The sequence below is a fragment of the Cyanistes caeruleus genome, chromosome 10 (genome assembly GCF_971803275.1).
Source record: "Cyanistes caeruleus chromosome 10, bCyaCae1.hap1.1, whole genome shotgun sequence".
NCBI lineage: Eukaryota > Metazoa > Chordata > Aves > Passeriformes > Paridae > Cyanistes > Cyanistes caeruleus.
Window position 1 is genome coordinate 8,457,646 of NC_141710.1, and position 912,649 is coordinate 9,370,294.

Genomic DNA, 912,649 nt, shown 5'->3' on the forward strand with positions numbered 1-912,649 from the left:
TAGACAGGGTTCCAACCTCTAGATGCCTGTTCAGGTGTAGAGTCTTGGCATGCTGTTGGATTTATGTTAAGCCAGCTCATTACCACTGAACAATAGCCCGTGAATTGGCTATTGCTCAAAGGAATCACTTATCAAGGCCATGCCCAACAAAAACAAACTGTTAGTGCAAAGTCTTGAAGTGTATGAAAGAAGGATTAAGGAAGAAGGTTGTTGTTGCTTTTAATCTGTAAGATTAGGAGATGAGAGATCTGTTTCTTATTAAAGGGAGTCTCCCTGTGATGTTAGGCAAGCTGTACAAAATCCCTGTATTTTCATTTCCTTCTGAATAAAATGAGAATTAATACTATTTTCCTATCCAGTGGAGAGGTTTGGATAACTTCAGCCCTAATGCTCTCAATGCCAACCACCAAAATGCCTGTGAAGCGTGAGGTGAAAGAAAAGACAACTCAGCCAGCCACATCTGATTGACTGAATTTTTAAACTCAAATGAATTGACTTTCATCCAACTTCCAAAACCCAAACCAACTACACACGATTAGGCTAAGAATAAGCATGAGAAATGACACTCTACAGGGTAATTTTCTGGAGAGGCTGGAAGCCCCAGGAGAGGGGCTGGGGAGGGGAGCAGCTCCTCAGCCGTGACCGGGTGGCTGTGCCTGTGACAATCTCATTAATTTTGTGCGGCGGCTCCCGGGGCGCCTGGAGCTGGGGGCTCGCTCCTCACCAGCCAGCTCCCAGCTCCTGCCCTCACCCCACGGCCTGCTGGCTTCCACAGCATGGAGCTGCAGCTCTGCAGAGTCAGAGATGGTTGTCCTGCCTCCTGGGAGTAGGCTGGCACGTCGCATCCTTCCAGCCAAGGGGCTGTGCAGGCTGTGCTGGAGGAACAGCTGTGTCTGAGGAGAGCCACGCTCAGAGCTCTGGGAGCTGCACACCTCCAGGAGCTGGCACACCTGGATGTGCTCACTGCTGGGACACCTTGCTGGACCGAAGGCTGACTGCATCCCCACTTTTCTGGGGAAATGACTGCGCTGCCTGCTACGTGTTTTGCAAATGGGCATTGCACAGAGCCCTGCTGCCTCCCCAGCCTGATCCTGTGCTCCTCTGTGACACGGCACAGCTGGAGCTGCCAGCCACTGCTGAGAAATGGCTTTCAATCGTCAAAAGGGAAAAAAGGAAAGGAAAAAAATCGCTTCAAGCTCGGCAAAGCTTTGTAGTAAATTTTCAATGTTTCTCCCACACAACCTCTGCATCAGCAAGGTTATTGTTATTATTGTTATCACAATGTAAGATTAGAGGCAAATAGCTTTTAGAACATACAACGGGTGACTGCTTTCAAAAACCGTCCAAAATGTTGATGTTAAAAGGGGCTGCTGCATGCCCATAACATCTCCTTTCCCATTACCATCAGCAACCCTGTGCAATCCTCCATAAAGTAAAACCACATGCTGGAGCATTAATGATAATGGATGGACAGGCTGAGGCTGCCAACGTGCATTGCTGGGTGTAGGTCAAGCAAGACAGAGCACAAAAAGGCACAGATAGAACAAATGCTTTCAAATAGTCACCCTCCAAGCAGTAACCATGTGTTGAATCAAAACCATGATAGATTCTCTTGCAGAAAACTCCTACCCAGAAGAACAACTGAGAAACGCAGACAAGTCTCTAGGTGGCCACCAGGCGTGGGTGGCCAGCATTGCCATCCTCATCCACCTCTCAGAGGCCCAGGATCTCCATGGGGGGTGTGGAGGGGGGAAATATCCATTCAACCTTTGCAATACTTGTGAAGTATTTTCATTGTCATCACAGCTTCTCTCACAAAAAACTCAAACCCAGGTTTTGATGACGAGCCGGGTCTGAGGCTTCTCATTGCTCCTGCCATAAAAGCACAGCAGAACACAGAAAATACAGGAGTCCATCAAATCTCACAGCTACACCGGAAACAAGGAAAGCTCAAATTAAACCTGGACAAAAATCCCATCCTGTTCTGTTTTTGAGAGATTGTGTGCAATCCAGCTGCAGCAAGTCCCAGGGGCACCTTGCCAGGCAGTGCAGCAGCCCCCCACCCTCACAGCCATGGAAGCACCACCTCGCTGGCTGGCCATGGATGGTTTGAGTCACCAGAGGGATGGAAGTGGTCTCCACACTTCAAAAGGCTCCCAAACACGCTCTCATGAATCAAACAGCTGAAAATAAAACCCAGCAGCCAGACAAGTGGGGCAAGGGCTGTGAATCTGCGAGACATTAGAAGAAAGTGTTTTATGGGTTTTTCTTCCTTCCTCTCCTCCCTGCTGTCTTTTGGCTAAAGGCTCAAGGTTTTCTCTGGGACACAGCTTTCTACATCCCCCCGAGTGGAAGTGACCCAGCTTGTGCTGGCTGGTCCTGCCTGACCTCAGCCCCTGACCTGGCAGCTCCCACTCTGAAACCTGAATCCCAGGAGCTCTCCACTCCCAGCACCAGGGGTGCAGCTCCCACTGGCTGCTGCTGGGTTTGTGTGTGCTGCACTCCCCCAGACAGGTTCAGAGGAGACAGGCTGTGCCAGCAGCACCTGCGGACAGCAAGAGCAGCAGGAGCTGTTCCTCAAGGCCAGCCTGCCCTGCTGCATGGAGAGGGACCAGCTCCAGCCCCTGGCATGTCCTCCCACCCCTGCTCCTGAGCCTGCCTGCCAAGGTGCTGCACCTCCGACACCTGCACACCTCCTGCTCCCACTGACGCCTTGGCAGCAATTCCCTGTTCCCAAACTAAACCTAGGAACCAAACACAGGGCACAGATGGAGCATGAGGGTCCTTCAGGACACCCATGTCACAGTCCCTGCCTTACCAATGCCAGCAAATTACAAATCAAATAGCAAATTACAAATCAAATGCAACCTCTTAGAACAGGAGATGCCTGAAAACAGGGACTGAGGGATCCCCTGTGTGGGGAGGCACAGGGCTGGGCTTGTTCACAGCTCAGTTTCATGGCAAGCAGAGCAAAGGAGAGAAAGCCCTGGGTGCTGATGGAGGCAAGCAAAGCCAGCACACTGACACAGGAAGAATTAAATACTGGGAAGGCATCTGGCCTGTCATCACTCAGAACTTGTAAACACAGCAGTGGTTATTACCAGAACTGAACAATGAGACTGGAAAACAGAAGTCTCCACTGATTCAGGCAATTGCTGAATCAAAGCAGCCATGAGAAGTAAAATGTTTGCTCTTCCCTACCAGAAAGTGCTTGGCTTCCCATGGTACCTGTCTGGTCTCAGCTGCTTGAAAACTTTGTGCCGTGTGCTGCAGGATGAGGTGGCTGAGCAGCTCCAGCGGGTGTCAGAGAGCTACACCTAAGGGTGGCCAAACTTCCAAGCTTGTGAGAAATCTAAACCTCCTGAAATCTGGTTTCACTCCAACTTGCAAAAAAAGCTAACACTTGTGAAATTTCTCATGACACAGAATGACTTTCCCATCTAAAAAGAATATCTGGTAAACATCAGCATGAGGCATTTCTGCAATCAGCTGTTCTCTCCAAAAAGCCCAGTAGCTCCAAATGAAAACAAGATGAGAAAACCACAGTTAAATTCTCAGGGAAACTCTGCTCTCATCCTACCCCTTCCTCTGGTGTCCCAGCTCACACAGACCACCTGGAAACCCTCACAGCCTTAGGCTGGGGTGGTAGAGTTTGGGGAGTTGGACTGCAGAGCTGGAAGCCCCAGTGCCCTCCTCAGAGTGAAACCACTGAACCTGCAAGTGAAACCAGCTGGGGACCAAACCACCCCACCAAGGCCAGTGGGGACCCAGCAGGACCCTCAGTGGAGCCCAGTCAGTGTCACTGTACATCTGCTCCACCAAGACACTTCTGGTGGTGGCAGAACCAACCTGATTCAAGTCACCTTCCAACTACTCACTTCTGGAGAGTGCAGCAACAGCTTGAAGAGCTGGCTGGACTGGCAGGAGGCCACACAACATCCACTACCCCAGCGGACAAGGAAGCCCCCAGGAAAGTGAAATATCAGTGCCATGAAATGCTGCATTTCATCTAAGCACAAGGTTTCATAACACCCATTTATTCATCCCAGTTACGTGCACCCACCCCAGTGCCCATGACCAGTTTCCAGAGCACTGCATCCTGAGGCTGCTGCTGGTGGTGCTGTTCCCAGCACATGTGGTCACCCTGAGAGGATGCTTCTATCTAACACAGCCAACAATTAAGGGAGGGACAGGAACAGAAACAAGATCTGCTTGCTTAGTTCTGCTGCCAGACTGGAAATAAAATTTCCAGCCACTGGAATGGCCAAAATCCGTTCTCTTTGTACTCACTGCACACTCAGGATCGTTTGTGTTATCCTCCGAGTTTCCTTTAATATAATCTCCTTTTTTAATTTTTATTATTGTTTTAATTGAGAATCCCTGGGGCATTTTAAGCCAATTCTGGTAAAGCAAAAGCAAAGCCACAAACCGCACTTCCACTTCAACCATCCACTGGTGGATCTTCATGTTCAAAAAGCAGCAAGGGGACAGGATGGCTCAGGTGTCTGCCCAACACCTGTGAGTGAATTGCTGACACAGTCACTGGTGCCTTGCCAGGAGGAGAAGGAAGCTCAGAAAGGATCAGGGACAAGCACTGATGGCCCAGGCTCCCAATCCAGGCACTCCTGTGAACGCCATGAGCGTGGCAGATCCAGCTGGAGGATGGTGACAGCCCTCCTGTGTCTGCTGCCAGCAGCACCACACCCACTAGGGACAGGGCCAGCTCCCAGCACAGTGACACAAGGGCAGAAGGGACAATGTTAGAAGGGTTGGGAGGCTTTGGATGCCTCATCATTCCTCCATCTCTCACACCAAGACAGCAGCAGTGAGCCAAACCTTAGGCAAGAGTACAGGGAGGGGCTTTCTCCTCTTTCTCCCACCAAGGTGCTGGAACCAAGTGAGGCCAGCAGGGAGGAGATTGCTGCAGAGCAAGCATCCTTCACCTCCAGTCAGTTGTCAGGGTATTTCACATCCTGTCTTCCAGTTTTGGGAAGCAAGGCTGAACCTCCAGCAGCTGTGGCAGCTAGCAGCCCCAGCAGCCCCTGCCTGCTCCGTGCCTTCCCAGGCCTGTGCCCTGTGATGCCTCTTCTGATGCCGAGATGCTGCTGGAGATAATCCCAATTAAAGAAGTGAGGCTGTCACAATTTCAGCTGCACGAGGGAGATGAGAAAATGAACGGTGTCACTGAGTGTCTGCAGGAACAAATTTACAAACCTAATCACCTCCCAACACAGCCAGGCTGCCAGTGCCTGAAGAAGGGTGATAGGGGAGAAGAAAGCTTTTGGGACTCTTAAAGAATATAAATTCACCCTAATAGGAACTGGATCTATCCCTGCCTGTAATCAGCAGCAGAACTGAGATCCTGAACTGGAATATTAATACAAGTGCTCAATGTGAGATGAAAACCTCTCAAAATCTCTCTCAAATAATGAGAATTAAACATCAGAAGCACAGCACAGCAAACTGCAATGCAGTTGTGCTGTCAGGAGGAGTCTGCTGAAGGGGGAGGTTGAGAAATTCCATGGAAGATACGACTGGCTCCTGGCAGTGCCCAGGACAAAATACCCGTTCTGACTGCTTCCTGGCACGCTGGCTTTTCATTCCAGACACCCTCCCAAACTTGGGTGTGATCCCTGTTTCTCTTTACAAATACAGGATAATTAAATTTTTAATACAGGTTGATCAGGTGCATCTTCTGCACCTAAAGAAGACAAATACGTGGGAACAGGAAAGAAGCTCTTATTGTAACATCTGCTCTATTTTGTTATTCTTTATTACTGCCGTTATGGTTTGGGGGGTGGGGAACATCTCTGACACTTCAGTGAGGTACTAAGTATTTGGGGTGTTCAATTTAGGATATTGCATTACAAATGAGCAGCTTTTCCTGCAGATCAAGTTGATGGGGAACAGCTAACACTGAGAAGGGCGCAGCTCCAGGACACAGCCTGGGGCTGAAGCCCAGGCTGCAGGCACACCTGCCTGTGGCAGAAGAGGGGCCTGGCAGAGTGATCACCCTGAGGAACATTCTGCAGCTGGTAGGCAGCTCTTGCAAGAGGCATCTCTGTTCTCTCACGTTTGCTTCTCTCCTTGGTGTGTCCACAGGGGTTGCAGAGCAGCAGAGCACCTCCAGCACACCGAGCCACTGCAGGGTGGGAGACAGCCCACAGCCAGCAGGCACTTGGCCAAATGGAAGCACATCATCCCCCAGGCTCCTTCCCAAGGCCCAAGGGGGCACTCAGGCCATTCCTGTGCACCCTACCCCATCCTCAGGAAGCTTCTGCTGCCAAGGCCTCCTCCCATGTTCCCTGACTCCGAGAGAGGGATGTGCCTTCCACACGTACCATATCAGGGCCATGAAGAATGAAGAAAAAGGAGTTTTCACTTCCCTGAGGACAAAAGAAAGGTGCTGGAAAGCACCTTCTTTTGCAGGAAAACACTCTCTTGAGAAAGGGACAAAGCAGAGCTCCAATAGGAACGTGCACAGGTTGGGCAGCTCCATCCCAGCTGAGCCATCCCTACCCTAATATGTGCATGTCCCAGCCCAGCTGGTCTGTCAGCCTGGCATGACTCATATTTGGAGGCTTATTCAGCAAAATCCAGCAGCAGGACCTTACATCTTCACCACACAGGCCCAAACAGCTGCTGCAGAGCTGACTTTGTGTGAGAAGGTGCCAGGAAGGATGGGCAGGGAGCTCCAGGCTGCAATGGCCTCCCCTTCCTCCCTGAGCAGTGCCAGCAGCACCACGGGCACGGGGGGCTGCAGAGAACACTCCTGACTGCCAGCCTACACGGAATGATGGCAGGGAAGAGAAGGATGTGTGCCACACACACAGGGCACCACGGGGAGACCCCAGACCCTCTGTGTGCCTCTCACAGCCCAGCCCTCTCCTTCAGCTTCGCTTGGGCTTCAGCAGAAGTTTCCTGTTCCTGATTAGAGGAAAGCAAAGCCTCAGGACCTTTGAGCTTCAGGACTCACGTTGCAAGTGAGGCACAGAGAGAGACAGACATGACCTGGAATGCTCTGTATCTCCCCCCGCTCTGCCCTGACAAAGCAAAGGTCCCACTCCTCTCCCCTCTCCCTGCCCTGCTCCATCATGTCTGTCCTAGAGTGGTCATTCAGTGCTCAGCTACTGATGAAAAGGGGCAATTCATAGCATTTTTTAGTAAAACATCTTTGTAGCAAGCTTGTCAGTACAACATCAACTCTTCTTACACACAGCAGATGCACAGTAACAACTGCACATGACATTGCACAGCATCAGTGACTGAGGCTGCCAAAAAACAATAAAACACGTTAAGGAGAACTCTATTTTCCCCTGTCACTTACATGACAGATCTCCTTAATTGACTACTTTGCTGTCAGAGACAATTAATGAATGAGAGAGAAATGGGCTTTCTTGGTTATTAGTACCCCAATTGCTTTCGAATCTATCAGGTTAATTTCATGTAAATGAAAGTGAGGATTAAAAGCCCCAGTTGCTGGAAGGGTGGGGACAGGGACTGGAGCTCCATGAGGAGCTCAGACACGCTGGGCCACGGCTGGCCTTGGGGATGTGATGGTGCAGAAAGGCAAAGCTGGGGAGAGGAGTGCAGCCAGAGCCTGCCTGTAGGCAGCTCGCACCTTCCTGTCGGGACAGCCGAACCAGAGCAGCAGCATCGCCCACCGCCGGGAGAGGGACACACGGACACACCGCCGGGAGAGGGACACACGGACACACCGCCGGGAGAGGGACACACGGACACACGGACACACCGCCGGGAGAGGGACACACGGACACACGGACACACCGCCGGGAGAGGGACACACGGACACACGGACACACGGACACACCGCCGGGAGAGGGACACACGGACACAGGGACACACCACCGGGAGAGGGACACACGGACACACGGACACACAGACACACCGCCGGGAGAGGGACACACGGACACAGGGACACACGGACACACCGCCGGGAGAGGGACACACGGACACACGGACACACAGACACACCGCCGGGAGAGGGACACACGGACACAGGGACACACCGCCGGGAGAGGGACACACGGACACACGGACACACCGCCGGGAGAGGGACACACGGACACACGGACACACAGACACACCGCCGGGAGAGGGACACACGGACACAGGGACACACCGCCGGGAGAGGGACACACGGACACACCGCCGGGAGAGGGACACACGGACACACGGACACACCGCCGGGAGAGGGACACATGGACACACCGCCGGGAGAGGGACACACGGACACACAGACACACCGCCGGGAGAGGGACATGGGAACACACGGACACATGGACACACAGACACACCGCCGGGAGAGGGACATGGGAACACACGGACACACGGACACACCGCCGGGAGAGGGACACAAGAACACAGACACACCGCCAGGGAAGGAGGGACACACGGACACAAGGACCCGCAGGAGGGATGCCGTGTGCGGGCACCAGGCAGAGCCGCTGTGACAGGGACGGGCGGGACCGGCCCCGCAGCCCAGCGCTGCCGCGACACACTGGGGACACATGGGGACACACTGGGGACACACTGGGGACACATGGGGACACACTGGGGACACACTGGGGACACATGGGGACACATTGGGGACACACTGGGGACACATGGGGACACACTGGGGACACACTGGGGACACATGGGGACACACTGGGGACACACTGGGGACACATGGGGACACATTGGGGACACACTGGGGACACATGGGGACACACTGGGGACACACTGGGGACACACTGGGGACACATGGGGACACATGGGAACACACTGGCGACACACTGGGGACACACTGGGGACACACTGGGGACACACGGGGACACACAGGGACACACGGGGACACATGGGGACACATGGGGACACATTGGGACACACTGGGGACACATGGGGACACACTGAGGACACACTGGGGACACATGAGGACACACTGAGGACACACGGGGACACACTGAGGACACACTGGGGACACATGAGGACACACTGAGGACACACTGGGGACACACGGGGACAGCCACTGCAGGTCTGTAACCCCGTGTTTAGAGAGCACTGCCCTGCCCTGAGCCCCCTCCCCTCCCCATGTGGCTCCAAGCCCCCGCTCTCACACACCACACAGAGCCACCCTTGCAAGCTCCTCTTCCTACTGACCATCACCTTCTGTAGCTCAGAAAAGCCCTGCCGAGTTTCTAGTGCTAGGAAAGATTAAATAATCACCCTGGTGTAACAGATCACAGCAGGATTCATTAGCAAGTCCACAATTTTTGCGGAGCTTGTGAGAACCTGGCGGGTGTTTGTAAGTGTCCAGTCAATGAAGTGTCCTGTCCTGTTCTGTAGGTTTTGGTCCCCAAACTGAAAGGTTCATGAGCATCACTTGGCAGGGCAGCACCAGCTGGGAGGGCCCAGAGAAGGCACTTCCTATATCCCCGCCAGAATTCACATATATTTAAGGGAGAAAATACCTTTGTTGCACTGTTTGGAAGGTAAGTATGATCAGATGTGGCTTCTCTTTGAATAACTTCACTCCTCCCTCATATTCTTCCTATCTCTTTCCCTCTGAGATTTATTTAATCCTACTTGAGAAAGAATACTGATCAAAATGGGAGTTATTTCAGCATCTGTTGATGCTGAATCATGACTTCATTTCTCCTGTCCTTTTTACTCTCAAGGATTTAGCAATTCCCCCCAAGACTCTTAACTGCTCTTGTCTTCTGTTAATTAAAAGCCAGCTAGGATTGCCTGCTAATTGCACACTGGCTTAGCAAAGCCTGGCCTGTTGCTGTGTTTATTTTAAGTGTCACATCAATAGGGACCAGCAGGTTTTACTGGCACTTTTCTTCAAGTGTGTGGTTTTTGCATGTATTGTGCTGAGTTGGGAAAAAGGTCTCACTAGAAATATTTTTCTTGAGACATTTAAAAGAATATTCTTGTTTCAAATATTGCATAAAATTGGTAACATTGACAGATTTTAAATGCCAACAACAGAGGAAACAAGGAACACAAAGGAAAACCAGCATAACCACTGTGACCACGCCACGACCTTGTTCCAGTATGTCCTGGCAAGGGACGGTGAGTCCCCACGGTTTGGGGGCATCCAGCCGCTTGGGCAGCCCAGGCAAGCTGCACCTTCAAAACCCGTCTGAAGATGTCACTGTCTATTTTTTAGCATCATTAGGACAGCTGTAGGAGTCATATGGCTAATTCCTATTCACTGCACAACATGCCCCTCACCTATTGTGCATTAAGAAAAAACAAAACAAAACAACAGCTTTCAGTAAAAAGTGTTATTTTTCTCCCACCCTCCTTAGCATCCCTCCATGGGAATTGTGTCTGCCTCAGTGACCCCTGGCGGGGTGCCACAGCTGCAGAGGTACGCGCCGAGCAGCAGCGCTCACAGCACACCCAAAAGCGCTCCGCCGTCCTTTGGGGAGGGCGAGTCCATCTGGCACGTTGGGTTTCAGTCATATAAAGAATTCCTGTTCCTCGTCCTGTGCCGGGTGTGCGGGGCAGGCCCGCGGAGCTCCGAGCTCCGCTTTGTGGCTCCGGGCCCCGGGGCGCGGCTGCTGCCGGGGGCTGCTCCGCAGGGCCCCGGGGAGGCGGCTCGGCGGGCAGCGGCCGGGGTTCCCCACGGCCAGCCCGGTGTCCACGTCGGTCTCGGGTGCCCGGGGCCGGCGGCTCTCGGGGAGAGGAGCCCGCGGCCCCCGGGCCCCCTGCCTGCCGAGAGACGGCGCTGCCCAGCGCGGCCGGGCTGCTGCCGCAGCGCGGGCACCGCAGCAGCGCCGCCGGGCGTCACCGCCGGCCTGCTCAGAGACAGCGACTTCACTGGGCTCAGGTTTTGCTTTACTCTTCAGAGCTCTCACCTCCTGGCTTCTCCGCCCAGGATTACCCTGTTTGCCAGGGAGAGGGGCTGGCATACGGTCCTGCGGGATATTTCCACTGCCTGTTATATTGTGCTGCTGGGAAAGCCCGATGTTTCTTTCAAGGGTCCTGCAGCTGCTTTGAACCTGTAGAAAATTAGAGAGAAGCCAGTTATCACACAGTTCTGGCTCAGCCAAGGATGATGCTCTTGCCCAGGCTCGCTGTGCTGGGGTCACCTGCAGCCCGAGTCGGTACGCCTGGGGAAGCCTGGGCCAAAGTAGGTCTTGGGTACAAAAAAATCCACATGCATTCCAGAGGAACCTGGATAAACAGCTGGAAAGGAGAGCCGCTGCCAGTTCCCACAAGGGGCTTCAGGAGGAATGACAACTCCATGTGGAGTCCATGGGCAGAGCCTTGGATTTAGTTTGCAATATGGCAGAAGGTCGGTGCAGGGGGGTAAACTGCAGCGGTTTAGAAGAAAGATTTACAATATGGGCTGGAGAGTTGCAGAATAAAGCACTAGGCTGTCAGCCTGCTGTCTGGACTTGGACACAAGACATCCTCGAGTTCAAGGGGATTACACCTTCCTTTGCGAGGAGCACAGTGCAGCATGGTCACACCCCACAAAAAGCTTCCAAATTTCCAGCCGGTGAATTAATGTACATCTGTCAGCTCAAAGACCTGAAGTGCCACAGAGTAACTAGGAAGGGACCTTTGGAGGTCACCTGGCCCAGTCCCTTGCTCCAGGTAGAATCAGCTTCAAAGCTAGGTAATATACCCAGAGCCTTCACCACTCCAAGAGGGTGCAAGTTTATAAATTGTTTATAAATTGTTTATAAATTGTTACTGAATGACCCAGCAAGGCCTACCCTAAGATTAGTGTTCAGAGCAGTATAAAAATAGGCTGAACCAAGTAATTAACTTTACCTGTAACAGAGGACTTCTGGAAGCAAAAAGAAAAAGCCAGGGCAAATAATTTAAAATCCAAATTACAAGAAAAAATATCCAGAAGTGGGAAGGGTTGTTACAATGGAACAAAAGCACACTGAATCAAACTGCCATTCACATGTATAAATCTATATTCACTACATATGATCTGAGCACAGACTTTGTCTTCTTTTTTAAATTTGTATTCATATAACCTCTGGACAGCACACTTCAACAGAAAAGGCAGAGATTTCCTAGGACACATCCACAACTCACTTGTGATCTCACAACCTCAATTGCAGGTGGTGCTGTATCAACATTACACTTACAAAACTTGATTTTGGATGTCAAAAATCTGCTTTGAGAAATATTTATACAGCAACGACTTATCAGAAAAAGATTAGGTTGCTACAATCATTTTTTTGAGGCAGAGGAGGGAGGATGTTAAGCTAGTGTGCTTTAGATAGCATTAATAATCTGCATTTCAGGCAAGCTGCAATGATGTTAATTTAACTGTATAAAAACATTCCAGGGATCAGTGCTTTTATTTATCAACAGCATCACAGCACTGGCAGATGCCGATTACTGCATTCACAAATTCCAAATAAAACATGAACATGAAACAAAATCATAACTTCCATTTTGAACCAGTCCTGCTGTCCTTGGAAAAGAACAGCTAAACCCTCCCCTTGAGAGCACCGCAGACATACCTTGAGCAGAATCGTGTTTCCTTCATAGTCCTGTGTTTGCCACCTGGTGCTGCTGATAGGAACACAGGGGTTGGGAAGGAGGGGCACCAGCTGCCCGATTTCTTGCACCCTGAACTGCAAGGCTGACGAGTCTCTGGGCTCGGCGGCCACCCCGATGGGCAGCTGCTTCAGGCACAGCTGCACGGCCACGTGCGGGGTGGCGTGCAGCACGAAGACACACAAAGTGCTCTTCTGCAGAGTGGCCTCTTTCTGGAGGATCATCTCGTAGAGCCTGACTGCATCCTCGTAGTTGTCAAAGCTGCAGTAGAGGGTGACGCGCAGGATTTCGGGGCCGCGGTGCGCCCGCCTGACGCCCCACACGGGCAGCTGCTCATCCAGGCCATAGAAGTCCTGGTGGGATGGGGCATAGGGGGGGCTTTGCCCATCAGCAAACTGGGCCCGCTGGTACCGCCAGGGAGGGCGCTGGAACTGCTCGTGGACCTGGAAAATCCGTTCTTCTCCCAAGTCCTCGTGCAGAAAAAGGAGGATGGATATTCCAGGGAAGCTGCAGCTCCTCTTGCGGTATCTCTCGTAGTATTTCAGGGGGGGAATTCTCTCGGACACCAGGAAAAGGCGAACATCCAGGCAGAGCCACTCCAAAAGGCGATCCAGAGTTTGCCGCAGGGGAAATGAGTGTCCCAAATGGGTGAGGAGATGCACGGTCATCAGAGACTCTGCTCCATCATCCATTGCGAAGGCTCCTGGCAAAAAATGAGACAAATCAGTGCTTTCCTTTGCTCTTTGTCTCAGGAACACAGGGGTGTACTCTGAGCCTTGAACACAATGAGCTCAGACTGCTGCAGGCTTTGCAGTAACCTGATAAAACATGTGGGTGAGCACAGGGAACGTGCAGAGGGGCAGGTGCAGAGTGACAAGGCTTTAAGCGAGCGGTCCCAGGTCACATCCCAGTGGAGCTCAGCTCCAGGCTCATTCCCAGCTCTGGAGCTCTCACCACCGGGGACATGCGACCCATGTGTCCAGAAACAGCTCTGTGTCCTCCTGCTCCTGTCGTTCACCACACAGGATAGCAGAGATGCACAGCACTGGAACAGCAGCAGTGATTTTCCAGGACCAGGCGATGCTCACTTGTCTCTTGGCAGTGGAAGTCGCCCCAGACCCAGCCGAGTCCCTCCAGTGCAAAGCCCATGTGGCACTCAGGGCTGAAACCCTCAGCAAATTTTCTCTTAGTCTTCAGGCTGGCTTTGGCTTATTGTAAAAAGCCTGTGATCTCTGTGAGTCCCACCCTTCTGGGGCACACAGATAAGCTATTCTTTGAAAACAAGGAAGGAAAACAAAATAACAAAAGAAAAAAACCCAACCATGTGAACATAACAGATAACAATGAGGGCAGATATAAATCAGGAAAGAGGAGCTTTGGGAAAAAATCTCGATTCATAGTTACACCCCTTACAACAAAGGCAGCTTGCTGCCTAAGTGGAAACCATGTCCTGGGTTATTGTACATAGCCCATAAAAGCTGGGTACCAGGCTTCCCATTTCCAGTGTCCTCTTTGCTTCTTTTTCATCCCGTATTTTTTTTCCTGAGGTACCCATGTAATCAGCAGCCTTAATCAAAATACAAGGGTTTTTTTTTTCTTGCTTCTTGGGTTTACATATTGGGACCTAACTTAGCTTTCTGCATAAGCTAAAATAGGAATGCTGAAAATACACTGCTTTTCAGGTCTCTTCCAGTGTCTGGACAATGAATCACACTCTCCCTTCTTCTCCCTGTTTGCCAGCCCAGGAGCAACACAATAGAGATCAAGCCAAACCCCCTTCCTATACAGAACAGCACCTACTGTAGCCAATATTTAAATCAAAAGTGGGGCCTCTGGTGAGCTGTCCAGCTCCGTCTAATTAAGAGCAGCACATCTCTCTCTCTCTGCTGACATGCCAGCTTCCCTCTCAAGCAGCCAAGCACACAAAGCAGTGGTTCACTGCTAAGAAATCCCAACAAGTCTGTTAATCAAAATTCTGAACTATTCTTTTTAATGTGACCCTAACTTTATATTCAATGAAGTAAAATCTCCAAGGTTAAAGGTACAAGCAGCGGTGCCTTGGTTTCCTTAAGGGAAATCCCTCTCACTGATAGAAACACACATTCATGCTTTAAAAGCTACAGTGACACCTATGTACAATAAAAATAAAAAAAGACTGTCTAGAAAATGAGGAAAAAACTTATTTTGCACTCACCTGCAACTCTTCAAGCAAGTAACTGCTGAGGGGAGGGAGACAAAGACAAAATCCAGCCTTCAGACAATTGCAAGAAGAAAGTGAAGAGCGCAAGTGCTCAAAAACATTGACATTCTCTAGATGAGCTCTGAACAACACAATTTCACTAAAATATGGAAAAGGAAATGATTCATCAACTTGCTACAGGGCAAGGGCAGGCAGTCATCTGCCTTCCTGCCTGTGAAGAATAGGGCAATTTGCCTGTACAGGAAAGCACTGAAACGAAGTAAGTTCATCAGGGCTTGGTTTGTAGCTGGAAGCAGCTCCCAAGAGCAGGTTCCCCTATTCCCACCCCGGGTGAAGATCCTGTGGGCTGCTATGACCCCACGGCCCCAGTGCCTGTCCCCACTCCCCTTCTCCCTGGGAGCAGGACCCCGCTGCTGCACCTGCAAACTGCTCCCTCTCAGGGCAGTGAAGAGGAGCAAAGGGGGCCCAGCACTGCTTTCCTCGTGCAGTGCCATCACTGCTGGCTTGTGCAGCTCTCAGCCCCATCCCTGCTCCAATCTGCTGGACAAAATCCCATGGGCAGCTGCAGCAGTGTGGTGAAGGTGACAGAGGACTGGGGACATGAATTCTTGCACAGCAGCTGTGGAGGGGAAGGGCTGGTTAGGGAATGAAGCCAAAACCTTGGCCCTTTCCAGCTCCTGCTGTGGCCAGGGGGAGCCAAATTGTTTTCCAGATGGGCAGGTGCCTCCTACAGGGGCTGCTGAAGGTGTGCAGCATCCCTCTTGTTTTTACAACAGCCAAAACCCTGAGCCTTACCCACAAAATGGGTTAAATCCTGAACCCTCTGCCGTGTGCTTCTTCTGTGCTTGCTGGGGTGAGACAAGGAAACAATCTCAGCTCTGAAACTCTACCTGATGAAGCTGCCTGGAGAACAGTCTTAGGCCTGGTTCTCAGCTCTTCAGCAGCTCTGGGGCAGGAGAACCCACCAATCCTCCTACAAGGGAGAGATGAGCTGAACATCAGCCTGCTCTCAGAGGAGAGCAGCCCCTCCACCAGCCAAACACTTCCATTCCTCTTCCACTTGCTCTGACAGTTAAATATCCTTGGGGACAGGCTCAATCCAAGCTCCCCAGCCTTGGACAAGGGTATTATCCTCATGCCCTCTCTTTGTCTCATCTATTGCCCCCCCAAACCTTGGCATAAAGCCTGGGTGCAATGGCCCTCAGCCTGCTGAGCTGAGACCCTTCATCCAGCACTGGTATCAGGGAAAAGGGATGGCTGCCATCAGAACAAAGTGCTGGCTTTTGCTGGACCTTCTGAGAAAAGCAAAGGGCTGATTTCACTCCAGTCCCTGAAGGGAATGAGTACTTGCCTTCCTCTCTGCTTCCCCTTCCCCCAGCTTTGCAGTCTGGCTGCCAAACGGAAAAGCACATTTTTCATAGTGACCTACTGAACGCGCCAAGAAAGATTTCTTCAAGAGATTAGAAAAATAGCAGCTCAATCTTACATGGAAAGTTGCTTTGCTGAGGGGAGGAGGGGTGAACAGTTCTGATATGGGACTCAAAAGATTTGGGGCCCCATTCCCAGATGGCAGTGACTGGTAACACAGCAGAATGTACAGGAAGCTGCTGGGGCACCCCAGCTGTGTGTAAGAGCAGGACAAATGTGAACATTTGCATTCAGCACTAATGCATACACTGGTAAACCCTCCACAAATTAAAGTCCAAACATAAACAACTAATAAACACTTTATGGTGTGAAGCCTCAGAGAATACTGTCTGCTGTAAGCCTAAAATTTTACAGTTGAAAGCCACAGCACAATAACTAAAAATTCCTTTTCATAATTAATTCCTGAGTTGTGCCTAGTCCTCTGCACTGGTCAGAGCCCTTTGCTTGAGCTGACACCACCAAAATTGATGATGCATCACAGGATTTAATAAGTTCAGAGCAACATCTGTAAGGAAGGTACAAGGATTATTAGAATTTAATTAACTTGAGAGAGACTGAGTATGCATTACCTAAGCACCTTGGGAGAAGGCCTCATTAAATACATGACTCAGGCTTCCTAATTTCATTAAAAACATTTTTTTTTTGTTTTACACCAATCTCAAGCTCTGCTTATAACAAGGACAAAACTACTAAATTAACCTGCTAGATGACAATTACATACAGCACACACAGTACTGAGATAAAAATCAAGATTAAGGCCTTGCTTGAATACAAAAGTCTTTTCAGAGATTGTCTCAGGCTTCAAACCCCATGACTCCAATTCATCACCACTTTGGAGGAAACTCCAAAAAAATCCCAATGACCAAAAGTGCAAAACCCCATCTAACCTACTGCATTTATTTAAGCAGACTTCTTTCCCAAACGATTCTTGTTTCTTCTTTTTAGCCAGGATGAGGAAGCAGTAATCCAGCAAAGGTCTGTCAGCAGGCAGGACACACAGAGAGCTCCCCACACTGAGTCAGGGTGCGAGCCCATCGAGGAGGGAAGGGGAAGCTGCAGGGAGCAGGGGCAGCAGTCTGGGGCTGCAGCAGCCGTGCAGCCCCAGCACTGGGACACGCTGCTCCTGCAGGAGCTGCTGGCACAAGGGAGAGCTCCAAGGCTCATGGCAGGTAAAATGGGAGGTGAGAGAGGTTCCTCTGAGCCACAGCTCCCGGGCAGCAGGGATCCTCGGCACTCTGGCTGCCAGAGGGACACCCAGGATTAAATCCCATCTTCCCTGTGTGCCTGGTGACTGCAGTAACGAGGGTAAAGCAAAGTTATCCTCAGGTGACACAGGTTTTGGGGTGAGGGCAAGGCTGAGAGAGCAGCACTGAGACACAGAGATGAGCTTCCTAGTAGTAACAGATAGGCTGTAGAAAGGCACTGCATGGCCTTGGCTGGTTCTTGTACTCATCTCTCACCAAATGTGGGTTATGCATCCTCAGCCAGGCACTTGCAGAAGTTCCATTTTTCCTCAGTTTTCATTTTGTCTAAAATATTTAAAAAAAAATCCAAAACACTTCATGCACCCAAACCAAGACCCACTAAAGGTAATGAGCCAACTGGAAGTTACAGCAGAAGCAAATGTTTGGTAACAAAGATCACAGAATGGCTCAGGTTGGAAAGGGACACCATGGGGCATCTGGTCTGACCTCCCTGCTCGGGCAGGACCATCCCAGAGCACATGGCACAGGATTCTGCCCAGACACTTCTGGAATATCCCCAGTGAGGGCAGACTCCACACCTTCTCTGGGCAACCTGATCCAGTGCTTGGTCACTGCACAGGGAAGTTTTTCCTCAGGTACAGGTGGAACTTCCTGGGCATCAGTTTCTGCCATTGCCTCTTGTCCTACTGCTTCACAGCACAGAGCATTCCATTCTCTTGGCACCCTCCCTTCAGCCCCTTATTGATCAGCTCTCCTCTCAGCCTTCTTGAGATGAACAAGCCAAACTCTTTCCGCTTTTCTGTCTTGACTTCAAGGAGCCAACATTTAGAGCTGACCCAAGACGGTATTTTCGGGATCCCTCTGCCCACATGCATAGTGTCAATCCATTTCCACAGGTCAGAGTGGGACGAGGGGGAAGTCAGCCTGCTAGATGTGAATTTAAGTGCCCAGCTTCAGGGATTCATTTCTGAAAGATTTAACACAGCAATTTTTATGTAAGTTACACTTCAATTAAAAATCTTCCAGAAAAAGAAAACAGGCAGATCTAAACAAACCCAAGATTTGCAGGGTCCAGTGAAGTGTTTGTTTAATCAGCTTACATTTAGCATTGTTGAAGGCAACTCAAAGCAGAATTCTTGGAAGGCCAGCAGCAGTGCTGGGCATGCCTACACCCTGCCGAGTGCTAATAAGAGCGAGTCCCCAGGAGATGGTGACCTCGCCAGTGAGGCCAAGCTCCAGCTTAAGGAACAACTCAGACCCACACACTGTGAAGGCTTCTAATTACTCCCTTTTTCGAAGACAGCCTTCCTGAGATACAGAATAATACACCCAAACTTCTAATTAAACAAAAGTCTTGGCCTGTATCCCACATTATGCTGGAATTGCAGATTTGCATAATTAAGTTGATACCAAATGCTGTGACAGACAAGCTGCAGATTATTACCCGCATCTTTAACAGAATTTCAAAAGAAGCAAGATCCAAGCAGCCAACAAATACTAGCAGTAGTGGCTCCAGAGGTCTAGGAAACTCAAGCACTATTGGGATTTGGGGCATGTTCTGCTAATTTTGCAAAGGAAAATCTGCACACAGACTCAAGAGCCATTGTAAGGCACCACCAGGCTCTAATGCAGCATCACTTTAAGGACTTCAGGAATTCTTACTGTGAAGTTTTCCTCCCAAAACCAGGACTGCTAAAATGAATGCTATTCATAAATGGGCTGAAAGTTGCAGCTTCTGGTGGATCCCCCTTTTCTCCCTCCTCTCTTTCCTCAGGCAAACAGGTATTTTGGGGATCCCTCTGCCCACCTGCGCAGTGTCAATCCATTTCCACAGGTCAGAGTCGGAAGTGGCTTTCCAGACAACTTCCTTGTGTACAGCTGGTCCAGGTCAGCAGTTCCAGGACTGGGGGATGTGAAACAGGCCTTTCCCTCCTGAACAGCAATTTGCTTCTTGCTTTAGGACAAACAGCTGATGAGAGCAGGCAGACTGTCAGGCTGACTGGAGAGCCAGGAGACTGCTGCTAGGTAGAATGACACCACATTTCCAAGATTTTCTTTGCAGGTAAAACCTGTGAAAAAAAAAAAGGGGAAAAAAAAGGTCAGATTGTGTTTGAGAAGACCAGAAGCACCAGCACCAGCCTAAACCTCAGTGCCTTAGAGTAGAATGAGGCAGAGATATTACACTTACCAGTCTGTGTGTGTACTTCCCTAAAAACACTGGGCTGTCCTTGAAAAACTTGGTTTAATTTAAAAGGCTGTAAAAATAGACATTCACATTATCATATTTACATCTAAGTTCCTTAAAGTAAGGACTAGTGCTGTGGCTTTCGACATATTGGATAAATACAGTGTGGTCAAAACTGAGGCTTCAAGTACTAACCTAATGAGAATAAATAAGATTAAAAACAAGAGGATAAAAATACCACCAGACTAAACAATATCCTAACAGCCCACCTGGGCAGAAAGCATGATTGTCCCTGGGTAGTAAGACCACATCCATGGATTTTTCAGCGCACACCTGTTACTGCAGCTGAAGTGCAGAAGATGCCAAAGAAGCTAAAATTTTTTTCAGCTTCTAAGAAACATATTCAAGAAATAAAATCTGGCATTTTAACTTAAAAGTTGTCCCATGACTAGATTAAAAAGTCATGATTTTCAGATTCAATTTACAGATCTAACAGTGTTTTGTTTCATCATCTGATACTGTGTATGTAACTCTCAGTCCTCATTCACCTCAGACATTTCTTGCACATGGGAAGTTGCTTTTCCTTCCAGTTCATGCTATTCCAAAACACATTCTTATGAACTGTTAGACACCAGCTGCAGGAGGAGCTTGTCAAAGACACTATGGGGCACTTAACAGAGCTTCAGTCAAGGAAAGGAGAGGGTGAGCAAGGGAGAAAGCATACAGGGAAGCCTTGAGAGAGCAGCTCCCACCTTGAGCTGTTCAGAGCAGGTGTGGACTGCAGACTCCACATCCCTGTAATGCACATTCTGTGCTGCAAGTCCCCCAGGATGCCCTGAAGTCACCAGCACAGGTTAACATCTTATCCATGGTGAACACAGGTTACCAAACCCCAGTTTTGCACCACTCTGGCCCATAACATCCAGCACAATCTCGGAACACGCTTTGCTCCAGCCCTAGTCGCTCCCCCCAGAGATGTCCCTTCCTCCCTGCACAGCAGCCAGCACGATGACAGCAAACAGCCCTGTGGAGCAAACACTCCTCACTGCTGCCCGAACATTTCTGCCCTGAGCATTCACCACTTTTGCTTCAGCTCCTGACAGACCAAACATCACAGCTCTGACAGGATTTGAAGGAGACACAAATGAAGTGAACCACAGCAGCACGATGTTCACAGAGGAGGAAGAGAGTAGCTCCAAGATGGAAGGGTTCCTCTGTTGTACCTGGAATAAAAGTTAAGTTTCAAACTGCAGGAGAAAGAACGAACAGAACAGCCCTGCTGTATGTTCAAATGCTACTTCTTTTCCTACCCATAAGCTCTGTGCTCATCTCAGAGCTACTGCATTCATTAGCTTCCATGGACTTACTCCCCGTGAAAGCTCTGGTTTGGGGGAAGGAAGGAAGGAAAGAGGAGGAGTGAAGTTTTTATACAGCTGACACATACCAATGCGAGCACAGCATGCACTGTCTGGGGGCAAGAGGCCCAGCCATGTCCATGACTTAAAGCAAACAAACCACAGCTGAAAGATTCAGAATATTAAATGCAGCTTGGGGGCACAATCTACAAACACTTCCCTGCACAACAAAGGCCAGAAGAGTAGTAGCAGTACTGCTGCCCTGTGCACCTTTATGCAGCTTTCAGATGGATATGTAAGTTCTGCATCTTATGGTCTTTTCGAATGACACATTCCAGAGGACAGAGGAACCATTCAGCTCACACTTCAAATTGAGCACAATGGTTATTACATTTACTGTCTAAGCTATCAGAATGAGAGTACCAACAGAAATTCAGCTTTGTCCCAGACACACACAAGATGATGCCTGTTGCCAGCTGTGCACACTACTGAGTCCAGTTCTAGGCTGTCACACCCTCGCTCTAAAGGGCTCCATGGAAGGGGGAGCTCAGGATCTGAGCCCAGCTCGCCTCTAAGCACCATGAGGAACAAAGCAGAGCCAAAGGCTTTGAGCTATAGAGGTTCTGGAGGCCACAAGTAATTGCAGTTTTTGGTACTCCTCTGTACAGGCTTATCCCCAAAACTGTGCATTATGACAGGCTCTATTCCCACATGTATATATATGCAAGTGCCACCCACCAGGTACTTCTTGATTTGCAAGGTACAATTTGTTTGCAATACATGTGAATAAAAATACTTCAGTCATCCAGCATATTTAGGGCAAGGCTTCTGTTTCCACAGGGTGAGGGAATGTACATCTGACACCAGTGGCTGATTCTCAATGAGCAGTGGCAAGTAAAACGAATTTTGTTGCATTGGAAGTTTAAGGGCCAACAGAGCGAAGTTTGTCTTTAGAAAAGGGGTGAGGAAAGACATTGCATTCAGGAGTAGCTTAACATCACAGACTTGATCTTGGCGTTCATTTATTCTGTAGCCAGTGGAGAAATTGTATGGATTAATTCCAGGAGACACAAAGAGTAAATCAAAGCTGTGAAGGTAGTGAACATGGAAAAGAGCAAGAACCGCACCATAGGGATCCATAGGATTATCACATTTCATATAATGGTAAATGAGGCACACTTTCAATCCTTTTAAATAAACCTGGGTACAAGGAAAGTACATGCCTACACATCTTCAAACAGCTATAAAACTCAAACCCTACTTTTAATTTTAAAAATTCCAAATACTTAAACTCCATATTTATTAGGTCCTGTTACTGTGTCTAGCTACACATTAATGCAAAGAAACCAAATTACTAATAATTGCACTCACACTGGTAATTACAATCCTACTAATGAAACTTAAAAAAAACCCCCAAAGCTTTAAGTAGAAATTAAGAAACTAAATTAGATAATGCTTAGCAGAATTCTACTAGATTGTAAATGAAATCCTACTAACATACAAATATGTAAACTTCAAACTCACCTTAAGCACAGTCCTAGTGATGTCTTGTTCTCTCTTACCAGAGCTTTCACATTCTCCATATTTCAATCCTCTACCTCACTATTCAGTGGTAAAAGCATATTTTTGGAATCTGACATCAGCAGAAGTCCCTTCCTGAATAGTGTCTTCAAAATTCTATTAAAATGGAAATTATGCTCTTAATATTTGTTACTGAAGATAGTCATCACCACCTGCTGTTCTTCTGGCAAACATTCTTTCCCACACAGCTCTTAAAAACATATTCTTCAACACCTAATTATACAGTCATTCACACAACATTTAGCCTTAGCGCTTCCAAAAGCCACCAGAAGTAGGAAACTTCAGCTGATGTATAACAGAAGTACAGAGGCAATGCACAGGACAAACACCTCCTGTCCCAAAACACAACACTCATGTCTCTGTAAACTTCACAGGGAAAAGGACTGGAACCCATTTCTCCCTGCAAAGCACATGGGAAAACATTAACATGCAATATCACAACATTGATGCTAATAGTGAGTCAGTTATGCATAAGAGAACACCTTCATATTGGTACATGGAAGAATTATTTATATTTTGAGGAAGACGTTTCTGATGACTTTAAGCAAAGTCAAAACCCCAGCTCAGCTCCCTGTCCTGGCTAAACAATGACCACATTTCTGCTGCAGATTTGCATACACTGTGCAGACAGAGGTGTTTTACTAGCAGCCAGCAAACGCCTTTTCAACAGGGCCAATGGCCCAGCTCATTTCTTTTGGGGCTGAATTCCTGATGGACAAGAGCAAGAAAGTTCTTCAGACACCACCTCCTCCTGTAGATTTAATGACTACTCTGTGTGTGTAGGTGTGTTGGGGGTGTGCAGTAAACTTAAAGCTTCATAGAAAAAGCTTCCAAATAGTCAAGCTAAAATTGACCCTAATTCCAGTCCCTCTCTTTAGAAGAAATATTTTACTCCTGAACAACAGCCAGGACTTGTACCTTAACAGGCTGGAGAGGGGTAGAATTGTGGGCACAATGTGAAAAACACTCTCTAGTCACACTGGAACGTTGCACCAGCACTAAGCACTTGTTCAGCACAGCCCATCAAGAACTGCTCTGGCAGATGCTCTACAACCAAGCTTTGCTTTTTGTTTCATATCCAGCTCTTCATATTGGAAAGCCCATCCCAACTATATTTTTCAAGATCTATGGGTGAAAGTAATGCAAACCAAGACAAAAAAATACTGTTTTGAATTAAAGCAGAAAAATAGTTATGGCTGGGAAAGCACAGAATATGTGCACTGGAATGTCAGAAATATGGTTTAATAAAAACGGAAGTACAATGCACACAAAAATTTCTAACTGTGAGAAGAATGATGCCACCAAACTGCTATTTTTAATCTGTTTTTGCAGCATACTGTCAAGAAGAAAAAAAAGTTCCAGGGTAAGAACTAAAAATTTCATTACAGTAACAATTTTTTATTGCATGTTTAAAATGCATTTTTAAAAACAAATAGTGCACGCTGGCTTCACTTTAATCTCCTGAAATATGCATTTATGATGGGAAGCCCTAAGGCTACAGATCCATCTATGATGTTTATTAACAAAATATAATCCCAGTACATTTCCCCAGGGGACAGTAATAATTCCAAAAGATTGTCAACCCTGTACTCTAACACACTTGAATTAGTTGTTTGTGTACACTAAATCCATTTATTTTAAATTTATTTTGTCTACATTTAGTGAAATAAAAACATCGCCCTGTACAATCCACCATCAGCAGTGAGTACAACAGCAAAAATTATTATACAGTTTATACACACTAAAATCTTTTCCTTTTTCCTATAAAGAAACCAGAAAAAAACCTAATCAATATAGAGTTTAATTTAGAAGAACTCAAATTACAGAAGGGAAAGCCAAAATTATTACGGTCTTTTCTGAGCCCCCAGAAGTTCCTGATTCATGTTGGAACAGTGAGTGCAGCTGGAAGAGTGAAACATGCTCAAGTTGTCTTCTTGGGTCTTCAAAAAATTAGCAAGTATTTAAATTAAACATGTCTAGTTAAAGAAACATTTGAAGCAGAGCAAGGTAAGTGGGAATTCTGCCTTACCACTCGTGGTTTCTTTTAAACCCAACTTATACAATGCGCGAAGTGCTAAGCAACACTACAGAAACACATTTACATCAACACTGAAGATCTGGGGAAATGAAATTCCAACAAATTTATTTTTTTAAATGAGCTGTATTTTCTAAAGTCATTTTTATTTCTCTGTTTTCATACAGTATTGAAAACAAACGCGGCACATTCACATTTTCCCGAAGAATTGTAAGGATGATCTCTACAGGGATAACGTTGAAAAGCCTGAAGCTCAATTAATTCATGTCAAAAACTCTCAAAAGGAGTAAAAGGCTTGATCTGAATGGTCTAGAACATGTAATTTAATAGAGAAGATGGTCGTCTTAATATTAATGATTTAAAAGAACTTCCCAGTTCATGCGAAGAGTATAGTCCAAGAATAAATCAAATTTTCTGAACGCATTTTATGCTACGTAAGTGTATACTTTGCGATCCTCAGGTGTTCGTGCCAAATATTCTCTCTCAATAAGTCCTTCAATACGTTTTTTAATAACAACTGGACTTGGTAAGAATCGGGCCTTCAGCTGCTGAGTTACCTGAAAGAAAATAAAACCCAACAATGAGATCACAGCTCAAGGAAGATCTTGAAGTATCCTAACAGAACACAACAACCAGAAAAATGCACTAAGACAGAGATGGTGACAACTATAAGAATAAGAAGCAGCCCACTGACTTCTGACAGTCCCTCCACTTGCCTTGTTCATGTTGGGGTATGATTCAAAGCTCTACAGAGGCATGGTCACAGCCTGTTAATGCTCCCAGTTTCACAGCTCTAAGGGAGTTCAGGAGTGCAAAATGTGTAATGTCCTGGAGCTGTGTGAGCTTAGCAGTGAAAAGCAGCAGGGCTGTTTCTCTCTGCTAAGAGCTCAAATCTCTCAAACCTGGACCTAACAGTCAGTAACAAGATCAAAGCCAAAAATAATGTTAAGCACACCGGTTTGCTGGTTTGCTTTTTCAAGCAACTTAACATCATAACAGCACTAAAAGTAGGAAGGAAAATTAAATACACCCATGAGTGTACATCCTAAAGTGAAGGGTAAGGATTCAGGTATGTCTTCAGATAGACATGAAGAAAAGAAAGGATGGGTTAAATGTAACATCTCTCAAAAGCCTTTTAGAATAATTTTAGTAAGAGCTGTGTAACTTTAATGAGCTAATAGCAAAACCAAAACTCTGTACAAGCATACCTCTGCTACTAGCACATTGTGTTGCATCTTCTTTCTAGATTTCATTATCCGAACTATAGCAGCTTCTATCTCATGTTTTCTGTCATCATCTACTTTCTGCCTTGTTTCTTTCCTTTCTGGATCAGATTCTCCTTGTTTGGCAGCAACTTAAAGAAAATAGAGAACGTAGATTATGTTAGCAAAATGAAAATGTGTTTCATTGTGCGTTAGCTTCACTATTTATTTCATCTAGACATCAAGTTATATTTTCCTGAGTTTTGACATTCTCAAAGTTGATTTTTTTTGCAATGAAAAGCAGCCACAAGAACATATTAACACTTTCTGGCATATTTTGATAGCAACTGACAAGATAACAAACTGTTATTTAATTACTACTATGTTAAAATTTGAACAGTACTCAAATCTGCTTACAGGCAAAAGCACCAGCACTTCTATAAGCTAATAAAGTGGTTATTATACACTCAGCTTCCCTTATTTATTAAACCCAAATCATTGCCCAAAACCATTATAAGCTACCTGGTACTTGAAAATGGCTGTTGTATCATGGGCTAAAAATTCACTCATTTCACTGCAGTACAGCAACTTATGAGGCAATTTTCCTATCTCTGAATCAATGAGAAGCATATTTTTCATTTTATTATTTAATTTGAACTTTATTTTTCTTTCAGTATTTCCTGTAAAAGATAATTACAAACTTTGTAAAGTAAAAGGCTTAACTGACTTCCACATTTTTCCTGGCACTTGAATTTTCATTTTGATGCAACTAATCATCAAGAAACAAAGTCTCTCCTTTCACTTCTACAGACATTAATTCTGCAGAAGATAATTTGAAGTTTTAAGGCAGATTTGGGACTGTAAGAGAGTAGAATATAAAGCTGACTTACCCGTCTGAATCTTGACTCTGTGTAGTTTAGATGTGAACTGATCATTCACTGTAAATATATGACCATTTTCTATTTCTTTTGATTTGGGCTCTTTTGTGAGAACACGTTGTGTTGGTTTGCCACATGCAAGGGACTGTAGGGCTCTAACCAGTTCTCTTTCGGGGATATCAGTTTCTTGTTGAATTTCCTAAAGAAGAATACTTGGTTAGCTTATGGCTGTGGCAGAAGTATTGTGTGTTGGAAACAACATCAGGGAGTGCTTAAAGTAATACTGTGACAGTTGTGGCACTTGAAAGGTCAGAACTCATTCAGCAGCAAAGTCTCAGTGGGTGCTGTGCAAAATGATCCACCTGGGTCAGCACTCCGTGAGTTCTGTCAAATGAACAGTCACCATGAGCTGGAAGGAGAATGAATAACCAGCTGTTCCATTTCCCTGCAATTTCTGAGAGGGATGAAAGGATTTGTTAACTGTTTCCAGGGTTTGTTGAACAGGGTGAAACCAAACATTCTGACTAACTCAGTGATGCGAAACATCCATGATGCTCATGACCATTCCTGACCAAGAGCTGCACAAATGCTTTTGTATTCAGCCACACTGTTAAAAAAAGATTGTTACAAATGGAGCAAACCCTTCTGGTTTCACTGTAGCATACAAATACTCTAGATTGATCATACCACCCTTTTGAATAACTCAAACTATTTATTTACAGCCCAGATGCCTGTGGCTAGGACTTCCAGGTGATATACAAAAAGAGCCCATTATAGTGCAGCAAACATGAACTTTGAAGAATTCAGACTGTTTGTAAAACATGTACATAACCTGGTGTACCTCTCTCAGTGCCCTGAAGAGTCAGCTGAGAGATGGATATTAGGCAAGTTAACAGCAGTCATGAGCTAGTAAAGAAGTTGCACTGGATGCAGAATGATGCCTTAATATGCTCTAGGAGAAGGCCAACTATGTTCTCTGAGACCTAATGTGTTTACTGAGCTTCCATTCAGTAAAAGTTCATTTTTCCTCATCTCTTTTCTTCCTATTTCTAGCCTGAGGAAACTGCAGACACTTCTGATTTCACATTCCCATTCAGACTCTTGAGGGACTTGTAGCAGCTAAAGAGAAAAAACAAACCTTGCAGACATGCAGCTGTCCACGAGAGCTATCCCCTCCTCAGCTTCCCCAACTGTGGTCTCAAGGTCTATCAAACCCTTACACTGTCCCCATAAATTCCCAATTCTCATGGCACACAAGTCCACATGACGACCCTAGGCTAAAAACAGGAGTAACAACTCCAAGTGATCAAAATGCTAAGATCTGTAAAGAACTATAAACAACTTGTTACAAGTTCTTTAAAGAGTGACCAGAAAAATCAAAATTCTATCAAATAATGTCATTTTTTGAGTATATACAAGTTATTTCTTAAATCAACCCAGAAAAAACAGCCACTTTTCTGTCATCAGGCACCACTGACAACATAAAATAAAAATGACTTGGGTGTACTGGCTTTGTCTCAGACTTTCATCAGGAATTAGACTGCACCTCATACACAGCATCTCACTACCAGCTCTCTGTGATGCCAAGGCTCAGACAAAATAGTCATTATTTTTCAGCTCTACTCAGCACTACACACAGAGTGTTGACTTCATGTGAAACCACGTGAAATTGTTTTTGACAAGCTAACTGGAATAAGGTAAAAAGAATAAAATCACCAAGTCCGAAATTAAAAAAAAAAATCAGGATCTTTGGTACCTCCTGCTTGTAGATGATTTGGAAATACTAAAAGGTTCCTAAGAGTATTTTTAGAATAATGCATTCAGAAATACCATTTGAAATAAGTTATGAATATCCACATATTCTAACTATTTCCTAGTATCAAAATGTTTCTTCCCAAGCTGCTCATAGAAAGTTACTATTTTCTTCCTTTGCTGCTTTATTTAAAACACAGTTGTCATTTTCACACTTTTTTTTTTTTTTCAGATTCAGCACAAACTGGTATTTAAAAAAAAAACTCAAGAAGATATAATCCTTTATATGGTCACACCAACAGATCTTACTGAAATGGATAGATCAGCATAAAGTTTAACAAACCAAGGGAAGGTGCTAGATTTAGAGCTTAGATAAATGAAAAGCCTTAATGGCTACAAACCAAATCCAGCTTATTAATGATGTAATGCTGGGGACATGCAGGATCCCAAACTTTGATTTTTGATCAACAATTAAAATGAATCCTTTCAAACCTACATCAGTTCAACAAGGTTATATATTTATATATAAACATACATATATATATATATTCTGCTCTTAACAAAAGTGAAACAAAGAGCCAAAAGGGAATTTGAGGAGGTTTCATGCTACCCACCCTTATATAAAGCACTGTGTATTTGCTATTGTACTTCACTCAGCAGCTGAGCCAGGAACACACTCAAACCATTTCACTTTTAGAATTTATAAGCCAGCACTAAAGTAAGGACCACAGAGAACTGCACTGCAATATGCTGCCTCAGAAGGAGCCAAAAATTTTGAGCTGAATAAAAAAAAATGCAGCTATGAATGTAAATGGAGATAACAGATGTTCTAGTGCTCTCTTTCCCTTAGCCTGTAGCATAACATTTTTCTGAACACATTTTTATGTAGATATTTGATGTAGCAATGAGAAATGTATACTTCTTCCCCATCTCCAAAAATGCCTTATTTTAAAGACCACATTAGATTTGTGCACAGGAGTAGCTCTGATTACAAAATCTTAGTGCTAAAATATTACCAAGTGAGAGCTCTGTCTGGGGGCTGCAAAAGAGATCATTCCAGGTATGGAACTCTGTCAGTACTACACAAGAAAACAGATTATCAGAAGGAAAATGTGCAGAAAAATCCAAAGGGAAAGAATTTTGTAATTTTGTTGAAATAATAAAAAGTATTTTTAATTTTATTTGCAGACTGCAACTTGTGTACCTTCCAAAGCAGACATCAGCAAAAGAGGGAACAGGGAATCTAGTTTACTGTTCTAATCTCTCATTTTTGTGGAATTATCCCACAACTTTACTTCTGCTATGGTCACATTTATATTTCTTGTTTTTTAAACATAAAGAACCATGCTTATTTCTAATGGCATTACAAAAAGTGAGCATTTTACCTTTTAAAATACTGAGCTGTAATGTAAATCAACTGAAAAAAATGTTGAATATTATATGACTTGATTAGAAAAAACTGAATTAGTAGGTAAAAGTAGTATTCTTTGAAGGCCTGCATGAAGATTCTTCCACTTCAGTAGCATTAACCTAGGCCTATATGGCCAATAGCTATTTTGCATATACAAATAAAATGTTGCTGTACAGGAAGGCAATAAATGTATACATTTTCTGTGAAGAAATTTTCCTATGCAACAATTTTTAAAGTTTCCATAGTATTTTATGGATAATTTTTGCATTATCAGTATCCCATTTTTTTCCTCAATCACATGGCCTATTAGAATTATTATGAGGATCTTACCAAGTCTGCAATTAATAATTACACTGAAATGCAAAATAAAACAGCAAAGTCTGTTCAGCTGTGAAGACAACTTCAGATGAATCTGTTGAGCTGTGAATCTGCAGAAACATTTGTGTATCAGACAGTTTTAGGATACACAAGTACACACAAGTCTGCTCACATGCTCTGCTGCACTGAAAGCACTCATCTCACACAACAGAGAAGGAAAGGCTGCCCAGCACTCAGAAGTTATTCAGGGTATCCAGTAATAAATGGACAAAGATGAAATTCATTCTCCTCTGAAGTTTTCATAAGCTTTCCTGGCTGGAGTTAAAGACAACTCCCACACACTTCACCAAAGAAACCAAACAACACAAATATGCCTCCTTAATGCTTTAGTTCAAATGGGACACAAAGTAAGAGCTTAAGAACTCCCAAACCAGAAATAAACAAAACATACAATGTAAAAGCAGATGGACATATTTCTCTATCATCTGGTCTTGGTAAAATACAGTGTAACTTAGAGCAGGTATTAAAAACTGTATTTTTCACTGCTCTCCCAAGTGTTACTTATTCATGTATGGGTAAGGCACTACTGGTGATCAAGACTGCAATTTGATGGAATAAGGCAGCCACCAGCCCAATTTCAAAATCAGCTTCAAGAAAAAAAACGAGCTGTTAAGTCCCCTTCCTTGTTTTCACTCCCTCAAATATTCTGCAAAGTACTCAAAGCTGTAATGCTCCTGCAAGGGATTTCACAACACACAGGACTTTGTGTTCTAAAATAACATTTTAAATTATCAGTAGTTTATTAAGAGTGTCTTATCAAATCGTGCCTGCCTTAATCACTACTGAGACCATTTCAAAGAAATTTTCTTTATTAACAGGCTAGAAGTATGCCAAATAAGCTGAAAACAATCCAAACAAAAAAGCAAATGATTACTATGCATAGCACAGTCAAAAACAGATGAGAAAACCTGGAAACTGACTGTTTCAAATTGCACCCATACTGCTTTGCAAGGCTGCCAATGCTCTCTCAAACAAAGATAAGGTCCAAAACAAAACTATCAATTTCTCTTTACAATATAGTGCTCACATAACAAAGCACATGATCCTCCTCCTCTCCTAAAGCCTTCATCATCATCTCTTAGCTGACATTTCAACCTTTCCCAGCAACACCCCTCTAGTCTCCTTGTTAAGAATCTATCCAGACCTTTCTTCACTATCCTTTCTGGCTGATCAGCTCAGAGAGGGGCTGAAAGTTCTTTAATTCATCCTCCAGCTTGGTCCAGGCTGCCAATTTTACTTAGGTATTCAAGAAGCCAGGATACAAACCCTTCTCCACCCTTTGGCCTCTAAATCCAGTTTCTCGAAGACAAAATGAGGAAATGGAGCCACCTGCTGCATTTCAACTTCAGCTTTTCTACAGCTCAATGGCCTAGAACAACCACACTCACCACTCTCTAACATATCTGAAACCTTCTGTTCCCAAATAATTTCCTCCCCTAGAACTGTTTCCCAGGTGCACTGCTAACGACCTGTTTCCCGTGTAAATCGGCCTGATCCATATTCAAATAGAATGAAAGGCACCTGATCTTCAAATGCCTAACTCAAGAGGACAACAAAGTGCCCAAACCAGTTATTCAGAATCAGGTAAGAAACCCACAGCACTTACCTCAAACGTGTATTTTTCTCTGTTGTTAAATAGCATTAATATTGTCATCTGGAAAGTGGAGACTTGCAATATGTGCTTCCGTGTATTTGAGCCAGTTACTTGGGCACCTCCTACACCGACTTCTGAGCCATCTTCCTGTTTTAAAATTCCAAAACTACTGTTAGATTGTTCATCACTGAAAAATGTTTTATCCTGACAAGAAGAATGATTCATGGTGCAAAATTTCTCTAGCTCAGCCTAGAGAAGCGACAGGAAAGCAAACACCTGGGGGAATGACCAGGATGTTCCTCCAGCAGCTGCCTTACAATGCCAGGGAGACTGAGCTTGGAGGCCCACCAGGCCATGTAAAGCCACCAATCAAACACTGACCACTGCTAAGGATGGAGACTTCACCACCCCTGAAGCCCCTGTTCCTTTCACTTGTCCACCCTCCAAGTTTTTCTTAAGCTTATAAAGTTGTCAACCTATTTACCCTACAGTAATTTCAACATTCTCACCAGTGCATGTTATTAATACTTTGTTGTAAGATTTTTGCCTTCATTTTGCACTGCCTCCTAAATTCCCAAGCATCATGCCATTACTAGTTCTAGCTTAGCACTTTAGTACTGGTCTAATCACTACAAAATTCCTTCCCTGTACACATACAAATTAATCATTATACTTCAATAAACTCTACCAGAGTCTTGTGTTTGAAAAAAATGTTGTTGTCTACATTGCACTCTGCATATGAAAAGCAGGATAAACTTGGCTTAGCAAAAATAACTAAAAAGTTTCTGTTCATCTTTCACTGACAGCCAAAAAGAATCCAAACCACTCAAATGACTGCGGTCTCCTCAAGTTCACATTTACTATTTTTCTACAAGTAAAAGATGATGCTGAGTGATGCACTCAGATTCAGAGGAAAAAAAATCATCAAAGCAAAACTGCTGCAAAAAAAGAATCAGACTGTAAGGCTGATGGAAGGAATCACTTCCTTATTCTTATAGTCTCGATGGGGTTGTTTTTATTTTACAAAATTTTGAAGTTACAAAAAAATATGAATTTGTTTACTTTTTAAAAAAGATACAATATTTATATAATCTTGATTCTCTACCTTTTTAACAGGCCCATAGAAAGTGGCATTGAGATCTGCAGAACCCATGTGATGCTGGAGTGTCAGCTGTCGCCCACTGTGTTTGGCTAAATAAAATCTGTAATAAAATTGAAATGAAGACAATATATAGCTCACATTTTGTATTAAAGAGGAAATATATTTAAAAGTTACACAGCTTTCTATAGCTATTGAGGACATTCTTAAAACATTTATAACTTTTTGGTTTTTCAAAACATTAACTTTTGTCAAAATTCTATTTAAAATCTCAGTCATCATAACACAACTATTGCATTCTCCAATTCTCACATGAGCTGAAGAAGAGCAGTTTGCCAGCACATCTTTAACAGTAAAGCTGGTAAAAAAAAATGTACAGGTGAAAAAAAATGTGTGCAGGTGAGTTTAGAAAGTTTCTTCTTAAAACCTCTACCTAAAAATCTGTAGTAATACATACCTTCTAAATATTTCAAAAGCATGTCTGGGAGCTGGAGGGATGTTGCACTTTGGTGTGGCTGACTGGGTAGGCCAGTAACCTGTTGTGAGGACACGCACTGTGAGATCAACACCTCCTAGTGAGACCTAAGGGTAATTGGAAGAAAACATACTCTATTTTAAAACAAGACCATGTTTCACCACTTTATCTGTATCAGCGTAAAATACTTAGAATTTTGTCTAACTACAAAAGAAATAGACATATCTGTAAACATTCTTTTTTACAAAATAAAAAAATACATTGATTCATCACTGTCAGAGTAGATGGTATAGCAAAAATCCTCTACATTATTCCCCTCTGGCATTTAAGAGCATACAGAGTTGAACAAAAGGAATTCTTAACCAAGAACTAAATGTCTGTGATCATAAACAGAGCTTATGATATGTGCAACAAATCTTTGTAAATAGGTTTTTTGAAGACTTGCAATAAAGCTGGGTTGCATGAAATGAGTCAGTTTCAAAACAACTCTTTCTAAATGTACTCACTGGAAGCAGAGAGGAAATGCTGACTATCTGATGTTGAACCACAAGGAGCTTATCTGTGGACTGCAATGTCAATAGTTACTCTCAGCCCACCTATCCTCCTTCCCTAAGGAATAGGGACTATTCCGTGACTGAACATACAAGCACTGGTGAAGAAACATTCCTCAGCTCAAGTGCTGATCTATAAAGATGTGTTGGCAGGTGATAACGGTCTGGCTACCAGGGATGCATAATCCTCACTAGGTATTCCAACTCAGCTGAGCATTATTAAGCTTAAAACTGACTATTTTCAGCTTTAGAAGGTAGAGCCAGTACCCTCAAAGAACACACATTATGGACAAAAAAACCAAAGCATACAATATTCAACTTATATAAATCCACTATACAGAAAGAGAGCACATTATTAGGTCAAAAAGTGCTACCTGAACTCAGAAACTTTTACTATTCAGTATCAGAGTAGCATTCCCATGAGCTAAAGAAGATTTTTTGTATTGTGTACTGAATGCCTGTGTGCAGCAACCAGCTTGTGCCCAGGAAACTTCTGAAAAACCTAAACAAGCTTCAACAGTTTTTTCCTCCAGCTTAAGTGTGGGAAAAGGCCATCAATGCAGACAGAAGATACAGAAAATATTTTTATCTGGAACTGAAGCATATAAGCAGAGATGGCAACATTTTCCCAAAATGTTTTGGTCTTGCCAGACCAGAATGCAGCACTAGTTTAGAATGCCTCCCATCATACATTCTAAAGAGCACTAAGCAGTTGGTAGCACAAAAAAGTTTTGGAAGCACTTTATTTTACAAGATGTCTTTCCAGCATAAAAATGGTATGAACTAGTAGAAAGTGCCCTGAAGTGATCCAATCTGTACAGAACTCCAAGAAAGGTTCTAGGATCACAGTTACAGAAATTTGTCACTCTATTAGCCTGGACTTTCCCTGGTACTGAGCTTTCAACTGTCTGAGAGCAAGCCAATCATCTAAACAGACCTTGGCACTGCCGGTATCTCATGATAGAGCATCCAGAAGGAAACTTTGCAGGTTTAGAGAAAAGCACATACCTGACTCCTCTAGGAGGCACTGTACACATTCAAGGTACCCAAATTGTTTAAAAAGGAGCAGAACAAACTATTTAATATAAAACACAGTATCATCAGCAATTTAACAATAACAAAACAAAATCCCCCAAATCTTCCTGTATTTCCTAAATAGTATTTCTGGAAATTTCATAAAAGGCCATGATTAGGCTGATCAAAAGAAAACCATCACATGAACTGCTGGTGTCTTGCCAAGAGAAAAATGAAGTGTCAAGTAAAACCTAACAGAACATCTGTTAACATTTTAAATTCATCTTCTTAGCTGTACATAGCTAAAAAGAAGATAGAGATATCATTTATTAACTCACTTATTTTAAGACTGTCACGTAAAGTACATGAGCCTTTTAAGCACAACTCCCTCTTCCCCTACATATCCAAGCCCACCATGCTACCAAAAAAACGGGAATGCTCCAACAAATTTTTACTGAAATTTATATTTCAAGCACTCCAGAAGCCAAACAAGACTACCCTCTAAAGCAGAGAAACCAAATGAACCAGTCGTAAAACTGCCTGTCCACAAACACCTTCATCCCCTTCCTCTCCATCCTTTTTTGAATCCACTTAGAGAACATGCTGTTCTCCTACTCATGATGAGTCACAGAATGCTGATGAGGATTTCAGCCAACTGCTTCAAGACAACAAAGATTTCATATCACCTTGCACAACCAGGGACATTGGACAGAGTATATCCATGAAAATATTCCTGGCATTCAGAGCTCTGAAACTGATTCAAACAGTTTTGATGTACTGACCCTATTACCTGCACACAGGGAACTACTTGACCGTTTATTTTCACTATTAAGTGCTACTGAGTTATCAGTACAGAAAATTTTTTAGAGCAAATAAACAGTTCAAAAAGAAATAAACCCCCTGAAATATTCCAGGGGTCTACTTTTACAAGAAGGTATAATTTTTCTAATTAAACAACTAAATCCATATTTGACAATTTGTAAGAAAACTTAAAAAACTAGATTTTGAAATTTGCAATAAAATGGCAGTTTTGCTTTTAGCAAAGGCATTAATTGTGTCAGGACAGCTCAACATGAGATGGCGTGCTTTGCAAATACCTGCAGCACACAGTATTTTTCTTGCTCTTAGCAAAATATACACATCACAGCTGGTGATTAACTTCGAAGAATGTGAATGGGACGGCTTTGCTGGGAAATACACATGGGAGCTGGCGACCGGCCCCTGGAGTGCGGCACAGCCGGGCGGGGGGCGGGCACAGCTGGCCAGGGGGCGGGCACAGCCGGGCGGGGGGCGGGAACAGCTGGGCGGGGGGCGGGAACAGCTGGCCGGGGGGCGGGCACAGCTGGGCGGGGGGCGGGCACAGCTGGGCAGGGGGCGGGCACAGCGCACCCCCTGGCGGTGCCGTCTGGCAGAGCCACGCACACACGGCCCAGCCCTTTGGACACATGGATTTTATGGAATGAAACTGGCAGTACTCGAGTCTCTACACAGAGCCCAGCACTTACCCCTGTCGCCTGAAGATGTTGCCTGAACTCATCCATCGTTGTGTTTGAGATGCTCATGTCCCTGAACATTCCTTCCAGTTTCGATGTGAACTGACATCCACATTCAGTCTAAAAACACACAAAATAATTTGTTGTACCAGCACTATTAAATAAAGCTTCTGATAAGAAAACGGCAAGACTAAAGTTAGTTTATATATCCCCAAAATTACATTTCTGAATTTTGATTACTGGAATTTCCATCTGCATTACATTCAGGTCTCAGAGAAGTTTCCTATCTATATAAAGATCCAACTCTACACAGATCTTAACTTGCTTTTCTTTTCTCCATTATTGTATTTTTGTCTTATATTTCTATGTAATACTAAAAAAACTGTGAAAGCTTATCAAATCAAGACATACACTTCCACCTGCTTTTAGCACAATTCTGTAAAGGGAAATGAATGCTATTTATATCACAAGGAAACTCCTCTTGTCCTAGGAATATTTCATTTTGAAGGCTGACTGCAGATTACCCAGCAAGATTCCTAGGCCTTGTGAGAATCAGGAACATCTGCACACAGATGTGCACAGACAGATGTGCACATGCAGGACGGTGTGCCAGACTCTAACCCACACTGTGAATACATGGGACAGGAAATGTGTTAGCTTCAGCATCCTGACCACTCTGCAGTTCTGCAAGAAAAATGGGCACTTCATGTGCACTGATTCATTTTGCAAATGTGTGTGTGCCCTGTGCCTTCTGAATCACCAGGCTAAAAGTGGTGGAGAGGTAATTGAGCAGGAATTAATACTGAGAAATTTGGAGAAATCTGATACAAACAGGCTTTGCTCACTGATAGAATATGAAGGTCAAAAATAAGGATTAGTGCAGTTAGATTTTAGGTTCCCCTGCTTCAGAAGTGCTCTAATCATTTCTCATGCCACTTGAGAAGAACCTGCAATAGAACTTCATTTAAGGTCTGTTCAACTTCAGGCTTTACCTCCTTCTCCATCTCTTGGTCTATTTAATTAGTATTCAACCAGATAAGGAAAACATGTTTCTAGAGACTAAGATTTTTTTTTAAACCATTTATCAAAAAGGAATTGAACATTATCACCAGTCTGCTGATGGAGGCAAATAAAAACAACACAAGCAATAACAAAATTGTACCATGAATAACAGAAAATCTAGGAAAAAACAGTCTTCAAATTCAGTTACTGCAGTAGTCCTGTTATTTAAAAACTTAGAAAAAAAATTGTTTTCTAGATAGCATTCTCATCACAGGGGCTTGTCAGTAGTTCCTTTTATTTCCATGAAAATATTTGAAAAGCCTTTTGCATTTTCTGTTGGGGCTTTCAGAATGAACTCTGTATTTAGCAGCCATCAAGATTAACATTACCTATACATCTCCTGTAAAAACAGAAGAAACCGTATTTATGAAAGAACAAAAAAGAAAGAAAGAAAAATCCTTAAAAAGTAGGATTGTTAAAAAGTACTGTCTTACCTTTAATTTGGAGATCATATTTTTCTCAGAGTCATCTGAAACACTCTTATTTGTGAGAAGTCTTCTTGCCAAGTGCTGCTTGTAATAGCGTTCAAAAACATCTTTCTCTTGCATAAACCTGAATAAAACCATTGCCTTATCCAATATAGTTTCTACTTCTTGCTCTGTAAGCTGTAAAAGAAATAATTTGTAGGTTTTAAGACACTTTCCAGCACAAGTGTCTTACACAATCTGAGTACTTAAAGTAATTCACAGTAGCAGATGGTCTAACAGTAGCCAACAAAACTGGCCCAACATATGATTGACAGCTATAAGAACAGTGAACTAATTCAATAAAGTGGAGTAAGAAATAGATCTAAAATGAAGGGAAAGGCAAGAGCAAGGGAGAAGGCAAACAGTGAATGGGTATAATGCCTTGATAAATACAGTAAAAATTCCTGGGTAAGTTTAAAAAAATCATGAAGGAAATCAGTATTAGAAAAGCTAGTTTGGAATGAAAGCATTTATCTGTTCAGACATGTTTTGCAAAGCCTGACTAGTGCCACACAAGTAAATGATTATTTGTTTTATAAAAATCCATAATTTACTATTTAATTCCCAAAGCATAAGCTGTATTCTCTAATACTAAGTTTTATTTAAAATAACTGAAGCCTCAGCTGAACCATCATCCTGTCCAGTTCTGGGTTCTGTATGTCAAAAAATTTCATGAAAGAAGGCAACAGATGCACTTAGAACTAGAAGACAGATATGCTAATAGTTCTCTGGTATGTAAAAACAGTGAAAAGCTGCAAAGACAAACCCTTTTTTCTAACTTTCCAAACAAATTATTAGATAATGATAAGAGCTGCCAAACTATAAATATACATAAGGAAATGGTTTCAAAAGAACTGAGCTGCAGAATCTACCACAACCTAATTGTTCTTCGAGGCAGTATCTGCTGTAAGTAGGTCCGGTATGTTGCTCCAGAGGTAGGTGACAAGCCACCTGATTTTTCTGTAAGTTCAGATCTCAAGTGTTACACACCCAGGCGTGCTACATGTACCTTTTTGAAGGTAAAATTGTCATTTATCTTAATATAAAAATAATTCTTAGAGAAGTAGCATAATTTAATTCCATCCATGTTTACAGAGCAAAAAGCATGATATTTTAAGTTGATTTATACTTACTCCCTTGACTCCCTTTTTCAGCTTATCGTCAATAAATAATGAGAGGTACTCTGGAGACCTGGAGTTGAGGTTGAGGAAGTACTCGAAGTCACCCGCAATCGTCTGCTTGAAGAGCCGATCGTTATTGAAAGATTCTTGAAGGAAGCGATCAAACCTACTCTTCAAGTCCAGTAAACCCTTTCAAAAATGAAAAGAAAGCAAAACCATTTTCACTGATGTGAAGTTGTAAGCTGGGAAACAATAATAATAGATGGGGCCACAGAGAAGACCAGATCTAGTCACAGGTTCTGCAACTCTGTCTGTTCAGAATTGTCAGAAAGTAACTGAAATTTCATTTCCATTTTTAAATCTCTATTGCTGCCATCAATCTCTTATAGAAGCAATTTTCACATAAACTGGCTAAAATATCAGTGTCAAACACTGGTGCAGTTTGTTATAAAATACTTCTCAGATTAAGAAAGCTTTTTAAACACCCTTGCTAAACAGGTTGATTTCCTGTATTTTTGAATCAGCAACTTAAAGGAGGTATTTGTTGCACTCATTAAGCCTTTTCTATTTCAAACAACATGGACAAAGTCAGTATCATAAACAGCATATGGGAAAGTGGAGGCTAAGCACCCATTAAGTGCATCCCTTGAGCTACTGAACAAGTCTGAGGAGAAAACACACTGCAACAACAGGCCTAAACTTGTCAGTGTTAGTGTTTCCCTCTAATTTAATCCAGGGACATGTTCTGCTTTATTCGGCCGTGTATTTCTTGCAGATCGTTAGGAGTCACTGGGAGCGTGTGAAAGTTAGATACAAGCATCAGGGACCTGGACTGAATCACTTCCTCTGAAATAAATCACTGGATTCTCAGCATCATTTTTAGACTTCACACCATCTTCACCCAAGATTAAAGCATCTGAAGGGGAAAGCATCTTAAAATGACCTGAACAGCTTGCTAAGTATATATAATAATACACACGTTTTAACTGACACAGCATTTGGCAAGCAGGGAGAGAAAATTTCACTTGAGACTTAGATTTGTCACAGACAACCACTGCCTACAAAAACACATCAAGTTAAATGATATTTACATCTTCAGGCTCTTAAGAAATTATTCATGTGCGGTTACTTAAAGAAGCCATTCAAGAATTACTCAAAGAAGTAGTAATGTTTCTTAGGAACTCACCATCTCACTTAAAGGATTGATCTTTAGACAGGCTAATTAATGCGTATTAGAAATTTTAAATTCAAAGTAAATCCCACTATCTCTCTGTTTACCAAGGTTAGCTCATGTCTCCTCTCCAGGAGTACACCATCTGAACAACCTGGTGTTAAACAGGAGAAACTGTTAGTACCTTGAATTACAAAAGCATTTCAACATCCCTTCAAACTATTACACAAAGTTTTAAATCTAATCCCCTGGCAATGCTTTTGCAATCATCTCACCAATTATGTTCAGGGTGATGTCATGTTGTGGAAGCAGTGCTGAGCTATGATGGAGTTTTTTTCCTGATGGTTCAATGCAGCTTCCATGTCTGTCTCCTTAGTGCTATTTTCCTTGACAGATTCACATGAGCACGGCTGAGATGAAAAGAGCAAGGTGGTTTCTCAATGCACAGATACTCCTCTCTGCTTCCATCCCCTCAGTGGAAGTGGAGGATAAACCTTTCTGGGAGCTCTTCAGTAACTGAGGGTCAATCCCTGCCCTAGGACGTGTTCATGAGATGCTAGGGTCCATACTGAAGGGCTGAGCTCTGCCAAAGCACATAGGCAAGTCTTCCTCAGCCTCATTTTGATTTTCACCTTTGTGACAGGAAACCTTGATACTATCTTTATAATTAAGCTTTTAGATCTATCTTTCTCAGTTAATTTTTTTATGATATCTCTTTAGGCCCATCAGGAGTGAAAATTACTTCAAAGTAATCCAGACACATATTTTTCACATCATTTGCACCCCCCACTCTGGTTTTTTTTTTCCTAAATCACACCACCACAAATGTAAGAGTCCTTAATCTTTAATAGTTTTTCAAGGGCATTCTCTCTTTGTTTTATCAGGCCTTGAAGAGGTGATTCTTGTTCAAGCCTGGTAAGAAGTTTGCTTCAGCATTGCCAGAAAATTAATAATCCAATCAAAAATGCTTTCATACTCAAATGGCTTCTTCAAATAGTAACCAGTTCTAGCAGTTATTGTTTTCATAACAGCAGAGATTGACAGACATACATTAAATGTTTCTCACAAAGAACAGACACAAGGACTTGAACCACACATTTTAAAAACCTTAAACAATGTTTAATGAATATACACTTTCACTTTAAATATAAAACATCTTCCAGCTATAGAAACACAGCTTTAAGGTTCAATGAACAATAAAGGTTTTATATGCAAATTTTAAACCATTTTCTCACAGACAATGGAAAAGAAAAAATGACAAATAGTACTGAAGCATATTTTGTGATCTTGATAAATTAATGGTACACATCACTTAGTGAGAGAGAGAACAAGAAAGAACACTCACATCTTTTAACATGCAGAACTGTTCTGTTTCTTAGGGAGACAGAGAATGGAATGAGTAATTTGTTTTGACTGATAAACACATTCACCTCTCAGTCACAGCTAAGCTTGCCATGAAATATTGCCATGTGATTTTTGCCTCAATAAACACTGATAGCTAATGTTACATAAAATTAAACAAAGTAGACGCTATAAAGCTATTTGTCAGCAGACATACAATCACTCTGGAGACACAGCATTTAGGGAAATCCAAGAAGTTCCCAGCAGTTAGGTAATCAGGCTGAATAGGTTGTTTATTAAAAACAACTACTAAAAGCACAAAAACTTAGTATGTACTTTCCAACCAACTTAAGTAAGAGTTCTAAACATGTCTGAAGATTAAGAGAACATGCATTAAAAATATTTATAAATTTAGCTTATTAGTAACAACCCCTTTTGAATCAATACTAAGGTATACCTTATAGACTGTGTATGTGGTGAACTGCTAAGGTGGGAAATGTGGGAAAGAAAAGGAAGTATTTAACTACCTGAATGTAGTCAACTGGATTCTTTCCTTCTCCCTCTTCAGAAACCAGTGCTTTGCCTTGCTCTCTCAAGTATGAGCTCATGCACTCACACATCGTCTTCAGACCATTTGGCACACGGCTGAACAACTTGTACATGCAAGCAAGGTCTGCAAGCAAGAATAAGAGATTATGCAGGACACCTCTGGGTGTTACACTTCTGTAACTCATTCATCTCAGAGCTAAAGCTGACAGCTCAAGTTCAGCCACTTAAGCCACAGAAAGCATCCTGTAATAGCTCAGGCACCAAATTCTTCTGATCCCCTCTTTCCTTTAGCCCTGACAAGATTCTGACTGCAGCAGCATCAAAATGAGAAGCAAAGACTCTATTCAATTATTCTAGATTTTCTTTAGCAAGGAACCTGTCATTGCTGACCTCCAGGCCAGTAAAACATTATGTTAATGCTAAAGGGTAGTGAACCTATTAGACCTTCAGCAAGATTATGCTTTCCAGGGGTATTTTGGAAGGTAGCTTCCAAGATTATCCTTCCCAGGCAAGCACTGTATCAAACGTTTTTCTGAGCTTGGGGCTTTTTTTTTTTTTTGAAAGTAAGGTAAACCAACAGCACTAATGAGATGCTTGTTTCTGTATGAAAAGCAAAAACTGGCAAATATTTAGAGATTAATTTATATTTGTCTTAAAGCCAGTAATTCACTTTGACACTACTACATTTCATCCACCTAAAATAATGAGAAGTGGCTTAGGCTAAACATTGCTTTCCAAAAGAACAACCCATTCTTGTACCTTTATGAAAAATCTCACCTTCACAAAGCAGAATTTCCACTCTAGTAGTTAATTTAATCAAAGCAACGTCTATAAAAGTTAAAGAAATTCCTGTATTTTATAAATACCCTTCAATATCCTTGCACCCTCAGCCTGCAGGTTATCTAAACTGGATATTAAAGAAGAAAGTGTTAAGTATAGTATCATCACTTTCTTTTTCAACACAGTAATTTTTTTTTACAGCTAGGAAATGTACTCACTTTGTGCTCTATCACCTAGTAATTGTGAAGCTGCCTTAATGAACAAAGGCCATTAATCTAAGCAGCAAGGCTGTTCCCCATTCTCATGGCTTTAGAGTGAGGGCTGATTTCTAAATATAGCTACTACAATCCCTCTCTTCATTATGCTGCTTTAGAAACTTAGGTTCTATTTCCATAACTTTCATTCAGTCACTCTGTCCCACATTAACCTCTATTAGGGAAACGCAAATCAAGCCAAGCCCTTCTGTTTCAACCACTTCAATAAGCTGCTTCTTATCCTTTAGAAATGGCCAACTCCTTTCTTCAACAATGCTCCCTCCCCAAGAGTCGGTCCTGCAATGCTTCTGTTTAAATCTTTTACACATGCACTTTTTAAACAACTGCCTGTGGGCCAAAAACATGTGATGCATTTTCACAAACACACATTAGAGAAATGGAAGTAATAAAATAGCTCATGGTCACCTGGTGACAAAAACCACTACAATGGATTTGTACTCTTCTTATGAGATACTTAGTTTACTAAAAAAATACCTGTATCTGATAAGAAACAGAAACAAGTGTATGGGCTCTGTTTTAAGAGCCATCTAATAGTCATTGAATAGTCTCAGATGTTTGTGAAACAGTCACTAAATGTTTCCACAGTTACACAGGAAAACAAATGTTAAGCTTGACTTATTCCACATTTAAAAACAATAAGCACTATCAGAAACATTTGTGTCTCACAAATGATGCAGTCTTACCTTCTGTCTTCCCATTTTTCAGCATATGAACTAACCCAGAGTTCTCCATTTCCACTATAGTTTTCATATGCTTGGAAATAAGCTCCCTCTCAACAACTTTCACAATGGGTTCTTCTGTTGATTTATCCAGACAATGCATCACCCGCTCTATTTCTTCATTAATTCTAGCTTCTACTTTCTTTATATACACAGAAGCACTGTTTTCAGCTAAAAATTTCTGACTTTCCATCTGTGATTAACACAAATTAATACTTTAGACGTTTTTGTAAAGGGTAAAAAGAGAACATGTCAGATTAGCATTTATAAGCAAGTTCAAATCAAAGACAGCAAGTCCAACACACCCAAAATTCACATACACAACACAAAATAAAGGTTCTACTATACTAAATGTGTTACATAAGGGTGTACATGCAATATAAACAAGGTATTTTTCATACTAAAACAACCCATGCCAACTTAGTTTCCAGCTATCAACTACAGTTTTAGTCACAGGTTCAAAGAAAACAAAGATGGGGAAGGATCAAAAATTCCTTCCAAATAGCACTTCATGGTAATTCTCCTTATTCTCATTAGTGACAATGCTGAGCACATTCTTTCATGTCAAACTGTTTTTATTCATACTGATCAGCAGAGTCTTTGGAGAAATAATGTCTTATTTTTCAGGCGGAGCTAAATAATAGAACTTAAATGGAAGTAATTCTTTTTCTTAATTTTATATAGGCACCAATGAAAAACAGAACAGTGACATTTAAATGGCTGTGCAACATATGCTCCTGCTTTTCAAGGAAGTTTAGAGATCAGAGCATATGACAGTTGATCCTGCATAAGAAATGGGAAACTCACAAATTACCTTATTCAGGCATTTTTTCACAGGATTTTAAAATTTCTATCAATTTCCAGCAATAGATGATCATGAATACACTCAACAAGCATTTAACTGGCTCTCCTCCTCCAACTATCTCACAAAAAAAAAGCTCATAAAATATTTAGATCACATTATTTGGTGGCTGATCAACAACTGGAGTGCCACTTGGACATGTTTAGTTCCTTGACTTGGTTTATTTTATCACAAAAATAACTCACAAATGTGGAAACTATGAAGGAAACAGAGTTTCCTCAAAGGCAGTCTGATAGGTTTCCAAGCCTGAAAGAGTTTGAACCTTTCATGCTACTGGCATTTCAAAAAGACTGTGGGAGCAAAGCAGATGTAGACTAAGTTACATGAAATATCCTAAAGCAGGCATGAGATTAGCATGATGATTACTGTACATGTCATTGGCACCCATAACTCAAAACTACATTCAAATTAGACTAATTCTCTAAAATCTATGTTACTACTTCTTGCAAAGTTATTATTTTTCTTATTTCATTTAATGGAGATGGACATACTCATCAAAAAAGCACCAAGTATGTAAAGCACCACCAAATCTGACAGCTCCAGAGAGTTATAACAACATTCCAAATACGGTATTAGAATATTGCTGTACCTGAAAAAATTCTGCAGACATTTCCAAAAATGGAGCCTCGAAGTCTTCTTCATAGACTGACCTTCCTTCAAGACCTAGAATCATTAACATCTGGCAAGCATTTCTTATTGCGCCTCTGCCAAAAAGTAAGTTGTGAACAACTTGAGAAATCTATGTGCTTTTAAGACAGATTACACAGCAGAATACAAACTCATAAGACAATATTAACTTTAATGACAGGTAGTAATAGAAAGTCCATTCCAATCTGCTCAGTATATGACATTTTCAAGACCACTACATGAGCAAGAGAAAGAGCTGACAATGTTTATTAAGCATTTTAAATACTGTGACAGAGACACATGCCTCAAGTTCTACTAAGTCATAAAATGATAAAGAATATATATTGATATATAAGAAATTAACCCAAAATACTACTTCAAAGAAAACTGCACACATAGGTCAGAACTGAGCAACTGCAACTTCAAAACTGCACATGTGGAAGTTGCTATACCAAGTTTGAGGTTTCTGGATGGCTGTTTTAAAAAAACCACACAAAAATGTAAAAAAAATGAAAAAAACCCCTAAATGAACACAAAATAAACACCTCCAAAATTCAAATATACCAGCAAGTATATTAAAACTAAAGAACTGCAGCTAGGAAAAGATTCCACTTTCTGGCAGTAGGGGACAATACACAGCTGTAGCTGGGGAGTCTTTTTCTTTTCCTGAATTGCATGTTGGGCAATATTAGTCAGAGAAATGCAGCAAGGAGTTTACATATTCCTACATACAACAGCTGTTCTGAAACTGGAGAAGCACAAGAAAACTTGAAAATCTGCAGTTCCTTCAGCTGCAGTATCTGCAGTGGGTAGTACAAAACTACTTCTATTAAACTGACCAAAGAAGCTGAGAAACAGATTTAAAACTTAGAGATGTAACTGAACTGCTCAGACACAAATTGATCAGAACATGAGGAAAAGGAACTGGAATTAAAAGAGGAAGCATCATAAATTAAACAATGAAAAGATACAAGAAAATTAAATAACCTCTGAGTACAGAGGAAATACAAGTTAGGAAGATGCAGAAAATTGCCAAAATTCTGCTTTGTAATCAAATGCTCTGGCATAGTGTGATAACTGAGACATTTGTTAAATTTGTAATAAAAAAACACAATATAAATATTAAAAAATATATTAACAAGCTTCCCTGTTCATCATTATGCTAAAATATAATACACAAAAAAATACATTAACTCCAGAATAAGAAGAAATTTTAGTTGTGATCACAAATGTGGTCATAAATAATATTATCTGTGTATGTTCTGGAGTCACTCTTTAAAAACTGACAGTTATCATTTACAACAAAAGACTTCACTTACAAACATCTTACCTGTCTACAACTTCTCCTTTCCTCTCTCTTGCAATCATATCCAGCAGGGTTTGCCTCAGGTGATCCCTGATGCATCCGTAACGTACGACTTGATCTCGAAAAATTATCAGGCCCAAGTTGTAGACATTCTCCACATTGTTTTGTTGCACATACACTCGGTCCTACAACAAGGGCATAAACAGCAATAAAACAGTGAATTCACTGCATTGATGCTATTCAAAAATACAAGAGATTACTTCTCTACAGTGGAAATATGACCAAATGTATCTTTTCTCTTAATAGAAAGAGATTATGTATACCCTTCAAAATTCAGAATCAGTCCCGTTTTCCACAACTTCATTTACACTGGAAGTTCTGTTTGGCGTAGGAGCACAACCACAGCATTTATGACTAAAACATGCCAGAACAGAGCTACAGACTTCCCACTTTTTAATCCTGGTGCAGAGGAGTCTCCAACTACTGACTAAATCCACAGCATTATTTGCAATAGGTTTTACTTACCTATTCAAACCCTTCCATCTCCTTCTGATCTTTAAGAAAAATGTTTTAACTTCCCCCTCCCCTCCATGCATCTTCCTATCACTCCTTTTAGGCAAAAAATAGTCAATATTCAGTGAAATTTCCTGAAACAGCATCATTAGATAAAGAGCAGCAAATATAGAGCCAAAACATGAAGAGTTACAATCAAAATCTTTATGGATGAATACTGCAAAATTGTACGTAAGACTTCATATAGACTCAGACATCCCTCCCTCCCTCCACTCTCCCCAAATTCACTTGAATTCAGCTTGAGCAGTATTTCAAAACTTTGTTATGTTTCATTATAATCTCACCCATACATCACCTTCCCCCAAAAAAACAAAGAGGGAGAGAAGAAAATATTTTTTACATTTCTATGTATGTTTAAATTCTATCTCCCTATGTAATCTGTTTGTGGGAAGGATCAAACTCCTCAGCTACTCATTTTTTATCCACCTACTTTTAAAAACCAATGATAATCCTCAGATCAGCATTTAAAGGCTGCATATCCCAAAATCCATCATACAGAATTGACAGAGAGTGCTAAGCAGACCCTGAGTCTCTTACCACTACCTAAAGAAATGCTCCAAAAATTTGTAACTCCTTTCCTATTCCTCTCTCCAAATCTAACTCTGAAAAAAAGGAAGACTATTGATAAAGTCACTAGCAGACAGAAAAGGCATCTATTTGATTAATAGCCACTATCGGGTAAAACTATTTAAAAACTCACAGTTCTTCTATACTTAATATTGTTTTACAACCCCTTTCTGAGATGAGCAATCATTATTTTTGTTAATTTCTGTCAGGGCATAATCCATTCCTCTAATATCACAGTCTGAGCAATTACTAAAAATACTGCTTTGCTGCCATTTAACAATCAAGACAATGGCATTAGAAAAAGGTATGAGTTTTTTACCCACTCACAAATCTGGCTGGGATGAGGTTTTCTAAGAATGTATATAGCTATAACAACACAATAATACTAAAAAATAATCAAATTCTATGAAGGATTATGGTCAATTTAGGGAATTGAGCATAAAGATTAGCTCTTCCACTGGTTCCATCACCATCTTAAGTGCATTATCACACACAGAATTAAAGAATAAAGCTACTCAAATACCTGGAAAATGAAACTACTAAAGAACAAAGGTTATGCTTCAGACTATGGAAAAAATACTCCAAAATTACAAGTTCACATAAATTCTCCAATTTCAAAAAACACTAAGGAACAGACTGCCCGCCATTGAGCACCTGTATTCATATGGAAAAATTATTCCTATACTAATTATATGCCAGATTGCCACTTGGTCATCAGAGGAAAGCAAAACACTGGGTTCTGCAATTAATGTGTGATTTCCCACCCTCTGCCTTCAGACAGGCAGCCCTTAATTTAAATGAAAAAGCAAGATGGGAACATGTCACATATGCCTACTCTGTGGCTCCTGAAGCAAGCTCAGCCATCTCGAAGCACAACAGTTACTAATTGCTCCCATGAAGTCAGCTCAGTGATGTGTGGTGGGCTAGGTCTTTGGAATAGGTTACTTTTATTTTTCTGGTTTTTTAGAAACAGGGTTGTTTATTTCACTTCCTTATTTACACACTTGCATCAAGAACAGAAGTAAATATGATTCTCATGTATGACAACTTTAAAATACATTTTCAAAGAGATGAAAAAATAAATTAAAATATAGTGTCTAATACTATACAATGAGAAGATAATATAGTTATTATTTAAAAAAATATTCAGACCTCTGAAGCACAGGCAGCAGGGTATCTGAAAGGATTAAAGCCATGGCCATGACTCATCTGCATAGCTTCTGTTGTGGCAGTGCTGAACACTGCCATTGTGAAAGAGTAACTCCTCTCAGTTTATCAGCAGCCTCTATAGTAAGCCAGACCTCTCTACAATACCCAAACCAGAGCGGCAACATTAACATTTTTGATCCTGCTGATTTGCTCACCCTTGGTAACAGATCACATTTGCTGGAAGCTCTCCCACTCTAAAAGAGAAAATCACAGAAAGCCCCACTTGGGAACAGGTTTGACTGACAAGGCTACACACTACTGAACAGAAACCACTTCTCACAGGGTGAAGCAGTGGGGGCTTGAAGGTAAGAGCAACTTTCAGGAGACAAGGATGGAGTTTCAGACAGCAATTACTCATGAATTACAATCCTGCTTACACTGCAGAAGAATTCTGTACTGAAGTCACCTACTGTAAGGTAGCAGTAGTCACATTTTACCCATCTCTGCATGGTTGCACTACCTGGATGATGCAGCAGCCTTCAGACACTCTTGTGTATACAGTAAGTGTCTTTGATCGTAGTTCTGGAAATAAAAACACTTCTCCCTACTATCTTGTGTGTAAGCCATGGACAATGAGAGTCATTTGTCAAAACTCACATACCCAACCTGTCAGTGCTGGCCTAAAAAATGACACCAGCTCTGTGCACAGCACAGATGAGAAGGGAATGCTCTGACCTCGAAAAATCCATAGCTGTATTTGCAGGAGCAATTGTTCACTTCTGACAGTGTAACTGGCAGTACCCATAGGCCTGTAATGCTGCCAGGGGTGTGACTGCTGCACTCACATACCTGAAATTGCTTTGAATTTAGCAAGCACAAGTAGTAAAGAAGACACATCACAGAATCCAGTTTAACTCAGTTTCCATTTGACATTCTAAGAATACACACACTCACGTTGCTTGGAGAAAAGCCCAAACAACTCCACCTTCATTTCTCCCATTCCATACAGCAGCTAAACAAAGCCCACTGTAGGTATGTCTACCTGCACTGCCACTGTGAGGCTGAACTTCAGATATCCCCAAATGTACTTCACTACTTCAACCTTAGTACCTGACTTGACTCAGCAAAGATGCTGCTTAGCACATGACTTTACTGCCTCACTGCTTGTCACAGACAGTGCCAGAATTTACAGAGTGTATTACATCTACTCTGGCACCAATTACTGCAGCCTAAACATATAAAAAGGAAGAGAGCTCATGCTATAACCTATAAAATCCAGTGGAACTATGTAAACTTGAAATTCAGTCAGAGAACCTGGAATGTCTCAAAATAATCAAGACAAATCTTGCACAGTAAGTGCAAAAGGTTGCAAAAAGCTCATACTACACATGAAAAAGAAATGAAAGCAACAGACTGTTACCAGAGAGCAATCACAAGAGACAAGGTAATACACATTTTTAAAACGTAACTCTAAGGGAAACTTGAGAGTGTCTTGTGGAGGATGTTTGCATGAACAATGAAATCCTGCCATAACCTCAATAACAAGTGTTCTAGTCATTAAGCAACATAAAGCACAAACCCCACTGTACAAAACACATGCCTTTCTAAAAGAGATTTATTTGTATTGAATTTTATTATAAAAACAGCAAAATTAAACAGGGGAAAGAAATTAAGGTGGTTTGAAAAAGTGTTTGTTTTGACTTAAACCAGTGGGTAAAATGAAGCTGGAAAACAAACGTAGCATTAAAACAGATGCAATTTATTTTAAGATGTTTAAGATGTAAAATCACTAGACTGAAGCAGGAATTCAAGGGACTAAGACCAGAATTCAAGAGAGTATTAAATGTTTTACTTTCACTGATGTCACAGAGTGGCCTGTTGGGCAATAGGTACATTTCCTGTAACTGATGTGTAATTGAGATGGCCTACAAAACAAGAGGACTGGGTCATGCTTCACTTACAAACATATGATAATTGCAGATACTTATTCTGGTAGAACACAAGCACATTAATTTACAATGCCTGGTGACTCGGGTCATACAGTGTTTGATGCTTAGATAAAGTATTTTTAATGTCAGTTATATTAGATTTGCTTTATATATTGTTATATTTACAAATAAAAATGTATAAATTATTTCTGACATAGCATATCATTATAAACCTACATGTCATTCAAATTCAACATCAGAAAGTAAGGACAAATAATTCCTTACTTTATAAAATTTCTGAAAATTGTTTCTTTGACGAGCAGTCAGGCCTGATCTTTCACAGGTGCTTTACAATTCTGTGGTACTGGCAGCTTTTCTGAACTTTTTGAATGAACACATATTCAAGACTGGAAGTTTTCTACCCTTAGTCTTTTGTGAATGAAGAAAATTATGTCTGACTCAAGAGGACATCCCAGTGACAAAGGTGAAACTGCAAATCTTTCAAAGTAGTCCTGTTTTAAATCATTGCTTATTCTTTAATTTGTAATCAAAATATGTATTAGTGACAATTTATCTTATGCCCCTTCAAGTCAAGGGAGGAGCCTCCCTATTGTATTAGATCTTCACACTAGATAGTTCCACTTAATAAAAATTAAAACTATGAGCCACATACTACATTGCAGAGGTTTAACAAACAAACATCAGTGCCCATAAGTTTATATAAGAATTTTGAAAGAAAATTTGCTTCTGTTTTTACTATTATACTATAAATATATTTTATTGTGGATTTTTTTTCTGTTTCTGTGATACAAGGGAGAAAAAAAAATCTGTGGGATTCAAATAATTAGTCAAGCAGAGGGCACAAATGAACACCCACTTGAAATAATTAGGAACTGTCAAAAAGCACACAGAAGGCTACCTAGTCCAGAGGTATTCAAGCTTACTTATTATTCTATTCTGAATGTGAAAGACAGCCAATGAAGTTCAATTTACCCTTGAAGGAATGCTGCAGATTTCCTTCTCCTGGAATCTTGGAAAAGAGAAAACTGGCTGGATGTTTGAACAGCACTCTCAAACTATCAAAGTCACAACATTGCTTTTCTCAGTGCAAAAAATACTCAGGCAACTGCTCTCTTGTTCCTCCAGGAGTGATAAGTGGAGCAGACAACCCTTCCTCAAAAAAAAAAGTTTTTGCCCTTTAAATATACTGGTCAAGCCACTAAGACAAGGAACACTTATAAAGCCAGTTTTCTCTGACACTGTTTGAAAGATCAGAAATTTATTAATTTTAAGAGCAGCAGATTGCATTATCCATTACTTTGGACCATCCAGCACCTCCTGTACTGAAATAATATAAAATATTTGGCTAAAACAAAACTGCTGCTCCCCTAGAAAGCTCTGGATTCCATCTTCTAACCCCTCTGAAAATTCACCACTATCTTTGGTCAATTATTCTAATCATTAACATAATCATCATGCCTAGATGCAGTGGCAGCAATTGATTTGTATTTGTCCTTCACAAACAGATTAAGGAGTTCAGGATGTCTCACAGCAAAGACAGTACATCTTCAAAAAAATCTGCCCATCTTCCTTTTGGCACAGTAAGATACACAAATTATTCAGTGGCACTGATGGCATTTTATCCAGCATTCTATTTTTTGATATGTGGTCTTTTCTGTACTGAAATAAACCAACTCCTCCAACATGAAGGCCAGTAAATTCATCAAAAAGAATTGTTTGTGATTCTGTAATTACTCCAAATTCTTTAACTTGCAGTAGCTTATTGACCAAAGAAGAATTCACTGCTAATAAAAACGCAGCTCCTGTCACAGCATGAGATCTTTAACAACTACAAGACAAGATCTTAACTCCTGTTGTTTAGCAAATAGAGTACAATTCCAGTTAATCTGCTTTTTGGACAAAAGAAGTCAAATATTGTTTGTCCTTCACTCACTGCATCAATAACTATATTTAGGATGCTCTTGAGGGGAAAGAAATTTACACAAAAAACACAGCATTTCAACACTTCCTTTTGAAGTCAAAACCTTTTTCAGAAAGTTAAGCAAAAATAGTCTCCTGCACCCTAGAACATCCCCAATATTATGGGAATTTTAATACTTACCAACTACCTACAGCATAACACAATCCAGACACAAAAATGTCAGACCTACTCTCAAAAAAAAGTCTTTTCACATTCTATGTACAGTGCTTAACCTTCTACACAAGTTCTTCATGAACAGCAAAGGATCCAACTAGAATTTAACACTGAAGGACACACACTGTACCTAAGCAAAGTTATCTTCTTTAAATCCTAAAGCTTAAAGAATGACTACACTGGAAGTTTCATAGTGCTTTCCACAGTAAGAAAACACCACTAGCTGAACTAACATCTAATATCTGCAAAAATGGGTCTGGCTAGCTTATTTTTTAAGAACTGCAAAGTTCAACTTTTTTAGATCGATTTTTCAAGTGATAATGAGATAAAACTACCAATTACAATTTGTCAAACACCTGTAGCAGTCTTGTATGCACACAGAAAATTCAAAACAAGGGACAGAGAGGAGTCTTTGGAAAAAGACTGGTAAGCATGGTAAGAGGACCATTTACTACACTGTTAAATGTGTGAAATAGCAGAATACCCACCATATACATCAGAATGTCTCTAATCATCACCATTGCTGTTTGATGATCATTCCACGCTTGGTTTAGTGTTTGTAGAAAGTTGTTATTCAAGGAATTTAACACGTCTTCTCGCACCTGAAGTGAAAAAAAAATGATATATTGACAAACTCAAGTCAATTTCTCCGACAGCATTTAAATCTTAAACTTAGCTTCAGCACAAGAATTCTTGCTTTTCTATGGACCTGACTTTTGCAAACAGGTTCTTGCTTTTCCTGGGTGCTGACTATCCCTACCTCGTACTTCCCTTCTGTGGAAAAATAAGTAAAAAAAAAATTATGCTAGAAACAAGAGAAGCAAAATAAACATGGGTTTTAAATTTCAAAGGAATTCCTGAAATCTCAAGTGTTAAAAATAGACTTGACATCTCCTCAAAGCTTTCATTTCCTGTGTTATAGTGTTTCACTTGCTGGTAATTTTACTATCAGAAGTAATTTCAGAACATGGTAGTAGCGGTAGATGCTATGAACAGGAACAAGTACAGGTGGAAAATTTGCCATGATGACATTTAGAGAGACAAGCAGAGATAGCACAAAGATACAGCAAACAACAGTTCTGAAAGGAACCAACTGCTTGGTAAAGATCACACATTAATACCAACAACAAGACTTCATAGGAAAAAGAAAGTCATCTTTGTCTTTTATGAATGTATTTGCAATTTGCAAGTTAAATCTTGTCAACTTCAGATTTTATGCCTCTTTGCCACTACTCTCCCTACTAATAGAAAACCCATCCAGTTTCATATTTTGATTTTTTTCCAGTAGGCATATACTACAGTGCTCAAACTTGAAACTAATGTTAAAGAGAAACCTGTGGGAATGCAAAAACATTGTTCCAGAGTTAATAAAATTTGGGAACTGACTTTTGACATAACATGCAAAATATAGTCTGCCCTCTATTGTAACTAAACAGAATGTTCACATTTATTGATCTGCACTGATACCTGGCTGACAGTGTAAATTTCAGTACAGAGAATCCAAACAGGGGAACAAAACACACTTGCCAGGCAGCCACAAGCTGTACCAATGTCTCAATGCAACCACCTGACAGGCTTCATTCTATCACTCCAGTTTTATGAAGTTATTAGGCCAAACCAGGGTAACAGAATTCTGTCTGCCACACTACTACACACACTCACAAACTCAGATGAGCAAACCAGAGACACAGCATGGCACATCAACCAATACAATGGTCTCAAGGAGGAGAGGGATGAAGGAAAATAAAGAAGCAGGACAAAGAAGATGAAGGAGGGGAAACTTATCCCAATAATATTCCCCTTGCTACTGCATCTAGGTAATATAGGTATGCATAGGTTGTTCAAAGCTTTCCTACATCTTCAAACACCTACTCTGCACACCTGAGCAAGGCCTCTCCTCCTTGCTTCTGGGAAACATAATATGCAGTTATAAGCACTGCTTAGCTGTATCATTCTTTCTGATCATAATCATCATTTATCCTTTGGTCTCCCAAATGTGTGCTCTGTTGTCACCCAGTCCAGGTAGTTTTTAGCCAAAACATAAATATGCATTAAAAACTTCAGCAGACACACTTGTGAAGAATATGCAGAATCTTTCAGAACAAGAGAAACGAACATGACATGATTGCTTTCACGTCTTTTCTCAGTATGGAGAAACGTTATAAACATTATTTGGTTGCTCACCCACACTGATAAAATTCACCAAAGCACGATTAGATTATAAGCACAAATGACCAAGTGTAGTTATTGATCAATTGTATGATACCCTTTACTTTAACAACACAGAGGCAGTGTGCCCTTATAATTGCACACATCCCATATCCATCACATTAATCTTGCTGGGCCAGCCAGCGCCAAGTCACACAGAAGGAGGTGGATACTTGCCACCAGGTAGCGGCGACAACTTGCTTCCAAGCAGACACTGGCATGCTCTGCAATAGTGGCACCTCTGCTCCATATGGTGTGCCACGTGGATTTCTGGAAATGGGCTTGAAATTCAGGAATGGGTGCTTGTACAACAGAGCTACCTTCAAAGTTTCCCTGTGAAGCTTCTCAATGACATTCTTCTAGGTTTATTTGAAACTGCAGAGAGGTTTGGAAAGCCATTCTTTCAGCTGCTACAAAAGCCAGCCAAACTACTACCAAGCAAATTATCACTTACAGCAACTTCACAGTTAACAAGTGTTCAACACATTCCTTGTATGGGCCATTAATTCAGCAATACTACAGGAAAACCGCTATAATGCACAAAACATCTTAGCCATGCAAAGGTGCAGAGTCACACCACTTTGGTAGAATAAATGATCTGAAGTAAAAGAATGTGCACACTCACACTCTTCAAAGAAGAGACACAGCTGCTACTCTGACAAAGCCTTAGAAAATTTCAAATCTAAAGACGTTTATCAGCAGAATGTTATTTTAAATTAGCTGAGCTTGCAGTGATTTCTGTGACAATATTTGCAGTTACGAAATAAATTGCAGGGAAAGCTAGCTTAAATAGGACTGTCCATATACAGAAGTGCTTGAAAATAAATTAGCAATTTTGTAATATATGTAAGGTCTTCTTATAGTTACAAGGATGACATTTTGTCTTCAGGCCCAACTGTATTTTCTACAGTATACAGGTCTTCAGGAAATACAGAACTGTCCCCCTAATAAGAGTAGTTTGCTGGCATAAGCTTTCAATACCTTTAAATAACTCTTGATTAAGTGTACACAAAGAAGACTTATGGCCTACTATTTCTATCTTACAGTGCCTGGCCTGATGCAGCAGCACAAATAGTTCAATTATGTAATTTCCACTACTGTAAGGACAGCCAGAACCTCCTGAGGGGAGCAGCAGTACAGAACAGCACTTTCTGAACCAGGGCCTCAAGCTCTCAGAACTTTTATTACAGAGTTTATTTTAGAAAAATCCAGATAGTCTAAAAGATAGTATTCTAAAATCTTAGGAGTCCCAAGTAGGTTAATGGATTGACTACTGTTCATCCCTACAGCTGCTATCCCACTGCTAAAAGGAAAAACAAACACTTGAGAATACTGGGGATTCTGAACTGTTATGTACTTTCAAGCAATTCCCTCACATCCTTTTGCCCTCCATATAATAGCAGACTTGCTCAAGATCATCTGAAAACATCATTAAGAAAATATAAAGGCAGATAACACTTCATACATTGTCAGTCAGGCTTACAGTACACTCTAATGCTCAGTAGGTAATTTGCCTCCTACACAACTTCTCATGTCATACCTCCTATTTCATTTATGTTATGGAAATAATTTCAAACTCCCTGATGGAGATGACTCATCTCTCCCTTTTCTCTGAAGCACTAAGAGCAAATTTTAAAGCTTGCAAACGATCCCAGACATAACTTTTTAAGTCCCAGAGCAAACATGCTTCTTTCAGCCAATACCTGCATCAGCATCCCACAGCATTCCTTCTGCACTGAACACTGCCACCATGAGCAGCTCTGTGCCCTCCTGACCAAAGGTGTTCTCACATGCCAGTACTGTTATTCTGAAATAGCAGGCACTGCACAGACCCCTGAGGGACACCACTTGTCACTGATGGCCATTGGGACTCTCAGTCATTAACCACAAGCAACATGTGTGACTACACAACCAATTTCTTATCCATTTAACTCCACTCATTGAATTAATCTCTTTCCAATTTAGACAGAAGAAAGTTATGGGGGGCCACATTGGAACCTGTAGAGATGTCCAGAGAAATTATATCTGTAGCTCTTCCCTTGTTCACTGATGTGCTCACTCCTTCACAGAAGGCCACTGGGTTGGCAGGCAAAGCTTGCCCTTGGTGGAAGTGTGCTGGCTATCCCAAGTCACCTCCCTGACATCCGTGTACCTTAGCATAGCTCCTAGGAGGATCTGCTCCATCATCCTCCCAGACACAGAGGTGAGGCTGACAGTTTGTACTTCCCAGGGTCCTCCTTTCTACAATTCTGAAAGATGGGTACAATGTTTCCCTTTCCTAGTCAACCTGGAACCACCATTGCCAGAACTTCTCAAATACCATGGAGAGTGATGTAGTGGCAACTACATGAGCCAATTCCCCTCAGGATTCTGGGATGAACCTCATTGGACCCAAACAACTTATGCATAAAAAAACCCATTAAAAATATTATCCTGTGAACTTTTTAACTTCAATTTTTTTTTTTTTACTGTAACACAAATGTTACTGCATTTCATAAAGTGGTTTAGAGAGCTGTAAACTAAGCTCTGTGTGTTTTAAAAACACTTAACAACATTTGTGTGAAGTAATAACAGACTATGCTTGAGAAATGTGAAGGAAGACCATCCACATCAAGCTACAACATTGTCAATGGCCAAGAAAGGGAGAAATTAGTGAAATACCAGATGCACAGGAATTAAATACTTGAATTAAGATGAAAGGTTTCAGTACTTTCAAAATTCAACACTATTTTCAAATAGCTCTATATGTACCACACTTAAATAATGATGTCAATACACAGATAAAGACAAGTTTTAGCATGTTCTTACCCTGTAGTAAAAACAAAGCAGTTCAAGAGAGCTGACTCCTCTCAGTGATGCAGAGTACCTGGCTTACTACAGCCTTTATCCCACAGCCAGAACAGGGTGATTTAGAGCTGCAAGCCATTGGGGTCTGCAAGTCTAAAACCAAGCATTCTTGATAATAACTCACTTGCATGCACCTTGTATTGATCATATTTGCACCTATTATTTATATATAATAGCTAAGAACTAAGATAAGTGGCAGAATACCTAGGAACAAAGATAAAAAACACCCATCAAATTAAACCAGGATAAACTAAAGCCTAGGAATAATAAAAGTTTAGTGTCAAGAATATTAAGTACACAGGCATATAGAAGAACAAGGCAAAAAAGCCCCAGCTGTTTGCCACATTGTATATGAATAGTACAGATTATGAATGCACAGATAATGAAACCAGAAGTTTTTGAGAGTCACAGACGTGCTACAATTATAGAAAAGAACTGCAAATTATTTAGTCACTTTCACAGAGGATGTCTCCTCTGGTGCAAACAGTAAAAAAGCCCCACATTCAAAGCAGTTTTAGACTATACTTATCTGGACCACACCTTTGAAAACTAGGATTTTAGAAAAGAAAGAACACTTTTCTCTGCCACAGCAGTAACTCCAGGTGGAAAGCACAAAACAAGTCCCCAAGCATCCTGCATGATTTAGCCATAAATCTCACATCCATTCTCTGTAATTCTGCCAGAAGTAATCAAGACACATGATGGTCTCTGACTTTGCTTTTCATATCTTGTAAAAAAAGGACAAAGTTCTGATATTCACTCTGAACCTACAGCCAGAATATGGGATCAAATATGGGATGAAAGTGGACACAAACCTCTCTGGCATGGATATCACCATGAGGAGTAAGGCAGGCATCTCCCATGGGCTTAGAATCCTATTGCCAAGAAATATTATGTGGAGTCCTAAAAAGTGAGTTTTAACTTTTTCTACTTACATATTTGTTAATCAATTCTAAACTTATCTCAAAGACTAAAGAAGTGGTTCCATGGTTTAACAAGAGACCTGAAGATTCCTCTTCTCAGATGATACATCTTCAAAAAGTTTCTGCATGTCATTTTAGTTTTGCAAATGCTGACATGGCAGAGTGTGAGTTACTCAGGACTTTTGCTATTGCTGAGCTATCCTTTCTGAACAGTGACTACCACCTCTTTAAAGAGCATAATCCCAGCACAACTGTCTCATTAACTTGTGAATTAGTTCATTAGCTTATAGAAAACAAGTTCTTACATTGGTATTTATTTGTTCCACAGATGAAAAAACTGACTGGCAGACAACACAAAATTTGGCCTAAGAAAGTCACAAAACACCACCAAAAAATGACACAAACCTTTTAAAAAAATTATCAGCTCTTAACAGTTATTTTTTAAAAAAAAAGTTTTTTCCTGTTAAACACTTTCAAGTGCTTCCTATGGTCTGCCTTCCATCAGTAACTTACAACAAACAGTACCTGGAACATGAAATCATTTGAGCTTGATTTTAACTCTATGCTACCATTTTTGAGAGAAGCTACACAACTGCAACACAAGATAACATAACAAAGTTAGACTTTCTATCATTTAAATAACTGTTCAGAATTCTTTCATACAAGACACTTCTATTTTAACTCACAAATGGACAAACCTTGTTTATTAGATGCTCAGTGACCACTTCTCTTAGTCCAGTGTAGAGTTTTTCACCATGTTTATGCAACACCATTGTATAAGCATTTCTATACAGCTCCTCAAAACTGAGACCACTATTGTTCTTACGCTGAATCTCTTGGATTGCGTTTTTCAGAAGATCCCAAATGCTGTTCACATATTTCTCATCCATAGTCATCTGTAAAAATAAAACATTACGTTATCATTTTGAATAAAAATATAGACAATAGGAGGTAATTGCTCTGCCCCATCTTGTGGATTCCATTATCACAAGATTTCTCAAACTTTATTAGAAGAAAACCTGTATTTATGAGACTAGTATAGATTTCAATAAATATTTATGAAAATTGTAATTTGCAAAAGTTTAATGCTTTTTTGTTTCAGAACTGCAAAACCCCAGAATCAAACTCCAGAGCCTTTGGAGGTGGAAAGGCAGGTAACTGTGGACAAAAGTCTCTTCCCCGCTCTTCTTCCATAAATTAACAGTGACAGACGAACTCTCATTCCATATTAACACGTTCTTTGGCACATCATAAATTGTACTGCAATACTGATCTGCTTCACCAGACTCTAAATCAACCTGTACAACAAAAGATAATAGTGTCTGACACAGATAATACAAACTTAGTCATCTGCTTGAGCTAACTAGGGACTAGCTGAGGTACTAACTGCAGCACTGTACCTACAGTTTAAATAATTACAGGTACCACTGAAAACCCCCACAAATGCCCAACATTAGGACCTGCATTGAACATATTCTCTTCACAGAAATACGATTAAATACCTTTCTAAAGGACATGTACCAAGCACTAAGCATCTGCTTGATCTGTTATTCAGATGCTGTAAACTTCAGTAAATACACAGAAAGAAAGAAAAAAGAAAGATTTGGAGGAGACAAACTCTTAAAAAGAAAGTCTCAATACAACAGCAAACTTCTATCTAGTACTTAGTGTGAATCATTTCACACTTCTACTTTACCAATGCAAAGGTGCTTCAATATATGATATTTTAAAAATAAAGTGGTATCTGGGATTGCAAGTAAATATGTAAAAAAAAAAAAAAAAAAAAATCACATGCCAGACTTAAAGTCTGATTCAGTTAAGTTTCATGACCAAAATGATAAAAAAACAACCCAAACACTTTTAAACAGAATCAATTTAAAAAGCAATTTTTAAAGTTAAGTTTGGTTTAGTTTATACAAAATCAGGAACAGATTTAGCATTTTATAGCTCAAGAAAAGGGCTGAAGAGAGAAGGAAAAAAAGCGGCTATATGGGAAGTGAAATATCCCAGTCTCTCAATACTGTCAAAGTAGTCTTGAAAATAGGAACTGAAAGTATTAAAAGAGTAAAGAATAATGGTATGACAATTATAGAGAAAAATCATGACCAGTCCTAATCCACCTCTCCTTCTCCTTCCAACAAAACCTACTAAGTGAACAGAGGAAAGATATGAAGATTAGATTTGACTTGTAATCAAATGCAACTATTTGGCAGGATTATTTTATCCTAAGTATATTTTTACCTGTATTTTCAAAATATATCAATTTTTCTAGGCATGATAAATAACAACACAGCTCACAATAAAGATAAGCCATTCACCTTGGAAGGGAATGGGTTGCTGAATAAAAAGAGAACAAGTCAGGCAATCTTCTATCCTGCTCATCTTTTGGAGTTTTGGTTAAATACAAAGATTTTTATTATAAAAATAATCCTACTGCTACTTTTTCCACTCCTCTGATACCAGATCCACTTGACTACTAAGCTCTAGACTTAACTCCAAACTTAAAATGTGCCATTATATATCTAAAAGCAAAACTAAAATAAAATCACAAACATGTTGAAAAATTTTTAGCTCCTTATCTCCTAAATGCAAAGCCTCAAAGTAACAGAGAAATGGTACATGGAATGTCACAGGTCCCTCCACAGTTCTTCCTCCTTCTGCTACGCACAGCATTGATTTTGTTTTTAATTTGCATTTGCTACACTAGTGCTCCTTCAGAGAAGTTATTTTCTACAGCCTTCCTGAACCAGCAATTTTACAAGTACTGATAATGAAGGCAACAATTTAGATTCGCAGACAGCAATCTGAGTAAAAGCTTTTCAACTTTCCTTTCAAAAACCCAAGGTTTTGTTTTCAAACAAAGCTCCCCTTGCTAATTAAAAAAATCTCAGCCAACACAACCTTTTTATCTCAACTGCAACTTAATTGCACACTGTATTCTAAGCAAAGGTATGATCTGTATAAACCAGGCAAATCACTGGGCACCAGTCTGCAGAGGTGTTACAGTGCTGCTGTTTCTGTGTTGGTCACAGGGAACATCTCTACATTACATACAGAGATAAAGCAGCACATCCGGTAATTCAGATCTGTTCAGCAAAAAGCTGAAAGCAAACTGTTTAATTCCTGTACTTTTAATCCAAATGCTATAAAAGAAGAAATGATTGCAGCATTATTTGCTCCGAAGTCCCTGAATACAAACAAGAACACAGAGCTTTTTACCACATTGCCACACCATGAGCTACTCTGAAAGCATAAGAAAGGTCCATAGAAGGTAATTTTAAGGAGTACACATCTTCATGAGACAAATATACAGAAATATTTGAAAAAGTACTACAAAATTATCTTATTACCTTTTAGGATTAAGCATTAAAAACTCTGCTTTTTTAATGCAGCTTCTTATTCTGTTTCTGACTCAGATTAACATCTGTGAGATTTTATGGGAACAGGTTTGCTCAAGTTCTAGAATATCACATTAGAAGAACACTATCTTCCAAAAAGATCTAGCATAGCTAACTTGTTTGCAGCAGTGTTTTTTTCTAACAAAGCAAAGACTCCTTATACTTTAAATAATTCCTTTCTATTTGAAAGTAAGACACTGCAATAAAGTTTGAACAAAAATATATTATTTCTTCCCTGCTGCTGAAAAGTTGTTTAGCATTTGAGCAGAAAAGGTCTTCCTCTATTCTCAAGGGTATGTAAGAATTGCAATGACTAAATCTGTTTTTGGGTTATTTAACTCATAGGTTCATCACTTTTCATCCCATTCCTTAAGTCAAGCTTGTGGGCAGATTTAAAATCCAAACAAATAACCAGTAAGTTAAGTTGCTGATGCTACTAGAACACTGTCATTTTTCAGAATTCTCTACAAAAGCATCTCTGACAACAGAACTGCAATCCTAATCCCCCAGTCTGACCCAACAGTGAAGATTTATGCAACTCTCTAGATCCCTAGCAACAAAGTCTGTAAGTGATCCACTTCCACAAATACAGGATCAGAGCCCAGATGTTTTGCTGTGTTCATTCCCAGATTTCTTCTAATGGTTATATTTTAGAACTGGAATGCACAGTTGCCCTGCTTGTGTCTTGTATTCTTGCAGATTTCAGCAGAACCCAGACTGCTGCTTCTGCTGGTCTTTTAAGAAAAAAAAACCACACAGGTTTGGAAAGGCTTTCAGACGTGAAATCCTAATACTAATTTCAGTAGTGTCTACACCCAGATTCACCAAGATAGTAATAAGCCAGTGTCCAAGCAGAGGAAACGTGTTAATGCACTCGTGCTTATCTGAACATTACCTTTCTTGGGGAATGGGAAAGCAACCAAGTCTGTTATTGGCAGGAGAGAGAGCTGTTTATAAGAAGCCGCTGGTTGGAAAACTTCCACACACTGCTGCCCAAATGCTAACGATTCAAAGATGCAACTCGAGCACAAACATCTGAACTCAGAGTGTAGCACAAGTACACCTTGAGGAAATTAAACAAAAATGACAGCGTACATAGAAGTACAATCATTTCACAAAAAAGAGACTGCAAAGAACGCAAAAGGTCCTTTATTCCACAGTGCAGGATCAGATACACTCAAGGCCCTTCCTTTAACAATGTTTGTCTGCCCTATTAAAATCATCAAGTCAAACAATCACTGTGAGCATTCTACTGCCATTATCACCTGTAAAGTAGGTAAAGCTGGCAACAGTCCTGAAGAGACTTCTCAGTCTCTCCCTCCTAGAAGTTTACAGGCACCACCTCTTCCAAGTAACCTACAGCATTCAATTAGGACAAACACTCACCTCAAGTCTCATTAATTTCTGATCAACATGTAACTTCATACAAAATGTTACTGGCCCCCTTCTAGTCATGTAGTTCAAAGCTAAGCACAATATCCCATCCCTAGGGCGGAGGAACAACCCCATGCATTAATGCCTGCTAGGGCAAATGTCTGGAAAGCACATCTAGCAGAAAAGAACCCAAGCTCTTCATGGACATCAAGCTGATGAAAAACCAATGGGCCCTTGAGGCAAGGAAGATTAATGGTATCCTGGGCTGCATATGGAAGAACTGCGAGCAGGCCAAGGGCTCTACTCAGCACTGGAAAGCCACATGCAGAGCAATGTGCCCAGTTCCGAGTTCCCCAGTGTAAGACAGACACAAACTCGAGACTTCAGTGAAGGGCCACTAACAACCCTCTAGAGCATTTCTCATCGGATGGCCAGTCAGCCTCTAGAGCCAGCCTAGAGAAACCCTTTGATATTAGAGAAATCATTTGATAGGGATCAAATGAGTGTATGTAAAATCCAAAGGGAGGGTGTAACTGAAGACGGAACCAGGCCTCTGCAGTGGCGCCCAGTGACAGGAGCAGATACAGAGGACACAAACACAGGGGATTCCTTGTGATAATCATAAAAACTTTCTTGTTGTGCGGGTCACCAAGTACTGGCACAGATTGCCCAGAGAGGCTGTGGAGTCTCCATCCTTAGAGACATTCAGAAGCCATTTAGATACAGTCATGAGCAAGCAGCTCTAGGTGACCCTGCTTGAGCAGTGGGGCAAGAGAACTTCTCGAAGTGCCTTCCAGCATTAACCACTGGGTGATCTGGTGATAGACCTGACAGCTGTAGACTCAGGAAGCCAGAAAACCAGGGATCCCTGTATCAATGTGACCTTTTCAAACTGCCTGTACCAGTCTTCCAATGGAAATATGTTGTACGATGACAAAGATGAGCAACAAAATGCTTGTGGTCACCAGTGGAACCTGGGGTTTGCTCCCTAGCTTGTACCAACTACAGTCAAAAAATAACATTAAAACTCCCAGATTCATATCTGTTGCTGGAAATCCATATTTGCAGACAAATAACTGTTTTGGGGTACAATTTCCAATCTATTTACCTTAACTTTTACAACAGTTTCCTCTGAACAGTACTTCATTCCGTATTTGTCATTATTTTTCCTTGTCATGATTTTGCCCTTAACACCACAGAGCTCGCTCCTCTTATATAACCGTGCTTGAAATGCTGTGACTTGCAAGGAAAAATTACAGAAGTAAATTGCTAAGAGCCTGATGAAACCTTGAAAATTTATACCAGCTTTAAGTAGCTATTTAGTCTTAACAAGAGGCGGTTAAAAAAGAAGTGAGGAAAAGGTAAACAGACATCCTACAGAGCATCAGCAGGATTATCCACAGAAGTTCACCAGCAGCAACAGGTGACAAACAAACCAGTACTCTCAAGATTAGTGATCAGACACAGCTTCTTATCCTTCCCGCCGAAGAAATTTCTAGACAATTTCTAGAAAGTTCACACAAAGATCTCAGACCAAACTCGTTAAATCGCTGAAGTTTTAATAGACTGCCAACACATTTGCAGGACATTTTTACTCTCAAAAATGTTACAAACACTACTACTCAGTTTTTATACCGCATAGCTGGAGAGTGTTTACCACAATTCTACACATCAGCAGGTGAAATGCGTCAGTCTGGAAATGATTACTGCAAAACAAGGCTTTGCAAAGTTCACAAAAAAAGCTTCCATCTGCCTCACTCCTTTCCATGACATCCTTCAAAGATCTAATACCACAGAGCACTGGGGCAAGAACCAACTGAAATTACAGAATACAGGTGTTTATGATCTCTGCCTTGAAGGAAGTGAGTAGATGCCAACAAAGTTAGTTAGCAGTTCTGGGAGTAACATTTGCACCTAATAATTACCACCTATTCTCACTCCCCCATTTCCTATCCCTGAGAAGGGTCCAACTGCTGTCGCCTAAAACTTCCACCACAGGGACACAGTCCTTAAGGCAAAGGAGACTGTCACCAACAGTGTTCCCTTCCACTGCAAGCCCGCATTCATCAGGATGGTATTAAACAGTCTGTTACATAATAACTCACTGTCCTAAGCCTGTATTCTTCATTCAGGATGAAGTTTGGCTGAGGTTATCCAGAGAAGGGCAAGAGCAGGACATTTCCTGCCTCAGAACCTAATCACTATTTGAATTTTTATAAACCCTTTGAATACTGTTAATTTAAAAGACAAGAATTTACAATGACAGAGATATATTGTCTAGCATTTGCTCCAAGAATATCTCTGAAAAATGGCACATTAAGACATGGAACAGAGCAGATAAAATGTACTCCTATTAATGTCAAATGGAGAGCTCAATATCCACACTTTCCTGAGTTCTTAAGTTTTTCTCACTATGTAACAATGAGTATATCTGAAGAGGATGCATGGGCGACACACACTCTCCCACAAATAAAAATAACTGATCTCTGAACAACCAAAACCACCACACACTAAGTTACACAAAATTCCTCAACTGTGTTATCTGAACAAGTTTTGGTGTGACGCACCAAAAACACGACTGGAGGCTAAGAGAAGGAGCATGAAGAAAGTAAGGGGCACCCTGTCTCCCTGGTCTTCTCCTGAATCTGGGCTATTAATCTTAGAACGTATGTCAAGAGTCACAGGGAAGTCATAGGAATGTTCTACCAAAGCTGTCCTAATAAGTAGGACACCTTTTGCTCCAAGATGACCTTTAGCAACAATCAAAGATGACAATACAGTATTATCCACGTCTCCTAAGGAATGTCAGGAAATGCCTATTACGCTATTGTACTCCCTCAGAGGGTGTGTGTGGTAGGGGGGAATCAATGCCTACAACTTGCTTATGACATTTACCAGTTGTCATTTACAAGATTAAATACTGACACAATTTTTAATATCTGTACTTTGTTCTTCACTCTTCCCTTGATACTCAACCATTGCCCTTGTTTGGGTGGGCAAACCCTACACTGAACTTCTCCAGATTCCTCCTGCAAGGAATATTCCTGCAAGGAATATTCACAGCCTGCACCATATTCCATTCCAGGCTCAGCATATGAGCAACCAGTGCTGAGAGAAATCCTCCAAAGGCCAAGGGCAGAATCAGCTCTAGTCTCACCCACAGGAAGGCTTGAGCCTCTGCAGGCAGGGCTCCACAACAGTACTCAGTCAGTAACAGAAATGCAGGAATTACAATATCCACCTCTCCTTTCCAGGCTTTACTCATCAGAAGCAAGCAGAACATTCAATTAAATCAAAGAGGAGGAGTCCTTCTCAACTGAAACATACAAGATCTGTAGTATTTTTGGTGAAACACTCTCCCTCTCCACTTTGCTTGAATGGGCTCTGCAGCACTGAAAAGCTGTTCTGCCAGTACGGAGCAGATGGGTTAAGTAGTCTAAAAAGTGATTGCTCCTTAAAAGGAGTCACCTCCTGCACCATGACTGACAGATTTGGTTCAAAACCCTCAGAGGGTTCTACCTCCAAAGCATTGTCTCAGAGCATGCTGGTCTCCTCAAAAAACAAGTGCTGCTTTGGAGTAGGAGCTTGAAGAGGAAGGGAGGTTGGCTGGTTGGTTTTGAGCTTTACAGCAAAATGCAATATGGTCCAAGAATTTCCTTTTCTAGTAAATCCCAGGAAAAAGGATTTGTTTCTTCTCCCAAAATGTAACACTTGCCTGCATTATAGCTAGGCCTGACAGGAGTTTCACTACGCAACAGCAAAATTTAGCACTCTATATGAAAAGTTTAAAACAAGTCTTTATTAGAACATGTAATACTGCAGTAACAGTTTTGACATGTTTAAGCAACTGAACAAAATTAAGCATCACATACTCATTTATCTGTCATATTTTAGGAACCAATTCAGAAAAATGAGGCTTGAGAATCTTGAATTACCAATATACCTCTTACTCTAGATTTCAACTTCCATTTAATACAGTTTCTTTGTTTTTCCCAAATGCCCTTCCTCATCTTTAGTCTTGCAAATCTATGGAACATAAAATGCTGAAGGGGAGAAAATTGAGAAAAACAACTCCTCCCAAACACCTGCTTCATCTGAACTAAGACTATGAACTATGTAATTTTGAACACCCATCACTTAGATAAATACAAGGATAAACATCACTCAGATAAACACCAAGGAAAAAGATAATCATAAAGTTTTTGGTTCATTTCTTTAAAAAAAGAGCAAAACACAGAGACACTCTGAAGAGGCAAACAGATAAACTGAAACACAAAGTTACACAGTGGTGATTCTGCGAACATAAATAACTTTCTTTTCACAGACCTTCACACGCTTTCCCAACACTATCCCATACTAATGAGCAACTACAAACTGTTATACTCCCCAAAAATCAGCTTGAGGCTTCACTTTGTAATTTATGATATTCAACATACAAAATACACCTTCAGTCACTCTATTAATACAGAAAAAAAGAAAGCTTTTATTAATATAGACAAAAGCAGAATATTGCTTGTCTGACTGAGACAATGAGAAATGAATGCTGGCTCACCTGTCTCATTTTTCATCCACTTATTGGTGTATATATACGGATTCACACAGATCAGTCTTCAAGGTTCTCTCTAAAAACTCTATCAGTTGGTTAAGTAGTAACAGGGGATTATCAAAGTTGGTATTACCTACATCTGTGATCACTTATACAAAGCTTAACTCTGTCTCTTCGTCACTCATCTGCCTTTCTACTTATTTCCCACAAGACCCAAATTGCTTGAAATAAGCATATACTTTATTCAGCAAAGATTAATGGATGTTGTCCTCCAACGGGGCTGGATACTGAGGAAAAGCAAAGAAAACACACCAAAATTAATTTCTTTTCAACATAAACTGTCTAAGGTGTTACTATTTACACTGAAGACTTACATGCAACTACAGTTCCATGCTTTGCCCAAAGAAGACACCAGAGTAATATTTAATTAAAATACAGAAATAGAAGCTTTTAAATAACATCTTTTCTCCCCAACATGTGCAGACAAATCTAAATGCCTTTCAAATATCAAAAGGCATTAGCTGTGAATGAGTAAATCTCCCCTGACATGATGCAAGCTTCTGCCCACCTGACATTACATTATGAAACTTGTTTTTCAAAAAGTTCTATTTAAAAGAAAATAAATTGGTTTTGATTAATCTTCTAGAAGAACTGAACTGCTAAGAGGCTAAATCTAGGAAGTTCTAGCTCAAAACACAGTTGTCACTGATACAGAATGGAAGTGCTTAAACAGCCAAAAGAGTGACATTGCCTGTATTATTAACCAAGGCTCTTTCAAAAGCATTCGGTGACATCTCTACAGTGCTCACTACTACAGCACCTGAAAACAGGAGGACTATAAAACACCTACAATCAAACTACTGATTTCCCAAGAGTGCTTCAAACTAACACAGGTAAAGAGGAGCTGTTTATACTGCTGTATATATACTCTCCATATATACTATATACTGCTGTATACTGCCTATACTCTTACTTCTCTCAGGAACTCAGAAACTTCTCTTCAAAAACTCAGAGCTGAAGTCCAGATCTAAGTCACAGTTCAGAAAGTCTGATCTTTCACTTCTAGCTTTGCAAATTAACAGAAGCATTTTCAGACCTGAAGTAAGTTTTTTACTTATTTTAGTAGATGTACTGTCACTTATAGTGCAAATAACAAGGGGGAAAAAAAATAATTGTGTATTGTGTCAGGATTGCTTAACTCAAGAAAAATCCATTCTGAATGAAACAGAGGATGATATACAAGGATTTGACACCAATGATCCATCTACTTCCTCTGTCCTACCCAAAAAATAAAAAATCATCAACATTTTGAAGATTAATGAGATGTTTAGAGTCCTCTTGACTCACTTCAAAAGTAGTAATCCTAAAACAATTTTCCTCAAACTAAAGCTATGGAAAAAAAAATAATAAAAAGGCTTGTGTAACTGGAGGAAATATATTCCTGAAAGAAATACAATAGCATTACTTCTATGATAAATAAAGTTGGTGTTAAGAAAATATTTGAACCTAATTAGAACAGCAGAATATGGAACAAAGAAAAGCTAGATTTCTGGGAGTGAATCATTCCTCACATGTCAGTAGGATTCTGGAGGTCTCTTAAGGTGTGGGGAGGGACAGGTACAGCTCAGCTGTATGGCTGTGGCTGTCAAACAGGCTCTTGGCAAAGGTGAAATGACAAGACAGTGCAAACAGTGGCACAAAATTTTATAAATTATTGGGCATGCCTTTTCCCATTTACAAACATGGCCAAATCCTAAAAAAATCATTCAAGTTATTTAGCGTTCCACTGCAATAAAAGCTTGTAGGAGCCAAGACCAAGCTTTTCAAAACCTGACAACTGTGTGACTGTGAGCAAGCTACACAAATTGCACTCGCCTGCAAATTTCCTCAAAGCTGCTTACTTGGGATAAGGGGCCATGTGCAGGCTCTTACACTGCAGGAGAAGGAAGGTGGCTCATTCCTCTTCCACTGGAGTTACTTCCAGTTTACTAAAGACTTGAAAGCAGAAAGGGAAATTGTTTGCTTATGTATAACCTAACGAGATTTACTAGCAAGGACTGAAATAGCTGGAAATCTCAAATTTCAATGGGATTTAGTGACTCTCTTTATTTCCTTTACAACAGTAGGAGCTCAGCATTGCAGGTGATGAGCAGCAGGTTGTTGACAACAGGTCACTGTCAGCAGAAGCAGCACCACTATACCCCAGACTACTCATATCATTCCTAATTATAAACTAATAGAAATACTGTTTTTAACCAAGGCAGAATAGACTAAAACTTTGATTCAATGTGGGATAATATGTCAATTCAGTTTTAAGACCATCAGTCAACAAACACTACAATGTAAAAATAAAAAATCTTAATTTAATAAGGGATTAAATTAATCAGGTTTTTTTGGCAAATATTTTGTATTGGTGACTTTTATAACATCAACATTATAATAACCTTAAAAAATAACAGAGATGCAGCATGCCTCAATCCTAGTTACGAAGAGTCAAAGGAAAGAGCATTGCTGTTCTGCACATCCATACCTTCTGTGGAAGGCACCAAGTCTCCTCAGGGGTATCATCTCTCCAAGTGAAAAAATCTATTATTTCATTAACTTTCCAGCTTTGATGACCTGAATTCAGATACCTTCCCTAAACATCAAATAGCCCATTCCTCAGCTACCCAACATTGAAAGCAAATCCCACAGGAATTGTTTCTGGCTTTTTTTTCAATTAACCTACAAGAAGCTCAGTATTTTACAATTGTCCAAAAATCAACACTATGTAAAGAGGAAATCTGTGAAATACACACCAGCTTATACACACATTTCCTGTAGTCATTTCAAAACAAGGAACACAATGAACGATGGGGGGATTAAGGAAGAAAGGGTGATGATGGGGCTGAAGGGACATGAGAGGTTTTGGGGGCTTGATGACAACTCCTCCTCCTTAATAACAGCAGCAGAACAATTTGAGAATTTGCAGAGGAATAGAAAAATACAATTTTATGCTAATCAGAGGTAAACACAGTATGATTATTTTTCCCCTCCTCAGCTTACTTCAGGTAGGAGAAGGAAGATACAATTAATAAACCTCTTACAAATTTACAAATAATCAATACTCTTGTGTCCTGACAATAACCTCTCTCTGGGGATTTTTTGTACTGCATGGTACAAACACATGATGAGGTGCACAGACCAGCTGCACCTGGAAGACTTAAGACTAACACTGAAATGACTGCATAGAAAAAAATTCACAGCTACAATTAAATCCATGTATGTAACATAACTAACCAGATCCACTTAGGTGCTTTCAACACTTTAAAAACAAAACTAGTATGGAAGTAACATGTTTATTTGAACAAAGATTCTTCACATACAAAATACAAAATGTATGAAAAAGACATGCATGGCCTATGCTCAGACCACATGCAATCAAGAAATTAATGTTATGAATTTATTATATAAGCTTGTTCAATTTTATATCATTCACATGTATAATTTATGTTATTGCCTTATGCTTATTCTCATTAGCATTAAACAAAAATTGGCTTTTCCACAAATGGTCCTCATTCATAATCATAAACCAATAAAGCAAGTTATCTGCTCACATTTTGCATAGTATTACACCTTATTTGAACTACAAGCAAGACAGTTTCAGCCCTCAAACATTGATTTTATACACAGCTAATTAAAGAATTGAGGGCACTCCACTGCAAACACCATCCACACATAAATGTTTATTAGTTTTGTCCTTGCAGTACTCAGGTATTAAGTGCACTTTTTGCCTTTCTTAAACAGTTAAAAGTCAATATGGAAGTGTTTTTGTTATGCCATCTAACAGTATTTACTTATGCTGAAACACCAGTACTTGCACCTTCAGAAAAGAAACATCAGTCATTTAAAAATTCTACTGGCTTTAACTGACCTTCACAAAAATAAAATAATCATGTGATTAAAAGTATGCTTGGTTTTGCTGAGTTTTCTTCAATGCTACTTTCCTGCTCTGTTTCCACAAAACCCAACTCAGAATGAAAAGCATGACCTTACTTCTCAAGAGCTACTTTTCCACTTGTACAGCTACTAGAAATCAAAGATAAGATCCAGTGAGCATATGTACAAGGTCAAGAACCTATTTTAGACTGTAACACAATCACTCTGTTTTATGAATGGACTCAACCAAACTATCTTAAGAAAAATCTGTCCCAGTCTATCACAAAATGTTTTCACCACATACAGAGACACTGACTGCGCATCAGTCGTGGTGATAAAAATTTAAAAGCACCTGCACGGGGACTACCTACCATACAGATCAAAGCCTAAGACTTCAGAATACCTGCTTGAAATTCTGAAAAATGGGGTCATTTACGCTGTGTGTACCTGTCCAGAACAGATTAAAAGGAAAATTTTGAGAAATTTTACTATCTTTTACAGAAAAAATCCTAATTTTTTGTTAGATACTACTATTACAATTATTCATGTAGAATATCAAGAATTCTTCATCACTTTTATAGGTACTCTCATAAAGTTCTTTACATACCACTACTAGGGAAATATAGTAATTCCTGTTTAATAATGCATTAATAATGCATTACTATACAGCTCAAGCAAAGGGATGGAGAAACTTAAGGAAACTTGAAAAAACTCAGATCGAATTAGCCACTATAAAAACCCTAACAGATCACTTTAGCTTTAGCCTTGTAGTCCTGTGCAAAAGTAAGGAAATTTCAAATTCTGCAAGATTCATAACAAGCACTGTCCCTTCCTGAGCCAAGCAGAGGCACTGCCTCAAAACTCAATACCAATGCAAATGATGATTGCTCAGAACTTAAGACCCAGTTAACAAGGAAAACCAAAATAATTTGTAACTGAAACCTGAACATCTACATAACTGAGGAATGCTAACGAGATTAGGTGAGGCAAAAACTAAAAGATAATATAGACAGTGTGTTACAAAAAAACCAACCAAATAAAAACCCACCTATTCCAGAGTGCCCTGGAATTAGTGCTCTCATCTCTTAAAAATTCTAAATGTATTATTAGGACATTCAGTTTGCTCACAGCATTTCATTAGAGAAAAAAAAAAAAAAATTGTGAAAACTGGAAGGACTTCATAAGATTAACCATCCAGTAAATATCAAGTATTTCCATGTTTTTCTTAATTTGCACAAAAACTCCTTCCTATGAATAAGAAACAGTGTTTGAGTGTTTTGGTCTGTTTTATTCCTAGTTTTTAAGCCCACCAAAATTTCAGTTGGGAATGTGAACCTATGACCGTGAACACTACATGGGTTTAGCTAAGATGCTTCCATAAATATGTTTGAGAATATAAAGTAATCAAAATTCACAAGCTAAGCACGTAAAACATGGTGTTAACCAGGTGATCTTGCAGCACTTGGTATGTTCACATTATTTTATTCAAAGCTGAAAAAGCCTGCAGTAAACCACACCCCAATTCCACTCTTTTCCCACCTTCCATGCCTCTCCATGCTCTCCCCAACACCTCACGCAGGCTCTGAGGGTTATAAGCCAAAGCAGATCCTCACGTACCACTTATATAACCTGAATGCTTCAAAATTCAACCACACTTCGATGTTTTTTCTAGGGGCTATCTGCTCAGGATAGATGCTCAAGATTGACCAAATTTACACCAACTTCTGGAATTGAGATATCTACACATTGTAGGTTGAAGCATGAATTTAACAAACCTCATCTCAACTTGCATCATCCATTCCCCAAGACTCAAAACAAACCACAGAAGCAGTTGGTGCTCCCTGAAAAAAAAAAGCCTTCTGCCTACACAAAGCCTAGAACAAGTGGCTGTTAGATCGAGGAGAAAGGAGAGCTGGCAATGAAAATATGACTCTTAATACTTTCTCATGGAAGAGCTGGAGTTATCTACTTCTAAGTTAATGTAACTTTCTTTGATGAAGAAGTAACATCAACTGCTAAACAGCTGAAGGACACAAAAGGCTGTCTGTCTTTCTGCACAAGACTGAACAAAATGAGAATTTTCTTGGGCCCAAGTACTTCAAATAAAAAACTAGTCAGTGAAGCTTACAGATATTTTTTTAAAGTCTTGTTCTATTGCAAGTGCAGGTGTACAATCTCTCTAAATGCTGTGCAGAATTCATAACATAACTATGTGACACTGATCCACCAAAATAGTTCTGAGAACCAGCAAAACACTGTTTTGTAGTGCTGCTCTAGAGAAGAAAGACACCTCTGCAGGAACATTATTGAAAGCATTCAAAAAAACCCCCTCCAACTGCCATGTTCGAACCCAGTAATCTACAGGGTCATACTGGCTTTCCAAAAGATCTGTCCAACCAATTTTATGGGGATACCTGCATTGAGAGAAGAATGAGCTCTTGCAAGAAAATTCATTCAACACAGCTTAATGTTGCTTGTTTAAATTTTGAAAATTAATTCCCCGAATGCTTTCTGAATTTCCACATTTGGATTACTTCTGTAAGGAATGTGCAATTTTTTTTACTATGTACTACTTTTCCATCAAAACACATTTAAGGCTACAGTTTTCCACTAGCTAACCAGTCACAACAAAACAGCTCAAATACACTTGCAAGAACCATAATTTATACATTCTAGAGCTCCCTTACAGAAACCACATCTCTGCAAAAGTTTTAAGTGCAAATGTACCATTTTTGGCAGCATTTTTCACAGATCAACTAAATCATCTTAAAATCAGATTTGCTGCAAATTTGTTTGAGAGCTTTGGAAGTATTCCTATAGCCAGCAGTAAGGGGCTCACTGAGAGTTAAGGAGTGAGAGCCAATTTGAGACCCTGAGAGCACCTTTAAACCTGGAAGAAAACAACCCCCAACACTTCTTAAAACAGGTGCAAGAAATTCACATTCTGTAGTTGTATCAAACCTGCACTTTCATACAATGCACATGTATTCAGTAGAACACTGCACTCTCCCAAATAATTAAAAAAACTCAACTTACTAACTGCAATGTACATTATGGACAATTATATGACACCTCTGAATTTCTTTTATTTTTAGCATCCATATTCATATCTGTCACAGTGTGTATGAATTTGAAACAACAAAGTTTGAAGACTGCTTAAGAAAAAGGAATCTTCTGTCTCTCAAAAGTCCTCTTCCCCTGCTCCATCTCTGGCTTCAACTTCACCCTGAATGCTCTCTGAATAGACCTTATATAAATATGGAACAGCTACATTTTATGGAGGTGTTAAAAGTACCAGAAGTGGATACTGAAAGTAGCACACTGGAAGTATTCTGTAGTGGTACATAAGGATAACTGCACAAGCTTAACCTCATGAGTTTGCTTTCCTGAATATCCAACAAATTCTCTTAGCAATTTATTTCTCTTCTTCTTCCCAGGTTTGAAATATGCTCAAGTCTGAAGTCTCAGAGAAAGCATCCTCATCTGGACTAGTTCTGATGCAAAGATTATCGTCTTTAAGTAATGATGAACAAGAGAAGGCAAGGTTCTTTTTAGTAAGGTAGTTTATAAATTAGGAAAAGAAAAATTGGTTGAACATACAAAAAACTGTTTTTCTCAGCTACTTTTGATTACTGTAAAACCCACTTCAGCAAAACAGTGTACCTCATGCCATTGCCCTTGAGGTAAGAAAAAGCACATCACAGCATGCACCAAGAGCTAACAAATCTTAATGGATACTTGGGATGATAGATAATCTGCCACAAATTATAAGAATAATAAGAATAAAAAAATCTAGAATATAACTAATTCCTAAGTAGTAAGATCTCCAGGTAGCAGACTGGTGCTTTTCCAATGTTTTGGCCCACTTCTACTAAATTTTGCATAAGGTCGAAAAGGCAAACTTAGGTAATGTTTGGCAAATTACTATTTTTCCTTTCCTTTAGATATTATAATAACAGAAGGATGAAATATGTTATAAAAATGCAAAATATTAAAAACCAGAACCTACACGGAGGAAGTTATGCTAACACTGCTATGCTCCAGAACACCACAGTTCCAATGTGGCTATTTCTAGCCTAATGTAATAGTAAATAGCTACCTCCATGCAAGAAGCAAACTAATCTAAAACAGGAAGACCTCCTGAGGAAAGATAATCAATAAGAAGACAAATTGAAGCAGCCTACAAAACCACCTCTGGAAGCGCTCTTAATTGAGAGCCAAAGAACAGAAGCACCACATTTGGGACAAAAGAGCGAGGATCCATAGCTGCTGCATGAGTACTACATTTTCTAAACACAGACTCTACCCCCCACAAAAATTCACCTCATTGACACAAATAATCCTGCTGCAGTCACTAGCACTAAGTCATTTCCTGGACCAAGCTTTACAACCACTTCAGCCTACACAAAATGTGTTTCAAGATTTTTCAACTACAGATGCTGACTTCTGCATTTGAGAAAGGGAAACCCCTCCAGATCTCTTGACAAAGTACATGCTTTTCTTCTATAAACACTTTATCAACAGGATTATCTTAGGTAAAAAAAAAACCCCAAAACATCCAAGGGGACACCTGGAAAGTTGCTATCAAGAGATATCCCCAAACAGTTGTAGGCCTTAATGTCTTGTGACTTACTGAGTTATTTTAGAGAAAAGACACTTTGTTTTTCACATTTTAACCTAGATATTCTTTAAGCAACTAAAAAGAAAGACAATGGTAGTAAAAACAGTTTTAAAAAACTTGTCAATGTTTAACTTTATGTAAGAATGGGGCTCCATTAGAGCATTTCTCACCCCTGCAAAACAAATTTCACATACAGAAGAGGGGAAAACGTAAGTTTATCCCATTGTTAAGTCTGCTTTTGTTGTCTGACCATAGCTACGTATTCACAGTTGGAATACATGAATCTGTTTATCAAATTAAAAGACTGCTATCTTTGGTGCAGTCTGTTACAAAACATACGCATTGCTTTTGTCATGGTTTATTTTTGTACAGGTTTTCCTACTACTTGTTAGTAAAACCGTGGCCTCATGGCAGCAAGTCTTCTCCTTTATTTCTATAATCCAAAACTGACATTCTTGGAAAAGGCTTTTTAAAGAAATAAATTAAATATGGAGATGAAAAACCTATCATCAGCTAAAAATTCTAATCTCATTGTCCGCTTTTTTTCTTTTACCACTAAATGCAACCAACTATCAATGATTAAAAGTAAAGGAAAGAGTAAAACAGTATAACTCAGATTGCTGTAAAGTTGGATGCTGAGACTATAAACAATCTTGTAATTTCATCAGCAAGAGTCTGGATGAAGCAAATATATTGATATATGCCTTGCCAGTGAAATGAGATAAACAGGTATGTCCAGTTTCTCTATAAAGGCACAGCACATTAGTTCTACATCACTGCCTACTGGGATCAGACATAGCATTGAAAAGTTCAGGCTAAACCTTAAAAGCCAACGCTAAGCCTTAAAAGCCAGAGACTCAACTAAGTATCTTCTTTTTAACGTACAGCCCGCTGAACACACACACGCTTCCTGGGCATCCTCCGGCAGACTGAACCTTTCCTATTCCTCTCGTTCCCCAACGCCATTACTCGTGCTGTAGTTGTTATTCTGTTGTAAGCTTTAATTGAACCGACTGTCAAAACACAGCAGCGTTATGGCAATTCAAATTAATAATCTGGCTCCTTCCCCTCTGTAACTCAAAGCGAAGGCACGCTCACGACTCTGCCGAACCTGCAGCAAGTTACCTATGCCTACATGTTTATAGTAGCACCTTCTGAACAGCTGGCATTGTGCCATCTAAGTATTATAATCGTACGACTTAGAGCCTCTTCTACGGAGCGGAGAGAGAAATTCAGCAAGAGGAAACTCTGCAGAAGACATAAATAAATATTCCCCCCCACATCTTCCGGGGCTAACTAAATTTGTTGATGAAGGCGCATAACCTTCGGCTCTCTCTTTGAGGCCTTTTCCTTGAAAACAAAGAAATCAGCCCCCACTGCCCACCTCCCTACTGCCGTACGCAGATTTTCATAATTGATTTGTTTGATAAGGGAGGCGATAATCGCAGGGACCAGTTCCTCCGCCTCCCACTCGCCGTACGGCACCGCTTCCCTGAGGAGCAGCTTCCGCACGCTCCCCCCGCCCCGCACGGCCCTCGGGGGTGCCCGAGGCCAGCTGACAGCTCCCCCGCCCCGCTCGCACCCGCGGCCGCCCCTGCCCGCGGCCCCGGCGCACAGCGCGGCCCACAGGGCGCCGGGGCCTGCGGAGGCCGCTCGGCCCGGCCCAGGCCCGGTACTCACGGGGAAGGCGCGGATCCGCATCTTGGTGTCCTTCCGGCTGCCCGTCCCCTTGCTCAGGTTCGACATCTTCGGGCCCGGCGGCGCCTCCGGCGCGGGGCGACAGAGCCGGGGGACGCGCGGCGGGGCGGCGGACCCGGGAACGGGGCCGGGGGAGGCCGCTGGCGACCTTCTCTACGAGTGCGGCCCCCGGGGGGCGCGGAGGGCGCGGGGGCCGGGCCGACCGGGCCGGGCCGGGCGGGAGAGGCGGCGACGCGGGCCCCTCGCTCCGCTGGCGGCGCTTCCTTCAGCCTCCGCCGCGATGGCGGACAAACATCGCTCACTGCGCAGGGCCGGGCGCCCCCCCTTCCCTTCCTTCCCTTCTCTTCCTTCCCTTGCTCTCCTTCCCTTCCTTCCCTCCCCTCCCACCGCCCGGCACACTCGGATCCGGCCGCGGTGGGGCGGGGGCGGCGGGAGGGCCGGGGGCGGGGGCGGAGGGGGGCCTCGCTGCTCTCGCGAGGTTTCGGCCGCTCTCGCGAGACGTCCCATCTCCGGCGGGCCAGCACGGCCGCGGCGGGCGGGGAGGGGAGGGCGGGGAAGGCGCGCGGGCGGGGAGGGCGCCGCTGATTGGCGGAAACCAGAGCCGCGCGAGGGGGGCGGGGCCAAGGCGGGCGGCCGGTGCGTCCCGTGAGGGGCGGCGGGGCTGCGGGTGCCCGGGAGAGGTTCCAGCCCCGCCGGTGCCACAGGATCGGGGAAGCGCGGTGTCATCGGCGGTGGAAAAGAGCTTTAAGATCTTGCAGTTCAGCTGTTCACTCAGCGCTGCTTCTGTACCCCTTAACCAACTGAACCACATCAGCCAGACCCAGACGCCTCTTAAACACCTTCAGGAATGGCGACTCCGCCACCTGCTCCATATCCCACTTGGGATTGTGACATATGTTTCATTAGTTTTAAAGTGCGGGTTTTGGTGCCACTACAGGGAGGTGCCAGTGGGCTTCACAGCTGCTACAGCCCCGCGGACAAACAGCACCTGCCCCGTGGCCGGTGTCACCCTGGCACTGCGTTCCTTTTCCTGCTCCTTGCTCTCGGAAATCTCCCGGCTGCCAGTGCTGCCCCTGTGAATCATGTCAGGGCAGGCGGGTCCCGCCGCACAGTGCCTGATGCAGGGCAGGTGTATCCAGCGATGCTGTGTGTCTGCACAGTGCCTGATGCAAGGCAGGTGTATCCAGCGATGCTGTGTGTCTGCACAGTGCCGTGATGCAAGGCAGGTGTAACCAGCGATGCTGTGTGTCTGCACAGTGCCTGATGCAAGGCAGGTGTATCCAGCGATGCTGTGTGTCTGCACAGTGCTTGATGCAAGGCAGGTGTATCCAGCGATGCTGTGTGTCTGCACAGTGCCAGGTGTATCCACCGATGCTCTGTACTGCACAGTGCCGTGATGCAAGGTAGGTGTACTCACCGATGCTCTCTGTCTGCGTTGCAATGCGTGCTTGGGAAATGAGGGTGCCAACTGAGGCAATGCTTACGTGTGCCCGGAGTTAAATATAGGTCGTTCGGCAAAGGGCAGTTGCTGCAGAATAGTTAGAAAATGTCAGATTCCGTAAGTTAACAGAGGAGCACTTCTGGAAGCTAGGCTGGTCAGCCAGAAAGAATCTAGGTCCCAGATGCCAGGGGGCTGACTGAAAAAGTTAGTGGGTTTTGAAGTTGAAATGTACGTCAAAACATGTCTTGCTCAAGATCCCCCAAAGGAAGGAGGTGGCATAGCCAGGAAGAGAATTTCTTTTGGGTGACTCTTGACCTGGACTCTGAATACCAGGGCATTGTGTGATGCGCATTTTGCATCCCGCTCCAGGTACTTCCATCATTAGTGTTTTCCTACAGGTGCCTGTACACTGAACATGTTTGCAGGGCACAGAGCCAGCATTCCTTCTCTGAGCTAGTTCACCTTCTTTAACAGTGATTTCGCCACTTTTGTCTCTTGGAGTTGGTTACAAACACTTCCTATTGGGACTATGCATGTTCATATATGACATATTTTTTTTAATCTCCTAATCAGAATTAAGTATATACGCCTAGAATAGATGTTATATAAGAGCAACACAATAAACAATGATTGCAACATGACTATGCAATAGGAACCAGTCCTTTTCAAAATTACAGTATAGTCAAAATGTAGATCAAACAAAGATGAGATGAGAAGAGAAAGATTACCAGTTGTTAATATGAAAAATATGGCTTGCACATGGTTTCAATAAAATTTCAATGTCATTTCTCCTCCTAAGTACCTCCTTTGCCAAATGAGGACAAACTCCTATGTTAATATGGTTTTTTCCCCATTCCATAACAGTTAGGATAAAATAATTTGAAAATGTCTGACTCTTGTAAAAACAGTTTGCAGAACTAAAGTAAAAGTAAATTTATACTAAAACACAAGATTTTTCACTTTGAAAATGTTCAAGGACACTTTTCAACAAATTAAGTGCACTTTTTAAAACCCAAATCTTTCCTCACAAACCATTTTTGAGGAACTGGAATTTCTTCTTTCAAGAAAGAAGAAAAAAACCCAACTTTTACTGCAGATGGCTCCGGATTAACTTCTCTAATGATTGCTTCTGTGCTTCCTGACACTGACTTTATGCTTATGGCAACCCTGGACAACCAGGCTCTTTGCCTTCTCAATCTAAGTTGCTCTTAATGCACATTTTTTATCTAAAAGTGGTGGAAGAGTGCTGACTCACCCTCAGACACCGTTCAGGCTGGCACATTGCATTCAACAAAAAATAAAATTATGCTCCTACCAAGTAATCTCAATGCTTATGTCAAATAGCTTTCTTTTACATACGAGTTTACAGCTACCACACACTAGCACAAGTGTAATAAAAGTTCTGATTTTATTACTAGAAGCTGAATTTGGAGCCTGAGCCTTCTTTTGGTGCAGATTTGTGACCAGTGTGTCATATCTGCTAACACACATTCCTCTGTAGCTCCTCTCATATCTGAGGTCTGTTCTGTGACTATTCAAGGTGGACACAATTACCATTTTTTTATGCAAATTTTCTTTTTCCATACATAATGTACAAAATGAGGTTTCACTAAAAGTTACCCTTTGAGCTTACACAGAGAACTAATTGAGATGTTTGTTAAGTGCTTATAATGTTAATTCCAGGTGAGTCAAAGCCAGAAGGGAGACAAGCAGGTGGAGAAGGATAGATTAGCGTAGGAAGCGTGATGTGCCCTGTGGCTTACCTGGGTCTCCCCGGCTGTGTCCCAAACCTCTCATGTCCTTCTGTGGTCCAGCCACGAGGGAATGGCTGTTGTGCACAGGACGGTCACCCCTGTTGGAAAGTTCACATCTGAGAATTGAGCAGCCTTAAACCCAGTTTACAGCAACCACAACAACATGCAGAGCTGTGAACACCACCAGAATAAATTGCCCTAGTGCAGAGAAGGCTCAGCATTTTCCTAATAAGTCATTTACAGTTTGGGTTTTATTTTTTCCTGAAGTCCTATCAGTCCTCTGATTTTAGATACTGATGATATCACTAAATAACAGGGGACATTGCTTAGGTGCCTGCCAGTCCACACAGACTATCTCCACCTGAATAACACCTTGTCGGCAGCACCAGAAGGATGGCCCTTTGCATTGACCTGTGTGTCTCGAAAGTCACAGCAAATCTTTAATTATTTAAATACTGGGTTTATAATCTGATTTATATCTTAGCATATAATCTTGATCATGTGAAAGAAAGAAGAATGTGAAAAGCACATTACACTGAAATCAATCTAAATTTACATTTTTATAATTAGGCTTTAGGCAGAACATAGCTTGTGTTAACTTCCAGAAAAATATTCACTACATACCTGTGAAAATATGATTTTTTATGTCAAATGGTGACCTTCTGCTTGGTAAGGCTTCATTGTGCTTCACCAAAGCCAGGAACTGTGATTTTTTATATATATATATATATATATATATATATATATATATATTTAAAGTAATCATCCTTTCCAAGGAATCATAGATGCATATTCCCAGGTCTTCCTTACGCAGGGGTGAGGGATTGAAATACAAAAGCATAAAGAAAAAAAGTATTTTTATCACAGAAGGATGCAGAACGACCACATCCCGGTCTGCAGAGTACCCAAATACCTGACTGCAAACTCAGGGATGAGCATTTCAGGACTTGAAGTCACTGTAAGGTAGAAAAAAAAAAAAAAAAATCCTTATGTGGTGGGAAAAACAATGAGATTCCTCCCTGGAAAACCCAGATTCAAGAGGAGAGCTTTCCCCCCTTGTTCTTTGTTTTTTTCACTTTTTTTCTGTAAGTGCCTGCATCACTTTGCACGTGATGGTTGCTTTCAGATTTGCATAATTGGTATGTGACACCGTAACCATATATAAGATAGTTCAAGTATCTGATGAATGAATGACTGTCTTTTCATTGATCATATTGAGGATTCTGTCAAAAGCAGAATCTTATTCTATACCACTGAAAGAACAAAAATAAAAGCTCAGGACAACCAGATAAATGTATACTTGTAGTGCCTTAATTCCTTCCCTGCAAATGACAGCCAACTGACTGATTTGTGTGCAGGGTTCATAGATTTCAGTAGGTAGAGCAACAACAGCTTCCTGTAGAAACATGATCAATATTCAGAAATATGATGTACCAAGACATTATTACATTTCTCTTTGAAGAAGCAGAACATTTCAAGGCATAACATTTCTATCCATTTAGAGACATTTTTTTCTTCTCCTGTATGTCCTGGAAGAAGAAAAAACCTTGTTCTCATTTTCCTCAATCACTACTTTAGAGTAGTGGTATACCTCTTAGACAGGTATAATTCACTGTAATAAAGCTACTTGCATTTCAGGTAGATCTGTAAGTTTGGAGTTGGTTTGTTTGGGTTTTTTTCTTCTTCATTCTCTGGAATAACTTACAAAATATTTTGTTTGCTTTAATAAGGAGAACAGTTGGGTTTTATTTTTTGTTTCATTTGGGATCTTTTTTGACATGGTAGAGGCAGTAGGGGTGGCTGAGAAGCCTGGGGGTGCAGTGAAAGGCACTGCAAGGAGTGGCAAGACAAGAAGGAAAACAAGCAGCGTGAAGTTATTTACTTGGTCACTCATGGAAACTTGTTGCTTGGAACATTTGGCTAGGATGTCTTTAAATTTAATTTCTGTTGCATTTAAATGCCACCACAAACACAGTAAATGCTAAAATATGACAGTCTAAACAGCTCAACAGTTTCAAAATTAAGCCAGTCTAAATTACTTTCAAATATTTTTGCAAGCAGGAAGAAAAAGAGATGTTGAGGTACTGTCTTGACCCTATTTTCTCTGTTACTGACCTGACTTATGGACAAAAGCCTTGGTGATGGGCAGAGCTGAAGGCAGGCTGTCCCTCAGAGCTCTGTGCATGGCTTTGCATGGCACCAGGCTGCAGGAGCAGCTCCGGCGGCACTGGTTGCACAAGCCCTGCCTGCAGTGCCGGCCGACTCGGACTGTTTACAGCAGAGAGCTGGGGACGGGCAGGAGGAGATGATGAGGTTGCTGTAATGAGCACATCATGTAGTGGCACATTTCAAAAACAGGTCTAACCAGACAATGCACATAATAACCAAAATTAATGCTGTTCAAACACCACTGGCTTCCCTTTCAGTACCTGACCCACTTCAAGATCGTTGGAATAATGCTGAAGTCCTATGCTAAGTCAAGTGTCAGGTCCAGTGCAAACTCCCATCTCCAATGCAGGTCCTTGATGGTGATCTGCAAAAAGACACGAGCAAACCAACAGGCTGTAACTCGCCAGCACTGCAGCTTCTGTGATGGCAGCAATGGCTGTAGGACTGCTTTCACACCTGCCTGGCTCTCTAGCAAACAGCACTTGCAGCAGTGGGTGAGTGGCTGTGTCCCCACTGCAACAGGACAGGCTGGCCCATCGGGAACAGGCTGGCTCCTGGCTTACAGCTGTGAAACCACTGCTTCACTCTCAGCTGCAGAGTTTAAACAGCCTTTCAGCAGTGTGACAGATTTAGTTGGAGCAAATCATTTGTGCAAGGCTCACATTAGGAAAAAAAATCATCCCATAGAGTTCCAGCCAAGAGTGAAAGCTGCAGTGGTGCAGTCAGACAAATGGTTCAGGTTCAGATGTTTTCCCTATCACAACAATCTGCTCTTAAGAGGTGGACAGATGTGAATATATTGTGTCTGAAGATAGCCTCAAAGAACCAGATGCTTCAAAACACTGAAAGCAGTCTTTCAGGAAAAAAAACAAACCTGTTTTCTGTTACAAGCCACGGAAGAAAATATTGTGCACCAACCCAAGTAAAATAAAAAAGCTGCACTGGTACCATCATACTACACAAACACCTACCAAAAGTTTAGAGGTAACTTGTTCTTGATGTATAAAGAACACCACCTGGGAAAGTGGTTTCTGAGAGTACTGCCATTTAAATCTAGTTGGAAAAGAGAGCCTGACAAATTGGTTGGAAACTGAAGCAAGGTCAAAAACAATGCAGCACCAAAGATAATTATTCCTTACAACTATTTACTTACATATGTGACAGATTCCTCATTACTCAGCCTGTCAAATGAAGCTCAGTAACCTGCTAAATACCAAGTCAGAGTCCAAAATGGGGTGAGTTCTGTCAGGAGTAGTCACTAATGCCATGTTCTTCCAGAACCTCTGGATTTATTCACTTTAGTAGTAATAGCAGCAGCAGCTCTTGGCATCATCTGCAGATGTAGGTGTGTAATGCAGACTTTTGGGAATATTTACCCTCTGCTTTGTGCAGCACAGACAGAGCTGACGGAGAATGTCTGAGATAGCTGGCAAATCTTTCTTCTTAGGAGATCTAGTGTCTTAGTACCAATTCAGTTTCTGTGGGACTGGAGGAAGTTACTTTGAAGCTTGGGGGAAAAACACATTTCACATTTTTCATGGTTACACTCACCAGAGATTACTTTATTTGTGGCTGTTACTGACTTTCACGCCTCAACTATTCTGACGTTTCCTGTTTGCTAAGTGACAGAGAATTGCTTGCCTTGCATACTTAAAATGCCTGGACATTTGTGGCCTTTACACATTCTCTAAACCAAGGTAAAACTCTAGGTTTCCCACATGGGAGTTTTCTTCTTCTAAAATGTACACATCATTCCAAAAGTTACTTCTGCATGAGAGAAGGCTCTACCCAGGTACAGTCTGCATCCTTTCCAGTCCTTTCCAGTGCCACAGCAAGCCTTGTGCTGCAAAGTGACTCATGTTCAGTCTCATGTCAGGTATTTAGTGGCCAAACAGCTGTGCCAGTTTAAGATGTGACCAACATCCAGGTGTTTCTCATCACTGCAACAGCTGTACAGTCAGCCCAGAGTATTAAAGGCTGTATAAAAAAATCACCATTTAAATTCCAGCAGAAAAGTCAGGTGGGTGAACTCACATCACTCCTACCAGCTGTTACTAACTTGCTGTCTTTGCACTAAAACCAATGATGAGTGCCCAGATGATTTAGTCTGACATCTAAGCTGTACCAGGAAGGAGGTAATTTTCAGCTTATGGCTGGGTATGGATGTCTTCAAGTGCCACAAAGCCATTTCTACAATGACCATGTGACTGATGCCTCAGAAAACAGTCATTATTTTACAGACAGCTGGTAAACATTTTCTTCCAGACCCGGTTCTGCAGGCTAAGGATGCCAGGCATCTGGAATGGGCATTCCCAGAAACCAGGGCTCTCCTTGGAATGAACTGGAATTGTGCTGCTGTTTTCCTGATCTGCCTGAGACAAAGCATGCTGGTTAGTCAAGCCTGCCTTTGGCAGCTGTTTGATCTAACCCAGCAGAACTTGCCTGAAACAGAGTAGTGAGCATTAATTGCCCTGGTTACACCTTTTTGGCAGAGTTGTGCTGTTGGTAACTCCTGGATGTGATGAAAATGCAAAACTGGAAGTAGAGAGAGCAAGACTTTCAGCAGTCAAAGGGGTTTGCAAAATGGTAATGGCACATGGTCATCGAGGAGTCAAGCAAGTTGCAGAGTACAACTGTCCACTTTTTTTTAGTTCTGCTTAAAAAATACAAAACAGCCATTAAAAAAACAACTGTCTTTCAGCCTTTAAACAGTTCTCAAATCACAAGGTTGAGTTCAATACAAGAAACGATGTTTTAACAGCTTTTTTTCCAAGGCAATAAATTCCGACAAGGCATTTCTTTAAACCACAAGATTATTTCTACTATCGTTACTACACCATCATCTGAGAGCCAACAAACAGTACTTTTATCTGGCACTAGACAAACATAAAAAATAGACAATATTCTGCAAAAAGGTTTGCAAATGATGCATAGAAGGCAGGTTATGGGAAAGGTGTGGCAGGAAGGAAGATGTGTTTTCAAGAATGGGATTATGGTCATTGGCCTTACAGTCTGAAAGGAGGCCTTAAGCAAATGAGCAAAAGAAAAGGATCACATAATAGATATATTGAACCTGGTGTGGACATGCTTGAGGTCACCTTGCTATGCATCTGTCTTTTGTGCAGAGGGTCCAGTGGTTTTGGCAAAGAAGGCCCACAGAGCTGAGCCTGGCTTTTGGTACAGTCATGACATAGATGCAAGATAAAGAAAAAAAACAAACAAACAACTTTGGATGCCAGTGAGTTATTTGTTTGATCTTAGAGAATTACCTAAATAAATAATGTCCTCATGACAGAGCATGGTGTGTTGATAGCACAGACCCATTCCTCTGAAATGGCTACAGTTTCTCAAGACATTGAAAGACAAAATTCAGAAAAATCAATGAAGAGCTACATACACCAAATAAAAATCTATATGCAAGTCCATCTTCCTAGGATGGATGTATCAGATGCATGGAAAAATTTTACTAATATAAACACAACATCTCAAGAAAAGTTCATTGTTACTGATGTACTTTACACAAGCCTCCTGTGCTGATAAAAAGAAAATAAATATTTGATCAAACAGTGATACCTTTCCAAGGTAATACTTAGGCTGGCAATCACATTTCTTAGTGTCTGTCTCTGACCCAAATTCTTTCTAGGGATTGAAATCAGCTGTGGCCAGATCTCAAGGATTATTTGGCTCCAGCTTCATGGCTAGGAGATGTTTTATTCATGTCATTACTAAAATCACTACTTCAATTTAAAATGCTGTCAAACAGCAGATTCTGCCCATAGAGGATAAGCCAAGCAATATTCCTCAAATGAGCTGTGTTGCACATAGCACTCATGAAAATCAATTTTTATTGCATATACCATTGATATTTCTTAATTTGAGCAAACAGCAAGTTCAATACCATTGTAAAAAAATATGACTCTGTAAGCCACTTCTGGTTTAGTATGGAGAGAGAATACTAGTAGTAATGTTAAGACAGACAATAAGAATTATTTCTGGGAGATATTTTTCTTCTCTGTTTAATGGGATCCTTCCAACATCTACCTCGGAGTGGAGGAATTAAAAAAAAAAAGATCTACAAATTGCTTAACCATAATCTTCCTCACCAACTTTTCTGGTTCTTCTAATTGAGAAATTATAACAGCTAGGGATAGGCCCATGCTATTATCAGAAACCTTTTGCAACTGGTAACATGGATCCTGTTATACACTTCATTACTTTCTAATGGTTTGCTGAGTGTAGTTTAAAAAGAACCCAAAAAGAACATGAAATCACAAAACAAAACCAATATGCTGCATTTTCAAAATGCTACAATTTCATTTTTTGGTCAACATTACTACAATTTTCCCTCTATTTTACTTTAAAGGCCATTGTAAGGTAAGGGCCATTGCAAGGGTTTGGGTTCACCTTAGCTAAAGACCCTCAGAAATTTTTCTCCTCAAAGATTTCCAATTTAATTTTATTTTTTAAGTGAAGCAGGCATCTAAGCAGAACAAGAATTTAACAAATGTGTGTATTAATGAAGTGATGTGGGATGAATGTTAACTGCAAATCTTGTCTCTAGTACCAGATTGCTCAGGAAAAGAGAAGTAAGTAAATTCTAGGGTAGTCCTGAGGTGTTTTTGAAGTAACAGGAGCAACACTTGTGCTATTTTAGCCATTTTGTTGTCAAAATGCTATCACAGTTTAGCAACTCCTAGACATCAGGCAACAGCTCAGAAAACCTAGCTTGGAGATTTCTTAAAGCCAGGAGTGTCAAAGAGTTTTCTTCTGCCAAATTAGGCAAAGTCAGCCAAATGGAAAGGTGTAAATCCTGTCCTCTTGTGCACTCAGCATCTCTACCCCCTTTGGGGCCTGGCAGAGGTCGAAGCTGTCAGATATTAGCAGCTGTAAAGAGCATGAGGCATAATGCCAGCTTTGAAATTAAACAAACAAAATGCTTTTCTTGATGATTTTTAAAGGTATGTATATTTCTTTCACACTTAGTGCTCAGTACATGGTCTTATTTAAGTGAGTGGCTGGAAAAGTACCAAAGACTTTTAAATACTTTCATTGCCAAAAGGAAGACTGCAGGATTTTTGAATGCAGGATCTAGGAAGATATCCCCTGCTCCATCTTTGGGCCAGCTGGATTATTAGGAGTTGGGAAGATTTTTGACCAGATTGGAAAGTCCTAAAGGTCATTTCACAAGCCCCATCAATCAGCCTAATGCTGGGCCAGTTGCCACAGCAGAAACATTTCTAAAGAATTTTTGATTAGTTAAAAGGGTGATTCATTTAATTGTAGATTTTTACCCATGGAAAGTGGCATGTGTTTGGTTATTTATTCATTTATTTATAATTTATATTAATTTTTAATATTTTTTTATTTAATGCTGCTTTCACATTTCAGAACTACCCTGACTTAAGGGATTTATCCCAATGAATGGGCATTCCTTATTCAAATATAAATGTATAAACACTTCTTCACCATGGCTAAGAGAGCACATATATAAATTCATTTCCAAAAGGGGGAGAAATGGTTAGAAGTGACTCATTTACTGAAGTTTTGTGTAAGGTATAGCTGGTACATCATATACAGAAGCAGTGGTGTCATTTAGCACACATGTGGGTTCAAGTAAGTGCAGTGTTGGGCTGTGGAAAGAGTGACATACAGTGCTTACTAACAAGAAAACGTCTATAGTTGCCTAAGAGAAGAAATGCTATGATATTCTAGAGCTGCTTCTTTTCCTACAACTTCCCAGTTGTAGGAGAGCATCCAGAAAGAAGGCAGTAGCTTCGAGGTCTGACTCTGTGTACCCTCTGCCAAACTTCAAAAGTATTCCTATGATCTGAGGAGGGCCAAATAGCTGAAAAAACATGTGGTGAAACAGGTGCAACTCTTTGGGAACATAAATTTTCTAGTTTCCAGAGCACAAAACATCCTTTGTCTCTCTCTTCATGTCCTTTTCTATTTCTTGTCTCTTTCGTAGATATTCACCAAAATCCCCAACTAAGCCAGCCTTCCCTACACAGAGATCTATACCACACCAGTCAGTCCTTTACATAACTCTGCTCTTTCCACACATGTCAGCACTAGCTTATGACACCATTTTAGGATTTTTCTTTCTGATTGAAACACTTTGCACCAGCATCTGGGACTCCTCCTCCTGAGCAAGCTTCCAGAGCCACCATTGCCAAACTGCTGCAGCACTGAATGCAACCAGAGCACGGCAGGAGGCTTGCATTTATTGCTGCAGAGGAGTTACTGGGCCAGATGTCTTGCTTTACAAACATTTATAGATACATATACACACATGTGTACATGCACACATATGTATATTTATTCTCAGTGGGGAAGGACCTATATACTCATTCATAGCGTTATACATATTACTGACATGTATCTTGAGGAGGCTTTCTAAACCTGAAAGTTAAACATTTAATTAGGAATTAGTATGCCTTTCAGGCCTCCTTGCACATGAGATCCATTGGAGCTCAGTTTCTGCATGTGGCAAGGCAGTGCCAGGCTGGCTGTCAGACGCACAGTGCTTGATCGGTCTCACTGCTGACAGCAAATTCATCCAAGGTGCAGTTTCTGCAGCCATAAGGAAAAAAAAGTATCTACTTTTGGATGGCAGGAATATAATGATTAAAGCAAGATTTTTACTCCCAGTGTTTTCTTCTCAGTGTTACACAGTGGGTAGAATGCAGAGGACTTTGCTTGGTGTTTTAATGAAGACCTATAGCAATGGCAGATTTTTTCATTCAGTGATTTTCCAAGCCTACAAGAATGACTTGGCTTGAAGGATTGGGTGTCCAAACACACAGATTACCCAGTACAATCTATTATTTTCCTGGTGTTCATTAGTCCAAGTCCTGTGAATCAAGAGCTCTGTTGGGTAATCCAGCATGCATTTTGATGACACACATGGATTCACAAGATTCTTTAGGATTACTTTATGCACCAAGTGCTCTGGTACTTGGTGGTTGTTGAATAGCTCTGCCTTGTCTTCCCTTCTTTTAATAACTGTGTAAGGAAATACTTGCAATACACAGAAGACACAGGAATCACAGGAACAGGCCTGAACATAGGATGGATTTTGAGACCATCATGCCATAGGCGTTACTTGTCAGAAGAGCCCAAAGCCTGGGCAGTTTACATGACAGCAGTGACCTTGCTGCTCATGGCCAGTCACTGTTTTAGCTTCAGAATATTCCATTGCTATTCCCATCTCTTCTCCCCAAAGCATGAAAATCAAGGCATATGGTATAGTCTATGTCAGAAAAACAGCCTCAAAAGGTACTCTAATATTTCTTACCCAATTAACAATTCTCTCACTTTTAGGCATGGAAGCAGGAAATTATATCTTCTCTTTAATCTCATTAAAGAGATCATTCTTCCATGTGAAAAAAGAGGAGTTGCCTAGAACCCCAGCAAGTTTCAGACACAAAACAGCATTATAAATTTTGGTAGCTGGACGTTGCCATAGGGCAAAACAAGGAATTAAACTGTTGGCTTACAGGCAGCAAATGGAAGTCTGGGAAGCAGTGGAAGCTCATGCAACTTCTGTCATCCTAATGGCCAATCCTTGGAAAGACTTGTCACTATAGATTTGGGTTGGCTTTACCTGTGATATTCATTCTTGCATCTCTGCATCCAGCTGCAGTTAAGATTCTAGTAACTAGCCTGTACATGTTACTGGACAGCAGGATTATTGTTGTTTTTAATGTATTACACCATCAGGCAAGCTGTTGGGACAGAACAGCTGTACAAGTTGGAGCTAGCCTCCTCCCAATTAACTGCTTGGTGGTTCTGCTTCTCAGTTAGAAGCTCACATCTCACCACCTTTGCATTTGTACTTGCTTATTTGAGCTAATAAAAACATGTCCAGAGTACAGGTCTGATGGCCAGCATCTCTGGAGTTATACATTGGATCATCACTCCTGTGTCCCATTGCACAGTGCAGTGCTCTTCTGTTTTCCCCCCGGGAAAATGTGGACATCACCACCCACCTGCATTGCAAGCACCACTTGTGCAAGGCTTTGACGAGAGGTACAGCATAGTCTGGTGTCTGATGTTGACTTTATACAGTACTCACACCCATCCAGCATGGATAAAATTAACATTTTAGAGCTAATTCACAGATTAGCTTTAATCTATTTCTCACAAACACCACTGTCACTGTCAAAGAACTGAGGTCCTTCAGGTCTTTCAGGCTCTTCACCTGCCTGGCAGTCTCTCCTTGCAGCTCACACACACTCTGATGGCCACAGTGTGCAGATTTTCCCAGTCAAGGTTCAGTTGGAGCTGGGCTGTTTGCATTGCAGTGCTTCAGAAACACCCTGCTTTGCCTTCCCCACAAGGCTACTCTATCAGGGCAAAGAAAAGAAGGGAGAAAAGGAAGGGGAAACTAGCCAAGCAGCAGGAAAGGAGGGGAGCAAAGCCCCAGCACGCTCCTTGAGGGGCTGCAGGCACTGCTGTGCATGCAGCAGGGCAGACAAATTGCTCCAGCAGCAATGTGCTCCTGCACACTGTGAAATAGTTCCATGCACACAAACAAACTGCAGCGTGTTCGCTGGCCACACAGACAAACAGAGGCTTCGCTGAACCATGTAACTCTGTGCAGCCAAAGATAGCACTGCGCCTCAGAGCTGTAGTTCGTGCTGCAGCAGAGCTCCTGTTTTACATGGGCATGTACACATCGTCCCACTGCATTCGTTCCACAGCCAGCTCCCACACTCCCTCGTGTCCCTCCACCCCCGGGAAACACCAGGATCTGGATTTTCCAACTTTCAGCAGGGAAATCCAGCATCAGTCCTGGCCATGACAAAAAATGGAGCAAAGCTGGCATTCACACAGCAAGAAGAAGTTAGCTGTACTTGTAAACCATTTTTGTAAAGGCCAGTGATATCCAGATTTGGGCAGCTTTCTGCTACACCCATTGTGAGGTCAGTGCCAGCTTCCCAGTGGGTGACACATCTACACTGGACCATGGCACACACATCCATTAATTGTCTGCTGCTGATCCTACTGGTGACCCAGAGATGAGCAATTTATCTTGCTTTTTGGACATATCTTACATTCTTTGTCAAGTTCTTTGTAGCTACAACTAAACTGTTTCATTTGTTTGGGGCAGAACTAATTCAAGCAGGCTAGACAGAGGTGCAGATATATGTTCTTATTCTAAAAAAAACCCAGCAAACCTTTCAACACAGCTACTCCCTAGCCTCAGAGACACTATATAAAACTAGTTTTGATGATATCAAGATGGTTCAAGTCAATAAAGGAAAAGGGTGGTTTTAGAAAAACAAGTTATCAGAGGAAAAATCAATCACAGGGGAAATGCTGGAAATCTCAAATAGTTTTAGCTCCACATTTACTCTAAAACCCTTCAAAATCTAAATTTTAGTATATCTAGTGTTCCTATCAATGCAAAGCCAAGCTCAAAAACAGAGAAAAGACCACTATTGTCCCCAAATTAATCTGCAAGAGCTATTGGATGGCTACTGCAGAGGTCAGAAAGGTGAAGTGCATTTTCAGTCCTAGCCTAAGCTAGACAGACTTTTTTTTATTATTGCTAGTTTACAGAAAGGTGTTTTCTGTTCCGGAGGAACAGCCACAGCACAAGTCAGAGCAATAATTGCAACTGTGTGGCGAATCTTTCTAAACATCTAATGCTGACTGTTTTGGCTCTATTGCTTTGACTGGAGAGGGAGGGTAGGACCTTCCTGCATTACAATATAAATTCATTCTAGACAAATACACAGGGAAATCGAAGATAGAGACCATCAGCAAGCATCAAAGGGATCATTTCTCAGTCTTCTTGGTAGCACAGATTTTAGCTCTTGTCCTCTCTGCACACCAGCTCAACACACTGGGCCTTTCAAGTTTGTTCACTGTTGGTTGGATGGAAGTGTGTGGTTTAAGGCTGAAAGGGAAATTACAGAGATTTTGGTGTAATCCTCGGACGGGATTTGCCAGGGTGACAGCCACTCCCCCATCACACGATCCAGCTGCCCTCCAAGTACAAGTGTCTGGCCAGTCATGTGCTGGGTAGATCATCACCAACACCTCCAGTTTCGAAAGGAGAGATCAGAAAGGAGATTGCAGTTGTAGGCAGAGACAGAGGAAACACAGGGCTTCCAACTCCTCCAACTACTTCTTGCTAGTTGTTCTCAGTTAGTCTGTGAGTTTCTCATCTCCTCAGCTCACCCTTCCAGAGACAGGTGTGTCACTTTAATTCTCCAGCTAAACCCTTACCCCTTGCAGAGCCTGTTACAAAAAATAAAACTGCTCTAACATCCAGCAAGGATCTGTCATCTTCCTCACTCCTGAGCACAGTATTTCTCCCTGTGCAGGAGAAACAGGAACCATCACCCCTTTGTGCCTTTAAAGACCAAGTGACACACACTGGGGACAGAGGCAAGCACTTCATGCTTTCAATCTTTCTTTTACTTCACTAGAATTTATGTTTCTTCCTTAGAACTCACATTTTTTAAAGTCATTAACTATTCTGGCTTTAACATTTATAAACTCCTGGCTAAGAGTCCTTCTACTTGACAAATCTACAGGGTTTCCTTTGAACTTCAGCCTTTGGACCCCTCTTGTATTACCATCACAGATCTCCCCTTGGATTTTCCAGCAGAGTTTACTACTCACTATTTAACATTCCCTATTAAATTACAAATTTTGCTTCTCGTGCTTTAATAAGGGAATTGTTTTTTATATACATCCTTTTTATAAAGTGCTTTGCTGACACAGCTCAGGTCCAGTTCTTCTTGGGAATCATGGTAGCTGTTGTCCTCTGGAAACTCAGATCTAAAGCTATAGAACAGTTTGTCCCTAGTGACAAAAAAATTATATTGAACTTCACCTTTGCACAGAATAGATCCAGGTATTTTTCAAAGATGGGGTATAGTTCATGGATTCAGTTCAAACAAGGAAAGCTAGAGTAAACATGTATTTGCTAATAATGATATGAGAAATCTAAGCATGCTGTATAATTAATATTTATTGCAAAATGTTACTTGGAGGAGTACAAGGAACAAAGAAGCTGATTGTTACCTCCAGAGCTCCAAGAGAGCATCAGTGGTAGGTGCTTCCGTGGGAAAGGGTAGCCAAGGAGAAAGCTCATCAACATATTCAATAAGATTTGCAATTTAACAGTTAGAGGTCTTAATACTCACAGGAGACCTGAGCCCACCTCTTAAACACAAACCCCAGATATTTATTTTGCCACAGTGCAGGGTGTCTGGATTATCATTTCCAAAAGTAAAGGTGAAATCTCTCACAATATGAAAGACAAATAAAGCCACAGCCAGAGTTTACCGTTTGTTGGTTTGACTTTATCAGGGATGTGCTGCTAAACTGCTTTGGGTCCTTGAACTGGCCTTTGGAGATTTTGAGTTACACAGTAGATGACAGGTGACATGAGTATTCCAGGAAAGGCCCTCTCTTCAAATCGCAGGGGAGGGACACTGGTGAGATGGAAGGGATCCCTCAGATATTCCCTGCACAGGCTGGTATTACACTATATCTTCATTTGGCACAAGCACCTTGTAATTTGGAGTTCCATTTCCTAAGGAACGAGATGCCAGAAAGTGACCAAACAGCTCCATAGGCTCATGTGTTGGAGCTACAAGGCTGGAGTACAATACAGATACAATAGCAAAGCACCAAAGATTGATGAGCCTCAGCTTTTACCCATTTTTGCATTATTCTTGACTGCATTCTTCCAGTCTCCTGGATAACTGTGCCATCTGTGAGCTATAGCTGAAATGAGCCTGGCCCAGGCAACTGAGACAAGTGATTCTTTGTAGCTCATTGCAGTGATGCTACAGCTGGAACCAATTTCATTAGCTAGCAATCAGAGGGGAAAAATACAAGCAATGAGCTATTTTCTTTGTAGAAAACAAAGATATTGGATGCTAGCTCTTGAATGTGAGTAGCCGTACAAGAAGTAAGCTAAAGAAAATACCCAGAGAAATGTGCACAGACTTTAACCAGAAGGCTTCATGCAAATTACCTCCAGGGCTTGTTTCTCCTTCACATGAGACATTTCCAGGGATGCAGCCCTGACTCCCACAGATGGGAGGAGTGCTGAGGAAGGGAAGCATGGGGGGGATCACACGCAGGCAGAGCAGAGCTCCATGGCAGCAGACATGGAAAGCCAGGGGAGAGGGAGCGATGCCAGTGACTATGCAGCTCTTGGAAGAATCATTAATTTCCTCAGATCCCTCCCCATCTGCGTGCTCAAGGGCACCTGTGAATAGGTTTTGGACCCAAGCTGGTGACTTTTTCCAAATTAAATCCTACTGAAAATATTATTGATGGCCTCCTATCTCAAGCTCAGCTTAACAGATAACCAGAGAAGCTGGAATTTTGAAAGCTTTCTTGAAGACAAAGCCTGAACTCATGCAGTTTCACTGCTGTAGAGTTAGTCTACGTTAATGTCATTTAAATTTTGCCCAGGGTCTTTAATAAGAATTCAAATATAACTGCTGGGGGTTTAAAATATGTGTTTTGAAAATTGGAGCCATCCAAACTATGCAGAACAGCACATCTCCTGTGTTTATTTTTATTCCTGATCTAGACTCTGCATCAGCTGTCTTCATGGTTTGGTAGTGTGAAGTATACTGGAAGCCTACCAAAGCAGATATATATATATAAAACTTCCTTTTTGGTTTGCATCAGTAGAAGGACAGATTCTTTTTCACTTTGAGTCACTAAAAAGTCACTGTGCAGGCTAATTTAAGACAAATGTGAGCACATGATATCTGAACAACGGATGTGAGGCTGTGTTTGAAGGAAGCATGCTGAAAAGGCCTGCATCCTTAGGGGTCTTTGGTGGGAGATAGCGCTGGCAACCACTTGGAGAAAGGATTCTGTTACTGCTGTGGTATTTTGGGCTCCAGGGTGTAACATTTAGAATGTGCTCTGCTCAGACGGTCATGGGAGGAGCCCCTCCACCGTGGCAACTCACATGTGACTTTGCATTGTTGGAAATGATCACACAGCAGAGAGAAAAAGAAAAAGGAGGATGGCCTTGCATACACAGACCGTGACGGTCTATGACTGCATTCTCCAAGGCTGTAAGCAGGAGTCATAAATTGCTGTATTGCTTGTTTTCACCTCTCATCTAATTGAAGAAACAGTGTATACAGGTTTGCAGATGGCCCATTTATTTTGCTGAACTACCTAGGACTCAAGGATGCTGTTTAGAACTAACTGGGTTCAAGCACAACAAAGGCATGGGGAAATTTGCTCTCGACAAAATCAATTGTCAGGCCTTTTCTGCAAGGCCACAGCACCTCCCTTCTGAATTAATGAAACCTTTGCCACAAAGGCAGAAAAAATATAAGGCACACTTACAAACTGGCAGAAATGTTGCAGAATTTTGCAGAGTTTTACAGCAGCACATATCAGCCCTGGGTATCAGCCCTGAGTGGGCTGCAGGAGGAAGGAAAGGCTATGTGCAGCTGCAGCTCACAGAGAATTTTTCAGACACATTCCACCTGAAGGTGTCCTGTGCCCCTGGAAAGAGGCTCAGCCTCTGAGGATATGTGAGCAGTTATGTTTGAGGCTATCCACCCTGTGTGTTCTGGGAAGCAAGAAACCCTCTGACAGCAAAGCCATCCTGCTCCAGCCTCCCCTCTACATACCCAAATATACCTGCTCTGCTGCAGCACGTGGCAGGTTGGGCCAATGCCAGATCTCTGCACTGTGGTCCAGTATAGTCTGGGAGACCTGAATGTGCTGTGCCAAGAGAGACCAGAATCACCATCAACAGAGCACAGCAACAGATTGGAAAGGGGAGTATTGTTTTCTTCATTTTATACAGAGTGGGCTGAGATACAGAAACATGTTGGATGTTGTCTTTGATTAAAGACTGGTGGTGATACTCAGAAATAGCTGCTGATTTCAGAATTCTAGGGAGCATTGGTTACATTGTGCCAAAGGAATAAAGAATCCCTAGTCACACCAGAAGTGTACTATAATTTTTTTCTCTTGATTTCTGTTCTTTTACTTGGAAGGTTTCTGTTATCCAACTTGAGATGACAGAGGTGATCGAGGACACATTATGGGCCAGGGGCTGTGAAGGATGAGCAGCCTAATGACCCACAAAAACCAACCCTGACTAGAAGATTCTTTACCCAAATTTCTCTCATAATCACAAATGGACTGGAAAAAAAAATAGAATCAATTCACTAACCAAAGAAGGTATAAAGCAATAATAAATTCAATTCCAGTACGATTTACCTTGTACAATATAGATGTAGTATATAGGTACTAATGTGAGTTTTGGATAGCATACCTGAGTTGCATCTCCAAATCTTTTTGATTGCTGCTAATCTTTGCTACTAAAATCACTGTATTGCTTATTTAGGTGTCATGCAATGACAAGAAAAGACACTGAAGTCCTGGAAGAGAGGACACTAAAGTTCTTACTGTAATTGCAAATCCCACCAGTGACTCAGGTTTTATAAACCTTAAAATGAGTTTCATTTCTGTGATAATATAAATTAATTTATAAATGGAAGGCAGTAAGCAGAGCTACACAATTCTTAGATGATTTGGTGTTTATTCCCCTTAGGTACTGCTGAGCTGTGGGCTTGAGTCTGTGGGTCCAGGACCACCTCTTGCCCTGCAGCAGGCATGGGTGCTCCTTGGAATCACAGCACGGAGAGAAAACCAGGAGACAGGCCATCTGTTGTGCTGGCCAATGCTAGCTCCAACAGGTGCATGTTTGAACAAATATTTGATATTGTCCAGGAAATACAAAGAGGTTTGTGTACATATTTCTGTGTTAAACTAGTCCTCTACACACTGCAGTGGGAATACAGCAGGGCACGGACTTCTGTTACTTCTCTTCCCCTGGGCCTGGCTGTGACCAGGCTTTGGCTCACGAGGCAGCTTTTGAGAAGAGACCCGGTTTATTATCCGTGAGGTCACAGGAGAGTCACTGGTGGTGTGGCACAGAAAGGCTGTGGGAAGTTTAGAGGAGGCTGTGGGAGGGCTGTGATTGCCAAAAAATCAGCACTTCTGTAGCCTGGTGTAGGGCTTTGGCCCAGATTTTTATGTGCCTGCTGAACACACGCAGCTTTGGAGGGCTGGGGATCAGAGACAGGGCCACGAGCACAGTGCCTTAGAATCACCACAGCAAGAGTAAACCCCTCCCTGCCAGACAGGCACAGAGCTCAATGCACAGTCCCCTACAGTGTCCACAACCCCTGCACAAAACAGCAGCAATGAGGTGGTGACACAGGACTTGGAGCAGCCGCAGGGCTGCCTCTGCCGGTTTGGCTGATGGAGGACAGAAGCTCATCTTTGTCAAGGGGAGAGGGGTGTTCCCCAAATACTGGATTCTGAACTGTGTTCCCTCATGCCTCTCTAATCACTCAAATATCTCACTCTACAATAATCATTTAAAAAATAAACCTAGGAAATGAGATAACTCTGGCAAGCACCAAACCCCACGAATTCATTCTCATAACACCAATCACTGCATTCCTGTTAACATCTCTGCTCTGTCCTTTCCTCTCAGGCTGGGTGGCTGCAGACACAGCCTGGATGATGGCAGCCACATGCAGGGAGCTTCACCTCCTGCCTCTTGTCAGGCCTCGGGCAGCAGCTCCCAGCTCAGCAGCAGTGGAATGGAAAATCCTGCTTCTCCCTACAGACCTCCTCTGCTTGGGTAAGGGTGGCTATTGACTCCATCATTTCTGCTCCTGCTCTGCTCAGGGCAGTTCTAAGTAACCCTTGGTAAGAAACCTCCTCTGCTGTTGTCTCTCCCGCGGCTCCTTGCCCTCCGGAGGTGGGACCCGATGATCCCGGCGGTGCCCGGCAGGGTCCAGCCGGGGCTGAGCGCGCCACGTCCTGCCCGGGGACCTCCCCAGCGGGAGCCGGGGACCTGCCGTGAGCTGCCGTCGTGCCGGCGATGCCGTGGCCCCGGGATGCTCCTCGGCAGCACTCGGAATTCCCGACACAGCCGCAGCTGCGGGGAACGCGCCTCTTCTGCGGAGAGCAGCCGAGCCCGTGGCGGGCGCGGAGGGCACCCGGGACCGCTCCGCTCGGGGCCGCTCCGTGCGCCGGCGGCTCGTCCGTGCCCGCGGCCACAGGGGCTACCGGGGCCACCGGGAGCCATCGGGGGCCACCGGGGCACCAGGGCCAGCGGGAGCCACCGCCGCGGGCGAGCGCGGCGGGGCCGGGCCTGGCCGGGCCGCCGCCCCCCGGGCCGGCAGCGGGCGGCGCGCCGGGACCGGCGGCAGCGGCAGGATGGTGAGCGGGGCGGCGGGCCGGGACAGACAGACAGACAGACAGACAGCTCCTGCCCGGGACCGACAGATAGACAGGTAGCTCCTATTGGGGACAGACAGGCAGACAGGTAGCTCCTGTCACGGACAAACAGCTGCGGCCGGGGACAGACGGGCAGCTCCTGCCGGGGACGGACAGACAGACAGATAGACAGGCAGCCCCTGCCGGGGACGGACGGACAGACAGACAGACAGGCAGCCCCTGCCGAGGACGGACGGACAGACAGACAGACAGGTAGCCCCTGCCGGGGACGGACGGACAGACAGACAGGCAGCCCCTGCCGGGGACGGACGGACAGACAGACAGGCAGCCCCTGCCGGGGACGGACGGACAGACAGGCAGACGGGCAGCCCCTGTCGCTGGCTCCCATCCCGAGAGCAGGGGCCGAGCGGCTGCTGCCGCCGTGCCGGGGCAGGGCGCTGAGCCGCAGTTTTGGGGCATTCGGAGCGCTCCGCCCTTGCGCTGCTGCCGCCCCGAGAGCCCCGCTCGGGCCGCCCGTTCAGCGTCCCCCGGTCCCGGAGCAGCTCCGGCAGGGCTGAGGCAGAAGCGCAGCGCCCGCGGCTCGGCCGAGTGACGGCGGCTGCGGCAGCGCCAGTGCGGGGCTGCAGGGCCATGCGGGGCTGCAGGGCCATGCGGGGCTGCAGGGCCATGCGGGGCTGCAGGGCCATGCGGGGCTGCAGGGCCATGCGGGGCTGCAGGGACATGCGGGGCTGCAGGGACAGTGCGGGGCTGCAGGGCCATGCGGGGCTGCAGGGACAGTGCGGGGCTGCAGGGACATGCGGGGCTGCAGGGACATGCGGGGCTGCAGGGCCATGCGGGGCTGCTGTGCCATGCGGGGCTGCAGGGCCATGCGGGGCTGCAGGGACAGTGCGGGGCTGCAGGGACATGCGGGGCTGCTGTGCCCAGCTCCGGCCGCAGCCACCGCACCGGGCACGGGCCCGCCCTGGCTCGGCTGCTGCTCTGCAAAACACCGCTGGCTGCTCGCTCTCTCGTGCTGAGCGCTTGCGAAACGCTCCTGTGCTCACTGGGAGATACAATGGCTGCCCAACATTATTACTTTCTGTTTAGGCCGTCAAGCATCATTACTTTTTCTCTTGCAATATAAAATTAGCAGAGGAATCTGAAATACAAAAAGGCAATGTGTTGGGACAGTGTTTGAAAAAACATCTCTTCCATGTTCATATATTTGCTTTTTGCAGTATGGATTTATAAACACGTGCCTGAAGTCTTTGGTGGTTGAAAAGTATGGTGAAGAAACATGGGAAAAATTAAGGTAATGTGTTCCCAATAAACGTAGTGCATTGACAGAAAGTGCTCAGGAATTCAGCAGCAGAAGATATAATTTCTTATTGGTAAATGGAAGCTGATGTGTAGCTCAAGTAATTATTATTAGGAGTAACTAACAGGGCAAAAGCAAGAGTTTGCCTTGTAACACTTCATCCTGTGATACTAATTTGTCCCAATTAATTTGTCATATCAGATAATTAAAGATGACATTTAGTCTTTTGCACAATTTTGCAATAGACTCCCTGGCTCACTGTGACAATATCGAGAAGTAATTATGCTGAAAAGATGTCATCCTTAATATAAAGTCAGTTTAATTCCAGTACTCAGCAGAGCAGCTAAATCATAGCATCATAGACCATCTGGTTCCAATCCCCCCTTCCACTAGACCAGGATGCTCAAAGTTCCATTCAGTCTGGCCTTGTATCACCTCTGGTTTTGTCTTGTTTTTATGGGCTATATGGTATTTCCAAGAAAAACAGATGATACTCAGTTGCCATATAATCCATCCACCATATATTATCATCCATTGGAGCCAATATAAAAAGAAAACAGCAGATTTGGGGAGCCCCAAGAGCTTGATGTTGTGGCCACATTGAACAGCAAACTAACCAGAAGATAAACTAAAACTCCACTTGCTCTAGCGCCCTGCAGTTTAATGTCTTAATCCTTGAAGGAACTTACTGTAATACCATAATGTGAAATAGCACAAATGGTGAGGTGGACACCACCACCCAGCCATGTTAAAGCAATTTAATTAATTTAAAGCAATTTAATATTAAATTTACACCATTAGGTGAAGTAATACGTAACACTTGAGGGAGGTTAAGGAGTGCATTCACAGCAAACAGTGCTTAAGGAATGCCAGTTGGGTCACCCAGGCATGTTGTATGTACAGCACTGCTGAGACAAGAATATTGTCTTCTCTGTTTTAGGCTGCAGGCTGGAGTCCAGGATTCTTTCTTAACTTTTGAGGTTTACAAAGATGAGATCACAATGCAGCTTGTCGACAAAGCCTGCAAAGTGTTAGGTATGTATTGGCATGCCTCAAAAATGGATCATCCTGGGTCAAGCCTGAGACTGCAGCCCTGGTTTTGTCCCTTGTGCCCTTGGGAATGCCTTCCCTACGCTGCAAATTTTATGCCTTCAATCTTAATCCACCTGACAACATTGCAAGAACTTCCAAACCTTTCTTATTCCTTAAGGTGTCTTTATTTTTGCCAGGTGTTCCTGCTGACATTGTTCTGAGGGAGTTTGGAAAGTATTTCTTTGAATTCTGTAAGCGCTCAGGCTATGACCACATGCTGAGGACACTGGGTGGAAATCTCTACGAGTTCATAGAGAACCTGGATGCCTTGCACAGCTACCTGTCCCTTTCTTACCAGGCAAGTGCGAGTAGTAACTGCTGAGCAGGTGTGGATGCACTTTGACAGAGTTCCTAACGCAAGGAACAGCATCTCATAGGTGTGAATAAATAATGAAAAAAAATCACCACAGCATGTTCTCTTCTGCTGTGTTCTGAAACAGATTACTCCAAATGTTAGGACAATTTCTGAAAATGTTTGGTTTTCACTAGTCCTCAGCATTAGGCATTATTTACTACATTGGCTCTAATGCATAGCAGATTTTTCTTCTCAGGTGAGAATATTTAATTTTCTGTTTTTCAATTTATTTGTATTACAGTTCATGTTATTAAGGCATGACATGATTTTGTATAAGTGGAATTCATCTGTAGACTTTCTCAGAAAAAAAGGTCTTGGTTTTGTTTGTTTTATTTCCTCAGGAGATGAATGCACCATCTTTTAGAGTAGAAAAGAATGAAGATGGGTCAATGCATTTACATTACTATTCAGACAGAAGAGGTCTGTGCCATATTGTGCCAGGTAATGAGACTAAATGCAGAGTACATATCAATGCAATGCATGTACAGACTAATCATAAATTTGCAGATGCACTCAGAGTTCAGTATCTTTTTTTTAGATGGGGCCTGGCCATGGAATTGAAGCCTGGTAGAGTTCGGTGCCCAGACACCTGAACTCAGTATTCCCCTACTGCCTGATCACTCCTAGCTCCCAGTAGCTCATCAAAATTTATTGTATGACAAGCCAGGCCATAAATGTCCATTCTTGCTATAAAGAACTCCCTTCCTGGAAGTAAAAATAAGGTCATGGTGTGTATTTGTGTGTTTATTAATTTTCAATGACTCGTGCTTTTTAAATTACAGTGAAGTATAAATTCTAGTTGAGTTGAAGACATTCATCCACCCTGTAGAACATCCAGCCTGTAAAACTCCTACTGAACCCTGCTCCAAACTGAATCTTTTACCAGCATTTTCCACAATCTCCAGAGCTGTACTTGTGCAAGCATTAGAGAGCTATAGGTCTGTAAGAGATGATCATGTTCCTTTCTTTCATAAATGATGCTGAATTTAGAAGTTCATCAAAACATCCCCCTTTGTCAAAACTTATTCGATATTGAAAGCACAGAATTATTTGGAATTTCAGAAAGAGCTTTTGATGTCATTTTGATGTCCAGTCTTTTGCCTAAAACATAACCAGAAATGAGAGAACTGATTGTGCATCTGCATGAAAGATATTTCCTTCCTTTCAAAATATAATATTCTTCAATGACTGAAATAGATTGTAAAGCAGAATCTTTTTAGACTCCCTGCACTCTTTGGGTTGATGGAAATTCATATTATTGCTCTATGACTACTTGAACACATTCTTCAGATATCCTGCTGAGCTGCTCCTAGTGAAAATCAGCATTTGTCTTCAGCCAAGGCAAAAGCAGCAGTAACTTTAAAGCTGACCTCCTATGTGCATATTCTCATCATGGCAACGGTAGCAAGAACGACAGGTGTTGCTTTCTTCTTCCAGAGTCCTTTGGAAAAGTGATTTCTGAAACAGTGAAATTCCACTGTGGGCCCTCTGAAATGGGAATTGAAAAGGTTTTGTTCTTGGCAATACCTTGTCTTTTGTTTCCCGTTCAGGAATCATCGGTGCAGCAGCCCTGGATTTTTTTAACATTGAGATTTCAATGAAAATAGTCAATCAAACAGAAGAAGAAGAAGAAAGAACTGGGAAAAAAGAACATATTGTTTTTCTTGTCACTCAAAACCCTCTCTTTCCATCCAAGGAAAGAAATGAATTTTCTTCCTCATCTCAATGTCTTGTTGACTCTGAAAAACAAATTGAGAACCAACTGAATAAAGAGGTATTTTAATATTCATTATCACCATATAACTCAAATATATTTAAAATAAAAACACCCTAGAAATTTCCCTTTGGATTTATTTCAATAGGACCTTGAAAAAGCCAAGAATGCAACTGGAGACAGAGGGAACTCTGTTTGTCCTGTTAAGAAGAGTCACTGGAGAACATTAAGAGGAATAATCACATTAGGAAAAGGTGAGAGATCATTCAGAGGGAGCTCGTCATCATTTCTGAGTCTCTTCAATTAGAAAGTCAGTAAGCCTCCCTATCCCCACCCACCCATCCATTTTAAAGTTACCATTTATATTTCCTCTGCAACTTTTCAAAATGTTTCTGGTTACGTTTCTTTCAGTTTGACATTGCTGATCAAAGAAAAATTGCAGATAATAAGCATGCTTAGTAATGACAGATACTTAAATGGAATATGACCTGTCACTTTTGTCTCTTAAACAGGGCTTTCATCTGAAAATTGTTCTTCTATAAAATGCCATTGTGTGATGAATTCATTCTCATGTCACTTCGTATAAGATGCTGAATTTAAAAGTGTGGTTTTTTAATTTGGTAGATACTACTTCTTTCCAAAATTATCAACTGTAGTAAATTTTGAAAGCCAAATTAAATCCTCCACTACCAAAAGTCTACTGCTAATCTAGTAATCCCTGTTCTTACCTCTATGTATTAGATGTTTATATATGTTTATAAAATGGAAGGAATTTTTAAGTTAGGATCTTACTTGCTAAGTGTTCCTTAGTAGCTGGAAAAATGTATTAAATCCACTTGTGTGCATATTTTTGTGGGATGGAGCTGTGTTACATTGCTGTGGCATATGCAGATTGGTAGAGAAGTAACATCTACAGTTGTTCATCTACTCTTATTTTTTCCACATAATTTCATGCATTTAGTGCTCTGTGTTTTTGGTGTATTTAAGTTTTAAGCTCCCAGCCAACTCACAGCAGTTGCTAATCAGCTGTGGGTTACACTGCAGAGCATTTAGCACAGATGTGTGCACATTCTGGGCCCACACACTGTTTGCTTTTGTCTTCACTCACTATGTAGGGTCCTGTCTCACCAAGTGATACAAAGTAATGCTGATTGGTTTTATGACGAGCAGCCTCATTTAAAAACTACGCATTTATCTCACCACAGGTAAGCTCCTGAGAGGATTTGATCCTGTTTATCCCAAGAGCCTCTGGATTGATACAAAAACGTTTTGCAATGGACTTCCTTTTCATATGGTTTTTGACAAAGAGGTAGGACAAGCTTCTGGTCAGGGCCCTTGGTTTGCATAAACCTCCTTGTACTTTCCCTCTGTTTTGACTGTCCTACAGTTTCCTGCTTTCATGTGCTCTGTGTGCAGTCTACACTCAGTTACAGGATTTGCAGAAATACTCTGTTACAGAGACATGCTCCATATTGCTGCAGATAGGAATCTCCTTTGCATTTATCGAGTTTACCATGGCTGAAACAGCTGCAGATATGCCAGCAAGGTTTATTGCAGCAGTCTATCTGGCACCAAACAGTGAGCAGAATTTTTCTGGTTTCTGGTCACCTTCCTGTTCCTGGATATACCAGAGACATGTCCCATCCTTTAAATCGGCTTTGCAGTTTAAAGGATGTTCCCCCCTCTCCTCCCACTTGCTAACCCATCCCAGGGCTTTGAGGGCTTTGCTGGCAGCTGAGGCCTTGTGCTTTCCTGAGTCTGCTCCCAGCTACTGACTGAGTCAGGCAGTGTGCAGCCCCACTGGGACCCAAAAATCTCTTTATCTTCTGGGGCAGGACTGAGTCTCCTCTCCTGTGCACACATACCCTGCAGCCCCTTCAGGGCTGCCCTTGGCTGGTTCCCAGCCTGCCTGGGCTCCCACAAGCCACAGGTCCTCTTGCTCCAAACTCTGTGGAGAGAATATTGGCTTAAGACAGGAGCAAAGAAAGGAGAAGCTGAGGATGGGACAGCAGAAGAAGGCTGAGTACATTCCCCTCAGGAAATGTTTTGTGTCATGCTGATCGAGGTTCCAGAGCACATAATCTGCTTCATGCCACTGCCCACATCAGCCAAAACGCAGAGTCTTAAACCTTTCAAGAAGGCCAGTATGCATAATTTAATAAAATTACTAGTGTGCAAAGAAGAAAAGTCTACACCCATTACTGGTAGCCAGGTCAGAGCTTCAATAACTGATGACAAGCAAAGAAGAACATTTCTGCAGAATTTAGGAGCTCACGTATGGTCAGCAGAGTAAAGGAAAGTTACTAAACCTTTACACTTCATTAAGAGAAAGTAACCCATGGCATCTATTAGAAAATTAATATTTGTCAAGGCATTTTATGCCACAGTTGTTTTCATTTTGGAATACAAGACACTCTGCTATCTCTAATTTTCTACCTGTAAGGCTGTTTGTGAGGCCTACACAAATGCAAGCAGGGATAATAGCAGGTGGTTTTGGGGGTTTTTCACAATTGACAGGAAGGAACATTTTAATAACAACATTCGTTTCTTGGGGCTTTGTCTTGCTATGAAGGGCATGCATTCAGAGCTGTGTAGTGCTACACTGACAAGAGAGGAACTTTGCTCAGAAATAAGTCATGTGCTCTAGAAAGACTGAGTGTGGGGAAATGTATAAACAGTGATCAGCTGTAGCTTGGTCTGAACCCAGAGGGACATGGATTGTAACACTGGTCCATATTTTCTTTTTAAGCTCAAAGTGAAGCAAGCTGGGGTGAGCATTCAAAAGATTGTACCTGGCCTTCAGACCATGGGCATCTGCTTGGATCAGTACTTCAGGATTGTTCACCCAGAAGTACCCTTCACCATCTCCAGCATTCAGAAATTCATCAACAGCCAATTTGTTTTCCAGACTAGGAGAGAGATGATGCCTGAGTCATGGAAAGAACGGCCAATGCTAGAGCTAAGAGGTACTTCACTGTTTTCAATAGTATAAGTGCTCATATTAAATCAGGAATTACACTGAGGTGCACTCCTGACCTCACTCAAGTCCTACAAATAGCCTTTGGGCAGTGAGGAGATTAAATGGTTCTGTTTAGAGAAACAGTAGATGCTTGTACACAAATTCTGCTGTTACCTCACCAGATTTTGAAGGCTTTCAGTCAGAAACAACAACTCTGCTCCTATTTGAAAGACTTAGAAATATGGTGGTTTTCTGATGCTGCAAAACCCACATGTGAATACATGATTTGTTCTTAATTTATGCCTTTGAGGGGAGTTATTTGCTACTGGCTGGGTTTCAAATGTGATTAAAAATAGATTTGTTCTCTGTACTTTTTTTTTTTGTAGCACATTTTCAGGTTCCAATTTCTGTCTTCACAAACCCCCCCAAAGACACATAAGAATTTACCAGTTAAAATTATCTCAGCAATAAAGATACTGTATTTGCTTTATTTTTAGTGAGAGGACTGAATATGAGATGATCCTCTGCTTGGTGTAATTAACTATAATGACATTTTGTTTAATTGTTCTGTGCTTCAGTTCTTCTTTTCTCTTTTAATGTGACCTAATTTTCTCTTGTCTCCTTTCACCTTTATGTAATGAGTGTCAAATCTTGTTTTCCTGAGATTCAGAAAAAATTTTAAGGTCTAGGGACACCTTGAAAAAAGTAATGCTACCAAAACAAGGAACTTTGACTGGTCATGGGTACAACTGTACTTTCTCTTATGCTCTAGGGGTTAATTCACATGTATCTATCATGTTTCAACCCTCTTAGTTTTAAAGCTCTTCATCCAGTAGCACTGGGGATGAGGTGAGGGAGAAAGAAAGAAATAGGAATTCCTAGATTGCTGTTTTGCTACTTACAGAGCAAGTCAATAATACTAATACTACTAATAATAATTAGAATCGTAATCAAACCTCAACCAAAACCCAAAAAGCTAGATCCCCCACCAAAAATCCCTTTTACCTTTCAGGCATTTTTGTAACTGCTTGTTTAGATTATGATAGCAACTAAAAGCTGCTATTTCCAGGGAGGAAAGTGCCATTGACTTTACAGGGACACAACTTATGCACTGTGAAATTAAACTTCAAATGTTTTGCTTAATCACTGTGAGTCTCAGATCCCCTGTGCATGATTCTGACTGACTGGCTTTGGGAATAGCTCAAGAACTAGGAGGAGAGGAGGGGACAATGCAGAGAGGAGGGAAAGGAGAGGAGAGATGTTGAGAGTGCTGGAGTTCCTCACGAGGAGAAGGGACTTGAATCATAGCTGGGCTCTGCCCAGCACCTGCAATGAGGGACTGACTGCTTCCTGGGCTCCAAAATTTGGTTGTTTGCCTAGTGTGGCTCCTCTGTACAAGTTCACCTCGAATTCCTGGGAAATAAATTGCTGTGATCATCCAGACCCTACAGAAACCCACTGAAGTGGATGATCACAGCAATTTATTTCCTAGAAAATTTAAGGCAGAAGTTCCTTAGAACTCTGCCTAAGATTAACAGCAGTAATGCTGAGCTCTCTGTGAAAGGCCACACTGCTGAAACCCTTGCCAACACTTGTTCCACACAGGCCAGATGATGTGGATGGAGTCCCTGCAGTGCATGCTCTACCTCTGCTCACCTTTGCTTCGCACTTTGCATGAGCTGGAGGAGCGGCAGATGCACATTGCAGACATCGCCCCTCACGACGTGACCAGGGACTTGATTCTCCTCAATCAGCAGCGACTGGCAGAGATGGAGCTCTCAAACCAGCTGGAGAGGAAGAAGGAGGAGCTGCGGATCCTGTCGAAGCACCTGGAGGAAGAGAAGAAGAAGACTGAAGCTCTGCTCTATGCCATGCTTCCCCAGCACGTGGCCAACCAGCTGAAAGAGGGGAAGCGAGTTGAGGCAGGTGAATGAACAGGATGCATTTGGGATGTGTGGTTTGTGCAACGGGAGATGGTGATAGAGAGATTGGGGTGCTGGCACAGCCCCGTTGCCACTGCCCTGGAGTCCATTCTCTACCTGGGGACATCCATGTGTAGGAGGATGATCACAGACCCTTAATTTTGCTGATAATAAAAATTAAGCTATTCTTTCAAAGAAAGCTTTGGAAGCTCTTTGCCAAAATTGTTCCTTAGATGGTGAAAGATGGTAATAGCTGCCCATTCAGTGAACAAAATTCAGTGTTTCGGCAATAATCTGAGATTTTGGTTTTAACTTTGGCACACAGGAGAATGAGGGCTCAGAAGTGAAGGGAATAAAGAAAGTGGACTTTGCTAGAAAATTCTCTTAGTACCTCTATGCTATCTATAAATGCAGGATGATGATGATTCCCATTGTTATTAAGGGTAGCAATAATATGCTTAAATTCCCCTTAGTGAGCATGTATATGAAATTAGGGATAACGAGCTAAGTGTATCCTGTATATGGTATATTCAGATTTTTGGGTTGTTTGAGATGTGCAATTATTCTTATATTTGATATGGTCTTTTCAAACAATTCTCAAACAGATACTGTGGCTGTCCAGCCATTACAAATACCACTGTTCTTTCTGCCCACAGGAGAGTTCAAGGAGTGCACTATATTGTTCAGTGATGTGGTGACCTTTACCAACATTTGTGCCCAGTGTGAGCCTATTCAGATAGTTCTCATGTTAAATTCAATGTACCTGAGGTTTGACAGACTGACCACAGTGCATGATGTGTACAAGGTAGGTACTGATCAAAAAAGGCTGCAGAAATTTTTGATGTTTTTTTTTTGTTGGTTGGTTTTTTGTTTGTTTTGTTTTGTTTTTAAATGTACTTAAATCCTCTTTACCACAGCATGATTCTTGATTAAACCATAAAACATTACCTATTTGTAGTGGCCACACAAACTGAAAAACAGGGAGAAGTGGAAATTATTGGACAAGAACACAACTTCTATCATAGGCTAAAGTCTCTTCCCACAATGCTAATACCAGAATGGCTCTTCTTTTTTATACCTCTCTCTCCCTCCTTTCTCAAATGCCTGTCCAACATGAATAATTTGCCTAGTTCTTTTATTTGAACCTCTTCTGAATGGGTCACTATGTCATAGTGTCTTTTGGTAGGAAATAATGTTATAAACAATACCCAGACAACAGATAGACTTTTATTTCATGGAGATCTTCAGCAATGGTATCATCTCCTGCTAACCCCCACAGAGCATCAGTTAGACATAGACTGTACATGTGGTCTCCAAACTGTGCTGGAAGATCAGAGCCCTGGCTGGCCTATAATAGTAATGTTATTAACACTTCTAGAGGTACCAGATTTGATGTGCTGAAGAGCACTTCCTAAGTTTCTGTCTGTCCCCAGCTCATTAAATATTTAGGAAGGCAGAAATAGTAAAGGGTGAAATCCAAACCTGGTTCATTCCTTGCTCAGGCAAGGCTTGCAGTTCATTGCACAGTAAATTGTACTGGGAAATCAGAAGCATTTCTTCCTTGGCAAGGAATCTGTATTCAATAATTGAAGCATCCAGGATATGGCCCACAGATTTCAGGATAAATTAGCATCATATTCTATCTAAATCATCCGTCATAAGTAAATGATCTGTCACTGTAATACCTCCTTTTGAAGCCTGTATATAACTCCTATTAATATTGAAGGAAGTTACTGGGGTACAGAGAGCAAGGATGAGATTACTATTGCAGGGAATTGGAAAAGAAATGAAATAGTGACATTGATCAAAGAAACTTGGCCCAAGCTTATAAACATCTGAAGTTATGAATAAATCTTGTTAAATTAAATCTTCTACTATGGCTGAAAAATAATTAGGGTATCTGTTTGCATTAGTAGCTTTTTACAGTTGGTTTTAATTTGTTACAGAAAATTACAGGCATCACTCTGGGTTTGGCTGTCTGATAGAAGGCATGGACAGGAACACATTCTTTGAGATTGATGTGCTGAACTGTTTTAAGTCATTGTGTTAATGAACAAACCCAAATATTAAATTATGTTTCCACTCTCCTATTGGTGTTAATTTTTAAAAAAGCCAGTTGGTCTAATCTAAAAGATCTCTTATTTACTGATGATAAATGGGCCAGTGAAGCCTCATAAGAGCAATTTGGAAAATTTCATTACTGTCTAACAGGCTTTTACAGTGGATTTTATACATTTAAGAATTCTCTGTTTCAAACAGGTCTGTTCTATTCACAGCAAAATTTTTGGTACAGGAACAAAATCCAAAGTATTTATCAGATACTTTAGTGTGTATTTCAAGGAAACGGGATGCCTGAAGGAGGACTAACCCTTCAGCATTTGTCTCACAGGCTGCAGCTGTTGTGAGAAAACAGCTGGTTGTAGGGAAGGATGCTCCCAAATTGTTTAGCTCACACTGTATGCTGTGACATCCTGGAGACTGGAGGTTCCTTAATTTTGTGTGTACCCCTTAATCATAATCAACAGTGAATGGGCTCCCTTGCTGTATTGTGGCTTTTTAAAAAATAAATCTCTCTCAAATAAGAAACACACTTTTAGCACCAATTGTGAATTAGGGCTAATTAACAGCACTCATCTGTCAGGGAAGCTCCTGGCTCAGGAGGCTGTGCCTCGGGCTAGCTCTTTGCATGTCTGCATGTCTTTACCAAGGTCTGCCCTGGGTAAGAGGAAGGCAAACAGTCTGACACTTGCACAGCAGCTCTTTCTCCTTAGGGTCTCTCATACTGATGTCTAAAGTGGGTCAAGTGAACAGGGACTGAATGCGTGGAAATTTTTAGTGTGGAGTGAAGGAAAAGATCTTCATCTCAAGGAAACTCATGTGTGCTAAAGCTTTCCAGTGACTGGAAGCATCTTTGAAGAGAAAGGGGCAGTTGGTGTAGATAAGAGCCCTGAACAGCAAAGCACTAACCTGAGTGAGGTACACCTGGCATGCTGATGTGCTTGTCCCTCTCAATTTAAGGTGGAGACGATTGGAGATGCCTACATGGTGGTAGGTGGGGTCCCTGTGCCCGTACCCACTCACGCAGAGCGAGTTGCTAATTTCGCCTTGGGCATGATAATGGCTGCCAAAGGAGTACAGAACCCAGTTTCTGGGAATCCTATCCAAGTAAGTTAATGCAAAGGTGCATGTGTGTCTCTGCTTCTTGTGCTGAGCTTCTGGTTAGTGTACTGCAGCAGCACCTCAAAGAGCTGCTTCTGACTCCGCTTTGGGCAAGGCCCACGTGGACACGTTTTCATGAAGAGCCTCTCCCTGCGGATATTTTAAATCATACTGCTGTCCAGTGTTGTGTTGAGATGAACTTTTTGGTGGCTGGATAGCTTTCAGAAAGATGTTAAATAACAAGTGACGTTTCTGGGGGGTGTTTTATGTCTTTGTAAAGATTCGAGTTGGGATCCACACAGGTCCTGTCCTGGCGGGAGTTGTTGGAGAAAAGATGCCTCGTTACTGCTTGTTTGGAGACACGGTGAATATCGCCTCCCGTATGGAGAGCCACGGCGTGCCCAGCAAAATTCACCTGAGCTCCAGTGCCTATCAGTGAGTACCTGATGGAAACTACCTGCTCAATTCTGTGCTAAAATCCACTGCCTTGGCAGCTGCACCTTCCACTGTAGATGGTGCTTAGTCGCTCATTTAAGCAGCTTGTAAATGACGGTCATTGCTTGTAAATTTTAATTTTTTTCCTAATTATTCCAAATATATATAGAGGTAAAGGTTTGAGAGTCTCCATCCTAGAAAGCAAAATATTAAAAAAAAATTAATTGTGATAACTTATTTGGAAATATTGATAAATTAATGGAGATGCTAGAAAGACAGAACATTTAGAACATTTAATAACAAAAGGTTTAAAATCTCTCTGATTGAGCACCATAATTTGTAGTGAAACAGTTTTATTTACACTTACAAGGATTAACTACATAAACAGTTATCCTCTTCATGCTGTAATTTACTTTCCAGAAACTCATGTTTGTAAAAAATTAATACTACATTTTCAAGAACTTTATGTATGCATAAAATCTGCATGCACGAGTGGAAGCAAAGACAAACTACAAAGGAAGGAGTACAACAACATTGTCTGGGCACATAGGAATGATGCTGGGAAAATGAGAACTCAGCTGGCATTGAAATGGGCAACAAAGTTCAAAGGCAGTCAGAGGAGCTTCTGCAATGTTAGAATATAAATAGAAACATGGACCTGCTGTGGCAGGTGATTTAGTGACAGTGCCCTGGAGGAAGGCTGAGTTACTCAAGGCCTCTCCTGCTTTGGTCTTCACTGATGAGATCTTCAAGGTCCCTGCAAGCAAGAGTCAGGGTTCAAGGAGTAGGTGAACTATGAGTACTGGAAGAGGATCAGAGCAAGGGTCTTTTGAGGCATCTCAGTCTACAGAATGCACAGGAGCAGAAGGGATCTGAGGTAATGAGAGCTGGGTGATGGCACTGCAGAGCTGCTGGCTGTCAGCTCTGGAAGGCCATGACTGTCAGCACCGTAGCAGCTGAAGAAAACTACAGCTGCATAGAAAAATGGCAAGGGGGACGTGGTGAAACTGTAGGCTGGTCAGCCTTATGTCAGTCCCAGTGAAAATCAAATGGCCATTTTTTGGACACGTGAAAAAGGCAATTTGAAATAGCAAGTCTGGATGTGAAATAAATTAGTCAGTCATGCTTGATGGACCTGATTGCCTTCTCTGATGAAATGACTGAGGATCATTCTGTCTAGCTTATATTGGCTGCCTCACTTCTTAATTTCTGTTTACTGGAAAATAAGAACCCTCCACCCTACTGAAGTATTTGACTATGTGATCCATTAATTTTTGATCAGACCGTATGCGTAAAGCTATGACAGCACAGCAGGCTTGAATAAACAGTTGAAACAAACCCTCAGTTGTTCACAAATTGAGATCCTTTTCCCCAGACTGTTGTGATTTGATCACTCAGCTTTTTTAAAATATCAGAGTAGTTTTAAATTGTCTTGAATTTTCATGTGTCATTTTGCTTCTGATACTTTAGGTGCCTAAAATACAAGAATTTTGAGATTACTGAAAGAGGAGAGATAGAAGTAAAAGGAAAAGGGAAAATGCGCACATACTTCCTCATTAGAAATAAATCTGCAACTGAGAATGAGATTATGGGAAAGCCAATGAAAGATTTGGATTCTGGCCATGAATCTGTTCAGTCCTTTCCAGAAGGCAAGACTGAAACTATACCAAGTTCTCATCAACCAGGTAGAGTCAACTCAACACATATTTTCCTCCTTGAACAAACTAATATTAATACAGTCCAATTAAATGTCCTTTTGTGTTCTTCTTTCAGCTACTCAGACTCAGCAAAAGAAGGACCAGACCCCAGCTATTGCAATGAAGTATGTTGATGGCCCCCCAGATGCACAAAACAGCCTGAAAAGAAGAAATCAGACGAAAGTTGGAGATTTAACAGGTAGTTTTTTATTTGCCATCTCACAAAGACCACAGAACTAGGAAGTAACTGAGGCTTAATCTTGCAAGTTCTTTATATTCATCTTCTGAATAAACATAGTTTTACTCAAGCCAGAAATTCATTTCAGCATATACACATTACCCTTCTGCACAATCTCTAGGGCCAGACAAATTTCACCTTTGGAGCAATCCCAGGTGTTGACTGTGCACTAGTGAAAAAGAACCCCAGAGCCCTTCTGGGAGTGCAGGTTAAATGGATAAACGTTAGACAGCTCTTGACAGGGACAGACCCATGAACTGTTCATGCACACATCTTTTCCTAGAAGCCTTATGGGGGGAGCCTTACCGACTCAAGAGAGACCTCAGTCCTGTCTGCTGCAGGAATCAGAAGAATTTATTGCCATGCTTATGTTTTGTGACCAAAGTTCATTCTCCTTTGAAGCAGCTGATACTGAGAGATAACAGATTTGATGCCATAACAACCTAATCTTATGCAGCAAGTCTTGTAGTTCTATTTATGTGTTTTGTGGATTTTATACAGACTAAATATGTTGTTACTAATTACTAGAAAATATTTTACTGCCTTCCCTCCCACCTGCTTAGATGTGGTGGTTAGTCTAGTATGTGTTGTGCTGACAAACAGAAACCTCTCTGGTCCTTAAAAACTCACACTGCAGGAGTGTTTTCTTTCAGGCAAAACTTGTGATTCCAAAAGCGATGGGAGTCTCCATGGCAACCAGCATGCAGATGATGGTCCTCATCCTCCAAACCAGGGAAGAGTCAAACCTGCTGCTGAAGAGCCACAGAATAGAAATGTTCGCTCTAATTTTTGCACTTTACTCTAGGTTTCTTACTTTTACATTAAACAGAGAAATTTTGTTATGATTTTGTGCATTTTGCTGTTATGGGACTTATTTTGTATATGAATGCCACATGATTTTGTAAAAAAAAAAAAAAAAAAAAAGAAAAAAGACATTTCATCACAGTTTTCAGTAAAAATAAAACAGTGGAGGAAAATTTTTTTAATCCATCTACATGGGCCATATAATACTCCCAGTGGAGAAAGAAACCCTTGCAGGATGCTTTGAAGATGCATTTTCAACCTGTGCCACATCTTTGAATATCCTTGTATAAAAATCATGTGTTGGTATCTGATGCAGCAATCGGGAAAGAGGTGACTCATCCAGCTAGAAATATTCCTACTCAAATGAGCACTTGCCATAAAAGAAACATTCCCTGAAGTGACCATCTGTCTTGACTCCAGCACAGCCAACAACTTCCCCATGTAAGGTTAGTAGCGTTCCACCTGTGTTTTAACTGCCCTAACAGCTGCATTTCTTAACGTGTCTTTTGTTGGGTAAAGGCATTATGAAGTAGAAGTGCAGAATAGATCTAAAACAACCTGTATTTTTGTATCCTGAAGAGAGAATAACGTGTACTCGATAGCAGCCAATGGTAAAAAAGAGCATCTGTGGTCTCTGAACCAGCCATACATACTGTGCATAGAAGGACATGGAAATGGTGGAGTTACAAAGCATCAGATTTGTCACAACACTGAAGGACTGTTCAAGGCCTACAACCTATTTGAGACCTTCAAATGAGTTTCAAGTTTATTTTTAATTTTTTCAGCCCAGCTAAACAACAACAACGAAAAAAAAAGATTGAGGACAGCAGAAGGAGACTGTCAGTGCTGGAATTAATGTTGCTAGCAGCAATGAAAACAACAGCATTAGAGATCAACATTACCTGGTATCAGAGGCTGCTCAACTGAAATACTTCCATGATGATATATTCTTAGAGTATATGTATTCTTAGAGCCTGATCAGAAATGGGAGAGAAAAATTGAAGCTCATTTGTCAGGGATTTCAGAGAGAGGAGCAAAATTACAATGGTTATAAAGGTTGTAGACAATTTGGTGCATCATAAATTGTGCTCTCACTTCTATAAATGGAGCTTGGAATAGGTGGGTGACTTTGACAGAAGATGTGCCCTGCACACTGATTTATTACCTCTGGGTGTGGATTCATCGACTAAGGATGCAGGCATGAGACCAATGTGCACTCTGGGTAAGAATTCACTGAAGAGGCTGATAATGTTACTCCTCTCTACCAGCCTGGAGCATCACATTTCCACCTCTGTGTCTGCAGCAAGAGCAAGGCTCTTTAAACACCAGACAGAGAGCTAAGACTGATGAAAGGCATCTCCTCCTCTTTATAGTATAGCCAGATGAAATTTCACCTGGTTAGATTTTTTTTTCAAATCTCTGAGACAGGGGCTCCATAGTCCAGGAGCTCAGTCTAAAGGGACAATTAGTGCAATTAGACCAGCAGAGGAGGGTGCACAGAGTGAAACCGTTGGTGCTGTTCTCCATGCAAGAGATGTTCCTGGGGTTTTGCTAGGTGTGGTCCCAAGCAATGAATACCTGTTAGCTTTTGGAGCACCTCAGAAGCACATCCTCTGACAGCTTCATCCAGAAGAGATCCATTTGTGTGCTGTGAGACCACTACAGTGAGAAATGAAGTATGGTAAGTGGGTTTGAGCAGAAAATTCCCTCAGGACTGTACTCCTGATTGACTGAAATGCTGTTGCAGGCACACCCTGTAACAAAAGGACCTTCCACCATACAGCTGAGCAGCACCATTCAGGGAGTCCAATTTTATGAGTGGAAAGCTTTACTTAATTATTTGGATTTTGTCATCTAAGTATTGTTCATTATTTTGAGGTCAGGTGAGAGATCTACTGTATGTTGATGCTATGTCTAAGGGTTATAATTGTTAGGCTGGGTATGAAGATTTCAAACTCTGCTACCATCAGACACACAATCTAAATGTCACCTTCACTCTTGGTAGCTCCTCCCCATCGTCCCAGTGCTCCTGGCTTTGTGCTTCTGTAGTACGACCGCAGCTTTAACGACTTTCCTGAAGAATGAGAATACCCAGTTTCTCTCACTCACAATGATGTAAAAGTGAGCTAACAGTTAAATCAGCACTATCCCAGTGATTGAAGTTAAGAAGGAACTCTGAGCAGACTTTTGTGTCTCCAGCCTTGAGATGTGTTTCAGTACTCTGGACTAGTCTTGCTGATGGAATGGAGAACATGTCATCTAACAAATGGCAGTGGAGGACTCTCATTTTTGGCTGTGGACATCTAAAGCCTCTTTAGTTCCAAGCACAAGTGTGACACAGGAGTTTACATCTCTCAGTGGCCAGTGTGAATGCAGCAGGGAAGCTCTTGCTGTCTCTGGTGCTCTTGCAGTCCCACACCTGTGTGGCTGAACATCACTGACCACTCTGAAAAAGAGAATTTCCAGTTGGAAATGGTCCAACCAGCCTGGCCACCAGTGTATAGGGTTTGGTATATATTCTGAGGTTTAATATAGATATGCTACAGAGTTTTAGGCAGAAGCCCAGAACTCCTCTGAACTTGTATGGATCATCTTGGGAAGAAGAAAGAAAAGAATCATGGCTTAATTGCTGCCAGCATCTCTCTGTCCTTTAACACTTGCTTTGCTTAAACCTGCCCTTCTTGCACTGAAAAATCTATGGGTGTTTAATATTGGAATGTTTTAATTGCCAGTAAGTGCTCCATGGTAAGGTACTTCATGCTGTACTGTGGTAAAAATAGTGTGCTCAGTGGTTTCTCTGTGGCATCTGCTACAATCTGGTTCTCCTGGAGGTGCAGAGCTGGGTCAAATCTGCACAACTGCTTCTAGAAATTAATATGCCTGTGCATCATCATGTGTTCTTAAATCTGTAGGCACTGCTAAAGACTGCAGAAATATAATTCAAAAATAAATCTTTTCATTAATATACTGACTGCCATTTATCAATGACTATTTTGATTCCTGTCCCTCTTTTCCCTTCCACCTTTTTTATTCTCTTTTTCCTCTTGGCCTAAAAAACTGCTCAGTCTTTGTGTCAGTCACATATCTACAGTGAATTGACACAAAAAGGGTGGGAGAATTCCCAGCACTGCTTCATGGAAGCTGAGGGTTAGGAAAATTAAAAGCTGAGACTTTTGAAAGCTTTCTGAAGCATATGGATTCCCAAATCCCATTAAGTCTGGTGTTAACACCTTAACTGTAAAAGTCTGGGTACCTTAAAGGTCCGGGGCAAGATATTTCAAAGACTTTTGTTACTTTCCTAAGTAAAAACAACTGGATTTAGGTGCTTAATTGAACATATATGCAGTGTTTAATTCCCACAAATGATGCTTTCCTTAAAACATTTTTAAAGCATTTCCCTCTAAAGCCTTCTAAAATGGGCTGTTTAGTAAACTTTCCAAACTGGAACCTCATTCCTATTAATTCATTACTTCTGACGTTACAATGCAACTCTGTATGGATCCAAGCTGAACATAAAAGTACACAAATAAAACAGCAGTGAAACTGAAATTATTTTCAATGGTGAGAATATATTAAAACTAGACTTGAATATAAAATCTATGGTGAAATTCAAAATGAAAAAAGAAACACACAATTTCATAGAAGTATACAACATCTTGGAAAATCCAGAGGGGATTTTTCCTACTAAGTCTCTGCTCCCACCTTAGAAAACTCAAGACTTTAAGAGTAGACAATGAGATGAAAATCTTCCTCAAAGTTATCTGTACAAACATCTACTATTCATGTATTCTCTATACAGTATTCAATCATCAGTGCATCCTGTACAGAAAGAAATAGCAGTGTGTAGTATTTTGATTCCATAAATAGTTGTAATCAAAATAAACACGGAATGTTGTCTTCACTTACATGAGTAGATTAACAGGCACTGCTCATTTTTTACAAGCTGTCTGTAGTTCTATCTCACAGTTATGTTGCACTTGCTTGCTGAATTTCTGCTAATAATTTTTGGTCCGAGCTGTGCTGAGAAGCCATTCCTAAAATATTCTGATATTCACAATTCTTCCTATTTTGGCTTGGTGTCCAGCCTTTAGTCTCCAGCTGGATGAGCACAAGTGAGAAGCAGACTTGTAGTCATGTTTTCATACCAATAAGTACTTACTCTCCCCTGTGCTCTGTTAGAAGTGAACCCCAAATGGATATTTGGACAAACTCATTGCCAGGCTTTGCAGAAATTCAGAGCAACATTAACTGACCCTGTAGCATCTCCTTAACTTTGCTGTATTAGTGAAGCTTGGAAGTTTTACCGAGACAGAAAACCTCATAGGCTCTTTGATAGTTCTTTTGTCATTTGCATCAGACACCTTTCTGTCAAGGGAATCAGCAAACTCAAGTGCTGACACAGTTTCTGCTTTTTGTGACAAACACACCAAACCCAGCTTCAACACCCTGTTCACATCAGTCCTGAGGTAAAGGTCTGAAACACATTGCACAGAAGCACTTTGTGGAGGCACCTTTGCTTTGTGTGGTCACATCACAGTGTCTGGGCTTTGTTGTGGCTTCCATTTCCATGCTGAACATCAGGCCAGTGACCTGAAACACAGCTGGGTGGTGCTCTGTGGGCATCCTGCCAAAACGTTTTGCAGGAGAGAAACCTGACACACAGCTATCACTAAAGGCCAATTTATCTCAGGAATCAATGGGCCTTTAAAAATTCACCAGCTCACATATCCTTTTCAGTGATGGTCATTAGATGTTTTGTGCTCTGATTTTGTGGGCTTTTGAGAGAACCTTGCTTTTCAGCAAATGATGACATATCCATTGGTAAGAGGAAACTCACAGCCTTCACTTTACCCCTGAAGAAAAAGTGAGAAATCATTATGAGGATTACAAATGCATAAAACATGCAGAGAAAGTAAAAAAATAAACAAAAACCAAAACACCAACCCAACGAGCAAAAAGCAAAAGCTTTCAACCCTTGCATCCTACTGGAGGCAGGATTTCATGCATTCACATGGTCATCCCAAAGGACCAAGCATGGTCTTCTCTGCTGGAAGCATTTACCTTTTTCCACTGAGTCTCACATCTCCCTATCAATGCCTGACCTGTGTGTACAAAGCTGTGTGTTCACAGAACCCTGGGGGTGCATGTGCACCCACAGAGACCCTTCAGTAATTTTAGTATAATAGCCCTGAAAAGAGTTCTCAGCCTCTCTTATCCTGTATTTAAATATTTAATGATTTTTTCCATTTACCAAACACAGTGGGAATCCCTTGGTAGAAATAATACTTTAGCATATATGAATTTAAATATTTTAGACATGCAAATTAGAGATGATTTGTTAGCAGTAATGGGCTTTTATTACTTGGATGCAACTGCACTCTATATAAATTCAAGATGATACTTCTACAGAGTTAATTTTAAAGCAAAAATATTCATATCACATACAGGATTATAGCTTTGGAGCAAAATGTGAGGAAGCTACAGTAAACAAAGAACAGGAAAATCTGACATGAAGCAGCATGCTGGAAAGCAAAAATGTCATCCTTGTAAAAAATTAAGCTTAATAAGCTTGCTGAATTGCTAGAAATTACCTTACTAGTGAAAAGCTAAGTAAGGCTGGTGTCTGTGTCAGACATTTGAGTATATAATGGAAGCATCCACCATTGAGACCATAAAAGATATGGAATGTTTTTCGGTGTAAGAAGCACAAAGCTTTGTGCTTCAGGATATCAACCAGCCTGCCGAGGGGGTTAGGTGAAAAGCTCTTTCCACAGCCACTTCTCCTCCTAAAGCAGCCAGCAGCGAGTGCACATGAGTCACTGTTCAGCTTGACAAGGCAGCTCTAATGACAGCGATAAAATCACCAGCGCTGTCGTTTGGCCACGGGGCACCCGCTAGGTCCCCAGGCATTCGATGTAACAGATCTGTGCTGCTATTTTGATTGCTTTGAAAGCTCTTTCCTCTCATGAGCAAGCAGCAGTATTTGCCATTGCCATCCCATGCCTGCACGCTGCCCGTGCTCCTACACACACACTTTCCACGTGAGCTGGCTCCAGGGCACAGCCCTGACATGTTCATGTGCTCTGAGAGCCTGGAGTGCCCTGCACACAGTGCAGCATGCACAGAAATCCAGTTACAGGGACAGGGTGCTTTGCAAAACTATACAGGTTCCCTGCCAGGGACTAAATTTAGGTGTCTAACTGCTGTAAAACATCTGACCCTGAAATGTCCTTACAAGAAAATCCAGGTGCCTCTGAAAGCTTGAACTTCTTGCTCCCTGCAGCCTCTCAGAGGAGAGCTGGGCCCAAAATCAGCTTTGCACAGGGAGTGCAAGGGGCTGGGCTGCCCCTTTAGGGGGACAGAATGAAAGCTGTTGTGATGTGCCATGCACAGGTACCTCCACACAGGTGACAGAACCCACAGCAGGTGTCAGCCCCTGGGATGGCCGCTGGAGTCCTGACCCAGGACATGCAAGGGCAGGCAAGCAGAGCCTTGGACTTCTTCCTGCTCAAACACATGCTTTGAGGCCATTTGGATTATTTTTCTTTTGAGCACAGCATGATTGGGCTAAACCCAGGAATCAGCATGAATTGCCAAGGTAGATATATCAGCAACAGGATGTGGCTGGGCTATCATATCACAGTCTCATTACTGCTGGTTCTACCTGTGGTTGTTGTCCTGTGCTGCAGAGCTTCTCAGCAAGGAGCAGAGACACTCAGGGCTGGTCCAGCAGCCATTTCACTTAATTTAGAAGCTGTCCTGACTACTTTTTTCGAGGCTGAAAGCATTAACTTGTAATGCTTCAGTTACAGAGGAAATATGATACAGTACATCTAAATCCATGGGCCACAGTAATCACACTTCCAAAGGCATAGTGTGGAATTCCTTGGTATTTCAGTGCTTTTTGTTCAAAGTTTAAAAATCCTTTTCAAGCTTAGCTTGTCAGGATACCACATCAATCTGCAAAACTCTGCCTGGCTTTAAAAGAGCAAAGATTTCAACCCTGCTGTCTCCCTCAGCCTCTCCTTTCTGTAACAAATTTAACCTGCTACCACTGCCAAACCTCATGCAGTGCAGGGAGGAGAAGCACAGCTTCCTCAGAAGAGGTCTCCAGTATGCTCAGGGCCCATCTACATTCAAACAATTGTTCTGCTGATAACATACTAAACCCCACAGCAAAGTCCATGTCTCTTATTAGGTGAAACCTGTGACCAGCCCAGGCAGGTGGTGCTGTGAAGGCAAACCAAACCTACTGGCACTTATAGACATGCTCCTGAAACAGCTTCATGTTGCTGGAGTGGCTGTAGGAGAGACAACAGGCTGGTGATTTTTCAAGCCCTTTCTCCTCTTCCCTGCTGAGCTGTGCTGGAGCAGGAGGGGCTGGTGGCTGGGCACTGCCTGGCACCTCTGGGAGCCCATTGCGTGGAGGCTTCCTGCCAGCCCCGTGGCACCTTGTGCTGGAAGGAGCAGGAGCTGGGGAGACAGTGGGGTAGCGTCTCACAGTCATGGCAGTATCTGAGGAGCAGAGAAAAAAAGCAGAGATAAAAACAATACTAATAATACTACTATTAATAGTAATGACAATTCAGATATCCTCAATGTATTTTTGGAGAGCAACTTTTTACACAGGCAGATAGTGATAGGACCAGGGGGAAGAGTTTTAAGCTAAAAGAGAGGACATGAGATTTCAGGAGGTGAAACACTGGCACAGGTTGCCCAGGGAAGTTATGGATGCCCCATCCCTGGAAGCATTCAAGGCCAGGATGGATGAGTCTTTGAGCAACCTGGTCTAGTGAAAGGTGTCCCTACCCATAGCAGGGGTGTTTGAACTAGATGGCGTTTAAGGTCCCTTCCGACCCCAAATGATCTACCATTCTATTTTTAATCACTTTTTTGGGGCTCAAACACATTTTGTATGTGGTGAAGCTGAGAGGCAGAGCCACAGGTCTAGAAAACACTTTCCACAGCTTTCCCCCTTGCCCCATGGAGCTGTTCCCAAACCGATGACATCCCTAGCCACCAGCAGCCCCTGCCTGAGGCCTTCAGGCTGGTAACCTGGCCACTGGGTCAGTGGGATTGGAAACAACCACTATTCCATCACAGCACCCCTCTGGCTGCACGAAAATCCACTTGTGCTTGTCAGCCTCTCATTCCTTCACACAGATTTGGCTCCATGAAAACCTGTGGGGCCATTTCTCCAATACTTCTCACCAAGCAACATTTTGCTCTGATTCCTGCTTCAGTAATTCCTCCAGACTTCTATAACTGAGGAACATTTCCATTTTTGTCCTCTGATAAAATTGTGAAGAGAATGTATTCCTATATGTTGACACCTCTCTGCCTCAGCAGAACATACTGCATTATCTGCAAAAATAAACTGCACATCTGGCGTGATGTATGCAGCCAACCCATCATTCTTTGTTATTATTTGTAATTTGTAAAAAAAAGCATTTTTCTCCTCTTTGAGTAATAAGGCAGGAGGGGTTATGGCATAGTTACGAGCGTTGGCCCTTTTCTGCCTGGAACAGAAAGCGGACAGACATGTGGAGGAGAGTCCACGCCTGTGAAAACCCAAAGCAGAAAGTAAAATTCTGCTTAAGCAAAATGAACACTTTGAGTTGAATGTTTTGTTTGAGCAGCAGCAAAATACTCCACTGGCAGGGATGCACCCCGAGAAGCCCAGAGAGAGGCCAGACCGCTTCCACGGAGTTGGCCAGCCAGCATCTAGCAGCTCATGCCCATTGCCCACGGGCCGGCCCCAGCCGGGCTGGCACCTCCCGCCCGGGCAGTGCCTGGGGGGCCGAGGCCAGCCCAGCTCGCTGCTCGGTACCTATCTGTCTGTCTGTCTGCTCCCGCACCGCTCGGTACCTGTCTGTCTGTCTGCTCCCGCACCGCTCGGTACCTGTCTGTCTGTCTGTCTGCTCCCGCACCGCTCGGTACCTGTCTGTCTGTCTGTCTGCTCCCGCACCGCTCGGTACCTGTCTGTCTGTCTGTCTGCTCCCGCACCGCTCGGTACCTGTCTGTCTGTCTGTCTGCTCCCGCACCGCTCGGTACCTGTCTGTCTGTCTGTCTGCTCCCGCACCGCTCGGTACCTGTCTGTCTGTCTGCTCCCGCACCGCTCGGTACCTGTCTGCTCCAGCGGCGCCGGGCCCTGCGGGGATGCTGCGGCTGCAGCCGCTCCGTCCCCATCAAAGGCGATGGCACCGCCGTTCCCACCTCCCGCTGCCGGCACAGCTCTCTGCCCGCAGCCCTGCAGCTCTCCTTTCAGGGCCCTGTTCTCCCTCTCCAGCCTGTTGATTTGGGAGCGCATCTTGCGGATGACCTGCAGGAGGTGCGTGTTCCCCTCCATGGTGCCCTGCCCTGCAGAGCGGCTCCTCGGCCGGCCGCGGGCAGACCCTGCCCTTAAGAGCTCCTGGACAGTGGGAGGCCCTCCCCGCACACCCAGGACGGGCCAGAGCCCGTGCTGTCGAGTTGCCAAGGGAAGGCCATGATTTATTTATTCGGGGCTCGCGTTTCAGAGCAGAGCTGGCCTCTCCCCACCGCACAAATCACTGTCAACACGGGAGCGCGGCCCCAGAAGAAACCCGCCCGCCCCTCGCCTGCCGCTTGGTTTTCTCCGCACCGCTGAGGAGGACAGAGCCCTTTGCCTTGGCCAAAAAAGTGGTCATCTCCATGCCCCAGTGGTCATCTCCATGGCACAGAGAGAGACTCACCCTTCACTGGGCAGCAATTCATCTCTTCCCTAACACGTGGTGATCTACACTTTTTTTTTTTTTTCTCTGTGTATCTGGAATTTCAATTCCAGAATTACCAGCTTCTCTCAGGAAAATTAAGTTTCTAAATGGGATCTGATTCAGTGCAAGAACCCGGCTATTAACAACACATGCCAGCAGCTGTGATGGACAAGCAGGTACACCACAGCTCTCCTGGAAGGCTGCAGCAGAGGCTGGGCCCCCTCTGGGTGCCCAGGGAGGCTCATTGGAGCACTGGCAGTGCCCAGCAGTGTAATGAGAGACAGAGCAGGCATGATTCTTGCATTAGGAAGAGAAACACAATCCCCCGCACTTCTCTCATCACCCAGTCCCTAAAGCCATCTTTCTTCTGGCACTACGATGCAAAAGCCTGTGGAGTAGTCCTCCTGCTCCCCAAAACCTACTTCAAAGTACAGAACTCAGAATGCCAAAAAGTCAACAGGGAAATAATTTAACACACCTTTTGTTTTGAGGCCCTTCACTTCCCAATAGCTCAACAGTGACTAAGGAGTAAGTGAGAGAGGGAAAAAAACAACCCATTTCATCTGTGTGCATTTCCCTACTCTGCTGCTGGAGGCAGGGGGAAGAAAAAAAAGCTGTTATGAGATGCTTCAAACATGAGATGACTCAGTCTTTGTTTTTCCTGAGGTGTCAGAAGGGCTGTCCTGAGGAAGCTATCGGGTCCACCGGGAGGTGCTGCTGGCCAGCATCAGCCCTGCTGTCACCTCCCGGGAACCTCTCCTGAGGGCCCTGCAGGGTTCAGGCTGCAGGCAGAGAGGGGAAACAAACGGGACTTCTCAGGCTGCAGATGAAGCCCACAGCACCCATGCATTTTTCTTGGGCTTGGACCCAGGCTTAAATAACAGTGTAGGTGCCCCTGTGCTGGGGATAATGTGTGGGGAGCATTAAGGGTCTATTTCTCCAGCAAGCAGATCAGGCACTAGAGCAGTGACAGCACCCATGTGTAACTACAATATTGCTGCTGATCCCACAGGCGGCAGGTTTGGCTGGGCAGGGGACACTTACCAGCTCAGAAATTAGCTTACCCCAGCTGTAGCTGAAGACATCTGCTCCTCTCATCCCATGCCTACTGCTCCTCTGGAACCAGACTGGAGCAGGCATAGACCTATTGATGCACCAGAAACATCTGAGGAGATGGCTTTTTTCTTGTAACCTTGTACATCTGCCCCTGCTGAAAGGGCCAGTTTTGGACAATGCAAACCTGGCAAAGCTGCCTTTGCCACTGGGCTGACCAGCATGCTCCCTGAAAGCAGAAAGCGCTCCATGCACCCAACCTTGTTTTTTGTAAATTTAATGGGGTCCAAGATTTGTGCTTAGCCTGCCAGCTCCTGGATGCTTCTGCTCTGTGTGCCATGGGTAGGAAACATGCTGGGTTTAGCCGTGACACACTTGCAGGCTGCAGATTTTGGTGAGTGTACCTTCAGTGTGCCTTCCTGAGCCTACTGCAGAAACCTGTAACTCTGAGGGTTTTGTTGTAAAACACTTCAAGTCTTTTAACAGAAAGGGCATTTCCTCACTCCTGAAATGCTTTGGCAAGTTGTCTTTGGTAGGATATGGACCCAGGTAAAATTGTTTTCACCATCAGTCGTATCTGAAGCTCTCTGCTAGGAGCCCCACAGCAATACCACTGTGTGGCTGCTGGTGCATGTGCTCTGTCCCTGTGGACTGTCCAAACTGCATACCAAATAGTACTGCAGCAGAAAACCTGAAGACAGAAACCTTGTGGAGCATCTTCATCCAAACCCCGGGGAGATCAACTCTTGATCGTGGCCCTGCCCAGCACGGTGACACGCAGCAGCTGTGTGTGCATGGCTGCTGCAGGGGCAGCCAGGAAGGGACAGGGTGAAAACTGCCACCAGCAGGAAACAGCACCTGCACAGCCACCACCACTGCTGAACAGTTCTTGTAGCTGTCTCTCTTGCCAAATCCCTCTTGCTCCCCTGAGGTTAGAGAGATAAAAAATCAAAAAGGACTCATTTCTACTCTAGTACAATATTTTTTTTTAGTGTATCACAACATTTTGTCCTGGAAAATCCATCAGCAATGTGTATGTGGATGTTTTCTGTGACATGCTGCAGCTGGAGGTGTGTCCTGCCTCCCAGTGGCACAGGAATCCCTGTGCAAAAAGACAGAGCCTCCCTTTTCTGGGGCTAAACCCAACCAGCAGAGCACCAGTACTGACACTGCATCTCCAGCCTTGCTGGGACAGGATGGGGGAGAAGCACAGCAGCCCATCTGCCCCAACAGGAAATCCTGGGGAATAGAACAGCTCACAGGTTCATCATCCCAGCAGCAAACCTGTAGCCCAGATCTCTGTCAGGGCTGGAGTCTGCAGGAAGGTTTGCTGTTAGTCAGCCTTGAATATCAGCAGCACTGGATATATGCATCCTATAAAAAAGTACCAGGCAAAAGCATAACAGCAGCTCTGGTCGGGGTCAGTGCCAAGCCCTTCCAAGTCTCACTGTGCAAAAACATCACTGTGCCCTGAGTCCTTGCTTGATTTCTGACTTTGATATGTTTTATTCTTCAATGAGGTACAAAAGAACATGAATCTCTTCTGAATCTGGCTGTACAGCTTAAGGAGGTAAAAAGAACATTTCAGTGGATTTAAAAATTAACAAGATCTTTTTTTGTGTGATGATTTTGTTTTGCTGACACACCTCTGATCATTTTCCTTCTGTACATCTGAATAGGTTTCATGTCTAAATTTGATCCCATATTGGCTTTCTCTCAGTGGCTTCTCTATTTAAATGGTAAAGTAAGAGCTAAACAGTAAATTTAAGAAGCAAACTTATATTTTTTCTCAATTTTCATTTCTCCCCTTTAATTCTTCTCAAAGTTGAGACATTTAGACCTTTATGCATTTAAATTATCCCTATGCTTTACCTGGCTTATCCCATTGCCTGAGGCTCAGCAGGAGGTTTAAGATTGATGCTGAACTTGAATGCATTTTCTTCTGAGTGCTCAAATAACAGCTTGAACGCAGTGGGACATGCAAGTCTGCAAGGTCCTTTCTCACCTGGTCCTGGCATGCTGAAAGCCACATCAGTGTCCCCACAGGTGCTGCTCTGCCAGCCCAGGTCACATCTTGCTTTGGACACATTTCATCTGCAAACATGTAAAGAAATGCATCCTTGTGAGAAAAGGATTTGACAAAGTAGATTTTGCAGCAGAAATTGGGAATGTTCTGATAATTAGACAAGTGTCCCAGCCTCTCAAGTTTGCCGGTCATCTCTGTGTTTAGCGCAGTTTCCTGCCCATGCACTGCCAGGGGAGGGTGCTGCCCTCAGCCCCAGTGCCCGGCCTGGGCTCGCCCACCCTCTGGCCAGTCTGGGCTCCTCGCCACAGCTCAGCTGCCTCAGTGAAGGCAGGTGCAGGAGCTTCTACCAATTTCTGCAGCAGTGCCTTATCAGCTAATTATTCACAGACTAGATTCATTCCAGGGCTGTTTGGAGCACCCCAGTTTTAGCTGGGGAGTACCTCCCCTTCCTCTGCTCCGGCAGCACTCTGTAGCCCAACAGAGGAACCTGGAGGCCCGTTTTGGTACGTTCCCAAAGACACAAATGCCGAAAAACCCCCATCCTTATTCTGGTAAGTGTGGCTGTGCAATCTTACCTATTGCGCAGCCAAAACCGGCTATTCCTGAGCCCTTCTGAAGGCCAAGGGTGAGCTGGCGTTGGGACACCCGTGCGGGAGGGTGCCAGCAGGCGGGTGTGCCCCCGAACCAGAGCCCACCTAGGTGGGTTTTTCCCGTGAATAGCAGGGCTGGGGCGCTGCCTTTGCGGGCAGAGCTCCGTGGGAGCGCAGAGCAGCCCTGAGGGGGCTGCCCCGGGCAGGCGCGGTGCTCCTGCCGGGCTGGGCCGGGCCCGCCGTCCCTCACGGAGCCGCCTCGTGTGGCGCGCCCTGAGCGGCGGCCGGAGCACGGCTCCTCTGCACAGAGCTCTTCCCGAGCACAGCCACTGCCACCCGGCAGCCTGCTACGAGAGCCCAGCAGGGCAACTACGAGTCTGCAGGGGTGCTGTGTCCTTGCCAGTGAGGTGGGAAGTGCTGCAGCTGAGTGCGAGGGGGACACGGGGCAGGGGCTGCCTGGAGGGGCAGCGAGCCTGGCTGCTCTCTCTGCCCCAGTGAGACCTCGCCTTCCTCTCATGGCTCATTAAACGCTCCCTTTTAACCACGGCCGGGTGGGGACTTCTCACAGCGGGGCAGCTGTGGGGAGCGAGCTCCACAACCGCCCAGAAACAAAGCAAGATGGCAAAAATCAATTATATGTGTGAAACATTCTCAGGTTTCAACATCTCATTAGGTAATGATGGCACCGAGTTATCTGATTAGTCTGTTAAGAGGTAATTGTTTAACTTATTAACATCTGTGAAGCATCCTTTTCCTTTTGCAAGGACCATTTGCCTGACTGTGCCTTAACTCCCACATGAATGCAGAAAATCCCACCTGGCCCGTATTAAAGGAAGCTTTGATTCTGAGCATTCGAGGTTTCTGAAAGGGGTCTGAATTCCAGCAGGGGATGCTCAATACTTTTGAAAAACAAGGCTAACCTGAAAATGCGAAATCAAAACACCAAGATAAGTGAGTCACATCTGGAAACCTTGGCTATGGTTTTGGACTGGGCTGGCATGAAGTTTGGCTACAGAAACATTTCAAATTTCTAAGAGGACACTTCGGGTCTCCGTGTTGAATTTCCAAGACTTTGGGTTTCTGTCTCTTTAAATGGATCCTCAAGTTAGTGCAGAGTAATCAGAATTAGGCCCTTTTATGCCAGCCCCCTGCAAGCACAACATATGCTGCAGACTACAAACCCATGCCTCATGCAAGAGAATCTTTATGCTCAGCTGGAGATTTTCATAATGAGGAGCTTGCAACTGGGCCAGAAGTTACCTGCACAGACCTTGCGATAGGTTTCAAATTAAAACAAGCCCTCAGTCATGGGAGAGAGCATCACAATCACAGAGCACCCCCAAGCACAAAATACATCCTAAAATTATTATTATTATTATTAATAATAATAATTTCTTACCCCACTTTTTCTCAAGCAAAACACCCCATATAAAACATGAGTATATTTGAAACCCTGTAGCTATAAGGTATCTAACCACAGGCAATTTGTGCAATGACATCTACGCCATGACTGAGAGCTACAGGGAATATCACATGGCATTTGCAGGTCACAAACATGTATCACAATGTAAGTAACACACTCACAGTAACACACTCTATCCCTAACAAAAAGTGACTATATATGGCTGAGGTAGCACATAGGGAGCACAGCTTAAAAAGCCTGCCAAAAATGCAGCTTCTGTAAGATGAGGTGTAGTTAACTGGAAAAAAGGAGACATGCTTTTCACGATGTGATGCTGATATTGAGAACTTCAAGATGCTCTAGTGAGTTATGAAAAAAACCTCAGCCTGGACAGACATGTCAGTAATTATGATTGCACTTCTGCATTACAGAGACTTTTCTAAAAATACCTGTACATTGTCAACTCAATTAAACATTACAAACCATGCACATATCCAGTGTAGGCTATGATTCCCAGCTTAAAGGGAACTTAAAGGATACTCTGACTCCCACCTGACTGTGCCTCAGATGCTCTTGAAGGCACGGGACATGCCCAGGGCTGATCCCAAACCTCTGTTGGGTACAGCTTCCCTGAGGGACAGCAGCACCTCCTCCCGCAGTGCCATGAGCCAGAACTGCTTGGGGTTTTGTGTCTCGAGGCTGTAGTGTGAAATACACACACCACTTACTGACTAGGAGGCTCTCCCAGATGAGCCCTTCACCGTTCTGCTTTGAAACCACTCAGTACTCTCTTGGCCTGATAATCTGCACTCTGTGGCAGCTTTCCCCTAAAGCTGCTGGTTTCACCGTACTTTTACTTTTTCCCATCCCCAAATGCTCCAATACGTGCCTGGAAGGTAGGAAAGTTACTTGATATTTTCCATAGCTAATATTTCACCAAGGAACTGTGCTGGACTTTTCTTTAAAAGAATAATAATGTTCTCATTTCCTCCCCCAGCTGCCCAGCAAGCTGACAGCTGCCCAGAGCTGCTCTCTGTGAACTACAAACAAGACCAGGCTGGAAGGGCCTGGGCAGGAAGAGCTGTGGGCACCCAGGCTGGGGTCTGCATGCTCAGCCACTGAGCCATGAGCCCACCCTGGGCTCTCAGGGGCTGGCTCAGCCCCAGTGGGAGCTGGTGTGGAGGACACAGCCAGAAGGACTGGCCTCATTTGGAACAAACTCTGCACATACCCGATTTAAGTATTTTTGAAATAAAAGCACCAATTTAGCATTTCCCAAAATTTCCCCTTCTTTTCCCAACTAAAATTGGTTATTCTGTTCAGTTCTAATTAGCAAATAAGTTCAGTTGTGTTTCCCACTAAGAAGGATTCTTCCTGGTCATGGTCACAGTTCTAACGTGGACTTGGCTGCTCTTTGCCTTTTGGATTAGTTTCTATTTATCTCAAAGCAATTCTCTTAAATGACAAATGCATTCTAGTTTACTGGCTTTTTAAAATTGTCTTTCTTTTTCTACAGATGTGAATGCTTTTCTCCAAATCCCATTTCTTTATTCTTATTTAATATTTGATTTAAACATCCTTTGATTTTAACTGTCTATGTTCAGAGCTCACTTCATGGTTTTAATTTGTAGTGACTGTGAACACTGATTATCTTTGTGGTAATCTAAATATTAAGAGAAAAATCTTTTGCATGCATACCAAACTTACTAAAAATTGGTAAACACATTCATGTCCATAGCAGATATCCTTGAATAGATCATGTGTCTTGAAGATTCATCATCCCATGTTACTTACAGCTGAAATATTGAATAGACAGTTACCTGTTCAAAAAACATTCAAAATGATGTAAAAGGTACCTGCAGCCTGGAGCTTCTCAGCACATGTGGAACAACAGTTTTCATGCTGAGATCAGAAAAGCCACATTTAAAGCTATGTATGGATGCAATTTCACTTCTTCCCACATCCAGGCCCATGGATGGCCAGGACAGGGGCAGTGTGTCTGGAGTATGAATGGTATCGTTCATCCCCTTCCATTTCTCATTTGGATGTTATCCAAAAATAAAATTAAAAAAAATAAATTATCCCTCTTCAGATCAATATTATATTGCCAAGATAACATCTCTCCAGTTAAGATATAATTACCCTGTAAGGAATGATTCCTATTAAACATTTAATACACCTCCCTCTAATTGAAATTTAAGCCTTTGGTTGTGGTTGGGTGTCACTAAAGATGTGATTAAACATAAAATATGTATAACACTTAACTCCTTTTGGGGTGTTGAGATAGCTTCCACTAAGTAACAAACATGAATAATTTCTTTTGCACTCTGTAAAGTTTTTAAAGAAGCTCAATTTGAGTCTGGCTCGCACAGATCTCCTTCCTTGGATGAAAGGGAATCTTTCACCAGCTTCGCCTACAGCACCAGGGGGATGAGCCTCCTCCAGCTGGAGGAAAAGGTGTAAGAAAAGACTGTGAAATAATTTACTGGAGAAACCCTCAGCTCCATGAACAGCCAATCATGATTTAATGGCTGCCCTACACAAAAGGAGTCTCAAAGGGGAGCTTTTGGTAGGAAAACCAAATGGTTCAGACATCATAACTTACGAGTTTAAAAAGCAGCAATTGTGTGAAGAGCCTTTTCCTACAGCATCATGGACAGGGTGGGTGTGGGATTCAGTGCTACACATCTGGCTTCTGCAGTTGGGTTGCTGAATTTTGTCATGGGAAAGGGACAAACCCCATCGTTGTAATCATCCTTCACATCCATTTTTTTCATTTCCCTCCCCTCAAAAGCTGGGACTATCCATGGTTTAATGCTTTGTTTTCTCTCCCTGCTGCAGCCTTGGTTCAAAGCTAATGTTTGTGCTAATTGCTTTCACCCGACTAAGTTTAAAGTGTGTGAACACAGCAGGAGGGGAAGAGCCATCTGGAGCAAGGACGCAGCAACACTCAAGCCTGAGCATCTCTAACACCAGTAACGAGGCAAACCCAGAATATGGGCTGGTTTTCAAGCCCCAGAGGAGGCTGCAGAGCTGGCTGCTTAAAATAAACCAAATCCCACAGCCCTTGGACTTACTCATGAAACTCATTTTGTGTGCAAGTTATTGAGGAAACAATCCAGGGATTTCCTTACCTGTGCTTTACAGACCACAGCTTGGCTTCAGCCCAGCCTGCAACATTCCTTCAGTGCAAACCATTTGGGCCAGAATCATTCCTTTCAGCAGACGACTGGCTTTGCAGAGCACAGTGTCCAAAGAGCAGAGCGGGGCTTGTCGAGGTGAGGATGAGGAGGGCTCAGCCCCTGCCCAGCTGTGTGGTTGATGCTGCTGTGCAGTGCCCAGGTGAGAACTTGGGCTCTTTCCAAGCCCCACATGAGGCTCATGCTGTTGTTGCACTGATGCAGGAGCAGGGCCATCCCAAACCATGGTGTGCCTGTCCCAACCACTCCCCTTCTTACCCACAAGATGAGGACACTGGTGACGTTTCCAAACCTTAGCCAAGAATTCTGGAAAACTGATCTGCTGAGTGAGACAGCCACAGGTGCTGGCAGCACCTGCAAGCAGGTAGAGGCTGGGCCATGGCAGCTCTACCTTGCACACTGAGATGGAGTGAATTCAGAGCCCACCCTTGACTCTGGCCTCCAGGGCCAGGCTACACTCCAGCTGAGATGCACCAGTTGTGAACTTGGGGTGTTATGAGAAGAGATAGGAGGGTAGAATGAGGCAAAACACTGGAAAATTCCTCTTGGTACTCCTAGGTAGAAAGACAGCACTGGCCTTTGCCCTGAGCAAACCTGTGGAGGCCTCAGGGGAATCACCAGAGCTTCTCCAGGGAAAATGATTCAAAGAGAAAAAAACAGCAGAATTGTGGGGACTGTGTGCACAGGAAAGAAGAATTTTAACACACAGGTACTATGCAAGCAGGGATTTTCTATGAATGAACGTGAAGGAGGGTGGGAACTCCTGAGGTTAAAGGGAACTGTTCAGAAGCAGCACAATCACTCCCCCTTATCCCCACATGATGTATAAAATGAAACAGAAATCTCATAAAAGCATGTGGTTTCCCAATATGCCCCAGGCAAAATCTGGGACTATGAACTTCAAAGGAAAATCTGAGTTTTCTTGGCCTCAAGCAGGAGAACTACACCAAGCCCACTTCCCAGGGTGGCCTCAGTCTGGGGCCATGGAGAGAACCCAAAGCCACGTTCTGCAGATGGTCATAAGTGTCTCTATCAGCACCCACAACACGACAGACAGTCGGGATGCAGGAGGCATCCTGATCTCCACCACTCCAGAGAGCGCTGTCATAGGAATGAACCAACACACAGACCTTCAAAGAGAAAATTTTATGGACGCTTTCATACACATACACAAATATTTTAATATAATGGTAACTGAAATGTTATCCATATTCTTAGTACTGTCATAATTAACTAAAAAGATATTTTTTAAAATTTTGTAAAAATGACATATTTTACACATCTTCTATTTACAATTGCAATATGCTTAAATGTTATAAAACATCCACTCTGACCTTTAAAATATATGTATACTAGGACTTAGTATTAGATATATTATAATTTATAGCAAACTTAGGGTTTGCTGCGTACCTATCTGTTCAATGGGAATTTTGTAATCAGCCTGGTTTAATAAAGGCTGCTCAAAACCAAAATTGACAGAAAAAAAAAAAAAAAGAGGGAATGTGCAAATTTTGGGGCAGGCAAAACCAAAAAATTCTCAAGCTTGCATCTTTAAAAATAACACCATGAAGACTTCCAATAAATTAAAATCTTAACACTCAAATCCTTTTCCTGGTATTTTCCATCAACTTAATTTTCAGTACTATTAATCTAAAAGGAAAAAAAAAAAAAAAAATACCCTAACCAACAAAGAACAAACCCCACCCCAGACACCAGATCTTCCTGAGGCCGTATGTTCCCCACGCTGCAGTCAGGCATCAGGATTTGCTGGAATGGTTGCTGCTGGCACAGAGGAGCTGGCTCTGTGGATGACTCGTGAATACGTGCGCTCCATCCCTGGATGTTTTGCTGATTCCTCCTTGTATGCAATCTTTTCAGGGAAAAAAAAAGCAACAGTGAGAGAGATCTGAATAATTTGGTGTCTGAAGTGTCCGTTGCCTAACCAAGGATCTCCCATTTTTAAATTGTAACACAATGATGCCAAGGATCTGACAGAGGAAAAGGACCTTTCCCTGGTAAATGGGGGCTGCAGGGACAGGGATGACATCCTCTGAGTCCGGGGTAAAATGGGGCTGGGCAGCCCCACGGAGCTGCACACAGCGGGCTGGGACCAAGTGCCAGGCTGAGCCTCTGGGCAGAGCTGCAGTTGAGCAGCAGTGGCCAAAGCTCTGCCCTGTCCTATGGGTAGGCTTTAGCAAGAAGGAAGATCTTTTTCCTGAAGAAGCTCTTTTAGCCTTGGTAATAGCCCTTTTTTCCTGCTTACTTCTATAAAAGCAGACTGAAAACCTGTCTTCCTCCATGGGCACCTCATTGAAACATTCACAGCAGAGACAGGGCCATCCCCACTGACCACACAGCATCAGCAGTGGAAGGGAAACCTCTCCCCTTGACAAAGCTCCAGGTGGAACCCTAAACCATCACCCCAAGCTGTCCTTGGCCAGGGCTGCAGGTCAGCCATGGCTCAGCTGTCACTCGGGCAGACGTGAGCACAGCCAGCCTCAGTTCCTGAGCCAGCAGCTCTGGGAAGGAGCTGCTCTCACACCGTGGGCTGCAGGAAGAGCACTGGGACTTGGGCACACCCTGGCAGCCACTTTTGCTACTACTGACGCTTGCTTTTGGATTAGGGGGGCTCTTGTCGAGCTGCCTCACTGGCCTCCCCAAAGTTCACAGCTAGGATCCTAAAGAACAGGCCTCTCAAGACTGCTTATGGACAACACATCACACATATTGTATCTTTATTTAAACTCCCTGAGAAGGGAGCCATTAGAGATGAAATTAAACAAACATACCCAGCAGAAAAAACAGCAAATGAGGGAAGTATATGACATTAAAAGAAAAAATAGATGTAAGAAAAACGAACATACCACTTTTGGCTATAGTATTGAGGGAAATGTTAGACAGGGAAGAAGAGAAGCTGTATAAGCAAGGACCATGACAGAGCTGTCAGAAAAGAAAAACAAAAAAGAGAAAAACAAAAAAGAGAAAAACATATGGTGATGAAAAAGTCACTGTCAGCAGGTGAGAAACAAAACTCTCTTGAATACAACAATGGGAAAGATGGCAAATTGTACTGGTGTAAAGCACACAGCACAGATGCATGAGAGCCTCAAGCTTTCCAACTGTGAGATAAATATTTCAGCCACAGTTTATGGCATGTGATTTCTCTAAGGAAATACTCAGCTCAAAAGCAAGGAGTTCATGAGTTCACTGCAAGAGGAGTAGAGTTTTCTCAAAACTCCACACTGCCTGGAAAATGGAGCTGTCACTTTTTAGGCTTCCCCAAAGGATTGCAAGTGGGAGACTGTTTTCAGGGTGGACTTTAAAATTCACACTATTTTTGTAAAAGAGATGACAATTTGACTTTTTCTGGATTACACATTAGCATTGCTTTGCACATGTAATTTTGTATTACTTAGCATGAAGAAAACTCAGAGCTCACGGATATAAATACAGGAACTCTCCAAATGTTTTATGAATGCTGAAGCTCATGGGCTGCTCATGCCTCGTTTGAGCTGACCATCCATCTTCCATTCTTGTGGGAAACACTGGTTCACCCAAGACATATGGTGCTGCCTATGCACACTGACTAGATGGTCAAAATAACTTCCATGTGAGATGCATGAATATTGATTAACAAATAATACCCTTAACACTCACATACTTAACAAAACAGTGATAAATACTAATTATGATAAAATTGCTGGAATGCTTGAGGTTCACAAATCTTTATACACTTGAACAGGAGAGGAGCACAACTCCCAGAGCTGCAACCCCACCTGGCAGGCACCAGGCCTCCAAGCAATTAGGAGCTTTACACCCAAGGGAAAACCCACTCAATTCCACAGTAAGTACAACAATGGGCAAAAAAATTCAGGTCAATCCTTATTCTCCTCCTATGTGAAGATAAATAATACGGCATGGGGTAATGGAGAGCCAATTAGGCACTTCTGTGAGATGTCACCACTGATACCAGTGTTACACCAAGTAACTCTACACCAACACTGCCTTTGGATGCTACAGGCACCTGGAAATGCAGCACAACTGCTAGAGAGGAACTATTTATCAGATGCAATCTAAGGTAGCCTGCCCATAGGCATGCGGAGATATAATTAAACGTGGTTTAATTAGCACTTCAGTATGCAAATCATGCAATATTTAATTGAAACAGAAAATATTAAAAAAAATAAATCTGCCTGGACACAGCAGTAGAATAGCTACAAGTGTGCACTGGAGTCCAATTCAGAATTTTGGGATGCAGTTCATATAATGTATCCATGCATGCTCATCCCTCTGAAGCTAAAATACATGGCATGTATTCTGACAGTGTACTCAAGCATAAAAAAAATTAAAAAATAACTTTCTCTGAAAGCTGAATATAAATAGGAACAACAAAGATACCTCCTGTGGTTATAAGGTACATCTGAATAGCAATTTACTGTTTTAATTAAATACATCACAGCTATAGGACAAAGCAAGCAAAACATAAAGCACTAGTTCAAACTGACTATCTTTCCATGCCTATAAACCCCAGTCAGCATTTAGCCTCACAAACATTCAGCTTTTCAATATGTAGCAAGGCAGGCTGAAAACAGATCTTTGTTGATCACGTTTGCTATATAGAATATATTTCTATAAAAAAAAAGAGGGTAAGAAACAAAACCCAAAACCACAAAAATATAAACTGTTTTCTCAGTCACTATCGCATTGCAAGGTTTTACTTCTAGAATGTTGCACTACAGCTTCATTTGTCACTAGAAGGCACAATTAGCCACCCTCACTGAGCCCAAGCAGCAACAAAATAGATGTTCTGACCTGTTCATTCATAACTACAGAGAGCTCGCTGAGCATATCCTTGTAATGAGACTTCATCTCTCCCTGATACTCAAATTGGTCCTCCTTAATGAGGCGCTCATTGACATCAAGGGCATGTCCACAGGCTTCAGCAAATTGCCTGCAAACACAGAACCACAAAAACAATGACACAAGTTTTGTACTAATGAAAAAACCCATCTATGTACATATACACACACAATGCTGTAGCTCTTCTCCCCCTTGCAAATTGCACCTTATGAGAAGTGAATTTCATTCTCAGATCAGAAGGAATGTATTTTAGGGTAGCCCAGAACTCCAGGAAATGTTTCTTAGGAATGACTTTTAAGATAGTGTAAGTGCAGATGTAAATTAGGGTAGATCAAATCAGCCTGATTTTGTGTCCCACCTCCCTGTACTATGCAGTATCCTGTGTGCTATGTGGGGGGCAAAAAGCCTAAAATTAATGTTCACCTGAATATTTCCTTCAGAAGCTTAACTTGATTATCAGGATATCTCTTAGCATTTGTCTCTTCAAGGAAAGCTCGAGCATATGCCATTGGTCCAGCGTTTACCTGGGTGAAAAATACACAGCTTAGTTACACAGAACAAACCATTCCTTGTTGTTTCTCTTGTGTGCCAAGGCTTGGAGACTGGGCTCAGGCAACCTAGGCTGTGAGAAGAACATCCCCTCACTCCTTTTGTCACCAGGATGGAGGCTGAGGAGTTTTATTGAGGAAACAGGAGCTGCTCAACCTCGTACAAGCTGTGCTTGCCTTTCCAAGTCCCCAGCCAGCTGATTACCCAGACAGTTACATGTTGGTTTGAAGACATTTCCATGAGAGCACCAGGAATGCCCATCACAATCCCACCTTTCCTAAATAGGAAATGACAAAGCCAATCCTAGCAAAACTTCCTTTAAAGAATCCACCTGCTTGTGATGGGCCATATTCTCAAGTGATATGTGACAGTCTTGTTGGAAAGGTCTTAATATTTAGAGTAGACTTGCATGAAATAGCATATAAAACCAGCAGTCATCAATGCCAGTAGAAAACTTTCCATTCCTTAGTGTATTTAGAGTGGGCTCTAACAGCACTATGATACAAGATATGCCAAAGAAAAAAAAATACCTGGAATGATGAAAATCAGAATAAAAATTTAGGTAGATGCATTGAAAAAAAAAAAAAGGCAGGAAATCGTCATTACCTTGACACTGACACTTCCTTGGAGCTTGAGCTGCAGTCGGATCATGTCCACTTCTTCCATTGTGCAAAGCTGATTGAGCTCTGAGACCTTTTTGGACATTTCATCAATGGCCACTTCGATGGGGTTCAGCTCTGTGCTGGTTTGGCTTATGACCTGAATCCGCTTCTTCACGTAGGGAAACAAGTGACTGGCTACTCGAGAGAGAGAGAGAAATAGATCAGAGAACTTGCCCCACAAGAGAATATTTAGGAAAGCAAAACAAGTCTTAGGAAAACAAACTTTGTCAATCTCTTGATTAATCCACAAAAATTAAGTTTTAATCACTGAGTAGAAGTGACACAGCAGGCCAAACTGGATTCTGATGTACCTGGCACTGGAAGAGCTTTTCCTTTTGAACCCATCAGTGTTTGATACCAAGTTCTGCCCCATGCAGGTGGCAAAAATCTGTCAGTGCTCAGATTTTAGAAACCACAAATTTCTTCTTCTGATTGAAGGCACCAAATTATAAGTCCACACTGAACTTCAGACAGCTCAAACCATCACATCAAACATAATTTCACATTAGGGGCAGGAGCGTCTAGCTTAGCTGAATTGGGAATCACTGTGCTGGTGTTGGCTGGGACAGAGTTAATTTTCTTCACAGTAGCTGGTACAGGGCTGTGCTCTGGATTTGTGCTGGAAACAGTGCTGATAGCACAGGGATGTTTTGGTTATTGCTGGACAGGGCTTACACAGCACCAAAGCCTTTTCTGTTCCTCAGCCCACACACCAGAGAGGAGGCTGGAGGTGCACAAGGATTTGGGAGGGGACACAGCCAGGACAGCTAACCCCAAATGACCCAAGGAATTTTCCAGACCATATGGTGTCATGCTCAGCATATAGAGCTGGGGGAAGGAGGAGGAAAGAGGAGGGACATTCAGAGCGTGGTGTTTGTCTTCCCAAGACACTGTTACATGTGATGGAGCCCTGCTTTCTTGGAGTTACCTTTACCTGCCTTCACAGGGAAGCAGCAAATGAACCCCTGGCTTTGCTTTGCTTGTTTGTGCAGCTTTTGCTTTACCTATTAAACTGTCTTTATCTCAGCCCCTGAGTTTTTTCACATTTACACTTCTGATTTTCCCCATCCCACCCAGTGAGGCTACATGGGGCTTAGCTGCCAGCTGAGGTTAAACCAGGACACTCACCTGCAGATGAACCTGCCATTAAAACACCATCCTTAAAGCAGTAAAGAGGTAATCTTAATGTTCAACCTAAATACTGCTATGGGAGCTGACAGAGGAATTATTCACCTTTAAAACTCTTTACTTCCAGACAAGGCCTTTCATGGATCTCAGGGAGTTTGGCAAAAGTACAGTTAGGGTACATTAAGTCTGATTTGAGCTAACACTTCTGATTGCCCTACACGCTTTGGAAGGTCTCTCAAACTCCATGCATGTCCTTCTCCACTAAGCATCTGCTTCTAGTCAGCTCAGACCTAAATAAGCTCCAGTTTACAGCATGTCTGCCTCATTGGAGATCAGGAAACCCAGGATTTCCAGAGCTGGAAGCATGAGCCAGGCATGGCAGAGAGCCAGTGAACCAGGGACTGCAGCCAGACTGCACTTGCCCTCTGCCCAGCAGGCTCTGGAGCAGAGGTGTAGTGCAGGTGCCACTCCAGCCACACAGGCACAACTGACTTCACTCCTCCAGCCACAGCAGAAGCCTTGCTTTCCTCTCAAACTAAAAGTGCTTAAGCTTACACAGGAAACAAATGAAAACACATGACTTTATCAAACAGGAATAGGAAAAAAAAGAAAAGGGAAGAAAAGAATGTTTCCTTTAGTGAAAAGCACTGAGATGAGGTAGGTGCCAAAGGGACAAGAGGGGGAGAAGAGGAAGTCATCAAATTTCCTTCTAAAGCCAAAGATGGAGAAGGGCTGAGAGCAGTGGGAGCTGATGACAGCATGTAATAACCCAGGGAAAATATTCTGCCAGAAGAACAGCCCTCTCTGTTTTTGCCAGACAGACCATAACAGCTGCACTTTCAAGTCAGTGAAACTACCTGCTTCAATACAGATCTCAAAACACCTACTGCTGCCCAAGCACTTAAAAAAACCACACTCAAGCTATTCCCTCTTTGCTCTTACAAGCAAAGCTGTGTCATGTAACAAGACACCCTCAGACATCAGTGCCTCTTTCTTGATTGCCAGAACAAAACTTTTAGGTGACTATGCTTGCACTGTGAGCAGTTTTTCTCACTTTGTCCTTTGGGGGAAGCTGATGCATTGAAGTTGGTAGGGAATTGGATTTTCTGTCACTTGGGAGCCTTTGCTGTGAACATCAGCCTCTCTGCCCACGGCTGCCCATGAGAACAACGCCTCCATCCAGACAGTTCCTCAGACATCAAAATTCAGACATGTCAAGTTTCAGCAGTAGTCTCACAAAGGAGGCTTTTTAAAAGAGAGATTTCAATCATGATAAGGAGCTAGAAACTTCAGTTTAATATGACTCATTAAGTGAAGACATATCTAGTGCTCCTGACATTCTTGCCTTAAAACACTGATTGAAATCTTACCTCTAGCTTAAAAAATTCTATATAATGTATCTTATTCCCATTTTGAACAAAAATTTCTACCTGAAGTTTTACTCTTAGCAGAACAGACATCTCACTTGGCTTTTTCTTTGAATTGTTTATTATTAAAAGAAAATGGTTCAGAGTACTAAGCTGCCTCCAACAGAACCAATCTCAAGTGACTGCAATCACTGCAAGAACAGTTAAGATGTCAACTGTAAGGAAAAATATAGCAGCTGAATGAAAATAACTGTCCCTAAGATGATCAGCAGGTCTGTAAGGAAGCACACGGCCAACACACACAGTGAAGAGATGAGTTATCATCCTGCACAACTGGCTGATGGACACCTGGCCCCTGACCTGCCCTTCTGGGCTGAGCTGGGACAGGTGAGATGGAGCAGCCAAGCAGACATACTGGTGAGGATGGTGCGCCTCTTGCACTGCTCCTCCACACCGCCGTGCTTCTTCCCCGAGAGCGTGAACGGCGTCTCGAACACGAAGCGGTTGATGTTGTGGTGCATCTCAAAGTCAGTCTTGCGATCCTCGGCCTCCTTCTCCTCAAAGAAAGGTGTCACATAGGTCACCTGGATGTAGGCGTATTTGGGATCCAGGTCTTTGGGGTTCACCTGTGGTACAGTGGCAAATGTAATAAAATTATGCTAAGTGTGATGAGCTTCCAAGGCATCCATTACATTTTTGATGTATTTGTGTTTTATTTATTTATAGCCGTACCAATGCAAATTGAGACTTCAACTGTAATACTCAGATCATGGATGGATATGAAAGTATTTTACTGAGAAGTATTTACCTAAGAAGTGTGGGACCTTTGACTATGGCCACTGTCAAAAATGGATGAAAGCTAAACGAGACAGAAAACAACCTGCTTCTGCACTGCAGCCAACATCTGCCTGCTCATCTTGCATCATGCACTCAGTTCTCTCCCTTGTCTTTCCACATGTCTTTTGTACCTTGTTGGAATCCTGGATGATTTTCACGTTATCTATTCCAAACTTGTCTGCATAAAGTTTCATCAGTCTTTGAGAGATCTCAGACAAGCCAGTTAATTTGGGCTCTTTATAGATATACTCTTTACCTTCCTCTTCTTCAAAAAAGCCCTGTTTGGAGAGAAACAAAAGGATACAGTGAACATAACAGGCAGGGAAAAACCTAAATGAGGTGCTTATATCAGGAATCAAGGTTGCCTGTATACCCACCAGACCATCCTTTAGGCCACTTCCAGCACCTAAGTTAAAAGCTTACCTCTTTCCACTCCTAGCAGACATGTGCCTAGAGGTCAGTGTTTATACTGGTCTGCAATCTGCAGTTACCCAGAAAAATATCCCTACACATTTATTCACTTAAGAGACTGACCTGCATAAAGAGTTAAAGGGCTTTCCTGAAAATGCTGATGTGTGCATGATGAAAAAACCCTCATGGATTAAAAACTAGACATTAAAAATTCTTTGAATTTTAATGATTTGGTTCAATTAACAGCTGTTTGCTGGACACTGAGCCAAGCAGAGCTGTGTGCAGCACATCATCTCCAGTGCTTCCTCTGTGAGGCACGTGTGCAGGCACAGGCTGGGCACTGCTACCCATGGCCATGGCATGGGCAGCACCTGGGAACCAGTCTGCATCTCCTCTGGGCAGCTGAAGGGAAACTCCAGTGGGCACCTTGAAAGGCCATATAGAATTGCAGCACTTCCAGAGACTATTAGCAAATTACTCACATTTCAAAAGAAAAGCAAAAAAACACAGACCATGTTCCTCCAGAAAAAAGGTACAGTCTTGTTAAGGTCATTATTTAATACACTGGATGGACTTGGCAAAGATTTAATAAAAGGGTCCAGTGAAGAGCTGAACATGAATCTGTCAGGCTTCAGAAGAAATGCCAGCCTCTGAAAACTAACAGAGCATTGCATCACCTGAGGTGAGACACTCAACTGCTACAAGGTGAACATGTACATCAGTGCTCCAGGAGAAGCTCTCCCAGCTGGGCAGAAAGCAGCAGGTGCCCCATTAACAAGGACTGGATTCAAGTCCAAGGGCAGCGCCAGCCCCCTCCTAGGATTTGATATGCAATTTGGTGATGGGCACCACTGCAGCTGCACTCAAAGCCTCTTCCTTTCACCTTAATGCAAACTGACCAGAGGAAAACACCTGAAGCTGCAGGGATAGGGCAAAGGGAGACAACATTAATACTGTCAGACCCAAGGCCCTTTGAACTTCACATGATGTGACTTGGATGGCTAATTCTACAATATGCCTAAGCAAACTGCTATCTGTAGAAAAAACAGAGCAGCAGAAATTAATGAAGGCAAGAGGTATCTCCAAAACCTCTTCAGAAGGTACTCATGCAAAAGTTCACCCTTTTTATCTGGAAGTGTTTTTCAACTTTGCCCTCTAAAATTATTGATTAGGCATATTGTCATAAAAAACCCCAAAACAGAATTAAAATAAAATAAGCTATGAATTTCATTGCTTCTTTAGGAACCACCCCCCAAGCTTTATTTCAGCGGGGATTAACAAATATGTGCATCTCTGTTTTTCCCTTCACTGAGAGGCAATATAATTGTCTTTTAATTTGGCAAGTGTCAGGAGTACTGTGGGCATTACTGAAAGCCAATAACTAATAGCTGAAACAGCAGCTCATCTGACAGCATCTTCTTCAGTCTCACAGTGACCTTCTAACACTGCATGATTTTTAACAGCATTATCAATTAAATTCCATAGGCATATGAACTTCACAGGTAATTAGAGAAAAAAATCTAGAGCTCCAAAGTTGATATCCTATAAACATCTGTTGGGCTGGGCAGGCAATTGACTTCCTATTGATTACACTGAGAAAATATCTACAGGACCAAAATCTGGTTTCTGATCTTGTTTCCACTGAAGCAAAACTGCCTTATGTGGGAAAAACTCATTAGTTTGATGAAATCATACTTAAACATACTATTCTGGACTGTTTCTGTCAAAAGACATCTGCTTTCTGTTACTATTCAGTGTTTTCAACAAAACACCTCATGTTTTCCAGATTAATCACATAGCAAGCTAGAATATAGTTTATGCTCTTAAACCCTGATTCTGTGTATGTTTGCATGCTGGAACACAGTGTTTATATGTAAGTGCCAAATCTCTGCTGATGCTGCATGGCACACTGAGATGATATCTCTGGTAATCGTTTTACTTAAAAAAAAAATACCTGAAAGCAAACAACTAACAGATTTAGTCTTATCTCTAATGCAAGAGACATCATTTAAGCACATATTCCCTACAGTATTTCAACTGACAAGTGACAAGCAGAAGTTAACTGTGAGCTATAAATAATCATGTCTGCCATATGCTATATGTCTGGCAAAGACTATTAAAAGTAAGATTAAATACATTTCAGAAGCCAAATATCCTCCAATTTCAGGATTTTAAAATATTAAGCAGCCAAGGTTACATTATCAATGCATATCCCTGGATTATTTTCATCCTGGCTGGTTTGGTCCTGCAAGGACAACACAGCCTTACAGATGAAAATTTTTACAGAGAGCAGCTGATGGAAGGCAGATGACCTCCTGGACAGCAGGTCACTGGTTTCCTCTGAGCTCTGATGTTCTGAGAGAAGCTGTGACTCAGGCCTATCACTGGGAGTTCTGATAAGGCCCTTCCTCATCCTCACACACCTCCAGACACAGCCTTGGGGCTCACAGTACATCAGACCCTTCTCTGCCCTTTGTTGAAAGGTGCTGAGGTAAAGCCTTCTGCTTGACCTGCCAGGAATTGACATCTAATGGTTCTTTCCCTGTCTCTCCTCACAGTAAGTGATTGTGATCACTATGAAACTCTGCCCTCCAACTTCTCCAGCTTCTTGTACACACAGGAGAACGAACCCTCAGCTCTACCTTTACCTGGCACTGCTCTGAAACACAGGTCTTGAATGTCTTTGCCTATCAGTACAATATGAGTTCCCAGCTATTCAATACATTTAACAGCATTTTTTTTTTTTTTGGCTCTTAATTCAAGAGAGATACTGACTTCTCAAACACTCATAGATGAGTAAACTCATATGCACTGGCTAGTGTGGTCACTTGGGGGTGCAATGATATATTGTCACCAAAGGCCTCTAACAGAATGTGCGGTCTAAAACAGCAGCTGCCATGAGATCTGGCTCCCTGAGCTGGCAAATAAATCTTGCTGGTGAAAACAGATGACTGTCTCCTCCCTGAGGATCACATTAATTCAAACCATCCATGCACAGGGTCCCTGCAGCAATGCAGTAACCAAATACTGTCTCTGCCTTTGCATGAAGAACAGTTTTTGGGTGCAGCTGCAGATCATCTTTCTCCACTGAGAACCTCCAAAATCCTCCCTCCCAGGATTAACATTATCATCTGTTCTTTAATCTGCTTTCTCTGCAGCTTTCGTTTCAGGTAAGGAACAGCAGCCACACCACATCTCTCTTGCAAAGGGCAAGGAGAATGCAGTGCTGGTTGCCCTTAGAGCCCAGTGACTAGGGGAACAAACAGAGGAAGACAAAGCTATGACAAAGTCACACCCTTTAGAGCACTAAAGCTGTTTAAATGAAGTTGCCCTTGTGGCACTGGCACCTGGAAAGTCATTGCACTGTTACAGAGATGCCAGCCCAGTTCAGCAGAAGATCTGCAGCTGAATTACCCAGTGGGAGAGCCACTGGCTCTGGGAGAGCGCTGGCCAGAGGCTGCAAGTAGGAGAGTCTTGTTTTGCCCCGTGCTGCTCCCATTTTGAGGAAGGCCAGGCACAAGGAAAACCTCCCTTCCTCAGGTGCAGCTCACTTCCTCCTTGCATTGGCAAGTTCAGCTTTGCTAATCTGTCCAGAGATCCAGGACCTGCCATTCCCCTTTGAATTCCCTTTTGTTTGCTCCTACAAGGGACTGCCAGGACCATGGCCATGGCCAGAGTGCTCCAGTGACCACTGCCAGAGACCTCAGCCTGACACAGCAGCCCTCCACTTGGGAGCTGCTGTGCAGGCCAGGAAAGCAGGCTTGCATTCAAACAGCATTAATGCCACCCCAAGACTTTCAACAGAGGAAGAGGGGGTCCAATCCCACTCCCAGTGAAGCTGGGAGGAACTTCTACTGAGATGAGATGAAGCAGCATTGGGCCCCACAGTGCACACACAACATGAGGACAGATACAGCTCGGTAATTCAGGTAACTGAACAAACAAAAGTTAGTTTGCAGGATGCAACAATGAATGCAGCAACATTATTTCATCTGCCACCAACCAAAGAATCAAGAGCAAAGGTAAATTAATGCTAAGTAACAGTAGAGGGAAGGATGAAGGATGTGTGAGGAGAATTAAACAAAACATGCAAAAGAACTAGACTTACCACAGCCTTGAATAAGATCAAAAGGAGAAAAGAGCAAATTTCTGCATTAAAATCTAATTAGCAAACAGAATGATTCACATCAATCTGTTGTTTACACACTTCATATTTTAGAGCACAGAAAATTTTATGCTTGCCAAAACCAGGACTAAAAGGAACATGCTGGATTGCTACACTGGTTTGTGGTGGAAGAAAGCACAAAATAATGCTTCAAGGGTGCTGAAGCACAGCAGAGGGAATAATGCTATTCTACAGTACATTGCACAGAATCAGGTGGCCTGGAAGCAGAAGGCAGAGTCAGTGAAAAACACAACAAAGCATCTACTGCATACTGCTCTGTTTTAAGATCTATTAGAGGAGAGTGCCATATATCAAAGGTGCCTTATCTGGTTCTATTTCTGTTGTACTTTGAAAAACCTGCCCTACCTCAGTCTCAGCTTTGCCTTATGAAGTCAAGAACTAAAGCTGACACAGAAGTCTTCTCTAATACACCACTAAATCCACAGCAGTGCTTTACAAGAGGCAACCGAGTGCTCTCTCCTGACCAAAATCCTGCTGGGAGTCTGACTCACGAGGCAGAGTTTACCCTGGGATTCACTACCAGGTGCTTCCCTGAGCTGTATCACAAACAGGTCTGAAATCTCTGACTGTGGAGACAAAGGAGCCCAAGTTCACTTACCTGCCCATAAAATGCCACCCGGTAATATCGCCCAAAGAGACGTTTCTCAGAGTTCACCACTTCTGCAACCTTCAGGTAGGAGCGGTGGATGTCGTAGTACAGGTCAGACAGTCTCTGCATGGACAGACAGGCAGAGGGAGGGAGGTGAGGGTGTGCCAGCACCTTGGGAAATGCCAGCACAGCTCTGCACAACCCTGGCTTGCCTTAGCTGCACTCCCAAACCTTTGCAAAGATGGCTCTAAGTGCTAAGGGAATGGTTTAACCTTGTTAGCAGTCATTAAAGATTCACTGCAGGGCTTCTGCCATCTTCTGAGGAGTTTTGTGGCAGTGGAGCCTTCGTGTGCAGGGTCACAGGGAATCATCCCACCACCAGACAGTGCTGCTGACCTAGTAAGGGCTCAGAGAACCCAAGTGTTGTTTGTGCAGGTGAGAACAAGGTGCCAACAACTCCAGTGAGCTCCCAACCCCACACAATAATGTCTTTTCCACAGTTACCACTAAACAGCACTTTCTCAGGATAGTGAACCAAACCTTCAGCTAAGTTAAAATCTGAGGACCTGCTTCCTTAGAATACTGTTTATTGCCACCAACCACTTTGTATCTCCATTTTAAACCAAGAAAAATCAGTAAATGAGATTATAATCTGAAATTATACATCATTGTGTACTGAAATTGCGAAGTAAATAAGAAACTAAGAAACCCTGAACTGTGAATAAATCATACAATTTATCAGCATTTTCTAAACTTAAATACAATGCATATGTTCTCTTGGTTTAAAACCCATGTAAAAAATCATATCCACTGGCTAAGACAAGAGGTTTGTTTGAAATCTTTTTACATTTACTGTTGCATTGATGCTGAAAAGAGGCAGGGAAGACACCAAAGTTTTTTATTTTCTCACAGCACAAAACATTAAAAGGAGAAATTTCAGACAGGAGGAAAGAAAACACTCCTTTTAAAGAAAGCACATTTTTTTGCCTAAAAATTTTGATCTTTACTGTTGCCTTAGGATAATTAAAAAGACCCAAACCAAACTCCCACTTACTTTAAAGTCCCTCTGCTTTTCAAAAACAGCAATGATGGGCTTGTTAACCTCAGCAATAAGCTCGTATCTCTCAGACTTCCAGAGGTACTCAACACACAATTCCAGCTGTTCCACAAGAATATTCTGCAATTTCACAAATGCAAATAGCTCAGTGACTTGACAGCTGGTGGCATTTAATTAATAGCAATGCAGCAAAAGCACATACCCACTATTCCATTTTTATTCTGGAACTTCTACATTAAGGTTTATTGCAATTACAAAATGTTTAATCAGGTATTGGTGACCTAGCTCTTCTTTAGACAAAGAACCTGAAATAACAGCATAAAAATACTTGAATAGCTGACATCTCATGCAGAAGAATGGGTTTGCTTCATGGGCTTCCCCCTGCCCTGACTTTCAACTCTGGTACTTTATGTTCTCCTTAGATGAACACCACTGAACAGCTGTGACATTTCACTCAAAACCTGAGTGCCTTTTAACAATGCCTGAGTGCACTCACTATAATTTGTTGTAACATGCACAGGATTCCACTGGAAATAACACTCTGTCAATGCAGAACAGGTATATAAATGTTAACCTTGCTGACCTCATTATAGGGAGTATCTTGCATCCCAGAGTCTTCCTTCATAGCACCTTCTTCTTTAATGTTGGGGGTAATGCTCAGAAAAGCAGGCCATCCCATGGAAAATAAGCCTTGAAGTGCAAGTCATAAGAAAGAAATTAATGACTGAATGACCAGATACTTCAAGAAGTTACTAGATGCCATTAAAACAGAGCTGACGAGTTAATTTCTTTCACAGCTCAAGTAATGAGAAGCACAAATGGAGCTGACTGAATTTATGAGACTATTACAAATTTTCCTCAATGATATAAATTCACTTCTCCAGGTAAATGGGAATGATAGCATTTTCCTGATGCAGTGTTATTCCTCTCTTGGGCACTGGCTCCTTTTGGCTGGCAGTCCTTGCAAAGCTTCGTGTGCAACACTCCTTTGTGCACAGGAATGACCCTTGCAGGCTGAGGTGACACAAGTCACACCTGGGGGACCTGCACGTGTCAGGGCTCCCAGGGGCACAGTCCCCCAGAACTGCCACACCCAGGGGAGGTGGCTGCAGGGCATGCTGTGCCTGTGCTGGGCTCCAGGTCATGCCAGCATGGCCAGTGCCTTTCCTGTCCTGCCCTGCTCAGCAGCGCTGCCAGGGCCCTGGCCAAGGGACTGCCCTGCAGAGAGCTCTGGTGGCAGCAGCTGCAGATGGGAAGGCTCACAAGGAATAAAACTGAGCTTAAATTGAGTATTTGCTAAGCTGAAGCCTTAGTGCCATTGCAGCAGAAAGAACTTGCATGGGCATCACACTTTACAGATCAGGAAGGGTCTGCTCTGCAAGGACTTTCCTACTGCTCTGGAGTGGAGAAGGTAAGGCTGCCAGGGTGGTGACAAACTCCTGGCAAGACCCATGTTTAAATTAAAAGTAGGAAAATTCTACTGTGGCTCTATTAAAAAAGCTAACACATACTGAGATGGGGGCTCCACTCTCTCTCTCTCAAGTTTTGGAAACCATTTAAGTACAGGTTTAAAATTGCCCAAGTTCTTCATTCCAGCTACTATAATCTTTATTCAGGCAAAGTCTTTTACCACTACTGAACTGTCTCACAACTACTGCTCTTCACAGAAAACTTCCTTCTAAAAGGATGCACTTTTTCATCTTGTTCACAGACACTTCCAAATGTAAAGAAAGACTATACTCTAGACTGTTTTCTCTTCCCCAGATATTTGCCCTTGACCCTGGAAACTGCTCACATATCTCATGCTGAGAATTACTATGAAATACAGATTTCATAAACTAAATAACCGCTGGCATAGAAGCATTAAAAAATATAAGCCTGCACTTTACTTTTTAAATAAGCATCATAGATTTAAAAAAACCTCCTTTATCTGTACGAAGTTACATATGGATAACCAGATATTAATTCCATCCCCCTGCCCTCCCAGCTTTGGATAGCCAAGGAATTGGACATGGATTTGCATGCTAAACACCAATTTACCCAAGAGGGATTTTCCTGCTGCAAAAGCCCATAACTAGAGACATTCTGAGCAATCCATCAAACCAGCCAAAGATCATCAGGAAAAGAACTCATGATGTTTCCAACATTGCTTTCTATAACAGCCTTCAACATGCACTAGAAACAGTTTTGATTTGGTTGATATTTCTCCAGATCAGTTGGAAAACAGCAGTTTGTCTCCTATTCGTGTTATTTGACCCACAAACAGGCACGGTTAGAGCACTCACTTCCTCCATTGTGAGTTGTTAGTAACACATTACTATCAGAGACTTGAGCATCTTCCAGGAGCATACGTGAGGTACAAATCTTTTCCATTTTCCAGTAACCTATGATATTGTAAGATGGTATTAGTATACTGCTACTGGTATGTGTTAATACATGCATATTTAATAACAACAGACTAAGAAGTGAAGCATTCTGTATTAGCACTAGCTTGCTGAACATTTAATTAACCCTCTACACAAAACACACTTTCACTGTTCCAGTCTAAGACTAGCATTTATGATATATTTTAAAAATAAAACATTTGGGAAGAATTCAAGATGCTTTAAGAATACTTTACATATGAGGAAGGAAAATGGGATAGCCAAAATTGATTTTGAACAGTAATATTTATAGACACACAGTTGATTTTGAATATGTTGATCTTACCTTTTCTCTTCAGGTACTCTGCAATGAGAGCAGCAATATGAATATAGCACATAGCAGCCTGTAACAAGAGACATCCAATATAAATGGATATGGTTAAAGCACCCTGAATTCCAGCATACATGTGATAATGAGCATATACTTTCAGCACTCTCAAATCATGAAGCAGAAAAGAGAACACAAAAGTAATCAAATAAAATAAAGGATTAAATGATGAAATCCTCTTCAGGTGTGAATTTCACGAGGTGTCTCACATAAATGCATACATTTTCTCAAGAAAACCATTAAGATGACTTAATAAATAAGGTATTTCTGGGTTATGCAGGGGAATTTTGCATCACCCATTTAGTCTTTGATGAAAATGACAACACATTATAAGCAAGCTCCTCTCCTAGGCCACAGTAAGGGAGAAAAAAATCCTTTATGTGAATGACTCACTCCCCTTAACCTCCTCTACACCACAGCTACTGTGCCTGTTACGAGTAGGAAGCAGAGGTGCCAAAGTGACACTGCCCTCAGCTTCCCTGCCAGACAGTTTCAAGTCTTGCTCCAGCATGTATCAGGTACTCATGATCAGGCAAGCTGAGCATATCACATCTCCAGGGGTTTTCAAACCTCTGCTCCTCTGATTTCAACTATATGAGAGAGACTGTATGATTCTCTTAACTCACTACTGTTGCTGGTCTCCCAAAGCCCTTTCCATCAGACCAGCTCAGCCTAAAGACAAATAGATCTCCTGTTCATTTATTTACCTTACCTCTGATAAATCTCCATTTCTTGCATGAATCTTGGCCATGCTTTCGAGCCATGTCCTGCGTAACTCAGGTGTGCTGGCATAGGAATTTGCTAGGCTGTACTGCAGATCCACCAGCATCTCAGGGTCCTTCTCATGCTCCTTCATCTGAGCCGTGGCCATCAAAACCGTCCTGATGCGCTTGGTCAGATCCTTCACCTCTGCTGGGAAATTAACGTTCTTTGGGAAAGATAAGCAATGCATCACTGAAACCATCCAAAGAGCCACGTGCTGCACCCCTGTACAAGATAAAGTTCTGCTTACAGAGGACCTCCATCCCCTTCCCTAGCTGGGGAGGCTTTGGAGAGCATGCACACACTGCACATTGCACACAGACCCTGGATGTTTTTTCCTGATGTGTCAGAGCACTACAAGACGGCCCAAGTCAGCTACGTGTTCCAACAGCTCTGCTGGAGTCAGGGAACTGGAACAGGTGTTCCTCAATTGCTTACTGGGTCCAGAATGGATCCTTGCACATATAGATATAGGTAGCCCTGCTTAACTACACTCCCAGCATGTTTCAGCATGGGAATAAAGCACAAGTCTGGCTCCTAACCTTCTCACACTGTGCTAGATTCAAACAGAGTCCTTATATTTCTCACACCAGCTGTTCTCAACATATTTAGCCCAGCTCTTCAGTTTTTCCTTTTCAGATATGCAGTGAAATACATTTGTTTTCAGATTTATTTCCATCTTTTGCTTTGTTTAAAAGAAAAACATTCAGAAAAAGTAAATGAAATTAAATACTCCCTGCTCTATGTCACACAGAGATGAGCAAGTCACAGAAGCAGTGTGACTGGCTGCAGTGAGTGAAATCAAAGCTGGACTTCAAAAACAAGTAGAATTTTCATGACATCTTATTATACAATACATCAAATTACTTCTGCTAGCTATCTACCAATTTGCTTATGCTAGCTTAATTATTAATCTCAGTGGAGATATCCTAAAGTCACCTTCAGAGAAGGACAACACCTCCAAAGTATAAAACTGAAAATGCACATTGACACATGTTTGGGCAAGAATTGTAAAAATTAAAAAAAACAATCTTTTTTCAACAATTTTAGTAGACAATTACTATAACAGCAGTGGTAACTCATCTAAGAGCCAAGTATACCTTCAGTGAGTAAGCAAGGTCTTACAAAACCCAACTGTTGTGCCTGTTTTTGCTACACATTTACTGAACAGAGAAAAGGGAGCAATTGTAGACTAAAAATTGTTTGTTAACTGCAGTTGTTTTCCATTGGTCCCAATGCATGACCTCTGACATGAGGCACATGAAGAAAATAAGCAAAAAATAACAAATAATACAATTTTAAAATAAAAATATTTTTTGTTTAAAAATTATTTTCAGGTATTAAGCTTTTGAGTCACAAACACCTTCATGAACTTCAGATTGCCTGAGAAAGGCATTTTATGAATGCATAAATCACTGGCTAATAGAGCCAGCAATTTTATTTACTGAAACACTTGCTCCTGTGAAATTGTTGACCTTTTGCAAGAGGTAGTGATTGACAAAAAATGTTTCTTACTTTCATCTGCTTGTCTCCATTAGCAAAATTATTTATAATTGCGAGTGAATGTTGAAATCGAGATCCGCCAATCCCCGCATCCGCTATCAGCTGGCTCACTGCCTTGATGAGCTGCACAGGGGGAGCAAACACAGGATGCAATTAGCAGAGAAATCAGAGTTTCAGAAGAGGTTTTAACCCGTGTTTAGTATGACTTGATGCACCAGGCAGTGTAATTTCATACCTGTCTTATGAAGGTAACATGTACAAAGGCAAGGACTATGAGTAATCTTTCAAAATTTTCTAACTGCTCACACTTTGCAGTGTAAATATGTTATTACTGGACTTCACTTGTCTGTTCCTATATTGCCAGATTCTCAGATTCTGTTTAATTCCTTCATCAGCTGTGCTCCAACTGCTGTAAGCAACTCGTGAGTCAAGAATAGCCATTAATCTGGCAATGCAGATACATTCACAGCTGTTGTCTCTCCCTGGAACAGAGCTGAGCAGCCCAAGAACAGCAGAGAATCCAGTCCAACTTCAGACTTGGCAGGAAATTCAAGCTGCCACAGAGAATTGCCTGTCTGAGGACTGCAAAAGGATTGCCTTGCTTCAATGCATAAAAATAATAATGATAAAAACTAATACACATCAGTGAAATATTGATGATCTCACACTTCACTTACCTGTAGATGGGATCTGACTATTGACTTCTGCTTGTTAAATTCAAAGTTCTTCCTCATGAAAAAATAAAGAAGAGCAGATGCTTCTGTCTGAGTTGAACGTGACCTATGGTTACAGCACTTCAGGATTTCATAGCAGAGGGAACCACAGAGATCTGCTTGTCCTTGGAAGAATGCTGATGGGAACTATTGAAAAAAAAATGTGTGAATGTGTTCAGTACTACTCTCAGGTCTCGGTGCCATTTTTTCTTAACCTTTCAGTAACTCTCCCACAGTTATTCATAGCAGGGTTTAAAAATCATAAATCAAAAATAAACATAATCCCACACACAAATCAAGATCAATAACGAGCTATACTCAGGTTTTCCTACAAACACTGATGCTATCAAACTGGTCTCTAGGAAGGCCAGAGAGCAGCTGGCACACAGCAAGCCCAGCAGCGTGGAATCTGCAAGGAAGGCACGATAGCTAACCAGGAAAAGCAGGGGAGCTCTGTATGGCTGTAAAAGCTGTTCAGCAGAAGGAAAATACTTTGATTAGCATGGTCAATGAACTTCCAGAGGTCAAGGGTTTGAAGAGCAGGAGACAACAGAGGAAGGCTCTCCAAGCCATACTCACTGTTACCAGCAGGGTGAATGAAACAGAAGACTGAGGGAGGAGAGAGGAAATGTACACATGGGCTACAGATTGTAATTCCTGCCTGAAAGGTTCTGCTGCAGGAACCACAGCAGGTCCCTGCTGCCACAGGGCCATTAAGGCAGAACTCAATCCCAAAAGCTACAGGATAAATGAGAAGGGCAATTCTGGATATTTATTCATTCTCCCCATTGCATAGAGTTCTTCCATTCCCAGCTGTCTGGTATGTCATTTAAAGCTGTCTGTGGATGCTTTACTTCATATTTCCCCCACATCCTCAAGCTGCACTACTGGGAAAAGCATGATTTCCTCCTCCTTTCCCCTGAGACAGCAACCAGAGGGAGGCCACATGCTGTAAACTCTTGTGTTCCATAAAAACACTTAGGAACTGAGGCCAGCCTTGCTTATTCTCATTTCCCCAGAACAATTGTTATGTGATTGCTACATCCTGGTTGGTTTTCAGAGGATCTCATCTAAGTGTGAGATTTGGAAATTGTGCAACCTTTGCAGCTGGCACCAAGTGCCTAATTGCCCATGACATTTTACACAAGTGCAAAGCAAGCAAAGAAACAGTTTGACACATAAGCATATTGTTTCTTATGTTTCAAACCAGGTAAAACTGTATCAGTATGGATGAACTTGTGGTGAAGTGTAGGGAGTACTCTCCTGCTAGCTCCTCTGGGAACAGCAGTAATCATTCACTGCTGGATTCTGCAAGCGAAGACCATGGACCTCTATAGGGTTTCAAGCTTTCTTCCATAGGTGGCAAAAGCAGGAAAATCAATGGATACACTACAGAGCTGGACATCACTTACCTACTTACATTAAAACTTTCCCCTCCTTACTAAATTTTCCAATTTCAAAACAGAACTGTATTTTCAGACATTGTGAACTTCTTACTTATACTTTTAATCAGCAATAAATCAGACTGTGTCAGGAATGACTGTTAATAGAGTAAGCTCAGAACCCTTGCCAAGTGTCCAATTGTCCCCAAGCTGTACTTGCTGTAACATATTGATAGCCAAGACTAACAGAATAAAGCCAGAGTTACCTTGCCCACGAAGAGCCGCAGAGCAGCAAAGACGTGTTTGAGAGCTGCTGCTGACTGGTTGATTTGCAAAAAGAGCATGTGTGTGTCAAAGACTTTCTTCATCAACACATTCTGGCAATCAGATTGTTGGAGCTGCCTCTGAAAAGTTCACAGAGAAGACAGTACATTGTGGTTATGGAAGTGAATAAACAGGAAAGGATCTGCTGGACATTACCTCGGAGTGCTCCTAGAGAGATGCTTTTTTCAATGTCAAATTTCTGCAGATGATGCTTTCCCAGCTTGATGCAGATTCTTGCAGTTTTTCAAGAAAAGCACTTTGCTATGCCTGTACTACTCATGGGTTGTATACACTTATATTAAAGGGTTAGGGTGACAGAGAGGGAGCACTAAAATGTGAAAGGAGCTGCTTGCTGTATTGTGGCTGTGAGACCTTCAGCAAGTCATCTGGGCAATTTGAGCAAATTTTAAAGAGGCAGAGGATTTACCTGCTGACTTAAAGAGATAGAGATAATAAGCAGTTTGGAAATCTGTTTTTGACAATCTCTGAAATCTTGTGGGACAAGCATGATTCAGAAAAAGTGGTGTAATACTAGATACAAGACACTTCCAAGCAGAGCAGAGTTGTACATAGCCCTGGATATGTAGGATGTTCTTCTTCCACCACCTTCTATTCAGTTTGGGTACTATGAACCAATTCCCTTCTAAAAGACCTTCACTGGGGACTGACATATCTTATTTCCCTATCCTGCTGTCTCGGATATTTCAAGTTTTCTGTGTGCCTGCTCCCCCAGGCCTTCCTTTCACCCCATATCCCACCAGTTCAAGCAGAAAAGAAAACCAGCAAAACATACCTGGTGATTCAGAGTATAAAGACACAAAAGGTCAAGGATTGTGAGGGAAACTTCTGTAGCAATGTTTGCCTCTGTGTCTACATACTGTACAATGTCTGTTTCACTGGAGGTACCTGCAGCATAAAATAGAAAGATGAAAAACAATCTCTTGAGTGTCATTAAAGATGATTTAATTCTGCAATCTGGTCCTTGGGTCTCATCACAGCAGAGATGGGGTCCGAACTGCACTTTTAATCAAAATGGTATTCTGAAGAAAACTGCTCATAGGAGATGAAAGGGGAGGAAATTTGAGTCAATTCTCACCAACTGCACCAGTGATGTGAGTACATCCTTTCACTGTTTCTGGTCATCCTCAAAGGAGGAAAGAAACCCAACTGGGAAGTGGGATAGATGACTCCAGTCTCAATTTTAAAAGCCTCCTGTCAAGATAAGGTCTGTGTAGAGCCTGATCTAAATCCCACAGAATTCCAGAGGGAAGTAAATAATTTCTGTACTTACTTGCAGTGCTGCTGTCGATCATTTGCAGGAGTTTGGGGTTGGAAAGTGCATTTTTGCCCCGGATTATTGGTAATGTTTGAGATCTGTGGTGCTTGTGGCCATCATGACTTGAAGTAGAATGCATCCTGCAGTTGAAAGGTACCATTAAGAATAGAAAAAAAGAATGAATACTGAACAAATAGAACAAATAAAAAAAGCATCAGCTTAAATTACTGGCTGAGAAAACTCTCTTTGGGTGAAGAAAAACTGAGGTAAGTTCTGTTAACTCAGAATGTAAGAAAAATATATCATGTTCAAGAAAGAAATAATACAGTTTTTATGAGGTGAGAGAAATGATGACAAACTGACAATGACAGTAAAAATAAATGTATGCATATTCATGTGTTCTTTTAATCCTCTTTGACGCTGACAAATACATCATTAATTTCTAATGAGAAGCTTAGAACAAAAATACCAATGATTATTATAATTTTTGAAAGGATTTTATATTTGTAACTAGTATAGAATTCAGGAAGATTTAACATCTCAAAATTCAGGTAACTTAAAAATGCACTTCCTGTTTATTTCTTTTAAAAATGTAATTTCATAAATTTGCATGATTAAAATGATTTTAAGACAGAATTACTCCCTGAACAGAACACTCTAAACAACTGCTTGTAAGTCAAGCCAAAGAGACTCAACTTTTTTACAGTTTAAAGCTCTGGGACCTCTGAAATTTGTTAAATGTTTTGTCAACCTCTTTTCAGTCAATGCTGTGACACAGTATGAGGGCTGGAGGATGGCAGGCCAGGCTGAGGGTTTGTGGAGTTAGAATTCAATGTGCCATTACCATTGTGAGAGCAGCCCCGATGCCTGGCCAGAGGAGTTCGAACCTTTAAGAGTTCCATTATTCTGGGTGGCCTGGACAAACTTAAAAGCAGCTGCAATCTTCCTGATAGGAGAAAGAGAAAATAAGTGTTGATCTGTTATGAAATGTAACATCGAATTTGGCATGTCCCTGAAGAGTAAATGCAGGCCTGACAAAACCTGCCGTGGAGCAAGAGCTGGAGCATCTGATGACCTTTAATTTTGACACTGCAAGACATACAGACAAGTTCACAGCAGTAATATAAAATTAAAAATGAAACATCAGCTGAGCCAAAGTGTGTGTTCCACATTTCACAGCTGAACATGACCTCACACTTTTTCAGAGAGGCAGGAGATTTCTTTTTATTGCTGTGAAACAATTATCTATGCCCATTAAAACTATTCTTTCCATGACATAGATGGAAATACAGTGTTCAAAGTTCCCTTGTTTGGCACATGTACAGAAATGTGGTCAAGAATGGCCCCAGTATTTTGGGTTCTAAATAATGATTATCACATGATGCAATTCATCCTTTAAAGCAGGTATGTACTCAGATATGCAGAACATCACAATAACATCATTTGCATAAAAGTGTGTATGAAGCATACATTGGCTTCAGTTCCACAAAGAGATTCTTTCAAGAGAAAATTGATGGATATGCTGTTAATCTCATTTAAGTATAATAAATGCCATAATATTTAAATACTGCAACACTGAGTCTGTAACTACAGAATTACCTGACAATATTGCGTTTTCCTAGATATCTGAAGTTTTGCAGACAAACCCTGAAAGATAAAACAACACATTTTATGCCTATTAATGGCTTTGTACTTATGAAAACAATGCTGAATCTTAGTGCCTCGGTGAGACCCATGGCACATGCACCTGCTAGTAGGCAAAAAGAATAGAATGCAGCAGTTCCCAGCCAAGGACACAGGAGGTGTGGCAGCACTTTGCACACCCATGTTCTCTTTCTCCACAGTTGAAGATTCCTGCCTGGTGAGATGGCAAAGACAAAAACCTGGCTGCAAAAGCATTGCTTCTTCAACAGCTGAAGGTAAATAGCTCTCATTTCAAATACAAGATGGTGAGGAAATTCCAACTACCTGCTGGATTCTGCAGTCATGCATAGATTGGATTGAGCAAACCACCCTGGGGATGTGAAAAGTAGGTCATCCCACATTATGTGACTTTTCTTATGGCTGGGAAGTTTTGAGGAGCTAAATATTTTTCTAAAGGAAGAACAGAATCTCAACACCAAATGGGAAACTAATATGAAAATATTTTTTAGGAGGAAAACTCAAAGCATTATGACCCTTGTTCATGGAAATTACAACATATTGAAGGGTATGTACCTTATTAATAATGTCTCATTGTGACTTTGGAAGACTGTAGTGAAATAATTTAAGATACAAGAGCTGTCTCAGACTATTCCAACAGATGGACAAACCCAAAGAGGAATTGTTTGCAGCCAGCACTTTGGAATATTCAACACAAAATACAAACAACCACAAAGTAAACTTACTCTAAAATGCTGAAAAAGTCTGTTATTTCTGAGAAGGGTGCTCGCAACCAGTAGGAAATCAGTGCATCTAAGGGGAGATATTAAAATATATTATGTATCCATTACAGGGAATTAAACTTAAAAAGCCCATAAAATACACTGATAATTATTCTAATTTAATGTTCACTTGGATTCAGCATTCACAGTATTTCACAGCAACATAAGCATTAGTGAGTGCACAGTGTTTACCTTCTGAAATGGTTTTCATAATGTGAAGGAAGCACATAAGAAGGCTTCTAGTTTCAGCTTGATCCAGCTTGTCAAATCGAAGAGTTGACCCAATCAAAGACAAAGGTCTCATGATCTGTTGAGGGGACAGTAAAGGCCCTCATTAAGTGCAGTGATGGACTCCCAGCTCTAGCAAGCGTTTTCAACATTTGCACATGTACCTTTTCACACGTGTCAGTTCTCTCACTGTTTTTTTCATTGGTACTTGGGTTAGATTCAAGACTTGCTAAGGAAGCTCTGGAGTCAGCATGGTTTGCTGCAGAGATAGCTATTGATGAAAAGGCTGTAAATGAAAGTCATAGCAAACATGCTAAACTAAAACATTTATGGATACAAAAACTAACAAAAAAATAAAAAGGAGAACTTAAAATGTGTCACATGCTGGATTGAGACAAGTGCTTTGAACTTCCAATAGCAAAGCTATTGATGGGTATGTTTAGTACTGAAAACATGCAACAAGTTGAAGTACCATGATTCAGTTTGCCATTTTTCATGGCATTAAAATGGCCTGTTGCATTCTGTAAGAACTGACCGAAAGACACAAAAATCAGTGGAAAGATGCCTGAATTCATTTCCCTGAATTTTGAAATGGGGTTTGGAGGTAGTGAACAAAGTAACTTGTGTTTCTACTTTTCCATTAAACCTGGAAAAATGGTGAATATTGCCTGCATGAGATAGCAGGAGTTTTTAGGAGAAACCTTGGAACTATTTTTATGTCAGGCAGAGTCTATAAGAATGAACTCAGGCAAAGGGATTTCTTAGAGCCTGAATGCTGGCATCATTCCAAAGCAGGAGAGTAAGTGAAGCAGTGCAAGTAGAACAGCTTCACAAGAGAAATTCAATCCAAAGACACCCAAAGGGAAGAGAAACATTGCATACCATGTTTCCCTGGATATGGTATAAAAAATGTTAATGATATCCTCCATGAACTCTAAGCAGAAAGCACAATGGATTGAGATGCACACAAATCTGCCTGTGTCTGTTCAGTCTGTTGTTTGTACCTGCAATAGAGTTCAGAACATCTTTGGAAAAGGAGGTGTCCACAGAGTTGGCATGTTTCATTGCTGTCTGGCTCTGAAACCCTCCAGCTGTGCTCAAGTCATCCCTGGATCCCTGTATTTGAAAGAAACAGAACCAGCTCCAGTAGGTGATATCACTTGTAACTTGGATAATGACAGCACACCTAGGAGGTTTTTCTAAGACTCTGAGTTTGAGAACCTACTTTCAGCTGTTCTAACATGACAGCCTTAAAGGATGAAAACTCTGCTGAAAAGTTACCTGCAATATGAGACTCTCTCACAGTAGAAGCTGTAAAGAACTGGTCAAGTCTAACTAGTGTTAGACTTGTTTCTGAAATATTAACACAGCACTGGGAAAGGAACATTAATTGCCATTAGCAATGCTCAGATGAAATGGGCTCATTTGCTGGAAGGACTGAAAAACACAACACCCCTGCAGAAATCTGCTTCTAGTTTTTAAAGCAGTATGGTTAAAACGTATCTTCTATGAAACAAACATATTTCTCCAGATATGCAGTTTATACAGACATTTTCTGTGGCAGTAAAGCTGTTTATGATGTTTCTGTACCACTTCCCTCCTTCAGTTACTTGTATGCATTCCTGGTATAGCTCATGGTCCCTCAGTTGTACCATCTTTGGGTACACAAAGTAATCCTGCAAAGACTCTGTGGGCAGTGGGAGGTTTTCTTTGCATCACTGTGTCCCAGCCTCCTGCCTGAGGACACGTCCTCAGACCCCAGCCTGTGGCAGAGGTACTGGACACATTGTCTGGGGCTCCAGATCTCTAACCCTGAACCTCCAGCCCTGGGACAGCAGTGTCCTGGGTCTGTTCCAGACCCCCATTCTGTTCCTTGACAGTACAGACTCCCAGGGCTCTGCAGGTTCTCCGCAAATTGGGACCTTCCAAATTAAACTTTGCAGATGCAAATATATCAGCAATTTCAGAACTATTCTGCTACCTGATTGGTGACCAGCATAAACTTGGACCTCTTCCCACTGGCTCAGACTGGCTCACTTTGATCATTTCAGTGCTCCGAAAAAAGCACATGAATTACCTGATTGGAAGTATTGATATTGAAGAGGAACATATCTTTCATGTAAATCCTTGGCATATTGTCCAAAAGCATTCCATAGAGTGGCATATACAGGTTTGCTATTTGTGCTTGTTTTGCCTAAAAATAAAAGATACAAGATAATCCTCAAGAAACTAATAAATACATGCCAGTGGCTAAGGAAGTTTCATGCCTGTTTGGGTACTGTATGAACAAGTAAATGAAAAAGAACAGTTTCTTTACCGGCTCTGCGTATCGATCATCAAAGGAATGCTTGGCCATCAGGTTTTTAAGCACAGCCAGAGCCAAGTGCCTGATATCCTGGTCTTCTTGCAAGGCAAAGCCAACCTCTCGCAGCAGGACTCCAATCAGGAAGTGCTTACGGCAAAATTCATTAGTCAGTGTGTACTCTGGAATGTCTTGGAATAGAATGGACAAGGATGTTTAAATTAATATATAGGTGACATACATCCTCCCTCCCTCCTTTCATTTTCCAAATGTTCAATCAGACCTTGATTTCCTGGTCTGACTGCTTCATTCTCCTCCTCCAATTCTCAGAATGAACTAATCTAATATTATCTCTTGAAACCATGCAGTTTTTACTATTTAGTAATAAAAGATGATTTATATACATGTTCCCACATGAGAATCTCAACTTATATAGCTCATTAGACTATTGCTTCTTAGAGGCACAAAGTTCAAATTGTTGTTCCCATATTCTAAGCTAGTAGAGTTGTAAAATACAGAGGTTGAGAGCAATTCCACTTCTGAAAATGATAAATTAACTTTTGTCTAAGATTTGCCACAATGCACTGCATGCCAAAAGTGGCAGTGGTCAAAGTAAAATTCTGTTCACTTATGCAGTCACATTGCTCATACCTGATGTTCGATATTCCTGTGCTGATTCTGAGGGCGTCATAGTGTCTTCATTTTTCATAAACGTAAGAAAATGGGGAAAAAAATGCATTTTAAAATTATTTGTAAAAATATATTTGCTCATTTTTCAAAAAATTTGATGCAAATTTGAACTAAACATTTTCTACTGTTACAAAAAGTGCTGAGTGTCAAAACTGAATTCATTTTTTGATGCTGAAAACTGAGGTAAAAAGGAGACAAGAGCCCACTGTTTGAGCTTCTCCCCATTCCTGCTGTACCTGTTGAAATCCTTTCCTAGTTCACCACTTCCCAAGGCTGCTGCAGTAGCCTTACTGATTTAGTAAATGTCATCACAAAAATTCCAGGTAAAACTTCCAGTGAAAAGCTTCCACCTCCCACCACCTAACTGAGCTGCCAGATAATTGCATTTATTTATAGGCATACTGAAATTAAGTTATTTTTATCACACTGCTTAAGTACCACACCTGAAAAGCTGTTTGGGGCTTTTGAGCCTGATGGCTCTTGAGAGAGTTATTTATTATCTGCTCTTTGAACCTCCCAACATATCAGTTCTGTACAGAAATCCTCCTGAGAGGGGTCTTACCAGGAATGTTTGAAGACCTTATGGGCAGGCACAGAGGGATAAAGTGCTCATGGTGACAGACTTCTTGAAGAAAGTCAAATTTGAACTGGTGTAAAGTCTGAAAATCACAACAGGCAACAGTTCAGTTCACATTAAAACAGGGAAAATGGTGAGACAGAGCTCCATTACTACTTATCTCTACCTCAAACTTCACACTCACATTCAACAACAAAAATTTAGAGCTTGTTACACCAAGATGCACAAACAATAAACATGTGGTTTTCATCTCTGTTATCAAAGGAACTTGCCACAGACAAACAAGCCTTTTGGATTTTTAAACTGTGATTTTTCATTGAATATGTAGTGATGAACCTAAGCTTGATCCAAACTAAATATTTACTGTATCCTTAAAGATACACTGGGTCTTCTGATGACATATTCTATAGCATTGCATTATAGTCAAGCATCTTCTCCTGTCCACAGAAATTTTGAACCATCATAGTTATTATGATGTTTGTTTGCTTTTTTTAAATAAAGTTTCAGCCACACAGGTCACACACAGTAAGGACTGACAGTAGCAAAAACTGCCTTTGTTGATGCCAATGAGTTCTACCCCCAAGGGATGTGGGCAACATATAGTTTTGGTATTATTTCTTTAATATCTCCCTTCAAATAAGCCATTTTTGGAGCCTTGCACCTACCTCAAGAATTTATCATTCTTTCTGTAATGATGTGACATTGAGATATAAAGATAATGCACCATTTCCAGCAACACATCTTTATTTCCATTGTCTCATCTCATTGTTCTCAGTGGTCAAAGCAGCCATCCTCAGTCATTCAGCAGCTGGATTACTCTGAATGCCCTAACACTAGAAAGCACTTACAAAAGTATTTTAATTTGCACTAAAATTGAATTGCATTTCTGCTGCCACCATCAGGCTGGGATCCCTAGAACATGCACTTTTCTGAGTCTACTGAGTAGGGGATGGTAGGGAATTTTCCCCTAAAATATTTTATTGCACTGTAGTACCTCTTCAGGAAAACAGGACGTTAACTGGACGTGCTAATGGCAACTAAAGAAGTGAAGCATCTGAAATGTGTTTCCCAAGAGGAACTGTGACATTTAGAGGGAGCACAGCAATGAACTGATTTCTAATGAGGTATTTCAACTTTTGAATAAATGTTTTTCTAAAAAAAAAATTAAATGTCAAAATATGGAATACCATAAGGGATATTTCTGTGGAACAGTAATTATGTTGCTTCATCATCCAGACTTACAATAAATTCAAACTGCACTGCTACACCCACAAAATATTCAGGCAACAATATACACTGTTAAATTTTCTGAAAAGACAGGTCAGATGAAGTATCTTTTTTTTTTGATACATAAATAATCCAGTTAAAGAGGAAAAAAACACACAAAAAGAAATCTTGCAGCACATTTAGAAGACTTTTGCTTAGGCATTGGACTGAAATGAAAATGATGCAAGGCCTCTCTCTCCTTGAGGTCAGAAATCTCTGATTTTATTTTGTGACTATTGTTTCCAAGTGCCACAAAGCCTGCTCCAGCTGCACATCTGTCACAACTCCACAGTGAATCTGCTCCCACACACGCTGGCAGATGGATCTGGAGGGATGCTGGCAATGTTCACACACTTACTGCCAAGAAGGTGCAAAGAACTGCTCTGCACACTGATTAATCTCAGGCTTTTCCACTGACCATTAATGGGCTTTTTTAATTAAACATCTGTCTCTGTGGTTGAATGTATTTAGGGAAGTTTGAAATGTGGAAACAGTTTTCAGATTGCATAACATTATTTACAGAATTACAGACTTCAGGCTATGACATTAATACCAGAGACTCCATGCTACAGCTGTTCCAGAGATTACGTGAAAGACTCGAGTTCAGAATGAAGTTGGTTTTAGGAAAAAGCAAAGCAGACCTGGAGTAATCTCATTCTTTAGCTACAAATGCATATATTACCAGTAAAGAATTATAAAAAGTTAATGAACAAAAGCTTTGTGAGCTTTTTGGGGAAGGATGAATCATTCAAAATGTATATCTTGACTGCATTACGTTACTATATATATATATATATATATGCTCATAAACTCTGGCATGGAAGAGAAAAAGCCTGTGACTCATCCTGCTGGATGAAGAGCAAAGGAGTCATGCTGAATAATTTGGGGACCTCTTGCTGTTTAAAATTTATTGTTCAAACTATATCAGTGACTATTGCAGGTATTATAGAAAAAATTCAGGCTGCATGGAATTTTCCTCATAGCCAGCACAAACTAATTTGGAGCAGATTTGCCTTCTTGCATCATCAATGAGGTAAGAGCATGGCATTCACACAAAGTAAAGATGTTACAGTCTCACTTGAGTTTACACAATAACAATATTTTCATATGTTCTTACTTCTCCTCAAAGAAAATTACTGCCAATTGCTGATGATATTTATAGACAAGTGAACTTTCAAAGAATTAAAGCTTAAATCCAGTCTTTTGGATTCTTTGGTCTGAGCAGTCTGCAGAATCTGCTCTTGCAGGTCTCAGTGAATAGTTGTTTGAACATGGCTATTTACTCCTAGAGAAGGGGGCACATGGATTAAACCCAGGAAGTTTTAATCCATATTTACCCTAAATGTTTTCATTGACTTGAGTTCTGAGCATGGTGAAGTCATGGAATCATAGTTTCAATATAAAAAATATTCTGCTAGTCAGCCAGTATAGAAAAAACCAGACACAAACAAATAAATGAGAGCCATACCTTGCTATCTCCAGCTCCAAACATACTTATATAGTTGTTGACCATCCTGAACACAAATCCACGATCCATAAATGTAAAACAGCGCTAAGAAAGAGGGAAAAAAGAATAATATTTATAGGAAAAAAACTCCATTATATGGCCTCAGTTACCTGATCACTTTGTGTCACCTGTACACTGGGATCATGTGCACAGGTAAGTCTTAGGCAGGTCAAGGAACATCAGGGACTTGGTGAATCTCCCTTGATTTTTATGTTTATTTTCAGTAATAATGAATTAATTCAAACTTTTCATTTTCACTGTGTCTGCAGCCTAAAGTAACCACCACAGTGTACACCCAAGAAAGCTTCTCTAATGGCAGTCACTCCTGTATGGCAGCACTGCATCCACCCCTGGAGCTGGCAGGTGATGGGAGCTGAACTGAGCATCTCCCCCAGGGACAGGGCAGGACTGGTGAGGAACAATCCAGCCACAATGCTCACTGTCTAAGCTAGTTCTCTCTCTGGGACACAGTGTGACACTGCACTGCTTCATGGTGAGAACACAGCTCTTCCTGACTGCTGGGGCTAAATTTTGACAGAAAGCATGAAGGGTTTGAGGGCCTTGGTTCTGCAGTTACTGACATGTTTCCCTTGCAGAGTCAGCCTACAGAGTAGAGAATGCAATCCTGAATTCCCTCCTTCTCTGTGGTTCCTGAACTCTGCAAAACTAGAAAGCTTCTGCTACACACATTCAAACAAGATTCCTTGATTAGGAACAATTAATGTATCCACAGTCATTCAGAATTACAGAATTTGAAAGAAGAGTATCAGCTCAAGTCTAACTGAAGTCACATTCCTTACCAAATGTTTTACCCATTTGAATATAATGTAAGAATCTGCAAAACTTGAAAACTTTAGCTCATTAAGAGCATAGAGAGAAATGAATTACAATTCCATTAGAGCAGATTTACATGAAATTTTTGTATCCTCAAAGACCAAAGGCCATAGAAAACCGAACAATCAGTTACCGATGAATTTGGAAATTGAGCCATCATCCACTCAGAATTGGTTTTACTCCCTTTGACTAGACTAGACTAGTCTGGGGATTGTATTAAGTATGGGGAAATAAGTGTATATGCTGTAATAACAAAACACCTCACCTTGAGAAATTTGGCAGTGCTGTAGTTTGCATTCCTGGTTTCCTCAAGAGCATCTTTGTACTTCCAAACAACATGGTCTGCTAAAACCATCACAAGTGTGTCCAGCTCAGCTTGAAATGATTCTGGAAACCTCTGAGTTCGGGAAACCTAAGCAGGGAATAGACCATCAACTTAAGAGTGAATGATGTTGCACATCAAACATTCAGGCCAAGAATAAAGACAATAACCACAGGCCATTCAACATAGAAGAAAAATATTCCTAGATATCCATAGATCAATTCTGATTACAAACCCCAAAGAGAAGAATCTGGTCCATATCAAAGTGGGAAATATATCCTCAAACTATCCTCAATCTGTCTTTGTACAATCAAGAACAAGTTTGAGCCTAGCTGGTAATTTAATGTTTTGTAGGTCAACCAAATATTTTACCAAGTATCACAGGATTTATTTTATTGGCCAGTAAAGAGGTGAAGTATATTCAAGTGTATTTGCTAGGATTCTGCATTTTATATTTTCCCTAAGTGATTCTGTGTATAAACTTACCTTTGTTTTATTTGTATCAACCAAGTGCTGAGCCATTGATTTTAAGATGACTGCAAAGAAGAACCAGGAATGCTGTTTAAAAGAAGGAAAAGAGTGAGTGAATAATGGTTACCAGATAAGCACCTTTTGATGCATTACCATTCCTTACAGATAGATTACACCATGTTAAACACTATGTGACAAATCAATTAAAAAAATCTAAGTGCCATGTATTTGAGTAACACTGGATCATGTTCTTAAGAGAGTTGAGGCCCCCTCAGGCATTTTGTCACTGTGGTTTTTTGCAATTAGGAGCCTCCAAGCACCACCCCTACAAACTTTCCATTCCTCCAGAGCACCGTCTTCATGGTTTGCTTGCAGGGAACTGGCAGGAAGGTGTGATGCAGAGAACCTCAGAGAATAACCTGCTTGTGAGTTCCATCAGATGGGTAATTTGGCACAGAATAAGATGGTACTTGAACAGAGTGGTTCTTCAAATACCATTAAAAATATGAAAAGATACGATACAGATTAATATCTCAAGAAGTAAAGCAAATCCTCTCCAATAGCTTATACATTGAAAAAAAACCCAAACCACCCCACACCAAACCAAACCACAAGCACTTTTTTTGTGGCTCAGGATTTCTGCAGGTTTTCTGCTTTTTTCAGACTGTTTTTCACTAATAGCTCAATAAAGAAAATCAGAACTGGCTCATTTTAAGCAGGTGAACACATTTTTGCCTCTGGGAAGTCCTGGGCTGGACTGGGCAGCTCTTGTACCATAACCCAGAGGCTCAGGGCTGGACCTTGCAGATGTATGAATTTCATACAGATCAATATTTTCCCTGCATCTTCTGACTTAAAAATTAAAACAGAGTATCCTAAAAGTAATTGCCCACATCATACTGTGTAAGAACTGGGTCTCAGGTTCTGACTGAGCTATTATAGACACGAGGAATTTTATTATGCAAACCACAACATCTTGAGGTATGTGTTATGCTGAGAACCTGCAGCAGCTCTGCTAATTCTGTGTGTTGAATCACTGCAGGATGTGATTTGCACAAGGGTCATACAGGGAAAAGGAAAAGGAGAAAGAGATAAGTGAGTTTCAGGTAGAAAACCAGTAGTACAACTACAAATTTGCTAATTCAAGCTATCATTCACCTTTAAAACCTGTTTCACTGTTACTTGTTCATTTGACTTCAGCAGACCAGTCATGCTCTTGGACAGCTCCTCATGGACAGTTCTTTCATCAAATGACTTGGTCCTGAACACGTACTGAAGAAAGAAAAATCAAAATTTTCAAAATGTGCATTAAAACAAATACAAAAAAGCACCAGTAGGAGACGATAAATTATTTGTGTACCACTAACAGCTGACAGTCTTCGTTGCCAAAAGATCTTGACTGAAAAATCCATCCACATAAAATTTAATTTCCCTGGCAGTAATGACACAACACTGCTCCCCTACAAAACCTCAGTTTTAAACACAGCCTCCTGTTGATTTCAGATTAATGGGAATCAAGAGGAAATTCTGCTTAAAATCAGTGCTATGATATACTTTTCAATAGATGACAGGATCCTGACACTTCCAAACTGCCTTTCAAGCCATTTCACCTGGGAAGAAAAGAAAAAACAAGCAGAGGAAGTGTGGAGGGCTTTCCACCCACCTAGTCCAGGTCACCTTTCACCTGCTCCTTCCTTCCTGTGGCAACAGCTACTCAGAGCTGGTAAGAACTCTTCATCCTGAAAGGTGTGGAGCACCCACTGCAGCTGACTGACGGGCAAAACTTGCAGACACTGAGCCCTCAGGGGAGGAATTCACCTACCAAGCTGCTAGGAATTCATAAACCCACTATGAATATTCAAAAATTTAAGCTAACAATTTGGTACCACTGTACCTTCCCTACAGCAGGAGCTCTGACAGGGCATCAGTTGGGATCAAAAATCTTTTCAATATCACCAGGCTGGCAAAAGAAACAAATATATCTTGAAAACAGATTATTAATATTCAGCTTTGTTTCCACAGCAGATGCCATAAGCTTCTCCCTGTGCAGTTTGGCACTTCTGGGTCCAGTTATTTAAGTCAGTGTAATTTCATATTATTGCTGCATTGTGAGTCACAATTCTCTACTTACTTATTCCCAAAACAACATTTGTAAAGTAGGTATTTGTTTCCTTACAGATGGAAAACAAAGAGATTACCAGCTAGTGGGTTTTGACTGCTGCTGGAAATGAGGAAACAGACCAAATGGACTTATGGTGTGACTTAATGATCACCTGTAGTTTCAAGGATTATTAGCTGGCATGTAGTAGATATCTACTGCAATTTTGAAAAGTTATTGAGTAGAAGAGGTTTTAATACCCATTTAATTTACTACTACATAGTAAATTAAATAGCATGCTACATAGGTTATTTATTTTGGAGCCTGAAGAGCTCTGCTGGACCTCACCAGAATTCTTCTGTGCTTAAATTTGGGTACTCGAGACTGAAACTGAACTACTCAGAGGCTGAGGTGCATGACCTCTAAACACACACACTCATAAAGTAGGAAAGTAAATCCATGCCATGCAAATATCAATCAACAGTTGTCAACACTGAAATTAAAATGTTTTCCCATTTAGCAGTCTAACTCCCATCATGTTTTCATATATCTACCCATGAACATGCTGAAGTCTCCAGTTTATCAGGAATGTTTCTGCTTTCACTTTATTCCTAAAGTGAAACACCTCCCTCCAGGCTTATGTCACAAATACTACTCATCATCCACAAATGAAATATACTTTATAAGAGCTACTTGTTGCACAGTGAAGCAGGATGTCATTACAGACAGCACTCCACACAATTGTCTGTCTCTCACAGGTTCTTTCCATGACTGTGGGGGATCTCTCATTGCTATCATGATCTCCATTAGCTCTGTCACCACTGACCAGAGCAAGACAAGAGACAAAGTGATGGCAAAATCTCCTTCAACTCTTTGAATAACCTTCAATTCTCCTCTATTCTGCTCTTTGAAATACACAGATAGGTCAGCAAAGACAACACTCAAAGATATTACAACTTTGTCTCTACTGATTCATCAAGCATGAGTAGAACAAAAATTACCATCCCTCTCCACTGCAATTAAAAGAGAGGGTAAACAACAAAGGCAAGGGAAGGGAATAACAAGTGAAACAGCCTTAATGGGGCTCACTTGTCTATGGATGCTTCTGTCCATGCCAGTAGCTGCAGTTAATTTGTGCTTCTGATTAAAACCACTGCTTCATAAAACTCTCAGCTTATCAAGCTGTTGCCCAAGTGTATTGATGATGAGATAGCTGCTGGCCAAAAGTATTATTTGTACTCATTTAATGGATTTAAAGAATCAAAAAAGGCTGAAGAAATAGGGAAAAGTCACAGAATCTGAATTCCACAGATAAGAAAAGAATTTATGTAGAACAGCACAAGCAAAAACAAGGGATCTTGAGACTAAAATAGTGATTTTTTAATCAAATGTTTAGTTACAAAGCTACAGCTTCCTAAGAGACATGAAGCCATCTGGCAACCACGAGTAGCACCCAGAAGTACTTAGTTCATAAAAATTGCTACTTGTGGATCCTTTTCAAGGGACTGACAGGAAAGGGATTCAAAGGGAGGGCAACCCTGTACCTGTATAACAGAGATGGCCAGATATTTTATAGTGATAAATCTCATCACAGTCAAGAGGAGTGCTGCAGATTGAAAGCAGCATCAAATGTCTCTCACTGGTATCCATCCAGTTGAAGTTTCACAAGCTTTTACGTTATCTCCCCCTTCCCTTCTCTCAAACCCTGCACAGTGGGAAATTCTCAGTTTAGCATCATTTCACAAAGACTGACACTAACCCTACACTCCTAAAAGCTCAGTGGTAGTACATTTGCACCAGGTTTTGGTTCTAAAATATAAGTTCTAGACATCAGCTGAATGCATTGTGGCTTCTCCCTCCTGTGCTTGCTCAACTTCTATGAAAAAACAAAGCTGCAGTAGCAGAGACCTGAGCAGCTGCTTGTCCTCAACAGAAGAGTTTTAAAATTTCTTAATCAGGATCTCTCAGTGGCAGAAAGTTATCATGCAAATGCAGAAAAAGCTACAAACAAGTACAACTAAGAGTAAACAGGAACAAATCCCACAAAACCACCAAGCCCAATCCATCTCTCCACAAATATTAGCATTCCAATACCGGCCATACCTTCACGTAAGAATTGATGCAGTTATCTAGTTGTTCTTCATGGCACTTGGCAACAATGTTGGTAAGTACTCTGCAAGATAAAAGAACAAAACTTGGATCTATTTCGTGTCATAAGGCAGAGAATGTCTACCTGATACACTGTCCTGTTCTTGTAAGCTCTTGTAAACAGTGCATGAGAGATGTGATCCAAATGATGAATAACGTGCAAAATCTGTCCAGTGGGAAAAGCCTGTCATTTCTTGGGCTTTCCACTTGTTTGGATTGTGCTGTTACATATGCATTTTCTTAACATTGTACCCAGTGTTAAGGATAGTAACTGTACTGTAACCATAACAAGAGGAAATATTAACTAACTGAACTTTATGCAGGCCTTGGATACTTAGGGATAACAAAAATTAGAATACTTTACTGAAACAGACAGAGCACCTTTCTCCAGGAATGCTACTTGCTAAGCTCTCTCAGTTCTTTGTAATTATGCAAATTACCTGATACTTTGCTTATGCTGGCACAACTCATCAAAGAGCAGCACAAGGCTGGTCTGCAGCCCAAGCAGTCCCTCTGCAGTCGTGTCTGCTCACACCCTTCACTCAGCCCCAGCACAGCACCCTCAGTACTGCACAGCAGGGACTGGCTGGGCACTCAGAGGGACCATGGGCAAGCTCAGGGATCAGCAACAGGGAAGAAAATTGCCAGGATCACACCAGCACTCACTGTAAAACCTCAGCTCCTACAAACAGCAGGAAACTGAGAATTTAACTGTGTGAAGCTGAGAATTGCAGCAAAGTTTTCTCTTCAATTTGTAGGTGGACCATCTTTGTTTGAGATCAGCCTGCTCATTTTTTCAGGATACTTAATATAGAAAAGACTCTGCTATTTTGTAATCTTATTTTTATGTTAAAGAATTCAGGGACAGGCATAGTAACAGTATGACTAAAATAGATTAATAATACGCCTGACTGTGGTCCACATACCAGTACTCCTTTTAACTAGCTTGGTGATTTGAGTGACTTCTGGCAATTCTTATCATTGGATTAAAAAGCTTTCTAAGTCCTTTAAGTATTTTAAATTGATCTCATTTCTTGCTGTTAGTAGGAGAAGTAAAATTTGCAGCAAAACACAAAAGCTGTGACAGAATTAGCTAAGCCAGTTCTGATCTTTTAACCTTCATTATGATTTGAAACTGAAATGAGTTCTGGCAAAAATGTGACAGAGAAATGATGGCATGACTGGGCCCCTGGACAAGTAAATAACCATGGATATAAAAGGAATAATGTTTTCTTCACAACACATAAGCCAACCCATGCTCCCATTCTGTTGTTGTTGCTTTTAGTAAGTTCAACACAAGCTGCTTCAAGCTATTCACAGTGTATATATATAGGACACGTCAATGAATGACACACACAGCAGACATGCATATTCCCACTGGCATCAGCTCTGCCAGCACAAAAGACAAGATGCCTCATATGCAAGAAAAACACTGAGAATCCTTCTTGTATTCCCTTTTTTTGTTGTTGTTTTTTTTTTGGTTTTTTTTGTTTGGGTTTTTTTTTGGGCCAGGTGTGTGTACAGTCAAAATTTGAAGCATGGAAAAAAAAAAACCAACATCCTTCCATTTTTCTACCTAATCATTAAAACTATTTTAAACAGCTGCTTCTTCTACAGCATTTTTCCAGTCAGTTAACTCATGCTGAATTCTACCCTGGGACACAATTCATCATTTTCTCTAGACCTAACATCAGTTGATGTGCTGACCACCAAGGTGTCCCCAACAAAGGTCTGCTGGCCTCTTCCTCTTTAAAAATGGTGTGCAGTGATAAAATCACACACACTGATGAGGAAAGGATCTTTTAATCCCAGTACCTAGCTGTGGTAAAACTGGACTTTGCCCTGAAAAATGCTACAATCCTTTGATAAAGCATACTGAAACTCTAACTCTCCAAGGCCAAGATGGGGAACTCTGCTTCCTTGTTCCTTTAAGTTTCCCTAAGTACTTGTTCTTCAGGAACGAATTCTGAAGCACAATCTCTGTAAGGAAAAAAAAATACTGACAGCAGATCAGTCTAACAGGCTTGCAGAGGACAGTTGTAATTTTTTCCTACTAGTAGTATTCTAGTCCCCATGTTTAGCTGCTGGAAGAAGTACAACAAAAACATCACTATGGCCACAAGTAAATGCAGCACAACTTTCTGCCCTCCTGCAGAGACCAATAATAATAATCTCACCAGTATTTTTTTTCCTGCTGCCCTGATTAAAAGCATCAATAAAGACAATTTCATTATGCAAGGGGTGAGAGACTCAGCAAATCATTGCAGTTGTTTGCCTGCTCTCTGGAAAATGCTTCTATTGCTTTTCAGTTATTGCTGATATATTCTAATTAAAATATGCCCCTGCACGGTGTGACCTGGTTGTTTGCACTGAATGCAGCAAGATGATGAGCTCTTCCTGTGCTGAACTCCACATCCTCAGAAACAAAACATAAAAAACAGAAACACAAAAACATAAACCAAAGTTGAAACCCAGCTTTGTCAGGAAAAGTTTAGCTGCACTTAGCTTTCCCTAGGATTGTCTCAGGACAGACAGACATGTCCACCATGGTCAGTGATTTCCAGCCCCATGATACCAACACTCTTCCATGTGTTATTTGCAGAGCCCAGTGCTAGGGGGAAGAAGCATTCTCCCCTGCTGAAGTCTAAATGTCATGGAGCAGCTATAACTGGACTAACACCTGCATTTGTGCTCCTGAGTGAGTTCTGCACATCACACAGGAGTTATCCAGGTACCTGGTCACAGCTGTTGTAACTTCATCGTCACTGTTCTGCACCAAAACCCAGAAGAGTTGGTTCAGGACTACAGGAAGAAAATTCATAATCACATGGATCTTCTCAATCCTCAACAAATTCTGTAAGGGAGGTAAGAAAGTGAGAGACTTTCAATACAAGCAATGGAAGCTGACAGGTGCCATGCAGTACATTCAGGTACATTCATACAGGAAAACATCACCAGTGAAGGAAAAGGGGAAAGCACCTACATGGTGGTGACATTTAAACCCCCAAACACCTGCTGGATTTTACAGAGTGGTAAAAGGAAATATAATAAATGCCATATGTATGATGTTTCAGTCAGTTCAGAGATGGAACAGAGTCACATTGGCCTTCAGTTTTCTTGCTTATCTGTCTGGTAATGCTCCACAAGCCTAGAGCACAGCAAGAGCTCTGGATTTCAGCACTCAGGAACAGATAAAGAATTAGGGCTTTACATTTACCGGCTGCTCTTCTAATTTGCTTGTCATTCTCCTCCCTTCTCACAGTTTTTGACCTCTACTGAATACAGACACATTTAATGCAGCTCTTGCCTCATCTTTGTAGATGTTCTTTCTGGTTTCAGAACTTGACAGGCAACAAGCACCCTTGATTTATACACACCAAACACCCTGAGCAGCCCTTTGAACAGCATCCAGGTTTTTAGAGGAGGTAAGAACAGAAGTTATTTAAGGCAAGAGAGGATTATCAGGAATACTGCAGCTCTATAGGTCACAGCTCCCTGCCCCAGACATTACTGGAGCAACATTCCCTTATCCCCTAATGGGATCTGAGCCTGGGCACGGGCTGGATTAGCAGAGCTGCTGGGGCAGATGCAGCCCTGCTCTGGATGAGAAGGGATGGGAGGCAGCTGGTGACCAGCAGTGCATCTGTCACATCGAGTCCATCTGACTGGAGCTGTCACAGACCCTCTGCCTCCTGGTAAACCTGTGCTATGGTGGGGGATGAGCTGAGAGAAACCCTAAATACAGTTGTATAGTTCAGATTGTGTTGCAGGTTACTTTACCTTACAAGAACTGATAAAGTTTGAGGTAGGAGTCTGAGACAGATCCTTTTCCCTTTCCTGGCACTGATGGAAAAAGTTATTCAGGTATGGATCCTAAAATAGGAAATAATCCCATTAATGTATATTATAGATGATTAGAATTTAGTGCCAGAAATTGGTTACAGCAATCACCAGTGACACCCATGAACACACTTGGTCCCCACCATCTCCTACTGGAGTCACAGAAAGAAAATCAATTTATTGAGTCCAACCCTTTGGCCAGCACAGCTTGCTAAATTCTAGGTGCTTTGACAAATGCTTTTTCACTGCCCTGAGTGATTAATTTTTTTCCTCATAACTTGAGGGGTTTCAAAGGCCAGATTTTTATTTTCCTCCTCGTGCTTATAAATTATTTTCTTGCTGTTTAAACTGATATTCTAAAATTTTTCTATTGGTATTATTTTAAACTATTTTTATTTTTCCTTGAATTGTGTATCCCTAAAGTATGTATTCCATCACTGGCATCTTGCTCTTCTGCATTGAAATAATCTTTAAGTGTTATAGAAACAAATTCATGCACGATTTTAAAACCCCTTTCAGACATTCTCTGACTTTTTGTGTACAAGCAGGTCACAGAGCTGAGAGGAATGTTGGCTTACCTGAGTATTAACTGTTGATACAACGAAAGTAGAGACTTTGAAAAGTGGTTTCCCACTGTCTACCCATTTTATATCACTGCCAATCTGCTGTTAAAACAAACAAACAAATAAAAAATGTTCCACCTATTTCCTACTTATTCAAGCTTGCATCAAATTTTCAGTGCAGAGCTTTGCACTTGAGTGCATGAACTGCACTGGCTGCTGTGCTTTCAAACACCATCACTGCAGCACAAACCTACTTTTCAGCACAACACCAATGCTGCCCTTCAAGGGACCAGATCCTGCCCCACCCTGTCCTCATGACAATAGCAAAACAAACACAAGGAGGCAGAAATAATCCAAGCTGGACTGGATCAGCAGGAAAATATGATATCACATCACAAAACTGGAGAATGAATCATGACTGTGGATCACATCAGCTGGAGAACGAATGTCATATGGCCTGAGTTTGTGAAAAGAGTTCTTTTTGACCATTCTGATTCACACTTTGAGGAGTTATAACACTGTAGAATACATAAAATACACTTTTTCCATATACACCTGTGAATATGCAACATAGGACACTCAGTTCAGTGCTGCATATATTAGTTCCTATAGGCAGTGATAAGCAAGTGAATATTAGTAGTTAACATTTACTCCCCAGCAAATGCAAATAGAAATCTGATCTCATGAAAAACACCTGCAAATGAATGTTCTATGCCATTTGAGTAGCATGGAGGTGTGAGTGAATGAATACCTTTGTGCTGGCTGGCTCCTGAAGGCTCAGGTAGTTGGGGGGCAGGCTGCTGGCCACTGGCACGTGGTGCTCCTGGGAAGCCAACTGGGCGTCTTTCAACAAAGGGAGCCAGGCAAACCCCACTGTGCACAACAAATAAATGGCACTCTTTGGAAAAACAAGCTTCTAAAGTTTAAAGGAAGACAATAACATCCAGCCAAAAACTTTGCAATCCTTATTTGAATGTACATAATGTAAATTTATAATTGAAAGTAATTCTACTACAGGTACCTGGTGTTTCCAGAGCCTCTTTCTTTTTGGCATTAGCTTTTGCATTTATGTCACAGGTGACATGATAAAATGAAAACAGAATGTGGTGTTTCTTATGGAGTTGAGTGGGAAGTTCAATTTTCACCTGAAATGTAAAATGTTACACCTCACTTTAGTTTAAAAATCAATCAAACCAGGCATCAGAGATGGGCTAAATGAGTGACATCTCTCTACACACAGGTCTAAGTGTAGCCTGCCTCTCTTGGGTAATGTTTGCCTCATGGTAAGAAATGCTCTTTTAAGGACTGTTTATGATGATCATCTATCACTTTTACCTAAAACAGCTTTTTTCCACTTTGTCTTGTGGAGGAATATTTTCATTAATGATGAAAGAACATACGATGAAAGAGGACAGAACTAAAAAGTGGTGGACTCTGCTTAGACATGATCACCTGCACTTTAGCAGCCATAAATAGACAGCTCATATTTTCAGGATGACCAAACTACACTAAAACTAAAATGACATCTCTGCTACTGCTTCATCATAATTTTATGGCAAAGACCAAGTAATAAATGCTGAAATGAAAATAAACTTTTATTTATAATTTCATGCCATCCATGAAATCCTACATACTGGTTTTCAGATATTATTAGTCTACTGGAATAAACATACAAACTAATCAGAGCATGTTACCATGAGAACAAATAAAAATGACCTTTTGCTCTTATGAGCTGTGATGAAATTTATTCAAGCTAATCCTATGCTAAAGTAAGGGTTAGAAATCATTGATAAATGCTTCCAGGGTTAAATCAACTTATGGGTAAGAACCTGATACCATAAACACAGATATAAAATGGGCAGACAACTTTCTTTTTTATATCTTACGTTCTTTTAAATTCTGCATCCTCTTTACTAGGGACATTTAGGACAGGTGCACACCTCTTCCAGCCAAATTGGCTATTCACATCTGAATTCAGCCCCTCATTCAGGTTGAAAGCAATCTCCCCAAACCAAGTGGCTCGCAAGCATCACTTTGAGATGTGTTAAACCCCAAAACACATCTTGTAAAGGATTAGCAAGGAGTTCAAAATATCTGAAAATGTAATGCTTTAAGTTCCACCTCAGTTCCTAAACAGGAATCTTAAAACTGATGCTTCACATGTAGCTGTACATTATCTGCTGATCTTGCCTCAGCAATTTTATCAAACTAAACTTTAATGAAAAAGGAAATTTTACTGACTATGAGAACAGTTTGGAAAATCCAGAACAGACACTTGACATTCACAAGCCATCAAACACACCAGCCACTGATAGGATGAAATTAAGTTCACCTGCAGGAAGCCTGGGGAATCAACACTTGGTGTTGGTGAAACATAGAGATGCACGTGTGAGTAACATTTGGCAAAGGCCACCACATGAACTACTCTAGAGCTGCATCCCCAAAAGCAGCAGCTAAAGGACTTGCTGCAGCCACCACACATCACTGTACATTCTGTTCAGACCACTGGATCAACAAAAATGCCCCAATGCAAATCTTATATGTCAGAGGGGGATTTGTTCTGACACTTGGCTCCACACTTCATCATGATGTTTACTGTTTCCATTAAATTCAGAGATGCAGCTGGACCCTTAATGTAATCCAGACATGCATTTTAGAGAGCTCCACTGTTCCTAATTAATTCTACAGCATCTTAACTGCACTTAGAACATCTTACAAAAGGAAGGATGCACTGAGTTGATTTAAGAAGAGAAAACCAAACGTGAGACTGCATGTCAGTCCACACAGCACAGCCCTTCCAGATACACAAGCAATGGCAACAGAAGCGTTCTGTACAGATATTTTTCTGTCTCATTGGCAAACATGTGGGATTGGCAGACATTTAATGAAAAAAAAAGCAGACTGACCTCATCATAGAAATCAGGATTCTGGGAATGATGTAGCACAGCAGTGTAGGCAGAGGTTGTAAATAAGGGTCCACCTGGCTTCCCATAAATACACTGATAAAAGTAACATGTTTTCATTACATTGGGAAATTCTGCTAAAGATACTAGTATTGTTATATCTAATATGTATGTACATTTAAAACAATTATCATGAAAAATTTATCATTACTTTATCAAATATTAAAAGAAATGTTTTAAGTGTTCAAACCTGGATTTTTTTATACACACTTCCAGTAAAAGTCCATTGATTCTGTGAAAATTACCCTTTGCTCAATTAAGCAATGCAGACTTAGACTTTTCCCTTGCTGTTATCAATTTGAGAGTTTTCTGCAAAAAGCTTTACAAAATCTATTTCACTTTTATGCAGTTCAATACACAATACAGTGCTTCTACTGACTTTCCAATGTTACAAAAGCTGTTAATCTCTTTTCTGGCAGGGTCCTGTCTGGGCGCTCTTGATTACTGAGTAATGGCAGTTTTATTTATTGCTGGGAAAACTAGACCACAGTCAGACTATGCAACAGCCCTTGGGCAATGGCAAAGTTAAGAATTAAGTCTCAGGTCCTTCTAATTTTGTGCCTCACCCTTTTCAATCAAGTCTCCTGAGCACAATGAGAAATGTAGGATAAGTGATAAATTGTAGAAAAAGCAAGCTGCACTGTATAACGTGGTTCCATTCTCTAATATTATCTCCTTTTCCTCCACCAGTCAGAACTGCAAAATGGAATCACTGTGACCTGCTGGGATCTAACAGAACCACAGAGCAATATTAGAGGGATGTATGACAACATCCATTCTTGAATTGTTCTGGTTCAGTATCATCCTTATTCCTGGATTTTCCAAGTAGTGTCCTCAGAAACAGCACCCTCTGAATATGCTCCTCTTGCAGCTCACCTTGAGTGGTTTTGCTCCTTCTTCATCAGAGCTTTTGAACTCAATGCACACTGTTATATTCCGAGCCTGGAGAGACAGGAGCATATTAAAGCTGAGATCAGAAATGGGTACCCATAAAAACTCAGGTAAACTACAGAGCTGGAATAAGGCCTTTTCAGAATCCAAGAGAAACACACAGATGCTATATCAATATTTATAAATGCCTGTAAGTCTCACCAGAAATAAAATTTCCTAGAAATATGCAAAATGCGAGCCAGGCCTCAAAGTGACTGTGTAGAAGTAGAATATTAAGTGACCAGGACTTACCTGTATCTTGTCCTTAATTAGTTTTCAACCACCATGGAAACACAAGTGGTACCAGGTTTAATTAAAGAATTACAAACATTATCTTGATTAATTTTATCTGCACATGGTATGTCAATAATATAAAGCCCTTAAGAAAATTGTGAAGATTTTTATATATAAAGAAATATATTATTTAATAATTTTAAGATAATTACCACATTATGTCTCTTTGAATCACTGTTACAACTTAAAATTAACCCATAGATTTATTAAAATTGTACCAGTTTTATGATTGCAAAAGCTGAAAAAAAATGAAGAGCCAACTCAAGTGACATCACCATTTTCCTCTCATTTATATAAGTTCTTGATTCCTAAAAAAGCTCATGCAGGCCACTACTACCCCATGCTGGCCTCAATCAGTCACATTCTGTACCTTGTTGAAGTGTTTTTGGCTGTCATACTTGAGGTGCTTTGGGTAGATGTATATTTGGTTCTTGTACACCCTGTAAGGTCGAGAATATTTTGTTGATTCCTGCACAAACTCCTCAACTTCCACTGTAGGTTGATGCTCCTTTACATTATGGAATGGCTTGATTGGAATAAAGGATGAAGTCACACAGTCTTCAAAAGAAAAGAAAAGAGCTCCATCACATATTGTGTTTGCTTTTACTGTCTCACTACTAAAAATAAGTAATATTGAGATGGAACATACAAAATCCTACCTTAACTTCGGAAAAATGACTAATGCTGAGATGCCTCAAATTTACACACAAGCTCAGAAAAGTAGCAATGTATCATCCTTAAATGACTTCTCTCACTTGAATTAAACTGGACAGCACTGGTAACCTCTTTTGACACCCACAGTATTTGGTGACATTTGATGGCACAAGAGCCCCATTAGTATATGGACAATTTCTACGGAATGTACTGAGTGATGCTGCTTCTAATCAATTTTACAGCTCAACAGCTCATTTAAGATTTTCTATTATCTAATAACATAATAAATAAAATGAAGAAGTGAGCAGTGCAGCACTAGATCAAATATATGATGCAATTGGGATAACTAAAATCAGATCAAGAAACAGAAGATGAAAATAAACCCTCTGTCACTGAGACAGGGAGAGATTAAAACTGGATAGAGAATACTCTCCCTTCCCATACCATTAAAGCAGTGAGGCATTTAACTTCATGGGGAACTCAAGCTGAGAGGGGCCACCGACTTAGGGATGTCCAGAGCAACCAGAATTATTTCAGGGAAAAGCCATTGGACAGACCCTGCCTACAAATTCCTTCCTCAAATCATAGAATAATCCCCAGGAAAAGTCTACCAATGTATTGTGAGGAAACTGAAAGAAGCTTGTGATCCCTCACATGCACCATGCCAAATTTTACTTCCTTCTAACCTAGCAGAAGAGGAAATTGCCAGTTTCAGAATAATGCAGGTGCTCTGCAGCCCAGGCAGGCTGGGGAGGAGCAGCTCTAGGCCAGCTGCAGCAGTGTGGTTTCCTTCTCTTTCACAGACACTGCAAACTGGGCTGGATCTGGCCAGGTACAGGATGAAACAAAGAGTGGTGTAATTAAATGACAGCAAATCAAAACCACTCCCCTGCACACGTTTTCCTACACAATGGACACTTCTGTCAGAACTGTCTCAAGGCACAATTATGGATGGAAAGACTACGACAATGTCCTACTTAGTTAGAATAATTAATTTTAAAGTGGAATCATACTTGGATGTTCCAAAGGAACACAATCAACTGCAATGTCCAAACAGCCAGGTATAGTCTGTATTTTGCTTATCTTCTCCGCTCTGCAATGAGATAAATGAAAACATTTTAGAAAATTAGAACAACAGAGAGCATAACATCACAGGAATTAATCAAAAATTAAAAACAGACCCTTATTTAAGATATTTAAGGTACATTAAACACATTTAACATATATCTATTGACTATTAAACTCTAATGAAATATATCACCAGAAATAAAATATTATTTGGATTCTGGGGTTTTTTTTTCTTAGTCTCACTCCTGCCTTCTCTTTGCAAGCAGCATTATTTTGTAGAAAAGGAAGTGATGAAACAAAATTTATGAGAATTAACTTATCTATTTTTACTTTCTAAAATCTGAATGAAATATTCCCTAAAAGGAATTCAATGAGCACTGGGATGAGAGGAGTTCACAGCATTGTGGCTTCCAAGTGCTATGCTGAAAAAGGCCCAAGACATATTCCTTGTGCCTGAGCAATTTGAGCAGTGCCAAAACCACAATGCTAAATCTAGGAGATGTTTTAGGGACACAAACACAAGAGTGGTGACACTAATGAATTGTCAGTAGGGTGACCAGTAACAGTAAGGGGGTACAAGAAGTTAAGGGCCTAATCCAAGCCTCATAGCTAACATTCAATCCTTCTATGATCCCTTTTTATATAAATGGAACAGAAGCTATTTAGATTAATTCATTTTTAGGCCCATTTAGAGCAGAAAAGACAAGGAGACATAGTTAAATTCTCATGTCACTTACCCAGTATAAACACAGACCCTGCTCTAGGATTAACCTGATTTATACCTGTATGGAAACTGTGCAGCCAAACCTCTATTCAGAAATTTACAGGCTGGAAACCACTTGGAGAAGGTTTTTACTTTCAATGTCCATTCTTGAGTTTGCCATGGAGACTCGAACAAACAAAAGCAAGGAGTTGGGAAACCCACAAAGAATGATTTTATATGTCTGTCTCTTTTTTTATTTTTTGTTTTTTTTCCCCCTGAGATAATGTTGGGTACTTTGCCTGCATCCCCCCTGATAAAAGCTTATTTAAGCAATCACTATTTTTAGGTTATAATAACATTTATTTTAACGTGCCAAATGATGTTTCAATTTTCCTGGAAAGTCCAACCTCAAGCACTCTTTGGCAGGTAATAATCTAATGTGAAAAACACTAATGTAATATAATTTAACATGGCCACTTTGGCACACTGTGTTTAATGAAGAAAAAAACCCAGCTATGATTACTCTGCACAGATTTATAAAGCTTCACAGCAAATTAGAAAGTTTTCCTTACCTTCTGTATTCTGCTATTAGTTTAATCAAGTCTTCCATGGAAATCTTATTACTTTCTTGCCTGAATAAGGGTGAGAATCGGGAGTCTCTGTCAACATTTCCCTGATTATCTTTAAACACTGGCCTATAAAGAGAAAAAAATATCATATTTACAAACACTCATCCATATAGATGTGTGTATGTATGTATATATATATACTTGAACATTTGAAATTATCATGTAATCTTCTAACAAGGTTGTTATACAAATTCTTGCACAAATTCATGGCCTCTCTGCAGATTTTCACCCAAGAGAGCCCTGCCAAGCTTAGGCAATTTCAGTTTATTCCATGTGCATCCCAGTCCTGCAAAGACCTCAGAGCTGGTTTGAGCGAGACCCTCTCACCATCGTGCACATGACTCCTCACTTCAACAAAGAGACTGATTCCTTATTTCAAGGAATCAATTTGAAGAATTCTATGCCTCAGTAGGTAGTTTCATCCATAGGTAATTCCATCCAAGAAGTTATTAACCAAGGAAAATCATGATAACTTTAAATAATGGAAATCATAACTAGCTGTCAAATCTCAACCACCACCTCTTACCACATAAAGAAACACATGCTTTTACAGAACCAGGTTAGAGACCTCAGTGAACTAAATCTGTCCTGTGCCCTCCAGAGGCACAACACCAACTCAGCTGTGGCTTAGCATTCCTTCACAAAACAAATTTGTGGAACACCAACTAAATTTTTGATGAACCAGCGACAAAGTGCTGAATGAACTGGAAAAGAAGGATAACCATCTATAACTGAGAACAATAAATATCAGCTGTTGTGTGCACAGGCAAACATTTCCAGACATTTCCATTCCTGCTTATTGACACTTGCAGGATTTAATTAAGACATTCCAGTGCCCTTTGTATCCTCCAGGGTCACACACGCTGGCTGGACCGGGTAATGTAAGAGCTATTCAAATTAATGAACCTTGGATTCAACTGTAGTATGAAAAAACATTGCTTAACAAAAGTAAAATGTTCTTGACACTAAGTGCTGTTCTGTGAATCATTTGGCCAATCTTGCTTCCTTAATTTACTTCTCTGTTCCACTGCCAGTGAGAAGAAGAATTGATGCCAGAACAAATTGTTGCCAGCTGCAAAATAACGGAGCAAACCTTTGGAAGAGGATCCCAAGAATAATTATAAATGCACCATATCTTAACTTAATTAACTGAGAGAAGTATCCCTATCTCATTTTTTTGCAACTGTCGAGAATGATCAACTCTCTTCTATCAGATTTTCACCTCCAGCTGTTGGAGGGAATAAGGTCCACACCAACATACCATGTCAAAAAGCTTACTAGGGAGAAACCAGACCTCATTTCTGGCAGCCACCACTTACTCTATAAATCCTATTAAACTGCTGTCAGAAAAAAGAAAAAGGAAAGAAAAAAGATTTAATAATTATTACAGTATTGGTGACATTATGGTATTTCTTAGACTCGGCACCGCTTCCTCCTCCAGACTAACAGGGAGAACCAAAACATTGGGTGAGTGATTTCCGCTGTGCCACTGGGCTGTGCAATGTGATGCTGAGCAAACCCAGGCTCTGCTGGAAACGATTAACTGATTCCAGAGCAGGCTCTGACACTGAGCAAAGCCCTGCTCAGTGCACCAAGGAGGGCTGTGGATGCAAGTGAAAAAGGAAATGAAGCTGTAGCTCACTTTGGGTCAGTGTATTGAGCACAGCCTTCCAGGAGGCTCAGGGACACAGCACCACCGTCCTCAGGGTATCTTCAGACCCAAAAGATTCTGTGACTGCTCACTCCTCTACTCTGGTTTGGAGTCAGAAGGGCTTTACAAAGTCACCCTGCCTACAAACACTGCTCCAGAGCATCAGTGCTCCCTGGCTATCACATGCTTTGCCTCTAGGACTGGTCCAGCAGCATATCCCTGCCTAAATAATGCACCCAGTACAAAATTATATGAAACAGCTACAAACCAGGGAAGTATTTTTATCTTTCCAGCTTATACACAGTACTCCATTTCTGTACAGTTCTTACAATCACATGAGTAGTTTAGATGTCAACCGAAAACAAGATACCCATTCTTAAAAAGGTACATTTTATGACCTGGTCAAATTGTACTGGTATCTCAATTCCCCAGGTTCAGTAAAGCTGAAGAATTGCCAGAGCAGCAAGTATTGAATGTGTTACAGCTGCAGTTCAGTAACTGCAATCCCATGTTTTGCAATACCCTTGCAGGTGCAACAAGAGTGCTCCTTGTCATAGGGAATGTACTGAAGGCACTAGAGAATGACAGCTGTCACATCAAAACAAGGAAATGCTTAAAAAACTTCTACAGTCCAGGAGTTCAATATTTATCTAATGCATTAATGATGTACCTTAGTATGGGTACCTATTTACTGACAATTTAGTAAGAAAAATTTCACTGAACTAAATTCCTGAAGAGATTCTTAAAGTGGTAATTTAGGGGAAAACAAGTTAATAGATTACACTAAATAAACCAAAACATCATCTCAGTACTTGTTTGTATGATTCTGCTCTTTTGACATTGTTAGCTGACTATCTACAATCCTAAAAACTTGTCAAGCACAGAAAACCTACACATTGTTCATTATTTAACTTTGAAAAAGGTTACTTTTGAAGTAGTGGTTTATGATTTGTGGGAAAATTGCCCACCTCCAGGGTTAGACATTCAGTGGAAGATCTGCAGCTACTGGAAATCAGTGCAGCCTCACTGCCTTCAGCTACCTCAACCTACGGCAGCTGAATCAAATCAGCAGCAACACAAGCTGCTGAAGGATTCAAATATTAGGCTTTAAAACATCATGTTTATGAGGGTGGAGTAGGTTTGAAGGAGTAAGAGTGTAAAAACTAATCTCTGGGAATGAAGTTTCCCCCCACATCTACAATATGTAGCTGAGGCAGATATTTGCAAACTTTGGCAGTTCTGGCAGGAATATGAGACTCTGACACACTGTAATTCTGACACATACCATAATTATACCTGCGAGAGCATGCAGGCACCAGATTTCCCAGCAGGAACTCAGGGAAGAACCCTGAGTCATGCTTTTGAGCAATGCTAACAAACTGGTGCCACAGGAGCTAATTAAGAGTTTCAGTCACATGTGCAATACTCAACTGTCAAGAGTTTGGCTTGCTGAATGCATACGTAAAAATCGCACTGTGGCCATCTGTAACTGCTTTAAGGAGAGAAAATTTCCACACAAGAACAGAAGTGTGGTTAATGCCAGAATGAACTAACTGGAAAACACATTTCCAAACCCAGGGTTTTGCTATTTATCATAGCCAAACCATTTCTTTCCCCCTGTAGTGCGATAGCCTCATGTGGAAACTTCTATTTTCAAGCTGTGAAAACAGAAATAATTTTATACTTTGCTTTTACCAAATTCAGACCTGAGCAATGTTAATACACAAGCAGATGTAAATGAGTGTGGAATTTGAATTTACTCAGTGCACCCTAGCTTGACAGGTATTTAGGGGGCTCTCTGCCTCACAGGGATAGCAGCAGAACTTCACTCGTGCCTGTTAAAACTTTCCTTAGGCAGAGCAAGCACAGAGCTGCAGCCATAGCTCTGGGCTGAGGCACACACAGCCCAGCAGCTGAGAGCCAGAGAGGGGCACAGCCCAAATCCTGTCCTGCCCCACTCCTCATCACAAAGCAACAAGAGATTGACACTTGGAGAACCCTATGAAAAGAAAATAGAGTTCTTTCAAAATGAGAAGAAAACCTTTCTGTATTTTCCTTTTGTCAGGATTTGCTTCAGCAAAATTCTCCTGCTGTGGAAGAATGTTCTAGCCTTCTATATACCTATGAGTGCCTGGCCAGACCTTGAACTAGTTAAAATCATCAGGCCACCTAAAGATAGCTAGTACAGCAAGGGCTGAGCTGCAGAACATATCACTGATGGCACTGCCACAGAGCACAGGCACACAGAGTCAATAGGAAGCTCCAGGTCAGGCTGGTGCCAAGCCTGTACCTCCTGCCACTGCACAGACTGCTACATGGTAAAATTGTCTCTATTAACCCATCAATATGATTTTGATTGATGGTCCTCTGCCTACACAGAAGTAGCAATATTTATGAGTGTCCTTGAGCTTGTGACGACAGATCAAAACACATTATCTGCCCTTCTCAGCTCTCCTGTTCTTACTGGATATTGACAAAAAAGTATGTAAATAAAATATAAATGAACCCTTCAAATGGCCATATCTCACTGCTTGTTTTCCTCTTCACCATCTAAGCACCATATTCTAAAAGCAGTTTTTTCCTTGCACATATCATGGGAAACTGTGTCCTCCTGGTGCTCCACACCAGAAGCAGACACCACACAGAGCTCTCTCATAACCACAGGCAATGCCACAGAACTTTTTCACCCAGAACTTGCTCTTCCTTTCTTCCTGCTGAGAGCTTCAGGCAGCTCTCCACCTGGCCTGCTACTGTGAGAACAGAAGCCGCAGAAGAGGAGGAATGTTCTCACTTGGCAATTGACAGCTTTCCTTTTTATAGGGAATATGAAAATTTATATTCCCTGCTCTATGCATGGCAGAAAGAAGGGAGAGCTGTCACAGGGACACACAGGAGGGTCACTGTCAGGGAGCTCCCTCTCATCCCAGGGCAGCAGTAAATTGAAGAAATTACACAAGACTGAGAAAGAAAAAAGGGAGAGGACAGAGAATTACATCAAAATTTGAAGGGAGAACAGACAAAAAAAGCAATATTTGGTAAAAGTTGATGAAAAGGCACAGGGGTGCCTCAGTCTTGAGGTGAGACCAGCAAAAAATTATACAGGAGGAGTGAGAGAAGGAAGTAAAATCCATTACTGCCACCACACTGACCTGCAATAAAACCCAGCTGACCTGCCTAATGAGAAAATAGAAGTTCTCCATCACCTGTTAACCACGAAAAAATGCAAGAGTACCTGAACCCAAATTCCTCAATATGACCCCCAAAGCATTTCAAGTCCTTGGTCAGATTTTTCTTACAAACTTGACAGGCATCAAAACAAGAACAGAGCCTCAAGAACAGGTACCCATGCACCTATTTTCTAGGTGGCCACTGCAACTCTTTTTCAGACCACAATTACCTTAGCAGGAAATTCTTATGAGAACTGTGACTTTGAAACATCTTTGGTAATTTTTAGCACCCAATGAATGGTGGAGCTCAGGATAAATTAATATTCTGTCAGCCACCTTTGCTGCTCCCTGGCAACTTCACTACATACCTGAAGAAAAGATTCCACCACAGTAACATTTAATGAGAGAGTAACTGACATTTAGCTGTGAGAAAAATAGGGCAATGAAACAAAAAGCCTGCAGGATATTCTGGGGTCCTGTACAGAGAGAAAGCTTTGCTTAGCTTCAGGCAGAAAAAGTGGAAAAGAATAAAAGGCTAGAAGTCCAAGGGAATAAGCTATAAGATGCTTATAAATTCATGAAAAGAATGAATACATACCTCACTGACCAAGCAAATGGCATACGGTATTTCCCCAGCTTGCTGCAGAACTGTTTATTGGATTTTAGCACCTTCTGTGCACACTGCAAAAAAGGAAATGTGAATTATTTCATCAGTTTCATTCTAACATCTTAAATGCTGCACAAAGTACATCCAAACTGAAGAGGCTACAGTGTCCCTACAATAATTTGGCCTGATGCTGTTCATAACAAAAGGTTCTGGGGTGGACAGCAGAGACATCACAAGATGAATATGATGCTTCTGGCAAATTAAACCTTGTCACCATTCCTTTATTCAGAACTGCATTAAAGTTGTTATTCCAGTTTTCTGTCATTACCCAATGCAGGTGCAGTGCCTGCTCTCAGAGAGGTGCCTACCCCAGCTTTGCTCCTGTACCAAGTTCCATAGCTCATAATTTCTAAAACGTTGCTGAAAGTTGTCCCTGTACTAAGGCACAACCAGCACAGGAATGCACCACGGGTGGATTTTCAAGTTGAAGACAAAATGGAGCTTCATTCATCCAGCCAGTGGAATTTGTACATTTGCTTTCTGAAGCATGGGGCTCCTGGGAGCTCATCCTGTTCAGCACCCACAGACTGATTGCTGAGATTTGTCAGCACGATTTGCAATGCCTTCAGCTTCCAGCAGGCTGAGGCTTACAGAGCAGGAAAGGATGCTCCTGTTACATTACCTTAAAAGAATCAGGATTCTTAATGTAAGGTTCAGCACTGCTGGCAATGTTTCCTGTAAGCACCTTTTCTATCTTTGCCACCAGTACAATCTCAGAGTGAGGATTACTTATGGAGAAAAGAGCCTGTGGATGAAAGGGAGAACAGTTCAAAAGTACACAGCAATATTGGAGAAAGGAAATACCGCCAGTACTCCCTGTTGATGGAAACAGTAACAAACCAAATCCAGAAAGGATTATTATGGATTATTATCTCTATTTATTCAACACAGCCAGATGGAAAAGAAAATCTTTGTGCTAGTGCTGAAGTCAGCTTGTTCTCATGCAGCACCTTGCAAACAGACTGGCTCAAGTCAAGAGCAGTGTGACTGTGTTAGTATGGCCTGACCCAACTGCTCCTCTTGGGCAGCACCTAAAAGCTGGCCTGAGTCAGTCATTCCTCAGGGGAATGAAAGGAGGAGAAAAGGTTTCAGCCGTTTCAGCCCACAGTTTATGGCAACAGCAAGAATGTGGAAGATTATTGCAGCATCTAGGTGTTGCTTTGAGTTGTGATTTTGTTTGGCAGGTTGGGAGAGGTCAGCAAATGGACCCAAAGAGCAGAGGAAATATGGGTGCTTTCTCTAGATAAGAGACACTACATTTTATCAGTTTGATTGTCAGTGGTCTACAGGGAGCTCAGAAACCAAGTGGCTCTATGCAACTGACACACAAAAGAGAATTTTCTTGAAAACAAGAACATAGCATGCAAAAGTTCTCCAATGAAAAAGAATACCATCAAACTAAAATAAGTCCCACAAGTCACTAAGCCATGCAAGTCACATGTGGAATACCTGTTTGGGGTATTTCAGCCACTCTTCTGGAAACCCTTTGACCTGTGGTTCTTCCATTTCATTTGAGTCAATATTTTCAACAGCACCATTTTCTAATGGACTCGAGGAAGCTGAAATCATCTGTCTAACCAGAGTGTGGTTCAAATCCACATGAAAATCAGCAGAGATCTTCCTGCCATCCCTGACATCATACAGTGCCACGCTCACAAAGAAAGGCTCTACCTGGAGAAAATACCAAAAACACAATACAGTGATAACTGAGGGGATGGGGGTAAAGTCTATCTTTTAATGTGTTTTCGCAACTAGAAAAAAACCCAAACAAACAAATATTATTTACAAATTATGAGACACATTTAAAACACATGTTCACACACACCCCAGATTAGTTTCCAACCATGTGATTTTAGGGGCTTTTTAAGAGAGCTTGTTAACAGGGTGCCAGAAGAGGAATTGACAGCTTAGAAACTCACAGAATGAAGACCAAATTGATAGCTAATTATTAGAATAAATGAATAGAGCCCCAGTAAATACACTGCAGGATTTTTAAAATGTAGATTGAGAGTCATTATAAAAGAGGGAAGAGTGAGTGTGGGCTTTCAGGGATCGTCAGAAATGCAACACAAAGATGACAAAAGTAAGGGGACGGAAAATGTTTACTGGTACAAACACAAAAGAGTGGGTGTATTATTCCGTGGGAAACACATGTTCCATTTTGCTGGGAAACCAAGAGCATTCAAACCCCTCTGACAGTGCCCACTTATCCTATGGCAGAGTACCAGGGAATTCAGTCCTGTGACTGAAAGTAACCTCCAAAGAGCATCCATAGTTCTGATGGAATAAATCAGCCCCAGAATAACATCACCTGAGCTGTCCAGAAATCAGAACCTAAAAACTGTGGAGATAAAGAGCAGAGCATAGCAGGTACAATGCCCTTTGCTTTTTCAGCCTCTGCAGTGAATATTGCATGCCCTTGGTGCAGTTATCATGACTTTATTTAAACAGTTACTCCAGTCTGCCAAAAAAAGATATTGATTACATCATGCTGAATTTGACCTCACTATTGAGGTCATCTTCAAATGAAAAACAAACAAATCAACAAACAAAATCAATATCTCATATGTAATATATGAAAGTGGAGCTGCTGGGACACTGATGTATCATAATTTTCCTGCTTCAGAGGAGAGCTAACTAAAAGCTATAGATTGATACCTACATCTCAATTTTCCCAGACCTTTTTTTTGTGGTAAGAATAAGCAAAATTTTCTGTTTTGTCCTGGTTTTAGGTGAATTTTTCCACTAGATGAAACATCCTGTACTTTCTATTTTGCCTTCTCTCCTGTAACTTTATCTGCTTGGTTTCTTGTCTCTCCCTGAAAAACAACAAAGATCCACCAGTTCACCAGCAACATCGGTCTTGGCAGTTTAAACTTCTTCTTCTCATAGCAATTGTTAAGAATCCTCAAGGTTTCAAACATTTTTAATCCTCCAGTGAGCTGTAGCTAAAAGTCTTCAATGTAAATCAACTTCAAAATATCTATTGAAAAGTTAATCAGTTTTGTTATTCAGTCCAAAGGGAGCAGTATGCATGTGTGATACAGCTTTCCTTTCACTTCTCTTTCCAAACTAACACATGTATGAAAAGAAAAAAAACCCCAACCAACAACAACAACAAAAAAACCCAACAAAAACCACAGAGAAATAAGAAACGCTTACGTTGGTTGAGGGATCATTTTCATTTTCAGTAACACAGGCCTGGAGATTCAAACTGAGGGATTTGCAGGTAATCAGGATCCTCTTTGCAGGCTTTTCTTCAAATGGCTTCATCACTGAGTTTGTCCCTGGAAACTCCTTTTTCTGAGGGTTCAATGCCTGAAATAAGTAGGGCAATTTGTTATACATAGGAAAAATCATCATATCCCAAAACTAAGTAAGCTTTTTAAATGTCTTTGCAACCACTGAAGCACCTGAAAACCTCAAAAGTCACTGTTGGTATCTTCATATTACTACAGTAAATGAGTGTTCCTAATTTATAGATTAGGAAGCAAACAAAAAAGACTGCCTGAGGATATATATAATGTCAGAGGCAGAATTAGGGATTCAAATTAGGTTTCCAATAATTTTAGAACAGTCCTCTTTCTTGTTTACCTACTGTTTCTAAAACTTTAGCTTTTCATTTCCTCATATAGATTAAAAACCCTCACATCAGACCATTAACAGCACATTTTAGAATGAGATTCCAGGCACTTCCCTCTTTTCCCATTAATTATTTCAATTTGCTTAATATTTTGAATAAAGGTCTTCTAAGTTGATTGACATCAGGATGAAGTTTAAATATACACTAATCCAAATTTTACTTAAGCCTCCTTTTTAACTAAAATAAAATTTCCATTTAAATCACATTCAGTGCAAGAAATAACTTTCTTTGAATCCTGACATTAAATGTTAAACGTTAATGCTTGTTTTAAACCAATTCAGAGCTTAGCTTGGCTGGACTGGATGACCTCCAGAGGTCACTGCCATCCTCAACCACTCTGCAGTCTGTACAGTAGAGTACAGTACATTTATTTTTAAAATAAAGTCTAGAATCTATACAGAAACCTCTGTGGATCACAGAAAGCTCCCCTCCCTCTTCACTGCTGAAGCCTTGGGTATAGCCAGGTGCTTGCTGAAGTGCAACTCACTCTGCTGGCTCAGCTAACCCAGTTAGCTCGTGTCACCTGTATTTAAAAACTTCTAGGAATAAAAAAAAAAAATAAAATGTTGCTTACTGCTATATCAGGATCCAAAGAGAACAGGTTTAGTCGCTCTGTATTTCGAGAGGCTTTCACTGTTTCCTCTGTTTCTGTGATGTACTGTGGTGACAGATAATAAATTAGTTTTCTGCACAGGAACAGAAATCCATAAAGTTGTTATGTTCTAAATGAGTGATCAATGTTTCACTCGTAACAACATTTCCCACTTCTGCAGCAGTTATCCCCAAGCACTCTCTGCTTGTGAGCAGGGATTTTCAGGCCATGACATACTTCTAAGGAATCCCAAAATAGATCAATTAAGTAATTCAAGCTTTTGCATGTTCACATATGCAACCCATTGAGGAAGATGTCAGATCTCCACACCAAAATCAGTTCAGGGAATCCCAAGCTGAGGGTGGTAAAGCCCTGACAAACCAGCCCCACAGAAAAACACCTGTGCCAGGGGAGGGCAGAAAGGGGAGCAGCAAATGCCAGTGAGCCTCACAGGCTGAGCAGACACAGACTGCAGTGTCACCCCAAGGCAAGGCTGGGACTCCTCTCCCACCCACCCTCTGCCATGGGGAGGATCAGACATACCCATTTCCTTTCTGACAGACACATGTTCAAATTAATAGCAAGCTCTCTGACAACACCAACTTCACCTTCTGAAGCCACCTGGTGCTTTCCTCCCCTATATTCTAAAAATTTACCCTTATGTCTAACTGCAAAATCCTTTTACCTCTCTAGTTAAGCTCATTTATCCAATATGTAAAGTAAGCCCTACACATTCTCTTCCCCTTAGAGATCCCCTGGGAGATTTCAATTGCTCAGTTCCTTCAGACTTTCTCTGCACTTCAATTTTCTCTAACTTTTTTTTTTTTTAATTTATTTTTTAATCTCTAAAATATTAAAAGATTGTCCGTCTTTTCTGCTTTCCTAGGACCGAGTACAACCCTTGGGTGACATAGCACAGGATATTCTCTTGTTCAGGTCCCGTTCAGTGTTTCATGTCTCCCACAACACCATGGCATTGCCAGCACACATAAAGTAACAAGCAGCAGCAGCCCAGCAAGTCCAAGAGCTCCACGTTCACTTCCCAACGTGTCCCTGACCCGCAGAAGCAGGTCCTGCTGTGGCTCTGGTGGACTGGTTCAGATGGAGATGGGATCAGGGTGTTTCTCTGCCATGGACTAGGGAAAGGCCACACTGTTGCAGCCAGGTTGGGGGAACAGGAATTATCCACATGAAGGGCAAAAAGAGAATCACAAACCAAGCTGACCATCTCCTATAGCCTTGCAGGCAGCAACAGTAGAATTAGAGATATCTGCATCAACTAAACTATTAGAAATAATCTATCCACAGACAAGATGCTCAGATACTTCTGCTGCCCTTAATACATAAACTCAGACACCTTTTATTCGGTTGGCTATTTTGTTTTTATTTTGTTTGGTGATTTGATTTTTTTTGCTTTTTCGCATTCTAGGGGACCACTTTGCATATATGACCTAGAGTAAAATTCTGTCCTCAATGCACAGACAGCTTTCAGTTCAAATCTGTGTAACATTCTCAAACAGCATTTGGCTCTGTAGACAGACAGCATCTACAGCAGCTCACTGGCAGAAGGCTAAAAACAGATTGTACATTTGTTTAGGAGAAAGCAGTGAAGCATTTCCAATCTAGCTTTTCATTAAAAAGCTTTTCAGCACCATATGCAATTATCTCATCCACATGAAGCAGTTTATGAGCTCCAGAGGACAAAATGCCTCCCCTGGTAGCACACCCATCTTTCAATGAAGTTACAGAAGGCAATGAGCAGTTCAGAGCTCACCTCCTTTCCAGTCACACAGGAAATTTTGGCTCTCCAAGGGCCAAATTCTACTGAAATGCAGTTCAGATGAGCAAATATTTCAGACATAACTGAGGGGACTGGATCCTTTCTGACTTCACAGGTCTAAATCAAAATACTTTCTGGAGCACCAACTCTCTTTGCATCTGGTGGATATTTTCTCACTTAAACAAAAGGATGAGTTGTTCAGAAACAAGATTATTCCTGTTATTTGTTGTGTCTCTAACAATTGTAATAGACTGTGCTGTATTTTTCAACCTTTCAGAATATTAATGATCAGCTATTGGCAGGCATTTTTCACCCAGAAAGTTCTTTCCACTAGACTTGTAAAGAAAAATGTAACATCCATTACTTTTGCGAAGTCTGGGTGCAAGGTGTTCTCCGAAGAATCTGCTTCTTCTTGAGAGCAATCATAATTCTCCAAAACTTCTGCAGGGTCTTGAAGAGAAAAACACAAAACAACCCACAAAACAGTTTATTATTATCTCTATTACCATAAGGTTTAAAAGATAAAAACCCGTATTTCCATGTTATTTCTTTTTATTCCCTTCAGACTCAGGATCTCTCCAAACAGAAGCAATGCTCATGTAAACCTCTGTCCTCCCCAACCTCATCTCTCACTGTATCTTAGTCTATATTTAAGCTTCCAAACAACAGGCCTGACTACTCAATGAAATATCCAACACATTCACCCATGACAAATATTCACACTCGTGACAAAGACACCTCTCTGTCTCAGCCCCTTCTGATGCAACACCAAGGGTTTATGTCGACCAAAAGATTTTGGATTCCCAGCAAAGGGAGCGTTGGGTGAGGCAGGATCTTGCCCTCTCTGTGGGAAAGGGAGGGATGCAGTGTGGACTCCATCAGCTGCAGACCTATGAATCCAGGGAACAGCACTGAACACAAGCCCTGTGCTTCACTCAGCTCACCAGGGAGTGCTCTGTTCTCACGTGGTAATTCAGCCCCATGTGAAAGAAGTCATTACAGTCACTTAGGGCTCTTCTTGCCAAGAAAGCCTCATGCCTTTTGAAAAGTTAACTATAAAGCACATTCCTGTTGCTTGTTATCAGCTTTTTTACCAGTAGAGACTTCTGTTTTGTGTTAGCCTGTATTTTTGACCTTTTATGCACGTATTTCTTCCTGTTTCATTAATATCCCTTATGGGTGGGATCTTCAAAACTACTCCTCTGATTCTGTAGTGCAAGTCTCTTGTGTCTGCAACTTCTAAAAACATCTTTGTCTGTCTGAAAACTATCCTTTCCTTCCAAAATTAGAACTTATAAACATCAGGGTAAAGAGTTGAATTAGCTCTGAACATCCCTAAGATTCAGATGCATATGGATTCAAAGCTTTGACTCAGCTTAGAGCACATGCATTTTACATCTGTCTTAAGGTTTCAAGTGTTTTCAGCCTTAGAATTTCAGCTGGAGTTCATCCAAACTGGATTTATTATGTGGAAGAATGAGCTACTACCACATGAAGACTGCAGTATAGTAGAGCATCCAATTCTTTCTTCCACAGTGAGAGCAAGCTCAAAAAAGCAAGAAGTAAAAGTCAATAAGCTTTCAGAGAAAGAGCCATATACCACAGCTGGTTTGTTGGGTTTTCTTTTTTGGCTGTTTTTTTAAAAAATTATTAGCTCCAGAAATTTTAAAGAAAGTAAAATGTTGGACAAAGAACTGATCAAACCACTCTCCAGTACAAAACTCCTTTAAACCTTCAAAGTTCCAGGACAGTAAAACACAAAGCACCAACGAGATCACTGACAGAACTAAATTTAAAAAAGAGCTGCATATGCAAAGTGGAGCCACGTTGCTCCTGCTGACTTTGTGGGAACAGCTCTACCTCCCCTCCCCTGAAAGCGATCTGAGGGGAGTTAGCTGACATTGCTCAGAGATTGCCAACACTGCTGCTGCTTCCTCAGAAATCAATAGCTACAGAACCCATTACAGACTCAGGCAGTTAAAATGATTAAATACTGATATGAAGGTTCCAGTTTTTTCACTTGTTTAAAAAATCCCCAGCAATACAAGAGATTTTTCAGTCTTACCAAGTCTCAGATCAGTGAGATCTGCACTCTTCCTCTCCTGAACGGTTCCCTCTGGATTTATTTGCAGGATTTTGTTGAGAGTAAAAATCCAGTCATCCATATCCTGCTCATTTTCAGCTGCCAGCACAAAGTATGTGAGGTCATTCATTTTCAACTCAAAGGCATGTTTCCTAAGCCTGTTATTCTGTTGGAACAAAAGGAAAATAAAAATAAACACTAGAAGTAATACAAAAAGTTATTGAAAAACACATCCATAAGATGGACTTGTATAAAAGTCTTTAAAAATTACATTTAAGCAAGTTTCAGTGGCGTCAAAGAAAATTCAAATAGTGCGGTAGTCACACAAATTTCTGTCAATTTGTGCATTTAAGAGCTTCTGTGGCCAAACATATGTCCTAAATTTAGCCACAAAAATCTAAGATGGACAATAGTTCAGAAGGGAATACCTCCCATGTGGAACAATAAAAGACTTCTGGCCACAAAGTGCAGCACTGCTGCATGAGTTGGAATGGTCTGGAGAGAACAGCTCTAAAAAACCAGCCTCTTACACTTACACCCGAAAAGATAAATTAAAGTATTGCTAAATCATATAAATATTTGGGGGAGAGTGGGAACAGGACTTTCCAGCAGATTGCAACAGGACAAATTCCTGCACAGTAAGGACCTATTGCAATGGGTACTTCCCACATCTACTTTTGTCTTAGAAAGATTTTAAAAACCACTTAGGGGATTTCAACAATTTTTCCCAAAAGGCAAAGGTGAGGTACAGTGCTGGTCAGTCATTACAATGCTATCCTTTTCAAGCACAAAATAAGAACAAATGCCCAGTGTACTGGGAATAGATTAAGTTCTGAGAGCTGTTTTCTGTCACCAGATTTTACTTGCAGGAGATGATAAGTCTATCAATTTCTGCCATAAGAATTAATAGGTTCTTAGCTACTGAAACAGCTCAATAAAATCAAGCAAAGTGATGGGATCTAACATAATGTGCTTCATTTCTCAAATTTACCCAATTAGTGAGGCACATATCTCTTAGTCTTAAGGAAGCAGTTGCATCAATATTCTCTCCCCCTTGCTTATATCTGAGAGAACAGTAATGCATTCTTTCCCCTACTGTTTCACTGAACTTTTAAAACTGACTGATGATGGACATCAGTGCCACCATTTTGATTTCAATATTCCAGAAGATTCACATCACTTTGTTGACAGATTTAACCTTGGAGTGATGCTGACAAATGAAAAGGAGAAAAAAAAAAATCATCCACCCCATAACTGGTTATTTTTTCCATTTTTTCTTCCTTAACAGTCTCAAGTAACATCACAGTGGTCTCCTGTAATTCTACATACAGTAAGCATTTTTCTGCACAGTTCTATGTGAACAAGTTATTAAGAGGTTTCCAAGCCAGATGGTGAGAAGATAGTGATACTTTTATTTAAGAGGAACAGAGGCAAAATCTGATGCTGATTAGCAGAGGAGGATGAAAACCCAGGACACTGAGAAGCAAGTTCCATGAACATTTTTTTCCAGCAGCAGAGATGATTTAGAAGATTCCTACCCAATCTGTTGCTAATCACTTGCTCCAGCTCTTATATTACATGTCATGACCCAGATCAGGAATCACTTAAAACTGAACTCCTTCTTCTGGAACTACTTGGGTCAGTGGGGTCAGACAAATCTTGGCTTTTCAAACTGACTTGGGATTGTCTGTGTGTATATGTGTGCCATTTTTTAGTTCTGCTACTGGAAATTTTCTTGATAGGAAATAATTTTCCTCTCAAGTACTTTATGGAGGTGAATATTCTTTCAGGGTTATAAATTTTAGTTCATTAAATGCAGAGTAAGAATAGGCTTGGGTTTTGTACCAATTGGTTCTTTGGTGTTCAGTATTTATCCTGATCTGAAGTCACCGCTTTCCTCCAATCATACATTTAAATTAATGTAAAAAAAAGACTAAAACTTCACTAAAACCTGTTGCATATATATAAAATTATATATGGGCTTGACCAAGAGCTAGAAGTTGAACAAAACTATGCCAAGAATCTTAGATAGTGGTCACTTAAAACTTTTAAAGCCAGATTATTTGTAAAGTGGATTATGTACACCAGTTTATGCAAAATCCGTAAAGAAGAATGCTACATTTCAGTTTTATTTCAGATAAGAACAAAAGCATTTAAAATTAATGTATTTATTTTCTATTTTATATATTTCCCCTAATGACATGACCAAGTTCTCTAAATCAAATACTGAAGCACAAGATGAATACATTTATTGTCTATATTATGGACATGGCCTTATAGACATGGCCAAGATCTTTAAATCAGGAACTGAAAGACTATCAGACATTATCTAATGCAGCAATATATTTTGCATGTTGAACCTTAAAAACATCAGGCAGGGCAGGAAAACTTCAATATCCACTTTTCCATCTGCACTTCAGACTTCTGGCAAGCAGATGAGCTCTACAGCAAAGTCTTTGTTTTAAATGTAAGGCCAACTATTTTACCTTCCTGATCAGTTAACAGGAAAAAAGAAACAAACCAAAGTACCATTTCTCAGTTTGCTCCTCTATAAAATCCCTTCCATATGGTACATGGACCTTGACTCCTAATCTTCAACACTTAATTTCAAGTCCAAAAATTTCTTTCAGAAAGAAATAATACAAAATTGAATAAAGAGGCTATGAATGAGCTATAAATGAAACATCAGACTAAGTCTAATGCCTGCAGGGTCATTCTTCCAAACTAACTGAATTGTTTTGGAAGCATTTTGTATTTTATCTGGAGATGATTTCTCTGGGATATTTACTACAATTTTGATATTCTATCTCAATCAAACAGGAGCTCAAAGTCATTAATAGAGACTTAAACATTTTATAGTATTAAAACTCATTAAATCACAATGTACGCATCACATTTTTTCACTAAAAATTCAGTTTTGTCCAACTGTTTCTCCACATTCTCTGGTCTCCCTGTTTATGGCAACTCTAAGCCAGGTTTTGTTGATGATTCCAAGTCCCTCACAGACTTTGATAACTGATGGTATTCATCCCAGTACACCCCTGGCTAAGATTCTAACTTCTTGCTAGTGAAGATGGCTCAAATTTGTGAGTCACATACTAAATGTCAATCAAAAACTGCCACAGCAACTTGTATCTGGGGCAGGCATGAGGAGAACCCACCGGTGTGGGACAATCTGGAGGAACACTGTAGATATAAAAAGCAGCTGTCAAAGCTTCAGGAGGAGGATTTCAAAGTTTTCTTGAAGTCTTTTTTTTTGTTAGAAGTTAGTCAAAAAAGGGCAGAAATCTTGCAGTCAAGACACTTCTGCTATCCTGGAGTGCCATGAGAAACAGCACAGCAGAAAGGACACCCTCTGAGGTAGCATTAAATGTGTACATAATATACATTCTGCAGGGCTGGACTGGAGCTCTGGCTGAGACACAGCTTGAGATAAAGTCCCTTCTGCCAGCAGGCAGGAGCAAACAGCAATTTCTAACCAGGATTTCTCATAAGAATCTCCTCTTCCAAGCTACCTGGGAGGGTCTCTCAAGGCAATGGATTTACGCTGGCAAGCATCACTATCCTACATGCTTAACTCCATCCTCTTCTACCCCCTTTTGGAAAAAGAAACATCCTTCTGAACAGGGATAATGGCCATTGTCCACAGAGCTGGGGACTCTCAGCAAATACTTGTTCCCAGGGTGAATCACTGGGAACTGATAATTTTTCTTGCTCCAAAGGGGTTTAGAGGTAAAGGAAGGACATCACAACCATGAAAACTTCTTGTTTATCAGGGGTTTTCCCTTGAGTTACCTGAAAGACTCAAGGCAACCCTCAAATCAGCCCTGTTACCAATCTTTACTGGTTAAGTAGTAAAGCATAGATTAAATAAAAATCATTTTCTGATTCAGTGACACATTGGGCTAGATCAGTCAATAGTCACATACCATTCAAGGTAACATCTTGTTTAGAATGAAACAAAAGAAAAAAGAGAAATATATTATTAGAATTAGAGGAAAGGATTGGATGGGAGAAAAAAGCTAAACACACAGTCTAGGGGTAACAATAGGAAAAAAAAGGTTGGTTTAGAAACTTCTGGCAGACAACCAGAAAGGTTCTGTCCTACCTGATGCCATTAAGACTCTCTATCATCTCCAGAAGTGATGACCTTCAAGGAGGCTCAGGATACAAGATTAATTTCACACCTTCCCAACAGGCAATGCTTTGTAAGCTGAATCTCTTTACCCCACAACAAGCAAGCCTGCTCTTAGTAAGCATGAGGTAAAATCTGACATCTCAGAAAATAATTTCAGTGAAACCCCTCCCAAATATTTCACAACATTTTTTTGTCATGTTTGCCATGGACAAAGAGTGTGTGCATGGTCTGATACCATAATTCAGCTGTGTTTTTTGTAACTTGTCAGTCTGACCATCTGCACCAAATTAAAGAGCAAAACCATTGGTGCTTTCATTTCCTGAAACTGCTAATGAGGCCATTATTCTGATAATGAATGTGTTCTTCCACTAGCCTTTTTAAATGCATCCTACACCCAAAATACTACAATGAAATAAATAGAACTTACCTGTACAACTCCCGTACAAGAATCCAAAAAAATACATCCCTTTGGCTCCTTTGATATTTTTTCATCTTTATAAAAATTCATAATATATGAGTTATCCGACAACTGTGTCAGCTGGAAATAGCGCTTTTTGAATGACTGGAGTGGTGGGAAAGAAGAAGCATGAAAATTGTTGTACTGCAAATTATTTTCACTGATACTTTATTCACAGGGTTTAAATAACAGGTAACTCCTGACTGCATTTCAATCACTATTTTACAGACAAATGAAATATTTATTATTGTTTAAAGCAATGTAATCAAACCTGAGTAGTAAACAGCTAAGTGACAATGGAAAAAAGTGCTCCTCTGTGGGGAAAATAAATCCAAATGGAATAAAGAAAGAATAATGTTGTTTCCTTACCCGAACAGTAATGCTATTGTTTACAGTGCTGTTGAAATTCCCTTTATAAAGCCATCCAGACTTGTAAACTCCTGCTGCTAATCCTCCTCCTCCTCCACCACCACCTTTAGAAGATGAGTGGGATGTTGTGTCCTATATGGAAGACAAGGTTAAAACTGCAGACTTGTTTTCTGAATTCCAAGACAAAAACTGTAATGTGTGAATATCTGCTTGATAACAAATAATCACCCTTTCATTCCTTTTAAAATAAGACATTATTAATGGCCCTCCCATGCATGGGATGACATGTGACCAAGCTGTTGCACTAATTTCAGAGCTATTTAAAATATGAAATATTTTATGGGAGATAATGACCCTCCATTATCATTCTTTATTTGATATTTAAGCAAAAAAATAACTTCCCCAGTAGAAAAAAACCAACCCAAACCAGAATACATACTTCATCTTTATCCACATCTTCATGATCGATTTCAAAGGAATGTGATGGCAGTTTCTCTGGTCTACATTCACTTCTGGGAGGGGGGAAAAAATGTATTTATTTATTTATTAGAAACAAATAATGTACCTGCTGTTTCAGGGAGGGAACCATCCTGAGCCCCCATGGCAATGTCATGTACAAAAGTACATCTTTTGCTGTCATCCTGTTGTCTCCTTTAAAATCACTAGACTTTTAAAATACTTTTTTTCCTAAGCCCCATGTATCTATTTTTCCCCCAAGACTCTGAAGCTGTAACAGTTCTATACAAATGATAAAATACCAATTCTTGGTCTCTTCACTGCTCTTCCACAACCATGGGCAACAAACCCAAAACAATTTCCAAAGAGATAACCCATTCAAGGCTGTCAAAGGAAAGAGCTCTTCAACAGATTTCTTAACCAAGAACATTAAAACTTCCATCTTAAAGCTTCTACATCACTTCACGAGTTAAAGATTTTTTTTCTATTCAATATGATGAGTACAGCCTTCAAGCAATTTTTGAAAATACACAGATGTCTTTTTGATGTGATGCCATTTATGTTCTTTATGCTGTATACTCAAACCCAGAACTGAATACGAAAAAGCAAAGCACTTAAGCATTTGCTTAATTTTAAGCACATAAATAACTGTACTTAGGTCCAGAGTACTTCTCATGCTGCAGAATTAAACAGTAAGTAATAGCCAAATACACACAATAAAAATTCAAGGGTATTTTTAAATGGGAAAAAATAGGCTTTTCAGTGCCCCAAAAAATTTCAATACTGTTTTCAAATTCCTAAAGATTACAAATCTCATCTTGAAAACCTTTAGTAATGATATTAAAACCTAAAAAAGTTTTCATGCTAAAAGCTATTATTTATTAGGAAGACTGACTTTTCCAGAATAAAAAATAATTTAAAAAAATATAACTTTGACCTTTTTTATTTTTTATTCATTCATTCATAAATTACAGATAAGGAAGATCAGAGTAATGAGCAATGCCTATCCCCTCTTTGTTTTCCCCATTTCAAAACCAGTGTTCCCGTGATGTGCCCATGCCACCACAAGTGCACAGAGAACACAAGAGTGTTTCATTCCCTCTTTAGTTTGTTCCAGTTTTGCAGTTTATTTGCAGTGAACAACTGATCAATGCTTTGAATAAAAGGAACACTGACAAACTACTGGCATTTTTGACATCTGTAGAGCTTTAATAGTCAGAATATTTGTGATGGAAAATCATTGTAGATTTTCCAATGCAACTGAAGGCAGCTGCTATAGATTCTTACACAAACATTCCCACCTGAAAGGACTCCAAACCAAAAATCTCAAGCCAAATCTCACCTTTTATAAAAAGAGGCACTATACCTGAAATATCTACCAAGTGTTCCAGGTTTCCTATGAACAGCAGCAAAAAATTTTGCTAATGACTCTTTCTGTTCCCAGACAGTCAGCACAGCACACACTGAATGTTTTCCCACCCATCCACTTGCTCAAGAAGCATGAACACACCAGCACAAAGCATAAAACATGGTGTAAAAGAGGTAGTGAGAGCTCACAGAGAGGAATTTAAGGGGTTAGAAAGAGCTGAGAGAAACCTCCAAGGAGGAACACACTCAGAGAAAAACCAAAGCAAAATATTGCTAAATATTTTGATCCTGTCATGCACATGGCGCTGAGCTCTGCCCTGGTGCCACAGCAGTACTGCAGTGGATGTGGAGTACTCACTGCCTGCCCTGGGTGCTCAGCATCACACAGCAACTGCTTTCCAACCAGAAAGGGCCAGCACTCACAAACCTCTGCTACACCCTGCAGCCATTACTTGAGGTGTTGTACCACTGTGTCACCCAGCACAGCACGGCCTCAAGCACACCCAAGGCATGAAGTCCTTCGGTGCCGCTGAAAGCTGCTGAGCCCCAACATGCTTGTTTCTACATGGAAATGCCCACAGGGAAGTTCAGCACACCCTCAGTGAATGGAATTTCTTTAGCCACAGTTAGATCTGGTATTGTAAATGATATGGCTTGTAATATCATGTAAAGCTAAACACTTAACACTCATCCATTGCTCGCCAATACAATGACTTCCTATAAAGGGATTGATACAAGAACATGTTCAGATTTCTGAAAGTATGACAGCAGGTTTCTTCAAATCAAACAAAAAACAGTAAAAAGTAGGCATCCAGAGCTATCAACAGTGAAATATAGTATAATGACCAGGACATACCAAGCCTCTTCATTTTTTTCGAGAAGATTAAGTCTAAACCACCAAATTTTGTAACATGCACATGCAAATCAAGGTTGAAGAGGCTGGAAACAATATGAAATGAGGTGGATCTCAAACCAGATCTGTTAAAGGTATGTTAAGCTCAAAAGCCATGGCAGCTTCCAGCAAACAAAATGCAAGCAACTCCTGCTATAACTTTTTGTCCGAAATATCAACAAGTGTGGCACCCAAACCTTCCCTGAGGGATACAAGACACAAGATCTCGTGTCAGTATAATCCTCAGTACAATGTATGCATTAGGAAGGAGGAAAAAGTAAGATGCAAAACACCTTGGTACCCTTGGAGCATGAACCCATGAAAGCAAATCCCATTAAGCACCACACTAAAATATCCTTTGCAGAAGAGGATGTATGTAATCAGCTAAAATGTACTTTTCTGCACAGCAATGCACCCACATCTGTCCAATGCATATTTCATAAGAGTGAAGACATTTAAGGTTAAATGGAAAACTGCTGTGCTACAACCATTTTTCTTGAGCACTAAATGCATTAATTTTCTGAACCAATCAGCAGGCTGGGTACTTAAGTAAGGGTGTGTTTATAATCTCTAATTAGCAAAAGTGCTCTTAATGGCTTTATGTACTACCACGTATGCTGTTCATAAAAATGCCAACCTACAAGCGCAAATGCAGATCTAAAGGAAGGTTTGCAGAGCAAAACCCTCTGAACACAGCATCTAACTAGGCCATAAGACTCAGCTTTATGAATTTTATCAGTTCCTAAAGCAATGAAGTTAGAACCAGTTTCCATCCAACCCATGCTTGGAGCAGTCATTCATTCCTGTCTTATATGCAGGTAAAAACCTTTTTCATCCTGTATTGTAATTTTAGTGACTCAAACTCCAGGAAAGGAGATAGTAACAGAGCTCATCCTGGCACTTGGTGATTTTGGCAACTACTCTCTAAAACCTTCCTCAGGGGCAGGACACAAACCTTCCAGAAACAAGAGTATGGGTAGAAACTCATGCATGTAGGAATGAGCACCAGACTCTCAATTTCTTTCCGCTCAAGTCAAGGAACTTGTTCCTGCTCCTCCCAGCACTTTTACAGTGATTTTCACATTCATGTGCCTCCAAGCACAGGAGGGATGCCCCTTACCCTGACACCAGCAGCCTTGCACCACCAGTGCACCCAGTTCTGAACAATGCAGCTATAAAGCACTGAAATCCTACTCTCTGCTCCACAGGGCAACTAAAAGGAGAATGAACCCCAGTGAAAGGTGAGTGACATTTATGCATTATTAAGGAAAACGAAAAGCCACCTCTCCTGTATCAACTGTGCTTTGAAAACGCAAATAAGCTTGTAAGGATTTGAATCAGCACTAATGGAGTTTGTTGATACCAGGGAATTCTGCAGAGTCTTGAACTTTTCTGAAGGACCTTTGCTTCCCCTTTTTAAAAATGCAAGGCACTAAAAATACGGTAAAACAAGCACAGCGTAGAAGACAAAGGAAAGTGCAAATATGGACAAAGCTTAGCAAATAACAGAAGCCTAAAGGGGAAAAAAATTAAAAAAGGAACATATGTAAGTTCTTACTGTGGTAAGTGTCGAAAGTCTTCTGAGTAGGATTCATATTTGTAGTTCACAACATGCCAGTGGGAACTGTAGTATTTACAAGCCTAAATAGAAGAAATGCAAACAACAACAATAGAATTACTACAAGGGTTTAGGCTCGGCTAGAGAACTGATAAAGTTCTGAAGCTGTCCATGTGCTAGAGAACATATTCTTCCCTTTTAGAGCAGCTCATAAAGGAAATCCAGACTCATATGTTTCCATCTTTTGAAGCACAATTTCCCTTTAAAATCAAATGCACTGAATCACACAAGATGGAGGAGGGAGATGATAGCAATTTAACATGCTTTACTGATTCTCATCTGCTTTCTAGGAAGCATCATTAAATTACATAGTTACTGCCTCAAAAGACTTGATCTAGTTTAAGCCTGACTTCCTCCATGGACATTGATTACACATTTTTTGTTTGCATCCTGTTTCATTACCTAAACCTTCCACTGTAAATACATTTGCCTTACTATTTTACTGCCCCTTATTGCAGCACAAGCTCTCTACTTTTTATCTACCCTTAAGGATTGATCTTTAACCTCTTAGTAACATTCAGGAATGTATTAATAGGACCATAATTTTTCACCAGTCTCATTTTCCCTTCCACACTGAATTTGCTCAGTCATGTCATCATGTAGATTTTGATGTCTAAAAATTTTCTTGTTTTGCATTTGCCTTTGGAAATTGTTCTTAGTACATCAATCTCCCTTAAATAAGGAAGCCAAACCTGATCTATACAGAAGGGCTTGGCTGTGCTGTCAAACACACCAGAATATCTGTGCAGTTTATTTGATGCAGAACTTTTATCAATGCAGTTAAACACTACATGGCATTCTGAAAGGCAACAAACAACAAGATGCATGAAATATGTGCAGTTATTGCTGAGGTACGCATCTACAAGAAAAACGATACACTGTCAGAATTTCCAATGATTGTTCATACAGAGTGTAAACTGCAAACTGATACTTGCACTATGCTGAAGATTTTACCCCAGTATTGTATTACTTTCTTCCCATGCTCCACCTGGAAATTTGTGCCAGCCCACCTGAGATGGAAAGGAAGAAAGAGAGGGGTCAAGCCCAGAACCCAACAGCAGAAGCTGCTGCCCAACACCATAGGGAAAAGGAGGCACATCAGGAAGGAAAAGGATGGAGACCTTCAGTAGAGAAAAGCAGCAGGATTGAAAGGAATCTGAGGTGGGAAGAGTAAAGACAGTCTCACAGAAAGGCATGAGACTCCAGGAGTCAAACAAAATGGAATAACAGATAGATCAAAGGTGTCTAAGTACAAAAAAAATGTGCAGAGAAAGTAGAAGAGAATAAAAGGAAAATTATAAATTAGTATAAAAGGTTGACTGCTTCAACTGGAATTATTCCCTCTCTTAATTCCCAACTTCCTCAAAGTACCCATGGGAGTCATTGCTTGCACAGGGGTCTCTGCCTCAGAGGGACAGAGAGTGGATTATCAGGCTGCTGGAGCAAACCTCAGATGGGCTGTCTAAATTACTCAGCACTGGTTTAACAGATCTCTTTTTTTAAATCTTGTGCAAAATATGCAGAGTACGTAGCCACAAATTATTTTAGGAAGTCATCTTCTTCGTATTCAGTCTTCTGTGACAGCTTTATTCGGTTTAGAGTGTGGAAAAGGTGGCAAGGAAGTGGGTGCACATTTATAGGCATTTCTCTCACTGGCAGCTCAGCACAACCAAAGCCAGTAAACACATTCCCTGTGGATCCAGTATTTACCTTCTCATCTGACACAAAACCTCATTATTTTACAGGATGCAGAATAAAGTGTGACCATCAGACAATACAATCACATATTCTCCAAGAATGAGGATAATATTACAGCATTATTACTGACTCTCTCTGCACTTGCCAGGGTCAGGTTCAAAGCCTGAAAACCTCTCCAGCATTGTTTGCACTCAGCCTCTGAATGAAGAGATAATAATAATAAAAAAACCCCACTTCACACCAAGCTTTCTGTTTAATGATTCTTCATAAAACAACCTGGTCACTGTTGTATTTGTGTTAAATGTGTGTGACAGTCACCTAGGCTGTAAGAATTCTTACACAAGAATAACATATACTCTGTTCTACATAAGCCAATGAAAAGCTCACAGAGCACTGTGAGCCCAGAACCTCCAATTCACACATCACTCCCCTTCTCCTTGGAAAGTGTAAACCAAGTGAACCTTCTACAGAAAGGACCACTTTTCCACTGTGGTACTTTCATTACTAAGTATTTTATTTAACAGATGCAATTAAAGCCCACAGAGATCTCTCAATGCAGGCTTTTATTGCAAACATTATAGGCTGGTGTGTTCAAAAAAGCAGTTGTGAATAACATATAGAGCAGGCCACAGTATTTTAGCTTGTAACTATAAAGGTTTATTGTGCTCCTCCAAGAAAAAGCTAATCAAAATACAAATCAAAGGGGACAAAGCAGCACATTCAAGTATCACTCAGTAAATTCACAAAAGACAAGCCAGTGCAACAGCTACTGCTGTTGTTGGACTAGCTTCTGTGGGGAAACTAGAACTAACTTAAAAAGTAACACTAAAAAAGGGGTACAGATTTTCTCTTCAGAATATCCCAACTGAAAATGAAATTCTTCTGCTAATCGTACTGACTTAGAATGATTTTTTTAAATTGGAAATTAAGTTTCAGCAATGAGGAACAATAGCTGCAAACCTGATTTGAGGAGCAGGGAAAACCTTTCTAGAGGCAGAGATTTCACAAGGAGGCTAGAGCTGGATACTCCTGTTCCTGGCAAAGAACAGAGGCACCAATACAGCGGCTGTTGAGCTCAAGTGAACTGTGGGGGAGGAAAAATACAGACAGAGAAATGGAAGTTTTGGGATGTGGGAGGGTTGGCACATGTTTGCATGAACTTTCTACTGCTCTGTTAACCAGGCAGGCAGCACAGTCCATTCCCAGAGGCCCTATCAAACTAAGGTCTTTCCTTTGGTTTTTTCTTTTTCTTTTTTGTTTTTGTCCAGATGGCCTAAGTTTTCCTTACAGGGACAGACAATCCTGCAGACTTTTTCCATGTGTAACTTCTTATCTCTGTTTCTGGTGATGACAGCATGATGGCTATCATTGTGAAAAAGACACTTAAGATTTACCCAGAAATGGAAAGGAACCTTTTGGAGGGAAAGAAAAACAAAACCAATTAGCCAACAAAAAAAACCCCAGACAAACAAAACCTCACAAACAAACAAACAAAACAAAAAAACAGAAAAGAGTGGGAAATGAGGAAAACACAAAGGAAACAAACAACTTCCCTGCTTCTATCCTCTCTAAGAGAGCACTAGTTGATCTTCAGAAACAGAGATGCAGGTACAATAAAAGTAATTAGTGGAACAAGTGGGCTCCTTGCAGAGGAACTGCACAGACAGAGAAACCCTGGCAGAGTGGCTGCTCCTGAGGTGGAACAGGGCAGGGCAAGCATACACAGGAGCTTGGAAACAGAAAGCAAAGATGTTCCAGAGCTGGATGTGGCCACAGTGCTGGAGAGGAAGCCACAGAGGTGGCTGTGTGCTCTGCCCATGGCGTGCAGGGCCCTGCTCACAGAGCCTCCTCTCTCCCCTGCAGCAGCCCAAGGAAGGAAGCGTGCAGGACTCAGGGAGATGGAAGGTGTTTCACCCTGGGTGAAATCCATCCCTCCACCCAGGCCTGCCCACAATGAGCACTGCAGCATCACCGGTGTCTTCTGCTGACCTGGACCTTCATCCTGGGGCTCTCAAAACTATTCCTAAAATAACAGCTCACACGTAGAGTCCAGTGACACAGGCAAGTAACAGCCAAAACATCGAATCACACTATTAAAGTATCAAACATTTTAGCAAGTATTTATCATCTGTGCTACCAGAAGATTCACTATCCTTTAATAATCTGTGTCTAGCCCTGACACTACAGCTCTTTCAAGCACTGAAATAACTTAGATTTTGAAGATGGGGAAATTTACACTGTTATGAGAAACAACAAAACTTTCTGGGTGTCATTGTCAACAGGAGTTCCCATTTTAGTCTAATTTTGAAAGAGGTAAGAACAATGCAGATTAGCCTGCAAATCAAAAAGCCTCAGAAATCAACACTATGGGCACACCACCGCTTTCAGAAGTTACACAGGAGGCTGTGGCTTTTATACACTGTGATTAATATAACTCATGTTTCATAATTACTTACAGATCCCGTAGACCCACCCTGCAAAAACTCAAATAAAAACTCCCTCAGATGAGTGGCAAGCATCTTGCAAAGCTTTCTGCAAGTGACAACTCCCTCTTGTATATCTACAAAACCTTGACAGGAAAGTTCAGAGACACCCACATGAATGAACACTATTATTATAGACAAAATTAATTACATCATTCACTGAAAGAAATTGCAATATTTCTACACTGTTATTTCATTTTGATTTGGTTTTCACCCAGGAAAATTACACCTCTACCCTTGCACAACTCCCCTACCTCCTCATTCATGGGGACAACCCCTCTGCAAACATGTTTCCCAAAAACTTACCCAAGAAGAATCTTGCTTTTTTGGAAGGATCACCTGACTTAAACTCATTTGTTAAAGGCAGGTTGACAATTAATATTTATTTACTTTCTGCATTATTTTTTATATATACCTTGAATTTTATTCCTATGGATACACACACACACACAAACAGCAAGTATTTGTGAGCTCATGCCTGCATTCTTCCTGAAAATACTGGCCAGATGCAAACCAATATGGGATTAAATATGTTGCAATTAGGCAGTTAAAGTTCCTCGAACTAAATGTAACTCTGAATAGCAAAGTGCACTATCCCCTTATATTTCCAAATGAAATGTGGGGAAAATCCCAAGAATTCCCATTTGATCTGCATATGCAGGATACATACTTAGGAAAGGTGATATTAGGAAGGTTTTTATTGTCTAAAAGGAAGAATTTTATTTTGTTTCTAGTGAAGTGAATGTTTCTTTTCACCACAATTATGGACCATGAGGACAATGCTGACTGGCAAAAAGGCAGAAGAGGTACAGCAGACTCTGTGAGGAGTGAGAAAATGCAGAATTTGGAAGGAAACAGCATGAATAAGGAAGTCAGGAATACTTAAAGCAACAAACCACTGAAGATAATTTTATTTTGACATTAAAAGTTTCTGGAAACTTCTCTTTTCTTCAAACCTGATTTAGTTCTTCAGGTTGGTTCTGCCTAAGAAAAGTTAAGGTGGAAAAATCCACAAGGAAAATATCCTAATACAACCACAGGTATAGGAATAATCAATTCACAAAGTACTAACTTTAAAATATAGTTAATACTTAGGTAACACACAGCCAGGAAGAAACAGACAGGATGTTTAGGCATTATCACAGACTTCTGACAGCCCTTTACAAATGCCCTCGTCTTGTAGACAAGACCATCTGAACACCACCAAGCACCCAGAAGAATGAGACAAGATCATGGATCTGAGGTCTTGAAACAATTTCAATACCATGTCCCCACACTGCACCATGGAGGAAATGAGTTTCTCCTCCAAGAGCAGACCCCTCTTTTGCAGCTCACCAACTTGCTCGATGCCTTTGTCTCGACTTGCTGAAGTACTGAGACAGGGAGCAGTCAAACAGCTGATACCAAAATGGCTTCAGCATATGGAGCTGTACATTCCCCAGAGTCTCATCAAGAATTAGTGTTTGATCCTGGGCTGCCACAAGCCCAGGTGACCAACAGCCATTTAAGTGTACACCAGGTGGACACCTTCACTGTTCACAATATCATGCAATATTTGAAGAAAGACTCCTTCAGTGAGTGAAGTGATGGCTTTTCCACAGTTCTAAGAGAGAAGTGAAGGCCACCAACTCCACTCCTGTACATCTATCCCAAAGTGCTGAACACCTGATGTGAACACAACAGGCTGCTGCCAGGGTGGTGCACAACTCTGCAATTGCTGCAAGGGACTACAATCTCAGATCTTCACAGAGCCCTGTGCTCAGTTTTGCCTAATTTTGGACTAGATACCATCCTCTCCATGGAGTTTAATTTACTCTCTCTCTCTCTCTCTCTCTCTCTATATATATATAAATATACACATATATATCTAGTTTTTGGCTTTGTGGCAAATTGGAACATATGCTCTACTACTTTAAGCAGGGTCTTTACCCTGCTACTCTTCCATGAACAAGCTTAGTCCTGTAGTAGTGTTTTTTTCCACTGCTCTGCTCCTCTCTCCCCCTCCCCTTGGCTCACTGGTACTGCAGAGAAAGCTAATAGATGTACTCAATATGTGTTTTACCAGGTTGCCATTAGCATCCCCTTGGCATACTCAGCTGTAATGATTCCCATTGTGCATTGTTTTTAGACCCACCACTTTCTCTGTAAAGCCATGAGCACAGTGCTGGCCTTGCAACTTGTGGAACCTTAAAATAAAAAGCGGACCCCAAAGTGCTGAAAGGGCAGTGAAGCTTCTGGGAAGGGAAGGTAGATAACTCCAGAAGCTATGTTATCCTTTAACATTGCTGCCAGAGTAACAAAGATGGCAATGTTCAGGGAATCTGAGCTGACAATAAATTATTATTTCTCTTTTTAGACCTGCTGAAAAGAAATTTGGCCAGCCTGTAAAATGTTACATTGCATACAATTCAACAGCTACATTTCTGCCTAATTTTGGACTTCATGATTTCTAATCCCCGTGTTTGTCTGTGACTGACTTTTCCTCCACAGTTTCCTCTTGCGATTATAGTGCATATGAAATATTTTTTCAGACCAGGAGCGAGGTGTGAAAAATCCCAATCTGTGGAAAGAAAGGCCAAGAACCATCACATTATGTGCTAATTGTAAGTGCTCGGAATTAAACTCCTTCTAGAAGATGGCCAAAAATTTGGTTTCATAAACCTATTTTGTTAATGCAAATGAGCTATATTGCACATCTGTAATGAAAGATGGGAATGTTCAGGGGACCATCTAAAGTAAATTCCTTTGAACAGTGCAACCAGCTCCTCTAAAGTCTTTCAAAATGATAAAACCAGTGACAACACAAAATATTCCTGAGGCAGCAGGATAAGAAATCTCATACAATCTGAGATCAGGTATGGAAACAATACAACCACATGGGTTTTTTTAAAGGTAGAGCAGTTATTCACTGGTGGGCCTCTAACTGTCATGGAAGAACTTGTTGAACTTTCTGTTATGGTAAGGTAAAGCAGACTCTAAATACTTACAATAAATATAAACCCCTACGTACCCTTCACAGTGCACCTACTCCACATATGTACACCTCCAAATGAGATACATACCTTGTAATAACACCTAAGAGTCTAAACCAGTGCCAACTGGTTATCTATTTTTGTAAAAATATCAATATTTTCAAAGTGCAAAGCACATGCAGATCACCAATCATTAGCAGTGATGTAAAAATACCAACATCAATATCAGTGGACTAGTGGTGACAGGGAATGCAGCTGGAAAACAGCACAGTGACAGGCTAATTCAGTGCATTTGCAATTTTTTAAGATACAAACATCTCACAATATGCAACTGCAGACATGCTGTTAATCCTCCCCCCTCCTACTGGCCTTCAAAATCCAATCCTGATTCAAATCACCTAAAGCATATTAAAAAAGATTCTCATTATAAACATAACAAACCTCCTCCAAACTCTTGGATTAATTTAAAATTAGATACTCACCTCTCTAACAAATAAATTTTCTGCTTTTTGTTCTGCATCTTCAGGTACAGAAGGATACAGCGTCCTGATTTCCAGTGAAATTGTGTCTATCTGACAATAAACAAAAAAATGTGCAATTTAGTCAAAGCCAAACAGAACAGCAGTTTTGTCTCAGGAAGAGGTTAAGAACCTTGTTATCATGGCTTGCATTTTTCAGTTTGTCATGCAGCCAACACACATGCATATCAACAACTGCAACCCAGCTCCTGCCCACACACACTATTCAATACTATCAGCTAAGGCATTAATTACAAGCAAGAGCAGTGTTCAAGTAGATTTCTGGGAATAAAACTGTTCCAAGTATAGTTCCTTCAGTCTCTGAGTTTTATGATTAAAAAGTCAGGTCTTCCATACATCCTCTCCCAGAAACACATGCCAAATCCAATAGTGATACTTGCTTCCTCCACTTCCCTTCTCCACCTCATGCATTTTTGCTGAGGAATGTGGAGATAGAACTAAAAGCTTTGACTCTTTTGAACAGAGAAGAGAGGAGCAGGGTTGCCCCAGGAAGCTGCAAAAGGAGTGTCACAGGACAGCTCAAAGGCTGGAAAGTGAGGAGAACCAGGCAGCAGCTTCTGGGAGGGACATTCCCACCTGTGGGCACAGGCGGCAGGACAGGGCTGAGCAGGGCCTCCTGGCACTGCCTGCAGCCACTTCCAGCCTCCACAGCCTGCACAAATCAAGCCCTTTTTCTGAAAGCAGCTGCTGGCTGAGCTGTCTTGTCAGGCCCCAGAGCAGGAAACCACAGAGAAAAGTGGATCTCGTGAAGTTCTCCACAAGGAGCCAAGCTTCTCCTGGTTCCCAGCAGGCCAGCAAGAGGCCAGGGCCGCCAGCAGTGCCTGTGTGACCCAGGCCTCTGCGCTGGGCTAGGCCACGGCGACCACTTCGCAGAAGGCCCCCAAGGGGAAGCTTTGGGGTATTTTCAATTAACCTACACATCTGTCCTACTCATTTTCTCTGCCATAAGAGGAGAAAACAACTAATATCAATGCCAGCAGCCCAGATTATGCTCTCAGTTTCAACGGAGTAACTCTGTCATTCAAGACAGTGAAGGACTGAAACCCAGACAAATCTGACCTCCCAAAACCATTTTCTCTTCCATTACAGAAACACCCATGACTTCCAGAGGAAGGCATGTGCCATACAACTGGTTGAGTATGAAGAATCACTACACACTAATACCATGAAGCAGCTTGCAGTACCTTCTGTGTCCCTGGAGGCTCTCCTCCTTATCCTCACCCTCAGACTAAAAGGTGATGTTTTCTCTCTATAAATTGAAGCACCCAGACTCTACACAACCAGTGCCTGGATATTATTTGACTGCATTTTCCATTAAAGCTAACACGAACCACTCTGATTTCCCCCATCACTTTCCACATGAGTAGTTATGGAAGAAAGTCACGTATCAGGCAGAAAGATCATGGGATTCCCCAAACTTTTTCTGTTTCATCCAGAGGGCTCAGGATGCAATATGATTAAACCACAGGTCTCACAAAAAATTATGATGGCCTCAGACACCACGATGTGAGAAAAAGTCCCATTGTTCTGACAAACTGAGCTCAGTTTCCTAAATGTGGGTTCCTGGGCTCTACCCAGCTGTGTTACCAATGGCTGCATGAAGTGATTTACACAATCTTTGAGTCTATGAGTAAAAGAGGCAGAAGTAGAGAAGTATGACTTTTCAGACCATGCTTAGTAATACATATCTGAATTCTTGGTTGCTTAGGGACTTCCCAGCAGCACCCACAGACTCTGAAATGCACCTTATTCCCTTCACACATATATGACATTTTAAGCAGAAACATTTTTTAAGCAGTCATGACAAGACACAATCCCTGAGCACAGCTGGAAAGCCTGGGGTGCCCCTGTGGCCCAAGATGTGGAGCTTTTCCCAGGGCTGAGCTCTGCAGCCACAAAACTCCATCCTCCTATCACACACAGCACTGCTGAGGATCCACAGCTCTTCCCAGATCGAGGCAGAGTGGGAGGCCACAGGAGAAGAGATGTAATGCACCCTATACCTCACACTGACCCTGTCATGATGGTGAATAAGCTTCACAGAGACCTGTTCTGCTTGCCCACAGTAAAACTTGCCTGCTCCATGTATTGCACAGAAAGTAGTTTCCAGTATCTTTTTTTTATAGGTAAAAAATAGAGCGAGTTAATTTTTTTACCTAACACAACACTTCCTGTCAAGTGTTATGAACACACTGAGAGAGCTAATATTTGTCTTAGTGGGGTCATCGTGCCTCCCTCTCCTTACACAGCCTGATAAAATACTGTAGCTGAACAAGACAGGTTTTCACCCACGCCCTCTGTTCTTGCCCATGGTACATTTCCCCAGTGTCCCTCCCAACAAAACTGTGCTTGAGAGAAAGAAACACAGCCCTGCAAACCTGAGAAATCACGTAACTCTGGGCTCGTTGCCTTTGTAGACTTTGAGAAAGAATATCACAGGTTTATTTACAAAGAATTGGGACGTGGAAAATGTTGCATATTGTCATATTTAAACTTGTGTTAAAAACTACAAAGCACTTCCCTTCTGAGAACTAGTTATGTTGAACCACTTTGCTGCAAAAGCTTGGCCACAAAGGCTCTTCCTGTTCGTAGTTGATTCCTTCCAAAGTTAAATGCTCTTAAAGGTTGATCAGGCATGGCATTATTCACCAAAACTGCATTGTTCAGAACAGAACTAAATTTCAACAACAGAATATATGCTTCTGAAACAGTCATGAAAAAATCAGAGATTTTATTTAGAGAATTCAGTATTTATAAATGTGCTGTGAATTCAGCCTAATTTTCTAATGTTTAGGCAATCATAGGAATTGTTTGTTCAAGCCAGAGACAAATTACCCTCTCATTTGTGCACACAAACAGTGGTAATCAAATAATGCAGGTATCAGCCTAAAGCATTCAAGTCTATAATTCTTCTGAATTATTTTTAATTTATTTTATATAAATATCCTATATCTAAGTACGATTTTTGGCACTACCAGGCTGTCTCATTTGCATAAGCTGTTGGCCCCAGGTGTTGGATGAGTTATAAAGTGCAATTTCACTAAGCACCTTCTCTTGCCACATTCACCTTCTACAATGAAACACAAAAATTAATACTGCTCCTCTGAAACACTGATTAGGAATTATGTTTTCAGGCAGTGACGGCTTCCCAGTGACATGGTGAATTTAGCATTTGAATATGGAGTTCAAACTCCATTAGTCATTCCAGACATTTTCAGTCTATAACTATTCTGAACGGCTTTTAGTCTGAAAGCATGTTAGCAGTGGTTAAATCTTGAGAGGGATGCACCAACAACAATGATATTTACTTCCTGCAAAGGCCGCCCTTCGCAGAGACCTAACCACACACGGGCTGACATGTTCCTCCCTGGCAATGCTTAAGGTCAGGGCCTCTGAAGGAAAGTTGCTCAGCCCCACTTTCATCCAAGTAAACAGATTTGCTTAATGTTACCAAAACATGCAATGACATAGTCCATCAAAATAAAAAAGAAGGCTAAGATGCAACTATGCTGTGTAAATATCACGGTGCAGAGGCTGTTGGGTCCCAGCACAGACCTCACCACCTGTGTGGGGGCAGAGAAAGGAAAGCAGGAACAGAGCACGTTTAAAGGGATGATTTTGCCTCATCACTCCCTGAATCACATCCAGTGTGAGTGGCTATGCTTTGCCCACAGCTTCCTTTGCTGACTGTATTAGCTCTCCCTACTTAAACAGCTAGAATGCTTCCCTAGGAGCCCAGCTACCTCTCCCTGTCCTGCTCCTGCCAGCCCATGCAAACTTGCACGTCAAGGATACCCATAACCCCATCAGTCATCAGAGTAATGGACTCAATTTCTGCTCCTCTAAGAATGAGCAGACACTCACATGGAAAGTGGGAGCTAAATCATGTGCTATTTGAAATAACTCATGATTTCAGCACTGTAACTCTTCTGAGCTTAGAAATAACAGTCTCCAGGTTTTTTCCAGGGTTCCAGGTCTCCAGGGGTTTTTCCAAGGAGGCTGCAAGGCCAGCACTTCCAGCTGTCCCTATGGCACACACACTCCATGTTAAGGGCAGCGTCCTTGATGACTCTTGCCCCCTCCCCTTACAGATGCATCTGGTTCTGTTCTGAACTTCTGTACTCAAATGAACAACTTTTGTCCCTGCACAGCATCTAGAAAGCAGAGGTTTCAGAACCTGAAAAATAGGGAGATTTTGACTTTTGTTCAGAGCTAAAAAAAAAAAGCAGCCTGGAAACAATCACGCCTGCAGTGATGGCAAGTACAGCAATTTCACAACTCAGCCCCTCTTCTTCCAAGTCCTCCTCGATGCTTGGAAGGAACAGGGATCCCAGGTGAGCTTTCAGAAGCCCAAAGGGTCAGGAGCACATCAGACTGAACTTAAATAGCTTTTGCACTGTGCAGGCAAGTTTTGCCATCTTACACCTGTCCTAAATTTAGGCAATGAATTATTGTTTCTATTGCAGGTTGAAAACCAGGCATTCAGCCACATTTATACAAGTAATTTTAAAAAGTCTGAGTTCTGCTTTTCAAACAGATTTAGGAAAGTCATACATGAGAAGGAGAAACAAATTTTCAAGACGCAGAGAGTTTAACATGCTTTTATACTATACAAATTTAAGTGACTATTAAATACTTTAATCTACCTTTTTAAAACAATTAATTTATATTTACCAACATACTGTTAACATATTTAGCTACTAAACCTCCACACAAGAAAAGCTATTAGGAAAGGAGTGCTGAGCCTGTTGCCACTAAGGAAGAGCAGCAGTGATTTTAAACAAGACTTCAGATCCTGGAGATTTGAAAAGAGACTGCTGGGTGTTCAGTGAATTTCCAAAGGATGGAAGAAAAGACAAAAAAAAAAATCTATAAAAGGATACAGCAAGTATTTTGTTTGGCTATATGACAGCATTTAGGAGTAGAAGTACATATGTATGACAACAAATCCAGGTAACACTAAGATGTCAGAAGTTAAAGGTGGGAGTGAGACCAACTTGAAGAAAGGTGTAACCCTTCCTTCATGGCTTCCTTTCTGACAAACACATAGAGGAAAAGGGAGAAATAGGAATCCCAGACAGCAGCAATTCCAGTTGTCAAGGAGATTGTGGCCAGGTTTGGTGAACAGAAGGTGAATGAAGTACAGAAACCCAATGATGAGGATGCAAAACTACCAGGATCATCACCAAGCTTTTTATAAGTACAACAGGAAGGCCATCAACTCCCTCTTACTACCACCAAGAAGTACAGTGTAAGCTCTGTACTGATGTACTGCTGCAGAAATATCCACTGGCCATTATTTCACAGCACAGAAACAAAAGGAAAATTTGTTCATGGGATCCAGGAACAGGTGAAAAATGAAGCTGAACTGACATGCATTTTCCGAAATGGAAAATGGACTTTGAGCAGGCAAACGAGCTATAAGGAAGGAATTGCTAGGAAAACAAAAAGTGGAACTGATGTGAATCAATTTTTTATTTTATTTTTTAAGGGATTATTAAGCATGGTTACAAAAGAAGTGAAATATCTTTTCCCCCAACTGGAATATAACCAGAGAAGACATCTGTAATGCATACATCTTGTACTCTTCTGTAGAGATGCAGGGGATGGAGGAATACAGCCTATCAGGCTCAGATTGATATAAAGAATTCTCTGCTGCTCCACAGACTTCACATAAGATGTTGGAAATGACCAACAGAAGTCTTGTGAGAATAACAGCATTCTCTTTGAATGCAAATCAAAAAGAGAAACACATCTGAGATGAAACAACAGCTACAATAATTCACCCACGTGGTGAACATGTCAGATCCAAAAATAGGAAATCATTATTAAAAGCAGAACTTTCTCCTGTGATCACTACTTCAGCCAACTCTTTTAGCTGGGGTTTTGCTTCTGAAGAGACTTTTGCCCATAGGATGTGCACACCCACAGGCCCAAAGTTGGGCTGTATCAACACTGAGACACAAAGTCTGCAGCAAGTGTAATCATTAGGAGTTAAACAGAGCCAGCCACTATTTCCTTGGGCATTATCCCATTAAATCCCACTCAGAGCCAGCCTGGGCACCTCCTAATTCAGTCAGATGTGGATCTCTTTCTACTCAAATGCCTGACCCAGATTTTTGTGCTCAGGTAATATTTCAGCAGGCGGGAGCAAGACTATAAATAGATACTCTGCAACTGGAAAACCTGCCTGGGATGAAGTGGCTCTTGCCACTGCCACTGACTTAGAATGAAGATAAGAGAGGTTCATTGCAAGGATATGCACCCTACCTACCACAGACTTTGCTCTTCAGTGAGTACAGACCACCTCTACCATGCAGGTACCTCTCTCATCTGTCTTAATCTATTTTTTCTTATTATTTTTTGAATTTAAATAGATTATGCCAGATGGTTGCAAAGTACAACACAGAGGTAACAAAATAGAACTAGCTATGAAAATCCAGCGACTGCTCAAAATAAAATGAAAATAAGGATATGAAAATATGCTTGACAGACAGAGGTCTTCAGAAGTAGGAGAAGATTCTTCTTTCACTGAGAAGATCCATGGACTTGAGCTCAGTTACTCTAAATCAAAGGGCTCAAGGGCCTTGTGACAGCACACAGTATGTCAACTCAGCTTTGTAATGCTAAGTTTCAATTTCATAAATTGACAAACGTGCAAAATGGATAAAGGAATTAACAATAATGAGGAAATCTTTTCTGTTCAGCTTCTCTCAATCCCATGAGCACATTAACTCAGTTAATGCCACCAAGGAAATCGAGCCATTTAGTAAAACAAAGCAGTCAATTAGATTAAGCTGCCCTCCTAGGACAGTAGCAGTGCCATGAGCTGATGGGAAGGGCCCTCACAGAGCAGTTACAATTGGTCACAAATTGAAATGTCTTTCCATTAGAGAATGCCTGTTCATCAAAACCTAAATGTTATGCAAAGATGGGGTGATTTAGCAGAAGTTGCTGTTCAGTGCAGGCAATCTGCCCATATATTTGCCTGGCAAAACACCTCCCCAGCCACCCATCTGAGCACCCCAGCACTGCCACTGGAGAGCTGCCCTGGGCCTCCAGGCTCACAGTGTCTTTGCAGTTTGCCAGGACAAGCAATAGGGAATGAGGATGAGGTCAGGCAGCTCCGTGGCTGTGGGGTCAGGGATCTACTGCTCCTCAGTGTTCCAAAGAGAATCTATCTAGTGGCCAAATACATCAAACAGAACAGGATCAGAAGTTACAGATGAAATTAGACTATAATAGTAGGGAGAGATTCTAGGACTGGCCAAACGAATAATGTGCTGAGCAAACAGACAAGCATACATTATAGAATAACATGTTTAGTGAGTTCCTGAAATGCATCTGGGAAAAAACAGGGCTTCAAGCTTCATCTAAGCCTGAGCAGTAAAGTCATGCATATATAAGTATCAGAGGAAAAAAAACCCAAAACAAGTAAATTTGGTGAGAGGGAAGTATGGCATTGTGCATAATTTAAGAAAATCTTAGAGAGCCCTTAGACAACTTCTGGCTCTCCCTCTAGCATTGGAGATTAAATAAGTGAACAGAACAAACCTAAGCAAAGGAGTTAACACATTGTACTTACTGAAAAGTCATCATCAGGGAATAATATCAGATCCTTAAACTGGCTGTCCCCAATGTTTTTTTCGATCTCTGTGATAACAGCTTCATAATCCAAAGGCTCCAAGAGTTTGGGTTTTTCCTGCTGTGGAAAAAAATAAAAGATCAGGTGATCTCTCGCTACACACAAATTTGCTTTCCTCCCCCTTCATAAGCTGAGATCTGCAGCATTTTTGCTTTTGTACACCAAAGCATGAAAAACTTCTCCTTTCATTCCATTCTGCTCAGCTTGTTGCATCTGAGCTCATGCATGAGAGTGAAGTGAGGAAGTTGGGTCACTTGTAACAGTCACTCTCCATCTCAAAACTCCAGAGCAATCTGTCAGCTCATAACACAGACTGAAACCACCATGATGATTTATCTGGAAGTCTCAGGAATTCTCTCTTTCCCTCTATAAATACATCAAGAAAATTGATGGACACAGTTTGAACTGAACATAGGATTTTGAGCTAGTATGTTTCAGAATAAGAAAACTACTTATTTCTTCACTGTCTTACACAATTCACCTTTTGAACTGCTGGCAGCTTGTGAAAGCCATCATATTGTTTTACTTAGTAATAATCCAAGGTTATTCTCCTGGGATAAACTATCTGGCATCCACCTCCATGGCTTCTCTTCTCAGGAAGCAGGACTAGTATCACCACAGCAGTTCCACTATTGCCCAAAACAGCAGTGAAGTAAGAAACCACCACAGGAAAAAGTAAAGTCACGTTGTCTTGAAATACAACCCAAACATAGAAAAAGAGAAGCCTGCCTGACATGCTAGAATACATTAAACAAATAGAGAGTCATGTCCTAGAGTGAGAACATTTGCTCAATTCGAAAATGTAATCATCAGGAAGAGTGAATGAGAAAGGGCAAGAGAACTGCCAGAAGGGATGGAAAAGAAAGTGATGAAAGAGAAAAAGGACACTAATGGAAAGCAAATGCAGTAACATTTACTCTCTTAGTCTGATCCAAAAGTGGACATTAGATAAGTAGTATTTTATCCACTATTCTTTCATTGGGCTATTCAGAATTATATAAAATTTCCCTCTGTCTTCCCTAAATCAAAACTAGGATGTATTGAAAAAGAAAGCTTTGACATCTCCATAAAACAAATTTCTCCAATGAGATTGTCCATCATATATGATTTTACCTATCTCATTCATGTATGGTCCATTATACACATAATGATTCAAATGTAATAGTCCCTCTCCCTTTTGACTTTGTCCTGACAGGTCTTGTTTATTCTGTAATCACAGTCATATCAAGATTTCTTATGAACATTTTTCCCTTATATATTGAGTCCAAGACTCCCCTTGGCATCAAATGCATCTATGCCAAATTTAATTAAGCATCAGTAATACAGCCACACAAATTAAATTAAGACACAGGAATACACATGTTCTTAGAAAGTTCTTCAATTGCTGAACAGCTGATGCAAGAATCACAAAATAACTCAGGACCTCTGCAGGTCATCTACTCCAAATCCCTGCTTAAAGCATTAAAGCTCCACCAAAGTCTGGCAAGGCAATTAAAACAGTTAGAACTCCTTCAGCAGTTCAATCTATTATCTCTCGAACTATTAACTCTCACACTCCCATTTGCACACTTAAGAGTAATACACTTCTAAAAATCCTCACTGCTTAGCATTCACAAGCCACAAGCACTATCTACTGACACTGAGACATTGAAGGATTGTAAAGACAGGTAAGACCAGCACATAACAGTAACAAATTGAAAAAAACACTTTCATGTCTGATTTAGATTCTGTGACAGGACTGGATTCTGGTTTTGTGATGTCCAGTTAAGACAGAGCCCTACCAGGACATAAGACTTCATATGAACCCAACCACATCACTTTAAGCTGTCCCAAGCCAGTACTTAGCCCTGGGCTGCCCCAGTTGACACACAATGATCCAGTCCTGCTCAAGGAGCTCCTGGGCTGAGTACCAGCCAAACCCCTTAGTGAGGTCTCTCTCTGTCTTTTGCTGACAGTGGGTCCCCACAGGAACTTAACAGGGTCACTTGGCTACATCACCAAACACAGCCTGCTCTCATTCCCTTCCAAATTGTGTTAAGCCACTGTAGGATCTCTGACAGGAGTTTCAGACTTTCTATCATTAAACCTGTCATTGCATCTATTTATTAAATATTGCTTTATAAATATACATATACATTATACATAAGTTGTGGAGTTAAAACCACAAAGAGAAAACACCAGTGCACACTGAGTGTACCATCTATGCTGTACCACTCATTTTGGTAATGGTACCTAAACCTGAACAAAGTTCGCTCAGTTCAAGTTCAGAAGAATGCAAACTTGTAGTAGTGCAACTGTTACCTTCAGCAGGAAACCTTATAGCAACCATTTACCAGAAAACTCAAAGTAAAAGTGAAAGAAATACATGCAATGACATTTATGAGGTACCTGTGCTTCAAACAGGCATTTTTCCTGTATAATGGTTTCACTAAAATATTAACATTTCCTGCAGAAAATTTGACACTGACAACCCTCCCTTCCCAGAGTGATACTGTCAGGCTAATGATTCTGGAACAATCTCAACTCTTAGTAAGACAGATATGCCACTGAAATCATAAAATGTCCGCTCTCCTAAACAAGACATATGTCAACACAATCTTAATCTTGGTCAGATGCTCCTTGGAAACATCATGAATGTCAATTTTCAAAATTTCCTAAGAAAATAATAAGCAAACAAATGACATAAGTAGTCCCCTTCCTACCAAAGTAGGCTAAGAAAGGTGGAAAACCCCAGAAATCTTGGGACTTGAAATATGAGGAAACCTCATAAAAATGTGTAGCATTTGAAGGTTTTCTTTCCTGTGAAAACTACCCTTTTTGCTGGGGCTGGCAGAAGGAAGAGGTATTCCTTCTTCCCTCCTGGAAATCCCGGTAAGGTTGGGGTGAATGCAGCTACATCCCCTTCAAAATTAATATTCTGCAGATATCGGGGTGCAAATGGAGGCAGGATAAGCCATGTCATATTGCCCTCTCTTTGCTCTTCAGAAACCAGCAATGCTCAGAAAGCCACTGCTGAAACTGTTCAAAGACTCCAGGGGAAAACTTCTCCTTGGCAGCTACAAGGTCATTTACATGAGACAAAAATACAGCTCGAGAAAACCCCGAAGCAGAGGAACACAGCAAGTGCATGAACATCACTGTTCCCACAGCACTAATTCTCCTGCTCTCAGTGCTGCAAAGGGCATGATCTGATGGAAGCATTTTAGCAGATGTTAACAGAGAAGTCTTTGGAGAAACATTACACATCTGAAATAAATGCAAGTAGATATGACATTATCAAACCTACTGCAAAACTTTTCAGTGAAGCACTTCAGTATTTATGATGATGTTTTTCTACTGATGCAATAGAAATTACATTCTTCCTTCCATGTCAGTACAGCAAAATCCTGTGTAAAATGCAATGCTGTATTATGCCAGCTCCCATAAATCAGAGATGCAAGTAATAGCCCAAGCTTGTCAATACACTGGCTGCAGAGATAATTTAGTCCATTCTCTGCCAGCATCAAGCATGATAGTATAATAAATGTGATGCCTCTCCTCATCAATTCTGCATGTTCTTACAGACCATAAGACTCTTCTCTGTGGATGCTGACTCCATCCTTTGCAGAGTCAGTGCTTTGGATTTGGCAGGGCTCAGCAGTGCAACTCTTGTGCTGCAGTTGTGATGGCAAGTGGCAGCTGGTTAGTTAGAAGCTTATCTCTGCTGGTGTGGGGTGGCTGCTCTGCTTTCTCCCAAGCAGACAGAAGCAGTGATGTTGGGATTAGCAAATTTCTCCCTGCAAGCACTAGCAGAGATCTGTAAATGAGTGGGGCTGATTTAAAGCTAATTTAATAACCACAGCGCTGCCTCTTCTCAATTTAACTTGTCTGTTCCTTTTGGAAAGAGGCCAACCTGGCAATCTGTGCCAAAATCAAATTATGCTGGCTTGGATTTCGTAATGCTTTTTATATTCTCCATCTCAAGTGAGTAATGAATTTAGTTGTGCTGAAATGGTTGTGAATACATCTAGTAAAAAAGCCATCTCCGACTCCTCACCTGCTACAACATTCTCAGCAGTACCATTTACTTCAAACCCTGGCAGTGTAGTGTAGCTTTGTGTGTTGTTGAGCCAGCTTTTCCACACTCTTTTGGAACACTGGAGAGATGTTAAATCAGAGCCAACACCATAGGAGGACAATATAGTTTCACAGAGGTGAAACTGGCCAGATTCCACCAGTGATATATGGCTTCATTGCCACCATCTTCTAGACTAGGCAAAAAAGGATTACATTTCCCAGTAGTAATTACCCAAAATATCCACATAAATGATATTACAGAATCAAATATGGTACTAGACTTGCCTCCAGATGCACAGACATTGTGCACTAATGCTAGTACCCATCTTTTCTTCATAATTATATCTCCTCCTCCTAAAGCTGCATTTCTGTGAACACTCCCTGAAGGAGGAAATGATGTAAGAGTCCAATAGTCTCTGAACAGTCATCCCAAGAATTTCCCCTTTCTAAAAATAAGCTAGACTAACTGCTATGATTTTCTAATGCTTTAATGTCATATTATTCTGACATCAAATCTTCAATATCTAAAATTTACTGAATTTAATAGAGATGTTTAAATTAATTTCTTCTCTTCCACACACCATGAAGAAAAAATTAAGGAAACAGACAAACAGAAAGAAGTTAAGTTGATGGACTTCAGTTACCTGGACTTCAGTTACCCATATTCTGTCCTGGGACAGAAGGATACATGTTCATAAAGAGAGTCAAAACTATTGTGATGGCCAGATTAGTTAAGATCAAGAAAGACTCAGATTTTATATTTCATCCAAGCTATGGCTTGTCAAAAAGTTTGTTATACATCTGAAATACCAAAATGGGCACTCAGAAAGGGCCACTTACTAAAACAACAGCATCACCTTCCTTCATTTTTTTACACTTCTTAATGATATTATGAACCAAACCAAATGCCACCAAAACTCACAACAGCAAATTAAAATGCTTTCTAGGATGACACCAATGTGAAGTGCTTCTCACACTCCTTTGTTCTGCTTTTCCTTTCACCAGTTAAATACCGTGTCTCTGACACAATATATGTCTTTCTATGTTTTCCTATGGTTAATATATGTAGCTAATTATATTCTGTCAGGGCAGGCCAACTTCAATTGAATAATTCTTTTCCAAGTCTGTCCAAACTGAAGCTAAAGACTAAAGGACTTCCATGACTTTTGGAGAAAATATAGCTTAAAGGCTGAGTTTAACCCTGTCTCAGATAAGCCAGAGATCCAGCATGCCCAGCAGTTCTGAGATGTGCTACCTGCAGCTGCCTGAACACTCAAGGAGCTGAAGCTGAGGCTGTAAAACAATTTAGGTTTCACGGAGTCACCAAGACTTTTGCATTTCTGTAGGACCAACGTCTGTCTCTATTCACAGGGCAGCAGAGCAGTTTGGTGCCTGGGGTGAATCCCAAGGGAAGGATATCTCCATTGGGTGCACCTTTTCCCCCAGCAGATGATGGGGGAGCTGCCCAAGATCCTGTGTACTCCTGGCAGGGAGTCCCACGGCAGCACTTGTACCCAGGGAGCACAGACAGCACAGCCACTCTGGGATTAAGGTGTCCCCAACACCCTCAAGCAGCTGAGCTGGGAGTGACAGGAATCACCACTCAAAATACTTCATCCCACAGGCCTGCCCTCCCTCTGCATCATGTTATAGATTTCCTTTAAGGAAAATAACTATTGCATTTCAAGTACAGAGCAGGCAATACAAGGTCTGCAAAAGGTATCTGGGGTATGGATTGGGAAGCACAGCCAGAACCAGCAGGCAGACCATCTCTCCTTTTGATTCAGATCTCCTCCTCTTTATGACTGCTTGGCCTGTTCTGCATCTATTTACAGTCAACCAACTCTCTGGCTACATTACAAAGCTTTCATTTGGCTCAGTATGTGATTCATAGTCAACAAATTTATTAAAATTAGTGGTACAAAGAAAATTTTCTTTGACACACCCCCTCCCACCTTAAAATATATTCACTTGTCAGGTCCAAAATGTTTAATTTGTCATGACTTTCAGTAAACCTTGGAGAACTGCACTTGGAAAGAATCCAGTCAGGGCTGCACAGCACAACTAATATACTCTTCAGTGTCAGCACTGGAGCCAACGTGCCAATAAATTTCATTAAGGGGATTGCCAGTTCCCACACTACTCTGCTACAGAGAAAATCACAAAGAATTACGAAGAATCCAACCCCCAGTTCCTAGTGATTCAGAAATTACTTGCCAAAATGCTATTGTATCCATCAGCTCAAGCAGAGCAAAAGAAAGGAAACCTGTTGAAGACCCTTCTGGGAATAACAAAAGGGAAAAGTAATTTTCATTCTTTAAAGTCTCTTTATTCAAAGAAAATTCTGACTGATACCAATAAGTGACCTGCTTGACTAAATGAGACTTACTTTATACAAATACAGCTGGGATAGAACGAATCCTAATTGCTCACACCACCACTGTTTTGTGGATCACAATCTATGTAAGCCTACTTCGTATTATGTTCCAGCTTTAAAAATTACCATAAGAGAATTCAGCATGTCCTGAAAAATAGAAACACCTCTCATGTGGATGAGCTAACTCAAAACTTTCATGTCAACTGATGATCGTAAAGCCTTCAGTGGCACACGGAGCTGCTCCAGCATGGTGACCGATGAGTGGCCAGGGGTAAGGCTGTTCAAACCACAGAGATCTGTTCTCAGGCAACTGGGCATGACCCACTCCTTCTAACACCGCTTGTTTCTCAAGACAGAATTTATCATTCCTTTCATTATGAATTTTGAAAGCTCCAGCCCTCACAAAACTACCTCCCTCATGGTTAAAGCGTGGAAGCCACACAGGACTGTTGGTTCAGCAAGGCATCCAGCTGGGCAGGGAGAGGAGATGCTTTGTGCTGTGTTCCACTTCATCACGTGCATTTCCTGAATTCTGTTTCCCAACCATGGCTGTGCACCTGGCAGAGCAGCCCTGTGCAGTGCCTTCCCACTCTGGTGTGGCAGTGCATGGGCATGCGCATCTTCATGGACTAACACTTTTAGACACTTGATAAAATTATCAGTACAATCTGCAAGAAACATTCAGGGTAACAAGGCAACAACTTACTCATTCTCTATGCTTATGCAGTATCTTGAAACTCTTCTTAGGAAGGAGATTAAAAAATTCAATTTAATCATAAAACTACTAAAATCAGCCACTGACAAGAAAGTGCTAAGTTTTAAATTTGAATTTAACTGGTTAACTTTTCAAAATGTCAAGAATAACAGCTTCTAAATAGTGAGGACTTCTGAAGCCTAGACTAAATATTTGCCCATAGGTCACCTCAGGGGAAAAACAAGACAGTTTTGTAAAGCATCGTAAGTTTTTTTTTAATAATTTACATAGATAGATCTCTAACCTAACAACCTTCAGCCACTTTCTCTCCCCTTACCTGACCTAAACCTGGAACAAAAAGTGCAGTTTTAGCAACAAATGACTTTCTTTGAATCTACCACACAGAATCTATTCATGAAGAAAGCAAGCTAAAGCCAAAGACGTAATTCACTCCTCTTCATGCAGACATGTGAAGAGACAGGTAGGATGTGGTGGAAGGGGACTGGGCAGAAGGGATGGCACTGTGGGGGAGCAGAGAGGAGCTGCCAACACAGCTGGAGTGTTCTGCTCAGGCATTTGTCTCCTTAGTGATTACTTCAGTCCAGAGAAGGAAAAGGGCTTTTGCTTGCCCTGTGCACCACCAAGGGGATGCTGAAGTGAGTCTAGTTCAGCTGCTCTGGAAATATGCTTTACTTCATGTCTGCTTCTTCTAGCACATCTCAGGTGGGCAGAGCCATGGCCCCAAGCAGAAACGTTAACAAAACCAGCCTGAAAGCTGCTTGCAGTGGATTTGACCAAAGCTTGTCAGCTTCCAGTATAAAGTTCATGTGAACAGCACCTCTGAGTCTATCAGTGCATGCACATGCACACGCACACACGCGCACACACACACACACACACACACACACACACACAGACACAGACATGTGTATAACTTCACATGGACAGTCTTTGCAGGCTCAGGAAATCTAATTTGAAGAAAAGTTACTCCCAATTTTTGCCCTTCTAGCAGAGGTAGAAGCCCAGCTCTGATACCTGTAGTATTTACACAGCAGTAATAGAAGTGGCTAGAGCAACAGGTAAACTGGATGAATTAGGGAGACAGAGAGATCTACCCATGGTTATCTGTGTACAGGTTTGGGGGAAGTACAAAAAGAAGGATGTGCCAGGCATTCCTACCCAACCACCCCTCCACCAGGTTCATCCAGCACAAACCTCCTGCTAAAATGGGGTAGATTTTATATAACACCATGCACAGCACAGGATTGTCTTTAAAACAGTTTCATTTACTTTGAAACTTAAGATTTCTTTTTAGCAGACTTTGGTTTTAGAGTACAGTTTGTCTTTCAAGGACTCAAGAGAAAGCTCTGATCTCTGTTCATTAGATCACACTCTGATGCTAAAGACTGATCACTATTGTATGTCTGATGAAGTTGCAACACAGTGCAAAGGCAAACACTCATTGTTTATTTTCTATTAAAACCTAAAATTTAAATGTATGAAGACCTAGACATGTTGACTGAGCAAACAACTGTTTTGAAAAGGGCTCAAGCACTTCAGAAGCAAAAAAAACAACTAATAAAAATGTTTGCATTAGCTCTAAATAAACTTTTCAAAGACATCATTTAACTTCTAGAGTACTTAGTAATAAGTCACTGTCCCATGGGGCAAATCTCATGTATGGTGTTCTGTTTCATTTTACTCAGTGAATAACCCTCTTTCTCTACCTGCACTTTGGTTACTTATTTCTTCACAAGTAATAGGTATTTCTCATACTACATGTCTGAGTAAATGATTTTAAGTATTTCCACAGAGGCTTTATCTGTAAAATTAACATCATCTGTACGTGACCACTACAAACCCAGCTCTCACAATGACGTTAAACTTGTAATTGTTTCCTTGACATCAACTCCCCTCCCAGTCAATTATCTGGCTATCAATGCATTTACACACACAGGATGTAAATGAGAGCAAAATCTGGTCAACTACACTGAGCTCAACCATCAACCTACTATCAATTAAAGCTAATCAGATAATAATTAGTCTTACAAAAAAAAAAAGGAGCTTCCAGCAAATAATGCAAGTCCATCTACAGAAAACACAGGTCTAAGAATAGTACCTGAAGAAATGCACTCTTTGAATAAGGTCCCCATACACAAAAGCCTTTACAGCTGCAGTGGGAGCTGACATCACTTTGAAATCTGTGTGGAGGTGCAGAGGGCTGATGCATGAAGGAGAGATTGGCTGCTGGTTGATAGCAAAAAGTGCCCGTAGGCCAAAGATTTAACATGCTCCAATTATGAAATATCGGGCAGAAAGACACAGATTGCAAGGCACAAAAGTAAAGCCAAGTGCGCCCGCATTTCCTAAGGGCTAAACAAACTACTGAGGAATACATCTACAGAGTAATATGACACAGTGACCCCATCTTATGTTTGAACAGAACAGAAATCAGCACAGATTCCCCTGCAAAGCTGAGCTATGCTGCTGTCATACAGCCACCATCCACATCAGGGGAAGTGCAGCATGACCCACAAGCCTCTGATGAAGCAGACTTGTTTCCTATTTCCAGTTACAGGCACAGGGTTACAAGTGCTCTGTGCTTTAGGTCTAACTACAATGCATTGTTGATATTTCTATTTGGCACCACTAAATTGAATGCTCAGTTTCTGTTATCTGAGGATATACACAAAGGGGAACAAATATATTTCTCTAATGAGCACTAATAAAGTACAGTCAGGATTTGTACAATAATGACAGACATCCCTCCTCACCAGGATTTAAGAGGATAAGTCAAGTAAGCAGTGCCTACCTCCTACCAAAGCCTTGTAAGCTGCCAGGGTTAGATGCTTTCAGAAGCAGCACCAGCAGCTGAAAGCAGCTGATTCCTGGGACCCTTGACCATGAAGCTCAAACGTCATCTTTGACTGCAGGCCAATAGCTCAGGGCAGCAGAAACTAGTAGTAAACTAAAGTAGCCTTGTCAAAAAGATCCACTTCCATGTAAAGTACCTATCCAAAAAGGCAGCTAGTCACAAGCAAAACCCAAACACTACTAGGTGAACCACAAACATCTTAACTGGTCACCGAGTGTTACAACTGCAAAGTTCTTTTCCTTCCCATTTAAAAAAGTTAATGAGAATACTCTTCTTGGTTGTATTGTCACTGATTCTGTTACACTGAACACACTGAAAAGCCTCAAAAGAGCCCTCTGCATGCACATCCAAACAGAGTAATTGGATGAACAAAACTATGGAAGAAAATCAAACACCTCTTGCTTGAGGAAAAGGATTCATTGTCTCTTCTTGGGGAAGTCATTAAATGTTTTATGACTTAAAGCAGACTTTCAAGTGAAGAGAATACACTGAAAAACAGTACTTGCCTAATACTCCTCAACAGCCGGCTCTAAGTGTTTTACTTCTTGCTGTCTGCAGTTTCAATTTCAGTCAGGTAACTTTAGGTACAACGCAGTTAATGTGAGTTTCCCAGTGCCCCATAGAGCACTTTCAGGAGGCTCAGTCCTGTCCCAAAGCCATCAGTGGCAAAGCTGCTGTGTAGTCCATAGGGCAGAACCTCACCCTAGCTTTCCTCCAAAAGTTCTGGAGCTTTCTCCAGTGTCTCCCTGCACTGTCTTCCTCCTCTTCTTGGCCTTGAGAAGTATCCACCACAGATCACAAACTCTGAAATAGCACAGAGGAACTTTCCACCCCAGAAGCAGTACTATGAATTTTCATGGAATTTCCAGGCACCTGCTATAGGTGCCAGAGAGACTATCAAACATTGCTGCTCCCAGTACATTTCTGATCAGCAATGTGAGGCTATAAAAGTTTCCCTAATGTGCCTAAGTTCTGTAAACTCCTGAACTCCCTGTGCTTCAGTCCCATTCTCCAGTGCTCAGTCCCTAATCACAGACTGAATGAGGCTCAGTGAATCCTACATATACAATGAGCAATAAATCCTGCTCTGGCCAAAGTGTACTCCTGAGAGTGACCTGCAATTTCTTAGCCATTTCTCAGAAGAGGTGGAAGAAGGGTGCATACTCACACAGCTTAATCTGTGAATTTCTCCTTGATTCACTCTCCTAATGGTCTTTCTCTTCCTCCGCAGTTCACTGGGCTCCCTTCTGAATCTCCCACGAAAGCTCATTGTATCCGTAGGAATTAAGCAGCCAACAAATATCTGTTTAAAAACTGTGCTCCTTTAACCTCCTTCCTTCAGCAGCTTCAGCACAACTGGAAGCTGCATATGCTGCTCAAGGGGGAAGTAGGTCTACAAGTTACACGCTGTATCCACAGTAACTGAACAGAAAGAAGAAGAAAACCAGCAATAACTCATTTCTTCCTGTGAACAACATTCTGCTACAACATTAAGGCAAGGGCGTCTCATTAAACCATAAATACACCCAGTCCCCACCTCTAATGCAAATTCAAAATAGGAAGTTGTAGAAAAAACGCTGCAAGTGAACATCTTTGTTTCAAACACCATTACATCCTTTCTCCTCATCACCCTCCCTGATTCGAAAGCCAAAACAGCTGCGGTCTCATGGGTGTGTGTGTGTGTCTGCAAGACAAAAAAAAGTCATTCACAGAACAGCCATCTCCTACAGAGCCCCTTGGTAGCCAACTTGGACCACAGAGTGACAGGTTTGTGCTGCCAGGGCCCAGGGCAATCTCTGCTTTTGGACCAAGGTAGCAGTTCCCCTTTTGAAGCGGCACGAAACGCCAGTAAGAGGAAGAATCCGGCAAATTCTTAAATTTGCAGACAGTTACAGAAAGGGGATAACAGAGAAATTCATAATGTCCAAAATGCATTTTTGGCTTGTAAAAAACAGGTTTTAGAAAGCTGCCAGCTAAGAACCTGCTTGCTTCACACCTTGCTCCCACCTCAGGAGAAATAAAGCTGCCAGGCTGAGCCTGCACCCCAAATTCCCCACACATGGGAAATGCCAGCAGCTCCCCCTGCCCACCACCCCACACAGGGGCAAGCCCAGCAGCACCTTGACAGGTTAGAAGCCCTCACTCAGTGCCTCAGAACTGCAGTGGCAACAGGAGCAGTGACATAGCCAGTCAAATTATTAATTAAGGTAGGAGACTCACCCAGTGCTCAGCTGTCTGAAGGCTGGCAGGGCACAAAGGTCTTTTAAAACTGAACAAACCCCCTCAGTGCCCACACGTGTGCAGCCACACACACAGATCCCTTTTCTTCTTTGTTCCAGCTGAGGATTCATCCTGCTGCTGCAGCAGCAATGCTGCACTCCCCTATGCACACAGCCCTTATGAGGCACGCATTAAGTTTTTATTTTTATATATCTGAATATCTGTGTGTATAGCTAGGACAAAGGGATAGTTTTTCTGCTTCCTCATTCTGTATTTCATTTGCCAACTGAACAATAAGCATCATTCTCACAACTTGGTTGAATTAATTAATTACTCTGTTTGAGATCTGCAAGTTTATGCTGAATGTCTTTGTTTTTTTCTTTCCAACAAATAATTCTGAGTTCTACAAACTCTGGGAACTCTATCACACATTTCTCAAGATCAGTAACATTTGATCCAAAGTAACAAACCTCTGCAAGAGTTCCAAGGATTGTTCCATATGCTAGGTTTCCATTCCAGGAGATCAGAGACAGTGAGCCCACGTCTGACCTGAACACTACAAAACCACATCTGTCTGATCAGTTGCCTTCCTCTTCCAAAGTTAAAACATAGTGCTACTCTTGAATTAACCCCCCATCTCATCATTATCTTTGATGAGCTTTGCCTTTGAGATCACCTCCTTTAAACTGAGCATTACCAGCCTGCTGTGTGATGCCCTAAAACAGATTTCACTCTACTCCTACTTAGTGGTGAAAGGCATCTGTCTGGCACTAGGAAGCAAAAAAGACAACAGAAACCCTTTGCCAAGGTATGCAGACATTTCAAGTAGCTACCAATATAGAAGCACAGCATGAACCAAGCTGGAATAACCCTTGTTTTCTCTCAATCCACCACGCTATCTCTACTGGAGTCCCTGGTGCCTCTCATGTAGCACAGGGAATGTGGCTGCCAAGACCAGAGGTCCTTGCCAGAAGTTAAATTTAATGCTGGAATCATCAGCTCTGCTGGCTTAACTTTGGGCAGGTATCAGCTCCTCTCAGAGGCTCCTTTGCTTATCCACTCCTTAACTCATCACATAGAACAAGCAGAGTTCCATCCCTCCTTTCCCTGGGAAGGCTCTCCTCAGCTTCCTGCCTCCCACAGCACAGAGGAGCCTCTCCAGGGTGCCCTTTCCACTGAGATAAGGGTCACTAGCACTTCCTGAAACTTTAATGAACTTCTATTACTCCAAAATAATACAAAAGATGAACTTAGGTTCAAGTTTCCAGCTGGTCCTCATCCAGCTTACTCCACTGAGTGTCTTTTGTCCAGAAGATTTTCATTCCTAATATTAATTCTTATTTATTGCCATATCTCTGGCAGATAGGTTTTCAGGAACAAAACTAAAATCACTGTATTTTCTCAACACCAAGGCATTAAAAGACTGAAGCACTGAAATAACAAATAAGCCACAGCATTCACAGAGAGATATGAACCAAAATAATAGTAAACAACTGCAAATAAAGACTCCACTTTCTTAGAAATGTTTTGGATGCAAATCCCTCTTGTAATGGGGAATAACAAAACCATTCAAATGTCTAATAATGCTTTGTCCTGGAGCAAAGTACAAAGCAAACTTCATTAGCATCAGTGTGACTGCAAAAGATTTCCTAATTTTTTCTGAAGACTTCTCTTGAGTTAAAGATGCCAGATAATTTAAGATAATTAGAAAATTGGTTATGTTATATTAATATGAATAAACCTCCTGTGATGCTTTCAAATTCAGAACTATAATGTATAAGGTGAGAAGTACTATCCATACCTCAGTGCACTCCAAAGAAGAGAGGTATTAGGCCCCAGGAAAACCACAAGCCTTGGTTTACATTTGTGAACTGCTGTACCCAATACACAGAGTCAAAATAAGGATGCTGCAGCCCTTCAAAAAACAATCTATTATGTAAAGTAGTCAATTAAGTGTTTAATTGTCTTCTGCTTTGCTTTGTGTGACATGTTCATCTGCTCCCAGCACTTTTCAGAAATGATTATCCAGATAGGAAGAATAATGATATTTGATATCTCTGCTCCAGTTAAGGAAAAACTGTGCATTCCTTTTGCTGCAGAACCACTAGCATTTAATTTTCCAACAGGGGTCACAAGTTTTTTAGTAACTTTTAATTCCCTTTTCCTCCATTTCTTCTAGAGTTTCTCATTTCCCTTTTAGATCTGTTCATTGTCACGCTTCATTTACTTCAGTTTGAATTGTGATATACAGCAGTATCTAAAAAAATACCACTGAACAAAAACTAATTCACTGCTACAGTACATCATGTGATCATTGGAAAATGCATTTTGATAGAACTCTGCTAGGAGCCATTGAAAGATACAAAAATTCTGTTCCTAAAGTGTGTATCTTCAATTAATATAAAAGACACCCCCAAACAGGCTGAATATTTGGGCTGCTGTGTAGCAAACAATCAATTCACCATACTGTCCTTCTAAAATAATACAGTTTACCAGCTCCAACCAAGAAGGATCAAGGACTGATACTTTTGTTTGTCATGCTGGCATTTTTTTTCACCCAGATTCAGAGAAGAAAAAAAAAAAAATCTCATGCAAACATCAAATTCATAGCAAACTTCAGGGAATGAATGCTTCCCTTCAGCTCAGGACTTCTGTCTGGGAGCAATGCTGACCTGAAAAAAATGAGTGCAAGTCAAAAATACAATCTTGACTTATGCCAGTGAATATACAAATAATTGCATAATCCTGACTCAGACCTTTTGTTTAACAGATTTGAGAAAAAAGTTTAATTAACAAGAAAACTCCTTTTGCTAGAACAAGCTGCATCAGCTGCATATTTTGCCTATGCTAAGGTTAAATTCTGAAATAAAACACAAGCTTTTCATAAAAAGAATCTTGTTTCATTTATAAACTAAGACCCCTGTGATGACAGTGACACTGCCATTCAGAAAGTCTGTGCAGGCTAGACCAGTACTGAGAAATCTTCTGGCACACTTAATATTTCTCAACTTGGCAGAGGGCAGATAAAGACCTCCCTTGAATGGCTTGTGGCACTTCTAACACTTCAGAGTTCCTGGTAGAACCACTACAGTGAAGCTGTAGAAGAAAAACATGCCCAACACCCAGCCCCTGGGCTAGAACCAGAAAAAATCCTAGAACCAGAAAAAAGCAGAAAAAATGCACTCTGACCATGGTTACACGGTTGGCACATGGGGGACAGGCAGCTATTAGCTTAGGTACTGGGGAGAAGAAGAAAATCGTGGCTCCTTGAGAGGGTCACAAAGAGCTCTTTGCATTTTTCTTTTTAAATTTTAATATTTTCACGTAATTTTCTTCAAGATTTGGAGACGTGGCTGGTGCACTCATCCTCTGAGGCCAATAAAGAGGAGATTTACACTGTTAATATCCCACAGCATCCAGGCAGTGCAGTTTTTCATGTCCCCAGTGTTAATCCCCCAGCAAGTCCCCCCCCACGGTCTGTGACACCCTGAACAGGACAGTGCTGCCAGAAGCCAGCTTTGTGTTTGGACGAAGCCAGCAGGATCAGATATTACACACTGTCCTTTTTGTGGTCAGAATGCTCCCTAGGACAGTGATTGCACTGAGTGGCCACACACTGGATGTGTTTTTTTCCGATATGACTGTCAAAAATCTCCCAATGGGACTGTGAGACTAAAGCTGAGGCGACAGGGACTGGCCACCACACGTTCATCTTACCTGCATCATCCAGGCATCGGGAAGAGAGGGTGCTCTGGAGAGGTTTGTGACTGCACCTGAAAGCTGCACTTCCCAAAAGCTTCATGTTGGACAGGTAAAGCAGATCACTGCACTGGGGCCAGGGACAGATAGGTGCTTTTTACTAGCACCTAACAAAGACAACAGAAAGCACTAGTGACCTCCATCCCAATCCCTTTGTCAAAGACTGAACATTCTCTTCTCTCCTCCTCCCCTCATCAAAAAAACTCCCAAATCAAACCAAGAGGTCATATTTTTTAGTTAAATAATTGGATTAAACGATTGCTATTGATCCATGAACATTTGAACACATCCTAAAAAAATAAAAAAGGAAAAATATGAAACCCAAACAATGTAAACAGAGAGGTAAAACAACTGAGTTAGAAAAACTACATCTAAAACAACCTTTTGCAAAGCCATTCTGATATTGAATCAACTGAAACTGGATGACATGTTTTTTTTAGAGAAATATGACTCCACCTATGGTCTAACAGCCTAAGCTGATACATCAAGCTTTGCATACAAACACTCCACAAGGCCCTTAGAGCAGCTGCTGCTTGCAGTTTGCACACTCATCCGTACAGCTCGCTCTGAGCAGGCCAAGGGCTGGGAATCCATCACAGTTAAAATGACATCAGCACACAAGGTGAGCTCTCCAAGGCAGGGGACGGTGCCCCTGCATAAATATCTATGACAAGCAGCCCTTCTGTCTGTCAGAGCTCTGCTAACAGATCTTTCCAGATAGCACTCCCTGATGTCAGAGACTCCGCCTGTGTCAATCCATCTCTGTCCTTCCCAGGCAGATCAGTGTGCTGATCCCAGCAATTCCTCCCTCTGTGCCTTCAGCTTCTCCTTGTGCCCCAGCTATCAGTGCGCTCACACAGAACACGCCTGGGAGAACTGCTGTGTCACTTTGCCCTGTGTGCAAGGCTGGAACAGCCCCTCCAGCTGAACTGCTGGTGACAGGAGCCAACCACAGGTTATCCATGCCAGTCTGTGCCATGCCAGAGAATTCACCCGTGGCCAGAGGGGTCCCTGACAGGGTTGAGGAGAAGGCCTTGGGAGAGCAATTTGGCAGCTCCCAGCCTGACCACCCACACAGCACCCGATGGCCATTTCATCACCTCAACACACCCAAGTAAACACAGTGATGGCAATATCCACACCCCAAAAGGCACTTGCTACCCCCCTTTACTGAGTTTACACCTCCTAAAGAACATCCTGCTGTCCTGTTTGGGAAGCAGGCTTGGCTGAGCCAGAGGCAGTCCCTCCCTGTCCACAGGCTGAGAATGCTGCTCCCCCTGCACACACCATCCTGCTCTCAATTTGCCACCACGATGTTTCTCTCAGCTCACCCCACAAGAACACTGATGGAACATAAGTGGATGGATCATTTCAGCAGCTTTCCAAGCTGGAATCCCACCTGGCACGAATATAATCCATTCTTTTGCCACAAGGCTGAAGGAAAATGAAAAGGGCCTCAGAGGACCCAACGATGGCCTCATTTACAGACACCATCACCTCAGCTCTCCCAGCCCAGCAGCTCCCTGGGCACAGAGCCTGGGGGAGCCCAGGGAGCAGGGCACGGCTTCTGTGTCCTGCTGCTGCCAGCTGGTCCCCATGCCAGTGCCAGTGCCAGTGCCAGTGCCAGTGCCTGTGCCAGTGCCTGTGCCAGTGCCAGTGCCAGTGCCTGTGCCTGTGCCTGTGCCAATGCCATTGCCAGTGTCTGTGCCTGTGCCAGTGCCAGTGCCTGTGCCTGTGCCAGTGCCAGTGCCAGTGCCAGTGCCAGTGCCTGTGCCTGTGCCAGTGCCAGTGCCTGTGCCAGTGCCTGTGCCAGTGCCAGTGCCTGTGCCTGTGCCAGTGCCAGTGCCAGTGCCTGTGCCTGTGCCTGTGCCAGTGCCAGTGCCAGTGCCAGTGCCTGTACCTGTGCCTGTGCCAGTGCCAGTGCCTGTGCCAGTGCCTGTGCCTGTGCCAGTGCCAGTGCCTGTGCCAGTGTCTGTGCCTGTGCCTGTGCCAGTGCCTGTGCCTGTGCCAGTGCCAGTGCCAGTGCCAGTGCCTGTGCCTGTGCCAGTGCCTGTGCCTGTGCCAGTGCCAGTGCCTGTGCCTGTGCCAGTGCCAGTGCCAGTGCCTGTGCCTGTGCCTGTGCCAGTGCCAGTGCCAGTGCCAGTGCCTGTACCTGTGCCTGTGCCAGTGCCAGTGCCTGTGCCAGTGCCTGTGCCAGTGCCAGTGCCAGTGCCAGTGCCTGTGCCTGTGCCTGTGCCAGTGCCTGTGCCTGTGCCAGTGCCTGTGCCTGTGCCTGTGCCAGTGCCAGTGCCTGTGCCTGTGCCAGTGCCAGTGCCTGTGCCAGTGCCAGTGCCTGTGCCAGTGCCAGTGCCTGTGCCTGTGCCAGTGCCTGTGCCTGTGCCAGTGCCTGTGTCTGTGCCTGTGCCTGTGTCTGTGCCAGTGCCTGTGCCTGTGCCAGTGCCAGTGCCTGTGCCAGTGTCTGTGCCTGTGCCAGTGCCAGTGCCTGTGCCTGTGTCTGTGCCTGTGCCTGTGTCTGTGCCAGTGCCAGTGCCAGTACCAGGCTCCCCAGGGTGCTGCAGCCACAGGAGAGCACAGCCAGCACAGGCTGCTGCCCCAGCCTGCTCTGCACAGCCTGGGGAGAAACTGGGCTGCACTCACTCTCTCTAAGCAAACAAAATGCTGCTTCTTACACCAGCAAGCAGGTTGGAAGAATAAACTCCCCATTAGTAATGCCGTCCTGAAAAGCAAAATATGCAATTACTTTAATTTCTTCTTTAGTTTGATCCATTGGGAAATTTCAAACAAACATTACCCCTTTTGTTTTCATCTACTTGGACTGGAACCAGTCCTTGATAGCAACACACATAGTGATGAAGGGACATGAAAGGTGATTAAATAATTTAATCATCAGAATTTACACTATCTCCAGACATGAAAATGCAGCTGTGACTTTGGCTCCAGTTGCTTGCTTTTATGACTGTAATTTTAATCCTTTTTATCCAGGTCTGTGCTATGCTGCAAAAATGATTTTTTCTTTACCAAGAAAAACCTCAGATCAGACATCTGGTTTATAAAGAGAATCCACATTTTCACCCAATTTTCCAGCTGGAATAACTGAAGCAAAAGGAGGCTGGGCAACTCACTCATTTACTCAAGGTCACAATCAAACTCTACAATGCTATAACATTGACACAAAATATCCTAGAATCTTCTCCTTTTTTTTTTTTTTGTTTAAACACAAACTCTTTCCTCCATACATATGCAAGCTGACTTTGCAATCATTATTGTGTTTGATATCATGTATTTGTAACTTACATTCAATGCCACAAATTCCTGTATACCCTCTCCTAGTGCCTGTGGGTATCTTAAGCAATTGAGAAAGCAACTGCATGTAATAATTCATCAGCTGGATCCTGTAATTGAAAGCTAAATAATGGCATTTTGCAAGAGACAAAAACCACAAATTTCAAAGCAAATAAGCAAGATTATTTTCTCATTTTTAAAAAGAAAAAATAAAGGTGTGAAGTATAAAACTCTGCAAGTCAGATTTACATTAATTAAATTTGGTATGTGGAAAAGATTGAAAGACAATTTGTATCCTTTTGACATTGCCCTTCTCTTTCTGCTCTCCTGGAACACAGAAAATAAACCAGCATCATCAAACTGTGCCAACATCTGATATGGTATTTCTCACTCTGACACAACTTTCCGTAAACCCAGAGAATTGTTTCACCTTTCCAGGCCTTTGCATTTAATTTCTTAATTAAAACCTGCTTATCCTAATTGAGACATTAAAAAAAAAATATGTAATCTTCAGTATTATCAAAATAAGAAGGCAAAAACCACAAGGAAAATACCCAAGTGACAGTGCTTAGGGTCCCTGAGCTAGCCCATGTAAAATCATTAAAACTACACCTAACCCAACCTTGACCAAAAAAAGAGATGTGATGTAATCCATCAAATTCTACTCCTTCGATTATTCCATGCCAAATTTCAGTTTTTGCAAGCACAGTCATGACATGTAGGATTTAAACCACATTTCTGCACCTGTGTCTGCAGGTGCTCAGGTAGAAGTACAGAATGTGGTCTCTGTAAGAGTATTTCTCCTGGATACCCTTCCAACCTACATACAGGTTCCCAGCCTGAGACAGCATCAGCACATTCACTAGTTCTCAAAGACTTTTCTCTCACAAATTTTTTCAGTCATTCTTCAAACTTACACAGTTTTTGGCAAGGAAATTCAGTTTTAATGTTAATTCTGTGCATTTTCACCCCAAAAATTGTCCCTTTTAAGTTTAATTTGATGATCCCTAGTTCATCTTGTTTCACTTTTTGGAGAAAAAACTGCAAGCAAGCCTACATGTCTCTGACCATTCTTGATTTGTATGACTTTCATCATATCCCCTGACAGTTATTTTTCAGGCCAGTCCAGGACCAGTCTTTATGTAAAAATGTAGTAATGAACTAATTTTGATCCTACTCACCCTTCTCTGAAATTTTACAATTCCAATAAGTCTGTCTGAATTCTGTGAGGTATTAAAGGCCTCCCAGGAAGCTGCTATAGAACTCTTCTATCCAAGAATAGATCAAAAAGCAAAATTTATTTATGATTTCTCAGTGAACTGGAAAACAGAACCAAAACTATGTCATTCTTAACACAGTAAAGCTGCTCTAAGCTTCCCAGTCCCAGTCCCTGCAAGGCAGAGAGCTGAACCATAGTGATTTCTCTTCCTTCACTCTTTCTGGATGATTTTCTCCAGTAGGATGAGTATAAGCCAATATTCCTCCCATATCTTGCTTTCTGTATCCAACATAAACACAATTGTTTGCACCTTCACTTTTGCCTTACACCAACCCTAAACTGGTCACTGAAAACTGACTGTACCAAGAAGACTTTTTTCAATTTGGAAATTCTGGGGGTTTTTTTTAATATGGAAACTATGGAAAGTCCAAAAAATTCCCTTTTACTGGGAAATTGCTGGAACATTTTGATTCTTGGTTCTATTAAGTGCCACTTGAGCTTGAAACAAAAGGATTGGTGAGGAAATCAGAAACTAAAAGGTTAACTTCTGATTTCCTACAAATACACGCTACAGCCAGGCATAAACAAGTGCCAGAAAAGGATGTGGATGGGAAATAAAGCAGAGTTTGCTGCAGTTCCTCCTCACTCAGCTCCTTGTTCTGACTGAAAACATTGCAGACACATCCTGACTCAAGGAACAAAACCTTTTTTGAAAATATTTCCAAGAAATACAGTTGTCTTTTGAATGCATTTTACAAAAAACAATGTTTAGCCACCAATTCAGATTCTTTCTGCAGGCTCATGTAACTTAAAATTGCCTTTGAGTTCTCTTAAAAAGGAAAAATTGGCAAGCACTTAGCACGTACAAAAGCTTTTGGCAGCTTAAAAATACTGTGTAAAGAAACTTCTCAGTGGTAGCTGGTACAAACTTAACTCATCTCAAACTTTTCATCTGGGCAGGTCTGTTCTGGTGCATTGTTCAAGAATTTGCTTTTTTTTATACAGTAAAATGTTTCAGAATTACATTTTATTACCTGATTACTTAGTTTCATTTAGATTCAGAAAGGACAAACTAAAACATACTGGTATAATTCCAGGCTTGGATTCACTTTTATCTTTTATATAAAAAGCAGAATCAAGGATGTGCTAGTAAACATTTCTATTATTTCCAAATAGTTCTTCAGTTCAAACTGTGTTTATGAGTATTCTGTATACTTCCATATATTCTACTAAAATATTTTGCATTTACAGATGAGTTTGAGGAATGAGCATGCTGTCTGTCAGAGCTGCTTGGTCAGAGGGTTTGTGAACAAAAGCAGGTGACAGATGCACAAACACTCCAGTCACGAGTCCTTCCCCAAGTGACATCTTTGCTGCACTGTCAGCACAAACAAAATCAGGTGCTACAAGGGGCAAATAAACGGTCATCATGAAGAATCAGATGCATCATGAGCAATAAAATGTATTGTGTATCTGAAATACTGGAAAGTGCAAAGCAACAGTGAATTTTTCAGGCTGGACACACCATATTCAAGGTTGGGATTGCTTTCCCTTTATCTTTGACACATGTGATGCTCACATTCATCTGGACGATGTCCTAGGGAACACATGTCCAGCTCCTGGGAGCAGACAGCAAAAAAGGGACTTGGTTTCTTTCCTATCAACCCAGCTAAAAGATAAAAGGAGAGCCCACTGCAAGGTTGAAAGGCCAAAGGAACAGGGCATTCCTGGCAACAAACAAGCCATTAGGTAACTGCTTAGGTCACTGCTCCTCCTTAAGGGCTATGCCCTTGCTTAAAACCAAAGAACTGACAGGGGTCAATAGCTGGAGGAACTCGAGCACTGCAAAACCCAACCAGAGTCACAGCCAGAATGAGCAAAGTCAGGCTCAAGCAGCACTGGGCAGGTGGAGAGACCAAACAGGCAGCTGGATGCATTTTCTGGGGAGCTCGAGGGAGATGAGAAAAGTCTCCTTGAGCTGATGGGAGAATGGGTTAAAGACAGGGAAAGGGCTAAGGCACTGAAAAGAAAGAAGTACATCAGCTGTGTGAGCACTTTTTATTCTTTAACTTCAAGGCATAAAAGAGAAGGATCCAAAAATGAGAAAGAATAGGACTAATTCCAAAAGCAGTTTCAAGACCTTCTCTGTAATCTCATTAAGATCAGATCTCCTATAGTGATGCCTGCAATGAATGTTTGCACATAATTTACTAATGGCAGGAACATCTCAGACAATGGGGGAGCATCTGGTTCCAGGAATGTACATTTCAGTAATTAATCTCTTTACTACTAAGGCTTATACTCTGCACAAGCTAATTTTAGCACATAAGTCACAACCTGTGGAAAACATCAAGGTAATAACACCAAACCCTTACTTGAAATGCCAAAGAAAGTCATGAGTGATTGGTGGCATGATGTTCAACTCAGCATCCTTGTTTCAGAGCCAGCCACTGACTGATCCAACAAGGCCACACACATTTCCCACTCTAAGTTCATTATTTCTTTTTTTGGGGAGAGAAACATGCAAGCAGCACAGAATTAAACTTCTGATCTGGTTTACTGCTTTAAGTCAAAACTTATTCTGCTGGATTTGCACACATTTAACTGAGAATGAATTTGGTCAACTCATCTTCATGCAAATATCAATACTAATGAAAAGAAAATGAGCACAGCAGTTGACAGATGAGAAGTGAGGAAAAACAAACACTAAAGGCATGAAGTATTCAATTCAGCTGGCTCCATACAATGTACTCAGAGTGATCCCTGAGGCAGGAAAGTCCAACAAACATCACAATGGCTATTTTTCATTGAAAACCACACACAGAGAAACTATTATTTTTTAAGCTAACCACAAATTGGCAATAATTATTAACAGACAGCAATTGTAAAGTAAGATATTGCATGCAGCTTCTTTCTGTTTAGGAAGAAAATAACACTTTGTTCTGAAGAGGCACCACATTAACAGGATAATAAAAGTACATTTTTATAGAATGTATTTATTACAGAGTCTAAAATAAGAGAAATAATTGATCCCCAGAACAATGAAGTAATCAGTTTCTGTCTGACTGGAAATGTGTGCACACATGTACAGGTACCACACCTTGGCATAGGAAATCATGGCCTGTGGTCAGTGTCTTGAGATGATGTCAAACCTTTGCCACTCAAAACATCCTGAAGTATCCATGTGACTCGCTTTTTGATGCTGAATCCTAATCCTTTCACTATTCCTTACTCCAATCACTAATTCAAGCTGGAAGCCTTAATTATTCAAGGCAGTGATTTGAGAGCTGAAAGACTCGTGTTTCCTCAACAGTCCACTTCATCTTCCTTAGCTCCAAACACTCTGAAGGTAACAAACCTGTTCCTACATTCCTGAACAACATTACTGCAGGAAACAAGAGTTCAGTCGAGTACTTCAGCAGGTAATTTAATTTGTTTTACTCATAAAAGTAGAGCAGCCAGTAGTACCTGACAGCCTTAAAACAGGCTGAAATACTCTTTAGACCTAGAAATTAAATCCCATGTTTTGCCTTTACAAACTTCTCTTTGGTCAAGGGAACATCAAAACCATTTTCCTGTCTTTGTCCAGTTCCTGTTCACTACAGGAGATACTGCAAGCTGGAACTGGTCTGTATTCACCCCCACAATGACAGCAGTCATCTGATAGTCATGATGCCTTTAATCAAAAGCCTGTATGATTCAGGAAATGTAATCTAGAAGTCAGAATATCTTGAGAGGTTTTTTGAAATCAGATGGGAATCTCCCTGAGATGCACAGAAAAACCAAGAACAAAGCTACCCACACAAGGTTTTGCAGCACACAGTTGATCACACTGAATTTTGTGCTGCAGGTGCGCTCACAGTATCTACTCATCCATTCAACTTTCTGCCACAGCTGATGGTGGAATGGTTGAGCAGCTGCTATGAAGAGAAGTGACTCCTGTTACAACATGATCTTGCTTTGCTGCCCAAAGGTTACTGGAGAGGTTACAAAGCAACAGAGACTTTCCACATACACCAAAACCAAATAGTTCTGATGGATGGAAGAGTATGAAGCAGGGAGATAAAGATTCAGAGATATATCTCTGTCTCTCAAGAGAAAGGAAACTTCACATAATGCTTTTGTCTGAAATGTGCTAAACTGAATTCTGGCTTATTTAATCTAGATTTGGAACAAGCGTATTAAGATTGGTGCTGTTCTGGAAAAAATTCATGGAAGTGAGAAATATCAGGAACAGCTTTGTTGCACTCCATTCAGATTTCCAGTCCACACAGAGGAGGGGAACAGAGCGTATTTATAGTGAAGTCAAAGCAGAAGACAGTTTTACACTTTGGGAAGGAGGAAATGGAAGAAGGGCAAGGGAGGAGAACTTAGTATCAGTGAGGAAGAGGCACACTGAAGTAAAACCAAAGCTTTTGAAAAAAACAAGGTGGGAGGCAAAAAGCAGCATTAGAATATGATATATCAACAGAGCAACGGTGGGTAGCCCTCTAAAATCAAATATCTGACCAAAGTTTAACAGCAGAGTGCCTATTTAATTTCAGATGAGAAGAAATGGCATTACCCACTTGGCTTCTCTCTCTTCACTTAACTCTTCCTCTCTTACACACTGTCTTTGCCTCGACAGCTCTCCCTCCCAGCAGCTTTTACTTTGGCAGTACTTTTTGTTGGCCAGCATTCTCTGAAGGCCCTGGTGTCTTTATGGCTCCCTTCTGCACTCAGCATACCTCTTACAGGGCACAGCTGTTTCCAAGCTAAATCAATATCCCCATATTTGTGGCCAAAGGCCTGAAATGGACTCTGGACTCAGCTATATGCATTTAAATCCAGTTCAGTGCTACTCAGAGGATTCTGCATTAACAACAGGGGGAAAAATAAAGCCCAGCCCGGCATTCAGGGCTGCAGCCAGCAGTGAGTTAAGGCCAGTGAGGGCTGGCACTAATATCGCTTTCTGAAAGCATGAGCTTAATATACTGCTCCTTTGTGCTCTTCTGGAACCAGCTGCAGCTCCCCCTGATTCAGCCAGAGAGACCCAGTCTGCCAGAGCCTGGGCCAAGGACAGGGAGCGCACGTTCAGATTCAAGTGCTGCTGCCCCTGCTGCCACCAGCCCTGCTGCCACCAGCCCTGCTGCCACTGCTGCCACCAGCCCTGCTGCCACTGTCCCTGCCCTGCCCATCGCAGGTGGGCGCTCCAGCTGCGGGTGGCTGCGGGAACACTCTCACGGGTAAGGCAGTGCAAACACCTGCGGTGTGCTGGGAGCGTGAACGGAGCATCCCAGGGAGATTTCTGCACTCCTCTGGCTCCACAGACTGCCTCCTGTGAGCTAGGGGCAGTGACAGTGCTGCTAGACTCCAAGTGGGATGTGATTCTGTGAATCCTGCCTAATAGAGATGGGCTCCCTGTACCAGAGTGTGGGAGCACCTGCTCCTCAGCCAAGACACTGCAGCAGGTTGTATCAGTCATCACTTAATTTCTGTAGCTATTAACTAGCAACCTAACCCACTCCCACACCCTGGTCAGTACAGTGCCAGCAGCAGCTGCACATCCCAGTACCAAAACCTCACCGGAGGAAGCAAAAGACCAAATTATTTGAACAAAGTCTTGAGTCTGGAACTCCTTGTGCAGCCCAAGACATGCATAAAAAACCCAGAGAATTACTCTGAAATTATACCTAAAGGCTGCTGGTTCCAAATACACACATATGTGTTTTATATTTCTGTCCAGCACTACACTATTGACAGCATGAAAGAAAATACCTCTACTAAATTCTGTGTGAAATGCATTTCAAATCAAGTCTCCAGAACTTCAATTACTGTGGTTATTTTAGGTGGTTCATCCTGCATCTAGCACTTGGCATTTAAATCTATGTTAGTATCTTAATTATTATTAATTTTATCTTTTTGTTATAATTCATTCAAGTATTTAATATTGTGATAAACACAGGAGAGGCCCAAACAAATGCAAAATCTGTGCTCATGGCTGACTTGCTGTATGAGCACATCACACCATGTACAGAGCTTCAGGTTACTACAACCACAGCTCATCCAGTTCCAAAATCCCAGACTAGACAGATCACTGGGATCTTCTTCCTGACTCTCCTACCTTCCTCTGTATGATAATCCAAAGACCAAAGTGATGAAGGGAAATATGGCAAGCTTGCATTTGCTAAAGCCCATGATAGCTGGAGCCAAGCAGAGCTGCAGAGCACCACAGAGAAAACTGTGCCAAGTCAAGCATGGGTGTGCATAGCTCTGTCTGTGTATGTGCCTGTGACACAGCACTGTGCCTGCAGATGGTCAAAGCCTGAAAAACCTGACTTGTTTTTTTTCCTGCTTCTCTTGTGCAGGTTTGTTTCTCTCTTTGTATTCTTGGCTTTAATCAAGTTCCTCTGCCTTTCTGTAGGTCAATTTTCTGCTCTCTCAAGTAGTATTTTGAACACACATCCTAAATTTGGGTTTCTGTCAAATGCATAAATCACCTTTCCAAAGCACTCCCAAGGACCGAGACTTACAGAGACTTATCGTGCCTCTTTAATATATATCCTACTCTTTCAGGTAAGCATTGCTTACTGCTCTCCTTTTTCCCTAGAAAAAAGAGAAAAAATTCCTCATATATAGGAGAATGTTTTCATCACTTTATTGCTTTGAGCCCACACTCTTCATAAGCTGTCACAAAAAATTTGGTTAACACATTCATAATAATTACATTTCACACACTGTCATACTATACACACTGCTGCAACACTAATAAGAAGTGAAAGCAATATAAAAAAAATTGCTCAGAGTACCAAAGTCAGATGGAGAAGCTCAGTGGCAAAAGGCCACTTTTAACACCAGCTTTTCTTGAACCATATGCATGTGCATGGTACTGCAACACTGAAGAATGAAAACTGACCCACATTTTCTCCCCTCTGTATAAAATTAACTCTACCCAGAGCCACAGCTGCTGTCTGAACAGGCAAACACCAAAACAAACCCCACATTTTTCCAAGGGACACTGTCCCTGGTGCCCAGGGGAAGGGCTGGAAGGCACTCACAGGTCTGAGGGGCACTGGGCACAGCACACAAAGAAGCTGCAAAGGTACCAAGAACAGTGGCCAAAATGACTCTGAAGCAGAACTAAATTTTGTGCATCACTCACTACTTCTCCTCTTTACACTGCAATGTTATTAATTTATTCAAACATGGGCCTGTTTCTGTTCCTGCTGAGGTCAAGTGCTGAAGTGGAAGCTAAGGTCAAATAAAGCTTCATATGCTTATCATTGCTTAAAAATGCATTACAGGTTGAAGCTTCTGACTTAAGCTAAGAAGTCATGAAATTTTTGAGGTTTTTTGGGTTGTTTTTTTTTATTTTGTTCACTTCAAGTTCTGGGTAATCTTGCTTTGCAAAGACAATCCCTCTTCCAAGACATTGCAGGAAAGGAACACCCTTCTGTTCCCAGGGTTGAGCCCCCAAAAGGCACTGCAATTCCCCCTTATTTGAGTATACACAGACACATTCCCACATTCAAAACCAGTAAGTTATAAGTCAGAGATCCAGCAGTTCCTAGAGCTGCCATCCATTGATAGCACTTGTATTGTACAGACCTTCAGGACAGAAATGCATACAAATGAGATGAGTGGACTAAATTATTTCAACAAAAAGTAGAAAATGAGTAGAGACCATAAAACAAAACTTAAGAAACACAGTTCTGGAGGTAAACTTCAATTCTAGATGATGGAAAATTCTCAAAGCCATGCTTCTGTTCTCTCTACTGCTTTTAGAAGAGCAAAAATACATTTACAAACTAAGTGGCCTGAGAAGCAGCTTGGGCAGCATTAATGAAGTGAATATTGTGTTCAAGCTAATAAGTCAGCTCAAGCTACACTATTTTATTCAAAATGCAAAACAATTTTTACATTTTTATGTCGTATATTACCTAGGGCAGGAAAGCTGGGGATGGTGGAAAGTAGGATCATATCCTCAAATACGCTTTGCTCTTATCACACAAATCTCAGCTGCCACAGTTTGTAATAAATTGCATGAAAAATCCCAAAGAATGACCTGCTAGATAAAGCTCAACTTCAAGTCACAAGTTCCAAATGCAAACCATCATCTTGAATGTAAGTGCCCCCCCTAAAACACCAAACAGCTCTACATAACCCATGTACTTCATTTTCTTCCCTCAGGCATCTTCCTCTTCTCCTTTTTCTTGTGGAAACAGCATGTAGAGCCATTTGCATTCACACTAGAAAGGTTTTTAGTACCTCAAACCTCACCATCTCATAGACTTATTTTGAAAGCCAGTTCTTGCAGACATGCTCTTAAAGGTACAGAAAACAAAGATCTATTAAATCACTATCACTGAATAAATTGATTCAACCTGTACACCATACTAGAGGTTTCTGGACACTTACTTTGCATGTCTCTGCCAAATTCCAGGATTTCATCCAAGAGAAGATGACACACAATAGAAATTGACACAGAATTTAAAGCTTGCTCTTTTGACATCTCTCCCAGTTCTGCGAATCCAGTCAAGATCTAAAACTAATGATTTATCTGTCTCGCCTAAGGGTAAAACCAGATTTCTAAAGTAATAAACTGAAGAAAAAAAATTCTCTGAATAAAGACATCAATCCTCACTTTCTGCAAGGACCAGAATGTCAGAAATACCTGCTGTGATGCCTAAATGCTTCATACAGTGATTAGTAGGTAGCCATTAAGCAATAGCTGGAGGCTGTGCTTGGGACTTCTTCCTTTCTTTTCTCACAGAGCCTGCCCACAGAATCTCCTGTTTGGAGTGCCACTGGCAAAAACAATTTCTAGAAGAATATCCTACCAGGATGTTCCTCTTCAGAGACTAACAAAGGAAAATGGGGCACATCCCTAGAGCTGTTTACTTACCTGAAGCATTTTAGGGTAGACTAGTGTTCTCTGATTCAGGGTTGTTTTCCCTATCAAGGCAACACCAAGATGTTACTTTTGCTCCACACAGGAGCTGCAAACTTGCAAGAACAGAGAGCAGAGCTTGATGACTGTTCAAACAGAAGGCTTGCCTCCTGAAATCAATACCAGAGGCTCACACTTTCAGGGCACATATAGGCAGTGGCACACAAGTTACAGAGAGGAAAACTATTTCATCTGAAGGCATGAAGAGACAAAATGCCAGATCTTCAGCTGACAGGAGCCAAATGATCACACCCAGGCCCATCAGTGTACTTCTGGTATTCTGCATTTTGAGATTTTCTCCTTCTTGGGCTCTCCAATTACTCACTGCCCTCAGACATGAGCACTTGCCATTTCATTTGTATCACTTTAGCTCCTGGCATCTGCACAATGTGCATAATGGCACTGGGAACCAAACACTCTTTTGCTCATCTACATAGTTGCCTCCACTGTATAATGATCCTCAATGATCTACAGCACACCCAGGGGAAAAACTAATTTGTTAGGACTGTAACATATTTTATTATGGCCCAGTAGCCTCCAGCTCTCTTTATTGTGCTGTTCTTTCAAGTAACATGAATTCAGGTGGAAACAGGACCATCCATTCTGCCACAAAGTGCTCTGAAGCACCACTTTTTTCTTAGCTTGCCAGGTCTCCACATCATTCCTAAGCCTAGCTGCAAAGTTTAATGGCAAATTCATTTATATATTTACATAATTAACTGCTTCAAAACAAAAGTATGGTGATAATACAAATCCTGAGAAGAAAGATGTGTCCAAAATCAACCCCTGCTTGGCAGCTTTCTACCAAAGCACCTGCCTGCACCTACCCCAGCCTCAGGACAGGGCTGGGCCACTCCTCCTCCTCAAGGGGACTGAGTGGAGAAAGTGATCCCACAAAGCTCCTGGGGAAGGACAGCCTTCTGGCAGGACAAACACCACTGACATAGAAAACCCAAGCCCCTGTCAGTACAGCTGGGGGATGTGTTTGAGGGGATCTCAGAGCCCACATGCAGCATCAGGTAACCTGACCAGAACATCTCTCCTTCCACACTGCAGGGTAAAGCCTCACCTCCCGGAGAGCCCAGGGACCTTCGCTCTGGGAGCCCTGATCTGACAGGACTTAGCACACAAAGAAACACAACTCAAGCCGCTGATGAGTATTTCTGGGTTTGGCAAGGCTGGCACAGTGGTTGCTGCCACAACACCCGAGACTACCCTTTTCTTCCAAGGACTGAAGCAAGTTACACAGATGATCCATACTCGGATGTGCTTCCAGACATTTCTCACTTCATCACGCTACCAGAAAGGAGACATTTATTCATTTAAATGCTGTTGAGGTCATTTATTTAACTAAGTGGAAAAAAAAAGTTTGTTGTATAGACATAGATACTTTTGAGAAAAAGAAGCTTTACCATCAGATTCACAATGATGAACTCTATTTCCTTCCTCTTTATGACCATGGGACTCCCCCCTGCACTGGATAATAAATACCCTCAGCTGATACATAAAGCACTGCTGAGATTGGGTCCTTGCTACTATCGTTGCCATGACTGCACCACACACCTCTCCATGGGCAGCAATGCTCTATTCAAAACAGCTGCTCAGGACAGCTATTAAATTCTCTACTGCTACCCTTTACCACTAAGTTACAGCCCTGTGTGGGATCAGACTATCACGGGAGGCACTTTGAACTTCATCAAATCTCTAGCACTTAAATGGTGTAAATGAGTGTCCTGACAAACTGAAACAAATACTATTTTCAGTGTCTGGGTAATATTTTTATCAAGTGAGAGCCACAGAGTAACAAATCATTGCCACCTCAGATGCAAACCACTCCAGGGTTGTGGAAATGCTCACCATATGTGTATTTGGCAAAGAAGAGCAGTAACTAGGCAGTAAGTGTATTCCTCATTCTGAAACAGTGATTTATAATCAGGAACAACCCTGACACTTATTTCTAATAAACCTGTAGTGCTTATTATATTCCCATCACAAAATAAAGATTTAATTCAGGAAGAAAATGACACTCAAAGACTGAGAGCCTTTCAAGCCCTCCTTCATTAAAGAGCAGAGGCAACTCAGTAAACCGGAAAGCAGTGATCCAGCAAACATTTCACTGCTGCAAACTGTTTGAAGCAAAGATATATGGCAGTTTATTTGCATATAACTTAATATGAATTCCAACTGCATCCTGGGTGCAAGTAAAGATTTTTGTTTTGTTTGGCTTGGCTTTTGGGTTTGTTTTTGTTTTTATGATGAACAGACTTATCAAACATTTCCTAAGCTGTTTGCTGTTTGGAATTCCAAGTCTGAAATAAAACAACCACACCACCGGCTCCAGTGCTGCCTATCTCACAAACAAAACCTACCAACAATTAAATAACAGAACATTTACTTTACACAGAGATAATGTGCAGCTTACAGCTTCACCTATAAAGTAACGTTATAGATAAAGCAAATCTACCAGCAAACTAATTGAACTGACAAACTGGCTGTCGATGCTTTTTCTCTACGAATATATAGTCAAAGGAAAAAAATATTCACATTAACATCTGTAGTAATAATTCTGCCACCTCTCTCTTGATTAAAGTATACCATACCATAATGATGAGAGTCCTGGGTCTGCTCATTTCATCATCGCTATCCAGCGGCAGAATTTCATGTGACAACTCCTCTCGCCGTCGGCGCCTGCAGATATGTGGACAGTTCCTCTGTACCACAGAACGAAAGGCTTGGAGCAGAACAATGCTGGCAGCACAACCCATATCTGCATCCTGAAGCCTACAAAATAACTTCTATGTTTATGCTATGTTTGAAAAACAGTGGCTCCTTGTCCCTGAAAACAGCCTACAGTGCAGCTGCAGCCAGCTCGCTCTCCAATCGCTTCCTTGAGCTCTGATCATCTGATCACAACCAAATAGCTTGGATGCAGACAGAGGAAAGATTTGATCCGCTGAAACAGAAACACACGCAATATTACGATGCTTTGCTCTCCCTCCCTCCCTCTCTGCTCCTGAATTCGCATGAGAAAATGCGCTCCCTCTCTTGTACAATCATCCGCCTCCTCTGATTCTAGTTTCATGGAACTGAAAGTATTAAAATTCCCAGCTCAAAAGAGCCAGCTGTTCATTAAACACACACAGAGGCATCCACAGCAACTGGCTGGATCAGTTTAAATACCTTTTTTAAAAAGTCGTACATAGCAAAAAAAGCCAGTATCTGGAAAGTTATTAACTCTCATTATCAGCACTGCTGGGTTTAAAACACTTTGCCTCAGGGTTTTTTACCACACACATAAAAAACTCACAGAGGGATTTGGGCTACAATGCTTTCACCACTTCTTGCAATTTTCTGAAGCACAGCAAGTTCGAGTTGTAAACGTAACAAGTGGCAAAAAGGCAGAAATCCGTGTGCTTCCTCCAGCTCATGCTAAAACAACAGTGGCTCAAGGTGAAGCAGTAGCTCCAAAATGCCTCTCAACAGTGGGGCTGTTTTGTGTTCCTACACACAACCTTCTGCCTTCACAGAGAAACATCTTTACAGCTCCACAGGAGCAGGGTCTCGCTGTGAAGCACACAGTGCTGACCGTCCCTGAAGGGCGAGAGGAGAGGGTTTCTGTCAGTGGGTCCGTGCTGGGAGAAGCTGCTGCTGGCAGCCAGCACGAACAACTTGCCTCTCTGGCTCCTGCCTGGCCAGTCATTCAAAAAGCAGGCAGGGATGCTCGGCAATCACATGGCTGACCTGGAAACACAGCAAGCACTAATGGGAGAGTGTGTAAGATAATAGCACAGGAGAGGAAGTTAGCACTAAAAATACCTACAGAAAATGGATTTCTCCTACACATTAGGAAAACTAAGAATTTCCAGTAGGGTTTCCAGAGCAGCTGCTTTTAAGCTAATATGTTTAACTTTATTATATGTGCACCCAAAACCATATTTACCTTGCATCAAAAGGTTTTAGTTTCTAATGAAGGCCATGAAAGTTTTGTCATCAATTCCCACAGGAGCATAGTCAACTTTGTAATGTAATGTCTGTTGGTGAGATATTTGTAAATAATATCCTCTTCACAATCTCAGCCAGGAACTGCATTGAAAACTTTTCATGGAAGTACTTTTTCTGGGCTTAAGTAGAATTTAATTGCTCAGCAATCTGGCAAAAGACATCATAACTCTAATTAAAGCACTTCCCAGAAAAGGTAAATCCTTTAGATCTGTCCTTTAATAGCAACAAACTCATCACCATTATTTTTTGCCTTTACTTCTTTAGAGCAAACAGCTTTAAGGGCATGTGGAAAGCAGTCAGCAGCACTGACAGGCTGGCCCCCAGCCCTGCCAATGCAGCCACCCAGCTCTTCCCCCCCGGATCCCCCAGGCACACCCTTCACACCCTGCTGAGATGTCCCTGCCTCCCCAGCAGCAAACCCTGCAGAGGGGGCTCCTATCATGCTTGTTACTCTGACTTTCCTTATGGGATTACAAGGGCACAGCTGAGTAATTCCTGCACCAAACCAGCAATCCTGCTGCTGCTGTTGCTGATGTTTTCATCAGCCCCCTGCCTATTCCTGAGCTGCAGTTGACACCTTGGCCACACAAACGATGCGCTTGGCAGCTGGGAGACTCCATTCCTACTCTAACTCCAGCAGCAGCGATACGGTCCTGGGTAACATCTGCTGCTGGCTGTTATGGCAACTGCTCTGCTACCTTGGGGGCTGCTAACACATCCCCTGTCTGTACAGCATCCTCCTTCACTCACCAGTGCTCAGCTGCGAGAGTTGGCAGCAGTTTTTTGAAATTTGTTTTCCAGAGCGCAGCCCAACGCTGTCGCACACGTGCATGCACGTGTGTATGGAGCGGCACCCTAGGGCTCGACCCAAAGCTTCACTCTGTTCTCACTGAGGAATCCCATTCATTCCAGGGGCCTTTGGATCACACTATTCTCTGCCAGCAGCATTAGTAACTTCATTACAATTATTTGTGGATTAAGCTATTATTAGATACAAGTAGAAATGACACAATCTTGGCATTTCAGCTCTTCGGCGAGAAAAATGACACTCTGAAAGCAAGTAAACTAACAGGCCAAAGCCAGATAAAAGTAGCCTCCTGCTCTTGATCAAAATTCAAAAACTGAAAAACAGCTAATGCACAGGGGAAAAGAAACCACTGAGGAGCTAAAAAAAAAATCCCTTCTGTTTTAAGGAGAACAGAGGCATGAGCTGTCATTGGAAAGGAAGCCTCCCAGCCCACTAAAAATGCCTGGACACACACAGAGTATCAACAGCTTTGTTTTACAAAGGTAGAGATCTCATTAGCGTACATTATGTTTATACACCAGTTATCAACAGTGTTAGTTACTCTTACAGTGAAGCATTCAGCACTATTTTGTGTTAATTGGCACTTTAATCCAGAAACAAAATTCAGTGAAACCCCCTGGGAAGCAAAATACTCCTTTGTGCAAGCAACTCCTTAACTCCCCATTGCGAAGACTTTGGCAGCAATGCTGGGCTAAGGAACATGCACACTGGAAGCCTTCCACTGCCCACTCTCACTCCATCCTTGTCCCCCACTCCTTTTTGCTGTGCTGTGTAGGCATGTAACACCAGCATGGTGGTTTATGGGGACAGGCTGGAAAGGAGACCACTAAAGGCAAGTCAGTGAAGAAAAGGAAAAAAAATTAGATAGGCAAGACAATTGTTTAAATCCAGAGGAGTTCAGTGACCCAGTCCTCAGCAGCTCCAAGGGCTGGGTCTGTGTAGCTGCAGAGCTGAGCAGGAACAGAAATGGGTCACACTTGCCATGTCTTATAAAGTCCATGATAAGAAAGCAGAGTTCAAAGGCATCTGTATCCTCGAGCTTACAGCTATTCCGGCCTCAGCTTCCACATGAAAGAGATGCCAGCTCTGCAAAAGGGCAGCCAGGGCCTGAAGAGGCAAACTCTGTCTCACTCTAAGTCTGCAGCAGACACTAAACTTCTCCTCCAAGCACTGGGTTATTTCTCTTCTAAATATTCCTGTATTTGTGTTTCTGCAGGTTGCAAGACCTAAAGACGCTACGAAACATTTTCTTACATGCCTATTTCATACCTCATTAGCACGCCACATTAAAAGCTGTTTTCCTTCCCACAGCTTACTTTATTCCATTAATTTTCCTTTCTCTTTGTGGGATTTGAATTCCTGTGATCATAATAAACAGGATACAACCTATTGGTATTTTAGTATTCAGCTGAGGGCTTTAAAGAGGAAGGCAGAAAGACAAGTGTTGGAGAAGATCCTTTAAGTGAAAGGATGACTTACAAATTCAATATTGATCCTTCTTCTACCCCCAAAGGAGGCTGTGTTATTCTCAAGCAAGGAGGATGGCTGCAGGTTAGAACCTCCCTTTGCCATGAGATCTCTCAGCTGCCAGCATGACATGCACCATTTTCTTTGGTTCCACTTTTTTTAATCTGGAAAACAAGCCTGCCTCTCCATGGTATTTTTGCATGATAGATACTGAGAAGCTGCACAGAAGCTCTTGCAGTGTGACAATCCTAAAGCAGCAGAGGCAGGTGAGCACAGGAGCCCCCAGAATGAACAGGAACACCCCTGGAACTGTTTACAGCACTGTGTTTAGTCTGGCCCACAGAAGCCTCAAGCCACTAGCAGGAACTAAAGACAGCATAGCAGTACAAACAATAAGAACTCACAAATGGTAAGGCTCACACCACCATTACAGGTTACCTAAGTTACCATTCCACATACATCATCTGACGTACAGATGGTGAGCAGCTCCCCAGCAGCACAGAAACAACATAAGTGGCCAGAGGCTGTAACTCACAGCTCCACACAGAGACCCACAGTTTATCGTAAAACTTCTCTTAAGTTAGTCCATACAAGTAGCAGATAAACATTTGAAGCAAGATATGACAACAAAATTACAGTCTCTGCCCTGATGCAAATGAGGATCACTCACATTTTGGTAAGCTAATGTCTCATTTCTCAACACTTAAATATTTATCACCCACCCTTTCAAAACAAAAAGAGCTGATACACATTTTCTTAGCAAAGGTCTTTGTCTCCAGTATTTTTTTTCATAAAAGCTTGGGTGCACTTGCAAAGAAAGCAGAGGGGAAAAACCACATTCTAGTTTGAAAGACTCTTATGCTCTGTTACTTCAAAACAAACCAAGGAATCCTAACCAGCCTCCAAGGAATCAGCAAGGAGACCCAGATCAGACAGGTGCAGTCCTGCAGGAGATGCTCATCATGGCAGGCAGCTCCATGAGACAATCTCTCATTAAGGGCCTCTTTTCCTTGCACGTTTTATGCATGAGGAAAAGCTGTAAGTACATACACCTGAGTATAAACTCAGGTCTTTCTATGCACATTTTTCTTATGACTATGGCCTTAAAGCAATGTGGAGGATACCATGTTAGAATGTGTCACCACCACAGAGGCAGAATTTCCGATACACCTTCTGTTCTCTGTCTGCTCTCAGTGGAGGTCTGGGGGGCCTACAAGAATCCACTTACATGGTGTCTGTCTTCTCTTTCTGCCCTGTCTTCTCATTCCAAAAGTTGTGTCCCAAACCTTTCACAGCCAGCCCAGAAGCCAACAGGAGGCTGTGCAAGGCTAGGCTGAACCACTGCTGCCATGTTTTGAGGAAGGATAAAAAAAAAGTGCTTTAAAGGACACATGGGGATCCCACATTTACTTCAAAGAAAGCTTATGCAGTCACAGGTGCTACAAGCCATAAATAGCATCTGTGCCTTCCACTCATAACGTGCCCTCTTGCACTCATTTCAAAACATTCATGCACTGTATCTTCAAGGGTTGCTGCAAAAATGGTCAAATTTCAGAAACACCGAGATCACAAACAGCAGAGAGGGTGACTAAGAGTCAGAATACCCAGGCTTTGTAATTCTTTACTTTCCACCAGCTGCTCCCTAGTGACCCAGGAAAGCAGGTATTCACAGCCTCTTCATCTTGAAATCGTTTCCTTCACACAAAGTTATCCTGGACCAACGAACGATTCCGAACACACAAGTTACAGTAAGCGAAACCCCAGGAAGGAGAGCACACGGTGTGAGAGGTGTTCGTGTGTGCAGCCCCCGTTTCCCCGGTTGCAGGCGGCAGCAGCGAGGGGTGAGCGGAGGCAGCGCGCTCACCTGGCGGAGCGCACGGGCTGGGAGCGCACGGGCTGGGAGCGCTCACCTGGCGGAGAGCACGGGCTGGGAGCGCACGGGCTGGGAGCGCACGGGCTGGGAGCGCTCACCTGGCGGAGAGCACGGGCTGGGAGCGCACGGGCTGGGAGCGCACGGGCTGGGAGCGCACGGGCTGGGAGCGCTCACCTGGCGGAGAGCACGGGCTGGGAGCGCTCACCTGGCGGAGCGCACGGGCTGGGAGCGCTCACCTGGCGGAGAGCACGGGCTGGGAGCGCTCACCTGGCGGAGAGCACGGGCTGGGAGCGCACGGGCTGGGAGCGCTCACCTGGCGGAGCGCACGGGCTGGGAGCGCACGGGCTGGGAGCGCTCACCTGGCGGAGCGCACGGGCTGGGAGCGCTCACCTGGCGGAGCGCACGGGCTGCGGAGCGCGGGTGTCTGGCACCCTCTAGGGAGTAGCACACGAAAAACCAACTCACAGCCGCTGCCTCCCGACTTCACCTCTCAGCCTGGGAACAATCGCTACAGGCACGGGAGGGAAGAAAAAAAAGTCACCTAAGCACAGAAACAGGCTTCCCATGACTGCCTGTGCTAGCGCTGCCTTTCTCTTCTCGATGTTCCTCTGCTCCTTCCCGTTGATGGCTGGTGCAAAGTGTTACACAGATGTTGTGTGGAAGACCCTTAATTGCTACCCCACTGTACATGGCCAAAATACAGCTTTCCCCCATTAGATCTTACATCAACAAATTGCAACCACTTGACAAATAAGAAAACGAAGTTTTTGTTTGGTACTGGTGTAAGGATTTCCAACAGGCTGATGACACACGTTGGTCTAGAATCCCTCTGGAGCTTCAATCTCTAAAGAGGTTTCTCAGAATATTCTCTTTACACAAAAAGTGAAATAAATCTCTAGTTTGTGTGCAAGTAGTTTCTACGTTCTTATTTTCAACTTAGGTGAAGCACCCAGCTAATTTTCAAGAATTTCCTCACTTTGTCAAGGTAGTTTTCCACAATTACAGCCCCTGTGAGACCAGTGGGATTATTCTCAGATCAAGTAAAATGGAGCACTGCAACCCATAGGCAGTGATGAAAACCTCCTTATTTCAATGCACTTCAGTGGCTTTCTGGAGCTAGCACAGAATATTCCAAAAAGCAGCTAAGAGCATTGTTGTGGTTTCCTTAAACATGTAACAGGAAAAGAAAATCTTTGACTTCAAACCAGGAAAAATATCTACTTAACCTACAAAGCAAATGTTTGTTTGTTTTTAAAAAGAACTTTTATTATCCCATAAAACTGGTGGGGAATGAGTTGGAGCTACCAAAATGAATCTTTTCTTTGGCACACAGTTAAATAAAAACAAAACGTATTAAGATAAACTCTGTGAAGAGTTTTCACCAGAAGTTATAACCCTGGCTGAGCCTACACTTCTAAATCAAAGATTTCACAGATCAGTCACAACAAGAAAAAAACAGCCACCACTCCACTGGTTCCCCAAAAGAACTTGTAGCAAATTATTATCCTCTTTCAGAAAGATATACATTTAACTTCCACACATCCCCTCAAATGGCACTAGCAACAGCTGATCCTGTTTCCAGGTGACCTCCACTTCACTAGCCCAATGGGAGAGGGTCTGAAAAATGAAACTGGCACAGAGGGAAAAAAAAGACCACAGTGCCTGTTTTCACTCTGACATGTTGGTTTTGTGACACTCCTTACAGCTAAAACAGAGTCCTACTTGTCTGTTACCTGTCACAGTCCAAGATCTCCATGAAATGTATAAATTCCAAAGCCTTTTGTCTAGATGTTTCACAAATCTATTTTAGAGAACAAAACACACACAACACCATGGGAAGACGTTCTTCCCACAGAAGAGCCAATGCATTTGCAATCTCCATTTGCTGCCCTGGCACCAGTCCTGACACTTATGGATACCCTGGAAAGAGAACCAAGCAATGGGGAGAGCAGGCAGGAACATCCCCACACACAGAGATGTCAGCGGCCACTAACGAGGTTCTAAGAGCAAGAAGTGGGTTTGGATGAGGTGTCATTTGTACAGCAATGTTCTCTATGCTGAATGGACTGAACAGCACAATGGTTTAATAAACTACCACTTCTCCTCTAAAATATGATCAAAGGCCAAAAAAAACCACTGCAAAACCTCTCACCCACATCCACAAACTTTGGACAAGAGCCACAGAAATCTTTATTGCCGACACCGCATCTACAGGATGTCCAACCTATTCTCTATTTCTGTAACAGCCACAGCTTGCCATAATCCAGAACTAGTATTTCTGTCCAAATACAGGCTAGAAATACAGAGCAAACACAAACAGAGACAAAGAGAGCCTGGAATTACTTTCAAAAAGACCACTCAAATCTGGACTAAAGCAGAATTTTAGACAGTGATATCTTGGTAGAAAATGAATTTTCTTATTCTAATTGGCCTCCACTTCAAGCCAATGACATCTTTGTATTTACAACCCAGCTAACAACAATAACAAAATCCAGAACTGCTCCATAACCAGAGCACTTCCAGCCTCTAATTCTTGGACCAGATATGTCTTCTTTGGGTCACAAGAGAGCCTGCAAAGGAAGGTATATCTTGGCACACTCCAATCTACTCATAGACTCCTTTTGTTTTCAAACAACTCACTTGAGTAAGGAAAAAAGCCCATTTGAGGAATTTAAATAACATAAATGAATTCTTTTGTTTAATGTTTTCCATATTGTTTAACAAGGAAAAACTAATGGTTTACAACCAAGAAAGAGTGAATCAGGTATGAAATGAACAGGTCAGGCTTCATACACAAATGCCACAGATTACACAGGAGAAGTCTGAATTCAGGCCACACCAGATAAGCTATAGAAGCAGGACTGTATTGATTGCAAATGTACACATGGTAAAAACATTTTCAGAAATGTGTGGAACTCAGTGGCAGGCTGGATGGCATCTTCACCTCAGTCACAGCCTTCCAGCACAGTTTCCCATTCTTCATAATATCAGCACTTAGAATGACTACCTGGGAGCTAAGCATGTTTCTTTATTTGTCTGCATGAAAAATGAAAAAGAACCCAAACCCCACCATTTTTTCCCCTGTAGATGAAGTCAGGCTGGAGCCGTACAGTCACTCATCTCTTGGCTCCCACTTTTGATATCCTTCATCTCTCTCAGATGCCAAACTGATATTACAAAAGTAATATCCAGCACCTTCTGCCTCTGAGTCAAGACTCTGTATGTGATAGAGGTCAGCAGTAATTCCCACCTGGCTCAGAACATGCTCTTTACAAAAGCCTTTTGGATTTTCAAGCCAAGAAAGCCCTTTCCAAAGTCCCTCACAAAAATAATGGCTGTCCCAGGGAGGCAGGAGTTTAGATGCCTAAAGCATTCCAAACTAATTTAATAAATTTTTAATTCAAAACATCAAATGCCTTGAAGCTAAGAATTTCTACTGCAAGCTGGGCCATCAGCAGCTGAAAACAGAGAAGGAAGAGCTGGAAGCAGAGGCCAATACCAAACTGATCATCAACTACCAACATAACACCAGCACAGGCAGAGTTCAGTGTAGTTCTGGAGATCATGCAAGGTACCTCTAGCAATGGGAGTACTTACACCACTGTGTTTAAAAGTAATGACATTAATACCCTGCTGAGCCATCGCTGAAAGTACATGAACAGGCCTGGCCACCTTCAAGAATGAACCAGCTGCAGAGCAGACCTGCCAAGGTGCCCAGGAAATTATGTGGCTGCTGTGCCCAGCTCTCAGATGCCCTGCACAAGTCCACTGACACAGAGGATGGAGTTCTTTTGCAAGATCACCAAGACAGACAGGCTGGAGGAAATGCTGAGAAAAATACCTTTAAGAAATGAAGACTGATGGAAAACCTTGCCAGTCTACATTCTCATGGGACACAGAGAAGAGAGGCTTTCCACAGAGACACAGCAGCAGGGCATGAGACGTGTGATAGTGGATATTTCAATTAAATACAGTAAAATAAACTTCTAACTATGAAGGGTTAAAAGTCAAACACAGGAACAGGGCATCCTAGGAGAGTGAATAAGGTCCTGAGTAACTTTATCTCTCTGGAACTGCTTTGAACAGGGAGCTGGACTTGACAACCTCCAGAAGTTCTTTACAAACTCTTATTCCATGAACATGTAAGAACATGGCTTATTCATCCTAACAAATCAGAGCCTGAATTTGTGTCCTCTTTGGAACAGCCTCAAACCCAACCATAGCAGAAGATCCACCTAAGCCAAAGCCTTAAACCAAAGGCTACAGGTGATGAACTGGCCATTTAGGCCATACAATTCCTCTTCACACAAGGCTCTGTTTCTAACCTAACCCAGAAATGAACAAAAGAGGCTCCCAATCAGCCTTCTTTCAACTCTAAGTCAACTGTACAATCCCTGCTTATTATTTCAAGGCAATTTCACTTTGAGGCATATGCAAAGAGTTCAGCCAGAAGCAAGGAACCAAAAGGAACAATCTCATTCAATTTCCGAGCATAAGCTTCTACAGCTGCAAAAGGGAAAATTAGGCATAAAATGTGGAGAAAGTAAAAAAAAAAAAAAAAAAAAAAAAAGAAATGCAAAGTAAAATCTGTACATACAGGGCCAGCAAAAACTGTGTTGAGGTGCTGCTCCTCCATCACCCCACTCCCCCAAATACAGCAGCTGCAGATGTACCCTTGTATCTGGTCAGAAAAGATCCCACAAGAAGAATATGGATTGTTTCCACTAGCAGTATAATAATGTGGCTTCACATTCCTTTTTTCTTATCAGTGCCAAGAATCCAAAATAAGGAAGAGTTAGGACTCTGAAAGTTTTTAAGGCTATAAATATTACAGAGCTGTCTTGATTTTTTTGTTTGTTTACATATTACTCCAAAAACCTTACCCAAATCTGACAGGTCCAGGGGCAGCCAGCCAAGCACCTTTTCCCAGTTTGATCATGTCAAGTATCACCAAACCATGACACTTCTTGGGCTAAAGCACACAGGGAAAAATATTAATTTCTACAGAGAAGTCCACCTACAGAGAATCCTGCTGGCATAAACATCAGCCTTCACAGGACAAGGAAAGGGATTTGTGTGTATATAGTGCCAGATACCGTAAGAGAAGTTATCCTCTTGATTACCATGTGGGGGCTGATTAGCCCCAAAACCTTTCCTTTCTTAGCACATCTAGAAGCTCAGGGAGGCTCACATTCCTCCTGCTTTACACCAGCCAAGAAGCCCAAGCTGCAGAATGGAACAGTGAGACCACCCAGACAACAGCATGGAAAAGAGACAAGGTCCCTCAGACCCACAGTGCTCACTGGGATGTTGTCACCCTTTCAGAACTGAGCAACTCAAACACAGCTTTGCCCTCATCACCATGGAAAAGTAAAAGCACCCCAAAAAGCAAAACAAAACACACCAACCCAATCAAAAAGCATCCTGCCCCTTTTAGAAATATTATTGCTGGGCTTTTGTCACAGCACAACAATGTGCTCACTACATCAAACCAAGTAACAGCTATTGTAGCAGCTAATGGGTGACACTGTCCCCTGGACAGCTTCTCTGTACAACATGTGGCTTTCATTTAATGTCTCTTGTCAGGATTGCATTCCCTTTCTTTTATTTGACCTCCAGAAGATAATAAAATCATACAAAATCTAAAACTAACGAAACTTAGGTTTCTGGTATCCATTAACATTCACATCCACAAGGCTGTTGATTCAACAAAATACAAAATAAGCAAAGCCAGGCCAATTATAAGTTGTTTGGCCTGTATTTGTTAAGTTCTAACACAGTCTCTATAAACATATGTCTTCTGGTTGGTATTTCAGGAAGAAATCCTTAGAAGAATAATATTTTGATTAGTAACATGTGTGTTTTGAAAGACTAATACTGAACTCCAAGGGAGATTAAAATATGAGTAGAAACTATGAGCTAAGTACACATATGTGCAAAGAGCTTTCATTCTCACTGACTGAAATGTCTAGTTACAAGTAATTTATTTTTATTATTAAAGTCCTAATAGCCTGTGCTATTGACTCATTGTAAAATTAACTGATAGTTATGAAAATATCCTGTTTTTACAGAATCACGTTAGGACATAAAAAAAAAAGAATTACCTAGTATATAACAGAAGTGATATCATTGTCTAGATTATTATGATACATTTCAAATGAACTTCCAAAGGATCCTAGTAATTTTAGGTAGTACCCAAATGTTGACCTCTTATCTTTTTAGTCTCTCAGGACTTCTCAATCAAGCAGGAAATAAAGATCAGCCAGATAGCATTTTTCAAGAAATCACAATTATTTACACTCACAAAGGTATTGATTTACTTCAGAGCATCAAGCTGTGGGCAGCATGCAATTAGGTTTTTAAATAGATGTCCAACTTCCTAGACCACCCCCTCAGTCTTCTGCTGACAGCTGCCCATTCAACAGGGTTATGTTCCTAAGTAGTTCCAGTAGAAAAAGTGCAAATGCATAAGTAAATTATTTAAATTTTACAGAGTACACATGAGAACTTTAATCCAAAACATTGTTTATAGTAATTTTTTAAGGAAGCCAACAATCTGGCTGTCTCTGCTGCCAAAGCTTTCATTAGAACATGGATATCCAAGTGAAAATATGATGGTACATGCAGATTCCCTTTAAACACACCCCTTTTTCATACCAAGGGAAAATATTCTCAACTTTCTCTTACAATTCAGATGGCAATTTAAATGCAGAGATAGCAATTGTTCATTTCTGCTGAAATTCACTCCAATATATAATTAGCGCTCTAATTAAAGTTAACAATCATTTATCACTTTCTGTGTAATCTTACAATTATTTCATGGTAGCACGGAGTTGCAGCCAACAGAAGAGCTCTCACCTCAATGTCATTTATGCTTTTTTCAAGCAGCTGAGCAAATTAGGAGCAGTTACAGCTAAATACCAAACACTGTCAGGCATAAGGGCAGACTTGGTTACAATTACTCACTCTCAGAATAAGTGCTTCATTGCTGATGTAGTAACACTAAATTCAACACGACTGCTCTTCACGAAAGATGAGGCTGGCAATTTACTGAGGAGACTGCTGGGGCACTGCAGTGTCACTGGCACTCACACACACTCCAGGAGTGGAAGCTACTGCATTTCCAGGGAGACACCTAGAGATGTCCTTCACCCAGCACAAACGTGTCTGCAGATCTCAGCAGCACCCTCTGTCTTTCAAATCTCATCTATCACCATCTGATTTGGAAAAAACCACAAGTATAAAAGCCAGTCCCAAAAGTACCCTGATGGGAGGTACTACCCTCAGCAAGACATCCTGCTGAACCAGTGTTCACACGACTGCCAGCCAGGAGGAACAGGCAGGGTGAAAGGTTAAGAGGTTCACCTCTGTCACACAGGAGCTTGGTTGGAAGGGACCTTGACACCCCTGTGTCCAAGCACTTGCTTGGAGTCTCAAGAGACAAGGACACAATTCCTCTCAAGAATGTAATGGAGAAGATGGCTCTATCATCCTATTCCAAATATAAATTTATCTGGTGATCTGGGAAAATCAAATGGCACTACAATTATTACTTGACTTTGGGGTGCTGAGGAATCTGGCATCTGCCTATGACCCAGGACTTCTGGTAGCTCTAATCTGATCCAGAAGAGCAAGCCACACAAGTGTGAGCCCATACTTTAAAGGCAAATATAATCCCACTTTCCAACTTGACTATGCAGACAGAAATCTGAAGATGTTACACTGCAGTCAAAAGAATTACAGCATAATTCTGTATTTTTTAACGTGTTCAATCTACTTAAAGGAACAACTAGATTTAAATTTGGCTGTCATTGACATTGTCTATCCCACCGTAACAACAAATTTTGAAGCCCCAGATGGGTTAATATTTATGAGAAAGTCAAGAGAACATCAAACAGAACAGGAAACAGCATTTCCTGCCAAACTGTCTAAAAACAGTCATACCGTCAGCACTGCACTTTGCTAGCTTTTATTCCTGTTATCTTACAGACAGACACAAAAAAGCTAAAAAATCTGCTAAGCTGAGCCCATGATAATAGCAACTAGAATGTATTATTCCTTAGTCATGGCTCAATTTTTGTTTCTTTTCACACCCTTATGACAGAAAAATGTATTTGTTAAATTGTCCTTGTTAGCTAATGATAGCAGGATGTGTTTGGCACACTGGCTCTGGGGCATGTCTGGAGCTCTGACACAGGCAAAAAAAGTCAGACAACTCTGTCACATTAACTTTTTTACCTCACAGATGTTGACAACAACCAGCTGCATTGCAAGCTATGCAAGGTGGGTTCAGGACGTGCTGCTGGGGTGAGGACAGACCCAGCCACAGACTGAGCAGCAGCCCCTCATTGTGCATCACAGAGCTTCCACATCTCAGTTCTCAAGCCCTAATTACAAGTCATTTGCAGACTCCTATTCTTGATCACATAAAATCTTCCCCCAAAATAAAGAAACTCAAATTTCTTATCTGAATCCCTGACAGATCCTTTAGGATTAGGAATGAGGATCTTCTGAAATACACACTGGGAAACACTGGTAGACAACAGAAACCCAGAAGCCTTGGGGCACAAAGACCAAGCAGAATAGCCCTTATACCTTATTCCAGCACATCTCAGTAGCCATCATCATGGAATTTAAATGCAAAGTTCTCATTTTAAACCACCCCAAACCAGGCATGCCACATTATTCCAAGGAAACTGATTTTAGCTCTATTTACTTGAGTCAATTTCAAAATACATATAAATCCACAGATATTCACACATCACAAATTTTGTTGTCTTCTGCATTACACTGAACAAGGAACCACTACTTCCTTTAAGGAAACAGACACAGGGAAAGTTTGTCTTTCAAGAAAAGTCACTCAGTATTATTTGAATTATATTTTACCTGGTGAACAGTCATTCAAATAGCAACTATCAATACAAACCCATGTTTTCTATGCAGAACCTCTCACTAAAGCCAGAAGAGGGGCCTATTACCAAAGCCAAAGGCTTTCCACTGCCAGTTTGAGGTTCAGAGGCACGGTTGGGCAGAGCAACCCAGGGCAGCTGCACAGAGATATCTACTGGCAGGACTGGTAAGGAGCATTCCTGGAAGAAGTGGGTTTTAGTGTGGCACGGATGGCAGGCAAAGATAGGGTCCCTGACACAACTGACACACTGTTCCCTGCACAGAGAGGCATTAACAGAGGCTCCAAGACAAGTGGGAGAGGGACACAAAGCACAACGAGGATCCAGGACTGGAAGGGGTGAGGGCAGCAAAGCAGGGAGTGGGCAGATGTGAGAATGAAGAAATGAGAGAAAGATAATATTTAACTGCAGCATACAGGCCACAGCTAGTGGTTTTGAAGGATTCTTATTGTAAGAAAAACTCTAAGGAAAAAAAGGAGATAAACATATTAAGATAAGTAAAATATTGTGTCCCACTCTACTACTGCTCATCCTTATTGCAACACAAGTAACTTGTAACATTCATGTGAAAGCCCTCTGCAAACAGTTTTCTTCTCACCCTTTCTGAGGAAAGAATACATAGAAGGCAAGAAACATTTCATTGCCAACACCTCCAGGCAGCTGGAACTATCACTGCTGCATAAACCCCCACAAAACTACTATTCCATCTTCTTCCATTTCCAAACTAATTGGAGTTAACACATGGATTTGGTGTGTCACATGAGCTCCATTTCTTTTCATGGAAACAACTGGGTATACATTTGAAATATAAAAAGAAGCAGGAGGTTTCTGAAAGACATCTGAAGAAAAATAATCACCTATCTTAACTACATTTTTTTGTTTGTTTGTTTATATCAGGGATCTCCTAACATTATAGGTTATTATTTGACCAGGAAAGCCAAATTTCTGTTCATGGATCTTCTGAACTTCTGTTTTATAGGTTTTCTTAAAAACCCTCCAAAACAGTTTTCATTGATTCAGGGGAAGCTATGAGGATAAATTAATGCAGCACTAAAGAAACCAGTATAATTCAACTCTACTTAATGTTGTACGACTTCGTTTCCATCAGTGTTTGCGATTTTAGCTGTTTAATGAAAGGGTGTCAGCAGAACAGAGGCACTGCGCAATCACAGAGCTCAAAGGAAAAAAACAACTGTTACTCATGTAAAAGGCAACTGTTGCCTAAAGTGAGATGCAGCTTTGGAACAGGCAGATGCTTTTTAGTAACTTGCTTTCAGAGGAGAGCTGTGCATGGTATTTAATGTCTGCATTGCTTCTGTAATTGCTCTCTATCCACTGCTGGAAGTCCACCTGCTACCCATGAATTGAGGGGGAAAATGTGTGCCTATATACTGACAACAGAAACATGATGGCTCAGCACATATTTTACTATGCATTGCAAATATGTGAATAGAAAAGGTACTCACACACCACATGATATTCTAGAATAAATATCAAAGTCTGCTCATTACTGGTTTTAATACTTACTCATCACTCCTTTTCTCTCTGCACACAGAATCAGAGGTGAGACTCAGGTCTTGTTTTCCCAAGGTCTCTCCCTGTCAACACACCATCATTCAGTATAGCAATCTTTCATGTATTTTGTTCCATATAGCTTAAAAGTTCAAAGCCACAAAGTAGTTCTATTGCAAGGATGGACAAATTTAGGCCCCTGAGCCACTTTTGAGACTTGAGACCACTTGAGGCTAAGTAACAAAAAAAAAAAAGGGAGAAAAGAGAAGCCAGGAAAAAGGCTGTACACTTGTGTCTTCAAAGAGAGACTGAGATTGCTACAAATACCACAAGTTATTTATGGCCTGTGAAATGCAACAGAGGCATTCCTAACAAAAGACATCAAGCCTGGCCCGTGCCATGGTACTTGCACAGCAGTGGAGAAAGCTCTTTCATGGGGCAGGCTCCAAAGATGACTTGTTATCTAAACACAGTCCAATCAATAGCCCCAGGCTGACTCCAGCCCAACACTTCCACTCAGAGACTGAACAAGCTCTGAATCCTTTCTCCTGCACCTACCCAGAGCACGGAAAGGAGTGCTGTGTTTGCTTCCAAAGGGGACAGGAGGGGGGTGTGGAGGACTGGCATCCTGCCCTACCAGAAACACATACATTTTGCACAATATACACGCTGGGTAGTGGCAGCCTTCCCTTCCTCTATTCTGTTGACTTTTTGGCTCAGACTCCCTCCAGGGCTGCCAGAGCTGGACTGAGAGGGAAAGAAGGCAGGAAGTAGAGAGTGGGGAAGGAGTAAGATGCAATGAGAACCTCACAGCAAAAGAAAAAGATAGAAAAAGTTGTTAAAGGCTTCATTACACACAACTGTGGCCCGAGGGTAGCACAGCAGTTTTCCCCCTCCCTCTCCTCATGCCCCTCTGCCATGCACTTGTTCTGTCCCAGCGCCTGGCAAAAGCTCAGACCACAGGAGAATCTTCTCACACTTTAAAAATACGTTTTCTTCAAACCATGTCAACCCCTGCCCCTAAACCACAAAAAAAAAAAAACAATCCAAAATAAAGATCACTGAGGAATTTGTATCAAAAGATAGGCACATTAACCCTTAAGTGAAATGTTGCAGGCAGCTTTTGGATAAAAGATCCTTCTAGGCCTTGTCTGCAGAGCCACTGTGCTCCCCATGCAGGGAACTTTTATCTCAGCCATAGAAAAGCAGAGCCATGTGTTACCAGACACTTCAGAGTCCAGAATTTCATTCTTGCCTATAAATTAGAAGTACATTCCTCAAAATTATCAACCTAAACATGGTTATCAAAGCAGGTACATCTAGCATGGAAAAGCAATACATTTAGACAATGACAGTTTAAAAATTAAAATCCAAAGATAATAGATTTTCCTTTAGCTATTCTAGACATTCCTAGTCTACTTTCAGAGAGAATATTTCTGTATTACTCTTGATAAACAGTAACACATAAAAAAAATGAAACCTTTTTTCCCCTCTATCATATCCAATTCAATTTCATTCATTGAATTTCATTATATCTACATCATTTAATTTAGGTCAACATGTCAAAGTAACCTAGGATCATGTTTTTTTTTAAGTCAGCCAGCATTATTCTCCTACCTGAACAGCCCTTTTCAGACTCAGTGACAGAATTGCCCTCCACTTCCTCCCCACTCCATGAAGGAAAAAGCAGGGAACTACAGTGCAATTTAAAAATCACTGCAATGCTGACAGCATACTAAGCTTCTGTACAAAGAGAATTATACAACTGCACAACAGCAATAGGAGAAGAAAGTCTAGCAGTAAGTTAATTGTTATTTATTAATAGGTGCATTAGTAATTCAAATGTAATACAGTGTATATTTCAACTTTTGAGGCTTCTTTTTTTTCTCTTTGAGTCTGCAGAGATAAAACCTTGTTTCACAGAGACAGCAGAAGGCTCTCGTTGCAGGGAGGTATCCATCTCCATTTCCCATATTTTCCTGGGATTCCAGTGACAGTAGCTGCAGTTCACACTGCTGTCTGCACAGTATGAACCCACACAGGTCACAAACATATCCATATTTCCCTATCTGATGTACCTCTACTTTTTCATCTCAAAACATTACACTGTGTTCCAAAACACGCAGTATTTGGGTTCCAGCTGAAAAGTAACTTTACAGTACCCAAGTAAAGAGGCTGGATGTTGACCCCCAATATAAAGCTGGGAAGGAGAGGCTGGGCAGCACCACCTACCCCCAGTGTTCCAAGGGAACTCCTCCTGTGTAAAATTTAAGAACAAAAATGCAACAATGACCTCTTCCTGTTTGTACCATGAAGAAAAACTAGTACCACAAATGACAAGTAATCTGAAAAAAACCACATATTTAAGCAATGCATTTATGTTGTGATTATCTATCACTGACATGAAGGAGAAAAAATAATAGACTACTGCCTTGAGCACCCAAACTAAAATATGGAGGCGGGGTAGGGAGAGCTGGGAAATGTAAAAATAAAAAAAAAAAAAAAGTTATAAAAAGCCTTCCCAACTCTGGAAGGCTTCAGTGGCACACATCACCATTTAACACTAATGAGCTCAGTACCCTCCTATTACACTGCTACTGTGCTCTGTCCAGAAAGGGACAAATTAGAAGTAATTTACACTAAACAAGAATGCAAAGGACAGGCAGCCTTCAGTTTTCTTACATTTTACAAGAGAGGGAAAAATTTGCCCATGTCAGAGATGAGAGGAGTAGGGGGGACTATGAAGCCAGGCAAATTATTCATCCATATGGGGCAGGACAGCCTGTGAGGGGGAGAAACTTGGAGGCAATCATTCTACAGCTTTTACTGTAGATTTATTGCATGAACTTGTGCAGTTAGCTCCTGGTGTTTTGTTTTTCTTATCAACAAAACCAGGGACAAAGTCAGCTTTTGCTAAAATAAAAATATACAGTTGTTATAAAACAGACACCAAGTATAATTTATATTCAGAAAATTATTGTTGAATTCTGTGAAATGCAGGGAATCCTAAACTGGAAACACTACACTCATAACAAGTAAGTCTTTGTGTAATAATCACATCTGTGTCACTACTTCATAGGCTTTTGACCTTATGCTAGTAAAGTTGCAAACATGTTTTGTCTTCTGGAAGTGACATATGCAGAACTGCCTGCTATAAACCACAACAATACTAAACTGTCTCTCTGTGTATCCATCCTCCTCCAAAGCCAACATAAGGCTTAATTTTCCAGCTTCTCTTTGCTACTGACGTTCATTCTCTCCCTCTCAAGACCCCTTATTTAACCTTGCAGGCAAAAGGAAAAAAAGTTAATGCAGTTTCTATAAACTGAGTGCAATTTGAGTTATTCAAACTGACTCACTTTCCATAAATTCAAAAGAAAGTGTTAGTCAAGTGACAGATGCGAGACAACAGTAAAAACCCTGCATTTAAATCCAAGTGCCTGGGTCTCCCCACCTCCTAAATGGCTGCCCAGGGGTGCACATTAATGGCTTATCTGCACAAGTTATTCACCAACCTGACGAAGCTTTCTGGCAGCTCTCTTAGTTTCTTTCCTGCGTTTTATCGTCTTCTTCAGCCTCTCCTTCCCCACAAAGTCTTTTCTTTTTTCCCCCATTTTCTCCAATGCTTTTCTTCTTTCTAAACCATTTTCTTCCCTTCTCCGTCTCCACTCTCTCTGAGGCTCTATTCCCTTATCTCCTCTTCCTCATTTCTGCATCAATTTCATCGCCAGTGCCAGATGAAGTTCCTAGAATTGCTCAGAGGCAGACTTTGCCCCTTTTGTCTGCCTGCAGAGGAGGGAGCCTTGCAGCTGGAGAATGTGCAAGTAGTGCATTCTTGCCTGTACCCTTCGCTTGATTTGCCCTTACATCTGGGCTCCAGCAGCCAGTTGAAAGCAATCAGATCCTTGCCAGGGCCAGACCAAGTGTTCTTGGGACAACCCAGCTGAAAAACATCTACAGAATTACTCTTTGGACACTTCAACAAAAAATTACTAATAAAGGAGACTACTTGCAAATAATGTGAGCCTTGTGCTTGAGCAAGTAAGGGATTTCACACAGGCTATAAATGATGGGCAAGTTTTTGAGTGTAGCTTCATAAACAAGTTTCACAGGTAAATTAAAAATACAAAGAAGTTATTCAATATTTCAACATTGCACAAGGTTGTTAACATTTTAAATATGACTGTCAAATTCTCTGCCCTGAGCAAACCCTAACTCATCTCAAATGCCATAACAGAACTACCAGCTCCAGACCTGCATGTGACACTCCCTTGCCCTGGTGTCATGAACAAACTCTCAACCACTAGAACAGGATGAGGCTTTCTCTGTATGCACATGCTTTTAAGAATACTGTTTGCTCAAAACCAAGTTTGTTCATTTGGTTTTTTTCACAGGGAAATAGACAAAAAATCTAGTGGCTGGTGTGTGATGACAGTGCATGTGCAACTATGTACAAGCACACAGTCTGTTTTGGGTACAACACCACCAGAGACTCACTGCCTTTATAAACGCGTTATTTGGGTTCATCCTGGACTAACAGTAGACATCAGAACACCCTCAGGAGAAAGGAGTCTTTCACAGTCCAGTTTCTGTCCTTGAAGTAGCTCAGGTAACACTACCTTCTGACCAGATGAGGTTTTCAGTGTTATTATATTCACAACATGGAAGTACAACCACATAACGAGAACAGGCCATACAGAGTAAGCACTGTATGGCCTACTGGTATGCTCTGGTATCACTATCCAGGTACCAAGGCAGTGGGTGCTCCCTGAGAGGCTGGAAACCACACACAGCACTCTTCTTGAGAGACTCCAACACACCACTGGAGTCACAAACCAGCTCATTACCCACACAAAACAAGAAATATGCAACCACAACATAAACAGAGGTATTACTTGTAAAGTACATACCACATAAAAGACACATGGGAAACTAAGGGGATCTATTATTTCAGGGAGGAATTCAGGGAATTTCAGGGAGGAATTATGGTGGCCCCAGGTAAGGTAGAAAGGAGAGGAACCCATATTGCACAGAACAGGAACCCATATTACACAGAAAGCCATGTAATCCAGCCTTCCACATGAGAGATCCCAGTACTCAGGGACTGGGCATCACAACTTTCTGTGCTTGGCTGCAGTGGGATGGAAAGAAAGCTCTGCCAAAAAAAAGACACGTGGAGCAAGAGCCCAAGTCCAGACTGCTATTAACTTGTTTAATGATGGAAGAGAGATGAGGAGCAAGACCTGCCACAGCTCTTTTATAAAAGCAATGTCACAACACTTTATGTAAAGGATGAGGACTGCAGCCAGCAGTACTTAGCCAAATTAATTGGGATCTGGAAATAATAGTATAACACAAAGTTCAGTAATAGCTAAGCAGTTAGCAAGCTGATTTCTAGGAGCACTGACTGGCCCAACCCCGTTTTCAAAAGCCTCCAGTAACTGTGTCTGCAGTGACAGACGCAAATGAAGCAACAGACATATTAATTTCCCTTTCTTGTGCACAGCTATTCATGGGCACACAGCTCTTCTGGGCAGAGGCAGCTAGTGTTCACAATGCAACTTTCAAACAAGTGTTTGCTATTGGAAGAGACAAAGAATTTCACATCAAAGTTTCAAAATACAATAAATTATTTACCTTCTAGATGATGCTGATCTATTTCACCAGCTAGTTTGGTGAATTGCCATTACTACTTGAAAGCTTAAGGAGGCAATGGAAACAACCTGAAGTCCAGCCATACACCATCAACACCTCATAGCACCACTCCTCCTACCTGCTGAAGAGTTGGGTAATTAATGTAGAATGTGTTACTTCTGCCAAAACACTGCAGCTACTACCTCCTACCAGAAAGATATACACATATATTCCACCTTCAACCTCTTTTTCCACTTTTTATCTGTCAGGGCACTGCAGAAGTTCCTCTCATATACAACACCAAACGACAAACATCCTTACTTTTGCCAACTCATTTTTCCTGATTATAATGGCACTTTTTTTCTTACAAACAGATTTATGTGCTGAACACTAGCAATAATTAAATGAATAAATGAGCAAAAGTAAAGGTGAAGGACACAAAAGAAGCAGCAATCTATATGAAGACAGTAAAGAGCAACAAGACACAACACATTGCTCTAAGATAGTTTAGACATTTGATCCCTATGCTCCTACTGAACTGAAGGGTTGCACCTAGAGCAGGTGCAGTCCAATCATTACCAGCAGAAATCCAACTGCAACTCAATACAGGATGTGCACAAAAACAGTACCAGCAGGCTTAATTCTTTGCTCTTTACACATAATTCTTCACACATTACACATTTATGCTTTCCCTCCTTTGTGGCTGCCAGTTATTTGCAGACTCTTGACAGCAGCTGAGCCAACTTTCAGGACATTTCAACACAAGCCAGATTTAGTATAACTGGAATATAAGGTGCTGATACAGCCAGAGCAAGATGTGATGAGAGCCAACAGACCTCACTGAATACACACAATTTTTCTCTTCTGTGAGAATATTCACTTCTGGTACAAAATGTCAGCTGAAATTCAGCCAGAAATTTCAGGTTCTGTGGGACTTTCTTACAAAAGCAAGAGAACAACTTTAGTGCAACAGCTGTGCCATCTCTGCATCCCTGAGTGCAAGACACAGAGGCTAGAGGGAACCCTAGCACACCTCAGCAGAGCTGCCACCCTGGCATTCTGTGTTACAGATCCAGAGGCAGCAATCATTGCCCAGGACAGAACAACACAGCTCCACCTGGCAGCCCCAGAACTGCAACCCTGGTACATCTGCCAAGAGATCTGCCTGTTAGCCAAGACACCATGGTTAATTCTGCCCAATCTAGCTGATGTAGGCAGAAAAGATTTAACCCCGAAGGGAGCAGCTTTGTTATCCATCATGAGACCTCAGCATAAGGCATTTTATAAAACTTTGCCTTTCAGAGGCAACCGAAAAAAGTATGGTAAAAAGATGGTAACTTCATTAAATTCCCCAGAGCCATACATATTCAACACAGCAAGCAACTCAGACTTCAGAACCATTCTGCCTGCTGGTGAATAAAACACATCTGGAAGTCCCTAAGTGATCCCACTGAGCGGTATAACTGAAACCAGAATTTAATCTGGCATCTTCCAATCTTAACTTCAGTATCTTTCAAAGACCATCTTTTCAGATCTGACTGTATTTGCCTCAGATATTGCATCAAAAGCCCTGATGAAATCCAGCACCAGTGGATTTCATCAGTCAACAGGAAGTCTTACAGAAGACTCACAGAAGTGGCAGATGATTTTTGTCACCCTACAACTGAAGTTTTGATGTTTTAAAGACAGATTGAATAAAATACAATGTGAATACACGAGGAGTAATTAAATCCTATATTAAGATAGCAGTATAAGATTTGTTAGCAACACAATAAAAACACCACTCTCCTCTAAGGAAACAGACCATCAATTTCAGATTTGCTTCATCAATTTCATTCTGTTTTGTTTCTGCATTCTTGCAGCAGAGACAGAGCAGAGTAAAATATATAGCTAACAGAGCTTCCTTTGTAACACTCCAAGATGTAATGAGACAATGTAAGAGTTTAGCTGGTACCTGAACTGAAACACACCCTCTTGGGGGACAGGTACTTGGTAGGGTATCTGGTCAGAGCCCAAACCAACCATGATGGTTCCTTGAGGGTTTCCACTAAAATTCCATCAGTGTAGTGCATCCTGTTTGATAATGAGCCAAATTCTGATCTGTGTACCCAGCAGGCAGGACCAGGTAAATCTGTTGGTGGTGCAGCTGTAGGGATGCTTCGGGATTTGACAAGAGGTGAGAGTGTGTACAGCATTTGTGGAAATTCAGGAGAGACATGTAACTTCTTCTAAGCTTTAAAAGTCAGGAGCTTGGGAATGCTTTATGAAGACCTCCAAAGCTGACTGTAAAAGCACTTCAAATCTAGTGATGTAAAGAAAACAACTCCTATTTGGTGTACAGGTAACTAGGAACTGTGAACTGGCTGTTGTCTAAGAACAGCTTTAGCACAGGTGTCCATTTGTACTAGGCAAGACCCCTCAAAAGATATAAAATGCCCACTAACTTTATAGGAATGCAGTTGCAGAATTGCTTTTGCTTTGTGCAGAGAGAATGTATTACATTCTCTGTAGGCACTGCTGTGGGGTAAACTTTGATGAGTGATGACCTTTCACTTACAACTTTCCCTCTACTTCATGAGCTGTGTTGTCTGAAAAACTAGAAAAGGAAAATATTTATCTGAATTAAATGATTCACAGAAATGATATACTTAATCATCCAAAGAGTCATATAAGTCTCATACCACACAGCTTTCAGTCCAAAGGAATATTAATATCCAAATGGCTAATAAACGAATCATAGATGCTTAGAGATTTGAAAGCGCCAGTGGATATTACACTGTGAACCCTTAACAATTTGCTACCTATGCCTATCAGCTACAGACTTAGGTACAACTACGTAACGGAGGAGAAAACTCCACTGATGGAGAGGCACGGGCCCTGAAGCCTCATGCTTCATTCGCGTTTTAAAAGCGAATGCAAGTAGGAAGAACAGGATCTGTGTTTCTGTGGCATTTTAGGCTTCTTGCGCGGGGTTTGCAGTGGAAATCCCGGGGAGCGCTGCCGCCCCTCGGTAGCGATGGTGACACCCGGGCCGTGCAGGACCGATCCTCACCTGTCACACACCGGGGAGCCCGCGCCCGTCCCGCACCGCCTGAGCGCCGCCCGCCACCGCGAAGCGCAGCCAAAGGGAAGGAAAGCCGGCGAAAGCCAAGGGAGGATGCCGAGCGAAGGGAGGGCTGTCAGCGAGGGCTGTCAGCCCGTAGCACGGGGAGGCTCGGAGCGGCCACGGCCGAGCGGCTCGGGCGGGCCAGCGCTGCCCGCGGGCTGCTCCGCTCGGGCCCGGGCGGCCCGGGGCTCCCGGCGCTGCTCCGCTCCCTCCGCGGGAACCGAGCGCGCTTCGCACCTGGGCCGGTGCCCGGAGCCCGCGGCCCCGCCGGGCTCCCCCGCCGCACTCACCCGCAGCTGCAGCCGCCCGCCGGCGGCCGCGGCGGCCGCGCTGTGCCGCAGCTCCGCCGCCTGCCCCGGCCGCAGGAGGCTCCGCGTGAAGCGCCGCGTCCGCTCGCCGGCCATGGGCGCCGGCAGCCCCGCGCTCCGGCCGCCGCTCCCCGCCCGGGCCGCGGCGCCGTCAGGAAGCGGAACTGGGGGTTTCCCCCCCGCTCCCCCCGCGCGGGGGAGGTGTGCGGGGCGGGGGCCGCCCGCAGCCGCCGGGCCCGCAGAGCCTCCCCGGGCCGGCGTCGCGCCCCCGCCGCCCGCGCTGGCCATGTGCGCGCCGGGCCGGGAGGCGCCGCCGCCACGGCCCCCGCCCGCCCCGGCTGCTGCCAGAGCCCGCCACCGAGGGGGATGCGGCGGCCCCGGGGCTCCGGGAGGGAGCCCCAGCCCGGCCGGCGCAGCCACACCGCTTTCCGTGCGTGCGGTCAGCAAAGGATGCTCTCCCGGCAAGGCTGCGGCTGGGTTCGGCGCAGGAAGCTTCTCTTGGTATTAACCGGTTAATACAAGCTACTATTATATACCAAGCAACTGGTTGATACCAAGAGGAGCTTGTATGTAAGCTGCTCTTCGTATTAACCGCTTGCTAAGGTGTGAATCCCGGTGAGATGAGACTGAAGTGGTCTCCAGGTTTCACGAGAAATCAACCCTCTGGTCGTCACCACCATCCACTGAGCTCTTAGAAAGCATCCTCCAAGCAGCACGGGGACCCTGCACAGATCCAGGCTGCATGTCTCCCAGTCCTTCTGCCGGCTGGAATGGCATCCCTCTCTCTTCACCGTGGAACACTCAGCCGAACCACAATTAAGTTTAGCCATTTAAACCCACAGAAGTTACACAACAGTCGCAGCTGTCCCAGCCCCCAGCAGAGCGACCATGCCTTCTGTCAGTAGGAATACAGCTCCATGCCTTAACACTAAAGCTGCAATGTGGAGAATAAAAGATTGCTGTGAGAGCTGTCTCTTACTTTCTTTGCACAATAATACTTAAATTTTCAGCAATGCAGAGTTTTCCTTCTTCAGTTAAACTGGGAGGCGTGGGAAAGGAGGTAACCATGAGAGATAACACATCTGAGAACACTGCAATCCCTGTAAGAAAAGATTGAAATAAAACCCGAGGAACTTCAGGTGTAATCCCTGAAGGGCAACACTGCTGTACACGTGTGAGGGCAACAGCTGCAGCTGCAAAGGTGCTAAAACACAGAACCCAGCGGAGTCAGTTAACATCTAGTTAGACACTGTATTAGGGAATTAAATGTTGCAAGAACTCCTGGATTATGTCCTCCCCAAGAAGCACCGTGTGTGTTTTGAGATAGTTTGCTGTAAGACACTGCAGGTTGCACTGTGGTACGAATTCACTGCAGCCTCCTCGTGGCTCCCAGTTCTCTCCTCCAAGCTTACTGAAGATACCAAAGGCAGCAATGATAACAGAGTTTAAGTATTGCTCTGCAAAGGTTATGTTTCCCCATAAACTGATTTATCTGAAGTGTGTCCAGAACTGGCTTAAAACAGTTAAGTATTCTAGTCTAGCCATTTCTACCAGGCAACAGGTGCTACATTGCAATATCTTGGAGATGATTTCGTTTGAAGCCAAAGCTCAGGAAGAAAATACTATTGGATTGGAAAAGATTTCTTGAGAAATTTGACACGAAAAACTACTGTGGGATGAAAAAGGAGACTCCATTCATTTTGCAAACATTCCATATAAGGTTCACTTTAGGAATGCAGCCTGATGTAGCAAAGAAACACAAAAGAAGAGTAAGTAGCCTCAGAGACTAGGGAAGCATTCTGCCTCAACACAAGGATGTAATTTAGGATAAACTTGACTGCAATTTATTGCAGACAGCAAAGAAAACACATTGCATATGTGAGAAAGGACAAAGAAAATGAATGGTTTCTTCCATTCAGTATGTGCATGTACATTCTGGAAAATGGTTTTAAGGAAATCATCACCATAAAGCAGGCCAGAAATGTCCAGCCATCCCTGTGTTTGGGCACAGTGCTGTTGCTCCTGCTCAGATGTGGTCAGGCAATAGCAGCCTGTGCTCCACAATACTTCTCCCTTCACAACTGCACATGGGCAAGCTGGGGTTGAGTGAATATGCAGATACTTGTCAGTGAGCATGGGGCTGCTGAAATCTACTAGAAGATATCAAGAAGTTAAAGTGCCAGCAGTTTCTACACCACAAACATTTTCAAATCTGCAGGGAAGCAAGAAACATCCACGAATATATGCATAAAATATTGAAGGAAAAAAAGAAGGCAGTAGGATTAAATATAACACGTTCTTTATTATCATCCTTCAAAGTAAACATTCAGTGATAGTTTAGGAAAGGACCTCTGTCAAAGACAAGCTGAGTCTCTCAGATTGTCACACACAGGGCAAAGCACAAGTGTCCTGGATTTTATATGCATATGGTAACAAAAAAAACATCATGCAAGAGTAATTCTTTGGGTTTGTTTCACAGCTTTTCTGTATTTCAGAAGTTCTTTGGTTTTCAGATTTCAGTTGTTACACATGGCCACTGTACTCCCTAAGAGTCTTTCCATTTGATTTTGGGTACCCTATAGTGTGGTTCTGCTAAAAAGGTATATATGCTATATGCTGTTAATTCTCCACCTTTAAAAACTGTTACCTTGATAAACACATTTAGCATTAGCAAACTAGCAGCAAGAGCAGAGTTGTAACTTTGGATATTCAGTTGATCTTGGTCTAGAGATTTGGATTTCCAGAAACAAGTTATTCTTAAAAAAATGAGTTTGAAGTCTATTCCTACAGCTACTTAAGGCTGCCCCTGAGAGATGGATGATCACTGATGGAGAGAAATTTCAGCACAGCATAAAATGTCTGGCAGTAACTGTTTGGACTGGGTTTCACACTCGAAGTTGGCTTTGGATCTGGAACAATTCCTTTGCAAATTTCAAGAATGCTTGGAAAAATTTGGTTTCAATACCACTGCAAATCAGAAGAAAACCCTTCAATTTGCAGCTGCATTAAATAGCAAGGCCATGTGAGTCTTGTCTCTGTTTAGCAAGACCATGAAAACTATTTTCTTTCACAACTGTGTGTGAGCTTGAATAGACAATAGTTCCTCTTTCTCACAAATGCATCAAAGAATTGGCCCCCTTTCCCCCAGTGGCCATTTCCCCCAGAAAAAAAAAAAAGATAGGTACACTCTAGGTTTGCTTCTTTAGCATGTTTTGTAATCTAACATTTCTAGAACTGCCTTTTGAAGAAAATCAAGAAATCTGTCATTTTATATATCTGTTCTGGCACAACTTACCAAATATACATTAGTTTTCTAACACAGATATCCAGCTTTGTTATCTGGGGATTCTAGTTCAAGTCAACAGGTAACTCAGGAGTGTGGGTATTTAAACATTTTACATAAGTTTTCTTTGTCCCTGAAAGTGACAAAGTTGTCACAACAAAATTGTGTAGTGAAAAAGTTATTGTATTTCTAATACCATTAAGCTGGTATTAGAAACATTCAATACAAGCATTTTTTTATCCATTGAGATAACAGCTTCCACCACCCCTGCCTCTTCTGCCCCTGACCACAGATGCATTTGTGTCCTATTATCAGCACACACAAACTGCAGAGTGAAACTAACTGCTGTGGTTTTTTTATCATCTGTGCTGCAAAACCCCCAAAATATACCGTAAAGTGTAGCTTCATTTTCTCTTGGGCTTTGAACTTTTTCCTGTGTATAATGTAAAGAATCTTCCTGTCCATGACACCTTCCTTAGCTTCTAGTAAAGTTTTAAGTTTATGTCAGTAAATGTTGATGCAGATGTTTGCTGCATGGAATTCAGGAATCTTCATCACTACTAATAGCACAAGAAGGTTGACTCCTTTAACATGATTTTAAATGCAAGTGCCCTTTACAGTAGTCCAGTAATTCTGGAAACTTTTTATTCTTCAGTATTCACAGAATTTAGGAAATTCCCACTCCCTCTGATTTGTTACAAATGACAGCATTGCACAACTTTTAATTGTTCTGCCACCTGCTGAACATGACATCCAACCTGCTCTCAGGCACCTGCCCTTGGCAGGATGACTGTGGTCAGCCTGCCCAAGCACAGCACACCCCACAGCACTGGGGAGAGCCTTCTCCCTCCACAGCTGATACCTGCACTGCATCTGCATTGCTTCATCTCACAGTGGATCAACTCACCAAATTCGAGGTGATAGATCTGGTTGAAGTTCAATGTGTCCTAACACAAGATAGCAACAGAAGGAAATGAAAACCTGCAAAAACGAAGTATCTCCTTCACTGCTCAAATTAAAAACTGCAAAAGTAATACTCTTGCTTATGCCTTTAATATCTAGGTGCACTCTGCTGCAAAGGTTATACTCCGTAAAAACAGGCTTATAGCATGAATGATATGAAGAGAAATGAGTTTCCAACCTTTCATCTACCCTTTCTCTAAGGGACCATGCTGAGTGTAGCTGCCTGAGAAGCATCATTGGCATCAGTAGGGCTATTTCAGCAAGGCAAGTAAGAGGATCATAGGGTGGCTCTAAATATTTCAAACTTCATGCTATGACCTGCTCTGTGAATGCATATAAATAACTAGTTCTGCTAGATTTGTGAGGATGTAGGCTCATCTTTGAGGAGCTACAACTGACAGATTGCAGTGAACTGTTTTTATTAATCAATTAATGCATGTATGTCTTTAATGAATCAGGTTCAAGTTGGTACCTAAGTGTAAATCTCAAACACAGCAAACAGTGACCTTATCCTTTTTTTACAAATTCTTATTACTAGAAAACACACTGCTAGTAGAAGACAGGCTATGTCATTATTTTACATGCTCAGCAAGGTCAGAATGTCTTTCCTTAATTACAGAATACCAAATCTGAGCTCATATTTAGTTACAGTGCCAGGGCAGAATTCTAGTCCTAGAGAGTTAAATGTAAGAAGTTGAGAAAAATAGACTGCAGGTTTAAGAAAAAATTCCTCTATATTTAAAGGCCACCAAAGTATTCAAGTACACAATTTAAATGAAAACAAAGATGTATACATATTTAGTGTTATCTCTGACCAGGGCATGCAATCTCATAAGGATCCAGAAAAATCCAGTATGTCTTGTGCATCTGAATACATTCATGCTTTGAACTCTAGACATAAGCTCCTCTCCCATCCCAACACCCTTAAATTTAATACTACAAGAAGCATTTATTCATCCAAACCAGTTTCTTTAGGGTGATGTCTCTTTGTATCATGAACAGGCATAAAATTTACTGCCAGTGTTTATGTGGCAATATTAGCATGGTTTTAAACTTAAGAGGGCACTACTTAATGGTTAAGGCAATAGTCTGGACACTTGTGTTAATTCCTATTCTGCAAAATTTATGGGAAGAAGATGGGAAAAAGGATATTCTCCCTATGGGCATAAAGGTATATAGGGGTTCAAATATTTAGTTCACAAGGTCCAAATGAGTAATAAGGCTATCTATGGCTATGTGTAAATAACTGCAAGAACAAAAATAATTAATACTAATCAAAAAGTCATAATTTTAAACTGTTTTTTAGCTTCACTCAGAGCTGGAGTTTCACAAAAAATTCCCATCTAAATATTGTATTCTATTTTCTGGTCAGCTGTATAATTCACATTAATCATTCTCCCCTTTACTTTCCCCTTTACCATGGCAAAAGTGCAAGAGCAATGCTGTTTATAAAGTGTTCAAACGCTGCATTCAGACCAGCATTATAAAAAGCTGGAACATAAGAAAAAAAAAAAGTTCTTTTCACTTCAGCTGTGCAAATCCAAACTCTTGAATTTGTGACAGCTGTATTAGCCTCTTAGGAGAAGATTCACACATGGATTAAAGCACCTTTATGGAGCAGAAGCATTACTCAGTGATTCACAAGACACTCATCCTGTAAGTGCTCAGGCTCACAGGACTACAGACATCGTTAAGTACAGAGTGCTTTTGTTAAGTGTGCAGAAAATAACAAGTTTGGTGTTTAAACCTTTCTCTGTGCAAGGCTGTTATGAATTCTCAGGCATGGCAGCACTGAGCACTGCAGCCCTTCTAAGACTCATTCCTCACATCCCCTCTCTACCGAGTCATCAGATTCTTCTTGGAAATTCTCATAAAATTCTAACATGGAAGCTGCAAGGAAAATCATGTCAAATCAACTGCAAGTTTATCTTAATCACTGAATGACATATGTTCTCAATTTCAAAATATGACTCCATTATCAATTACATTAAACATACATTGCTGAGAGGCTCCATTTGGTATGACTGATGAAATGTCATGCATGATTTAATTGTGACACCAGCCCTCTTGTAAATAGACTGAGGTCCATTGTCACAAAAAAACAGATCTCTGTCATATTTTGCAGTGGTGAAAGTGCACATAATCACACAGATTGAATTACAGCTCAAGCAGTCTTTTCCCTTTTAAAGAAATTCTCTGTTCCATGTAGCACTTGACAAGTGTGCATCATTAGAATCACCTCTTTAGTTTGAAAAATTGGCAGAAAATTTAAATATAAAAGAGCAGAAGCTTAAGGTAATTCTCTGTGATCACAGTCTTAATTTAGGAATATTCAGAGCAGCTTGAAACTTCTAGTAAGTGCTCCACCTGCACATTTTTCACTGTACTTATAGATGATACTAAAGGCAAGATTAATTGTCTTCATGCTTTTAATTTTCACTTTCATGTCCCATACCTCCATAGCACATACTCTTCTTTCACAGTGAGCATATTTTACCATTTGTGGGAGTCAACCAGGTCAAGATCCTGACCTTTCCATTTTTAAATGCTGTTTTTCCATGATACTCTATACAAAGTGTACTTGGTATTGAGGATTGCATTCCAGGAGCCTCTTTTTTCTTTTCTAAACACATAGTCGGCTTGATTTTTCTACTGCTTGAAATGATTAATAGGATGGGTGTTGTGACCTCTAAATTTAATTTTAAAATGCATTTGGCCTGGTACCTCACAGGTAAAATTCCCAATGGGAAAGAACTGGGGTGAGAATTGAATGCAACCATAATTTAATGGATAATCCTCTTGGGTGAAATCTGGATGCTTTGTCATATTTTCCTTTTTTAAAAGCAGATGTTGCACAAATGTGTTTTTCCTTCATGAAAATGCAGAGCATGTAGATAATAAGATCTATGGTATAAGACAGTAAACAGCAAAATCAGCCAACATGACTTCTGCCAAAACTCTTGGGCACTGCATATACACAAACAGTCAACTCTTTGGAAAAGGAAGGCATAACCAACAACAAAGCAGGCAACAGAAATAAGGCAGAAAGCCCATTAAATTTTTCAGTTTTATTTTTATAAAGGTAGACACTGATTTCAATAGAGTGTAGGTGCAGTTTAAAGCAGGAGGAAGTAAAGGCTGAAACTTCTACTGCCCCTTTCTTTTGGTGGTTTGTTGGGATGCAGCAACATGCCTATAGCAATGTACTGCTGCCAGGGTGGGAAGCAGCTGCTGGAGACTGGAAATTCTGCATGACCAAATGGGAGAGAAAAGGATAAATGTACTGGACATGATTCAGTACTTTCCTTTGGGAGGAAAGAACTTTTTTTTTTCTTTCTTGCTCTATTTGAGAAAAAAAAAAAAAGAAAAAAAAAGAGTAGATGCTGGAGTTTGTAGTCAGAGCACTCAGCTTGTGGAAAAGGTTGTTCAGGAAATGCATCCACCAGCTTGCACATCCCTAAATACAGCCAGGAACATCAGTGAGTGGCCTCTGCCCTTATCATTGCCTTCCTCCCACCCCCCTGCCTGCACAGAGGGAGGAATTGTCCTCAAATGTCACAGGAAAAGGAGAGGCTTTTCCTCTGCTCTCTCTTGTTCTACTGCTGTGCTGGGAAAGTGAGTAGGAGCCACAGCAGCAGCCCTGTGCAATCTTGTCCCTACCACAAACACTCACATGCTAGCTCTTAAAGCCTGCTCCTTGAAGTGGAAACATGGTCACATCATGTGGCTTTGGGGTAAGTTTTGTTCTCTATTTCTACTCTTGCCTCTCACACAAAGTGATTGAAATCACTTTTAGTTTCACTTCATGCACAAACGCTCACAGTGAGACCAAATCTTCTCCCTCTCTTTGCTACCAAAATGCAGAAAGATTTGAGAAGTCTCCCACAACTCCTCTGAAATTTTAGCTGGACACTGCAAGAACAGTATTGCCAGAGCTGATTGAGTTGTGGAAAACACTCAGATTGATGTAATCTGGCTCTCTGTAAAACATCCAGAGACCTGAATTTTCCAAGTTAGAAGACTCTTGGGCCCACTCCCGCTTCTTAGTCAGAAGGGTTGAACAAAGTGCTACACCATAAACATGTGTCAGAAAAAAAATGTAAACAGGCATTCTGAAATTTACTTTCTAGAGGTTTAGTTTTGCTAAAATTTGCTGCTTTTTTCCTCACTTACAAGGGAACTTGTGGAATAAGAAAAAGGATAAGTCAAATTATCTTCCCTCTATCCTATTCAGTCACAAACAGGTAAAATACTAAAAACCCTCAAAAACTCACACCGATGCATTGGCAGGAGAGAGGGGAAAATGTCATCCCTGAAGTATAAACTCTGCTTAGCAGCTGATTGTAACCAATTTATGTAAGTGAAAATCCAGAGTTTAATCTAGTTCCTGTGATTTTAAGAACTTCTGCTGGGTCCAATTTGCTTGCACCACATAAAGTTTGTACATTCTGAGCAATCACTTGATATTTACAAACAGCAATACTAGAATGGCAGTTGGTTTACTTTTAATTTAAATTTAGACACATAATAAATTAAAAACAATTGCATTTTAAACAAAAATCCTTTTCACCTATCTAGCAACAAGGCAAATTAGAGGTCAAGCTCAGATTGTAACTAATACAATGTAAATGAAAGCAGCAGCTCATATGAGCATATTCCACATTGGAGAATCAAATGTCTTCCTTCTGATGGATTTCTTGAATCTTTGGAGCATATCACAAAACCTATAAATAGAAGTTTAATACAGTAACAGAGTACAAAAATACTAATAAAATAGCAGAAAGAGATTTGTTATAAAATGAGAGCGCAGATGGGCACCATAGCTACATAACATCCGATGGAGAGAGCTACCCATGGAGACCAGCTGAAAATCTGAACAGGAACTTCTGCCAGCATCAGTCAATGTAAAATAATTCTGCCCCTCTATCTGTAACAATGACAGGTGCCAAGACATCTCTCCTCTTTCTGTACTCATAAATAAACACATTCAACAAGATGGAATAATAAGTTACTCTGCTTAGGGTAACTCTATATACTTAATGTAACTAGAGAAGAGTGTTAAAAACTGGCCTGCAACTGTTCTCTGAAGCTGTTATCAGATTCTGGCTTTTACTTGATAGTAACAATGCATCACGTTATTGAGACTGACCAAATCTCATTAAAGTTCATGGGACTAAATCCTCCAATTTTACTGGGCTCTTACATTCTCTCCTGCATAAGCAAGGGGATTCCAATTAACTTACTACTGAAGTACATCTTTAACATGAGAGTAAAACCCTCTCCTGAGATGTACATGTTTATTCTCATTCAACTTCTAGAGAAGTAGAAGTAGAGCTCAGAGTAGGTGCCATTTTCATAAACAGTGGTTCTTAAAAGAAAACTATATTCAGAAAGCTGAAAAAGGATGCAACTTGAAATGTGTCACTTGTAAAAGATAACTGAAAACACCAGAAAATACAAGCATTACAGGCTGCATTAGTGCACTGCCCGGGACTTGATACTGCAGATTCACAAAGGCATTCACTGTGTGTGTATTTCTCCTAGAGCAGTGGGCTAAGTAGCCAGATATCAAGACCTAAAAATCAGTCTCTAGCATCAGCATCTGCCTACATGATAAACTGTCTGGGTGACTTTGGCTGCAGCTCTGGGCCCATCACAATTAGGCTACTGCTCTATTTTTTGATCTGCTTCATCTTTCTTAAGGCCATCTCTTCAACTTTGTAATAAGACATTTCTTCCCTGCTCAGCCATATCTGTGATACATAATAGCTCCTTTGAGAGATAATAACAAAAACATCAGGGGCTAACATCAGGGTTGCTTTTATGACTACTTAATATTTATTTATGACTAATGGCACATTAATAATTATAGTTTCCTGAATTATCAGTTAAACATGCAGGGAGTCCCTGACTGTGTCCTTAAATATTGTTTTATGTATACCCCAGCAATTTAAAATTTCTAGGCCCACCTTCTCATCACATTACATTTACACAGAAGTGGAATGATGCATGCAAATCAGATATAACACGTCATAAACAAAAATGGGGATATTACAGTCATTCCCTCCCCATAGATGCACTGTGTAAAGTCCCTCTTTAAAGCTCTGTCCCTACCCAGATTTCACTTGGGGGGGTGACACTTGAGTTTCTGCCAACTGATTAATCACAGGTGGGAGATAAGCTCTGTCCCAGTAAATGGTTTCCCACCTATAGTGAAAGTTACAATTAGATGATTAAACAAGAAAGAATATTATTAATCCATCAATCCTAAAAGCCCAATTCACTTGTCATTATTTATTCCATTTTACATTCTCTCTTTTTACCTCAGCTTGCCTCAGGTTAGGTAAGAAAGCCTCTATGTAGAAAAGACATGTAAGGTCATAGGGTTTATAAGAGTTTACATCTTTTTTTGGAGGCAAGGCCAAGGATAGATCCAAAGCTTGGTGTTATGTTTCTTTCCTCCACATACCCTTTGCCTTCTTTTCTTCCTGGACTAAACCCTCTAGTTTTTCTCATCACTGAGAGATCTGCCTTCACAGTAACATCACCATCTTGGTGCTGCCACTGAGGTGTCAGACACTCCCTGCATCTTTCTGCTGCTTTGCTGGTTACTCTCCTGTTTCATATTTGAGTACCCAATTTCTCTGGAATGCAATGTTTTGGACCTGGACTGAATGTCAAGTGGTGAATTTCAGACAAGTTATTAAATGTCTGAATATTCTGGTTTTCTACATCAAAGTACAGCAACCGTTCCCTGCACAGCATCATCTTCAAATGTTAATAGACCATCTTAGTTCTACTCCTATGTCAGTGGCAAAGATATATTACAGTTAAGCCAAGGACAGCTTTGTCTTGAAATTTCCTTCTGTTCCAGCAAGCCAATTGACACTTGACCTTTGGACAGTTTTCAGCTGGTTGTGTACTCAGCTAATGATGATTTCATCTAGATTCTGCTGCTTATGTTTATGAGAATGCCACGTGAGGATGTGTTCTCATTGTGCCACGTATCTGATATAGCACAACCCTGCTCTGGAAGGTCAGCTGGCCTGTCAAAGGAGAAAATTTTACTGCCTGAATGAAAATGTTTTGACATGTCTATTGCTGAGGCAATTTGGGTTACACAGTGCACAGAGAATAAACAAGATGCACATCCCCCCCCCCAGATTTATATGCCTCTCCTCTTCTGGGTGATTGCCAGTATCTCTAGTTTTTCATGCCCTCTCCGTCTCAATCCTTATTTGATTGCTGCACACACCTAAAAGGCAACAGAATTCCAGCTTTTTATTGCAGCAGGGAAATAGAGAGATGTGAGGCCATGTAGTTCCAACTTTCCCATGTGCTCTGACCAGCCTGTGACCATGTCCAAGCGTGACTCTGGGACCCTGCTGCTTTTAAGGGACAGACACACAGTCACACAGTAATAAGGGACTGAAGAATCCTCAGGAAAGCTGGAAAGCTGCTGTGGAGTGTCTGTGATATCCTTCTGCACTGCAGACACTCTGGTCTGTAGCTGAATACCTCAACCCCATAGACGTTGATTAGGGCTTTATCCTGGGAAAGAGGGATTCAGATTAACTCACCTAAATAGAAAGCTGATCTGGGATTTCCAGCATTTCAGATGCGTGCCCTAGCCATGGAGCTGCTGGATAAGGCATGCATGCTATTTCTTTTCACTGCTGTGGGATGTGCTCCACAAGATCCCTGCCCCAATCTGTCAGGCAGACCTGGAAAGTATCAGACTGCGCTCTGCAGATGAGTAAATCAGAAAGATGCAGACTGTGAATCCTAAAAGGGGCTAAGCATTACTTTTGTGCATTGATACTTAATACTTAATGAAATGAGACACTGTGGGGGATTTCAAAAAGCCAAAATGTGATGACTTGGGACACTGGTACAAGTTTAGACAGAAGCAGTAAACTAGCAGAGTCAAAGTCTTCTGAATTTTGAATTTTTAATGAAATAGCAGTCAGGCATTTCAACTTTGAATGGCATTAAATCCCATGGTTGGTCAGTGATGTTTTTTTATACTGTGCTGCATTTTGTCATTTGCTGAGTGAAAATATAGGGTAAATATCCAGAGTGGAAGCAGAAGCCTGGTGGGGAGAAGAGAGTTAGGCACAGGTTCAAAGCAGTAAAACAGTCAGAAACAATTATTCAGTGATGTACCTATCCCAGGTTGTTAAATAAGGAGATACAGCACAAACATACAACATAGAAAACAATTTCTGTAGAACTCTTGTAAGGAATAGAGTCAAGGGATAAACAGCACAAGTTTGTTATTGTTAAGGTCAGTCTTGCTATTTGACAAGGAATATGAGGCATGTCACCTACTGAGAGCACTGCATGCATTTTTTTCCACTTTGTAGCTAGCAAGATATTTGTCCATGAGTGGGAATAGCACAGCCCAGTCACTTAAGAGCTAAAACATTGATCATAACAATGTTTTAAGTCCACAGATTTCTAGAGATTTTATATTTCTGTGTCTGGAAAACAGTGGGACTTAATAAACTGGTTGAATATTTCCAATATATATAAACCAAAAAAGATTCTGTTGGGAAATGAGTGCAATAGGACTCCAAAAGGCCTGGAGTACAACAACTTCTATTAACAGAAAATTCATGATTATGATGGAACAATATCAAATATAAAATTTAAATGCAGGTATGAGATCCTTCACTGCACCACCATGAGAATGGGGTCTGTTTCCCAAATGTTTTCTACCATATGATTCTATTTACCTGCATTATTACTGTGTCAGAACCCTGCACCCAATGTGCAGAGGTAAATATCAGTGTTTATACATGTGTTATGGCACTAAAACAATTATCTAGAATGTTCCAGTGCTGCAACATTTAGCTATTCCTATACATGACTTCTAGGAGATCAGGGATTTTAAGTCAGTATAAAAATATAACTCCCTCCCACACACATTGTCTTTGTGTATATATAGGACAGCAACACTCAAGAGCTGTCCTGCAGGCAACATGAACATTGGAGATTAAAGTAGTACACAGATAAAATAAATTCAGTATATAAATAAATAAACATTTAAGAGCTCTTCCCAGTGAAAACTTTTCAAATAGAAGTATCATACATTTAAAATTTTATGACTCTTCTGTTTAAAATCAGAAGGAAAAATTCAGACCGATTAGAATTTGGAATGTTCTGTAATTCTTTATTTCTCATTCAACTCAGCATATCATTGGGTAAATTAGTTCTGTTGATATTTTCTTCCTGGTCAGACTGTGACATGTCTAGTTTTATATGAAATACCAGACATTAGTAGAGTGTCCAGCTTCCTCCCAGTCTTTGCTTGCTTACAATTATAACTGACTACATTTAGTCTATATTTGACCCTTTGTATTTTTTATTATCATATTTAAACTTGTTGCTCAACCTTTGGATATAGCAAATTACTTTCTCAGCTTTTCATCTGATGTTTTCAAACTTTCTCTGAAGTTATAAAGCTACATAGACATAAACGTCACATGCACACTCATGCAACAGAAACACCAGTATTTAAGTGAGAAAATAACATTAGTAAGGTAAAAAACAAATGTATCTCATTATTCAGTGGGGCATCTTCTCTTAACATGGATTTATAGGGAAAGGGAAGTAGGAAATTACTTTCCAAAAGAGTCAATATCAGAATACAGTATATCAGGTAGTAAGGGAAGACTTGAAGGCAGGAAACTTTGGGGTTTTAGCCCTGACATGGATTTTTATTGCAAAAACAATAGTGAATTACTTTTGACTAGGTCAGAGATCCAGTTTAAAAAGTAGCTTGCATAATGCCAAAATGCAAGGATATGTTCACTCTTTTTGGTGCCTTTGTGTTTGTATATTTCCAAAGACCTGAATTGGTTTTGTACAAAGGTATTGCTTCAGCCAGACACAGAGCAGTTCCCACTGCTGGCAGCATAGCCAAAGGAATGGGAAACATGGCTTTGAAATCTCTGAAATAAGGGAAAAACTTTTCCAATCCACTATTTTCTACACAATCAATTCAAAATACCAAAATGGTTTAAAGAGGACAATTTAGGACAAGGCATTCCTGAAGACTTTTTGCTTAAGAAATGTGTGTTGAAACAAACAGCCACAAGTGAGCCTCCTCCTATGCACTCCATGAGCTCTGGACAACTTATTATCAGGCCCTTTTCCAAACTGTGCTGCTCAGATGCTGTGGCAGCAGTTTGGTGGGGTTTGCAGGATCACAACTTTGCACCTGAATCACCCGAATTCCCTCTGCCTTCATGCTGGGCTGCAAATCCAGTTTTAAATTGCTGCAGCATTCAGATGCAGCTTTTGGTTAGGTTAAGAGACTCTCTGGGAAGGGCCACCAGCTCAGAGCAGCCCCCAAACAGACAGAGATTTTATTTTACCTGACATGTTCTATTCAAGAGATAAAATGGGAAAGAAATAATGGCCAGCAGTATCACAACTTCTTTTTCAGAATGGCAAACATTAGAACACTCATCTGGAGTCAGTGGCCTAGAAAAATGCCTACATCATCTTCTGAGCCAGATTTTCTGCATGTTCTTAAAGAAGGTGTAAGCCATTACCAACAGTCTACCCACAAGGTCTGCATTTCCAGGGCATTTTGTCTCCCATGAACCATTTGTAGGCATTCTTTTCTATCACAGACTTAAAGTTTTACTTCCAAACTTAAATTCTATCCCTCTCTAAGCTCTTCAGTAGAAGTCAAAGTACTGTACAATTGTGCTAGCAAAACATGCTAATCACACTGACTGGGAAAGAGGAGCTGAGGCAGGCTGCACAGGGAGGGAAAGAGAGTCCTACTGCTTCAGAAATGGGGAGAGACACCGCAACTGTGGGCTGGCACTGCTCTGTGCCTGGCTCTGACCTGTGGGTTCCCAAAAGAGCAGGCATTTTAGAAGGAAGTGAAGAAAAGGAAGAAAAAAGAATAAACCACAATATTTAAGGTTTCTCTAGAGCTTCTGTTTCTCACAGAGTATTTCTTACTTCAGATTTGATCCAGCCATTTTCCCCCTTCAGAGTCTTAAATGCATTCCATATGTTTAACATTCTTCTAATGTATTTTCCATCTATATAATGCATTGTCTATTCTATTTCTATTCAGCCATTTTGTCTAATCAGCAGGACACTCTCTCTGATCCAATAACTAATTTGCCAGCGTAAGGCTGAAACTCCTCTGTTATCTAGAAGCACTCCTATTACTAAGAGTAATTTGCTAATATACTACAGGTAGCACTTCAGAGGCTGGTGTCCTTGCTTTTGCAATATTAATTACTAAGAATCATATTCCACAATGCTCTAGGTTACAGCTGCCTCAAAACATATGCTTATAATTTCCTCCTGGGTTGAAACTTCTCCAGCATAAATTATTTTCTTGTGATCCCAATCTGTGTAAGTGTTCTGGTGCCCAGGACAGTCTGAAGTATATTGGATTGCATTTGTTTCAATTTAGGAGTCCTTGTTGATTAATAGCTCTTAACTCATCTCCTCACACAATTTCCTCCAAGTATCCAGATAATCCATCTTCTTCTGCCAGTTTTAAATTAAAGCATCATCTTTCCTTTAGAGAATATCATGGAGAGGTTCCCACTCCCCAGAACTATTTCATAACTCTCTCTCCTAGGTGTCCTTACTCAAGCCATTCACAGCCTAATGAACTTCTGCTCTCATATTGTTTTCCTTCAGGAGCTTTTCATCCTGCAGACCATTCTGTGAACAGACACCTGGAGGTCCAAAAAGGGAAATAACTCGTTTGGTTTGGTTTCGTTATTGGGACCAAAACTAGCAGGAAGCAGCTCAGGCTCAGGCAGAAGCAGGTGGCAGGGCATGGAAGTAATGTGGGAAGAACAGGACAATTCAAGCATGTCTTGCCACCCCTTGGCTGCCTTCCAGACGCATAGCAATTCTGCAGCTATAGTTACATGAGCTCTCCCCTTGGAACACACGGTCCCTGAACAACTTCCTCTATGTTTCTGTACAATCTATCTGCTTTCCACACTTAATGCCAGGCAGGCTTCTTAATACAACCCCTCAGACAGGTACAGGCTGCTGGCTTTGGCTCCTTGAAGGCAGTCTTCAGAAATGGAATAAGGTTGTGTGATGTATCTTGAGAGGGGTCAGTGTATGTGCTGAGCCAAACACACATTAATAGCAAGTCTGTCACATCAGGCTCTCCCTGGAAAATCATTGCTGGGCTGTCAGCAAGGTCTGATCCATGGCAGGTGACTGGGAAGTCACAGGGTTCCAGCACTAGCTCCTGAGCTGGTGAGGTGGGACTGTGTGAAATGCTGAGCACCCTCATCTCTGACACACCCAAGAAGCGTCAGATGAAACTAGTGCAGATAAGGATGGCTGGAAGGAAGTGTCCATGTCCTCTGTCTGCTGAACTGTCCTCTGAGACTAAACCTCAAAATGCTTCTCCCTTGTTTCTTTTCTGATGTCTAAGAACTACAGAAGTGTGTTCTCATTCTCTGACTGAGTGTGTATGAACATAAATTGGCTCCAGATAGCAATAGCACTGTGGTGTATTTAACATGTGAAATTGGACATGGGGAAAAGAAGTACAATTAACATTAGTGATGTGTGGCCCTAAAATGAGAAATATTTTTAGTTCAAATGTGAAGGACAAAGTAAGTCAGTAGAGTACTTATGAGCTCCCTCTTGAGGTCTGAGGCTTGAACCTGAAGGTGGCTCAGTAGTCTGATGAAGTCAGAACATGAGAGCAACACTTATCTTTCCAGGGTTTTTTAATGTAAGTATTTTTTCCCCTCAGCTCCTCTTCAAGTACGCTGGAATAGAAAGCATTACATCTTCTGAAATAATTTTCATAGTGTGTAATTTGGGAACTGTTTTAAATGCTAAAAATCCTAAAGGGATGGCTTCTGGGAGACAGTTCTTTGACCTATACTGATTTAATTTTGAACAGTAATTGGTGTTCAGAACATGTGATCACCCTCCACCAGCAAGGAGGAGAGCAGCTTGGTGAAGCAGACTGGCATTCCATGGGATTTGGAAAAGTACTGTCCATGAGTCACTTCTTCCTGCCAGACTCTGCCTCTCCCACTGAGCCAGGTGTGGTCCCAAGATCTTTCCAAGAATGGCCATAATCTACAAGCCACAACCTGTTAACAACCTCTGATCCAGACCTGCCCTCATCTGCTGCTTCTCTCTCTGCTTGGAAGAGCCTTGGTTCAGGAGGGACTCCAGTCAGGAGTGTGAAGAAAGGCACAGGGCACCACTGCTCTGTCTTTCCAAAGCACACCATAAAGTACAGCTACCGTGGTGTCCATAGATATCTCTTCCATTTATTTAGTCACCCTTCTTTCTACACATTTTTCTTACCATCATAAGCTCTAACTCCCGTCACCACCTATCAGTGCAGGTAATATAATTTGAAAGTTGAATTTGGATATTTCCTCATCTACCTGTCGCCTTTGTAGAGGTATCTGTGGTAGATCTTGGCCAGACAACTGGCTTGTTAGTCTTATCCTAACACCAGTGTATTGTTAAGCAACCAACATTTCAGCTGTACAAGCAGAGCAAAATCTTCTTGTCTATCAAACCAGCTCAGTGCTAGGCTCCCCATTTCTACTAAAATTAACAAGATTTAGCAGCTACTTTGTACCTTCGAGAATTCCAGATTATCTCTCCACAGTTTATGAAGACAAAGCACTAACAGGGCACATAGTAATTGTCATGTTAGAACAAGGAAAGATCTCAGCACCTTGATATTGAGGCACCTTGGAGAAAAAATCTGCTACCTTCTATATATATTGTCATTCTCAGTAGCTTAATAGAGCAAGTTGCTTCTGCACAGTGAGTGCTTACTAACTGTTATCAAAGCTGATCTCATTAATCGTTCTGCATGAATTCAGACAAATTACTGAAGTTCTAGAAAGAATGTAACAGTGAGAAGGAAACAATTCCTCATGTTAGTGACTCTACAATCTGTTCATCCTGCTGTGCTCATCAAACTTGACAGCCATTTCCAGAACCAGCAACTCATTTTAAGTTGGCATTACAGGAAACTTTCCAATATAGAAACGCCAAAATAGAAGAGCATTCCCCTCCAAACAATGATGCCACAAGTGCTGAAAATGGACTGTTTAAATTATTTTAAACCTTCTGCTTGGGTGGGGCTGAGGAGGGATTGCCCAATCTGTAGTTCCTCGGAGCATCAGTAGGTTGCAGCAGAGTGTTAAGTACAACCTGGGACGAGGGTGTTAAAAGGGTAGGAGCATCACAGGACACTGCTGTCACAAAAATGCCTGAAGCCAACACAGCGATGTCTTGGGAAATACGTGGGAGAATTTTGCTGAACAGACTTGAACCTTAAGAAGGTGGGCGTTAAATTACCATACATCCAGAGCTTGTGTTTTCTTAGGATGCCAATGTTAGTTTGGAGCCTCGTCATCAGGCAGAGACGTGATGGATTGACATCACTGATTTGGGAAAGGGAAGTTTCATTTCTGTGGTACCAGCTCTGCAGTTTGGTTTGGATTCACGAAGGGGAATGCTGCCTTTAGTTGCTTTCCTCCATAGAATACTACTGTGAAACCCAGCAATTTATTGGAGAAAGAAAATAAGAAAAATCAAAGCAACAGATTAATATGATACATATTAATAATATCATAGTTGTACGAAAAGTAAATTTTGGCAAAGAAAGAACAACACAATCTCATACTCCAATAATAAAACCACCGTACAGAATTGTTTGTCTCTCAATGACACATTTGGATATAAGAAAAAAAGAGTACTTCAATCAAGGCTCCCAGCAGTTATTAGTGGGGTCTCTGTTCCCTTCAATTGTTCTTTTTCTCTAATTTGATTGTAAATAATAACTCCACAGCTGTGTCTTCTGTAACCAATTCCATCTCTCTAGGTTCCTATATTTAGCCTACGTACAAGCATGCGCAAAAAGTAACAAAGACATAAAGAATGCTGCTTAGCCTTTAGCAAAATCACACAAAAGAGCTAATGAAGCTCACTCTAATAAGCTTTACTGAATGACCAGCTGTAAACCTTCATTTGTATTCCACAACAGGAATACTTGGAGAATGTTACTCTTCCTCTAAAGGTATCAAGTAGCTCCCTTTCCAAACTATCACACTTCAATGAGTAACAGAGATTTCTTGCAAACTGAAAGCAATGCCATTGCCAGAAATGGCCCTGTGCAACTGGTCAAAGGATGTTTCTCCATACAAAGAAATTTCAGGTGATGAAACTTCCACTTCTCTTTCTGTATTTAGCTAACCAGCAGGCTACCTGAAAAAATATAACCATGCTGGTACTGACAACAGCATCTTCCTTTTCATAATTTCTTGTTTGTCTGCATCATATCCTACAATAAACCCACCATTTCCGTGTTGTTGTGCTACCAATGAAGCCAGTAGTCAGTTATTCCAGTTTCAGCAGAAATATCTAAGACTTACTGACTCATTCTTCTGCACTGTCAAACTATGGGGATTCTGGCTAACATAATTTATAGTAACCTTGGTGCCTCCCCTGTCCTAATAAACAAATGGTGTCCAGAGAAGCCATGTACTGTGTTAGACAAGAGTTTTCACAGCAGTGTTACAGCACTGACATTTGCCTGAAAGCAGGGCAAATACAGAAAGGTTTGAGTTCCTCTAAGGAGCAGATGAATTACAGCTGTCCACTGCCAGTCCTGTCTTCTCCTGACAGAGCCTGGGACCAGAGCACACCACAGCAGAGAAGGCAGAGCTGGTGGCTGCCCTTCCTCCAACCCCAGAGAGCAGCTGCCAGACCCAGGCCTCAGTTCCCAATGCTCAAATGACAATATTAGTGCACATTTGTGCTGTAGCACAGAGGCCACAGCCACCATGGTTAGCTGCACTTGGTACCTGCAGCTGGCTGCCTGTTTGGGGTGCCAGCACAGAAAACTGAGGTCACTGATGAGATGAACTCTGTGGAGGGCCACCAAAATGGTCAGGGGGCTGGAGCATTCCCCTCCTGCGTGTTCTGGGACTGAATGGGGGCTGTTCTGGGGAGCAACTGGAGGCCCATAACTGCAGTGTATTTGCACAGACCAGCCTCAGTTGCTCAAGCTGGATCCTTGTGTAAGGAAGTTGAGAATCTGAAGTTAATACCTTCTGTTTTCTAGTTATGGATTTGGCAGAGGACAGCACTGGCCAGGAGACACTCTGTGCTTATTAAATACTGAGGCTACATGGGGAACATGAGGAACAAACCCTTTAAATAAGGCAGCTACATTTAGACAGTAGGAGACGCATTACTGTCCTACACTTGGAGTTATTTCAATTGTGCATAACAAGAGTTGGAAAAGAGCCTGGACAGCCAGAGTAGAGAATATAAAATCCCTCCAAAATAACATACCTCTCTGGAAGCTTCATTAGCTTCTGCAGAAAAAGGTATATACTCTTGTCCAAAGAAGTTTAGAATAGTGGTTGCCTGGAAAGCACAGGTAAGGAAAAGTTTCCACCCACACAAGTAACCTAGCAAGTAAATTTATCTTGAGGGAAATATCTAACCACTTTCTTTTAAACGCAGAAAATAATTTCATTAGGCCTTCTATATAGCTAACTGCTATGAGACCTAATGTGTGTTTTCTGTTTCTGACTGAACTTTTTTCCCGTGGAAAATGCAAGCTCTCCAAACTAGAATTTTCACCTTGAAATAATATCCTACTGGGGAGGAACATAGGAAAAAAGGCTCATATCCCTTTCTTTTTGTGTCAGTGCCCTGAACATGAATTCTCACAATTTCCCTTGCTATATAGAGGCTCTTGTAGTCGTGAGGCCGGACTTGGCAGAATGGCACGATTGGGTTCAAGGTCAGATTAAATGGTTCATTTCCTTATAGGAACAGGAGCAAAAAGTATTCTCCTCTGTGGTAGGTTTTTAGTGGTGAAAGCTGGCAGGGACAGAAAATGCATTTGAGAGGGAAATATCAGATCTTTGTGAGTCATGGTCGAGCACATCTGGTTACCAGAATTTTAAGTTCATTGTATTTTTGTAAAAGGAAGCTATAATATTAACAGTAGACTTTATAGAGTCTGCCTCTCTCCTGCTGGAACTGTTTCATTTTGGGTAGATAATTAAATGTTCACTGAGCCAAAGAGGACTACAAAGAGAGTTGTGAGCAGGAAAACCAAGGCAGAACAACTCATTTCAAAAAAACATGTTAAAGGAGTCAGTTTCACTTCCACGAAAGATTTTGACAGTATTTATTTCTTTTTAAACCAAAGCATTAGCCTGGCTCTGAGGTCTTCCTCTGAAAGATTTACATTCTTGAAACTCAGTAGCCACAAACAAGGTAAAGAAACAAGAGGAGCAGTATAAGTTTAGTCTTGGTACAATACTCAGTTCTGGTTACCATAGCAGTATCTGTATTATATTTCTGAACTTAAGGTAGACAGAGAAGTATCAGCTAGCTTCTCTTTTATTTTATATAAGTCTCTAACAAAGCTATACTTATTAACATGATTTCATTGTGAATGCCCCCTACACAACATTTCAAACTAAGAATAAAATAGTCCCCAATCCACAGGGTAATTTGAATACAATGCAAAGATAATAAAACCCACTCCCTTTCATTATGAATAACAAAAATAAAAATAAAAATATTATTAAACTGGCTATAAGAGATGAAAAAAAATGTATTCCGCCTCTTTCAAGAATAAATGCTTTGTTCAAGATGTGCATATTTTTAAATTACATTGTTTCCCTTGATGAATATTCCAGTATGTTTCTCAAAGTCCCAGTGTAGTGAGTATGACAAGATGTTCACACACTTTTTATGGTAAGGAAGAATGCCAAGAATACAGCTGAAGAGGCCAGATCTGTAATATGGTAGAAACAGTCTGGGAATTCCTGATTTCTGTCTTATTTATTGGCAGCCAATACCAGATTTCCAGCAGAAAAGACCTTTCATCCAGAATTAAAACAGCCCTCCTATAGCATCATGCAGAGAATAAATTTGTGGCCAGTAGAGGCAATGGTAATTCCTCAAAGGCTCCTCAGTACCTCCATAGATCCGTGAGAAACTTGCATTTGTTGATGTTTATAAATACATGGAATTAATGTTAGAAAATAACAGCTTTGTCTGGGGGCCAGTGCTGACCAAAGGCCTCTCAAAGAGACACAGGGCAGTGGCTCCAGAGGAAACCCCTCATGTTGGAAGGCAGAAAAGGGAAGGCAAGAGTCAGATTCACAACAGTGTCGGTCAGAAGGGAAGTTCCAGGAACATAAGCCAGATATTTGGCATTCAAATACCAGGCAGGAAGAAGTGAGTGAAAACCAGTCTACCACACTTCATTCTTAGCTCCCAGAATCATCTGGAGTTCCAGCAGTTCACTCCATTTACTTTGGCAGTTTTCTCCCAGTAATAGCAATACCTGCCTTAGGTAGGTTGAAATGTGCCAGGTCCTCTGCAGTGCACAGTAATATCACTGTATCTGCTTTCAGAACTGGTAAAGTACAGCCCAAGACACAAAAGAGCTTTGCCTTACACATGGGACAAGTTTCTGTTGCTGGAGTTCAACTTTCCTGAGCCAAACCAAGGGCTCTCTTCCCTTTGCCTGCATTCCTGCGAGCAGAATTGCTCTGTGTGTAGAGAAAAAAGAAAAAAAAACTGGCAATGAGTTAAGCTACACTCCCACCATGTATATCCAGCTTTGTGTGCATTTACAGAGTGCTGAACTAGAACTTATTGCAGCAGGCTCTCTCCAGGTTCAAAAAGATCAACAGATGCTCCTTTGTCTGGCACCAAATCCCTTCTCAGTCCCAGGCAGGATCAGTGTAATCTACATCGCTGCACACTGAGCTGCCCTGCAGTGAGGGGCTCTCCCTCAAGAACCAGACGGTTCAAAGATCCCAAAGACCAATCTTTGGATGGCCAAGGGCCACCTTGGATTCCCTGCTGTTGTTTTCCTCTTGCAAGCCTAAGGCCTCCATACAAATACATATTTCAAATTGAGCTTGAAGAGAAGTAGAACAGGGATTTAAATATTACAACACACCCTTTGGACTCTGGAACACTGAAATAAACCAGAAATGCCTTTAAGCAAAACAAAGCAAAAGAAGATGCTGAAGTCTTTCAGCCACAGATAGCTTCTTACCCAGGTACTGGCATATTTTTTATTTCTCATCTTGCCTTCCCAACAGCAGGAAGTCTATGGTTATTACATCTTCCTGCTCTCTGAGAGGAAATTATTTTTTGCCTTGACAGCTGAAAGAAAAAAACCTCTGAAAGAAATTTGATTCTACGTTATACATTTTAGATGTCAACATTATTTTGGATTCCAATAAAAGGAAGTTAAAATAGTTAATTTGACTCAAAATAAGATGTTTTACTTATAAATTTAGAACCTCATTTACCTACTGATATTACTTAAATCACACATTCAAATGACATCTCAAATGTTAAAATCAAATCTTCTGTCAGCTCCAGAATGAAACATTAGGTTAATATTTCAGCATTCCAGTTTCCTTTTCTTAAAGAAAATATTTGCCAAATTTAACAAATGTAGTTTTGATTTCCCAGAGTTTTTCAGATTTCTGACTATTTATTTAAAAGTTAGACCTGGTATGACAAAATAAATATTTTTTCATCATATCATGTAAATGTGAATAGCTACAATCAGAAGAAAGACAAGAAAACAGGATAGGAAAAAAGGAGTTTAAAGTTACTGCTAATTTATCTCAATCCTTGAATTTTTTTCCTTCTTACAGATCAATCAAACAGCAAAATATAAAAAGCAGCAGTAATGCACCAGAAGAGTGTGAAGATGATGTAGAGTTTGCAAATATGTTCCATGTCTGTAAATCTCAGCAACCACCTTGAAAACATAACCTATTGACGATGAACAAATTTTAAACTGCTAAGGAAATGGGGTAATGATCTCAAACCAGATTTGGTCTGTAAGATTTTTCCAGAGTTGTCCTTGGTTTCAGAAACAACATAAATTTCAGATGATTTTTTAGCTGATGGGAAGATGTTTTTCTCCAAGCTCTAAGCCTTTGTTCATGACAATTCAGATACTGTCTCTATAAATTTAAGTTTATTAAACAATTCAAATAACATAATATTGCCCAGAACAGAACAAAACTTAACATAAGAATATCTAGTGAAGGCCCATCTGTTCAAGAAAAGAATGCTAATGAAGACTGAAAAAGGCAATTGCACTTTTATTATGTTTTTAGTTGCTCTTTTCATCTATTCATAAATTGCAAATGAGAGAACTGAAACTGTCAGTACATTGCACTCATGTCCAAGACCTCCACAGTCAAGTATCCCACTTCTCCCTATGGGTCTTTCCAGCTTTTAGGAAAACCTTCTTAATACAATTCCCACACTAACCCACTAATACTTTGCAATTTTGTTTCTGGCTCCCATCCCTGTCTCTCAGATGTCTTTGTCTGCTGCCCACCTCAAAGACAGCACATTTTGTAACACTAATTAGGACTGGACTGTGGCAATTCAAAAATTGCATCTCCTCTAGGAGCTCTTCTGTACCCTAATAACCATTTGTTTGGTAGATTTTGACTGCCCAGCAGGAACACGTGGCCTTGGTTGGGATTGGGGCTCTGAACTGTGAGGCAACAGCCTCTGTACAATAGTCCTGAAAAGCCCTACTGGAGACAATTTTGTATCTCTAGAGTGTCTTTCACTAAAAGATCTTCTTTTCTCTTATGCTCATTTAATGGAAATAAGGTTTTTACTCCTCATTAGAAGTAACATTTGCATCCAATTCACCTCCAGGTTTTTTATGTCTCACTGCACCAAAACCAAGGGAAATACCAGAAGAATCCAGCAAGTCTTTCAGTGGCACAAGGACACAGAATAAAGGAAATAAAGTGAAGATGACAAAGCAACAATTTTGTACTAACAGATGCTCACTCTCCAGCTTTTCACATTAGTAATAACGGCAAACTTTCAAGTTTAACAAAATACAGGCAGAGGAAAAATGAATTTCTGTGAAACAGTTGATTTGCAGTTAAGAGGGAGGGTTCCTAACTCCTGTGGAATTGGTGGAGGGCACATCCTGCATAATACCTGATCATCAGCTATGCTGTGACCAGGTTTGGGAGCTGCAGCTGCCTGTTCTCTTTTATATACTTTATTTCTATTGTCTCCTTAAACTACAAGCTGTGCCTGTCAGGAGCTCCCTCTGTCCAGAAGCTCTAAGGCCAGTGCATTGCATTCCAGTCTTGGTGAAATTTGATAGGGTTTGCTCTAACTCAGACTACAATAAAAATACACTACATTCACAAGGTTTTATGTTAATGAAATGGAAAAAAAAATTACTTGCCTGTCTTGATTTCAGCCCATGGCTTTGCCTCAAGCTAAAATACACGCTAAGTGAGCTTGAACTAATAATGTCATCTCTGTGATTGCTAATGATTTAATTAAATGACTATAGTTACATTCAAATAAATATCTGAATCTCATTTTCTGAAGTGCAAAAAATTATTTTAATTAAACCTGATTACAGAAGTCATCGAAGGAAGTATTCTCTTAGTACTTCTACAGTGAAATGGAATCCATTAATCACTTTGATCTTCACATTTGAAATACTACAAAAATAAGTGCCTGTAAAAGGAATTGTTGTCATGTTCTATAGAAATACATTGGTACAAAATCCTATCTTAATGGGAAATTACAGATGAGAAATGAAAGGCTACTGAAGCTCAAAATTCAATAATGCTGTTTCTTTGGAAATATATCTCTCACTATGCATGTGAAATTACTCAGATTTTTTTTTTCAGACAATGGTAGATTTTCAGTTTTAGAAGAAAATTAAGAATATTGTTGTGTGTTCTATGGTGGGACTACAGCTGCTGTGGGAACCACCACACTAAATTTCCATACAGCTGTGTTTGTCCTCAGCCAAACAGTGGAATTAAAATAGTTTTCAGCATTCATATTTTTGGTTTTTTTTAATAAGTAAAAAAAGATTCCATTCCAGTAGAACCTCAGATTCAAACAAGTACACACCTCAATTTCAAAAATTCGATTTTTTTTTTCATATATAACAGGTTTTCAACAAAAATAAATGCTACTGAAAATAATTTAATTTCTTTGACACATTGACCTAAATAGGCCTATTTCAGAAAGCTGAGTTTTCTACCTGGACTGACATGCCTCAGTGTATTAGAGTTACTAGAAAAACACAGGACATGTGTTCTGGAACAGTCCAATTCTGCTGCAGCTGCTGGATTCTTTTTTACTTCCATTAGGAAGGTCTGTGGAAAATAAGGCTTATAAGAATTTAATACTAAACCTTCCAAAGCTGAGTGGTATAAAGCTTTAGCTTTGCATAGTCTCCTTCCTCCAGGATAGTTCCTGAAGAGAAAGGCCTAGAGAGATGTGGAGAATTGCTATTAGTTGGAGAAAAAAAAAAAAAAAAGAAAGAAAAAAAAAAAAAGAAGAAAAAAAAAAAGAAAAAAAAGTTTTATTCTATGACATATAATGGGTAATTTCTGAGCATCTTGCCCAAAGATATTTAAGTCTGGACTGCAGCATCCATGACCTGGCTGTGTCCTGAACTTTATGATCACATCACCCTGTAGTTTCTATTTCCCTGTCATAAACTGCTTGCCTGAATTTTGAGTGCTCTTCCTGTGCTGTACATGTTATGGTTTCCAGTCTGGAAGATTCCCCGCCCCCATGGTTACATGGAGCAAAGATGCTTCTGTTTCTTGAATTTTGCTGAAGTTTTCTACAAAAATATATTTTCACAGCTACAGGTGATGCTAGATAGTCACACTGCATCTTAAATGTGTACCTCTAAAGGTACAGTCACTGTAAGCTCTTTACATTTTTAACAAGCTGCTCACAACCTTGGACAAGCTTAATTTTTTGCAGATACAGCCAGTAGAATATTCTTTCAGGAAAAAAAAAAAATTAAAAAATAAGGCTTTCTGATATGTTATAGAATAGAATCTGAGTTTTCAAACTTGTGGGGCAATATCTCAGCTGATATAAATCCCTTCTGGTCACCCCAGTCTAGACAATTCAATTTAGACTGCCTAAAGATCCAGACCAGGGTTTCCTTCTCTGATTAATAGCTATCAGATGAGGTCCTGCAGAAGTACTGATATGTTCCTACTATTGTTCCCTTGCATTTTATATCTGCCATTTACAATCTACATTGACGTATTCCTTTCAACAATAAGATTCTACTTTAATTTCCTGTACATTGCCTGGTACACCTGGATTATACGTTGCAGCTATGAAAGCTAGAAAATGTATAATTAGAGAGATTGTTAAAGGAGACTTGTGATTACATGTTGAACACTTGTTTTGTGTCTTTTCTAGTCTAGCTGGGTGTGGTGGTGCATTGCCTCCATCCTCCCTCAGGCTTCTCTGTGACCTCAGGAATCCTCATTAGGCTTTGACTAATGGCCCCATGGCACTGAAACTCCCCTTGAGCTTATCAGAAACACTGCAGCAGGAACTTCTGTTACCTAACCAAGGAAGGGGACAAGAGATCATCAGTCATCCCTGGGCAGCCTTGGAACATTACCTGCCTGAATCACAGCCCAAGGAGAGCAATACTACTGTTAGTGGACTTCTGAAAAATTCCAGTAATTGCTGTATTGGATTATGGCTGGGACCGACACTGACTGATGAGTAATGCCAATCATCCTGTAACTTCATAAGCAGTGGTGCTAAGTAAGGCCCTTGGAGTTCTCTGGGGTCACAGGGGGCTGTGGCAGCATCTCCCTGAGTGGGACAGCTCAGCTCACCAGCTGCCACCTTTACAATGCTCGAGGGCCACCCCGAAATGTGCCAAAGGGGCTGAGGTGGGACCCCCATGATTGAGGCTCAGCCTTTGTCTGCTGAGGAATGCAAAGGCATTAAAGTGTTCTACAGAATGTGAGGGGAATTTTAGCAGGTACCTCTGTACATCTGCACACATGCACATATACATCCCTGTGTCAGTGTGTGTGCAGGTGTGAATTACTGAAATACTCCACAGCAAGCATAGTATGAATATTGCCATCGCAGATCTTGAGTTACTGATGTGCTTATAGTAAATCCTATTGGATCAGTCATTGATTAAGGGCTGTTAAATGCTTTTGATGTAAAATGCTGACCAAACTGGAGGCTAGGTTTGGGCTCAGCCTTGCTTAGGCTCCATCAAGGGCATAGAAAGCAAGGGGGACTATTCTGAACTTCGTGACTCAATGGGAGCATCTCCCTCACCTGATTACATCTTCAACCTTTCTGTCCCTACCCCTCTGCATCCTTACCCTGTTGTGTTCCCTGCCTCTGAAAATCATTCTAAACACATTCTAATCTGAATTTCCTCTGCATGCTTCATCTATGCAGTAAGTAATAGAGTGAACTGTGCTGTCAAACTTCATTAAGTTACATTTTCACAAATTTCTATTAAATCTGCTTTTGCTAATAGCTTTGATGATGATGATGCTTTAAGTGACCTAAACCACTCATTTGTGACACTAGAACCCATTGATAACACTCCTAGCAAATATTTAAACCTTTCCAAGTACCTAGCTAATATTTATACTAGACAACACATTGTAATCAGACAATTAAAATCCAAAAGGGGAAAAGACTCCCTGACAAACACAATCAAACCTCTCTAGACATTAATCTCCTTCTATGTCTCCTCTACTGACATCACCAAGTGAAGCTGACAGATATAATAGCACACTAAAATTACATAATTTTTAATCTTATTTTAGGAGTTTTATGTAATCTGCTGGCTGCAGTGCATTGAAATAAGAAATTATAAGAAGCAACATAAACCAAGACACCTTCATACAGTCAGCATCTTATTGACAAGTTATTTTAACCTTTTCCTGCATTTCACTACTACTCTGGTGCCAGCTGTCAGAAGACATGGCAGAAAATGCATCTAAACATTCCAGGGCTCTGCTGACATTTCCATTATCCTGAATCTCCTCTTGACAAAAGCTGGTGAGCCACTTTACCCCCATCCAACCCAAACTTTAACCTCTGACACTGCTGGGATTCTGATTTTTTTCTTTTGTTCATGCTATGCCTTTACATTGAATCTTGATAATTAAATCATCTCAATACCAAAAAAATACTTTTAAAAATTGCAGGTTTGGCCCTTCCCACCACAGACTGAAAAGCCATATGATGTTTATTAGCATGCAGCATGTGTTACTTTGAGTTGGCTGGGAGGTTGATGGAGTTAACTTGAATGCCATGCTGGTACTCACGCTGGCAGATCTCCAGCTCCTCTTTGCCACCTGCAAACCACATCCTCCCTCAAACAGGATGCTCATTTCACCATTCCCTGAGGCACCACCAGCTTCTGAGCAAATTCCTCTCTCCCCTTCTTTTTTAGGTATGGGAGGTACTCATACACAAAAGTAAGACCTTTGTTGAGCTTTCCAGATAAATGACTTTGAGCTGTTGAAGGGTTTACCCCTCATTTGACTCAGTGCAGCCCCTTTGTCTTTTTTGAACAAGTCCTTTTTGAACTTATTTTAAACTATAGTTTGGTACAAGTATGGCTATAGGGCTTCATTCAGTCTACACAGGAGAGTCAGTGCTTCATCTTGAATTGTGGGTTGAAGAAGTTCTTTAAGAAAATGATGAATTTACTGAATGATACAGATTTGGGTCAGCCAAAGCGATTGGAAAATTGAATTTGTTGAACTGTTTTGAAATTAATGAGGAGAAGGAGTACTAAAAACATTTAGGAAACAAAATTAATTACTGTATGGCAGGAAAGTCTGAAAAGCTTTCACAGAGATAATACAGAATATTTCAAACCAAATCTAAGACTCGTATTTTAAGGGATTTCTGTTTTTTATGAGATGATTTCAGTTCTTAAAGATATTTGTTGCAAATTACTAAAATGACAGTTCAGCTAGAGATGTTGCTGCATTACTGTTTTGCAAGATTATGTGTGAATGACAAATTCTTCCTCTTGGAGGACAGTGGAATAATGTCTATAATTCATTTAGCCTTAACAAAATAGGTGCCTAGAATTAAAAAGAGCCACCTGAATCTCAAGTTTAAACAACTCTTTATAGGCTAGCACTGCACTATCAGGTTAGTTTAACAAGCCATTATAATTATTGGGAGACCAGTATCTGTATTAAAAGATCAGTGAAGAACCACTACAGCTCCAGCTATGAATATAATTGGACATTTAATGAAATGTGTCTACCCAGCGTTCTTTTCCCTTTTTAACAAATTCATTTTCAAATTAGAATGCAGGACAGCAGTGCACTAAGAGATATTTCAGGGAGAGGGATGACTATTTTATGCTAAGCTGATTTATTTCTTTTTGAAATCTGACAGTACAATTAACAACCCCTAGGAGTAAAAGTACAAAAAATTAGAAATTATTATTAACACTACTTATGTACAGCACAACTTAAATTTTTAAAAATGGTGACTAAGTTGATTATTCATTCTGTATTTGAACACTCAGGTAATCTGAAAAGGTGGAGAGCTCCCAGGATCAGTAATTTACATATCTCCCTGAAATCTACTGTTTCTAATTTTAGACTCGCAAATGCAGAAGTGCTGTACCCTTCCAGAAATTAGGTGTGCTGGAGAACACCATTTTCAAATCTTTAGAAGAAGAATTCTAACACTCAGATTCCTGTCTGCTGCAAACCAGAGCTCTGGCAAGACCCTGATAGCTGAATATCCAGGATTCTTAATTAGTATTTACACAAAGGTTCTTAAAATTTCTTCTCAGATCTGAGTCTTTAATCAAATCCAAAGGAAACAAGCATAAATTCTGTGAGTAAAATGAATGATTTACCATATCTTAAATTATCTGAAAGGAAAGTTAATTCATCCCTGGAATATAGTGATATATCTTTGGTGGAACTCACCGCTTCCAAATGATCAGGCAGAAACAGAAAGGATGGAGGAATATGAGAGACAGAGTGCTGGAACCATTTGTTATCCTATGTCAATAAAAAATAAAATGTATGTGTGGTCCATATCTAAGGCTAGGCTTAACTCCCTCGAAATGGAGAGGAAGGGATTATATATTATATATTTGGGTGCAGATTTCTGCATCCCAGATCAAAGGTAAATTATTCTTTAATAAAGCATATCCTGTAGTAAGGTCCGGTTTCCCATTTTCCCATTGCTAATATGCATGTTAGTAAGGGTGAAGAATTGTACTGGTTTCTCATGTGGTAGAAAGAATTATTTCCTTATTTTAAAGAAATAAAATAGTTATGGTTTGGTTGTAGTTTTCTAGGTAAAGTAGCTATAGCAGATGGTCTGCTACTACCATTTTTACACATAGACATATTTGAAATCAGCTCTGGCTTCAGCAGGAGCTACAGAAGATGACATCTCCATGTTCATGGTCACAGCCACCACAGGAGAGGACTCCCAGGCACCATCAGGAGACAGAGAAGGCACCAGAAATCAGCAGCAGCAACCACAGCCAAGGCTGTGAACTGGGAAGGAACTCTCTGGGGCATCTTCAGACACCCCCAGGCTGCTGCTCTGACCCCAGCACACCTCAACAGGCTGCTGACCTGCAGTGAGCTGTCAGCTCTGACTCCAGCCCAACTGGGAAATCACAGTCCAGCTGCAGACCTTCAGTTTTACATGGACATGCACATATACAGAGAAGAGAAGGGAGGTTCCAGCTACAGAAATGGTAAAAAATAAATGGCTTTTATGTACAAGTTTTAAATGACATCTGCAAATGTTTGTAATCAGGCTAACTGAATGAACTTGCTACATATTCTCTTGGAAAGATGCTTTTAAAGCAATCTAATAGTGTAAAATAATGTTCAGCTTTCCTGAACAAAGCTAATCTAAAACCTGCCAAATATGTCACTCAATAAGCACTTTGTGGAGCCTATAAATGTGGTTATTAAAAAAAAAAAAATCTCTTATTTTGAGCCAGTAGTATAAACTCTAGGCTGAATTCAAGAACAAAGAAACAAATCAAATTCTTCTTTTAGCTATCTTCATATACTTAGTGATGACAGAATAAATTGTCATTCAATCTAAATTCAGCAATTATGTAATGTGAGACAAAAAAAACCCACAGCAGAAACCAAAACCTGCAGTAGATCTGTTCAGACCTTGAATTAAGCCTCTGCACCTCATTTCAGAACAGATTAATAAATGCTCCCGTGTTCTGATCTGCTGGTAGAACTGTGGACTAAATGCTGAGCATTAGACAAAAAATTGTTGAAATGCTCTAATTGTTTACCAAGTTAATGGATATTTATAGCTTAATGCTACACCTAATTAATTTAAGCCTGACCAAAGTGAAATCCAAATTTAAGTGAAGTGCATGCTGACAAATGCCACCTGATACTTAACACTAGACAGGAAAGTTTTCAGTATAACCTTTCCAAAGTTACACCACTGTTAATAACTGACAGCTGACCCTAACATAAGCTCTCTACACCCGTGGGCAGAATTTTCCCACCATCATGTTAATTTCCTAAAGAAGCATTACTTTGGAGTAGACAAGCATTAAAGAATAAATCAGGCTGTGAACAGCCATACTAAGATGGAAGCATGGGAATGAAATACCTGCTCACAGCAGACAGCAACTGCTGTGGCAGAATGGAAAAGGAGATGGCAGAAGCAGAGGACTGCACAGGTGGAAATCAGCTGAAAATAGAGCACACAAGTGTGTCCTCACTGATGGGGCTGGGGAGAAAGGTGGAGGACAATTCAGTCTAGCAATGTTTTCCTCTTTTGATCAAAATATGAAAAAGAATGAACCACAAAGTTTAACAGATCCCTTTTTTCCATGACTGAGTTACATGCTCCTTTCTCCTTTGTCTTTCACTTCTCCCCAGTGCTTCAAATGACCTACTAATTCAGGTTTAGATCTACTGGGAAGGCTGGATAAAATAATATCTCAGAGCACAGCAACTTTTTTTCACTTCTCTTGTTACAAAAGGACAAATGATAAAATCTATCTTCATATTTTAAACCATATTATACCAAAAGTACTATATAAATTAACTAGGGGGTCCTTTTTTTTGTAAATAAAATGAATTAAAAATTACTGATGAACACAGAATACAACTGTAAGATGCTTTTCCTGCTTGAAGTGAGAGACTTTTTTGATGGATTTTTTTTCTGCTTTAACTAAGACAGAATTATGTCTGTGATGTTTTGCGATATTTTGCATATTGCTTTGAAAAAAGGAAAGCCTTAAGGAATTGCATGACATAGTGTTATCTGAGGATTTGCTTTTTGTTTCTTGTATGGGAAAAGAACTAGCATGCCATCCAGTTATCTATCAACAGGATTCCTTGCAGATGTAACATCTGGTGCGTAGAAGAATCACAATTTTGTGCATATTATGTTAAGAGCTTTTGTTTAGGATCATATTATATTTGCAGACATAGAACTGTTCCACATGTACACCAAGAAAAACACCTTACCTAATCTGTGTTTTAAATTACCATTATTAAAGTCTATGAAAAAAATGTTGCCCTTTACCATCCAAAGGAATACAATCACAGTGAACAAATTTACATCTTCTGATTCTCTATGTTAGAAGAGCCAAACAAAAGAAGAAAGCATTAATATTCATTTGTTTTTATTTAGCTCAGAAAAGAGTCTGACATTATTAAAGAAAGAGACGCTGGGCTAATGAAATCCATAAATAGATTTGATGACATGTAGGAGGAAATCAGCTGGAGCAGTAAGTGAGGAAAAAAGAATTTGTTCTTGAATTTTTCACAGATGAGAAAATCCCATCTGATATTGGAAAACAAGTCTGTGTTCTCGCTTTTTCCATTCAATTCTTTTTTTCTTTGTAAGAAAAATCTAGAATATGTTTATAATGACAAGACATAAACTTTATCTTCTTTTGTAAAAAATGGTAGTGGTGTCCTGTATTTCTGTGCATAAAATCTTGCAGTACCAGCATAATTAATTTGCTTATCTGATACTGCCATGGTATAAAAGTTTCTGGAAACTCACATTAGGTGCTCATTTTTGTATGTCCAAGCATGGTCCTTTAGCTGTTTTGTGACATTTGGGGATTTAAGTTTTTTGGTTTCACTTTTCTGGCTCTTACTCCAGTCATTCACATCCAAGATCACTAGAATCATGCAGGCAGAAAATGTTACAATATCCAGATTTGCTTCTTGGTCTAGACACCATACAAATTTTCTCAATGCTTTATGATTATATGCATGACATATGGCCTTTAATGCCTTTATAGTTCTAGGATTTAGTTGTCAGGCAGTTTGAATGATTATTTCCTGGTCTCTTGGAGCACTCAATTAAGTTTCATCCTTGACAACCTTTGAAAAGTTGCTCTGCTCTGCCTGCACAGAAATCTCACAATCTCAGACTCCATTAGAATTCTCTTGTTGTGAGACTCAGTGGTGTCCTACACAGTCTTCACATCAGCTTAATACAGCTGGAAAGCAGCCACTTCACTTGAAAACAACTTTGCATTATTTCCGTTTCTTTGTAGTCCCTGGCTGTAGGAGGATTAGCCTCCAGCACCAAAGAAAAAGAGTGCAGTGTTTTATTTCTAGGAAGGCAGTAATGGTTATGCTAAATTGTTTAACTTAATAATGAAAAATAACTTTAAGGTAAGAAAAATACCATGAAAATTTTGAAATTTATGATGGGTTTTAATCTGGTCAGATACCAATTCATTCATATCTTAGTTTTCCTTTTCTCACATTTTCCCTTCTCATCAGGTACCAGTGTATATCACCAATCCTTGAAAGTTAGAAAAAATAGGTAAAATTAAGAAAATTAATGTTAAAATTGAAAAATTCATTACCATTTCTTTAGTCATTTAGAAGGATTCAGTCAACTTGCACTCAGAATAGTTTTGGTACCAAAACCTTTCCCAAATAATACACATGGACTTTTAAAGACAATCCAGAACTTCATCTGCTTATGCCAGTCTTGCTGGATGAGAGGCAAACTTGAAGTGTTATGACTTCTGTATCAAAATTCATGTCTCTACTGCTTCAGTTCACAAATCCTGTAAACCTGACACTGGAAATTCTACCAGAAGGGTCTGAGGCTTCAACCTGTGCAGTCTGAGGGTTTTGTGACCTTTGAGAGATGGACAATATTTTGTTTATGTTAATGACGATGGAGTAAGATAAAACACCTTACCAAAATTGCTAGAAGTCGTTTACAGGACAATTAGTGTGGGGAAAATTCTTTTATCAAGTTTGTCTCCACTAATGAAATTGTTAAGGACCATTTTAAAAATGAATCTGGAGGAGATTTAGTAAAGTTTGACAAAGTTAAACCAAAGCTGCTTTTTCTGTCAGTTCTGACACAAGTCAGTTACTGCCAAAGCAGGAGACTGCCAATGGATGTGTGCTCTGACTGCAGGGGAACAGAGCTTGCATGAGACCAGTCAGGATTAACATCAACATAGCCCACACAAATGGATCAGGAACCTAACTGGAGAAAACACTATGAATGACTTGGACCTGCAAGCACATCACTGAATATTTCATTCAGCCTTTCCTCAAGACACAGATTACAAGATCCTGTTGCCATCAGAGTCACAGGTAACAAGTATCTTCTATTTAGAATTCAGATATTTTGGCTATCACTGATACAATTTACTTTTGCCTTTGCACACAGACAAGAATGAAGCACTTGCTTGAGCAAAGATCTAAGATTTCAATAGAGAGCTACAGGGGTGTAATAAAGGAGAAAAAAATTAAGCCCTTGGAAAATTATTTTCCACAAAGGTACCTTAAAGTCCTTGGCTGCAGCTAGCATACATTTGTTTTTCTGGAAAGAGCACATACACGATTGTAGCTGATTACTTTTCCAGATTTATTGACTTTGCTCTACTTACAAAATTATCATCAGCTCTCTAATGCCAATAACTGGAAGAGAGTTTCTAGATTTTTCATGTCAGGGATAAGGCCTTGACTATTCTCTAAAACATTCCAAGTGTTTTTCCAGTATTTAGGCTTTTTCAATGGTTCTTTCTATCAGCCTCAGAGCAGAGGGAATGTAGAAACAGTGGTAAAGAGACTTCTGAAAAAAAAATCACCAGTCCCATTGCTGTGTTCCTTGCATACTGGTCAGCAATCCTCCCAGGGCAGAAAAGAAAGCTGTACCTCCTGTAAAACCAAGGAGCCCAAATATAAATGATCTGAATGGAAGAAATGTAAGAAACAGGCAAGAATTTCTCAGAAGAACACTGAGTCACTGGGCTGGCACCAGAGAACAGACTGAGACAGGAGCACCCGAGCATTCAGGAGCGTTCAGAATTCGGCTCAAACTTCCATTTCCTGTAGAGCTGGATCTTTTAAAGCATTGCTCTGAATGAATGAGTTTTGCCTTCAGTATCTTTTAGCAAGAAAAAGAGATGTCAAGATATTTGGAGTATCTCTGAGGAAATCTCCCTATTTATAACAGCTCCACATGAAAATTTACCAGAGAGAGAAATGTGGACTGTCTGTTCTTATCACAGGTTGTGCCCAGAACTGGAGAACAAATGCCTGCAAGCCCACCTATCCCTTTAACAGCATTACTGAACTATCAACATACTGAGCAGGACATGAGAGTAAAAGAACAAATTAGCTGAAGTTAGAGGAATACAGAGAAACCTGTAATAACACGGACTTGTAACTCTGGACAAAGGAGAAACTACTGGGTCAAAATGCTGGACCTAAATTAAATATACAGCCTGTATCTAACACGAGGTGGTCTGATACTTGTTAGTAGCACAAAGTATCTTCTCTACCATCATAAATTCTAATTAGCTGAATTTTGCCAGTTGTCTCTAATTTATGACCTCATTTGTTCTTACACAGAAATTTGTAATATACCAATTTAGAGAGTCTCCTAGTCCCAATCCCACACATAACATTATACTTAATGTGCAGTAACCACAATTCCCATCTCATCCTTGAAATATCAACATGCTCAGAAATTTCTCTTTCCTCTGATTTTAGTGTAAAATAACCTACTTTGTCTTCTCTAGCTGTAACCCTCACCTTCCCAAACTTCTGTGTTTTATATAATATCAGTCACCACTACCTGCTCCATGTGATGTAACACTGCTAAACCTCCTTTCCCTCAACCCCTTGCTGCTCACAGCTAATGGAGGACTTGGCCAAGAAATAATTGAAGGCATGTCTACACTAAAGAAATAGGATGTATTTTAGGAAATCCAGAGCCAAGTCCTGAGACCAGAGTCAGTATGTCTATGCAGTTTAGCGCTAAATGGATTTATTTACTTGTGTCCAGAATGTCTTGGAATGCCTCACTAGGTCTGTGCAGCATGATAAATGGCATGCAAACCCAACTTGACTTGTATCTGGTCCGTTTACATATCTTTGCCTTATTTTTGCTTTCATTTCTGTTCTTGAGAGCAATATGAGCATGTGGTCTCTCTTACCAACAAAACCATACAAGTCAGCTGTGACTCTGGAAGATGTAATGTACTCTGCAGTTCCATTTACTTGTTCTGTTGTTGTTGTTGCTGTGCATTATACCTTTTTACTTGTCTCTTTATCCTGACATGCCCTTTATTTTGATTTAAGCATGTGTTTATACTTGGAAGCTATTAAAATAAAATACTAACAATAGAATTAATCGTTATTGTAACAAACACATCTCCTATCTCCTCACCTTTAAGTATCTCCTCTTTTGCAATATATGAATCAGTCTGAGAAGACACTTATGAAAGTTCTGAAATAGAATAAATTTGGCAAAAAATATGCAATAATTGTTACACTTCAAACAGGAACCCTGTTACTATACTTAATGAAATTGTTTCAAAGGCTCAAGGTGTGCAAAATGTTCTACACTCACTATTTTTTAATACTTTCTATTTTTAAATTTTAATACACATGACTTCCTCGATTTTTACTTTGTATTTTAAAGTTGCAGTCCATGTGACTTCCTCATTTTTTTCCTCAATATGTCAAAATTTTTAATCGTTTTCATCCTGAAAGAGTACTCAGAGTGCATAAAAATGCATAATGCCTACAGCCATACTGTCTCCAGCTGTGATCTTGTCAGAACTTATAAGAGAAGTGGGTCTGTACTTGAGTGGCAGGGCTCTAAGAGCAGTACAAGTAAAAGTTACACTGCTAAAGCGAGGGGTGACTCTTCCCAGGGGGCTGCAGCGGGCTCTGTTGCGTTGTGTGGGTTGGGTTTGGTGATGCAGGTTGGCAGACAGAGCATGTCCTCAAAACACCACCAGTCACACAAAGCTGGCCGAGGGGCAGGCCAAGCTCACACCTGAGTACTGCAGTGAGGTAGTTGTGCTTCTATGGGATTGGAAACCAACATTGCTGGACAGTTTTTAGCCACCAAAACCTCAGAATATGTTTATCATTGCTAACTTGCTACAAAAAGTTGGTAGTCCAGAGATGATGAATTCTAACTGGGCAACTGCTCTTGCTAAAACCTTTTACTTTAAGATGACCTTGTTACTATGCTTGAATACATTAATTGCGAAACTTAATTTACTTCTTTGTTTTGCCCATGATTTGTTACAGAGTGACTTCTGTGCATATTGCAGAGTTTGTATAAATCAAGGTTAAAACTGCAATGAATTTTGGAATACCTGTTGATAAACAATGCTGAAGAACACAAGATATTTATCATTGTTAATATTCACTGGCTGGGCTAATCCATATTCATAAATAATTCCTTGAATATGTGAAGCATTAACATTTATAGTTTAGATTTGCAATTATCTCTAGAGTTATAGACAAAAACAACATCTCCTTTGCTCTAACACTGCTCTAACCCAAGGACAAAAGAGAGAAGGAGACAGGCAGCTGTCCCTGTGCCGTGCTTGGTTTGTAAACAGCTCAAGTGCCGCTCATCCCAGATGCCACAGGAGCTGTGCACACACTGCTGAACAGACCCTGCCAGCTCCTGAGCTGGGGGTCCTGTCTGGGGCCTTCCATGACAACCATATTTTGTTAATACCATGCCTAGAATAAAGTATCTGCTAAGAAAGAACAATTTCATCAGGAATAAGGTTCTGATGATTTTTTTCTTTGCTTGTTTTTGTTTTGTTTTTTGTTTTTAAACTTACACATCTGATCTTATGATCCAGTGTTTTGTATTTGCAAAAAATATTCCAAACTCTAGATATTGTTTCCAATCTTGTTCTGTTACAAAACATGATGTGAAATATGGACAAGAAAGAAAGAAGAAAAAAAGTAAATTTTTAGCAATCTTAATCTTTTTCTTCACCCACAGATTTTAAATTGCTTATCAGCAGTGTTGCAACTAGAATGAGAGGCTGACACTGGCTTGCGGCTGAAAAAGTTTAGAGAAATGCAATTTTAGCAATACAAGTCCTGATCCCAGCTACAGTGTTAAAGCTAACAAGTTGCTGTCCCTGCCAGCTGAAGGCTCTTGAGCAGCTAGAACCAGCTTCCTGTGACTATCAACTTTACAACAGCTTTTGTCAAAGAACTGCACAAAGATAACTTAAAATCATACAAAAGCAGACCCAGGATATTTTGTGGTCCCATATTTTGTGACAGAAATGCATATAATTTGTCTTGAAAATGTAATAACACTTCATGCAGCAAACCTACTCCTTGTGGAAATGCATTTGACACTTTAAATACTCAGTAACATATTAGGGGCAAAACCCCTCAAACTCCTTCTTTAAATTATATCACAGTTCTGAATTTAAAAGAAACCCAGCAAAACAAAAACCAAACAACCATCAGCCCCCCACCCAGACCCCAGATTAACTGAATAAATGCAATCTGTAGCTTTATTCTTATGCCAAGCTTCAGTCTGGAACATTTTAGAGCCAAATGACAAGCTCATTAAAACAGGAATTTTAGACAAGAAATGCAATGACTGTTAAGGTAAGAATATGAATGGTTGTTCTGTAACACCTACTGAACTCATTCTATAATAAACATTTTAGATAGGATCTAGGAGATAGACTTTTGCTTTTAACATTTTAGAGATTCAAAGTCATTGGATCAAATTCATTCCAGGTGAAACACATTTCTCCCAAATCACTCATGATAAAGCTATTCCATACAAAATCCTGTTTGTGAGGGTCTCATTAAGATATTTCCTTATTTAGTCATGCTGTAAAACTTGCTGTGGCCATGATGAAAAAGATTGATATGGAGAATATCACAGGTTTTCTTTAAGTTTTGTTTTTTACACTGCCGAGTGTCCTCTTCCTTCTAAAAAGGTAATGGAAAAATAGGCTCAAAAAGGCTATTGCAGGTTCTAGAAAGTTCTGTAAGTCCCAGCAAACAACTGAACTGTCCAGGCACACCATTCCCTGCAAGAAGAGTTTGGTATTTAGCTAGCCAAAACACCCCTGATATCACTCACTATAGACAGAAAAGAAAATAGACCCTGACCTAAATGGAAAAGAATATAGGAGTCAAAACAGATTGGCTAAAGTGAAGGGTACAGAAATGACCAGGAGAACTGAGTTCTTTCCAGCCCCAGCTTCTGAGTGGATTGGACAAGAAATGACAGCTATATCAGATTAGTTTGGACTCATCTAGGTTTCTTTGGTAACTGCTTTTCTAACTCAAAAGGATCTAAACTAGCTGGAGTCCAGGAGAGCAGCACGTAGGAGTCCATTAGCTGAGATGAAGAAGGGGAGGACTAAAAAACTAATTGTAAGAGAGCAAGGGAAATGGATTAATAGAAGATAATGTAGGCTGTATCAGCAACAGAAGACGATTGGAAGACTAGACAGAAAAAGAGTAATAGAAACAGAATAAATTTGGTATCATAAAACATCAGGTCTAATGGCCTAATTAAAAAATAAAAACCAATAAACCCACAACTCATAATATAAAACAGGAGCTCTTCAGTGTAAAAGCGACTGAGAAATATATGGACATGCAATCTGAATGTAAGATGACAACTGCCACAGTGACACCTGTGGAAGTAACAGAGACATCATCCACTTCATTAAAAAAAGGTAATTCATTAGGGAAGAATACACAATATTAAACAGCTTTGACTGCAGTATTAGCTATAATTTTGCTCACATGATGGGGACTGGTGAAGCCTGACTTACTTCTGCTAACAAATGAAAACAGAGAATGGATAGAAGCCCATTAATGTCTATAAATACATCACAGGGATAAATGCCAGGAAGAGGAAAGATCTCTTTGTGTGAAAATAGAAGATGCTGGCACAAGAATAAAGCAGTGTGAGCTTTCCCTGAATAAACTGAAAATTGGATGTCAACAGAAGGTTTTTAACCAAAGGAATGACTTTTTGTGAGTAAGAACCTCCCTACAGGCACAGCAGACTCAGTTCTTTGCTGAGCTCCTAGGAAGCAATGACAGGAGCCCGCGATGACTGGGAGCGTAACTTCCTCACCTCCAGGATCCTCTCCAGCTTTGTTACTTCAGTGCAGACTTGGTAAAAGCCTTGGAGTTGACATAATAAGGCAAGACATAATAAGAACCTGGAGACAGAAGCTGAATGTGTGGTCTCAGAGATTTACTCTTCTCACTGCAAAAGTATTAACATTAATCTGCCTGGCACACAAGAATAGTTTTGTAAGACTAATAGGAGATATATTTGCAAGATCTCTGACTCCCTCAGACTTCTGAAATACAGTATCATAGACACAGTATTGCTACCCAAATTCTTTCAAATACTCCTATCTAAATTCTAATAACAGGCAATAAAGCTGGGACACATCAGGGAAGCTCACTGACCTTGACACAAGGCAGAAAGTTGAGAAATACTTTACAGATCTAAAAATGAAACCAAGCAGACATAAGCCAGTTTTTCCACAGACCTCTTTGTTTTGCTTTCACTGCTTTTTCTGTTTGAGGGGTGGGGAGTGGGTGTGTGTGTCTTTTTATTTATGGGGGTGGGGGGGGGTGAAGCAACCAGAAACTCATGTTTAAGGGAATGGGAATTTGATAAATGGGAGGAGGAATATTCTAAGTGCCACTGAAGGACACACAGCAGTTAGACACTCCCATACACCTTGCATTTCTGCTTTTGGCTAAGTTGCCATCCAGGTAACTCAACAACTTCATCTTTTTGTTAGAAAAGGAGGTAAGTGGATCTTAATTCTTCAGACACAGCTGAACACTACAGTGCAGCTGCTTCAGTCTGGGAAGCAGCTCCTTCCAGTCTACCTTCAGAACCAAAGGAGAGACTTGTTTAACTCTCCAGTACCCTTCAAGGGGCTTCCATCCCCATGGCAACTGCCATCCCACCCTGCTGCCCACCTAACTCTGTCCTCTGCCTGCTGACTCAACTCCCCCTTGGTTTTGACCCATATCCCAAAAAATACCATCAGCACTGGAAATCACACCCTGTTGGTCACCTTCACAAAACAAAAGGGACTCTAGTGGCTGCAATTTGAACTTTAAGGAACTGTGACTTAAAAACAAAGCACAAAGCCCAGCAGTTTCTATTAATAATTTGCATAATAATTAAAATTATATTATGCTCTTTACAGAGAAAGCTTCAATATAAACAATATTTAGAGGAACAAAGTATTAATTTGATATATAATAAGAGGAATTAGGTGTATTACGTTTTCAGTTGAAATACGAAAATGATTGGTTTTTGTTATGAAATATGCAGAATTCCATTTTTGATAGACTACCCTTTTGAGAATTTTGCAGCAAATAATCTTAACAAATACGATATAAAGAGAATACTCAAATATATTATATTTTTACTGTAGAAGAATCTTGCACCGGTGTTACAAAGACGACATGCTACAAAACTCACTCTATTTTTTCCCAGATAAGATACAGTTGCCCCTGGGAGAGGTTTGCCTGGCACTTCCCACCACTGCCAGGTGAGCCCCTGTCCCTCTTGGAGCCATCCCCCAAAGAACCACTCAATTTACAAGTCCTTCCAATCAGGCACCTCACTGCCCCCAGAGTCACTGCATGGCACCCTCTGTGGCTCTCCCTGCCTGCTAATCCATTCTCAGGGCTGTCCTTTAAGAATTCCCTAATGGCAAACAGACTGCAGGCAACATATCCTAGGCTTAATCCTCTGAACTAGCAGAAAAAACAGCCACTGGTTCTCACCCACTCTGCATTTTGCCTGTTCTTCAGGGCACAATGACAGACAGAAACACAGTGGGAAAAATCACTTTCTTGTGCACTTTGCCTTTCCATTTCTAGATGACCTTTATTTATGGAGCGGAGCAAACTGCAGCACAGACTGTCAGAAGAAAACCACACCAGGGCATTCTTTCAAGGGGACTTTTTTGTTTGGTTTGTTGTTCTCTTAATCAAAGAAACCTAATTCGCATAGAAAGTGTCTGTTTGCTCTTTGTGTCTGGAAAAACATAAGAATTACAATGTTAACATTTCCAAATGGCAAAAAATGAATTTCAAATAGCTGGCAATGACAATGCTTGATAAACACATGCTGGCTGAAATTCATTTCTCTTTCACACCCACTATGCCTGAACCCCATATTAACCATATGCTTTTACAGATTAAGTTTAGTTCTGTGCCTAGTTTATAATCTGCTTTGTTAGAATGCAGCTATAATAACCTAAAGTTCCTGCAAATTTAAGCTAAAGGGAAAAATAAATCTAACTGTGAGATTTGCAAAATTGTGCAAGAGACAGAGCACTTGTCCTGTATGACTAAACCCTGCCAAAACATCAAGTAAGCATTTAGTAGTGACAGTATTTTGCTATGAATCATACTGTCTGTTGCTGGCTTCAATTCCATTGATAATTTTGTACTTATTGTACAAATTCTGTGGTTAATATTATAGAAGGTTAAATCACATGGAAGTGTAAGTATGATAACATTTCACATTCAATTTCAGCTTCAGCATGTGTCAAGAATTCTGAATATGTACCTTGTTTAGAGAGTTGCCTCGTGAAGCTGCTAGTTCTTTTTGACTTGGTGACTCTGGCCTGCTCTCACCAAGCAGCTGGACCAGATGATGGCCATATGTCTCTCCTATTTGTATCAACTTGTCAACAGCAACACTTGCTGAATTTGGTCAGAGCCCTTTGCAGTACATTGCATGGCTTATAATTGTAACTCGCAAACCACTGGGCCTGTAAATCACTCAATTCATTTCCATGCAGTTTCTAAAAATCCTTCTATCCAAACAAAATGCACAAATTTGCATGCAGCAAATAAATCTACTACCACAACCAGGATTGTAACTGGTAGTTTTCATCCTCAGCCCACTTCCATTAGGATTCCTTCAGGCTCTTGGAGGGTTCAGCTGGGTGCTGGCAGAGCTTTCCCTGTGCCTACTGTCAACACAGGGCTCTGTACTACTGAGGGCTGGACATTCACAGAAGAAAAGAACCTTGTTCTCCAGAGACCTTTCCTTCTCAATCCAGAAATAGGCAGCCACATGGAAGAAACAAATCACATCTGTAGAGTTCACCCAACTGACAACCTCCACCACTCCCTTTTAAACTAATTTTCTTGATCCAATTCCCCATGACTCAGTCCCTGCTCACATAATGAGAACATCTTTCTGGCCTGTTGCTTTTGAAGGCAGAAAGAAAGAAGTAAACTTCTCATCCCTTCTCCCCTTCCCCAAAGCATACTTCTGAGTTTTCTGATGGAACATTCTTCTTTTGAAAAATGGAGGTTTGTCAAAACTGAAAAGTTTTGAGGAGCAGTGTAATTTTTTTAACTCTTCATACCTCGATTTCTTGCTAGTTCAGCTTTCACAGGCTGGGAAGTGCCAGGGCCTTAGAAGCTGTGACTAAATCAGTCTCATCAAAATCCATTGAACTCTGAGCTTCTTCTTAGCTCACCAGACAAACAGCCAAAGCTCTGAATTTCAGAGCTCAGAACCTCTGAGCTTCACTTCAAAGTGAAGCTTCACAATTGGTTTTAGACACTTCTGTTCTACTCCCCCTAGATGAAAATGTCCGTTTCTAGGAAATTAAGTTTCACTTTGATGCAGAAATATTTTTATTTTTCTCTTTGTACATGGAAATCTCAACACTTCAAGATTTTTCATCATATAAGCAAGCGTGCAAAGTCATGAAAAGGCGATCCTCTGCAAGGACAAGGCAACAAGAGACCATTTGTTTGAGAAGTCTCTAAGTAGAGTCTGTGCTCTTCAAACACCCTTCCCTTCTGCAAGGACAGTAAATCTCAAAGCATCTATGAGGTCTGGAGTGTCTATTTGCTCTGCCTTTAAGCAGAGACTGCTGTTGGCATATTAGTCTTTCAACAGAATATTTTTCCATTCAGGCTTTTTTCTCAAATGTTCAGGATTCTCTGCTCTACATAAAATTCACCTGGGATGGCATTCTCAATAGCCCAGCATTCTTGACATCATCAGGACAGATTTGTAAAGCCATTGCAGCTTTGCTCTGAATTCACTTCCAAATGTGACTGTACACGTGACACACATAGCAGCCTTAGTCAGTGTTCATGAAGGCCACAGGAAACATCCCATCACAAAGTAACATCCATAGGCAAAACCTGGCTAAATCCATTTTGTTCCCTGTGTCCAAGAAGCTGGACAAGCTAATTTGCACAGCTAGCTTACCTGCACATTGCAAAAGGGACCTGGGCTGAGGGAAGATTCCCTGCCAAGCTCTGATTTGCCTCCCTGCCAGCACAGCTATTATTTCTCACGTTATTTCTGTTACAATAACATCTAAGAGCTCCAGCCCACTATGGGGACCCCACTGTTACCCCGTACACAAACACACAGCAAAGACCAGTGCCCTTGTTGCAATGGAGCCTGGCTACTGAGCTTGAAGCAAACAGATAGAGAAACACAGCTTTTCCCTCTTATATTGGTGGTAGCTCCCTGCTGACAAACACAGAATCCTGGGAAATTGAGGTCAGATCCTCTAGCTGTTTTTACTAAGAAAAGGAGAAAATCAACGCTGTAGTAAGGTCAAAGAGAGAACACAGGCAAGGAAAAAGAAATGGCTTTCCTGCTTATGAACTGAAAGAGATTTCTGAGCACTTCCTCAAGTATCAGGCTAGTGCTGAATACTTGCAGGAAACAAATAACGTGACCTGGCGGCTTTGTTCATGGATCCACTGTACACTGCAGTCAGCTCTGCCAAATGCAATCCCTTGCACATCCTAGTGGGAGCTTCACATTCACTTCTAGAGTCCCAAGCTTACTACTGGCAATAATATAAAGCAAGACACCTAGACAGCCTTTTGATGTGATTAGAAAGGAGATGCAGATAGAGCTGAGTGTGAAAGAGTGACCAATCCTCATGCTGTTTATTTAGTATTGTTACTTAAAAAAATTCCTTGGACATGTTGTCAAAGCTGATACTGGACAAGACTGTCTTCAGCACTCCTGAAATTGGCTAAGTGACAAGATCAACTGAGAGCAAGGAAAACATTTCAAATGACTGAAAATATTTAGGAATAGAATAAATTAGCTGTTTTCAGGACTGGTTTAAACTGTAATACTTGTATCTAGACTGATACAACTACCCCTGGGATACAGGGTCTTTCACTGAGAGATCTTTTTTTGTTTAAATAAGGTTGTTAAGTATATTTCATGTTCCATGGCTGTTTGTTACCCAAGGCCTTTGCTGCAACCACAGACAGACAATATTTCTACTTATTACAGCATATAAGACTTGCCTAAAAGAAACTCTTCAGTGGCAACAAGCTCTGTGAAAAGGAAGTGTTGAATCTGCATCAAACATCTGAGTTTAGTAAGAAAACCTGAACCACAGTGCCACATAAAATATAGGGAAATATTGGCCATACACTGTCTACAACAGTACAGTACCTGTTTTAAACCCTTAAGGGAAATCAGAATTTTCCTTAATTAGAGGAACAAGTGACATCAACATGGAGCAGAATATTGAAATAGGAATGAGTAGGAATCAGAAGGAAAATTAGTACTCTGTTACCCAGCTTGCAATTCAATGGACAATACCACACAATATCACAGCCCATAGCATTTTGTCTTTATTTTGTCAGTTTGGTTCTATCTTAGATCAGCAATTGCCAGGAACAGTTAGTACTTTAATATCAGCCTGGACTTGCCTCTCTACTCAGCATCAGAACACTTGATTCTGTGAACACCTCTAAATGCTGAACAGTTTTCTAAGTAAATAGTCTTAGCAAAGATAGCCCAAAAGCCAAAAGTGATTCAATTTTCTTCCTTAGAAAATACAGTTTTGTTGGAAGTTCCATATTTAGTTTATATTCTGACATTATTAATTTGAAGCATTCAGTCTTACAGAGATGCCTTTCAAGCTGTTAAAAAATATTATATAGTTTCAAAATCATAATTTTAATGAAATAAATCTTATTCTTTCCATGGAAAAAAAAAAAAAAAAAAAAAGCCTATGATCAAATAAAAAACAAGTGCTAATTTAAAACTTTCAGGATATCCCAGAGATGTTCTGTCAGTGGCAAAAACACACACAGAAACTTCAGTCTATCTCAGGAAGGGCAGGTTGTCTGTAATGTAACATCGTTGCCAGATGCACTTAATGTCTTGGATGCCAGTCAGGTCTGAAAAAGTATGAACTGAAAATGTTACTGTCTTTCGTATTCCTTCATCTCCTTACAGGTCAGAACTGAGACCTGTGCTGTCACTTCACAGGCAGTTATCTGCTTTGTGACTGAAAAGAGGATTTTATTCTCTAAGATTATCAGTTGGGCACTTTTACAGGCAACAAAGAAAAAACAAAACCCAATCACACAGCCTAACCTTCTTATCAAGGGCATTCATAAAATGGAACAAAAGCCTGACAGCTCTGCAATGGTTAGTTTAGAAGCAGGCTTGGGTAACTCAGACTTATGGGAATTTGATCCAATTCTGAACACCTTTTTACAGTCCAACACTACCTGCAGCCCAGACTCAGGCAAGCAGACTTGATGTGGATTTTGTGTGGCAATGGAGAGGGTTGATGTGTAGTCACCATGACGCTTGTTTCTTGCGCTTGCTGAACCACGGGAAGTTCATTGGCCAGTGTGTCCATTCTGCTCTTGAGCTATATTCCTCACCAACAGCACCCTTATGAAGTATTAATTTGTTTTCCTTTTAGTACTGAAGACTGAAAACAATGGTAGAGGATGCCCTCGCTGTTCTGAATGTACTGCAAGATCTCATTCATAAATTTAAGGTCCGATCATCATTTTCTCAAATAGATACAGAAGCTATTACAGCAATTTTGATACTTTCAGGTTTTATTCTAAAATTTATTTTCTAAGGGTAGTAATTTTTATTAATGTTACTATATATTTTCTTTTGAAAATATTCTGCCTTTGTTGCTGAGAGAGGAATACTAGCTGATAGTAAGCAAAAATCTTGCCTCCAGACAAATTGGCATTCGCCATTCAAGCAGAAAAATAAATTAAGTGCAACATTTAGGCACTCTGCATTAGATTGTTAACAAAAAAAATCAACAAAGGGAAAACAAATGCTATGTCAACTATTGACTGTAAAAAACAAACAAATAAGAATTTCTCCAATACTTGTACAGCCATGTAATTCACTTCATGCTTAAAAGTATGAAGCTTTTAATAGTTTTGTTGGAACTAGCAATCAGTTTTACATTTTTTAGATAGAAATATGTGGCCTTGGTAAATCCTAAAAACTACACCCGTTCTTTTAATATTTCAACAAGGTGTTTAAAATAACTATATTATAAGTATAATATTATTACTTTTAAGATTTATTAAACATAATTATGATATTTTGCCACAGTCTGGACAACTATATTACTCCTTTACCTTGCCTTTGGAGAAGGTCTTTCTTCCTGAAGAATTCAAGACTGCTTACACATTTTAAGATGCAGAAAGCATCTAAGATCATTTCACGCACCAGATGAGGCCATCTTTGAAGGAGAATATCAATTTTACTTTCCTCCAATACTGTAGGACAGGAAAGAGAATGAAAAAATTTGAACATAATGAAGTTCACTATTGGGATAGCTGTCATTTGGCAAAAGTGCTAACAGCATTTACTATGGAGCACATGCTCCTTGTCATTTGTAGCCCATGAACAACAGGTATTGCCATTGTCGGACATTTTGCAGCATAAAAAGAGGTTTTGGTAAGCTTCTACCATAAACAGAGTATGAAATTTGTCAATAATTCATGTAATTTTGTGTCTATCAGTGCTGATTTTCAATCACTATCACCCTGACAGAGCCATTCCTTAAGGTTCCCTAAATCCCTACATTTGATTAACTTAATTTTAAAATTTTTTCACTTAAATTTTTTCACCCTTCTGCTCATCTACTTTGCCCCATTAGCAATAAAAACCTTGCTACTCCACACACTAAATTATAGCTCACCCCACAGCTAATTTCTGCCCTTCAAACTGACCATCCATTCCTTGTCAGAGCCAAGGACTTCCTTGATAACTTGACTCCTACCCAGAAATCTGCTCTGAAGGTGAACAGTCACCAAGTTAAGGGTCCAACACAGCAGGGGCTGGTACCACTCTGACATGGACAAAATATATTAACTGTAATCTTCCTCCATTTCTTCCTAAATTCTCTCCTTTACAGTCCTTCCCCTAATATGTATGACAGTATCTCTGTAGGGTCATATCTGTGCCTCCCCTAGAGCATATTAATTCCCCACAACTGTCTGGGTGAAGCAATAGCCACATATTCTGAGGTAGCTTGCCAAGCCCTGAAAGGGCAAAAAAATCTGTGTGATACACTGGTAATACACAGTTCCACTGACAAACATGAGTTAGTGTCGACAACTGGACATGCATTTAGCAGAGCACAAACATTCCCTCTTACAGAGCATAGGATAAATCAGAAAAAGGTAGAGGTTTTAAACATATTTCTTCTTAGTAGCAACATCAACTATTCAGTCTCTGAAAGCTCAGGTTAATACTGTTTTCTGCCTAGAATTTAGGGTGAGATGCACCCTTCTTTCCCATCAGGAAATAATTTTAAGAACAGAGAAGTGAGTACTTAAATATAAGTAGCTCCATGCAGTCTTTCTACCTGTCATGAGCTCATGCACCCAGGTGAAATTTAACAAAGAAGATGATGATGAGGTGAACTAAAGGAGAGGGGAAGAAAGAAACAAAGGGGGCAGTAGCTGAGCCTTTGTATCTCCAGAAGAAAAAGGGGCCAGAATTAATGACTCAGGAGAGAAAAGAAAATCTCAAATTTCAAGACCACTTCCCTTTTCCAATTCATTGTGGGGTCCTAAATTAATTTTTTAAAAAAAGAGGTCTTAAAAATATGATAAAAACATCCCAAACTCTGCAAGAGTATGGGTTTGATTTGTTCTCTCAATCTGCTTCCCAAGATCTATTACAGTGTGGCTATACTTGCAAAGTCTAGTCACATTTTACCAGGTCAGAAGGACTCATTAAGCATTCATGGTTCTTTAAAGGGAGCCAACAGGTGGGAAAGCTACACCTACCAGAATGCAACATTAGCATGCAAGGAATTTGGATAGATGCCACTTTTTGGCATGAAATGACTGGAAGAGACTTGCTGAACTACTGAACCGTACTGATGCAAGGACGCTTGTGTTAAAAGGTTGCCTTGCCTCTTTCACCAGTTTTCTTTTTTAACTTTATGTCACCATCCTTCTAGCACTACCTTTTGCTAGAAGCCTGGGCAATTTCTCCATCACTTGGCTGACTTATTTCTCCATGACTTGGCTGAATACTGCAGACTTCCTCTCTGTGCATAGGTATATACTCTGCAGAAAGATTCAGGAGTCAAACAAACCCAGTTCAGTTGTAAACTCTTTCCTCTTTTGGTTTTAGGTAATTTGACACAGTCCATACACAAGCTCCCTCTATCAGGAGAGAGATTATTTTCAACTGGAGCAGGTAGAACAAGCATTAAACTCACACTGCAGCTGTACTGGAAATTTGCTATGCTTTTTTAAATGAGAAGGGTCCTATAATATTCCTGCTTCAAGGTGATTATTCTGAAGTAATGCATGGTGAATGACAAATGTTTGGTTGATGAATAATTTGACTATTTTGCTTTGCATGTAAATCTGACCTTTATAGTGAACATTACTGCATTTAAAAGGTTCTGCATAATCAAAACACTGTACAGCCAACATCTGTTATTCAGAAGACCCGAGGGGTAGAAAAAAAAAATCACAGCAAATCATTTGACCTAAATTTGTTTTGCTCTGTGATATAAAGTATACTTTTACTGTCTGACTTGCCAAATTCTTCATGCCTCAGTGTGACACTGTTTGTTAACAGAAGTATGCAATTTGTGTAACCTTTATGTTTAATGCTGTAGCTAATTGTTATTCTTTAATAGTGTATACGTCATTTGTCACACAGTGAACTGTAGATGCTGAAGACAGATGGACCACCAGATGGACCCTGGGAAGGATTGGTTAAAATGTCAGTGATAAGCTAACAAAATGAAACACAGTAGAATGAAGAGACTATTCAGCTGAAAAGCCTGTCTACAGAAATAGGGTTTGTATTATTCACATTCATTAAAGTGCACTTCAGCCACACTGTTTTGACATTTTTTTGCTTTGTGACTTTTCAAAGCAGCCAAAGCTTTTTTTCCCCTCTCCAAATACTTGTTTGATAATACAGACTGGCAGAAGTGATCCCAGCTTTTAGAAGTGATCACTTTAGCCATCAAGGAACATAACCACAATTATATTCAAACCCACAAGTGCCCCAGTTCAGAGCCTGAGCAAACATCAATCCCTGCAGGAGCTGTATTGACCAGAAGGGAATGATTGCTTGCTCCTGGTCAGTTACCCTGACTTGGATTCCCTGACGCTGGCCATGTATATACTTTGGACTAATAATTACAGTAAACTTCTTTGGGTCTACCCATGAAAATGTCATTAAATAAATGGTAAAATCTTCAATGCCATCAGGATATTCGACACAATACACAAACCTAGCAAGTCAGCAAAAGGAAACAAGCTAAGATTGCTTAGGAATGGCTCTAGGCAGAGCCACAGCTGCAAAACACAAACTACAGAGATTTGTGTATTTCCTCATTTCATATGGTTCCACATCCATTGTTTGAGGAAAACAGCTTTTTCTGTGGAACACAGGAAAAAACAAAAAAAAATAATCTCTGCCAACTCAGGCTGTGATTTTTTACCAATGCCATATGTCTGATCCATCTATGCCCTCATAAGAGATGTTTTTATGGTCCCAAGCACAAATCAATTGTCACCAGAGAAACATGAAAATCTCATTTTCACTGAGTTACTAGATATCTAAAAGCTACAATATATTGCCACTTATATTGCCACACAACTGAAGCAGGAAATGAAAAAAAAATTATGGAAAATTTGGGAACTGTAGTAATTCTCCGTTGGGTTAAAGAAAACATTCATTGAAGAAGAGTTTTCAGCTCTTAACTTTTCTTACTTTCCCTTTCTGAAATTTTTGAAATTTTAATGGTTTTTACTGGAAGTGTTTTAAAACTGAAAAAACCCAGCAAAACTCTGCTATGTTTGTCATTTGATCTAACAAAGGTAAGGCAAATAAAATGAAAAGCCATCTCAAAACAGGACAGTGAGGTAGGTTAAACTTACAGATCTCTTATCCAAGGATGCACTGCTGTTTCCCATCTCTTGAGATCTTTAAGTATTTCTAGAAGGCATGCTGTGCCTACCACAAAAATATAAATTAATAAGCTAGATAATGGGGGAAAATATGTTATGCAGTCATTTAAAGAAGATAGTCAGAATGGCTGTAATATTCTTTTTTGTTAAAAAGCACCATTAATCAATCTGACATTTTCTACCAGCAAACAATACAGCACAGAATGAAGTCAGATGCACACATGTTCATCATCAAAATGATGGAGTGGTGCAAAAATGCTTGTAGAAGACTATGCTTAATCCAGCAACATAAAATATGCATCCTTCTATGTTTAAATATATTGAAGCCCAAAAGGATGAAGGGCATTTCCTTTCACTCTAACCCAATTATGACTCTCATAATACTAGCATTTTCATGTTCCGTGTGTTGCATTTATACACTGCTCCTTTGGCTTTTGTTCTTTCAGTTGTCATCATATGTTCTTGACTTATCTAGCTTAAATAATTTTACAGTTATATAGCAGAAATTTTTATTACCATGCAGTAAATAAATACCTGAGGTTAAATCCACTGACACCAGTAATGCAGCTGCATTTTCCTCACAAATATGTAAACAGATTCAGAGGCAAAGGCTCCAAAGTTTGTCGGATCACACTCTCAACAAAACACAACAGAGGTATTTGCCATTGTTTCGAAGGTTCCATGAGCATTAACAGCAGGAGCCTCAGCTCACTTGGTGACCATCGCAGTGCCATGGGGGTGTGGTCCCTGTTTGTCAATATCCAGTTGAAAAGCCACCTCAGGCATTTCTCTGCTTCCTTCTGCTCATTCCCACTCTTAAACCTGCAGCAAACAAGCTACACAAACATTTTTGAAAATGCTTCTGGTTTTGCTTTGTTTTGATTGTGTGGCCCACCTGAAAACGCTGACCTCTTGTAAGACAGGTGAAATGTCAGTAAACTGGGACATGGGGCAAGAACTTCTTTCATGGTTATAGAGCATTATCACTTTAGAGGATATCTCACAATACAGAAGTTTTGTTATGGTGACACAAGAGCAGGACATTATGGTCTTCCACATGGAAAAAGGGAGCATTAAGACATTTGAGGAGATTTTCTGTAATAACTTTATGTGTTCATTCTTACCAAAGTGGCTTCAACCAAATCCTTATCACCTCAAAATAATTTATACAAGACTTGCAAACTGTTAGTATTCAAAATTATCAAAGTAGACCCCTATTTCATTTGCCATAGCTGGGATTAATTCAGATCTATGGGATTATGTAACTGGGTAGAGTATATTTTTCACTGAATGTAGCCTGAAGTTACTGGCTTTTCCACAGCAAAACTTCCTGGAATTTAATATAATTAAATGTAAAATGTGAGAAACTTCAAATAAGTAAATCAGTTATATTAAGGGAACTAATAGGATTTGAACATGACTCATAAATTACAGTTTGAAGTCCTTAATTGTTGTCTTAAGCGTAATTTTTTTTTTTTTTGAGGCAGAAAAGAAATTAACACCATAAAAGTCTTCTAATAACAGCCTTTTCTGAAGAAACACCCTGGGAAAGTTTAGAATGGTGTGGAGATTACATTATTATCTCTAAAAATGCACAATGAAAACACTTAAAAAAAATCACAAGATGATTTATAACAAAAACAGAGTTAATGTAACTTTATAGCAATAAACAGTACTAGTACAGATTGATTCTGCAGACTCATAGCAGTAATAACCTCACTTGCTTGTCATGTGTTAAAAATACTTCAGGATGACAAACTCTGCAGTTTCTCTTTGTGTGTATACATCCATGGGCATGTGAAAAGCATCTGAATAAATGTGGGTGTCCACATTCATGCACTAATAACAAAATCATCCACCACGGACCCAATTTACTGTGCTGGCAATGACAGCAGGCAGCAGCTATGCACAGTCATTGACAGCTTGGCATAACATGAGAATGTATAATACCTGACATCACAAAAGTTATTTATTAGCCTTTTGAGGCCAGGAAAAGTTTGAGAGATGCATAAACCATGTATAGCCTGGTGGTTTATGCAACAGGTCTTCAAAGGAGATTCTACATGAGCTACAAATGTTGAAAATATGAATTCTTCTGGTAATTTGGGCATATTTCATTAAGAAAGATAATTATAGATTCAGATTTCAGACAAGAAAAAATTACTATAGTTGAAGATACTGAGATAATAAAAAATAAATTTTAATAAGCAACAATAAACAATAGTCCTCATTTCAATGACAGCCTAACAGGAGCAACTGCACTCATTTTTATCAAATACCTAATGTTCCATCATAACAAATCCATATACATAAAAGACATAAATTCAAGTCTGTCCTGAAGAAAGTTAATGCCCATTTTCCTACCCATTTCTGTCAGCAAAAATACCATACTCTGTAAGCCTCAACTGCCTTGGGTCTTGGTTTGCACAGTATTGATAAGAGCATTGTTTTGGTGCTTTAAAGCACAGACACAATTTAAAAACTGCTTTCATTCAAACAAGGGGAGAGTTTAAAAGTCATGCTGGTTGCAGGCTGATGCCCTCAGATCAGTAAAGAATTCAGTCAAGACATTCTTCTTGATAAAAAATCACTACAGTTGTTTTTCTTTCTTATCCCTTGAAGATACTGCAATTTCTGCTACTCCTAGGAAACAGCAAATCAAAAAACAGCTGAAAATGAAAATTTGTAGTCTCATATTAAAACTTCAAGGTTGTGCAGATCAAGGGTTTTCCTTTGCATACTTAATTTTTCACCCAGGTTCAGTTTAAACAACAATAAATCCCCCAAACCTTCCAGGTTTAGGATTTTAAAAGCCAGAACTACTTCTGGCCCTTAAAAGACTGACTAAGCACCAAAATTAGTTACAAAATAATCTCCCTCATTGTGTGGTTGTTTCGCTAATCTGTGAACCACTATTGGAGTCTAAATTCACCCAGATTCACTTGTAGGGAGGTCCACTGTTGTGCTCCCCATGAGCAGCAAGAAAGTGCAGAGTGTGTCCTGCTGCAGACCAGGGACATGTGTAACCCTAAACTATGGCATGCAATTGGGGTCAGGGGAGATGGGGATCCTCTGCCTTACAGCTACACACGACAAACTGATTAAATGGCTGCTGAAGCCAGATACTTTGAGCAGTTGTCAGACTTGTCCCACAGATATGCTGGGAAATGAACATACCCACTAATGTCACTTGTAAAATTCCACTGTTGTTTGATAGCATCTCTAAAAATTTATAGAACTTTAGGCCATGCACCTAAAAATAGCATCTACAGCATTGCTATCTTTTGCATTATCTGTTAAGATTAAAAATATTACAAATCCACAGAGAGCTCTACATTTGCAATTAGTCTAATTCTTGTAATGGAAATTTAGTAAAGCTTTCACAAAGCCCAATAGAAATAAGATGATGAAATTACTGCATTGTACTACAGCTGCTGACTGGGCTGGGAATAAAAAAACTAGATAGGAAGAGGAGACACTGCTTTCCCTTTAAAAATATCAATTATTCTTAACTTTTATTATTTAATACACATAAATAGTAGACCATGCAGGATGTAGCCATGAGTTACTGCACAAAAATGTAGAGGAAAATGTGACTCTGTCCTAAAGAGTGTCCTGTGCAAGTGCACACCCAGGTGGTGTTTCTCAGATGGAAGTTATTGAACACAGGTCACCCACACACTGGCCATTGTACCAAGCCCAAGATAGTGAAATGCGTTGAAAATTAAAAAGAAAAGAACCTTCTTAATGCAAGCTTGTGTCTTCTAGACAGGGAATTGACAAATCTTGCTTACCCTCAATAGCCAGAGCAGGAAAAGCAAGGAAAAAAATTGGAAGTGCCAAGCTGAGTTACCCAAATTCATTCAGCAAGGGAGCAGCAGTCACAAACAGAGCCAGTCTTTGTCTTCCCACTGTGCCAAGCTGCCACTGCTGTATAGCGAGGAAAACAACATTAAGGAGAAGCACTTCCTAGTAGTTTAACAGTCCTGGCTCCTGGACTTGTGGCCAGGCTGTCTCACACTGCAGAGAGGACTTTCTTGTCCTCTGAGTATTTGGAAACAGGGCACCACCACCAATTTTGCCTATGCACCTGGGATTTCTGCAGCGGAAAATACAGGTGCACAGAAGAACCACCGCTTGTTCTGCTCCCATCACAAAGCTGAGACACAGCCCAGGTGCCTTCAGGGACTGCATGAGGTGCAAGTACTGAAATACCTTTTTATCTTCCTATAGGCTCTGCACCTGTTCATGGGAATGCTCTGTCTTCACACACATTGTACAGACAAATACAGGATCATTCTTAAACACAGACTGAAAAATCTCTCATATCCAGGTCCCCAGGATACTTTAAACAAGTGCTTATGGGTTATAAGACTGAAGGTTTTTCAAATTCAACTACCTCTAAGAGCTGCCAGGTGTAGACTGCAAACAGAACATAAGAACCCAGACAATCAAAGTATGGTCTTTTCCTCTTTTGGGAGGTTTTTCCATCCACTGGAAAGGAGATTTCTGCTCTGCACCATCATGACTGAAGACTACCAATTGCTAATTTATTTCTTTCTTCTAAACTCATTATATCTTGTCTCTACTAGGGCAACAAGTACCAAGATTTAATTACCTTGCCTGCATAAGAAGCACTTTCCTTGAGCAGTTAAATCTGATACTGAACCGTATCATTGTTCATTACTTTGTCTTCAATTTTGTGAGAAATAGTAAATAATAACCCTCTCCTATTCACCTCTTATTCTCCTATTCACTTTCTCTGAATGTAATACCAGATCATTCACTCAGATATCCATTACTTTAAAGTTCAACTGTCATTATAACTCAGGGAGAAAGAAGGGTTTTTTAAAAGTTTTCTTATGCCAGAAACATTCACAAGGATTTTTAATATCCTTTGTGAGATTGCCTCTGCATGTATTTGTAATTCACACATTTTGACTTTTAATAAAAAGGACTAAAATATCCCATCTGCATAAAACAGATACAACCTAGTTTCAGCTCTTATTCATTATTAACAGATAGAACTCAGTTATTTATGAGAAGTTTCTTATTCACTTCTGCTCATGCTTCTTCAGCTTTTTTATGAAAAAACCCCACCAACCCAAAACCTCCTAATTCAGAAACAACAATTTCAGATTTCTGTTCAAGACCTTTAATACTCTTTGAAAAAGCTATTTTTGATAACTACAAATACATAAAGATGTTTGTGGGTTTGTGGTCTGTTTTGTTTTTCTTTAGCGTTAATCTATACTCCAAGATTAAAAAAAATTTCTATAAAATTCGGCTTCTGTTAGCACCATATCCCACTCAGTTATAACAATTGTAATTTCGACAATATCTAAGTGTTGGCAAATCATCTGTCTTGCACACTGTGTAATTTGAGGACAGAACAAGCTGCTATCTGCCATAGAGGAATTTTTTTCCCACTTTTTTTTTTTTTTTTTTTTTTGAGGGAGTACCAGATTGCAGCCATCATAAATCACTAGAAATCTCTTGATATCACTAAAGCTGTGCCCTTTTATAACTTGGGACATTTTAGTTTTACAGGGTCTTTTAAGACGCTTGGTAGGTGACACTGTAATAAAGACAGCTGATTTTAGGTCTTCTCCAGCATGTGCACTGAGGAACTGTAAAAAAATACATGGTTTGGTAATTCTGCTCATGCTACAAAGGAGAGTCTGCAGTACTTAGGTCTCCATAAGCGCTGGGAGTTTCTCTTTTCAGCTCCTCAATCCATGTCCATCCCACATCTGACTTCCTGGACCTTGTTCCTGAGAACTGGCTGACATGGTCACCCTCAGAATGTCAGAATTTAAACTGCCTCAGTTCCTCTAAGTCAAAGTCCTTCCTTCAGAAGCAGTCAAAAGTGAACACAACACAAATAGCAAATATATGTATGGAATTTTTACCAGAAATGTTCTCCCAGCTTTCAATTCTTTTAGAGATGCAGCAGACACTCAGGTCAGACACAGCCTTTTACTGTGGTCAAGGCAGCTATTCAGCCTGCACACATTTATAGCAGCATAACAGAGGGGTTTTACTGATACAGATAAGAGAAGAGAATGACATTCACACCCCATTGTGAATGTCACTTTAACTGGTCATAAGAGAACCTATAGAAACACCCAGGGCTTTTCATTTGGATTAGGAGAAAGGAATCATGAGTTGCACAAAATGAAAAGAAAGCATTGATTTATTACAGTGCCTTGACGGTTTTAGCATCAGAAGCATCAAGTATAAGAAAAAAATAAATTTGCTGGTCCTGTGAAAACCTGAGCAACCCAGCCATCACCTTCATTAAGCTCCAAACCTTGAACAAGCCTTACAAATTCACCTTGATGAGCAGAACTAATGGTCAGTGGTCTGACAAAGCATTTTTTCCCATGAGAAAAAGCTGATGAGTTGAAATGAAAGCATTTTGTGAAGGTATTGATTTTATTAAAATTTTCAGGGGAAATAGCTCCTTAGCCTTGGTAGGATATAAATCCAGGACCACCAATACATCTAACTACCACAATGCAGTTTCTAATTAACCCGCACTGCTCTGGCTGAGTCTGAGTGGAAAACTAGAGCCATTTTGCATATCCCAGTAATTATCCACTCATCCTATTAACTACTCTTGCATGGCTTATTCTCTCTTCTGGCAGGACTCTACTACTTTACACAAATAAATACCAACCCAGAGAAAGAACAGCTCCAGATGCAGCTCTAGATGGGACACTGAGATTTAGACCCATACTCAGTGAAGGCTCATTTTTATTCACCAGGAAATTCAACATGACATCCACTGGGTAGCTGAAACAGCTACCTTCCCAGCCCTTCATCTAGGATTTTGGCAACCCGGGGTCAAAGCATCAGTGCAACCAGGCCAAACAAAAGTCTCTGTGATCCCAAAAGATTGACCTGTCCCTTAGTGTTGTCTCCATAGGAACTGAGGCAGGATGAGGATAAAAAGGGAACTGGAGTCAGGGAACATTTAGTGAGAGAGGAAGTTTGTGAAGAAGGGAAGCAAGAACATTGTCCTGGGGGGAATGCTACATTCCTCAGGGGCACTAGAATTTGAAATCAAATGTTCAAAGATTTATTTGATTTCAGCTTTCTGTCCAGGCACTTATTTCATAGAATCCATAACAAACTGTCCCCTGCAGGGTTTACACAGGTCATGTCCTGACTGCTTTCTTCTGTGGCTTATTCTGAACGTTTTCAGGTTCTGCTTCAGTGAGATTCCAAGGCAGTTCCTCCAGAATCCCCAAGCTCTTTGAAAACACACTTCAACAAAAGCGAAGGCACTCAGTATCTCTCAGAAACAGGCTCTTAAACATTAAGGGCTGCAATCATTTCAAAACATCAGGGAGTTATGCACTTTGTTCACCTGCATATTGATGGAGAACATAGATGTTAAGTATAAGGCAGCTAACGGCAATTATTCTGATCATTAAAAAAATCTAATCAGAATAACTTTGAATTTTGTAGACACACAATCAGAGAATTAGTCACCTTCCCATTTTCAAGGAGACCTGTATATTTTGAAGCACTAAATACTAACCATTAGCTACTTTGTGCAATGTTTAAATCACACAGGTTTTGTTCAGAAAAAAAAGGTACAATTACACATACCAACACAAAATGTTGCAAAATGTTAAAATAATATTGCAATGATATTTCTTTCTCTATTGGGTTAAAAAGTCAAATTATTTGAAAAAAACAACCTTTTTTTTTTTCAGCATAAATAATATTAGAGAGGAAGAAAAACTTGGAACTTGGCTTTAAAACTGATTTACCCAACTACATCTTTCTTTTGGTACTGGGACCAACCCTTTGGGTTGCTTTAGAGCAAGCACCTGCAGTTGCTGCACACTGGGGAACAAGCTACAGTGAAGAAGGTGATGTCAGAAATCATTTAGTGAATGACAAACCAGAGGTTAAAACCTGTTCTACCCATCAGTGAATATTAGACAGGACAAAGCTGCACAGTCTCAGAGATGTTATGATGACCTCCCTGGGGTTAAGTAATCTGTACCAGATGAGGATCTGAGTAGTTATTGACTTAAGACAGGGCTCATAGTACACAATTCATATCACCTTCCTGTGGCAAGCTTGAGTGAGAGTGACATGCCCCAAACCTTATTTTCCTCTCTTTCACATATTGGCTTGGAGGGCAGGGGAAGGAAAGGGGCAGACAAAGCAGTGCTCTTGTCCACTGAAACTCAGCTGAAAGCCTGGCTATCTCATGTGATAGTTATCTAATTGATTCAAATGTCACCTTCTTATACAGAGCCTTGTAGCTTTCCCAGACAGACTGTTACAGTCTCCTCTCTCATTTATATTTTTCAGAGGCTTTTTCTTTTAGTTTATGAAAGGAATAAAATATTATACAAATTATCTCACTAAATTATTCTCTTTAAATGTCTGCCTTCCTTTTCATGTTTGTCTCTGACCTACTGTCGATCCCATTTACATGAAAAAATTACTGGAGCACTTCTCCTATATCAGCATTCATTAGCAGCTCCAAGTGCCTGGCACACAACAGGGGTTTTGCCTACTATGCAGTTTGAGGATGTTCTCGTCAGAAATAGGAGCAGATAATGAGGAAAGAACACAAACCTATACAGTTTCTGTCACCATGGCTCTGTTTACTTCAGCAAGCCGTAATGGGGAAATCTTTTCATATGCCAGATTTTCTCCTGCAGTTTGTGTAGTCAAAGCAGTTTTAGGTCTGTTTTCTTCCTTCTTTGCTGTTGTTTAGTGCCCTTCCCCCATCCTGTACCACACATCAAGGTGTTCTGAGCAGCAAAGTTTAAACACACATGACTATATACTTCTGCTTCAGGAAAATCAGGTGTGTGTGTGTGTTAGGCTTGACAGGACTCTTTGTGAAATGACTGCTTCAAGGACCTGCTTGAAAATGTTATCCACTGAAAATGAACGGCAATTGTACCCAGGATTCCTGGAAATCTCTACAGAAGACAGGTTGTCTGACTGGAAGAATGATTAAATAAATTTCTCTTCAAACAATACCTATCTTTCTAGCCACTGCCCTGTGATACTTCTGCAGGAACACACACAGACAGAAATCTTCCCTAATTGAAACATTTGAAATTTGAAAAAATTCCAAATGAAAATTTTCTGAATTGAATACTCTGTTTTCTTATTGCAGTTTCTGAACTTGCCTCCCTTTTATGTCAGCTTTCACTTGAAGGCTCATTCCACTGTGATTTTTTCCTCAGCACCTAGCAAAAACCTCTAGGATAATTTTTTTCTTAGCTGTCATTACTATTTGACTATATTTTACATGTCATATAGCTATATATTTAAAAAACCTTATCCAAAAATAGAAGAGGATTTCTGATGAAAAAGAAACAAAACTAGCACGGGAAATAAAAACAAAACACACACCCACACACCCAAACACACACACCCCTCATGTGGGGAAATAGAGAAGGCTAAATAAAATACAAAGCTGTACTTCTGTGAAGGCTTGAAAGCAGATACACGTGGAGTCTGTTCAGCTCTCTCTGCTAGAGAGGAGAAAAGGAGAAAACCAATAGCTAGGGAAGGAATTGTTTCAATTGCCTCGTAATTTTGCTTTTTACTCTCCCCAGCATGTTGGAAAGAAACTAAGATTCTTTCAGGGGAAAAGGCAAAGCTGTATAGCAGGGTCCTGGTTTCCACCCTTCTGACAGACTTGTGTTGATACCTTTCACTGTGAAGAGACAAATCCTGACACACAAAGCTGTGTCAGGGCTACCCCTGTGGCTTTTCACAGCAAGGTCAGAGCAGCAATTTAACTTCCTGTTTAACAGTCAGTTCTTAATTGGAAAACTATCCACTGTGACACTGGAGTAAGCGAGTTAATCAGCACGCTGGCGCAGTGCAGCACAAAGCAGGTCCTGCTGAGAGATGGAGCTGCAAGCCTCAAACACAGAGCGAGCAAAGCTGTGGAAGGCACACCCAGACACGGTGAGGGGATTTCTGCACCACTGCAGCCACGCTGCTTGTGACTGCCAGCTGTGTGGCACTTGCTGAAGATGGTGGGAGCCGTGCATGTGTGAGGATTATACATCAGCAGGCCTCTAAAGGTCACAGCTTTCCTACACCAAAGTCTTGCAGCCTTTAGGGCTTTCATATCAAAATTCCAGCCAGTGTTTGACCCTCATTTGCCCACCCTGAGCACCGTCCATACTGGTGGGTTATCACTTCCTGACATCTTCAAGCCTTTTATTTTACAAGACTTTACATTCCTTAAGGAGATGGGCCTCCTCTCCTTTCCTCTACTCCTCTCTTCTATTTTAGCTTTTTCCCAAGAACCTAAAAAGAAAAATTAGCCTTATTTACTGTGCTTTCTACACTGGTAAAGAAAGCTGACAGGTGCATCAGCAACGAGCATCCAAGGGTTTCTGTGATTAAACACTCAACTTCACATCAGAGGAGATGAAAGGATTTAGAATTCTAAATTCTTAATTTATTTTTTTTTTTTTTACTCCTAATGAACTAACTTTAAATATTTAATGATTCTTAGAAAGCTTTTGAGTATATAATTTTTTAAATGGTACTTTAAGGAAAACAATTCCCAAAGTAATCCACTTCTATTCCTTTTACTAGTTGATTTCTTTATCTGAAGTGACCACTTACCTACTTGAGGAAAAGTTTGGTTAAAGAGTATTTAGTTTCTAAAAATAATGTTAAGTAAAATAAAATTAAAATAAGCATTGCTGTGTTTCCTTTTGAAAGTCCTTAATAATAAAAACAATGTAACTGCATATTGTTTATTTGTAATGAAGACAAGTAAGAAATTAAAAAAACCCAAACAAATTAAAGTTATCAGCAAAAAAAATTCTCTTGTATATACTTGACTTTCCTAGTTACACTACATTATATAAGAGACTACATAAATAATGTAGCTGCAAAGAACTGGTCATCATGCACTGTAAGCTTAGATATTTTTGTTGATCCATTCTCAATTCTAAGGTACAAAGTGATGGACTGGAAAGTGGTTTCTCCTTCCCCTGTGTTGCATCTGAAATCAGTAAAGATAGGATCTCATCTGAATCTTCTTAAAAACCAGTGAAATGATTCACTCATTTCAATTATTAAGACAGAGCCTTCCACTGTAGTATCACATCCCTGTTAGAATGAGAACACTTTTTTAAACTTTTAAACTTTTTAAAATTCCTGACACTGCTACATATTCTGAGGCCTTGGTGCCAGTATCAAATATGAATAATTCCTTGCAGAAGAGTATTCCGACATAAGCCAAGTTATCAACTGGCATTATCTTAATGCTACTGAAAAAAGCAGCAGGGAAGCCTATGTATGACACATTCATTTTTATGCAAGAAAGTCTAATTTAAAAATAAAAGTATATAATAAACTTGTATTATATATAATAAACTGAAACTGATGTCCAGATTTCTCTCAAGCTGAAGGTCCTACAAGGTCGGATACCCCATTACCCACGCCTTTCTGCTGCAAAATGCCTCGCTGAAACCAGTGGTCCCTCTCTCCCAGTCTGAAAGGAATTTGAGCAGTGAAAACCAGGATTTGATAATATTGTATATTAAGGTGGAATAAAAAGTAATAAATGCTATCAAAATTGTCAACAAGCACTCCTCAGAATGGATGTGGGCACACATTATGATAGGAGAAGCCTGCTTTCCTTCAGGCATTCCTTTTACAAATCAAACAAGACAGGAGCCCATGCACAGAACCCGTCTGACACTTCTGGAGCTTGCACCTGGTACAAAAAGCCTGGGCCTGGGATAGCAAGAGCCAGGTGTCAGCTAATGGAGAAAGCAGAAGGTAAAAAGAGGAATCAATGTTTGGCCCTTAGCAAATCTCCTGTGAGGACAGGGGCTGACCCAGCTCCCCTCACATGGTGAAGGCAGGCAGCAGCACATGGCACATGATCGATGATCCCCTCCCTGCACTGCAGCTGGCTCACTCCAGGCTGGACAGGAGAGAGCCTTTCACATGGTGCAAGGTAGCCCATGCCAAATGTGTTGTGCCACTAGAAAAGCACAGCAGATGGGCCAGAGCATCTGCTTTGCAGTATGGCTTCATTGCAGCACACGTGAGCTCTTTAGGCTTCCTCCCTGGGACTGCAGGAAGATTTGAGGTGCTCTGGCTATTGTGCACCTTGAGAACCCAGCCCCAGAATCTGCTCAGACCTTTACCTTCAGTCTTGACTCAAGTCCAGCTCAGACAGCAAGAAGAATTAGAGAAAAGAAAAATACAATGGGAAGAACACCAAGGCTTTGAAAGAAGCAGTGCCATTCACAAGGCCCATAATTACATTACTCACATAATTACTTTTCTTACATCGTTTTTCTTTTTTACAATAAAATAAAGGGTATGCATTCAGCCAGAGTAATTAGATTTCATTTAATAAAATATTAGTGTTTAATTTTGAAGGGAAAAGAATAGAAATGTGGGAAGAAAGAAACACCAGCTGTTTTTGCAAAGATAAAATCAAACAGAAAACAGCAGCTCAACATTTTTCAAATCCCGACCCACGAAGGGCTCCAGACCCTCAGGACTCATTCCCACCATCTCCCACATACATGCAAGAGTTGTCCATGACTGCACTTAAGTATTCATCTGTTGACAGATCTGAAATGAAGTTTTGTGTCCCAAAAGAAAGCTAAAAATGCAAAACCAAACACACTGTATGTCCCAGGTCATCAACCAATCTAATTATTTGGCTCCAATGATGCAACATTTCAGCAGGAAAACAGCATTTAATTAGGCTGGCAAGAACATTGTAACCAGAAATAAAATGGAATTCAAACAAATGCCCTGGGTGGGCATAATCTTTACATAACAAACAGCAGTTTTTATAGTGCAGGTAACTCATCAAAATGCAATCACCTACATCCAAAATAAAGCAAGAAAAAGTGAAGCTATATTTCAGAAATGCACTCTTTCCAGAAGCCAAGCCTGGAAAATTCTCCAAGAACTGGTGATCAGCAGTCACATCATCCTAGAAGTTCTCGGAATCAAGTAATATGGAAGGGTCCAGAAAGACTCAAAAAAAAAGGCAGCAGGAATCACATCCTGGAATAATTTCATGTTCACATCTAAAAACCTGTGGGAAAAAGGGTGGCAAATGTTCTGCAAGATTAATTGGGCTGGTGGCCAACTTTGGCCCACAGGCTGTAGGTTAGGCATTCTCGCTCTAAGCTGCAGGGAAATACAATGTGAGTATTCCCTTGACTTTCCTGTTTTCAGACTCAAAGACTGGATTTTAACCATAACTTCAATATCTTGTGAGCTACAAAGCAGCCTCCTAAGAAACCAAAGCTTTCTTCAGCTTACCTTGGTACCCATCCTCAAATCTCTTGCTGTAGTGATTAGGTTGAAGAGTTTGCTCTGGTTCCTATCATGAGGCTTTTTGAGTCCTTGATTCCTTATCCTGCTGCCCCTGCTCTCTCCCATTTCTCAAGGTCAGAGCTTTCTCTGTAAGCAGTGCACAAACAAGTTACAAACTTGAGAACAAATAAAAAACCAGAACTGAGTTCACAACTGCAAAGTACCTTGCTCTGAGATAAAGTCAGGCCCTGAGATTACAGACAAAAATAGGTTCCAGTGGATGGAGGAGCTCCAAAAGGGGCTCTCTCTCAAAAAGGAGAGAGATCCTGTTAATGCAGCAGGGCATCTTTGTCTTGATTCTCTTAGCAGGTAACACCCCTTTTCTCAGAGGAGTTACCCTGAATTTACACTAGTACAAAAAAGAATTGAATCCTTAAGACACTGCCAAGTTCTAACAAACAAAGATAGATGAGGTGCTCAGGTACAACAGCATTTTCTACGTACAGTATCCAAGCAACCCAACAACAAGTGCTGCTTTTAGTACACAGAGATTGCAAAGCCAGCTCTTCTTTCCTCCTATTCTGCCCTATCAGAGGCACTGAACTCCCACCTGAAGCCCAAGAACACCTCTGAGGAAATGATATAGCCAATCGGATAAAGGAACACAAGAGACGATATCCGAATTCACCTGATAAACAGGTGACCAGCTGAAAAAGTAAAAATCTGCAAAAATCCAAAGAAAAGCAACCCAAACTCACTGCCTGCCTATAGAACAAAAGGATGTGTTTTATTCCCCATTTTTCAGCGTTACCGTTAAACTTATTTTCTGGAAGCTAAACACACTGAGGGAAAGAATCCACCAACCGATAACTTGGAGATTACCCAGCCTGAATCCTCCAAGACCGACTCCTCCCTTCCCACTATTGTGACCACCATTATAGGCACCAGACTGGCACTCCTGGGCTGAAGCTCCATTTTGAGACTCGCTTGTTCTTCTCTTGAGTTAATTAATTTCTATATGGGTTATGGATATTTCATACTTATACAAAGCATATTTATATATTTACAAAGCATATACATATTTATAAGTACAAAAATGAGGGTTGGTTGCATTCAGGATGCAAAATAACTTTTCTCAGTACTGAATTAGTAAATATGCCTCTAACTTCCTCATTTTATATAAAAATTGTGCAGCTAAGCACTTGTCTAGGCTACCCACATCTTAAAATACACAGTACTTTACTATTGCAGGAGTGTTTGTCATTTCCCTTAAATCGTCCTTGGCTTTTAGTGTCAATTCTCGTTTTGAACAGCTGCAAATGAGTTGGTTGTCATAGAAGATGGATATAGTTATAATTTCATTTACAAACGGTTTATTTCTGTAAAGTACATAAAAATGATTTTGAGTGTATATATTTAGTATTCAAGCAGTATAGCTATTAAAATAAAGGCAAATATCATAATTTCTCTGAGTAATGAAAAAGACAATTTCATTTTTTAAGAACTATTGGTAAACTGTGCCCAGGCTTTCTCATGTTTTTAAAGGAATCAAATAATCTGAACATTGAATGGAGTGGAGGCAAAGTCAAGTTGGACTTGTTACCTGTTATGTCTGGTGCTCCATGCAAAGCAATCAATCCTTCATTATTAATAAAGAAATTTCCTATCTTCCAACGATGCCAAGCATATCTTCAAATCATGCTGCAGGTTTCGATGCACCAAGTCAGCTGGGAAAAGTTGTGTCCTACCTTTAAAATAACAGAACTAGATCAGACTTTGGACCATTGAAAATTACACGAACACTCTAACCTCTCAGTTAAGTTTTAGTACTTCATAATTCACCTATTTCCCCCTTCAATCCTTTAGTTTCCAAAGCATCAGCTCTTCAGAGCTTATCAGCAGTCACTGAATCTAAACATAACTTGAAGACGATGCAAAATGCTATTGTGCTCTGGCCTGGAAAACTTTCACATGTATGTTAGTTTTTCTAATCCAGGAAATTTAGTTCCTGGTTTCAGATTTTCAGGATCACTGTTGCACCACAGACTCTGATGTCCCAGCCTTACATTAAAGTGCACCTTCTTCAAATCCCCAAAACCATATTATTTTTTTATGAGCTCAGCAGTTTACTGAAGAAAATCAGTAAGTAATTACTCATTATCTACCTTGCCAAAAGCTCATGATGAAGGCCTGGAAAACTTCCCAGCCATGAAAACAAAAGCATTTCCCTTATAATAGGGTGGAACATTTGTCAGCAAGGCTCTTCATTTCCTCTAACCAGGTTTCAAGTCAAAAGGTGTCAGTTTGACACCATATGCAGAGCTGCTATGTACCTAGATTGGAAGTTAGCACTTCTATTCCCTACAGACACAAGAAGTACACATAAAGGTTAGAACAGATGGTGGGGAAGTCAGGAAACATATGTTTTTATCTGGACACCTCCACACTAAGAAATGGAAGAAACCACCTCTATCCTCTTAAAGCTGCTCTTTGTTTTTCTTGAGTTCCAGTTTGACAGAGGAGAGCTCATTGTGTTCCCATTTCTGCTTTTCCCCAAGTACACTGATTCCACCTCTTGGAACAATCAGAGAGCCCTATCCTTCCCTTTGCTGATTTCCATCACTCTCAGGAGAATGTAACAAGCAATCAGGGAGGGAGCTCTGCTGTTAAATGCAGTGCTACATGAAACTCTTTGGCTGTCTTGCAAAATTGTAAACAGGAAAAAACTAGGGCAGATGAATCAGATTTTGCCAGTTACTGTTTTGAGTTTTAACTGTTCAAACACCAATTTGCAGAGAGGTTCAAAAGACACATAAACCTTCTACTGGGACATTGCAGAAAATATTTTTTTATAATTGACATTTTTGTCAATTATAAATGTTTTGCCCTGAATAAGATGAAAAACTCAAAACCTCAAATGTTTGAATTACAAACAATTGTTCCAGAGTGATCAGTTTTGGTCTGCTCTTCCTGTAAAATGTCAAGATTTTGTTGAATTATCAGTCACTCAATCACTGTATGACTTTGACTCAGGTATTGCAGAACTTCACAGAACTCATAGAAGAATTACTCCATTTCTCTGTGCATGGGCACCTCTGCACTGATTCTGCTTTTTAAAATATACCAAAGCCCATCATATGTTACCCTTCCTCTCACCTATGGAAAGGAAAAATTATGGTAGTGTGATAAATATCATCATAATACATTGCTGCTAAATCTACTCTCTCCCTGTTTCCACCTCAAAAGGCAGAAAGACAAAGTGTTATATACTAGATGTACAAGGATCAAACTGCAAAATGGCTTATTTTAGATGAAAAAATGAGGAAGGATAAAAGTTTCCCTAAAGAACTACAGCATTTCTGCTGACACACTAAGGATTCACACCAAGAGAAAAATATTTGTCTCTCCATAAGGGTTCATAGAAGGCTGATTCCATCTCCACAGTCCTCTTCCCAACACACAGTAAAATATCTTGATATTTTAAACAACTAATTCTCTTTCATACTCCCATGAACTTGCAAATACTTTTAATCAACAGTCAGAGGCTTTCCTTTGTCACTGTTTAGTTATTTAATAAACACTTAATCTTTCTGTCCAATTTCATCCTAACACATCATTAGTCATTGTCCTCAAAATTCTTCCTCATGAGGATGGATCATGAATGCTTGACAAGCACACACTGCTGTGCTTCAGAAGCACCATAATCACAATACTCTGTTTGATGATTCAATCCCAACCTTCTTAATGGCCATAATGGGATTCCAAAGGAAAAACTTGCTGGAAACACACCTTAACTCATCTTAATTCCCCAGGCAGATAATTGGGAGGGATGCAGGCAGTTTTCTACTGTCCAGATGATCTGCTAAGGGTTACAGGCAACTAACTCCTGCTTTCTGGAGATGGGCAAGCCATCAAACCAGTGACATTTTCCAAACTGCAGGTTTGGTGGTGAATTTCATAATTCCAGGGATGTTCAAATGTATAAAATTATGCAAAACTTGTCTCTAAGGGCAGTTTTGTATTTTAATTTATTATGAAAAATTTGGAACGTTCCAGTGGGTTAGTTTCAGCTGGACAGGAGCCTCCATTCACCAGGAACATACCTGAAAATGCTCTACAGCCTAAATACAGCAGCGTACAGTGAAATTCACGGAAAAGTACCTCCCAAATCCTTGCAGCATGAATATTTGCTGTGCTGGGGATTGCTGTGATTATATTAAAACTGGGGAAGGCTTTCTTATCTTTTCTTGCCATGGCTTCTAAAAAACTCACACTTGCTGGGGACAAGCATGTCTCCAACAGTAATCACGACACATACATGCACACTACAATCATAAGACAAAGATTTAAACAGTTTGAAAGTCCCAAGATCTTTCCATAAAAGATATCTCTAACCTGAAATTTAAATATCTCTAAAAATGATTCAACAATCGCTGCTCATTTGGTTTTTTGCTGTCTGAAAGAAGAAAGTGCAACTTAAAAAATTACTTACAATTATGGATTACTCAACACTAGATGGACGAAAAAGGTTATTAGTCACATTTTGCTGTTACTACAGCATGAGTAGATGTGAAATTTCATTCACAGTTGTCTCCAAACAGACTTGATGATTGTTAGGACTTCTGAATACAGGCGGTTAAGAATCTTAAAAATACAAGAAAAAAAGGGAATACACATTCCTTAACCAGAAATAAGTTTCTTGGTGAAGGGTGTTCTGCCTTCATTCAAGAATATTTTGGCTAGCTGAACCCCAAATGATTTCTTTAGAATATTTTGTGAGGATTTATTCCCCAGAAAAAGTAATGGCTTTCAATTTTTCATCGTTGCCTTTCGACAAACTGAAGATAAATTAAAAGTATTCCCTCTGATGCATTAAGGTAGAGTATGATTCTTTATGCTCCAGTTACTGAAAAGACCAGAGCAGTGAAAATAAATGAACTAAAAAATTCTATGAAATATACAGTTCCTTTAGCTTTGTAACCTGGGCAGCTTTTCCAAAATCACTAGCTTCAAAAGATTCTAAGTATCCTAAGAAGAATAGAAGGTGATACTCAGAGAGGACAATGCAGCTGAGCTATTGTGCCCGAGTCTTTTTGCAAGCTTAACTGTTTGCTTGACAGGTAAATTGTTAATGCCTGTTTTAAAAAAAAATTCTATTGCATAAAACCAAACCCAAAAGGAGGAAAAACATATAGAAGACATGACTTTAAAAAAAAAAATGTTGGTATTCACTATGGAAGAGATGCAATCTTTGACAAACATTGGTCCACATAAACAGGTATATTATAGCAAAAAAGTGGGTGGTGAGGCACTTCCTCCTCCCCCATTTATTTCTGCCTTTCATGTCAGTGCCTGCCTGAATGGTCCATTCCCACATTTACTGCTTTGTCTTGAATCCACTGCTTAGAAAATATCTACAGGGAAAAATACAGATATGCAAATAACTCATTGTTCTTTTTTCAGCCTCTGAGACACTTATAAAACATTTCTAGAAGTTGTATTTGGAGACCACAGAAGAGCTGAAAAACATTCAGCAGTAAAGGGAGTAGGGGAGAAAAGGGAAGGTAGAATTTACATGGGGTACAAACATAAATGCTATGTTTTTGCAGAAAAATATCATGTTTGGAATCCAGTGGAAAACCTGCCTGTCAGTGTAAGAGTGGGACAAGGACTTGGAGTATTTACTGATAAGACTGAACGAGGGCTGAGTGCAGACACAGGCTGTAAGTTAATCAAAGTATGCAGGAATATTCACACAAGCAAAGGCAGACATAATTTTGGGTTGCACAGGCAAAACCCAGTAACTACCACCAGGCAAGCACAGAAATCCTGCTCCACATGACCCAGATCTGACAAGACTGACAATGTCACATCATCACAGCCACCGCTTCCCCAGTGCAACAGTCAGACAGATAAAGCTTTCCTAGAATTAACAACAAAAAATGAATAAAGGGTTAATTTCCATTTGAGTGGAACATGACACACAACAGGAACTAAAAATTGCCAAATAAAATAAATTTATTAAGCAGCTAGAAGATGCTCTCTACAGGCATAATGCAGCTCAGCTCTGCTGAACTTAAAGTCTCAGTCTGACAAAGAGCTCAGCGAGCTTATGCTGTGCTAGAAGAATGCTGACAGACAACTGAAAGGCATGGATATTTCCCTGTGTGGAAAATCACACCTCAATTCCAATGAAGAAAGATGAAGTGCAATAAATATAATAAATATATGCAGCTTGATCAAGTGAAGGCTGAAGAGCAGCAACCTTAATGAATTATTTAAAATAATCACCACCATGGAAAAAAAAAATTTAGTTGAACATAAATAGCACTAATGGAATGAGGACAAACACATTTGGAATAGCAGGTAAAATTTAGAAACCACTAAAAACATGGTTTCTGTGGAAGGAGCAAAAATACAGTAATATCAGTCTTGCTGAGCTAGGCTAAGAGCTCTCAGTATCACACACTGGCAAAGTAATGCTCCTACTATGCATTCAGGAGAGCTTTCCTACCTTTACCACCCCAAGTCTGCTGCTCCTTGCATTCATGAAACAAAAGCCCCCAACCTCAAAGTACACAACTTTGAAGCACAAAGAAAAAAAAAAAACAAACCACTTTTAAAATTGACTTCAATTCCTGTTATGCGGGAAAAAACATTTAATAGTTTCTTATGTCCCCTGTCATAAAAAGAGAATTTTTAATGCATTGTCAGGTCACAACAGCAAACAGCTGCACCTACTAATACCCCCTATATGACAAAAATAATAAAATGTCTCAATTTATTTTAAGATACATAAGATATAAATTACAATTATACAATTATTACAATTATAAATATTGATAAAAATACATTATTATGTAAATCCTTAGGAACTCAAATCAGCACCATGTTTACTCATACAAGTAACTAGTGACGTGCATTACACAAAGCAGATTGGTGGTATCACAATGAATTTTTAGAAATCAAAAGGCATTTAGTACTACTGTCTTCTCACAAGTAGATTGCATACATTTTTACAATGCAATAGCACATTCACCCTTTTGCAGAGCAGGAAAAAGAGCTAAAGGCATCAAATGATTTCCTGAAAGTCTTTGACCAGGCCTCTAGTAAAACAAAGATGCACTATGCACTAGCAGTGCTCCTGCTGCAAGCCACAACAAAAAGGCCAAAGACAGGAAAGGAATGAAAATTATCATTGTCAATTGTAAGAAAAGTACAGAGAAGGAAAATATGATTAAGCTGTTACAGACTAGAGCAGGTCAGAACACACTGCTCTTTTCAAGCCATGCTGTTCAGAATGCTGTCATGAAAGAGAAACATTTTCACATATGTCAGCCTTTTGGAGACTTGTTCTAGATCTTTAAGACCCTTTACAGCCTGACTCATTATGAATCAGACAGAGCTCAATCTTCTATGCACCTAAAAGTCAAAAGAGGTCTTGGCTAAGCAGACTTTTTGAAACCACAAAATTAAAAACAGTGTTTATCAGTTTCTGATTTTGTTTAATAGAAAAAGAAATGGATATTGGAAAAAAAAATATCTGAAGTACTCTAAAGAAAACACAATTTTTACTCTAGTCCCCTATAAGACTAAAATCAGACCTGCTTCATGCATTTCTGGGTTCCATATTTCCTTCAGCAACTTGAAAATCCCACTGTTTGTAGCTATAAACCTGTCACATTTTAAGTGTTAAACTAATTTTAAAAGGAAAAAAATGACAAAGAATGTTCTCACAAGACAAGCAGCAATATGTCCCCAGAAGCCATAAAACCTGATCAGACAATTTCTAAGCAGCATGGACAGATATGAGCCAAAATGTCTCATTAAAGGGTTCTAGTGCAGTTTCACACTTCTCTGAGATAAATTACTCAACCCCAAAACTCTTTCACAAAAGAGTCTTTTCTAAGAGCCTGCCTTACAGCAAGAGCATTGAATAGGACGCAGAAGAAGGGACTTTGCAGATTGAGATGCCCATAATAGTTTTGTCTTTTAACAAAGGTAAAGTTACAGTTTAATAGAATGAATTACAAGTCTAATAAAATAACTTATCCTGTCTATGGAGCATGAGGTTGTTCTTTTTCATCATGTTTTCTCTAAGAGGCCTTCCTATATAAATAACAACTGAAGACATTCCACCTAAATGCTTTGCATTTATATACTTGTAAAAGAAAGTTACTGACTACATGAATATACAAACTCTTCAGGTAACTTGCTATTTAGCAAATGCTTTGAAAAGCCTATTGCTGTGGTCATTAGAGGAATAGTAAATTTATACTCTTCATAACTCCAGTCAAAATTCACATTTTATCATCAGAAAGGATGTCAACTTGTTCAATTTTGTCTTTAACCCTAAGAGAGAGTCTTGACTACTGCAACTAAGGGTACCCAAACCCCTTCAGACCAGCAGTAATTCCTGTTGTCCATAATAATGTGTGGAGTTGTTTGTTTTATTTTTGTTATCACATTGAGAACACTGTTCTTGGGCTTCCTGTTATGCTACATTTCTGATACAATTTCTTATTAATACTAATATTAATACTAATAATTAATAACGCTTCAGAGCCATAAACCCCTCTACATTTTGTAGTTATTCTTGTGCTCCACATTTTCAGCTTCCCTGAGGAAGCACAACTCATTAAAAACCTTATTCCCTTTCATTCATGGCTACCAAACCTTTCAGCTGCATTTATTGAAGCTTCTGCATTTTTAAACACATTGAAATACTGACTCTGCAGTCCAGCCCACAGCTGCTTACAGGAAAACAGCGTTACCTCTGAAGCAGAAAACAAGGCTAATCTTCTCCATTTTAACCTCTGTGGAAAAGCCAGAGGCAAGTAGGGTTCTCAAAAAAAAGAGGTCAGAATCATCTATTATGCCACCAAAAAAAGTATAAAAATACATAAAAGAGCAGTTATTGTAATACCGGGCAGAGGGAACCATGAAAACAATTGCACAGCTCTAATCCACATTCTTTTGTCAATGATTACCCTCAAATGGTCCCACGAAATGAAGCAGAAAAAAACCCTTAGCGGAATAACCCTCATTAAGCAACTTAATTTTCAGAAGCGAGTGAGGGGCTGTCACAAGTGAATTGTTCTTTGCATTCCCTCTTGGGACATTCGCCACCTGTTCATTCCCCCCTCCTTGGAGGCAGAGGAAGGCTTGGATCGCTCAGAGAGCGGCAGCCGACTGGTGTTACAGCCTGCAGCCATGCAGCTCAAGCTGTGATGCCATGAACGAGGGCCGTGGGCAGGCCTGGCAGGGACCCCCCGGCAGCAGCACACGGGGAGCTGGCTCTGGAGCTGCAGAAGAGTCACAGACACAGGCCTTGGGGCTGGCTGCCCCACGAGAGCCCCAGCTGGCCCACAGATCAGGACATGGCCAGCCGGGCCTCACCGGCTCCATGGTGCCTTTGGAGCCTCAGGCCTGAGGGAGGCTGACGGGCCTGCACACACGCACACCTCACAAATCGGCTGCAGCAACCTCAGTTCTTCAGGTGTCTCCTCTCTTCATTCCCAGGGCCTGCTCTGCTCTGTTCAGCACCTGTTCTAGGTCTGTGGTTCTGCCCTGTTCCTCACTCATTCCATGGAGGCAGGGACATTGAACTGGGAGGAATGGTCTACATAACCCAAGCTTTCACATTTCTTTCGGGCTTCTTAATTTAATATGAGTCTCAGCAACTCTACAAACCTTCTCGCCCCAATTCCTCCATGTGCTTTCTACTCCCCAGTGAGAGCTCATGCTGGATGTGAACAGACAAGCCTTACAGGGCCACAAAGGACAGTGGCCACCCCATCATCTGTGCCCCACACTGCAGGCAGCCAGCCAAAACCTCTCCCAGCCCAGGCTCCAGGCAGGAACAGGGGCATCCAGGCTGAGACAGAGCCCAACACACATATACAGCTGTGTCCCTGTAGAAGCCTTTTTATGGGACTGCTCCTCAGACAGGATCCAGCTGGGAGGACCCCACACGGTGAACACCGGGGGCCACATTGCTGCCACACACCTGGGACTGAGGGGACATGGCTGGGTGGGCATTGTCCTCTGGCCAGCGCTTGCCAGCAGTGGTGCGCTGTCTGTGCGCTTCACAATTTACTCTGTAACATTCAGTGTGTCTTACATTTAGAAAAATGGTGTTTATATGGTGGGGAAGGGGGACAGGCTTTCAATTAAAATAATCTCAGCTCCCAGAGCAATGGAATAGCAGCAGTGCCAGGATAAGTTTGTGAGTGTGAGAACAGTTGCTGTCTTACAAGGATATACTTTTGCCAGGCTAGACTCTAGCCCATTTTGGACTGTGGTTTTTGGTAACTTTTAGGATCAAGGAGTCAGTTTAGACATTATCTTTTATTTTTATTTTTTTTTAAATTGGAAGAGACCCCACCCTCTTTCACAAGCAAGTATTTATTATTTAAGAAAGGTCAGTGTTGACCTTCCTAGTGTCAACATTATCATATTATCATCTTTCTTTCTGCTTTCTCTCTTCCAGCTTGTGCTGCTCTGCCTGCTACCTTTTCTCCAGAGCATCTCTCTTTTCCTTCTGCCATTCAGTATGTCCTGTGAGGAGCAAGCAGCAGGCCTGGAGTGGGCAGCAGGTGGAGGCTGAGGTGTGTGATGGAAAGCAGGACACATGAGCTGCCCAGTCTTGCATCTGAGGGACAGCAGTGACTTACTGCGGGGGATCCTGGCATAAGGCATCAGGAGCTGTTGGGAATGAACATCTCTGCCAGTCTAAACTCTGGGGTTAACAATTTTTTAGTTTTCCTTGTAAGACCATAGAGCACCTGGGCATTTTCGGCAACCACATGGCATACTGCTGTTCCTCCACTGTCTTGAAAAACACTGGGAAGTCTGTGATGTTACTGCCCTTTCAACTTATTATTCAAGTGTCCATGCCTGTTTTTACCTGCAAGGACATGAAACCAGTAAGTTTATAAAAAATGAAAAACCCTCCAAAACAGTGAGAGGGAGTAGGTTATGTCTAGCTTTTTTTTTTCTCCTTATCTCTGATTCTGATGGACAGACTATTGATTACAAACAGAGTTTCTTTCATCATGTGAATTAAGCCAGATAATCAAGCTTTAATATGAGTTTAGACTAGAATTAGAGGTTTGACATTCTTAGAAATAATAGAAGACCACAAAGCCTACATCTCCTGGTTTATAATTAATTTCCTTACACAAAGGTCTCTGTAAGAGAACATGTATCCCCAGCCTCTTACAAGCAAAAACTCTTGCACTGCAAAAATATCCTGGTGGTGACTGGCCTGGGAAGGATCCAAGATAGCTGTTCCTATGCTGTAATTCAGCTAAGCACTTAAACAAACTGCTTCTAATCCTGTATTTACCATACTGACCTGAGGCCTTCATGGAGATGCTTAGTGAAAAAATTGCTTTCTTTTTCACTAGTTGTGAACATCATGCTGTGTGTCCCTTGCCTCAGGTCTGTGAACTACCCATTGTAAACACCATTTTTACTGTCTGTTTTTTCTCCTTCCAATGCCCTACCCTTCTTTCCAGTATTTTTCAAAGACTGTGCTATGTGTTACTACCTTTTATTTAAAAAAAAACCCTGCACAGTAGAGGTTGCTGGATGAAATGCCAGGTAAACCTTCATGGAAAGTGAGTAGAAATCCAGACTACAGTAAGACACCATGCTTTAAGTCATGAAGGTTTACTGAGGAAATTGTCCTTCCAATACAAAAAGTTAGAGCAGACATGTACCATCTGGAGAGTGCCATGCTGGTGAGCATGCATTTGTGCATTACATTTCAGTGGGAGCAGTAGGGAAATGCCTAAATGAGCTATTTGGGGAGCAGCAGGGGCCCAGCCACCCCATCTCTCTAGACACAGAGCTCCCTCTGGAAGCTGACGCAGGAGCATCTTGGAGAACAGATTCTAACTGTGTCAATTCCTTTTTTTTTTTTTTTGCCTTTTCTCTGACTTCACTAGCTGGAAGTTTCTGTTGCTACTTTTCATGCTGTGTCAGAGACTTAATGTCTGATGCTTCACGTTGAGGACAAAGTCTCAGGGTTGGGAGGCTACATCAAAAATGAGTGTGAAGAGAAGGTGAAAAGCTGCAGTGGGTGAGAACATGAGAGGTTTCTTCTGTGGTTGGTTCAGTTGTGTCAGCTTTGTAATTATGACCACATCCTTAGGTTTCTTTATATCTTAGCAGGAGGTGGGCAGGCTTTGTGTGGGAGTGAGACTGAAGTTTTGCAGTGAAAAAAAAGGAAGCCTGACTTCCCAGAGGAGGCTGTTTCCAAGCAGTGGCTGTGTAAGCTTGATGTCTGTGATGTACTTTCTGGAGCTGAGCACCAGGAACCTTCTCAATTCTTGTTGCTCTTGAATCAATTCTAATTATGCCTTAAAAACTCCAAAAACATAAAGTAGGATTGTTCCATGGCTTTCCAGAATATTACATGTAATTACAGAGGATTTATAGATTAGTGCTCTCAAAGTACGGCCTATGACATAGAAAGAAAAACTAGTTTAAGATGGGTTTTTAAAATATTTTTATTTTCTTCTTCTTTTTTTTTTGTCTTTTTTTTTTTTTTTTCTTTTCCCAGCTCAGAAAGAACGAGCCTAAAATTTCAAGCTTCAAGTAGGGTCTTGATAGCCAGAATTCAGTTTTCTTCTCCTCTTTGTTTTATTTCTGTGTGTGTGCTGTCAGAACCCAGACAGGCAAAGGCAGCAAGGTAAGGCTGTTGGGCTGAAGGCTATTTCTGCCATTTTGTGCATGGTGACATTACTGTTGGAATAATTCCCTTGCTTATCAGTTTAGGATGAGATGCATTATGGATAAATGTAGATGAGGAGCTGGAGCTCAGAATTGAAAACATCTCTGTTTCCTCAGAGACCACCATTTAAAGGCTGATGAGGTTGGAGCCAAAGGCAAGACACAGGCAGGAGCTGAGAAGCCAATACAGCTGTCAGCTGATGCAGGAACAGGAAGAGAATTATTTTCACAAGGTGAAATTGGCAGTTGTTGTCTCCAGTAAATTGCATGTCACTGAAATGTTTCGGTAGTGCAGCCAAATTTAATTTCAGCATATGTTGCATATTTCTTCTGCAGTTTTTATTTTCCTTTCATGTTTGTATTGAGTTTCAAATGAGAAAAATAGAGTTCATTCTGAAGGAATGAAAATATTCAACATGTCATCTAATTAATAAATGACAAACCACACTCTATTAACCTTAAAGTATACTTTATGTGGTTGACATGCTAATGCAATGTACTTTAATTGTTAATACATGGATTCATCAGACTGTACTGACCATAACATCTACCCATTTCTTTCAGTAGAAAATTAAAAATAAATCATCAAGAGGAACTCTTTTTCAGAGTTCAAGTGTAGAACATACTGTAGAATTATATAGTTGCACCAGGGATGGTTTAGGTTTGATACTAGGAAAGCTTTTAATGGAAAGGGCTGTCAAGTATTGGAAACACTATCCTGGAAGTGTTTAAAACACATGTAGATGTGGCACTTGGGGACATGGTTTAGTTGTGGGCTTGGCAGTGCCCACGTATAGGGCTGTATACGATGATCTTATGAGTCTTTCCCGACTTGAATGAGTCTATAATGATGTATATTTATTAAAAAGGCCTTGCAATGCTTAATTGATTTTTTTTTGTTTGTTTTGTATAATACTTCCTCTCAAACAATGTACCTGTTTTATGCTGGACTCTCTTGTAGCTCCCTGATTGTTTGAAACACTTAATTCCTGTCAAGTGGTGGTAAATGGTGAAATGAAACTCAAGAATCTCTTGGTCACTGGAGTTTCATCCTGGATTTTTAAAATCCGGAGGGTTGGAATGAATCTCTCTGCCCTGTGCTGCTTTCAACCCTTTTCTCTGTCTGTGAGTTGGCATCCTCTTGTCACTTGAAGAGGATGTTATTTTCCATGCATCTATTGTGAGTGATCCTCCCTAAATTTTAGTGACAAGAAGGTTGGAATTTGTTTGTGAACACTTAGCAGCTCACAGTAAGAAGTGTAGCTCCAGATCTGCATTTTTAACCTTTTCCTCATTAGACAGATGCCATGGACTAATATATTTAGTTTCAAAACAGCCAAATCCTCATTTCCCACTTCATTCACTCTGATCCTTCACTGGATCCTTTTCAAGCTTATGCAGCCTTCCCTGGGGTTTTGCTGCCCAGTTAACCTCTCTGTTCTCTGTTCTGCAGTTTCTGTACTCTACTTTGGGACTTCTAAGGAAAAATACAAGATGTATCCTTGAAAGCTGTGTGAACAGGGTGGTGTTAGGAGCTCTCCAAGCACTGTTTTCCCTCCAGACATGTAAATGACTCCTGTGCAATAGCTGACCTCTACCAGTGCAGAAAATAACATCATGTAGTGTCTTCTTATATTTCCAAGGGATAGTTTTAAGTGTTTGAGACAGTTTTTGCTTGACAGGTGTAATTTTCTCAAATCTGGCACTGGAAATACAATTCTTACAATGGGAGAGATATAGCAAGAATATCAAGTCAGTACATTTCCATGTATCTGTGTACATTACTTAAAATTACATTTTGTTCTAAAACCTTATTTAAGGACGTTTCAAAGTGTAATATTTTTAATGTGTTCACTGCTCTATATTTTCAGCTGGCATGTTTAGGAGAGAAGCATTCTTGTCCTCATCAGAGACATCAGGTAAGTGTGAGGAGACAGAAGTCATATTCTGAGCAGATGTGCAGTGCTTTTGAAATCATGTATGCAGGCATTCTGCTAGCAACGTGGAGGGAATGTGTTCATCTCTAATGAATATGGCTCTAAGGCTGCAATTAAAACTGTGACTTGTGCTCATTTCTATTAACCGCTTCAGCTGTGCTGTTGTTGTTCCTAATAGGCAATAATACTTAAACTGACATCAGGAGATCCAAAGCATGCTGGATTTGCAATTGTTTGCTTTAAAGTAAATTTTGCTTCATTGTAAGTGTCCAGCATGATTATTTGGGAGTCACTGCTGATAACCGAATCCTAAGAGCCATTATGAAGTAGAAGCTAATCAGCTTTCAGGAACTGACTCATTGTGAGACAGTAAAATGTTTTCCCATTCTGGCCAACTAAGGAAGTTTCACTTAGCAATAATGATAACAAAAAAAAAAAAAAAAAAAGAAGTAAAGATTTTCAAATGAAATGAACTTGGAAAACAGCTGCTGAGAAGAATTTCCAGTCAAGTCTTTCATCTGTGAGGTTCAGAGCAACCCCTAGGTCAATCACTTTGCAGTAATTTGTGGAAATATAAATGCCTTAATTAAGCAAGTTTTAAATAGAAAGGGGAGCTAGAAATTGTTTGCTTTAATGTATTTATACATCTATGCTGAGCAGTTGGGGGAGAAGTGTGCTAAGCTCAAGTCAAAATGAAATATCTATTATATCCTCAAAATAGCTGTAGAACTTTTCACAAATTCATCTGCTTAGTAAGTACTGCCACATGGTGTTAGCATAACTAACTAACCTGATGGAAACAGATACTCTTATCTGAAGGAGTTTAATCAATTCTTATGATAGTTATCAAATATAAGGTTTTCAGGGGGCCCTGTGTTAGATTGTACACTGATGGGCAAGCAATTGCCTAATGGAGTACACTGCATGCTTTTAGTGAGTGAAAGCAATGATCTTGGCTGGAACCAACAATTCTTAGATGTTTCAGGCAAGTGCTTTGTCTGCTAAATGAAGAAGAAATAGTATTTCATATTATACAGCTTGTTACTATTTACAAATTCTTTTTACTTGAAAAGATAAATACTCAAAAGTACTGTTCTGCCCTGATTTCTTAGAGTATTTGAAAATCCCCCCTTCTCAATGATCCTACACCACAAACCAGTAAAGTTCCTGGGATAACTGTGGAGGGTGTTTGAATCTAAACCATGATTGTAAATCTAGTTATAAAAGTTCACAGAGCAGTAAGATAACCAAAAACCAGACTGCTGCTCTGGTGGTGTGTGAGAATAGAAATGAACTTGGGTATTTTGGTATTTTGGGTGAAAGTGTTGTAAAACAAACATATTTTTTACACACACAATTAAGAAGCAGACTTAACTGCAGGTACAGGGATACGTAACCAGAGTGGGCTGTTGGACAGAAGTGTTGTCTGCCAGCTGTACTACATACCTTCAGTTCAGTCTTTGCTATGAGGAGCCAGATCATTCTGGTTTATGGTCCTGTTTTGACTCCATGTAAGCCAACAACATCATAGGAAATGTAATTTACTGGGTCTTTGCCAATCTGTAAGGATGCTGCAAGGGTGTAAAACTCAGAAACTACAGTCAAGTGTGAACGGCATTCTTGTCTATTATGTTCAGAGAGCTCTAAATCTCATTCCCTGATTTGAATATGCTGGAGATACCTCCTGATGTCTTCTTTTTTAAAAGGCACTATGAAGCTGCCACATTTCAAAACCTGTGTCACCATCAATTTTCTTGAGATCAAAATCCAACTTCAGAGCAGTGATTTATTCTTCTGTATTTGGTGAGGGAGGGGAAGAGGAAGAAGCTACACTGCTTTAGGATTTTGGCCAAAAGTGGCTGTGCCCATGTCTTTTCTTGGTTAGTCAGCCGAGGTCTGTAACTGGCAGAAGTGAGTGAAGCATCATTTCCAGCCACTTTAGATTTTCTGTCTTAAAAGACCTTCCATGGGCTGAAAGGGGAATATATTCAGTGAAAAGTTTGAGCTCTCATCTCTGGGCTGTTACTTTCACTGCCTTGCAGTTCATGGTCCTCGGGACTCCACTGCAGCAGTATCAAGGTAGTGTGAATGAGGCAATTTTTTTCTCTTGTAAATCTTGTATAATGCTTTTGGGTCTTGCCCAGTGGGGAAAAAAAAATCCTTTTTATGTTTGAGGCTTCTGCATGGATGCCAGTTTGTTGACTTGAATAGTCTTGTTATATACACAAATATAATTTATTGACTCCAAAGGGCTTTTGTCTCAATTTGAGCAGTGCATACGCAGGGTTACTTCCCACTGATGAGCAGAAGTGATAGAAAATGAATGCAGTATTTCCTTTCTAGTGATTGTCCCAGGATATGGTCTGTAGTCTTAGAACTGCCAGCTCTGACCTTATCACTGTAATGCGTCCTCAGGGTTCTGCTGGTGAAGAACTGAGGCTTAACTGATGCTTAATATTAACCGAACAGTGATAACAAAGGAAAAGTCATTACTAAGGCTAAAGTGAATTAGTAGTAAAGATACTGTGGCAACAGCTATTGCTGTTTGCTTGTTGTCTGGAGCACTGGCTTCTGACAGAAGGTAGGCTATTTGTATAAAAGACCTATTTACAAGAATGGCAATTTCCCACACAACACTTAAAGGGAACTAGTGAGTAATGATGACACATCCTCCAGATTCACCCAAGTTCACCCAGGTGATGCTGTGTGTAAGAAGGAAAAGGCAGATTAATCATCAAATATAAAACAAGGGAAAAGTGGGTAGGCAGCAGTACTGCTGAAAATACTTGCTAGAAGACCACAGACTGAACATAAAGCTTCAGTACCATGCTGCTGCTTGAAAAAAGCAACAAAATTGCTCTTGGGTGAATGAATAGACTCATCCTATGTAAGACATTATTACAGTCCTGGAGGGTCTCTTTTAGGAGCTATGTTTTGCGAAAGATATAGACAAAACCTGTCTGTTTCTGCTTTATCCTTGTTCTCTTAGATAACAAAAACTATGAGGAGAATTTGAGATGGTTAGTTTAGAGTGTGAAAGTTGTGAACAGAAAGGTGAACTGGTACTCTCTGTCTCCCACTGAGAGCAGAGTAAGGGGTTTTTAGCTGCATTTTCAGGCTGGAAAAGGTTTCACAAGAAGATGGTCTGTTTTCCATCACTGGAAGCCTTTATTGATAGGTTAATAGCACCTGTGTGGGTTGGATTATGTATCTCTCTCTTGACTTGGAGCAGGACAGTGGATGACACAGCTTTTCTAGGTTTTATTTTCAGTGAATCGTGTAGGAAATGGAATATTTTAAAGTGATGGTATCAATGTCTAGCTGAATTGTTCATGAAGGTTTTCAAATCTTAGCTATAACTTTATTAAAGGAGACTTTAACATCAAGAACCACTCAGGGTTTTGTTCCAAAGTTTGGATCTTTGACACAAGCAGAAAAAAAACCAGTTCAGATTTTGCACTATTGCAACTTTGATTCCTGGCTTCATTGACTGAGCAGATGGGATCAGTCCCATCTCAGTGTGCTGCAAGGAGAGTAATGATGATTGTAACTCTTGTAGAGGTACTCCGAATATTTCTAATGCAGAGTTTAAATTAGTTTCAAATTTTTTGTAAAATTAGTGCATGTTGTCCTTATGTGCAACTGAAGGCATGTTGATCCTACATATTTGTTGTTATCATTATGGAAGCTTTCTTTCAGCTTAGCAAATATGAGCATAAACCCTAGCCTGCTGTAATCTGGAAAGTAAGGACACCGACTTTGGATGTTCCAGAATTTCAAAGTCCCTTCCCCTATATAAATGCTGAAATCCTGAGAGCTAAATTTAGCCCAAGGCATTTTTTTTTCAAGCTGAAAAGACATCTATGAACTGCTAAAATAGCAACTTCTTTTGGTATTGATGACACAGTAGTTACACTAATACTGTTGACATGAAGTATAAGGGTTTTTTTTAGGATAAAATTTACAGACAGTAAAAATACACAAATTCAAGTAAATGTTTAAACAAAGGGACTTTGTTGTTTTCAGCACAATAACTGAAATATAGAACTTCTGTTCCCTTTTTAAACACAACTCTGCCATAACATCCAGAAATACTTCCTATTAATAATTTTTTTCAGGCTTTGCCAGGATGTCAATCATGCCACAACTGGAAAAAGTTAGTACCCAAAATAAAATGGAAATCAGAAACACCACAATAGCTACATATGATGTGTTGAGCATTTACAATGCCGAGCTATTGTTAAAGGTCTAAAAAGCAGATTGGCCAGCAAATGAGGTGGTGTGCCAGGCTGCTGCTAAGAGCCCTGACAGAAGTAGCTTACTGCTTGATTAAACTGGTACAGCACAAAAATGGGTGGAGAGGAGAGAGCAGGGTTTTGTGGCTGCCTGCAGAGCCCAGATGCTCCTTGCCTTTGTCGCAGAGTGCTGCCAGCACATTTTTGTACAGGCTGGAGATGGGGCAAGGCCACAGCACAGGAGTGCTGCAGCTTCTGCTGCTCCGTGGAGTAAGAGGAGGTGTGATGAACTGAGCCCCTTCAAAAGCATGGCTTGACTTGGATGGATTTTCCCCTTGGAAATACTAAACACTGCACAAGCACCAGATCACCTTCTGGGTCAATGACTTGATTTTTAAGGATCAAGGATCTGGCTGAGCGAAATACTGGAGCTCTTCCCTTGCATCCAAATCTCTTCTAAAACATCAAAGCCTTAGATATTTACAGAAACTCATGTTAAATCTGAACAAAATTAAGTCCTTTTTGAGTATTCATCTAGTTTTTCATGCAGTGAGTTTCATCTTGCAATGTTGCATATTACTTTAGTCCTTTCTAAGCAAGCAAGGACTTTGGGTTTCTGCAGCTCCAAGCACCATGCAGACACTGCATATAATACCACACCACTGTTTTTAATTTCTTCTCAGTACATATTAAAATTTATATATGCTTTAATATCTTGGTGGTAACCTCATTGCAAATTTCTACATAGAAATATCTACTGAAAGAATATTTCTATATTCTTTGTCCTCCCACATGGTACCTTTTTGAGAGAAAAGGTGCAGTCCTAGTGCTTAAATTGCTGTGTGAGATCAGGTGCCTTGTAATACTTCTCTGTTATTACAATGCCGGTGTTTGAAAAAGTTAATTGCATCTTTAAGTGTCTACATTTTCAATTAATATTTCTTAGTCATTTTCTAAGGTGTTGGCCAGTAAAATAGTTAGAAAGGGCAATCTGCAGAGCTAAGAAAATGCAAAAAACCGTCCAGAACTTTTACACCTGACCAGAACTGAATTGGAAGTAACAGCTTGGTTTTGAAAGCATTTATATCTTATTTCTTGTCCCTTGAGTTTTGTGGTTCTTCTGCCGTCAGGGTTTCACAGAAGCAAACCTTCCAAAGCAAATAAATAAATAAAATCCCAGCTGACAAGCTAATATAAATGGTATGAAACAGAAGGGTAAATGGGGGGGATGGGGGGGAACTGATTTGACATAAACAAATTAGAGCTGTTGACAGTGTGGGTGATATTGAGAAATGCAGTTCCATTAAATTCACAGATATGAATCCTGACAAATAACAAGCCATGGTAATTTATATAAACAAGGAAAGGCAATAATGAGTGGATGTGGAAGTCTAACAAGAATTTGGTTGTTAGTACAGCACAAAACATTGTGGCAGTATGGATAGAATAATCTGAGAGCCCTGCCATGATGAGGCAGTGCTAACATGCACTGTCCCACTGGAAACAGCCACAATGCTGTGCCAAGGATGAAAAGATTGGAGGAATTAATATAATTCTTTGCCTTTCACACTTTGTATAGCAAAACCAGAAAGCACATGCTTAGATTGTAAAAAGGTAAAAACAGAGGTCTCCCAGTGCTGTGTTGTAGAGGAAGGCTCTGGTGCAGGTGTCTCCAAGGCTAATTCAAGACCCTCTGCGCTATACAAGCTGTGTATATGTGGGGGTTTTGTCCCCCAGAACTCCTTTTAATTCATTTGATGTTTTATCTGCTTTACACTGAAATTTCTGTGCAGGCAAGTGTTGTTTTCTCAGTAGAAATGGTTAATACCATCCTTGATGTGCTGCTTCCTGCCTGCAGGCACCTCATGGAGTTCATATCCTTCTACTCTTTGTGGAAAGAGCCTTTTTCACCTTTTGTTGAGGGTTCTTAATGAACAAATCTTTTAAATATTCAAAGCACTGTATTTATTTAGATAAAAGCTGTTAATTATAAATGACCAGCCATATGGCCATTAAGACTAACACATAGTAGGATATAGAGGGAATGAATATTTTAGATAATAAAGGACTGTTTTAGAAAATAGACACTTTCTTGATATTATGTTTCATGTAGGTTTAACAATGGAGTGGTGATTGGTAGCCCGCAGTGGTTCACACTAAAGAACTTGTTTTTCTTTTCTTTTGTATTTTTAATGCTTCACTATTGAAAATTGGCTATTAAAAAAAACCAACAAAACCACAAATGAAAAGCCTCAAGGAAAGCCAGATGGCTGAATACTGGCATTTGAAATAAAAATTAAATATTCAGCTATACATATGTGTCTTAAATACACTTAGCTGTAGTCCTTTGTTAGCCAGACTGTCTTCTCTATTGCTTTTGCACTGGTAAATTTGAACTTGCTTTGCATATTTTTCAGCAGATTAAAGTTGAGCAAAAGTATGGCTAAGGAAGTTTTAGTGCTTATTGGTTCTAGCCCCAAATCAAAGACAAAAGGTCAGGTTTTTTGCCAGATGTCTTAACCTGAAGTCTGGCAGGTTTGTTTGGTTTTTTTGAAGCTCTGCCCATGGACAGGGATATTATTAGCAACCTTTTGAAGATGTCTCAGCTTTTCCTAATAACACTGCTATTGTATGAAATTTTGCTGATACTGAAAATCTTTAAACTTTGTCTGTAGTGATCGTGTCCTCGTTGCCTGGAACCCTCTTGGGAAAAATGAGCAAGAGTTCAGGAAATCTCGTGTGTAGATAAGCAGACACCACCAACAACTGAAAAGTATGGTGGAGACATATGAAAGCCCAGTTCTTCTACAGAAGCCCAGCCAAGTCCAGGAGCAATCGAAGAAATTCCCTGCAGGTATTCAGCATTTTTCATCTGATACATAAAAGAGCAACCATTGTATCATTACTGCATTGACACCCTCCTGCTCTGGTGGAAAAAATTCCTTTTTATATTTCCTGTACTTTCTAGTTTTAATAATCAGGACACATATTTGAAGACAGTCACTGAAGACTAGGGTAGCATCAATTAGTGCCACTGATAATGCAACTTTGGAAAATGTGTCCATCAGGTACCAAGTGATGTGGATAGTGCCTAAATGGAACCTACTGTTTTCTTTCTACCATCTTGTTTCAAAAGACCCTTGATGGAAATGGGCATGTTTGGGTTTCTCTCAGTTATGTGAGAAAACTGAAGAGGTTACAGCTCACTCCAGTCAGGTCTGTTTCGTTTTTTTCCTATCTCTGTCTCAGTTTGGAGATGAAGTTGAGTTGTTTTTTTGTGTGTTCCTAGCCTGGACTTGCTTTCAGGGTTACTTTGCTACCATCAGAAACTTGTCACTCCTTCCTGTCTTGAGATTAATAATTAAATTTGGAGAACCAAACTGCTGGCATTTGAGATTCAAAATGTGGTAGGAAAACACCATGGTCTAAATTAAAATTGCTGTGGATTACTGTTGTGTGTCTCCCTGTAAAGTCTCTTTCAGGCTTTTTACAACCTTCATCTTTTGGCCCACTTGCCCAGGAGTGCTATGAACTTTTGTGGCATGTGAGACGGTAAATACCATTTTGGCAAGTCCCTGTGTATCTAGGGAAGGCTGTGTGTGGGTGCAGCTCTATCTACCTTACTCTCTTTGCTGTAGGGAGCAAAGAAGGCATGAGCAGAAATGAGACGTGGTGGGGGCTGGACTGGTGGCGTTCCATCAGGTCTTCACTGTCAAAGTTGCTGCCTACAGCACTATATTTTTAGAGCAGTTATATATTACAGTAATGCCAGATGCTCTGAAGGAAGATTTGGAGAGTGAAAAATGGATTAAGGTTTATTGTAAAATTTCTAAATCTGTGTGAAGACATGCAAGATCTGATTCCTGTTCTTCAGTACAGGGATGATTCACCACTCTGAGAAAATACTAGAAAAGAAATAGGCCCATCTAACAGCTTTAGATTAATTCTTCAAGTAGATAGAGAGTTATTTAAAATAGTTCAATTTTGAAATAACTTTTAAATAAGCACAGAGTTTTCACTTGCTCTTAGTTCTTATGCCAGTTGTCTCACACAGCAGCAATAGCCAGCAGAGATTTCCAGCACTCTTCTGTAGTCACAGATGCTACTTCCCCAATAAATCAATGAAAAGTTCAGTCTAAGTTTGTATCTAGCACCTGACAGAAACACTTAGTACAAAGTCAGATATCTGACCTACAGAAAACCTAAGTAATGTTTGAAATATTAATGAATAGCAGAATTATAAATGAATAGACACAAAATATTTTGACTGTTCAAATATTGGTAATGTTTAATATTTGTAAATTAATTCAGCCACCAAACATTTTGATCTATTCTGGTTACTCAAAAAGTGCAGCTGCAGAAGCCATGTACAATTCCTGAATACATAAAAATTAAATGGAAAATACTGGGTTCTGCTGCTGAGACAACAGAAAATGACTTAAACAAAAGCTGTCATTGCAGATGTCAGGTCAGGGAAACTGTGCTGCATATACTTGAAATTCCACAGATAACTAGAATAGGTGCCTCTGAGCAAATCTACTTCAAATAATAAAATCACGTTTGTCCAAGGAATCTAAAACCTTTTGGGTGAAAACAGTGATTTGGGGCTATTTTTCCCACGGCTAAGTTCTTGTTTCTGCAGTGGCAAGTTACAGTTCTGAAGGGCTTTTTCTGAACCCACTAAAAGCAGCTGTCTGGTGAGACAAACTCAGACTAGATCAACTCCCATAGGAATTGTTGTAGTCCTACTGTTAGCAGTGAACATTCTACCCTTCACAGTGAATGTTTGTACTATGCACAAGGTTTAGCACCGTGTTCAGCAGCCTCATCTTTTTTAATGGCAGTTACCTTGATTGTGTTCTTACACAGCCTTTCACAAGAAACCTGACCAAAGCTGGCTCCAGCAGACACACTCCTCACATTCCTTTTCTTCTAAGACTGTAATTTGTTCCACAGCAAGGACGAGAAATCTCCAGGAAATTGGTCATTGCTAGGAATGTCCCACTGTTCCTGAGTTTTTGGGTTATTGTGTATATGAAGGAGAAACTCAAGAGGTTTCCTGGAGGATCAGGAATAGGTGGTCATATACACTTATATTCCACTATACACAGTGCTGCTCCTTATGGAATATGCATTTAAGGCAGTGATTGTGTCTTTCTGAGAGCTGGGAAAAGTGATCAGAAACAAAAATCTCTTGAGATATGGCTCCCAGGATTTTGCACATCATCGAAAACTTTTTGCTTTGTACTAGAGTGCAAAGTGACATGTCACATCCCCATCAGGATGGTTGCAGGATGATTTTCATAAGTCTGCATGCCTATAAGGGAGTTTAATAGGTTACAGTGTTATATTATACATTATTGTTCAGAGAGATGAAAGCTTAGTGGAAAATCCATATCAGGGAAAGAATTGTTGTGCTCTTCAGTGAGCCAGTGCTGTCATGATCCATACAAGCTGATTTGGGCCAGCCCTGTCAGACTGCAGACTGCTTCCTGTGCTAATGGGGCAGAGTATGGCAGTGACTTCTTCTCAAACACCACTGTCTGTAATTCATCCCATGCACCTCTTTTTAAGAGCCCAAGTGTAGTATTTGAGTACATCATACTGACCAGTGGTAGAAAAGAAGGGACTTTCTTGAGTTGGCTGCTAGAATTTCTGTATGAATCCATAACAGAACTTTCAGATAATTCCCACTGCTCAAGTTTAATCTAGATGCAGAGTTTTTTACTGTGTTCCTTCCTTCAGTTGAGGGGACTGTTGTTGAGGAACCCTCTTACATTCTCATTTATATTTGTAAAACCCTTCCACTTTAGCAGATGGAAATTTATGCAGTGACTCTATCTTATTTAATGTGAAAGTCAGTCTCTCTGTTCCATGTACCCCTACAGTCAAGTCTGTTTTCAATCCTTTGTGTCACCCTCCCAGTTAATTTGTCTTATATTGTATGTGACAACATTTACTGTTTAAGCCAAAATCCCTTAGCCCATGTCTGTCTTTATTGCCTTTCTTCTTCCTTGAAGCTATTTGCAATTAAACTACAGTGGAATATGAAGCACCAGAAACGTTAGACTATCTTGGCAATGAAGAGGCATGAAACAGATGAATAATGAGAAGCACAAGATAAGAAGCAGTAATGCCACTTCATTCTGGAGTGCCTATTCTGGCAAAGAGTTCACATCACCTTTTACAGTTTTGTATCCTATTTATGAGTCATAGGAATGATTAAGAGGAAAAAAAATCTTACCAGAGAAGAGTCCTCAGATTTGTTTAAATTATGGAAATGAAAAACTTCAAGGCCTTTTTTGCTAAAGATTAAGAATTAGCTATCTGAGATTGCTAATGCACTTCAGCTTAGAGAAGTGTGTGCATAAGGGAAAAAGAGGACTCATGCTTGTGCTTTTTTTCTTGGATGTGTCCATTTTGATCAGTGTGTGAGTAGAGCTGACACAACATCACAAGCTGCCTTCTTTTTATTTCTTCCCAGATCTTAGCCTGGGACAATTCTCTGTTCATGGATAACGCACATTTGTGACAAATATAAAAAGCAAAGCTCAGCAAACATTGAACACGAGATCGTAGAGATGTCAAAACTTTCCTTGAAGCTTTCTTAGCTTGTGTATTTTTCCACATGCAAAAAACAAGTTGGAGCTATGGAACTCAGTGGACCTGTTTCTTTTCTGTTATATGGACCTCTCTCCTTTTTGTTGCTGAAGTTTGATGAAAATTGCCAATACTGTGAATATGAAACACGGTTAATTTTCTGCTATTTACTTTGAGTTGCTTCTAATAATCTGGAGAGCAGAAATAAAAATTCTATTGAATATTTCTGTGTGGTGTGCTGAAGGGAGCAAGTTTGTGTAAGACAGTGGTCAGGGATGTAATGAGAGAAATACAGAGGCATTAGGTTTACTCAGCACAAAGGTCAGCTTGGGTAGGGCAAAAATACTCAGACAAAGGCAAATTTAGTGCCTTCTGCCACTTTATTTGCATAGCTGATTGTGACTGCATGTTACATTTTGAGCAACTGGAACATAGGACACCTATGTAATAGAATGTTATCAGGAGATATGCCATTGTCATTTTTCTTGGGTTAGAGTAGAAACAAATTTTCTTCTTTCCCCTCTTCCCCCTTTTTTATTTTGTTTCTGGCAGAAAAAGCTTTTGTTTAAGCTTTTGCCACTAGAAAGCCTTGAAATAGTAGTAATGTGGAATTCTGATAATGAAGGAAAAAGCATTATCATTGCATTCCCACAAAATGTGAAAATTAGGAGGAAATTTCCTTTCAGAAAAGAGTCGTCTGACGGTTGAATCAGAATTGATCTGTAGGTAGAGGCATGCAATGTCATCTGATTTGAGGGTATTTTTAATGTATAATTTAATTTTTGAATGCTAAATATCACTGTCTAATTTTTGAACTGTGATGGTTAATGGCACCTGTGAATAAAAAGCTCAAAAATGCCTTTAATTTCTGCCCACTGCTCCACAGTAATTTGCTTTATTGATAGTGAAACATGTCCCTTGGACAAGACCAAGACATCTTATGCTCTAGAGATATTCTGGACTTCCTCTGCCTCATTTAAGTTGGATCTGGTTGTGATTTTAATTAAATGCTTTTTCAATCAGAAAATGTTGATTCATGAAAGCCAAAACATTTTGGAGAAATGAGCTGATTTGTAATTTCTTTCATTGTGGTGACTGTCTGGCTTTCAAAAAAGATTCTATTTTAGAACTTAGAAACCTGAAATGAGTTCAGGCAAGCCACAAGTTTACTCCAAATGTTTCCTTTTGATCCTCTTTCCCAGGGATTAATTCAGAAAGGATTAATTATTTAAAGTTAATATGTATTCTTTAAAATGTCTCATTACTGTCTTTAGGTGACAAGATCCCTTGCTATGGGGTCTGTTCTTTCTCAAGTCAACAAATGCTCCTAATTGTGCTTTCTCAGCCCTCTCCTTTCCCCTACAGGGCAGAAGCTTCATTTCCTCTTTCCTTTTATAAGTTTAATATCAAGAAAGGTGGGGAAACAAAGTCAAGCTTGAATTTCATTTTATGCCTGCTATCGCACTCTTTCTGGAAATGTTGATGTCTTTTCTTTTTTTTTTTTAGTTAAAAAAGAAATAGTGAGGCCATTTCCCAGTGAAGACTTTTCTCACATGGAATTTCTCATTGGCTCTGGTTGGTGCCCCTAAACATTAACTTACCCTCGGGCTTGTTCTCACCAGTAAGGTGGAGTGGTAATTTCTTCATACCAGGGTAGGTAACAGCACTTGCATCAAACTTTTATTCCTAATACCACCTGTGGTTTATTCAACCACTCTCATGGAAAGTAAAATGGCACTGATAGCAGGGGAAAAAGTCTCAGTCATTTTCAGAGTTTATTGCTGGCTCCATGTATGATGGCACCAAGATAAATATATTTCTTTTTTATTTTTTCTGCCCATCCCTCCATCTTCCCTAGCCCATGTTTTAGCTGTTTGGTTTTTGCTTCTAAATATTTATAGAAATGACAGAGCAACTGGCCTTTAAACATATAAACTTAAGGCAGTCAAAGTTATTTCAGTTTATTTCTTTCATTTACCCTACACCAGTGTGGAACACACCATTTTTGATGTTATGTGTAATGCTGAGTATTTATGAAAAGAAAGTATTTATTTTTCTTATCTATATGACCAGGCAAAAAAGTTGGTTTTGGGGCTGCTGTACAGATAGGTAATTTTTTCACAGAAAGATGTAATTCTGTGCTTGGCCTTTAGCAGTGCCAAGCCCATTTTCCAGGAATCTGAGAGCATTGTTTTACAATGGAAAATGTGAACTGCAACTTTCACTGCACATTTCCATATTGTTCTCTGGATGAGATTAGTTTAGCAAATACTTGGTCCAGTTTAGATGATAAACAATTTAATGTTCAATATAAGTCTGTATATTTGCAAGTAATGGATTTTTAAAATATAGATTGAACAAAATTGGTATTACATATGGTCTGATCTTAAGTAGCCTCATGAATCCAGGGTATTGTAAATTGAAATAGTCTCTAAAATGAAGGACATCTTTCCCTGGCTGCCAGGGAGTAGTATTTCTGGCACTTGTGTGTGGTGGCATTGGTTTGCATGCTTATACACACAGTTTTTCCAACCAGTATTTTATCAGCTGTAATATATAAAATATGAGTCATTTTCATTTAGTCTAATTAGAGTTTGCAAACAGTAATTCCAGACAAAACCAGTCACACTGTATTAAACACTTAAGTGTGGTGAGCAAGAGTGCAGGTTTTGTTTCTGAAGGGTAGTCTGTGTACAAGAGGTATTTAATTAGTTTTCATCAGAGCTATGGATCCTGTATTTGGGGATTAAAAACAAGCCAGGAAAATCTGGCAGAGCTGAATTGCTGTGTGCAAGCTCATGACTAAAAATAGTGCCAAGATGCATATAGACACCAAACAATACCATCATAAATTTATTGAGAAATCTCATGTGAAAACAAGGGTTAAACTCTAGCTTTGGATTCACGCCGTATACCTCTCCCTTCTTCCATCTGCCTATCAGGCACAGAGTTCTTATTCTCTCCAGTATGCCAGCTCTTGAACTGAATATGGTTGATGATGAGCACACTATAAAATGCTTCAGTGTATTTTGAGTGTTGAAAGGACTAACACATGCAATATATACGAATGTGATACGTTTGTAATTAATTTGACACACACACACACAAAAATACATTACAGAAGTGTGGAGAATGTGGTTTGACCATAAGGATGCCAGGGGATCTTAAGCTATTAAGGCTGGAGCTTTGTCCTTAATTCACCCTGTCATTTCTAGGTATTACAGTGTGTGGCACCAAATGTAACACACTGTCTCACATCTAGTGTAAAAAAAAAACATGGTATAATGTGAAGTATATTGGGCAAAAGTAGTCTGCTGTGAACTGAGCTTCAGTCCACAATTTTCATGGTGTATCTTTAGGACAGGTCTGTGCAATTACTTTGAGCTTTTTGTACATGAAGTATTTGTAACACTGGAAAAAAAAATCCTGCAAAATTATTCAGTGTATTTGGAACACAGTGTATTTAGCATGATACATTAGAGAACAGGTACTTCGGAGAATCTAATGGCTCAAGATAACAGAGAAATCTATATTTTGCCTCATTGGAGCCGTGTCTATGTATTGTGTAAATCCATAGAGGTATATTCAAGGTGATTATCCAGGATTTAGTTCTGTGTGGGAGCAGGGGGAAAAGGTCTAATGGAAATGTCGACAGACCATTAACTAGAGTATCACTAATGGGTGATATAATAGAGAGAGATATTTTTAATTGTAAAGGGGTTAATTGGTATTCCTCATTTGCATTCCTTTCTTCCTGAGTGGTGGCAATTTGAGCTCATCCAGTGATAGGAATGGTTTTTATACTGAGAGAATATGAAGGATCATAATATTTTCTCTAAGAAAATATGCAGGAGGGAAAACCAGAAATATATTAACTGACATATGATGATTATCCAGCTATAGATGAGGAGAAAACTGATTTTCCTAAGAATTTATTAAGGGAGTGACTGCAGGAAATTACTGTTTCCTTAATAATTAGAAGAATTTGATTTTTTGATTTTGTTTTGTATCTGAGCATGAAAAAAATTTCTCACATTGGCCAAAGTGGTTACTGTGACTTACATGTTGCAAACCTCAACCCTTTTCTCCTTGGGGATAGGATTTTTCTGAAAGTAAGAGAATAGCTACTGTTAACATAGGCTATGTCTAGTCATTCAGACACCTAAAACGAGGCTTGTCTCCCTAAGCTGATGGGAACAAATTGGGCTTTTGCTCCCTGTTGGCCTCATAGGATCTTGGTTGGTCCATGACCAGAGGAACTGGTCAGCTGATGCCAACAGGCTGCCCTGTTACCTTTCACCTTGTCACCAGCCTGTTCTGACAATCAGATCTTCCCCTGGTGCTGGTTAAGCTTGGATCATTGTGCAGGGTTTAGGTCAGGAGCAGCTAACGAGGGCTGGGGGAGCCTGGCCACGAGCCACCAGGGCACACTGCCAGCAGTGCCTTCTGCCTGCATGACAGCCAGTCTCTATCACCTGCCTGCAGCTCTCCATGCCTGGACTGGGCTCCAGGGTCTGAGCCTCTTCCAGTCCAGGCTGCCCACACACTGTCAGGAAGCTCTGAGCCTACCCAGTTCCTCACGCTGTTGCTGCCTCTCCGAGTGGCACTCGCTGCTTTGGGTGATGTGAGCAGGGTGAGGCACCCAGCCTTCCTCACCACTTACGATCCTGTACGAAGCCTGACAACCACTTTGGGGTCATTTTCTTCATCTCAGGAGTTAATGAGACCTTCTTTGTCTCATTAGGAAAAGCAAACAAAAAAACAAGTGCATATGTATGTCCTCTGTCTGTTCTTCTGGGGCCATCTCTTTAGCTTGAAGTCATCCTCCCAATGTTCTCTAATTTCTCTTTTTTTTTTCTCTTTTTATCATTTCTCCTCAATTCTGTTTCTCCCTAACATTCACTGAGCTGTGCATGTTTTCTCTAGAGGTCTAAAAGCTTTTTCATTCATATTTCACATGCCCTCCTGTCTCGTTCTGAAGTATGTAGCAAGAAATCTTTTGTGTGGATTTTTATTAAGTACTGAAAGAAAAAATATTTTAAAAATACATTATATAGTTGCATGAGTTATAGGTATTAAGTATATTTCATTGAGCAAATAACATCTTTTAGTTTCTTTGCAAAGTTAATGCCTTAAATAATCTAACCAACAGCAGCAATTACTCATAAATACTATCTTAAAGTACATAGAGCATCTATGTTTTAATAGAGGAATTTGCCAATTTGTCAGTCCTAAAGTACAAACTGCAATTTCTTCTTTGAGTCTTTCCAGTCTTCAAATGTTTACTGTGCTTTTATTTAGTGGTCCAGATGTTTTTTTTGTGAGAGTGAATAAAGCCAACTTTCCTCATCTTTGCCCATCTCCTGCTGGATTTATGAGACTGTTTTTTCTGTAGTACTGGGAAAAAAATTGCAGATTCTATCAATAAGTACAGATAGGAGACTTCAAGTTTCTGGAGAATTTCTCATATCTCATTCCAAGACCTCTTGCACTAGACTTCATCATCGGTTACTTTTACAGATTTTGTTCTCTGTGGGATTCCAGGCACACTTGTTTCAGAGTTCAGAGGTGCTGTAGGGCTCACTAGAGCTCCTTGTTCACAGCTGAGTCTCTCACCAGCTTGGATGAAAGCAAGAAATTGGATGTTCCTGAATGAGACCCAACTGGCCTGCCTTCCATCTGCTGGGCTGCACTGGGTCTCTGCTGCCCACTGATTGCATAGGCAGGGTGGTCTTCTCACAAATAACAACATCCACGAGGTGCCAAAATCTCAGGCTAGTTCTCAGCTTGATCAGTTTCCCAATCTGCTTCACCACACGGCCAAGTGACATTTGTGCCAGAATAAGGCCAAAGGAGGAGCTGAGGGTGGGAGGGAAGCAGGGCTGCATTCTTGGTTCTGTTTTTTAAGCTGCAGAGCTGGCTTAAACAAATTTGAAATGGCTGGAATTGTCTGGTAAAGCACTTCGCAACTTACATGCATGGTCACATTTGTGTGCTGTGTACATACACCTTTTCTGCCTTAAGGCAGCTGGGTGGTTGCATGCACTTGCCAGAGTTTTGGAGTTTCTGGGACAGGGAGCACTGCCTGTGAGCTCCCTAACTGCCTCCAGGATTTTCTTTGTTCGTGGAATCTTCAGCAGGCTGAGTCCCAGTGCACCAGCTCTGGCATGTGTACTGCCTGGGCACTGGCCTCATTCCCAACCAAGCAGTGCTTGTAGCACGAGGAATTTTCACTCCAGTAAAAGTCACGGACCACCTTGGCAGGGGTACCATTCTCACGCTGTGAAGTGCCCTCTGCATTGTGTAGTGCAAGGAAGTGATTTGGTTGAAAGGAACACCATCTTCTTTGTTTTTTCAGATTCTCCCTCATTCTCACCCAAAATTATTTCTGTTCTGGATCATTTCCATGACCCAGTTCCCTGCAAGCCCTCACAAGTGGGAATGAGCAGCAGGGTGGGGAGGTGACAAACAAGCTTAAACTGCCTGCCCTTTGTACTCCATAGGAAAAAGAGTGCTAGCTTCTTTGGGGCTAGAAAACTGAGGCTACAGAGCAGAAATAGAGCATCGTGTGAGTGCAACTCTACTGACACAGCTGGGATTATCCAGGAGTAATAAACCCACCTACTGCCCCCTGTATGAGCTGAACAGTTCTGCCAGTGCAACTGCATCTGTGCTGGGGGATTTTACCAGCATCCACTGTGCTATAAATACAGATGTCTGTATTTGGACCTGACCATAGAATGTATCTTTACCAGCTTTAATTGATTTTAGCTAGGAGCTAACTGGCTCCAGAAGAACTACTTATAGCTTAACATTTCTGTGGAAAATGTACCATTTAGTAATTAATGGGTTTGGAAAGCAGCCAGAATCTTTCCATCTAATCCAGTTTAAGAAAAAAAGTATCAATTGACTCTTTTTTGAATGGTAAATATAATGAAATATTTTACAAAATATCATGGTTAAAAATAGCCTAGTTGCACTAGCTGTCATGTAGGATAAATCACTTGCATCAGGATGTGATTTTTTTGATTTGTGGTCTATGCAAATAAGCACAAGGTTTTGCTCCATATTTTGTATTCAGGCAAAGTTCCCTGTGGACTTCAATGGGAATTTTGCCTAAGTAATAACAGCAAAATTGGTCCCATGAGAAAAAAAACTGATCACTGGGGAAAATTAAGAGATTTTTCTTAAAGGCACAGATGGCAGTTGAGCATTTAACTTTAATTGGCTTTTTACATGAGTAGGGACCCCTCTACCGTTTTACCTTTAGAAGAATCCTCCTCAGAACTCTGAAGAGAGAAATGTGCGTGACGGTGGTGGATAGTCTGTTGCTGGGAGGATAGAGCCAGTGTGCTCCAGGGAAGTTAGAGAATGCTGCAGAGCGATGTGAAATAGCTGAAACAAATGCCAAGATGGAGCACTGAGAGCTTCCTTTACTCTCATCGTGTGAGTAGCTTTACTTGTCATGGCAGCAGTGTGTGTGTGAGGAGTGAGAGGGGCAAACGAGGGGAGAGGGAGAAACTGCAGAACTTCAAGGGTTTATAAGAATGCTTAAGGGGGAAAAACATGAATGTTAAAGCTTATCTGGGGCATGGAATGAAATAATTTGGGGAAAGTAGCCTTGAAGGCTCGATTTAGTATTTAAGCATGTCAGGCTGAAAATTAATTGAAAATAGTTCTTTAAGTTTTCCTTTTGCTTAGCATGAATGTAGGTGGCTACTAAGAGCATGAAAAAAAAAAAGAGATGGTTGTTTAAGGTCAAAGTTACGGTAAGCACTCTGCTTGGGTTTTGATGTAGTTTGTTTTTGATGCATTTTCCTCAAATTAACTCACTTCCATTTAAAAATATTTATTAATGTTTTGTTTAATATCATGTTTAAATCCAAATAAAAATCTAAGGAGCTTTTTTTCAATTGGTGCTAAAGGCCCATCAGAGTGATTGCTAAGCTGAGACTTAGAATGATGCATAGGCAAGACTGTCACTGAAAATTTCACTTGCGTCACACATGGGCAAGATAGTAGCTGTAAGGAAAATATGCTTTTTTTTGGAAATTAAGAGACGTAGTATTTGGGACTGATTAGAACTCAATTCTGGGTATTGGAAGCAAGGAAAGCTAAAGGCCACTGCTGGAAAAGTCAAGGATAGTAGCAAGGCCTGGGTTAAGAGATGTGGCCTGGCATCAGGTAAGGAATCCATACTTCAAGGGGCATGAAGTGATTAGAGCAACTGCAGACTGGCAGCAATAACACCTAAGAGTCAGGACCAAGCACACGGGAGACATGGAAAAGCAATTGAAGCTAAGGAAGCATTGTACAGGAGGAAGAATAAAACCAAGTTTAGCTTAGCCAAATAATTTGTTAAACAGCCAAAGCCAGTATCTTGATGGTGTCGTAGTTGTAAGTGTGGTGTTAACTGGCAATGCTTAGCTTCTCCTGGGATGATTCTGGCTTAGTCAGCCTCTGGTCTTAGCAAAACCTGACTGATAGGATCCCTATCTCCTTTGATAGCTGCATGAACAGGTCTTGTTCAATAGCCTCTCTCTTCCCATTCACTGGGATGTAGACTTTGGGTACAGAGATGTATATTCCTACCACAGTCCTCTAGGTTAGGTGTTGGGAATTTATAAGGTTTAAGTCCTCAGTTTCTGGTTTTCATTTAAGATATTTTTAGGACTTGTGGACTGTCCATTCCTAGAACTCTTCATCTATGATCTGTTGGTCAGATACAGAAACCTATCATGGAACTGCCTTCTCTGGAGAAGCTACAGGTAACCTGGGGGGTGGTGCATTCAAAGACAAGAAACCTGTTCTTTTTGACCCTCATAAATGTAAATAATTACATAACAGTCTCTGTATCAACTCAGGTATTGACAAGCTTAGGCCTGTAAACATGGGATTTTCTTTTCTTGGAGAGTCTTCCTCCTCCATTCACCAGCCAAGCAGAAACAGAGTCACTGGCACTGACTCTAATCCATTTGTCTTCAAGCTTCCCTTACTTCAGGGACAGGCAGACTGTCTTTCTCTGTCACTAAGTGGTCTGTTAGCATCTTAAATGAATGCTCTCTTCCTCTTGAAAGCCCTTTGTCTCTGCACTGCCTGCAGTCTTCAGGCCTTGCAAATCCTCAACCTGTCACTGAGGCTGAAAGGACTTGACATGCCCTGGACAAAGGAGCCTCCTGCAGAGGTTTTCTGTCTCCTCGTAACACACTCTGTGCTCCAGCCCACTGCCAGCATGGCCAGGCAGAGACTGGGGTATCCCACAACTATTTTGAGTAGTTGCCAATGAGCAGTTCCAGAGCACATAGTTCATATTCTTTTTCCTGGTTTGCAAATGTCAACCACAGGTCAAACCACATCTGTCTGTCTGTATATATGTTGTATATGTGTGTGAGCATGTATACATACAGAAACAGAACGGGTTAATCTTTCAGGTATGTAATGAAGCCTTGCACACGTGCTTCAGAAATTCCAAGCAAATGCAAGTAATTACATCTGCTGGAATTGAGTGGTTGTAAACTCCAGGAAGGATGTGGAGCAAAGGAGATAGGGAGAGAGGATTGGCAGCCACTGAGGAATGCATGGTTCTCCCCTGCTGACTGTTCGGAGGCCAGGAAGGCAGGTGTTTGCCTCTGCAGCATAAGAACACAGGTAGTGATTTGTGGAGGTGCATATATTTGTGTTGATTAGGTTTCTTTTATAACTAAGGAGTGAAAGCCATTTGTGGGTTCATTAGAGTTGTCATTAAAGATGTTTAAAGGTGAATAGCAGTATTCTGTAAAAACCTGTGGAAAAAAACAATGAACAACACAAAACGTGTTACCTGAACTTTGATCCAGCCCTTGTGTCATTGAGGCAGAAAATGCCATGTTAATTCTGTAGCTGCTTTTTCCTGGATTGTGAACTAAATTAGAAGCTTTTGTGTGCAATAACCAGGAATGGAACTGTCAGCCTTGCAAAGGTCATAACTCCGGTGCCCTTCCCACAGTCCTGCTGGAAAGAAAAACGGATATTTCCTTCCACAGCTGATGGACACATGATTCCTAGGAACCCTGGTGCAAGAATGAGAAGATTTGGAAACTGCCATAAGGTGCAGTAACATGGGTAGTCAGGGAAAGGATTGTATCTGAGGGAATTCAATTACTGGGATGAACCATGTGGTGAAGACACAGGCAAGTCTTTCACACTTTGAGATTAACATTAGTAGTTCTTCAAGATGCTTATGAATTGTAATGACTTTACAGTGATATCCTCGTTAAAGTAACTTGGAAAGAAGTTTGACTCCACAATTTCTCTGTTTTCAGTGCATGGACTTAGGGCAGAGATCAAGATGATCTTTAATTCTGGAAAAGTATTGGGAATAAGAGGGTATTATGTGACAGGAATCTCTAGCTGATGAAAAAGTTTCCCAATTACCATATGGCCACAGCTGCTCTAAAGGTATCCTTGAAGGAAGGAAAAAATCAGAAGCAGGGCTGGGAGCTAGCCTCTGGGCTAGGGAAGGAGCTCTCTTCACAGGACCGCCTCCAGTTCTACCCTGTAGGTACTTCCCTTCCAGATCTTTTCCCTTAACACAAAGAAAAGTCCTCCACCCTGTTCTTTTGACTTTGCAGCCTTTCTTAAAACATCCTTTTGAAATGGTCTCTTGGAGATGTCATGAGGAAAACTCACTGCCCTGTTTCACAGGGTTACATGAAGTGTACTGGGACACACATTATTACAGTGAGCATGAAATGAATGGTAGTAAATCTGCAAGAAGTTCTCCTGTGCTCTGTAGGTGAGGTCTTATTTGCGTACCAGTACAGGTTTTCATGTGAACATGCATTACTTTGGAAGGATTTCATTCCATGACAGTAATTTCTGTTACTAGTTTTAGGAATAAATTCAACTGTTACTGTAACATCAGAATCAAGATTTATGCCTGAGAAAAATATGCCTGTAACTTAAGAAGGAAGAAAGAATGAAATGCCATTTGACAGTGGGGTAATGCAATCTGTGCACATTCAGCCATCGCTCCTTTCCCTGGCTTTGGTGCAGGGAGTGAACGCTTTTGCTTTGTGTCCAGGCTGCAGGTTTGGGGGAGAGAAAGCAAAACTGCACATACTCTGCAGGGAGGAGCTATAACACAGATTGATCCGGTTCAGAAGAAAGGAAATGTTTTCTTCCAAACCATTACACAAATTCTGGATGAGCATAAAACTGTGTAGTTTCACCCTGAATGCTTTTGAAACAGAATGCTTCTTTCCAGAGTGTGCATGTCAATATAAGGAAAACGGCATAAATGTCACGCTCAGTCTGTCCGAGCTGCGTAGTTTTGTTCTCGTGCAATGGGAGCAGGTGGTGGGAGGTTGTTTTGATGGGCTGAGAAGCTCCTCCCCTCCTTCCCCAAGCAGCATTCTCATCTGCGTCAGCAGTAATTGTGTGCCTTGCACTGCTTTTCAGTGAGGGTGAGTGCAAAAGATACATCAATATGAGGTATCAAACTGAGGCTTAGGTGTTGCTTTTAAGTGGCTACTCATTTCCTTGAGCCATAATATGGGCTAAAGGTTAATTTACACATTCTTCGTGGAAGAACAATTTCTCTTTTCTTGGGGAAGGGAGAAGGAGGGGGAAAGGGCGTTGTTTCATATTCTTTCCTACCTATAGACTCCATGTGATGTACAGTGCTGCTCATGCAGATTTTTTTTTCCCCCCTCACCGGATTATTTGCTAATCAGACTTCAGTGCAGTGGCGATAAGGGCGAGACTGTTGCCTAGCTAGGAGGCTGTGCCCGCCCGCGCCTCGGAGGCAGGAGCGGCGCCGCTGCCGCGCCGGCTGCCGGCGCGCCCCTGCTCCGGCGTGCCGCGTGTCCATGGGCCCGGCGCGGCGGAGCTGTCCGAGGTGCTGGGATGCTGGTTGCAGCCGGATTGCAGCCGGAGAGGAGCCCCACAGTCCTGCTGGCACCCGAAGGTAGGCTTGCTCTTTGTTTGAGAATCCCTGATTAATCAACAGCGGCATCCACGGACCCGGGCAGCTGGAGAAAGCGAGCCTGCCTGTAGTCACGGGGGAGAGACAGAGACGATGCCACGAGCCAGACTGTTTCAGACCTGTAAGTGGCAATGAGCAAGCAAGCATCTTTCCTGCTGCAAGAAGCCATTTGGATAGGATATTTGCTGTTCCTTATATTCCTTTCTTTTTGTCTCCACAGAACATTTTCAAATGAGGCACCTTAGAAATCTCTGTGTTAGTGCATTTGATGGTGCTGTAATCGTCTGTGTTGTAAAGTGGGTAAAAATCATCCAGTTTCTTCTCTGCTGGACCTCAACGCAGGGTGTTGTTTATACCCTCCCATTATCCGTACCCTTTCCTCTCTGAATGTGGATTTAAAGAAGCAAGCACCTGTCTTTTCTTTCCACTTCATTTTTTAAAGCCAAACTTTCCATGCCATTTTAATCGTATGTTAAGAAGATCTGTAACATAACACATTGACTTACAGTGATGTCGAATTCTACAATCTGGGCAATTCTGCCAACAAGATTTAATGCACTTTAACTGAAGAAAAAACTGAGCCTAACTGAAAAATCTGTTTCTTATGGTGCTGAAATATCCCTTCCGACTGCACTGAGAAAACCACAGGAAAGGGCTTTTACAGGCAAAAGTCACCTTTGATTATTGCACTTAGCGGTCCCCGTGGACTTGAATTTTGGTACGTACTTATTTTAATACATCATATGAGCATGCTAACAAAATATAATGCTAATTAGAATGAAAAAAATAACATTACAAAATGAAATAATGAGTTGTCAGAATGCACAGCGATGAGGTTGCATGTATATTTAGAAGGTATTAATCAAGCCATTGCTAAACTAAATGCTGAAGTCTATTTGGTCTTGTGTACTTCACATGTTGACTGTGCTTGTAGTAAAGACATTTGGCAGCTGATTTTATTTTTGTTTTCAAAAAGCACTGTTAAATAATTAAAACCATTCTTTTACATTTTCTGATGAATTAATTGAAATAATTTCTAACATCTATGATAGTCACTTATCAGACCTACTGCACCATTAATATTTTACAGCATCTTAACATGATGCTGATGGTAGTAAAATCTCCATTTCATTTTCTTAAAGAGGAGGAAAAAAAATAAGTCCATCAGCAAGAAGCTCGTGATTTCTTCTGAGTCCAAATGCATTCCTATTTGCGCAGAGAATGTGTGTATATGTCTGCTTGTTGTGTGGTTTTATTTCTTGTTGTTGTTTATAAGTTGTCTGCATAATAATGGGATGATGAAAAGTCATAATTGTGCTTAAGTTCTGGCCATTCTGAATCTAGGTTTGTGATTGTCCAGCATCCACTCAGTTAGGAGGAAGCTTTATTTTCCTCTGGGAATAAAAGTGATAAAAGTGTTGCTGTATTGCAAAGTAAACAACAGCTTTTTACATCCTGGACTCACAGAGGAGTCATTGTTAGCAAAGACCTTTTTCCTTTTCAAAAGGCACCTGCAAGGGGGCCAAAATTCAAGGCCCAGGTTATTTTTTCATTTCTTAAAACTATAGGAAACATAGCTTTCCCCTATAGAAGGTAGGACATCTGTAGAAATTGACTGTTCCTTTAAACTCATGCATTAGCAATTTCAGTCTACTGAAGGAGACACTTTTAACCTCTTTAAGTGAAGGGCTCAGCACTACTTAGCTGTAGTGATTTCACCCAGGTGCTAGAGCTTGTGCTGTGCACAATAATGAGCACCAGGTATGTAATCTGTAATCCCAGCCAGAATAAAGTATATTTTGTATTTACAAATGACAGTAGTGATTCCTTGATTCTTTTTCTTTAAATATCTGCATATACGGTTGTCAAATTATATGTAGTAGGAAAGTTGCAGCTGATTTCAGAAGCTCTCTCTTTTTTGACATTATAATTTCCGGCATCACTGCATGTGGAAACAGAAATGTCATTTTATTGTTAAAAATGAGCAGGGAATGCAACTCTAAAAGGCATGTCTTAGCGATTTGTCTCATCACATTCACCTGCTTGGGTATTTCATATATCACTTGATATGAGGCACAGTTATGATAGGAGACAGAGTTCTGTAAAGTAGTCTCTAGTATATTTTTCCCTCATTAAATTTTTTCTTGATTGCAGTGAAAGTATCTTTTTGTACACCCAATACCATTAGGTCTTTATTAGTGCTGCTGTGGTCAGCAGTTTGTGAAAATTGGATACGGCTGGCCTGTCTGCTTTTATTCTTGCAAGAAGCTAGAATACAACAGCTCAGACTCGAGGGCTGAATGGCTGGTTATCATCCCTGTTTGTGCAGGATCCTTCTGATATCATGAATTTAGTGGAAGGAGTTCAATATAATGAGAAAGCAGATGTTCTTTCAAAAAGAGAAGACGGTGTTTGGGAGGGAATCAGGCAGTACTGGAGAGGTGTGTAGTAGGCCTTTATAAATTTGAGATTGGACTCAGGACTTTGGGCAACCCCACGCTTGTTTTTCCATGGTCTCTTCTCCTATGTTAAAATTTTAAAAAGAAAAAAAAAATCCCTCTGGTTTGGAAGAAGGCAATCAGTGCTTTTGTCATTACTTCAAAAAGCTCCTTCAGTTTAATGTAAGCACTGCCAATTTTCAATGCAGCACAGCTGCAGCTTATGGCTGTCAAGCAAGCTGAAAAGCAACTGATATTTGGGGATCCTGATGTGAATAAGAGAGAGAATGGCATGTCTGAATCTTCACGTGTAGCACTGCTTGGTATTCAGTCAATTACTCATATTCTGAAATCAATATTTTTGCACACTGATCATATGAAAAGGAAGTGGTTTGTGGTTTGATCAAAAATGCTGTGTATGTGGCATCAGAGCAAAAGGTTCGATTAGAAGTAAGGTATGCAACCGTCCTGTGAAACACAACGCACTCTGCTCTCACAGAAATTGTGTCTGAATCAATACAATGATCTTGAATTTAGTTATGTAAATATTTCTAGGCAAACCGGGAAGGGGACTGCTTGCCCTTGCCAGTAAACCAGATGCATTGGCAGGGAAGGGAAAAAAAAATCTTTCTTGCTTTACTCCTCCCATGCTGACAGAATGGATGAATGTGTGAGCCGTGCTGGTGCGAGCTGCTCTGTGCTCCTCTGCCAGGGTCCCTCTGATCTGGGGGTACCTGAAGGGGAAGCTGTCAGTGGGCACCTGGGTGTGACTGTGGCTTTTTCTCAGTGAGATTTCACAGTGTTGGTCTTTAAGAAGCAAAGTCTACATCATGGAGAATGCCTTCTTTGTGTCCTTGTGCTCAGATGGATTTTCAAAGATGTTCATGTTCAGTGAACACTCAAAACAAAGTTCCTCCAAAAATTTTTTGTTCACTTCTCAGTATGTTGGCTTCAATAGCTAAAGTCCAAGGCTTTTATTCTGTCCCACTGTCTCCTTTTGTTGCTTCACAATAAGGAGGAGAAAAGAAAGGAGTGTCTAAAGAATTTCTTAAGTGGTGCAGCTCCCAGTTATAATTTTCCAGTACTGCTTGATTTCAGAAAACAAAATGTACTGAAAGCAACTTGATTACAAATACATAGGTGACACTGTATAGTCCTTTTATCTGGCTAACAAAATCCCTGACCACAGTGTGCATGTTAGGGATACCAGGATTGTGGGGCCTCAGCTTACATGGCTTATTCACCAATTTACATTTGCATGGTTTTAATCAAATATGAAAGTACTCAAACAGAACCCTTGCTTGTGCCTGTGTCTGCCCTGGCAAGTGGTTAGGAACTGCTCACTGCCTGAGTTTACTGGTCACCAGAACCTTTGCTCAGTGCTGTCCAGCCATTTTCCAAGAAGGGGGACAGGCAGGCACTGCATGGGTCTCCAGGGGCTGTATATGTTGATTGCACATATATAGCTGTCACAGCTATTGAGGACATTTATTTATTAAGGTAACATATTCTCTGAAGTGGCATTATACCTGTAAGTAAAGCTGGTCCTAGTGTGCTGCCCAAGGAACACTAAGACTGTAAAAATGTTTACAGTAATTAACTAAGCTTTTTGCACCTGCTGTTTGCATTTGTAATCCCTGTTTAAGTATAGCATGCACAACTGCACACTATTAGTAAATGTAGTGGGGCTGTAAAATACCACATACATGGGAGGTACAAGGGGTTTGAATCAGAAAATGCTTGCTGCTTGCACTGAGGCTTTTTGGAGTCAGTGCCATAAGCGCAGGATCAAGGCTCTGAAACATCTGTGTGTCCTCAGCTCCCCTCAGGAGTACCCCAAACTGAATTTGGTGTCACAACAATGCAAGGATCCACAGTCACAGGAGGAGTTCAGTAGCTACAGTTGCTCAGTACTGCTGTTGGATTGAGTCCCTGTTAGGACAAAGAATATTTAGTAAATAGTAAGTTTTTGCATGAGTTTAGTAATAAAAAGCATCAGTGGCAAACCAGAATATAAAGTCTCACCTCAGTTTATTAAGCAGAATAAGGGCTTTTTATTTAATTCTCTTTGCGACTGGAATGACTTCATCCTCCTGTTTAAAAAATAAACATCATAATACAAGGAGGTTCAGCATATCCTTAATTGTCAGCTCATTTCTGACCTCCAAAAAGAAAGGAAAAAATGAGGGGAAGAAATTCAGTCACAAAAGACCATGTAAAACATACCATGTGTCTTGGGGAAAAATGGATGAGAACTGCATTTACTGAAACCCTGTTGAAGTTATCTTCTGTATAAAATTTCCTATTATATTTCAGGAGTAGACCCTGGTCACTGAAGCAATCAATGGCAATACTGCCATTCAGGTCACTAGGGTGAGATTTCTCTGTTGTGCAAGTTTATTTGAATTTCATTCAACATATGAAGAAACAAGGCTTTACCAGAAGTCCAAAATGGAATACACAATAAGATAGCCATCTACTGGGGAAACAGCCCAGATTTTAACCATAAAATGGCAGATATCATTTGAGGAGTTCAGAGAAAGGGGAGTTAGAGCTGTCTGTGCTGTTAGCATTGGTTTTAATCTTGTAGCCTTCATGCTGTAGCTTCACTGTAGCAAGAGACTCAGGAAGGGGCTTTGATATCTGGCCTTACTTTGTTAATCAGCAAGGTTAGTAATTAGTCTAAAATATTGTCTGCTGAAGAACCATAGAGTCTGTTCAGCTCAGTGTCACTTTCTAGCGTCCTCCTGAGCAGACAGTGTGCTACTTATGGTGAATATATAGAATGGCTGAATGCATATTCCAGCCCAGCAGAGTTGTGGCCAGCTCCAGTCAGAGCTGTGTGAAATGGCATGCAGGCACGTAGGGCTGCACTAAGACCTCCTTCATTGGTTTCACCCTGCAGGGATCAGTAGGAATTGCTTATACCCATGCTTGAAAATGCTTAAAGATCACTTCAGTGACCCTCAACATCAGCCTTATGTTCACATTGAGGCTTAGTTGATAGGTTGTTCTTGGAAGGCAGGAGAGGTAATAGGAGAAGACCCTTTGCATCCTCTGAGTCTTCATGATTTTAACAGTTGTGCCATTGTACAGAAATTGTTTTGATATGCAGACATGCAAGAAAAAGGGGAAATTATCAGTGTGCTTTTAAGGTATTTAGTGCCTGAAACTAGCTGTTTGTTGCCACTTCAATAGTTCCCCCAGTCACAATAGGGGAAAACCAGAAATATATTTGTCTACTCGTTTCATCCCCTGAATTTTCAGAGTCAGGGCCCAGATCTGAAGGCCCAGAGTGGATTTCTAAATCCTTAAGAACATTTAAATTTATTTATTTATAGCCAGCCTAGATCAGAATTTTACTTCTCCAGCTTTGTAATAAATATTAGAAATATAACATCATACTAGGAAATAGGGGAAAGATTTTTGTCACTGATTCCACAGGAACCCTGCCCCTAAAATTTGTGTGCAGACAGGATTCTTATTTCCTGTTCAATAAGATCCTTTCTAGCTGTAGTGTTGGCATGTTCTGAGGCTGATTCCGAGAAGCCACGCCATCCTTCAGGGAAGTGAGGAATGCTGTAGCAGTGAATAAGCAGACGTGCCTTAGAGAGCTGAGTTCAGCTGCCAGGGCTGCCAGCAAGTCACTCAGTGACTCCTGCATCAGCCCCTGGCTGTGGGATGAGGGCCCCTCATGGGGCTGTGTGCAGGTAGTACTAGTCAAGCTTGTAATGCTCCTGCACCTTACAATAATCAGTATTTAAAATAAAATAGAATGGTCCTATTTTTTTCAACATCTATTTTACTTGTTTAATAAGTGGTTTATCCAGTCCTATCCAGCACAGACTTTAGAGGGAGGCAGTCTATCTCCTGAAATTCTACTTTGCCTTTAGTGTCCTCTAGTATTTACTGCTCCTGCAACTCCCAGGAGTTCTGCTGATGAATGGAAAACCTCTGGGGCCTTTCTGTAGAGTTTTTAGGCTGCCTGCTACAGACCCAGGAATGACCCAGGGGTCTAAGTGTGTTCTGCTCCAAGGTGCTGTAAACCCCAGTGTCTGCCACACCTCTGGAATACAGATTCTTGCAGACTTCAAGGGTCTGTTCTGAAGGTCCCAGCTCAGCTGGGCACTCTTGTCCATTCTTGGAGCTTCAAGCTAACAAGATGTTGGGCAACAGATGACCAGGGTTTATGGGCTCCCTATCACATTACTAAGAAATGCAGGAAAATATTTCACAGTATTTCTTTCTAAATTTTGAACCTGAAAAAAGCTTTTAAGTTTTTTGTTTAAGAAAACGGAACAATACTTTTCACCTGAACTTTAGAATATCCTGCAGAATAGAAACTTTGTCTGGTAGTCAGAATAGGAATTTTTCCTGGCAATTTTCTTTGGTGCAGCCTTATCTAAACTGCAAAAGGAACCTGTCATCCTGTGATGGGAGCTTTCTCGGTTCAATTCAAACTGAGATTCAGGATGGCAGTGCTTATTCAATTGATGGGTACTAGGAAATGGGAAAGGGTGGCAGGAAATGTTTTTGGGATTTAAATAGTGTAATTGTATGGATCTGCATTGCCTGTTAGAAGAGACTCTTGGTTTTGTCTCCTCTTGTCTTGAGTAATGTTGTTCTGTGTTCTGAATTGCTTTGTTTATTATCTTTTAAATAGGAAAGTCTGAAAAATTGTCTCTTACAGAGATGTTAATTACAACTGACACAATCTTGCTGTCATAAACCATAAGCTATTTTCCTACTGATTAAGATATTATGTGTTTTTCAACCTGCAGGAAACGTTGCTTTCCTTTGTTCATTATCTCCTGCAAGATGATGAGTTCTAATCAGGAGGAGGTCACTTTGGGCTCTTTTCTCCAGTATATTGAAGATATGGGGATGAAAGCCTATGATGGCTTGGTTATACAGAATGCATCAGACATTGCTCGAGAGAATGATCGCATGAGGAATGAAACAAACCTGGCTTACTTGAAAGAAAAGAGTGAAAAACGCCGAAAACAAGAAGAAGCAATAAAACGGTAAATATTTTGATAAAAAGATGAGTGGTCTGGCAGAGTGAATGAAAAACAAGGGATTCAGATATGGTAAATATGTGCAGAGCAGTTGATTTCTAAGCAGCTTGCTGGCAAAAGCAGTACATACCATGGGCCTCTGTCAGGCCTCTGACACACGTGGTTTACATTGTGTTGACATAGTCAGAGCGTGTGTGGCATCTTGAGCAGGTGTGATTTGTAACAAAAAGTTTGGGTGTTTGGAATAGGAGATTTAGATCCTGTGACAAATGGTTTGTCATCCTGTTAGTCTTGTAGAAGAACAGTTTGTGCTTAGTGCAAAAATGTATTTGTGTGTGAGCAAGACAGGGACAGTCTCACAGGTCAAAATAGACTCTCCTTGCGCTGATGTTTTAAATATGGTAAATTTTCAAAGCTTTTCAACTGGTGTCTGAGGTTTTTGATTTTTTTTAAAACAAGTGTCTATTATTTACATTTTCCTTTCAATCCTGTGATCTCTGAAGTCAGTAACAATATCGCAATCACTTGCAGGAAAATGGATCAAGCCCCTGATGGGCAGAACACTATAATGGCTCTTCTTGAACAATTCCATTGATTTTAATTGACAGTTAATGAGAGGAGCATTTGCATGACCTGGCCTCTTGTGCCAATGGATTTCAATGAAATCTCTGCAGCCTCTTGGAGAGGAAAAGAAGATTGAATGGGATAGATATAAATATTTATTACATACACCTTTGTTAATACAAAAAATTGGTTTTTCTTGAGGTGAAGGTAAAATTTTGTTATACAGGTAAATCCTTCATCCAAATCCTTAACTTTTATATGCAAATGGATGGCTTGAGCATAAACTGATAGGAGGTCCTTTGAATTTTTTCCCCCAGCATGAGTCTTCTGTATTTCAGTTTAAGTGATTAAATTTTATGCTATGTCTTGGGTACTGTACATCCAGGTATAACAGACACGCTGTGCTGTGAACATTCAAGCAACGCCTCGGTAGTCTGATAATTTTGATGGAACATTAAAAGGAAAAGAGCAGCACACACAGTTTGAGAGAGGAAAGAGATGAAGGAATTATAGTGAATATATGTCTGCTTTATGTTCCAGGGAGTGGAACTATTTGGGTTTTCAATAATTTCATTGGAGTGAAAAGAATACTGTGAAATTAAGGTGAATACAGCTAATTAGGCTGTACTCTGGCTAACCTGCTTGCATGCATTTTTATATGTGTGACCATAAAGGTTACTAAGTACCAGAACATATTTGTTATGAATAGGTTTCTTGGGACATGAGAGAGTAAATTGTGGACCTACCTGGTTCTTTATAGTCCTCTAGCCAAGCTTTTCTACTTCATTTGAATGGTAGTGACAGTATTTCCTACACTGTGGTTGGTTTGTGTGGTTTTGTTCATTGATCCTGGCAAAGAGATTTGATGAAGAGCTCTGGATACGTACAGATGATTTAGGGCTGAGCCAAACCGTGAAATTCTTGCCCACACTCAACTGAGATCAATGCAAACTGAGTATTTATCCTCAGTCACAGAGCCAGAAGACAGGAGGTAGAGGACCAGCAACACAGTGGGCTTATTAGAGGAACAGCATGTATTTATATGTGGTTTGGAGATACCAACATTTCCTCAATACAGTGCTCTTCTGTGGGAAACTATGTTTGCAGTGACTCCCTCTGATCCCTCCCCATTTGGCTTATCTCAGTAACACTGAGGGGGGCAACAATATCTGCCTGAGGAAAAAAAGTAGGAAAACACCTCAGGAAATCTTGAAAACCACTTTCTTGAAGTCTTTTTTGCTTTTCCCCTTGTAAACTTGGTGAGGTAAAAAAAGATACTTGAGATCAACCTTTGGTTGGAAAAACTAAAAGCGATGGCAGACCAAGGGAAAATTCCTGATTTGACTAAAGGGACCATGAGCCTGAAGTCACTTAGGCTGATTGCAATTGAGTCAGCCCCCCCAGTAACCTCCAGAGATTCATCCAAGACCATGTTGTCTATTGAAATGCAGCAGTCAGGAAAGGTTAAGTAGGATCATTGAGTTATTCTTTGTTCTGTACTGTATTCTTTATGTCTTTACCTTATCTCGGTGGGTATTTATATTATCCCTAATTCCTGAGAGCGTGGCCTAGATAGCAAGTGGTGCACATGTGCAGTGGTAACTGCCAGCAGTCTGGAGACTCCCAATAGCTGAAAACAATCTCCTTAGCAACAAGGGAGTCATCCCCTGTGATTAACTGCAGGTAGATTTTTGAGGAGGAAATGGGGTTCCCACCAATACTCTTCTTTTGCATGTGAGAATCAAAATAAAGCAGCCAGAAGTCTTTGGCACCTACAGAGAATTACCTGCTTCTCCAATTATTGAATTATTTAGAAGGCATTCAGTTTTAGTGTTCAGATGGTCTCTATTAGAAGAAGGCTGTTTGTGTATATTAACAACATAATAATGAGTAATACAATGTCTAATAAAGTGGTGATATTCACACACAACACTATTTAGAAGCAGCTGTTATTTACCTAAATCATCTCATAATTGTGCTGAATGACTTAAGTTCATTGAAATGCATCAGTCTAAGCAGTTTGGAAACAAGATCTGAAAAATGACCTAAAAAAAATTGTTTGATTTTAAGTTTTGCTTTCCAAAGGATACATTGGGTTGTGTTTCTTCAGTAGCACTGATGAAGTGACACCTTCAGAGTGATTGCTGCCTCATGGTGTCTGGTTCTGATAGGTTAATTGTGGGGAAAAATGTATGGATCCATTGTACATTGCGGGAGATAAACACAACATATTGGATTGGGAAAAAAACCCAACTAGTCTTTGTCTAATCTTGCTGGGCTGAGTCAGCTGATCTGATCTGAATTTCTGACCTAATTTTAGTATGGTGCTTAGCGCTCATGCGGAGAAAATAAGGTTAATGTGCTGGTTAGTAGCTGAGAGTAAGACATAATAAATACATATGCATATAGGACCTAATGTATAGACATTTTTTTCTTCCATCTTTTATTCATCTGGTCTCATTACATGATCATTGTTTATCCAGGGAGCTGTGTCCAGATTAAGAGAAAGTAGTGGCATATTGCCCACAGAGCCTATAAATTGCAAATAAAGTTATGGAGCAGTATCATTTTCACTGGCAATCCCATGAGACGTGCTTTTGCCATGATACAATATCAGCTGTAGGCAGCATTTCTGGGAACAGAAGGTAGATTTGCCTCAGCTATTGTGGGTGCCAGGAAAAAGGTGAGTATTTGGAATTTATATAGGGCATCTGTAAGAATGAGCAATTGCCTTCTGACTCATCCATAACTGAAATGCACATATTTAGTTACTTTATTATTGTTTTGTGCGGATACTTCACCAATATTTTCCCTTTTTAATTGCGCAAATATAAAAGCTTGGTAAGAATCAAATAATGAACCCTCCTCCTCTGAAGGCTTGGACACGTTGCATTAATCAGAGCTAAACTTTTGAAGAGTGCATGCTTTCAAAGGTCTGGCTTCTATTTTTTTATGCATCATTCAAGTTACTCTTTCTGTCAGGGAAGTTGTCATTTTCACTTGTAACACTGTGAAGATGTCACTACTCTCCTTTAAAGCTGGTGGTGTCAGTGGGCATGAATTTCTGCCTGCCAAATCCTGGACTTAGTCATCAAAATATTTACTTCTAATGGTTTCCCTTACTTGTAGCTCGTTCCCAGGACCTAAATGGCTCTATGGAAAGCCTTGCTTGTGCTTGTATCCAGACAGATGCTGTCAAGAGGAGGAGCTTTTAGGAGCACTGTTGTGTGCTAAAGCTAGCAGAAATGGGCCAGCCAGCCAGTGGCAGAGTTAAGCTCTTGTAGTAAAGAAGGAATTGTAATGAACAGCTGTCAACATAACCTCTCCTTTCTTTGGCAAACCAAGTACTGAAGACTAACCCATCAGCAAAAGTAAGATCACATTTTTCTCTTGCCTTTTTTCTTTTTTTAAAATGGTCGTAATTGAATTCAGGTATTATCTTTCTGCAGTTTTCTGTCATTCCTATCCTTAGTTTCCTTCATGAATAAGATGTAAAATATGTGTCCTTCAGCTAAAAGTTGTGTTATCAACCGTGGGTGACAGCAAGAAAATATAAAAAGATTTCTATGCATGGGATTATTCACTGCCAAAATCTCTATTCAGCTGAGAAAATGTGTGTAATCTTAGACTATATGGACATGCTGAAGAGTTTATACCAAAATATTTCTACCAGAATAAAAAATAACATAAAATAATTTCATTGTGAACTTAATTTTTATAACTCTGTCTTGAAATCAGAACAATACCTTAGGTGAAAGAATGTCTAATGTACTATTTCTTTTATTTCTGAACATCTGTCTGTAATTGAAATTCTGGGTAGTAAATGGTGCATTTCTAAATTTGCAGAAATAATTATGCTTTGTAGATGACAGTATGCTTATAGCCTGACCTCAAAAAAATTGTGAAGGAAGTGCATTAAATATTATGGGTCATGGTGAGAGCCTCAGTTGAAATACTTGTAAACACATTATTGAGATATTATACATTACAAGTTTGTTAACCCATTGTTTTTGGCTTGATGTGTTGAGGTAAGTTGTAGACATTTTTGTTTGTTTGGGTTTTTTTGTTTTGTTTTTTCTTTCTTGTTTGTTTGGGGTTTTTTTGGGGGTTTGTTTGTTTTGGGGCTTTTCTCTTTGTTTTAATTTTTATTTCAAATCTGAGTTCACTTGGTGAATGTGATTTTTGGATATGAGGTCAGTGGTACACGCTCCTTTAATCAAAAGGTTTGTGCTATGAGGAAGCTTAACTGGGGCACTGTTGTTTTCTTTATCTTCCTCCTGGACATGTTGCATGCTCATTTCAGCCCAGATTAAGTTTATTGTTCTGATACCACTGTTATGGTGGAAGTGGCTGATGAGGTGTGATGAGACCAATTTTTCTATGATTTCAAAACCTTTTTCTCATGAAAATATGAGCTGTGTTTTGTAATTGGTTCAATGTAGAAAGAGTAGTATTGATAGGTTTTTTACATCAAGAGTAAGTAAAATGGTTGTGCAGTCAGTGACCTCCAAATGTATTTTTGTTGCTTTTATAAGTAAACAGATGTGATGATTTAGCCAACAAATCCTCCCTTCCAAATGCTCGTATCCATATGGCTGGCTGTATTATTGCCATACAAAATAAACAACAGACACAATGCAAACTATTTTATATTGCCATTGCTGTTATTCAGAGAAGTCTTATTTTAGAACAGTCATGTGATTAATGTCATTTAAAAGTTACCATAGAGGCTGATATCCAGCCTCACAATCCAAAAGACCAAGGAAATAAAGCAGAAATCATTATCAGCTTGCTATCTAAATCTTGATGTTATTTTCAGAAACTCCTCCCTTTTAGGGCTTCTGCTTACAACCTTTATCGCTTCTCAGGGTGTTTACATGGTCTCTTTCCCTTCATTGTTCCACAAATTGCTCAGATCTATGCTGATCCACTCTGTAGGTGGGTGCATTGTTTTCTCTCAGGATTCATTTGCTCTATTTAAAAGCACATTTGGAGGATGGGGTCATAGAGAGCCCAGAAGGCTCCTTAAGGGGCTCCAGACTTGTTAAAACCCAGTGGAAGTGTCTTGACGCTGCTGGTACTCACAGGACTGCTTTACCTCCTGTGTAAATGAGTAAGCTGGCCCTGCTCCAGCTCCATCTGGGTGTGTCTTCCCATCCAACTTCCAGGCTGGAGCTGCCTTGGCACAGGAGGCATCCTGGAGGTGGGCTGGAGCTCGGGACACAGTCCTGGCCCACTGCTCAGAGGCGCTGGGGGCTCTGAGGGTCTTAATGGACAGTTTGTAGCCATTTGTTCCCACTCCACTTCTATTTCCACTCTCACTATCTTTTGACTACTCTTCAGGATGGAGTTAAAATTATCTTGCATTTCTTCTAACCCAAAAGCCCTCTTAGAAAGAGAGATGCATGTAGAGCTTTGGAAATGCAGATATTTTTCATGATCCTGTAGAGTTCTGGCAGTGCCATTATTTGCAGTCAAATGTTTGCATTTGTTTGGAAAATGTCTTCAAGTATGTTACAAAATTGCAAAGGGTAGAGTAGACTTTAATTAAAACCTGTTGTTTCAAAGACTGGATGAAAAATAAGGAAGACTATTCTCAAGCATGCCCAGATGAAGTTTTTCTAACTATATCTAAGATGGACTTCATTGACAGAGAAATACATTCAGTAATACAGCACAATTCATATGCAAATTAAAAGCATTGATCTGTTCTCCAGTAACCAAAAGGTGCTCCATGCTGAAGTTCATTGACTCCTGACAAATTTTGTAATTGCCTGTGACCCAAATTTAGAGTTCATGTTGCAATCATCTGGAGGACAGATACTTGTACAAAAAGCCTGTAGGAAGAAATCTCACAACCCATTGTAGCAAAATGGTAGCTAGCCATGGCCCTAGACACTGGGAACCCAGCAGAACTGATGCTTTGTGCCAGCATTAGAATACTGAATCTTTCTGTACCTTCAGGAAAATCCATCATTTAATAATAACTGTTCATAAAGTTGAAGAAAAACAAATGTTTTCTTTGAGCAAAGTAGCTCAGTTCATTGCTCTTTTCAGGGCCACAAATCACAGCTGTATTTGGCTGGATTTAATATTAATAAAGATTGCTTTAAGCCCCATCCAGCTGGCAGGCATCTGTGCCCTTTGCATGTTCTCCTCAGCACCCTCCTGACAGGCTATGCTACTTCTATTCTCTTATTTATTTCTATTCTTTCACAGGGAAAAATAGTATAATACTTAATCATTTAATTGGGATGCTTATTTTCTTAGCCTAAAGCAGTGAGTCTGCTCTTGGGTATGCTCCTGGAAAAAGAGAATGTCACACCATTTCTGTAACAGAAGCATCAGGTGAAGGGCATCTTGTTATCAAGTTATGCTGCATCAGTGGCTAAAATTTGTATCAAAAGAGGAATGTGTATGTGCACTGATTAGATTTTTGTGTGATTGGATTAAAATCACAAGGAGAGATTAGAGAAGAAATGGATTGCAGAGATATTATTAGCTGTTTGTTTTATAGTTAATTTGAGAATGCTTTTATTTTTCCTTCTGGCTTTCTACTCCAATTTAAGTTGTAATCCTAAATGAAGTCAGTTTAAAATATATTAAAAAATAAATAAATGCACAAAACCCTAACCACAAAAAGGCCGCCATAACACCAACTAAAAAAAGGCCTTTGTGTGGTGTTTGTCCTGAGCACAAAGAGTACAGCCAGCAGGTGGGCCCAGCTCAGCCCTTGGGAGAGCCCTGCTGGGCTGGGGCAGGGCTGCAGCCCCCTGTGAGCTGCCAGGAACCTGGGAATGAGCTGGGCGAGCTGCTTTGGTCCCACAGAAGGTGAGCGTCAGTGGAATTTGTTTTCATCTCCCTTTTTATTGCACAGTACCCAAGGACCCCAAATGGAAATTAGATTCCTCTGAAACACTAACCCAGCACACACAGAGCAAAGACAGCTCACAGCATGAGCTGAAATTGTACCCAACAGGTGACTAAAGGGGCAGCTGAGGAGTTAGGGGACTGCTCATTTCCTTCCCTGTGCTAGTGCAGCACAGAATAAACTGAAGTGTGTCCCCAGTGGTTGTGATGAATTACATCCAGCAGTTCTCTCTGAAACAGAGGAGCAAACACTTCCAATGGACCCTGGCTGATGCTTCTGGAATGTGTCAAGATTGAGAAGGCCAAAGCCAGCTAAAACCCACAGAAATATTCCTGCAAACAAGTGTTTTTCATGACAAAATGGTAAAATTTAATAGATCAAAAATGAGAGTAACTGCAGGATTTTCCATAAATTAATAAGATTTACCTGAGATTAATCCATTTCTCTTTTTGGTGGATTATACAGGGCATATCTCACCAGTAGATCCTCTGTGAGCTGAGGGCACTTTAGTTATTAAGTTGAGATCACATGTTGGAGCCATTAAGTGAATTGCTTTGAACAGCCTTCCCCTGAATGCCAGGGCAAATGCCGTATTTCATACCCTTAGCTAATTTCATGCTGTAATTTAATTTCAGAAACATACTTTTAATTGAATCTTTAAAGACAAAAGGAAACTGCTGAGTCCTTTAGTACTGCAAAAAGAGATTGTTTAAAAACGTAGCCCATCTAGAGAATAATTTTCTATAATTAAACACAAAGTTTGTTTTACTTCTCTGTATGCATCTATGGGGTAGCAAATTCCTGCTGTTTGCTGAATGCTCAGGGCTGAAAGAGAGGTATTGAGGAATGTGAAAAATTATTTATCTTATGCTCAGTTTTGTGACTCTGACATGAGACAATCCTGCAACCACCCACAATGGGCATGTCTGAATAAGTAAACCAAGAGAGGATAATTAAAAAATTAGCCTGCTAACACCAAAATCACGTTAGTGGGAGCCTGACTGGTGATCTCATTTTCCTAATTTTTGGTGATGAGATGAATTTGAGTGAGATACCAACAATTTTGTCATTAAAAAAATTCAGTAGCACAACAAAATCGGTTATTTTCATCTTAAGATGGCGTCCAATATTTTAGTGATTAGATTTTGATATTCATCTTCCATAGGCAGAGAGATTCAAGGTAGTTTCAGTACAAATTCATATAATCTGTTATGCAGTTTGCTTGTGTGAGAAGCATCTTGATTGGATCAGCAGTGATGTAGGTCTTCAATTTTTTGGACATCCGATTAAAAATAATAGCAATCAATGCTAAATGCTGCTCACTCTAATGGAGAGGAAATCCTGGAGCATCACTTTGTGCTTTAGTATTTTGATTCCTTTAAATCAGCAAGTAATTTGTGATGTATATTTTCCCTTTTATTGCTATTGGAGAAAAACCTATAGTACGTGCTAGAAGTGACCTGTGTAAGGGGTGCAGTAAAAAGCATAAAGTTAAAAAAGAGAAGGATCTGAAATTAACCCATGAAGCCCCAACAGAGTATCTTCTAATGAGGGGAAAGAACAAAGACAACTTCATGATCTTTCTGTGCTGAGAGAGCTCTGCATTTTCACATGCCCTGGGTTGGTACCAATTTCAGGTTGAATGGTGCAAGTAGCTCCAGATGCATTCCATTTCCAAGGTTAGGAATGGCAGCCCACATGATGCAGGTCTTCATTAGCCTGCTGTATTAGCAAGCTGCTTAATTTTGGTGGTAGATGTTAGGACTCTGATGATGAAATACGACCTCAGTGTCAGGAACACCTTTCACAGAAATGTCCTGCATTGAATGCCAGGTAATGTGGATTACCACATTAAGAAGTGCAATGAGTGAATTTAGGGTTGTTTTGACATGATTTTTATTTCACTGGAACAGCCATATCCCATTCTTTTCCCTGCCAATTGTAAGTGAATAAAGGGCTGAAGAAGAAATTCAGTATTCTTGGTACTTAAATGGAAAAATATTCTGAAATTCATGTACTGCAGTTTATGCCAAAATGCAGCTGCTATCGAAGATTGAACTGCTAGTGTTTGTTACATGGCTATTGTTCTGAGATTAAAAGGTTTCTCAGCTGTTTATCATAAATACCATTTCAGAGGTAATTTTAATTGTTTCAGCTTTACATCCAAACTGTTAGGCAAAGCAAAGCACAGCTTTTTTCCCCTATGAAATCATATTTGTGCATTGCTAACCCGAATTGCGCTGTCTCAGTGCTGAAGCGGATGGGGAGCCGCATATGTGCTTGCCATGGCAACCCCTGGCTCACATGACACACGCTGGTTCAGCCAAAGAGCCTCATGGCTTATTGAGCACAGACCCACACACACCAGTGCCCATGTGACTGCTCCTGCCCAGGCAGCTCCTTAAAGGGAGACTGGCTTTGAGCACCAGTCCTTCCACCAGCATCATCTTGCCTGCGTTCCTTCTCCTCTTAGATGCTATTTTGAGCATTTAAAAAAATGGATGAAAGTTGAAAAGGCTTTGCTCGTAGATTTTTTATTTTTTTTTTACTTCTGTCTGTCTTTCATTTGAAAAAAATCTATGTGTGAAGATAAAGTAGTGAGGTTTTTAATTATGATTTTTAAAATTGGATATTAAGGAGCTCTTTGCAGCTGAGTGAACTATACTGAATATATTGCTTTTCTGGAAACATTTTTTTGCTCTCACCTCCTAGATTCTACTAGATTGCAGAAGAGTAAAGGAGGACAGAGCAATAAAAAAATCAAAACTAGCCTTGGTCCATTCCATTATCAACAAAGCATTCCAAAAAGATCTTTGCTCCTTTACATATTTCCTTTTAGACTCGATGACAATGATGACAATGACAACGATCTCTGGCTCCCTACCCAGCAAAATACAGACTGACACAAGCTTTCCCTAACTTAGCTTGCTCAAAAGGAGTCTTGTGTGGCATTTGATTAGGAAATCTGGAGGGCTGCATCCTCACAGGAATGAGTGGTGGTGTGCAAGGAGAAGTTGAGAGGTGGGGCTGGAGTTAAACAAATGTTTGTCTGCACCTTAATGTGCACAAAGGGAGCAGCAGCAGTGCAGGGCTGCCCTGATTCCTTTGCTACAGGGCAGGTGCAGCATATGCTGCTGTCACTGTCAGCTCTGCTGCCCACTGGCACAGTTTGTACTTGGAAAGGAGCTCCTGAAAAACTGTTCTTTACTAGAACAATGGAAAGGAAACACTTTCCCCTTCGCTTTGCCTCTCCTCTGTCAGATGCCTGACTGAAGCAATGTGATTTTTCTTTCTCATCTAGTTGGAACCTGAGGTTTTTGTGTCAAGAACTTTGTGTGAGCCCAGCTATGCCACCAGGTGCCTGACTAAAATGGAGAACACTGAACAGCAACAAAACACTTTGAAATACTGCATTTGTCTTAATTAGGTATTGCCAAAATCCCTTGAAGTTATTCAGGCTCCTGTCTGCTATGGAGATGCAATTTATCAAGCATTATAGAGACACCAACTCCTAAGTCCATGTGCTGAAGTTAATTTGTGATTCATGGTGTTGCTTTTGAACTTGAGGAAAATCTATTTTCAATGTCCAGTTCCAGACTGTCAGATTTTCATCTTCATTTCCCAAGTAATCAGTCAAGGTGCAAATACTGATAATTAACACTGTTTTGTGAGAAACTGCTTGTTCCTTCTGTTTCAAAAGAGTTTATTATTTGGTTACCATTTTGGAGAAGATCTATGGTAAGGGAACAATAATCTGCTTTGGGAATTAATTTAGAGGGACACTTGTACCTAAATTGACCACTAAACAGAGAAGAAATATTATCTGTGTTATTAAGCACAAGTGACAAAGTGTGTATCTGTGCATCTCTGCCAGATATTGTACACAGATTCCAATATAAAATCAGCCTTTAAACAGGGGGACATATAAAGGGAATGTGTAATAAAAACTCTTTTGGCAGAACAAAGTATTCTAGGTTACTGTTTTTATTGTATTTTATGACAGTATTGATTTTTCAACATCTTTTCTTTGTTATTAATACCTGTTCTGATATATTATTAAGAGGGAAAGGAAACTTAGAGATTATGTCTTTCCAGGGAAAGCACTGAACAAAGGCCCTCTCCACTCCACTAAAATGTAGTGAAGATTTTGACAACTGCTCCCAGCAGTCTGCTGCTGCTGTGTTGTGCTGTATCTGCAGAAGGGTAGGAGTGGCAGCAATATTTCCCCTTTCATGAGCTGGCTTGTTAGAATTCCTTCATGCCTACAAGTGGGATTGCATTTTCAGAAAAGATTACCACAATCAATTCTTTTCCTGACAAGCTGGCCCAAACCTCTCTTCTCTTCTAAAATTTCAAATGTCATTAATTCAGTTAAGTAATGAACTTTGCTGTCTAAAGGTTTGTGTTTAAACCACAGGTTTCTGTATTGTTTGTTTGCAGTTATGACAGTGGAAAAGGCTATTTAGGCTCATGACAAAATATTTTGACTAGCCTCTTCCTACTTAGTCATTTGTTTTTCCACAGTATATATTTATTGTGAATTGTCTTCCCAAGAGATTACAAACAAGATGGTAGCTTTCACTAGCTGATCTTTGCTGCCATTAAACTGTATGCTGATCCACGAGATTCTGTATGAAGTGGGTTTGTTGGATTGGGCCTAAAATTTGTGGAAATAATGTCATTACCAGTACACATCAGAAAAAAAAGCCAAATAACTTCATTGCAAGACATTTAGGGTTGCTAAGAGACAGAATGCAATTATCTGCCAATTTGTTTACCATTCCCAAACACATGGAAGGGAAAGAGCTGTGGGCTGCCCTGAATTCTAAGCTATGCACAAAATAAGCTGAATGCATTTTCTTGTTAAATGCAGTTTTGAGGGCATTTGGAAGTGACACGAGAGCTTTGACCTCTGGTTTCTTCCTAAATGTCTAATATTGGTTATTTTCATTTCCCTCTCACTCTCCAAATCTACATTACTTGCATTTTAACTGATAATAATAATAAAAAAAAACCCAAAAAACACAAACAAACTAAACAAAAGAAACCTGAAAACCAAAAAAAACTAAAAAAAATGAAATTTATAGAAATATGCAGTTTTTCTAGTAAGAGAATTAACAACTCTGCTTGCTTGAAAATGATACCTTCTTTAAAAGTAGCAGTGTTCAGTGTTCCTGTCTTATGATACCATTATTAATGTATGCTGACATTAATGTAAGGTTGACCAGCATGTGTTATTGACTCTTTTTATGTCTCTTTTTCTAAAATGCTTTGTGTTGGTTTGCACTTTGAGATAAATACTGCAATTAGCTTTGGGTGAAAACACAGTTTTTGCCACAATGAAGTTTTCATTTCTTGGTATCACCATGGCTATTATGTAGGCAATACAAGATTTATGCCATCCTAAGCTATTAATTTTCTTGGTTTTAAAGGCATGCATCTAGTAAATTAAATATGGGCAATAAACAGAAAGAAGCAGAGGTTTCACCCCTGTTTTCAGAATGATAACTTCTTCCATTGCTCTTTCTTTAATGGAAATAAATATCCACTTTTAGCCAATGTGAAATCCTAGCTGTAAAATTGAAGAACTCCCCACAATATCAAATGAATAAACAGCTCTCACCAGCCTAATAGTGAGCTCAGCTCTGAGTCTGTGTTCAATCAGTATCTCTGATAATGTAGTTCTGAATTATGTCCCTAGAGGTGCATTACTGTTTTGTGGGATACTTCTCTGGGAAGGTTGGGACAGGTTGTCCTGGAGTGTGGTCTTTGGCCTCTGCACCTCGCTCCAGCAAGGGCTGTGAATCTTTCTGTTTGCTGAAATTCACTGGGATGTGTGAATGCAGATGTTTTTACCAAGCTTTAGCAAAGCCAAGCTGCAGGTCACTTTCCCAGAAAAATTGTTCCAGAACAACTTTGTCTGGCAAGCCCTTCTTTGTAGAGGCTGGTAGCCTCTTCCTTCTGAGCCAGCTCTTTGGGGAAGCACAGGAGTTTTAGGGAGACAGCATCAGCCCCTCAGGGTCACTTTGGCTCACTCTCTGATCCTTGTGGCTGCAAAAGTAGTCTTGATTTAATTCTGATGAAATCCATCTTTTAAAGTCTGCACCAGCAGGGCAGCAGGCACTCTGGCCTGGGGCACAGGGCTTGCTTTCAATGTCCAGTGGTGCCAATTCAACAGCAGAAGCTGGTATTGAGTAACTAAAGGACACCTTCTGAGTGCTCTAGAAGGCTTTCTCAGGCCATGGAAGCTCAGCAGGGGCTTTCTGGTGGTTGCTTCTTCTCTCCATGGGGTGCCAGTGACCTGCAGCTGGCCCCCAGGTGTAACCCCAAGGGACTGCCTAAAGAGAAGGGGATGAGTGGCTGCCAGTGAAGTCTGAGCCTGGGTGATCCACTGTGACCTCACTGGCACCCCCAAGTGCCATGTCTTGCTGCAGAAGCCCTTCATGCAAGGAGATGCCGTGTCATGAAGGGGTTTGCTGCAAACTTTCTGGTTGTTTTGGTTTATTTTTTGTGACAACCATTGTTCTACTTCAGACTAAGCATATAGTCAGGAAAAATAGGGTAAGATAAATGATATTCCTTTATACATTTAAATTTCTGGATGCCCAGTTGTTGAAATGGAAAAGAACTGAATCAGTAAATTTTTCCCCTGTTTTTGTACAGAATCTCATAACTTTTTTCTATTTTTTTTTTAATCTTTAATTTTTCAGAATTACTTTGGGATATTCTTTGAGAGCAAGTGAAATGCAATGACAGAAAAATAGAAAGGGAGGTTGGTTATTTCTAATCTTTTTTTGTCCATTTCATGTAAATAAGGGGATGAAAAAAGTTTTTCAGTCTTTAATGGAAAGGCCATCAGAACTGTATATTAATTTCACACCTTCCTTCATAAAGTGCCTTGTAAATGACTGAGATGCACAATCTAAAGATGTTGTTCTCACCAGGTGATGCTGTTTAGTGATTTTAGTTGATACCTACTTGCAAAAGAGATCTTAAGATTTGTTTTAATGAAATATATGGCTGTTTGTATTTTTATTAATTAAAGAAATGTAAAAAATTGTTCAGAGCATATTAACAGTTACTTTACACAAATATTTATGCTAGCTACAGCAGTCCAATTCCTGAGGTAAAGCATAGCAAATATTGTTTTTTTCTAGCATATCTCCTGCTGTACAGTCTCACAAAACCTCCAGCTGTAAGGTCAGTTCCATGATTAAATGGAATATAGTTCAGCCTCTGTGTGAAAATAAACAATACTTTGCCATTATTTTTTGAATCATTTTTTAGGAAGTCTTTTATTATTCCATATGTTGGTTTATACCATGATCTCTTGCATTAAGACAGAATAAAATGTTTCTGCTTTCGGTGGAAAGATCCGTCAGTATGCCTGCTGGCCTTTAGTATGCTTGACACATTTGTTGTGCTTTTTTGGTACTTGATTGTGTCTGTTTGATTTCACAAAGTTGTAGTAACCTGCCTGGAGGGTTTCTATGGTGTGAGGTCAAATTCCACGTGAGTAGCAGAGGTGTTCACCTGAGCTCAAGCCTGAATGCTCTCTGTCCCTGTCAGTCATTGTTCTGGACACGTTTTATGGGGCAGAGCAACCAACAGTAGCTCAGTACTTGGGTTTACTGCTTTTGCAGGGGCTGGTGTGCATGTAAATAATGCTGTGGGGGCTCCTGCTCCCTGAGCCAGACAGGAGGGAGGCAAGGGACTGCAGTGATCCAGGGGAACAGTGATCCAGGAGGTGGCCTGGGTGGAAAGCTCTACAGCTGGGGTCCTCTGGCAGCTGCAAATCCCATCACAGCATGAACCCAGGGCACAAGAGCTGCTTTCCTCAGTGTCATAGCCAAGCTTTGTCCTGTGCTCCAGAAGAGAGCTGCTGCCACCTGGCATGGGCCTGCAGCTCCTGAGGAAAGGCATTTGTACAAATGAAAATACAGCTACAGGAGCTTTCTTTCAATCCTTATTAACTCTGTTTAGAACAAGCATTGCACATGAGTTCAAGTGTCTGTTGGAGGCTACTAGGTTTCATTTAAACTAAGTGAATATACTTGGTGCAAGAATCAGAGGGTTTTTTTGGTGGTTGGAACACAGCTGTGAGTGCTTACAGTAGTGTTTGTCTACTGGTTGTGCAATGATCTTTACTAAATAAAGTAACATATAAAATATGATGTCTCTCAGCATGTTAGCCTTTGAAACATTGAAGCTGCCATGTAAAAGGAAAGGAAATTCAGATCTGCTTTTATTAATAAAGAACTTGTTAATTAAGAACTATATTAGCATCTGGAAACCATTTGCTTTTCCTCCTAATGAAGGAGGGCGAAATATCAGGACAAATTTGTGAAAACTGGAATATTTTTTTTCTTTCTGTCTTAGTTTCTTTGTTCAAAAAATTACCTCCCCTAGAAAGTTCTGGCAGTCTATTTCCTGCTTTCTTGTAACACCTAAAGAGTGTATTAGGCCCATGTGTATTCTAGTAGAAATACTGCATAATGTTGCTTTTTCCATTTCTAATCTGAACAGTCCAGCAAGAGCATGCTGAGATTTAGAAGCTGCCTGCTTTGAAATCTGCAGGTAGAGATCCCCACAATTTTCCCTGTTTACTGAACAGAGCTCAAGAACGGTGGTCTGAAGAAGATGAGGTCAAAGCAAGGCAAAGCAACACATAAGATAAATCATGCAAAAGTAAAAATATTCTAAGTGTTTTGAATTCTCCTGGTCTAATACCTGCAAATGCAGCATATAATAACTCAACATCTATTGTCTTTGTGTTGTTTTGCTCTACAGATCATTAAGTTATAACTATTATGCCATGAGAAATTTTTTTCTCAGCTTCACAGTTATGTTTGTCTCCTAAAAAATTGTGAGGAATTGAAAAAGCATTTGATAGACTTTTCAAATTCTGTTTTGTAGGAAATTCTGCATTTTTTGAATTTTACTTTCCAACTAAAACCAAAATCAGGGTTGTTTGGTTTTGTTTGGTTTTGTTTGTTTGTTTTTTCCTGTAAACAAATTTAAAAGGCAAAGTCCAATTTTTTTCTTTCAATATGTAATTTTAAAATACTGAAGTTAAAAGTCATTTCATATTGAAACATCTGCATGTTAAAAACTTCAAATGTGACCGCTGAATATGGATTCAGTGGATATGCTCACTTTTAAGTTGTTTCTTGACCTAAAACACTATCAAAAGTGACACAGGCTGCAGATGGCCTGGCTTTCAGCAAAATCTTTCATCATCTTCTCACATAAGGTGAGATTCCAGATTAAATATGGTAAAATGTAGGAGTGGGATGAAAAAAACCCAACAAACCAAAACCCAACCAAACCAACCAACCCACTGGAAACATTCAGCCTGCTTGTTTAAAACACTCCCCTGTGTCTGTGGTCCCTGTAGGGCTGTAACCTCCAGACCCTTTGGATGTGTGTTCTCTCTGGTGGGTTTGCTGTGGTTTCTGTGCTGGTGACATGACAATGTGCCTGTGTGGGCTTTCAGTGCACAGGGAGCAGTCTCAGGGCACTAAAAAGGGGCCTGAGTGAGGAGACACCTCACAGACTGAGATCATCTGAAGGCCAAAGTAGTTGATTCATGTTTATTTCAATGTGCTTTATGTACCAGCAGTGATTTAAGGTGCCACTTGTTCCATAGCGCTTGTCAGCCTGCTGGAAGAAACTCTCCATGACCAGAGGCAGTGAAGCAGAAGCAGGAGAACAGAGAGAGGCAGCAGAGGAATTGGAATTCTCAGGTTTTTTCTGCCAAAGCAAAAGGAACAGGGTGGTCAGTTGTATTTGTGTGTTCTTGGCAATTTGCAGTCCTACAATTCACCCTTTCCATTTCTTGTTTTGGGAACTAGAAGCCATTTCTCCTGTACCCTCTGTACCATATGGAAACCTTCTGTCAATTCTCAGGAAAAAAAAAAAAAGATGTAAGATCTCTAAGAAGATCTAAGATTAATCTTTCTTTAGCAAGTTATAGTGCTAGGCTGTGCATTGAAGAAGGCCTTTTAATTTCATTGAAAGAGCAAATTGAACTTTTAAAATGTTTAATTTTTGGTTCTTTGCCTGAGTTCCAGACCTAAGTCCAGGACTGTTAATGTTACTGTTACTGTTTGCATACCTGACTATATATTTTTCCCATTTTTCAGTCATTTAGATCAAGGCAGGAGAGCAGCTGTACACATGAAGAAAATTTAGGTGCTTGTTTGCTAAAGCAGCTCCTCCTAGACAGACAGGTTTTGGGCAATCCCAGTGCTTCAGGAGACTTGCAGCCTGCAAAGGGCAGATGAACTGATTGTTGTGTTGGAAGTTTCATGTGTGTATTGAGCATTGCAGTTCTGGTGAGTGCAGGGTTTCACAGCACAAAACAGTCACCTTTTGGTTCATCAAGCCTGGGGATCTTTTGGCTTTGCAAACCACAGCTGTGCCTATGAGCAGATGGGGCTCAGACTCAGCCATTTTCAGATTAAATCCTGCACTATGTCCCAATGTAAATGTCTCTACCAGTATGACCCAGGTGTTAAAGTTGTAGCAGAAGGTGCCTGGATGAGCAGGATTGCCTGAATATTTACTGTATGGCTGTAAGTAACTTAGAAAATGCAAGGGGATGCAGTATCCATATGGTGCTGACCTGCTAAAGCTTTTGGTTTAAAAGTCTGCAGTAGCCTTAAGACAGCTGAGGTGAGTGGAACTTGTTTAAAAGGGTGAACATGAAATGACAGCTTGAGAAAGAAATACATTGCCTGCTATTTTTCCCTCCTTCTCTGTGAAGTCAAAGCATTGATCTATTTTTAGTTTGAACTAAAACAAATTTCAGGTTGTTTAATCAAAATTGATTCTTTGCCTCCTCAGTGGCATCTTCAATTCACAAGGATTTTCAGTTTCTTCATTGTGTTTATATGACCATAAGATACAAAGGTATCTAATCTTTCTGGTTTACTACTGTGCTTTTTAAAGCTTGGGATATTTATTAGAACCAGTCAAAGACCAGCAGATGTAATTTGATGAATAATTTGTTTGACAAGCAGTGGCAAAGTTCCTCAGATGATTCATACTCTCTGATTGCCTCACCTAAAGCTTTGTAGTTGCTTTGCTTTCACTGCTGTGTCCTCATTTGTCTCTTTGCAATACTTTCTGCTGAAAGAGATGCAAATAACTTTTCCCAGTCCTTTTCATCTTTCTCTTTGTGTGTGCATAGGAAACAGTGGAACATCCCAATCTGAGCATTTTGAGCCTGTGGTGGATAAGGCTTTCACAGGATGCACTCAGAGCTCGCTCTGAGCCGACTCACCTGAACACAGAAGGGGAAGAGGAGATGCAGTTGTGCATTTTCTAGAACAAATGTCTCTCATAATCTGGTGAAGCATCCAGGAGCAAATTTAGCCTAATCCTAAAATTAGCCAGTTTTCTCCCACTGTAGTTTTAGAATATCTCATTGCATACATGATTAAATACTTCATTTTCAGCCCAAAGGAAGTAATTTTGGGAGTAGAGTTCTCAGTCTCTGATTTTTAAAAAAATTTATTTTATTTTTATTTATCAAGTGCCTCAAAGCATCAGAAGGAGAGAGGTCTTCTCAACAAGGCACAGTCTGTGACTATTTTTCATAAGATGGGATTTCCATTTCTTGTAACAGCTGTGTTGCTATTCCTTTAAGGCCTTCATGCCTATTCATGGAGGAAACTGTTAAGACAGTTTAGTCTTTATCCTCTTCCTTGGAGACTGATGCTTTTGATTTGTTTTTTGTTGATTTTTAATGGGAATGTGTGATGAGTCTGTGGTCAAGTGGCACTATATCCACACTGGAAAAAAAGCCTGTGTGGTCAAAAATCCTCTGAATTTTGTAATTGTAATGAAGGCTTGTATGTCAGTTCTAATTGCTTCGAGTGAACCATTTCCTGGCCAAGCTGAATAACACATCCTGTTGCAATAACCACATCTCAGCCATGGTAGAATACCTGTTGAATTGGGATAGCACTTATAAAGAAAAAGAGAATGAAGCACCCACACTGCAGAAGATGGTAAATTTTCCATTTTGATTTTATTGTATTTGTCCAGATTAGAAACTAGAAATAGATCCAACTGGATCTAGGAATAAATATCAGTAATAAATATCAGTAAATATTTAATCAGTATATTCTCCCACTTTTCCCAAGCTCACAATTTGTCCTGAAGCAGTGAAGGCTAACATAAATCCAGCTCATCTTCCTTTATTTACCAGAGTAACATTTGGGATGAACTTATTCCTGAGTAGAATTTGCAATAAACCACTGGGAAAATGCTATTTTTTTCATCTCTGCATGGTTTGTTTGTGAGTAGCCTGTTGCATTTTGACATTATTAGGGTAAGAATGCTGATGTAGGGTGTCCTGATTAGCATTATTTATTTGTACCCGAGTAAATACAGCGGTTGCTGCTTGCCATGAGCCATCGGGCTGCTGGAGCAGAACAAAAGGTGACGAGGGGCCCAGGTGTGCGGGCAGTGCTGCAGCAATCCTCCCTTGCAGCAGCAGCTAGAGGGACATGAATTCCCTCCGGAGCTGTGTCCTCGGCAGGTGCAGGCGGCAGCTGCTGCTCTTTGTCGCTGTCCTCGGAAGGTGCGACGGGGCTCGGAGAGCTCACCTGGAAATAAAGCACCGTGCTTTCGGAGGGGATGTGCCCCCATTGGCGCTCAGCCGGGTTTCATCTGGCTCTGGGATGCTGTGTTAAAAGGAGGGCAGGGAGAGGAGTGCCCTGTGCATGCTGCGGCAGGGCCGGAGATGAGCGGTGCCTGCGATGGGGAGGGATGCGCTGATAACGCCTCCATGTGCCTCTGGCAGCGGGGAGCAACTGGGTCAAGAGCAGCAGCTTGCTCTTCTGTTTGTGAGCACGATGGAGATCTGGCTGCTTGCTGCCGGATTTTTGCAAGCTTCTGTAAACTTTGGGTGCCATCTAAGAGAGCAGGCTGGCTAGACTTCAGGTCCAACCCAGCGGGGCAATTTCTGTCTACCAATGCCACCTCCCATGTGGAAGATTTCTACATATACTGATAAACTACTTTCAGAGTCCTTGGTTATACAGGCTATAGAGCAACATCTTCAAGAAAAAGGCTATGTTATAAATTGTCAAATTTGAATTAATTTCCCAAGCATTTTAAAACACTTCAAAATTAAATATTTTAAATTTCTTGTCATGTTCATTCACTTACTGGGGTGTTTTAGTTATTCTCTCTCTCCCAGACAACTCAAAAATAATGACTCCTTTTAAAGGCACTGTGATTGGCAGGACTATTCCTAAAGTATTATGTGGTAGGTAATTTCCACACATACTCTCTTTTCAGACTTGGGATTGATAGGATAGGTGCCAAGCTGTCACATTATAGCCTTTGGTAATTAAAATATAGGATGGCATTAGTATTGGTTCTGGATAATTACTTGTTTTTTGAGCAAAGCTTTGACAGACAATATTATGGAAGGTCTCCAGAAATTTGATTTAAAAAGCTCCTCTCATGCCACAGAAAACAAAGATTACATTTTGCAGGTAGGGCTATATTTGGAGACCAGTTGGTACCATTTAATGTAGGAGATGGTTGAATGATTTGTGGAAAATAAGGTTATCTGACAAATTCAGCCCGTATTTCAGTTAATAAATAATTCATAAGCTAGTCATGACTTCCACAATGCATTCATTATTCATAAGGGCTCGCTGAATAATTTGTGCAAACAAATTTCAGCCTATAGAGTACCCGTGAGTTGTTTTGTGCTTGTTGTTCTTTGTGTGTGAGCGTGGTGTCTGGTTTTATTTTCATACTATACAAAACTTTTAAGTTGGAGGGTAGTAGATAACATTGAATATTTCCCAAAGCAAATGGAATCCTTTCCTGTGTGAGACAAAAAATATTTATGTCATGCTTTGCCAGTGCTGATTTTAGCAAAAAAAGCTTTGTTGGGGCTGGAGTTGTTTACATCTTCAAGCAGAAGGCCACATAGATGTGGTTCAATTGGGCTCAAAATTTTAAGTCCAAACACCAAGTGTTTCCCGGATCTGCATGGATTTTCTCAGGAAATGTTTTTATGCCTAACTGGATGCCTTTTTTTTTTCTCCTGTTTGTTTGTTTGTTTGTTTGTGGCTTTGAGGGTTTTTTATTTTTGTTTTCCCCTGCAACAGAATTTTTGCATGTTCTTCTTTGCTGCATTCCTTTTCGTGAATTTTTTTGTGAAAATTCATCTGATTTCCAGGAGGAAATATTGAGGAAGGCAGAAAGGATGAGGAGTAGGAGATGGTAACAGGAATATAAACAACAGTAAAAAAAGATTTCCTGGAAATTATATATGTTTCAGAAGTCTTCAATAAGAGGGCTTGAGCTGATGTGAATAAATTCTCAGTTCCTCAGAAGCCAGACAAGAGCTTAAACATGAGTATCCTGTTGTCCAGAGGAAGAAGGCTGGAGAGACTTGTTTGAACTCCCCTGCCATAAGCAGCACTTTAGAGGACAAAAAGTTACCCAAGTAGGGCTTTGGAGAGAAGGATTTTTTTTTTTTCTCTCTGCTGTTAGAAAATGAAACCTGAAGAAAGTCACTAAACCTGTTTTCCTTTGCTTCTCCCCTGCTTATCTTCAGACTATGCACCCCTTGCAGAAGAGCCCATGTCTCATTGTGGTTGTGCCCAATGAGGGATGCTGGAGGCAGCAGCACTGGAGTGTTCTGCCCACAGACACTTCCCTCAGCCTCAGTGGGAGCAGAGGGGTGTATCCTCTGCACCACCTGAGTAAGGCTGCGGGGTTTTGTTGTTCATCATTTTAAGCTGAAAGCTGCTGGATCAGAGGTCATTGATCATTTTAGGAGTCTCAGACTGCTTTCTTCCTTTATATCTTGTCACACTTTTTTTAATAATGGAAAAATCACTAAATATAAAAGGGAGATAGCATTCCTTAATTGCAGATTCTGAGACAGACTAAAGTGCAGAAGCCATATCATTCCATTACCTGTAGGGAAACAATAGAAATCAAGTTTTCACTTTTCATTAGAGAGAGAAGATGAGTTTAAAAAGAGTTAATAAGGCACTCCTTAAGCAGCTGTGAGATGTGAATTTTGAGGCAACAGACCATTTTGTCAGTACCTTGGGTTAACAGCTTGTTGACCCTAGTGTGATTCAAAGTTTGAGCTGGTTTATTTGGAGGGGCAGTAGAATATGGTTTAAAATTGCTACTTACATCTACATGTTTAATGTCCCAGATTTTTGGTTATTGTAAAGATCAGATGTCTTTTGCACGAGACATCTGGAGTGATAAGCCAACTCCACTTTTTGTGTATACACATAGGTACACGTGGTGGAGTCCCAGAATTACTAATGTGCATCTTGATGAGAAAAACTCTCACACACATCCTAATTATTCCTGTTTGGAAAGCAATAAATAATAATGTCTGATATTTGTACAACTGAACCATACAGAAGGTCTGAGGAAGATTAAACCAACCTCATGCTCCACACTCAAGTGGCATTTCTGAAAGCTGGGTATTGAATGCAGCTCCTGAGAACATATGAGGCACTGACCTTGAACTTGTATTTGGGTGCTAGAATTTAGAGGATTCCTGTGAGATGTGTGATGTTCAAGCTGCATTCCTCAGGCAGTGTCTGTTTCTGTGTGGGTTTGTGATTTTGGGAGGAGAGTCTGGACCATTTGTTCAGGGGGTCTGGATGCCTCTGACCTGCTAGGATGAAAGCCGGAGACTCAGCTATCAAGTAAAGCTGTAATTTTGGGATGAGAATCCCTATTTGGTATCAGACACAAGATGGTGACCTCTTACTATCATTGCATCAGACAGCAATTGTTGTAGTACAAACAGTTCCTTCCTGTACACCCACTGGTTCTTCACTGGGAAGGAGAGTAGAAATGAGTGTCCTCGTTGCCATCATTGGATGTTGGCCCAGTTTCTAAATTAAAAGCATATTCCATATGTGAGTTTAGGCACTGAACCTTGGTGTTTGGCCTACAGTCATAACTCCCTGGATCCAGATAGCTCTTAAAAATTTGGAAAAATTTAACTGAAGCTCTAATTCTGGATTCAATTTTCACTGCCTGTTACATGTTTTCATAAGCTTTGCCTGTCTCTGAGCCACAGAAATAAAGCTGTGTTTTCCAAATAGGAGGTAACCAGTTGTTCTGCTGGAATGGAATGAGATAGTTCCAAGAGTAAACCTTCCAAGGAAGGAACAGAGCACACTTGAATGTTACAGAGAAGAAATTTTTGTTTTCTCCAAATTAAAGGGTTGTTTTTAACTCAAACTGTAACATAAGCCCAACTTAAGGGCTTTTAAGCAATGAAAGAAGGGGAGGTAAAACTACTTAAGCCAGTTTTTCTGTCAAAACTAGGTGTTCCCAAAAGCTGCACCCCCACTGCAAAACTGTATAGACCACCATGAATAGGGTACCCTCTTTTGTAGTACTCATTCTGTCTGAAAGAAAAAAACAAATGTCTGTATTAAAGGGCTCGTCTTTGACAAGCCCTCAGTTCACCTTCAATACCTTAATATGTAGCAATAATAATGATAACAGTTGAAGAGATGCCATTATGCCATATGTCCTTTTACTGGTCTCTAGGGAGTATTTGCAAGTACACAGAGATAAGTGGAAGTTATTGCTATGATAATCAAACCATGTGTGTCATATGGCATATGGAAATTTTATATTATTTAATAAAAAAGCTTATTTTAAATTAAGAAACACTTCATTTTAAAACATATATAGGCTTACATGTATATTTTACATCTGGTATGTAAGATTAAATAAATATATGTGCCATGGAGAGGGCCAAAATTCTGTAAGCAATAGCGGAAGATTATGTGATCAGATCTGGAGCCCTCTAAAAGGATACCAGTTTATGTCTTCTCATACACTATGCTTAAATTATCATACTTCCCTTCTCCCTCTGCTTTAATGGGTATTAATCAAATGTATAATTTAATTCGCAACACTTTCATTGCTTAGGTTATCAGTCTATATTTTTTACTAAATTCTGCCATCCTTATGTCTAAAAAGGTATGAGTTTTTGAACAGAGAAAACACAGCTGGGACACTTCTGATCCCTCAGTAAATAACAGAGAATGGAATGAATTTCATTTCTCCTTTGTGTTCTTTGTACAGATTTTCTCTTTGCTAAAGATTTGTTTTAAAGTTTATAGTCTACCTACTAAGAATACACATTTAGAAAGGATTTTAGTGGAAGGAAAAGCTCTGTCACTGCACCCTGCCTTCCCTGTTCAATAAATTATTAATCTAAAATCTATCCCTTTTTATTTTGCCAGGTTTGATTGGTTCAAGGCATTTACAGAATTTTCCCTCTTGATAACTCCTAACATTTTGTTAGCCAAAAATAGAATCTTTCTGCAGGCAGCAGGAAGGTAACCTTACCTACTCCTGACCAGAATATCCTCCTTGAAACAAGAAATCCCTCATGAAAGAACTTCAAACCTAATCTTGGACAGGGATGAGAAATCACTTTGTGACTAAAATCTAGATTTTAATTGTGCATAAATTGAATAAAGTAGGAATTGGTTAATCGACACTGACACAAAGAACTGAAGAAAACAACCCATGGCTTCCTCCTCCTGCATCCAGTTGATGGAAAGGATCTCACCCACACAAATAGAAACAGAATCAAGCCCCAAACAGCTCCACTATTTTAGCACCTGTTTGTTTGGGTTTTGTGATCTTCCTTTCTTTCTTTTCTCTCCTCCTGACAACCTACCTGTCAGGAAAACTAACCTGCTATTTAATCTAATGATGTGTTTACATTTATTAATCAATTTGAATATATATTTTCCTTAGTGTGACATTCTTCCCCCTTGTCTCCTCCCCCACATCTAAGCTGGCATCATTCAAAGTGATAAGTATCTTCCTTCCTTTTTCACTTGAGAAAGTGGCACAGAAGTTAAAGCACTTCAAAGAGATTGTTATCTCTCCATAGCTATTGTATAATTAAACATCAGCCTCTCCATACCTATGTACATTCTCCTTGATCTCTAAGTAGGAAAACAAAAGGAAGAGGCGTCTCCTGTGTTTGCCTCCTCTAACAAATGAACATTAGCTTTTCACATTTCTGCTGTAAACTGGCTTACTTTGTCAGAAAGAAGCTGAACTAGGGCAAAAATATTTCCATGCTGCTACAGAAAGCTACTAGTATAATCTCTCTACCAATTGATTAAATTTGTGAGCATGTGTGATTAATTATAGCTTGGTTAAATGTGACCTTTTAAATGTAGGACAAGATGTGTGCAGTGACTTGCAAGATTTAAAGTGGAGTTTTAAGCTGTGGACAAGGGGATGCTTTGCTTGTCTGTTTTGCTCAGCATGTCTCAAATAGGTTTTAGCTGTAGCAAATTAGGTAGAGCTAGATGAAATGAAAGCCACCTCCGGCTGAATTATCCAACTTAAAACAGCTTTAGCGTACTATTTTTAGATTTAAATATTCCTGTTTCATGGTGGGAGATGCCAAAGTTAATCTGCTTATGAAGATTCAGATTTCTGAAGTTTCCACATGGGGTCTGTTCAAGAAAATAAATTTTCTGTTTTAGTGTTTTAAAGAAATTTAACTTTGGATTTTTAATTTAGCTAGAGGAGGAAAATTGCTATCCAGGACCACAGTTTGGTACGGTAGGTTAATTCTTACCGAGCCAAATTTTCAAGCATGTAAACTCAGATTGTGCCACCAGCTTTGATGAAGTGACAGGATTTCTGCCATCAGACAAGAAATTTTCTTCCCTGAAATCAGTCAGTGCAAGTGGTAGGTGAGGGGAAAGGATGACATGGCACCTAGGCACTCCTTATTTTCAGCTATTTCTGCAAGAAGTAAAGAAAGCCTGATCAAAGGAGTTCCAAAATATCTCTCCTATTACTTGAAATGACAGTAGACTGACTGTATAGAACTGTAACAGGCAGCTCACAGGAGACAGGTGACAACATTTTGTTTGGTTTCAGACTCACTGCAGTAGGGTCTAATGAACGCATCTGCTAAAAGTTCTTAATGTTTGAGCTCTAATTCATTGTTATATATAACATAACGATAACTATTAGTGCTGCTGATCTACAGCAGAGGGCTGAATGTGCAAATAGCTTTTCCCCTAGTCTGGAGCTAAATGTTGCTGGCCTGGCTGCAATCCCAGCTGGCTGGTTAAAGAAATGTGTCAAGGGATCACAGGAATATAGACATCAGTGGTGCATTTGGAATTAAAGCTTGCTCTGAGCTCTTGGTTCTTTTATTCTCCTTAAAGATTTCCAGCACAGTGCAGTGTGGATAACTCTTTTTAGCACGAAGAACCTGTCCAAGCAAGTGTCTGAAGTATGATTTCAAATGAGTTTTCTCTAAGGAAAATATTTGTCCTTAAATTTTTTCAGCTCTAATTAAGCCTGCATACCTACATTTCATGTCTGTGTGAGCTGTAATTGCTAACATTTGCACAGAGGAGCAAATGAGGAGCTGCCATAGCTGCTTTGTAAAATGCAAGCAAGCAGAATCCAGCAGCCAGGCCCAGTCAGTTTTAATGACTGACTGACTGGGTCTTGCAAAAAAAAGGATGGAGCTCTGCAGCTTTTGGAGCCTGCTCAAAATAAATGTGCCTTCACTTCATAACTGGGGATTGCAAGCTCTTCTTCCCTTCAGGGATTAAGCTGCTTTGTGCAGCACTGCCAGGGGAAGCCTGGGGAAGGGCTGTGCTTGGGGAGGAACTGCAGCCACAGGGCTGAGATGCCCTCACTTCTCTCCCTGTCCATGATGGAGTTACCAAAACACAAGGCTGGGCTAGCAGCTTAGGGTAACAGCTACAGAAACAAGTAGGGGTGGGAGGAGAAGTAGCTGGCTGGATAAAGCAGAACCTGGCTCCTGTCCTGCTGTGCCCCAGTCCTGCCTGTCCTGCTGGTGCAGCAGGTAGGTGTGGGTGTGGTGGAGTTGTCTTATCCCCACTTTCCCTCTTCCCTCGAGGCAGTAGGAGCTGCTCGCTAATAGGCCCATGGCAGAGGGGATGGACCTTAGCTCAGCTATGCCGTGGATCCAAGCCTGAAGCAGAATGCTTCATTTCTTCTGTTTGTGGGTTTGCTTATTCTGGATGAATAGAATCTCTCTGTGGAGCACGGATATGTGGGAGGTATGTGCCTTTTTGTCTCCAGGCAATAACAACATTGCTTCTGGAATTGTCTTTTTGGCCTGATTTTTCACCTTGGCTGACTATCTGTGTAAGGGAAGGCATAGTCTGAGATTGAATTATACTACTGAAATGTTACTGATGTGTTAAACTGGTGTGAAATCAGACTCTGGATACTCATGTCAGCTCTCTGGGAATAAGCAAGGAGCTGAATTGCTTCCATCCAACAGAATCAGTCACTGCTTGCAAATCTGGTACCTTGACAGAGATTTCAGCAGAGACTATCTTCAGGTGAGATTCCAGGTGAGGTACATGAATCTCTACTAGTGAACCAAAACCACAAGTCTGTTGCATCAGCTTTTATCTACTGTGGTTAAAATGGAATTTAGTCTCTGGGGTTATTACTGTCACTCAGTATTAAAGGTCTAATTAATGCTGTTGATTCTTTATTATTGGTTTAGAATCCATTTTTTATTTCCCACTTCATGGATGTTAGTGATGTGAAAACAAAGGCTTTAATTAATTGAATGACTTAACTTTTCCAATATACATCAGGCCAGCTCTTTTCTGCATATGTATCCAGAAGGACAGAATAAAAGTGACATATGGTAAAAGGAAACAGAATGTCTAAGCTCAGGTCATTAAAGTGGTAATAATAAAGGCTTTGCTAAATGGAAAATACCACCAAGTCTACTCCAAACAGTCTTGATCCACAGTCAATTCATTTTTATTGTTTATAGTGTTAATTATTTTGGGGAGGGAAGAAGTTTATATCAATTAAATTCATAGCATGGCTGTTAAATTGTAAATAACTAAAACTGCTGAAGCTTTTCCTCTAATAAAATTGTAATTGGCTTTTTAAAGTAACTGCATTAATAAATTTCCCTTTTCCTCCTCCTCACACTTAACAGAGCAGAGATCCTTAGCTGCCATAAGTCAGTGTCGTTCTTTTAGTCCTGTGAAGTTCTCTAGCCTACACCAGCTGGGAATCTGGCCCAAAGCAGGGCTGGGACAAGAGAAGAGAAACGTCACCGCCAAGGTATTCACATATTGGATGGTTTCTCTGGCTGAAGTCAGTGCACTGTTTCTTTTAGAGGAGCAGGACAGGGCATTGCAATTATTTGTACTCACTGAGATGGTTCATACACAGTGATAGAAAGTTGGAGTAAAAAATATGGCTCCATTTTGCAGCTGCAGCTGGTTCCATGTTAAACTGGCTTTGTTAGCAAACAGGGCCAACGGGAAGTGTAATGCCTGCTTCTCCTCAGGATGTGTCAGTACCAGCACACTGCTGGTTGGAGCAACTTCTGATCCACAGTGCACCTGATGCCAGCAGTGTGGCTGCAAAATGTGGCAGACCCCCATGACCCATCCCATTTTAGTCCCATGGTTTGAATGTCCATAACTACACATTTGAATGGTCTGGGCACCTCTTGTGGAAGGAGCCTCCAAAGAATGACTACTTTTCTAAATGATTATATGAAGGATTAAGCCAGTCTTAGGCAGTGTTTGTGGTGAAGCAAAGAGATTAAGGGAGGTCTTCCATATTTTGAATATCCTGTCCTCTCTTTCATAGCAATCTTACACTATTCTGATGTTTTATTTTTATTCTCTGTGCCATTTCTGATAGCAGTCATGCCTAGAGAACATTTCTTTCTTAAATGACCTTAGATGTAGTAATTCTTTTGTGAACCAGAGTGATGCAGGATTCTCTGCTTCTTACTGTCAATATATTTCTAGGATTTGGCTGTGAAGTGTCTTTCTCTGTGGTTAATGTACTTCCAGGCCACTTCATCTACAGAATCTGCATTAAATATTAAGGCTTGTACATGTAACCTTTACAGTTTTACATGTTTACAGAAGATTTTGGACGTGAAAATACACATTTCCAAATTCAGTGATCCCATTTTGTTGTGTTTCTACCTGCAAATGCCACATACCTTTTCAGTCTTACAGCAGGTGTGGGATATTCTGGCAGCAGTATTCCCTGGCAGAAGCCCCAGGGTGGAGCACAGTCCTGGCACTTGACTCTGGTTTCGGGTGCTGGGTTGTGCAAGTGCATCACCCTGTTCCCCCACAGGATATAGGGCAGGGCTCTCCCTCGTACTGCCAGCAGAACCTCCCCTCCCTGTCTTGGGCAAGGCAGCCACCCAAATATGTCACACATAGACACAGTTGCAGCTGCAGTCACCTGGCTGTCCACAGAGAGCTGTGTCTCCCATTGCAGATGTGGGAGTGTGTGGACACACCAGAAATCAGCCTTTACATGTCAGCTTGCAAGGAACCTGCTCTGGTGTCTAATTATTCCCAGTCTGCGGGGCGGCTGATCCCCTGTAAATAGCACTTAGTCTAGTCTCAACCTGTTAAAAGTGGATGACGATTAACATTTATTTTTTTTTCCCCAAGTATTTCATTTTGACAGCACTATAAACAAAAGCACTTCTGTGCATCTTTCTTTGCTGAATTATTTATTTGAATGTAGATATGAATCATCGTTATTGCGGAATACAGTGCAGTCAGGTCCTAGTACTAAAACATCCGTGCTAATTAGCTGGAAATAAAATTGTCAAAAATACTTGATTCTAATTAGGGTCTTTTTAATGTTTATACACTGTGGACTTGATCTTCCTCTCAATGTCTGTGTAAATTTGGAATGCTTTCTTTTCCTTTAGTATGGTATTCATGCAAATAAGATGATAACTTTATGGCACGTTCTAATGGTTATTATATGTTGATAGCTAAATGAGAAAGCAGTCCAAAATTTATATTGTTTGATTAAGTAAAATCAGTCCACGTGCTTTCTGCTGCATATCTAAAGTGTAGAAATATTATCAGCTGTGAAATCCCAGAACTGTAGATCTGGCCATATTCTGAAAAATATCCACATACTCTTACCTATTTTACATACAAATATATATTTATAATTAACTGACTCCTTTTTGTAGCTGAAATTGTTCAATTTGTATGGCAAAAGTATTAGAGCTGATCTACACAATAAGAATACCATGTCATAACTTTTAAAAGTTATCAAGCTTTTTTATAAACCCCACATAGTTCATTTTGCCATTATCTTTCTTTTTGCAATCAGCTTGTTTTTTCTTAAGTGAAGCTCATCTACCTCTTGATGCAATTCCTCACTTGTTCCCTACCCATTTTCCCAATTTTCCTGTTCATCAGAATACCCAATCCCAGTATTGCCTCTGCTTTGTACTTCTTCACAAGAGGTTTCTAGAATAACCTTTTGATGGGTGGGCCCACAACTTTCATTTAACCAGATGTGAAATGAGTTTGGATTTAGTATTTTCCTCTATGTTTTCACAATTGAGGCAAAGTTTAGATCTGTATCTGAACCTTGCTGAACTTTGAAATAGGTCACATCTAATGAACATCTCATCCTTGATAGGCAGGATTTTTTGAGTCCTGAGTTGACTCTCACTGTTTCCTGGTGATCAGCCTGGGACAACTGAGGCATTTCTTCACTTCCCTCAGTCCATATTTACATCCTGTAGGCTGTTCTCTGTAAGGTCCATGCCATCTACTTTAGAAATGTAAAGACAGGAAAAAAAGTATATTCTTTTGTTTTTCTGAAATGAAAGTGAATATAAACCATAAATTCTTTTTGTTAAGAGTTAAATTCAAATGCAGTTGTGCCAAAATAACATTGTTTCAGGCTGTTAAGCTATTTATTTTTGCAGCTACTTAAGTAGAAGCTAAAGTAGAAAACATTTTTTAAGGCAAATAATTGACATGTTTTTCTGCTTTATAAATTGCTTAAGGGGGGTCTTATGATTTTATTCATAGATTTATAAATTTGTTATTACTGTTTGGATAATTCTGTGGCTAATCCTTGAGCTGCTAAATAGTTTATAAACTATTTACTTTTTATTTTGAGAATTTTTGATTTAGAATTCAGAGGCTATCTGTAGCTGGCTCCCTGTGCTCCTGACTAGCTCTGGGCTCTTGCTTTTTCATGGTTTGTAGGATGGGTGTCAGGATCATTAAGAGCAATTGCAGTAGTAAAGAAATAAAAGTGGCTTTAACTTGTTTGGTTTAGCAACAGGGTATATTAGGTTTCTGGTATGACCATCTGAATCTTGCTGCCTGGGAGTATTCTCTAATGCCTTGAACCAGGTCTGAACTGATTCCAGATCAGGGTGAATTACCTCAGATATTGACTCAGGGATTTGCTCAACCCAGGATCTCAGAGGTCAGGAAAGAATAGAAACTGCTCTTCTGTTTAGCTGAGAATTAAATTAAAGAGGTCTTCTAAATAAGTGGATCATTTATTTTTCTGCATAGGACCTGAATTAATTGCCAGATTAAACTGTTTCCCTGTGTCAGCATCCCTTGCTGTCCCAAGTTCTGCTAAATGGAGGCTTGAGCAGGTTCTGTTGAGCTGCAGCCCCATTAGCACAATCTGGAGAGGCCATGTAGGGCCCTCACAGATGTACAGTGACACATACATTTGTGTTTGATGAAATATGACCCAATAAATGGGGAGATCGCATTTATCACCTGTCTGAGGAGGCTGAGTAGGAAACAGGAGATGCTTAGGAAAGGGCTGTTCAGTATGCTTTAGGTTGTATCTCATTTCATTCCAGAAACTTCAACTCAGTCAATTCTGCTGCATTTAAGATGACTGTAATGAGGGATGTAATGTCTCTATGAATTACCTGAAAATCTTTTAAAAGCTCTGTCACTATTCTTTCCCTTGAGATTAAAGATGAATCTTGGGTATTTGCCATCTAGGAATCTATCTAATTACCTGAGGTTATACATCGGTCAGTTAGAGATATTTTATGAAGGACAAGGGTGTTATTCCAGTGTTTATAAAGTCAGAAATTAGGCACATCATTTCCCTGCAGATTGGTCTGGGGAGACAAAGCTAGGAAATTCCTATCAGGAAACTCCTATTTCATGAGAAGATCCATCTCCTCAAGTAGGTCATCACCTCACCTGTGGGGCTTGGCTGCACAAGAACCTCAGACTGGGCAGGAGACGAGGCTCAAAGGCTGTATTGCTGCATCTCAGAGAGCTGGAGGCAGTTGGCAGTTCACATATCCAAAGGTATTTCCTCTCATTACAAAGCAAAATTCCATTTCTAAGGGACATTTCTAGACCTGAGTAAAAAGTGTAAGGATGCTATCAGCCCTTCTCTTCCCTTCACTATTGCAGCAGCTTTGCAGCCCCATTAGTTTCATCATTTTCCTTTCCCAGGCTGCACTGAGCTCTACTCCCTGACCAGCTCCCACTTTCAGGCCATTTTAATTAGCAAAATATAGTTGCTCATATGGAGCAAGTAGTTTTGTCATTCTTTGAAGATCTGTGCTCCTCATTTGGCTTGCCTCATTGACATTTCTCCTTGGCCAGTTCTTCTGGGTTTTTGTTATGGTACAGACTGGAGGGAAAGGGTCTTGATTCTCCAAAAGCAAGGTTGTGGCTTGTGTTTGCAGGCTTGAGTGGGTTATTGCACCCATCCTCCTTACCTTCCTGCTGGAGATGGCTAAATGAGATGTGTCCCCTCACTAATTGCTGCAGTGTGCAATCAGGCTTCATTGATATGCTGGGCTTTAGAGTAGTTTGCTATAATTTTCAAATGCAATGGGATGGCTTAGTGTGCTTTATCCTAAAAGAACACATCTAGAAAGTATTTTCAAATACTTTCAAGAAATATTATGACACTTTATTGACAGGGCAACTCCATCTAGAAGCAACAGAAAAAAAAAAACTTCAAAGAGAGGGATTACTTGACTTTGAAAGAAGAGTAAAAAGAACATGCTTTGCCATGATTTCATGACACATCTTTGACCTGAAACTAATGAATAAAAAGTTATTAAGGCCATGGATTTTGATGCTTTTTTTACTATATCATTGGACCATGATAATAATGATGTTAATTCTAAGTACATATGTATTCTGCAAAAAGTGATTTATAAAACATTGGGAAAATTGGCAGTTGTTTGATGGTTTCTGCTAAGTAATACTTTATATCATGATTCCATGAGTAGTTTTCCACTCACTAATAGAGTCATAGATATATCAAATATATCTATATCTATATATATCTATATATCAAATAACAGATAGTCGGAGAGAACTCTGACTGTCACACCTTGGGGTCTGACTTTTGATAGCTCCACTCTTCATTTCCAACTAAGGAGTTCCTGTTGTTTACCCTTTCTCAAAGATATTGAAGTGGACTGGAAACAGGCTGAGGATGGGCACTGAGGAGTCCCTCCTTGTATAGCTTCTCCTCACCTGCCATGATGAGGTGAAAGTGCAGCTGCTACCAGCTCATCTCTGTGCTTTTAGTCCCCCACAAATGACACCTGTAACATGTTAGGCTGCTGGGAAAATATTACAGCCAAAGTTCAGTTCCAAGAGCTATCTCTTAGTTTATTAAAGTATGCTAAATTTGTTTTTGGGGTTTTGTTCATTTGTTTGTTTGTTTTTTTGTGTACCTCCTCACTGGCAGAGCATGAGTTAAGGAAAAAATGTCCTTTACTTAAACACAACTTAGCAAAGACCCAAAGCATCGGTATATTATCAACATGATTCTCAATCCAAATCCAAAACACAGCTTTGTAACAGCTACTGAGAAGTAATTAACTCCATCCCACCTGGAACCAGGGCAGTGTTACAGCAAAACAGAATTTGCATTGCTTTATTAGAAAGCATTGGACTATTCCCATTAAATGTACTGTACTAGGGATTTTACTGTTAACTGTGCATTGACACAGTGTCTTGTGTGAGTGATCCAAATTTTAATGGTTTTATACTCTCCGTCAACATGATGTATCATAATTGCTTTTTTGGACGAGTTACAAGCTGAGCGTAAATATTTAGTATTAATGAATTCAGGTTTATTATGTATAAGTGTATCTGCAGTGCAGCAAATATGCATCCATCCATGAAGAATCTTACTATGCTCAGGGCAGGACTTCTCCCATTCTTCCTCATCTTCCTCTTCCTGTTTATCTGGCTTGTGGAAAACAAAATAACTTGTTTTTCTGCAGTTGTTACTGATCCCCTCAGCCTTGGCACTTTACTGTTTACTGTGTTTACTGGCACCATGTTTACTGGACACACTCTTGCATTTCTGTGTGTCATGTGTGTCATGTCTTTTGTTGTGAACAGATTGTCCAAATACTCAAATCTGTTCACAGGTTGCTGGCCAAGGGCTATATCATATTGACAACATGAGGTATTTAATTTTATCTTTTTTTTTTATTTATATTGTATTTTACAGACTTACTTCATCTGCTAGTGTGCTGGGAACTTTGGACAGCAAGGTGGGAAATAATGAGATGGCAGTTGTGGATAAGCCAAGAACATATTTTGCTTTGCTTTCCAGGTCTGTGGCCTCACTGCAAACCCCTTTTGTACTCTCAGGCCAAAGACTTGGTCTTCTCCTGAGAAACTGCCATTGTCATTTGTGTCAAAAGAGAGTGTATTGGAGGGGCCTTCACAGCATCAAAAGTTCCTTCCTGAGTTGGCATGTGGTGCCTCCCTCTCTGAGGGCTCTGAAGTTGTGTTCAGACCAGTGTTTCTGTGTATTTCAGAGGTGAAACCCTAAGCATAAGGAGAAGAGGTGTGACAAAGGGTGGCTCTGGGTCTGAGATTGCAGCTTGGAAATCATGGGATGTGAATTCAGGTTTTGGCTCAACTGTTTGCTCTGCATCATCTGCCAACTCTTAAAATGGGGCAGCAGCAGCTATCCCAGAGGAAATGATCAGGAGGGGCCAAGGTAGTGGAAGTCTGTGAGACTATATAATTGTACAAGACAGCTGCCCATAGCTGGATCCTGTGTTCTCAGTGGGGTTTCTGAAGTCCTTGCCCTCCTGCTGACCTGCAGCTCCATTTGTGGGCTTCGTTTTGCTTTGTCAAAACTAGTTTTGTAGGGTAGATTCTGCTTTCCCCTGTGCACCTCATGCCCTCCTTTCCCCTTGTCCCTAGATTAAAAGCAAGTGGTGTAAAATGTCAGAGCCAGCATAGAGCTGCTGACAGCTCTGCTGGTGCTCAGCATTTGCACAGAAGTTCCCTCAGTGTCTGACATGGAGTGCACAGGGTGACTGGTGGTTCTGCAGTAGCAGGGGGCATGCAGAAAGGAGGAGAAAGAGCTGTGAAAAGATGAGGCTAAAATCAAAGGCTGAGAGAAATGACAAAGAGAGCAGTGGATGTTTCTCTCCAAGAACTCTTCATGAATCCTTAGGTTTCCTGCTGCCTTCCCACATTTTATAAACGGCCTGAACAGATGACAGTTTATATATATAAACCTAACGAGAGGCTGCTAGTCTTCTGTGAAATTAGTTGGATACCTAGTGATAAGCTAATATTTAGTAGCAGTTTTCCCTCTCATGACAGTATGAGTCCTAAATATCTAGTTTTATTTGGTGTCTTTTGTAATAAGGCAGATGATATTCTCATTAAGGCATGACTGGGCTAGAGCCAGGCTCCCTCTGCTCAGGCTGGCTGGTCTGACAAGATGCTTCTGGGCTGTTATAGCTCTTGTGGAGACCAGAGCCTTGCAGGGGCTGGCTGTGATGGTGCTGCCTGCTGGATATATGTACACTGGTCCTGCCTCAGAAAATGAGAAAAAATCAATGCAGGGGAACAGGAAAGAGGCTTTTGAGACCACCTTGTTCCAGTAGGAGTGGCTGGCCAGTGGTTTAGTCTGCATGTCTCAATCTGGAGCCTCTTCTAGCCTGTGGCTTTAGAGTTTTCCAGGGTTCTGCAGTAGTCTATGATTGCTCTGTGTCTGAGCTGACCTGGCTGGTGGTTAATCATTTACACACAGACTTGCCCAGAAAGTGGTAGGCATTTTCAGAGAGCAGGATAACTACTTCTCTAATGCCAGCAATAAAATTGCCATTTATATTAAAAAGCCCAGAGTGCTTAAAATTGAGTTGGAAGTAATAGATGAGGCATTGCTTAATTTTATCTAGCACTTTCAATATCACAGGCAATTTTTGCTGCTGTTTTTAATAATAAATTGGAGAAAATGAGCATGCTGTAAACCTTTTAGCTATGATTAAACTCTGAAAGTTTCTTGGTTTTTTTTTTTGTTTTTTGTTTCTTTTTCTTTAAATTAAGTCTTAGCAATTAAATTATTTTAAAATAAAGTGGAGACAAGTAATAAAGCCTGTTCTGAATGGTTTAGAGGCCCAGACGATACCTGATGGAGGGCCTTTCTCATATAATATATTGTAATTTGCTTAACATCGCTAGTATATTATAGCCATAACTGCAGTGCAGTAAGAACTCCACAGACATTCTGTGGGGAACTCAGCCCTAAAACTGCATATAAACATTTTGTGCTACTGGAGCTTGCTGTAGGTTCAACTCACTGACCCACTCAGTGGTTTTATTAGCAATTTAAACTAAAAACACCTGTTTGGAAATTTTCAAGCTATTTTGGAGAATTCCAAAGTGGGTTTCCACTGGGAAGGTGTCATCTGAACAAGATTGCATTGCTAATTGCCATATATCCCTCTCATATGTCTTACAAAGGAATACCTTAAATTGTTTTGCCCATTGACCTCCTAGTCACTTTAAGCCCCAGTGGAGGCATGCTTCTTTGAGGGTCTAGAATTACTTCTTTTTGTTTAGCTTTCCAAGTATAAAGTGAAAACTCCCTTTGCCTTAATACAACTAAACACAGTCTATCAAATACATCACTGCAAGTTCACCTTAATGATCTGAGCTTTTAGACTCACTCAGCCTGAAAATAAATTGAAACGTACTAGAGTTGAGTTCTTGCACGAACATTTTCTACCACAGGAGTTCTAATGAGCAGGTAGCAGACAGACTGGGCAAGGATCTGAATAATAATAAAACACATTAGGGATGGAAGCTAGGAAAATGACAGAAAGTGCAGCAAAACAAAAAGGAACAGCAATGGTCATTATTCTCAAAGGATACCGATGGAATTATTAAACCACATATCAGAACATTGTCATTGGAAACAGCACTAGCTGAGACTGAAGCTGTCTGCATGAGATTGTGTGAGTGGTACATGTGTGTATAACTGTCTCTAAAGGAAGTTTTGGGGGGCTTGAATCTCAAGAACTTTGTTTTTTTGGGTGATTTAGGCTCTTTTGACTCTCAGTTACCTTGCACTTTGCAGTTAAAAAGCAGGACAGAGACTTGTCTGGCTCATGCTGTTCCTGGCTGCGAGAAGCACAGGGCACAGAGTGCCCCTCTCCAGGGAGAGGTCTGTCCAGTCTGAGACGTGTGTCCAGCCATTCATGTGCACTGTAGTCACTGAGTGACTTGACTCGGGAGGAAAAAAGCTGACCTTTGATTACTTCCATCAAAACCAGAGCAGTTTGTTTATACTCCTCTCTGGCTCTGTAGTCCTGACAAAGCACAGTGGGACACATCTGAGCCTGGCTTTGACAAAGGATGTGAGGATGTCTATGGAAATGGGACAGAAGGGGCTGGGGAGTCCTCCTCAGGTTTCTCAATTCTGTAGTGATTCCTTTCAAACTTAATACATAATTATTTGAGTCTCTGGTTTCAAAAACAAAATGCAACCAATTTTCTCAGCTTAGATTTTTTTTCCCGCTAGTCTGCAACTTTATCAGTTTTGTGACTTTGCAATCAGACTCATCCCAGCTGAAATAGCTTCAGTTCATATTCTCACAACCAATGTAAACCTTTTGTGGAAGTAATATTGATGTCTTTTTAAAAGGGATCTTTTGATGTTCTCATTGTACATCAGTACTAATACAGGAATCCAGCCTTTAATTTCCTGTCTGTATTTCTATTTAACTTAATAATTTAAAAAAAAATATTAATCCATAGACTTTCTTTTTTTTTCTTTTCAGTTCATTAGACAAATTTAATGTTTATGTCATGAGAGTGAAAAATGTAGGGAAATAGTTAATTTCTAGTTGTTATGTTGCTTCTGGTGGATATATATAACAGACTTAGGAATGCATCTGACTTTCCCTTTTCTGCTATGCACTACTCAATCCTGCTGAAAGTGAGGAATAAAATCAGTGCTGTTCGTTTTCCTATAATTTGAAGCAATCCATTTTCTCCTACCCTGAAATTCAGAATATTTCCCAATCCCACTGTGTTCAGAACATGAAGGAAACACTCATCATTTCAGTCCTAAAAAAGAAAATTCAAATGTGGCTTTAACATGTCTCTGCTGGTGTGGGTTTCCTCTGACACACACTGATTGCCTGTCATATTCTTTAAATCAGATCTACAGATCTGCATGCTCCATACTACCCCTTCTAAAAAGGGATCTAATTGTTTCTGTATGCAGCTTGAAGGGCAGTAAACACAGATTAGTAAATATATGCATAAATAACTCCAATGTATTATGAAAGTTTATACTTTGTATTTATTTTTAGCTGCATTTTATTTGCATTTCAAGGATTATAGATGCTAGCATCTAGGAGACGACCCAATTTTGTCACTCTCACAGGAGGGAATCTCTCCTTTGGAGATATTTCTTTCCTTGACATTATACTTTTGTGAGCCCTCTTGAAGCTGTTCTGGGTCTTGAATCAAAGCTATCCTAATTTTACGGGATACACCTATGAAATAGCCCTTTTGTAGTATCTGAGAGTGGATTAAAGGTGTCAGCTTGGATCACTCACAAATATCTGTGAAACTCCATAGTTTTGACTTCCCAAGTTTTTTTCTAGTGTCCTACAACCATAGATTGCATTTAATTTTCCATTCCAGACTCCAATAGCAGGACTATGAAAACCCTAGGCTCTCATTTTAAGTGTGTTGTGTATATAGGGCAAAACTTGAAAATATGACAACAGGTAACTATTAACTGAAAACCCACCATGGGAAATATGCTGATTTTACCCTTTACCTCCACAAAATTTCTAGAAGACACTTTAGAGCTGCATAATGTAATTGTGCTGCATATGTCTTCTCTTACTTCTAATCACCTACTTTTGTTATAAAGCAGTGTATCCACTGCTTAAATAACTAGGTGTTGCTAGCTCTTACTTAAAAATTGTTATCTTTCACTTCCTACTGAGGTAAAAACGAAATAGAGATTCCAGAGACCAGAATAATGAGCTGGTCATCACCAGGAACATTAACATTTCTGTGTGCCATTCTAAGTAGGGTACAAAATCATTTCACATGCAAATTCACAGAAGTGTGTATGCAAAGTCCAGTAAGGTTCATCCTTCCTAGCACTGAGAACATGGTTTAGTGGTGAACATGGTGGCAGTGCTGGATTGATGGCTGGATTTGATGGTCTTAAAAATATTTTCCAACTTTAATGATTCAGTGATTCTATTCCTTAAATCTCATCAGCCCATCACTTTATTTATTAAGTGGGTGACAGTGCCTATTAAAAGGTATGCTGTCATGAGCTCTCTGTAGGACTTTAAAGTCTGCTGTTCCAATCCTATACATAATGACTCAAAGTGTTTGAATTGAGGCTGCTCTGGTTTAAGATTTTTATCCCAAGACCATCTTGAAGGAAGTTTTCTGTCTTAGCATCTCAAAATTAAAAACTCCTGGGTAGCTGGTGCAGTAAGGACAGAGCTCCTGTGTTCTGTGTGGGCACTGGGCCACAGGGCAGGGAAAGGGATATATTCTGGAGCAGAGAACAGCATTTTCTTGGGTTTAAAAATACATAAAAAATTTAAAAGCATAGCTGAATTGCTCTTCTGAGGGACAGGGACATCCCCTGTATGCAGCTTGGTGTGCAGACAACTGATTTGGACTTCAGTGCTTGGAGCTCACATACAAATTGTCTCTGAAGTTCTTCCCCTTTCAGTTTTTTAAAGTAGGCTGCTGCCTGCAATGTAGCTTTGGGAGAGGGAAATCCAGTTCATATTATGTCAGAGTTATTGTTCCTAGATAGAAGACTTTTCAAAGGGGTTTAAGCAGCCTGGAAATGTTCATGCACTACAATTTATTACCAGCAGATTTTCAGATTTTAACAATAATTCTTAGAGCAAAGGAAAGCAACAACACATTATTTTTGGTTTGTCATCTTTACATAAAATTAGGTCCAGATGTTGTGTGACCCTGGTGGCCACAGCTCACGACCTCAGCGCACACACAGCATTATTTCTTCAAGCTGAGACACTTCAGATGTGACACTCAATAAATGACAGTTCTGAAGAGTTGCCTGAGGAATAAAGGGAATTTACATACTTTCAGTATGAACAGTACAGCTGATAACCTCTCATGCAGGGGACTAAAACAGTACATTCCCCACTTAATTTACCACTGCACCATTAAATGCAGGTTACAAGGGTGTTTGCTCTTTGTTTTAATGTTTTAGCTCTCTAACAAATCCTCACATGGACTTTCACAGCTTGGAAAACAAGCTGTTGCTTTAGCAAAATTCCATTTCATTGCAGATTTATAGGTTGTAGTGATGACCCTTTGGGTAGTGTAAGTACAAGTCCCTAAAGGAGCATTTAAGTACCATCTTCCTTCACTGTCAGAGCATGTTGGACATAGTTTTTGCTCAAAAATTTGGCAAAAAGCTACTCTTGCAGGAAAAAAAAAAAAAAAAGCACAACACAGCAGTGCCCAAAATTATCTGATCATCCCCATTTGCAAAAGTAATTCTGAGAGTGATGAAAATCAGCATGTGCTGATTTCTGGCAGCTTCGGAAGTTTATTGGCAGCTTTTATTGTAGCCAATTGTCTCTGGTGTTAAATTCCTGTATACATAAAGACCTTTTAGTAGTCTGCTGGAGTTCCTGGGTCTGGGCCATTAGATCTGTGCATGGATACAGAGGAGAAAAGAGTTTAGTGCTTTGCATTTGTACAGTTCACCTTGATTTCCAAAGGGAATGCATGGAGATGCAATGAATATGTTGGAAGACCTCAGTGTGGAAAGGGTTCAGGGTCTTGCTGGGTACATGCCTGAGTGGGGAATGATGTACATTTGCTGGCTGGCATCTTTCAGTGCCCTGACTCAAATCACTAGGTTCTGACCACCTATATGCCCACTACACTTGCTTTCCACATGCTCTGACGTGCAATATTAAATTAACTGTGTTTCTGAAAATAAAATGTCCTTTTTAATTTATTTTCCTGAACAAATAAGTAGCTTCTGACAACTCTGGCTATGAAACTGACATCCATCAAGACAAGGAAAGAGATTTTTATATTATTATTTCTAAAATTAGATGTGAAGCACATTAATATTCTGTTATGGTGATAATGATCACTTTGTTACACATAGAAAAGTGACATAAGCAGGGAGATCTTCGCAAGAACTTTGTATCTTAGCGAACAAACCTCTCCAGGCTCTGAAAATAAGAGCTGTTGATACTGATGTACAGGATTTCATGTAGCTTTATTTAGCAGATTGCGAGTGTTCAGGGAGGAAGGAGGGAGGGACACCAATGTACACATCTGTGGAGTGCTTTCCTTTCCTGTTTTCTGTGTTTATTACACCAGTCAAAAATATTTCACTTAGTTTTTAAAGTCTGTTTCATTTTGCAAAACAGAGATACTCGCTGCTGTCCGCTTAAAATACAGAGTGGTGATTGACAAAAGTGCTGAAACCTTTCCTTCAGACATCCAAAGAAACAGAGAGTTGGTGATACCTAATAGCACAAGGGAAGTAATTCTAGCTGTAAAGTCAAGGTGATGGGCTGGGGCAGGGCTCTTCCAGGTAAAAAAGGATTTCCTGGTGAAGACTTCTATGCGTTCCAGAATTTATGACAGCAAAGAGATGTATCCAGCAGAATATTTATGTAGTTAGGCTGGGTAACTGCAGTAAAGTGGTTGGGTTTTTTTGTTTGTTTCCTGGGCAAGGACTAGTCCAGCACCCAGAGTCCCTATAAGTGGGGAAAATACCCAAATAGGCCTTGCAGTGTTTGTAAAAACTTGAGCTGTGCATTCCCCTAAAATGAAAATTTTAATATACAGCTTGTAGGTTAAATTTGATTTAGTCCTATTTAAATTGATAATATGCAGATGTTTTTTTGGAACTATCAACTGACCCTTAATGTCAATGAAAGCAGTGCCTAAAATTGCACCCAAGATATTTGGATAAATGCCTGATCAAGAGAATGTAAACTCCCAAATTCTGTTGTGTGCTGAGATGTCTGGAAGCAAAATCGCCCTTTGTGAATATGACAGGTCTGGAGTGGTGAGCTGCCACAAGACAGGCTGCTGCAAAAAACTGTTCCTCTGGTGGAACCTGCATCCCTGTCATATCCCTACTGTAACTGTGCTACTGACACCTTCTCCCAGTATGCCAGGAAGTGCCTCTCCCCTTCTTTAGAAAGGCATTTAGAAAAGAAAATGAAGAGGCAGATCAGCTCAGGGAATGTATTTTGAACTGCAAATCGTGAATGACGATACTACCAGAAGAATAATGTGAATAACTAGACCTTCAGGTCACTAGTTGTGTAAAAAATAATCTGTATGTTTTGCTATGGATCATGCTAAAGTGTGGTTTGCCAGGAGTTTTTCCTCCAAACTGAGATGCTCTTTCTGTTCACTGCCACTCAGGATTGAAGAGTACTTTCAGAGTCCTTTCTATTTGGAACTGGATACCATAGGAAGCATTTATTTAAAAACATAATTTCCTTGTCAATCCAATTTGAGTTTGGATTTTTTAAAAAAGTAGTGTCATGTTTGTTTGAGGGACTGAGAAGAGCATCTGTACAATCAGTGTTTGAAATAAGCCTGAATTTGGAAAGGCTAGACCTAGTGTAGCATTTCAGGCCACACAGAGCACTTGGTTTATAGGTCTCTGTCTTAGAGTTTCAGCACATTTCATTAATTTCTTCAGATTTTTACAGCTTCTGATCCACAAAAATGTTTTTTTTAACTCTGTACGGATTTCTCTTTTCCATTGAAGCTTTGAGTCAAAACTGAAGGAACATTTTCTTACAGAAATGCCCAAGGATTATTTTGTATGTTAATTTATTCCCATATCTCATTGAAATATTTACTTAGCCACAGTTGCTCAGGCAGAGTGGAGTCTGCGCCATGTGGTTTTCCAGTGAATGTGATAAAAACACAGCCTTGGTCGAGCTCCACCTGTTTTTGACAGGATGCAAAGCCCCACTCCATTAATGTGAACATGCATTTGCTCTCAGCTTAAAGATTGCATATGCTCAGTGTCTAATTCTAGGTGACTCTGAGCATATGAGCTTTCATTTGCTGGCTTTTAGCTGTGCATCCCCCAAAGCAAAATTAAAAATAACTGTATCCATATAACAGCAGGGCACTTTTCACTGCAGCCTCTTAAGTGTTGTGTATTCACAACCTGCAGATGTTGCCATCAGTTGGTCACCAGGCACACGTGGGCTGCAGCACTGGAGTTGCTGTAGCCCAGGTACAGCAGTGAGAGCTGGTCCTTCTGAGGAGAGCAGGATCAGGCCTTTGTGGATGTTCAGCCCAATCCAGGCATCCTTAGTCCCTGCTTTAAAAGACAATCTGCTATAAATAGAAGCAGTGCCCATGGAAAATAGAACTGGTACCTGCACTTCTGTTCAGACTCATGAAACAAATTTGTTGAGTTCTCTGTGGATCAGAAAGGTCCCTACTCAGTTACTCCTTTCCAAGCTGTCTAGCTTATCTTAGATTTGTTAAAAAAATAGCAAACAAAGTTTTTAATTAACCAGCATTTCTCATAAAGTGATAAAGTGCTTTGGGTTTGTTTTGATTTTGCTTTTTGCTTTTTTTTTCCCCAAAACTCCAACTCTTGCTAGCATTTTCAGTGTTTTGCATTCTAAAAGTAGTTCACTGCAGAACATACCAGATCACCATTTGAAATCAGATTTTCTGACATCGTATGGAAAACCTGCAGTCTTGGTTAGTTTTGCTTTTATTATCCATTGTGCTCTGCAGAGGGATTCCAGCTGTCTCCTGGTTGCTCCCCAGGGATTCAGTTAATCTTACAGTGCATCCACAACATGTGGTATGGCAGTTCAGTTTCTTCTGGAGAATCTTCTGTGAGTCCTGTTGGGGATGGTAGACCCTCAAGAGGAGCACAAAGGGCTTAAAGAAATAACCCAGTGTCAAAATGGGCAGGGGATTCACATCTGCAAGTGGTGCTGCTTACCAGAGATTCATGAGGCACAAGCAATTTCCACAAAGCTTCCTGGGTGTTTCAGTGCAATAATGCAGGAGCTCAAAGCAGGATTGTCAGCCCATTGCATATCTTCAGGATCAAACCCTGGGCCTGTGGGTTTGACAGGTGGGATAAAAGAATAAATTTTATTTTGTAGCGCTAATGTATTCTGTATATCCTGAGAGGCCTGACTTCTTAAGCAGCACCTGATCTCCTACCTCAAAAGCAGAGGCATATGGTAGAGGGAAGAAGTCAGATGTGCATAGACACATTGGCTGCTCATTTTAGGCAGTCCTCCAGGTGCACAAAATGGCTCTAAATCTAACCTTTGTCACGACTCTTTTATGCTTTAGCCTGTATCTAAAGAGATGGTAGCATCACCCTCTGGGTCTTGATTTAAGATCATGGTGAGTCTTTTGGAGTACTTCAGAAAAGTAATGCAGAAAAAAAAAGTGAGTATGTTCTTTGGAAATAAAAAGGGAAATCTGTGAAGTGTTATTAAAAAATAGAGACAATTGTGTGTAATCTGCATGTTTAATTTTGTGATAAAAATAGTATAGATTTGTGTAAAACCATACCTACAGTGTAGTTCCTGTATCCATGATTGTGATCCTGTCCTTATTTCTTCAGCATTACATTTCATGGTCTGTTGAAATCATGTTTAGGGGGATAAAAATAGTATATCTTCTGTTGTTTTGGCATCCAACCTCTAATTTACAAATATAATTTATGCTAATCTTGAAAGTGCTTCTCAGATACAAAGTAAAATGTGTCATCCTTAGTATATGTGTGTATAATTTATTCTGATGGGGAATAGACATTTCAAAGCCATTTCAGCCCTTCATATGCAGAACATTTGATATGAGCAGGGCAGCTGGATGTTCACTGCTGTAAGAGCAAGGAAATGGTTAAAACAGCAGTAGCTACTCTCTTAACCCAGAAAACATAAATGCACCATGGGATAAACTGCTGTTTGCACAGTCAAGCCAGCTTGCATAAAATCCTTGAGTTAGGTATTTTTATTCCTTTTGTTTTGCTGGTGATTAGTCATTTCTACAGAAAGTTCTTCCTACGTTATCAGTTAATTTTTCAGTGACTTTTCTTCTGTGACTCAGATGGTTTCCCTGGTGGATTAGAAGCGTGTCATGAGGGGTTAGCTCTGCGTGGGCTTGCAGCTCCCCAGAGGGAAGTAGCCTGGCCATCCATGTGCTTCACTTGCTCTGTAATTCATAGTTCTCCCCACTTCCACAGAGGAGCCTACAGACTCCCAGCTCAGTTTCTGCCAGCCAATGAACCAGTATCTGTGATGGATCCTCTTCAAGCACAAGAGGAGCGAGCTCTTGTGCTCTTGAAATGGTTTCCCTTTGCTACCTGGAATTTCAACACTTAGAAGGATGGTGATCTTCTGTGGTCCCTGGCTGGAATGTATCACAGCAAAGAAATGGTAAAATACCTTCAAAAATGCCACATCCCCAACAGAGCACATTCCCCTTCCTCCTGCTTTGGAGGTCGAATCTCATAGTCAGGTGTAGCTCCCTTTTTGAACTTGTGTCTAAAAAGCAGAAAACCCCATGTAAAGCAGCACAGGAAGAAAAAGAAAACCATACAAGGATGAGGAGAACAACAAAGTGGTTCTTAGTGCCTGAGGGATGAAAATAATCCAGTGTAAATTTAAACTGATAGGAGAATTTTTGCATGAAAACCAAGAAAAAGAGTAGATAGATGAGTGGAAAGAAAATGCATCTCCAGGGTATTCTGACTTTATGGCCTCAGTCCAAGATTTCTACTCCTTACAGTTGCACTGAGGAATTTAATATTCTATTTTGTTTTAGTTAAACAGTGACACCAGGTAAAACAAAAGTTTTCTTGCAATTATTAATTTGTTTTCCAGGAATTAATTCCGTTTCTGTCTAGACCAAATAATGAAACTGCACAGCAAATTAAAATTGTTCTTTGCAATATTAAATAGGAACAATGCAAACTAAAAAGACCACACTGATTGATGCAGACATTCTCTGGATACTTTCTGTTTGCCATGTATTTTTCTTCAATGTGATGAAAATTTATTTGTCTTCGTTTTCTAACTTAACAGCTTAAAAATACATTCACAGTCAACAGGAATGTTATGATTCATGGCAAAGCAAGGTGGACACAACCTTTACCGTGATGTTTTCATTTAGAGTACTTTCTGTGTTCATTTTTAATGTTTAATCTTCTTTTGTAACTTTCACTCTTGTGATGTGTAATGAAATGAATACTATAAAAGACTTTCTCCTCTGTAGTTCTTCAAAGATGTTCTTCCATTATTCTGTGCCGTAGCTACATCAACATTCCAGTATCTGCTGGGTAGAAAAGAGCAGGCAGAGCACCAGAAGTGAGCTGTGAAGTGTCCAGTGCTGCCAGGACCACAGCCTACGTGCCAGCAGGCTGACACTGGAAGGCTAGTGTGGTTTAATGCCAGCCCAGTTCTGACCTCAAAAAACTCAGCTGACACACAAAACCTGTATGGAGATATAATGAGACTCATTGGATCCATCAGTCAGATCTCTTGTTCATATTTTAGAAATGAAAGCTGAAATCTGCTGTTACTGGTTTAAGACAGAATTTGTTGTAATGATTTAATTCCATCACTGTGTGGAAGAGGGAGAGAGATGGGATCCTGCTTCCCTTGCAGCGCACCTGAGGAGAGAACATGTAACCAGGTAGCACCTGATGGTCTGCACTGGCCTGGTTAGCGGGGTTTGGAGAAGGCCTGCAACATGGTTCTGGGAGGAGAGATGGTTTACAGCAAGGTAAAGGTGTCTGACACCAGCCTTGGCATTGCCCTTTTCTCCACCCAGAGAGTGGCAGTGTCACTGGACCTGGGCAAACCCTGCAATGCATTTTCAGCACAAAGTCAGCTTTGATGTGTTTAACGTGAGCCATTATACAATTAATTTTGTTGTTGTATAATCATGGCTCTCTTTGCAGACAAATGTCTTGCATTTTTAATGGTTATTTAATGCTGTACATAATTCTTTGTCAGAGAAGCATTTGATCCTGGCCAAGTTCAAACTGAAACTTCCCAGAGGAGTAATCGAAATCTGCTTTTCCATATATGTTAATAAACTATGCAGCAGCTCACATAATACAGTTTTGAAATGAGATAGAACTCATTATCAGTACAATGAAGAGCACAGAGTCTTACCTGTCAGAAATAATGGAGTGAGACCTACACAGTTGCTTTCTCTCTCACTGTCTCTGTAGTCATTGCTGCACAGCAAGTTGTGTGTAAATCTTTGTCAGCTTGTTGTGCTGCAGAGGGACACACACTAGCCCCAGCCAATTCCTGTGGCTGTGAGCAGGAGGAGTATCTAAATAAATCCTTTCATTCTGTCTGGGTTCATGATGTAACAACAACACCGTGCACTGCACAAGTCCAAAAGGACCTTCAGGATGCTGCTGCCTGAGCACAGGGAATGCCATGTTTGAAATCTGCTATCCTGCTTTTGAACTTGTGCTCTGGGTGTGAGTCTGGAGTTATTCCTTTCTCTTTACACACAGGAGATTTTGGTCTGCTGAGGTGTGAACTTGGCACCCACTGTGTGTTGTGCTGGTGTGAACTGGTCAGACTTAGCTGGGAAGCACCTGCTGCCCTATACTGGGAATTGCTACCAATGTAAGGAACAAGCCTAAGCCTTTTGTGATCCTGGTCAAAGACCAGGGCCCAGGACCAAAGATTAGAGCCTAGTCTTCTTCAGCTCAGTGCTTAACCAGCATCTGAGTGTTGGCTCCTACATTCAAAGGCAAAGAGATTCTCTTTAAATGTGGCCAAAAATGGTAAAATGGTGCCCTGCTGTTTTTGCCTGGTAGCTGAGCAGAGGATATAGGAAAGTAAGACCAGATCTATTCCAGCTGTGATGCTGAACAGCATCAGGTTCTGTTCCCACCTGTACCCACAAACTCTCTCTGACATGGCTATAGGCTCTTTGTTCTGGAGAAAATGTAGGAAGCAGGTGAGGGTTTCATCTATGTTGAAATTTGGTAAAAAATGAAAAAATTAAGAGTTGGAATTAGGAATAAATAAGGAGAGGAAGGAAAATGAAGGATTATAGTGGATGGTTCAAACACCTTCAGGCACCAGTGAAGTAAATGCAATTTATTTAGTAAATGTAATTAAATAGTGAAACTGTTAAGAATCGTAACATTGGAGACATGGCAAACCAAAATTTTCTTTGCTAAACATGATTATCCAATGGACTTAAGGAAGGAAGCAGACTCCCCACCTGCATTCTTCAGCATGTTTGGATAGTAATCTTTAAATAATATGACAGGCTCTTTCTGTAGTCCAGTGTCAGAGGATTATACTATTTTCAGAACAATTTACAGAAGATTAGTAGAGGGATAGTTAATCATTCAAACTAGCTACAGGTTTTTAGAAATATTCAAATTAATGAGTTCCACCTTTTGATCTTTCTGGCTGCAAATCCCTTTGGAATTGATGCCAATTAGGATTTAGTAACATCTTGGTTACTAAATGTTGCATGAACATGGACCAGTGTGTGCATATTTTTGGCCTGCTTGTGTGCACACATTTACATATGTGGGTAGGTGTCAGTGCCCCTGGAAAACAGCACATGGTCAGTTAGACCTGTTGGGTTGTCAACCAGTTTTGAAAGTGAACATCTCCACTTGGAGAGGAAATGGAATAAAAAAGCAGGGAGAGTAATGAGCAAACAAAAGTTCTGCTTTATCATGCACAAAGCTGTGTATTGCTCATTGCCAGTCTGATGCTTTTAGGACAATTAGATACAGCTTGTGTTTTACCTATAGTGCAGATGGGGACAGTATCAGGAAATGAGGTGACCTTGCTTACTTTTCACATTTTTGAGAAATTTTCTCATCTTTTAAAAAAGGAAATGTGTTCCAGCACCAAATAAACTGCACCAGCCCAAGGCAACATGAAGAAAGAAACTTCCAGAGAAGCATACTGACCCAGCTTATAGCTTCACTCTGTGTGTAGGGGAAACAGGAGCTAATTAGAGCTTTCTGATACTTCACAGTTCTTGTACTGACATTTCTATGTGCCCACAGTGGTACCATTTCAAACCTCCTTGCAAAGAGGCCCACGTTGACCTGTGTGTGTTGCTGAGTTTCTTTGCATAGTCACTGACTTGCCTGAATTGAAATGTGCTGTTGGTTTGCAGTATAAACACCAGTAAGAGCTGTTTTTTCAGAACTGATAAGCATGAGTGGAACAGGAATAATGTCAAGTACTCAGTCATGCCACCCACAGAAAAATGCAGTGTTTGGTATGGTAGCATTTGTTTTAACTGAACTTTCCTTCTTCTTTACCTGTTTTTCTGAATGGCTGGAGGTTGTTTTCGTCCTGGTGTCCCACAGTCCATGGCATTTTCATCTCCTACACTTGTAATTTACTGTCTGAAGCTGCTTGTGTTGCAGATTTATGTGGATTTGATGTGATGTGGAATTACATCACCAATTAATTTTTAAAAACATTTCTTCTTTACCATCCTTTACTCTCAAGGGAAAAGATTGATTTGACATCATGAGCCTTGTTTCCCAAGCTACATGAGCATCTGTAGTCAAAAATGAGTGTCAGGGAGTGTGGATCAATACACCATGTTGTATTTCTAAAGTGTTATTCTTTGCCCTACTCACAGTCTCCTGTTTTCCTGAAAACTCAGTTCTGACTTTAAATTTTTGAAATTTGTTCTGTAGAAAATTTCTAGTTGCTATGAATACTATGAAACCTGACAAAAGCTTTTCTTGATTTCTTCTTGTAAAATTCTCAGATACCCTGCATAGCAGTGTATGTATCTATGTCTGAGCTGTTGGCAGCTTATGTTGAAAAATAGCCTTTTCTAGTAGTCATCTTCTTTTCAGAGAAGAGCATTGCTTGTTTTTAAATTCAAAAACATGATCTGCTTGTCACAGGCAGAACTGAGACCCTGGTCCCAGGTGCAGTTCAGGCAAAGGAGGACATTTTACTTATATTTGTATTTTCTCTTACAGCATAGGCGGAGAAGTAGCAAGAGGAAATGAAGGCAGCTACGTGGGGAAACATTTCCGCATGGGATTTATGACAATGCCTGCTCCTCAGGACAGACTGCCACACCCCTGCTCCAGTGGCTTCACTGTCAGATCCCAGTCTCTTCATTCAGTTGGAGGAACCGATGATGAAAGCAGCAGCTCTCGAAAGCAGCCACCTCCGAAACCGAAGCGAGACCCCAACACCAAACTGAGCACCTCGTCTGAAACAGTCAACACTGGAACAACAAGCAAAAGTGGGAAACTACCGGACAGGACTGAAGGTAAACACTGTAATTCTTTGGGAAAAAAAAGGGTTGTTGAACCAGTCTTAAGATTATCTTGTTGCATTTAAGAATTACCTGTATGTTTCCCTATTTGTGTAACAGTGCCAGCAGTACCCTAGACCACTCATGTCTAAATGTTGGACCAATTATCCAGCTCTTCTGGATAGTTTTGCTTTTCACATTTGTCACAGAACTGCACCACTTATATGGTCTGGATGTATACTGGAGGATGAGCTGAATTTATTCAAAGTGAAGGAGAAAAGAGATTGCTGTCAGTTGGAATGTAGGCCAATGTTATCTGCCCACCAGCCAAGGACCACTGACCATATCATTAGCATGGTGCAAACCACAGCTCTGGAAAAGGTTCTCCTCAACAAAGGAGTGAAGAACAGAAATTAATCAAAAGAATGCTGCATGGCCCTAAAACTCTACAGCAAGGAAATATCATCCAACAGTAAAAATTTTACCCAGGATGATTTAATGGACTGCCCAAAACTTCTGTTTGTGTCTGAGTCTACATTTTCTCTTCCCATTCCACCTAGTTACATTTCATCCAGTGCAGCATTCAGAAGAGAATTAACAAATGGTTTTAGTAAGGATATTGTTTCTTTACTCTGCACTGCTAAATATGAGCTAACATTGTAGGGATCATCTCCTTCCTTTATTCCATGCTGTAAACACATTCTGTGCAGCAGCAGGACCAGATCTCTCCTGGGAGAGGTCAGGATGACTCTGCTTCACAGTGTGAACTGTAGGAAGGACCCATAAGGACAAATGGTTTTGATTAGTGCTGGTGATTCCCGCTGCTGTGTTAGGTATCAGTTTTGACATCCAATGCAGCACATTGTCCTCCTTGTGTGCATCCCTTTGCTTGTGGCCAGAAATACTCGTTAGCTACATTCATGCTATGACCCCCTTTAAGTAAATCTGCTTAAAAATAGTTGTCAGTGATAACAAAGATGCCAATGAATGTGTAAATCATGATGCCACACATGTCTATGATTGTGAAGTTGAACACAAGTGCTGAAAAAAGCTGTGGATTTATTTATGCTCTTGGTAGTTATTGTGCATATGACATTTTTTGTTACTTCCATAGCTAGTCTTGGGGACATATGAGACATAGGGACATCAACTCCACTCAGACTAACATGACAAATGCATGCATTAAAAAGCTGTCCTTAACAAAGGCAGTTTTCCACAATTTTACTAGAAACAAAGCCTACACAGAAACCATTTAACTTTGAGATTTAATTTCTCATATCAGAAAGCCTTTCAAATTTTAATTTAATATTAAAAGAGAATGCATGGGACAAACTTATTGGTCTGATATGCTCTGATTTGAAAGGCAGGAGCTCTTACATTACTCAAAACTTCTTTTGAAAAAAACAACATTTTAAAGTATTTTTATAATTCTTTAACATATTTCTTAGCACTCTTTCTCCCTGAATCTGTCCAGACAGAATCACCAAGACTAGATGAAGTTTGTTTTGCAGACAGGGTAGTAGGAAAAGCTTTTGTGTTTTCTAACTTGTTTAATGTCTATTCCTACAGCTGTGCATTGCAGGTGCTTCTCAGAATAGCTGACCTCTGCACTATCACCAGGATGATTAGGAATGGAGTCTGTTTTACATCCATATCTCAGCCCTTTTCCTCATTTGCTGAGAACTTGACGGACTTGAAACAGTAATAATAACAATGATAGTGATAACTGAAATACTTCCAAGTATTTTGCCAGCTTCACAGAAGTTATGGCAGACCCCTTAAACAGCCTTTGTCCTCACAGAACTAGGTTTTCTTCAGCATTACTGTCATTCTGGAAGGTTCTGAAAATTTTGTTTCCTTTTCCTCATCTTCTGACACCTGACATTTTAGTCCAAGGAAGGAATATGTAGTCATGTCCCTTCTGACAGATTTCAGAGTTTGAAATTAGTTGACACTTCTGTTTCCAAAGACACTTTTCCTCCTCCACTCCATGCAGTGTGAGCTTGATCTACCCCATCACATGAGGTTCTGAGTGACATGTGTGGTACTGTAGCCGTGTTCACTCTGGTTCATCTCTGTGACAATGGTACAATACCAGAGTCCAAGTATTGCAGAGCACCTTGGATTCTCATTATTGTAATCAAGAGCTGAATATTCATAGCAAAATCTCTGGAAAGAACTGATGAATGAGTAATACTCCATCACTAGCATAAAAGATAATACCTAAATGTTACCTTTCAGTGTGAATAAATGCCTTCATGGAACATTAAGAATCTCTATGATGTTTAATTTATGACATGTATTATATTCATTCTGCTGCTTTGCATGAAGAGCAGCAATGGGCACTTTCAGACTAAAATTAAGAAGTTCCTGGAGGTTTTCAATAGACAGAACCCTTTAATCACACTGGTTTTGTGTGTTCAGAACACATGCCCGGTTTCTATGATACTGGAGTTTCACCAAAGAGTTTTATACATAGAAAGATCAGATTGTAGGGACTTTTTGTTTTGGTTGAGTTTTTTTAAAAGGTTTTAACACAGATATACTCAAGACTGGTACAATATGGTATTTAGATTAAAAGAGTTGATTTCTAAGATGTTTTGCTCTCACTAGGAGAGGCTTTGTTATCACCTATGCATTCCAAGGTAACATTTGTTTTGATGAATTTTCACAGTAATCTGGCTAATATAAGAATGTTTATATAAAAAATATGGTTTTTTATATAAAAAATTGATGAGAACCTTTAAAGATCAGCAGAACAGATGGAAGTCAAAGTTCATTACCTGCACTATTGATTGATACAAATATTAGACAAGCTTTATCACTGAATATGAAACAATTACTGTTGTTCTAAAAATAATTCCCAGCAAATTTAGTACATATTGCTCAGAGAATCCCGTGAAACTCTGATTCTACTAGTCTTGTTTTTTGTGGGCCATTGGTTATGTTTTCACCTGTGCAACAGTTCTCATTCTAGTAGCAAACTTTGAATTCAAGGTATTGTAAGTCTGCCTTTTTCCAATTTCAGGTGAGAGATTCCATAGGATACAAGATTGATGTTTTCTTTTGGATGTCTTTGAAAGCTCAGGTGCAAGAACAGGCAGGTTTTATTTTCAGTCACTGGTGTCGACATTGTACCCAAATGTTTGTATATGCATGTGTCTCACACACTTGCATGTACTTGTGGTGTTTGCAGGCTGAACAACAGCCTTTTCCAGGAACTATGGAAAATAATGATGAAAAACCTTATTGTTTCTTCATCAGCTACCATGGAATCTCTATAAAGGAGCTGCCACAAAATTGTTCCCAGCTCATTTTTTTTTTATGGCTGTGCAGAATAATTCAGACAATAATGTTTATTGTCTGATTCTGTGGCTACTTTGAAAAGGAATTTGCTACATTTTCTAGACAGCCAGGAACAGCCTTATCACTCGTTTTTATTAAACATGTTTACTTTTGATAGTGATCCTGTTTATACAAACAAAAGCAGTAACTGATAGTAACTTTGATACTGTTTTTCATCATGGTGAAATCAAAATTTTGAATCTATCCCATCATAATATCTTCTATAACATTAGATTGGTTTGAATGTGTCTGACATTACTGCAGAAGGGGCAGAAGAAATTTGGTCATGAGCTTGAAGGACCTTTTCCTCCTGTAGCACAAATAGCAGCAGTAACACCCACACTGTGCACTTTTCCTACAAGTGCTCTTGCTTCCATAGTTGTGGGAATGTGAGAATCTTCCCTGAAGCTGCAGTGGAGCGTATTGGCCCTGTCTCGATGTGCAACAAGAGTGGCAACACTTGGGTTTGTTTCGTTCATCCCAGCCTACCTTGGCTCTACCTGAAGGAGCCCTCTCCAGCCTGAAGACATCCTTCTCCTCAACTTGACTTTAGCTTTGTTGCTGTTTCCACACTTTGTGTCCCTTCTTGTGCTTTAATATTCCATTTTTTACTCTTCTGGCTGCCTCTCATATGCACCCACTGAACGCCTTCCACCCAGTGAATTTCTCCTCCGTGACAGATTTCTAAAAAGTCTTTTTTTTTAAAATGAGGGTTGTTTTTTCTTCAGAGTTTTCAAACTCTGGTAGGAACAGCAAACAAATGGAGCTGTGCCCCATGCATTACACATTGGAAGTGAGAAGTGAACTGAAAAGGGTAATTTAAAATAACATTTCAGCATGGAAGGCATATCTAATCTTGATCCTTAAAGGCTCTTTATTGAGAAAATGCAGGAGTGTAATTAATTGATTTGTTTTCAGTGTCCAATCTCACAGAAAAAGGAAGTAATAAAACAGTATAATTGGCTGATGTAACCAGCCTCAAGCAGTGTTTTTTGATATGATCACTGCATGTCTACAGGAAAGGTTTAAAGATCTGCTGCAGTGCAAATAAAAATGAGTATACATAAGTGAACTGCATTTTGAAAGTTAATTTTTTTGTTAAAATTCTGCTTAGTAATATGGAGTACTACATTATATAAAAATACACATGAATGTTGCTATATATAATTTAATTATAAAATTTAATTATAAAATTTATTTTAAAAATTAATTAAAAATTTAATTTATGTCTGCATAATATACACAGGTGTAATGAAAACACAGGCTCTATATATTTGTATGTACATACAAACATGTGCACACAGATACCAGTTAAAACTCAGAATAGCATTTCCAAAATGCTATTATTCATGGCTATAATTCTGCTGCTGCCAGAGCCAAAGGAAAATTTACCTCTGATGTGAGAATACTTGCAGGGGACCCACCTCTTGTACCCTCTCAATTTGTTTAGTGTTTTCCTTCCAAGTGTCTTGGAAAGAAGATATCCTTCTTGCTGCTGCCTTCTAAGCCCTTGCAGTGAGCTCAGCAATTTCTAAAGGTGCAGCTTGTATGGAAAATTTTTCTCAGGAGAAAAGCAATTACAGTAACTCTTACTGGGATTGCAGTCCAGCTGGTCTCTCTCATAAATCTAGTTTTCTGTCAGGTACACTGGTGGCTCTTCATTGTAAATTTGAACTTTTGCTAGTATTATTAAGGAGAGTTTGGATTAAAGGGATTTTGCACTTTTTCTGGTTTTACACAGAGCTGGTTTCCTTTTATTTCCTACCTTAGTGAATAATGTGCTTAACCTGAACTTTGAAATTGTGTCCTCTGCAGTAACCATGGCATGTCCTTCCTTATAGCCAGATCTTATTCCCAGAGCTTTTCATCCATGCCTACCAAAGGAAGAAATATCATTAATGAGCCCCAGTCAGACCTAACAAGTCTAAAGGGACTGACAGATGAGTTCTGGTGGGTTGACCTGTGGGCAGGTTGAGATGCTCCTGCTCTGGGCCATGGGCTCCCTCTGACATGACAGCCCAGCGCTGACACAGCACAGAGCAGCGTTTTGGGGACATGTCCTCGGGCCACGGGTGCTGCTGCACACTGTGACAGGAGCTGTGGTGGAGCATGGGGAGGCAGCATCCTGCAGCACAGGCCCCATGCAGGGAGATTGGGCCATGGCTCTTGCAAGGAGCTCCCTCAGCCCCTTGTTGCTGTGGCCTGCAGTGCTGCTGCAGTGCTGCTGCAGTGCTGCTGCTGTGCTGCTGCAGCGCTGCATGTGGGCCTGGCAACAGCAGAGCAGCACAAGGTTGTGCTGCCTCCTCAGCTCCAGCTCCAGGGCATCCTCCATCCTCCCAGGGCACAGGGTCCCCAGCCAGGTGCCCAGTTTGAGCTGCAGTGGGTCATCGTGCCTGAGAGGCCGCAGTGCTTGCATATTGTGCACTGCATATTTTACAGCTCATTTTCCTCTTTGCTACAGCCTGCACTGTGTTTTGAGCACAGCGTTTTTCCCTGTGGGAAGCTGCAGCTTGGTTCATATTAGCTATATAGGTATAATGTGAGCTGGTATAGGTAAAATGTGAGCCACGTGTAGAACAATGTGTTTTCCTTCACATACCTTTGTCTGATTCTTGATCTCAGTGCTGCCTTACCCATAATTGTTTGTATGCTGCACTGTATCCCTTGCAGTCTGTGAGGCTTGAGTGAATCTGTGCACATCGGGAAAAGTGATGGCACTGATGAAGGGAAAAGTCAAAGCCAGAAAAGTCAGAAATCACAGGCCTTGTCAGCAGAGTGAGGTGGAGTTGGCTTTCAACCATGCCTGAATCCGGAGATGTGTGTGCCCTGTGTGTTCAGGTGGCATGGGGATGCATGTGGTGCCTTCAGCAGCGTTAGAGCCATGCAGCTCCTAATGGAACCTTGGCATGTCTTCCCCTTGCTCAGCCCTTCCCCTTGCTCAGCCCTTCCCCTTGCTCAGCCCTTCCCCTCACTTCACCCCCCAGGGATCAGCAGGGTGGAGAGTAGCACTGGCCTAACTCTGTTGGGACTCTGCCCAGCAGCTTGTTCCCACTGACCTGCATTCAAGCAGGCAGGACATGACAAAGATTTTGGTCAGTTCTCTAGTATTTAATACCCTAGAGGCTTTCAAAGGCCTTGATTTTAGGGTGGGAGTTGGTGGTGGGAGTAGGTTTTCAGTGCTTTGGGATTTGGTTTTCTCTGCTTTTGCCGAGATTTCAGTTTGCCCCTCCCTGCAGCAAGCCAGTTTTCAGATTGCAGCTTCCAGAGCTGGTTTACTTCCCTGTATCAACTCCTGCAGCCCTTCATCTTTCCAGGTCTGTTTCTTCATCCTTCAGATAAACAAGGGCAAAGAGAAAGGAGGGAACGAACATAGCAATTCTTAGAGCTGTTATAATAGCTTTCTGTGCAGAGCAATGAACACAGTGTGATTTTTGGAGGGATTTATAAACAAGTTTTGAAGCCACAGAGGGAATATATTCTTACCCTCAAGGCACATATGCATACTCATTAACGTTAATGGAAGCTGCAAGCATTGAACAAAAAATAGAACAGGCAGTGGTAAAAGACACGAAGCTCTGTTACCCACTTGGGAGTCACACAGTGCCCAGGACTTGGCTGTTGGTGCTTCAGCTGTGTTCTGCTAGTCTGTCCTGTGTACTTAGTGACTTTTTTTTTAATTCTTCTTAATTTAACAAAACTACTTTATATATTCCTCCTTGCTCTTTTCATGATAGGATGTTGCTCATTTGCTGAGACTCTGCATCTGGGTTACAAAAGCCCAAAATTAACTGTGCAGCTCCCCTGAAATACAGCTATTGCTCTGCTCTCAAGGGTGATGGAAGCTGTGATATTCTTGATAATGGAAAAGCCTTAATAATGTGTGTTCAGGGAATGTTTTGCTGATTTACCAGATTAACTGCAAATGCAGCCCAGTCCAGGAGGAGCTGCCTGCCTTCAACTGAGGCCAGCAAGCTCTGCTAAACATTTGTGACTCCTGCTGTGAGCATGTAGGCTTTTCTGCACTCAGTGCAGAGCCCCAGTGCTCCAGGGCTCAGGAGAGTTTATAAGCCTGGTCACAGCCCCAGGTCCAAACTGCTGGTGAATTCACATCATTCTGCCCTGGAACTAGCTGGGCCATCTCAGGCCTAAGGGCAGTGTTGGGCATAACACAGACATATTATATGGGAGATTTTCTCAGGCTGCTGTCCTCTGACTGTACAGGTCACTGTAGTCCCTGGACATGCCAACAAGGCAAGGAAATGTGAGCAATTTATTCATGCAGTTACCTAGGATCTAGGACAGAGTATTAGTACAGGTTTCACATCATATGAAGGTCACTAGGCTGCTTTAGAGCCAACCCACTCCTGGAAGTACTTCAGATGTGCTCTTTGAGGTGTCTGAATCAATAATCTCTGCCAGAAAGACCAGAAGGAAGAGGGAGTCTGAAAAAAGCTAAAGAGTGGGTGGTCTTGTTCATTCTGCATGGTTAATTTGCAGCCTCAATAGAAAGACCCTGTGTTACTGTAAGGTCATGATATCAATAAACCTATTCATTGTCAGCAGGTCACAGTAAGTCATCATATTTGTGACTTTATTTCATTTTTTGTTTTGTTTATACCTCAGGGGACCATAATACTGAAATATTATGAACTGAAATACTATGAAATACTAGATTCTTGCATTATTTTGCTTCACTGAATGGCTCTGAAGTCAAGGCCAGGAGAGGAGGGGAGGAGAAATCCAGGTTAATTCTCTTGCCTTATTTTGACAGCACATCACAAATTGTTAAGTAAAATGAAATGCCTCTGAAACTGCAAAAATAACAATCTGAGAATACTCCTACTACACTTCTGTTTTACATACTGTCTTTGGCATGCTTTTCTGTTTAAGGCATTGTGGACAAATGAGTAAGGGCTTGAGAGATCAGACTGAAATCCTAAAGCCCCTATTTATTCTCAGATCTGGTCTGTAATAAGAGATGTCTGGAAAATTAATTTGGAAGAAAAACAGCCCACAAAACAGCTGCACTTCTTGTAATACGTTGGATTTCCACCTCTTTGTCTTACCTTATTTTTAAGTAGTATCCTAATTCTCCTCTCACTTTAACAACCAAATGAGACAAATCCTCATGGACTGAAGCACGACTGAGCTCTCAAAACATTTTGTACCCCCTGCACTCACATTGGCTTTACTGGGAATGCACAGCGCTTACAGAATCACATCCCAAGAGATTCAAGTCTAGCTCCAGGTGAGATCCTGCCATGGCCAGCCTCTGTGTCATTGGTAGTTTCTTTCTAATGACTCAATATAGTAGTCTTGGTTGGTGCACTGGTTTGCTGCTTTCATCCCTTCCACTTGGCTTAATGCTGGCTGGCATCAGGCAACATAAGCCTGACATGCTGCAACTGTGCTTGGCACTTCGTGCTTTTCCGTCCACCCGTGTGCAAACACTGCTGTGCTGGGGTAACGTGCACGGCACTGACAGCTCCACAGAGCACAGCTTCCTTCTTCAGTGCCATCAGCTTGCCTGGAGGTCACAGTGTACCAGCCTGGGCTTTTCACAGATGCAAGAGGGGAAAATATAAAACAATGCACGCATAATTTTGGTGTTGATTTTAGTGGCCATAACTTTAAACCTCTGGTGTGTCAAATGAGAAGCACATATTCCAAAGTCTGATGTGGTTTATACTGGCTGCTATTTCAGGGTGGGGAAAGGCTTAGAAGTGGACAGTAAAAAGCTGGAGCATGGTGTCCTTTATATCAGCAAGGGCTTAATATCCATTTCCAGTACAGTGGTATAATATTTGCCATGGCTCCCATAATTTCTCTGAGATAATCATATATAATACTACACCTTCAAATTCACAGCCCTCTTGCATGTAATGATTGAAGAATTATAGCTCCCCTTATGCTTAGTGGTAAAACCAATACTACAAGTACAGGTCTCTGAGCATAAACATGCCTGGAAAAAACAGCAGTATTACCTTTAGGTGGTTGGCCCTAATGGTGCTTTGTGGGATTAAGGAGATTGCTGACATTCTCCCCTCCATGGATGATGCAAATGGAGCTCTCTCCTATTTCCTCTTGGTAAAATACCAAAGGATGGACTGGCTATTAAACCTTGCCTTAGAATCACTGGTGTGATGCCAGAAGTCTCAGTTTAAATGGGGTTAGGGTTTTGCTTATGACAATGAAGGTCCCTTAATATTTGAATTTTGATGAATAAAATAGTAAGTAACCTTTTGATTAAAATTTTTTAAAATCCACAACCAAAAAAGAAAACATACCAAAATGTGCCAAGCACAAACTTGCAGCTTTAGGACTAGTGTGGATGCAAAAGCTTGATAATATGTCTACTGATTTTCTTAATTATGAGTGTTTGCAAGCAAAGGCATGAAAACTCAAAATGTTCTATGAGTCTGAATTTGTTATTTTTGGTTAGAGGTGAAATAATTTTTACTGGTGGTGTGGCCAAGTATCTGTAGTGACTCACTTCCATATGATCCCAGCTCTGCAAATGTGTGCTTGCATGTCAGTAAGTGTTAAGCCAAATGGAGATTTCTCTAAAATAATACTAAGCAGTTACTCCTAGGGGTGTAAATGGAGGTACAGCCACTGGCTCAGATGACCTTGAGCATTTCACTTGTCCCTCAGTGCCATAGATTCCTCCTTTCCTCTAGAGATAGTGACAAAAGCTTTGTTTAGTGAGGTAATTTGCAATCAGCTTATGATGTTTCTGCTTACGTTGAAAACTTGAGCTGATTGGACATTGCTTTTGTGAGCAGCACTATAGAAAAAGGCTTTTGAATGGAGAAGGGAATATGTGAAAAACACTTTCCTTGCTAATGTGAAATTCCACACACCTAGCAGGGTTTCATTTGTGAGCTCAGAGCAGTCACTGTGGAAGCCGAGACTGCAAGCAACGACTCAGTGTTGGAACTGCTCAAGTTCCATTTCTCAGCTTCATATTGGTATCACTGATACTGCAGAGTGTGAGTAAGGATGGCAAAATCTGAGCTGCCATTATGGTGCAGCTCTGAAATGCTGAATGCCATGGATTTACAGAACAGACAATCCTAGGACGTGTGGTAACAACCCCACAGAGCTCAGGCTGCTCTGAGCTGTGCTCTGCCATAGACTGTGCCTTCGTGGGGATGAATTCCTGCAAAGAGATTCACTTCTGAAAAGCAACAAAATTAAACACGTAAACACTAAGTTATAAAAATAATCTCTGCTTTTCTCTTCCTTTTTCTGCTCCATCTTTGCCTTGTCATCCTCCATCTTGCTTCTAGGGTGGAACAAATGAGGTCAAGCCTGACATTTGAAGCAGGAGATGCTTCTCCTAAAGCTTGTTTGAAACTGCACAAAACACTGTCAAAATGACACTGTCCACTGCAGTCATACCAGAATTTATGGGGATTAGGCACAGCTGCTTGACCCTTGTAGATCAACACTATTACAGGCTCTATTAGTTTCACTACAGTATCTGCAAATAAATGCAGGATGAAATGATAGATGCCAGGCACACAGAGGAGCTCTGAGTGTGAGGCAGCTGATAAAAGTGTGGCCCGTCTGTAATTTTGTCAACACGTTATTTAGAGTTGAGTAGAGAGGAGTCACCCCTATGGAGATGGAAGTAAAATGGGAGGCATTTTTCCTAAAGCTGATTACAGTGAGTCTTTCATACCACTCAGCCTCTGACCATAGTGCTGTTGCTGTTACATTTCCAGGCACTGCTGCCTGCCTATGAGCTGCTCTGGCAGTGTTCTGTCCACTTCAGCTGTCATCATATTCACCCAAAAATGTTCAGTGACAACTTACAGGAACTGCTTCTTCAGGGTCACGCTATGGCCTTTTGGTAAAGGAAAGAGTGCCCCTTTCACTGAACCCTTGCTCATTGTGGCTCATTTGCTTTCTGATGCTCCTGCTGTGGTGACTCATCTGACCCTGGCCATGGACTTTGTGCTTTGTTTTGAAATGCGAGCTCAGTGGTGGCGGAAGGACCTGCTGGACCTGTCAGTCAGTGGCAGCTTTGTACAACTGCCTCAGGAATGTACAGAGCCCACTGAACTTCTGGGGGAAGTGTTCAGGATGAAATCTGTTGGTTCCTTGTCGCTGGTGGAGGCACCAAGGAAGCGCAGGAGCCTCCGTGGGGCTGCCGTGCCTGTGGAACAGCTGGACACAGCACAGCCCATGTTGAAGTCCCCACGAGCTCAGTATTCTGCACAATACCACCTTGGTAGGCCTGCTAGTTTGATTTAATAGGCTGCAATTATTTTAGAAGCTCGACAAACAGATTGTTACTTATATAAGCAAATAATGCATTTGACCTACTTATGTTAGCTGTAAATAAAAGATAGGCATTGCTGTGGATCTGAAAAATGAGGAGTCTCATATCTCTGGATAAATTATTCAAGTCTTTGCATATAGTAATTGCCAGTGTTCTAGTCTGGTTGTTTGTGAACCAAAGCAACAAATCAAGCGAGCAAATACAGACTATTTTTCTAGATAAATAAAGTAGGTGAGTTAAACTTACTGTTTCATTTAGCATTTGCTCTTGCTCTGGCTTGATTTCCTTCTTTACCATTTCTCCAGTAAACAATGTTGGTGTCCACTCTTTGGGTGCATGTCCTGGTTTTAGAAATCCCCCAGAGGCAGGAAGTCTTGCAGAGATTTGTTTCATTCAGTGTCTGTGATCACTGGGTCAGAGAGCCTGTGTGCTGTACCTTCTCCAAGAAGTTCAGGCAAGTTCAGCAAATGATTTCCCACATTGTTGCCCTGGGCTGCCAGAGGCAGTAATCGATAGCAGTGTTGTTCCTGTGAAGGCAGGAGCTGCATTCAGACTGGAGCCTGCCTCTGTTTACAGGAGCATGGACAGATGATACCACCGAGGCCTCCAGTGCCTTGGGCAGCAGGGAACAGGAGGAAGCAGCTCAGCCCTCAAAGGCTCACTGCTCTTGTGGTGTCCCCTACACACCAAGCTCATGTGATGTAGGTGTCTAAGGCATGTCTTGATGGGACTTAGCTCTTCACACACCACCAGAAGCTTCCTTTTCTGGACAGAGGAGAGATCTTTTCTTTCTACAGGCCAACAGAAATGCTGCTGCACTTGCAGCCATCCCATGGCACAGCCTGTAGAAACTCAGAGCATCACCATCTTCTGTGTTATAGGGAAACTGCAGAGTGACAGCTCCATGACAACTGCACAGCAACAAAAACGCTGATTTTGGGGGGTGGGGAAGGCTGGTGTCACCCATTGTTCTGCATGTGAAGTACAGTCAGTTTGTGGGGAGCTAAAATAGAGCACTAGCAGCTAATTCACAGTAAACCAGCAAACTCTTCAGGTTCCATTTTCACAATGTCAAGACTCCATAAATGGTGCTATAAACTGGAAGGGCTTTACTGATGTTTCTGCTCTGTGGCTGTTTTACTGTACTCTGCTGTGAAAAAGCTTAACCTCAATAATCCAGCTCTTCATAGGTTCCTGCATGAGAGACACCAACAAACAAGCACATAGACTTTGTAAATTAATTTGTCTTCATGCATGATTCAGTAATTCTGTTTGCACATTCTTCACTAATGATGCTTGTGATAGAGAAATTTCCATAGCAATTGCCTTTCTCTAGAATTCCTTCAGAGTATATAGAGCTACAGAAATTTTTATTGTCACTGTAAAACTGGTTGCAAAACCTGTTTTGCATATTGCAGACTTCAGAATGAACCAGAACTTCGAAAATACTCATTACATGTGTGGGCAGCATGAGGATCTTTCCCCAGTAATCCTCCCACTTCTCTGTCCTCAGAGCCTCTTCCACTGGAACATCTCTAACTTAAACCCATGTAATGCCAGAGATCTGGCCCCTTTTGTATGGTCATATTCCTTCAAGAATATTTTTTCTTGATGGGTACCCAGCAAATAACTAAACGAAGTTACTGTGAGATTTTCATTTGCCTCCATTTGAACTCAGCATATCAGTTTTCCTGTAAAAGGAGGATGATTGAAATTGACTATTCTTTCCTTAATTATCCAAAGTCTTGCTTTTTCTTGCCTTACCAGGCCTGTGCCAACTGACAATAACTTTTAGCCTCGGTGAATAGCACACAACAGCTTGATTGCAAATAATTTGTAATTATTTCCCAAATACCCCCCTTTTTTTTTTTTTCCTTTGCCTACTCAGTGTTATCTGGAAAAATCAGGGATGTCAATTACTCATTCTTTAAAAAGACAAGGATGTGAAGTTCAAATTATAGGAGAGCACAAGGCTGGGCATTCAGGAGGAGACATTCGTTTTTGTAATGTTTTGTAAGTTTTTGGAGACCTTTGCACTGTAGGAAAGGGTAGTTGGCCAGGTGGAGATAGAGAAGTGAGGGCTGTGGAGAAGAAAACCTGGAAGTCAGTGTACTCTGGAATATGGCAATTTGGCTAGGGACTCTCTGCACCATGCTGATACTACAGAGGTTTTGACATATCCTGGGACCTTTGGGGCTGCCCTTGTCAGCCCCTGCTGTGCTGGCAGGAGGCTCTGGCAGCAAGGCACTGGTGCCCCAGGCTGGCTTTTGTGAGCCCCAGGAAGTTGTGGCAACCTTGGCATATGCAGGGTGTAAAGGGCTGTGGTGTTGGGGCTGGGAGTTCAGCTCAGTTTTGTGGCCCAGATACACAGCCCTGAGCTGAACCTGGGAGCAGAATCTCCAGCCATGGGACAGTGGCTCTCCAGTCAGCTGCAGTGCTTGGGCTGCTGGAGCAATGCAGAGATGGATTTAACTGCAGGCCCTGGTTCTGCTCTCTGTTGCACTGATATTTAATTCTGGAGTATCAATCCCAGAGCCACGAGCTCTCCACCACTTTGAATTACAGCAGAAATCAATCACCTTAAAAGCCAAAAGAAATCATAGCCAAAATAAAGGGACCTGGATACTTTTGAGGAAGTATCTTTAATCATAGCCCTGAGACATACAAGTAGCGCGTCAGTATTATTTTATGACACTGACTTTTAGTCCTTTCATTTTCAGTATAGTTTTGTCCTCTTTAAATGCCCAAATAATTTCCGCTAAGAGCTAATAGATTCAGGAGGGGGAAGAAATATGTACTGCTTGAAACCATTGTGCTGAAACCACAGTTTGAATTGCCTGTTTGAATTAATCAGATGGTCCTTTTATTCCTCCCATGTGCTTCCCTTTTTTTAGAGCATCTTTTAGGAAAGGAGGAGGTAACCTGCAGGGAAAGGCCTTGTGTCCATTGGGACAATGTTATTTTGAGGGCCAGATTTTTTTCTTGAGAGAAATACATTCTCTGATGTTACTTCAAACTATTGATGATGTTTCAATAATTGCTTGCTAAGATGCATCTTTGTGTGTGTATATTTTATGGCTGTTCACAGTACAGGAACTTTTGCCTTCAGATATTTCTTGGAGAAAAAAAGATGAATGTTCAACACTGCATGTCTCAAATAACTACATTTAATTTTTATTTTTTTTTTTGTTTTCTACTGTTGCTTTCCTATGATAGGAAGCCCTGTGCAAGTTTTGATAGAAATAAATAAATTAAAATAAGACCCTTGTGTTAAATACCTTAGAGCCTAACATGGCAAAAGAGAAATATTAAAAGGTGACATTAGGAAGTAAAATGATAGGTGAGGCCCTGTGGCCTGTAACTCAGGTCTCCTGAGTGCCAATCTTTTGCACAGTTCAGATGACTGTGCCTTTTAAAAATCAGTTTCACTAAGACTATTCAAACTTCATCTACAGAGATAATGAAATCTAACCCAATATAAGCACTGGTGCACAAATGCACTTAAGATCCTGTGCAAGTAACCCCGCTGGCATTAATGAACTTCTTGTTCATCATCTTGAACTTGCACATATATCTATAGGCTCTGTACTGCCCTAAAGCTGGATGTTCTCTTTAGAATTATGTGATGTAAATCAGAATCTGTGCATCTGTGATTCAGTATCCAGCACATTCAGGGTTTAATTAAAGAAATTATATTTCCTTTCACTCTTTTTGATAGAGTTACTCCCCAAAATACAAGAAGATTCATTCCTTCTGCATTTAAAGTCACATTTTTAATAATTAAAAAAAAAAATTAGTCCCTAAATAATTCCTTTATTGAATTTATAGACTCCTATAGAAATTGAAAGCAAACAGTTTTCCTATGTGTGGTTTTATTCTGTTTGTTACAGTAAACAGAACAATTCACTGGATTGGTCTGTGAAATGCAAAAGCTGGAAAATACCCAAAGGACAATATAAAATAGAAAAATTAATTTTAATTTTTAGATGTTTTCACTCATTCCTTATACAGTGAGCAAATAATAAACAACAATCTAGCAACATATTTTCATATTTCAGTCTCTCCTTAAAGAATTAAAAAATACTTCAGAAGAATACCAGAAGCATTCTCTATTTCCAAAATTAACTATGAAAGGGAGTTTGTCTGGGCATGTCTGAAAGCTATGCATAACCTTTGTGCTACAAATATCTCATTTCAAAAATGTCATATTCTCCTTATTCAGTAGGGCTTCCATGAGGCTATTTTAAGCACTGTGCTTCTTGCTTTGAGATGAGACCTGGAGTTACACTAGAGCTGCATCTCTTGTTTCCCTTAGTTTGTTCCAGCCCGATAGCTGCTTGGAAGGATTGCCCTGCTAAACATGGAGATTTCCTGCCCAAGCAGTGGGAACTCTGGGGAGTTCACTTTTGTCTGCAAGGATCCTTGTGTCTCCAGACTATCAGCTTTGGTAGCTTGGGTGGTTCTGATGCAAACAAGGAGGTGCTGGCACAGCATTCAGAGCTCCCACTGCTGGGGCAGCTCCTGCAGGACAGGACCATGGAGGAGGTGCTGAGCATCATCCCCTGAGCACCTCCCAAGTGCTCAGACTCCTCACAGGCCTGGTGCTCTTGTGATTGTGTGTGTCTGCAATAGAAGCACTCACAAGAGCTTTGTGGTGAACTTTGCAATTGATGTTTGAGGAAAGCTGCACCTGGTGGGCAAAGAACCAATTCTCACTTTCATTTCTTCCACTTAGCTTTGGATCAGGACTCTTGTGCTCTGATGTATACAAGTGGCAGAGTCTCAACACAAGTTATAGGCAACAGTTTCGTCAAGGACGTAGTAATTCATGTTGAAAAGCACTTAATTACTCCATGTTTAGGGCAGACAACATGGCAATATGTGTATCACCAATATGCCAGTGTGGTTTGCTTTTCATAGAAGTTTATGTTCCCAGTGGGCACTGAATGTTTTTTCTGCCTGATAAATGTCAAGTACTTTAAGCAATCTTGCCTGTTTCTCTCTGGAGATTGCCAAATAATTTCTTTTCATTGGGTGTGGGATCTTGCCAGGGCTTCTGCATTCATGCACATCTATCCCTGCCAAATGTTGGTAACACAGGAACTGCACAAATACTCCCTGCTCCTTTCATTAGCCTTGCACAGGTCTGTTTAGCTGCAAGGTTCCTGTTACTTTTCTCTGTTCTGTGCTGGAGCAGTAGTTCATGATGCATATTCCAGTAACAGGTGTGCTGTAGAGTTCAGCCCTTGCCAGGGAGCTGTGTTTAAGAGTAGAAACTGTTGTTAAACAAATCTAAGTGTCTTGCACCATAGCCTTCTTAAAAATAATTCAGTTTGCCTCCTGAATGTCCTCCTAGAGCTGAGGGAGTTTCTAGAGGGTGTGAACAGTTCCTCTGTTCCTAGTAATGGTAAAAAGCTTTCTTTGTTATTATCTCTATCCATTTACCTGTGTATTTTCTCTGGGGAGTCCTATAGCAGCCAATGTTCATGCTCTGTGTAGCATATAGGAGGTACTTTTTAAGGTTTGTAAAATATTTAAACAATTTAGTTCAAAATTTTAGTTTGAAAAGTCCAATTTGTCATGAAGGGAAAAAGATCTCAGTAGCACACCATCTCCTGGAAAGAGATGGTTTAGTAAAATAAACTACAGCAAAGAAAAAATGCTTTAAGTAGCAAATGGAAAGTAAATCACCTTGTCATGTTTTACCCTGTCTCATACAGAAAAACTGGGTCATTTGACCTTTTGGTTGATAATGTCACCAATATATTCTAGGCTAATGCTACATATCATGCAATGGCAGATGAGGCTCTGTGTGTCATTGTGGTACTTAATTTCGACCCATGCAAAAATACAAGACTAGATGGCAAAATGTCAATCGTTTTTCCTTGACATTTCTCATTTCCTCATTTGTAATGTAATAACCCGTGAATGTTGGATATGGGAGCTCCAACACCCAAGGATGGGTTCAGACCATGTAACAGAACCTCTTCAGTGGAATAAAAAGTCTGAAAATGTAATGAGGGAAGAGGAAAATATGCTTTTTCTATCAATTTAAAAGCACAATACTTTTGACCACTTTTGGCTGGTTTTAGAAAAAAATAACAGTTAACAGCCTTGAATGGCCACAGCACAAGAGTAACGCAGCTTTTGATTATTTTGTCCATCATTAATATCCATCCTGATAAAGACATCAAAGCGTGGGGTTGTGGCTGTAAGACAGAGCACATTCTCAGCATGACACCTGTGGCACAGAAGATGTAAAAGGCAGCACTGGGAACAGGGATCTGTGGAAGCAGAGGTGCAGGAAATGTTCCTTTCTCAGGTATCCATTAGTGATGGCAGCGTGATGCACGGGGAACTGAAGACTGTGAGAAGCCTGTGTTTACAAAATACAGGATTTTCAGATATAGCTAAAGTAGAGTTCAGGTCATGTACAACATGTTCACAAATGATCAGGCAGTTTGTGCCAGTTTCATTGACTGTCTCTTCATTTTCATGACAGCAATCTGAATAAGATTGTTTTTGACAGGGTTGTAAATTAGATTAACAGAAGTTGGAGAGAGGACTGAGATCAAGTTTATGCTAGTAGAATATATGAAAACATAATATACAAATAAGACACTAAACAGAAATGAAATAGTGATTTAGCTGGAAGCAAGCAAAAATAATCTGCTAGTATTGTGAAATACATCACAAGTAATATTTTCTGCAAAGCCCAAATGATTCTGGTAGCCTACATCTTATTCCCAAAAGTCTAGCCTAATACATTCAAGAAAATTAATTTGGGTTAATTAAAAAGACAAATTTAAAATGCATTAGGATATATCCACATAGTGAAAAACTATCAAGCTACCAAACACTCTTATCTGTGGTAGCTTTTGCATGTCCCTAGCCTGCTGCAAAGTGGAACACATTAATTAGAACCATCATGAAAGTATAATATAATTTTTTGAGTATTTTTTTCCTTTTAATTCTTGCAGGATTTCTTTTGCTTTTTGCTTTGTTGTACCTTAGTTATGTGTTAAGCTAAAACAAATGCTGCTTACAAAGAGTAGTCTCATTACCTTGTATATGTACACATTCACAGCTCCTTATTCCTGAACAAAACTTGTTTATCATCTGCCTTTACTGCTACACCTTGTGGGAATTGAGCAGAAGTTATTTAGCAGATCAAAGCACGAGTGTGAGAAGGTGATAACACTGTTTGGATCCTCCTCTGATAGTGACCAAACCACGTTAGTAAGGTGCTTTAATGTAGGTGTCTTCCAGCTCTGAGCCAGCATCCTCCCAGACTCAAAATGCTGGTTTTGAGCTGGCAGAGCACTATCTCACTGCTGGCTTTAGGAATATCTTTATGGCTCTTTCTAAAAGAGGGGTTTCAACTCCCTGAGTGCTGCCTGCCTGGGTTAGCATCAGGCATTTGCTGGCTGTTTGCTGATGGGTCAGCAGAAGGTGTCTGGAAATTTCTCTGAGCATTGAGTTCAAACTGGCAGATATGCAGCAGTGAATTAAAAGGAGCAACAAAATTTGGAAAAGCAGGAAAGCCACCGTTCTAACCTGGCCGCTAGTTTAGTTCTGTGTGTTTGTTTGAACTGGGGGATTTACAAATGAGGTATCAATTACCTTCTAGAAATACAAGCTAGGTTTAGTACATGTGATAAATTTCATTTCTGAACAGGTTTGTTGAGTCTTGCTTAGGATAAAAACTGAATTCACTTAAATATTTGATGAGGCATTTTATTAACCCTAACATTTAATGAGATGTTTTATTAGCTCTCTATGCAAAGTGAACAAAATGCAATTTGCATGAGTTTCTTTATTGTTTAATTCATAAATGATTATTTCCAAGAAACCCTTGACCTCTCATTTCAAATGAATTAAATCACAATATTTTGATTTATAATTTCAAAGACAAGGTTTCTATAAGTAACCGGTGTGGAAAGGATCCCAATCTCTGAGATACTTTGTTGTTCCTTGACTTCACAGAAATCTCACGAAGAGATTCATGAGAGTCTAACAGTAGAATAGAGTCCAGATAAATCACTGGGATTATCTCAACAGCCGATTTTGCAGTTTATGTATGAGTAGTTTCCTCCTCAGATAATGCTGAGACAATTTTTTTGCTTCTTGCTTTATGCAAGAAGTCACTATAAATAAAAAGGTCTTGATTCATCACTTTGTCACTGCAGAGTTACCTCACTGTCATTCCAGTATGACTGTCCAGGATCTTAACCATTCTCTTGGAGCCAAAAGGAGTTCATTTTGATATTTAGTGTTATGTTATTGGCAGCTCTGGGTCTTTAAAATCCCACAGTGATATTTGAAAAGCATATATTTAAAAATGGAAAGTCCCCTGTCCCAAAGAGTTTGGGAAAGAACAGATGTCTCGGAGGAAGGGAAGTGCTCACTAGTTACTTAATCTTGGAGTGTCAGAGCATTCTGAGGGAAGTCTAGGAGTGTTTTGAATTGAGTGTTATTTTTATAGTGTTCTATTGATGAAAAACCAGAGAAAACCAGCAACAAGCTGGTCCCAGGAAATCCATTTCAGAATTATTACACTGCAACAGAGAACCTATGGTTGACAAAGTGTGTTACAGGCTTCTGACCAGTTTGTTCTGTTCTGTTGTCAGTGTCAGCCAAACCAAGACCTCACAGTGATGAGTACACAAAGAAGATTCCACCTCCTAAGCCGAAACGAAACCCGAACACTCAGCTAAGCACATCTTTTGATGAAACATATATCAAAAAGCATGGCCCTATGAAGACAACCCTCACTAGGGATGCCTCGCTCTCGCAGGTCAGCAGTCCTGCTCCAGACACAGAGGAAGAAGAGCCTGTTTATATTGAAATGGTTGGGAATATTCTCAGAGACTTCAAAAAAGATGAGGATGACCAAAGCGAAGCAGTCTATGAGGAGATGAAATACCCTATATTTGATGACGTAGGCCAAGATTCAAAATGTCAATGTGAATATGACCATCACACATGTTCTTCTCAGTGTGCTACTCCCACAGTGCCTGACCTAGATTTCACCAAGTCTTCAGTGCCATCTACTCCCAAGGGCTTGCTTTGTGACATACCCCCGCCATTTCCAAACCTGCTTTCTCACAGACCTCCACTGCTGGTGTTCCCACCAGCACCAGTGCAGTGTTCCCCAAATTCTGACGAGTCTCCTCTAACTCCACTGGAGGTCACAAAGCTTCCCGTCTTAGAAAATGTGTCTTACATCAAACAGCAAGCTGGAGCTTCTCCATCTTCACTGCCACCTCACACACCAGGCCATCAAAAACTGGAGAAAGACCAGACAGTATCTCATGGAACTAGCACCCCTGGGCACACCTCCTCACCTCCTCATCCTTCTACTTTATACAGAACGCAGTCTCCACACGGTTATCCTAAAAGTCACTCCGCCTCACCTTCTCCTGTCAGTATGGGTAGGTCTCTTACCCCCTTAAGCCTCAAAAGACCTCCACCTTATGACTCTGTACATTCAGGAAGTCTCTCAAGAAGCTCTCCATCAGTGCCTCATTCTACAGCCAGAAACACATTGCAAGAAGGAGGAAAGATGGTCAGTGTCTCGGTCAGCACCTACGGGTCATCATCTCAGAGCAGTTCCCGTTCTCGGACACCCACCAGTCCTCTGGAGGAGCTAACCAGCCTCTTCACCTCAGGACGAAGTCTCCTGAGGAAATCCTCCAGTGGCAGAAGATCTAAGGAACCTGCAGAAAGTAAGCCCTTGATATAATTTTTCCTCATCTTTGTATAATAATAACTGCTACTTTATAAAATAATTGCTACTTTACTAAATCAAATGCATGCAAAATTTAAATAACTCAGAATTCTGAATTCCTTATAGAAATTTTTTGTAATGAAAAGAAAAATTATTATTGCTAAAAGTTATTTAGTCTTGATATTGTTATACTTCTAAGGTTTTTAAGCATGCATACTGCACTTAGAAGTACAATTCATGGCTTGGTCTTGCAAAAAGAGTTAGTTTTCACTGATTTTTCCACAGCTGTAAAGGTTCCATGTCAGTTGGGATCTTCCCACTTTGTCACATCTTTCCTTTCTTGATGGATGCTAAGAAAGTAAACAGCTTGTAGCAAAATAACAAACAGTAACTGTTGAGAGTTATTTGCAAAGATCTACCGATTTCCCTTAACTTGGCCAAAAATCCTGGAAAATAGGATGGCAACCAGAGGTACCAGTTTAACCCTGGTTAAACCTGGGGCAAAGGTTAAGGCTGATGATCTTGGAGGGCTTTTCCAGCCTTAACAATTCTGTGATTCTGTGTAAACCATTCCTCCCCTCCCATGCTGTGCCATGGAATATCTTTCAGCTGGATGGCTGTGACTCTTTGGAAGCTTGTGCTGTGAATTGATCTGAAAACCAACAAAACCTCTAATGCACACAACCTATAAACCCACACAGGAAGAAATGCACAGAAGGAGGCTGTACAGGAAAACCTTAAGCCAATATTGACTTATCATATGCTGTGTCATAAAATCAATGTTCCATATGCATTCAGGTTTACACTACATACACCATGTACCTCTGAGCTAGTGGAATATGGAAACTCCTTTTGAAATTAAGAGGAGTCACATGTGTGAAAGCAGAACCTGGCACCAGTATTTCTGTTGCAAAAATGTTCCTGTTCAGTGGGAGTCCTGCAGTGGATGGTCGTTCTAACACCTCCTGTCTCAGTGCAAAGCAGACTTGGGATGCTTTCTCCTCCACTTCGGTAAAATCTGTTTATGACTTTGAATTGTTGACACCTGCCTAATGAAAAAGCTGTCTTTGGAGAGCAGCTGATCTCATGTTTGTGTAGGTGCTATATTATGGCTATTGACAGCTCTAACATATTCAATATGGTATGATAAACTGCACTGGTTTATACCTGATAAAAGAGTGTTCTGCTTTCCCAGCTACTTTATCACTACGGAAGGGAACTGAATTCCACACTGTGTTTCTGGTTGTGTTTGTGCCACTCTGTTATGTCACTCATCTCAGTGTGGTCACAGCACTTTGGTCATGCTTGGGGTGCTCAGCAGGACACCCTCTCTGGGTTTCCATGGACAGAGTTTTCTGCCTCACACCTCTGCAGCTGAGCAAGGACATGCCTTTGTGTGAGAATGGAGTAGCTTGGTGGCAATGGGTTAGGCTGGCCTGCAACTTATCCCTCCTGACCCATTGGCTCCACCTCTCCAGCCTCAGTATTATTTATCTCTGTGCACATCAGGGGTAATGACTCTGCAATCAAAAGGTGAAGGTGAGAAAAGAGTTAGCAAAATGCTGAGAATTCTAGTTGGTGCAGCAGTTTGCTAAATTTGCTGTTAGTATTTTCATGGCCTGTAGTCATTAACTCTGTTTCATGGAAATCTCAGCTCCATGATTCAGTAGGGTTTCATTAATTAACTACAATAGTGAAGCAACAGTAACACCAGATTTGTGTGCTGGATGGAAGCAAGTTTGTATCTAAAAGGCAAGATGATTCTTATAATTGGGAACAATTATGAGGGATGTGATGTGACATTTATAAATAATTTCAGTGAAGTGCTAGAGAGATTTTGGCAGGTAATACTGAACATTATTAAATATTCTTCTTACTCATAAGTGAGCAGAAATCTCCTGTAAATCCCATGCTACACCAGTTCTACCCAGTGAGGTTTGTACACTCACCAGTGTAAGCAAGTTTGGAACCCAGAGAAATTCCTGCCATGAATATTGCAAGTCCTGGGAAGTTTCAGCATGTCAGTGCTGCTGTTTCATACATGTTCTCCAGAACATGTTTGCTATATTATACTCGACTGAAATTGAATGCAAAACTTTCAAAGTACTTTTCACTGAAAAATTTAAACTAAATCTTGTCCTGCAGACCTGTAACAAGAACAGCATTGTTGGCCTCTCAAGGAGCACTCTCTTTGCTCCTTAGGAAGTAGAAATGTGCTCCTTATTGGCCACAAATGGTAAGAACAAGAGAGATATGAAATTGAAATTGTGTTCATTTATTTAAGAAAAAAATATTCATGTTATAGGAACCAGTGGTGAAAAGACTCTGGAGTGCAGCTGTGTTGAGTAAATGAACAGACTGCCCATCTAATCTGATTGTAATTTGTCTGGTATTTACAGTATGACTTAATCCTGTGGGATTACTGCCCTGAGCAAGAATCAGGTTTGTGTTCAGATATTGCAGAGGTAGAAGACACTCCAAGATTTATAGAAAATACATACAGGTCTGGCATTTTATGTCTTTCAATTCTACATTGAAATGATCCACCGTAAAGAATCTAAACTGGGAGATTTGAACGTGGCATTTGACCAGACTGCTGCATTTACATGTCATTATTTACATGGTGTTAGACAGGGGAGGCTGGGTTACTCGTCTGATATGTTAAAGAAACCTTGATCTTACAAATCACTCTGGAAGCCTAAGGCACCCACACCGTTCTGGTGTGGTTCCGTGTGTTTGAAGCAGTGGGAGAGCAAATGCAGGGTGGGACTAACTGGGACTGCCCTGTCAAGGTAATTTGTTCTCAGCATACAGAAAGATTTCCATAATCTAGAGGATAATAAACATACAAAAAAGAAGATATATGACTCTTAAAAAGTCATTCTAGGAAATTAAGAATATTTTCTTCTAAAATATTAAATTATTCTGACCACATCTCAAGCAACTTTCTCATTGGACTCTCCAAGACTCTGCCTCCTGTGACTTGTCTGAAGTTCTCACTACCATATGCTAGTCTCAAAAAAAGCACAATACTAAATTTTATGTTCAGCTAAGTCTATTTGGAAAATACTTCAGCAATTACAGAGATAATTTTCTCATCTTTATGGTTAGAACAAACTGACTGTGGAAATTCAGCATCCAAGTGCAAACTCCAAATGTATTTGCTGGCTTTTAATTTGTGTCATTTTTGAGTGGGTATGTTTTGTTTGTTTGGTTAGGTTTTTTTCTTGAGGAGGTGGGACTACACAAAAATTATTTCCAGTCAAAAGCTTTAGTGTACAAGTAAGGTTGCCCTTTTAGGCTTTCTTTATTATTTTCTTCACTTTTCTGGATTTTTTTTCATTTGTATTCTTCTCCATTTAATTTCTTTAGGGTTCACTTGTGTTATGGGAAAATTGGGGTAAATCAGTGGTGATGAGGAGTCTGTCACCTCAGGGCCACATTTTCTGAGGATATGAGCATCCATTGAAGCTCCAAACATTGATGAACACACTCAGCATCCACTGGCTGCAGCTGTGATGTGCCAATCTGGATTTTATAAGCAGTTCACTTATTGTTCTGTTTTTTAAAAACCCTTTTGTATGCTTTTAATATCTTAAATATGTTATACAGACAATGATGAAAGTGGGGAGAAAATAACAAAGACAATTTGTAATGCCTAATCAGAAATTAAAAAAAAAATAATTGGTGGAACATTATGAAAAAAAAAAAAAAAGATGGAGACAACTCTACAGAAAACTGAAGAAAGGTGTAGAACATGAAGAATGTGGAAGAGTGGAAAAGATAAGTATTAATTGTCACTGACTGTTCCTTAATCCTTTCTGCATTTTTGTGGGATAACATGGCAGTGTGCCTTAACAATTGGCAGACCCCTGTGAAATAAAATGTCAGTTCTCAGAGATTAGAGGGAAACTATTTAAAGGGTACCAACACTGCCAGGTGTCCTTGGGCTGCTGCACTGTGCCTTTCTGTGAAGCAGCTGGAAGGTGTTGAAGTATGGCCACTCGATCCAGCTGTGTGGAACCATTGTCATCACTGTGTGCACTGTGTTAGCCATGTCCTTCAGTAAAGGGGATTTATGGAGGGAGAGGAAGGGATTTGTATGAAGCTTTTCCGGAGCTTCTGTCACTTCTGCACCATAGAAACACTCTGTACTCCATGAGGAACTAGCACTGGAGTCATGTGCCTGAAGGCATCCCCGCATCCTACAGAGCAGAACAGAGGCTGCTGTGCATCTGCACCGCGCTGGCTTTCAGGCTGTGCGTGGCTCCAAAGCTTTCTTTGTGAGATGGTCCTGTAAATCCTTGTCAGGGTCAACCTTTCTTTCTGTATATTGATTGTTTCCATTTGTTAAGGCTTCTGTTTCCTCACATTTTCCTGGGAGCTTCATGCCAGTTTGGAGCAATTATTGCAAACATTCACCCTAATGAACTGCACAAGAGAGCAATGACCTCAGCTGTGTGCTCTGACTCTGGATGAGCACAAGGTGTGAGATCAGAACAAGTGATGCACAGCAGCTCAGGTTTTTGTTTTCCTGAGGTGCTCTGCAGGGCTTCAGAGCTGCTTTGGTGTTTGCCTACACGAAGTTTCACTCTTCAGCTTCTAGTCACATAAAGGGAGGAAATTTGTGAACGTGCTTTGAAAAATCAGTTATAGTGATTGAAAATTGAGATAATTATTAACATTTCCTCTTCCTGGCTGCTACTGAATTAAGAATCTAAACATATCAACTAGTGAGCGGAGAGGAGGGATGCTGAAGTAGATCAGTTGTTATAAAGGAGTTTAGGCTGATTTCAGGCAGCTGAGACCTAGAGTAGAATTTTTTATTTTTCTTTTTTTTAATGCTGCTGCTTTCCAGGAAGCTAGAAATCCACAGAAGTATTGGTTGTCTCATCCCTGGCAGTGTCCAAAAACAGATTGGATGGGGCCCTGAGCAGCCTGATCGAGTGAATGTCATCCCTGCCTGTGATGGGGAGGTTGAAATTAGATGGTCCCTTTAAGGTCCCCTCTAATCCAGGTGATTCTATTTTTGGGTCAGTTTTGGGCTCCTTGTTAGATAGAACAGTGTGATGGAGGACAGAGTTTGGGAGATGCAAGTGAAAACTCACCCCACATGGGCCCATTTAACCTCTATCTTCATGCATTAAGTCCAGAATGAGGGGTCTAGGGCAAGATTTCAGTTGATGCATTTCTAACAGAGTTAGGATGAGAAATGTTGGCCTAAGGAGGTGGGATTGGGATGGCATTGTGTGCATACCTTCTCATTTGTATACCTGCTCAGCCTCTGTTCTCCTGAAGAGGAAAATCTTGCCTGCAAGATGAGGCTGGCCATAAAAACCATTATAGATATTTCATTACATCCATTGCTCAACTACTGCACAGCTGAGTCAGCATTAGAGATTCCATTTGAATGCCTACCTGATTTCTAACCTCCAGGTTAATTTATTTTCCATACTTTTATCTAAAGGGATGTCAGCCTAATTCTCTGTCCCTTTTCTTGCATTGTAACAATTGATTCTATGCAGTATGAATGTTACATTCAGTCTAATGAGACAGCTACAGCTTTTCGGTTATTCCTGAATAACTTTGAGACAGAGGTGTACTGATTTCTCCATCACTGGAGAGGCATCCATTTCCCTAATAGTAAGCTTTTGTAGTCTGATGAGCCATGATATGTGTGGGATTAAATGAGGTGATCAAAACAGTCACATCTCATTTGACAGTCCTGAAAGTAGGTCTGAAAGCAAACACTTAGTGGGAGCAGAGGAAAGTGCCAGAGGAAAAGGTAAAGAGAACACCAGCCCTGAAAAGAGTGACACTCATCCACCCCTAGAAAGGTATGATTTTACCACAGTTAATTCATTTAGCCAAACCCCAAGAGGGCAAAGTTCCTACATCTATTCTGACCTAGCAAGATATCAGCAGGACAAGGACTAGCAGCATCAGTGATAGGACTGCAGACACTTGCTTGTGAGTGAAAATCTGGGGCAGGAGCTGTGGACACCTGCACCCACAAAGGTGCCAAGGTCACTTGGTTCTCTACAGCTCTGTCCTCCCTTAGGGGACAGGTCTGTTGGGGGCTGTGACATGTTGTGGGACAGCACTGAAAATGCCTGAAGTGTACACAGTGGGGTCCAGAGGTGGTCAGCATCCTTCAGGAGGCAAATTTCTGGGGAAAAAACCCCAAGATTTGCAATTCAGTGGTCCTGAGCACTGCTTCAGCCATGCCTGCTGTTGTCCTTCCACACTAGTCCTCAGATCCCTAGCAAAGGAAGGTGTGCACTGGACTAAGTATTTTCAGTTTAATCAGCTAATCCAGCCAGCTGGAGACTCTTGTTGAAGCTGCCATTCCCCAATTAGCAATCACAGACAATAATTGGAAAGAAAAATCATGAAGTGACAGTAAGGTCTTTCAGCTAAACCCACAAAAGGCAGGAAAGCATCATTTAATATGAGTTTTTTTAGTCTGAAGGGGAAGCAGTGAGCTGCAAAGCAAAGGTACAAAGGAGAAATGTGTGGAAGCACGCACAGCAGCCCTGTGGCACCTTGCACATCCCAGCATAATAATTCCATGCCACAGCTCCACCATCACTGCCCCATTTTGCATTGCAGGACAGTAATTCCATTCTTTCTCAGCAGCATGGGTAATGTCAGGTTTGAGAACTTGTTTCCAATGGATAAATCAATGGACACCTGTTCCTTGATTGAAATGCATGCTGTGTGTTTATTGTCTTGCTGCTTTGACACAAAAGTGAGTATGGTCATTTTAAGGGCATTTAGTCATTCAGGTCATTGATGGTGGGGTGTTCCTCCATGCTTAGGATGAAGGAATGTCTTTGTTAGATGCAGTTACTAAAACAGAAAACAAGCATTTTGAGACGACATGCAATACTTTTGCTAATTGGTACCATGGCATTGTCTCCTCTTCTAATTCAGCAATTTAGGCTCATCAGGAAATCAGGCCCTCCTGGGATTCTGAGGGTATGCAGAAGCATTCAAGAAGACATAATTTCATAAATAATTGCATAGGTTTTTCTGGAAACAGCTGCTCTCTCTGATTGATGTATACAGATTTATTTATTCTTTCTGTTTATATTACTTGACTGCTTGATAAAATTTCTTTTTCTGAAGAAGAAATAAACTTGTAAGGGGTAAAAAAAAAAAAGAGATAAAGCTATTCTCTCTCTGCTATATTTCAAGTAAAAGATGGTTTCAGGTAAAGATATGAAAAAGACATTCTCTTTAGGTTTAAGTTTAATGTACAGTAAGGCGTAAGAAAGTTGTTAAAAATAGGGGATGAAAAATGCCTTAAATTCGCCTACTGGCACATAATTCACAATATTGGAAATAAGCAAAGGAACATGTGCTTCACTTAAGGACATGGATAATGATAATAGGTTCTCAGTTTTAAGTGCCATTGATTTTCCCCACTCCCCTGAACAGAGCTTTCTAAGCCAGAGAAATATCTTGACCTTTAGACCAAATCCTCAGCACTTATAAATCACCGCTTTTTATTTGAAATCAGGAGAGGTACTCCAGTTTATACCATCTGTGTCTCTGGCTTCAAGAAAATAAATGTGTCCTTTGTGACTAGAACAGCTTGTATTCAAAATGGTGCAGTGATACAGCAGGATGCTGAATTGGAGAGTTTATTGCCTTTCTGTTTCAAACAGGACCACACAATTTATGACCAACTTATGGGTGCTCAATCTTAATGGCAAGAAATACTTAATTGGGTGATGTTTTCCATAAGCATATATTGGCTCCAACAAAACTGCTAAATACATTCTATTAAAATTTCCCGCTGTGGTTTTTTCAGGGGATGTGGTGTCAGTGTAGGGTATCAGGTCCTGTTGTGAAGGAGCTAAGGATAAAAGGAGGATAGGAATGGAAGTACTTTGATTTAATTGAATGGTGCAGGGTTATTTATGTTTCCTCCACTCAGGAAGTTGGCGCAGACACATCGGATGAAGCCGGCTGGGCTGGCAGTGCCAGTGGCTTCAGAGCACAAGCTGCCAGCTCTTTCAGAACTTCTCTTTGTCACCAAGCACTGGACCTGGAAATGCATCATTTTCTGAATTAAGAGTCAAATTTTCTTTGCAATAGGATTAAAGTGCATTTTTGTTTGTCAAGTCCTAAAAGCAGAACTAGAGATTATTAGCAGGAAGGTCTGTGTTTGTTGTCAATCACACAGTGTCCATAAAGCACTTGGAACTCCATTTGACACTTTCCACAGGTAAGTGTATAGAGAAAGTATTTAAGTCTCTTTGCTTAAACCAAATCTCAGGGAAGGAGACCCCAGTGTTGTTTAGGAAAAGTAATCAAAACCTCCCAGACCATGCCACCACCACCAAACCAAGGACTGTGAACTTTAGGATGGTGAAATACTGCACAAGTTTCAAACAGAGGAGATCATAACAGTTTCCTCAAAATTAATCATGAGAGAAAAAAACAGAAATCTGTGGTTTTTTTCTTCAGTAACTAGAAAATCTACATCATAGCTAGAGGAGTGGCTTGAGGTCACTGTTAAACTAAACACTTTTGCACACCAGCTTATGATCTGAAAGCAGATGCAATGATTTCTTGAACTGCTGTTATTGCATCTTTACAAAGGAAAGGGTTTAATTAAATGCCTTATCTCTTCTTACATGATACTTCAGTGATTTAAGATAAGATGGTGGGAACTTTGTGGGGAGTACAGGCAGGAACAAGGTTCATTCCCTCACTTCCAACATCCAGTATCTCAGACTGCTATTTCTCCTCTTTATATTTCTTAAAATGCTTTTACCTTACTGATCTGTGTAACAAACCCTGGCAATATCTTGGGCTGAGTGGTTTATATAGCCATTTTTAAAGGACACACTTTTTTTGGCACGACTGATTTGGTTCCTGCCTGCGCAAGCTCATTTTTTAAACCTCATCATTAAAGACCCAATCCAAAGGTCCCTGAAGATGTACTTCAGGGGATCCCATAATAAATTGCAACAAGAGGGTCCTCTCTTTGTCCTAGATTGCTGTTTCTTGTAAAACCACTCTGTACTTTGGCTTCCAGAATGTTGCAGTGAATATAAATGCTGAGTAGTGAATGAAGAGATGATGTGCTACACATTTTTGTTCGTGTATTATCTAATGTATCCATAGAATCACTGAGGCTGGAAAAGACCTTCAAGATGGGGTTCAACCTTAGACCAAACACCACCTTGCCAAACGAACCATAGACTGCCATTTCCTGAACTGTTCCAGGGATGGAGAGTCTATCATGTCTCTGGGGAGTCTGTTCCAATGCTTGAAAACTCTCTCAGTGAAGAGAGAGAATTTCAGTGAAGAAGTTCTTCCTGATGTCCAACCTGAAGTTCCCCTGGTCCAGTTTGATGCCATTTCCTCATCTACTTTCATTAAATATTCTGATAAAGAGTATTGGGCTCTTAATGAAGGAAAAGTAGACGTGCTTCCCCTGAACTTTTCTCTGAACCTTCCAAGGCTGTATCAGTAATAAGAAAGATCAAAGTGTTGGAAATGGTTTTATTTAGGTTATATGTGTAAATTATTCAAGTATCAAACTGAAATTTCTGTGGTGTACAAACATGCTAGCTATACATAAGGTGAAAAGTACAGGAACAATGAAGAAATAACTGTGAGGATAATCATGCATGTTAAAAAATCAGGTTCCTTTACATTCAATTTGATGTGAAGGTTCATGTTCTTTTCACTCCTCTGAACAATTATCCATCCCTAATAATTATTTTATTGTGGAAACAGTAACATGCAATTAGCACTTTATCTGGCATTTAAGAATGAGTAAGGAGAACCATTGTTCTTGTAACTACTCATCTGAAAGAGAGAAGCTGTGTGTTTAATTTTACTGAAGATGGCAATTACTTTATTTTTGTGTGTGAATTTGAATTCATGACTCAAAAAAGTACCTTCTTCGAGGAAATCTGTAGTTAATTTACTGCTCCAGCAATGTTTGTGTAATTTGTATGTAGTTTGGATGTGCTGTAACACAGACAGAATCTTGTGCCAGCCACAGTAGCTGCTCTGCACACTTGTGAAGACAATAATAGTAAGGCCTTGCAAGCACAGACATCATCCAGAGCTGTTACAAGACCATCTGCAATTCTACTTATTTCCTCAATATCGGAAGTCTGTGCTGGCATGGCTTCATAGTTACTTTTCTAGCAAGAATAAAACCAGTTCACAAAATGAAACCTCTAATTAAAAAGTGGGGAGGGCCTAAAATAATTAATTCTGTTAAAATGCAGAGAAATCCAGATGACATAAAGGTTTCATCATGTAACAGGGAGAAATCTTAAGCATTTACTTGCAGAGAAAAAATTTCTTGGTATCCTGACCTAGAGCTAGGCACAGAGGCTGCACAGCAATATTATTTGCTTGTGCCTGGCTCTGTAAAAACAAGATTCAGATGAGGTCAGTGTCCAGGAAGTGTCAGGATTCCCTGGAACATACTGGATAAAAGGAGAGCTGTGCAATTGTCATTCATGTTCTAATAATGAAAGGCAAATTTTCTAATTCATTAATGAAGCCAACAAAGAGAAATGCATTAATAAAAATGTTTTTCGTACAGCTAGTTAAAGCATAGACAAAATAGACAGGAAAGCATTCATTTTCACTTCAGCTTTGATATTTTTATGTGCACATACGAAAGTGAGGGTTTCTGTCCCCAGTTTCCACAATCTGTATCCTTTACTATATCTTCATTTTCTGACTAAAATTTACTACTGAATCTGGAAAAAACATGCTCTTTAGAAGAAATTAAAGTGTTCAAAAAATGGAAAAACCTTGCCTTCAAACTCCTGAAAGAGTTCAAAGGCTGTTTTTCAGCAGAAAACTTGACAAAAGAGTGTTGACAAGTTTAATATAGTCAGGACTTCCATGAAAGATTGATGTTTTTGAAGTGAAGCTTTGAAACATAAGGTCATGAACTTTCTACAAAAACATTTTTCTTGAAATGTCTCTATACTTCAGCTCTTTTGGCTCACTCTTGTCTTATGATTTCTTGCCATACTGTGCTAGAGTGTGCGCAGGACCCATCAAACCATTGTGCCTTCATTCAAATATCAAGGGTGTATTTTAAGGGACTGAATAGCAGAATGAGTGAGAGGTGAAATTAATGAGTCTGAGAAGGAAAACCTTTAAGTAAGTACCATCTCTTCAAATCAAATGCCAGGTAAGAGTTGGGCCACCTTTATAGAGACTGACTTCCACAGTTTCATTACAGGTTTCATTAACAGTGTCTTCTTTGTTCATTATAGAATTTAGGGTGGGCATAGCAGCCTGTGCTTATGTGCAATGCATAATGCTAATTAGTCCAAGGCTAATGGCAGTGAAACCCAAGTTTCACAAGCCTGCTACACTCAGACTTTTCAGTCTAGGCTTCTTCCTTCTCCTGCTTAGATCCTATCTGTTGCTGACAGTCATAGACCTTGTTCATACCCACCTATGGGTATGAAATGTATCTGTACACATTTAGTTTTTTAATTGAAAGCACAGCCTGGATTATCAGCAGATCTGGGTGCACAAGCTTTGAAAGAGAAATGTTTGCAGTTCCCCATCATCAGTTATTCCATACATTCATATGAATCAGCATGGCTGCCTAGCCCCAGCTAAGAACTGCTGGAAGGAAAACCCTTGCTCTGTTGAAGTTAATAACAGAATTCCCTTTGACTTGCTGTAATTAGGTTTTTGCCCAACAAGGCACCAGAGGACAGAGGCTTCTGTTAAGGTTTTTCTGAATGCAAGTCACCAATTTCCAGTATTTCAAGGTCTGAAAGGAAAATGATAAAAAAAGAAAAATGCAGTGAATGTCAGATAATAAAGTGTTCTGCTTAGTTATAGAATTGTGACTTGTCTAAATTAAGTAGAAAACTTGTTAGTAGACTGCCATTTTATATAATGTAGAAAGTCCCAGGACATTGCTTTTATTTACTTTAGTAGTACATCTGTAAAGTGCATATCTTCCAGATGTGGCCTCTTCAGTCAGATGATGGGGCTGTGATGTTATTTGCAGCAGAACATGGGAAATTGAAAGATCAAGAACAGAGTGAATAATTAAGAAATAATGATGGCCCTGTTGGAAATAGGTGATTGTCATCACTCCTGTAATATATGCCAAAATATCATCATCTTGGATCAATCATAGAATCATAGAATTAAGGGTGGAACAGACCTCTAAGATCATTATTTTTAACTGTCAGCCCAGCACCACCACCATGTTCAACATTAAATCATGTCCTCAGGTGCTATATCCACACATTTTTTGAACACTTCCAGGGATCAAAAATGTCTCTCCTTATTTATGAGTAAAACCAGGTTTTCCTTTATTTCAATCAATATACAAGAGGACTTTTCTTCTTACCATAGGGCATCAAATAATGTTGAATATGTCTTACATTGGTGAGTTTTTAAAAAATTGTCTTTTAAGGGATTAATGCCAGCAGCTGAAGTTTATTGCAAGTTAAAGAAATCTCTTCTATTTTTTAATCAGATCATAACTTCCATAATTGTCATTGAATTTTTTTTTCTAAAGCCTTGGTTGATAAATCTATGGTATAAATATTTTGCTATAATCTATCCCTTTTATTAGTCTTCAGTTAGCTGTATTGTGGTTTTTTCTTTTCCTCTCTTGTTTTATTAACCAGGATTGCACATTTAGCAGCTTTGGGACAGCCACAGAAAATCAGCTAAATGCATTTTCCTCAGCAATCCCTCTTTCCCTCCCTTGGCTGTCTGTAGCAGGCCAATGTGATCTCCACTGGATTTCACTGTATAAAACAAAAAAAGGCTCACAGAAAGACTGCTCACAGAAATGTGCTCCGTGAACACCAAGAAGCAGTTCAGCCACGTCTTCCCTAAATGTTAGATAGTTTGTGAGACTTTCAGGCTTTCTATTGATTTTGCATGGAACTAGGTCAGAGCTTGAACAAGCTGGCTGCTGCAACTCTCACTTAGCTGTAAAAAGGGGGTATTAAAAATTGATATGCAAAGCAAACTTCTGCTTAATTAACAAGCGGATGAAGTCAGAATAAACCACTATAGTTAATAAAGATGAGGATATGAGTTTCACTGACAGTATAATATACTCTTTTTTTTTTTTTTTAATGGCTGAAACACTGAGCATTATCCATGTTTCACGTGTGTGGTATTAATAGCTGGTTATTTTTCTTTGGGAGAGGTTGGGATAAGTTTACAACAAATCATCAGATTTGACAAGATCAGACAAAGCACCACACATCAGGAAATCCATTAAAAGGCAGCTCTAATTCTTAAATGTGTAGTAAAGGTAAATAAAAAGCCCTGGGGTGCAGCTGGAGGAAACTCTGGGATTCTCTGAAAGGCTTGGCGTTGCTCTACGTGCAGCGCCCGTGGAAGGGGTGGCTCAGCCGGGCACCGGCAGCAGCAGGAGGGACACTGGTGGAGCTGTGCCTGGGGCATGTTCCAGCCAGCACCGACCATCACTCCCACGTGCTGGCTGCACTCTCATCCTGCATCTGCACCCTCTGCCCTTGGCATGCTCTGTGCTCCCTCAGCCAGGGCCATGTGGCCAGACAAGGTGAGGTCTGATAGCCGAGGCTGGAGGAGATCAGGAGTTCTGTCTCACATCCAAACCCCACCCTGAATGATTTTGCTTTGCACCTGTATGTGAGTGCTGAATTTTAGACCATTTTCTTCCCCTGGAATGTGAGTTCTGCCTAGAGTGATATATTATTTATTTAGGTTTAAAACAAACACAAAGAAAAAAAAAAGGAATAAATTAATAATGTATGGATTAGCTTATACATTTCAGCTCACAGCTGAGAGAGATGGCAGAGAGCAATCCTCCTTTTAAATTCCTTAAGACAATTGCTTTTCTTTCTTCACCCCAAACCCCAAACAGTAATAAGGGCTCTGCTGTTTATCACTTAGCATTGTACTAAGAAGCCACCTGGACCTGAAATTAATTTGTGTTTAAGAGCAGAGTGGCAGACTGGCCACAGAGTTATACTCATTTGAATGATAGCTTTTTAAGTAAGATGTTTTCTGTAGCTGTAATTTCAGTTTCCTTAGGTCCAAGTTGTAACTGACTCAGTTTGTTTCTCACTTCCTTTAGTATTTCCAGGTTTTCTAGCATCACAGCTCATGTGCCAGCCTCACCTAGTGCTCAGCTATGAGGGGACCTTTCATAGAGGGAAGATTATATTTTATTTGTAAAATATGGACCCTATAAGAGATTTTAACCATCTTATACTTTGAATGGGAAAGTCTGAGATTCAGATTAAATAAATAAGAAAAATGCATATCTTTAAATATTGAAATACAATGACAGCTGAAAGTGCTTGAAACATTTGAGTGCCTTTATGGCAGTTTAACCAACTGTGTCCATAAATATTTAAAGCAGTGAATTATTTCTTGAAATTTACATTTTTATGTACCATTTTGGTGGAAGAAGTATTGAACAATAAAGATGCTTTCCCTAATAATTTTAGCTTTTCAAAAAGCAGCACTTAACTGTGAAAAGATTTTCTGGTGGCCACCATATGATTCAGTGAGCTCCCAGCACAATATTGAACTTTGATATTTCCTACCTCCAAATTAAGGTTTTTAACAACACAAGATAAGCTAGATCCAACCTATGTTTCTGCACTTCCCAAACAAAAAAACAAATTAAAAAGAGCTGTGCAGCAGCTACTGCTATCTTTCAGCTGTGTGTCTGTATACATAGAAATACCTGACTGGTAAGAGATCCTCTTTTCAGGATGGGATCAATAGGGATAAAGTGGCCATTTAATTCCTGCCGTAGCTTTGTAAAGGGTTACTCTGTGTAAAACATCCTGGTTTGCTCTTCAGTGGATGATAGGATCCCCACCCCACAGGTAACCACAGCCAGCAGCTACAGGCGTGTTCTGCTCTGTGCCAATGCCTTGTGCCAGGCTGCAGGAGCCAAAACGTGGAGCAGGGAATGTGCTCTTATGAGACACAATAATCTGTGCCACTGAGCTTGCTCCAAGGAGAGCTACATTTGCAGCAGGAGGTAACTGACAAGATAAAAACATCCAAGCGGCTGGGTCAGTCAACAAGTGTGCCAGTGATGGGCTGAGACCTGGCAGGGGAGCATTCTGCATTTCTGGAGCTGTCCTGAGCACACTAGAACTGAAGTGCTCTTTCAGTCGACCAAGAAGTAGCAGAGTGATTTTTATTTATTTTTTTTAATTCAGTTTGAGTATGATTCCTGGTGGCCTTTATTAAAGAAGCTGAAATTCTAAAATATTCCCCAAAATATTGCACTAAAAGTGAGGCAATAATTTTCTTTTTCATTTTTGTATTCACAAGTGAGCTGGAAAGTAATATTACAGAAAACTACATAAATCACTGACATGTTGTTTTCTGTCTGTGTATCATTGTTACTGATAATGATCACCAAATAATAATGATTCAGGCCCTGTGATGAGTTACATGACATTATAATCTATTTCAATCTGCTTTTCATTTTTGGGATATATTACTTTTCAGATAAACTGTGAACTGAAAATCCCCAAGAAAGGATAGTGGAATGTAAATTTACAAAGTCTAGACAGCCAGGTGAAAACTGATTTTCTACACCTTATAAAGAACTATACTATAAACCAAATCTTTATTTAGTCTGAATAGTTCCACAGTTTCCAGCTGGTTGCAGAGAACTGCTGTGCTTTGAATCAGCTGACAATAAAACTAAAATGCACAAATCTTTTTTATCAGGCAACAAGTACAAATGCTTCTCTGTTAAGTAAACTGAAGTAGATAAATCCTTAGCTACACACTCAGCTAGAGCATTTCTGCTGTGACAAGGGCTGACTGCATGTGTGTGAGATTTCAAGGGGTGGTGTTCAAGTAGTGTCAATGAGGCACACACAGAGAAGGTTTTCACTAAGGTAGTCACAGCATTTCCAGCAGCAGCTGGATGACATATTAAATTAACTCTATTTGGTAGGGCACTTGCAGGGCTCAATTCTTACTCCTACAAACACATTCTAGTCTGTCTTTCTCTTCTTTTGCTGTGAAAAATAAATTGTAATCTAGACACCATCCAGTACTAGTGGGAAAGAGAAATGTGTGCATTTCCAAAGAATTTTGAAACTTCGTTTTTATCTTTCCTTTTCCCAGATTAGTATCTCAAAGTGAATGTTATTGGTGTGAAGAAAAAAATCACATATGATTGCATGCATCTGTTATGTGAAAAAACACATCAGTATTTTTGATATCTCGATGCTGTCAACAGAAACAGTTCAAGTTCTGGTAATAATTTGGGCTCTTCCTCTCTTTGCACAGATCCTTGTATTAGCAGGTCTGTCTGTGCAGTCACAGACAGATCTGTGTCACAGACATCTCGTAGCAAAGGTCCCTGAAAGGCAGATGTCATGTTATATTGATACAGACTGTTATTCAACCTTGTACCCTGCTGGGGTTACCAACTAGGAAAAACAAACACTTGGATTTTCACTGAAGTGTCTTTTTACATACATTAAAGTAGGTAAGTGACCTAGAAGTTCATGGAAGAGGATTGAGTTTTGAAGATCTTTGTCACAATAAAATGTCACTGAAACCTATTTACAGCCCAGGGTGGTTTAATCATTTTCTCATGCAGTGTTACTACTTGAAGGCTGTGGTAAGATATCCTCAACATTAAATTTTTCTATTAACCAATAGTAATTAATGAAATACACTAATGATTATATCTTGAACTGCATATCCAGTTAGATATTTTCATGTTTCCTGTACGACGTTTTCTTGAGGAAACCTCAGGCTGACTGTGTTGTTACTCATTAAGGTCATCTGCAGACTGGAATGTCAAAGAACCCAAAACAAGGTGAGATTTTGTCACTGTTGTGCTCAGGTGGGGTCTCTACCCATCACAGATGTCTGACAGTGCGTCTTCCCCTGTTTGCTCTACCACAGGTAGCAGTCTGTAGGGTATTGAGCCACAGGCAAATCAAAGTGATTTGAATGTGCTCCTTTTCTGGGACTGTATCATCTGAATGGTGATCCCTGTTGAACAGCCCCAGTTCCTGGGCGTGACTGGGAGAGGAACAACTCAGACTGTCAGTCCTGCCCTGAGTTCAGCATGGGCCCCTCAGGGGCATCGCCTGTCTCTCAGTGGCTCCTGGTCTTTTCTTCTCTTTCTTTGGCTCTCTCAAACCTTCCAAAGTTCCCTTTAAGCCACTAAAAGCTTTTGAAATAGAGCTCAAGGGAAGATTGTTATGTCTATCAAATATGGATTCCAAGACTATAGATATATACAGAAATTAAGTACATCATACAAAAATCTGTGTGACTAGAACTGAGAGTATCATGTAAGGATCTCTTTGGGTTTGAGATATAAAATTCCAAACTGAGAACTGATTTTTTTGTTTTTCAAAAGGAGGTGAACAGCAGCTTTGAATTACTGAGTAGCACAGTAAATAGCTCTCACAGCTAAAGAGCAATCTAATGTTTCTTCTGTATCTAGTTTTCCATGTGAATTTTTCATGGCTACAGATGGGAAAGAGCAGGAATGAATTCTTTCTCCATGCATTGCTCAACTTGCAAGGAATGAAATTAGGGTCTTGAGAAAAGAACAGATAATCACCATCCATGAAGAAAGCAAACATCACTGCTTCACTTGAAAAAATCATTCAACTGTGTTTTGAATTGCTGTTCTTTTCATTGACTTGTGGTGTTGCAAGCAGAAGGTAATTTTCTGACTCCAAGGATTTTCCAACCAAGTGCCATTTCATTCCCTAGGTTGTGGTGCTGGGCACACCCAAAATGGATTTGTGTTCTTTTGTTTTGTGGATTGTGTGCTTTTATTAGAGCTTATGAGAAGTACAGATATGTTGCTTACACAATATTGCCTTAGGAGATAGCTTCCTTAGAAAGTGCCTGAAGAACTTGCTCCTAGTGAAATGACAGCTGAAAAGATTTAATGTATTTCTATAAATTATTAATAAACCACAATTTGGTAGGGAACCATTTTCAAAATTATTTTCCTGGCATATAAAAGTTGTAACAGAAATGTTACATTTTATCCATCTGCTGCATGGTGTGTGCTTTTAATAATTAAAAAGTGTATTGAAACCAACATAAACTACAGGCTTTTGGCCTATATGGTAAAACCATGCTATAAATGTCCCTTAAAGGATTTATGATTGATATGTATGGAGTATTTTGCAAAAGATTATTTCATGATGTGGATGATTAGCAGTTACTTTATAATGAAATGTGCACTTGTGTATTTTGTAGAACCACTAGATGAGCTGAAGATCAGAAGCCACAGCACTGAACCTCTACCAAAGCTGGAAAACAAAGAGAGAGGACATCATGGGACAGCTTCCTCTAGGGAGCCAGGGAAAGCTCAGGAATGGGATGGAACGCCAGGCCCCCCTGTGGTGTCGAGCAGGCTGGGGAGATCCTCTGTCAGCCCTACCATGCTGGCTGGAGGCAACAGCTCAGGTATGTCATGTAGCAGAGCAGGGAAGATCTAATGAATCTCTTTGTGAGATGAAGAATCTCTAAAGATACACAGGTATCCAGATTCTTTAGACTTCCAGATATCTCCTAGGTTTGGCCCTACCCACCGACTTCTGCACTACCAGGGCTTGTGCTGTACTTGTGCTCTGTGCTGGAACAGCTGGGACGGTGACACAGGGCAGAAGCATGTAAACATGACAGTCATCTCTTTAAAAGAGGTAAAGGATTCCACCTGACATTGAAAAGGGACACTATGGCAATGACACTCGTAGGGTGGCACCTCAGGAAGAAGTTTATAAGTTCAGGTATCACATAAAGTAACAAAAACACACTGTGCACAAGCAAGACAGTCTTACTGAGGGGCACAGTGACAGGACACAGGCAGCCTTTGCTGTCTGCTTGTACAGAAATTTCTAGAAAAGTATGAAATTTCTAAAAAACTATGGATTTCAGAAGTCTCAGATTCTAACCTATTCATTTTATTAATCAAAAATGTTTACATGTTAAATAGTAAATTGCCATATGCCATGGCATTATAATGAAGTATTGTTCATAAATTGACTAAGACAAGCAGAACAGATAAATGGAGATCTATAAAGAGATATCCATGGCCCTTGCATGAGCACTGTATTGGTACCTTTGATATTTGACAGCTCTCATAAAAAAGTAACTTCATTGCTTATTAGTTGGACTGTGAGAAATATCCACTTTAAGGACAGTTGGCTTATCTAGTACTGAAGCTTCATGGTCAATGTTCAGTGAGTATAAGAGCATGAATGAGCTACTCAGACAAGAAATCATTCCTGCCTGAGAGATCTGCTGGGCAGTGAGTGGCAGCAGGGAGTGCTTAAACTGCTGAGTGAGCAGAGATGCTCACGCCTCACCCAGAACATCACTTCCCTGAGTGATAATGGGACTCACATTGTCCCTGAATTGCTGCAAATGACACCTAAAACTCAGTGTATAAATTGAAGAGTCTTTGCTGATGTGGAATGTCATTTGCAGCAGTCATGTGCTCCAGCTTCACTTGCTACAGACCCCCCAAACAATCCTTCCTGGTGCAATAAAAGTGACTTTTCTGCAAAACTTATGACTCTAGCACAGGTTTTTTGTGTGTTACTGCCATTTGCTTACTTGTCTGTTCTCACAAAGCTTCCCGGAAGGTGGGAATTTTCCAGATTAGCTCATAGCTTTTGGTAAAAATTCTGTTCCCAGTGTATTAGAGCGTCATCTGTGCTAATGCGGGTTAAAGGATGGGTTTAAAGCTACCACATCAAAGTTTTGGTACATCCAATAATTAGACTAAAGATGTGCACCAGCCTCTTCAGTTCTGCAAGATGACACTATGGAGCAGAGTAGTAAAGAAGTTAAAATTGAAGAGTATGCTCTTAGCAAAATACAACACTGCTGTCCAACATTTCTGCAGCAGTTTTATTCCAAAGAGTTGGTGGATCTCCAAAAGCAGACAAAACATGTTGGCCTCATTCTCCATTTGGCATCAGCAAACTGTAATAGTTGTTGAATCATGCCTTGATTTAGTCAACTTTGTCTTACATTGCTACGACTGTCAAAGAAAAATTTTATTTTCTTGGCTGAATTTTGACTCCTTTCTATGATTAAAATCTGAGAGCTGATTATGACTTTTCTTTCCCTGCAGATTTATGATATTTCATTTGATGAATATTGCCTCTCATCTGCCCTGAATATTTTTTCCCCTGTGTCTCTTGCTGTTGCCTGAGCAACATGTTTTTACCTTTACTTGGTGAAGCACTGCATTGAGAATGCTTTACACAGTTCTCCTCAATGAACTTGTACATGAACTGTAACAGCTCATTCTCCGCAATTAAATTAAAATTGTAACAGAATGCAAGAAGAGAGATTTAATACTTTATTATGAATACAAATGCTTTCTGGAGTCAAGGAGATAAAGTGATTCTGCACTAGGAATTAGAACTCAGACTTACTGCAGGACCAAATAAAATCAAGGCAGTCCCCAGTAAAGTCATCCCTGCTGTTGCTCTCTTTGCAACATCATAGATAACAGAAAAAAAAGGCTACTTCTTCTTTTTTTGCAGACATGTCCTTGAAACACCACAGTTTGGTGCCTGTCTCCTAGTTCACACTGGTACAGGCATTTATTAGGGCAATTATTGGAATAAATTTGTAAAAATGGGGTTGAATTGCTCTGCAGTAAAAGGGAAAAGGTTTGAATAGACTTCCCACACGTGTTCGTCAGGCAGTTCTGCTCCAGCACAGATGAGCTGGGAACTGGGGTGGCCGGGGCAAATACCTGAGTGGGAACACAGATTTTTGGTGGGTTCTCCCCAACTCTGAAAGTGCTGGTAGGATCAGAGGGAGAATGAGCCATCTCCAAACAGAACCTTTAACTTTCTGTCCATTTTGTTCAAAGAGCTTGGGATGTCAGCTGCACACAGTTATCACTGTCTTTAATGCCTGATTGTTCTGTGACAGAATTTGTCAAGGGCACTTTCTGTTTCTTGGCATCCTATAATTTCTTATGGAAAGCAGTGTGATTTGGGGGCATGCTGACTTTTAGGAAAGTCAGTGCAATTATAATGAGCAGCCAAACACAATCTGTAACACAGAATCTGTGTAACTTCGCTCCAGGAGACTTGAAGAGTATTTTCTGGAATGTTGCTGCTTTTTTCCTAACTGCAATGAAGAAGCATTTTGCATTGCCACCTGCTGCTGGAGACAGGCACTGCCCTGTCTTTTAAATCTCAGAAACTGTTGCACTCTGGTTTTGCATTACCACCAGCTTGTCACTCAGCCAGCCGTAAATATTCCATCTGAAAACATAATTGGCAATCAGGAAGGGAGTAAATGCCCACCCTTCATTGGAATTACTGGCCATCATTGTTGATTTCCAGAAGTAATGAATATTTTAAGTTCATCTATTTGGGAATGGGGAAAAGCCTGGGAGGCCCAAGGCACAAGATGCATGCATTGGTGTGAGAAGGGAGTAGCAGCCAAATGTCAGTTCATGCCAGTCCAACCTGCTTCGTGCAAAGACGACTCAGTAGTCCCACAAATCCCTACATTTCCTCATCACAGGCAGTATCACTGTGCTCCTAAATCCACAAGGATTCTCCACGTGAGTTGAGCTGGGGTTTTCTGTTGTTGCCCGAAGAGGCCCAGTCCTTGGTGCACTGGTGATTCACGTTCTCTCCTCACAAGCTCCTACTGAGCAGTGCCTGTCACCTGTCATAAAACTGCACCGGGAGCTGCACACCGAGGTCATCCTGCCAGGGATGTGGGACCTCCAGGATGCAGGATCACACCAATTCTGGCTGGAGTAAAAATATTGCCTAGGTGTAAGAAAAACACAGACAAAATTCCTGAACAAAGATACAAAACACTTCTATTTCAAAGAAGCCAGGAAATAGTAAACACAGCCAAATCCTACAACACAGAAATAGCTTTACAAAGAAAATAAACACCCATATTTCAGGATACAAAGTATATTCCACTAACAGCTTTTCCCTTTGGGCAAGATATCCCCTAAACCTAAACAGAGGGTTCCTTTTCAGACATGGTTTTACTCATTACCTGACTTGGGTTTGAGACTTGCTAAACTTTTGACCTATGGATATCTGGTAACACCGAGTTCCACAGATTCAGCATTCCCCTTGTGGAAACTCTTCAGTTTGACTCGCTGCTGTGATATTTTAGCACTAATTGGCTTCTGCCAATAGCAAAGTACTAATACTTTTTTAGATAACAGAATACTATATAGCTTATTGCACCCTAATGTTTCATAATTTCAAGTTATATTTCAGCTTACTCATCACTTTTTGGCCAGTATGAAGATACTTGGTGTGATATATTTTTCCAGTATGCATGCTTTCTTTTTCTTCTTTTTCTTCCTTTTTTTTTTTTTTCTTTTTTTTTTTTTCATGTGATTGCTCTCAGCCTGTCACATTGCCTTGTTTAATTCAAAATGCATTTCTTGGCAGCTGTAGCAAATAAGCAATATTTCTCTTTTCATGTGCAAAGAAGAGACTGTGACAGGGTAAGAAGCTTCTCCAATGTGAGTGACAGCCAGAGTATTTTTTTGAATTAAGATTAGGTAAGGCAGAATGAAGGCTTCCTTGGATGAATAAAGAACTCTTCCTATTAAGATCCAAAAATAAAAATCATGAAGAGTTGTTGTACTTCTGAAGAATATAGGAAGCCATAGCACATTGGTATTAAACTGATTGAAAATATTTCTGTAAAATCTTGTGGCATTTCAATGCTGTCCTTTATTGAGGAAAATCCTACAACACCCCGTGTCCCAAAGGCAATCAGCCAAGCCTCTACATCTTTAGTCATGATGGCAGCCCTTGCTGTTTTGGAAAACAAGGCATTTATATGAGTACTTAGCCACATAATTAAATGCACAACTTTAAGGCAATCCTATTTGTGTTTGGAAAGCCTGTATTTCTGTGTCACACAGCCTCTCCTAAAATTCTCATCCTTAATGCTGCCCTTTGGAACTAAATTCTTGCCTGTTTCCATGTGTAATCCTCCTGGTGCTGTCAAGACTGAGTTTAAACCTGAGAGTGCAGTGGCGTTGCAGCTGACTTTGTGTGTGGGCTTGCCTGGTGTCAGGGGCTGTGGTGCCACCCTGCTGTCCCAGTGCTGTGGCCACTGTGGGTGCCACAAGAGGGGACTGAGGTGCACTGTCCCACCAGGGCCTCCCAGCCCTGCACTGCACCTGGCTCCCAGACACCTGCAGTGCATTTTGCCTATCAAATCCCTGTCAGAGATTTGACATTTGAAGCTGTGCAACATAATGCCACTGAAATTCTGAATACACCAACTGAATTTTATGAACATTTACATGCATAGCATTCCACAGCTTTCTGGCTTCCCCCAAAAATCTGCTGAATTCAGACCTCATGCTGGCCATTGATTGCAAGGGGCATCTCTAGAGGCTGCTCACATACTCTGGCCTACAGAGCTCTCCCTGTGTATCTATCAGGACAGCTGAAAGAACTCAGCTCCACTCCATGAATTACTGTCACTTAGGGGACTTCTCAAAAAGTCCAAGACCACTCATTTCAGATGTTAATACTGAGCTGTCTCAGTATCATCAACAAGACATAAACACGAATTTCTAAACACTAGAAACTAGATTATTTGCATTAAATAGGAAAACCCAGATAGCCCTAGCACAGTGAATAAGCTGCCCATAGCTGAAAAATAGCATGCCACAGAATACAGAGCAGTGAGTTGTGCAGCACTTAAAGAACAGACCATTTATGGACTATTTTTCCCCCACAGTGGTGTGCTGTTACTCAGACCACTAATTACAGTAGAATACAGCATTTATTTGGTCTAAAAATATTACCACTGAGACGCAAAAGCTAGATGGAGCTATGTCTGAAGCACCTTTTGGTGAGGATCACCATGGAAATCACAATAGTTTCCTTAATACTGTAATATATATTACAGGGAGATAAAGGAACTAATACTTCATCTGTGTGTGATAGGTTTTATTTCTTTGATGCCAGATGAAAGGAGTCTCTTTGGCAAGGAAATGGTAATCTCTCGTTGTTGCACATAGATCCAAATTGGAAATTATGACACTTCTTTCTGCTTTCCTAAAGCAAAGAAAATAATTCAGAAGCACAGTCAGACAGTGTCTTGGAGTTTTTTATGTGCTGAATGTCTGATTGTGCTTGTCACAGCAGAAACAGAATCTCTACTTAGCAGTAGAGAAAAACAACTGAAAAAACCCCAATTCTTGTCCTTTCTGAAACCCCAGCAAAATTCCAGGAGATGAGAGATGAGGTATAATAATGAGATCCATTATTTATCTATATTACTGAAAGGAGCAGTCAGAAATCTGGCACAAAGACAGCGTGAAATCAGAACAAAAACAAATCTAATCAACCTTCAGAGTAACTGCCCAAGTCCAAAAAAAGCAAACCAGCAGACTGTGTACAAAAACAAGGTTATGGAGGAGGCCAGTCTGCTCCTTTCTGTGTGCCTATGGCTGTGTTGACTCATGGTGTGTTTACAGACTGACTAGGAGAGAGTGAATTGAATAATGCATTTGGTGAACAGCATAAATATTTTTTGCTGCTCAGCCAGCTGGCTGTTAACTAACCTATTAATATTTAGTTGATGAATATTCACCCCTACAGATGTTTTCATTGGTTTAAGTGCTCCAGCCTAAGTGAATAGCTCTTCTCCACACCCTGTTGAATCCTGAAATATCTGAGGAAAATAAGCATTTAAGTTGACAATGAGAAAGCATCAGTGAGAGTGGAAGAATCCAGGATGTGGCTGTTATGTGGAGAAATGTGCCAGCTGTTTCCAAAGGTGTGCCAAAGGTGTATCCAAAGTTTCCAAGGTGTGCCAAGTGACTTCAAGGACATGCTGGTGATGGGCATCTTCCTTTCAAGCTGTGGCCCAACCAGTGGCCAGTGGTGATACTAGAGATCCACACAGGAAATAGAGAAATCAGTGTAAAACAAGCACTGACAAAGCAGCCGTGTAAATGAGGCATGAAAAGACAGATTTTGGACAGATACAGTCAAAAAATGTGCTTCAGAGGCAAACTTGCTAAGCCACAACTCCATGAGGCATAGGTCCTTCGTTTCTTCCTGAAAACACGGAATTGGAGGAATTCTTCAAACTTTATTTTAAAAAACTTAAAATTCTTTAAGTTGTAATGAAGCATGGCATTGTAATTGCATGTTATTCATGGTAAAGCAGCACTGTCAATGTGAAAAGTGAGACTCTGTTATTGTACCAAATCTGTCTGGTGAGTCCAAATGTTATCAGTGTTTACCCACTAAATAGGAATAGCAGGTGCAGGGTTGGGGAGAAGGTTTCTGAAACATGAGGAGAATGAACACATTGATCTGAGCAGAGCCATAGACTGAGGTGCTTCCTCGGTCTTATAAAGGAAATGGAAGAAGAAAAAATATTTCTTGGCCAGAAACAGGCAGATCATTTTTTCAGGAAAAGACAGTTTCCTCCAGACCAGCTGAATGCCGGGGTAGCACATGGGTGTCAGCATGGCTTAGATATAAAAACCTTTCTCCAGGCCTCCTGAACTGCATGGTCACCTCATGTCAGTGTGTACAATAGTAACCTGTGCTGGAAATCAATGGGGAGCCTTCTTAGAAATTATTCGATATAAAACAGCAGAAGGAAAATCAAATAACTGTGCCATTTCTTTGCAGCTCTTCTCTCAAGTGAAGTTTTTCTCTCAAGGCAAACGTTGCTTCTGTTATCACCTTGGTTCTGGGCAACTGACTTGCCACTGCTGATGTTTTGATTTGTCTCTTCCTACTTTATGTCTCTCAATTCATTGCCACTGATGTGAGATTCCCAAGTATTTTTGGTGTCGTTCCAAATCCCCAAGTGTGACAATATCCTCACCACTTTTGCATACCACCTCCTTCATTTTCTGGCATTTCGTGCTTTCCTTCAGCACAGTCAGTCTTTGGGCTGCCATGGAAAGCTCTGGGGTGGAAAGATGAAACCAGAAGCCTCTGTAACTCCCTTAATCTCTGCTGTATTTCATGAGGACAAGAAAAGGCATTGGGGAGCAGGGGAGTGGGGAAACAGGAATGCTTTTTTTGTATTCTTCCTGTCTGCTGTTTTATGCTCTATCCTTCAGAGGTCCCAGAGCAGGCATGAGTCCTGTCTGAATTCCTCTTCTGATCTCAACTTCTGCTCGTGATTCAGCCAAATGTCCAAGACTTTAACTCGATACCGAGGCAGGAGTCTCCATTTCAAGGGAATTCTGCATCCACAGTGTTTCAGCTTGCAGCAGTGGTACCCTGCTCCTGCTCATTGCTGTTTCTGCTCTCTCCCTTTCCAGAGTCTAAATCCAGCTGCCGGTTAGGCCGCTCCGCATCCACGTCAGGAGTGCCTCCTCCATCTGTGGCGCCGCTCAGGCAGCCCAGCGACCTCCAGCCGAGCCAGGTACCATCGTTTGCCAATCGGGAATGACTCCATGTGCTGCAACATGCCAAATGTTCCCACCTCTCTGTCTGTCATTTGTTACAGTAAATGATTTTTTTGGTTTATGTCTTTATTTTCTGTGCGTGTGCGTGCATCTGTGTGTGCACATCTCTCATTGGCAATGAAATTCCCCTGGCTGCAGCCAGCAGAATTTTCTTTGCTCTTAATTCCTTGTATCTTTTTCTGTCTTCATTCTGTAATATAAATGTAGTACAACTGTACTGTATGAACTGGCTGGGTTTTTTTCTTTTTTCATGTTTTCTGTACTTTTTTACTGTCTTAAAATTTATCAAACTTTGATAAATTTAATCTATGTTTTTATGTAAATTTCTTTTAAATGTCTTGTCTAGAGCACTTACACCAATGTTGTCAATTACTTGTACATACTTGACTTCTGCCCAGTTGTACTTTAATATTTGTGCCAGTCTCACATCTGGTTGGAGCTTAATGCATGATTGTATTACACTGTGATTTATCACTGTCCTGAAAACTGCTCTTACAGCAAGTGATTTTGTTTAGTTGAGGCAGCTAGACTCTCTTCAGCTATAGACTGTATCGTGCTTATAGGACTATTAAATAGTCCACTGTAGTTATATTTATTGTACATTTTTAGGAATCAAAAAAACAAAGGAGAAACATCCCATCAAAAACAAAAATAGGAAAAATTAGAGGTGTTTGGGTTTGGCAAATTTCTCCAATAGAGAGAAAATAGAAAAGAAATAAAGACATGAGAAACCTATACTTACCTTTATTTTATATGCTAATACTGATATTGTAACATTTTGTTGCACAGACCTGTATTATTAGTTTGACAGAACTAGCTGAGAGTAGCAATTGAAAGAAGAGGTTTTGCTTAAACATTATGTGAATGGCTTCTGTCAAAGCACTGTGGCACTACATCACTGGTGTGTACGTGTGGGGTGTGTGTGCACAAGGAGACAGGAGCACGGATGGATTTATGTGCATATGCATATACGTGTGCACACACAGTCACCCTTATTCTGATGGATAATTTCTGAGTGGCTTTCAGGGAGTTAGTCCCCAAAACCCTACTGAATGTCACTGAGGTTTGAGTGGAAATCTCCCTGAGAGCTGCTTTGCAATAATCACATATTTGTGTGTGTATCTTGATGAGTTGCTCCAATGATGTCTTGACCAAAGCAAAGACCACAAGAGTAAGGTTGATTTACTCTCTCCCGACAGCCAGCAACTAGTTAGGAAGGTTTTATTTGGATAACCAAGCCTGGACAGGTTACAGTTCTGTACCCTGTGTGAACTGATATGATTGTATTACTTCTGAGCACTGCCAGACGCGAAGACTCAGAGAACCCTGCACATTTCTGAAGCATATTTTACATAAGAAAATCAAATCCATAATGGAGATTCAAAATGACGGCCCATTTAAATAACACATCAAGTGTTCCTTCATCTAAGGAAGAAATTAGGGTAATTGTACTTCCAAAGGTTTTCAGTGTCCCAGTGTGCAGGTAGTATATATTTTTGATTAAATGGGTCTTACAGCACTCATGATGCTTTGCTGTTTACTCAGTGGCAAAGGCACCTTGGGTGTTTTGAAGAGATTTTAGCTTGTCAGTTTATAGTAAGAACTAAACAATAAGCCTTGAAAGCAGAACCTGATGTGAGAGAAGAGATAATGAGCCTCTTAGAAGCTGAGGCCAGGGTTCACTGAAACTGTGTAGGGAAAAATCCACCTCAGTTCGTACAGAAGAAAAGAACAAAGATGATAAGAGGAATTTTCAAGTGACTGTAGGAGGGTGATCTTGTTAATTGAATAATGTATGGTATGGTCATGACTTCATGGAAAACAAGAAAAACTAGTACAAGCCTTCTCTCTCTCCTTTCTCTTCCCTTCCAGCTGACAATCTCTTGCTCTCCATCTATTATGCTGTCATTTACTATAACAGCATAATTTTTAAAGTTGTGGATTTGACCCTGATTTCAGAGAAATGACAAAAGTCTTATCTCCATGGCAGATACAAACTGATTCTTCTTTCAACACCTATTCTATCTCAATGTGCAAATAATGGATGATGGGTGAAATGTGTTTCCAACAGCTGGGCTGTTAGTCCATTCTCAATCTGCCAGGTTGTGGCATACAGGGTATCTATTTTTGTGTGCTGTGGCTATTGATTGTATTGATACTGCTTTCTTTAACAACATCATAATGAACAGTTAGGCTTTCCAAAAGATTAAGAAGACATACTGTGTTATCCACCTCCCTGTTGATCAGATGGGCACAGCTAACATTCAAACAGGAATATAAGATCTGGGAAAGGGCAGATTACTGTTAATTGGTTTTCTCAAATCTTCATGGACCCCAGACTGAAGGTTCTCAAAATGCTTAATTTGGGGAAAAAAAAAAAGACAAATTTGCAACTGAGTTCTCAAAACCCATCATTTTTAATACAATTGTTCATAGTAGTGGTGACTATGCTTAGGAATTAAAAATAGATCTGATCTAAGGAAACCTATATTATAATTACAATCATATATTAGATAATTATGTAACTATTGTCATTAACTCCCCTATGCCTTATTTTCTTATTTCTTATTTGCTTATTGATGTAGGAATTGTGAGGATTAATCAGTTAGAATTATATACCACAGAATATATCTATGGTATATTGATGGGAAGCAGTAGAGGGATCAAGTAAAAATAAAAATAAAGGGCTTATAAGCAGAGATTAACTATGTGGCTGGTCTCTGATGGAGAACACTAAAAATTCTGTAATGTAGTGGCAACCAGCATTTGCCAACATGCTGAGCCAGACTGAGAGCCTGCCTTCTGTCCTCAGTTCTGGGAAATGGTGAGGGCACTGGAAAGAGTTGATTGCAGGAAGCAACCTTGGACAAAGTAACGAATTGTCTCAATTTAAACTGAAAGATAAACAAGTTTATCCTGGAACTGAAGTTATTGATTGTAAAAGAACAAAGTTTAAGAAATTAAGGAAGTAGCAGAAGAATTCAGGTAAGGGTCTTGGAAGTGTAATAATAGCAGAAGCATAGAATATTTTTGAGCTACAATATGGCACATTGCTGTATTTCCTAAATGCATATCTAAACAAAAATATCCTACAGAGAGGGGTGTAAGTAGCAGAGAAGTATTCTAGATAGGATGTATTGTCTTGTAAAGAAAGGAAAGAAGGAGCTCTTAAATATTCATGCTGAAAGACAAACCAGCAGGGAAGATGACCAGCCTTTCTCAACTGTGTTTTAGCTGGGACTCAGGAAAAGAGAGTTTATGAAAGTTGTAAGAAGGGGCTGGAAACTCAGGAGGACAAGGGTGTAATGAGGTTATGGAAGGAGAAAATTAGAAGGGCCAAATCCTGACTAGCACTTAATCTGTCTACTGTCATAAAAGTCAATAAGAAATGTGTCTAGAAATACATTAGCAGCAAAAGGAAGTCAAAGGAGTATCTCCATCCTCTTTTTGGATGGTGGAGGGAACATGACAAAAAATGAGGAAAAAACTGAGGTACTTCTTTGTGCCTTCTTTGCCTCAGTGTTCAATAGTAATACCAGCAGTTTTCCAGGTCCCAGCCCCCTGAGCTGGGAGGCAGACACAGGAGCAGAATGAAGCCCCCATAATCCATGGGGAAATGGCAGTGACCTGCGTTAACACTTAGACACACACAGTAGGATACCATGTGTTTATATTAGGAAAAATTTCTTCATGGAAAGAGTTGTCAAGCAACAGAACAGGCTGCCCAGGGAAGTGGGAGAGTCTATTCCACCATCCTTGGAGGTATTTAAAAGACATGTAGATGTGGCACCTGGGGACATGATTTAGTAGGGGGCTTTTCAGTGCTGGGTTAAAGGCATTTTTCAGCCTAAGTGATTTTCATTCTATAAAGGTATGACATTGTTCACAAAAAGCTTACAGGTAATGGAGAAATATTGGAAAAAGTAAAGCAAGTTATATCTTAGAGAAAAGTGCGTGAATAACATTAGAGGTAGTAAAAGTCCATTTGGCCTTTATATGGAAATGAAAACAAGTAACTGTCTTTTGTAGCCATCTAAGTGGACAGAGAACAGTAGGATTTAACCTCTTTGTGAGGTTTATAAAGTACAATATAGTACAATATTAAAGTACAATAAACAATGTACGATTCACAGATGTGCCAGTGAATAACTCCTCACCCATTTTGCTGGAGCCTCTGTGCTGGCACCTGAGACTTCTGTAGCAGGCATGGTCAGGGGTGGGAAATGCACAGTCCTGCCATGGGACAGCCAGAGTGAGCAAAACTGCTCACCTGTGTAAAGCAAGCAGGATTTGGAGTCACAGGTATCACTGCTATGCAATGATGTTTCCCTGCCATCGTGTTCCACATCTTCAGCTCAGGGTAACAAAGGATTACATTCCATCGATGAGCTCAGATATCCCTGTGGCACACAGGGTATGTGTGCACTGAGCATGTCTGTCACAAGAGAAGAAAACGTTTGAAGCAGGCTGTGGAAGTCCCTCTGCTGGAGAGCAGAACATCTTGCATTCAGAATTTTAGTGTACATAAAATCCTCTCTGTATCACTGCCATGCCTTTCTGAAGCAGCCTTCAGCACAGAAAAACCCCACTGATTTCCATTTTAAGAAAAATAGAGATCACATAAACACCCTGGGATTTTTTTTTTTCTGTGGATGAGCTTTACAAAGTGAGGTTTGTTTTCATTAATTTGTAGACTGTGATTGGAAAATCCCATGTACTGGGCTACACAGCAGCACAGTAGTGCATGTTTTTAAGATACATGGTATGAAGAAAAACACACTCTTTGAAAACAAAACTAGGGATAGCTAGAGTTTCATATTTTAGCTTTCCTGCAAAGCAGAGCCTATTTTCAGACATATTTCCACAAAACTGTGTTCCTTATCTGCAAATATGCAGCGTCTCTTCATGCTGCCTATTAGTTTCTTGCTTTTCAGTGGCCAGACATCACTGTCCTTTCCTGTTGCCTCCTCAAGGTATGTTATCTTAATTCTGAGGGTTTGTATGCCTCTTAAGGTTTGGTGTCTTGTTGTGGGGAGGACCAGGCAGTGATATCTAGCTCCAATTTAAGCAAGGAAAGAAGATTTAAACTTTACAGAGATGATCAAAGTAAAATCCAGAAGCCATGCTGAGATTAGAAGGAATAACTCAGACGAGGGAATGAAGATAAGGGGACAGCTATGAATTAAGGAGTCTCAATGTGCATTGAAGGAATGAAGAAAAAGCTAGAAAATATATCAGCATCAACACTAAAACTTTTTGTGGCTTATTTTAGAAATATTGCAGCTCAGTTCATAACTTGTCTGGTGTCTGCCTGAGCCCTCTGCAAGCTGAGGCAGTATTTTACTTTCCCCACATGACCACATTGGTAAACACAAGAGAAGGCACAAGATGGACAAACTAACCATTACCCTCCAAAATTCAGGACAGCTCTCACTCATTTTATTATTTGTATGAACATAATGTAGCAAAGGGGAAAGGCCTCCCAAGAGTGGACGTGGTCATTGTCTTGCACCAAATGAAGTGAGTCCATCAATAATTTATTGGAGAATGTGTCTTTGATAGGCAAGAATTTTAGATACAAGTTGGCTCCTTAAATTCATATCTAGGTAGAAAAACAAGACCACTTGTAGAATAACCAAGTGCTGGGGGAGACTGGTGCCTGGGGCTGGCAGGCTGAGGGAGCTGCAGGACTGATGTGGAAATCCAAAGGTCACAGAGCAGGGAGACAGGGACCAGGAGTCTTCCAGCACAGTTTTCCAACATAGCAATGTAAGTAGGGAAGTAAGAAGCAGATTTTGTACTTTGAATACGCAGCTGGGAGGATTTGTCTTTGTATTCATGTCCCCTTGGCCTGGGACAGGGGTAGTGCACACCAGGGTGCATGAACCAGGACAGGGGAGAAGCCCCTTGGGATCACTTGGGTCTGTGCCAGAGGCAGCCTGGGTGAAAATGCACTTTAGCAACTGTTCAAAATGGACAGTTTGGCTAATCCAACAGGATTAGAAAAAGCTTTATTTACCCCAGAGCTGGGGAGGCAAAGCAGGGTGCTGCTGAGGTTTGATCCCCATCCCACTGAGGGCAGCTGGGCTCAGCTCTGGGCTGAGGGAGTTGGGCCCAGCACACCCCATTCAGCCAGCCCATCCCATATCCCTGCCCCACATACCTGCCCCACGTCTCTGCCCCACATCTCTGCCCCATATCCCTGTCCCCCATCCCTGCCCCACATCCCTGCCCCACATCTCTGCCCCACATCCCTGCCCCACATCCTGCATCTGCAGTGGAAGCAGAGGCTTTACTGTGGCCCCACCTGCCCCTGCCCTGCCCCAGAGGGAGAGAAGGAAGGAGAGAAGGAGGAGGCTTGCTCCAGCCTCAGCTGCTAAATCCCCACTCCTCCACAAAACAATCTAGATAGTATTTTATTTAAGACTCAGTATTTAGGTGTTAACTGAGATGTAACCACAATGCACATGTTTTATTGTGAAAAAAAATTCTAGCATTAAAACTGATGTGAGACCTTCAGGGCAACTATTATTTAATTTTGTACACCAGTTGAAAAATCCCAAACAACTATTCTAATTGTTCCATTTTAAAACAAAATCATGATGGAAGAGAAGTACCACAAAGAAGCTGAGACATATTTTAGCTGCTTTTCATATGCATGAGTAGAACACTACCTTGCAGTTTAAGTGCAGTAAAAGCTCATTGTAAAAAATACACAAAACTTTAAAGGAATAATTTGGAATTGAATTTTGACAAGTACTGAGTACTCTTCAGCAACAGAGATACATATTTGTCTCCTGCCTAAGTTCACTCTGTATTGGGTCAGTTAAATACCTTGTAATGTCTCTAGCTTTAGTTGTGAATACAAAACATTATATAGCATTTTATGCCTTGTAAGCATTGTGGTCACCCTATAATTAATGAATGCACAGAATGTAAATTGTTACCATTATGGCTATAATTATTTTTGAAGGTACCTAGACAAAGTACTTCCCCAATGAATTGACATTATCATGCTTTAGTTGGCAAATGTGCATCTGAAAGTGAATACTCTGTGAGCAGAAACAAAGCATCTGTGCTCTTCTATTATTCTCAGCTTAAAGTTGCCATTTTTTCCCAGCAGTAGTGTACAAGAGTTCAAAGAGTCAGCAAACACCCTGCAGTTGTGGGGCACAGTAGCAGAGCTGGGTTCCTGATTCTGCAGTTAATGAATTCTGCTGCTGAGAAATGAGCACCTTTAAATCAAGATCCACTGTTCCATATCTGATCACAGCAATCTTTTTTTTAGCTTCCATTATATGAAAGAAATACAGTCATTGCAGGTTGATGGAGAACTCTGTGGACTGAAGTAGTCCTTCATTCAGTTTGATTTCTAGGGAAATGGTAGTAAAAAAGTAAGTTGTACTAGCAAGAGAATTTGTGTGTGTTACACAGCATGGACTCATGTCAGCACTCAGTACTGCCAATCTGTACTACATGCATTCCTTGATGAATCTCAGCCTAGAACCAGCATCAGACTCCAGTGATTCTGCTCTTTTGTCTCTTATCATGCACAAAGATTTGCAAAGAAAGAATCAACTTCTGTCATCCTTGCCCTCTGGGCCAAAGGGAAAAATGATCCCCATGGGCTGCTGGTTAAAGATCTCAGGGGACGTGCAGTCCCAGATTTCTATTCAAAGGGAATACCTAACTACTGTGCTAATTGCCACTCTTATAATTTTCTCTGTCCCTCTTTCCTCCTCTAATTTTCTAAAGTTCTGAAAGTCTATTGTGTATTTTGGACATAGAATAGCAAAACATACAAAACAATTTATGGGACAGTGGCAATCCTTTTCCTCCCCCCTGTGTGTACATGCCAAGTATTCCTCTTGAGCCAGTGCAATGCCTGTGAGATGTCTGTCTCCATTCTCCTGGAGCCAAGGTTATGGTTGCTCCTTTTTGATACTTGATCTTTTTCTTAATCCAAAATATATGTCCACAGTGTGGGAACAGTCCTATGCTGCTCACTCTGTAATCAGTGCCCCATGGGGCTTTGGTCTGGACTTTCTATACACTATTTATTACTTTGGATAGTAGCTTCTATTTTTGCCTGAGAAGATATTCACTTAAAGGATCTTAATTACTCCTTATGTTTAGCTATTACAGTTAATAAAGCTTGGGATTGTCACTGAATCCAAAACCTGCTTAAGGTTGGCCAATAAAATCTACCACAATATTGATTGTGGTGGTGTCCAAGAGTTGTAGTTATTTGTTGGTGGGCAATATGCATGGAACAAAGGCTGTTCCTGCCCCAGAATTTATAAGTTCAGTGTAATAGATGAGGAAGTAAGAGGTTGCATATGGGAGTAGATTGGTAAGGGTATGACTCTCAGGAATTGCTTAAGGTTTGGTTTTTGTGAAAGTGCAAAAATTATTTGGGGTGCAATCTACTGTATCTGTGACGGTGATTTTACAAAGTTTTATGTGTCACTGATACAATGAAATGCATTGGAATGTCTAAAAGTGGAAAACCAGATATATTTTACGCAGAACACTTAACAAATTATGTCTCTCCTTCAAATGATGCTGTCATGGAGAAATCTTTAATGTCTGTGTATGCAAAGAAAAAGGAATGTAAGCATAGAGTGCATGTTGTGGGTGCTGGTTTTGCAAGTGTCTGGGAGAAAGGAAATCCTCTGGGTCCTACCTGGGAGGATGGACAGGCATGGGAGAACCCACAGTGGAGTACAAAGAGAAGCCCGTGGCACAGGCACTTCACTGCTGGGACAGGGACCAATTCTACCTTGAGATGATGTTTGGATTTGACCAGTATGTGTGGCCTGAATGTATTTAGAAACCTGAATCCAGAGCCATAGGATTTTACATTATTGTTCAGACTGAACGTTCATAAGAGTCAGGGATCAGTCACCCTGACTGCCACCACCTTGTCCTGCAGTGTCACACAGTGTCACACAGCCCTCTGGGGACTTTGCACTGCTAAGAACCTGTAGGATTTTGGATTTAAGTGATTTGTGCCTTTCTAAAGTGCAGCAGAACCCTGTGACCACGAGAGGGAGTGGTTGGATTACTTTCCACATTCCAGGCTCTTCCAAAGACAAATCTCTTGCACACATGAAGGCAAAATTCTGCCGTCGACAGCCCAGCCAAATATGCTGTCAACATTTTGGATAAGAGCAACAATAAGAAAGTTAATGCTTTGGGGAAGGCTCCACATTGCATTGTGTTCAGCCTCTGCTTGAATCTGGTTTTACATAATCAGTGCATGGGCTAAGAGCAGTGCAAATGGTTTCTAAATATACAAATTGCAAATAGAGAATGCTTATTTAAAAAGTAAAATTAAAAAAATAAAAAAGAAGAAGGAAAAGAAAAGAAAATGCAAACCTTGAAGTAGATGGAATTGTCACATCCATCATCCCTCACCTCCAAGGCACACCTGAATGATTGGCATGAGAAACAAATGTGTCATTTGCTGCAATGTCTTTTGCTGGCAGACAAGCCTGCTATTGGTGTCCCAGCATCTTTTCTTCATCATTCAGCTGGGTTGGTCATGCAGCAGAAGCAGACCATGCCTTGCTTTGCCAGGACTGGTTTAAGTGTGGCCCCACACTGCTGAAGCAGCCTCTGTCCCACAGCAGGCACAGCTGGATCTGAGCATGCACTGACTGCTGTCTCGGTAGGTGCCAAGGCCCAACATGGCTTTGGTGACTGCCACTCTCCATATGGGTCATAGCAAGGGGTTTAGGCACAAAATAAATGTGTCAGGGGAGGCAGTAATGGGTGAAAGCAGATCAGCTGTAGAAAATGTAACAGAACAGCAAGAGGGTGTCAGATGTGGGAACAGTGACTGCTCTGAGCAGCACACCTAGAATCACTCATCCTGCCTCGCCCTCGAGTGCTGGTGTGGCTGCCACTATTTCAGGTGGAGAAGAAAGAGTATTCCACTCCTTTACCCTGATATCTTATTCTTGCACAAGCTTTGTAAGCTTGTCAGCAGAAGACAGAAAGAGGTGAGCTCCATGACAGAAATTGTTGAAACCTTTCAAATGCAATGATGTTCTGACAAATGGTGAAATAACATGGCATTTATGAGGTTTTCACTTTCATGCTCAACATTTTTTACTGTCCTTATCTAGTTGTTTCTCAGATTGGGAGCTACAGTTTCTTGAGCAGGCACAGGACAGACATGAGAAGATCCCATTTGTGTGGTCAGAGGTTTCAGGGGGTTGCTATGTTGTGCCTGGTTTTTATGGAGTTGAGATGGTGTGTTTCAACACTGAAAAACAGTCAGCTCAGCAGAGAGATTTATGGGTACAGATGCTGCAGCCAGTGCAGCACAATGAAGGTGGTTGTTCCCTGGAATTTGAGGTACCCTTCAGAGCCCTTGGAATCTGAGGTACTCTCCAGAATGCCCAGAAGTTGATGACAACTGTGTGCCTCTGGAGCTGAGTGCTTGAATGGGGGAGCAACAGCCAAGCATGGCCTCTGCACCCTGACTTTGTTTTGAGAGACAGACTTGAGCATGGGTGTACAGAGTGGGAGCCACAGGAACTAGTAACTGATACTTCCAAAAAAACACATCTGCAGGTCAATGACAGAGAGAGATAAAGCCTTGAAAGTCTTATGCCACCACTGACCAGCTGTGCCTGAGCTGTGATTCTTGCAGCTCGCTGAATCAGTGAGACTGCTGCTTAGTTTGCCTACTAAAGAAACTGAAAATTATGGGGAAGTTCATCTCATTTTTAGCTGCTCTTACAGCACTGTACATGGTTCTACTAAAAATAGGTAACAATTGATGCTAGACAAATATATAATGCCATTTGTGTGAAATCATTTCAGTCAAAACATCAATAAGTTGTCTATAAAGTAATTTAATTTGGTAGCATTGGTAGCATTCCTTCCTCTTCAGGGAATCTCTCTTTAAGGCATATGTAATAAATTTACTTGTTCTCTTCTAAAACTTGTAAATTCACTTCAAAACTTGTTCTGAGACTTTTGTATGCAAACAATTAGTTTTGCCACAGTCCCAGAACAATAGCACTTGCTAAGTTTATTTCAAATGGTCTTGCAACCACTCTTGAAGACATTGTGCCTTGGTTAAAAATTTATTTAAAAAAAACCCAGAAGCATGCAATTTCCTTTTTCCCTGCCCCCTTTTCTGTGTGTATTTATGTTTAACTCAGGGCAAGAATTTTATAATATTCTTAAAGGAAAAGATAGAAATAAAAAATGGCATGAATTCATGAAAGCATGGGTTTATATATAGGCATTCTCTGTAAATGAACCAAACATTCTGTATTCTAGGTAGAACAGCCTTATTTGTCTGCTCATACACATTTCAGTTTCCTCCACGCACTCCCACGTGTCCTCCTTTTTTTGAGCTGAGTGTATTGTACCATGTTTCTGTTGGAACTGCGTGTGCCTGATGCATAAAACACGACACAGAGCAGCCAGGTTGTCCCCACCATCTGCCTTGAGTCACAACCATCCAGGCTTTGTTCTCATGGCTGTCACCACCCCACCAGATTCTCTCGGTGTTTGTGTAGCCTTATACAGTATATTGCACTGACTGTACCTGTATAGTATCTCGTCTGTATACTGTATGCACATAAATATGTATATTCACTCATGGATGTATGTATAGGACGTTTCTCTATCTCTGTATATGTACGTGTGTTTGTTCATAGTCTTTCACTAGAAATGTGTGGCTATTCATATACATTATGTGTATGTCAATTAAAAAAAAAAAAAAGTATGAATGCCAGCACCCACTTTTGATAACCAACTTTTATTCTCATTTTGTCTTGTTAAAACAACAAAAATAAAAACATCATGTATTTTAAATGAGAAAAGATTATTCTTTTTACTAATTTTTAAGGTTTCCAGTTTTTCAGATCCAAAATGGCAAATATATTGGTGTTTCTCCTGACAGTTTTCTGTAGGAAAAAAATATTTGTAAACAGCTCAGTCTGTGTAGTTTTGGCCGTCTGTATCTTATGCAGATCAAGTGCTCCAAGGTTTAGAAATGCCCTAAACCAGCTGGACTCTTGTGCTGCAGATCCCAGCTCTATTCACATGAGGGACTTGCTGTCAATCTATGGGTGATTCACATCCATAACATCGTACATGAATAGATAATGGATATAGAAGGGCCTTGGGCTGGAGAGAAAGTTTCCCCAGTGCAGGTGAGCATTAGGAATGGATAAAACACCCAACTTTGTAAGTGGATTTTACAGGAGCATTACAGACTATTTGTCAGACCTCTTACCCTTTGCACTTCACAGTAACATATAATTGCCAATTGATTAAGCATTTATTAAAACAGCTAACAATCATTTATTAGCGCTTTGTAAAATGAATCACCACACAGCTGTATGTAGGTTTAGTTATCTGGCCTTGAGGCAGCAAAGCACTGACTTATCTTAAATAGCAGAATATTTCTGTTAGTCAGGAGGATGACAGATACACTTTTTCCAGTTGAGCATGTGCTTAGGATATCCATTGAATTGAAGCTTAAATGATAATCATCTGTGTTTCTTTATGAGACCTATGGGTGATAAATTTTCTCCCTTTACAGTTAATTTTCTCATTGTACTAATTTGTCCAGCTGGACTGGTCTCCATGTGCAATAAGTTACTGCAGCAGCATGGCAGCAGCTCCTCAGAAAAATCTCAGAAAACAGGTCTTTATGCAAGAAATACTGAGAACCTCGTAGGGTGATGGATACACTGTAAGGAAGACCCTTCACCCTAACTAAAATTGCATAATAGAAAATCCTTTTCATTTTTAATTTAAAGCTACAGGGTTAAATTCTGATCTCACACATGAACAGCAAATTCCCATTTTACTCCTGAGCTGTAACTAGAATGTCCAATGAATGCTTTTCCTCAGCCAAACATAGGCTGGAGAAAGGACATATTCCACTAACTGAGATAGGAGTTTATGGGCCAGTGGCTTGATCTTAAACCTTCACAAGTTAGTGGCAGTTAGCAGACCCTTGGATGTACTAGGCCCTTTTCTTTTTTTGCAGTCTGGAAAAGCACGTTTGCTATCTGCTGTTTCTGATCACAGTTGTATAATTCACAATAGGAAAGAATAAAAATGAGAAAAGACAATAGCAACATGCATTTTTAACATCGGTCAGATCACAGTTCTTGACACCAAATTTTAAAACACAATCAGAGAAAAGCAACACTTTTTTACTGTTTGAGTTTGCTTACGTTGCAGGTGATATGCACCTATAGGCTAACAAGAAGCTCAGTGTTTTTGTCCTGCATTGTCATTAGCCATTCCTTTTCAGCTGGATATTTAAATTTCCTTCCTGCTCTAGAGATCTGAATCACAGCACAGCCCATGCTGCTGGCACAGGCTAAGCTGAGTTTTCCAGGTCACTCCATGGTTGAGGAGGCTGCTGCTCCTGGCTTAGTGTGTTAGTGCTGATTCACACACTCTGTCAGGCAGCACCATCCCTTCAGAGATGCCTTTTAAACAGAAAACAGAAACAAGGTACAGGGACTCTCTGACCCCAGTGGATCCCATTTTCTAAAGCACATGGATACCAGGCTGAGTATCTTGCTGTATCTCAGCCATTCTGTGTGCCAGGAAATCATGTCTATATTAGGTTTGGGTACTGTATAGTTTAGCCATCCCTGATATAAATCAAATCACATCATGTTGCTGAGAGGTAACATCAGACACGGTATCTCATACTGAGGCAGAGCCTTACATCTTTGTACTCTTCAGAAACTCTCAGTATGATTTATAACTTCAACAATTGTTGCTTAACTGCACTTCAAATTGGAGCTAGAAGTGATTAATGAAGATATCTGTCTTTTAATAATGTTTTTACACATTTTTAAAAGGAAGTTGTGACCACCTACTAGAGTATGATGATCTCTGAACATTCAGTGCTGGTTTTTAGTCATATTTTCCTGAATATTTTTCCCTCCATACAATCAGTACAATATTTGAGAAATGGCATTTACTCTAAGAAAATGATTCCCTCCATACAATCAGTACAATATTTGAGAAATGGCATTTACTCTAAGAAAATGATCTTTGACTCAGTTTCACTATTAAAAATTGAGACATGTAAGAGCATATTTCAAAAATTCCCCTAAGTAAAGCATCTTTAAAGTAAAGCAGCTTTCAGTGCTGAGGCATTTTCCCTCTATACATTATTTTACTAATTTTATGCTTCTTTATTTTTAAAATTATTCTCTGGCCATTTTTTTGAAAGTTCTAGACAAATATAAAGACTTAGGAGCTTTGCTGGTAAACTAGTGTGGTGAAGTTCTTCATCTGTTTCAGCAATAAAAGTTAAATCTTGGGTTCAGCTACTGACTGCAATAGAAATAGTGCTGAAGGTTATGTGCTTTTTTATAGTTTGGAAACAATAAGGTCCAATAAAATGGGGAAACTAATGGAATTTGTGGTGTCCCCATATATAACATTTTTGTAACTTTAGGACAGGTTTCAATGTCCTTGCAGTTCTTAGGTCTTCCAAAGTTATGGTTTTGTTTCCTTTCACTTTCATTCTTCCATTCTCAGTTTTTGGGCCCTTCTTGGTCTGAGCAGTACCCAGAGCATGCACCATGCTGCCTTCAGCTCCGTTGTACATGAGAGCTTTTGCAGCCCACAGGGACTCTGTGGATCCAGAGGAGGAAAGGACCTTGCCCAGCAGCTCTCACTGCTCCACGCTGCCTCTCAGTGCAGAGCTGGGGGGCTGTTCATATGAGATATGAGATATGAGATTTCTCCATATGAGATTGGGAATCTGGCAGTTTTTCAAAGCTGCCATGACTGAGAGTAAGGAACATTAACTGCAGGTGGGCTGTACTATGGGCACAGCTACCCAGACATGGGCAGGACCAGCTGCCGTGGCCATCGGGGTTGCAGCTCAAACCACCCTGCTGTGTGAACTCTGGTTCTGGAGCAGTTGTGACACACAGGGCACAGAGCAGCACCTTCCAGCAAGGGGAAATACTGGAGAAAAGGGGTTAGTAACCCCACAAAGAAATCTGGGACATAAGATTGTTATCCTGCAGCTGCTGCACTACAGAATGCAGTACACAGGAGATCACTGAACTCCAGCAAAGTGTCTTTTTGCTTTGTCCCTCCTGTGTTTGACCTAATATAATATTGTATTTTCCTTTCTGTTTTACAGTGAATGACAGGAAGTATAATGGTGGGTTGCTTGAGTTCTTCATTTATTCCTCGGCAAAGGCATAGATGAAGTTTTGATTTTTAATGAGTGATCTCAATAGGAATGCACTTTGTGATGATCCACTGAGATGCATGAGATGACTTTCCACAGTATCCCCAATATCAGTTAATTTACAGCCTCTTCTTTGAAAGCATTTATAGAGTGTGATCAAGCAGTACATTTTGAGCAGTTGTTTGGTGTTAAAATAGAAGCACCTAGATGTAAAGAATATGTTTCCAAATAAGATAATAATGCAGGGTCAGAAAGATTTATATCTAGTCTGACTGCAAGTATGAAAATGGAAAGCAGAACAGTGAATTTGTCACCTAAAATGTGCTTTATGAGTAGCCTCAGCAATTATCTGAGGGCCACTGGAAAACTTGTGGCATAGGAGTATGTGCAGGGCTGGTTCTGAGCAAAGTAACTGTGACATTTAGTAATTGAAAGGCAATGATTCATGAAAGTGGAGGTCTGGAACCAAAGGTGCTGAAGGTTTACTAATAGTTTGCTAATTTAATTTTAGGATAAGTATTAATTGCTCATAATCTTGAATCTTTGGGAGTTCCTGGAGCTCCGAATAATCTTGTCAGTCATTTTGAAGTGGTGGATTAGTCAAGCCACAGAGCACAACACAATGTAGTCAAGCCTTTTAGTGACTTCTAAGTTTGAAAAAAGGTGTCCAGAGTTTTTTTCCAGCATCATGTAATTACATTGAGTGATAGTGTAGTTTTTCCAGGGACTCTAGTTCTACAGTTTTTACAGGGACTCTTGTTTTCATTTTTTTTCTGCAGTAATATTGTTTGAAATAAAACATAGTTTCCAGGAGTTTAGAAATTTGGAATAAGGTAAATCAAAACCTCAAACACAGCAATTCAAATGTTATAAGAGCCCTAAAATGTGTTGCCTATGCTGTTTTATAGTTTGAAATAGCAGGTGTCAGTGAATGCTTTTAGTGTTAAATATATACAAGGTAAAATTACTAAGTGTTCACCCTACACATTTTGTTGAAATAAACAAGTAGTATGATGAGGAAATTCTTTCCCATGTTCTTAGAGGGAAAATAGAGATTGATCTTGTGTCCCTTGAAAGGAAGAAAGGTCAAAAAAGGCAGACTGTGTAGTGCTAAGCAACTTGTGTGTGCACTTGTGCTTGCAATGCAACAACGTAAATGCACAGGATCATTCTAATGTGGCTGCTGGCATCAGAGGAAAGCTTCCAGAAAACACTTGGGGCACTCCTCCTAGGGAGGAATTTGCAGTTCTGCTGTCCACTGTCCCCAGGGAGCCTTCCCAGGCACTCCAAACTGCATGGAGAGTGTCTGCTTTCACAGCTCACCTTGCACATCCTGTGTGTTCCTGAACAGACTGATGCTTTTCCTCACCTTTGTATTAATAATCAACTGTTGTTTTGAATTTGACAGTAACAGGAGAGTGGGCTAGCAGTACCAAGCTGTACAAACAAGTAACTAACCTGGGCCAAGTTATGCTGTCTTTCATGAAAATATTCCTCCAGAATACCTGTCAGAGAGAGGGGAATGACTGCAAATTTAGCCTGTAGTTCTATCCTGACTTACTGACTTTTGTGGCCATTGGAAGTAACATTTGACAGCAATGCAATGGTTATAGCTATTAGCAAAAGAAATCTTGCCCAACATAACTTTCAAAGTGCTCTTCTGAAGTATTTTAAAATCGTTTTTATTGAGGTTATTTTTACTGTTTGTTTAAGCAAACTGTAGTCAAATTCTTGGACCCATGAGGTCAGATGGTAAATTCCTGTTGGCTTCAAATGGGTGAGGCTGTCTCTGCTCAGATTTTCTGAAACCTGATTCTGGCTGAACTCCTTCCTGCCTTGGACAACTCCCCTTTTGCGAACATGTGCTGAGAGGACCTGCACGTCAAGCCGAGTATCAGATAGCGAATCACAGTTGCTGTTTAACAAAGCCCTCCAGCGCTTTCCCCAGGGCACAGGACTGCCTTCTAGGAGTGGGATTTCACACCTTCCCAGTGGAAATACCTTACCTGGCCAGGGGGCCGGGAGCCATCTGCACCAGAGAAAGTGCCGCCAAGAGTTTCCGTGGGAAACACAGTTTGGAAACTCCTGTCTGAGAACAGGCATGAGGGAGGGAGTACCTTTTCCTCCCAGAGGATGGTAAGTGGCTTTCAGAAAGCCTTTCTTCTTCATTTACTGCAGCCTGCCAAAACAAACCAGCATGCTTGGCTCTGCTGAATGATGTGTAGCACTGCACACAGATTGCACTGTTAGAGACCACTTTGCTTACAGATCCAGGAGACACTTCTAATAATCTCCTCCTGCTGCCTTTTTATTTCATTGTATTTTGTGTTAGTTTAAGATCACTCTGTTACAGCCTCACTTCAGCTGTTGGGCTTTTATTTTTATCTGTGTTATGCAGTTCTGACAAAGAAAAGGATATTTTTATATGACAACCATGATGTGTGCTGTAGTTTTCCCCATTCTTTAGAGTCAGTCTCTCTTCTCATCCAGCATGAGAGAGAGATGCTCATGAGGGCCAGAAGCAAACAGCATCTTCCTCAGCCCCATAACCTACAGATTTTCAGCACAATAAGTGGGAACCTAGGCTATTAGGAAAAAATTATGGAAACACAACTGAATCAGGGGGCTCTCCTATTGCCCAGAGCTTCCAATTCCATGTCAAATAAGCCAACAGCATTAAAACAAGGCAAGCAAAAAATTTAACAGCCAGGATGTCATGAAGAGAAACAGCTGAAGAGGATATGGTGTTGTCTAAAGCCCTCATATAAACTATAGTGAAAGATATATTTTTTAGGTCATCAAAAGTTTATACACCACAAAAGAACACTGCTCACAGGGTCCAGAGCATGAAATATTGTGTGGTCACTTCAAATGTTAGAAAGGGTTCCTCAAAAATAAATGAAAATTGTCAACATTTTCAGACTTAGTGACTACTAATAGAGCTATGTACAACATTTCAGGTATTTCTTCTCCCACATGGCATTTTTAGCAGCACATATTTTCACGGGCACTGATGTGAAAAAATTATAGTGCACCTTCAATGACAGGATTCCTGAAACACCTCTTAGCACTGGGAATTAGCATGGCTTTATCCTCATACCACACTTCACCCCAGCAGCCTGACATTAGAGGAGCAGAATTGCTCCTGGCACTTGCTCTCCTCTTGTCTCCTGCCTGCCCAGTGTTCAGGGTCAAGGTTACCTAGGGCTTGGCTTGGGACAAGGGGATATGTGTGGGACTTACGTAGCACAAAATGTCTTTTTACTAAGAGAGAGAATTATCCATCCATATATTTATGTAGATATTTATGTAACACATGAATAAGTAAAATTTTTCACAGCTAACAAAGAGAGTCCCAGGCCTGGTGATGAGAATGTTTCACTCTATATTTTTATTTCTGCTCATGGATTTTTCTTTTCACAGCCCTCATGTTTTTCATTTGGAAAAGCTATGCTACATGGGATAATTTGGTTTGTATATAACTTACAGGTATCACAATGTCTTTTTTCAGCGTCATTCACGTGCTCAGGAACTTGCACAGCCCTGTCCTGATGCATTTTGCCTGGTGCTCCTTATAGCAACAGTCCAGTTCCAGAAGGACTCAAGAGCCTGACCTCATAATGTGGATATTCATCCACAAAAAGACACAAGATGTTTTCTAGACCTGGTTTCTACACAGCTAGGCTGTGTGTAAAGTTGTGTCCATCTGCTTAATTGTATCACTGGATAGTTTTATTCTTTTTCTATCTGTAAGTATGACTCTCTGCCAAACCAAACTACCCTGCTTGGTTAAGAACAGGGAATGAACCATATTCATTTACATTTCTCTTTACACCCGTGTTTTGAGCACTTTAGTGGATGTGCTGGTGCAGTGTCACGGCACAGCGAGGGCCAGCAGCAATGGGGGGATGCCCAGGGCAGGGCAGAGGCAGGGCCAGGGCAATAGAAAACAGAAATAGTCCACTGTGACACCAGGGGCTTCCTGGCAGTGTGAGTCACTGTCTGTTCCCCAAAGCCTCTTCTGAGTTTTCCCTGAGATTATGTGCTTTTGCCAGTAAATTCTGATGTGGCAGAGAGCTATGGCATGTACTGACCTCTGGCTTCAAGCCCTGGCCTCCAAGAGTAATTGAACTGGACGTGTTCTGCCCATCAAACCTCTGCTCCATGACTGTCCTGTGGTCTAGCTCAGGGCAATCTAATTTAAGCAATACATGTATTTGGAAACCATTGGGACTGCTAATTATCTTTCTGGAATAATATGAAATTTCAAACTGATGAGGTATGAGGTCAGGCCCACTGCTAATGTAGGCACACACAAAAACGTACCATTTTCGCTTCGCAGAGAAGGGAACTACTTTGTCTAGCTTGTTTCTTTGACCTTCATAAAGCATTAAAAAACCCACCAGAAGGGACCTTTTTCATAATTTGAAAGATTTCAATTTGCCTTTTTTGAGGATATGTAAAGGTGTTTTATCTTAGTTGAAGATGGGTTTATAATATTAATTCTTGCTCCATGGCACTATCAACATAGAACCCAAGAGTACATAAAAGATCTTAATAATATTTACTTCCACTGTTTTGGAAATAAAAAAATATCAGAAAGCTGAGAGAAAATAGTAAAAGTAAGGTGGCAGCATAGACTGGTTTCTTCTAAAGATGGCAAAGTTGGTGATTCATACTGTATGGAAAAGTATATACAGTTTTGTATAGTAGAAGGAGTTTCTTACTTTTTGTTGTTGATGTGCAAGTTTGGAACAAGCATTTGCTTTGAAGAACATTTTTGAAGGACAACTAGAGATTGATGATTAATCTGTGTTTACCAAGAACTTGTCAGACATCCTGGTTTACTCTTGCACTCAGTCACATTCCTACACATCCAGTTATCACACAGCTTTTACTGCCTGCTTAGGAACAGGGAATTGAGCTTACCTCCAAAACCTTCTTGGTGAATGTCCAAACTTCTGGGACTTTCCCTGATGTTTATCTTCACTTTCTTACTCTATCTGATTTGAAATAAAAATTTTATAAAAGGCATCCTATATCTTGAATAATCTAATGAGTAAAAATTCCATCAAAACAAACATTGATGTTTAATCAGAAAATTTTGTAATCCAAAGGATATTATGGGACATAGTACCTGATGCACATTCTGTAGTCTCCAGAGGGTCCCTTACAATCCTGACTTTAGTTAATGGCTCTTTTTTCCCCCTTCAGTAAGAACTGAAGCTTTGGGCCAAGATTCTTTGGTCAGAACCAAGCTTTCCTATCCTATGCTCTGTCTTGCTGGCTGTTAGCTCCATTGCCGATGCATTTTGTGCCTGTGTACATCCACATCTGCAGCCAAGCTCTCACGTGCTGCAGTATGTGCACCTTTCCTCAAGCACAATGGGATCTTTCCCAGGAGAGCTGTATAGCTGTAAAATGTTTTTAATGTTTTACTTTTTTCCATAAATTAGGTTGTAACATCAGTACTTTTTGTGCCACTCACACTGAACAAATTCCTTGTTATGATGTAGCAGGGATATTAACAGCCTGGTGCACGAGCAGAGGAGCAGGCTAAAGCCAAGAAAGGAGGGAGGATGTGAAAAAAATTAGAGCTGGAACCAAGTGTGAGTGCCATCAGTTCAGTCACTGGGAGGATTAGGCCTAAGACTGCAGTGTTAAACACATTAGCTTTGAACACCTCAGTAGCCCTACTGAATTCATTGAGGGTTTTTACTGCGATTAAACAGCTGTGTTGAGTCCTGGCCTAGGAGCCTCAGTGCCTGTTTTGTCTAGGATACACTGAAAGTTTAGTTAACGCTCTGGAACTTCATATCATTAACATGGTTATTGTCATGTCTGTAGTTCATTGATCTGCAGTGGGAATTTCCTCCCAGGTCTGTCCCACAGCTTCCAGTGGCCATGAATCTTTGTTCCTAATATTTTTATTTTGTTGCACTTAAACACTAAAGAAATGGGCAAAACTATCAAAAACAACCCTTTAATGTTTAGGCTAATTTTAATATTAAAGCTTTTTTTCCCCCCAGTCCTTTTAACATTGTATGTGTTCACTTGGTGCATTTTAGCAAACGACTTTGCCCATCCCAGTTCTACACGTCTCCCCTGCACACACTATTAGTGAATGCAGTTCCAGGAGAGGATTGTGCCAAGTGGACAGTATCCTTAAGAAGATGCTGATAGGAAGAACTTAGCCATCAAACAAAAATAGCATTAAAAAAATCCCAAGTAGACTTGAAAATCTCTGTCTGGGAGAGTGGGAAAATTCAAATTCTTCCCAGTAAATGATTCACTAACTGTAACAAAATACGGTGGCCAGTATAAAAAAAGGATTTTGGAGCTGCCTACTCTTGGGTATATTTTAGGTGCTGTTTTGCAGGGGGTGGCAGAGTGTCTGTGTAACTGATACTTTCTACAACTCCATTTCTATCTTTGGGAAGTTGCAACTGGCATTTTGGAAATCAGCATATCAAAATGCTGCTTCTGTCCCCTCGAATACCTCCTTGAATGCAGGAGGTCAGTACCACAAGGCGTGTTGGCACTGCACCCTGTGTAGCGCGGTGGTGAGCGGGGTGGCGTGGATGTGACACTCTCACGGGGGTGACGTGGATGTGACACTCACGGGGGCTGTCACGGGTGCTTGTGACACTTGGTGGCTGGAGCACACCACGTGCTGTGGGGAGTGGCACTGGCACACGCTCTGCCTGACATGATGGGCTATAACAGAGAAGGTATTTCCCAGTGCCTACAAGAGGAAATCCATGCTCAAGAGCCGTTGTCAAGCCCGGCGCAGAAGCCGCTGTGCTGGTGAATATTTGTGTAATGAATTGTGTGCAGATTGTGTCCCTGTCCTTCCCCATGGAGGAGGACCCAGCCAAGCTGAAGACACTGCTGTGTAAGTACTGACCCACCACTGTGGCAGGAAATCTGGGTCAGGCAGAGCCTCTCCAGTGATCCAGTGAGTGGAGTGAAGCTGAGGGGTGGGAAGGGAGCATCTCCAGTTCAGACAAGGAGTTTTGGACCAAGCCTGGGCACCCAAAGAGAAAAAGTCTCATGGCCATGGCAGATGCTGTGCCTCATGGCAGCCTGCACCACACTAAACATTAGGTCATGCCTGAAATGAAAGATAAGTATTCAAAAGCAAGCACAGCAGAATTCCTGGAGAAATGGCTCAGCCATTCAGGAGGACACATTGCAGATAAGTTACCTGTGTAATCCAAAATTCATAAGAACATTCAAGAACAAAATTCATATTATGGTGTAAATTGTTTTACTCAAAGTACTATCTAGTATATAAGGTAAGCATGGTTTTGTGATAAAATTCTTTTATCCTGTTTTGCCCTCCCCCCTTTTTTTTTTACAAAAAAATACCAATATTTCTATATTCTATTAATTTTTCTGTTTGTGTACAAATTTTTTATTACTTTGTCTGGTAGGCTTTCTTAAATTTATTCCTTTTGCTTTGTTTTCTGCTATGAATCTGAACATTTGCTTAATCTATTATCAATAATGCTAAATATGCTTCAAGCTGAACACAAAAACTACTGAGATCCAAAGAAGGTTCTTTAGAGGATTCTAGGCAAACCAGGCCCCACTTCTAGGGACTTAGTGTATGCTCATGCTTGGCAGTCTAAGACTAGTGAATGAAAGGCATATGCATTATTAAATGTATTCAAATACCATTAATAATAAAGATACATTTCCTTCGTGAACCTCAAATTCTGCCAAAGTATTGCTGTACATGTTCATTTTCATGACAAGAGCAGATATGTACCTGGACAGCCCCTGTGACTATATCATGTGTATTTACTTACACACAAATCCTTAACTCTTAGGAAATAAATGTGGGGACACACTCAAGACATCACTTCAAATTTGCAAAGTGTTGAGAGGAAGTTTCCTGAGCTGCAGGTATTCGGTGTTATCCAAAACCAATGAACCCTTTCAGAAGAGTTTACTATTACTGATTTCTCTTCCAGTCTAAAGCCTCTGAAGACACATTTTAAGTTGTGAACTCCCAATTGAACTCAAATGAAGTGACATTCTCAGCTTCAGACGGGCTGTGACATGTACTTACAGCTAAACATATGTTACTTCCCCTTTTGGATCAGGATCACACTCTCCAGTATTCCACATACATGAAAACATGGAGTTTCTTAACTCTTGGTGCCTTCCAGTTAAGGAAATATCACAGAGTAGGACAGGTTAATCCATATAATTCACACGGAGTTCATTAAATCAATTTAAAAAAAATATTAACAGTTATATTTAGCTTAATACTAAGAAATGTTAACACCCTGCTTTTAATGTGAGAGATTGAATTTGGAAAGCAATATAAAACATGGGTTTCAGTGTGTAGAATTTTTTATTTCCACAACTTAAGGATATTGTTAAGATCCATGTGCCTTTTTAGGATCTATTCTATCATTCAAATTCTAACCAATGCTAGGTAGCCAAAACCATTTATCTTTATTAGATTTTAGTGCTCTGGAAAAGTTAAAACAGGGATTGTCTATTACTCTTTTTTGTTTTTCTTCAAGAAGCAGTTAGAATTAATGACTAACTATGTTTCTGTTGTTGGCATTGAGATATTTGTTCATAAAATTAGAGTGTTTCAAATAAGAGAAAGCTAACTTTGCAAAGAAAAAACATATTTAATCTATGACCAAGACAGTTATTTGTATGTTTTTTCCCTCTTTCCCGCATTCCCTCCCCCTCTTCTTTTCTCCCTCCATCCACCTCCCCCAATAGGTGACGTGCATGCAGTGGTTGCAAGGGGACCATACAATGCTGGACATGATTGAGAAAAAGCGTTGCCTTTGCAAAGAGATCAAAGCTCGACAGAAATCAGAGAAAGGACTCTGCAAACAGGACAGCATGCCTATTTTGCCAAGTTGGAAAAAGAATGCTGGGACCAAGAAATACAGCCCTCCTCCTTATTCCAAACAACAAACTGTTTTTTGGGACACTGCGATTTGACAGGCCTGTGGAGGATGTCCTCTCCACCGTGTGGCACCAAGGACAGGTAGCCTTCCTTCTTCAAAAGGCAAAGGCTCTAACCTCAGACTTACCTACAGGTGGTGAACTTCCTAGGAAAAAACCCACTGGTACAGTGCTCTCCTGTAATCAAGAGAGATATTTAAGTTTCTGACTGGATTAAGGCATACATATTTACCCAGGATTTTTTTGGATCCAGAAGATATCAAAATGTAAATATTTCACCAATATATTGAAAACACTCAAACAAATACACTGTTTAAATATATAAATATATATATATATATATATAAAATTTAAAAAATTTATGGAGAATTTTACTATATAATGTTACTGTTATACTGTTTTATTACCTATTTTCTATGTTCTATTCTACTGTTCACCCCCACTCCCACCGCCACCATTTTATTTCTCTGACCTGCCTAGATGTGGCCTCTGTACAAAAGCATGTGGTTGTACGTGTTGTTGGAGAGGACAATGTACAAAACAGCTCGGTGCTAGGGCTGTAGAAGATAACTAGAGTCGTACTTGTTAGATGTCCTTAGCTTGGGGGGTGGGATGGACAAAGGAGAGACTTCTGGTGGAAAACAGCAAACCTGCAAGCACTGAAAATACAAGTGCTCAGTGCAGATGCCCAAGTTGCATTTAAAGTATTAATTGTTCTGCATCTGTTTTCCCATGATGGTAACCAGATAAATTGTCCTTGGTTTTATATGAACCTGTTACTAAAATGATTTGGCCAAGGAACTAAATTTTCTGCAGCAAAGCCTGCGACAGAATCTCTTCCTTGAAGACGTTCCTTTGACTAGCAGAGACCATGGTTCACTGTGACTAAGCATTGTGCAGCCCTTGGCGGAGAGAGCCGGTCGCTCAGCGGGTTGAGGCAGTGCCACTGCAGCCGCCGTCCCTGCCCACATTTACCGACGGTCCAGAAAACAAAGGCGACAAAATGTTTACATGTTTATTATTTTTAAACCCTGCAGCACATCCTTACGTATGCTGTGTCAGATTTCCTTGTGTTGTTTCTCTGGGCTGGATTTCAGAGCCCTTGAAAGGCTGTTGGGAAATCCCTCTTGATTTCATGCGGTTTTGAAGCAGAAGCCCATGTAACGTGTTCTCCCGGCTATGCCGTTTCTTCTTCCTGGCTGCTTCTGGAATTGGCTTGCAATCCTGTATTATATTACACCCATTTTAACAGAATATTATGTCATGACCAAAGAATTATGACCTCCTGGTTTTAACGGGAGAAAGAGATGGCTTATGCTGATTATGAGGGTGAAATCTGTGTGGTGAAATATCTTCCAAAAGGATCTGTTGAGGACGAGGGAAACTTGTACTGCGGTGGAGTAGGGGGGAAAAGAGATCTATGGCATATATTTTGTATATTAAAATTTCTATCTATGTGTCTAAAGTTTGGTAGTACAAAATTCCCTCTTTAAAACAATCATTTTAATGTTATATTCGCCAAGAAGAAAAGGTGTGTTGTTTGAAACTTCTTGTTATATTGGCTTTTCTTTAAAATTGTATTGACAGCATTGCCACAGCTGCAATTGCTGATCAAAAAAGACCAAAAATAACAAATTTTAGAAGGTTTTTGTAATCTATATTGCTAAAGTTTGAGTTTCAGTAATGTTTTATCAGTAGTAGTTTCTTTTCAGCCTCTGAAATAAAGTTTTTAAATATTTTATAACTAATTAACTAATGTATATTTTGATGTCCAAACTGAGATTTCTGTAAAAGATGAAGTGTGTGTTTATATGTGTGTATGTATATTAGCATTATCGTATATGTATATATGCATATGTGTACACACATATACATGTATATATGCATGTATCTATATATACCCATAGATGTGTGCATACGTATATCCACATACGTCAAATATTGGTGTGTTATGAATATACAAAGGCTGGAATAGGTACAGAGTTGAAATGCAGATTTGAAGACCCCCTCACAGCCAAAATGACAGAAGACATGAAAAAACCCAGAAGCTGTGAGGGAATCTTTGAACATGTTACATCCAAAAGACACCAACTGTTTATTCTGCTTATTCTCTTTTTTCAAAGAAAGAAAATGGCAGAAGAAAAACTCCAGAGATCTCACAAAGTTCCAGAATCTGCTAGAAAGAAGACGACTTGTTGGTCATGAGAAATCTGTTGAGATAACAGATTCATAATTCAGCAAGTGTTCATGCTTTTTCTTCCTCGTAATGTGGCAAGAGAAGAATTTTCCATATCCATGTGTGAAATACTTAGCTCAGCCCTTTCCCCCAACTGCACAAAGTCACTGGTGACAAAATGCAAGCCGGCTTTCACTCAGCTCTGCCAGTCCTTGTCCTCACTGGTTTCCTCCTGGAGCAGCTCCTTTAAAGCCGGGCTGCCAGAGCGGCACTGGCGGCGCAGACCCTGGGCACAGCTGCTGGGGGAAGGCGGTGTCAGTGCTTGGTAGTGTTTGTTCATATCGTGTCCTTTCCATATCAAGATGTAATCGGAATAATGATCAGGGAATTGAAGCATTCTTGTCCTAAGCTCACTTGCTTGTACACTTAGCCTACCGCAAACTCCTTGTTTTGCTCTTATTGCTCAACACTGTTTATGTTGTCCTTCCTAAATAATTGCCCACGTGCTTCCAGACCTCCATTGTATCCCATGGAAACAATGGCTTTTTGTTTTAAAGTGCGACAACATGAAAAAGTAAAATGTAACTTAGCACTTACCTTCAAAGCACTTTAGAAATGTGAACCTCATGCTTGCGAGAGCCGTTTTACTGCGGAGGGACGTGAGGCTCAGACAGAGTAGTTTCCAAAGGTCAGGGACAGAGGCAGAGCAGGACCCAGGCTCTGCCCTCTCCTGTGGCTGCTGGCCCACCCCATGGCTCGAGTAAAAGGCACATCGTCCTGCCGAGAGCTGCCACCACAATGCTGTCAAACGTTTCCTACTTCACCTCTTGTCTCAGCAGCTTCTGTGTCACAGGGTGAATGACAGTGCTTAGTTACACACAGTCATTAAAGCTGTAGTCTGTATAAATATGCAATCTGTATATACATACAGATCACATATATACACACACTTATGGAGACTGTATATATGAAATTGTTTGGTATGCACTTATTTTGCTTTAAACTCCTGAAGTTAAACATTATAGTGTAGCAATTTGTGTAAGGTGCACTGTGATTTCAAGAAAGCACAGTAAAGTCACAGGTCTTGTTATTCTTGCACTAAAAATGTGTTTACGTATATTAGCCAACGTATGTCTACTTTATCTCTCCTTTTGACAAATTAAAGCAGATGGTATAAAATAGTATGGGGTTTTTTTGGTTTGGGTTTTTTATTTTTAAGTGGACAATGGCACTATGTTTTTAAATGACAGGGTTTTTAAATAAAATGAAATCATTCTGTGTTCATTCCAATGTAATACATTTACCAATATCTTGAAACTGAATGTCATGTTGCTTTTTTTTTATATATCATTAGAAATTGTCAGGTATGTGCCTGAGATTGTGTAGGACTAAGGAGTAGCTAGAGGCTAACTGTAATCATATATTATTAGCCGTTTCTATATACACAGTATAAATACATATTAATTTTCTTTTCATTTTTGTACGTGATTTTTTTAGGTAAGATGTAATTAAATGTACTTTGATACTTCTGAAGTAATAAGATGTTGTTTGAAGATCAATTCTGCTTTCTTTAGTGCATTGACAATATTTTACAATAATTTAGTGCTTATTTATTTGTGCTCCGGTGTAATTATAATAAAAAGCAATAGTTTAAAATATTTGGCTGTTCATTTTCATTTGATAGTTTAAGTTTAGAGACAGGTTATTCGCTAGGGATTAGCCAGAGATTCCCGGGAAGAAAAGTCGAGTCATAGATGTATATTTATAGCATTCCCTAGGCACATTTTTAATCTTACCATTTGTTGGAGGAAATGAATTAATTGCTTTAATAGGTTAGTATTTGCAAGTCATGCCTCATTGCATCTAATGCCATGAGTGCCATCCTCAACTAAATCCTTAGAATAAGATTTCTCTGAAGAGCAGATAAATTTTTGTCTAAGCACCTTTCACAGTTTGGGATGGCAGATGCTCACTTCAAAGACACCCCCTTCAAAGATCTGCATTTGCAGAATATTTACAAATGGGAGAGGGACCTATCACACTCTCCATAAAGCTCTAAAAAATCTGCTCAAAAGTAAGTGTAATCTTCCTGTTTCCAGACAAAAGCTTTAGTCCCATTAGGATGTAAAGCTCAGCCCTTGCAGAGGAATTCCACAACTTTTTTAAGAAGACATCCTCCCTAATATTTTTAGGAAGGCATTTTTTAATTTAAAAAGATTTCCAAGGACAAGTAAACAAGTAGTTAATAAAGAACCCAGTAAGAAACAGTTATGCTCTTGCTGTGGCACTGAGACCATATTTCTCTCCTTTCATGAAAAAAACCTGCCTCTAATATGCAAAAAAGTTCTATTACTTTTCTGTACAGATCTGCATGCAGAAGTGCACAGGGGGAGGAAGCTTTTGCTTGTCTTCAGCAGGATCTGCTTCTGGGACAGGTTGCAAATGATCCAGAAAGGGCTTTCCAAGTGCTTCCCTATGCCAAGGGCCCCCTGCTTTCCCCAAGGCGCAGCCTCTCTCCTCAGCAGCAATCCCATTGACAGGACCCATACATAGGATGAAGAACTTTGCTACCTCTTCATGCTCCTCTTCCTCTCCCTAATCCCTGACACAATGTTCAGAGAGACTCATGCTCTGAATCAAAGTCTAGTCTTTTTCTCACAGGCTCTATGTTTTGCATGAAGACCCCATAAGGATGACTAGAAATTAACGTGTTTTACAAGAATTTCTTCAGGCCTAAAGGAGGAAAAGAGATTTTGTCAGTTTGTCAGATTCATGTCTGTGCTCTTCAGTGATACAGTTCACAAAGTCCTGTGTCCTAGCTTGTATCTAAGGGCTTGCCATGATGACTTCCCACATTCACCTTCCTCGACATGACATGCCTGACCACTTCTGGACACAGCAGCACCTGAACAAACAAGGAATGAAATGGAAACATTGCCAAATGCATCAAGGAGCATAAATATGGGGCAAATTCAGACTTTTTCCTATTTGAAATATGTGTATTCTCTTCCTTTGCCACTGCTGAAACACTTTTAATTTTAATGTTTAAAAACATTGTTTTTTAAACAGAAGAGGTTTAAATTAAAAGGAGACAAGTCCATAAAAAGCAACAGTTGAGTTTTACACTTGTATTTTCTCTAAATTTATTTAGAAGTGGAAAGGTGCCTGCAGTGCTCTATCTTGGGTCTCTGCTCCTTTTGCATTTTGAAAGCCATCACAATACCACTGGCTGGAGTTGCTGCTGTTTCTCCCCCGCAGTCACTCGGAGTGACCTCAGCTGGTGCCAGAGTGGCTGAGAAGCAATTAAAGCACAGAGGGGCTTGTCTTGCTTTGGAACAAGTAACCTGCCCTGAGCCCAGCAGGGAAGTCAGGCAGCCCTTAGAGGGAAGATGGGCCAACATCTCTCAGATCTATGGCCAGCATTCACAGAGCTGGCAAGGGAACTGCAGGAAACCAAATAAAATTTACAAAAACAAAAGACAACTGAAAAGAAACACTGCTCAAAGGCAAAACTTGAACACGTTTGGCATTTATTTCTAAACCTGTCAACATCTCTTTTATGGTGCTTTTTCTTTTCCTTTAAAACAAGGTTACGCATGTGTCACCTTTTAATTGAGATTTTTGGCACCAGGGTGGGTGGTGGTTTCAGTGTTATACCTGTGGTATATTTTCATGGGTTTTTGTCTCCTTCTATCTATCTCAATCCTTTCTTTCAGGATGTTCTTTGGAAATATATTTGTAAGTACAAGAGTTCCCATCATCTTTTCTTTCCCATTAATGTTCTCTACCTCTCCTGTTCTCAGCTGGCTCTGTGCTCTTTTAGGCCTCATGAAAACATACGAGGAGAGCAGGAGGATGAACCACCACTGATTTCATTTTAGAAAGCAGGATTTATCAATGCTCGGTTTATACACAGCAGGTTTCACAGAGGGCTGGAGAAAGAGGAAAGGCTGGGAATGCGGCAGGAAACACCGAGCTTCAGCCTCCGGCACAAGGGTGTCCCTGAGGCCAGGCACAGTGACCCTGCAGGGAGCAGCAGGGCTCCTTTCCCTCGCACGAGTGACGGCGGGCAGGAGGAGCCTCCTGTGCCGGGTTCCTGGTGAGCAGCTCGGGAAGCAGGGACAGCCCCCGGGGCAGAGAGGAGCCTGCACTTCCTCAGCAGCCGCTCCTGACTGTTTCGCTCCTGCTCTCCATGACCTTATACTTTCTGTGGACGTTAACACCTCTGCAAAGTGGGTGTTAAATGGTGGTGTTAGTGTCTGTAGCGTGGTTTTACATCCACTTGAGAAGTGTAAATGATTCTACAAGGTGCAGGGTACTGGAAAATCAGCTTTCCCCAGGCTCCAGCTGGCTGGGGAAATTCAAATTAACTCCTGTGGAATCCAGCTTCTACCACAGAGCTCTATTCTTTCTCGAGTTCTTCAGGTTGTTTTTTTTTTACTGTTCTTGTAAACACAACAACTGAATGGCTAGCGTGTTTATTTATTAAGTTTAAAGAGGCTAAAATGTCCTTGGCTAAGCAGGCAAAGACATTCACTTTCTGCCTGGCTTTTACGCCCATTTGAGAATTTTGTCACAGTTTCTGCTGAGCTATGTGGCCCATCCAAGAAGCCCACACTTTCTTTCCCTGGCTCTTACCCTGTGTGTGGGATGTGGTGGCACATGTTGTAGATAGAATAAACTGACAGGATGAGTTATTCCCTGGGCTACGTGTTTCATGACCAGGCACCACCTGAGAGTGTTTATTCATCCTCTGACACTTACAGTCCCGTGTCACTTACAATTTCCACACTCATCGTGGGTAAGGCTTCTCCCCCATACTTTGGCCATCCATATCCCTGGCCATGGTGACAGAATATTTGTCCTAGCTTCCTTAAAGGTATCTAATTTGGAAGTATGTCCAAATAAGAGGACAAATTTTGAAACTGACTGGGATCCAACCTATTCAGAGTACTCAAGGTTGCAAGCAATGCCATCAGCCTCAATAAAAACCAGACTTCTACTCCTTGTGCAGCAGCAGTCAGCAGGGGGAAACCTGCAGTGCTGCACACAGGGTCAAAGGGTTGAAAATCAGCACCTGGAAGGGTCATTTAAGCTCACCAAGGCCACTCAATACCCTCTGCAGTGCAGCTAGCAGCACTCCCTTGGGTTTGCAGCACCACAGAAAGGCGGTGGTGACCTCTGAGGGACAGCCCAGCAGGCACCTGATCCGAGCAGCAGCTGGGGGCAGCCCTGGCACTGCCCAGCCCTGTGGGTGCAGGTGTGCCTGCAGGTGTGACCAGGGCATTGCTGTGAGCCCTTGCAAGCAGGTGCTGCACAGACAGTGCTGGAATGATCCTGCCAATGTTTGTGCCACAGATTTACTGCTGTGGACTGACAGAAATTGTGAATTTGACCAGTTATCATGAGTTTTTCCTTGGACTTTTGCTGCTGTTTCATTTATCCTGGGAAGCTCCTCTCGTTTCATCACTTATGCCTATTTTTGTAGATACAGACAAGTACAAATCTCCAGTACACTGTCTGAATTAATACTCTGAATCTATGGCTGAGAGAAATGCTGAAAGCCCTTCATAACAGCAGGGTTTGAAATGAACTAAGTAACATGTCTGATTCTTATTTTTATTTTTGCCAAAAGATTCATATTCCTTTTTTTCCCATCTGTTTTAGGAATTCAAGCACAAATAATCTTTTTGAAACTTGGTACCAAAAGAAATTTCAAATTCTGACAAATTTTAATCCAATAGAAAAGCAAATTTGAGTTCATGCTTTCTTTACTTCCATAAGAAAGCTTTCTTACTATCTATTTAATTTCCACAGACATACTACTGCTTATGTTAACAATGTTCTACAGCACATAAATCACCTTTCTGTCTTTCTCTCTCTGAGGAAGAAAGAATACATAGCGCTTTTCACTCAGCTTTTTCTTTCTCAGTATGTCCACAAGATAAATGAGAGCTCTGCCAAGTGAGGTTAGTGGGTTTAAGGAAAGGAAAGATTGTTTAGTGTCTCAGTGTGGTGAAATATGGCACTTAATGTACATATTCTGCTAGTTCAAGGCACATTTTAGGGAAGTTTCATACTGTTTCCATGACAAATTAATAGGAAATTGGACAAAATGCTGACTTTGGATTTATGCTTGTGGAAAAGTGCTCTCTGTCCTTCAAACTTTATCTTGACTGAAGAGCATTAGATAACACAGCCAGAAAGAATAATTAATGGTACTTTTACTGCTGTTCTAGCATAGACAAATACACTCTTATTTTTATTCTGGACCAAAAATATTTCATACACCTTTGATTTATCTTTGGGTAGACTGTTAGTGGCTGTTTGATACTGTCAAAGGTAAATCAAAGCCTTAATGAAAGATTGGTGTCAACTTATCCCACTGTTTCAGAGAACATTTCAAGATGTTGAAGACCTCAACCTTCAGTACTCTCTTACCTCTTCTCTCCATTCTTGAATTCAATCCCATTTTCCACAGTGTGCACCTTATAGATGCTCTCCACATTCCTGCACAGTTTGCTGTGCGTCTTTTGTGTTGGGTTTTGGGGTTGTAAGTCTTGTTATACACTTTTATTCTCCTGACACTCTCCCATAACCCTTTGAAATAAGGGATAAATTATTTTTCCATGACAAGGAATGGGCCTATCACACATCTATTTATGTATGTACGTACCTCTTAAAACCAAAATGAGCACCTGATTCCAAGTGATCCTATAGAAGAACAAGAAAACAGGGTCATGTGTCTTTTTGGTATTCAGGCCCTTCGCATTAAGAAAATCTTATGTTATGACAGCTCCAGCTTGGAATCCCAATTTGAAGATGCCATTTACTTTGCCATAGATTTTGGCAGTTATTTACTTAGTTAAGTAACTCTGAGTAACTTTCCTCTAGAGAGTTCAAGAAATGACATTACATGCTCCCACAGAATTCAAACAGCAGTATACGCTTTAGCTTAACAAATTATTATTGTTTTTTAAAAAAATAGTTTTCAATGTCACAGATGTCAAGTGCTATTTGATGGATGTAGTTCTGCAATGGAATGTGAAACTTTAAGATACAGTCTTCTTTTAAAAACTCTTCTGAGGGGCATTAAGCTCCAGTGTAACTAATTAGTGCTTTAAATATTCTTTCCTATCAGTTCAATCTTTATCTATCTCTGTGCTGCCTTGTTCCCCAATATCAACTTCTCATTGAAATTGATTGTTCCTGGTCTTTTCAACCGTTGATCTTTCATGGCTGAACACTTTAAAATAACAATATTGATTTTTCTTACATTATAGCCCTCCTCATAAGTCCTAACTAGAGATTATCACTGTGGCCTAAGAACATGTGGGGACACTTAGCAGTTCTGAATTTAGAATGAAAAAGGTATTCTTAGTGCAGTATTCATCCAAGCATGGATCTTAAAAACAGTCAGTCTGAGGATCCTATCTTAAAACTATGCTTTGGTTTATATCTCTTTTAAAATTGGTGAAAATATTTACTCCCAAATGTGAAATAGTGTGACACAGATCCTAGAATGTGCTAACTGTGGGGAATTGGTTCCAGCTCTTGGACCTCTGGTGGCCCAGAGCACTCACTATGTGCTTGGAGGTGACTTTCAGGCTGGTATTCTCTGTTGGCTGTGCAGGGAAGGATGTTCACATCTGTCTGGTCTGGCAGGATTTGCAGCAGCGTGGCAATTTGTGGTCTCATATTACTGCAACACTCAGGCCTAGCTTTGGGGAAAATATTAATTGGATCACTCTCTATTTTCACAGGAGAAAGAGGAACAAACTTCTTTGCATATTATAAATGATAGGACATATCAGGAAAATAAATGCAAAGAACAGGAAGTACAACTGATTAGAAAATTTGAAACTGAAGTCTTTTTTTCTAGAGACATTTGTTTTAACAGAAAAAAAGATGTTAAAATTCTGTTTTTGTTTAAAAATATGAAGCAATTTTTAAGTGTTGTGCATCCTAAGATTAATTTTGCTAGTGGGATGTTTTTTTTATCCATTTTGAAATGGATTTTAACATTAAGCAGGTTTTGCATATTAATAAAAAAACTCAAGAAAAAATCACCATTTTTGGTGCTGTTACTCAAGTTTAGAACCTCGGAGTAGGAAAGACTAGAAACCTTGTTTCTTTTTGAAATGAGTTGCAAAATGATTACATGATCCATGAAATAAAAAAAAATCTGACAGGAATTTGAAGCAGCAGAGCATGACACACTGACACATAAACACCAGGACAGTGGCCACAGTGTGGTCTTTCAGAAGAGCTGGCTGTGGGCATAGTGTCAAAGGACAACATGAATATCAAGAAAACCCTAAAGCAAGCCCTCAGATTCATGAGAAGTGGCTGTCTCTGTGACCACATAAAATTATGCGACTAAAAACTGAGGCAGAAAAAAAATGCTGTGTGTCATGGCCTGTTCAGTAAGATAGAAATTCTTTTTCTGCAAAAGAAAGCCTGTTGCTTTGGACTTTGCTGGTGTTCTGAACTGCTACCTGCACCCCAGCCTGCTCTGCTTTTACTCATCATATCATTGGAAACTTAATAGTTGAACTGATTAACAGGAATATTTAGAAAAGGACAAAATCAGGTGGAAGAAAAGCTGATGCAGCAATTTGAACCACCATAGAAGAGAGAAGACGTGACCCCAAAAAATGAAATAATGAACAGACTGAATATGCTTTAGTGGAGGAAGTCAAACTAGAAGGGAGAAGATAAACATTTACCACTGTTGTATTTAATGGAGTTAAACCCAGGAAAACAGCCCAAGATGCTGTTAAAATTTAAGGCTGACCTAAGGATATTCAGAATAATTAGTAAAAAAATAAACCCAGTAGGGATTAACTAAGTGGGAAAGAATTTTCAGGTGTTTTTAGCCCCTCCATCACCCATATTGAGGCATGGCCCTCATGAAACTGTCAAGACTGTGATACTGTGGAGTCAAGATATGGTTTGGATACAGATATTTTTACTCTGAAAACAATGTAGAGTTTTGGGGAAGTTTTTTCTGGTTTTGAAAATTTGGTCCATTATTGTCAGTGCAAACACGGTGCAGGGGATGGCTGCACAAGGGCAATGCTGTTAATGCATAGCATGAGACATGATCTCTGGATCTTGGATCCCAGACAGGGATATCTTGCATAAGATGTTCCTCACGATCTTTGGAGAGCTGGAAATGGTCATGGGAGATGTCAGGTTGTGACTCAGCTGCTAAGATCGAGCTGTTGCTGTAAGGTTGTGCTGTGGTTTAGTGGATGTGTGCAAGGCGCTGTCAGACACCTCCCTCACGGGCCCACATAGGAGAGGAGCGGCCTTGGCAGTCGTCACTGGGGACATGCGGCCCACAGGCCGAGCACCAAACACCACTGAGAAAACATCATCATCAAGGCTTAGGTCTGTGAAAGAGTTCCTTTGTGCTTCAGGGGAGACTTAGCATCATCTGGGAAAGTCTTTAAACCTTTTTCCTGACACTTGTTGTCCAAGCTAACAAAATACCGTGGAATACAAACATCAGTTACAGGAGCGGCCTCATGAGTTTGGCCTGTATTTTCTGCCGACTGTGTAATTCTTTGGCCTTTGAAAAGGGGTGAACTTTGAAAAGGGGTGAACTTCTAATTGTTTTTTGTTGGTTTTTTTAAAAAAATTTAAACATTATGCAGTGTGACAAGGCCTTTGGTCTCGAGCAGGGCTCCTGGTGAGATTGATTTTGGGCGGGTTACTGAGGTAGCCTGGAAACAACTGTTGGCCCCAGGCTGCCACCATCAACTCAAACTCCCTTGTCACTTGTGGCAGAAACAGCAGCAGAGGAACCTGGTGTGACAGGGAGCTGAGGCAGGGAGGCTGCTGCAGGCATCGAGCCAGAGGACCTGTGTGTACATTGAAGCTGGACCAGGGTGGCCACAAAACTCTGGGGTGCTTTGATACTGGTGGGCAGATGCTCATGAAGGTTTCCACAGTAATCTCTGAAATACCCTGGATTTAATTTTTGTGTCAGGCTGCTTGCTTCTGCAGAGAACAGTTTATGATGAAGTTTTGTGTTTACAGAGAACTGTTAGGCTGCCCTTTAAAGTGTTTAAATAATATTGTATCAACACGGTGCAGACTGATATGTATCTTAGCAACTGTGTCAAGTTCACGATGGGCTAAAAATCCAAATGGGAATCAAACAATCTGGAGTCTTAGAGCTTAGAAAACTGAGAATAAGGAGAAAATTACAAGGTTATTTTGAGCCCAACCAAGGCATCCCTTCAGCTTCACACCGTGCTAATTGTAGGTTAACACGTACCTTAAAACTACAATTAAAATGCAAGATACACACAAGTATCTCCAAAAATTATAATGAAACAAATTCTGTTTCAAGGCAAGAAAAAAAATTTGAAATAACAGAAGTACAATTGAAGTTTTAAAGGAGTCAAGTCTTTAACAAAGCAAAATACTCCTGGTTTTATTTACATTTTACATATCCATTGTAAAGTCTGGAAAACTCTGTATTTGAATACCAGGTAGAATGCTGTATGTTTACCCCAAGTGTATGTGAGCAAGAATAGGGCTGCAGTTCCTGCTGTAAACATGAGAAAATACTCATCACCCACTGTGCTGTTGCAAAAAGTCATGCAGAAACCAGCACCACATGGAGTTTACAGGCCTCTGGGTCTGAGACAGGTTAAGTGCATCATAAACTGTCCGTGATCTAGCAACAGACACTTGGCATCACATTCCAATGACCTACATTCATGGTCACCCTATTTATTGTATGACTATCTCAAATCATTCCTGAACATACTGTGTGAGCAATTCTTTTTCACTTGAACAGGCTGAATTGGTCCTATTTGCAGTACCTGAGCTGGGTCTGCAATCCAACACCTCTTACCCTAGAGAATTAAATTTCCTCCACAAAGCACATTTCAGCTTCAAAAATCATGCAAGAGTAGTTCAAATTTTCCAGGTACATTTTTATACAGAGATCTGTGGCTTGATGGTTTGTATGAAGCTGGTATTTAAAGGCATTGTTAGTTAAGCCTTTCATGTACCTTGAGGATCATTATAGCTGTGAGAGTTTCTAGTTATCAACACTTTAACTCACTCCTCTCTGCCAGAATTCTTACAAGGCAGCACTGGACTTCTGTTAGTCTTTTTCCTCTCCAAGAACAGATCTAAGACAGAATGAAGGAATAATAATGTCCTAAACCAAAACTGACACAAAGCTTGTTTTAGTGTTAATGGTAATGGCCTTGTAGTTCTTTGATGTGCTGGACAAATCACTGCAGTAAATACCAGGGAGTGTCAAAAAATATTCTGGGCCCCTGAGGTTCCAGCCAGGTTTTGGGCAGGGATGTGCTGTGTGAGAACAAAGCCTTCGGTCTGGCACATGGAGATTATAGGATCAGTTTGGTAAGATGGAGCAAGAAGGCAGAGTTATTAAATTTAAAAGGATCTTGAACTTGTTTCAGCACGTGATGTGAGGAGGGCACAAGGGGTTTATGGGGCTATGCTGCTTCTTATACCGTGTGAACCTCTGAAGAGTGGAGGTCCCATCTAATCTTAAATTACTTTGTCCTTCCCAGTTCTTGTGTCATGCCTAAGATGTGAGATTTCACTGACTGAGTGCTCAGTAACTGAATCTGCCAGCTGATGACTTGAACCTTTCCCAGGAATCACAAGGGACAATCAAAACATCTCTGCATTTTAAGACACTGAGAGCATTTCACCATATAAACTTGAGGATTTTTTGGCTATCCCAATGTACTGGGGTATTGGAAGAGGCATTAGAGGTGGGAAAGAAGAGTAACTTCAAAAAAAAGAGGAAACTTATTTTTAAGAGTTATTCCTTTGGAAGAGGTTAGATTTATTAAAAATGTAAAGTATGAAGATCTAAATAGAAAAGCAGTGGAGTGATTTCTCAAGAGCCAATAATCTGTTCCCAGCAAATATTTTAAAATAATTTACTGTGAAATCAATTTTATCAGATGATAAAATCATATGGGTCTCTTCTGTCATGCAAATTCTCTGAAATGAAATGCATTTTTGGGTGAAATAACCTATTTTTCCATGCAAAAAAATATGGTTTTACAGGAAAGAAAATATTTTCCCCTCAGGAAAACTTTGCCTGAAGAGAGAAATGAATCTGAGAAGCTCTTTTCCTATGAATATTTTACAGGGAGAAGAAGATGCTGGATACCCTGCAGTATCACTGCCATTGAAGCAGCCAGCTAAGGGAGGAAAAATTCTGAGACCTTGGATTCTCTTTGTCAGCCTAGGTTGTGTTCAGGTCAATTTTATTCCTGTGAAATTCCTAAGATCCATTCAAGTAGACAGCAGGAATAGAAAATTCATTGTTGTTCTTCCAAAACAGTCCCTTTTCTTCCTAGAATTCCCTGTCAATAAAGGAGAAAAATCCACATTTCAAAGTTTCTGGCCACTTCTGGAAGGAAGAAATCTTTCAAAACTCTATACTCTTTTGAAGGAATGGATGTGATTTTCTCTGCTTGTTCTACTGAAGACATTCACATTCACTGGATTTTTGTCCAACACCCCATGGGCATTTTGGAGCAAGACACAGGGAGTGTTTTGTGCTGAGATGAGTGTTGTGCCTAGAGCAGGTGAAGCTGTGAGTTTCCAGTGGCCCTGGACACAAGATTGCCAATGTTTCAGGATGAAGGAGGCTGCCTAGAAGGGCCCTAATCTCTAGTGGAACTCCACATTCAATATTGTATTAAAATCTGACAGCTGTCTAGTGAAACTACTTTTGTTAATCATCCCTGGTTCTTTTCTACCTGTTCTCCCCTGCTTGTCTTTCCTCTGGTTTATCATCCCTTGATTTCTGTCACCTTTCTGATTATGTATCACACACCCTACTTTTCTTTCCATAGAAATTTTCTTCTTGGAGTTGGAAGGACAAGAAATTTGTTATATTCAATCCCATTTCCTCTTGATAAGAGTATTTTTAACATTCATGATATCTAAAGATACTGTCAAGATATAAGAGAAGAAACAAACTAGACAGTGACACCAGCATTCCATCTGGTACAGCAAAAAAATAAAATTAAATGGCACAGCCTGAATGTTTCTGCCAATGATAGTTATAACAACAGCACACACCATCTTAATAATAATGCTCCTCTCTCCCTGAATGGCAAGATATTAATATGACTACGTGTGTTTTTCTTTTTATCTAAAATAGTTTGATTTAAGGGCCTTGATCCTCTCTGGTCTTTTTGATTTTTTTCCTATTCTGGGATTAATTTTATTGATTCATTGGAATTGATACTTACCTGATACTTTTCAAATAAATAAGAAGTCCCTGGACCTCAAATAACAGCTCAAACTCTGCTTGAGAATTCAGGAAGAATTATGGCATGTACACATTTGTCTAAGTCTGCCTGCTTTCCTGCCCAGCAGCTATGAGTTTGATCTGCCTGCAATTTTAAATGAAAATTTTTGGTGAGTGACTAGAAAATAATTTCCCGAGCAGTATTTCTGTTTCAGTAGAGTTTATTGGTATTTTGTAGCAATAACATCAGGAAAAAAAGAAACACATCCATTTCCCTCCAGCTTGTGTGAGAGAAAAAAACCCTAACAATCCTTTATTCTGCTTTTAGACACTTTTAGGGAGAGTATTGCAGTTTATGTAGCCCATGATGCACTGAGATGACTTCAGGAGCTTGAAAGAAATACTAATTCTCATTTTGACATTTGTATTTGACTGTAGATCACAGCTGTGAAAGGGATTTTGTCTCTTGCCGCTCACATACAGTATTTGACACATCAGGTACTGTGTACAACCCAGTTATTCTGTTACAGGAGAATGTATTTGTTTATCTTGCCTAGCTAGTCTTCTTCAGAAAAACTGCTTCTTTAAATGATTGTTCTGCTCCCAGATGTTGTTTAACATTCAGCTTCCCTCCTTGGCTTGAACCGTGTTGCAATGTTCTCATTTGTTTTGAGATTAGCTATGGTTACAATATTTGCCTTCAGCATTTTGAACACTTTGGAGTTAAATAACATTTAAATCCAAGATTAATCATGTTGGGTTTTGCTATTAAATAAAGAGTTCCATCTGCTAAGTTTAAAATTACTTTGGGTTGAGTAGTTTCAAATATTAACAGCAAGGCATTTAAGCTTGAGCTTGCTTAAATTCTATTGTTTGAAATCAAAACCCTTTCACTTCCTTTGTACTTGCTGTCAAATTACAATACAATATTTAGAAGAATGTTTTGTCAAATTTTATTAGTCACAAAGATATAACAAGATGGCATTCTACTTTTTCATTCAGCACCTGGAAAAATTTAATTTAAACCTGCCAAAACACATGATTTTTTATTCTTCCTGAAATGTTTCAAATGCAAACACTCAAAACCAGCAGAGTGTTGTTGTCCTGTTGGTTTCCACTTTGTCCATGCCTGGTTACTGGAGAGTCTGTGCTTGAGTCGTGGGAATTCTCTGCTGATAAAACACTCCTGCACCTTTCTCAATAGCAACACTAGGGCTGATGCTTCAAAACAGAAATCACAATAGGAATGGGGGCTTCCCTGATTTCATGGAGACTTGAGATGTGACTAGATATTGTTCTCATCTCTTATTTCTAGGTTGTGGACAAAGCCACCGAGTTATACTCTCTGGGAAACACTGAAAGCACATAAGGAGCTACTCTGGAGCTGGTGAGCATCTTTGGGAAGGCAGAACCTGTTGTCATGATTTCTTTATTTTTGAGTGGAAGTCGAATTGGAGGTTCATGTCAGGCAGTTATTTTACATTTTGTAACAATTTTCTTTGAAAAGAGTAAACTCTGCCTCAAGCAAATTTATGTAAATCATGTCTATGTATTTATTGGGAAAGACTTCCCAGTGTTCTTGCAGAAACTGGAAAACCGCACCTTGAGTGAAGCCTGTGGCCAGCCAATGCCTTCTCTGAAATTCCTGCTGAAGGCACTGTTTTGGGAAGGACAAAATATACAATGATATTGTATATTTTTATATACAATAAATGCAATGTGATACAATGCCACCGCATTTTCTTTGTCAACATCAACCTCTCTTTATGTTCTTCTCTCTTCCAGTTAGTGGGTTTTATGTCCCTGCAGTGAAAGATATCCTTAACTAGTAGTGTTCTCCTTATTTTTATTCTTCCCTTATCGTAAGGGCATTTTTTCCATTGTATCCTTTTTTCAAACTTGTTATCTCACCTCCCCTCTCTCTTTCCTTTCAACATACTAAGGGATTAAGAAAGGAAGGGTAGTAGATGAATTCCTGAGAGCAGAGATTTTAAGATCTGATTCCTATAATGCAGAGTACTTTCATTTCCAATTAAAAGGAATAATGAATGAACCTGTTTTAAAAACAAATACCAAATTATTTCCTTTTACCTATGCGACTGTGGTTTAAAGTTTTCATACAGCACTGAATCTAATGGAAACTCTCCTCTGAATGACTAGGAAGAGTCTTAAGATACTGCAATTTAAAATTAAAAAATCATTGAAGAATGTAACTTTGAGCTAAGACATGGCTCATGTAAAATTTTCTGCATCATTTTAGAAGCTGCTAGTTAATCAGGAAAAAATAAACTTTATGCTCTGTTGCATAACTCTTTCCATATCTTTTAATGAATTTTTAATATCTAATATACAAACAGGTGATCAAGTATTGCATCACTCTAACCAATAATCTAAATTCAAGAATCAGTCAAAAATAGTTTCATATTTTTGTGGGCTTAAAGTCACAGAAATATATATATATATATATATATATATATATTTATGCAACAGAGCACATGTAAGGACATGCATGGATATAAACTAAGGTAGGTTGGGTGAACTGTATGTGTCCTCAGGGAAAAAAAAGTTTAACAGTGTAATTTTTAAAAAAAATCAATACAAAACTTAGTCTACTAATCCCTTTCCTTAAGGTCACTGAGTTTTGCAGAAGCCGCATGAGGCTGTAGTTACAATGATATTTTTATATAAAATGCATTCAATATTACCACTAAAATAATTTAAGGTTCCAAGGCAGATATTATTACTCAATGAAGATGCATTTTATGAAGAATACAAAGCCACATAATGATTTTAAGATAGTGATCAGCTTTGTGTGCCTTCCTACAGTGGGTAAGTAGTCTTTGAGTTTTATTATTTTTCTGATAAAATTAGAACATTAAAAATAAAAAAAAAATTAAAAAAAAAGAGAGAGAGAAATATTATATGCAGTGGCATTTACTGTGTGGGTCAGAGGAGAGTTTTCTTCTTCAAAATCTTCCAGATCATTGTAAGTCTAACACCTATTAAATGATTCAGGAATATCAAAAATACAAATGGAAATTATAAAAGTGAGATATGTGTCAAGTTAATACATTTTTTGTTACTATATTACTGAAATTTTGTCTCGGTTAACAAAAACTGGGAGATATTTTCTTACTTAATTTTCAGTTTTCAGCAATATGTAGCTTGACCATCAGAAATTTTTGTTGGTGAAACAGAACCAGTGCCTAAATCCCAGCAGTCTAAGAATGGCCAAAAAAACTGAGTGCAGGAGAAGGTTTGCTAATCTGGAAGCTTTTCCAGGCAGTTTATTGTGGTCATTGCTATTTATGGATGGCTGGGTGCTGACTTGATTCAGAAACTGAAATTTTCTTAACTTATGTCAGACTCAGTAATGAAGTTGTGTATATACATATATACACATATATAATTGTGATAGGTATGTGTTTGTGTGAGGATGGTGAAGAACTGCATTTGCTTACACTTTTTCTGAACAGTTTTGTAAAACCTGCTCTGCAAAAGTGGAGTTACAAAGCCAAAGCTCAATTTCTAAGAAACAGTGGCATTGCAACCTGTTTGCTTAAGCTTTAGGTTACACTCAGCTCCCACAGATTAAATGTTGGGATGGATTTGATATCACAGTTAAATTTTCATAGAAGCTGCATAAAGATTATGGGTACAGGGCTGAAATCTGCTCCAAGCAAACGCTATAGCAACTGAGGCCTGCCTTGGATGCCTTCCACAGTTTGCTTTTCTTTGTACTAGAACTGATTGATCCTAGAGTACAGATGGATTCCTGAGCTCCAGAGGTTAGTTGAATACCAATATTACCCTGGCATCATGCCTCAAAAATAATCAGCAGTTGAGTTCTGAATCTTTTTCTTAGTATATTTCCTGGGTTTGTGATAATCCATCTGCCAGAGCCCTAATTTCTATTGTTTTGTGGCTTATCTGAAAAATCTGATTTTCATATCTTTATGTACCACCTGGCTCACAGGAGTGAAAATGAATATGAACCACAACAAAGAAAATAGAGTTAGGTCTTTTCCTGAAAAATCTTTATTGTACATGAAACTATTCAGCTCCTTAGGGACTAAATGAAGGTTTCTTGTGCTACACTTTTCTTTTTTTTTTGAGGCTGTTTTTTTTTTTTTTTATTATAAATGCCTATTCTTATATGTGCTGTTAATAAATTGTTTCGAAGAGCACATGAGGGAAGAGAAAAAGTGAGGAGATATTATTTTCTTTCCCTATGTAAGCCTGGATATTTATAAATTCAAAGAAACTAAAATATTATCAATTTTATTCTTGAATGCCTTTACATTCACAGAATACTAAGGCATAAAGATGCTAACTAAAAATTCTGCATTAAGAAAATTTCAATGCATTTTTATACACTCAAAAATCAGGAAATTATAGCATTAAAATTTTGTGTCTAACCAAATGTGCTACCTTCATATTGTCAAGACAGTACAATCTTTAGAATGTAGTAACAGACTGCATGTAATGCTGCTATTATATCTTATGGGCTCATATCTGACAGCCTAATGTATATCTAGACTAGGAAAAAAAATCTCTATTTTGTTTTTTTTAGAAAAAATAAGATGAAATTTTCATGTTTCAACTTGTGTACTCTAAGAATTTTCAAAATCCTGGGGAAAAATCTGAGCATGACAAAGCAGCCCTTCCCTGGAAAGGTTGGTTACTTGGCCATGAAAACATCCCCTGCACTTTTCCTCTCAGCCCTCAACCAACACATCCTGGAGCTAAAAGTAAAGTGTTGTTGCAGTCGCCTGTGCACTTCAGGATAAAAAAAGGTGCTGTTAGAAATGTATTTGGGAAAAGTCTCTCAGAATTGTGAGCGCTGTTTATGGAGCCTGCTATTAGAACTGCAGCATTCACCAGAGTTAGCCACAAAATATTCAACATAAGCACAGGTTCTGCCTGCACTTGGAAATGAAAATATTGGTGATAAATTGTTGGTAAAAGTTTACTTAGGAAAAAATTTTACCTCATCTTCTGATTTTTATGCTAGCAAAGGATCTGCAGAGTTACGCTGTGATAAATGTTGGGCTTTGTGTTTGGAGATGACAGATGTTTAAGGCATTAACAGTATTTTAGACCAGTTCCTTGTGGTTATACTTTCTGGTTCTTGTATTGTTCAAGGGGAAGTCATGAAGTGAAAAATTTCTCCAAGTCACTTGTGCACAATTTTGGCCCAGGACAAGATGCTGTGTTTAAATTGCATTTAAACCCTGGCCATTAGTGCTGCTACACTTCCAGCACAGAGTCCTGGGCTTCTTTCCTTTCCTGTGCTACATGAATTTTACCTGTCAGGAGTGCCTGGAGTCAGCTACATCCACCTGCTGAGAGCAGCTTTACCCAGCCACAAAGTGTCTACCCACGTGCATTCTAAGATCTCACTATGCAGTGAGAACATGCTACTAAATAAATAAACCTGGCTTGTTCTTTTGCACAGGCGCTAGCTCCCTCTTTCATTCAGCACAGATCAGAAGGAAGTCACTTAAATCCAGTGAAATACAGACTCCCAAGTGAAATAAAATAGACTTGGGATAGGTCTTGCAGAGTAAAAAAATATACCTTTTTACTATGCATCCTTGAGGGCTATTGTAAATATATTACATTTAATGTAGTGCTTTTATGAGCTGAGAACACAGCCTGCTGATTTTTTTTTGTCTCTGATTATTTAAGACTGTATCTGAACTTCTACTTTCAGTGAGATCTGCTATGATTACTCTGGGGATGTGAAAGCCAAAGCACAGACATAGGGTTGTTTTAAATAAATATTTGGTTTGATTTGGTTGTTTTCTTTTTCCTGACTGCTTTCACCACCTCTTTATCATCCTCTCCCATGATAAACTAATTAGTGCAAAACAGTTCATGAAGGGGATGCTGAGTGTTGGGACAGACTGGTAATAATTGCTGCGGAAGGGACAAATTCCTACTTGTGGGAGAAAAAGATCTTCATTCTTGGGTGGCACATGCAATGAAAACCTGTGAGTCTATTGGGGCATACTGCCTACATCACTGGCATTTTTATATCTTGTGATGACAGAAATGGGAAGTAGTGGGGTCTACTGGATTTGCATGGGATGACCAGGCAGTACTGGTGAGCAGAATTGGAACACAATTAAAAGTGGTGTTGTTATAGAGGGTTTATTTGGCAGACTTTCCACCTCTCCACCTTTTTCCAACCCATTTTACATTCTTGCTTGACCTTGTCTAAACTTCAGGTTTCTCCCAGTTTTGCTCTCTTGCATCTGTTCTTCCTTCCTATTTGAACAATCAGCCAGTGAATCCTCTCTCAATGAGAACTGAGAAGCTGAGGTGTGCAGGAAGCAGCCTGTTGTCCAGATCAGTCTCTGATGGCAAGAGTCTAATGGCTGGTGAATACTTTTCTGCATTTCCTGTTACTGTGTTTAGACACTCCTTGCATGCATTTTGCAGGCCTTTCTCATCTCTAGTTTATAAAGAGCTCCCTGTACAGTTTCAAGCTTTGGGGATGTACATGATCTCCCTCCATGGGACAGTCATCTAGAAGCCAAAGCATGTCCAATCATTCTCCAGACAGCACGGTGGGAGCTTTCTGAAGGATGTCAGCTGTGGCAAAGTAGAATGACTCAGCTATAGTTGTAACCACTAAGGATTGTACAGTTACGTTTTTCAGACAAGAAAAGCTAGAGAGTAAATCAGATGCATTTTTAAACCACAGAGCAGAATGAAAGTGGTGGTTATGATACAAGCTGTTTCATCACCCTAGCAATTTTCCAGTGGTCTCAACTATAATTTTAGTAAATCCAGCTGTAGTGTTTAGTGAAGAAAAAAAAAAAAAATATTGTGGTTTTGTTGGTTTTTTTCTTTCTTTTTAAGTTTTTGTTTTCTTTAATTGACTAACTTTTCACATACTGTAAAATGTCAGGGGTGGATGACTGGAAAAGGTTGATTTTTTTTTTCTCAAAACTCTACCTGTCTCTTTAAAAACAATGTTTTGTTGTCCCTTTGTCCTGAAGTTGGCAATTTTTCTGTAACAATCTGTATCTTGTGGTCTAAATCAGCCTTATTCCAGCAAAGGGAGGCAGGATTGGCATCTTTGAACTAGAGACATAGAAGTAGCAAGGTTGTTCTTTTATAATCCCAGAGCATACTTGTACAAGCCTGCTCTTTAATTGTGGTGAACATGAGGGCCAGCTTCCCTTTAGAGTACTCTTCCAGGGAGCACATCTTTTTATTTTTGTCTGGGAAATGACAGGGTGTTCTGGCAGGGAACAGCATTGCTGAAACTCCCCCATCCCTGCCAGCAGTGGCTCCCAGATATTTGTAAGTTCTTTTCTGAAGCCATGATAGTCTAAGAGTATAAGGCAGGATCTGTGGGCAGAATTAATAGTTTTTATTAGATTGATAGTCTTGGAAAAATATATACTTTCAGGGACTCAGACTGTCTTCATTGTGTTCTGCATGGCCTACCATGAGCTGAGTGCCTACCATCTATGCTTTTCCCAGCTTTCTTTTTTTTTCCCCCTGTTCTTCTAATCAAGGCTATCACCTCTTCCTGCAAATGCTGACTCTATAATATTGAGCCTTCAGCAGGTGGGAGAAGCTAAACCAGTCTGGAGTGCTTCATCACAAACCTGAGGTGGAGCAAGTCAAGGTGGCCCATGCTGAAATGATGGAGTGTGTTTCCATCCTCCTAAGTCCAGGACTAATTTCTCAGTGTATGCTCTGCCTACGACAATGGCACTGCAGGGGGACAGAAACTAATTTAAAGAATGGGGTTAGTAGGGAATATGAACCTAGCAAGCTTTGCTAGAACAATCCTTAGCTGCTTGCATACCTTTTACAAAGATTTGGGGTTTTTTTCCCTTTTTCCATGACACCAGATGTTGTTTTACAACAGGTCCCTTAGTCAATTTCTTGCACAATCATACTGGAGCTGAAAAATGATGAAAAGTTCTATAGAAGTAATGACTTGAAGTATCCTTCTCTTAAAACTTCTAGTAGTTTAACCAACACCTACTAGAAACACCAACATGCATATTACAACGATTTCTTAATTTCTGCATATGACTATATGAGTATCCAAAGTATACCTGGAAATGCAAACAGTATAATTTTTATGACTTGCCTCTTCTTACTCCATACTTCTTACTAGTTCCTTTTCCTATATGATTCTTTTCTGAACAGCAAAATCTAATGAAATTAATTGTTTATGTCTCTAATATGGCTCTGCAGAAACCTTGCAATGGCAATTGCCAGATGTTTCTGCTCATGGTCAGACACTCCTTTGGTATATAATCCTTAGGAGGTGAATAAGAAGTTTCTTGGAAGGTATTAGATTCCTGGGTCCTTGTTTGGGCCTGCTGAAAGATCTCTCACTAATTATCAAATGAGTCATGCAACCTGGCTGAATTACATTGCAAAATGTTACACCTGTGAAATATTCTGCCAGATAAAATAGTCTCTCAAGTACAACTGAATGTATCAATGTCAAAGTCAACTTTGTCTGTGACCAAGTGAAAAGTTTTGCATCACGTGCAACGTTTCTTTAAGTGCATCCACAGCTTGTCCTTTAAATTAACCACACCCAGCTGTGTTGGAAGTGCCACCCTCAGCACCTGTTCCCACTTTGGAGTCCTGGCGTTAGGCTTGTTAAGGGTGATGAGGTTCAGCTGTTCTGGGAGTCTCTCAACTGTTCTGGAATGTTCCCTTCACCCAGGCACTGCACAAAAGGAGTCTTGGGAGCACCTGAGACTGCTTTTGGTTCAGAGTGAGAGTGCAGGCAACATGGGTGCCTTGGAGGTGAGGAGAGCTGGGAAGGTTTTGTGGTGTAGTTTAAAAGAATGATAATACAGGTGCGCTTCTCTTGGATGTGGTAAGCTTAAAGTCTTCTCTTTGTTGCTAAGCTATCTTTCTTTCCCCTTTTAGAGAGGGCAGAAGTTGTGGACTGAGAACCAATTAATTATTTCCAGAGCAAAGGAGACTTCTCCTAGAGTACCCGCAAAGCTGTGAGTAAAGTCAGAGAACTTTCAAGGTGTCTTCCTATCTAAAAACCAGTACTATATGTATCTATACTTTGAACTTCATATTCATTGAGGGGTGTATATAATAATCATCTTAATGACTTTTGCTTGGAATTTCAGTGACAATGAGGTCTCTTAGGGAAATAAACTTTATCATTATTGTCGGCACTTGTCAGAAGGACACAGACATGGGGCTTTTTGTATATTTCTTGTTGTTTCTGACTATTTTGCTTTGGATCTCTATACTTTGTTCAGAGTGTAAAGAATTTTGATGGTGTAAGTTCTTAGTTGAGGTGTTTCTATTGAACAGCACCCATTACAGGAGTAAAAAAAGATAAAAATACTGTGGTTGAAAAGGAAAAAAATAGTTTAAAAAGTAGTGTTGAAAAACAAACTTACTCTAAGGAACATTCTGAAAATCTTTCAAAAATAAGAGCCTCTCTGAAACCTTAAACTTATTTATTATTAACAGAAATAAGTTCTGAAATTTAAAGTCTCAAATGGAACAAGGCTCACTACAGGTAGGCTGAGGGCAGCATATTTGTGTGTGAGGGAGCAGGAAAAGGGTCTGGAGCACAAATCTGATCTGAGGGATCTGGAGAAATGGAGGATAAAAGAGAACCATAGAGCTGTCTACCGCTATCAAAGAGAGCTGAGTTGGGGGTCAGTCTCTTCTCCCCCTTGACAAGTGGTAGAGCAACTGGAAATGGCCTCAGGTTGCAGGAGGTTTAGACTGGGTGTTAGGAACACTTTCCTCTTACAAAGGGTTGTTAAACCCTAGAATATGCTGCCCAGAGAAGTGGTGAAGTCACTGTCCCTGGAGGTATTTAAGACATGTGGCACTTGGGAATGTGGTTTAGTGGTGGACTTGGCAGTCCTGCGTTAACAGTTAGACTTGATGATCCAAAGATCTTTTCCAACCTAAATAATTCTATGATTCTAATGAAGCCTTCATTATTTAACCACATGAGTAGAATATGGTAATTCAGAAAAGTGGTGATCTTAGTCAGTTGATCAAGTTGAAGGGAATGACTAATGTTACGGCTGTTTATACCATCACATATCTCTCAGCTGTGTGAGTTGTTCCATGGGTCCTTTCATCAAGACTTAATCTGTGATTTATAACTCACAGTAATGAGTCAGATTTCTGGTGGTTTCCCCATTGCATCCGGAGGAAATATTACTTTAAGGTAAAGCCTTAATTATTTATAGCAATAGAAAATCCTAAAAGTGACTTAATTTTTTCCAAGTTAGCCTAACACTGGGTCTTTCTCACTGCTTCCATACAGCTTCTCACAGTACATATTAATGAGGCAAACTCTGTTAAAAAGAGATTTTACAGAACTTTTGGAGGACAAAACCAAGGAACAAGTTCCCTCTTGCTAACAGGTGTAGGTCTCTTCTAGTCACAAGAATGAGATTGTACTGATGAGTTTGGCCTTTTATTTTAAAAGATATGTGGAAATTGCCCAGTTTTGGGGCTTATGTGGCTATGTTGCTTTATTTTTTTTTCTTGTGCATGAACAAATAAGAGACCAAGAAATGTGAATGTTAAATGAAGCTCAAAACTACAGGGGAGAAATGAACAATATAGCAGAAAGATAATGCAAGGAGATCTCTAACAGCTAATGATTTAGCTGTTACCACAGTTCCTGGTGCTGTGCTGGCCCTCAGGGTAACTTTTATGCTTATGTTTCTACACCCAGAGCTGAGAGAGACTGCTCAGCAGGGGAGGACAGTGAGGTTTCTTTTGCTCTGGTCCATCACAGCCTCCCTAGATGTCTAATGGGCAGCCAGTGTTTGAGAGAGGCAGAGGCACCTACTAGAGCTGGTCTTTGCCCTTTATCTCCTGGACCCCTGTACAAAGCAGAAACCCAAAATCTGTGATAGTTGTGCAATGCATTAAATATGAAGGAGTGCCTTGCCAACTCTGGTGCCTGAGGCATGGGTTTTATTAAACATACCATCTTTACAGAGTGCCTGCCTCTAACTGTAAATGCTAGTAATTAAGTCAACCAGATTTTAATGACAGCCTTGAACTTATATGCCCTGGATCTTGATCTAGTATTGTTTCAGATTTAGAACAGAAATCCCCTAACCCCATTTCCTCTAGTAATTGCCTTATCAATAAGAGAAGCAACCATCTTGGGTGGTCATGCATCTGGCATGTAATGTTACATGAAGACTGTAAAGCAGTTCATAAGATTGAGCTGTTCAATGCATAACAGGAATCTGGATAGCCAAAGTATTCAGCATGTGTCATAACTGTCAAATAACTTTAGTTTGTCCTCAGTGATTCTTTAGTGCCAGTTGTTTGGTTTTTAAATGCAATGCAGTCACCTTGGATCCTGAAGTCTAAGTTACAACCTGTGAAAAAGAGCTCAGTTTCAAATAGTTAATCAGACAGGATAAATATTTTATAGCATTTGAGTTGATTTGTGTCCCTGCTTATATGAAATGATTTACGCATGCAAATAATTTTCAGTAGTCCCTGAGCCTTATTCAGTGTTGCTGTGTGAAATAACTGGCTTGGCCTAGGCAGTGAACTAATGCACAGATCAGAGGAAAGCTTTCTGTATAGCCAATCCTCCCCAGTTAAAAAAATCAAAAGCCTGTTCAGCTGGAATACATCCACATGTATGTGTGTATATAAATAACTACAGGTGTAGGCATACACTGTGTATAAACAGCTCAAGAGAAATCAGTGAGCTCCCCAACAGAACTAGAGAGAAATAAAAGTGGAAAGTAGGGTACACAAATCTGTGGGGAGTTGAGAAGGGACTGCTTTCTTCAGTTTCCTGGGAGACAATTTGACAAAGAAACAGAAGAAATTCTGGCTCAAGCAAAGGAATGGGTTGGTGGGTGTTCTTTAGAGTGCTTTTTCCCATGCATAAGCTTTCAGAAGTTTTAGGGCCTATTTAACTGCATGCCACTTCTAAACAGCAGCAAGTAGAACTAATTACTTGTTTATATTTATTTATTTTCTAACAATACAGACTTTACTGGCAAACAACTTCTTTCCTCTCAAAACTGACTTTGTAAGGATGGATAACAAAATGACAAAAGTTTGTGGTTTTGTTTTTAAGGAAATTTTTCTAAGGTTCTCAGACTTCAAATGCAGCCTAAAGCTAAAATTACACACTCAAATACGAAGTTTAGATAAAATTGGACATTCTAAAAATACTTGAAGTTGGTCTTGCTTCTGCTAACTTCATGGTAGTTACAAGAAATTTTTGTGTTTGATAACAAACTTAATCCTGAGTTGTGTCCAGTATTAGATTTATGCTTCATCAGATATTTTGAACTTGTAAGTGGGAATTATGTTTTAAGATTTCTGTAGGTATATTTAATTGTGTGTTTTCAATCACTGTTATAAAGCTTCTCTGTAAATGTGTTCCTGGTTTCTTGAGGACACAGGGTTCTGAGGGTTTGCTCACTAAGTACAAAAGTAAGAAAATTTCTATACCACCAAGATTCTATGTGGCCCTTTTTGGTATGAAGTTTCAGAAGGATGCATTAAAAATAAAAGCGAATGCAGAGAATTATGAAATTAATTAGGCTATAAGGACATGCTGTGTATTGAAAGAGGACTACTTGGTCCATTAACTTCTCCAAGTAAAGGTTAAGTTAACAGTGGTCAAGTGTCTTTGCAGGAAAAAAATTATAAAGAGCTCTTATATTCAACTGGAAAAGACAGAAATCTACAGAAATTGTGAAAGGTAAAGCTATGTAAATTCAGACCAGAGATAAGGCAGTCTCTTATCACTGGAACAACTTGCCTAAACATGTAATAATTTTACCTCCACTTAGCGTGTAAGTGAAGATCTTTCTAATAGAGATGCTATAACTCAAAAGCAAATTGAAGCATAAATTATTGGGTGAGGTTCACTGGCTTGTGTTATGCAGGAGACCAGACTATAATACCTTAACAGTCTCTTTTTGCCTTATACTGCGTGACAAAGTAGCTGTCAGCAGGATTATTTAGAGGCATAAATCCATCTTAATGTGTATACCTATTGAGCTTGATGAATTATGTAATCAAACTTTATGGATCAGGCAAAGAAAATGTCACAAGCATTTGACTGGCACTGCATGTAGGAAAAGCTTTGTCTTGTGGGTTTTCTAAATGCCTCCTTGTAGTCAATCCCAATCCATTAGAACAATAATGGTAGGAAAATATCTCTGTTGTTATCAGCCTTGTTTGCTTAATTCCACTGAACTATCTTGTGATATTCTAGCAAGGCTGCTGGCATATTTACAGCTAACTGCAAAACTATTACAGGGTGATGGAATCTGAAGGACAGCTTATGATATCAGTAAAAAACACCAGATGTTACATGCAGGCAAATGTAATAAATTAACTGACATAGTTACAATTGATAGGGTAATAGCCCAAATTCACAGACACTTTAATAATGGGTGATATATAAATATACTTACTGAAGTCAATTGAGCTGTTCTTGTTGTTTAGTAACTTGCAGGTTGCCCTGTCTAAATAAGAGCTCAGACCTTATATAAGCTTGTACAGATCTGCTGTATGTTTAACACCCTATCTCAGCAGATTCCTAACGCTGGTACAAAAGTTTCCCATACTGGTGGTGACTACTTCTGGAATCAGAGCTCAATTGTAGCAGTGTTCTCTTGTAAACAAAGAGGATAAGGAGTACTGCTTCTTGGTGCATGGTAGAGCAGCAGCTTTCACCAGCTAAAGATACAGGGATCTCTTTAGGGAAAGAATTGTTGGCCCTGAGTGTGATTTTTTTTTTTTTTTTTCTTTAAAAAAAGACCTCAAAGGACACCATGTTCTCTTCAAGGTCAAACTGACATGAGCAAAAAAAAAAAGTCCAGAGTAGTTACAGGAAAAAACTACTGTGCTCTTTGTGGAGACTCCTTAAAGGAGCATGCCAGGTTTGACATGGAATTCAAAACAAAATCTGACTCTTATTAACTGTAATTAAAATATGCTATTTGTGTCAGCTAAGTACACAATGCCCTTTAAAAAAAGATCATTATCTTGGGATCTGTTGATCAAGGTTGAACTGTCTCTATAATAAAATCTGAGAATATATTTCAAAACTGACTAAATTCCTCTGAAAACCCATTAAATCCTAGTGATTCAACACATCCTTATTGTCAATGTCCACTGAAAATACATATTTATTTCACTGAAATTATTATAGTCTGTCTAGCAGGAGTCATATTCTCTGGTTTAATTTGTGACTAACTTACTTGTGTGTTTAATAGCTACATATAGGATGGTCTTAGAGGCTACAGAATAGTCTTAGTTCATGTTTTTGAAAGGGTGGATTTTAGCTGACTTCCCTGGAAAGCTGGTGAGGCCCCAGCTATCCCTTCTCAGCAGGGTGATATTAGTGAGTGCTCTGGACCTTGGCAGGGTTTACTCCCTTTTTTTTGTGGTGACTGCAAGGTGGAGCCCAGGGCTGGGGCAGTAAAGAAGACAGGAATGGGATTTCCAGGCCCACTTGTGCCTGCTACTGTCCCTGCTCGCCCCATCCCGAAGGGCTAGCTGTGAGTCCTTCTGCTGCAAGTAGTGGGGACAGTCCTTGGTACCTCTGACTGTGGCTAGGGACAAACAAGGTTCTGAGTGAGGAAGGGATTTTTCTGTGGCTTGAGGACTTCCCTGGCTGTTGGACTTCTGCACAGACTGGAAGAATTCCTGCCAATGTGTTCAGCTTGCACTGTTGAACAGGGAAAGCTTTATCCTTCCCTGACAAACCCAGGAGGGCAGTACCAGTACCAGGGGTGGGATCATGTGATGGTGGGTGGTAGGTTTTGACCAGTACATTGTGGCTGTGAGTGCCCAAGGGTGTATTTGAACTGTTCTTGTCTTGATTCCTGCAGGTGTAAGTAGCCTCTAATATGGTTCCCATTGTTACTCGGCTTGGTTTTACAGAAAAGGGTAAAAATTCAGTCATAAATAAACTTGTATTCTTCAGGATGATCTGTAGTCTGAAGTTCATCTCAATCAAAGCTGAGAACAATTTACATCTATTCAAGGCCAGTTCTGAGTGCATTCATAGTACAGTTTTCTTTCACTTATTTCAAGAACCATTATGAGAGTTTCTGTAGCTAATTTAGAAGCAAAAGCTGCATTGATAGATGGTGTTCAAATGTTTTTGAAGATTAGGAGTAGAGATCAATTCCTGCATTGGCCAGGTCATTTTTGGCAAGCATAGAATATTCTTGGACTAGGCTACAGTAGGCTCATTTATTCCATGATGTAAAAGTGGCATTTTTGAGAATGGAAAGCAGTGTTGCAAAAGACAGATTTCCTAATTAGCTCTTGTTACTAAACCCTGCACTAGGCTACAAGTCATGGCTTGTGGGAGCTTTCTAAGTTGTAATTTGACCTGCAAAAGCTGTCTATAGGGACAGTCAGAAAAGTAGTTTTACTGTGGATGAGCCCCTTTGTCCTAGGAAGGAAATTATCAGTAAATCAGAAGAATGTCCAGGTGACTGTGTGTTCTTAAAATACTCTCAGTAGCCTTGAAGTTTTCATTGAAAACATCTTTAATAATGCAGTTACTTTGCTACTTTTTTTTTTAAATCCTGGTAATGCATTGCAAAAGTTGTAACAACTTAAAGGATTGAAACTGCGTTTGAAAAGCTGGATAATGTGGGTTTGATATCTTTTCATGTAACTAAAATAGCTACCTGCATATAGTGACAACTGTTCAGAAATGCAAATCAGATTGAGGCAAACAAAGCATCATTGTGGAATTTGAGGTAAACAGGATGTAAATAGAACACTTGGAATAAATGTGCTATTTCTAGAACAAGCAATTATTCAGCCTTTCATTTTCTAATAATTTTTTTATTAAAATTATATATGGAAAAAACTTTGCAACATATATAATTCTCAGAAAATATTCTATCACATGTGTTTAATAATGTTTATTGTTGCATTACACATTTGGAGGACAGATGACTCCTTCTAGCAAGTTTTTACAATATCCAGGGCAGGTTTGCAATGCTAGACTGAATGAAGGTGCAAGGCATTATTAAAGAAAAAAAATAACATAATTAGCTAATTATGATTAATTATTAAAGAAAAAATATCATTAGTGAGTCTATGATCCTTGGTACCACAATTACATTCACAGTTGCTTCCTTGCCTGCTTTCTGGAGAGATGGGGAGGGAGGAAGAGTTACATTTTCCTCTTCCCACATGGTTGTTAAGTAGATAATTATATTACCTCTTGTTACTGTCATAATTCTGTTGTAATGGGGATCAGTGCCCACTTTAAAGAAAAAATCTAAATTCACATGTTTACTTAGCATCTTAAAGACCAAATTCATGGTTTATTTTAGCATCTGACAGAATAAGGACTGAAGTGAAATGTAATGCAATCTAGTTTAAGAAACAATTTCTAGAAACACGGCCTTGCAGTCACTGAAGCCAAGGGCAGCATGTTAGTTTTCTCTGCAGAAGGAGGATGAGGCAGCTGGTCTTTTAATAGAGAAAGATGGGGGTTCTTTATTATTATGCAGAAATTTGGTGAGAATTAGATAAAGTCTTGAGCTGTCAATTTAAAAAGAGCAGATATCAAAAACATATTTATTTCTTTAGATGTATTGGGAGTTGAGCAGATATAACTATGAACTAAAAAAATCACCATTGAAAATTCTGAGGAGGTGAAGGGGTAATGGAGGTAATGTCCAAGGAAACATTTGTAAGGACTATTTGGGATGGGGCGTAAATACTGTCTGAAAACCAAGAACTGATCTTCTGGGAGTTGTCATGAGTTTCTGGGCTTACTGTGATGTGGGATGCAATTTCCCTGCAGTATGGAAGATTGTGGCATCCATCCCACAACTCAGAGGATACTGCAGACATTTAAAAATAATTAAATCTTTGGATGAAATCTGCATACTGTCAATGTATACAAAATACTTTGTGAAGTGAAAGTTTCTTTCATAAAAGAAAGACAGAGTAGAGTTTTCCATCAAGAATATTTTTATTTTTTTCTTTTGAATGTAACCAAATAATACAAATTGCCATAAAAACTCTACACTCTATCAGGTATAAATAATAGCATTTATTTTCCATTGTGTACTTATCTATCAAAGATTAATTTTATAGCTTTTGCATCTAATTAATGATAATGTTTTCATGATAACATTTCTTATGGAATTTTCTGTTCCTGTGGAACAGCTAGAAAAAGGTATGCAAATGTTTCTCATGCCTTTTTAACTCCTTCCCTGGTCTGAAGGGAAGAGCTTATAATATTTTACTTCTGAAGTAGCTCTACAAGACAAATCTGAATTATTTTGTAGTCCAAATAGAAGTCAACATGGGGCAGGAGGAATCTCTCTAATGGTTTATCACTGTTTGTAGTCCTGCAGGTCTGTGCCTTTTAGCCAATTGTGCTGTTAGTTTCAGGCCAGGTGTGAGCAATTGCACAGTTTATTCTGTAAGGTGATGCAGAAAACGAGGAATTTTGGTTCAAGCAGGAAAGGAATGAGCTTCTGAAAGAGTTGGAGAGGAAACAATAATAAATATCTAATGGACATCTAAATTTCAGTCCAGCAGCAGAAACACAACAGCAGTACTATTAAAACCTCACCTTCTCTATATGACATGTATTTCTAGATCTGCAAGAACCACCCTCCTTTCCCAAGGTGGAATTAGCTGCACCTCCACTGTCTCTGCCTCTGTTTCCTCGCTGTAAAACTTTGCAATAAAGGTAGCTGCTGGCTCCTGCATTTCTAAACACTGCCTTTTCCTCATTTTCTTTAGTGTCATTTCCAGCAGCTGAAACCTCTATGCCCCTAAACCTATCTTCTATGAGAATGGAAAGATTTTCTTTCCTGCCATAGTTTGTGCTGTATTTTCTAGGTGTTGAATATTTTTAATTTCTTTCCCCTGCTCCAACTGATCATTCTTAGTCTGATGGCCACAGTGGAGGTAATCCTTACCCTGTGACACGTGCAAGATCAATAGAGCAAAGTGACTATTTATGGAATTTGTGTTTGTAATTGGCTGTAATTCCCTGATCCAATTTTATGAATAAGCTACATAGACAATCCTATATTGTCATATTCTTTTTAAAAGAAAAATACTGTTTACCTAGTGGCTTTTATCTGTGGGTTTACCTGTTTTTTGCTTGTCTAGGATTAAAATTAACTTTGACTATCCAACATCCATAGAGTGAGTGGTACCATAGCCAGTGCAGAACTCTTTGAGACACCCTTCTCTCCTGACAGAGAGCAGCTGACAGCTGCTCTCTGGATATAATTTTCAAACCATTTAAAATCCTTACTGAAGTCAGGGCATGGCATCTACTGCTTCTCCTCTGCCTATAGCACCTGTTATCTGAAACAAATAATGTCAAATCAACCCTATTCTCTTCTGTTACATTGTAATGTCCATTATGGACGTGTCAAATGTCATGTTATCATCTAAGTATTTCTAAGGAGTCCAAGTATTTTTCTGCATGTTGAAGTTAAGCCAGCTGGGTTATTTTCTTTCAGCATCCTGTCTCTGTTAAAACATCTGCTGCTATAACGGAGTACAGCTGCAATAGCATTCATGTTACAAGGTATCTACAAGTTTCACAGCCAGCTATGGGAATCTTTAGACACAGTGATGGATGGTTTTGACAGCAGCAGTAACTCACTGTGACTGACTCATTCTTAAGTCCTTACAGCCACTCCATGTGCAAAACTTACTGCAAGGGCCTGATCTAACAGGCACCAAAAGGAGAGTTCAACCTTGCCTTGAAGCAGCAGGTGCTAGCTACAACTAGGTGTGGAACAAAGCCTAAGCAAAAGCTTGCTGCTGGTAAAAGTCATTTTACAACATGGTAGGTTTTGCTGAAAGCCTACTGTAAATTTTTAATTGCATAAATAAATGATCTAAGATGTTTCTTTAGGACTATCTTTTCCTTGGACTTCTAGTTTAGTAAAAATATCCAAGTGTGTGCAAACTTAAAACAAATTTAAAATGCTGTTTTGTGAATTAGTTGTTAACTTCCAAAATAAAGGATAAAACAATGGCAAATTGTATAAATGTGGCCACTCATGTTAAAGTAAAAATACTTTGTTATTAAGATTCAAACTTCTGCATTTCATGAATTGGCAGCTGTATCATATATAGGCAAACTAACTCCATGTTTGTCTAAAAGATTTCCATCTGTTTGTATAGAGTGATGTGCTAGAAGTGCCTGGAAATATATTACAAAGCTGTAAGAAGAGGGGAATTAAATAATACCATCTATATGCTATAATACTTAGCAGGTAAGTATTATATCATATAAAGTTTCTAACCAATTTAATCTATAACTCGTGTGATCTAGCTTCCTAATTGAAGTGATATTTAAAATTACACCCATTTGTGAGTAGTACTGGATTCTGTTCAACTGTCAGGAGTATTGTGTTAAAATAACCTGCTTCACTCTAAGTTTTAAAACAAAATATGGGTAATTTCAAGTTCAGTGAAGGTGCTGTTAGTTATATACACTTGTCTGTTAAATGCTGCCTCAGTAAAATTACTTAGATCATTTAAGAAAAATGAAATGGATATAGTAAAAACTACTAAAAGATGTGACAGGCTGTGGGTGAATATCTAGAGCCAATTCTGGCTCTTGGATATGCTTGTGACTTCTGATCATGCACATTGGGGAGCAGAATTTGGGCCAAATGCACACAGTCCCCTGAGCACTAGCAAGTTATGATGCAGCAAGCATCTTCTCCAAAGGACTGAGCCAGGACAGTGCCCTGGCATGTGTTGCTCTCCTCATGAGGAAGCTTGTGTAGTGCGTGGAATGATGCTTATGAAGGAACCCAGCTCTGGGTTTGGGGTGTTCCTCTAACCCAGCTGAATTATTTCCTCTCAGGATGATCTGAGCACTGTAAAAATAAATCATAGCACTGAATGCCTAGTTAATGGCCATGATACAGAGGGGGCACTTTGTTATTTTTTTGTTTTATTAAATCAAATTCAGCAAATAAAAACATCTATAACTGTTCTGTATCTTCCTGCTAATGCAGACCTGTTGAAAGGAAAATTTGTGAGCTGGGAGACCTTTTGTTTGTTGCTTTAAGGATGTAAGTTGATCTGCTTGAATTTGGCCATCAAAATGGCTGCAAGTGACTTTGGGTTAAGAACAAAAATGCTTATGGAAGAGCAGAGCTGTAATATGCATACAGCTCTTCATGAGAAGTGATTCCAACCTGCTTAAGAAATACAGCCGTGTTGGATTCAGCATTTCAGAGAAGGTGCAAAACACCAGTTTCCTTGTGTTAACTTTTTGTTCGTCTCTAAAGGTGCTGAGACTGGCACTGTCTGTGACTGAGTTTTGCTGCAGGCTCAGTGGATGTTCATGGTATGGATCAGGTCCTTCAGCAAGATACTTAGCCTAGTAACCAGAACCAGATTTACTCTTACCTGTACAGTTTTGCACATGTCAGAAAGGTGTGTTTGCAGCTGCTCTTGTTGACTGGTCCTAGGAATGCTGCTCACTTCAGAAGTCCAGAGTAAACAGGAGCAGGAACTATAAATACAAAGTAGATGAAAAATTAGTCCCTCTCCCTAGAAAAAATTAAAGTAATGGAAGAATTCATCAAAATATGATGTGATTAGCTTTAATAGTTAAAAGACAGTATGATACATTCAACATATAAGATACAAGCTGAAGCCTGCCTTGTAAAGTTGATATGTTGGTGCTTGGGAACTAAATGATTTTCAATAAAAAAAAAGTTTGAGTCAGCTTTATCTCAGCTGAGGTCTATTATTGAGCATTCAACTGGAGAGAAGGCAGACAGAGCCCTTCTCTTCCCCTGCCATTCTCAAACTCTAAAGGATTAAAGTAATCTCTCCTATGATAGTGAGTGTAGAGAAAGCATTTTCCTGACTCCCCCTTCTCAGGGTCCTAGGGGAAAATATGCTCATTGCAGGAATAAGGCTCTTCCCTCCTGGCAGTCTCCCCCTGCCTCTCTTTTTAACACTTAAGCCTCTGCGAGACGTACTTGGTCCCTTAATGAATTCAAAGGTAAAGTTAAAGCTTATCAAGCATAACATTTCCTCGAGTGTACTTGCAAACACCTATCTTCATGTAGTGTAGTCAGCATCCCTACTCTTGCTTTATACTTGTGCAGCTGATAGAATTGTGCATTCTCCTCTTTTGGCATTGTTTTATGTAAGCTGTAAAAGTTCAAGCAAGTGTAAAGTGAAAATTCCTGCCTGAGGTGCTGAGAAACCCAAAGAGCTCCTTAGTATGAAGATTGCTAAATAACTACATTACAACAAAGTACACTTTGGAGTGTTTTTTTTATCAGGAATGCTTTACAAATAACTGTGGAACAGGTATTTTGAAAAAAAAAACCAACCCTATGGTTTATCAGCACCAACATTTTCAGTTGCATAGTCCATTTTGGTTTGGGCCACATTACTGCCATTTAACTATCAATCAATCTAGGCTTTAAAAATTTGTTCCAGTTTCAGCCCATTATTATACATAATAAGACATATACTTATGTATAATTCTCAGTCAGCAGCTGCTTATAACTTAGGCAAGATTGAAGTGAATTTAGATGCCAAGATGAAAATAATCCCTTTAAATAGAAAAATTAACCTCTGTCAGCAAGGTAATAACTTCTAAGGCCATTCTATTTTGGAAAAAGATATTTTGGAGCATTGTCTTCTTGAGACTTATAAATTGCTTAGTTGTACTGCTTAATATGTACTCTATGTAAAAAAAATAATTGGTCTGAATAATGTGTTTGGGTTTTTTTCTTATTTCTTAAGCCAAAGATCTAATTTCTAAGATTTAGTAGAAAAAATTAATTAGGAAATGTATTGAGAGACGAATGGCCATGCTGAAGGTGATCACTGACATTCAAATAGAAATTTCTTGCATGCACAGAGATGTAAGATACTTGTATATTGTTTATATATCCATAACATTATTCCCCTGCTCTTCTGAATAAGGTCTCTAGCTCTTTGTAGACACCAGTCACAAGTTAAAAGCAGCAATGATTGCTTTGAAAGTAGCACTTGGTGTATGAAAACTGTCGGCTCCTGAATGTTACAAGCTCTCAAGGTAGCACCCACAGGAAATAGTACAAGGCTGAGAGAGCGAACAAGCTGCCTTAGAGTACTCAAGCAGAAACTCTACTCTGATAAAATATTAACCTCCTTTATAGTGGCTGTGTGTAGCACTGTTTTGTTTTGTTTTCTCCTCTTCTGATGACAAGTAAAAGATATTATTTCAGTCTCTCATACATACATATTTTGTGCTTCCTGGGTGATATTTGGCTCTTTCACTTACAAACAGCTGCATGATTGAAGGCTGATTTTATACTAAAATCCCTCAACTTTTCTGGGAGCATACCTTAAATATGATGACTGGAATTAGAATTTCATAACTAAAATAACTGTTATTCTATCTAGAATTCATAAACTCATTTTACCTATTCTACCCTGTTCCAATAAAACGTTAAATTAAAGTCTGGAGTGATGCAAAAGATCTTGTGCTCACTTGTGCAAGTCAATCAGCAAACCCCCAGTTAAACACTGTATTAGTTGTGCAAGAACAAATCCCATGTGTCTCAACAGGAAAAGGAGAACTTGATTTTGTGTTCTTCAGTAAAGATAGTCCAAACCTACCATCAGTAAAGCCCAAAGCAAGAGGGTTTTTTCCATTGTTGTGTTGGGGTTTTGGTTTCTGTATTTTTAACTGAAGTAATGCAAATTCAAGTATGTCTGTGTGCATTTCTATATAAAATGTTCCCATGGTGCAATAATGGCAAAGGCCTGAACACTAATAAAAAAATCACTCAAGCAAATAAAGTAAGAAAGGCTTCTTGCAACCACAATTTATACATTGCAAAATTATCCCTGCCCACATGATGAAAAAATTATATGTTAATTCATTGAGAGCAGCTTAGAGCCTTCTGTGTTCACAAGTAGGTAACGGTGTGCAGTGCAGTTCTGGGTCCATCTTTACCTCTGTAACATATTGGCCTTCATCACACCACTTATATGTGTGAGACCAGAGCTCTTGATCCTGCCAAGGATTGAGAGCTTCAGCTGTTGTAAGCAAGGAGCTGTAGTTACAGCAGACAAATCCTATGGTTAATGCAAGAAGCAGGGCAGAGCTGAGACCAGATCAATATCTGTCCTCTGAGTGTGGGAAAGGGGGAGGTACAGGAGCAGTTTCAGAAATATATTGCCACCTCCTTCCTGCAAAATCCTACTTCATTGAGATAGGGAAAAAAATAGGGGACTTATTGACAAAGGGGAAAAAATGCTGTTGATCAATGAATGTGAACAGTTCAGAGCCCATCTTGAGCTGATTTCTAGAATAAGCCCTTTTCCTACACAAGTATCTCCCACACCACAGCTCCACAAAGGTAGCCCAGGGCTGTGAAATCACAGAGGCCTTTTTTCTTGGGTGGGGAAGCAAAATCCAGCTTTGTTTTGTGCCACAGCTCCTGTCAGCTTGTTATGTTCCCCTGGGTCAGGGCCTGGTCTGTGGTAACATCAAACCAGGCAAGGAACTAAAAGAAAATGAGTAAGCTATATAGGAGAGCTGCTCTTCCCAATCTGCAGCCCTGGGATGCTCCACTAAAACCTTGTGCAAAGTTTTTTATGACACTGGGATGGTTTTTCTAACAGGCACAATGAACTCTTCAAGTGGCATGCCTGATTGCTGTCACATATTCTTGTAATAAAGCAGGCAACCACAACTACTAAGCACTCCAGCCAACAAAAATCTGATATTAAAATAAGAATTCAAAATATCTGGACTTTGCAGAGCATTTAGGTATGTGCATGAATCCACAAGATTTGATTTTGTAAGGATCTTGTCTTGTACAGATGATGTTTTTTGGCATGTGAATCTTGATTGTTTAAAAAAACCACAAGGGTCCACTCTGGCCATCTAGAGAAGTCTGACATACAGCATTACAAAGCTTCAGAGAAATCACTGTAACTGCTCTTGCCTGTGGTTGAGGCTGCATGTTTATTTTAGAGTAAGAGCCAGTGTGGAAGTTTGGTCCTGCTAAAGTCTTTAGAAACAACATGACAGCCCCAGCCTTTAGAAAGGCAGAGCTTTTTCAGAGAAACTTAAGAAACCCCATGGAAGTCAGACATTGAAGGCTCTTGGTTCTTTGGAACTTTAATCTTCCAGTCTTATATGTCGGATCTACATGCCCATGTCATTTATATAATGGTTCCTCTAATAATTTCCCTGTAGAAAAAAAAAAATTATTTTCTAGTAGAAAAACAATCAAGTTGCGTTTTGTATTTTTATAAGCTCATGTTGGAGCCCTTGATTGTCAGATCCTTTCACTGAGTACAAGGGTTTGAATACAACTGACCAAGCTGTCTTTCTATGCTTGGATCATCCACTTGGAAATTTTGGTGCCAAGGAATCATGCAAGTGAGCTGCACATTTTCTTATGCTTTCTTACAACAATCTCTCAATCACTTATCTTCTCTATGATACAAAACTCTATATACACCCAAACCCAAGTATTTTATAATAATTTTACTATATACTTATGTGGTATATAACCACTTATTATAATTTAAAAAGTATATATTCACATAGTACATAAAACAAGTTGGCATGAAGAACCAGCAGGGTACAAAAGAAAAAAAAAGTTGACTAATGCAAGAAGCTTGGTGGTTGTAATAGTTTTAGGTCTGGAATTCATTTAAACTCTAAATCAGCTACAACCTACTTGTGAGTCCTTGTTGGTATATCTTGATATAAGACCCTGAGTATCCTTTCTGTACCCATGAGCACTGCAAGCCTCCTTGATCAGCCATTGTAGTTCTGTTAAAATATTTCAACTACAAGGTTGAAAACGGTTCTTGTGGGAATCATGTGTCTTGCTGCAGCTGTCATGTCACCCTGATCCTTTCTGTTTCACTGTAATGCTGCCTCACAGTGAACTGCCCTCACAGAGTGGTGAGTGTTTAAGAACTGGCAGTTACAACTGATGTAAACTGTTTCTGAAAGACTGAGAAACAGTGATGCTCTCGTAACATTTTGACTGGTTATAGAATTTTCCCTAATAGCCCTTGTTGATCATGTTGTGATATCAGCAACTTCTCACTTAACATTATTAGAAGTACATGGCTTAAATTACTGTATATATGCTGTAATCACAATTTTTCTTCCCAGAGTAAGATTAAAATCTAGCTTTAAGTCTTTTAATGACAAACTCTGATCATATTATATTTTCTATATCCTTGTTTCTTGCTTTTTCTGGCATCTGTCAGGAAATAGCTGTTCTACTTTTTAAAGTAATATTGGTCTCAAGTACTGGATTACTTTATATAATCCAGGAAGAAAACTGATTGCTTCACAATAATAGGAAGACAACTTTGTAGATATTAAGGATATAACTCTTGTTGAGATTAGCAACTGCATAATGTTTGTCAGAAGCAGAGCACTGGATCCTATAAGAAATAAATAAGGGAGAAATGCCTTTAGATTTAAAAGCGAATCCTTAAAAAGGAAAGAAATCTTGCAGTAACTGGAGATAAAGCAAAAACCTTCAGACTGTAATTCAGTAAAGACTTCAAGGCTGAATTATGTGCATGCTCAAGTACACATCTGCATGTATGTTGATTTATGTATAAATTCATCAGAAGTCAGTGGAAGTTGTCAACATGAGATAGTATCTTCAAGAAACTGTGTGTCATAGTACAAAAAAAATCAGATTTTTTATGTTACTGAAGAATTTAATTATTTTTCTCTGAGCTCTCTCATTCAGGGATATTTCTTATATTTACTGGATTGCACAGAATAACAAAGGCTAAGTCTAAGTATGCAAGTGTCCTAAAACTATAGTATAGCCTAAAAAAACCCCACCAATTTTGACACAAAGTAATTATTGTGAAAACACTCCTATTGGGGTACAATCTAGAACAAATTATGCACTTGCCTGTAGAATATAATCTCCTTTATTCAGAAAAATGGTGGAATTTTTCAGTGTGAAATAGGCTTTTTAGTGACTTGTTAGTATTTATGAATTTAAATAGACACTTTTAAAATTCTATTTTTCTAATAAAATCATAAGTATAGCCCAGAAGAGGCTCTTTGCCTGAACACAGATTGGCTCTTCAAGTGTGAGTGATGCACAGCAGAAAAGAAAGTAAAAGTGGCAGATCTTTTTGCTGCAGGGTAGTCATAATTCATCTGGGTTTTATACAATTTTAGTTTATCCAAAAATTAATAGACTGAATTTTTCCTAGGCACTGAATTCCTAAGTTGTGTGGGATTTCTAGCCATGGTGAGTTTGGCTCAAAGAGATAAAGACAATCCCATGTTTATCTCAGGGTTAGCCTAAAAAAACCTGCAGAAAATGGCTATAAATTGGCAAGTCTTCCCTTCAGAATATGTCTTTATCACTGGAAAACAGCTGAAACTGGCTACTGCGTTTATCTAAAAAAAATCCACAAAACAATATTTAAGAAGGGAGTTCTTCTTGACTTTCCAGGGAACATCTCTGAGATGCAAATGGGAGAATGGTTTCGTGAAATGTGTTGTGACTCTGCAAGAATCAGAGAGGAGATAAAGGGAGGATCATTCAGCTTTTGCAATGCCTTACTCATCAAGGTGTTCTTTCAAATCAGTTTCCACTTATTTCTGCAGGTAGGATATTTGAGTGTCAGATGGTGTCATGGAAGGAATGGTGTTTGATCACTGCTGCTCTTGTTACCTCTGCTCACTTGTGCAGCCACTGGCACACTGTCTTCTGATAAAATAAAAAACACACAAAAAGCACCCAAAACCTTGAATAATTAATCCTGAATGTTGAACTTAGGCTCTCAAAAAAGCAGTAAAATTGAGCTGCTCCAGGGGTTGCAGTACTAAAGTCTGGTGTTCTACATCTGCCTCCTGTGTGGATTATCTGATATGGAAAATTTTGTGAGCTGTTTTGCCACTGACCATTAATAGGGCCTTTCTCTCCCACTCATCTTGGTCTTTTTACTGAATTCATGGAAACTTGATGTCTTTGGGCTGTCTTTTGAAATTTTCCAGTAGGTACAATGTTACTGGGGTAGACTGATATGCTTTATACACAAAGCAAGATTGCATAAAATCCATTCCCCTAGGAAAGCAAAATAAAAAACTGCAGTTGTAACAATCCCTCTAGAGCAAGGCTCAGGCTTGTTGAAATGTAGTTGCAGTCTTACCACTTGATTTCAGTGGGATCCATGTTTGGTAGCAGAACTTTATACCTAGTTGGAATAGTTTTGTACTTTGGAATTGGTAGATGTGGAAGACATTTAATAACATGACACGAGCTGGCTCAACACTTAATTGGTTTCTTATGTCAAATCAGTGCTTTTCCTTTTCTTATGCCCACAAAGACAGTATTAAAGATGTGGAGTCAGACCCTGAATTTTTTACTGCTGTCTCACAATGCAGACCACAATGTTACAGCAGAAGTGGGAGCCTCTTGGAGTAACAGGTACCTGAGTTTGGATGTACTTTGTGACTAAGAACATGTTTTTCACATGTACAATGCTAAATATTAGTGTTGCACATTGACCTATACTGTCGCTTGGAAATTAAAAATGTTGGAAGCAGCAGCTGGCTTGATTTAGGTATCTTGAACAAAGAAAAACACCCAGTGAAGTTTGAAACATTTGAGTATTAAGAATGGGGGTCACAGAGAAGGTGTAGTGAAGGACCTTAGGCAGTTCTGCAGCTCTCAGGAATTGTGTGGAGCCCAGCAGGCTACTCTGCATAGGTAGCTGGCACTAGATGTTTGTAGACAGGCAAATAAGCCAGGAACCACTCATGATTCTTACTTTTGCATACAGAGGTCTCAAGATTATATTTGCAGCTCTCCTCACTCCCTTTGCCCTTAGCCAATTCAAGGGTAAAGGGAAGAACTTGCAACATAAAAGAGAAATACAGAGGCAACATGGTGATATATTATTTTAATTTTCCTAGAAATTATAGCCCTTCTTTATTCATACAAAAGGTAGGAATAAATAAAATTTACTATCTTTTGTTGTATTTGGAAAGGAAAATAGTCTTTTGAAATAGAATTGAAGTGAGAAGCAAGAGCCCTTCTCTCTTTCTGAAATTTGAATACTGAGGCAGTCTGGATTCAAGAGTTTTAGTCAAGGGCTATTGATAGCTCACCTGTCTTTGCAGGCCATTTCCCTGTCTGAGCTCTGAAAGTCTATTCTGTTTCTCAGCCATAAAAAACATAGTGTTCCCTGGCCTTGTGTTCACCTCAGTAAAAGTGACTTCCCCCAAGACTGCACTGTGGCAAGCTTGCAGGGTCCTCTTATTCACTGGCTTTACACAGGAACTTGCAGAAGACATTCTATAGTTGATTTTAGGGAAAATAGAATGAGTTCCTCCTAGCTGTAGCTGCTGACTGTCAGCAGACTTAGCATGGTAATGCTTTACTTGAGTTATGAGTGCAAGAAATCCCATGTTACATTGGCCTGTTTGTCCCAAATGGAGAGAAAGAGAGAATGGATGGCATACAGCTCAAGCACTAAGACATAGTAAACATTTATTATGGCAAACAAGAATCAAACCCTCAGAAAAACTCTTGAAAAACTCTTCCAGTTCTGAAGATCTCAAGGACAGTAAGGGCAGCATCTCATGGGGACTGCATTTCTCATCTGACCAGAGGCCATGGTGAGGTGTTTGGGCTCAGGATTAGATTTAATGCAGTGCATGTTCTCTCTGTACCCTCATGCTGTTGCACAGTGGAGCGATGTGCAGAGCAGGGGTTTCACCACCAGCTGCTTTGCACTGAGGGTGATGTGATGCAAGGGCTGAGTCCTGCCCATCCCTCTGGCTCCCACACAGCTGCACTCCCCTTGAGACATGGATTGTGTTGTGTAAAGAGGATGAAGCTATGAATATGAACACAAAAAAATACCCCAAGTCAGAAATTAAAAGTATCAATTTTTAATATGGGAATAGGATTTGGGGGGAAGGATCCAGGAGTTTCCTCATGACAGAGGAAAGCTGTGAATGCCATGTACTAAAGGACAAAGATGACAGGGGCTGAATAGATAGGTGGAAAGAGGCTATTTCCTTTAATTGAGCTCCTAGTAAATCCCAGCCCTTTGAAGACCCTGTGGGCCCTTGTGTAACAATATAGCACATTATATTTGCTGGCAATCCCAGTGTGGTGATATGATAGCCACCCTGTAACTCTCTTCCAGGTCAGACCTCATCTATGCATGGGGTACTGGGACCCCTTAGTGAGTCCTCAGAGCCTGCCTGTTCCACTGTGGGTATTTATTACAGCGCAGACACCATGCACCCTGTTAGTTTTTGACTTCATCTATAGCCTGGGTGCAAAAAATGTTACCTTATGTCTAGGAGATCTGCTTGTGTTTCCATCACAGCCTCTTGTTTTACAGCACTTTTACCAGAGTTATGTACTTTAACTCAGCCTTGAGTGCAGCTTTGGTCGGCCTTTTGCTTTTCTGCTCAAGCAATTCCCTGAAAGCATCTATACTGCAGGATATCTTCCTGTGGTGAGGCTGAGTGTCTTTGGAAAGTGCAGTCAGGTCTAAGAACTAAGCACAGATGCCTGAAGAGCCCCAGAGGGGTACATGTGTCCTAGAGCAGATAGATAAGCTGGGTATTTTGATGTCTCTAGGGCTTCTGATAATTAAACAGGAAGTGCATCTAGCAAAGGCAGCATCAATGCTCTGGAGACACAGAAGTATCAAGGCAGCTTAATAGAGAGTTTGGAAGTCAAGGACTTGTAGCAGCAGAGCAGCTAGGGCCATATGAACTCCCCAGGGAACATGCTTCCTGCAAAATGGATTAATGTCTGCTCTAAGGAGGGCTGCTTAGCGTAGCCTGAGCAATTAAATCTCTTTGAAAACCAGCCTGATGTACACACCAGCTACTTTAATGTAAGCTAACCATGGTTAAAGTGGTACAACTACCCAATGTAGACATGGCCTAAAGCACTGCAATAAAATCCCCTTCTTTTCCAAGCCATTTGGGGTTGTGTTGGCAGGTAATGTAATCCTGGAGGTGGAAAACTTACTGTATTGCTGACTGAAATTGGGTGGGAAAGTCAGTTAACAATATTGCTAGCACCCTTATTGCAGAATCAGCAATTACCATACAATTTTCTCAGGTTCTGAAAAAAATTAAAGTGGTAACACATATCCTAAATCTAGGGAATATGTCATTCCTAAGAGCAAAGAACTTATTACTAGCATGTGAGATATTTTTGCATCATTTATTTTGCAAAGGGTTATTCAGACCTATGGTGTGAAGCTTGTTTCCATTGTTTCTTGCTATATACCTTATTTTTCAACCTGCTTCCATGCTAGTTATCTACATTTGGGAGAAATACTTAATATACTTCACTATATATTTATAGGTTCATAAGAATTCTAAGTGGAACTTTAATAACTTATTTAATTTTATGTATAAGTTTCATGATGCTTTCTGTATGATTGTATTTTTAATTGCTTGTTCAGTTCCCTGATGGGTTGGATGACAGGGTTGCTTGTCATTATAATAAATCAATTAAATGATTGCTATTAATGATTATATAATGCAAGGAGAAAATGGCATTTCTCATCCTGGGGTGCACATATGTCTAGGGATGAAGATATTTCTGGTGTTGTAGCTGAAGACTCTCTCCTTTGCCAAGATAGTGCCAATGCATTCTCCTCTACTCTGTCTTCAAACAGTAAAAGGAAGTAGTAGGTTTTTGGCAACGTTACAGGGTGTTTGGGATGTTTTCTCAGCTCCATAAGAACATGAAGAGACTTATGAATATCATAAAAAATAAGAATTTGGCCTAGGAAAGAATAATTCATGTCCTGCAAAAGTGTGATTTGCCATTGTGAGGCAAACACAGAGTGCTTTTTGTTTATTTTCACACTTTAAAGTTAAAATTAGGATACCATGGTTCCTGTGAGTGTAACAACCACGTTCTGCCTGTATAATCTTCTGTGTTACCAGCAAACTGTATTTATAGCAGACTCCAATGCTTATCCATTATTTTTCATTTCATAGTTCAGTTATAACTAAAAGCCTACACACCAGCCTATCCAGCAGAGTACCTGCTCTGAGGTGGTTCTTGAAGCACTGATAGCTCATTGCATTGAGCTATCCATGCCAAAAAGGCTTGATGTATCTGTGGAAATGGAGCCAGAGAACAGTCTCAGTAATTTTCATATGAAAAATGTTGATATAGAGCTTGTAGCATCTAAATCTTACTATTTTTCCTTAGAGTTGTGAAAGCCTGGCTCAGTGAAATCTCAGCAAAGTAAGGGCTATTTGAGTAATACCACTGGTCACTTAAGTATAAATTTTTCTTAAAAGTGGGCTTTACAGTAGATCAAGAAAAATGAGGAGAGGAGCAGAAGAGAACCACAGTCACCTGGAATAAGTGGTGTGTGCCAACTGCCTGTTATTCTACAAGTCAAAGGGTATGCTGGAGTGAGAAATATGGGCACATTTTGGTTTAGCTATGCATTGGAAAATTGAGCATTGCTGTATTTGTGACCAATATCAACTCCTTCAGGAGTTTTTCCTTCAGTCAGGAAAAACTTCACTGAGTAAACCTAGGGAAAATACCTTTAATTTAATTTTTTATGATTATTCTACAAGAAGTCGCTTCAAAATAAAGAAACAACAGAGCTGATGGCTGCCTGCCAGTTACACCACCTCTATTGATCCATCATTGCAAGATGTTGTGTTCACATAAGCTCATCTGCTATTAACATTTCTAACCTGAGGTGTTTCGTATTAAGTGGTTTCCATAATAACAAAACAGTAATTGAAGTGATTTCTTAAGAGTCTAGATTAAAATGAAAACAACACTGATAATTACAGTATTTGAGGTTAATTACTTGGGGCTTGCTTCCTTTCAAATGGTGTACATTTTGTGCTCTTTATGTGCATAAATGGTGCAGCTTGTGAGCTTAACAAAGCTAAACTCCTTCCTTCTGCTTTATATTTTCAATTCACTGTCAGACTGCATAGAAAAAAAAAAGTCAGCTAGGTTAGAACAGAGCCAGAAGAGAATGACTGAAACAAATTAACAAGCAACCAAAAGCAAGAGGAATCCTGTCAGGTTCATAGAGCTGGTGGAGAGAGAGGATGAATGAACTTTAATTCCTTCTATACTTTTTGACTCTGCATTGAGCTTGATGTTAAAATACATCCCAATGTACTTAACACAGTATATACAATATGGGAAACATCTTCCTCCACAGGTAATGTGTATTAGTTAAAGGAAGAGGTTGGGTCAAGCTGCCTTTGATCTTTCCATCAGCTCTTTTGGATAGTAGAGAACTTTGGTTTTGATTACTTCAAACAAGGGTTGCTCCTAGTATGAATTCTGAGAAAGGAGCAGTCTGGTAGAAGTTGGAGGCAGTTAGTTGTGCTGCAGTGTAACACTACACCTGTGGGAGAAATAAGCTTAAGTGGAAAATATAAACCAAGTCATGGATAAGTTTCATTTTGTACCCTGTAAGTTGTATGTTGTTTTCATTACAAAATTCAGTGAGTGTATGTAGGTTTACTCGTGATCATGGCCTTATCTCTGTTCTAAAGCTTAACTGTGGTACAGCTTTCTCATACATTTACATGTGTGTTCCAATAAATTGGAATAAATAAATTGGATGAGCAAGCTCGTCAGGCAGTATTAAGATTCTTCTCTTGGAGCTCATCATCATCATGGCATTGACTCTGACACCTCAGGGCTCTCTTTTTTAAATTCTTTTTTTTTAAATTCGCATTCAGACTATATAGTTTTAGTAATTTGCTGATGTATTAATTGCAGGTTGCTTTTGAACTCTTTGTAAGTAAAACTGTCCAGGAGGAAGAAGAAAAACTGAAGTCAGAGGCAGGTTTCCATGTGAGACAATCCACCTGGAGATTATCTGCCCTTCCCTGGCGGGCTGCAGCTTTCTGTTCACATCAAGTGTTCTCTGTGGCAAATGATATTCTGTCCAGGAGAGGCATCCCTAGCCTTTTAACCAGCCAGAGTAACTTAAGCACTCTTGCATCTGCAAATGCCAGGGCAACAGGTAACAGCAGGCTGTGTCCTGGTGCCTGGCCAGCTATGTTGGAAGAGAAAGCACCAAACTTCTGTGATTTGTGTGCCCAGCCTGGCCCTCAAGCACTTCCCTGTTACCCAGGGGAAGTTTGAACCGGCTGGGCTGCAAAATCCTGGACCTGCTATGCTTACTAAAGAGCTTCACCCCGGGGGACTGTTGTTTCTAGCAAGGTGATATATGGGAACATCAGGATTTTACTGCCTGATGTATTCACAAGATGTGGAAAGGTTATGACTTACAGCCAATGAAACGATATGATCCTATTCTTAGTTTTATGTAGGTGATCAAATTTTAAAATAGGTACATTCAGGCAAGGGACTAGAGCAACTAAATGCCTTCTTGCTTGACAAATGTGTGGGGCTTTGAAACAGAATCTCTGAATTCTGGTGACAAAGTGTGCTTTCTGTTCAGTTTTAATTCTTGCTTCTGACCAGCCAACTAACAGGACAACTAAGCTTTTTTTCCAGTCCTCTAAGGATGTTCTATTTGGAGGACAGGTGAAAACTTGTTTTCTTTGGTTTACTGGGAGCTGTACATCAACAGTTACTGTTGCAAGACCCCTCTGTAAATGAACAGCAAAGAGCAGATTAAGCAATTTTCAAAGTTGTTGAGTTGAAATGGGGAGCAGAGAAGATGGGAACTTGTTTCCCTGCACATTAAGAATTTGCATATGGAAGTGAAATGGACCAGAACCACTGAACCCATATCATCAGGATTTGACTCTGCTTCACAGCTGCAGGGCTGGATACAGCTGTGGGTGATCTGACTCTAACTACATTTACATAGGCATACATTAACAGCTCATCCCCTGAAGTCAACAGACTAACATAACACATTCAAATCTGCTGGCCCTATGGGTTCAACACACCTCTAGAGGGACTGGCTGAGTCCATTTCTGCATGGACTTTCACCTCATATGACCCCACTGCCTTCACTAGGACCCCACAAATGTAATTCAGTGAACAGCTGACACCATGTTTCCTGAAGTTCAGTCCGTGAACTCAAGTTTCTGGGTAGGGTGGATAAGCAAATGCTCTAATTCCTCTTCTAAAATTTACATTTAATTCAACATGAAAACAGAAGACTTTGCTTTTTCCTGCTGGTATTTATGATTTTCTGACCCTTTTATACAGGAACAGGAGTTTGTCTTGCTGTCACTCCTTAAAGAGTTTCCTTCCCCACACTGGCATGCACATTTTGCATATTTTAAAAAATAACCAGATGTAGGAGAACAACTGAAGGAGTTATTTTTATTTTTTTACAATAAAATCACAACATTTGTTGATTTTTCAGAGCATTTCATACTCAGGAGATGAAATCTAGATCATCTCAGTTGTAATGATGATCAAATATATTTGCCCTTCTGTGGCAAAACAATTCAGTTAAAGGTTTATCAGACTGTTATCATTAGAGTGATATTTTGAATGATTCTCATCCACAAAAATGAGCTCATTCTTAGGGAAGAAGTACTGTTCCATAGCTTTGTATAAAAAAGCAAATACATTTATTTCAAACAGCAATATATATATATTTGGAAGTAATTATTACAATGTCATAAACAAATGTAATTTAGCATCTGATTACTAGCACATTATTCTTCCCATAGATGACACGAGGATATTCCTTATTTCCTGAGGATAATGCCTTTTATTTTCTCTGATTTTCCTAGCTGATTGCAAAGTTGCAACAGAAACTACTTCAGCCTTTTGAACTGTGGGAAGCCAAATAATTTTTGCCTTTGTCTAACTCCGGCGATTTTTCACAACTGCTCTCCCTTTGTTGTCATTGCAGGTGCAAAGTTGCACCTGCCACTTTCCCTGACAAAGCACGTGCCTGTTTAGTTTTGTTGTGTTTTTTTTTTTTTTACCCCTCTAACTCATGGACAAAATAAGGCAGAACAGGGCTTCAAAGGATCTGATCGCATTTCCTGCAGCACATCTGTGGTGTGCAGATTGTCTAAAGAACAATTTTGCTCACACCTTGCTGATGGAAGGTGGTACCATCCACTGAGACTTTCTGGCTTGTTAATGGTAGGGAGCCCTCCTTACATTGCTGGAAGACACCAGAAATTTCAGCAGCCCCTTGTACAGGGCTGACTTCCTCTCAGCTTACACATAATGCCTATTTGCCTAAGATGGCCAGATTTCACATTTGAAAAACACAGCCACAAAATTTTTAGTGACTGCTCCCTTCAGCTTCCCAGGGATATGGGCACTGGCAGAAATCCAGTCATAGACTAGGTTGTTCTGACTGGTTTAGAGAAGTGATATATTGCAGGACTCTCAGAATTGCATGTTTTGGCTATATGAGAATAGGTGAATATTTTCCAGTTACATATTTCATTTTTGAAACATTTCCATCAAATTGCAGTCCCACAAAAACAAGTTTGGAGACAGAAAGAAATGCTGCATTTTGTTTTTTCAACTCTAAGCTGCACACAGTCTGTATCTGTAGTCCTGGTTTAGTTACCTAGGAAACAGCTGTAGGATGGAATTTATTTATTCTGTCTGAATAAGTGTCTGTGATATATACATGAGGCTTATTCTGCTTGTACCTGTGGAAAATCAGTGAATTCTTTTATTATTATAAGGCTGATACCAGGCAATTATTGGTACTATTTAAATGGTTAACAAAATCCTGTGTAATTCCCAAAAGAGAGAGGTGAAAGAACTGTTCAAATATATTATGAAGCATTTATGGTGTTGGGTCAGAGAGGGAAGCCCCAGGAGACCACAGCTGTCTGCAGCAAATGGGGGCTGGAATCCAACCCGTGCACAGAAGAGAGCAGTGCACACCTGGAGCATGGTGTGAGCCAGGGCAAGGGCTGCCCACTGCTCACCAAATCCAGAGGTACGGAGAGGATCAAGCATGGGGTCAATCTCTTCATCCAAATCATGCCCCAGTAGCCAAGATAACAAGGTTGTGAACTTGGTTAGTCCTGTCTTCAGGGGACCCAATGAAACACTAAATTTTTTGCTTTCAGGAAAGAACTGGGCAGAAGTCCATGTGCTCATAGCCTGACTTTCACCTTTGTGTATCCTTGCCACCCCCTTCCATGGATAGTGTCATGCCACATGAAAAGTTTGTGTTTCCAGAGTATAGGACATTCTCTTATTCATTCTAGCTCCCAGTGGGAATCATTACTCTGGCTCCTTGCCTCTATCTGTTTTGTTTATTGTTTTGACAAGAACACAATGTGTTCCCAGAGTGGCTATCCCAGTATGCCCTGTGAACTTGGGGAAGGAAGAGATCACCAGCCTTATCCTCATCTTTCTTCCCAAAGCTCCCAGCCATGATAACCTCTACCTTTGGGAGACCAGCCTCACACAGCAGTGCTCAAGGCAGTGTGTGTCCAGTCTGACATATGCTGCAAGTTTCATGTGTTGTACTAGCAGGAAAAGTTCAATGACAGATTACATCCAGGCTTTATACAGATTTTTTAACACAGTCATTGAGGCCTTGTTGGTAGCCCAAAAAGGACTCTTCCAGACCCCAAGGGTGACTCTGTGTGTAGCAATGTGTGGGCTTGGAACAAAGCCTCTGAGTGAGGTTTTTCACTTCTGTTTCCCATTGCAATTGCTGTAGTTGGTACAAAGGCAGAGCACGTGTGTCTACTCTTTTAGTATCTGGTGACTGCACTGGACACCAGCAATTTCTAAATCAGGGAAGTCTCAGTTTGATTTGGGACTCTCAGTCCCAGGGGCTGAAGCTACACCTCCCACTTGACAGCCTGGGGAGCCCTGCTGAGCCTGCACCCTGTAATCAGCTTGAGTGCTGGTCCTGTGGTGGAGGTCGGGCTTTTGGCTGCACTACTTTAGCCAGCACGTTGTCAAAAATATCTCACATCTCAGTAGAGTTAGATGGCACTGGGAACATTTGTGTGAATTGAAACATTTTCAAAATAATTTAGCAATTTTAATAATAAATTAGCCTTTAATTGCTACTCACTCTAAACCTTCCCACAGGGTACACCAGGTGCACCCCTATTCTAAGATGAGCCCAGCTGTGTTGTGGATTGGTGACTTTTATCCCCATTTCACAAGCTGTGTTGTGATGCTGCTGCTGCTCAGTGTGAAGAAGGCTGCTTGCTCTGCTCTGATTTATGCACAGTGTAGTTCTGGTTTTAATAGGATTAAGCAAGAGAGAAGTAAAGGCAGAATGTGGCCATGCATTGTATTTACTGTGCATGTATCTTTATTGTAGTGTTTTAGTATTTCAGTCAAAGATCATAAAGTGTTTTACAAAGCTGGTAAAATCATGAGCTGTACATTATGGGTGGTAAAATTGACTCCAGTTAAGAGAATTTTCCAGTGTCACACTGAGTCAAGAGCAGAAAAAGACTCAAACTTATTTTAACTCTCCAGTCCCTCCTTTAATTGTTATATTATTTATTATAATTAATAGGGTTTTCTTAATACTATATTAGCATAAAGCAATCCAAACCACTCTCAGAAATTATTTTTTAAAGCAGATGAAACTGTTAAACTCATAGCATGAGCATGCAGGAAATTAAAGCATGTAAGAGGTTTATGAATTTAACAGATGGCAATCTTAGCTCTTGGTACATATGATGCTTGGAGTTTTTGAGGACATTTACTTGAGAGGAATTCATTACACTACTGGTGTGGAGAATTCTTAAGAAAATCTTGGTTTAGCCTCTAGATGGCTCACCTGGAGCTGCCATTGCAAAAATGTTATCCAAAAAGGAATTCCTACACTATATTCTCATGATATATTGGCTTGCTTTTCCAGCAGCAGTGGAGAGTCAATCATGTGAATATATTATATCTGTGTAAAAACATTCTGCTAAAATGTTTTGTCTTTTGTAAGAATAATAACAGTTGGATTAGGGACAAGGCAGATTTATGAGTAAAGTAACTTTCTATTAGTCATTATCATGAGTCACATCTAAAATATCTATGGGAAGGGCTGTCTTTCTGGCTATAATAAACATTTTCCAGGTGCAGTCCTTGCTGTGGGGTAGGTGATGTGTTATGCAGCAATCACATTGTTGTCTGTCTATTGTATTTGTGCCCCATGAATAAGAAATGGCATTTTTCTAGGGGCAGTAGGATACAGATTACTGTATGTCATCCTAAAACCCCAGAGTATATAAAATAATAATGGCTAATCTGTGTTTAATCTAGCAGCAATAAAAAAAACCAAAACAAATTAACTTGGGGAAGGAGCTAGCAAGTTTTACTTCTCCAGCTAAGCAATATAGATCATAAAGACTTGTAAAAGTCCAGATTAAAGTACATGTTTCTTATTCTGTCCATAAAAATTCACAAAGAAATGGAAAGGATGGTGGCTGAGATCACAGTGAAACCCACCTGGCTTTCATGGGCAGAATTCAGAAAGGGCTGCTTGCACATTGAAGCTCACAGGTTTTGTGTGGTGAGAACTGCAGTGTTCAGGGGAGTCCCGTCCCAGCCTGCAGATACTGCAAATGGTATTTAGAGTGCTCAGGGGAAAATAACCACACACCCAACTCAGAAGTTACTGTGCTCTTCTGGGCTCCAGTGTACCTTACTGGTGTGTCAAGTGACTTCCCCAATATTTTTATTCCATATGCTAAGCATTTGGGGATTTTTTTCCCAAAGGTTTCTTCGGGATGGGATAAAAATCAGCAGGAAAACCACTTACATCACACCATTCTTCAGCCTGCAGTGGAGACTGGATTTATCTTTCATCTGCAGCACAGGAGCAGCCCCTGTTTCTCAGCGGTGCCCCGGCCGCTCCTGCTTGCGCATTCCAGCTTTGTTCTGCAGGAGGAACTCCCCTTGACGTGGATATGTATTCCACACACCAGGCGAGTGCAGAGCTGCTGATCGCAGCCCCTGCGCTGCAGCCTGGGGAGGAGAGCATTGCTCCACATCCCTCCTTGCATTTTAATCGTCCCGAGAAAGTTGAAATCTCCATTTTCTGAAATGGAGAGAGAAAAGAAAGGGAAAAAAAAAAGGTATCAGGTAATGAAGTGAGGATTAAACTAATTCTAATTTTTCTCTTTTGCTATTTTGCTCTTTAGTCACACCACTGTCTGTGTGGTAGATTAAGAGTGTAATCTGTGTATCAGGAGTGTAATCCCAGATTGCAGAGATAAAACTGGGGGATTCAACAGACACTTTTCATGAATAACTGGGACATACAAAGATCATGACATGTGCCCAGACTTATAAGGAACAGGATTGAAATGTCTTGCAATGTCTCCTGCTTCTTGATTTTTGGGGAAAATCTTCCTAATATATAGTCAAAACTGGAAAAAAAACATGAAACAATATTCTTCATTAAGACCTTGCTCCATCTCAGACAAGCTCCTTACTTATTGTAAGGTAGTAATAGATTACCTCAAATATTACATCTTGAAAAGATGTTAAAAATAGGTTGTGGCTGAATAGCTATTATGTACTTTGATAAATGTGTGTCCTTAGAAGCAACACAAGTTTCTCAGGTGTGTGCCTGTGTTGTGTCTCTGAGTCATAAGACTTTTTCCACATATGCAGAAATCTCACTGCATTTCCTCAGATCCTGGACAGCCAAGCTCCTTTACTCCTTGGCATTCCCTTCAAAAACTATCTCTCTTACTACACAAAAGGATATTACATGCATTGTCCCCCTGCCCATGTCACTCCCCAGTTCATTATATGAAAGATGTTAAGATTTTTGTGTCTCCCAGTTGAGATGTTGAGAGCCACCACACAAGTGATTCTGCTCTTGTGGATGATTTCTAGTGGGAACTCCACTGAGATGTGAATTGCAGAGCTGACTTTTGTGGTCTTTTCTGTGTGCCCAGTTCTGTAAATTAGAGTAAGACTTGAGTATGCTCCAGCTGGAAGGACAACATGTTTAGGAGAGGACATTATTAGAAGAAATCCTACCTCTTCCCCCACTCCCCCAGCAAACATCAAGCCTGAAACCAACCCAGCCCTACTGCTCTGTGAAGAATTTGTCACAGTTCAGCACAATGAGCAAGCCCAGCTCAAGAAAAGCCCAGAGTTACATTAAGGCAGAAACCAAATATGTGCTGCTGGGTGGTTGTGTGGAAAGGAGGGTCCCTTTAGGTCAAGGGCAACAGCTGAGCAGAGATGTGGCTGCCTGCACTGTCACCACTGTGCCTTTTGTATGTACATAAAACTTTGGTTTCCACGGGTTTGCAAGCACAAAAGTCCCCCGGACACCCAAAAAAATAATCAGAAATAAAAAACTCATTGAGCTGTTGATAATAAAGCCAGAGAATGGCCATTCATAGAAATATGCACTACATCACTTCTCCTGACTGTGTGGTGATTCATCACCATTTCCCTTCTCTTGCCTTTTATTCTTTCGATTATTTTTGCCCAGGGATCCCTTAAACTCTTTCCAGCTAATTGTAGGTATGTTTTTGTTTGAAATGCTAGATCTTGGAAAAAGCCTCTTTCAATAGGAGTATTTCCTATAAGTAGGTCACTGCAGTAAAGGGGTTAGATGTGCAGCCTTTGCTTACAAGATACTTTGCTTTCTAAAGCCCTTAATGCAGCTGTACAAAAAAAAAGAAAGGAAGGGGGGAAAAAAAGATACCCATTTGTTAACCTTTGTCTGGTGCTGGGTAAAGTGTCTTTCTGACCAGTGCAAGAGAGACATTAAACCAGTGATGTACAGAAGTATATTTATACTCTGAATAAATAGACTAAAAATATCCCTTCAAACAGGGTAAGCTATAATTTTAAACTGTAGCACTTCTAAAGAGCTTTCACTGATATCAGACACTCCCAGGCTCCAAGCAGTACAGCCCTGCAGTTTAATCAAATAACTGTGAAACCATTGCCACAAAATTGCAACCAAAATGTTTGTGTAATGTTATGTAGCTACGGAAACAAACTTGGGCTTCTAGAATTACCTTTTTAACCGGTTCATAGCACTGGGCCTGTTAAAGGGCTTTGGTAGAGTTATCTGTAAGGCTGTGAGATTGCTCTCCTTGCCCCAAAGACAAGTAAGCCCCATGCTCAAGAAGGGGCAGGTGTGAAGTGATATTGGGGCTGGGGCTGGTAAAACAAAGGTTCTTCTATGCATGCAACTACTGCGTTGTTTATAATGGTATTTCTCAATTATTTTATTATATGACTTTTCAGACCCACTTCATTTCAATTTTAACTGAGATGCAGGAAAACATACAATCTTTTGGTCATTATGTATTGAGCATCTCAAAAGGCATGACATTGCAGTTACTAAATTTCTTTTTTTTTTTTTCTGTAGTATGAATTGCACTTATTTACAGAGGCTTAGTTCTTCTTTCCTTACTTAGCTCCATTTAGGGTTTGTCAGGACCTTCTGGTATCTAGGACGGCTCGAGGATCAGGAGGTTCCTCCACCCTTCTCCTTCTTCTCCACCCTCTCAAATTTTTGGTGACAAAACACCAAAACTATTTGTGCAGTCTGCACTGTCTTGCTTTACAGTCTCCCTAAAACAGGAAAGTTTAGTACAGACTATTCATTTTCTCCATGAAAAAAAAATTGAATATTAGATGGGATATTAGTTTTCTTGTGGGGATAGCACAGGGCTATATTTTGGATGAAAGCCACTTTTTATATACCAATAAGCAGTTACCAAAAGCTAAATATCCTATAGTCCAGTCATGCTGGAGATGAGTTTCAATATTTTCTTCTATTTCTTTCTCTTTTCTTAATCCAACACAAAATGTCTTTAGTATCTATTGAGATCTTTCCACATGCATGGGGAAGGTAGGGTAAAAACTTGCATCTTGGTGAGAGAATTTTGCAATTTCTTTCTAAATCCATTTTTCTCATTTCTGCCAGCAAGAGTCAACCACAGTTTATATTTCAATCTGGAAGAAACTAAACATTTGTCCTGCTCAGTTAGAGAAGCTGCAGATGCACACTGCTCTGGACCCAATGGCAGAGCTCCCAATGCAGTGCTGATACAAAAGTCCAGCAGTGCTGATAGAGACCTATGGATGCTGAATGTGAGAAAGCAGGCAGGGAGCACTGTGTGAAACCAAATCACTTAACTTGCTCAGACTGGCCTGAGAAAGTATGGCCTGGGAAATCACAAGGAGAAATCCAAACAGTCCTTAGAGAAGGAAAACAACCTTTGCAGGTGTTGTTTGGATCCTTGTTGTTTACTTGCAAGAACAGTCCGGGGCGGTGTTCCCAATTTTCCAATGATGGTGATGTATTGGTTTAATGACCAATGAGAGTTTTACTTCCCAGACCTTCTTGGAACTGTCTATAAAAGGTGGTCTGGAAGAATAAAACTTGGTCTCTTTTGCAACCAAACTAGAGAGTCTGTCATACTTTTCCGTTCCTAATATAGTGCAACAGAGGCTCATCAGTTTCAGCATGCTTTGATTATGAAAGTGCTCTAATATGAATGTTTCCACATCTGAAGCGAAGGAGGCAAATACAACAAGTGGGACATGATCCAGAAAAAGTGTGTGAGAAAAGAATTGTGTTTGTGGCCTTTGCAAACTCATATTGACCAGTCATGAAATTACAGCTCCTAAAATGTGTAAGCCTGCTAATTTCACATGGAAAACTCCAAGATTTAGATACTAATGTGACTATTTTGCAAAGTTGAATTTAAGCATTAATGCCAAACCAAAACATTCAATTTCTGAATCAGGTTCACAAAAAGTATGTAGTGGGTTTGGTTTTTCTTTATCTTTTTTTAAACAGAAATATTTTGGAAGTGTCTTGTGATTATGGATTTGAAAATTCAGATTTTTAAGCTTTCTCTGCAGACAGAACCAGGAGCTTCCCTTTTTGAATGTCTAATCTGTGATTCTCATAATAAAGCCAGGATTTTAGACATTGAAGAGAATGTGAAATACTATTAGGTTTATGATAACATCACAAGAGCTGCCAGTGCTACTTAAACCTGCATTTAGTTAGCTTTCCTGTGAACACAAATTAAGGGATATTCCTAAAGTGTTCCTGGAAAACAGAACTGTGCCAGGAGAATGATGTGCTATTTACAGTGGTAATATTCAGACTGGTTGCTAATTGCAAAATTGGTTGTTAGTCTTAATAAGTAAAGTACTTAGGGCTTCGATTTTTTTTAAGATTTGAACACCCAAATTGCCACTGATTTTAGACACAGTTTTGATGATTGGTGCTTTTAAAAACCATGCTCAAATTAGATTTTTTTTATGTCAAGAACATCAGAATAACTGTACTGGACCAGACAAAAAGTCTCTCTAGCCCGTTTTCTATTTCTGACAATGGTCAACAGCCACACTAAGAGCAAGGTAGGCATACTTCATTGATGCATTCTGCAGGTCTCCTGGAAGAGATCAGGATTTTGTGAGCCACAGCAAAAACAATGAATGATACACATGTACTGATTCTCATACTGGAATCCATGTGAACTTCACTTATGTTGTATTGCCCATTGTGTGAAGAACCTGCGTTGGTGTTCTGAGAAGGCATGGCATGGTTCATGGATTCCTCTAACTCTCACAGAGCATTATAATGAAGATTATTTAGGCAGATACTAATTTTTCACACACAGGTCCCTTTGGACCAGAAGATTATTAGAGTTGTGACATCTTCTGCATGGTTTTTAAAATCACATCAGTATCTTCAGTAGCCACATTCATCTCCCTTCCCACGTCTACTCTCTCTTATATTGACATCCAGAAATGCTTATTAGATGCAAGCACAGCATTTATCAAGAAAGAAGGAAATTATCTATCAAATCCTGTAAGAGAGAAGCAAATGCAATCCTTTCTTCAACTTCCCCAGCCCATGTATTCTGGAGACAGATACCTTAAAGTAAAATTAGGGCATCTCTTTCTTACGAAAGACTAAGTTGGTGGTGCTGTCATCTGCTTTAAAAATAAGAAAAACTCAAATTGGAGACAAGTAGCAGCTACCTCTCCCTAGAAGAAGACTCTCTCACTAGAGAAGTCTGAATATTGTTTGCCAGCTTTGTAGCTTCTGACAAACTTCTTTAACAGTATTCCTGATGAATATCCACCATAAACCCAGCCTTTTGGCCATGTTCACCAAACTCCTACCAAGATATGAAAATGTGTGCCTTGGTGTCAGTGATTCAGCTCAAGAGACTGGAACAGGGAAATCTTCTTATTCTTTTCTGGATGAGCTACAACACCAGGCAGTATTATACATCAGCTGTGAGGACTTGTAGTAAACCTGGACTTCATAGTTTATTAAAGGCTGACAAAGAAAATGCCTGAAGTGCTGTTTATTTGCCATAAATTATTTCAAGCATTATTACTAGTGCTTTAGTATTAATGTTCCTTGTGATATTTGATATGAATATTATGTTCTAGTTGCTTGAATAGAAGCAATGTACTCAAAAATTTTAGAACCCTTACAAATGTAGTTTTTATTTAAGGAATCTATTTAATTGATTAAATTGTTTGCTATAAATATTTTTATATACAACTTAGATGTCTGTAATTGGCTGACAAAGAATCAAAGTCTGCTACTGAAATTAATTTTTTGTTATGTAACCGCCTGCAACAATTTTTTTTATAGCACTTATTCCTCCTCATCAGGCCTTTGAAAATGATACAAAATACATGGGGAGAAATTCCCAGTTCTAGTGATTTCACAGGAAAAACAAGTATATAACACCAGAGGAGCAATGATTTATTTATTAAAAACAAAACTTTCCATTCCTGCGATTTTTCAGTGAAAGAGAAGAAAGCAAATTATATTCTTAGGGAAAAAAAAAGAAAACTGATGTATATTAACCACTTTTTTCTTTCAATATTGATGTCTGCCTTAGGCACAGATCCTCTAAACACTTGCTGAGATTTTAACTTCAAGCATAAAACCAGTCACAAAATCTCTTTAATGGGATTATTCTCATGCTTACAGTTAGGAACACAAATATGTTTCCAGGCCCATGCGTCTTCTGAAAAAGGGAATTCCAGGCCTTCAATCAAGACTATATTTCCTCTTCTATGGCTGAGGCAATTAGTGCTAGCTGGCTGTTTTAGGGAAACTGTCTATAGAGTTATTTCTAACATCATTCAAATTGTAGGTCTTATTTTGCTTGTTTTCTGGCCCTTCATGAATATTACCATATGAGAAGAGTGTTGCCCACAAATGTCGGTTATAAAATAGCACAGCTATAAAAATTAGCTTTGCTTGTCTATAGCTGTGTGCTACACAAAAAGCACATACATTTCATTAGTGCCCAAGGAATCAGTAACTTAGGCATTGTCCTAAAGCAACTCAAAACACCATTTTTCAGGTTGTGCCAATCAGTGGGTTAATGGCTGGAGAGCTGTAAAACAGCACAAAATGCCATTTTCCATTAAGAAATACTTAGGAAGTCCCTTGGTTATTGCTGCTTTGAGGCTACTCACGGAAGTGTGTGAACACAGGGTAATTAAAGAGAGAAGGAATTGAAAAGAGAGTCTTTAGCTCTCACTTGAGAACCAGCACTCAGTTGGGAAGTTGCTCTATATTGGCATTTCAATCTAGAGACCCCCAAAGCCAAGGTTTAAGACCCACATGCTGCCATCATGCAGGATGAAGTTCTTAGAAGAACATTTCAGCAGTTCCTGATAATGTGTCTTCCAAAACAATTTCTGCTTCTGAAATACAAAAAGAGATACCTAGAAGCTGATGTTTTACACTCACTTGCAAAAATTGGCTGATATACAGTGATAAGAGGACACCAATGTGGTCTAAGGAATATTTTTGTCAGTCACAGCTTGTTTCAATAAATCAATATCAAAAAAGGGAAAGCTGAAGTTGCCACTGATTTTTAGTGGAGAGCATTGTCTCGTAAACCTGCACTTGAAAGGCAATGTAACACAAATTTTCCTGGTCTCTTTGCCTATGTTTCTTCCCTGTGGCTGTGCAAGGCAGGTCCTTGCCTGGCATCCTGCCTCCCAATCCCATCAGGGCTGCCTGCACTCCCACACTCTGTGGGGATCCCAGCAGTCAGGCATGGAGTCTGCTCTCAATGAGGAGGAAGGAACCTGAAGCACTCTTTGGTGATGGTTTCTGCATATTTTGATGAAACCTCTTATTTTTTTTTCTTTACCTTTTTCTTATATGGTTGTTTTAAACTCATTAGAAAATTGTGTTCCCTGGGGAAGAAATTCTACAGGCTTGAGAGAGTTTTCATTCTATTACAGAGAAAATAGAAGAAATTTCTTATCTCTTAGAAATCTGAAGTATTCAAAGGTCTTAAATATTTTACTTTGAGCCATAGCAATATCAATGATAAGTTATATTTGTCAGATCATTGATTAAATATGTATGAATAGCAGCTGGATCATTTTTTGCCATTTGTCACATAACATTTGGGGTTTGATTATGCATAACTTACTTTCTCTGGAAAGAAAAAATTCTTTAAGATCTACAACTGGGCAAACTCCATTATTTTAGAATTTGGATAAGTGTATGTATATTGTTATAGTGGGTTGGCCATGTCTGGATGTCAGACACCCACCAAAGCTACTCTTATCACTGTCTTTCTCATCTGGACAGAGAGAGAAAATATGACAAAGGTTCATGAGTTGATAACCAGAAGAGATCACTCACCAAATACTATCAAGGGTAAAACAGACCAAAATTTGGGATATTAACTGGATTTATTATTAACAAAATCAGGGCAGGATAATGAGTAGTAAAATAAATCTTAAAACCACCTCCCCCCACCCTTAGCTCCTTCCCAAGCTCTGCATCCTCCCCTAGTGGCACAGGGAGACAGGGAATGGGGGTTATGGTCTGTTCATTGCCTGTTGCTCCTGCTGCTGCTCAGGGAGAAGAGTCCCTGCTCCAGGATGGGGTGCCTCTCACAGGAGACAGTTCTCCATGAACTTTTCCAGTAGAAGTCCATTCCATGGGCAACAATTCTCCACAAATTGCTCCAAAGTGGGTCACTCTTCCACAGGGTCCAGGCCTTTGGGTACAGCCTCCTCCAGCCTAGGTCCCCCCCAGGAATTCCTACCAGGATACCTGCTCCAGTGTGGGCTCTCTCTCATGGCCCTGCAGGTCCCTGCTGGGAGCCTACATAAGCCTTTCCTGGGTTCACAGCCTCCTCTCAGTCATGCCCCTGCTCCACCATGGGGCTTCTCCAGGAGCTGCAGGTGGATGTCTGTAGCCCTGTGCCCTCCATGGGCTGCAGTGGCACAGATGCCTCACCACAGGCTGCACCCCAGGCTGCAGGGGAACCTCAGCTCCAGAGCCTAGAACAGCTCCTGTCCCTCCTTCTGCACTGACCTCGAGGCTTGCAGAGTTGTCTCTCTCACATATTATCTCTCTGCTGTCTGTCTCCAGTTACATCTAATGTGTCATCACAGAGGTGTTGCCATCATTCCCGTCTGACTCGGCTTTGGCCAACGGCAGGTCCATCCTGGAGCTGGCTGACACTGGCTCTGCTGGACATGGGGGAAGCTTCCAGCAGCTTCTCACAGAAGCTGCCCCTGTAGCCCCCTGCTGCAAAAACCTGGCCATGCAAACCCAGTACAATTGTATCTCTCAGTGGGACTGGACACTGCATACAGAGCAGTATTTTATGGTCTGTGATGGGAATGGTCGGTTTGAGAAAGGAAAGAGAACCTCAGACTGACAGGGTATTTCCCTGTCTTCTTCATGAAGGTTTCTATTGAAGCACTACATTTCTTTCTTTTTTGTATTTCTTCTAAATGGTTCTCCAAATCAAAAGTTTCATTACTCTGATATATGACGTTTGCTACCTGAAGAGGGTTTTTCCTCTTCCAGTCTGCATTTTATGTGGTTGTTTTTTACTAGAGACCTACACAATGACTTAATCAATACAAAGTACCCTCTAGGCAATGAAGGACCACAAGAAAGTGCAGCATCATTAAGCTGAATTACAGACAAGAACTTAAGGAGACAAATAAGTATTTTGTTACTATAAAGCTTTGCTTTTTTATAGCTATGATGATTGAAAATGTTTACAAGCATGCATGGCACAGTGGTGGCAGAGGGGGAAAGCTGAGGGTAGCACTCTTGCTGAATGGCAGCAAACTTCTGCTGCTTAATGAAAAGTGGTTGGGAGCTGAAAACCAGAGCCTACCTTCTGGTGTTGTCTGGAGAGCCAGTGAGACAGAGCCAGCTCACAGTGCTCTCCTGACACACAGCTCCAACCTGGGGCCAAGGAGGCGCTCAAACACTGAGCGAGAAATGCAGCTCTCCTTTGGTGTGAAAATGTCAGGGTAAACTCACAGATGAGAAAAGGAAACATTGGTCACCAAGGAGAAGTGCACCAGTCCCCAGAGACACCTTACAGACAGATAAGTAATTTCTGCTTTAAATACACAAGTGCCTCCTTCTGTTTTCTCTATTTATTGCCAAAGATCTCTCACTTAGCTATTGAATATTAATAGCTACGATGATTTCTACTGAAGTAATTTAGAAAAGTCGTCAACCCTTCTGTAAAAAGTTGCTTGTCTGATTTCCAACATCCTCCTAATCAAGTTTTTTCTTTCCTGTTACTTAAAAAAAAAAAGAAACTATGCAGTTCATCCAAAATTCCTATGACAGATCATGCATAGATCAACCTTCCTCACCCATCTGTCCTTCTGCCAGGACTCTATATGAACACTTTCCTTATAAACTTGAGGAGCAAAACTAAAATGCCTGTTTCAGCTGATGTAGACTTTGGCACATCTCCCTTTGTGGGAGACTAGCCTTCTTCTTAGGATAGGATCACATATTTAATCTTAATGGCTTGCAGCTGGCATCATTATTTAGAACAACAAAATACTGAGTAACTTTCAAGATAATCTTAAAGCACATAGCTTTTCTGTGAACTAGAACCTTCTTTTGTCTTCAAGGCTGCATAGCTGAAGGAGAAAGTGGTCTTCATAAACAAGAAAAGTTACCTAACAACAAAAAATATTTATTCTAACACTCCTCTCTGCAAAAATATGTGGGCAATGGCATCTACCTGTACTGAGCACAAACTTGAATTCCTCATGCAGAGACCAAATACCTAATTGTAAAAGGATCAGGGATGTGTTCGTTTTGCTAACTGCTCATAAACCACTCCATCCTGTTTGTGCAAAAAGAGCAGTCCCATGTTAGGACTGTGTATCTGCATCACTTGTGAATTTATGCAAGCAGATCCTTAACAGGAATTGAATCACTAGGTAAGATTTTGGGGTGAGTTTTTAAAAACTGTTTAGCACTGGCTTAACTTTGCTTCATTTGACAGAAATTCAAGAATTCATTATTGACTTACAGGAGACCAAATTAGGCTTGTGATGAATGCTTTGGCAAACACTTTTTCTTGGTTGTCACACACATTCAAATTGTGATCCAAAACCAACTAGTAGCCTAAAGTGTGTTGAAAGTTGTGGCTATGCACATGGGGTTGGACCCTACTTCTCTATTGATTAAACTGTATCATGATTAGCTACATTTCTTTTTATTTCAGCAATTAATGGCCACACTTCCAGTTCCTTTCTTGCTCCCTTCCTGGTGAGGCAGCAATCACTGGTATGATGTCTGGGGAAACCTACAAAATCATGGATTCATTGGGGAAGGAGTGGAACTATAGGGGTTTTATGCCCTCATTAGCACTGGCTTTATAGCTTTTTTAGGGGAAAAACTCTTCAAACATTTATCTACTCCCAGCCTAGAACTAGAGCTAGTCAGGGACTGTGCAGGAGATATCTTGGTTGCAGAAGACTTTTCGTTTCCATAAAGCTGCTGCCTGCATAGCTGCCTGTGCTCTGGATGATATTGCAGGTCCAGTCTAAATTATTATAAAGCTGTGGCCATATTTGAATGCTTGTTTACATGCACAGCCATATACTTTCCAAGTTGTACTTAAATGCATTTTTTTATTATAAAGAACTTGATATAAACAACTGGAGCTGTGGTACTGCTGGTATTTAACCAACAGGAAGGAGAAGCGATCTGTGTTGGTCTCCCATGACACAAGAGGTGGCACATAAAACAAGCTGTTAAGATACAATCCTTGCTGTGAAAATGTTTGAGTGTTCTCTGACTAGAGAGTGCAGCACAAGAAGGAATTAAATGCACTTTGCATTTAAATGCAGCCGCAATTGTCATTACCTATCAGCCTCACAATTTATGTCATCTGTCTTTTTGCAGATAAAATTGTAAAAGCAAAGCGGTTTAACAACATGATCTGAAGCATCTACAATGTATTAGAGCTGTCAGCATCGCTAAATATCAGAATTAGAAGAAATAACTGAGTTTCCTTAAATTAGGAAGACAGGGAGGCCCCTAGTGTGTTCCTCTATTAAAAAATCTTTCTTTATATCTGAATTTGATTTTCTATTCTGTTTCACTTTGAAATGGATGAGGCATGGTGAGAAAGGGGATAGGACAGGTCCCATTCAAGTAGGCACTCTGCTGGTCAATGGAAATTGGAATTTGTGTCAAGGTCATGGGAAAGGTCAATGACCTAATTTGTTTTCCTGCTCTCAGCAGAGCACTTTATGTGCTCCAGAAGAGGGGAGAGAGAGGCTCAGATCTTATGGGCAATGCACTAACGCTATGAAGTGCTCAGTGTCTTCCACCAAAGCATTGTGTAGAAAGCCTTGCCTTTCCTACAGCTATGAGTATGACAAGCCCTCAGATATCCTTGCAGCCATTGCTATTAATCCCTCACGAGCTGCCAGCTGCCCACACCACTGCCTGGACATCTGTTACTGATATCCAGCAGCGTTTGTGCTCCTTCCCTCAGCAGCACCCATTGTGTATGGCCAGGATGGGTTAGTGGGGCTTACTTAGATGGGAGAAATTCCATCAAGGAGCTGGGATAAAATCAAGAAGCAGCAGACTAAAGCTATTAAACACCAATTTTGCAGTGATGATCTATTACAGATTCAGGCTCTAAATACCCCTCTTACCCAGGCATGGGCTGCCACTCAGCTCTCACAGGGAAAGAGCTGACACTGCCCTGCAATACTGCTGCAGCACCAGCCTGGGCCATGCTGTGCCAGCAGCACAGGTAACATTGGTAGGGATGTAGAACAAAATGCAGAAATTGATTTTAGTGCCACAGGCACCACGTGGCTCAAATAACCTGAATCTCACAAGAGCATAACCCATCTCATTTCTGGCATGGCAGGTAAGGGGCAGAGCTTTGCCAGATGTTGGGCTGAGGAGGGATTTTGACAAAAGCCCTGTGAGGGCTGAATCTTCCTCTAGGTACCAGCAAACTGCTTGCAAAAATCCTGCCATCTGCTTCCCTAGAATGCTGGGGAAGGAGAGAAAGGGCCAGCTTGATGCCTGGTGTAGCCTGGGACCTCTGATGAGAGAATGCTGCTCAGAGGGAGCCTTTGGGACCTACCAAAGACCCACCTCTGACTTGCCAGCATTCCCCCATCTAAATCTCCATGAGATTTCCATCTTTGCATCCATCTAAGAGGCAGAAGGCACTGGGGGGTGATGGTTGCTCCAAGCAGGCTCATCCTATGTTCAGCTGCTCTTGCTGGGTCAGACATGGACCCCCATACTTTTAACACCAATGTTTGGGTCTTCTCAAGGGAAGGTGGCAGACCTGCCAAGGTGGCAGGCTGGTGTGGAGAGAAACTCAGCCCCAATGCTGGGAGCTCCCAAGGATGCAGAGATAAGCCCTGTGGTGCAAAGACCGTCTGGCAGTGTGCTTCATATTTCTGTTTGCTCAGGCTGCTTTCAGGTGATCCCGGTTCTAATGGTTGTTGTGTCAGCACCACACTCTCACAGAGCAGTTAGCGTTAGCAGGAATCTCTGGGGTTATCTGGTCCAAGTCTCTGATGAAGAAGGGCCACTCTCAGTCACATGGACAGTAGTTGCCATTGAAAAAGGCCAGCTCCTCCTTTTTTGCACCACCCCTTCAGATACCTATAGATATGCAGGTCAACTGAGCCTCCTCTTCTCAGGTTGAACAGTCCCAGCTCTTGTATCATTGGAGAGATGCTCCAGTCCCACCTTTCCTATTACATGGTAGAGTGGTCATGCTCTGATGTGGGAACTGGCCCATGCACAGAAAGTTCCTCCCATAAGGAAGTCTGAAAAACAAAACAACTGTTTAGCACCTTACTTTCTCAGTACATTTCATATTCATATCTGCATGTGACCTGATCTAGGTAAAGTGTGTGCACTTAAACAGGATAACTCTTTAGAAACACCTCCCAATTCTTAAGCAGTTTTCTAGTGTTTAGGCTGAGGAAGAGAGGAAATATCTTGAGGATCTCCTAAAGTTCACTGGAATTTGTACAGGTGCCTCCTGTAAATCTAACCTGATGTAAACAAAAGTGGTTCAGTATCTAATTTGGTTCTTTTTCAGATTTAGGATCAGTTGTACATAGCAGCAAAAAGAAAGCTTAGTCATCCCATCTGATATTCAGGCACCAGGATTAGCCCTCACCACATTGACTTCTTACATCCCCATGCCTGAATAACATTTGAGTGAGGTAAAAAGTAAGAAAACACTGAAATCCTCCAGTATTCAGTTTGTAGGTAACATTTATGCTTGCCTCTGAGATGGGATTATTGCTTTTCTAGGATATTCTCCCAATATGAAGGAATCAAAATTTAGCATCATCCTGAGTCCATACACCCTCTGAAATGCACAAGACTGGGAAAATGGTAGATTGTCAACTGCAAAAACCCCCTTTCTGTGCTTTAGAGCAGATTCTGGAGACTTTGTGGTGTTGGTCAGCCATACTGTGATTTTCCTTCCCAGTTCAAGGACTGAACTTACCAGGAGAAAGCCAGCTGGAGCTAGGAGAGACTCACTGCTGCATGCAGAGGGAGTTGCATGTGATTGATAGCACTGAAGCTTCTAGGGTCCTGTTCTACCATCAGTCCTGGAAGCCTGTGAGTCAGCAAAGCCCCAGGAGTGCCTGCCCTGAAAGGAGGAGAGCTGGATGTCTTCAGGTCCCGTGCTGGGGAAGGTTCCCGGGCTCTGCTCACCAGGCTGGAGACCCTTGGCAGTGTTGCTCAGTAGCCATGGACAACACAGCCTGTTAGGAGTGTCCTACGGGAGGGAAGAGTGCCTTCCAGCACAGAGAGGATCACAGACCTGGGAAGAGAGGCTGGCAGTTCAAGGCATGTCTTTGGCAGTTCAGGCTAATTAGAAACATGGTGTATTGACTTTGCTGTTAGACACCCCAGCTTTTGCCATTTGAGAGACATGCTTTTCTCTAGTATCAGTATTGCTCACAGTCTGTTTCTCAAATCTGGGGTTGTTTGCCATCTGTGAGGTTATGTATTTATGTAGATAGATTAAATAGCTCTCTGACACACTGCTTCCATTTCTATTGTGCTAGTTTATAAATTTACATGGTTACAACATTCTCTAATTCAGTGTTAAGAATAACATCTTTAGACACAGACGTTGGTAATATTAACTCCCGCCTCTCCAAGTATGGCAAGCAACTATTAGCAGCATTAGTATTCTATTAGCAGACATTTCACAGAGAATGAAATTCACTTAAATTAGAGCTGGCTGAAAAAGGTAATACATGCATTAAATATTAATATAGTTTCCTCATGAAAATATTCAGAGGACACATAAGAACTGTCATTTTGCTTTCTTTTCCATTTGTGGAATATCTGTGATCATAATTTTCTTCCATTCATTCTTTATTTAATGAATTGATTATGAATATTTGAAAGTCAAGCTGTGATGTTGAATTGTTGTTCATCAGAGAAGTCACACAGTACTTTTTACATATTCAAGCATTTATAAAGCAATCCCTTACATGTGCTGGATAAAATCTTGTTTTTACAAATTCTCTGTGATACAGCTTTGAAACTCCTGTTTTATAAACAGTTGAACACAAATGACTTCTAAAAGTGTCAAGAATTGTGCATGTTGGGGTCAGTTCAGCAGCAGAGATTCTACCAGATACAAATGTCCACATGCAGAACCAACCTAACAAAACAATAAAATAGTAAAAGAAGTGCAGATCTTCCCAAGTGGCTGCTTGTGTTTAAAGTTGAATTATATTCCATTTTTTAGCAAATCTAGGGAGACATTTATCTCCACCTGTAGCACCTCCAAAGGCCTATTTATTGCATCTTCTCTGACATCTCTGGACATGTCAGTCTCTCATTGCAGTGACTCAGGAGGCAGTATTGATATCCAGCTTAGACCCACCATTTTTGGATAGCTTATGCTGGGTGAAATGAATGTAACTGAACAGGGAAAGTCTCAGATGTTGCACTAGTTGATTATTGCATCTCTTGCAGCCCAAAAATAATGCTAGTTATGAAAATTATAGCTTGATAGGGATACAGTTGTCAGTCTTTGCTGCTCTCTTTGCTTGTTTGTTTGTTTTTGTGTTAAATTGGTACTCTTAGGGAGTTGGATTTTTTTGTTTGTTTATTAAGTGAGGTTTTCAGGTTCAAATGAAGTCATTTCTGTGTACATTCTAATTCTATGTGGTACTAAGAACTGTTTATGGGACTTGTTTAGACTATTTCAGTGTCATTACCTAAAAGTATTGGAATGACTTGGAAAATTTGAGGCCATGGAAAAAACATTGTGGGGTTTTTTTGCCTGTGAAAAAAATCAACTCGATAAATATTCAAAATGAGCAACAGGGCCTCTGACCTGACTAAGCAACTCCAAATTCAAGATATTTTAAAGTCTTGTACAGCCTCTCATGAATTGTAGAAGGAGTAGTGAATAATATTTAATCAATGATCAAAGAGATATAATGAGAAGTAAGTTCTACAGCATCTCAGAATATTATTGCGTGAGGTTTTCAAGCACTATTCTCTTTAGGAGCACTTGAAATATTCATGTATTTAGGCAATTGATAATTCTTGAGTGCCTCCCAAAATAATATTGGATTTTTCATTTAAGGCTTTTCAAAGCAGCACAGAGTACTCACTCCCAGAACATCCAACATCTGCAAGGCAATTTAGACTAACAACCCAAAACTGGAGGCACTGCTAGCCAATATTAAAAATGTAGATCTTAGCTGCATTGCAAGGAATCAGATGAATTGTACACAGCGCACACCAAGATGCCTAGCACTGATCTCTTTTTTTGGAACAGATGTAGCCTCATGCTGTTGAATCTTCATATTCAAATAGACACATGAGAAATGCATAGCATTTAGCACATTCCTTCAGAGCAGTAACTCCAAGGGCGAGTTAAAATAACTAGCATTATTTCTCTGACTGTTAACAAAAATAAATTCATACTGCATATCTTCGTCTATCTCTCAGTAGAGTACAACACATTTTTAGGGCCTCCCTGTTTGTTTCTTCTGAAGAATATTCAGTAAACACTTTCCTTTGCAATGTGGGAAATGGCAAGGACTGCTCACCTGCAGATCAAGGTTTTTCCATGCTGTACAAGCAAGGCACAAGGACATGCTGTCTCAGTGGAATGAAGCAGATAGGCACTGTGCTTGAGCTGCACATTACTGTTCCTTTTAATACACATTTCATTTTCTGTACAGCATTAGAATCTACAACTTGGCTTTAATAGTAACACAGAGCTGAAAATGTGACAAGGACTTTACAGACATTAGCAAGAGACATCCTGATTCCCAAAAGGTTTGCAGCTTCTCCAGCTGATATAGAGGCTTCAGGATAAGCACTGAAAGAAAGGCAGCCAGCCTGTCTTCTGTCCTACCCTGTTTTGTAGAATTTTGCATTTTGATTAATTGTTTTGGTTTTAAATTGGGAAATTCTAGCAACAATCATTGCAACTTTCTTCACTGCTTTTGATGACTTGTTTTAAAGGGAAGCCAATACTGAAAAGCTGGCCAGCTGGTGAACTAGGTGATGATAGATCCTCCAGAAATAATGATTTCATGATGTGCAGAAACAGCATGCGAGTTATTTTCAAAAATATGAAATAAATGTTTAAAAGGGACCATCTTTTTATTTTAATTAAAATAAAAAAATCTCTAGCTTTCAGCATTATACCACCAAACTAACTATTAATCTGAAAAACTCTCATCTCTATTTATTGCAAGGCTAAGAGAGACATTGGCTTTTGCAGACTTTATCAGCTATTTACAAGTGTTAATATTTGTAAAGTTCCTGGGTTGGGCTATGCATCTGCAAGGTTATTTGGAGAGAGATAAAGGCAACTTTAAAAAAAATTACCCCATCTCTTTGCTATGATATTATTAGATGCTTTCTGGGTGTGTTCTCACTTGTCCTAGGTTATTCCATTCCTTAGATCTTATGTTTTGTCCTTAAGACACTACTGTCCTTGGAATCTAAGAGGTGACCTTTTTTTTTTTCATTAATTAAACATACAGTCAGATTTCTCAGCTCCTTTGCCCTTTTCTTTCTTTACATCTCTCATTTCTAAGGGCATTTCTTATAACTTCAAGCCTGCTTGAATAATTGGCCCTAGAACAACAATTCCATTCTATGATAACTTTAGAGGGCTCAAATTAATTTTGTTCCACCTTGGAACACACAAAATATAATCTTTGGAAAATATCACAAAACAGAAATGCTGGATTTGTCTATATTAAATATTGGAGGAGGAGGGAGGGGATCACATTTTTTTGAGTCTGTTTTTTACCTTTTGTCTCTGTTTGGAAGTAATCTGCACCACAGGAATATTATTCACATTATAAACTTGTTGAATTTGTACTTCTTCAGAATTTTTTATGCTTTGATAGTAGAGACTGATCTAAGGAAATTCACTTAGAAATTTTGGCCATTTTTTTTTACTTCAGCACTGAGAGAGCTCTTTATCAGGGAGGACTTCTAATATTTGATGGTCTGTTTGCCAAGTGTCCTCTCTCTCTGATTTATTAATCAATTTTTAATGCAGAGTTATGCCATGGATGATTATATCATCCTGCCACTTAAGGCAGTCCAGGATCCTTCAGGAGGAATCTTTCTCTATAAATTATCTGGGAAAGTTAGTCCATTCATCCTGGTGAATGCTAGCCCATGCCACTCCTCACCATATGAAAAATGAGATTAGAGCTTTCTCAGAACTCAGAATGTTCCTGGATGGGCTCTCCTGGCCATGTACTTGATTGTCTTGCTTGTGCAGATTCCTGGCCCTGTGTGGAGGCAGTGCCCTCTCCAAGTGCTGCTGGGTGCTGCTGGCTTTTCTGGTACGACCAGAGCTGTTGGAACAAGTGTCCTCCTCCAGCTTCTTCTGCCATCATATTTCCTGCTCCAAAAGCTGAGCACATTTTGCTCCTTCCACTTCATGAGAGGCCCCCTAATTGCCCCCTGCAGCACAAGTGGCTGCTCAGGCCCTTGTCCCCAGGTCAGCTTGCTGAAAGGACCTGCACAGCTGCTCCCTGCCATTTCCAACACAAGCAGCAGTCCCAGAACTATGACTGACAGAAGAGTAAAATGGTCAATATATGAACACAGCTGTACCCTGTGCTAGGACAGACCCTCTGTTCCCATTTGCCAGCACCTTCATTCAGACCTTTCCATTGCTGGCACATCTCATGGGCCCAAAGCAATTTCCCAGACAGGTGGCTTAAATGCTACTCACAACTTGTTTCTCCCTGTGTGGCTGTGAGGCTTTAGTTTGCCTGTTTGCTCAGAGCTAATGTTAGAAGAGGTTATAAAGGAAACTTCAAAAATAAAACTTTATGAGTGTATTTACTGTGCATGACATATTTACATACACCTATATAACGAGGTGTGGGAGCTTTGCAGCACTTCCCAAGGACACGTAAGCTCTGCCTCAAAAGGGAGACACATATAAATAAATGTATACTCATAAAAATGCATTGATGCTCCTTGATCTTGTTACACCAAAGATTTACATTTTTGTAAAACTTTTTTTTTTTTCCTACTGTTTTTCTGTCCTGGGAGTTATAATTCTTGCATAGTTTCCATCAGTCACCTGACCTCATTGTGTTAGTCTTGCTTGAAAAAGAGGTGGGAGCTTGGCCTCACTGCCATCAGTGGTAAAGCCTCCATTAAGTTCACCAAAAGAAAATGTTCTTAGCCCTTAGCTCTAAATGAGGGGTTTGTGTAAGTGTCTTCAGTACAGCAGGCTTTTGCATCTCTATGGAGAGCTGTGCTGCAAAGACAGCACAATGAGAGACACTACCCACAGTAAATTACATAAGGGGACTAAAAGGCAATGGCACAGGGACCTCTAAAGAGAAGCAAAGTGTGAGGGCTGTTGCGCTGAAGTTTTTAGCACATATGGGGTTCAGCCCAGGGCCTGACCACACAGCTTTCTCTCTGCTCCTGTTACTGACAATCACCAACAGCAGGGGTGTCTCATCAGGCCTTTACTAAAGTCACTGGTTTTGGAGAATGCAGTTAATGCAACTCTGATGATTTCCTGAGGGATCCTAGATGACAGATTTATTGATTGATAATAATTCACAAACCCTATAAACAAATGTAAACCTATCTTCTCTTGCACAAAAATAGTGCAACCAGAAGCCACTTCTCTCCAGTGCAGGGTCTTCAGACACAAGAAATAGACTCATAGGATGTGTTGGATTAGAGGGAACCATCCTCTTCCAACACCCCCTCTATGGCTATGGCTGTCTTCTACTAGACCAGGTTACTCAGGGCTGTATCCAACCCCATCTTGAACACCTCCAGGGATGAGGCATCCACTACTCTGTGCAACCTGTTCCAGTGCCTCACCATCCTCACAGTAAACTTCTTCCTTACAGCTAATCTAAATCTACCCTCTTTCAGTTCAAAGCCCTTCCTCCTTGTCTAATTCCTACCTACTCTTATGAAAAGTCCCTCTTCAGCTTTTTTATAGGTCTCTTTAGGTCCTATAGGGTGTCCCCAGAGCTTTTTGCTCTCCATGCTGAACATCCCCAGTTTTCTCAGACTGTCTTCATAGGAGAGGAGCTCTAGCCACTTGATAATCTTGGTGATTCACCTTTGGGCTCTTTCCAGCAGTTCCATGTTCTTTTTACACTGAAGGCCCCCTAGTTCTGCATGCAGAACTCCAGCTGGGTCTCACCAGTGTAGAGCAGAAGGGCAGACTCCCCTCCCTTGACCTGCTGCCCACACCCCTTTGGATACAGCCCAGGACACTTTTGGCTCTCTGAGCTGTGAGTGCACATTGCTGGCTCATGACAAGCTTCTTGCCAACCAACGCCCCAAAGTCCTTCTCACTGCTGTTCCAAATGCATTCTGCTACCAGCCTGTATTTGTGCTTGGGATTGCCCCAGCCCATGTGCAGGACTTTGTGAAGGGTCTTGAACTTGGCCTTGTTGATCTCCATGAAGATGTGTCTTCTAATTTCCCTGGCAAATGCTGGTCTTCCCACCAGGCCCTGTTGTTGCTATCTGGAGTTGCCATCCCCAGAAGTGTTTAAGAGGTGTCTAACGTTGCGGTTTGGGGGGTTACAGTGATAATGCTGGGTTGATAGTTGTGATCTTAGAAGTCTCTTCTAACCTTGACAATTCTGATTCTAAAAAAAAAGAAAAGATTGTATTAAACTATCTGATGGGAGAAAAAAAAGTAGACAGCATCTGTGATTCCTTCTTACAAGAAATGGCTTTGTACTGTGCTGTGTTTCAGGAGGATATTTACCTTTGTCCTATGTTCCACTTTGGGTTACAAGGAGAGAAAAAGAAGCAAATGTTCAAGCACAGATGATGTCTTTGTGGTGGAACCCAGTCCAGAAATACCATATATATATAAATATAGAAATACTGAGAACAAGTTTATTCCTATTCTTCATGTCACTTCACTGTAATATCACTAGAGGAATCCAAAAGTAGGAGACAAATATGATTTTAATACGTAGAATGTTATTCCTGCAGAGATCCGTTTTGCTTAGATATGTTATTTAACCACATGGCCAAGCAATTCCATTATGGAAATGCAGTGAATGAACGGCTGTGGAAACTCACTATATTCACTGCTTTGTTTTCAGATTTCTATGTGCAATTTAACTGCAAGACTTTTCAAGCTTGACAGAACAAAAGACATTACTTGGAGGCACTGGCAAAAGGAGCTGTGGAGTCCTAAAATTTTGTAAATGTACTTGGAGGTCCTTGAGCTTTAGCCACAGAAAGTGGGATTGAGCTCAGAGGCAAATGTGTGTGCAAGGGCACTGACTTTGCAGTTTGCACCAGGCCCTATCAGAAAAGCTTTACTACATAACATAAGTCATGCCAAGGTTCTCCTTCATTATTTAAATAGGGAAATGACCATGAATTTTCCTTTTATACTTTCAAGATTAGATACTAACAAGCAGTTGCAATGTAATCTTAATTGAATCCTACTGAGGGGTTCTCCTAATTCAGAGTCCATGCCCCATGCACACACTTTGTCAGTGCAGCCAGTGTTTGAAAAAAGTTACAGTCTGACTTCAAAGGGATTAGTTTTGTGTGGAGGAACAGGAGAGGCCACAGGGACCAGAGTTTATCTACGAGGCCACAGCCAGAAGCAGCTCAGGAGAACATCAGGTCTAAAGGCATCCTTCAGTTAATCCCATACTGAGCCACATATCTTGCAGGATCTGTACTGGTTTCCTTAAGAGAACTGAGGCTGAAGGGACAAACATCTTTTTGCAAGTAGGGATTTTTATCCCAGTCTTGACAGATAAAATCTCATGGTTAAGGACTTGGTAGCTGCCTGTTTTAAAAGTGCATTGGAACTTTTAATGTGATTGTTCTCCAGAACTGATTTGAAAAATAAACAAAACACAAAACCTCTATAAACTATAAGACACAGTTCTGCAGTGCCTAAGGCTGGAGGCAGCCACTTCAGCAAGTTGGGAGACACAGCTTTCAGCAGCACTCAGTGCTAAAAAGGGTTGCCCCAAACTTCACAAAATAAAACCTATAAGCAAAATATTAATAGAAATAAAATTTAGCTATCAGTAATATGTGAGGGTAATTATTCAACTGATTATGAAATGCCATAACTTCTTAACCTCATGAGTTGCTTCACAGAGATTTAATAGGAGGAAAAAGTCTGCTTTCAGAAATGAATAATTTCATAAAATGTGTGTTAAAAGCCAAAAATATTGATAGGCATCAGTGGAGTGAGGCAGACTAACAAAAATCACTGTAGAAAATAATTACTTGGAAGATGATGAGAAATATATTTGCACCAATTTGTTTTTTATTTATAGCAGTACATTTAGGGGTTAACACCAATCAATACTGATATTAGAATTAAAGACAGAAAACTAATGGGAGAAAAATTAATTGATTGAAGATTTTGGGTCTCCTTTTCCTGATGTTTTCACAAACAAAAATAGAAGTATGAAATTATGATATAAATTAAAATTCGGAGAAGTCTGGCCAGGAAAACACTAGACTCAAATGAGCATTAAAACAGCACCAGCTTGTTCCTGGGGATCTCGTACTATTTATTGCATGGTTTGCTAATGAAAGGTGCCAGACTCACTCTTCTTACGGTATAACAACACACCAAGGGGTTCTGGATAGAATACAGGATGATACTAGGGTGTCTCAGAAGCACAGGCAAAGCCAAATAATGCCATCTGGTAGCCAGGTTTTAGTCAGTGAATGCAAAAGCTGGTGGAAGGTTATGACAAGCACACCAAAGCTTAATAGTGCAGAGATATTAATACTTTCTCCCCTGCCTGATTACCCCAGCAGAAAGTCTGCACCATCCTGTTCTCTGTAAATTATTCCATTTTCTTTTTATTTATTTTTTTTCCCTGGGCATGCTTGTGCAGCATTTAACATGTTTTGAGCATTGCTCATACAATAAATTAATAACCAAGCATAAAAAAAAAATCTATTACCCCAAATTCTATCTTGCCAAGGTGCAATCTCTGCCTAGAGTTAATTTTATACAGGAAAACCATATTTCTAAACAAAAAAAAAGGTAAAAAAAAAAAAGTGTCTTCTCTGGCAAGTGTATTCACCAGGCATAAATATGGCATAAACAAGGTATGGTTTTCCTTGTGCTCCTTTGGTGCAGTTCATGCCTCAGGTCTACAGGGCTATCAAAACACTGACTGCAGTCTTTGCATTCTGACATGCCTGATAGCCAGAGGAAAGGCAGCAGTACTTTCAGTTTCCTGCTCCCAGCAGACCCCAAGTGCTTGGAATCCTACTGTCCTTTATCCTGCCCTTTCATCAGTCACTCCTACCACCAAAGGTTCTTCACAGCATCAAGATCAGGGTGAAAATAGTTTGGGCAGATGCTCATTCTGCTTTAAGAGTATCACCTTGTACCTTACCTGGCAGGGTCAGGACAGAGTTTCCTTCCAAAGAAGCTGTGGGAGATCAAGGCCTGTTTGGTACAAACAGCACAGAATTTTGGCTGCAATCAAGGATCTGTGAACTGCCTCACTCCAAACCACCCAGGCTGTTCAGGGTTGACCCTGAGCATATGGTACCTGTACTGCCACAGGCAGCCAAAACCCCTTCCTTGTTTGCATCCAAGCCCATCTTGCCCCCCATGAGCTGGCCAAGTGCCACTTGCCGAGCTGCCCCTCTGCAGCAGCTGCCACTGAGCTGCTGAGCGCTCCAAGCTGCCCGATGCACAGGGCCAGAGCAGGAAGGCAGGCTATCCTCACTGAGACAGCTCATCCCCCAGGGAGGGACACCCATGGGAAGCCAGGCTGCTTTGGGAACAGTAAATACATGTTTCAACTCGTTTGGGAATGAAGATAAAAAACAACCATGCTGTAGGTCGAAGGCTTGTTCAGGCCTCTGTTAATGAGAAGATAAGAGGCTGCATTTCATCTGTGATGGATGGCTCTGAAACTGGCCATGGCCTGCGCCAGGTAGAGCTGTGCCAGGGGAGACACCTGTGTGCTGTTCTCTATCAAAGGCTGCTGGAGAAGTAGGATAAGCCCTCAAGGGAACAACTACATTCTCAAATTCACCCCCCTGGCATCTGAATCAGCACAGGCAAGAAATGTTCAGCAGCAGAAACATCATCCATTGTCCCTTCTTTAAGGATCAAAACTGTCCTTTTCCTTATGAACTCTTTGGTAGATGTGGAGGCATCAAAGCTGGTGGACTGGATGCAAGATCCCATAAAGGAAAACTGGGAAACAAGTCATGAATTGTTCAGCATACAGAGGTGGTGCCTATTTATGGCAGGCTGATTGTCCTGGCCTCTTCAGCCTTTAGAAGGCTGAAAAAATAAATTGGTCACAGAACAATGAAAACAGGCAATGAAATAGTCATATACATACTAGGATATGTCCTTTAAATGTCCGCTCTGTATTGCTGGATTTTATGAATATTTGTAATTAATGGGTAGAATTGAACTGAATATTTCCTAGTGACAGAAAATCATTTTGAGCTAGGCTGTGTTTTTTGAAAAAGAAAAAGCTGATGCACCTACCTGGAGTACAGGTGCTTGACTTGGGCAGAACAAGGCAGGCAGGTGCCCATCCCATGGGCTAAGGGTCCCATTTTGGCATGTGCATGGGGGCTGTTAGCTGGCCCTTGCCTTGGCCACTCACCCTGAGGGCTCAGAGAGCTTGGCAGGGCTCAGAACCTGCTCTGCTCTGCCAACCGGGCTCACACTTGGCATTTTGGAAAGTTCAACAACCAGGCCTATAATTCTGTCTATGAATGTAAGATACTGAGAAAAGACAGCTATAGGATGTGAAATTCTAATAATTTTGTACAAAATATGCCCTCTCAGCCAGCAGTAAACTGAGCCTAAGACCATGGCCCTTTGCTTATGAATGCAATCCTAGGGGTTAGGTGGGTAAAAAATAACCTTTTCTGCCAAGCTTATTTAAAGCAACCAGAACCATTGCAGCTTCTTGCAAGTCATTTGAAATGAGGACATCCTCAGGGGTTATCATTGTGGGAAAAGTTTTACAGGGAAGTGTCCAAGCAATGCCAGTTTTGGACCTTGGCACAAACTTGTCTCAAATATTATTCACTTGTAGCAGAGCTACACTAGAACACAGGGACCAAAGGATGGAAACAGTTTCAGTTGATTACATGGAGCAGTGAGCTGAAGGCTGAGAAGCATGAAGTGTGTTTATGCAATTGTGCTCCATAGGAACCAAGGCGCAGAGAAGGATGTTGAATGTAACTATCTTCCTTGTAGTAAAAATATGGTATTTCCAACCAACCTACATACTTCCATCTCAGAGAACAGCTGCTGTCATGTCAACCTATGGAAAGCCTCTCATTTTCTACCAGGATAGTGGAGGGACTTACCCTGCACTCAAGGGTAAATTTCCTTGGCACCTATTTTTTAATCCATCTAGCAGAATATATGTGAATCTGCCCAGCTCGGATATTCTCCCACCCCTCTGTAGTTACATGCTCTGCACACTGGCTAATGCTCAAACTGAAAGTGCTTCTGCAGGGCCTGTTTTTCAGCAAGCTTAGCTCAGCAGTGTAACCCCTGGGGAATCACAGAGATAAGTAGAGCTTTCACCCCTCTAGTCTTTGAGCCTCCATCCAGCTTGCCTTGTCCTTTGCTGCCTGACTGTCTTAAACAAGTGTGACAGAGACTCCTGACATTATTTCCCAGTGTTGCTGGGCAGTGCTGGTCATGTGGTGCTCTAATAACACTGATGGAGAAATCAGATCATTGAGGCACCTTCAGCTCAGCAGGAACTCTGGAGCCCTCCAGAAAATATTTCAGTGAAGCTGAGGTGATAGGTAGAAAAAGACAGCAAGCCCGGGGAAGAAAGACATATTTTTTGTTATTTTAAGCACATGTACTTGTCTTGATTCATAATGGGAATCTGGGTGGGAAGCACAGCTGGGAGGACAGAGGGAGAGGCTTATTTTTATTTTGAAAACATGTGCTAATTGTGGCTCAAAGTAGGGAGAGAGGGTGGGACAGTGTATGTTGAAGAAGCCACCTGCAGTGAAGGTGGGGAAGGAAGGAAGGAAGGTTTTACTATCTGTCAATTGAAAATATATGTATTTCTTCTCTAGTGACTGAACCACAGCTAGGCAGGCAGCCTCAGAGCACTGAGTAACTCACATTCAGCTCTGCTTCTGGCAACAGCTTTTATGGCTTGGTTCTAGCACCTTTTATTTAGCCTTGTGTGAACAATTGGTTTTGGGTGGAATGAAATGTTTCAGTCAACCCAAAACTGACATTTGTTTTCACTCAGTCTTCTAAAAAGCATATTCTTTCCCTTTCAGGCTTCAATTTGTATTATTTTTGTGTTTGTTTAAACCCAAGTAGTAGAAATGCAGAGGCATAATTTATACATGCAAGAAATTGGAAAAAAAAATTATTCTTTTCAGCAATGAAAAGTACAGGAATATCCACACCATGCTCCCATGTTGTAAGAAAATTCTCTTTAAGCCTTCTACTTTTTGAGAAACTTTTAACACCGGGTTATGGGTGATTCTGAGTGGCAGGGTATCTGGCCAGAGGTCTGTATTAAATACCTGACAACATACCAGTATTGAAGCTGACAAGCAGCCAGACACCCAGTTGCTCCACACATTGGGTAAATGTGCAAATGCTCTTTATGTCATTGACTAAGGTAGAGCTTCATCCAAAATAGATTAGCTTCATCAAGAGAGACCCACAGAATGGTGTTAAACTATCTAACAGAGATAGTTCAGACAGCAACTCAAAGAACGTTATTTGAATTAACCGATTAATAGATTAGTTACTGCTGGTGTGAGTTTTTTGGAGCATTGCTTTATTTTCATTGGTACCCAGACTGTAAATGTGTGTCATGAGCAGAATGCAATCTGATGGCCTCAGATACACTCTGAGCTGTGCTGGAGGGGTTCTACCACAAGGGACAGGACACACATCTTGCTCTGCAGAACACCACATAAACTCTAATGGGCCCAATATTTCTGAAATACTAAAGGAAGTTCCACTCTTTCCAATTACTATTCTATTGTTTTCTTGATCTAAATGATTCAGCCCTGCTCCTCTGTAAGTATGTCTTGGACCAGTGGCCCCCAAGAGGAAATAAAGCAGGGCTTTTTTTGTTTTGTTTCTTTTTTAATTTTGTGAGCAGCTAAAAAAGCAAAAGGTCACATAATTCCTACTTCTGCTTTTACCTTTGAAAAATCCTGCTGGGATCCTAACTGTATTGTTTAGGCGTCTAATACCTTTGAAATCTACTCCTAAAACACTCCATCCTTTATGCAGCAAAGGGCAGTATTTTATGACTGCCTGAATGAGAAAAAGGCACATTAAGGAGCAGATGAAAAGTTTGGATTTCTACTCTCTGAGTTTTAAAAACCAAGAGGGAGTTTTGGTGAGGAAGGAAAAAATGAAAGGAAAAAAAGTCAGGGATACAGTGATATACTCTGAGTCTACAGCCAAGATTTCCCCACTCAAACAAGAGTTCCCATTGTCTGGGTTTTATGTGAATTATTATTAACCACAACTTGACTTCTCTATTCAGCTTACCCACTAAGCACACTTAACAGCTTCTGATAACACCCATAACTTGCCTGTGTCTAATGGAATAATTTTAGTATGAAAAACACTATGTAGAAATCAAACCCTTCTCTGTGTCGTCTGACACAGTTTGACATGAAAACACAGGTAGCAAATAGATATAGCTGGGACTGCTATACAAGTAAAAAATATACATACAAAAGCTCAGAGACAAAACATTTAGGCACCGTGAAATGCCTGACAATTTTTTGTTCTTCACATCCAAAAGATGGCCAGGAGGTGCTCTTAAGAAGAGCTTTACAGTGAGCTTCATTGAAAAAAAACTCCTAAAAGACCATGCATGAAGCAATATAGAGAGTGAGTCAATTAGGAAATCATCCATGTCATGTGATACTGAAGTTCTGTGGCTTGTATATATACTACAGTTTTCCCATAAATAGAAGTGAGGAAATTGTTGCTCTAAAACTTGAATGTGTAGCTAATTTGAACGTGATCTCACAGAGCGTTGTTGGGAGTTCCTATTTGTTATTATTTGGTGATTAAGCATAGCTTGTACATCTGAAACTCTTTGTCTATTCATTCCACTTTTAGACTTGGAGCAGCAGATGCCATACCAACTCACAACAGAAGATGATTCAAGCAGAGATTTCTCTCTATTTTGGGGATTTGCAAAGGCTTCCTCAGCCTTCAGAACTATGCTCATTAATTCCTTGACTGCTGTCATAAATCTCATATTTTGATAACTTACTCATTAGCCTAGACAAGCAACATGCAACCCTTGGCAGAGTTCAGGACCAATCTAAATGGTGCAGAGAAAGCAACAAAACATAGCTGGCTTCTTCAATGGAAATTTAAGCCTAATACATCCATCCTTTGTTTTTCACTGCCCAGAAAAATAGGTTGATGCTTGGATTTCCTTAGCTTTTTTTTTTTTTTTTTTTCAGTCACACTGCATTTTATTCTGATGCACTCTCATCTCCCTTAATAACAGTTGTTGTTTTCCAGTGAATAGAGAATCATTAATCATATATTGTCTCTACAAACACAATCCACAGACACTTTTCTTTTTCTAAAGAAAAGCCCTCCCTCCTGCTCTGGAAGTGCCATATTTTACAAAAGGTTTCCCACTACTTGGAAACTAACCAGTGGCTGGAAATCTGTGTCTCCAAAGGCCATGGATTCAAGAAAATAAATAATTAGACTGCCACCAGCTGTTTAAGTTAAAAGTGATGTAACTGTTGAGATTTGTTCTTACACACACACAAACAAGATGAACACGGGTCAGGAAGGAATTTTTCATAAGTACCAAATTATTTGACATACTTAAATAAGAATTTGTAGCCAAGAAAACACACAAAAATATTTTCCAGCATGAACAGATGTTAAAAGTTTGATCTTGGGTGTATAATCTGTAGCAGACATACAGAAACTCACAGGAATTTATGAAGTTATTTCATTTTAAATTGTAATGCATGTCTGATGAGAACATGGTTAACTGGCAATACTAGCAGCATCAGTAAAGGCCAGCTCTCTTACAAGCAAGCACTAACCTATTTCTCCGCTAATTACAATCAAAATTCCATTGGCAAAACTGCACAGCTTTTTTGTGGAATCTTGACATTACAATGAAATTATTTTTCTTGTATTTATTCAGAGAGAAAAACAAAAGCAGGATGTTTTAAAGTCTTTCTAAATCTCAAAGTCACTGTAAAATAGGATCAATTTTAAAAGGGCACACAGGGAACAAGGCCTTCATTGCCAAGCTGCAAGCGAACAACTTGCATGCACATTACCCCTTACATGCTATTGTTTTTCCAATCACTGTGACAAGAAACATGCTTTGATTTGGTCTGGGCTGCAGGCATATTGTCTATGCCACTGGTGTGAATGTATGTAGATAAATTTTTGCTATAGATTCAAAACTTTTCATGATGATGAGGCTCAAAATGGAATTATATAATGAGTTCTTCCCCAAGAAGTGCTGAGGGTGGCTTTTGTGAATTTCCAAACCAAGTATCAAGTGATGTTTATGTACACACATCTCAGTGATCCGCTGGGAAATCCAAGCCTGGATCATAAAAGTTTTCCTTTTAGGTCAAGTGAAAGTACTGTTGGAAGTATATGGAGGAATAATCTGTTTTCTCAATAGAAGTTACATGACTCCCCTGCCTTCCTAAGACTTTTTCCATGTCTTAGATTTTACGATTGACAAAATAATGACAGCTGCATCCTTTCTAATTTCTTAATGGAATGCAGCCAAAAGTACCCAGAAGGACAAAAGCCAGGATTGAGGGGAGCTGAGAAGGGAGGGAGCTTACATGGCTAGAAAACTAGTACTGTAAAAGCTTTCTGAAAACTTACAACCAAAGTATGATTACTAAAACAGCTTTGAAAGGAGGGAGTTAAATTACTGAGTGTTGCTGTGATCATTCTGCTAGTTTAGATTGCTCCAGTATAAATTAAATGAAATAGGACCTGGACTGCTAATTAACTACCCTACCACAGGTGATCACAATATGTGCCATGTAAAATCCCTGCAAAAGCAAAATTTATACACCTAGAAATGACAAGCATGACATTAAAACAGTTTTTGCAGTTTATAATTGCAAAGTCCTTTGATAGTTAATCAGGAAAATGGGGGGGGTGGGGGGGGAAGGGAGGAGATCAGGGAGGAAATTTTGTATACATTTAGAAGCAATGATTTAGCCAACATTTCCCTTGAATTCGTTTATTTTAAAAGAGAACAAAGGGGTTGTCCTGCTGGGTAGCTTTTCAGCAGGGATGCCCTGCCTGCTTTATTTCAGATCTGCAACATTATGTGGTTTCAATTAGTGGTAGCACTTGCAAAACTAGTAACACAGACATTTTGGCTTGAAATCTGACTCCAAGGCAGTGAAGGGTACTTAATATCTACTCAGAGGTGGGTGGAGAAATACAGTATATTTGAAACAGTGTTGATCTTTTGTCAGAGTGCTGTCATTTCCAAAACCCTCTCTGTGTTTTTATGGGCTTGGTTTTTCATTTATTCTTTGTTTCCCTGTTTAGAAGTTGATTTCCACTTTTCTAGCATTCTATTTCCTGTCTCTTTTGTCACCTGGCTACTTACTAGGCCTTCAGTTATGTTTCTTTCAGGCTTTGAGGGCAGCCAAGTAAGCTAGCTAAGCATGCTCAAAACACTATGGCACTTAAAATGCTTCATGTTCACAGAGTCCCCTTCCTCCTCAAAGTCCTTTGCAACTCCATACACTCTAAGAAGAACCCTGTATTATCAGGGACTGACTGGTTTTATAGCCCATCTGTTCCCTTAATGCTGTGAAGGAATTACTAAAATATCCTTGTAAGGCAAATGATAATTTCTTTAACTTTTCAGACAAGAAAGCTGACTTCTGTTGCTATTCCACATCAATGTAAGTGTCTCATGTAATACATCTGCTGGCACAAAAAAGCCTGTGTATGATGATTCGACAAAGTTTCCCAGTCCTACTTATCTTAGCTATCTTGATAGGCAGGTGACATTTTGATGAACAAAATAACAAATGTCACTGCTGTGGTGACAGACATAAAATATTCCAAATATCCACTGAAAGAGAAGTGTTTAATATTGGAATGAAAGAGGCAACCTCTTGACAGGATTTCAACATGTATAACTATAATATTTTTAGCAATGAAGTCAATAATACGTCTCACTATCACATCTATCATGGTGCTAAAGTAGTATTTAGCAAGACTTTCCTAGATGCTGCTCTAGTATGGTGATTGTCAACAAACATAGTAGAGCTGAAAGGAGACTACAGCAAAAACATGAGCGCTTTTTTTCTCCAAGAGTTGCATTCCCAATCTCCAGTAAATGACTTAGATTTGTTTTGGTGGTGGTGAAGGTTGGAGATCAAAAAGAACCCTAAATATCATCACCATATATCTGTTTTGCTAACCTAATGCTGGCAACAGGCCCTATAAAAACCTGGCTGTAAAATCACTACATTTGGCAATGCTTCATTTTCTATATGAGGTTGCTATCAAGATGAAACAAAATTTAGGGGTTACAAATGGAAATTGAATGAAAGTGTGGAAAATGCTGCTCATCTCAAACCCCACGGTGATCATCTGCTGAATTATTCAAAGGTCTGGTCAACAGCATTTGTTTTTATCAGTGTTACCTCAGCCTTGCTTGCAGGGCCATTTAGCCTGACTCTCACTCATGCTGGGAAGCAGCAACCTGAACTAAGGAGCAGAGGATGGAGCAGAAGCATGGGACATGGACAGACTTTTCCTTTCTGATCTATGTAACAGAAATCAGAATATAAACGAGCAGCTAGGTCACTGCGATCAAACATCAGTGCAGTGTAGTTCAACTGATTTGAGGCTGGAACACTAAATTTACCCCACATTTCCTCAAAGTCTCTGCAATGGGAGTGCCTTACTTTGGAAGCAGTCTCTCTTTTTAGGTAATCCACAATGATCCACAATCATACAAACAGGCTTTCCCCAACTTCATTCATACTACTTAACAGCTTTATTGCAACTCTAGGAATAAAGATGCTCACATTCCACTGACTTAAGGGAGTAGGTTTAATGCACTGTGCCATTTGCCACCATCCTGACGGGCCTTTTTTTTGTGTCTGTGTGATTAATACATGTACTAATGCTAATAAAACACTTATGGAGTTTCCCAGATGTAGACGTGGCCCCTTAATCCTTCCCTGTTCTGCTGGGGATAATCATTTTTACAACATGAGATCACTTGCACCAGTGAAGTGCATTTTAACACCTTTTGCTGTTATCTGTATGAACTGATGATCCTAATAGAACCCCAGCAGTGCATTTAAACTTTATTTCCTAGGTTAATCAGGCTAAAAGACAGTTAACTAAGTTTCCCAAAGGGGACCTTCTTTATATTAAAAAGAAAAAAAAAGCTACTGGAATTGTTTATCACTAGAAATTTTGGTCAGTGAGAAAAGAGAGTAAGACTAGAAAAAAAAATGGTGTTTTTGTCTTGTAGTGGACAGCACGACACACCGTAAAAAAAAGAGAGAGAAATATTTTCTGAACAAAGAACTCATGCCGGTCCCCCTCCTTTTTTTTTTGATCTTTAATCCCTTCTCTCCTAAGTAGAATGGCAAAGGAGCCCTTCTCTATCTCTCTAATAAATAGCTAGCAAAAGAAGGCATTCAATGCTCCGTCCCTTTGATCAGCACAAAGCTGTCAGCTCCTGCCGCTTTTTTTTCTTCTAGCTCTTGTTCCTGGTTAAAAGTGGAAGTAATACCCCCTGAAAGAAATACCCTAGGTGTCCTGCAAATCATCAATCCTATTTTTTAGCTTGTTGTTTTTCAGTGGCCCACCCTCCTGGCCTGAGCAACCTCCTCACTAACACCCCTCTTCCTCTTTCCACCCTTTTTCCAGAATACCAGTTTCATTTGATACGCAATTCAATGTGCCAGTCTGACCTACTGGGACCTTGCTGTCTGAGACTCTACCACTGTGCAGACAGGGGAAACCTTCCTTCTAGCAATAAACATGTTTACTTCCATTCATTTTTCTTCCTCTAAAGGAATTAGGTTGGGGTTTTTTTTCATAGACACAGCAAAGAGATTTTTAGAAAACAGCTTTTAATAATTTATAATACAGATCTAACTTTAAAAAAAGCAGAACACGAACAATAAATAAAAAAATTACAGGTTGTGCTTGACCGAGTGCCTGAGATCCCATTTTGCTCCAATCTTCAAGCTGCTGCATTTCAGCGACATCACTGGATCTCAGCAGTAAACAATCTGCAAATATTGCTGCCTTCAGACAGGTCACTTGGTGCATTTTAAAGCAGGCTCCTTGTTTACTGCTCTGATTACCTACAATGTGCATTTCTGCTCCTCACAGTGGCAGGACCTGATACACAGTTTGTAACTATTATGCAAAGAAAATAATTCACAAAGGCAAACAATTACAAGTGTAAAATGAGAGAGCGGCTGGTGATGGGAGAGCAGGGCAGAGGTTTGGTGTCTGTGTGCCTATAAAGGGTTAGAGGGGGGAGGAATGGGGAGTAAGGAAAAGCAATTGTATAAATGAGCATTTTTACCAGACAGTGTCATAGTCTTGGTGACACGTAATGATGTTTAAATACCTTTGCCATTTTCCCCTGGTGATTGCTGCACTGGGTGCATTCTGTGGGCCTATAGAGATATGTTTTTCAAAAATCAGGATGGAGTGAATGCCGTTCCTTGTTCTGGCTGCAAAATGTCAAACTGCAGTGGAAAGAAATACAGCATTGCAGTGGTGGTGCACTGAGGCCCCCGGTAGGAAAGCAGGAGCTATTAAGTGGAAAATTCCTGCAGAGGACGTGTTTCCATTTCTAATGCGAAGAAAGAGGGTGTTGTTTGAGGCTGGCAGGTCTGTGGAAAATACAGAAAACACAGGGAAGATGAGAAAATGACCTCATTGAACTCTGAGAACTTAAGCAAACAAACAGCTTCGGCCAACATAGCACATTCTTCTGCCTGAACAACAAATTGACCTATAAGTTATATAATCCCCCACAAGTCCCCGTGCCTCGTGTAAATGTGGGGAGGGAGAAGGGGGCTGCTCACTGCAGGGGCAGGGAGGACAAGCACTAAAACCTGCTGCAGTAGGAAAGACTCTTGGGGTGAGCTGCCTGTCCTCCCCACAGCACCACCTTCCACCCCAAATGGAGCACTCACATGAGGTTCAGGTTTAATTGCGCTCTGAATACCAGCAGAATGATGGCACTAGTTGTTTGTTATAGTATGAACTATTTCAGTACAGCATAAATTTTCCATTTCAAAGGATCCTGAATGCCTTCAGGGAAAGGGACTAGGTTTTGTGAGCAGAGGGTGGCCTCTGTAAAAGTTGGTGGGGGGTTCGTCTTAGGGATGGTAAAAACAGCATTCTTGGAACCTGAGGGGGGACTCTGGAAGCCTGTTTTTAGGGGCTGTGTTTTCCCCTATAGAGGCCCCCTGTAATGCTGACTTGGACTGCCTGAGTTACCATTTTATATCAACTGAACAAATCCTAGTGTAAAAATGCAGGGGCTAACCAAAGGCCATGGTTCAGCTGGGGTTGTTGTTGTTCTGTTGTTGGTAGAAAAGGCAGATGTGTGCCAGCGTCCCCTGCATCTGAATGTGCCGAAAGGTTTGATTCGTTGTACGAATGCTGGCCTCCGTGTTTTTCCAATAACTAATTAATTGAACATAATAGAAAGTTATTAATAGGTAGAACAGCAGATAAACCATAATTCAGAGTTTACATTAGTATTTTTTACAAATCAGAAAGAACTTTTCTGTTAGTTAATAGTACATTTGCTGTGGAAACTTGTTCTCAGCTACCATGTAATTCCAACATACACTTGTAGTGGATAGACTCTTTTTTTCCTTGTTTACATTATTAAAATCCTGTTGTCTCCCACTTGCAGTTGATTTTGAGCACAACCAGAACCTGTTTACCATCCAGCACTTTTCATGGACTCAGCCTCTCACAGCCAAAGTTAGCTTTGAGCAGTCCTTGCAGCTTTAAAGTCTACATGGTGCTTTAAGGACAAGCATAAACAGACAAATGATTTGATCTTGCATCTTTAAAGCATAATGCATAGGAATGTAGGAATGTGCAAGGTTCAAATATTAGCAAGAAAGAAGAAGCAGCTGACACAAGATTCACAAACTACAGGTGCATATTCAAATTCCATGTAAGCTTCTTTTTAAGTCTAATGGTTTGATCCATTCTGTCATTAGGCACCACTAGGCATGAAAGCACTGAGGGAGAATGCAGAAACCCCCAGCAGCTATCAGGAGCTGACTAGATTCAGTGCTCACGTTCCCTCACCAAAATGTTTTAGGGCAAGATAAAGTGAATTACAAGATAAGTGCAGAAGTTGAGTTTGCATCCCAAACTCAATCCAAAAATGCAACTCTTGCCTCTTGCAGGCTTTGAAAAAATGCAAATAACCATTGAAATCTCCCTGCATGTGGAGAAAAGAAGGTAAAAAATGACAGAATTACATACTACCAAAAAATCTGTACATACAAGAATTTAAGCATTCTTTTGTAGATATTATAAGTTGTTTGAAGAAAGACCTAGAAAGCTGGCTGAAGATAGGGGCATGTAGCTATATCAAATTAAATTCTCACACAGCTGTTGCATATTGATTTTCAAGGCTCCAGTTGCCACTTATTTCAGGTATGGAGGAGATAGTGTTGTGGTAATATGAAAAGGAAATAATTCTGATCTGTGCAGCTCTGATCTGGAAACCAATTTGCCCAGAATGCAGCACTGTTTCAGTTTAACCCTAAATGCCTGCACTTCTGCAGCACAAAGGTCAAAAGACATTCAGGAACTCCACAGTATTGTGTTATTCCCTTTCTGGAAATGTTTAACCAGGACAAACTATAGTGCAGCATTTCTGCATGGTGCCATGGATTCTGTTTCTCTTTTCCTTGTGCTGTGTAACTAAGGGGCACTGTAAGGGGTGCATAACTTACAGACTAGAACAGCTTTCTCCTCCACACTCTGACAGGAAATAAAAAATAAAAAAAATCAAGAGAAAAACAAACTTTGTGAATGACAAAAAGAAGCACTGCCAAAACAAAAGTTTCCCACACCTAATAAAAGGAAAAAGTCAGATTTTTGCTCATCCTCACCTTGTGGTTGCAGATGGCAAAGGAAGAGAGGTAAGGAGTGCCCCATCATTAGGGCTCTGGAGTTTAGCACCCATTGCAGGATTAACTCTTCTGAGGCATGCAGGGCTTTGGTTACATTGCTTTTTATAGGGTTTTTAATAGGTTCTTTGTCTTTTACATAGTGGATACAGTTCATATCGTAGCTTCTGTTTTTCATTCAGTTTACAAGACCTGAAAATACCTAAAGAGACTTCTAAGAGACTATTTTAAATAAAAACATAGGGGTACCTGGGTGATGAAGTACAAACCTGAGCCAACAAGATTGTAGGCAAACCACATTCAGCTCCTGCCAATGCACCTCAGTGCTGCCCTACATAAAACTTTCAGAACTGTCCAGAAAGGCTTGGTCAAACTAACTTGTGCAGGAATTTCAGAAAGCACAAAAACAGATTGTAAAATAAAAAAATTAATGATTGAGTTAATCACAATATCAAAAGTCTTCTTTGCATCACAATATCAAAAGTCACAGAGTAAAAGACACAGAAATCACTTATCAAGCTTTGGATTTTATTTCTTTGTTCTTTTATTTTAAATGATAAGGTTTCATCACAGCTGGCAAATGTGTGGTGTCAGCATTCCCAAGCTTTAGCACTGTCCGCTCATTCTGATCCTAGTGGAAATAGGACACTTTGTCTCTGAGCACTGATGGAAGCACTGACTCCCCAGGATTCTATCACTGTGTTTGGTTTCCTAACTTTTATAAATCTTTATACACCTTGTAAGAAGTTTTGAAATCAACTAGTACAAGACCTGACTGTGACTTCCTCAGTGTTTTGCAGTTCAGGTGACTTCCAGTGTGGACAACTGGAGGAGGACTCCAGGACATGACATAGCCTAATCTCACTGTTTTATCTGGATGCAAAAAGGTCTCTTGGCTTATAGATCAATGGTTTCATACTGAGAAAAGAATATCAACAAAAAAAGGAAACATCACAACAGGATGTGTACACATGATTTTTGTGGATAAAAAGTGTGTAATCTGCCCAAACACTGACCAGCTGGAGACCTTCCTATGTCTCAGGATGTCTCCACCTGAAGATGTGGGCCCTGCTTAGGAGGCAATAAGAATTATAAGGTATTCAGAAAATGTGCCTTGGGAAAGCACTGAGCTTTTGCACTTGAGAGGCAGCTGCAAGGAGAAGGTAATCTGTGTTTTCCACATCTACTGCAGCTAGACTTGGTTCAAAGAACATTAAGACAGAATTATCTTGGACCATATTAAAAACCTTATGTTGAGTGATAGGAGGGGGTACAAGCACAAAAGTGAAAACATTCCTCTGGATGCAAATCCTCCCACATACCAGAAGAAATACATCAGCCAAAGTGTGGGTCAGTTTGCACTTGGAAAAATGTTTGACTTAACAAGGGATGGAGTGCTGCTCAGCTAGTTTTGACTCAACTGAGTGCTGCCAGCCACCCAGGAAAAAAACATGGTGGTAGCATAGGCCAAACATTTGGGAGTGATGGCCCAGTGGAAGGCTTTGGAAGGGTTGTTCCCAGCTTCTTGAAAAATCTATGTTGATCTCTACAGATACATTTAGGTATTTTTGTTTCAGCAATTATCTGTCAATACAGTGCTTGATTAGACTTTCTGCAGACTGATTTGCTGCATTGCAAGAGCCCAACCTTTACATGGAAACAAGGCTAAAATTTGCTTCCTCTTTTGAAATGGTCATTTTCAACAAAGGTTCCTACCGCTTTACACCAGTGAAGCAACTTAAATGGCATGTGGGACAAAACAATACCAATACTAAAGATCTGAGTGAAGATTCAATCAGTGTCATGATCTCTCTTACCAAGGTCTTAAAAAGATCTCCTTGGAGATCATTAATTTCTATAATATGCATTAATTACTGAAAGGAATCTACAGGCTTCAGGGAGAAGCAAAAAGGGAGGCTTTTAATATACTCCCTTTTCTGCTTTTGGTTGTGATTCTCCTAAGTGATGAATATGATGCTGAAGTCACTCTGTCCAGCATGGTGGGAATGTTACCCAGTGTCACTACAAGTATTTAGTCTGATCAGCCCCATAAGCACCCCCCCCCACCACACAGAAACTAATTGTGAGGATTAGGGCACACCAAGACACTCAAGCTCCACTCCTGTAGGTTTGGGGAGAAACAACACATTTAAACATTCCAGCTACAGTTCCCTTGGCAACGTACATAACAACAACTCAGTAACACTATGGGTTTCTGTTTTCTTAACCCTTCAGGACATTGACTGAATGAATACTTCCTTGAGGAAACTGTTCAGTCAACCAGATATACTCAAACACACTTAAATCCAGCAGGCCTTTTCTCTTTAAAGAAACAACAGCTGTTGAATTCCGTGTCAAACTGATCTCCTCCCCTAGCATTAAAGGGTTTAATTCAAACACACACATATACCATTAGCAAATCTTCCATGGAAGTCTGTATGAAAAAAAGACAGTAAAAACCAATCCCCAAATGTCAATGTTTCATAGCATTATGAAGTTACCATGGATCAGAGGACACAGAGAACAATATTTTATAAAGCACATAAGTACTCTTAAGAAACAAAACAAAATTAACATTCGTGTAGATTATAAAACACAATATTGTTCCTGACAGTAATAGGAATAATAATGTCTACAACAACTTCATAATGATTTCTCTGGGAATTTAAAATACTTTGTAAATATTAACTAATATTATCAAATAAGAAGATTTACACCATCTTTGTGAAATACATGAGATATGCCCCTGAATTTGTTCCCCAGCCCAATGAACTGGAGCTTTTGTGATGTTAAACACATCTGTTCCTTAGCAGTGACCATTCCTGTTGTGCAAAGATTTGGAAGAGGAACCACCAGCTGAATACTTGCACAAGGTCACCAGAACTCACCTGGCCCCACAGAGATCTGCTGTAGGCTTTGGGCTGTCATTAGTATACAGAATTAATGAACATGCTTGCAAGGCCTCAGTTAATAACTGCAACTCTTACAGTACTCTGCAGATTTATTTAAGAGACTTGTCTGTGCACTATTGTTTTCCTCAGAAGTTTACATTTATAAAAGCATGAAAACCTTTACCCTGGAGACCTTTGCCCCAAACTGAGAGCAACAAATGATGTGTACAAATGTGTACCTTTCTTTCTCAGTACACAAGAAGTGACCTGACCTAGCTTTTTAGGAGAGCAAGAAAAATCATCAGTAACTATATTAAAATTAAAATTAAAAATTAAAATTATAGCTATTCCTTAACTAGTAGTACACCCTTACTTACACAAAGAGATTGAAACTACAAAAGTAGATCAGGGAGCAAGCATATGTTAGTACAGCCAATACCAATCACAGTTCATAACCCAGCTTTTTCACCCTTTCTGTGAGCTTTAATTTTCATTATTTTCAAAAGGAGCCAGTGTAATCTTCCCTTAGATCTGTCCTGTGATGATGAGGCAGCTTGTCACATTTGTAGCTTCAAGCAGACAGAAGAAAGAGTTAAGTACACCTGCAAAACAAAGGCTCTTTAGCCTTAAACATCTAAGGTTCCATTGTTCCAGCGCTGCTTTCCATGGAGAGTGCTTACCTTCTCTGCAGCAGCTCCTGTGTAAATCTCTGGGAAGCAGACCTCCCTTCTCACCACACCCCCACCCCAGCCTTAGCTCACAACCCTTTGTTAAAAATTATGCAGCATCCTCACTAACAAACACGTGGTTGCCAGGGCATCCTTGTTCCCCAGCCAACTACTATACTAAGGCTTTACTGGCAGCCATCCAGCTGTGCCTCATTTAGGAACCTCTGCAGCAGTAAGGGATGTGTTTTTCCCGTTTACAGGAGAAATAAGTCTGTTTGTTGATTGTCTCACAAAGACCTTAATCGTTTGGGGAAGCAGTAATTCTTCACAGCAGACTGTGAGACAGAACATTTCTCCATATTCTCTACAAACCAGAATTTAAATCTTACTGCAGAGAGCAGGGATTTTGCACAAGCCCAGCTAGAGTAGATCCCAGACAGGCTGGTATGGCACTGTGAGCAGCACAGCCCAGGGCAGAGCCTTGCACAGCTGGGCTGGTAGCTCTTAGCACAGGTTGTACAGTGTGGTGGTGGTGTTTTGCCTGGTAGCAAAGCGGGAGTATTAGCAGCTAGAAACCCCATTTCATTAAAAATTTTACAGCATCACAGCCACATCAATCCCAGCTAATCTTGCTTTCAATGTCAAGTTTTCTCAGGCCAACTGCATTAAAGAGCGAAGGATGGCACTGGGTAGCTATGGAAGGGCCTTGCTTGCTATTTCATTTAGTGCAGGTGACACCCAAAGATGCAGCAGTGCTATGGCTGGTTCCAGGCTGGATTTCTGCCTGCTGAGCAGCCTGAATGGGCATTGGTCACAGAAGCTGATGGCAGGGGACATGGTGCCAGCAGCATGGGCATGGGCTGCTGCCATGGTGTGAGCTCCTGTCCTGAGAGCAATGCCCAGGATAAATGAAAAGCCAGAGGGACAGCTGTACCAAGGGGATTGACAGAGTTTTGCTGCTCATGCCATTATTCTTCTGTCCTTAATGCCTCCAGGCCACTGCTCTTTCATTTCTCATTCCTAGAACAATGAATGAGCTGCATTTGTGCCCTTAGACTGTCTCATGGTACCTTTGCAGTAGCATTCATGCAGTAAGTGCTGGATGAAGAGAGGGGAGCATCCAGATGGAGATGGGATGTTTTGGATTACATATTCCTGCTATCCCTAAAGGAGAACAAAGTTCCACACACTAAGCAAAGGAAAGTTCAGACCAAAAAAACCCAACAGGAGGTGGATGCCATCATCACTGCAGCTGTCACTCATAACTGGTGCTTACATACCAGACCTTTTATGCAGAATTAATTAAACCTAAACTACATGAACTCCAGAATAGGCAAGTTGAAAGGGCAATGAAAGTTTTTGTTTTCAAGCACTGTATTTTGAAAAGGCAAAAAACAGATCCCTGTGCTTAAGACCATGAGTACTTCACAAATTCAACTTTTGGAGGTCTCTTTACAACACTGGGAAATTTGTTTTAATCGTAACTATACCATTATGCTAATTTGGGCAGCAGTTTACAGTCAAATCCTGGCACCTATTTTATCCATACTCCTTACGTGTCAGCTTACATTCTGGCTTTAGCCTGGAAGAAGCCAACAGGGAAAGTCAAGACAAATTAAACACTGGGTTATATGTAAGGTTTCTCCCTGCAGGATGGATAAACCTCACTGAAATCACTGTTCTGAGACTGCAGGCACAGCTATTGAGGACAGCCCAGATACAAGCCAGGTCTCGTTTCCAAAGCATAGAGCGGATTAAAAGGTTTGATTGCAGTTCTAGTTAGCAAAACTTTAACATAGCTTGTCACAGAGGAACTAAGAATGATATGCAATAATAGTACAAGAGTAGAAAATTTTGCACTCTAAGGCTGCCTTAGCTATTGCTTCTGTGTGCTGTGTAATAGAAGTGGCTGATGCCAAGGACATGTACCTGACTCATTAATGGCCTAAGTTTGCACATTGTCAATGCTCTACATCTTATATATCTATAAAAACATATACATATATAAAAACACATAAGGAATTACATATGTGTAGTGCTCCTGGTTGATAGTGACTGAACTATTTATGCTCTAGTATTGTTGGGGGAAAGGACATTGTGTTTGCAATTCATTATGTCCCCAAAGAAGTAGTAAACACTGTATCCATGCTATGAAGTAAATATGTAAAAGTCAGAAAAGCAATGTAATTGCAAAAGAAGAGATGGCAGATGAATCACAGACCTGCACCAAGCATTAACCTGGTACCACCCAAGAAGGTCTGGGCATCAGTATTCAGGCCTCAGGACTGCACCTATAGTTCTAGCATTTCAGACCTTTTAAGAAGGCAAGAATTTATCTTTTGTTCACTGTGTGAAAGGGGAGTGTGTAGCTCCTGTAGTCCCACAGGATATACAGAATGCAGTGACTGTTCTACACAACCTTTCACTGGAAAAATGTGCAGGCAGCAAAAGTATTTGAGATACTAATTAAAGATTAGAAAATACTCATTTAGAAAAATGTCCCTTGGCAGGGTATTTCAAAATAAACTAAACATATTCCACTCCAAATTGACGGAAAGGGCTGTATTCCTCAATTTAGTTAGAGAAAAAGGATTAAAAATGCACCCCAGTTGGGATGAAATGGGTTATAAAAATGAGACATAAAGCTCCACTCTACATCAGTGCCGACAAGAGCCCAACCTAAAGAATCATCCTTTAGTCCAAAGACCGAAAAAGAGCATTCCTAGATGGAATAAAGGTTCATTTAACATAATAATCTAATTTAAAAATTAGCATTCATCTTCCTAAAATACAGCATTGAGAAAAAGTCACTCTTTTTGTCACAATTAGAAAAGAAATTAAAATTTAATAACTAATATTATGGCTCAGTGGAATGCAACACATAGTTGCAGCACAGATTTTGCCACAAGACAGACTTTTAAAATTGAGTCAATATTTTGAGACCATATTGCACCCAAGCCTAAAACTTGGAACATTTTGACTAATTTCATTTTGCATGGGTCTTATCAGAGTAGCAAAAAACATCAAAGGTAAATTAATATCTGGAAATTCCTGTGTAGCATACAGTTTTGCTGGTGAAAAGCCATGCACACAACATGAACTGGTATTAATAAGTGTACAAAAGAATGTATTATCCCTTGCAGTATATATGTATAAATGTTGGCTATACCTCTGGGTTTTTTGGAAGTAGTGTTGTCATGGTTACCATTCAGCTGTCTTTATGTTTTAATATGCCTTGTTTTGTAAGGTTGAGGTTCAATTCAAGTTCATGTGAAGCAAATCAACTGAAGTTTTCAGACATGGTCTCTACTTAATGTGCCTCGTTTTCTGAGAGGCCAACTTGCAATACTTTTGGCATGACTTTAAGAGATGTCAAGCACCCTCAGAGGCAGCAGAAGCCAATGCTCTGTATGAAGTGACTGAGTCATGAATAATCTGCTAAACTGCACAATCTGTGACGGTCTTCTTTTACAAGGCTATAAACCTGCTTCAGGTAGTATAGGGAATGCTTCTGTGCTTCTGCAGGCCAAACCTACCACTGTTAGACACTAAATGAACAGCATGTCATTCTCTCAGCAGCTTTTATTTATTTGTCTGAAGCTACAGGAATGCTTGACTGCAATGTAATGAATGTAATATAAAACATAAGCTCAATTCCTATGTGTAACATCAATATTCCAATACCTTTGGTCCATTGAAACAGGAAACTCCATGTCCCCTTTCTCTTTGCAAATTTCCTCATGTTCAACTGTTGGGGGTGAGTGGGTGTAATATTCAATTTGCCTTTGGTAGTTTATTAAAAAACTGGGGTTTCAGCTCCGGCTGAAAGCAAGACTCAGAAATAAAGTAAAAAAATAAAAAAAAACTAAACCACTCCACCCCCCAAAAAAACCCAAAATAAACAGACAAACAAAAAAAACCCCAAAACACCTCCTGTCCAGGGTAATTGAGCATTAATTAGCTCTGTGTGGGGTTTCATTGTCTTTTGCACATAATCCCAAAGAGCCAAACTGACAGGTAAATGTCCTTTTTACTTTTCTATGGAAGAACCTACTCTTCAAAGTAGCCTTTTTACCATATTAGTCTTAAGAAAAAGGCCATCTTTTCATGGCCTCCAGCAAGCCACCTGGATCTGCTGAGGACTCCAGAAATGGTTCTTACCTTGCTTTCCCTTTTCTCAATTTACCTTTAGCTGAGCAACCTGGCAAGGACATGTTGATCATTTCTGTGGTGTAGTGCACAAAGGAGGAGCCTGCTCACAGGTAGCTTTGTGACAACACTCCAATACAGCTGACTTGCCTATGAACATATTACACCCAATTTAAAACTATTTTAAATATTGTCTACTTTTCTTGTTGGGGTATAAAATTGGGAAAGAAGGGGTAGGGGAGAAAGAAAGTTCCAGAGCAGTGCCTCTGTGTTCTAGGTTCATCTTATACATAATCTTTCAGCTTTTAGTATTTTTAGATTTTGATTCCTGTTCTCTCAAGAGTGGCCACAGGCAAGCTAGATGCACATACCACATTCCCAATGGTGTGTACAGGTCTTCCTCTCTCTTGAGCACTCATATTCTCCTAGGACTACTCAAAGACTGGTTTCTTTTGCTCTTGATTGCTTAGCTGTTGGTGTCTTCAGTTTGCTTTGTTTCCTTGGGGACATCCCTCTGCAGTGGGGTGCAGGAGCCTCTCTTTTCAAATTGTCTCTACGCATCCACACATCTCACGAGTGCATAGGATGCAGTTGTTAAAAACACCCTGCCCTTTCCAAGAGCTCCAGAAGATTTCTGAGGCACCAATTCAGCCAAAAAATGGGGAGTGGTGGAGTCACCATCTCTGGATGTCTTCAAAAACAGATATGATGTGGCACTCAGTGCCATGGTCTAGTTGAGGTGTTAGGGCTGGGTTGGACTCAGTGATCATGAAGGTCTCTTCCAACCTAGTGATTCTGTGTGTTCTGTAAAAGAAAGTTCAAAGTGTAGGGCACAAAATTCAGCATAAACCACAAAGAGATTTGTGCCTGCATTTGTTTTGTATGAATCTGTGCACGGTCCCCACACAGCTGTGTGTACACAGACATTTGGGAGTGTAGAGTCGCATGTGATGGCAATGTCACATAGGGTCATAACAGATGTTATCATGGGCTGTAGAAAACACACTCCTCCCCCCCTCCCTTGTGTTTATTCCATTTATTCTTTTTTCATTCTTTCTTCTAGGTTTCAGGGACCTCTTCAGACAAATAACTAGTCGATATGTCATTGTATACGTGTATTCTTTTTTTGATTAGATTTTTATTTTTTTATTAGAAATAATAAAATTCTTTTTTTTATCAGACATCTCAACCTTATTTCATTATTTTATTTCACAGTGTGAAATCTTTCTGGCTTTTCACCTGTTCTGATACTAAATGGGCCAGTAAATGATAAGATTTATCTCCTAAACCCTACAGTTAAGTATCATCAGAGAGCTGAAGATGAGTTGTAAGTAAATAGGATTGAAGGAGGCCTCCTTGGCCCCTGTTTTCAATTCCAGCTTATGTTCAGATGAGTAGAAAGTGTTTGCTGCTAACCTCAGTGCAGAGCTTCCAGTTCATTGCACAAGAGATCCTCTTCCATACACCTGATGATGATGTTGTCTGTGATCTGTGGGAGGAGGAAGGGAGCTCTGAGGAGCACCTATTTATTGAGCTGTGGGCTCTGGGGCCTGGAGCTGTGCAAAATAGCATTTGAAATGCCACTTTCTAGGTCACAGCAAGAGATGGTAGTGATAACATCTCTAAGCAGGCTGGCTTTGAAGAGCAAGTGTCACCTGCTTTGCACTGTGCTAAACACTGAAGTGATCAAGGGCTGGCACTGCAGGGTCACCCTTCTCCTCAAGTGAGTAAGTTCAGGTCTTGATGTGTGAGACTGTTTTTATCACAAGCTCCAGATTTTTAACAGGCTATTAGCAAAGCACCAGCAGGGGGACTGAAAAATGAAAACTACTTTTTGATTTGTTCATTAAAATCAAATAATTATTTATAGTTTGATCAAATTCTCTGCTTTAAAAAAAAAAAAAAAAAAGTCCTCATTCTGCCTGCTTGATGTTAAATGGTAAAACAGCACAGAAGTGAAAAGGAGCCCTTTATCATCTTCATTACCTTCACTGGTGAAGTGAGAGTGAGTGAGTGAGTGAGTGAGTGAGTGAATGGAAAGGTGTGAAATTCCAACAGAGAGGAACATGCTGCTTTAAGAGGAAGTGCTGACATGCAAGCTACAATTAGACAAAAAATGACTGCTGACATTTAAAAATCATTACAGAGAGGAAATTGTGAGTGTAATTATGTCATCATTGACACTGTTCAAGTGTGCTGATGCATTTTTGCTGATCAAAATCAAGTGTTTATATTTGTAAATAGAATGCACTTAGCAACTCTATCAATGGAAATGTTCTAACCAAGAATTACAGAAAATGAAGCCAAGTTACTTTCACAGAACTTATTTTTTCCTCTTTATTGATTTTCAGTATTTTGATCTGAGAGTAATTTCTTGGTATTAGAATAGCTTCTTATTATTTAGTATCTTGGATGACTGTTTGATTGAGGCTTCTTTGTAGGGTTGTTTTGGTTTGGTGTGGTTTTTTGCATGGAACAGTAGAAATGGCCATTCTAGAGCAAGCAAAAGGTCCATTTTGGAAATATGTCCTGTGCCAGTGGCCATCACTGGAGGCCTACAGGAGAATATAAGAGAACAATAAATATATAATTTAAATTAGTTATATCAGTCTCACAGCTTCCTAAATCTGCTGCCCAGGCACTTCAGAGACTCCAAAAATCAGAATAATATAGTGTCTCTGACTGGCTTGAGAAATAGTCTGATACTGGAGCCAGTGCAAAGGGAGATATAATGTCAGCAGGTGGAAAAATATGTAAATTTACTCCATTTACTTGGAGAGGAGGACTTTGTTGACTATGCAAGTACTGGATTCTTTGCACTGCATTATTTAACACAGTTCTGCCTTGAGCTCTGTCACAAGACCTTTACCTATACCTATCTATCTTTGATAGATACAAATGCTCAATTCAGAATGGGCAAAATACATGAAGGAGTATGTTTCTGGCTGATTCTAAAACTGGATTTATTTTTTTTTTTATCTTGGAGATTTTGAAGATCATGTATAAATACACTTCATAAATGTGCAAGCAGAACTACTTACAAAGGCTCTTGATGGAAGTAAGATAAGTTCTCGGCTTCTAAATTGAAATGTCCCCCCAAAAAATGTCTAAAAATGCTAGTCCTCCTGCAGATGGCATTTTGTTTACAGTATTCTGGAACATATTTATGGTGGAAATTAAGGAAAAGACTAAAAGTGTGAACAAGATAAAGAATGCTTAATAATGAGGTTCTCTACAGTATCAACACAGTTATTTTTGAAGGCTGTGGCAGAAACAAAAATATGAATATTGAATGTCAGCTATTTAGGTTCAAATTAACTATTCTTCAGCCTGCATCTACTGAGCTCCAAAACTGCCTTCAGTATCTCTTTGCTACTTTTATAAGAATTGGTTTGCCTGTGCCTTTTCTTTTTGTTTTTTGGAGGTTTTATTCAGTCCTCACTTTATTGACTTTTCCCTTTGGGAAAAGGGTTTTTTGCAATCCACCTATTAATTTTCTGGGTGTCCTCCTGCAGACAGCTTTTCTTCTTTTGACATTGGGTCCATCACTTTCCATCAGTGTCCCTGTTGTCTGGATGTCAAAACATATATCCAATCAAATTGTGTTAGCAGAATAATGTCAAGCAACTCTATAGTCACTACATCAGCAAAAGAGCTGCTCTCATGATGTCATTTTAAGATTGGATGAATATTTAATTCATTTTTAAAGTTATAAGGATTTCCCTGTCAAAACACAGAGTCCTTTTTGTCATTGAAATGGTAGTTAGGGAACAATCCACACTGGGTGTCTTGGGAGAGGCCAGTCCCACAGGAGTTTCAGATGACTGCTTATTGCAGCAGGGAATACTGAAGAACTCATCACAGAGGGGGCCACAGAAATATGTAATAGGGCTTCATTAGAGCATAAAAATATGACAGAAAGGATAATGTTTTCTTCCTATGATTTCTACTATAACATTTATTTATAGGCTACTTTCACCTTTAATTCTTTTTCACTAATTCAGGACTTTCTAGATTTATTTTTTCTTTGGAATCAGTGTTTTCCATTTGTTATCTTAGTGAAAAGCTATTTAATTACAGATTTTAACAAGCTAAAGAAAATATATTTTCCCCATTTTCTGCTTGTTTTTGAAAGACAGAAATAAAAAAACCCACATCTTTCTCTGCACATTAAACTGGTGCCACACACCTTATCTCTTTAAAAACATCTTTCCAGAATGGCTGAACTCTGAAACTCAGCTACATCTAATAATTATTGTTTTTAATCTACCTCTAACTGTATTTTGAAAACATCACTTTGTCTGAAATTTTGATAAACAAAAGATTGACAGAGCATTGTTGAGTATCAGGACTGTCAAGTAGTTAAATCCCCTCTCCTAACAAAGGGAGGCAAATACAAATACAGTGAACCATGCTGAGTCCACCCAAATGTGAGGAATTCAGCACCAGTTCAAGATCTGACCCCAAAAGCAATAGTGGAAGGGTCTGCAAGAGACCCTCTGGATACTCAGCAGTGAATCAAATTTGCATGTTGCCTTTGCTTTTAATTTAATGATGGTGGGTTTTTGTAGGAAATATTATTTATTATTCTTAATTTTATATATAATAATAATATTATTCTTAATTTTAATTTAAGTTTTTGTTAAGACCAGGGTGGGCATTCCATAACATCCATATAAAATGTATCCACCTGCACTTCTGGAGACCTAAGGTCTAACCTGAATCTTCCTTGACATTACCTCTTTGAATACCTAGGATCTTTCAGTCTCTGATGTTAGTCCCTATGAAAGCTTCTGGCCTCTGTAACACAGTGCTCTGGGTTCCCTTTGCATCACCTGACAAACACAAGTGGTGTTGGGCTCAGTCTTGATGGATGCTTTGCATGAGGAAGAAGAGAAAAAAAATCCCACTTCCCAAATGAGACACTGCATCAGCACAGATATTAGTAAAAATGGGGTAAGCAATAAAAAATGCAAGTCCTTGGAGATTGGAGGGTGTCTCCTTATATTGTCTGCCTTGCACAATATTCTGTATAGTTCATGCTTTCATTGCAAAACGATTTGTCAGCGTCTTATTTGCCAAGACATTGTCAATATAACATAATGCAAGTCATGAGCTGATGTCTGACAGTCCAGTCCTGTAAACTGTGTCCTTTTATGCATTAATTACTCTTTCAACAACAAAAAAACCCCATCTATTTTTCCAGTGGTTCCTCAGACCATTCACACAGGGAGGTGTGACTTGCAGAAGTTCCATGACAATGAGAATGAGATGTCTTTCAGCCTTGAAAGACATCTGCAATGTTGTTTTCTGGCATTGAGTATTAGCAATAAACCCAGTGTAAAATAGTAACAGTGTTCAGAATAGTGATTCCACTGAAGGACTTTGGGTACAGCAGTAGGAGAGACTATGGAGCAGTTACAATAATCACTGCCATCTCTTATCTGTTTTGATTACATGGAATGATCTATACTGTCACCTTTCAGACAGGGACTAAATTTTAAGCCCTTTCATCTCCCTTGTGGATTAGTATCTATCAAAGCTTTTTTCATCACAACATCAAGGTAGGGGATCTACCATTACACTTAAATAAGACTGGAAAATCATTAAAACAATGGAGATCTATTGCTTCATGCTATTGCTACATGTTCAGTAATAGTAACAGAAATGGCCTGATTTAAGTAAAACATACTCTAATAAGAATTAGTTTGATCCATTCCATTTGAAAGGTTTAAGCTGAGCCTCCAACTAAGTCATACTGTCATAAATGAGACTACAGCAATCAGTCCCCACAACTGTTCAATCTTACAAATCCATTAATATAACATGCTCTTTCTTCTATACAATGACTTAAATGAATATATGACCAAGGTGTAGATAAGCATGCAGCAGCAAGTACAACAGCCACTGTGGGTAAAAGAAGAACCATTTAAAATTTAATAATATGGTTTGTCAGCTAAAGATTTGCAGTTTTTAAAAATGTCATCCTTTCCCTCTAGGTTAAAGTAGAACCAAAAAGAAGTTCTGGAAATCTGAAAATATGGAAGCAGAATAGCAATCAAGCCAAGAATGGTAAGAAATAAAAAAAATATTATCCAAATTTCATTGTTGTAACTTTTGGTTCTGAAAATACCACTAATAAATACACTTAATTTTTATCAATTAAACTTCAATTGTTATACATGTGAAATGAATTATGCAACCTGTAAATCTTAATTACATTGTTAATTGCAATAACATTATGATCACTTTCTGATGCCTCAAATCAGTCAAATATGTTTCTCAATTTTAGAGTTGATCAGACCTGATGGCATTTTAACTATAACACACTGCTTGTACATTTTAACAGAATTTAAATAATTAATTAGAACATTTTGATTAAACACTAGTATCCATAAACCAGAAAAACACAGCAGTATTTGGATATAATATGATTTTAACATTTCATGCAGCAAATGCTCCTGGTTAAACAATTGATACTTATTATGCAAACATGCATCATTCATGCACTGGGGGTTTATGTCCACTACAACAGTGAAGCAGCTTCAGATTGAGACACAGATGCAGCTGGCAGAAGCAGCACTTGCAGTGAAACAGGAGACTCAGGTGTTGACATGCCAGGGCATTTGTAAACCTGTTCACTGTGCTCAGATAATGTAAGTCAGTATTATTTAGAGACACTGAGACACTGCATCAATTTTATGCCAGATGAATGTCTGGCTTCTCTTAGCATCAGTTCAACCTCAAGTAATTATTCAATTATATCAAGTAATTAATTTAATTACAAATAGCCTCAGCTACTTACAATTAAATGTTGAAAGCAGTCATTGCTGTGTCTGATGAAAACAGCCCTGCAAGAGCGACTGCAAGAGCCATCAATAGCCACGGTAAGGCTTCAGCTAAAGTACCAGGATCCAGTGTTGAGCACATGACTTCCAGAAAGTTTTTAAGTGACAGGACAGACTGCTGCTAGATGGAGCTCTGAGAAGAACCAAAAATCTAGAAGACACAGCTGAAAAGGTAAGATTGACTAATTAGAGATAATTAGTATACAGAAGAGATACCTGCAATAACAGTCCACACACACAGAAAAGGCTGGTATAAAAGTGAAGGAATTAGCTTGCCAGAAAAGAAGTGAAAACAGTATAACTGGCAGCAAGAAAGAATTGTATTGGACATTATTAGGAAAAGCTTTGTAATGCTAAAGACTAGTAAACAAGCACAGCTTGCTCTTTGCAAAGCTATGGAGGTGCTCTGTCAACAGGGTTTTAAGAACAGACTGGACTAATGCCAATCAGAAATGAAGCAGATGTGGCTGGGCCTATGCTGGGACACTCCTTAAATGACCTTTTATGTCCTCCTCAACATCTTAAGCTTTCTAGGATGCAGAAAGTGCTTCACGGTGCTGTTAATCTAGAAATTATTGCAAGAACTGGCATTCTGTAATGCTCTGCTGCTCTGCACTGTGAGAGGAGATGGTTTACTTGTTGGGACAATCCACAGTTCCCTAAGGAGTCTGCTGAACTGTCGCACTTCCCCGGGCAGTGGCTGCTGCCATCAATCTCACACCTATGTCCAGCATCCAGCTCTAGATTATATTATTAAACAGGGCTCTAGTACAAACCTTCCAAACACCTCAATCCTAGGCAGACCTTACCATGAAGTGCAAGCCACCACTTACAAATACAAAATGTTATTTTTTTATCAGCTTTAGCGATATCCAACAAAGTTTGGATAGCTGTCCAACTGACTGAGGCATGAAAAAGCCAGATTGTCCTCTCCTGACAGAAAGATAACTCATAAGTGACCCCACACAAAGGTGTGCAGTCTTTGACAGAGGGAAAGCTGGTGTAGGTGGGTGACCTTCTCTAGAGCCTGTTTCCTGCTGTAAAAGGGTGGGACACAGGAGATCCTTTGCAGCCCTGATTCTGGTGAAATTTTTCATTGAGCCCCTCAAGTTTGCTACTTCACAAGGCAAAGTTCAGGTTGTGCTTCTGTGGGATCCAGAAAGCCAATTCATGTGTTGTGCTTTGTGTCTATTTTAAGACCAGGCTCTTTCCTAGCTTGCCTTACAGCACTGAGCCAAATTCCCTTCAAAGCTGCATTCAAATGTACCTCCTGGGCTAAAGGGTCTAGTAAGAAAAATAAATCAAAAATTACCAGAAAAAAAAAGGAAAGATAAATTAATAAGAAGGCTTCAAAATCAAAAATGTCTTTGGTTTTGTTTTTGGGGTTTTTTTACCATCTGCATTTGATTCAGTATTTCAGGAGACAGATGTAGGGCAGAAAGTTTATAGGTGGTGCAAACAATTCCCTGGCACCTCTCTTTTTTCTTCTTTAAGAGAATGTCTAACTGCCTGCTGGAGTAGAACGACTCCAGAGCTGATCACAGGAAAGATCCACCAACCTACTCCTGTTACTGGTTGGGTGATCCCATGTTTTATTTCACTGCAGCTGAACCTCTCTGTCTATTTCAGATGCTTTTCAGCAGTCACTCTGTACATGAGTTTATAGAAAAGCTTTTCAAATCATTGAAAAGTAGAATAAGTAGGTATATGCCATGAGTGTATCTGTAGGTAAAATTAAGAAATATTTGATTTCTGAAGGTTGGCTACAAGCCGTGCAGCTGAAGTTTTCTAAATATGCTTCAAAAATAAAAAATACTCACTAAATGCCTCTTGAAAGAGTAAATATACAAAGCAACTTTGAGCTTCATTTTGTGCTTCACTTGCAAATAATTATCTGACCCAGCCTCACACCTCAGCCTCTAACTCTCCAACAGGTCACCCCAGCATAGTGTTACAGGCTGTAACCTTGCCCTGCCATTCATGCTTATGTGGTCACGGCTTGATTTCTTATGGTTTGCTAGGACTCCTGGCCAAATTTCATCACTAACAGGGAAAAAAATCAGGCTGACAAACTGAACATTTCCAGTGCAATTAGGGAAAGACAGGGTGGCTTTTCACTCCAAAAATATATATCCACACACATATGCATGTGTATAGAGACAAACATATATGTGTGTATATTATCTTGCTAATATGCTTTTATGTTGCATTTAAGAGTTACAGTGCTTTTCTGAGAGAAAAGCAACCATTCCCCTTGTCAGAGAGCTGCAACTCTGCCAGTCATTTCGGTCTGAGAGAGCCAAGTGAGCCATTTGAGATGTGTGACCGTTCAGCTGCACAGCATCCCATTCATCAAACGCTTCAGCAATGTAATCTGTAAAACTGGAAAAAACAGAAGCTGCAGATGCAAGAAAAATCAATTAGCAGGAACGCCCATGTAAGAAAAGAGGCCTGCACAGAATCACCACATTGCCATTCGGAATTTCCTAAACCTACCTCCTCCCTTCTTTCAGGTGATCTTGAAACACATTCTGTAATTAGGATGAGAGGACAGGAATCTTCTAATCCCCTAATTAGGCACTGATAATTTAATAGAACACTGCAGAATTTAATGTCACTAGGTAGCACTAAGCACAAAGTTGGCATTATATCCTTTTCTCCCCACCCCTGCCCCACCAAAAATTTCAGATATGGCAAGCCTCAACATTAGGAAAGAGGCTGTTATAGTTTGCAAATAGTTTCCATCTGGAAGAAGGCGCACCCAACAGAATTCAAACAATGCACACTACAATCTCAGTTACAGTGGCATAAATTAGGATCAATTCCACTGAGGTCAGAACAGTTATATCTGGGAGACACGTGAGGACTGAGGCTAACTAACTGCAGGAGAGTTAGTTCTCATCTCCTCTCCCATAAGTCAGGCTGGCTCTAGTTGCCAGTTGGACCCTGTCCACATCGTGGGCCAAACCTGGCTTTAAATTTCAGGAGAATAAATGTGGAGATACTGATTTTACTGGAGCTATTCCCAATTACAGTAGTGCAAAGTTTGACCCAGAGACTATTTATAGATTCAGGCACTGAGCAGTGGCCAGCAGTTGAGGTCCCATCATACTCTGGCCTTGCTGGACTAGAACATTCAGAGTACAAAGGCATTTCTGTGTGATCAGGGGTACCACGTTTCAGACCTATGTTTGATCACAATTATTTCTCACATGGATGAAGGCAGCAATTCCCAAAATAAAGTGCACATGTGGAACGTACTTATCTACCTAGTTCCGCTCCTCCCCCAGGAATATTTTTTGACTTGTTAACTACTGGAACCTGATCCTCATGTAATACAGGAAATGTGTAAGGGTGATACCAACGACCTTAGCAAAGTGCAAGCTGTGAATAGCCCTGGTGAAGCTGAGCAGCCAGAAAAGACAAAAATGTTGGCATGCCAGCTGTTGACTGCTACTGCAGGTGAATGGCTTTTAGAAATATTTATACCAGTTGGAGTAAAAACAGGCCAATCTTCACTAATAGCAAAAAGGTGAGAAAGAAGCTATTAAAGCATGAAAAGTACAATGACCACATACAGAGACATGAAGAGCAAAGGGTCTTCCTTTGATGGCAGGAGCAGCCAGAGGCAGAAAGGCAGAGCTTAGCAAGAGGCTACAGAGCCAGTGTGTGAGCTGTAAGGGTGATATGGGCACTCCAGGAGGAGCATATTCTCCTATGGCTGGAGAGGAGGAAGCAACACCAGCTCAGAGGGCTGAGGTCTGTCCTGCCACCTCTTCTTCCAGAGGGGTAAATGTGGCTCTGCACAGCTGAGTGCCCCTTTGGGCAGTAATTATAAGGGGAGGAAAATGCTAGCTGTATATGAACAAGGCCCTATTAAGAATTCTCTCCCATTATTTAAGGTTGAACTGATGCAGAGTTTAATGAACCTCTGCTGTCTGACAAATAATAAATACGCCACACAAATTAATTTCAGGGTTAGTGAGACTCTTCATGAATTTGAATGGAATTTAGCAAATAGTCCCAGATGAAACAATGAAGAAAAAAAATAAAAATGTCAAAGCACTTCATTTTAGTATTTTCAAAATGGAGTGGTTCATTTTAGAACTGCCAAAATACTTTCAAAAACTTTCAAAACAAGCTTTTAATCTATCCATTTTTAAATTGCTCTAAATTTTAAAAGGAAAGACAAAAAGCTTTTAAGCACATGAAACAGCCTGAAACCAAAAATGAAGCCATTCTTTTGAAGCAAAACCAAATATTTTTGGTTGAGAAAAAATTATGCTTTTCTTGATTACTTTTTACTTTCCCAGCTGTATTTTAAAACTCAATCTGACCAAAACTAAAATGAATTTCTGAAAACATAAATAGTTGTTAGAGAGAACCATTAACAAATATCTGTAGATTCAGAGTGGTTTGGGCTGGACAAGACCTTTAAGGGACATCTTTTCCAAGCCCCTTGCAATACACAGAGACCTCTCCAACAAACCAGGCTGCTCAGAGCCCCATCCAACCTGACCTTGCTTGTTTCCAGGGATGGGGCACCTCTCTGGGCAATCCATGCCACTGTTTTACTTCATTACAAAAAACTTCCTTCTTATATCTAAATTCAAGTATTACCAAGCTTCTGTTCTAGGTAATCCACTGCCCAATTAATGTCTCTGAGTTTAATGGAGCAGAGTCAGGCCCATTACTTCCCAAAAAACTATCTGAGCTTATTGATCTGTTTTTAATTGGAAAATCTGAAAAGATTTGTTTTTATAACAGTAAAGTAACAAAGGTTCCATCTGAAAACTCATAGTAAAAAACACTAACCATGCAAATGGTAGGTTTAGGTACTAGAAGATATGACTGCTTAACCTGGAGCTTTTTTCCAGCCCAAAATCCTTGAGCATCCCCACTGCCCTGGCTTGCTTGCAGGCAGATCCTGGCCTTGCAGGAGTGGAGTGGGATATCAGCTCACACCCAAATTCTGTTCCATGGCAGTGCTGCTGTCACGTGTGCTCCTGTCCCCACTCGAGCTCAGCCACACAAGACACTGAAAATGTGACACTTGTGAGGCCCTAACAAAGTGCATGGAAATGAAGCACCAAACTCCCATCCTCCTGAGAGGATTGATACTTTCAGCCAGAAATATTTGGCTTGCAGGTGTTTGGCTGTCTGATGAATGGCTCTAATTTTCTACAGAAAGCAGATTTTTTTTTTTTTTTTTGTGGAAAAAATATGCTCACAAAATCCAACTTTCCCTTTAAGGAACATATAGAGATGGAAAATTCTTAACCTATAAGATGTAGCAACATGTGTGGCTTCCACACAACACCCTCAATCTTTTCTGCATGTCCATTGACTTGCCTTGCTGTAGAAAATTGCACTAAAGGTGATTGGCTTTGAGCCCAAAATGGTGCTTAGTTTCTCAAGCTCTATCAATGGATTTATCAATGATGTTTCCATGTGTGGACCTTGACTTTTCTCAAATACCACTTCTATTGGAGGCAGAACAACATGCTACTGTACTGTGTGTCATTGGATATTATGATCACGTTCCCACGCTGGCCAAAGGGAAGGAAAGGGTGTTTGCAAGGCCCTGTAGGCACAAAGAACCTAGAACAGTTCCCCAGGAAAGGGGAGTCAGATTTTGTAGCTATCTCAGAGGTATGAAATGTTTTATTACCAACACACATATGCAGACATTCTAGACTTCATTTGCTTCCAAAATAAAAAGACATATTATTGCACCAGCAAAAGAAATTCATCTGTATTTGAGGTTTGTTATGATTTGAGCAAAAGGAAGGAAATCCAGGATCAGAGATCACTCCCTCCCTACTGTCTATCACAACAGGTTACCATCCTTAATTTTACCCAATTTTGTTATATTGAAGCCTTGATCCTTAACTTTGAAGTTTTTCCCACTCTGGAATTAAGCCAGAACCACAAAATATTTGAAAACACAGGGCTTGATGGAATTGAATATAGTTTTTCTCTGTGAAAGTAAAACCAAACTGAAAGTGTTTGCCCTTTCAAAAGATGTCTTTAAAATTGTCTTTGACCTGTTTTCTTCATATTAATATTGGCTCTGGTTATTTGATAAAAACTGTAGGAAATCTATTTTAAAATATTATTTTTAAAATACAAAAAAGAATACTTTGATTTTTTTCTTTTTTTTTTTTTTTTTTTCAAATATATCCTGCATTATTTTATAAGTGCTTTCCAGATTTGGCTTGACACTATTACACATTTCAGGATTATCTGAAATTCAATTCAGTGATACTTTACTTTGGCTCTCCTTTTTAGCCTTTTGATGTACCATTGTAAATTGATTTTTGTATTCTCTTCAGGAATATGTGATATAAAATCACAGGATTCGAGATAAAAATCAAAAATACATATATATACACATGTACAGTTCTATATATTCTTATACATACATATATATACCTGTGCATACATATGGACACATACATATGCAGCCCACAGAAATTACTCATAAAAATGCCATGTGTTCAACCAGCCAACTACAATAAACACACCATTCATTACTTTAAAATTCTATTGACTTTTGCGATAACTTTTCCTGAATAACGAATGTACATTCTAGAATTTACATGTTCTTAAGTAAAACTTAAGGAGTTTAACAAAATATTTTAATAGAGCTATGCCTAAAATAAAGAGAATTCACAGAGGAAGGTTTCAGTGGCTGATATGGAGGGAGGAAATTTTCATATCAATAAATATGGTGGCATTTGTCAGGTAAAATGTTGTAATAATCCTCTGGGTGCTACTTCCCTCCCACTAATGTGTTGGACAGTTTAGATTAACACCATATGCCTGTTCATAGAAAGAGCTGGAAACCAATGCAAATACACAGAGAGAGAGGTCATTTTGCAGCCTTGTTTTCCCTGCACTCTGCTATCTCCAGGATAGGGGTTGGTTTTGGGCACAGAATAATGGAAGAGGGGGGAAAACAACCCCAGGAACAGGTCAAAGCATAGAGGAAGAAAGCACTGGGAGAGGAAGAGAGAAGGGAAGGCAGGAAAATATTTACAGAGAATCTCTTGCAGCTGCATTCTGATAGAGGTTTTCATTCTCTTCTGTATCCACTTCACGTCCTCTTCCCAATTTCTGACCTTGCTTTGCTTCAACCTCAGGTGGGAATTGTGCTCCTAAGGCTGAGTGAGACTGCTCACCCACACCTCGCCCTGTCCACAGTGCTTCTCTAATGTGGGCTAGCAGCAGTCCATGGCAATGATTTATTATAAACTTGGTGTAATTGAAGTTCTCTTGTCCTTTGGGAAATATTTGTAGATAGAGATCGTTACATAGCATCTGTAGTTTCCAAGTATCCATATGCAGGATAAATTAGTTGAAAAATTATTCCCTGACTCTGCATTTACACTGGAGTCTTCTTGGCAGAAAAGATTGTTTACTTATTTGTAGCAGTATAGCAAGACCTTTCCCCTACTGTTTGCAAGCTTTAGCCAGCAGATGAGAAATAAAAGCAACTTTAAATTAATACTTACACCAAGCTCAATTGTGACTGAATTAAATTACAGCTTCTGAAATGAATGTCAGAATTAGCTTGCACTGTGCTTCCCTGGCACTGTTGTATTAACATTTATGGTGTCAGGCCTGCTCATTTTGACATACAGAGCTCTCCTCTCGTGTCACCAGACAAGTTACTGTCTGTAACACTAGGAGTCAGGTGGAACTCCAGAAAATTAGCTCCAAACAATTTCTGTGGATTAGCTTCTTTAGATAAAGGGCACTAGTGAATGCTCCATTCTGACAGAGGCAAAAATGCTTCTGTGAAAAAATATAAAACCACATGAATCATCTGTTTTCTGCATGGACAGCTGTATAAAGTCTCCTTGTATTGTTTTTTAAGAAGAGTTCTGGGCTGGTCTGTTATTTGTGAAAATGGTTCCATGGTTTTTTTCCCTCATAGCTTTTGTGTGTGAGAACCTAGGACTAATACCATTATGTTTTTCAATCTTTAGTGAAGAAGTATGTTCCTATCAGAGGAGAATTCTGGAGTCAATAGAACAAAAATAAGCAAAACATTTGTAGGTCATCACATTGGTTCTGTTTTTTTAAAAAAAGTTGGGTCAGAAACATTGTGGTCAGATTTCTTGCAATCCATCTCTGGTAAAATAATGAAAAAATACTCAATTAAAAGTATCAGAATTAAAAATAAATGTTATTCATAAAAAATGGTTCAGTTAGCTGAATCCATGGTGTGACAGTGACAGCTATCATAGAAATCAGCCATGCTATATGTTGGGGTTTTTTTTTCCTTCAAGAGAATTCACAATTTAATTAATTTAATTTAATTTAATTAATTAATTTAATTTAATTAATTTAATAATGTGTTTTTAATTAGAAGGAATCCACTTTTCCAAAACTATGGCATGTTTCTGTGCAACCAGTCTGCCACTACCTGGTCCAGTAATGCCACCATGATTTAAAAATTAAGGGTGGGCATGTGACCCAGGGCTTCAAACCCCAAGACAGGAATATTTTCTACTCCAATTTCAGGTTTTCCTAGGGAAAAGGTATCCTCTCTAATTAAAGATAGTTGAGTAGACTGTAAATGAGAAGGTCTAAAAAATGCCCAACTACTACAGCCACTGAAAGTTGCCAGGCTCAGAACTGAACTGCATGGATTTTATGCAAAAATTGTAATTTTTTTCCTCTCAATACTAAAGAAGGGCACGGATTCAATATTTTCTCTTGATCTTTTTCTAGATATAAGGGATTTCCAAGGGTTTGGCTTCAGTTCCAAGTAGACAAAAAGAAATGAGATGTGTTTTCTTACCAAACTGTGGAGTCACATTGTGAGATATGTGGTAAAGTTAAGCAACTGAGTCAGTATCTTGCCTGCAAGATTCCCATCTGAGGGCATCTTACCTTATTTTGATGTTTCTGAAGCCAGCACTGTTTTCTAAGACAATGAATGGGGTAAGGCCTCTTCTCATGACAGATTCACAATGTGTAGAGGATTGTCTGGCAACAGAAATAGCAGCTGAAAAAATGATTTACATTTAAACAATCAGTATTTCAAGAAATACTGAGAGATTTGCATCATAATACTTAAAGTAATACAATAGGTAAAAACAAATAAGGTTTGATTCTAAATTTTAATCTGTTTTACTCTTGCTTGCAATTTGAACTTTTCTTGCTCCACTGCCACAAGTCCATGTTTTTACAAAAGGAAGCATTAGACTTTAGACAGGTGCTGGTCTCCAGGCTGATGGTTCCCAAGCAAAGAAAATTCCAAATTCAAATGAGGGTTTATATCTCTTTGTTTAGAAAGTGAAGAAATAATGTTTCTAATTTCTCATAAAATGAGAATTTATATCCTACAGCCCTACATAATGTCTGTGACTGCAGCACTGTTAAGCTATGCCAGAGTTTGTCCCATGGATAATGTTACTTAATTATAGAAGTATAGACATACACACGCACACACAAAGCAACAAAACTGTATCAACAGATAACTTCAATAATGGAAGAATTAAATAATATAACTGAGATCTTTTACATAGGAGTAATCCCATTTGCGTCAATGGAATAATTTGCTATGACAAGAGTTTAGAGGGTCGGGTCTGTATAACAACCATCTGTGCTCCTGAGGTTTTATCCTCAGATAACATTATTCTCCAGCAACAGAAAGAAAATGCCACATTGACAGGTAACCCAACCTATTTCCAAACAGCATGCCAGGCCCCTGAGTGCTTGGGTGTGACATTTGACTGCAGTTGCTTTCACACTTTGATTTATTCTGTGCTCTCATCAGCGCCCTGCTCCCCCTGTGCAAATTCCTGCAGACATTAGCATGGACACTGTCACCCTGCATGTCCACTTGTCACAGCTGAGCTCTGAGTTATTCAGCCAACACCCCGAGACTGACCCCAGCCGAGGTGGGGGCTCTGCAGGGTGCCCTGTGCGTGGCAAACATGGACTGAGACCCTCAGGGCTGCGGCAGCTACTACAGCAGGCACCACAAACCACTAATGGTTACTGGGAAGATACTTCTGTATTAAGGCACCAAATGTTGAGCCTTCTGTAAATGTTTTAAAGTTATGCAAAATAACCTTCACCACAGTATAATATTGCTGCTATTATTATACTTCAGAAATTAATCAATTTTACATATTTTCCCTAACAAATGTTCAAAGGAAGACTGGGACCAGACTGCAGAAATTGGCATTACCCACTACCATAAGTTAACAGTGTCTTTTTTAAGCAGTATTCTGTCTGTAAAACGGCAGTTTCCATGTAAGAATTTTTAACTTAGTTCTGATAAAAGTATTGCAAAATCATAATATAATTAAGGGTTTTTGTAAGACACTATTTATCAAGCTTTTAGTTTTATCTTTTAATAGTTTACCTTGTAAATCGGGCATTTTCATAAAACCAAAGAGAAAACCTGTCCTGTTTGCAGTGAGCAGCACCAAGAGAAGATAAGCTTATCAGCAATTTGCAAAAACTGTTTTAGGGTCAGCATCAGAAACTGGATCATTAAATGTCTTTGCCAAAGGCAGGTTTCCCCAAGAACATGCACAGAGGATCAGATTTCCAGAAAAGCATACCAAAGGAGAATAGAAAGAAATGAGATGTCAGTGGATGGAGAAGGGCTTTAGGCACATCAGTATTTTTTCTGAGAGACTTCTCAGATGTAAACTTTCCCATGGAGTAACACATCCATGCAATGGGAAAGGATTTCAGAGTAATTGGCAGATTCTTCTCAGTGAGAGCAAGAACATCCTCGCCAGCTGAGTGCCCAGAGCACCAGGTAACTGGCAGTCCTGGACTGAGAGCCAAGCTCTCTGCCTGCCAGGGCATTTCAGCCTGTCTGAATAGCAAAAAGGAATCCTGAACCAGACAAAGGAGTACTGCAAACCAATTTGGTAGTGGCTAAGGCACTCTCTGGCATCTGGGAAATTGTGATTCAAACCCTTGTTCTAGAGTGCAGTAGAGAATGTGTGAGGCACAGAAAATGAGAGGAAAGTAAAGGAGTGAGGGGCCAACTCCAGCCACTCAGAGCTTCAGACTCGAGGCAGGGCACTTTGAAATGAGAGCTGATGGTCAGCTTTGAAGCCTGATCCAAAGGGACCACACAATAAAAAGAGGAGACAGTGTTACCTGTGTTGATGTACTGTGAACCCTCAGCAGTGTCATCCTGACAAGAATCCTCATCTCTTGCAGGAGAATTCCTGCTGCTTCCTAAAGTGACTTAAAGGAAAAGATTCATCGAGGAAGGGGAGGCAACCAAGGTGAGTCCAGAGGAAGGCTCTTCAGCACCTAATAAAAATCTATTCAGTCAACTCCAGCCAACGTGCCTCCCAAGCTGTAAAATGAAAATGGATTATGGGTAGTAGTACTATAAGACCAGCATGATACTACAAGTACTTTCCAATTAGCATAAATATAAGGTTATAATAGAAAAATGTTGATGTAAATCTTCACAATTTAACATTTTAACATTCTTCCTAATGCTTCCTATGACCAAAGTGAAGAACACGATCTGCTGCTGGGTGGAGATAACTCTTGTGCTGTGCATGCACACTGCAACTAAGCTTTCACTGGCACCTCTCTATGGTAGACAGGAAGGAAATAAACCACCAGGAAATACCAGCACTGACATTCAGAGGAAGAAATGCAGCATGAAGCCATGCAGCTTTGCTGGAAATGGATAAGCCGGACCCAGTTGTGTGAAGCTCAGTTAGTTTAGTTTTGCTTCAGCAAATTGTGCCATGAGGCTGGTGTGCTTTGCTCAATTTCCTAACAATTAATTTTTGTGTGCTGGAAAATCAGAGCTTATGCTAAACCTAGGCAAATTTTGCCATCTTCTCTTTTCTCTTGCATGTTATCAGCTCAGATTTAATATGCTGTCTGATAATGTGGGGGAACAGTAGTACCATGTAGATTCAGAACCATCACACACAAAATGTTTCAAGAGCAAATAGAAGAAAAGACCTAGTGTTGACTTGATGTGACCCATTGCCACAGTCCTTCCAAGGTCACTTACTGTCCATAGAAAGAGAATATAAGTTTTTTCTCTAGGTCAAGGACTTGCATGGCTAGTGTGATCTTGAAAGCTGCAGATCCATGCCTGCCAGCCATCAGCTTTGTTTTGTAAATATATTCCTTCCCTCTACAAAACAGCAGGCCCCAATTTTTGTTTCAGGTTGGGTGGGATAGAATCACTTGGACACAGGGTCCTGTGCCAGGGCAACAGAAGGTGCTTAGTTAAAATGTTTTTTTGCATGGAAACTCACGTAATCATTTAAAGTGGAGTTATGCTGGTTCACACTGGGCTGGGCCAGGTGAGATTATCATCAGTGCCAACTCACTCCACTGCACTGTTGTAACAGAGCACTTTCAAGTTAATTCCTCATAGCTTCTGTGGGTAGAGAATCTTGTCTTAGAAACTTCTAGTCTGGTTCTCCTGGCCAAAAATATGATTAGGGGCTGTCACAAGTGAGACAGAGTGGCTGGTGTAACACAGTGCTCTTGACAGGAACAGCGCTCCATGTTCAGGGATTTGCACAGCTACAGCCTCAACTGCAGGCTTTGGTTTCCCAACAGAGACTTTTGATCCACCCCTTCTTCATGTCCCACACTCACAGCCCTATATGACCAAGAAGGTGCTTTTGGAAGAACATTCTGTGTCCCAGTGGTTGCCTGTGCACAAGTACTGTGGTTACCAGCCTTTTACAGCAGCTTCAGTAATTAATGGCATTTCAAATCGTCATGCTACTTTTTGACAAATGACTATATCATGCATTTGGCTTGTGCAAAAAGTACTGTTTAGTCAGAGATCTAACCACAGAAAAGAACATTTTTAAAAGAGTGTTTATATTTTGTAAGGATTAAAGAAAGTATATGACATTTTTCTGGATCTATAAACAACATGAAGTAGAATGAAGTATTGTGCCAATAACAATGTCAAAATCTCATAGAAAAATGAATACGAAAGCTCAACTTTACCAAATAATTCATATTTCAATTTTTCCAGCTTTATGATACATCATTTGTGCAAGAGAGAATACTTGTTATTATTAACTGCTTTTTCTGAAAATTAAAATCCAGAAGATGTTCACAGGTAAGCAAATTTTTCTATATCTCTGCTGTCAGAATTTGATCCACTGATTATATTAAATGCATTTTCCTGGCCACTCTCCCAATGTGGAGAACAATTCACATCATGTTTCTTTGAACATTTAGTAGTTGGCAATTGCTGGCTGCAGAGTTCCTGCCAAGAAGACACTGTGCTTACAAACAAAATTATGCACCTACTTACATGTACACACAGAACAGGTCGTGTTTATCCCTACATTAATACCAGCTTTCACAGTGCTGGAATGAAGCACCTTCACTAGGCAATTGCTTCAGCAATAAATTTGACTCTATTATTTACTTTGCAGGATACATTTCTTGGAGAATGGGCAGTAGCTGCCAGTATCTTTGTCTACTGCGAGTATAGCAATAAAAAGAATTGATCAGATGAGTACTGAAAATGCAGTTCAAATGTAGAATAAGTTTCCACCTTGACTGTTCAAGCAATACCGACAGAATAGATGCACTCTGTCTGTCTGATCACCCTCAGGATATGGATCCCCTACTGGCATTTTTCTGGGTGGGAGCAAGAAGTAATTACAATTGCATTTGTTCTGCAGTGGCATTTTCCTTCCTTATTGCTCCTTTTTACCCCACACTGAGATTGGAGATTGTAAGATCGCTGCACAGCAATGCTGTGGCACAGTAGGCATTAAAAGGCCATAAAAGTATACAGGGAATTATCATTTAATGCAGTGAATATGAAGCTGAAGCAGCTACGAGTCAGAGGATGCCTAAGTGTGGAAAAAGGGTTTAACATGAAGAAATTTAAAACTTATCCCTTGAGCTTAGCTACCTTTTGGAGTCCCTCCTTTCGTGGGGGCCACACTGGTCACAGATCTTCCTGACAATATTAACACAGTTTTGTGGTGAAGGCAGCCTAGTCCAGAGTTATGTCTTACCAAATTATTTCTTAGTGTTCAGGACATTCTCACTTTGGAGTATTCAGGACCCTGGATCAAGGCTAAATAGTGGTGGGAAATGTGGCCTGTTCCAGAGGTGGTGTGGAAGTCACTGCACCTGAGTACCTGCATGTCCTGGTTCCTGCTCCAGACACCCCAGGGTAAGTGTATTTGCCTGTCAGGCTACACTCTGCCCTAAGGAAATGCAATTTGCACATGTGCACATGGCTCTGGCACAGCTGTGAGGGGCTCTGCCCTGCCCCAGCCAGGGCCAGCAGAGCCAGCTGTGGCACTGCGCTTCCTTCCGACAAAATAGCAGCAAAGCACTCGGTCTCCTCGGTACCCTCCCCACCACCTTGACATGTGCCAGCCAGGGAAGCTGTGATTTGGACATGGGTTGTACTTAAAACTGCAACAAATTGCTGCCAATAATAATTAAAAAAGGAGTTAGTTAAATGCACTATACGAATGGGAAATAAGATTAGAGATGACACTTAGACCAGGAGGCCTTTTTCAGGCTGAGGAAAAAATAGAACACAGTTATTTTTCCCACAGCCTGGAGAAGAGGCCTCATGTCCTAAATGTCATCTCTAATCTTGCTTTCTATTTCTAGTGTATATTACACTGCTCTGCCAGTGCTGCCATAGTTAAAATGGTGTCAGTGTTTCCATTGTAAACCCCTATTTTCAGAGGTTTGTAACTCAAGCATAAAAATTTTGCTCTGGGCTGAAACTTAGAAAATAAGTTCTAGAACTGAAACATATTTAATTTTTTTTTTCTTCCTGTTATTAAAAAAAAAGAAATTCATATTTTAAACACAAAATTTTGCAGGCCATTAGCCTATAAGAGAAATACAATGTGTGAAGTTTGATATTACTCCAAAAGTACTGTTAACAGCTTCTTGAGGTAACTCTAAACTTTTTTTTTTTTTAAATTTAATTCCCAATACAGACATACTACATGGGCATTTTTTATTTATTTTTTTGTTTTAAGAATGAATAGCCATACAGCCAGGTCAAATAATTAGAGTTTTAAAACTTTGAGTAAATAGTTATAGGACTGGGTCAATAGTCTGCATTTTATAAAGGCTCCTAAGTACATATTTACATAATAAAATGTAGCAACAATGCATCACAAACAATTCAGTAATGTGCTTTTAGAAAATTTCATAAATGCAGTTACAAATGCCAATAGTGTGCAAGGGATTTTTTCACATGAAAAAGGCCTCTATTTAGCCAAGAAAACCTTATTAATGCAGAAATAATCAGATGGGGTTCACCCGTCTTTTCCATGTGCTGCTGCACTGACAGAGCTGGATATCCAGTTTGGGTAAGGCAGGAAAGGTGCCACACGCGGCTGCTGAGGTTTGCAGAGCCCCCCAGGAGGCTGAGCAGGAATTATGTCAAGTGATACAAAGGGTTCTGGCAAGGATTTTGGTAATATCATGGAATTCTGGTTACTGGAAAACAACAGCTAGGAAAGCCTGCCAGCCAACTGAGGAGCTGACAAATACAGGAAAGCCCCATGATTTGGAATATGAGAGTAATACTGAAACAAATAACAGAAATATATATTTGACAGGGAAGTACCACTAAAAGAATGGCTTCAATCATTACATACACTCTGCCCTTACTTTGTGTGCTGAAAGACATTACTATTTTAATAGACAAAGACTTCGATTTTGCAATTGGATTTTCACCAGTGAATCCTATTGGAAAGTTTTTGGGAAAGGAGTATCTGACTCAGAATGTACATCTGAAGAGCAAGAGATTACAGTAATTTTCCTCACTGAGATCTAAATAAAAACTATGGATGGCAATCACATTGGGAGTTTTGCAAAATTAGTTCAAGGGACAATCCAGAAGAGCTAATAAAATCAGATCATAAATTTCTGTTCATATCAAACCAGATAAAGACATGTCTGCTTTAAGGCATGTTTGTAACCATTTGTACATTCCACTGACCTCTAACACACAGATAATTACATTACCATTTAATAACAAGGAAGACAATTATCAATACTCTTATTCATAGTCTGGCTTGGATTTTGTTGTAAATACTAGTATTAGCCTTGCTTCAGGTATTGTACCTAATTTATTTATTACAGATTACACTTTTCTAATAATGCTTCAGTTCAGTTCCTACCTTTTGTTTTATAACTCAAATTTAAACATTACAAGGCATCCTTTTATAATCCCTAGAATAATGTCCATTAAAGTCATTAAATCACTTGAAACCTGGTCCAAATCCTGCTGAGGTGAATGGCTCTCTTGCAGTTAATTAATTTGGAAAGATGTTTTACTCCCTCCTAAAACTCCAATAAAATCTCTGTTAATGTTTATGGGAATTGCAAGCATACAATTCCTTTACTTAAATGGCTATACCATCTTTCTTACAATTCATATATATGTATATCTTCTGATAAATTTTACTCAGCATAAAGATTACAGTGTCCTGGCAATGACAGAAGTCTGTTGTCCACCTCCTTATTCCCCAAGGTGTCCAGTTGTGAAGCTACTGGAGTAAGGTACAACATGGAGAACAATATCAGAACCTGATCTTCAATTGTCATCTTAAAGAAAAAAAAAGGGTGTTATTTTTCTATCTTCCTACAAAAGGAAGACTTCTTTAATGTCAGTTGCATTTCTTCCTCTTACAGGAAATGTCGCATCTATTTCATAATTGACCTGACTTGTAAAGTTATAAGTGGGTAGCTACTAAAAGACCACAGAGGCTATTTTGGAAAATGTGACTGAAAGCATATTTTCTTTGAGAAAAGGGGAATGGAAGGCTCTAATCCAAATATAGTACAGAGTTAAAAAAAAAAAAAAAAAAAAATCTGGGAGATTTCAATGTTTTAATATGCTAAAACACAGGAAAGTATGCACACTGTGGCCTAAATTCCCATCACCTTTCTCATGCAAGAAACATCACTGGGTTTATAGGGACCAAATTTTTTGATCCTTTCATCTTTTTTTAATATCTTATTCACAGCTGCAGTGTCAGCACTCTGCAGGATTCACTTTAAGCACCGGAGCTTTCAGATGGAACTTCTCAGAGTTTCAACATTAAAGCATTTATTTGTCTAAATTTATGATTGTTTCTTTGCCAAGAGAGAGGCTCAGAAAGAAGATGGACTCCTCCAAACACACAGTAAACACTCAGCAAATGAAAAGGCTCATGACACCATGTTTTGTTAAGAAATTTACAGCAGGTGACCTGCCTGTTTTCATGGTGGCAGCAACTGTATTATTCACTCCACGTAATGAATTGGGAGGTTATGCTAATCTGAAGAGGGAAGCTATCAATTGTTTATGTCCAGACCATCTCTCCCATTGATTTTGTAATTAATGATGAATGTATATTTTGGGAGGGAGAGATTGCTGAGGAGGGAAATTCACGTGCAGAATAAAAATGTTACAGTAGCCTAATCGATTAGGTATGGTTGACAAATGGGTGAGGGATGGCATGACAAAGCACTGTGCTTCAGTAGTGGTCACAGAGATGTCACATGATATCTATATTAATCCTTCCACGGGCTAAATGTGATCCACTGCATCAGCAGGACCATGAAAAAAACTGGTATCTCAAAATCACGTGTCTTTGACGCTAACTTGAAATCTGCTTGCTTTGTTTACAGACCAAAACATTGTAATAACGCACTAGGTGCCAAGATAATTTGTAATTTTAGGACTGGTAATGGGCCTAAAAGCCACTTAGAATATAATTTTAGGTAATAAATAGTGCACTTGGACATGGGCTTAACCAGTCTTAAATGTCAGGAGAAGAAGGTATGCCTTTGGAAGCAGGTAATACCATTCTGTCTCAGATGCAGCCTGTGCAGAGGTTCATCCCTCCCTCCCCAGGAAAGGCCTCACAGCCTCTCACTGCAGCAACATCTGCCACAGGATGAAGTGACAATACATGTAACCCACTTAAATATTCACCTTCAGCCACACAGTGACCTGTGGGTGGACAATATGCAGCAAGTTGTACCATTCCTTCCCAACAAAATCTAGAAAACAGCTGCAAAAATGCAGTGCTTGATTCCTCAAGTCTGACTCATAAACACCACTGCTCCCTACACACAGCTCCCAGCTCATCTGTAATTATTGCTAACAATGACAGAGGTGTAACAGGGCCATGCCTAAGAGCACGTCTTCAATGAACCACAGCAGACAGCAAACAGCACTGCATCAGGTCCTCAGAAAGGTTTTTACTTTTGAGTGAGCTGAAGGACTTACATTTCTCTGTGTGGGGGATGTTTCTAGATGTATAACATGCAGAAGTTTAATTTGATTTCCCTCTCTAAATGTCTTTGGAAATACAAAGCAAAACAAGACTGACTTTGGAGTGAATAAGAAACACGAAGGTAAAAGATCTGTCAATTCTTAATTGAAAAATGGCAAGTGCTGAATTTTTACAAACAGCATTTCCTTCCCTGTAATGATTTGGGAAATTCAGTTTTGTGACAAAAGCTCAAAAGCTAAGACGTATTTTCTTCTAGTAAGTTGTATTCACTTGAGAACTCACATTAAGCTGTGTGTTTGTGGGCTGGAGCTGAATGGGAACTGAAATGTTTTGTGGTTTCCACTGTCCTAGTTCTGTAAAAAATGACTGGTTTCATTTGCTACAGGTAGCTTGGAGAATTTTGGGTTTTTTTTAGTTGGAACTCAGTCTTTCTCCTACTACTTTGTTAGCACAGTAACACCCCTTTCCCAGCAGGTGCTGCAAAGTGAGTTAGTGGGTACTAGGGCAAGGCAAGAAAGAGAGGAAGCAAGCCTAAATGTCATACTCAAGTTTAGAAGCCTGGAAAGCAGGAGATGGACCATTACAGAATCAAACTCTAGAAAAATCTTTACCTGTTGCTCAAAAGTACAAAGCACAGAGTATAGCAAAGACATTTAAGATGGTTTCTCTTTATTTGCATATTTGTCCTGTGAGGTGGTATAACAACAACAACTACAGGATTTATTTTCCTAAAGAAGACTAATATCCAAATTCAACTTTATGGGGAAAGAAGTAATAAAATAGACAAGATAAACACCATAATAAGGGAGAAGGAGCTGTAATTATTGGTGCACCTTTTCACATGGATATTTGAGTATGGGTGGAAGGAGTTCCATATCTGTTTTTACAGTTTTATCCCTTGAGGCACTCCATAAACAAACACCATAGGAATAGTGCCTGCCTCAGCCCTATCTCTAGAGAAATTATGTAAACCTTTATTTAAGTGTTTCATAAGAGCTCTGTGCTATTTCAGTTTCTTTAACTCATTTATATTAAGTTAGTCAAATCCATTCTTGACTTCTGAATTAAGCACAAGAGTGAACTTTGTGGGAGTCCCAGCTTTCCCTACAATGGATTTCAGGTTTGGGATGCATTGTCTGAGGTTCATTCTCCAGTAGGTCCCTGCACTTAAAAAAACCAAATAAGCAGACTTCAAAGAAAAGGTAAAAGCCAGGGCCAAGGCAACTCTGGATAATACTGGGGGAGGGAATGGGGTAAGAAAACTTTAGGAAGATGCTGGTGATGTTTTCTTCTACGCACTTTTCTTCTATTACTTCTATTACTGACATCAACTACAGCCAACTGACACCACCATTAAAAAAAGAAGAATCAAAACCACAAGAACAATAGATTTGGCCTCTTGAAGACCTCTTAGCCTCTCCTTGATTCCTCAAATATAAGTGTCAAATATTGTCCAGACATTATTTTATTGCTATTTTGAGACACTCTACTTTTCAGGACTGGGCACTTTTCCAAAAGCCACACTTCAGCCTATGGCTTGAATAATTTTGTGAATTGATATGGCCCATTTTATTCATAGTTTCAGAGTAAATGATTATAGTCACCTCTTCTGTCTCAAAAGCTGAACAATCTTAAGCTAGCCGAGTAATCAATGTTTCAAGTGGCATAATTCTTTCCAATGCAATATCTCAGTAACCTGTAATTTTCCTAACACAATGTCAATCAGAAGCTAATGGAAGTTCCCTCTTTCTTTTCTTAAAGAACACCCTCTCTAATAATGTATTTTGTATCATGGCAGATATGTCTTCCCTCAAGACAGACATTTTGCAACTGGAGTGGCATAAGTCAAATTGCTTTTCTTTATTTTGTATAATTTAATTCTTTTTTGTTGTCTGGGTTGGTTTGTTTGTTTCTTCAACTGGGTAAGTTTTGGACATTTTCATTTCTGTCTTCAAGATGTAAGCAATCATGCTTAGAAATTCAAATAATTTCATTCCATTTGATGGGTGGGGTTTTACGATTCAAGTATCCATTTTTTTTCCAAACATTTCCAAAAATCAATATGTCTTACCATAAGACTTTCCTTATTTCTATCCATGGACTTCACATTTACAGCCTAACTAAAATTGCTGAAGTTGAGATTTTAAACCACTAAAAAGGGAGAATTTAACAAACATGAATTCTGTATTATCTGGTCAAACCTAAATCTTTCAAACTCAATTAATGATGAAATTGAACATCATAGCTGTATTTTTCATGTTATTTCACACCAGGTTAACATTCTGGATTCTAAAACAAGTTTTAATTTGCTGCTAATGCACAGCCACATCTGGGCTGGTTTGTCTGAGCCCCAACAGCATCACTGCATGCACAGTTCCTGCACCATTGGTACAGTTTACACACTGTCCTTCCTTTGGATTTGTGCTTTAAAAGTACAATTTTATTAAGGTACATTTTCATTCTGCTATAGCAGTATATTGCTATAAATTAGGAATGAGCAATCAGAGCTCGTCTTCCTATGGCCTTGTGCAACTTATTTTGTAACGTGATTTCTGAAAAAGCCAGATTTCTATCCTGCTTTGGTCTATCTATGAAATAGGAGAAATAAATTCACAGTGAAGGAAATACTATCACAGTTTCTGACAGCTTTTTCTCATGGGCAATATGAAAGACTTTTTTATTTGTTCTAGGGTATCTAATAAGACTCTGGGTCTCACAGGTCTGTCAATTGTTACAGCTACTTGCTGCAGCTTTGCCCAATACAGCAGGGGTGTCTCATTTTTAGAGCATAGTTTCAAATTGTGCTTTTTATAGCAAGGCAGGTTTGGTCAGCTAAGGACCAGGTGATCATCTGCTGGCTATACAGCAGATATCTATCGCAGCATGCAATGGGAAAGAAAGAATGCCATTCTACAGCCCAAGCCTCTCCTGACACTACCAAGGCACAAGATCAGTGTTGTTAGAATACTGAGAGCCACAGTGGATCACACCAAATGCCCACTGAGCCCAGGGTTTGTCTCCAGCCAAGTTTCCAAGGAACTAAACTGGGAAAAGCAGGAAGAGGGGTTTTATGTATGGCAATTCCCACAGGTTGTCTCACAGAAGAATTCTTCTTAGCTGCAGGGATTTTCTGAGTAGTTTCAGTTTCTGCAGTGTAATAGTTCTTACTTAATTTGTCATCCAGAGGGTTGTGTAGTCTCTCCTTGAATTCATGTAAAGTTAGAGCAGCCCCCACATCCTTTGGAAAAAGTTACACATCCATTGCCTGCTGCATGAAGAAACCAAACTTCATTTGGTTTCCTTTGAACTTGGCTCCTACAACCTTCATTCCACAGTTCTTTTGCTTTAGAAGAGACAGCTTTGCCCATTGTCCTCATCAATTTTTAGGTCTGTCACAGTTTTAAACTGAACAGCCCAAGCATCCACAGACTATTCTTACAGTGAAAGTAATTCCACCCTGCTTGGACTTCTGTGAGCATGTCCCAGTTGTACTCCATTCCATTTGAGGTGAAAGGACTGGAATTATGTACACTCTTCAGCACGTGGATGAACACTGATTCACAGAGCTACTCTCTAGTTTTCTCCTCACTTAACACTTGGTTAACATTTTGGCTGCCTCACAGCACTGAGACATTTTCAACAGAACTATTTTAATCCCAGGATTGCGATCCTGAGTCATAAGGGTCAGATCAGAGTCTATAATTTTGTATGTGAATTTAGGATTGCTTTTTCCCACAGGCATCAGATTAGATTTGTGCATGTTAAATTTCATTTGCCCACACAGTCTCCTGATGTATTTCTGTGCCTCCCAATAGGTGGCCTTTATATTATGAATAGCTGATTTCCTGTCATCCTCAAACTGTCTCACCTCTCTGTTCACCTACCTGTCCCAGCAGTTTATGGTGTGTTTACCAGGACAGACCCCAGCACAAATTATGCAGAACTCCATCACTGAGATCCATTACATATTTTCTTAGTTTTCCTTAAAAATCTTTGGCACAGAACTTCATGAAAAGCCTTTCAGAAATACAAGTATAACAAGCAGCAAAGGCTCACTTTCTTATCAACCTCTTCAAAGACCTCTGATAGACTTGTAGAGCATGGTTCATGTTCCATCAAAGTCTGCCCTGGTATGAAAAGTTTTCCTTTTCATTTTAGTCATAATCAGGTAACAGTCAATAGATCACAGCCAGACTAAATGTAAGTGGAAGCATTTCTGCTTGTTTAACAGATGGGGCTTATTTCAACCAAGGCAAGACTGTCCCACTGAAGTACCAGCTGCTGATGGGTTTCTTCTGAGTCTGATTTGCTCACTGGGGACCCTGAGCCACTGCTGACTGTGTGACAGTGACTGCCATTGGAAATGAGAGTGAAGGGGCTGAAAAATGCCTATAGAGGGTTAGACGTTCATTAGTAGCCCCTAAATCTCTAAGTTTCCTTAGAAATCTCAGCCAGGCTAGTTATAGATATTGGATACTAAATTAGAATCCCACTGACATGGAGGACTGGGGAAGTGGTGAATTTCCTGTATTCATCATGTCCTTGTTTCAGGGAGATGTCACATCCTGCTGCTCAGGACAAGCATACCAGCAAGGGAAAAAATGACTGAACAACCCATATTTCTGTTATTCAAAGAATATTTGCCACTGTCCGCTCTGCAGGTTCTGTAAGTGTCCAGTTATGACAGCAGAAAAGAAAACTATCTACACCCTTCATGGCTGCCAGAGCCTTCAGTCATGGTTAGGCATTTCTGTATATCACTTTCACTAGGAGAAAGTAGATATAGATATAAAAATAGAAAGCAGAAGTAAATGCCCAAAAAAAAATTAGCTTTTTCTAGCCCTTCCTGCCCCACCATGCAATAAGCTATATGTAATAGCATAATATATAACATATATTTTTTATTATTTTATAATAAATAACAATTTATAATAACATGGAAGGAAATGGATGCAAAAGTTTTGAGTGAATCAGAACAGATTTTGCAGAACTGGAGCTTGGTGAACAGGAATGTGATCTCTGTTCTGAGAACATTTACATTAAATGAGAAAAATACTTCCAGGAATAAGGCAGAGGCTGTGATGGTATCAATCATGTTGCTGTGGAGCACAGGTACAATGCAAAGAGCACTACAGAGAGCAGTAAACAGATGGGCTTCCACTGCACCACGTGTTTTACTGAGTGTTTGGACACTCATATTAACAAAAAGGAGAAAAAAGAAAAGGTTTTTTGCTCCATTTTTTACCAATGTAAACACCTTTTATAGATCATGGGTTTGTCTCTCTTTTCCCTTCTGTTTTAAGGGAGAAACATAAATTACAGATTCTAAAAAGTAATAAACAAAAAGTATGAAAGCAAATGTGGCTAAGTACCCCAATTTTCTAAGATTTAATTATTATCAGTAAATAGCTCTCTTTTAAGAGTAGCCCTAATTGGCTACTAACAACAGCAGCTACCAATTTCAAGGCAATTAATATTTTAAAAGGATGAGATGGCTAATATATTACATTAGAGCATACAGTAAGCAGAAGTCTTGCTAATTATATATATATTATTTTCCCTGCTTTGCTTAATGAAGGTGTCTGGCTTGTAGATTAATTCATTCTTGCTCTATTTTTTATTTTTTTAATCGGTGTAACTAATCCTCCCACACACTATTGTAGCATTAAAGTAGAAAGATGTGGAGGAAGCAGTGAAAGCAGCACAAAAAAGAACATTAAAATGAAGATTTAGTTCCAAGTTTTGGAAGCAGTTGCCCAAAGTAAAGAATTAATATGTGGGAAATTAGAGAGAAAAGGCAGAAGCCTGAGTCAACACTTATTTAACACCTTCTGTCTATTGCTGAAAACATAAATCTCTTCACAGAGGTAATCACACCCAGATCAGTTTGATTTTCAGAACATAGCAACTCTTCTGACAAAGATATTACCATTCCATAGCTTAAATAACTGCTTTTCCTGTTTTCTCCAAAGCAGAGACAGGAGGGTGCCTTGGATAAATGGAGATTTCTTCCAAATTGAGATCTAATCTTCCAGGAAAGAATAGCAATGAATGATTTGTTTACAGTGAGAATCTTCTCTTTTGTATTAGTCTATAACTACATTTCACTCTCAAATATTTGAGTGTGTCTTTGTGCTCAGCAACTCTGCTGAGCAAACCTGTGTTTGCTGCTCTGCCTGCACAAGGGAAGTGCCTCAGCCAAAAGGCAGAATATACAAGTTTTCCTGTGCTGTGTACCAGAAACACACTGCATTTTTACCCCTGGGCTCTAGAAACAATTCCAAACTCCCTGGGAAAATGAAGAGAGGGAAGTGGAGCAAGCCCTTCCTTTGGTGTACCCCAAGGAGAGACAGGGCACTGCTGTGTCCCAGGCTCAGCCCTGCACACCCTGACATTGTCACAGCCCCACAGACACAGCCCAGGTGTGCCAGCTCTGAGAGGATCCTTCTCCAATGCCTCAGTGAAGCCCAAGCAGTACTAACTGGCTAAAATATTGCATGAGGAAATGTGAGGTCACCCTCCACTTAATCACCTTACTGCATCTCCTACTGCTCTCCTACGTGTATGAAATCCTCTTTGGGACCCAAAAGGAGCTGTTAGCACAAAACCAACATCTCAGCAAACAGGGAGAAAACAGAAGAGAAACTGTTTCAGTGTAGCAAGTGTCTCTCAAGCATCAGACCAAGATCATATTTTAACTGGGAGCTTGCTGGTAACTTATGTACCATACAGTAAAAGTCACCTGCACTATGGAATATAAAATGAAGCCTTTACACCAACAAAATCTCATTAGATTTGTGTATTTGAGACACAAAACAGCACAGCAAATGATGCTGTCTGTTAAATGAGTATATTCATTTGTAGACATGCAGAAGACATGCATGCTCATCCCATGAACAGCATGCCCCTCAATTAACCATAGAGCAGCAAGTATGGGGTCCCAGGTGAGCACACAGCAATAGCTCACATACTTAGAGCTTACAAATTGTACACACTCACTGTATTTTGTCCTGGATCACACCCATCAGACACAGCACCTCTGTGCCCTGTGTTTGCACCATGTTTAGAAGGAAGAATTATTTTTCCAACTGAGACTTGTTTAAATACTGCTCTAGCACTCTTGTTTTTCATATTGTAACCGTGACACTGGATGTTGGCTCTTGGGAAACAAGACCCAGGCAGCGCTCTGTGAGGCAGGTTAATAATAAATAGATACATAATGTGCATCCCAACTCTCTACACATTATTTTATCGTTTTGTTTATGTGGCTGCTAGTGCACATAGATACAATCTATTGAAGTTCTCTCACTTTTGGGAAAAATCTTTGCCCTCAGGTCTTGAGTTGCTGAAAGTATTTTTTCATGTAGTACTTTGTAGCAAATGACCAATTATTTTTCTCATCAGAAATACAAGGGATAGTAAATAATATTGTAAAAGACATTTAAAAGGAGTATTTACTAGCAAATTCTCTTCCAGCTTCTGTGCCAGTTTTTCTCGAATACTAATTTGTCTAAGATCTTTTTCTTATTTCAAGTCACTGGAGTAGACAAGACTAACATGAGACATTTAACACACACATCTACTTATCAAAAAATAAATATATTACCAGTTTGTTGGAATCTGTTGTAGTACATACCCTGCAGATAGATAGATAAAGACTAATCCTGGCCCACAGATAATGTGATAGCTCAACAAACCATTGCTTTGTACTTCATCTATCTTTGGTTCCCACACATGGTTCCTTCTGCTTCAAGTCAGTTTCCTAACTTTTCAACCATTATAGAAAATGAATTTTAAAAAGAGCAATACAGGGCTCAGGCAAGTGCTTTATAGCAGTTGAGGAAGTGAGCAGCACCTTCCTCAAGTTAAAAAAAAAACCTGCTTTAATATTAAGTCTCATTAGAGTCCTTTGAGGGCTGATGTGACAATGGGAGAGGGAATAAAAGAGCTCAGATACACAATTGAAGATTTATTACGTACACAAACCTATGTATAGGATATTATAGTCTGTCTCTATATCCTACTCCCAAAATGAGCAAGAATCCAGTGAAGATGATAAAAGGCTTCCTTTCTGATGTCTCCCATCACTTGGCAAATGCTCATTATGGAGCTGCCAGTAGAGAACAGAGACCTCATTCCCACACCAGCCTCAAAGAGTGACATGGGCCAGTGAGATATCACCAGCTTCCCTTTAAGCAAAACCTGAGGGAAGGATTTTATTCTTCCACCCCTGAGTTAAAGGCACCAGGGCAGGAACACAGACTTTCTTGTGGGCACAGAGGCCTCTTTCCAAAACACACAGAGGAAACGTCAGGTTTGGGGTTGCCAAGTACCTGATTTCAGGGTTCATTCTGTTACTGCATATAAATGTCTCTAGTGTGTGTTTGGCACGACATGTTATCCTAGACTGATCATATGTTCACAGATTGTGGAGAGTGTGTGAAAGCCTTTTTTGCTGTAGTTATTGGGCAAAGTCACGTCTGTTACCTGGTACTCATGCAGAGAAATCTGTAATCTGGGAACAGATGGTCTGAGTGAGTGAGAGAAAGAGAGAGAGAGAGAGACGCTGTCTGGAAGACTGCAGAGTTTTTCACTCAGAGGAGATGAAAGAGGAATGAACAAACCCACCACAGCATGACAAAAACATGAAAATATAGAAGAATGTCAGTCCTGAAGGTCATTCCTTTAGAATTCACCAACTGTCTATGTACCATATGTGCATATCAACACACCAAAGAGAGCCCACCATCCTGTTGCACAGAGACGGAGGTGGCTTACACAGCCAAAAATTGTGGAATCATAGACTTCCCATTTAGAAAAGTGACACACTGCAGTCTAAGCATACAGTCTGGGCAGAATCTGAAAAAATATATAGCAACTCCTGCTCTGGATTTATTACAAAATTTTATTTCAATAGGCCAGAACTGGAAAATTCACATCCTAGTCTTCAAGCACTTCCTCTGTGGGATGTGTTTGGATCTGAGACTTTTTCAGCAACTTCAGGGATGTAGTCCAAGCTTGGCTTTGGAGTCCAAGTGCCCCTGGAATTGGTGACACCTGCCATCAGGACAAGTCCATCATTCCCAAACAGTTACATGAAAATTACTATTGCTACCAAAAGGCAGCACTGCATTACTCCCAAATAAAATGAATTGGATCGAACCTGCCTTAAAACTTTATTAAACCTTCTTGATAATAGGATTTAGGTAATCAGCAGCCTATCCAAAGGTACTGGGTGCTGTCCTGATCACGTGAGCACCCACCTTGCTGGTGTTAGAGCTCACATCTCCAGGTGGGAGCTCTGATGGCCTGAGGTGCTGTAGTTCTCCCAGGAACAGGAGCACATCCAGCCAACACAGGCACGTTGTAGCTGTGACAGCACAGAAGTTGACAAGGTGCAAGAGCTGTAGCTGAGGGTCTAACAGAGTCCCACATTAGGAGAATTCCAGTGATCCCTGTGTGTCCTGGAATACATCCCTGTCATCACCCCCAGACAGTTTAGTACAGCTCTGCTCTGTCCCCACAGCTGCCATCGCATCTTTAGCCACAGAGGAGACACATTCCAAAAAACAAACCTCAAGTGAAAAGCCATGACTACTCCAAGTCCCATGTTCCCAAAGACATTGCACAGGACATTTCAGCCAGAATGCAAAAGAACAAGGCCCTGAATGAGAAGGCAGGACCTCAGGGATGCAGTGGCAGCTCTACGGTGAGGGCCTGGTGCTGCAGGAGGCAGCCACAGCCCCCTGGCATGGGGGGCAGGAAGGGCAGCACGGAGCAGCTGTCAGCATTTTGCTCCCAGAATACACTGTGCAACAGGTATTTAGGGAAAGCAGGACCTATTGACAGAATCCTCCAGGCCTGTGAATTACAGCACTGACTCTCAGCATGGACCCTTCTAAAAGCCACTCACATAAAACCTGCCTGCAGGAGCAGGAAAAAGAGGAGAATTAGGACACTCCCCTGGGTGAACCACTGGATGAAATCTGTGGTAGTTTCCTCACATAAAACTGATTTGAAAAGATAATCAAGCCCTAATCGAACAGGATGGTTTCACTAGAAAGGTGAGGAGTTGCAATCTCACCAAGTGATTGTCAGAATGAGACTGAACTTCTAGCCCTTTCAGCCTACAGCCAAAATCAGATGAAGCTGATTTTAAGAACACTTCAGTTTTTAGCCAGCATAATATTTTAAATTTGGGTGCTATCCAGTACTTCAATTTTTCACAAGAAATCCACATTGTCAGATATAGACAAACAACCCTGTATTTTACTATTTATTCTTCCAGCAATGTGTCAGTCAATTTGCAGAGCTAATTTCCAAATAGGACAAAACATTCTTTGCCTCTCAATGAAAATGAGTGACTTCAGCAGAACATTCAAAGGCAAAATTCCTCTTCCCTCTCATCTTTCTGTCCTGGTGAATGGCAGCAGAGGCAGAGCAGAATAACAAGATCCAGAATTAAACACATTGCCAATGGAGTGAAAAAATCCATTCTTTGACAGTAACAAAGTGATCTATCATACCTCATGCCTAAACTACATCAGAAGAAGACAACATCCTTTTGGTCAGTCTCAGTTATTAAAAGTATTTGCTTCGAGCCAGAAAAGGCTGGCTAAGACACTCTGGAATAGTATAAAGCATCTTACAGGAGAAATGAAATACAATATCTCATTGTGCAACACAAAACAAAGGCTTTGACTACAGCTTTATGCATTTGCCAATTCAATTATGTAGATGGTGATCCTGCAAACATGCAAAAAGGGCAAATATCAACTTAAAAGCCCAGAACAAGCATATTTGCTCTCCTCTCACTTGCAGTTTTTTAGCCTTCTGAAGAAGGATGAATTCATATTATATGGGTATTAAAAGGCTGTGTACCTTTCTTTTCCTTCTCCATAGCTGCAGAAGTTGTTCCTTCTCCTAGTTCTGTCTTTAAGGAACCAGACTTGAGAAATCTAGTAAGTCTTTACCAGACTTGAGAAATCTAGTAAGGGTACAGGGAAGTTTTTTACACATAGCCAAGTAGTTTTAGACAGCGCAACAAAACTCTTGCAAGTTTAAAGCCCTGCACACCATCACTGAATACAGCAAATGGTACTCAGTGTAAAAAATGCATTTGTTGTCTTCTGCCAGGGAGAACAAAGATTTTGAAGCTTCGCAGAAGCTTCAGCGTTCAGAAAATGAGAAAATTACTTTGAGTTTACATCTTAAGGGTGTTTAAATCTTAAGGGTATTTATAAACCTCTCTAACATCTCCCACTATCCCCGACAACTGAGTGATGTTCACCCTCTACCTGCAAGTGATACGTGTCTGCGAAGAGAAATCAGTCACATGACAGAACAATGCAGAAAAATGGTTGATTCAGAATGTTCTTGGTATTTAGCTGTTAATTAGGCAGTGGGATTGAAGCCATCTGAGTATTGCATACTGCACAGAAATGAAACTACATCAACAAGCTCTAATAAACAAAGCTCTAAATAAACAGAAAGCACAAGGAAGCAGAAGATCACACCTGGGTAACCTCTCAGACACTGCATGATTTTATCTGCCACTGCAACTTTAGTAGTGATTCTGATAGATATCAATGCAAGTATAATGGCAGGAACTGAAGCTCTTCACCTCTGCTGCCAGCTCAGCACACAAACACCCTGCAAGAACATACACACTTGTTGAGATCAAGAGTCATTGTTTATAAGTTACTTGGCTCTGAGTATGCCGGCTCTTGGAAAGATCCTGGTGAGACTGGAATCTGTAAATGTTGGGTTTTTTTATTGATGCTGATGATAGGGATGAGCTAAATTACAGTAGTTGGAATTGCTTTAATATTATTCAAGAGGAATGTTTCCAAAGAACCCACTGTTGCAAAAGCCAACAGTAATTTATGTCTCTTCCAAAACATTTGCCATTTCAGAGAACTCCAAGCTGCTTCTGTCTAAAGTGCAACAGTTTCTTTTAAGAGAAAAGAACCTGTGTTCAGTGTTGAGCAACATCTGGATCTCCCAGACGTGCTCAGCACCTTGCAAGGTCAAGACCTAAGCAGGTGTTTTTGGCACATTTGGAAATTAATAGCAAGAGCAAAGAACCGAACATCTGCCCAGATTTTACTTAGTGTATGTTTGCACTGAAAGCCACAATAAATCCATCAACAAAACAATTTCTTTCTTTACTGCACCCTCTTTTTTGAATAGGACAAGTGGCTCAGCCATGAAACAAGTGTTCTGAGTGCTGTACAAACATAGGACACTGTGGTGATCCCAGCTTAAAGAGGCATTTTGTACACACCTCCAAAAATAATCAAAACTGAAATCATCGTAAGCAAACAGGTGATCACAGATTCTGGTCCTCGGCAGTCACACACTCCCGAGTTAAAGAGGAAAGTGTCGTGAGTGGTGCTTGATTTCGTGGGGTGCTACAAGAGGTTTCAAACCCTTATGTAACAACTAAAGGCCTACATTTTTTACCTAAATTCATATAATTTAAATCAATATAATCCATGAGATTTAATTCTCCACACTGCTGTGGAAAAACTTCAAGTATAAATACACATTTCAGCAACAGGAATTGCCTCATACTTAGCAAAAGCCACTATTTGTAACAGTATGAACAATTAAGCATTTCTCAAATTTCCTGATTTTACATATTCCCAAGAGATGATCATAATAATATCTTACTCAGTCATGATTCATTACTCCCCAGATTACAACTGTTCTTATCAATAGTGCATGGTACCTGTTTGCTGGAACATGCCAAACTGATCATGATAATTTATTTCATATGTAAGGTCTGAGCTGCTCAAGAATATATTTATCAAAGTGAGATATACTTAAAAACAATGGCAATTTTTCTTACCTGTTACACTCTTCCCTCCAGTGCTATTCCTATTCCATGAGTACTGTGGAACTGCTTCTTCTGCAGCCAGCACAGCACACCACTCACCTTGTTGAAAAGTACACCACGGACATTGCTCCAATCTCTAAAGTCACACCTCACAATCTTTTATTTATGAGCAGTGCCAGCTTCTCCCATGGACCACAGCTTTGGGGGTTTGCGTTTATGGGTTAAGTTTTATCCCCATCCCTGTCTGAAAGTCCTCAAAGTCACACCTTAAAATACAGTGGCTGCAAAGATCTGCCTGTCTCAGGGCAGAACCGAACATCTCCTGCTCACAGCCCAAAAGGATGCCCTCGTGCTTGGTTGCTACAATGCACAGCAGGAGCAGTACAAGTGAGTACCAGCAGGGCTGGTTTCAGAGGCTCTGTGAAAGCAATCACATGTAGAGCAATGTTTGAAAAGCTGAGAGGCATATTGACAAAGTTATTTAGAACACAATTAAGTACATTGATAGTCTTTTTAGGAATGACTTTATTTGACTGACTGACTTTATTTGTATTCATAAAATTGCCATGAGTGTCTTTGATCTAAAAAACCTCTTATCTTTAGCCAGTCTAACAGTGTGACATCGTTTATCCCCACCCCCTTTGCATTCCTATGCAAAGGGAGGGGGATTCCTCTTGTGCTCAGAGGGGAACTGGGTGAGGCCCAGAGAAATTCAGTGTCTGAGCACACCCAGCCCGATATCCCTGGGAGCCAGCAAGTGCCATGGCTCTGAAAAGAGGTGCTTACCCAAGGGATGTGACCTGCCATAGTCACTCGATGTCTTGCAGAGACTGTGGCTCCCATTCAAAGCATGACAATCTCTATCCCAAAACTGATTCAGCCCAAAGAAAAGAGGAGTCGTTACAACAACCCAAATGGTGCCAGAATTGCACAGAAAGCTCCAACAAATTCTTTGTTATGATTATTTTATTTCTATAGCTCAACAATGCCTGCTGTGGGAATACACAGAGACCCACTCTAATTTCATCCACACTATACCAAGAGTCAAAGAAGCAAACTGTCACTGCAACACAAACTGGGATAACTGCTAACTGTACTAATACGATAATAATTTTATACCCAGGTAGCACATCAAAGGTCCAGCCAAGACTGAGGCCCTGTCAGCTTGGCATTATACAAACATCACCAGGGACAATCCTTGTCCAGGCATGCTTACAAACCAAACAGACAAAACAGGCTATGTGTAACAGGGAAAACAAAACCACAAGGGAATTAAATGTCTGGCCAAGGGTTACACCAGCCAGTCAATGGCAAAGACAGAAATAGAATGCGAGTTTCTTAGTCTACTACTTGTGGCAACGGGAACTATGTGGCCCATCAAGAGTCTGATTAGTCCACAGTATTTGGCAAGATCTGCTACAAGTCCTTCATTAATATTTAGAGACATCATTTGTTCTCTGCTCTATTTTGCTTTCTTCCTTTCTTCTCAAAATAGAAACCTTTTCTTTAGAGGAAACTGGAAGGAGTTCCTTTGTATGAATGGGGGAAGTAATGACTGCTATGGGATGTAGCAGATGGAAAAATAACTCCCCCCAAAGCAATAAAGAAAAGCTTCTTTTTTGCAAAATATTATTCTTCTCAATGTTCATAATTGTAACTGTCAGTTACCAAAATTAGGATGGAAGCTACTGTATTTTTAATTGCATACTGAAAGTGTGTAGAGCTAAACAGTGTCTATTAGTCCATTCAGATGTTATCTAAGTCAATACATAGTTTTGAAAACAAGAGTCCATATTTAGACTCCAAATTTCTTTGTTTAGGCGCTAGCTTGATTCCCAGGTGGTGGCTTAGGGTAGGGAGGACCATGGATAATGAGCATCGATTTGCCAGCTGAACATTAGACTCCTAGGTTAGAGCCCACCCACATCCACATAACTCCCATTAGGGGCCCATATGTGGGGCTTTGAAAAGCACTCACCATCCATTTAACTCTTTCTCCTCACTGGGCTTCTGCAACTTGAGGTTTCAGACCAGCACAGAGCAATCACACCTGAAAGGGATTGCCAAATGACACAGAAGCAACAAAATGAGCTCTATATCCACTACTTGACAACATGTCAAAAATCACAGCACTGCTTTCAAATATTATAAACATTATCACAATTACTATCTGACAAGTATTTCCTTTATTTACAGCTAATCTCTTGAATAAACCTATCTGCATTACATAGAAATTGAAAAGTCAGCCCCCTTTTCCTTATATTCTATTATGTTAAAATAAAACTTCTACATCTTCTGGCTGCCAGTCATTTACGGTAAATGAGATTGGAATTCCAGACTCTGGAGTGCAGCCATTTAGGATATGCAGCTTTGGAAAACATTTTCCACGATGAAATCTCCAATAATTTGGAGGTACTTCACATTAACCTAAAGCAATTTATTAGTGTAAAACCCCCTACACTACTGACATATCTGGTCAAATTAAAACATAATAAATCTGATGATGGGATTATAGTCGTTATGCTGTGGTGAGAACTGAATTTCAAGAAGCTGGTGTTTTTCATATCAGCAATGTTTCTTACAGTCCAAAAATGAAAAGAGAAATGTTTTTAAAAGAAAGAGGTGCCAGCTCAATGCACAGCTTTTGTGCAGTACAGGGTTGAGATTTTGAGTAGCATTGTTTGTGCGGAAAAACACAAGAAATATCAATGAGCTATCTTGGAAAAGCCCTAACAGAACATGATTTGCAGAATTAGGTCCTTTTAAGCTGAAAGTATATGTGCTACTTCTACAGCTGTATCTTTATTAACCAAAACCTCCATGAAGGAATAGTTCATTCTATCTTTTGTAGAGAGGAATCCAGAAATACAATTATTCTGTGAAAATTGAGATATCTGAGATTTATGCAGCCAACAGCTTCCTGCTACCCAAAGCAAAGAAGTTATACATGCCAGATGATGCAAGGAATTCAAGCTACTGCAAATTGGCTGAGCCACAGTAGCTGCCTGGATATATTCACCAGCCTACTGCAAGTTTAATTCAATTTAACTTAGCCTGCTATTAAAGAGGGTTATCCAAATTTTTTATTCTCTTGCCTTTGCTGCTACTACTTAAAACATACAGAAATAAATATTGTATCTTGGATGATGCAGGGTATCTTGTCAATCTGCAGAACTTAAATTCATTTTTTAGTTCTATTTCTGATCCTGTGTTTATATATAGGTGTCATGCATTGACAACAAGTTGATAGAAGTCCCTAGTTACAAATTCTTTGGAATTTTGTTTGAAACCCAAATACAGAAATGCAAACAGATTCTACTGTAGCTTCAGCTCATTTCTGATGTTTAACAAGTCTTGTATTTCCCACAGAGCTGAAAGCAAATCCCTTATTGCTTGAAAGAACTTAAACACATTTCAATTTCTCTGAAGCTATCTATTTTCTGTCACTATTTCTGACATTGCTGTCTTTGCTAGCTAATGCATTCTGTGATGGCACTTTAGAGAAGATTGATTATTTCAATTTTTTTTAGGGGTTTCACTCACTAAGAAACATCCTTGTGTATTTCAGAGGTGAGGCTGTTCTGATTTACCCGTAAATACCTTTGCATCTGTAACAAAATCAGGTCTGTTTTAGAGCAGAACTCAGGACTGCAGTAGGTGCAGCACAGGGAACACATGAATATACCAGCCTTAGTGCTTTCTGATCATGCCCATGCTCTCATGCTATCAGAGGCTCAAAAGGAGGCAGTAGCTAAAAACTAATCCTTAAGATTGGCATTGCTCTCAGTTCCCAACACAGCAGGGTAGGAGGTTCACAGGGCTTGTTGTATAGAGAGTGTGGCCATACACACTTGAAATTTTGTAGTGTTTTCCATATGTTTCATAAGTCATGAGCTATGAAACAACTTTCTACCCTTCTGGCAAATCCAGAAATCCATTTGTTTATACAAATTTCTGCCAGTCCATTCAAAGCTGCATTGGACTCTTCAAGGACATCCCAGTGAAGGAAGAAAGGTTCAGACATTATTAGCTATGTCTCAAAAGTTTCACCTTCTCTCTGTCTGTTCTTTAGCCAAGTATGTCGGGTCCTACAGGTTAGGGTATTTCCATGTCTATCAGAACTGAATTCTGCACATAACAGGCATAAAGGAGCACTGGATGAAACATCACTGAAATCAATAGCATATCAACACAGGAGAGTGAAAATGAAATCTTTCTGTGCAAGAGCATATTCCTGCATGTGAAGCCTAAGATGAATGGCTCTTTGGACTTACAGATACCCTTTTATGGGCCAGCCTCAGTACATGGCCACAGAGAGGTGACTTTCTTCTTGTAGTACAGCTGCTGTGGTACAGCAACTCATCCCAAAGTCAGCATCAACATTGCAAAGATACTTCCAGACCCTGAATCAAACTTTTAAATCCTGAAGCCTAAGGGAAAGAAGTCTCTAGCCATAGCCAGAATCCCGAATAATCCTTTGTTTTGAAAACAACTTAGAACAAAGCACTGCATATTCCTGCATTTTTTGTATCCCACTAAGTTAACAACTCACTGTAATGGGGTTAATCAATGCTTAGACAAATTCTGCAGTTCTACAGCTCAGCCATTCTCTTCTGAAACCAGAAGGACTTGCTGTTTAATGCCCATCCATTTTCCCTGCTCTCTGAGGAGAAGGAAAGAGTAAGGTTTCCTCAGAACTACAAAAGGACAGCAAATCATCTGAGGGACCCCTGGTCTACAGGTAGATCTTCAATAATGTAAGAAGTCACTTACCCTCACTAGGTTTGCTTTTCTCCTGGTATCTGCAGACCATTATAAGCAGGGGAGAAAAAAATTACTCCTCTTAACATTATCAGACTTGTCCAGATAAGACAAATATTTTGTGTGATGCCCCATTGCAGAACTCAGTCATGCTATAATTAGCAGCTGTGAAGAATCAACTCCACAGCTGTCAGCAGATCCATCTCTACTTTCCAAAGGGGTTTGTTATATGACTTAGAAAAATATGGACATGTAGGAATTCTGGGCAAGGTATTTCAGCTCAGTGGGAAATATTCATCTGATAAGAATACCACAGTTCAGATCTTTGCAATACTTAGCTGTAGCAGGCCCAGTTTAAAGCATCTAAGTATTAATTCTAAAAATAAAAATAAAAATCGTTGTTGCTTTAAAAGTTTCACTTCATCTTTTACTGATGCTTTAACATGATTTTGAATGAACATAATCACTGAATTTTCTTTTTAAAAAAAGTACTTTGAAAAACTACACTGTCAGTAATATTTGCAAATACTATTTCAATTATTTCCCATGGCAAGGAATTTCCTCGGTAGTGAATCTGAAGCCACTGGCTGGCTGGTGTGAAAGCAGAGAGTGGAGAAGCTCTGAACTCTTTTTGTGCCAAGACAGTGCAGTGGCAGCTACACAACTGGGGACCACTGAACCAGGTCTTGGGTCTGATTCTTCTGGGCCTTGGGCACCATGCTCTCATTTCACCTGGGCAGCTGGATATGTTTCTCACAAGAATGACTCCTAACCTGCTTTGCCCAAGCAGTCTGAGATAGAAATACAAGAGCAGTGGTACATTTAAAACAGGGGCTGAACTGAAAGGAGGGAGCAGTACAGCTCTACTGCCAGATATCACTGCAGCTTTATTGGTGCTGTTATGGAAATTCAGCTACACCCCATGTGAGAGCAAAGAAAAAGAGGGAATAGAGGGTTTTGTTACAAGATCACACTCTTCCTGTGAAGGCCATTTCCAATAAACAGGATCTGTAAGGCTATACTATTTTACACATTACCAAAGGTAAATAATCTACAAAGATTTAAACAAATATTTCTGTCCAATGATATCTTGATTGGTATACTCAAAAATGTGAGCTTGTCAATCCCTGCCTTCTGTAAGAGTAAACTCCAAGAAATATGTTTTGCCTCAAGCAACAGTGCCTCCAGATACTCTTCTGGCTTAAAAGCAAATAACATGAGGCACCTAAAGCAACTTTCAACAAAAACTATTGCACTTTTTCCAGTGACACCAGCAGGACCCCCACCATTGATTAAATCTAAGGGTTGATACAATTTTAGGCAGTAAATGATGTATAGTATTTTCCTAAGTCAAGAAAAGAATTTTGGTCAGGAGTTGTAGAAATATCTAAGCAGATTGGCCACAACAACGTTATTTGTGTTCAGCACATGAGATATCCTGATAAAGTTTTGTGAGCATGGGTGTTTGCTTTAAATACCTTGAATAAGGTCTGACTCAAAGCTACTCAACTCCTAAGGAAAATCCTAGCGAGAATCATTTAGGTTTTACCTAAGACAGGCAAAGGAAAAAGAAATAAAACCTAGAACTATCAGCATTTCTACATGTTCTAACTCACTAGAATTTTTAAAACTTAATAAAAGATGCTGATACATATTCAGAAGGTTGCCTGAACTCTTCTAGGACAGAGCACTACTAGTATGAATTGAAGTTTTATTAGATGATGGATGAAACAATTGTCCTATCAGCCAAGTTTTTTCACATACTTCATGGTTCACTTAATGCTTCTTGGCTATGCAATGAAAAGCTGAAAAGTGAATGTGGTTAGAGTTTTATAGATGACTAATGTTTGTGTCTTCAGTACTTTTCATTATTTTAGTGTGTGAGGTCACTGCCACCTCACAGTATTTGAATGATAATTTCTTACTTGCAATAAATGTTTTTAAAGAAATATTGCCATAATTTGTTTCACTTAAAATTATAACTTCAAAATGTCCTCATATCTAATATTAAGTATTTACTAAGTTAACCAAATTCATAATAGAAAGATTATATCAACCACTGAACTGTAATTCCATTGAAGTTACCCAGCTCTCTGATTTGCTAGTGCTTTATAAAAAATCATGAGTCAGAAAAAGGATTAAAAAATATCTGTGTAGCTTTTCCACCCTGTGCTGATGATCATTAACTACTAATAGACAGTAGCAAACACTTCTAGCACATAATAAAGCCAGGATGCTCTGTCATAACCACTGCAAAAATTAAGAAAATATCTTTCCAAGGGCCTTAGTATTAGTTTTACCTGCGATAATTTCAAGGGCTAGAGTGAGTCATAGTGGCTGAGACAGGCCCACAGAGCTGACGTAGAGTGTTAAATCTTACCCAGAATTATGTTAAGTGATGGCCAGAGTATTACTGGATTGAGCTGATCTCATTGGTAAGAAAGAAAGTTTAAGATGTAGATTGCTTTAAATTCCAGATGTCATTTCTTTGTTGTTAGAGCAGTTGCTGTCTTCTGAGAAATAATCTGTTCCTAAAATGTGTTACTCTGTGTAACCAGCAGGACACCAGAGGTGCACATGGTACCAAACAAGCATGAGAAATGGACTGTGGCAGAGGCAGCTGTGGTTTAAATGAGATTTTAAACAGAAAATTGGGAGCGTACAATAGTGGCAAAAGCAGGAAGGAGAGTTACATTTCATCAATAATGAGGCAGGCAACTGGACTGAGTTTTGGACTGGATCTCACTGCACATCATTCTCAGGCCTTCCTTATTCTTTTTGAAGATCTGTGAGCACTGCAGAGGTAGTCTGTGATTCACAGAGCCTGTGACTGCAGTGAGACAGACCCAGCATGGGTGTGGGATAGATACCAGTGAGGGGAGCACTGAGGGCTCGCACAGATTTTAACATGGAAACACTTGTGTGCAGAGTATGAGTGTGCCACATCCAAACCTTGAGGCTCCTTCAGCATCTGCACTTTGGGGTTGTCAGTGCTAAGTGCCCTGGAAAGACAAATGCTCAGTGCCTGTGGATCCCTGCAGGTATCCTTATGAGCTGAACTTCCAGTCTGGTTCAGCCTCTTGCTGGTCCAAAGAAAATGTGGCAAACAAGCAGTTAATACTAAACTTTAGACAGAAATCCCCAGCTCCACACTGTCTGAATCAGAGCTTTTTTTGAGCTTATAAAGTTTAATCATTCATTTCACTCAGGACTTGACAGTGTGTTAGGGAAGCTATAAGACCAAATAAAGGGAGAGGAAAAAATAAGAGCAGAAAACACCTGTCTTTGCAGCTGGCCACCAGGCAGACCTTTAATGTGCTGCCTGCTGGGAAACAGGAATGATCTCATGTTACACTGAGGCTTCAGCAAAGGATGGAGTTTGCAGAAAGGAATCCTGCAGCTAGAAGATGTGAGGCTTGGGCTTTAGCCAAAAACAATGGAGAGCAGCATTAAATGAAAAGTTCCATAAGTTCAAATGCATTCAATCACTGAACAACACACAGCTTTGTGGTTTTAAAGAATTTTGAAAAGAAATTTAAATCATCACTGCAGTTGTTTCTAATTTTGAAGAACAATCAGTATTTTACCCTTAACTACCACCAAATGCTTCCCAGAGTGACCATAGTCACCCATAAACAGACTGAATGTCTTCATTTAGGAAGAGCAGACCAAGCTTGATAAAAGCCAATATGCTACTTTGAAAATTGCTTTACTGCCTGAAGCAAAATTTCATCTTTCATAGGCTAAATCGAACCTAATAAGTGGCACCAGTTTTGCTTCAAGTTATATCCTTAGAAGCTCATTGACTACAATTGAGAAGTCATTCAAGAGTGATTCTGAAAGTTTAGTAGAAAAATATACATAATGGTATTAAAGTAGACATTTAGAGGGCATAATCTTAAGAGTAGAAATGTTGCAACAGGAAACAGTAGAATAATTTTTTTTTAAAAAAATTAAAAATAGAAATTGGACTGAAAATCCTGAAGCACTGAAATCTGCATAGTTCTACTCTTGAAGCAAAACAGTGGAAAAGAGATGACAGGACGGCAAAATATCTAAAAAAAAAATGATCAAAGCACTACATAACCAGGAACTAAAATACATATTAGAAGCCAAAATACCCTTTTCCCTATAGTCTCAATAATACTGGCTGCTATAAACGGATAAAGGCATTAACAGGTGCTTAAGGAGCAGATCAGCAGTGACCTGCATTTTCAGCAGTGACCTCTAATTTCGGTTTCATAGCACAAGACAAAGAAGAATCCTTTTCTCTGAGGTATCTAAAATACCTTAAACTCTGCCTGATTTTGGTAGGAAATGAGAAGACAGTAACCTTCCCTGATGAGGAAGTGAGAAGGGCGTATATTGCCTGCAAAATGTTGCTGAGAACTGTTGGAATTATAATTTCATCATTTCAGGAATATAACATTAAGAATTAATGAAAGAGGTATTTAAATGCTACAATATTTGAAAATGAACTTCTTGAATGAAACAGAGTTTGAAAAAATAGTAAATATTATAGGATCACATACAGATACAATTTATACTGGCCCTTCAAGCAAGGGATGGGGTTCACATTAACAAGGGTATTTGATTTGGGTTTTTTTTATCTTCTGGCAGATAATAAACCGTTGGAAAACAAAAGCATCCATAAATTGTATTTCAGCTCTTTGTTCTTAAGTTCATTACTAGAGATTTCATGATGTAAGAATCCTTTAATCTCTAATTTTATTATTCTGTTCAACAAATGATAAATAAAAATTTCCTCTAGACATACAGAGGGAGGGGAAAATCACCAAAATATTGGAAAAGGATCCAGGTTTTCAGTCAGTTGAAACATCCCTAATTGGCTGGCATGTTTTGCTGCACTTATTACAGTGAATGCTGCCATCTGTTTCTTACTTCAAAAGAAATAGTCAAAACGATTAGCAAGCCAACAGAGAAGAAAGTCTTATCATGCATATAGAATACTTTAAAAAGCATGGTATCCACTGGCTCCCTGTGGATAGAATATTTCTAGCCTTGACATGATGATTATTGGTAGAATAATATTCAACCATATTCCATTTGTGATAATGGGACATGAAGAGATGAGAGAATTTCTACTCCAGGTTTTCCATTTCCCACTTTAGGATTTGCCTTTTAAGGATGCTGGTAAGGGTGTTTGTGGTGAGCCAGGCTGTGCTCTGGATCACAGGTTGGTGGCTGAAGACAATGAAAAGTTTGCCAGTGTAAAACAACATCCTTAACAGCCTAAAGAGAAGCCTACAAACAAAACGCAGAGAGCGTGAAGGAAAGCACACACCATGTTAGGGCAAAGAAAAAAACATACAAGAGACAGAATTCCCTTCCACTAGACTGTAATGTATCATCAACAGTGCCATCATCCCAACTGATCAAATATGCATCCCATGGGCTATTTTTCTAATTGTTAAGCATCATAATAAATTGCTGATATTTCTGCACTTCACCATTTAATTTAATCAAATGCTGATTAACCTGATGACTGCAAAATGCATGCTTGCAAAACCAGTACTGTTTTTACAGACCCCTTGCCTATACATTAATGTAGGACATTCACTTCCTTGAGAACTTGCAGATTATTCCATTATGGGAATGCTGTAAAGGCAAAATTCCCTATCAACCTGCATGGCCACAATCTGAAAAGCCAGGGAAAAGGAATTATAGCAAAGAGGATATGCAATAAACCATGGTAGCTGCTACAGTCAGGAAGTGACAATAGAATAAGTATGAAATACAGGAGAGGATTCACTCCCATGAAGCCTGTTATGTATGTTTCACCCTATCAATGCAGTAGAGAGTAGCAAGATTCATAACATCTCTCCATCCTTTTCCTATCTAACAAAGGAATCCATATCTGGTCTGTCTGAGATTAGGAGAAATAACAGCCTTTTGCTCTCTGTGATTCCCTTTGCTACAGGGAATAAAAATAATTTCCAGCAATACTGTTTTTTGCTTTGTTTCACAAAAAAACTTTATTAATTCACTTTTATGCTTTGGTTTTTCTTCATTTGTCAATGACAGTACCAATGGTATTTCCTGATTTTACAACTGCCTGAGCAACAGAAGCATGAGACACAGCCCAGGGCTGAGGCACACCCACCAGTGACCCCTGCCTTCACTCCTGTCTGTAGGCCACAGAAAGCAGCAGGTAATTTTAGAAGGAATACCATGCCAACATATTTTTTTAATATAGAATGTCCAGGCTGTAGAGACACCTCAGAGATTAATACAGCAAGCAGGCAAAAAGAACAGAAGACAACACGGACAGGGTAGATGGCAATATAGGGAGGAGAAAACCCCAAAACAACAAACTAACCACAAAAACTGAGATGATTAACAAGTCATCCATGAACATCTGCTATCAGTACCGGTGGACCAACCACAAACAATAAATAAGAAAGAACATAAAAACTTCAGACCAGAACAATAACCTTGTCTCAGCTGACAAATGTGACTGGAGTTTGTGTTTTCCATCTACTTCCTTAGAAAAAACTTTCAAAAAAAAGGAAGGTATGCACATACAAAGTGTGGGAAACAGGAGAATGGCCATGAGCTGACGTGATAGCTGCTGGCTCTTGTAAACTTGAAAGGGAAACGTGAGAAAGTGCAAGAACAGCAGCACTTACATCACACAGGCAAAAGAGCCGTCTGTGCTATCGCACCGGAGGGTTCTACTGTAGCCAGGGATTCAGCACAGTTCTCAGGCAGAGGGACCTTTGGAAATGCAGATAAGTTCAGGGGAGATATATGAGCCTCTAAAAAGGATGTAAAAAAGTTGGGGAATTCAATCCTCTGTGAGCATTGGTGACTACTACACAAGATTGATTTGTTTTAGAGAACTGTGCACTAGGATGTTTCTTAACCTAATAAAACCAAAAAAAACCCAAAAAAACCCTACCAACCAAAGCCCAAAAAACCCAAACAAAACAAAACCCTATCTTGGATGAAGGTATATTTTCCTTCTAGAAGTGTCACCATTCTCCAGCCAAAAGGGAACATTTAACTGTTATCAATAGGCAAATGTGAAGTTGGACAGAGCTGCCTAAATCCACTTGTCACAAATATGTCTACTGTGTTACCAGGACTGTTTTTTGACAAATGAATTGGAAACCAGCCTATTCATCCTGTATAATAAACAGCAAGTGCTGGAGGGTATTTAACATGCAAAGGGTACACACCACAGATTGCCATGCTCACTGCATGACAGCCACCGAGGAAACTCATTGGACACAGACTCCACATTCCTCATGGAAGGGAAGAAATGTCATTTAAGGTAATGTGTACAAGTGGTCAAATCAGTGCTGAAAAATACATTTGCTGACAACTTCAGCCCTTTTTCCAATTACCAGCTGTTTGCAAACAGACCACTGCTGTGTTTGTTATTGTAATTGTAGGACAGACAATTGAAGTGCCTGAGCCAAAGCCCCAAACTCTCACTGACTTCACCGGGCTATGGGAAAGGGCTGTAGAGAACAAACTTTATGCAAAGAATCTGTGAAATAATCACTTGGACTCTTTCCTACTTTTTATTTATGTTGTGTAATTGGTCATTCACATCATAGTTTTTTTTTTTCCTTCCAGGCTACATATCTGAAATATTTTAATTAATAATTTAATAGCAATAACTTTCTACATCTGAATGAATAACCATATTCACACTAGACTAAAAAATTGTGAAGAGCAGTCATCATCCAAATGTTTGTGGCAGTACAAATATTCATGAGTGGCTGATACCAAAAGGCTTCAGTAAGCCTGGGATGAGCCATGGCAGCACTTGCCAGCATAGTTTTAGTCCATTCATGAAGCTACTGATAGGTCATTAGTCTGAAGCAGGAGCAGTCTCAGAACAAACTGCTCTGCAAGCTGATACACTCACTCAAGGCTGAAATCACCAACTAATCTGTCCTTCCACACAAAGAGGAACCCAAACATTGGGATTAAACATGTAACTGCTTCATTTTTCAGGATCTTGAATTATATTGCCTGCCTCTACTGGGGGAAGTAATTGTCTTTAGAATTCAGCCCTACTCTGTCTGGTATAGTGAACAATAGTAATAACAGTAATAGTAATAATGTGTTCCAAAGTACACTAGGAAAAATTCTTCAGAGGATTAACCATTTAATAGTGATATTACAATGCACTTACCTTTACAGAATAACATCCTCTTTTCCTAATCCAACTGGATTTTAATAGCTTTGTTGGAAGACTCATGGGATGTGTCAGGTACAGTATGATATCATAATCTGATCCTTAGCTTCTTCTAAGTCTGTTAAGCAGTATGGACCCTCTCAATTGAACATATAAGAAAGTTTCTCCTTGATAATTCAGGCATGTTTGTATATGTTCCATTCCTCTCCTCTTTATAGAGTAATTTTTGTCCACCTTGACCTTCCCCTATCAAATAGCAGGTGCTGAGCCTAGATTCTTCTACCCAAGTCATCATAGAGCAATCAATCTTTGCAATGGGGCACTGAACAGAACAACATAAACTGCAGACTGTACAGTGCAGAATTCCCAACTACCAGTGCTACACACATGTGGACATTTTGGACTACGTCTCTTTTTTTCCCTGAAATTCCTTCTCCTGGAACATGCCTGGTGCAGATCAGATATTCTGATTATTTATATGTTGTCTTGCACTGAAATCCCTTTTTGAGAAACACCCCTGCAAAGGCACTTTAACAACCCAGAAATCCATGAGTGAATGGTTGAAGCTCTGAGCAACAAGACAACAGCTTGTGGCATATCACAAAGATGCTTTCCATCTTTTGATTACCTTATTTATTTTCCAAGTATTGAATTATAATGTTTACTACAAGGAGAGAATAAACACAATAAAACCTGCCATCTTTTAACATAATGAAGCTCAAGCTATATATGTGCCATCTGATTTACAATAATTTGTTCCTTCTCGATACTGTATCTTGATATCAGCAATTAATGAATGTGGAGAAGATAACATTGGTTTGAGTGTTCAGTGTGCCACACAGAAACATTGCTGTAAATGATCCTAAAAGCTCATGGAAAAGGGAACTGGCAAATAACATAGGGTATGATGAGCTGAGCCAAGAATGTGATTTTGGACTGTTTCCACTGCGGTTTTCACTTCAGAGTAATTTGTATGATTTGGAAAGCCAGCAATATAACTCTGTGTAGGGATGGGTTATTTGAGGTAACCTCTATGTTTTAAGGATGGGGTATTTTTATAGCCATGGACCAAAAATTAGGTCACATGCTACAGCTACCTAGAGCTAGGAAGACACAGAATCCACTGTTTTTAATTTCTCACATTATCTTGTACCGTACAGAGGCATGCATTTTACTGTTCTTAAAATACATAGCTATTAATATGCTAATGGCACAACAAGCAAAACAGCACAGCCTAGTAAAACAAGCTTTTAGTAGAAATATTAACTTTTCCCATTCTTAAAGGATAGTTTTCACATTCAATTCTTCAAGAAATGCAGTGAAGTAGAAGCATAGGAGTATAATATTTGAAACTTTTAAATTATATTGGATTTTAATGCATTCCAAGTCCATGTGACAGCACAGACTGTCTGTTTAGTGCTAGATTTTCTGTGATAAATTTTGAGCTAATTTTTAGAAAGCAGCTGAATTTTTTAAGCTGCTAAAAGTTACAGTTTGTACATAAAAACACAACAATAGTGGGTTCAACAGAGTACATAAAGACAGGACTACAATAATTAATATATTTGGATGTGGACAATATTTTCTTTAGCACAGAATATGTAAAAGACGAAAAACATCAAATTCAAAAGAAAAACCTTTGAAATCAGACACAAAATTTTATAGTGGGGCTTTTTAAAAATTTAGGTTCAAATCCCCCTCTGTAGTGAAGCTCCAGTAGGGAAAGTGAAAATACCTAATTTACATCAATGCAAAATTATAAAATCAATATATAGTCTTTGCTAAACTCTCATTTTACTCCCAATGCACTGGTTGCAAATGGTAAAACACTTCCAAGTTTTCTACAGGACCTGATCTACCATCAGTTCTGGAAATTATCTTCATTTGCAGGGTGAGTTAGAGAAATATACATAAGGACAATGTCTTGAAACATCCTCATGTCCTTGGCCAGAAGTCAGGTGAACAAAAATAACCAAGAAAATTTAAATTGTAAAGGAAAATTTAAAGAATTATTGAACAACACTAACTAAATAAAATCACTAACACTTAATAAACAAGAGATGTTATTCTTTCTTCCTACTTTTATCAAAAAGGTTGAAATGGTATATATGATTGCTACTTATAAAAATCTTCTAATTTATTGCCATGATCTAAGTGAGAACTGCAACCATTTTCTGGCTCATTCCAATTTATGAAAGTTCAGAAATATAGAAGAAAGTCCTGAATCTCACAGCCCCTCTACAAAAGAAATCCCTAGCATGGGTGTGAGGTTTCTCTCCCACCCCTACTCTTCAGAAGCCAGCCCATCACAGAGCTCCTGGGCAGGAGAAGCAGTGTGTTGGGGGCTGTTACACCATAAGGATCTGAGTCCAGTGTTGTCCCCCCAGGAGCATCCTGGGCTGGGGTAACAGAGCTGACATAATACAAGAAAAAAAATCAATTCAAGAATGAGTTTAGGATTAGAATGTGAATGCACCAACACACACATCTTTGAGTCATCACATCATCTCCCTACATCTGGAAATGGAACTTAGGGCTGTGCTCTGGTCAAGCAGGGGCCTGAATCTTACCATGACACCCAAATCTGTGGTGCTGCTGCAGAAGCAGTCACTGCTTTGGCTAAAGCTTGAAAATCTGTCTGCACTGCACAGATATCCTCTCCAGAGAATTCCTCCACATCATTGATAGTGATAAGATATGATACTAGGCACTGATGACCATCGGACAATTTCCCCTTGTTCCCTTTTATTTCTCACACATTCGCTATTCATTAATACTCTTCTCAAGTACTCAGACTTATTTTTGCTCATGTTCCACAGTGAACATGCTCAGTTATCTTCCATGTGCTGTTGTGGATCTCCAAGACTCCCTCTCCTTTTTCTCATATCCACTGACAGGGACTAAATGGGTTCTGATCTGGAAAAGGATGTGCAGTTATGGTGACAGAACACACTTATTATCAGACACTTCCTAAAGCTTTTAAAGGTTTTATGAAGAGAAGAAGATGTGATTTTTACAGGGGGAAGTTAAAGTCTACTGGGGATTAATGGGATTATGTTGTTCCAGAGGATGTTCAATGCAGCTGCCACAGCTTTTGCTAGATGAAGATTTTACCATGATTTTACCATCTTGATCTGGACTGCTTAACTGACACTTAAAGCTGGAGAGCTTCCTCTGGAAGACAAACTTGGTGTCCTTTTAGAAAAATTATTGAAATCAGTTTTTATAGGGAAAGAAAGAGTTTGGCCAACAAAAACGTCAGCTGATAAATTTTCTGCCCATGGAGCATTACCTAAGATAAGTAAAAGCAACACTGAGACAGAAAGGCCAGGGCATGCACTGTGCCAGGCACAGCAGCTTCCTTTATCCCTCTTGCCATGCAGCAGTGCCACATAGGCAGCAGTCAGCAGAGCAGACAGATCAAAGTCCTTGTAATCCTGTTAGGAGGCTCTTGATATCGCCTGAGACAAGGGAAAATGAGATTTGTGGATAATCTCAGCTCGTCTTAGCTGCAAATGCCTACAAGGAAAACGTGACTGTAACCTGCCACATTTTACACACACAAAAGTCCACTTGTCTCTCCCTTTTTTCTGGAATAATGTAACTCAGGCAAGTGGAAATACAGTGGTGGTTTCTAGTTCACTGGATTTTTTACAAGTGCAACAGTACAAATAAATCCAGTTTTTCCCCCTGACTGATCCCACTGGTGGGCTGTGCAGAGGTGTGCTACTAAACCAGAAAAACCACAATTCTGTTGTGATTAGAAACCTTTGGGATGCCAAAATGTAGCAACATACTTGCACTTGGGCTGTTTGCCCTAAAGGTTTATATGCCAGTGGTTTTAATAAACCTTTCATTTGCAAAGCTAGTGCAAAGAGCAGCCAGAAAATAAACTCCAACTGTCCAGAAATGGGCAGGACCATGAAACAACGCAGCACAAAAGAGGTACTGGTGCTTTCTCTTCATTTTATTTCCCCATGGAGCAAATAAATAAGAAGAAAAAAGCACAGTTTGTAAAACCTGAACGGAAGAGCTGATTCAGTAGGCAAGCTCTGGTCTCCAGTATGTTCACTAAAAGTTCTGGTTTTTTAAGGAAAGTTGCCTTGTTCTTACATAACCTTCGACAGTTCGCTACAGCAGGGTAAGTGAGGGAACAAGATTAACAGATACGAGATATTTTTACTGCTTCACCCAAAGATTCACAGAATTTTCTGGGAATTTTAACACTTTTTCAAAACAATGTGTGATTTTTCGTGTTGCTATCAGTGCTAGGAGAGACTTCTATATAGCCTCCAAGTGATTTGTACTGAGCAGTCTAGGAAAATTATTTAACATCCTTCTTCAAATTAATAAATCTGCTAAATTTATTTTTGATAGGAACCAAAATTCTATTATTAAATATACATGCAATGTCACTGCATTATCAAAGTGGAAATCATTAGGCTGCTACTCCTAGCAACTGTTGTGTGCTACCATGAACTTAGCCATGAGAAATGCTTTCTGAGTTAACTTACAGGAAATACATTTGTGTCAATTAGAACAGATTGTGTGATTGAGGAGCAAGATCAGTGAAGCATAATACATGTAAGTCAATATCTGCCCTAAAATATGACTTCTATTTATCTAAGTGCAATATCTTGGTTTCATTTACTCTAAAGACTTCCTGCTTCCCTCCTTTTACTAAGCATATATTTTAAAAGAGACTGGTGTAAACAAAGCACATGACATCATTTTAAATGAACTTACATCGCAATGCTGTTCCACCAGTAGGATTTGTTTGCCTCCCTACCATGAAGATCCACTGCTGATATTTTTACCACCAAGTCCTCCAAACAATCACTGACTTCAGGTCACAAAAGATCCACCACAGATCAAATGATGCATCACCACAGATGCAAAAACCAGAACCATTTTCCCCACACTCTGCAGCTCCACCGAAGTAGAAGCTGAAGGTAAGATCACATCTCAACAGTCAGAGGAAGCACCAGCTGTGCAAACACATGGCCCAGCCTGTAATAAAATCCTTTTTCCTTTCTACAACAGCTGCAACAAAGTCAGGGCTCCTTGGATACAGAAAATCACTGTGATTTCTCCTGTGGCAGAAATCCAGAGAAGAGCCCCATAACAAAGAGCACGCTGGGATATTAGTTACCCTGGGATTGAAGAACATCAGCATTTCGAAGTCTTCTGCCATGCAGTAGGCACCACAATCAGATCTTCAGCCACATCTCCCTAACTTGACCAATGGCACTGAAGGTCTGAGACTTTCCTGCTCGGTGCTGAGACCTTGAGCAGAGCCCTACATCCAGCCAGGCCAGCAGGGCTGTGTGGGAATGCTCTCTGCAGATAAAAACAGCAAAGCTCATGCACAAGTCTGCCAGCAATGCTCCCCCATCCCAGGTTCAAGAGCAGAGCCTCTGCTCTCACTGCCTTTAGGAGGGCTAGGGCTTTTATACCACCAGCTGAATCTGAGGGATGAAGGACAAGATGACATTGAAGATGGGTCCTAGGATAGGATGAACTTTCCCTCAGAGTCAGGACCATACTCTAAATGACAACAGCACGTGAGTCTCAGATTTCTGCTGCTTTCAAGTCAATTCTCTAGATATGCTACTTTATTTCTTATTCTTCTGTTATCATAACATTAAAATGTGTCTTCCTTTGAGCACACCTTTTGAGATGTGGGCCTGATTTTTGAAGAGGCCATGCTCACCACTTTGCAGGACAATCAGAGAAAGGATTTATACATAAACCAAATGGACATACCCCTAACCAGCAAAACCTTAATCATCTTAACCACAAAAAGAGTCTGCATATATAAATGAAAAAAATCTTATTACACAAAGCCCTTGTTTCAAAATATAGCTGATAATGCAGCATTAAGCAAATTTACCAATAAATCTCAGTGAAACCATTCTGGTACCAAAGAAATGATACAAAACTTCTACTGACTAAACTTTAGCTGACTAAAACACATGGCCTGATATTTGAAAGCAAACCAAGAACTTTTAGCTTTTGAGAAATGAGATATGCAAGCTTTGGAGCCAAACTGGTCACTGGTGAACAGTAAAAAGATAATAATGTCCATATTTACTAAACAATCTATTGGTATTTACCCCAGAAATTACTGCACACAAAAAAAAATTGCTAAAAAAAAACAGCCTGAGAAATCTTGGTGTGTGCTGCTATCCCCTTCTGTTGTTCTTTAAGGAATATAATGGAAATTAATACCAAAAAATGAAAATATTAGATTTTGTGTTTTTATTGGAAAAATACAGGAAAAACAATTATATTAAAAAGTTAAGCATTGTTCATTTATCCTTTTCACTTTTTTCTCTTACTGTCAATATTTCCAGAACTTCTTGAGTTACACAAATAGAAGAAAAGGTTACTTTTTAGGGGAAGTAAAAACCAGAAAGGAAGGGGAAGCAATATGACAAAAAGGATGATGTTTATCTTTCTTCAGTCAACATGTCTCTTTTTCTTTCAATATTCACATTGGTCTCCACCAGGTCAGTTCTAGTCTCAACACACACCTAATTTCCATTAGCATTAAAAACTGATGTGTGCTCACATAAAAAGAGAAATACACTTTCCTTTGTCAAGTCTTAGAACTGGACATCAGATTTAAACGAAGAGAACATGGAGAGGCTTGGAGATAAGTGAAGCAGTGCATAAAAGTCCTTAAAAGATAAAGAATTCTTAACATACTTAAAAAGATTTCACACCAGCAGTAGAAAGCCTTAAAAAAACATGCAAATTAATAGAAGAGGACTAAAAAAAATCTTTATAAAAAAATGCATGGAGTAAATAGGGAAAATGCATATAATATGAAATTACTGTGTTAAAAAGAAGCAAAAAAAAAAAGGTAGAAAATTTTAAAATATTTACAAGATAAATTATTCTCATAAGGATGCTACTGAAAGAAAATGTTGGAATTATCAGACAAAACCAATGGTCAGAACTGCATACTTTGCCAGCCTTCAACTCATGTCCTGCATAGTTTTATTCCAGTCATCTACATTATTTCTTTCCCAGCTTGGTCCTCTGCATTATAGCAGTAATTTTCTCAGCTATATATTTCACTATACAGTTAGATACATTAACATTTGCAAAAATCTTTATGTCTATGGAAAGATAATGAATAAATGCAGATAACGATGAACAAGAAACAACAATCAGTCAGATGCATCCATGCATAGGCCTTTTCCATAAAATCATCTGGACCTACAGGGCCATCAGCTTCCATGGAGATATGAAAAATTAACTGGGGATCTGTTCTGCAGATTTTTAAGAGGTGATCACACAGCCCTTCTTTACAGTTCCTGTCTATTTGGTTTTTTTGGCATTTTTAACTGATTCCCTGAATGAGTCCCAGGAGCAAATATTCTACAATGCAGTGTAGAGATAAATTTTCACTTCACTTTCAGTGAGCTAAGAACCCTATTTCATATCAAAGCAGAACCCTCAGCATTTTTAACATATAAAGATGCCATCAAAGCAGCAGCAGCTGCTGAATATTTTCTATCAGGATTCTTCGAGACATTAAACTACAGAAGTTTGTGGAGTTGACCAAAATGTTTTGGTAAAACCAATGTGTTGAGTTTTAGTAACATTTAGAGTTTCATGCCACAATTGATTAAACCAAGTGTTCCTCTGATTACATTCTCATAAAGATTAGGAATTAGAAACTGAATTCAGATCAGCCGAGATTTTTGAGTTTTAACAAAATTTTCCCTAAGCAGATTGTGTAAAAAAATTGCAACAAACTCTAACTGAAACACTTTTCATTTCTTTCTTCTATTCAGTCCTCAAAGAGAAGTATTTTGTTTGGGTCAATCAAAACACTTCCACTTCAAATTTGAAAACACTTCATTTAAGTATTGAAGGTGTGGGGGTTTTTAATTATTGGTTTTTACTTATATTAACTTCAATTTCAAAGGCAACAGTGGTTCCAAACACTAAAATACTAAAACAGTAAAGAAAATAGAGATTTTCATTTTTGTAAACTTTTTTCAATTTTCCAAAAGTTCACCCACTGCTGAAAAAAACACGATGATTTTGCCTTTCCTCTGAAACCTGTTAAGCCAAGAATTGTCCATCCAATCAGATTAAAGATAGTCAGAACTTTCATACAGAACATCTTAAAAATATTATAAATATTATAAATCACCAAGCAAAATATTGGTATTTTTCTACATCATTACAACCCACTTCCCTTCATATCCATTTAAAACAATAGAAGCAGGCTCCAGATTGTGTTTTCCCAATGACAAGCTGCCCACAAGACTTTTATTCTAAGACAAAGTCTTTTGTAAGACCCCTATACACGCACTGCTCCTTAATCTTTTCCTGGAGGCAGTCAGATTTCAGACTAAAAAGGTAATGAGCCAGACAATAGCACTCTCAAGTACTAAGGATGTACATTTTAGTACGTCTAAAAATTCAGTTCAAGTTTCAGAACCTAATATATTCTACTCATCTACTACCTCATGCTGAAAGCACCTAATTTTCTTGTGAACACTAACTGCCTCTATCCGTAATCCAAGCCTTGTAGTTTTGACATGGCTGAAACTGTGTTCCTTTCTTATTTATCAGTATTGCTGCTTTTGATTTCAGAGACCATATACTCAGGCAGGATCCAAATGACAAATAGAAAACTGTTCTGCAAGAGAACTGAAAATTTCATCTTTCCCCATCCTACAGACATGTCAAGACAGGGCTCTCCTCACAGGGCCTTCAGTTGTCCCAGGGCACAGGGCTCCATTTACCCCATGTGAATTATTAGCTGGAATGTACAGCTTACTATAAAATATTTTCACTGCAACCCCCTTTTTGTAACGAGTTCAGCACGTTTTTGCAACACAAAATTGCAAACACAAGTAAATCCTGAGTGCTCTTGATTCTAGATGCAGGATTGGCATGGGCTTAGACAAACCCTAGGTTATATTATATTACATGGAGAAAGAAGGGGTCATAATTAGTGTGCACTGTACGCTAAGGAGTGAATGCTTTATGCAGAATGTGTTCCCTTATCAAAAGGCAACTCTTGTGGCAACAGTTTGTCCCTCCTAGCAAGAATATGATATTAGACATTTAGAAACAATTAAGAACTATCCCTTAACTAGTCCCCACGGAAAAGAGAGCAAGCTAAGGGAAGTGCAATATAGCCACTACTCAACCACCCCCAGAGAAATGTTGTTACAGAATCATTTACCATTCATCAGAAGAATGAGTTCAGACAGGACATCTGGGCTTGTCACAAGCCTCTCAGCATCATTAAAGATAGGCAGCAAACTGCTGTCCTAATCGTGATGGAAAACTATTAGACCTTCTTCACCAGCTCTTGCAGGGTTTTCCAGAGGTATCATACCATTTTTAAAGCTGCAGCAGAAAAGAGAAATTGTCTATGTGGACATGACATCCTTGTTTCTTCTAACCAAAACAATCAGGTAATGCACTTAAGAAAACTTTCTTGTCTTGCAGAAATATGTACCCATACGTGACTTTTCTGCAGCAAAAGAATGGTTTTCACAGTTACTCAGTGCTGCACACAGACTGCATTTCAGAGATAACCAAAATGACAGCCCTACACCCCCTTCCAGAGCTTCAGTGGACACCACTGTGTCTTCCCTTCAGTTTTTCAAAATAGTACCATGGTTCCTTCTATGAGAGTTATGCTATTTGTAGCTTTGAATGCAGAGGCATGGGTGATGAAATTTCACCCTCTATAACAGCCCAAATACCAGTACAGAACTTCACATGTACGATATTACCAGCTGACCAAGTGCACAATATCCTTGCATGCTTTGCCTTTACACTAAGATATCAGAAGACATAAGAACAGTCTGGGTAAAAATGCTCAGATGATTTAAAAACTGATCTTAAAAAATTCAATCCAGTTCTGAATCTAAGGGACAATTACACAGTTAATTTCTGAAAAGAAGTGGGGACTCTCCTGTTTCTATGTATGTTACAGGTCTATGAACACTTCTGAAACAAACCTTAGTAAACACAAATCTAACAAACTCCTCTATATATACACATCTAAAGGTGTGTATAGCCACTCACCACAACCTTTCTAGCCTGAAGTACAACTTTCCAGTCTTCTTTGGATTAAGTGTCACAGATCAAGCTGTTAGCTGGGAATCTATTTAGAACACTCAGAGGTTTCCCAGTTATCTCAAAAGAGCTTAGCTGTGCTGCTACTTTTCCATGGAGACCAAACTCCAAAAACCAGGCATAATTCAGGGTATCCAGTCCCTACTGCACCCTCCTGTTCAAAGAGCCAATTCTCAGAATGCTTCTTTCTAACTTCTAGGGGTCTTTTCCAACATTTTTTTCCCAGCTGCTTTCTTCACATGCCTTCCTTGGCATTACAGTTACACCTGGGAGTCTCCTCCTTAGTATATCAGCCAAGTAAAATTCATATTGACTTTTACAACACCCATTTATTTCCTGCAGAGCTGGGTACAATTCTGAGGTCTGATAATCATCTTAGAACTATATATTTGAGAAACTGTCATGTCAAGGGCCCCTTTGCATGTCAGCCACCACAGATGGAAGGGATAGCATAAAGGAGCATCAAAACTGACTGAAATACTCAGTTCTGTGCACAAAAGCGTACCATGCAGGCCAGAACTCCACCCAGCACTCCTCACACAGATGACTTGTGTGCAGGAGTATTCTCTGTATAACCACAAACTGCAGTTTGACAAATAAGTCCCTACTGCCTGGGGGGCGTCCTACGCTTATGCAGAGCTCCCAGTGGAAATCAAGGCAGCAGCAGTTAATTGCTATGTGGATTTTACAGGAAGCCAGGATATTTTTCTCTGGCTAACAGATGGTGCACTTTGCTATGACATGGTAACTAGACTACCATAGATCTTGCTCCAGTCTCAGGCAGGTGGCTTGGGAACACAGGGACAGTGGGAGACGCGAGTGTGCATTTGACACAAATGTGTCATTTGTTGGTTTTAGTCATGGCCTGTTCCACAGAGGTGATCTACAAACCTTCCAAGGGTCACCACTCCCAGTTGTCTTCACACACCACATCTTATGATTCTTCTCACAGAAGAAATTTACCTTCTATGGACAATTACATTTTCTTCCTCCATAAAAGTGCTCAAGCATGCATAGATATATTTTTTCTCATTTGGAGCCTAAATGCATTTATGATCAATCCATATACTTGTTCCTGTGCCAGTACCGCCTTTTAGATTAAGTAGTTCCTTCTTGTCTCTGGTTCTATGGCAAGCTGCCGTGGTGACTTATTCTCTTGTTACAAGGAGGTGGAGAGCACCAAAGATAATTAATACCTTAACACAGAACCAAGCTCTTCTAACGTGCATTTAAAATAAGCATTTTCCATTGAACTGTGTAAAAGGAAAACTGGAAATTTTGCAAATCTCAAAATTAAAATTAAATTATTAGCTGTGAAAAGTCATAAAAGAGAGGGAGAGGGAAACAAAGCTGTAGAGGAGAACAATATGTTTTTCAAAAAGTATTTTATTAAGTATCTTTAGGCTCAGTTTTCTGCCACTGTGATCTCTGTGCCAATGCTGATTATGATTTCCATTTTTCTGTGTTTAAATTCAGAGTTAGTTGATTCAGGTTGAGATTTACTCCAAGAGCAGTCAGAGACACCCCATGCTGAAAAGCTGCAGGATGGACTTAACCCCAAATCATCACAGCCACGTTCTCAACACGTTGCCTGTTTGGTCATCTCGCAAGATGTGAACCAGATGGGGACTGGCTCTGGGTAAGTGGTGATGTTCTGACACTGGTTCCAGCTCTGCTGTCAATTCCCAGCCCCAGTAAGCCACAGAGGAGCACTGCAGCAGGCCTGCTCCAAGTTCAGTTCATGGAATACAGATTTCATTCCCCCAGCTCCTTTTTTCTACCATTTAAAGAGAAGTGTTGTCTCACTGTGTGTTCGTCTTTTCTTGCTACCATACCATTAATGCTGTCCAGGATTAACTGTCCAGGAACTCTTTCACTGTTTTGACAGTACGAGTGCCACCTCCTAATGAATACAGACATCTCTGTACATTGATGTAATGCATCATCTTCAGGAACTGGATGTCAGCAGTTTTTCCTTAAATAACTAGAAGTTATCTAAATAAATCCAATTAGCTGATTTGTTCTGCTAAGGCTAATTAATTTATTGCCACCAAGAAAAAGAAGTTAAAGTCTTTTTGAAACCTCAAATCATAGACATTTCAGCTCTTCACATTGGCAGATGGCAGTTGTCATAAATAGTAAATATTTCTAGCGCAGGAGAGATTTTCCACAGAACAATTACCTCAAGATCCCATGCAACTTGCTAGGCCTAATATACCTCATCAAAGTGAGCAAGTGAATGGGATAAATATTGAAAAGCCATGTCAGAACCAAACTTCAGTGTATGAAGGTCAGAATATAGAATTAGAGCATGAAAGAATTAAGTTTCTTCCCTTGTCTTTTCCTCAAGGGTCTGGTTATAGCACTTTTAAAATTACTTGAATAAAATCCATTCTTACTCAAACTTTGCATTTTAATGGAACTTTATATTTCCAGTTCCTTATATAGCACTGAAAAAAACTATCAAGTGCATGTCACCAAACTTGATGTATACCCTGGAAATTACTGAATAATATTTGGACAAAACAATAATGCAGCCTAAGTGATACTGGCCTTTATGTTCACTTTACAGTCTAAAGTACAACTTGCCCAGAAAAAAATACAAAGAAGGCTTGAAAACCCTATTTGAGCATGTAAGTCTGTGCTCACACACGGTGGTGGACCTGCAGTGGACACTGTATCTACCTGTAGAAATCTTGTGAGCCTGTTTGGGAGGTAGCAGTCAAGGAGCAGAAAAAAATAAAGGCAATAAAGGCAACTAATCAAAATGGCATGAAAATAAATCAACTGAAAACATAAATCAACAGTGCAACAAAATATTTCACCAGCAGATATTTCACTTCCTTAGAGCAATCAGAAAATCAGAACTAAAATACCAAAGAAGTGCTCTATGATTTTAGTCCTCCAGTTTACAGCTGAAGTCACATTCACAATGCATTCTCCCAGTACATGAAGAGATCAGTTCAAAACCTAAGGCTGAACAGCACATTGCAAACTCATGGGAAGTGCAGCCAAGCTTGCAGGTTCACCAGAAAGTATTGGGGAACAGTTCTGGCTCTGCACTGCCAGGAGAATGAGGGGATCAGAACAGGAAGCTGGAGACTTTCCCACTGCCCAGCCTGTTGAGGATGTTTGTATCTGAGTTGTACCTCTTAAAGCTAGCAGACTTGTTCTGACCTCAAGAAGGCAACTTTAATGCAGAAGCATCTTTCTGAAGGTATATATACACTCAGAAGGTATTTTTCTGTTTTAACCTTGTGTACAAAAAACACCAGCTTTTAGATCGTTAAAGGTGAGGAAGAGAAATCCCACCTTCAGAACCTTCTAAAGACCTTTTTTACAGCAACACTGCATTACAGGTTCATGGTTTTTATCCATTTACTTATTAGCATTTTATTCTCCCCCTGACATACTGATTATGATAAAGCTGCATCCTAAACCTCACTTAACTGAGATCAAGCATATCATGAACTGCATGGCATATGAAACGCTGTTGCTTAATATTGAGAACCACTTTTCATGACATTTGAACAGCAGAAGCCGTTTTTCTTCCATTGGATCAAGCACATGCATGAACATGAGTGCTTTGGTGTTACTGGGGATTTTTGGTGTCAGGATATTTTGTTGGTTTCTTCTTAAAATCTATACACAGCTTGAAACTCTATTTTGTTTGGTGCACTCCAATGATCAAAGAAAAATACAAAGGAAATTCAATGGAAAGAAATTCTTCCAGGCTTTAAAGCTTTTAAGGCTTATTTTTCAGATGCACCTGTTCGGGTGCATTGCTCCAGAAATAGAGAAGAGAAAGAATGAGAAATAGAAAAGTCATTTGCTGAATTCTAATTCACCTATGAGGATGATCCTATTAATCAGCTTTCATATTGTTCCCAGTGACCTTTTCCTTCCTGTCATACTATTATTACCCTCCTGCTGGTTTTAAATCTTCCTTCCTGCATCACTGAATAAGAAGAAAGTTAGTTTAGAACAGGCCATGACCCCAAGTACATGAGACAAGTGCTGACTAACGATTAATTTTCTCTGAATCATGTTAACATTACTCTCCAGACCCCATCCCTTCAAACACAACTGATAAAAAATATTGGAGTGTAAAGTCAGGACTTTTTTCAATAACAGTCTTTCTTAAACCAAAGCAGCACATGCTTCCCTTTCCATTAGTGCCATAAAGATGTTTCCTGGCAGACCTGTCAACTGGACTACAGAATATTCCTATGAATATGAGCTTCAGTAAGTTCTGAAAAACTGTAACAAAAATATCCTCCTAAGAGCGAAGAGATATTTTTTTTTATTTCCTCTAGCTTTAAAATATGTTTAACTGTGGAGGGAAATTTTTATTTTTTCCAGTGTCAGGTGCTGAAATATCCCTGTCCTGCTGGACTACACTTATAACTTTATAAGTTTTCAGCATATGAACCATTTTTTCTTTGCAGAGGTGAGCAAAATATATCTTCTAAAAGTGATAAACTCTTACATTTGACTCACAACAGAGGTATTACAAATCCAAGTGCTTAAGGTTGTGACTGGAATTTGATAGACTATTTCTAGTGCCTCCATTCCCTTGGAGGTATAATAACTCAGAAAATCTAGTAAAAAAGCAGTTTACCCTTAATAAATAATTCTATTTAATGTGGCTGATTTTGCCTGGGTCTTCTTCCTTCCCTAATTTTGTAACCAGGAGCAGTTTAATTAGGACATGCAACAAATAAAAATAAAATAGTAAGAATGAATAATCTTGGCTAAGAGACCACATAGATCTCTATTCCATAGCTCCATTTTCATGCAGAAAAATTCAGTAGACTAGAAGGTATTGTTTTAAAGATTAAATCATGTGTTTTAAATGGGCATCACTGACAGAATAATGGACTAGCAATTGTGAGGAAAAGTGCCAGCATGGGATCTGCAGATTCCAAATAAACTTGAAAAAAACTCAGAGTTTCAACAATGCAATGAGATTAAGTTGCCATTCCCATTATTTCCTAATGGTCACATTTCTAACAACAGACCTAGAAGCCCAAGCCTGACAAACATTTTTCCCTGAGCAAATGCACTTCAGACAGCCTCAGCTAATTAGACTGAGTAGAATAAACTGCATATCAATAACTTGTGTGTTTTTGAGCTCTCTGAACCATGTGCAGAGTGCTGTAGCTGGATGGATACTGGGGGGTGTGACTCAACCAAACCTGCTGCAAAAGCATTTGATTCTAAGCAAACTCAATACAAATGCTTGCCTCCCAAATCTGGATCTGAGGTGCATCTGTTCCTCACATTAGCCTTTTCTTTATCACTTGCCAGCCTCTCTGACATGAGCTCAAGTGCTGATCCCACGCCAGGGCACTGAGAGGCTGCAGCACAAAGCCTGTGCCAGAACTCCCACACCAGACTAGCACCGTCTGCGCTCAGGCTTTTCTTATTTCTCAATTACATTATCCAAGTGAGCACACACCACCCTGTCCTACAGAGATTCATGATTCCAAGGAGAGCCTCTAAAAAATAAGTATAAAAAGGTTAGATAGGTGATCAATTACAGCTTCCAGAGTTATGCCGCATGAATGCAAATAGCTCAAATATTAATAAAATCCCTAACATTTTACAATGAAGTGTAATTCTGTGAGACTGCAATGCAGCTGTAATGATGTGTCAAGGTGTGTCTGTGAAGGACTAGAACTGACAATAGCAATCGATGCCTCTGTGTCAGTTGTCACCCATTATCTTTCAGACCCTAGTCCAAAATTCAATCAAGTCTGCTACACAGGGTGCCTACAATCCCTAAACTATGCTTGGAAAAAAGAGAAAATGACAAAATAATCCCCTGCACTAATTAGGATACAACTGCTCCTTTAAAAATCTGATGCTCTTGACTCTAGAATATAAAGGAAACAACTGGCTTTTACCAGGATCCCCACACTGAAGATTTGCTTTTGGGTGGTAACATCAGTCCTTACAGATAACATTAAAAAAATATGGCCCTAGTTAAACACAATCTTCTGCCTTTGGAAGAAGTCATGCCTCCTTTATTCAGAACCTTCTTTCTACCACTGACTTCTGCCATCTGATTCAGCCAAGGAAGGAGAAATCCATATTTGCTACCTCACAACAGAGTGCTCAGGCCAACAGGTTTTAAGTGAAGATGCACATGCACTGAAGAGCCCATACAATGAAAATGGATCACAATGAAAGTTGTGACTTCTGAGCCAGGCTGGGGCAGTTCTGGGCAAGCAAAACAGCAATTTAAGAATATTAGAAATATTAAAATCTCCCTTGCTATCTCTATTACTAAGAGATCTTGATTATTATCACATATCTTCCTCATAATCCCATTAATGTCATTAGGCATCAAACACTTGAGTCCCAAACGGATACACACCGCATATCATTTTGAGACTTCAGGGCTGCTGTTGTTAAATGCCCACATATCTGTTTAGTCACTGAAGTGAAAGATATGTTAAGTACCAGTTCATTTGGAGATCCCATTACATTTGCTGTGAACTAACACTGCTGCCTACCTCTGAAAATCAGATTACTTGGTTAGACTCAGACCTTACAAATTAGCTGTGCAGATTTCAAAACGCTGCTCATCATGCTTCTCATCAGGTTCAGTCTTATTCCCACTGAGTTTCATGATAAATGCCTCAGAATCAATTAACTCTATGATCCTGAACAACTGATGATATACCAGGTCTTTTAATCCTGTTATTTGATAGAAAAACCTCTTACACAAACAAAGAACACTATCACATACAACAGAGCATGGCTGTGAATCTCTTGTTGCTCCTTAGTGTCTAGCTTGTTAAACCTCAAAAGGCTTCATCCAGTTCAGAAACATGTACAAGCCAATTATACAGACTCATCCAGGAACACTTAAGTGAAAAATTACACCTTAAATAGGAACCATTTCTCAAAAAGCTACCACTTGGCATTTCATGCAAGAAAAAAAAAAAAAAATGTGTTCATAAATACGTTTAATGAATATGTACGTATAAATATATACACTTATATGTGAACAAAAACATAAATATATCAACCATAAGATAAAACCTCCAGAAATCTGACTACACATTATGCTTATAAAAACAGAGGGAAGCCTCTCTGATAGCAGCCATGGTACAATATTTTACATGTAACACCTTTATAAAACCAAAGTGATGCCGTACCAGTGGTAACTTAATAGTAGTCAGATTCCAAATGAAATTCAGCTATTTTATAATATCATTAAATACAAGCATAATTTTCAAGCTAAAACAAAGACACCTTGTATAAAAGGGATGTGTAAAAATATGTTCTAGAAAAGGCCTTTTGATAAAGAGAAGCTCACGTAGACCAGAAGTAACTACTGCTTTTTTAATTCTCTGCCTTTAGTGGTCTGTGCTCTCCTCTTGAGCTGTTGTACCTGGTTTACACCACATATGTCTCAGGCACAGATGAAGACAGCCCCTGTCTGTCTTAACTTCTGACCCTGGGAAGGTGAAATAATTTTGAAGCTATTCTTTTTAATCAGCTATTGATGAGCACCAGGGACCCGAGTTCAGGTGTATATCTGATACCACACAAACAATAGCGCAGAAGTATTTTCAGCTTCAGCTAAATCACAGAGCTCTCTGTTTTCACAGGTACTTCATATTCCTTTCTAAAATCTTCCAACTGTGAAAAGGTAGCAAATAAACACTTTTATTGGTAGAAAATATTCTTTTCTGCAGCCTGTGTTATGAAAAGAAATGTGTTAGCAAGCGTGTGCTTCTGTATCTCTTTGTATGCGACTGGGTCTCTGGTAAAGGGAGAAGCATTTGGCAACACCCAAACAAACATTTTCCACACACTTGCAGAAAACAAAACAACTCAGTTTCAGCATGGCATGCTCCTAGGGGTGGCAGGTACAATCTGAAAGACACGGGGCTCAAGCTCGATAACAAATCCTGGCTCAAGTCACAGGGCTGTGTAAGCTGAGCGCTACAATCTGGTTCAGCTACTCACGTTGTCACCCAGGTGCAGCCCACACCCAGCTGATGCTGCCACATTTTGGGAGGCACACACTGAAGCATTTCTGAGTCTCAATACAAATTTCCTGCTGTCCATTAATGCACCCATTCCCTCTCTACACCACATCTCTGTTTCTTTGCCTTGGGCAGGGGTGCTCATTCAGCTTGGACCAGCAGTGTATAACACAGGGAGTTCTTGGGTGCAGTTTGTCACATCCATACAATCACCTCCAGGGCACAATCTGACAAAACTGGTGACAATTGAAAAGCTCCTGCTGATCAAAGCAAACCTGGATCCTAACCTCCACCTTCAAGGACAAACCTGTGTGTGACCACCATAAGATGGAGGCTTTCTCACCAGACTGTAACAACTGCTTTTGATAAAAATGCTAAGTCAACACGTTTTTCAAAGAACAGACTTTTTATACAGTCCTCCATAATCTCCTCTTTATAATAAAGTGTGTGTATGCATATATGCATATCATGAATGGGAAAACCCTTTGGTGAGGGTTACCAGACACATAAGAAATCCTAAAAAAGTGAAATTAGATGACTAAATCTAAATTACCAGAAGCAAAACACTGGAGATAAAAGTGAGTGAAGCCAGGCCTAGCACAATGGAAACAGCTTTGTGTCTCCTCTCGACCCACCCTGCTTCCAGGAGGCATTGCAGCCTTTCCCAATCATGAGGGAAATAATATCTGAATTCTAGCCCAGGAGCAAACCTGCAGCTTGATGACATTGTAGCCATCAGATTTTGTTCATTTCAATCAGCCCTACAGTCCTCTCAGAGCCTTTTTGTTTGCGCTTAATCACTTCCTTTTATTGCTATTTTCATAATAAGGAAAAAGGTGGGATAGCTGACACGGTCCATAGCAGTTTCCCTGGGCTTAGCACATCAATGTAAACAACTTTTTGTTGTTTATTATTTACAGAGCAAATTTTACTCCAAGTGCCACAAAGCCACTCCAGGTTTTGCTTGTCAGGACACCACAGTCAGGTTTCTGAAGATCATCAGCACCTACCACAAAACAGACTAAAAATTTATTACACATGTATCAATAGCAGGCCCTGAATATTTGAAATATTAAAAGGCACATTGAAGCCTGGGGGTTTTGTTTGTTCATTTGGGCGGGAAGGGGGTTATTTATTGGCTTGTGAGGATTTTTTTGTTTGTTTGGGGTTTTTTAAGACAGTGCATCTATCACTTATTTTAATTGCAAAGAGCATGTGGCAAGTCTTTCATTAAAAATTTTCATAGATACCAATGTAAGGAAAAGATTATTCCAAGATGACTAGTGTGGTTATTTTGGCAAGTAGTATACTGCAAAAAATAGTTTGTAAATGAAAACTCAATTTAGCAAATTTTTCCAACTGTAAAAAGGGAATACAAAATAAACCATTTAGGCTTTTTGTTTCAAATGACCTTTCTAACGAAAAAAAAAAAAAATTAAAAGGGCAAAGCAATAGGAAGATGGAATGAAACATTTAGCTTCATGACAAATTAAATGTTTCAAGTCAACCCAGAAACATTTCCAGGCCAGAAACCAAACAGAAATATCCTGTAATTCTATAAAACTTATGAATAAAACCAAAATAGGTATGGGTTATAAATATTAATAAATTTCTAAAATGTGACACCATACTATCCTGCATCCATTATCTTGATTTACAAACTGCAAACCTGCATTTGTGTTCTATCCAGATTTCAATTTGGCTCAAGTCTAAGACAACTTTCCATTGAAGTATTTGAAAAGCTTATTATAACATAACACAAAAAGGAAAGAGCCAAACCTGAGTTTCAGAAAATTATTTTTAAAGCAAAATAAAACTAATGGTTTATGATGGCCTGAACAATAATTCTGGCTCTGACTGCTTTAACCTAGACTACTATTGAGAAATGTTACTACTACCAGTTATTCATAAAGCAAAATACTCCTAATATTTAGTCCCAGAAGTTATCACTGCACTCAGAAAAGTTGTAACCACGGAAGGGTATGAAGCAGCATCAAATCCACTCAGAACCTATGTGCTGCTGTCCAACACAGAGATGAAAAATTCTGAGAATCTCTGAGGAAAGCACTGAGGTGTCAGTAATGGCTGGAAGACCCTGCAGCAAGAGAGGGACTGATTGGAGGCATGAGATAAATCATGGACAGCTGGGAGGTGTAAGCATAGGAGGAAATATCTCACCTTGTGCCTCTGAGAAGGGAGCCTTTATTGCACAAAATTGAAGCAAGCTCCTGTGATAACAGAGAAAGAAAGAACACATATAAAGGGTTCTAGTTTAGCAATACCTAGCTAAATTACAGAGTCACTGAAACTTTTAGGTTGGAAAAGACATTAAGATCAAGTCCAACTGTTAACCCAGTACTGCCAAGTCCAGCACTAAAGTATATCCCCAGGCACCACACCCATGAAGAACGTGTTCTGATGCCTGAAGACATTTCAGTGAAGAAATTTTTACTAATATCCAATCTAAACCTCCCCTGGTGCAACTTAAGGCAATTTCCTCTTGTCCTATCATAGAAGAATCCAACTCCCACCTGGCTACAACCTCCTTTCAGGGAGTTGGAGAGAGCAATAAGGTCTCCCCTGAGCCTCCTTTTCTCCAGACTAAATACCTCCAGTTCCCTCAGCTGCTCCTCACCAGGCACCAGCTCCAGACCCTTCCCCAATGCCTTTCCAAGTTCCTCAATGTCCTCCTTGTGCTGTGAGGCCCTGAACTGGACACAGGATTTGAGGTGTGGCCTCACCAGTGGTGAGGACAGTCACCAGCACAGGAGGACAGTCACTGCCCTGACCCCACTGGCCACAGCTTTACTGCTACAGGCCAGGATGCCATTTGCCTTCCTGACTAACAATAGCTTACAGGCCAATATACAGCTGGCAAATAGACAAATGCTTCTAGAAAACCCAGCCTCCAATGGCAAAAGAGAAGTTACTAGAAGGATGGCATAAGACAAAAAGCAGCATAATGCAAAGAAAGTGCTGTTAGAAAATAAATGAACTATCTAGGGAAGAGCAGTTTGGACCTCACTGCAATAAATTGTGATACATCAGCGTGAAGCTGATGTGAGAACTTCAGGTCCATACAACGCTGATTACTTTTGGAAGTATAGGAAAGAAGAACCTTCAATTATAAAAACTGTAACAAAATACCATAAGCATATTTCAAGTGTATCATACATGGCAGGAGGAAATGTAGACTTGAAAGACAGAAATCTGTGAATAAAATTTCACCTCAGAACCACTACAAAATTATTCAGGGAAGGTGAAATCCTGCCTGGTGTTCTCAAATCCACCACCCACTTCCCAAGGATAGAGTGAATACTTCTCTCTGACTCTTCTCAGAGCATGAGATTGCTGCCTCTCCAGTTTGTTTCTGTAGTAGAATAAGGTAAGTAAGGGTTTCACCTGCAGTCTTCCTTCTAGAAAATTCTCAGATCTCTGTCATGTTTATCCAAACCTACCCTAATGCTCATGCAGAGCTGCTGTGATACTTAGTTCCACATCAGGAGGGTGTAGAGGCTCCTCATTTCATGTCTTTCCTAGCTGCATCCAAAGCAGTTGTGTTGGATCCACCTTGCTGAAAACAACAGCCATTTTGTCAGAAAATAAACTGCATTCTCCAAAATAAATGCTGTCCTGTAAAATGCTGTAGTGCACAGATTTGGTGCCATTGGACGGTTGCTGAAGGCATTTTTAAGAAACTTTGTGCCTTAACAAAGGCATCTGATTTCACTCCTAAAAAGTTCACTAGAGAGGAAGATGATAGAAAAGCAAAATTCAAATGGTTTGGTCTTTTCCATGAGACATGTCCATAATAGATTTGCCTGCCTGGGAATGAGGAGATCAAGAAAAACAAACACCATAGGTAGCCTGGAAACTGAGGAGCCTCAAGGGAGCTGCTGAGGTAGAGTGTTATCTGACAAGGCAGCAGAGAGCTCGTGGGCTGGAAGCATGTACTGTAAAAGATGGGAAACAATTGAACTGGATTCTGGGCACCCATTGGGAGTGTGAAGTAATGGGAACCTCAGAAGGTTATCTAGTTAGGAATGGCAAGCAGCAGCAAAACAGAGCCATGGCAACAGAGGCCAGAGCTGGGGGCTCACCAGGAATGTCACACTGGAGGGCACACACAGTCCAACAGAGAAGCAGCTTTGTCCAAAATGAGTTATTGCATACAGGGACTAGAATGACTCTGTGGGTTCTGCCAGTGAAATCCAGGCTCACAGTTTCACTCCCATCTCTTAGGACATGTCTGTGTTGTATATTTGGCCTAAAGCCTGAGCTCAGGGGCTTTGGCCTGGCCAGTCTCCTGACTGGTTGCTTCTAGAGTCCAAATTAGCACACAACCAACATGCCTCCCTGCTGAGAGAAGGCAATTGAGAGCCCAGAAGCAGAAAAAGAAAGCTTCTGAACTCACTTCTCAGCTGGGTTTGGAGCCCAAGAGTATGAGTGCTCCTCCTCTGCTGCAGAGCAGTCAGTATGAGATAGCCCAAACCCCTGTGGCACATGGCAGAGCAGAGGGAGAGCTTTCCTTGCACTGCCTAAGAGCTGAGAGGCACCGAGGAGCTGGGCTGTGCCACCTCTTAGCCACTGTTATTAATGCAGATTCCTGTGTTGACATTGCATCAAAACATCTGAGCACACCTCAAGTCCAGGAAAGCTGGATCCTTGCTTCTCAGAAGAGAAACCTCAGTGTCACTGACCAGGCTGAGGTCAATGACACTGTTTATTTAACAGTGTGCATGGTTGGTAAATGGCGACATAAACATTGATTCAGGCCCAAGTCAAACACAGAATGCAAACCTGGCCTGAGTGGGGCCCAGCTTACCAGTTATTTTACTCTGCCAAGAAAGCAGAGCAGAAATTAAAGAGGTTTGAACTGACAGTGGAAAAGCACAGCTAAACAAAAGGACATGTCTATAACACACCATTACTGCCACAATGGAGGTAGTACTAAGGCAGCCTACAAAAACCCCTCAAATCATGAAACACTGGTTGGGTGCAGAGGTGCCATTCATGCCAGGATGAATTAATCCAGAACTGGATTTGCATTGACTCGTTCCACAAACTATTTAATAGGGAATTGTATGCAGCAGCTAAACTGCATATCTTAGAGACTTCCAAAACAAACCTCTCCAGCCTCTTGATTCATTTGCCTTACACCTTTTCATGAGGTCCCAAACAAGTTAGCAGGCAAGAATGTTCCCAATTTACAAAAAAGAACAATAATTAACTGTTGGAAGAATGGTGATACGAAGTAAATGTCAGATTAGTGATTATAACCATAAAAAAAAGAAAAAAAATACCAAAGAAAAATCACACAATAACACCAACATCAAAACATCAAGAGCTGCAAGGAACACAGTGTTACAAAAGGGGATTGATAAGTAACATGCTCATTTGATTCTGATCAAAATGCAATTTATTTCAGTCTTTAAAGGATGTGATGAACTGTGTGTTGGGTACTGATCAAGAATGATTCAGTGAGTAACAGTAAAATAACAAGCCAATTTCAGAAAATCATTATGTTTGTACAGGATTAATGAATAGAAAAAAGGCAAAAGTCATCAAGTAAGTTATTTTTTAGAAATTATTCTCTCAACTTTAGCAATAATAATTAATTACAAAATTCGCAGGCATGTGACAATAGACTGATTAGTTTATAGTGTATCTACCCTGAAATACAATTAATTAAGAAAAGACAAGTAGCCAAGTTGAACAATGAAATTAGATCTTGTCTTTTAATTATAAATAATTGTATCATCACCTGTCTGTCCAACCAATATCTAAGCCAATCACTGGCCTGCAAAAGAAGAGACAACACTTTGGCTAAAAAGAGTACAGAAAATAGAAATCTTTATCAAAAGAAATATACACTAAATCCACAAAAAAGTGCATGTTAGACTCTACTATCTTTGTGGTCTTTTCCAACATAAACAATTCTGTAATTCCCCTTTTTCAACACTTTTCACTTTTTCAACAGCCCCAGTGACTGCTACAGATATTATGGATAAATAGCATTTTAAAAATAAGAACAAAAATCCTGTAACTTGAGGCCAGCAATTGTGTTCAGAATTCCTTCCCCCAGAGCAGACTGCAAGGAAGGATGAAGGTCAAAAGACCTGTATCTGGTTGAAATTTGGTCAGCTGTTATTAGCCGATGTGCCTTTAATCATGCCTCACACCTGTTGAGCTGATTAACATGAAATAAGTTATACCATGATGGTTTCTCTTGCCAGACTGGCTCTATTGTAAGACTGACCATCTACTCAGTGAAAATGTTCTCTGCAGGTGAGGGACAAAGGGAGAAACCAAATACTACCATGACATCAAAACTACTAAAATCAGGCTCCTGCAAACTCTGGCAGAAGATTTTCCACAGTTTGGAGCATTTATAATGTATTCCTTCCATGTAAACATCAGTGCCAAATAACGTATGAACTCAGCATGTAGCCTTCTGCATTGGTAGAAAACATAGAGGACAGAATTATAGGATCTCCTTCACACACACTCCTCTCATTCATTACTCAAAGTTCTGAGAGAATAATGTCTTTCTGATAACTCATCCCTGTGAAACTGAAATTAACCAAAGTACAATCATGCAAGCCATATTTCCTTAGGAAATTAGGCAAAGAAGTGTCTTGATTCACCTGCTTCTGCAATTCTCACTCCATTCATGTGTCAGGCTTCTCAGTTCATTCCTGCCAACATAGGCATAGGAATATTCCCCTCAAAACCAAGGGCTTGGGGTTATGATCATATCACAAACTCAGAAACTTCAGTTTCATTAATGCAAATGAAAACACAGCACTGTGAAACAAAGCAAATATTTGAAATGATAGCACTAAAAACTCCTCTACCAAAATATCCCAGTATATTTCTGGATTGGTGCCACTCCTACATTACAAATTCACAACTATTTTATATTTGTGCCTTTTTTCTTCTTCTTCCAGGCTATCAACTCCATAGTTTTTCTTAGGGATTTGCTCATTTTGACTCTATTTTTTTTAAATGTATTTGCCTTTACACAAATACAAATGTTGTATACAACAGTTTTGCTTACAATTATCAAGTGCTCAAATTATTTGCTCCAATGGTACCGGTAATCTGCAAAACTGAAATACATGACAGAAAAGCTCATGGAAAAGCCAGTCAGAAATAAATCTGAGAACTGGAACCAAGGCAAGGGTTGAGGACATGTTTGTATCCGTGCTACATAAACACAGTAAACTTTAGTGGTCTTTAGTTCATCAGCACCCACATGAACAAATATGGGATCCAGTTTAGTCTAACCTCACCCATTTGCCCCAGAAACCTCTATAGATCAAAGGGGATGCAAAGTTAGAAAGCAGAAAGACTAAAGATAGTGGGAGCTTCTACAGCAGCACTAGAACAGCTGGTGCAACAAGCTACCACCTCTCAAATTGTCATAGAAAACAAATTACTGCCTCCTTTTCTGTGTTTACAGAGGGAGGAGGATGGGAAATAAAATCAAACTCAATCAAAGAAATGTTCATTAATAAAAACAAATGTGTGAAAATATTAAGAGCTCAGAGATTGGTTGTGTCATGAGTTGGCTTTCTGGAAAGCCGTGGCCTTCAAAATCACCACACTTCTGTCATGAGATCACTCTGAAATAACACCTGCACATTTGGGGTTTGAGGAGTGTGAGTTTCACCTTAAACACCATTAAAATAAGAAATTGGTCACGCAGCCACTCATCAATAGACACAACATCAGTGAAATAATGTTGCTCATTTTTCTGTTCAACATTAAGAGTCTTGTGACAAGCATGCAGGAGAGAGTGTGCACTCTATCAATGTTACATGATGATGATGATCCTCCTTTGATAAATGCATGAACTGTGAGATTTCCATAGCAACTTTAAGTCTTTGTTTGTCTAGTAAAGAAAAATACCATCAGTAATATCACTGACAGGTCAGCTTTTTTTACTTGCATGTAGGAATAAAGAGGGATAGAGAGAGAGTGATAAATACGAAGGCTGTCATACTTGGGACATGTGTTGTTTCAGTACTGTAAATTGCTTTCTAACTCTAAGTACAACAGTTACATGCTCTCTGTTGTATTCAACTTATAATTCCCATCCATTTCCTGATGCAAAAATTAAAGATGTGTAACTTCTCCATGTTGATTTGCTTATACATATTGAAATAGAGCTTCAAGACTCAAAACCCTAAGTGCTTATGAAAAAAGGATTATGATATCATTATCTGCATCCCAGCTCCCTGAAAACCCCACCTGCACTGCAGATACAGATACTGGCTGCACTGCACTAAAGGTAGATAAGCATTATCTACAAAGGAAGGTGCAAGCTTTTTGAGATTCTGAATAAGTGAAATATGAATGATCAGGAATAGGAAGGCATTCAGTCTCTGTTTTAGCAAAGTCTAATTTCTACTTAGAGTGAATGTTTATTAAACAAGCCAGTTACAGTAAGCACATAACAGCACAATGGGTCTGGAGTGACTGGGACCGTGGACATTCATGGCCTGGGTACTAAAGTGGATTGTGCCCCACAGCCCAAGCTTCCCTCTTGCCATGCACAGCTGCTGCTGCTTTTGGCAGGCTGGAAGGGAATGCCTTGCTATAAGCAAAGCAACCTGAAAAGCTGAAATGTTCTAGAATTTATCATTCCTGCTGCAGAAACCTTCTGCATGTGTGCATTTCCTTTGGTGATTTTTCCTGCAAAAAGGATCTTTGCAAATCCAAATGATTTCTTGTGCTGTGTATGAGCATTATTCATATTATTCCATCAAGAGTACTTACTAAAGTATCCATACACCTGGTATAGTATATATATTTTTTGCAATTATATTTTCTACAGTTTTCCATATGAGCAGTCATTAGCTTGGAATAAAATCTGTTTCCTGACAAATTTTCTGTTCTGCTCCACATCTCACTTGTTTATGAACCTGATTTGTTATAGGTAGATTCCTCAAGGATATGTGCCATGTCTCTTGTTAATTTATATTTCAGCAAGTGCAATAAATTTTTTCTGAATACTTGAAAAAGTCAAATGGGGCCAAGTTGTTCAGTGGTTTACACCAGCATTATTCTGCCAGGCTTAACAGAACAGTGATGATTTAAACCAGCTGTTTATTTAGTCCATAAAAGAACTGAACAGCAGGTAAAAGTATTAATTACTCATTGTGAAAAATTAAAACAAAGTTCAGGAGCTCAAATTCTGCCCTTTAAAACTAATAAAAAGGAACATCTGCTTTAGGTACATTTTATGAATAAAGACTTAGCTGACCACGGTAGCATTTGCACCATTTTGGGTGAGCACAAAACCCTATTATCCCAGGAAAAGGAAAGCAGCACAACATCACAGTCTCTCTATGGCTCAAGAGAGGGAAGGAGAACACTAGAGTAAGCAGCCCCTGGTTTGGTGGAATCCCCACATTTCAGTTCATGGTTTAAAAGGTATTTTTTCCTTTCTGCAAATAGTTTTGTGTTTTCGTGAAAAAAAAAAAAAGCTGAAATTGATTTTGGAGCAACAGATCTCCCTCTTCCTATGAAAGCACACAAATTATCTGGAGCAGAGTAAGAGTTGTTATTTCTCTCTGACATAATGAGTATGAAGCAGGAGAGCTCTGAAAAGAGAAGAGGAAAGAGGCTGCTGATCCTCAACCTCCCTGTACCAAAATAGATTCAAGCCTGCTGGACAGAGCAGCTGAGCCAACACACTTTGAACCCTCTTGGGATCCAATTTCACAGTTTGCAACACAGGGCAAGGGCTCCATCCAGGACAGATTTACACGGAAAACTAAACAGGTGATCTCCTTACTACCATTTTCCTCTCCTGCCTCTGGAGCTTGCAACAGCTGTGCAGTTTGTTTCCCCTCACATGTGTCACGGAGGATGCATCTTTCCCACTGCAATTATAGGGGTAGCTGATTGCAGGGGAGGATTTACAGATCCTCTGTGTTTTGTGCAGAGCCTTCAGTTTGCTGAATTTTCAGCAGGCAGGTGAGCTGGGCACATCATCAGATGTTTCACTTCTGTCAAAGTGCAAGCACCAGACAAATTTCTGGTACCTGGCAGCAGCAGAGCTCAATGTGGTGGCGTAGCAGAACAGTGAATGTCAGAGATGCTTGTGAACATCAGACAGAAAAGAGAGTTATGCACCTCCCTCATGCACAGGAACTAGCACGGAGTTTGGAGAATTGCATTTTGTGGTTTAGGAAGTTAATTTAGTGTTCAAAGGGATGGATCCCCTTCAAGCTAGTGGAAACTTAGGCCCTGACTTCGTGAAATAGTCCCAAACAAACCAGAAGTGACCTATCCACTATACTACAGTTATTCTACCTGAGCCAATTTGCATCTTATCCCAAAAAGAATTCACACCCTTGTATTTGTCCTGGCAGGCAGGCATCTTTACCAGCAGGCTATAACTGTTTGTTGTGCCTCTTCCACCTCCTTTTCCTGAAGCTGCTGTGTAAGCATTTCCACCCACCACTCAGACTAAATTAAAGACCTCATGCTCTGAGACAGAGAGGCAAAGTACCTGGCTGTGGTCCCAAAAGCTTTGCTCCAATCTCTGCTAAAGGTCTTCTCACCTGAAAGGCTAATCTCTACAGGTACCACATATCATTGCTCTGGGTTGTGTTAGCCAGGATGGGCCACCGGTCCTAGGGTGGTTCTTTGAATTCTGGAAAACCCCACTTGTAGCTGCCCCTAACCCCTGCATGGTGGTTACAGACCTTTTCTAATCCTTTTGTGGAGTTTTGTCCTTAGGGAGCTACATTTTGTCTGAAACATCTGTATTGCTGAGTTTATTGCACAGTCAATTGAAAATATTGCCTGTTGTTCCAGAGAATAACTTGGATTCAAACAGTAGGCTTCATGGGTCTGTGATACTCAGGGGGATGAGCTAAGCAAAGAATAAACCATTTTATCTGAAATTGGTGAAGTGAATGCTGTTCACATGTGTCTCTCATGGAGAAGTACATATCTGCATTTGTTAACTCTTCATGAAATGACAAGCTGGTTGCAGGGGAATCTCTTTGTACCATCACACTGCTGATACAGACACATCACCATAGCACCTATGAAGTCAGGGCTCTATCTTGCAAAGAATTCCCATCAGCTCTGTTAAGCACTGCTCAGTAGTCTCTGCAGATAGAATGATGATCAGCAGTTGCTGCTGGACACACAGGACAGTTCATGCACTTATAGATCTATTAAAGCCAAACACAAATACCAGCAGTCAGTTGAATCCAGCAGATTGCAGATGCTCCTTGGAAAATAAAGTCTTCAAGAGGCTATGCAGTGATGGCTACTTGCTACAGAAATTAACCAGTGTGTGCATGGTGCTCTTACATTAAGCTGCAGGAACATGTCCTCATATTCCTTACTCAGAAAACACTGACAGTCATGTCTCAGCCTGAAAACCTCTTAGAAACACTGTTGAAAATTACTTTCCATCATCAAAAAAGTATTCACACCTCAGCAAGAAGCCAAATAAGGACACTGTTTTGGGAGTGTCCCAGACACTGAGCTATTGTTTTTAATCCTCTTACTTAAATACGCACAAGCACAGAAATCTCCTAAGGTGCTTAGCACTGTATTGGACAGAAACAATCCATGCCTGTGCAAGGGGAAGGGAAAGGGAACTGAGCAGACATGCCTGCAGCCATGAGCAGGGAAAGTTCATGGCCTGGGTCAGCAGACTGCAGGCACAGAGCAGATCAGCACAGGGTCACAGGCATCCTGCCTGCTCTCTGACAGGAGCTGGACATGCCCAGGAGGCTCGTACACTGCCCAGATTTCAGATTCCCCAGGGCACTGGGGTCTCGTGCGCAGTGCTAGGCTGGCCTTTCCCAGCAAACCCACTCGGGAGCCGCAGTGTGGAAGGAGATCATCCTATGAAGTAAATTCTAAACTAAAAGGAAGCTTCCTTTCATTCTTTGTTCTGTTTCTCAAAATGGTTGTCTGAACCCAGAATTTCTGTTTGCAGTCTCTGCTACACAAAAGCAGCTGGATCCACCCAATTCATCACTGTTTTCCAGAGCAACTTAAACAGCAGCCTAAGCAAGGACAAAAAGCACTATACTTCTGGTTCCTTCTCTCCCATTCTTTTCCTTTTCTTACCTCTTTTGTTCTCCTTTTGTCTTTCACCCTCATTCTTAGACCATTTTATTTTTCCTCCTTTTTGTACTTTCACCTCCACTGCTGTCTGTAACTCCTCTTTCCTAACAGTGCTACTCAAGAATAGTTTATACACACTACAGAGCTGTGTGTAGTTAGTGCCACATAAATTGGAGGCTCTTAGGTGATAGAATCTGCTTGTACTTGCACTAAAATAGCAATCAGGATTACTGAGATATAATGGGAAGAAAAAGCAAGATAAAACCTGTCTGCAAGACTCAAGATAATAAATATGGTTTGTTTGTTGGGTTTGGATTTTGGTTTGGATTTCTTTTTTACAGGGAGAGGTGGGTTTTAATATTAGTGAAAGCAAATGCACCCACATCCATGAGAAAGTAAGAGTTGGAAAGATACAATTTAGGCAGAATAGGACATGCAAGACATAAGCTAAACGTCTATTAAAAAAGGCACTGGACAATATTGTGAAATCTTACAGGGAGGGTGGGACTGGCTAGTTTTAATATCAGATTTTCTTTTTCTAGGCCAAATTCTCATTATGAACAGCAGAAACAGAAGTACATACAACTAGGCAACATGAACATTTGTGCAACTTTGAGAAATGTCAAAAATGGGGAGAAAATAAGTTGTGTGTGACAAGACCTAGAAAATCTGTTTGTTCCTGGTAGCTACTCCTTAGCAGCCATCAGCTCTTCTGTTAAAACAAACATCAAAGGTCTGAAATTCCACAATGACTTTTGATGTCTGTACAAGTTCAGTAGTTAAAGTTGAAGACTTGTCACATGAGGAGTTTATGCCAATTATAAAGCATAAAAAAGAAATCGCACACATGCTGGCATATGTTCATTATTAAAACAACAAGTCCACCAACTCTCCTTCTCCGTTGAATGTTTGGCCTATTTTATGAGAAAATAAAAATGAAAAATAGCTCAAATTTTCAAGGTAAAATACTTGAAAGAAACAAATAAATGTCAGTAGTAGCTTTCCCTGCATGCCTTCCTGGACTCCTTTTTCTACTGAACTGTGCTGGTACATTCTTCAGCTTAACCCTCACATGCCCTTGTTATTTTTCTGTAAAGGATACCTTCTCCCTGTTCCAATACAGGAGCCTGGACTGATACTTTTTACACCATTGCCCAGTAGACAAGCTGGTTCCCAATGTCAACAATGGCATAATTTTCCCTATTAATTTAAAAAAAGAAATTAGATTACAAGTTGCCTAAATGTTGCCTATCATACTTCCTTTTGCTGCTCCCTTAACAATGCCAAGAATTCACAAGGCTGTGTTTATCCCCTAATAAATAAGCAAATAGACCCCAAATTGGTACAAACTGGCATAGCTTATCAAAAATCATTTTCCAAATGTTTTCACATGCAATAGCTATAATATCTTAAAGCTTATAGGTATATATTGAGAGTGAGAATAGATAATCCACAAAAGAAAACCACAAATTGAATTAAGCCATATTTCTCCACTTCTGTCTGGTAATGGAGCAGGAAGAAGACTGACTAGCTGAAATTATTTTTAATGGAGTAATTTTTATATTCAAGTGACATTTTCCAAAACACTGTAACAATTTGGCATCCAAACCTCATTTTCTTTCCAACAGGCACTTGGTGAATCTCTTGGTGAAAGAGCTTATGGGGAATAGTGATGTTTGAATATCTCACAAAAAGGGTGTGACATCTGCCCAAGGCAGCCAGATTCCTGTTGGAAGCACAGTTGTGTTTCCTTCCACTTAGCCTGGTTTGCTGCCACAAATCCACCTTCCCAGATACTGCACTGGACAGCACCCCTTGCCACAACGACTGCCAGAGCAAACCAGCAGGATGCTGGTTCTTTGAACCCTCATATCAGAGCTGACATATTCAGGGCTTCCTGATTTCCTACCATTCATTTTGGAGCCTGATGACCACTAAGGCTCCAACCTGAGCAGCTCTTTGCACTTCAGGGAGCTTCCCAAGCTGCTTCCAACAGGTTTGGAGCTTCCCAAGGAAGCATGGCAGAGCCAGGAGTCAGAAGTTATGACAGAGCTTTCGTTTAGGAAAGCTTAAACCGTGTTTTCCCATTCTTCTGAACTTAAAGTTTTCTCATTTTCCTTTGAGTGGAAAATTTTGAAATATCACTTTTTGTTCCAGTTCAGCTCAAAAACATACTGGAATTCATGTCTCCTCAAGCACAGCTCCCCATCATAAAACTTCTGAGTCTCAGCTAGTTCTTCTGTCTTCAGTGTCTTTGAAAATCACCCCCTGAGCTCTCTCTGATGAAATCATAAAAGCAAATGCATGCTTTTACTTCATATTCAGTCAAATACCAGATGTTTAAATATTCTCATCATATTCAACACACAAATATCTGTTCAAAAGTTTAGTTTCACAATATTGTGGGAATTACTCTCCTTCATACAAATGCTAATATTAAACGCTGGAAAGACAATGCATGCATAAATAAGACCATTTATAGTTATTCATTGTTCTTTGCTTGGTGTTCATTTAGGTTCTGGTGAGTAAGGGAAGAACAGCTGACATCTGCCTAGACGTGTGCAGAGTGTTTGACACTGTTCTGCACAATCCTTGTCTCAACTGAAGACACAGGTTTGGTGGATGGATTGCTGATGGTAGGTAAGGAATTGGCTGGGCAGTCACACCCACAGTGTGACCCCCACCTTAAATACTGCACCCAGCCCTGGTGTCCCTGACAAAAGGGGGACGTGGATCTGCTGGAACGAGTCCAGAGGAGGCCATGAAAATGCTCAGAGGGCTGGAGCTCCTCTCCCATGAAGACAGGGTGAGAGAGTTTGGGTTGCTCAGGCTAGAGAAGATGAGGCTTTGGGGACATCACATAGCACCTTAAAGGGCACAAAGGGGGCCTACAAAAATGTTGGAGTGGGACTTTTCACAAGGAGAGATAAGGGGTAATAATAAGGATCTAGTGAGAGGTGTCTCTACCTACAGCAGGGGGGTTGGAATGAAATGATCTTTAATGTCTTTTCCAACCCAAACCAATCATTATTCTTCTTGTAAAACAATTTTATCAAGCAAATAACAGCCTATGATTTCCGTGACCAGCTATACACTACACACAAACAGAGAATTAAGCCAATGTAAGCAGCAATCTGGGAACTTATTTCCCAAAATTGTTCTGTAAACAGTTAAACAACAAAGTTACAAGAAGTTAGTTTTCACTCTTTTTCTGTGCATGTATCTTCTAAACACACTACTAGCATTTCTTCAGCTACCTTGGTAAAAAAAGCATGCAGCATGGAGGAATTAGCTCTGCCACCTCCCCCCACTACCAGGGCATGCCCTTCTGCCTCAGCTGAGGAGGGGCTTTTCCACAGCTGCCTCTGGTCTACCACTGCTCCCTGGATTGTGGGAGCTGCAGGGCTGCTGAGGAACATGCCATTTGTGCTAGAAAGCATCCTAAAGCTTTTGAAATCCCAGCTGACACAGGCTGCTCTTGGGAAAACAGGATTCATAAAATCTTGGTGCAAAACTGTGTCACTGCAAAATAACACAAAAGAGTTTTGTGCCATGGTAATCGGATCCCATCTACAGCATTCACTTTAAGACAAATAGGAGGTGATGAATGAGACTCAAATTCTTTTGGTATGCACCAGCAGTCGAGATTTCATTAAGACCAGAGACATTGTTAAGGAATGCAGTGGCTATACTTTCTCCTATGAGCTGCTTTGAGTAGCTCTCTCTCCAGTATTTCTTTAGCAGTGAACAGAGCTGCTATTTGTTTTCCAGGCAACTGGATCACACAGACCAAGGTGAAGACAGAGGCTAGGTAAGATGCAGTACCCTCTATGTGAGCATCACTCAAGAGTGATATCCTGGGAGGGATAGGATCATGACATCTCTGGACATCTTGGTCCACTTCATTGATATCCATTCTTGACCTCACATCTTTTGGGACTTCTGAAAAACATGGAGATTCTGTTGGCTTTTATCAACAGATTAAGGGCTCTGAGCAACTCACAGGATTATGCCCTGTCAAATACAAGAGCCATTACTATATTATTTTTTTGCCACTCCATTCTTTAACACACACACACATCATTTTCAGGCAGGAAACTGCAGGGATCCCCTTGCACTGGGAAATTGAAAGAGAGCCAACCTGCAGGATGCAAAGCCCAGGCAATGAGAGACAATGCATTCATGAGCTCTTCTGCTTCAAACAACACCTGAAAAGTCTTTGGGAATAAAGAAGAGGAAGCAGAAATAGGATGTTTCTGTTGATGTTTGGAAGCCTTCCAATTTGAGCTTTTCAGCTGATTCAGATTCATAGCAGGCTACTAGCTCCAGGATTTAGCAAGGACAGAGCCACAGGAGCAAGCTGAGAGGCTCTCTGGCCCACTCTGTGCTCACCTGTCTGGCACAAGGAGAAACAGAGCACAGCCACTGCCTCACTGAATCAGCACAGGCTCCTTCTCCAGGGATCCTGGCAAGCATCAGAGCAGACAGTGAAGCTGAGGTCAGTGTGTCAAAAGCTAGACTGCAGCTGAGCCTCCAACATCCCATAGGAAACACAAGCAAATTTTCTAGCATTCTACAGAGAAATACACATAGCTGTCTGCACCACAGAAGCCTCAGAGGATTACTTATCACAAATCAACAAGTCCATCCCAGAACCACAGTCAGAACAGCTTTGGGCTCAGTTGCAGCTCATTTTTGGCAACATAAAAGCACTCATCCCTATTTGAAAGACACCCTCAAACACAGTGTCAGTGTCACATCAAAGCTTTTGGTTGAAGAGGGAGGATAAAAATGATGATGAAAACTTTCATAAAGACTCTCCCAAGAGTGGAATGTAGTACATGAAGTATTTTTGCTCCTTAGTATTTTACACACAAGAGCAGCTCAAGTCCTTGGGGAATGTACACTTTAAGCCATGGGTTGTCACTGTATTATCAAGCCAGTCACACAGTTGCAGCAGAAAAAATGACAATCTGAAACTGCAAACTCAAAATTCAGGTGACAATCACACCTGGTGGAACACCCTATGACATATTTAATCATATTATTCAGCAAGTTTGACAGATTTAATAACTTCACTGTAATATTTTATTGCTGAAAGAATCATCTGTTGACATGTTGTGCAAGTATTTTTGAACCATGTAATAATATTAGCCAAGACCAAAACAATTATTATAAACCTAATTATTCTAAAACCTGGAACATTAAAGGTCACTAAGCCTGGCTCTTGGCAACTACATTTATTTACTTTCTGCTTCTGAAAACTGACTTTCAGAAACACTAAGGGTGATTTTGCTGTCAGAAGTGTCCTGTTATGAGAAATGAAATGCTCCTTCTCCATTAAGGACAACATCCCAAAGACAGTCCTTCATCGTTGAGCACTAAAACCTTCTCCTAAAGGATGTTATGGTGCTACTTATTCACTTACACAGCAATTTTATAATTTTCTTGTGGTATTCTACAACTCACATTAGTGTTTTCTAAGATGCTTCCAAAGCAGAAGCTCCCTGTGGTCTTGGAGCATTTTTGTTAGCTCCTCAGGAAACCAATAAATTGGAGCACTTGGTGTAGAAAATGAGATCCTATGCCCTATTTGAGATGTGTTTATGTTCTATTGGAATAAAGAGATGTGCTACAGATAGTGCAATTCTGTTCATTAGCTTGTATTTATTATCAGACTGCAGCTGCAGCCTTTGGGCTGGCTGACATACTTAAAGTGTTTTCTAATATAATAAGTACTTTGGAGGAAAACAGTGTTAGTGTTATGAAGCCAAATTCTAAGACAGCTACAAAAAAAGCTACTCTTATTTACTCAGTTAACTTGCTCTATGTTGAGCTGACATTAAAAGCAGGATTTGGGCTGCATACTTAAATATATGTTAATACACAGAAAGAGCATAGTGCCAAGCTGTCTGAAATTGCATAGACTCCCACTAGTGAACCCACACCACACAACACAATCTGTCATGTCAGGAAGACTTAATAGCATTGGTCCAATCCAATCCAGTTGGGATTAGACTAACCCAGCAACCTCAGCAATGCCTATAGTTAAAGAGCCCTTTGCTGCTGGAATGCAGCACAGCCTGACCTGGAACTTGAACCATTCCACCAGTGCTGTCCTTTTCCACATTCAACAAAAGGAGTCAGCTCAGCCTCGTTATCAGCAATTAATTTAGACTTTGGGTCTAAATTTAGATTTAATTTAGACTTAGTTCAGTCCTCAACTCTCAGAAGCATGAGCTCCCTTTCTGTTGTGCAGAGTAGTCCTAGCAAATAGTGATGGTTAAAAATTATCTAGTGCTACACTAATGTCACCACTGAGTGCTATGGAAGAGTGGATGAATCTAGTAGTTATTACAGATATGTTAAATTTGTCACATCTGCAAATTCCATCTACCAAAAGGTAGAAAATGCCTGAAATGAGTTTCCCCAGGAAGCAAGTTCACATGAAAGAAACAACAGGAACAATCACACAGTTCCAAAGGACAGGGACAGCAACACAGGAGCACTAAACTGAGCCCAGAGCAGGGAGAGCATGGCCACAGAAAGTACATTGGATGCCTTCCTTATTCACCAGCCACTGGAGGGAAGACATCAAGTGCTTTGACAATGGATGTCAACATTTTTGTGAAAAGAACAACAAATTTAACTTTCACAAACAATCTATGTCACTTAGCAGGACATGACTTTTTCTAAGATGACTCCTAGTACTTTGTCATAATTCCTGGTTTATTCTTGTCCCAGGTACCACTCAATTTTCCTGAAGTCTTGTCTCGCTCCACTATTTTTAGCTTATAAACCTTTGCCTGAGCTCTCTAGCTCCTTGCTTGTTCTCACTTATCCCTTATTCACAGTCTTCCTGACCATGTCCCTTTTCTTCCAGTTTACCCCCACACTCTCAGGTTCCCATTTGCAGTCTCAGCCTCACTTCATCAGAAAACTTGCCTAATGATCCAACCTCAGCTTTCCCCTGCCTTGCACAGCCCTTAAAGCCTGGTTGTCTCACCCTTGTCCTAAGTTCTCCTCATGTTTTACCACCTCTGCACCAGGAAATATCTATTTTCTATCTGATTTGTCCCACATATGCACAGCCAGCAGAGGTGATCACAAGGAGAACACACAGAGCAGCTGGATGCCCTGGGGTGATGCTTAGAGCAGCACTCAACCTTAGGTGAGGTCATCTGCTTCTACTGAGCAATTCTGAACCAAAATGGTTTGATATTTGGCTTTGATCAAATCCATCCTAGGTCAATGTCTTGAAAGAACAGCAAAAGCATCTCTGATCCCAGAACCACCTCTGACTTGAAGTTCTCCTGGAAACACAAAAGCATACCAGCAGAAGAGAAAATGGGAAAATTCCCTTTACTGAAGTGAGTAAATATTAGGAAGGTATTTCAGGTGAAATACAATATAGAAAAGGAACACTCTTCACACACACATTATTAACTTGTAAAGAACATGTTTACGTCAGAATCAGAGATTTTCTCTCAGAGAATCAGTTTTAAGAACAACTTCTAAGTTGTTCCAAGATTCCCCAAGCTCCCCACATCTTGGAATAAAGAATTATAAGATGTACTTTCTCAAATGGCTTTACCTAGAAATCAGACTTGATGCCTTTTTATTTCTCCACAATATTTAATGTACAGCAAACATGCAGCACGAAAATTTTACCCTCATAATTTAATACTCTACTTGTAAGAGAGCTATGATAGAGTGTTAAATAATCTCAAATACCTCTCTTGCCATCAAGTCTGACAAAAAGATACAGAAGAAAAAACTGAAAATGCAAGAATGGAAACAGATACTACATAAAACCACCAATGCTTTTTCAGCAGTATGTAAAAATGCAGACACACCAATCAAGGTGGGAACAAACCTGAAGGGGTTTTTTGGCCTTAGTCCAAATAACTGATATTCACTCTGGAATTCAGCATTAAGCAATGGGTCATAACTGCCTCACTGCTTGGAAAGGGTCAGGTACAAAAGAAAACCACTGGGTTTGTCCATTGCCACTTTATGTCTGACAAAAAGCTGAGTGTTTCCTGGAGATAGAGAGGTTATGCCCAAATGTTAGGTATTGAAAGAGCAGAGACCTTGTAAGAATTAGCAGAAAGGTGAAAACCCCTGAGGCATAACCATGAAAAAAAAACTGAGAAGAATTCAGATACACTTATATTAACATTAAACTCATTTAAAACAATTAATTAGTATTTCAGAGAGAAAACACTCATTAAAGATTTAGCTGAGGTGTAAGAAACCACAATAGGCATGTTACAAGACCTAAACCCTCACTAGCAAAGAGCAGGTTTAATATTCCTGATGTTTTTCAGACAAAATGAATGGGAACCAGATGTTATTTTCCTCCCTCCCGGAGGGAAAATAGCTAAAAATTGAGTACACTGTTGTGTTTGAAAAATTATCTTCTAATCAGAGACATTTTGTTTTGTTTGTTCATAAGAAAGCTATTAATGCCTCTGTATTTGAAACACCTACTATTTACTGTGCAATAATTAGTCCACAATTTTCTTGAGCTCCCTGACTCCCATCCACATATCATAATTCGTGGGGAAGAAACTTCACAAATGTTCAGTTTCAGTTTTAAAATGGCTTGTTCCTTTTAGGATTTCCTGCTCATAAGCAGAAATTTGGACTGAGAAGCTGATATATATCAAGTGTAGCAATACTTATTGTTACATATAGTTTAACCTAGAAAGGACCAGACAGTCTAATGCCCATATGCTTGTGTGCACAAAACTCCTTTGCATGTGTGGCTAAAACTAACACCTTCATTCCTCAAATGTAGGCAAGTGGTTGGTACAACAAAGTCAGCAAATGTTGGTGTAACCAGTTAATTGAAGAGATCTAAATATTTCATATAAAAATAGTTTGTATTCTGTAGGGAGGGAAAACATGCAAAAGCAGCAGTAGTTCAGTGCTAGACTGCAAGTATGGCTTCATCCTTGCTCTACAGTATCTCTGGCCACAAACACAGCCACAGCTCTCCATGGGCTCCTTGTTCTGCCAGTGTCCCAGGCCCTCAAGGCTCCCGTGTCCTCATCTGCCCTGGGTGTGTCTGGCTCAGCCTGGGGGCTCTGCAGGGAGCAGCCCCCGCTGCCTCCTCAGCCTCTGCCTGTCCTCTCCCTCAGATCCGTGTGCTGTTCCCATTGCCACATATGGCTGCAGAATAAAGCAAGCTTGCTGACACTTGTGTGTATGTCACTGTGATGATAGCGTGGCAGGAAACTTAGCACATTCGGAATGTACTTGTGAAAATCCCAATCTCTGCATGCTGGCATTTGTGCATATAACATTTCAAGGAAGCCAATTTAATTACCAAGGAGAGGTTCCAGTGCTCTGGGTACAGAGGCCCTTTGTCCACGCAGAACTACACCACTTTTTGACCTTCTCTGCCACAGATGTCACAAAACTGCAAGAGTCTGCTATCTCATCCCTTGTCAGCATCATCTGGAGCCCTTCTTTTCGTGTTACCCAGGTACTACCTCTGGTATTTTTAGGAATATCAATTTACTCTTTTTCAGAAAAAATATCTATGGAAACACACCAAAGAAACACTCCACAAACCCAGAAGATGCATTATGTGAAAACACCTTACAGTCATTAAATGAGGTGACTACTCCAAAGCCCATCACTTCCCACTGCTTTTCACATCATCATGATTTTTTGACCTCTTTAGTCTATACCCTTTAACAAGGATTTAAATATACTCAAAACAGCACAACACCCTCTGCCTGCAGTTTGCCTTAAATAAATCTTTTCCAACTTCCCACTGTAGTTTTCATTTTATTCTTTTACTCTCATTTATAATGACTCCATGGCATTCTGTTTCCTAACAACATGCTATTAGCACTTCTGGGTTGTAATCCCCTCTTTAGCTGCCTAACCCAACGTTAGCATTAGCATCAGCGTTATCGTGTTATCATGTAACAGAGCTGCATGAAAAATTACAACAGTTGTGCAGCAGTTACAGTGTAATTACTTAGTGCCACTCAATGTGAAGTGCTGCAGTAATAGGTTGCATAACCAATTAAATTTCTGAATTCTGCTCACATAAGAAGCCTCTGAAACAATGCCACCACAGAGGTTTCTCAATCCTGTCTGCGACTGGTTTGTGCCCATAGTGCTCAAAACGGAGACAAAACCTGAGGTTTGCTGGGTTTTTCTACTACTCCCAATAGCCAACAAAACACACTACTGTGGTCTTGTGAACTGCTACAGTTATTAGAATCGATGTTAATACAGGAGAGGAGTGCTTGGGGGGAAAAAACAGTGTTAGATGAGTAAATTTACACTCCCCAGGGGTGTTCTTCAGCCTTAGACAGAGAAATCATAAAGAAAAAAGTAAATTACTTTTTCCAGCAGACTTTTATAATCATGTTACTGTTTATAAATATAAATTGTATGCAAATGAGAAATGAGTAGAATACTGATGCCTATTCATTTGACTTGCACAGTGTCCAGGCACATCTGGAGAACCACTGCAACAGATTGCTTCCATAAATGAAACTGTGTTTTTTTTTAATAACAATGTTTTCCATTTTCCTGACATATTTGTTAATAAACACTGTGGAATAAGTAATATGTACCATTAATTGTAACACAAATGCAATAAACTTTTGTAAGCAATGTTAATTGGTTAAGATTTAGTTATTTTCTTTACAGCTTAAAGCTCGCTACCAGCTTTGTGATGTACCTCTAAGATTCATATGCATCACTCACAAAACTTGAATAAGTATTTTGAAAAACTTGAAAATACAGTTACCCTTGGAAAAGCGAGAAATCCTGTGTATAAATTTGTGAGTGTGCTGGCATCTGTATTTTGCTATTTTGAAGATATACATACATACAAAGAAAACAAGCTATATATAAGTTTCAGAAGACAGATACAACTCAAAGTAACAAGCAAGATTCTCAGGCCTCAGTTCCTTCTGAATTAACCTTGGATTCCCAGTTAGTAGCAGGAATAGAGAAAATAGTGGAGATTTTACTCTCCATACTAAGTAGATGCTGGAGATCTTTCCTTTTAAATTAGTACTTGCTTAATGCAAATTTCTGCAGCATTTCCTGGGCAACTGTCAAAGGCTATGAATTACATTAATCAATGAAAAATGTGGTGGGTTGTTTTCATGAAGTTGATTTTGCTTAGATTGGATCAGCTTCCCATTGGTTACTTGGTGTAATTCATTTTTTGGTCTATAAAATTTTATAGTACAATAATAAATCAATCTTTATCTCTAATTGATGCAATTCTGTGTTCAAGACAATAACATTAGCTTATATTTTGAGAAAAAGGAAAACCATAGTCTGTAATGTTATCCTGTGGAAAGCATTATAAATTCTTACACAGTCTCAGACTGAAGCATGGCTGCTGTCACAGCTCCACGATAGGAAGTTTGAGGCTGCTCTTATTTAACTTCTCTCCTCTTTGGGAGCAGATGAGAGAGAAAGAAATGCTATTTTTCATTAAAATAAGGGAAAGAAGTATGAAACCCAGTATCTACCAAATAAAAACTAAAACATGCACCTGTGAAGAGCTTCTGAAGCCAAGCCACTTTGCCAAAGAGCCATCAGCATGAGACAGCAGTGCAAACAAGAGCAATTTTCAAGAAACAGCAAATTTGTATTTCACTTATTCATTGAAGAATCTCTTGTGCATTTTTGACCATTGAAAAATTCACAGAACTACTAATAACTATCATGGGATAACTACTTCCAACATCCATCCTTCCTGGCTTTTCACTTGTGTTGAATGAAAATTTTGCACCAAGTAGATACTCTTCTACATCAGTTTGGGTCTATCCTAAAACGCAATTTCAGCTGGTGCCAGCAATGTCTGAATAGAACACTGCCATGAGGAGACCAATTGTAACTTAACTTAAAGTCAAAAATTAATTTTTTGATCCACTCAACTTCTATGTCTGTGCTGTATAAGACTCCATTTTTTTTCCAGGTTTTATAGATTCACTCCTTGTGTAATTACATCAAGTTGACATCTTATGATGTTGTATTAGACCATATTTTAAAAGTCTTTAAATCTACAGATAACACTTCTATTTTGCTATATGACAGGCAGAGTGTTTCCAAGGGGTTCCAAAGAAAAATATGAAAATTTTACAAAGGTTTTAAAGAGCCACTACTATTTGAGCTCAGGGAATTGTTTTCTACAAGCTACCCCAAGTTAACAACTCAAGGTCATCTCCTGCACGCAATGTCTTTGGGCAGCCCTAGGTCAGAGGGAGGTAAAAACAATTCTGATTTGTTCCTGCCCACAAATCTGACCATCAACAAACATCAATAGCAGAAAGAATCATTCATGTTGAAATCCTAGGTTAGAACATTTAAAATATTTTGCCTTTTTTATCTGATGCTTAGGAAATGTGGAATTCTACGTGTTTCAGTTTGGCTTGATTTGCTATTTCTTTACTTTTACAGCAATTCACACCTCTGCAAAGTAGGAGTATGAAGGCTTAAAAATTAGAACTTACATTCCCTTGGGAATATTTTACAGGTATAAGGTAGCAAAAATCAAGCAAAAAACCCACAAAGGAAATCAGCCCCATCAGTTTTGACGAACACTATGAACTTTCAGAATTACACTAAAATTCAGCATCCATCATTGGTGCAGATAAAGGTATTACTGTGTTACTGGGGCAGATTCCTGTGACTCATGTTGTGACACTACTTTTTTGCTTCCTCTCTTCTTTGGTGCAAATATAAAAATAAATTTAAAAACAACACCCAGAAAAGCAGCTTTCTTTCACATTGAAGTGTTCAACCAGAAGCTCCCCAGAGGCTTCTGTGATGGCTCATTTATAATATAAATCAACAAGAGCAGTTAAGTGATGCTGTTGTACAGTTTAAGTGCCTTCGCTAATTTTGCTGGCCCTTGGGGGGGGGGGGGGGTGGGGGGTTGGTTTGTATCACATATTTCATTTGATGCAATATAAATTTCAGAGAGCAATCAGAAACATTCCCTAAGGAGTGCAGAGGAACATCTGGACAAAGAACTTCCTTTTATAAATACACACCATGCATTTTTTGTAGCTACTCTTGCCATCATGTCTACACTCCATTTCCTCCACTTCTTAATGGGGATTCTGCTGCAGACTTAAATACTAACACACACTCATTATGGATATACATACTTGCACTATTAACACACTTTCATATTTATGATCACATACACATGTGAAAATTAAATTAATCATTTTCTAAGAAGAGTCTGAAATAGCAACCAGCCTTCCTAACGCTGCAATTCCCACAGCTGAAAGCCACACACAGATAGCCATGCCTGAGAGATAAGAAGATGAGAAGCTGCAGGAGTGGTTTGCAGATTTCCCAGAAGATCCATCATCTCACTGCAGGATGGTGGTGGGCTGGACACACAGTTCAGTCCCAGAACAGCCCAGCAACACTGATGATCTCAACAACTCTCCCTGGTTCACCTCTTTCCAAAGACAAGCATTCAGATTACCTAGAGCTCCCTGGGTTTCACACATACTGTCTGTGAACACCATGACTAAAACAATGTTGAGTTGGAGTCCAGCAAGCATCATATCAAAAGACACTCACCTGGGTCTTGTTGAATTGGTGCAGTTACTCATTAAAATTTATGGCCATCTTCCGTAGTAGACAAGACAATCATTCAAACAGCTGTAAAATTTGCAATTGCATAAGAGACTAAACACAAGGAAAAGGGCAGGAAGTATCATAAATCATAAGCACAGGTCCTAAGTGTAACACTAACAGCCAGAATCTCCGTTTCCAGTGACAAGGCTTTAAAACCATTTTTAAATGGTATTTTGTTTAATGTGCTGAATTTCCCAGAAAGTAGCCACCCTACAGTCCTAAGCCTAGAAGACACTTCAGGGCAGTAATGAAAGAGATAGGCAAACACTTATTTGGTTCATTAACTTCAAGAGCTCAGTGTTTTTCATATCTGAAGAGGAATCTCATGCCTCCCCTACACAGGGTGGCCCACACCAAATGCTGGGGGCTCTGGGATGTGCCTTTAAAATACAGGAAGTTCTGGACTGCTGATGCTGCCATTGAAAGGAGAAGGACATCTGGACCATTGGGCCTGACTTCTGTGAAAGGTTAGCAGATATTTCAGGTGATACATAGGGCTGCAGATGTACAGACTTAAAGAAGCTTAAATCACACAGATGAGGTTATGTGTACATTAAAAAGGCCCAACAGCATCCAGCCAAGCACTGTGGCAGTCTGGTGGTGATTTAGATTGCTCCATGTACTTGGGTCCATTGTAATTGTATGTGAGCAGATCCAAACAGAAGAAAAGACATGAAAAGTGTTTTCTGTTCTTCAGTTAAAGCAACCCAGTAGAACAGCGGTATCCAAATATTAATACACAGTAAATTCCATGTCCTTCTCTGCTTTCCTTTTAGACCTGCGGGAAAACAGATGGACTCTCCTGCACTCCCTCTACAAATCAATAGATTTGTTGAACCAAAGAAAGAGAAAATTCCAACACCCTCTAGCAGCTTTCTGTGCTTCTCCTCAGTCTGCTGTGTTTTTACTTCATCGCCTTAAAGACCCAGCTCAACAAACCTGAAATACCCAAGCCTACGTATTTCAAACACATTGAAAGAGGAAGGAATGTTTTATCCTTTTCTTTTTTAATACCTGCAAATGGTACTGGCCTTTTTGATTAGCAAAAGCCAGCGTTTCTCTCAAGCAGCTGCATCATTTCTCTTCATCATCTCCCTTTCCCTGCAGATGACATGGTGTCAGAGCAACTGAGACCAGAAGCATGAAGGCTGAGATGCCATGAGAGCGGCTGTTCTTCCAACGGGAGTAGTGAAATGCATTCAGAAGTCACAAGAGATGTGGCAGCAACACAACATGTCCTTTTCAATTGAACAAGCTCATTGCTTTTGGATACAGCCGTTCCAGCTTCTGGGAACTTACTTAAAGTGAATGTTTTAGTGTTGTAAAAAGTACATGGTATCAGCCAGAAAAAAGTCTCTTAATTTAATTTCTTCTTTTTGAAGTTTAACACTAACACCATTTCTGCATAGGTTGTTTTGAAAATAATTCTTTTCATTAAATGATGGCAATTTGCTCACTGAAATAACTGAGGAAACCCCTGTGTACTTCAGTAAGCATTGGCTGAGGCCTCCAACATCAAACTCTGTCATCCTTAAAGACTTGACCCAGCACCATTAAACGTTACTGGGAATTATGCCATTAGCTTCAAAGGGAGTAGGAACAGGCCCTAAATAAGCAAAACTTCTAGTTATTACTCCAACGGGAATAATCTTGTCAGGCCACAGAATGTGTCTACATAAGCCAAAAACTCAACAGTGCTTTCTAAATGATATCCATACACTTCCTATGAGTGTTCTGTATTTACATATGCACAAACCACTCCGATGCATGTATCAGGTAATTGTACAGAAAGGCACAAGGGAGTTCTGTGAGAGCTTGTGTAGGAACCCTGAACTGTTTACCTGATGGGTTCAGGGCCCCTCCCCAATATTATCCCTCCAAAATATGCATGCACAAACAGACAATTAAGTCTCACAGACCAAATTGCCACAGCATGTCACAGGAGTTGTATAATTAAGCTCTGCCCATCTTCTGCCTTACTCTGAAATGAAACTAATTAAAAGGGGGTAGGATTTCATGGGAATTTTTTCCTTAATAGTGTTATTTGACTGCTGGCTGATTTGCTGACAAGTGAGGCAGATTGTGTTTGGACCCCGTTGCCCTAAGCAGAAAAGGGCAGGAGAAACCCCATACCCAGATACATGAATTGGCTTTGCAGGGTGGAAGCCTATTACTGTAAAATATTAGGTAGTGTCTATGACCCATGGTATTTAAACCTATATATATATATATATATATATGGGATTTTAACTCAGTGGGAAAGCAGTTTTCAATGCTTGAGAGAGTCTTCCAGGAAGCAGCTAAAGCCAGGGGTGCCTAAATTACAGGATCACAGAATATGCTGACTTGGAAGGGACTCACAATGGTTGAGTTCAACTCCCAGCACTGCACATGACGCCTCAAAAATCACAGCATGTATCTGAGAGTACTGGTTCTTGAACTCTGCCAGGTTTGGTGCTATGACCACGTCCCTGAGGAGCCTGTTCTGTGCTCAAACACCCTCTGGTGAAGAACCTTTCTTAATACCTGGCCTAAACCTCCCCTGACACAACTTCAGGCCTTTCTCTTGGGTCCTGGCACTGGTCACCACAAAGAGGAAATCTGTGCTTGCCCCTCCTCTTCCCCTCACAAGGAAGATGTAACTGCAATGAGGTCTCCCCTCAGCCTCTTCTCCAGCTTGAACAGACCAAATGTCCTCAGCTGCTCCTCAAGTGGCTTTCTCTCAAGGCCCTTCACCATCCTCATTTCCCTCCTTTGGATGCTCTCTGAGAGGTTTATATCTTTCTTATATTGCAGTGACCAAAACTGATCACAATACTAATAAACATGGTTCAGCAATGTAGAATTACTGAACTCCTGTTTCCTTTTCTTCCCCCCTTGCTATTATTTATGCCTCACCCTTCCAACCCCAAAAATAAACAAGGTCAGAAAGCTTTATTGAGTAGGTTTTCTAAACTGCATTTAAATGGAATTTCTAGAGTACATTATGCAGGAACAATCTAAGCCTAACACACTTTTGAAAACTCAAGCATTGCACTTCACTTTTCTAAATCAAGTTACATTTTCTCCACTTTACCAATTTCCACAAGGCTCAAAACATTGCCAGGTTTTTGAACCTTTAGTTTTCTTTGTATTTCACATTTCACTATAAACATAGCCTTATCCTGCACACCAAAGGAATCAAGGATGGATATAGGCCAGGACAAACTTTCAAAGTATCACATTGTGGATTTTTCCTCCTCATTTCAGGATTCATGACTGTATTTGAAAACCACAGATATGCAAAAGAATGACTCTTCTTGGTATGAAACAGCATATTCGGGTTCAGTTTTTAACCTAAACTAGTTCAAACCTACCTAATACACTGAATGAGTACAGAAAATCTTTAGCAATACAGACAATACATATTATATTTGAGATTATACACCTCTGCTTGGCAGAATACAGGCTGATTCCTCAGGGACCCAAAGGAAATGCAAGAAGCTTGAAGTCAGCAGTTCAGGAGTTAAACTTCAATTAAACAATGTGGTCCAACAAAGATGATATTAGCTACTAACTCTTGAGACACCTACCAGACCAAAATCCATCCTTTGCCAGAGATCCTTGTTGCATTATTGATTCAGTGAGAGTGCAATTTTTAAAGGAAATTAAATCCTGTTGGAGAAGGACAATCCCAAAACTGTTAGATAAGGATTATTGTAAAAGGAATTGAACATCAGAAAGGGAACATGAATCCACCCTGAAAAGAAGGGATAGCACATAACTGCCTTGAAAACAAAGGAAGGGGTGGGAAAAAAAAATATATATTGTTGCACATTATCTGAGACATGATCAAAGAAGCATGTTGTCATCTGAGAGTTTTTAAAAACAAAGAATATGATGGATTTGTGTATATACTACTCTAAGGAGAGTGCCTTCTCTCCCTCAACAAAACACTGAAGTCCACAGCAGTTTTATTCAATACCATGCTGGCTGGCATGAGAACTGTACCAGTTCAAACCCCTTCCCAGCCCTGGGCACAGCCCTGGATAGATTTGCTCTGCTGGTAAGATGAAAGGCAAGGATTTTCCCCAGTAACTCTCCAGATGAACTTGCTGGAGGCCTCCTGTGGCAGGAAGTCAATTTATAGACTTCTGACACACAGCAGCTGCTGTTGAAAGCTCCCCACAGCTTTCGAAGCCACACTGACCAGTCTGCTGCCATGGCCTCCCTGCTCTAGCAGGATCTTGAAAACACAAGTTTATCCCACGGGGTTCAGGGATTTTCAGGATTTTCTCTTTTTTACATCAGACTGCTCACAGACCATCAACAGAAACACATCCTCTGCTCTATTACCTGTTTAATACTTGTGCTAAAGGGAGAAAGCACAAGTAGTTGAAAGTTTCTGTAAGGCTTGGATAGCTATCACAAAACTAATGAATTTTATAATGCTATTTGAAGCCACTATTTTCTGAGCAGGCATATAGCACTGTAAGAAGCTGGATTTTGGGAAGTTTTAAAACCAGCCCACATTGTCTCCTACTTCAAAATACACCCATATACATGTAAAGAATTGTCTGTCATCCTTATTTTACTAATAGCCTGAAGTTTGAATTTCTCCTGAGCCCCTACCATCTGGCATTTTCAGTGTGCACATTTCAGGCCAGTACCACTTGCACTACTTTTTCAATGGTATCCTGTTTGCCACATTATTTCTCTTGGAACTCAAGGATGCAAGAAACCAAAGAATTCCAAGAGCTGTTAATGGCCTTTTTCAGTTCAGCAAAAGTCAGGAAGGTTTTACCAGTTGGCATTTTTGATTATTCATGTCTCAAGGAACAGCTGTTTTTCCCCCTCTCCTGGCATCCTGCCAGGAAAACAAAGCCATCTAGTTAAGACAGATTGTCAGTAACAGACTTTAACCTGATGAGGTAATCACCAAAGCAAGTCCTAAGAACAATGATGAGTAAACAGGGATTGCTTTACTGGGAAAATTAAGAGGAAATCCCCCTGAAATAATATAAATCAAATTCCTGAAACTCTGGGAAAAACCTATCCTGTAGTAGAAGTTTTCCATGTAGGCGTTCCCACAAGAGCTGCTATTCTCTGTGCCATGTTCAATATGCCAATTAGATGAGAACCTTTCTCTCTTTGTGAAGCTGCCTTTTTAAAAGCCAGGATTTTGCTTCAAGTAAAATACTTATCCTGGACAGGCTCTTTGGAGATCACCTTTTTCACTAAAATTCTCCTGAACAAGCAGGAAGAACACCTTAGCACAACAGAAAAAAAAATTCTTGCAGACTGAATTAAAAGTCTGTTTCTGATCCTCTGAAAGCATCTAAGGGTCAGGTGTGGGGGTGCCATGCACTGTTACACTCAACCATGTAGGTGGCCAACCAATATTTACAGTTGCCAAAGCTTTCAGAGGAATGCCTACGCATTTTGCCAGAGCAATTCACTAACCAAATGCAGAGTAAACTTAGATTTATAGTTGGATACTGCTAGCTAGAAACTTCTGATGCTGTAGAGATTCAACCTCTTATCATCCCAGAAAGAAAGGTCCTTGCAAATTTTTCTGTGATCTTCACAAATGCCTCTATTTTATCCATCCAGATTCCATTCTTCTATTTCCCATTGTTTTAAATCAGTTACATCCCTTTCTCCATCACTGCTTTTATTCCTGTCATCCTTCACTAAATTTAAAAACCAATTCCAAAACAGAAGCCAACTACTACTTTCTCTGGCTCTAATAATAGCGTTCTGACACTGTAAGAAAGCATATCTTTTCACCTGCATCCACTTCAGCTTCTTCACCAATGAAAATAAGTACACAGTTTTCCAGCTATAGTCAGTCTCTGATACTTTGGGATGAGACTTATTTGCAATGCTATAACTGTAATTTATTACATCCCATACTCCCTAAATACCATTTTCCTTGCTGCAAACCAAAGATCTCTTTTTCCTGGCATCTAGCAACCCTGCAGTATCTTTGTTGACATCCTGCCAAGATCTTTGCAGGTTCTCAGCAAATCTGTTAGTCTCTACTGCGGCCAGCTGCTGTCTACAACCCTCACATATTCGGAGTTTCGTTCGATTAGAAACCCCCCTGAATATATTACATGATTCTGACCTCAAGGGTAATCAGATGGAAAGACACTTCTGCCGACCACTGCAGAATCCTTAGCTTGCTAGTCCTGAAATTCAATTTGTATAATATCACAATGGGTGAAGAAGAGATCAGGTCAGAAGAAGAGAGGGATTTTAATCCAAGTCTTCCTCCAGAAGATTCAATCTTGGCATCATGTCCAGAGACATTTATCCCACCCTCTCAAAGAAACAGATGAAATCTCAGAAGCTGATGAGATTTGAACTGTGACCAACTTTTAAAATAAGCTTCAGAGCTGTCAGCATCCCAGTTCCAATCCTTCACAGACTGCAACGTATTCACATGATTCAGCATTATTTTATTATATGTCAAATTTTTCATACTTCAAGAGTTGTTTTTTTTGTAAAAATGAAGAGGTTGGATTGGTTTTCCTTTAGTGACCAGTTAGGCTGCTCTAGCTTTTGTGAAGTAAGATATCTAACACAGCACGAACATAGACTAAACCCCGAGCTATTTGGTAAGAGAGAACCATTAGGCTGCCCGTAGCCACAAGGTGTGCTGCAGAAACACCTGCTCAAAGAGGCACAGTGCACTCCTCAGGCCCCACACCACGCCAGGATACAATGTGCAGGTGGTATGAAAAGCAATGGCTCTAGGACTAGATGAAAACTGAGCAGGACCTTCAAAGGTCAGTATGGTGGATTGGTATGCCAACCCTGGCAGTACAGGTTCCATATAGAAAACAGCCCAAAAGACCCCACACTCTGCAATCACCATAAACGTAGAAGAACAGGAATTTTTACCACTTAAATCTCAAAAGATTGATCCCAAATAACTGAGGAACAGTGGGGGAAAAGACACAGCTTCCATATGTAGACCAAAACCAAACAAGCCCCCACCACCTAGAAAACAGGTGCACACCCACTTCTCTAGCCACTGCCAGGGATGTCTGCATACCACAAACATGCTACACTCTCACAGGCTCAGGTTCAGAGGAACTTCAGGTTCATAGCTGTTTCTGGGATCCAGTTTTAAGATGGCACAAATCTGTGACCTTTAAAGGGGTAAATGGCTCCAAATTAGCACTGGGATATGCTTTTCAGCTCCTTCCAGTACTCCTTCCATGCACTGCAATTTTTACCCTCCTTGGGTTCTAGGGCAGAATCTTTGTGTACCATGCTTTCTGAAAAGTAGGGTTTGGCAGATCTGTCTTACCTTCTGATTTGTTGTTTTGTGAGCATATGAAGGAGGCCATAAACACAGGAACTGAAGGAAACAGCAAAGCAAGTGAGCTAGTGCTTGGGGCCACGTGAACATGCTTGTTGCAAGAGATGGTCTTTGGCTGTTGTGGTTTAATGCCTCAGTGTGAGTGGGTGCCACATGACAGTGATGTTGAAATCAGCACTGACTATCCCTATGGAACAGCAATTATTGCACCCTCTGGACCAGCTTGGCAGCACTTAGAGGAGCACAGGCTGAACCATCCAGGCACATAAAAAGTTTTTCTCAAGTTTTCTACAAATGAAGAATTAGCAGGTGAGGATCTCAGAGAAGAATGTCACATAAACTGCATTCATATACCTGTCTCTAGGTCTCTTGGAAACTCTTTACATATCTGTAATATCTTAAACCGAGATATGGTATAGCTACTGATGCAAAATGCATCATTAGCAAACCTAACAGTAACAATACACTAGCTTAATGCATGGCAGAACAAACTACACATCAATATGTGATCAGCAACAGCTCTTGAGCTCTGCCCTGTAAGTGCACCCTGTGGGGGTGATGACATCATTTGTGCTAAATGCCAACTGAACTCCAGACCTCTGTTCTCAGCTGACCGAACAACCCCACAGATTGGGGGGTACCAAAGGACAGGCACATGCTCAGTCAACTCACAAACCTTTGCTAACATGACTTCCCCTTCAATCCACATTAGCTCCAGCTAGACAGCATTTGTGTCACAGGAGAAAAAGGCAAAACAAGTAGATTAAGGGGAAAGGACTGTACCTTTGTTTAGCACTGCCATAGTAATATCATGAGAGTCAATGCAAAAGCATTCCAAAAATCTGGTAATTCAGGTGCAAAACTCAGTATTACTTCTTCAGAGATACTCATGTTGTCACTAGAAAGGTTTCAGCTACAATAGTGCATCATACTTCAAGTATTCCACACACAATGGTACTTTCTGAGTAACTTGAAAAGCTGCTTCTTCATAGTGATGATCTATTGCTAAATTAAAGAGCTTTAAGCTATCTCCAAGAAAAAACAAGTACACTCAGAGAGTAATGCAAGGAATTAAATTGAAGGAATGCTGTTGAGCAAGTCTAGTAACTGTCTAGAATAAATTTCACTACATCAACGATTAACCATGAAACCAGAATCAGAGAATCACAGAATATTCTAAGTTGGAAGGGACCCACAAGGATCATCAGCCCAGCTTTAATGTGAATGGCCCATAGAGGGATTGAAGCTGTGACCTGGGTGCTATCAGCAAGCACCATGCTCACCTCCCAGACAGATAAACACAAACCTTAGTGACTTCATTTGAGACTGGCCACACCACTAGTCACACAGGTATTTTATAGGACACGTGTATGTTTCCACCCAAAATTTGTTTCTATTGCCTTTGACCATCTTTAAAAAAGCAAGCTATTTTATAAATTGCTGTCCAGTTTGCAGATAGTTCCAGTTTTTGGAGGTCAGGACATGCTCATTTAGATGAGTGTTTGACAGTTCTGGACAGCTTGTTCTGCACTTCTAATCCCATATACATCCTTCACCACACTGCGAGGTGAGCTGGCTCTCAGCATAGGTGCACACACAGCAGCAGGAAGGACATGGCTCTTTACAAGGATTCAACTCATTTGTCCATACTTTCCACTGGCTACTATTTCCCAAATTTTCTTTTATAATGATAGCACTATTCAACTGGCCAGATACAAAGGACAGGTGATTAGAGATCTTTAAGCAAAAAAAATTACACAAAATGCATTAAAGACGTTAATGCCTGACACTGGGGAGGGGGATAGCAGTGGTATTCCATACAAGGGAATCCCTGCTCCAGTAGGCAATGTACTACATGTTGGACATGAACAGCAACATGGCTAAGGAAAATCCTTTTCAAGATATTAGTCCAGGGAAATTTTCAGGTTTTAGTCCAGAGAAAGCACCTTTGACATTAATTGGGATTTTTTACATATGCTAGATCCTTCACCTGGGAGAATTTCAAACATGGCAATATTTTTCTCCTCACCTTTTTTATGTATTTCTCTCAAACATTTAAGCACCTGCATTTTGTAAATTTACTCATTGGTAAAGTCCTGGCTTCATTTTTTTTCCTATGAGGTGTGACAATTTTTTCTGGGCCTGAGTTTTTCCAATTGCTTTAGCAATATTCATAAGCTCAGTTTACACATATGCTTAGATATACCTTGGATTGGGATTTAAGAGAAACAGTTCTGTGAATTTGCTTGCATATCCAACTTATTTCCCTGTGCTGTTATCCACTCAGAATAAAAATGCTCAAGTTTCAAATAATTTGTTCCAAAGATTTGTAAGCATATTAGGAGGATGTCAGTCACACTACTTTAAGTCACCCTGCTGTGCAAAAGAAATTGTTCAAAAAAGTCGTGCTCCCTCTCAATCACAATGTACTATAAAGTAATCTGGCATAACCAATTCAGAAAATATCAGACCCATAACTATACAATGTGAAATGTAGTGTTGATAAGATAAATTTTAATTAGAATTTAAAGCTCATTTTTCAGTCACTCTACAAGACAAATTTTCATCTTTAGTCACCTAGTATTGAAAATTAAAGATTTGCTGTACTGTATGCTGTATTTAATCGGTCAAGCACAATGAAATCACAAATGTAGATAATAAGAGAGAATCCTTTATTCAGTGACTAAAAAAAAAAAATCAAATTTAGGAAAGACTACATACAGAGCAGAGCTGGTTGGAAAGCTTTCATTAAAACAGGTGTCTGTCCTATTCTCCTTCCTGATTCCCTCACAGGCCTCTCAGCAAATTAGAAAAACACTAGAGAAAAAGCTGTTTATAAAAAGTTATCTAAAGAAAATTATATCATTTGAAATTATACAAATTTTTATTTTCCAGTCAAAACTACTTGAATGGAAAAAGACACTACTATTTGTTCTAAAAAAAAAATTAAAGTAAAATGGTTCTTAATCAAGTCCCTTGGACCACTTCAAGTCCATTCTTCTCTACATGTGGAGTAAATAAGGACACTTATGCTATTTATTGAGGACCATTTGAGAGTCTGGGTTTTTTTGCCACTTAACATATACCTGTATCTCACTTTTTCGATGAATCTTATTAAATTATGCTTTAAATGTGCATTCCCATGAATAAATTTCTTACAAAATTTAAAGATTTAAGAAAATGAACCATTTAAGATGAAATGCATACCAATTACGAATATAATCTGTTTGTACATTTCAGACTCAAGCTCAATTTTATTTTTGATCAGAAGGTTTTCTAACCTTGTCACTGACAAACTTCAATGATGTGTCTGCTCATAAGGTGAAATCACATTGAAACAATGGCTCCTAAAACCCATAAATAGCCCAAGTACATCAAAACAAACTGAAAATTTTGCTTATTTGAAGATTTTGGTTTTGCATTTTAATATAATAATTATAGCAGAATCAAAGTTTTACAGTGTCAAAAACAGGAACTAGAAAAGCAATTGCTGAAGAGCCTGTTGTGACTTGGGATGAAGTGACCTTAGGAAATGTCATCTGGGAAATGTGATAGTTTAGCCCTATAGAAACAGTCTGAGAAACTCAAAAATCAGAATGTTCACAACATGAAAGGAAGCCTTTACCTCCTTTTTTGCCCTTTCCATTTAACTGTAATGTAAATTAGTGGGAAAACCACTATTTTCATTCTTTCCTTTTTGGTTACAAATTATATTATTAGGGTTTTTTCCACACATTTCCCCATTCCTCAGTTCATACCATACCACCTCTTCTTGAATCTTGGTATAAAAAGTGGAAATAAGAATGAGAAAGGAACTAGACAAGTGAAAAAAAACCTCTTCCCTAATGAATATCCAATGCTTTCTTAGTTAGAAAAAGTTTTTAAAAGGGAATAAAGTTTTGTATCCAAAAAAAATCCAGTTAGTGGGAAGGGAATCTTGCAGCTATGGCAAGTTTTATATCAGTGTTTCAAAGCATTCAAAAGTATTTTTCCTACCAAAAAAACCAAAACAAAACACACAAACAAAAAACCAACAACAAACAAAACAAAATTAAAAAAACCACACAAACATATCTGTGCCCTGGCTCTCATAGTTGGGTTTGGCACTTCAGAGTCTTCTAGGAAATGCTAATTGTAGGGATGCTACATTTACATCTGCACTTGCCTTTTGGAACAGCTCCCAGCTGCTTCAGTGAAGAGAACAAAACCCAGTTCCCAAATTCAGCCACTCAGTCTTGACATCTAAGGATAAAACACATTCACCTTTTATGAACTGGCACAAAGGTCATGCACTAGTTAAATTTCACTTTTCTCTGTTAGGATTTTTGCAAGGACTCTCCTGGGTCTTTCCATAGACATTTTCCTCTTCTTGAGTGAGTTCCTGTACATAACTCAAGCAACCAACAACTCACAGGAAGACCTCATTTGGTCTGATGATATCAGAGCATCGCTGACTCCTCTCTCTCAGACCAGTCTAGAGCTGCAATTTTGGATATAGTTCATAAATAATAAAAACACTCAAGCTGGCAAACCTTTGTGGCTTTGTGCATTGACTCCCATCTTTCTTTTCAATTTTCTTCCCTTCTGCAACTTTAAATGCCTGTGAGGGGGTTTTTGTTGAAGTGTGTCAGTGGCAAAATCAGGGCACCAGCTTGTTAAATAAACAATCAGCCCCCAAGCCATTCCAGAAAAAGGATGAGATGTCTCATACTTACATCTTTTGCAAGTTAAAATTTATTTAGCTTTTGAATCCCTCAAGGCAAGCATGCAATGTGTAAAGCAGAAGCCCATAAGAGAAACATTTTACCCCTATTTCTTACCAAGAAGGAACAAGGCTTTTAAAAACAGATCAGAAAGCCACACTTCATTAAACAACACCAGCCTTCCTTATCTAATAAACTTTCTCCTTTATTTTTCTATTGCATTCATTTGTAGCTGTTTTTAAAAGGTAGCTCAGCTTCCATACAAACTAGATATTAGGTGGCAAATAACTCTCAATGTTGACACCATGAGAGAAACATCCAACCGGAAGGAAATAGCTCTCCCTGTTCTTATTTTTCTTTGGAGTCTAAGAAGGTGTAGCTCTTTTTCAAAATTACTCCAGGCTGTATAGTTAAAAGCAACTGGTTTGAAAGGGACACCAAAGAATTAGCAAAATTAATTCATTCTTGTTTGTTAAAACATCTAGGATCTCACACATGCTAAAGGTTTCATTTGTCAATATCTAGATACATGCAAAGATATAAAGGATGTTAATTTTCCATGTCAAGGCAAAGATTTTCAGAAGGATGCAAAGAAATGTGACACCAGAAACCTCTCTCTCTTTCAGATTTGGTTGAAGAAAATGACACCTTAATGGAATGGCTGGTTTAAGTTCACAAAGCTTGAAAACAGCTCTGGACCTGCTTCCAAACATTCATAGTTTCCCACTGGCATTAGAGATGAGTCTGAAGTTTTGTCGAGTTGAAGGGTATTCAGGATGGAATGATAAGAGAGAGGGTCAGCAATACACTGAGGTTCTAAATCTGAATATAGCTGCATTCAAAAGCACTTGGATCCTAACTGTGTATAAGAACTCCTTTTTAAATAAATCAAAGATAAGAAAGCCTACTGGACTCTCAGTCTAGTTGTAATGCATACATGGGATGAGGGGAATGAAAATATTTTATTACTGGAGGAAAATTAGGGCTCCCTAGTGAGTCCCAGAAGAATTAGCTGCAACTCTTACCATATTCAGTGGAAGTCAATGGTGACCCATCACAACTGGGGCCCAAGTATATTATCTTACAGTCAGGACACTAGTTTGTTTTCATTTTGCAGCAAATAAAACAAATTTCACCTTAGGTACATTTAAGTGTGCTTATAAAGCAACAGAGAACACAAGTGGTTCTATAATAAAAGAAAGCCACATGTATAATTTCATACCTTTTGTTTATTAAAGAACAGCAAACTTTTCCAGAGGTTTCCCCAGTGTCTCTTGTGACCACTGACTGCCTCTATACTGCATTATTTTGTGAAAAATAGAAAGAAACTTTATAAAAAGTTCACCACAATTTGTTACTGCTCAGCAGGAACATAATCTGGACTTCTTGCAGTGCTGTAACCCAATTTATTTCCCTGTCAGACTACTTGATGGATGTATCTATAGAGTTCTCAAACAGGAGATAAAACTTTTTACCACTGAAGGCAGTACTTTCCCTTTGATTTGCCATCCAGGGGTTCAACCATCACCAGCCCACCAGGGCTTCACTAATTTAGCTCTCAATTTTTTGAACAACATTTTTTTCATTTTTTTCATTAGAATTTAAGCAGAAATAAAATACAAAAATTTCCATAGGTGAAAAGTCTCTGGAATTTGCAGTCTGAGCAGTATATTATTCCTTCATTTTAACTCACAGCAATGCTGACCTTAAATACAGCCAAAGAATGAGTATTTAAACCAGCTGCACTGAGGCTGAGTGAGATGTAGGAGCCTGAAAAAGCAATAGACACATGCACTCAAAGTTTTGCTAATATATTCCCCTTTATAATAGTACTAAAAATACTTTGCTCTCAATGCTGTCTTTATCAAAATTTGAAAGGTACACCCATACCTACACATGAATGGGGATTCCCCTCTGAAAATGTATTAAGGCATTTTAATAACAATAGGTTTATGATTATCCTCACTTGTGCCAAATTTCTGTTTTTCTAAGTTTAAAGGCAGGTAATAACACACTGAGTAATGAAATTATGCTATTATTTAAAACAGTATTTCCAATTTGTGTGGCAAATAATTCAACCTTTTCAATTTATAAAACTGAAATTTTAGAATGGAATTTTCAAGAAAATTCACAATAGATTGAATAAGTTTTGATGACCAACTTGTTCCAAGGGAACTACAGCTAAAGGCAACAGAACCTAACAAAGATGGAGGACAAATACCTGGATACACATATCTCATACCCAAGGTGTATATGATGATTATTAGCCACCATTCTAACACCGAACAATGAGCAGACTTAAGAGCCAAGCATTCTACATGAAAGACAAGAAAGAGCAAAAATTCCTGCGAGTTTAGGGCCCAGCAACACAGACAGCCCAGAGCACAGAAATTAAACTGACTTTGCCATCAATACATTGAATAGGAAAGACTCTTAAGTGATTGCAAACAGGACTAAATGCAGAGAACCGCGTGAAGAGCAAAGCAAGCTCATAGCACACTAATTTTTAGAAGTCCACCTCAAATTTAACTACTGCCCCGAGCTTTCTTCAATAACATACACTGACTTTTAAAATCAGTACTTTTTCTTCTTCATGAAATCAAGCCTTTTTCCCAAGGATGCAGATATTCACTTAAGGCTGGAGAAAAGAAAATCAGCCTTTGGTAGGAGTCTGAAAGCCAGGATAAAATTGCCTATCACTGTGTTCTGCTCCTCTTCCCCTAATCCCTTTTAGCAGTCCAATGTCAATATTCAAACTAAATGCAGCCCAAACTCCAGAGATATTTTTTTTTTTTTTAACATCTAAGAAAATGGAAAGCAACCATGCCTTTGTCAGATCTGCATCTAATCTTCTAAATCTAAGAAAACATAACCCATAGCTTTACAGATTATTCTACACCAGTTGGAATTAATTCATAATGAGTCTTTGCAGTCCAGGGTTTTTCACTGAGGGTTAGATCAGACACCACCTTTCCACTCTTTTGGATCAGTTGTTATAATGAGACATTTGCAAATATCTTTGTGAAAAGTATGAATCAGGCAATGGCTAATAAAAGAGAACCTCATCAAGACACTATTTCCTCAACAACCAAGTAACTACTGCTTTCTGGGAACTATTGCAGAAACTAAAGTTATACATAGTACATTCAGAAGCCAAGATTCAAGTTCAAAAATAATCATCTGTGTTAGAAAAACACTTATTACAGAAAAAACATATTTACTCAAATTCTCAGAAAATACATGCTTTATGCAGATAATATCCTGAAAAATGTGCAGCAGATGCTCTGATTTCCTTACCAAAGTCACAGCTTTCCAGAAGTGGAGCTTTAGCTATGCAAGTAAATATTATTCAGGCTTTATGACGATATTTGAGTGTATCAAACAGTATATCTGAACATGCATATAAGGTTTTTGTTCCTCTTGTTCCCAAAAAATAAAGAGTTCACTGTTTTCCTATATAAATACACATAAATACACTATTTGCTTCTCCATGGGAATATACCAATACAGAAACCGCCATATCAAAAGCTGGATAATCTTCCAAACTTCTCATCCAGAGTCAGAAATAACACTGAGAAGATGGTTAGGTCACCAGATTCATTGCATTAGAGATGATATTGCAGAATTGGAAAAACCTTGAATCAATTTAAGTGGCTCAATATAGTTTGACCAGCATCAAGACTGAAAAAGACTATGAAAAGACTGGAGTTGCAGAAAAGATGATAGAATTGATTAAGGTATTAAGAGTCAAGATTTCTCTCTTGTAACACCCTATGGGAAAATTTACTTAAAAGGGGAAAAAAAAAAAATGAGATGGCAATTTCTCAGTTTTCTAGTGTTGGCTAAATTAGGTATGTATAACCTTTTTGTCTGCCTATAGCACCTCCATTCCCCTAAAGCAGCCCTCTTTTAGTCATTTGTCTTCCACACCTACTGAAGGCTCCCACTTCTAGAAATTCAAACTGGCTCTTAGTTCCCCATCTTCCTCCAAAAGATACTTCTCTAAGGAAATCACCTCATAGCAGAAATTGCACCTTACTATTTTCCCTCTTCATTACTTATGTCTTAAACCTGAATCTCCTTAAGCTCCCCTCATTTCAGAGGGGATTAAGTGTAGTACAAAGTGTTTGTCCTGCATGAATCAGGACTACAAGACATCTTTTCATTCCAGGATTGTGCTATTTCAGAAAGGAAAAACTGCATTAAGAGGAAAACTAAAATATTTCAATATTTTAGTTCAAATGTTGACAAGTATTCACTTTGAAACTATTAAGTATATCTACAGCGCTATAAAAACAGTACTTGCTACCAAAAAATATTATAAAATCCTATAAATTATTTCAAGATTAAAGTTTGCTTCAAGTTTTCATAAGCATCTGTGAAATTCCAGTCAATCTAACAGATAAAGCTAGAAGTTCTACTTCCACACTTATTTCAAAAGCCAACAATTAACAAAAAGCTCTTACAGTTTTATTGTAGTAAATTTGAAATGCCTGCAAAAGCAGGTTTCTGATTGTAAATACAGATTACATTAAGCAGTTCAATATACATCAATATACATGACATTTAATCTTTCTCACATGACGAGTCCTATTCAAAAATTTAACAGGTTTAACACTTAACATGGTTATTTCACAATCCATGCCAAAATCATATTCATGCTGTTGCAATGCCAACATCTATTGTAAGAAAAAGCTACATCACAGATTACTCTAACAGCAGGATTTTACAATAGACAAACATGGGAGTAATTTATAGCATTTGTTGCTATTAAAAAACAAATAAACATTTATAGTCTTGCTAATTAACTTTACTATTGAATTAGTAGTATTCCTCACTCTTCTTAATTAGAAGAAATATCACAAGTATGGCATTAAAGTCAAACCCTTTAGTGCAGCAAAGGCTGACACATTTTAGAACCTCTCTCACCCTCTAAAGCATATGGAGCTTTTGGAGCTACATGTGCTTGGTTCAGTACTGACACCTCCACTAGGCAGGAACATGTCACAGAGCAGTTTAAGGAGGAAATGTCAGAAATAAATTGCCATGGCTTGAGCACAAAATCTAAGAACAGCTGCTTCACCCATAATCAAGCAAGTCCCTCCTGGTCCAAGGCAAGGAAGTGAAAACACCTAAATACAGAGCACATTGTCCCAGCACATCTGTCCATGGAAGTGGAAATTCAGCTTGGCTATGACTACATCTCCATCAGCTGTCACAAAGTCCATGAAGCATTTACACTGTGCATCAATAAACGTTTTACTGTTTCGTGGATTTTTTTACCTTGTCTTGCTGCTGCCAATCCCAGTAGTACTCTGTCGCAAATCTAAGGACACATCCAGGTTGTTCTCGTGAGAAAAACACAACAAAGCAACAAGTATATCATCTTACCTTTACTGAAGTTAACAGCCACCTCAGGATTGAGCTTGAGTGAAAGCAGAAAAGCCTCTGACAGCAGAATCACAGATACACATTGAATGATTATTTTTCTTCGTCTTGGGAAACAATATTCTCAAATATTCAAAGGTCTGGGCTGTGCTCAAAGGGCAGCAAACGACCTGTCAAAAGACAGAGCAGCATGGTCAAACTCCGTTCCCCATGCCCCTTTGAGGGAGGGTTCCTCAACTTCCTAAATTCCCTCATAAATGCCAGCTCAGTCAGTTGGTGAGAAAGAATAAATTCTGCTTTGCTTTTTTCTGGACACACTTATTGTCTTCACATCTTGAATGACAGAACAGAGTTATTAATCAAAACTATTATTTATCTCAATTATATAGCAGCAAGAATTTGTTACAATGCCTTGTCAAATGTCTGCACACTGCGGGCAATATTCAAAGTTTGACATAAAAGTTAATTTATAATACTAACCAAACCAGTTTCTATTACAGCCATGAAACATTGGCTTATAACCTTATCTTTCTGGAGTCAGATGTTGAGGTGCAAATCCCCGCATCCTATATTTTACTTTTAATTTCATGATTTTGAAGTGATACAGTGGATTTCCTCTATGTAAACAACATTTCTGCTGTGCTGAAAGTCAGAATGAGATTCTACCAAAGAGAAGTACAAATACCAGTGCTTATTGTGTCATAAAAACATTCCAGGACTAGATAGCATTTTCTTTAATTTAATTTAAGCAATACAATTTTTCTCATTCACAAGTAACATGATTTCTGTCAGCCTACCTACCAACATTTTTCAAACTATCAGTGCCACTCAATATTTCCAAGCTTTTTTTTTTTTGATGGGAAAAACAATTACTACCAGCTTGCCAAGCACATGATTCTGTAAGTACCATTTCACGAGCACTGAAGGCCATGAGATTCAGGACCTTGAAGCTGACTTCTTGCTTGCTCTTTTCTACATCTTCAGTATCATGCCTTGGAGAAGGATATTGTATTAAAGCTCTAACATTAAAGTTTGATCTATTTAGTTTGGATATAATGGTTCTAGGAAGAACACCATAAGTTTGGATGGCTGAAGTGAGAGCTCAGACCTTGCAGGAGCTATGAACATATGGATTATGTGCTTCAGAACTCTATCTGTACTCATATTACTGAAGCCCTTCCTTGTAAATGTTGACAGAAATTTTAATGTTTGCTTCTGAATCAGGCAAAGACACTGCTCTGATAAAAAAAACATACATGGCTTTGAAAATCTGATTGCACATGAGCATATTTTTATGCTCATCTTGAAAAACTTAAAGTATTTAATATATTAAGTTTTCCAGTGGTTTGACTGCCACTCATACCTCATATTATGAAAGGACACACACCACTGCACTACTACCACATTAGACAGCATAATGCTCAGAGAAACAAATTGAGCAACTCACCCTGAGCATGTTTATGAACTATGCGTGGTTATAAGTCTATGCAACTAATCTAGTATTTGCTGCATTGCTACTGATTTGCTCAAGTGTGAATAAATCAAGAGTCCCATCCACGGACTGGAAGATTAACAAACAAATATTCCACAGACCACAAGACAAAGCAAATTTAGAATTCCTTATAGTGTCCAGCTTTACATTTCTACAGATGTTGACCCAGACTAGCTGCAACGGTGATGAACCCTTTAACTATGGCTAACAAACCAGAGGCAAATAGGTGACAGTACAAGTGATACAAACATTCAGAATACCCAGACACACGGAGCTGGCACCACTTGTTCCTTCCAGGAGATGGTATTCAATGCAAATCTATGCATTAGTTATGAGGTGCTTTAATTTCAATAATAAACATTCTGTGATTGATGAATTTTTCCCAGCTGTTGTCTATATAGCTGTTTAATTAGAGCATGCTGGCAGAGGCTTTTAATCCTTCATTGAGTTGCCAACTCCATGGCATTCCACTTTCTGCAGGGCAGGGTGACAGTTGGTAGAGGGACTTGGGCGGCTGGTCAGGGCACCTGACATTTGGCAAAGGATCAACACATTAGAGGACAAGCCAAATTCCATCAGCTTCCTAAAAATACTATCAGGCTGACAAACAAAGTGCCTTAATTGCCAGTGCTACTGTCTTTGATGGACATGGGATCTAAAAGCACAGGAGTGTCTACTTCACGTTACTGTTCCTAGAGAAGAGCAGTGCGAGCCAACCGTAAGGACCAGGAAGGAAGCAAAATCAGCTGCCCTTGGAAAAAAAAGCAAACCTTACAAAAGCTCTGGCATTTGCTTTAAGTATTTGACCTCCTAAATCCATATGATTCCCTTACTGGAATACTCCAACAGGGAAAGGGAATCCCTGGTTTAGGTATCATGTGACATATGTCTAATCAGGGCCTTAGAGGCAGAGATTCCCAAATGGGTACAAAACAGGGGGAGCCCACGCTACTCCCTCACTGAAGCCTTGAAGGCCTGCCTCAAGGAATGACATCCAGAGGCCAGCAGGATGCTTATTTTTATCCACCCACTGCATCACAAATGGCAACAGAACTGCCAGTTGTGAAAACAGCTCCTGCACCACACATATCTGTCCATGAAAAGCTGAGATTTCCAAACTTACTCCACACATGCCATCAGTTTTTAGATGCTGTCAAGTTCAGTAATATTCACAATGGTGTCTTACAGACAAAAGCAATTTACTAACAATTCCCTAAGCCAACTAGGTATTTAGGATACTGACCTAAAACAGACAAGAGTTAGAAAGCTTCCTATTCTTAACCTTGGTTTTGTTTCATAGGGGCTGTTACAGATCAGACTTTTTACAGTACTAAGAGGTTCAGAATTCAGTCATTAAACTGGATCCCTGGAATCAGTCAAAATTCATGTCACAAGCAAATAAAAACCCTTACTGTAGTATTCCAGCTGCAGGGAAAAGTTACCTTGCCAGCAGCATAACCTTTTATACTGAATGACAAGTTGTACTGAATGTACAAAATTATCTATGTGCAATTGCATTCATGTTGAATAGTTTATGAAAAATTAAAGTATATCTGCTTAAGAATAATTTATTATTTTTAACTCCTGGGCACTTAAATCTCAATTTGCCACTAAAATTTTTTGATCTCAACTACCAAACTCAATCTCAACTGCAAAATATATCCAAAAAGCTTTTTCCATTAGAAATTTTTCCATTTCCATTTTTCAACTCAATTAAAAGTGTTCATGATTTACTGCTTAATTACATCATGCCAATATACAGGAAGAAAATACCTGTTCAAAAGATGACTGTTTTGGCAAAGGAGATTTAAGCCTAGTACCAGAACTACCATCATGGGTCATGGTTCTTTGCATGTGGTAACTGCTTCTATACAATGAATTAAATGAAATATTAGTCTCACCAAACCATTTCACACTCAAGTACTTAGATGTTTTGTCCAAGACAGTGCCATAGCCCCCTTTTATAAAAGTAGCAAATGCAGATATGATATGGTTGTGAAAAGAGGCTTAGATTCTCTCTCTTCCTCCTTGCCTCACCCCTAAATCTAAAACAAGACAAAAAAGTTGCAATATTTGAGATTATTTTAAAGAAGGGGTTACATCAAAAAACAGTGGCTCAGCAGCCTAAAGGCAGCTAAAACAACACTGCATACTACTTAATTTCCTACTTATTTTTAACAGAGTTGCAAACCACAAAACTCATATCATAGGAAGAAAAGTCATGAAAGAGCCTGGCAAAAGTTGCAAAAACCAGCAGTGCCAAGTCTTACACCATCCAGTTCAGCAGCTCTGCTGGATGCTTTGCTTGCAGCAATTTTGCAAGCAGTGACATGGAACTTACCTTATCATTTGTCATAATACTTTTCTAAAAGACAAGTTATCAACTTCACAAGCCTAGGAGGGCTTCCCCTACATCTGTGTTACCTGGTAAACACTTTACTGAACTTACCAGAATGCTGAGAAGAAAGACAAGACAATTCTATAACCAAAGAAGACATGGCAAAGCTTTCCCTGCTTTTAGCAATAGTAGAATTCTTACACAAAGCCACTTAGCATTTCATACCTGAGTATGAGTTGTACATGAAGGCAGGGTCTGACCCTCTAAACAGTTATTACAGAAGTTTAATGTCTGATTGGTATACTTTGTCTGCATACTTCATGCTCTTATTTCTCACCTGAGAAAAAAGGAAAATACAAGGAGAGAACAGACAGCTGGAAGAAAAAAATAAAACCCCACAGAAGGAAAAAGAAGGGGTTCATTTATTTGCTGAGAGTTGGTTGATCCTGTGGAGGCAGCAGCAACCAGTTTCCTTGGCACCAGGTATCCATTACAATACAAAGTGTAACAAAGGAAACCTGTGAGTAGTGTTGCACATGCCCCACAGTTTTTCCATTAAGATCACAGGCTACTTGGAGTTCATTCTTCTGATTCTCATATTGTCCTACTCATCATTTAATACACACCAGTATCTTCAGGGTATAATCAGTCATATGTTACTGTTTTTCCACTTTCTCCTATATAAACTAAGAGGTTATATAAATCTCATCATTCTCTTAAATTACATAGTAGACACTATACCATATTTAAATTGAGCCTTAATACTAAAGAAATCATCACTTCAGAATATAAAACTAAAATTCTATACTAGATAGACAGTTCAAAACATCATCACACTTCATACTACCTCTGCTGCTCTTCAACTCCATAACCATAGGTTTTTTTAACTCCCACAGTAAGTTATAGGGTGATGATTATTCAGTAGATTTTGAAACAATATCTCCCATGTCCCCTCTCTTGCCTTTGAAATCTGATACCTCTCTAGAAACAATTGGTTTTGTCAGAATATCAAATCTTCTGCATCAGCCAGTAAATGGGTGAATGTAAAGCTTCTCTAATAATCATTGCTATGTGTCTTGATGCTCTATTTTTCCAGCTAAAGCAGCATGTAAGTTTTCAATTGTGCCAGATGTCAAAGAAGCCCCCCACCCCAGAGATCAAGTTACTGCTGTGTGCCACCAGCTCCAGGACAGCACCTTCCCACACCACCTTCTTACCCCACTGGCCACTGCCCCTCACCTTGCCTGGGCTGGAGCTGTGAGCTGCAGAGACACCAGCTTTCCCCAGGATAGGAGTTCTCATGCCAATTAGGGCTATTTTGTCACCCTGCTCCATAGCATAAGCCAGAATTGTGTTACTTGCCACATACTGATGAAATGCACATAACGCCTCATATCTCCTTATTTCATATCCTCACTACTCACCTAAGACCAAGCTCATGCTGATGAAAAAAATAGAAGGAAAAAAGTCCAAGTATGCTATGCAACACTACAGAATGGTTAGGTCTTGACATCAGCTTCACAGATAAGTAGAGGGATAACACATGCAGAAACCACTTTTGTGTTGTTTTAATTTTTTATGTTTATCAAGAAATTAAATCAAGGCTCCAATAATTTAATCTTTAATGTCATCAGGCCTTTGCTTAGCCAGTAGATTTGTGTCCATTGACATGTGAACTTTCTCCTCACAAAGCACAGGACTTTGGCACTGCATAAAATTTGCAGAGAAGTTCAGAAAAAAAAAAAAACCACAAGAACAAAGAAACCCCAAACCAACAGAAAAAGCCAGTCTTCTTCTACATCTCCTGTAACACACCAGGGACTGGAGGCAGCGCTTTAGAAAGTCTTTGCACAGTAGCCATTGACAAGCAGAGCTGAAGCTCGTTTTGGTGCTCTGACCTGGCCTTGTTCTTTTTCCTCCTCATTCCTAGCAGAATTATCCACAATTTGCTGTTTCCCAGCACAATTCACCATATTTGTTTGCCAGGCTCAGATGACAGAAGATGTTCATCCATCTCAGAGCCCAGACAGCCAGGTTTTCAGAGGAAATCCCATGGGACTGTCAGGACAGCTGTTCCCTCAAGAAGTACCCTTCTGTTTTCAGTTTCCTTTCCTCTTTCAGAGTCAGACAGGAAATATCTAATAACAATCCCAAATTCTAAAGTCCCAAAGGAACGTAAAACAGCCTCTAAGGCAAAATTTATTAACAATCTGATCTAAACATCCACAAATTCAGAAACACCTTAATAACATTTGCAAGGAAATTAATTTCAGACTTAAAGGTAGAGTTTGCACCAGCACAAGATTCAGAAGAAATGCCTTAATGAAAGCAACTACTTTTCAAATACCAAAAAACAAAAATTCAAGGCCAAAACAAAAGCATGAGTTGATCCACTGAGATTTAAGCACACCAAGACACCATGTGAAATCACAATTCATATTTTTAACACCTTGAGACTGACTCCAACCTTCAATGCTGGACAAAGAGGGTGAGAGAAATTGTTTTCAGTCACACTTGTGAAAGACTCCACAGATTTCAAGTGGCTTCCACATGTACAATGCAGCCCTTCCTCCCCTGGGCCAAGAACCTGCTCCAGTTACTATATTAGGTATCACTCTCCTGCCTATCATAGAACTTCGATGCTCTGACAAACAGTACTCACTCAACACACAGATAACCACTTTGGCCCTAGATGCCCTCTTATATTCTCAGTTTAAAGGAACCCTCTCTCTTCCCATTGACATTATTTAAAATTGCTGAGCAATTATTTAAAATCTATGACAAAATCACCAGTAAACATGTGTAAAGAAAGGCAGCAGCAAAGAGACAGTCAGCATATAAATCTCAATTCCTTTTGGTTCAATGGAGTTGCTTCATACTTAAAACAGTGCAAATGAAAACTGAATATACTGCTCCAAAATTATCATTAGGTGGCTATTTCTATTAGTCTCTATTTTCTCCAGAATAAAGAAGTATATTATTTTGAATTGTTTCTATACATAAATATTCTTTCCAGAATCAAAATATTTTTTTCTCTAAGAAGCCATTATTATAATTTTTACTTAATTGAGATTTTCAAACTCATAGCTTCTAATACTATCTTAAACTACCTAAAAAGAAAAAAGCTACCAGATTTTCTTGATGGAACAGAAACATTCTACTGAAAATATGATGACAGCATCTAAAGATATCATAGTAAAAAGGAAAAAAATGGAACATAGAAACAAAAATCAGCAAGAAAGAAAGCAACAGTTACTTCTCACAATTCTCTGTAATAATAGAGCTTCAGTTCTAACCACTACTAAGTGGGGATTCATGCTGCACAAACTGGCAAAGTTGACACCCAAACATTCACCATGTTACAGAAAACCATTAGCATGCTGACTTGCATGCACATGTCAAAGACTTGCAAAAAAATATTGTTCTCCTGCTGGAAGGAAGTGATAACTCAAAAGCTAAAAATACAAATATCTTCTATTTAATATAAGGAGTTTATGCAGGTTTATTAAAAAACAAAGAAGAAATCAGCAATCAGAGCATTTACACAAACCCCTATGCTCACATGCCTGTATACAGCCTTTTTTAGTACCTTTTTTTCCCCCCATAACTTCCCCCCACACTAGCCCCCCTTGTTATATCTGGTCTGAACTGTATGCTTTCACCCATGCCATGTAAGATACCAAGGCCACAAGCCAAATTCCACTCTCAGTTACACAGATTCCACCTTTAACGTCAGAAGGCTTGCACCAGTGTAAACCAATAATAGATTTTGGCTGCCCTTGTAGACCAAATTTTGGCAGGTGGACGGAACACGATTGGAAAGTTGCATTTATTTACCTCAGGAAACTGGAATTCACATCCAGCTCAAAAGAGATTTGAAAGTTTTATGGCCCAAAAAAGCTAATCTCTAACAGAATTCCCCACAGGCTAAGATCAGTATAAAGGAGACTTCTTGCACAATTCATTTTTATGCCCTTAATTCCTGTTTAGAAGAGGCCCAGGAACAAACAAGCAGGATACTGTAGAGCGGAGGCAAGGTGTAATTGTAGCAAAGGCACAGGGGTAGGACTTGGAACCAGCATTACATATTGTCAGCCTGGCTGCTTGTGAAGGGTTGCCATTCCCCTGTGGCTTCCGAGAACACTGAATTACAGATACAATAGCAGGGGAAGGAAAGGGAGGTAAAAATAAAGTGCCCTTTGAGATTTTTTAATAAGCCTAACAAAGAAATCATGCAACTTGAGAAGATGTAAATCACTTCTGAGCTGAAAAGCTTGTTATTTATGCAATATAGACAGCTATTTCAAAATTGCCATGGAAGTCATTAGGAATACAGTTTTTAATTCAGCAACAAATACAATATACGATGTATATAAATAAAATGGATAAAATTGGAGTGAAGACAGATTTTCAATGTCAACACACCATTAAATTGCAAGTAACAGTCAAGCCCTATATTATCATTAGGAGGTGGGCTGCTTCTTCAAATTAGTACTCCTGGGAAAGGAAATAACACATATTCAAAAAAGAAGCTGCTGGCCAGAGCACCCTAATGGTTTAAGATCAACCAAGGGAGGATCACTGCAGTGCGGCAGAGTTGCAGCAGGAACATAATGTTACCTTACCAAAACAGATATTTAATACTTGGTAGCCCTACAAAAAAATGTATATATTAGGCAGAAGAAGAAATGAGCCTGTATTTTAGGGAACAAGCAGCAGAGCAGAGGAAGATACCTGCAGGACAGCAACACAGTAGATGTGGCTGAAAGGAATGTGTGGAATTAATAAAAGCACTTCAAAGCTTTGCTTTGAGATGTAACTGGCAGATATGCTACCCACAGAATTTTAGTGCAGGGACTCATTTAAATAAAGAGCTAATTAGTAGCACTGGGATGGTGACTGTCACCCACTAAGAGAAGGACTGATTCAATGTCCAAGTCAAAAGATTCATGTGGATTATGCAGCTTCAACTCTACCGAGAAGGATGGTGTGAAGTTCAGAGGAACTTGTGTGAGACACTTCCTTCGCACTGGATAAGATCTGGAGGCAGATTTGCTTGGCAAGGTTTTGCACCAAGTCATTTAGCTCCTCCGCATCAGGGAACCTTGGTGCACTAAGAGCTGTTTCAACAAGTGATCACAATGGAGCTTTTGAGTTTATTTCCATAATATTTAGGAAGCTCCCATAGCTTCAAGCCACACAGCTTACTAGACCCAGGCAAACATGAACACTTGACAGCAGAACCAAGCCAAGGAGTTTAGCTGGGATCAACAAGTTGTTAGAGCTGACTACACACATTTGGAAAAAATATTACATAAAGTGATATGTATCTAAGGTCACTGTGGGAGCCAGGAAGCAGTGCCAAGACATTCTTGCAGGCTTCTCCCTTCCTTGGCTTGCCCTCATTCATGGACAGAGAGCCCAGCCCAAGCCAGGGCTCAGTGGAAGCTTCTGCTGGCTTTACCCACTTCTGATGACTATTGGGTCATGTTGCAGAGTCACCTATATTTAGATGAACAGGTGGGCAGAAACATTTGCAATTTAATCAAGTTAACACTTTATATTTCTTCATGGTTTCCATACTCTGATTAGCTCTCTGCTGCAAACTAGGGAATGGGCTTCTCCAGCTTGTTAGAAGTTACAAATGCTACAAACACTGACATTTTTCTTCTCTTTACATGTTGCAGTGCACAAGTCAGAAAAGCTGTGACTTTTCTAACATCCCACATGAAGATTTAACATTGAAAAATGCCCGAAGCTCATGTTAAAATTGACAGAGTAGATGAAAATTTAGCATTACTTTTATATAGAGAATTTATGTGTCAATGTTATACTAAACACTGCCATTTTCCCACTTCCTGCCAGGAATTCTATGGGATTACAAGAAGTTCATAGAATGGTTTGGGTTGGAAGGGTCAAAGATCAGCTAGTTCCAAACCCCTTGCTAATGGAAGGGTCACTTTGCAATAGACCAAGCTGTTCAAAACACCAACCAACCTGGCCTTGAACACTTCAAGGGATGGGCCATCCACAGCTTCTCTGGGTAACTTGTGCCAGTGTCTCTATCTTCACAGTAAAGGATTTCTAGCTAATATCTAACCTAAATCTACCCTCTGTCAGCTTAAGACCATTAGACCTTGTCCTGTCACTACATGGCTGTAGGAAAAGTCCCTTTCCAGCTCTCTTGGAAGCCATTTCAGATACTGGAAGGTCCTCTAAGTTCTCCTAGAGCCTCACCTTCTCCAGGCTGAACCATTTCAACTCCCCCAGCCTGCCTTCATAGGAGATGTGCTCCAGCCCTTTGAGCACCTTCCTGGTCATCCTCTGGACCCACTCTAACAGGTCCCCATCCTTCTTACCCATCTTCTCCCCACCACAGCTAGATGCAGAACTCCAGGTTGTGGCTCCCAAGACAAGAGCAACAGAATCCCCTCCCCCCATCTGCTGGTTACACTGTTTTCGATGAAGCCCAGGATGCTGTTGAGTTTCTGGGCTGCAAGGCACACTGCCAGGTCAGCTTCACTTTCTCATCAATCAACACCCTCAAGTTCTTCCCTCAGGGCTGCTCTCAATCCACATTCTACCCAGCCTCTATGTGTACTTGGGACTGCCTCCACCCAGGTGCCAGACCTTGCTCTGTGCCTTGTTAAACTTCAGGAGGTTTTCACAGACTCACCACTCAAACCTAAGTCCCTCTGGATGGAATTCCCCCCTTCCAGTGTGTTGATCTCTAGAAATTTGTGTTCAGTTCTTAGAAGCAAAGACACCATGTCCTGTAATGGAGGTCTCAAGAAAGCCTGGAGAGCTCTTTTTGGCCTCCCCACTCCCTGTACATGGAGATATGCCCCAGAGACTCTCCCCACAGCACAGGAAGAATCAGAGCAACATCCCTCAATATATTATGTCACCAGGCTGGCAGAGGCCCAGGACTCTCCATCCCCAGGCTGCCAGCATGACACCTTTAACTAGCAGAGCTCCTACAACCCACACATCTCAGAAGCCCAGAGCCAGACAGTACAGCCAGAGAGTGACAGTCACATCTCACCTGAGTGCATGACAACAGACCCACTGGGCAGGCTCTGTGCATCACCCTGGGCCAGGTCCTGGTTTCTGTTAGTGCAGTCCAGCCCTTGCGGTAAGAATTTACCTCATCATAATTATTGGAACAGATAAATAGAGAAATTAAACTGGAGTAGCCTTTTCAATTAAACCAGTGAGACACCCTACTCCCTTAAGGCACACTGGTTATTTCTATTTCTATAGAAATCAGAATAAGCTTTCTGGTCTTGGGATTTTTTTTATGCCAATCTCAGATTCACCACAGTAAGTCACTTACAAGGGTATCAAAGCCCACATATGCCCTGTGGGAACCCCAGAGTCTAACTGATGACTACTAGCATTTTCCCTGTGTTTTAACAATCTAAGACATTTGATCATCATGAAGTGTTGATAGAAAACCACAAGTGACAGTCTCCATTTTCACTAATGTTTTATGATAATTTAAAATAACATAGTGGTAGTAAATGTGTTCGCAAAATGACATGATGAGTGGGCAACTTTTCCCATCGCCCTGATGACAGGTAGGGTTAATGTCAGCAGTGTAAAGGATAATTAATCTTCTGTCAGTGCAGCTGCTTCACATAATTTTATCCTAATAGTGAATATCACATATCTTTGCCAAGTCAATTTAAAGGAGTAGAAACAGAATACTGCACTTAGATGTAGTTTACCATGATCACTTCCACCCTTACTGTAGTGAGTTCTCTAAACTCATTAATTTAAAGCTTTCTGGTGCTGTTTTGTTCCTATGAACGCCTGAATATATTTTTTAAATTCACTGCCTTGCCTCTAGTGACAGGAGCCTCCTCTGGGCCTTCTAATAAAAGACATGGCCTTTGGAACTCAGGGTAAATAATCTAAGTTTTCATTTGAAGTCTTTGCAGATACTTTTAAAGCAACATCCATGTGACATCCAGCTTGTTCACACACAGAGACAGGACCTTTATATATCTCCTACTCTTGCTGGAACATGGATGGACAGTAAAATAGCTAGTGAAACTGATTTCTAGCATGCAAATGAACAATCTCCAACTGCTCCCACCATCCAGATGGCACATTCCCCCTACAGGCAGAAAGTTGTTCCTTTGTAAACAACTCCATGAGAGGTAAAAGCCAGTCATCCTCTTTTTTATCATTCACTTTATATTCTTTAAGAGGAAACTGTAACAGAAAAGGAAGAAACCTTGAAAAAATAAAACAACCTTTGAGATGGAAAGCTGGTAGAGACCATCCCCAGAGAAGCTGGAAGAAACTGCAGGACATTCGTGATTGCTCCTGTTGCTGTTCTGCAGAAAGACACAGGAGACGCCCCAATTCCCATGTTCTCTGTGTCATCCACAGAGCATTGCATTCCACTTGGCAGTATACTTCTTTTCTGTTGCAAAATTTTGAAAAATACTGTGGCTGAAGTAAAAAGGAGAAAAGGAAACCTTTAGGAAGGCAGAGTAAAAAAATGTTTAGAAGGATCCAGAAGTGAGGAATATAAGGGAGGCAATCTAATGAAGGCTTAAGCTGGGTAGCTCCAGTAGCTCTACAAAGACCTAGGGAAGTAGACAAGAAAGCAAGTAATTATCATCAAGAAGCCAGAAACAGAGAAACATGGAAAAGTGCACCAAATGAAAAGTATCACCCACTGTGTAGCCTGTATCCAGCATCATGGAAAGCAGCAATCAATCAGCTTTTGACAGCAGCGTTTAATGTTACTGAGCTAAGCGGCAGACTCGGAAGCAAAACGAGCTCGCTGAGAAAGTGACAAACCCAAGCTTTGAAGACATTCATTAAGAACAAATCTGAGAAGCATTTTCAGAGAGAAGGTAGTGTTCAAAGGTGCAGCTTTGGGCATTGCCACCACAGGATTTAACACTGAGCCCATGAAGAACGGTGCAGACTTTAACAAGTTTTTCCATAGATATAAACAGGTGCTGATAGGTCCTGGTTCCAGAGCAGACATGAAACCATGCTCCCTGTGTGAGAATACTTCCACAGTTGAATATGAGCACAGCCAAAATGCTTGAAAATTCTGCCAAGTTATTCTGCCCAAACGTGAAATTTTCACAGCCAAAGAGCACAAGATTAGCTAAGCACCAGGGTGTAAAAATGGCCTGACTGGCTCTGGAGCTTAACAAGTAATTTAACATGCAAGAATGGACTAAAAGTAAAATTAAAAAATGAAAGTATTTGCAGGTATACATCTCATGTTGCTGAGAATGGGAGGTAATACAAACAAAGTTTAAACTTATGGAGAGAATTTCCAGATATACAAGGGAGACCAATTAAATGCCTGGAGCAATGCTACTGCAAAATGCCAGACTCAGGAAACTGAAAAAGTTCTTAAGGAAATACCTGGGCATGTCATTTGGCCTTCTAGAAGCAATTCACAACAGTAAAAGCTATTAAATACATCTAAGGGCATGTTAAGACAACAGACTTTTTCCTCCTCTATTTTCCAGGACATTTTAACAATTCAGATTTAATTTGGCAAGTCTCTGCTACAGCTAATATTCACAGGAATATTTTCTAAGCTAATTACTGAGACACGGATATTGCCAGAATTATCAATCCATCTTTTGGGGCTTTTTTTAAACACATAGTAGGAGCCCATTTTGCTTCCTCATCAAAGTCTTAATGATTTCCTGATCCAGAAGGTAGACTCTACATAGAAAAAAAATGCATTATTTATTAGAAATGCACTCTGATAATTTCTACAACATGTAACAAACCTAAGAAAACCTGTGCTCTAGAGCAATGACATGTTCCAGGTTGGAAAAAGGGTCTCCTATTTACTGGTGTCTATACATAGAGGATTCTGAGATAAGAGCAGGTGAATGACCTTGACTTTGATCATTTACCTGAGGCCAATATCACCAGGCCCTACATACAGCTGGGGACTTGATCTGGTGTGACTACACAAAAGAACAGAAGATGTGAGAGAGGCATAAAGATGAGTTAAGGACGTATTCTCATGGCCACTGTTCACCTAGATTGAGGTGCATCTTTTTTTGCCATATGCAGATCAACCTGGGGAACACTCAGCCAAGAGATCATGGGGAATTATGATGACCAAGATAATGTAGATAAACACAGCTGCCATTATCCTTTTAAACATAATAAAATCTCATTTTGGGGGGGTATAAATTTATCGAATGTGGAGATGATTCTTTTGCTGGCCCAGTTGTACATTCATGCTCAGTCTTTGGACGTTTATACAATCGGATTCTCTGCTTCTCAGACATACTGGTACTCTGTTGGATACTGCTAATATTTAGATGTCTCCCTCCACAGCAGTATTAGAGCACCTGGCAAACATTAATCACAGCACCCTGTGTAACTGCAAACACACTGCAGTAAGGAAATGAAGCAGAAGCAGCCCTCATCTAAACAGGATATCCACACTCAAGTGGTAAATTGATCCACCTTATCTCAAATCTTCAGCCAGTTCTTAAACACTAGATTATACACCTCCTAAACTCTTGTATAAAACCATGGTATTTTTCAATGTTGGTGAAAATACTTCCTTTTTTAACTTCACATAACAAGGACACTTTACAATGCTTTCATACATAGAACAAACAGGCTTCCAGTGAAAAAAAAGTGCAAAATTTAAATTATTTTTGCAAAATTGAAAGCAGGACATATTAGGAATTCTCCTGAATAATGACAATATGCCACTGTCCCTCCCAACACACAGCACTTAAGTGAAATAAATGAGAGAAAAAAGTATCTGGCTATCAAGAAACAGAAGTCAAATGGTTTTTTCCAAAGCCACAAGTACTAGAACATTATGGAAATTTCATTGATCAACAAAACAATGTTGATCAATCATTTTTGCTTTTCAATTTGATACTGGTAGAATACTTTTATCCAGAGGAAAAAAAAAGCATCTTTCATAAGTGTCAGCTTTTGGCCCATACATCTAGGGCAGTAAAGAGACAGCCACTACTGAAAGTCATTCCAGAAGGAAGCAACATCTGCAGCAATTGATATTTAGTTTTGTCTACAACAGAAAAAAACAGGGATAGTACAGAAGGGTCTCATGAGGGTCACATGAGAAAAACAGTGGTGATCAGTAACTAAGAAATTAAATACAGCGCACAAAGTAGTTTATTTAAAATAGGAGAGACAAAGAAATAAATAAAAGCAATTTGAATGAGGAAGTGAAGGCTGTGCACAGTAGTCCGATCTCAGGGAGGAAATACACTTGGCCAGACTTGCTGGAATGCACACAGAGCAACAATATTACTTGAAAACTGCATAAGAGTTACCAGTGTCACCCGATTTGCAAAACAGAAGCCACAAAAAAATGAGAATTGCAGCCATACTATAAACACTGCACTGTAGCAGAGCTAGACAGATATGTCTGGAGACTCAATAAAAAATTAATCTAGTAAACAGCAGGGACAAATATTCCAAGTATTTGTTACATTATTCCTTTGTTCGTAAGGATTCTAGACCAAACAAAACTCAGTATCACGAAAACAGCTCTAGAAAGATATACCTGACATGGACAGAAGAGAATTCACCATGAACCTATGATAACCATATAAAATAAATATTAAGGTCACTGACTGCAAGGGTCAGAAAGCTATTTAGCCCTTTCTTTCTGCTATTTGTAAGAAAGGAAAACTCCTCACTGAGTTCTACCCCAGGTTTCCTACACCTGCTTTCCTACACAGGAAGCAAGAACAGAACAATTTTTCAGCTTCTTCCTCTCCTACCTAGACTAGAGAACATTACAGATAGGGTTCCATCTTACCTTTTGAACTTCAGTTTGAGCCTGTTTGACATTGATGTTGCCAGACACAGACTGCTTTCTGGTCTTTGTGGAAGGTCACAAATAATATTTGATCTCACTACTCACAGAGAAAACAGCTTCAAGAACCAGGCTGCTGCCTGTAGGGAGTCTAGGATAAGCTCCTTCCACTATTTTGCTTAAAATGTTGCTGGGTCACCAAGGCAGATCTAGTTTTGCTCCATCTTCAGAAAAGAATTCCCAGCATGTATCAGAAATAATTTAAGACAACTTCCGAGCACAAGGAGGAAATTTCCTGTTTCATAGAGGCATCTGCATGCATGGAATAACTATACTTAACCTTATTTTGTGAAGGTGGAAACCTACGTGCCTAATTTAAACCTATATTTCACATTTTATAAACACATATCAAGTCCAAGTGGGGAAAAATAACAGGATAGAGACTCACGGTAATTAAAATTAGACTTCACCACTTCAAAATGCATCCTCTCTGATGCATCACTTTTGCTTTAACATTCATGTGAGAATCCTAGGAGACTTCTTGTCATGGGCTTTATAAACTAATATCATATGCAAATTTGGTTGATGAATATGAACTGAAAAACTGCATACAAGTTGTTGACAAGCAAAATTGATATTTAGGATGAAAAGGTATCTGAACTTTGTAATGGGTCCGCAGGAGTTACAGACCAAATTTTGCATACTCATGAAAATTATTTCACAAGGCAAAACCACAAAAAAACCCCAAACAAACAAAAGAAAAAAACACCTGAACAACACATTCCAAAGAGGATGGAAATATGTTAAATAGTTTTCTGCAATAGGGAATAACTATGGCCTTAGAAGTCATGTTTTCTTTTCTATCCTTTTAATAACAGGTTCTAACTCTAAATTGTATGACAAGAAATGCTACTTGCCAACAAAATCATCACAAGCTGCCTAAAAACACAAAGAGAAAGGATCAAACCATTTCAGAGTTTCTTTCTAGTGCCCAGAGAATAGTGCCCTCTGGGTGTCCATTAGAATATTCTGTGGTACTTGCATTGAAGCCTTACGTGCCCAGTAGGGATTGAAGTCACTATCAATTCATTACCTATGGGATGGTCATCAGCTTGCAGAAGGAAGTACTTGTTCTTGAAGCAATTACATTAGAGCAGATGAAAGAGTAGATATTCCCTTCTGAGGGAGATATTTTTAGTTCTATCATATGATAAAATCTGCACCACAGGTAAAGGGTGGATTTGCAAATTACAAAATTCTGGCAGCAGTTCAGATCATCTCCCTTATTCAGCAACACATTTATTCCTGGGGTTAACCTTTAGCATGCTCAACATGCTTCACTGAATAGCAAAAACCTGCACAAGCCACAGAAAAAGTAAATGTTAAGCATGCAACAAGAGAAGCATTGCTACTGTACAGATTACTTTCAAATTCCTAGCTTAGTCTAAGATTTTAAATCAAAGTTCCCTGAATATAACCTATGAAGTTATCCAGGCAAATTCTGAAGTTAATTCATTGGAGGAAAGAAGTCTTAGCAACATGAGGGTATAAAATTTTCAATGAATGCTCATACATTCACATGGATATACTTAAATGCAATCAGGTTTTAGAAACAGTTGAGAACATTCTTCAGAAAAGCATGTGATTGTATTTCAGAAATGCTGCCAGCTTGATGAATTAAGAGAAAAACTAAAGGAATATCAGAACTGACCATGAAAGCCCTTTAAACTAGAACACTTTCCACAAATACCCAGTGAACCTTTTTATTCATTTGTAAAGGGATGTTGTTGAATGAGTGTATTATGCCTTGGAATAAGATGAGATGCGTCAAGTCTTTGAAAGAGATATAACAAGTAACAGAACCTCCTGTAACTGTTTAAAAAGCTCTGGAATAAAAGTTTTGTCCAGATCTCTTTAGAGACAACAGTAGAATCCCTCCATCCAACTTCAATAACATGTCCTTGCTGCACATCTTATGGGATATGAACATAGATTAGAGCTACATGTTTTTCCACTTAGAACCACCTGTTAAACCAGCAGTTACACTTCCTCCCTTGAATTCTGTTTTCATAATGTCTCTCTGCCAGGTGCTGCTAAAATTGTGATACTGAGTTAAGAAAAGTGTAAGGACACATCAATGCTTCTACTGGAAGCCACTAAACAACTGTCAAAATCCAATGAAGTTTTTAAACAACGCCTCCACACAGAAGTGCTATCCTGAAGTATATCTGAAGATGCATCCTGTAGGGCTTGTAAGAAAAATTTACAGAATTCCAGGTAGCTGCAGGCAGGCCAAAAGAAAAGCCCTGCCAAGGTTGCAAAATGACAGAGTATTTTAGCCTAGTGCTGAACACAAGCTAAGAACCTGCACAATCTACTCACTCACATACTTCTAGGCTTGTAGCTTGGTAATTCAAGCCTGAATCTCCTTCCAAACAATCATTTAGAAGATGTACTCTGATTTAAACTGGGGTTTAACTGTAAAAAGATGGCAGGATTAAGCTGTAAATCTCATGGCCACAGCTGGTATTCTATTCTTCTCAAAAGTGAGCTATACCTGTGTTCATTATTCCAGCACAGTTCAGATAAATACTGGGGTTTAGCCTCCAAGGACAGAATGACACCATGTTTGTCCTGTAAAGGGCCATGAATGCCTGTGATATTACATAATCTGCAGGACAAAATCCCACCAAGATAAATGTTTGTACAAAGTGGTTAAGTAAAACCATTTTAGATTACTATTTTTGTGCAATAACAGGAATTAACAGAGGAAATCATGCACATTGAGATTCAGCTGTGTTGAGAAGCTGCACCAGAACTGAACACGTTTTTTTCTTTTGTGGAAGTTTGTCACCAAAAAAAAAATCCAAGAAAAATGTTTATACATTTTACAAATAATAAATTTAAATTATCTCATTTCTGTAAAAAGAAAGTATCCATAATAGAGGTGATATTTTATCCAAGTGTTTGTTCAATGTTTTTGCTAAATGCAGTAGAATATATTTGAAGTATTTCTTAAGTGGTCTTTTTTTCCTGATTTTTTCCATGCATTTAAAATGAATAAAATCCCTGGAACAAGTGGTAGGATACATCAGGTAAACAATCAACACTGAACATCATCAGCAAAACACTGGAAAGAGCACCATAAAGCTGGTCCATATTAGTTGCATTGAAAGATGCCTTCAAGCAAGACAGTGGTGTATGATGAATCCAAGTGTAACACCATTTTGTTATTCAGCCTTTCTTTGATGATTAACAGAATAGGAGTAAAAGTAGAATCATGGTACAGTTTTACATAACATTTTATTTACCTGCTTTTGACTTAAGAAATTATTTATGTCTGATGTAAAGTAAAAAACTGTTAATCTTTTAAACCAGGATACAGATCAGGTGCTATATAAACAATTCCAAAAGGAACTCCTCTAGTCACAGAATTCATTTTCCTTTTCTTCTGGTGCTTACATGCTGACAGATGGAATGACATGTTTTGGGTCAGGGGGCTTTTCCACCAAGCAGAACAAGTCAATTTACATTCTCATCAAAATCTAGCAGCCTGTGTATGAGTTTCCTTTATTATATTGGTAAAGTATCCCACTTTAAAAAGTACTAATCTACCCTGTGAAAAGTAAATACTTGAACCTTATCACATCTTTCTTTTTAAGGCTCTAGGCCAGACTGTCCTAACCAGAAAACACTGTTTTAATCGAGAGCACAGCAGGTTTGATGCTGCATAAATTCCCACCTAGATACTTAGTGAGTTGAGTATTCACCCACATCAGGTACCAAATTCACCCTTTCCTAGTGCTCATGTAATGCCCCAGACGAGGGGAATGCAGAGGCCTGGGGAAGGCAGTTTCCTGTGGGCTCTGGAATTATCCATGCTGGATGACAAAAGGGATAATCAACTATGGAAAAACAAAGATACAAATAAAAGGACATGCAACAAGTTCAGCTTTTAAAAAAAAAACGACAAAACAGACACTTAACTTGTTTGCAGAAAACACAAGCTAGAATAGATAAAACATGATAGGACTCAGAATAAATAACCTGCAACAAAGATCTTAAAAAAAGACTAAAACCAGTTGGGTCGAGGAATTAAACCCATCTTAATGCAGAAGTAAAAAGATTCCTCAAAAGACATTTTGACCTGTAGAAAACAACACACAGGCTAACATGCTACACTGAGGGCCTGCTTTGAGAAGCTATATGGTACATGCATATCAACTAATGGAAGCTGATTTTGGTTTGCTTTAGGGTTTTTATTCCTCCAGTGAAATACTGGAAGCAGGAATTCTCCTCAAATACTTGGCAAGGTCACGAGATGATCACAGTCAGAGTATTTAAGATAACACTGAAGCAGAAGAAAATGATAGCCTTTTCACTGGTGCTCACTACAGAGGCCACTGGGGGATTTTCATATCAGAAATAAGATTAAAGCTCTGCCTGACACCATTGTTACCATGTCAAACCCTAAATAATCTGCTCAAAATCACTGACTACATCCAAGACAGCTTTCGTATCTACTAAAAATATGACTGCAGCCAAAGGAACTGTTTAGGTGCCAGATGTGAAAGCTACCAGACACTAAATAATTGAGCTTATTTTCAACATTTTGTTGCCCCAAACGTGCTAATATAGCTATTGTATTTATTTCTTAAAGACTTAGCACTTCAGTCAAGACAAAGTTTGATCCTATTTTACCAATGGAATCAGTGGGAAATTTCAAGACAACCAGACCATAGGGTCTTCCATAGGTACATAAGTATGAAAAGAACAGCAAGTCCAGGAGAATTTAGAACTGTCTGGCAGATGACCATTTGTCAGGCTGACAAGCTGATGAACACAGCCTGAGAAACCAACACCACTCAAATATAACACAGGTCAGTTCTCCCAATCTTAATCAGAACAATCCATACATCCCTTGGCAGACAAACAGAATGCACGAGTCCATACATCCTTTCCCTCACCATCTCCCAAGGCACTGGCTCCTGTAGGTGCTCCAGTCCTCACAGGCAGTGACAAACTGCATCCCACCTCCCTTTGGCTTCTGAAGTGCAGTCATACAGTAACTGCCCAGTACAGGTCTCTGAAAAGCAAAACAGGGAAGATACAAGTACAGTCAAAACCAAATGTGAGCCCAGAGCAATATAAGAGAAAAATACAACATCCCTAAGTCAAACAATATGATTTGTGTTGCAACCCAGAGCAGTAGCACAAGACCCTCTCTCCACAAAGCCAGAGCCTGATGGCCATTGAACAGTCTGACTTCACACCATCAATCACAGTTACAGCAACACCTGTGGTAAATGACTAAAACCCACAGTGCTCAATAACCCTTAACACCTTCCATATTTTATGATTTTTTTAATGCACGAGGGCAAAGGGGAAAGGTAGCACAAACAGGTTTTTTTCAAGAAAATTTGCCTAGAGACCGTTGCTCCAATTTTCTTGGCTTCCCCTGTAGGAAGGATAAGATTCTCCTATCTGTCAGCAGATGTTTGTATCATTGTTGCATTCTAATGCACTGACTTATTTACTGTGGCAAGATGAGTTGTGTAGAGGCCTGCTCTCATTTGCTAGACCTGCAGGCTAGTCAAGACAGGCAATGAGTATTTGAGAGGGGGCTCCATTCTTGCCCCAAATTGCCAAGATTATAGTTCAAGGACACTCCAAAAAACTCTTCTTTCACCACTTTTACCCAAATTTTAGATGTTACATCAGTTTTAAAGTTTTGCTTGGCCAATGCCAGTTCTACACAGAACAGGGACAGTGGAACCTAGAGATGGTTGTAGCCCATAACTCTGGCATTGCTACCAGGTGACTGTGGCTTTATAGGGGAGATGTAGCAATCCAGTTTGATGTTCAGCTTCATGTTCTTCCTTGTCAAATACCAAATGCTCATTAGTAGGAGCAGCCTAGGTGTATTAACTTTGAAGCTCATCTTCAACAACTTATATGAAACAGTCATGATTGATGGAAGCAGAGAAATGGAGGAAATGGAGCAAAAGCATGAAGTACCAGACCAGCTGTAGATACACCCATTCTCTTCATTTCAACTGACTCATTCCACTACAGTGTTTTTATTTATATAATTATCTCTTCTGAGGATGAATCCAAAGGTCTCTTGAATTACTCCCACAGAGCAAAGAAGGGAGCTATTTAGTGTGAAATCAGAACATTTTTAGGAGCAGTGTTTGTACTTAGCTGTCTCAACCCAGACTCTTACTAGGGTGAGTCTTCTACTCTCATTCTTTACATCATTGTTGAATCTGGGCACACAGCCCCTGCAGATTCACATTTAACAGGGCTCTCAGCCCACAGAGAGAGACTTGGACTCCCAAATGAGCAATACACAGTTAGCATGAAAATTAGTCAAAACTCCAGCAATAAGATGACTCCATGTACTGTATGGGGACCTGAATCTGTAGGCAGGGAAAGTTTGAGTGATTTCTTTTCTTTCGGTTGGTGTGAGTGGTTGGTTTTTTTGGTTTGCCATTAATGCACATCAAATCTGAGGATTTATTACTTATGAGTGAGTACCTCCAGTGCAGTACCATAACTCTCATTAATATCACATTTCCAAAAGGCAACGGGTTTTCCACACTGACAGTCATTTCTCAAAAGAAGCAAGAGGAGCTTCTAGCAGATGACTTCTTAGATCAGTGAACACAAAGGAAAAACTCTTCTGTTCTCTAAATATTTTACTCAGCTGCCACTGTCACTCTTCTGGAGTTAGACAAGTCTCCTGAGAAGCAGCTTGGGTCTAATCCATGGAGCCTCAGACCTGTGATTCCCCTTCTCCAACAATTCCAAAATGCCTCAGAGGTGCGTGAGGTGTTCAGTCCCTGCCTACCTACATATTTAACTTGCTTTTCTGCCTGAGGCCCTTTCTGTCACAAAATTCACAGAAGCTTCATATGAGTGAGAGTGGGAACAACAGGAATGATGTCCTTAGTTTGTCTTTTCACTGTCTCCACAGGTGGTTAGGACTCAGAGCCCCTTTACTACTGCTTAAAACACTAAAATAGAAAGAGTTTTCTTCTGAAATACATCAATTAATTCCACTGTAGGAGAGAGACTTCACTTCACTAAAGTACAAATCAAAGAGCCAATACATAGTACCAGCAATTACATTTACTATTTATTACATACTGTGATAAATCACATGAGCTGCAATGCATAGCACACTACTGCAAAACAGTTAATATTGGTTTACCCTGACAGGAAGGAACATGATATACACCACAGTACTGTGCTAGTTACTGTGAGAGTTGCCATCCTGAATTAGTTTGAAGGTCCATCAAGCATGGTATTGACTGACACCAGTATCAGATGTTTAAGGAGGGAGTCCCTATGGGGGCAATTACAGACTAATTTACCCATAAGGAAATTCTCCTTTAAAGTCCATCAATTATACTCTGAGGCATAGGGATTTATATCTCATGTTTTTAATCCTTCCTAACTTAACTCTAGGTTATCTTATTATACCTATAAATGCTTAACCCTTTTTCAAAGCCTACTAAGCTTCTCTTAGTATAACAATTATAAATTATGCATAACTTTCCAAGCATGTAGATAAACACAACAAAAACACATGCTAACTGGAAAATTATTCATGGGAATTGCATAAAAATCCATCATATGTATCATGGAAAATTCAGCAGGGCTGATCACTGAGAAACCTATCACAAACATTCAACTTAATGACTTCCAGCAAACTTCAGTGGATTAGATAAAAAACTGCATCTAGAATGGCAAAGTTAAGTGTCAAACATCAAGAAAAAAAAAAAAAAGGCAGTGTTTGCTATGTTCTCACCATCTCAGTAAGCCCATTTATAGGGGTGTTTCCTATGTTACAGTATCCAGTACATCATCCAGCTTCTCAACACACAGTCACAGATGGAAGTCTGTTTTGTCAGACCCGTAATTCAGCAATTTCATGGAGAATAACACACAGGACTGCTGTGGAATTCAGTAAGAGACCCTGCATTCACATGGAAAGCAGAGAAAATGCCTTTGGCATCCCCCCTCGGTGGCCCCTTGACAGGAAGGCTGTACACAGCTAAAGTTTCCTGCTTGCTACAGAGCTGCTGGAAATGTACTGAGGTAAGGAGGCATGGGAATCAGATCACCATATTAACAGGCACTTTCCTAGCCCATCTGAGGAGCTGAACAAGAAAGGTTTATAAAATACAGCAGCAGAGCTCTGCCTGTTCTGTACATATAATAGGACATAGGTCACATCATAGGATTCAGCAAGAAAAACTGCATGAGCAGTAGGACTTGCCACCTGACCAAAATGAGTTCTGGAAAACTGTTCAGATCTGGAGAAAAATCTGAAATTCAAGTAATTAATCTCACACACACATTAAAGAAAATACCCTATTTTTTTTTTAGTTGCTCTGAAACCATACATCAGCTTTCTAAGGACACAAAAGGGAGTCTAAAATTGATTAAAATATGAGCAAATTTTCCTCCAAATATACAAAACTACCAGGGTGACGGAAAGGCTTTCTGGATATAATTTAAATACACTTCAAGAAGTAAAACTCAGCTGCCCTCTGACTGCTGCAACTGCCAAGTTTTTCAAGTGTTTCCTCCTCCTTTGCTACTTTCACCTTGGGAACTTGATGGATGCACTACTACCATTCCCAGGGGCCATTCATGTCTTCTGAAGTGCCTGCTCTTACAGGGCTGTTCACTGCTCTCTTGTGCACAAACATAAAGGAAAGACCCCCACTCGAACTTCAGTCAGCCCATACCAACATCTACTGACAGGCACGGCACAGACAGGTTGGGAAAGGGTGGCACTTATCTCTCCTATGGCATTTTACCATGTATAAATTACTCCTGGTCTCTGCCAGAGACAGATCAGGTAGACTCCATTCTTGTCCACAGTTCTCAGAAGCCAAAAGTTAACATAAAATGTCTGCCTTCTAACACAGCACAAATGAAAACCCCAGTGTGAATAATTGATGTCATGGCTCACCGGATGAAGAGCCAGAAGTATTTCACATCAGTCCCAAAACTTCATTTATCCTAAATGTCATGCAAGACGAAAAATTTGCTTCAGCTCAAGAGACCCTACCCCTTTTCCTACATATAAAATTATTTATTGATTTGGGATTAGGAATTTTTGCTGGATTGGGGGGAGGGAGAGAGGGATGGAAGTTACAGCAGTCAGGGGATTTTAAAAAAAACCCAGTTTGCCACTGGTTGAAACCATCACAGTTGTCACAGGAAATCCAAGTTCACATTCCCATGCTCAAGCAAGCACAGAACAAGCTGAGCCCAGGTATCCTATATCATATCCCAGGATTTCATCCAGAAGTCCACAATTCCTAAGGATGGAAGGACACATTAGCAGTATCTCACACCATCTGAGCTGGCTCTCTAATCAGCACTCCAGTCCTGACTTGTTTTACTTCAACTGCAACCACTTCCTGGATTAGAACAGTCTAAGGATAATTTAATGTGAACCAATTCTGATTTTTCTAATGAACACATTAGTTGACCTAGTATGAAACTAAAGCTGTAATTCTCAAACTTCTGGGCACAACTTCAGAAGCAACATTAGTGGAATAAGAGGGGATATTTTTTTATGGATATTTTAGGACAGAATAGACCATACCAAGCATGATGGTGCAACTGAACAGGGGAGCATTCAAGAAACTTGCTCTCACAAGACACCTTCCCTCTGCATCAGGTACCAAAATCCTGGCAGCTTGCACCTGCTCCTCTGTGCCTGGACAGCTACTTGTTAAAACAACTACAGTGCTACTGTATCATCACCCCCAAAGAGTGCTCCCAGGACCTGCAGGATGCACAACAGACACCAACAGAAGCAAGATTATGGCTACTTGAAGTGCCATTATTGGCAAAATTTCAAAACCAGTCAGTGTCATTTTATAGCCATTCATTTTTTTAAATCCCATTTATAGTTAAATATCTCCTTTCCATGGCTGGATTGTAAGACACAGGGGGAGCAGTGCAGAGAGATTCCAGTCCCATGACTAAGGGGTCACAGGGAGGCACAGTTCACCAAACTTGCTTTTTAAAAAGTCAGAACAAGCCTAAACATAATTCTTTCCCTTAGCTATTGTTGTTAGCAAATAGCTTATATTTTGTTACTCTAAAATCTAAGATAAAAAACCTTTCCCTATGGGATAGCATCTAGCATCTGAATTCTAGTTGCTCATCCACTAAAATAATCCTTATTTTTAAAATACCTGATAAATGTTGTATTTCCCAGCAGAAAAATCCCTTTTTTGTAGTCCTATCAGGTTTCCCACCACAGTCACCACACTGCCTCTCAATGCTCCTTTGGTAGGCTTTCCAGTTCAGTCTGCTCTGGTCAATGACCCACACTCACCACAAGTGCACATTTTCCCACCTCTGAAGGACTCCAGAGAGGTGTTGTGCACCAAACTAAGGCTCCCAAGCCAGCAGTGGAGTCACAATAAACAGAGGAGGGAAATCCTTCTCTAGTGACACAGGCTGAGTGACTCAAAGGCAATTCAGAGGCATTTTTATCCTCTCCGTATAGAAATATGTTAACACAGTGAGGCTCTTAAATTAACCCACAATGTACAATGATCTGAAGGTGTACAATATATGCCTGCTGGTGTCCCAGGCAGCCTTTCACACAAAACCAAAAGGCCTGGCTGACAAACCATGACGTTGCAAATAAAAATATTTTGAGTTAACTTTTTAGTAGGAAAGGGAAAACTTTCAACTCAAGTAGAAAGGGCAGTCATGACATTTTCCAATATTCTAATGAAGCAGATCAAAGCTCTCCACCATGGAACAGGGGAAAAATATCACAAGCCCCAACCAAGCCCCTAACCCAGCTCCCTCAACTGCAGGGGCAGAGCGGGATTACCCACGCTGGGCAGGCACATGGAGAGCTGCCCATGCCATGCCATAGCTGAGCCCACCAGGCAATAAACTATAGCCAGACAGGCAGTCCCAGAGCTGCTGCTGCTGGCTGTTCCAAGCACACAACACAAGGGAGATGGGGAACACATAGATGCTCACTTGCACTCATCCCTCAGCAGCACTGGAGACAAACCCGAAGAGAGAACTGAAGGAATTTCCTCCAAAGCCTGCAATGACATTTTCAACTTGAATACGGTTTAGTTTCTGAGGGAACCTACAGAAATCATAAAGGGTCTGACTAAACAGACACTGTATGTAGCTGAAGACTACAGCTGTTAGCAGAGACACATCCAAACCCCAGCCAAATCCCTGCCCACTGGAATCAAGTGAAACAACAGAACTGGGATTCACCCCATTCCCAAGAGCTGATAGCATTGGAAACCATACAGGAGAGAGTTTTCACCAGTTGCAGCACTGCTGCCAGAAAGGGGAGGAAAAGTATGGGTATAAGAAAGTCCAAATGTTTAAAAAAAAAAAAAGAGTAGAAGTTCCAAAGCTCAGTACTTCTAGGAAGTAAAATCAGACTGCCTAAATCATTGGCCTGTTGGCATTCAGATCTATTCCAATACCTCCCCTTCCAGGAATAACATCACATTTTACTGGATAGAGGTGAACAACAGTAGCACTAACAGATTTTCATCCACAGGAACCAAGAATTTGGGTATATTGGGCTGTGTATTTCAGCCTTAACTGTACACATTGCTCAAGCCATTTTAATAGACATTACTATTACCAGAGTACAGGTAGAGGGAATGTGATCATCAATGTTTTAATTTTAATAGTATGGCATGCATGGTATTGCAAGTCCTATCTTAGAGCCCTCTGAGCTTCTATAAAGAGAATTTTCATTTTATTGGCTTTTGAAATGCAAAATACCATTTTTGGTTTTCTTCCATAAAACTCAAATGAGTTTCAATTTTAATGCACTTAAAATTTTCATTTTATTTTTGAAGGCTTCCTCTACCTAAGTTTTAAGTTAATTATATTTTCCTAGAATATTCCTTAACTTGTCCTTCAATTATAAGTGTGGATTCCACAGGCTTTTTTCTGTTAGAGAATCTTTGATCACATTTTACATTCAAACATGTATTACAAGTTCACCAAAATTCTAATCTGTAAGATTCTCCTGCTCTAAATTAATTTCTGGGACCAACCAAAAAAGGGTGACATGGGGTTTCGATCACAGGTCACTAGGAATGATTTCAAGTAGTCCAAAATACTACATCTGATTGCACTAGCTCATCTCACTGTAAGCTACCTCACCTCCCTTGAACCTTTACTAAGCTAAGCAGTAAAAGCACAAGTCTCAACCCTGGCAGCAGAATTCACTTAACCAAAAAGCCACAAGTTAAACTATGATGAATGTGCAATTAGCATTGAAGTACAAATATTTTGGACTGCTAGTTTAAAAGAAAAGGCCAGATACATGGCCTGCAATGCACAGTGAGCATCAGATGGCCCAACACCAACTGTTGATTTATTTCTGGCAACAAATAAGAGAGGCAGGAACCACTACAAAAGCAAATAGATTTCTCTGTTGCTGTATGTGTAGTGGAAATGCTGCAGATTGATGTTACTTTTCAGCAATCATGTTAAGTAGAAGGCTACTTGAGCACAAGATGTTTTAAAATTGCATTTTTCAAGGGCAAATTGTTGTATGTAAAAATACAGAACCAGGATAGTGCAGGGCCAACCTGCATAGAAATATCATGAGTTAAATACCTGGCATAAAACTACACAAAGGAAAAAGGAAAATAAACAGAACAGAAACTTACTAGAACAGAAAAGAACACGTGGATCTAGACAGAAGTGCACTACAGCTGAAATGCCATGTACTAATGCACTAAATGACAACTCTCAAGTCTATATATAGTCCTCGATAAAAAAGAAATTGAAGTCCAAAATTAGCTCACAATTTCTACTTTTGCTCACAGCATGGTTATGCAGCAAAGTTCAATTAAAATAAGCTGTGAACAGCCACAGCTTCCTTTCCATGTGATTCATTTGTCTGATTCCAGAAGAGTGGATTCATCACAAAGAAAACCCCTCAATCCCAGTGAAGACCAGTGTTGCAAGTGAGGTTCCCCCACCAACTGTAGAAACAAATCTCCACTTTTTAAACTAGGGCACAAATAAGGAAACTTTCATCAATTCCACTCCCATTAGCACACCCAGGGAACCAAACAGGTGAGAAGGTGAGAACAGATCCATGTCAGAAGAAGCATATGCTTCCTCACACATTACACCTCAGGCACCTGTCACAGCAGCCTTGCTTCATCTGCCATGCTCCTCACAACCAGATCTGCATCCAATCTGTTCACAGGAATGCATCTAGCTTAATTAAATGGACATAGGAAGATGTTCATAGAGATTATATTTAACATCTACATCACTGGAAACTTCCTTTATAACCAAATTCATACTTCCTTTCAGACAACTGAAAACTCATTCTTGACAGAGGCCGTCATGCTCAGAAGGGTTTTGTTCTTACTTTCCACAAACAGCTGGGCAGACACAGCCATTATAGCAGCAGAACAAAAGTTCTGTATGCCAATATCTTCTTCCTCAGAGAAGCTGCTGGGATCATCAGGAACAAAGGAACTAGCACTACTAGTTACACAGTCCTACTCCAGCTTCAAGGCCTAACACAAACACATGGCTAACTAAACTGTCTCCAACAAGCAAAAAATTAGAACAAAACACTGTACTGATCATAGCAGTAACTAAATATACTTCAACCACTTCAGTTAAAGACCCAAGCTTACACATTCAAGCCTTTACAAAATGAATTTTCAATTTCCTGGAAGGAGGGGGAAATTCAAAGCTATAGAACAGCTGGATGGTTTAATTATTGCTGCATGAGCACTGATTTTGTACAAGGCTTCCAGCTTCTGCAAGCCAAACAACACTTACAGGTGAAAAGCTAAACCCCACTGCCCCCAATATGCAGGTCATTCCAAATGAAATAAGCCCAGCTGTTTTCCCTTTGGTTCAGTGAAAAATCAGTTCACAAATTAAATTTTTCTTGCAAAGCCACAGCAAAGTGTAATTGATTTTGTGATGGAAGAATACAAAAAATGTTCATTAGGTAAGGGGAGGAGGAAGAGAAGATTTAGCCAGCAGCTGTAATATGGACAGGGTGGCACTAGAGTTACCTGTCTGTCAAATTAAAGGAGTCTCAAAAAATGGTGGAAAAAAGGATCCTTGTACAGAATTATTATACAGGCAAAGATGAACAGGAATCTGATAATACCCCCCAACAAATTTACTCTTTTGACAAAATTGTAACTTTTGAAACAAAAAAGATCAAGCCTAGAGATTAAGCACTAGCAAAAAAGATTCTGGAATACTCTTGCATTTTCCACTTTTGGATCTTTAGCATCCTTAGCCCAGAGTAAGCAGTAAAATGTGATCTATCACAACAACAGATCACCTAACAGCAAAAAATTCATTATGGATTTTTTTTTTTTTTAATTAATCAAGACCTATTCTAAGACCTATGTGAAGATATAATGACTTGGGATTTTCCATTATCCCTGTCTCTTCCTCCCTGTAAGAAGGTTAAGCAGAGAAGCCCCTACTCACTGGCAGGCAGGTCCCTGTTACAGTCCCCATTGGTTTCACAGCTGATGTACCACTGGAAAAATCAACACAAAGAATCAGGATTTCACCTCTGATTTAATTTCACCTTACAATTTTACACAGATTTCAGGGTTATTAATAAAGACAAAGATTTATTAAAGACATTTTCCCCAGGTAAGATTGGCACACCACACTTCAGAGTAATGAGCACAGTCATTTTCTGTCAAAGTTGTACATTAGCTGGTCTGCACGTGGGCATTAATTCACTTGAGGCACTCATGTCAAAATGGTAAAAACCAAGACCAACCCCAGGTAAAGTCATGGGACCAAACAGGCCCTTGGGAAATGCCAAACTGCCACCCACCATGACAGCAGGGCCCCTTCGTAAGGCAGGGAGCTTTGGGAACTGCAGGAATGGAAAGAGTTGCTAACAGACAGATAATAGGAGCCCCCTGGAGCTGCCATGCAGTATCCAGGGCAGAAAGCCTCCAGAGTCTCCATTTGAAAGCTAGAAGCATCTAGGGGAAAACCACATTTCAGCAATGCAGTAGAAAGGCACCATCATTCCCTGCTGCTTATCTACAGGAGTCTCCTGGGAGTGGTTCTTCCTGCATAAACTGTAATTACAGGGGCCTAATCAGTAAATTCCATGTTATGTTTCATCTCTTAAATATCTACATTGCTTTCAATTCTCTCTCATAATAGATCTGAGTGAATATATAGAACCAGAATAAGTGAAGAATCTACCAAGGGCGCCCCTCAAAGTAGAGTGGGCTCACTTCCAAGGCCACACAGAGAAGTGAAGGGACATAATATTGTAAATGAACTACAGCTTCAGTCACCTAATACATCTGCAGCAATTGTTTTGGCACCATGTCTTTGAGCCAACAAAGATTTTATAAACAACATTTATATATACCATTAATTTTTTTAATGACTTAAATGGAGGCTACCATGACATAGTGGCTGTATGGGGATGGGAGAGAAGTTTCAATTATAGATACTCTTACTGTAGTAGAAAAAAAATCCTTGTTAGTCTCTGTCTACCAGTCCAGTGAAGCAGCCAGTTTGGAAAAGCACCTTGTGTGAATTCCACAGCAGTCTGAGCACTCCTGGCACCTTCCATCATTTAGCAAGGCATAAAGTCCACAAGTGCAAAACCAGCCCATGCTCAATGTGTTATGTATTACCTTTATATATACATATATATATTCTGTATTATATTGAATCCTTGAGGAACAGTCATCTCTACCATGTTTATATGCTGCAGTTTGGAAGGCAATTCCTTACAGCATACAAAAACAAAGCAGAAAAGGAAACTAGTATTTGATCTGCTCCTTGATTGATTCTCACCTTTCAAATAGAGGCCTCTTTTGACACATAGAAGAAAAAGAGCGGTGGGAATTAAAATCTTTTAAAAGTTAAATTCAACTTTTAGACAATTACTTGATAGCATATTTCAGCATTGCAAACTAAATTCAGTACTCAAGTAAAACAAATTAGTCTTAAAGACCTTGTCTATATATATATATAGAGGGACAGACTTTTGAGAATTTATTTTTCAGCAAGTTTTTGGAAATACTGGTCATATTGCCATGATATTGTTACTTCCCCCATCTTTTTCATGAGACTGCACATTAGTCAGTCTTGAACCCATATGTGAAACAACCTCTACTGCCTGAATAGATTAGAATCTACAACTTTCAGGTGAATGCTCCAGTGTCTGCTATGAAGCTGTTCTATGAATGTTTAAACAGGCATTTCACACTGCTGGTACTAGAAAAACCCTTCCCTAATCAGACTTTAGGTGTCTGTGGCCCCTTTATTCATGTCCCTTGCCCCTTCCCACACCTAAAGGGAATAAAGTGGAAAATCTCAACCATGATCTCACCCACCCAAGGAAACATCCTGTCAACCTGAACTGCACCTGGAAAACAGCACGTCAAACTGAGCTCATCTTAGCAATTTGCATATTTAAGTGCTTAGCTCGTGTTATGCCACTCTCGACACATTCAAGTTGATGTGCACTCAAGATGACCTTTGTACTTCCGATATTGCAGAAGAAAATACCTCCAGATTTCATAATGCTCAGTACTCTGCAAGACTAATGCAGATGACATTCAAAATATTCAGTGCTGTGATATGACAGATAAGCCTTTTACCCATTGTTCTTCCCCCAGTATACAACATTTTTTATGATTTTTGTTTCTCCCCCAGCATTCATTTCTCATGGAGTTCATAGCTCAAGCCCACAGAGTCAGCCAAGCTTCAGGCACACAGTCAAACCTGTCATGGAGCCACTGCAAAAATACCTTCCATTTCACTACATTCTGCATCCCAGAATTTGCTGCAACCCTTCTACACAGCTCATCAGGGAATAGCATAAAGAAAGGCATCCAGCAGCAGAAAAACAACCCAGACCATCCCATCAGAGCAGCAATTTGGAGCTAATCAGCACCTAGAAATATTCTTAGCGCTCTAGAAGAATCTCAATAGTTGTGGATTAATTGCTTATAGAAAATATATTGGGAGTGAGAAATTTTAATAGATCCCAGAAATCCTTTAATACCACCTAATTATTAATACATGTCCTAGGCTGGGTTGGATGGGGCTTTGAGCAACCTGTCCTTGTGAAAGGTCCCTGTCCATGGCAGGGAGACTGAAACCACGTGGTCTTTAAGGCTCCTTCCAACAGAAACCATTCTCTGATTCCGTGCTCCAGTGCTTAACCAGGCATGAACTAATAGCTCCAACATAAAACCTAGGGAACATTCTTCTCTTTTAATTGTTTTCACATTTATACAGGTGATAACTCTTCAGGACAGTTTCTTGTGTGCAAGTGGAATTCTGTGCTCTGATACCTCAACGGCTTTGAGGAATATAGTCAGGAATAAACTCTGGCAATGCAAAAAAACAAACTGACCTGTGGACATTTTATCACAGATTTTTTCATTGGAAGCACAGAACTGGTATTTGATTATTGGATACTGTTCACATTGATTTTTAAAATTATAGAGTAATGATATATAGTAGGCATGCAAAAAATAAAGGGAAGCCAGAGTTGTAAGAAATGGCTACAAATACCAACACAAAAGCACTGAATAAAAAGTTGTGCTGAGAAATTCTTGACATAGTTCTCCTGATGCTGACTCATAATCATATTCTCCATTATATGTGTAAATATATTTACTTTGCCAATACAGTGGCCACAATAACACACACAATTGGTTTTGACAGCAGCAATAGGTTTCTTGGCTCTCTCCCATGATTTACAACAAGAATAATAATCTCACTCACTTGCAGATGTGAAAAAAATTCAGCTTGCTCAAGCTTATTTTGAGCTCTGGTTAGGCACAAATTCTCCTCTCTCCCATTACATCATTCCAACTACTACCAGACACGTCTTCAGGTACTTTCATTCAGCAATTACAAATGTTTCACTTTTTTTGAATTGTCATTTAACATATCAACCATAATTTCCCTCAAACAGAAAAGTGAAAACACTCTGGCCATCCTGTATCAAGAGACTACAGAACAACTAGGAAAATTAAGTTGCATTTGTTTTCTATTTATTTTCATTGTTTTCTATTGGCCAATGGAATGTAGTAGAACAGGAAGAAAAAACACATTTATGAATGTATCATATATATTTGAACATCATTAACTGATCACAGGTATAATTCATGTGCAAATAAATCATAGTTGAGGAGACCAGAAATATACAAAGCAATATTAAGCATGAATCTATTTCATACCAAGTTTTCTCCGTCTAAAGAAACATTAGTCATGTGTTGGACTAATGAGGACCCAAAACATGAGTACCTTGACAAAGGATACAGCAGATACCAAACGTAAGTTTGAGGACGGACTGTACAACTCAATGAAAGAGAAAGCCCAAAAGGTAATTAAATAGTAGAAACCATCTCAGCTTTGATCATCTCTGAGCTGCAAGCTACTGAAAAGCTGTAAAGAGTGTTTGGGCAAAGTACTCCCATGTACCTGCCCTATTCATAAATTCTTTAGGCATCCACTTCTGGTCACTGCTGCAGACAGTAAGTAGGTAAGGTGAACCTTTAGTCTGAAACTGTATAACTATTCTGTTTATGCCCTTACAGCAGCATCATTGTAGTGCAGGCTATCGTACCAATATTTTACCGTGCATGATCAAGGAGAGCTGCAGAAATTCATCAGTGTGAGCTTCAGCATAGAGCTCATGTCCACAGTAAATTAGTGAGTGGCCAGGAAGCCAGGAAAATTCGCCAGTGCTAAACTCAGTCCTGCTGTGACTAGACTTTTTTTGGCATCTCAGCTAAAATTGGTGGAATCCAGCCATAAATATGCTGAGTTTAAGAAACATGGGTCAGTAGGAAGCATTTTAGATGTCCAGCATTGATACAATGGAAGCACAGCCTCAAACCTATTATTTATGAACCATATGTGAGAAAATGTAAAAAGCACATAGAAAACAAAAAGACAGGAGAGATAGGGCTTTTTAACTTGTGCTTTTTTTTTTTCGTAATTTAGATCCCATCTTCAAAGCCAGGATTTAAGACATTTTTCATGCATAATTTCTGGCAAGTGCACTTACAACATCTTGTTGACATTTTACAGCTATACCTCTGTAAATACTTCAGGCTGTTGGTGATTATTTATTGTTAGACATACATCTACTACAGAATATTTAATTTCAGTAAAATATTATTCTGGGTTTGGAGGCCTAAACAGGGACTACTCTATAAAACACTACATGTAATTCAATATGACAAGCAGAAAACCCTCAACAATTGTTCTGCAACAGTCTAGTGCAAGCTTCTCTACTCTGTGGATCTTTTAAATCAAAATGGCCGTGGTCACATAAAACTGTATTTTCCTCCACATCAATTCCTACCCATTAACATATTTATTAGTTTTCAGATTAGTCAAAAGTTGAGTATTCTGCATCATTGTATGATGCTTGATCCTGCACTCCAACATAAAAGCTTCTGTAAAAGAACATAGATCTATGCAGGTTATCAACATTGCCAACCATGACCAAAAAAAAAAATAATCACACGTCCTGGGACCTCTCCCCTCTAAAAATTACAAGTTTGACTTTTCAACCATACTGCTCCTCAGTCACATCCATAATCAAAACTTCAGGCTGCTTTCTTGGGAAACAATTTCTGTGTATATTTGATACTTCAAGCTGCTTCATATGTTGCTTATTTTCAAAGCAGAAGATGACAACAATAACTGGAATTGTCTGAAAAGAAGTTTTACTATCACACAGCCAAAAAAAAGCATGACTAAATTAATGTCCCTATTGCTTAAGCATTCTTCATGCTGGAGGACCATTCTGGCTTTCTCCCACACAATGGGAACTGTCATTGGCACCAGTGAAAGAAGATATGGATCTCTTTGGCAAGACCCACTGAAGTCATCAGCAAACTTTCAGTTGGTTTAAGCTTCATGTTACATTTTAAAGTCAACTCCTGACAACCTGTTCTAGGTCAAAGTTAAAATCCTTTTGCTGGTACAAGACTGCAGACCAACCTATTCCATTTCTATAATATACAAGAGAACTATCCACTCTAGTTAGGCCTATTAATTACTACAGCAATTGATGCTAGACTCATTTAGTAACTCAGCTCATTATAGGATAATTTCTATTGCAAGGTCTGTGTAAAGAGAAACAGAGGACCGAGGACTCCCTCACTGGACACATTCCAGAACTGTCTGGATGAAATCCTGTGCCATGGGCTCAAGAATAACCCTATTTGAGCAGGGTGATTGGATCAGGTGACCTGCTATGGTCCCTTCCAACCCAACCCATTCTGGGATAACCCCAGTCCTGGCTCTATAAAAACTGTAAATCCCAGATTGAGATGGCAGCATCTCCTAATATCAGCTACAGCCAGCTGTATCCACAAAGCAGACAGTGGCTTCCTGAGGCTGGCAAAGTCACAGTGAAAACAGAGAACATCCCTGTTTGATAAGAAGCAAAGATGCTGCTGATGTTATTGCTCTGTGCCTGCTTCCACCTTCACCCTCCTGCTACTGCCCTGGGAGATCTCGCAGCAGTAAACCAGGCTGAGGAATCCCAAAGGCACCTACCCCTATATTCCCACAGCTTCACCTGTCCCCAGACAGCAGTTCTTCCCTAGTTCCACCAGGCCAGACAGAACTGACAGGTTTTGACCCTTGGACCAAATAGCATTCTGAAGGCAATACACACTATGCAACCTCCAGCAGCTTGAAGTCAGCGCTTTCCCAGGTGTCCATTAACTACTGGGTGCAAAATGTTAAAATGTACACCTGTGCTACACAAACACTTAGGCATTTAGAGCTAAAAAAGCAACATTTGAAACTTGGCAAGTAATAATTTGTAGGGCACAGAACTCTGCACTCCATGTCCCCAAACAGCAGCCCACATAAATAAAACCTATACCAAAAACTGGGGCCCTGGTTGAGGTTTTTACAAACAACCTCAAGGAATCTATTTGCAATCCTTGGCTGTCATTTTGTTTCTATCATAAAAAGTATAAAGACTCCTCATAAAGACATTCCTGAAAATGTGAACTTCAGAATCATCTCCTGAACTCCTAGGAAAAAAATGGCTCTATTATCTATCCTTCCACAGGCAATCAACAAAATTGTTGCACATTAAATTCTTTACTGCCTCGTGGCTAAAACTGTTCTTTCTTGCTTTCTTAAGATCCCCACACCAAATAAATGGTGTCTATCAGGCAAGTCTTTGAAAACAAAATAACTTCAGTGGCCAAGGCATAGCCATTTCTATTAGCTTTTACTGTTATTTTAGTATCTTTTAATAGACATAATTTGTTAATTGATTAGAGACCAATGAACAGCTACAGAAACCTTCACTCAACTACTTGGACTTGGTTCTTTGCCATCCTTTGCCAAGAGAAAAGGGAACTGTGATTGAGGAGCAGGGAGTCCTCTAAGAAAGCAGAATTTTTCCATGTATGAAATTACTGGTGTTTCTGCTATGGATCCTACTCATTGTTTTCCTAAAAAAAATATTTTCCCTTTCTTGCATTAAATCATGCACACACTATGCGACCTGGCCTTCTTTTCAGGGAGCTGACTGCATTTGCATAAACAATAACAGTCTAATGTTTATCAAGTCATTAATTCCTCATGAAAGCATACAGCTGTATAAAGAGCCTTTTTTTTCCTTAGAAAAATTCAAGTGTAAGTTATTAAAAATGAAAGCAGTTGCATGACTGCAGATCTTGGAGATTAAAGATCATCAGGGCTAGCACATAAAACAATCAAAACATGGAAAGTTTATGGAAAGACATTTTTACTTATTTGTTACTTGTTTCTTTCAGTACAAAGGTTATATTTACATATGAATATAATTCTGGATCAGAAATAAAATTTCATCCATTGTATTATTGAGTGACATTATAAAATAATAAACCAGTAGAAAATTCTCAAACATGCTTACCTACAGCTTTTATAATAGTCAGTTTGAGCAAAAAAAATCTAAAAAAAGTATTCCCTTCATTGTTATATCCTTTATATTCCAAAAACACTACCATAGTAAGTGTCTAAAAGTCCTTAAATATAACAAATACAAAGGCTTTTAACTGTATACAGATGAAAGTTATAGAACTTTTCCACAAGCTTCACTAAAAATTTTTGATTTCTCCTTCTGCAATTTTACACTCTGGATTTTCATTTTTCTGTTAATTTTAAGTTGTTAGTAAGGGTTGAAAAAGAGGTGAAGGCAAACTATGCTTCCCCTACCAATTCCCACTTTACTGTTGAAGGTCCTTATCCCTTGAGTTCCTGGGAGGTTCTCACATACACGTTTCAAACACTAACACATAAGAGAGACATTACAGAGAGACAGCTTTGGTGTCCATAAGGCCACTGCCAACAGTCAAGTACCTCAGCATACTGACCTGGCATTTCCAAGGCAACAGAGGCAGTTTGGGATACAATTTGGACCCTACCAGGAGGAGACTGAGGCTGTAACTCAGTTAAATCAGTGCATGTCTCCAACATAACAAAAGGCAGGTGGAGTTTAAAGAAACAGAGCAAAGGCAGAGAAAGCAAATCCTATCCTGACAGCACCCCAGAAGGATTCAGTGGAATGTGCATAGAGAAATGGGAAGTGGAACTCTCTTACAGTTAAATAGAAAGGCTTCAAGTATGTGCTAGAGGCATGTAGTAATTCCCCACACTGGTTTCAGCTCTTCCTCTTTATCATCATGCAATAATATATGCAGTCCAGATTCTGATCCCCTCGCAGGTAGTGAATAGCATCCCTGGCTGTCCATAGAAGGAATTCAGTGCAATACACCTGGAGGTGAATATGCAGCCTCAGTGGATACTACCTTGCTCTCCAAGCATTTAACTTCATATATAAATACTCTTACTCTGGGATAAGTGCCACAAACTTTTACTTTGATATAGCCAAGTTATTCTACAAAGGCTTCTTTTGAGTTTAATGGGGCTGTGCATGGAGGGACACTTTAAAATCAGGACAGTAGCAGCCAATCCGGTGCAATGAATACCTTGCAATCAAACAAATATATACTTCAAAATTCCTTGGTCTCCAGACAGTATGGAAAGTTGCAAGATATATGGAAAACACAGCCTTTTTTCCCTTATTTTATGAAAGGCAGTAAAGCCTCCTCTAACAGCAATGAGCCATTGCCATAAATCTAAATGGAGAAAGTCTGTTCACTGAGCAAAGACAAAACAAGTTACTGTATATCACAGCAGAGGAAGGATCTAAAGATCAAAGGGTAAATACCATTTCCTGCAATGTGTTTTTTCAGGATACAGCTTACTCAGCTCCTAAGCTGTTCTACAGTAGACGGGGAAAAAAAACCCAAAAACAAAAAACTGTGAAAGGGTGGGAGAAATGCATGTTTAGGCTCTGGTAGGTTTGTTTTGCATTCCCCTGACAACCAAAGCTCTATGGCAGGTTTTCCTGACTCAAGAAACAAATTACTTAGCTACTTCAGCAAAGGGAGACAGCTTCAGGTGTTCCACAGAGGGAGATATACCCTAGTTTTGGAAAACGTTTGAGGATAGAATTTTACCCTCATGTGTCAGCGTAGCCAGCAGTGGTAGGGACCCTTTCTTGTCTGTTCTTCACCTTATCAACTGTCCAAACTCTTAGATACATGAGGAAACTTTCTAGGTGCTCCCCAGAGAGTCCATGCAGCCAGTGAAGCTACAGGCTGCAGCTCTCCTGCCCCTGTCCTGTGATCACAGCCAACAAAGAACAGCAGTCTCTGCACCACCCCTGCTTTCAGCAGCCCACAAGCTGATTAGCCATTTCTTTCTGTCCACGTAACACATCTGCCTCTAGAAGCACAAATGCACCCATCAGACCTTATTGATAATGTTGATGAACTGACTTCACAGTTAGCCTTCTTCTATCTTCAAGCCACCAATAACTTGTACCAGTATATTTAAATATAATCCATGCAGGAATCAACATTCCTTCTTAGCTTTATAGCAGCTTTCCATCCACCAATTTTTATGCAAAGGTTTTGTTTTAAAGAGTCAAAAATAAATCATAAAAAACAGGGAAAAGCATGGTGAAATTGAGGCTATATTGGAATGACATCAAGTAAATGAAAATTAGTAAAACACAATGACATTGTACATTGACATTAAGGTGTCTTCTTAAAATATCACCACTACAATCAGTTTTGGCACTGGTCCTCTGTCTGAAGCCCATTTCTCCCTGGCTTTATTTTTAGTGTCTTTTCTGAGCATTAAACAATTCAACCAACCACTTAACACTAAGCATGTGAGTAGTCTCACTGAAATGAAAGTTAAATACTTTCTTAATGTGAATTATCCTTAGTTCTGCAAAAGCCATTCAAATTGTATTTAAATGTAGAGAACTTTTAAACCTGCAAAAATCTAAAAGTAAACAATTTACTATCAGAGTTTATAGCAAGCACTTCAACTAGGCAATAATGTTGACAGTCATTGGCTTAGCTCTTTATTTTATAGAGAAAATGTACAGAAAAACTCACTCCATTTACCAATCCTTTGGGAGACTTTCATTACTGGTCTTATATAACAGCAATTGAAGATAGAAACAAAATATTATTTAACAAGGTTTTATATGACAACATAAAGAGTGACTGCTAGCTGAATGTTGATCCAGACATGTTTCTGCCAAGGTCACTTCCCTGCCAAAATACACATCCAATAACCATACATAAATTTTATTTTTAATGAATAACCACTAAATGGCAGCATAAACAGAATAAACTGTGGGTAACTGTAGGTTATAATGAATATCTGTTGTAGCAATATTAACCAACACCTCACACAGGCTGACTAAAAGACAGTGTCACCATCACCAGCCTGTTGGTTGGTAGCAAACCAAATTATGTTGGAACACATCAGTGGTTTCCCTTGGTGAGAAATCTACATCCTTGCAACATCAGCTTTCTCACTCTTGAAGCATCTCTCATATTTTTTATTTTCAGACATTTGGCTTTGGAAAGCTTAGAATTTATGAAGGAATAGTCACTGACCTGGAAAGTCACTGTGGCAAGACTGTTCCCTATACCCTGCCCGAAATATAAACATGCTTATGTGGAGGACGTGTGGTCTGAAGTCTGAAATAGGAGTCTGGGATTTAAGAAGTCAGCTACCAACTCTTTGTGTGACCTTGGCCAAGTATTTCAACACCCTTATCCTTCAGATCCCGAACTGCGTAACTAAGAGGGATGCAGAGGGCTTTGTGAAGGTTATTGATTGATCACTGTTTGCAAAGCCTGCTAAGGTGCCACTGGGAAAAAGCTTTAAACTGTATGCGCTTAAAGGATCAATGCATGTTATTACATTATTATTGAAATAATGGTAAATACATTGTACCAAAAAAAAAAGGCAAAAGGAACAGAAAAACAGTTGCAGACCAGCCCACAAAAGAGGAATATTTGATATGTGATGTCTGATCTCGCAGCAGCAAAGAGAGCACAAGAAGACACTTTTCTAAGAAGGGGCCTGATGCCAAGGGCACTCGGCACCACCCAGAATTAGGCACCCTCACTCTTCTCAAGGATTTATTTGGGAGCCACCCATTTAAATCTTCACAGTGGTGACCATTCATGCAATTTTCTTCAAAAAGCTGCCTTGTAATTTTCTTGTTAAAAGATCCTTTTTATTTCTATGCTTTCTTCAGCCACATGTATATTTAGCTAAATTCTGATTTCCCACCCATGCAAATGCAAGGGGCATTTTACACTTTTCTGACACATTTACGACTGTAATTCCTCTAAAATGTCATTCAGCCAAGATTGATTATTTGCTGCATAGTGAGTAGAGGAAAGAAAGAAAGGAGCTGTCAAGCATTCTTGCTTTTTTCTTTGGGGTGGAAAAATAAGCTTATCTTTAGAAAGACAGATCCTTTTATTAAAGGATGAAATGAGCGTTGAACAAATACTATGAGGAATTCCAGTTATGCTGATACTAATAGAAGAAATAGTTAAGATGGCAGAAAAAAAACCCTGTGCGTTCAAAGACTTCAAATGCATTTGTACTAGGTGGGTCTTGACCTGGTAAGACTCCATTAATTTCCTGGGGCTTGCAGTTGCATGTGGTCCCCTTTGCATGATGCACTTAACCCACTGCCTCTCCCCCAAGAACATCACCAGGCCATGTTTTCACTAATTTATTCCATTTCTCAATCTACCCCTTATGTGTTATAATAGTCATTCTTACCTCCCTGTGGCCAGTGAAATTCTCCACTAGAAATTGTCAGTGTATTCTATCAACATTTGGTTAGTGGTGTAATGTAGAATTATTATACAATCGACATTTACAACAAGCTGCATAGAATACAAAAGTGCCTTTTCTCAAATATTTCTCGCCCAAAAACAACTAACAAATAAATCCACCTCTATTCCCCATAACTCAAATATCTGCAGTAACTGTTTAGGCAGATTAACAGGATTCCTTTCATTTTTACTGCTCTAATCCTTGTAAAATATATTGGCCAAAAACCAGGTTCTGGTACCTTTATTGACAGCAAATTTCATGGAAATCTGAGAATCTTCAAACTGATTTTGACAACCTGTAAAGGCTATTAAATTAATCAACAATATCTGTGAATAACAAACCAAAATCCCAACAAATGGTTCAACACCTTTGCCAGTGCTGTTAGAAAGTGTATTTCTGTACAGTCACCTACAGTTCAACGTGCGTGTTTAGTGTAATTCAACACAGAAAAACTGCTACCTCGTAAAGCAGTGTCCAAGTTCCAGTACAGTTTTGAAAGCATCTCTTTTGCCCCAGCAGCTCTCAGTCAAGCTCCTCCAGCCCCCCTGGTTGCAGCACACCTGAGCAGCTCTCAGCTGCTTTCAATCCCCAAATTAGAACACAGGTGAAGCTTGAGGCACTATAGCAAAATTGTTTCAAACATTACAACCTGTGTGGGTTTCAAACACTGCCACTGGTCCCAGAGATGGCTGTTAAAAGTACTAAGGATTAGGAAAAGGCTTTTAAAGGAACAAGGAAAGACATTCACTTTAGAAGGCTATTTTCACTCTGCATATTGTTCAATCAAAACAAAAACTTCCCAGCCCCAAGGTGTAGTAACCATTACACAGAGGAAAAGGAGAAGATACAAAAGCTTAACTCCATGCTACTTCGAGGTGATTTCTTACCAAACTAAGCAAAACAGAGCAATCTCCATGGAAGGGCAGAGTTTATCACAGGCTGTGGTTTGGCCCAGTTGGCTGACATTTTAACTCTACATCTGAGCCTGGAACTTGGCAGATAACATAATCTTCTCTCTCTCCTCTGTGAGGCATCCCATTTTCTTCCTGAGCAAACAGTTTGGCCTAAAGTCTATTCTGCTATATGGACATGAACTAATTTAACAAGACAAATTACAAAAACAAACAGCTCCAAATTAAAAGGATGATAAAAAAACAGTACTAAAGTCGACTCACCACTAATTTTCTCCTCACAAAAAAGTTGTTTCCTGCCCCAGCAACAGAAATAGAGTAGGCAAAGCACTGCAGAGACACTGTGTAAGAAGAGGAATACTTTAGGTTCAAATAGGGCTCCTGAGCCCAGGGCACTGTGGGAGACCCCAGGTGGAGCTCATCAGGGCAATCAATGCTCTCAGACCCCATCCTTTGCAAACTGTTAGCAGGACTTGAGAAAGCAGGTGTGAAACATGGGCTGATCCCCACCTTCAGCTCTCCCCTCAGAGCTTCCCACCACCCCCAGTTTTAAAACATTTTTTGCCTCTTTTTTCCAACAGCATTGCAATTAGGCCAAATTTTGTAGGCATTGTTTTAAGCCTGGCACTAACACATGAATTTGATGCTGAACACAGAATCAGTTAAAAAACAAGTGGGGAAGTGGAAAATACCTCTTTGGTTATAAAGTGCATCCACATCAATGGAGAGAGTGGCTCCCAAGATCTTCTGCCCTTTGGAACCATTCAGGTCATAAGACTCACCAAATCCCTTCTCAAAGTGTTTTCTGATAGCAAACTTCCCTTTTTTTTTTTTCCTCAATTTCACAAAGGATAAATTTAGTCATAATAATGAACCCTTCAGCCATCCAAAACTACTCTCTCTTCTTAATATGAGGACCTTTGCAGTATGCTAGACAGTTCACATATCCTCTTTAGTCATTGTTTCCTCATTCAGATATTTCTTTTGGAAAATAAACTTGGCAGAGAGCAGAAGACAGCTCTATTACCATCAAGCCTCCAGTGACTGCAACTGGAAAAAGAAAAGCTCCTTAGTTAAGTACTTCAGTGTGCAAATAACACATTTTGGAGTTAACAGTAATCCCCAGAGTAGTGATTCTCAGAAGCTCTGTACGTGGAAATCTCACTCCAGGACAGAGAAGGAGCTTTAACCAGCTAAGGAATTGAGGAGGAAGACAGTGTTTTCTCATAACTAGAGCACACGTTGGATCATCTGAAGAGTCTCCTGGCTTGGACATGAAACTACTGTGTGGTCTCCTGTGCCTTTGTTCCCCTATTTATAAAAGGTATTTATGGGAATTTGGCTTCATTTTTTCCCCTCTTAGTTTTTCTTATGAGTCTCAGATTTCAGCCTTGGGGCAAGCAAAATTTTGGGGGGAAAAGGATAGCAGAAAGTTCAAAATGCCTTGATCCCTAAAAGCATCAGCTTATGGATCACATATGCAATTCAAATACTGAAGGAATTAAAAATGTTATCATTCTCACTTGATGAGGAAGAAGTAAAACACTTCCCAAACTCATGGAAGAAGGTCTGTCAAAAGTCTGTAGAGAGGTGCTAATATTCCAGTGTTGAATGGGAAGCAAACAGGAGAATGAAAACCTGGCAAATGATGGACTGTTACCTTTCTCTCTCCATCCAGCACATGAGCACTGATGTAAGTGGTATCTGGGCTGTGAGTGGAGTACCTCATTTGGAATCACTCCTGGTGCAAATTTCAGCACCGCTGTCCTAGGTTGATATGACACTGACAGACTGGTTTAGGGGAGACAAGAACCAGCATTTAGTTTCCCTAAGGACTAAACATCTCCAGCAACCACAACCCTTACCAGAACTGAAACCCCAGGGTAAATTTTGTACTGAGTTTGCAGCACCCAGCCCTGCTCATTCATCACTCACTACAGCGTGTCTACCAACCACCTCGTCGGCATCAGTACACAAAACCGGCTGCAGGGTTTTTGTCATGACACAAATTACACAGTGAGATCTGGATGAACTGCTAGAAATCACAGCTGGATTTTCAAAGCTGCATGGGAAGAAAACCAGAACATCTTTCTGTAAGCCAAAGGGAGATTTCTCCACTCTATATTTTCCAGAGCTAAAAAACTAGAATAGAAACTAGTTTTGACCAAGATGAACGTTATGAGATAAAGGCATGGGGCCATACCATCCACTGCCTCCATTCTGCTTCTTGGGTTCCTGCTCCTGGTCATTCACAGCTGAACATAGATGACAAAATGATTTCAGGAACCAAGAACTCTGTGCCAGAACTGAGTAAGGCAAATTTACCACCCAAGGAGATTGTCCTTGCTTGAGAGAGTGTTTCAGAAAAAAAGCATTTTTCCTTGACTGCCTCAGCTCCCAAATAGTTTCGGTTCAGCCAATCATTTCTAAGCCCAGACATTTGTTTGATTAGAGCAGTATAAGGAAACCTGGCAAATTCATACCTGATGTCCTTACTGACAGTCTTTGTGTGAGTTAAAACAGTACAGTGCACATAATCTGAGATCCTCTCCAGGGTATTTCCTATCACTACTGAACCATCTAATGCCATACAATGAGAACTAAGTTGGAGCCACGTGCTCAATACAGTCTCCTGAAACACACAACAGTGACTCCTTTTCCTTTGTTATTTTACTTCCTTTTTTACTGCACCCTGTAAAAGGCTTAATTTTTCAGGCATACACAATTATAAGGCTGAACTGCACAAAAATCTCTAATCTTTGTCTGTTCAGTTCATAAACTATCATGTGAAAACTTAGCAAAAATTTCCTTCTCTACCAAAAAGATGTTCAAGTTTAATTCAACATTGCCTGACCAGACTGAAACTCAATAGCAGCCCACTATGAAGAACAATTGTAACACCTCTACCCACACTACACCTGTCAAAAATATTATTATGCCATAAGTTTATGTTCATACCCAATTATTCATGCAAAGAGGAAAAATCACAATGAGTGTCCCTTACCTTTTGGTAGATGTACAACATGAAACTGAGTTCGTTCTTCAAAGCCATGTGTAGGAAGAAACTTCATCTGCCTCTGCTCTGAAATGAAAGCACACATGATTACCAGTCTAATCAATCATGTCTCTTGTTTTTGTCTAGTTTGGTGTGGTTTGTGTCTGTGTGATATTCTTTTCATTATAAAGAATTGAAGCTCCCATATATAGTCAAAACCAGTTCATCAACGCGCAAAACAATCAATAGCTTGTGTAAAGAGGCGGCAATGTTATTACTGCTCAGTGACCAGTAACACTGAGTGAACAAGGTGCAGATTCCTACAAATTCCTCCATGAAACTAGCTAGATTTGCAAACATGAAACTACAGTTATAAGATCTCCTGAACTGGTATGTCAGAGAGTTTGCTGAAATCATTCCAGTTCATAGTATGGGGGCTCTTGGCACACAGAACAGGCCATAAGTTTTCTATATACACCTCCCTGTCCTACTATGTGCATAAAAGATGCTCCTATATGTGCCATCAGTACTAAAGGACTATTATATAAATTTTATATAAATATATTTCTACTGCCATTAGTAGAACTATGACAGCAGAAAACAAGCATAACAAAAACAAATCTAGTGCCATATGGGCACATGAGATTTCAAAGAAAATTAGCCTCTCCATCTAGAGAAGATAGCTGATTCATCTGTAAAGACATTATGTACTGAAAGTAATAATTTTAATGAAGAAAGGAGGAATAAGCCTTTACATTAGAAGTGAAAACAAACAGTAATGAAAGCAGTAAATTGAGCCAATAAAGTCCAGCAAAAACATGAATCATCCAACCCAACAGAAAATATTTGAAAAATACTGAGTGGGAACATGCCACAGAGACCAAGATGAGACAAAGTGAACATGTCATGTAGAACAGATGCTGCAAAATAAGCACAATGGCAACAATAATTATATGTTAATCAAAGTCTCAAAAGAAAAAAAAAATCAATATATTGGTAAGCATCAAAACAGCTGCATCTGGTTTTGAACAACAGAATTTGCAAAAACCCCACCTGTAAATCCAGCCATGGAGAAAATGCAGGTACAACCTATGCCAATAATTCCTATACAGATATTTCTAGCTTGCTGACTGACAGTGTCTAACACAGTTGAGTATTTGAATTCATGAATGAAAATATTCACCTATTTGTAAATAATTTCCAGGTACATCTTTTCTGCCAATCTTTGTATCAGAAGATGAACTTCACCTTACCACTCTATACTTCCTAATTAAGCAAACCAAAGTTAGCTGCCTAAGACAGTCAGTCTTCAATCTTCAAGTGTTAGAAGAGGTTAGCAATGTTAAACATGCACAACCAGGGGAAAATTCTTGTCCACTAATAGATGAGACCTAATCCATGAGGCCTGAGTAGTACATATTTAAATCAGGAATTACCACTCAACATGAGTAATGCCTCCAAAAATGGAATCTCAGAAGACAAAAGCATTAGAACGGTGCAAAATATTTCCAGTTCAGTTAAAGATGTTAACAAGTGTGTATACATATAAATATGTATATTTCATATAAATATGAAATTTCAGAGGGCCTGAAATTTAAAAACACATTCAGATGCTTATAGTTATCTATAACCTATAGTTGTCTATGATTATGAAACGCAAAGTAAAATTGTAGTTCAGCAGGGCTAACTCAGTTTCTTTTACTTCTGGAACCAGAAATTGGACTAGCCTTTAGCACTGATGCCACACTAGAATTTTAACCTGAGGGAAATAAATTCTCATTTTGATAATTCTGCTGTAATGATTATGTACCCTATACTACAAATAACAAAGTCCCCACAAACAGAAATACAGAAAACTGTGGTCTGACCCCTCCTACCTGAGAGTCTGAAAAATAATTTCCATCCTAAAACTGCTATAAGAAACAATAATGAAGGAATTGTGATCAAGCAGAAGCAGAATATACACAGTAGAGAATTCCCACCAGGAATTAATGTTCCTCAGAAAGTAGAAATAATTTTTTATTTCCTATTTTTTCTGCTATTAGAATTCAGCCCTCCTCCCTTGTTCAGAAACCACAGAAAAATGTCTTTTGCTTTTACATTCAGCATGGAAGAGACTTAGCCAATAAATGCAGAAAGCCTCAGAGTAAGAATAGAGCAGAAGACAACTATGGATGGCTCAGAGGAGGAGGCGGAAAAAGGCAAACATGGCTGTTTTAAAGACTGATTCTGACCTCTAACCATAATGGATTTTGAATACTAATAAGGGTGAAGCTAAGCAATACACACAGCTGGAGAAACAGCATTATGCTTATGCTCTCTCCACATACATATACTTAAAGGCACACATACCAGTATCTAGAGAAAACAATCACATGAACAGGATTTCATTAATGTTCTAAGCCATCTTTAGCCAAATTTTCTCAATGTTAACAAAAAAAAAAAAAAAAGAACACCAAAAACAAAACAAAACAAAGCAACAAAAAAAAAACAGCTAAGAAGCTGCAAATCTGTCAGAGAAACCTGTAAAAAAAACCAGAATCAACACAGTAAAACAGCTAACTTTGATGTATTCAAGTGCTTTGCCGAATTAAGGTGGAAGTGTTTATGAAGATTTCAGCTCTATGCTGCTACTTTTACATGTTGTACTTGCAACTGACTGGCATTTGAAACATCAAATCCCTTTTCACACATAATATTGTATGTCACCTGGTAAAACACAAATAAAACTAATTAAATGTCATAGCTAATTTATTTAGTCTCTTCTTGCAAGCTAAATGAAAGAACACATCTAGTGCACAAACTTGTACATGAAAAGTCATCCCTCTGCAATAAAACATTTTTTTTAACCTCCTGAGCTGGACCCAGCTGCTTTTCATACATCTATAACAAACTTTGTGCCAAGTGAATTGCTTATATATTTTTCTAAACAAGCCCCACTTTACTTTTTCCAATCAGTCCAGACAGATGGCAAGTAAAGAAAACACTTTAGTGTCAATCTGGTGGAGACTGTCACTGAAGTAATTTTGCCAAGAAAAAACAGACTAAACATTAATGAGGCCAAATAGAGAAGCTTGTTTTACAGGCTGGAGGTACTAGATTTCTCTGGACTTACAGAAATTCAATAGTAGCTTTAAAGTGCTTGCAAAGAAACACTTCACTTTCCTGCAGCATGTAGCAACTGTATTCTAACTGGGTAGCAATGTTCAGTCCACAGCAGCAAGAATGGCTATTACATTTCTAAAAACATTGGCAAGGAAGTGTTTATTTTCTTTTTCTTTTTTTCCTCTTGATGTACACAAAAGTTTTTCCACCCTTGCAATGATTATATTTTCCACTATAAAGAATAAACTTTGTGGAATATACCTATGATGTTACCAAGTAAGTAACACTCCTACTGAAAGCCTTTTGAACACTATCTGAAATAATATCACATTGGTGCACAAATATCAATGCCAGCCTAATCTCTCTTGTACCTGCATTTGTGCATGTATCTAATAATCCCAAGAAAAATGAAAGAAGATTAAAGATCCAAAATAAAAACTCTCTTTGACAAGGTTCTTGTTTTGCCTTGTCAATACACCATAAGATTTTTGCCTACAAGACACTATTCAAGTTTGCATTATCTAGTATTCCTTGCACCTGAGATGTAATTCCCTCCAACTGCAGCACTTTCATTGCTTATCCCATGCTAAGACCTGACCAGATACAATAATCACCAAAGCAAAATTAGCCTGAGTGCAGCATAAAAATCTGTGATTGCCTCAGGAGGTTTCAGACAGGATGGTTACATCCTTGGCATCCAGGCCTCCTTAGCAATTAAAGGATCGGTTAAGGAAGACATACAGAGTGCATAATACAGGTTTTAAAACAGTCACTTTAGAAATTCATCACAGGAAAACTGCCATCAGTTATCTTTGTGTCCCAAATTTGGGCCTGCTAGAGAAAACAGTTTCTTAAGATGCTCAGACACTATTTTTATTGGGAAGTTTGTGACTGTCTTTCCTATGAAGAGAAAGGGCTGCTTGATAATTTGTAATTCTGTTTAACTGATCTAAACTCCATGAGAAAAGAGGGAGCACAGAGACATGCACTAATCACATTAACATTGCCTTCATCAGTAACTGCTTGCTGCAGTTGTTCCTGTGTCAGGAGAGACATGTAAAGTATTTTGAACTATCAAGGCAGAATTTTATTGAGCAGTTTCCAATGGTCAGGAAGATCCAAAGGTAAAGTGGGCTTACTTTATTACATTTCTCACTGCTGTCACCTTTCATTCTTCAGCACTTCTTTTGTAATGCTCTTTCCTCATCTTGTCTTTTTTAGTACAATGACCTGTAAGTATTTTCTAAAAATGCCTAGCCATTTGAGGATGAATTGCCAGGTTTCCTTTCCTCTTCTGTCCATCTCAAGCAGTGGTCCTCCACTGTTAAGGAGGACATTGTGTTGGATGGGAAACATCTGGACATACAAGCTGCTGTGTGAGGAGCACTGTGGAGACTGTGGCAATGTCTGCTAGCAGTGTAGGTCTTTAGAGGAGAAAAATTATTTTGAAGCCTAAAGAAACATGAACAGATTATTTGCCCTAGATCATTTTGGTGTTGGTTTGCCTTATTTCCCCACAAGAGTATTACGTTTATCAGTGTATTCACCAGACACTGCAATTTCATGCCAAAGCAGATACAAGTCTAAAGAAAAGGATCTAAACATACAGATATAGATAAATAATCAGGGATGAGTTTAAAAGATATATCCAGAAGACAAAGCTTCAAAAGATGCTGTTAACTAGATTGCTTTGTGCTAAGGACATTCAGTAAACAGATTATCTCTAATAAGCTTATCCTGTATTAAAGAGCTAAGGAGTTGATGCTGTGATAAGATGGTTTTCAAAGGCAATGAATTATAGGGACACAATCTTAAGCAGGGAGCAGAGCAAGCTTTCCCTTCTCCCACAGTGCTGCTCAGTGGCTCCCTGCACACACTCTAAATGCTGATGAACACAGACACACCAGGTAAGTCGTTCTGGGAAAAGCCAACCAAATTAAGTATTAGAAAATTGTCAGGACAGGACAAAAATCTCTCTGCTCTCAAAGCCACCTGTAGAACTTCCAGCACTTTCACAGAGGCATGGGAATAGCAAACTCAGTGTAAATACTGCCTGAGAGCAGAAGTGTTTTCCTGCAGGTATTTCCATCTGGAATAGTGACATAAGTGTTTCACCAAGAAACCTCAGACATCAATAATCATGTAAGGACAATAGCAATAACTGCAAAACTCATCCAAGAATTGCAGTATGGTTTTCCTTTCACTACAATTTTAAAATCAAGAGAATTAAATTATTAGACGTAAAGGGGAAAAAATTACATGAACAGAAGTTGCCAAAAAAGACCAAATAAGTGAAATCTATGATATTTACAACAATTTTTGAACTGGGAAATGCATTAAGACTTGTGTAAATCATTAATAATCTCCTAATTTTCATAGTGGAAGAGGTCACACTCTTTCTGGGGCTCTCAAGCATGCAGTTCACAGAGAAGTCCCTTGACAACTGCATTTGAACTCTGAATACAGAACGCATCATCCAATTTGTTAAAAATGTTTTTACAACTGCAGTAATAAAGTCAGCATTGATACAACATCATTTGCTGCAAGCTTAAAGGAAATACTTCCAGCACTTCCAGCACACACCAACAATAAATCAACATAGTTGATTTATGAAAAGGCCAAGGAGCAAAGAAATTCTCAAACCAGTGAAAAATACATGAAATAATGAGAAGAATGTCTAGCTAATAAAAGAAGATTACAAATGCTGAAAGAGTAGTAGACAGGCACAATAAAGAAAGGAGACTGGTAAACAGAAAGATTTAGGAAAGTTGAGGCAATTACCCACTAAGAAGTAAATTCTTGAGTCATGTTACAAATCAGCATGTCCTACCAAATCTAAGTAGGAATGTGCCAATTAGCAGAGCAAACATTCCAGTTCTGAGAATATCTGCCTGCAATGGCCTATCTCGGAAGGTGAAAACAGCAGGTTTGAGCTGTGGACTCAGTGACACCATGGCTCCAGACGATTTTCAGGGTATCTTTTCAGAGTCTGATTAGTCACAAAGCTCTAATGATGGCTGAGAGACTGGCTGTCATGCAAAGTGGTGACAAACAGCCTAGTGTTTCCATAAGTTTTCACTATGTATTTTTCCACCCTCCAGAAAAAGCATGTTTGCTAAACACAAACCGTGTAACCTTGTTGTCGTGGATAATGCATTAATTATACAGTTCTACAATTAGCAGCTTCAACTTAAAAATAAAAAAAAAAAGTTCACAGGTTTGCAGGCTGTCACAAGAAAAATCCACAAAGTGTTTCTTTCTGTTTACTTAATTTGCTTGTGAAGTTGCTGTGGAAAGAAAAAAATAATGATGCATAGAAAAAAAAAAAAAATCCTCCAGAGAATCCAGCCATTGATTAAAAAAATGTTAATTAAGAATGCCTTCAGAATTATATCTAATTTTGCATACAGGGAAAAAAAAACCATCTAAGAGAGAATTAAAGGCAAGTCCCATCATATAGGTGCTTTGGTTTGTATTAAACTGCTAAAAGCCTCAGACTTTAAACACCACAGAAAAAAAATACCCTACATATACCAGAGGGAATATTAACATTGTAGGGAAAAAAGTCTATACAATGTGATAGTTTATAATTGCAAAGATAATAAAAATAAAAAGTTCGATAAATCACTTTTCCTCCAATGTTTTTGCCTTTAAGAGTTTCCTCCTTTTCAGCTAAGCCCTTATTTAACTTCAGCTGCAGTATAACAAATCTGCAAGCGTCACTGTCTGGCAAGTTGTTGTAGAATGAAATCTTGATCTATAAATTATCTCAAAATCTACATATCTAAAAGTACAGCACATGCTCACAGGCATTTAAATCCCATAGGTGGTAGGTCAGACCTAATTGTTTCCACCATACTCTTTACCCTGAGCACACGGGACAATATGAATCCCCTTCCCCATAACGGGAATAGATCAATAAAGCCTATCAAGATCCATGAGCTGACTGATTACACAGAGCGTAAGGGAAGGATGAACATGCTGACACATACAGAAAGTAGATTCACATTTGTGAGTGCATGCTGAAGATCCATATGGGCAGATAAGTACAAGATGAGAGTGTTTGAACAGAATTCCACTTCTCTCCCAAATCTTACATGAACACAGGACTGTAAGAAGAAGATTAATAGCCTCCTGCACACATTGGTCACCACACACCACATCATGATGACAATCCATACACATTGCACAAGAGAAAAAGGAAATGGCTGATGTAGAAAACACTCCAAGAGTTTCATATTTGTGGAATTTCTCTTTTGCATTAGGCAATACCTTTATTTCAGGAATTCACAAAGAGGTTACACATGCATTCTGAAAGGGCAGACTCAGCCAAAACAAAACTCTCAAGTGAGCATCTTTATTTAGCATTACAGATATAAAAACATCTCCAACCAAGCCAGTGTATGCTCACTATCATGTAGAAATGTGCCCCAGATTTTTTTCTTTTTAAAAAGTGAGCAACATAGCCACAGAGAGGGCTGGGCAATGAAACTATGCATGTATTTCCTCAACCTGGGTTTCTGTGGAAATCCTATCAGCAACTCTGTCTGGTTTCTCACAGTGATTCATCACCATGCTGGCCCAGGAGGCCAGAATGATGTAAACTAATCTGGAACTTTCAAGGAAGCATAAGGAGCATTGGCACAAAGCTCTCATCAAATTTCATTTATTGCCTAACTCATTTAGACCCCTTCGAAATCCCCAACATAAACTTTGTATTTTAAGCACAGGTAAAGTTGCTGACCACTAACTGCTGCCAAAATAGCAATTGTTGCCTCTACTAATTCTCCTTTTGAGGGTATCAGTGGCCTCTGGGGAAGCAACCAAACAGAGATGCTAATATTGTTTATAAAGCTTGGAAGCAGCCAAGCCAAGCCCTTTGCATCCAAATAACCTGAAACTTTGAGCTCAGAAAAAGAAAAAAGGTCATATTTTATTTCCAGCTCTAGATCCTCCTTTTAGTGAGCTGAGCACAAACCAGATCCAATTGTCTTTTCTTTCACTAACAGCAGACACTGCTGTAGCAGCAAGGCCCTGCTGAGAGAAAAGTGAGGGTCCAGAATTTGTGCAAATCTCTGCCTTTGAGGATTTGATTTCTCATACTCCTACAGTAACTTAGCAGATCTACAGGTAGGTACAAAAATTTCTCATTATAGCATTTAAGGAAGTGAGAAGAAAACTGTTAAGATACAGGGAACCTTTATTTGAGGTGCACAGAAATAAAGACTGCAGTTCAAGAGAATGCAACTGAAATATTATTGTAAGGGGGGAAAAAAGTGGAAATATCCAAACCCCAAACATTTTGGGGTTAACTCTCATATGCAGACATATTCTTTGTCAGTATTTTAGACATATAAAAGAAATTTCAGTGAAAGTTCAGCCAGTATAAAATCCTTCTGTACTGCCACAATGCTAATGATTTTCCAAGCACCCAAACAAAAAATATTTTACTTTTTTTTTTTTAATTACCATTGCCCATTCTTTCTCACTAAGAACTATGAAAAAGAGGCCTAAGTCTCCAGATTCTGCTAGTAAGTAGTTGTGGACATAAAAAAAAAAAATCATTTTGAAGACATGACAACAGGGAAGAAGAGGGATTCATAAAATCTCCAAATTTAATTTTTAATTTAAAAAAACCCCAAACATTAAAAATATCAGTAAGGAAGTTAAGAAGTTTAGAGTATGAAAACCAGACTTTTTTATCTCGTTTAAGATCTTCAGATCTTCAAACAGTATTTTATAATGCTACCTGTGCTATATTTTTTTTAAATGTCCCTCATCACATGTGTTACCTCATCTATATTGTTATATCAGCAGAGACATATACATAGCTTACAATAATCCCTACACAGCTTAGAACTGGATACGTTCAAGTAAGCAATTCTTCATGGCCTAAATATATACATAGAAAACAATCTTAAAACTCGTTCTTAATTGTGTATTAGTTCTTTCTCTCTAATTCATTGAGACATCTAAGAATAGTATACAGGATAAAGAGATTCAAATGTATGCAAATGTATATATACATATTTACACAAACAGCTGAGGTTGAATAGATGTGATCCAGCAGAATGGATAGAAAACAAAATATAGTTGCCAGCTTCCCCTATAATAACAGCTCCCCATGGCACGGGAAAAACATGAACTAGTGCCATCATCTCCAAATCGTGAGCATTATTTCTGGTGAAACAACCCCAGAAACCCTTTTAACAGTGCCAGGATGATCACTGCACTGATATCAGTAACAAGTTTTATGTTATTTAAGGAATTTCTTGTCTTTTAGAAGAAAAATGAAATATTAATTTATTATATGGTGTGTTTTTACAATATTGCTCATTAAGTTTGTTCTTTTGGTTGCCAGGGCGGTAAGGTAACCCAGCTAAGAGCACAGGAATTACCAAGGCTTGCTCATGGCTGACATGATGTCCTGCTAGCAGAGGAAAGATGCAGTTCAGAAATTGTCTAATACTTAGGGGAAGACACCACTGCTCTCATTCCGTGAAAATCCCACACACATCTACCACAGGCTTATTTGCCAGTGCTCCTCACAACACCAACAGCTTTGTTTTGTTTTCTCCTGCATCTCATTCCTTTACTGCTGCTTTTCAGATGGGCCATCTAAGGGATCCCTTCTTTACCACTCTTATAACACTTCTAAAGCCATTCTGAAATCAGTCATTCTGAAGTCAAAATGATCCAGATACAGTCTTTTTATTATTTTTATTTCTAAGCTGGTTACCTAAACAGCAGACAAAAGCCATTGCCTCTAAGATCCACTGCTCTTTGGAGTATGTCATTCAGTGTAGCTCATCCCAGATACTTCAGAGAGATCTTCTCACAGGATTGGTCCATGACTGTTGAGACTCACGTGCCAATAAGCAAAATAAAGGAAATGGCAAACCACTTGCTGCTTAGTAATTTTTAAATGAGAAACCATGATTGAAAGGAGGATAAATATTTGCATCCCCTGTTCTCACCATTCCCCTGCTTACCTTCTCCCAAACCTCAGCAAATTTTTCACAAGCAGAAACAGCAGTGACTCTCTGTGAGCGTGAACACACGGAGTCAGCAAAACGTGGTACAAAACCTCCTTCTCCACGTTGTTTAGAATCAAACAAAGGAGAAGGAGACACATGTCCTTTCCAAAGGACACTTTGTGTTAGCAGTAAACAATTCTCTTAATATTAAACAAAGCTACTGAAGAGCAAAAAGAAGTAACTCTTTTCATACCTCCCAGCAAAGAGGTGGAATCATGAAGCAAAAAGGTGTCATTGTCCCCTTTCCCAGAAAGAGATCCTGCTCTTTCTGCCCTTTGCTAGCCAGGTCTCTGCTGTATGGCAGATGAGAAGAGGTCACTGCATGTAACTTCCCAGGACACTGAAGGACTGCTCTGCCCCAGAGGAGTCTGTCCACAGTGCCAGGGCTGACTAATGGGACTCAGCTTTACCTGAAGCACTTGAACAACACAACCCTTTGGCCATCTCAGCCAGCTGGTCACAATCCCCCAGACTCTGGGACCAGTGAGGCAATGGTGCCTCTCAGGAGGGCAGCAGCAGCACCCTCTCATTTTCTTGGCTTTACAAAGTATAATTTTGTGTTACAAAAGGGCTTTAGAGTGCACAGACTGCCTGGGCACATGGCAAACTCTAGAACCCAACTTTGCTGTTAGAAAGCACAGAGTCATCAGTTAACACACACAAAAAATACTGGAAATTTGAGGAAAAGGACACTACAAGACTGTATGCTGAAACTGGAAAAGCTGCAAATTGATTCCTTAAACTGCTTTTTCCAAAGAAGCCAACAAACAGCTTTGCTCTGCCCTCAACACACCTTCTAACAGGCCTGCTTATTGGCAAAAAGAGGCTGCTTTTAATCACATGACTCCAGAGCTCTGTTGCCCCATGAGAAACAACACTAAACGATTTTCAAACCTAGGAAAGAAAATTGATGCAGGAGTCACCTTCCCCCACAAGTCCCACCACAAATTCCTGCAAGTGAGAAACTAAAAAAAAAAAATATTAAGGAAATTAAACTATATTGAAAAGTTTAAATTTTTTAAAAAAATTAAGGGATCTATGAAATGGTGGAATTCAAGATCCCTGGGGAAGTGAGGAGAGCACACAAGTTCCCTGTCCTGGACTTCAGGAGAGCAAACTTTGCACTCTTCAGGGATCTTAGTAAGAATACTTACTTAGTAAGAATACCATTGAATAAAGCCCTGAAAGGAAGAGAGGCCCAAGAAAGTTGGGTAATACTCAGGAATTACCTCTTCGAAATTCAGGAAGGAGGCATCCCAACAAAAAGGAAGTCAGGTAAAAATGTCAGGTCTGTGTGGGTGTACAAGGAGTTCCTGGAAAAACTCAAACACAAAAGGAAGCCTACAGAGGGTGGAAACAAGGACAGGTGGCCTGGTAGGAATACAAAGAAATTGTCCAAGCAGTCAAGGATTTTTAAAAATACTACTTTCAGTAAGTACTTCTTGGGAGCACTAAAGCACCAGAGAGCCATCACCAAGATTCCACCAGAAATGCAGTTTAGAATCACATGGAAGATTAATATTTACTGTGAATCCTGTTTTGACAGAAACATCTTTCCATGTTCTCTAATCCTTTTTACAGTCCCCTAGAACACGCCCTGACAACCTTTGGGGCACACTAGAGTACAAGCATTTACCACTGTTACAACACCACTTTATAGCTCCCTGTTTAGACTGCAAATACAATTTTGTTGATGCTGCACGAGCTGCATTTTAAAGCTACAGCTTTCTGGGTACTGGCACATACTTAATCACATGTTAGATCAGACAGTTACACGCTCCCATCTGTGCCACAGAAGATTCTAATCTTTCTTGGATAGGTAACAGTTTTATCTGACAAATATTTTCAGAACACAGCAGCTGAGCTACCATTTATTACCATTTCCCAAGAGAGATCTGACCTTAGCACCTCCTGGCATTCTGCAGCAGGTACTATTTCCATGCATCCTGCTTCAGCCATGAACAGTGTTAGAGAACTGACTTTTCTAAGAGAAATTTACCATACAATGTTTCCAAAATCATAGAAATGCTACTGGAAGATATAACTGTCAATTTTAAATCAGTGTATTTAAGATGTCAGTTATAGTTGTCATATATGTTTTCATTTAGTTCAAAGCACAAGCATATGCAATAATTTTCAAGAAATAGAAAAGCATCCAAGGAATCAAAAAAACAGGTATTAAAGTCAAGTATACTACTGCTAGAGTGAAAACAGTGGGAATCCGAAACATATCAGCCTTGATTTTTAGTGGGGTTTTTATCACTGCAGTATCAATGACCTTGATGGCAAAGAAGTTCTGGGGCATTATTACAGACACAACAATCCCAGGTTAGACTTTCTGTGGGACACAAGTTACTTACACAGAAAATGCAACATTTAATCACTCTCCTTCAGTTTCCTCAGCTGTGAAGTTAGCAAAATAGGTATTTCTTATCTATCTCCAGAATGTGTTCAGTAATGCTAAAAGAAGGAAAATGACGAGTCTTAGCAAAGAAAAACTATTTAATTCCTCTCTCCCTGACAGATAGCTCTACCCAGTTCTGACCCTCACACTTCTGTCTCCTTACTCATTCACTGAAATCCCACCAGATTACATTTTAGAATAGTTTATATTTGAACTGGACATTATAAATATTTTATTATTGTCGCTCAGTGACAATAATCTCTTGTGCTAGTTCTGGTGCCTGTATGTAGAGTTGTAGTGTCAGTATGACATTTTCTGAAATAATATATAACTGCTTTTCAGACAAACTGTCTACCTCCTGCTTGTTTGAGGCCAGAAGTTGTAGTTCCTGGGCAGAACTCCCACTGGAAGATTTTGCATTTCCTATGTATGTCAGTTAGTTGATACCAGCTCCCATGTTGGGAATTAATTGTGCACTGAGTCTGCTGGGCCTAAACTCTTCACTGAGCAATCTAAAGCTCTACTGGATACGACAGCAGGTTAAGTTCTGCAATTTCCTGTACTTCCTAAGTACATCTGGACCACAATTACATAATTATCTCTTTTGTAGTTTGAGTTTGTTTGGTTTGGGTTTTTGTTTTTGGTATTTTTTACACATAGAGTTACAGCCTTAGTAAGTACAGGTTACTGCATATAATCAAGTCAGTGAAAATATCAATAAAAATATAATTCAAACATTAGTACTTCTTTTTTTACTTTTTTTAAAAAAAAATCTTCAGCCAGAGATGGACAGTTAGATCATTACTAACATTATTATTACATATTATTAACTAATAACCCAGTCCAACCACTTCTTGTTCATGTACTACTTGTTCCTTGTATTTGAGGGAGAGACAACAGGGTATTATTTTCACATTTCATATAAATGTTCCTTGAACAAGGGTGGAAGCTTTCATTTTTCATTCCTGATAAATTCAAAAGACAGCACAGCATCTGACTGACTAGCTCAACAAACCTGTTTTCCAGAGATGCAATTAAATAGTGTTGAAAAATCACATCAGTAGGAATTACTAGGTACTTTGGACTTTGGAGTTTTTGAGTTTGGTCCAAAGACTGTCCTTGACTTCTGTAACATTTACACTGGATTCCTCATGAGCAAGGATTCAGGAACCCAAATTTAAACATCTCTGCCCTTTAAAGTCTTGGGCTATATCTTTCCCTTAATCCATTTCTCTTTGCTTACAGAGCTGGTGTGAAAACCTTATGGCATGTCTACACTATACAATGCAGAAATCCCTGCACCAGCTGGTGTGAGTACCCAGCATAGCACCATGCTGAGCCATTAGCCTGGGTCCTGGGAGTAGTATAGATATATTAACATGGCATTACGCCCAGGCTAATGAGCTCAGGCTAGCTCTGCATTATACTGCTTTGATCCAGAACGAGCTCCTCTGCAGCTCACACAGCCCCTCACTGCACAGAGCTTGCTTGTCTCTGCACTGCTGAATGTTATCTGTTCCACACATCACAGGCCTGTTCCTGCAGACCCACTGCTGTCTGAGTGCCGTGGCTGTCTGAATTCTAAACACTCCAGTATGCAAAAATGTCTGTTCCTAAACTGAAACTTATTTATCTATCCACACACTGCAATCTACAAATAAACAGAGCACCTGCATCTCGACACATTTCCTATTCAACACTGACTACATCACGTGCTTATATTGTGACTGAAACATGGAGTTTCAAATGAATCCCAGTAATCAACTGTTAGCTCTTTTGCCTTTGGTTTTGTGTGGAGAGGGAAGAATTCTGCATTTTACTTTCATCACCCAGGTCTAAACATTGCTTCTTAAACCAAAACTTACATTTTCTCTCTCTGTTGGCAGAAGCTTATCTCTTGAATAGAAGAGAGAAGATCACTGAAATAGAAAAAAACATCATTGGCAAGACAGGTTGACTGACAGCCATTGCAATTAACTACAAGATTTCAACTGCAGTTGAATTTCACAGTATTTCTGTGTCATGGGCAACAGTAATGATTACAGGGACGTGCACATGTATGTATGTAACTGTATTGGTTACTTAGCAGTTATACCATGTCATCACTCTTAAGAGATTTCTTTCTTCCTGCTTACCTATTCCAAACGATCAAACATATGTCTTTGATCTGCCTGAAAGGATAAGTATCTTACCAAGGGTATGAGCACATGAATAGCTAAGTAAAGCTCCTGACACAGCAGAATGCGTTTGCACACACCTACGACAAAGGCTAAATGTTGAAGTGGAACAATCGGAATAAAAAACACTGAAAGGAGCAAACTTGTAATTACCAACACGAGTAACATCCTTTCCTCATCAATCCTCAGGCAAGCTTATATTAAGCCATAAAGGGTTAGACAATTGTGGAGGGATAGTATTTCAGGGGGTTTTTTGTTTAATGCTTTGGAGCTAAATCATGCTCTCCTTTCCCAGGGGTGCACAAGACAAAGAGGCCAGATGGAGCCCTCTTCCCCTCCCCAGCACACCTGGGCAGGGGCCAGCCTCAGCGCAGTGCCCAGGGGAGTGCCTGGAGCTCTGGCAGCCCGGGCAGCAGCACCCAGCCGGGCCAGGGGCCCGTGTCAGCTCTCCCTCGCCCACGGGCGGGGATGGCAGCGGGGGCAAAAGTTCCCTCCAATGCACGGCCCTGCGGCAGGGCACCTCCACCCTCACTGCAGCGCTTAGCACATCCCAGGGCCACAATCCATCCCCTCGGAAGCGCTGATATCATCCCTGCATGCTGCAGGCAGCCGCTGCCCGGCTACATCTCCAGCGCCGGTCCTTCCTCCAGGCACTAACACCCAGCCACGGCAGAGCCAGACGGGCTGTGCCAAGGGAGGACAATAACCTGAGCTCCCGAAGCAGCAGCGGCTGCTGCCTGCCGTGCTGCCCGGGGATGGGCTGCAGGTTCCCAGCAGAACACTTCAGAGGTGCAGCTGGAAGCACTTCAGAGGCATACCCTGTGAGACAGGGACGGCACTTGCAAGGGAAACACACGAGACGAGCTTCCAGGGCTGCGAAACAGCTCCCTGGAGCCCTAATAAACAAACCAATTTAGGTTTATTCTGCTCCAGGGCGCAGCTGCGGGAGCGGCAGCACACTGCAGAGCTGACAGGAGCAAAAGGGGCTCGGAGCCGGGGGACACCCCCCTCCCACCACAGCTTGGCTGCAGTGACAAAGGTGCTCTGCAAGGCTCCCTGGCTCCCAGAGCCAGCCCTTCAGTAATGGTGGCGGAGCACGCGTGAGGGATCATGGATGGAAGCGAACAACACGGGTAACGGGGTCAAACCATGTTAATGAGGAGAGCACCCTGGAGCACAGCAACAAGGCCAGCCCCTGGCAGGAGCGCCCAGAGCATGGCACTGCCCAGAACATGGCCCTGCCCAGAGCGGGCAGGAGCAGCAGCCCCTCAGCACATCACCCGGCACTGCCCGGAGCGGGCAGGAGCAGCAGCCCCTCAGCACATCACCCGGCACTGCCCAGAGCGGGCAGGAGCAGCAGCCCCTCAGCACATCACCCGGCACTGCCCGGAGCGGGCAGGAGCAGCAGCCCCTCAGCACATCACCCGGCACTGCCCGGAGCGGGCAGGAGCAGCAGCCCCTCAGCACATCACCCGGCACTGCCCAGAGCGGGCAGGAGCAGCAGCCCCTCAGCACATCACCCGGCACTGCCCGGAGCGGGCAGGAGCAGCAGCCCCTCAGCACATCACCCGGCACTGCCCGGAGCGGGCAGGAGCAGCAGCCCCTCAGCACATCACCCGGCACTGCCCGGAGCGGGCAGGAGCAGCAGCCCCTCAGCACATCACCCGGCACTGCCCGGAGCGGGCAGGAGCAGCAGCCCCTCAGCACATCACCCGGCACTGCCCGGAGCGGGCAGGGGCAGCAGCCCCTCAGCACATCACCCGGCACTGCAAGGCGGCACAGCTGCACCCCGGGCAGAGCCTGCCAGAGCCAGCGCCTCTGCGGCGAGCCCTGCTGACTCCTGGGGCCCTGCAAGACCACCAGAAGCGCTCTGGTCAAAGTACAAATGTGATCACCTGTCAGGAGGAGAAAGATTCCTTACACCAATCAGCTCCCACCTGACTTAGAAAGAAACCAAAATATCGAGAAAAAGAAAGGAAAAGGTAGAAAGGGCTACAACATTTTATGTTGCTGATTGTGTTTTCTCGTTTTGTTTTTTTTTCATGGCACATAACAGAGATACTACTTTAAGACTAGAATAGAATCTCAGAGTCAATGCTAACAGTAAGAGAACAAAGACACCCTGTACCTCTGCCATCATTTTAACACTGATTTCAATAACCACATTATTCTCGGCACCATCAAGTGGCTGAGGCCAAGTTACTTGATGCAACTAGTCTCTTTGTTGCAGAAGAGACTACAGAGCCCCTCCAGCTACAGCTAGTCTCCAGATTCTTTCTCTTTCTCATGGGAGTGCTTCAGGAACACTGTATTTCACATCAAAAGCAGAGCAGGGCTAGCACACACTGTTTGTTCCTTGTTACACTCTAACAGCCACTGCAGTGTGCAGTGTGCAGGCACGAACCAGCACCTCACACCACAGCTGCAAAATGCCCACCTGTTCCTCCTGCACTGCAGCATTGGCACAGTCTGGAGGGCAGTCACTCCAGGGCTTTGATAAAGAGCTTGTTCCACTGTTCATTCCTCTAGAAAGGATGAGGATGTTCCATAGGCACTTTGAAGGACCACTAAACCTGAAGTACAAAACACATCACAGGAGAACCTGGGAGGGAGCAAGAGATCTCCAACTTGACACAAGCTGGAAAGAGTATCTGTTGTATAGATATGACAGATTGCTCAGTCCTCTTCAGTTGAATTCATTTATTTTCTTCACGCTGTCACAGCAGGAATTTCACATATATGGAGCTCAGTGTAGATTTTGCATGGGCATACTTAATCCCCCTCCTTCCTTTCTACTCATAAAACATTCCCACCTTTAACAAAAGCTTATCATCTGCATAGCCTTTATATTCTGTGCAAGCACTAAGGACCTGTCCAGCACACTGCACTGCACCTCTCAGGTGTATTATCCACACAACAACCACAGTGCCTACATTCCTACACCAAGGCTGCAGCCCTGCTGAAGGCGAGCAAATCCCACACTGTTAGCCACAGCTTCTCTTGCTCTGCACCTTTATCTAGGTCTGTGCTCACTGAAAGGAGTCTGACAGAGTTAGCCAACCCATCAGCATTTCTGAAGGCTGCCCCCAGCCAGTGGCTAAACCAGTCCCCATGAAAGAAGCTGCTGATGTGCAATTTGCAGTGGAGGAAACAATCTCAGAAACTGTGTGTTGTGGGACAGACCTCTGCCCACTCTGCCAAATCACATGCCACCTTCACATTCACAACACAAGAGCACATTCGACTGTTAAGAGGTTTTTGGAGAAGGAGACTAACATATAAAGATGATAAAATTCTGCCCACTCAGTGTTCACTGAGAAGGGCTTTGTCCATTGCTTTGATTATTTATCAAAATTCAAAATCAATTTTCTCAGTGGTAACAGCATCATAATAATTTCCTATCCCCCTTCCCAAAACCCCTTAATAGCAAAGGTATTTCACAGGCAAACATTTCTTTTTTAAAAGGCAGAGCTCATCTTATTTTAGAATCTAGTATCTATGCCAAGACTTCACACTGTGCTGAATGCATTACAACATCTACCAAAAGTGCAAAATACATTTTAAAAATGGCCAGGCAATACACTGAATAGTTGTGGTTTCTGAACACTTGCCAGTTTTAGTTAGAGGAGGTTTTTTTACCCTGTGTAACTTATGGGCACATTGAGAAAGATATGTGTAAAGTATTCTTGCAATCTACTATATCACAGCAAGGAGATTTGCAAATGCTTTTGTTCACTGAAGCACAACACATCCAGAACCACCCCTGTATTTCCCTTCCCCATCATGGGGCATTATTAATACTGTATAAAGAAATAACCTTTGGCAGTTACAAACAAAGTCTAGAATATATTCTGGTTATTTCTGGGATTAGGATGCTGTGACAACCAGGGTAAAAGTTACTAATTTTTTATTAAGTTTAAAGCCAAGATAAGTTATCTAAAAAAAATATAAATTAAAAAAAAATAAAAAGTTGTAGGAATCACAGTGTGCAAAATCTTAGCATATGATGAGTCAGAGTAATGAATGGCTTGCTTGCTAGAACTGCTTGTGAGTACAGTACTGCAAGGATGGAGGATTTAGGACTCATAACCAGACCTCATATGAAAACATGATCTGAACCTTTGCCAAATATCAGCATAATCCTGATTTGAGTTTGCAAATAGGTTGGGATGATTCTTTTCCCATTACACTTTAATTATGGACACTTCTGGGGAAAAAAAGAGCAGAGGGAAAAGCCAGAAAACCAGCAGGCAGCCTTTGTGAAAGAGACTGAAACAGGGTTCTCCCTAAGGAGAGGAAAATAGCTGCAGATGAGTCGAGTAAGAGAGAAATGTAGACAAAAGCAGAAGGCAGCTTAAAAGATTTTTAGAAGTTCAGCAGCCAGAACTACTGGAATCCTGATTTCATTAAGCAGGTCAGAGATGACAGATCAGAGGGTGTGAAACCAGAGCTTGTTGGTCATTTTCTAAGTTGTTTTTCAAAAGAAAATGTCAATTAGTTGAAACCAAAGCTTTTGGCAGGAATATACACACTAAGTTTGTCTGGAACATTTTCTCGGGTACAAAATGGCATTTCTGATCAGAGAAATCATGTCCCAAGAGCAGCCAACATCCCTGTCACTAGGCCAGTGCCCTGAATAGCACTGCAATGCCTGCACCAAAGGTGAGAGAATCCCAGGTTAACATTGACCCTGAACAGTGAGTCTACCTGACCTCACATAGCAGTCTGTACATGCACCAGCCCAGAGAGCTTCATTCTGCACCCAAGTTAATAAACCCAGCTGCTCTTCTGATGTAGCTGGACCACTTTCACAACAAAAGACTCACACGAACCCTGTTTACTGTCTCTGCACCTTCCAGGAGGAACTACCTTGAGTCTGTACCCAAATCACACCCAAGCCACTGCCATTGTCATGGGTAATCTATAGGTCCAGAAAAATCCACACATCTTAATATCACTAAAATTTTTGCTTAAATTTTGTCACTTCATTTTGAGATGTAACTAGAATGCAAATTATATTCATGTAGTCCCTTATCCACAAAAAAATTCATTCAAATCTATATAAACAAAAATTATAAAGCTGAAGAAAACATTTTCTCATGACTGAAAAAGAAAACCAAGATGAGGTTTTACTTCATTTCCTCATTCAACATTTTGTTCAAACCCATATATACAAGTAAATACCTTACAGGCGCTGACTATATGAATTCTCTGTTCTCCAGTGGAAAGATGTCCCATCTGAGCTGTACAAGATAAAATGCAGTCCATGGCCATGCTACAGACATGTTTTTATTCTCTCTGCATATTTTTATTTTCTCTGTGTGTTTCAATATCTATTTTATCTTTCCTTCCAGTTGTCCAGGGAGTTCTACTAACAAACTTTATGAAGTTCCTGTGAAGAGACGGACACTGTTCCTAGGAAAGAGGAGATTGCATGTTAGTTCAGTTCCAAAAGTGGCTCCAGGTACATACAAACACCTCAGGAAACACTTGGTGCATGTACAGAGAACAAACACCTCCAGATTTCTACCTCCATTACTCAATAGTGCCTGGCTTCCTTGATTCTCCAACAGGTAAAATTTCTGAGGATTCATGTGCCCTGAGCTGATTTCAGGTCTTGGAACAATGACTGCATCAGCCACTTTCTTATGTATGGAAACAAATACAGCTACTAATTTTGAGAACAGTATTACTCACTCCTGAAACTGAGCATGCTAGTTATTTACAGCACAATTTACAGCTTGACCATTAGTCAGCTGTTAAATTATGCCTTGTGATAAAAGAAGGCTTAGATCTGCTTCCTGAACAAATATGATCAAGCTTGCAAAAAGTGAAAGCAGATGGGAAGTTCTGTTGCAAAATTACTGCAGAAACAAAAAAGGAAAAAAAATCAATGGTGAAATATTGATGAAAATAAAATTCAGATGGAATGAGATAATGTGCAAATCACTTGGTGAAAGATACATCTCCAAATATGATTTAAGAGACATTTCAGTTCCATGGTTACACAGTTAATTTTCCAAACCATGAAATGTTCCATTATTGTAATAGCTTTGATTGGCTGTGATTCTGCCAGCAAAACTACTACAGTATTGTTATAATGATAAATTTTGCTGCAAGAAAGGGCTATTATATAAGAATGACTCCCTCAGATATTTATAGAAAGAGTTTTTATTTATTTATTTTAAAAGGCTATAATGAGAGAGGCTGGATTGAAAACAAAGAAAAAAAGAAAATCAGCGCCAATCAATATAATGTTCTCAATCAGTCTAAGTTTTTCATATTTTAAATTGTTTCAAGGCTCCAGAAAAACACAGAATCTACAGCTTTTACTGTTTTTTTTAAGATGTGTGTTTTCACCTCTCTGTTATGACTATTCACTCTTTCCTTCCTTCCTTCCTTCCTTCCTTCCTTCCTTCCTGCCTTCCTGCCTTCCTGCCTTCCTGCCTTCCTTCCTTCCTGCCTGCCTGCCTGCCTGCCTGCCTGCCTCCCGTCCCCATTTTCATCCACATGATAGTTTGGAACTGAAAATATATTTTTCTGTTATCTTTCTTTCTATTTTTTTTCATGACTATTCAGATAAAACAATTGTCCAGAAATTTACTAAAAATATATTAATATTTAGCTAGCTAGCTGCCCATCCATGTATACAGATAAATATTAAGTAGATGTGTGAATCTGAGGCAAAATTAATGACAAAGGTCAAAAAATATCACCTATAATAAGCCCCAGAAAGAGTATCCAATTATTGTAATAACACATTTGAAGTATAATAAAAATTTAATGTAGGGACTAATTTTCATTTAAATTTCACAAGTGTTGTGGGAAATACCTTTCATCATCACTCCTGAAACCTGAGAGCAAAACCACCACTTAGTGCTATGAAGTTCAAGTGTAAATTTGTGAAATAAATCTTCTTTTGTCCTTTGGGGGTAAACTAGATTAGCAGACAAAACAGGAGAAGTAAAAATACCACTAAAAGCATATTCAGCAACAAATAAAGGCAACAAACAGGAAGGTGCATGTTGCAAGCAACAGTCGAGTAAAATTATATATTCTTTTTTTTTTTTCAAATATAAGCAAAAAGTTCAGAATTAAAATCCATTAGTGAATAAGTTAATGGATTTGTGACAATCCCAGAGAACAGGCTTCATTGTGTTAAGCTCTCTATCAATCTGCTTCTGCTGATTGTATTTTCTATTCCCCAAGAATGTGCCTACCTTCAATATCCAAAGGGAGACTCTAGCTGGCCCAGTGCGGCTTCAATGTAGTGTCAGAAGTCAGGCATTAACCCACCAGCTCTTAGTGCTCTTCCTTAAGAGGCCAAAAGAAAAAGGAAACACACCTTCACAGCTTTTACTGTTTTCTCTGCATTGCAAGGCATGTCCATGTCTTAAGACAGCTGAGCATACACAGCACAGTGTAATTGGCGAGTCATAAACTTGCTCTACAGACCTGTGTCTAAATAAGTTTTCTTCTACAACTTTCCTATTGTGGAGTGACATGTTAAGGTGGCAGCTGGTAAGAGGTACTGCCAGAGCTGCAAACCAGGAGGTCCTCATGTCACAGGACCCTATGCCTCAGTGATAAACCACCAGATGCCTTCAGTGTACAAACACCCAGCACAGGCCTGGAGGTTAGAGAGGCCTGGGGAAATCCTACTGTTCCTGCTTTTTCCAAGCTGCTGAGCCATGAAATTGTCACCAAATGGTCAGAGGCACAAGCCTTTGTGTCACAGCTCTGACACTTTTCACAGGGCACTCACTTCTAGACTGTGGCAAGCTCCCATTTGTGTCACTGTGGGGATGCCCACACCTCCAGTACCAAACTTGCTGGACTGAGTCCATCTGTTGTTGCCTCCTTCATTTTGTGGCTGTTGGGGGCCTGGACAGACAGCTTGCAGTGCCTCTCAAAACACTGTGTAGGCAACACCATGATCTGCAGGGCCAGGACCATATTTCTAACACCATCACCATATGTCTTCTGTCAGAGCACATAGCATGGATGTCAAGTCCAAGGAAGAGCTCTCTCGTTAGACATTTTCAGGCTCCTCTTAGGCCATTTGGACATGCTCTTATGGTTCCCACCAAGTATCCTGCAGAGCCAGGCTCTTGGCAACAAAGCCCTTGCATTCACAAGTGAATGAGCATGGAAATTGTTTCATTAATGGCTCTGCACAGACACACCAAACTACCTCAATAAAAAAATACTACCAGATTTTTATTTCACAGAGGGCTTGAATAAATGAATATGCATCCCACCTCTGTATTGTAGTCGCTATCTACTTGGCTGAAGTAGTTACCTAAACCCCTCACTGAACATCTCCTACTACAACTGCACACAGAGCTGACTCAACATTGCTCTCAATGCCACACTCGACAAGGCAGTGCCATCGGACCTTGGAGAATGATGGTGTTCTGCACTGGAGGCTTTGAGAGTAAGATGATTCAGAATGAGTGATTCCAAAAGAGCCTCTAGATTCATTCCCATCTGCCCTACTCCCACACCACACTCAATGTGTTTCTTCCCACTCACTAATAACAGCTCTTGCCTCCTACATGCTATCAACACCTGACTGTCTTTTCTCACTGCAAGAGAGTAAGTGCTTATAATGCATTCAAAGCACAATTTTGTCTGACACGTTGGTTTTAGCTAATTCTCTTAAGGGCTTTTTTTTTTTCCTGCTAGAGCTGTTTCATTTGTAGGAGCAAATAAGCCCGAATGTCTCCTGCCACATCTGCTATCATCGCCTTATTCAATAGGCTACTAAAGGTTACGCTTCACACAACAGGATTGCCTTTTCCCACACTCACTGAACCTGATGAGAAAATCATGACCAGATACGTACCTCACTATTCAACCCTTCTGTACCTGTCTGATATGCTGGGGCAAGCAAAAAGCTGGGAATTGATTCCTGTGTGGGCAGTTCTGCCTTTTCCAGCCTTGCAAACAAAATCCACCGATTTCAGACAATGCTCCACCTCGAAATACTTCCCTGTCTTTCTCTTTTGCTTAGATCTTTATAGATCTTATAGGCACCTTATAATTCATCAGACTGGGTTCAAGTGAAAAACAAGATTGAGAGAACACAGTTAACATGCTCCCTGACCATGTGTCCTTAACAGGACACAGCCCTGGTCCCAGATGCAGAGCATGTTTTTTCTTTCTCAAGTAAGATCATCGTGGTGACTGGGACTCCTAGCAGGCCACAAGGGAATCTATCTAGCCAGAAGGCTTTAATGTTCATTTTGGACCATAATGAATCAAAATGTTCTGCCAACACTGAGTTTTTTATGAAAGAAAACAAATAAATCTAGCCAGCAACATTTCTAAACTAGCTCCTCTATTTTTAAAGCGTTCAATTTCCTACCTAATGATTAAACTCAGCAAGGAAAAATGAGGGAAGATAGAGAATCTGAGTTCAAAAAATTTCAGCATATGGAATAAAAAGTTTCCAAAGCTCAGGCTGACTAACACCGTCATGCTAGAAAAATTGAGAGAGAAATACAGGCCAGCATGAACTCTAACCTTAATATTACTGCAACTTTATCCACATATTTTACCATGGTTTCCTAAAAAATGAGGCTCACACAGTCACATAAAGCCAACTTGTCTGTGTCTGATTATAAATTCCCTCTCCTCCAGTAACTTCTGAAGCCATTGGCCAATTTTAACCAACTTTGCCAGAAAAGCAGAGGTCTGAAAAATAAACACCTCCTATTTCTAACATGGAGACAAGAGACACCCTCTGAAGAGGAGAGCCTTACTTTGCACTTCCACATGTTCTGGAAATGTGAGATCAGTTTTGTGCTGTTTCACAGTATTCTGATGGGTGGACACAATGTTGGCACAAACAGTAGCTGTAACAGGCACACACATGACACCCCCTCAGTTTCTGGGAGACCAAAGTGAGGGATAGGAGCAAGAAGGACATCCCGTCTGGTAAGGCCAACAAAAAACTGCCAATGATTTTATCAAGTTGGGCACAGTGGGCCCTCAGCAATACAGTGAACTCCATCCACTTTCCAAGGCACGTCAGAACTGCAGGGAGATACTCTTGCATCAAGCTTCTCAGAAGCTGCCTTCATTTGGTTCCATGCTGTTCTGCAGCACAATGTCAGCAAGTGCACTTTCTGAGCGTGACATCTGTGCTTGCAGGAGAAGGAAGACAGCACCCCAATATACACAGGTGTTCATGTAGTAAAGCATGTGTCCAGAAAGCTGAGTGTACAAAAAGAGAAGTGCCCTTTGTGCACTCTTGTGGGAGCTGGAAGCCACATTAACAGCTGTACAATGGGAGGAGAGTAAGCAAGATCAGATAGGTCAATTAGATGCAAAAGTAAATGGGAAACTTCAGCTACAAATTTTCTGAATAGCCTAGGTTCTGCAGGAGCACTGGAATTCACCAGTCTCACTATTTATTTAGAATTATGCAGGTTTTCCACAACCAGGATTTTCCAGCTCTCTTATAACCAGTGTACTGTACACTCTTATGAGCCAGTTGTTTCCTGCTCGGTTAAATAAGCTCACTACTTACTGTAAATTCCACATGTTTGCAATTATAATCAGCTGATCTTATCCCTCCAGAGTTTTATCAGGTGTAAGAATTAGCAGGCTCTACACTCCCATACACAAAGGAGAGGGAATACTGAGATGAGCACCTTCCATCCCCACCTTCCCACCACATTCCACACATTCACACACCTGTGCCAGACAGCACAGGGCATCCTAGCCCCTTGCTGGGACCAGGGCCTCCTCTCCAGTATGACCAGCAGACCCCTGGCAGGTGGGAGCAGGACAGAGGAGGACTGGCCAGGGTGCTAACTTGCACCAGGCATGCCAGGGAACCATGGATAATGGCATCACAAACATTCCCTGGTATGACTTTGTTTTCTCCAGGTTCATAATTCCCTACTGCCACTGCTGAGTTTCACAAAGATTCTTTCTATACTTGAACCTTCTCAGAGGTGGCAGGGGAAGGGAATATTTCACTTTCTCTGCTGCCCAAACAGAGCATGTATCAACTAGCACACCTACCACAGTTATTCAATAAGCATCAGCTGGTAGTCTTGAAGATCCTGCCTGTATATTAAGCTATAAATCATCATGATTTTCTTAAACTAATGCTGAAGACTCAATGAAATACAAATGCTAGACATTGTACCACAACCCAGAATGAGAATGTCCCTGCTTAGGACTCAGGGTTGCCACAATATATTAATGTTGGCCAAGAAGACTCCTTGAAATCTGTTCAACCCCATAGATATTTTTGGAAATCTTACTCCTCTGCTCCTCAACTTCTTCAGTTTTACTGCGAAAGCACGTCCTCATTTCCTTGCATAGAATCTGGCTCTGCATAAGATACTCCACTCAAAACACTTCTGCAAAGCCATGACTGTTAGGCAGTTTAATCCAATCACCCAGTTTGGTTGGCTGTCTGCAGCAGCACGAAGTTTTATACAAAGGCTGCAAAACACTAACAACCTGCCTGCTAAATAAATTGAACTGGATTGATCTTCAAACTTTCCTGTGGAAAGACTGCTTCCAGAACTTGAGTAAGATAGCATTTAGGAAGCTCAAATACTTCCATTGCATTCTGCAGTAATTTCTGTAATTTATAATTCAGATTCTGTAAAATCTGTAATTTCTCCCTTGCTTGGAAGAAAAAAATTGCCAAACAGGCCAGCAATCAGGCCACAAGCAGTTTTTAATTCAGAGAAACAAAGCTGAAACATGGAAAACATGTGCTGAAGTTGTAATCAACACAAACCGTTGTGCATGCACCTCTTCCTCGTTATACTGTGATTTCCTTCTCCATCCATTTATATGCCTCTCCTAAGCCCTCCCACACTGGACACTTCCAGAATCCCTCTCTTGCAAACCTGCACCTTCTTTAACCCCCACCCTGGCTGCTGTCTCTTCCTGCCCCTCCATCCAGAAGTCTCCCTCTTCCCTGGAACATAGCATTGCTCCTGTTGTATTCCAGAGTACCCAAGCTTTGTTTTCCCTGTCCCTCTAAGTACTACACCAGACAGAGGAATTCCCTTTTCAGACTATGTACCTTTTGACTTTTGCTACCATATGAAGGGAAACATTTCTCCATCCACAACATTTCTATATAAAACAGCCCTGTGTTAAACTGGGCACAACTTTGTTCACTTGGGACACTGCCTAACCTCTCACTGGGCTGTCATATCACAGACAAGCTTTCAGACTCACTTTCCCCAAAAGCCAAAGAGGCAGATTGGGTCAGATTTAGGGCACTAGAGAGAGAGCGAGCCTTTGCTAGCTGTGATTCTGCTCTAATGGTCTTTTCCATCAAAAGGCCTCTTCAAGTTACGGTGGCCATTTATAACCAGAATTTTACTTCAGTTAAAATTATGCAGATCACTTAAGTTTTGCAAAAAAAAAAGCTCAAAAAAATTACCAACACTTTGGCACAGTTTCTAGTGAAAAGGCGCAATGTTGTTGCAGCCTGAGAACAGTGAGAAAAGCTCCTGCTGTCAGCACTACAGAGGTGGGGAACAGCATCCCCCCAGGACAAAGGCCTCCACACCTCTGGCATACTTCCTCCATGAAAATGTGCTGTAAGCTGCAGTTTCAGAACTGACACATCCCACCCTTTGTGACCCTTCACTGTTTTGCTGGCTACCTCACTGCAGTCTCATACCAGCTCAGTGCCAGCAACTGGGGTGGAAAGGACCTCCAGCCACTGAGAACTGCTATTCCACACAGACTGCACATCAACACAGACCTGGGCAAAAGCTGCTACTGCAAACTGAGGATGGCACCTCCACAGATAATAGCACAGAAGGGCTTCAGGAAGAGCACTGTGCAGTTTCTGTTTTGGTAATGAATCACAGCATCATAGAACTATTTGGGTTGGAAAAGACCTTTAAGAAAAAGGTTGATTAGGGGTTTTTTGAAGATACTTGCAGTGTTTTCTGCATACTTTCTTACCCTTTTAAGCAAACAGACTCTATGGCCATAGAGGAAAACCCCTGAAAACTGCTAGCCATGATTTCTCACCCTAACAAAGTAACAACATATCAGAGCATGCCACAGTTTCTATACTTGAATAAATACATAACATAAATACAGTTGTACTGTTGATTTACTAAATGTCAAATTAAGCTCCATTGGGATTTTTTTTTTCAGGCTTCCAGAGCTTAGAAATCACAATTTTTCTGCCATTTTTTTCACTCTCCAAGACAGTTTCTCTTCGTATCATCACGAGGACTGTTGCTTGTTATCTTTTGCAACACTGACCTGTTTTGGACCTCTGAGCAAGGCTGAATCTTCTATGGGATAAAAACAATCCAAATCCCTTCTGAATATGTTGCAAGGCAGACAGGTATTTCTAAAACTGTTTAGAACTGTCTTCCATCCTGTACATATTTCCCTAAGCAAATATTTATTTTACTGACTAAAGTATTAAAGATAATCACTATAATTTTATTTAAAGACATAATTTCAATTTCCATTTAAAACCACTTTATTAGTTCACCATTTAAGACATACTCAGCTGAAGCATCATGTCAAATTGCTAGCGTAGATGCAAATGTTTTAGTCTAAAAATTGCCAAGTAACACTGATTCATAATGCAGATACATCAAATAAAGAGTGGAAGTTAGTAGTTTCGATGCTTTTGGCATGCTTTCTTAGCAACAAAATTTGTTTCATTCCAAAACCTAAAAACTGACAAGTATTTAGCCTTAGATACAATGGAGTTTTTATTTTTCACACGCTTTGCATGTATGAAAGAGATTTTTTACGCAGTATTTCAAAACAATAATGTCTCTTCCGCACCTCTGCTGCAAGCATGTGCTAAACAGCAAGGTGTTAAACGGGGTCTGCTGAGATTGCCAAAGTAGCAATAAAATAGTTTAAGACACTTTTAACCTTCATTTCTTTCAAAGAAAACACAAGGCATTTCTTAACAGTTTCTGTGGGCATAAGGCAGGGATTGCAAACAACAAACCTGGCCTTGTAGCAAACCTTCTTAGGAAACACTGGCTGTTTTTCCCAGAAGAGCATCATCATAGTTTAGGCTCTAGTTTTATAAAGTTCTGTTTTCCAAAGCTAAAGCAAGACTGTCCATGAGGATCAAGTGCTTAAAAAAGCATTAAATATTCTAAGAACTGATATTTGGTTGAAAAAACAACTTTGGTAGAAAGTGCTTCATCCACTTCCCAGTAATAGCAGTGAAACACTCAGTCACACTCAAAGTTGTGCAAAACAAAGGAAAAGTTGAACTAATCATACTCAGTGGAAATGCTCAGTGAGGGTCCCAAATCCTGCAGTGCCTAAGGGTGCTGTACATGCAGTATGAATTAAAACCACAGATTTATTTGCTTTTCTAAAGTTGAGGTTACATACACACCTTTTCCCATGTCAGAGGATCAGCTGGAGTAAACATGCATTCATTCCAGGAGGATGAACTGGACAGTCGAGCCTTGAAAATATGTGAGCTTGCAGCACAGTAAAGTGAAAAAAGGGCTTGTCTGTCAATGAAATATTTTTTTTTCTTAAAAAGTTCAATAGAAGTGTTTATAACACCACCTACATCCCCAAAAAGCTCATTCAGAACGGTTGGAATAGCTGTCCATAAAACAGTACAAAACCACCCCAAGCAGAAGCAGATGGAACTTAACTGAAATGGTGGCAAGTGCATCTTACACAGCACTTACAGCACATTTTGCCTCAGGGTTTATACATTTGCTCATACAAATCCTACCATAAACATTTGAATGGGTTGTAAAGATACAAGGTGAACTAGATAATTTCATTTCAATCATGCCAGTCTTCCTCTGCTTAATTTTGGCTCCTTTCTCTCAAATTTGTCAAGTTTAGGTGTTTTTTAATACCTGTAGAATACAAATAGGCCTTTTTGGTAAGAAGTATGTTCTTCAAATCCCAGTCTCAATGTTTCAAACTATACAATCCTAAGGGTTTGAACCTACAAAGGACTCCATGCTCTATGCTTTAAGAATTCTACTACTTCTTACAGAGTCCTTAAAACGTTTTCATTGTTTAAAATAACCTTTTGTCAAATCCCAGCTTCTTTACCATGCTACTGCTGTCTCTACATTCCAGTAGGGAACCACTCTCTACTCCTCTACTAGTGGTATGGAACCTGCAACAATTAGCAGTTTCTGGTTGTCTCTGCTCTGCCTCTTTCTTTACTCCCCTCCCTGCCAGCTCCTGCTTATAAAGTAGATACCTGTCCAATGATTAAAACAGTTACTCAAAAATAATTAAGCACTATTTTTTAATGGGCATTCATTTGAGAGGCAATAAAATCATTGCATTCTAACATGTTTCATTTGGTGCATTTTTGAAACGAGCATTTTAATAAATAATTCATATCAACAGAACACAAAATTTACTGGCCTAATACCTTTAGAAACATGCATACAATGAGATAAGATGTACATACACGTACATGTACTTAGGTGTATTGTATTTTCATATTCCCATTATTACAACAGTCCTTATCATCTCTGATAAATGAAAGTTCCTGTCTACACCAGGGTAGAAGACAGATTTCTTGCTAATGCATCTCTCAGTATATTAGATGAGGAAAAGCATAACATTTACCTCTCACTCTTGCATAACTTGATCAGTTATGCAAATACAAGTAACACCAAAAAATAAAGACTTCGGAAGAATTATCATCAGCAGGTCTCTTTCCTTTTAATTTACACTGAAAGCATTAGGATTCACGGAGATATATCTGCAGGGGTTAGTCTATATTTGGATATATACACCCAAGCAAAACCTGCAAGTTTTCTATATAGATATATACACTGTCCAAGAGAAAATGTTGAAATAGAAGCTGTCCACAAATGTTCCTAGCACAAACAAGGGTCCTTGCGACCCACAAAATGCAGAAGCATTTTATAGCATTTAAAAATCATAGTGATAAAATGCTTTATTTGTGTAAGTCAGTCCCTGGGCACCACTTGAATTCTGATGTTAAACAGTAAGATAAGCAGGGTCCACAGGCGAAACAAGCGTGCAGAGAAGAGCATCAATGAATATGGGCTTGGGAACAGGCCCTGCACACTAAGCATGGTGCTTTCAAATCCTCAAGATGCTGCTGAGGCATGAAGCACATGCACTTTACTCCCTACCCCCAAAACAGACGCATTCCAAGTATTCATTTGGCCAACGACCTCAGTGAGAAGAGCATTAAGTCCCTGTTGAAAATGCAGATTTGCTACAGGAACTCTATAAAAAGTAAATCAAATTTTTAAAAAAAACCTCTAAAAAGCAAGTGTTTCTTTCATCTGTTCCTGACTTCCTTATTATTTCAGTGTTGGATGTAGAAGAGTAAATAAATCTCATTTTATATCTGTGACACAATTCCCAGCTGTGGTTTCCTCAAGTCTTTCCAAAGCAGCTTTTTGGCAAGTTAAAATGATTTGGCACAATCACAGTCACAGAAAATATATTTTATTCCTAAAAGGATTATTCAAAGTTTAACGGGCTGTAAGAGCATCACATCCACTGAAACTGTCAGAGAATCAGAGAGAACTGATTCTCTACTGCCTGGTGTACACCCCTCACACCTTATGAAAATTTCCTCCAATATCCTCTCTTTGGAAACTGCCAGCTTTATTTCAAAAACCAAAGATACAGCAATAGGTATTGTTGCAATGTTCATGGCTGGGACACTTGTTCATGGGAACCTTACTGAAACTCTGTTTTTAAGTCTCACTTAGGCGTAACAGCCATAATTCAGCTCTGAGTTTGGACCCTCCTGTGCTGAACCCAAACCACTGCTATGGGGTGAAAATGGTAAAATCCTCCAACAGCTTTCCCATTGAGATTGTGACACAAAAGTGTTTCCATTTCAGTATCTCCTGAATAAGAATCATTTATTTTTACAGCGCGCCTCCAGCATTTCCCACACACTTACCAGCTGAAGAGAAAAATCCTCAACCCCTTTCTGAATTTATCATCACAACACCTGCTCTCTGTCAAAGCTCACTGAGGACCCCAAACAAACCATCCTCAATGGGCCTCCAATCACTTTGCAATTTTGTGTTGCTTTTCAGCATGCCAGGCATATCCCAAACAGCCTAACCCACAACCAGATGGTCAATACACAGGGGAAGACACCCACAGACTTTAAAAACAAACAAACAAATAAATCAGAATTACCGGTATTTAGTGTCTGTTTGTATTGCAGCTTTTAGGCCAGGACTTTAAAAAAGTGTCTGAGAGCACATCCACAATGTAGGAACCCACTCCCAACCTCGACTTTATTTCTGCCAACAGGTTGAGTGGGGAGCAGAGGGGGGGAATAAATCTAAAAAGCACTTCCTCTCCCCCCTGTTCCACAAATGAATTATTCATAAAAGCCAGGGATTTTTTTTATTACCTGGGGATTTCACTTTTATTATGTTCAAAGGACTGTTTCAGAGAGCACTCACTCCCCTGCAGGCAAATATGCAGGGTTTTTTTACATGGCCATATAAATTACAGTGAATATCTAAATAATACCGGCAAAACCTCAACAAAATCAAATAGCCAAAAACATTAGGGACAAATTGCCCTTGCACAATTTATTCCATTGTTTGGTGCAACTCCACAGAGAATCTGAGGCCCCTAGTATACTGGATCTAAATTGATTTATTCTTACTATCACAGGGGAAGTCAATAAACTACTCCTTGGCGTAAGTTATACCGACATTCAAAAAAAATCCTAAAAGATTAAAAAAATAGCTATTTTTCCTTAACTCCTGAGCTTCTACAAAGAGCTGAGCAACATAAAGATACATGTTGTTATTCTCATAAACCTGATTAGTGAAGACAAGGCATAACCACAGCTTAAAACAGAGAGAGAGAGAAAACAATGTATTTTTTCGCTCTTGACAGAACATATTTTAGATGCTACCTCCGCTTGTCGTAATCACATTTCCAGTCAAAATCACAAATACTCCAGAAATCTATCTTACTCTGAAGAGCCAAAATATTTGTTTTTATTTGACCTCCTACTAGGTGCATTCATGGGAAAACAAATGGATTCTACTTGGGGCATGTCCATTTGTGCCTGTATCCCAGAAACCTGAAACCAGGCCAGCATTCTTCTGATTGAATAAAGCTGAGTTGTCTGGGTTAAATCTGTTGTCAATATGCCTTGCTTATACAGTGAAATAGTTTCTTTTTAAGCAAGACAGAGATTTACTGTAGGCAAGACATAGACTTCAAATGCATCAGCATGGAAGGGCAGGATAGAAATGTATGAATTCTTCAAGAAACACTCAGTAAATGTACTGTATACCTTAGCAGGAAGCTCTTTTTCTATGGATAATCATGGTCTCGAGTCAATAGACTTTGCCTACTTAAGCTATCTCTTGCATCAGAATCCAATTATAGCAAAGCCTACAGAAAACAGGTTTGGCACACTTTAATATTTTGGTATTGATCTAATTTAACTCTGGTTTCAATTACAACAGGGAGCATTTTATCAAGAGATAGATTTTGTTTGTTGGACTCTAAATTGTTTTTTTCCTTATTGTCTCTGATCTCACTATCTGACAACTTTTTCCGTGCTTATTGCTGCAGTTTTAGAGATTTCACCCATTTTATTATGAACTTTTTCAGAGGAAAGAAATCAAATCCAGCTTTTCTAAGTAATAAGGAGTGAACTCAATACATTTAAAAATTGGGCTGGGGTTTCTGTAGCAACCATTCCACAGTGATGCAACTGAATTTGACATCAAAGAACAAATGTATCAAGTCATCCTGACAACTGAAACACTTGCTTTAAGAAGAATGCCTACATCTATCTGGAACAAAGAGGGATTATCCTTAGTAAAATGAGTATTTTATTTAGTAATATATGTATACCGTATCATCCTACTTGAGGCATCTTTTCTCCCATCAATGTGCATAACTGCCACAAAAATTAGCTGAAGTTATCCGCAGAAACTGAGGAGAATAGACCTTTTTATTTAGTTTTCAGATGTATGGGAGAATTATCTCATTTTCCATTTAATGACATACAGAAGATATATGGAAGTAATTTTCTTTCTTCCTGCTGAATTTGGCTTTAAACTCTGCAGCTTTATGTCTTACATTCATTGAAGGGAATGTCATCTCTACAACCCAGAATAGTTACACATATTTATAAACTCCATCTAAGAAATTACCCCTGGTTAACAATGTGTGCATTTCAGCTACAAAGCCCAAAGCTTGACAACAGGAAAATTTTGCTACATTGTGCTCTCCCAAAATACAAAATCGCATATGTTGATAATCTGGAATGTTTGCTGAATTAAAGGATTATGAAATCATATCAGTGATTAGAATCATACACTGCTGAAGGCAGATAGCTGGAGTGTTGAAATTTCTAAAAAGGAAGCTGTCAAATAGTAGGAAGCAATTTGCAATAATCCATGGCTTTGTGAATAAAATCACAAACCTAGTGCTCTGTTAAGCTCCAAGAAGTGATAAAATTCGAATTCAGAGTTTATAATTCCAAAATGAAGTCCATTTCATGGGCTGCCACAATTTCTAGAAAAACATAAGACTTCACAGAGATAAAGGAACATTACAAACTCACTGGAACTGAGACAGAGTTCCTAGTGTTTCTTCGAGCATGAAAAGGCATAACACTCAGGGTAGACTGCTTTTTAAAACTCCCTGTTGGTATTGCTGGATGTGAGATACAACTGTTCAGCCTTAAAGAGGAACATGCCGTGCATATCTCTCCAGCTGAACAGCAACAAGAACTGTGCCATTTTTAGCTCAAGGTAGCTTCTACCTACAACTTCCTTTCGATGTGGACGAAGAGTGCAGCTGAAAATTGCAGCTTGTGCTCTTGAGACTATTTTAGAAAGAAACCCATTTAAAAACAATTCAGGTGCTTTTCAAATGTCATTAAAATAAAAATTTGTTTAGACTCACATATGTCAAAGGCTTTCACATCTACAGTGGAAAAATGGATGAACTCCTGTATAACCAGCGCACCTGCCCTTAAGGCTATAATTCTTCCAAAACAGGTTCCTGTAGTTAAATGTCAGGTGATCATTACCTGAAAAAGAAAAAAAAAGCTTGTTCTAGTAACAATGGTCGTTTGTGTACAGGCTTCTGATGAGAGACACTACTTAAAGATTCAACGTTAGTTTCAGCATTCCTGCCTACTGAACAAGGAAACACCTTTGAATTTGACCCAGAAACTTAAGAACTCAAGCTGTAATATTGAAAGTGCCTCATATGCACATGCAAGGCTTCACCCAACAAGCAGCTCTTTCCTGAGAGCAGGAGAACGGGTACAAGCTGTGGTTCGGGGAAGTAGCAAGGGGCCAGCAAATACTTTGCAGCCAGAGTTCATTTTTACTATTATATACCAGCCTTGGCAGCTGCTTCTCAGCTTCTCGGGACTGTAGTGACTCAAGGTGGGCACTTTTCCCCAGTTGTCATTAGCGAGGGCTGGTGAACTCCTCTGGAGTCTGTCCTGGCGACACGGAATAACCCCGGCATCAGGAGCATGTCCTTGCCCGTTTGTGCCCGGTTCGGCTCACAGGCTCAGACCTACAGGGAAATCAGCATCCTGCAAGGTCTCAGGCAGTCCCAGAGCTGTGAAGGCGCATTCCCAGCACCTGGCTGGCTCCATTACAATTGGTGTGGTTCTATCTGTACAAGGAGGGACTTTCCAAATTTCCTTGTGTTCACGTTTATTGCTGCCGTGTTCCAGGTAATGCAAACGGCAGGTAACTGGAGCATTTCTGTCCTTATTAGTTTGTGTTCCACAGGATTTCCTCGGCACAGATGACACCTTGGACAGCCTGCTTCATGCACAGACTATATACCCATCGCCCCACCGCGGTGAGGGCTTTTTTATCTCAAAGTAATCCCCTGAGCACCTCCCGTCCCCCAGCCCCAGCGCGGAGCTGGCTGGTGGCAGGTCCCCAGGCCGGGCTGAGCTGGCCGGCGCCGCCGGAACGGGAAAGCCCTCATCGCTCCCGATTGTTTTCCTGAATGCCTCTGCGAACAAGGGCGAGAGGAAACATCAGGGCCTGGCGGGCGGCCAGCGGCCGAGGCAAACACGCTCCGCCTGCGCCGCCTCAGCCGTGGGCTCCCGGCCCGGGGGGACGCGGCCCTTCTGTGCCTCCTCACAGCCCCTGCGTGCCGGCCGGGGCCGGGGGAAACTCCTCGCCCCTCAGAGCATTGTTCCGCTCGGAACAAAACCTGCCCGCAGCCTCGGAAAAATAAAATTATAAATAAATAAAAATAAAAGCAGTTTCCTCTCGCACAGGTGTGGTGGGGCTGTGGGGGGGATCACCCCAGAACCGGGCCACGCCACGGGAGCCACCATCAGCCCTATTGCCCAACTCCATCAGGATGAGATCCTGGGAAAGCCTCCCACAGCAGCCGCTGACTCTTACAGGGTGCGGGGCGAGGAGGATGAGGGACAGGCAGAGGTGCCGCTGGCACCGGGCTGCCTTTGCCCTCACACCCTCTGCCCATGCACAGGCAGTTGCCAGGCTGTGGGGTCCCATGCAGCCTCCCAAAGAGCCGTGTCCTGGTCACCGTCCAGCTGCCCATGGGGCGCAGCCAGGCTAGGATTTCTCCTTTTGAGATGGGCACGTTGGGAGCACATGTGAAAGCAGTTAACTGTGCAGTTATTTGGTCACAGGAATTTACATGCTCAGCCGCTGAAGCTGGAGGCTCTATGGTTAACTGGAGATGTTTAATGGATTTGTAGCAATGGGTGGTGGGTCTTTTAAGTCCTGCAGTCTGTTCAGCTCCAGACCAAGAAACAGACTGCGAGTTTGTACGTCTAAACCCATTCCTTTCAGAGCAAGGGCAAAGGGGTGGAATCCAAGACAGGGCAGTGATAGAACCACCCATGCTTTAGTCTCAAATCCAGTCATCTGTGGCATCAGAACAGCACATGAGACCACAGCTGACATGCTGCCATGAGATCACTTCCTCCCACTACCATTTTCCAGGCTCCACAGGCAAAGTTTGGGAATCACCATTTTACAAGTGTCAATAACTTGCAAGAAATTTTCCAGGCTCTACCAACAACACGTTTTGAGTTTGTAAGAAGCTCCACTACAGAGAGAGCTCTTTAAAAAGTAAAAATTAGTGAGATCAAGATAAGAAAATAAATAGTGCTGACTTAACATTCCTTTCCCGGGGTGAAACATAAAGCAAATTGGGCATTTCCTACAGCTCTTTGCAAACATTGCTTCTTTGGAGGCAGGACAGATGGAACAGTGGTCTAGGGCTCAGGACACCTGGACTTATTTCCATCTGTGTCACTTATCTGCTGAGTAACCTTGGTATATTACTGTAAAATGACACTCAAAGAATCTATGAATGAGAAGTGCTGCACAGGGACTAAGCTCTTCTGCCATCTTCCCACAGCACTGACACAATCCTATGCCACAGCTGGCATTGCTGTCACAGCTTGCTTACAGTCCTGTGGAAGGGCCTTCTAATCAAGCAGTTCTGTTTGCAAGAAATTAGTCCAAAAGAGATGTGTGAAACCAGAAGGATACTTCTACCTGGATTTTTAGTAGAGTTAAGATCCAGGTTACAGATTGAAATCCACAGGACCAAGAGAGCATTTCAATTTCAGGCATCTACTGTGGGATTGACGTTGTTGCCTATATTTTTAAGTCCCATTCACAACTGCAGCAATAGAAAAAACCTAATAATGGTAGGCGAGGTCTGTTCAGTCAGACAAAAGTACCAGTCAGATTCAGTTTCTGTAGACCACTGGGATTTTATGCCATTGAGAACAGTATCCATATGGCTGTAACACCAGTTTTCCATACTCTCTGGTAAAAGCTTCCCAGAAACCAAAATAAGGTGGAATCTGTTTTAATCCTGCCCTGTTTACACACTAGAGAGCACCTGTTTTCAAGTAAATCCTTAGCAGAAGCCAGTGAATCAATGTGCCTTATCCTGTGGGACTGAGGCCTACATTTTAAAATCTTTAAGGGATACTTAACTGAGCTTTATCATCAGGAGAGGATCAGTTTAACATCTGAATCTCCCAGGAGCCATATACATGATTTATCTGTCTGAAGGCTTAGAATCCCATCCAGCCTACAAAACAGAACCTTGGACAGGCCACCGGACATTTATCTTACCTTGAGGTTTATTAAATACCCACTGCCAAGCTCTCTGAATATTTGGCTTCAAAAAGATTAGCCAGAAAAACCTAAGAATTGCACTTATCTGATCCAGCAATATCAAATCCTTAATGATGTCTACCACAGTGAAATAAATAAACTCTCTTGTAATAAAATCTTTTTTTCTCTTCTGAAACAAATTCAAGTTTTTCATAGGTTTAGAAGGTGTGGTTCTGGCCAAAGCAGGTAAGTGACCAAAACAGCAATGAGGGGCTAAATAAACAAATATATTGCTTTGTAGATAATTTTATCTATTTGCACTAAGTTATTTATTAGCTTAATGTCACTGGCATGTACAAATTGGCTCTAAGAAAATCATTTGACTCTTTTTTTTTTTCTCTGCCATTTTCCATGCATTGCAGAATTCTCAGATGTATCATGAAAGACCTTATAGGCCTACATGTCAAACAGCAAAAAGTCAAAATTATTATCATATATGTGTCTTCAACTGCAACTTCTTCACTGTAAGAGACAATAGGTGCATTCACATTGGGTTGCTAAGTTAAACAAGCCTTTAATTCAAAAACAAACATTACAACTAAAATGGCTCACAGAACACAAATTCTGAAATATATGTATTAACTGGTAAAATTCCAGGTCGCAATTACTCTTTATATAAATGTTTGTCCTCATGGAATCTGAAGAAGCAAATACAAGGAAGGTAACACCCTGTAGGAATAGAAATGTGTTCAGTTCCTTGTCTAGGACTCTAACAAAGAATATACTCACACATGAGGCTGAGTATCTGGATTCTGAGATATCTGTCTCCAAAGCTGGAAAAGGCACCAAACACAAGGAACCCCTTCCAGAACACGTTGCCTGGGTGGGCTGCTCGTCTGTGGAGTTCTCAAAGTCTCCTCATGCAGGGCAGGCCATAAACGGTCAGCCTGAGATCCAAGAGACATTGGGATCATGTTCCCAAGGCAGCCATATGCCAGATGCAAGATTATATTCTCTAGCAAGACTGCAGCAATTCAGCAAAAATGCATGTAATTCCTAATATTTCAGCCTCAACAGATCTGTGTTTGCAGACTTTGGCATCACTGGAACATTTCCAGACAGTTCCACTCCCATCAGCTCCATTTGTTCTGAATCTCTGGATGGTGCTACACCTCTGACACACAGGTACACATGAGATAAAGAGAACACATTGGAGTGAGGTTACTATCCAAAGCTTCAGGGGCATAAAAAATGGATGCAAATTATTAAATCAGACTTGGATTCACCTATGGTGTTCAATGGGTCCTGGCTGACCCATTCTGCTGAGAAATTATAATAGGCCAAAGCAAAGGGAAGGAGAAGAGGTAACTAAGAGACTGCTTAGTAAATTCAGCCCTGGTGAGGTCATGGACAAACTACCAAGGCCCTCCCTGTTTGTGGCATATCTAGAAACATCTAAAATAAGATGATATGGAAAAGGCTAAGGTAGAAAGAGTTTATATTTTATCTGGAGAGTAGTGGAGAGTAGTTACTTCTAAAAACAAAATAATCAGGCAAAGGGCCTTGTGCACCTGCTAATCAGCTCTGCCTGTCAAATTAAAAAGGAGCTGTGGGTGTTTCCAGATGAGTTTAAGAAACATCTTTACCTTGAGACATCAGTGTTTAGCCCCAAAAGGGCATTTCAAGTGCCCCTTAATTGCCAGTATGAAAAGTAAGAGATAATGATGAGAACAGATGGGGGTTGGTTTCACATCCCATTATGGAGCAAACTATATAATCCTTACTCAGGTGGGAGCACAGACTTTAATTCTGTACATCACAGTAGAATGTAATGCAGTAAAAGAGAACATTCCTGCATTATTCTGAAATCACAGTCTGGACCCCATTTGATGTAAGAGGAAAAGATTATTAAATAAAGAAATTTTAAAAGATCATAAGGTACCTCTACCTCTACTAGAAGATAAAAAAGCTGTATGTTACACTGCAAATAGTACTTCATCTAACAAAAAGCTGTGTTGTTATCCCACAAATACAGAGGACACCATGGAGCAGCAATTTGTTTGACTTGCCAGAGTAGGTAGCAAGGAATAGAAAGGAGAGCATTTTTAACAACTGTTTCTGTCATTGCAGGAGAGGAAGAATTGCCCAAGGCAGGGATATTTCCTGGTATGGCACAGGGACTTTGATAGTCAGCTGGTAATACATTTACCAGCTATCTAGTTTTCCCAGAAGTGTCTTGACCTGAGCTGACTCATCTGTGTCCCAGGAGGCTGACTAATCATTCTGATTTATTATGCTGTGGCCTGCTAGCCATTTCAGCTCTGTTTACATTGGTGCCAGTACAAAATTTTATACAGGGCAATCTAGGTTCTGTATGGGCATAGTTATTTAAACTAGAATCAAAACCAAGAAGAATTTATCACCAAGCATCCACAAAAATGAAATAAGGGCAAAATGGCACTCTGCTGAACGTCTGGGAAAAATGCTGAAAATTTAAAGGGCAGGCAGACAAGCTAGTAAGCCAATTAAGCCTGAAGTTAATTGGTAATTGTAGGCATCTTACAATGAAATTACAAAATTCCAAGGACTGCTTGTAACCTACAAAAAACCCACATGATTATTTTTAACAAGGAAGCAATGGAGTTCTGTGTTACAGGAAACAATCTCAGTCATACTGAAATAATTGCTCTTGGTGGTGAGCATGTACAAACCATGGCGTGGAAACCAGAAAAAAAGCCTCTTGAAAAACCCAGAGAGTGTGAGCCCATTTGCCTTCATTTGTACCAAAAACCTGTTCTAAATGGACCTCTACACCAAAAAACATACTTGTGATGGGCATAACTGTGTCAGCTTTGTGTGATACTGTTATCACCTGCGGACAGCAGTCAAGGAAACTTCCACTCATGAGACCTAAAGTAGACTAAGCAGAAGACTCAGCAAAGCATGGAAAAAAAACAACAAAAAGGATAGCACAGCTGACGAAGAGTATTTTCCAAAAGCAATCTCAAGCCCACATGCTCAGATATACGGTAGTACCTCATTAAATACAGTAGTTTGCCTATTCCCACCAGTATTGCATTTGAGATTCCACATTGCTTGTATCTTACTGATTTACACCTAAATTGTGCTCAATTTATTTTATTTTGCTTGCTTTGGAAGCTTGGCTTGGGATCTGAGATTCACTCTGGCAAATGGCTTTCTCTATCTCAACCCATGGTAACAGTTTGTGAGACAAATAAAGGCACTGACAGGTTCTCTGCCCCAGAATTTTGTATCAGAAGTGAATGAAGAAGTGAATACCACACTTCCTCAAAGCCAGGCTCTGAACACTTCCTCTAGAATTAGTAAGTTGTAGAAATGTCACCATCCTAAGTTTCAGCAAATTTACGATACAAAGACAGGGTACTTGGATGGATTATTGAAAAAGGAAGGTGTATTCTCAGTGAAAGTGAGGTCTTATTTTCTTAGCAAATCTCTTGTTTATAAATTAGTGTTTAAAGAGAAAAACAAATCACTTACTTAAAGAAAGTGCCCAAAACTTTTAATCTTACACTCATTTCTGAGAGAAGTGTATTGCTTACAGTGACCTTCACTTAAAAAAAATACTGATGCCAACAAATGCCTGCCAGCTGTGCATGAGAAACACTCTTCATTACACTGAACTTTGTAGTATTAGTGATGTTTCCACTAGACATTTTCAGCCACTGATAAAAAATATTTTGTATTTTTTCAACTCACTCACATGAAATGGTTGTTTCAAGTGTATCTGTCACTGTGGTTTCCTGGATTTCTTCAGTTGTGTTGGAAAGCTTGTAAATTCCCATGGCTGATAGCAGGCTAAGGAAGGAAATAAAAAATAGTAAATACCACTTCAATGGTGTAAGTCCTTTTCTGCTCTTTTTTGGCTGAGACTGCATTTCAGGAGATTATTATCTGCTTTTACACAAACTTCAAAACAGTTCCATCTGGGAATCCATCTGTATGTCCATTTTGCACCCTCAATTGAACTCCCTTCCGCCAAATCAGGCTTTACTAAAGATATATACTAGTAGATTAGTATTTGGCTGAATTAAGTGAGTCTGGGCTGCTAGTTTATTTTACAGGAGCATTTGACAGTATCAATACATTAAATGGATGAAGCAACTGGATGGAAAATTACTCTTTAATATCATATTACTTCCTACAGCTACAGAGCTAAATATGTAAAAGAAATAGTATGATAAATCAGTTTATCTTTTTCCATGTACAGTGATTGGGTATTTAATATCTGCTAATTTTTAATTATATATTTGAAAATTAACATGGTTTTAAACTGAAAAAAAATGCATATAGAATGTATTTACTACACAGAGGAATGTCAGCAGATCAGTTTTCTGAAGTTATACCTCTTTTTACACTCAGATCATGTACTAAAATTACTTGTGCTGCTTATTGCTTGTATTGCTGCAGATGAGACCAGAATGCAGCCCAGCACAGCTGCAGAGAGCATGAAATACGCAGCAAGGACTATTAGTTACTAACTCCAATTTACTTTTCAGAAAGCACCTAACTGTCCCATAAGCTGTAAACAATCCCATGATTCCTGGAGAACATGAATAATAGTGAAAGAATCACGCCTTCTGAACACAAGATTGAAGAATTTGCTGCAGCTGTTCTAAGAGAAGACATAAGAAGAAATTCTGAGTAGCATAATGCTGTTAGAGGAATATTGACACTGAGTTGACCCAGTGACAGCACTCAGAGCTGATGAAGAGATTTAAATGGTGCATTCTGGTGACGGGTTCAAAAGTCAGAAGTCATAACCCAAAATAATTGTGTATACCGGAAATTCAAACTATTTCACTCAGGGTCAGAATATTGAACTAATGGAATTAGTTGCCAACTAAGAACATGGAAACACTGCAGTCTAAGTGGTTTGGAGACATCTTGGCACTTTTATGGAGAGAGAAAGGATTAAAGGATCTAGTGACAAAACAGAAAAGTGGGGGTTATGAAAAACTTAAGGGGGGACAAGCCTCTGAGGTCAAGTGGCATTTTCCTCTCCAAACGTCATTTCCTCTCTTTTATGTCACTCTTCCTAAAGACCTCATGTCAAAATCACTAAAGCTTAGATGAAAAATGGACTTCTACTGGATTGAAACAGGGATGAAGCAGCATTATCTTTTCCTCTGCTCCATAATAGGGGCTGCTAACCAACAAGAAGAGACTTCTTTATCTATATACAGTGCCATGCATTTGACCCACTCAGTCTAACACAGCACATGAGGTTTTCTCATATCAGCCTCTTCCTGTAACCTTATCTTCCCCAGTCCCATCAGAATACTACAACTGACCAGAGAACAGAAATAAACTGTAATAACCTAATGTCACAACACAACTGTCTAATGTACATTTCATTGGTGACACACTTCTTAATCTGTACTGCCCAAAACATTTGCAGTATTAGCATGGGCACGCCATTTGCAATTGCAAGAAGTACATGGAGCTACTGATCAATGTTTTAAGCACTAATTAAATGACAAAGCACTAATAAAGACTCTATATTAGATATTTATGCCTTATTTTGTTTTAGAAGAAAACCTGTTCCCATGAAGAGGTTGCATCAGATATAAGAACATTTTAGTTGGAAACTGCACACTTATATAAAAAGCATATGTAAAAGAAGGAGCATTTTTAATTTGTCAGGTATTAAAGCAAGACTGTATTAAAAGTTCTTACTGTTTGACTCTTCCAGAAACAGTTCTTACAAGTTAACTTTTACACTGTAGCTGCTTTCCTTTGCCTGTTGCTTGAGTTGACACCTGCTGCACCAGTTGAGGCACACAAGGGCTCCTCCAGCCAGCTTGGTACTGATCTGTCCCCAGGTCTTGTGGGATACTCAGACATTCTGTAGCACTATGTCACTGCATTGTGCTATGTCCTACTTGAGTTAGGCTCCAAACTCTTGGTCTCCAGTGTACCTGTAAAAACAAGATGTAAGAAGGAGGGTAGGTAGATTATGGCAGGGGTGATGCTCAGAGAATCATGAATGCACTGATAAAACTGTCTTGGAACCTGACTTTTTTCAACAGCATAAACCAAATCACATTTTCCAGAGCTAGGTCCACCTGGATATGTATCAGCATAAAATCACCCAGCCATTTCTTTTCCAAAAGGTGTGGAGGGATCCCTTTGCTGATGCTTCATGGAATACACACTTTTATTCTGTGTCTCAGCAGACTCAGTAATGCTTACCTGGGTTGTCTCCAAATCCAGCTTGCCGATGAGCTTCCTCACAGGGAGAGGTACTGAACACATTTTGTACCTTTCTAATCCTGAGGAAAGTCCCTGAGCATGCCTGATCCATGGCAGCAGCCTGCCAGGTGAGATGGACAGACATCCTCCAAGCACTACAGAAGAGCTTGAGTGGAGCTGATTCGGATCAGGAATGAGCCAAAGCAAGAGAGCATGGGGCAGGCCTGCATTCAGGAAAGGGGATTTGTCCAGAGATAACAAAGGAAAATTTCAATACTTTTCTGAATTGCAGGGAGCCTAAATAGAACAAATTTTTGAACTTTTGGAACGTTTGGAACATTTGCCAGTGATTCAGTTATTTTTTCCATATGGCAGAAAAAAGCTTGTGTCTTTATGCATTTTACATAGAAAGCAGCTTTGTCAGCTCACATCCTGGGATGTGGCATTAAAGAACATTCCGCTGATTCTACCCACACAGACAGCTCAATTTCCCCAAATCCCTCAGCTTTCAGTTACCACTAAAAACAGATGTCAAAATCTTTGCAGACTATATTATTAAAACAGGTAAACATTTGTTTGTGTTTTTCTTTCTCATCTTCATAAAAACACTGTAAAATCACAGTTTCTTAAAGCATCTCTGAGGTGCCCTAGAATTTCAGCTAACCTACATTTGCTTCTATCCAGTGTCAGTCTGACACCTCTACCTATCTCTGCAGAATCCCACAGTACTATATAATATGCCTCCAAAACTTATCTAGGTTTCATGTAATAAATATATTTTATACTTTCAGACAGATAAAAAGATAATCCAAATTATAATTATAACCACTGGCTCCATGTAACACTTACTCCTTACAGCATGAAGACATTTTTTCAAATTTGAATTTGGTTTTGTTAAACCTAACAAGTGGCTTCTGATTTAATCTGCAATTAATTACTTTCAAAATTAGGAGATCTTAAAGCATTGAAGCTCCCTCTTAGTTAAAAAGAACAATTAATTATAGCTTAGTAATCAATTAAAAGCTATGCATTAGTAATATTTTGCATTCGGAGAGACAACAGTTATACAGACAGAAACACGTTTGTGGATGGATACCTCAGAAAAGTCGATGTAAGAGAGAGTTCACCTGTCTAGAACTCTACAGTCTTGATTCTAAAACAAAATTAGACAGGGACTCAGTAGGTTGAAAAAGGCCAAGTAAGATCTTGATCTCCTTCTGCCTCTCCTTCCACCTTTCCTACCTGCTCCATTTTGCCATTTTGGTCCATGATTCTGTTTGCCCTGTAAAGATTTATCTTTAACAGAACATCTCTCATGAGCGTTTGTATGTGTACAAGATCACTGCTTAAGCAAAACAAGTCACTATCTCCTCTGAATCCTCCCATGCCATTGTGATGTTAAAGTGATTTATAACGAAGAATTTATATCTCATTATTCAATAATGGGTGTTGCTCAGATTTCAGAGTCTATCTGGCTCCATTAATTATATGTCAATGATTTTTTTTCTCTCCTTTTCCAACAGAAAAATAAGGTGCTGCCAGAGCAGTCTGCCTGAAAGGTTCAAATGTCAGGGCAGCAGTTTTGAATCTAAGGCTCTGACTCAATCAATGCAAGAAAGAAAACAGCTATTAGAGATTCCCTGAAAGTTGCTGTGATGGGAAAAAGCCTAGAACTGCTTTTCACCCACCTGCCTCCATGAATTCGGCTCTGTCCTGAATGGTACAGCACAAAATGCAACATCAGGAGAATAAATAACCTGGCCTGAAATTTCTTGGACTTTTCCTATGGCTGGCACTAAGGGTTCCTCCTTTCCCTTCACAGATAATGGACTGACAAGGGCAGTTCTGCAATTCAGAGGGAAGTACTGCAAGTTACACTGCAGCAGGGCATGGGGGCCAGAACAGGGCTCAAGCTTCCACTGAACAAGTTTAGCATTTTATTTACACATTTAAGGAAAGTACAATAGAGGAAGTATCTCCTGGGGGCCAATTAACCTCTTAAACATGTTCACCTTTTTCAGCATCACTTTTACCTACAAATATATGAGGATAACATGTACCTGACCTGCCTCCAAAGAGACCACAATTTGCAAAGTATCAGGTGGCTACTTCTGATGAGCAGAAGAGAAGGGGTGAGGGAGCTTTTTCCCCAGCTCCTCTGGTACAACAGACAAACAGCCTCTAAAGACTTCCTAGAGAAACCTCCATTCAGGAGGTAGAGCAAAGAGCAGAGAATTATTGGGACTTTAAAATCCTTTGAGAGGACTGCCCCAGAAGAGGGATATTTGAAATAAGGACCTCTGTATTCTCTCCCTCCTCCCTCAGGGACAATGACACCAGCAGATAGGAAAGAGACTGATTCCTCCTCAGATCTATGTGTCTTCACTATAGCAACTGATAACTAAATATTCTTGAATTAAAACCAGAGCTGGACAGGTTAGGTCCTGATAAACTCAATACAGTTTACTGCTTAGCAATTTTGTCAGCCTATTCATATTTCCTCAATACCATCACTCACAGGCTGCCTAAGCACCAAAAAATAAATATCATTCAAATTGCTTAAAGGTTTCCTGGGAAAAATATCTGACTGTATGACTCAAGTGTCCAGAATTGCCACATGTTCTGGACGAACATCTTTTAAACATTCTAAGACTGTGTCCTGTCCTACTCCATTTGTGTTTTCCTGACCTTTTACAGTTGCCTTCCTCTATTTGTATGCACCTGTTTGCCATTACCATTACCAAAAATTCTTCCTCCATCAATGTTTGCAGGTCTCCTGCAATCTTTCAAGACTTTTGCTGTGACCAAGCTATCATGTTAACCTGGCTTCCCTGGAGGCACTGTCTGCATCTAAATCTGTGCAGAAAAGCCACCAGCCTGGAGAAACAACAGGGGAAGTTCAATTAAAGACAGTACAGGAGACAAGTTTTGTGTGTGACCTCTCTCCTGCTGACACATCAGTCTCCTTGATCATTCATACAGGTAACAGCAAAACCAACAAATGACACAAGAGAAAAGGACTTGTCAAAGTAGGTGGTGACCTGGCCACCAATTTCTCTATTAAAAGGATGGGTTTGTTTTTTACTGGTACTTGTTTTCTGCTGAAGACATATCAACGCTTGAAATTCTCAATGTATTTCTGTTGTCAGTCACTAGATCACTCTTTAAACTTCTGTTTCTGTGGTGGGATACAAGATTAAACATAAAATTAATCACCAAAATACTTTTGCCGCTTGAAAGGACAAAATTTCCTATTGAATATATAAAATCTTTGATTTACACCACATGGTCACAAAATGTGTTTTCCACTTGTCTCATCTGGATATCTCCAGGCTTTTCCAGGTTCTTTCCCTTTTATTTTTTTATCCTATAATTACTCAAGGAGAGCAACTTGACACTGTTGCCATAAAGATGAAAGCCCTAAGAGAGTGGCATGTTTAACACCTTTCAACCAATCAAAAGAGCCTGAGAAGACGAAGAGAGAACTCATTATAATGCTTTTTGTTGGGGTATAAAAAAAAATCATCTAATGACTGTAGACCTTTAGGCTTACTTGCTTTGGTTACAGGCTTATGCCAATGCTGAGCCAATGTGGTCTGAATTAAATTCCAGGTAAAACAGTCAGAATCCTTCTGCATCCTTACATGGTCTGACTGTCCCAAAGGGGACAGACTCTATCTGCTCGCCCAAACACAGATTCCCTGCACTTGGCTCTGTACCCAGAGTCGTAAGAAAGTCATTTCAGGAGCAGTGTTCTAGGTTTCTTAAACAAACAATATACATTGAAATAGTTACTGCCAAGGATTGAAATAATGCCTAAGTGACTTTTTCCAGGCACTCCACAATACAATAATTTTTTCATCCAACAGCCTTTCATGTGACACTTTTATACAAAAATGTTTACAGGAAATGGCAAACTTTCCTTTCATTCTTCAGGTTACATGTAACCCCCATAAAATGCAAATGCTGAGTGAAGTCATTGAACTACCTGACACTTAAAAATGAACACATCTAAGTATCCTGCTTAAGATCAAATGGTGGCTCCCAGCAGCTTAACGGATATTTCAAACACTGGATAACTGATTTTTTCCTGGCCTCCAACTGCCACTTTTAATGGGGAGTTACACAGTGAATCTTTATTAGCAAAGACGGTGGGCCTTAGGGGGTCAAGCAAAGGCAGTTTTCATTTGCACTTGTGCAGTGGGATGCTCAAGCCTTTATCGTTGTGCAGACTTCTAAAATTTGAAATGAGGACTGGGGACTGTCACAGAGACAAAACATCTAGGAACACACAGTCTCATAGCACACCAGAGTCTATGCACTTTATAGCAGACCTGTACGAAAGCTGGCAACAGCTGCTACGAAATGCCAGCCAAAATCCCAGAATCTGCTTCTGCAAAGACTTTTCCAAAGAAATGGAAATGTTTCAAATCACTAAAAAACTTCTAGGATTCTCTCTCATCAGAATAGTTTAATAATGATATAAAAATGCCAGTTGCATGCAGTTTTCCTCTTCTCCCATCCTTTCCCCAAAGTTTTAGGAGGGGTGCTTTACCACAAAAGTGGAAGCCAAAAAGCCTCAAAACCGATTTGCAAGGAATGCCTTTACCAGTAGCACATACAGAGAGAGGCACATTGAGCCTCTGGCACAACAGACATGAGGTTCCCCAAGCTGAACTCAATGGACATGGGCTTGTGACTCCTGCAGTTTCTGTGGGAGATGTTTGGGCTATTCCCATGGTGTGCAAAAGACAACGCAAGGCCCTCCAGCTGAATGGGAGTGACTCATAAGGAAGCAGAAAAGCTTTCCTAAAAATGACTTATCATAGTCTTCCTCTTTCATTCTTGCTGGAGAGATGTCAAGGTTTGCTTCTCTTCCTTCTGTCCTTCCTTGCATATTTTTCAACCAAATGATTATGTCACTGTCTTCTTTCCTCTCAATAAAGAGAAGTGTCCAACCTTCAGCATTCCAACTGCAACCACCTGCGAAAGAGCTACACAGCACATGTAGTGCTGCTTGGCCAACAGGAGGGAAGGATCCCTTCCCTTGGGCTGCACTGGCTGCCCAAGGTGTGCTGTGAATGTGGCTTCATGCTCATGGCTACTCCACCGGCAGCTCACCATGCCAGGGACACAGGGGCAGCTGCTTGTGGGGCAGTGTGTCCTGGCTTTGTGACATGCCAGCTCGAAACTGTGTGACAGGAACAATCTGTTGGAGCAGGAGTTTCTTATGTGTTCTTTGCTAGCAGAAGAAATCAATCTCTAAGATACACACTGGGTAAAAAGGAGCTTCAAGCTCTCTTCATGTCTTCTCCCTCACTGCCAGCTTTGGGAAGAGAGCAGTTGCTACTAAAGAAAAGGGGCTTCATATTTTGCCATGTTTGTTGTCATGGTTTTTCCCCCCTAAGGCCTTATCCCAGTTACTACAGAAGTAAATTGGCAGGCAAGAAATGCTGGCAGTTATGAGTCCTATTGCCATAGGGCTGCTTTGTCTCTCAGTGCAAGCAGTCAGTGTATTTCTGGTTTATGTTTACCATCAGAGCCACAGTCAGTCACAGAAGCTGCAGTTCCAGCCTTGCATCTACAAGGGGAGATACCACAGATACCATCATAGCCTTCACAGAGGTGACTTTCTGGAGGGGATGCTGAGGTGCCTGCTCTTGTTTCTCCATGACCACATTGAGGGACAATCCAAGGGTTTTGGGCAGCTAGGACAGAGTCTGGTTCTTCTGCACAACAAATCAAATTGACCAGCAGTATGAAGTATTAGACATTTCAAATAGCCAGAATTTATCCCAAGAAGATGCTGTTTATTTGAAACACCTTGTTCCAAATCTTCTGCAAGTCAGAACCTGGATCCAGCCTGGATTACCACTTCAAAGCTGATGATCCTAAAAATTGAAATTCAAAACCAAATTTAAAAGCACCAAAAATAACATTTTCTACAGCTGAGGAACTCTGTTTTACACCCATCTTGGAACATGTTTCATTGAGTGCAAAAATGATAATCTTGGCAAAGTTAGCAGAATTTTATCACTTGCTTTTTCCAGAGGATTTACTACCTGTGTGGGACAGGCATAATGGAACTCATTCTAATGCTCCATCCAGAAGAGAGTTCAAGAGAAAGTAAGAGCATGTCTTTTAATGAGTAGAAACAAGAGAAAGGTGACTGAGACTTGGCCAATTCAACCTTTCTAAAAGCTTATCCCTTTGCAATCATTGTAAACTTCATTTCCTCACACTCAGGACACACACCTGACAATGTGACCACACAACTCCACTGGACTTTGATGTAAGGGTGAGCCCGCAGGCAGACAAACAAATTGCTTCAGCTCACATCTCTCTTTCTGGCATTTTTGTCTTTCTTCAATAGTCAACTTGGATAAAAGCAAATCTCCTGAGAGGAAAAATATGTTTCTATTTAGTAGGGGACCATCCTTTGTCCATCCTCAGACTGAGAAAGGAGTAGCATTGAGCTCTAGGACAAGAAGAGGAATGCACAAACGTTGAACTAGCTGATGAGCAGCGTTTTTATGGGAAGGCAGGAAGAGGAGGGTTTAAAAGAAACATTTTGGTTTCTTTGAAATGGTGTACACATTTTGGGCATACAACACGAAAATTATAACTGCTTTAGAAATTATTCCCAAGAAAACTTACAACTGTTTAGAGGCAAAAGTCTCACTGGGGGAAGAAGAAGCACTGTGGGTTACAGGAGAGATTCAGAGAAGGCAGCCAGGCTGCCTGGATTCACAGAGGCACTGTCACATAAAGTCACATATAGACAACTGGCCTCCCAGCCTCCACTCCCAGATAGAAATAGACCTCTGAGATGTAAGAGGGGAGGGGGCAGACCAAAAAGGAAGAATTACCCTCCCCCTGGCCTGTGCTAGATTTGTCTGCAGGCACAAGCAGTCACGGGGTCTGTGAAGCAATAAGATAACGTGACATGGCAGAGATTAAAAATAACATTGCTGATTGGAAAACATCAGTGTCCATTACATGGGACAAACTCCTGGGGCTACATGCAAAAAGGTTTCCAAATTCTCTGTGATGGGAGTCTAGATCTTGAAAGGTGGATAGCAACAGCAAATAACTTGTGGGAAAGAGGCAACTCCCAGGTTCATTCAGTCATCCAGGAGGTACCCTGAAACCACCTGTTACACCGGGCTCCAAAGAAAAGAAATACTGAGGTCTCCAACATGTGCATTTCAACAAGTAATTAGACCTTACCAAAGTGCTTCTCTAGATAACAAAGGAGGCCAGGAGAAGCTGTGTGTCTGGGATTAAAAGTGTTTCAGTCATGGATATAGCTGAAAGGAAAGCTGCTTCTATACAACACAAAATAAGTTGTAATAAAATATATAGGACTGCTTTGCACTAAATAACAGGTAATTTCACATCTTCCAATACCCATACTTTGGACAAGCTTTTACAAACCAAATTCAATGAGTTCTGCTCAAGGGACTCTTGCAACACTGTGGAGCATGAAATATCCACAGGTATTGCAACATCTTAATTGCAAAATAAAGGCTGTTTGCCTCCAAATCTCCTCACAGTCTCCTTCCAGCCAACAGTGACAGTATTACATGGAGATTATTTTCTCTTGGGTTAGTGAGTTGAATCAGCTCAGTGGCCATCTGACAGGCACCCAACACACCCAAGTCAAAGAAAGTAGCACAATTGCAAGGCCATGAGCTAAGAAGGGGAGCAAGACTCCCCTGCAATACTGAACTATTAGCACCGTGCCTTCTGGCCCTGCAGTGCTGCTCATGGATTGTTCCACTGTCCCCTTGGTTAGAGGCAAGAGTTCAGCAAGTAATTTCTGTGCCCAGGTGCTCCAGCTTGGACAGGAAATCAATGCTGCACCCCACCACATGTTGTGGCCATGCCTCTAAAGAATCAGGGAGAAGTAGTTGTTGTGAACATTTATTGGCACAGAAAAAATTACCCCAATTATCTGCGCGTGATAAGCTAACAAAGGGAGTTTTTAAATACTCAGATTCAGAAATCAAGCACAGCAGTTCACTACCACTGACAACAGAACAGTGAGTATATTGAAACAACTCAGACAATGCAAGGTTTGCTGGTACCTCTTTCCTTTTTATTCTTAGTTGATCCCTATGTTTTCACCACATTGCACTGCACTCTCCCTGTTTTTCCTCTATATATTCTAGCCATCTTCTGCTTTTCCTTCAGACTTCCAGGCCAGAATTACTGGGAGGGGAGCATCACTCTACCTTCTTACAGAGAGCAAAAAACAACAGCACTTAACCATTTATGTGATAAAATGAACACAGACTCTGGTGATCAAAGGATAAAATCAGCATCTTCCAGAAGAGTTCAGAGTGGGACCCAGCTGAAGGTCAGAGGGCTCTGGAGGAGCCCTGAGTGCATGGTTCAGTGACACAGCCAGGCTGATCTGCTGGCTGGCAGGTACAGATGGAGGACTTCTGTTCCTACATAATGTTATTCCTCTATCCCCTGTGCCTCCTGCTCCAGGTGCCCGGGTGCAGCCCTTCCCCTTTAGCGCTACTAATTATCCAGTTCAGCTCATGGGCAAGGCAGAACACTTAATTCCAGTTGTGAAGTCTTACAAATTAAGCAGGTTGAACAAGACATGGTGGACCACCAGAGCCGATGTGGGGAAAGCAGTGGGGAACAGGAAGGTGGAAGGAGCAGGATTGGTCCCTCTTACCTGAAAAATTGAGAAACATCATCAAACTCTGTGACTTCTTCTGGTGGAGACTATACTGGGTCTCTCTTTGTATCCCTGTGAGATTCTGTCATTGGGCACTCAGACACTCTCAAGAAAGAGTGAGAGGAAGAGATTACCTGATCAATCAAGTATTTCCTTCAGCTGCAGCTCTTTTTCCTACAGGAAGCCCTGGCTTGTATAAACCACTCAAGAAGCAAACATCAAAGGACTCCTCTATCATTTAGTCAGGATAATAGACTGCACTTGAACTCTACTCAGTGAAGTGAAACTTCTTAAACTGAGAGCTGGAGTTTAATTTGTTATTCCTGGCAAACTGCCCAAGAGGAAATGGATCCAGGGCAGAAGTTTGTTTGTTAGATAGCAGTGAGAGATTGACACTTTTATAATATGCCACAAAAGCAGGGAGAATAGAAAGAGCTGTTAAAACTACTGATTATTCTAAGATCTGCTCTTAATGCTGCATCAGTTAAAAGATCTCCTTTTAGTAATTGTCAAATAATGGAAATAAGAGACCATGAAACATCAGTAAGAAGGATTTTGAACAGACATTCTGCACATGAGGCTGATTCAAAAGAATAGGATGAAAAAACACAAAATCAGCTGCAGCAGGTCCTTTACAGACTGGAATCCTTCCCTAAAGACACAAGGTACTGACTGCCAGTCCAGTCCACACTTTCAGCGCACATAACCTGCTCACCAGTGTCAAAAATGTGGTGCAAGGAGCTCTCAGTTGTTTGATAAGGTAAGTTACAGCCCAGCCAGGATCCCACTCCAGTGTGTTGTCCTGTAGCTCTGTTGGCTCTGTGTCTCAAGATACGGAAGCTCATGGACCCTCTGCCCTACAGTGGCACAACCTCAGTCACACCAAGCTCCAGAAAGCCAACAAAAAACATGACTTTTGTGAACAGACAGCAAAATGGTTTCACTGCACTGAAATTCTTTACTACATTTTTCAAAACAACCAACTGCACCTGATCGGCACACCTTAAGCAAAAACATCACATGTACTTTTAAGATATCCTCTTCTAAATAAGAAATCTGAAGTTGCTTTTTGACTTCAGGATATATGAGGGTTACATCTTTATTATATATTAACAGTAAAAATATTCCATGGTAACACATTCCATTTTGGAATCTCCTTCACAGTAATTTACAGGTTGCATTAAGACAGACAATTCAAACTAATGAAAGCTCCTAACAAGAGCAAAGCAGTGCATTTACCATAAATACCAAGAGACTTCGTCCCTTCAGGCAATTTTTTAAATATTTATTTCCACTTCACTATGCCTGGAGCACAGTTTAAGGAGCTGATTAGGTATATAGATTAAAGAACAACTACAAATATTAAGAAATGCTACTAGGCATAGCTGGTAGTAACTCTTCTGAAGTTCCTTGCACAAATTTTGCAATGTGGAAGAATTCTGAATATTGTTATACCCCTTTCACTGATACTTTTTTCCTTTGGTAAATAATTTTATTTGGAAAGGCTTTATCTAAAGGTTAAACAGCCCCTATGCAATCTCTGAATGAAACAGAAAAGCATGCTTAGATGTCTGGTCCCAACCGCCAGTGTCCCATACCTACCAAAACTTCCAGCCTGTGTGGACACTGGCAGCTCCCAGAGTACATCTGCCACCAAGTCCTGTCCTTCCATGTGGACAAGGCAGACATGGATCCACCCTCAGACCCTGCAGAGATGCAGCAGAGAGTTTTCAGCTGTTTGGACCATTAATGCCATTACAGACATTCCTCATCATTCAAAGAATAAATAACAACACACATGGAACATCCTGTGGATCGATCTGACTTGGCAGCCATGAGCTGCCAAGCTGACCCATACTGGCTCTGCCATACACCACAAGAACAGATACAATGTGAACATTGTCCAATACATTTCCTGTAGTTTCTGCCTGGGTCTTGGTGAGATTGTCTCTTGGGATAGAAAGATTCATCAATAAGCATTCATCCATAATTAAGCAAATAGGCTATTGGAAAAATTTAATAGCAAATAACTAATAATGATTCTCATACCATAAGAAGACAAAAAGAGAAACAGGAAAGCATGAAATCATATTCTGGCTTTCTGCACAAGAACCACAGAATAAATCATATGCTGTTGATATATTGCTTTCAGATTCTCACCCAATAGTTATTATGACCAAATCCACAGCAAGTCAGTATGTAAAAACAGAGGAATGAGGCTGGTGGAGGCTGTTTGGTTCTCAAAGCCAAGATAGCTTTAAACAGGTAGCATCTTTACCTTTAAATTAGCAATTTTAGCTAATTGGGCTGTCACTTTTCCATCTGCAAACCACTAAGCATTTGCCTCCTAAGCTCAGGGAAAAGGCCTCCAGAGACTGTGAGTCAGTGAACAAAAACTGTTTTGGGTCCCATGGCAAAGAAAGTACTTTGCTCTCAAAAATAGATACATTTCTTGTGGGAAAAAACAGCCCAGCTCCTTCCTCTCCCATAGATAACAACGTAAAATGTCAGACACCTCCCAGGCTCCATTCCCAGGAGATCAATAGCATTGCAGTCATTACTTCGGTGGGTTTTTTTCCTTGAAGGTTAATTCATATCTAACCAAAAATTGTGACCCAACAGCTCACTACTTATGGGAGCATGAGGTGTGGAATGTTTGGCTGCCAGTAATGCTGAACTGCTACAGCTGCAAAAAGCTACAGCAGGGTTTGGGCACTTGGAGACACGAAACTGGGGTGGGAGACAGGTAAAGATTGGATGCAGGGGAGCAGGCAGGGCCTGTGTTAAGTGCACAGCAGTGAGAAGCTCCAAAGCAAGGGGAAGAGGTTGCATGCAAGGAAAACCCACCTGCTCATGTTTGCAGCAGGAAACTCATGGGGTGCGTTCACTGTGTTGCCAGCATATCCTGCAGGTTTGGGGCTGCACAGTGACAGTAGAGCAATGTGAAACCCTTAGACAGTAGAGCCTAATGAAACCCTAAAGACCACATTCAAGGGTAAAAACTGTTCCATGTGCACCTTTTTTAATGCAAAGGCATTAAACCCAGAGGGTTTGGTGACTGCAGCACCTGGGGCACAGTAACAGCTCTGCCAGAGCCACCAGGCCCTGTGCTGCTGGCTGTCACCTGCTGCAGGGCACAGCAGCCCAGGGGGCTGAGCCCTGCTGGGAAACTGCACAGAAGGTCTGACAGCATCTGTGTCACAGCACTGCAACAGCCTGCAGCTCCTCAAGCATCTCTGCTCACCCTCAGCCCTTCTGGGCCCCTCTGCTGCACCTCACACCTGTATTAACTTTGTGCTGAGATTGCAGGCTGCCACCCCTAGGGCAGGGGCAGAAGGACAGATGTGAGGACACTCCCCAGAGGTGATCCTCGTCCATTATTCTCATTTCACTGGATAAATTCAACACCAAATAGCTAGGAAAAAAAAAAAAAGAAAAATAATCCCAGACAGGCAGTTAAACTGAACCCCAGGCTGTGCAGTACCACAGCAGGCTCCACAAAGCTCTTGCAGTACCAGGGGAGTAAGAAAAGGGGGAAGAAACATCACAAGAGATGACTTTGCTTACTCACATCATTGGTGCAGACAATCTTGTTTACATTTGATTGGCCTCATCTAAACTTTGCTGGAGGTTGACCATAATATTTACAAGCTGAAAGAACAATTATGTAGCTGAGAGCAGCTAAATGGAACAAAACAAAACCAGAGACGCAGAAATCATGTCATCTGCTAAAGTCAAAAAAACAAACTAAGCCATCAGACCACACATCTGCCTCACGCTATATAAATTTACACCATGGTACTATTTGTGCAGCTTTACAGCAATATGGATGTTCTTTGAGTTTATAAACACTTACAGTGCTTATGTGCTCCATGTACTTATTTGTACCATAAAAATTTATATGGAAGGGTATTTCCTATGCCTCGTCTGTTTGTTTACAGAGTCCACCTTTAAAAGACCAATATTCTTCCCTCTGGGGCCTGTTTACAGTCTGCACCTGTGATGGTTTCTTCAGTTTCAACCTCATGGGCTGTATTTCTTACATAACTGTTTTCCCTCTTTCAGACACCATTAATCATCCCTCTGTCAAGATCTTCTTCCCACACCAGGCTTTACTGTACATTCCTTGCGTTTTCGTACCATGATGTCAGTACAGAATGGAACAAAGATAAGAATTGCTCAAGATTTTCCTTCAAACGATCCCATTTCTACAAAGCTATATATAAAATAAAACCCTCATACTCACCATGGAATTTGGGAAGGACAAGGCTTGGGGATTTGTGATTTTCTCATATTCTGTATCCTTATTTCTTGAAAACTAAATGCAAAATTATTTTGGAAAAATGAGTGCAGGAGTACAGGGACCAAAGCAAGCACAACACATTGTAATCAATGGTAGAGCAACTAGGCAAGTATGCAAATTGCACTGCAAATGTTTTGAAAATAGTTCACTAACCATGCTTGAAAAATTATGACTTTTTTCACACTTTTCAATGTTTGGGAAAGTGAGATTGTTGAATGCATTTAACATCTTTTTCACCACTGCAAATGATTTAGAATAGCAAGAAGAAAAGAGTGTTGAGATGCTACTTCCATTTATTTGCATGTTTCAGAGATAGAATAGACTCCAAATTTTTAATTATCATTTTCCTTTTATGAAAGAAAACAAACTCTATTAGTCTGTCAAATCCCTATTCCTGGGCAAACATTCACCCTACTGTGGTTTTATTGGACTCAAGAGTAGGTAGCTCCAAATAAGTAAAGATCTCTGCCTTATTTTGTTGTAACACTAACACTGTAAAGAGCAAAGACTCCACGTAACATCTCAGCAAAGCATCAGAGGAGCAGTGTTGTAACATATCTGGCTGTCAACCATCAGCCTATAAAAATACCCAGGCAGCTCTGTTCTTCTCTTGGAGTGAAGAAGAGAGCTGTTCATGCAGAACAATATTTGTTTTATTGACAGATTTTACTGTTATCTGTTACCCACCAGTGGGCTCCATTTGCAGTTTTCATCATAGAGTAATTGCTTATTAGAGACATTAGCAGGTTGTTTATTTGAAAACTATTATGCTAATAAGGAACAATCATATTAGCAAGGTGTGCTCTTTACAACTTTATTTGTTTATCCTCAGGGACTAAACTTCTGAAACCTCAAACCTTTTGTTACATACTGAAAGATTTGGAAGTAAAATGTCTGAAGGTTTTTCTTCATGTCTGGGAAATTTGTCCAATAATAATCAGTAGTTTTATTGCCATCATCAATAACAGGAGCTGCCTCTGACAGAAAGATGTTCACAGGATTGAAGGCTATTCTGTACACAACCATTTATTTGCTAAGCAGTCTGGAAAAATCATCTTGCTGCTGTATTTGCACATTTTCTTATTATAAATGTTACCATATCTATAATGTACCAACTTTACTATATCATGAAGCCCAAAGGGAAGGAAGACACTGATTGTAGCATAACTTCCAAGGCTCTGGGAAAACACCTGTTTCCCTTATCCTTTGAGCTTTAGGGGCTTTTTAACCTCAAACTCACCAATAAACTCCTTTAATGATAACCTAGATGGGATCAGTTACATTTACACATCCTAAGATTTCTAAAAAACCAACAAGTACTTACAGCACAATTTCACTCCTGCAAGAAAATGTTTTTACCATTGACACAGCTGAAATTTTTGCAGTGCTACTGCTGTTCATTATTTTGCTGTGCTGGGGTATTTGGTGCTATACATAGTATCACTTTCAGGCAAAATTAAGAAAGCAGTCTTGCAATGGGTAGTGCCCACAAGCAGAGTAGAGTTGCAGATTCCAATCTGACTGCATACCAAAGCAACAAGACATAATTATTTATATACCAGTATCACACAGACCCACATTTGGGCTCACAGCCGAAAGTGATAAGGTGCAACATAAACATGCAGGTAAAGAACATCCTAAACCAAGAGGATCACATGTAAAATGATGACCATAAAAAAAAGATCATGGAAAAAAAAAAGCAACCAAAAAAAGAAGAGCAAGCAAACCACAGAGCAGGAGAAGAAAAAAGAGAAAGGACAACTTGACTGAGGACTGACAGAACACAACTCAGCTCACCTCTTGCCTGTGGCTCACTTTGGCAGCCAGCGAGTGGAGGATGTGGCTTTGGATTAAGTAATCAGACAAGTCTGTGTAAAAATGGAAACAGAATAGGCTAGATTTTGTTGTGTAAATATATAGATACTAAGCACTCAAAATATCCTAGTGTATTTCCCTTCTCCCTGTTTCTGTGTACATAGAGACCTGCATGTATGCTCATGTATGACTCATAAGAAAGTTCATTTAATCTTACTGTAGTGTAAGTAAAATGTTGAAAGATGAGGTAACAATGCAGGGAATCAGGCATGTTGTATCGAAATTGCATGTGTCCGTGGGCTGGAGTCCAAAGCCAGCAATCCTGATGTATTTTGGAAATTTTTGCTCTTGAAATTGAGTGAGCACACCCAGATACTACCTGAACTTCCACATCACTGACTTCATATGATGGAGGGGCAGAAGGAGATGAATCCTTATACTAAAACTAAAACTTCTTGCAGTAGTCTCTATAACTGTGTAAAGGTAAACTGTAACAGCAAAGAAAAGAGAAATATATAGAAGGCACAATGTTTTGTTCTGAAGCCACTCTTCAGGAAAGAGGCTTATCATATTACATGATACTTTACAAACCAATGCTTCCCTCAAAACATGGGCGATCTTGTTTCAGTGCTGCCTTTGTGCCAGAAAAGTCTCTCTGAGTAAGGGCTGCTTCACTTCATAGTATGTACAGAGTTCCTAGGGCTGAAAGCTCAGCTCAGTATCTGTGACTGGGTGCCCTTCCAGCCAAGCCCCTGCTTTGCCTGGTACTCAGCCCCCCTAAGCTATGCCAGAGGATCCCATCTGTGCCAAAGGACTTCCCTGCATCTGGAGTGGCAGGATAAAAGCCAGTTTTAGACAGCTGAGCATGTGATGTAGTGCCATACTTTTAAGAGATAATTTCAACAACTCCTTAAAAAAGGCCTGTGCCAGGTAAGGTTCACCCTTTAGGTCTTTAGTGTAAACTGCAGTGCATACTCTTCTGGTGTGTGCTTCAGCAGAATTCCAGGCTCACAACACCTCATCCAGGAGAAGGACAGTCCCTTCTGCTTATCTTTGCCTGTCCCAGATTTTGCAGGCTGTTTGTCTCACCCTGCCAACACACAAGGGTGGCAGCCTGGGAGTGACAGCTTTCTAACCTCTTCCTCAGTTACTTACATCTGCTGGCAGAAATTCTTCAGAGATGGCAAGAGGGCTAGATATTTACAAGTGGTGTTTATTTTTCTGGAATAGCATATGCAGCCAGCTGCATGTTCTCTTCATCAAAAAGTCTTGTGATCGGAACAGCCTTAAGCCACTCTCCTGTGTCACTTGTCCTTCTTGATCAGCTTAAAAAAAAATAAAAGGAACATCCTGCCACTTCATGGTGTGCTCTTAGAAGCATGGTTGTGTTTGTTAGCACATAGAGTATGGGATGGCTTTGAGAAGAGCTCTCTGTTCCAGCAGGTTTACATTTGAAGGTGACAGTAATGAATGGGATCAGCCTGTTTCTCACTTTCAGGGGCTGAGCCTCAGGCTGGCACAGGCAGTGCTGCAAGGCAGATTTGTGTCCATTTGTGCTCCAGCACCATGGCTTCAAGGCTCTTCTCTCAACTCATCCTCTCTCTAGGTGGTTGGTAAGGAAACTTGCATGTGAGATTTGTCTTGGTTTCCAGTCTAAAATCTCCTGACTGTAGCTCTGGTCACAGTCCAGCTTAGGAAGACAGACCTGTGCTGGCTTCACACACAAGTGACTACAAGTAAAAAAATATCAGCGATGCCACAGTAGACACGAACAGATGAGCTGAGGCTTCATAATGCACCCAGAAACATCTGAGGGATGCAAAGCCAAGCTCAGGCAGCTCCAAAGCCCCGCTCTCTGCACTCCTGTCACCTCACCTTGCAGCCATGCTGCCTGGGCCCTGCTGCTCTGCCCAGGGTGTGACAGTGGGGACACCCTTCAGCTTACAAGGCAGGGTGACAGCACCTCCTCATCCTCTGCCTCACCCCTGCACAGCTGTTGGATGGGAAGGCAGCATCCCCCAGAGACACTGCCAGTCTGACTGGGAAGTTCCAGATGTAGAGGGGAATGGGAGCACCATGTCTTCTGAACAACTGCAATGAGCCATGATGGCTCAAAAATGCCATTTTAATTCTTGCCCAGCAAAGTAAAGCTTGCGCAGAATACATTGCTGAAATTAACTTTTTTTCCTCCACTCTTTCCAATATCTTTTTTTCTTCCAGTTTTGCTTGATTTTATTTTTAGGCTGATTTTAGCGTCCAGCAAGAACACTAGAGGTGCAGAGAAGGTGGGGATTTTTCTCACTGTTCAACAGGACTGAGCAGCCCCAAACCTCTCAACTCTAGTTTTGCGTTACTGCCCTGCCTTCCTCTTGGGGATCAATACAGCAGCGCTGTTTGGGTTATGTGCTGGATATAGACTTAGTTCTCTTCCATTTTGCTGTTCCTGCAGCTCCATTAAATTGGGCATTTGAAAACAACATTATATATGTATATACACACATACACACAGACACATAAAACAGAGCTCTTAAAAAGAGTTTACATCTTGGGAGGAAGCCAACATTGATTTCTTTAAATTCAGAGTAACTCCTGACTTCTGAAGGAGTTCATGTGTCTGAGAACAGCAGTGGAAATTTGTCTTTCAGTGTTTCTGCTTATCATTCATCAGGGTTCTGGAGTACATTCACATCTTTGTAAGGGCCTGGAGAAGCTTCACTAAAAAGCCTTGTTCCCATTAGCAAATCTGTAAAATTGTCTGAGGGACTGCCATGTGGGACTACAGATAGATGTACCATGTTTACTGGTCCTTGCTCCCCTGCTCCCCAGCTGCAGCACTCAGCTCCCATACAACACCACTGCTGCTAAAGCCTCGGCATTTTATCCACTCATTCATTAGTCCCAATGCAGAATGAGTCTGTGAAGTATTAATATTTTTGCACAAGCACAGGAGCTCCCAGGACTACGGAAGAATCTGGCACAGACAAGACAAGGCAGTTTGGGTGATGGCCTCAGTGGTGAGAAGCTCAGGTAGTGAACATTGCGAACCTGCAAACGTGCTGTAATGTCCAAGGAGAAAAGGCTGCTGCCATAAATCACCTTGTCTGTGAAAATATTCTGAAATGACAGCACCAGCCTCTATATTTGAGAGATAAACTATCCAGTTTCTTTAGCCTCCTTCCAACTTTATCACAGACACAAAGAAAAAGGAAAGATAACAGAAGGAAATCTATCTGAGAAGACATTTATTTTTATCAGCCTGGACCTCTGGGACACAGTTCATGGAATTTCTCCTCTGCACCATTCCCCTTCTTGGAGTCATCACACTTAGGCAGTAAAATATCTAATCTTAGGAATTGTCAAAAAATTGGCAACTACTGTATTTCTGAAAGAGTCGAATACAGTGTTAGGCTAAGTCCCAATCTGGCACCCAGGTCAAGTTGGGCTTTTTTTCAAGGTCAGAATTGCTTAAAGGCAGCCCCCAGAGATGGAGCACAGATACTTGACTTGAACAAACTATCTCTGGAAGAAATATATTCAAAATGAATGAAGTAGTTGATGAACTCTCAGGACTCCTTTGCTCTTTGCATTAAGAACAAAAAGGCAGGAACATAACAAGGACATTTATATATGGTGGGGACACAAAAGCAATTAGAAAGGTTGGATTTAACTTTACTTGCTTCTACTACTGCCTGTAACTGTCAGGGTTTCAGAGAAGGGTGATCCTTGTCCTGTTTTCCCAAACATCTGGGGCTCATGACTAAGAACTCTGCATGCTGTGTTCAGCAGCAGGGTGGTTTTCCATGCTCCACACTGAAATCTTCCCAGGGCAACCTCTGGACACCGTTTCTGCTTCTACCTGCCAGGAAATTATCAGCCCTGCAGAAACTTCTGCAAACAAACTCTCTCAAACAGCAACAGCCGCAAGTGAGCGTATTATAAATGGTAAAGGAACACTGAACAGTTCTTTTCTAACCAGAAAAAGGCTGCTGTCAAGTGCTTTAATTTCCCTGCTAAATTGTATAGTAAAAAACAAATTGCATGTAAAGACCATGTGACTAGGAATGAAAAGCCTCTCGTTGAAAGCTTTCATTTGCCCTTTATCACACTGTTTTGCTTCATATTCTATAAATAGCTCATGTGCACTGTTTTTCCTTTTGGCCTCATAACTATGAACTGGTTCCTCACTGGCTTTGCAGAGTCTGAAGAAAATCTCTGGAGAATGCTGTAAGCATATTTAGATAGAAGCTCACAAGTGGATTAATTTCAAAACAGGTCTCAGTTGGTACATTTAAAAATATATAATAATCAGAGCTGTTTGTAATAGATTCATCTCCTTCTGTAGCAGAAATCAGGAATTGGAGTAGCTTGGTTTCTGCAATCTGATTTTAGTTACAGTTAGGCTGCAATTTATTTTTAGTAACAAACTGTTTCCCTGAGACAGATTCGGCTGCTCATTAGCATTGGGAGCCTTCTCTACAAAAAATATATTGTGAAACTTCCTTTTAGCTTTGATTAGACCCACCCATTTAAACATAAACTCCATTCTGAAAAGACAGAGAAGATTTGATTATCCATCTTGTCATTAACACACAATAAAGATACTGAAAATAAATTGTCCCTCTTCTCTAAATTTTTTACTTAGTATTACCAGAGTTTCCCTTTAAAAAAGCAGGGAAATCTGTTAATCTGCATTATGAGCTTAATGAAAAGAAGTGTAATTGAAAAATTGTTGTAATGAAAGAGAGCGAAATACCAGTTGTGTTGGATTTGTGATTTTATACCATTCAACTACTTCATCAAAACATTGTCTGGGGGAATCCTCACAGTGACTCCTCTAGATGGGTTAATTGGCAGGTTGGGATCCAAATCATTGCCTTCACCAACTGATCTTTCCAGAGAGAGTTTAATCTGCTTTGCTTCCCATTTCACCACTGGTGTCAGCCCACACTGCTGCAGTAGCAGCCTGGTTTTACTTATTGATCAGTATTTTCCATGCCATTTTTTCTGCTATACCCACCCAGGTAACCTCCAGGCACATGGACTCCTAACACTCCAATTTCCAGCATGAGAAGTGCCAGCTTTGGTCAGGCCAAGGGCCCCTCCAGCCTCCCTGCAGCAGGAGGAGAGCTTGCAACCAGCTCTTAACCAGCCGAGGCTGTGGTGTTTCATGGTTATGGGCGCCTGTTCTCCAGATGTGCTTAGCTGGCCTTATTAAGGGTTACCCACAGCAAGCAGATTTACTTCAGCTCACCCCTGTGGATGATGAAAATACCTCCCCTGTAGCACACCACACATCAGGAGATGGTGATCCTGACACGGAGCAAGCTCTGGGAGTCCAGGTCCTGCAAAGCACAGATCCCTGCTGCACCCCACATCCTGGGGTGAAAGTAAACTTGATTCTGCAAAATATTTGCTTTACTAAAGATGAACTCTACCAGGTCCTCAAAGGAGCTAATTCCAAAACTGGCAATGTCAGGGTTCAGATGTGCCATATGGCAGATTTGGAGCACTGTGGCTTTGGGGTTTTTAATTCTTTAGCTCCTTTAGCCACTATTAATGAGGTGTCATGGCTCATTTAAATTATTTTCAAGATAGACAAGCTATTGGAGTGGATTGTAATTAATGCCTTCCTAAAGCTTCAACCACTATGTTGTCCTGACAGTTCAAATGTTACACAGAACTTGTAAAATTCAAAGACCACTTATTTTAACGTCTTTGAATTTTGTACTCTGTAGTACATTTCCATATAATTTTCCAGAAAAGTAACTCTTTTCCCTAAAAACACTATTTTTTTTTTTGTTATTTCAACCAGTATTTTCATATCTAATAACAAGAAATAAACCCCTCTTTACTTTAAAAGTATGAATACAATCTTAGCAGTTAATTGTCATGGCATTACAAAAATACCACTGAAATGGGTATGAAAATTGCTCAGAGCATTTGGTAGAGCACTTTCATAAGCCAGAGAGAGCAACTCCTCCAATTCATACATGTTTACACGCAGAGCTTTCACATATATGGCTATGCTTGATTTCAGAAATTATGTCATTTCCTGATGTAAAGGACTCAGGCTTCATAGATTTTTCAATGAAATAATTCATAGATATTTCACTGAAATCACAGCAGCTGATAAAAAATTTCTTAATCTCTTTCTTGTAACTAACCTTGACCGTTTGACCCTGAGAGGTTTAACAGCTAATTGCCTCTTTGAGGGAGGGGCCTGAAAACGGTGGATTTCAAACAAAGACAGAGATCATTTCATCATTAGTGTAGATGTAGGTAGTGACGAGGTTCTGCTCTGGGTTTGCCCTGTTTCAGTCGCCTCCCCGCGCTGTTATTTGAGCAGGAATGTGGGTGCTCGCTCGCCGGTGATGGTATCTGTGCAGCACCACAAACGGCCCCGCATTCTTGGCATATTTGGTGGCCTGCATCAGCCCCGCTTGGAACAAAAGCTCTTGTTTTGGCCACATCACTGCAGACTGTTGCCTGATCCAAACTGTCTGCTTCCTTCTGAACTTCTAAACAGAAATGACAGATCCGTTTGTAGTTTTTTAACAGATCTAGCCTCAGAAAACCTATCTGACATTGCCTAAATAGGAGCTGCCTTTGGCATCTAGGTTTGGTTTTAACTTAGAACACATTCTCCAGCTTAATACGCAAAAGACAAAGACAATTCAGACCTAAACTCTAGCTGTGTGAAGATTTTACTTGAAACAAAATTCAAATATGTGCAATGAACACAAGCATAAGTGCTATCTGAAGGACCATGCAAACGCTCATTAGGAAGCTGCATTCAGAACTGCACACAGCAGTTTCACTGGCATGTCTGGATATTCAGGATGGCCTCTCTGTGAAGAGCCCTAGCATCTCCTGCAAAGAAATCTCTGCCTCCCCATCCACGAGCTGCAATGGGCTAAAGGTCAGCTCACAGGCAAAAGAGAACAGAAAGGTGAAAACCGCAGATGCAGGGCTGGCTACTTTCCCTACTTGCTAGGCAGACAGTTTTGGTAGGAATAGAGAGTAGCAATTCTATTTTGAGCAGTAAATGAATAAATTTAATCCTCAACTGTCAAGGCTAAGCATTCCTTCTCAGGAGAAAAAAGATCTTTGAAGAAATCAGATAGGGACCTTGAAAGGTCCCAAAGTAAGACCATCTCCATGTCCTTTCTGGGAGGTATTTCACTCACCTGCCCTTTAACATTATCACAGATTTCATAATCACCCAAGCAATCTTTTACACTACTTGCCATCTCTGATTTAGATAGTAGTTGTTTTGAGTTTTTTTCCCTTTATTTTAATGTCTTTTTTGGAAATTTTCTGTTGCAATATAGTTCATTAATTCCTGTTCCATCTTCTGCAGGGATTGGACTCTCTCTAAGCATCATACTGTTCTTCTTTACAGCAGCCTTTTCTGTATTTGAAGACTTCTGTAATTTTTCTTCTGGTCTTTTATTCCCTACACAATCCAGATTGTTTCAGGTTGCCTTCTAGGTTTGTTTCCTATTTGCTTGATCATTCCCACTTTGGAATCTCTCCAATCAGCCCACATTACTCTCAAATCTACCAATCATCTTGGGATGTCCTCTTGGGACATTATTACTACATATGAAACCATGTTTTCTCAGCCAGGTTTTAAAATGACATCTATTAAGCTGAGGGTTGTGTCTTCAGTGCACAGTTAACTTGAGTTATTTGCACTTGAGTTAATACCTCCCCAGTCAGCCTCACATCAGAGTCCCAGGAACAGAGAAGGGAAAGGAATCACAGGAAATCATCTCATCCATAACCCACCTCTGAGGCAAAATCAAGTACAATATATCTACAGTCTTTTTGAAACACTCCAGCAGCAAAGTCATCATGACCTCCTAGGGCTATCTTCACATAAAAAATTCTAAATCCCCAAAGACCCATTTACCCACAACTGCCTCAGTCAGCTGTGTGCCCACCTTACCACATAAACCCAGCACAGTTTGCCTTCAACAATGTCATGTGTGATGGTGTCCTAGCTTGTCTTTGCAATACGGTTCTACCAGATCTACTATGGACAAGTACGGAGTGGCATCATGATAATTATTTATCACATTTGTGACAACAAGAAAGATTTTTAAAGTATCATCTAATAATCTATGCCATTATTGATTTTTAATACTAAATAAGCATTGAGGTTCTCTAAATTCTCCCTGGCTCCCTTCCTCTCAGCTGTCCTTGCATTTTCAAACACAGGTAAAACATTTGTCTTCTTGACATCATCAGGAAACTCCATGTTTCTTACAGAGAATGGCAGATAAGTAAGCACTGGCAAGTTTTTCATACTATAGGATATTGTATCAAGTCCTGCTGACTTGCATAATCTTTCTTATCTATCAAGTATACCTGACCTGTTCCTTTTTAGTTCTGTTTTTATTAAAATTAACTAGTTTAAACATCTGGCCATAATTCACCTTTTCCGTGGTGGTTGAAAGGAGAAAGTCGTCAAAGAGATGACCTATCATTTGCTCATTTCCATATTAAGCAATAAACTTCTACTTTCCTCCACTTTGGTTACTTAAGTATTTTCTTGCTATTCTTCCTTCTTCGGCACTTGCAGTTCAGTTTTAGCTTTCCAACTCTCCCTTACGTGTCCCTGGAATCTCTCATACCAGTCCCCTGAGGAGAAAAGCACCTTTGCCAACTTTTCCTGCTCCGCTCAGCGCGATAAGCCACGCTCATGTCTCACCCTGCCCTCTCTCTGGGATTGTTATCCCAGAGCAGCTGCACGCTGCCCCTGGCATGGCACACGGGGATTGATTACCGCATGGAATGACCGCGCTAGCGGCTGGCAAACCGCGCTGGCTCCAGCCTGGCCCGGCTGACCAGCCGCTGTGTTCAGTGAAACATCCCCACCTGAACGGCTTCTGCTTTCCCAACAGAACCTACACCCCACAGGTGCTGCCTGGCCAAGCCCAGAGAGCACCAGGAGAGAGGTGAATGCTTTCCTTCAACTCGGCCAAAATGAAACGAAAGTAACAGGCGACACAGCACAAGCCCAGGCCTTGCTGCCCGCTCGCATTCGAGCTCCACTGAGAACAGAAAGGGTAACAAAGTTTGACTCTTTGAAGATTTGGTTGCTCCTTTTCTGCTTTTACACAAGTTCCTTTGTCAAACAGGGTGCACAGGAATGCTCTGAGCTCATAGAAAATCTTCAATCCACCTCTTAATGAGACAAAAGATTTTAGAGAAACCCAGATGAAACACGACAAGGCATAGTAATACAGCCAGAAGAAGCCTATTGATCTGCTTTACACATGGAAAATACTGAGAAGCTAATGTAAATAGGAACAAGCTGCAATAAATGTTCTGTAACTTTAAATTAACTACCTAAGAGCATGACGGGCATCTTGCTGGTAGTTCTGCACTTCTCATAGCTCCTACAGTCATACAATCCTAGCAGCTTCAGTGGGAAGGAAAATGAAATCCTCCAGTCCTTAGGGAAAAGTCACAGTTTATCTCTAGAAAGCATGAAGCTGCAAATCTGAAAAGATGCCAAAGTTGACAGTTAACTGCCACATACTACTGAAGTCTTTTTTTTCCGCCTTCTTCTTAAACTCTTTCTTCCATTCCCGGGCCAGACTCGAGTTTGGAAGTCAGTGAATGAATTCCACAAGTACTACAGTTTGTACTTTCCCCAACAGCTCAGAAGCGGAGGTATCAGATTTCACAGCCCTGTGAGGAGGCTGGCACGGCTTCAAAGCACTTCTGAAATACCTCTCACTTTATCCCGAGGAGACAATGGCCTCTCCCAAGGGACCTGCAACAAGCCTTCCCTCCCAGAGCCGACTGTGAGCAGTCCCAGCTCCTGCAGAGTAACACCAGCATACCGGGAATTTCACAGCCTTGTGCCAAGGTAGAATTTACCTGTAAAGTCTGAACCCAATCAGACAGCATTTGCGATCTCAACATTTTTAATGTCTTGGGCCTGTCGTGATTTGAAAATGGGTTGGATTTAAGTCCCGTGTTGGCTTCAGTGTGCTAGTCCTGGTGGAAAGCAAATGCTTTCAACAAGCTCTTTTAGTTACCAAAAATAGCTTTGTACTATGTTATCAAAACGACACAATCTTTAATTTTTCTCTTGACTACAGTTAAATTTTAAAGAGACAAATGGATACGCTGCAGAATTTATAAAGACAGGTCTCATAAAAACTTCCTATCCTGAATTATTTCAGAGAAAGCCATTTTTGAAAGACATCATTTTCTCCTTTCTCCTTTGACATTAAGAAAAGTCAGCTTTCCTAGTTCCCTGCATAGATAGGACATGCAGGATTTTGTAAATTTTGCCAATCCATTTACAATCAAAAACTTTCATTCCATTTCAGGAATGGTTGCAAACATCACCTCAATAGAGACAAGGACATGCCAGAAAAATGGATTTTTACTAGGAATAGCAAAATGAAATAAGAAATAGTAACATAAGAAGAAATACAAATAGATACATAAAAGATAAATAGATATAAATATATCAAGATCAACAAAACTAAGTAAATACTGCACTGAAAATATCCTTCTAAGCTCCAGGTCAATGGAAAATTTTAATTTATAACTGTATCATGTGAAACAGAGCTGCTACAATTCCAAACATGACAACTGGGTGATATATGGCATTTCCCGTGTTCTTATACATCCTAGTATTTCAGTTATTAAATGACAAGCTGAGAAACAGTAACACAGAGACGAATGACAATAAAGCTGGTGAAAGGATTAGTCAAAATTTGTCAAAGTGTGATGGAAAATATGGGAAGAACAAAACATGAGCTGCATTGGTGCTTGGAAAAAAAACAAAACTCAAACCACTTGAGAATTTGAACCAAGGTCAAAATGAAACACTAGACACATTCACAAGGCAAGATGGCACATATTTGGATGATCCTCAATAGAAAAGCTTTCTAAGGGACAGGGAAAGGCCAGCTGAAAGCATGGCAGTTGAGTGCTCCATCATCCCCTTTCCCCTCCTCAGAACCTACTGGAACAAACTCTGTACAGGCAAGATACAACCTCAGCATTGCTGCTCAGCCATGGGTCTCCTCTCTAAAGAGCAAGGAGAAACAACTGCCAAGTTTCCAAGTTTTCCAGCAAAAAGAATTTACCCTGATTACTTAATCGCCTTTCATCCTGTTAATCTGGTGCTCTGCCCCTGCTCTAGTTCAGTCCAGCCCCTGGGTGATGAACAGTTCACATGGTTTTGCTGCTGCACTGTCACAGCACTGCATCACCTGAGTGATCCATGCACAAAAATCAAGGGAAAAGACTTTTCAGCTGAATTTGCAGCTTGCTCCATCAGCTTGTGCTGTTTTTTCTCTGTGGGGCTGGCAAGGTTTGGGTGCTGAGGAATCTATCCTGCTCTGTTGTTCCCATCCACAATTGATGTAACTGTATTACTTCAGGTAGGTTATGAAAGTGTGGAAACTGCCTTCCAGAGCCTCAATCCTTAAGCCACGTCAGAGAAATGAGCCATTCTTCGGCGATACTACTGAACTTGGGAATCTCCCACCAGTACTGAATGCAAAACTGGTAAACCCAACATCCAGTGCATCTCCTTCCATTTCCTTTCCAATAATCTCATCATGAAACCTTTATGTTTTACTAACTTCCAATGCTGCAATGATGTTTCAAGCTAAAGCACCCAAGCACTGTAAAGTCAAGAATCAGCAGCATGTTCCTTGAGGCAGAACAGTCACAAAATTCAAAAGCAAAATGAAAGAAGAATATTTGAGGATAGAGTTTGCTTTCTCTAATGAATCCTCAAAAACAGCAATCAGGGAAGATATTGAGATAACATTTTAAAAGCAAAAAAAGTAGAATTTGAAAATATAGCACGTAATAAAGATCAGCCACAAGTCATAGTACTGGCTGCAGTTTCAACTTATTTAAACTAAAATATGCCATCTCTTTTCCAGCATAGGCTCTATGAGCCCATATATTGTTGAGTAAACTTTTTCCCATGAAACCATTCCCACTCCAGTTCAGAGATAGGCATTATGGTCAAGCCATGTTTCTAACAATAATGTTTGGTTTGGCAAGTTGTAGTGTGGTTATCTTGGCAAACAGATGCTTTAGCCTATGCCATTTATTTGGTCCCAGTACATTCCAAATTATTTTGATGAAACTTCAAGTGTGATATGATGGGAAAGTCATAGCTAGTAAATCACCTGCAAAGACCCATAAAGGACAGGTCTTGATGGCCTCATCCTGCCAAAGAAACAACACTGGGTTGCTGATCTGTTACAAATTAGAAATGCTTATAGTAAAAGCAAGGGTTCTTTTTATTGCAAGAAGTCAAGGAAATATATACAGCACAAAGAATAGTAATATGACCCTCCAGCAATGCTCACCCTAGAACAGAAGGATCATAATTCTGAAGAGCAGTCAGCACTCGAGTTCATAAAGTTATTGAGGCAGTTGTCACAGCATTCCCCCTCTCTCTCTTTGTAAACTGTTATTTATGCACATGCACATGTATGTGCACAGACACATGCTTTTAAATATGTGGATTATTAACTTAAAGGTGAGAGTTTACTTCAAGCAGGAGGAGGAGAGAGTTGTTTCTTTATCAGCACTATCTCCTTCAACAGAACAAAATAGAAAAAAGCACTGCAAATGGCAATAAAATGAAAAGAAGATATTTAAGTCCTGAAATGATGCATGATGCAAACATGCTTTCGTTGTGGTGTTCTTGATAGGTTTGCTGCTCTTTAACGGTGTTGTAACAATTGCAGTGTTTTCCCTTCAAATACAACTTTTGTTTTTTCAAATTATTTACAATATTTGCAAATAATGCAAATCACTTTTTGTAGAGCTTAAGAATACCCTAAGAAGCTAAGTTCTCAGAAATGTGCCATAACCTCAGAACCCAATGTAAAAGACAGCATCTGTCAGTGCCTTGCACTCGTGGAAATCAGGCCAAGTCCAAAAGCTGCAAATAAAGATACTTCCTATGTCTGTCCCATTAAAGTAATTTCCAATGACTTTATATATGTCACTTGCTTTTAAAACAATAAATAGAAAAAATTCTTAGTTCTTAGTTCCGATTTCTATTCACACAGTTCTTCCCCACAAATGTTCAGATTCACCTCTCCAGCTTTAAGCTGTCCTCAATAAGAAACACAGACATGAAATCCCAACTTTCTACCTTCCCCCAACCCAAACGCTGACTGCTCAGGAGTTAAGAATAGCAGCAGCAAGCTGATAGAAAACTGGGAAAAGGAGAACATGTGAAAATTAATGCTTGGGTTCACAGAATTATCAGGATACCCTGACTGACAGCTAATCTTAGATACATCTATAGGAAATTTCATTATTTCATTTCTTTCACTGCACATGGAACAGGAAGTATTAAACAATGACTACAGTTAAATGTAAATATATGGCCTCTTAATTTCACAGGCGTTCTTCAGATATCATCTAAACAGGTAGACAGATTCATATATATTTGTCTTTCCCAGAAGACATCCCTCAAATCAAACAGCAATAGAAGAGGATTATCTAATTTCCTGAGCAGCCTGCTACAAAAGCAAGAACTATACACAGGCCTCTCTCACATGGGCAGAGGTCCAGGTGAGCTTTCACCTGCAGAAAAGCAACTCCAAAGTTACCTTGGCCAACAGAAACTGCTGAACCACAGCCCACCTTACAGGGGTGGGCTATTGAGTCCTGGGTGAATATTCAACATCCTCTGAAACACAAACAGTTCAAAATTTCCTCCAGTAGATGAATATCCAGCCTTAAACACATCCCATAACACATGTGCATCTTAACAGAAACCAAATCATAACTTGAAGCCCACAGAAAACCCATCACGTCATGTAACGCACTAATAAAAAAATACCTATGAAATACAGATGTTAACGCTGTTGTGGGATAAAAATAGAACTGACTTTCAAGGGCAATTTGTGACTTTTGGTTAAGCTGCAGTCAGTGCTGTTGGAGCATTTACTGGTTTTACACATATACATTCATACACAGACTTTCTCTGACAGTCACTCTGATGGTTTCCCCATTTGCTCTCTTCATCTTCTACAGTTTCACCTAATTCCCTTTTTCCTTTTTTTTTCTCTTGAATCAGAACACACCTATACAATAGTGTATTTTAGGTTCTTCAAGAAAGAAGAAACAAGCACAGATAATTTGCACTACTCTTTGCACAGACAAAAACATTGCTATGGACATTGTTTTTTCCGTCCAGCATGTCAGTTTCCTTCAACAAGCTGCACACCAGCAAAGGACTGGAAAAACACATCTTAAAAACAAATGAAATTAGCTTCCTGCAAATTAATTTTTTCCTTTCTGTATTCCTAAAGCTTTTATCTATGATTTCCTCTTTTACTCTTAACAATAAAATTGATTAAATACAAATTTCATTTCTGTAGGCATTGATTTGCTAAAGCTTTTGATAGAGCCCGTTCCGGATGCATTATCCAATCCCATAGATCCTGCTTGGGAAGCTGCCACGGACTCCAGACAGCGTTTGAAGTGCAGTTATGCAATGGATGCCACAATGCCCGAGCAGGCAAATTATCAGGCCTTTACAAGGGAGCCTTTGGTAGATGAGCCCTTCACACTGCTCTGAGCTGGGCTCTGTGTGCAGAAGCTGCAGCTCTCTGGGCACAGAGAGGCTCAGGGTGTGCTCAGAAGCTGCTGCACAGCGACCACAAAAGTGGTCCTTGGGAGTAGTTCAAAACGCTTCACAAGAATGCTTTGATGCTATCCAGAGCAGTGCTACTGGCCGGTAGCTAAACTATAATTATGCTGGCTGGATCAGAAAGTCAGGGTTGAGTTGCAAGAATTCCCTTCTCAGCTCACCCATTCCAGACCTTGATCAAGGCCAATGTACTTTTGGGAAAGTTCAGTTCCAGAGAAAATGTAAGCCTACAGCCGAAAACCTCCTGGGTCCAGTTTTTGTTTTAAAATCTAGGTCAAGTCATTCTCGTAGCAGTGGCAGACTTTCCATGCAGGTGGGGATACTCTGTGCACAAGAAGGTACAAATAAAGAAATGTTTACAGAAGTCTAACGGTATGTGATAAAAAAACCAAATTAGCATCAATTCATTATAAGCTTTGTCTCTGGCCTGACTACCATCTGTGATGGGGATTTTGTTATGCAGTGAAACAAGAGCAAGCTAGAGCTTTAAACAATTGCCTCGAGCACACAAGTCCTGTGTTTATTCCTAGAAACATATTCATAAATTATAAAACTGAAGGAGGACCACTTTAACTGTGTGGACTGCAGGAATTTACTTCATTGTGACATGTTCTGACTGCTCTGCAACCAGCCTAATTCCCACTTGTTTTGTTTGGGTCTATAACCACACATAACCACGGTGCACCTGAACAGTGCCACTGAACTCAGTTTGTCAGCGAAGAGTGATCATCAGCACTGAGATTTCCCACCAGACTGGGCAGGGTGCAGCCACTGCCTGGCCTGGCAGAGCCCTTGCAAACACTCCTGCTCCAGGGGGAGGGCCATGGGCAGGGGCAGGACAGCACTGACCTCTGGCTTAACCTTTCTCTGAGGCCACTTCCGCTTAGCAGAGACCAGGTAAGGCCAGAACCATTTCAGCAAAGTTAAATTCAGCATCCAAGCTCCACTCGGATCATACCATCTCCCTGGGCAAAGATGGCATTTGAGGATGTTGTTAGGCTTTTTCCAATCCTTGTTGTCTGTTTTTACCCCACTGTATCCTTCCATAAACACGTGTTCAAGCTTAAGCCTTGCACCCAGCTTCAAATTCTGCAGGTGGGAGGAATGGTGATGTCTATTCTCTGCTCTCTAAACTGGATCTAAAACAGGGCATCAGCTAAACAATAATTACAACCTCCAATGTGTTTATTTGCTGTGTGCCTCAGGACATTGGTTTATGGAAGCCTGTGCACAACACACTCTCACACCAACCCCATTTTCAGATAAAAAACCTGGCAGGGAATCATGAATTTTTTACCCTCACCCCCAAAGAATCTTTATGATATGAACTTCCTTAAAGCAGCCTCATTTTAAGTCTCACCATTAAAACAAAACACAGCACAAAACAATATCTTATGGACTGCTTCACATGGTAAAGAATTTTCTTGTTAATTCAGCCATCTCTCAGAAATTAATGCTTTTTTTTCTTGTCTTAGGAAGTCAGGGTACCTTATTGTGTTTATGTATTTCAGTTCACTCTGCCATACATTACCCTGATTAATTCTGGCAGTGACAAAGCTGGAGAAGTAATTTAAAATCGTGATCATACAGAGGCACTGCATTTTCCTGCAGCAAAATCAACACTCCTGTTTAACTCTCCTGACCTTTCATTTCCTGTGAAGGAGCACGGGAGGTAAAAGCTGTTTCTGAAGGCACTGCCTTAAGAGTTCTCACAAGTTTATTTTTGAATTATTTTCCCTTATAACAAAAGAAAATGCATTCAACATTATACCTAGACAGACAACAGTACTGCAATGACACCAAAAAGCTGCACTACAGGTGGAATTAGGCTATAATACCAAGGCTATTTAACCAAGCCAAGTCAGTCTAAATTCGTCTTTGTCAACCTTTGAGAACAACAGAGAAGAAACCATGGAATGCAAATGTTAGGGATGAGAAATCTGACTTGTTTGCTGGGTAAAGTTTGCTTTGAATAAATATGTGGAAATACTGAAAACAACAAAATATGCAAAGATGAAAAAGGGAGAATTTAAGCACATTGGAATTGTAATTTGTTTCCTTTGAGCTTCACTTCTTGTTTCCTTCTAATTATAGCTCCAGAAATATTCTTAGGGAATAATTATAATATAATGACAGTTATCTATGTCAATTGTAAGTCATAGGTGGCTTAACTCCTCTTTTTAAGAACTGGCCTTAACTATTTTCAGACTAAGCACGTACTTCCTGTAACTTCCCAAAATAACATTTGGCGATCACTGGAGCTAGAAGAGCTGCTGCGTGCTGGAAAGTGACACTTTCAATGTCTACACAAAGATCAAATATAAATTTATCAGAGAGCACCTATCTCAATGTCTGTTACAACACAATCAGTCACTGATTCTTCACTGACAAGCCTTCACTGAAAGTCACGTCTACTCTGCAGAAACACAAATCTAATAAGCAGCAAAAGAACCTCATGAAAACAAAGAAAAAACACCTCAAAAAGCCATTAAATTCTTACAGGTTAGAGCACAGCTCTTCTCAAAAAATCTCACCTATTCAGCATCAATTTATATTACTGTTATATTTGCCAAACATCCTGCTTAAATAGCAAGGCTGTTAAGCAAATGGACTGACAAACCCACATCACAGTTATGACATTATTTGCTTAGCAAGGATATGTGATTGTTTTACAGTGATGGAAGTTTCATTAGGAAACACTTCCACTGCACTGATAGACAGCAAGGTGTGTAACACCTACTGTGGGAAAGAGACTCTGATCTGCACACCAAGCTCATTTGGGATCCCATCAAAAAGAGAAACAAATGTTCTCTGAGCCATTGGTCTTCTGGTTTCTTGTTTCTCTTACTCCAAAGCCAGGATAAGTTTAATGGGATGCTATCTCACACTGGAAAGCTCTGCCTTTTGAGTAACGTTATTATCTGTGTAACCATGTTCTAAATTGTGTTTATTTAATGATGTTTAAAAAAAACCCAAAACAAACAGTGAGTTCTCTCTTTTTCTTTCAAGTTCAATCATTCCACATATCTAGTCAGGAACAAAATTACTCAAGCAGGTAAAACCCTCCCAGTATTCTATCAAGCCTTCATTTCCAGCTGAAGATACCACAGAAGATCAAATCTTTTAAAATCAAAATAATTCTATTACGTGGAAAAATAATCTTATTTCTCCCTCCTAAACCTCTCCTCCCCCTCTCCCATGTTCAGGCTATAAGCCCATTTACTCACAGTAAAACTGAAGTGCCTGCAGATTCAGGACCCACTGCCTACTATGGCAGTTTCAAGTTAAGGATTTCACACTTTCCCCTATTCTTGGGTCATTTAAGTCCAAGCCAATGCTGCTCACAGGATGTCTCCAGAAAGTTCTGCTGGCTTTTTGTTTCACTAAGGCAGCACTGTCCCCAGAGTCAGCATATGGCAATCAAAGAACATTCAGGTGCTAAAAGTGCTTCACAGAAAAGAGGAAAGCAAAGGAAAAGCTCAGAAAGGCACCAGGAGCTCACTGGTAAGGTGAAAAGGTGAGGAGCTCAACAATAAGAAGTTCCCTTCTTGAAGCATCCAAGGGAGGAGGTATTAGGAGGAAAAAAACTTGCTGACTGTGACCTTAAAAGAGACTTCTGTTTTGACAGGGAGAATCATAGGCATCGTATCTTCAAGGCATCTTTGAAGATCTGCATTTCATAGAGCTCCAGCTCTCACAATGACACTGCTGGAATAACAAACACAGGCTCCCCAAAGCACTTATGTGTCTGTAGAGCCATTCTTAATTTAAGGATACACTTGCTTTAAGCTTTTGTGTTTAGCTTATAGGCTTTGTTTAGTAGAGATCACTTCGGTGAACCTTTAGCAGGCATTGAACCGGTCCTCCAGAATAGCAGCAGCCTCCTGTGTCAGGGATAAGCATGTCTCCCACTAATAGATTGCTAAGAAGGGGGTTGAGAACTGAAGCTGAGATCTTCTGGTGAGAACACCTTGGCTGTGTAACAGTTAGAAATGAAACTGAGGACTGGAATGGACTAAACACAGAAGGAAACTTTCCAGCAACTGAGTTTTCTGAGCAAGCAAGATGGCATTAAACAGAACAGAGGAAGCACTGAAGTGGAAACTGAAATCTGGAGGGACAAAAAGGGCTGGACAGTACTACTGTTCTGCAAGGACAGTTTACGTAGCTTCTTTAGCAGCATTTCTTTGTTACCCAACACTACAGGAGTTAAGTACTTCTTACTCATTACTTAATCCTCCTAACACCTCGATGAAGAAAGTAAAAATCATTTTTGCTTTGCATACACAAAACTAATGTAATAATACCAAATTATTTATTCACATTCTTATAATGCTTTGGAAGAGGCAAAACTAAACAGCTCTAATTTTAAAAATAACACAGCAGGCAGAAGTCTCTTGATCTTTCACATCCATGTGTCACGTTCAGGCCCTTCTCCTTATCTTTCACTTCAGATGACAACCCTCAGGATTACCCACATGACTGGGAGACTGGTGATGAGCCAACAGATTACCAAACCACTTCACACAGCCTAACAGGGAAGAAATCCAGGCAAATTGCCTCCTGGCAGAAAGAGAATTTCAGTTTACCTTTCCCTGATCCCGCTGAGGCGGCAGCGACGTGTGGCTGAAGGAGACGGACACTCTCCACCAGCAGGCCGTGTTCCCACAGGCATGCTGTGAGGAGGCTGAAATTAATGCAAAACATGCTACTGATAAGGGCAGGCTGTCAGGAGGAGCCACATCGCTGCCAGGTGGCTGAGGAAAGCCAGACCTTGTGGGAAAAGGGCGGCTGGGCAGGAGGGCAGTGACTGCTGAGGGGAGCCAAGCACCCAGAGCCAGGGCAGGCCTTGGGGCTGCTCCGGAGGAAACAAAACCAAGCCCTGCTGCACTGAAACCACAGAGGTGTCTGAAGACACCACTTTAGTGTTAGAAGACAAGCTTTTCTCTGAAGTTAGTCACTTAAAGGACAAATAATGACTGTTTGGCCCTGAATGGGCTCAAATGCATGTTTTGGACTGAGACCACAACCACAGCTCACCTTATTTCCATCAGCCTTTTAAAAACAAAAGCCAACCTGGACTTCAAGAGATACAGATTACTGAGGAAGAAACAGTGACAAGTTTGCCTTGCACCCAGCTCAGCTGACTGCAGAATCAGAGAAATTTGGGGTTGTTTTGCTCTCAAACTCCTTCCCTAATCAAATTTCTAAACAGTTTAAAAAAAAAAAAAACCTGCTGTTTTAAATTCACAAGCTGAAGGTGAAACAGTAAACTGATAGATAGTTAAAATTATCATTTCTTCTTTCAGTCCATCTTCAAAAAGGCGTAAGAACAAAGCACTACCACTGCAATGATGAAACTCAGCAGGACAGTAACCATGTCCACAATAACCTGAGGAGAAAACCCCTGACATTTCAGCTTTATTGTAATTTACTGACAGCAAATAATTCACAACAAAACTGGTATTTTATTCAATCTAACTAACAATTTGTTATTGCAATAAAAAAAAACAAACACAAGCAAACAAGAGGAGAAAGAGCTGTAACTTCCCAGTCTGAGGCGGACACTGGGAAAAGCCCCATGAGCAGAACCATGTGCAGCAGGAGGAACTTTCTCCCTGATGTTCCAGGAAAGCTCAGCCATGACATCCAACAGACAAAAGGTGCCAGACTGATTTTGAAATTAAAAAAATAAAAAAGAAAGGCACAGATTGTGACAGTCATATTCAGTGCCACAAGCATTTGGATGGACAGATAGGAGCAGAGCTCTAAGTCACAACTTTTTATCTTCAAAAATTACTGGTAAAAATATCAAAGACATTATCTGGTTGTTTTAATTTTTTATCAATTCTGTAGCAGCACTGCTGCTCTAATGCTTTTCCCTTGCAATGCTCTATCTTCTACAAACACTGTAAGGTGCATTCTACAGTCAGGTCATTTTCCTCAAATTAACGAGCACTTCATTTTTTCTCCAATAAGTTTTTCTCCAAACTGAAAGTCCTGAACTTTTTTCCACTTTCACTTTTTCTTTTTTTTTAATGGGGATCTGCTAAGTTCACAAATTTATTTACAGTATCTTCAAATTCACATCTCATTGCAAATACTGACAGGCAGATAAATACAAGGTGAACTGGACAAGGGTGAATACTGTCACTTTACAGTATTTACACTTCCCCATCACCACTGAACTAGCCTCAAAGTTTGCAGATTGAAAAAATCAGACAAACAAAAAAGGCCCCCAAAATCTGCACCCAAAGATGGCTTGGAGGCCATAGAGGAGATGGGCAAGAATTTGCCACGACTTCTCTATTTTCAGTATTGTTTCTTTAAACTGCACTAGCCTAGGTGAATGAAGCTGCAGAACAAGTGCTCCAGCATCTCCCCAGATTGGTTCAGTGGGCAGTCAAATGCTGTACTCAAGCTGCTCCTAAACACTGGAATCAGCTAATCCCTGCAGAAACACCCGTTGAGGCTCCGTTGTGCCACAGTTACACAGCTCAAACACTCCGGCACAACCCAGCCCTAGAGTGAAACAGAGGGCACAAAAACAGCTTCAGCTGAAAGTCAGCTGCTAGCAAGATGGACACAGTGCTTGGTTCTTAAATATGCACAAAGTAAGGCTACAGCACCAGAACATGCTTATAAACATGGCCTGAGCTCTCGTTTTGCTTTCTGAATTTGTACTTTTACTGAAAAAAAACAAACACCCAAACAATACTTATGGAAGACATGATATTTTAAATACTAAGTAAAGGGGTTAGTATCAAATACTAGAAGGACAAAAATTTATTAAGAGTTCCACAACATATACATCAACTCAGAATCAAACTGAACTTGAATATAGCAATCTTCGCCAAAACCCAAGTGTGTTAATGCTCCTTGTGCTCCTGGAGACTACTTCAAATGGTTTTTCCAACCCCTCTCATTTTCAACCAATAGCACTAATAAAATGCATTCAGTAGAGAGTTTTTGACACTGAAGCTGTGCCAGTAACAGAGCCAGAAAGGAACTTAAATAATAACCCGAAACATCCACTTGAAAAAAATTAAAAGCAAAATAAACTCCCAAGCATCTGAGTGTTACCAGCTGATCTAGGACTGATCCCATGTGCTCATTTTCAAACTTAGAGAAATGACAATCTGTTCTGTGGCAGACAGTGCAAAAGAATTCATAAAGGGATAAGATAATATAGAACTGTATTTTTGAGGCATTTTTGCTTTAATTTAAAAGGGTTTGGTTCATAATCATCTATTTATTAAAGTTTGTAATTCATAAGAATAAAAATCTATGCAATAATCAAGTTTTAGGCTTGGTTATGAATGCAATTCGTTGCAAAAGTCTTTTCAAACATTTGCTGAACAGGCATCTTTAATTTTCCTTAGGAACAAATAATGATTAGCATAAACCCTATGCACATTAACATCTTTAACAAGCTCCTTCTCTGCCTGTGTGTTATCATTAAGATGAATGGAAACCCACCAGATCAGCACCATCACCCCTGCCATCCCTAATGACCACTGTCCATTCCTACACTTTTGTAGAACTCATTTTGTTTTATGAACAAAATTTGCACAAAGAGGTATAACTGTGAAATATTCCTACCAATGTTAAATGAACTTACTGGTGCCTTTTAAACCTTAACAGTAACTTCCAGCATCTCCAAATTTGTGATTTTAGTAATTGCCAGATTTTGCAAATTACCTGGAACAATGCCTTGGCACAATGGACATTAAATGCTTTTCTATGCAAAGCACTTAAACATCAACACAGGCTAATATTTAGCAACCAAATCAACACAATGAACATTTAATTTAATTCACTAAGATGGAGAAGACTGGGCAAAGGAGTTGAGGGTGAGTTGTTCTTATGTTGTTACTTCATTGCAAATAAATATATGCAAGCTTTCATTAAAAATAAACCCCATTAAATAAAAAAAAAAAAAAAGGAACAAAAAAGAAAAAAAAAGAAGGCTTAAGATAAAATGGGTAACTTGGAAATTTAAATACTGGTCTGATGCACATGACTTTCTTTTTAAAGCAAGTGCTACCTTCTTAGGTACTAAATGTTCTTTGGAAAAATCCATATCACTGCTCATCAAGGGTAACAGGTGAGCTACTCCAGATCCACCTGTCCCTTCCAACATAAAAAAGCAGCAATGCCTCGTCTGCTTCTGCTTGGTATCAGAACCTTTGAGAGGAGACTTCTCTGTCAGCAAAGGCCAAGGTTTCCCAAGGCAGCACTTGGGCAGGCACAGGTTCCTCTCAGGCTGCAGCCTCGCCATGCTCCAGCACCCTCACTCTGCCAGCATCACCACTGCGGCAGTTGTTCCGGTGAATCTGGAACAATTTAAGTTTTCTTAAGCTGCAAGTCCTTTCTAAGTGACTATTCTGACTTCAGAGGGTCAAAGTGGTTTTATATGTGCAGCAGTACCAGCAGAGCTAAGGGACTGGTAAGCCTCCAGCAAAAGGAGTGGTGAAGAGCAGCTGTGCAATGGCCCCTTCATCTATACTACAGTCAGAAGTGGACACCGCACTAACCACAGCCTAATCCCAGACATCATAAACATCTCAGGGGGAAGAAACCCCTTCTTTGAGGGCTGACAGCCTTCCTGCAGGAGAGCTGCTGCTGTGCCTGCCTGCCTTTTCCTGATAACAAGAATTCTTTTGAATGTGCACTAGTCCATGGAGCTGCTTCGTGGAAGCAGGAGGGACCAAAGGGGACATGACATGGCTTCAAATTCAATTATCACTTCAACAACATTTTACTTGAAAATCCAGTATTTTTCCAGTCCCCAAAAGAATTAAGACTCTGCAAATGTTATGCACAAAAGAATTTTCATCTGCACAGAATCAGTGTAAAGCAGAGGAGAGTCACAGAAGAATTCTTCCTTGTCGTGCCTCTTGCACTGATTTCCAATCATCTGAGCCATGCTTTTTAAATTTTATGCTGAAGTCTTGCTATGGCTTCCAAGTGATTTTACATGCTGTGAACCCTTCCCCCAAATTCAGTGGATGGAGAGCTGGATCCTGAAAAGTCTTCAGAAAACAGAAACAAGGGCTTTAGTGGAATAATGCAAGGAAGCATACTTCCTATTCCACCTAATTACACTTCATTCTTAAGCTATGGTGGTCCACAGCCATTCTCAATGACAAACCATGGAAACATTACAGAAACCCGGTGGGAGAATTTCAGATATTTGAGACAGCTTACAAAAAAAATAAAAAATACCCAAAACCCACTACAGCAGATAAAACAGTATCTAGTTTATTACATATAGAAAGAGATTTCCAGAATTTACAAACACCCACATTTTCATTCCAGGGAAAGAGTCAATTTAAAAAGTTCACCCTTTTTTGTTTCCATTTTGCTTTGTGGTTTCCTGTTGGTTGTTTTTTTCTTTTTCTTCTTTACAATATATACAATGGAAGACTTTGATTTCTTTTTTTCTGATTTTTTTGTCAGTTCCTGTGCAATTGATGAATTCAAGTTGACACTTGTAAATACCCATGTACAGTAATGTTTGTCTTCATTGCAGTTAATACAGACTATTATTTTACAAGGAGTACAAAATTATTTTTCTTTTGGAAAGAATTCAGCTCAACATCAGAGTTATCTTACAACTGATAGTATCAGTAAATATGACTGTACAATCAAGGCCCAGGGACCAATGACTCATATTATATTATTTTCTGAATTACAATCTTAAAACAAGAATAGTACCCTACTCTATTCTTAGAAGCCTTGTTTTAAGCAGGTTCCCCACTCTGTTTACAACAGAATATAGTATACCTCAGTTCCACATCAAAAAAGATGTGCTGTAGGAAAAGTTACATTTTAATTAAAAAAGTACATGTATAAATCAAAACCTATGTTAAATATTTAATACTCTGCAACCAACATTAAGTTTTGTATGTAATAATTTACAATGATGATTTGTCATACAGGTTTTCAGCAGCAAATGAAGTTGTGTAAATGTGCTAGTAAAATACCCATTCTCACCCATGATATAGTGGTGGGCACATCAGTTCATGTGGCCAGCTAAGTCCTTATGGTAGAGGATATGAAGTAAGAGAGACTTGTTGTCCAGGTGTCACAGTGCTTCTGCTTGGCACAACACAGGATGTGCAGCTCAGTCAACAACTCCTGAGGTTTGTGTAAAGTAAACAAACTGAACTGGATGCATCGTACCCATTTACAGAGGAAGAGGAGGAGGAGGTGAGGTCCTAGTTGTGATAGCATGAAACATTTATAGTCTTGATACCCATGAGTTTAAAATAAGGATTTGGTGAGGTTCTGTAGGTCATCATTCTGAAATTGAAAGAGAAAGAAAATTAGCATCATGAGCACTTCAAAACTTTTCTACATTTCCCTCCCCCTCCTTTTTTTTCCTCTTTAAAAGAGTTTCAAACTGAAAGCGTTAGCACCTTGAAAAATTATGGCATACACAGTTGAAATGTATTCGAGCATGTGAATCCCAAAAGCATTTAAAACAGATGTTGGCAATAAAATTCAAAGCAGTCAGAAACACATTTAAAACTTGCAAGAGATTCACCTAAGCAGAAACAATTTAAGTGTCCATACTGATTAACTCTGACAAGCTCCTGTAACAAGAGAAAGAAAGGCTCCAAACACCAACCTGCTGTTGGTATTTTTACCAGCTACAAGAAAGATCCACTGCATGTCAGGCCCTACAAAAGGCCTTCATGGCTACCTGCAAACACCATGGCTGGCCTGGGAAGGATGACCAAGGAATGGAGCACTCAGGGTGCAGCATTACCATTCCCTACTTGACATACCAATGCTAAAAAAATTGTATATAGAAAATCCTGATAAAGTCCATAAATCTATCTACATTCTGCTTCCCTCTGAGAGAGGGCTGGGTGAAAAACCAGGTCCTGCAACCCCGATAATGCACGGCACAGGTTTAGTGGGGAATGAAGGCCAGAAGGTGCCTCTGACCCTGTCCCCCCAGCTCTCCTCATCTGCTGCAGCCTCCCTGACCCAGCGCACATGCACTGTGCACAGACTGGTGCCTGGGTCAGCAAGTCCTCTGCTCTCTGCCTTTCTGCTGGTTCTCCCAGGCAGGCTGTCAGTCCCAGCCTGATGAGGAGTGAGGCAGTGTCCAGCAGGATGCACTCGGGGCTGGATGGCCTCGTGTCCTGCTGGCAGCTGCTCCAGCCCCCGTGGGGACCACGGTCCCTGCTGGGGGACACAGAGCTGAGGTCACACGCTGGGGCACCAGGGCTGCCTCCCACTGCTCCTGAGGTCCTGTGGCACCGGCTGGCCACACACACAGCCCTGGTGTCCCTCACTGCCCACCACCCTCAGGCCTCTCACACCACAGCCCTGGCTCCTCTCTGCACACCGCCGACATGCAGCCAGACCCACTGGGGACCGAACCACACAGCACTGAAATGAATACAATCTGTCTTTTAACTGGGGTTAGAGGACTACCAGCATTTACATTTCAGTAGTTTTGCTAAAATCTGCTGAAGCAAGACTCATATTTTACATAAAAGTGTGTCTATTTCTATGTTCAATATTAACTGTGCTCCTGAAAAGACAGGTAAACAGTGCATTTTCCTCAGTACAAATAAAGGCATCCCATAGACACATGGAAGTGAAAAAACTGAAAAGACCTCCTGTCCTATATTCTTTAATTGCACAAGAAACAAAATTTACTTTGTGTGGTCCTTCAAGTGAAAGGAAAGCCTATCCCTGCAAATGATGTGTGGTATGCTGTGAAAACTCCCTGGAGAATTATCTCACAGATCTCTTATTTACTTTCAACTTTCTTCTGCACTCACATTGCGATCTACTGGAATGTTCCCTACCAGAGTATCTATACACAGATTCACATAGCTGTGCAGCTTTCAACTACATTTGACCTAAAATTAGCCAGTAATGCCATACTTTATTATTAATAAAGACAAGCAACAAAGGAGAAATGGCTTAGTTTAAATGGAGGAGCAAAGTGTGCGTGATGTGCGTGCTGCATATCCGAGGTGGGTGTTCCACACCCAGCTCCCATCCAGCAGGGCCAGAGGAACAGCTGGGTGCTCCCAGCCGGGCCCAAAGGCCTGATCTGCCCTGCACCGACAGGGCAAGTGGAAGGACAGCAAGAAACAGCTTTTCTACATGGTCAGACTTGATTGTGCTAAGAGATTTTAAAAGCATAAATAATAAATGATTTGCAGTATCAGGGCCAAGTTCTACACCTCTTCACCAGTATTCAGGTCATCTAAACTCAAATACATCATGTATTGAACAAAACTGCCTGTCCCATCTGGTTCCTCACCAATTCCATCAATATGGCCAAGAAGTCATCTCAACCACTTACTGGAGGGCATTTATTCCTGGATTCTGAAGTCAGAAGAGCAGATGAAGAAAGAGAGTAACAAGTCTACTGGAAAAACAAAACACTTTCTAGAGGAATTCACTAAGAAAAGAAAACTGAAGAAACACACAGTTACAGAAACCCAAACACTTGTACATTATAGTCCCACGCATGTGTAAAATGAGCAAGAAATCACAGAAGCCTGAAAAATCCAAGGGCTGGAGACAGGATGAAGAGCCAGAATCATGTAGGACATGACCTGGTACAGGCTGAATTTCATACAAATGTCAGCTGCAGGTATGACAGGACATAAGGGCATGTAGCAGTTTCAAGTTTGTACCTAGACCTCCAGATCTTCAGCAGTATAACATGGAAATTTGTCTGTCACCCTTTCCTAAAGATGTATTATATTTTATTTTCTTTTACTTTTGGGAAGGAAAAAAAAAAGAAATCAACCAGTATATTTGCTAAGGACCATCTGAAACTATTGATTGCAATTGCTGGCTTTCATACCAAACTCCTCTGACCAATCTCCTCCAACAAAACACGAACTGAGTAACCAAGAATGACAAGCCACACTACTGCTACAGGACAGTGGTGCCTGTTCTGTCTGAATGCACAAAGATGTGTAGGAAACAGAAAATCTGAGAGCAAAGCTGCTCCTCCAAGGCCACTGGAAATACACATAACCTATAAACCTTGTATCCATTATTAGTGCCTCATGCACAGCCAAAACCCTATCCTCAATTTTAGCATACAAATGTTCTTTGCTGGACTTCAAAAGAGTATTTCCCAAATCTTTGACAGAACAATATGAATCTCCTCTCTCCTCAGTGAGCTATTGCAGTGTGCTTTAAGGTGAGAGAACCTTATTTGGAAATGAAATAATTGGCTGGATACCTCCAGCCATCAGCATTTCCTTAACAACACAAAAAACAGTGCAGAAGACAAGTGTTTTAATAGAGAGTGCGAGGACAGCAGCGAGCTGAGGTAAGGATCTTTAAAACTACTGACATCACTGTTGGCAACCAGAGAAAAGGGAAAACCTGTGTTTAATCTATTTCCTATTCACCACAAGTTTCAGCTGGAGTCCCCAATAATGCACTTCATGGTTGACTTTATGGAAAAAGTGATGCAAGAAAAATGTACTGAAACAAGCAAGCATCTTTAAGTTTCTACAAGGTACCTCTGACAAGTAGTCTCTGCTCAACATCTGTTACAACACACATGCAGATAACACTGATGCATGTTCCAGCTGGCAAAGCTTCCTTCTCAAATCTCTTAGTCCAGGATGGATACAGCACAGCTAGCTGCAGCTCCTATTACAGCTGAAATCCCATTCTTAAATCCAGTAACTAAAAATAAAGTGATATTTCATTTTATTTCCATTATTGGGGAGCTGAAGAAGAAGAGTACTTAAATTTTGAACTAAGAGGAGAGTGTCTAGACAGCTTAATATATCTTTTTTGAAGTTAAACAGAATTTTCATAACATAGATGTGTTGCTAAACTACACTTTTAAGTGTGATCCTTACTTCTTCCTTACACTCCATTCTATTTGGAAGTAACCAAAGAGGAAAAAATAAAACAAAGCAAACAAAAGTGAAAACTCAAGCAATGTTTCAGCAAAAGGCTTTCCAGTAGCCAATGTAAACCTCCATTTGCTATTAAGAGCCAATAATGTGCCTTGTCCCTAAAACACCAACAGAAATGCCCTTCCACAGGGTCATTTAATTTCGAAACAGTCCAGTAACATGAACTTGCTGTCGAAGTTCTACCATCATTTCAGCAAATAAATGCAACTACTTTGTCACTGATTAACACAGCAGGGCAAAACACAGCTCCTAAACAGCAGACCTGCTCAGCACACTGTGGCACCTTTCCAGTGTCAGCTGGCATCTGTTTAGGAAACAACTCCACAGGTGACAGAGCCAGGTCAATGAAAAGATGGTTCTTGACTGAAGAAAATGCAGGTTTTTTCTGAGTCTACCAAATGAGGATATTTTGCAGCTCTGCCATTAACCTTGTTAATCCAAACACATTCTCCAGAACTGTACTTATCCCATCAACACCTCATTTGAAACCACGGACTAATTGAAGACTCCCTGTCATAGTTACTTGTTATAAATAAATGGTTTTAGAAGTGCATTTGTTGTTTACTTTAGGATCATATAGATCACCTTATTCTGTGTAGATTAAACAGTGTCTTCCGACATAGGTAACAAATCTAGCTCATAAAAAATAAAAAGCTCCTGAACAAAAGCTCGAAACAAAAGGAGAACCATTGTAAACATCCTCGGGAGGGCTCATGAGGGAATCCACCAGCCGATTCCACCGTGCAGCCTGGACAGGTACAACGGGGTGTCTTTAAGAGAGATCCCATACAAAGTAAACACATTAAGAGGCTTGAAAAACTCATTTACAGCTCGTCTCGGTGACATTTGCACGAGCCATCAGCTACCCTGAAGCGGTGCGCACCTACCCAGGAGCCGAAGCCAGGCCCGGCGCCCCACACGGATGAGCACAGGTAGTGTTTCCATCCAGGGCATCACTACCGTGCACACAGGCACGGGAAGCATCTCCTTCGGGTAAATTAAAAACACGGACCAAAATTTAAGCTAGCTCAAGTAAGTCCTTTTCAAAGAGATGCAAATAAACTGCAGCCTTCCCCACTCCCAGCGACGCCGAAAGAGCCAAGGAATGCAGCAGGAACAATGGCCGCTCCAGTGTGTTAATTGCAGCCCGGGCCTAACAAAAGCAATTCCAAACAGAACCAACAAAGTAATTACAACATCGCTATTCAACTTCACAGGCTGTAATCTACGGTTAATAGATAAACTTTTCTTTCTTGTACCCCAAAATGCCTGTTTCAGCTTTCCTGTGAACGTATTAAATGGGGAATTAATGAAGATTCGGTTTCGCCAAGCCCTTTCCTATAAAGCAGAATAACTGAATTTGGTGTTTCCACCCGGTTTTGTCTTTACAGAGGTCATTCACTGTTGGAGGAAGAAGACCACTTACAGATGATATCGCCTTTCTGCTATTGGTTCACACAAAATCCATGTACAGCACTGGGAAAAAACCAAACATCCTCACTACAGTAGAAAATTTTCCTCTTTTCCCCAGAAAGAGAAGGTGGAGAAAAAACAACAACTATGAGACTTTAAAAATAAGATGATGAGCAGAACCAGGTTTTTACATTTAAGAACCCATTTCCTGGGATGTAAGTACAGTGGGAAAGCACAAACTAAACCACACACATTCTTTGGATGAGCTTCTGCCCAACAAAGAATTCGTATGTTTGATTTCATCTTCACAGCACGTCAACCTGATTTAAACTCATTCAAGAGAAAACTCAACCCATCACGGAGGTCAGCAAGAAAGGCTGCTGCCACAGACACGAAGCCGAGGACTGCCTGCCCCGAGCGCCTGGCATGGGAGAGAGTGAAGCTGCTGGAGGTCAGATTTGCCTGGTTCCACCAATAAAGAGGACACCAGCCAGCTCTCTGCACTGGCATAAAATATGCTGGAAAAGAGAAATCACAAAGTTTCTATGTAGAAAAAATATTGAAGGGATCTCCTGCTCTGTTACACAAAATCAGTAGCAGTCAGGGGTTTGAACAAGACCGATGACCTAAACACTGAATTTCTGATTAAATATTTAATCTTTTCAATTTTGGAAAAAAAAAGTTTGTGGGTTTTTTGAAGACTAAAAGAAACAAAATACAATTAAGTTTAGAAAGAAGGAGCTTAAAATCAATAGCTTATTTTGTAAATAAATTTTACAACTTTTCTTGCACTGGCACAGCTAAGCAAGCCATAAAACAAAACAAGTGTACAGTAGTTGCAAGTTACAAAAATCCAAGATGCAGCCTGTAGGTTTGTGCTTGGTCAGTTTCTATGAAATGAAAAATATGGGCAGAGTCTTTCTCATTAAAAGGTGTGATGCTATAAATGGGATTCTCATGTTTGTGTCTTCCAATTTTGTAAGGACTGAAGGTCTGCATCTTTCCCTGGCTTTACTAATAGTCCATCTGAGTAATCAGCTAAAGGTTGAGTCCATCTTAAAACAGAGAGAAAATCCCTTTGTTTCAGGACTGAAAATAATGATGTTACTATGAAGCCAGGAATCTCATGAGATCAATATTCCAAGTTCATCCCAAATCTTCTCATAATGCTCCTCTAATACACTTGGCAGCGCTGTCTGTGTTTGATATCCGTCAGATAAACCCACTGCTGGACCAAGGTCTTCTCTCCTCCCCAGACTGCAGTAATGAGAGCAATATCAAACCCTAAATGTGCACCACGAAGTTAACAGCTTCAGTCCTCACAGGGCAACACTGCTTGTGTCTTTAAGATTCAAATAAACTTGCAAATTCAACAAATGGGATCATTCATTTTTTTGGAATTTGTACCTCACCAAGTCTTGCAGAGTCTAACCCTGAAGTATTTGTGGCATTCCCACCTCTCATGATGACCCAATAATCCACAAGAAGGCACTGGTGAAGTACACTTTGTATGGCTGTATCTTTCAAAAGAAAATACTGCTCAGTTTCTATCTTTATCAAACATATAACCAAATATCGACAATATTAACAAGGGGAACCCAGAAACAACTTCATTATGCAATTTGTTCTTCAAAGGAGATTTCTTAGAACCTTTATTTTTCAAATTAAACTACTTTAATGCCAGTTTTGAATTCAACAAACTCACCAATGCTGGGAATCATTAATGCTGCTCTGACTATTGGGAAGCAGATGAGCTGGGTGCCTTTAGATGCACTCACACTCCCTCAGCTTGCCAGCAATTTAAACATACACAATTAATTTTGATCAAAATTGACTGCACTAACGCTGTGCTCATATTATATCAACTAAATTACATTAGCAGTGGAGGTCAGCAACACATAATGCCCAGTGTAGCAACCACATAATCAGAATATATCTCAGCTGCTAAATATCCTTATATTTCTGTGAATCTGTACTTCATATGCCTTTCTGGCACTCTGGGCTGGTTCCCCATTCCAGAAGTCAAATCTTACCACGTTCTCCTGTGCTTTTCTGACCCAACTTTATAATGCTCATTTTCTGACAGATTTATTTTCTCTGACAACATGTTAAAAACCCTAAATAAATAGTCTGAACTGCCTTGAAACTGTTTTTGTGATACATGCTAAATTGTGAGAGTTACAGCTTAAAGCAAGAAAGGAGTCACACCATTCAACTTCACTGGAGTCATTTTCCTCCCAATGGACAAATAAGGGGAAAATGCAGAACAGACAGAAGAAAAATGGCATTTAGGAAGGGATACAGAAGCCCCGCAGGGGGATAACCTGGCCAGCTGACCTTCACTTTGAAATTTTGCCAGTGCAAATTAAGTAGCTAGTCTGCAACACGTCTGGGCAGCAGCGTGGGAAGGAAGTTCTGCAGTGATTTTGGATGAAACACTTCCTCAATTCAAAACAACAGTGCATTAAATATCAAACAAGGTTAATAAAGAGGTACTGGAAAACACATTGTGAAAAGCATGCCAAAAAAACAAAGCAGGGAAAGGATAAGAGCAAATGAAATATCATAAAGTTGACAAAATTGTACCAAAAGGCTTGGAAAGCCAAGGTCTAAGGAAAGAATCCATTATTTTGAAACCATCTGCTACTCCATAATATAAAATCTACCATACAGCAGAAACAGCTGAAAACAAATTAGAAGTTGTTCTTTAAAAAAGGGAAAGGAGAAGGCCTTTAGTAAAAAGCAACAGCCAAGTTTGTTACATCTTGAAGCTGGACTAGGAAACAATATTTTAACCACAGATTTAGTTTTTCACCAAGATACCACCATCAGTCTGACATTAAATGAATTACAGTAACCACTTTGACATGTTGTTTCTGCTTTGTAGACCAAGATAAGAAATCCTAAAAAACTACTGACATACAACATCATTTGTTTCAATATGAAGGCATTTTCACGTATATCCACATACATTCACAATTTATTTCTAGTAATTTGCACTCATTTGACCTGACCTTTTAACCTTCCCTCTCTGCCATAAATTGCAAAACTTCTCTAAGAGTCACATGGCATCTTCCTCTTCCCAGCACTTCAAACTTGGTGTTCAGACTCCTTTGACACTTAAGCTGATAACTGAAATTCAAAGCATCAGCCATTCTCAAAGGTTGCCAACAGTAAAGTGCTGTGGTTGGGGTATATGACCTCCAGAGAGTTGGACAAGCATACAACCACATGCAGAAAAACCTAAAATCTAATTCTGCCCTTGGTTTGATTTGCTCTGTAGTTTTACTCAAGTTACTTTGTCTTAGTCTCAAGGAAAAGATAAAACCCCATCTATTTTCTACATGAAATTTAATTGTGAGGTGGAGGAAGTTGTGAAGTCTCAAACATGCACAGTCACTGTAATATCTAGGGAATCATTTTTCTGCCCTAATCTTCCTGAGTCTCAGTTCCTTGCCTGTGAGCTGAGAAATGCTACCTGCCAGCAGAGTTCAGACTGTGCCAGGGGCAGACAGCAGGGTGGTAATGTCTTGACAGTGCCCACAAGAAGAAAGACACAGGGCAGCATCTGGACAGGTGCTATAAATAAAACATTGGGCAGCTACACGCTGCTGAGAATAAAAAGAACTGAAAAAATGCCTCATTCCTCGATCACTCCTACAAACTGAAGAATATGTTCTATGTGGGAAATGCAAGTTTTGTGCTACAACCCATACACACAAGGGTGGGAGGCAAAAGTATCAATGCTTACAAAAACAACATTTGAGTGTGACTACATACAGCCAAGCATTATTCCACGTTAAAACAGATTTATAAAATTAACTATACTCTACATGCAATAGAATTTTTAGCTGGAGGAAAAAAAAAGGCAACAAAATTCCAACATCAGAAAATAAGCCTTCACGGGTAAAGCAAGAGCTCTACCCTCCTCCTCCCACTGAATTAGCAATAAACGTACCCGGGACTGCAATGGGATTAACCTCAATAACAATGCTGAGCACTTTAATGAGCTCTGAGATAGTCCATGCTAGACTATTCATTGCACCATTTAAACACTGAAAAACTTGTTTGTATATAGATTAGGTTTTCAAAACAACTGTCATCCAATTTATTTTCAGAAACCATAGTAACAAGAAAATAGTAAATATAGGGTGATGAAAGGGCACAAAGGAAATACAATCTCATTCAAAACTATGAAGCTATCTCGTTTGAAATACATGAGCAGAGGAGGCAGCACCTGGCAGGCACTTGGGGAGGGGGAAACCCTATTTGGATGCAGCTGTAAATTAAATCCAAATTATAATGACCAATTAGACAAATCAAGTATTTTACTGCTGTTTCTTTTGAGTTTCATTCTGCAAAATCTTAAAAGCCTGAATGACTGCCAATATTATATTTTAAAGTTACTAACAGCCTAAATGGACTAACCTTCACTTGTTCAGATACCATGATCTCAAATGGGAAACTAATCAACAGTCACATTAGCTATTTAATTGCGACACCAATCTAGCATTATGAAACTGTATAATTACACAAGCAAAAGTCAAAATAGGTGAAAGTTTTTCTCATCTCCAAATTTTCAGTCAGATATTTTAAACTTTAAAAAAAAAGCATGCCACATGAAATTCTTTCCATATAATGAGTTGTTCACAAGAGTATCAGAAGAATCTCACTGAATGATAGAAACTGTATTATTGTCACACATAAATCTTCCATGAATTGTCAAATCCAGCACTAAGGATAACCCTTTAGAAACTATTGGTATGAGTCAATTGAAAATTAAAAGCATACAGCAGTACAGATTAAAGGCTTAGCATATACACTAAAGGATCTGTACACAATATCACATTTTATTAAGATGTCTTGGTTAATCAGTGACTGAAAACATCCTCTAGACATTAACCTTGACAAAATATATAAAAATCCAGGCTTATCATGCTGTATCACTGCACATTATAATATCATAAAACAGTTCTCTGTTCTCATAACCTACCACACAAATTTGTATCACTGACCACCCAGTTCTCTTAACCATGAGAAGAATCTGTACCTAACCTGGCCTGCTGATAGCCCTGGGGATTACTAAAGTACCTGATGATACATTTGAAACTCTCCCCAAAATGAAGGGAACAGTGTGCTCAGCACCCATGCTCAGCCCCTGCACCCACCCCCTCATCAGCCCAGCACTGCTGGTCAGATACTCCAGAGAAGCTGCAGAGGGGAAAGGGACAGTTAATATAGGAGAAAAATCTATAGGAAACAGCTTCATTAGTTCCACTGCTCACAGATCAGCTGTTTGTATAAGCAGTTTTGCTTGGAGCAGTGTTTTGTCAGTATTATTACTGTTATGTTATGCAAAGAATGTATTAAATTCTTAAATATTACATGAGATTTAATGGATTGTGTATTGCATGTGGGAGGTCAAACAAGGAGGGTAATGTTCCATTCAGCCTTATAGATGTAATTTAAAAAACAACCTTGCATTATACTTCAAGGAGCAAGTGCAAATCAAAGATATGCCTGAGATGGAAGAAGGCAGCCTGAAACATGGAGAGAAATTATATAAAAAAAAATATAATTTAAAAAACAATCAGTGGTCATCTTTTAAAACAATTTTTGCTTTCAGAAGGTACCTATAAATTCTTCCTGTGTTCCCCCCTTATCCAACAGACTATTCCATTGTTTTTTACAGTTTTCTATACATTTGGAAACTCCCTGTACCTCCAGTAATAGGGACTCTGAATGGCCAAGCTACAACAAAGAAGATATATGAAGAATGGCAGTATCCCAATTTCTACTTTCCATCTCTATCTTCATGCCAGAGCTAAAAAGGTTCTAATTTAAGGTCCAGTTCTCTTAAGTGAAGGTTTTAATTAAGATAAAGCTAGTACTTTTGTTATAAAACTTCAATTTTCATGGTCTTTTGGGGTAAAAAAAAATACACAGCACAGCAACTAAAGAGATCTTGGTTAATGTTATTTTGTACATCTGTTTTCCAGCAACAACAGATTTTTTATATTATTAAAGCTTTTCTAAAGATATCACTAAAGGAAGAAAACTCTGCAAATATGTTATCATATGAAAATATATATTTTGCCATTTAGAGTTCTATCAGAAGGTATATTGCCCATCACATTGTTCTGTAACATGCCTTTTCTACTTATCACATGTAGAAAAGGTAAGAGTGTAACAGCACTGCCTATAAGCATGTATATTATATAAAAAGGAGCTAAAATAGGCTATAGTAGCATGAAAAAAGTAGTTCAATTGCATTACTGGACAAAAAAGCTCTCCAAAACCAGGACAGTTCCCTGCATCAAAAATGAACACCCTCCCTCCCCCCAAACCTCCTTACTGTCAGACAAAATTTATGACTCTCAGTTCATATTCTGAGGACTGTTAGAAATAAGAATTATCATAGAAGAAGGGAAAAACTAACTACAGTTATTTTTTACAATATATACATTTTGTATATAAAAAACTTCTATATATACTGTATGTATAAAAGTTATATATACAGTATATTTTAAAGTACATCCTATATTGGTAATGATTTTTCTGTTACATGTTCTACACTCTCAATAACTGTGTATTCATCTCTCTCTAGCTACCAACTATGCATAAGGTTTAATGCAGTGTTTAATTTGATTTAAGAATCATGACAAGTAGAAGTCAGAAGTTTCTGCAGTATCTGTAGGAATTTTTTTTCTACAGAGACAATATGATGAAATACAAACACAGGAACCTTTTCCTTCTGTTGAAGTCCTGGTATTTCAGCAAGGAAAAAACTGCCTTTCAAACTTCATTTTTGTCTGTGATTTTCTCCCAGCTTGCAGTCCTGGTTGCTAATAGAAAAAGCACCATCAGGGTCTGTGGAAGCTTACACAGTGAGCCACAGCTTTTTCAAATAATACCTAAAGGTGCAGCAAGTTCTACTGTAAATGCAACTTGACATTTCTCAGTTACTCCGAGTATTGACATAACGAAGTGTGGCTTTCAGGCAAATACACCCCCTGCAATGGAGCAATTGCTTCCTTCCAAACTTCAAGGTCACTTCAAAATCTGCAGAACATCAGCACTGTCTGAAGCAGTGGTTGGAAGAGAAGAAAAAGGGATGGTGTTCTCATCTCACTGAAGATAGTTAAATTCTTTCAGCTAAAGCTTTCCAGTGAATTTCATCTGGAGGGAGACTAGTAAAAAGCATGGGAAATTTCTGCCTTAAGCACTGAAGGTTGTCAAAAACAGGAGCAAATTAGATGTTCTGCTATTTTACCATGCAAAATATAGACAATACAGACATTCATATGAGTTTTTAAGTGAAAAATCTTTTTGTAATATACATTTTCAAAAGAATAAGCAACTTAGCTAAAATACCCTGAACTTCCTTATAGGGCAAATGATGAAATAATTATTTTAAAGTTAACTCATCTTAGACCATCAGGTTTTTGCATAATTGTAAACACAGATTTTTAATAAAAAGACCCATGAACCTCCCATCTTTTTCTACTTTTTTGTTTGTCACAGTTCTTCCATATAGGCTTAGGAATGTATCTACACATGCTTCCATATTTTATTTTATTTTTATTATATTTTATTTTCTCTTTTGTGCTCAGATGACTCCTTTACGGCTGCTTGAAGTGTACTGTCAGCTTAGACATTCAAGAGAGGACAAAATAACCAAATTTGTTTGCACTGTTCTTTCAGTCACAGCAATCTTGTATCAACAAACAGTAAGAATACATTCAGATATGTAAGATTTCAAAGCTGTGGATTCTAAATGTTGAACTGGCCACTACAGTTGCATGATGTACTTGAGATTCAGAAAATAATAACCCAATTCATTCAACAAAGCCATGCTTCATTAAAAATTAATGGAAATGTAAGAAAGGAAAGCAGGGGTTTGGAAATGTCCCACAGCTGCAATTTAGATGTAGTGATTAAACCAGGGAAGTACACAGATGTCTACTGACATTTTGCTTTAAAACACAGAAGGAGACTTTCTCTTCCACTTAAGGGTTTACAAATCAGATGCAGTTACAGGAAAACAATGGTGTAATCTTCATTTACAACAAATCCTAAATTTAGTAAGCAAAGTCATTAGCAGTAACAAACAGATTTGAGCATAAAGAGAGGCAGTATTTGAGCTATGGGAAAGGCAGAGCAGAAAGCAGAGGCTTTCCACTCCCGCCCTTAGATACCAGCTGCTTCTTCCAGGCTGCTGGACTTCCAGGACTGTCTCAGTGCAAGCATTTCTATAAGCCATTATTGCTTTTCTTTCTTTTATTCAGGAAACCAGCATGCAACTATAAACTATGTTTATAAAATTATAATCTATATTCTGTAATATGTAAACAAGTGTCCATTACTCAGATGCCACAGATGAGTATCATATTAGACTGTAATAGAAAACAGATGCATTTTCCTTTTCCAGTTGTTTACATTGCCAAAGCGTCCCATCTTTAAGATATTCCTTATACAAATCAAAACATGTTGTGCCTTAATGAAGGACAAAACAACAATAGCTTTAAAACACTGCATTCCCTGCAATCTTTTACAAACTCAGCTGCAGCCTCAGTTGACAGGGTACTCCAAAGGCTGCAGTAACTGCAGAGCGTCTGCTGTCAGGTGGCAGGGACTAAAAAAGGGACACTTTACTGCAGATCATCCTTTCCACCAGCCTTTATACTGCAATCATTTAGATGTGTCTTATCCCACTTTGTAACTCCGTTTGCCACAAACTGGTTTTATCTCCCCCTCCCTCGCCACACACAGGTAGCACAGACTGATACATGTAAGTATATACACACAACACATTCAAGCACTCAGTTTGTTGATACAGGCAAGCATAAAGCAAAATTTATTGCAGCATTTCCTACAAATATCTACAGTATGTGCTATGGTCCAGCTCCAGGTAAAAATGATGTGCAGATTTATCAATTGTTAGAAAACTGTGAGCTCAAAACATGACCAGAAACAAAGGTCACATCACTCTTTGTCCTGAAGCTGAGTGAAGGTTTAGCTTTTAAGAGTATGAACAGCAATACTGGAGTCACTCAACACTTAAGGGACAGCCTTTGGGTGAGCAACAGTGTTTCAGTAGTTTGAGCTGGAAGTATTTTAAAGTACTACCTTTTGCCTTCACCTGCAGCAAAGCAGTTCAAGTACCCTTGTAACCTTCATTACAGCCATAGCCAAAAGAAGCTAGGATAGGCAAGGAGCTAAGAGGGGAAAACTGCTTACAGAGGGGCTCAGGTGTCTTGTGAAAATACACCTTGGCTTTTCTTTTCAGTGATTTGAATGTTTATCACAAAAAAGCTTACAAGAGTCTCTGGTATACACAATACAGAAATCAAACTACGTTAACAAGCAATAGTTAGCCTTCCTATGGTTTTAAACCACTCTCTGCACTTGGTGGTGATTGTTTCTGTGAAGATCAAATAAAGTATTAGCACCAATGTATGGCCACATAAAATTAAATACAAATTAATCTTGTGTCTACACCCCAAAGCTTCAAGCCCCTCCATCTTACAGGCTGTAAAAACAACATGAAAACAGCAGTCATTTATAAATCAGCATACCACTTGTTTACCAAGAGGGAACTCATTACTTGCTTTGACTTAGAAAAGAATTTATCTGTTCTTCAGATTAAGTTACAGCAGAGAGGCCTCCCCCAGCCCTCTTTGCCTGTGGATTTTTGGCTCAGGATATTAACTGTACTCTCTGTCCCACAACGTGCAGCTCCTCTGCAGCTGATACTTCATTTTTAAACCTATCAGCTGGGTGGTGGGAAGGCAAAAATATAGGAATGAATTGTTTAATCTTGAATTAGATTATCATTTATGACAAATACTGACTATCATTTTGAAAGACCACTAATAAGCACTTTCTATTCACAGTGCAGAGCATCTCTAACAGGCCCTGTGTCTCACAGGTTTTTTCTATAATTTCATGCATCCCTTTCTTTTGGCAAAAGCAGATACTCAGGTTGAAGCCTTGGGCTACAATACCAAGTTAAAGGGGTGTGTGTATGTGCCTGGCACAGATTCCAGCAGCTGGGAAACAGCCCCACACTCCAACCCCTGCACAGCAGCTGCAGCACATCCAATTCACAAGCCTTCCTGCACCTCCTGCATGGTTTGCTATGCACTAACAAATATTTCTACACTCCAACTGAACGAGCATCAGGTAAGGGAGTGCAGCTAAGCCAGACAGCTCTTCTCAAGGAACAATTACATCAGTACTAGAAACCCACAACACTGGGGTTTCTAATGCAGTGTCATGATGAAATGTGGAAGGGTTCTTTTAAAAGTGAAAAGATGATGTTCATTCTGTTTCATGTACAGCAAGATATTCATAGTACCCACGTGTAATAAAGAACAAGCAGGAGTACCATACATATCACTAATGTGATCACTATGCCACATTTTTCTGGGTACCACAAATACGCAAATATTTGCGTGAAGTGCAATATAAGCTCTGAGTTCACTAAGAAGAAAAAACACTCACATCACTATGAAACAAAGCATCAAGTAAGAGCTACACCAGGTAAGCACCTAATGCTCAAATATCTAACTCTCCTGAGAAGTCCTTCTTCCCAGCATCCTCCTGCATCCATTAATTGTTCCATTATATACCTGCACGTGCCAAATTCCTTCCAAAAGTATGCTTATAGCCTGAATGCAACACTTCAAAGAGACAGCTATAATTACTTCAGATTTCAAAGCGTATCTAACAGCCTGCTGGCTCTTCTGCATGCCCCTGCACATCACCTGGGAACCATCATTCTAGATGGATTTATTTTTGTAATTTTGGAACAACTACAACAACTAACCTTGAGAGAATGCCACTGAACTGCAAATTAATAAAAGCATTTGTTGGGGGGGAGGGGGGGAAGGGGAGACAGAAACTTCTGACTTGCATTATATTTTGATTCCACATCATTCACAGAATGTTTGGAAGGAATTCAGTTTTCTTTCATTATCACTCAAGGGTTCTAGCAAGGCACTGAGAACAACTGTACTAGTTTGAAATCAAACCAGTGAGAGATCGCAAGTCAGAATTATAATTTAATAGGAAAATGATAAAAAGAATAAATGCAATAATATCAAAAAACACTGACAGAGTCAGAATACAGCCTGGAACCCTGTTAGGGTGATGGTAGTCGTCCAGATGAGGTGGTCTTGTTGAAGCGTGATCCTCTGGAAGAAAGGGGGTCTGGTCTTCAGCTGAAAGTCCAGCAGTAGCTCCTGTCCTCTGGAAGTCCCGTAGGTAAGGGCTGCTGTGGTGTTCGAATTCTCAGCTTATATCCAGTATGGAATGCTTGGCTCCTCCCTCGGGGAGGAGCATCTCACAATGGGATGGTGAGTCATGAGATAAGGCCTTGATGAGCCATTAACAGAAAACAGTCCAGGAGGAAGTTATCTCTGAGTCATGCAGCAAGGCAGTGGTGGGCCCATTAACAGGGGACAATACAGGGGGAAGTTATCTATGAGTCATGGGGCAGGGCATTGATGGGCCCATTAACAGAAGGTAGCCCGGGGGGGCGGGGGGGAGGCAGGGAGCACTGCCTCACCTGGTTTCAACAGTACATGAGGATGGTGATAGAATATACTGCAACCCAGGACATAATCCACCCCTTATTCTATTACCATCTACATAATTCCAAATCAGTACCTTCCTTAAACTCCACACACACACACACACATATATATATATATACAATGGAACCTTACACACAGTTCTCACTTAAAATGAGGTCTCCTTGTGGCACACATCGGGTTTCCCCATCTTTCCGCATTACCCACCAAGTGCAACCAGGTCCTTGAGCGAAGACAATCCCACGGATAGGTTTGCTCTTGCCTGAGGTGGGATTAATCCAAACAGTCTTTCCTAACATACCTCTCATGTGTACCACAGGGACTTTATCTCCATCCACCGTGTGCAAGGGTTCAGACTGGGCAGGACCAGCTCGATTGATGGATCCTCTGGTGTTAACCATCCAGGTGGCCTTTGCTAAGTTCACTTCCCAATTTTTGAAGGTTCCTCCACCAAGTGCTTTTAGGGTAGTCTTGAGTAGTCCATTGCACCGTTCAACTTTCCCAGCAGCTGGTGCATGATAAGGGATATGATAGATCCATTCAATTCCATGTTCTCTGGCCCAAGTACTTACGAGGCTGTTCTTGAAATGCGTCCCGTTGTCTGACTCGATTCTCTCAGGGGTGCCATGTCTCCAAAGGACTTGCTTTTCCAGGCCCAAGATGGTGTTCCGGGCAGTAGCATGAGGCACAGGGTATGTCTCCAGCCATCCAGTGGTTGCTTCCACCATGGTCAACACGTAGCGCTTGCCTTGGCGGGTTTGGGGAAGGGTGATGTAGTCAATTTGCCAGGCTTCCCCATACCTGTACTTGGACCATCTTCCACCGTACCACAGAGGCTTCACCCGCTTGGCCTGTTTGATTGCAGCGCAGGTCTCGCAGTTGTGGATAACCTGTGAGATGCTGTCCATAGTAAGGTCCACCCCTCGCTCACGAGCCCATCGGTACGTTGCATCTCGTCCCTGATGACCAGAGGCATCATGGGCCCAACGAGCTAAAAATAATTCTCCCTTGTGCTGCCAGTCCAGATCCACCTGTGATATTTTCACCTTGGCAGCTCGATCCACCTGCTCATTGTTACGGTGCTCTTCATTAGCCCGACTTTTGGGTACATGAGCATCCACGTGTCGAACCTTCACGATCAGCTTCTCCACCCGAGCGGCGATGTCCTGCCAAATCTCAGCGGCCCAGATGGGTTTCCCTCTGCGCTGCCAGTTGGCTTTTCTCCAGCGATCCAGCCATCCCCACAGAGCATTAGCTACCATCCAGGAGTCAGTGTAGAGATAGAGCCTCGGCCACTTCTCTCTTTCAGCAATATCTAAAGCCAGCTGGACAGCTTTAAGTTCTGCGACCTGACTCGATCCACCCTCTCCCTCGGTAGCTTGTGCAACTCGTCGTGTGGGGCTCCATACAGCAGCTTTCCATTTCCGGTTAGTGCTTACAATTCGGCAGGAACCATCGGTGAAGAGGGCATATCGTCTTTCACTCTCCGGTAGCTCATTATATGGTGGGGCTTCCTCAGCACGTGTCACTTGCTCCTCTTCTTCAGAAGATAATCCAAAAGTCTCACCTTCAGGCCAGTTTGTTATAATTTCCAGAATCCCAGGGCGGTTCAGGTTTCCAATACGGGCACGCTGTGTAATGAGGGCAATCCATTTGCTCCAAGTAGCATCGGTGGCATGATGCGTGGAAGGAATCTTTCCCTTGAACATCCACCCCAGCACCGGCAGTCGGGGTGCCAGAAGCAGCTGCGCTTCAGTACCAATGACCTCTGAGGCAGCTTGGACTCCTTCATAGGCAGCCAAAATTTCCTTCTCTGTTGGGGTGTAGTTGGCCTCGGATCCTCTGTAGCTTCGGCTCCAGAATCCCAGTGGTCGACCCCGAGTCTCACCAGGCACCTTCTGCCAAAGGCTCCAGGACAGACCATTGTTCCCGGCTGCAGAGTAGAGCACGTTTTTCACTTCTGGCCCCGTTCTGACTGGACCAAGGGCTACCGCATGAGCGATTTCCTGCTTGATCTGGGCGAAAGCTTGTTGCTGTTCAGGGCCCCAATGGAAATTGTTCTTCTTGCGGGTAACCAGGTAGAGAGGGCTCACAATCTGGCTATATTCAGGAATGTGCATTCTCCAAAAGCCTATGGCACCTAGGAAAGCTTGTGTTTCCTTCTTGTTGGTCGGTGGAGACATCGCAGTGATCTTATTGATGACTTCAGTGGGAATCTGACGCCGTCCATCTTGCCACTTTACCCCCAGGAACTGGATCTCCCGGGCAGGTCCCTTGACTTTGCTCCTCTTGATGGCAAAACCAGCCTTCAGGAGAATCTGGATGATCTTCTGTCCCTTCTCAAATACTTCTGCTGCCGTGTTCCCCCACACAATGATGTCATCAATGTACTGCAGGTGTTCTGGAGCCTCACCCTTTTCTAGCACAGTCTGGATCAGTCCATGGCAGATAGTAGGACTGTGCTTCCACCCCTGGGGCAATCGGTTCCAGGTATACTGCACACCCCTCCAGGTGAAGGCAAACTGAGGCCTGCACTCTGCTGCCAGAGGAATGGAGAAAAACGCATTTGCAATATCAATGGTCGCGTACCACTTTGCTGCCTTGGATTCCAGCTCATACTGAAGCTCCAGCATGTCTGGTACGGCTGCACTCAGTGGTGGCGTGACTTCATTCAGTCCACGGTAATCCACCGTCAGTCTCCATTCTCCACTGGACTTACGCACTGGCCATATGGGGCTGTTAAAGGGTGAACGAGCCTTGCTGACCACCCCTTGGCTCTCCAGCTCACGAATCATCGTATGGATGGGGACCACAGAGTCTCTGTCGGTGCGGTATTGCCGACGGTGCACTGTTGCTCTGGCAATTGGTACCTGTTGTTCTTCAACTCTCAGTAGTCCCACAGCAGAAGGGTTGTCTGAGAGACCAGGCAAGGTACTCAGTTGTCTGATGCCTTCTGTCTCTAGAGCAGCTATCCCAAAAGCCCAGCGATAACCTTTTGGGTCTTTGAAGTACCCGTTCCTGAGGTAATCTATGCCGAGGATGCATGGGGCCTCTGGACCAGTCACGATGGGGTGTTTCTGCCACTCATTCCCAGTTAAACTCACTTCAGCTTCCAGTACCGTGAGCTCCTGGGATCCCCCTGTCACCCCAGAAATAGAAATGGGTTCCGCTCCCACATACCTTGATGGCATTAGAGTGCATTGAGCGCCGGTATCAACCAAAGCCGTATATCTTTGTGGGTCAGATGTGCCAGGCCATCGGATCCACACTGTCCAATAGATCCGGTTGTCCCTCTCCTCTACCTGGCTAGAGGCATGGACCCTCTAATCCTGGTCATGGTGCACGTTGCTCTCCTCCGGTGAATATGCTCTTGATGTCCCTTCAAGAGGATCACTCATATCATCATTCCTATACCTTCTGATGTTCTGGCCACGAGAGACCGGAGCGGCGCTGGCTCTAGATGAGCTCCTTGTGGTAGTTGTCCCTCTTTTTAGTTCACGTACCCGGGCTGCTAAGGAGGAGGTGGGTTTTCCATCCCACTTCCTCATGTCTTCTCCATGCTCCTGGAGAAAAAACCAGAGGTTACCTCGTGGAGTGTATCCTTTCTCCCTGGCTGGGGAATGCCTACTCCTAATAGCAGAGACTCTTGTTGGTTCTGGGGAGACGTGGTAAATTTCTTCCTTAAGTTCCTTTTTTAGTTTCTGATGGCCCTCTTCAATCAAGCTCCGGACTTGCTCAGCCAGCCTTGTTTCCACAGATGAGACATGGGTGCGAAACGGGGCAGTGACAGTGTCCTCGTAGATTCTTAGTTTATTGGCCAGGACACCCACCCTGTCCTCACCTTCCCTCCATTGCAGTGTTGCCAGGTAACGGGAGTACATCTCTGGTCCAAGCCGTGCAAATCTCAGCCACATCTGTGACGTGCACTGGACACCATCTGGGCTCTTAGGAAATCTCTCATCTTCTGCAAAAATGATCTCCAGCACAGCCAACTCCCTCAGGCATCGGATACCCTGTTCCATTGTGCTCCATTTTCCCTGGTGCACCTGGAGGTCTTCTTTGCAGAGGTATCTGTCCCTTACACTTGTCAGCAGTCGCCTCCAGAGGCTGAGAGTTTCTTGGGTTCTCCCAATCCCCTGGTCAATGACCACATCCCGGGACAGCGATCCCAGTTGCCTGGCCTCACTTCCATCCAGGATGGTGTCGTTTGCTGCAGCGTCCCAGATGCGGAGCAGCCAGGTTAGGATGGACTCGTTCGTCTGGCGGGTGAATTCCCTCCGCAGGTCACGCAGCTCACCTAGGGATAGAGAGCGAGTGATAATCTCTGGTTCTGTCTCCTCCGCTGCGTGTGAAGGTCCTGCCTCACCCTCATCAGTCACTATGCGGACTGATTTGCTTTTTGATTTCTTTTTCTGAATGGGGGCAACTTCTACCGGTTTAGGCTGCTCTGGTTCGGTGACTGTTTGTGTGGAGGTGCTCATGGCCCTTTTGGTTCCTTTCTCCTCTGTGGTAGTCTGAGTGGACACGGATGCTGTTGCTTTGCTCTTGGTTTCTTTCTCCTCTGTGGCAGTCTGCGTAGACACGGACGCTGTGGCTTTGCTCTTGGTTCCTTTCTCCTCTGTGGCAGTCTGTGTGGTCATGGATGCTGTTGCTCTGCTCTTGGTTCTTTTCTCTTCCTCCTCAAGAAGACGCTGTACCACACCAAACAGTGCTTTGTTTCTAAGCATGGTGTACATGGTGCAGGCCATGCAGAGAAAACAAAACAGCAAGACTAGGCTGTCCTTGGCATCCAGAGAGAACTCAATATTTTTAAAAACTGCTGTGCCTGACCTGAAAGGCTGGAAGAAACCACTCTCCACTCTTCCCACCAAGGGCAGGGTGCGATTGTTGAGAAGGTCCCAGATGTAGCAGCCCAGACTAGGACAAGCAAACAAAATTGAGTATATATTCCGAATGGTATTCATTGCCTCACAGGTTATCATGCCATAAGCATAATAAACCAATAAAGCAATTCTCATACCATTCCCTGGTCTCAACAGGAGCAATACAACAGGCAAGTAGTTCCCCATGTGAGGGAAAATATAGAGAGCAAGATACAGTACCCATATAGACAAGCCAACCACCATGGTGGATAGGTTTCTGTTAATATGAAATTGCAATTCTGACTTTCTCTCAGGTTAATGCCCCACGTTGGGCGCCAAAATATGTACTAGTTTGAAATCAAACCAGTGAGAGATCGCAAGTCAGAATTATAATTTAATAGGAAAATGATAAAAAGAATAAATGCAATAATATCAAAAAACACTGACAGAGTCAGAATACAGCCTGGAACCCTGTTAGGGTGATGGTAGTCGTCCAGATGAGGTGGTCTTGTTGAAGCGTGATCCTCTGGAAGAAAGGGGGTCTGGTCTTCAGCTGAAAGTCCAGCAGTAGCTCCTGTCCTCTGGAAGTCCCGTAGGTAAGGGCTGCTGTGGTGTTCGAATTCTCAGCTTATATCCAGTATGGAATGCTTGGCTCCTCCCTCGGGGAGGAGCATCTCACAATGGGATGGTGAGTCATGAGATAAGGCCTTGATGAGCCATTAACAGAAAACAGTCCAGGAGGAAGTTATCTCTGAGTCATGCAGCAAGGCAGTGGTGGGCCCATTAACAGGGGACAATACAGGGGGAAGTTATCTATGAGTCATGGGGCAGGGCATTGATGGGCCCATTAACAGAAGGTAGCCCGGGGGGGCGGGGGGGAGGCAGGGAGCACTGCCTCACCTGGTTTCAACAGTACATGAGGATGGTGATAGAATATACTGCAACCCAGGACAACAACTATCAGTATAAAACATCACAGCCATACAGATATATTTTCATTTTACTCAAAAAGTCCAAGGCAAGCAACTATGTCATTACACGGCTTTCTTCTATAATTAGAAGGTACAATATATCAGGGAATAGATGACCCCAAAGCAGGCTGTGACCACAGCACAGGGATGGGGGTGCTCTTCAGCACAGCTGTGTGGGTCCCTCTCAGCAGAGCTTCCAGGAGAGCCACCACCTCCAGGTTTCACTGCCGCCTGGCTGTGAGAAACTAAAGTTAGAGCCAAGCTGAGCACCATTGGAGGTGGGCTGGGGTGTCAAGACAAGTGTGTGGCCAAGTGAGAAGATGCAGAGGGAGTTTCATGCCATTCTCACAGAAGTAAGGAAATAAAGGAAGTAAATTGTAGGGTTATGCCAATAAATCTTACTCTGCAAAGCAGATTCTGAGATGACAAAAAGACAGATGCATGTTTTTAAGTAACATGAAATGCAGGCGTGTTTCCTGAGCAGTCAGCTACCCTTCTATAAGCAGCCTCAAAGCCAATTATAGCAGACAATTTGAGCTAAATATAAAAACCCACAAATCTCACAGTTTGAGATAACATCCAAGAAGGTGTTAAAGTTAACTTTGAAACTGTGCAACAAGACTTCAGCCTTCTCATAATGAACATGGCAACCATGTCTGTCAAAGCACCCTGTGATTTGTGGGAATAGAGAGGCTGAAGAGATTATGTGGATACTTCACATATTTCTCCAAGAGTAACAGATGGAATTTTTCTGCTCACAGAACTTCAGAGATGAGAACTTGACTGTGCAAAATATCAGTGGCCAGACTTGAGTTTGTAGCTTCAGTAATCTCCACATGTGATCAGGCTACAGTCACTCTTAACTGCAGCAGCTGGATTAGTGAGGCTGTCATGGGAATACCACAATATTTGACTTTCTCCAAAAAGGAGAAAACAGGGATCCAGCCTGCACACGGACGTGCCACCTTCAGAACTTCGCCTTTTTATTAAAATACTTCCTCCATTCTCACCTCAAATGCACACCTAGGTTGCCATCCCTGCACTAGCCAGAACTCAGGACCTGGCTTATTTGGCAGCTTATCCTATGTCTTTCCCCCTTCTTAGTGGGGGCTGCTCCTCCATGTGATACAACCAAACTGCATCTTTTCTGTTCACAGTAATACAGTGCAGCTGTCCCCTCTTTCCAGCTGATTTGGACCTGAATGTTTTCCACTGCCTCTCCTCCTAGCTGCCCAGGAAGCTTTCCCCACATGCTGTCATACGGCCAGTTAGCTCATCCTCAGGGAAGAGTATTTCAGACAGCCTCTGTCAACCTCTCAAAGCTAAACAGCCAAGGAAGGCTTCAGATACAGCTGCCAATATAAATACATATATATTAGGAAGTTGAATTTCAGTTTCTGCTCTGCAAGTATAGTTGTGGAAAAAAACAACTTCCATAGAAACAGAGAAACTGAACAAAGTTGCAACAGTTTTCTAGGCTGTGCTGCAGCTCTCTTCCTTCAGTAGCCATCAGGCTGTAACATTATCCTTACTCATCCATCTGCAGAACTGCACCATGTATGCTTTAAGGAGCAAAGCCACTTGAATGGACATTGAAAGAATCAAATTTGCCACAGCTTTACTCAGCCACAGAGGGAACCTCAGCATCTTGCAGCTTCTCTCAGGCTGCATTTGTTAAATCCTCTCTCTACAGACTCAGACACACTTATCAAAAAAGATGTTGACGTTCACCCCTGAGTACTTGCACACAAAACAGTGCATCAGGGGGTCCCTGCACACTTCCCCATGCTAGAGTTGGCTCCATGTGTCCCTCAGAGTTTGGCTGGCTGGCACAAGTACCCCATCCCTGCATAGACCAAGTTTCAGCAGTTTAATATTTCCAGGAGTGGAGGACTACCAACAGATCAGCAAAGCAATCTAAGGAGCTTTACACTGGCTTTGCATAAAACAACCAAACAGGTTTGAGGCAGACTTCATTATCCCTTCACTATTTACAGCTGATGATTTGTAGTGAGCAAAAAGAAGTCACCATCCTCCTCCTCATTAGAGCGCTAGGATGGTTACAAGGTGGGAAGATCAATTTCTGCAGTGTCCTGGGGTGCCTTTATGATGCTTATATCCCCAATGGTCTGCTCTGCTTATGCTGGATGTTAAGTTCTGCACCTCTAAGACTGATTCCAAGAGTGAAGGGGGGAGAAGAAGCCGCAGTTTGTTTGTAGCAACTGCCCTTGCTCCCATGTACTCCTGCTCTCAACTGTGCTGCCTGCAGCATGGACAGTGGGACAGAGCTCTCCCCTTGCTTTTAGTTAGCTGAGGCACAGAAGTTCTCCAGACTGTGCCTTTTCTTTTCCTTGGAACCGACAGGCTCTGCTCTGGACTGAAAACCCAGACAAACACCTGGAGCTCACCCCTGGGGCCCACCAGGGCCCGGGCTGCGGCATTTTCCAGCAGCAGAGGGACTGATAAGAGACTGAGCCCAGCTACACCCCATGGCAATTTCTGGATTTGCCACCTCCTCAGAACAGCAAGAGTTTATTGCTTAATACTACTCATTTTTCCATGTTTGTGAGTACTTTGCTTGTTAAATAAACAGTTTTTTCCACTTTTCTCAAAGGAGATTTATGTCTCCCAAACCCATGGGGGGAGGAGCTACTTGAATTTGCTTTCTGGAGGGACCCCATTCAGAGGTTTCCTCCCAAATTCGCCCTAAACCAGGACATACAATCACTCAGGCAGGTACACCCTAGAAAGGGACTGAAAGTAAAGGGAGTTTTCTCCATACATTTATTTTTCCCTGTTGCACAATGTGATTGGAACCAAACCAATCAAAATTCTAATGTTTCTAAGCTCGGGTCTGCAGTGTCAGTGCTCACCATGTAAACAGCCACTCTTTCCGTATTCTTCTCGTGATTTTTTCCCACCCATCAAGAAAGCCTTTTAGATCACCTCACTGAACTCATTTAATGCAAATTAGAAGATAATTTTGATGACTAAAGACTGTTAACATTTAATATTTTCAGTGCATTGAACAGAAACACTAAGCACTCTCAAAACTGAACAAAAAAAGGTACAGAGCTGCTTCAAATACTAAATATTGAAGACTGTTCACGCAATAGTAAATATTGACACTTTTGATATATTTCATAATAGTAAGAAAGCTTTCTCTTGGTCAAAGAAGAAAAGCTGTAGAGGTTTTTGGTTTTTTTTTTTTTATTTTCAAGTTTTACTGCAATTGTGGAAAGATAAAGTGGGGACAGGGAAGGAAGAAGGAAGGAAGCAGGACGAGCTCTCAAAGGGCTCATTCTCAGTCTTCTTCCAAGACAACTGTGCCCCAGCAAGGAAGTCAGATGTATATATCCACATGAAGAATAACTCCTGCTAGCACAGCCTTCAAAGTGATGGATACTACAGCAGCTCGACATTAGGCTATGATGAAGCTCGACAGAGTCCAGATTTAGACATAACCTAGCTCTTTCCATTAATTAAGTTTTCCTCCAGGATAAAAATCATTGTAAAACATTACATTAAAAATGGGGCATTTATTTTCCTGTTGTAAGACACTGACGGTAAAAGTAAACCAAAATGTCACCACCTTTGAAAGGAATGCCTGCACTATTTTTCAGCTCTGTAGTCTCTCCAGGCTTAACATTATGCAAAAATCTCCAAATTCTCTTTATGAACCTCTTTTATGTTAAGTCTGCCCAAATTAAATCTGAAAATATGGATAGTAAGCCTAGGCTCACTGTCTTCCAGTTACCAATGGCTACCACCCTACAAGGCACTTCTATACTGAAGCTAACTTTGTTAAGGAGGATTTAAAAATAATTACTTGAAAATATTGTAATACTCTATCCTACTCTCTAGCAAAAGAATTACTCATATCCTTCAGATTCAATGATTTCTAACTGTAGGTTTTACTCTCGCTCCTGAACACTGGTAACTGTGAGATGAGGCAGGGGCTGAGTAACTCCCAATTCTCAGAGCACACTGGCACATAACCAAATACCAGGGAGTGTGTCCCACTGATGAAGTAATAAAATGTGTATTTGGAGTCTTGTTGCATAAACACCAGTGTAGCTGCTCACCACTACAACTGTAAACTACATCTAAATAAAATCTTATCACTAGTATCTGCCCAAACCTCTCCTCGGAATCTGAGAGGAAAATTATGACTGTGACCCAGATGAATCACATTCCCAGATGGACTTCCCAGTACTTTTTCTAGTAGTGGCTGGAAAGAAGGAAACTTTTTCCAGCTTATTAAGAAATAATTGCCATATCAGCTTGCAGCATTGATGAATTCAGCAATTACATCCAAGCATCTACCTTGGAGGTGCAGCTTACTGAACATACAAAAGAAAAGAGAGGCTTCATGCCTTCCATCTAACCCTGCCATGAACAAGAACATAATTTTAAGTGAGTGACAAAAGGATCCTACTAAAGCCTGAGAGCTTAGGAATATAAGAAACACCCAGCTGGGTCAGACTGATCTAGTCCAGAATTCATGACCAACAAGGCAGAAAAGGTGCTGCTTAGAGAGAACCAATAGCCCATGTCCTGTGATCCACTCCCCTCACACTCTCCCTGCTGACCATGAACTCTCCTAACCCTGTTTGGAACCTGCCTACACAGCCTGTTTTCAAAACATCCTCTGGCTGCAAGTTGCATAAATTCACTACCTGCTATGTAAACAAACACTTTCTTCTTTCATCTGTCTTAAACTGATTCCCAACCAGTTTCACCAAGTGTCCTGGTACTGCAGGGTTTCTGTCAACAAGAGCTTGGCGTTCACCCTTCCACCAGCTCATGATTTTGTAAACCCTGAACTCCCTGCCCCTTTCAGCCGCCCACCTTCCAAATCAAACCTTTTAAATGATGCAACTCCACATGAGGCAGCAATACCAGCCCCTGCACTGAGGGCTGCCCTCCCCTGTACCTTCCCTAAGCTAAAGGCACTAACTCCACCTTCTTTAGATGTGGGCACAGAAACTGGACCTCATGCTCCAAATGTGGCGAGCACACCACCAGTGTTTTAAATACCAACTGAAGGTATTTTGTTGTCCTCATTACCTTTTCCTTATGATGCAAGAGGCACACACTGCCCAAGTTTTCCTGGATTTTTTGTCTGTTGCTACTCCACATTGCTGACAATAGTCCTGGGAAATTGTCAGTGACAACCACAAAGCCTCGTTTCCAAGTTGCAACCGTCAGTTCTGAGTTCAGCATCACACAAACATGGTCTAGAATAATTTTTTCCTAACTGGAAAAAAATTCTGTTTAAGAACCTATGTGTTTACCTATGCTGACATTAGTCTACCACATTATTGCCCACTGGTTATGTGATGGCTTTCTGGAATTCCTCTGCACTTAGACAGCATCTAGCTACCCAAAAGTAACAGTACTACCATTTTTCATCAAAACTGGAATTATTCTGGGGCTGGTGCAAGGCAATAAATTGAGCTGTTGGTTTGAGTGATGTCTAGAAGCCACAGGGAAGGCAAGTGAGATCAATCAAGACCACCAGAGTTAGTTTTATCATTGTGGGAAAATTACCAGATACAGGAGATTTATTAAACAGAACAGAAACTGGGTGCAAAACAACAAAATTGAAAAAAGCCCCAAACCCACGCATCACACCTCCATGGCTGGTGATGGCAAACAAAACCTGCAATGGACTGTCCATGGAACTGTAGACCATCTATGGATGGAGCTGCTTGAACACTACTGTGGAGGAAATTGGATCTTGTAACAGCAACTCTAGTGATACTCTAGCATGACAGACAGACATCAGGCTTCCTAATGTCATTTTGTATCTGTCAGCTATCAGTCCTCACTTTTACCTTACAATGAAAAATGACTGTCAAGAAGAATCTCCAAAACTGCTTTTTAAAGAGTTAATGTAAAATTTAAGTAATGTTGAAGGAAAAAAAAAATCTAATTAAAAAACATACTGAAGACTGAAGCAAGATTCTTTTGCTAAAGAATTCTGATTTTGGGCAAGCTAAATCACCACAGCACCAACAGAAATTATATATAAACTTATCCAAATTAGAGGGCTACATGAGCTTATCACACAAGAAAATTAACCAGCAACTGTAAACAAATGCCTTAAGAACTTTTCTGATTAATGTAAGATCTTAAGAAAGTAAGTATTTTGGCTCTCAGTTGCATTCTAAACACTGTTAAACCACCATAGAAATCATCATTTATCATATGCAGAATTGCCAAGGGCTGTCCCCTAAGATGTACTACAGAAACTTCATGTAGTAAAAGTAGCAGATCTGAAGTTTAAAAAAATACCAGTAATTTTCATTTTTGGATATGACTGCAGCTTGCTCTGTGAAAGAAAAAAACAAACAAATGCACAACACTCAAAAGTTAAATTAACTATCAAAGCTCCATTCCCCTTTTTGACAGTCAAATGAACTGGAAAATTCTGTTCTCTTGAGCATCAAATAATTTCAGATAAAAAATCCCCAATTTTAAGTATTAGTTTTATCAGATTCTGTTGTCTAGACAGTAACTTTACAACAGAAAGCTATTTTTTTTGGCCGTATCTACTAGATCTGGGACTCTGTTGCAGGTTTGTGGGCACAGACTGCTTCTTAAGAAATATAAATGTCACATTCATTTTGTATTTTCCACCTGCAAAGATGCATTGCAAGTAACAATTAGCATATCGTACTTACTGAAAAATGCCGTAACTCACTGCCCCGCCAAAAAGAACCCCACTAACTTCCAGATTCCAGGGTGCAAATTAATTCAGTGTATTTGAAATATACTTGCACTGTCTTCCCCCTAGGGTGTGTGTTGGGCTTTTCTGAATGTTTGTTCAGTCAGTTTTCAGAAACTCCTACTCTCTAAGAATCAATTCTATTTGAGATCTGCTGATGGACAAGTACTGACTTTCTTCTCCTGAGATTCTGATTACTAAGATACTTGGTAGCAGCCCAGAGCAAGTACATTCTGGTACCAATGAAATGTTATTTTCTGCCACTGAAAGCACTGAAGCCTAGACTGCTCATCTGTCCTCTACAGCAGCTTCCAGCACCTTAACTCTATTTTTCCCAGTATGAAAACATTAAAACCAGAAAACCTGTAGAAGAAGAAAACCTACTTTTGCTTCTCAAATGGAAAAAAAAACCTTGTAAACTTCTGTGCACTGTCTCCTAAGAAGTTTTGTTTTGTTTTGTTTCCTTCCAAGTCTGCCTTGGCAGTAGTAACAAAACACACCCAGTAATGGGCACAGCACAGTCACCCTAAATACAGAGAAGTTGGTGTCCCTGATTCACAATGACCACAGAAGCCCTCCCTGGACTACAAGACTGCCCAGGGCAGAGCTGTGAGCACACAGACTGCTGTGCAAAGTGATGGCACTCTTCTTCTCAGCTCTCCCCCCAACCAGGCACCCGCTTCTGTACTGAATAAACCACTGACATATTCTCCACCTACCTGTCACCAAATAGCTGGATGGTAAAAAACACTTCTGGAGAGAGAAACAAAAATCAAGAAAGTGTTCCACTCCTAAATGCAAGGAAAAGTGTTGAGTGACTTTGCTACCAGGAACCCCTTTCCAATGATTTCTGGTCTGAGGGCTAAAGTCAGAGTTATATCACAGCTTCTCTTCCCTTTCTCCACCATCATTAGTGACCAGACTGTTTTTCTGAAGGGATCAGGGCTGCCTTTCAGTTTCCTCAGCAGGTGAAAAAAGCAAACTAGGAGACTCAGAATAAGGGCAAATTAAAGGCTATCAAACATGGAAAGCAACAGTAAATTTAGGGAAGAAAAAAACAGGAAAGATTTATGTGCTAAGGAAGGTCACAAAGTAAATTTTAATGTGAATACTTGAGGGACTAGCTGGATGCACTAAGCTGCATGTTGCTATGTGTTACAGCCTCTCCATTTTGACCAGAGAAGCAGCAGCTCAGTGTTCCTCAGGTATCAGGAAAGAGTAATTCATCTGCATCGCTGTTTCTTCATATAATGGGGTTTTATTTTCCAATTCTAAACAGGCACTTGCCTCAACATTTAATTTTTTTTAAAAAAAATTAACATAATTAAGGGATCCAGTTCTCCGGGGAAAACCCCCAAACGTTCCCACCTGTATAAATTTCTATCTTTCCCTTTCCATACAAGTAAGCTTTGCACTCAGAATAAATCTTTTCCAATTTCAAACAAAAGATGCAAGTAGTTCACTAAGATGAAGCTGTTTTCCAACACTTTTCCTTTCATCTTATAAATTCTTTCCCACCTTGTGCAGCTCTAGATGCTTGGTGCACTTCAGTCACACCAGGCACCAGAAAACCTTAGAAGCAATTTCTTAAACTAAAGAAAACACTAAAATTTCACTGATAACCTCACATTATGTCTGCTGCCTTTCCCTGTGAAAATAATGTCTTAAGAGATAAATCTCTTACTTTGAAACCTTAACACAGCTTTGATTTAAATTCTTTAAGTTTTATTTTCAGCTTTTGTATGGCAAATTTATTTTCAAAACATTCTGAAATCTGTATATACAACAGCTTGTTAGTGAGTTGTCAGAATACACACATTGGCTATACCAGCAGATGCTGACTCAGGCATTTGGTTCTTTTTCCTGCACATCCTGAATTTAACTTAGTAAAGAAAAGAAAGACTACTACTATCATATTTACCTTGGCATCTGTATCCAGTCCCCCCTCAAACAGCAATCTGTCCCACATAAGTCAGAGGCAACAAATAATGTAATTTATTATCTGTTTAAAACAGGGCAAGGCTATGTGTCAAACATTACTGGTCATCTCTCTCCTCTTAAAAATTCCCTCTCTATTCATTAGATCCAATATTTTGGTTTCTCTAATCTGCATTTGCCATTTAAAAATGATTTTTTAAAAACTCCCTCTAAACCACAGAAAACTTAACAGAAGAAAACTGAGGTGCAGACAAATGAAATTAAGATACTGCCTTAAAGCTGTATCTTTGCCTAAACTGCCTAAAACACTTTTAAGTTTGATAATTCTTGTTTTATACCTAATTTCTGTGGGAAAGAAACACTCATAGTCATTTTAAAGGATTTAAAAAGGTTGTCCCAGTAGTGTTTGAGCTGAACACCATCCTCCTGCCCATCTTCAGAGGTCATTTTTCAGCAGTCAGACTAGTTTCAGATCACAGACCAAACATCAGAAAAGAACATTTATTTACTCTCAGCTGACTAGTACTGTTTATGTGTTTTCACTTTCACATGTTCTTTATTCCCTTTGACCAGTTATTATTGAGATTCACTGGACTAGGACTTTCATCTAGTAAGATATCAAGTTAAGGAAGATGAAGCACATGATGATAACAGGTTAGTGCATTTCACAATGATTATTTGTTATCTTGCATCCTCTTTGAATTGGTCTTGCTTGACTACAAGGTAATGGACACAGTACAGAGGACCGAACTTAAAATGGTTTCATTCAAGAATTTTTAGCAAGACCAAGCTCTACCATTCTGTCACTCCTTTAGGAGTATCTCTTACATAATTGATAATGGTTTTACTAGTAGATCAATTCCTTTCTGAAATTCTATGCTAATTCTACTCCCTGAACTTCCTCCCCAAGGCAAAGACACGTGGCAAACTTCCACTGGAAAACTACCCTGTCTCTTCTGCATGGCAGAGCACAGCTGTGGAATAAAAGGGTGTGCTCTCTTTGAAGTCTCATTATTAGCACTTGTATCTGGTAAATATAGCTCTCCCTCCTGCACAGCTCAAGTGATCACACTGTGTGTTTCGATGCTTCTTGCTTGTCTGTACCAGTTGTCTGGCTGGTGCTCTCTCTCATGTGCCCCAAAGGAGGAACCTCCCAAGCTATCTGGTTTCATCATCCCTGAAATCACAGAAGATTTAAATTCAGATAGCTGTGGTCATAAAATTCAAGAATTAGAAGCCGCTTCTCTCCTCTCCGAAGTGCTCCAGTTCCAAGCTGTTTTACAGGGAGTGACCCTGTCAGTCTCACCTCTGCTGCACATGCAGCTCACTCCAGGTACACAGAGCCTTGCCCACAAGCTGCCTATCAACTGTGGGCACAGAAGACAGATAACCTGTCATTTGTTTTGTAACAAAGTATCTCTTGATGTTAAAAAGGATCCCATTCTTATTAAACAAGATGTGCCTTTTAAGATTGCCATTATTCCTAAAAACCAATCAGCAAGTAGAAACAGCAATACAGATGACAGAGCCATGAAAGCAATCACACTCAGTGCTAAAAACAGAGGAGAGGAAGCTGATGTACATATCAAATTCCTGGTTACAACCTTAATGAGGCAAGCTTGAAAAACATCCTGCTGCACTGCTGGACAAGTTTTGGCAGAAACAGCTACCAGGATGGAAGAAGGGGAAAAAGCTTAACAAGTCAAGTTTTGCGAACAAGGCTCATTAAGTAATGAACATAGGGCTGCAACTGCACAACTATTCAACATCCTTCTTACACCTGCATCTGAGAACTTCCATCCAACAGGTGAGACTTCTTACTTTTAGCAGACTAGTGCAGGACACTCACTCAGCATTAAAAGAGAGAGAGTTTGGAGTTGTGCTTGGGTGTTTTAATTCCTGCTGTTCATCTCAAGCTTTAGGAATACATCCTCACTATTATGACACACTGTACTATCATTCGGATGGTGAGAAGATGAGCAACAGGTTACAGTGGTGTGGCTTCTATCAATTCCTTCATGGCCAGAGGCCTAACATTACAAGTTTGTTGCTTCCAAACGCAGCCCACTGAGCCCACAGCAAAGGTCACCTATCAGGGATTCCACACATGAAGTTTCAGGTTCCTTCCATTTAAGTAAAAAATTCATTAACTAATTTTGGTCTTTGGGTTCTGCTTTTAATTTGGCATTTCATTAAAAGATCCAGAAAGCTTTCCTTTGAAGTTCATTATTTTCCCCCTCCTTTATCTTTCTAGTCCTAAAATATGAGGGAAAAAAATCTTTTTCTTCTTCTTTGGAAGAATGTCTTAAGCTTTAATCATTTAATCATTATTGCAAAAAAAAATAAGCCTGCATCTGTTCCTAATTTTCAAATAAACAGTAAGATGGTGAAGATTTCAAATCAAAATACTTGCTTGCAGATCTGAGGAACAAAACCTAGACTGTACTTTGTGGCACAAAGTGCATCCCCTTCTAGTATGTAACAGCTCAGTAGACCACTGAGCTATGCCCTGCACATCCAAGTCAAATAGTGGGTAAGCTGAACTATCAGTTCGTCTGCTGTTGGTACTCTGACAGGCTTACTGTACAAGCCTCAGTTCACTGTGTTTTTTCTCTTGCCTAACTGCTACAGAGAGTTCACAGTGACACAATTCCCAAGGAGCAAGAGCTTGTACGGTTCCATAAGCACAGAGAGAACAGACAGAAAGCCTTTCAGGAAAGCTATTCAAGAGTAAACAAACCAAAACAAAAAAACCAAAACAAAACCCTCACCTCACTACATAATTCAGCACAATCACTCCCATTTCTATTAAGCACTGGAAATCTTCTTTTAAAAAAAACCTAGAAAATTCTCCATAGCTGAAGGACAGAGAAATTATTGTAGTAATTAACACTCCTAAGAAGAAATCTATGTTTCTAACTAGAGGTGTTCAGTGCCAGTTTGGTATCCCTGACTTAGCAGGTATGAGACAAGACCATGTAAGGAGATGCAGCCTCCTGGAGCTGGGGCTGAAAGCTAAACAAGAAGCACAGTAGCTTCTAAAAAATGCATTATACTAACCATAAAAGATGAGATTTGGCTGCTTAACATCAAATGGGTTTATATAAAAACAAAACAAAAGAACTTTTGTGCATAAGGCTCACCTCCAGCCATTAGACTTAGAAAGTTTTTATGATCCTAATGCAGTTAAAAAAACCAAGCCTCTTCTACTTCACACCATCATTATTGCCCTGGCCCAATGAAATAAGCACTCTGGAAAATGAATAAAAATGTTTCAAGGAGATGATGATCACTGTTTCATGTCTACTTGAAGCCTGTACCAGCCTGTCCTGCTGTTGCTGTAAATGTTCCCACCACACACAGCATCCCCTCCTTTGCCCTGGCACCAAGGTCTGTAGCAATACAGTGAAATGAATCTGAATTCTGATTTCTGCCCTCCCTAAGCCAGGTTACTTTAGCCTGGATTGGGTCCCTGAGGTAGCTGCCTGGCTCAGCAACAGGAATGCACATACTCAGGCAAAGGAGGTGTCAGCATGGGTAAGAATCCTTCTTCTAAATGACAGTGTAAAAAGTAGCAGTGAAAGCGTGCCCAAAGCTGCCCTCGTGCAGCTTCTCGTGCACAAGTCCCATTCATGCTCTGAACTGACAGAGCACAAACTCCCCCTTGTCCAGAGGCTGTAACCACACCTGCCCCAGTAACCCCTGCTTCTTCTTCCTGGGAAGAGAAGGCCCAGATCAGACAGCAACTTCAGCTCAGCAGCCTGACTGAACACAGAAATACGCTGTCATACACCGCAACCAAAGGCATAAGGGGCTCACCGCAAGGGGGGAAATCTGCTTTTGTCAATTGGAAGCTGAGCTGATGACTGAACCTTGAATACCCGTGCATACCTGTGGTCCTCATGAGCAAACAAAGTCACTGAACTTACCCTGGTTAAATTATACCCAGTTGTGAAAAAAAAAACAACTCAAATAACCCGGATCTGGTATGAAATGTCTCTGTGTCTTCCCCAAAGGGCTAAATGAATCTTTCACTCTATGCCATCGCCTTAATTTGCCCAGATGAAGCACTACTATGCATGGTATTGAAACACTTGTATTAAAATGCAATCTTCTTTTAATTCACACTTTTTGTTTTTCTGTGTAAGTCTGTATCTAGGCCAGCCTTTAATATTTTTTTCATGCTTAAGCAAAGCCCTGTGTGTGAGGACACTGCCACACAAAAACTGGGTACTACTCAGCCAAATCAGAACACCCTATGTTCAGCACACAGAAGTGTATGAAACAGATTTTATAAATCTATGACATACATGTCAGAAATATTTCACAAGTGATTTTAATTTCAAATTTTTCATTATCCTTTTTCTCTGGAAAACAGTGCTCTTGACCAGATTGGCTTCAACAGCCCAGAGCACACAACTCAGTCTAATGCACACATGCACTTCCACAGGAAAGAAAGAATTAGAGCAACTAAGAGCTCAATAGCATTCACTATCAGCTTTTACATACTGATAAAGAACACTTGGAAAAGAGCATTTCTGCACATACAGCAGCTCTACAGCACTGCAAACCCTACCTACACCCCCTGTACTCTGAGGAAACTTCACTCCAGTGAAGTCAATGGACGTTTTGTTACCTATTGTTAAATTATAAAATACCTCCAACAGGCACTGTTCTCTTCCAAGGCTTTTTTTTAAACACCCAAGACACACCTTTGAAAAGAGGGGAAAGAATTAACATTCTCTCACTTCCTCACTCAGAAAATACTCACTGCTTGGATTAGCCACTAAATTAACTTCAGCTGTAGAGAAAATGACTCATTAAACAGAACAATCAAAAATTTCACTGGAGAGAAGGGGAGGAGGTAAGGAGAACTTTAACCTTCCTCCTCCTCCTGCCAAATAAATGACACAGTAGTTTGAAAAAATAAGCAGAATGCAGTAACACTTCTTAATAAATAAGGCCTAAAACAGAAAGCATTAGAAAGCTGAAGCAAAGGAAAAACCAAAGCCAAGCTCCAGACAACTGTAGAAGCTCTTGGAGCACTTCAATGTTACAACTGTACTCAAATACATCCGGAAACATTGCACGGAGCAGCAGAAAGGCAGCACTGTCTTTAAGAGATTACTTCTAAATGTAGATCATAATGTCAGAAGTTCAACAAATAGTTAAAAGAAAGTTTTGTTTGTACAATTACGCATCTGCCAGACAACAGACATCCAGTTTTGTAATACTCCACTGGGGACAAAAATGCAAGAGATTTGTTAATAAAAGAACTAAAGTTTTCTTCCACTGACTCTTCTGAATTGCTGTGAGACCAGTAGGAAATGTTTTAGGAAAACTGATGTTTCCTTCTATCACAGCCAGTTACCTATTGAATATTGGCATCAATTACTTATTGAATCCTCCTATAATCACTAAATTTGACCAAGAATTGGGGGCAGAAAGGTGAGAACCTTGTCAGTGTCTCAAATGACATCTTGAGTCACTATACCAGGAGGTCTGGAACACAGCTATCTGAAGCCATTACATATACTTTTCATTTTCACCTGAAAGTATTTTCCACATATAAATAACTTTATCTAAACTAGAAAGGCTAATTTCTCCATGTGGATTTGGATTTTGGCAGAAAATGTTTGTTTGAGAAGATGACTAACACAGACAGCTAAACTAGCATGAATACTAAAGCAGCAAGCACAGGTTTGGCAGTAAAAGATGTCTTTTCTCAGGTACAGACTACCTAAACCAAAACAAGCCATAATTGAGAAGTGGAGCTTTTTCTAACAGCATAAATACACTTATACTGCACTCCTACTTCAAAGCAGCAGCTCCAGGGTGAGTGAAGAAGCAAACCCACTTCGATAAACCCTCTCAGATTCTCGCCCAGCACACCTGCAGACTCTCTGGGCAGAGGGACTGGTGCTGCAGCTGGTCAGGATCACAATTCACTAAAGGCAGTTTCACAGCAAGCCCATGGACACTCCTGGACACAGCCTCTGCAGAAGCAGCTATATTGTAGGCCAAGACAAGTGTGGTTTCAAGGGCAGTGTAAGGCACTAATCACATAAGGTGTTCTACTTGAAGATTTGCTTCCTGAAAGAATATAGCAGATGAGGTTTCACAGTTGGTTTTAACCAAACTAGGAACTGGCGGCTGTCTAGAGAAATGGTTCTGGATTTCCTCCTAAATGCATTCCCAAGTGCTCCCCAGGTGATGCCAAAAACAACTCTCCAGAGGAATACAAGTTCAAGGAGACAGAAACAACAGCGTGGCCTTCCATTTCTTTACGCTGATGGTAAACCTGTGTCCTGCATTCTGCTTCTCAAGTGCAGTGATTGCCCATACTTATTGCAGCCTCTCCCTGCCCTTAATTCTGTCAGATGTACCTGCATGAACTGAGCATAAGGAATCAGAACAGAGAAAGTCACAACAATGGTAAAAGTTGCAAGTATCAGCCAGGGACATGCAGATAAAGCCAGGGAAACACTCCAGTGACTTGTATCACTCTTGACTTCATAAAACCAAAGCAAAACCTTTCAAAAAGTTACAGTGAAGAACAGTAAGAAGTTACTACAAGAGTGCATCAGTTAAAAACACAGATTGGAAAATCCTACAAATAACAGAGTCCTCAGAAGTCCTGTAATGCAAAGGTTAGCATTACATGTTCTCTTTTTTTCTATGTATAAAGCAATCCTACAAATAGTCTTTTGCTTTTACCTGTTCCTTCAACCCAAATGCAAATGCTGAAATGTAACCCAAATCTATGATTAATATCACAGCAGAAACTCTAAGAAACACAGCAGTAAACAAGCTTGAATCAAGACAGATCAAACATCTCACCAATCTCTGGCAGTAGTTTTGGAAAAGATGAAATAACCAAGGAAGGAGATAAACTAGACATTGAATTACAGATCATTCTGCAACCCTTTAGAGCTAACTTGTTACTATAGCTAATTAAAATTAATAGGGACTCGCTATGAATTCAAACAGAACAGTGTAGTAACAGCTTCCAGAAAAAGAAGGAAAGAAAAACTGTTAAAGGGACACATTCTAAATTGAGGTACACTGTCCTCGTCCCACCAGCCTCAACTAGGTACAGCAATTTGCATCAATTGGAGATTCCTCCCCTTCCACACCTAAGTGAAAAATAATTCATAGCCCATTCATGCAGAAGGATCATTCAAACCTTCCTCCAAAATATGCCTACACAAAACTTAGGAACACGCTATATGTTAAGAGGAATTTTTTTCCACTAACAATTCTTGGCACATCAACACTTTCCACTGCTGCAATCCCACAATGTTATCAGCACAAGGCTTCATTCATACCTATGTTTAAAATTTTATAACAGCCTATCAAGCTAAGAGATTATGAATCATTCAAGCCATTAAAGTCCAATTACATCAACTGAAATCTGAGCTTCCCGGCATTATTCCAATTTCTCTTTCTGCACACTCAGCCCCTGTACCCCTTCCTACACAACTTTCCCTTCTCTGACCCTGTGAAACTTCTCTCACAGAAGACCCAGGAGCTGGCCAATTTACACAGCACGCCTGTCACTCTTACCCTGTTAACCACCACTTTTCTGTACTTGTGGTTTTGCCCTCTCCTCTTCCCCACCCAGCTTCCTACCATTTCATGGATGGTCTGCTCCTGCTCCTCTGGATCAGGCATCATCCTGCATCCAGGTCCTTTCTGTGCCTACCCTTCATTTCTGCATGATTGTATCAGTTCAAATACGTTTAATTAGCGTGTACATACTGACACTAAGCTTCACGGTGGATTAATTCAAATTAAAGTGATTAAAATAATCAAATTTAGATTAGCAAATGAGAAAGCTTTTTTTTTATGTCCTTAATGGTCATTCTCAAACACCAATAACCACTAAATCATGATTATCTGCAATACAACCTTTTAATTTAGCATTTAATATAGTCCCTCATTAGACAATACTATTAATGTATATTTATGCAGATTCTTGACGTGAAACTAATGACCAACACAGGTCACTATTTAGTAGCTGGTTAAATTTTGAATTATGACTTTTCAAGCTCTGTTTGAATGTGAAAGGATGAAAGCGAACAAAATCCCTGAACACATAATGAAGTTACTTAACAAAATAAATGTTGCGTTTAAAGACAGTTTTTTTCTTTTTTAAAGCCTCATCTCTCTTTAGTACGTGAAATTGGTGAAATTGAGTGAACTTGGCTACTGTGGAATTCAAAATTTCTGATTTTGTAGAATTCTTTGAGTTTTTTACTAAAAAAAAATGGAAGCTGCTTTCCCATTTTTTCTGTTGATCTCATTCAGTTTTGAAAAAACATTAGGCTGCTCACACTAAAATGAAAATAAGTTTCTCTAGATATCTACTGAAGCTACTGCTCTCAGAAATGAGGTTTTAGCACTTCAAACCCCACTGATGTTCACTAGAGCAATGGGTTTATTTCCTCTAAACATTTGGTAGTTACATTGAGTGAAAGCTCTGTCTCAATTTAGGTAGTATTAATATATTACAGCATATTTAGTCCTGAATACAGGTTTATGTTTGAGAAAGCAAGACAAAAATTACTTCAACCTGAACCACCCCACTTTCTCAACCTCAGCTTGCCTTCTCCAGGGATGTGCTACCACCACCTCAGGGTCAAAACAGACTTTAAAAGAAATGTAAATATTTGCTTTCTTCCTGGGAAAGCACTACATAAGGAAGAGGGGGGAAAAAGCAGGGATGTGCATATGGGGAATTGCATCAGTATAATTAGAGAGTTTTAGCAAGCTGGTAAACGTCTGTGTAGGCAATCCCAATACTCTAAAGGGTATTTCCTAATTAAAAATATGCACCCCTTTTTCCAGAGCCTTCCTAGTGAAGAAACATCTCACCACTGCCGCCCAATTAGATCAAATTGGGTGGCTGGCTCTTTTTGTTGTGTGCATGATAATACAAAGACTCTCCAAGTTCCTGCTCAACAAAGGCTTGTGTGAAACAGGCTTTGAAGACACAATAACATTCCTCTTGCGAGTTTCAAGCCCGGAGGCTAAAAGCACCAAGTAACTATTCATTCTTCCATCTTGAGACACATTCCTAACCTAGTTCAAAGGCCTGAAAAAACATGCCCTAGCTACATGCCTGCACACCTTCAGCAGGGCTTTCCCTTCTATCAGAGCTTCCTAGAGAAAGAAGTTTCATACAGAAAAGAAGTAAATACATTTGAGAGTTTTGTTTCACTTTTAAGAACTCTTAAATTGTTTAAAGGACTCAAGACTGCCTTGCATATGAATTGATCAGCTATGTTAATCCACTGAAGAGTGAAGTTCACCATTCACATGTCTAAAGTACAATGTTCATGCACAGTGCACGCGTTCTTTAACTTCTGCTCCCAAGAAGCAGCTGTGGAAGGAGGGAATGTGCACAGCAGCTGGAAAAGGACAAGGGATGATCTGGAGCTGTTTGGCTTCCATCACTGCTCCTCTATTTAGTTTCCTCTTCTCCTGTTTTGATCTCAAACTGGTAAGATAGATGTAAATCACACATTGCTATCCACCCATATAAAGATATCCAAGGCATACAAGAACATTATGCATCATATTCACAAGATAATGATAAAAAGTCAATGAAATACAAGATTATTTCCAAAATACTGACATGAGAACAACTATTATCTTTCAACAAGAAAAAAATATTCACAGTTTTCAACATACGGCTTCCTAAACAAACTGAATTCCTCTTTATACATTTTATTTTGCTGTTTCTCAGAAATCTGAATGCCATTATGTGTAAAATGAGGAAATATAAATAATTACTAAAGACTAGGCTAACTACAATTATCATTTCATGGTATGGAACAGTGGAGCAGGCAGATGGAAGTGAAGGCAGCCGAGGTGAGACCTCCCCCACCTTTGCAGGAAGGCAAGCTGGTTGTATCTGCCCAAAGCTCCTGCAGGACCCTGCCCCAGATGTGCCAGCCAGCCTGCTTTTTGGGATTCCTGAACCACACACAGGAGATAAAAAGTTTCTTTTGTTTTCCTCTGCAATAGTTTTCAGTACATCTAAACTAAGGTTTCCTTAACTGTATTTCATTTCATATCTGCAATCAAGCAATTAACTGTTTAGTTCTCCTGAATTTCCTTTTTTTTAAAGAGAAACTTATTTTAACAATGCTGTTTCCACCTGTCTAAAATATATTTTTGTCCTCTAAAGATCCCAATTAGTCACTTTCCCCAAATGAAAATGGTTCCGTTTGAATTTCCCACCACTGCAAAAATCTGAGTATTGCTCATTTTCCCCTTCATGCAGCCATGGTACAGATCTTCATGTCCATCAAAACAAGGAATGCATAACCTTATTGACATCTCAGAGTCATTCTGAATCCTGTGGCAAGCTGAGCTGCTCTACCTCTTTCAAGGACTGCACAGCAGAGCTACCTGCTGTTGGTCATTTCCAGGAAATACAACTATACTATGAAAGGAAAATCTTGGTGGATAAATTCCAAAATAGGGAAAGAAGTAAGACAACATTGTCTTAGTCTCAAGTAAGTAAACAACTTGTTAGTTTATGTCATCATTATTATATAACATTAAGTTCCATAAATGCCCCTTTTGCTATTTTGAAGTAACAAATAATTCAGAAATTGTGATCAGGAATTGCAGGAGAGGAATCACTACTTATGACAGCAAACACTTTTCTGAGGAAATTATAGTTAATCCCATTTTTCAGTGACCACTCAGCCAATGCCACCATCACTTACCTGAAACGCCTGCATGAGCCTGAAGTGGAACAGCCACCATCATTTCAGCAAAATACCCAACCTTTATTTCTCTGGGTACCACCACAGAGACCAAGCACCATGAAAATGCACACTGTACCATGCAGGGAAAGCTGCAGACTTTACCAGCCCTATGACATGGCAGGCACAGCAAAGGACATTCTGTTACACCTGTGCCTTCTCCAGGAAAGAGAAGAGCTTCTGTATTTCTTCTGTTTTAATATTAATGTGAAGGCACTAGCATCACAGCTGACAGTGACTCCCAAACACCCTGTCAAACACTTGCAGAGGAACCATCAAACCAAACTGGGAATTACTGGATGACCATTGTCTCCTTGCTCCAGCAATTTCCAAGGTATTTCAGCAAAGAGCCTAAGCATCATTCACTTGGACACCAGCACTCCCCTGCAGCACACACAGGAAGCCTCCGAGCTCCAAGTTCATCTCTAAAGCCAAAATGTCTCCCCTGCACTCATTTCATTCTCTCTAAGGGTTAATCTTTTTTCTAACACAGCAATCTTGTCTTCAAAATGAAGGCCAGCTGGCTGAAGATTAATTACTATCCAGTGTTTTAATCTAAAAGATTCTCTCACTGACTCACATCAGCTGTCACTTGAGGTGTCTTTGCATCTCTCACACAGTGCAGGGCACAGGAAGCTCAGGTCAGACCTGAAACATGTCACAGCTCAGCCATGGTGTTTCAAGCTCCCCACCTCCCTTCCATTCCTGTGCAGTCACTGACAAACTGATGAACAGCAGACCCCAGACGAGATGTGCTGCAAGAGGAGAAACAAAATCTTCTACCTCCCATGTACGCTTCTTGAGGTTCTTTTACTCTCTGAATGAAGACACACCACTCTCGGCACAGCATTTACTTGAATGTTACCTGTGATGTATGATGTTGATGTACGGGTGATTCAATGATGTTACAGGCATGCAGTATCTTGTGAGGAGGATGATGGGAGGGTTTGTTTTGGTTTGGTTTTAATTCCACAGTTCAGTGAAGGCAGAAGGAACCCATACAATCAGACTGGCTTAGTCTCCTCCACTCCAGCTTCAAGCTCTTTATTCCTTCAGGGAACTGGGTGAACTGTGCTACTGAAGGAAAGCTCTCGTGCACAAACTAGTTAAGTATTTTATTGACTGGCAAATCCAGTTTATTGAGTTCCTACCCTATAGTTATGTCTTAACAAATATTTGTGTGCCACACTGAAAGCCAGACCACTAAAATTAGGCAGGCACCAAGGCTGCTAGTTAATTCACATTTTTTCTATTCACACAGATTCTGTATTTCAAAGAAAGCATGTGCAATCCTTAGGTGCCCTAGTGGTTAAAAATGTCCAACCCACACAGGCTGGAGGGAATGGGCTGAGGCAGAAGAAGAAAAAACAGAGTTAAAGCTGTAGATGCTCCCAGACTCTACATTCCTCCATTATATAACACACATCATCAGAGAGTTCAAATGTTCAAGTACACTTCAACAGCTCTACTAGCTATAAAGTGCACATCCTCCTGAAGCATATCTTATTTGGAAATTTAACAGGTCATTTCTACCACATTCCCAGCTTCCAAAAAAATAGAATTTTACAATGGTTGACAAAATGTACACAGGTAAATCTTCTGTAATACGCCACAGAACAGTACATTTCACCTTCCAGCTCAGGTGGCTGACACCAGATCTTCTAACTAGACTCCCAAATTATTACAAAGCACTTGAACACACATAAATTTCCACTGTCTCATCTACCTGATCAAAAAATTGTTCTGAAGGAAATACACTTCACAATTATCCAAGGTTAAATCTCTAATAATAGTCTTCAGAGAACATGACCTAGATATGTCAAACATGATCAGAGAGACATATATCAAGACATCCTTTAGTTAGTTAAGAGTGCCAGGCTTATTTAAATCTCCTTTATCTGTTCACACCTTGGCTTTTGTTAAATTTCGCATCATTTCTGTAAGTGGAGAGTAAAGCTGCTAAACTTGTGAATCCTTTTTTTTTTTTTTTCTTAAGTTACCGATGTCTTTCCTTTACTATCTCTATTTCATGTAGTCAAAATAATAATCACCATTTATCAAAGCCCCAGAATTATGTAAAAATAGTATAATGTTATTCACTTTTATGAACTGGTACTCTAACACATCAGATTGTGTCCAGATGACCAAAAGCCAGCTTCTACCATTCTGACAAGTTGGGAATTCAGATGTATTTGCCAGTATTAATATATTTGTGTTGCAGCTTTTACCACAAAATGAAAACCACAACTACTCTAACAAGCCACAATAGCTTTGTCATTTGAAGTTTTCTTTTACAATATATTCTTTAAATTGAAAAAAAAGTGAGAGATTCTATACTTACTAATCTGTTAAGACAAATTATTGAACTAATGAACCCAAATCAAATTTATAACTGTCCAAGTATTAGAGTGTAAGGAAGAAAATGCTGAAGTTAAAAAAACCTGTGTGAACATAGTCCGCCTTTTATTGTATGTATTTTATAAAATCAAGGGGGTTTAATGTTAAAATGCACTCATTTATATTTATCTTGTATTTAATTCAGATTTGTATCTTGTGGTTTACAGCTGTGGTTGTAACAGGGATACCACAAGACAAAGAATTCAGGAAAGAAGAGCTGGAGATAAATCCTACTTGCCTTACTAAGCAAATCAACCTGTTAAGGTCAGAAGACTATCCAAATACTAAAAAAAAAAAAATTTAAATAAATAAAATCCAATAACAAATAAGGAATAACATGTGCTTCCTAAGCAGAGTCTCCATTCCTGTAATAATTTTTTTTAAAAAAGTACAGAAGACAAAACACCTTCAGAAAATTGCAGAACCATGCAAAATGACCACCTCTAGAACAAACTCTTTATATCCAGGCTCTCCACATTTCTCTATACTCATCCTCAAACTTTCAAATATCACCATCCCAGTTCCCCTCAGATCACAAGCACCTTGCACTTCTCTCTATCTACATCATCCTGCCATAGTTTCTGTGTCCCCCAGGTAATTTCTCTCTCATTTCCATCTCCTTCCCATACTCTACAAGTGCTGCCTGGTCTTCACCTCAAGTTCCCCATTATCTTATGTCAGTAACCCCCAGTCTCTCCTTGTCACAGCACAGGTCCCATGAACAGCTTTCCCCTCCTTTTTCCTTGTCTCTTAAGAGTATTTTATAACTCTGTCAATCAAACACAATTATTACTTTTCATTGAAACTTGCTTGGAAAAGAGGTTAAACCTAAAATGAAATTAGTTTTGGAAAATAATATCTATTTCTCTTCCATATCACTGGACACCAAAATTATTTTTAAAGCTTATTTGACTTTATTCACGTAATAATCAGTATTGAACAGATTCACTTTCAGAGCTTCAATAAACTGAGTAAAAAAATCCACTTTGTTCACAAACAAGCTATTATACAGCTAATGGTTCAAAAGAATATTCAAGTACATTTATTTTCAGTACTTGCACTAATGTATTTAGGAAGTCTTGAAAATTCTACAGTCCTAGTGAATATAAAATTTTAACTATTATAAAGTATTCCTAAACAATGCAACATACTGAATATATTGGTCAAATAACATTCCCATTCCACAGCTGCTTGCTGCATTTTATTTAAGAGCTTTAATTCTCTATTTACAAGTGTTATCTAAGGAAATGTACAATCTTCCTACAGTTGCTACTAAAAATCAGCATCACCCTCACCCTGTAATATCATATTTCATTTTCAAATTTAAACCACATTCAAAAACCAGTTTGTTTTTGAAATGTGAACGTGAAAACCATGTCCAGGTAGTACCTCATAATCATATGAATTTGTTTATAAATCATTCTGTTTCAGTTTTAAGCCAGGAAAACAAAAGAGAAACACCTAAACCCATTAATTATAAGCTTGTGGTCTTGTTAAACAGGAGAACTGCAAATATGCAAGTATGTGGAGACACAGGCTCAACTTTGGCAAGTAATTAAGTATGGGGAAAAACTGGTGTGTGCATACAGTAAAAAATGCACTGTTTTGTCTACAGTAATATCCACAAAGCATGAAAAACTTTCATAACATGCTGGTATTTACCTTGGTGCTGACCCAAAACTACAGAAACTTCTGTTCTTCAGTTTGGGAAACAACACACACCCCTAGAAACTTAATTTAACTGTACAAGTCTTGTTTTGTCACCCTTGTGGGTCTCTTCCAACTCTGCATATCCTATGATTTTATGAATTGCTGTGTTTCTGTTGTTCCACCTTATGATTTTAACTTGAGAAAAAAAACAAAATTATTGAAAACTACGAAAGAAATAAATTTAATAAGCAAGCAGTGTCTCAGCAAAAATAAAACCCAGGTACATAATACAAGAATGACATGAGTAATTTTCTGTTTACCATCATATGTATTTTCATGAGGACCACACAAAAGTTTAGTTCTACCCTTAGAAGTGTTTTGCTTTAAGTGGATACAGGCAAAAGGTCTAACAACCCTACAGATGCCCTTGTGTTGAATTCCCATTGTACTGTTTTCCATTTTCTTACATCACCAAAAAACCCCAAACCACCCATGCAGTGGGTGAAATAGTCAGCATCAAAGCTAGAGAGAGCCAAGTTACCACTTGCTTACACTACACATATTCTATTCTGTATTATTAGCACTTATATTCAGGAGTTCTCAGAGTCATCAACAAAATGGAAATGAAGCTTTGAAGCTTTGGAGATCAAAGCAAGATACCTGGATTCATTCTACTATCCTGCTACAGCACTTCCTGTTTCTCCAGAGCCAACATCTAATGGTTTCCTTTTTGGAATATTTTTTGATTCTATACTCAGAACACAAGACATCAGCAGTTCATCTTCAAAACCCCTGCTCATTTGAGGAGCCTTGTCAGAGCAGCCCCAAAAGCTGGATCCAGAGCACATCCATAACATCTGCTCACCTGTTGTCTTGGGTTTGTGTGCAGGGTTTGGCAGCAGGAGGCTACAGGGGTGGGTCCTCCGAGAAGCTGCTGGAAGCTTCCCCCATGTGTGACAGAGCCATTGCCAGTCAGCTCCAAGATGGACCTGCTGCTGGCCAAGGCCAAACAGTGCCACTGACAGTGGCAGCACCTTTGGCATTATATATTTAGGAGAAGGACAAAAACCTGCACAACTGCAGCCAGAGAGAGGAGTGAGGCTATCTGAGACCACTGTGGATATAGGAAAGTACCTGCAGAGGAAGTAATGGCAGAGACAACATGCCGTGAACTGCCCAAAACCCCCATTCTCATAACCCTGTGCTGCTGTGGGGAACAGGTAGAGAATGGGGAGTAAAGCTAAGCCCAGGAAGAAGGGAGGGGTGGGGGGAAGGTGTTTTAAGATTTAGTTTTTATTTCTTATTATCCTACTCTGATTTGATTGGTAATAAACAAAAATAATTTGCCCAAGTTGAGTCTGCTTTGCCCATGATAGTAACTGATGAGTGATTTCTCCCTGCCCTTATCTCGACTCATGAGCCTTTTGCTGTATTTTTTTCTCCCCTGTCTAGCTGAGGAGAAGAGTGATAGAGTGGCTCTGGTGGGCATTTGGTGTCTAGCCAGGACCAGCCCACCACATCTGTGCATGCAAAACCCTAAGCAGGAGGAAAACAACTTCGGGCTACACTGCTCTCTCCCTGCAATTCTTCCATGTCATGGGCTGGTGTTTCCCAGTACAGCTTGGCAACTGCAGCAACAAAGCCTTCCAGCTACAGCATAAAAGGCCACTCATCAGAGGATCCAAGCACCAAAGAGTCACCATCTGCACTAGACACACACAACAGTACTCAGTTCTCTAAAGCAGAGGTAAAAGTTTGGGCAGGAGAGCATACAGAACTACACTGAAACTACAGCACTTCTAACAGATAAAAAGAAGAGAGTTAGGGCAGGGCCAGCTGTTTGGAAACAGACAAGAATATATGACAGGGAAGGCAGTGGGATTGGAGAGTGCAGAGGAATGCCGTGGGTGAGAGAGAAATGTTTTTCAATTAAATTTGGGAAAGAACATGATGATTTCAGCAGTATCTTTAATATTAGGATAAATAATTACACTTGAAAGAAATTAAAAATATTTCAGAATTCAATGCTTGAACAACTTGGAGGCAGTTGGTGGAGAAGGACAGGGGAGCAGGGAAAAGGACAGGAGTTAGCTAGTTTGCATCAAAGTAGCAACAATCATTTTACCCTTAGGAGATGAATAGCCAACATTTAGGGTAATTGTCCATTCCAGAATGGATAAAACAAGCATTATCCAGATAGTTTTGGCCTTTGGGATGTGGTGGAAGATTGTTCTATGGAGAAAAAAAAAAAAAGCACGTGCAGTCCCTTTGCCACTTCTGAGATTAAAATGTAAATAATAACCCATGAAAGAGAGGAAAAGTAGAGAAAGAGTACTTAGTGCAGCCTTCCCCAGCCCTTGTTCTGATATTTGCAGCTTCACCTTTCCCTTCCCAGCTCCAGATGTTTTCCCCTCTCCACTGTACCTGCAAACACACCAAGTAGCTTTTCCTTCATCTTTCACTTGCTCAGACACCAACAGGAGAAACCTTAACTGCAACCTCCCTGCTCTCAGCTGCAGCCTCAACAGCCTCAGCTGCCAGAAGGAACACAGGGGAAGCTGGCCAAGGAGGCACAGCCTGCTCTGCTGCTTGTTGTGAAAGGCAGGCAAAGCTTTGTGGAACTGGAGCACCTTTACTGCATGTGGAGTTTTTTCAGGTGAATGGTCCGGCTGAAGGTGTTCGACAACTTTTTCAGGCATGTGGAAGCAGTCCCATAACTCACTCAGCTCCAGGCAGGTTTTCTTAGGAATGGCATAAGGTACAACCTACATGGAACAAATCTTCTGCCAAACCTAAGTTTTACCTCCAAAGCAAAAAAGGTACAAGCATATATTAAAAAAAATAGCTGTAAAAATGGTTTAGTATGAATAAAACGTTGTTGGGATTCTTTCCTTAGCACACTCAAGAGATGAGCTACTTGGTCTGAATTTTGCAAGGGAAGTTTCAGTTGATGGCAAGAAATCTAGCCTGGGAAGTAAGAGTTAATGTCGGAGAATGCTACAAGCAACCAACAAAGCTTTATATTGGAAAGGGAAAAGGAACAGTCATGGCTCAAACTTCTCATATAAGGACAATCTGATTCTCCCCTTGCCTCCCAGAAGAAGCTGTGCCTCCTCAATCTAATCCTAATTTTGGGAAGTAAGAACCAACTTCAAATAACACATGTTCTATTATACTCTATTTTACACAATGCTGCCCTTAAAAACATCTGCATAGTATTCTTCAGCCAGCTCTTATATCAAGTCTTCCACATGCTAATCTTTCACTGAACAACATAATCACAGCAGGTGTCTACCTAACACCACCATGGAGAGTATTGCCACAGCTTTTATGTTAAAGATGACACATAGTTCAATTAAACAAGCTGTCCACAACAAAAGGAAAGCAGTGCATTTGAAAAAAAAGTGTAAGCAAACAGTTATGACACTGCTCCCTGCCAGACCTGCCTTCTCACACCCTTCATATATTCTTTATTTACCCACACACTGACCAAGGATCTTCTCTCACACTTACTCCCCAGTCTCAGCACTGCACAAGTGGGAGGGAACAGGGATGCTCCCAGCAAAGTGATTTAACTGCAGAACATGTTGCATCCTCTGGCAAAAATTCCCTCCAGAAGAATTCACAACACCAACGCTGTCCTAAGCAGATATGGATTCCCAGGCTAACAAAAGCCATCTGCAAAAACAGGGTTTGTGCAAGCACATGCCAGAACTGAGAAAAGGTGTGGCTGTGTAAATCTGTGTACATTTAGTCACCAATAATATATGATGACACTCAGCACAGTCCTGTCAGCCACAAAAGTTACTATTTCCTACCAGTTACCACTTGGACCAAACTGGTAATATTTGCACTGATCTTAAGTCCTACCTTGAACTTTCAAATTAACCTGGTATTGATAGGTCACGTAAGACTAAGACTTAATATTACTTTGCTCTAATGGGCAACAGCAGCGAGTGCCAAGCAGCAAATATGAAGAGACTGTTTTGCTTTTGTTCAGGTTATAAGGATGCAAAACATCTGAAAATGAAAAACATATGATCCCAGGCATCACACCAACACCAGCCCCCAATGTTCCCTTCAGCACAGCAAAAAGGAGACACAAATACTGAGATGATGTAAACAGTGGTATGAGATTCAACCCCTAATATCATTGCACATATTCATAGTGACTGCTTAAACTACTATGATTGCTGCTGCTCAGGTGTGTAGAAACTGTTAAAATCCAGTGACGAATTTTACTAGACAACTATCTGCCAGTACTTGCCTGCACCAAAACAAAACACTCTTCACCTTTCACGAAAGGACTTACACAGGTGTGCTGTACTTTTCGAGGGCTTAACAAGATACATGGTTCTGTGCTGCATGCTGAAGTTCCCACTCAACAGAAACATCACACTGCTTCCAACAAGGCTGCTACTCATCTTACATGTCTGTAATCAACGTGCAACAAATAGCCTAGCAGAAGTTTTTCCCGAATTAAAAATTAAAAGCTTCAGGAAGAAACAGAACACATTAGTCAATGCCAAAAACACAGTTCATAGGGCTCATTTCTTGTGCTGTTTGTAACACTGAAGCACGTGAGGGACAGCCACACAGTTTCAACTGAAACACAAGTGATAGATACAATGCTCTAGAGGCTTTGAAGTCTGTTTTCAAACTCAAAGCTCCTTCCGACAATACTGAATTAACACTGGTCACAGCCCCTTGATGTAGATGCCCTTAGCCGTGAACGTGTTAGCACGGTTCACGGCTCTACTCTTGGCCACAAGCGTGATGATTACTGACCAAACCAGGATTACACTGGGAGTTTACTGTTGCCAGCCCAATATAGAAGCGACTGGCTTTCACATCCCTCTCCCCCACACTTTCGAAGCACTGGTAATTCTGAAAAGTAAAAAAAAGTGGCAAAACCGTAAGCACGGTATCGTATCCCCGGCTGAACGGCAACGTCCAAAGCTACTCTGGAAGTACTCCCCAGCCCGTGCAGGTGCGGGCCACCTGCAGGGATGCTGCACTCCTGAACGCTTCTGCCACTAAAGCATGCTGCAGTGAGGCCAAAAGGCTCATCGAAACCAACCCAATCCCGCCCGCCCCCAGCCCGCGGGAAGGCACCGCCACGAGCAGCCTCGACCCCCGCCCCAGCTCACTCCCCGAGCGGAGCCGCGCCCCGTCCCGGCTCACCTTCCCCGGCTCCTACATCTCCTCCCGCTTCTGGAAGCTGATGCTGGCGTACGCGCTCAGATCCTCGCCACAGTGGCCACTCCCGCGCTGCTGGCCCGGGGGCTTCGGCGGCAGCGGCTGCTTCGCCTCGGCGGGGCCGTGCGGGTGGTGGTGGCGGCGGTGGCCGCAGTCCCTCACCAAGTCCAGGTCGATGTAGTTGAGCCCGTTCTCCAGGGCGGGCGCGGCCCCCGGGTCCCGGCGGGCGGCCGCCTCCCCCGCTCCGGGCCGCAGCCACACGTTCTCGAAGGAGGCCGAGCTGTGCCGCTTCACCTCCTCGGCGCCCCCCGCGCTGCCGCTCGGGAAGGGTGCCCCGAGCCCGCCCGCCGCTCCGCGGGCCGCGCTCGGCGTGGAGGAGAAGGTCTCAGAGCTGTGTCGCCGCCGGCCGCCCTGCGGGTCGGCGCGGATCACCTTGGCGCTCTGGTTGCGGCCGGGGCTGAGGCTGACGCGGGTGAAGGCGCTGCCCGCGCCCAGGCCCCCGAGCAGGGAGGAGGAGCGCGGCGGCGCCGCCGACAGCTCGGCCGGCGGCCGCGGCAGCTCCGGAGACGCAGCGGTGGCGGCAGCCGGCGGGGGCTTTTCGGGGCCGGCGCGGCCCCCCCGCACCTCGGCGTAGCTGAGCAGGCGGGCGGGCGAGCCGGGGGACGGGCTGTCCGCGTAGTCCGAGCAGGAGCCCCCAGCGGCCGCGGCGCCCCCCCGCTGCATCGCCACGTAGTCCCGGCCGAACCGGGCCGCCCGCGCGGTGGCGAAGCCGGGCGGGCAGGGGGCCCGCGGCGGGCCCGGCTCCATGTTCATGTACTCCTCGGCGGCCTCGCTGCCCGGCGGCGGCAGGGTCATGCTCAGAGCAGCCGAGGGGAAGGGCGGCTTCTCGCCGGCGATGAACTCGATGTTCACGTACTCGCCGGGGCTCTTGGGCTCGGGGGGCAGAAGCACCGGGGGCTGCTCCCGGGCCCGCGGCAGGGTGCTGGCCTTGGGGCCACCCAGCGACAGCCGCGTGGGGCGCGCCAGGCGGCCCTTGGTCTGCACGGCCGTGTCCACCTTGCGCGGGGGCTGCGCTTGAGGCGGGGGGCCGCCCTCGGGGCCGCCGCCGCCGCCCAGGCTGTCGCTGCTGGTGGAGGAGGACGAGTCCTCGGCCGCGTAAAGGAGGCGGCTGGAACCGAGCGCGATGCGGGGCTGAGGACTGCCCTCCTCGGCTGCCCCCGCCGGCCTGCTGCCGCCCCGCCGGTGCACGTGCTTGAAGGAGCGTGGCAGCGAGAAGTAGGAGTAGATGGGTTTGTGGTGCGCTACGGTGGCCGCCTCCTCGACCCCCGGCTGCCCCGCAGCCCCGAAGTAGCAGTCGGGCGGAGTGCTGGTGGTGGAGCCGCTGGCTGGGGACATGTTGATATAGTCGCTGCCGCCGCAAGGGAGCTTCCCTTCGTTGCTCTCCACTGAGAGTTTTGGGTGGTGGCCGGCACCATTTGTCCAGATCTTGCCATAGCCCGCAGAGCTGCTGTCGGGGGAGTAGCTGCCACTGGGGGACATCATCATGTAGCCATTAGAGTCCACTGTGGCTGGAGGGTGGCGGCCACCCCTGCCAGGGTTGATGATCTGCTGTGGGGCCGACACACTCTTAGGACTCATGGGCATATAGTCACCACCCTTGGGAGGCCCCCCACCACTGGGCACAGGGGCTACACCAGGCGACATGGGCATGTAGCCATCATCCGTGTGCGGGGTGGAGTTGGTCCGATGACGGCCATTGTCCATGTGGTGGATCTCCAGGCACTCCTCTGGGTAGGAGTGAGTGGGCACAAAGGCTGAGTGGCGGTAGGAGGGCAGCCTGCTGCTGCCACAGGGGTAAGAAGGCAGCATCTCCGTGTACTCCTCAATGGAGGCCACTGAAGACTGGGAGGGAGTCTTCTGATGGGAGATAGTGGGTGAAGTGCCTGCAGAGTGAGTTCGCTTTCTGAATGCCTTCTCCAAGTCGGCAACCTCCTCACTACCACCTCGAGGACAGCAGGGTGTACTAGGATAGCGGGGCTGCTGCTGAGGGTGGCAGGTGCGTGGGATGAAATGGCCATTGGGCGCTGCCAGGCTGCAGCATGAAGACGTGGCCTTCCCTCCCATGCAGATGTAGTTGAGGTCTTCATCACCCCGGGCGGGAGGGGTGTGTCCCAATGAATCAGGGGTTACACTGCGAAAAGAGCTGCGAAAGTCACACGGGCTTGAACCATACTCATCAGAAGAAATAAATCCACCATCACTAGGGGAGCCAGAAACTGAAGCACTAGACCTTCGTGGAAACAGGCAGTCTGAGGTGGAGCCATGGCCACTAGTGCTGCTGGATGACAGGCTGACCGGACTGGTGGCTGAAGGAGAGCAGCGCGAGGAAGGCATTGGGATGGACCGGCTGTGGTTGAGTGGAGGATGGAGCCTGGAGTTGCCACGGTGTCTGTGTGAATGAGTCCGGTTAGCACTGGGACTAACGGGGCTACCATCCACAGAGGCAGGTCTTGACATTGTGCCTTCCCCATCACTCGATGCTCGAACCCGGAAAGAGCTGGGTTTGCCACCTGTACCTCCACCGCCGGCAGGAGAAGTGGCCGTGACACTCTCAGTCCTGGACCGCCGACTGAGCCCCACTTGGCTCGGTGGAGGGTTGTTGACATGGTGCCTGCGAAGGGGCACAGAGATCGGGTTGGAACAGTTTGAGGAAGACTGGCTCTTGCTGCGGGGCCGGAATTCCTCACTCATAGCTCGCATGGCCTCCAGGATCGTTTCATGCATGTTCTGTGCCACCACTGAGTCATCCACTTGCATCCAGAACTCACCAGGTCCAGTGACAGCTGAGCGTCCCACCTCAATGAAGAAGAAGTTCTCAGAGTGACCACAGCGGCGGATATTGAGCAGCTGCAGCACCACAGCAGCCGCATCTGAATTCAGCTTTACAAAGCTGATGGTCTTGTTAGTCAGGCACAGGCGGTAGATGCCAATCAGGTTCTTTGTCTGCCCTAGGCCCTTCGGCTTCAGAATTACTTGCCAAACTTCCTTAAAAGCTGGACCAGGGGCTACCTCACCATAGCTGTCCTCACCTGCTTCCCCCAGTCCTGTGCTGCTGCCTCCGAAAGTGACATCGCTGTGGTGGTGATGGTGATGGTGATGGAGGTGGTGGTGGCCCTTGGCCCTGTTGTGCAACTGCAGCAGTGCTTGGTACCAACTCTCCTGCTCAGGTTCACTGTCAGCTGCAATGGCAAAGTGCTCGTCCTTGGTGTAGAGGGCCACCAGGTGCTTGTTCTTGGAGTCAGCCCGTTTGTTGATGTTGAAGCAGCTTTCTAGTGGGATGGAGCGCTTGGGTGCCCCTGACTTGTGTCTCCATTTCTTCTCATTCTCGTAATACTCCAGCCGGGCGGGTCCAGACTCACTGGCTGCCCTCAGCACAAAAAATCGTTTATGCATGCTCTTGGGTTTGCGCAAGTAACCCACCTTTCTGACATCTGAGAAGAAGCCCTCGTTATTATCCGTGGGGCTGGCCATGATGAGAGGTGGTGCAGCTCTTACTGCAGCTCACAGTCTGCAAGACCCCAAAACAGCCAAGCCAGACAGGAAAGGCAACTGCCTAAAATAAAATTCATGCAATGACAATTAAAAAACAGAAAAATAAAAAAATAAAAAAGAAAAAAAAAAAGAAAAAAGAAAAAAAGCAAAACAGCTCAGGATCCTCTTTTGAGAACGGGACGGGGGAGGGACAGAAGGAGGGTGAGAGCAGCTGTTCAGTGGCAGAGGCAGCTTCCAGCACCAAATCAGAGTTTGTGTTGCTGTTTATGCCCAAATCGCGCTTAGACGGGTAAGCTCGTCCTTAAAAAGTCCAGTCCCGATCAATCCAGACGAAAGTCTCGTCCCAAAACGAGCCGCCGGGAAAGAAAAACGCATCTTCCCTTGCAGGGGTCGGGCTCCGGCGAGGCTGGGAGCGGGGCGGGGGTCCCTTTCCTCCGCTCCCTGCACCCCTTCCCCGGCTCAAGTTTGCCTCCGCGAGCAGCGATCTCTGTTGCAGATTAAATATCCTCTCGGGGGCGGAGATTGTTTTGCAAAGTCCGGGGTTTGCACCCAAAAATACACGCTGCTTTCCCCTCTCTCGCCCTCCCCCCAAAAAAGAGAAAATTAAAAAAAAAATGCCGCCCACAATACAACCCCCCCTTCCCCAAATATCAGCGCCGAGGCTGCTGCTCCCGCTCGTGCGTGCGGAGGAGGCTGGCGACCCCATTCAGTCCCATCTCGTTAGGCAGAGAAAGTGCCATTTCCACACGCGGCGCAGCCCGGCAGCGGCAGGAGGGGAGGCAAGCCCGAGTGCCGAAGGAACATCCTCTCTTCCTCCTCCTCTTCATTCCAGGCGGCAGCGCCTCAGCGGCCGGCGGCGCGGCCCCCTCCCGTGCCCCAGCCCGCCGGGGGAGCGGGCAGCGCCGCCGCGGCTCCTTCTCCGCCGGCTTCTCCTCGGAGTTTCCCGGCGCCCCGCACCAAAACAGGCGGCGGGGGCCGCGCTCGCCAGTCCAGCCCCCTCCGCCCGCCGCCGCGGCTCAGGCTCACTCCAAGGAGAACAACACGTGACGGCGCCAGTGCGTGGACCATCCCCGGAGCCGCCGCCGGGCTCCCGGCCAGCGCCGCCGCTCCGCCCTCCGCCCTGCCCTCATTCAGCGCGGCCGCGGGGCCGCCGCCGCCGCGCCCCCATTGGTGCCGCCGCCCGTCCGTCACGGCGGCGGCGGCGCCCGGCCGGGCTGGGGCGCGGCGCGTAGTAAAGAGGCGTAGACGCCATTCAGCTCCGTGTTATTTATACCCGCCGCCGGCGGCCTCTGCAGTGTGGCGGCTCCTGGGCCCGGCCGGGCGGGGAGCTGCTCCCGCCTACCCGCAGCCCTTGCGGCGGGCCTCGTGGGGAGGGGAGCGGAGCGGAGCGGAGCGGGGGGCGCTGTGGCTGCGGCCGTGGGGCCGCGCCCGCCCCGCCCGGGGCTCGTTCCGCTGCTCGGACTCAGACTCGGCCCCGACGCTGCCAGCCGGGGCCTGGCGGGAGGGAGGGCTCGGCACGGCGCTGCCTCCATGGCGGGCGAGGCCGGGCCCCAGCAGCGCTCCCGGCCCCGGCTGTGCAGCGGGTCCCTCGTCTCCCTGCGAGGCTCTGTGCTGAGTTAAACCGAGCGTGCAGCGGGAGCGGCCGTGCCGGGGCTGGACGTGCCGCGCCCGCAGCTCTGCCCTGGCCCCGGGAACAAGTGCGGGAGCGCTGCGGCCGCATCCGCTGCTCAATGCTGCCCTCTGCGGGACAGCGCCCGCCCGGCCCGGGGGCTTGCGGGCTGCGGCTTCGGGGTGCGGCTTTGGGGGTGCTTTTGGGGTTCCCTGGTGCCAGTTACGATGGGTGACCCTGGACAGCCTGGGAGGGCAGAGGCGCTCTAATCGCCCTGAGCTGGCACTGCCCTACCCGAGCAGACTGATTGCAGGTAGGCAGAGGTAAAAGCACCACGGCAGTTCTCTCATCTACTCTTCAGTAGATGTATTTAAATACAAAATTAAACTCCCGTTTGGGTTTGTGTAGGTCTAAACACGGGTTAAACAAATTGGATGCTTTTCTAATGCATCTGTGCTGCTGCACAGATCACGGCCGTACAATTATTTGAGAGGAGCAGTTACTCGGTCAAAAGATGAAAAATTCCCCTGAAACAGTTGAAACACTTGGAGAACCCAGAGAGGACAACAGGCAGCAGCACAAACCACCCTTGCAGATTATCCCGTAGAAAACGCTGTAAAGTACAGAATTAAGGGTGTTTGCCAAACACACGATGATGATTTCTAATGGCAAGAGCAGAGTCTAGCTGGTAAGAGTGAGAAAAAAAGACAATCCACGCTGTAACAATAACCCATATCATCACCTCGTTCTTTCCTCCACACCGTAGCTCATCATGACAAACCCAGATATTTGTACTGAAAATAAATCTGTTACACATACCTGGAGATAAAGATTAGTACAAACCAAGTGTATTTCTGTCCTCCAACAAGTAGGGCAGGAAATTACTCCCCCAGCCTACACCATGGAGCTGCAGCATAGAATTGCAGTCCCAAGGCATATTGAGATCAGCTATCGTAGCTGTCATTAATGAGAAGGTATGTTTTGTGAGAAGAGGGCACCATCCCTATACATCCATGGCTAAAAAGTCCTGTAGCAGGAGGATAGCTCCTAAACCTCCTCTCCCTGCCCCTTCACGAGCATGGGAATGTTTGTTTGTGCACAGAAAATATATGCTACCTTTTTAATTAAACAATTTGCACATAGTAGGTTAGGTTATTAATATTAAAGAATAACTTTTATTTGCTCTGCCCCATTCTTTCTCTTGGCAGGTGTTCCAATGATGTGCACATACAAGTGGAATGATTTCTTGAATGAGAAAAAAACACCATCTGACTTGTATTTTGTTGCATCAGGGAACATGGATTTGAGAGTAAAAGCAGGAGACAGTCCTATAATCAGAGAATTTCTTGAGTTGGAAGATACTCCTCCAGATGATCAAGGCCAAGTCCCTGCTCCTCACAGGACTACACAAAACTAAACCATATGATGAAGGGCATTGTCCAAACTCTCCCTTGAACTCTGACAGACTTGGTGTCCTGACCATTTCCCTGGGGAGCATGTTCCAGTGCCCAACCACCCTCTCAGTGAAGAACCTTTTCCTAATGTCCAATCAACTTCCCTTAAGTTTCATTCAGTTCATACCATGTCCTAGCCACAGCTTATGGGCAGGCAGTATATTTACATATGCTCATTCATCCTGGGAACATTCTCTTCAATAATAGCTGATTTTGCAGATAAAATAAAATCTGGTTGTTCTTATCTGGTTATCAAGGGGATTCAGTAAATGTCCCAGAAGTGTTTTCAAACTTTATATATAGATTCATGTCCTTTGCCCAGCAGAAATAGCAGGCAATAACATACTTCCAGCATATTCTGAAAACTATTTTTTAAAGTTAGTTTGCATCACGCCAGACCACATCTTGGAATTGTTTTCTTGCTCTTTGAGTTCCAAAACTCTGAAGTACTGTGCTTCTCTGTGAGGTACATAAGTGTGCACACCAGCAGACCAAAGGAAAGAATACCCTTACTGTTTCTGTTTAACACCCTGCCTTGACCATGAGTGACTGAGAATTCAGACTTTGTAACTAATTGCAAAGGGGTTCAAACCAAGACATTCCCTGTGTAAACACCTATAGCTATCACACTACACTGCTGTCTCTCTATACAATAAATTTAGATTCAATAAACCAAAACATAACTGAGCTTGCTTTTCTAGCACCCATGTCCAAATCCTAAATTTGCTTTCTGCATAACCCTTTGACCATCCCCCTATTCTGATCACACAGCTCAGAATATGTATATATATATATATATACACATACATATATTTATACATCTATATATATATCCATATCTATTCTGTTGGAGACAACATGATTATTTGATATAAAGGAAAAGTGTATAATAGAACAGATAAGGATCAAAGTTCCTAATTTTTATCTACCCTAGTAAGTGGCTGAAAGATTAATTTAGCACAGGGTAATCTCAGGAGGCACAAAGTGCTTGAAACAATTAGCTCTCACAGTGTCTCTCCTGAACCTAGCAGAGCACATCAGTAAGGACTGGGAGATAATCAAAACTTGTGCTTTGGTAATGCTCTG

The 912,649-nt window shown here is 40.6% G+C and overlaps 9 protein-coding genes and 6 long non-coding RNA genes across 58 annotated transcripts; 5 read left to right on the forward strand and 10 right to left on the reverse strand.

The window, feature by feature from the left end:
- Positions 1–10,280: 10,280 nt before the first annotated feature.
- Positions 10,281–15,102, reverse strand: FAM124B (family with sequence similarity 124 member B). 3 transcript variants are annotated; one of them, XM_086844813.1, is made up of 3 exons: positions 14,738–15,102; positions 12,507–13,246; positions 10,281–11,015 (listed from the first exon to the last, which is right to left on the reverse strand). In XM_086844813.1, the coding sequence occupies exons 2-3, from the start codon at positions 13,233–13,235 to the stop codon at positions 10,473–10,475; spliced, it is 1,272 nt and encodes a 423-aa protein (XP_086700939.1). In that variant the 5' UTR covers positions 13,236–13,246; positions 14,738–15,102; the 3' UTR covers positions 10,281–10,472. The 3 variants fall into 3 exon arrangements, with proteins under 3 accessions (XP_086700939.1, XP_023789060.2, XP_086700940.1); XM_023933292.2 differs by lacking the exon at positions 14,738–15,102 and adding an exon at positions 13,632–14,720; XM_086844814.1 differs by lacking the exon at positions 14,738–15,102 and adding an exon at positions 13,362–13,697.
- Positions 15,103–24,109: 9,007 nt separating this feature from the next.
- Positions 24,110–79,057, reverse strand: CUL3 (cullin 3). The gene is made up of 16 exons (XM_086844816.1): positions 78,547–79,057; positions 59,708–59,905; positions 53,520–53,633; positions 46,684–46,844; positions 45,316–45,430; positions 43,829–44,057; positions 42,069–42,214; positions 39,042–39,218; positions 37,876–38,046; positions 36,392–36,499; positions 33,304–33,428; positions 32,853–32,949; positions 31,760–31,894; positions 26,625–26,811; positions 25,741–25,886; positions 24,110–25,089 (listed from the first exon to the last, which is right to left on the reverse strand). Exons 1-16 carry the CDS (start codon positions 78,610–78,612, stop codon positions 24,958–24,960), a joined length of 2,307 nt encoding a protein of 768 aa, XP_086700942.1. The 5' UTR covers positions 78,613–79,057; the 3' UTR covers positions 24,110–24,957.
- Positions 79,058–99,731: 20,674 nt separating this feature from the next.
- LOC111933549 (guanylate cyclase soluble subunit beta-2-like) lies at positions 99,732–115,913 on the forward strand. The gene is made up of 16 exons (XM_086844157.1): positions 99,732–100,259; positions 101,421–101,494; positions 102,441–102,535; positions 102,730–102,890; positions 103,289–103,388; positions 104,498–104,721; positions 104,810–104,915; positions 105,867–105,970; positions 107,411–107,627; positions 109,226–109,546; positions 110,199–110,347; positions 112,561–112,707; positions 112,982–113,136; positions 114,607–114,821; positions 114,910–115,032; positions 115,725–115,913. Exons 1-16 carry the CDS (start codon positions 99,732–99,734, stop codon positions 115,874–115,876), a joined length of 2,871 nt encoding a protein of 956 aa, XP_086700283.1. The 3' UTR covers positions 115,877–115,913.
- A 3,511-nt stretch (positions 115,914–119,424) lies between these two features.
- Positions 119,425–129,888, reverse strand: LOC111933550 (uncharacterized). Of its 5 annotated transcripts, XR_015274680.1 has the most exons (5): positions 129,264–129,888; positions 128,668–128,756; positions 126,674–126,753; positions 123,129–123,390; positions 119,425–120,728 (listed from the first exon to the last, which is right to left on the reverse strand). XR_015274680.1 is itself a non-coding variant. In XM_086844841.1 (4 exons), exons 1-3 carry the CDS (start codon positions 129,793–129,795, stop codon positions 126,715–126,717), a joined length of 660 nt encoding a protein of 219 aa, XP_086700967.1. In that variant the 5' UTR covers positions 129,796–129,888; the 3' UTR covers positions 121,210–123,390; positions 126,674–126,714. The 5 variants fall into 5 exon arrangements, 4 of the variants coding, with proteins under 4 accessions (XP_086700967.1, XP_086700968.1, XP_023788994.2 ...); XM_086844841.1 differs by lacking the exon at positions 119,425–120,728 and having other exon boundaries at positions 121,210–123,390; XM_086844842.1 differs by lacking the exons at positions 119,425–120,728; positions 126,674–126,753 and having other exon boundaries at positions 121,210–123,390; positions 129,264–129,795.
- Positions 129,889–135,011: 5,123 nt separating this feature from the next.
- Positions 135,012–280,283, reverse strand: DOCK10 (dedicator of cytokinesis 10). 21 transcript variants are annotated; one of them, XM_086844829.1, is made up of 57 exons: positions 235,188–235,204; positions 234,136–234,389; positions 222,906–223,025; positions 215,264–215,353; positions 207,569–207,651; positions 203,734–203,806; positions 203,295–203,426; positions 202,896–203,030; positions 198,313–198,496; positions 196,612–196,697; positions 194,450–194,533; positions 193,395–193,550; positions 191,682–191,903; positions 190,855–190,977; positions 190,164–190,246; positions 184,691–184,813; positions 183,361–183,440; positions 182,064–182,251; positions 181,346–181,411; positions 180,413–180,505; positions 178,528–178,651; positions 178,258–178,379; positions 177,522–177,608; positions 176,884–176,976; positions 175,839–175,957; positions 173,059–173,128; positions 170,016–170,129; positions 168,873–168,944; positions 168,330–168,476; positions 167,192–167,275; positions 164,443–164,539; positions 163,842–163,886; positions 163,206–163,381; positions 162,966–163,082; positions 161,893–162,004; positions 161,053–161,174; positions 160,853–160,967; positions 160,625–160,691; positions 159,837–159,884; positions 159,082–159,183; positions 158,253–158,377; positions 157,755–157,867; positions 156,904–157,041; positions 155,220–155,402; positions 154,555–154,665; positions 152,990–153,205; positions 152,236–152,293; positions 151,812–151,910; positions 150,110–150,216; positions 149,524–149,646; positions 148,479–148,592; positions 143,415–143,561; positions 142,862–143,072; positions 139,896–140,086; positions 139,164–139,264; positions 138,693–138,831; positions 135,012–135,750 (listed from the first exon to the last, which is right to left on the reverse strand). In XM_086844829.1, exons 2-57 carry the CDS (start codon positions 234,235–234,237, stop codon positions 135,631–135,633), a joined length of 6,552 nt encoding a protein of 2,183 aa, XP_086700955.1. In that variant the 5' UTR covers positions 234,238–234,389; positions 235,188–235,204; the 3' UTR covers positions 135,012–135,630. The 21 variants fall into 21 exon arrangements, with proteins under 21 accessions (XP_086700955.1, XP_086700943.1, XP_086700956.1 ...); XM_086844817.1 differs by lacking the exons at positions 234,136–234,389; positions 235,188–235,204 and adding an exon at positions 279,978–280,283; XM_086844830.1 differs by lacking the exons at positions 234,136–234,389; positions 235,188–235,204 and adding an exon at positions 279,978–280,142 and having other exon boundaries at positions 161,053–161,159.
- Positions 280,284–353,959: 73,676 nt separating this feature from the next.
- LOC111933547 (uncharacterized) lies at positions 353,960–376,851 on the forward strand. The gene is made up of 6 exons (XM_086844159.1): positions 353,960–353,990; positions 355,424–355,544; positions 358,848–358,963; positions 360,602–360,649; positions 367,578–367,756; positions 373,009–376,851. Exons 1-5 carry the CDS (start codon positions 353,960–353,962, stop codon positions 367,649–367,651), a joined length of 390 nt encoding a protein of 129 aa, XP_086700285.1. The 3' UTR covers positions 367,652–367,756; positions 373,009–376,851.
- Positions 376,852–381,435: 4,584 nt separating this feature from the next.
- Positions 381,436–514,133, forward strand: NYAP2 (neuronal tyrosine-phosphorylated phosphoinositide-3-kinase adaptor 2). Of its 3 annotated transcripts, none has more exons than XM_023933213.2 (8): positions 381,436–383,588; positions 383,688–384,185; positions 390,687–390,929; positions 441,529–441,827; positions 462,078–463,175; positions 481,430–481,639; positions 489,504–489,607; positions 513,616–514,133. In XM_023933213.2, the coding sequence occupies exons 3-8, from the start codon at positions 390,724–390,726 to the stop codon at positions 513,841–513,843; spliced, it is 2,145 nt and encodes a 714-aa protein (XP_023788981.2). In that variant the 5' UTR covers positions 381,436–383,588; positions 383,688–384,185; positions 390,687–390,723; the 3' UTR covers positions 513,844–514,133. The 3 variants fall into 3 exon arrangements, with proteins under 3 accessions (XP_023788981.2, XP_023788982.2, XP_023788984.2); XM_023933214.2 differs by having other exon boundaries at positions 383,217–383,449; XM_023933216.2 differs by lacking the exons at positions 381,436–383,588; positions 383,688–384,185; positions 390,687–390,929 and adding an exon at positions 418,307–418,472 and having other exon boundaries at positions 513,616–514,073.
- On the reverse strand, positions 458,468–464,441 carry LOC147651281 (uncharacterized). The gene is made up of 3 exons (XR_015274701.1): positions 464,345–464,441; positions 463,081–463,166; positions 458,468–462,977 (listed from the first exon to the last, which is right to left on the reverse strand). It is a non-coding gene; the product is annotated as an uncharacterized LOC147651281 (long non-coding RNA).
- On the forward strand, positions 465,333–471,280 carry LOC147651282 (uncharacterized). Its single transcript, XR_015274703.1, has 2 exons — positions 465,333–465,413; positions 471,123–471,280. It is a non-coding gene; the product is annotated as an uncharacterized LOC147651282 (long non-coding RNA).
- Positions 514,134–518,141: 4,008 nt separating the features above from the next.
- On the reverse strand, positions 518,142–525,063 carry LOC147651283 (uncharacterized). Its single transcript, XR_015274704.1, has 3 exons — positions 523,567–525,063; positions 522,660–522,697; positions 518,142–518,888 (listed from the first exon to the last, which is right to left on the reverse strand). It is a non-coding gene; the product is annotated as an uncharacterized LOC147651283 (long non-coding RNA).
- LOC147651284 (uncharacterized) lies at positions 525,055–703,696 on the forward strand. Of its 16 annotated transcripts, none has more exons than XR_015274686.1 (13): positions 525,291–525,379; positions 528,144–528,243; positions 530,572–530,643; positions 538,179–538,258; positions 617,915–617,987; positions 618,765–618,935; positions 629,969–630,036; positions 631,782–631,868; positions 632,800–632,945; positions 674,409–674,571; positions 695,562–695,686; positions 696,818–696,857; positions 697,137–703,696. It is a non-coding gene; the product is annotated as an uncharacterized LOC147651284 (long non-coding RNA). The 16 variants fall into 16 exon arrangements; XR_015274696.1 differs by lacking the exon at positions 528,144–528,243 and adding an exon at positions 613,131–613,242 and having other exon boundaries at positions 525,293–525,379; positions 629,972–630,036; XR_015274685.1 differs by having other exon boundaries at positions 525,301–525,379; positions 528,144–528,254.
- Positions 535,355–537,775, reverse strand: LOC147651285 (uncharacterized). Its single transcript, XR_015274700.1, has 4 exons — positions 537,344–537,775; positions 537,088–537,186; positions 536,885–537,010; positions 535,355–536,621 (listed from the first exon to the last, which is right to left on the reverse strand). It is a non-coding gene; the product is annotated as an uncharacterized LOC147651285 (long non-coding RNA).
- On the reverse strand, positions 601,137–607,870 carry LOC147651286 (uncharacterized). Its single transcript, XR_015274702.1, has 3 exons — positions 607,779–607,870; positions 602,593–607,700; positions 601,137–601,930 (listed from the first exon to the last, which is right to left on the reverse strand). It is a non-coding gene; the product is annotated as an uncharacterized LOC147651286 (long non-coding RNA).
- LOC111933541 (uncharacterized) lies at positions 614,239–848,365 on the reverse strand. The gene is made up of 23 exons (XM_086844843.1): positions 848,066–848,365; positions 828,788–828,858; positions 826,934–827,005; positions 826,259–826,338; positions 825,535–825,606; positions 824,290–824,393; positions 813,474–813,715; positions 811,498–811,592; positions 808,545–808,702; positions 804,574–804,700; positions 791,874–791,967; positions 789,838–790,068; positions 784,342–784,395; positions 769,940–770,017; positions 744,703–744,821; positions 724,100–724,266; positions 651,855–651,926; positions 629,906–630,110; positions 627,668–627,763; positions 618,721–618,927; positions 616,655–616,750; positions 614,957–615,486; positions 614,239–614,470 (listed from the first exon to the last, which is right to left on the reverse strand). The coding sequence occupies exons 1-4, from the start codon at positions 848,181–848,183 to the stop codon at positions 826,282–826,284; spliced, it is 318 nt and encodes a 105-aa protein (XP_086700969.1). The 5' UTR covers positions 848,184–848,365; the 3' UTR covers positions 614,239–614,470; positions 614,957–615,486; positions 616,655–616,750; positions 618,721–618,927; positions 627,668–627,763; positions 629,906–630,110; positions 651,855–651,926; positions 724,100–724,266; positions 744,703–744,821; positions 769,940–770,017; positions 784,342–784,395; positions 789,838–790,068; positions 791,874–791,967; positions 804,574–804,700; positions 808,545–808,702; positions 811,498–811,592; positions 813,474–813,715; positions 824,290–824,393; positions 825,535–825,606; positions 826,259–826,281.
- A 4,354-nt stretch (positions 848,366–852,719) lies between these two features.
- Positions 852,720–908,944, reverse strand: IRS1 (insulin receptor substrate 1). The gene is made up of 2 exons (XM_086844838.1): positions 904,934–908,944; positions 852,720–853,784 (listed from the first exon to the last, which is right to left on the reverse strand). Exon 1 carries the CDS (start codon positions 908,477–908,479, stop codon positions 904,946–904,948), a length of 3,534 nt encoding a protein of 1,177 aa, XP_086700964.1. The 5' UTR covers positions 908,480–908,944; the 3' UTR covers positions 852,720–853,784; positions 904,934–904,945.
- Between the last annotated feature and the right edge of the window lie 3,705 nt (positions 908,945–912,649).

Coding starts and splice junctions, on each gene's coding strand:
- LOC111933549 (XM_086844157.1), top strand. CDS start 99,732: ATGATCCCGGCGGTGCCCGGCAGGGTCCAGCCGGGGCTGAGCGCGCCA. Junction 101,495..102,440: donor GAAACATGGGAAAAATTAAG/GTAATGTGTTCC, acceptor TCTCTGTTTTAG/GCTGCAGGCTGGAGTCCAGG. Junction 115,033..115,724: donor GAAAGTTGGAGATTTAACAG/GTAGTTTTTTAT, acceptor GTTTTCTTTCAG/GCAAAACTTGTGATTCCAAA.
- IRS1 (XM_086844838.1), bottom strand. CDS start 908,479: ATGGCCAGCCCCACGGATAATAACGAGGGCTTCTTCTCAGATGTCAGA.
- CUL3 (XM_086844816.1), bottom strand. CDS start 78,612: ATGTCGAACCTGAGCAAGGGGACGGGCAGCCGGAAGGACACCAAGATG. Junction 31,895..32,852: donor TCTATGGGCCTGTTAAAAAG/GTAGAGAATCAA, acceptor ATTTTAAAACAG/GAAGATGGCTCAGAAGTCGG. Junction 25,887..26,624: donor CAGAGTCAAGATTCAGACGG/GTAAGTCAGCTT, acceptor ATTTTCTTTAAG/TTGCTGCCAAACAAGGAGAA.
- LOC111933550 (XM_086844840.1), bottom strand. CDS start 129,795: ATGAGAGGAAGGCGAGGTCTCACTGGGGCAGAGAGAGCAGCCAGGCTC. Junction 128,757..129,263: donor CGGTTTTGGCTGCGCAATAG/GTAAGATTGCAC, acceptor ACATGTTTGCAG/ATGAAATGTGTCCAAAGCAA. Junction 127,589..128,534: donor CAGGCAATGGGATAAGCCAG/GTAAAGCATAGG, acceptor CTCTAACCTCAG/GGGAGCAAGAGGGATTTGGC.
- LOC111933541 (XM_086844843.1), bottom strand. CDS start 848,183: ATGTTTTGCATTAATTTCAGCCTCCTCACAGCATGCCTGTGGGAACAC. Junction 828,859..848,065: donor CTCAGCGGGATCAGGGAAAG/GTAAACTGAAAT, acceptor ATTTTTACACAG/ACTTGTCTGATTACTTAATC. Junction 827,006..828,787: donor AAGTGAGCCACAGGCAAGAG/GTGAGCTGAGTT, acceptor TTTTGCATTTAG/TTTTCAAGAAATAAGGATAC.
- LOC111933547 (XM_086844159.1), top strand. CDS start 353,960: ATGCCCATAATAGTTTTGTCTTTTAACAAAG. Junction 353,991..355,423: donor AGTTTTGTCTTTTAACAAAG/GTAAAGTTACAG, acceptor CTCAGGCCTGAG/GGAGGCTGACGGGCCTGCAC. Junction 355,545..358,847: donor CTGTTCAGCACCTGTTCTAG/GTCTGTGGTTCT, acceptor CTGTTTCCTCAG/AGACCACCATTTAAAGGCTG.
- FAM124B (XM_023933292.2), bottom strand. CDS start 13,692: ATGGGCTTTGCACTGGAGGGACTCGGCTGGGTCTGGGGCGACTTCCAC. Junction 13,247..13,631: donor CTTCCACTGCCAAGAGACAA/GTGAGCATCGCC, acceptor ATTTTTTGCCAG/GAGCCTTCGCAATGGATGAT. Junction 11,016..12,506: donor GAAACACGATTCTGCTCAAG/GTATGTCTGCGG, acceptor AATTTTCTACAG/GTTCAAAGCAGCTGCAGGAC.
- NYAP2 (XM_023933213.2), top strand. CDS start 390,724: ATGATGAGTTCTAATCAGGAGGAGGTCACTTTGGGCTCTTTTCTCCAG. Junction 463,176..481,429: donor ATCTAAGGAACCTGCAGAAA/GTAAGCCCTTGA, acceptor TGTATTTTGTAG/AACCACTAGATGAGCTGAAG. Junction 489,608..513,615: donor GCGACCTCCAGCCGAGCCAG/GTACCATCGTTT, acceptor CTCCCCCAATAG/GTGACGTGCATGCAGTGGTT.
- DOCK10 (XM_086844817.1), bottom strand. CDS start 280,283: ATGGCCAGCGCGGGCGGCGGGGGCGCGACGCCGGCCCGGGGAGGCTCT. Junction 207,652..215,263: donor AAAATTTATTTGTTAGAGAG/GTGAGTATCTAA, acceptor TCTTCTATTTAG/GCTTGTAAATACTACAGTTC. Junction 191,904..193,394: donor AAAATGATCCCTCAACCAAC/GTAAGCGTTTCT, acceptor TATTTTCTCCAG/GTAGAGCCTTTCTTTGTGAG.